Source organism: Lynx canadensis, chromosome B2 (assembly GCF_007474595.2).
Source record: "Lynx canadensis isolate LIC74 chromosome B2, mLynCan4.pri.v2, whole genome shotgun sequence".
In the NCBI taxonomy this organism is placed as follows: Eukaryota; Metazoa; Chordata; class Mammalia; order Carnivora; family Felidae; genus Lynx; species Lynx canadensis.
Window position 1 is genome coordinate 116,849,949 of NC_044307.1, and position 1,153,433 is coordinate 118,003,381.

The 1,153,433-nt window shown below is 37.4% G+C and overlaps 3 protein-coding genes and 3 pseudogenes across 6 annotated transcripts; 2 read left to right on the plus strand and 4 right to left on the minus strand.

Moving 5' to 3' along the window:
- Positions 1-68,394: 68,394 nt before the first annotated feature.
- LOC115514997 lies at positions 68,395-91,293 on the minus strand (annotated as a pseudogene).
- A 470-nt stretch (positions 91,294-91,763) lies between these two features.
- LAMA2 (laminin subunit alpha 2) lies at positions 91,764-707,604 on the plus strand. Its single transcript, XM_030316311.1, is given in 66 exon segments — positions 91,764-91,944; positions 238,176-238,346; positions 247,663-247,775; positions 287,434-287,676; positions 333,073-333,252; positions 336,184-336,273; positions 337,624-337,741; positions 343,554-343,732; positions 349,387-349,486; positions 354,125-354,285; positions 368,831-368,971; positions 371,303-371,476; positions 425,871-425,972; positions 427,412-427,623; positions 436,097-436,208; positions 441,826-441,939; positions 447,118-447,245; positions 457,804-457,890; positions 466,104-466,315; positions 472,949-473,055; positions 479,063-479,243; positions 482,090-482,226; positions 495,177-495,413; positions 496,650-496,793; positions 497,482-497,661; positions 497,770-497,958; positions 498,039-498,172; positions 502,191-502,308; positions 509,466-509,600; positions 521,776-521,900; positions 528,419-528,505; positions 533,313-533,506; positions 549,601-549,617; positions 549,619-549,744; positions 553,528-553,626; positions 570,010-570,121; positions 575,413-575,575; positions 576,870-577,080; positions 583,899-584,015; positions 584,709-584,872; positions 586,208-586,346; positions 609,541-609,643; positions 620,328-620,444; positions 622,763-622,945; positions 624,321-624,326; positions 627,008-627,162; positions 633,477-633,620; positions 635,261-635,394; positions 637,669-637,828; positions 640,613-640,737; positions 646,444-646,606; positions 647,285-647,429; positions 654,821-654,959; positions 657,785-657,796; positions 660,559-660,679; positions 663,093-663,269; positions 667,574-667,722; positions 672,663-672,839; positions 673,071-673,239; positions 682,833-682,945; positions 683,259-683,448; positions 685,454-685,609; positions 693,783-693,936; positions 696,463-696,593; positions 698,739-698,961; positions 706,639-707,604. Coding segments are annotated over 66 exon segments (9,378 nt in total). The 5' UTR covers positions 91,764-91,823; the 3' UTR covers positions 706,797-707,604.
- Positions 115,979-116,109, minus strand: LOC115515184 (annotated as a pseudogene).
- On the plus strand, positions 564,335-565,820 carry LOC115514382 (annotated as a pseudogene).
- A 59,723-nt stretch (positions 707,605-767,327) lies between the features above and the next one.
- On the minus strand, positions 767,328-891,384 carry ARHGAP18 (Rho GTPase activating protein 18). 4 transcript variants are annotated; one of them, XM_030316315.1, is made up of 15 exons: positions 891,196-891,383; positions 826,795-826,988; positions 823,472-823,707; positions 819,868-819,931; positions 815,400-815,578; positions 805,451-805,616; positions 803,026-803,117; positions 798,194-798,271; positions 794,353-794,512; positions 792,170-792,252; positions 786,534-786,740; positions 785,606-785,746; positions 773,750-773,874; positions 770,057-770,118; positions 767,328-768,831 (listed from the first exon to the last, which is right to left on the minus strand). In XM_030316315.1, exons 1-15 carry the CDS (start codon positions 891,306-891,308, stop codon positions 768,740-768,742), a joined length of 1,992 nt encoding a protein of 663 aa, XP_030172175.1. In that variant the 5' UTR covers positions 891,309-891,383; the 3' UTR covers positions 767,328-768,739. The 4 variants fall into 4 exon arrangements, with proteins under 4 accessions (XP_030172175.1, XP_030172176.1, XP_032449133.1 ...); XM_030316316.2 differs by lacking the exon at positions 891,196-891,383 and adding an exon at positions 845,351-845,429; XM_032593241.1 differs by lacking the exon at positions 773,750-773,874 and having other exon boundaries at positions 768,806-768,831; positions 891,196-891,384.
- A 125,519-nt stretch (positions 891,385-1,016,903) lies between these two features.
- TMEM244 (transmembrane protein 244) lies at positions 1,016,904-1,026,177 on the minus strand. The gene is made up of 6 exons (XM_030317108.1): positions 1,026,164-1,026,177; positions 1,025,832-1,025,954; positions 1,024,212-1,024,285; positions 1,020,377-1,020,502; positions 1,018,788-1,018,832; positions 1,016,904-1,016,998 (listed from the first exon to the last, which is right to left on the minus strand). Exons 1-6 carry the CDS (start codon positions 1,026,175-1,026,177, stop codon positions 1,016,904-1,016,906), a joined length of 477 nt encoding a protein of 158 aa, XP_030172968.1.
- Between the last annotated feature and the right edge of the window lie 127,256 nt (positions 1,026,178-1,153,433).

Consider the following 1,153,433-nt stretch of genomic DNA (forward strand, 5'->3'; position numbering starts at 1 on the left):
AGTTCTGGGGTTTCTATTCTATTCCATTGGTCTGTGTGTCTGTTTTTGTGCCAATACCATGCTGTCTTGATGATGACAGCTTTGTAGTAGAGGCTAAAGTCTGGGATTGTGATGCCTCCTGCTTTGGTCTTCTTCTTCAAAATTCCTTTGGCTATTAGGGGCCTTTTGTGGTTCCATATGAATTTTAGGATTGCTTGTTCTAATTTCGAGAAGAATGCTGGTGCAATTTTGATTGGGATTGCATTGAATGTGTAGATAGCTTTGGGTAGTATTGACATTTTGACAATATTTATTTTTCCAATCCATGAGCAGGGAATGTCTTTCCATTTCTTTAAGTCTTCTTCAATTACCTTCATAAGCTTTCTATAGTTTTCAGCATACAGATCCTTTACATCTTTGGTTAGATTTATTCCTAGGTATTTTATGCTTCTTGGTGCAATTGTGAATGGGATCATTTTCTTTATTTGTCTTTCTGTTGCTTCATTGTTAGTGTATAAGAATGCAACTGATTTCTGGACATTGATTTTGTATCCTGCAACTTTGCTGAATTCATGTATCAGTTCTAGCAGACTTTTGGTGGAGTCTATCGGATTTTCCATGTATAATATCATGTCATCTGCAAAAAGTGAAAGCTTGACTTCATCTTTGCCAATTTTGATGCCTTTGATTTCCTTTTGTTGTCTGATTGCTGATGCTAGAACTTCCAGCACTATGTTAAACAACAACGGTGAGAGTGGGCATCCCTGTCGTGTTCCTGATCTCAGGGAAAAAGCTCTCAGTTTTTCCCGTTGAGGATGATGTTAGCTGTGGGCTTTTCATAAATGGCTTTTATGATCTTTAAGTATGTTCCTTCTATCCCGACTTTCTCAAGGGTTTTTATTAAGAAAGGGTGCTGGATTTTGTCAAAGGCCTTTTCTGCATCAATTGACAGGATCATATGGTTCTTCTCTTTTTTTTTGTTAATGTGATGTATCACGTTGATTGATTTGCGAATGTTGAACCAGCCCTGCATCCCAGGAATGAATCCCACTTGATCATGGTGAATAATTCTTTTTATATGCTGTTGAATTCGATTTGCTAGTATCTTATTGAGAATTTTTGCATCCATATTCATCAGGGATATTGGCCTGTAGTTCTCTTTTTTTACTGGGTCTCTGTCTGGTTTAGGAATCAAAGTAATACTGGCTTCATAGAATGAGTCTGGAAGTTTTCCTTCCCTTTCTATTTCTTGGAACAGCTTGAGAAGGATAGGTATTATCTCTGCTTTAAATGTCTGGTAGAACTCCCCTGGGAAGCCATCTGGTCCTGGACTCTTATTTGTTGGGAGATTTTTGATAACCGATTCAATTTCTTCGCTGGTTATGGGTCTGTTCAAGCTTTCTATTTCCTCCTGGTTGAGTTTTGGAAGAGTGTGGGTGTTCAGGAATGTGTCCATTTCTTCCAGGTTGTCCAATTTGTTGGCATATAATTTTTCATAGTATTCCCTGATAATTGTTTGTATCTCTGAGGGATTGGTTGTAATCATTCCATTTTCATTCATGATTTTATCTATTTGGGTCATCTCCCTTTTCTTTTTGAGAAGCCTGGCTAGAGGTTTGTCAATTTTGTTTATTTTTTCAAAAAACCAACTCTTGGTTTCGTTGATCTGCTCTACAGTTTTTTTAGATTCTATATTGTTTATTTCTGCTCTGATCTTTATTATTTCTCTTCTTCTGCTGGGTTTAGGCTGCCTTTGCTGTTCTGCTTCTATTTCCTTTAGGTGTGCTGTTAGATTTTGTATTTGGGATTTTTCTTGTTTCTTGAGATAGGCCTGGATTGCAATGTATTTTCCTCTCAGGACAGCCTTCGCTGCGTCCCAAAGCGTTTGGATTGTTGTATTTTCATTTTCGTTTGTTTCCATATATTTTTTGATTTCTTCTCTAATTGCCTGGTTGACCCACTCATTCGTTAGTAGGGTGTTCTTTAACCTCCACGCTTTTGGAGGTTTTCCAGACTTTTTCCTGTGGTTGATTTCAAGCTTCATAGCATTGTGGTCTGAAAGTATGCATGGTATAATTTCAATTCTTGTAAACTTATGAAGGGCTGTTTTGTGACCCAGTATATGATCTATCTTGGAGAATGTTCCATGTGCACTCGAGAAGAAAGTATATTCTGTTGCTTTGGGATGCAGAGTTCTAAATATATCTGTCAAGTCCATCTGATCCAATGTCTCATTCAGGGCCCTTGTTTCTTTATTGACCGTGTGTCTAGATGATCTATCCATTTCTGTAAGTGGGGTGTTAAAGTCCCCAGCAATTACCACATTCTTATCAATAAGGTTGCTTCTGTTTATGAGTAATTGTTTTATATACTTGGGGGCTCCGGTATTCGGCGCATAGACATTTATAATTGTTAGCTCTTCCTGATGGATAGACCCTGTAACTATTATATAATGTCCTTCTTCATCTCTTGTTACAGCCTTTAATTTAAAGTCTAGTTTGTCTGATATAAGTATGGCTACTCCAGCTTTCTTTTGGCTTCCAGTAGCATGATAAATAGTTCTCCATCCCCTCACTCTGAATCTAAAGGTGTCCTCAGGTCTAAAATGAGTCTCTTGTAGACAGCAAATAGATGGGTCTTGTTTTTTTATCCACTCTGATACCCTATGTCTTTTCGTTGGCGCATTTAATCCATTTACATTCAGTGTTATTATAGAAAGATACGGGTTTAGAGTCATTGTGATGTCTGTATGTTTTATGCTTGTAGTGATGTCTCTGGTACTTTGTCTCACAGGGTCCCCCTTAGGATCTCTTGTAGGGCTGGTTTAGTGGTGACAAATTCCTTCAGTTTTTGTTTGTTTGGGAAGACCTTTATCTCTCCTTCTATTCTAAATGACAGACTTGCTGGATAAAGGATTCTCGGCTGCATATTTTTGCTGTCTAGCACCCTGAAAATCTCGTGCCAATTCTTTCTGGCCTGCCAAGTTTCAAAAGAGAGATCAGTCACGAGTCTTATAGGTCTCCCTTTATATGTGAGGGCACGTTTACCCCTTGCTGCTTTCAGAATTTTCTCTTTATCCTTGTATTTTGCCAGTTTCACTATGATATGTCGTGCAGAAGATCGATTCAAGTTACGTCTGAAGGGAGTTCTCTGTGCCTCTTGGATTTCAATGCCTTTTTCCTTCCCCAGTTCGGGGAAGTTCTCAGCTATTATTTCTTCAAGTACCCCTTCAGCACCTTTCCCTCTCTCTTCCTCCTCTGGGATACCAATTATGCGTATATTATTTCTTTTTAGTGTATCACTTAGTTCTCTAATTTTCCCCTCATACTCCTGGATTTTTTTATCTCTCTTTTTCTCAGCTTCCTCTTTTTCCATAACTTTATCTTCTAGTTCACCTATTCTCTCCTCTGCCTCTTCCATCCGAGCTGTGGTGGTTTGCATTCTGTTTTGCATTTCCTTTAAAGCGTTTTTCAGCTCCTGGTGACTGTTCCTTAGTCCCTTGATCTCTGTAGCAAGAGATTCTCTGCTGTCCTGTATACTGTTTTCCAGCCCAGCGATTAATTTTATGACTATTATTCTAAATTCACTTTCTGTTATATTATTTAAATCCTTTTTGATCAGCTCATTAGCTGTTGTTATTTCCTGGAGATTCTTCTGAGGGGAATTCTTCCGCTTGGTCATTTTGGATAGTCCCTGGTGTGGTGAGGACCTGCAGGGCACTTCCCCTGTGCTGTGGTGTATAACTGGAGTTGGTGGGCGGGGCCGCAGTCCGACCTGATGTCTGCCCCCAGCCCACCGCTGGGGCCACAGTCAGACTGGTGTGTGCCTTCTCTTCCCCTCTCCTAGGGGTGGGATTCACTGTGGGGTGGCGTGGCCCGTCTGGGCTACTTGCACACTGCCAGGCTTGTGATGCTGGGGATCTGGCGTATTAGCTGGGGTGGGAAGGCAAGGTGCACGGCGGGAGGGGGGGCAGGCTTAGCTCGCTTCTCCTTAGGTGATCCACTTCAGGAGGGGCCCTGTGGCAGCCGGAGGGAGTCAGATCCGCTGCCGGAGGCTTGGCTCCGCAGAAGCACAGAGTTGGGTGTTTGCGCGGAGCGAGCAATTTCCCTGGCCGGAACCGGTTCCCTTTGGGATTTTGGCTGGGGGATGGGCGGGGGAGATGGCGCTGGCGAGCGCCTTTGTTCCCCGCCAAACTGAGCTCTGTTGTCCGGGGGCTCCGCAGCTCACCCTCCCTTTGTCCTCCAGCCTTCCCGCTTTCCGAGCAGAGCTGTTAACTTATGACCTCCCAGACGCTAAGTCGCGCTTGCTGTTGGAACACAGTCCGTCAGGCCCCTCCGCTTTTGCAAGCCGGACTCGGGGGCTCTGCTTGGCTGGCGAGCCGCCCCTCCGCCCCGGCTCCCTCCTGCCAGTCCGTGGAGCGCGCACAGCCTCGCCGCCCTTCCTACCCTCTTCCGTGGGCCTCTCGTCTGCACTTGGGTCCGGTGACTCCGTTCTGCTAATCCTCTGGCGGTTTTCTGGGTTATTTAGGCAGGTGTAGGTGGAATCTAAGTGATCAGCAGGACGCGCGGTGAGCCCAGCGTCCTCCTACGCCGCCATCTTCCTGCGCCTCCCTCCATTTCCATTTTCTTAACAGTACCTTTTGAAGAGCAGAAGTTTTGAATTTTAATGAAGTGCAGTTCACCAATATATTTATTTAAATGGATGATTTTTTTTTCCCCAACCTATCTTTGCCTACTTCAGAGTCACAAAAATTTTATCCTGTTTTTTTTAAGTGTTATTTTTTTAGGTTTATGGTTATGCCTATAATCCACACTGAACTAATTTTTTGCATGCTACAGTGTAAGAATCGTTTATGTTTTTCCATATTTATATCCAGTTTGTCTAGCACTGCTTATTGAAAAGACTGAATTATCTCCCATTACATCATCTTGGCAATGCTGTCAAAAACCAATGACTTACACATGTGTAGGTCAAGTCAGCATTCTGTTTGTTCCTTTGCTCCATAGCTTGATCCTTACAATAATGACAAATTCTCTCTCTCTTTTTTAAAATTTTTATTTATTTTTGAGAACACACAAGTAGGGGAGGGTCAGAGAGAGGGAGGCAGGGAATCTGAAGTAGGCTTTGTGCTGATAGCGGTGAGCCTGATGTGGGGCTCAAGCTCAAACCACGAGGTCATGACCTGAGTCAAAGTGAGACTCTCAACCAACTGAGCCACTCAGGTGCCCAACAAATTCTCTTAATTTCTGTAGCTTTATAATAAACCTTGAAATCAAGCAATGCATGTTCCTCAGCTTTGCCCTTTTCAAAATCTATTTTGGCTATTCTTGGTCTTTTGCAATTTCATATAATTTTAGAATTAACTTAGTAATTATCACAAAAAGCCTGCTTGTTTTATTGGAATGTACTTATGCTATAGATCATTTTTGGACCATTATCCTAACAGTTTTGAGTCTATGGATTCATGAACATGGTATATCTTTCCTTTTTTTTTGATATTTAAAAATTTTGCCTACCCATGTTTTCAAGTTTTTAATATACAAATTTCCCACATATTTAGTCAAAGAATAAAGAGTATCATTGTGCATATTTCTGAAGCTTTTTTTTGTGTGGATCCCTCATCTGTAGAATACTGACCTGCAATTTCCAGTCATATAAACCTCCCTGAATCCAATGTTTTACTCTTTCATTCAATAAAATCATTGTGTTCCCTTTGAGATTTTCTCCATGAACTGAGGTTTGGACTGTCTCCCAGACAGAAATCCAGAGCAAAATAAGGCTCACTTGTTTGTTTGCTTGCAGTTGTTTCATATGTTTTTGTCCAGTTTTCTAATTGTTAATGATGAAAGAGCTAGTTGAGTATTTGTTGCTTCACCTTGATCAGAAGCAGAATTCCTAAAAATTATATTAGATTATAATACAAAACAATAATTTAATTTCTTTAATTTCTAAGTTGTAAATGAATTCTCAAAGTATTGTTTATAATCTCTTTTCATTGATTTGAAATAAAAACTTTATCATATTTAATTCTTAATTTTTTAATGTTTATTTATTTTTGAGAGAGAGAGAGAGAGACAGAGTATGAATGGGGAAGGGACAGAGGGAGAGGAGGGAGACACAGAGGCTGAAACAGACGCCAGGATCTGAGCTGTCAGCACAGAGACAGACGTGGGGCTCAAACTCACAAACCACAAGATCATGACCTGAGTCAAGGTTGGAAGCTTAACTGACTGAGCCACCCAGGCGCCCCACATAAAGTTAATTTTTTTTTTTTAATTTTTTAAATGTTTTTATTTATTTTTGAGAGAGAGAGAGAGAGAGAGAGAGAGAGAGAGAGAGAGAGAACGAGCAGGGGAGGGGCAGTAAGAGAGGGAAACAAAGAATCCGAAGGAGGCTCCAGGCTCTGAGCTGTCAGCACAGAGCTCCATGTGGGGCTTGAGCTCACAAATAGTGAGACCATGACCTGAACCGAAGTTAGATGCTGAACTGACTGAACCACCCAGGCGCCCCCACATAAAGTTAATTTTAAGTATACTTCTATCTCTTTCTTGACTTGCTATTCTCTTTCATTCATATGTTTGCTTATACTGAAAAAAGTATCTAATAGTTTAAAAATAGCAAGTTGATAATATGTTTAAGAAATTGTGGTGTAGAGGTGCCTGGGTGGCATCTGACTTCAGCTCACGTCATAATTTCCTGGTTCATGAGTTTGAGTCCCGCATCAGGCTCTCTGCTGTCAGCACAGAGCCTGCTTCAGATCCTTTGTCCCCCTCTTTCTCTGCCCCTCCCTTGCTCATTCTCTCTCTCTCTCAAAATAAATTTAAAAAAACCTTGAAAACAATAAAAAAAGAAGAATCTTATAGTGTAATACCCTCTAATTATCTTTCTTTTCTTGTAATTGATTATGTATGTTATGATGAAAATATAGGAATATGAGAATGTATATATTTTTAATGTGTATTAATACACAAAGGTTTTTCTTCTTTCATTTAAAACATAATTTAACTCTACTTGGTAAATTATATATTATTATGCATTTAGTTGTTTACTAGTATTTAATTTGATGTAGAACAAAAAAAGATTAGTCTGAATAAATCATTCTTTATTAAAACAGTTCTATTTTCTCTATGCTATGTTGTAGATGAATGGATGAACTGTATATTTCAGCTATTAGTAAGAAAAATTGTACAGACTCAAGTGATATTAATAACGTTAAACTTATCAATTTTAGATATAATCTAAGGGTTTAAGATAATTTATACAAAGAATTGAGAAGATGATTTGATTTACTCTTACAGCAATAAAAGTATATTTTTGGAGATTGAGTAACTTATGCATAATATTGAACTGAAGTTTCAAAAGTATAAACTTCTGAATTTTTTTAATGTTTATTCATTTTTGAGAGAGAGAGAGAGACAGAGTGTGAGTGGGGAGGGGCAGAGAGAGAGAGAGGGAAACACAGAATCTGAAGCAGGCTCCAGGCTCTGAGCTGTCAGCACAGAGCTTGATGTGGGGCTAGAACCCACAAACTACAAGATCATGACCTGAGCCAAAGTCAGACGCTTAACCGACTGATCCACCCAGGGTCCTCTAAAATTATAAACTTCTGAATCTGAATGTAATATTAGATATTATATATAAAAGATATATAATTAGATATAAAAAATTCATATATGAAAGCTATAGCTTGTAGAAAGAAATATAAATATTAAAAATCTCATATAAATTTAAGAGACATATTTGGAAAAAAGAGAAATTGTTCATTTGACTAGATGGGTTTCACTTTGATCATGCATTAATTTATTCAATATACATTTACTGAGCTTAGCAACTATAGTATAACACACTGTATGTGTTGAGGATATAAAGTTATATAAGACCTCTAATTTTAATGAAGTCGCATGTTTATTAAAATCATATTAATTTTGATACAATGTTAAAAGTGATAATATACATGTATAACAGATATGCTCTTAATAATGGGACTCAGGAATTCCATTCCAGAACATTTGAGAACACAGTAGCCCTATGACCCTTAGTTCTCCAGTACACACTTTAAAGGTAGCTGCATTAAAGTCTGACAAATTCTATATGAAAAATTATAATGAGGATTACATGCACCAAAGATCAAATTTAAAGATTCATGTATCTATTCAAAATCAACATCATCAGTAGGTTTGTACTGTTTTCGTGAACTCATAAGCACTGACAGAAAAAAAAAAAAACAAGTATCCTACTGTTTTAGATTAGGGTCACTGCTGGTCTGCTACTTGGCTTATTTATTTCTTGAGAATGTTTAACTTACCATCATATTTAATTAATTGAATAAGTAATTATATTTTTGAGGGAGAGAGAGTTAGAGCATGAGTGGGAGAGGGGCAGACAGAGGGAGAGAGGGAGGGTCTTAAGCAGGCTTCATGCCCAGTACAGAGCCTGATCTCACAACCGTGAGATTATGCCTCAGCTGAAATCAAGAGTTAGATGCTTAACCAACTGAACGAAACAGGTGCCCCAACTTACTCTAATATTTAAATGTGTCACTCTCAAGGAACTTTACTCTCTCCTTCTCACTCCCAAACCCCAGCATTATCATCCTGCTTTGTGGGACGTGCTATCATGACCGTTCCCATTGTTCTTTTTGATGATATTAGAACTCATTCCAGTTCCAGTGGTATTGGATACTCTCTTCATATCGAACCACAGAATCTTTTCTGATGCCTCTGAAACAAATGTGTGAACAAAAAAACAAGCTTCTAATCCTTAGAATTTTTCCTTTTACTGGTTTCTCTGTCAACTCTCACATATATTCTTCTTGTGAAAGACATTGTAAAGGCACAGTGCTTGTCCATGTTCAAAATTTTCCCACCTTCAAACTTTAGAGATTTAATAAATGGGAACTGACTATAATGGAACAATGAAACTTATTTTTATGGAATAAATTTTCATAGCTTGAGCAACATTTTCCAAAGCAGGTCCCTAGAATAACCTGTGGGATGATTCACAAAAACATAAGGGGTTTTATGGCCTGAGAAATGCATTATAATAAATATAAACTATATCTTATGTTGTAGACTTAATGCACTTAAACATTCGTCTCTCTCATATCTCCTATTGAAGAAATATGTTTGAAATAATTATTCCAAAGTTTATTTGAAAGGTGGTTTAGTGCATTGGTTAGGAACTCAAGGCCTGCAGTTGGGTAAATCAAGATCATATCCTGACTGCATTTGCCAGCTCGAGACCTTGGACCAGTTATTTAATCTTTCTGTTTCTCAGTTCCATTATCTACAAAGTGGGGATAATAATAACTGCCTAATAGATTTCTTGTGAGGGTTGAATAAACTAATACATGTCAAGGGCTTGGAGTAATACTTGATACAACTGCTCTGAAAAGATCTGTGTTTATGATTTGACTTTGGTATCCTTTCTGTGGCTGTTCACATTTCCCTTTCTTCCCTTGTATCCTTCTGGAAGAGGAAAATGTTGACTAGCCAAGAAGGTGTAAAACATGCTGCTAGCACTTTCTCACTTCTACCTATCACAAATATCAGTATTTACATGTGCCAAGTACCCTTGTTTCCTAACTAGAGAAGGAGGGAAGAATTTTAGATATGGGTAGGAACTTTCTGAGAGAAAGGGGATAGAGAAAAATGACTTTGTAGTTTTTGAGCCCATTACCCTTTAACAGGGAGTTAAACTCAGCAAAAGGGGTTGGAAAGACATGATTGCCTCCATCCTGATAAAAGAACCTTGTGGTATTCCGGGCAAGAGATTATGACCAAATGTGATTGCACTGTTTGTGTAGATGCCACGAGTCCACACACCCTGCAGAGCAGGGTCTGTGTCCTCAGACATAGTATAGCCCAAAGTCAGGGAAGTGGTGATTCTTCCCACATTTGTGTGGAACAAAGGATCCTTCTTGTCCTTTCGAGGCCTACAGTTTGGGGCATTGGAGTTTTCATGACTAGAAGCAGGGATATTTTTTCCAAGGACTTCGGCAGTCAGGGAAGAAGAACTTTTGTGAGCCTGAAGGAGAACTGAAGAGGAGTATAAATGTGACATGATGACTGCAGCTGACAGACTGGTTTCTAAGTATAATCGAAACATCCTTTGAGCACTTGCAGAAAAAAAAAATTAAAACTTGGAGAACAAGTTGAGGGGAGCTTATTTCATGCTTAGGCAGAGAGGAGAGAGGATGATGACTCATAATTAAATATCTCTCCATTTTTAAAAATCGCAGTCTGTTAAGGCTTGGGAATACTGGTTATAATTAAAATAAATCCCTATCAACTGAGATAATATTGGCCTATCCTACAAGATCTCTTCCAATCTGAGAGAGCTTAACACACACAATTATATCGTATACTACCTACAAGAAGTGAGTCAGATAGCATAGTGAGGATTATTTTCTATTTAATTAATTTGAGGATGGAAAAGACAGAGTTATTTTGATATTTTTATTTTTTGCCATTTCAAACCAGAAAAGGTTGAAATCAAAGAAGTGAACAACAAACTCAAAATCATGAGGTGGAAATTCTCTCCTAAAAATAGTTGAATTAATTTGTACAATTCAACGAATTATTAACAGTTTCTATTTAAAATGTATGTGTTTCTTTTTTTTTAATTTTTAAAAATATTTATTTATTTTTGGGAGACAGAGTGCAAGCAGGGGAGGGATGAGAGAGAGAGAGACACACACAGAATCTGAAGCAGGCTTCAAGCTGTCAGCACAGAGCCCGATGCAGGGTTCGAACCCACGAAGTGTGGGATCATGAACTGGGCTGGAGTCGTACGCTTAACTGACTGAGCTACCCAGACACTCCAACAAATGTATGTATTTCTTTTTATTCAACTTTTTATTTTGAATAAAATTATAGACATGGATGAAGTTGTAAAAATAGTACAGAGAAAGTCCATGTATCTATCATCCAGTTTATGCCAATGGTGGCATCTTATACAGTATATTATCCAAACCAGGATATTGATATTGGCAAATTATAATTAACTAGGCCAATTCCTTCAACTACCACAAACCATAAAAACTTACCCAAGATGAAACAGATAATCTGAACACTCCTTTAAATATTTGAGAAATTGATCTGCATTTTGAAATATTCTGTAAAATAAATTTCCAGGTGGTTTCACTGGGGAATTCTACCATATACTTAAAGAAATTCTACAGGGGCGCCTGGGTGGCTCAGTCGGTTGAACGTCCGACTTCAGCCCGGGTCATGATCTCACAATCTGTGAGTTCGAGCCCCGCGTCGGGCCCTGTGCTGACAGCTCAGAGCCCGGAGCCTGTTTCAGATTCTGTGTCTCCCTCTCTCTCTGACCCTCCCCCGTTCATGCTCTGTCCCTCTCTGTCTCAAAAATAAATAAACGTTAAAAAAAAAAAAAGAAATTCTACAGTTCTACACAATCTCTTCTAGAAAATAGAAAAGGAAGGAGCACTTTCTAACACTTTTTTGGGGGCTAGCATTACCCTGGTACCAAACCAGATGAAGATTTTACAAAAAAGCAAACTAATTCCTCATGAAAAGAGACACAAAAATCCTCAACAAAATATTCGTGAATTGAATCCAGAAGCATATTGAAAAAAAGTATTCACAGTGATCAAGTAGATTTTATTCCAAATGCAAGGTTAGTTCAACTTTTCAAAATTCATTAATGTATCTATATGCTAAGAATCATAAAACCATTATGAAAGACATAAAGAAGATCTAAATAAATGGAGAGGGTAACTACGTTCATGGATTGGAAAGCTCAACGTAATCAAGATGTCAATTCTGCACAAAATGATCTATAGTTTAAACACAATTCCTGTCAAATTTTAAGCAATGTTTTTTTTCTTGTAAATACAGACAAATGCATCTTAAAATAAGTATGAAAAGGCAAAGGAACTGGAATAGCCCAAGCAGTTTGAAAAAGAAGACTAAACATAGAGGAATCATACTACCCAATTTTAATATAATGTGTTTTATATATATATATATATATACACACACACATATATACATATATATATTTAATATGCTCAATCTTTCTATCTTTTGAAAATATAAAAAACAATTATAATGATGAGTGTGTTTTCATGTTCTGTCTACTAATTCTAACATATATTTCAGTTCTGGGTCAGTTGCAATTGATTGCTTTTTCTCCAAACATAATTTCCTGCTTCTTTGGATACTTGTTGATTTTTTAAAAAATTGAATGACGAGAAATATAAATCTTACTTGGTTGGGTGCTATATACTTCTGCATTTCTAGAAATATTCTTGGCCTTTATTCTCAGTGCAGTTACTTGAAAAGAGTTTGATTCATTCTGGTCTCATTTTTACAATTTGTTTTTCAGGACAAGAGCAGCATTTAATCTAGGACTAATTTTACTCCATTACAGTTCTGAGTACTCTATACAATGTGCCTTGAGCTATGAGGTTTCCCTCTCTGGCTAGTGGGAACAGTCAGTATTTCCGGTCCTGGGTGAGCACCAGGGACTACTGTCTCTAACTATTTCAAGTGTTTTTTCCTCAGCGATGGTGGTCTCCTCTCATTCATGTACCAATGAGTGCTTGTCTGCATCCTGGAGGCAAACCCTTGGACAGTTCTAAGGGGTTTGTTCTCTGAAAGGCTATCTTCTCACTGGTGCTCTTCCCTTTGACTCTTGTCACCTTGGTCTTTCTGGATTTTCACTGCTGTTTTCTGTACCCGGTGAATCTGCCAGTCTCTTCCTGTGTAAACCCTCCTTGCAGAGAAGCCTGGGCATCCTTTCCAGGCAGTAAGCTGAGGCAGTAGTAGAGTTAACCTCATTTGTGTCCTATCTCTCGGAGATGACTATCCTTCATCTGATGTATTTAAAATATTGTTTTGTATATTTTATTTGCTTTTTTCAGTTGTTTCAAGTAGGAGGGTAAATTCAGTGCTGTCGCTCCTTCTTGGCCAGATGTGAGAATCCTCCCATTCAAATTTAGTTCTCTTTAATTTTCTGGACATTTTAAATTTCCTGACTTCTCTCCCTTCTTCCATTCTTTAAAATTTTAAAAAATGTTTATTTAGTTTTGAGAAAGAGAAAGAGAGCATGAGCCGGGGGAGGAGCACAGTGAGAGGGAGACACAGAAGCAGGCTCCAGGCTCTGAGCTGTCAGCACAAAGCCCGATGAGGGGCTTAAACTCATGAACCATGAGATCATGACTCGAGCTGAAGTGGATGCTTAACTGACTGATCTACCCAAGCGCCACTCCCTTCTTCCATTCTAGTAACTTCCTTTTGCTACAACCAGAGTAATTCTTTTAAAATGCATAGTTGGGGGTGTCTGGGTGGTGCAGGTTAAGTCAGTTAAGTGTCTGTCAGCTCAGGTCATGATCTCACGCTCCTGAGTTCAAGCCCTGCATCAGGCTCTGCACTGACAGCTCAGAGCTTGGAGCCTGATTCAGATTCTGTACCTCCCTCTCTTTCTGCCACCCCCCCTGCCCCCACTCACACTCTGTCTCTCTCTGTTTCTCTCTCTCTCTCTCTCTCTCTCTCAAAAATAAACATTAAAAAAATTTTTTTAATAAAATAAAATACATAGTTGATCAAATGTTGAAAAACTTCATGGCTTCTCAAAGCATTTAACATGAAGAATAAAATCTAATAAAAACTTAATAAAGTAGAGGCCTTCGGCCCAAATCTGGCCTTAAGCCCTTCAGTCTAACATCTTCCAGTTCTTCCTTTCAGACCCTATATTCCATGCTCAATTTGGAGTTCTTCAAAAGTGTGGATAGTCTTGTATCTTTACATAGTCACACATCCTTGCACTTTTCTCCTAGCTGTTCTGTATTCATCCTTCTCTTTTTCATTTAAAGTATACTGTCTCTAGATTTAGCTCAGTGCCTAGCATATAACAAGCACATAATAAATACTTCCTTTAGTATGTTGTGATCTGGGGTTGGTGTGGGGAAGATGGAGTTCAAAATAGAAACAGATCTAGGATATTTGTGACTTTTACAAAATTAAATGGATTCTAATAAAATTAAGTTACTAATGCTTGTATCTCAACATCTTTCTGTTTGTACTGAATAGTTACAAGTATGGCTGTTTTCAACAGCTCAAGTTTTGCAATGGACTTTATCCACCTGCTCCCTTTCCTCATCACTCCTACTGAGTCCTTTGGCCTTTCTCCAGGTCTCTCTTTAGTGCCAGATTTTACCCAATTCAAGGTTGGCATAATCATTCTATTTTATTCCAGGAAAGGCCCTTTTACTCCTTCCCCAGGCCAGCTGGCATCTTCTTATAATCCTTTCCAATATTCGTGGCCTATCTCATGTTCCAGGTTCCTCTTGCCTTGGCTTTTTCTCATAACACACCAGATTCTCTAATGAGGCAAAGGCTATTTGTCTTGACTGGTGGTGGGCAGAGTTCCTAGTCTTATTACAAGTCACCAAGCAGAAATTATTTAACTAGAAAGAAAAGATGGCATTTAAAATTTTAAAAAAATGATCAAAGGATAAAAATAAAGAACAAAATTTTTTTCTATACTTTAAGATACAGATCCTCAAAAGAATATTCTCACAAAAAACTACAATTTTAATTATTGACATCTAAAACTGTTCTTTGGAATGTATTTCAAAGGTATTTTTTAATTTGAATTACTTTAAAGTATATGTACAATGACAGTTTTGGAAAAATAATCATTTTTCTCTGCTTTTAATTTTTGAGAACTTCTTGAATATAGACTAGGTTAATATTTGAGTTATATATTCACTGTTCATAAAATACTAAGTACAGGTAGTACAAAGCACAATGCTTGATTTGGGGACACATATGGATCAACAATGCACATGTGGTTTCTCCCTTCGAGTACCTATGTGTGAATATATCACTAGATGGCAAGTTATTTGTTCATAGCTGAACAAAAGTTTTAGAACATGTATAACATGTACATGTAGAACATGTATAACACCTAGTAATATTATATAACTATTATATATTTTTGTACTTTGCAGAATGGATATATAAATTAGAATGTGGCTTTCTTTTTATCCTGTTTGCATCCTGTTTTATCCTGTTTCCTTGTTTGCATCCCAGGGGCACAGAATTGGGCTAATATTTATCTTTATCACATACTCTCATTAGTGACTCTTGCATACCTTATTTATTAGTTTGTTTTTGTTTGCAAGCAATGATATGACAGATACCAGTTATCCTAATACCCTAGCAAAAAGCCTAATGGTCTGATCCTTGCCATGTCTGCTCCCTACCTGTCACCGCCTTCTAGTTACTATTATCTTGGATCATATGTGGATATTATCTTACTTTTAAAAATATGTGTTAGTCATAGCTAAGTATCTTTACCAAGCAGATTGTTTTGTTTTACATTTTCAGCTTTATAAAAATGTATGATTTTAACTTTTCGGAATTACTTTTCCCACTTACATTTAGATTGCCTACCTTCATTAGTATTAGTGTCTGTAATGTTTATTCATTATTTGACATTATTATATTTTTATAATTTAGTCATCCATTTGCCTGTCAATATATTTTGACTATAAATTTTTGCCCTTCCAAACATTACTGATGTAAACATTCTGCATATAAATCTGGTTTACCTTTGCAAGAGGGTCTCTTTAATATAAAATTATCTGAGTTAACTGTAAATTTCCTAAAAGTTATGAGAAAAAATACGACATTTTTATTTATTTATTTTTTTATTTTATTTTTTTTCAATATATGAGATTTATTGAAAATATGACATTTTTAGACTGAATGTTATTATGTGAACTTGTGTATCCCAGACAAATTATATTTATTGTGATGCACATGTGCATAGAAATTTAATAAAAGTAATATATATATTTAAAGTATCAACTTTTTTGAAAGTTAATTTTGTTAGAAATTTCAAATTTGCTGACTAAGGATTAAATTCAATCTGCAAATGTTTTTCTTTGTTGTATTATTTAAAAGACACTATACTCTTTTTCCTAATTAATAAAAAAAAGCTAAATAGTATGTTGTGTCTCACTTGTATATCAGTTAATGTGAACACAGCATCCATTTCTGCATGGGGTAATGATTTCTTGTGTTCAGCTAAAAAAAAGTAGGGTAAAAGTTTGGGCTACATTTGACAAATTGGGAAAAATTAGGAAGCATTGTCCAAATATCATTTTCTCATATGCTAGAACACAGAAGTTTAAACAAGCGATTTGGAATAAATGCATCCACTATATCTGTTCAGTGTTGATATCATTCAACATCACTTTGAATGGCCCGAAAAATGAGATTATCTTTCTGTCCTAAACATTCTTATTTCAATCATTTCTCTTGTATCTCCTTTTTACAAAATAAAATTTCACCAAACTTTTTTCCATGACTACGTTAGACCATGGCTGATGCTTCCTGTAAGTACCAGGTGACTCAGTCGTTTCCTTTAGGGGTGGCTTTATGTTCTGAATGTTTTAAGGTTGCATTTGTAACTTATTACTTTGCCACAAGGGTGCACTAAGAAGCCCTCATAAACACAAGAAGCAGCTATTTAATTTGCTATAATGCATTTATCCAGGAAAGTAAAATGTTTCTACGGTGGATTCACATGAAGCTGTTCATACTCAGAGACTGTCCTACATTGTTAGAGATACTGTGCAGAGGAACAAAAATGAATTCTCTTCACAAATAAAATACCAATAGATAAGAATTTCTTTATAATAATTTATTATCAGATCTTTAAAACTGTTTCATAAATTATTTCAGGCATGAAAATGAATTTAGTTAGGGATTTTTTTTTATTTCTTTGACACTTAAAAATAGATTTATTTAAAAATTCTAATTAGTAGAAATAGTGATAGGATTTTAGCATATATTCTAATTAACTGTTTTACATATTAGATTAGAATTATGCCAATTTTTCTTCATTACTTATATTAAATCAAATTGTTTATTATGTTTTTATGAGCCTTACATAAACCAAGAAACACTTTATATACTGCTTATACGAACCTGGACTGCCAGAAGTTTTGTTTCATAAAACAAAACAATAAACAAAGAAAAAAACCAATAATAATGCTCCAAACCTAATTATGTCTATGTATTAAAAATGCATCCTATCACCTCTGTCATCTCATTGACAAAAAGTGGCAATCATTTCGCTTTTAGACACAGCTTTGCAACTGTTGACATATAGATCTACCCCACCCTTTACTCTCCAGTGACATTATTAACTGTCTATTGTTTCTCAGGCACTGAGATAGATCTTGGAGAATTGAGGTTAATAATGATAGCAGATACAAAGGCTTCTTTAAGTCATGCTCTGTTTATCGGGATAGTGGTGGAAATGGAGTTATTATAAAGGAATGTGAAGGGTCAAATCTTTCTTCATATTCATTGGAGAGTTGGTATTAGCAGCAATCAGAATGAATTTATTTGAAAGGGACACTATCTCATATCATATTTTTAGGTTGGGTAGGAGAACAAGCACTAAGCTGGGAGGCAATTCTGGGTTTTAGCCTCAGCTCCCTCAGTAATACTTAGAGAACTTCCAAAGATCTTGTTTCCTCATTTGTAAAATACAAGAGTTAGAGTAAATGATCTTTCAATTTTCTTTGAGCTTTAACATATTGTGATTCTACTTATGTGACTGCATAATTAAGAGATTTGTTCTACTAAAATGCAAAAGAAACTAGATTGCAAACTGAACATTTTATAGTAACAGGACAATAAATATATTGTGGACTTTTGATTTTGAACATAAAGACATTATTCATTTTTTATTGTTTAGTTCAGCAGTAGGCATCTTGCCAATGTAATAGGCTCAAACGACCCCTACATACAAAATAATCCTTTGAATACAACATTCCAGTTCACTGCTTTTCATCACTGTAAATTTCTTAGTAGACTAATTGGCTGGATAATTGAAAATATGGAATATCATTCCAAGAAATTATATTTTATAATGAAGATTTAATACGTGGGATTTTACTGAAGAATTCCTTATTTTCTGTCATATATATCATCACCTTTAATTTATATTAGAAGTGTTTGTTTCTTGTGGAAAATATCAAATACATAAAAAATGAGAGAATGATATAGAAATTCCCATGTATTCATCATATAGGGTTTCTTTTTTGAGTATAGTTGACATACAATGTTACTTTAGTTTCAGGTCTACAACATAGTGTTTCAAGAACTCTATACCTTATGCTATGCTTATCACAAGTTTAGCTACCATCTATTACCATAAGAACGCTATTAAAATACCATTGATTATATTCCCTATGCTGTACATTTTTTTTTAAATTTTTTTTAACGTGTATTTATGTTTGAGACAGAGAGAGACAGAGCATGAACGGGGGAGGGGCAGAGAGAGAGGGAGACATAGAATCTGAAGCAGGCTCCAGGCTCTGAGCCATCAGCCCAGAGCCCCACGCGGGGCTTGAACTCACGGACCGTGAGATCGTGACCTGAGCTGAAGTCCGATGCTTAACCGACTGAGCCACCCAAGCGCCCCTATGCTGTACATTTTTCACATGACTTATTCATTTTATAATTGGAATCCTGTATCTCCCACTCTAACTCATAGGTCTGATTCTTTTTGTTTGTTTATTCATTTGTTTTGCTTTTCAGATTTCACATATAAGTGAAATCATACGGTATTTTTCTGACTTATTACACTTAGCATAATATACTCTGGATCCATCCATGTTGTTGCAAATGGCAAGACCTGATCCTTTTCGTGGCTGAGTAATATTCTATTATGTGTGTGCATGTGTGTGTGTGTGTGTGTGTGTGTGTGTGTGTGCATGTGTGTATCAGATCTTTTTTTAAAAGTTTTTATTTAAATTCTAGTTAATGTATAGTATAATATTGGTTTTAGGAGTAAAATTTAGTGCACATATATACAGCACCCAATGCTCATCACAGCAAGTGCCCTCCTTAATACTCATCATCCATTTAGCCCATCCTCCTTGCACCTCCCCTCTAGCAATCCTCAGTTCTTTGTAGTTAGGAGTCTCTTATGGTTTGCCTTACTCTCTTTTTTCCCCCTTCCTCTATGTTCATCTGTATTGTTTCTTAAACACCACATGTGAGTGAAACCATATGGTATCTGCCTTTTTCTAACTTATTTCACTTAGCATAATACACTATAGCTCCATCCATGTCATTGAAAGTGGCAAGATTTCATTCTTTTTCATGGCCAAGTAGTATTCCATTGTATAAATACACCACAATCTCTTTATCAATTCATCAGTCATTGGACATTTGGACTTTTCCCATAATTTGGCTATTGTTGATAATGCTGCTGTACACATCAGGGTGCATGTGTCCCATTGAATTATGTTTTTGTATCCTTTGGGTAAATACCTCATAGTGAAATTGTTAGGTCATAGGGTAGTTCTATTTCTAACTTTTCAAGAAACCTCCTCCATACTGTCCTTCAGAGTGGTAGTAACCAGTTTGCATTCCCAAAACAATGTAAGAGAGTTCCCCTTTCTCCACAGCCTTGCCAACATCTGTTTCCTGTGTTGTTACTTTTAGCCATTCTGATAGGTGTGAGGTGGTATCTCATCGTGGTTTTGACTTGTATTTCCCTGATGATGAGTGATGTTGAACATCTTTTCATGTGTCTGTTAGCCATCTGTAAGTCTTCTTTGGAAAAATGTCTATTCATGTGTTCTGCCCATTTCTCACTGGATTATTTGTATTTTTGGTGTTGAGTTTGATAAGTTCTTTATAGATTTTAGATACTAATCATTTATCAGGCATGTCATTTGCAAATATCTTCTCCCATTCCATTGGTTGCCTTTTAGTTTTGTAGATGGTTTTCTTCGCTCTGCAGATTTTTATCTTGATGAAGTCCTAATAGTTCATTTTTGCTTTTGTTTCCCTTGCATCCAGTGATGTGTCTAATAAGCAGTTGCTATGGCTGAGGTCAAAGATATTGATGCCTGTGTTTTCCTCTAGAATTTTGATGGTTTACTGTCTCACATTTAGGTCTTTTATCCATTTTGGATTTATTTTTGTGTATGGTGTAAGAAGCAGTCCAGTTTCATTCTTCCGAATGCTGCTATCTAGTGTTCACAACACCATTTGCTGAAGAGACTGCATATTCTTCCCTGTTTTGTCGAAGATTAGATGACCATATAGTTGTGGGTCCCTATCTGTCCCATTGATCTGTGTGTCTATCTTGGTTCCAGCACCATACTGTCTTGATGACTACAGCTTTGTAATGTAGCTTGAAGGAATTGTGATACCTCCAGCTTTGCTTTTCTCTTTCAAGATTGCTATGGCTATTCGGGGCCTTTTGTGGTTCTATACAAATTTTAGGATTGTTTGTTTTAGCTCTGTGAAAAATGCTGTTGGTATTTTGATAGAGATTGCATTAAATATGTAGATTGTTTTGGGTAGTATAGACATTTTAACAATATTTGTTCTTCTAATCCATGAGCATGAAATGTTTTTTTTTTTTTATTTCTTGGCATACTCTTCTATTTCTTTCTTAAGTATCCTATAGTTTTAGACTACAGATCTTTTACCTCTTTGGTTAGGTTTATTCCTGGGTAATTTATGGATTTTGGTGCAATTGTAAATGATTGATTCCTTGATTTCTCTTTATGCCTTTTCATTATTGGTGTATAGAAATGTAACAGATTTGTGTACATTGGTTTTATATCCTGTGACTGCTGAATTCATGCATCAGTTCCAGCAATCTTTTGGTGGAGTTTTTTGGGTATTCTGCATAGAGTATCATGTTGCCTATGAATAGTGGAAGTTTCACTTCTTCCTTGATGATTTGGATGCCTTTTATTTCTTCTTATTGTCTGATTGATGACACTAGGACTTCCAGTACTATCTTAAATAGTAATGGTGAGAGTGGATATCCCTGTCTTCTTCCAGACTTTAGAGGAAAAGTTCTGTTTTTCCCCATTGAGGTTGATATTAGCAGTGTGTCTTTCATATATGGCCTTTATAATGTTGAGGTATGTTCTCTTTGTCCCTACTTTGTTGAAGGTTTTTATCAAGAATGGATGCTGTTCTGTCAAATACTTTTTCTGCATCTTTTGAGAGGATCATATGGCTTTTATCCTTTCTTTTATTAATGTGGTGTATCATGTTGAATGATTTGCAAATATTGAACCACTATTGCACTCTAGTAATAAATCCCACTTAATCATGGGGAATAATTCTTTTAATGTACTGTTGGATTTGATTTGCTATTATCTTGTTGAGACGTTTATATCTGTGTTTATCAGGGGTATTGGCCGGTAATTTTCCTTTTTAGTGGGGTCTTTGTCTGGTTTTGGAATCAAAGTAATGCTGGCCTTGTAGAATGAGTTTGGAAGTTTCCCTTCCATTTCGGTTTTTTTGGAACAGTTTGAGAAGACTAGGTATTAACTTTTCTTTAAATGTTTGGTAGAATTCCCTTGGGAAAACATCTAGCCTTGGACTTTTGGTTTTTGGGAGATTTTTGTTTACTAATTCAATTTCTTTGCTGGTTATGGGTCTATTCAAATTTTTTATTTCTTCTCATTTGAATTTTGGTAGTGTGTGAGTTTCTAGGAATTATCCATTTTCTCTAGATTGTCCAGTTTGTTGTCATATAATTTTTCATAATATTCTTTTATGATATTTGTATTTCTGTAGGGTTGGTTGTGATCTCTCCCCTTTCATTAGTGATTTTATTTATTTGGTTCCTTTCTCTTTTCTTTTTGCCATGTATGGCTTGGGTTTATCAGTTGTATTAATTCTTTCAGAGAACCAGCTCCTAGTTTTACTTACATGTTCTACTGATCTTTATTTGTTTGTTTCTTTATCATTTATTTCTGTTCTAATCTTTTTTTATTTCCCTTCTTTGCTTGCTTTTGGCTTTATTTGCTGTTGCTTGTCTATCTCCTTTAGGTGTAAGGTTAGCTTGTGTATTTGAGACTTTTTTTGCTTATTTTGATCTGTATTGCTATGTACTTCCCTCCTGTGACCACTTTTCCTGCATCCCAAAGGTTTGGGACTGTCATCTTTTCATTTTCATTTGCTTCCATTTGCTTTTTTTATTTCTTCTTTAATTTTCTAGTTACCTTATTCACTCTTTAGTAGGCTGATGTTCTTTTACCTCCATGTATTTGTAGTCTTTCCATATTTTTCTTTTGGTTGACTTGAAGTTTCATGGCATTGTTGTCTGAAATTATGCACGGCATGATCTTGATCTTTTTGTACTTGTTGAGGGCTGATTTGTGACCAGCTATGTGATCTATTCTGAAGAATTTGCCATGTGTACTTGAAAAGAATGTGTATTCTGCTTTAGGATGGAATGTTCTGAATATATCTGATAAGTCCATCTGGTCTAGTGTGTCATTCAAAGCATTGTTTCCTTGTTGATTTTCTGCTTAGATGATATGTCCATTGTTGTAGGTGGGGTGCTAAAGTCCCCTACTATGATTGTATTGTCAATGAGTTTCTTTATTTTTGTTATTAATTGACATATTTGGGTGCTCTAAACTTTGGTGGCATAAATATTTACAAATGTTATATCTTCTTGTTGGATAGTCCCCCTTTATTATGATATAGTGTCCTTCTTCATCTCTTCTTTCAGTCTTTGTTTTAATAATCGAGTTAGTCTGATATAAGTATGGCTACTCCAGCTTTCTTTTGCTGTCCATTAGCATGATAGATGTTTCTCCATCCCCTCACTTTCAATCTGAAGATGTCTATAGGTCTAAAATGAGTCTCCTGTAGGCAGCATATAGATGGGTCTTGTTTTTGTTTTGTTTTTAAATCTATCTGATACCCTATGTCTTTTGATTGGAGCATTTAGTCCATTTAATCCATTTACATCCAGAGTGATCATTGATAGATATTAAATAGATAATGCTATTATTTTACCTGTTAATTCAGTGTTTCTGGAGATTTTCTCTGTTCCTTTCTAGACTTTGTTGCTTTTACTCTTTCTTTTCCACACAAAGGGTCTTCTTTAATATTTCTTGCAGGGCTGGTTTACTGGCAATGAACTTTAGTTTTTGTTTGTCTGGAAAACTATTTATCTGTCCTTCCATACTGAATGACAGCCTTGCTGGAACAACTATTCTTGAATGCACATTTTCCCCATTTAGCATGTTGAACGCCAAATTTCTGTGGAGAGATCTGCTGCTAACCTTATTTGTCTTCCCTTGTGGGTTAGAGATTTCTTTTCCTTTGCTGCTTTCAAGATTTTTTTTTTTCACTTATCTCTGTATTTTGGAAATTTTAGTATGACATGTCTTAGTGTTGGACTGCTTTTGTTGATTTTGATGGGAGTTCTATGTGCTTCCTGGATTTGGATGTCTACTTCCTTCCCCAAATTAGGGAGGTTTTTAGCTATAATTTGCTCAAATAAACCTTTGCCTCCTTTTCCTCCCTTCTTCTCCTGGGACTCCTATGATACAAGTGTTATTACACTTTATGGAGTTGCTGATTTCCTTACATCTACAATAGTGATCTCATATTTTTCTTTCCTTCTTTTTTTCAGCTTCATTATTTTCCATACTTTTATCTTCTGTGTCACTTATTCATTCCTCTGCTTCTTCCATCCTTTGATCATTACATCTTGTTGGTTTTGCATCTTGATTATAGAATTTTTTTTTTTTTGGCCTGATTAGCTTTTAGATCTTTTATCTCTATGGTAGGGGACCCCCTGATGTCTTCTCTGGCTTTTCTGAAGCCCTGCTAATATCCTTATGATTGCTGTTTTAAATTCTGGTTCAGGCATATTCCTTATATCTGTTTTGATTAGATCCCTGGCTGTGACCTCTTCTTGTTCTTTCTTTCAGGATGAACTCCTCTATCTTGGCATTTTCTTTAGGTTTCTGTCTTCTCTGTATTAGGAAAGTCTGTTACATTTCCTGCTTCTGAGAGTAATGGCTTAATTAAGAACAGGTCATATACTGTCCAGGGCTGGAGCTTCAGGAAATGTGTCTCATGCATGCTGTGTGAACTCTGCTCTTGTATTTTGGTTGCTCTTTCCCTCAGGTCAGTCCTCTGCAGAATTTCTCCTTGTCTGCAGTGGGGAGTGTTTGGATCTTGTGTGGCAAGTTTTAACTAGGTGTGTCTTAGTCTGCTTGTTAAAGGAGGCTAGATCCTGGGTTGCCTGGGTGGCTCAGTCACTTGAGCATCTAACTTTGGCTCAGGTTATGATCTTGTGGTTCACGGGTTCAAGCCCAGCATTAGGCTCTGTGCTGACAGCTCAGAGCCTGGAGCCTGCCTCAGATTCTGTGTCTCCCTCTTTCTCTGCTCCTCCCTACCTTACACTGTCTCTCTCTCAAAAATAAACATTAAAAAATGTTTTTAAGAGACTAGATCCTATTTACTCTAGAACTGAAGCCTACAGCACTCTATGATCAGTATACTCTGTGTGTGTTGTGGGGGTTGGGGGAGATTTGTGTTGGTCTTCTGGTTTCTGCTGCTGCTCTCACTCTTAGGCACCCTTGCTTTAGTTCACAGCACCTGCAGAGTGAAGGGGATGGGGCTTGGTGTAAACAACTTAAGTCTCCATGGCGGGCACTGTGATGCTCACTGATATCTGTCCGTGCTGATGGGTGGGAGTAAAAATGGCATCAGCCAGCTCTCTCATCCTTGGAGAGGGGAGTTCATGCCTGCTTCTGTTCAGGAAGCCCTCACAGAAGAGCAAAAATCTCCATTTGTCCCAGGCATCCCTCAGATCCCTGCATTTACCTGTCTTTGTCTGAGCTGTCTGCCAGCATCATAGTGTTCCTGTGTTTTATCTCAGGTGTGCCAGCTGAGTTTCAAAATTTCAAATTTTTGGAGCACTGGACCAGGTGCTGCATGGACCCGCACTGATCATCTGGGGGAGGGTCTCACCACACTGTGGCTGGTGCCAGTTTGTCTCAGAATGGCAGTTGCATGAACACGTAGGGCCTGGAGTTTATGGTAAAGTGCAGCAAAAAGCTGTTGGTAGGTAGGTTAGCTGCCTTTTGCAGCTGCTTTTCCTATGCTAATGAAGGGCAGTGGTGCCTGCTGGCTCTTTTGTCCCTGGAGAGATAGTGCCACCTCTCCCATATGTACTCCAAGAAGAACTGTCTCTCCCAGGGTGACTCAGAGAATCCTCAGACCACATTGCCTGCTCCCGGGCCCCTGCCTGCTTTCTCCAGAGGAGCACCACTATGCTCACCAGGCTCTGTCTGGCCATGGCATGGAATTTTAAAACTTCAGGCTTTCACCTCTGCTGCTTGGAAAAACTTGTGATAATCAGCCCTTCTCATCGTCTTCATCAGTGGTTTTGGGGAAAGTGTTTTTCTTGTGCAATGCCCTGCACTCTGTTCTTTTTCTCTTTCTTTCTTTCTTTCTTTCCTCTCTCCCTGATCAGGATTCCCTCTCCTCTGTAGCACCATTGATTCTTTTCTCCCCTAAATCACACCTCTGCACCCCTAACTTCCTCACTGTGGCCTTTTTTCTTCCTCTAGTTGTGCAGTTTGTTTTCTCAGTTCACCATTTTCTACTCCACCCCACACCCAGGATGCAATATTTTCTCTAACTTTCTATTTTATCTGGGAGGTGAGAAGGATGGGGAATGGAGTTTCTAAGTCTTCCTCTTGGTATTCTCTGCTATAATAGCTCTTATCCCAAAGACCAAGGAACCAATGCAAGGGTTATTCCATCTGCTAAAAATACCTATCCTAATTATATATTCAAGGATCATATGGGTCTGTGTGTCTAGTGAACCTATATAGACTAGATTTTAGCCAGAATGCCATTTATTACCTACTGTTTCCCCACCTCATTTGCCCCCACCTCTAAACGAGGCCATAACGATTCTTTGTGTCTCTAGAGATCAATGTCAACTTAGATTCTGTATCTCATAGTCCTCACAATGTCTGGTTTTTCTTAGTGTACAGAGGGTTTAGACTTGAGAAAATAGTCATAAATCCCTCTAAAGAATGACTGAGGAAGTCATTACCATATATATTTCCCATGGTATTACAGGGTCCTAACTCCTGGTGAATTCACTTGTGTCTTTTCATATATATTTGGTATTGCTTCCTAGCAACCAAATTGGTGGGTCAAATGGTAAGTAAATACTATTTGCTAGATTGTTTTAAATTTCCTTCCATAAGAGTTGTATTATTTTCCTTTCCCACAGCAATATTTGAAAGCACCTATTTGCCTATAGCTTTCCCAGAAGTGTGTGCTATATTTGGAATTTTTGCTAATATGATAGGTGAAAAATATCTCAGTATGATTTTAGTTTGCATTTTCTTATCATCAGTGAGATTGTGTATTTTTTCATATGGTTAAATGTTATTTGCAGTTCTTTTACTCTGTTAGTGATTCTAGGAAATTATTATCGAGTTATGGATTTTTCCTTCATAATTTTAGAAACACTTTATATATTTGTGATATTAACTGTTTCTGTGATAAATGTTTGAGATATTTTCCCCACTTTGTCATTTGATTTTTTCTTGTGGCATTTTTGGTCATGCATGTTTGATGTAATAAATATATCAATTTTTTTTGTCCTTTAGGCTTTCAGTATAGGTTACATTGCAATTTACCCATATTTTATTTATTTGTTTAATATTAATTAATTAATTACTATCTTTGATCTTTTTTCAATTTGCCATGGTATATGGTATGAAGAAATGGGCATAATGTTATTTTCCATTATCCAGTTCTCCCAATACCAATTATTAAGAAGTCTTAATTTTTTCTTAATTATTTCAGATACTATTGCCTTTGTTGTGCAATAATTTTCCATATGTAATTAAGCATACACTCAGACAAATGTGTATGTATGTATGTTAAAATTCTGTGCCAGTGTTCTAGCTGCTTAATTTGCACATTAACACCTTAATTATAGAGACTATATATTAATATATGGGAGGGCTAATCTGCTTTTCTAGATATTAATCTTTTTTTCAGGGTTTCATGACTATTCTTATATATTTATTCTTCTAAATCAACTTTATAATAATGTTATCTAGCTCAAGAAAAAACCCTTGATGATAGAGTTTACATTAAATGTATAAATTAACTTAAAGAGTACTGATGTCTTTATGGCACTTAAGTCTTTTTGTCTACATATACTTTTGTGTCTTTGGTGATTTCAGTGTGTAGCTTTTATATATTTCTTGGTAAGTTTACCTCATGATATCTATATGTATATGCATGTGCACATATAAATTAATACATGTATGAATATAATTTGTCAATCTAAATATGCACATTTACTATTATAGATGGGGTTTTAACCAGGTTTTTGTATATATGAAAGCTGTTGCTTTTATATTGATTCCATAACCTATGTTATCAAATTGTCTAAACATTTATAGTAGCTTCTCCATTATTTTTTTGTAATATTCAGAGATATAATTATTTGATTTGCAAATAAAAGAATTTACCTCCTCCAGTCTGAGTATTATGCCTTTAATTGCTTCCTTGTGTTTAATTTATTTGGCTACAATCTCCAACAAAAATGTTAAATAGTAATGGATATAATGGGTATTTTTGTCTCACTTTTAAATTTACAGGAACAGTTCTAATATTTTCCTATTAGATAAGATACTAGCTTTTGGACTGAGGTGGATATATTTTTTTTTTGAGTTAAAGAAGTATCAATTCTGTTTATTTTTTTAACAAGAGAATGTGTCAAATTTGTAATATATTATTTCTTTATATATGAAAATGACCTTTGTTTTTCTCCTGAGTTCAGAAAATATGGGGGTTATATAAAATGAAATAAACCTAATTTGCTTATGCTATATTATTTTTTAATGTGTTACATATTTAAAATTTTTTTTGCTAATATTTGGATGGTTTTGCTTCAGTATTTGTGGGTAAGTTTGAACCATAGTGTGTGTTGTTTGTAATCATTGCCAGGTTTGGGAATCAAAGTTATACTTATCTCATAATATAATTTAGAAGTTTTCTTTCTTTTTGTATCCTCTGGAGTAGCTGTATTGGAATAATCTGATTTTAAAGGGTTAGTAAATTCCTTGGACTTTTTTTTTTTGGCTGTTGTTTGTTTTTTAATGGTCCCAGGTGAACTCTAACAATTTTCTCTTTTTTTTTTTTGATGAATGGTATGTTTAATCTTTCTATTTCCACTGGAGTCAACTTTGTTAAGTTGCACTTTTTGGAGAAAATTATTCCTTTCATCTATATCAAATAACCTTTGCATAGAATTATACAAAGTACTCTTCTTTTTAACATTCCTAGTTTTCATGGTATTTCTCATCTTATGTATACATCATTTCTTCCACTTTTTTCCTTTGACTATTTCAGCTCATGTATCTACCTTGTTAACAATTTCAAAGGTCTGGGCTTCTATTTTTCTGATTTCTCATTTATTTTTTCTTTATTAATTTATTTTTATTATTTCATTTCTTCTGCTAACTTTTGGTTTATTTTGTGGTTCTTTCTCTAACTTTTTAAGTTGGAAGTTGAAAATTCAGTTATTTTTATTGACTTAGGTACATAATACTATTAATTGTCCTATGATCATTATTTTAATTGTATTTCATATACTTTTATTCTGATTTATCCCAGGTTTGCTATTATTATTTTCAAAAAAATTTGTTTTATATTTCTTTTTGCTCAATGGAGTGTAGTTTTTTTTGAATTATGACAAAGTAATGATGATTGTATTTCTACATTTTGGAATTCATCGAGGTTTTTTGTGGCTTATATCATTCCATATTCTTTCTTATTTTTTCTACTTTATTTGTCTTGAATTGATAGAGGTACATTAAAATTTCTTCTTGGTAGTTTATTTCTATTTCTCCTTATATCTGTGGTTGCTACTCCATGAAAGTTTTTGTTGTGCTATTGGTTTCATAAATATTAATAATTTGTACTTCTTTATTGTGAATGATAAACATCATAAAATACTTTGTCTCCTTTAGTGGTTTCTTGTTTTTTTTTTTTTGTTTGTTTGTTTTTGGTTTGAATTCTAACTTGTTAAAAATAAAGATTGAGATCCCATGAGTTCTTATTTTCATTTTCCCAATGTAGCTTTGTCTTACTTCCCTCCCCTTTTTTTAAACCTCTCTGAATCTCTTTGTTTTAGATATGACTCCAGACTGTAGCATAATGTTGGATTTTGTTTTGTTAGCAAATTTGAATACTATTCTTTAAGTAGGGAAAGTATTTAAGCCCACTTACTTTTATCACTGCAATTAATATGACTGTCTTCAATTCTATAACGTGAGTTTTTGTTATTTTATTTATTTATGTTTTAGTCATTGTCTGTTGGTGTCTTATTATGAGTATTAATAAATTTAGTGTATTTGTTTCCTAGGGCTACTGTTACAAGTTATCATAAACATGGTAGCTTAAAACAACAGAAATTTATTCTCTCACATTTTTGAGACCTGAAGTCCAGATTTAGCAGAGTTATCCTCCCTCCTGGGGCTCCAAAAAAAGATCTCTCTTTTTGCTTTTTCCAGATTTTGGTTGCAGTTTTCATTCCTTGGCATTCCTTTGCTGCATAACACTAATCTTGGCCTCCATGACTAATTACCTACAGATATTCTGTCTGTTCTCCTTTGTATGTCTCTTATAAAGTTCTTGTCATTGGATTTAGGGCATTTCAGATAATCCAAGGCTATCTCATCTCAAGGTCCATAACTTAATTACATCTACAGAAAAATTTATTCTAAGTAAGATATAACATTTACAGATTCCAGGGATGTGATGTGGATATATGTTGAGTGCTGTTTTTTTCTTTTACAATTTTTATACGAAAAACTGTCTAATCACCAAACCTGAACAACCATCAACTTTTTGACTTACTTGACTGCTGATTATTTTTACTAAAGTATTTCAAAGTGAATCCCAAAGTCATGTCATTTCAACTCCTAAATGTCAATATGCATCTCACAAAACGGGGAGACATTTTCTTACATAACTGTAGTCCCATTATCACATCTTGTGTAATTATAAATAATTTTTATTATGACCTAATACCTATTTCATATTCAAATTTCATCAATTATCTAAAAATATATTTTTTTGTAGTTAGCTTTAATTAGAATCCAAAGAAAGGTACTTTCCCTGTACTTGGTCATTATGTTTTTTAGATTATTTGTGATGTTGAGGGGTTTTCTCCTTTACTTTTTTATGTCATTGACTTCCTGAAGATACCAGGTCAGGTGTCCTGAGGAATTCTAGAATTCACACATTTCTTTTTTCTTTTTTAAAAAATGTTCATCTACTTATTTTTAACAGAGAGAGAGAGAGAGAGAGAGAGAGAGAGAGAGAGAGAATCCCAAGCAGAATCCATGCTGTCAGCACAGAGCCTGATGAGGGGCTCAAACCCATGAACCATGAGATCCTGACTTGAGCAGAAATCAACAGTCGGATACCAAACCAACTGAATCACCCAGGTATCCTAGAATTTGCACATTTCTTTCTGTGGTATCATTTAACTTGTTTCTCTATCTGCAGTATTTCCTACGGACTGGAATTTAAATGTAGAAGTTTGTAATTAGGTTCAAATTGCTTTGGGGTACCATTTTTGGACTACCTAATTGGGTATCTCTTCTTCCTTTCCACATCCACTATAAAATAACTGTAGTGTATCTATCCTTTTATAGATTGTGACTTTACTCTTTTATTAATAACCATCATTTAGTTTTAGTTCTACAGGTAAATGTATAGTTAAGGGATCTTGCAGACATTATGCTGATGGCTTCCAATTTTTTTAGGTTGCCTGAAATCTGTTCTCTAATAGATACTTTCAGAAGTGCTTCTGTAAGCAATATTCTCTGGGTTCTTGATGTTTCTAATAGTTGGATGCTTTTTTGCTTATATATGCAGTATGTTTGTATGTATGAATGGTAGTTTGCCTGAATATAAAACTCTTTGGCTTTCATTTTCTTTTATTGTGTTTCTCAGATGTTTCTTCATTGTCTTCTGGTATAGAGTGCTGGCTGTCAATAAGTCTAACAGTAATCTGATTTCCTTTCCCTTTAGGTGTTTTGATGTTTTTGTCTAAATGCTTAACTCATCTCTCCCTCACCACTCCCCCCCCCATCCCTTTTTCTTAAAATTTAATAGTTTGCCTATATGTATCTGGGTGTTTCCTGTTCTGGATCATTTAGCCATATATACAGTGTACCTTACAGTATACACTTTCAACTTTTCTCTCTTCTTTTTTTTTCAGGAAAATGTTTTGAATTGTGTTTTTAGTATTTGTTCTGTTTCAAGGTCTTGGTTTTCAAATGTTGGATCTTGCCTATCTGCCAGTGATACCTACCATTGTATTTTGAATCCCCATTTTTCTCCTTTATTTTAAGCATCAGTCCCTCTCCATCACATCTTTCAGATTATTATTCATGGTATGTGTGTACCTTCTAGTTTAGTCTTTATTTCCAAAGTGATTTATTTTCTTTTATTTATAATTCTTTCTGAGTTTTGTCAGCAAGCTTTCAAATAATATTTTTGTCCAGTAATCGCAGTTATAACTTTGTATAATTATTATTTAAGCTGTTAATTCATGGCTTGTAACAACTTCTTAATTTCTTTGGACTAATTTTTAGTGATTAGGTAAGTGTTTGTGGAAATACTTTTCTCATGCAACTTCATTGTCCATAGGGGCATAAACTTTCCCTTTTATCTCAGTTTCATCACAATATTTTTACCTGTTATTTGACTGCAATCATTTTCATTGTTCAAGATTGAGATTACTTTTCTTATATTATTAAGAAAGAAGAGTGGATAATATTATATTTCCTAGCTTTATGGTTCTAGACCTCCCTCTTCTGTTAGTTTAGTGAAGTGTTGAAAAATATGTCTTGATACTTTTTGAGATATTATGGCCTTTCCCCCTCTCCAACATTAGATGGACACTTCTTTTCCTTGCCTCTCCCTCTTCTTTCCCATGTCCTGCTCAATTTGGATTCTACTTCCCAGCAGGGTTTGGAGGCAGTTGTGATTGTTTTATTTGTTTCTTTTTTAAATAGAGTTCAAAGGACTCAGGCTACACCAACACCATATGACCTTACCATATTTTCCTACATGGTACCCACAAACTGGACCCTGTCAAATCTTTTGCCAAATCAGCTTCTGCTCCCACATTTGTTTTACGAGCCTTCCAGAGCTTGGTGATTTGGGGGTTATCTAGCTCTCAAAAGTCCCTCCAGTTTTCCCCTGCTTCCTCCTGCACAGTCATGCAGCAAGACTATTTGGGTTTTGTTCTTGAGGTATGCATTTTCACCTGTTAACATTTTTAGGTCTGAGGGGATAACTTTTCACCCAGTACTGATGTAGAGGTTTTCCATAGTTATTGCTTTTGCTGCTCAGAGTGCCCATCTACTTTAATGAGAACAGGAGCAAAAATTCAAAACCTACATGTATTAGTTTCCTAAGCTGGCATAAGAAAGTGTCACAGACTGTGTGGTAGAGTTCTGCAGGCAGGAAGTTCTGAAAGTAAAATCAAAGGGTTAGAAGTGAGAGAATGTGCATGCCTGTCCAAATTGCCCAGATAAGACTGAGAGATTGTAGTAGATCTTGGGAAGTAACTGGGAAATGACTGAAAACTGAGGGTAAACAACGTTTTATAACCTTGAAAGTCAGGCAGAAGAGCTAGACCACCTGAAAAAAGAAATTGAAAGCTGATCAATGCTTTTAAGACATATTTTGTGTTTCAGGAATTTAGGGAGATTAGTCTATCTGCAATATGCTTGATGGATTCAAAATGAAGTTAAAATTGTGGACTAATTTACAGTTTGTAAAATATGTTTACATACATGTTCTTAATGCTGGTGGAAGATAAGAGATGATGATTATTTAGCTTGGATGAGGTTTGCAAAGCTCGAAGGAGGTTTGCACAAACATTACCTCATCTACTCCCTGCAAACAACAGTTTGATGTATTTGCTGATGCTCATATTTTACAGATAAAGAAATTAAGCCCAGAGAGTTGAAGTGACTTCCTCAAGAACATATATTTCATAAATGTTATAGTTAAGATTTGACTTGTGGTCTCCTTGATTTTGAAGTTCATGTCTCACAAGAGGTCACTATATTTTAGAATGTATAAGATATATATTAGAGACTTGGCAATGAGACTGCAGAGGAAAGGACAGGCATGAGAAATCTGGGGAAGGAGGATGAATTAGTGAATAATCATATATTTTTTTGAGGTCGGGGATTACATCTAGTCATTTTCCATCTCCTGTATTCAGCCCAGTGTGGCAACATAATGGCCTGTTTTAAAATTTTTATCAGAATGCAGTGCTAAACGTTAGTATTATATAAGTCAAAATAGCATTCTGTAATTTTGTGTTTCCTTTACTAGAGTAAAAGTACAAGGTGAAAAAATGTAATAGTATGTAATTAATTGTCTATAGATTTGATTGTCTTATATACTAAAGCGAAACTTCTCTCTTTGTCGTTTTTCTTTAGCGGTCAGGTATCTTTCACTTTGAGTCTGAGAGAAGTTTAATTAATAGATGAAAGAAAGAAAATTAAAACAAGAAAAGGAGGAGGATTAGTTGCTAACTAAATCTTTCTTTTGAGGGAGATGGAATTTAGCTCCACAGCCATTCAACAATGCCATTTTACCTCCACCTTCTCCCAGGTCTGATTTTGGTCTTTCATGTTTAGAGTCATTTTGAGACCTCTTTTAGTTAATCAAGTTATGGATAATGTGAGGGTATTCCTATATTATCTGCACAAAATAGCGAAGATAAATAAGGGATACTAATGGCAATGAAAACATGGGCAGGGTAAGGAGTTTCTTGTGTATAATATTCCTAATTATGGTTTAAATGATGTTAACAATTAAGGATTTGTGTTAAAGAATTATGTTAAAGTTTGTTAAATTATGTTATGTTAAAATTATGGGATCATGTTAAAAAATAAGACATATGTGTTTTAGCCTCATTAATAGTATTGAATGTTATTTTAAAATGCTTTTGATTTATTGTATTATAAAATTAAAAAATTCATAAAGCAAGCTTTAAAATTAGACACTAAATAATAAATGCATTACATTTATAATAATAATAAATTCATAGGAATTATGGGGGGCTGCATTATAAAACTTTTTTTTTTTTTACTGAAATAACATTGATTAGAGTTCCCATTCCAGTAATAGTAAGTTTTATCAAACTGACCCTGCTATTGATAACAATTCTAACTCTGGATTTTAAAAAAATTTAAAGATATTAAAAGCAACTAAAAGCATCATAAACTGCATGAGACACAGTTTTTAAAAGAAATAAGCCCACAAGATGATACTCTTACTTATTGGCTTCCCGCCCCCACCCCCTGAATATGATTCCCAGTTCCTGAGATATGATATGCAGAGCAATAGAATTCAAATACAAATGTACAGTCTTATGAATTGAAAAGACAGAGGTTGAAAAAGACAGGAATAGATAGATATTGAAGGGAAAAATCATTAAAAAGGAAGAAGCCTCAGAGAAGGGATGTCCACTCCCAAATTCTGCATGTATAGTTATGCATACATATTACCTTCAACTCTTCAGATGCTTCCTTAAATATGCATATGATAAGCAAGCTCCTAAGAACCAAGAGGAAAGCAGAAACTGAGAGGTCTAAGAAATGAGAAGAGATTTCAACAGCTGTCTGGTCAGGAATATGAATTTGCCATTTAAATGTTGCTAAATTCTAGCTTCCAGAACTCTGAGACAATAAATTTCTTTCTTTCTTTAAAAAATCTTTTTAAAGTTTTATTATTTATTTATTTATTTATTTATTTATTTATAGAACACAAGCACAAGCAGGGGAGGGGCAGAGAGAAAGGGAGAGAGAGGATCCCAAGCAGAGTCCATGCTGCCAGTACAGTGCTCTATGTGGGGCTCAGACTCACGAACCATGAGATCATGACCTGAGCTGAAATCAAGAGTCAGATGCTTAACCAACTGAGCCACCCAGGTGCCCCATAAATTTTTATTTTTTAAACCACTCGATTTGTGTATTTTGTTATGGCCGTCCAGCAGTGAGGAAATCATATATAGCAATATAACAAAGACAATAAATCTTGACCAGGTGCATTTTATTCCATAATGTAAGGGTTTAAAGGTTGTAAAGCAAACTTTGAAGTCACTCAACGTAATTTCAACACATTAACAGAAAAAAAAGTGGAAAAAAAATAAAATCACCAAATTTAAACACTGATTCATGATTTAAACAAACAAACAAACAAACAAACAAAAACTCCCAGAAAATGAGGATTATAGAAAGACATCCCCAACCTGATTGAGGACATCTATGGAAACCCTACAATTAACATCATATTTAATGATGAAAGACTAAAGAACTGTCTAAAATGGAGAAGGAGAGACTCTTATCACTTTTTTTTCACCTTTGAAATTTAAACTCTAAGTAGGAAAATAAAGTCAGAAGAAAAAAACCTGTACGATTAGAAAGAAAGAAAGAAAACTTACATTTGAGGATGACATGTTTTATACTTCACAAAAATTGTATGCATTTTACAAAGGAAAACAAAAACAAAGAACAAAACCTAGTAAAACCAGTAAGTAAATTTAGCATGGTTACACAAACTCTTCCAGAATATCGAAGAGCAAGGAATAGTTTCCAATGTACTTTTTGAGGCCAGCATTTTGTCTGATACCAAAACCAGAAAAATGCATTACAAGGAGAGGAAATTGTATACTAATACCCTTTCTGAGCACAGATGCAAATATTATTGACAAAATTTTAGTCAATCAAATATAATACAAATGATAAATATTATGCCCAACTGGAGTTTGTTCTAGTAATATAAATTTGATTTAACATTTGAAAATCAAAAATATGATTCACTACATGAACAAACTAAAGTAGAAAAACTATGTAGTCATCTTAATACATGCATAAAAAATATTTGATAAAATCCAAATTTCTGTTAGAAACACTCAGCCAATTAGGAATGGAATTGTATTAGTTTTCTCTAGAAAAGCAGAACCAATAAGGTATCTAACGTCTATCTATCTATCTATCTAACATCTATCTATTATCCCTATTTATCTGAGTATGGGGAGGAAAATGAAAATGAGGGGAAGAGGGAGGGGGAAGGGAGGAAAAAGACATTTGTTTTAAAATTGGCTCATGTGATTGTAAGGACTGGCAAGCCTGAAATCTGCAGGGCAGTCTGGCAGGCTGCAAACCTAAGGAAGAATTGATATTGCAGTCCTGAGTCTGAAGGCAGTTGGGAGGCAGAATTCCTTCTCTGAAGGACTTGTGTCTTTTCTCTTAAGGCCTTCAACTGATTAGATGAGACCCACCCATATTAAAGAAGGCAAAGTCTTTACTCCGATAGCTACTGATGTCTACTGATTTAAATATGAGTCACACCTAAAAAACGTCTTCATAATAACTTCTAGGCTGGTGTTTGACCAAAAATCTGGCACCATAGCCACACATCAAATTAACGCACAGAAGGGAATATCCTCAACTTGATAAAAGTTTTCTACAAAAACCCTACAGTGAGCCTCATACTTGATGGTGAAAGACTACATGCTATCCTCAACAGTGAAAAAAAAGGTAAGGATATTCTATTTAATCAGCATTGTATTTCAGGTTTTAGCCAGGACAATAAGGCAAGCAGAAGAAATAAATTCTGATCAAAAAGAAAGTATTTTAGAATCACTAAATTCCACTCCTGAAACAAATACTACACTATATGTTAACTAGCTAGAATTTAAATAAAATATTGGAAGGAAAGAAAATGGAAGTAATTTTATTTGCATAAAATATAATCATCTTGGTAGAATATTGCATGGAACCCATAATAAAGCTATTATAACTAATAAGTGAGTATAGCAATGTTGCAGAATACAAGACCCATATCTAAAAACTGATTATGTTTCTACATACAAGCAACACAAAAATATTAAATAAAATAATACTATCTATAATGGCATTTAAAATATGAACTAGGGATAAATCTGACAAAAAAGGACAAGATCAAAAAAGGGAAAAAACTAGAAAAAATTGCTGATTGAAATGAGAGAACTAAATGCATGAAGAGAAACACTTGTGTTCATGGGTCAGGAGATTAAATATATTTAAGAAGTCCATTTACTACAAATTAATCTGTATATCCAATGAATCACATTGTCTCAGGTTGCTTTAGCTCTGCAATAGGTGAGATAAGAGACTGCATGCCCCCAAAGCCTAGAATATTTATTACCTGGCTCTTTACAGAAAGTTTGTTGACCTCTGTTCTATTCTGTTTTCACACTGGCCCTGGATATTGTTTTGGCCCCATTTCTGTCACTTTCCATTCTGGTACTCCACCCATGATGAACTTCTTACAGATCATGTAGTATACCATGCCGTCTTTCATCTGTGGCTCTGTATATGTCATACTTGAAATATTTTTTAACCACCATACCTCCTATTTGACTAGGTTACCTCTTTTTTTTTTTTTAACCCTCCAAGCCCACATTTAAGACATTGCTTGCTTTAGGAAATACTCACTGAGTTCTGAAATCTTGTGGAATTTCCCTCACCAAATCTTCCTATTGAGCTCTGTACATTTTCTAACGTAAGAGTTAACATGCTGTAAATAATTTCTTCTGTCCTCTTTAAAATGTTGTAAGCTGTGCAAAAGGAATTATGTCTAAATTTTTTATTGGGGATGAGTACATAATATCTGCTGAGTAAATAATTATTGAATGAACTAATAAATAAATGACAACTTATGACCAAGATAGCTTTGGACCTGGATAGCATAATCAAAGAATGCTTTTATGAATATCACGACACTGATTATTGTTCTCTACCAGAAGAACTCCATGCCATTTTTACTGGCTAGTCTAAAATCTCATTTGAGACACAGGGTTATAGTTTGCTGACTCTAACATTTCAAAAAAAAGAAAAAGATCACGGAATCATATTACAAAGAGTTCTATAAACATTTGTGAAATTAACTTTAACTTTGGCATAGTGTTGATAGAATTCTGTCTGGGACATAACTGAAACTAGACTCTTCCAGTATTATGATTTTATCTTAAGTGAAAATAAAAATTAGTCTATTGACTGATATGCTAACATAGAAGGCAAATTTCCTGGGCTCCTTTCTCAGACCAACCACTAGCTTATTTGTATAAAAAGGGAATACTTTTATTTGTAACCCAGCTCTTTCCTACTTCGAGTATGACAGTTGTTTTCCCCGTAATTCCTTAATATGGTTGTTGAGGATTGCCTCCCTTTAACACTTTAAAATAAAATGTTAAGACAGTTTCTGAGAGTTGTTACATGGGGGAAGTAGCACAGCTGTACTTAGCCAGTGGAAATGGTAGGTCACAGCAGCTAGGTAAAGGAGAAGACCGAAAATTATATTTCTATCATGTAGAAAAATACCATATTAATACTCAAGGTAAATAAATGAAGTGAAGTTGCTTGTAAGTAGAAATGAACTTTGAAACTAGTATGTGATGGAGACAACCATATGGCATTGACAAACGAGATTCACTGGCCAATGTTTTACCAGTGAAAGTTACAAATGGAATCTCAAATGTAAATTAATAGCTTAAATAGCCAGTTACCAGTCTTAACAATTAGAGAGTTTGATCCAGGACAGCTGCATTTGACTGCATTTTCACTGGGACAAGATGGCCCGAAGAGTAAATGTTTGGTAGTAAATACAGTGGGAACAATTCCAGGAAGCTAGAAGGTATAGAAAAATGTCTAAACAAGGAAGGGGTGATATTTGATATTTGAGAAGGAGATACAGGCTCTCGATTGAGATTTTAAAAAGTTAAAAAGGAGTGGTAGACAGAAGTGCTTATTTTTAGTTAAGGATTTATGTCATACCCATATATAGAATATAAAGAGATAGTAAACATATATGACAATATAGAGATTGTAAGTTGACTACAAAGAATACAAAGTGACATCAGTTATGTTGTCCCAGAAAAGTAATGTCTTCAAATCTTTCTCTATGTTTTGCACAGTGCTTTTGGCCTCACCTGTGTGAGAGAAAATGGGATGAACAGAAGAAGCTGCCATCATCCCCACAGAACATTTTTAGCTCAGTAGCTGAAAGTGACAGCTTATAGAGAATTGGTGGAGATACAACTGGATAAATAAAAGTCGTTTTTTTCTTTCAGAAGCTAGGGTATGTAAACTAAGAAATAGAAGTTTGCAAAGCCTACAGATCCAAACCTTGGAGGAGAGGTGGGCATCAACTGTTGACTTAGAGTGAAAAATTAAAAAAAAAAAAAAAAAAGAAAGAAACAAGATAAAGAATGAACACATCATAGGATTACTGATGTTCTTTGTTCTCTTTGGGTCATTACCCAGTTTTCAGAGATGAACAGCGGTTGTGTTAGAAAGTAAGAAAAACAGCAACCACGAGTGAAAAACCACCACTAACACCCTCCTTCCAAATCTCCATATGAATATTTATGAAGAAAAACACTTGAGAGGGCGGGCAGAATTGAAGCTATAAAATATAAATTGACAACTCATTTAGCAAAAGGTTTATGATATTTACATAGTTTATACAATATTTTTAGAGGGAATGTCCTTAGAAGAAAAACAATAAGCTCTTTAGTGTTGGGTTTAGGGATTCAATTGTTTATCAATCAGACTTGTTTATCAGTTAAGTTTATACAATATCAAGAGCTGCTTTTCTAAAAAATGCTATCATAAATAGCAACAACAATAATGTTAAAAAGCCTTTTGATATGTGAAAAGGTCAATTTGTTAGGCATGCTTTCACCATCATTGACTGTTGATAGCACTGCCCTTGGGTGTTGAATAGCAGAACTGTGTTCCAGCACTTGGGTAGGCACTAGAGATTCTCAGGTGACAGTCACTGTTTTTAAGTTGCTTATAATATAGTGAGAAAGAGATATAGAAACAAAAAATAAGCCACCATGTACTTTTGGAGATGTGTGCATGGTACATACATGAAATATTGATGAAAGAGCGCTTATGTCTCAAATTCTCAGAATGGATACCCAATTTGGAGGATAGAGAGAGACCTTATGTTTTGTTCAACACTATATTTCCAGTTCCTAAAGTAGCGATTGGCAGAGAATAATACTAAAACTTTTTTTAAAGAATGAAAAAAAAGTGCTTTGCAGTGTTCAGCTAAATTTCACAGTGGAGGTAACGCGTAAACTGATTCTTTAGAAAAGACAGGGAAACAGCATACCAATGTGCCCAACGGCACAGAAGGATAAAGCAGCTTGATTGTTTGGTCAGTAGCCAGTAGTGGCTGCCAGCCTTGTTGGAAGAGATGAATTCTCTGAAGGCTGAAGAGCCTGGAGAGATGGGCAGGAGTCATCGCTTTAGATGGATCAGAAATGAGATTTGTTATGGAAGTTTGCTGAGATAATAGAAGAGATTCACTTGCCTGAAATTTGCTTCCTGAAGGAAATGAGTTTCAACCCTTTTTAAAATCTGGCTTAGACAGGGTTTGAATGGGTGCCTCAATCAGGGCAGAGAAATATCTGAGCCTTGGAGATGCCAGGAGAGTTTCTAAGGGTGGGGTCTAGGTTGCCTCTGGACATGGGGACGCAGGCCAGGGCAAATAGCTCCTCGGGTTTGGGCTACTTGATATCATAGTATAAGTCACTTACTGTTCAAGAATTCTGTCCCATTATCACTCAGTCTTTAGTGAGAATCATGTCCAAAGTTATAGCCTGGTCTTGACTGACTGGAATATTAAGATAATGCTTTGGGATACTGTCATGGATATCTGGAGGACACTACAATAAAGCCATTGATGCCCAATGCAGTTGTATTTTGAATAAAGACATTTAGCACATTGCTCAGGCACACAAGTCATGCATAAATTTAGTTGCTTTTTTCTTCTCTGCCCTTTATTACTGAGTATTCATTTTTCTCTCACTGCTTTGTATCAGTGAGCCTTTCATTTCATGTTTGTATTTTTCTCTTCCTCTGTAGAAAACATTTATTCCTCTCTTTCCTGTATCCTAAAATGTTTATCCCCATTCTCTCCAATAAGCCATATTTATCAATTCTATTAAAAATCGGAGGATTATCTTTAGCAAGATACCTAACGTCATCCTAACCCTATTTATTTCTTATGCTTGAAGTTGTTTTTCCTTTTGTCTCACAAAATCAAGGCCAACCCTTGTGGCCCACCACAGACTCTACTTACTCCATAAGGATAACATCAGCCTAGTGAGTTTGTTTGAATTATAACTACTATTATTACCATTAGATTAGTGCCATTCACTAGGTCTTAATGTGTGGTACCAGCATGTTAGCTATGGTGTCATGGGTAGATTGTAAACTCCTTGATCCTCAGGCTTTTGTGTGTATTTGTATCTGATACAGTGCTAAACTCAAAGCCAAGCATATGATAGATATTTATTAAGACCTTGTGTTTGTTGACTTAAAGGCCACGTGTGTGTGGAGGATTCTTCAATATCTGGACAGTACTAATACTTGGGCCTTTCTGAACAGTGAGTGGTGAGCTGATTATTCAGTGTGCCCCTTCTACTTCCCTTTCATCAGATATCTTTATGACCTTCCATTTGTCATTCTATTTTTCTTCTGCCATCAAGGGTTTGTTGGCTCTGCATCTATGGGGTCTTTATGATTAGAAAATGACATGAAGTAAGCATGGAAACAATTTGTTGCTTATCACTGAATAAGAGATGTTGCTCACCACTAGGTAATGTGATATGGCAAGCTCTTAATCACTGGAATGTTCTGGGTATATTACCGAACACAACAAAAATGGAACAGTTACACCATGCACATATGACTTTACAAATTTATTCTCAGAATCGGTGAAGCAGTAACCATAAATAGCTGCTTATATTTTGCTCTGTTATATATAAATGTAATAACTAAGTATAGACTTATCTCCAGTGTCTTGGTTAGTCAACTGGTTATCGGATATCTAAGGATTTTTGCTGTTACATAAATACAGAATGGAATAGTACTTGGTTGAACTTTCCCTTTTATGCTCTAAAAAGGTAGAAAAATAAGCAAAACACTGGAACATTTATTAGTTCTATCAATATTGCACAAAAAGTCTGTATAATTAATTGGACTGTTATACAATTGTTATCCCTCTCAACATCCATTTTACACAGCTTTCTGAATACGTAATTTTCTAAGTTATTCTAAGCAGCAAAGGAGAATCATGTACACAACTGACTGTAATGAACTGAAGTATGGTAGTATTTTTCCATTGAGTAACTTAGAATATTAGAAAGGCAAGATGATGTATTTTCTGTATTCGTTTTTCAGCTAGAACTCTGTTTTTGCTTCTAATAACCGTAACAAAAGTTTTCTTTCTGGGTTGTGACAGGGAAGGGGAGACACTCATTTTTCTTTAAGAATATCTGTGATTGTTACCTCCCAGAGAAATTGCCTAAAGGCCCTCTTCTCTATTAAATGCTTTCTCAAAGGCAAAACAAAACAAAACAAAAAACAACAGCGGCAACAACAAGACAATCTCTCAAAAACCACAGAGAGCTGTGAGCAAACAATGCCTTTCCCTTGGGCTCTGCCCAGTGCTTCAGGTCTACTGCTTCTGCTTGGGCTATACCCCCTCAATACCTTGCAACTGATTCTTACCTTGAAATTGAATAGAGTTAGAAATTGAAAATACTAGAAAGACTTTGGAACTACTTAGTGAGATCAATTTAAGAGTGACCAGTATGCATTCATATGCTTTCCAAATGCTGTTTAAGTTGCTTAAATCTGATAAAGGCAGGCAGAACTCTAAAAGGAAAAAGATTCCACATGACATATTCAGACATATATGCTACTGGTTTTGACCGTTGGTTTTTTACAACAGCACAGGTGATGAAGTGAAACTTACGTGGATGCTTTTTGTATGATGCACTTATACATGCTTTGTAACTGTTAATGGTTAATTCTTTAATTAGCTATGGAATGATCCTCTTTTGGAAGAATTACAATCACATCATCTTTCACGGATGAATTCCCATTTGTGCATGTATTAAAAAAAACGGAAAAGTTCTTTTTGAAATGATGACACAGTCTGTGAGAAATATGTTGGTGCTAATAATTTATTATTGCTTCCTCTGCTTTAGTCTGTCCTCAGGAATTGTGTACTACACCAACCTTGAGGACAAGCCAAGTCTCCAGCAAGAGTAACAGAGGCATCAGAGTATCTAAGCCCCGACGCAGCATTGTTTCAGGAGGTCATTCAGCTGACTTATGTACTTACCTTTTGATTTACCCATTCTGTGAGAGTCCATGTAATCTTCTGCTGGGTGACTGTTTTTGCTACCACTGAGAAGTTCCCATAGGACTGTGAGTACATGTCCCCATATTTGCCTTTAGGATATTAATTGAAACTTGTTTTTATCGACAATGTTCACTTTTTTTCCATATCTCCAAATACTACCACAGACAGCTGTAAGAGTTCACAGAGTTGGCAGAGATTTTCTTTTTTGATTTCACCATGAGTAACCAACAATGTGTTATTTTATTTATCAGTAATTACTGCATTTAATTTTCATCTTTATAGACCTTTCACTGAGGTTACAAAGGAGAGGGGTAATCAAATCTATGAATTAAAAAAAAACCTTCTTTTCCAAAATGTACCTTTGGAGGCCGTGGAGGTGGGTTGTTGGGCTGTTTGAATCTCTCTCTCTCTCTCTCTCTTTAATGTTTATTTATTTTTGAGAGAGAGAGAGCGAGCAGGGGAGGGACAGATTGGGGGGGGGGGGGAAGCACAGAATCTGAAGCAGGCTCCAGGCTCTGAACTGTCAGCACAGAGCCTGATGCAGGGGTTAAACTCACAAACCATGAGATCATGACCTAAACCAAAGTCAGACACTTAACCAACTGAGCCACCCTAGTGCCCCTGTCTGAATCTTTCTTTAAGAGGAATTTATTCAACAGCAGTTAGCACAGTTAGCTGATAATCTATAGCTGGGAGGACCTTCAGTCTCTTTCAGCCTTTGAGCCAACTTCATGATATTCTCAGCCAGCTGAGAGTCAGAGCTGAGCACAATATTGGTACTGGTCCTGGCATATCTGCCCAATATTCCACTAAGGGACATCTTTGCACCAGAGCTCCCTATTGACTAGCTGATATTTTGTCAAATTTGTATGACTGCTAGAAGATCTCCCTGTCTGATACTTCTTATAGCTCCCTTTTCCTTCCATTGTGATCTCCAGTTTTTCTCTGTGACATTCTGCTTCCTTCAGCTTTTATCTTTTATAGGCATTGTTCCATAGAACTTTTCATCTCAGAGTCTGCTTGCCATGGCACCCAACTGACATAGTATTTTAAGTGGTTTGTTTAATGCTGAAAAAGAATATGCCATATTTTATAGCCTTATTTTCCTTTTACTCTGTTGATTTATTCCCAAAGAAGCATAGCTTGAGACAAGCTTATTTTGTTAAGTCATCCCAAGAAACAACAGTAGAAGAGCAGACAGAATGAAACAGATGATCCAAGGATAGCTGCTATGATCACTATGAGTACCCCTGGGGCTAAGTTCCATTAAAGGCCTGTTGAGGAGTCTGTTCCAACCCTGAAGAATTGTCTCTTGGAGAAGGGAAGAAAGGGAGTAATTTTCATCAGCTCTCTCCCTTGGGTTGGTTGGCCTTGGGTGTTAACTCCTTTGCATTGCTAGGTTCGCTTGTGTCACAGACTTGCTGAATGTGTTCCCGCTGGCAACCCTGCAGTGGGATAGCAGAGAACCATCCCCTAGATGGGAAGTAAGAGAGATGAGAAGCAACTGGGTCAGGATGTTGCCACCTACACCTGTGCACAGCTGGTAGCTGCAATAATGGCCACGATAAAAAGGTCAGTTAAATGGATGTGAGGTGTGGCAAAGAGGAGCCAAACACAACCCCTCCAGGAGTTCATTACAAAGTAAATTAGGTTAAATTTCTCCCATCTTAAAGGCCTCTGGCAGTTTTTCAACCTTGAGCATCTATTTATTAGGGGAAATTCTGAAATTAATAGAGTTATAAGGATGGCATAATGGAACCCCATGTACCCAGCTTTGGCAACGGCCAATATTCTGCCACTCTTCTTTTATCAAACCCTTTCCTCACTTTTTATCCTGGTGTATTTTAAAGTAAATTCAAGGTAACATGTTAATTTCCATCCACAATAACTTCAGTATACATCTCTGCTAGATAAGAATTTGTAAACCTAATCCTTATATCATTATTATATTTTGAAAATTAATTTAATACCACTGTCCACTTTTACCTGACAGTTTCCAAATGTGTTCTTCATTTGGCTTATTTGAATTGGAATCTTACCATTGCATTTGGTTGAATGACTCCTAAGTTTATCAAAAATTTTTTATGGATTGGGATTTTTTGAAGTTACTAGATCATCTGGCCTGTGGAATTCTCCAAACTCTGCCTTTGACTGATAATAATTTCATGGTATTGTATCATATTCTTCCACACCAGAGTTCTGAACCTGTGTGTCCCAGATCCATAGAATTCAGGATGTCTATGAACATGGGCTAGAAAAAAAGGTTGTCTTTATATTCCTAATGAGTATAACAGAAACTTAGCTTTTCCTTCATGTTGAATATAAGAAACATACCACAGATGTATTAGCACTAGTATATAGATATTTATTGCTATTTACCCTAAATAGAAATTTTTACATCCGTTTAATATGTTTGTTACAGAGACCTTGAAATATTATTTTCCTTCATCATAACTTTTTTTTTCAGAGCTCCTGGGTGGTTGAGTTGGTTGAGTGTTGGACTCTTGATTTCGGCTCAGGTCGTGATCCCAGGGTTATGGGATTGAGCCCTACACTGGGCTGGGCACTGAGCATGGAGCCTGCTTAAGATTCTCTCTCTCCCTCTGCACTTCTCCCCTACCTGGACTCTCTCTCTCTTTCCAAAGTAAAAATAATGACAGAAGGGAAGAGGGAGGGAAGGAGAGGGGGAGGAAGGGAGGAAAGAAGGGAGGAAGAAAAGGAAATTATACTGTGGCTATGAGATATTCCTTTAGATTTCAAGTAATCACCGTCTTCTTGTCCACAAATCAGGCTGAACTACTAAGGGGCAAACCTGGGCCTAATAATTATTCAATGTCCACACAGTGACTTCATGTTGCCTGGACAGGCTATATGAACATTCCAAATCCTCAGTTTGTGTTCTAAGAAATGGGTAGCCTTTTTGTAACACAAATGGAAGCATAGGCTATGATTATAGACCAAGCAAGTTGAAAACATCTTACCTTTGAGGAAAATACAGTATTTGCTATTTAATATAGTTTATTATGAGCACAAGCAGACTGTGTAGCAGATTGTTCATTGGTTCTAAGTTCTGTGAGTAACAAGATTCTTTTTTTCTTTTTTCTACTACCTTTTGAACACTGTCTTATATTATGAAATACAAACATTCACATACTAAAAAATTGTAGTAAAACTTGATTTCAGGGAAGCTGTTTACATATGTGAAAGAATTCTTACAAATGTTTGTGTTGAAGTGAATACTGATGTATTTCTTTTGACAAATCTAAATCAGTTAAGTATTGTTGCTCTCAGTCTCTGCCACTTGGAGATGAAGAAAATAAAGAACAATGAAAAAGTATTGCCTGTTAGAGATAATTCCTTTTTACTATTTTATTTGAAGTTTAGGGAGGTTCTTAAATCTTTAAGAATGATTCATCAAATTATAGGTGACAAGTAAACATTAGGGGTTCACATGGAGTTTCTTTCTTTCCATGTAATTATTAGGTGAATAATATTGGATGAAGTAGGGCTGGAGCTAATTTTTGACGAATGCAACTAATGGTACACTGTATAAATGCATTGTTACCTTATATATTTCTTGAAAAATCAACCTAAATATTTTTAATGTTACTTAAAAAGTAGGTTTTTGAAAAGTTATAATATATTAGTATATTATCAGTATTTAAATACTATAATGTTAATGAATTCCTGTTTACAAGATTGAAAGATTTAGAATCCAAGTAATTAATGAAGCACTTTCCATTTTAACAAATATAGATTGTTATTACAATAGTATTTGGAGGAAATAATTCAATTTTTTCTGAATGAGTAACTCTCCCTATGCACTTTTTCAAGTCATTCATTTCATGTTGAGACACTAGGATTTGTAGTCATGTAAACTAGTGTTTCTTGAACTTTACCCTATATCACAATCACCTGAAGACCTTTAAAGTTCAGACTGCCAGGGCCCCAGGGTTCCTTACTCAATAAGTCTGGAGTTGGATTCAGAAATGTGCCTGTCTCAGAAATTCTTAGTTGATGTTGATGCTGATGGCCTAAGAACCAGACTTTAAGAACCATTACTATAAGACCTATGAATTTACTTAATCATCATTTCAACCATTCAATACAAATCTGAATACCAATGCCAAAATCTGGAGACGAAAAAGTAGAGAAGCTACATTTTCTTTTGTTTTACATTTTTAATTAATGTATAGTTGGCATTCAGTATTATAGTAGTTTCAAGTGTGCAACATAATGATTTGACAATCACATTATGAAATGTTCACTGTGATCAATGAAGTTACCATCTGTCACTCTACAAAGTTATTATGGTATTATTGACTATATTCCTAATACTATACTTTCTATCCTCTGACTTATTTTATAACTGGAAGTTTGTATTTCTTAATCCCCTTTGCCCATTTTGTCTATGTCCCCCACCCCCACCCCTCTGGCAACCACCAGTTTGTTCTCTGTATTTATGAGACTTTTTCTTTGTTATTATTTGCTGTTCATTTGTTTTGTTTTCTAGATTCCACATATAAGTGAAATCATGTGGTATTTGTCTTTCTCTGGTTTATTTATTTTTTTTTTTAGCATAATATCGCCTAGATATTCTCTTTTAGCAGCTGAGTAAGTTTCTGTTGTGTGTATATACCACATCTTCTTTATCCATTCATCTATTGAAGTACACTTAGATTGCTTCCATATTTGGGCTGCTGTAAGCAAAGCTGTTTTAAATACATGGCTGCATATATATATATATATATATATATATATATATATATATATCTATATTTGAATTAGTGCTTTCATTTTGTTCAAGTAATTATCCAGAAGTGGAATTACTGGATTGTATGCTACTTCTATTTTTAGTTTTTTGAGGAACTTCATTTTCGAAGGTTTTGAGGAAATCCTTTATTTTCCAGAGTAGCTGCACTAATTTACATTTCCACCAACAATTCGTGAGGGTTCCCTTTTTTCCACATCCTTGCCAACACTTGTTATTTCTTGTCTTTTTGATATTAGCCATTCTGACTGGTGTAAGGTGGTATCTCATTGTGGTTTTGATTTGCATTTTCCTGATGATTAGTGACGTAGAGCACCTTTTCATGTGTCTCTTGGTCAGCTGTATATCTCTTTGGTAAGAAGTCTATTCATGTCCTTTGCCCATTTTTTTTAATCAGATAATTTTTTTTTTCTGGTGTTGAGTTGTATGGGTTCTTAATATACTTTGGATATCATGATATTCATGATATCCATGACTGATAAGATACATTATTTGCAAATATCTTCCCATTCATCCGGTTGCCTTTTTATTTTGTTAATGGTTTCCTTTGCTGTGCGAAAACTTTTCAGTTTGGTGTAGTCTCAATTGTTTATTTTTGTTTTGTTTCCCTTTCTTGGGAGACATATCAAGAAAAATATTGACAAGTTTGATGTTCAAGAGATTATTGCCTATGTTCTCTTTTAGGAATTTCATGGTTTCAGGTTTTTACATTTAGGTCTTTAATCCATTTTGAATTTATTTTTGTGTATACTGTAAGAAAGTGGGCTAGTCTCATTCTTTTGCATGTAGCTGTCCAGTTTCCCAGAACAATTACTGAAGAAATTGTCTTTTCCCCATTGTATATTCTTGCCTCCTTTGTCATAGATTAATTGACCATATGAACATGGTTTATTTCTGGCCTTAGAGAAGCTACATTTTCTTCACTGGAGAGAATTATTCTAAGTCAGTGTCTAAGTTAATTTTACATCACAAAGTAATTGACAGTTTTAGCTTCTACTTGCAATTTCACGTTTCTACCTCAATTTTACATCACACATCCCCCCCCCCCGCCCCCACAGGAAATGAATCAGTATTTTGTTTATCAAATTAAGATGATTAGACTTAAAATAAAATGTAGTGGATTCAATACAAAGCTACTTCACTAAGTCTGCAAAAGAGTAGGTCTGAAGACCCTATATTTATAAAGAGATTGAAATATTATATTCATTTTCTCAGGCTGTCATAATAAAATACTACAGATTGGACAGCTTCAACGAAAACATTTGTCACAGTTTTGGAGGTTGGACATCCAAGGCCAAGGTGCTGGCAGGGTTGGTTTGTGGTAAGACCATTCTTTTTGGCTTACAGATGGCTGTCTTCTCACTGTGTCCTGACATGGCCTTTTCTCAGTGCTTGTGCATTCCTGGTGTCTTTCTCTTCTTATAAGGATACCAGTCATATTGGATTAAAGTCTCACCCTATCAGCCTTATTTTAACTAAATCACCTCTGTGAAGGCCTTATTTCCAAATACACTCATGTGAATTAGGGTCCATCCATCTGACCACATTTAACTTTAATTATCTTTTTAAAGGCTATATCTTCAAATATGGTTACTTTCTGGGGTACTTGGATTTGGGATTTCAACATAGGAATTTTGGGTGAGCACATTTCATCCCACAACAGATATTCACAGATATGAGAAAACATACCTTTAAGGATCAACTTTAAAATTATCCCCTGACTTGTACTTGAAACATAATCTTTTCTTTTTCCTATAATCAGTCCTTCTATAACCATATATTAAGAGGCTACAACATTTTCAAGACTACTATAGGAACAGAGGGAGGAAGTTTATTATGCCTTCAATTTTGAACATTGTTTCCAAATGTTTATGTGTAAAGATATCTATTTGGAAATTGTGATGTGTCCTTTGGAAAAAAGTATTTGGTTGAGAATCAGTTTCCTAGAAGAACTAAAAAAGTCCATTTAATTTATAATGAGGTTAAACTACTATATAACTCAAACACAAACGAATCCAGTTCTAACTGGACTAAGTATAATTCAGATTTTCTTGATGCAAGTGGTAAAATGGGGACAATATTAATCACAGCAGTGAACATTTATTGGACACTTGCTTTGTGTTCAGGATACTGTCTGAGAGCTTAAAATACAGTATTGAGTAAGAAGGAAAAATCTTTGCTAGAATGGAGCTGATGGTCTAAGAGGTGATTGGGAAGTGAAGGTCTAACAACGGAAGGAAATCAAGGTGCCCACAGCAATAATGTGGAGAACAGTTTTGGTGACTAAATGATCCTGTCAGGAAACAGTTCACCCCAGATTACTCAAAGGAAGGTTCTTCCTTTGATGACTCATGGAAGATTCTTCTATGAAAGAACTAGTTAGGATGGTGTGGGGGCAATGTTGAGGAAATAAACAAGGTTATCTTGATTTCTCAGAGCCTAGCCATTATCTATGCATAGATCTGAAGGGCCAAAAGGAAGAATTCCTGGCAAGGGAGCCATTGAGAAATAGAATCATGGACGAAAAGACACACAATGTGAACCATGGGTGGTGGGTGGGTTGGCGGTGGGGGATACTACTTACAGAAACATAATCCAAAGTAAGGAAGCAGTGAAAATAAAACATCTCAATTTCTCTTTCCTTCTCACTATTCTCTTGATGGTGTCTTCCTTTGTCCAAATCCTAAAGCAAGCCAGAAGAAGAAGGAATTTGCAAAGGGTAATACACTGGGATTAGGAGAGAAGGAGAAGAGATGATGGGGGATGTCAAAGGGATAACAGCAAATCACTTGCACAGAGGCTGCTGTAGAGCTGAGATTATTGTTAGAACAGTCATTCAAATGTGTTATTTACATATAAGAACACTTGTATGTTAAGCACTGTTGATATGAAATTAAGTTTATATTTTTCTGATATCAAATCACAGAGAAGACTAAGTAACATATGCAAAAAAGTACATAGAGCCATAAAGAATAGTAAACAATCATGAGCTAAGTAATTCACCAAAAGTGGAGACTCAGGCAGACAGAGAGAGAGATTAAGGCATGTGGGCTGTCACAAATATGTATTATAAAAAAACAACTTTGATCAACTGACCAATTTATTTAATGGTGGCCTTTTTTTTTTTTTAATCCTGTGCTCAGCCTCATGGTAATTCCATGGCTGATGTGAGATATTTTTTTCCAATCTGTAAAATGGATATGCCCTACTGGAATCTGTTTCTTTGAGAAAGCTTTGTCAGTAAGGTCTTGGCAGTATGCCCAGGGTGGCAAAGTCTTTCTATCTTTGGAAAGAGTTGTACAGTTTCTGAAACTGTTAAGGTAGCTGGGTGGTACTTGAATTCAATATAATTGGATAGTATTTTTAGGACATTGTGTGAGTATAAGTATATGAAGTGATAAGGTAAATAAATCCTGTAAAAATTGTAGAAAATTACTATGTATCTATACGCATAAAACAGCAAAACTATAATGTTTTATAAAATCTTTTTATGTCACTTATCAAGATAATTGGAATAATTACAAATAAAAAATCTACCATCTGATCAATTTGTTCCCATCTCTGCATAGGTTCTTGGCTTTCTAAAATGTAACATTATGATTGACAAGAAAATTCATCTTTTAGTTTCTAAAACTTTATCTTTTCAAATATTTCTAAATTCAATCTATATGAACATATAAACTCTGTAACTCATTATTTCCTATTATCAGTGGCACAGAATACACATCACTACTGAAAATAATTAGCTTGCTTAATTGCTGGATTTAATTCTATTCATTAATTGATTGTTTATCATCTGTCTCATACATTTGTAGTAATGAAAACATTTTTATTTTGGTAAATTTTAAATTGGAAAAGGTCTGATACTCTGGGAACAATCATGCAATGATTAATCCCAAAGGCTTGAAGTTAGATTTCATAGATTTTAGCATTGGTTCTCTGTTAGCTGTTTCCTTGAGTAAGTTATTGAATGTCAATAAACCTGAGTTTCTTTATCTGGAAAATGAGGAATAATAGTGGTATCTACCTCCAAGAATTATTATGAAGAATATATTAAAAAGGGACTCCTGATTGGTCATTAATTTCAAAATTTCAATTATTACTGTTATTAATATATATATATAGCTCATATTATAATTATTTAAAATATCTAAATAATGCTAATATTTAGTTTATAAGTATCTAACTTCTTTTTTTTTAATTTAAAGCTTTTTAAAAAAGGTTTATTTATTTATTTGGGGGGGGCAGAGAGAGAGAGGGAGAGAGAGAATCCTTAGCAGGCTCCACACTGTCAGAGCATAGCCAGATGTGGGGCTCAAACTTACAAACCAGGAGATCATGGCCTGAGCCGAAATCAACAGTCAGACACTTAACTGACTGAGTTGCTCAGGTGCCCCTATATGTATAACACTTCTTGATGTTTATAGAACTTAATATTATCATCACAATACAATATACAGCATTCTCATACTTTAGAATATGGCATGGTTACACAATTAAGTACATAATATCCCTAAGAATAATAGTAAATTAAACACTAAAATTTTTTCAATGTTTGTTTATTTTTGAGAGAGACAAAGCATGAGCTGGGAAGGGGCAGGGAGAGAGGGAAACACAGAATCCAAAGCAGGCTGCAGGCTCTGAACTGTCAGCACAGAACCCAATACAGGGCTTGAACTCGTGAACTGCAAGATCATGACCTGAGCTGAAGTCAGACACTTCTTCAACTGTGCCATCCAGGCACCCCAATAAATTAAATATTTTAAAGATTATAATTTCTTTTTTTTAAAGAGAGAGAGTGAGCAGGGGTAGTGGCACAGGGGGAGAGAGAGAGAACCCCAAACAAGCTCCACGTTCAGCACGGAACCTGATAAGGGGCTTGGTCTCACAACCTGATCACAACCTGATCATGACTTGAAGCAAATCAAGAGTTGGACACTTCGCCAACTGAGCCACCCAGCACCCCACAATTATTGATCTTCTAAAGTAATTTATTATTGATGACTCTGGATAAATAAGGTTTTTATATAAGTAGTCCATCTCTGTATCAAAACATATGATAATTTAATAATTTGAGTGATTTTTTTGAGAAAAAAATCCCTAAATGTGGAAGGAGTTGCTTCTAATAAAATTCTACTATAATTTAACATATTAACATCTCCATTTGTGCTTTCCATCATTCATGAAGCAGGTGGTATATGTAATCTCCAAGATAAAGCAAAAATCATGTGGCCTTTCAATAACTCTAATACGAATTGAAAAGAAACTATTACTATTTTTTATTTATAGAACTATTTCAAAAATGGAAGATAAATTATTACAGTAATTTATATTTTATTTTTTATCACATAAAAATTTCAGAGAAGTAATACATTTGTACTTAATGTTATATTTTAAAAGTAGAACCTCCAGAACAAGAGTTTCTAGAGATCAGAAATCCATATTTGTAGTTAATGTGCCTTGGCTTATGTGCCACATTATACTGCATTTTTTATTCTTTATGTTATGTGTAAGAAAAAAAATTTTTTGGTGTAAGTGGCTTAAGGGCCCAGTTTATTTTTATTCTCCCTTCCATTGTCAAGTTTATTTTAGAGCTTTCCTCATAGTCACAAAATAGCTGCAGCGGTCCCAGTCTTTGAAACCACACATCATCCAGAAATAGTAGTATTTTTTTTTCCTGAGGGTTTTAGGCAAAAGTCCTAAAATTTATTTTTTAAAATTTAACTTATGGCTGGATTGGCTAAGGTCACACCTTTTGAACCAGTCACTGTGCAAAAGAATGGAAATATACTCACTGGCTTAGGTCAATTGAATGCTACTTTCTCAAGTTTAACTTTCCCCAGAACACATGGGCTACATGGTGGAATGATAGATACCCAAATTGAAAGTAATGTCTTTATGGGGTGCCTGGGTGGCTCAGTCAGTTAAGCATCTGACATTGGCTCATGTCATGATCTCACGGTCTGTGGGTTCAAGCCCTACATCAGGCTCTGTGCTGACAGCTCAGAGCCTGGAGCCTGCTTCGGAGTCTGTGTCTCTTTCTCTCTCTGCCCCTCCTCCACTTGCACTCTATCTCTCTCTCCCTCAAAAGTAAATAAACATAAAAAAAATTAAAAAGAAAGAAAGAAAGTAATGTCTTTAGGAAAGATAAAGGAACAATGGACGCTGACCAGATGACTAACAAATCCACAACAGTCACTTTTATCAAAATCAGCAAAAAGAATCACAAACATCATAGAAACTAATCTTGGGGATTTTGTAAATATAATTGTACATCTTAAATTATGTTTAGAAATAAATAAAAACACATCCAAGGAACAAACCTACAGATACTATAGTAATTGCTTGACTTCTTTTCCTCCATGGAACCTCTAATCCCCAAAGGTTTAATCTACTATTCTATGTAGATTTTCTTGAAGTTTATGGATCTGGAGATCTAAGAGTCTTTTTTTTTAAGCTTATTTATTTTGAGAGACAGAGGGAGAGAGTACATGAGTAGGGGAAGGGCAGAGAGAGAGAGGAGAAAGAGAATTCCAAGCAGGCTCCATGCTATCAGAGTAGAGCCCCACATGGGGCTCAAACCCCACAAATCGTGAGATCATGATCTGAGCCGAAATCAAGAGTCAGACGCTTAACTGACTGAGCCACCCAGGTGCCCCAGGAGATCTAAGGTCTTAAATGACTCTGGTTGTGTGTATTGGGTAATGTGTCCCAAAGGAGAGCGTAATCAGTTATAAGAATTAAACACTGGTTTCAAAAATATACCTCCCGATAACTTAGCTCTTAATGACATCTGGAAGACACTTGTCATGTGGTTCCACTATGCTCAGTTCAGACAAGTTTTCATCTGGAAGCACTAATGATATTATTGCATTTCTAGATCTGACTGAATACTGAATAATTTAAGTATGCCAGAGTATATAGTACATATCAAAGTTGTAGATGGTTTTTATCTCTCCCATTTCTCTGATGCCAGCAAATAACCACACCTCCCTCTTTCTTTCTTTCTTTCTTTCTTTCTTTCTTTCTTTCTTTCTTTCTTTCTTTCTTTCTTTTAATGTTTATTTATTTTTGAGAAAGAGAGAGCACAAGTGGGGACAGACAGGGAGAAAGGAAGACACAGAAGCCAAAGTAGGCTCCAGGCTCTGAGCTGTCAGCCCAGAGCCTGATGAGGGGCTCACCAAACCGTGAGATCATGACCTGAGCTGAAGTCAGATGCTTAACTGACTGAGCCGCCCAGGCTCAGGCACTACCACACCTCCTTCTTTCAAATTGACTTCTAGAACTGACAACTGTGTCTAAAGAGACAAAGAAGAGTTAACAATCCTCTTCTGTCTTTTGGTTTTAGCAAATCACCCTGGATGAGCTGAGGCAAAACTCCAGTTAGAATGAGCTTACGTGGCACCTGGGTGGCTCAGTCAGTTGGGCATCCAGCTTTTGATTTTGGTTCAGGTCACTATCTCAGGTCATGGGATCGAGCCCCGTGTCAGACTCCACGCTGAGTGTGGATTCTCTCTCTCTCTCTCTCTCTCTCTCTCTCTCTTCCTCTGCCCTTCTCCCCTGCTTGCACTTGCTCTCTCTCTCAAATTTAAAAAAAAATTAATTAAAAAAGAATACATTTGAGAATAGTAAGCCAGTATTACAATACAAGTTCAGGATGGTTTGTGGTAAAATTCAACAGTTACTTTAAATCCTTCTTTAGGGACAGAAAAACAGCAATTCTGTTTATTGTTCAAATAAATGAAATATAAGAGCTTTCTCCAAAAGTTTTAAGGTTTTAGAGCCAAAATTCTTTGTTTTTTTTTTTAATACACTTTTATCCACATGTAACAACTACACAGAGCAAATAAACATGGGTTTGTATATGAGTATCTTGGAGGAATAAGAAGGATTAGGAATGAAGAAACACTGTTTAGGTTAGAAAAGATTTCCAAGAAGGACATATCGATAGTGTGCATATATCTTCAGGCTAAACCATGCTTAAATTCTCCAGAAACATTAGAGTTCTAATATTTCTTAAAATCCTCCAGAAGAGCAGGCTAAACCAACAATTTGATGGGTGAGATAGTGTATTTGTGTTAAAGGAGTTACTGCTTAGCCAGGCCATTCATGAATTTATTTGTACAAAGGAGAAAAGACTTAGGTGTGGTTTGTACTTGGTTGGAGTGGGAACTGGAAAAGGTGCAGAGACAGACCCGTGGACTCTCTGTAAAGTACTCCATGATCCAAAGGAGACTCCAGCAATGTTGATTCAATACTCTGGTTTAAAATGTGACAGAGAGAGAGAGAGAGAGAGAGAGAGACACATTCCACCTGGTTATTTTATCTGAGTAACACAGCATGACCCAGAAACAGTGAAAACTGAAGGATATTCAGTGTCATTTTGTTCTCTAATGGGTTGGTAGCTTTGTAAGCAACAAGAGAAGCTATCCTCATCCTGCAATAGCATTTTCATGGAGGGCACAGACAGCAGTGGCAGTGTGAGGGGCCATTTACAAAGTGCTTTGGTAGATAGCAAACTTCAGGGAAATGTTGAACTAAGGCCAGAAAATTATTTGTGAGCATATATGAAACAACAGGAGTAGGGTATTGGGTGGGGGTGGTGACTATTTTTCATAATGGGAGGGAATCATAATCCAGTAATATTTGAATAATTGCTGTTATTAATAAGATTATTACATATTGGTAAGAGATGCAGACAATAGCCCAGTTCTGAGCTCTATGATACTAAAAACTAAGCAAACAAAAAATGAAGAAAACAAAGATGGTTAATGAATCTCAGGGCAAAGAATGGTATATTCTAGTTATGCTCAGTATTTCAAGAGCTAATTCCCTACATGGTTTTCATGTTAGTTTCTTCTAACTTCACTTGTGTAAATGATCGTAGGTTTCTTACTTTAAATTTAGAGATTAGTTTGATCACCTGGGATATGGAGACTTAAATGAGTAAAGAAAGACTCAGAGGTCTTTTTTCTATTGTGGGAGTCTAGCACTACATCTGGAAATCTTTAGAGAGTGATTTCTCAGATTGTTTAAAGTCAATAGATTTCAGAAATGTGTAGTTATGAGGAAAAAATGGGATGTCTTTGATGGCTGGCATGAGTGACTTCTCTGCCATTGCCCGAACTCTGATATTTTTTGATGATTTTAAGTAGCAAAATTTTTGTAAAGTAAATTCCAAGTGTGTTAGCTATACTAGAGCTTTTCACATGTTTCTTGTTCTGTTTATAATAAAAATGTTCGTTTCAGGTATTCAACCAAGAACTTCGTATGGAACAACAGATATAGAAGTAAAATAGATAATATTTTCTATGAAATTGCTAAAAAAAAAACACATGCAGCTTTACCAGTATCACTTTAGGACTGAACTAGGTGTCAGGGTCGGGCTGATTCATCAGGCTCCGCAATTTTTTTTTCCTCTCACAATCATTGCCTCCATCAACTCTGTTCTAGAACTGCTTTAAACACAAGGGAAGGAAGAGTAAGGATCACTTATGCAGTACATTGAAGCTCAGAATCATCACCATGAGCACTAATCCAGCTCCCACTTATTTTTTATTTCTAAAAACTGGGATTCTGGCTTGCTCCTGTTGGTAGGATGCATGGATTAATTAAATGAATTCATTATTTTTTTTTTTTTTTAATTTTTTTTTTCAACGTTTTTTTATTTATTTTGGGACAGAGAGAGACAGAGCATGAACGGGGGAGGGGCAGAGAGAGAGGGAGACACAGAATCGGAAACAGGCTCCAGGCTCCGAGCCATCAGCCCAGAGCCTGACGCGGGGCTCGAACTCACGGACCGCGAGATCGTGACCTGGCTGAAGTCGGACGCTTAACCGACTGCGCCACCCAGGCGCCCCTGAATTCATTATTTTTATGGATACTAACATGTTCTTTTAAATTCCCTATTTTAAAATAGTACTCATATGGATTCATAAAGTTTGTTATTGCCCTTAACTCTATCCTCTACTTTATGTTCTACATGTAGTTGTTTATCAAATTCTGTCCTTTCACTTCAAAAGCTGGTGTCATCTGTTTATCCCAACTCTTATTTTCCTACTTTGGGAATTCCATTGTCTTTTGTCTGCTCATTTGGTATCGTCTCTTATGGGTTTCCATTGCTTTTGGGTTTCCAATTATAATGTGTCTTTCAAAACACTCTAGACGTGTTGAAGTTAATATGTGCAATGGCAGTCATGACCCAGCTGTCAGCCTACCTGCATTAAAATTCTCTACCTTGTCAGACTAACCTTGGGTGAGTTGCTTAGCTACTCTGTGCTTCAGTTTTCTATTCTATAAAATGGGGACAGCAGTATCTAGTTGTGGGTAATAGGGACAGCACTATCTAGTTGTGAGTAATAGGAGAGAAAATATATGTGAGGCATTTAGAAAATAGCATTCTATAGTGCTGATGAACATAAAACATGATTCTGATCCGCACCCTGTGATGACTCTTCCTTAACCTGCTGAGTATATCTACACCATGACATACAGGAATTTTCACAATGATTCCAGGCTACCTTTCCAGGCTTGTTTCTATGGCCAATAAACATACTCTATCTGCTCTGAAATATATGCTACGTTATAGATGCACACTGTATGTTCCAACTACATATTTTCTCATTTTCTCTTGCTCGAATGATCTTGCATTACTTATTGCCCCCAAAACTTCCATTTGTATTTCAAGACCATAGTCAAATGTGCCTCTGTTTGTAGCTTTTTCTGGCCCTTGCTTTTTTGTAGTGAACATCATTTATGTTTTGTATATATTCCCTTGGTTTGGGTATTTCTTTCCATGAACAATGACCTGATTTCCAATGATCATTTTTGTCTACTAGCAGCCTTTGGGCTATTGAACTCACTTTGTCATCGTGTTAGTGAATCTGCTTCACAAAATAAGAATTGGGAAAAAGAAATGAGGTATAGAGATGCCTGGGAATTAACATTCATTGGGAGCAGTGCCTAATTACTAAGTATCATACAATGCTATGTAGAGTGGGGATGTGTTTTGCTGGAATAATCTTGAGGTAGGTTTTAATGTTTTTCCTGGAGTTTCTTTCACAGTGATTGCTTAATAATGTACCCTTTGATGTGTTTCCTTCCTGCGAAAAACTGTTTGCATTCTGTTTCTTGGCTCAGGGTCTATTCTTAGAGGAGCTCACAATAATATACTCCTTCATATACTTTCCATTGCACTCTATACATATTCTGTTTCTTAGAGGATTTTATTATAAAACATTTATTAGTTTTTATCTGTTCTGCCACTTCCTCTGGATCATGGGATATTCTAGGGTCACATCACATTTATCTTTGTATTTCTACAATCTTAGGCTGGACTTGGCCCCTGATGGATCTTCAATAAATTATTCGCTATCAACATGAATTGGAATTATCCTTTGTGTTGTCAAAGTATTTTGATCACTCTTTTTATTCTCTGCCTGCTTTAGGCTTGTGGAGTGTTCGACCCTGCCTTGACCTTATGTGTCTCCTTCAGGGACTGAAATTTTGTCCCTAAAACCCAGACTAAGGGCTTTGCCTTCCAATCAATCACTGTTTTTTGTTTGTTTGCTTGTTTGTTTGTTTGTTTTCTGATTCTGCTTTCCTGGCTTGTCTTTCCTGAAGAAAAATAAAGGGAGAAAGAAATTAAGAAGGAAGAGGGAGGGAAGTGAGAGAGAGAAAGTAAAAAAAAAAGGGGGGGGGGAAGCACAGAGCAAAAATTAAAAGTGGGACAGGAGAGAGAGAGAGAGAGAGAGAAAACAAAGAGGAAGGGAGGAAGAAGTAAAGAGAAGGGAAAAATTAAAATGGAGAGGAGTGTTTAAAGTTCATATTAGGTCCTCTTTCTGTTTTCAGTAAAGTAGAAGAGGAAATCAACAGCTGATATCAAGAGACATGAAAACGTAGGTTTGAGTAGAATGGGAAGGGCTTCCTAGCCTGATGAGAAGCATCATGTAGATGGATAAACAGTGATGAGCCAAAGCACTGGATTTCTTCACTCAACAGACAATTACAGAGCACCGATCATGTACCATATCTCACACTAAGAGGATTGAGACCATTGTAACTGACAAATAGGGCAACTCTATTACCTTCTGTTGGTCCTTTTGTTCTGAATTCTTGGCCAAGCTACCTCAAAATGCATATAAATAATACCATTGACCTAAAATACGAAAATACTCCTAAAAATTCTGTTAAATAAATTATTTAAGCCTTGAGAATAGCATTGCTTTATAAAATGTAGTTGTTATCAATGTCAGAATCTATCATTTTACTATTTTATGTCCAGTAAAGAGAAAGGTACCTCTGGCAATATCACTTTCTTTATTATCTTTGCTATCCAGAAAGTGGGATATTGAGTCATTGTCCCAAAGCAGAAACAAAAAATATCTGCTTATTTCTACTGTGAGGTTTACGATATATTCTAAAGTAAAGTGTAATTTTATAACTATAGTCTTCTGACCCAATTTCACAATCCTAAGAAATTTTAGGCCTATGGCAAAAGTCTTAATCTAATGAGTCTGGTTTAAAATTCAATCATAATGTTACATTCTTCTTTCATTTGACATTTCCTCAGCACTTTATCAGTTTTCTCAAAAAGATAAGCAATATTCAATGTCAAAATTACTATACACTCTGGACTTGTGAGAAGTTAATTATGCAACTATAAACAATGCCCATAATAGTAAGAGGATGGATTTGGTATCTGACAGACCTGAAATATAATTTTTTCTGCCACTTATTATCTGTGACCTCAGAGAATCTATTTAACCTCATTGTGTTTTAGTTACTTCTCCAAAAATGGGGAAAACATAACATAAGAATTTAATGAATTAAAAGGTAGAAAGCTCATAAAACAATGCCTGACATTGACAGGAATTTGACGTTTATATTGAATTTATATTGAGTATTTGCCTTTCTGTTTGTTTGTTTAAGCTATCCATTGTACAGACCATTGTCCTCTAAACAGGAAATTCCCTACCTAAAAGCCCTTGGGGGAACAGAGTTGACTTTCCTCTAAAGAAGTTTAAATGGCAGGTATCTGCGATGCCTGCATGTCTCGCCTCTTTTCCATGCACTTAGGCTTGGAAACCAAACGCATGTAGCCTATACTTTGAGTTTTGGGATAATGATGCAAAGAAATATACAGAGAAGTCAATCTGTTTGGTGGAAGGCAGAGACAACTACAGGAGCAATAACCAGGAGAGGCAGCAGTAGCAGGAGCTTTGACAGTGACCTCCAGAATTGTTAGTGGTGCTTTCTGTGGCTTTGAACATCCAGGAGTGGCAATAGCAGTACAAGTGGCTAACTCGTAGGGTATGATTTGGCTGCTGTTCTGGTTTGTGTGGCCTCTGTCTGGTTCTCCAACCCCCACTGAAATACCTTTTGAAACATTCTTTTATCTTCAGTGTCATTTTGTTGCTTTCAGTGAAGATCCTTGACTAATATAAAATTAGGACCAGAAACTTTTGCAGTCAACAAGCCTAAAGGAAAATGGTCAGGGAGGGGAGGAGCACCTGAGCACAGGCATATTACAAAGTCTGGGATTTGTTAACTGGCCTAAAGGCAGAAAAAAAATCGAGCAAATATTAAAGGATAAAACCTTGGTAGCCAATGGCATGTGGTACTGAACCACTAATTAAATTATCCCCTGGAGTCATCTACCATAAAGTAACAATTCAAAGCAAGGCTGTGAGAGACCAATGGCTGTTACAGTAGAGTATGAAGGGAATTTCAAGGAGTGTGAGAATTTTTTGTTTTCTAAATGCATGAATCTTAAATCTTAAAAATGGATGGTTTGCTCAAATTTCAAAATTCTTGGCTTAAGCCTGTAAATAAGAGATTTTCTATGTCCATGTTAAAATGAGAAAAAAGTTATCTTTTGTTTCACAGAGCTTTGGGAGAGTGACAGGGTGTAACAAATACATAATATAAATTAGTCATTATTATTATTATTGCTTATCTTGAAATCATCCAGTCTACATGACTTGTTTTACTTGTTTGTCCACGGAAAATTTGGGTAACTAGTTTATGAAACCACACACACACACACACACACACAAAAAAAAAAAAAAGAAAGAAGGAAAAATGACTATGTCTAGAATAGTTTGAAGTAGAAATGCAAAAAGGAAAACAGATGGGCAATATCCAGAAAGAAAATTTTTCTCAGTATTGCCCATCTGCTACTCTTTGCTCGCATGCTTTGCAGTAATATAAATTTTCAAACAGCCAAGCAATATAATCCTCAATCTAGTTTAATTTATGTTTACAGCTCATTGGCTGCTGGCAAGGGGATGGTTAGATTCAGATTTGATGATAAAGCCATATAGTCCTCATGTTTATCCCATGAGAGGCAAAGCTGTACAAAAGATTAAAATTAGTAGGAGGCAATTATTCTCCTTATTAATCAATTCTAGACACACTTGGCAGCTTGTCTCCAGCAACAGAAGTGCAATTCAAATAAAGGTGGTAGAGACTCTTTTCAACAACGTTAGTTTAATTGAAAGCGTCAAGTTCTTTTTAGTAGGCTGTAACCTTCTTTGGCTAAGAAAATGTTAAGGTTAGTATTTTTCATATGAAAATGACATAGTTTTCTAAAAGCACCATCAGTATTCATTCTCTTATTAATTTAAAGTATGCTTATCCACACTAAAAGTAAACAGAAGATTATATGATTCAGGAATGAAAAAATAATGTGTTTGTCTCCTAGTGGGGGAAAAGTTGGTACAATTTGGTTTTCTTTTAACAAATGGCCAGTCACCTAAATCCAGATCAGATATCAGATGATAGCTTTTGAAGACTAAAGGCAGGACTAAAATAAAATTTTCATAGTTAGTGAATAGTTACCAGTTTTTACAGAAATAAAGATGGTAAGGGATAAAGTCTACGTATTACTAGAGCAGTGGATCATTTTTCTGTTTTAATCAGTCAATTCACACACGTAGGGATGCATTGTGACTTTTACTTTTAATACAGAAGAAGAAAGTAGACCAAAGGCATTTCCTTTCCTCTCTTTTGATGATTCTTGGTATTTGTAGGGATGGGCATGTTCTAACAGAGTCGATAACAACTTTAAACTCCCGAGGTCTTATAACAGCAAATGTTTATATCTCACTTCTACTACACGTCACTCTGAGCCCTAGGTCTATGAGTACTGGCTTATCTGGAACATTGCTCCTAGTCCTCATGACAGAGTGGGGGGAGAGCATGGTGAAGCAAGCAGGGTGACAGATACCCTCTTTCTTATCTCACTGACCAAAGCAAGTCACACAGCAAGCCTGAGCTTAACATAGCGAGGAGGTGCAAACCCCCCACCGGCAGGGCCAGCGAATATCCTTTGCAGTGCTTATCACAAATATAACCAAAAGAAGCCTTGTGAAATCCCTGCAGGACCACACTGGAAATGTGCAAGGGGAAAAGAATTTTAGTTGTGTTAAGTTGGTCGTCTCTCTAGTGTGGGAAGCGGGAAAAATGATCAAATAAGAAAAAGAAAAGTTAAAATCGATTTTTTAGACTCAGTATCTCTAGCTCTTCCCAAACTACGCTGGTTAAGATATTTTGAGGGTGTGTGTCCTGAAAAGAACAGAGGTGCTTGAATTTGGTAAGGGCATTTGTGTACTAACTTAAAATTACAAGAGTCCATCACATCATTTTGTTTCACGTTATCTTTTTTGATATAAGTGTTCTTTCAGTTGAAAATCTCTATAGTACTACACTAGTTATAATGAATCTATAAGTACTCTGTCATTCTTTATGTATCCCTTTGTATAATTTTTGCCTGCATGTAGGTCATGGAAACATTTTGATCTCAAATTGTGATAGGATATAAGGTAAAATAGGTTGGTGGGAAGTTTGGATTACAAAGGATATTATTTGACACTTAAGATATAAATTTCAACCCTATTTTTCTTCTTCAGAGGAGTACTGACTCAGGGAACATTCTATATTCTTAAAATGGAAGTCAAGGTTAATGGTGCATTTTACATTTCATATAAGGGTGTTAAGTTTATCTGCTGTAGCAGTTATATTTAAAAAAAAGAAAAACAAAAAACAAAAAGTGAAAAGAGCACATTTTCTCCAACATGGTAGTAATGGGAGGCATTTAAGTCAGTTAAGTATCTGACTTCGGCTCAGGTCATGATCCTGTGGTTCATGGGTTCAAGGCCTGCATCAGGCTCTGTGCTGACAGTACAGAGCCTGGAGCCTGCTTCAGATTCTGTGTCTCCCTCTTTCTCTGCCCCGTCCCCACTCATACTTTGTCTTTCTCAAAAATAAACATTAAAAAAAAATTTTAATGGTAGAAATGGTTTTACAGTATGCTTTATAATTTATGTTATGTATAAAGTGTGTGTATATGTACATATATATAAATGTGAATTGATTAGTCTTTGAAAATTTTTCATCTCTTCTGTGGTAGATTTCCCTTAATTATACATTTAAATATCCACTTTCTCTTGGACTCTCTGCAAGAAGGGGTAGACCCCCCTTTCACTTGCCCTTTTTTAAAAATTTATTTATGTTGAGGGAGACAGAGCACATGCAAGGGAGGGACAAAGAGAGAGAGAGAAGGAGAGAGAGAGTCTCAAGAAGGCTCCAGGCCATCAGTGCAGAGCCCGATGCGGGGCTTGAACCCAAAACTGTAAGATCATGACCTGAGCCTAAATCAAGAGTTGGACACTTAACTGATTGAGCCACACAGGCGCCCCTCACTTGCCATCTTGTTCCCACATGAGGGACATGGATTACTAACACTCCTGCCACTTCCAGTCCTCACTCCCGCTCCTCCATGGAAGGAGGAGTGAATTATCTGATCGATGAAATGGGGAGAGGAAATCGGGCAACTGAAGCTAAGGCTTTTCTATTCTTGGTACTTGCCTGTCTGTTCAGGTTGTTCACCTCATAAATAAATTTGACTTGGGTGGGCTCTGTAGGGGTGGGGGGGGTGCTTGTAGTTCCCGAGAGTTGACTGTAAGTGGGATAAGTGTCTAGCTCTGGGGTTGGTATTAAGAAGTTGTCACAGTTACATGATTAAGCAACGTTCTCAGCAATGGTGCTGTCATGTATACTGATTTTCCATTTCTCCTCTGACTTCCTTCATCTTTTAATTGATTCGGAACTCAGGCAAGGAAAGCATTGCTTTTCTTCACACCCTGGCTGTCTACCCCCCTTCTCACCAGCCCCACACTTTGCTCACTGCTGCAGACTAACTGTTCTTCAACACCTTGTTATTCTATCCAGTCTTCATATTCCTCCTCTCCCTGTTGAAGTGAGGTTTCTGGGGGTGGGACTGTCATCTATATTTTCAGAAAACTACATGGAGTTTTTGGTGTGCTCCCAGGTTAATGAAGATACTGACTTATATCAGTTATATTTATTACATACATCCTTCAAGTTTGCATTTATAGTTTTATTTTATTTATGATTTTTGCAATTTACTTATAAAGGCTATTCATCTTTTTAATCTTTTCCCATTTTACCCTCGTCTATCCTAAGAGCTGAAAACTATCTTGTTGATTTTAGTGTTTGAATTTTAAAGTATGTCATTTAAAAACCACTACAAAAATGATTGATGAATATTTGCATACTGTTTAAAAAAGTCTTCATTTGTACAGAAACATACATAGTAAAACATGAACATTCTCCATTGTTAACTTTGCATCCTTTTATGTAATGATTGGGTTCAATATGGTACAGGTAGATATAAATTTATATTTCTCATTTGAATTTAAAAATACATGTTACATAGTAACTCTTTAAACTTAATACATCTTGGTGAAATTTTCATGTCCAAAGATCTCTTTTTGATAATGGCATAGGATTGTACAGAAAGGACTGATGACATTTTTTCTAACCATTTTCTGATGGATAGACTTGAGGTTTCTGATTATGTATCACTGTTTATTAGTCGTGCAATGATCATCCTTGTATCCGTGTCTTGTTGCTAACTCGTGCAAGTATAGGCTTTCTTCTCTAAGACGATCTATGAGCTCCTAAAAAACCAAACATTCTTTAAGATAGTGCAGTTAAGATACCAGGACATAAAATAGGGTTCTGGCAGGCCACTCAATAGTTATGCACCTTTGAAACCAGAATGCCAACAAAAACAAATTGCTACCTGGGGAGATTGTGTGGACTTCCCAGCGGAGAGATCTCTGTGTGCCTGGAGGCTGGTACCATGGATGTGAACATTTAAAAAAAAATTTTTTTTTTTACATTCATTTATTTTTGAGAGACAGAGCACAAGCTGGGGATGGGCAGAGGGAGAAGGAGACACAGAATCCCAAGCAGGCTCCAGGCTCTGAGCTGTCAGCACTACGCCCTACAGGGCTCGAACTCACAAACGGGAGATCATGACCTGAGCCGAAGTTGGACGCTCAACTGACTGAGCCACCCCAGTGCCCCATGGATGTGAACATTTTTAAATATCATTAAATGGACACGCTGCAGGAACGAGAAGTGTGCGGATGAGGTGGCGCTGTGAGCTGGGTGAGTGGCACGAGGGTGGGCTTGGGTTTCAGAACAGCCTGCCATAGGGTGAGTGACAGAGGACTGAGGGCGAACCATCAGGGGAGAGATAAACCTGGGTGTAGGCTGGTTTTTAATTTTCTAGAAATAGCGCTGAATGGAGTCCTGATACTACTGCATCTGTGCAGCTTTGGACTGTTTCTTTTTCTTCTTCAAGTTGTATTTCTACTCATGCTTTCCCTGGAAAAAATAATGTATAAACCTGCACAACTTCTGTGCGCTATTTGCATCTATTCCCTTATTTATGAATCGAGTATGAGTAATTCACATTCAAGAAACATGGGCTGAGGTAAAACAGACTGTGTTTATGAAACACATGTTTCTGCTAGTGGAATAATTGGGTCAAAGGCGATGCATGCTTTGTGCAGATTCTGTCAAATCGTTCCCCTAAAGGATGATAATAATTTACTACCACAGAGTATGTCAGTTTTTCTTGTATTATTTTGTATTTTCACAAGCACTAGGGATGGTTGACTTTAAAATGTATTTTCTTATTTTTTTCATTTTTTTATTAAAAATTTATTTTTATTTTTTTTTTAATTTTTGACAGAGAGAGAGAGAGAGACAGAGCACGAGTGGGGGAGGGGCAGAAAGAGAGGGAGACACAGAATCCGAAGCAAGTTCCAGGCTCCGAGCTGTCAGCACAGAGCCTGATGCTGGGCTCCAATTCACGTTAATGAGATCATGACCTGCACTGAAGTCAGGCGCTCAACTGACTGAGCCACCCAGGCTCCCCTGCTTTAAAATTTTTTGATCACCTTTTTTACCCATCAGAATTGAAGCAGATTTCATTACTGCTTTCATTTAGATTTCTGAGATAACTAGTTGAACAATTTTTACATCATTTTTAAAGTTTCAATTTTTATTTTTGTGAATTATTTGTGCATCTTCTTTGCCTAGTTTTATACGGGGTTGTTTGCTTTCTTGTTAGTGGTTCACAGAAACTTTCTGAAAACAATGTATATAAACCATGTACCCATTAAACATTTTGAAAAAAAAATTTCTCACAGTCTTTTGCAGATAATTCAACTTTACAAGTGGTTTCTTTCATACGAAAGTTTAACACTTTTCCGTGATCAACTTTGCTAATTTTTCTCTTGTGGTTCTAAGCCTTCTGACTTGTTCAGGAAGAACTTTCAAACCTCTGTACTCTTAACATATTCTCTCATATTTTTTATTTATACTTTTCAAGTGCTTTTGTTCAAGTGCTTTTTTCAAGTGCTTTACTAAAATTTGAATCCATATGGTACTTATTTTTATGTAAGGTATGCAGTACTAACCTAATTTCGTTTTTTTTCTTAATTGATAGTCAATGGTCACAGTACCATTCTTTCTCCACTAATTCATGAATATTTATACATCTAAATATACACTATTCAATTGATTTATTTCCCCATTGCTGAAGTGTTAATATCTTTCCTGCTTGTGGTGGTGGTTGTGGTTGTTCTTTTTCATCTTCTTTTCCTCTCCCTTCACCTTCCCCTTCTCTTTCTTCTTCTTTTCTCCAGTTTCCAAAAGTTTTTTATTAAGATTTTATTATTTTTTATAAATTTTTTAAAACATTTATTGATTTATTTTTGAGAGAGAGAGACAGAGTGTGAGTGAGGGAGGGGCCGAGACAGTGGGAGACACAGACTCCGAAGCTGGTTCCAGGCTCAGAGCTGTCGACATGGGGCTTGAACCCATGAAACCTGAGATCGTGACCTGAGCCAAAGTCGTACACTTAACTGAGCCACCCAGGCGCCCCTAATATTTCATTTTCTTAAGTAATCTCTATACCCAACATGTGACTTGAACTCACAACCCTGATATCAAGCCTTGCATGCCCCACCAACTGAGCCAGCTAGGAGCCCCCAGCTTCTAAAAGTTTTTAAAGTAAATATGGTTCAGAAAAGGATCATCGATCCTGTTGCCTTCAAGTTAGTGTAATGAAGAGCTGTATCCAGTGGCACATCATATTGTGCCCAAGGAGACAGCTGCTTTGTCTACCTCTTATTTATGGATCCCGTCGTAAGAACAAGACATGTAGTTGATCAATTCTTAAGGCTTAAACCATAGGCTGATTTCTTCTTCAGGACTTTTTACTGAGTCACTACCATGAATGATGTCCCTGACAACTTAAATACAGAAGTTCCCTGACTGAGAATCTGCTACATTAGTCACCCAACTTCATTCCCAGGCCCACCACCACCACGGCCACAACCAGGCTTTAGTTCATGTACTTCACCAGCTCCAGGAAGAATGGGATCAATATAGTACTGCTTCAGGTGTTCCTCAGAGACCCAAAGGAACATTATGTTCATGATATGGAATCTCTTTTGCATGAAGACCTTAATGATCTCTCTTATCAGACCTTAGTGCATCCCGTCTGGCTTGCTTGTGATGAAGGTACGTTGGGTGTTAGCTAGGATATGAGAAGCTGGTGGAGGCTGGCTGAGAGGTGTCCTGCTGTGCCCGAGTGCAGTCCTGGATCTTCTTTTTTTGTTTCAAATCAAATTTTGTTTTGGCTTCTCGTAAGCCATTTTTTTTTCTTCCTTCTGGAAGAATGTTAGAGTGTGAAACACACTTTCCTTGACCAAGATTTGGTCAGGCTCTTCTGAGCCCCCTTTTGGACTAGGCCTTGACCTTGGGCATCTTTCACCATCTCTGCAGAGTTGGGTTTTAGCAAGAATCCTGCTAAGTCAGTGTAGAGAGACCTCATATACTTAGTATCTGATCGCCTGGGATATCAGATCAAATTCTCCACTGCCACCCTTGTCTAACCTCAATATCTAATCACCCTGGCCTTCAGAAAGAATCCTATTAAGTCTTTTTAGCCAGAATCTGCCTTCTCTTGATATCTCCTCTTAGTAATTTTCCATCCATTGACTACCTTGTCCCTATAAATCCACTTGTTCTTATGGTATTCAGAGTTGAGACTGAGCTCTCTTAGCTGCTGCAAACCCACCATTGCAGTAATCTCCCCTTTTAAAGATTTTTTTTTTAAATTAACTTATTCTTGAGAGAGAGAATGAGAGAGCCTGTGAGCAGGGGATGGGCAGAAAGAATCCCAAGCAGGTTCTGCACTGTCAGCATGGAGCCCAATGTAGGGCTTGAACTCACGAACTGTGAGATCATGATCTGAGCTGAAATCAAGAGTTGAACGCTTAATCGACTGAGCCACCTAGGTGCCCTGCAGTAATTCATCTTGAATAAAGTCTTAATTTCCATCCTTAACACGTGTCAGAATAAATTTTTTCTTTAATAAGACTCAGCTTTTAAGATTTCATAAATAATTATAGGATTGCGGCACCTGGGTGGCTCAGTTGGTTAAACCACTGACTCTTGGTTTCAGCTCAGGTCATGATCTCACCGTTCGTGGGTTCAAGCTCTGTATCAGGACCTATGCTGACAGCATAGAGGCTGCTTACAATTCTCTCTGACCCCCTTTCTTTCTGCCCCTCCCCTGCTTGCTCTCTCTGTCTCTCTTTCTCAAAATAAATAAATAAACTATAAACAAATAAATAATTCTAGGATTTTAACTGGCATTGATTAATTTTGAGAAGAATTGGTATATTTACTATTTGATTCTTTCTTCAAGAAACATGGTCTGTATGTCTATTTCAGTAGGTTCTGAGGACTTGCTTTTTCTTTTTTTAAACACCTGTTAGAAGTCTTATTTTCAGTGTCCTGGCTGACTCAGTTAGTAGAGCATGAGACTCTTGATCTAGGGGTGGTGAATTTGAGCCCCACATTGGGTATAGACATTACTTAAAAATAAAATCTTTAAAAAAAGTCTTTTATTTTATCTATTATAGGTCTAGGATATATGCCTATGCACACATACACAGGTAAGTAGTTTTGTTTTGTTTTGTTTTTTAATATAATTTATTGTCAAGTTGGCCAACATACAGTGTATACAGTGTGCTCTTGGTTTTGGGGGCAGATTCCCATGATTCATCACTTACATACAACACCCAGTGCTCATCCCAAAAGTGCCCTCCTCAATGCCCATTACCCATTTCCACCCATCCCCCATCAACCCTCAGTTTGTTCTCTGTATTTAAGAGTCTCTTGTGGTTTGCCTCCCTCTCTGTTTGAAACTATTTTTCCCCTTCCCTTCCCCCATGGTTTTCTGTTAAGTTTCTCAAGTTCTACATATGAGTGAAAATATATGATATCTGTCTTTCTCCAACTGACTTATTTCACTTACCATAATACCCTCCAGTTCCATCCATGTTGTTGCAAATGGCAGGATTTCATTCTTTCTCATTGCCACGTAGTATTACATTGTATATATAAACTATATCTTCTTTATCCATTCATCAGTTGACATTTAGGCTCTTTCCATGACATTTAGGCTCTTTCCATGATTTGGGTATTGTAAGTGCTGCTATAAACATTGGGGTACATGTACCCTTATGAATCAGCACTCTTGTATCCTTTGGATAAATTTCCAGTAGTGCTATTGCTGGGTCATAGGGTAGTTTTCTTTTTAATTTTTTAGGAACCTCTACACTGTTTTCCAGAGCAACTGCACCAGTTTGCAGTCCCACCAACCGTGCAAGAAAGTTCCCGTTTCTCCACATCCTCACCAGCATGTGTTGTTTCCTGAGTTGTTAATTTTAGCCACTCTGACTGGTATGAGGTGGTATCTAAATGTGGTTTTGATTTGTATTTCCCTGATGATAAGTGATGTTGAGCATCTTTTCATGTGTCTGTTGGCCATCTGGATGTCTTCTTTGGAAAAGTGTCTATTCATGTCTTCTACCCATTTCTTTAGTGGATTATTTGTTTTTCTGATGTTGAGTTTGGTAAGTTCTTTATGGATTTTGGATACTAACCCTTTATCCGATATGTCATTTGCAAATATCTTCTCCCATTCCATCGGTTGCCTTTTAGTTTTGTTGACTGTTTCCTTTGCAGTGCAGAAGCTTTTTATCTTGATGAGGTCTCAATAGTTCATTTTTGCTTTTATTTCCCTTGCCTTTGGAGACGTGTCGAGCAAGAAATTGCTGCAGCTGAGGTCAAAGAGGTTGTTGCCTGTTTTCTTCTCTAGGGTTTGATGGTTTCCTGTCTCACATTTAGGTCCTTCATCCATTGTGAATTTATTTTTGTGTATTGTGTAAGACAGTGGTCCAGTTTCATTCTTCTTCATGCTGCTGTCTAGTTCTCCCAGAACCATTTGCTAAAGAGACTGTCTTGTTTCCATTGGATACTCTTTCCTGTTTTGTCAAAGATTAGTTGGCCATACATTTGTGGGTCCAATTCTGGGTTCTCTTTTCTATTCCACTGGTCTATATGTCTGTTTTTGTGCCAATACCATACTGTCTTGATGATTACAACTTTGTGGAAGAGGCTAAAGTCTGTGGTGATACTTCCCGCTTTGGTATTCTTTTTCAACGTTACTTTGGCTATTTGGGGTCCTTTGTGTTCCCATACAAATATTAGGATTGTTTGTTCTAGCTTTGAGAAGAATGCCGGTGCAATTTTGATTGGGATTGCATTGAATGTGTAGATTGCTTTGGGTAGTATTGACATTTTAACAATATTTGTTCTTCCAATCCATGAGCATGGGATGTTTTTCCATTTCTTTGTGACTTCTTCAATTTCTTTCATAAGTTTTCTATAGTTTCAGCATACAGATCTTTTACATCTTGGGTTAGATTTATTTCTAGGTATTTTATGGGTCTTGGTGCAGCTGTAAATGGGATTAATTTCTTGATTTCTCTTTCTGCTGCTACATTATTGGTGTATAGAAATGCAACTGATTTCTGTACATTGATTTCGTATATAGGAAAGTAGTTTTAAGCTTTAGTAACATCAGAAGTATTACAAGTTTATAAAACACATCATTTAAAAGTTTAATTATTTCAATTTCTTTACATTTATTTTGTTTGAGAATTTTAATAATAAGTATTAAATTCTTTTTTGTCATTGTTTCCCATCTTTAATGAGAAAGACTAGAATAAAATTAAAAACTTATGATTCACAAAATTACATGCATATACTGTAAATGTAAGTAAATAAACTTTCAAATGTTTTTGGGGGGTAGATTTGTAGAATCTATGCATCTGAAGTTATCAAATCTTAAAACTGCACCAAGACATTTGAACACTTTGTCTATGGATTTAGAATAATTTGTACTAAATGTCACATCATATAAATTCTTTACAAAACAGACAAGTGTCATTTAGATAGAAGGGAAAGGCATTTCTTGTCATTTTATCTTGAAAATAAGACTAAAATTTAAAAAATGGAAATTTCTCTGATTTTTATCCAAAAAAGAAGTATCATTTTACCTGCTATTATTTTGGATCTACTAAAGAATGAATTGAGAGTGTTTTCCTGTAAGTTTTTACTGACAAAATTATATAAAAACATGATATGAAATCAGTTATTTCACATTTGATTTTTGTAGCAGAGTCTGAAAGCAGAACACTTTTGCTCATGTATGCAATCTCTGCTAAACATTTCGATCTTAAAACCATTTTGTTTAAAGCCTTCATTTTGTTACTATGGTTCTTCATCTTCTCTTATTAAAAATTGCTAATTTTGAAAAGTCTGGTCTGTGACTTGTACAGTTCCCCAAATCACTTTAATGGACTTCATACAGTGTTACAAATTTTGCATGATTTTCATTTATATATTGCAATTGATTTATATTGCATTTTTATTCTCTTATTTGAAGTAGTAGCTAATAATCAGTAAGACACTGACTGACAAATAATTTTGTTTGATATGCAAGGATAGATATTTCACTTAAGTCCAGGAACTAATTTTATTTTATTTGTTTAAATTTTAAACTAAACTAAATTATTAAATTAAATTAAATTAAATAATTTTTTAAAACATAATTTATTGTCAAATTGGCTTACATACAGCATCCAGTGCTCATCCCAACAGGTGCCCTCCTCAATGCCCATCATCTATTTTGCCTCTCCCCCAAACCCCTGTCCACCCTCAGTTTGTTCTCTGTATTTAAGAGTCTCTTGTGGTTTGCCTCCTTTCCTCTCTGTTTGTAACTATTTTTTCCCCTTGCCTTCCCCCATGGTCTTCATTAAGTTTCTCAAGATCCACATATGAGTGAAAACATATTATATCTGTCCTTCTCTGACTGATTTATTTCACTCAGAATAATACCTTTCAGTTCCATCCACATTGCTGCAAATGGCATGATTTCATTCTTTCTCATTGCCAAGTAGTATTCCATTGTATATATAAACCACATTTTATCCTTTCATCAGTTGATGGACATTTAGGGCTCTTTCCATAATTTGGCTATTGTTGAAAGTGTTGCTATAAACATTGGGGTACATGTGCTCCTATGCATTAGCACTTCTGTATCCCTTGGGTAAATTCCTAGTAGTGCTATTGCTTGGTCATAGGGTAGTTCTATCTTTAATTTTTTGAGGAACCTCCACACTTTTCCAGAGTGGCTGTACCAGTTTGCATTCCCACCAACAGTGCAAGAGGGTCTGGAACTTATTTTAAAATTGAGCTATTAAAATAGACTATTTTAGGGCACCTGGCTGGCTCAGTCAGTGGCAACTCTTAGTTTGGTTCCGGTCATGATCTCACAGTGTGTGTATTAAAGCCCTGTATCCAGTTCCATGCTGACAGTACAGAGACTGCTTGGGATTCTCTGTCTCCCTCTTTTCTCTCTCTCCCTCCTCCACTCATGCTGTCTCTGTCTCTCTCAAAATAAATAAATCAAATTAATTTAAAAAATAAAATAAAATAGACTATTTTAATGTCAGAGTTATCTAATAATGACTATATTAGGTAACTAGACCCTCATAGCTGTGGGGACATAGAAAACTTCTACTTAGATTATCATCACACCCTTTTATCATACAAATGTCATCTTTTATATTTCTCAGTCAACTTCCTTTTTTGTTAAGTTATATATTAGATATATTTCTGTCAGGACATATGGATATATTTTATCCTTTTACTGGTGTATATACTACATGGGTTTATCTAGTCTTTTTTGGTCACTTTTGTTAGTGAAATGAGAATATTTCCCTAAAATAAGTACCAAGTGGATTTTCTGGGGTGAGATGATAGCTATTTTATACTTTATATTATCAATTTATGCTTCTCAACATATTGGTCAATGACATGCTTTCACGGACAGTGTATGAGCTCCCTATATCATGCTTTGTTCAATTCTTGAATGTTTCAACTTCTTTTTTGCCAACCTGATGGAGGAAAACTGGCATGTAATTGTTGCTTCCATACAAGCCGACAAAGTTATATGCCTTTTTATAAGTGTATCCTTATTTGCATTTCCTGTTTTGCCAATATTCTCTACATATCCTTTGCCCTTTTTTTCTGTTGCATTGTTCACCTTTCTCTTCTTGACTTCTAAATATTTTATAGATTTTAGGTACTAAACTTTTTTCTCATATACGTGAACATGTGTTTTCTACTTTTCTGTTGCTTATCTGATCATTTTATTTATTTAATGTTGACATTGCTTACGGCTTTTGAATTTGGGGATGTTAAGAATGCTTCCCTACTTCTAACTATGGTTCCTTCTAATGTGTTTGTGACTTTATTTTGAACAGTTTTAACAGCTTCTTAATCCACTGGAAATTTAATTTTGTTAAAGTGTAAAGTGAGGAAACCCTGTGGGCTTCATCTTTAAAAAAATTTTTTTTAATCTTTATTTATTTTTGAGAGAGAGAGAGAGAGAAAGCAGGGGAGCAACAGAGAGAGAAAGAGACACAGGATCCAAAGCAGGCTCCAGGCTCCGAGCTGTCAGCACAGAGCCTGACGTGGGGCTCGAACTCACAATCCCTGAGTACATGATCTGAGTTGAAGTCGGACGCTCAACCAACTGAGCCACCCAGGCTCCCCCCTGTAGGCTCCATCTTTAAAATATGTACAGAATCTTTTATTTCTTTTCTCCTCTGCTACTCCTCTGGTTCAAGCCACCACCACAAATTCTGGATTTCTGCAGTGGCCTGCTAAGTGATCACCTTGTACCTACATGTTCTCTTGACCATTTGTTTTCTTTCTTTTAAGTCTGTTTATGTATTTTTGAGAGAGAGAGAGAAAGAGAGCATGAGCCTGGGAGGGGCAGAGAGAAAGGGAGAGAGAGAATCCCAAGCAGGCTCCATGCCATCAGTGCCAAGCCCAGATCATGGCCTGAGCTGCAATCAAGTCAGCGCTTAACCAACTGAGCCACCAGGGTGCCCCTTGACAGTCTGTTTTCAGCACCGCAACCAGAGTCATCTTTTAAAAATGTAATATAGCAATAGCTGCCCCTTTAACTCAAAGTAAAACCAATGTCTTTAAAATGATCTGGCCCTATCATTACCAACCTGTCTCCTACCACTTTGCCCACCTCTTCTTCAGTCCCTTACCATCTTCAAGAGTTGGCATTGGCTTCTGTTTATCCACCACGTTCAGATCACACACACGACCTGTTTTCTACCTATAGTAGTGGCTTGCTCTGCCTGTAGGCACGGAGCCAGTTGTTGCTGTGGCAGCTGCTTTGCTTTAGATTGATGTTCCCACTGTGTCTGCTACTTCTCATCCCTCTTTTTTTTAATGTTTATTTATTTTTGAGAGAAAGAGAGAGAGAGAGAGAGAGACAGAGCAGGAGTGGGGAGGGGCAGAGAGGGAGACACAGAATCCAAAGCAGGCTCCAGGCTCTGAACTGTCAGCACAGAGCCTGACCTGGTTCGAACTCACGACTGATGAGATCGTGAGCAGAGCTGAAGTTGGACGCTCAATGGACTGAGCCACCCAAACACCCCTCCTCATCTCTCTTTAATGTACAGGTCTAACCTTCCTCTTGCCTCCTGTTTTGAGATTCCCTATTGTAGTTGACCTTCAAGACATTGGCAGTAGTTCTCCATTTTACTCAGCATTCACACATGTGCAACAAAGAAGTGTGAGGGGCTGCTTCCTAAATGATGAAGTTTGACGTGACGGGGATGGGAGAGAGTGGACAAATTCTTCTCCCTTCTCCCTCATATTGATGCAGGGTAGTTTCATGTGATGTCTCTGAACATGCCTCATATAACTGAGTACTCATTGTGCCATAAAGCTGTGTCCAGCTCAATAATGCTCTGTCTTAGTTTGTCCTATCTCATCTTCTGTTTTACTTCATTTTCCCAGTGTTCCTTCTTCCCTGGGATTGTATTTCCCAATAAAATGCCAGCAAAAACACGTTTCCTTTACAGTCTGTTTTCTAGAGACATAAGACTAAGACAAATATCTCTTCACATGTCACATTTTCGCTGAGGCCCACCCCAGGTGCTCATTCACAGCCCTAGCCCATCTCCCTGCTTTGCTGCATTTACTACCTAATGGGTGATGTACATAATCATCACGGTTAATATTTTTATCTGCTCTCCTTCCCCAGAATAACAGTCTTAAGGTTATAGAAAAACAAACACCTTAGTCTGTTTTGTTGACAACAGTATCTCCAGCACTAAAAACAATGTCTAACATATAGGAAGGCCCTCGATCAGTGTCAGTTGAGTGAACTGAAAGAGTGAGTGCTGGCATTAATGCTATTGACCAAATGTGACACCCCCATTGCCACCACAATGCATTTGAACTTGTCTTTGCTTCTTTCTATCATTACCTGCAGGTTGGAAGGCCTGATATGGTGGGAGCACCTGGGTGGCAATGCTTAACAGTCTTGCCCACATCAGTTTTCAGAAAGGTTTTTGTCTTCTGTATTGGGCAACAAGGCTCCTCCTACCAAGCATAAAATAATGGCTGGCATCCCCAAACACAAGTTAAAAAAGAGAGCGAGGGAAAAAAAGATAAATATTCCTTACAGAATGGCATTACATTTATAAATTAATTTGGAATGATTCTTTATAATGTTGAATATTCTTCTCCAAGGGCATGCTACGTGCCTGGGTGGTTCATTGGTGGAATTCTCATCTGCCAAGAGACCAAGCTAAAACCCTTTTGTCTCCTTTTTAGGTTATTCTGAGTTTTGGAAATGTTGTTTCACATATGAGTTGTATGCATTTCTTCTTACACTGATTTCTAGATAGAATTTTTCACAATGAGTTTGAATAGATTCTCATTTTCTGGCTGATTGTTTTTGGTATATAACACAACCATGTTTATTTCCACAGTACATTCATATATATCTTCCTTACTGTATCATTTGCCACTTTTTAAAATTGTCAATTTTTTTTTACATTTAATCCTTAAATTCATTTGGGATTTTATGTATGGCATTTAGTGAAGATCTAACTAAATGTTATTTTTTTTCCAAATGCTCAGCCCACTGTCTAGGCCTTATAGCTGAATACTCCTTTTGTCTTCTCATTAATTTATGGTGCAAACGAGCATGTAGTACATTATTTTGTATGCTTACACTTGCTTCTAGGCTATTTATGTCTTATTATTCCCTCCACACCCATTCCTCAACTGCATGGAGAAATCTATTCCCTTGACTGTGTGGTCTCTACATGAGATAGCTGACGTCCCTTCAGAAGAACTAAAAATAACCAACTGGATATTTCCAAGGGCAATTACCTCAGCATATCTAACTCACACCTGGCGGTCTTCCTGTATCTCTTTTCTCAGTTATGAATACTGCCAGACAGCCAGTTGCTCCAACCTGAAACTCTAGAATAATCCTTAAATCCCCATATCCGGTTGGTTAGCAAGTTTTGCTAATTCACTCTCTCAAACATCTCCAAAACATTTTCTCTCCTCCCTACTGACACTGAATTCATTGGAGTCCTGTGTTCTGTCACATCTCAGCTTAAGTGTCACCTTCTCAGAGAGGGTTTGCTGACATCTATTTAAAGAAAACCTCACCTTGTAGTTACTGTTCTATCACCTTGTTTATTTTCTTCATAAGTGCTATAACAATTTGTAATGGCTCACTTCAAATTTTTTACTAATTTATTATTTGTTTCCCCACTGGAATGTAAGTGCTATGAGAGCAGGACCTTATCTTCGTGTTTTCTGTAGTAGCCAGAGTGTCTAGTTTCCAGCTTACAGCATACTATCATGATTTATTGTAAGAATGAATAAATGAATGAATGAACGCATGAATGACACTGGTTATAAGGTTCGTTTGCTTCTACTTTCCATATTCATCATACTTACAGCAATCAACCATCCATGCTGATAGAACTGTTTATTAAAAACAGAGATCTGATCATGTTACTTCCCAGCTTAAGAACTTTCAGTGTCGGGGTGCCTATGGGTGGCTCAGTCTGTTTAGAGACCTACTTCAGCTCAGGTCATGATCTCGCGGTCCCTGAGTTAAAGCCCTACTTTGAGCCCTGTGCTGACAGCTCAGGGCCTGGAGCCTGTTTCAGATTCTGTGCCTCCCTCTCTCTCTGCCCCTCCCCTGCTTGTGCTCTGTCTCTCTCCAAAATAAATATTAAAAAAAAATAAAAAAACCTTTCAGTGTCTTTTTTTTTTTTTTAACATCTCTTCAGGAACTCTTTATTGTCTTTTTTTTTTAAACTTTTTTTTAATGTTTATTTTTGAGAGAGAGAGACAGAGCACAAATGGGGGCGGGGCAGAGAGAGAGGGGAGACACAGAATCTGAAGCAGGCTCCAGGGTCTGAGCTGTCGGCACAGAGCGCAATGCGGGGCTCTAACTCACGGACCACGAGATCATGACCTGAGCTGAACTCAGACCCTTAACCAACTGAGCCACCCAGGCGCCCCTCAGTGTCTTCTTAAGTACAGATAGATATCAATTTTCTCAGCCTCTAAAGAGTGGTTGAACTACTTTTAATCTATTTTAAATGAGGTTTTGAGTAGAATTGAATATCTAATATTAGGTCAAAATTTTAAAATTCATATTTGGTCTAAAATTCTGCATTTGAAAAATCTGATTCCCTGGTTCTATAGTGTAATGGTTAGCACTCTGGACTCTGAAAAATCTGATTCCCTGTAGAGTTTTAATTAAAAAAACATAAACTTATATGGATTATAGGAATCCTTTCTTCATAGATGTTTTTGACTTAATTTGTTCCTATATATTAAAAATGTTTTTCCATTTCAATGTTTTTCTGTTTTTAAAATTTCAATTGTTATAATTTTTCTACATCTTAAAATCTTAACAAATAAACAATATCCTTTCCTAGGTAGAGCTATAGACATTCCACATAATAGAATTGTATTTTTTGAGTAGCTCGTGGGGTTGGTTTCTCTTATTCCATTCTCTTTTCCACAGATCACATGTTTTTGTGTGGCAATTATCCAGGAATTTACATTTTCATATCTTGTCCTTTTTAAATAGAAATCACTTAAAAATCATACATAATTCTCATTAAAATTATGTATCCACCATGTAATTCATTTTTAATAGCTTATCTATATTATTTTGCTCCTATAATAGATTGAGAGTTTTTCAAAACTCTGAAGTTTACTTCTATATACTTTAGTGATCTGAATTAATTTTTTCTAAGGTGAACTATGAAACAGTATTTCTAAGTTTCTTTCTCTTTTTAGAATAAGTATTAATAATGTTATCATGAAGTATACTTTGTTCTTAACAGATCTATGCTGTTGTCACTTACACATTTCTTTTTAAGTCAGTTTTTAAATTGTATACACAAGATACCCTTTCTTTGGTGGGGTAGGAAATTTTCTGCCTTGCTAATCAACTCTTTAATTTTCTGACCTTTAATACTGCTTTCTAGTATAAAATGGTCCCACATTTATTGCCAATCCAGTATTTTGTGATTGCTTAGATAATGCATTTTGGTAAATTTGTCCCTAGTTTGTTCATAAATAGTGCTAGACTTACCCATTATTTATAATGTCAATAATAAATAATTCAACATAATCTATAGTTTAATAAAAAGATTAATTGGATTAGCCACAATATGTTTTTTTTCTGGTTTTGATTTTGTCATATTTCCTACAGTACAGCTTGTGAGGAGCTTTTAAAGTATAATTTGAAAAAAAATTAAACACTGCGATGTATTTTAGTATATGTACTGCTGAAGTGAGTACACTGTGAGGTATTTTAAAGGCCATATGATTAATATGAAAAGTAATAGAGTAGTCTCAGGCTATAATTCTCAAAATTGTTCCAGTTCATTACATTTCTTAAGTCACTATGATGAATTATCATTATATATGTGTCTAGTTTTTTTTTTATTATTATTTGAAATTACAACTTTGAGACTTGTACTGATAGCCACGATGGACTAATCCATACTAAACTTACTATATATAAACAACTAGAATGCTGGGGAAATACAAAAATGTTGTTTTAAGATATTAGATGATAGGTAGTATAAATCTATATGCTCTGAGAAAAGAGAACACTATAGATGGTTCCAGTGGTTGACCCAGCTTTCTCTCTGGAGACTGTATCTCAGACTATAGTACAGGGAGAGAAAAACCTAAACAAAGCACAGAAGTTTTATTGAACTGTTGAGACAGAGATCAGAGTTTAGGGAGGCAACTTAAATTTGTGAATCAGAGTGCTGGAGGATGGTAATTTTGAGAGATAAACCTCCAGGAATCTGTGTGGAGGTCCTACATAGACTAAAATGTTGAGGTCCCACATTTTTTACTAAATAGCAAACTTCTTATGCAAAGTTGAAAATCATAGAATTATGAAGGAGTTGAAGTTGAAAAAATATGATTTAATAGTTTTATAATTCAGACTCCTAGAGGAGTCATATTTTACTTGGAGAGCTAAAATAAACCTACAGTAAAGGCTACATTAGTGATTCCCTAACAAAGCTTTAAAAGTAGCACTTAAAAGATCATGCTAATCCAAAAACACTTGATCTTAGCCACAAGGTTAAGAAGCAATTAATCCATAAAACAAAAATCATTATTATTCAAAGAAAGATAACAAAGTCCAGATACTCGACAGCATAAAATTCATACTTTATAATTTTAACAATTGGCCAAGACTTAGTGGACACACAAAGAAACAGAAAAATATGATCCATAATCAGAAAAAAATATGATAACAGAAATAGAAGTGACAGTGATGTATGAATAAGCAGGTAAGAACTTCAAAACTCCCATTGTAAATATTTTCAAAGAGTTAAAATTGGACACATGAAGAAAAGGAAACCATAAAAATTTAAACTAATAGAATTTCTATATTGAAAAAATATATAAAACATATACTAAATAGGTTTGAAAACAGATACTGCAGAAGAAAAGATAAATACACCTAGTGTTATGGACTGAATGTTTATGTCCCCCCCAAATTTGTATGATGAAACCTAATCCCTAATGTGGTAATATTTGGAAGTGGTGCCTTTGGGAGGTGATTAGGTCAAAAGGGTAGAGTCCTCATCAATGAGATTAGTGTCCTTGTAAAAGAGAGTCCAAAGAGCTTTCTTGCCTGTCTGTCATGTAGTCTATGAACCAGGAATTAGATTCTTACCAGACACTGAGGCTGCCAGAATTTTGTTCTTAGACTTCTCAGACCCCAGAACTGTGAGAAATAATATGTTGTTTATAAGTCACCCCATCTATAGTAATTTGTTAAATAGAAAATAAATGGAAGTAAAGAGAGAAAAAATAATTTTTTAAAAATAAATAGAATGAGAACTGATATGAAAAATAGAGGAGGGAGACAAAAGGTTGTTGAAGAAATTAAACTTTCCCCAATTTTAAGAAAACTCTAAGTTGACATGTCCAAGAAACTCAATGATCCTTAAAGCAAGATAAATATCAAAGAAATCTACACAAAAACACATAATAAAATTTATGCAAATGAGGGGTTACACAATAATTTGGGGGGATTTTAAAACATTTGATAAGAAGTCATGATCAAACAGAAATGATTTTATTTAAAAAATAATAAATTTACCTACCACACACAAGCAAGACAGCTGAAACCTTCAAAAATAAAATATGGCCTTGAAATTCCACATGCTTTCATTGCATTTGGGAATCATGAGTCACCTATCTGGGTGTGAACATCTCATGTTACAGTGGACCATCAGGTATGTTGTGGAGTGATTTAAGCTACCACCACTTAATGATTTTTAGGTCAGGGTCCCTTTTGCATATTCTGTTATGAAAAGCATTACACAATAATCTTAAATCAGCCAGAATAGAACTGGAGAAAGATAAGAAAAACTGCGGACTTCTTGTCAGAAATTATGCAATCCAGAAGACAATGAAATGTCTTTAAAATGCTACAGAACAAAACAACCTGGCAAGCTAGATTTCTATATTAAGAATAAAGGCTAAGTAAAAACTTTTAATCAAACAAAAGCTAGGATAATTTCTCACCAAAAGATAATTTATTATTATAGAAAATAAGAACTATTGTGGGGATTATAACATAAAGAAAAATAATATATAAACAATAACAGTAAAAGGGCAGAAGAGGAAAAATAAAACATATTTTAACATTCTTATGTAATATACGAAGTGATACAATGTGAAAGTATGATAGTAAGTTAGTCTCATATTATATTCATATAAGTACAATACATGTATGTGTATATCATTTATAATGATGTATACTGTGATTTGTTTTAATGTTTATTTTATTTTTGAGGGGGAGAGAGAGAGAGAGAGACAAAGTGAATGGGAGAGGAGCAGAGAGAAAGAGAGAGGGAGACACAGAATCCAAAGCAGGCTCCAGACTCTTAGCTGTCAGCACAGAGCCTAGTGCAGGGCTTGAACCCAAAGAATGTGAGATCCTGACCTGAGCTGAAGTCAGACATTTAACTGACTGAGTCACCCAGGTGCCCCTGTATGTTCTGATTATAATATGTTATTTATAACAATGTATATGTATACAATATATATATGTATACATATTATATATAATGTATGTGTACAATAGTGCAGATAAAAATAGAATACTAAACAGTAATTATTCAAAAATAAAGAAGAAAAAGAAAAAGAATAAAGAACAAATGGAACAAATAGAAAATATGTAAAAGAAGTAGACTTGACCCATTTATATCAATAATTATATTAAGTGTAAAGTGGCTAAACCAGAATTATATGATAGATCTTTTAGTTACAAGAGAAATGTCCCTTGTCTACATAGAATCTATATTGTCCACAAGTGGCTTTTGAACACTTGAACTGTGGCTATCATGACTGAAGACCTGAATTTTTTATTTTATTTTAATTTATTTAAATTTAAAAAGCTATATGTGGCTAGTAATTACTGCACTGGACAATGTATTTCTAAACACTCCAAAAAGAAGACAAAAATTATCAGTCTAGATGAAAAAGCAAGATTCAGTTACATGTTGGCTATAAGAGATATCCTGTATACACAAACACTCAGATTGAAAAGTAAAGAGTGGAAAATATGTCAAACAAATCTTAATTATCAGACATATGGAATGGACATATGAACAATAGGAAACTGATTTTAGCAGAAAAAAACTTTAATAGAGATAAATAAACATTTAATAGTGATAAAATATAAGATTTTGAAGAAGACGTAACAATACTAATGCGTATATACTAATAGCAGAATTTTATATTACATGAAAAAAATCTTAAAGAATTATGGTATTGTATGTGACTTATTAGAAATATATTTTGTCATCTCAATGACCAAATATATATTTCTTATATATATAGTTGGTCTTGTCCATGGTTCCTGGCTCACACCTCCTAAAACCCTTTGCATTTCCTATGATAAGGCCAATAAAGGTGTCTTGTTATTCATGAAGGTGACCTTTGGAGCCCACCTAAAGGTGGGGGCTGTTTGCCAGGAGGACCAACCATGTAATTAAATGGGTTGGAAATTTCAGTCCCATTCTCCCTACCTGCAACCTCTGGCTGGAGGTTGAATTAGTCAATAACCAATGACTTAGCCAATCATGACTATGTAATGAAGCCTCTATAAAAAGCCAAAAGGACTGCTTTTGGGTCCTTTTTCAAAGAACTTCCATGCTTGGGGAACCAGAACACCCACGCATGTCACATGTCACATGCTAGCCTGCCACCAAGCCATGCTCCAAGTTCCATGAGGATAGAAGATCTTTTGTTTGGGAACTTGCCCTATCTCTTTATCTGGCTGTGGATTCATATCCTTTATCATATCCTTTAATGAACTGATAAATGTGCATGTTTCCCTGAGTTCTGTGAGCTGCATTAGCAAGTTAATTTGAAGAGTAGGTCCTTGGAAATTCATTTGTAGCTAGTCATTTAGAAGCACAAGTAACAGCTTGAGGTTTGCACCTGGAATCTGAAGGGTGGTGGGGATTTGAGAGGAAGTCTTGTAGGACTGAACTCTTAACCTCTGGATTCTCATGCTATCTTCATGTAGACAGTGTCAGAATTGAGTTGAATTTTTGCTTGGTGTTGTGTGTGAGGGATCCCCTGCTCACATCGGAATTGGGTCTATGAACTCTAAAAGAGATGGTTTTTAAAATATACCCCCACATTTTTGATATCTCATTTTCAAAAGGTGGATACTAATTGTCTATCCTGTGAGTAAGATCTGTACTTATTAAACTGCTTCTAATGAACAACATTTGTCAGAAGAGATGGTGTGTGACTTCTGCAACTAGGTCATAAATGGTAACGTACGTACCTCCTTATCTCTCTCTCTCTCTCTCCCTCAGACAACATACTTTAGGGTAAGCCAACTGCCAAATTATAAACAGCCCTGTGGTGAAACACATATGGCAAAGATTTGAAGCCTGTTGGTAACCATTTTGGAAGTGGATCTTCCAGCCTATTACAGCCTGCAGTTAACGATAGCCTTGACTAATGTCCTGCTGGAAACCTCACAAGAGACCCACCCAAATGAAGAGAACCACCCAAATAAATGGTTCTGAATTCCTGATTAAAAGTAATAAAAGGATACTAAATGTTTAGTATTTTAAACTTCTAAATGTGGGGGTAATTTGTTATGAAGCAATAGAAAACTAATGCAAGATCTGAAACGTGAAACAAATATAAAAAACTATAGTTGAAGATTTCAACATTTATCTCTTAGTAATTGATAGAACAAATAAACAGCTAATGAATAAGTATAAAGAACAATGCTGCTGTCAACCAATTCCATTTAATTTTTATAAAGTATTCTATCTAAGAAGAGCAGAATATCATTATTTCAATTGAATATGGAACTTTCACTAAGATAGATCATGTGATAGAATAAAAAGCAAGTCTCAGTACACTTAATAATATTGAAATAATACATTCTCTGACCCTAAGATAATTAAATTAGAAACTAATAACAATAAGAAACCTATTAAGATCTAAAAAAATGGATATTAAAAACTATCTTAATCCATTTGGGCTGCGATAACAAAATACCATAGAATGGGTGATTTATAGAAAACATAAATTTATATCTCACAGTTTTAGAGACTGACAAGTGCAAGATCAAGGCCCTGGCACATTTAGCAGCTGATGAGAACCCACTTTCTGGTTCACAGGGGTCCTACTTTTGCTGTGTCCTTACATAAAAGAACAGAGACTCTCTGGAGAGTCTCTCTGGAAGTCTCTCTGGAGACTCTCTTTTTTTTTTTTAATTTTTTTTAATTTTTATTTATTTTTGAGAGAGAGACAGAGACAGAGACAGAGACAGAGCATAAGCAGGAGAGGAACAGAGAGAGAAGGAGACACAGAATCCAAAGCAGGCTCCAGGCTCCAAGCTGTCAGCACAGAGCCCGACGCGGAGCTTGAGCCCACGAACTGTGAGATCATGACCTGAGCCGAAGTCAGACACTCAACCTACTGAGCCACCCAGGCGCCCCACTAGAGTCTCTTTTATAAAAGCACTAATTCCATTCATAAGACCCCATCCTCATAACCTAATCTCCTCCTAAAGGCCCCACCTTCTAATATCATCACTTTGGGCATTAGGATTTCATTCAACAAAGAATCTTGGGGAGACACAACCATTGAGACCATAGCAACAAAACACTTCAAAATAACACACAGGTCAAATAAGAAGTCATGCACAAAAGATTTTGAATTAAGTTAATATTTTTAAATTCCAAATTTGTGAGGTGTTATAATAGTTACATAAATTATATAAGAAGAGATGTCTACAATCAATGATTTAAGCTTCCACAATTAGAAGCTAAAACAAAGAGTGAAGTAAACCTAAAATGAGTAGAAGGAAGGAAAACTTAAAGATATATGGATAAATCAATAAAAACAGAAAACAGATAATAGAAGCAAATCAATGAAACCGAAAGCTGATTCTTTGAAAGAATGAATATAATTAAAAAGCCTCTGTAAAAAATCCTGATATAAAAAATGGAGGAGACACAAAAACCTAATATTAGGGAAAAGTTGTCATCAATGTCAATCCTACAGGCATTAAATGGAGAATAAAGAAATATTATGAATAACTATGCCAACAAATCTGACAACTTAGATAAATTCCTTAAAAGTTAAAAATTACCAAATAAAATTTATAACACTGATAAGATAATTATATAATACTGATAAAGGATAGAAAATCTGAATCATTCTATTTTATTCTTAAAAAAAAAAAAAAAACTCTCCCCAAAAGAAAACTATAGGCCCAGATGGTTTCACCAGTCTGTCAAATATTTAGGGAAGAAATTATGCAAATTCTACACAAATTCTTTCAGAAGAACCATATTCCAACTGATTATATAAGACTAGCTTTTTGAAACCAGATTTAAATATTATTAAAAAAAATTACTATAGACTAATATCCCTCATGAGCAGACATAAAAATACTAACTAAATATTAATAAACATAAACCAGAAATGTATAAAGGGATACATCGTGACAAATTGGGGTTTATGCCAGGACTGTGAATTTGCTTAACATTTGAATATCAGTCACTATAATTCACCATATTAGCCAAATAAAGAAATAAATTATGTTTATCTAAATAGATACACAAAAAGCATTGCCCAAATTTAATATGCTTTTGTTACAAAAACTCTTAACAAAAGAAGGGAGCTTCCTGAAACTTCATAATAAGCACGTTTGAAACCTGTAGGCATCATGTTAATGGTCAATGAATGACTGCTTTTCCCTCTGATTGGAAACTAGGCCAAAATGTCTACTCTTACCACTGCTATTCAATTTTATATTGAAGTCATAGCCAGTGCAATATGGCAAGAAAAAATGTAAAAGGCACATAGACTAAAAAGGAAGAAGTAACACTGTATTTGAGGATAACATGATCCTATACATAGAATATACTAAGGAACCTACCTATGGGCTACTTGAAGTGATTTTAACAACTTTGCAGAATCCAGTGTATACAACCAAAATCAATAGTATTACTATTAGCATGAAAAATTAAATTTAAAAATACTGTTTATAATAGCAAAACACAAAACAATGAGAGATACATTTTAGGAAGTATGTTGAAGACATATATTGAAATCTACAGAGCACTGCTTAGAATATCAAAGATGTAAGTGAAGACATGCTATATTAATGGATTGGAAGGCTCAATATTGCTAAAATATCAGTTCCTCCAAAATTTATATATTTCAACCAAACCTCCCTATGACATTATTTTTTAGGGAGTAGAAATTCAGGAGCTACTTACAAAGTATATGGAAATGCAAAGGACCTAGAATAGTCAAGAGTTTCATTTTGCACAACAAAATTGTCAGATTTACACTACCTAACTTTACCTACCTAACTACCTAACTTTAAGGCTCCTATAAAGCTACAGTAATAAAACTGTGATTTTGGCATATATATATATATATATATATATATAGCAATATATATATTGGCATATATATATATATATATATTTAGAGAATCTAAAAATAGACCTACATATGATCAACTTCTGAAAAAAGTGACAAGGTAATCAGATGCAGAAATTATTTCTTTCTGAACAAATGGTGCTAAAATGAATGGATATCTGCTCAGAAAAAAGAAAGTTCTTACCTTAAGTGTATTACTTCATAGCAAACACCAAAATTTATTGAAATAAATCATATATCCAAATGTAGTAGCTAAGATTACAAAATCTCAAGGAAAAAATAGAGAAGGTCATGTTCACAATTTTGAAGTAAGCTAAGATTTCTGAAAAGGGGCCCAAAAAGTATTAAGCATAAATGGAAGATCTTAATCAACTGGACTTAATCACAATTAAACAATTCTGTTCTTTGAAAGCGGTTGTTGGTTTGCAAACTGGCACCCATACAAAGAGGGTAAGGAGTGACAGAAGAAAGGCAGAGTAATCCACGATCAGAAGGCAGTCAGTTTAATGAGCAAGGGAACTCACATATGAAGCTTGTCTTGGGCAGCCTTAAGTAGATCTCCACATCCACCTGTCAGAATCTTAAATTTGTATAGAGGCTTCACTAGACTCAGGCATGTATACTGTCCAGATGTTCTCAACAACACATTGCTCTCTCTAGGCTGTGTCCTTGAGGCAGCTTTAGTGCTGGGAAGGCAGGCAGAATGCACATTGCAAGGACAGGGGAGGAGGTGAGGAGCCTCTGGTTGTGTGGGTCCAGCTTACAGGTCAACTAGCAGTCATGTCCTCTTGATGACCTCCTCCAACATTAGTCAAGAAATTGAAAAGTCAAGCTATGGACTGAGAATAGTAGGCACTGTATAAAGTGTATTAGACAAAGGACTTTTCTCCAGAATATATATTTAAATCTTACAACTTAACAATAATGTAAAAAATAAAATAATTAGGATAAATGAACAAAAGATCTGATCAGACATTTCACAAAAAAAGTAATATAAATGCCAAATAAGCCCATCAAAACATTTTCAGCATCATCAGAGAAATGCAAATGATGATGTCATTAAGATACCACTATGCAACCTCTAGAGAAGGTAAAATTAAATGCCATTAGGTGTTGGTACCCATGCAGAGCATCTGGAACTCTCATACATAATTGGGGGAGTTTAAAATGATATAACCGTATTGTAAACCGTTTCATACCCACAAGGAAGCCCAGTAATATCTCTCTTTGGAATTAAGAAATATAAATATATGTCCTTCTAAATGTATTCAAATATTCATAGCAGCTTTATTTTTAATAGCTAAAAACTGGAACAATCCAAACGTACTTCCGGTGAATGTGTAAACAAATTGTGATATATCCATGTAATAGTATTCAGCAATGAAAAGGAATGTATTACTGACATAAATAACAACATCGCTATACCTCCAAAATATTGTGCTAAGTGAAGAAAAGAATGATTTATTATTCCATTTCTATGAAATTTGTGATTAGCTAAAATAATCTATAGTGGCAGAAATCAGATCAGTGACTATCTCTTCTAGGGGTGGAGGTTAGGGAAATTACTGTGAGAGGAAGGAAACTTTGGGGGAGTGATGGACTATATGTTAATTGGGGTAATTGTCAAATGAGAGTTTAAATTTTTTAAAAATATAGCATGGGTGCATTTATTTTGTGTAAATTGTACTCAATTAGGTTTCTTTTTTTTTTAATTTTTTTAATGTTTATTTATTTTTGAGACAGAGACAGAGCATGAGTGGGGGAGGGGCAGAGAGAGAGGGAGTCACAGAATCCAAAGCAGGCTCCAGGCTCTGGGCTGTCAGCACAGAGCCCGACTTGGGGCTTGAACTCACGTTCATGAGATCATGACCTGAGTCAAAGTCGGTTGCTCAACCGACTGAGCCACCCAGGCGCCCCTCAATTAGGTTTATTTCTAAAAAATTGCTCTGATAACCCTGGTTCTCTATCTTAATTTTGGTTAAATAATTTTGTATTTTTCCCCTGTGTTGAATCACACAAGTAGTTGACAGCAGAGATCATAGTCTTATTCTCAAGGCTTGGGCCAGACTCTATTTTGCAATTCCACAATAAAGAAACAAACAAACAAACAAAAAGAAAACCAACAACTGTAGAGTTTTTTAGTACTAATATTAACAGAAAGAAGATGGAAAATATTGAGAGTTATCCATTTACTTGGGCACAATTTGGCCAGATGTTCTCAATCAATCCTGGTAGGAACAACACCTCCTTTATTTGATTGAAAGGAAATCCATAAATAATATCACTTAACTTCAACATAGTATTTAAAAATCAATATAATGGCTTAAGTATAAAATAAAAAAGGAAAAAAGTAATCTATGTAAAAAAATGTACATTTCATTATGTAAATGCTTGGGTAAAACTACATTTAGTAGTTTGCCTAGATTTAGTAGACAAAATGAAGGCAAAATAGAAGCCTGAACCTATTCCCAGAGTCACCATCAATGTGACAGATACGTATTGGTATTGTCCTGGGGACACTACCATATATCAGTGATGGGATTTTCTGAGATGGTAAACACATCTTGGTGACATTCAGAAACACAAAGTACATGAGTTCCTCACTTCGTGTAGTAGATGCATCCTGGAAGACAAAAACTGTGCAAAACATTTTATGTGCAGCATACTCTTAAATTAGGTATCAAATATAAACCAAGGGTTTTCACCTGCATGAATGCCCAGTGGTCCTTCCAGAAGTCCCTGGTTAGCAGGACTGTCCCACCTGGGAGGGGACAAGTGGCACTGTGACCTCAGAGCACACTAATGTCAGCAGTACTCCCAGCCACTGAGTAAGCGGGAAGACATCGTGTGAGTCCCATAAAGACCCAGTGAGGAGCTCTCAAACACTGTGAGAACCTCAGACCATAAAACACAGACAGGAGACCAGGAAGGAGCTGTCATTTGAATCTGGGGGTAGCAGAAAAACTTGCAGAAATTCTGGGTTAAAGAAAAGCAATAGGGACCGGAAGAGATGAAATTTGGAGCCTGAAAGGAAATGGTCCCTAAGGCCTTTATTCAATTTAAATAAATGTCCAGTGACTGAACTGAAAAACCTTACTTTTAGCCTTTATATTGGTCATAAGCGTTGCAGTGGAGCAAGGGAGTTTCTTTTTGTCCCACCCCTGTTGCCCTGACAGTTGTCTATTAAGCAATAAGTAAGTCCTCTGGCCTGACCTGCTGAGGCCCAGGACCAACTTCACCCCAAGGGAACTTCGCAGCCACCCGGGCCATCGGGAGGGTCCTGTGTCCATCGAGCGTTGGGTCACCTGGATACACGGCGCCCACACACAGCTTTGCCAGGCCTTTCTCTGGAGGTACATTGACTCAGCTTCGGCCAAGTTCCCAGCTGTGCAGATTTCCTCCCAATAATGCCTCCCATGTGTAGAGATTTTACAGATCACAAAGCGCTTTCATGTCAATTACCTCCTCTAATTTAAAAGAAGTTCAGCGAACAGCTCAAGCTAAGCAACGGTCCCTCTCCGAGGGAAGGGCGGCTCTGGAAAGGTCTGTTTCACGGAGGACCCTTTAAGGGCCTGTGCCTGGACGGCTGTGGGACGAGGGCCCGGGAAAAGGGGAGGGAGGGGGAGTGTCCTCTTTCTCCCCCCACCCTCTGGCGGCGGCAGAGCCAAAGCCAGGAGGGGGGGCTGTCTCCTCCTCTTCCCCAGCAGCTGCTGCTCCTTCAGCTCACAAGCCGGACCCGGGGACTGGGCGGCCGCGACTCCTCCGGCTCCTGAGAAGCGGATCCGCTCCCGGCCACCGCAATGCCCGGAGCCGCCGGGGTCCTCCTGGTCCTGCTGCTCAGCGGGGGCCTCGGGGGCGGCCAGGCCCAGAGGCCACAGCTGCAACAGCGGCCGCGGCAGCCACAGGCACATCAGCAAAGAGGTACAGTCGAGGAACGGGCTCTAGATCCCATCCTTTGCCGGGGCCGCGGCCCCTCACCGGTCCCTTCTTCCGACGACAGTCCGGGGCAGGGACCGTTTTCTGGCTTGGCCCCTGGGGAGTGCGCTTTGGGGCGAGAGGGGCTAAGCTTGATGCAAACTCACTTTCAGCGTCTTGAGTACCCTGTCCGGGGGTTGGGGGGATTGCCTACCTCCCCCCAAAGAACGTGAAGCGTTTCTGATTGTTCATTCGTTCTGAGAGAACTTGCTGTCGCTTATACATAACTCCCAGCTGGGTTCCGAAGTCTTTCAAAGAGGCAAACTTTTAACCAATTGAACAATAACTTTTTCTAACTCAGAGTCCATCCCTGCAGAGAAATGTTTCCCAAGCTGAGGTTCATTTTGGAACTTTATGGAGGGCAGCTGATACATCAGCTTTCTTTTTTCTTTTTCTTTTTTTCTTTTCTTTTCCTTCTTTTTTTCTTTCTTTGTTTCTTTTCTTTCTTTCTTTTTTTTAAGGACTTTGTTTCTAACTGTTTGACAGAGTTTGTAAAGTAGTTAAAGTCAAGTGGTTTTTTTCTTTCGTGGCAATGGGACTTCCAGCCTCAATTTTTTCTGACCCACGTTCTATCTCAGGTATCCTTTTTATTATAGTGAAATTTCTCCTCTGGCTTAAATACAGATAGGACTTCTATGTCATGTGTATGTGAATTAGGACCACAGTGACCACATATACACTTCAGGGGGGTTTTGGAAAACAGTGGTATTTGATGTAATCCAAATGATTCTCCTCAGAGCGCTGTGATGTTTACATGCATATAATTTCTGATACTCTTGGGAGTCTTTGAAGAGTTATTTTAATGTCATGAATTTTAAAAGAAGCACATGTACCGCGTTTTAAAACAGAATTTATAATGAATACATCATTTCAGCAACATTTTTGTGAGTTGGAAAACTTGTATTAAAGTAAAGAATATTTAAGATTTGATTTCAAATATCAAAATATTTACCACAAGAGTACAAAATCTGGAGGTTAGCAACTTTGGAAAGTTTTGATGAGATCGAATCTGTCAAAGTTTTGAAATATACTTATTCCCTCTTTTAGTTAACTGGAATAAAGCTACATCTAACCATTCTGATAGTTTTTCTTCTTATAATCTAACATTTCTAGCAGTACTATTTCATCTTAAAAGGAGTAAGAAAATACTCTAATCTGCTTGCTACAATAATAGCTCCCCGATTAAAATTCCTAGAATAAAAATGACCTTAAGTTCACTATATAACCTTTTTTCTTCTATTTTTGCTTTTCCTTCTCTGCGAGGTAAAATGGGGTCAACATGGCTTAATTAATAGAATTTATAAGAGTGATTTTGAGAGTGTATCTCTGGCAGCTGATTTTTAAAAATGCTACTTTAAAATATTAGCCTTGCTTAGTTATATGATATGTTTTAACAATACATAGTACTTTAATAATGTCAAGCAGCTGGGAGTACAGAGAGACCAGAAACACCAGTGCTGTTCATTTGGAGTGGGGCAGAAGCTCAAAGCATGCAAAGTAGTCTCAAAGAAATTTCCTAGTGTGCTGCCCACCCTCCTCATTCTTTCTCCTCCCACCCCTCCCCTCCTTCACCCTCTCCTCCCCTTCTCCTCCTCTTTCTTCTCCTCTTCCTCCTCCTTCCTCCTCCTCCTCCCTCCTCCTCCTCTTCTTCTTCTTCTCCTTTCTCCTTTCTCCTCTCTCCTCTCTCCTCTCTCCTCTCCTTCCTCTTTCCCTCCTCTCCTTTTCTCTTTCTGTCTGTCTCTGTTTTATCTGAGATAAAACTGACTCCAATTTCTATGGTCCAGGCATAAAGTAAGGTCAATGCAAAAGGGAAAGTTTATACTGCCATTCTGTTGAATGCTACACACAATAAGGAATTCTGTGCAAAATAGCTATAAGATGGTGTCTACCTATAGACCACTATTTTCCTTTTTTTATTTTAATTTTTTTACTGTTTATTTCTTTTTGGGAGAGGGAGAGACAGACCCAGAGTGTGAGCAGGAAGGTGCAGAGAGAGAGGGAGACACAGAATCCAAAGCAGGCTCCAAGCTCTGAGCTGTCAGCACAGAGCCCGAGGCAGGGCTCAAACTCACAGACCACTAGATCAAGACCTGAGTGGAAGTCAGCAGCCCAACCAACTGAGCCACCCAGGCGCCCCTAGGCTACTATTTTCTGCATTCTAGAATATATTGTGTATTATAGATCATTTGCAATACATTGAAAGATTGGCTCAGGGATAAATTGTTGGAACTTATTAATATTAAAAGTATATATAAAATCTGTTTTATAATACCTTAAATTCATATAGCATTTCATAATTAAACATGCCGTGTATATATTAACTTATTTCACCTTCAATTATTCTTATGGACAAATTTAAAACTGAAGGCTTGGAGTAGTCGTGACTTAAATTCATGCAACTGATAGTAACTTAATTTTTAACAACTAAAAACATTTCTAGTATTGTTTATGCTGAAGTTTCCTTTTTGTGATACTAAGATGTCTTTCCATTTATTCTGGGGCCATGTTTTCTTTTTAATGTTCTGTTAAAACATACTCTCAGTGAAGATCATTGGATATGAGTGCGACTGAAGAAGTTTTAGGCTATCATCAACTTCTCCTTTTTGATTATATTAGCATTGACCTTCTTAGCCGAGCACTGACTAGAATGAATTCTGTGGTGCCTGGTTGGCTCAGTCAGTTAAGCATCTGACTTTGGCTCAGGTCATGATCTTGCAATTTGTGGGTTCAAACCCCATGTCATGCTCTATACTGACAACTCAGAACCTGGAGCCTGCTTCAGATTCTGTTTCCCTCTTTCTCTCCCCTCCCCCGCTCATGCATACGTGCATGCGCGCTCTTTCTCTCCCTCTCTCAAAAATAAAAAGCAATAAAAAAATTTAGGAATGGTGTTTAATGGAAGAGAGAATAAAATGTCCTTTCTAAATCCTGAACTCAGATCCATAGAACAATATGACAAAGGGAAAGGTTTGAATTAAATAAGAAGAAACTTCCTCCTTTTCTCTGCTCCTCCTTGTTTAAGCTGTTCAGAAATTACTGGGTTGTGTGCCACCTGTCAGGGATGATTTAGGATGAAATGCCTTTACAGAGGCACAGTGAGGATTCATCAAGTCTCCAGTTCTTTTCAAAGTCCAAGATTCTATTATTACGTTCTATTGTTTTTGGAGTGCATATTTGTATTTGAACTTTTTAATTCTTAAAAATGTCAAGACTATACTAAAGGTATATAAATGTGTTTTTAGATGTCTTCTGGGATTTAAAATAAAAACATGTTTGAGATGATCCTCACTCATTTTTGGCATGAATACTTAGAAATTTCATATGGAATATTCACATCACCATCAATTGCACACTTCTAAAACATTCTGTGCTATAAAATATGAGAATGTTTCATAAATTATCTGAGATTTACTGTAGTCATAAAATTGGAATTAATTTTTTTGTATCACTTTTGCTACATATGTAACTTATGTACATATGTTGGCTTGATCACTACATACTGGCCTCACAGTTCAGTAAAAATGATTCATATCAGATAAAATGTAGGGGTGAGAACATGAATAGGCACTTCTCTAAAGAAGACATCCGGATGGCTAACAGGCACATGAAAAGATGCTCAACATCGCTCCTCATCAGGGAAATACAAATCAAAACCACACTCAGATATCACCTCACGCCAGTCAGAGTGGCCAAAATGAACAAATCCGGAGACTATAGATGCTGGAGAGGATGTGGAGAAACGGGAACCCTCTTGCACTGCTGGTGGGAATGCAAACTGGTGCAGCCACTCTGGAAAGCAGTGTGGAGGTTCCTCAGAAAATTAAAAATAGACCTACCCTATGACCCAGCAATAGCACTGCTAGGGATTTACCCAAGGGATACAGGAGTACTGATGCATAGGGGCACTTGTACCCCAATGTTTATAGCAGCACTCTCAACAATAGCCAAATTGTGGAAAGAGCCTAAATGTCCATCAACTGATGAATGGATAAAGAAATTGTGGTTTATATACACAATGGAATACTATGTGGCAATGAGAAAAATGAAATATGGCCTTTTGTAGCAACATGGATGGAACCGGAGAGTGTTATACTAAGTGAAGTAAGTCTTAGAGAGAAAGACAGATACCATATGTTTTCACTCTTAGGTGGATCCTGAGAAACTTAACAGAAACCCATGGGGGAGGGGAAGGAAAAAAAAAAAAAGAGGTTAGAGTGGGAGAGAGCCAAAGCATAAGAGACTGTTAAAAACTGAGAACAAACTGAGGGTTGATGGGGGGTGGGAGGGAGGGGAGGGTGGGTGAGGGGAATTGAGGAGGGCACCTTTTGGGATGAGCACTGGGTGTTGTATGGAAACCAATTTGACAATAAATTTCATATATTGAAAAAAAAAAGAAAAAAAAATGTAGGCCTGAGAATAAGAACATATTCAACATTGATCATTATATATGTGGTAGGTTTTTCTAAAAAAACATAAAATTTATATTTTTTATCTTACATGTCAATGTATACAAATTGCTGATCATTCTTGTTCCCAAGAGTTTTCTCTCCTAGGCTATCATGCAGAATAATGATCAGAATCTCCTTCAAGAGTTGCCAGGGATGATGAAAAAAACCTCATGTGCTGTCAGTTCATACTTAATTCACTCTGAAATATGGGGCACCTGTTTCCTCCACTGTAAAAATCATAGTTTTCACCTTCTTCAGGTATAATTATAAAGTCCAGTAGGTATCTTGAGAGTTAAACCAACTATGCTGTAAGAAAAACATGAGTGTATATTTTTTTGGGAGAGGTTTAGTTAAATTAGAAGATTTTCTGAAATAGCAGGACTTAGAATTTTTACACCATTGAATTGTATTGCAGTAGCGATGACTGAAAAAAGTTGACTTTTAGTAGATTTCACATCTCAATATTTTCTCAGTCCTCATTTATTTAAAGCAGATAATTGTCACAATTTCTTCTGTTCATACATTTAATAAATACAATGACAAAGACGTTTGTGCTTGACTTTTCAAATTGGACCTCTGAGATGGGATTATTTTTCCTTCTTTTAATCCAAACAGATTTAGCATTAAATGATAAAAAAAATTCCCTGAAACTTTTTGTGATGTTTCACATCTTTCATAATCTGCTTTAGCATTATGGGGCCGCAGTTCTGCACCATGAGAAGAAGAAGAAGAAATAGTAGACTAGGGACCGATAACCTCAACCCAGCCTATGCATAGCAAGATTAGTGGGGTGGCTAGTTGTTTAAATTAAAAGTCCAAAGAATGTGTCAAACACATGCTTGATTCCAGTCAGTATAACTATTCAGTAGGATTCTACTGCATGGCAGGAGCATAGCTGGAAGTTTCCAAGCAGGGTAATAATAAATAATAACAATAACAATAACAACAACAATAGATAATAGCTGAAAGTTTTCAAGCAGGGGAAGAAGAAGAAGGAGGAGGAGGAAGAGGAGGAGGAAAGAAGGAAAGAAAGAAAGAAAAGAAAGGTCAGAGCACCTGCCCATTGGGGTTCAGTCCATTGAACCTCCGATTTTGACTTTAGCTCAGTTCATGATCTCATGGTTCATGAGATTGAGCCCCACACTGGGCTCCACACTGACAGTGCAGAGCCTGCTCGGGATTCTCTCCCTTTCTCTCTGCCCCTCTCCCACTCGCATGCATGTACATGCATGTGTCTTCTCTCTCTCTCCTCTCTAAAAGTAAGTAAACACTTAAAAAAATAATAAAGAATGGTGACCCCAGGTCATCTCTCCAGTTTGCCGTACGTTCTTATTTAGCAACTGGAGACTGTGAAAAAGATCAGGAAGAAAGTATTGTTAGTGGTCAGACAAACTGTTTATGCTTCTAATATAGAAAATTGGGGTTTATAAGATTTGTCATAGCTTTGAACTGAGCTGATAGGCCGGAATTTAGGAAGAAGCCTAGTTGCAGTAACTGAGAAAACTAAGTAGAGGTTAGAGGAAGACAAAACTAGATTGGCACATGGTTTTCAAGACTCATGCCAGGCTCCGTGTATACCAGTCAGGTAGAAAGAAGATGAATTCTGGACTGTATGGATTGCTAAGACTGCATTCAAAGGCCAGAATTTGTGCAGGAAACTGGTGGTCATCGGACTATGTGTATTGGAATGTGGTTAATGAATGAATGTGTTCAGTAGGTAAAGACAGAAAAAAAAAATCCTGCTTTTATGGAGTTTGTATTCTACTTAGGGTGGAGAAGGCAGACAGGAATATGATGAATATATAGTGAATAAGTAACATACGAATACCTATATTTTATAGGTATTCATAAATTCATCAATGAGATTCCTGGACAAACAAATTGATGACATTCCTGGACAAACAGATATACCAGGGTAAGAGAAGTCATGAGTTCTGGCAGTGGAGAGAGTTTGGTTGCTATTTTAAATAGAGTGATAAAGGTTGGCCTCATTGAGAAGGTCACATCTGAGAAAATCCTTGAAGGTGTTGGGGGAATGATTCACACAGATATCAGGTGAAAGAGTTAATATTCTTAGCACAGGGAAAGGCTTGTGAAGGTCTACAGTTAGATCACAGTGAGAAGGGTCAGGGAAGTAATGGGGAACTAGGATCATCGTAAAGAATTCTGCCTTATAGTCTGAATGAGATGGGTGGTATTGGAGAGTTTTGAGCAGAGTTAAATGGATGAAAGAATAGGTAATATTTCTTTTCCCAGATAGGCTTTAATCCCCTGGACTAGACCAATATGGTACTAATTGAGATCTGTTTCCTTCCCCATACTTCCCATTTTTAGAGCGTATATAAGTGACTCCATTCCAGAGTATTCCACTTCAGCAGACTTATCATTGTGAAACTCAAGTGCATTTTTGTAAAATTTCTTTTTTTTTTCCTTTTGGCATCTCAATCTATTACACGATTAAAAGAATTGCAATACCTTAACACAACTGAAGTGCAGGGAACTTCTTCATATCCTTTTAATTTGCCCAGTGTCTTAGAAACATGCCATAGACTTCTTAGAGTAATTTTAATGAATGTTCATGTTAAAAATAAGTTGTTCACAATCCCACATAAATATATGTATACCTTGGTGTTGTCTCTCTTTCTCTTTATCATTCCTTTCAGTACCAGAGCTAAAGTTTAGCTACTGTTGCTAAAAATGACACAATGATGTATTGATCTGATGCCTTCTTTTATAAAATGAACTTTGAAATGTTACCTATTTTTACAATCAGAAGCTTATTCTATGTTCTGTTTCGATTTTTATAACTTCTTTAAGGATCACTGTAAGTCTTGCAGTAACCTTTGGAGGAAAGTAATGCAATTTCAGCCTGACTAAATTATATCATTTAGAAGAAGATTTAGGTGAAGAAAATTACATAACTTTTCTCTTTCCTGCCCTCCCTCCCTCCCTCCCTTCTGTCCTCTCTTCTTTCCTCTCCTCTCCTCTCCTCTCCTCTCCTCTCCTCTCCTCTCCTCTCCTGCTTGTGAATAAAGTGTGGTTTTCAAGGAGATAATTCTAACAAATGTAATTTTTAAGAAAATACGTATGGCAGAACTTCACTTAAATCTTCCTGCTAAAAGCCACTGATAATTATGATCTAAATATAGTTTTGAGGCATAATCTAAGTTTATATGATGAGTTAAAGCTAGACATTTGCTTGTCAAAGATGTAGGGTATGGGTAATAAAGCTGTTTTTTTCCAGTCATCTTGAATGTGGATTTTAAAGTGGAAGCCTTGTGCTATTTTGTTTTTATTTGGACATGTGACATTTAGAAAAAGATCATAGAGGTAGTCTGTTAGGGGTTATTGTTCATAACACTGGCTTTCTGTTCATGCCTAATCTAGTTCCAATGGAAAGTTAATCTATGCAAATAACGAATGATGAAGGCCTGAGGAACTATTTAGTGCCTGGCACTTAGGAAAGTCACTTTGCGCAAGGTTAACGGAGCTTCTCCATGTAAGGTCCTCTTAGTTGACCACCAAGCTGTGCTCCCCTGAAAGGCTCTTTGTAGAACTGCATCCTGAGTGCCAGATGCTTTAGATTGGTTTAATAGTATCTAGCATATTGTGAGCATTAATACAGGCATATTCACAGCATCACTGTTTAGTAGGTTAATACAATCCTCCTCATTTTATAGAAGGAAGAGTCGATGCCTCGCACTTGTCAAGGATAAACAAATTCCAGTGCGAGTTTTAGGATTAGAAATTAGGATATGTTCCTGCTTCTGATTTTATAGATCCTACATTGCTATCTCTTTTGGACTTTGAGATCCTTAAACAAACAAACAAACAAACAAACAAACAAACAGAAAACCTTGAAAAAATCCCATATCCATTTCTGAGTTATGTTAGTAATTTAAAAGAGAGTTACTAGGTATTATGAAGGAACAAGAAAATGTGTCATCTTTAAGGATTTTTTTCATTTAAACACACAAAACTATGCATAAATACATACACATTACTTAAAACTGTGCATAAAAGTAAAAATACTCATCAAATTTTAGCCTTTAAATTCTTAGAATTTGGATTACTGGACACTGGACTATAAGCTTGATTATTGGTTTTTCTTAAGTCACCTTACATAAATTACTTCAGTAAGCTGGAAACATACTGGTATTTATTATGTAATGAATTCTTTAAGAAAATGGTCTATATATATATATATATATATATATATATATATATATGAATGAAAAGAGCTAGAACCAAACAGACATACCTGATTCAGAGAAGAGTTAATCTCAAAATTCCTTTTGAAAAAATGTAGAACACTGGCATTTCTATAAAAAGATTTAAAGAGTTCAGTTTGAAATTGAACTTCTCTGTTAGAACAGGAAATTTTGCAAACCTCCTACATTTTGAGAGGGTGTGTATGTAGGACACCAATCAGTGTGCTGCAGGTAACATTTATAGTTTAGAACTCAGTACCCAATTAGTGTATTTAGTGTATTTATATTAGTGTATTTAATATACTAAGATATTGAGCTTTTGATTTGTTTTCTTAAATCGGAGTTTCAGTTTTATCAAAAAATCTAGAATAAGGGAGTCTAAACATTGAATTTGCAGAAAAGCCTAGTTGCCTTGACAAATGATTACGAGCCACAGAATAAATTGCAAGTGAGATCATTATATTTTTTAGTCCAGTAGCTGTACCATTAAAACTCTAAGGTGTAATAACTTTTAAGTTGCTTGCAACATACAAGGTACTATTCTAAAGGGGAAATGCGGTTAGTAGAGTTTGCCATATCAAATATATTTTTTTCTAAAGCCTGTATAGTCACCATAATTTTCTGGCTTATTGCCTGCTATGCCGTTTTCAATTACTGAATAAGGCTGAAAGTATGAAACAGAACAAGAAGTAGAACAATAGTCATTTCAGGGAGCTACTTTATCTCATTGGTTTGTTGTGAGGAGTATATAAAACAATGAATATAAAACATGGAACATCTATTAGGACCTCAAAAAGTGTGAGTTTTCAAAATGCTTCAAGAAAACTGAATTAAGTTTAAAAACTGTCTTGGTGTCAGGAAATTCTGGCTTAAAACAGCACTTTTTCTCCAACACTGTGGTATACCAAACTCAGCTGAGGCCGTTTATGAAGGAGTTTGCTTATATACTTGAAAACACGAATGTATGGATTCAGCTTTAATTGGAATTTATTTTATAGTGTTTTGCTATTCTGAACTTTATAGCTTAGCCTGCAAGAAATACCCATTAACATATACCTTTGAACCTTCAATTTCCGCATACATTCCCCTGCTTTGGAGAGAACTTTGACTAGTAGAAAAAGTGTCTTTGGGAGATGGCAAGAATGGAATTCATAGCCATGTTACCACTCTTTTATTGGGATCAAAAACCCAAGTCAACGGAATTTAAACTTCCTATTAGTAAAGTAAAATTAAATTAGATAGTACATGTGAAAATACTTGGCAGCTAATTAGTAAATATTTGCTCCTCTTTTTCTTTATTACTCGATCATAGAGTTCAAAAAGGATATTTGCAGTACATATGACATCACTTTTACTTAAGAAGAGCAAAACATTCTAAAAGTTTCTTTGAGTAGACCCTAAGAGATTATAGATGTCAAGCTACATCATTGAAGAAAGATGGAAGAATTCTACCAAGGTCACACAACAACAAGCCAGTAACAGAGATAGGAAGAAACCCAAGGTCCTATAATTAGCTAATAGTTATGTTGGTAGCTCAACGTGAGAAGTGATTGAGATACGTAACAGGATGGAAATTTTAGCAATACTTTGTGGCTATTTATATTTCAAAGATGATATAATAAACTTTTTTTTCTACAAATTTCTCATTTTTGGACATGTTTTTATTAGGGATTAATAAACTATTTTTTAGAGAAGTCTTAATATATGTGTCAGGTTATAAAAATGCATGGAACATAATGAGTGCTCTATAAGGATTAGTTATCATTTTAGCCTATGAAGCACATGTTCTCACTGACATTTGAGGAGAGATGACAATTCAGTATATTTGACACACAGTGGAAGTTAATTTCAGGATGGTTGTCAGTGGAAAAGCTCTCAGCATAGACCCTCTTTTGGATTCTTTCTATACACTAAGGTTAAATAAAATGGTGTAACAATATATTCCAAGATATATTATTTAATACTACATATTATATATATATATATTATTTAATATAATATATGATTGGAATATATTATTTAATACTAACCTAGATTGGGAAAATTTTTAGTGGTCTTCCTGTATATTAAAGCTAATGGTAGATTTCTACAAAACCAAAACCAAAACCAAAATGTCCCTCAGGAAATCCTATAGCCTCAACAGGTCTCTAGGGAGACCTGCTTTTTCTAATCTTGGGAATATCACATTTTGAAATAGTTTCAGACAAAAAACTTTCCATAGGCTCTTTTGCTCTTCAGAAAGTTTCAGTCACGTTTAACAGGTAGTGCAACCATTCAGTTTTTCACTCTGGAACATTAGAAAAATCACTGGATTTGAAGTCAGAACTCCAGGATACAAGTTTTGCCTCCAGCTCTTCCTAAGATGTCACCTTAAACAATACATAAGTCATTTGCCTATTCTGAAATTAAATTTCCATTAAAGAAAAGAATATAATGTTCAAATTTGTCTTACTGAGGTGTTATAAAGGATTAATAAAATGTGTGATACAAATAATATTATTAATAATAATACTATTCGTTATTATAATAAATGACAGGTTTGGCCAAAGGCACTGATGGCTCATGAAGTTCTGCTTCATCCCTTTTCTTTGATTTTTTTCTCCCAATGGCTCTTAATGTACTTAGTTTGAGTTCTTCTGGATTGAGAATCATGACACAACTTCCTCCTTCCTTCCTTTTTTTTTTTTTTTTGCTGTATACCTCCCAGTAACATAGAAAAAGTTAGTTCATATGGAAGGAAAGTATTTTAACACGCATATCCTATCTTTACTTGTTTTGCACATAGCCATAGGTAAATTTATATGTAGACAATGATACATTTAGAAATTCTTCAAAATATTTTTTCATTCTTTGTAATTATCTTCCTTAAGTTTGTACAAAATATTTTTTGTCAGTTTTTAAAAACTGATTTTATCCATAGGGTTTCTGGCATTGTGCTACCTAAGATGTGCTGAGAAAACAATGCTATCCTACAGTTCATTATTCATCTATGGTCTGACCTCTTTATATATATGTGTGTGTGTATATGTGTATGTATGTATATATATATGTTGCATATGTACATAGGTATATATGTTACATATGTATATATGTGTGTTTATATATGTATACATACATATACATATATACATATATATACATACATATATACATACATATATATACACACATACATATATACATATATATGTATATATACATACATATATACATATATATACATACATATATACATATATATACATACATATATATACACACACACATACATATATATATACACACATACACATATATGTATGTGTGTATATATATATATATATATATATATATGTTTTTCTTTCTTTGGACAAAACATTGCCCTCTGAAGCTATTTCCAGGTCTATTAAAAAAATTAACCCCTACTGTGTTTGGGCTACTTTGGATTAAGTAAAATGTGTTTCACATATGTAATGAATCTATCCTCTTTATGATTTTCAATTATGTAATAAGTTGAAAGACCAATCATATTCAGACAAACTTCAAGAGCTATTGCTATTGCACAAACCTAGAAGGGCATTTCACTAGTTATTCTCTTTTAAGATTTTAAGCCATTTAACAGTTAGAAATTAATAACATAAGTTACACACCAATAGGACTATTTGTCTTTTATTTTTACCTACTTCCTCTATAGTCTCTGGTTTGGCATATGGTAGGCATTTAATTAAAAAAATTGTAAAACGAATGAAGAAGCCACTCTTTGGACAGACCCAAAGGGTGCTTTTAAAAAATATTACATGTATTATTTTTCTTAATGCCTTTATAGTCTGAATAAATATTTTTAAATTTTTTTTTTCAACGTTTATTTATTTTTGGGACAGAGAGAGACAGAGCATGAACGGGGGAGGGCAGAGAGAGAGGGAGACACAGAATCCGAAACAGGCTCCAGGCTCTGAGCCATCAGCCCAGAGCCTGACGCGGGGCTCGAACTCACGGACCGCGAGATCGTGACCTGGCTGAAGTCGGACGCTTAACCGACTGCGCCACCCAGGCGCCCCCTGAATAAATATTTTTATAAGAGATAAATTTCCACAAATACTGAAACACAGTGGCACAGATACAGCATATTGCTATCAATACCACTTAAGAGATAAATATATTTTAGAATACTGTATCTTGCTTTTGAGGTATATTTTTTTTCCTAAAGATATTCCAGTAAGAGCTGAGCAATTTTTAAAGCTTTGGATGAGGAATGAATATTTCTTGGCTTAGAACTTTTCTGTATAAGAGGACTTTTTAGACAAGTATTGTAATGCATAAGGTTAAAATGCCTATTAAGATGAAAGTTCTACCTACTGGTCAGCTATGTGCAAAAGAATGCAACTGGAGTTAGTATACATTGAAATAAACTCATAGTGGATTAATTGCCTAAATGTGAGACCTTCTTAAACCTTAAAAATCCTAGAAGAGAATACAGGCGGTAACTTATTAGACATTGGCTGTGGAGGCCTTTTTCTAGATGTGACTCCTGAGGCAGGGAAAATAAAAGCAAAAGTAAACTATTGGGACTACATCAAAATTACAATCTTCTGCACAGCAAAGAAAACATAAAAGGAAACCTACTGAATGGGAGAAGATATTTGCAAATGACTTGTCCAATAAAGAGTTAGTATCCAAAATGTAACAAGAACTGATACAATGCCCAAAAAATACATGATCCAATTTAAAAGTGGGCAGAAGACATGAACAGATATTTCTTCAAAGAAGACATGCAGATGGTCAGCAGACACATGAAAAGATGCTCATTATCACTTAAATCAGGGAAATGCAAATCAAAACTACAATGAGATGTCACCTCACACTTGTCAGAATGGCTAACATCAAAAACACAAGAAACAAAAAGTGTGAAGAGAATGTGGAGAAAATGGAACCCTTTTGTACAATTGGGGGCAGGGAATGCAAGCTGGTACAGCCACTGTGAAAAACAGTATGGAATTTCCTGAGAAAGTTAAAAATAGAACTACACTATGATTCAATAATTGCACTACTGAATATTTACTCAGAAAATACAAAAAAAAAAACCCACACTAATTCAAAGGGATACACATACCCCTATGTTTATAGCAGCATTATTTATAATAGCCAAGTTATGGAAGCAACCCAATTGTCCATCAATAGATGAATGTGTAAAGAAGGTGTGACGTGTGTGTGTGTACATATACACACACATATGTACACATATACACATACAATGGAATATTATTCAGACATAAAGAATGAAATTTTGCCATTTGCAATGGCATTGACCTAATGAGACACTAAGGCACCCCTTTTATTTTTATTTATTTTTATTCTTATTTATTTTATTCTTATTTTTCTTGCTTGATTTATGTGTTTATGTCCTGAGAGTATGGGAGGAGTGGAATTTGTGTTGAAATTATGTTTTCTTCTTTTTAATAACAATTGAATCACCTAGGGATTGAATTCTATGTGAACTTACTAGGTCACAGGAACATTTTCAATTGGGAATTTACTTAAAGAGCATAGGATTTTGGCATGCCCTTTAATTTTTATTCTCTTGGTATGTATTCTTCATGGATAAAGAGACAGTAGGGACACCTGGGTGGTTCAGTTGGTTGAGTGTCCCAACTCTTGATTTCAACTCAGGTCATGATCCTAAGGTCATAGGATTGAGCCCTGTGTCAGGCTCCATATATGGAACTGGCTTATGTTCCCCCCCCACCCCCCGCCGCCACCACCGCCCTTTCCTACAGCCTCTCTCCCCAACACTCACTCTCTCTCTCTCTCTCTCTCTCTCTCTCTCACACACACACACACACACACACACACTCTAAAATAAAAAAATAAAGAGGCCGTGATTGAAAAGATAATATGAATCAAATAATGAAGAAATTCTGCACTCAACTATAGAATTATTAGCATACTAGCAAATTTCGTTCAAGTTAAATATTCTGCCTAAACTGGGAATTAATATTAAACACATTTTGTGTTCGGTGATTAGCTAATATAACTTTCAGATAGAAGAGATCCTATAAAGTAAATGTCTAAATGTAAGTAACTGCATAACATAGTTATGGTTTCCACGGGGAGACAAAATCAAATTCTCTCTGATGGTCTTAATTAACAGTCTCCATTTCCACCATGCCACTATCATATGCTTTACATTTGTGTAGTATCTGATATCTAGAGTGTTTTCCTGTTTTACCATCATTTCTATGCCTCTTCTACACAAAGCTTTTGAGTATTGCACTGTATAAATGAGTATACCCCGCAGTTAGAGGAAAGGAGAATCAATACTTGAAATGGATGCTTTAGCCTGAAAATATAAGAAAGGAGAAAAATAGAATCCCAGATTTTCTAAATCCCAAATATGAATATCATGTCTCTAATATGAACATAGTAATTTCTTTAAAAAAGGGATAAAGCTAATATGAAAATTGAAGCATTATAATAATATTTATGGATGGTAAGGATGTGATTTTTAAAAATTGAATATGCTATGACATGTTTTTTTTTTCACTTAGCCCAGAAATGATGTTTTCTCATGTTCTCCAGAGGGAAATATGCATTTATTTTATCTACGTATGTAAGATAATACTCCTTCCTCCAGTTAATTGAAGTGTTTAATTCATTTTTGCATTTTGTTCATAAATATAACCAGACACAAATTAAAATATGTATATTATATTGTTTTCTTTTAACACACATGTGTTTTCTGTCTTTCATGGTAGCTTTGTGTATTGTTTCATATATTAGGGAATTATAAATTGAATTTGTTATAATTTGCTTAGTAAAATATTGATGTTAAAATCTAATGTTATTTTGAATATCGCGTTGAGGGATATGGGAGACTTCATCATTTCACCAAGATTTCTTTCTAATAAGACGTCCACCATTACTGGAATTGTATTTTGTGCATTATATTCCATTGACGTAATTTTAGACTTCCATTCTACTTTGCTATAAATGGAATTTCATTATATCTGACTCCACAGTAAGTGGGTTACAGTATCGTTGACATTTAGTAGAATTACAGATCTAGTGTCTTTTTATATTCTGCATTAAAATGCATTGCGTGTGCTTTCAATTCTGTTTCAAAGAGACTACTATTGATTTACATAGTTGTTGTGTAGAAAAGTTCTGTGAAACTCCATTGCTCGATTTCACGGTAGCTTTTTTTTTCCCCTTGTGAAATCATTTGCAAATATTTTTTAATGTGTTTGTGACTATTGGATAAAAATGAGATAAAACTTAGGGATTATACATGTTTGAGTTTTCTGTATTTGCTCACTTCATGAAGACTTTTTGGATCTTAAGCTGTAGCTTTCTCTTGCAACTTTCTTTTATTTCATAATTATGGAAGCTCTTGTAGAAAATTAAGTGTTTTACATAGTGCTTTTAAAGAGTGAAATGAAAATACTTATTTGGTCTCAAACTCAGGGGAAAAAGCATAGTGGGAATAAGCTGTTTTATCTGAAAACTTGTTCGGGGGATTTGATTGGCAGAGCTTGGTGCTGTGGATGTGGGGAAAGGGTTGATGGAAGGGGGGCCTGGGTAGAAGAAAGTGACCAAGACAGTGGACTTCCAGTTCTGAAAGGGCACTTGCTGGGATCTCCTCCTCTTTCCCTGGATCTCAGATATAGGCATCAGCTACAGGTAATCTCTCTTTTTTGGCTCAGAGGGGCCCCTTTGGTTCAGAGGGGCATTTCAAGGGTCTGAGATCCAGGAATGAGCAATGCTTAGGCCACATCAACTCAGTCCACTTTGGTAGTAAGAACATTTTAAATTCATCCAGGTCAAGATCACCCCCTAGGTCTGTCCTTGAACCTTACCACTGCTTTCCTTCTTTCCCTTTTCCTGCTCTTTCCTGTTCGGGGAGAAAAGGGTTGCAGAGTTAGTAACTACCTCAAGATACAGCTTTGTATTTCATCATTATGCCACCCACAGTTTTAGTTTTTCAGCTTGGTTTGGAGACATCCTGTTTGTAACATACAGTAATGGATTTGGAATAGAAATGCCCTTGACAACAGTCCTAATGAACATTTTTAATTCCACAATAAAGTAATTCAGAGAATTGTTTTCCTTTGTATCTATCCCCCAAGATAAGAGTATCTGGAGGCCAAATTTCCTGCTGAGTCCTTCAGTGTTATTGCCAGGTCAGAAACTAGGCATATTAACATGAAACATGTTGTTCTGCATCTGGAAGCCAGAATATAATAAGCATTGTTAATTTAGTTAAAGAAAAAGACAGCTGTTTAAGATTAGCCTTCTTGTATATGTGTGGGAGTTAACAGAATAATGTCTCTTTCTCAAGATGGGTATGTTTTTCTTTTGCTTATATGCAAATTTTAATGGATGAAGGAATTAAGGAACTTAATGAATAATAAACCATTTTATAGTTTCAGTTGGAAATTGGTTGACCAATACTCATCTGAACGGCGATATAAAGTTCCAGTAACCAGATAACTTTGAAAGTCTTCTACACTACGCCTTATGTTCTGGGTGATAGTTTCTTATAGTATAAACTACTAAACCACATATAACAACTCTATTTCTAAAAGACACCTTCATGGTAACTATTATTTAAACCCCTGGCCTACCTGATGCCTTGCAGTTAAACCACTGTTGTGTTCTGAAATATGGATTTTGATAATTAGCTAGGTTATGTACATTTATGTAGGTGTGTGTAATAAGAATTTGGGAGGAAATATAGTCTGTATTTGAGTTTAAACCTCTTATTTCCATATAGCTTTCATAAGCTTTAACCATTTTTCTGTTCTATCAAAGTAGTACTAATTTTATGTCAGGCATTTTATTTACTTTATTTCAACAATTCCTGAGATCCCTGAAGACTGGTATTATGCAGGTATCATTCTAATAGCTGAGGAAATCAGACCTGTCTGGATTGTAAGATATTTACATTATGATATAATGTCACCTTTTTCTTTTAAAAAAAAAAGACCAACTTTTTTGAGGTACAATTTACATACAATAAAATTCACACATAAGTATACAGATTGATAACTTTGACAAATGTATATGCCCATGTAACTACCCCTTTGATCAAGAAATAGAACATTTCCACTTTCTCAGAAACGCTTGCTCTTTGCAATCTCCTTCTATCCACGCAACCTCTTATCTGATTAGTTTCATCTGTTCTAGAAATTCCGTTACGTGAATCATCAACTATGTACTTTTTTGTGTTTGCTTCTTTCAGCCTAATGTCTGCAAAAAATCATATAATTTTTTGTTCATATATTTTGTTCTTTTAAATTGCCAAGAGTTTCTAGTGTATGAATGTATCTCAAGTTTTAATGACTAATGACATTCAGCTTCCAGTTTTTATTTTTTTATTTTATTTTATTAAAAAAATTTTGTTTAATGTTTATCCACTTTTGAGAGACAGAGAGAGGCAGACCATGAGCGGGGAAGCGGCAGAGAGAGAGGGAGACACAGAATCCAAAGCAGGCTCCAAGCTCTGAGCTGTCAGCACAGAACCCAACGCAGGGCTTGTACTCAACGAACTGTGAGATCATGACCTGAGCCGAAGTCAGATGCTCAACTGACTGAGCCACCCAGGTGCCCCTTAGCTTCCAGTTTTTAGATATTCTGAATGAGTCTGCTATATGCAAGTTGTGTACATGTCTTTCTATGAATATGTTTTCATTTCTTATATTTATCTAGGAGTGGAATTCCTGAGTTGCATGGTACATATACATTTAATTAAAATTTTTTCTAATGTTTATTTATTTTTGAGACAGAGAGAGACAGAGCACGAGCAGGGGAGGGGCAGAGAGAGAGGGAGACACAGAATCCAAAGCTGGGTGCAGGCTCTGAGCTGTCAGCACAAAGCCAGACATACGGCCCGAACTCATGAACCACGAGGTCATGACCTGAGCCAAAGTTGGACACTTAACTGACTGAGCCACTCAGGCGCCCTACATTTAATTTTATAAGTAACAGGAAAGTTGTTCTCCAAAGTAGTTATATTATCTTACTGTCTGAAAACAATGTCATGATCTTGATATAGTGATGACAAACCAAGCATAAATGTTGGGCAGGCTAACTTTGGGATGAGGGATGATACCATAATTGATCATTTTTCTTTCTACTCCTTTATTTCTCTTGTAGAGACCTACCAAAAAAAAAAAAAAAAAAAAAACAAGGATTAAAAAGCTTGGTCTATATAGGAAAATTTTATTCTTTAAGAGACTTTCTGGCAGACTTAAGATTTCCAAAAAATTTTACATAGATATATGAGACAACAAATGTGCTTTGTTCAACTTTTAAAGCAGGATATTAGTTACTTGTTAGCTAATTGTTGTGCAGTATTATGATCATGGGTAAAGCAATAATAATAATTATGTGAAAAGAAAAATCCCAATTTATTCATTAGACAAGAATGTGTTGAACATGTACTATGAATAAGAAAAGGTTTTCTATACTGTACATATAGAGGTGAGCAAAACATAATTTTTTCCTGTAAGAATTGTGTAAGTAGAGAAGAAAATAAATGCATATGTACAGGGAGATTAATAAAGGCACTTTGTAGGTGGAAAAGGCTTTAATAAAGTTATTAAAAATGTGTTTTAGAGTCTCAGGGAATTAGAAAGATTTCCATTTTATAGGAGTAGAGACAATTTCACAGAAGTGGTGAATTTGGCTGAGCCTAACAGAAGGGAAGAATGTTTTCTAATTATGTTGTGTTATTTAATTTTATTTTTTATTGAAGTATAATTGACAAACAATATGTTACTTTCAGGTGTACAAAATAGTGATTTAACAATTCCATAAATTACAGTGCTCGCCGTGGTAAGTGTAGTTACCATCTGTCATCATGCATAGTTATTACAATATTACTGACTATATTCTCTGTCCTGTACTTTTTACTCTCCATTACTTATTTATTTTATGCCTGTAAGTTTGTGCTTCTTAACCCCCTTCACCTATGTTGCCCTTCCTGTCATAACCTCCCTCTGGCAACCACCAATGTGTTCTTTGTTTATAGTCTGTTTCTGTGGATTTTTGTTTGTTTATTTGTTCATTTATTTGTTTTTTAGATTCCACAAATAGATGAAATGTTATGGTATTTGTCTGGCTTATTTCACTTATTAGAATACCCTCTAGGTCCATCTATGTTGTTGAGAATGGCAAGATTTTGTTCTATTTTATGGCTGACTGGTATTTCGTTGCATGTGTATTCATTATATATACGCTACATTTTGTTTATCTGTTTACCTATTGATAGACATTTAGGTTGCTTTCTCTGGGCAAATGCCTATCAGTGGAATTAGTGGATTATATTTTTTAATTTTTTTTGAGAACTACAATACTGTTAGCCATAGTAGGTGCACCAATTTACATTCCCACCAATAGTGTCCCAGGGTTCCCATATCCACACCAACACTTGTTATTTCTTACCTTGTTGATATTATCCATATTGATAAGCATGAGGTAATATCTCATTGTGGTTTTCATTTGCATCTCCCTGGTGATTCAGTGATATTGAGCATCTTTTCACATGTCGGTGGGCCTTGGTATATCTTCTTTGGAAAAATATCTTCAGATTCTTCTCCCACTTTTTAATGGATTAATTGTGTTTTTTGGTGTTGAATCATGTAAGTTCATTATTTGTTTTGGATTTTAATGCCTTATGGGATATATATTTGCACATATCTTTTTACATTTAGTAGGTTGGTTTTTGTATTAATGATTCCATTCACTGTGGCAAAGCAAAGAAAATAAATGTATATGTACAGGGAGATTATGTTTATGTAGTCCTACTAGTTTATTTTTGCTTCTGTTTCCCTTGTCTAAAGAGACATAGCCAAAAAAAAAAAAATGTTGCTAAGGCTAATGTCCAAGAGATTACTTTCCTTTTAAGATTTTTATGGCTTCAAGTCTTACATTCAATTTTTAATCCACTTGAGTTTATTTTTGTGTATGGTGAGAAAGCAGGCCAGTTCCATACTATTGAATATACATGTCCAGTTTTCCCAACACCATTTATTGAAGAGACTGCCTTTTACCCATTGTATATCCTTGCCTCCTTTGTCATAGATTAATTGACCATATAGGCATGAGTTTATTTCTGGGCTCTAGATTGTATTCTATTGATCTGTGTGTCTCTTTTGAGCCACTACCATACTATTTTGATAACTTAGTTTTGTAGTATACCTTAAAATCTGGGATTGTATTACCTCTAGTTTTGTTCTTGTTTCTCAAGATTGCCTTGACTATATGGGGTCATTTGTGGTTTATATAAATTTTTGGATTTTTTTTTTCTATTTCTGTGAAAAGAGCTGTTGTTATTTTAATAGGGATTGCATTGAATCTGTAGATTGCTTTGGGTATTATGGAAATTCTAACAATATTAAATCTTCTAATCCTCTAGTATGTTTCCATTTGTTTGTATCATCTTCAGTTTCTTTCATCAATGTCTTGCAGTTTTCAGTGCACAGGTCTTTCATGTTGGTTAAATTTATCCTTGGGTATTTTATTCTTTTTGATGAAATTGTAAATGGGATTTGAAAAAATTTGTTTTTCTGTTACTTCATTTTTAATGCACAGATATGCAACAGATTTATTAGTATTAATTTTGTATCCTGCTGCTTTACTGAATTGATTTATTGATTAGTTCTAACAATTTTTTGGCAGAGTTTTTAGGGTTTTCTATATATAGTATTATGTCATCTGCAGACAGTGATAGTTTTACTTTTTTTTTTAAATCAATTTGGATGCATTCTATTTCTTTTTCTTGTCTGATTGCTATGGCTGGGACTTCCAGTACTATGTTGAATAAGAGTGGCAAGAATGGACACTGTTATCTTGTTTCTGATCACAGAGGAAAACATTTCAGTTTTTCACCATCGAGTGACATGTTAGCTGTGGGTTTGTTATATGTGGCCTTTATTATGTTGCGGTGAGTTTCCTTAAACTTTTGAGTGGAGAAACAAATTTTGATGGGCAGACCTGGAAAAGAGCAGTCAGGAGAACATAGCATGGGCTGTAGGTATGACTGATCAGAGAGGCAGGTAAGTTAAAACAGAGTTGATGAACTGGGAAAAGAAAGAATTACATTTACACTTAACTATTAGTAAGGAAAGAGGTTATTTTATGAGGAGAGAAGGGAAGCTCAAAATTAAATTTTGGAAATGTGTCCTCCTGGGGCACCGGAGTGGCTCAGTCTGTTAAGTGTCCAACTTCAGTACAGGTCATGATCCCATGGTTCGTGAGTTCGATCCCCGCACTGGGCTCTGTGCTGACAGCTCAGAGGCTAGAGCCTGCTTTGGATTGTGTGTCTCCCCTCTCTCTGCCCCTCTCCCACTCATGCTCTGTCTTTCTCTCTCTCTCTCAAAAATAAATAAACATTAAAAATTAAAAAAAAAATAAAAGGAAATGTGTCCTCCTGAGAGATTATGCAAACTGAAGCGGGGATGCCGCAAGGAAAGTTCTTGGCTCTGATGAACTTTGGAAGTTGTGAGAAAGGTCATCGCTGGGTTAGCATTTCTCAGTAGCTGGAAATTTCTTAACTTTCAAATTTCATATTTTCAGTAACTTTTCTAATTTGATTACTTCAGCCAAAGAATAAGACACTCTGTCATTGATTTAACCAATTATTATAATGATTTATTTCACTCGTATATTTTTACCCCAAATAAGAAAAATTTCTGTGAAAAAAAGCATTAGCTTTCCTCCCCAGAATTCTTATGACTTTTCATATTGGATAAACACCCATATAAACTTAAGCTATCTCTTTACTTGTTTATTTAGATGACACTGATACTTTGGGTTCACTTATTATTAACTAGAGGTATTCTAATATAAAATCCCTGTTTTAAAAATTGATTACTTGTAGCTTACAGCAATATAGTGACTAAAACTACTACTCCCTTTGGAATCTGATTTGTGAGCATTGTCTACACTATATTTTATAACTGCAGTATTAAAGCAATCAGAGCCAAGCCCTCAGAGCAGATTAGAGGTGCTTATTAGCAATAAAATATACTCAAAATATACCAGGCATAACGTTTTTGTATGTAATGGAATTACCTCAGCACATTGTCAATCTAAATTAAATGAGTTTATAACTGAGGTTTGTGTTCAAGAAAAGGGAAATTTTATCTGCTATGTAGACTATCTGTTTTTAATATTGCAGACAATGAGACGCCTGGGTGGCTCAGTCAGTTAAGCCTCTGACTTTGGCTCAGGTCATGATCTCCTGGTTCAGGAGTTTGAGTCCCATGTCGGGGTCTATGCTGACAGCTCAGAGCCTGGAGCCTGCTTCAGATTCTGTGTATTCCTCTCTCTCTGCCCCTTCCCAGCTTGTACTCTGTTTCTCTCTCTATATCAAAAATAAATAAATACTAAAAAAAGTTTTTAATATCACAGGCAAAGTTTTGCATACCTTCTGAGAGTAAGTGTGAATGTCATTAAAGGCAACTGTCCTCCTTCTGTTGTAGGTATGAATATGGCAAACTTAGTCCAAAATTTAGAGAAATAAAAAAAGGGATTGTGGGGAATTAGAAGATAAAGAAATTAGAAGAGAAGAGGAAAACTAACTTTCTCCTCCTTTTTTTCTCAAGGCTGTTAACCAGAATAATTTCCAACTTTAATAAGTTACAGAAAAATAGGAAATGATTTTATTTTATTTTTTTAATGTTTATTTTTGAGAGAAAGAGAGAGATAGAGAGAGACAGAATGGGAACAGGGGAGGGGCAGAGAAAGAGGGAGACACAGAATCTGAAGCAGGCTCCAAGCTCTGTCATCACAGTGCCCGATGCGGGGCTTGAACCCATGGACTGTGAGATCATGACCTGAGCCGAAGTTGGACGCTCAACCAACTGAGCCACCCAGGCGCCCCAAGAAAGGATTTTATTTGTATTAAAAAAAAAAAGTTCTATATGTGTCAAGGTTTGCATCAGTTGTTTAACTATCATGACTCTTAAAAGCCACATGGTTTGGGGATATTGTACCACACTGACATTTCAAGTCAATGGTTTGTGCTCATTGGCTTCCTGGCATAAAAAGGGAGCTAAATACTGTGTGAATAGTTATTAGGCACATTTGATTTTGTACCTTAGAAAATATATACGTGTTTGTTAGAAAAGTGAAAGTTGAAATTAGCAAAAAACAAACAAACAAACAAACATGAAGGGAACAACGAAGAAATACAACTTAGGATAAGAGCTGACCTCTATAATTTAACTGTGCAATACTCCATAAAAATGCACATAATAGCTGCTTCAGTTCAGTACAGCTCCTGGCCCCAGTGCATCCCAACCCAGTCTCCAGGATAGTTTTGAGATAGTTGTGCTCACCTCAGAAGAATAATTTGCTTTATTTCTAATTTACTTCTTTGTTTTAATTTAATTTGATTTAATTTTTTTAATTAGCAATAATCGCGCCCCGGATAAACCTCATTGGCTACGATACTGCCACTGCGCAAAGCTTGATTTAATTTTTTTAAATGTGTAGTTTTGAGAGAGAGAGAGACAGACAGACAGACAGAACACGAGTGAGGAAGGAACAGAGAAAGGAGGAGACAAAGAATCCAAAGCAGGCTCCAAGCTGTCCCAACATGGGTCTCAAACTCACAAACTATGAGATCATTACCTGAGTCAAAGTTGGACACTTAACTGACTGAGGCACCCAGGAGTCCCATATTTGTTTTAATTTGAAAGATTTACTACCTAGGTAGACAACAAAGTCAGAATTCCTGGACACCTCCATTTATTTTTATTTATTTTTTTTTAAATTTTTTTTTCAACATTTATTTATTTTTGGGACAGAGAGAGACAGAGCATGAACGGGCGAGGGGCAGAGAGAGAGGGAGACACAGAATCGGAAACAGGCTCCAGGCTCCGAGCCATCCGCCCAGAGCCTGACGCGGGGCTCGAACTCACGGACCGCGAGATCGTGACCTGGCTGAAGTCGGACGCTTAACCGACTGCGCCACCCAGGCGCCCCTGGACACCTCCATTTAGATGACTCTTTAAAAAATTTTTTTTTCAATGTTTGTTTATTTTTGAGAGAGAGACAGAGTGTGAGTGGGGGAGGGACAGAGAGAGAAGTTGACAGAATCAGAAGCAGGCTGCAGGCTCTCCACTGTCAGCACAGAGCCCAATGCATGGCTCAAACCCAATAATTGCGAGATCATGACCTGAGCCGAATTGGGCCCTTAACCGACTGGGTCACCCAGGAACCTCAATTTAGATGACCCTTAAGATAATTCATTTACTTAAGTGTTAAGGCAAAGACAGAAAATTCTTTAAAACAAACAGAATTGAACATGGGCTAGTCATTTCTGAGTTCATTACTACTGAATCTAAATATGTTTTCATTTATAGTGTCTAAAATGTGTTCTTAAATTTGGCAGGATATTCATATTGTATAGTATTTTATAAATAAATTCCTAAATTCAATACAGTATTTGTAATATGTGGTAATTTTCAAATTAATTTTTTTTTTCTTTTACAAACAAAAACATTTTCCCCAAATGTTCCTATACCCTGTGTAAATTACCGATCTTGAGTAAGGGAACACTTGAAACAATTAGACCCATTTATGAATAGCTCTAGTTGTAGCAGTTTGTTGCTAGACCCTATTCTGTGATAAAGGTAAGGCTGAGATGGGAGAAGGTTGGTCTCATTTGAAACATTTCGCTTCACATGGAACTTTGCCTGAATGCCATTGTGATACATTCAATATTTGGCCAAGTGCTGAAAATCAACATCTACTTGCCTTTGTCAAAACATTCTGTAACCATTCCACTCAGGCTCACATGAACAAGACAGAAAGAATAATGGAAAAAAAAAAAAAACACATTGCTTTTCTTAAAAAAATACATACAAAAACACATACTGTACATACGTACATACGTATTTCCCTTTTTTAACTGCTCATCTGTTTTTTTTAGATCAGTCTGTGGTTGACTTTGAAGAATCTATGGGAGTACAGCGTAAGAGCTAAGGAAGAAATTCTACCCAGAGAATTTCTGATTCTCTTAATATTTTGTGGAACAGCATGAGTGATCTCTTCCAATTGTGTGGGATGAATATAGCCCACCGAACACTGCTTAACAGCAGTTTACCACAAGCCAGTTATAATGTCAGAAACATTGGAACCTTTTCTTTTCTTCTGCATTTGAATAATGATAAATGCCTTCATGCTGTGTGAGAACTATTGAAGTGTGTTTGTCTGTAGGCAAAATTGGCAGTGTCTCATATAACTCCACTCGATGGGAGTATTACTTCAACAGTGGGAAATACATCGTCTGACAAGAATCGTATCACCATTTGGAATGATGTTTATGCAAGTGGATAGTCTTCTAGTTATTTGTAGTTTAAAAAATGGACCTCGGAGGCCACGACAATAAAACCCAAGTCTTTATTTGGATATTTGTAGTGAAAACTATAATTGTTCCTTGTGGGACAATAATGTAAGCTCAGTGGTTGGGCCATAGTCCGTCAAGTATGTGTGATGAGAGAGAACTTCCTTGCTCTTTATTTCTAAAATAAAAGGTATTAAGTAATTGGTAAGTCACTGTTGTTTTCAGGTGTCTAAATACAATTTACATCAACATTGAAATATTTAATTGCATACATACCTAATGCCTGATTATCTGCCTTTGGCTGCTGTTATTTATTACCTAATTGCTGTGTCGTTCTTTGCTGCCAGTTTCTCACCATCACCATCTCTTTTGGTGATGATCGTCCTGCTTCTCATGGAAAAATCTCTGTAATGGTTTTTTGGTCCTAGTTGGGCAGCATGGTAGCCAGGTAACCAAAAAGCTTGTTTGGCTAGTGGGAATATGGGAATGGAGGCCAAATGTTTCAAAGTCCTGGGTAAAATTGCAGAAGAACTTAATTCTATTGATTCATATTCTCATTCATTCAGTTTCTAGGCACTTGAGAATAAATGTAATAATCAGAGAGAACAGTAAATGGAGATACCAATTTTAGCAACTGAAAAAAATTGTGTTTGAATCACTGGGTTTCTGATATGTGTGTACTTCATTAGTTATGCGACTGCTTGTAAAATGGATTACGGATTGCTCTTATAACTGGGCATGGCAATTGAGTAAAATCTGAAAAATCTCACCACTCTGATCATGCTTCAGTAAAATAACTGATATTTCAAGTTTTTCTCACTTTGTGATTTCTTTTTTATCCAAAGTTTCCCTTTAAGTTAGAATCTGGTTGCATACAACCCTAAAATCTTTTCTTTATGGGGTGGAGTGTCTCCAGTTGTTTGGACATTGAGTCTAGGAGGTATCCTACTACTTTTCAAAGCTGCTGTGTCCTGTCTGCAGTGGCTATGGGGTCAGGCCATGACTAAGGGACAGGGGTAATTCATAGCTTTCCCGCCCAACGTTTTTTTCCATCTGAACAGTCAGGTAAAAATGGAAACCCATTTGTCCTCAAGCTGAATCTTTTCTCTGTTTTAATAAGAATGATTTCAGTAAGTCACAGTGAAGATGGTAAGATTGGATCTTATGGGGTGGAGTTTTGGAAAGTAGACATTTTTAAGCATTAGGTTTAAGATAGGTGAGGAGTGTTCACCACTCTTCTGCCCTAATTGTCTTTATGTTTGTGTTTACTATTGCCCCTTCTCTGCCTCCGCCCATCTGATTCTTGTTCTTTTTATTTTTCTTTCTTTCTTTCTTTCTTTCTTTCTTTCTTTCTTTCTTTCTTTCTTTCTTTCTTTCTTTCTTTCTTTCTCTTTCCTTTGGAGTTGATTTCCTCTATTCCATGATGTCTCATTCTTTCTCCTTGCTGTTTTCCTTCCAAAAATAGAACATGAAATAAAGTCTTTTCTTTAAAAATAAGCACTGCTAATAGGATAATATATATTTATAACTTATGCAATTAGAAACTATAAATAGAGAGAGACAGAGAGAGAGAGAGAGAGAGAGAGAGAGAGAGAGAGATTTCCATCATTCCACCCCAGAAATTTGATCAAGTGATTTGAAGAATTGTAATTATATGGAGAGAAATATATTTTACCTTACATTTCTTAGATAAGAATTTGTTCTATGTTCTCAATTTAAAAAGTCATTTTTGGGGACACCTGGGTGGCTCATCAGTTAAGCGTCCAATTTCAGCTCAGGTCATGATGTTGCAGTTTGTGAGTTCGAGCCCCGCATCAGACTCTGTGCTGACAGCTCAGAGCCTGGAACCTGCTTGGGATTCTGTGTCTCCCTCTCTCTTTGCCCCTCCCCACTCATGCTCTGTCTCTGTCTCTCAAAAATAAATAAACATTAAACATTTTTTTCATGAAAGTCATTTTTTTTAAATTTTGCCTTCTTCTGTACTCCTTTTCCATGCTGCAAAAGCTAAATTATATTTTATTGCTTTATATATGGCCTACTAGCTTCTGCAGAGAAACTCCCCTTGCTAGCTTCAGGATTTATATATATTTATATTTGTTTCTGGAGGTAAGGAAAATGAGAGGAGCTTGACATCAACCCTGGTTCTTCCCCATGGAATTTTTATTCCACCACAACCCTTTTGCTGAATGTATACCATTTGGAGTATTATTTACATCTACATTTTTCTTTAGTTTACTCTGTATCTCTGTATCTGTCTCCCCCGTTTCTTTTTTAATTTCAATATCCCTCCTCTGTCCTTCTTAATCCCTTTCCTTTAATGTCATTGTCACACGCAGTGTGACAGAAAGATTAGTTTTATTATTTTCCTGAGTGAAAGCTTTGAAAATAAGCAAAAGTAATTTTTTTCCTCCAACTTGGTGATGTTTCCAAAACAAACTGGTATCATTGCTGTTAATTTTCTAAGCTTATAATTCAATTTGGTGAAGTAGGAATTTTCTACTTGATTCTAGAAATATTGGAAACCTATGCTTTAGGATCTAAGTAAAGTTGCTAGAATGAATGTGTGTAAATACACACACACACACACACACACACACACGCATTCCTGTAATAGTTCTGTTTGTCTGAAAATTTAATATATTTGTATAATAAAATACACATTGGAGTTAATGAAAGACAGAATGTTGGAAGTCAGAATTTGCATGTTTACCATCTGTTCCTTTTCTAGCTCTCCTCTAATAAGCACAATCTAGAAAAGTACTGTTACCCAACCCTTGTTCAGCCAGAAACCTAGTAGTCATCCTAATCTTCATTTCCTTCATACTCTCCATCCCACCCAACATTCTCTTGTAACAGGTGTAATATTCACAGTGTCGTGCAGAAATAGGCAAATTTTGTATTTCTAGTATAGAATTCTACTAGCGACTCTGAGCCTCCAGTTTGCTTATGGTAAACAAATTAATTAAGAGTTTTCAGGTCATTTCAGTTCAAACTAGTAATTTGGGGGTCATTTTTCCATTGAAAGCTGAGAGTCATTTCAAGGTTCAGCCTCCTGATCTTTCTACTGATATGGAGTCTAAATGCGGTGAGGAACATGATGTGTAACATTGTGAGGTCAGGACAAGGAGGTGTGCATTTTGGATCTTGATTAAATTGGATCTGCATAGACAGTATATTGTGATTGCTTCAACTAGAGGAGATTAGGAATCCCTCCTGCTAGGACAGATTCAGTTCCTCAGTGTTCCTTCAGTGTGTCAACCATATATGCCATCTGGCCCATGTTTTTCTCCTACGCTGCTCACTTTGCATTGCCTTCTGGGGATCTTTAGCAAATGGGCAGATTTGTACTCTTTTTCCTCATTAATGGGCCCATAAGTATGTTGGGAGTCTTCTTGTGCCTCCCCTTTTGAGAAGCATAGAGCACCCATGGGGGTTATTATTCGTGTTGTTTCCCTGCTTTTGCCTACTTGTACATGAGCCATCTACAATAAACTGTTCCCTTGTCATGTGCAGGTAGCAACTGTGAGTATTCTAGGTTTTAAACTTCAATGTAAAACGATGTCAGTCAATCCTGATAATAATACTCGTGTTACTACTGTAATCAATTATATAGTGGTTGGTATTTGCCATGTACCATTAAAAGTGCTGGAAATATATTAACTTATTTAATTCTCAGAACGGTACAATGATGTGGATAATATTGTTCTTATTTTATAGACGAGGAACTGGGGCATAACGTTAACTGATTCACCCAAGGTTGTACTTATAAACTGGCAGAACTAGGTGATCTGGTATTAGAGTAGGCCAATCTAATCTCTGAGCTCTGCAGGGGACTCCCATATGCTTGACTTTCCTCTTCTCACCTCTGCTAATTCTTTTGTCCTTTGTGGTCCAGGGGCTGGTCTAGGGGAAGGTGCTGGTGGATTGTGGAGGAACTTGGTTCAGTGGAGAACATGTTCCTTCTGCTCTCAAATACCCCAGTGACTGTTACCCGAGTTCTGACCTCGGGTTCAGAAACCATAGATTTGGGATCTATAGTTGTTGTTCTCTTTCCTCCCTTACCCCAGCCTCAGGCTTTCACAATAAAAGGACATCTTCATAGTCTATGATTCAGCCAGTATTAGTCACATGGGAAAAAAATAGGACACATTAATGTTTCAAATTGTTCATTGTCTACCACACACTTGCCAAATAAATCCGATCAGTCCCATTTCCTACAAATCTCTTAGTTGAGCCTTATGAAACTGCTACTTGTGTGGGTTAAAAAATGGCAAGTAGCAGCAATTTCATATGGTTCAACCCAGTGTTACTTCATCATTTCCTTACAGGCTCACCGTCATTACAACAGTCCAGGCCACCATCATCTCACAACTAGAAATGATCACAGAGTCTTTTAATGGATCTTCCCGCTACCCATTTCACCCTGTCCCATTTGTTTATTAGACTTCAGTGAGAGTGAGCTTTATAAAATACAATAGCTTTGAGCCACTCCTCTATATAAAATGTTATAATGGCATCTGATTGACCTGAGAATAAAATCCAAGCTCCATTAATGTGGCTTATAAGTCTTGTAGCCATCCGTCCCAGTTAGTCTCTGACAACCCTGGTTTATGCCTGCTGCCCCAGCCTAATTGGTGCCCCTTTTTATTCTCAGAAGTGGTCTGCCTGGGGTGATGAATTATACGATCACCTTATTTATAAGGTACCTCGTGATCTGGCCTCTGCTTTTGTGTCCAGCCTCATCTCTCACCACTTTTTAAAATCAGAATCTAAGCTGTAGCCATTCTGAACTCCTTTGATTTATGGAGCATGTCACGCTGTCTGTCTCAGTCTGAACATGAGCCCATGATGATGTTGCTGTCTACAACGCTCTTCTATTAACCCCGCTAATTCATGCCAATTTATTACAATTGCATTTATAGACTTCATACAAGAAGCACTTCCTGATCTCTAGACCAGCTTGCATTTTCCTGTATATTTGGTGCTTTTATTTGCTCTGTACATCCCCAATCAAATCCTCCTTCCACTTAACCATGTTTGTATATAAATTCTGTGCTCCCTTTCAGAGTGTAAATGCGGGCAAGATAGGACTCTCAGTTTATTCACAACTGTACTCCCAGGGCTTACTAAGTGCTTATTGTTACATAAAATTACTAGGGGCACTGGGTGGCTCAGTCGGTTGAGTGTCAGACTTCGCTTCAGTCATGATCTCATGGTTTGTGAGTTTGAGTCCCACATCTGGCTGACAGCTCAGAACATGGAGCCTGCTTCAGGTTCTGTCTCCCTCTCTTTCTCTCTGTCCCCCCAGCCTTCCCTGCTTGCTCTGTTTCTCTCTGTCTCTCAAAAATAAATAAAAACATTAAAAAATTAAAAAAAAGAATTACTAAAAATATATATACATGCATTGAATGAGTTTATGAGAGAAAAATAATTTTAGGGCGACCTTGCACTTTGAAATCTGCTCTTGACTTTCTGTGTTAGGAAACAGATGTTGAGAAAGTGTGAAGTATTCTAATGAGGGAGGAGAGAAAGAGAGACCAAAAAATGACCAAGTCTTGAGTATCAAGAAAAGAACAAATGGAAAAACAACCTGAGAGGCTTTCAACTGACAATTTGGATGGACACCTACATTCCATTTCTAATCATGTGATCCTCTTTGCTTTACTTTCCTCACTTATCTTAGCAGGGGCACTTAAAAAGCCTGAAACCCAGGATCTTTTGCCTGTAGTGTGAAAACTTCTTAGAATATCTTATATAGTAAAATAATTTTCAGTAAGTGCAAAAAGTAATTATGTTTGAACTTGAGGAAGTATTAGACCAAGAAAATTTCTTCTTTTAAAAGCTGGCAATAGTAATGTTAAACAAAAACCAAACAATTTATGAAATGGTGGCTAAAGGTAAAGTTATTTAAATCCAGTTTGTAACATTCACTTGCAGAAAAAGAATGTGGGAAGCTGTTATAAGCTACTATTTGCAAGCTATTGTTGTGGATGCCTTGTGTCCTCCAGAAAGATGTGAAGTCCTCACCTCTAGAACTTATGAATGTGACCTTATTTGGAAGTAGGGTCTCTGCAGATGTAATTAAGTTAAGAGGAGATCATGCTGGGTTAGGGTCGGCCCTAATCTAATATGACAGATATCTTTGTAAGCACAGGAGAGACAAATGGGTACAGGGAGAAAGCCATGTGAAGTTGGAAGTAGAGATAGGAGTGATGCATCTATAAGCCAAGCAATGCCAAGGATTACTGGCTGCCACCAGTAGCTAGGAGAGAGGTATGGAATAGATTCTCCCTCATAGCCTCTAGAAGAAACCAACTTTTCTGAGACCTTGACTTTGACCTCTAAGCCTCCAGAACTGTAAGAGAATAAATTTCTGTTGTTTTAAAAAAATGTTTATTTATTTTTTGAGGAGGAAAAGGGCAGAGAGAGAGAGGGAGGGAGACAGAGGATCTAAGCAGGTTCTGTGCCCACAACAGAGAGCCTGATGGCGGGGCTCAAACTCACATATGAGGAGATCATGACCTGAGCTGAAGTTGGACGCTAAACCGACTGAGCCACCCAGGTGCCCATAAATTTCTGTTATTCTAAGCCACGTGGTTTGTGGTAATTTATATAGTACTAGGAAACGAAATAACTCTAGTTATTTTAGAAATATGGAATTATTACAGAAACTGCATAACTATAGTTCTTTTAAAAGGAAAATGAAAGAATATCTAAAAATAAATGTATCCAATATATTTGCTATGGAAAGAATGGAGACAGAAATGGTAAAATGATTACAGGAATAATTATTTAGGATTTAAATTATGTCCCCTGCTTTCTTACTGCTCTCAATGTCACGGCTGATTCTTTTAATAACACAATTACTGATCTGCTGTAGTAGTCTGATCAATGCCTGGCTATGCTGTAGAAGCACATAACTCCCCAAATCTCTTAATAGAGAGTTAAGTTACGGGAGTTAGTTCTCCATCATGCCGTGTCCAATACGGGTCCATCTGGTGACTTAGGGTCCCCATTCTCTTCTAGTGATGTCTCCAACTCAGCAAAAGGCTTTTCGCAGCAGAGAATGAGGGCTGGTGGAACTGTTCCTCTAGTGCTTTGGTGCTCCAGCGAGGAAGTCAGACACATCCCTCTCATTCACATTTCATTGTCATGAGATAGACATAGGCCCCTCCTAACTACAAGGGGGCTGAGTAGTGTAGAGGACACAAGGAATATTTGGTGAGGACCATCTCTGCTTAATTGTAATGGCAAAAGAAAATATTCTTCACAATCCACTAAAATCACATGATCTTCTCAATTCTGCCCATTCCTTTATGTCAGTTTCTTTTTATCCTAGTAATAGTCTTTTGAAAGCTTTTTTTCCCCACATATATACGGCTATTACACAAGTCCTGTGCCCACAGTGTTGTTTGTCTACACCAGAACTATTGACATTAATAAAATTCATCTCCATCCAAAACGACCCCTTTTTTAAAGTTTATTTTTATTTATTTTGAGAAAGAGAGAGGGAGAGAGCAAGCAAGCAGGGGAGGGGCAGAGAGAGAGAATCCCAAGCAGAGGTCGAACCCATGAACTGTGAGATCGTGATCTGAGGTGAAATCAAGAGTCGGACACTCACCTGAATGAGCCATCCAGGTGCCCCCCAAACAATTTCTTATTTAAATATTCATTAATGTTCAATTCTAACATGTGTGAACTACCTAGGGAGAAGGAAGAGGTAGAGGAGGAGATGAGAAGATGAGGAGAAAATGTGAAGGAAAAGTAGAAAAGGAGAAGGAGAATGGAAAGTGGGAGGGGGAGGCATCCATTGAAGTTTTTAGAGTAAAAGAAACAGCCTGTCATTTTATCTATCAACTGAATTACCAGTTATCAGAATTCAGGAAAATATACCCCAGGAAAACAATTCCCCTTATATAACAGCCTAAAGGTTTACCCAACATTCTTCTTAGTCTCTTATATTAAAGTGTATACTCCTCTGTTAGGTATTTGTATGAGCTTAATGACAGGTGGGTTATTTCCCTGCATAGCGATGTTTATCTGGCTCCACTACAGGCCAAGCACCCTTTCACATCAATCTGTTTACAATTGCTCTTTACAGGATTACATCTTTTATTAGAGAAGAAAATCATTTAACCACAGATAGCATCAAAAAGTCTTCTTACAGAATACACACGCTTAAGTCCCCCACATATTCTTAAGATATTTCTATGTGTTTGTGAAAGCAATATATGAATATATTTTGGTTTTAAAAAGGTCAAATGCAATTTAACATGTATTAGGGTGACTACCTTAAAAAAAGAAAGAAAATAAGGGTTGGTGAGGATGTGGAAAAAATCAGAACCCTGTACACCGTTGATGGGAATATAAGACAGTGCAGCCGCTATGGCAAACAGTATGGCAGTTTCTCAGAAAATTAAAAAATAGAATTATTATATGATTAAGCAATTCCACTTGTGGATATATACCCCAAAGAACTAAAAGCAGGATCTCAAAGAGATGTTTGTGCACTCATATTTATAGCAACATTATTCATAATAAATAAAAGGCAGGAGTAATCCATGTGTCCAAGGACAGATGAGAAGATAAACAAAATGTGGCATATATATATAATGGAATATTATTTAATTTTAAAAAGGAAGGCCATTCTGGAACATGCTATAACATGCATGGACCTTGAAATTATGCTGAATAAAATAAGCCAATTACAAAAACCAAATACTGCAGAATTACACTTACATGAGGTACTTAAAGTAATCAAATGTACCGAGCTAGAAAATAGAATGGGTTGCCAGGGGAGGAGAAAGGGAGGAATAGGCAATTATTGTTTAATGGGTATAGAATTTCAGTTTTTGAAGATACAAAGAGTTCTGGAGGCGGATAGTGGGGATAGTTGCACAACAATATGAATATACTTAGTGCTCCTGAACTGTGCATTTCAAAATGGTTAGGATGGTAAATTTTATATTATGTGTGTTAATTTTACAATGAAAAAAAATTCAAACATAGCATCCTTACTCCTAGTGTTCCACTTAGAGAAAACCACTGTCTTTATTCTTCAGTTATAACGTCTTTTTAAAATGTTTTTACAGGGGTATCTGGGGGGGGGTCAGTTCATTGAGCTTCTGACTCTTGATTTTGGCTCCCGTCACGATGCCAGGGTCATGGGATTGAGCCCCCCGTTCAGCTCCATGCTGAGCTTGGAGCCTGCTTGGGATTCTCCCCCACCCATCTCTCTCTCTCTCCCCCCTGCCCCTCCCCTCTCCCTTGTTTGTGTGTGCACTATTTCTCTAAAGTAAAAAAATAAATAAATGAAGTGTATTTACAAAAACACATATTGTCATCTGGCAGTAAGTGGTTTGTTTCTTGATTACTTTTGTTTTCCACACAGCCCTGTCTTGCTCTGCATCTTGCTCTGGATGTCCAACAGTGTTTAAGTCCTATTATGAGAGCTGGACAGGGGAACTTGCTCAGGTGCAAACTGAAGAGACATCTTGTTCCCTTCTCTACTCTCTTTGTGGTCTTAATTCCTTTGGACTGAGACTCTGCATCAGTCCTTCATTACAGAGCCATTCTGGTGGACCTTTTCATGGTCCTACAGATCTAGAATTTCTACCTACTATTTCTACTATTTCCATATTGCTTATTCTACAATTCTCTTTTATACTGAAGACTGATTATCTATCTATCTATCTATCTATCTATCTATCTATCTATCTATGTACTGATATGATTGAGTGTTGGACTTCAAGGATAAAATTAGATCTTTTCACAGCTGTTCAGTTGCTTTAGCTTTGAGTCTGTTCTGAGTTTCTTCCAAAAACTTTTTGTGGGGAATAGGATTGGAGTACAAATATTAGCTCTCTTTTAGGTGTCTAATCTGCAGATATGAGCAGTTTATGGTTTCAAGGATCAGAACATTTCATACCCAAAATTGATAATCCCTAGAGGTTACTCAAATATTTTTTTGTTGTTTATTTATTTATTTTGAGAGAGAAAGAGAGAGGGAGAGACAGAAGGAGAGGGAGAGGAAGAGAGAGAAGGGGGAGATGGGGAGGGGCAGAGAGAGATGGAGAGGGAGAGAGAGAATCCCAAGCAGGTTCTGTGCTATAAGCACAGGGTGTGATCTCATGAAGCATAGGGTTGTGATATGAGCCAAAATCAAAAACTCTTAATCTAAGAGTTAAGCTGAAATCAATGCTTAACTGAATGAGCTGCCCAGGTGCCCCTCAAATATTTCTGTTATACTTTAATAATAATATGATTTGTTCTCAGTATTTAGAGTGAACCCAAGATGGCTTTAATAGGCCCCCAAATACAATTTGACAAGATTTGACAACTCAAATCTTGTGTCTTTGTTCAAGATAAGGAAGCCCAGAATAACGTGAAGATGTTCCATATCTAACCATTAATTAATACTAATATTGTGTCTTGATTAATAAAAGATATTATAGGCCACATTTTGAATACGTATACTCCTTTTAAAAATCAGTAATCCTTTTCTGAGATAAATTCAGGAAGTCTGAACTTTCTTCTGAATCCCTCCCCTTTTTTAAAAAAAAATGTTTATTTATTTTGAAAGAGAGAGAGTAGGGGAAGGGCAGAGATAGGGAGAGAGAGTCCCAAACAGGCTCCACAAACTGTGAGATCATGACCTGAGTCGAAATCAAGAGTCAGACACTCAACTTACTGAGCCACCAAGGCACCCCTGAGTCCCTCCTTTATTTTTTTTTCAAGTCATTTAAGACCACTTTGCCAATGAGACATATTTAGTATAGTAGTAAAGTTCAGAGTTGATAAAGTGTTTTAGTATTCAACAGATATAATGTCATAGTCTTAATGGTAAGACTGTGAAACAAATCCCAGTACACTTTAGCTCTGCTAACAAAGATGAAATGGAGAATTAAATATGTATATGCTGAATCTGATTAAGGTTGACATCTAGTTTTAATACATTCATTCTCTACGGTATAGTTTTGGGTATAAATCATCAACCCAGACTAACATTGGTGAAGTTGAATGCAGTGGACACAAAGACCTGGTGGATTATTAGGGATTGGTAACATTCTATGGGTACTGGAAATGTTTATACCTTGGTCAACACACCAATGTCCCCCCTCTCTACTTGACTCTTCATGAGAAGTTAGGCCTTTAAACTTTTTTTTTTTTTTTTTGGTAAGAAATGCAATTAAATTGTGACTAGTTCTTTTTCTATAATGCATGCACACACACACACTGATGAAAATGTTATAAAATGTCTTCAAACCATATTTATTATGTTCAATGCACACCAATGTTTCTACTCCGTATTCTTTAATTTTTAATTCCAGTTTTAAACTGCTAAGTTGATTTCAGTATCCACTCACAGATGATAATAACAATTTGAAATATCCTCCCCAGTGCGTTTCATTTCACATATTTGACTTGGTTATAAGAATAATTGAATATGTGTTGACTGAGTAATGGATCAGTTCATATTTACCTGCATAGACAAGTAAAATGTTTCTGTGAGCTGGAATCTTTGTTCAGGTTATGTGCCTGAAATCCCACCTAATAGATTCACCTCATAACTTCTTTACTAAAAGTTCATGTCTGTACGTGTTAAGGCAAAGGGAAAGAGAGGCTCTCTTTTTAAAAATCACAGGACTGATACAATGTCATATAGAGGATCATTTTTAAGTGTATGCTTATTAATTATCCTAGTGGAGATTCATAGTCCTCACTTTTATTTACATGGTGACCTTCTGTGAATAAGATACAAAAGCTATATGATTGTATTAAGTAAAGGCTCCTGAAGGATTCAAATTCATAGCTATCACCAATTTAATAATTAAAATAGTATTATTCCTTCCTGAACAACTTTGCGAATTTTTGTCTGTATTATTTTTATCATCAGTAGTTTAGTTTCTTCCAGGAATAGGAAGCCAGTAAAATAAGGTCAACATTCTCTCTGATTCAAGAATGTGGTAAAGTCAACCTAATGATGCAAAATTTGTAGCCTTATCTAAGCCTGTAGATTTAGACATTACTTCCATATCAGTGACTCTAAAATCCTTATTCCTATGTCTGAACTCTTCTGTGAACTTCAGCTCTTAATTTTCTACTGTCCTTTGGATATCCTTAATCATATATCCCTGCCAGGATTTATAACTTAAGGTAGTCATCACTGAACAATTAAGCATTCTCTCTTTGAAGTTCCTCATTGTGAGTAAATTTCCAGTTCTTTTCAGGAAGAAAATGGTCTTCTTTTACTTCCATATTATTGCAAATTCAATTGTGCAAGCCCTCACAAATATCTTAAAGTTGAATACATGAATGAAATTAAAATTACATTTGGTTTTAAAACTGCCACTTTGCTGGGGCGCCTGGGTGGCGCAGTCGGTTAAGCGTCCGACTTCAGCCAGGTCACGATCTCGCGGTCCGTGAGTTCGAGCCCCGCGTCAGGCTCTGGGCTGATGGCTCAGAGCCCGGAGCCTGCTTCCATTCTGTGTCTCCCCCTCTCTCTGCCCCTCCCCCGTTCATGCTCTGTCTCTCTCTGTCTCAAAAATAAATAAAACGTTAAAAAAAAAAAAATTAAAAAAAAAAAAACCTGCCACTTTGCTCTTTAGAAACCATGTGGGTATTGGCAACAACAATGAGACAAATAACACCAATTAATATTTCTTATGTTAAAAATGTAAACGTCATAGTACTCATTTTCTTTTAAATGATCTTCTTAAAAATTATTTTTTCTAAAATACACTTTGACTTTGACTCTTTTAATGTGACTTATTTGACTTTCAAGCATTTTTCTGTGACTCAGTTTATAAGCAATTTAAACAAATGAAAATTAGAGAACTGTATTTTCAAACTGTTACTGTCCAAGTTGTGCACTTGGACTGTTATCCTTACTCTTTATTTTAGATATATTACTGTGTTTTAAAAAATAGCAATTGTTTATTATAATTTTTTCAAACTGCTTTAAATGCACCAGTAATTCTTTTTTGATTGTAATAGAAGGACTTGAGTCAATGAATAATCTTCTGAATTGTCCTAACTGTTATTATTAAGAGGAAAAAAAAACCCTAAGCATTATTTTTGAGAATTATACTTAAATATGCCTCTATCTTTTACTGTAAAAGTAACCTTCACAGAAGTAGCCAAAAGAACACGATTAGGTCATTCTTCATCACGTATTGTAGGAGTTTTGCCTCTTCTGAATGGGTCCTTGAGCAATATTCTCATAAGGGGAGCTCTGTGTCATTGACTGCATTGTTGCTAATGTGAAATATTCAGTGGGAGTGGCCAGCCCTTATGCAAATTTCTCTAGTTGTTGTTTCTTCCAGTAGTGATGCCTTGGAGCCCGAGAATCAGTCACTCAAGTATTTACTGAGAGCTTACTGAGACTCAGGACTTGAGCTATTTATTACTGAAGAGAATACCAAGTATGGTATATAATCCTTGCCTCAAGAGCTTGCACTCAAGACTTACACCCATTATAGAAAAATGTAAGAATAAATGATTAAATTCTAAATTTCCCTGTACAGCCAATGAGTGGAAACAATTGAGAAAAAGGAGAAAGCAGTATGGGACACGAATGGTGGAGGAGAGTGGCCCTTAGGCAGGGTTGGAACCTGAGTACTTGGCAACAGCTTGTGGCATCAGGCAAGGATCTCCCGCATCCTCGTGGGAACATCAGAATCTCCTGGAATTAAGGTTTCTGTCTTCACAACCAGGTTGCCTATGTTCTAATTATGGCTTCAGCATTTGCAAGCTACCTGACTCTAGGCAAGCCACTAAAGCTATGCCTCCATTCCCTGACCTATAAATATAGGGATGATGGTCATAATGATAATCATATAGTACCTGTCCCGTTGAGTTGTTATGAGGATCAAATGAAATTGTAGGAAGAAAGTAGTTAGAACAAGGTATAGTATATGGTGCTTGTTATTATTATTTTTAAAGTTTATTTATTTATTTTGAGAGAGAGAGAGAGAGAGAGAGCGAGCCTGATCAGGGAGGGGCAGAGACAGAGGGAGAGAGAGAGAGAATCCCAAGCAGGCTCCAGGCTGTCAGAGTAGAGCCAGTTGTGGGGCTCAATCTCATGAAATGTGAGATCATGACCCGAGCCGAGATCAAGAGTTGGACACTTAACTGACTGAGTCACCCAGGCGCCCCCCTGTTATGATTATTTTTAACTGATGTTTTATGAGGTCCTTATAGTGCTAGGAACTGTTTACATGGCATACTTTATTTAATCATCACCCTAATCTTACTAAGAGAGTTTTATTGTCCCATGGTTTAAATAAAGAAACACTTAGGTCGTAGAAGTTATCACCAGTTAGTACATGGAGGAGCTGGCATGCAGACGTCTTTTCTGTCCAGCAAAGAAAACTGAGCACTTCATCACCGCATCTGCCTTCCCAGGTGTGTATGAATTCAGTGCTTGGATTCACTGGAAATAAGAAAAGATCAAAGTGTTAGACATTAAAGTTTACAACTCAGCTCGTCAGAGTATGTCCTTCTTGGTATTCTTCATCCTACCTACTTGTGTTTTGTTTTCATTTTTTGTTTGTGAAAATTACTTTTGGATTTTGTATGTGTCACAGAGAAAGCAAGGGAGGTGCTGAGAGTCCCAACGTTTAAGTGTGAGCAAAAAATAGGAGCCAGAAGCAAAAAGAATAGAATTCCATGCTCTCGACTCTCAAACACATTCCACATCTGGCTGTCTTATTCTCGGTTAATGGCCCCTGGTACCTGATCCAGAAACCTCAGAATGATCCCACTCTTCTCTCTCCATCTGTACCGTTTGTTACCTCATCAGGGTCCAGACATCAGTATTTTCCACATGTACTTTTACTACAGACTCTTAACTTGTCTTCTCGTTGCTTAGCCTCTTTTTATTTTGAGGAATCCTCCACTCTATACTACGTCTGGAGTTATTTTTCAAAAAAAAAAAAAACTAAAGGTTCTTCGACTTTTCATTTCTCTATCCGCATCAGATTCTTCACATGCTCATTACACCGTCTAAAAAGGCTTTCCTCCACAATTTTGCTTAGTAAACTTTCTTTTGTCTGTTAAGTCTCCATAAAAATGCTGCTTTTCATGAAAATAGGCACTCTTCTATCCTCCTGTTATTAACAGTTTTCTTTTCTGTTCCTGTCTCTGTAATAGCCCTTATCATAATGGGTTACATTTTATCTTCCTCACTAGAGGAAAGTATCAGAAGATCAACCATTTTCTTTGTTTCACAGCTATACCCCTATGCTTAGTACATGAGAGCTATTTAATAAATATGCCTTGAGTGAAAGCATGCATCTAGGTATAACATCCTCTTCTTCATAAGACTTTGAGTTCTATGAGGATTGCAACTGTTCCTAATTCATCCACTTTTTTGGTAATTAACAGAATATTTCATACCCAGGATAAAACTTAAACATATGAATAAACAAAAGGTGAAATACATACATATTTTAAAGGGAGGCAGAAAAAAAAGATTTCAGTTTCCAGGAAGTCTGCCCATCGATAAGAAAGCAAATGGATATCAGCATTACAGGTAAACCAGCAGAGTCCAAAGTGTGGGGATATCATCAAAAGCAGAGAGGAACAGGAAGATCAGTGAAAAAGGGATGACCAAGCAGGTTGAGTAGAGACTGAAATACCCATCTCTCCATGATCTTATTGACCAAATCCTACTTCTGTTAAGATAATTACCTCAAGCATCACCTCCTCTGAGAAGCGAGTGTTTCTCCTACACAGATTGAGTTACCCTTCCTGTTTCTTCCTGTGTGCTCTGAGCAAGCCCCATCATTGCCTTCTAAGACTTCTCTTCCCATTCTTGCCCACCTTAATCTCTTCTTTTCATAGCAGCCAGACATGTTTGTCACTCCCCTATTTTAAAGTTTTTAGTGGTCTCCTATTCTCATAATAAACCCCAAAGCCTCCACCATTCTGGCCCATGATGTGTTTGGCCACTATTTTTCAAGTGATGTTTTGTCTATACTGGGTTCCTTTGATTTCTTGAATATGTCCCATTCACTCCTCTGCTTTAAAAAGCCCTTAAAAGTGAGGCTTCCTATTGCTTTAGAAGATCACCCCCACCTAGCCTACTCATTTTCAAACTTTAGTTTAAATATCACTTCCTTAGAGAATTTTCATTAGACTAACACCTTCCCCCTAACTAGATCACACTATATCCCTTGTTTAGGGTGCTATTGTTTTGTATGCTTTTCCTTTTGAGCATTCATCATGGATTATAACTGTTGACTTTTTGAATGAGTTGATTAGTGTTCCCTTTTTCTCTACTGTAAGCTTTAGAGGGCAAGCATATTTCTGTTTTCCTTACCATTTCTCTCTCTAATCCTTAGCACATTTTTTGGCACTGGTAGACACCCAAGAAGTATTTGTTGGAACGAATGGATATTGAGCAAGGAAATAAATGGATAATGCATTCATGAATGAATAAAACATGTATCACAGTTTTGTGGTAAATGTTGTTTACCTCCATTGCTACAATTAAGAGTGTCCTATCCTGAAATATGACCTTGTAGCCATAGAATGAGGGTATATTAGATATGCGGAATATTATCATATCTACAATATGTAAGTTAAAATATATAAATTATATATAAATATATCTGTACATAAATTTTATACTATTATAAATATTCATGAGATATGTGTAACATTTACAGCAGCACTGAACGTCATATTCTATAAAGGAAGAAGTCAAGAGCAATGGCATGGAATTAGCATGGGGCTTTTAAGATAAGTTGCCTGACCAGAAGGTTTTCTTTGGATGATGCTGGAAAATAAGGCTCGCTGGAGTAGAGACAGGGAATGGAATGCCTTTGGAGTCAGAAGGGACAATTTAGATGAAATGAATCTATTTTAAACTTTCAACAAACACTGACTTAATGTCTCTTAGTTACCAATCATATAATATTAGGTGCTAGGGAAATTGAGGTAATGAGGTGGAAGAGATTTATTGTGAGCTCTTGAAAAGGAAAGTACATAATCAAAGTTTATGTTAGGAGGATTAATCTGAAAGCTTTTGAAAGTTGGGTCTAAGGAGGTTTGTTGAATGAGTGAATGAATGAATGAAATGAAATGAAAAAGTAACCATGCTTTTTATGAATATTCTGTGCATTCTTAGTTAGTTTGGTTCTCTTGACTGTGAAACTTGACTTTATTTTTCACTAATTCTTTGGTTCTCTTAAATAATTTTTTTAAAGTTTATTTATTTATTTTGAGATGGAGGGGCAGAGAGAGAGAGAGAGAGGGAGAGAGAGAATCCCAGGCAGGGTTCACACTGGCAGCTCAGAACCAGACGTGGGACTCGAACTCACAAACTGTGAGATCATCACCTGAGCTGAAGTCAAGAGTTTGACACTTAACTGACTGAGCCATCCAGACACCTCTCGTGTGTCTTTTTAAACAGAATTTTCAAATACAGTTTTCAAGATTCAGAAAGAAACAAAAAATAAATGACATGCTGAACAAATAGATGAGTTTAGAAAAACAAAGAAGGAGATGGTAAATATAAAAGTGAGAAACATAATGAGTTTCATTAACAAGATACACCATTAAATGCAAAGGTATTCTTATGTGGCAGATGGTAGTTTTATTCTGTGTGCCTGACATGCTATCATCTCCTAATGGTAATTTTCACATACACTATGCAGCTAGGGGCCAACACTTCATCCACATCTACCTCTGTCACTGAGAAGTGAGTTAGAAGATGAAGGGGGGCAATGTTGGTCTCTGTTAGTCTTAGTTTGGAAAAAGCATCTCTAAAGAAAACTCCAAATGTAGCTATGTTTAAAGTGTTCCGCCACACAAGAGGAGCAAAACACAATCTCATTAAAACAAACCCAGAAAACAATTCTAAGGTATATGATTAAAAGCAAACCAAATAATTGAAGCACAAATGGTGTGACCTTCTCTTGACTCCTGCTTGGCTTTTCCAGCTCTATTTATTCAAGATCTGTTTTGGATATTAAGCTTTGCTCATAGCTATAACTTTGGTGGTTATTCACCCATCCCATCTATTATTTTTCTCTTCTATTTTTATTGAATTATCTTAGGAAAAACTTGAAAAAATCTTTATTAACAAAGGTTTTCACTCAGGTGCTTTTAAAACAATAGTATGTCTACAATAGCATTTAAAAGTATCCATACTGTTTTCATTTCAGTTACCGCTTATTGAAACTTCATTGAATTGAAGAAATCTTTTTCTTCAGTTCAGTTTAAAAGGAAAAGTAAAAAAAAATATGGACAGCAGTTAAAAACATTGAATAAATTATTTGCCTTTTGACTTAGTTTTTAAAATTATGAATTGACTTATTTAAGTTGATTCTAAAGTTTTGTGTGTGTGTCTGAACACTGTTGGTATGGAGACTGACATTTTCTTTTTTAGTTGTGTATATTGGGAATGGCAGACTTCTTTAGTTGATGCTTTTGCAGAAGAAAAAAATTAGTTTCTGTACAATTCTGTAGAATAAGTCCTTTAGATGATGCTTTTAAAGAATTAAAAAAAACTTTAAAGAAGATGTGTCTTAATGGGGTTGTTAAAATTTAGTCCTTTTTTTGGATGACGTTTAAAAAATCACTTATATTTTTTACCTGCATACTACAGAGCATATTGGGCAATTATATTTCACTAATTCTTTAGTTCTCTTATAGTTTTTTAAGATTCCATTATAACTGCCTTCAGCGTAGTTAAGCCCAGGTACTTACCAAAGGGAACTCATTTGGGTGGCAGGGCATTCAGCTGAGGAAATGTCTTGGACACCTGTGGACAGCTGCTGGCTAGACTATACTTGATGAGGAAGAATGACATTTGTAGAAGCTTTCCTCAGATATGCTGTACGGGGCTCTCATTGTCATGCATTTCTATGTACTCTAATGCATATTTTCTTTTTTAAAAACATAAACAGTTCATTTTTTAAGGCATCTATGTTTTATTACTGTGTGATCAGAGAATGTGTCTTGGGAAACTTCTGCTTTTTGGAAATAACTATGATTTTCTTTGAGGGCTTTCATATAATTCATTTTTCCAAATGACCAGGAGACAGTGGAATTTCAAAAGTTTTTTCCTGTCACTAGCTGACCAGAAAAAAACTGGGAGAAATAATATTAAAAAAGAATCACCAAATATGACGTACAAATGATGTAGAAGAAAACAGAGTGCTGTTTTGTGGCATAGATGAAGACAAGAACGAGAAACATGTCTACCTTGTGAGAGCACCTACCATGCAGATGAGAAGCAGAGCTACTCAGCTAGGAGGCGTCTTGGGAAGAAAGAGCCAGTGATATTAACAAGACTTCAGGGAGACCACTTATAAATATATTTATGGTGGCAAACTCATTAGATACACATATGATTGATGAAATCAAGATCTCAAAAGGTCTTCAAAGGTTAGAGTGATACATCTATTATGACGTAGTTTAGTAGTGATATGTCAAAGTTCTTGTAATTTGTTCCTCAGTACCTGATCACTTCATACTGCATAGAAACTGGCATATATATAATCTTGGGGGGTTCGGTGCACAGGATGTTCATTAGGTGTCAGTCTTGTGGTAGAATTACAAAAGAGCTAATGGAATCTTAGATGATTTTAATAGACATGGTTTCTCAAATAGTGGTCTCAAATAGTGGTCTATGGTTCATCCAGACCATCAAGTGTGTTCAATGTGCACATTCAAGAGACTCTACCCAGATTAAACGAAGTAATCACAATCCTGGATTTGAGTATAGCAGTTTGAATTTATACCAAAGTCCTTAATGCACCCCAAAATTTGCAAGCCATTGATCTAAAATAAGAAAGATGATAGCCCTGATTTATCTTCGGTTTGCTGAGTTAAATCTGGTAAACATAAACTTCAAGTGCAATACTTCCGAGGGATACGGGAAATCAGGTTACCTTTTAAGGAAAGAGTCGATGTGGTGATAGAGGTGCCTAACATCATGTCATTTGAGGGATGGCTCGGGGATGGCAAATATTTATTATGTATCAGAGCAGGCTCAAAAAAGAAGTATAAGTGGTCTTCAGATATCTGAGAGAATATCAGTATCAGAATACCAGATATCAGAATATCAGTTACATATATTCATAAATGTGTCTCAGTTGCCTAAAAGATTTGATTAAAAATGCATTTTAGTAGATTTAATTGTGCCTTTTCCTCTCATGACCATCTGTTAGAATTCTGAATACCCAGACCGATGAAAAGTTTATGTCAGTAAGATCCATGTGTTATAGCAAGCTTCTCACTTCTGGACTTTGTAATCAGCATCACTGCTATTAGCCTGACCAACTAGCTTGCCTGCTAATCCATCTGATCCATGTCAAACAAATGCAGCTGCAAGTGGGGGACAGCTGCTGTTCTTACTTCATTCTCCTTCTATCCATCATAACATCCAGGTACCAATAACTGAGGATAGGCATTTAACCAAAAGCAGTTGTTATAAGAGTTTGAGCTTAAATCGCGACTCATTTTCCTCAAAACAAAGTTAAAATTGAGTGTCAATTTCAATGGCGGCACATAGATTAAATATTTAGGGTTGGTAAGTTTTAACTGTGGTTGTTTTTTAAGTGACTCATCCGGATTCCTGAGGGCTTTTTGTATATACGATCATATTTGTGGGACAAGCTGGTGATGTAGCATGGTACGCAGGTTCTGAGATGGCCCCCAAGTATCCCAACCCCATGGACACATGTCCTGTATGCAGTTAACAGAGCACCAAGGTTAGAGATGCCTCTCCCTACCACAGTCCGAAATCCACATAAAACTTTCGATTCCTCAAAAACGTAACTACTAATAGCCTACTGTTGACCAACAGTCTTACCGATAACATAACCAGTCGATTAATACATATTTTGTATGTTACATGTATTATATACTATATAATAATATAGTAAGCTAGAGCAAACAAACTGTTATTAAGAAAATCATAAGGAAGAGAAAATACATTAACAGTACTGTATATGTATTTATTGAAAAAAATAGCATATAGGCCAGCTGGCCAGGGCAGAGGCTGCTTTAGCAGCAGTATTGGTGGTGGGGGCCTGGCCCTGGGATAGCTATGTTCTGCAACCTGGTGGCCTTCACTCAGCAGTGGTAGCTTCTGTGCAGCCCATGAGTGGGGACAGCCTGCTGGAGGTGCAGTATAGCTTCCCCATCTACCTGGAGGTGAACAACTGGCCTGTGCCATCAGTAGCTTTGGTTACCTGTGAGTACATTGACCTTCAGGGAGCCATGGGGGCAGGATGCCACCACAGAGAGGGGTCCAGACCTGGCCTGGGAGGAGCAGACCTGTGGCTATCCTTCTGCACAGGATCCCAGTGCACAGAGGAATGGTGGGGGTGGGGTGGGGCAGGGGTAAATACGGGCACCTGGGGGCTCCCTGTACAGTGCTGTTTTCCTGGGCACCTTCTTGCACTTCAGCCTAGCTTCCTGCCCCCACTCCGAGCTTTGACCTGACCACCCTGTTGTCACATGGGGTGACCTGAAGCCCCATCTCCTTGAAGGGCCTCCAGGGGCTGCTGACAGCCTCGGTGGGCCTTCCTAGTACTCAGAGGGAATCAGGCATGACCTCTGAACTAGTAGCCTTGGATTTGATCCATGGAGATTGCCGTGGGCAGTTGTAAATAAATGCATCATGGCCTTTGCTGTCAACTCTTAAAACAGAAAGCTTGTAAATGGACGCGCGCAGTTCAAATCCGTGTTGTTCAAGGGTCAACTGTAATCACTTTGCCTTGAGTATGTGTGGGACCTTTGAATATAATGGGATATCAATCCTTGGATTAGGTTACACTTTATGAGAAAGTAGAAGGGAAATTTCAGATATAATTCAGGTCCCTAATTAGATTACTTTGAATTCAAAGGGAGATTATCCTGAGTGGGCCTGACCTAATCAAGTGATCTCTAAAAAGAGCATCTAGAGGTCAGAGGGATTCTCATGCTAGCTGCGAAGAAGCAAATAGCCATGTTGTGAGAGGGTCACATGCTAAGGCACTTTGGGGGCCTCCAGGAGCTAAGAGCAGCCAGCCCCCGGCTGGTAACCAGTGAGAAAGCATGGCTCGGCCAATGCCTGGATTGCTATCTGAGAGACCCTAAGCAGAGAACCGATCTAAACTATGCCAATGCCTGGCCCACAGAAACTGTGTAATAATAAATGCGTTTTGTTTTAAGTCACTGAGTTTGTGGTAGTTTGTTATGCAGTAAAAGAAGCCAAATATATCAAGATTAAAAAGTAATATCACCACCAATAGCATGTTATTTAACACTGGATTTTTCCTCTCTAAATATATTCAACTTCTATTTATAAAGTATGTAATTATGCGTTAAAAGAGGATTGGATGATAACAGCTGAAAAATTGGGATGATTATAGTTCTTTTCTTTTTTATTCTTTTTTTTTTTAACATTCCCTCCAAAACAGCATACAGCATCTAGTTTGGACATTGCCCACTTTATGTTTATTTATTTATTGTTTTTAATGTTTATTTTTGAGAGAGAAGGAGAGAGTGCAAGTGGGGGAGGGGCAGAGAGACAGGTAGGGACACAGAATCTGAAGCAGGCTCTAGGCGCTGAGTTGTCAGCACAGAGCCCAACGTGGGTCTTGAACCCATGAACCACGAGATCATGACCCAAGCCAAAATCAAACACTTAACTGACTGAACCACCCAGGTGCCCCTGGACATTGCCCACTTTTGAGTCTCACATTGTAACTTGCTGAAAGTTGAGAACCTCTTGTTGATAATTCTGCCAGCACTTAATAGGTATGTCTCTTTGGGTACCAAAAGTAAACTATTTAGAAGATTGAGAGACATACTTTTTAACAAAGGATAAAAAAGGAAAATGGAAAGATACTTATATTTTCTCCCTAATTTGTGGACATTAAATATTAATTTAATGGCCTGCACCTTCTGTGGCTTATTTAATTATTTGGCCTCTAGCTGGAAAAGTAAACTGTTCTATCATAAATAGCTTTTCTAATTGCAAGACCATCAGTTTGGTTTATTAATTCACTTACCAACTTTTATTAGGTATCCTGTGCCAAACAGAATGCTAGATATGGGAATACAAGATGTACAAGATTCCCAACCTGTAGAACTTTTTAGTATAGTGTGGGGGAGAGAAACATTAAGCAATAATTTGACAAAGTATTTTGGCCACAGGGTTTGCATATTTTTTTCCTTATGCTTCATTTGGATTTTCTGGGCTTTCAGTGGTTCTCATTTTTAAAACTAAGCTTGAATTAACTCTTTCATTAAAATAAATTTCTTCTCCTTTATGTCTCCATCTGCAAGAAAAGCATTAAGTAAACTAGAATCTAATGAGATAGTGATTTCAATATAACATTGAGTGAAAAAAAAAAAACTTGTATATTCACTGTGATCCCAATTCTGTACTTCCATACTCCATAGATGTGAAGACGACATATAAAAAAAAGAAAAGTTCGAAGTATATAAATTAATCCTGAAGTTAATGAGTTTTATCCCTAATTGTGGGTAATTAAAATATATATTTTTTTCCTATACAATAAGCAGGTATTACTTTTATAATAAGAAGAGTAAAAAAATTTTCAGAAAAGGCGAGTGAAATTAAAGTGAGAAAATGAGACCGTTTCTTATGTATTTTTCCATGCAACTTGATTGTGAAGGAAATAAGAGCGAAATTGTGGGAGGTGGAAGATGATGAAGACCTGACGAGCACCGTTGTGTTATGAAAGGGGAACCTTTAAATATCATTATAATTTGGGCAGAAAGAAGAAATTACAGACAGTGAGAGGCTAAAGTGCAAGGGAGAAAATAAATAGCACAGAAAGATTTTGGGGGAAGCAGGAATGACTCAGATTTGAAGAACAAGTGACAGGATTAGCCTTGAGAAGGAGAGAGAAAACCTTTGAGACTGTAGGAGAGGACGTGAGAGTTGATGTAGTTATAAAAACAGAGATGAGAGGGTAGGAAGTTAAGGGGTCCATGCGTGGAGCCTAAATTCTTGCTTTGGATTAGGAAGCCATGTCATTAGCTAAAATAGAGAACAGGATGGGAGTGGTCTTGGAGAAATGAAGGCTGGGAAAATCTAGACAAAGTACATAACAGGAAAGGGGGTTGATGACAGCCTGGTGACCAGATATGTGGGAGAATCAGATAGTCACCATTTCGGCTACCATGAACTCATCTTGGGAACTCTATAGGAATACCAATTTCTCTTTCCAAAGGTAGAGATCATATTGGTCCTATAAAGCTCCTTCGTCATTTTTATACCCTTCTGGGTTATCTTTCTAAAATCCAGATTTATTCAGTTTATTCCTTCACCTGACCCACTCTGCCTGTTTTCATTCCAAGACATGCCACAGCCACTTCTAAACCCTTTCTGTACCCACAGTGTGTACGTACTATGCTTCAGTCATTCCAAATTGCATGCCTTTCTCTGAACATTAGTGTGAAATTATGAAATTAGGGAAATTAGATATTTGCTATTTCCTAGGACATTATACCCCAGATCATCCTCCAAATCTGGGATAAATGTAATAGGAATATCTTCATGGTTTTAAGAAGTAATCATTGGGGCGCCTGGGTGGCTCAGTCGGTTAAGTTGCCGACTTCGGCTCAGGTCATGATCTCGCGGTCCGTGAGTTCAAGCCCCGAATCGGGTTCTGTGCTGACAGCTCAGAGCCTGGAGCCTGTTTCAGATTCTGTGTCTCCCTCTCTCTGACCCTCCCCCATTCATGCTCTGTCTCTCTCTGTCTCAAAAATAAATAAACGTTAAAAAAAAAAAAAAGAAGTAATCATTAATCTCATTCGGTATTCACAACAAACCCAGTGAGGTCTGTCTTATTTTAATATCATTAAAAAATGAAGACAGAGCCAAGAGGGGGTTACTTAATTTCTCAAGGTCACATAGTTCCTAGTGTTTTAGCTGGAACTTAAAACTTGGCTTAGGCCAAAGAGTTTTTTTTTTTTTTTTTTTTTTTTTTTTTTCTTTTTCTTCTCTCACTTGTCTCATGGCCAACCTGTTGCTTTGTCAATTACAGTAAAGTGGAGGGAATAGTATTTCAAATTGCCTGATGAATTAACCCTGTGGGAGGTCAGAAAAATGCCAGATAACTCACAGGGGCAAAAAGCCACTGTATCAAAATCAGAAAACATTTTTTGAAGAAGGGTGGAAGGGGAGGGAGGAATTAAGAGGCAGGGAAGAGGAGAAGGAAGGAAGAGAAATTTTTGATGAGCTTGTGAAGGATTTTTTTTTTTTGCCACTGAATGTGTATATATTTAGATTCATTTACTTAAAAAAAAATCAACCAGAGGGGCGCCTGGGTGGCTCAGTCAGTTGGGTGGCTGACTTCAGCTCAGGTCATGATCTCGCGGTCCGTGAGTTCGAGCCCTGCGTCGGGCTCTGTGCTGACAGCTCAGAGCCTGGAGCCTGTTTCAGATTCTGTGTCTCCCTCTCTCTGACCCTCCCCCATTCATGCTCTGTCTCTCTCTGTCTCAAAAATAAATAAACGTTAAAAAAATTAAAAAAAATCAACCAGATACATGCAATAGCTGATCTAATTTAAAATAGGGTAATTATTTTTGCTTTCATTTTAAATGGCTCTTATCACTTAGAGTTTAAAAATTTTTGTAGATATAGGTAAAATGCTCAGTTTTCACTAAAACAATTACATATTTAAATTTGGGGGCATCAATTTTATGTGACTACCTAACATTTACCCCTTAGTGTTAAAGATGAACCAATTTGGAGAAAATTGAAAAAATTCTTTTGATGGATTTAAGGGTTTTTAGGCTGCCAAAAAAATGTGAGTCTTTTTTATTTTTTTCTGTAATATTTTGATCCTAACAAATATATGTGAATGCTACATGGGGAATTTAGGGAATTAAAACTTGAACACAAATATTTCTTAAGTACTTATAATATATCAGGTACTGTGTAGGATGCTAAGACTACCAAGACATAATGATTGCTGGCCTCAAAGAACATATTTTTAGACAGTTGGAAAAGTGAATAAACAAAGTATAACATGCTATGAGCTTACTCCTCCAGTGAATGTAGGGTGCACAGAGAAAGGGGTAGGTTGGACTGCAGGAGGAGGGAAGCTCTGGGATTGGCACTCAGGAAGCAGACAGGCAAGGCAGAAGGGGCAAAGGGCAGTGATGGGTCAACAAAAGTTAATGCTTTGGAAGAGGAACATCAGTTTCAAAGCAACTCATCACAAAGGAACCGGGAAAGGAGAACATGTAAAAGCAAGATGGAAGACAGGTGAGGAGTGGGGCAGAGCAGTGCCTCAGTGGAGGCCCTAGGCTCACCTGATCATAATGTTTCTCCATCTATACTCATACTAGAAATACCATAAGTCTTATGGACATTTTGTTTAACTTTTACTGGAAGGTTCTTAGTTTTCCAGTCAGTGACATGTGAAGAACTATTGTTAAAAAGTGATTTAGGTGTGGTCCTGGAGCCATATTACCTGGGGTTGAATCCCCATCTCTCACTTATTAGCTGTGTGACCTCAGGCAAGTGATGTAATCTCTCTGAGCCTTGTCTGTAATTTGGGGATCATAACGGAACGTTCCTTGTAGGAGTATTGTGAGGATTACATATGCATATACACAAAAATACATATATATTACTGTATTATATATAAGTGTATATTATTTGTATATGTGTACTATATATACACATAAACACACATGTAGATATGTAGATATATGCATGTGAAGTACTGAGCAGAGTCCCTTACACCAAATACGCACTGAATAAATATCAGATATTATGATTTAATTTACCTGAACACTCAAGAGATATAGCATTAAGCACTAAGTGAAAATAACATAAACCTCATCTATTGACATTTTGTCAGACTTTCGGGTATCTATGATAAAGAAGGAAAAGAGGGATCTAGTAGGATATCATTTGAGACCCAGCAAACTGTCTCCACCATAATGTGACTCTACCTGTATTTTTTTGCCTGTGTGAAGTTGCACTGATGGCCGTTTTCATAGAGCCAGTAAAAAGCATCGACTGTGGAATCAGACAGGTATGAATTTGAATGGTACTTTTCTCCCATCTACTAGCTGTTTGACCTTGTGCAAATGCCTTCAACTCTCTCTATTTTTTAAATCTATAAAATAGGGATTCTTGCCTTGCAAGATTGTCAAGGGGATTCGATGTGATACCAGGTACAAGTGGCCTAGTAGAGCGCCTGGCCCAGGGAAGTCTTCAATGAATGGTAGCTTTTATTAAAAGGAAGATATTACAGGAGTTATGGCACAGTTTCCAAATAAAAACCCTCGCTCAGTGTTAAGGGGAAAATCCTTGAAAAGGAATATCCTTCCAGCATGATGTCTAAAATTAAAAGTATTCATTTATAATGCATAATAAAGGAGTCATGAAGTTACCAACGTATCAAGCACATCCACTGAAGCGTAGCGTGAGTCGGAGTCACAAAATGATCTACTATGGTTTGAGGGAGAGGTGCAAGCATCCAGGCAATGATTGTAGGATGAATTCTGCTTGCATTTTCAGTCTAAGGTCATCAAAGTTAGTTCTCCTTTGCAGACAGAAAAGTTTCATATTGTTCCCAAAGCTGAATTTACCATAGCATGCTACAGAAATGCTGTGTATCCATTTTGACTTCCCTGTTTTAAAAAATCCTTTATCCTTTTATTTTATAAACAATAACCAATCCTCAAACCTATTTTAAAAAACACTTCAATTTCTAACAACTATTATTTTCTGAATTGGAATATATAAGACTCTCTTTAAATATACAGAAAACTAAATCCCTTTCTTATAGTGCATCATATTTTAATAGCTCTTGAAAATTCACCTAAGCAATCTAGTATTTGGAATAGAATAGCATAGGAATAAAAGATTAATTCCATACATTATCAACAACAAATAATTTTTGAGCATCTGCCTTAAATAAGGCACTGTATTAGATGCTCGAAATCTACATATGGGAAGGGATAATTTCAGCCCTTGAGGACCTCAGTTTACAGAGATGAAAGGGCATCATTACAAATAACTGTTGTTGAATTTAAAACAATTAAAAGCAGAGTATTCAGAGGTCAGTTCATATCTCTTATAAAACCAAGAGGATCACCACTTTGTATTAATAATGATTATTAACATTGTTGAATACCTTCGACGTACTGTCCTAGATACTTTATTTATGCCTAGAATTAAAACAAAGATAGTTTTGCTTATGTTAGTCTTCAGTGATAGATAGAAATCTATTTGGTGATAGAATCTATCCATTTGGTGATAGAAATCCAAATGTAGCCTCTATTCACCCCACTGTTGATTTGCCCACAGAGTATAGATAGAGAAGGCCAGACTTAGTTGGTGTTGACTAGGCGTTATAATCCCTTCTTCAGGACTCTGTGCTCTCTCTTCTCTTCTCTCCTTTTGTTGTCTTTATGTATTTATTTTTTATTGAAGTACAGTTAACATACAATGTTATATTAGTTTCAAGTATACAACATAGTGATTTAGAAATTCTACACGTTATGCTGCACTCACCACCATAAGTGTGGTTACCATCTGTCACTGTACAATGTTATTACAATATTATTGACTATATTCTCTGTGTTATACTCTTAATACCCATGTCTCATTTATTTTATAATGAGAAGTTTGTACCTCTTAATCGCCTTCATCTATTTCACTCACCTCAACCCCCGACTCCTCTGGCAACCACCATTTTGTTCTGTATAGTTATGATCCCATTTCTGTTTTTATTCATTTGTTTGTTTTGTTTTTTAGATGCCACATATAAGTGAGATCATATGGCATGTGTCTTTCTCTGACTTATTTCACTTAGCATAATACCCTCTGGGTTGATCCATGTTGTCACAAATGGCAAGCTCTCATTCTTTTTCTTTTTTAAGGCTGAGTAATATTCCATTGTAGGTGTGTGTGTGTGTGTGTGTGTGTGTGTGTGTACATATATATATATGTATATATACACACACACACACACACACATATATATATATATGTATGTATACATACACATACATCCACATACATACCACATCTTCTTTATCCATCTATCAACGGATACTTGGGTTGCTTCTGTATCTTAGCTATTTTAAATATTGCTGCTGCGATAAACATAGGGGTGCCTATGTTTTTTGAATTAGTATTTTTGTTTTCTTCAGGTAAATACCCAGTAGTGGAATTACTGGATCATACAGTATTTCTACTTTTAATTTTTTGAGGAACCTCCATGCTGTTTTCCACAATGGCTGCACACCTTTGCCTTCCCACCGTGTATGAGGGTTCCTTTTTCTCCACATCCTCCCTAACACTTGTTATTTCTTATCTTTTTGATTCTAGCCATTCTGACAGATGCAGAGTGACACCTCATTGTGGTTTTGACTTGCGTTTCCCTGACGATTAGTGATGTTGAGCACCTTTTCTTGTATCTGTTTGCCGTCTACATGTTTTGTGTGGAAAAAGGTCGATTCAGGTGCTCTGACCATTTTTAATGGAGTTATTTTGTTGTTGCTGAGTTACTGGGTTTTTTGTTGTTTGTTTGTTTGTTTTGGTGTTGAGTTGTGTATTCTTTATATATTTTAGATTTTAACCCCTTATCAGATATGTCATTTGCAAATATCTTCTCACATTCAGTAGATTGCCTTTTTGTTTTGTTGATGGTTTTCTTCCTGTATAAAGTTGGGGTTTTGTTTGTTTGTTTGTTTGTTTTTATTTTGTTTTGTTGGTGTAGGCCCAGTAGTTTGTTTTTGCTTTTGTTTCCTTGCCTTAGGAGACATATTCCAAAAAATGTTGCTAAGGCAGATGTCCAAGAGATTACTGCCTATGTTTTCTTTAAGAAGTTTTACGATTTCAGGTCTTTAATCCATTTGAATTTATTTTTGTTTGTAATGTAAGAAAGCTACATTCTTTTGCATTTAGCTGTCCAGTTTTACCAGCACTATTTATTGAAGAGCCTGCCTTTATCCCCTTGTATATTCTTACCTGCTTTATCATACATTGTTGTTTATTTTTGTTAAGGATCTCTCCACAATGTACCTAAGTGGGCCATTAATAGTTACAGGGTTACATGGTCCTCAGCACTTTAAATTTCAGGAGAAAGACCCGGTACTTCTAAAAGGTCACCCTTAATCACTGAAGGCCTTGCACGTGTCATGTGTCCAACCATGTCCAACAGGGGCCAACGTACCTTGAACAGCTTAGGCCACGTTTCCCTATCAGATAGATTAAAATTGCCTGATAGGTGTTCCATAGCTAGTAAGTGACAATCGAGATTGGAATCTGTGCTCCTTCCAAATGATCATCCTTCTCCTTGAAGTACTTTTCAACTGAAACTGCTTCCTGGTTTGTTTCTTAAGTTTTCTGTGAAAACCCATTACCATTTGTAAGTAAAAGCAATTAAAAAAAAAAAAGGTCCTATAACATTTTCTTCTCACAAAGAAAGTTTGCGTAGAGTGGATTTCATTAGTGGATTTAATCTTTAGGGAGGAAAAACATACTTTGTATAAAATGCTAGGATGTCCTTTATTATTTCATATCACCTGGATTCTAACCTGTATGACAGCACTTCCAGCCTCCAGATAGGCCCCTTGTAAAAAACCACAACAAACCCGTGGCCATCGTGCATATGTTGCCACATATGAGTGTGTGTGCACACAGGTGTGTGTGTTTATGTGTGCCATCTGTATGTAAGTGTGGTGTGTGTGTGTGTGTGAAAGGCAAGGAGAAGAAAGAGAGGATATGATGTGAGCATATCGACATAGTATGATATCTTGTTGAATGTTTCTTTTTCCCTCTTCCCAAATGACACGTGCTTTTTTAAAGGAGATGAACTTTTTCTCTTTTCCGAGGGCAATTTTAAAAGGAGCTCCTCTCTTAGCTGTTTTTAGTCAAAATGACGATTCTGTGAAATACATTTGCACTATTCTAGGTATATTTTATTGGCAGTGTCCTTTAAATGTTTTTAAGGTGTATTTATTTTTGAGAGCAAGAGGGACAGATTGAAAGCGGTGGAGGGGCAGGGAGAGAGAGACACACAGAATCTGAAGCAGGCTCCAGGCTCCGAGCTGTCAGCACAGAGCCCGATGCGGGCTCGAACTCACCAACTGCGAGATCATGACCTGAGCTGAAGTCGGATGCTTAACTGACTGAGCCACCCGGGCACCCCTGACAGTATCCTTTAAATGCTGAATCTCAGCTGATTTTTCTTGACCTTCAGAAAGTTCAAGGACCAAATTAAATCCTGCAGATTTTGGTGTTATTGTTGTGATAAATTTCATGTTTCATCTCTTCGGCTTCACTTCTACAGGGATGTTAGAAATTGTTTGAAGGTAGAGTTGAATCTTGATGTTTATCTCCTTGACCAGTGCGTGATTTCTTAATTTAAAGCAATGTGGCATGTGCATTGGAGAAGATGCTTATTTTGAGTGTCAGTGTGTTGTCATTATTAGTAGGGGAACACGTCTTTCAAAGAGAGAAAATATGAGCCTCATAACAATGCCTTATAATATTACTCTCAAAGGTGGTTCTTATTTTAGCTGTTATAAAACAGGAAGGAACATCATGGGGCATTAAAATATAATATCTACAGTCACAGTAGCATACTGTTAAATAAAATGAATACATGAATATTTAAATTAGGATTTGTTTTTATACTATATTATTTCAGGAAGAAATTGCAAGTTCTGGAAATTCTTTGTGTCTTAGTGAAAGAAGATTCTGGTTTTTATAGCTCTTTTAAAGGAATATCCACATCAGCAGAAGATTGCCAACAGTCATCATATTTGGTTTTATTTAATATTTCTTAAGCACGTAGCAGTTGTTTTTATGAAGGAGGAGTCTTTTGGCATTTACATTACCGATTCCTTGGTTTTATTTTTACTCCCAGTGCTGACCTGTCATATGGGATAAATCTGTACTACAGCAAAGCTCTGTTGTGAACAAATACACAGTCAGATATAACACATTTGAATGAAAAAGTTAACAAAATCATAGAAGGGGATCTATTTAAGAGCTTTTAACACAATCCTTTAGTTTAAGGAGGAGAAATATTCTACCACCAAATATAGATTGCATGAGATAAGTCTGTGAGCATTCCAACTTCATTTTCTTTATCATTCTAAGAACTCTCCACCTGAATTTAAATTTCAGCCATATTAACGTGCATTCTTCAGTGTGTCAGAAGAGGAAGATTATGATTTATGAGCTAGATAAACCTATAAGACACAGGTGGGAGCAAGGAAATTACTAACAGTAAGAATCACTTCACAAGGAAATACTAAAAAATAAAATTATTATTGAAGAGCTTCACACACATTTCTTTCCCCACAGTAATAAGAGCTACTGTCTTGAAAAATAAAAAGTTCAATGCAATAATTATTGGAATTGTTCTATTTAGTGTAGTGATAAATCTTGTGTGTATTGTTCTATTTAAGAGCTGAGGGCTAGTAAAAGCAGAGGCTTACATAGTATATATTCTATACCAGGAAATATTCTGAACTCTGTACGTATAATTAATTAATGTTCTCACCAACTACTAGGAGATAGGAACTGTTGTTATCCCCAGTTTACACACAAAAAAACCAGAGACAGAGGTTAAGTAACACACTGAGCCCACACAGCTAGTAAGGGCAGAACCAGGGCTTGGGTGCATAATAAAGCCTTAGAATATGGGTCCTTAACCACTAGCCTATACGGCTGCAGAAAGTGAGTTATAGTAAATGATACAGAGATGACAAATTCTGGTTTCATTAAAACCCCAAAACATGGGGCGCCAGGGTGGCTCAGTCGGTTAAGCATCCGACTTGGGTTCTGGTCATGATCTCACAGTTCGTAGGTTCGAGCTCCGCGTCGGGCTCTGTTCTGACAGCTCAGAGCCTGGAGCCTGTTTCAGATTCTGTGTCTCCCTCTCTCTCTCCGCCCCTCCCCTGCTGGCACTCTTCTTTCGCTCTCTTTCAAAATAAATAAATATTTTTAAAAATTAAAAAAAAAACTTCAAAAACAAAAGGTAAAACATATGGAGGTACTCAAAATTAGGAATACTTTTTTCAATAGAATAAAATTAATATAAAAAAACACATTTGATAGTTTCATCCTTATGCTACTTGTACCACTCCAGTTCTGGGCATTTGGATTCAGTTTGGGTTTCCAGATATGGTTTTTATTAAAATAAATAAATTTATCATCTATTATATTTCTCTTTGGTAATTTTGTCAAATTTGAGGAACAAAAATGGAGCTGCCGATCAAAGACTAAAGAATTTAAAAGTTTTAGCACTGGGGCCTCTGGGTGGCTCAGTTGGTTGAGTGCCCAACTTCGGCACTCATGATCTCAACATGTGCATGGTCAACAGGTCATGATCTCACTGTGCATGAGTTTGAACCCCGTGTTGGGCTCGCTGCTGTCAGCATGGAGCCTGCTTTGGATTTTCTGCCCCCTCTCTCCCTGCCCCTCCCTCTCCCTGCCCCGCCCTTGCTTGTGCTTTCTCTCTCAACAGTAAAAGTAAAACATTTAAAAATAAAAAATAAAAGTTTTAACATTAAAACGAGCCATTAATTAATTGTCACAGAAACATTTAAAAGGCCTCTGTTTCTTGGAGGAGAGCTGCATAATGAGGATGGGATGTAGGTAGGATGCTTGACCACCATATCTAAATATGTCCTAGTGTGTAAAGGTTTCAGTAAAAATTTTAGGCAAAAAGTAAAAGTAACAGCTGATCAAAACACATGCATTCATACGATTTGATATATTACAAATTTCACTATCACTTTTATAGAAAAAAAGTTCACACAATTTGGAATGCGGGGAGCAACCGCTGTAAAAATACACATTGATATACCCTGGTGGAAAAAAAAGCCACAACAGGAACATGGCACGTCAGTTGTACTCAAGGGCAATTCTAAACACTGTATTTATACTAAATACACATATTATGCAGTAGAGTAAAGCTCGTTTGAATTTTTAAAAGATCCAGTCTGCTGCTTCAAAGAAATTTCAGAGTTGTGGCTGTTAAATTGGGGCTATGCCACTAGACCCCAGGGTATATTCAATTTATTCTTTTTGACCTTTAGGGAAGTTTTGAAAAAAAAAAAGTTTGAGAAGCACTGAGATAATGCAGCCCTCTGTAGTTGTTCTATTTGTAGACTGGTGGTAAGTTTTTGATACTTATTATGAGCCCAAGAGTGATGATGCTGGTTATTTTTATATACCTTATATGTACTAGTCTGTGTTAATCAAATAGGATAGATTGATTAATAGTCTGGTTAGTGAAAGAAAATAAAGAGTAATTAATATTAATAAAATTAAAGGGACATGATATTTTACACAGCATAAGATTGAAAAACATGAATGTCTAGTAAATTTTTTGATCTTGGCACTTACTACTTTCCTTATAGATTTTTGTTCTCTGTCTAAAGGTAACACATGTTCTAATATCATTTGCTTCCATTTTTTTTTTGTCATGTTATCCAAATTCATGTTCAGTTCCCAAGTAATGTTTCAGAAGGCCACAAAGACTTTTTTTTTTTTAAGGGAACACTGAAATTGAATGATGACATGAATGGATTTTATGTGTGGCTGAGTGAGTGTGGCCTAAATCCTCTGTAAGATACACTGTATAGAAATATTTTAGCAATGCAACTCTTCTACAAGTTAAAAGTTACTCTTTCATTCTGTTTGTGGCCCCAGTATAGTATTTTGGTGTAGACACAATTCCTTAGGCTGATCTTCTGTTTTGATTATGGCACCAAAAGACCAACCAGTTAGAGAAATGATTTGCCTTCACGGTGTCAGTCTTATTAAATTTGGAATGTTTTTCCAAACATTCATTCAAATTATTGAGTGTTTATATTATGAATATTTATTATATGCAAGGCACAAGGCTAATTACTGGATGAATGTAAAGGTATTTAGCCCTAGTACAGTTCTTGAATAAAATTCTTTGTATTTACTGTGTCAATTGATAAACCATTAAATCCTATAGGTTTATTATACTTGGGATTCCTTTTTGTCTTAAATTTACTACACCAGGCTTTAAGGAGTTATTTCAAGTACTTAGCTGGGATTTGATACATTGTATCTGTTGTATTCATGTCATTCTATATATTTCAAATATATATTTCCATTGCATTTTTTCCCCAGGTTGCAATTTTTATCTTTTCAAATCTGTTCTATGGTAGCTTCTCCACTGTAATCATTGCCTTTTTCTGGACCTCCAATTAAAGTCAGTATCTTCTCAAAGATATGGTTATTATAGATGTGGGAGGGGCACTTTTTTTTTCCTCAACAAGCATAGAATAATACTTTTTCTCTTGTTTTTAATACTCTCCTCAATGATGCCCAATGTTTTATTGTTCATACTGACTGTCTCAGGTGGCTTAGATCTGTTGTCTTGAAAGAGTTGTTTACACAGTGTCCATAAGGTTCCTGAGAGCTCCTAGCTTAGTTTCCATTTAGTGCATTTTTCCTACATTGTAGTTCTTCATGCCAATTTTCTATGTTATTGAGTTTTTCCTGAAATGTATTTCTCTCTGTGTATTTGACTATCAAGGAGAGCTATGCCGTCTGCAAATTTGAGGTTTCACTTAAAATTTCTCTTAGCCCATGCAGGGGGTAATTCATTTTATCTTGAGTTTGTCTTGTTTTGTTTTGTTTTGTTTTGTTTTTATCCCTTCCTTGTTTCCTATTTCCAGTCCATTTATTGCTTTTTTCAAAGTTATCATCCATTCCTTTCTCTGATTGCAAAATGTTAGATACCCACATTATAATTTCAAAAATTCGTAAGGGCAGAGATAAGGAATGTCACTAGTCAAGAACAATGTCCGCTAGTATTTAGCGTATGCTATCTTTGTATTTGCATATATATATATATGTTTACCTACTTGCGATTGCCCTTTACCTACCATTTTAAGTATGTATTTCTTTCTTTATAGCTTTCAGTCTCCCATCTATATTATTTTATTATCTGAATGTGATATTTATTCCAAGATTATCAAGTGATCTTAAAATTACCAGGTAAATTTAAAAAAAATCTTTGCAATACTTTATTTATGAACAGATCCCCTTCCAAAACTTCCGTTTTTTCTGATTGTGAAACAGCTGTCAGTAAGTTTCAAAGAGATCATGCTTTTGGATACTTTTGGCTTGGTTAGGTTATTTAATTATATTTGTAAGGAATTCAATTTATTCCAAACTTTAAAAATGCTTACTTGTTAAAAAAATCAATGCTTATTGACAAGGCAGTGTTACCTAATAATTACAGTTATTCATGTATTTTGGTTTTAGTTTTTCAGCATCTGGTCTTCTTGATCTGTATGTAGCACATATTTTTCTATGCCTTCCAAATGATACTGTCAAACTCTTTAGGCTTCTTAAGGCAAAATTCCTAAAACTATCATTTTTATGTTTAATATATTTTTAGACATTTATTTTAGAAACAGAAAAAGAATAGATTCCTGGGTACCCATGGTGTTTATTATATTATTGACAAGTAAAATATTATGTGTACAGTTGAAGCCCATTGTGTACCCCCACAATCACATCCCTCCTCCTTCCTGCAGAGGAAACCAGTTTTAATTTATAATTTGTGGTCATGAGTTATTTCAAATAACTTTCATGGTATTTATGTTTATTCTGCATCTCCCCCCCCCCCATCATCCTTGCAATAGATTTTACTACCTGGAAATATTGATGTGCTTTGAGTTTTATCATTACCTGCCTCTTGCCCCAGCAAGTTCTAGGATGTATTTTATTCATTCATTCATTCATTCATTCGAATATTCATCTTTGTTAATTTTTTTCACATCATTATTATTATTTTTTTAATTTGAGCATAGCATGGTTGACACATGATGTTGCATTGATTTCAGGTGGACTGGACAACATGGCGATTCAACAACTCGATATGTTTTACTATGATCACTATAAGTGTAAAAGGTTACATGTATTTTCATTCAGTTTAATTGTATCTAAGTATTACCAGTTAGAACACTAAATAATACTAAAAAGCTCATGAGAATAAGTTGTAATCCTTTATCCCTTCCTTCACTCCAAGAGGCATGACTTATCTATCTTGGCTGGTTTTTCTACCATTTATCTCCAGATTTTTAAATAATATAACAGCTATATCTTGATGTTTAAATTTTAGATATTATATTTCTTTTCCTATTATGGAATAAAAAGAGCTCTCTCATGTAGCCCACGTACACACTCCTTCCTTTATCTGCCAACATATATTTACATTTCAAAGTGTTTAATGTTAATTTCATTAAAGTTATATGAATATTACTCACAGCTGAGCTCTGTGGTGCACTACGCCTATGTTTTCTTTCTTGTACATTTTCCTCCCTAGCATGAAAAATTGCCGTGTGTTTTTTTATACTCTTAGTTTGCTATATACATATCTCTAATTCTAAACCATGATCTTTGACAGAATTGTAAAACTCCCATAAATATACTGAATCACATTTGGAAATGTATTAGTTGATTTTTTCTTTTTTTAAAAAATAACTATCCTGGAACTCTTTACTCCCACATTTTTGTAGATAACACCTCCCAGTAGCTTCCCTGGAAAAAAATGAATGAAAAGTAAATTTATAACTCACGTGTCTGAAGATGTCTTAATTCTCCCCTCTTTTATTTTTTTCATTTTTATTTTTTAAGTTTATTTGAGAGACACAGAGATAGGGCAAGTAGGGGAGGGGCAGAGAGGGGGAGAGAGAGAGGATCCCAAGCAGGCTCCCTGCTGCTAGTGCAGAGCCCGATGTAGGGCTTGAACTCACAAACTACAAGATCGTGACCTGAGCCGAAACCAAGAGTCGGATGCTTAACCGACTGAGCTACCCAGGTGCCCCACTTCCCTCCTTTCTGAAATAACATCCAGCTCTGGAATTCTAGATTGAAGAGCATTTCTCCTCAAAATTTTGAAGGTATTGCTTCTAGGCTCCCACGTCACTTTAGCCACCCTAGCATTTTTACTATACTTGAACATACAAATTTCAACTTAATTTTCTTTTCACTGACTGGTTTTCTGCCTGGTGTTCTCCTCAATATATCTGCCCTAATAACATCCTTCCCCTCTTTAAAAACTGTAAAAATGTACCATTTTCAATGAGCTTCTCTTTATCCCTTTAATTAAATTTGCTGCTTCTCCTACTTTCTGGTGTTCTTGATTTCCTAAATAAGCTCTGATATTTCTTCTCTTTTTCTTATGATCTCCCAACACAATATTTGCCTAACTAAGGTACTGTGTAAGCTTTTTTGTTGCTGGTCTCTGTATCCCCTCACCCTCTGACAAAACGTAGACTCTATGAGGGTATAGATTTTTATCCTACATTAAAAAAAGAGAGACATATGTAAGGCAACCAGATATGTCCCTAAACACATGGAAAACATCTGACACATGGTAGGAATGAAAAAAAAAATTGTTGAATGTTTTTCTGATTTCTTTAAAAAACATTTTTTTTTACATTTATTTATTTCTGAGAGACAGAGAGAGACAGAGCACGAGCAGGGGAGGGGCAGAGAGAGAGGGAGACACAGAATCTGAAGCAGGCTCCAGGCTCTGATCTGTCAGCACAGAGCACGATGTGGGGCTTGAACCACGAGAACCATGAGATTATGACCTGAGCCAAAGTCAGACACTTAACCGACTGAGCCACCCAGGCACCCCGGTTTTCTGATTTCTTATGTTGAAGCTGAGAAGTCTTGCCAATTTTTTGTATCCTATATTTGTGATTATAGTTTTGCCTCTATAAACTCATATAATCTTGTAATGATCCATAGTTTTCTGCAATTTCATGATGATGTGCCTTGTGCAATGACTTTTTTGACTGGATACTCATACCTTTACCCATGGGTTTTAATTTTTATTACTAATTATTTAACAATGTATTATCTATCCATGGGTCTCTTCTTATTTGGATATGGGAGTGATCCTCTAAATTTTTATCTTTCCTTCAATATTTTGATTTCTCTTTTCTTTTTATTATATTTTTTCTACCTAGGAGACTTACTCACCTTACTCTTACAACAATATTTTTGTTACTATAATTTTATTTCTAGTACCTTGGCTGTGCTTTGAATACCCTTTTACATTGATATATTGTCCTTCTCTTGTTACATGTACACCCCATATTTTCTTAGTTTTCTCATGGTGTAGAAGAGTTATTAAAGTTTTTATCTTATCTTTGTCTTTGTTCCCTCTGAGTTCCTTTCCACTTTCCTGATTTGTTTTCTGTCTTTCATGATAGATGTAAAATGTCTGGGGAAACTTGGCTGTCCAATTAGATTTACCTGAGACACTAAAATTGTTAGATCTGTGGGTGTCAGAAAATCTTGTTAGCCCACTCAAGTATGATCAAGTTGTCATTAAAATGAGAGACTTCCAAATAGCTTATGTATAAACTAGTTTTATGGATGTGAATTTTCTAATCTCTTGTCTACTAGGATTCCTATTTGGAATAGAGTAAGGGTTAAGAGTTAGAATGACCAGAATCACACTATTCAGTGCGTAGATGTTTGCTTTTCCGTTTTCAATATGGAACCCTACTTTCACCCCTATCTTTTACTGCCTGGAGAATAGAGACTTTCTGGTTCCGTTTCACTGAAGAATAAATATTCTGTCTCCTGCCAGGTCAACAATGGGGTACAGCTAAATTTTGGGGGGGTTCGTGAGGGCATCCAGTGACCTATTTCATCCTTAAAGACAGATTTTGCAGCTTCAGTTCTTTCTCTTGCCTTATAAATTATTTGATGCCTCAAATTTCAGAGACTTTCTGGGGCTTGGCAGCTCAAACTATCTTTTTTGCTATGGTCTCCTCTTCCCCCTTACAAATATATCCTTGCCTCGGCTTTCTCTACTCCGGGCCAGTACCACCCACTCCATCCACTGTCTTTCCATCCTCTTTGAATTAGTTAACATTTCTCTTCTGCTGTCATTCTCTGTCCACTTATCTACTGGCTACATATTTTTTTTTATCACTTTACTCTTTAAAGGTTTGTTAATATGTAGGATTTCAGTGTGTGGGTCTGTGGCCATCTCTAACCCAAGTTGCAGGAATTCACACTTTAATGGGAAGCACAAACTAGAATATATTACTTTTATCTCATTACTTTTGAGGGCCTATGAATCTGAGCCTTATGTTTTCAGGCAACTCACATACAAATAGTGTTAAACTGTTTAATTCTGTGTGTATTACATTAATACAGAGAAGTATATATGGTGACTTAACAGATTTTTCAATCGCATGGCTATTGTGAGGAAGATTCTTACGAGTTATTCTTTATAGAGATAAAGACAACGAAAAATGGTCTAAGTACATTAGGAGTTTTGTTGGAAGTTGAGTCATATTTTTAAAAATTATTTAACAATCAGGTAAAATTTCTCCTTAGCTTCTATGTATAAAGGCAAAGAGTCTTGAGTGATTTAGTCCAGGCCTTCAGATTTATGTGATGTGGACCTCTGGGTCCTGTAGAGGTCTATAAATCCAAATCATACCCAGAATAACTTATAAAATATGTTGCATTTATTTAACTGATGATAGAGGTAGAATCAATTAAAGATTATTTCAAGGTCAGTGGCTCTGTTTCCCTTTAGTTGAAAATGGAATATTCTGAAATGACAAAGAAAAAGCTTGTCATCTACCTCTCTTATTATTGAAAGGGCAACAAACAAATACCTATATTTCTCCTGCCTCCAATAAAATAAACAAATCATGAGAGATTACATTGATCACTTGTGTATCTTTGTGGTCATTAAATTATTATTACTTTTCTTGAAAAAAAAATGCATGGTTGTGTTGGGGGAAGATTATTGGCCTGAGAAATAGATGGTCTTGTTCTGGTACAGTCCTTCCGCTAACTGGTGTTTTTAGTCTCTGAATTATGATCACAAATAAGTGATCATAAGTGACTAGATAGTTTTTAAAGCCCCCTTCTTCCTATTCTCCCTCTTTCCGTGTTTTTGCCTTTCTTCCCTTCTTGATACTAAGATGCAATTATTACTTTTAACTGGTTCACATTCTAGGAGTGGAAATGTGGGTGCACGTTGTTGACAAATATAAATAATATTGTTTGATCCTATTGCCACTGCTCTAAAAAGGTGTCTAGAAAACACTGAGGTCATGTGGGCTTTTTAATTTTTTATTTATTAAAAAAATTTTTTTAATGTTTATTTTAGAGAGAGAAAGTGTGAGAGAGGGAGGGACAGAGAGAGAGAGGAGAACAGAAGATCTGAAGCAGGCTCTGTGCTGACAGCAGTGAGTCTGATGTGGGGCTCACATCTGAGCTGAATCAGAAGCTTAACTGACTAAGCTGTTCATGTGCCCAATGTGGACCATTTTTAAAACAATTTTTTCTTTTTTTTAAGTTTATTCATTTATTTTGAGAGAGAGAGGGAGAGGGGGAGAGAGAGAGGGACACAGAATCCCAAGCAGACCCTGTACTGTCAGCACAGAGCCTGACATGGGACTCAAAATCACAAACCATGAGATCATGACCTGAGCTGAAGTCAGATGCTCAACTGACAGAACCACCCAGGTGCCCTGAAAACAATTTTATTTCTTACCTAGTAGACACTTCAAATCACGGAAATGTAATTGTAACCGTGTCTCATGTGACTGAGATCCTTCACATCTGGTTATCTTTAGACCCTGTGTTGTGTAAAATTCACTGAGTATTTTCCACTGAGTGCTTTGTTTACTGTTATAAAATCTTAAAATGTTACATCAAAGGAAAACTTTCATCAAAAGAACCTCAGCAAAACCTCAAAACAACCAAATCTTTTCCTCATCTGTTTAATTCATTAGCAAAGGCAGCACTGTTATCCCAGCTTATAAACTAACTAGACTCATCATTGTGGCCCTTTTACATATGCTTTTCCCATGGCCAAAATTCTGAAAATTACTAATAAACACTGGCAAAGAGAGGTTAAAAACAGGCAAGCCATTGCATATTTGCTGACAGAACATTTACAGAAATGCTATCTGTGTGAAGCACTGGGAAATTTATCATTTGAATAGTCTGAATTACAATCCATGAAGAACGTAACCCACTTGGGGGGCAATACCTTCACCATTCCTCTAGGTTAATTTAAACCAACATGCAGATGTTTTATATGCTCCTTGAATGGTATTCCACAAAGTTGTGTTTTTCCATTTGAGTTTTGAATATGCTGATCACCTTTCATAAGCAGTGCCATTCAATTCACTTGAAGAAAATAAACTTTTTCTTTTGAGTAAGTAGTGGGAAAGAGAAGTCAGTAAAGACAGAGGAGTGTAGAATTGTTGACTGAAAGGGCATCAAGAGAGTTGAACCCTGTATTTTTAAAGTGGGAGTGATCTTTATTATCACTAAAAGAATCTGCAGGTGAATCGATACCTGACATGGGAAAGGAATGTTTGATGAGTAGCCAATGATGTTGAACTTGTGGTGTTTTCCAACTGACCTGCTTTTCTTAGGAAGGCAGCATTTTTGTGAAATTGTGTTTGTTTGTTTGTTTTCTGATAGGTTCTAATTGAAGTTTGAAGGTTCATTACACAATTTCTGGAATATGTTGTCAAATATAATTCACGTCTCCCCTAGTGGATGTTGGCATCATTTTATAGGACAGGGGACTCCGGACTGCTCAGCTGTCATCAATATTTGGCTCCAATTTCATTCATCATGGACAGAATTTCTACCATGTTTTGAATCTACTTTCAAATGTCAGTCCAAGCAAATATGAAAGAATAGGTTTGAATCTAAGTGGATGAATGCTGGCATTCAAACAACACATTTAGGCTAAATCTTAGTCTGTTTCAATTATGCAGTCATAAGTGTTTCATAGATGTATCACCTAAAACCCCAAAAACATGTTACTTCGTCAAAGTCATCCTTATTTAAGTTTAATCCAAAAAATTCACATCAGAAATGTTTGCTCTTATTACACACACACTTCTCATGGAGCAAGACGTTTCTGATTTTATTTGGGAAATTGAATATATGTCGGGTAGGTTTGGATTGCTCAGTAAATGACTCTGCTTCAGCATGAGTACTGTTTTTATTAACAGATTTTATAAACTGGCTTGGTAGTCTCTAGTTCTGTAGAAAGAACAATCTATCATAATAAACCTGTAACATAAATGTACAGGATACATTCTTGTTTCAAGAGTCTGTAAGAGGAGTCCCCTCATGAACAATTTATATCAGAGGGTCATAAAATGAGCTATTGCAGTAGCACAGGCAGCTGGAGTGAATGGTGTGTTGTTAAGTTCCTTTAAATCATGAAAAAATATACTTTCAAAGATTTATTAATCTTACTCCAAATATATATATTTTGTAAATAACAATTGGAAGGCAGAGGTTATAGTTTTTAGAAGTACTGAGCTGACCATATATTAGAAAACCAGATAAAGGAGGGCAGTGATATCCATTCCGAGTAAAGTATTTTGCTGTTAGACACTTGAGAGCAATGATGGCTGTGCGGGTATCATTTTATTTTTCTCTTGTGCAAGTTTGAGAAAAGTCTTTAAATATTAATTTGCATTTTGGAAAACACAAACTCTTATATTGTATTGTATTTAGAAGAAAATTTCCCTGAAGATATGAATCAGATTTGGTAACATGGTCATCAACCGAACTATGCCTTTATTTAATTATTCAAAATAAGTAACACTGTGAAAGAAAATTGAGATTTGTCAATTTTTATTATACTCTCATCTTATTTCTTGTTTATTTGAATCCATTCACTTTATTCTTCTTTCAGCTCAGCAGGGCTAAGATCTGAAAAGGAAACGAGAGGTAATCTACAGGGTATGGGTTTCAGAGTGTGAGTGTCTGTAAACAAACAAGCATTTATCAATGGCATTAAATCAATTATAGCACTTAGAAATATATGTAAGCAGTTTAAAAATAATTCCTGGCGAGTTCCATTTATTTTAAAATGTTTGAAATGAGTCATTGAAATGTCTCCCACTATTATTCTACCTTTACATAGTAATATTTGAATCCATCTAAAGTCATTCTTCATTTTATGGGCGCCTGGTTGGTTCACTGGGTTAAGCGATCGACTTTGCCTCAGGTCATGATCTCACTGCTTGTGGGTTCAAACCCCACATCAGGCTCTGTGCTGACAGCTCAGAGCCTGGAGACTGCTTCAGATTATGTGTCTTCCTCTCTCTCTGCCTCTCCCCCACTCATTCTCTCTCTCTCGGTCAACAACAAACGTTAAAAATATTTTTAAAAATGTCATTCTTTATTCCAGTTTTTCCTTCAAGTGTAGGTAGCAAATTAAAATTATGTAAAAATTCTTATACTTCTAGACTCATAGTTCCTCTTTTCTGTTGAAATACAGCTAGCTGTTTTGAAGTTTAGATACACAAACCCATCTTTTTTTTTAAATGTGTAGAACAACCTGACTATTCTAAAACACTTCTTAGTAGTATTAATCATCATTAAAGAACATTGAGATCCACAGCTAAATTTATAATGAATAGAAAGTTCATTTCAATAAATTTTTGATGTTAAATGGTAGAGATCAGATCTAGATTTAAAAAAAAAAAAAAGGCTTTTCAATTAGTCGACTTCACATCGGGTTCCACCTTGTATCTGAAATTCAACTGTTTTGATGTACTTTTAGCCTAAGCAATGAATGGTCTAAGCAATTGACCACAGATTTAAAAATGTGACTGTCTTTATGTTCTGTGTTAGTAGAAGCTTCAAGGTTAGACCCTTGTTTAAGAGCAATTGAATATCTGACTTAAATTATTTTTAGAAAATGCAAGTTTTGTGTGGACAATTTTTTGAGGTCTCCACTGTTGTTCTTGGTTAACACAGAGACCCTTCAACTTAAAAAAAAATAAGCTAAAACAATCCATAAGGACAAAGGCTGGAAACAAAAGAAAAATAATTTGAACTCAAGGGGTTTTCCTGAGCAAGGTCTTAAGAGTGTGCCAGCTCTTTTTAAGAAAAGAATTATATATAAAGGCCACATTTGTCTGAATGGATTGAAAATCCTTATTATTTTGATTGATGATTTGATGGTTATATCAATGCTAAATATTCATTAAAAAGGATCTATTCATTCACATTTTAAGATGAGGTAAATTGAGGGAAGAAGTAGGCCAATGTGCTGAGAAATGAGCTTTTCTTTAACAAATGGTTAATTCTGTATTCTTTAAAAAGACCAAAGATCAGCTTAGCAAATAAGGTACTTGGGACACAGGAAAACTGCCCTTTTGTTTTGAATCTAGAATTGATTGATTAAATTTCCTTGTGGATGTATTGCATACAACACATTTCAAGGGCAAAATTCCTCCTCATTACATACCTACGTGAAGGTCCAAATTTCAATGACTAACTCAAATAAGCGTAGGCGGGGAAACGTGTTCACGGACTTTACACACGTCGTTAGAGGAGTGTAGGTAACAAGATGGTTGTGAAAACAGACTAAAGATGTATCCAGGATATTCATTTTCCATCCATTTTTGCTACAACAAGCTTTCAGGCCCGGGCTCTGCACCAAGACACAAAGCAGCCTCAGGGAAGCTTGGTTACCATCTCTGCCCAGGGGGGGTTTGTCTGACTGATTGCTCATTAACACATAGGTTCAAGCTCTTTACCATTCCCAAAGACATACAAAATCAAACACTGATAAAACGAGAATATTAATGAAATCAATTTTAAAAGCAAAAGAAAACAAAGAAATGTTGTTTTTTTTTTTTTTCAGGTACAAAAGACAAGCACAAAGAACAGTCAGTATCAAGTGTTCCATTAAATATTCATTGAGTAAAATATCTGTGTGCACTGTTAGATTGACCTCATGTGCTTTCGCCTTGAGCGCCCGCTTGCTACATGTCAGGCTTAGAGGCACACTCCTGACCACTTTTCATGCTACTTATTCCTGTGTGATACTGTGCTGATGACACCACTGGAATCTGCACTGACCAAGACTTGATGAGTATATTTGCCTGACATTTTTGAACGATTCCGCGCAAGAGTGTAGGGGAATCCCTGTCAATCCAGAGCACAAGGTTTGCATGGGCTCCCAGGAGGATGCACGTTTTAGTCTGAACTTTGCATCTCAGGTTATTTCTAAGTTACTCAATCTCTAAAGACATTATATTCCCAGCCCCAGGTTCATCACTGCTCAAGGACAAGATTCCCATCCCTTGTGCCTGCACCTTTTTTTTTTTTTTTTTTGCCGAAGCTGTCAGGACCAATTTTGCTACTTAAGGATTTGCACTGAAGATATCATTCATTCTAGTTTCATTCTAAATTTGATATGGGCTTATTGAATCAAACAAAAAGAACTCAGTATAAGACGACTATTTTTTTTAAAGTTTTAGTTTTGACACAGAGGGAGAGAGAGAGAGCGTGCGCATGAGTGGGGGAGGGGCAGAGAGAGACACAGAGAATCGGAAGGAGGCTCCAGGCTCTGAGCTGTCAGCACAGAGCCTGACGCGGGGCTCCAACGCACAAACCGCAAAATCGTGACCTGAGCCAAAGTCACGAGCTCAACCGACTGAGCCACCCAGGAGCCCCAATATGGGGCAACTATTAAGGAAAGGCTTTTCCTCCAGTGTGGTAACAAGTGATGTGTGGCTGATCTGGAAGGTCTTTACAATGACTGAAATAAAGCTGTGGCAGCATTGATGTCTTGGATGTAATTGTCTGCCCTGGGCAAGTATACCTTAGAAGAAATAATAGGGCTTAAAACATATTCACATCGTTCATTCATTCTCTCATTCCTTCAACAAGTATTTCTGAGCTTCTTTTATGTGCCAGCCACTGTTCTAAGCAGTAGAAAAAAAAAGAGTGGACAAATCTCTGTTCTTGTGAAGTTTTCATTTTAGAAGGGATGGGGATAGGGGGATAGGAAACCATGAACAGGAAACAAATCAACAAAACAATTTCATATAGTGATAAGGAGTGGGAAGAAAATGAAACAGGTGTTTTTTTAAATTTTTTAAAAATATTTTTATTTTATTATTTGAGAGACAGAGACAGAGCACTACTTGGGGAGGGGCAGAGAGAGAGGGAAACACAGTATCTGAAGCAGGGTCCAGGCTCTGAGCTGTCATCACAGAGCCTGACGTGGGGCTTGAACCCACGAATGGTGAGATCATGACCTGAGCCGAAGTCGGATGCTTAACTGACTGAGCCACCCAAGCACCCCCGAAACAGGTGTTTCGATCGTTCACGAGGTGGGAGTCACTTGGGGTGGTGAGGGAAGGCCTTGCTGAAAGGGGGAATGTATTACCTAAAGCCCAGTTGGAGGACTTTCCAACTATAAGAGATCTGAGATGCTGGGGCTTCCAAATGGACAGAGAAATTCAGAAGTCCTAAGATGTGAATGAATGTCTCATGTGGGGTTAATCTTCTACTGGTTGAGGAAGAGAAACAAAGTCATGAAGGCTAATACTGTGAGCTAGGGTAAGGGTAGTCTGAGGTAAAATCAGAAAACATGCAAGGGCCATACTGTGTAGGATCTTGTACATTGTGGGGCTATGTTAGAACTTTATTCTAAGTGCAGGGAAAACCAACAGATGATTTTGAATCTAATACTTTTCTTAATACTTTGTTATTCTGCCATTTGGAAAAGAACAGATTGTAGGAAGAGTTGGAAGCAGGCAATAATTCTAGTGAGACTCCACAAGAGGCTTTTCCCAATTTGTTTCTATAATTCCCAAACTCTGAAGGAGGCTACCAAGGCTTCTTCCTCAGTTTCTTCTTCTCTGTTATGGGCCAAGACTCCTGATAAAATTTGGGACCAATTACTATCAATTCTGGCTGACACCTTGGCCAATTGAATAGGGTTACTATCACTATAGGACCAGATGACAGAGAGGAAACTATTTTTTTAACTACTTCTTTAGTCTCCACAGGATGACAATACCACTTGGTAATAATCCCATGTATGCAATTTAGCAGACATTTTGAAATCTTACATTACCACTGACATTCCAGTCTCTGAAGGCAATTCACATGAATTCCCAGTTCTTTGAGACTATATTTCAAGTGTTACATTACAGCTTCCTGTGTAGTTTTAGACGTGGGTTAATATTTTCTTTATTTTAAAGCAAATTAATATTCTGTATACAGAAACCATAGCAATGTTACTATTTATATAGAACAAGGAAAATTAAGAGTGCTCTATACATGGAAGACATCATATACTTTGGGAATGACTTTGGTGTTCTCATGGAGATGGGTTCCATGGTGGAATGATGATCAACACCAAATACAATGATAGCTGATAGTTATTTTGAGTACTAGAAAGAGATAAGTATCTATACTAGAAAATGGAATATGGGTAGATATCAGTGAATAATTTTTATTTCAGTAGTAACTAAATTGAGTGAAATAAAGAATATTGCTATTAGTGAGGGAAATACGATGTTTTCTTCTTTACAATGTATAAATTACAAACTACAAATCACTAGCATTATTGTGATTGCAAATTATCAAGTTTCTTATGAAAATTAAAATAACCTTCTGAACCCCATATCATATTTAGACGTTTTGTTTCAAAACCAATTCTTGAAAGAAAATAAACTTATGATGACTTTTAATTATGCTGCAATTAATTTTTAGAATTTCTGCCAGGATAAAATGTCACAGAGTCTGAGTTCAAGACATAAAGGCAGAAATCGAAGTGTGTGAAGATCCTTCAGATACGCTGTCACTTCTATTAATTCTCATCTATGTTACTTGACCTACCAATGTTAAGAGTTTTTTCAGCTGTCTTTGAGTTTACCAACCCCTTGTGGGTACAGTTAAAAAGATGACTTATTTGGGGTTTTATAACTGAAATTGGGTAAGGTTCAACGTTTCAACAGATATAAAAACAATTTAAATATATTTTAAAAATATTTTTAAAAAATTGCTCAATTTTGCTCTAAAACTTATTCCTGAATGTCAGCATATATACTTGTATTACAGCATAGAAAATTCAGTTGTTGGGAAGTATATTCTATCTAATTCTATTAGTCTTGTTAATCTTGTCAGGATGCTTTTGCTTAAAACATGTTTTAGGATTAATGATAGAATTATTGTCACTAAGTTGATCCTTCCTCCGTTGGTTTGTCTACATAAGCTGTCTTTGGGGAAATGGATTAAGTTCTCATTTGGAATGACTGTAGCCTACAGCATGAACGTTGGTAGCTAAGTGTCTCTAGTGAGAGGTGCTAGGCTTCTTTGGCGTGTCTCTTGAAGCAAGATGCATGTGCACTAGGGCTGGTTTTATTGGTAGCTGTGTGGGAAGATAAGAGTAGGAGCCCAAGCCTCTCCTTTCTGCTCCGGACATGTGGTGTCCTCTTTTCCTTTCCTTTCAGAGGGTTTGTGTGGCTGCGGCTTTGACAGTCAGGAAGAACTCATCTCTTTTGCCTTCCGATGCCTGGCACCAAAAAGGCACAGTGAAGACTGAAGGCAAAATGTTTATTTTCTTACATAGAAGAAACATTTCAAGCGTTTTGTTACCAATGTTTATAATTTAACACGATAGTTATATACATAACAAAAGTTAACATTATTTTGCGGGTGTAATGTGCTTCGTGTTGTCATAGGTATAAATGCAGTAGGGTGTTTGCCCTCAGGAAAGTATGTAGTCTTATTATGGATAGAATGGTTTCACAGAAAATAAAATTTAGTACTGATAGAGAGAACTTAGGTAAGTAGGGGATATGACAATATAGAAGAGAATGAAAATCATTGCCAGGTGAGTTAACACAGAGAGCATTCTAGGAGGAGTGGCATTTAGAGGACGTGTTGTGATTAGAGAGAAGGCAGCCAGGTCTTCCAGGTGGAGTGCCTAGAAATAGAGCCTGTAGCCGAGGTTTTAGTGCCTGTGATTTCCTGAGGGGGGTGCGCTCAGAAGACACCTGTGACAGTGAGGAAGCGGTAAAGGGTAGAGGAAAAAAACCGATAAAGATGTCATATCTTTGACACATGGTGTGGTCTAGAGAGAACAGGGGGGGTTTCCTCCTTAAGGATCTGGGTGCCAGGATCCGTCAGTCACTGGCTGTGGCCAGAGGTGTGGGGGTAGAATAAGAAATATAACTTGCTCGGTGTCCCAGGGCAATGTGGCTCTCACCCACAGAGGCGATTCTCAAGAGGGGATGGTGTGGCAGGAAGCCTGCTACAGCTGAGCGATGGGTGCTCAGGCCTGGTAAAGGGGGGCAGGAATGGCACTAGCAGAATTTCCTCCACTGGGCAAATAAACATTAGGTGTGAGAGATGAAACCATCTTGCTGGGAAGTATCCATTAATGCAGAGTTGTCAAGACTTCCAGTTGGTGGTACCTTATTAACCATTAGACATTGCTCCTTTGTGTTTTATCAAGCAGTGAGATGGCTTTAAAAAAAAAAAACTCACTTTATAAAATACCCTATCATTCCTTTCCTTACAGATAGGACAGTTTATTGATTAAGAACACTAGGTTTTGAATCAGACAGATCTGGTCTTAGACCCTAGCTCTACCTTGGCTGTTAATGGTTTTTGTGAGTTACTGAATGTGCCTGAGTCTCAGATTGCATCTGTAGTCTATGAATAATCACATATGCCTTATGATTGTTGTATTTTATGTAGTAATCCATGTGAGGCATTCATCATAGTGCCTGGCATATAGTAAATGTTCCATGAATGACATTTACTACTTCACTCCAAATAAGTAAAACTTTTAGTCTCTCAATACAGAGTATTTGGGGCCATTGTTGATTCTTTTCTGGGAGTATTGACAAGGATGGGATTGGTGTAAGGCAAGTGATATACACTGGGCACACTTGTGTTTGTATCTGAGAGTAAGTGAGTTCTTAAATTTTGTGTCCCAGCACACCTACCCCTCAACATCACTGCAAAGTAAATCTTCATGCTGAATTAGGAAAAAAAATGATATTGGAAATGATGGCTTATAGATATATTAGAGCATCCATAAAATCCATTACAAAGGAAAATGTATTCATAAGGAAATGGTTTTGGTAATACCTCGAGAATAGCTCTAATCCCCAGTGGTGTCCATGTCTATGCCTCTTGTAACATATATTCAATATTCTCTGCAAAGTATTGGTGTTTTAGTTATGCTATTGGTTTAGCATAGTTATGCTATGAAAAAAAATAGTTTCTGACACTAGTAATTCAACAATTACTTCCCTAATAGCTGAAGTTATTTTTATGTGGGTCAATCCTAAATCAAAGTCATCATAAGATGCCTCAGACCTCTTATTGGTTTGGCTCACATGCTAATAAGCTCAGGACATTAGAGCTCATTTGAGAGCAGGATTCACGGTCCCTTTACTGTGAAGACTCCTACCTCTGGCTTTGGCTCAAAGACATGGGCACACAAAAAGGACACTGGTAACAGAGTTTGACATTCTTTATAATTTTTCCTCTGCCAGTATCACTCTGTAGTCCTCAAATCAAAAAGAACAAGGAAGGTATTTTAAAATTAGAAGCTTGATTAGAAATATACTATTTTCTGCCTTTTTCTTTACATTATTTTCTTCAAAATACCTTTGAAAACTCCACTGATAATTAAAATATTGAAATTATAACAGTATTTATGGTATGGTTTGTAAATACTTCTTGTAACTATATACTTCTCTACCTACATGACTTAATATTTGGTTTAATTGCCCTTAGACAATGTTCTTTTTTAAGAGTTTGCAGGACTTCTCCATGGGAATTCGAGTTTGAAGGAAGGAGAAAAGATAGATGGGTAGATAACAAAGAGAAACTGATTTTTTTACTGAAGGAGCTTCACAGAGCCCCTTCACATACAGGGAACCATTAAAGTATAGCATTAACCCTATTGTTTCACCTGTCTCCATAAATAACTAAGATTACTCACTGCAGATGGTCAGCAACCATGGGAATGGATGGAGTCCTTGCTTTGTGGTGGTAATTCTGTGGGACCTTATGCTTGATGGTCCCTTCCAGAAGCAGTCCTAGGAACTGCCTTCCAGCACAAGTGCTGGCTCACATTTCAAGTGAATGCATTTTCCTCCTCAATTGCTTTTAAAGCTTTGCACATTAACACTGATCTCCTGCACCATTTAAAAGGCCTAAATATATCCCACGGTAGCTAGTCCAGTCAAGGTAAGTAGTCAGACACCAGCATGCTGTGCACAGTATGTCAGCTGGCCTGTCCTGTAATTCAGGGTATTCTATTTATGCCCAGTCAACGAGGTGGCCTTCTAGTTGCTCTATCAAACATAGACTTGACGGTCAAAGAGGTCACAATGGAACAAAAACTATTCCTGCATCCTACTAAAATTGTTGCTTGAAGTCATAGAATATTTGCTATTAGTTACTAACATCCAATTTCTACCAAAAGACATGTCTCATAAGTTGTGAAAAAGTCAATTCTCTATGTACATAGAATCTTAAACTCTAGTATCCATACCTATTGAGGTATATACCAGCATGCCAGGAGATAGCCACAGTTGCAGGATAAACATGGTACCATCTTGTGGAATATAAATTCTACTTAAAGCTTTTGACGGGGCATGTAGTAAGAAAAATGCTGATTTGTATTAAAACATATTAAAAAAATTAATGAGATAGAATTGAAAGTTCACATGCACTTTTAAGATAAATCCACAAAAGTTAAAATATTTTCTGGGGGTACTAATTCATATTCTTTTGCCAGTAGTATTAATGCCTATGAAAAGTTTAAGGAGTACTGCTCTAGATGTCATTGATTTTCAGAGAAATATTTATGGAATAAATCTATTAGAGAAGTAAGTAGAAATGAGCCTGTAGATTCACTGATCCATCCATCCATCCATCCATCCATCCATCCATCCATCCATCTGTCCATACAATGTTTATCAAGTCATTCCTATGAATGAAATATTTTATTATTATTAACTTTGAATATCAAATAAGAATTATATCTACCTTGTGATGCCTATAATCTACTGCAAACAATTTTAAAAGTAAATAACATATGGTGAACTAAGTACAACAATAAATTAAATAGGATATAGGAGCATATGACAGAAAAACAACAGATTCTTAGAAGAATTGGGGAAGACTTTCCAGAGAAAGTCACAACTAATATGAGATTTTTAAGGATGAGCAGAGTAATTAGAATTTGCAGTAGGGCTAGGAATGGGTGGATGGAGCAGAATATTTCAGGCAAATAATTTATTGCTTTAGCTTGTAGGGTAGTACTAGGTGAGAAAGTGTATAAACTATTCTAGGAACTAAAAGAAATTTGGAATGTTTGGGATTTAAATATGAAGACAATGATGGAGGAGAAGGAGAAAGCAGGGATCAGGACTAAAGAGTGGAGAGGGAGAAGGTTGAGCGATAGGCCAGAATCTGATCATGAGCCACTTTGTAAGCCTTGTTAAAGAATTTCAGGAAATCCCTCTGAAGACAAGGAAAATGAATCAGGGTGGGGGGGGGGGGCACGGTCAGGACAAGAAAATTCACTGAGAGGCTGTTGAGGTAATTGAAGGGATTGATGATAATGACCTGAACTAGGATGGTGGCAGTGGAGATGGATGGGCATGAATGGACTAATGGACTTTTTTAGTAGTCCCACTCAAAAGGACTTGAAAATGGATTAGATGCAGAATGTAAGGAAGAAGGGGTGAGGCATGAAACTCCAATTTTTAAGTTGGTTAAAAGAAACACAGAAAGACCGATTTTGAGAACAAACAAGAATTTCTACTTGGGTGGTTTTTTTTTGTTTTGTTTTTTTTCATTTCCATTGCCTGATAGAAACCCACATTCAGGTGTCTAAGCAGCAGTTGAATCTTTAGAGTCAAAGCTTAGGGGAGAACTCTAGCTGGTGATAATGATTTGGGAATTTTTAGCATAGAAGTAGTCATTGAATCCAAGGGAATGAATGATACTGCCCAGAACAAGTTTGTAAAGAGGAAAAAAAAAAAGGTAGTAGGAACACCGTGAAAGCCATCAATAGAAGAGGAAGAGGGCATACCTGGCATTTTTATTTTTCTCTTTGAGAGGTAAATTTTCCACATGTTTCAGGCTATTTTACAGAGGTATCTTACTAATGAAGAGTACACAGTGTGAATACTGTTAACATGCATGAGGAATGTATATTGAGATCTTCAACCTATAAATACCATTTTAATACATATGAATCCCAAGAAATTCTGATAAGTTTAGGTTCATGGTTTTGTGTTGCAAGATATTCTTCAAATGCAGGACTTCTTAAACTGATCCATACAGCACTCTTATGACCCAATGGCAATATATGGACATAAATTATTATTCTTATTCTCCAAACTGGGGTTCCCATATAATAGAGCTACAAAATCAAAGACATATTCCATAACTGACTATTTTCTGCTCTTTGTATATATTCACATATGCATTTATTTTGATGATATCTGTCATGAATATCCTTCTGGCTTATAACCTTTTTCTTTATGATAACCTTTGGTTAGAAAGAACGTCACATGGTCAACTTTTAGCCTCTCAAAAATTTTTTAAAGACAGATATTTAAACTAGGTGAGCTAAATTTTATATACGATAAATGCTGGTTCATTTGCTTCAATACTGTTCTCAGCCTCTGTTGCTTCAGAGGAATGATTATAAATACTTTACCTTTCATTTGAATTAGGTTTCTGTTGAGACAAGTATTTTCTGAATATGTCCTCACTTCACAAAATTAATGTATTTTCAACCTTCTCTAATTTTACCACTGTTTTGATAGTTTTATAGCAGAGGAAAATGTATTGAAACAATTTCAAGACTTTTTAAAATTTTTCTTATTTGTAAGATATATGGTTGATTCATTCCCTCCCTAGATTGGAACTACTGCAAAATCAACATTTTACTTTTAAATGAATCCAAATGTATATATTCTGGTTAAATACCCTCAGCAGTATCAGTTGACTTTCCTTTAAATGGAACTTCTATTTCAAAAATAAACCATCAAAAATATTATATCCTGAGTTACTCTGTAAGAGGGGATAAGTATGAAGTAGCAAGCCAGCAATAAAATAAGTATCCTGGATGCCCACCAGATTCACTGACTAGCTAACTGACTCACACATTAACCAAACAATTTTGAGATTCAGAGCAGGGCCTGAGGAAAATTACCAATGGATATTTGTAATGAATTATTGGGGTTGCTTGTAAGTGTTTGAAACTTCAATTATTACAGCTGTGTATGCCAAGAATCCAATTATTCTTTCAGCCAATTTTTCCTGACCACCTACTCTGTGCCTTAGTCACAGACACTGAACAAAAAATACACTTGTCCTTTCTTTATAGGCATTTTTGGTCTATGGGGGAAACCAATCAAGCAATCAAATGAACATAAGTATAATTTAACATGAGGTAAGGTAAGAAACAAGATTCTCTATAGTGTGTCACCAAAGTACATGGTCTTCAGGACAGACAACAGTCAGGAGTCACTTCTCTGAGAAGTGACTCATGGAAGGATGAGTAGGAAGTAGGCAGGCAAAGTGGGTTGGGCAGAGGGCTGGGGAAGGTATTTATAGAGAGAGATCCACATAAACCATAGTCTTCTCCTCATGTACTCAGAGAAGGTATGGAGCCCTCAGAGATATAAAAATGTCATTGTGACCGTGGCATAATGGTGAGGAAAAGAGAGTTTAAATTGAGGAAGGTGTCACATCATACAAGGCTTTAAAGGTTATACTGAGAATTTGGCACATTATGCAAATTAAGTAGTATTGACTATTTAGGTCAGGGTTTTACCAGCTTATTTTGTAAAGGGCCAGATAATAAACATATTTGTTGCAGCTATTCAACTCAACTGTTGTACAGAAGAAGCAACCATAGACAACATGCGTGTGAGTGGGTATGGCTGTGTTTCAATAAAGCTTTATTAAAAAAAAAAAACAGCATGGGCAGTACCTTGCATACTCCCTGTAGATAAATCCTAATTTCCAAGTTTCTCCATTTGAACTGGTGCAAGGATATTTTGGGACTTTAACAGTGCCTAGTCAGCAAGCATCAGTGTACTTTATACATTGAAAACTGGGTTAAGAAAAAAAAAATTGGACTCCTTTGATTTCCCTTTGAAGTCATGTCATAAGAAGAAAGCAGCAGGCTGGTTCATCTGCCAAGAGAAAGAGCATAAAAGACAAAATGAAATGCCAGAAACTGGATTACTGGAGGGAATGAGTGCTAAGAAAATGTTAAAAAGCTTTCTTGAAAAGCAAGGATCACTTGGGAGGTGAACTTGTTCAAAGCATGCATTAACTCACCTCTTGCAAGAACAAACTGTATTACAACACTCTGCTCCAGCTTGTCTGATATACAGCAGCACCTGTGGTCTCTGTAGACAACAGACTCTGTACTTGAAAAGGATTGAGTTTAGTGCTCATGCTGTAGAGAATGATGTACTGTCATGAAAGTGTTCAGATGCAATCTGGAAAGCTAAAAGGACTTTTACAAAGTGGATTTGGTTCCATCTTATAATCGTACTAATTTATTTGAGTAATTTCATAAAACTTTTTATGCTGAAGTGACCAGTTGATAAAATTCTTGTCAAAGTCAAATAAGTATATTTAAAAATCTTGGAGTTAAAATGCTGGACACAATTTGAAGAAGATAGTTATCACTCAGGATGGGCTAGGTTATGCTGCATTAACAAGCAACTCCCAAATCTCAGTGTCTGTAAACAACCAATATCTTTTTCCACTCATAATACATGTTCATTGTTGTCAGCAGGGGCCCTACTAATTTTATTCACTGATGGAGCAGTCATCAGTTCAGTGTTGCGGGGGGTCAATGATAGAAGGAAAGAGAGCAATTAAATGCTTGGTCTAAAGTGACATATATTAGTTTTTCTCACAATGCATTGGTCAGAACTAGTCAAATAGCCTCCATTTACCTATAGTGGGCCAGGATGTTCAACCTTATCATCCACATGCCAGAAAGAAAAAGTTGGGAATATTTGGCAAACAGCGTTAAAGATTATTGCAGACACTTTTATTTTGTGTGTGTATTTATTTCATTGATGATTATCTTGTCAACTTGATGGAGGACCACATGAGAGCGGGAACTATGATGGTTCTTGTTAATTTTCCTCTACCCAGTGCCTGAAATAGTGCCTGACAGAATGAGGGGCTCAAAAAATATTCAAGTGGATAAAGTGGTCTATCCAATCCAGTTCTTTGAGGATATACTATACAGGGCAGTGTGTTCCTTGTGATCAAACTTGTGAAGAGAAATTATATCCCCCAAATCTCTTGTTAAAATAGACACAGTTTAAAAGGAGCTAGGGCTAATTTTTAAATGGTCACATAGTTCCTTTTATAACAGAAGACACTCTTCACATGCTGCATACTTGACCTTGGGGGTTTATTCTATTGGTTGATGCTAATCCAGATTGTCCTGTTGTAATAAACAACTACCCACATCTTGGTGGCTAAATACAACAGGGGTTTGTTTCTCACACCACTTGTCCGATTGGATTATTGGGTAGAAAAAAGGGCTGTGTTCCTTATAGCCACATAAGGACTGAAATTAATGACTGCTCCACTGTATGGAAAGCTCTTGATCACCTTGACTGAGGTAGGGACACCTGGAGGGTCCCATGAATTTCTTCTATGCTTTGGCCAATATGGCCTATGCCCCTTCTACCTAATGTGTGAAGGTCACTGGCCAGAACTTATCACTTGGCCTCACCTAATGCAAGGTATCTAAGTGATGTTGGAGAGTAGATGGATGTTTGAGGGCTCCACTTTTTCTACCACGGAGACAATATGGACAGAGGTAGTTAAAGGTCTAAATATTTATATGTAGATATGTAGAAGAGCAACTTTGCAACTTTGCAACTTTGCAACTGTGGGGGTCTTATCCTGAATATGAAACTCACTAGAAAGCAAAAGGGTCAATCGGGCATGGAGTAGCTCATTCATAATATAAGTGATTTGATGATGAAATGATAGGAAGAATATATAGAAAAAAGAAACTGATTGGATTTTTAGAGTCAGGTCGGAGCCCAATAAATGTAGGTTGTCACTGCTGTTATGGTACAGAACAATGAAGGGACTATCTGCTATTAGGAGAAATATTTAATGAATTGATGTCAACAATGACTTCTGATATCAAGTATTAGGACAATGCAGAAGAAAAATGTTTATTTTACTTTTCTGGATTGGTACTCAGATACACTAACATTTGGTGTATATTTAAAAATATTTTGCTGGTTGTCCTGTAAACACCTTGACTTTGTGTATTAATGCCACTTGAAATAACAATACTCCATACATATGCATAGGTTGCTGATACTAACTTACCAGGTTCTAGACTTTCATACTAATGGGAAGAGGGTCTCTTCAGGATTTATTTTTCTTTGTGGAAACAAAGCTCTTTTTTTTTTTTATTTGGAGGGACATTTCTCATGGAATAATGGGTCATATTAGGTTACACTGAGGAAACTTTTGTTTATTGAGTTGTCCACATATCTGTTAAAGGAATTTCACATCTATAAATAAATAAGCTTATTTTTCCATGGTGCCAGAAAGATAATGAGAATTTTATATAAAAATATTTCTACCAGCTGAAATATCATGATTGTTATTCTAATATTCCACAAATACTTAGTGAACTATGTATCTGTTTTTGAATATTGGGGTAGGTGTTTTTAATTTTTTCGTCTTGAGAACTACTTACAGCAACAATGACAGACTTGATTTTAATATGGGTATTTTCAGATGTCTTTTACCAATACTAACACTTAGACTAATACTAATAAAATGATCACAAATCTGGAAAGCCAATCATTGGACAAATGTAGGATTTTAACTTAATTTAAACTTAAATCCGTGCAAGATAGTATTCAAAAAGTCTCAGTACTTCTCTTTCCTACAGTCACGAATGCCGCTTGCCCCAAACCAATCTACATACTACCCTTCTCCATATTTCCTGATGAGGCAAAGGGTGTCCTCATCATCCAGATGGCTAAATCAGAAGCCTGGAGCCATCGTCTCATTCTTTCTGTCCCTCATAGTCTCATGTAATTAGTCCTACAATTTTCAGTCCATAAAGACTTCCCGATTCCCTTCCCCCAGCTCTGTTGTTTGTTCATTATTTCAGGCTAACATTTTCAACCAGCCTATTGCAAGATCAAACTGTTCCATCTCCCTGTGGTGATCTTTCTATAATCTACAGCTGGTAGTATTCCCCTAATTAGAAGTCTGAAGTAGCCACCCCACGCCTCATCAGTCAGGATACAGTTCAGACTCCTAAGAGTTGGATCTCATTCCTCTCAGGATCTCACCCTTGCCTGCCTTTCTTATATACCATCTGAACCTGAGATGTTAAAAACAACTTCCAGTTCCTCTAAAATACCAAGTTCTGTCTCACTGGCTTTCCTTTGTAAATACTATTTTACTGCCTTCAACACAGAAATATAACCCCCAGCTCCCAGTTCATCAGCTTCTACTCATCTCTTAATTGCTAGTGACTCTTTTCAGAAGCCATTCGGCAGTTCCTGGTCAATGAAGCTGCTGACCTCTGCTCTCAGCACAGTGTAGTAGTCTAACATGGCATTAGTCACATATTACCAAAATTGTTGCTTTACTTGTGTTCTTCACTGTGTTGCTCCATGAGGATACCAACTGTGTCTTCTTTGTTTATTCATTTTGTTACACTGAGAAAAATTTTAAATGCAGAAAAAAAATAAACGATAAAATAAATACCCACATTCCTATCTCCTAGAAATAACAACTTTTGGCATGTCGTTTTTTTTCTTACTAATAAATCATAAAGAGCTAACCTCTCTCTCTGTCCTAAATCCTAATCCTCTTCTGCCCCTCTTACAGGCGAACAGCATCATGGGTTTCTTGTCATTTTCCTTTCCATTAAAAATACTTGTATATACATATTATCTATCTATAGCCAATATTGTGTCCATTGAATATTTTTCCAAATAAAATTTTGTTTTATACCTTTTTAAGCTACTGCTTGCAATTTTGTTTTATTATTTTATTTTATTTTTTAATGTTTTTTATTTATTTTTGAGAGAGAGAGAGAGAGAGCGCAAAAGAGTGTGAATATGCCGGGAGAGAGAGGGAGACAGAATCTGAAGCAGGCTTCAGGCTCTGAGCTATCAGCACAGACCCTGATGTAGGGCTTGAACTTGGGAACAGTGAGATCATGACCTGAGCTGAAGTCAGACAGTTAACTGATTGAGCCACCCAGGTGTCCCCTTACAATTTTATTTTAATATTTTCTTGGCATGGATAGATCTCACAAACATAATATTGAGTTAAAATTGTGTGAATATGCCAGGATGTTCTATAAAGTTTATCTCTGTCAATTTTGAGTGAAATTGATATATCATTATTGCCTTCATTTGTCTTTGGATTAATAATGTGATCAAACTTTTTCCCATTGGCCAGTCAGATGTTCCTGACTGAATTTTCTTCAAACTCATCTTTTTCTCCAGAGAATGAAAGGGTGAATTTCCATGGGCAAATTTCCACAGGTGGTGGGAATATTTTAGGATGTGTAGGCGGGAAGCATGGTCAGTGTCCACTTTACTGTGAAAGAGTGGCAGAAGGAAAGGATAAGGAAGGAAGATGATGCTAAGAAGCTTGGAGTTTTTTCTCCAAGGATGGAGATTTATTGATGGGCTTTACTTAGGGGAACAACCGCTTCAGAGCTGTGTTTGAAACAATGAGCTTGTGAAGGATGCTTTGGAGGTCAGGGCCATAGGGATGAGAAGATCTGCAGCAGGAAAACAACTGTGAAAAATATTACAGTTGACCAGACAAGAAATGGAGATGGTCTGAAATGAGCAGAGGGAGTGGAGAGAAGTGGCTGCACTTGCCATTTATTTGGGAAATTGAATGTCAAGGATTTGGGTTGGATCAAGTATAAAGGTCAGCATTTCATACACATAGTGTAAATATGAATTATGATATGTATTTAAGATGTACTGCTGATATTATTTTTCCTTCATTAAACTGAAAAATAAGGCAATCAGATCCTATTAGACATTGTCCCGTGCTCACCATTGTATACCCAGTGCTAGCTCATAAAAAGCAAACTATGCATAATAAATACAATGGCCACCTATACACGGCTGCCTGCATTATGTGGAGGGTGGTTATTCTTGCAAACTCTACCCTTTCCATTTTTATCTGTCAGTCATCCTCATTTCCCCATATCCAGGTGTGATTCAGCCACCATATCTTTTTGTTTTGTTTCCTGCTGTGATGCTGGGGCAATTCAGAGCTACTAACAAATTCTCATGTTTAGTTTGAGGTGATCTCTTCCTATTCATCAGGCACTCATGTTCTTATTTTGGTGTCATCACTAGGTATAACTATTTGATTAATGCCTCCTCTTTCATAGCAGATGTTTGAAAACTTACCTCTCCCCTTAGGGACCTATTCATATGTATTTAAACATGAAGATCATTAAAGGTAAGCATCCAGATGTGAACTCCCTCTGCTACTCTCCCTTTCCCTAAATTTCTCATTTTTTCTGTTCAAAAGATTGTCATCTTTTAACTTTTTGGACACTTCTAAAGAAAAAAAAAACCGAGCCTTACAAATTCTGCAGGATCAAATTGTAAGTTTCTCACAGTAAAAGGCAATTTTTCTAAGGGAGAAATGAAGTATCTTTGTAGAGATGAGAATTTAAATGGATTTTTTGCAATGGGAAAGGGAGAGGTTTTTCACCAGTCTTATGGGTTTCCATCTGAATTTTTCTGTAATTTAATCTTGATAGTCACTTTTGATGGCGACAGGTATAGTTTAGCTAAATTTTATTCCATTTCCTCAGTTTTCCTGGGAGAGTACCTATGGCTGAGTTTGTATTAGAAAATAACATACGTGGCCTGTATACACCTTGGGAATCACTTGACTGCATTGGATTAGGATAGAAAAATAAAATAAAGATTCATGAATATTTCAAAGTTTACTGGTAACTGTCACTTTCTTACTCATCTTTGTAGATCTACAAATTAATTAGTTGGTAGGTCTGAAATGCATAGTTTTTATTATGCGTCCAAAGACTGCATTACTTTTTAGTCTCCTTTGATATAAATCATAATATAGTGTCTTATAAGTACAGCTTTTAAAAAACCCTTGTTCATAGCCTGCCTCATTCTTTTTAGATTTATGTCCATGATATGCATGGTCCTGAATGTGGAATGGGTCTCTGTGAAGAAAAGTGGGTCAGATGGTTGCTTGTGCAGATTGGGGAGAAACTGATAGCTTCCTAGGCTCTTTTGAAGGGCAAGGTTTTAAAATACGGATTAGTCAAGGTTTACAGTGCTGCGACCAGCTTGCACACTTCAAACCACTATGCAATTTTAAAGTAGTCACTGCTTATGGCAAAATTCTGGTCTTTTGATGTCAGCACAGGAATAGACATTTTGTTGCAAAGTGAGGCAAAAGTAGAGAAAAAGAAGAACATTGGATTTTTTTTTTTGGGGGGGGGAGAGGATTGACTTTCCTTTAATAAGATTTTTTTCCCCCTGTTAAGATCTAGAAACATCAAGAAAATGGCAAACAAAAGCAACAAAACTTCAGATGAGAGCCCACTTAAGGATCTGATATTAACCCTGTAATGTTTAAAACAAAATTTTGTTTGGAAAATTTTCAAATAGAGAATATACTATGAGGAACCCTCAAGTGCACATTACTTACTTCAATAATTACCACTCATCACCTAGTTTGTCTTCATCTGTAACCTTACCAACTCCTTTTTTTCCACACTGGATTCTTGGAAACAAATTTCAGATATTATATCACATAATCTGTAATCTGCTCATATGTAAGTATGCATCACTAATAGACCAGGATTTTTTATAAAAACATGATTCCAATACCACTGTATTCCAATACACTAAAAAATGAACAATAACTATTTCATATCATCACATAGTGAAGATATAACATTGCTTTTTAATGTATTAACTGAAATACTTTTATGAAGAAGAGCTTTCCGTCATTAACCATTTTTTAGCCTCATGTAGAGTTCATGTAAGTAATTAGATCAATTACTTGATACTTGCTCTTCATTTTACAGGTCTTAGAAACAATGAATTAGTTCCTAGTATTCTTTAGTTGGTGATCACTTTGCTTTTTGTATCTTTGTAAACTCTTGGATTTTTAGCATACGTGTTTTGATGTATTGCAGTTACTTTTCTTTTCAGTGTTCAAATTGCCCCATCTTTTTTGGTGGGAGAGTCTTCAGTTTGGTTTCTTAGTCTTTTCAAATCAATATTCCTTGATATTCACTGTACTTTCTGGTATATTAAGATATTGCAGGAATGTCTTGCCTATTTCCTGCCCTTCTCTTAGAAATGGTCATTTCATTGAGGAACTCTGTTTTTTTTTTTATAGTGGGAAATGATAGAGACTACATTTAGGCCTGTAGGGCTGTTTGCTTTCAGTGTGTCAGTAGTTTCTATGTATTTCAGGGGACCATATGAGAAATATATATTTTTAATAGAGAAAATCCATAATGAGCTCATGCTGATATAATAAGCCTTGTATTTAACTTCTTTAAATTTTATATTTTTATCTCTTATCCACTGAAAGTTTTTATTCCTAATAACTATTTTCTCTGTCATGCTCTGTGTATATATAGTTTCAGAATAATACCAATATTATCCTATATAACATGGTTACTGAAATGATTTTAAAATATTTTTAGTTATTATTTTGTGTTTCTGAAACATCCCACTGAGCACGTACAAATTACCTTTTTTTAAAAAAAAACTTACCTTTAAAATTTTTAATTAATTAATTAATTAATTATTTTTAAGTAGGCTCCATGCCCAACATAGGGCTTGAACTCACAACGCTGAGACCAAGAATCTCATGCTTTTCCAACTGAGCCAGCCAGATGCCTCTATTACCTTTAAAAAATTACCTTTAAAAAATTCACTTTACTTCACTTCACTTCACTTCACTTTACCTTTCTAAAATTTACTTTGACTTTAGTCAAATTACCTTTAAAACATTCACTTGAAAAAGTCATTCTGTGGTTAGATCACAAACTTGAATTACAACTTCATTTCCTGTGATTTTTGCTTTTATATTTTTTTTAATGTTTATTTATTTATTTAGAGAAAGTGAGAGGGTGTGAGTAGGGGAGAAGGGCTGTGAGAGAGGAGAAAGAGAATCCCAAACAGGCTCTGTGCTGTCAATGGAGAGCCTAACACGGGGGCTCTATCTCACCAACCATGAGATCATGACCTGAGCCAAAATCAAAAGTTGGATGTGTAACCAACTGAGCCAGTGAGGCACCCCTTTAAGATATTTTTAGATGTTCTGTTTTGTTATATAATAATATAAAACTTTTATATAGTTCCAAAGTCAAATCTACAGAATAGGGTATATTCAGAGAAAACTAGATTCCATTTCTGTCTATCTATTCTGTTTTTTCTCCCTGATGTTTAGCCACTTAAAAAAATATTTGGATTATCTTTTCATTTTTTAGGAATATATAAAAATAGTTTATTCAAACAATCCATTTAAAGATTTATTCCCCAAGTCTTCTACTGCTATAAGTATTCTTACAATCAATTGTTTTATGCATGTGTCTTTTATATATTTGTCAGTGTATCTTTAGGATAAATTCCTAAAAGTGTGATTCATCAGAGAAGGGTACACATGGATGTAAATTGGTTAAATATTGTTAAATTCCCTTTGATGCGAAGAGCTATTTTCTAGTTCTAAGATCAGTGTATGAGAGTGTATTTTTCCCCATAGATTCTCCAACAAATCATGTGTCTAAACTTTATATTCTAAAGCTTCTTTGAGGGCATGTCTGGTAGTTATTGGGGAAGAGGAAAAGGGAAACAGTATGATGGGAAGAGTTCTGGATTGAAATGAAAGGCCCAGGTTCAATTCCTGGACTGTAATTAATACCTAGACAAGTTAGCCAACTTTCTTCATTTGCCCCTATAGATCTGTGATGAGGACTGAATGGAGATGACATTTATGAAATTTGTGATAGAAGACCTTAACATACTAGTTACTCAGCATGTAGTTTTAAAAACATAAACTGATAGAGATTTTAAAGTATTTGGAAATTTCTTTTTCTTTTTTTAATATAGTCATCTCTCTCTCTCTCTTTTTTTCTTTTAAGTTTATTTATTCCAAGTGAGAGAGAGAGAGAGACAGAGAGAAGGAGAGGGAAAATCCCAGGCAGGCTCTGTGCTAACAGCAGGGAGCCTGACGTGAGGCTCCATCTAATGAACCATGAGATCATGACCTGAGCTGAAATCAAGAGTCAGACGCTTAACCGACTGAGCCACGCAGGCACCCCTCTTTTTCTTTTTTTTAAAGTCAAAGGCAATTAGTTTTATTTTTAACTTAAAAAAAAATCATAGAATTATTGTAGCAGGTTTCTCGGACAGAGAGTTGTAACACCCAGGCTTTTCTTTCCAGGAAGCAACTTTATTCGTGCTGGCACCATTCAGTTGGGTTCGTACTCACATGGCATAGTTTTTATACATTTTCTGTTTATTTGTTTATCATATATGGTTACACACAAACATGCAGTCTGATTAAGTGGTCTCATGTTACATGGTCATAAGGGATGTTGTCACATATGCATATAGCTAGGTTGCCTTGAGGTCTTTTGTTTTTGTTTTGTTTTGTTTTTTTCTCTCCTTAGGGAGGGGATCCTACCACATTATCAGGATTATTGATTGAATATTTTTGGAAATTTCTAAAAGTCCTTTGGTGAGAACAGATAAGGGGATATTTCTTACTGGCCAATGATGTTAGGATCGCCACCACCTAGATATCATGATGACCTCTGGTGCCACCTCCAAAGGCCAAAAATCCATGTATGAACATGGTTTATAAAAATGCAATTATAAAAATACTAAGTATGTGTCCAAAATTGCATGCCAAGTGCTTTACCTGCATTAATAATTATATAATTATAATTATGACAACATTATAATATAGGGGTTATTATTATCCTCATTTTATTAGATAAGTAAATTGGGGTGCGAAAGACTCAGGAGCATAGCTACTATGGTTGAGTCAGTATTTGAAATTGGCAGTCTGCAAGTGTGTGCACACGTGTGTGTGTGTGTGTGTGTGTGTGTGTGTGTGGGTATTTTGGACGTTTGGGTTTAAGGGAAGAAAATGTTCAGTGCAATAAATGAAGACCAGTTCAGTGCCATATAGGTAATGTGGCTATATGTCCTCATATGCCTGGGACTGTGCTAGTTGACACTTGATACCTTGATATAATCGCTAGTAGCACCAACTTTCATTCTCAGATGTCATTCTCCTTGTGGGTAAAAGGAAGTTGTAATCCTGTTTTTTAGAGGCACGTAATAAAGAGGTTTAATGTTATAGTAGTGCAAAATGTTTAGTGGGAGAATCTCCTCTCCTAAATCAAAGAAAGACCATTGAAAACACCACATTCCTGGGGTGTGGTCTGCTAGGAATTGATCCAGCCTGCAACTGTAGTAAACATCCCCCTTAGAGCTTCAGTCCCTAGTAGGGCTCATTGTGGGCTTGTAAAGAGAAGAAAAAGAAGAGGCTGCTCTCAATGCTGGCTCCAGTTCCCTACATTTTTAACAATCCACATGTTCCCAGTCTTAGATTAGTGCCTGGCACAAGCTGATCACTGATCACTTAATGTTTTTTTTTTGAAAGAGTGAATGACCTTTAATTGCTCTATTGCCAATGGGAAAGAAGAAAGGAAGTGTAACCAGAGTACTCACCGAAAATGAGTACTCACTTATCATTTACTTGTATATTACTTTACCCTCTTGTTTCAAAGAAAAATGGAACTGACCAGAACCGGAAACTACCTTTTCAAATAATATAACTACATTTGTTTGTTAAAAGAAAAATCAAAGACCTGGGGCAAACGGTCTATCCACCTAAGTCCTGGGGTAAAGGATCCAGCCACCAAAGTCATTGCTTGGTTTTATTTTGTTTATTTATATTATTATTATTATTATTATTATTATTATTATTTTTGATTTGTGCAAGTACTATTGAGCATTTGATCTAATCAGCCCATGAGATTTTAGTCTATTTAGAGTGTACCTTGGAAGCACAAGTGAAGGGCTTTTAAGAGTGGGCATAACCAGTGCAAATTTAATGGAGAAAATAAAAATGTCTGCTTGGTGTTAATAAAATAGTCTTATGAATGCCAAATAAGCACATAGCCTATGGATATGTGATCTTGGGTAAAACATATTTAATTTCCTCTATAAAATATGTTTTCAGTAAAAAATAAAACAAATTAAGTGAAAATATTTGTATGGGTAAATGTTTTATTAAGAGAGTTTTACTTTTTAAGCAAACCCTGCTAGGTCAGTATAAGACGAAGGCATCAGAATAACGTGTGGCCCAAATGCTACCTGCACATGAGAAGGGCTCAAGAGGTAGTGAACTTAACCCTATGTAAGCATAACCTGGACAATTAAATAGTCAGTTGTTGGGGTTCTTGTGAGTTCTTAGGATTTAGACTGAATCAAGAACTTTTTTCCTTTTAGAAATCATAGGATAGGGAAATTTCGTCCTTCACATTTATTTTCTGTATTTTTGGAGATTAAACTTCATCTGAGATGAGCCAAATAAATTAAAACTGAAACATTTCATGTAGAAAACTCAGAAATTTCTTCAGGTTAAAATTGTTCATTTCAACAAGTATATTAGATTCAATTTAAATTAATAGGTTACTGAATAAAAATGAAATTGTCATTTCCTAGGCAATTAAATGAAAAAGGGAACAGAATTATTTTATGAAGTAATATACATTGAGTTTCTAGAACAGTGAAGGATTATTTGTCATCATGAAAACATTCTATAGAGTATGGTGCTGGTGGTGGTATCTGGATACAGGTTGCTTAGAAATCTAGAAGATGTTTTGATTGTGTCTGAATGTGGCTTCTCTAATTCTGTAATATGTAGTTTAACAGGTTTACGGATATTTCAATTTTAAACATTTAAAAAATGACTGAAAATAGGGCTCCATCCTCCAAAGTTCTAACGAATGAAAGTGAAAAACATATATGTGAAACACTGTTAAATTTTAAAAATTATCAACATAAAGTATGAAGATGTCGTAATACCTGAAAGAATCGTATGAGCTTTAGTTTTTTTTGTTTTTATTTTTGTTTTTTTTTTTTTTTGAGTAAGTGAAATCAGGCATGATGCTCAGTTATGCTTAGTTTATGAAACGTCAATTTACAAAATAACATTCAAATAGCCTGGATGAACTATGTAAGCATAAGCCTTTGGATTTGCACTGAAATTCTTGAAGTACGTTTCCTAGCTGGGCTACTGGAAGGAAAGACATTTTCTTCTCATGCCTCAGGGGCTCTATCTATTTTTTTTAAAATTTTTAATGAATGATTATTTATTTTTGAGAGAGAAAAAGACAGACGGAGCACGAGTGGAGGAGGGGCAGAGATATGGGGAGACGCAGAATCTGAAGCAGGCTCCAGGCTCTGAGCTGTCAGCACAGAGCCTGTCGCGGGGCTCTAACCCATGACCTAACTGTGAGATCATAACCTGAGCCGAAGTCTGACGCTTCACTGACAGAGCCACCCAGGTGCTCCTCAGATGCTCTATCTATTAAATCTCTGCCTTGAAGAGTTGTCCTAAGGGTTAGAAATAATTTATACTAAGGACATACACATAGTAAGTAGTGCTTATAAACTGTAGCTATTTTTTACTTCACATCAGGCTTTGTTGATATTTATAAAAACCAGTTTTCTAGATAATTTGATGAATGGAACTAAGACTAGTTATAAATATATGTTATTTAAAAATGTTTTCTATTTATTATGGCGACTGTTAAAACCAAATACAAAGTTCTAGCACCAGCCAGGATATCGTATCTAACTTTGTTTCAGAGTTGTATTTATTAAGTTTCTGCAGCACATGATATGCACTTAGCTTTTTCTGTTTTTCAGATCCTTGGCTTGTGCTATTTTAGAAAAAAAATATTATTCTCTTCTGTATTTCCTATTGGTTCCCTGAAGGGTGCAATTATTTTAATTATTGATCATTTATGGTTTAATAGGGGACCGTTTTATTCTAACTCCTAGGAATAAAACAACAACAAATGAGATGCGTGTGAAATATCTCATAAATGTGTCTAACAAAGAAAACATACATCTTCGAATATGAATATGCATACAGAGCCTGGCTGGCTGCCAGAGCTTCTAACAAGTTCTTCTGTGCTTCAACTTCCTGTTGTAGTGGTTCCTGCAAATGGCAGCCCTTGGTCCATAGCTAGAGGTAATAGCACCCTGTAGAGTTTTGTGTCTAGGAAGAAGTGGACTTCTTTGTGCTACAGTGATTAAATATTTATCAGTATGCCTTAAGCCTGGCACAAAGTAAGAGGCTAGTTTGTATTTTTGTTTTGTTTTCAAGTAGGCCATTTCTACTCTTATTTATCTTGCCTTAATCAGAGAGTTCATTGTTTGTTGAAAAGCTTTAAATGGAAATATATCCATTGTGTGTATGCTTATGACCTAAAACAAATGAGGTAAAAATGTTTCTGAGCTGCAAGTGATAACTCGTCAGTATATTCATAAATCACACAATACAGTTTTGTATATATGAAGAGGATATTTCAATCCACATGCACCTGTACATTTAAAAGTTGAAGAAACTACACAGAGCTAAGAATGTAGGTATTAATGTCTTTAGCATTATAAGGGGGACCATTCCATTGCCTTTTCTTTAGTGTTGGGCATAAGATTGTGATCCAATCAGTTTAAACAAGTATAAACATAGAGATGATCTTGTAGGTTGGATTTTGATTCAAAGAGTAAATTCTTGGGATTTGGGATATTGCACAATCTGTCCCATAAAAGAGAAAAAAAATCCCCTTCTTGTGATTTTTATTATTTTTTTCCCTGAGAACAGCACCCTGCTGGGAAGCTTATTTTATTCTCTTACATTTCCTTCCTTCTATTTTTTTCTTCCTGACAGTGATGACTGGTTTACAAATAGAAATTTCCATCAACGAACACAGTCCCTTTTCCTTCTACTATTGATCTCAAGATTGTTCTGTGGTCCTGAAATATGAAACACCATTTTTTTTTGTGGTAAAACTTGTGCTCCCCCAAATGTAAATGGATAAAACTCCTACCATTTATTATGGAAGCAAAAACATTTTCTTATTTGCTTTACAGATTTTTCAAAGTAAAATACAGTCCTGTTTGTAGCATCACATAAAAACTCATTTTAGAATTCCTCACAATAAATTGAAGAAGATAAAACAATCTGCTTCTTATATTAAACAGTGAAATAAAAAGCATGATTAAAAAAAACCTCTTCCACTTTTGTTAGGATATAAAAGTCTGTGATAGTTGCTAGCTTCTTTAAAAAATTCTTTAAGTGAAACTTATGGTTGGCTATGAAATTTATTACAGAATAAAATGAAATGATATTGGAATTACATATCTAAATTAAATGATGAGCTATTTGGGCAAACTGACCAAATTTTAATTTTTTAAGTATTTCCTATGGGCTCTTGATGTCCATACATGTGTTTAATTTCCAGTGAACTCAAAATCCTGGAATTAGGCTCATTTGAGTATTACCTTGGGAAATACATTCATAGTCTGTCTAGTAATTTCTTTTATGTCCACATTATTTTAAATCAGGGAATAGATTTGCCACTGTGTATTATGGCCAGAGTACCTTTATTCAGGCATTTCCTATTCCTAGCTTTTTTTTTTTTTATATCATAGCATATAGCATCAGATACTGATAGGGTCAACTATTAAAAAAATTCCAATTCAGTGATAGAGCCTTGGCATTAATAGATTTAGCATTTATAGTTATATGTCTCTCAGTTTCAGACATTTGTGAGAAATCTCAAAGGTGTGTAATACAGTTTGAAATTTGTAAGGATGGAAATTTGTGCTCTGATTTCAGTCATTGGCAACCAGTAAGTGAGCCCAGCTGACTACCCATTACCAACATCTCAATGTTGCAAATTAGAAATAGTTTGCAATTGGAAAGGCATTCAAATAATTATCATTTTTTATAAATTTTTTTTTTATGTTTTGCAATTCTGGATATGTGAGTATGGGGCTCAGGAATTGGCATTTAGAGAGAACTACACACCCATACACAGACACACGTATCATGCTTTCATATTTAAATTTTGATAAAATGTCTGTGTTCTGTAGTATCTAATTACCTTACTGTGTAGGGGAGAAAATGAAGAGTTGAATTCCTGATTAGCTAGGTCAGAGTAGGAAGACACCAACTATGTGTTTATTTTGTGTGATGACATTTCAGTTTTCCCATATGGCTTTGTCCTTTCTGTTTTCACTTCTTATTGATAGTTTTATTGTAGATACTTCACATATGTCATCTCATTGAATATGCTATTTATAACTGAAGTTGTGTCCAATTCTCAGTTATGTACAGGGCTATCCAAAAGAAGAATGGAAATTTCATTTAAGATTGTTGAATTTTTTAAGGAAAATATTTTGTGTATCATCTGCCGGATATATCACAGGTCCTGTTTAATTTCTCTACTTGTCAATGAGAACCGTCCCTGAGATACATCATGAAATCTTTCTGTGGAAGAAATCACTTAACCCCAGCAGTGAGTACCACGGATTATTTATTTTAAAATCACAACAACCACATTTCTATGCACATATATTGATCATGCTATAAACATTCTGACCAGAAAGCTGTAAAGAAAATAAAAAAAAATAGCACTTTCTTTTCCATATGGAAACATGACTGACCATTGGAAACTAGAAACCTATCCACTAAGAATTTAGATGTAGATAGGTTTGGACTTAACAATGAGTGAACAGTTATTTCTCACAAATTTCAGTAACATTGTCTTGACAGTGGTTCCTGGTGCCTCTGTGTTGCTAGGCAACTCAAAAGGGGATGGGGAATTTATACTCAAATTTACTTGTATATGTTAGGTTTTATACATATTATATTGAGAACATATTACACACATCATTACAGGCTGGTTGTACCTTTGTATTCTGTCTTTTTTGTGGGCTTCTCAATAAATGCATGAAAGACACTATACCTGCATCTTTTTTCACCTTTTTTTTGAAAATTAATGTAACCCTAATATATGTATTGGGTTTTTTTTTAAATTTTTTTAATGTGTATTTATTTCTGAGACAGAGAGAGACAGAATATGAATGGAGGAGGGTCAGAGAGAGAGGGAGACACAGAATCTGAAACAGGCTCCAGGCTCTGAGCTGTTAGCACAGAGCCCGATGCAGGGCTTGAACTCACAAACCGTGAGATCATGACCTGAGCCGAAGTTGGTCACTCAACCAACTGAGCCACCGAGGCGCCCCCCCCCCAATATATGTATTGTTATGCTTAACTGTTGTTGCTATGTGAAAGAAAATTTGTAGTCTTAAAAAAAACTTTTTAAACATTTATTCATTTTGGAGAGACAGAGACAGATCGTGAGCGGAGAGGGGCAGAGAGAAAGTGAGATACAGAATCTGACACAGGCTCCAGTCTCTGAGCGGTCAGCAGAGAGCCCGATATGGGGCTCGAACCCATGAACCATGAAATCATGACTTGAGCCAAAGTTGGGCGTTTGACAGACTGAGCCACCCAGGCACCCCCAAAATCTGTGAACTTTTTTGATGGAGGAGGGATAGTTTTTCTTTAATATAAGCTTTACTGTGGGTGTGTATGCAAGAAAGAATGAGAGAGAGAGAGAGAGAGAGAGAGAGAGAGAGAGAGAGAGAGAAGCAGCGTTTCTAAACCAAGAAATCTATGAAAGAAAGGAATAGTCTCTTAGTTCCACCTGATTCTTCTCCTTTAATTACAGTAATTAACAGATGCAGAAGAAAACTTCATAAACCCAGCGAATTAAAGGTCCAAACTGGGGATATTTGAACTAAAGACCAATCAACTTGGACTTTTTGAAAAATATGATGTCTAAGAAAATGGTGACATAATTTCAAGTGGGTCGGGGTATTATATTTGAAAAGGGGAGTGGTTTTGTGAAGCACATTTTAAGAGTTAATGTTATACCAATGCCACAAACCACAGAATGATATTCCTATAACAAAAGAACTTTAAGGAATACTGCATAATGGATTGTGGTGGCTGAAACTGCTGAAAATTGATGGTCTATATCAAAAGGATGGATTAGGGATCTTTGTGTGATTACACATCTGTAATATTGTGGGAAGGACCAGTAAGTAGAGCAAGGAATACCAGGGACTTTTATTTCAAGGCAGACTCTGAGGATTTGGGGTATATATCATTTTATTAGCTTAGTCCATTTCCAACTAGACAAATGGTCCAAATTTTTGAATGAAGATAGTTTCAGTGTATCACACCAAGATTATGGAACCACTCCTGGACAGTAGGCCAGAGTTTATATTCTCCATGTTAAAGGAATGCTAGATAGAATTTGATACATTCAGAGTCCAATATACTTTGGGTTCCTTACAGTAATTTGGATCAGTATTTAATTAAGTGCTTTTTGTTTAGTTGTTTGTATTATTCCCATTTGATTGAACCTATGTAGTTCATTGTTGAAACTGAAGATTAAACTAAATATGAGTTCTGTATACTTTATGAAGATTATTTGTTTAAATTGTATTTATAATAGGAATCTAATACAGTATCTCATACAATCTTCTCTGTAGAAATTTAGAAATAATTAAAAAGCATCTTCATGGGTATAGTTTTTTGAGCAGAGAGAATGAAGCGCATATAAAAGTTTTTCACACTGAATTATATATAGTCAAAAGAAATTATTTAGTGGGTAGGAATTTTCACTGATATCATATGTCAGATTACATATTGTTTAATGTAATTCTATTATACTTAGCATAATATTATATGTACTTGGGTACTTAAGATTTCTGTAGGAAGAAGTTGAGAGATATTGATATTAAGTATATATATTAAGTATAGAAATTAAGTATAGAAGTCCCATGATTCCTCAGATTTGTCAATCTTCAGTGACACATTCAATTACTTAATGATCTGTGAAACTTAGAATTCATTATAATTGTATGGTTTCACATATTTTTGTTATTTAATAATTTAAATTTGATTCTCTTTTAGATGAGGTTCTGGGCTTTATATTTTTCATGCTACTTTGAAGTTTTAAGTATTGAATGCAAATACCATTTTCCTTATTATATGCTTTTATCCTATTTTATTGTTTTTTTTCTTTTAATTACTCAATTTCTATGTCAATTATGACCAGTTTTCACATAAAAAACATTTATATGGTTTAATTTCTCTATATCAAACAAAAAAAGAGCACAGTTAGTAGACTTGGTATATGGTAATTTTTTTTTTGTATGTATGGCTAAATATGAGCTTTTTCTTTACTGGTTTTAGATTTTTGACAGGTATATAGTCAAATCTTGCTTTTCTCTTTTCATTTATTCATTCTATTAATTTGTATATGAATTCACACTTTGCTAATAATATAAAAGTGAACAAAGTAGATAAGGCATTTGTCTTTATGTAGCTTGTAACTCTAACAAAGTAGAGAGCCAGCAAATAATTAATAATTAATTATATATATGGTTAAGTTCTCTGAAGGAAATAAACAGGGCAGTGCAATAGAAGGTGTTGTGTCAGGTTGTTTTAGATGAAATGGACAGAAAAGGCTGTTTGTGGAACTGACCATGCTGCTGAGACAAGAAGGATGAGGAAGAGACTGGCATGTCAAGAGTTGGGGAAATAAACTCATTGGGAAGAATAATAAACAAGTGGATAGGCACAATGGTAAGAAAGGGTTTGATGAATTCGAGAAATGCCCAGTGCAGCTTGAGTGAAGTAAGGGAGAGGAAAAATAATACGAGTCAAGGTTGAAACTTTAGACATGAGCTGACTCTCCAAGAGTTCATACCTGTGATAGAAAGTTCAGATTTTTCAATGTGTTTTAAGTAAATGAGCGAAGCAACTTTCTTAGAGAAAGAGCTTAAAGGGGTTAGTAAGGCAGTGATTTCAGTAATGGCTGATGGAATCATTAAGCCAGGGAAGATGGAATGACAGCAGGGTGGAGGTGATGGAGGAGACCAAAAACCCTGATGTGTCATGGGGCGCAAGAGTGAGTTAGCTGAAAAGATGGGTGATGCAGATTCCAGGTCTAGGAAGGAGCTGTGATAGTTGGTGCCTGAGATAGACAGGCATAGAAGAGAAGTTGATGAAGAAGTCAACGACCTGAATGCTGGTTATGTCATAGGTATAGATTTTGCAGTTACGCAAGGAGAGGCAGGAAAGAAGCTGGTGAACCAGAAACCACGACTTTAATACATGACTGGAAGTGGTTTTATGAAAGTGTTGGGGGATATAGTAGGTGATATAGCCTGATGATAGAAGCTTCAAATTATCTGAGTTTTAGGAGGGGTGGGAACTTATTTGGTAGTAGCAGAAAAAAGAACAAGGTCAACATGTAACCTGTTGCACATTCTTGAAGGGTTTTAGAAAATTAAACTTCCAATTCACACTTATGATGATAGTGGCCATTTTTTTGCAAACAAAAACATGTCTCAGCACTCACTGACTCACATGCATGTGTATTTCTGGGCCATTTAGCAAGAACATATTTCTGTGAGAGCAGGGATCATGTTTGTTTTATGGACTGTGGATTTAGCAGGGACTAACATTGTCTGCTCAGTAAGTATAGGTTTACTTAAGTAAATTGACTAAATTGTAAACTCAGTTTCTTATTTCTTGCTTTGATTTTAATTTGCAAATTAGGACCAACGTAATTTTCCTGTTTTCTGGCCTTATTTCTAATTCTTTTTCTTATATGCCATTATAGTATATGCTCATATTTTGAACACTTTCTAATTATTGCCAAGTTATAAATACTATTAATTAATATCCTGCTGATACTTCATAATATTCTATTAATTGGCATTTAACACATTTCTCACTAAACATATTTCAGGACCTATTTATAGTTAGTGTTTGTTGACACTATTTCATCCTGGTTTCAATTTGTATGATCTAAATTATCAAGAAAAAATTCATAGAATTATCAGATTTCTCACAAACATTCAAAATCTTTATAAAACATCTGAGTTTTCAGACATTTTTGTTTTGGAAAAAATATACTGGAAAGAAAATTTTACTTTAATTGTTTTAATAAAAACTTCTATAGGTTATGATTTTACTGTTCTTTTTATGTAAAAACTGCTAAGGTTTCTTTTCTAGAATTTATTCTCAGTTTTTATGTTGGACCCTGAGGTTAGATTTGTGTAAATTCTTTTTCTCTCCATCCCTTCTTCTGTTTTCCGTCCGTCCCTCACTCCTTTCCTCATTCCTCCCTCTTTCCCTCCTTCCTTCCTTCCTTTTTCTTTTCTATCTTTTCTTCTCTTTTCTTCCTTCCTTCCTTCCTTCCTTCCTTCCTTCCTTCCTTCCTTCCTTCCTTCCTTCCTTAATATATACATCTCACACATTTCATAAGAGAAAAGGTGGGTAATTATTATTACACTATTCTATCTAATCCTTAAAATTAAAAAAAAATGATTTATTAACATTATCTCTTGTGCTTGGTGTACTAAGATGATATAAATAAAACTCGCTTATTTTGTGGAATTTTAATACTAATATTTTACCAAACTCATGAGTATTGGTGATTTTTTGACCTCTCATTAACTTTCAAATATTTTTAGTAATTTAATAGTAATTATACAATTTTAATCAAATTCCAGGTCCTATGCTAACTACATGGAGACTAACAAATTGTAGTTGAAGGAATAAATTACAGTATTTTTTTTTTTTTGGAAAAGTTTTTCATTTACACTAAAGGTCTATAGATTGAGCCAAAGATGTCTCAATTAAGGGCAAGAATATATATATATATATATATATATATATATATATATATATATATAATTTTTTTTTGTATCTCTGCCTTTTTATATATTTACTTATCTACCTATTAACTCTAGTATTATTTTTTGTTTGGGAAGATATTTTCAGATGTTCCCTCTTTTTATACTTCTTGCTCAGAACTCACTGACATTTATTGTATTTTTAAAGAAAATGTGTGTAAGTATGATACAATTATCCTGGTTTTTGGCAATAAAAAACTTAGAAGTCTAAGACTAGAAAGTTCCATCAGTGTCTCTGATGGCAAAGCCTACTGTTAGGCATTCATTGTAAGGGTTAGATCTTTATTAAATAAATCTACAATCAAATAAATAACATTGGCAGCAAATATCCCAGGCTAGATAAGAACCAACTTGTAAAATCTTTGAAATGGGATTTCAATTACTGAGAACTAGAAACATGTCATTTGTAGTTATTACCACATACAGGAAATGGTGTTGTTCTCTGCATTACATTTAAGTAGAATTTTAATGTGATATTTTAAACTGCTTTCCGATAGAGTTTGGTATCTTTTTACCACTTATGTCAATAAATATTTTAAGGAAGAAATGAGTGATAATCTTAACTTTATTGACTTAGACATACTTGTCTGGATCTTAGAGGTCAAGCATTAGGCCGTGAGATCTCTCATGTCTCCTCTGTATTCCTGACCTTGGTGACTAGTTTCTTTCACCCAGCTACCCACATCACAAGCCACTCCATGCTGTCCTCTTTCAGTTACCATCCAGATCAGCCACCATGTCCTGTGGGTATTGCCTCTGACATCTTTATTTTTTTTTAATATTTTTATTTATTTTTGAGAGACAGAGACAGAGCGCGAGCAGCAGAGGCGAGGAGAGAGAGGGCAACACAAGGTCCGAAGCAGGCTCCAGGCTCTGAGCTGTCAGCACAGAGCCTGATGCGGGGCTTGAACTCAGGAACCTCGAGATCATGACTTGAGCTGAAGTCAGACGCCCAACCAACTGAGCCACCCAGGCGCCCCTCTGAACTCTTTTTTAAATCCATCTGCCTTTTTGTAGTCCTGCAGCCAGTACCTTCCTTCAGAATGCATGGCTTCTTCTGTTAGTCACCTGCCACCCTCTCCTTGCTCCTCCCTTTCTCCTATCACTCTTGCTTCATACCCGCCGAGGGATTGCAAGAACTCCAATCTAAAGTTTCTAAGGAAACTTCTGATAAGGCATCCTTTTATAATCTGGTGCTTGCTCATCAGGTCAATCTAAGCCTTGACACGTCTCCTGCTGACACCCTGTCCTGGCATGCTGAACTCTTTGCACTTATTGGGCGGTGAACTGGCCATGTGCTTTCTTTGCTGCGTCTCTTCTCCTAAACTTTCTGGTATTTGCTTGCAGAATGTGTCCTCACCTTTTATGAATTTCCTAAAAATTTTACTGAAATTTGAATCCCTCAACAGTCACTACTTTGGACTATAGAGGTCTTTGTATTTCTATCATTTAAAACATGATATTGCCACTGAAGGCTTTATGTGTGTGTGTTTCCCATATGGGCCTGAGTAGCTGTGCAGATGGGCTTAGGGGAAGCAATCTGGTGAAAAGGGGCCAAGGAGACTTGTCTATAAGAGCAGACCAATAATTTATTTATTTTATTTATTTATTTCTATTGGCAGACCAATATTTTACTTAGATTATATTTATTTTTTAGGGTTTTTAGGGAGGCTCAGAGAGATTACTGGGGAAAGGTGGAGTATGAGGGATTCTAGGCCCCTCTTCGTACCACTGTTTCTGTTTCTTATACTGTGGAGTGAGCTCCTGGAAATAGGGACATTGTCTATCATCTGTGTCCCCTGTGTACCTCGTTGTTTGGCAAATAGATTGTATGCTGGGTACATAGTAGGCTCTTAATAAATATTAACTGAATTGGGATTCTGGATGATATTCACATACCCATGTTAAACGGCTTCCAAAAAGTGATTCTTCTGTGGCATTGAAATCGATTTAAAATGCAAAGGAAACATTTTCTTTTCCCAAATGAAGCATCTGATCCATGGGGTTTGATCGAGATGTGTGGGCTCAGATGGGATTAAACCAAACCATTGCCACGTGTACGTAAATGTCACAAGTAGCTCGTCTAGCATTCTATTCACTAATGGAGTTTTAGTGAAAGGAACCTCTTTGGCCAGTGCTCTTCTGATGAAAGAATCAGTTAGAAATATTAAAAACATGCTTTCTCCATCTTGGGCTGCCATTTTTCCCTCGGAGCTGCTACACATCAGGCATACCTCAACTGCCTTTTTGAAATACAAGAATACAAACGTATTGTCAGTAAAATGGTCTGTGTTGATTAGTTTCTCTTTGGGGTGCAGTTGATTCATCAGCTGATGGAGATGCTGCTGGTGTTTCATGCAACCTGCTATGGTATGCAGGCTTTATTGGCTTCCTGGCAGCGACTCTGACACGAACTGTCAGATTTTATGGGCGGTTTTAAACCTAGTGAAATACCTCCTCGAGAAACTTCCTTCACCATTTTAGTATCAGTACGGTGTGAATGAAGAGAACAAACATTCACAACACAGGATAGCTCAGGACTGAAATTTGGGAGATGATGACAATATGCTTATTTTGCTCTTGCACATAGTGTCATTAACTGCACCATGGGACACTGATGTTGCCTCAGAGGCTGGTATTAATCTTTGTGCCAAAGCTTGCAGAAACCCTGCATGCATTCACTGATGTAAGTGTTGCTGTCCATCTTTTTGATCTTAAGATTACTCCTTTGGGATATAAGGTAATGTAAGGCTGCTGAACTTAAAAAAAAAAAAACAAAACAAAAACAAAACACTAAGGTTAGTAAAAGTAAGAGATGTTCATTTTCTTCCAGTACTGAAAAGGAAGAGTACAAAGCCACACAGGAGACAAGAGTTCTATCACTGTCGGGTAATTTACATACATTATCCAATTTAATCATAACCCTGGGAGAGTTGAAATATTGTCAGTCCTATTATACCAATGAAAGACTGAAAGGTTTGCTGGTATTTGATCCCACGTCTACAAGAATCCAAAGATACATCCTTAATTAGTACTTTAAAGACTCGGCTGTCAAAGCTCTTATTTTACTACATTTTAATTCTTTGTTAAACCTAGATGCAAAGAAAACATGCAACAGAACAAAAAAATAACTAAACCCTATTTCCATAAGGAAAGAAATGTTGGCAAAAATGTATGTTGAAGAGTATAATCCTTTCATTTTTTTTTCTACCTCTTTAAATATTCCTGAAATGGTGATATAGTCAGCATCTGTGTATTGGCCAGGAACTTTGGCAGGATGGGAGATTACTTTTTGGATAGAATCACTTGTAGGAATTTTCCAAATGATTCACACAGAATCAACTTAATCTTCTGGAAAACATTTTAGGGACCACAAACACATATTGTACCCAGGATGTAGTGTGTTTATCATAGTGTGGTCTGTGATTTCTCTTTTAGCATGCAAAATCCAAAGACCTAGACAGAAAAGGCTGATTTTAGCACTTTCACTATAAAACAAATACTTTCCTACAAGAGAGTATCTTCATTCATATTAAACATACTAGTATCTGTACCAACTACAGTGAAAAAAAACATCAAGCCATTGGGGTCTCACTTGGTGATGATGGGGAACTAATCCTCTACCTTCAGGGTCTTTGGAGAGGATAGATGGTAACTGTTTAGTCCAATAGAGACTCGCTAAGTATAAAAAAAATATTTATAAAATGCTTCAGCCACCTAGAAATGTTAACTATCTTCCCACCCAGACCACAGTGTCTTAAATATTCTGGAATTCTCTCTCTTTTTGTTCTTCCAAACGTTTTGGAATTAGGGCTCAGATTCTTTAAAATCTGACTATTGTGATTATTTTTTCAAAAACCTCAACATTTTGACAAATATTTCACATTTTCTCCTAATTAAACTAGTTATTTTAAAAAAGTAAAAATGTGCTTAAACCAAAAATCTGGGCTGAAAATAGACATTAGAATGAGTCTTCAGAAAAAGGAAGAAATAATTTTTTTGAAAAAGTGTGAAGTCATTAATTAAATATTTGACCTCTTGTGGCTTCTCAAATGTCCGTTTTCAAAAAGATAGAAGCAGTTAGAAGGAAAAGATATGAAAGCAGATTCAGGGCAAGAGGAGAAAAGTAATTTAAATTGCCTTGATAGATGTTCATAGATTGCAAATGAGCACTTCTTATAATTTAAACCCTTGAATATGATATCTAGGCACAGAGTGACTCCTTATATATACAACACAATTCTTACTGGCTACCAGCTGTGTTCTTATTTCAGAAGATGACCTTCGCTATAAGTTTTATATGGAACTCATAAAATGCACGGCTCTGGAGAACGATTATCATGACAGGGAGTGTGCTTTCTTGATTATACGGTGGGGTACTGTTTCCTACCTCTGTTTTTGAAGGATATTAAAGGTAAGATTAAAAAATGTTCCAGTTGTTCTGGTTGCCTGATTGTAACAGTGGAGGAGACAAAATTGATTCCAGCTTATGGCTCAGTGTTTCAGTCATTCAGCAGCACCTGTTGGCCGGCAGCTGTTGGAGATTATTGCAGGTTGCTTTTGTCAGAAACAGTGTGGCAACAATAATAAATCAGATTTAAACTGGTTACTGAAGGGGTTTGTTTAAAAGATTTAAAAGATTTTTTTTAATAGCCAAAGACGTTAATTCTGCGTGGTGAGCCAGAATGAACCTGCATGTATCTTGGTACCAATTCATATTTTCTAAATCCGGGTACTGATCACATAGGCACTGAAGCCAGGACAGTTTTCTTCCAGAAATACAGCAACACTGAGAGCCTCCCTTACCAAACAGGCTTGAAAAGATGGGAAGGGTACAATATTTCTTTAGTTTTTTTTTCCCCTCTCTCTCTCTTGTTCAGGTAAAATGGAGGCTATAATTCTGATAATTAGAATTTCATATGGCAAATCTTCACATACACAGTGGATTTGAGGAAATCAATTTTCACTAATCTAGAAAATTCTCTTCTCCAGAGAGAAGAGATTTAAAAACTTTCACGATCTATTTAAATTCAACGTGTCTTTCTCTTTTTTTGAATAGGGAAAAGTGACTCTAAGGTCATAATGTGGAATTGATTTCTTTCTGCCTAGTATATTATGATATTTCACATTAAAGCACACTAGATAGAAACATTCACGGGTGAATAGGGAGGAGGGAAATGCAGTTTTTTACTTTATTATTTTTCATGGTAATACATACTTTATACAGTCCATCCTTCCTGATTGTCTAAATATGTGTTTTCCCTGAGGTAAAATCTCAAAAAAATTCAGATGTTTTGGGGTTCTGTTGAGGAGGTGAATGATCTGGAATCAGAGCAAGCATTATGTGACTTTTATTTAATATATTTCTTTCCTGTACCTTTTACCTATACATACATATATATCCGTATCCCTATATATTCAAGTATTCATTTTTCGTATTCATATTTTACTTCTGAGAAAAGCAGATTTATTCTTAATCTTATTTATCTATATGGAGAATGGCCCACCTTGCTCATGGTACTTTGTAAACCTCTTTGCTCTTCTTTTTAACTCCCTCTTATTCTTTCTTTTTATCCTTCACTTAATAGAGCCTTCAGCTATTAAGGCATATAGGTCTGTTTTCTGAAGAGTAACTGAAATTAGCCACATAAATAATTTTGGTGACATCTTGGTAGGCGCAGGTTATTTACAACATCAAGTCCCTGCTCTTATGGTAATGGGAGTAGGAAATGCTACACAAGCTTCTCACGAGAACTCTTTCTATTTGGTAGCCTTGAACCAACCTCTATCCCCTTTACACATTTATGAAATTACTGTGACTTGTCTTTTATGTCTTCTCAAGTATTCAAACAATTAGATTACATTCACCTAATGGAGAAGAGTTGCATTCTGTGCACAGGTGGCTTGTCCATCACTGAGTCTTTCCAAGCATCAAGGGTGTCACTAGTGTGGCTGACATCAAGACTGAGTAAAGAAAAGCCGTTCACAGAGATTATTACTAAAATTTCCTATTCTAAGAGCACCTGTGTCTCCTCGAGCTGCTTACTCTAGGACTTTCAGGGTCAGTAGAAATGCTTTTCAACAAATTCAGTTCCTTTTTAAAATAGGTTTTGGGGGGCACCTAGGTGGCTCAGTCCGTTGAGTGTCTGACTTCGGCTCAAGTCATGATCTTATGGATCGTGAGTTTGAGCCCCGCATCGGGCTCTGTGCTGACAGCTCAGAGCCTGGAGCCTGCTTCGGATTCTGTGTCTCCCTCTCTCTCTGCTCCTCCCCTGCTCGTGCTCTCCCCTCTCTCTCTCATTCTCTCTCTCAAAATAAATAAACATTAAATACAATTTTAAATATTTTTTGGTATTTTTGTTACATGTGCCTGGTAATTTATTTTAAGTGGTAAAGGGAGAAAGATGATGAGTAGATGGAATTCTAAGTGTGCTAAGACTCTTTTACCATTCTACTTTTTTTTCCATAAATTTTATCTGGTAATCTACAACAATTATAAAAACTATAGGTTTAACATTGTTGAATTCACACAATTTATTAAAAGGGGACAAATGAGGCACTAGATTCCTCTATCAATGCTTATATTCTTCACCCTTTGGCCTCTCCTGCCCAGAATCCACTTGTTAACTCTCAAGATTAATTTTAGTCATTTCATGGAATTACATACTGTACCTTGTCTTTCTGCAAAGCAAAGATAATATTGTAGTTCAAAAGCAAGCCTTCCACAGCCCTGAGGGAATATGTTTTTATTATTTTTCAGCAAGAACACTTAAAATTTGTTTAGCTATATTTTGCACTTCCTTGCATTCTTAAACACAGAATATAGATAATAATTTTACCATTTTTGTGACTCATTCACTATTATAGTTTTGATTTGAATACAATGATAACATTACACACCGTTAGTTTATTCAGAATGGTGTGCCTCTATCTACAAATAATCCCAACTCCTTTAGTGTCATCATCTTTGTTTCTTCAAAACTGCTTTAATTTGGAATTAAAACAATTAAAATTGCTGTAATTATGAAGAGAAAAAAAAGGATTCTCCTGTGGATAGATTACACATTTATTTTGGACATTAAGAAGACCCTTTGTTCATTTGTTTTTGGAATACTTCCTGTTTCTTGACTATTGACTGGAAATAACCAGTTATCATTTGTACATGTCTCTGAGTTACTACAGTTTCATTAGAGATAATGGGTTTTTGTCCTAGTAGAAAGATACAATGCAAATAATGTTTGCTGACGGAAGGACAAGAATATATTGTATTGGTTTTGTTGTTATTGGTTATCAAGGTGATAGTTTGCAAAGAATAAGTAAATGTCCCATTGACAAAGTTATGTATTTTACATATTAAATGAATTAAATGACAATGAAAGAAAATCATTTTCAAGCCTGTTGTCCTTGGGCCTCACTAATTTTTTTTTTTTTTTTTTGCCTATGGAATATAGATTTGGAGAATTTATTTAGAATCAGTGCTACCTACACTATTTATATATGATAAATTATAAAATGTTTCCCTTAAATAGGAAAGTGTTGTAATGTTCCTTTCCCCTTCAATGTAAGCATAGCACAATCATTCTTTAAAGACTGGCTGGGTGGCTGGGTGGCTCGGTGGGTTAAGCGTCCAACTTCAGCTCAGGTCATGATCTCAGGATCTGTGAGTTTGAGCCCCGCGTCGGGCTCTGTGCTGTCAGTTCAGAGCCTGGAGCCTTCTTCGGATTCTCTGTCTCCCTCTCTCTCTCTCTCTCTCTCTCTCTCTGCCCCTCCCCCACTTACGCTCTCTCAAAATATGAATAAACATTAAAAATTTTTTTTTGAAAAGACTGGCAAATTCCCATTTCTTCTTGAAGTATTATCTATGGCCATCAAGCTATGGGATGAAATTCACTTTTAAAGATTAAAGCTAATATGGCCAAATGTTACTGGTCTCTCAACTTTTCTCTATGACTGACATTTAATTAAAAAAAAAACTTTTAATAAATAGAAAAAATATGATAGCAAATGACTAGGTAGCTATTAAGGTAGTCAGGAAAGATTCAGTAAAAGAGCCCAAAATTTCATGTTGTAAAAGCCAAAAGAATGCTGGTATGATGGGAGCATAGAAGGTATGGGTTAGAGAAATAGAATGTCCCTATTCTAGAAAACAAATTGTAAGAAATGTGGACAGGTGCTAGAGCATGTAGGGCTTTGTAAAGCAGGAGAGACATTTGGATTTTATTCTAGATAAGAGTTTTAAGTAGTGATGTGGCATGCTTCTCACTTATATTTTAGAAAAATTTTTTTGACTGCCACATGGATAAGTTATTATTGGGGTACAAGATCGGAGTTAGGAAGAATAAGCTGTAGGAACCCAGGTGTGATGGTGGCTCACACAGAGTAGAATTTATGGAAATGAGAAAAAGCAGACATGTATTGAATATTTTAGCAGGTGAAATCATAGCACTTACTGGTGAATTGAAGGGAAGTGATAAGGGAAAGAGGAGAAAGTTAAGGTAGTTAGGGAAGGAGAATTAAGGATAGTTCCTAGATTTTGGTCTTGAGCAGTTATGTGGATGGTGATGTCATTGAATATGCTAGAATAGATTGGGAGAAGAATAAGATTTTTAGGGAGAAAAGGCCAGGAAATGAAGAATTCTGCTTTAGCTATATTGAATTTGAGATAGCTTTTAGGCATCTAAATAGAGCGGAGTCCTTGAGAAGTTGGGAGAAATTGTGATATAGATTTTATAGACCACATGTGTAGAACTTGGCCTTTGATAAGAAGTACACGGTTTCACCCCTGGAAACCGGAGGGAAAGTAGTGTCTGGGACAGATGCTTATAGGCTGGTCTATTGGTGTTGTGAACATGAGAGAATTTCTGTCTCATTGCTTCTAGTTTCCTGAAAGAGTATGCGGCAAGGCCAATGGAAGGAAGGTAGAGGAGAGGGATATCTTGTACATCTGAAGAAGAAGAAAATGTAGATACCTCCTTTATGTGTTGTCCAGTTATCTTACATTTGGATACTGTGTACTTTGTACACTGGCCTGGACAACCCAGCAAAACCTGGGCTGTATTTATCCCCTGCACTTTACCATTTTGGTGGGCAGGCCCAGTTCTAGGTTCGACCTTTTATGGTTCATTATTCGTTAATGTACAAATATTTGTTGAGTGTCAACTTACTGAGTACCAGAAACTCCACTTAATCATTCTGACCTTGAGTTTTTCATCACTCCATCATCCAGATCTCAGCTGCATCAGAAAATCCATATATAATTGCTACCTGCAGATAGCCCATTAGTAATACTGAGATTCTCTAAAGTTATGTTTTCTGAGTGTAAAGCAGAAGAAAAGTGCCCTTAGTCCTGGGCACACTTACTAGGTATTTGGTCACGGAGGAATTATTTAACCTCCCATCTTTAAAAAAACAAAGAGCACAGGGGTGCCTGGGTGGCTCGGTTGGTTAAGTGTCTGACTTCAGCTCAGGTCATGATCTCACGGTTTGTGAGTTTGAGCCCCGCATAGGGCTCTGTGCTGACAGCTCAGAGCCTGGACTCTGCTTTGAATTTTGTGTCTCCCTCTCTCTCTGCCCCACCCTTGCTCACAGTCTGTCTCTGTTTCTCTCAAAACTAAATAAACATTAAAAAAATTTTTTTTAATTAAAATAAAAAAAACAAGGAACACAAAACTCTAGCTAATAATGTAGGTCACACAATTATGACAAAGTAAGGATGTAAGGCTTATGAAATAATAAGCATTCAATATTGTCATTAGACTCTAACCAACCATGCGTTATTTATTATCAGCATTATATTCTGTTGGGGAGAATAATCAAGCCACAGTTGTTTGAAAAAGAACTCAGGAATCCATTCAAATAAGAAATTAAATAGAATTTACTCCAAAGTAACCAATTAACGCTTTTTACCATAACTGAGATCATCAATACTGAACTCCATATATATCATTTGTAAACATGTAAATATGTAAACGTATTAACTAAAGGATACATTCATACATCCCAATTTAGAGTTTAAAAAATGTGTGGGTGATTACAAATCAAAAACACAGATGTTAAGGAGAAGTTACCTTGATCTTATCAAATCTTCAGGGATCCCACTCCCCCCATCCCCCGCCCCCCACCTGCTTAAAAACACATATATAAGTTTAGGCTGATTAGAATTATCAGTGTCTTTGCTCTGATATCATCAAAGTCATGTGTCCAATCTACTAAGAATAACTAGTGATAAATGGGAGCATCATAGGAGAGCCAGAAAAGGGACCTCATTTATGTATCCCCAAAAAAGGAAATAAACAGCACCTAAATTGATATTTGCTTCTTCCCACAGTTTATTTGCGTTCTAGATTGTTAATGTATTTTTAAAAATATATTGCTTTGGGGCGCCTGGGTGGCGCAGTCGGTTGAGCGTCCGACTTCAGCCCGGTCACGATCTCGCGGTCCGGGAGTTCGAGCCCCGCGTCAGGCTCTGGGCTGATGGCTCGGAGCCTGGAGCCTGTTTCCGATTCTGTGTCTCCCTCTCTCTCTGCCCCTCCCCCGTTCATGCTCTGTCTCTCTCTGTCCCAAAAATAAATAAGCGTTGAAAAAAAAATTAAAAAAAAATATATTGCTTAATGTAATAGTATCCAGAAGTATTTTACCATGAAAAGCATTAAACATTTTAAATATGTGGAGCACCTGGGTGGTTCATTTGGTAAGTGTCTGACTTCGACTCAGGTCATGATCTCACAGTTTGTGAGTTTGATGGCCGCGTCAGGCTCTGTGCTGACAGCTCAGAGCTTGGATCCTGCTTTGGATTCTAGGTCTCCCTCTCTCTTTGCCCCTCCCCCTGCTCGTGCTCTGTCTTTCTCAAAAATAAATATTTATTTGAAAAAATAGATACATAATGTTAAAAAACATTTTAAATATATAATATGAAACACATCGTCTTTGATAATTATTTTTATTCGTCATATTCTAGTCAACTCTAATTTTATTAAGAAATTTAATACTATAACATTCTGGAAGTTGAAACTTGTTCTTTATTTTTACATTTTTGGTATAGTTGTCAAAGGAAAGTATTACTTTTAATAAATCCAGTATTCCTTATTGTTTTTAACCAAAGCATTTCTTTTAATGTAGTCTGCACAAAGAAATGGAAATAATGCCTAACAATACAGCTTTTTAACATGCAGGGTTGTTTATGCATCTTGGGTTTGCTTAGTTTTGCAATTGTGTGCTTTTAAAAATTGTCATCTGTGTTTCGGATTCTAGCTTTTGACTGTAGTGGAAATTTGCACTGGAGACAATGGGAACTGTGATGTGCAATATATTATAACCTTGCATCCAATGGAGCTGAGAAAACCCACCACTCTTGTCTGTGCTGCAGTCAGCAGGACATCTTCTTTTAGTTTGTTTTAGAAGAACCAGGTCCTATCATCTGCATGGCATCTAGTAGTGGACAGAAAAATTTTCTTTTGCTCATGTTAGCTTAAATGCTGAATGCCATGAAACTTTTGTCTAGCTGAAGAACAGTATAAAGTATCATCTATGACAATGGTAACAGCAAAACCAAATAAAATTTAAAATTATTATGCATAATAGGCGAAGAACCATTTTCTGAATACTAAATAGAGCCAAAAATGTCTCTATGATTAGATTACACATAAAAACACTTAAATAACACGTATATAGTATGAACCACTTTGGAAAACACTTTGGCATTATCTACTGAAGTTAATATATGCCTACTCTTTGATGCTGTAATTCAACTTGTAGGCATATACCCAAGACAGATGTATGCACCTGTGCACCAAATACACATCCAAGAATACTACTAGCAGCACAATTGAATCTAAAGCATGGAACTAACCAATGGCATCAATATTAGCATGATAAAATATTTTGAGATATAGGCAGAAAAGGAATACCATAAAGCAATAAAAATGAAAAACAGCTAGTACACCTGACACCATGAATAAATCCTCAAACATATTATTGAGCAAAAGAAATTTGACAAAAAAGAGTACATACTGTATGATTCTATTTGTAGAACATTAAAAAATAGATACAAGTTAACTATCATGTTAGAAGTCAGGATAATAGTTATCTTTGGGGAAGGTGGAAATAGGAATTGAGAGAGTGGATTCTTGAGTACGGGAAATATTTTCTCTTGACCTGGATAATGGTAATACACATTTTTATTTATGATAATACATTAATAACATGATAATATATTAATATTTTATTTGTGATAATTGAGATTATACAAAGATAAATGTGTTTTTCTCTGTATATTATACATACAAAATACATGGCATATTTAACATATGTAACTTACCTATTATATACATAATACATATAATATGTTAGTATTTAACATATACCAATTTTTAAACATTTTAAAAAGAAAAAATTTCTCAGGAAATAAAAAATACTCCATTTCTTCTTCACTAGAGGTAAGTAAATCAATTACGTATGAGTCATGTATGGAGTATTTATGTTTATGTTAAAATAAGCTATGTTCCATTTAGACTTTCTTATGGATTACAAAACAGAACTTAATTATGTTTTATTTAGTCACTTTAGGAATTAAAATGGAAACTTCTCTTCCTGAAATGTCTTCAAGTGTATTAACTGTAGGCAATTTTAACATAATTTAACATTTATTTTAAGGATTCTATTACTCAGGTCTGTTGAATTTTCCTTTTTTTTTCATTGAGTTCAACAATTCATTTCAATTTTAAGTTAAATCATTTTATTTTGCTCTTTCTCTGTGTGAGGCACTATGGTTTTTATATAATAAATGATTCTAATATGGCCTCCCAGGTAGAAAATTTTGTACATAAGAGTACGATTGGTCGTAGTGAGTGAATACATAGGTAAATCTATAGATTACGTACTTAGCACTCAAAAAGTACATTATGGAAGGTAGAAGACTGGCACCTGGCAACTGAACTTGGTAATATAAAGTCTAGCAAAATTTTTATATTCAAATATGTAATGCATTACTTTTTAAAGACTATTTTTCATAATCCCTTGGGACACATTATCTAGGAGGATGATAAAGGTGATACTAATAGCTGCCATTTACTTGGAATATGCCATGTGCCAGCACCTGCTGCCACAGTTGATAATAAATTTGCTACCTATATTTCTAGAAAGAGTTGAAGAATTGTTTTCTGCCTTAAAATGGATGAAACCATTATTTCCCCGATTAAGGAGAAAACCAGCCATTTTAGAAGAACACTATCCTTTGATGGTTATTACGTGACATATTTAAAGATGCTCTTAAAAAGTTCACATCAAGGGGAGATGAAAGCAAATAAATACCTTAGATCTTGGAGATCTAAATATATACATGGAAATACCTAATATTCTGAAACAGTAAGTTTTGTTTCTCATGGAATCTCTTTCCATTATGTGATTTGAAAAATTTTAGGGGATTTTCCTGTCCACTTTGAATGGAGAAAAAATAGATTGGGAATATCTATTTGTCAAATCTAGTTGCCTTAGAACACGAATGAAAAGGAGGAGATGTGTTGCACATTGTAAAATCTTGTTGCTACTTCAAGTTAGAATTGGTTGTGTAACAATAGTGTCTGAACAAGAGATTTTCTTTTAGGAAACAAAAATGAAGTATCTCAGAAACGGAATTATTGAAAGAAAGCACATGATGATCTTTTATATTGCTTTAAGAAGCATAGGTAGTAACTCTAAGGGAGTTGAAACATGTCAGGAAATTAATCTTAAAATTAAATTAAACAAAAGAGTTAAACAGTATTAAAAAGCTTGAAATGAAATGAAATACACTTATCTACCTATCCTAATTCTCACCCAGTCATGTTCCTTTTAGGTGTGTAATGTTAATATGTTTTACTATTTCTTCTGATATTTTACTGATAGGCTTTTATTCACATTTCTCAATTTGTCAGTTTTAGATACCATCAAATGACACTCTGTTTTTATAAATTACAGTTTAGTTTTCTTACACCTGATCTTCCTTGACTACCCTCCTAATGTAGGCACATCACAATTGTATTTAAAATTGGTATTTACATCTTATGATATAAATATTGTTCAGTGTTAAAATATCTATTCTTGCTGTCTTGAGAGCTATCCATGTCCTATCTTGAGAGATTATTTTTTATTTATATTTCTTGAGTTTCCAATTCTTCTTGTACTTCTTGTACTATTCATCATTGTCATATTGTTCCCCCCCCCAAACATATTTCAGTATATTGGTTGTTCTAAATAGCCCTACTTTTTTTAGATCTCTCTGCCCAAAGTCCTTTGTGTTTTGCCTGAACTTGGAGTATTGTTGCCTAGGCTTACTGTACTGCTTACTTACATTTAAATCACACCTTCCTCTTTTTTGGCTTATTTTTTCATTTTGTTGGAGCCTCAAGTATTTTCTGAAGAAGTGTTGCATGGGCAATAAGCTTTCTGAATTTTGTTTTTTTTTTAAGTTGAAATAATTATATAAAATGGTAGTCACTTTTGGTCTATCTACTTATTCAAGTTTGGGTAATTTTTCTATGTGTGTGTAGTTTTTAATATACATTCTTCTGTCTCCATTCTGTCTTTTTGAAGGTCCTCTTCATCCAATTTGGCCTTCATGTATTGATGATCTATGTCTTCTTTCCCCTTCTAATTTTAATCTGTTTTTCTTTTGTTTCTCTTTTATAGGCAATGTCTTCAACTCTGTCTTCCAAAAGTTGTATTAAAACTTTATTTCAGAAATATTGGTAATATTAATTTTTTATGTTACTCTAGTCTTTTTCTCTTTTTTGAATTTCCCCAAAAATAGTAATGAGAGGCTTCTTTCTTTTTTAAAAAAAATGTTATTATCAGTCCTTTGTATAATCTTTTGTCTTCCAGATTTTTTTCTCGTTTAATCTTGATTCTTCTTTTTTATGAGATACTCTTCACTAAAAAAAATTCTGCATTCTTTATTCTCTATTAATATTTCACTGCGGGCCTCAAATAACTTGATTAAGGAGCTGGCTGAGATGATTGATGGCCCTGAGTGTGAGGCAGAGAAATAGGTTGACTGAGTAGACAGGCACTTGTTTTGCTAGGGAAGTGTCAAATACAAGAATGTGTGGATTTTCCCCCTCTGGGATCGTGTAGTTTCTCTAGAGAGGTAACTTCCATACTTTTCCCTCAGGGAGAGATGGTCACAAGTATTTGGGCCAAGCTGTTCTGGGCCACAGATAGAAGAAGTATTCACCTATGTAGAATTTTTTTAATTCTTTTTGTCAAATTATGTCTCTGAATAGAATCACATCTTATGAATAACTTAAAATTTGTTTTAATATTTATTTTTGAGAGAGACCAACAGATGTGAGCAGGGAAGGGACAGAGAGAGAGGGAGACAAAGAATGTGAAGCAGGCTCCAGGCTCCGAGCTGTCAGCACAGAGCCCAATGTGGGGCTTGAACCCACAAGCCATGAGATCATGACCTGAGCTGAAGCCAGATGCTTAACTGACTGAGCCACCCTGGGGCCTCACATTTTATGAATAACTTTGATTTCACACAAGTGATCCATTGAAGAAAACTTCACAATTTTAATTTCCCAGTAACTCTCTGAGGTTTTGCCATTTTGGATTTGCATTTCAATGGATAGTAGGCTTGAATCTCAGAGTTTGAGAAAAATCCCAGTTTTTGAATTATAGACCATGTGATTATGTGGAGTCCTGGTTGCTAAACGGCAATATCTCATAAATCGAACAAAATGTTGAATTGTTGAACTTAGCATGTTATATGACTTCTAATTTCATCTATGAATCGACTACGCTTCTATGTTGACTTGCCTTTGTACAAAAGTCAAAACAGTTTTGGAAAGGCAAATTATTCAGATACTGAAATCACGTTGTCATTGGTTTCAAGTAGATTATAGACTGGTAGAATTAGATATCAGCTTTATTTAACATAGCTTATTTCTTGAACTTATACAGAAAGCACACATAATTCTGGAAATAAACATGTTTGAGTGCTGAGAAACTCTCTTCTGTTATTTTTTTCTCCATTTGGTACAAACACACATATATGTGTATATATATAGTGTAGTTAGTTCTGTACCCACAAGAATTAGCAGCAGCTTTGGAAAGAAAAGGTAAGAGAGAGAATGCCCTGAGCATCCCTTTGAATAGCTCAGGCAAGAACAGGTGTTATTATCTCAGGAGGAAACTGTAGGTGACTTTTGTGTAATTGGAAGTGTGTCCTGTCCCGATAAGAACTTGTGGATAAGGAAACAAGAGACTAGTAAATAGCCAAAGGGAAGAAAGAAAAGCTTCCTGTGTTCCTCCACTTAAATAAATGTCTTTTCTCTAGGGACTGTAGGTTTTACAAAGAGATGAGGACTAATTTGGGATGCTACTTACCTCTGTTTCCAAAAGAAAAAGTTTCCTCTAGAATGTGGCTTTAAGTAGGCCATGGACCAAAAATAGGCCATAAGGCATGCCAGACAGCGTTATGAACTTCAAGGTTCTAGGAAATTTCATCCATTGGAGAGTTCCTTAGTGCTTTAAACAGTATTAGAAAGGAAACAGCAGTAAAAATTAAACATGCTAGTAAAAATCTCTCCTGCAAGTAATTACGGGGGGTTGAGCCTAAGTAGTTCTGCTATTGTTGTTTTGTTGGGTGGATGGTTTGCTCTGGCTATTTTCTTCTCGATGTTTAGGATATAAATAAAATTTTGTAATGCTGGCAAAGGAAAATAAAGTAAGCTTTCAGGAGGCTGTTAGATAACATCACACATTTTTGAGGTTTTTAAGGCTGAGATTCTATTTTGTTTTACTTAAAAGGAATGTTATAATGTTGCACATTTTTTTTGCTTATTCTACATTTTGCTTATTCATGAAACTCAGAAGAAATTCTGTCCATTGACAAACTCTCATTGTGTATTCATCACCACACTAAACCCTCATTTACTCAAAAATTAAGTGTTCAATGATATGCATGTTATAAATTCATTCTCAGTTGCAAAATTTTCTGGGTGCCTAAGAAATTGTACTTTAATCACTTAGCCAGAGTTGAGCAAAAATAGTACTCTGACATACATTGTCAGCATGTTCTTAGATTTTGATAAATGTGGGCAAAATCAATAGCTAGATACATGAGGAGTGCCCAAATAAAATCATCATACTTCAGAAGCTTTTATTAACATAACTCACAGCTGTAGACTTCTCTGTTGAATAATAAGAGGAAATGTCTTTGATAACTGGAAAGCATCAACCCCACTTTCTATGCAACAAAGACTTCTTCGCAGGAGGCAAAATAAGAACTCAACAAAATAAACAGAATCACTAACTTTAAAATGCTATTGTGCCTAAAGGTAATGTGAGTACTAAAATTATTTAGTGTTTCTAGGTTAGACATTTGGGAACAAATGTTTGCATCTACATGCCAATATAGATTGACACTTTGAATTTGAATATTCCCCATAATTGGATCCCTCTCCACCTACTTTCTCCTTCTCTCTTAGTTATGCTTTTAACACAGCACCGTATCAGCTCTTTCCTTTCAGAATTTTTCTTTAATTCTTTCCCTTTTTGAAGATAAAACAAAAAAAAATGTATACACTACCCTCCTTTGCATCCATGTCCATACTTGCTGCCTCATATCCATTCAGTCCTCAACTAGTGACATTCTGCCTTCAGTTTCCATCTTTATAAAGCTATTCTTATTAAGTTCACCAGTAGACCCTTAATTTCTGAATCCAGTGAGGATTTTTCTCTATCTTCATTGAATTCGTTGTGGCTTTTAACATGTCTGACCACTCCCTCTTTTTTTGAGGACTCTTTCCCATTGACTTCTGAGAGGACATTTACTTTGAATTCTCTTCTGCCCTCTTAGGTTGATCACTTCTGGGTAACCTTTATAGGTCCCCCTGGTTAATTCATACATGCCTAGAGGTTCTTCTGAATTCCATACTTCTCGTTTTCAGTTCCCTGGACTTCCTCTGTGTATCTGCAAACACTTCCTTGGCATCCGTTCTAAGTATACATTGGGGATTCCCAGGTCTAGACCTTCAACCTGATCTGTGGCTCTTTCTGTATTCCAAACCTGAGTGCTAGCAAAGAAACCTGGGGATCATCCTTGAGTCTTCCTCATGTTTAGTGAATTACAAATCTCATTGATTTTACCCTCTCATATTTCTTAAATTGTTCCTCTTCTCTCTGTACCTATTGTCAGTACTCTCTAGCCGTGGTTATATCTTGCTTGTATTGCTAGACTAGCACTCTGGTTTTATTCTCTTATCTCCAGATTTGCCAACCTCATTAAGTCACTTCTTTAATCTCCCTCCTTTTTAACATTTATCGTATTGTTGTATTTGTATCAATTTGTATTAAATGTTTGATTATACTTACTTATAAGTCATGTACTTTGCTAGCTCATTGGATACTAATTCTACATCAGTATTATTTTTGTCTTTGTCATTCACTCCATATCGTAGTGCTTGATATAAATTCTTAATAGATATTTATTATTTTTTTGGTGAACAGGTACATGAACAAATACAGTCTGACTGTTCCACAGCCAGATGATCATGACCAAATGAATAGTGGGACATAGATGAGACCTACTTATTGAGATTGGAAGGGTCTATTAGCAGCTAATTTAGCAACAATCTGTGAGAAGTTCTTTATCTCTTCCTTGCATTTGCAAAGCTGATCTGTATTAAAAGCAGGGTAATTCAGAAATTTACTCTAGAACTAAATACAATCTCAGTGTTGGATCTACTCAAGTACTCTGTTATATAACAAGTACATCATATAAATAAGTTAAATGGTGTGTGAAAAATATTTAAGAAGCATGGTAAAATTATTTCTGAATTTTTAGAGGAAATATAGTATGCCTAAGGAATAGATTCAACTAAATTATAGTATAGCTATAGATTTGTCTAACAATTCATACTGTCTTGATCGAAATAATATATCCAAATATCTTTCCATATTTTAATTAGGCAAAAATGTGCTTAAAGTCTGTGAAAATAGTCAAGTGCCATGAGAAATATTTTCTTTTGACTTCTGAAAATTTAAAAATTAATTTAGTGCTAAATGGTGTTGGTATTCACGATGTATAGAAATAAATATTGCAATAATGACCACTTCCCATTATACATAGTAAGTGTCCATATCTGAGTGAACCTGTTGAGGAGTCTAGTTTGAATCATTCAGAAAAGAGAGAATTGACATACGATAAAATGTGAAAAAATAAATGAAATGTGCAACTCTATAAAATAGACCTTTCCCTTCCACTTTTAAAAGTCATTTTTTCCCCTCACTCCTGGATTGCTTGTTTATCTGTATTAAGTAAATTTCTGAGAAAAGTGTGAATATTCATACACATTGTCTTTACATTTGAAATGATATGTAATAGAAGCTTAAAGCATGAATTTTGTTTTTAAGGATTTCTTTAAAAAAACAGAGATCTGAAAACATTATTGTTCTTTCCTAAAGGTAGAGATACCACATTTTGCTATAATATAGCTACAATTACTCTTTTTTATTAATAGCTTTGTTAGTAGGTCAAGGAGAATTCATATCTAACAAGAAGGGTCTGTGGAGAAAAGAGTCTAACCGTATCAGAATTACAATTAAATTGAAAAAATTTAAATCTAGGAAACCGTTTTGCTTCTTTTTGGTATGATGTGCAAATTCATGCATTTTAAATGGGAAATGGGAGATTTCATAGCCACTGAGCAGCAGTGATGTGAGCTCTGTGGTCAGGGTGGGTGCAGGGTACATATGATATACCTGTGGCAGTTTTTGCTCATTTAAGGAAATTACATTTGAAGCATTCTGACTACATTATAGAGCCACAAGAAAATTTACAGTGATTTCTTTCTAGTGGAACAAAGTACTTGCTCTTTTTCAGCTCCGAATCATTTTCCAATCTTGCTATGCTTCACAGGCAGTGCAGATTCAGTCATAGAAATGTATTTGCTGTGCACATGCCTGCACACACACTCACACGTGCAAACGTTCACGAACCACCTGTGTATTTCTTTGTGTGTGTCAAACTTACCCATCAACTAGAATTGGTGCTTTAATTTGAATATTAATTTACCTTATTAAGACAATGCCCTGCACTTACTCTGTCTGTATATGTAGTCGGGATTTCATATTTAATGTGATACGGAATAGAATGATAGGTTATGTGAGATTGAAATCATGGTATCAATTATCTTTCTATGATGCAGAATGAAATAGGGGCTTTGAACAGGTAGAAAAAGTATCCACGGTGATTAAATACATTCGCACCTTATCAACTAAATTTGTTGAATATCTATTTCCCTGTTAAATTATATGTAACATTTTAATTAACACAAATACATTATCAAGTTGCAAATAGTACAATGGTAAAATATTTTGCATTAAGACAGTTGCATAAATGTGCACTGAAATTGAGTCTAACAGCAAGGATGAAAGTAGCAGCTACACATTTAGAAACAAACTCCAAGAATAGAGCTGTTTACAAGCAATTAGTATATGTGGCTTTGTTAGAGAAAGGAGAATTTATTGTGAGTGGGGATGCATTAACTCTTTCAGACATAAGGATTCTATTTCCCAAAAAACTCCATTCATATAGACAACACTTTAAGTCAGTTTTCAGCTTCCAGCTGTTTTCTGATATTGGAAAGTGAAACACTAGGGTTTGAAATCGTTCTGGGGACATGGCCTTTCCTGTCAGGGATTCTAGCAGATGCTGATATAATTTAATATTCGTGGAAGACAGAGCAAATATAGAATAGCATCAAATTGATTTTTCAGAGTTTTCAAGCCAGATGTCCCTTGGCATTTACATGGAAGAAGTCTACTCTGTACCACATTGCATATTTTTGTGTTCAAGTTCTCAGCCCATAGTATGTAGTCATTGGTGTTTTGACAGCCATCTGCTTAGGCCTTACTTTCTCTATTCAGCCATAGCTAAAATTGAACATTTTTCAAAGTGGAAAATTCCAGGTAATTTTGATTATAAAAGAAGAGAAAACTAGTACTCAGTATTAAAAATAAAAGTATTTATTTATAAATAAAATACGTATCTCTTGCTTAGAAATAACTCCTTTATTGAAAGAGAATGTCTCTGTAAATAGTTGTACAAAATAAACACTTTAAAAACAGATACCCTAATTCTTTTTTAATGTTTATTTATTTATTTTTGAGAGAGACATAGAGAGAGATGAGGAGGGGGAGAAGGCAGAGAGAGGGAGAATCACAAGCAGGCTCCATGCTGCCAGCACAGTGGGGCTTGAACCCACAAATTGTGAGATCATGACCTGAGCTGAAACCAAGAGTCAGGTGTTTAACCAACTGAGCTACCCAGACACTCCCAGATACGCTAGTTCTTATCAATTGAGTTTATTTTAATTTTGTGGCGGGCTTGAGCTAGACACTGACAGAGGAGTTACAGAAATGAGTAACTCCAGAGTGACCAGCTCAAGTCTGGTCTTATGTTGTACATAACAAGAACTCTATAAATATTTGCTGAATGAATGATAAATTAATATGTTAGAATCCATATGTAGTAGTTTGTGAAAATTTTTACCCAACAGCTGATAGGCTTTAATATGTGGAGGTGTGTGTGTGTGTGTGTGTGTGTGTGTGTGTGTGTGTGTGTGTGATATGTGTGTTTATACCGTGCAAGTGAAATGAAAGAGTTTGATGAGATGAGAACTTTTGAGTACTCACTATGCACTTCTGAATACCACATGATAGGCATTCTGGGTGTTCAAAACTAGCATGTAATATTTTGTTCTAATGTCAGGAGTATATCTATGTAAGACAAAGAATAGTTTTTGAAATGATAAATTATATGATATAGAAAAATTGATGAGTAAAGCAGGATGGGACATTTTTCTAATCAAGAGGATGGATTTTTAACTGATTTTGAAGGAAATATTAAATGAAGAACTATGGATAATAATTCAGATAGGGATATTAACATAAGCTAGGTATAGTGGGTGATGAGATGGTTTTCTCCCCCAGTTTTATTGAGATATAATTGACATACGGTACTATATAAGTTTCTGATGTATGGCATAATGATGACTTACGTATATTGTAAAATGATTACCACAAGAGGTTTAGCAGATTTTTCAAAAAAAAAAAAAAAGTAAAATATAGTCTTTTGCTCATGATGAGATGGTTAGGATTTACCCTCTTGGATTTACTCTCTTAACAGCTTTTATATACACCATACAACAGTGTTAACTATACTCATCATCCTCAGTACTAATTTGATCTTATAGAGGTAGTGTTTTCTGATTAAAATAATGAAATCATTTGAGTATAGCATGGGATTTTAACTCATAATAATAAGAGATAAATTTAGAATAAAGTTAGGTAGGGAAGGGGATTAGAGTGAAATTATGGAATACTTGGAATACCTAGGTGAAGCATTTATATTTAATCTAAGAGTCAAATTAGAGTTATCAGAGGATCTGGAGTGGGGCACAAACATAAAGAAAGTGGACTTATGTAGATCTGAATCTGACTATAATGCACAAGAATCTGACAAATAATGATAATTTCTGCTTTGAATAAAAATGAGGCTTGAAGCTATATAAGTACTGATTGAAGATAATGTGAAATTAGAATATAGTTTTGAAACACAAAGCTTAGACCTGATAATTAGAAGTTAAAAGGGAAGGGTTTATGTATGATAGCTCTAAAACAATATGTATACACACACACATACAAAATACCATATTTTACTCATATTTTAAATGATAAACTATTCCTATTGCTCTTTGCAGTGTAATTTTTTTCTGATTCATATTGAAAACCAGACTTTTATGTTGTATGCATACATTAGTTGATCTATGTATCTTTCTTGAACACATTCTTGAGGTTAGCATTACATTAAGCCAGTATATTAATTAAATAAGCTTTCAATTTAGAGAAAGACAATTAACAAATCTTATTATAATGTGTCTAGAAATCCTAAGGCCCTCAATCCATCTATTATTTTCATAAGTGTGATTTACAAGTCTGCTCCATTACTGACAGGGTAGACAAAATATATATCTGTAAAGAATAACACTTTACTTGGCATTCTTGTAGTAGCCAAGAAAATACATAGTATTCTGAAAATGTTCAAATTTCTTGTTTCAACATGCTTGGGACCAGTTAATATTTATAGTTTTGTGAGTGAATAAATCCATATACTGAAAACATTTCATTCAGTAAGTTGACCTTCTTGAATAAATTTTGGAGTCTGAGGGAAAACAATATGGTCCTTAAATTTAATCTATGTGTGTCTAAACTTAAGCTTCTAATGTGATCAACTCTTTATTATTATTGTCATATTTTGAATAAAAGAATTACTTTTGGAATATTTTACTCTGACCTGTAACTTCTATAAACCAATCTGGCAGTTATTACGAGATTCAATATTAATAACAAAAAATGACCAACCTTTGGCTGTCTTGACATAACTGAATCCACCAAATATATATTTCACTTCTGAAATAATGCAGGATATATTATCTAGATATGATTTTAGATGATATAGTTTATTGTTAAATTTACCAGTAGTAAAAAAAAATAGATAAAATATTAGATACAAGGAGAGAACAGTAAGAGAAATGAGGACACAAATCAGAAGTTTCATCAGTACAATTGAAGAGCAATTTACTTTGAAAGCAAAAATCTCATGACACTAAAACAAGATGACGAAAAAATTACACTGTGTGCAAGTGTGTAGAAAAAATAGCTTGCGATACTGTAGTGATCTGAGAGCTCATTATACATCAGCAATGAAGAGTTCTAACTACTATGCAATTAACATACTAGAGAGTATAAATAAGAGTGTATCATGTGTGGTGGCATATAAAAACTCAGAAGTGGATGGAATTTTAGTACAGTGATACTCTTGAAAAAGGAAACTGATTAGGCATATTTAATTAGAGAACAGTTACACAGCCACCTTCCATAACATCTTTTTAAGCAAGACTGTCTCATTTTGGATATGATACTTACAGTAAGACTGATACTCCAAAGACTACTCAACCCCGGATGCTTACAGAGATGTTTTCCTTCATCCCTAATAATATATCCCGGAGCCTATCAACTTCCTTCTGTCCATTTTGACTGCCAATCAGGATTGGGAACTGAATTAGGTTTTAATGTAAACAACCAGTAACCAACTGCAAATTATAGAGTCATATTGATACCTCTCTTCTCTATTTGTGCCCCAAGCTCATGGATTCCAGTGAGGATAAAACACTTTTTAAAGATCTGAAAATAGTTGCAATGGTATTTATTCTGGGGGAATGCTAATGAAAATTAGAAAATTTAAAGATGACTGAAGTTATTAAAGAACGTAAACTTGATGATGATGAGTTCTTTCCTTACTGCCCATTAATAATTGGGGAAAAGAAACATGCTTCCAAATACACAAGTTGTGAGAAAAAGTGGGGCAAAAGACCCCATAAAATCAAGGAAATTTTTTGGAAATCTTTTTAGTGACCAGTAGTAAGTGATCTTTGGTCACATGTTGAAAGCAGTTTTTCAGAAATTTTTGAATTTTGAAAACCTAAGTTGATTTTTAGGAATGGCATGGTCACTTTATCCTCAGACCTCTAGGACAACCAACTGTAGATACTTCTTGTCAATACCTATTTTTTTTTTAATGTTTGCTTTATTTTTTTGAGCAGAAGAGAGACAGAGAGCATGAGCAGGGGAGGGGCAGAGAGAGAGGGAGACACAGAATCTGAAGCAGGCTACAGGCTCTGAGCTGTCAGCATAGAGCCTGACAGAAGGCTCGAACTCATGAACCACAAGATCGTGACCTGAGCTAAAGTCAGATGCCTAACCCACTGAGCCACCCAGGTGCCCCTTGTCTCTACCTGTTGATGCAGAGCTGCTTGCCCACTAAAGTCTACCTCTGACTCTTGACTAGAATACAGAGTTTTTCTTTCTGCAAACAGTTGACTCAGAATCACATCATTTCTCCAGACCCTTATCTTTAATTTCTTCATCTCCATATCTAGGTTCCAGGTCTTTGCCTAGGAATGCAAAGTGAAGATTAGTTTAATCTGGTGTCTCTGGACTTCTATCCACCATTATCTTAGCTTACTGTCTGGACTTGATGGCTGGCCACACTTAGTTTGAATATCTTTGAAATTTTCTCATTGCTACCTGCTGTCACCCCTACTTCTGGTCTTGTATTTACTGTATCCAATATAGAAATGTTTCTAATAAAATCTGTGCAGAAATTCTATTATATAATTCTCTTGCACTGGTTTTAAGCTCTGTGAAGAAAGGGGTCATGCCCGTGTTGTTTATTCTTATATAATTACTGCCTAGCTGAGTGCCTGGGCAGTTGGAGAAAGGAATTCAATGAATATGTGTTACATATAGTTAACGAAGAGCTGGAATTGAGTTTGAAAAACCCAAGTTCCTTATTTAGAGAATTATCTCTCATTACTGATCTCCCATTGTTTTATCTATGAAATTGAGCTAATAATGCCTATCCTTTATCTTTTTTTTTGAGAATGAATTGATACATGAAAATATTTTGAAATGGTCAGTGCTACACATTTATTATGATCAATGAGTTGCATTGCTTCAACAAACATTAACAGTACATGCCCTGTGAGAAAGGCTCGTGGTTTTGTTTTGGTTTTTGTTTGTGTTTGTTGTGTTAGATTAGAGGAACTAGAACAAATGTACTTACTCCATGCAGAGTTTTTAAAAAGAAGTTAGAATTGGTATGACTGAATCAATTCATTAATGAGATTCCTTAATTTTATGAAAAATGCGTGAGCATCCATTTGATGTCAGTGATTCTAGTTGTCTCAGAATAAAAAGATTAATAAATTACACTCTTTGCCTTCAAGGAACTTAGAGTTTGGTGGTCATAGAATGTTGGTAAAATAGCCAAAAAAAAAAAAAAATTGGCAAAAACCTCATTATATCTGAGAGTTTATGTGTGCTCGGTAAATGAAAAGTATTATTAGCAACACTATGCTAAATGACTGTAAAATGCTGATTTTTCACTTCAAGTATTTACAAGAGCAAACAGAATATTTGTGAGTTTTCCTGCATATTTATGTGTGTGTTCAAACAGCTGCTAGAGAACAAAGTGTTTTGCCATAAACACTGTCAAATCTCACTTCAAAAAAAATTTGTCTATAAAACAAGTATTTCCGTAGATATACTGAAGCTGCATAGAATTTGCTTTTAAAGCATAAAACAGAATTAGATGCTTGAGTCAGCTGTGAAGTATTTTTTCATGCGACTCTTATTCTAATTCTTCACCCTATGGATCAGACGGAGACCTGGTGCAATTTGAAAGTGATAATGCAGTATAAAAGTTCCAGAAGCAAGCCATCGGTGGGCATAACTTTACATTATATTTATTAGAATCGTACATTTATCTCTTCCAAAATTGTGTGTGTGTGTGTGTGTGTGTGTGTGTGTGTGTGTGTGTGTGCGCGTTTGATTTTGGTTTTGTTTTTCTGTGCGATGAGGGTGTTGGTGGGGGTGTGGGGGGGGAGATAGCCTGGGGCTTTGGGAAATACATCAATCAATCAATCAATATAACTCCTAACCCCAAAATCTTATCAACTGAGCTAACCTAATCCCAGAGAGAATTCAAAGTGACTTACAACAGAACACAAAAGACAGTTTTTTGTTTATTTTCTAAGACAGAAGCTGAGAAACTACTGAGAGATAGGGATTTGAGTTTAGGAAGACAATTAACAAAATAAACTTTAAAGGAATATTCGTTTTAGCCCTTGATGCTAACATTACCTCTGTGTTGTCAAGTCACTAAAACAGTAAAATAACTGTATCTGTGTGGTTTTGTTTTGTTTTGTTGCACGTTGTTTGTTCTGTTTTGCTTTTTTCATGATTTGTTCTTTTTATATTTTGATAAAAGGAAGTTATCCATTTCATCAGAAGAGGCCCTAAATTCTAAGCTACATTTTTCCTTAGAGAGTATTTTTGAGCGCCTTATGTGTCCATACCTGTAGAGGCTCTGAGGACGATGGTGAACAAAGTAAAAACAAAACAAAACAAAACAAAACAAAATAAAACAAACAAACAAAAAAACATAGCTTCTTCTATTGGGGAGCTGCTGTTCGGGCAAGATAGATAGACTTTGGATAAATAATCATTTTATAAAATTACACATTGTAATCAGTGCGACAGAGGAAAAGTAAGGCATAATTAGGGATTGTAAAGGGGCACTGTTTGGGAAGGGTTAGGAAATATCTCAGAAGAAGAAGAAGGATATCAGGAAGGAAGACTCGTGAAAGGTAGGAGGTATGAAGAGTAGAGGAAAATTAAGGAGCAGGGATTTCTAGACACAGTCCTGAGGAAGGAAAAAGCAGAGCCTTGTTCTGGAAGTTGATTAAAGGCAGTCGGTTGAATGTAATGAGAGGGTATTGTAAGCAGGGTAATAATTTTTAAACTTAACCTAAGTTATAATCCATTAAAAGATTTGAAGATGAGTGACTTCATCAGATTTGCACCATAAGAAAATCCAGTTTATTAAAAGTGGATTGATAAAAAGGCAGAAAGTAAACAGGAGTCCATTTAAGAGGCTTTTGCAAAAGCCCAGATGTTAAAAATGCCATCATTTGGCTCCAAGTGATGGTAGTGGCACTAGAGAAAAGCAAATGGATGTGAAATTAATTTTGGACTTAGAATAGTATTTAGTGGTGGAGTGGGAGCAAAATGACTCCTAGCTTTCTGTAGGAGACACTGGGTAGGAAAAGCAGAATGTGTTGAGCTAGAGAGAATTTACGAGTAGCTAATTCAGGGTGTGGGGCGGCGGGGGGGGGGGATGGTGGTAGTGCTGGAGCATAGGAAGTCGTGAGCTCTGCTTCGGGTAAACTTTGAGATGCTAGCGAGACATCTGAGTGGAGGTGTTACCCAGCATTTGGACCAGGAGGCCTGCGCTTCAAAGAGATCTTTGGCCTGGAGATATAACTTGGGAGTTGTACTATGCAGATGGTATGTGAATGGCTTTGAAGTGGATGAGATTATTTGGGGAGGAGAATAAAACAGGAAAAGGAGGGGCGCCTGGGTGGCTCAGTCAGTTGAGAATCCAACTTCGGCTCAGGTCATGATCTCAGGGTTCATGAGTTTGATCCCCACATGGGGCTCTGTGCTGACAGCTCAGAGCCTGGAGCCTGCTTCGGATTCTGTGTCTCCCTCTCTCTGCCCCTTCCCAGCTCATGCTCTGTCTCTCAGAGATTAATAAAGGTTAAAAAAAAATTAAAAAAAAAAAACAGGAAGAGGATATAGGATCAAGACCCGAGAAACTTGTATATTTATTAATACAAACAAATGAAAAAGAAAAAGCAAATGAATGTAACTTTTCATTGCTTTCTTCTCCTCCTTTCGCTGCTGCTGCTTCTTCCTCTTCTTCTTCTGTCTTTTAAACCAGAGGAAACATGGTGTAAAACAATGTTTTTTTAATATATGTTTCATCATTAGAGATAAGAAATTGTCTAGCAGTTCTTAAAGAGCAGGGCCCATGGGGAACAGCATCTTTCCAGCTGCCATTGTGTGACTCAAAGCTTACATGAGCCCCTTCTGATATTTTTGTGTGAGGGATGTAAATGCAAGCTTATGCTCCTCACATAGCAATCAGCTTAGGGATTTATCATATTTTTATTTTTACATTTTGGATTGTTAACAGCAGATAGACACAAAGTTTTCAATTTGTGTTCTATATTACAAACACCTCTGGTGACGGGATCATTGCCAATTTACGGCACTCCATTTCATTTTCAGGGACTTAAAAATGTTTTGCCTTTCCTTTCCTTGCCTTTTTTGCTTCCCGTTTTGAGTTTGCGGGCAGACCTGCCAAAGAGACATCTAGTTTCTAGGCTTGGTTTTGTAAGCCAGGCAGAAGAGAGCAGATACCGAACATATGTTCTGCTGATATTGATGAAGTGAGGTTGGAAGAAGTTGGAAGCAGTCTATTTTCCCCCAACTGCCACCCCCTCAAGGAATATTTTGGGTACCCTTATGCTAGAACATTCTAAATAAGTACCCCAGCTATAATAATTACTTTTATCATATGATTTTGAAAATCTTTAGGATGAATCAGAACTGTTCTACAAGTAGAACATTAAAAAAAACAAAACAAAACAAAACAAAGTAGTTTGTAGATTCTAATTTTAAATGGATAGAGGATACGATTTCCATGGAAAGTGGAAGGACCAGACATTTTGTGATCAGAGCAGTCCACTGAATACTCAACAAGTGGCAGAAGGGAGAGTAGCAGGGACCTGTATTTGGGGGAGGTAAATTTGAAGTTAGATAAAGAATCTATTCAATCTAGCCCTCCTGATGATAGTTTGCTAAATTGGGGGGTTTTGTTCTGCATTTCAAGGAATTTTTATTGATCAGAGGTAGTGTGTTCAACTTCAATTTACCAGGCATAGGATAGTTAGAGTTGGTTTCAAACATACTATTTGGAGGAGTTTGAAGAACTCTGCATACAAATGCCTTGCTTGAAGTCATTGTCATGGAGATGAATTGCCCTGCCCTTCCTGGTATATATCTGTCAGTGAGTATTCTTGCCAGATATCTGGGCTACAATGGCAGTTATTATCTTATGTATGTGTAAGTTTTAGGTCACTGTAAATTCATGATATAATCTTGTTTGAATAAGATAAATGATACCCTTTGTGAGGAATTTAATAAAATCCTATAGTGCTTGTCTGGGCCAAGTGGCTAGATGTCATTTCAGTTCATAATGGCTCTCTTAGTCCTCATTTTAGTAAGAATATCTGCTACATAGAATAGTATTGATATGCCGCAAGCACAGCTTGCTTAGGCGCCATTGGAATACAAATGGTTGCATTTGGTTTATTTTGTCTCTGGTGAAAATGAAAATACTTAAATTTTCTTCTTAATCTGTTTGGAAGGAACAGAGTAAAGAATTAAAAAAAAAATTTATGTTTATTTGTTTTTGAGAGACCAAGAGACAGACTGCTAGCGGGAGAGGGGCAGAGAGAGAGGGAGACACAGAATCGGAAGCAGGCTCCAGGCTCCGAGCTTTCAGCACAGAACCCGATGTGGGGCTCGAACTCACCAACCGTGAGATCATGCCCCTAGCTGAAGTCTGACATTTAACCGACTGAGCCACCCAGGCGCCCCAAGAATTTTTAAGATTAATTCCACAGGGAGACATGTACTATGTTTCCTTATGTAAAAAGAAGAAAGGAGACCAGACCAACTCAGAAGTCTCCAAAAATATCCTTTATTTTGGAAGCTGGAAAGGGCAGAACTTAGCAACAGTACAAGACAAATTTGAAAGGCCTATAAATGCGAGTTTGGACTAGAATACATGCTCTCCTTGTTTCTTTTTTTTTTTCTCCCTGAACAACTAGATTCAGCATTATTATTTTTTTTTTTTCCAGCTTACAAGCATTGTTGTGTCTGGATGGCTATTAGTTCAAATTGGACTGATTTTCTAGTTCTATAAAACTCTTCATCTGCATCATGTATCAAGAGCATTGAGTTACTTCCTGCAGTGCACAGCTGGAAATCATTCTCTTCGGCAACATTTTGTTTCATCCCATTTTTGTTTTATACCAATGTGTTCCCCCACACCCACATAGCTCAGAATTTCAGCAGACAAGTATCTCCTTTTCTTCCTTGATGCATCTTAGAACATTTTAAATTGGCAGGTTTTCTTTTGTCTTTCAAATACTGAAGCACTTGCAAACAGCTCTGTTTGCCTGCCTGAATATTTTTTAAAATGCTCCACAGACCTGAAAGACTTAAATGGAAAGTTAGAGACATTCAAACAGTTTCCTCTTACTCTTTGAGAAGTGATAGGTGCTTGGCATAAACAAGCAGGAGAAATATTAGGTACCAAGAGTAAGAGGAATAATTGGAGGTGGGGAGAGGGGAAAGAGACATCTGTGATGTATTGTAAGCAATATGGGATGATTTTTTTTTAATTATTAAGAAATTGACTATATTGAAGAGAAGTCACTGACTGGGTGACTTTTCCATAGCAAATATCTATGTGCCATCTGTTATCATATTAGTGATGGTCTTTGGTAGGTTGACTGTAGATGTTAACAAGAACCATGATTTGAGAAATTAAAATATATGTATTGTGTGTACTGATATATGAACATATATATCAATATCTAAGTAGTAATAAAAATTGTATATGTTAGGCACAGGCAATGAAAAACAACTACTCCCACGATATTTACTTAGTTTAAACTGATGAAAACAAGAAATATATACTTAGAAATTATTTTTGCCAGATTACATTAGAAAGATTTTCTTTAAAGACATGAGTTAGATTATCATCATTTTAAAGTGATGGTTTACCAAACTTCACACATTTCAAGGTAATCAAAAAAGAACATAGTGAGGGGAAAACAACCAAAAAACCTAGAAGGAAATTTTCACTGTAAAACAATTTTTGAAGTGGCCACTTCTTGGGGCATCTGGAGGGCTCAGTCGGCTAAGTGACTCTTAATTTTGGCTCAGGTCATGATCTCACGGTTCTCATGAGTTCGGCCCCATGATCGACTCTGCTGACAGTGCAGAGCCTGCTTGGGATTCTTTCTCTCCCTCTCTCTGCCCCTTCCCTGCTCTCTCTCTCTCTCTCTCTCTCTCTCTCTCTCAAAATGAATAAATAAACGTTAAAAGAAAGTGGCCACTTCTGATTGTGATCATTGTATAAGCACTGGGTCTTTGCGTAAATGATTGTGATTGTTGTCACTACTACTGTTCCTTCACATTTTATCTTAAAGATGCTTAAATGAAACAACTACATGTCTATTTATTTATTTTGTTATAATAAAATTACTCTCTTGATCTTTGTGTGTGTGTGTGCATGTGTGTGTGGGTGGGGAATGTATAAACATAATGTAGGGTCTTTATATCCTTCTGGCTTCTTGATCAGAAGAAACAGAAGGCACCAATACTGTTTAACTTAAGCAGAAATGTACTTAAAGTGTATCACATAACTTGCAGAATTGCTGGAAAGTTTTGAGCACAAGGCATGGCACATGGTGCCATCAAGGCCATTCCCAGGTCTCACTGCTTGAATAGTCTAGTTAGAGTCTTTCTACAGACATTGCCCTTTACCCCTTCTTTTTCCCACCACCACTGATACTTTTATCTCTTTAGCGGTCATCTTTTTTTTTCATTATTCCCTACCCCTGTTCTTTAAGTGCTTAAGATTCACAACCCTAGGCTAGCGTCATGGGCACATGCCCAAACTGTTAAAGGAAGGGGAGAGGAAAGATCTTTCCTACTTCTACTTCCCTAGCAGGGGGTGAGGAACTAAATACAGTATTTGTATTTGTACTAAATACAGTGCCAATTACCTAAGAGTAGAAATGGAGGCTAGAGCCAAGAAATGATAAAGGTCCGGCATAGTTTCACATAGCTTGGATTCTTTGAATTATTTCACTGAGCTAGAATGCCCAAACAGGGTTCTACGTTTCTACTAAATCAAGGGTGTGATCAGTTTATTGGCTTTGGTTTGCCAGATTTCTCTCTAGAAAGAATACACAAGTGCATCTATTTCTTCTCATTCAATAAATTTAAACTTGAGTGTTATAACAGGCTAGCTAGTGTTAACTCTATATTCAATGATGTTATAGAGTAGAAATCCACTGTAAAGGGTATTGAAGTTTCAGTGTGATGAGGGTTATAATAAAATATCAACTAAGTATTGTGTGGACACCAAGAAGGAAACAACAGGGACATCTGGGTGGATCAGTTGGTTAAGCATCTGGCTCTTGGTTTTGGCTCAGGTCATGATCTCACCATTCGTGGGCGCGAGCCACTCATCAGGCTCTGCACTGACAGTGTAGACAGGGATTCTCTCTCTGCCCCTCCCCCACTTGTGTGTGTATGCTCTCTCTCTCTCTCTCTCTCTCAAAAATAAATAAATAAACTTTAAAAAATAAAAAAACAAGGAAACAGCATTTTATGTGGCAAAGTCAGAAAATACTTTCACAGAGCTGGGGATATGGGAGCTGGGTCAGGTCATGAAAGGTGAGTAGATGACCACGCACAGAAAAAGAAAAATATTATAGAATGGATAAGATAATTGGCGAGGCAATGCCTGATGTAGAATTTTCAAAACACCTGGTATAGTTTTAAACAGTAAGATGTCAGTACACTTGATGTGTACAGATAAGTTTAGAGAGGTAGATAAGGGCCTGATTATAAATGTCCAGGGGACCAAGGAGTGACTATTCTCCTATAGGCAACAATTAAGTCACAGAGGTTGTTAAAAAGAAGTGAAAAAAAAATGATGTGATCAGACTTAATTTTTAGGAAGATCATTTTCATGACGCAGTGGCAAATGAACAGAAGTGGAGTCATGCAGAAAGACAAGTTACGGTGTGATTGCAGTAGAGGTAAGACAGGACAGGTTATCCTTATATAAAAGTATAGACAGACAGATAGATGAGGAGAGAGAAAGAGAAAGAGGATGTTAAGGTGGAGACAAAAAAAAATCGGGAGCAGAAATCTAAGAATGGTGAGAAGTCAGATGTATTTTTTTTCTCAAAGAACCATTTAACATTTTCTAGTTTCTGTGGAATAACAGGAAGGCTGGTTGATGTTCACCTATTAGGTGCGAATGGCAGAGATCTGGGGGATAAAGATGACTGACTCAGTAATGTTTTTGTGGATGGTCTTCATGAGGTCAGTCAGTAATGGAGATGAGCATGTGTAAAGGGCGGATGATTTCAACTTTTAAAGAAGAATTTATGAGCCACGAGAGGAACTGTTTTGTAAGTAGCAGTTAAAAGCCAGTTAAAAGAAGCTACTTTTCCTTTCCCAGTGGTTCTAGGGATCCACTGGGGAGATCTACAGAGTGTCACTGTCAGAGGAAAGCAAGGATTCAGTTACAATAAGAAGGCTGAAGAAGTGCTCTCTTAAAATGGAGAAATTTGGAAACAGATTTCAAGACTTACAAAATTATGATGGAAATTGGCCTGTGAGTGTGTGTATGGAAGGGAAAAGGAGAACTGGATGGTGGAAAACTGAGGAATTGTGTAGCAGGTGAAAAGAATTTTCATTTAGAGCTGGGAGGGGAGTAAGGCCAGTGAGTCTTCAATAATAAAATTAATTCTAACCCATTTGGGATCACAGTAACTGGGTTTGAAAACTAACAGTGCCACTTAGGTTTGGGGAATTATGTTCTTCATTCTTAAAGTTCAGATTCTTACTAGGCTTCTTTGAACTGAATTCTTTTTGCTACCAGAAGACAACCGTCTAGTTCGCCACCTAGAGAAACATCACCTAAAGCCTAAGAAACCAGACTGAACCATGCCACACAGCAGATCACTTACGAGGACGTTGAATGCATTTCTCGATGACTCACTTGTACTTCTTCAAAAGACAGCACTTATGTATTAAATATGATTCTAAGTCAAAGTTCTTTATTTTTATGAAATCAAAGCTGGAAGGATTGGAAAGCTGTACGAGGAAAATAGAGTTACCTGCTGATTACTGGCCTGCTGGGGTCTTGGGGAGACTTTCATCTGTTTTGCTGATCTAGCACCTGCTTTTGCTTGTTTCCACTGATTCTGACAGGGATTGAAAAGACAGTTTTCCTCTGTAGTATCTAACAAACTGTTCCCCATTTGATTTAAGAAATGTCAATTTGAAGTTCTATTGTTACTTGCATCGACAATTTATAAAAACCAAGAAATGCAAGAAATAATATATATACATATGTATATGCATGTACGCACATGTACATCTACATATATGTGTATGTGGTTATATACACAGACATATACTTACACATATATATACATGTATAATATTTCTTTAGATTCTTTGCCAAATTTTATTAAAATTTCCCCACATACAGAAAAATTGAAAGAATCATCCAGTAAACACTCATATACTCAGCATCTCTTGGAAACTTCATGCTTAAACTCTTCAATATGAATATTACTAACTAGAGTTCAATATTGGTTTACTTTCTTTTTTAAGGTAAAATTTACCTACAGTGAAATGCACATGTCCTCCCTGGGGGTAGCATGTGCTCATTGAGTGTGACAATTAATAAGTTTTAAGAGATGTGCACACTTGTATAATATAAACTCCCATCAGGAATATTATCATTACCCCAGAAATTGTCTTATGCCTCTTTCCGGTCAGTCTACCCCTCAAAGCAATCTTTTTTTTTTTTTTTCTATTTTTCCAATAGATTAGATTTGTCTGTTCTAAAAAGTCAAATAATAGAACATGCACTCTTTTTTGTAAAGCTTCTTTGATTTGACATATTGCTTTTGGGAGTCATCTTGTTCCATACTGAATACATTTCCATTGTGTGAATAAACCACCATTTCTGTATCAGTTCTCCCACTGATTAAAAACTTGAGCTATTTCCAGGTTCGGTTATTATAATAAGAGCTTCCATGTGCATTTTTGTATAGGTCTTTTCATAGACACATACTGTCATTTCTCTTGGGATTTTACCTATGGGTGGGATGTAGGGTCATGAAGTAGATCTAGGTTTAAATTTATTTAAAAATAATGCTTGACTTTTTTCTAATGCAGTTGTACTAATTTACACTCCCATCAGCAGTGGAGTAGAATTCCAGTCCAGTTGCTCCACAAACCTTCAAACATTTGGTGCTGTCAATATTTTTAATAATCTACCACTTACTGTAAAGCATAAGAACCTTGGAGATATGTAGGTCTATTTACCATGATCTCTCCACCCACCATTTCTTTGTTATAATTGTCATATGTGTTACATTAACATACACTGTAACCCTCCCTGCCCACCCCCCCGAAATATTATATTTTTTTTCTTTAAACATTAAAATGTATTTAAAGAACTTAGGAGGGGCACCTGTGTGGCTCAGTTGGTTAAGAATCTGACTATTGATTTTGGCTCAGGTCATGATCTCACTGTTTATGGTTTCAAGCCTCACGTTGGGCTCTGCAATGAGTTCAGAACTTGCTTGGGATTCTCTGGCTCTCCCTGCTCACTCCCTATCTCTCTTTCAAAATAAATGAATAAATGTGAAAAAAAAAAGAACTTAGGAAAAAGTCTATCATTTTTTTTTTCAAGTTTACTTACACTTTTTTCTCTCATCTCCAATTTTCTATTAATCCCATGCTGTTATTTTTTTATATTCTAGATACTGCATTTTTCAGTTCTATAATTTATATTGGATATTTTTTGTAGTTTCTATTCATCTACTGAAACTTCTTATTTGTCTTTTCATTGTAAGCATTTTTTGTGTGTCCTTGATCATGGGTATAAAGGCTGCTTAAAAATATTTGTACGCTAACTTCAGTATCTGGGTGATACCAGTGTTGATCTATGCACTGCTGTAAGCATGGGTAGCATTTTATTGTTTTTTCGTATGTTTAATAATTTTTTTTAAAAAAGTGCATCCTGGATATTGTGAATGATACATTTATAGAAACTCAGGATTCTGTTATGTTTTTTCTGAAGAATAGTCCTCCATTTTTTATTTCTGTGTTATATCAGTTGGTTAATGTATGTGGATTCAAACAGCAAACTGTAGTCTTTCCTGTGGAATGCAGCTACTGTAGATTTCTGTGTTGTTCTTTTAGCCCCAGTTTGTATACTTGGCATCTGCCTTGGTCATATTCAGGTCTGGCATCAGTGAGAGATTTGGGAAGAGTTTATACACATACTTTGAGGCTCCTTTTACAGGTTTTTCCCAATATTTTTCCTTCACTTCGTAGCAGCTGTAGCTGTTCATAATTCCGGCCTCTGTTTTTTCAAGATAGTTTAGAAAAAAACAGACAAGAGACACTGTGGAATTCTACTTGACTTTTAGCCACTGTGCCCTGTGCACTCTGAAATGCATCCCGTATCTTCCCGTTTCCAAGCATACACATCCCTCCCAGCTTACTTGTTTGGGGTTGTTCTCCATTGCTTTTAGGTATTTGGGATTTTTTAAAAATATATTTTGTTTAGAATTCATACCTGTTATCTGTGAGAAGGTTGGTTCCCTGGGAGCTACCCCACAATTATTAAGAGTAGAACTTGTATATGCAGGTTTTAAAAATGCTTCTGCTCTTTGAAACCAGAATGTGGAATTTTGAGGTTGCAAATCATCACAATAATGTAAACATCTACAAACATACCATAGTATTTGGATGAGCAAAGATAGTATAAAAACATCCAAATGAAAATTTGGTGAATTTTGTAAATATTAGTCATATTTTGAAAAATTGCTGTTTTTCAATTATAGACTATCCTTTTCTAGATTATTTATTAAATGTATAAATTATGTTATACCATACACAAAAATAAACTCAAAAATGGATGCAAGACCTAAATGTAAGACAGGAAGCCATCAAAATCCTCGAGGAGAAAGCAGGCGATAACCTCTTTGATATTGGCCACAGAAACTTCTTACTCAACATGTCTCTGGAGGCAAGGGAAACAAAAGCAAAATGAAATATTGGAACGTCTTCAAAATAAAAAGCTCTGCATGGCAAAGGAAACAATCAGCAAAACTAAAAGGCAACCAACGGAATGGGAGAAGATCTTTGCAAATGACATATCAGATAAATAGTTAATTTCCAAAATCTATAAAGAACTTATCAAAGTCAACACCCAAAAAACAAATAATCCAGTGAAGAAATGTGCAAAAGACATGAGTAGATACTTCTCCAAAGAAGACATCCAGATGGCCAACCGACACATGAAAAAGTGTTTAACATCTCTCATCATCAGGGAAATACAAATCAAAACTATAATGAGATACCATCTCATGCCTGTCAGAATGGCTAACATGAACAACTCAGGTAACAAAAAATGTTGGTGAGGATGTGGAGAAAGAGGATCTCTTTTGCATTGCTGGTGGGAATGCAAACTGGTGCAGCCACTCTGGAAAACAGTATGGAGGTTCCTCAAAAAACTAAAAATAGAACTACCCTATGACCCAGCAATTGCACCACTAGGTATTTATCCAAGGGATATATGCTGTTTTGAAGGGTCACATGCACCCCCATGTTTATAGCAGCACAATCAACAATAGCCAAAGTATGGAAAGAGCCCAAATGTCCATCGATGGATGAATGGATAAAGAAGATGTGGTATGTACATACAACGGAATATTACTCGGCAGTCAAAAAGAATGAAATCTTGCCATTTGCAACTATGTGGATGGAACTAGAGGGTGTTATGCTAAGCAAAATTAGTCAGTCAGAGAAAGAAAAAAAATCATATGACTTCACTCCTATGAGGACTTTAAGAAACAAAACAGATGAACATAAGGGAAGGGAAACAAAAATAATATAAAAACAGGGAGGGGGACAAAACAGAAGAGACTCATAAATATGGAGAACAAACTGAGAGTTACTGGAGGGGTTGTGGGGGGGGATGGGCTAAATGGGTAAGGGGCACTAAGGAATATATTTCTGAAATCATTGTTGCACTGTATGCTAACTAACTTGGATGTAAATTAAAAAATAAATTTTAAAAAATGTATACATTATGTAACAGAATATATTGTTGTTTTCTCTATACTAATCATATTCTAATCTCCAAAGAAAATAATAGGTAGAAAAATTTTATCTGTTTTTTTGTTCATATTTTGTTATCCCACAAATCCAGCTAAATTTATTTAGTCTGCATACTATTCAGAAAAAAAAAGTCAATCATAATTGTATGGGTAATGATGACTGGCTTTTATGTCATTAACATTACATGACCTCAAATTGAATTAAACGGCTGTAAGTCAATACTCTATAAGGGTTCACCAGCTATTTGTAGTTTATTTATATTCACAATGTTTACATAATCTTAACCAAGCAACCCATATTGAAAGTGGAAATAAATATTACCCTGCTGCTTTTGAATGGGAATAAATAGGTACAGTTTAATAGATTTAACATATAATGGAAGTGGGCTGCAATCTCTAATACAACCTGCTGAAGATTCAATAAAAGCTCAGATATTGACTGACTCTTCAAACTGGTTGTTAGCAACTAATTGGAGACCTTCCCTGACCAATATAGTTTACTGATTTTTGTAAGAAATAAACAGTAAAATAGCTGATAAAATTTTAAAAGGCAACTGTTTCCTAACCACAAAGCAAGGCAATTAAATTGAAAAGGTTAATTTTGAGCACCTGATCAGTAAGTGTAACAGAAACAAATCAATGGAAAGAACTGAAAGATAATAAATGTAAATTTTATTAATTTCTTTGTTTATGGGTAGAAAACTCTATGAAACAACAAAAGACTGGCAACTGGATAAGTCATACCCATTACAGTGAATGTAAATGGATAAGCATTGCTGAGGACCAAATTTTGGCTCTTTTTTATGCCCTGATAGGCATCCAGCTTCGGCTCAGGTTATGATCTCATGGTTCGTGAGTTCAAGCCCCACATAGGGCTCTGTGCTGACAGCTCAGAGCCTGGAACCTGCTTCAGATTCTGTGTCTACCCTCTCTCTCTCTGCCCTTCCCCACTCACACTCTGTCTCTCTCTCTCAAAAAATAAATAAACATGAAAAAAAAATTAGAATACGTTTTCTTGGTTAAAGAGCTGAGTTCAAATCATAGTTATCAATCTTACTAATTCATAATTTTGTACATATTGCTTTTCTTCTCTGAGCTGCACTTTCTTCATTTGTAAAATGAGACTGATAAATTCTATACAATGGGGTGATGGGGGGATTAAGTCTTATTACTTAATGAATATGAAATAGCTTCTGAATCAGTGTTACTTTTCTACCTATAATTCTTTTATAGCCATGTCATGTCGTTCACATTTTATCCACTTAATTCTGTAGGGAAATTGGGGTGTAATTCAATTCTATGTTTTGGACCACACAATATACAGTAAAGTAGTTTTCGCCAGCCGTCTTTCCTTTATGGACCCCTTCCATGATTACTCAGACCTGAGAAAGTGGAGGTTGAGCCTACTCAAATCAGGTTCCACACAGGGCTGCTCCAAAGCCGGGCATAGGGAGTCTTACCCATACCTACAAAACAGACTCAAGGCCAGGGTCAAAATCAGAACTAGTCAGAATTGAAGGAGGAGACAAAGATCACAGAGAAAAACCGACAGTGTCCTGGGGCAGTTTTAGACATGTTGGCCACTGCCTGAGATGCCTTTTGTGTAAGTGAGCTGGCTTTGTTTGGAAGGATAAGAACAGGCTTAACCACCTAAACTCCTACTACAGGCCAGCAAGATAAGAAGTAGAGTTTTGCCCTCCTGAAAACAGCATATCTCTTCCTTCTAATTACCGACTTTGTTCTATGCTATACACTAAAATTATAAAGACCTGGGGGGAAAAAAATCCCACTAAAACAAATCACTAACAGTGACAAGTAAGCAGCAGTTTGTGTTGATGTCTATGTGAACCATTAAGTATCCTCTGTGTGTAATCTATGTATCTAGATCTGTATCCATATCTATATCTATATATCTGTATCTGTATCCATGTCTGTATAATCACATAATCGAATGGGTTGGAATAATTCTAAAGTCAACTACTCAGTCACTCAACATTCGCTTAAGTTTTCCAGAAAAAGTCCATACTCATATGCTATTCCCTCTGCCTGGTGAGTTTGTTTTTTCCTTTTCTCTACCAGATAAACTTCTATTTCTCCTTTGAGATTTAGCTCAAGATCACTTCCACAATAAGCCTATCTCAATGGTATTTTATTCTCAAATCTTTTATGGTACCTGGCATAGTATGTGCTCAATGCATTACAGTTAAATGCAAAATGGGGATGAATGGCAGAAGAGAAAGATGGGCAGATATCATATTTATTTAATCATATATCATTTACAAATACAGAGAATAAAGTGTCTAAGGTGGAGAGATAATGTTTTGGGGGTGATCAAATTATTTTAAAATTTATAATGTGGTTAACTTCACAAAATTGAGGTAGTTTCCAATAAGCCTGTATACAAGGAAGACTAAAAAAAAAGTTAATAACCGTTGTACTTACAGTAATTTACCATTTAGAAAACACTCTATATTTCCTCATGAAATAAGTAACAATAGCTTTATGAATGGCTAATATTTTTCTGATCAACGATCATCTGTGCACGTCTTAACGATAGAATGTCTCATTGAGTGAGGGTCAGAGCAAATGATGAGGGAAATGAGGGGTTTGGGGAAATAAACTTATCAGGAAGAATGAATGAGATAGTGGCTGCAATTGAGTAAAAAAGTAAGTTTTGACCTTCTGGCAAACAAGGAAAAATTGGAAACCTCAAGTAACTATTCGCTGGAGAAAAGCACAAGGCAGGAGGGCCAGCAGGCTCGGGCCTGGCTAGATTAGAGCATCAGAACTAAGGGATTTTAGAGGCTGGTGAATTATGGAGAGGGAGGGAAGAGAGAGAGAAATAGTCTGAAGGCAACTTTTTGGGAGACCCTGAGAGTGACTGAGATGATAACTGTGGTGCTGGTCTTAGGAATTCACTTACCTCTTCGAAATTGTTGAGAATGATTACAAAAGAGATTAAAATCATTTAAAAATCTTCCTCATTCACTGTACTGTTACTTCCTTCAGTGCAATTCTAAGGTCAACCAGGACCACAAATTAGCACTAGATTCAGGTAGGGTGTCATTTGACATTGTAGAGAACAAGCACTGGAGTGATTAAAAGGATAGATTCTGGAGCCAGATTCCGTGGTCTCAAAGCATGGCTCTGCTATTTGCTATCTGTAATCCTAGGCAAGTTACTGAACGTCGTAATAAAATAAGGGCAATGGTAGCATGCTGCTCATGTGGGTGCCATTTGAAGCAAATTAGCCCATGAAGCCAGAACAATGCCTGGAACATTATAAACATTCAGTAAGGCTGGTGATGAGGGTGAGGGTGAAGATGAAGATGATGCAAAGAACATTTATGTGGCCAATCTTTGGAGTTCCTTCATTTTATAAATATATTGAGTGCTTACTCTGTACCTAGCACGTGCTAAGTTTGCAAGATAAGGAAGAAAACACCTATGAACTCAAAACTCTGGGGATCTCAGTAAAACGTTGGGACATAAGATTTAGTTAATAAAGATCTTTCTAGCAGAGGTCGAATTAGTGTAGACCTACTTGGTGTGTGTATAGAGCAGAGACCACCTAGATGGTTAGCACGTTCCGTATATAATTTTTTTTTCAACGTTTATTTATTTTTGGGACAGAGAGAGACAGAGCATGAACGGGGGAGGGGCAGAGAGAGAGGGAGACACAGAATCGGAAACAGGCTCCAGGCTCTGAGCCATCAGCCCAGAGCCTGACGCGGGGCTCGAATTCACGGACCGCGAGATCGTGACCTGGCTGAAGTCGGATGCTTAACCGACTGCGCCACCCAGACGCCCCATCACGTTCCGTATATAAATCGAGTCAAATCGTCTGGAATCGCAGATGTATTTTCTCCAAGACAAGTTTTTCAGTTAAAGAGTGGCTTCTGACAAATGGCTTTACCATATTGTCAGGAAATGAGGTCCATAAAATGCAAATACTAGATATGTATGAGGCAAAATTGACATGAAGTTTTAGAAAGAAAAACCTGAGTTCATATGGAATGAAAGGCCTTCCCAACTATACACTGTCATGGGTCTCTGTGATCTTACCTGAGTGAGCTTAAACTTCTTATTGTATCTAAGAAATAATTGCTGGTATATGATCGTGGACCACTATAACTACTTGTTTCTGATAACTCATTGCTATATAATATGGCTTTGTAGCACAGAAGGCAGTAAAGAATGGTTTTCCAAAATCTTTCATCATTTGCTATTTTCTCCAGTCTGAATAAAAGGAATTATAACAACCACTTAATGCTACATAATAATTGGAGAGTAAAAATGGCCACAGAAATCATAAACGCTTACACAAAATCTTTATATACAATTATAGTTTACTACTAAATACAAAATAGCTGAAGTGGAAGATGGAAGATTCAATAAGATCTTTTGCCAATGACATGAAGAGAAGATATTTTATAAGTTTATTTTTATTACTTTTGGGGGGGGGGTGGGAGAGGGGCAGAGAAAGGGAGACAAAATCCCAAGCAAGTTTTGTGCTGTCAGCACAGAGCCAGATATGGGGCTCGAACCCATGCACTGTGAGTTCACGACCTGAGCCTAAATGAAGAGTTGGTCACCTAAGTGATTGAACCACCCAGGCACCCCTGAAGGTCTTTGTTTTTAAGTGTTAAGTGTTTTAAGTGTGTTAGAGACAAGGATTTCTTCCTAATTAAATGTTACAGGTTAAACATTAAGAAGATAGCTTTAGATTTTATATTTAAGACTGAAGAAGAAATGTTCATTTGAGAACACATGCTATTTATGTAAAGTAGTTAATTAAACCAGATATTCAATTATCACTGATTATTTAATTTTCAATTAATTTAATGCTCTGAAAAATATCCTATCTTAATTTCATCTTAAAACGCCGCGAAATCATACCATGTTGCTTCTGGCCCACACATCTTCATTTGTCCTTTTTCAGGTTTATTCCCTGCTGTCCTGAATCTTGCTTCCAATGCTCTCATCACCACAAATGCAACATGTGGAGAAAAAGGACCTGAAATGTATTGCAAATTGGTAGAGCATGTCCCTGGACAGCCTGTGAGGAACCCCCAATGTCGAATCTGCAATCAAAACAGCAGCAATCCAAATCGTATGTATTTTATTTTTTTTTAATATTTTTTAACGTTTATTTTTGAGACAGAGAGAGACAGAGCATGAACAGGGGAGGATCAGAGAGAGAGGGAGACACTGAATCGGAAACAGGCTCCAGGCTCTGAGCGGTCAGCACAGAGCCCAACGCGGGGCTCGAACTCACGGACCGTGAGATCATGACCTGAGCCGAAGTCGGACACTTAACTGACTGAGCCACCCAGGCGCCCCCATATCGTATGTATTTTAATACATGTTTGCATGGCACTGGCTAAGATCTGTAGTTGAGAGACTTTTTTTTTTAAATTTTTAACATTTATTCATTTTTGAGGGAGAGAGAGAGAGAGAGAGAGAGAGAGAGAGAGAGAAACAGAGCATGAGTAGGAGAGGGGGAGAGAGAGAGGGAGACATAGAATCTGAAGCAGGCTCCGGGCTCTGAGCTGTCAGCACAGAGCCCGACATGCGGCTCGAACTCACAAACTGTGAAATCATGACCTGAGCCGAAGTTGTTCGCTTAACTGACTGAGCCATCCAGGTGCCCCATGTAGTTGAGAGACTTTGAGGTGAAGTTGCATTCAAGTCAAAGGGTTTGTGGTCCCCAAATTCCTAGACCTTTTCTTCCATTGGGTGCTTCTTTATACCTCTTCTGTACCATCTGACAAACATTATTGGAGTTCTCTATGTGTACCAGGTATAGTGCTTGAGAAGAGTTTTCTAGCTGAACACCTGTGGCAGTCATTAGGTTCACTACCTCCAGAATCACATCTGAGGATGTGGTTATTAGTGCAGGCTTTAGTCATTTGTTGGTCACTTACGTGCCAGGTACTCCGGTGAAGATCAACAGGAATAAGGTATGGTCCCTCACTGCAACCAGTGAAGAAATAGGCAAAAGGTACAAAGTAAACAAGAGTATAGGGGTCTGAGGGAGAGAGAGGAGGGTTACAAATTAGTCTTGGTGCAAGTGAAGGCTTGCTAGAAGTGCCATCTAAGCTGAGACTCAAGGACAAGTATTAAATACGCAGGTAAAGAAGAGAGAGTGAGAAGAGACGAAGAAATACCAGAAAGATCAGAATGAGATAGAAAACCTTACTTGCTCAGGGAACTACAAGTAGTTGGAATGGCTAGAACTAAAAGCATCAAAAAGCAGAATGTAGAGATGTGTCTTGTGCAGAGGCTGGAAGTGGATTATGAAGGTTCTTAAACACCACAAGAGGGGAGTTTTAAGGAGAGGTGTCATACAAAGCCCTCTTGCTGGCTTCTATGAACCACACTGATGTCTCAGATTCATTTATGTGTTTATTCGGCAAGCATATGAACCCCTGCTGCTAGCAATGCATTGTACTGAAGTATAATGGTAACTCATACATAGTTCTTGACTTGAGCGACTTAGGGGGGGAATAGGGGAAGCAGAAAAGTAAATTGAGTGTTAAGGGAACATAAGAGAGGCTATTTAACTATTTCTGGGAGAAAGTGACTCATGTACTGCAGAAAGAAGAGTAAGATGAAAAGTATTATGAAAGAAAAAGCATACACAAGTCTTGGAGTTATGGAACAGCGTGATACATTCAGATAATGATAAGTAATTTGGTTTAATGGGTAAAGAATTTATATGGAGAAGGGGAGAATGGTGTGAGAGGATTCTAGAGATGGAGGTTGATTTAGAGATATGCGTTGGGAAATTATCAAATCTGTTGGGGAGGTTAATAATGTGAATACTTAATGTCAAAGAGGTGAGTTCTAATGGGGATAAAACTTCACAAAAGTTTTAAAATTTGCTTAGTTTCCTTCTCTTTTTAAGCTAAAAACCTATAAAATGAAAGAAGTTTTCTCTCACAATTTGCATTTTTTACCTCAAAATAAAGTTGGAAGGCCTTGTGTGTTCTTTATTGGAACTAGTTAAAGGGTAGAATGCATGGTCCCCTCTCTATTATATAATTTAGAGATGCTGAAAACATTATGTTGGGAGAATTGGAACTTTTGTGATTAAAACCGGTGGGTCTTGTGTATCACAGAATGTTTAAAAAATCTTAAGATGGCAACTACCAGAATCTTCCATGTCTTTAATGACTCTGATTATTTCTGTGATTCAGATTATTATGATATAGGTATGAGTGAAGAGTAATGGAACACATCTCACCTGTTGGCTTATTTTTTAGAACAATAAGGGCAGAGGACCTGGGTCAAAGCCCCGGGGAAGCATCAGAAGCTAAGGGAGGTTGATTTAGTGGAATCCAGGAAGGCAATAAAGAGAAACAGAATCCAAGGAAGGAAGGCAGAAGATTCAGGTACCATGCTTGTGAGGAAGGAAAGAATTTTCATGAAGAATGAATAATCAACAATGTTAGCTACTTCAAGATATTGAGTAAGAAAGTATAAAATAGATTTTCCTTGATTTTGACAATATGGACATCCATTGGTAAACTTGTCAAAGCAGTCAGTGGATGGATGAGGCAAAAGCCACATTCAAGAGTTAGCGAGTGGTAAAAAGGAAAGAAAGAAGTATAGGGGTGTTCTCTCAAATATCCTTGGTGTGAAAGAGAATGGATGTGGTGTTTTGAAGGTTTTCAGAGATGGGGCATTTGAGCAAGTTTCAGTTGAAAGGAGAGGCCAGGAAACTTGAGGATAAAGTGACAATGGGGGTGGTAGTTCTCTAGAGGTAAAAATAGATGAGTCACTGAGCACAGGTAAGAAGGCATCCTTTTAACTCATCAAATCAGAAAGAGGGAGGATGAGTAGAGGTAGATAGAAGGGAGTATTTGGGAGGAAATTCTTATTTAATGCTCTTAATTTTCTTATTAATATGTGTGTCTGGGTTTTCTGTTAAGGAAAGAAGTAAAATTTTGATTAGCCCATTTGGGTAATAGGAGGAGAATTGCTGAGCCATAGTGAGAATAAAGTGAGAATTCTATATGGGGTGGAATGGAAGAATCAAATGTTTGTGCTGATCCTCATGGAGTTTTACAGAGAAAGTAGAATGGAAGAATAAGGTGGCAAGAAAATTGAAGTCAAGTCTGAAGATAAATGAATTGATGGACTATGAGCTTTAGGTTTGTTAGGGAAGAAAATGAAGCCTGATGGGGAGAAACTGCCATTGGTTTAGACTGGTAGCCTTGATGATTTGATAAAGAATGTGAGAAAGGCTAGAGGCATGGAAATGGTGGGGAGGGGGTGGAGAGGATGTACTGGGCAGAAAGGGGGAGTTAGGTAAAATATATAAAGTGTGTGTGTGTGTGTGTGTATACATGCATATATGTGTTTATATATGTATGTATATAAATATAAATACATATATGTGTAGTTCCTGACTACAAGTACAAGGTTAGGATAAATAAGGCTTGAACATAGAAAGCAATTAAGCAAATATTCCAAACAGTAAACTCAGGGCTTATTATCTGGTACATATTATAAATGATGTAGAGTGGCGCCTGGGTGGCTCAGTCCATTAAGCATCTGACTCTTGATTTCAGCTCAGGTCATGATCTCACAGTTGGTGAGACTGAACCCTGCATCCAGCTCTGAGCTGACAGTGCAGAGCCTGCTTGGGATTCTCTCTGTCTCTCTCTCTCTCTCTCTCTCTCTCTCCCTTTCTCGCTCCCCCCGCCCCATGCTCTCTTTTTCTCCCTCAATAAATAAATAAACTTAAAAAATAAAAAGTGATGCAGGAGTACCTGGGTGGCTCAGTCGGTTGAATGTCCGGCTTCGGCTCAGGTCATGATCTCACAGTTCGTGGGTTTGAGCCCCACGTCGGGGTCTGTGCTGACAGCTCAGAGCCTGGGGCCTGCGTCAGATTCTGTGTCTTCCTTCTCTCTGCTCCTCCCCTGTTCATGCTCTGTCTCTCTGTCTCTCTCTCTGTCTCTGTCTCTCTCTCTCTCAGAAATAACATTAAAAAAAATTTTTTTTAAATAAAAAAAATAAATAAAAAGTGACGTAGAATTTCTGAGAAGGAAAACATTAGTGGGAACTGAAGTATCGAGAGGAAGTTCCAAGAGGCGGTCAGATTCAGCTGAGAATTAAAAAGCTGAATTGCCTGAGATTAGAAGGAAAGGTATTCCAGGAAAGGAGAAAAACAAAGAAATGTGTACAGTAACAGAGGAAGGAAGGAAGGAAGATGGAAAGCTTGGGGTGGAAAATAATTGAGGGGAGACTCTTTTTTAAAATTAAATATATATATATATATAATTTTATTATGTAAAATAGTATAAATATTTATGTATTATAAATAATAAACTTACTATTAAATAATTTATTTATTATAAATACTAAATACATAATCATATAATTATTTATTATCAATTATATATATGAATATTTAATTCTTGAGCGAGAAAGAGAGTCCATAACTGGGGAGAAGCAGAGGGAGAGAATCCCAAGCAGCCTCTGCACTGTCAGCATGGAGCCCGATGCAGGACTTGAACCCATGAGCTCACAAGATCATGACCTGAGCTGAAATCAAGAGTGGAACACCTAACTGACTAAGCGACCCAGGTGCTCCAAGTGGAGACTCTTGGTTGGAAAAATGAATGAGGTGCATTTGCTAAACTGAGTCCAGGAGCGATCCTGTCATTTCCCCCTTCGGAGTTATATAGTCAGGGTCTCTTATGTCTCCATGGAAGACGTCCATGTTTAAGCAAGCCTGTCCTATAGGTTTATATTGGGACAGAAGTGACAGATTGTTTTAGTAAAGCAAGATACACAGGAAGTATGTCTTATATTTCCTCATTTTTATTTACCTGATGTGTTTTTTTTTTTAATATTTATTTTTGAGAGAGAGAGACAGACAGACAGACAGAGTGTGAGCAGGGGAGGGGCAGAGAGAGAGGGGGAGACCCAGAATGCGAAGCAGGTTCCAGGCTCCCAGCTGTCAGCACAGAGCCTGATGCGGGGCTCAAACTCACCATGACCTGAGATCATGACCTGAGCTAAAGTTGGTTCAGAAGCTCAACCAACTGGGCCACCCAGCTGCCCCTGCCTGAAGTGTTTTTTAACCTATCATAATCTGGATTTACTTTGTGTGATTAATTTTAAGCTACCACCTTCATTACATTTCAAAGTCTTGTTTTGGAACTAGAGATAGGGGAAGAACATACCCCATAAGAATAAAAATCTAGCAATAAACTACATGAATATATTTTAGGAAAAGTTGGAGCAGCAGATGATAAAATTTTACAAATGCACTGAACTGCTAGAACATATCAGGCAGGTCTGTGCGTAATCACCATACAAAGAAAAGGAAGCTTGAACTTCCGGTTACTAGATTGTGCTTTCCAATTATAAATTAGCAGTTTGAAAGATTTACTTCATCAGCGATTCCCTGGCCAGTATTCTGATGCAGTTAGCCCTTGGATTTACTTGTGTAGCTATCCCTGTTGAGGATGTTATAAGTTTCTATCTCATTCTAAATAAGGGAAGTATGCCAACAATTAATCAGTATTTGCAAATTAATTATGATTAAACTTTCATAATGGGGATTATGGTTAATTGTTGATTCATCTCCCAGTCCTCATTTTCGTGACTAATTCTCATATCAATTTGACCTGAGGTGGCAGATATAAAAATTTCCAATTAGACAGCTTCTCCCAGAATTACCTGAGCCACAAATTTGATTTGGAAATATGGTTGTGGGTGTGTTTTTCTATCACATATTAAACCCACAATCTGTAAAGAAGATTCCAGAGGATGTTTGGGGAATGTTTGTTGTGATATTTATTTTCCTTCAGAAGCAGTGCCAGTAATATTTCATTTATGGCTGATTCCTGACGTGTCAATTTCAGCACGCATTGACACCACAAGGGCATTTGTTTGATATTTAGTTATGCTTATGGTATTTGCTGTCATTATAAAGACCTGACACCTTTGCTATAGCTTCAACAGAACAAGTTCACTAGTGCTAATTATTAAATACGTTCAGCAGTTTTACTTTTCATTAATGAGGTAGGATGCCTCATCTCAGTGGACTGCTAATGTGATAAGACTTGAGACAAAACAAAGTCCATCCAGTTGTTTAGTTGAATTAAATCATTTATCAGTAAAAATAGAACATTTTTGTTCTGTCCTATGCTCTCATGTTCCCATAAGTAAGTCAAGGACATAAACCTTTATGTTTTTAATTAAACAAGGTATAGCAGGCTGCTTTAACAAAATTAATCTAAAAATATTCACAATCTAAAGATGGCAAACTTAATGAATATTCAGTTTTGAATAAAATTTTTCTTTTGAAGATGACTTGACGTTATTATCAAATTCCTATTGCATTGAGGACTTCATTTTGCTTTGTTTTGTGACTTTCACATTTTTTACGAAATGCAATTTGCCTGTAATTAAGATTCAGAACAGTATACATTTTGAACAGATGTATAATTTATTTTATATATATGCATAATAATGGTTAGACTATTAATAGCTGTAATGTTCCTCTGGTAACCCTGTAAGATTAGAGTTCTCATCCAAGATATGTTTACTGGCCCCTGGAAAAAAGAGAAACTGAGAAATTCCTAATTTTTTGTGAAAACAAAATGAGTGCATTTTAAAGAACGGTTCTTCATTTTGAAATTATGGTTCTTTAAAACTTTGCCTGATTCAAATGTTCATTAGTTTATGAAATAACAGTGATGGTACATTAAAAGACAGTAAAAGTTGACTGCAGGTTCCTATGTTTTACATAAATAAGCAGCTAGAACTCCTATATCAGCTCCACAAACCTCTCATACACTTTTTTTTTTCCTTTACTTTTTTCTGAAACTTAATCTGGGAACCACTGCTGTGAGTGGAGTTTTGTTAACCCTAGTTCAAGAATTGCGCACACGGTTTAAGTGAGTTGCCATTGTTGAATACCAAATGGTGGAGCCAGGTGGCGTACAGGTGGACTATTTATCCCTCATACTCCCCCCTTCATATTCCAGATCTCATGCTTTTTTCATCACCATTATCATTAGAGTACATGGCTACATGCTACACCTTGTAGGCAAACGGAGGTCCATGATTGCTCCTTGTAGTGATGAGGTTTGTTCATTATTTGAAGTATTCCTTCCATTTACCAAAAAAGATTCTGTTCTAATCTAAAAGGTTACTCTTAGGCTATTTATTTGAAACATCTCCCCGGAGAAGTAGTGTTCAGAAGTTCTCAAGACTGACGCTCCAAAGCATATGTTATCTGTGATGTATAGAAGAGTAGCAGGGAATCTAGCCTCCAGTTTATTTACATGTCTATGGGCAAATAGGCTGACTTTCAAGTGAGAATTTAGGAAGTTAAGTACCCTTAGTGCAGCCCTTGGAATAGAAATAGGAACCTCTTGGGGCAGCTGGGTGGGTTCATTGGTTAAGCGTCCAACTTCGGCTCAGGTCATGATCTCGAGGTTTGTGAGTTCGAGCCCTGCATCGGGCTCTGTGCTGACAGCTCAGAGCCTGGAGCCTGCTTGGATTCTGTGTCTCCCTCTCTCTCTGCCCCTCCCCCATTTGCTCTCTCTCTCTCTCTCTCTCTTTCTCAAAAATAAACATTAAAAAAAAAAAAGAAAAGAAGAAATAGGAACCTCTCCATCCACCTCCACTCCTGCCATTCTCACCTGTGAATGAGCTGGGCCTGCTGAGAACAGAGCAGAACTTGTGTTACTTGGAAATGAGAACAGATTTCCAATGGCTAAGAACCAAAACAGAATGAGGGCTTTGGCACCTCAGGGGTAATGGCTGCTGTTGTGAGACGTATGGAGCTAAATTGGAGAAGAAATGTGAGGTTTGAGGGGTGTCAGGAGAAAAGGAATGGTAAGAAAGAACAGTAGGTGTGGGGAGGGCTGGAGTGAATGTCCACCCCTCCCATCGTCTATCTCCAGTCTTCCTTTTATTTATTTTTAAATTATTTTAAAATTTTATTTATTCATTTTGATAAAGAGAAAGAGCAGGAGTGGGGGAAGGGCAGAGAGAGAGGGAGAGAAGGAGAGAGAGAGAGAGAGAGAGAGAGAGAGAGAGAGAGAGAGAGAATCCCACACAAGATCTGAGCAGTCAGCACAGAACCCGATGCAGGGCTTGAACTCACCCACTGAGAGATCATGGTCTGAACTGAAATCAAGGGTCCGATGCTTAACCAGCTGAGCTACCCAGGAGCCCCTCCAGTACAGAACAGTAGGTTCTGTTCTCACCTATAGGTAGTAAAGGAGAGGGAAGATCCATGTTTTGTTGGTAGGAAAGAGTTTTGTGTGCTGTTGTCTCCCTGCTTGCCATCATTGTGCAGACTCCTCCACTGAGTTAGTGATGATGGGGATGGACAATGCTAAATGAGAGGTTTGGAGTATCTTTCATTATCTTTTTATTTTTTATTTTTATTTTTTAACTTTATTTATTTTTGAGAGAGAGCACGAGCAGGGGAGGGGCAGAGAGAAAGGCAGACAGAGGATCCAAAGCAGGCTCTGCACTGACAGCAGCAAGTGCTCAAACCCCACAAACCGAACCATGAGATCACGACCTGATCCAAAGTCTGACACTCAACTGACTGAGCCACCCAGGCACCCTGCCCCTCATTATATTTGTAAATACTGGTTGAAAGTTGGCAAGTTAAGGACTGACCATGAAAAGCCTCATAGGATGGATCTGACAGCATTTTGTATTAAGCCCAGGTAACTGGCACCAGGGTGGTGCAGTCAATTAAGCATCTGACTCTCAGTTTCAGCTCAGGTGATGATCTCCCGGTTCATGGGTTTAAGCACTGCATTGGGCTCTGTGTTGATGGTGCAAAGCCTACTTGGGATTCTCTCTCTCCCTCTCTTTGCTCCTCCCTCACTCATACTGTCTCTGTCTCTCTCAAAAATAAACTTAAAAAAAAAAAATCCCAGGTAACATATTGGGCTGCCCAAGTCTTGGTAATAATGAACATGTCAAAAGGGCAAATCTTCAAGTACCCTTCAACCACAATTCAGAATTTTATGGGTTTTTTTCCCACAGTGTGGATGGCATACAAGAGCTGCCTCAAACATTAATTTTTGCATCTTGGAAGGACTGACGTGTTCATCAGATTTCAATATTATTTCTTCACACTTAATTTCTGTAGTAATCTTCAAAGTTGCCTATTTTAATTGATGGCCAGAGTGTTGAACAGCTTCTCCTATAGCCTAAGTATTTAAGCATTTCATATGCCATATAGAGTGGTCTGGAAAAGCTGGCATAAAATAAATTCTCTTAAAGATATGAATTGCTCTCTTTGTATTATTTTGCTGTTTGATATTCACATGATGATGGCTTCAACTTGGTTTTACTTTTTTTTCTTTAAAGAAACAGCGATCAATTCATTATATGTTCTTTTTTTGTCCTTTCACCTGCTGCTGATTCAATAGAGAGACACCCGATTACAAATGCTATTGATGGAAAGAACACTTGGTGGCAGAGTCCCAGTATTAAGAATGGAATTGAATACCATTATGTGACGATTACACTGGATTTACAGCAGGTATAGTCCCTCTTTTTTTTTATTTACCAATTTCTACTTTTAAAATTGTATTTTTGATTTACTATTTGTTTAGTTAGTAGTTCTTGGGTGAATTTTGCATTTATTTCTAAAGCACAATGAAAATGAATTCACATGAAGAGTTTAGAACTGAATTAGCAGCTGACTCTGTTTTGACTAATGAGAGTTAATGATGAAAATATAGATCAAGCACATTTTACATAAAGAAAATATAATAGTGCCATTTTTTAACTTTTAAAATACTACAGCTCTCCCGTTCTGATCATGGTGTGTTCACTGAAAGGTTCTTGGATAACAGGGCTCTTGAGTAAATTGCCTCTCATTACTGAGAGTTGAACAAGCTGTGACAGTTGATTCTTAAATTAAACTTGGGCCACTAAATGAGGTAACAAGCCTTGTAGTTGTACAAAATTGACGTTCAAGTTGTTCAAGTTTGTGTGGCAGAGGCCCGGGTGCCTTCTACACTTAATTTCTTTCTTCTTTTCATTCACAATATTCAGGTCAGGCTGAAGTTATTACTCAAGGACCACCATCACCCCAAATTATTTAGGCTTGCAGATAGGATGGGATCTGGTAAAGTGTTTCCATATTTTGTTGTTATTCCAAATATAAAAACTAATTTAATTGACTGAAGCCTGAGACTGGGGGCATTTTACATAGGTTGCTTCTGTAACTCAACCTCTTTCTGATTCCCTGTAATCTGTGAGGGAAAGGCTCTCAGCCATTCCTCCTGGGCCCAGTAGGGACAGAGAAGCAAAGCATTTTGGGGTTAGTGAAGGCAGAATGACCAAGATAGTTAGTGACAGATACTATATATACACTGTAGAGGTCATATTAACACAGGTAGTCATGGTGGAGGGAAGCACCAGCCAATGGGGATTGGTCACATTCTCAGAGGACCAGATAGATACCAGCCATTTCACATATGGATGCTGTGTATCATCAACAGGAGTACAACCTCCTCTATTCAGAGCTTGGGCCCATTTTTGGTCAGGGTATACACATTGGGGAACTCCAAATTGCTGGCTGGTGGGTCTCACAGGAGATCTTCTTTTTACCCATCTGGGACAATTCAGGACCTAAGCACCTGAGTGACAGCAAGGGCTCAGGGCTGCAACTAAATCACCAGGTGGCAAGGATTTATATCCACCCATACTAACAGCTGAGTTAATGGTATTTCCCAGTAAGTCTCCAAGCACTATCAAGGAATGGCAGGGCAAATTATCGCACTGATCAATCATGCTTTAGGTCAATGATCTCTGGTGCATGAATCCCCTGAGGATCCCACCTTCAAAGTGGACTTCATCCCTCTTCTGATAAAGACAGCTTAGTTCTTTATCAGTCACCGTGGTTCTCTCTCTTCATGTGGTGTTTGAAAGTTGGCCTTCGCAATCAGAAGTGATTTTGCTGTTACCTCGAGTCATTGTCGGGGATAGGGAGTTAATAAATAGTGATGGCTAATTTCTCTAGTTTACTCTCTGCTTATTCTTCAATTTGCACATGGGGCAACTTTAGAGTCAACACTTTTTTTTTTTAATGTTATTTATTTTTGAGAGGCAAAGGGACAGAATGTGAGCAGGAGAGGGGCAGGGAGAGAGGGAGACACACAATTCAAAGCAGGCTCCAGGCTCTAAGCTTTCAGCACAGAGCCTCACTCAGGGCTCAAACTCATGGACCATGAGATCATGACCTGAGCTGAAGTGGGACACTTAACCATCTGAGCCACCCAGGCAGTCTACTCTTAATATAATTTACATAAATCACTTATATTACTCTTTGCTCTCAACCATAATAGTATATATTTAATAAGCATAGCAGCATTTTTCCCTTCCAGTTTAAAACTGGATGATACCATTACAAGTTTTTATTAAATCATTTCTATCCAACATTCCTATCATTATTAATTCAACAGGTCAGAGTCCACCTGAAAGCCCATTTCTCAATGAAGACATTTCTTTTTTCCTAGGTTTGCTTTGTATCGCCACTCATCCATTCCCACATGATATCTTAAGACTTATGTGGATTGTTTTCCTGTTTAGTTTAATAGCCTTAAAATTGAGTGAATACTCCAAGACACCTTTTATAGTTGAGTCTTCATAACAAGTTATAAAATTCTATTTATAAGACAGGTCTACCTAACTCCAAAGTCTGGAGTATGCCTAGTGGAAGCCATACATGGGCCCCTATATTCCAGGATGGCACCCACCCATGTCCTTACTTATTTTAACCCCCTCCTACTTCCTGCAAATCAACCTACTGTATGTTCAAGAGAAGGGCAGTGCAATTTGTAAAATGAAATAAATCTTTATTTCTATTTGACTCAAGGTTTTAACTTAGCTAGTGTTTTAGTGACGTAAAAAGTTAAGTAGGTTTTGTAATCTGTTTTTATGATGGAATTCCTCAGGCAAGAAGGGGCTTTAGCCCTCTCCTTTGGTCTTAGGCTTGGAGTAACAAATTCCTGTAACTTGTAACACATTCCTGGAACTTGTTTAGCTAAGGAACAAAGCTGCAGGCAGGCATGTTTCAATGCATTGGCAACAGAGACAATGTGGACATCCTTAGTATTTATTTACTTCTCACAAAAATCTTAAAAGGGCAGCTGGAATTATTATCCTTATGTAATAAAAAAAAAAAAACCACTGAGACTTCAAAAAGTCAAGTGACTTGGCCTTCTTTACAAAGCTAATTATGGACAGGGCTAGGATTTCAAGCTAGGTAGTCTGAATCCAGACCAGTATTTCCTAAACTGGGATCTGAAGGCTAGCTTAGGTTGCTCATGAGAAATTTTGGTATTTAATTTTAAGAGCTTCGTTTATTGCTTGGATTCTAGAAGTACCACACTATGATCTCCTGGCTTCTATGGGAGAATACAACCATCTGTCTTATTGTAAAACGAGAGACTAGATCTCTCATTTTCTAGTACATTTTAGTATGCCTCTAACATAGCATAACTTCTGTCTTTTTTTAAACCTACATCATGAAGGATTAATAGGTTATTCAGCATAATATGAGCTATTATCCTACTGGGAACCAAGGACAGCAGTTTTCTAATGAAGAGGTAAATATCACTAAGTGTTTGTTTGTCATTGATTCAGCAAGAGCTTTGGCCATTCCTTAGCTCTCCTTTTTATTTTGAGATGTAGGAATTTCAGCCAGTGCCAGTTTTACTTGCTGTCGTTGATATATACTTGGCTCCTCCGTGAAATACTTTTAATAAAATTACTATTTTAAATATAAACAGCCACCATTGAATTTCCTTGATTAAATCTTTATAGATTACACCAGAAAATTCCTTTTTACACTTTAACATTCTAGGTAAGTATGAAAAACAAAGCAATTTACTGAGAAGAGAGTGGCTCCTTATTTTATTAATAGATTGTTTTCAGATTTTTATTACTGAGGAATTATTAACTTTTCCCAATTCTGTTATTTACTCACAGCATATCTTGAGCAAATGACTTCATCATGCTGTGCCCCAATTTCTAGATTACCATAATAAATATTACAATATCATGGTAAGAAATCTGAAGTGATGATAATAGCAAAATAGCAATTTTGGGTATTATAAGGTCCTGGTATCAGCATAAACTTGAAGAGAAACTTAACTCACAATGTGTATACAAAAATCCAGTATGATGACAAAGAAAAATATACAGCAATTTAAAAGACAATAATGGGGACTTAAAAGTTAATAGGATATCCAAAATAGTCCCTTTTAACTCATTTCCAACCAGATTTTTGCTATAATATGGGTTATATCTGATCTCATTTTTTGACTTAAAAAAAATCTGGCCATTTTCTCTCTCTTTGATTTATTTAGGAAGAAAGCCAAGTGGAGGCAAGTGAGATAAAATATAGGCGGGCAGGCAGCTTTTTGATAGACTTTGTTAATATAAAGTGAGGTCATTTTCATTCCTGCATAATCCAGGTATGCCATGAAATTAGTTATACACATGTGAAGGAATCTCCTTCATTTTGATAAACAATTCACTTCTCTTCCTGGTCTATCCCCCAAAACTAAAAAATGCATTTGTAAAGAAAGATAGTCTTGAAGCTACAGAGATCTTGACCTAAATATTTTATTCATTGACCTTACAGAGACATATTTAGTGAGTTAGGTTAACAGTGTTAAATGAGGTTTGGAAGGAGGTTGAATTAGCATTACTGTGCAAATACTATGGTTTTAGAATCTGTGTGAGTAGCATGGAAACATTTTTCCTATATCTTTAAACTGTTGGTGAAATGATTGAACATTTTTGTAATAATAAAGTGTGAAATACATTAAAATATTTCAGTATGTTCAATTTTTTCATATATTCAATATTTTCTTGTTTAAACATAATAAGGATGGTCAAATTTTCAATCTCAAAGGAAGATTGTTATCCTTTCATTGCATATTCTTTTCTCACACTCCTCTTACTCATTCCTGTTAACAAATCCATTGTCCTATAGCTTAGAGAACATTAGCTCCACCTATTAAAGAATGAAAAGAGAGAGAGAGAGAGAATTTATAAGCATTCAAGAGGTTGGTTGGAGTATAAATGATATACATTTAATTAATATCTCATTATCTAAGCAAAAGAGACATACACATGTAATATATTAAAAAGCCATACAATATTTATTTATTTTTTAAACGTTTACTTACTTTTGAGACAGAGAGAGACAGAGCATGAACGGGGGAGGGGCAGAGAGAGAGGGAGACACAGAATCGGAAGAAGGCTCCAGGCTCTGAGCCATCAGCCCAGAGCCCGACACAGGGCTCGATCTCACGGACTGCGAGATCGTGACCTGAGCTGAAGTCGGATGCTTAACCGACTGAGCCACCCAGGCGCCCCATGCCATACAAGATTTAAATAGTGTTGCTGAATATGCTTCTGTTCAATACGATGTAAGTCTATTCAATGTAAGGGTTTTCTCCTGGAGACAGATCTCTACAAAGGCATTATTAGCCCATGGTGTGGTGATCAGATGTTTATTTCCCAATAGTCCCACTCTATTTTGAGTCCTTGAAGACAGAGGCTTCCATTTATTCCATTGTGGAGCTCGGCATTTAGCAAGAACTCAGGAGATTTGATGAAAGAATAGCCCATGGGTGCTCTTCAAATCACTGAATTTTTTCCTGGTAGTATTTGGGCCACTACTAAATTGATGAATACAAAACCATCAATAGAGGAAATTATGATCTACACATTCAAGATGTCCTACATAGATACATCTTGTTTAGTATAGCAGAATATGATTACAATCACTGTTCTTGCCTTAGTTTTTGTTGTTGTTGTTGTTGTTGTTCTTTTAAGATCATTGATTGAATGTCATAAATCGAATGAATCTATGGTTAATTAGAAAATATATTCTTCCTCTAAGTGAATTTATGCTGACCTCTTAATCATTAATGAAGGTGACAACCAGCTTTAGTGTCTACATTGTGTGGAACATTAGTTCTAATTGTCTCAGGTCTACTTTCAACATTGCAGTCACATGGATCCTATTAGTACAAAATCAGATTATATCACTCTTTTCAATAAAGCTCCCTAATGGCCTTCCATCTCACCCAGTGGGAAAAGCACAATGACCCAGGAGGATTTACAGGATTTTTTTTCACCCCATTTCATTTCTGGACTCATCTCCCTGTTCATTTGCCCTTCTGGTGTCCTCTTCAGGTCTTAAAGGCCTGCCTCAGGACCTTTGCACTTACTCTTCTCTGTTTGGAATCATTTCCCCCAATTTACATTTAAGCTGTTTCCTCTCTTCCTCTGGGCTTTTATTCAAACGCCACCTTCTTAGAGAGAACATCTCTGATAATCCTATTTAAAATTACAAACTCCTCTCTACTTCCTAACCCACTTCCCAATATATTTTCTCCATAAAATATATTGCAACCTCGCTTACTATGCATATTTTACTATTTATGTTGAATGTCGCTTTTACCTCTTGTTCGAAATGCAATTTTCATGGGAGTTGAGATATTTTTCTTTTTTTAATGTTTATTTTATTTGTGTGTGTGTGAGAGAGAGAGAGGGGGAGAGGAAGTAGGGGAAGGGAAGGGAGACACAGAGAATACAAAGCAGGCTCTAGGCTCCTAACTATCAGCACAAAGCCCGACACAGGGCTTAAATTCACAGACTGCAAGATCATGACCCAAGTCAAAATCAGATACTTAACATACTGAGCCACCCAGGTGCCTCTGTGTTGTTTTTTTTTTTTTAATCACCACATTCTAAGCACTTAGACTAGTGACCAGCATATGAAGCACTCAATAAATTTATGCTGAATGAATAAATGATTAAATGAATGAACAGTGCAAAACATTAATCCGTGAGGTAAGCATCTTAATAAAGTTGAGAATTAAACAAAAGATGAAGTAATCTCATTGTGATGTTATAATAAAATATGCTGTACGTTTTAAAATTTGTGACTTTTTTTTTTTTTTCAACGTTTATTTATTTTTGGGACAGAGAGAGACAGAGCATGAACGGGGGAGGGGCAGAGAGAGAGGGAGACACAGAACCGGAAACAGGCTCCAGGCTCTGAGCCATCAGCCCAGAGCCCGACGCGGGGCTCGAACTCACGGACTGCGAGATCGTGACCTGGCTGAAGTCGGACGCTTAACCAACTGCGTCACCCAGGCGCCCCTAAAATTTGTGACTTTTTCTTTAAGTCTCAGGCTGAATAACACAAAGTAAATTTATTCACTAATCCTCTTTCCAAACATATTCTAAACCTCAGTCATATTTGTCACCCTATATGACTTTACCATGTTTGTAGCTTTTAGGAAAAGCAGGTGTTAATTCATTTAACTCTTCTTCTGTCACAGAGAAGTAAGTAAGACTGTAATTTTTAAAATATATACATATATATATTTTTAAATGTTTATTTTTAAGAGACAGAGCATGAGCAGGGGAGGGGCAGAGAGAGGGAGAGGATCAGAAGCGGGCTCCACACTGACAGCAGAGAGCCCAACGTGGGGCTCGAACTCACGACTGCGAGACCACGACCGGAGCCTAAGTTGGTCACTTAACCGACTGAGCCACCCAGGCAACCCAAGGCTGTAATTTTTTGAGTTTATATTTTATTATTTCTTAGTGAAAAAGGAAAAGTAGATGTAAAAGGGGAGGAAAGCCTACCATGATGCTACATAAATGAGAGTATAGACACAGGATGCATGTATTTTGATATAAAATGCTGATAAATTATTGCAGCATCATGATAATGGGAGTGTTTGGAGATACAGATCGTATTTCAGGTGGTCTCAAGATGACTGTCCTGGAAAATGATTCTTGAAACCAGAGAATAAATTAGAGAATTGTTTATTTAAAAACAGAATAATACATAAGGAAGAGATTGTTAAAAATCTGTGGGAAAGGATCTGTTAAAATTTTAAAATCGTACTAATTCTGTTATGGAAAGTCTGAACAGAACTGCCTAAAATAGACCGAACGTGGGCAGTTTTCACAGCTGTCTGACGACTTCCACACATAAAACACAACTGCATTTCATCACGCTGGTGTATATTGTGTCTTCTCCCATTTTATTCTTGGAGTCTAAGTTTTATAACATATCCTATATGTTACATATATTATGTCTATGATTGTATCTATAGATTACATGCACATCTATTTCTTTAGAGGCTGACTATGTATTTAAGTTATACGATAACATGTGTGTTTTAGTTCGTAGATAATACATGTTCTCATTATGACCCCGAGTCTCTAAAATACTGGCAAAAAGGATGAGAATAAGGCTAAAAAGAAAGGAGTAAATAACCTTGTGCCCGAGCTCCAGTTCCTGACCTGTCACTTATCAGTTCATTTGTCTTTGGTAAATTGTCCCATTTTTACACCCCTCGATTTGGTCACATAGAGAATGGAGATAATAGTACCACTTCTTTCTGAAGACGATCGTTATAAGGATAAAGTGATGTAAGGTAGGCAAATTGCCTTGCACACTACTGCACATTACTTGATACTCAGTAAAAATTAGTTCCTGGCCTTCTACTGAAAGTAATGCTGAGCAGAGAACAATGGCAATGCTGTAAAAAAGCAAAGCCAAAGCTAGGTTAAGTTCAAAAACAGTTTAATTACTGAGATATTTAAGTAATATTTACAAGTTTCACTTGGCATATAACTTAAGAAAATTGTTGTACTTAATAGACGGTAACTTATGAAAATTAATATTTATATAGAGAAAGTCTAAAAAGCGTCACTTTTACATTGAAACTCTTTTATAACACCATCTGTACTATTTTGCTGTGATTATATCCTCTCGGCTACTTAAATTTTTAATCATTAGGAAGTAATCCTATTCATTACTAGTATGCTGTTCAAAACTTTTCTTGCCTGGTATCATTTTACTTATATCAGCTTCATTTTGTTATCATTTATGAGATTTTCAAAAATCTTTTCATTAATTTCCATCTAGCTGCCACCTTCCATTTTATACATGGTTTCTTATAAACGGCATAGAGATGAGTTTTGACATTTTATCTAGTCTGACAATGTCTTTTATTTATTTTTTTAATTTTCTTTTTTTTTTAATGTTTATTTATTTTTGAGAGAGAGAGAGAGAGAGTGAGCAGGGGAGGGGCAGAGAGAGAGGGAGACACAGAATCCGAAGCAGGCGCCAGGCTCCGATCTGTCAACACGGGGCTTGAACTCACAAACTGTGAGATCATGATCTGAGCCAAAGTCAGACACCCAACCGACTGAGCCACTCAGGAGCCCAACAATGTCTTTTAAAAACATTTATTTTCCATGTATCTTTACCTGTCTAAGGGGTTTATCAAAGTGAAGCATGTATACAAAAAAAAAAAAAAAAAGATAAATCATAAGTGAAAAGCTTGGTGAATTTTCACAAAGTGAACCTACCTAAGTACCACCTAGATCAAGATGACCAGCATCTTAGAAACTACCCTCATGCTTTCTCTAAATCTTTCTCTCCTCTCTTCCCCTAAAGATAACCAGTGTTCTAATTTCCATTCAGCAGTGAAGCCATTTAACCCTAGAAGTTTTCTCTGTGGATAGGATTTTAGGTACAGATCAATAGCTATAAGAAATGTAAGCCTCTTCAGAGTTTTTCTTATTTTCTCTGTTGAGTTGAGCTTTTTAGTGAATTCATCCATTTTCCCTGTATTTTCAAATGTATTGGCACAAAGTTGTGAATGATATACTGTTATTACCTTTTCAAGGTATAAATGATTTGTAGTGATGCTCTTTTTTTTTCATTCCAACATTGTTTTGCAAACTTTTTTGTCCTCAACAGCTTTAATAGGTTTTATAATTTTGTTAGTCTTTTCAAATAGTTGATTTTTGACTTGGCTGATTTTCTCTATTAGATTAAATATTGCATTGAATATTGCATTGAATTCCAATTTTATGTGTCTTTTTTTTAACTTTTAGTTACTTTAGATTTTAGATGACTTTTTTTATCTTCTTGAATAGGTTCCTAAATTATCAATATTTTAGTCTTTCTTTTCTTCACACATATTTTTTTAAGGGTACATATTTGCCCCCATACATGATTTTAGTTATATAAGATTGATTATGTTGCATTTTTCATTATTATTTATTGAAAAATATCTCTGGAGCACCTGAGTGGCTCAGGTGGGTAAGCATCTGACTCTTGATTTTGGCTCAGGTCATGATCTCATGGTTCGTGAGTTCGAGCCCCACGTTGGGCTCTGCGCTGACAGTGTGGAGCCTGCTTGGGATTCTCTCTCTCCCTGTCTCTCTGCTCCCCCTCACCCCCTACTTGCACTCTCTCTCTCTCAAAATAAATAAACCAAAAAAAAAAAAAACTTAAAAATATTTTCAACATCCCTCATAATTTCTTTTGTGACTTATGAGTTACCTAGAAGTTAAGTGCTTCATTTCCCAACTATTGAATGTTTTTCTCATCTTTTTGTTTCTGTTTTTATCTCACTTAATTTTACCATGGTCATTCATGTTTTCAATTCTTTGAGACTCAGGTTTTTGAGCCTTGTTTTCATCTAGCATATGGTTAGTAGCATTTGCACACTCTGGAAGAATGTGGATTCTGTACTTGTTGGCTGCAGTGTTTTAAATACATCAGTGAGTTATGTATGTCTTTGTGAATATATATTGAGACTATTTTGTTAGGGGCATACAAACTTAAGATTGGAGCTGTATTAATCTTCTTTCCATACTTTTGCTAGCAATAATTCCATCCTTAAGGTTTACTTTTGTAGCTTCACTAGCTTCCGTTTTGTTAGTGTTGCATGATACACTATTTTCCATTCCTCTTGGTGTCCTTATATATAAGGAGTACCTTTTGTGAGCAGTATGTAGTTGAATTGAATTTAACCAGTTAAATAATCTTTGTCTTTAAATTGGATGTTTAATTTACATTTAATATTACAACTGATATTTGGGTTCAAAGTGCCACATTCCCTTTGTTTCCTATTTGTCTTTTGTAATTTTTTTTCTGCCTTCTTTTTTTTTGATATTAAATACTTTTCCACATTTAATCATTTGACTTATCCTTTCATTAACTTGTGTTCTGTGCAGTCTTTATTACTAATTACCATAAATATTATAGGACTCATCTTTGATTTCTCAGAACTTGCTATAAATTTGTATGTTTATCATTTCCAAGCCAGGCAAGACCTTAAAACACTTCACCACCATATTGTCCACTCACCCCATCCCTTACCCAGTCATATTTTGTCTTGATGTGTTAATTCCATGTCTATATTAAGCTCCATAAGAAGTAAATGTTACTGTCATAAACAGACAGTATTCATTTAATTTTGAACATGTTTAAGTTTTTCTGTTTCTCTGTTTATTCTTTGTGTACTTCCCTCTGAGGTCATTTCTCTCTTGCTTTTTTTGTAAATTTTTTTAATGTTTATTTATATTTGAGAGAGACAAAGAGAGAGGATGAGAGGCAGGGAGAAAAGGAGACACAGAATCTGAAGTAGACTCCAGGTTCCAAGCTGTCAACACAGAGCCTGACATGGGGCTCAAACTCATGAGCAGTGAGATCATGACCTGAAATGAAGTTGGATGCTTAACTGACTGAGCCACCCAGCCACCCCTATTTTTTGTTTAATGGAAGAGTTTCTTGGTGACAAATTCTCTCAATTTTTTTTTCCTGAAAGCCTCTATTTTTCCTTTATTTTTGATTCATATTCTTCATTAGGAATAACATTTTGTTTAAGTTATTTTCTTCTAGCACTTTAAAGATTTCATTCCATTGTTGCCTGGCTTTCATAATTTTTGCTGAGAAGTCAGTTAATTTTTTTTTTTTTTTTTTTTTTTTTTTGCTTCTCCTTTGAAGGAAAGGTGACTTTTTCCTTTGTCTCCTTTGAAGATTTTATTTCTTTGACTCTGATGTTCAGGAATTTACCACAGTGTCTAGGAATATGAATACTAGTTGGGATTCAAAACCTTTTGAACTCTGTGGATTGATGTCTTTCACTCATTTGGAAAAATTCCCAGCCAGTATTTCCTCAAATGTTGTTACTGTCCACTTTCCCTCTTCTATTTCTGGGACTCCAATTACAAATATGCCAGGCTTTTTGTCAAGTCCATGATGTATTCTATGCTTTACTTTTTTTTTCCTTTTCTTCTGCCCTTCTTTTAACATTTTCTGGTGACCTTTTTTAGTATGCCCATCCTTTCTTCTGTTGGATCTAATCTATTAAACACTAAACACTAAATTTACTAAATTCTTTCAGCAATTCTGTTTTTCAGTTCTTAAATTTCCATTTGATAGGTTTTAAAAATAGATTTCAAACTCCTTCATTTATTCATCGCAAGACATTAATCACAGGTTTTTTTTTAATTTTTTTAATTTATTTTTGAGACAGAGAGAGACAGAGCATGAATGGGGGAGGGTCAGAGAGAGAGGGAGACATAGAATCCGAAACAGGCTCCAGGCTCTGAGCGGTCAGCACAGAGCCCAATGCGGGGCTCGAACTCATGGACCGTGAGATCACGACCCGAGCCGAAGTCGGACGCTCAACCAACTGAGCCACCCAGGCGCCCCAATCACAGGTATTTTTAATTACATGTCTGATAACTACATGTAAACCATCTGTGAGTTTGTTTTCATTGTCTTTTTCTTCTTGGTTTATTCATGGAAAACTTGTTAGTTTTATTATTATTAAATAATGTGCATTGTGTCTGAAAATCTGTAACAGTTCTCTTCAATGGATTTATTTTTATTCTGGCAAGAGTTAGAATAGGGCCAGCTTGCCCTGATTCAATCAGCTATTAAGATGTTTTGTGCCTTTATCAGGGATTCTGAGGGCTGTTTCTGATTAGACCTTATTTCTAGAGGTGGCCATTCAGGGATCCCAGCAGACAGCATTTTATTCCCTTCTTGGCTGACTCTGTACTCCAAATTTTGTCTTCTCAGATCTATGAGATTTCCAAAGATCTGCTTAGCATTTCACTACTTATGAGTTCATTTTTGCATGCTGTTTATCTTCTGGCTCCTTCACCACTTAATTGGTAGATCTGTTGAAGGCAAAAGCTGAACAGAAAGTAGGAATCACTTTCTACAGCTCATGACCCTTCACATGCTAGCTTCACATTTTTTCAATGGCTTGTGACTTCATAGCTGTGAACTTCAGTGTTCATCTTCTCATCCTGTGGGACTGATGAAAGCCCTAGAATGTAGCTTTGTCTTTGAGCTTCAATTCAATTCACCTTTTAGTACACCAGTGAATACTCTGAGAGGAACATGGCCAGCTCATCCTGATCTATATCCTTTTAATCACATCTGACTGCCTTCATTGCTCTCTGATGCCTTCAAACAACTGTTTTTGGTGTTTTATTCAGCATTTATAGTGTGTCTCTTTGAGAGAAAGTAGAAAATATGTCTGTGCTATTTGTGGCTTTAAAAACAAAAATCCGAGTGTATTCTTTTTTTAAAAAAAAATGTTTATTTATTTTGAGAGAGGGAGAGAGAGAGAGAGAGATCACAACGAGGGGAGGGGCAGAGATAGAAGGAGAGGGAAAGAATCCCAAGCAGACTCTGTGCTGACAGCACAGATGTGAGGGCTTGAACTTACTCTGTGATCATGACCTGAGCCAAAATCAAGCTTCAGTCACTTACCTGATTGAGCTATCCAGGCGCCCCCAGAGTGTATTATCTAATGAGAATTCTTTTTGTGTGTGAATTTAAGGAGTAGTCTCAATTATTGCTTCAGTATTAAAATATACTAATTATTGGGAATTTTTTGATGGATTATAAAGAATAAGAAAGAATATTTAAGATTAGGATCATCCTGGAAAATCTGGGATGCATGAGTTTACCACCTAAAGTAGTCCTGAACAAAGTCGGTAAATCCTAAGTAAGAAGCCCTATGCCCTTTATGGTATCTGTCCTGAATAACATATAAATAAAATAACAAGGCTGCATTTGAAAGATATTAATTGAACAACTGCTACTTGACACTAACTGTTCTTAGCCTGAGCATCTGGCCATGAAGGAGACAGAAGTTCTGTTTTTTCAGGATTTTACATTCTAATTGTAGGGGGCTATGGTGGTTTTCTGAGGGTGAGAGAAGAGACATAGAAAATTAGGTAAATAATTACAGTAGTGAAAGTGTCATGGAGAAAAAAAACAGAACAGGATGATACAATAGAAAGTGATAAAAGTAGCTACTTTATTTATGTACTCTGTCTATGCATTTTTCAGAAAGTGATATTTGAACTAAGAATTGAATAACAGAAAGTACCAGTCATGGAAAAAGCTGAGTAAAGTATGTATCAGGCAGGAATACACTTGGTGTGGTGAGGAATGGAAAGAAGTCCCATGTGGCTGGAACATAGTGATCAAGAGCGAAAGTCATGAGACGATGTCCCCATGGAATCCAGATCTAGTTAGTTCCTGTAGGAAGTAGTCAGTCCTGATGAGGAGTTAGATTTAATTCTGAGTATAATAGGAGACATACATTGGGATTTAAGTCAGGAGTAATATGATTTCACTTATTTTGATAAAAATATTAGTCTGCCAGCTAAATGCAGAATGATAGCAGTGAAATAAGCAGGAAACTAAGTAACAATTGCAAAAGCAATGAGGGACTCTAATCAAGAGATGTTTGTGACTTGGACCATGGCAATGGTAGCAGAGATGGACAGAAGTAATAGGTTAAGATTAACTGTAGAGGTTGGTGTGACCAGAGTTGATAGTGGAATGGGGGTAGAGAGTGTGGCAGAGATGTTGACTCCTAGGATTTTGGCCGGAAGGAATATATTTTGTGGAGATTGTATGGGCTGAAGGAGGAGCAGGTTGGGGATGCTAAATAGTAGATAAGGACTCTGTTTAACATTCATTGTTTGAAATGTGCACTATCCCTCCAAGTGGAAACATTAAAGAGACAATTCAATTTACAAGTCTGGAGTTTAGTGGAGAAACCAGAGGTAGTGATGTGAATTTGGATATCACTGGCACAGCAATTTCATTTAACACAAAGGCCTCATTGAACATCACCTAGAAAGAAAGTGTAGAGTTAAAAGGATGTCCTAAAATTGAACTGTAGTCATTTCAGATTTAGAGGTGACTGCAGTAGGGAGGAGAGGAAGGCGAAATCAAAGAAGCCAAGATAAAATCTATCAAAAAAGAAGGAGTGATCAACCATGGTGGTGTAGCTGCTGAGAGGGAGGAGTGAAACCACTCAGCTGTTGGAAATATCAGAATGTGGGGGAAAAACATTAAAGTTCAATTAATAACAATGTTTTAAGAGATCCTTAATAAAGGTGATGGCTCCAAGCACTGAGACTTGATATGGAAACTCCCACCACAGCAATACCTACTAGTGTTCAGTTTATTTGCTTAAATGTACATATGTTCATATAGCCAAATTATGGAATGAGCCTAAATGTCCATCAACTGATGAATGGATAAAGATGTGGTTTATATATACAATGGAAAACTACTTGGCAATGAGAAAGAATGAAATCTGGCCATTTGTAGCAATGTGAATGGAACTGGAGGGTATTATGCTAAGTGAAATAAGTCAGTCAGAGATAGACAGATACCATATGTTTTCACTCACATGTGGATCTGGAGAAACTTAAGACCATGGGGGAAGGGAAGGGGAAAAAATGCTACAAACAGAGAGGGATGGAGGCAAACCATAAGCGACTCTTAAATACATAGAACAAACTGAGGGTTGTTGAGGGTGGGGGAGAGGGGAAAGTGGGTGATGGGCATTGAGGAGGGCATTTGTTGGGATGAGCACTGGGTGTTGTATGGAAACCAATTTGACAGAAATTATATTAAAAATAAATGCACATATGTTGATAATTTTTTAACTAAGGTGCCAGCTAATAAAACTGTACAGAAAAAAAAATTGTAGCATCCTTTACTTATTAGCTAGGTTGTGTCTAAATATTAAAAGTAATCTATTTTCTGTCAAAATACCTCAGTTTTGTTTGCTTTTACAAATATTTTAATGTGGCTTTTCAGCCAAGTGTGCTGTCAGAAGGTTATGGTAGATTAATCTCAAATTAGCTGAAACAATAAACTCAACTAAAAGAAAAATCAGTCTCATAAAGTACTACAACCAAGGAAATCAGCCCAAAACACTAATGAGCAGTTGCCTCTCTGCATTGGGTCATTATGATTATATTAATTTAATAAGTCAGTTTGGGAAGCAGAGATGAATCATCTCCAAAATATAAAGACTTAATTTAGCTGTCTGCCTTCATAGATTTCACTTTCTCTGTCCTAAAATCTTATAGGAGTGGTATGCAATATGTGATTTTCTCTGTAATATGACTTAAATGCAATTTTCAGTTTTGCTTCTTCGTCAGCCTTGCTGCCACCTACCCTCAATTATCTCATTTCAAACGATAAGCTTTTCCATCCATCAATGTTGAGAATAATGTATTTATTTTTTTTTTAATTTTTTTTTGAACATTTTTATTTATTTTTGGGACACAGAGAGACAAAGCATGAACGGGGGAGGGGCAGAGAGAGAGAGGGAGACACAGAATTGGAAACAGGCTCCAGGCTCCGAGCCATCAGCCCAGAGCCCGACGCGGGGCTCGAACTCACGGACCGCGAGATCGTGACCTGGCTGAAGTCGGACGCTTAACCGACTGCGCCACCCAGGCGCCCGAGAATAATGTATTTAATCAATGATTCGGACATTATGGCACTATTTATAAAATGAGATAAAAAAATCAAGAAGTAGAGTAAGAAAGTAAAAAGGTATTGTCCACTGATTTTAGAAGATATTCAAGATCATTAAATCAGCCACAAAATAGGTTCTAATATAAGGCTGCCATTTATTTTAATGTAGTATGAGTAACTGAGGCTTCACAGAAATTTTTTTCATGAAGAGCATAACGTGCTGATGTCATGATTAGCATGACTCCACCTGCCATTTGGGGATTTCAAGTGACCCTGCCACCATTTTATACACGTAACCAGATAAAAATGGGTATATACCAGGAAACAGAGGAGAAGGTATTGAGTAGGTGTGCGTCTTAGTCCATTTGGACTGTGATAACAAAATATCACAGGTTGGGTTGCTTATGAACAACAGAACTTTATTTCTCACAGTGTTGGTGGCTGGAGGTTTGAGATTCTCATTGTAGCCTCACATGGCAGAAGGACTACGGAGCTCTGGGAAGCCTCTTTGAAATAGGGACACATCCCAGTCATGTGAGCTCGGACTTCATGACCTAAACACATCCAAAAGCTCCACTTCATAAAGCCGTCACCTTGGGAATTAGGATTTCAGTGTATGAATTTGGTGGAGGGATAAGGACACAGACTACAGCAGTGCTACTCTATGTGATGATGTGTTATAGAATACCGGATGTAATATATAGCACCCTATATATCTTTCTTCTAAGAGAACCTCCTAGGACTTCCTGATTCATCCCTGAAAAAGTCCCCCTCCCCTTTTTTTTACATTACCTTTTGATATGAAATTGTTTTTTTTTTATTTGCATCATTGTTCTCTCCGACAATCAACATAATATTTTTCACTTTCATTGAGAAGAGAGTCAATGCTCCTTAGTTATATTTCATTAAAGATCATCTTTAAAAAAAATACTTAAGCAATATTTAACACTTTGGACCATATTTTCACTTATGATAAACGACTCAGAGTATGCTATGATTCATTCTTTAAAAATTACAGTAAAATCCACATAACATGAAATTTACCATCTTGACCATTTTTAAGTTTATAGTTCAGTGGCATTAAGCTCCTTTACTCTGTTGTGCTAGCATCACCATGAGTCACCGCTTTTTTCATCTTACATAACTGAAATTATGACCCAGTAAATGACTTCCCATTTGCCCTTCCTCCCAGCCCCTGGCATCCACTATCCTACTTTTCGTCTCTATGCATTTAACTACATATGTCACATAAGTGGAATCATACAATATTGGGCTTTTTGTGACTGGCTTATTTCACAGAGCGCAACATTCTCAAATCCATTCATGTTGTAGCAGGTGTCAGAATTTCCTTCCTTTGGGGCTGAATAATATTTCCTTGTTGTATACACCATATATATTTTTTTACCCATTCATCAATCCATGGACACTTTACTTGGGTTGCTTCCACATTTTGACTATTGCAAATGACATTGCTCTGAACATAGGTGTACGAAATTCTATTTGAGCCTCTGCTTTTATTTCTTTAGGGGTATGTACCCAGAATTGGAATTGCTAGATCATACACTAATTTAATCTGTAATTTTTGGAGGAACTGCTATAGTTTTCCACAGCAGTTGCTCCGTTTTACGTGCCTGCCACTAGGGCATAAAGATTCTAATTTTTGTGCACCTTTACCAACACTTGTTATTTTCTGCCTTTTTTTCTTTGACAGATGACTTCCTAATGGATATGGAGTAGTCATGGTTCAGATTTTATTTTACAGTAACTTTTAGACCATATGCTGTTGGAAAGAATAGCAGTAATGAGTGTCCACGTAAAGTCTGAGAATCTAGAAACATGAAAGTTACAGAAAGTACGTTAAAGGAAGTTAAATCCTGAGTAATTTTGCTCAGCTTGCTGAAATGTCTCATCAACAAAAGGACAGTGATAATTCCAAGAGTCTGGAAGTGAACTATTATTGTTTCATAAATTATGGTTTTTATGATATAAATAATATTATAAATAAAATATGTAGAACACTTGTGTCTAGAAGTACAACACAGGGGGTGCCTGGGTGGCTCAGTTGATTAAGCGTCTGACTTTGTCTCAGGTCATGATCTAATGGTTCATGAGTTCAAGCTCTCTGTTGGCCTCTGTGCTGACAGCTCAAAGCCTGGAGCCTGCTTCAGATTCTGTGTCTCACTGTCTCTCTCTGCCCCTCCCCACTCACCTCTGTCTCTCTCTCACTCTTTCAAAAATAAATAAACACTAAAATTTTTTTTAGAAATACAAAACAGGTACTCTTGTCTCTAGGGAGTTAACTACCAGTGCTTTTTGAAAATCTATTTTGTCCTGGGCACTGGGCAAAATGTTGTACATGAATCATCTTACAGAGTTTTTTTCAACTCTGTGAGAGCGATACTATTACAGATGAGAGGGTTTTGCATCAAGGAGATTTAGCAACTTGATCTAGCAAGTAATAGAACCAGAGTCCAAATTCAGTTCTTCCTGATTTCAGAGCCTGCTGTCTATACTCCAAACAGACATTCATGCAACTTAACTCCTTACCCAAACCCTGGAGTAATTCAGAGCATCAGGGCTTGTCTGTATGCAATATATATATTTTTATGTATCATGGCATGTGTACATGCCAATAATTGTGATAATCTTACTAAAAATAGGAATATATTAATATAAAAGGGGGTTAATTTTTAAAATTCTACCTTTAAATTAAATTTAGGATTTACCAAAAATACTACTATCCTCTGATATATATGCATAGATATAACTTGAAATATTTAGTTGACTATTTAAATGTCTGTATTTTTTTTATATTTTCAAAATGTTTTGTACAGAGTTACTGCATTATTAAATGTGATTTTTTGGTCAATAAGTACTTTTAATGATATTCAGAATTTGTGGGTCTTTGACAAGAAAATTCTTTGGGTTAATTGCAATTGCAATAGACTAAACATTCCTCTAGAAGGTTTGAGAAAGGCCATCATTGATCCAATTTGATCAAAGTGATTTCCAGAAGTTTAAACTCTTATTTCTTGTTTTTAGTATGATTCATAGATTTTCCTAAGAAAGGGCTTTAAAATTTTTCTCTAGTAATCACAATAAAAGCCTGCCTAAATGGTCCCATATCAACATAGCTTTTGAAGTCTTTATTACTTATGGACATTAAATAGAATTCTATAACCTTTTACAAAACAAACATTTCTGAAGACATAAATAATAAATACAATATTTTAAATACAATAAATTACAAATTTTTTATATTGTTCTCAAATGTAGAAAATGAAGATTAAGGTTCTAAAACAACTCGCTGGAAAAAATGATTTATTATAAACTTGTTTACTCTATACATCAAATACCTGGGGTTTTAACAAGTCTTATATTTCAATCCAAATATTCCTAATAACATAGAGCTTTGACAAAATAATACCTTATAATTGAAATGAAATTTGTACTGGATGATTGGATTGAAAGCCATAATTCCATATTATACTATTTAAGTGTATAAGTATGTAAGAGTTCTTGGTAATTCCTTTCTAAATTTTCATTACTTTTTGAGCACCTATGTGGTGACTGGGATACAATAGGTGCCCAATAAATATCTGTTGAATAGATGGACAGCTTTGCTGAGTCTTTCTGTTTCTGAGCTTTCTTCTTTATGTTATTAAAACATTACTTTCTTGGGGCGCTTGGGTGGCTCAGTCAGTTGAGCGGCCGACTTCGGCTCAGGTCGTGATCTCGCGGTCTGTGAGTTCGAGCCCCGCGTTGGGCTCTGTGCTGACAGCTCAGAGCCTGGAGCCTGTTTCAGAATCTGTGTCTCCCTCTCTCTGACCCTCCCCCGTTCATGCTCTGTCTCTCTCTGTCTCAAAAATAAATAAACGTTAAAAAAAATTTAAAAAAAACATTACTTTCTTAATTATATTATTCCTTCCTCTTTAATAGGATTGTGTAAATTATTCCTGTCTCAGGAATAGCATAAATTGCTAAGCCAACCTCCTAGACTTAACTTTTCAGTAATCTAAATCTTATAAACATCCATAAAACTTTGGATGTAATGCTTTACTTTTCCCGTAGGAGCCTATTTTCAAGTTTCTGAAAAGGTTTAGTTTCAACAAAAAACACTTGTATCTATTGATTACAAAATGTGGGGATTCTTTTTGAAGAATGCAGTTCCAGCAGATGCTATTGTAAATCATAAAAATAAGACTCTTATGTAAAGTCCTAAATTTGGCTATATTCTCAGTTCCCTGAGAATAGTCTTTATACCTGTTGGAATACTGCCTATATTGACTAGCTTTAATTCCTTTAAAATGTTCAGTTCCAAAATAATTTGTGAACAACTTGCTGCTATAAAGGTACAATTCATCGAACATCTTTATATCTTTTTCTTTATCTCCTTAAATCATTACATTTTACTCCTTCCAGTATGGTTTAAAATGACTACTTTTTAATTTAATTCTTGAAACATTTGATTTTTCCGTTGGTACTTTGTTTTATTTTCATACACATCATGGGATTTTTATCTAGGTATCATAGCAAGTATAGCTATATTTATCAATTCTTTTCTCATGAACTAACTTTTAGATAGAGACTTTGCTTTATTGTCTTACAAAATTTTGCTAACAGCATTAACATTTGGGTTTATTTCTTTCATTTCTCTTCTGTACATACACATGCCAACACCTAAGCGCACCTACAAATATAAATGCATTTTTAAAAAGTTTTTATTTAAATTCCAGTTAGTTAACATACAGTCTAATATTAGTTTCAGGTGTGCAATACACAGATTCAGCACTTCCGTACAACACCTGGTGCTCATCACAAGTTCACTACTTAATCCCCATCACCGATTTCACCCATCCCCCTACCCATCTCCATTCTGAGAACAATCAGTTTGTTCTGTATTGTTGAGTCTGGTTTTTTTGGTTTGCCTCTCTCTCTCTCTCTCTCTGTCTCTGTCTTTCTCTCTCTCTCTCTCTGTCTCTGTCTTTCTCTCTCTCTCTGTCTCTCTCTCTCTCTTTGCTCATTTGTCTTATTAAATTTCACATATGAGTGAAAATATACGGTATTTGTCTTTCTCTTACTGACTTATTTCACTTAGCCGAATCCTCTCTAGCTCCATCCATGTCATTCCAAATGGCAAGATTTCATTGTGCGCGCGCGCGCACACACACACACACACACACACATACACATACACATTCCACATCTTCTTTACCCATTCATTGGTTGATGGATACTTGGGTTGTTTCCATAATTTGTCTATTGTAGATAAAGCTGCTATAAACATCAGGGTGCATGTGTCCCTTTGAATTAGTATTTTTGTATTCTTTGGGTAAATATTTAGTAGTGTAATTGCTGCTTTGTAGCACAGTTCTATTTTTAACTTTTTGTGGAACCTCCATACCCTTTCCACAGTGACTGCACCACCTTGCATTCACACCAACAGTGCAGGAGGGCTCCCCTTTCTCCACATCCTCACCAACACTGTTGTTTCTTGTGTTATTGATTTTAGCCATTTTATGGATGTGAGGTGATATCCCATTGTAGTTTTTATTTGTATTTCCTTGATGCTGAGTGATGTTGACTATCTTTTCATATGTCTGTTGGCCATCTATATGACTTCTTTGGAAAAGTGTCTATTCATATACTCTGCTTCTTTTTAAATTGGATTATTCAGGTTTTGGGTGTTGAGTTTTTTTTTTTATCTTTATTTTTTTTATCTTTATTTTTTTTTATCTTTTTTTTAATCTTTATTTCTAGACTGTATGTGTGAGTGGGGGAGGAACAGAGAGAGGGAGACACAGAATCAAAACAGGCTCTAGGCTCTGAGCTGTCAGCACAGAGTCTGATGAGGAGCTCAAACCCATGGACCATGAGATCCTGACCTGAGCTGAAGTCAGACACCCACTGACTGAGCCACCCAGGTGCCCCTAGGTGTTGAATTTTATAAATTCTTTATATATTTTGGATACTACACATGCATTTTAAATTGGTAGCATACTGTATATAAAGTTGTATGTCCTTTTCAACTGTGTTTTGTTAACTGGATATTATGAACATCTTCATGTAAGTATATAGTCTTTGAAATTTAGTTATTTAAAAATTAAATCTCAAACATCTGGTCTCACAGATCATGTTCCTGCTTCCAGACCTCCTTGAAGTTGTGGACTCTCTGAAATTCAAGGGTAATAAGTGAGACAGAACACCTAGCAGGATCTCAGGAAATACCATTGACTATATGGTACCTGCCAATATCATGGGAGCAAGCAATATGATCTTTCAAAACAAGGAACAAATCAATAATTAAATAAATTTAAATATGCATTCTACTATTGCATTATTTGTGCTCCCTTTTCTTCATTATCTTTTCATTACAATAATCCAAACCAAACCAAAGAATCCAAAATCAAATAAGCTGTTGGCTGGTGAATTATAATGATAGATGGGAGTTCAGACTCAAGTAGCCTTTACTCTCAATGAGAAGATATTTATTGTCTAATCTAATTGTTTTTGTCTGTCTCTCTCTTTCAGTCAAAACTTTCAAAATAGATTCTCTTGCCAACTTGCTAAGCAATATTCTTTCCCTTGAAAAGTAGCAACTTAGATCTTGTGTATCAGCTGGGAAATGGAGGAAAGTGTTGCTACTGATTATAATAACAAATATTTAATGAGCGCGCAACATGGGCTGGACATTTCTCTAGTTCTTCACAGATACTATGTTTTATATTCCTCACAACTTTGTGATGGAAGTGTATTGTTATTTCCATTGTCCAGATGGGGAAAACATGAGGCATAGAAAGGTTATGAAACTTTCCCAAATGGCAAGAGCCTGTTTATCCATATACTGAATCTCTCAATCAGCAACTCCACTTGAACATCTAATGAAGCATCACATATTTTATAGCTCAAAACAGCAGTCTTAATGATTTCCTACATGCACCTTCTCGGTAAAGCGCCACTCTGAATCCAGTTATTGAAGTAAATAAATAAAAATAAACAAAAGCTGTGGGAGTTATCTTTGATTATTCTTTTCCCTTCATATCCCTTATTCAGGTTCCCTAAACTTGACCTACAAAATATATATTGAACCTGACCACTTATTATCTGCACTTTTCCCACAACATTTATTCTTACTGGGACTGCTAGAATAGTCCCCTGAATACTCTCTTTGCTTCCATATTCCCTCTTCGTAGCCTACTTACTAAACAGAAGCCACAATACTCTTTTCATTAAATTTTTTTTTAAATATTTATTATTTTTGAGAGACAGAGACAGACAGAGACAGAGCATGGGTGATGGGGGAGAAGAGAAAGAGGGAGACACAGAATCCGAACAGGCTCCAGGCTCCGAGCTGTCAGCACAGAGCCTGATGTGGGGCTCGAACCCATGAACCATGAGATCATGACCTGAACCGAAGTCAGATGTTTAACCAACTGAGCCACTCAGGCACCCTACACAATAATCTTTTAAAAATATGCATTGGATCTCTAAGCCTCTTTGCTCAAAATCCTTCAATGGCTTCCTGACATACATAGACTAACATCCATGCTCCTGGCCACTCCTGGCCCTTGTGTGCTTCTCCAACATCCTAGCTCACCACGGTCTCTTGCTCCTATTTTATTCTAGTCACATTGCCCTTCTTGAGATGAATCATGCTTATCCTTGCACCAGGCTCTTTATACTTGCTATTTCCTCTGCCTTAAATACCCTTTCCCAAGATCTTAACATAGCTTCATCCCTCATGTCACTGAGATCTCGATGCAAATTTCATCTTCTCAGAACACCCTTCCCTGATCACCATCTATTGTAGAAACCGCTACCTAAAATTGTAATATCTATTCACTTACCTTGTTGTTACAATGGGGGACCTGGCAAATATTTAACAACTGCCTCTCGAGAAGATAAAAATAAAAAGCTATGATTTGTAGTCTCAGCCAATTTCCATGCTATAAAAACGTCCATCAGGACTGATTTAAAGCTACCAACATGATGTCATATTGAATCAGGAATTGGGAAGAAAGGCATACAATTGGATTTTTTAAATTGAAATGTATTTGAAATGTAACATTGTGAAAATGTAAGGTATACAGCATGTTAATTTGACACATTTATATTTTGCAATATAATTGCCACTGTGGTGACAGTTAATGTCTCTATCACATTACATAATTATTTCTTTTTAGTGGCTAGAATAATTAAATTCTAGTCTCTTAGCAAGTTTGATAATTATAATATATTATTGTCTGAATTTACTGAACTATTCATTAGATCTCTAGGGTTTATTTACTACTCAGTTCAGGTTTGTACCTCAATACATTTGACCCACTATCATCCTCTGGTAACCATCATTTTACTCTCTGTTTTTAGGAGTTTGGCTTTTTTAGATTTTACATATAAGTGATATCATCACTTGTCTTATCTTTGTCTGTATGACTTATTTCACTTAACATAATTGGTCAAGTTTCATCTGTGTTGTTGCAAATGACTGTATATCCTTATTTCTCATGGTTGAATAATATACAATTGTGTGTGTGTGTGTGTGTGTGTGTATACATTCATACATTTATGGGCACTTAGGTTGTTTCCATGTTGGCTGTTGTGAATAATCCTATACTGGTAATCCACTTATTTCCTTGATATCTTGTTTTCAATTCCTTTGGGTATATTCCCAGAAGTGGAGTTGCTGGGTCATATGGTAGATCTATTTTAATTTTCTGAGGAACCTCCATACTATTTTTCACTGTCGCTGAACAAATTTACATTCCCACCACTAGTGTCTAAGTGTTCCCTTTTCTCTATATCCTCACCAACAGTTGGCTTTTGAAAGCTAATGCAAGCTGGATTCAGCACATCACTGGTGTACTGCCTGTTTTTCAGAATATAATCTCCGTGAAAGAGCAATGTTGTTATCTTCACGTCTGTATTTGAACACTTAGTTTAAAGGTTGGCCCAATAAATAATGTGTTACTCAATAAGATATGAAGAATATATGAGTCAACAAACTAATTAGTATAACACTTTGTGGGCCTTTAAAATATGTACATAAGTGCAGAATTGTAGAATCTATAATAGGAAACTTGGGGGGAAAGGTGAGAGTGTTGCTAGTCAAAGCAAATTTGACTGCGGGTACAGCTGTCCTTCCCATCCTTCTTAATCAAGAAACCACCCCAATCCCTGTTTGAATATTCTCTTTCAAACCTTTCTAAAGAGATTACTGAGAATGTAGACATAAATGTATTTTGTTCATATTTAAATAACTTCATTTATGTTTAGTCTGCAAAAATTGATTTGAAGTTATTCCAGTATGTTGTGTACCTTAAGCATTTGATGCATGTCTAAAGTGTTCTTCACGTCAAGAATATCTACGATTCAAATTATGACCTTCTTTTGGTTTCTGTTATCATTTTAAAGTGACCTAGACACACAAAAAATCAGATTCAAGAATTTTCACTTCTCTGATGACACTTGATAGTATATTGTGCCGAGGAGAGCAAGCAACGGAAGAAGGGTCTCCTTCACACAAAACGTGTGTAAAGTTGTTTCCAAAAAGCATCTGTATTTACTACCTGCTGTTTATGGCTACTAATCGCACTACTGATCTTATATTCGATGCAGTAAGGAAGAAGCCTCCATTCTTCATACCTCTTGTAATGCTTTCCTAATAGCTGCCGCTACTTGGCAACAATCCACAGCATGTTTAGGTTTAACAGAATCTTGGCTTCATAATGAAGCACATCATTAAACTGTTGTTTATAGTGTCTCTTTTTACAGTCATTCATCCATATATATTTATAGTGTAATTGTATGGATGCTCTGCTGTCATCATTCCCTGCTGTGCAGATCGATTAAATTTATACTGTCAGATTGTACTACTGATGACCTTGCAGCTTTACCAATTAATGTTGAGTAATGATAGTCAATCAAACTGCTCAAGAAGCCCTATGGGTTATGATGTATGTCTCGAGTGTCACACATGAGATAGAGCTTGATTCCATATTGGTGAATACCATGTCTGTTTCCCACAGATGTCTTGCTCTTTACGATTCATTTCTAGACATTGTGATTAAATGTTCTATTGGATAGCGACTTGAAAATCAGAATACAATGACAACATTTTGTTATACTTTAAATGGAAGTGTGTGTGGGTTTTTTCTAGTGGAGGATTTTTATAAATTAATCATGTTAAGAGCTAGTAGACTGTTCCCAGGAGGACATTGGTTCTATACAGTGTCCAAAATTATTTGTTCTTTTTCAGGGCAACTATAACCATGACTTTTTGTGATATCCATAACCTGTTTAATTGGAAGTATTTAAGTGTTAAAAATTATCCTATGTCACTTCTTAAGTTTTTTGGTGTTGTTGTTTTTTTCCCTCCTATACCATGGGTCCTAATTTGACTAGCCTTGGTTTTCTCTGGTGGTAAGGGCTTTTTTATTTTGTTTTGTTTTTCTAAAGAGCTTTTTATTTTGATGCAGCCAATTAACTAGTCCTACACGGAGAGCTTTGGGAAGTCCATAAGCAGTCAAACTTGACTAGAGAGCAAAACACTTCCTTGTGAAGGCAGCATAAGAGAAGACAGTAAAATTCTCCATGTGTCGTCTGTGTATGCTGTGGATCCTTTTGGAGCTTTGGAAATCCAGCTGTCAGCACTTCTTAAATCATTTTTTTTTTAAATTTTTTTTTCCACGTTTATTCATTTTTGGGACAGAAAGAGACAGAGCACGAACGGGGGAGGGGCAGAGAGAGAGGGAGACACAGAAACGGAAACAGGCTCCAGGCTCTGAGCCATCAGCCCAGAGCCCGACGCGGGGCTCGAACTCACGGACCGCGAGATCGTGACCTGGCTGAAGTCGGACGCTCAACCGACTGCGCCACCCAGGCGCCCCTTAAATCATTTTTGACTTGACATCATGAAAGTTATATTATGATTTGGTGTATTTCTAACTCAAAAAGAACCGGGAGAAATCTAGACAGAATAGAAAAAGTGAAGAATTTGCAGGGTGGCTCTTGTAAGAACTTTATCATATGTCCTCTTAAAATGGTAGCCTTTCAGACATATTTATCATAACTTTTTGGCACTCAGTCTTTAGAAAATGTCTGTATAGTTATATGAGTGTCATCTCCTACCCTTAGTTTTAAATCGCAGCCAGAATGACATCAGGCTCTGCGGCTTTCTCATTTCTCATTTCTTTAAACTTCTTCACACTTCACTGGCAAGTGAGGTAACCTCTTTAAAATTTGAGGTGAAGGCCAGCTTGACAAACTTTGGCAGAATCCTCTCTTTTCCAGATTCTCATTTCAGAGGGAGAATATGTGATTCAGACATATTTAAGATAGTTTTCTTGTCAATATCATCTTGTGACACCTCTCTGTAAATGAGGCGGGATGTGTCATCTTCACATACTAATGTTGCATGACAGTTGGGTAGGTTCACCGTGTAGAAATCACCTCCGGGTCTCTTGAATCATTTCAGAGGTGCAATTCTATTTTTGATCACCTATTCAATGGAATTAAGGGAAATTATTAAGAATCTACTACATGTAAGGCATTAAGAGACATTTATAAACTATTCTGTAGTTATTACTATTAGCAACTTGTAACTCAGTTTTAAAATATGGGCAAGGCTTCTTTACAAAGCAAAGTTAAATTATCATAAGAAATATTGAGTTATTTTGAAATATAAAATGGGACTTGAGAGTGTGGGTAGATTAGAAATTGAGATGTGGGAAATATCTATATAAATGAGTTAGTTGAAATATTCTTAGACTAGAAGGTATTATTTTGCAAAAAGCGAAATTAGGCAACCTGGATTTATAAACTTTATAATTTACTACTCATGTAAAGTGGAACAAGTTACTTAGTGTATTGGTTTTCCATTACTGCCATAACACAAAGTTAGTGTCTTAAAACAACACAAATTTATTATCTTACAGTTTAATGGGTTAGAAGTCTGAGATGATCCTTACTGAATTAAAATCTAGATGTTGGCAAGGTTGCATTCATTTCTGGAGACTCCAGAGGAGAATCCATTTCCTTGATTTTTTCTAGCTTCCACGGGTCATCTGTATTCCTTAGCTCATGGCCCCTTCCTCCATCTTCAGAGCCAGAATTGGGTTGAGTCCTTCTCATATCCCATCACTCTGCCTTTCTGTTTTGCTTTCCTTTTCTATTTTTAAGGACCCTTATGATTACATTGGGCCCACATTGCCATCTCAAGGTCTTTAATTACATTCTATCTGCTATATATTTTTTTTCCATGTTAAGGATTAAAATGTGGATATCTTTGAGGGGCCATTATTCTTTCTACCACATCTGCCACATCTCTCATTTTAATTTTTAAAATTTTTATTTATTTAGGGAGACAGAGAGAGTGAGTGGGAGAGGGGCAAAGAGAGAGGGAGAGACAGAGAATCCCAGGCAGGCTTTGTGCTCTCAGCACAGTGCCCGATACAGGTCATGAGATCATGACCTGAGCCAAAATCAAGAAATGAAGGATCGAATGCTTAACCAACTGAGCCACCCAGGCACCCCTCTCATTTTAATTTTCTAATTGGTTCCTACCTAGCTCACAGCGTTCTTGTTTGTGGAAACCAGCTTCTGCATGCCAAAGTGCCTGGCAAATGCTGTGCTTTAAATAAAATGTAACTTTCCCCAAGAAAAAGATTTTTCAGAAGTAGAACATTGGAACACCCTTTTGTTAAGGAAACTTGAATTAAAAAGAACCACAGCAGGTGTACCAATACAGGGTTTGGAGAGAAATTCAGGGCATGCTGTCTTCAGAACACACTTTCTGTCTTCATTCCCTCCTGTCCTATTGTTTACTTTCCATTTTAGGTGAAAAGCTGTTTCAGGAAAACATGGCTTTTTATAATCCCTAAATTATAAATAGTGTAAATAACTTTTCTTACCCCAAAGATAAAGAGAGTTTCCAAAAGGGGGGAGAACAGCACAGTCAAAAGCTGTAGAGACTGCAAAGGAGATGAGGATGAGGAAAAAAATATGAATTTTTCATCCAGGTTTCTGGTAACTCCTCTGAAAGTGATAAAAGTAGGTGGGCTGTAAGGGGTTAAACAGAGAATGGGTGGTAAGGTTATAAACAACAGAGGGTACAGATTGCTCTTGAGAAAGTCCTTAGAGAAAAACAAGAAAGTGGGGCAGTATATAAACATGAAAACAGTTCTTTCTATTTTCATTTGTAATAGCTAAAATTGAGTAAGTGTTAAGTGACTCTGATCTGTTGAAAGAATTCATGAACCAAGATCAGAAAGTTTTATTCTGTCTTTGATTTGTTATTCTACACTGTTAACGTTGTATTTCTGACTCTTCTCATCACTACAAATCTTTGCTATTATTCCCCAAATGCTTTGAACTAGTGTGATTCATTCATGTCTGCAATGTCATAAATTGGAGAATGCGTAGGTTCTTCTTACCCTGATAGTGATAGAAGCACAAAAACAAAGACAATGCTGGGTATTTCTCAAGGGTGAATAATTTTTAGAAGGCAAGCTTTAAACTGTCACATTTCTGATTGTCTGTGATTCACACCAATATTGTGCTCTGTGATGGCTTCATTGAAAGGACTGTCGTGTTCTATGGGGGACTCAGCCTACCTGCTCTTTTACCAGTAGCTGGTGTGAAAGCCTTGCTGTGCCAATGGCTTGTTCACAGGAGGCAGGTCAATCTTTTGAAACCATAGATTGTTTCAGATAAGAGAAAAATATGTGAGGAGAGAAGCGATGTCAAGGGCAGTGCTGAAGAGCAAGAAAATGCTTGTCTGAGTTTTACCTGCAGCTAACATTGTTAACAATGATAGCAACTTAATGAAGCATGAAGTACTAACAGCATTAATAAGCTTGGGGAGGACCTTATTCATTCCAATTTGCATTCCGTTCACTTGTGTTGCTAGTTTTCTTAAGACTGAAGTAAAATTTTGATACCTTCTGGGCCACCAATGCCTTTTAGAATTGATAATTAAGCTGAAAGAATTATTAAGATCTACTTATTGAGCTCAGGATGCAGTGTATTCACAGAATGAAGCAGAGTTAACCATTTATCATGATAATAAAGTACATTAAACATTTGATCAGTAAGAGCAAGCACTACATTACCAGTAGTAGTAAGATCATTGTGTATAAGAGAATCATTTATTAAAATAAGATGCATTAGTAACACTTTAAATTGTGATTATAAAAATTTCCCAACATACCTCCAAAGAATTGTATAAGGAAGAATATCACAGACCTAGATGTACCCGACACTCACCTGGAAGAATGAACTCATGGACTTTCTTCTGTCACTTCTATACTTATCCATATCCTATCCTGCCCTCCAGATCAATTAGAAGCAAATTCTAATCATATCATTTTCTCTGTATAAATATTTTAATATGTATCTCTGAAGGACACAATTCTTTTTTAATTTTTTTTTGCATTTGTATTTATTTTTGAGAGACAGAGCACAAGTGGGGGAGGGGCAGGGAGAGAATGAGACAAAGAATCCAAAGCTGGCTCCAGGCTCTGAGCTGTCAGCACAGAGTCAGATGCGGGGCTCGAACTCACAAACTGTGAGATCGTGACCTGGCCAAAGTCGGATGCTTAACCAACTGAGCCACCCAGGCGCCCCGGATGCAATTCTTTTGTAAATAAAATCATTGTCACAACTAAAAATTAATACTATTACTACTACTTTAATACTAACAAATATCCAGTCAGTTCAAATTTATCACATTTGCCTCCAAGTTTCTTTTATCAGCTATTTGGTTGAATCAGGGTGCATCTGAAGTCACATACTGCATTTGATACGTCTCTTAAGTCTCTGTTAATCTGTAACCTCATTATTTTTTATTTCCTTGCAATTTCTTTCTTCCTTTTAAAATTGAAGTGTAATTAACATACAGCGTTATGTTAGTTCCAGGTGTACAAAATAATGGATTCAGCAATTCTATACATTACTCAGTGCTCATCAAAATAAGTATACTCTTGATCACCGTTCTCTATTTCACTTCTACCCCACTCACCTCCCTTCTAGCAACTACCAGTTTGTTCTCTGTATGTAAGGGTCTGTTTCTTTTGTCTCATTTTCTTTGTTTGTCTATTTGTTTCTTAAATTCCACATGAGTGAAATCATATGGTATTTGTTTCTCTTTGACTTATTTCACTTAGCATTATACTTCTAATTCCATCCATGTTGTTGCAAATGGCAAGATCTCATTCTCTTTTGTGGCTGAATAACATTCCATTGTGTGTGTGTGTGTGTGTGTGTGTGTGTGTGTGTGTGTGTGTGTAATCTTCTTTATCATCTTCTTTCATCTATGGATGGATACTTCAGTTGCTTCTATATCTTGGTTATTATAAACAAAGATCTAATAAACATAATGTTTTCATTTTCAAATTATGTTTTTGAATTAGTGTTTTCATTTTTCTTTGGGTAAATACATAGTAATGGTATTCCTGGATCATATAGTAATTTTTTTTTTAATTTTTGAGAAACTTCTATACTGTTTCCTACAGTGGCTGCACCAATTAGCATTTTCACCAGAAGTGCACAAGGATTCATTTTTCTCTACAGTCTTGTTGACATTTATGATTTCCTATGTTGTTGATTTTAGTCATTCTGACAGATGTGAGGGGATATTTCATTGTGTTTTTGAGTTGCATTTCTCTCATTATTAGTGATGTTGAGATCTTTTTCAGTGTCAGTTGGCCATCTGTATGTCTGTATTCTTTGGAAAAATGTCTACTCAGGTCTTCAGGCCATTTTAATTGTATTATTACTATTGTCATATTATTATTATTATTATTATTATTATTGGTATTGAGTTATAGAAGTTCTTTATATTTTGGATATTAACTCCTTATCAGATATGTCATTTACAAATATCTTCTCCTACTCAGTAGGTTACTTTTTGTTTTGTTCACAGTTTCCTTTGCTGACCAAAAGCTTTTAATTTTGGTGAAATCACAATAGTTTAATTTTTCTTTTCCTTTCTTTTCTTTTCTTTTCTTCTCTTTTCTGTTTTCTTTCCTTTCCTTTCTTTTTCTTTTCTTGAGGAGATATATCTAGAAAAATGTTTCAACAGGTGAGGTCACAGAAATTACTACCTATGTTTTCTTCTAGGAGTTTTATCAGGTCTCAGATTTAGGTTTTTAATCCAAATGGAATTTATTTTTGTGTGTGGGTAAGGAGGTTGTCCAGTTTCCCTCTTTTGCATGTAGTTGTTCAGTTTCTCAAGACCATTTATTAAAGAGACTGTCTTTTCCCCATTGTATATTTTTGCTTCCTTTGTCCTACACTATTTGACCAAATAGGTGTGGGTATATTTTTAGACTCTCTATGCTATTCTCTTGATCCATATGTCTATATTTGTGCCATTACCCTACTGTTTCAACTGCTACAGTTTTGTAGTATACCTTGAAATCTGGCATTATAATACCTTCAGTTTGGTTCTTTTTCAAGGTTTCTTTGCTTCTGGGTCTTTTGCGTTTCTGTGTAAATTTTAGGATTATTTATTCCAGTTCTGTGAAAAGTGCTGTTGAAATTTTGATAGGGATTGCACTAAATATGTAGATTGCTTTGGGTCGTATGGGCATTTTAACAATATTTATTCTTCCATGGAATATCTTTGTTTTTGTTATCCCATCATAGTAAATAGTAGTAAATAGCAGTATCCTGTATAACTGCAGTTTTCTCCATGTTGCTTTTTTTATTTAATAATATATCCCTCTATTTATTGCTCTTCCATGTCAGGTTTCCTTGGCTATTATTGCTAATTAATTCTTCCAAATCAACTTTATAATCAACTTGTCCATTTCTAGGAGAAAAAAAAACAAAAAAACAAAAAAACAAAACAAACAAAACAACAACAACAAAACCCACACACAAATCAAAAAAAACCCTGATTTTTTAATGGCAAAATGGAATTTCTTTACATATATATATTAACTTAGGAAGAGCTGAAAAGTAACTCTTGTTATTTTCCAGAACTAAAAGTTGAGATTTTTCTTTTTGCAGAAAGAGGTAGAGAAGCCCTTCAAATACTTTCCCGTGGACTGTTAAGCATTGATTAAAACCCCTTTAAAAAACAATTTCAGCATATAATTGAACATTTTATCTTCAAGGGATTACCATTAATCATTTGGCTAGATTATTATTTCTTAGAAATTTGGAGTGGTTGCATAATTCATTTTCAAATGTATAAATTTCTCATGAGTTTAAGGTTAGTATAAAAAAGGCTGTTTTAGTTGAGGATACAGTGTTTCTGTTTCTCTTACAACACACGAAGCACTTACCCTGAGTTGAAATCACACATTTTCTTACCTGTAACACATTACATTGACGCTCAGCTATTGTAGTATACACTTGGAGTGGGGCATGTCAAGTAGAATAAATGGGCTGCCTAGGACAACTAAGTGACAATTGCAAATCCTTTTAGAATGTAAATGATTGTAAATGAACTTGTCTGAATGGAAGTATAAGCAGACAAGGGGGCAATCCTTCTGGACTTCCTACCATGTTATTCTAGGTTTAGTGAAGTTTGTGCAAATTTATAGGAAACATAAAACCCAGAAAGTAACAATTGGAGGTATTTCTACTAACCTGAAAATAATTGGAGGTTAATTTTTTTTTTAAGTTAGAGCATCATTTAAATGCTTTTACTGTTGGAATTTGATTTAAACAAGGTCTAGTAATAAATAGTATTATCAAAATCTGTAGAAAAATCTCTTCAGAGCATTTTCAAGATTATAATGAGCCACTTCTCCGTGATTGCCCAGAAATTTTTGCTGGAGAATAAGAACTTGGTTATATGTGGTTTGATGAGAGCTGGTCTTTGAGTGAATCTTATGTTGTACTCAGACTTTCGATGAATTCCCTGCATTTGGCCCCTCTTCTCACCCCTGCTTCTTATCTGACCAGCCTCTGTGAGGTCCTCCTGAGCTTCTTCAGGGCTACAGACACTCTGAGTACTTAAGGCCATGACCTCTGCTCTCCCTCATCAGCCAAGTATCATGGACCTTCCAGATAAAAGATGAACTCTTCTTGGAACACCTGGGTGGCTCAGTCGGTTAAGCGTCCAACTTCGGCTCAGGTCATGATCTGGTGGTTCATGGGTTCAAGCCCTGTGTCAGGCTCTGTGCTGACAGCTCAGATCCTGAAGTCTGCTTCGGATTCTGTGTCTCCCTCTCTCTCTGCCCCACCCCTGCTCGTGCTCTATGTCACTCTCTGTCTCTCTGTCTCTCTCCCTCTCAGAAATAAGTAAACACTAAAAAAAAATAAAAAGAAAAGGTGAACTCTTCTTATCCATGTATTTTGGCTCTTATTGGGTTCTATTTTATTTCTTTTTCTCTCTTTTGAGGTCTCAGGTGAAAGAGCAGATGATCACGTGAACTATACCCATCAGCTCAAACATATATATTATGTGCATATCTATACAGCTTCCCAGATTATTCCAGTGGAACTGAGCCTGGAAACACCTGATTCCTAAAGCCCTTTCTGGTTCTCAAAATGTGTAATCTCATTGTTTTCTGAATGCTAATATACCTGTATGGATAAGTGAGAGAATTTGACAAACTTACTAGTAGAACTAAGAATACAGATGAGTTTTTAAAATGTATTAGAGTTGGCATCACACCATGTAGAAATTTTAACATCCATAACATTGGCAAGAGCGGGTGCTATAATAATGCAAAGCCTCCTCATAATTAAGCAGTTTTGCTATATAAACAACTGTTTGCTATAGGAAGTCCACAGACAGCAATGTTGGGAGGGAGGTAGAGCCCAACAGTGAGAAGAATTTAGATGACCACATGTTGTTCTCTTGAGAGATTAGGAAAGAAAAAATGGAAGAGAGTAATTTAAGTCAAGTCCTATGAGAAGGATGAAGTTTCATCTTCCATAGAGAGTAACCTTTGTTAATATTTTTATGGCTTTCATGTGGATCAGGTCTATTGGAAACTAAGGTTCTATGGCTTTGCTACATCATTAAGGAGCCATACTTTGACCTAGCTCTCTTAACTATGTGCCAGTGTCACTCAAAAGTCTCAGTGAAATCCACAAAATTCAGTACTCTTTGGTAGCATTTTCCTAGATCTGTGATGCTTCTGAACACAAAGAAACTGGAATACAGTGGATTCCTGAGAGTTATAGAAGAGAATAATTTTTAAAAATCCAGACCTAACAATTCATGTGTTAGAAATTGGTTGTAGATGTCAGACTTATCCACATAGGTTATAGGTGAGCTAAGATATTCAGCCCAGGGCACGAGCTAGAATAGCGAGGGTTACTAGGTTGCTCACTTTAGGCTGTGAGGTCTCCTCTTTTACCCCAGTACTGTTACAGTATTATCTTCTCTCAGCCATGATGGGCAAAACATCACTGCATATGTTCCTTGTTATTTTGGAACTGAAGGATTCTTCAGAAGATTCTGTTCACCAATTCCAATTCTCTAAATGAGATCAAGTTTTTAATACTATACACATTAAAGAAAGAACATCTAATTTAATGCTGCATCCGTGTCGTAATTACATGATATTTTCCTAGGTGATATCTGAATGGAATATGAAATAGAAAGTTGTCTTTGTTCCAGTAAAATGTCCAACATTTGATGTTATTTCAAAAGTTATTTGGATTTTTTGCAAGCCATGAAGTTTGTAAAAAAATGCCCGTGACAGAGGGAAAAAAATTGCGGTATTGTGTCTCACTAAGGTTCATCGAAGCCCGGCTGTCACAGAGTTTTTGTACTTCCTCTAATGAGGTGTTTGCTTTCCTTGTTGCACACCACAGATTAGGGTTTTGTTCATCTTTAAAAAAAGGTTTTGTAATTACTGATTTTGACAAGTCTTTATACTGGAAAACAAGACATAGTTAATAAAAGTGGCATAGGTACATTAGAAAATTATTCTATTAGGGTCATTAAAATGTTGTACTTAGAACATCACTGTTAAAATTTCCACAGTCATTCTCTGATGCCTTCAAAGAATACTACTATTCATTGTGTTTTTCAATAATGCTGTCTACCACATTTTTAAAAGTTTATTCAAAATACTACATGCAAGCTAATTTAATTAATTTTGCATGAAATGTGAAAGAATCCATAGAAAGTAAATGAAAGAGGGATATTGTTTTGAAATGGGACTCCTCCAATGTTCTCTAAGGCAGTGGCTGCTTTTCCATGTCACTAAATGCTGGCTGTTGTATTGAATTATAGAAAGAATCTGTGGGGTTTCTAGTATAACTTTGTTTCATGGATTTCATCTACTATTCCAGAACCAACGCAGAAGCTCCTAAGTCATAAATCCACATTGTTGTGCTAGGAGAATTTGGACTCTTTCCATATTTGCTTGATGATCTGCTTTCTAAACAAAATTCTTTATCTATAATTTCCGTGTATATTTTTCTTATCGGGCACCTATGATCTCTAATTGTGCTTTGCTATTCCTCTTTTTGTTTTCCATTTAAAAAAAATACATGTGTGCAATTTTTTTTCCTGAATACTAATTTAAAATATTTACATAGATTCTTTTTCCAAAGAACATGCTGTGTTTTGTTTTCATCATTTCACTATGTCTTCCATGGTTTTGACTTTGGAAAATAAACATTGGGGAACAGAGGGTAAAAGAGTTGAAGCAATTTCCTTAGTTCATAGAGGCATAACATAATGAATACCCAAGTAACGTATGTCTTAGTTCTTGCAAGTGAAAAAATACTCTAGTGTTGACTGGGAATCAAGATCTAACAGATAAAAAAAAAGTGTTAAGCTAGTAGAAGTAACATGGTAGCATGTTACAGTGACTCTGGTTATGCAAATGAAAGTAATTAATATTGAATGCCCACTATTTCAAGAGTTATAAGGATTTTAGCATCTTTCAAGATATAAAAGCTATAGTCTCTGACCTTTCGGAGATCACAATTTAGTTATTTTAATTATTTTTCATCATTTTACAGACCTTGCTGTGAATAATTTAGAGTTACGAGAAATTAAGATCAGTGCTTTATGCTTATAGTAGAAAGAACTATCTCTGTGTTATATCAGATTAATCAATTGGTATGTTCCTCAATGAATTTATTTATAAAAAAATTCCATGTGCATGGATTGTTGAATACAGAATGTCTAAGAGAAATACTTCCTCATGAATAACACCAAAAACAATGCAGAAACCATAAATATCTTGGATAACAATTAATAGAGTATGTTTCTTCTTACTCCTACTCTTATTTTTTTTTGATACTTTTTGATTAATTGTTCTTTATTTTAAAAATATCTATTAAAGGGGTGCCTGGGTGGCTCATTCGGTTAAGCGTCCGACTTCGGCTCAGGTCATGATCTGACGGTCCGTGAGTTTGAGCCCCGCGTCGGGCTCTGTGCTGACAACTCAGAGCCTGGAGCCTGCTTCGGATTCTGTGTATCCCTCTCTCTCTGACCCTCCCCCACTCATGCTCTCTCTCTGTCTCAAAAATAAACAAACATTAAAAAAATTGAAAATATCTATTAAAAACTAAGACATTTATGTTAATACAATTAATATAGCAAGATATTGGATGAATAGTAAAATCTCTTCTCCTTCTCGACTCCTTATCCTCAAACCCCAGAGGTGAATAGCTTTAACATGTATATGTATACCTTCCCCAAAATGTCAAAGCACATATGCACATACGTGGATATGTGTCTATTTGCACTTATACTTACCTATATACCTTTGTAAATTTATATTTATAAGCTTATATTTATAAATTCATACTATTTATGAATTTATATTTACACATTCATAATATTTTCCACTTGGAGTGATAGTAAAGCAGAACTGCCAAAGCCCCAACCAATGACAGCAGATGTCTTGGCTGTTCCTTGCTACACTGAGGTTAACTAGATGGTCTCAGGGGAGAGGAGGCATTTGGGAGGCTTGGGCAGCAGCGATTTACCAACAAGTACAGAAGTATTTCAGAATTTTAATAACTAGTTTTTCCACAACTGTGCCTAAAAGGCCAATACCGGTCCTACTTTCAATCATTTGATGGCTTGTGTTTCTCCTCTGAGCACACCTGTGCCCATGTTCTCATAAACATCACAAAAGACCAGCATCAGCACTATTCATGTTGTCCCCTTCTATTTTTAAAACTTTTCATATTTTTAAGTTCATCTCTTTAGAGTTGCCTATGGACACTGTACATGCATTCATGAAGGGCTCATGTCAAAACTATGAAGCAGACGAAGTTTATTTCTAGAACATTTCTTTCAGAATTTCCTCTGTGTTCCCTCTGTAGTCCGGTGGGCCCTTAGTCACATTTTTGTGGGCCCGTCCTCCCACTTGTACCATTCCAGTGATTCTAATTCCTCAGAGCTTAGAGTTTTCAGTCTCCCCATATACCATAGTATTTACTAAGCAGAAACATATCATGTTGCTTTATTATTAGTATACTTTTTATGTGTCTCATTATTACAATATATTATCAACCCATGAATGGTAGGACTGTAATTTAAACTAGCTTATATCTATCTTTCTACCCAGGGCATTGCATATAAATGTCACTCAATAATGTTTGTGCATTATTCTTTTGGACTTCATTGGTTATGCACCTTCTCAAAACATCTAGAACGCTTACTTTTTATGCCTTCATACTTTATGTAGATTTCAAAATAAAGGTTTGCCACAATCCCCTCAATTGTCACCCTGTTGATATGTAGTAACTTCATGTCTTTCTTTATCTTCCTTTTTTAAGATACATGTTTACTTCTTGTTCAGAAAGTATAGTCACCCTTTATTTAATTTTATTTCAATCAGTTGTCTGCAGGTCCCAGAATTTCTTCTCCATTATTTTCTCTTTGGGTGTTGTAAAGTAATCGACATTTATTGAGTATTTACAAGTCCTTTTCCAGGTACTTTTTATACATTATCTCATTGAATCCACATTGTCTGTCAGTACTGTGCTTATTATTAACCCTAATTTGTAGGAAAGGAAGCTAAAAGTTGGGAAAGTAAAATCATCTGCCCAAGGTCACATAAATACTGAGAATACAATTTGAACACAAGTCTATGCCTCTGAAGCTCTTTGTTATTTTTGCTCATCATACTAATTCCACCTACATGGTACTTTTCTGAGGATTAGCTGATATAAGTAAGTATATTTTCTAAACAATCCAACACTTACCCACACATGGAGTTTCGGACTCATACTTTATATCCTCTAATACAGTAGGGTGAGTAAATTGGTGTTTAATGAATGCTTTAGGTGATCATGATTATAATGGAATTTAAAAAATCAGATGAAATGATGTCAATTATTTGTTAGAGAACTAAAATCTAATCTTAACCCATTTCTTTTAAAGTCACGGCTGTCAAGATGAAACACGGTATTTTAGAAAAAAGGTATTAAACATGAGCATGTAACAGTAAAATCATTTCAGAGAACATAATAGGGTTATAGAATAAAATCTGAAATAAAACTTACTGTAGCATTAAGCTCTACATTTGCAAAACAAATGGTGAGAATACTTTGGAATTCAAAGTTACGTGTTTTTGTGGTCACTCTTCTCCAGGTGTTCCAGATTGCTTATGTGATTGTGAAAGCAGCTAATTCCCCGCGGCCTGGAAACTGGATTTTGGAACGCTCACTTGATGATGTCGAATACAAGCCTTGGCAGTATCATGCTGTGACAGACACGGAGTGTCTAACACTTTACAATATTTATCCCCGCACTGGACCGCCATCATATGCCAAAGACGATGAGGTCATCTGCACTTCATTTTATTCCAAGATACACCCCTTAGAAAATGGAGAGGTAAGATGAGAAAACTCACCATAAGTACATTTCAGAGGGCGAAGTAGGCCTGTCAGAAAGATGTGAACATATCAGTAATTAATGTCAGGGAGATTTTAAAATAGGATTTAGCAGAAGTACATTTAAATGAGTTATTAAATAAAAAGAGAAAACCCAAGGTGATTAGAATTTTAACTACCTTCGTCCAGTGTGTGTGTCCCAACCTCAATAAAGATCAGAGAAGAAGAAAGGGTTTAAGTTGGAAAGTCAGTGATTAATTTTACATATTAAGAGACTTTCTTTTGACAATGAAATTGCTCATAATTGGAGAAAGATTGAGACCCTCAGGGAAGCCTTAGATCTGTGTATATTATGGTCTCAAGAAGGGGACAAAAGAGGGGTGCCTGGGTGGCTCAGTGGTTTAAGCGTCTGACTTCGGTTCAGGTCATGATCTTGCGGTTTGTGAGTTCGAGCCCCGCATGGGGCTCTGTGCTGACAGCTCGGAGCCTGGAGCCTGGAGCCTGCTTCGGAAGATATGCATGTCCCTCCCTCTCTCCCTGCCCCTCCCCCATTCATGCTCTGTCTCTCTCTGTCTCAAAAATAAATAAACATTAAAAAAAAAAGAAGGGGACAAAAGACCTGAAATTTAGGAAGAAATATAGTTGATATGAAGGACCTAAATCAAAGGGAATTGTGTTGGTTTTTGCATGTTTTTCTGCTCTTGCCACATAGGGAGGGGTATGGTTGGGTTATTTGTGTGTTTTTGGTCAGGATTTGCTTATTTCATGCTTAATTCAAAAGTGTTAAGCTTCTTGTAGCATCTTTTATCCTTGGTTAAGATTTCACATTTATTCAAATCATGGCTTCACCTGTTACCATCTGTATCATCTTGAGTCAGTGACTTAAGTTCTCTGTGCTTCAGTTTCATCTTCCATGAATCGGTAAAAATACTAATAGCCCTTATGTCATATAATCATTAAGCAGATTAAAAGAATCATTATATTTAAAGTGTTAGAAAAGTGCTGACAGACCTGTATTAAGTGTTCTGTAAGCATGAACTGTTTTTACTCTTGCTGCTGTAATAATAATAACTATCATTAGTAGTAGTCATAGTATTGTAGTAGTTAATAGTAGCAGTCTCCTCTCAAATACCCAAACCTTGACTTAGTGATTCTCTTGCATTCTCTCATGGTATTTTCCTAATCTTTCTCTCTTTGGTATATGTGGCCGGGCTACTTTTGTCCTATCTGCTTACATGTATCTCAACTTATACTCATGTCTGATAGTCACCCCTCTCTAGTCCACACACCTGAAGGCAGTATCATTTTTTATAGTCACATTTTCACTGAATCCATATTCATATTCTATCAGGCCAGTCTCAGCCAGTTGAGGGTTATCTTTTGAAACACTTTTGGAGGAAGTTGTATTTTTGATATAAATTGGTCACACTCCCTTTTGGCACTATTATTCTATGAATGTATACAAAAGCCTCACTATATTTCAAATTCCATGTACGGAAATACCAGTTTCGGGGAAGAAAAATTCCAAATGGTGCTCTCAGCAGAGATCTCAATCTGCCAAATGACAAGGAGTCAAATGCAGTGAGTCAAACAGCTGTTCAACCTGCTTTGTGCCGAGGCATCCAATTCCTGGCCAGATTGGCCTGAGGATATAGGAGTAGGGAGTGTGTGCAGAGATAATGTATTTTGAGTTGAATTTTTATTATTTTTCTCCTGGATCTAGTGCTTACCCAGAACTCATAATTATGTATTTATATTTATACTATTATAGAGCTATTTTTGTACCTGGAAAAAATGGTCCAATTCGGAAATTGGTTGAACAATATAAAAAGTGTCTTGGTAGATACATAACCTATAAGTTTACATGCATATCTTCAAAGCATGCTGTCCCTGCATTCATGGTAGTTCTCCATTATTTCAACCATGTCAGCCTGCCAACAAGGAACAAACAGATATGTTGTTTCTTTGTTTGTTTAACTGGCTATATCGTTTTCACTCCTAGACACTAAAAACTAGTCTTTGATGGTGACTATTAGAAACAACTTACTCAACTTTCTCTGTGGCATTTAGGTCTATTTCTTTCTTATAAGAAAGCGGATGAGGCTAGGAAAAGAAAGTAATTTGAAATATTTGAAATACAATGGTACTATTTAAGAGGAAAAATTAAACTTGGACCTCTCCTAAGATATCTGCTTCATTTTAAATAGCTTACTCTGTGAAACATGTTACTTTTTGGAATAAACTGGTCCAGGGGTGTTAGGTGATATGTATTCTCCAAAACTTCCAAGTCAGTAGTAACAAAACTGAGTTGAGAATGAAGGTCCCCTGACCTCCCAGATTGATGTTTTTTTTTCCATCCTCTAGTAAAGAATTTTAAGTTGATTTTTCTTTTTTAAAGTTGGTAATTGATAAACTCAAGAGTTTAGAGGAGACAGAGATACAGGATCCAGTATAAGTAGAAAGAGTCCTAATTCTGGGGTATCACACTATAGAACAATATATAATATGAAGAATATAGAAGAATGTATTTCCCAGACCCATGACTGTGAAATAAATCTTAACTATCATTAACTTTTAGTTTTGAAATGATACTTTTTGTGTACCACCTGAAATATAATCAGTGCTTATGTTCAAAACTTCCCAGAGAATTGACATAATACTCAAATAAGAGAAACAAGTACACAAACCAGCAAATGCAAAAAAAAAAAAAAAGTATAAAGGCAACAATAGAAAGGTTTACAGAGACAAATTTCCCCAGCTGAGCCAAAGTAGCCGTCTCAGAAGATGACTTCTCAGAATACAGGGAAATCAAAAACAAGTCTTAGTATCTCAAAAGTTTTAAGGTCAATATGTAAATTCATCTCTAATATGGGCTATGGGTTAAGCTAGGCATATAACACAATTTACCTCCAATGCTGATGGATAGTTTTATTAGGTATAGAATTATAGATTTGCACGTTTTTTCTTTTGGAATATTTTGTTGTCTTCTGGTTTCCATTGTTTATGTAGAAAAGTTAGCTATTGAATAACTATCTATTGTCTATCTATTTTCTTTGATTTCCTTAAAGATGTTATCTTTGTTTTTGTTTTTCCATAGTTTTACTATGATTATCCAGACCTGTACTATGCAATGTAATAATCACTAGCTATATGTGTTTATTTAATTTAGATTTCATTAATGCAAATAAAATTATAATTCAGGTCCTCAGTTGCACAACCACATATCAAGTAGTCAGTAGCCACCTGTGACTAGCAGTTACCACTTTGAATTATAAAGAATAGAACATTTCAATCATTGTACAAAGTTCTGAGCAGTGCTGCTATAGATGATTCCTTTTATTTTCTGTACTAAGATTTATTTGGTTTGTATATTTGCAGAATTATGCCTTTCATCAGTTCAGGGAATAATTTAGCCTATTAACTCTCCAAATACTGCTCCTTCCCATTCTGTCTCCTCTATAAATATAATTAAAAATAATTTGGAACTTCTCACTATATACACCATGTATCTTACCCTCTTTTGTATATCATCCTTTTGGCCTTCTAGTCTTTATTTTAGATATTTTCTTCTGGCTTACTTCCAGTTCACTAATTCTTTAGCTATGTAAAATCTGCTATTGAAACTATTCATAGGATTCTTCATTTCATTAGTACGTTTTTTAGTTCTAGAATTTATCTTTGGTTTATTTTCAAATAGTTTAGTATCTAGTTTTATCCTGAAATTTTATATATTTATTTACATATTTAACAAAATTATATTTAATTTTTTAACATTCTATCTTTATCTCCTTGAACATAAAGTAGCAATTATTTAAGAGTTTTTATTTGATAATTCAAATATCTGGCCTCTGTGGATACATGTTATCTGTTTCATCTGCTGATTCTTTTTTATGATGTCTTATATCCTCAACAATTCTGATTATTTTTGCATAAAAAAGTTATATTTAAAAATGTATGCATAGAAACAGTTTGAGGCCTAAGATATTATCTTTACCTTGTGAGGATTTTCTGATGCTTCTGCCGGGCAATGGCAATATGGATCATCTTAATACAATTGTAGGAATTCAAATTTCTGGGTCTTAGATGACTCAAAGCTGTGTTGTAACACAGTCACAGTTGCATTAATTCTGGTTTACTTTAGGCTCCCTGTTTTTTTTTTTTTTTAGTCTAAACCAAAGTATGCGGGATTTACCATAGTCCTGTCCATACAAGTTTTATGTCTTCCCAGAACATTAAGGCTATCAGAGCACTGCTCAGTCTCTCAACCGTGTCTTCTGGACAGGGAAATACCCATCAGACAAAAGCTGTCACAAAATACTAATTGCCTCTTTAGACATATTTCTTCTCCTTAATATTGAGAAGGTTATTTTTCACCTTCTTGATAACTCTCAGATGGCTTTAAGTAAATGTTTTTACATTTTTCTCCAGTTGCTGTAGTTATCATTGGTAGTATTGACACTAATTATATCAACTACCACAAAAAGAAGCATAGTCTCATACACATGTTTAAAAATTATTTTGGAATCATTTTAAATGCATATACATGTAAGAAGAGTACAGAGAATCCCCATTTCTTCTTTACCTGGCTCTTACTAATGTTAATATCTTACAAAGCCACCATGCATTTAGTAAAATGCAAGAAATTAACATTGTCAAAAACTGGTCAAAACTAAGAAATTAACATTGATACATTATTTTGATACATTAATACAAGATTTCATTCATATTATCATCAGTGTTTGTTTTCTTTTGTTTTCTGGGATCCAGTTTGGGATACTACATTGCATTTAGTCATTGTGTCTTCTTAGTGTCCTCTGATTTATGAAAATTTCCTAGTCTTCCCTTGTTTTTCATGACCCTGATCACTTTTAAGAGCACTGGTCAAGTGTTTTGTGTCATATTACTAATTTTGCCTTCTCTAATGTTTTCTCATTATTAGACTGGGCTTCTGGATTTTGGGGAAGAGTACTAGGAGGTGAAACTGTTTTCTTACACATCATTTGTATTTCTTTTTATATGCACATCTCTCATCTATTTCCTCTTTTATTGGTTTATAAATCTTATTGTGCTTCTAGATAGATTTTTATTTTGGACAACAGTGTGTAAATATTCACTATGATTTGAAATATATATTTTTTGACTGAGCATTATGATCATTTTCTTCCAGCACTTCACAACAACCTTTAAATATAAAGTCAAGTCAAAGAATAGAAGAAATAATAATAAAGTATTTTTTAGGCCCATCCATGAATTCAGGTATTATAAAATAAACATGTCTCAATTTTAACCCACTAATTAAGCAATAGTGTTTGTATTATAGGTATAGAATATTCATAGAATTAGTCTTCTGTGATGAATATGAAATCAATTGAGTCTAAGGTTTATTACATTGTTACTTGTCTGGAGAATTTTGGGGACATGTGTCAAAATGTTTAGAACATTCTAGAATATTATACTTCAGGTGAAAAGTTCATCTGTTTAGACCTGAAAGATACCTTAGGTAAATTCCTCATTGATCTATTAAAATCCTTTAAAATATCCTTTAACATCATGGCCTCCAACTTCAGCTTCTTCTGTATCCAAATTTTAATACTGCCTTTGTCCATATCATTATTAGAAACCATTTGGCTTTTCCTTCTGTTCTTTTGAATTTTAGTAGCATCATCTCTGCTTATATACTTTACTTTCGTTTTTCAGCCACCCCAATCTTTTCCCTACATTCTCTGGCTTGGCCCCTTATCTGACATCCACCTCACATTTCCTGGAAGAGATCCACAAATATTGATCATGTGGATTCACCAATAGGATACTTTAAGCAGCACATCCAGTCTCCTAGATATCTAGATTCAGATACTTCCTAGGAAGAGATTAGTCCTGTTGTCCAGCATCCTGGGCTTGTACCCAGAGGAAGAAGAGTTCGCTCTGAGCTATGAGATGATCAAGTCTCAGGGTCCAGCAAAAGAGAAATAATGGAGCATAATGGTGGTATAATAATATGACCCAGTATGTTGTTATCCAAGCTGTAAACAGAAGGAAGCTTTGAACAAAGGGCTTCAAGGATTTCCATTCTAGAAAAATTGTGTATCATCAATGCCATGAAAGGGCTTAGCAGGCAACATGTCTTGCCTTGTTTTGAGAGAATGATACTGAGCTCTGTCCATAATAGGAGTTGTAGAGTGTGAAGCAACAGACCACAGGAGTCCTCCCTTACTTTTGAGGCCAAAGAGAAAAGCTTTGATGGGAACAGCTACATAGGCATAAACCCTTCCAGCATTGCTTCAGGGAGCCAACTCTATCAGCTCAAGTACTGCCTCTGTTGGGAGCAGTTGCCCCAAGATGCTATTGAGAACTTCTAGTAAGAACCACCCCTTAGAGATCACTGAAAATCATGCTTGTATCACTGGTTTCTCTCAAACTTGGTTTTATTTGGATATCATTGAGGGCATTTGAAAGAGCTATTTGTGGGTTCAGGGCTTATACTTCAGTAGATTTGGGAAGGGTTTAGGAAGTTCTGTGTATATTTAATTTTTTTTTTAATGTTTATTATTTTTGAGAGAGAGAGAGACAGAGACAGCAAGCAGGGGAGGGGCAGAGAGAGAGGGAGACACAGAATCGGAAGCAGGCTCCAGGCTCTGAGCTGCCAGCACAGAGCCTGATGCAGGGCTCTAACTCACAGACTGTGAGATCGTGACCTGAGCTGAATTCGGCTGCTTAACTGACTAAGCCACTCAGGCGCCCCATCTGTGTATATTTTAAACAAGTACTCCTGGTAATTTTGATGTCCCTCCTCCTAACTTATAGTTTAGATATTTTCAGCCTTCCCAAACCCTGGAGAAGAACTGATCATCAGTTATTTAAGGAAAGGGGATCAGTCAGTCATTCTAGCTACAATACTTCTAACTAAAGAGACTAATGTTTTTCTGTCAGGAAACATGATTAGCTTTGGTGGACTGAATCTCTGGGTGGGTTTGAGATGAATAAATAAAACTTGAGCTATAACTAGGTTATCATTGGCTGAAGAGATGGCTGAGAGAGAAGAATCACGTTAATACTATTGACAAATATGGGGCTGTATAGATGGCACTACTTTAGGGGTCCTAGAATTAAAATCATCATGAATGTTTTTCCCTTATATGAGATTCTCCCCTTTCTCTGGCTGGGATTATTCCTATTAATTTCTTTGGATTGTCACTAGACTGCTAACTAAATATGCATGGTTACCATAGCAATTTTGCTTCAATTTCCTCATACAGAGGAAAAGATATTTACATATGATTTCCTTTCCTTACCACTCTTCTGGACCGCAACTCAAATGGAACTTAGATTCACTTTGATTCTGCTTTTGAAACATGGCAGGCTTGTATAAAAATCCCTGGAGAAACTACCATTAATTCTTGAAGACACTTTTTTTTCCTGTAAACTGTAAGTAGAGCTTTGATATAATTTTGATTTCCTATGTGACAGAATTTTATATACACAGAATATTTTTCTCTTCCTCTTTTCATCACCTGACATTATGGTGATTTTTAGAACTGCGAATACTGGAGAATGAAGAAACAAACCCAACACTTTATTTAAAAATGTTTCTGAAGTCTTTCTTTGATGTAATATTGTTGAGGGTACAGCATGACTGCACGTGTGAATTTGCGTAGAAATGAGGAACTAGCCTTTTACAATTACCTTGGAGTTGTTCCTTGATGGAAAAGAAGCCGGGTATCACTAATTTGTACCAAGTATGAATAGAGATTTAAGGAAATAATTAGTTAGGGTTTCAGATCCTAAAGGAGGGTTAGAGACCTCCTTTCTCTAAAAATAATTTTTGCAGGAGCGCCTGGGTGGCTCAGTTGGTTGAGTGTCCAACTTCGGCTCAGGTCACGATCTCACGGTCCTTGAGGTTGAGCCCCACGTCGGGCTGTGTGCTGTCAGCTCAGAGCCTGGAGCCTGCTTCCGATTCTCCCCCTCTCTCTCTGCCCCTCCCCCACTCATGCTCTGTCTCTCTCTGTCTCAAAAATAAATAAACATTAAAAAAATTTTTTAAATAATTTTTGCATTGACAACATAGTGCCAGTTAATACCTTGAACAACAACATGAAAGTACCTCATCACGATAAGCATTACCTGGCATCCTCCAAAACAGCAAGTTTGAACTCAGTTGGAATACACAGAGCATTTGAACTATTTTGGAATTGCACACATAAAAAAACATCCATAAGTCATCTAAGAAGCAGACCTTTGTAATGAAGATAACATTAAGAAGATTGTGTTCCTCCTCTCTTTTGATCAGTTTATAGATTCTTCCTAACAATATTGTCCTCAGAAAGTGTCACTAAATCCTTGTCAAATTAATACATTAGTATTGAAAAATCATGAAGACCACAGAAAGCAGATGAGAATGGCCTCTTGAGATGATAGCTTCCAAAGCTTAAGACCTGGTTATCTCAGTGTTGTGGACTAGGATCTATCAGGATCTACTAAAATCAAATAGAAACACAAGCTTCTGTTAAGCTAGGTAATGAAATGCAGGGTTGTAGTAGAAGGCACAAAAGCACAACCTGCTGTCTTTTAGGATGTGCCCTAGATTTGGCTTTTAGATGTAGCTTTGCCATTGATTGACCATGGGGCTTGGATGGACAAGTAAACTATCCAACTATGTCCCGGCCAGTTCACCTGACTATAATGAAGATCACAGTAGGTCATTTATGGTACTCCCTCCTTAACTATATGATATGATCACAAATTCTCTAGGCCAATAGCTATCATTGGCTTAAACTCACCCCTAGTTGTGGTGTGACTGAACTGGCTTAGTCTGTGTTGAGACTGGGATGCATGAAAGTGCGCCTGCTGTGTACATTCAACACTAGGGGAGGCAGGAGTGACTGAACAGGATTGAAAGAATAAGCAAAGCAAAACACCATGAACTTCCTAACGTCTCAAGGAACAGAAGGAATAGATGAAGGTCTCAAGTGCTGATATGGGTGAGTCCAGGGCTTGGAAGACTCTAATAATGATAGCTAACATTTATCACACACTTGTTTTATGGCAGGAGCTACAAGTAGGTTTTACAAGTAGAGACTCAGATGTACTAATACTTGTCTTTTTATAGTTGAGGGAAATGTGGTATAGAGAGGTCAAATAACTTACCCAGAGTTCCAAGCTAGTAACTTCCAAAGCTATGATTTGAATCCAGTGTGTCCTCTGTGCACCAGAAGGCACACGAACAAGTTTTCTTCTGTGTCTTGGGTTTTCTTGGAAAATGTGCTGGGCACTGAAGGTCCAAGAGGCCTCATCTCCTAGCAGACCCTGTTTCTCTCTGCATGAACTTGCACAGACCTGGGATCAGGCTGCTGCCTATTTTTTAGCTTACAGGTATTTTAATGTTCTATATTATGAAAAATTTCTTTACCCTCCTTTTTTAGTTTCTGATAGGTAACTAAACATATAGAGTGTCAAAAAATTATTTTAAAAGGGGGTGCCTGGGTGTCTCAGTCAATTGAGCATCCGACTCTTGGTTTCAGCTCAGGTCATGATCCCCCAGTCATGGGTTAGAGCCCTGCTTTGAGGTCCACGCTGAACGTGGAAACTGCTTAAAGATTCTCTCTCTCCTTCTGCCCCTCACCCCCACTTGCACAGTCTCTCTCTTCAATGAAAAAAATAGAGGGTAGCATTTATAAAAGTTTTTCATTCTTATTTTCGTAAACTTTTTATTTATCTTGCTTATTTTTGTTTCCGTTTTTAATGATTTTCTTATTTGTAGTTTTAAGAGTTTTATCTTGGTATATTTACATTTATCATATATTGTCTTTCCTTTTTAAACTTTATTCCAGTAAATGATTTAAATTTCTTTTATATTGTCACACACACACACACACACACACACACACACACACACACACACTGGTAATTTTTGTTCTTAGAATTTGATGGTTTCGATTGTATTATATACTTGTCAGAATATTTTCTTTAATCTGGCTTTTACATCTCAAAGAACTTTTTCTTATAATTTCATCAACTTGGTTATAGCCTATATTTTAGAGTATTTTACATTATCTTTGATCATTTTGTTTTAAGCTGATTTTGTACTTGTATTATTTAAATGCTATTCTGTATATCTTGTGTTTAGCTGTTTTGATTCATTATAATCATGGCCAACAGGAAATGCCAGTCATACAAACCACAGTAAGAGTAACCACACGAAGAGGGATCTTGTATCTTTTATCCTCCAGTTTAGATCATCAATATCCCTTTTAGCTGTTCTGGAAAGAGTTCCTCTAGAACTTATAGTTTGCCTTCAAAGCTGAATATCAAAAAACTAATAGTAACACAGAGGATCCATTGACCAACAGATCTTCTCAAGATGATAATATCAATTTATATACACAACTGTGAAAATACTTTTTAAGGTTTTTTTTTAACTCTCCAGACTCTCAAGACGAGTTACTCTAAAATTTCACTGTACAAAATGGTTAAATAGTGAATGAGTATTTTAAACACATAAGGAAGATGGTACAGGTTTTAGTAAGAGAAGAATCCTCGGAACACATACCTGGTTTGATTTTAAGAAGAATCACATTTCAGGAGATGCAATAGAAACTATATTAAGAGGGTTTTAGAAACAATTAATTGTAATTTGCATCCATTATGGCATTAGGTCTTCCATGTATCTTGCATCCAGACATGGTTATAGAATGAGTGTTCTAGTCTGTGGGTGTCCCAGAGACTAAGCCATATTAAAAAGGTCAATGACAAACAGGATAACATAAGGTTTCTCACTAGAGCATCTTAGGGACATAATTCATTGATTCTATATGGGTGTCTTAGTCAGTTTGGGCTGCTATAACAAAAATATCATAGATCGGTTGCTTAAACAGCAAATGTTTCTCGTAGGTCTGGGGATAAGAAGTTCAAGATCAAAGTGCCAGGGTGGTTGGGTCTGGCTGAGGATTCATTTCTGATTTCCTCACATGGTAGAGAAGGCAGAGAAAGAAGCTTTTGTGTCTCTTCTTATAAGGGCACTATTCCCATTATGAGAGCTACACCCCATGACCTAATTACCCTCCAAGGGCCCCATCTCCAAATGCCATCACACTAGGATTAAAGTTCTAACATCGAATTTGGGTCGGACACAAATATAGAGTCCACAACAGTGGGTTATCTCCTAAACAACAGAACTCCTATTGTATGAGTGTACTTAGAAATCCAAAAATTTTCAAGCAACATATAGTTGTTTAAGTTTTTTATCACATGCTTTAAAGGCTCATCAAAAGACCTCTGAATATAGGAAAATTTTACTTCTTTTTCTTTTTCCATGAGAAAGAATACAATGCTATGTTAGACAGGCTTGAGACCCATCATAATAACATAATTACTTTTTAAAATAAAATTCTCAAATACCCTAATCACAGTAATCCTTTCCTGAAGCCTTTAAAATTGGCTCTTAATATCAATAATAAAATTATATTTTTTGAAAATAGTTACCCATCTCATCCACATTATAAAAGAAGTAATAGAAAACAGGGTTTTAAATGACTTCGAAGAGATTCATTTCTCCAAAGGATAATTACATCAAATATTACATTTGGCAGGGATACAGTAATTCCCCATCTTATAGTTTAATTGTATTAAAAATATTAAGTAAAGGACCAGGTGAATGATTTTTTTTTTTGGCTTATCAAAACTTTTAAAATTTGTGTTTCTCTTTTATTTTGGCTCATGCTAATTCTTTAAAATTGTCACTTGTATTATCAATTAGGTAAAATCCTATCTGGGCTGAATTGACATTGTCTATCTCATTGTTAGAAAAGAGAGCCTCCTATACCCCTAAATTTACTAATCTCTTAGTCTTTTGGACATTTCTTTAAAACTTTGTCTGTTTTAATCTGAGTAAATTTCAGGCTTTATTTTTTAGACAAGTGTCTTTTTTTGTTTGAAGAACATTATTTTCACATACTCCACTTTTGGTCAGTGCTAAAATCACTATTATGTAAGGAAATTTGCAAAGGATGGAATAAGATTTAATATTACATAGAATTTTTAACTTATGTATCCAATAATTCTTTTCTTCCACACAAATATTATAGAGACATAAGTGCATAAGTATTTACTTATGCTAACACATTATAGAAGAATCTCAGAAAAGCTGGGTAAATGAAGTTCTACTTGTTGTATTAATTGCAACTTGTCATAGAAAATGCCCATGTTAAAGTTCTCTGAACTGAGAATTATAAATTGTTGTCAGTTATTTGTGTCTCAGTTCTAAAGCATATTGAGATTATAGAGTTATGAAGTAGGAATAATATTTTTTTGTGTGCAGAAAGAGGAAAAATAATTATAAGAAGCATTTGAGACCATTGAAACTCATCTTGTGGCTTTTATTTTATATTTTTTTCTTTTTTTTTAATGTTTATTGTTGAGAGAGAGAGAAAAAAAAACATGAGTGGGGGAGAGGCAGAAAGAGAGGGGGAGACACAATCTGAAGTAGCCTCTGGGCTCTGAGCAGTCAGCACAGAGCCTGATGTGGGGCTCAAACCCACGAACTGGTGAGATCATGACCTGAGCCGAAGTCGGATGCTTTAACAGATTGAGCCACCTGGGTGCCCCATTATCTTGTGGCTTTTAAAATCAAGAGTGAAGTCCTGAGCAAATATTCCATAATGGAATAGCAGGTCATTCTAGACTTGATGATGTCTTATTATTTTTTTCACATTACCAAAATGGGGACTAAGCCTTTCAGTTAAAATGTTAACTCCATGGAAAGGAAGATGATTAGTGGGTTTACTATTGTTATCGTTATCCACAGTGTTGGCAGTAATATTTTTTTAAGTTTATTTGAGAGACAGTGTGCAAGTGGGGGAGGGAGGAGGGAGAGAGAGAGAGAGAGAGAGAGAGAGAGAGAGAGAGAGAGAATGAATCCCAAGTAGGTTCCACACTGTCAGTGCAGAGCCTGATGCAGGGCTCAAACTCACAAACTGAGATCATGACCTGAGCCAAAGTTGGACACTTAACCAACTGAGCCACCCGGGTGCCCTGGCAGTAATAATTTTGCATATGGTACTTCATTGATTATAAAGCACTTGTCATGCATTGTGCCAAAGCCTTGAGGACACCTGAAACCAAAAGATTTTTTTCTCCTTTTACAGATGGAAGTTAAATGTTTGTGGTAACATAGTGGTAAATGTTCAACACCAATCTCTAGTCTAGGTCCAGTTCAGATCTTCTGATGGTAAACCTCATAATTGTTTCACTTCATAAACTGAACGCTTAGGTCCAATAAGCCATCTTCTAACTATGTATTTGCCATTGGTCACAAGGGCTGTGTGACACTGTGTGGATAATTAAGTGACACCTACCTTCTTTATTGGGAAGAACCTGAGGGTGTGTCAGAAAACCAGTCTCACGTGGGAAAGATAATGTATTATTATCTTTATTGCAGAAGTATACTTGAGAGTACAACAAAAGATCTTGAAGCTAATAGGATAAGCTTCTGATCCTTAGGGAAACTATTTCCACACTAGAGCCATCATCAAAAGTCCTTGAGACAAGTAACCTAGGAGTGGAATGGTTATGATTACACTTTACAAGCAAACTTAAAAAGATATCAGGAGCTGCTTTACCAGGTCCCCTGCTGTGAAGTGAAAACTGGAGAAAAATCTACTACAAAGCGTGCTAGCCCGAGGATGTATACCATTTTGCACCGTGGCAGGCTGACTGTGCCCAAATATGTATTTTCATTGGAAATATGTAAATGAATAACTTTGCTGAATTCTGCTACCTGGCAATCACGTAAGACATACAATTTAAATTCTAATCGTGGGTAGCAAAAGTCCTAGGATACTCATTTTGCAAAGGAGAATGGCAACCTTGGCGAGATTACACGTTAGAAAATTATATTCCCCTTGTGTAAATTTGCTCTTCAGCTTCATTCAGTAAGAATTATTTATTTTCTTATTCAAAAGATAAGTGCCTTTTAAAACCAAGCCTACAATTAGGTTGAGCCATATGGAATTGCCAATATTTGACTATTTCTAGTCAATAAATATGCAGTTTCATATGTTTGAACTAATATATGCCAAAGCATGCCTAGAAATATTTGCAGAAACTTAAATTGTCCTCAGCATAACCTCACCTGTACACATTATTGTAGCACAAGTATTAAAGGTAAATCAAGTCTTCTCACCAAAACTCTAGTTTAGAAGTATAATAATTTATAGTAGTTATTTTGTGAAGGTTTTCCCTTACTTGGTTAGTAATATGGATAATATTAAGCTAAAAATGAGTCATACTACATTTGTTTGTTAATTTTTTTGTGGAGGGGAGGGTAACAAATAGCATTTTCATATGAATAATCAGGCATTACTTAGGAGCCATGGGTGTTGGTTGAGGGTATGTTGGTTACAAGTAATAAGTGGGGGAATGTGTTGTTTTGGCTCATAGAATATAAAGCATGTACGCATACAATTGTTTCTACACAAAGACATTTCAGTACCTTTATTTGTGCAGCATAACCCCATGGGCAGATAGATCTTAGTTGTATCAGGAGTGGTGGCAGTCACCTTCTTATAGGCGTTTCAAATATGTTGAAACCCGGCCTCCAATTTATAGCAGTTATCCATTCTTTTCTTCAGGACGAACTACCTTATTGCAAGACCCTTGGTGAAAGTTTTTGAAAATTATGTTAAGGGGCAAAAACGTTTTATTATTTTTTGAAGAGAAAGGTCACAGTAATGATTTAATTTTGCTTTCTTTTCTTTGCATTTGTTCTTTTTCAGTGGATAAAAAACATCTTATTCTTCCTTCTTATAATTTGTTATGTTGCATCCATTTATCTTATAGCCAGATAAACCTTGGTGTTGAATTAGGTGTGATACAGCAGCTCACACATTAATCACTGCTAAGCAGATGCCTTACTGAAAAGATAGGACATCAAAACTATGGCTGGGATACAGTTTCAGTTCAACTACCAAATGATTTGCTATTACAAATACATTTTGTGACTTTACATAGCCAATAAGTAGTTCTCAGCTGTTTCTTTTGTTGTTGTTTTTTCCCATTAACAAGTACTGAGCACTACCTATGTAGAAACTCTATCTTTGGTGCAGTGGACAACAGGCATTATATTTGGAGGGTTAAGATAGATTAAAGAAGTCAGGGAAACATCTGGAAGTCTTGTACAACGTTGTAAAGGTATGCCTAGTACAGAAAAGCCTTGGCTACTGGGGGTGGAATTGGGGAGGGGAGGTGAGATAGGGACAGAGAGAGATGGAGAGAGACTGAGAGAGGGAGAGAAAGAAAATGGCAGGGACCTGGCTAAGGAACGGCACGGTTGCCACCCAGCAAATCTGGAAGGAAGTGATGGGAAATTCATTGTGTTCATAGCACTCGCTTGACTCACCATGATTATTTCAGCTACTGAATATCTGAATAAGTTAAGTAGAGAGGCTGTCTGTACTGAGCTATCAAACAGTTTAAGGATGAAAATAAAAATTGATTTTAAACTTACACTTAGGAAAAGACCCAAACACCTGCCTTGCAGAAACATGTCACAGCAACAGCTTTTAGGGGAGCAGAACTCCTTTCCTGTAGAATAATTATGGCTAAGTGCTTGTTAAAATAATAACTAAATAAGGCTGTTTACCAGCATAAGGAGCAAAAGCAGTTGGGGTTTGGTGTTTTGTTTTTTTTGTTTTGTTTTGTTTTGCTTTTGTTGTTGTTGTTGTTTTGTTTTGCTTTTGTTTGTAAGATGTTTCCTGTTTGAAAATTCTTTTCCAGTAAGGTTCATGTAATGTGAGCTTCACTCTTTAGCGTGAGGGACCACTTACTGGAGTTGAAATGTTTAGTCACTCATTTTTCCCCAGTGTTTTCATTAGTCTTTCCATTGAGAGGTAGATTTGTGATAATTCCTCAAGACAGGCCTGGGGTGATGTTTGCCTCTATGCTGCTGGCCCAGATGGAGCAATCTAGCTGGTAGAATGTTCCATGCAAAAGAAAGCACACACATTTTCCTTGGCGATGGCTGGATGAAAGCATCAGAGAATTGATAGAAGGGATAGATAGAAGGAAAGATAGAAAGGGTAGAGCTATAGAAAGAACAGCCCAAAGCAACGTAACCCATTTTGTCAGCATTTACATTGTGTTGTCTGGGTGCCATGACAGAGTCTCAACTAGTTAATTCTATTATGTATCTGATGCTTGCTAACAAGGCTAACCTACTGATACGGATGATGTTAAAAATAGGCAACAAAGAAAAGCACCTCTCAGTGACCACAGAGTGTCTAAACTTGGACAGTGGATGGCAAATGATGTTCTTAGGAACCCAAATCATTAGGACGGTAGCAAAATGAGGGCAAATGGTGTCCTGGGCAACATAATGTGTGTAAACTCATCTTCTCACCCACAGAGCCACTCTGCTGAAATTTGCCAAGGCTCACTAGTGTCTTCCAGGCACCCCGGGGAGGGGACCCCTGGATAGCAATCACCCTCAGCCCTGCCCTGGTTAAGGCCCTATATTAGCACTGAGAGGAGAGATGGTTCAGGGCATTTTATCCCCAACTCTGGGAAAAATAGCACAGTTGGTGCCTGACTTTCATTTCTGAAAATGGCACAGGTAATTTTTCAGCCCAATGAAATTTTTATTAAAAGAGGAAACAAAGGTAGAATGTGGAGAGGAGCTGATGCCAGTGCCTCTGATGATACTAACATTTCTTTTACAATAATAAAAGAAACAGCATCACCCGGCACTTAAGGCTCCAAAATTGGAAGCATATCAAATAACGACAAATAAGATATTCATATATATATATATATATATATATATATATATATGTGTGTGTGTGTGTGTGTGTGTGTGTGTGTAAGGGGAGAGGCTATAAAGCATAAGGTAAATGCAAATCAAGGTTGAAAAAATATAAAATAATCAGGTCAAGAGCAATCAGTAAAATCTACGCCAAACTAAATAATACTTTGATATTCTGTTCTGGGACAAGGATTTGGGGTTATTTTGAAAAATAACGTCACTACGACTCTGTCCAGAACTCACAGCTGCAGCAACAGAAGTAAACAAGTCACTGCATTGGAAGACTGCAAGGTTCAAGAACAACCAAAGGCGCAAAACTCAATGGCATTCTTGTTGGTTCCCAGTGACATGATTACAGCTCATGCAATTCCCTAAAGGAAAACTACAAAGGGAAGTTTCTAGAGAGAGGAAGACAAATACCATTTGCTTGTTTGTTTTTAACTGGGATAACAAGAACAAAGATTAGGTAAAAGAGGTTTTCTGTATTTGCTTTTAAAAAAGTATTTCTATAGAAATATACAGTCATTTAACATAAAATCTTTCCCACTGCATTTTCATAGATCACTGTGTGGCTGAAAGATGCTACTGTTTACTAGGCATTGAAAAAAGGCTATTGGGTTCATTGAGGGAGGGGCCATGACTTTCTTTTTATTGCAGTTCCCTACACCTCAGCTTCCATCACATAAACATATGTGTAAGATCTTCCACACCAACGGTCAGAATGGATCATTCTTGCCTGCGAGTAGAAAGTGGGACTTACATTACCTAGTTTGATTATCCTGATGAATTAACCAGCTAGCTTTGTGACAGGTGTAGGTATTTTCATGTATCATTTGGTTATGCGCTGAAGCTACACCAAACTCCCAGGAAAAATCAAAGACAAAAAAACAATCAATGACTTTGGATTCAAATTTAAATGTCCACATATTTGTCCATCAACAGACAAAAAACATGTGTACCACAGTAATTTTGATGTTGTCTGTCTCATCGTTTGTAGTACCTAAGAGGTCCATACTTCTTCAGTTCAAAAATGACACATAAGTAAAATGCTACAGGGCCACAGAATATTATCTTGAAGACTGTGCGTTAATTGTTCACATCAGGAAACAATTTTGCAACCCTATTCCATCATTTAAGGGAGTGCATTCTTAAAATCAGAGAAATAACCAGTGTCCTGTAACAACGCACAAAACCAAATCGGCGTCTCCACTTTGATTTCTCTTTTGAAATTAATTTCCAGTTTGATTTTCTTTTGCCTCTGGTGTCCTAGATGATCATTTTGTAGCATCTGGATAATTTTATGTTAACATCTGGAATTGAGATTTTTTTTTATTTGTCTGATGCACATAGAATACTTCTGTAAGAAATGTATTTTCCCCAGCTGCTGTTTATTCATTTCAAAGAGACATGGTTAAGTGAGTGTAACAGCCTCTAAAATTCCTGAGGAAACACAAAGCATGTTTAATACAAAGTCCTGCCAGTCTATTTTCTCTCCTACCAGCTTTTCCCATGGCAGAAGTGGTTGAGATCTGCACAGAAAGAAGAGTTTTAAATGGTAACAGGTGGTGTCGTTGAGCGCATGGGCCTTTGAAATCAGGCCTGGTTTGGAATCTCACTCTCTCAGGCAATCTCTGTGTAACCTTGGGCAAAATCTAGTTTCCTTTTCTCAAGATGGAGAAGTAAAATTACATGTCTTCCAACATAGGTCATATGTAATGAGACAATTTATATAAAATATCTGGCTTAAGGTAGGGACTCAATAAATGGCGACTGTTGTTATCATTTATTTCTATGTGTTACAGAATGAAATGTAGAATTGCTTCTTTTCCTGACTTCCTAGGGCTTTTATTATGTGCGTAACTGGCAGTTTGGCGATTTGTACAAGGTTTTTCAGAGCTGCAACTGAATCCTGTCTTTTAAAAACTTGCTTTGTGAGTGGAAGGAGACGAAGGAGTCAAGCTGGCTAAAGACATTGTAGAGGAAGCCAGAGAATGCTTCCTTTCTGAGCTTCTGTAGCAAAGGTTATGAAGCGTGTGTGCAAAGTAACTTGATGGTGTAAGCAATCCTTCGGAATTCACAAACTAAAATAAAATCTAAGCTCTAGCTATTGTGGTGGCAGGTATAAAAGAGTTCATTACCATCAGTGAAGTGTCCTTCCAAATGTTTTGAAACTCTGCTTGGAGATTGCTATTGTTATCTTGATGACCTATTAACTAGTCTTGACTCTACATGACTTGTTTTTATCCCTTCTTCTCCCCAATTATTCACTTTCAAAGGTAAAATTTGTAATATTTAGTTAGTCAAAGCAATGTACTGAAGGTTCTGAGTACAGCTGTGAACAGTTTCAAAATCTCTTAGGTGTGGTTGGGATATGTTTAGAACCAGTGCAATTAATGTAAAGGATTTTTCATTTACTTAGTTGTACAACTTTTAATATCTTTGTTAAAAAATTAGGCTCATTTTACAGAGTAAAAGGCATTTTTCAAGGGAACACGAGTTAACAGTTACAGAGAAATCATCTTAATAACATAGATTTCACATATTGAATCTGAAAATTCAATAATTTTCTTAAAGTATATACTTTCTTAAGTACATACTTTCCTGTGTTCTTATGCTACCTTTAAGAAATTGAGGGTTTGCAGATTGTCTAATTTTTCATTCTTTCCCCAATACTTAGCAGGGTTTGTTCTCAGTAGTTCTAGATGATGCTAGATGAGTGAATGAATGAAGAGATGATAAAACAAATGAATTTATTGCCATTATTTAGTAAAGAGATGCCCCCTTTTATACCTCCACTTATTCCCAAGGTAAGTATCCAGGTCGCATACAGAACAAAACATTTTAAATTGACAAAAATGAAAATTTAACTGAACAACAGCAAAAAAAAAAAAAAAAATTAAAGAGAAACGCATATTTTACTGCTCATCTGGAATGAGTTATTGCAGTTGAACTCAATTTGGAATTTTAAGATAATTAGGGCAAAAAAAGGAAAATGTCAAATTATGTAGTTTCCTTGTCTAACAAAAGAAGAGCATCCAAATTTGCAAGACAAACATTTTCTTGGCAACGCATTCTCAGAGAAAATTTTAACGTAGTCCTTATGTAAAGACTTCAGATAGCAAAAAGTACAAGATTTTCAAGCATAACTAGTACCGAGGATAATATACTTATTTATTTCTACCACATAAGAAAAATAAGTATATAAACTTAAAATTTTCACTCAATAATGATATATGAGTCTCTGAGGAAGTAAGATAATATGACTTAATTCCAGAATTTTTTGATAGTATATCTCAGCCCAGGAAGGAGCCTGGAGGATGAATGAGTAGTTTGTGCATCTGGATGTCCCCCTCAGATGCCAAATCTGCAGGATTGAATTAGTGACAGGGACTTAAATATCAATATTCCTTGTTGCTAGGTAGTCTTCTGGGTGATTAACATACAGAGTAAAGGTCTAACCAGATGAAGAGCTAGCTCACCACCAGGTAGAAGTGCATTGTCAGGTGTCCTGTGATTGGAACCAATATATTTCCCCCAACATACATTGTGAGTAATAATAGATAACATTTATTGATCACTTGACACCTGCCAGATACCATTCTAAGTGCTTTGATTCTCTTAACCCATGAAACTTTCATAATAAAAACATGTAGAGACATGATCAGTGTTCTTGTTTTATGAATGAGGAAACTGATGGAAAATATTACTTTGCCCAGGATTATATGGTAATAAATGGCAGAGCCAAAATTTTAATCCAGGCTGATGCTACAGTCTGAGTGCTTAGTCATAGTCAGGAACCTTCTTTCAACTTGCCTGTAAATGTGTATCAGCATGTGGGTTCTACCCAATGGATGCTTTAGACTGTTTGATGTAATACAGAAAGACATGAATATTAATAACAGGAAGAGTAAAATCTGCTTGCCTTAACCATGAAAGATCATCAGTGTGACTTCCGGCCAAGTATCTGATTATGAAGAGAATTGCATTGTGAATAGCAGGCTAAGGTGAAGACACTAATGCAAACTCCGAAGTAGCTGAATGAATGGATTAACCTTTGCATGTAGCATAAGATTAGAAAACAGGGCTCATCTATGGAAGTGGTCTTCGGGAGATTGTTTGATTTGAAGTAAAATCAGGGTTTAATTCCAAATTCTACCTCTCATATTCTCTGTAACTTCCTAGCTTCTATTTTCTGAGACCTTCAATGTGCCTTCTTGGAAGCTCAATTTTTTAACCTGTAAATTGGTTTAAAATTCTTGCTCTCTCTATCCCCCACCCCCAGCTTTGTCGTGATGCCAAACGAAATCCTGTAAATGCATACCCTTGTGGATTCTAAAGCAATCTGCAGATGCCCAGTATTCACACATACTTGCTGTGGGTGAAAGGCATGCATCCAATTAATGTACAAGCTGTATCATGTTATTTTAGTTCAATTAAAAAGACAAGTAGCTTATCTATAGGCCAATTTCATGGCATTTTAAGCTAGAATTTTATCTGTTATAAATCTGTTCCTAACTACCCTGATTCAGTCTTTGAGGAAACTTTAATAGACTGGAATATATTCAAGAGTATATAGGGTCAGAATCTCTCTAAGAATCAAAAGCTAATGAGAAACCTTTGAAAACCATGAGAAGTGCCTTATGTTTTTAACCACTTACCTCAAGAACGGAAGTAAAGCCAAGACCAGTGGTAGTGCTGACGGGTCATTGCTCTTTATGGGTAAATGCATAAGAGTGAGTGACCCAGTCTGAAGTTTCTTAAGGGAACAAAAACTCCTATAGAATACTTGAAGTTTTGTTTTAATATTTTAAAATGCCAAATAAAAACAAATGGAATAAAATTATATAAAGTAGTTACATGAGGAGAACTGCACTGTGATCCATAGGCCAAGCCTCTTTCTCCTTCTGTTCTTTCCACTGCTGACAACCATTAATGGTTTAGTAGGTATCTTTTCTTCTAGATATCATTTTTAATGCAGGTATGAAAATGTGTATAAAAGTATATTATGTATTCTTATTTTTTCACAAATAGAATTATTCTCTACATAGTGTTTATGATTTGCTTTTTCATTTATGGTGTTGTGGCTTCTTACCCATGTCAGTATTGGTAGACTTAGATTGTTTTTATTTTAATTGTGATGCGGTTCTTCATGAAAATGTAGATTATCTTACAGTTTATTTCATCATATCTTCACTGATGATCCCTTAAGCTATTTCCAGCCTTTATGATTATAGGCAATGCTATAATGGACATCTTGTATAAATATATTTATGTTCTTGCATGAATATTACTGTAAATAAGTCTGTTAAGATGAATCAGTGGGTCAAAGGACACACACGTTTAAATTATAACTTCTAGTATCTATATACTAATGTCATATAGAAGTTCTATTTATAACCAGAAACTGTCACATTCACAAGAGAAACAAATATGTTGAGAACATTTTTAAAGTCAGAGCAGATTTCAGGATGTTCCAGCCTCAGTCCCTCAGCTACAAATTTTGGTGCATTCAAGAAAAAATCATAAGAATTTGTTAAATATCCAAAATTCCATTTGCTCCTCTGTATCCTCAAGAGTCTCTATGTAAGAGTCATGACTGACACAGTAAGGTTACATTGAAAACTGAGTTTTAGAATGTTTTGGGAGTCATGAACATAGTGAAGATCTATAATGCAATCATTTATAAAGTTTTAAAAGTTTACTATTCAAAAAAAGGAAAACAAGGGAAAGTCAAATTCAAATGAAAAAACAAATAAGCTTTGTTCCGTGGAACATTGCAATACATAAACATTGACATGATTGGACTAATGAATTTTTTAACCTGCCAGACTTTAGGAGAATCAAACTGAGTAAAAATGTGTAATTATTTTGTAAGTAAAAATGTATGGGGTTGTAGGTTTAAAAATCTAGAAAAGTGAAATAGCTTTACCGTGTTTCCTAGAAGATAATAATTAGCATATCAGAAAGCATCTGGACTTTGGTATGATTTAATGGGTTTAGAAATCACGCCCTTCTTTACAGGTGACTTCACTTTTGTCTTCAGGGCTATTTTGTTTAAAGGCTTATTTATCCTCCATCAAAGTGATCTTTCTAAAGCTTTTCAGCATGCCTCTTCCAATTGGGTCGGGAAATCTTCAAGGAAATTATTATCCTCCCAGGTCTACAAGGTCTTTTGCTATTGCATTTGCTATGACTTAGACAAAGGGAAAATATACAGGAAAATGTCGAAGTGAGCGCTTTAGAATACAAAGGTGCCTAATATCTTCTCACACTACTTCTTTATTGCCCTTAATAAAAAATAGCTTTTAAAGTGCAAGGATATTTTTAAGCCGTATGAATCAGTATGCTCCTTCAGCTGGACTTTTCAAGGAGACTCTTTGAATACCGAAATGATTAACAATAACTCAAGCAAAATTGCACCAAGTGTGTGGTGTGGCAACAGTGGCTGGGGAAATGTGTCAGCCTAGAGGTCCCTGCTGAGTGCAAGACAAAGACCCCCTGCCCCATGACGGTGGGCCTGGGCTGTATTTCCAGAAATAATTACTTACAGAGCCCCTATAAAAGCACATGAATCACCCTCTTCCCCATGTTTGTTCCCTTTGGGGGAAGTTTGTCTACTAGGCTGTTAAATTGGGAGATTTACCCGGTAAGTAAGAAACATATTTACTACTTCTTTGAAGACCTCGGAATCATTGGCAAATACACTTTCAGTTTTTATTACAAGTCCCCTTGACACTACTGTTTACCAGCATTTTTACTTAATTTGAAGTTTAATGTAGCATAGTCACTGCTGTGGGTTAACAACTTTCTAGTCTGGTTTGATGTTCCAGAGTTTCCCTGAACTTTACACCTGAGAACCAGCAGAGCCTCATGATTCCCAGAGTGAAAGCTGGAAGCTCTGGGAGGAGGCACTAAGCCATAACTTCAAATCTGGAGGCGGTTCGCTTTAGAGAAAGTAAAATCATCTTGTTAGTGAAGCCCCAGATTAGATTAGATCCTCTAATAAATACCATTATACGTGGGGTTTAAGAAAATTATATTGGAGCCTCTGCAAACTTTGGAAAAGGCGGCGGATCAAAGAAATTATAAGGCAGTAGCAAATTGTAAATAATATATTTTGAAATTATAATTAAAATTAACCAGAGTCAATTTTCTGAGGCATTGAGCTATTAAAGATTTATGAGTTGCCTGAAATCTCCAATCTTTCCTGAGGTAATCGCTTCAGTAGACATAAAGGAAAGGTATCTTATTTGCTGCCTCACTGCTTAAACCAGCATGAAAAAATCAAATTTGTGATTATTACTCATTATGAGGGTGTTTATTGCAACATACGTTTAGCCTTTAAAATTATGTGAGAAAAGATCACTAAATGTTGTTTTAGTCTTTCCTCAGAACTATAATCAGCAGAACTTACAAGTTCCCTAAACCAACTAATTTCTACCTGAACATGTAAGTCAATATCCTACAGGAACTTTAGGCTTAACTCTATATAAATCTTTCATTGTATCAACTGATAATTTATAAATGATTAGCAGAATATTGAAAGACATCAAAATTTTTAGTGCCATTTCTGCAATCAACATTCAAAATATAGTGTTTGAAAAAAAAAAAAATTCTTGTACCAGAATTTATTCCATTTGTCACATGTTCCTGCCTGCAGGGGCACCAAGGTAGACGTCTTAAGTTTCTGGGTTTCATTCTGGGAAGCTTCAGTGTGTGAATGTGCTCATTATCACAAACACGGCTTTATTCATTCTTGTGGGCCAAAGTGAAAATTCAGGAAAAGAGAACCCAGAATCCTTCAGACTATTCTTTGCTTCACGCCTTTGGAAATCTGTGGGAGGCTCGATGGCACTAGACTGAATATTGGGAAACAGAATTTTATATGAAGTTTACCATCAGAGTTTTTCCAAATGGTACTTATGTGAACATTTGTAACTTGTATTTTTATCAGGATTGAATGATCTCTGGGTCTGCTGGACAGGAGTTGTGCAGAGCAGTTGTCTGTGGCCGAGTACGTTCCCCTGGGTAGACGTGTGCCAGCATCCACATAGCTCTATCACACGTATTTATTGGTGGATTCGAATCCCAGGCTCTCTCACTTTCTACTCATTTGGTCTTGGGCAAGTTCATTAACTCTTTGAGCCTATTTCCTCATCTGCAAATAAGAAGAATAGTAATAGGTTCCTAATAATTATAACTAAATGGCATAAACCTAAGGAGAAAATCAGCATGTCAGTGCCTATTGAAAAATCATTACAGCTTAAAGCCATCTCATCCATGTGGTGCTTCTTGAAATGGCCCTTATATTTTGGTTAATGGTAGAGACCCAAAAGCTTAGGCCTGAATTGTCAGGTGACAAATCTGACGTTGTCAGATGACAAACCTTGGCAAATGGGCTTATAGATTGTGAACCCAGAGGCACTGATCACCTTTGTTCTAGATTATCTTTTCAAGGCTGTTTATAGAGTGAACAAACAGCCTTAGAAAGTAAAATTAGTGTCTCCCTGTGAATCAAAGGTCAGCTGTAAGCAAACAGCCTTAGAAGATATAGATAGTGTCCCCCTCTAGAGTGGGGGGGCAAGTATACTAACTGCCCAAAGTAAAAATTTGGTTTCTTTACACTGGGGGTTCCTCATCTGTAACACTACACACTGGAGTGTGCATATTAATGGGTCCTCATTTTAGCTCTCTGTGGGAAGTAAGGTTCAGAGGCTGGCACCAAATATGCTAATGCCTCTTGTACTGTGAGTAAGACAGTCATTTGACCCTGTTGTAAGAGTCTCGTATGTTTTGCCAGTATCCATGAAATTACGTCAGGCTAAATTTTTATCTTGCAAATAAGGTAAACTTTCAGACACTTCACATTCTTGTTTTAAATAGTTTTATTAAAATATATTTCACATGGCACAAAAGTCAAAAATCTGACGTGTACAGTTCAATAGCATTTAATATATTCAGAGAGTTGTGCAGCCATCATTGCGATCTAATTTTAGAACCTTTTCAACACCCTCCAAAGAAACCCCATATGCATTAGCAGTCATTTCCCATTCCTGTCCTCCCCTCCGTCTCCCAGCTGCCTTGGGCTGATGTTAGAGAGTAGGAGGGGTGGGTGGAAGCAGGAATTCAGTGAAGACGCCTTTGCAGCACTTAGGTGAGAGGTGTCTGAAGAGAAGATATATTTTAGAAGTAGAGCCAACAGGATTTCCTGACCAATGGGATCTGCCAGAAGGATTTGCTGATGGATTTTCCGTGAGGTGTGAGCGAATGAGTAAAGGATGAGTTGGCCTTTTTTGGCCTCAGCAACTGGAAGGATTAAGTTGCCATTAAGTGAATTTGGGGAAGACTGTGGGTGTAGCAAGTTTTGACAGGGAGGAACAAGAGGTATTGCTTAAATTATATTAAGCTGGAAATGTCTGTTAGACATTGTAGCGAGGGTAAATAGACAACATGTAGTATTCTAGAGTCCAGATGAGAAATACTGCTTTAAGATATGAATTTGGGAATGTAGTGCCATGAGAATGCATGAGATCACCCAGGAAGTACATGAAGAACGAGAAGAGAAACAGCCCTAGAACTGAGCCCTGAGGCATTTCAACCTGTAGAGGTCAGAGAGATGAGGTAAAACTACTAACATCAAAGAGCAAACACACAGTTTTGGACAGAGATTTCTTGCACGAACATTGCAAGTGTTACATATTCTCTCTGTTGCCGGCTGTGAAAGCAATCTTTTGGGAAATGTGCACTCAGACCTCGGTGTGATTTATATAATAAGCAACTTAACTATTTGCCAATTCCGTTTCGCTTCCTAATGAAAAGAAAAAAGAAATGGTTTCAGGAGAAACCCATAGAGAAGACCCATAGAGAACTTGACCAGGGTTTTCCAGGCAGGGTGTAGGGAAGCCCAAGCCTTGGTATACATTAAGCAAAAGCAAACAAATTAGTGTATGCTCTTTTATGTCCTTCAAGGTTCATATTCCAAATTGTCTTATCGGAATATATCACAATGGTATATTCTGGAAGTAAGATCTGAAGGATAAAGTCAGAACTTAGACACTTTCTCTGAAGACCATTTACAACATTGATTGTATAATTAGATGTTGATTCTGGCTTTTAGTTGTATTTATAAAACTTTGAAAGGCATTTATTTTTAAATAGTTTCATTTATGATATCCTAAAAGCCTTGCCAGTTGAATTTTGCATAGTGAGAAGAAAATGAAGTACCCACCACTTCACTCATATTCACTCAAGAAATATTTTATTTTTATGTAAAACTAAGGTGGTGTCTTACGAGATGCCAAACATCTGGGTGAAACTGAAAAAAAAATAGTCATCAATGTTTACTACTGTGTGGATATTTGATGTCACGGAAATGATAAATCATAATTAGCATTTCAATTTGTCGAACAGATGTTCATTGAAATACAAACCCAACCTATTCCACAAACTGGAAGGACATTTTAGATGACCCGTAATTGTTCTTCTGCTTCTCAAAGTTAAAGAGAAACACAATTTATTAGCATAATCCATTCAATGATGTGTAAGGATAGGGTATGCTACTTTATAAATTTGAGTTTTTACACTGAAATGGTAATGTGTTGAAATTGATTTCACCTGTTGCATTTTAATGCTATTAATGGCTAAAAACAGCAGCAGGCAGAATTATAAATTAGACTTAAGTTTCAAGCATATTGAATATTTTCAGCAGGGTTTTTGTGTGTGTATGTGCGTGTGTGTTCCAACTCTAAGTCTTTTTGTATAAGTGACTGACCTAGTAAAATCCTTTCCATGGTGAATGATTATTTGTTTTCAGTGGGCTGCAAGGATTTGATTTTATAATGAAGGAAAAGATTTCTCAGGTAAACTATCTCTGGTTACCAGTTCCTTTTTCAAAACGTTAATATTTCCCAGTACTTCCCTGTGGTTGATTCCTAAGATATGCTGCAGCGGACAAGAGCTCTGGAATTATGGGTAGTGGAGAAAACATGCGGGCAGGCTCTGTGATCTGTGTCCTATTCTATCTACAGCTTGCCTTTCTATTTCTGTTCTGGCTTTTAATATTTGTGACCTGTTTTCTTTTTCCTCATTAATCTCTGTTTTTGAAATAGACTTCCTCCTGCCACTTATAGGAAATTATCAGGACTAATGAAAGGCACAAGAAGTATTACAATGATTAGGGAAAAGGCAATATTGTTATAAGTAGTACACTTCAAAATAATTATTTGGAAAGGACAGCACTCATTTAGAGGTATAAATTATGGGTTGCTTATTTTTGAGTTGCTCACTAGTTTGTTGACCTACGTATGTTTTACTTGAAGAAGAAACAAGATCGTTGGTGGTGGATGTGTGCTTCTCTACTGATTGTATAATTTGATATGAGGTTTAGGTCTTAAAAGAATGTTTTCCTTTCTCTTTATCAGTACCGTCATGTTGTTTGTTAAATATACCACGGGAAGCAAATAGGAATATATAAATGTCACAGAAGATATCCAAGTATATACAATGTGTTGAATTGGAATTGAGAATAAGTTAAATATTTAATTTTTTTTAATATCATACTTTAGAGGCTCAGTAAAGGAATTTTAAAGAAACAGTGGTATAGATATAGCAGTTAAGAGGAAGGATTAATTCAGCTAAAGCACATTACCAGAGGATAGGAAGGTCAGGAGATGTATCTGTGAAAGACCTTAATAATGATAGGGAAGAAAGGGTGAGAAACAGAAAAGAAGGTGAATTATCAGAAATGAAGTTAAAGAGGGGGATGGATATTAATTAGATTTTCAGAAAAAAACCACAAATACTGGCATCCATACTGATGCCAGTCATGGGCCCAAGATTTTTCGAAACCAGGTTTTTAGGGATGTACCCTGGTACACTGTGAATAAAAGGGCTTTGCAGCATGGCCCTTGTGGTCTCTGACCCTACCCTGTGGAGTGAGATGATTAGAATTAGAAAAGTCTGTACATCGTCTTCCCGTCTTCCCGGGAGGTAATCAGCCCCTTGCGGATGCAAATAAATAGGAATTCAGAGAATCTTACTTGTATTTCCCAGAAGACCGCCATACCTAGACCTCATATAAGGAATGGCGTCTCCTATTAATGAGTCGAAGACTTTCGTTCATAGCTTATCGGACTTAGAGATGCTGAAGATGGTGATAGTGGTGGGATATGGGAGGACTAGGGAAAAGATACAGGTCAGGGAAGGCTGACATGAACGAGAGAAGGTCGTTCTAGAAGTGGAGAGGTTGGAAGCATTGCATTCTGGCCCACGAATACTCACTGGTCTTACACTGTACCTTTTTTTCAGGGAACCACATTCACAGCTATAACCACCACAAAGGCCACACGGATAGGCATGACCTACACTCATCTTTAAGTGTATGTGCATTTTACAGGTGGAATTAGTATAAACTATCTCCAAAAGAGACTGTTAGCTTCTTATTTTGGAAATAAACACAGTGAGAGGGAAGAAGAAATGCAACCATCTTGTTACCATTTTTCATTGGAGCCAGTTTAGAATGAAAACAAACCCAAAACTCTTAAGCCCGGCAGCACTATTTATAACAATTTTGCTAATTTAACTCCCTTTCTTTTTGCTAAGGAGGAACAGTTGTATTTTTGTCATTAATAGAAAAGGGAACAGTGCCTAAACAGCCTATTATAAATTCTTCTGGGAAAGCATATTACAAATAATTGAAAACAAACCTGATTCTGCGAACTTGGCAGCCAATGTATAACAGAAAGCAATTCAGCCCTGGCCCCTGGATGATTGATTAAATGTTTTATTCCCTTTACCTTTCATTCACACTGTGTTTGTCAAGAGGAAAGAGAAAAGGAATGTTGTGAAACAAAATCCACTTTAGATAAATAACTTACAGTAATGATCAGTGACCTTGTACCAGCGGTTACTTCATTTTTCTCGAGTTTTAATGTGTCTAATATTCACAAGTCTGCATGAATTCCTGCAGAAAATGAGGCCCCGAATTTCAGCATGTCCCCACCCCCTGCCAGCTAACCAACATCACGAGCTGTATCAGAGCTTCTTTGAGGGCATGGCCCCGCGGCTTCCTGTGGTCAGTTATTAGTGTGAATCCAGCAAAGGAACAAGAACACTGTGTACTCAGTCAATCTACAGAAAACTTCATCCTCTGGTTGTGTGGGAGGAGAGGTCCCTTGGTGCACTCTGTGTCTTTGAAGGGACTAGAGATCTGTTGGTGCTGTGCAGATGTCAGGGGTATGCAGAGCCAGCAGCCTACAAACCTAGTAAATAAATGATTATGATCCACCTCTGTTACAGAACAATGGGAGGAACCTGAATGTAGGATACTGTTGACATGGTTCGTGTTTGTTATTGCTGTTGTTCCATAAAGCAGGCAAAGTTCACACTAAACCTTCTCAATGAAGCCCTTTTTAAAAACTTTGATATTGCTGAATGCTCGGTGCACATCACAGTGCGTGCTGCAAACCTGGTGACGCCAATGAAATTTTCAGCCTGAGGTCAGATGTGTAGAGTCCCTTCTCACATCACATCCGTTTCTTCATCATCTTTGTCTTCTCACCAACTCCTGCCCAGATGTCAGTCGTTGTACAGCCTCCTCTTCCTGCAACCCTAGTGTTGGCACTTGGTCACCTGCTGTGTCGTCAGCCCCGAAGGCCGGCATGTTGGCAGATGGAAATATAGGCCATCCCCAGAGCGACAGCCCAGCACAGAGCTGGAGGAGATTTGAGCCAGGAAGTCCCTCTGATCTTTGTCTTCGTTACTTGTGCAAAATTGGATATGAATAAGAAGGTAAAATGCAGGCACATGGTCTGCTCTTGATGCGTCATCTCCCATGGATGTCCAACATTCTTGGCATTTCCAGAATCACCTTTCCATCATAGGAGGGAACTTTGCCACTGCTATTTATGTTGTCTGACGCCGTCCAGGTTGGTAGTAGGTAACTTCTGTAAAGGGTGCAGCATATCCTACTTAGCAGAGAGGCACAGAACCATTTGTATTATTTTTCTGACTTTCTCAAGAGTAACGACAACCACCACCTAATAGTTTTTTGTATGTGCTAGGCATTTTTCTGTTTTCTGTTCGGGTATGAATTACCTCTTTTGATTCAGCAAACAGCACGATATGAAGGTATTTTACCTTTTTTTTTTTCAATATATGAAATTTATTGTCAAATTGGTTTCCATACAAAGGTATTTTACCTTTTACATGGGAAATTGAGACACGGAGATTAAGGCACCTAAATTCATGCCAGTAGTCAGTGGCCGAGCCAGAATCTGAACTCAAGCAGTCTGTCTCCAACACACATGGTCTTAAACTGTGATTAACCCTCTGAAAATACACACAAACGCACATGCACACAATGACACAAAACATCTGGCACAAGCTTAGCCTAGCCAAAATTAGAAAAGCATATATGTACAGGCATCCTTACCATCATACACACAGACTCATTGGTACTCAGGTTTATAAATCCACTGGAATAAAACTCCATCAGTTATGGAACGAAAAAGTTTTGTTCTGTATAAAAAAACACCTTATTTTTTTCTTGTTTATTATTTTACTCTTTGTGCAGTAAAAAATCTTAAGATTGGAAAGGGGAAACCTATAGTTTCAAAAAACTGGGCTAGAGGCCATAATTAGATAATAGAACACATGATTTCTCTTGAAAGCCTAGAAATTTGACCAACCATGTACAATTTCACTCTATAGATGACATGAAGCAAGATAAGAGTTTTAGAGAGAAAGAGAAAGAGAAGCATAGAAGAGAGAGAGGGAGAAGTAAAGATATGGATATGGAGACAACAATAAATTAATAACATAAGCAAAAATAAGAGAGGAGAGGAACGTGGCAAAGAAAGGAACGTTCAGAGAGTGAGCCTGCCTGTCCCTACTTTGGTGAGAGCAGGGAGTGCACAGGCAAGGATTCAAGGATGAAGGCACGTGGGCAGTCACCATTTAGGGACACCAGTTAGCGTGCAGATATGTTACAGATGTTAGAAATACAGAGGCAGCCTAGGGGGACATGCTCAATCCCGAGAAACGTATGTCTGTGTACAAACTCTTCCCTAACCAGAAGTATCACTTCATAATTTAAAGTCTCTCATACCTTGTTTGAGGTAGAACCTTTCTGAACATGAACCTACGTGAGAGCATCAACAGCCCCCCCCCAATGCTGCTTTTATATAAATGGGATAAAAATCAAATTAATGTATTTTTACAGTGTTTCATTTATATATTTACAACACACACACACACACACACACACACACACAAACACACACATGCACACAATTGCTCTCTGGAGCCCTTGAGTCAGAGAATAAGAATGGAAGAGAGACTGAATTCTGAATTTCTTTTTCAAGCACTCGTCTAGGTTTTGTTCCAATCTAATGACACAGGATCTGGCGCAGTATTTAGACTTCCTGCTCCAAGATTTTATTTTAATTTTAAACAAGTGTTCCCACACGAGGACAGAGAACAAAACAGGAAAATGTTGCTTAAGTTTTCCTTTGTGCTCTTATTATATCTTTCAAGTGTACTGATTGTTCTGTCCTACCAATGTGGGTCACTTGTACTCTTGGTGGCTTTTTTTCTGTCTGGGACTTTCTCTAACAGCTCTCCACGGTAAGGAAAAGCATGTTAGTTTCACAGATATTTATGTTTGGTATTAGCATATTCTTTTCCCCTTCTTTCTATAATTTAAGATTTTAGTACTTCCTACTTAGTAGATTTTTCTGTAAGCTGTAAATTAATTCTTTTGCGCACCAGTGAATGCTTAATCCTTAAGTACTAAATGTGTCATAACCCATTTCATCACTGTGATGTTAGTAAGACCTTGGAGGTTGTTAGTTCTTTTCTGGATAACTGATGCTTTAGACTTCAACTCTTAGACATGTTCTGGTTCTGAGCTATGCATCTGTTTACCAGGAGGACCACTACTGATAAGGATCAATGCCAGGAAGTGTGAATCAGGTCTGAGATTGTTCTTGGCTTAGTGATCCTTTGTCCTTTACTCAACTTCACCCCTGCCCCTTCTGGGGAGGCCGGCCTCCATCTGTTCTAGTGGTGGGTCCTGAGTGGCACCCTGGAGCATAGTAAGCAATCTCCCTCACAAAGTTTAAAGTAGATAAAACCAGTAGGATAAATCTGACTCAAATTAATGAAGAAAAGCCAAGAGCTGGGGACATCAAACAATATAGATAATTCCAGAGGAGCAAGAGAAGGGTAATAAAGAGAAAGTGGAATTAAAATACTAGGGTCAGTCATGGATAGGATTGAAACGCAAGGAGGGCAAATGAAAGAATGGAGGGAAGGTGCATGGGAAAGTTTCTCCTCCCAGAGGCGAGCTTCTTGTTGCTAGAAGTCTGCAAATAGTGCCTCGATGACTGACTTTTATTTGTTCAACAAGCACTTATACAACTTCTAGTCTGTGAGGTAGTGTGGTGTCGGGCTGAGGAGCTCAACCAACAAAGTCAGAACTGGAACAAATCTTACCTATATGAACCTAGCCATATTGTTAAAATGCCAATATATGTTTTCTCTTGTTAAAAAAGGACATAACAGGGGTGCCTGGGTGGCTCAGTCAGTTAAGTGGCCAGCGCTTGATTTTGGCTCAGGTCATGATCTCATAGTTTGTGGGATTGAGACCTACTTCAGGCTCTAGGCTGATAGCCCGGAGCCTGCTTGAGATTTTCTCTCTCCCTCCCTGCCCCTCCCCCACTGTGTTCTCTCTCTCTCTCTCTCTCTCTCTCTCTCTCTCTCTCTCAATCTCAAATTAAATAAACTTAAAAAAGCACATAATAACAACACCAACCTCAAAGGATTGTCGAAAGCTTTAAATAAGTTAATACTCTATGAATTAGTATACACACATCACATGCAAGAAGGTCTGGTATCCAGTAAGTACACAATAGTAACTATTGTTTTTATGTTGCAAAGAAATTTCTGAACTAGCTGTGAAGTTGGAATAGATGACTAACAAAACTATTCTCTCAGTCTGTCTCTGGTGGAGGCACACCCAAAACAAAATTTGGCACAAAGCAAATGTTAGAGGAGAGTGAGAGAACTTTCCTTCTGGTGACTTTCCTTCATGTCCTGCGCTGAAGCAACTCCTCTCAGATTCTTTCCTGGCTATGAATTTCAGAAGATGTCTGGATCCCTATATAGTCTTAGCTTGACAGCACAAAGATTTAGTAATGGCATGTGCATTTGATAAAATTTAAATGAGAAGCTCCCAAAAGAGATCAAGAAAACCTATTTTGACAACTCTTCTTTTTTCCATGCAAATATTATGTAGTTTAGCTGGAAAAGGAAAAACACAAGTAATAAGGAATTTTTAACTTGGAGTACTCTTTAAAAATCCTTATTTGAGGGGTTTCTGGGTGACTCAATTGGTTAAGTGACCAACTTCGGCTCAGGTCATAATCTTGCTTTCATGGGTTCGAATCCCACATCAGGCTCTGTGCTAACAGCTCAGAACCTGGAGCTTGCTTCGGATTCTGCTCCTCTCTCTCTGACCCTCCCCTGCTCACTCTCTGTCTCTCTCTCAAAAATAAATAAAAACATTAAAAAAATTAAAAATCATTATTTGAATATAATCATACATTTTAAAATAGAGGTACAATGAGTACCCGCCTGTCAAGATTCTTTTAGAGCACGCATAAAAGGGTAGGGGGAATTATATTTGCACTTGGTAATAGTTTTCTCTTTTTGAAAATTTGAGGGATTTAGTTGTCATTGTTCCTTGTATACATCATGACCAGTGGGAATGATACTGAGATCTTCCATTCAGTTATGATGGATTATGGTTAACCCATCTGGGCATATTTCAGATGGAACTAACTTAAGCTTCTCTTGAACAAGTGGATTAGAAGTAAATGTTTTGCTGGTTTGGTTTGAGTTGTAGAAAGCAAGAAGACCACCAGCAGCTTTTGGAAAAAAGGACCATACCAGTTTTGAAATTTTGAGAAAATTGAAACTCCTAAATCATCTGAGACTTTGCTTCTATTTTTGATTTTTCTAAAAAATGTTGTCCTTTTGTGTATTGAGTAGTTCCACATGAGTTAGTGCTACCACACGAAATGTGCTGTTGGTAGAAAAAAGAAGTAACAGATATAAAATGAGAGAGAGATAGACAAGACAGGTGTTCTTTGACCAGTAGAGAAGCTATGCCAACCTTTGGAGTGCAATATTTTAACTAATTTAACTAGGAGAGAAGAAAAGTAAAAACATGACAAATACTCTTTGAAGAGAACTGGTTTTAGTATTATGCTACAATTTATTAATGACTAATATTTTAACGTGAAGAATCTGTTTAAATAGTTCATGGAAGGTAAAGATTTCATCCAGAAATGACAAATGCAAGAATTATAATTATGAAAAAAAAGAAAAAAGGAAGAAGGAGAAAGAGAAGGAGAAAAACAAGAGAAAAGCAATTTAAATTTCAGGGGCAGTTGGAACCAAGTCAGTGTCAAAAGCAAAATACTGTCTTACAGGATAATGGAAGATCCATTAAGACTAGGCTTAAGGATAGAATAGTCAATGAACAGTCATATTTAAATGGTTGATTAAGACAATGTTTCCCGGTATTGAAATGTGTTAGTTAAGGAAGTTAAAGTCACACACAGTCCTTGACATTTTATATATTAAAATATTACTTTTCATGTAGCTCAGTAGTCACGAACCATGGAAGAGTAGTTTTGGTTAGGCTTGTAAACTTCTAATGATGGTGGGATATTTATTAAGGACCTTCCAAACTAAGTCAGTGCATTGTACTATGTATGAAAAAAAACTTTCTAGTTCTGTTAAGTAAGAATGTTGAGGCATCTGAAGGGAAGTACACCTTTCTACACATATACTCCATTATTTTTCTCTTCAGCAGTGGCTCAGCTTAAGTATTTTTTATTGTTGTTGACTTATCTAAATATTAGGGCTACAGAGATACTCCTATGTCTTTTTAGGAACTTGAACTGTTGCAGTTCTAGTGAGATTTATTCAATTATGGTAAGCAAAATTCATGCTAAAATTCTTGATGTACATCCAATAATTGGATTTAAAAATACAGGTAAAATATGTACAAAATCAATTTAATTTTAATTTAATTTTAATATAATTTATTGTCAAAGTGGTTTCCATACAACACCCAGCACTCATCCCAACAAGTGCCCTTCTCAATGCCCATCACCCACTTTCCCCTCTCCTCCAGCCCCATCAACCCTCAGTTTGTTCTCAGTATCCAAGCATCTCTTATGGTTTGCCTCCCTTCCTCTCTGTAACTTTTTTTTTCCCCTTCACGTTCCCCATGGTCTTCTGTTAAGTTTCTCCAGATGCACATATGAGTGAAAACATATGGTATCTGTCTTTCTCTGACTGATTTATTTCACTTAGCATAATACCCTCCAGTTCCATCCGTGTTGCTGCAAATGGCCAGATTTAATTCTTTCTCATTGCCAAGTAGTATTCCATTGTATATATAAACCACATCTTCTTTATCCATTTGTCAGTTGATGGACATTTAGGCTCTTTCCATAATTTGGCTATTGTTGAAAGTGCTGCTATAAACATTGGAGTGCAGGGGCGCCTGGGTGGCGCAGTCGGTTAAGCGTCCGACTTCAGCCAGGTCACGATCTCGCGGTCTGTGAGTTCGAGCCCCGCGTCAGGCTCTGGGCTGATGGCTCGGAGCCTGGAGCCTGTTTCCAATTCTGTGTCTCCCTCTCTCTCTGCCCCTCCCCCCCGATTCTGTGTCTCCCTCTCTCTCTGCCCCTCCCCCGTTCATGCTCTGTCTCTCTCTGTCCCAAAAATAAATAAAAAACGTTGAAAAAAAAAAACAAAAAAAAAAAACATTGGAGTGCATATGCCCTTACGCATCACCACTGCTGTATCCCTTGGGTAAATTCCGAGCAGTGCTATTGATGGGTCATAGGGTGATTCTATTTTTAATTTCACAAAATCAATTTTAAAATGACATACATAATACATGATTTGTAAATGAGGAAAGGGTTAGCTGGTTGGAGGTTCTATCATAGTCTCTAATATTTGGGCACAGATATTGATTTATTCTTTCAGTAAATAATTATTGAGAATCTACTATGTACTACTCACTATGTTAAGCCCTGGGACTATATTGGAAATAAGACAAAGTTCCCATTCTCATTGAACTTATAGTCTATTTTTTTTAATGTTTATTTATTTTTGAGACAGAGAGAGACAGAGCATGAATGGGGGAGGGGCAGAGAGAGAGAGGGAGACACAGAATCGGAAGCAGGCTCCAGGCTCTGAGCCATCAGCCCAGAGCCTGACGCGGGGCTCGAACTCACGGACCGTGAGATCGTGACCTGAGCTGAAGTCGGACGCTCAACCGACTGAGCCACCCAGGCGCCCCGAACTTGTAGTCTATTAACAGGTACAACACAAGCAAGTAAACAGGCTGTGATAATAGGGGAGAGTCACGGGAGCTCAGAGAATTCACAAGAGGAGCTCCTAGACAGGACACAGAGGTGTTCATGGTAGAAAGAATTGGCATCAGCGCTGAGACATGAATGATACATAAAGTATATCTGTACAAACGGGGAGCAGTGGGGAGACAGACAAGGTGTTTGGAAAAGGAGCCCAGAGATGAGATAGACCACGGCACAAAATGAGAAGTGAAAAATGACTCAGTGATTTGGAATATAGTAAGTAGCCAATAAATATTTTTGAATGAATGATTGGCTAAATGAATGAGTGAGAAATATTGAAGTGTGAAGAGGTGGACCAGAGATAAAGCTCTGTAAGCATGTGTTTTAAGCCTTCATAGTACTTCATTTCCTGGATGCACAAATGAGCAATGATTGATTTAACAAAAATAATCATTAAAATGCCAGCTATTAGTTGGAACAAATAACAAAATATGGGGAAAAGGAAACTGGAATGAGGACTTCAATAAACTGTGTTTGATATATCTAGAAAAAATGGACTGAAAAAAGGTTAAATTCATAGTATCGCATTTCCTCATTAAGGCCCTAAAGATTCTTGATAGGAAAATCTCCAGTATGAAATGTTTAGATATTTTATTAACTGGTGTTACAAATGATATATTATGTCACATTATTCTTTGTTTGGTGTATTTTTATTACCCAGGCCTTAATTTTCATATATTCATAAATGTTCACATTTTTAAGTCTTTAAAAATAATGCATTGATTTGAAAGGGTTTAACAAATTGCAATAAAATTTTTTTTTGATAAGGTAAGGAAGGTTATTTCTTAATAACTATTCAGTTACATCTAACAAAACTAAACAATCCATAAAGATGATTATATATTTTAGCAAAAAAAACACTTCTTCTAGAAATAAGTCACTATGTCACTGTCAATTTTTTTTTAATATATGAAATTTATTGTCAAATTGGTTTCCATACAACACCCAGTGCTCATCCCAAAAGGTGCCCTCCTCAATACCCATCACCCACCCTCCCCTCCCTCCCACCCCCCATCAACCCTCCATGTCACTGTCAATTAACCTTATTGATTGTTCTTGCAAGTCCATAGAGTTTAAGGAATCTGTTCTATAATTTTAATATAATTTATTGTTTTTTATGAACTCTTTTGTAAATAATAGTACTTCAAATTTATGGGTTGGACACTGAGATAGCCAGAATACAATTTGCATAAAAAAACTAACCAGGGACGTCTGGACGGTTCAGTTGGTTAAGCGTCCGACTTCAGCTCAGGTCATGTTCTCACGGCGTGTCAGTTCAAGCCCCACGTTGGGCTCTGTGCTGACAGCTCAGAGCCTGGAGCCTGCTTTGGATTTTGTGTCACCTTCTCGCTCTGCCCCTCCCCCGCTTGTGCTCTACCTCTCTCTCTCTCAAGAATAAATACACATTTTTTTAAAAAATTAAAAAAGAAAAGAAAAGAAAAATCTAAGCAATGGGAAAGGTCCACTTTGCTTTGCTGACAACATACAGTTGAGTAGATCTTAAGTTCACATACATGTCTCATGACTCAGAAAACGTATTTATTAGTTCTTCCCAGCTGAGAATAGCCTGTTAAGTGAAACCTTGGTATAAAAGAGAATAAAGTTAACTAATGTTTAACCAATAAAAATAAATGCAGTAGACTTTGATTTAAGAAAATCATGAATCAAAGCTGTTAATTTCCTAATTTTCTCAAAATCAACTTAACTCAAAATGCTTGGGTAGACCATGATACAGGGGATTACTGACTTTAATTTCATTTTGTGGAAATATTTGCACACTCAAAGATTTACTCATCTAATATTAAGAAAATTTCATTAATTTATGAAATTGCTTTTGAGGTAGAAAGCTAGTTGAATTTGCTAAATACTTAGGATTTACTTAAGAAGCATTTATTCAGAAATTTATACTTAACACTTAAGTTTTGCTAGATGCTGTCCTACATGCTGGGGATTATTTCAGTTAAGTAAACAGATAAAAATTCCTGAACTCTTGGGATTTATGATCCAGAGAGGGGAGAGAAATAATCATTATGGTAAATAAGCAAATCATATTCATGTTATGGTAGAAGAAAAGTACTATGGACAACATTGAAGCAGGTAGCAAGAAGAGTAAATGCCAGGATGAAATTTGCACTGTAATTAGAGAGTCACCGAGAAGACCTCATCTAAGCAAGGTTGGAAAGAGATGAGAAAGTGAGCATTGCAGTATCTGGGAAGAGAACGTTCCAGGCAAGGGAACCCCAAGTACGAAATTCCAAAGGCCAAATCCTATCTGGCATGTTCTAGCAAAGATGGCAGTCTAGCTGGAGTATTGTGAGTAGAGAAAGAGCAGGAAAGGAGTTCTTGAAGTTACTGTTTTCTTTGTCAGTGTTTTGAGGTACAAATGGCATTGGGATCATTTGAGTTCATTGTAAAGATTTTGGCTTTTATTGATGGTGAAATAGAAAGGCATTGGAAGGTTTTAAGGAAAATAATGACAGGAGTGGAGCTACGTTTTCAAAGGAATTTTTAGAGAGCTCCCTGAAACAGATGCAGAGCTCAAGAGAATATGCAAGATAGTTGTTGAAGCACCAAGCGTAGAGGAGACTAAGAACTTTTGCTCCCATTCAGGAAATGACAACTTGGGTGCAGTCTGCTCACGATGAATATGATTATGGCACGGGGCTTGCGCTGGGAATGGGCCTCTTTTGCTGTGGCTTACCCTCTTTCGGATACTTGCTGGCCACTTTTCACTTCTTGCATATAATCTGTTGAAGAGGACTCTCTGCAGAACTTCCTGAAGATGATCTGGCCAACAGAAGTAAAGAAATCATGGACTAACATGCAGCATAGTAAGAGTAGGCTTTGGTGTACAGTATTTAAATTTTTTTAAACATTTATTTATTTTTGAGAGAGAGAGACAGAGAGACAGAGCATGAGCAGGGAAGGGGCAGAGAGAGAGGGAGACACAGAATCGGAAGCAGGCTCCAGGCTCCTATCTGTCAGCACAGAGCCCGATGGGAGTCGGACGCTCAACCGACCAAGCCACCCAGGCGCCCCTGGTGTACAGTATTTTAAATCATTAATATTAAACTTGCGATTTTTGTTTTCAGAAGATACAAAGAATAAGTTCATGGACACATTTACTAAAAACTTGAAACAACCATAACAAACAAATAAGCAAATAGCTGCTATGGTTGCAAATACATTCTAGAGTGGTGAGAGTGGTAGGAGTGAGCACTGCTGGGAAGTTCCTGCGGTGCCTGAGGGGGAGTCTACACCAAGAGGGCTTTAGGGGAGGTGGTGAGAAGTGCTTGGGTGCTGGATAGATTTTGAGGGTAAAGCTAAGAAGATTGTAGACAAATTAGATGCCGGAACACAGAAAACAAAAGCAGTCAAGCGGGACTCCCAAGTTGTTGGTCCTGGGTAGCTGAAAAGCTGAAATTATTTAGTGAAGTTGGGAAGATTGAGGAATGAAGAGCAGGAGCTCAGTGTGAGATATAAGGTTGAGATACCTATTTGGGAGCCACATCAGTATATCCAGAAGGCAGTTGGATTCTGCATCCTGACCTTCAGAGGAGAGGTTAGGCCTGAAGATACAGGTGTGGGAGACATCAGTATAGATGGTATGTATGTACATATGCACGTATGTATTTTTTGCCACGGGATGTGTTTTACTTTCATTAATCATACATATAATTATACATATATTATATAGAATTATTATATAATCCTATAATTAGAGATGGCATTTAAATTGGTGAGCTTTGATGGGATCATCACATGAGTAAGTGTGGATAGAAGAGCGGTGGCCAAAGACTGGGCACTGTACTACTCCAATATTAGAAAGTCGGGGAGAAGAGAAGGTAGGAAACGGTGAGGGAGATTGAGAAAGGTAGTGGGAGAAGTAGGAAGAAGACCAGGACAGTGTGGTGTCCAAAACATGGGAGTCATCAGTTGTTTTAAAAGCTGCAAACGGATCAAGTATGGTGAGGACTGACGAGTGAGCATTTGGGGGTTTCTATTGACCACCTGGAGCCAGACCCAGAGCCTTTGCTCTGTGACGGAAACACAGTGACAAATTATTGCTATATCCCCTTTTCCTAAGCTTCCCACAGCTTACCCCCTTCCTCCAAATATATGCCTTTTTTTTTTTCCTCACAGGACAAAATAAAAGTGATTAGGCTCATTTTTCAAAGTTACTGAAATCTTATTCTCCCTCTCTAAATTATTATATTAAGCATGATTGGATTTAAGAGGTTCCCCCGAGTCTCAGCCACCCATTTATATACAGATTCTTTGACCACAGCTATAGATAGCTAATCTCATCCAGCACCTATGGATTTTATTGTTCTATCTCCTGGGATCACCTCACTCTCAAGTTGTTGTACTTATTTCATTGGCACACTTAAAGACTAGTAATAAAAATGGGATTTTAAGGGCACCTGGGTGGCACAGTTGATTGAGTTTCCAACTCTTGATTTTGGCTCAGGTCATGATCCCAAGGTCATAGGATCAAGCCCTACATTGGGCTCTGTGTTGAGTGTGGAGCTTGCTTAAGATTCTCTCTCTCACCATTTGCCCCCTCTCTCCTGCTTGCCCTCTCTCTCTCTCTCTCTCTCTCTCTCAAATAAAAAATATGAAAGAAAATGGGATTTTAAAATATATGAAGAGGTGCTACTCATTTCAAAGTTTCTGATAATTACTAATCATCTTTAATGATAATTCTCCCACCTATCCATTCAGTCAATAAACTTGTATCATTGGGGAACATATTAGGATTGTAGTTCTTCCAGAAATCTAAAACAACTGTAGTAATATAAATAGAAAAACATAATAATAAGGGACAAGTATCCATACTAGAATTGATTAATTGCTGCAAAAAACTATTTTTAAGTTGTATTCTAATCATAAAGGCAAAAACACTATCAAAGCACAGAGGTCTTATCCATCTGCAAAGGAGATGTGATTTAAAGAGTATGCTTACACTAATAAGAACAGAATTAATTTAGATGGGTAGAGTATAATATTGATTTAGACATTTGGTCATAAACAAAGATATTTCTCATGGTTTTTAAAAAATTTTTATTTATCTGTGCAAACTAATTTCAAAGAAGAGTATAATTTTAAAATCTAGAAAGCCGGCTGTTAATCAGGCTGATATTTTCAGTTGGAATGAATTCCTCTGACAGCATGAACATACACTCTCCAACATGTCTGTAATGGAAATCATTTCAGAAGATACCAGACTGCCACAGGCTTCCCACGGCCTCGCAGCAAGACAGCGGTGGTCTTAAGGACTGACACTTTTCATCTTTTTGAAGATAGACACCCTCCAGTTGTCGCCCCACAGGAGATCAGGAAGTATGCTAAGCTTTCCAGTGGACTTGGAATTACACAGCAAAGTGCCAGTGGAAATATCCTATCTAATATTATGATTTATTTTGAAGGAGAGTGGGAAAAAAAAAGATAGAAGGAAGCTGCACACAACATGGCCAAACAGCTGGCTGGTTTTATGTCCCAGAAACAGCTTGGGACTAACTATACTCACAAGATCTCTTGGCAGAGTGGCTTGATGAAAATACCGAAGCTGTGAGGAGAAATGTTCTTTTGCCGAAATCTTTATGTTGCTATCATATGGTTTATTAACCTAAATGAGAGCATGTGCACCATTTTTTTAAAGTTCCTGTATGTTTAAATGAGGAACTGACTGATTCCATATACAGTACAAATATGGTTCCCATAGCATTAACACCAAATAAAATTTAATAATTTTAATCCTGGACATGTGGTGATTTTCTCTTTTATTTCAAGGAGCACTTTTAGAAGCAATAAAAAGAGTTTGATAAGATACAAATTTAAGCATGAATTCAAGGGCACTGGTGATTTTTTGGATGCCAAAATCTCTAAGGGTAACTAATTTTCATTGCTTCATGTGTCTATTTATTCATTCTTTACACTTAATTGATAACATTCATAAGTCACACAGACAACTTAATTTTAAACGTATTGCTGGCTCACCTGCTAGGTGCCAGAACTGTGGAATATACAAGACCTACTTAAATCTTTTAGAACTTCCTACATTAGAGGGAGAGTATTCAGTATTTTGAGATTCAGTGTTTTGGAAGATTTTGCATTCTATCAGCCTCAAATGTGTTGATTAAGTGAATTTATTCTCTACTAAGTATCGAAGGTAGACTCAAATAGCTAGGACATTTCATATTTTTCTCATGAGCCATTTTGAATTTATTCTTTGTGGCATCAGAATTAGTTTCTCATCCAGAGTTTGCTATATTTATTTTTCTAGTGATTCGGTAGTTTATTGGCAGTCAGTTTGTAAAAGCTCTCGGGGATTATCTAAATGCAGGATGTTAGGAATGGAAACATATCATTGCCTCCCCTGTCAAAAAACATAATTAACACACATGATTTATCATCTTGCAAAAGTGGATGAAAATTCCTGTGGGTGACCCCAAGTCACAGTTTCCCAGTGTATGTACAGACTGTTGTGTTCTGGGACAACCCTCAGACCAGCACAGACTCTTCTCACATCCCAGTCTTCTTAGCTTCCTGTGTGTGTGTGTGTATGTGTGTGTGCATGTGTGTGTGTGTGTGTGTGTGTGTGTGTATGTTTTCTGTCCAAAACCTATGAATCAATTTCAAGTTTCTTGAATAATTTCTATTTGATTTATTGTATAGGGAATAATAATGCATTTACAAAGTACAGAAAACGTGAAGTACTGTACTTCTTGAGTATATTGAGAGTTTCTTCATTTCTTTGTATGGTGCACATAATTCATTATGTAGATGTAGAACTTATTTAACCAGTCGTACATTATTGATGGTAATTAGATTGTTTGCAGTCTTTTGCTATTACAATAAAATGCCATATACATATATATAATATATGTAGGATATTTTCCCATAAGTGGAATTTCTAGGTCAAAACTCTAGGCTTTTGTAGTGTTGATAGTTATTCCTGAATTCACCTTCATAGTGGTTTGTGCCATTTACACTCACACCTGTAAGTGTTTGAGAATGCCTGTATCTCTTTAGTCTTGCCATCAGAGAGTATTAAACGTATTTTTAGGTTTCAACAACATGAAAAAATGGGAAAAGTTTTTTGTTGTGTTTTAAATTAGCTGCTGTTATTATGAGTGAAGTCCATTGACTTATCGAAAGCTTAACAGCCAGTAATATTTCCTTTTCTTGGAATAGTCCCTTACATCTTTTGGGTTTTTGTGTTAGTTGTTGATCTTTCTTTCTTGCTGATTTACAGAAGCTCTTCAGATATTAGGGAAATCATTTTTTTTATCTGTAATAGGAGTACTTTTGGTTTTGTTAGTTTTCCCTCATTACAATTCTCTATCCCGAGATCCCTGTGAGAGAATGTGGGCTTTGTGCACCTTTAGGAGGTATTCTTTGCTAATTTCTCCAATTTTTATATGATTAGATTTTGTTTTTTCTGGTGTCAATTGTGCTAATTGTTTTCCTAAAAAATTTACTGTTCCATCCAGGTTTTAATGTATTTTCATAGAGTGTATTTTTCATAGACTATGTTAAATCTTTGGTAATTTTTTCTCTGTCTGATCTATCAATTTCTAAAAAAAAATAAAAAAACAACCTATTGAAATCTCTCACTGTGACTGTAGATTTGTCTAGTTTCCTTGTAATGTGTCGATTTTCACTGTATATATTTTAAGGCTGTATAATTAGATAGTTTCAATTTTGGAATTTAAGTTCCTGATGGGTTCCTGTTTTATCCGATATTTTGTAACTTTTTTTTAAATCAAGTTTTCTGGTTTCCTACTATATACCAGATTCTGAAATAATTTTAGCACATAATAAGTTTCAGAAAAAAATGATCGACTTAAGATTTTATGGAAATCCTAGGAAAATCAAGTAGATGCCATGCCTTGGAACAAAAGAAAATTGGGAATCACAGTATATAGAGAACACTTAAAATATAAACAAATGAATTGCTTATACAAGTATTAAAAGGTCCGTAAACTTCCTCAATTACTTTACTAGATTCCAGGGAGTAAATATGAACCTGTGTCTGCCTAATTGAGAGAAGTGAAGCTTAATTTTATTCTTCCGAGAAAAATCAGAAAAAGCCAGATATTTTATTTTTGGTAACTTTCCTTGTTAAATAATTTCCCATATTGTGTAGATACACATCTCTTTGATCAATGGGAGACCAAGTGCCGATGACCCTTCTCCTGAACTGCTGGAATTCACCTCCGCTCGCTATATTCGCCTGAGATTTCAGAGAATCCGCACCCTGAATGCCGACTTGATGATGTTTGCTCACAAAGACCCAAGAGAAATTGACCCGATTGTCACACGAAGAGTAAGTTATGAGGAATCATATTGCAGCCTGTAAATGATATTTTTTTACTGTTAATCAGTTAATTTTTAAATAATTTAACAAGGTATCTTTAATATTGATTTGTAGGAGTGGTTTGTTGCTAGACTAAAATGCAGCATAACCATCCTTGGTTCAAATCCAAACTCTGTCACTTATTAGATATGTAACATTTATCAAACTCTTAACATTTTTAACCTTTCATTTCCTCATTTGTAAAATGGAGATTATAATACCTAGTTCGTAATCTTATTTTCGAAGACTAAATTAGTTTTGTCACTGTAGGTATCTGTTCTACTATTATAATTGGCCCTGGGGAACTATTGTAGGAAGTGCAGCGGCTTTGAAACATTTTTGGCCACAACCCACACTAACAATTAAATTTTATATCACAACTCAGTCCGCACACATGCACATGCACATGCACATACACATTACAATATATCTGACACTTTAATGTGAATAGAATTAGCTGGTGGTATTATGGAAATGCAGATTCTGATTCAGTAGGTCTAGGGCAGAGTTGAGAAAGAATAATTCTAGCAAGTTCTTAGGTGATGTGAGTGTTGCTGTTCTGTGGACCATTTTGCCCATTCAAATAATTGAACTTTATGTTTCATTGAGTCACAAGCTATAGTTTAAAAAAAACACTACTGTAGGGGAAAACAGATTGTTTACACTGTTTTATTTTCTTTTATAAATAGAACATCAGAAAACAACAACAACAACAGAAATGACGGCATCCCTTTTAATAGCTCTTTGAAAACAGGAGCTCACAGAAAGGCTGTTTTCCAGTGTTAAGCTGGAATGTGTGGATTATGACATACATGATCAGTCCAGATCCTATGAGTAATAATTGTGTTTCCTCCTACCTACTCCTCACCACATTCACTGGTTTATGTCGCACTCCTTATAGGTGGCTACACAACTAGGACATTATTACCAATTCAGCTCTAAGTCCATAAAGAAAATCCATGCTAACAGAATATCTACTATATGACTGGAGGTGAAGGTGGAAATAGGATTGTAGAGGGAAAGTAAGATGGTAAGACACAGCACTTAGTTCTAGAATGATGCACTTAGTTCTAAAAGGCCTGACTATTGCCACAAGTTACAAATTGCTGAACCAGCACACTAAATATTGAACGGCAGCACTTTTCACAGTTCATGAATACCCCTCATATATATTTTCTTCTCATTACTTAACTTACACCTCACCACTCCATCATCACAGAAATAACTTTTAAAGTTTGATTATCCCCATACAACACATGTTGGATGTTTTAGTGCCCTGTACTTTCCAAACCTGAAACAATTTTCCCTTGCATAATATTGCAGCATATTGTAAATTATCTTATGCAGAAGTAATCATTATTTTTCTGCAACGTGTAGATTCTTTGCTTGTTTAAAAAATCATGTTTAATTATAATTTTGGCACGACTTGAAAATATACAGTGAGGAAGACTGAGTAATTCTGAAGTGAAATTTAATCTTTTCCGACAGTATATCTAACAGAGAAAAAAAATCAATGTAAATAAATATGTTCCTTTTATCATCTTTTGCAGAAGGCAGAGTGGGGGTTGGGAGGCACATCTATTATTTATAACTTCATTGTGCAAGAGCCTTTAAAATAGTGCAGTAAAATGCAACATATAAATAAGTCCTTTGAAAGTACTCAAGTTCAGTAAACACTACGTATAAATTTAAATATATAAAAATAGGATATTGAATTTCAGCTCCTCTTCATGACTCAAAAGTGAAGCACTATGCGTTTATATTTAAAAACAGATTTCTTAGTTTTAAAAGCATCTACCAAAGTACTGTATCAGCTTTCTGAGCAAATATCCCTGTTCATATCTGTATTATTAAGTGATGAAGTTAGTGAGAAGCAGACTTTTACATTACCTAAACTTCTAGCAAGTTTTATTTCAAGGTCAAGGTCTAGGTATATGAAGTAATAGAAGTAACAAAAATATTACAAAGGATACTCTATGTAAACAACAAAGAGAAAAAGAAAAAAAGAAGTAAATGGAAAAATGGAATTTGTAGTTAGGAAACTCAGATTTGTGTTTACCTACTTATTCTTGCTGGGTTCTTTTAATGTGAATGATTGGAATAGTAGGACTATCTACCACTGAGATAGTTACCTAGATTCTATAAGATAATGTGAAATACTCTCACAATTATGAAATGTTATATGCATATTAGTTAAAAATTTTAAATAGCCTAGTACTATAGTTATAAATTATCTTTAAAAATAGCCAGGTAGATTAAAACAATTAAAAACATAGACCTATATTAATTTCAGATAAGAAAGTAATCACATGGACATTTTAACATAATAATGAAAAAAGCAAATGTTGCACTCATAGAAATTACTCCTTAAAGTTTGTTAAATCAATCCTGTACTTCATTACCTTCTATTTCATCTTAATGTGGTTAAGACATATTTTGTTCTGAGCATGATTTCCTCTAAGTATGTTGAGTTTCTTCAAATCCGTCAAGTGAAACAGTCCACATGTGACTAATGATCACCGAGTTTCCTATTATGGCAATAAAGGAGATTTTCTTTCACAAAACTACATAAACCCATTTTTATGAGGAATTATTGTACTTACCACCTCCCCCCCAACCCTGGCATAACAGCTTGCTGTCAAATAATAAATACTCCAGCATAGACTTTGTACGTCTGTGGGAAAGAAATTTTAAAAAGGGCCGCCAAACATACATGAGAGGCATTCTTTCTCTGGGCTATGATAACAGTTACTTGATAACTTTTGTGAGCCCTCTGTCCTTCTCTCTTGCTTCCAACGAAAGATAAAAGCAGAAAGTCAAGTTTTTAAGTGAATGTTCCCTTTTGTTACTTACACCTTGCAGTCAGCTTAACGGGATTTCTCCCTGGATTGCTTTTTGCAGTATTACTACTCGGTCAAGGATATTTCGGTCGGAGGGATGTGCATCTGCTACGGTCATGCCAGGGCTTGTCCACTTGATCCAGTGACAAATGTATGTATATTTATAGGATGCTTAGCAAAATGAAACTCTCAACTGTAAAATGCTTCATGAGACACTTTGCCGATAGGGATGCTGTGAATGGGAGTCAGGTCCCCACTTAGGCGGTGTAACAGAGAGTCATGCCAGAGTGAAATAGAGCCGGCAGTTAGGATGATAGACTTTGAAGTCAGCCATCACAGTGTCAAAAAACAGATTAGTTTTTTTTTTCCCAAAAAGTCTCCAAAACTGGTCTATCTATTTTGAAACCTCTCTATCTGTGACAGCCTGCTGTATGATTTAGGTTTAAAGAACGCCTGCCATCAATCAACCAGACCATTTCTTTTAAAGGTTTTCATCAAAAAAAATTAATGCAAACATGAAAACCGTGCATGGAAGTAAATATGAATGGCCGTGGAACAGGGGGCTAAGGTGGGGCAGGAGCAATACAGAGAGGGATTGAAGAATGTATTCAAGAGTGTGATGGAACTGCCAGGTCAGAAAACGCTAAAATGCTCTTGGCTTGGATTGAGTAAGTACAACCTCAAAAGATGAATGAACATCTATTTTTCTCAGTCATAAGCTGGCGAAATGCAAAATCATCTATTATATATTATATGGAAGAAACATATAGAGTAGTAAGATCAGTGAACATAGTTACCTATGTATAGTTTTTTTTTTTTTTCCTTCTAAAACTGTAATACAAATGGTATTTCTCTCAAAGCTGGTTTTCTACTGCATCACAGTGTTACTTGCTAGGGAAGGTTCAAATGCCCTGGCATATTTTTCTGGCAAGGTTGTGGTACGGCTTTTCTGCAGGTGTGGGTGTTGTTGATCATGTGAACTGATGGGCAGTGTTTCCCAAGCTGTGTGAGCCCACAAGGCAGCCTTACAGGACCAGTTCCACATGATGAATTGAGACTGTACTCAGAACACACACAGGAAGGAGATTCAGTCCTGGGACATTAGCTTTCTATGATGCCCTTTGATGCCTATGAACCTATTCTCCTCTTCCCACACCCCCCAAATGTTAACAGTACTTTGCATCCCAAACCAGAAAACCTGTAGATCTCAGGAATCATAGAAGGGGTTTTAGTCTTCAAGACCATTCTCAATTGGGCCTCTCTGCTCTCTTCTAAACCTGAGCCCAGTGATTCCAGTACTAGCCTGAACCTCCTTAGGCTGGTGTTGATCAAATATATCCACTCCCAAGTCTGGCACCTCTTTCCAGACTGACAGGAGTTTCACATTTTGGTACATGGTCTCAAAGTTTTCTTTTCTCTTCTTTCTATCTTTTGGGAAAAACCCTTCATTTATGGCTCTCAAAATTATTAAAATTATGCTTTGCCCCCAATTTCTGACCAGAAATCCCGCTGTGAATGTGAGCATAATACATGTGGGGATAGCTGTGATCAGTGCTGTCCAGGATTCCATCAGAAACCTTGGAGAGCTGGCACTTTTCTGACTAAAACTGAATGCGAAGGTATGTTCCTGAGAATTCAGCAATTTATGTGGTTCTTCCTTTTCTGGTATGCAGGTAATATAGACACGTGGTGATTTTAGGTAAGTGCCTGTTTCCAGTTTAGATATTTTATCTAGGGCGATAGCTGGTAGGCTCCTTGCCCTGCTGTTTTAGTTCCTCAGTTTTTGTTTGTTTGTTTGTTTGTTTTTTAATTTGACGAAACTTACCAAATGCCTATGACTTCACCACTGTGTGGACATAATGAGAAATAGATAAAAGCATAGTAAAAGCATAGTGTACACTTACCATCATCAGGATAGATCTCTAGCTTATCCACACACATATACACACCCCTCCATGATTGACCTTGAACAATGTGGAGGTTAGGAAGCTGACACCCCACACAACCAAAAATTTTTGTATAACTGAATCTCCAGAAACTTGATAATGAATAGCCTACTTGATCAGAAACCTTACCAATAACACAATTAACACATATTTGGTATGGTATATGTATTATATACTCCATTCTTACAATATTATCTAACCTGTTCTTAAATTTTTTTTTTGTATTTCTAGGCTATATGGCTCATTTGTGAATATTTTCAAATTGTCACAAATTTCCAAAAACAAAAATTCCAATATATTTCACTGAAAAAAATACACATATAAGTAGACCCATGCAGTTCAAATCCATATTGTTCAAGGGTCAACTATGTACACACACACACACACACACACACATACATACACACATACACATGCACACACGCAAACACACACACACTCCTCAAAATGCAAATAAGCATTCAGCAAAACCTACAGTCTATGGGGACTAGTTTTCTAAATGTGTTTATATGTTTACAAAATGATTCTGGAACCAGTATAGCTCCAGCTTTTTCTGCCTTCTTCCTTTGTAGCTCCCCGCCCTAGTAAATAGCTTTTGAATACCAATCATCTAGTAAATGGAGAAAAACCAAAGGGGAGAGATTATACCTTACTGGTTAGACCTATATTATTACCTAAAAAACAAAACAAAACAAACAAAACCACTCTGGTTCATTAGTTACACCTCTTAAAGGGTGATGTTTGGGTGCAGTAGCTGGGAAGAATATGAGAATAAAAGGTAACAGAGAAGACAAGGAAACAAATTCATAGAAATAGAATATTTATTTTAATAGTAATAATAAATATTTTAAATGTATGGTTTCTCATTAGTAACAGTATAAAATACTAGAATTAGAAATGGCACCAGTGAATCATTAGCATAAACTATGCTGTAGCAATTATGGGACAGTGACAACCAAGAAAAAAGCCAGTAATGAAAAATAGTAAAACTGTCTGTGCAAACATGTGTCAACAAATATTCATTAATACTTTAATATTATCACTTTTGAAGGTAATCCATATGTCTAGGTTTTATTCAGAAGGGAAATACCCAAGAACTGTAACACATGACTTTTAGCCTAATACTGCCAACTGGCCGGTGACAGGGATGCTAGAGAAACCTGTGTTTCTGGAAATCTGCACAGGCCAAGATGGGACCTAAAAACAAAGACTTGTGCTGAGCTATAAATCTAAACCATCCATGAAGCCCAATTCAATTGAATTCAAATATTAATATCTTAGTGAGTCCTAACCACATGTTTTCAGTTCCATAGGTATACAACGCCCCCCAAACAGGCTTGGTAGACCGTTAAGCTAATACCAACTTTGTATTTTTATAGAAAAAAAAAAAAACTTTACCATAATGTATCATGTATCAGACATAGTAGGTCCTTAAAACTATTGAATCATAGTAAACTTTAATCATAAAATTCCCTAACCATAAAATTTTAAGATTCCGCATATACTATCCATGTCTTGAGTCCCTCCATTTTCTGTACTCGCCTTTTTTTGCATTTTGATTTGTGTCGCCCTGCTTGTGAAGATATTTTAGTTTAGAAATCACCCATCTTTACTGAATTATATCTGCAGAAATGTGCCACCACCACCCACTGTGGTAAAAGGGGCATCCTGTGGCCCAGCCATTGTTTACTTCATGCATCCCCTCCCCCATTCCTTGACAGCCCTCGGATTCTCCACATCTTCTCCCCATGAGAGCAGACATTCATCCCTAAGAGTGAATTTAAGTGAAATACCACTCGTAGTCTCAAACTTCTTTAAATTTAATCATGTTCCTCTTCTGTTGGTGGAATTAAAGCAATCACAAGAAGGGGTAGCACGGGAGAGGGATTCTTCCTGTTGCCCCTGACATTCTCTTGCACAGTTATAACTACATAATGTTAGATGGTTCTGTAAAATCCTTTACCCCTCCCCACTTGTGTATATATGTTTAAACAAGAAAACAAAAAGTGTAGCTTAAATTTGGTAGCAGCAGGGATGGACAAAGCAACACAAAAGCAGATTGCCGCTTGTTACATTTTTTAAATAGTGGCTGTCTGAAACAATAACCTTTTTGTTGTGGGACAGATGGGAGGTGGTATTTCCAAGCTTAAAAAAATGTTTCTCTTTTTTCCCTACAAATTAACAATAGGAGTCCAAATCACAAAACCTCGCATAGATACCATGTTTTTAGTAATGTGTGCGTTCCTAAAAGCTGATATGAAAAATTTTCTTTTCCAAGTTGAACCATGCTCCAATCACCTTAATATGCAGAAAAATCCTTCGGTAACGTGACAAATCCTTCTAAAAGATGAATAATTACCTACTAATTCATTTGAGTTTGATTTGGATTTTCATCAATCTGGCTCATTTGAAGCAGGATATATCTTTAGAGAGCAAAGAATATTTCTTCCATTGCTAAGCCTGAGCTAAAGACTGTTTCCATCACGTGTCTTTGACGTTCTGTGAAATAGCAAACTGCTGATGGCAGAGTGAAAAATTGCTCTTTGTGAGTAGGTACTATCCGCATTCTCTGAGGCTATAAATGGGGAGCTGCACCGGTGGGGGGCCATTTAAACAGCAACCAGGGCTGTAGGCAGAGGGCCCTTGCTGCATGGCATGTGAAAAGCAGGACTCCCAAACATCAGTGTTTTACCTACACTGGCTCATGTTTACAAATGCTAAATCTAAATGACGTGAGAATGGATTTACATTCCTCCATATTTCCCTCTACTTACACTGGAAGCAGAGTCTTGACCGTTTCTTCCAATATATTGTTACAACAGGATTTGTAAGAATTCTTGTGTATTGTCTGAAAGATATAAAACTGCTTATAATGCCTAGTGATTTATATTTATGACTATAGGTTCCCTATAATAAAGTTTGAAAACTTTCCACCAGTATGGCAAGAAAACTCCGTTCTAAATCAAGAGTCAACAGACTGGAGAAGGTATTTGCTACAAACATGACAAGGATATAATATTCTTACCATATTAAGACAGCTTCTTCTATAGAATAAGAAAGAAGAAAATTCAATACAGTGGTTAAAAATGGGCAAAGATTAGAACAGGGATTCCTCAGGAAAAGAAAAGACTTATAACCCTACAGAGGTTATCCCACTTATTCATAATTAAAGAAATACCAATTAAAACAATGAAAATACTCTTTTTAACTCATCAAAGTGTTCATTTATTTGCTCAACAAATACTCAAATGTTTGCTATGTCCAGGAACTGACCTAAGAGGGTTGATTGTACGTAGTGTTGGTAAGGCTATGGTTAAACAGTTTATCATGTATGTTGAACAGAGAGTAATTTGGCAGCATTTTTGGAGGGACATTTTTTCAAGTTAATTGAAGTTAAAATTGGCCTAGAAATGATACTTGTAGGCACTTAGTCTATATATGTAGTCTATGGCTCAGGCATTCCAACAGGTGTTTTGCTTTATCACAACAACCCTAAGAGGGAAGCACTAAAATAACACCAAGATTTCAATTTTCTCTTCAGAGTCACTCAACTGGCAAATGGGAAGCAGTCTGACAGAGAACCCCCCACTTCTCCCTGACTTCTTTGTTCTCCCAGGATGTACTCAGTGTTACTTATCACAGAGAAATCTGGAAACAGTGTAACTGCCCATTAATAGTGATCTGATAAGCATCCCATTCAAGAAGTATCCTGTGCAGCCTTGGGGAAAACATGCTAATAGAGAAAGAGCTATGGTATTTAGTGTTAGTAAAATTTGGAAACAGTTCAGAACAGTATATAAATGTTTCCCGTGTGGAAAAAAAATAAAGGATTGAGTTATGTGCCCCACACATGAGCCTGCATACACACATATATTGCCTCCCCATCCCACCAAACACACATATATGTGGAAATCCATGCAGGAACATCAAAGAAATTCAGGATCTGAGGAAGGAGATTCTGCATAAGATATCTTTTTCCCTAGTTCACATCCTAAAATAAATTTTACCCATCTTATAAAGCCTTACCCAGTCTTTCTGAGGGAGCGTTTTTTTCACATTTCTGAACTTCTATGCTGAAGATGAGGAGGATCAAAGGGAGGGGGGTGTGCAGGAAAATCAATTAAGAACTTATTTACAAGGCATTATGCTAATGATTCGACAGGCATTTTCTCACTTAATGCTTTTAAATATCCCTGTCTGGTATTTACTATTGACCTCTCTGTGTTTATGGAAACTGAGGCATTGTGAAATTAAGAAGTTCCCTACATTACATGAGTACTAAGTGCTAGAGATCCAAGACTGGTGCAAGACCGTGTGATCTCAGCCACTAAGCAAACCAGCTCACATTTAGTCCTGATTACTTGGCACTTATCATATATTTTATATCTCTTATCAGATATAAGAAAAGGATTTGTGCCAGTGGTTAGCCCTGTGAACTTGGAGCCTGACTTCAGAGTGGGGTTAACAGGACTGATTGGGTTACCTTTTTTTTTTTTTTAAGATTTTATTTTTAAATAATCTCCACACCCAATGCAGAGCTCAAACTCACAACCTCTAGATCAAGAGTCACGTGGTCTACCAACTGAACCAGCCAGGCACCCCTGATTTGGCTACCTTTTATAATTATTTCACTTCTCTTTGTCTCAGTTCCTAATAAATGGAAAGTGGTTAATATAAGTCCCTAACTCATAAAGCTATTTTGAGAATTAAAATCAGTGGTAAGACACTTAGAACAGAACACAGCATATAAAACCCCCAAGTTTTAGTTATTATTAGAAGTACAAAAAAGGAACGATAGGAGTCCTAAGTGCCCTTTTTTACCCATAGGATCTAGCACCTGGAGATTCACATATAATAATTAACCAGTACAGATTACCTGGATATTAACAATTCACTACCACAGTTCAATAATTCATTGTTTAACATAATAGGAAGTTGTGGGTTTAACCATATGAAATTTCAGTTTTGTAAGATAAAGTCAGTCAAATATTGGCAGTTTCATATGATTCAGCTTAATTTATATGTTTTAGTTATTTCATGTTCCATTAAAATGTGAATTTATAGGGGCGCCTGGGTGGCTCAGTCGGTTGAGCGTCCGACTTCGCTCAGGTCACGATCTCACGGTCCATGAGTTCAAGCCCCGCATCAGGCTCTGTGCTGACGGCTCAGAGCCTGGAGCCTGCTTCAGATTCTGTGTCTCCCTCTCTCTCTGCCCCTCCCCCCGTTCATGCTCTGTCTCTCTCTGTCTCAAAAATAAATAAATGTTAAAAAAAAATTAAAAAAAAAATAAAATGTGAATTTATTAGTATATTCAGTAAATCCAAAAACTTTCTAGATACTTTTGTACTGATTATATATATATATATATATACACACAATATAATTTCTCATTGAGAATAAAAATCTATTATGTAACGGCAAATGATTTTTGAATACATCTGAAACCTGAAATTAATGTTTATAAATTTATTTTTCTCTAATGCAGCATGCAATTGTCATGGGAAAGCTGAAGAATGCTATTATGATGAAAATGTTGCCAGAAGAAATCTGAGTTTAAATATACATGGAAAGTACATTGGAGGGGGTGTGTGCGTGAATTGTACCCAAAATACTGCTGGTATAAACTGTGAGACATGCATTGATGGCTTCTTCAGACCCAAAGGGGTAAAGCATACTTTTTCTTTCATGAAGTGTTATTTCTGGCTTTTTCATACAGAGATGTATCATACAGAAAACTAATTTTGAAAACTTCTTTGAACAGTTGGACTGCAAGTTCTAAGACACACTAGGAATGTGTCAAAAGGGAAACCATGATATAAAACATTTCCATCTTTCTGGAAAGTTCCATTGTACCCCATTCCAGTCAATCCTCACTCCTTGGCAAACTCTGTTTTGATTTTTAAAACATAACTTAGTTTTGCCTCGTAGTGAATTTCATAATTTGAAATAAACTACATACTGTTTTGTGTTCCTTCTTTCCTTCAGTATAACATTTAAAGACTTATCTGTAGTGTGTGCGCATCGATAGTTCTTTTTTAGAAAAAAATCACTGACTCTGATGAGTATATTTTGCATGAATGTACTGCAATTTTTAATCCATTCCGTTTGTGGCTGTTAGTGTCATTTTCAGTTTTTGGCTAGCCCCTACAAAACACTGCTTAAAGGAAATAAAACCTATTCACAGAAAGATATATTTTATGTAAGTCTTTTTGGGTCCTGTTTGATTTACCTTGCTTGCATAAACATTTAGGACTAGAATACTTGCTTTAGAGGATATTTTTATGTTTGATTTTGTAAGAAACTGCTAACATTTTACCAAATTAGTAACAGTATTTTACATGGTCACCAAAAATGTCTGTGAGCTCTAGTTATTCTATATCATCTCTAATATTTGGTGTTGACTATCTTTATGAAGTAGCTATTCTAGTGGACACAGTGAGTGTGGCAAGTAGGTATTTGGCAATCGCGAAACCATTCCCATTGATGCTTTGTGCTACCACAGATCTTCTCTTATGAATTTACAGCAGATCCTATTTTGTATTTAATTTTCAGATAAAGTGCTTATTGGCTATTCCTAGATTTTCTGTTACGAAGTATTCCTTCAAGCCAAGATATGTTTGTTTTTGTTTTTGTTTTTGTTTTTTAATTCTACAAACTTTACAATTTTAGCTTTTAGATCTATGGCCCATCTCAAGCAAATATTTGAGTGTGACATAAAATAATGATTGGGATCTACATGGTTAAACTGTTGTTTCAGAACCTTTATTTTTAAACTTCTTTTTCTCCTTTAAATTGCTTTGAGACATTTGTTGCAAATCATGTGGTTTGACCATGTGAATAAATTACTGTGGGTCAATTTCTAGAGCTCTAGTTCTGTCTCATGGATTTATATGTCCATCCTTGTGTTAATAGCACACTATCTCAATTACTTTAGCTTTAATAAATCTAGAAATCAGAAATGTACATACACCAACTTTATTCTTCCTTTTGAGGATTGTTTTGGACATAATAGTTTCTATATATTCCCGAACAATTTTTTCCCCATACAATTTTAGAATGAACCTGTCAATACAGAGATGTTAGTTGGGATTGTTGTATAGAATGTAAATACAAATATGGAAGAACTAACAGTAATAGTATTGAGTCTTGTAATCAATGAATATAGTATATCTTTTGACTTGTTAAAATGTTTTTAAATTATTCACAGCAGTGTTTACAGTATAGAGAACTTGGATGTATTTTGTTAAATCTCAGTATATTTATGTATTATTATAAAAATAATTATAAAATTATTTAATGTTATTAGCAAGATTTTCAAATATTGGTGTTATATCCTATATCTAAGTTCCTTTATTAGTCTGGTAGTTTAAACCAGATTATTTAAAAGTATACACATAAACAATCATGTTTATGTATATAAATCTCTTCATTCTTTTGCAATCTTTATGTCAGTGTGTATATTGTGTCTTTAATTCTCTGATTTCAAGGCATTTTCTTTATATTCGCATTTTAGTAGTTAGTTCATGTATTGGCAAACTGTGGACCCTAGATTAAATTTGGTCCATGGCCAATTTTTCCATGTCCTACAAGCAAAGAATGTTTTTTACATTTAAAATGTTTGTTAAGGGGTGACTGGGTGGCTCAGTAGGTTAAGGATCTGGCTCTTAATTTCAGCTCAGGTCATGATCTCAAGGAGTGTGAGTTTGAGCCCCATGTTAGTCTCTACACTGACAATAGAGAACCTGCTTAGGATTCTCTCTTTCCCTCTCTCTCTGCCCCTCCCCTGTTCGCACACACTCACTCTCTCAAATAAATAAACATTTTTATAAAATAAATGTTTGTTAAAAGAAGGGGAAGGTGGGGTGAAAAAGGGAAAAGAAGGAGAAGGAAAGAAGGGTTTTTGAAAAAGGAGAAGATGAAAAAGAACAAGATTAAGAAAAAGAATAACAAGAATAAGATGTGTAAGAACTAGAAGGAAGAAGGGAGAAGGAGGAGGCAGAGAAGGAGAATGAAAAGAAACAGAGACCTCCTATTTGAGCTCTACTATCTCTTTTCCTTTTGAAACTCCAACTATAACACACATCAGGTTCCCTGACTGTGTCCCATATGTTACTGAGGCTGTGCTAATGAAACAAACAAACAATTCCTTTCTTCATCCTTCAGATTGAATAATTTCTATTTATTTGTACTACTTTACCCCTGACATCACTAATCTGTTGTTAAGTAAACCTGGTTAATTTTTCATTGAGATATTTTACTTCTCAGCTTTCTATCATCTTATTTTTTTTATAGTTTCCATTTCTCTGCTGAAATATTCCATGCTTCACTTATTTATAAACATTATTTCCTTTATGTTCTTGGCCATATATACAGTACCTATATAAGTCCTTCCAAACTAATTTCAATACCTCACAGTCTGCTTTTATTGACTGCTTTTTTTCTTGAAAAAACTTTCTTCTTTCTTCTCTTTCTTCTTATGTCTAGGGATTTATGATTTGTACAAGACATTTGGGATGATACAATGTAGAGACATGGTTCTATTATCTTCCTCTGAAGATTTCTGAATTTGGTTCTAATTGGTAGTAAACATACTGACTGATTGCTATGAAATTGTAGAGACTTACTTTTACACCGTGATATGGCAGATGAACCGAAAGCTCAAGGTGGTTATCTAATCTTCCTAACATGGTTGACAACTCCAATGTCTGTTTCCTTTATGGTATGCAGACCTAAAAACTCATGCACATCATTGAGCTTTCCAGCGGTTACTTTCCACTGGACTTGTTGGAGTCTCCTGAATGGATGTATGATTAAGGGATCACTTAAGCCTTTGAGGAATGTTGGTATGCAGATTTTGCTCCCCATCTCTGAGCATAGATCTCAGCTAATATTTTTTTTTCTTTCAAACCTCAAATTCTTCCAAGTTCTGCCTGCTTTTGATTAATTTCCCAGGACCTCAAATATTGTACTTTTACATTTTGTCCGGAATTAATATTTGTTATCTGAGAATACATTGGACCACACAGGACAGTCTGCCGTTATCAACTGTGGAAACTTCAAGGTTTTTGTTTTTGTTTTTGTTTTTTTTAATATGAAATATAATTTATTGTCAAATTGGTTTCCATACAACACCCAGTGCTCATCCCAGCGGGCGTCCTCCTTGGTGCCCATCACCCACTTTCCCCTCTCCCCCAGCTTCAAGTTTTTATTACAAGTCAGTTAAGTGAATCTGAGCTTAGATTATGGTATTTTAATACTTACAAAAATACTTATGCTACTGCATATGTTAAAAAATTCCATTCTCTAAAAAGCCTAATATTTGGGTAGAAGTCTATTTGTCTTTTATAAAGATATAGGACACAGGCTTTTTTTTTTTTTTTTGCATGGGTTTTACAGCTAAATAACATCTCTACAATTTTTTAAAAATTATTGTCCTAAAATCTCATTTAAGGTTTATTTACTAAATACACATATTTAATAGTTAAATATAATGTAATGTTTACTTTGAGAACTAATTAGTAATCTGAATTATTACTTTAATTAAATTAAAAATCACGTGTAGAGTAGATATATTTACAGAATCTCATATGATGGTAGGATTCCTTGTCAGCAATCTGATTCAGGCAGATTTCTCCAATTACCGCAAAGAGGGATAATAAATTAGGAGTCTTTTATTTACTCAAGTTCATCATTAAAATCATAAACCACATTTATAACAGCCAAGATCTTATTCAAAAGAAATTTTTTGTCCACAGAGGGTTTTTGTTTTTGTTTTATATTTTGTTTTCATGTCTTAGTGTTTTGTTTTGTTTTGTTTTCCTTGGGAAAAAGCCCTTCTCCCAAGTCTACTCTAGAATTTCTACTCATACTTCAAGCTTCAGTCTAAATGTCACTTCTGTGAAACGTTGTTGACTTCTTTGTGTTATCTCTCCCTCCTCTTTTGTGCCACAATGCTCTGTATGTCTATTTTATCACTTGGCACCTCGTATTTAATCAGTGTCTTCCAAGTCTGTTATTCTTGTAAGCTTGTTTAAGACAAAGACCTGGCCTTACCTATCTGTGCTTTGCATAGTGCTTACTTCATAATGGGGAATAAATAAATGTGTCCTAAATGATTGATATTTTATCCGGCATGTAAATAACTCTCTAGTTATGACACTTTGATTTATATTAGTAAACAAGTTTACATTTATAAATGAAGCATAGATATATACATATGTAAATGCTATATTTTATGGGTGAAATATATACACCTATATGAATAGACCTAAAATATATATAGTGAGACACATATACACAGAGCGCATGTGCACAGTATTTCAGTATATATACCATAGGCAAATAATTGTTATTTTATTCTTTATCCTATTGCATCTGGAGAATAAATCCTGTAATTAGAGCATATTATCACAGTCTAGGTTTGTTTAATTAAAATATTTTAGCATTAAAACTAGTTGTATTGAATATTTAACATATCTGAGGAATCTTAAGAGATCCTTTATATGTTATTCTTTTTAATTTTAGTTTAATAACATCACTATAGTTGCTATTGTTATCCTCCTATCACAAGAAGCAAATAAGTTGCAAGAGGCCACATAGCCGGTAGAGCCACACTGAGATATGAACTCACATTTCTCAATTGTGGAGGAAAAGAAATTGTTTCCCTTGTGGCTATGCTGCCTCTCCGGGAAACCAAATGTTTAATTTGAGTACTTAATATTGTCCTTTTTGTCAGCACCAAATATACATTTCTATTTAATCATATCATGATCAACATGATAAAAGTTCCTAAAAAATAAATTTGGGGTGAAATTACTAATTATGAAGTATGTTGTAAGAAAAAAACCCACAAGAAAAAACCCAGAACAAACAAACAAAAAAATCTATCAGAAGGATTTTATTGCAGAATGTATATTAGAGACCATCAGGCAAATACTGTTATTTTTGTTTGTTATAATAATGATACTGGGATTGCAAAAGAGATGCAGACTGAAATCTATGGGAATTAAAAGACTATCTGCAATTTTCTTTAAAAACTTCAGCAAAGAATGAAAACGAACTCCTATGGCAAAATCTTGTTAATTGCTGAATTTAGGATATGGATGTTTATTGTACTTCTTTTTACTTTTGTGTATCCATTTAGAAAAAAGGGATTTTAAAAATTGCAAACATATATTAAAGATGATTTCTTATGTATTTTCTCAATATAATTTATTACTATGTATTATTAAATTTATTTTGTCCTTAAAATTTGCTGAATTGAAAACTATCGGTGTTTTTATTACACACGATTAAGAGGCTTTTAATATTCTTCTTAGGTGTCTCCTAATTATCCACGACCATGCCAGCCATGCCATTGTGATCCAATTGGTTCCTTAAATGACGTCTGTGTGAAGGATGAAAAACATGCTCGGCGAGGTGAGATAGATCTCAGGGCCATTTTGATAAAAGGGCAACCATAAGCCAGATAAGATAATTTTTAGGGTAACATTTTGCAATAAATTTTATGTGCTTAATAATTTTGTTCTTGGGGCACTTAGGTGGCTCAGTTGGTTAAGTGTCTGACTCTTGATTTCATTTCAGCTCAGGTCATGATCTCATTGTTTGTGAGTTCAAGCCTGTGTTGGGCTCTGCGCTGATAGCATGGAGCCTTCTTGGGATTCTCTGTTTCCCTCTTTCTCTGACGCACCCCCACTCGCAATCTCTCTTTCTCTCTCTCTTTCTCAAAAATAAATAAACATTTAAAAAGTAATAATAATAATTTTATTCTCGTATCTATCAGTGTTCTCTCCAGGAAACATTTTTTTTAAATTTATCTCAATCATTCTTTTCCTGTAAACTAATTATAATTAATTATAATGCTTTAAAAGAAAAAAAAGTTGAATAATTTATTTTGCATTATATACATATATATGCATTCATATATACATATTTACATGTCTAGTCATATATATCTTCTGGTCAATCAGAAATCTGTGATATATGTAATTTTCAAATGTTGTTTATTGAATTGGTCTGTAGTTTCCATGGTTTTTAGCGTGAAATGACAGCATTTGCTGAGGGATGTGTGTGCTGCAATGGGAGGAGAGAACAGACAGCACATCCTGAGATGTAGTCAATAGTATAGAAAGCAAAGCTAAAAATAGGCAGTAGTCATGAGTTAAAGAAGGGAAAGAGGCTGACCCGAATTTAAGCTAAATGCTTTCGTTGAGGATTGAAATTCATGATGAACTCCAAACACTGAAGAATCAATGTCAAAATAAGTCCTTAATGTGAAATGTTTAGCAGCTATTTCCAAGAGAGTTGTTTGCCAAAGTTTAGTAGAACATTAGGAAATATCTGAAACACTTTCTTTATATTCTTAAGAATGGATTCTTCTCTTCTTAGGAAAGACTAAAATAAATTATGGCTACAATATAGGTTCCCCCCCCCCCCCCCCGCCGACATTGGGTTTCAAGTTCAAAGATTGGCAATGTTTCTTTGGCACAGTTTAGATTACCTGCTCTCTTTATAAAACTGTAGGATTATCAGTGTAAGCCCTACAGTCTTAAAAGATTAAAATACTGATTATTTAAAATCTCAAATGGTGAGCTATTGAGGTCATTTTTCATTTTATGGCCCCTTATCTTTTTGTAGTAACAACTAAATTATGTTATTTTCAGTAATATCATTTAGCTTTTTTCTATACTTTTTAAAGAAGTATATTATTTGTGGAGAAGTGATAAAAATAGAAAAGTAGAAAAATAAGCATATAATGCAGTGGTAATTCATCATAAATACTCTTATGAAAATGTTTGTGTTAACTTCACATAATGAGTTTTTCCCCAAACCACTGAGGATTTCTCTGAAATCTGGGTTAAGCACTCGAATAGTACATCATTATCTTGATAACCATAATTTATTTACCCACTCAACTTTACATAGATATTAAGATTGTTTCTAATTTTGTTTATTGTAACCAATGCTTCAGTGAAGATTTTTGTGTATAAATATTTTTCAATTAGGGGTGCCTGGGTGGCTTAGTCAGTTAAGTGTCTGACTCTTGATTTCCACTCACGTCATGATTTCACAGTTTGTGAGTTTGAGCCCTTCATCAGGCTCTGTGCTGATGGCTCGGAGCCTGTTTGGGATTCTCTCTTTCCTCCTTTCTCTCTGTCCCTCCCCTACTTGCACTTTCTCCCTGTCTCTCTCGCAAAAATAAATAAACATTAAACAATTTTTTTTCAATTATTATGAAAACAATACATAGTAAAAATGAGATTTTGATGATAGGGAAGAGAATAAAATAAATAGCAATAGCATCCTCTTCAATTTATTCATCCCCCATCTCGTTTACAAATTTAATCACACTGAGACATTTCTTCTACTAAGTTCTTCTGGAAGAACTTATCTTACAAACAATATCTAAATAATATTCTTAGCATTTTCATCACCATTAAATACTGCCTATTGACTCTCCATCTTAAAAGACAAATGTTTTGGGGCACCTGGTTGACTCAGTTAGTTAAGCGTCCGACTTCAGCTCAGGTCATGATCTCATGGTTTGTGAAATTGAGCCCCTCATCAGGCTCTGTGCTGACAGCTCAGAGACTGGAGCCTGCTTCACATTCTGTGTCTCCCTCTCTCTCAGTCCCTTCCCCACTCTCACTTTGTCTTTCTTCCTCTCAAAAATAAATAAACATTAAAATTTTTTTTTATTAAAAGAAAAGACAAATATTTCATTTATGCCACCTCCTTCCTTCTCTCCAGTATTCAGACATTTTTTATTATGTATTTCATCTTTGGTATCTTTATCATATTACATAAAAGCTTAAATCACTATTTCATGATCCATTAAATTTAAACTAATCTATTTGTTAGCTATTATTATGTTTTTTTATGGTTATCTTTGCTAGATTTTGATACCAAGTTTTTACTAGCTTCATAGACTAAATTACATAGCTTTCCACATTTTTAAACTTTGAAAACACTCTGTAAAAACTAACTGGTACCATAACTTTTTGTGGTAATTCTTTGATCATTTGTCCTCTTTTGATATATTTAATTATCTTTAAGGTTCTCTTTTTGCCTTATTTTCTTTTTCTTTATTTTTCAAATCTTCCGTCTTTCCTATAGTGGTCATATTGTTTTTTTCTTTTTTTATTATTACATGAATTAAAATTTTAATTTGTGTACATTATTTTTCTAAGAATGTAAGTATGTAAGCTTAAAAGTTTACTTTAAGCAACTGTTTTTTCTATATCCCATAAACATTGTTAAATTTCTTTCTCACAGCTGTTATATTCTATTTAGAAAATTATTTAATCTGCAATTGAAGTCTTGATTTTCTCTTTTACCCAAGAGTTATAAGGAGAAATATTTATTTATTAACTTTTAGAGTGATTGAATTTTAAGATTCTATTAACATGTTGATGTTTAGAATTAATGTAATACTAATTTATTATGACATATGTTATGAATGTAGAAGTATTAATTTATGTTAAGAAAACAAGACTGATAATTTCTGCTTTGGGAAATTGAAACTTTCTATAGATTAGTTAATGATAAGCTACAATAGGTATTTATAACCATATAATGTGTAATTCAACAATAGATTATTCACATTTTTCTATGTCTTTTTTTTTTTCTAATCCATCTGCAAATATTTGAAGTGGGTAGGTTAATATTCTTAGCCACTGATTTTTGGCCAGTTTCTTTTTGAGCCCCCAAATCTTCTGTTGTCTATATATTTTTGTACTTAAAATCAGTGCTTCTATGGTGTATAAATATAACTTAATGTGTTTTTTATTGCATCTTCATCAGTGTAAAATGAGAGCTTGTCCTAATGAATCTATTTTAATTGGATTCTACTTTGGCCATTACTAATACTACAACTGTTTTTACATTTCTGTATGCTTTCCTAATGTAGATTAACATTCTTTCACTTTTAATATTTCTTATCATTTTATGTATCTCTTCTGAACATTACACACACGTAGTTTTTATTTTAATTTTTTAACGTTTTTATTTTATTATTTTTGGGAGACACAGAGAGACAGAGCATGAGCAGGGGAGGGGCTGAGAGAGAAGGAGATACAGAATGTAAAGCAGGCTCCAGGCTCTGAGACATGAGCACAGAGCCCAATGAGGGATTTAAACTCACAAACCGTGAGATCGTGACCTGAGCCGACATCGGCCACTTAACCAACAGAGCCATACAGGCGCCCCCATACACATAGTTTTAATAGCAGCAGTAAGACCGTGAAATTTACACATGGTTGGCGTGTGGGTCTGACAGTCTTTCTGTCCTTCTGTGTGCTTTCACATTGTGACATTTCTTTGCTTGTTTTTCCCTTCCTTTCCTTTTTTGAGTGGGCTATATTTTACTGATTTGCTCTTATATTTTTCCAGATTCTGAAAGTCAGAAACTTGTATTTACTCATCTGTATTTTTCTATTTTCTAATCAAAGACAAGAATAAAAATTGTCTTCTGCATTTCTCTGTTTAAAAAGAAAAAGTAAATTTAAACTGCTTTCATGTCCCTCCTTCCTTACCCTCAAAATGTCTATTCACATGAACCCTCAGTCTTTTTGTTGTTGTTATAGTCAGTGATGTCATACTTAGATTATTGTTTTTTTTTTTTATTTTTGGTTTAAGTATATTTTTGCTCCCCAGACAGTTTCCATCTCATGGTAGTCTGAGTTATGAACCAACAGGTATCACAAGTCACTGCTTATTCTTCATCGAGTGTCCTCAGTCTGTTATGGAAATTAGTCCTTGATCATTGTGACAGTTTTTCTGTGACATTAGTTTTGGTAGATGCTTTGAGATTTTATCTTTTTTTATTATTATTATTCTTAACATCTTCAATGATACCCCAAAATGCTGTGTTAGCGAATTGTAGCCAGCTTCTAAGTGAGCCTTATGCCTTTTGATTTTCTCTTTTCTTTACTGATATACATCAGTTTTCTAACGTTTGTGTCAAAATAGAATCTAAACGTTACTATAATTAAAACCTCAGGAACAAGATTATGTATTTGTTTTTGAAGTGTTCATATGTGCCTTATCTTCCCATAGGTCTGGCACCTGGGTCTTGTCCTTGCAAACCTGGCTTCAGAGGCGTGAGTTGTGATCGATGTGCCAGGGGCTACACTGGCTACCCAGACTGCAAACCCTGTAACTGCAGTGGCGCAGGGAGCGCAAATGAGGACCCTTGTTTTGGACCCTGTAACTGCAAGGTGCGTTATACATTCTGGTAATGTCCACTGTCAAGACAGAAGGTCACTTTTCTTTGTTTCTCTGTTCTTCTGTGTCTGTTGGCATTAAGCAAATTGTAACAACTTCTCCTGTAAACCTCCACTACTTTATATTTGGCACTCATGTGTCTTTACAACCAGGTTCACTGCTGCAAGGCACCTCCCATTTGTCTAAAAACCTACAAACGCATGAAGGCCAGGTCACCTTAAGAATAGGTGACATTTTATAGCAAAACCACTTTTCTCCCATTACCCATCTAGTCTGTTGACTTAAAAATAGACAGCACAACAAATAGCAAGCCTGAGAAACTACTGTACATTCAAATATACCATAGCTTTGTATTTAATTTTGAAAATAATTCGTCCAAGGTTGTATTCCAGACTTTTGAGTAATCTTCTGAAGTTTAAACCCAGATTGTCAGCAAATACCATATTCAAATTCTTCTGTTTTATTAGCAAAAATGTAAGAAGCCATAGTGGAATTGATTAAAGCCTCAGTATTTCCTCCCAAGAGTACTTTCAGAAATATGACTTTATTTGTTGTACATACCCCCAGCCTAATAGCTCATCATGTTAATGCCAAGGGATACATTACAGCTACAGCTTATACACATAGAGGAAATGGAGACATGCACAAGTCTAAAATGATAGAATTGATTTCCTTTAGCTATAGCAATCAGTTCCAAAACACTGGAATTAAACAATGTTATCTACATTAGTTTAGAGAATGAAAAATCCATTGAAAACGTTAGAATGTCATACTGATATAAAAATGAATGTTACTCATTTTTTTTGTTGTTCTCAATCATGGTTGGAACCTTATGAAGAATTTTTATTCATTCATTAGTCTTACCTAGGAAGCTATAAATTATATGCTTACGTTTGTTGTATGTGTGCATGTGCATGCAAACATTAAAGTATAACACAAGGGGTGCCTGGTTGGCTCAGCTGGTTAAGCATGTAACTTCAGTTCAGGTGATGATCTCACAGTTCATGGGTTTGAGCTCCACATTGGGCTCTGTGCTGACAGCTCGGAGCCTGGAGCCTGCTTCAGATTCTTTGCCTGCCTCTCTCTGTCCCTCTCCCGCTCGCACTCTGTCTCTTTCTCTCTCTCTCTTAAAAATAAACAAAAACATTAAAAAAAATGTAAAGTATAACACAAGAAGTAAATATTAGTATTAATGTGACATGCATATTTATTGGGACAATAATGTTTGAAATAACAAGCTAAATATTATAATAGTTGCATAATTGGTATACATCATCGGTAATTTAGGTGCCTTTCTTGACTACTTAGACAGTAAAACTCCTGTCTGTGTAAATTGGTAGGAAGTCCATAATCTATGGTAAAAGTTGTCTTGTACTGGAACTAGTAAATTTTCTAGATATAGTACATTTTATTCCAGTATCATTTGAAATGACAAATTAGTATAGACCAATACCATGTAGCAGTCCGTCAGCGATCCCTTGTTTAAGGATACCTCCCTTTTCATCCTGTGTCTTTATGGGCAAACCTAAGGGCTTAGTTCATTTTCTCTAACATTTACCAAAATGAAGCATGTGTGAATTTTATTTCTTTCACAAAACTCCACAAAGATCTCTAATTTTTATCACTTGCTCAAATGCAGGACAGGCAAAGCTGAGTTTAAAATGGGAGTGAAACCTCCTGAGTCTCTAGGATATAGGAAATCAAACTGGAAAAAGAGAAAGGGAATGCTTTCATACACCCACCCTGCATACACACACCATAGATGCCTGGTGTTTGCAAGGAGAGAGTAACGAGTGAGTGAGGGATGCAGAACTCCAGAGAGCCCCGGGAGCTGCTGCGGGCCCTCTACCTGCCCTCTGCCTGCCTGTCTTGTAGAGCGATTACAATCCTGGTTAAGAAAAATGCCTCCTACAGAGACACTGGAAGCTTTACACAGACATTAAAATACAACAATAGGAGCACCTGGGTGGCTCAGTCTGTTAATTGTCCTGACTTTGACTCAAGTCACGAAATCACAATTTTTTTTTTATTTTTATTTTTTTAATTTTTTTTTTCAACGTTTATTTATTTTTGGGACAGAGAGAGACAGAGCATGAACGGGGGAGGGGCAGAGAGAGAGGGAGACACAGAATCGGAAGCAGGCTCCAGGCTCTGAGCCATCAGCCCAGAGCCTGACTGACGCGGGGCTCGAACTCACGGACCGCGAGATCATGACCTGGCTGAAGTCGGACGCTTAACCGACTGCGCCACCCAGGCGCCCCGAAATCACAATTTTTGAGTTCAAGCTCCTCATTGGGCTCTCTGCTGTCAGCTCAGAGCCCACTGCAGATCCTCTGTCTCCCTAACTCTCTCTCTCCACCCCTCTCTACCCTCCCCTGTCCTCTCTATCTCTCTCTCAAAAAAAAAAAAAAAAAAAAAAAAAAACATTAAAAAAAACAACTACTGGGGCGCCTGGGTGGCTCAGTCGGTTAAGCGGCCGACTTCGGCTCAGGTCATGATCTCGCGGTATGGGAGTTCGAGCCCCATGTCGGGCTCTGTGCTGACAGCTCAGAGCCTGGAGACTGTTTCAGATTCTGTGTCTCCCTCTCTCTGACCCTGTTCATGCTCTGTCTCTCCCTGTCTCAAAAATAAATAAAACGTTAAAAAAGAAATTAAAAAAAAAAACCAACCACTATATATAGCAATTAAGAAAACATAAGCGAATGAACAATTAAGTGAATAGCATCATTACACGAGTTGCCTTTCAACTGTGTGGTACTTCAAATGGATGATTATAAGCTCTTATAAACTAAATTTTTTAGGGTAAAAACTTGCAAAAAACAGGTTTTAATAGATATCTACATAATTAAAAAAATCACTAATTATATGCATATAGAAAATGAATCATATCATAATATGTATGCATGTAATGTGCTATAATTAATTACCTATAGCCCCTTGTTTATAAAAATAATAAGTATCCAGTGTTCCAATAAGATACACATATAATTTAAATACTGAACAGGTATTTTTTAATGTAGAAGGAAATGTGGTAGCTCGTTCTGTTTTACATAAAAATGATTTCATATAGGTGTGTCAGTTGATTAAAACAACATGGATCGATCAAAGTGGCATTTAACAAATAATACTTTATTGAGCAGCTAAGATACTGGAGACTTAAATTCAAATAGAATTAGAATGAGATCTATGCAAGGGCTCATTTCCAAAATGCATATTAACCAGTAAACATATGCACATTTATTCCATGACACTATTACATGTAGTAGTTTTTCATAATTGTTATTAGGAAAAAGTATCATATTTAATGAAGTACGTAGATCTTTTAAGAAAGCACTTTGTTATAAGGTCTTAAGTCTAAATATATTTCTATTATAACTTTTAAAACTTCTATTTTTTAAGTTTATTTATTTATTTTTGAGAGAGACAGAGAGAGTGAGTGGGGGAGGGGCAGAGAGAAAGGGACAGAGAGAATCCCAAGCAGGCTCTGCACTGTCAGCACAGAGCCAGACAGGGGGCTTGATCTCACAACTGTGAGATCATGACCTGAATCTTAATAGAGAGTCGGATGCTTAACTGACTAAGCCACCCAGGCTCCCCTATTTCTATTATAACTTTGAAATAGTTAGCACTCTGGTAAAATATCATACTGAGAAAAATGGGCACCACTTCTGGCACTTTAAATATAAGTATTCTGGATGAAACAAAGAAAATAAATTTGTAATCATGTTGATTCAGGAAAGAGAGGGAAAGCCCTTGATGTTAGGAATTCTAAGTTAAAGGGAGGGAAAGCTCCCCTTTTAGGGGGAAATCTAAGTTAAGCATAAACCCAAGCAAAGCTGAGCAAGGAAGGTCTTAATCCAAAAATGCGGGTTAAAGTTTGGAGTTTGAATGGCCTCTCTGGGAATTGACATTAGGATTGGAATCACAGAGAGAAATTAAAACAGAATTCACTTAAGCTTGGACTCTGGAATTGTCCCCTGACAGTGAAATAGGCGCTAGAAAATTCCACCTGCAAGCTGGAAGTGGCAATAGTCACTTTCTTTTTCCTTTGGGGCTCTAGGTAAAGAAAAATTAGTGTGCGGTGAGGAATCAAACACCCAAACCTGTGTCTTTCATGGGAACAGGGTCAGTTTTATTCTCCCTTTATTCCAAAAATTTTCAACAAGTCAGGTGAGTGGTATCCCCATAGGAAAGAGAGTATAGCCTCACCTGATATTGAGCTCACCATAAAAGCGTGTACTGCACAAAAGGAAAATAACTACAAAATGAAATCAGAAGCCACAAAAGTCAGAATGTTTGTACACTAAGAACTAGAAAGAATCAGATAATCTGAAAGAATGTATAAACATAAGAATATATGAGCATATTTTTATGATTTTTATCATGATTTTTATCTGATAAAAATCATAAAAATATGTGGAAAATACATAATCATAAAAATATGATTCAAACATAAAACAATAAAAAAGAATAGGAAAAAAACAATACAAAATAGGCCACTATATTAACATAAAAGAATAAGCAGCTTTGGAAAAGAAGTCAATATTTACTTCTAGAAATAAAAAAGTTTCATATAGTTGAAATTTAAAATTCAGTGAATGGGCTGAGCAAAGGTTTAGAAACTGCTTAATAAAGAATTAGAAATCCAGACCTGAGGAAATTACCTATAAATTGACATAGAGAAGTAACGAAATAAAAATATGAGATCCTAAGTGACATGGCTAATGGAAGGATAAAATTCAACCTAAGTTTAGCAGCAATCACCACAGAAGAGATTATTAGATGAAATAGGGGAGAAAGAATATCCAAGACATTATGGAGAGAAGAATTGTCAAGAGTTAAAGAAAATTATACATTTTCTGTTTGAAGAATATAAAAAAGAAATTCACCACCAAAGCTCCTAGTAGAAAGCCTGCCCACTGGTCAAGATTGAGCGAAAAAGTGTTAAATATATTAGATATCCTATATTTTTATCATACATATCATATGTACCAGAGACAAATATGTATCTATCCTATGTGCTAGAGACAAATATCAGATTATTGCTTGTGTTTACCATTCACAGCCCAACTTCATTGAAAAAAACTGCTCAATGATGCATATACTTTAGAAAGAAGAATATTCAACCCAGAAGAGAGTTCTACTGGCTTGCAGAATGCAAGAATCAACCTATAAAACACAATAGCATTTCTATATATCAGTGATAACTAAATATAAAATGTAATGAAAATATTTACAAAAGCAGCAAAACCTATATGATACCTAGAAATACATATTTAAAATGGAAATACTTTTTAAGGAGATTATCAAAGAACATAAGATTAAATCTTTATTTCATTTTTTTTAAGATAAAATTTTAAATGGGGAGGTAGCTAATACTATCCAATCCTGGTGAAAATCTGTAGAAATGGAAATGTTTACTACTGCTGTCATTTGGGGAAATTAGTACTACAACCTTAGGAAGGCAATAGGGCATCTAGTATTGTTAAGATAATGAAGTCCTGTCAGTCACCAACTCCACTGTAGACATTCATGCTAAAGAAACGTGTACAATTTGTAGAAAGAAGCAAATGAAAGATGTTCAACATATACCTCCTTGTTATAATAAAAATTATGGGGTGCCTGGGTGACTCAGTCAGTTAAGCATCCAACTTTGGCTCAGGTCATGATCTCACAGTTCGTGAGTTCAAGCCCTGCGTTGGGCTCTGTACTGACAGCTCAGAGCCTGTAGCCTGCTTTGGATTCTGTGTCTCCCTCTCTTTCTGCCCCTCCCCTGCTCACACTCTGTCTCACTCTCTCTCAAAAATAAATAAACATTTGATTTTTAAAAAAAATTTAAATCAGTAAAAAATGAATTTAATAAATAATAAATTTAATAAATACAAATAAAAATTAGAAAAAATCTAAATATCCACAAATTAGTAAGAAAAATGAAGTGTAATATATTCATAAAATCTGACACAAGAAACAGTTCAAGTGAGTGAAATAGGTTCACATGTCTAAACGTTGATTAATTTCGGAAACTTTGGGTAAAGTGAAGAAAACTAATAGCATCATGTTATCATTTGTGTAAAGTTGTAAGACATAAAACAATTGTATGTTGAGTGAAAACACACAAATATAAATTTCAGAAGAGTAGTTAACTCTAGAGAAAATGGAAAGGGAACAGGACAGAAATGAAGTGAGATTCAAATGTGCCTAAGTATTTCTTTAAAAATATATCTGAAGCATACATGAAAAAAATGTTAATATTTTTAACCTCTAGTTGTCATACATACTTTTCTGGTGCTTTAAAATAATTCCTAATTTAAAATTTCTTTAAGCAAAAGAAAATAAAATCTAATTAGAAAAGAGGTAAATGAAAATTTTAATATATATCAACTACTATCAATTTTACACATAGATTTTCTGTTATATTCTTGCTTAGGGAATGATATTAATGAATAACATCCTCATTATATTTCAAAATACGAAAACAATGCTAGCTCAAGACATGAAAATAGTTACTAATTTTTATGCATTATTAAAATTTTTGAAATTTCTCTATCTTCTTGTGCATTAAAAGAGGCAAGCATTCTCAGATATATAAGTCACTTGAATGTAAATGCTCTTCGACTTTTGTATTTATTTTAAGTACCACAGGCTAGAAATTGGCTCTTTTGAAGTTTGGTGTCATGTTATCAAAGTCAGTTGGATTTCAGACTCTGATACATAATATAAACTGACCTTGATCTAGGTTGGAACATGTCCTTTTATTTTTATCAAAGTCTTATAATAGAAAGATAAGTAGTGAAGTAAAAGATTAGATATCAAAGTGTGTATTTCATTGTGCTTTGCTTTGGGTTTTTATTGCATTTTCAGTTAAGTCCTTACTGGCCCAAAAGCTTTTGTGATCTGACCTTGGGCTCTCTTCCCAGAATTTTCTTGAGCTTCAGTCACTGTCTCCCAGCCTTGCTTACATTCTTTGAGGCACCAAGCTCTTCCTAACTCTGGAATTTCAGAGTCTATTTAGATGGGTGGGAAAACCTCACACCTGGCCCATCCCTTGGCTTAACTAGGCAATTTTCAAGGCTCGCTTCCCTTTCTTAGCAAAGCTGGGACCCTAGATCTCCCATAGATATCATGCTTCTGCCATAATCACTTGTAACATCTTTGTCTTTCCTTTATGGTATCTTCACAACTTGCAATCTATTTAATATCTCACATCTGTTATATATTTTCTTCATCAATCAATAAGCTGACAGTGACTCATACATAAAAAAGAAGGTAGAAAGGAAACTAAACAATTGTGAAGATTTGAAAATCACTTAAATTGGCTGATTCATATTTCTTAATCTAGAAAATGATGATATTAAATCCTTCTTGCCTAGCTCTCAGTCGGTGAAATTATAGCAGTGAAGCCTTGTGCAAGTATAAGGGATCATCATAAATACCTACTCATTACTTTTCCTGTTTATTTGTATTTCTTTTTACAAGTAGAGGTAAGTTTTCATTCTTTTCCTCTAATTGGATTTTTGTGGTGTGTGCTAAGATTTTTAATGGTTTTGTATATTGCTTTTTTCCATTTCTATACAGAAATGATCACCTCATTAACTTGTTAGGCTTGAACCCTGGGCATTTCTACAAAAGGCTTTCAATTTATATATTTGATCCTGAATCTAAACTACAGATGTAAATTTTTTAGCATAAAAAGCTCATACAGGAATTTGTCTCTTACAACAGCCACAGTTAAAAAAAATATGTTAATCAATTTTGTAATATTAAAAGCTGAACTTGTGAAAAGTGAGAATGATTTTTTTCTTTTCTCTGTCTCCCTAACCTACCCACTATTTATTATTATTTAGCCACAGAACAATGTACTTAAAGAGTAAGCACTCAACAAATAGTGCTGATTAGCTAATTATCCTTCTTTTGTTAACTTCTCTAAATACTAGGATGCATTAGAATGAAGGGCAAAACAGAGGAAAATCTGTAATTGACTACAAACACCCCCCAAAACAAGCATGACTGCAACATTCCTGAAGCAATTATCACAAAACATAACTTAAATAGTCACTGGAGATCCTCTTGGTAACTTTGTCAATAGAATTCCCAGTTGACTAACAATCAACAGTTAAACATGTACTGCTGAAGTTGTACCTAATTTATAAGAAGGCGGCTTCATGAGAATGGAGGCAGGGAAGCGATTGTGACTCCATTTCTCTAGAGAGACGCTGTGTTGAGGAAACTCTAGCAAAAAGAAAATTGGTGTCAACCCAACAGTATCTGACTTTAAGAAAAAAGAACCTTATAAGGTTTTACTAATTCAACTATGTTTTCAGAGGAAAAGAGTACCAAAGGAAAAAGGGCAGTTATTATGAATATTTTGTAGGATGGCCACAACATATCTAATTATACACTCGGCTAAATATATTCTGTAGAAATAGGTGTCTAGAGCACACTTTTCTCCCTAAAGCGATGAAAATTGGCTCTAAGAGGGGTTGAAGTACTATTTTCATTTTATGTATACGGCAAACATATTCATACAGTGTATTTGTACATAGAATATATCTGTGGACTTAAGATTTCATGGTAGGGATGATTATGAAAAAAAAAATAATGAAAGATGCTCCTTAGGGGCTTGATAATAAAATCTAGGTTGAGAACCACTGGTCTAAAGTGAAATTGCACTTTTTTTTTTATTATCACCATATATAAGAGGATAAAACTATTATATGGATTAATTATTTATCATGGAAAAATAATTGACTATTATTAGTTGTTATTTAGTTATTTTAATATAACCAATTAGAATAATGGTTTAGAAACCAAGAAAGTAGAATATTTGGTTTTAAGACAATATGGTGATATAAGGGAACATTAATCTCTAGGATGGAAGTCTGGAGCATTCTGGAAATTACCTATGTCATAGGTTTAGATGTAAAAATGATCAATAAATTTGACTCTAAATAAATAATATATTATACATTTACTGGATTGACAAGAGCTGTCTGTTTGAATGAATGCTGAGAAAGGATAGATTAGACTCCCTTTTGTTTGAACAGAACAACCTTTAAAAATTTTATGAAATTATATGTTAACTCTTTTCGAAGTTGATTAGTACAAAGGAGTGATAGAATAATAGCTAAAGGGGAGAGAAATCTCATAATGACTAAAAGAGCATTTAGGCTGGAAGTTGCAAACTCACCATCATTAGATATTGAAGATCAATTTCTTTCACACCTGTCTTATTTTTACTTCAGAGGCATAGAGGACTGTAGTGATGAATCCAGTGTCTGACTCAGGGCAAATACTCAGTAACCCTTTTAGGGAAGGGATTTCCTTCTACCTTGTAGTCAACGTGTTTCCCCTTACTCTTACTTCCTTTGCTATAATTCTCCTGAAGGCATTTTTCTATTTCCTCTGGCTTCTCATATAATGCTTTATATGTAGTAGCTCACCTATGATTTGATAATGAGTGAGTAATAATAGCAAATAAAGGAATAGTGAGAAATAATGGATAGAGGTTTTAATAATGTAATATTGACACCATAGTGAATTAAATTTGCTCAAGGAATTTACCCATAAAGCAAATGACTCACTCTCAATCTGAGAATCAAAAATTTAAGTCCTGGACCATTCATATCAAAACAATCTTCCAAAAATGAATCAAGACTACAATCAGGGCTGCTTCATGGATGGCATTGTTGACGAATAACAAAGAAGTTTTGAAAAAGCAATTATGTACACTGGGAACCCATAAGAAGAATTGAGACCCAAGCGGTCAAGACTGTATATGTTAGCACGCTACCAGAAGGTGGGGAACTTGTCTCTATGAAGGTTCAATATAAGTCCTGTAACACTATACCTTTGTGTTGGAATCGTGCCCCTTTAAAATATATTAAATATCAAATTGTGATTTCTTCTAGTATTCACTGTTTTGAAGTTTATGTTGTTTTATTTTTTTTAATTTTTTTTCAACGTTTTTTATTTATTTTTGGGACAGAGAGAGACAGAGCATGAACGGGGGAAGGGCAGAGAGAGAGGGAGACACAGAATCGGAAACAGGCTCCAGGCTCTGAGCCATCAGCCCAGAGCCTGATGCGGGGCTCGAACTCACGGACCGCAAGATCGTGACCTGGCTGAAGTCGGACGCTTAACCGACTGCGCCACTCAGGCGCCCCAGAAGCTTATGTTGTTTTAAAGAAAACTTTGGAAACACAATCCTCAATTAAGACATTACTTGGATATACTCTCTCAAGGGAGATTGGAAAAGGAAAAAGGAAGTAGAACCTAATATAACTAATTAATTCTATACAAGTTGAGACATGACCTGAAAGCAGAGTTCTGATGATCTAAAAATATTTTGTCACCAATACTTCGTCTTCCTGCCAGCCTCAAAACACCCTTTTAATTAGACCATGAGGACACATATATAAGTAGGTACTATATTCACCATATTTACTATTTACTTTTGGCTTAATATTTATCTGTTGAAGAACCTGAGAACAATCAGAACCAAGCACTTTTCATTCGAATGAATCAAGCTCCATCTGAATAGGAGCTATCACTCACTAAAGAAAAAAATATGGTGTAGACTCAAGACTAAACAAGTAGGAGTCTAGAAACTTAAAGTTGTGGCAATAAGCTGACATGCTGTGCAATCGTAAATAAGGTCTATTCAAATCTTATAGAAATGGATCATTACTTGTGAAGAGGGTTGAAGTGAGCATGAGGGTATAGAATAGGATTAGCATGAGGACCTGTAAAAAGGTCTAAAATATTTTGGCTTGAAGATTTGTCACAATAAACAAAAGAAACTATTACTTTGGGTAACATGTTTTTACAGGTATAATCACCTTATTATTTTTACCACGGTGTGTTGGGGCTTCCCAAGACCACGCTCATTTTCAATGATTCACTAGAAGGACTTACAGGATTCTGAAAAGTTGTTACACTCATGGTAATGGTTTTTTACAATAAAAGAATATTGATTAAAATCAGCAAGGACAAAGGAGCATAGGGAAGAGTCTAGAAGTCACCAAGTGCAAATTTCCAGTTATCCTTCCCAGTTGCATCATACAGAGAGTATTTCTCCCAGCAACAATGTACGACAACACTTAGGAAGTATTCCCAACCAAGGAAACTCACCCAAGTCTTCCTGTTCAGGGTTTTTATTGGGAGGTCAATTACACAGATAATGGAGCACTCATATGACTGACCAGTCTCCAGTACTCCTAGAGATACAGTGTAGCTCATGGCGTCTGGTGGACAAAACTAGGCATTCACCATAAATTGCATTGTGAGCTAATAAATGTGGTGCAGGGTTCCAGGCAAACAACAGAAGACATTCACCATGAATCAATTGTTAGCATAAATTATCTGGTGTGACCCCTGGTCCGGGGTATACAAAGCTATTTTTATCACACAGAATATTACAAGGGCTTATAGGTTGTCTCCCAGGAGCTGGTCAAGGGACAGTCTTTTCAGTTCAGTATCTTCAGGGTTTGAGCACTCCAAACATATTGAATTAACCCTTTAGTGCACCATGAGAGAGTTCTTTGTACCAGTGTTTCCCATTTCATAGCCATTTTGCCGGTTCTTGCCAACTTAAGTGCCTCAGGTATAGTTCTGGTAATTTACCTCCTGCTGAATAACTTAATTCCTAAGGGAAAAGATCCCTATTTCTTCAGGAGTAGCCTTAAAAGTTCATTATATGCAGACAGGGACACTGGAAGCCAAGTCCCCAACCAGTGCTTTGCATCCAGAAGTATTCAGTATTTTTTTTTATGTTTATTTTTGAGAGAGAGAGAGACAGAGTGCGAGTGGGGGAGGGGTAGAGAGACAGAGAGACACAGAATCTGAAGTAGGCTCTAGGCTCTGAGCTGTGAGCACAAACAGAACCTGATGTGGGGCTTGATCTCAAGAATTGTGAAATCATGACCTGAGCCACAGTCAGAGGCTTAACCGACTGAACCACCCAGGCACCCCCAGTATGTTTGTTTTGAAAGCATAAATGATGAATGAACCTTCTACTCTTTGAATTATTTATTGTTTCTAATATCATTGCTAACATGGGTCTCTCATTTTATCTTCTCCAATAGGTTGAATTTTTAAACCATGCTTCAAAATTCAGGTCAAATTTCACTCCTGCCACAAAGCGTCCTCAAGCCTTCATAGCACAATTAGTCCCTCCTTCTGTGTTCCCATAATTTAATTGATTAATGAGTTGCATGATATTATTCTGCCTTGCTTTCTGGTGGATTGTAAATGTATCAGTTTACTCAGCTCTAGATGTTGGCCTTTAAAGACACATACATTAGGAAAAAAAAAAAAAAAAGAGAGGGCAGGAGCCAAACCATAAGAGACTCTTAAAAACTGAGAATAAACTGAGGGTTGATGGGGGGTGAGAGGGAGGGGAGGGTGGGTGATGGGCATTGAGGAGGGCACCTGTTGGAAGGAACACTGGGTGTTATATGGAAACCAGTTTGGCAATAAGTTGCATATTAAAATAAATAAAGACATAACTTGACCTATCCATCTTTATAGTCTTTAGAATCCCTACTCTAATGTGTTGCTTCTGGTTATTCATAAATTAATATTGAAACTATTTAATCATATTTTTCAAGGTTATTTTACCAGGTTAAATAGAAATCAGGAATATGTAACTAATGTCTGAAAATTTCAAATTGTTGAACTCAGTCTGAACTCTCAGAGAAGTAGTTGTACAAGTTTTCAAATTAGAGTAAACGAAAAGTAGATTAGACCAAGTGCATGAGAACACAGTGCACAGAACAGCTGCACTGTGTCCTCAATGGGATAAGCTAAATTATAATTATAGTGATATTTCATCTTTCCTGCCTGTGTATTCTTCTGAAGAGTCTCCCAGCTTCAGGGCTTTGGGGACTTATTTGTCACCACAGGTCTGAAATTAGTTTGATTAGTTTTGCTGACATTTATTATCTCAAAATATCTGAAATCTACCTTAGTAGTAAAAACTGGAAAGAATGTCAGTAGCAATGATTTCCATTTGTGTATATATCAAGACGTTGAAATTTGACATGTGAACACAGGCCATGAGACACCCCTTTGTTTAGGTTCCCAGGAATATAGAAGTCATTGTGGTCCCAAGTGGGTCATAAAAATTAACAGTCAAAAAGTGACTTTCAAATGCATTGTTCTCTTGGATACAAGGAGAACTACTTTATTTGTTTATTCTTACAAAGTTCACTTTTTTCACACTCTTTCTTGTCCTCTCTTCTATTTTTTCTCCTATGTTCTTAGATTTTATCAACCCTATCTTCTGCCAAATTTGGGTTTATTCAAAAATAATTTTATTAAACATCTACTATATGCACAGCACCTTGTGTGAATGAAAAACACAACCACCAAGAGATTCATTTAAGTTTAATAAAATTTTATTTAGTTAGTGCTCCGTGTTGTACCATTTTCTGATACTATAAAAATTAGTAGGATAAGGTTTCTACCTCTGAATAGATTATGGTATACAACTGAAGTGAACAATCCTGGAAGATATAGCTATGCTTTTTTGGTGGTTATCATAGAGCAATGTATAAAGGGCTATGGGAACACAGTTGAGAGAGAAGGCCTCTAAGGAGAAGCAGCTTCAGAATTAAGGTAATGAGGGAATTCAATAAGAGGAAAGATATGGAGCCAATGCAGGTGTAAAGGATACTGAGAATATGTTTCTTAGAAAGCAAGGAGCCTTTATTTAGAAGTTATTAGTCAAGATTAACTGTTCTTTTCATTGAGAAATTACAGCTTTCCCCATTTTTCATCAGATAATCAGCTTTCTCTGGCCCGAGTCCACAGTAGAGAGGCCCATCTATACACAAAAAATTTTTCAGGATATTGGGACTAGAATTAATGATATCAATCTGAGCAGTCACTGAACGAGATTCATTTTTTCCCACAATATTACTATATGATTAACTGGCTACTCCAATGCATTAAGGGAAACACTGTGAATATTAACCAAGCAAAACTTTCCTCTTTTTCTGCTTAGTCCCATCAAGGGAATCTATGGCCATTCACCCCAGTTTCTCTCCTTGCCAGTTTCTTATGCTTGCCTCAAATATATGAATTTTTACTATGTAACGTAGAAAGGGTTTTGCCATCTGTATAATATCAACAGTCTGTCATACATCCATTAGTTTAATTCTCTAATTTTATCATATATCATGTGTTCTAAGCAGAAGTAGTTCAACAACAGAGAATGGTGAACCAGACTGACTCCATTTTAGTCAGTATGGCTTGCTGTTTGTATTTATCGTGGTATTTACTCCACACTCTTGACATACGTGAAGAACAAAATTGGAGCTTTTACTACAACAGATTAGTATCCAATATCCCTTCCCATCAGTGTGGTTCAAAAAGATATAGCTTAATAAGGAGCTTTTGAGTAGATTTTTTAAAAATGTCATTATACTTTAAATTCGGTTGAGAGGTAAAATGAAAAATCCACAGTGTATCTTCCCTAAACGGAACTAAATAAAGACAGTCCTTAATCTTGAACGGCACCTGTGTTTCTGTTTATAGGAGAATGTTGAAGGTGGGGACTGCAGTCGCTGTAAATCCGGCTTCTTCAACTTGCAAGAGGATAATCATAAAGGTTGTGATGAGTGTTTCTGTTCAGGGGTTTCAAACAGATGTCAGAGCTCCTACTGGACCTATGGCCATGTAAGCAATAGCCTTGTCATTCTGTACACAGTTCCACAGCCCTCCTTGCTATTGTTCTTTTTGTAAGAAATTAAACAATTTTTTCTGGTAGTGAGTTCCCCTTACAGTTATCACGAAACAGTGATGGAATATTCTTTCAAATGCTATTTGCGTACCTTTGATCAAAGACTTTAAGGTTTTATTTGTAGCAGTGTGTGGCCTGGAATCTCTTAGAAATAACAAACATTAGCCTTTGCAGTGTCCATGATTACTGTGTGAGGCAGTAATGGAATTAACGTTGTTATACAGCCCCAGGGGCAGATGATTCAATAGAGAGAAAGAATCAGATTGTGATATGAAGAATTATGTATTCCATTCACCAATATTTTTGATATACAAATTAAGAAAAATTGTTCCTCACTGCTTTTGCAACTCTTCACAGTGGTTTGTGTCTCTATAGAGGAGGTATGAGAGGAAAATGGGACCCTCAGGGAATTTCGAATAGCCTGTGTGGCAGCTCTTAAGACTGCAGAGTGACAGGAAACAAGCTACAGAGAGAGAAGCCTAGAGGAGACTGAGAAAGTCTACCACCTGGGGTTGAGAATGCAAAGTTGGATTCTTATACTTGGAGAGCCACCGGAGGATTTTTATCAGGGGAGTGATTTGACCAGAGTTGTGTTCTACAAAGATGGTTATTTCAAGGAACTACCTTTCAACCACTCCTTCCGCTGTAATATTTTGAATACTTTCTGACTGTACTCTCATTTCTGAATTTGAATCCATACACCATCAAATATATTGCCTCCAGAGCAGATTGCACAGAACCAACAGCAAATAGACATCTCTAGCCCACTTCCTCCTCTGTTTGTAGAGTTTCACTCCACCCTCTAGACTGCTCTGTTAACGTATCAAAGTTTTGTGATTAGCGGAAGAGCAGAAGTAGCACTCAGCCTTGGTGTTCAGCATCTAGGTCCACTGACATTTCCATTTCAGTCAGCTTTCTGGTAAGAACTTCCTCTGAATCTCACTGGTCTGTCCTAGAATGCCTGAAGGATGCTGTTGGAAAGGGGGAGAGAAGGAAGTAGGTAGACTCTGTCTGAAGATCTAACTAGCCAGTACGTTTTTATTTGGTCTTTCTCTTTGGACCATGGCAGTTCCAGCAACTGCATGGCTTTGGGAGAATCAAATGACCTCTACATGAAAAAAAAATTAAAAATACTTCATGCACATATTATCATCATCACTATTCTGCTCCCCGTCACCCACAACACCAAGCCACTCACACACATCTAAGTAGGCCCCTGGTAGCCACAAAGCTCAGTATCGTGTGTTTTGTGCCAGCTAGGTAGGACAGTCTAAATTAGAATTGTAGCTGTATACCCACTCCTGGCCAGAGTCTAAAGATGGAAAAGCAAATCACCGCGTGTGTTTCCGATTTTTCCTTTAAGGCTCCTTCCTTTTCTGGGACAAGGATCTAGGCTATGAGTTTCTGTAGTACTCTGACCCCATGGGAAGGACTAGGTATAGTATTTTGAGCTGTGGCCATAGCAACAGGCTGGTGGATTCAAATGTTCTCAAGCCTCAAAATCGAAATTTAATTAAAGGGAAGGTTGGAAATACTAAATGAAAAGCTACCTTTCATGCACTTGCATGTTGTACTTCTTTTCTTCCTCTGCTTTACAAATATATGTAATACCTTTTGAAATATTCTTTTCCATAAGCAACAGGAAATTATTAGTGAAATGGAAAATATGAAATTGAGAATCCAATTGTCTGATAATTTGTATAACATTATAATCATCGTGTAACTTTGAATGAATTTCTATTTTTTAAGAAAGAAGTATTTGGAATCATAACTTCTTAAAAGCATTGGATCGGGGCACCTTAGTGGCTCAGTTGGTTGAGCATCTGACCTCAGCTCAGGTCATGATCTCACTGCTTGTGGGTTTAAGCCCCGCGTCAGGCTCTGTGCTGACAGCTCAGACCCTGGAGCCTGCTTCAGATTCTGTCTTTGCCTCTCTGCCCCTCCCCTGCTCGTGCTGTCTCTCTCTCAAATGTCAAGTAAAACATTTAAAAAAATGTTTTAAAGCATTGGATCAATAAAACTAGATTATTCTGTATTACTATTCAAACTCCTAGAACCATCAAGAAAATAATGAGAATCTATAATGAGTACATATGATAAATTTCATATTTTCCACAACTCTTATATTTTTCTAAACTTTTATAGTTTTAGGGTTTTTTTTTTATTTCCAAAAAATTGACACTATACGGAATATGGAAGAGAAAGAAAAGGATATGACTTTTACTTTTGTTTTTCCTAAATAACGATGATTGTGTGTTTTCTTGAAGATACAAGACATGAGCGGCTGGTACCTAACTGACCTCTCTGGCCACATTCGAGTGGCTCCCCGGCAGGAAGACTCCGAGCCAGCTCAGCAGATCAGCATCAGCAATGTGGAAGCCCAGCGTTCCCTGCCACAGAGGTACTACTGGAGTGCACCAGCTCTGTATCTGGGAAACAAAGTAAGTCCAGACAGTGCTGGCTTCCTGCCACTTTGCTTTAGCTGATCAATAACGAGTTTCATTAAGTATTTTTTTTAAGAAAAGTCAAAACAAATTGATGGTGTGTTGTGTTGCCAGAAGCAACTAGATCAGTTTTAGTTGGGTATTTCTCCCAGGATCCATGGGAGAAGAATGTATACCAAGAGTTAACGGGCTATGGCATCTGTAGGTCACAACTTTACATAGTTGGTGTTCTGTACTCACTTGTTTTTTTTTTGGCAGTTTCCAACTCATTTTTATGCGAACTTTTTGAATGAATGACTAAACTAATGAAGACTCTAGGATATTTTTGCAAAGCCTCTCAGATGATTTTGCAAAACCAATGATAAATATTGAAAGAAACTGTGTTGCGTTTACTTGAAATAGCTGTTTTTCTAGAGTTGCCTATGGTGGGATGCTTACTGGAGTTTTCGTCATCTGTGTCTATTTTATTTCAAAACTGATATTCAAGAGAGCTAATTCTTCTATCTTGCATGAATGTTAATTGGAAATGAAATGTATTATGTAACTAACTTAATGCTTGCCATGAAGTCTATGTAAACAACATATTTCCTGGAGCTCAGAGAGAAAACTACCCTAAAAGAAGTGCCAGGTTGAACGCCTGTTTGTTCTAAAGCCCGCCACAGGTATCTAAAAACATACACAGATAAACAAATGTAGCAGTCTTGGAAATGCAGGTGTTTTTTGTTGTTGTTGTTCTGTTGTAGATTAACTCTATCTAGATAGGTGCCTTGGCTTTTACCGTTTTATTTTATTTTGCCTAATAATTTGTTGGAAACCAATTTGGTACAGTAATTCTGTGAAAGTTAATACCTTATGGGCTGATGGTTACATCACTAATCATATCAGAAACTGCAGCAGTCACAGAAAAATCCCTTAGCAAATCGATGCTGTGTAAGCCTGTATGTTTTCACCTATAGGATTATTGTGTTACTTTGGAAGAAATTTTCTTTGATTAAACAAACAAAATATATTTACTGTTAGTGGTTCTCTTGCATGGCATATGACTTATTGAGGAAGAAAAACTTAGTAGTTCACATGTTAGTGAACGCAAACTGGTTGGTGGTTTTAGCTAATTAAAAAAAAAATTAACTAGTGGCCAATTTCTTTTTTTTTTTTTAAGGTTTTTAATGTTTATTTTTGAGAGAGGGAGACAGAGACAGTGTGAGCGGGGAAGGGGCAAAGAGAGAGGGAGACACAGAATCCAAAGCAGGCTCCAGGCTCTGAGCTGTCAGCACTGAGCCCAATGTGGGGCTTGAACTCAATGCCAGATCATGACCTGAGCCAAAGTCGGACACTTAACCGACTAAGCCACCCAGGTGCCACTCTTTTTTTTTTTTTTAAGTGCTTATTTATTTTTGACAGAGAAAGTCAGAGTGCAAGCAGGGGAGGGGCAGAGAGAGAGGGAGATACAGAATCTGAAGCAGGCTCCAGGCTCTGAGCTGTCAGCACAGAGCCTGATGTAGAGCTGGAACATAAACTGCGAGATGATGACCTGCTCCGAAGTCAGATACTTAACCCACTAAGTCATCCAGATGCCCCAACTAGTGGCCAGTTTCTTATTTTGAGCAGACTTCTAAATGCTATTATGAAAAATGTGTTAATGAATAAAACCCATTTTTCAATGAATATGTACTTTAATATAGTGTATATTGCATAAAATTCTACAGCTATATTAAAAAAATCCAGTTAAACTTACATTTGCAAGGTCTTTTACAACAAAAAGTCATTCCATCTTGTTCTATTTTGAAACCTCCTGTATTCCCAACAAGACTAAAATAGCACATAAGTCTTGAATATCCACAGCTTAACATTGCCAATAAATAAATAAATAAATAAATAAATAAATAAATAAAACATAGATAAACGTCCAAATTTTTTCTGCTCTGAGGAGTTCAGAGAAGAGCCTTGGGTCAAAATTGGATGAGTTTCAAAGGTCTTATTTTTCTTACAATAGTGAAACTTATTTAAGAATAGCATATCATAGAATATTCTTAACCACATTTTCCATATTTTTTCTTGGGTCATATGCGTTTTCTTTCTGTTGGCTGAAAATCAAACTGACATAAGCATGGAAGCTAATGGGATATTAAATAACACCAGAGCAAAGAATTTGGACATCCTGTTCCTAGATGTTGGTGCCCAAAGATAACTTCCTTTATCCTGGCTGAACTGTTCCTTATAACCACCCACAACGAAGTCCTTCATATTCCTCCACAGATCATTTTCACTTCAAAACACTGTGCTTCCCTCCCTCTCTTTTTCCCCCCTTCCCCTCCCCCATGGTCTTCTGTCAAGTTTCTCAGGATCCACATAAGAGTGAAAACATATGGTATCTGTCTTTCTCTGTATGACTTATTTCACTAACCATAAGAGACTCTTAAAGACAGAATAAACTGAGGGTTGATGGGGGGTGGGAGGGAGGGGAAAGTGGGTGATGGGAATGGAGGAGGGCACCTGTTGGGATGAGCACTGGGTGTTGTATGGAAACCAATTTGACAATAAATCTCATATTAAAAAAAAATAAAATAAACACTCAGCTGGGGGGGGGGCGGGGGGAAACCACTGTGCTTGCCTCTGCTTCAATTTCCACTCAGTGAACAAAATAATGGTAACAGGGTGTGCAAATTGTTTGAATACGGAAGACATTTTTTAATGTAATGTGGAAGCCCTTGGTGGTTTACTGTCAGATATCTCCGTATGAATGAAACAATTTGCCTTAATAACTGAACCATATAAATCTTTGATACTACAATAATAACTGCAAGCTGTCACAAATTACCACCGTACATCTTAACTGCCACGTCACGTCACGTAAATTATAGTCATGGTGACATGCTTAGCTTGGTTGATTTAATATCTTGCTAAGGAAATGGAAAATTGTAGGGCCTTGTTTATAAATTCAATAAAGCCACTTCTCTAAATAGTTGAGGCTAAATTCTTTACCAGTAATTGCTGTTCAGATCAGAGCCATTGCCAGAATCTGACAGAAATAGTCTATCAGGAAACCAGTGCATCTGCTTAGATACTGAATTTCATTTACACCCATGACCAGGAGGCTGTGGGTATATCATCCCACCTCCGCTTTTTTAGTGTTAATTCCAAAGTCAAAAAAAATATTTATGAGATGCTATTAGCTTTGCTAAATATTTGTGTAACCAATTTTCAAACATATTCCAAAGCGCTTGGTTAGAAGGCTACTTCTAACAGAAGGGAGATGTGCTATGCTTATTCTGTTATAACGAAGATGCCACATGCCATTCTTCCTTTTTTTTTCTTCAGGAACCTGACTCCAAATAATAAAACTGCTCTCACATGGGATACACTTTGCTGACTGAGAGGCCCACCTGATTGTGATAAAACTCAAGAATGGTAGCCAGTCTAGCAAAGGAGTATTTTTTTATCCTAAGACACATTTTTATTGACTGCAGACCCTCTTTGGAGTCATGAGGCACACATAACCGAATGTGTGTGTGGGGGGGGGGGGTAGTCATGAGGCCTGGAAAATCTTAGCACATTCTTATTCTGCCCATTCCATTTAAATATTTTCACCATCTCCCTTATGAGTTAATTCTTCAATAGCAATCTTGAAAATGTTTTTTCTCACATGTGAGTGAATATCTAGCACAATTGGCACAATCAAGCGTTGGTTCCCCCTCACTCCTCATTTTAGAGAGTCAGGGAGGATTAAGTCAGCCACCCAGAGGGTTGTATGAGGCAGCATTTCATTTTCAAAATGCTTGGCAAATGTTAATGCTTGGTTGTAGGGCACTGGTTTACACATGGGACTAGGCAGGAATGGAAAGATCTAGAGGGCAGAATCCTGCTGGTTTGCTACAGGCTACAGCTATTCAGAAACAGTTTGGGTATTTCAGAGTTGGAATAATTTACTGCTTTAGTAAACTAAGTGCTATTGGAACACTGAAATAGTCATTTACTTAAGGTTCCCCTAGTGGTCTGAAATAGTGCGACTTCCAAAAGCAATCCTCTCTGCATCTGTAAAGTTCCCTGAGAATCTGGCTTGGCCTGTCTACTCTTCCCACATTACCATTCAGGTTTACAATTCTGTCTCTGAGCATTATTAAATTAATCTTATGTGATTTGTTCTTCACAGAACAATGCTTGTTTTCTACAACATGACGTTGTCGTTTTCTGTCTCTAGCTCAGAGAAAGAAGCTTTTAAATTGTTTCCTCTAGTTGCCAACAGTACCTATAGGCAAGCTTAAGATGCACATTATAAGTCTGCTGACAAAATAGCATCTGGCTTCTAAAAGAAATCTCTGGTACTTCCTTGTTGTGCTTGCTTGACTTTCAGTTCCATCTCTCAGATCTCAAATTGAACCTCTGGATTTGAAGGAGACTGATGTTTGAGATTTACAGGGTAGGGTCCTTCTTGTCACATAAAAGGAGCTCAACTAATACTTGGTGATTGATGCTACATACTTAATAACAACAACAGCAGGCTGTTGTTGGTTTTTTTTTTTTTCCAAATAAAAGGATGGAGCTATTATTTATTCGTTTACTTATTTATTTGGGTTTTTTAAAGTATTTAAATTCCAATTAGTTAACATACAGTGTAATATTAGTTTCAGGTGTACAATATAGTGATTCAATAGTTCTATACCACACCCAGGGCTCATCACAAGTGCACTCCTTAATCCCCATCACCTATTTAACCCATCCCCCCATCCACCTCCCCTCTGGGACCCATCAGTTTGTTCTCTATAGTTGACAGTCTGTTTCTTGGTTTGCCTGGCTTTTTTTTCCCCGATGATCATTTGTTTTGTTTCTTAAATTCCACATATGAGTGAAATCATGACTCTTGACTTAGGATTTATGTCAGGGTTGAAAAATGATTTCAAACATGGTTAAAAAAAAATAAAAACTAATAAACATGATCCAATCTCCTCTCAATTAAGGTATTGTGGGGCGCCTGGGTGGCTCAGTCGGTTAGGCGTCCGACTTCGGCTCAGGTCATGATCTCACAGCTTGTGAGTTCGAGCCCCGTGTTGGACTCTGTGCTGACAGCTCACAGCCTGGAGCCTGCTTCTCATTCTGTGTCTCCCTCTCTCTCTGCCCCTCCCCTGCTTGTGCTCTGTCTCTCTCTGTCTCTCAAAAATGAATAAATGTAAAAAACAAATTAAAAAAAAAAGAAGGTATTGTGTATGTGGGAGAATGGCATGACCATAAAAGTAAATAGGACAAATCAACGGTGATTGAATTTTTATTCCATGAATCAGATCTCATTAAGAATGATTTGATGGGGCGCCTGGGTCACTCAGTCGGTTAAGCGTCCAACTTCAGCTCAGGTCGTGATCTCACTGTTTGAGAGTTCCAGCCCCACATCAGGCTCTGTGCTGACAGTTCAGAGCCTGGAGCCTGCTTCAGATTCTGTGTCTCCCTCTGTCTCTGTCTCTCTCCCTCCCGTGCTCATGCTCTGTCTCTCTCTGTCTCTCTCTGTCTCTCAATAATAAATAAATGTCAAAAAAAATTACAAAAAAAAAAAAAAGAGAATGATTTGGTAATAGACTAGTACCAGGAAGATTTACTGCCTAGAACTAATCAAATGAATTGTTAAGGGTACATGAAGAAATATATTTATTAAAAACAAACAAAAAAGCAAAGCACTCACTTGTTGCCCATAGCTATAGTAAAGTCTACTATGCAAAATTATCCTACCTACAAGGTCAAACAAGCATATCTCCCAATCTTCCCTAACCTTATCATAAGAGTATCTTGATTTTTTTAAATTAAATGTATAAAGCACTAATTTTAGCATTGCAAATTATTACATAGAGGAGCATTTTAATATTCATATGCATCATTCTGTTTGTAGCACCTTATAATGAAGTACAATGAGAACAAAGATCACTGTTTCCAATTGAGCAACTAAACATGCACTAAATAGGAGAGCATTTAGCTTAACAGCAATTTGATGACAAAAATTAAGTAGTTTACTTAGCAGTAATATCAATCTCAGTTAACTTTAGGATAGTTACCAAAAAGTAGCAAGTGAAACAATTCCTGGAACCAACACAGAGCTGGTAATAGTTCATTTTCCCACCACCTAAAATAAAACATCTTTATAATGGAGAGGACATCAGGTAAAGTACTCACAGAGTATTATCTTAGTAGAGGGGTTAAATTAGTCCTACACTACAGGCTACTCTAAATTCACCCTAACAAATATTAAAAGCAAACCTTAAAAGAAACCACTTGCTCCAACTAAATTAGCTGCATGCCGGAATAAAGTCCAATACTACTTAATTACAACAAAATCCAACACCCAACACTAAAATCAGCATGCCTGGCATCAAATCAAAAATGACCAGGCATGTAAACAAGCAGGGGTATATGAACCATAACCAGGAAGAAAATCAGTCAATGAAAACAGTCGCAAAAACGACAAGAAGATCATTCCAAGGCATATCTGAATTGAATTATTTAAAAAAAGAAAATGAGAGAGACAAAGAGAAAATCATAAAAGCAGCCGGAGGGGGAAAAAAAGGCACATCGTGTACAGAAGAACAGAGATAAGAAAGATAGAAGATTCTTGTCAGATATGATGCAAACCAGAATACAATACACGAATATTTTAAAGTATTGGGGAGGAAAGAAACAACAACATACAAAAAAGCAGTCCAGCATTCTTTAGCAGGCCAAAATATCCGTGAAAAAGGAAAGCAAACCAAGAGTTTTTCAGAGAAATAAAGGCTGAGCTACTTTTTCACCAACAAATTACACTAGGAAAAATGTAGAAAGTTTTTCTGGTGAAACGATTATGATCCCGGACGTTTGTCCCTACAAAAAGAAATTAAGAGTATCCAAAACAGTATAAAATAATGTTATCTCCACGGATTTGCACCTAACACAGGACCTCCGGCTAGTCATCTCTTTAGCCCTGGGGCTTACCACAGTGGTTACTGAATGAATAACAAAACACACAGACTTAAAATAGAATTTCAAGTATTCTTTGTACACAATTTTTTTGAAACGATGCAAAGGAAGACTATGCCATACGAAGAACGTAAAAGTTTTTCCTTCTTCAACCCCCATCCCTCATCCCAAAACCAAAGAAAGGCAAAATCATCAACTAGAGAATTTCAATCAAATCTTAATGTAAAGCTACATTTTTTTCTATATCTTCTTAAATAAAACTTTATATCATGTTTTATGTGCCGCTCAGTGGAGAACCATAGGGAAGTGATGGATTGTTGCTTCTGGTACACTAGCCCTAGCTCTTGTGGGACAGACTCCCAGGATTCTTTAGTAGGTCAGTGTTATACCATTTTGGAACCTATCATAGCTAGAGTGTTCTTTATATACTGGGGTTTTTTCACCTATTTTTTTTTTGTTAATAGTGGAAAGGGAAAGTGTGCAGGGAAGGATGGGAGACGGATATGTGTAAGGAGAAGGTGGCCTAAAGACAAAGACAGAAGGTGGCCATCTATAAGCCAAGAGAGAAGTCTGGAACAGATTCTTCCTTCACAGCCCTTAGAAGAGACCAGTCCTGCTGACATCTTGATTGTGGACTAACAAACTCACACGTTATTTTCTTTCTTTCTTCGTTTTCGTGAGAATCGATTGAAAGGGATTAATTAAGTAAGGAGAAGTCATGGTCAGTTATTCTTAGCGTTTTCATCCCTATGCCTTTCACAGATCTGATTAAAATTCTGGATATCTACCTTAGTAGTTTTATGATCTTGGACATATCCCATAATTTAGTTGAGTCTTCCATTATCTGCAAAATGAGAGTTCCAGCCTTAGAATTGTGCAAAGCCCTCTAAAACACCCTTAGCACGCATAAGCTGTTCAATAAATGTCAGTTTCTTCATGAATTTCTATAGTTGTACACTGTAGGAATTTATATGTATCAAAGATAGTCTTTATATCAATTAAAGATGTTTGTTGCAGAACACTTTGACCCCTATTTATTGCCATCTGACAGAGCATCTGGTGGTGGTAAGGGACAAGATAACATTAAAGATAAAAATGGACAATCAGAGAGAGTTCATTTTAGCAAGCAAGTAGATTACATGACTTAAGCAGCAGCTTTCAGATGTGAAAAAAAGATCAGTTAGCTAGCTTTTTGAGAAACCTGCCGAGCATTTGCACTTTATCTTGAAAGTACCAAAATAAAGCCAACAATCAACAGTCATCGCTTCGTGTCTTTCCAGGAAAATAACTTGATAAGTATCTTACCACTCCTGTTTCACTGAAGGCCTAGTATATAAAGGAATTTGTAATTTCTACCCATCAGTAACTAATTAGACAAGTAAATTTTATAAGCATAATAAACACAGTCAACACCCTGCAGCTATAATGTCATTAAGGTGGTCATGTAGATAGATCCCAATTCAATACAACTGGTGTCCTTATAAAAAAGGAAAATGTAAAGACAGGGAGAATGTCAGTGGGACAATGAGGACAGCCAGCTACAAACCAGAGAAGGAGGACTAAAACACATCCTTCTCCCACAGCCTCAGAAGAAACCAGTCTTGCCAACACCTTTATTTAGGACTAGTAATCTCCAGAACTCTGAATAATGAATTTCTGTTGTTGAAGACACTCAGTTTGTCTTACTTTCTTATGGCAGCCCTAGCAAATAATACAAATAATACAAATAATACAAATAATAAAATATGAAATAATACAAATAATAAAATATCAATTCTTTTTAAAATCCCACGCTTCTTATTGTTTTAATTTGTAGCAAACAGAAGGGTAATCTAATATCTAAAGAGGTTATAGAAATTGATGGGAAAGGCCAATGGTCCAACAAAAAAATGGGCAATAGATATGAACAGTTTATAGAAAAGGAAATACTTGCTGTATGCCTTAAACTTATACAGTGACGTATGCCAATTATTTCTCAATGAAGGTGGAAAAATATAAAACAATGTTCAACCTGAATCGATATGATAACTACATTGAGAAATCATTTGTCATCCAACTTAGGAAAGAGAACAAAATGGACAGTACCGATTACTGAGACTTTAAAAAGACAAAGATCCTTATATATTAGTAGTGGGAATATACATTTATGCAATCCAAGAAAACCAATTTAGAAATCTTGACCAAAGTTACAAATGCACATTTGTTTCTATATTTATCTTCTGAAAATTTACCCTATTGGCATGTATAAACATGAGAAATGCAAAGTCATTCATTCATAAATGTTTGTGATGACCACAAAAATGTCTATCACTGAGAGCTAATTAAATGTGTTTGGGTACATACATGGACTGAAACACTATCAAACTTTAAATAAATAAAGAAAGAAGTTCCTTGTATGCTACTATGGAATGATCCAAAGTACACGTTTCAGTAACTAAACCTGGAAGCAGAATAGTATGTATGTATGTGTGTGTGTGTATATATGTATATACCACCATTTGTTCAAAAAATAGTGGAGAACAAGAATATATATTTATAACTATAAGGTTACTTATCTATTTAGAGTCGCAACTAGCATTTGAATTGAGGAGAGACTGTCCATACCCTCTGTGAACAGAGTATTGTCAAAGATGTAAAATGTGATATTTTAACTACAACAGCCTTTCTTTTAATCTATTCTATTACAAACTATTGCTTCAGATTCTAGACTTTATTGTAAAATTTACTGCTTTAATGTGATCACTTAAATAAGTATTAAGTGCCCCAATCCTATAAGTTAAAAAATGGTTGGCATGCTTAATTAACCACGAGGATTTGAATAGCACTCTTCTCTTTCCAGATAGTTTCGGGGAATCCTATTGTTGTCAGCAGTGTCAACTGGAGAAGCATAAAGTTCACACATTTATTCCTGAGGTTTTCTCGTCACTTCCTGCAGTAGTAGTTGAGTTGAAGCAGGTGCTATCTTGCCTAACTTTTCCGGAAGTTCTTCTTCCATTCCCTGGGTCTGAGATTCCAAGTAGTTGAAATCCAGCATTTGTCACATGGAAAAAGGGGCTATGTGATAAGACCCCAATCTGAAATGTGATGAATTATTAAACAAGTAGTTTGTTGGGTGATTGAAAATTACCTGCAAAAGAGTGCTTATCTCCTTGAGGCACGTCAAAAGCTAACGGAATCGAGCCAATTAGACTGACTGTCTCTTCAATGAGTTGTGACCTCTCGATGGTAATAGCTTATTATGATGATAAATGAACCCATCTCTCCAACTGAAGCCTGAGTACACACTTCAGCAGTTTCCTTGAATCATGAGGCTATTACCTTTCAACTTCAGATCGACAGCAGTGACAGCCACGGGAGCAGAGAGCATGCATGACTAGACACAGATGATTGTTTTACGCAGATGAATATATTTACAGCTGTTTCCAAAGAAATGGGGCCTCCTGTATGTTGTGTGTTCACACCTGAAATATTTACCATACGACGTTTCCTTTATTAGGAAGAAGAACTACTTTCTGGCTATATCATCATTCTGAGATAACCAGGTTTTGCTTCCCCCCCCCAGCCCCGCCCCAGTTTTTATTTGCTGTTTTCAGTGTTTGAATTCCTTATTCTTGTTGGTCTCCTGTTGGAGTAAAAATTTCAGAATAAAAAGAATATTTTCTTATATGAAAGATACTTGTAATATACACATAAGCATATATGTTTTTTAACTTAGGAGCATGTATCTTTAATTAATTAATTAAATTCCATTAAATTCCACAGCTTATATTTCATGTGGGCTGGGGGAATTCCTCGGACTCTTATTTGTGGAGAACTTTTGCCAAGATTGCTGGTTTAAGAATCATGCAAGTGTAAATACTTTAATTCTTGTGTTTTTTTTTTTATTTTAAAGAGATATCAAAAATTCTTTAAGTACTTGCTGAAGCTTGATATCAATGTTCTTATTCTGCTGTAGTGATATTTTGGTTTGAAGAGAATTAAAGGAGAAAGTGTTTTTATTGTATATATAACAAAATACAATCTTCTAATTCCTCATAAATATTAGACAGATGTCAGCTGCCAACTTCCCAAATATAGTCTTAAAAAACCTGTTGACGAAGCAAAATAAGCTTATGAAGTTACTGCAATAAGAGGAACACCAAACATCTTGACTGTGTTAGTAGTGTCGCAGAAGGTAAAGATCTGAGGAGAATATTCACTGGTTTCAGGGAAAAGGTTGGGTGATTTCATGGTGGTTTTTACACTGAAGGCATTTGGGCAGAGTTTATGATGCCATCGCCTTGGTTTTGTCAAAAGTGAGTGAGAGTGAGACCAGAATCTTGAATCAAGTGTTAAAGAGCATGTAATTAGTCTATAAGGAAGCCAGCTTAGATGGATCACAGTCCATGATCCAGATTTTCTTGGAGCTTGCTTGGAAAAATGGTTTAAAAATAGGGCTTGGAGGGGCACCTGGGTGGCTCAGTTGTCTGAGTGCCCCACTCTTAATTTCAGCTCAGGTCATGATCTCAGGTTGTGGGATTGAACCCCACGTTGAGCCCCATGCTGAGTGTGGAGCCTGATTAATATTCTCTCTTTCCCTCTGCCACTCCCCGCTGCTCACACATACTATCTCTCTGAAATAAAAAAAAAAATGTGGCACAAAGAAGATAGTTTATATGTTGTTTAAACTAAACATGTGAAACCCATTATCATGTGAAGCTCAATCATCATCATGTGATTCTTTTTTGGAGTGAGGACAGAAGTGCTGTTGACCAATGTAGTCTCATGCTCTCTCTCTCCTTCTAAAACAAAAAAGAAAAGAAAGGAGAATAGAACAGAATTAAATTTAATTAAATTATTAAATTACATTAAATTAGGTTGGAAATAATGCTTGTTCCCAGCACTAACACAAGAAAGAGAACTGTGTTGAGTTTAGTTCTCACAGAGTAGCTGTGTGATCATAGCATAGTTTTTCTGTGCCATTGTTTCCTCATGTATAAAGTGGAGATAGTAATACCCTCATCACAGAGTTATTCAAGACAATGCCTTACAACAAATAATAAGCACTCAGTATTAGCTATTATTATTAACTCCAGCTGGGCCTAATTTGAAGTCAGACATTATTCCACTGAAAATTTAGAAGAGCTGTACACACATAGGAAGGAAGAGAAGGAAGGAAGAATGTAAAGAAGAAAGGAAGAAAGGAGAGATGGAAAAAAATAAGGAAAGAAAGAAAGAGAGCAGGAAAGGGAAAAGGGTAGAAAGAATCCGCTCCCATTAATTTTTAGTGTATTTTGATTTAGATAGTCACTATTAGGACCTTTCTCTTTTAGTCCAAATTTGTCAAGAGGTGGTCTGGTCATCAAGTAAATGCCTTTTCTCCAGTGTCATCTGGGGCTGGATATGAAGTGATCATCAGCTTTGGTGTTCTAGAAATAAGTCTTTATGATGAAATAGCACTGGAAATAGCCCACAAGCTAAAAGCTTTGTAGGCCATGGAAGGTCCCTTAGGCCATTTACTGCTTTAAGCTTATTTTTACTCATCATCACAGGAAACGAAATAAGTAGGGCATTGTTCTTCTTATATGAAATAGTTTTAAATTAAGATGTGATGGTTTTGTATAAAAGTCAAAATGCTTTTCTTGGCTTTTATTTTCAAAACAAATATAGAGATAAAATTTGATTATGTTAATATCCAGCCATGATTGTGCTCGTGATCAGAAATTCCTTTGAAACTTTACACAGGAAGCAATAGAGGGATTTCACGATCTAGCAGATATTTGGAGGATGCTGGGTAGAATAAGTGTTTGAAACAAGAAACAATTTTCTGTCATGCCAAATCCATGAACTTTGTGCTTGGTGAACGATGTCTAGGCCAAGGAAAGTACAAACAGTTCTGTGAATGAACCCTGTGCCAGGCTGATCCCATAAGACTTGGGAGGGACTGGGTTTGATTCCATGTGCCCGACTCGCATAATGCAGTCTTTTGACTTAACGGAGGTATGTCAGGTTACTAGGTTCAGAAAAAACATTAGGTGAACCTCTTCTTCTAAAATCTAGTTATGGCTACAACAGTATCTCAAGTAAGGTATTCAGGCCCCTGTGCATCAGAGTCACCTGGGGTCTTTATTGAAAGTGGATTACCGACCCCGTTCTGGATTCACTCAGTCAGAAGATCTGGGGGAAATGTGTGGAACTCTGCACTTCTAATAACTTCCTCAGGTGATTCTTTACCCATAAAATTTTGAACACCGCTCTTTATGATTCCTTTGAAAAATTAGTGATGCTCAATTAAGCATTTGTAGGTGATTCCAGAGACTTAAAACTCCCAACACTTAAAAACAAAAGAATTGTGTAGCATGCCTTAGTCTGAATTCAGAGGTTGACTTTCTTACTCAATAGTTTAGCCTGTGTAAAGAAACCCTAAAATAACCCTATCTTAGCCACCACAAAATACATAAATCCAAATCTATTTATCAATCTCTTTACAAACAGAAACACACACACAATACACACAAATATACATATTCACATAGGAAAAAGTGAATCTTAGAAGCTGTTTTCTTCTGTAATAGGACATCTAAGATGTACTGCCATTAATATTTGGAATGAGGACACTTGGCAGGACCAGGATACACCATGAGGGTTAGGGACACTTTCAGATTCTAGAAGAGGTTCCAGCTCTCCCTGAATATGTGTTAACAGCTTTGCCATTTGAACTCCGCTAAGCCATTAGATAAGTACAAACACAGGCAAGACCCTCATTGGGCCTCAATTCCTCATTGGTGAAGTTGAGGGAGGGAGGGTTATAATATCTTAACAGCATAACTTGTTTTTCAAACGAAATCTAAATTAGAACATGCAGAAATAAGAAAAATGGTTCAGGTGGGTGACAGGCCAGTGCTGATTGCAGTGGGATATAAGGATCATGCCAATTTCAAAGGTTTTGCTGGGAGGACTGGTTCTGGTTGTAGTGAACGAGAGGGTGAGGAACTCTGTCTACATTAACTACATCCCTATGACCTCAACTGCGGTTTCCCCTAAAGAAACCTAGAATTTGGAGAAACGTGGTGTGAAAGCAGGCCAGATGAATTAGAAAGTCTCCTGCAGATTTAAAAGTTTATGATTCGAACACCAAATAGAATCATGCAATCAGCCGACTACTAACAATGAAATAGTAACTCTACAAAGTATAATAAAGTGACTGCATGACATTAATTGAAAAGAAACAAATGTTTCTCAGCTGAGCTATCGTCCATATCCAGATGCATTGATGATACATAAGCCCAGCCATAGAAAATGTGAGATGTGTCAGAGCAAAGCAACTAAAATGATTCAAGACAGTGAACAGTCGGTGTTCAGCCTACATCATTTCTTACCTAGATTATAGAAAAAGCCATCGAACTCTCTTTCCACCTCCAGCTTCCCCAATCTAATACTTTACTCACATTCCTGATAGAGGAAGATCTTTATAAAACTCAGATTTGATTGCCTCAGCCCCCTGTTTAAAATCCTGCTCTCTTAAGGATACAGTGAAAACTCTGAGGCTATTCTGGACTTGTAGCTCAGGAAGAAACCTGTGGTACAGCTAATAAAATGTCCATATGTATCCCAGACTCTGTCATTCTTTCCTATTATAAAGTTTTTCATTTTTGTCTGAAATTCCCTTCTTCCATTTTTCTGAGTGACTAACTTCTGTCATCCTTCAAAATGCAGTCCAAGCATTGACTTCTGTAAGAAACTTCTCTAACTACTGTTTCCCCCAGCATTGGCTGAATTAGGCCTCTCCTGTGCTCTTCCCCTGAGATCTCCTGCCACCCAGCATGAGAAATACTCCTCCCTAAACCATGAGTTCCTAGGTGCAAGTAGATTCTGTTCACTTTTGTACCTGTAACACCCACCAGGTTTCTCTGGACAGTGTAGGAGCTTAAAACTTTTCTGTTGGGTGAACGAGTGAATGCTCTGTATGAATGGTAATTATTTCTGTATCTATAGAAGATGAACAAGAGGAAATGTAGGTAGAAATTGCCTAAATAAAAAAGAAATGAAACCTCAGGGAAAGCACTTGGTTGGATTTTTTTCAAAATTGCCTGTCTGGATTTTCTAACTATTTAACAAAATAATTCTGGGATCATGTAAGGCCACGTCCATTCAGAACCAGGCGGAGGGCCCAAATAGTCTGCCAAATTCTTTTCCAGCCCTCAAATTTTATGAGCCTGAGCAGCATTGTTTGGGTAAAAGTCTTGTTCTTTGTGGATTAGGAGGAAGATAAGATGTTTGGGATATTTACATAGAAACAAAGAATTTCAGAACTGGAAAGAACTTGAACGATATTCTGTTAAGTGATTTTCACACTGTGTTCTGTGTGGTCCTTCTGTGCTAGGGCAGGAGGTATAAAAGAACAGATAAGGAGACCCTTTTCCTCTTGAACCAGACTGCCTTTATCTGTTTTGCATGTTGAAAGTACATGGAATGGAATGTGGAAACTGAGACCTTGAGAGATTAAGTCGCTTAGACAAAGACATATAGATTCTCCAGAGACCAGGCTGACTGAGTTTATGAACCCCTGACTTCTGTAGATTTTTTTCTTTCTTTCTTTCTTTTTTTTTTTTTTTTTTTTTTTTTGTGCAAGGCATACAAAGAGTAGGCTATTTAATTTGTGGTCAAGGTGAGTGGAAATCATGACACTTGTTTTCAAATATCAATTTAGAGTTCATGCCATCAAATTAAAGAAGTTTGTTAACTAAGTTTAATTTGCTTTCACTAGGGAAGCAGCTGCCTTTTAAGATAATAAAATAAACACATATGATAATATTTGGTCAGCTGTGGCTTTTAATTTAAATGTTTGACTTAGTGCAGTTTAGTATGCTGGATTCCAAAATATTCTCTGCAAGAGAAGTGTACACATGTTAAAGCTTTTCAAATGTTTATTGTGATGTTGTAGGTCTGGCTGTCTTTCTATTGCTCTGTATCCCCTGAGAAGACATGACTCTGCTTTGGCAGCATGTATTTTCCAGTAGACTTGTTCCTTTCATAATCTAAAAACTTTTTAAAGAAATGAAAAACATGGGGTAGGCCACTTTCTTCTTCACTGTCTCCATAGTTTTGCCTTTTCCAGAATGTCATGTAGTTGGAAGCACATAGTATGTAGCCTTTTCAGATTGGTTTCTTTCACTTAGTAATATACAATCAGGATTCCTTCATGTCTGTTTCATGGCTCGATAGCTCATTTCTTCGCAGAGCTGAATAACATTCTGTTTTCTGGATGTACTGTGATGTATTCATCTATTTACCTACTGAAGAGCCTCTTGGTTGCTTCCAAGGTTGGGCGATGATACATATTTGTGTGCAGGTTTTTGTGTGAATGTATATTTTAGTGGGGACCTGAGTTTTCAATTCCTTCGAGTCATTTGGAAAGAGAATGTTTAATTATGTAAGAAACTGCTAAAGTGTCCTTCCAATATGGTAGTACCATTTTGCATTCTCACCAACGATGAAGAGAGTTCCTAATGCTCCATATCTTGACTGGTATTGGGTGTCAGTGTTTTGGACTTTGGCCATTCTAAGAGGGGTGTAGTAGCATCTCCTTGTTTTAAGTTGTGATTCCCTAATGATGTATGCTGTTGAACATATTCTTATATGCTTATTTGCTATCTGCGTACAATCTTGGGGGAAGTGTCTATTCATATTTGATCCATTTTAAAAACTAGATTATGATTGTAGGGATTTAAGAGCTCTTTGTATATTTCAATTACAAGTTCTCTGTAAGATACATTTTTTTGCAAATATCCTCTCCCAAACTGTGGCACATCTTGTCATTCTCTTAACAGTTTCTTTTGCAGAGAAAATTATTGTTAATTTTAACAAGGTATAACTCATCAAATTTACTTTCATGGATCATACCTTTGGTATTATATCTAAAAATCATCACCAAATCTAATGTCATCTCGATTTTCTCCTATGCTATGTTCCAGTATTTTCATAATTTTGAATTTTACATGATCCATTTTGGGGTCTATCATGTATTTTTAGTTAGGGTTTCTGAAGGATGTAAGGTCTACATCTGGATTCTTTTATTTATTTATTTTTACATGTGAATGTCCAATTGGTCCGACTCCATTTGTTGAAAAGACTTTCCTTTATCCATTGAACTTTCTTTGCTTCTTCACTAAAAATCGAATGGCTTTATTTGTGCAGGTCTATTTCTGAGCTTTCTGTTTTCTTCTATTGATCTATTTGTCTCCTCTTTGGTTGGGACTACACTGCCTGCATTAATGTAGCTTTATAAAAAGTCTTGAAGATGGGTAATGTCAGCCCTTCATCTCTGTTGTCCTTCAATATTATATTGGCCTATTCTGGGTCTTTGACTCTCTATATGAGAGAGTCAAAAGATTCTCCATTTAGTTAATATGTTGATATGCACAAAATCACTTGCTGGGATTCTGATTTGGGGTTACATTGAGAATATAGATCAAATTAAGAACAGCTGTTATCTTGATGATATTAAATATTTCTATGCATGAACATGGAATATCTTTTTTACTTAATTCTTTGATTTCTTTCATCAGAGTTGCATAGCTTTTATTGTAAATCTTGTACATATTTTGTTACCTTTGTCCCTAAGCATTTTGAATTTTTGTGTGTGTGTTGATGTAAATGATAATGTGTTTTAAACTTCAAGTTCAAATTTTCATTGCTAGTGCAGAAGAAAACAATTGACTTTTGTAACATTTTCTTCTTTAGACAGATGGGATCAAATGACTTAGAAATTAAATATGTTGCTCGAGATGTGATGAGTATCTTGAAAATTCTCTACATCCTACTGAGAAACATAACCTGCATATCTCAAGGTTATGAGTAAAATGCTGCCTATGAAATCCTTACAAGGGTTGCCATCTAAAAGACTGAATAGGGTCCCAAGAGATTATTCAAGTTAGTTTTTAACTCCCTGTGAATTCATAAAGGGTTATGGACAATGTGTTAGCTATAAATCTATTCTACTATCAAAACTTCAGACTTAGACAACTTCTCTACATCTAGAAGTTTTGTTTTCAAACCCAGTAAGAAGAAATTAGAAATAATGTTTATACACTCCACGACACATGAATTTCGATGCTGAAGGATATATCTTCAGCCCAGCCCAAATATATTTCTGAGGGCTGTGTGGTGTAATAGCAAAAATGATGGAGTCATTGTAGATAATGCTGCTATAAAATTAGGGTGCATGTATTCCTTTGAATTAGTGTTTTTGTATTACTTGGGTAAATACCTAGTAATGCAATTGCTGCATCAAGAGTGATTCTATTTTTAACTTTTTGAGGAAACTCCATACTTGTGTTGTTATTTATTGTGTTGTTGCTTTGAGCCAACCTGACAGTATGAATATGGTAATATCTCACTGTAGTTTTGCCTTATATTTCCCTGATGATCAGTGATGTTGAGCATATTTTCATGTGTCTGTTAGCCATCTGCATGTCTCCTTTGAAAAAATATCTCTTTATGTCTTCTGCCCGTTTTATTTGGATTATTCAGTCTTTGAGTGTTGAGTTTGATCAGTTCTTTATATATTTTGAGTACTAATCCTTTCCTGAGTGTGTCATTTGCAAGTAGCTTCTCCCATTCTGAAAGTTGTCTTAGTTTCATTGATTGTTTCCTTTGCTGTCTAAAAGCTTATATTTGATGAAATCCCAATAGCCAAATATGGAAACAGCACAAGTGTCCATTAACTGATGAATGGATAAAGAAGATATGCAACGTAGGGGCACCTGGGTGGCTCAGTCAGTTAAGCATCTGACTTCGGCTTAGGTCATGATCTCGTGGTTTGTGAGTTCGAGCCCTGCGTCAGGCTCTGTACTGACATCTTGGAGCCTGGAGCCTGCTTCGGATTCTGTGTCTCCTTCTGTCTCTGACCCTCCCCCACTTGTGCTCTGTCTCTCTCTGATTTATATTTATCAAAAATTAATAAATGTATAAAAAATCAAAAAGAACTAAGAAGATATGCAATGGAATACTACTCAGCCCTAAAAAAGAGTGGAATCCTGTCATTTGCTGTGCCATGGATGGAGCTAGAGAGTATTATGTTAAGTGAAATTTTTAGAATCTAACATTTTAGAACCTACCATTTGCTAGCTGTAAGATCTTAGAGAAATTCTTTCACCTTATATCCTTTGTCACTTTAGCAGTAAAACGGAGATTGTAAATGCTACTTCATAGAATTATCATGATGACTTCATTTAATAATACGTAAAATGTCTGGTATATAATAGGAGCTGGATAATTATTTACCTTCTTGTCTTCCCCTGATATTTCCAGAAAAAACAAATCATTTGATTCAGTACCCAAAATTATATAATAGATTTCAGTTGACTAAATCTAGAAGAAGTTTTGTCACTTTCTACTCTCCCCCTTTGGATTTTAAAAAGTACCTATAGAAGAAATGGAACCAGCGACTATAAGCAAATTGCTGCCTACTGATTCAGTATGAACAAGGACAATGATAGTTGACTATGCACTGTGCATGGCAAAAATGAACTCAGTGTATAACAGAAATCATGAATCAGAAAGCAAATTCTATTTTGCAAATAATGAATAATCACAAAATAACTAAGAAACAGAGTTTCTGGTTAGACAACTTAGTGTAATCTTCAGCTGCATTCTGTGGAATAAGCACCACTGATTGTAGAGATGGCAACTTTATTGTTTATATTTCATGAAATCTGTTCTCCTTTGTTGTCATGTCAGTTTGAGGATAGAAGAATATCCTTGAGGGCAAAACATGCCTTTCATATATTAGGGTTGCCTAGAGCATATTCTGGCACATTATATAAATATTAAGTAATCCCCACAATTAAAGTGATGTTCCTTGGAAGGAGGATGGAGACACATGGTTATCTGAATAGCCTTAAGCTACTTTTGCAATAAGTACATTTTTACTTTTCTAGAATACGTAATGAAGAATGCTATGTTACAAGTAAGTATTAATTAATGGTTGAAATACAAAAGACATTTTGTGGGGACTATGTAATAATCTACATTACAACTAGAGGTATTTATCATGATAAATGTTTCCTGGGGTTGAATCATGGAGGGATATATGAGACTCGTTTATATTCTTAATGCATATTATTATGTTATTAATATAGTGAATATTAATTTAACAAAGAGAACACTAATGTAAAGTGTAATTCTTAATATTTGATTTATGATGCCTGATTTTTGTTGAACAATTAGAAAATACTTTAAAGTTATTGAAAACTTGGAGGAGGTCGTAATTATCAGAAACACATAATACACCTAAACATAAATTAAGGCCTTTGTTTTAAAAATAGATCTTGGAGCAAGAAAATAAACTAAATAATTATGTTCTTGAAATATAGGTAAGTACAAAAAGTGTGCTCTGAATACAAAATATATATTTTTAGAATCTTAAATCCATGAGTTACTTCTTTTCACATACAAATCCCAACATCTTGTTTCTGTAATCAGTTCATGTCTGTTAGGTTCGTAGTTATGTCAATTGTGTGAATGCTCATGAACACCAAATCATTTGGTCAATCTTAGGAGTTTTTTGGCACTTGTATGCTCTCTTTGGGGTTAAACACAGCCTCCTTTAAGTTAGAAAAGTAACTGCCAATTAACTACCTTTGGTAAGACTATCATAGTAATACAGGGAGCTGTACGTTACATTAACCAAGAATCTTTCTCCTGTAAAACGTGCCTACAGTGTTTTCCATGGAGATCACCTGTTACCAAGTTGTGAGTAAATTCAAACCTGTCCTCATTTAAAATACTCCGTTCATATTAAAACATGAGATGTTTCCTCCTTTGAAGCCAGACTGTGAAAAGATCTGATTGAGACTCTTTCGAATGTTTTTCATAGAGAAAATTAAGACAAATTTAAACAAATGTCAGTTTCTGAGAAATTGCAGGGTGTAATCTATTCTAGAGTATCATTCACGAACAAGACAGTTTCCTACTTACGGGTTTGGGCAGTTCAGCCTGTATAACTTACAGAGGTAAGTTCTGAAGTTCAGGCATAAATGGATCCTGTGAATTTTCACAAAATATTTCTGAAAGTCCCTTGAGAAAAATAAACTCCGGCTAGTAGCCAGCAGTTTGTGCTCCAGAAGACTCCATATAAACCTGGTATAGTCAAGAAGTGTCTTTCTTACTTTTCCTCTGAGAAGTATAAAAAAGGAGGAGGTAATTGTCCCTCATAGGCCAACCAACACCATCCCAAAGCCAAATGTTCTTGGTTCATATCACCAGAATTCTAGTTTTTTTATTTCAAAAATTAGAAATACCAAAATTTTATTCCAAGGGGTCATGATATTTTTTTTAAGCATTTATTTATTTTTGAGAGAAAGAGACAGAGCATGAGTGGGAGAGGGACAGAGAGAGAGGGAGACACAGAATTGGAAGCAAGCTCTGGGCTCTGAGCTGCAGCACAGAGCCTGATGCGGGGCTTGAAGTCACAAGCTGTGAGATCATGACCTGAGCTAAAGTCAGACGCTTAACTGACTGAGCCACCCAGGCACCCCTGGGTCATGATATATTTTCATGTAAGCGCAGAAACTATGAGAATGAATCAAGGCTTAAAGCACAGAAACATAAAGTGTAAACTAGATTAAGACAGATAATATTCCTAAATTCATTATTGCAGATGACATTAAGAACAGCCTTGCTGTTACCACAGATGGCATAGCAATTAACTCAGTGTATCAAAACACAGCTATACTCTTATAAGTAATGTAATAATGACATTTGAAATGTTTTCTTTTTTGTGAGAAAGATTCATTTGGGCAGTGTTTTCCTCCTCTCAACTTTAAACTTCTTGACGAGAAGAACAGTATTTCATTCATCTTGTGGTAAACCTCCCTTACCATGCTGCCTTAGACATAATAGCTATTCACCCATATTTACTATATTCAGTTGAATTGTATAAATCTGAGTTTAAAATGTTTGATATATATTCAAACATTTCTATATTCAGCATACTAGTACAAATTATAAAGGCTTTCTTGAAAACTGGCTAAAGCATATTTAGCTGTTAAGATTCTAGGGGAAAATGTGATTAGATGTGAACCTCCTCCACAATATAGAATAGCTATAGGCTCCAAGATAAAATAATGATTTTCTCATTTTACAGTATGTTTATGAAATGCCTATTACAATTATGTACTTCCTGAAAATTGGTTATAATAAAGAGATCCTGGCCATTATAAAATTTTCACCTAGTCATAGGCAAAATAAATTAGAGAATTACAGTGATTCAAATATAGAAAGCATTTAAAATGGAAAAAAGGGGAATTTGTACTTTTAAAACATCATAGTGTTCATTTCTCATATTCTGTGTGGAATAATATGGAAAGATAATATTTTCATTTGCAGATGCTTAAGTTTATATATATGTTTAGGATTGTAATCATCTTTGTTAAGTACCAGTTAACATTTATTGTTGAATATTTATAGGTAACGCCACTAATTTATATATGCCTTAAGAGTAGTGATAAACTGTGTAGAGTAGTGATTTACCAATTATCCCTTCAAGAATTTCTGATAATTTGCTAGTTTTCACACATTTGGGTTAAGATACCCTAATGATGCCTTAAAATCTGTATGTCAAAATATATGGGTTAAAAATAAAAAAGCACCGTTAAGTCAGCAGTGTTCAGGAACCCAAGAAGTATGTAGTCATGGAAGTGTTTGTAGTAAGAACATTAGGATTGCTATATACATATTTTATTTAATGTAAAAAAAAAAGAAGAAAGAATAAAAGCATTTTAAATATTCAAGTGTAGGGGCGCCTGGGTGGCTCAGTCGGTTGGGCGTCCAACTTCGGCTCAGGTCATGATCTTGCTTCAGACTCTGTGTCTCCGTCTCTCTCTGCCCCTCTCCCACTTGTGCTCTGTCTCTCTCTGCCTATCAAAAATAAATAAAATGTAAAAAAGAAAAAAAATTTAAATATTCAAGCGTAGATTGTCACTAACCCCTTCACTTGGTGAGGTACCATTCTCCAGCTGCCCTGAGAGAATAAATTAGCATTTACAAGGTGGGAGGATTTATAGTAATAACCTCACTTGTTCATTAACTAACATATTATGAAATATTTTACTATAATTTTGCTCAGCTAAGCTGGTTTATGAGTTATATTTCCTATTTTTTAACTAATGAAGACTCACCAAATTTAATGAAAACTCACGGGTTTAATATGCATCCCTCCAAGAAAACAACTATAGTGAAGATAGTGTTGACAATGAATGTATAAGCAAAAAACAAGAAAAAACCCAATGCTTACCATAACTGTATGTAAGAGCTGTTTCCACATTCACAGAATGAAGTGCACGTAATGACAACATCAAACCTGACATAAAGTTGGTCAAAGAGTGGGAAATCGTCTTGCAAAATCAGCTTTTATTATACAGAAACAATTTTGAAATCAATTGTTCCAAAAGCATCTACCATTTTGTGGCTCAAATTAATGTTAATTTATCAACCACAAATATACTTTTCTGCACTTTTGATCTAGAGAACAGAATTATCTAACCTATTTTTAAAGTCTGAATGCAAAGTGTCAGTGAGTTTTGAACCTTTTTGTTAAACATATTAAAATGCCACATTATTTCAAATAATTTTCAAGTACAACATAAGAACAATCATAAGAAATGTTATTATTCATATTTCAACCAGAACCTAAGATAATTGGTGGAAAGGATTGAAAATGAGTATCATTATCTAGTTTACTCCACAAATGATGTAAATCTTCCAATGGGAACCGTGTATTTTGTGTATGTGTTATATCTTTTTAAAAAAATTTTTTTATGTTTATTCATTATTGAAGCACAGAGAGAGAGCACAAGCAGGGGTGGGGCAGAGAGAGAGGGGGACACAGAATCCGAAGCAGGCTCCAGGCTCTGAGCTGTTAGCACAGAGCCCAACGCAGGGCTTGAACTCATGAACCGCGAGATCATGACCTGAGCCGAAGTCGGATGCTCAACAGACTGAGCCACCCAGGTGCCCAATGTTATATCTTTTTTAAGCTGTGAAAACCATTAATACTAAGTATTAAAATAAATGGGTCTAGAAATAGACCTTAATATTTCAATACTCAGTAATATCTCTAACTAGTAAGCCAACATTTTTGAAAATATAAAGGCATATTAATTATGTTGCTCTTTCTAAAAAAGAGTATTACATTGTTGAGTAAAGAACAGTTTTATATAAATAATTAAATTTAAGTATCTAAAATAGTGTTTCATTTATTTCTCATACTTTTAACTATCTTTGTTTTTAACAAATATCTATTAATGTAATAGCACATTATGTAATATATAAATATATAGATATAAGTATAGATACGAGCATTTACTGTATATATGCACTCTCATATATAAAAATTTACTGATAAAATTGTAAAATCGGAAGTCTGGCAACCCCTGCTCTTGGTAACTGAGTGGTGCAGTAAAGCCAGCCCTAAGAAAAATCTATGAAATAGATGACGTTTCTCTTTCATGCATAATTAACATCATTCCAGCTGTGGCTCCTATTCTCCTGGTGGTTATCTAGGATTCTTCTAATTGCTCTTAATTATACCATTATATAGTCTTAAGTGCTCAAAATAGACACTTAAGGGAATTATCATTGTAAATTACCATTTCATGACTGATTTATGTATTCATTGACATCTACTATTTGTCAGGAACATTCTAGTCTGTGAGCAGTGAATACAACAGACAAAAACTCTGCCCTCCTAGAGCTTATATTCAAGTTAGAAAAGAGAAAAATTGATTAGGAAAGTACATGAAATGTAGTATGTTAGATGGTTATAAATGCTAAGGAGAAAAATAGAGCTTGGAGGGGAAAAGAAAGAGTGATGGCAAGTGGACGGTACTATAACTTTAGGTAAAATATTCTGAGAACTGAACATAATATAGGAGCAAAGCATATGGATATCTTGGGCAAACGGGTTAGGGCAAGAAAAAGCAGCTACAAATGTCCTAAAACATGAGGATGCCTAGTATGTCAAAGAAACATTCGGGATGGGATGTGTGAGGGGGAGAGTAGAAGGAGATGGGGAGGTCAAAGATACTGTAGAACTTTAGGCCACTGTAATTTCTTTGCATTTTTCCACAGTGAAATGGGAGGCCATTGGGGTGTTTTGAGCACAAAAGTATAATTATCTGATTTGTATTTTAGGAAGATGAATGTGATCATTACATTGATCCCAGATTAGAAGGGGACAAGGGCAGAAATAAGGAGACCAAAGGCTTTGCGATCATTGGGCCAGCAGATAGATGGCTTAGACTAGAGTGGCAGAAGTGGAGGTAATGACAGGTGATTTGGTTCTGGATATATGTATACAAAAAGCCAAAAAATATGTGTTAGTAGGGGCGCCTAGGTGGCTCAGTCGGTAAGCGTTTGACTTCAGCTCAGGTCATGATCTCACGGTTTATGAGTTCAAGCCCCATGTCAGGCTCTGTGCTGACAGCTCAGAGCCTGGAGCCTGCTTCGGATTCTGTGTCTCCCTCTCTCTGTGCCCTTTGCCCACTCACACTCTGTCTCTGTCTCTCAAAAATAGATAAGCATTAATAAATAAATAAAATAAGTAAATAAAAGATAAATATGTGTTGGTAGTTTGGCTGTGGAATATTTAAAAAAAAAAAAGGAGACCAAGGATAGCTTCCAAGTTATGGGCCTAAACAACTGAAAGAACCGTATTGCCATTTCCTTAGATGGAGAAGACTGAGAAAAGAAAATTTTGGATGAAGACCAAGAGTTCAGCCTTGCTGATTTATTAAGTTAAAAATGCCTTTTAGACATCCAAGGGATATTAAAATGATAATGCCACATGAGTCTGAGGTTCAGAAACTGGTGGGAGGGCGGCATCTGAACTGAAGTTTAAAAAAAATGTTGGGGCGCCTGGGTGGCTCAGTCAGTTGAGCGTCTGACTTCGGCTCAGGTCATGATCTTGCGGTCTGTGAGTTCAAGCCCCACATTGGGCTCTGTGCTGACAGCTAGGAGCCTGGAGCCTGCTTCGGATTCTGTGTCTCCCTCTCTTTCTGCTCCTCCCCTGCTCACGCTCTGTCTCTCTCTGTCTCAAAAATAAATAAAACATTAAAAAAATAAAAAAAAGTTTTAATTATGAATATAGATGTCATTTAAGCCAAAAGAATAGATATGATAATGAAGAAAATGCATAAAGAGAGAGAAGATAGAGACCTGGGAATTAAGTCCTGTGGCCTTCCAACACTTACAGGTTAGAGTAGTGAGGAGGAATCAGAAAGCAGACTAAGAGGAACTAGCCAGAAAGATAGAAGGAAAACCGAGATTGGTGTATTGAAAACCAATTAATTAAGAGGGCTCAACTTTGTCAAATACTGTAGATGGGTCAAATAAGGTAAGGAATGAGAACTGACCATTGCGTCTAGCAATGAATGCAGTTGGTGAATTTTAAAAGTGTATTTTCAGTAGAGGAGGGGGACAAAAAGTTGATTGGCGTGCTTTTATGAGAGAACAAGGAGAAAGATTTGGAGACAGCAAGCCCAGAACCCTGTTTCTAGGGAGAAAATAAGGACAAATATGCTTGTAAATGAATTCAAGTGATGCTAGAAAGCACTAAAGTTTTCTATTGGCCTTTATATTCTTAAAAAAATATAGAAGAGAGTTGAACTTGAAGCTGTCAGAGGAGTTTTGGAGTTTAGAGAAGAAAAAAGAAAGTATGAAATAGCATCCAGGAACATAGGAGAGAAAATGGACCAAGGAGCATTTTTTTCCAATATGTCCAGCTCAGCAGATGCAGGTACAAAGAAGGTGGAGAAATGGATTTAACAGGGGTGTGGATTCGCCAAGAGAGTACAATAAAACTGGAGAGGAGCAAGGGGGTTCAGACTGTACACAAAAGGGAGATTAAAATTATTGACCATGGACTTCAATATGGTGATGGAAAAGCCTAGGACCATAACAATTTCCCATTTTTCCCTTCTTCCAAAATGCTGTTAACATTTTAGGTATTTGTTTCATGACACTATGCAAGGTATTAGAAAATATTTGGTATCCTTCAGCTCCAGATCCTAAATATCAGTAGCACTTCAGCAAAATTAAAGGAACTGGGTATAACCTTTGACTGTTTTTTTAACTGCATCATGTTTCCTTCTTCTTTGAAAGAGACTTTATTCTATATGCCACCCAAAGAAAAGCTAGCTTATATAATTTTAAAATACTTATGCAAACACAAAAAACAGACCAATAGTATAATTATTTGCTATCTCCAGTACAAAATATGTGAACAAGGGAAATATAGATTAATGTTTTGAAATCATACTTTATTGGACACAGAAGAATTCTTACCAGTCACTTAATTTTTTTTTCAACGTGTATTTATTTTTGGGACAGAGAGAGACAGAGCATGAACGGGGGAGGGGCAGAGAGAGAGGGAGACACAGAATCGGAAACAGGCTCCAGGCTCTGAGCCATCAGCCCAGAGCCTGACGCGGGGCTCGAACTCACGGACCGCGAGATCGTGACCTGGCTGAAGTCGGACGCTTAACCAACTGCGCCACCCAGGTGCCCCTTACCAGTCACTTAAATAGTTATCTTGTTTCTTAGGTGTATTAATAATAGTAATAACTGACCAGCAATGAAATTGATTCAATATTCAAAAAACTCCCAATGAACAAAAGTCCAAGACCAGATGGCTTTACAGGTGATTTCTACCAAATAGTTGTTTAATTAAAAAAAAATTAATGTTTATTTATATGAGAGAGAGAGAGAGAGAGAGAGAGAGAGAGAGCAAGCAGGGGAAGGGCAGAGAGACAGAGACAGAATCTGAAGCAGGCTCCAGACTCTGAGCTGCAAGCTGTCAGCACAGAGCCTGACAGGGGCTTGAACTCATGAGCAGTGAGACCATGACCTGAGCTGATGTTGGACACTCAACCGACTGAGCTACCTAGGCACCGTCACATTTTTTCTTTTAAATTTATTTATTAAAATTCAAGTTAGTTAGCATACAGTGTAGTTTTGGCATCAGGAGTAGAACCCAGTGATTCATCACTTAACTTATAACACACAATGCTTATCCCAAAAAGTACCTTCCTTAATGCCCATCACCCATTTAGCCCATCTCCCCACCCACCTACCCTCTAGCAATCCCCAGCATAATCTATGTATTTAAGAGTCTCTTATGGTTTGCTTCCCTCTCTGTTTTTATCTAATTCCCCTTCCCTTCCCATGTTCATCTGTTGTGATTCTTAAATTCCACATATGAGTGAAATCATATATTTGACTTTCTCTCCCTGACTTACTTCACTTAGCATGATACAGTCCAGTTCCATCCACATTATTGCAAATGACAAGATTTCATTATTTTTGATCGCTGAGTAGTAGTCCATTGTATAGATATTTCCTCTTCTTCTTTATCCATTCATCAGTCAATGGACATTTGGGCTTTTTCCATAATATGGCTATTGTTGATAGGGCTACTATAAACATTGGGGTGCACGTGTGTGCCCCGTCAAATCAGCATTTTTGTATTCTTTGGATAAATACCTAGTAGTTCAATTGCTGGGTTGTTGGGTACTTCTATTTTTAATTTTTTGAGGAACCTCCATATTATTTTCCAGAGTGGCTATGCCAATTTGCATTCCCACCAACAGTGCAAAGGGTTCCCCTTTCTCTGCATCCTTGCCAACATCTGTTGTTTCCTAAGTTATTAATTTTAGCCATTCTAACAAGTGTGAGGTGGTATCTCATTGTGGTTTTGATTTGTATTTCCGTGATGATGAGTGGATGTTGAACATCTTTTCATGTGTCTGTTAGTCATGCGGATGTCTTCTTTGGAAAACTCTTTTCATGTCTTCTGTGCATTTCTTCACTGGATTATTTGTTTTTTGGTTGTTGAGCTTGATAAGTTCTTTATATATTTTGGATACTAACCTTTCACCCAATATGTCATTTATAAATATCTTCTCCCACTATGTCAGTTGCCTTTTAGTTTTATTGATTGTTTCCTTTGCTGGGAAGAAGTTGTTTTTTTTATTTGTTTTTTTTGTTTTTGTTTTGTTTTGTTTTGTTTTGTTTATCTTGATGAGGTCCCAATAGTTCACTTTTGCTTTTGTTTCTCTTGCCTCCAGAGACATGTCTAATAAGAAGTTGCTGTGGCTGAGGTCAAAGAGGTTGTTGCCTGTTTCTCCTGTAGGATTTTGATTGTTTCCTGTCTCTCACGCTTAGGTCTTTCATCCATTTTGAATTTATTTTTGTGTATGGTGTAAGAAAGTGGTTCTGTTTCATTCTTCTTTTCTGCATGTCACTGTCCAGTTTTCCCAGCACCATTTGCTAAAGAGACTGTCTTTTTTCCATTGGATACTCTTTCTTGCTTTGTCTACCAAACATTTAAAGAAGAGTTAATACCTATTCTACTCAAACTATTCCAAAGAATAGAAGAGGAAGAAAACCTTCCAATTTCACTCTAGGAGGTCAGCATGACCCTAATACCAAAAGCAGATCAAGACACACACACACGCACACACACACACACACACACACACACGAAGAAATGTAGGCCAATATCTCTGATAAACATAGACATAAAAATCCTCAACAAAACATTAGCAAACTGAATCCAACAACAAATTAAAAAAAACATTCACCATGATCAAGTGGGATTTATTCCTGGGACGCAAAGGTGGTTGGATATTTGTAAATTAACCAATATATATCAATCAAAAAGGGAAAGGATAAAAACCATATGGTCATTTGAATAAACTCAAAAAAAGCATTTGACAAAGTACAACATACATTCATAATAAAAATTCTCAACAAAGTAGGTTTCGAGGGAACATACCTCAACCTAATAAGGTCATATATGAAAAACCCACCACTAACATCATAGTCAATGGTAAAAAAACTGAGAACATTTCCCCTAAGGTCAGGAACAAGACAGGGGTGTCTACTCTCACCACTTATATTCAACATACTACTGGAAGTCCTAGCCACCACAGAGAAGAAAAAGAAATAAAAGGCATCTAAATTGGTAAGGAAGAAGCAAAATGTTTACTATTTGCCAATGATATGATACCATATATAGAAAACCCTAAAGACTGCACAAAGAAACTACTAGAACTGATAAATGAATTCAGGAAGGTAACAAGATGTAAAATCAGTAAACAGAAATCCATTGCATTCCTATACACTTATAATAAAATAGCAGAAAGAGAAATTAACCCCATTTACAATTGTACTAAAAATAATAAAGTACCTAGGAATAAACCTAACCAAGGAGGTGAAAGACCTGTGCTGTGAAAACTGTGAAATGTTGATGAAAGAAATTGAAGACGACATGATCAAATGGAAAGCTATTCATGCCCATGGATTGGAAGAAGTATTTTGTTAACATGTGCATACTATCCAAAGCAATCTACAGATTTAATATAATTCCTATCAAAATAGCATTTTTCACAGAAATAGAACAAATAATCCTAAAATTTTATGGAACCACAAATCTGAATAGCCAAAGCAATGTTGGAGGTATCCCAATCCCAGATTTCAAGATATACTACAAAACTGTAGTAATCCAAACAGTATGGTACTGGAACAAAAATAGACACATAGATCAATGGAACAGAATAGAAAGCCCAGAAATAAACCCATGCTTATATGGTAAACTGATCTTTGACAAAAGAGGCAAGAATATCCAATGGGAAAAAGTCTCTTTGACAAATATGCTGGGAAAACTGGACAGCTACGTTCAAAAGAATAAAACTGGACCACTTGCTTAAACCACACACAAAAGTAAACTAAAAGTGAATTAAAGACATAAATGTGAGAACTGGAGCAATAAAAATTCTACAAGAGAACACAAGTAGTAATTTCTCTAAATTGGCTAAACATCATTTTCCTGAGGCAAGGGAAACAAAAGCCAAAACAAAAACAAAAACAAAAACAAAAACAAAAAAACCTTGAGGCTCCATCAAAATAAAAATCTGTGTGACAAAGGAAACAATCAACAAAACTTAAAGTCAACCTACTGAATGCAGCAGATACTTGCAAATGACACACCCAATAAAGGGTTAGAATCCAAAATATAGAAAGAGCTCATACAACTCAACACCAAAAAATTGCCAAATAATCCAATTGAAAAATGGGCAGAAGACATGAACAAACATTTCTCCAATGAAGATTTACAGACAGACAGCAGACACACGAAAAGATGTTCAACATCACTAATCATCAGGGAAATGCAAGTGAAAACCACAATGAGATATCACCACATACCTGCCAGATGGCTAAAATTAAAAACACAAGAACCAACAAGTGTTGGCAAGAATGTGGATAAAAAGGAACCCTTGTGCATGGTTGGTGGGAATGCAGACTGGTGCAGCCACTGTGGAAAACAGTATGGAGGTTCCTCAAAATATTAAAAATAGAATTATCATGTGCTCCACTAATTCCACTACTGAGCATTTATTTACCCAAATAACATAAAATACTAATTTGAAATAATATATGGATTCTTATGTTTATTGCAGCATTCTCTACAATAGCCAAGATATGGCAGCAACTCAGATATCCATTGATAGATGAATGGATAAAGAAGATATGGTGTATGTGTACAATGGAATATTACTCAGCCCTAAAAAAGGATGGAGTCTTGCCATTTGCAGCGACATAGATAGAACTAGAGAGTATAATGCTAAATGAAATATGTCAGTCGGAGAAAAAAATACTACATGATTTCACTCATATGTGGAATATAAGAAACAAAAGAGAAAAAAAGAGACAAACCAAGAAACAGACTTTAACTATGAAGAACAAACTGTCATCAGAGGGGATGTCAGTAGGAGGATGGGTGAGATGGGGGAAGGGGGTTAAGAGTACGTTTATCACAATGAGCACAGGATAACGTATAGAATTTTTGAATTACACTATTGTATACCCAAAACTAACATAACAGTATTAACTCTACTGGAATTAAAATAAAATTTAAAGTAAATAAAATGGTAAAACATTAATAATAGTAATACCTGAAGTGTATTGAGCATTGATATGTACATCTGGAATATATTAAGTATTCACATATATACCTGGAGCAGTGGTAATTGCTTTACTTGAACTATCTGATTTGATCTTCACACAGTGCTCTGAAGTATGTATTACCATTATTCCTATTATATAGCAAAGTGCAAAAATGTGCTTAGTAGTGGGAGAATGGAGGGATATTTTGCAGTATTATAGTATGGCTGTATACTTTTTATCTGTGTATGTTGACATTGAATACTTTCACGCTGCTAAGGCAACACTGTAGAACGCACCTTTTATTTCCAGGCATAAACACACTTTATTCCTTTGTCCCATAGTTCTTGAAACTGCTCATGCACTTCCTTCCTCTTTCCTTTTACACTGATGATTTAAAATGAGAGCTTAGACTTTTCCTTTTTGTTTTTTTAACAAAAAGCAAGCCAATGGAAGATATGCCCTCTAAAATATTGTTTAGTGCATCTTACACATAAAATGATTCAGTTGGTTAAGGAATATTTTCAGATTCTGAAGTGCCATGTTATTAGATATTAGCAACATTTACTTATATATGAATAGATACCATCTGCCTCTATTATAGTTACCATCGCTATATCAATACAATATATGTGCAGTTCCAAATACATTGTACAAAAATGATATAGAAGGAACAGTGGTCATCAAGATCCCCTTGATTGAAACTGCATCATACAACGTTCTTTCCTTTCAGCTCAATAACCTGAGAAATATAGCTGTCTATTTAAAGAAGACATTTTCTTGTTTGGCAGAATATTATGATCTCAGAGCATATGTACAATATGGTCTTAATTTGTGTCTATCTGTGCTAGGCTTAGAAAAGTCACTCTAAGTTTTACTTAATTTATTTTGGAGTTTAACTCTTACTTTTGACATGATTTATATTCTAAGGAGAGCTCAACTTCTTCCTGCTTGAAATTCAGCAAAATGACACTGGATACGTAGACCAAGTATATGCTCCTATTATAGCTGTGTCTGCTATAGGGCCACAGTTCTTTTGTTTGAACTGCCAAAGTTTTCAGTGTAAGCCTTCCTTTTCTGGCTGTTATGATTTAATCCGCTAACTTCTATCACTCCATTAAAAACTGTGCAGTCATCCTGTATCTTAGAACAAAATCTGCAAGTTTCTTTTTCTTTTCCTCTACTTCCCCTAGCTGAAATATTTTGTTTTTATTATTTCAAAATTATTATCACAGCAACTGATTACAAATTGCAAATCTGGGTCTGTTTGCAGAGTGGGTAGGTAGTGACCCCTTAGGAATTCCTTTACATTGATATATGTGGGAGGCTGAATACTGATACCTGTAAGTATGTCCACATCCTAATCTCCAGAACCTGTAAATAGTTGCTTTACATAGCAAAAAAGGACTTTGCAAATATGATTAGTTTTAAGGACATGGAGATGGGGAGAGTATCTTGGACTGTTCAGGTGGGCCCAATCAAATCACATAAGGCCTTGAAAGAAGAAGAGGAAGGCAGAAAAGGAGATCAGAGTGATGTGACAGTGGAGGAAGAAGAAACTTTGAGCATGAGAGGGACTCTCTCCATCATCATTGTCTTTGAAGATGGAGAGGCCCATGAGCCAAGAAATGATGAGCTCTAGAATCTAGGAATGGGAATTGGCCAATAGCCAGCAAAGAAATGGGACCATCCGTTCTACAGCTGTTAAGAACTGAATCTGCCCACAATCTGAGAGAGCCAGGAAATGGATTCTCCCCTAGAGCCTCCAGAAACAAGTGTAGCCCTGATGATAACAGGAATTTAGACATTGTACCCCAGTGAGGCCCATGTTGGAGTCTCACCCACAGAACTGTGAGATAATAATTTTGTGTTGCTTCCAGCTGCTAAGGGTGTTATGAAAGCAATAAGAAACTAATACAGTATAGATGGATACTTGTATCTATGGACAGAAGGAAGTGAGAGTTATGTTTGACAAGAACAGGAGGAAATAATGGGATGAAAAAGATCAATAGAGAAGATGTCATGGGGTTTGTCCCCTTTCTCCTGTCACTTTCTTGTAGGACCTTGAGAAACTTGTTTGAAGCCTTACTCAATAGAGAAAAAGGTGGAGGACTAGAAGTGAGGGAGATATTTTTGTGAAAGACATAATGAGACAGATTGTGGCACAGAGTGGAGGAAAGCCCACTCTCTCTCATCTGACTGAGGGCCAAAGGCAGCTTTGCATGAAGCTGGGTTCTCACTCTGGGTACTGGCAGTCAAGTAATGAAAAGATCAATAGCGATATCGATATATATGTATATTTTTTTAAAGAGAGAGACAAAGTAGGGGAGGGGTGCAGGGAGAGGGAAAGAGAGACTCTTAAGCAGGCTCCATGCTCAGTGCAGAGCCAACATGGGGCTCAACTTCATGATTGTGAGAACATGACCTGAGTCGAAATCAAGAGTCAGACGCTTAACTGACTGAGCCACCCAGGCACCCCTGAAGAGATGTATTAATGAAGGACTAAAATAGAATTGCTTTGGAGATGTAAAGGGGCCTAAGAACTATCCTTGTTGGACATCGGTGTCAGGGAGATTTCATTTCTGTCCACAGACTTGTAAGGCCTGGGAGTATGTGCATGATGTTAAAAAGACTATCATTAGAATAGCCTCAAGATATTAATGTCCAAATATTCAGCCATTTTGAATGATGTATACATAAGGCTACAAATAAAAACCCAAAAAGTGAATCATTCATCATAACAATTCTACCAGTCCAGCTATTTGTTATATAGAAGGCCCTTAGCAGACTCCTGGTCTTGCTGACTTTTATGAGTTTTTCATTTATATCACAGAGTCAGTATGTTCAAAGTATAACAAAAAGTAAGTTGAAAGAAGAATGTATAGTGGTATTTCTTCTTCATGCACACGTTATACAGATCTTCCTCGACTTAGGATGGGCATATATCCCGGAAACCCATTGTGAATTGAACGTATCTTAGGTCAAATATGCATTGAATACTCCTAACCTATGGAAAATGGTAGCTTAGCCTAGCCTCCCTAAAACATGTTTACAACACTTCCATTCACCTACCGTTAGGCAAAATAATCTAACACAAAGCCTACTTTATACTGAAGTGTTGAATATGTTATGAAATTTACTGAATAAAAATGAAAGTGAAAACCAGAATGGCTGCATGAGTACAACATGGTTGTAAGTGTCTTGGTTGTTCACCCTTGTGATCATGTGGCTTACTGGTGGCTTACTGGGATCTGTGACTCACTGTTGTTGCCCAGCATCATGAGACGGCATTGTACCACATATCACTAGCCCAGAAAAAGATCGAAATTCGAACGGTGAAGTGCAGTTTCTACTGAATGCATAGCCCTTTTGCATCATCATAAAGTCAAAAAACTGTTATGTCGAACCATCACAAATTGGAGAACATCTGTGTTGGAGCTATTTTTTGTAGTAGGCACTCCATTGACATGGATATAGTTTAAATTGGATAAGAAGACTTTAGTAAGGCAGCAAACTGTTTACTTAAGAGGGTAAGTTTAGAAAAGAATTAGGAAATCAAAACTGCATATTTAAAATTAAGCCATATCGGGGCACCTAGGTGGCTCAGTCAGTTAAGTGTCCAACTTCAGCTCAGGTCATGATCTCAATAGTTCATGGGTTCAAGTCCCGTGTCGGGCTCTGTGCTGGCAGCTCAGAACCTGGAGCCTGCTTCGGATTCTGTGCCTCCCTCTTTTTCTGCCCCTCCCCTGCTTGTGCTCTGTCTCTGTCTGTCAAAAATAGACATTAAAAATAAAAATAAAAATAAGCCATATTGATGTGAATAAGTCAAAATTCTTATGCTCATTGTTAATTGTATGTACTTTCATGGTATTTAAGAAACTCAACTGCATGGAATATATTTTACACATTCAGTCATTAAACCATCTAGGTCGTATACTAGGAAGCATAAAACTAATCAGTGACTCTGAGTCTTTATGAAACTATACGCACATAGGAAAAAAATTGTCAATGGACTCAACTGAATTCATCTCAGTAGCATACTACAAATTGTGACCTATGTATTCGAGTTAATCAAATGCAGTAAATTAAGTGAGTCTTACCTTAGTCTAGTTTATTTTAGGTATAAATGTATAATATGAAAGAACTGGAACGTAAAATCTTAAACATATCTCTAAAATGTTAAAATGATAATTTCCTGATTTTAACCTTTACAAAAACTTATTAACTCACCTCAGAATGTTTTATAGTCACTATGGAATGCTCACATTGACATGAATGACAAGCAAGAAAATTCCAGGGACTGGGAAGTTTAGAACAAACTGAACTAGAATAAAACAATAGACGTTTCAGTGTATTGAGTTTGTAGACAAAAAGAATGGGTTCTTCCCAATTATTATGGTAGTAGTGCATCCATAGTTTTGGGCTGTTTCACTTTGCTTTTATCAAGCTCCAATGAGGTAGGGGCCAATGAGCTTTAACCAGATGACTCAAAGATCCATTGTGCTCTTGCTTTCTCCCCTGACTTGCTGTGTATGTGAGCGCCTCTCCAAAAGAGCAAGCTTTGCTTCTTCTTCTTCTTCTTTTTCATCTATTGTCAAAGCTACCAGGCTTTACTATCTTCATCGTCAAAAAAAAAAAATGATTTATATTTTTGTAATAGAAATACATGATTTTCTTTGCTATATCCTTAGCTTTGTACCTGCTTTTAACAGGGCCAAGCTTGACACCAGGCCATATGTAAAAATATACTTATTAAATTACCTAATAATAATAAAATCATAACAGAATTTTATTTGGTCAAGAAAAATGATCACATTTTCTTGAATGTCAGATGTATAACAGTAAGATATTAGAAAAAGTTAATAAATGATGAATGTGTTTGCCTGATGATTATGATACACATTAACATTTCTTCAATTCTCATTAGCTAAATATAATGTAATTCCAAAAATGTCTATTGTGGCATTAATTTGTTAAAAATTTATTAGGCAAATTACCTTGCAAAAAGAATACTTTCCTTGGATATTCTTCCTCATTTTAAACCTTTAATATATTTAATATATATTGCCGGATTTGATCACTTTTTAGAAAAATAGTGAAACTCCTTGATTGTTTGGGTTAAGTATTTGATTCTTTTGAAAACTTACTTGATTCTTAATTTATTATTTTAAATAAGTACATCACATGATTAAACAGGGAGGGATCTTTTCTGATTAGTGTATTTTCTTAGAATTAGTTGCTAATTAGAAATGCTCCTATATTTGTCTTATAGCTACAAAACTATTCATATCATTAGTTTTCCCCAGTGCTTCTTTGTTATAATTGAAAATTATAATAGTATATCATGAATTTCTTCTGGCATTTGAATATTTATGTTACTTGTTACTTCTTTACTGATATGCAAGCAAGAAACTGTAGTAGTAGTGGACTTTAATACATTACTCAATCTCTGAAATGTTAAGGAAAGAGCAGGTAAACATTTAACAAATAAATTGTACTAAAGATTAAAAAATAAATAATAGTACTCTCTTGATTTTATATTTATAAACAGGACCTATGCCAATGGAATACTTTAAAAATTAGTGTCATGAGAGGCCAGATATACACACTCAGGCATATACACACTTTTCAAAAATTCTAAAACCAGAAAATACTCAGTTTTCATTACGTGACCATGGTGTGCTCGGTTATAAATTAAAAATAATAAATTAAAAGCGCACTTAAAACCTTAAGAACATGCTATAAAATAACTATTCTGGCCCCAAGAAATTAAAGTTACAACTTTAATTCTGAAAACAAAGTATCATAAACAAACCTGATGTAAAGCAAAAGCAGTATTCAAGAGTAAATCTAAAGTCCTAAATGCTTTCATTATAAAGTGAAAAGAGTAGGAAAAGGAAAAATAATTAAGTAGCAATATTCTGTCTCCCCCTACACCCTGCCTGAGGAAAATTATTTTATTCTATTCATCTCTAGATCTTTGAAATCTAACCATTTTTAGAATATGGATTATATATTCAATAAAGGTTTAGTGAACGAATGAATGAATGAATGAATGAAACCAAAAAAGAAATTTGACTCAGGAAAGCATAATGCAGATCGTTTGAGAAAAGCAAAGCTATAGAACAACATAGCCTTTGACTGGAAGTGGCTGAACTTATTAAACTAACCAAGGTATTTAACCCAATTGGAGAAAATTAAGATCTAAGAATTTTCCGGTTACCTATTGCTGAGTGACAGACCACCTCAAACTAAATAGTGTGTGTCAACTATTTTAATGCCTACCAATGTTGTCATAAGGAATCGGGACAGGGCACTGCAGGATAGGTACTCTTTACTCCATGATATCTTGGGGCCTAGCAGAGCACACTTGAGTAGTTGTGGGGAGTTAAATGACTGGAGGCTTCTTCATGTATGTGTTCAGTGCCTGGAATATAATAACCCAAAGGTTGGACTTCCCTGAGACAGACAACCAGTTTTCCCATGCATGAACAATACATGTAGTTTGGGCTTCCTCTAAGCATGGTGGCCTCCGGGTATTTTGACTTCCATCAAGGCTGTATGGGACCCCACTAGAAAATGTACCTGGAAAACAAGGCAAAAGCTCAATGTTTTTTTATGACCTCACCTCAGAAGTTGCAGGTTAAAGCAGTCACAAACCTACCCAGATTTAAGAGAGGGGACAAAGACCCCAAATAATCTGTCACCTTGTTTTAAAACCATTATAACAAAATAAAATAGAACAGAAAACATGTTGTTCCAAGCAATAGTATCTACAAACCTATGAAGAGACATGGGAGTGAAAGCCAACACTCAGAATCTCTGCCATCATTTGCAATTTGGGCTTGGGCACATCGTAGGTGTTCTCTGGCCCTATGTTTTCTTAATGATAAAATAAGTGCTCTGGGTCTAAAGGAAAGTTTAAGTCTTTTGACAAGTGAGGAAATAAATGAAGTTAGTAAGATTTTCTGTCCATTTCTTTATACATGAGTGCTTTCAGAAATACTGCTGTAGATTCTAAAGTGATGGAAGGTTGTTTATATTATCGAACTACTGCTTATTTATTGAATAAATGACTACTCAACATCAGATGGTGATGCATGTAGGTTTTTTACTACACACTTTTAGTGAATTTCTAAGAAATAGCTAATATTTGAAAATGTATCATTTCTGAGCATTACATGAGTAGCCTAAATGATTTGATTAAGGAGATAAAGGTCAATATTTTTATGTCTCAGCAGTTCAAGCATGGATTAACTCACAGAAATGGTTTTATTCTGCCTCAGTGGAAGGAAAAGTTGCTGGTGTATGGACCCAAAAGCTTTTGAAGTTTTGCTATTGTCATTACAAAGTACACAAGCGACTACCCACTTAATTGGAAATATTTTACATTAGTTTAATAGCCGGAGATAGCCTTCTGTTTTAACTGATAACACAAGTTTTATGCTTTTTCCACATACCAAGACATAAATGGCAGCTCAATGAGAAAAATTGATGAAGAGTTTGAAAATTAATGAGACATAAAGCTTTTGACTCTGACCTTGAGATGCAGTTTGGTATTTATGATGTTAAATTACTTGCCTTCTTTTTAAATAGAGAAACAGCTGGTCTGTGTGGGAGGGATGTTCAGTTATGACTGAGAAGAAAAAGAAACAGAAATCTAAAAAACTTCAGAAATAGTATATAAATTATATATGTACTACAAAATTCAATGCAATATGTTAAAGTTCACAGAATGCATAGATGTTGCCCCTCCCCTATCCCACCAAGAAGTATACAATTGTGTTGATGTAAAGTCCATGAAGAAAATAAGTGGCCAAAGCTGCATAAATATTTCACCCCCATGAGAGTGTGAGAAAGTGTGCGTTTCATGTTGTGATTGATAGGATTGCTTTTATGCCCCTTTTTGAACTCTTAGCAGGAACTTTGGAGTGTCCTGAGGGTCTGTCTGCCTTTATATGGCAGGAACTCTGTTTTCTTAGAAAATAGTGAAGAATACTGTTTGTACTCCCTTTTTTAATAAAAGGGTACCTACAGTTTATGGGAATAGAGGAACTTAGTAGAAAAATTGCAAACTTTCTTATATAGATTATAAGAAATTCTCAGGTTTATTTTGAAATTTTCACCATTGGTTTTCTTTGACTTATAGTTTTATTTTCATTCTGTCTTTTTTTTTTTTTTTGCTTTTTAGTTTTATTGTTTTTAGTTAGGGAAACCATAATCTGACCTGCTTTTCATAAATGTCTGATGAAAGTTGTAGATGTTGGTGAGGATATTTTATTCTAATGATATATCTACTGAAAACATAAAGGAGAAAAGGGAAGGCAAATCTAAAATACCATGTAATATAATTACTTCAGCCTAATAATTTCTGCATATTAGAGAGTTTCCCAACTGAAGCAGGAAGTCTGGAACTTTTAGTTGAAATTGTATGATCTGACAGGCACCAGATTTCTATTGTCATTAAAGTTAAGGAATTTTAGAACTAAAGGTATCAGATAATAAAAGTGTGAGTATATGTAGTCTCCAAAATGTGTTATTAATGTTACATTGTATAAATCTCAGAATAACACAGTAAAATAAGGAGGAAAATTTCCACAGTAGAGATGATGATTTTTAAAACTTAGATAAATATTTGCTCAAAGTCAGACTTCCATGAGATTTGCATGAACTGAGACATCATGTCAGCTCTCTTTACTTCCACATTCTATACTCTGGTTTTGGCTTCACTCTTAAGAAACAAATACTTTTAAAATTACACATGTGGTTTGTGCAAGGCGGGCTAGCACTCAGGTCTGACTCCCTTTTTCACTGTATTTTCCCAATATCACTCATCCAGAGACCCCTAATAAATATATTTTAAAGCATTCTTCATAAAACACACTTTCTAATTGGTTACCAGAAGCATTTTGCAGGTGCTTAAATCACAAATATTTTACTTCACTCGTATATTCCAGATAACAATGCAGATGCTATTAGTCATTCCATCTGATAAAATTGATTTAAGAATAAATACTATCAGGGCATCTGGACTGCTCAGTTGATTAAGCTTCTGAGTCTTGATTTCAGCTCAGGTCATGATCCCAGAGTGATGAAATCAACACCTGTATGGGTGGAGCCTGCTTAGAATCCTCTCTCTCTCTCTTTCTCTCCTTCTCTCCCTCTCCCTCTCCCTCTCCCTCTCCCTCTCCCTCTCCCTCTCCCTCTCCCTCTCCCTCTCCTTCTCCCTCTCCCTCCCCACCTTCATGTGCTCATATGCACTATCTCAAATAAAAAAATAATAAATAATATCAAAATCATAGCTATCATGTATTTTGGGGCTCTTATTTTCTCTATTTCTACATTTCTGTCTTAGTAGAATATATACACACACATATGTATCTGACTCATTTTACACAAATGGCAGATACACAAATGGTAATGGATAAAGATTTTATTTCAGTGGGTGGGTGGCTGGGTATGGTGTAGGTTTGCTTTGTTTGATTGGTTGGTTAATTGTTTTGTGTTGAATGGATGCACCCAAGTTTGTTCAGCTGTCGTAAAAGAGATTAAACATTGACTTTGGTGCTAGACTTTGAGTTTCAAATTCTGGTTTCACTACTTAACAGCTTTACAACCCCACAAAAGTAATGAAATCACTCAATGCTTCAGTTTTTTCAGCTTTAAAATTAATGTAATGATCATAATAATGTGTTACCCTTATTAATATGTCTATTAGTAATCACTATTGATGAACATTAGTCTATTTTTAATATTTCTCTACAACCACTGTTGCAGTGAATAATAATTTACCTACTATATCATATATGAGCAAGTATAGCTGTTAGATAAATTTCCAGAGGTAAAATTGTTATATTGAAATGGCTATGCATTTGTAATTTAAATACACATTGCCAAACTGACCCCACAGATTTTGTACATACTACCATAAAGACATGAAAGTTCTTGTTTCCCTAATTCCCTCACTCACAGAGTATGTTATCAAACTTTTAGATATTTACAACTCTGATGAGGGAAAATAGTACTTTAGAAAAGTTTACTTTGTTTTATTATTATTAGTGAATAGAGTATGTTTTCATCTTTCAGGAACGATAGTATTCTCTTTTCTACACAAGTACTTAGACTCAAATTAGCAAACCTATTTTGAACTTGCTTCCAGAATAATTAGGAGGGAATATGAAATAATGTTTCAAGAAATTCTGAATGCCTGGTATAGAACATGGAGAATAGGTTTTACATAGTTCCTCCCCTGAATTTTTTTATAAAAACCCTTCAAGGTAGGTATTTTCATTCTCTTTTGACATAATACAATGTAAACTTCAGAATTAAATTAATTTGTCCAAAGTCACACAGTAAATATATGGACTAAGATTAGAGAATAGGTCAGTCTTATTCTGAAGCACATGATCTTTGCATTCTAGAGAATGCACAATGAGAATGTGTGTGTGTGTGTGTGTGTGTGTGTGTGTGTGTGTTTGTGCATGCATGTGTACATGTTTGAGAAACAGAAAGAGTCTTGAGGGGGAATATTTTAAAAATTAAACATAAATCAAGAATGAATCTTAATATCCCTAAAGTGACAATGTGGTTGTGGGCAACTTAACCTCTTAGAGCCTCAGCTTCCTCATGTCTACAATATAATAACAGTAATCATAAATCTACATGCTAAGATTTTTTGAGATTAAATAAAATGATGCAAGAAGTGCTATTTAAATTCTAAAATTCCAGATAAATAGTAACTCGATTATGTATGGCTCAGTAACTGGATCCCCTTAATTTTTGAGATGTACCATATTTATATGTTATCTATATCTTGCTAAAAAAAAAGTGCAAATGTTTTTATTTTCAAACGTAAAAAATCCAGATCATACTGATGTGTCACCATAGTATGGTGGTAGTGGGAAAATCTTGCTCCGAATAGTTACAAAATTTTGGAGATTGTTTTCCATAATCACGACAATAACAAAACAATGATAGCAGCTAACCTTTATTAAACATTTATAAAGTGTCAAGCACTATTCTAGATTATTCACTTGAGCTCTCACAATGACCCTATGAGGCATTTATTGCTTCATCCTTTACATTTTCCAGATGCAGACTTGATAAAAAGAGAGATTAAGTAATCTGCTCTAGTTCACACAGCTAATAAGTAATAATATTCCCTGCTACCTCAAGAAGTCTAGTTCTAGAACCCATATACTCTTTTCCACTATGCCATTGCAAATCTCTAATGATGTCTATACAAGTAGTTTTCTCTTAATGAAATGTGTTGTTTGTCCTCTAAATGTATTATTTCTAAAATCACACAGCAAGGAGCTGGTGTATATAAAAGTAATTACTATTCTGATATTCTACAATACAAATTGAAAAGGGTTACCGTGATATTTAATTAACCAACTGTTAGTAAATTAGCTGTAAAATTTCGCATGGTGGAATTGCAAATTGCCCATTGATATCAGATCTAGTCCAACCTCTTGGCAGATGTGGCCATTCCTTCTTTATCATCCCAGGCAGATGGACCTCTATTCATATGTCTTTAAGGATATGGACACTCTACAAAACTCATTCCATTTTCAACAGTTCTAGATATCAGAAGTTAATTTTTATGCTGGATCAAGAAATACCCCCTACTTCCTTTAGGTAGACTCCATTTTTATGCAACAAAGAGAGCAAAGTTTCTTTTTATTATACATGATAGACCTTTAGATATTTGAATAAAATAATCATGTTTTTCCTATGGCTTTTATTCTTTAAGGTTAAATATCCCCATTACCTTTCTGAACCTCTTGTTGTGCTTTTAGAGCCGTCAGCATCCTGGTCACACCTCCCCGCTGACCTCTAATTTGTTAACTCTTCTCTTAAACAGTGGTGTCAAGGATGTGCTCTGACTAGCGATGATTGCGGTGGGATCATTGCTCCCTTTAATCTGTATGCTACGTGTCTTTTTAACACAGAGAGTACATTGTTTGCCAATATATCAGAACATATTGAAAATGTATTTGTAACTTATAAAATATGTATTAGTGGCTGCTGGAATTTACACTATTATCTTAGCATATAGAATCTGGTGAAAAGCAATGACATATAGTTGCTCTATGTGTAAATGTCTAAATGACTTAAATATTGATTTTTCCTTTCAGCTGCAGATCAAACTTCCCACATGCTAAAGGGCCTTATTTTAAAATAAATGCACTTATAGTTTGCCAGTCAGCAGTACAGTAAGTTGTTGCAGTAAGCTCAAATCACCAAAAAACTCAAATAGACATATTTCCCTTGGTCTGTTTTTAGTACCGACAAAGATAAGAATAGAGAAACCAATAAAGGCCTATTCTAATAACAACTACAAGCTATCTCATGGGGGTAGTACAAATTTTTTTTGTACCAGTTTTTTATATCTTCTCCAACTATAATACATTGAAATGATATATGGTGTTGAATTTGATGAAAGTTCAGCACATATTTACACAGTATCTACTATCTGTAAGATACTTATGCAAAGTACCATAGGGAAACATTAAAACATGGACAAGATCTGCCAACACTGTGGTCTCTTCCAGAAATGCTATGATTTTAAAGTGCATTTAGAATCATGAAATAAATATCATTATGGTTAAGTTTTTAGAGTGAAGTGTGTATGTATTAATTTTGAAAGTTATTTTTTATTAAAATAGTACAATTTACAACATTCATTGAATATATACTATGTGCTAGGTATCAACTGAAGACTTTTATAAATATTTGCTCATTTCACCTTCATAACAAACTGCTGAAGTAGGTGTAATTCAGTGCATTTTAGTGAAAATTAATTGAGATTCTGCAAGCATAGATAACTTTCCCAAAGGCCGTACAACATTTAAAGGCAGAACCAGAATCCAAAACCAGGTCTGGAAAATCTCTGGGAATGAGCTTAATCTTTTGTGTGATTTATATATGGTTCCCATGTTAACAGACATGTCAGAAACTCATGCAAATCTTTATCTGTTCATTCTGGAAGGAGGCACTAGAATGTATTTTATTAGCCTGTTGGTCCTCCTCGGGGGTGTGACTTAGTTCCCACTGCATCTTTGGGAATCTTTTCTTCTAAAATTCATAACCAGCTTCTACTGCTATAATAAAGAATCACCTGCAGAGTTCATGAATAAGGGAAAAGAGAAAAAGGAAGAGAGGTAGATCAATTTTGAATCAAATCAAGATAGTATTCCAAGACTGGTGTTCTGGCATCTACCTTTGTGAGAAATAAGTTGTCTGATAGTTCAAGATAACCTCTATTTAAATAATGTAGCCTGGAATTGATTGAGCTCATTTAAGCATACAGCCCTTCCAGCCATAGTTAGTGTTGTTGAGGCAAGAACATTGAAAATTACCTATAGGAAAGATAAGAATTCTGTTTATTATACTTTTATTCCTGCTTTTGTAATAAGAGGGGAAAGCTATAAAATAGCTATATACGATCCAGAGTAAAGAATATCCTTATAAGGCAAAACGCTTAAGCAGTAAAAGATTAGCTAAAATTCTTATCCAGATAGAAAAGAGCATTATTGATATCTCCTTTTTACAATGTTCTCCTAACTTTTTTCAAGGATTTATGTATGCATAAATATATAAAAAATATATATTCATTTGTCAATTATATAAAAATAGTAAGCCTGTTTCTCTTTAACTTGACGGAACTTGGATTAAAATGTATGTTGTTATTTTAATCAACATCCATGTTGTATATCATGAGAATGCAGTTTTCTTTTTTCTTGGCAGAGAACTTGAAAAACGTTTAAGCCCTGGTCAATAAGAAAGTTATGTATACATAAAACCATATTTTACAGTTCATTTGATGAGATCAATGTTTAATTCTGTATTGCATGTACTTTTTTGTACTGAATATTTACACATAAATTAATCCAAACTACAACAAGGGTACCAATGGAGCATTCCATTCAAACCTAAGTAAGTAAACAGAAGACAAACAGCTGTTGCAAAGATCCTGTTTTTGAGTCAGGGCTTGATAACAAAAGGCAGTTTGGAGAATTTGGCTGCTACCATTTACTCACATCTGTGGAGACTGCATTATTTCAACCCAATACTTGATCCGTGCAAGTCACAAAGTGATAAGTGGTTCTCTCAGTCACAACACTTAGAGGAAACACTAAATCTTAATTTATGTATGGGATATTGTACTTGTAAACACTTCATCATCTTATTATGATGTTTAGCAAATCTGTTTATGGGGTGTTTATCTTTTTAAGTGTCCCCAAATGGATCTAAGTAAGTGTTTGTAGAAAATACATGAAATGGGGGGCGGGGGGGGGGGTTGGTGACTGGGAAATAACCTGTTGGGTGTATTTTAAAATTTGATGTGTTTTCTTCTGCACCTCTTGTTATATAAGAATCATTAATTGTCTGGTTTTCAGTTACAGCCAAAAACATTCTTACCTGATCGAACCTGCATAATTCCATTTGCTTTGAATCATAAGAGAGTATAGAGAAAGTACAATTGGGCTTACTTTGTTACACGAGAGACCTCATGCTGAAATAGGTTGGTGTTATTCAAGTGAATAAACCACTAATTTTATAGAAACTCATGTAAGTTCATACTTAATTTCTCAAGCAGTTGGGTGACTGGACTCCAAGGACACTGATTGGTCAGTTGTTGTTTCACTGAGAGAGGATCTCTGAGGGGCTGCAAGAAGATTCTGTCCTTGGTTCGGTCGCTTTGTAATTTTCACCCCCTACTTTGGATACTTATGAAATTCTGATGATACAAAATACAAAGGAGTGCAACATTATCAGGTTGGAAGTGGCTATGTCTAAAGGATAAAAAAATCAGAAGGAGAAGATGAAACTAGTGGGGGCAGGGAAGAGGAGAAGAGGTGGGGGAAGAGGGGAGAAGGAAGAAAAAAGGAGGAGATGGATAAAAGGAAGGAAAGAGGCAGAGCAGGTGGAGAGGAAGAAAAGAAGGGAAGAATGGAAGCAGGCATGCAAGAAAATCCTGAAGATTTTCCTCTTTGTATCTCCTGGACTACATAATGTAACCTCTTGCCTTCCAGCCCAGTGTTTCCAGAATGTATTGTTTCTGTTTGATGCTCACAACTCCTACTTCTTTTTCTCTGCGTTAAGGTGATGTAACTTTAAGACCTCCTCTGTAAATTCTGCCTGTTCTCTAATTCAACATCCCCTTAGACCTGTTCTATTCTATCAAACTTGGAAGGAAGAGAAACATGTTCTTATATCAATGTTATAAATGTACCAAAAAGCATGACAAAACATGAAGTTCTGTTTCTATGTTAATATAGAGCTCCATGAATAGATGCATCAGTAAACACTTCTGTGAGAGGGATACTTTTTCACAGTTTAAGGCATTGGAGCTTCAAAATCTAGAAAGATGAACCACTCGCCATGTTTGTGATGCTAAACTGAAATTAACATATATGTTTCATTTATCCTGCTCCATATTACACTTTTCTTCATTTGATTTTAGTACATCCCTCCTGAAATATTTGCTCTGGTAAGCAAAAGTCAATATTAGATTTTACACCCATTTAGTGGAAGAAGAGAGACGATGTTCTGACATCAGACAACCAAATATTCCAGGCTTGTTTTATGAAAGAACTTCCCCCCCGAGTGTATTGTCCCCCATAGATCATCCACCCTTCACCTTTCAATTCATTTTTCTTGAGATTGGGAGTGGGGGAGGCTAGAACACAGGTAGCCTAATACTAAATACTGTTGTAAAGCTTGGTTTTATAAATTACCTTTAGCCTTTTCCACTCATGAGGGAGAACTTTCCTGCCTCATTAAATCTTTAATGCAATGTGCTGCATGCACAGTACATTATTATGTGTGACATTAGGTTATATATTGCATAGTAACTGTAATGTTACTTGCAAACAAGCTGTTTCTTTCCCCTGAAGGTAGAATTAAAACAGGAACTCATGGGAAACAGCTACTTGTGTTGCTCTTTTCTTAATGGGGTGAATTTGAAGATCAGGAAGGGCTTAGACCTGAACCAGGAATGAATGGGCCCTGTTTCTTTTCCTTGCTTCTCGATTTGATATCTGAATCTTTCTGAAGAGAATTTTGCTTAATAGATATGAAGAAAGGTAAAAAACAAACAAACAAACAACAACAACAAAAAAAAACTAGGTCTTTGGGGACCCTGATGAAATGAACTGTTCCCATTAAATTCACTTTCTCTTTGTATTGAAAAGGAATACAACTTTCATCTCTGCTAAATATAGTCTAATCTACCCAGAAAATGTAAGAATTGCCTCAATGTGAACTGGAATTGAACTTAATTCTTCCTGTGGAAAACCATACTTCTCTGGCCAATAGAATAGTGACAGTTTTGTTTGTCAATAGCCAGAGAAAATGAAATGTGCTGGAAGTACTTTTAGTGCTCTGCAAAATTACAGTAACCAGTGTTGTCCCCAAAATGGATGAGTTTGAAAGTCTCAAAGATAAAATTAATAAATTGAGTCTACATAGCCCCAAATTGTGGAAAATTAAAGCTATGCACAGTATGTGTAACTTACCAATGTCATGGGATGTATTGTTAGAATGCATTCTTCAGTGTTAATGGATGAGATGGTCTATGCAGAGCTCTACCTGTTCTAAAGTCCGTTAGCTCTCTTATCTGTTGTGGTTGCCACTGAGTCTTCGGGAATATCACTAAAAAAAACCCTTTTCCCTCTTCAGTCTTCTGACCAGTGGGACACTAGCCAAGCAAAGAAAGAAAAGCAGATTTGAATAGTCAGAGAGCTGTAGGAGTGAGAATTTCAGCAGCAAAATGAGTTGAAGCAAATCTAAGTAGCAGAATGGGTAGATATAAACAGAGGCTAAATCTGAAATTCCCAAACTTCTTCAATTTGTGGTATTCTGAATGTCTTTGTATTTTTTTTTCACAGTGTCTCCTAGACCAACTGAATCATGCCACAGTAGTTACGGCCCAACAGCTTCATAAATATTTACATTTTAACAATTTAGCAACCATTGAAAAAGATAAGGCACATAAGTTCAGGCCATATAATAATCTCTTTTTTTTTCATAACCACAGTGACTTACTAGAGGAGATTTGTGTGCCTGTAATAACACAACTGTTCAAACCTAGAAACAGAGTGCACACGGCTACCTTTAATTCCTGTTTCACATTGATTTTTGTGCAATAAGTGGTTTTTATCATAGCATACACTGAAAACTTTGCTTACCAAAGACATGACATTGCTGAAAGTGCAAGGACCCAAAAAACACAGTTCAACATTTTGAGAATATCTCTGAAAGGAATATGACATTAATGTTAAAACTGTGAAGTACCTCAAGCTAGTTGTTTGCCTGGCGTCTAACAGATACACAGTGTTGCTTGTGTTTCCTTTAAATGTTTACAGTATCCTACGGTGCTTTTGTGAGTTTACTGCAGGGCCCTGGAGCGCCTGTGCAGAGTTTGTGAAAAGGGCGCTAAATAGATCCTAGACTTATTGAAACTGCGTAGAAACTCAAATGATATTATAGATCCCAGGGCCACTGTAGGCTCTTCATGACAGAGGCAACAACAGAAGTAACAGTTGATAAAATCCGCCCCCCCCCCCCCGCCGCCAAAAAAATGACTGAAGTCAGGGAATTGAATTCAAATGCTTGGTGAGGGCCTAGTAAGGGTGATGCAGCAATGAAAATGGAAAGCTAGGAAAAGCATTTCAAGAGAATAAGATTGAGACTAATTTGATATAAATAATACAGTGAAAACAATATGTGTGACACCTACAGTTTCTCATTTGAAACAGAAATAAAGCAACTGACCTGACCCAATCATGGGAGTTGGGAAAATAATCAAGTGTGTTTCCTGGGAAGATCCAGATAATGAGATTAACTGGGAATGTTGAGTGTTTGAGACATTATTAAATAATCAGTACAGGGGTGCCTGGGTGGCTCAGTCAGTTGAGCGCCCTACTTCGGCTCAGGTCATGATCTCGCAGTCTGTGGGTTCAAGCCCCACGTCGGACTCTGTGCTGACAGCTCAAAGCCTGGAGCCTGTTTCAGATTCTGTGTCTCCCTCTCTCTCTGACCCTCCCCCGTTCATGCTCTGTCTCTCTCTGTCTCAAAAATAAATAAACGTTAAAAAAAAGTTAAAAAAAAAAAAAAAGAACAATCAGTACAGGACTGCGATAGGCAGAATTGTATCCCTCCCCCCAAATTCTAATGATGAAGTCCTAACCCCCAGAATCTTAGGATGTGACACTATTTGGAGAAAGGATTTTTAAAGCGATAATTAAGTTAAAGTGAGGGAATTAGGGTGGGCCCAATCCAGTATGACCGGAGTCCTTATAAGAAGAAGGCCAATAAGGGGCACCTGGGTGGCGCAGTCGGTTAAGCGTCCGACTTCAGCCAGGTCACGATCTCGCGTCCGTGAGTTCAAGCCCCGCGTCAGGCTCTGAGCTGATGGCTCGGAGCCTGGAGCCTGTTTCCGATTCTGTGTCTCCCTCTCTCTCTGCTCCTCCCCCGTTCATGCTCTGTCTCTCTCTGTCCCAAAAATAAATAAACGTTGAAAAAAAAAAAAAAAAAAAGAAGAAGGCCAATAGAATAGTGTGTTCTGACAAACACAGAAGGAAGGACCAGGTGAGGAAACAGGGTGAGGGTGGCCATCTACAAGCCCAGATGAGAGGCTGCAGAGGAAACCAGTTCTTCCTACACCTTGATCTGATTTCTGTTGTTTAAGCACCAGTCTTTGGTATTTTGTTATGGCATCCTGAGCTAACTAATACATGGCTACAGCACACGGTGGAAGATACAGATGAGGAACCAGGCACAAACATAATTAAATCCATGAGAGAGGAATGGGGAGACAATAAGAAAGGGTAACCAAAGGGAATAAAAATTTTGCAGATATCCATACACAGAGTATAGAATAAGAAAGAAAAATGTTTCTACAAATGAGATAGTGGTATGACCAAGGCAGAGGAAGGAGTATTATGAAAGTTTGGTACAACGGGAGACAAAGGAGTCGAGAATTTTAAGAACTATTACATGCTACATACAGATTTAACAATAAAACTGAACAGAAGCAGAAGGTCCATTGCCAGGTAGAGTTCATAAATGAACTTTCGAGAACACTTTTTTTTTAATGTTTATTCATTTATGAGAGACAGAGACACAGAGCATGAGCAGGGGAAGGGCAGAGAGAAGGGGAGACATGGAATCTGAGGCAGCTCCAGGCTCTGAGCTGTCAGCACAGAGCCTGATGTGGGGCTCGAACCCACGAACCGTGAGATCATGACCTGAGCCGAAGTCGGCGGCTTAACCAACTGGGCTACCCAGGTGCCCCTCAAGAAACATTTTTTTTTAATTTTTTTTCTTTAATGATTATTTTTGAGGCAGAGAGGGACAGAGCATGAATGAGGGAGGGTCAGAGAGAGAGGGAGACACAGAATCCGAAGCAGGCTCCAGGCTCTGAGATGTCAGCACAGAGCCCGACGCGGGGCTCGAACTCACAAACGGTGAGATCATGACCTGAACCGAAGTCGGTCGCTCAACCGACTGAGTCACCCAGGTGCCCCTCAAGAAACATTTTTAGTGGAGTACCAAGGGTTAAGACAGGATGCAATAGATAAAATAAGAAAGGCTGGGTGGGTAAGAATAAAGAAAATGCATGTAATGTCCTGTATCTGAGAGTTCGGCAGTGAAAGTAATAACCATACATAATGGTTAGAGGAGACAGTAAAGTCAGCTGATGATTGACAGTCCAGTGCACATTGGATTTGATGGAGAGCGTGGAGACTGGGATACTTAAGGGAATATAGGACAGTGGGGATGCAAGGACTTGAAAGAGACACATAAGAGCCATTTGGGATATGGAGCGACAGGTAGAAGAAGAGGCAGAGACTTCTTCATCCAAAGCTATAGGAAAGGACAGTTTGTACTCTGAATATTGCTACAGGTTTTTCCCAAAAAATGAGATCCCTCAGAAAAGAAGATGCTGTCTTATAATTGACTCATCACAGAGACTTTCATATGATGGTATGTACTTGTCAGGAAAGACACATTAGCTGGCAACATCAGGAAATGCTTGGGTTTATTGCTTATGAAGAGATAATGGAGGTCAAGGAAAAATAGAGGGAAAGGAATTTAACAGAGATTAAGTGATTATTCCTAAGAATATGACCTCTAAACTGTGGGATGGTACCTTAAATAATCCTTTTTCAAAATTACTCAAAGTACTTGACTAAGTACCAATATAGAAATGGCCATAAATATACACCTTTACAGTGAGTGAAAAAGATAGTGATTCTAACATTCTAGAAATGGGTACTTGATTTGGAGGAAAAAACAAATCTGGTAACTCAACATACACCTTTTTAAAATGGTCTGTTTTTCACATAACTTAGGTAGAAGTAAAATGGATTCACTCATGAAAATTGTTAGTGGATTCAAAAATTAGTTCTAATAATACTGACGTATAGGTATTGAAGATCCACGAAAAGAGTTGGGGACAGTTGCTTTATGAAATGTGAGTGAAGGGCAAATTTTCATTTTTATTACTATAATAGTAATGATAAGCCCTCAGAAGAATAGGTTGATTTAATTTCACTCCTTCATTCATGTTTTATATATGATCACTGACCTGCAGAAGAGCCCTTTCTTTTTCTATATTTGTTTCTTGTTTGTTTTCTCCATTTCCACCCTCATTTGTCTCTCAAAGTGTTTTACATGCTAGATGATTTCATAATTATTATGAGTAGGTGTGGAAATGGCATAAACAAATGAAATATTATAACAAATAAAACGTTTTTCTATTTTGTCTCAAGTCTGAAAAGCTTGGATATTCAAATTGCACTCACTTTGACTCTTTTTATTAGCAAAATAGGCATTAGCTTTATCTCTGAGGTCCACACATTTGTATAATTTTTAAATTAAGAAACTATGAATTAAAATGGAGTGTTTTTCTTTCTTTTTTTTTTTAGAGAAACATATTCCAAAGAAAATAAAAACACAGTCCAAATTTTACATGATCAAAATATAACTGGAAGCTCAAAAGTTTTGCAACATTATAGATCTATATCCTTGTGTTTTCCCCAAACTCCATCCCTACGTCCTGCTAAATATTTTTATTAATGTAGAAAAGTAGTTCAGTCTTCTTTGAAATATATAAAGCCTTCTTTCCTGCTGCCTTTCTGGACTCTTCTATTGCAAGGTGATATTTTGGATGCTTATCTTAATAGAACCAAAAACCTTTTACATTGATCTACCCTTTGTTACTCACAATGATGCCAAGCGCTATAGTCCAGGCAGATATTTATTATTTTATATATGAGAAGACATTAGAGTAGGGCTATTTCTCAGGGGAACAGGGGAATAAAAGTTTTCTGAATTCTAGTTCCTTGTAGAGCTCCATGTAATGAGCTCATAGAAGACATTGCGGAGCTGCAAGTTGAAAACCCTATTTCATCAGCCATGGAGAGCTATGTGCCATTCCCCATGGAACGACTCTGCAAGGAATCCGGGCTCCTCCTCCTCCATCCAGTGCATCGCCCAGAATTGCTTTGTGGTCAGGGTCTGCAGTAAGAGGCCACGGAGAGCTGATGGCTGTGAAGCTGGGTCTCTGTTTGTCAGCACGGAGGAAACAGCAGAATACAAATCATCAGCTTTGTTTTATGAATGTCTTTATTTACAATGCCGGAGTGGAATTTTTAAAAATGGACTGCCGTATTTGCATTGAATCTGTCACTCAAGCCCCAATGTTGATTCCTGTCCTATAAATGATCTTGCTTTCCTATTTTTTTTCTTTCTACAAGGTTACTGTCAATGTCAGAAGATGTAAACCTCAAACATCCATTAACACAGGGCTTGACGTGCATATTGGAAGGAAGGAGGTTTATTTAATGAAAAGGAATAATAGCATTCATTCCAACTAAGCATATTTGATTGCACGGGGAAAAGTGTATCTTCTTTGGGAGTTTTGGTTGAATTGTATCATAATATAAAATTTGCTGCTATTCCTTTATTTTTCTTTGACCGACATTTCCCAGCTTAGCTTATAGTTTATGTAACGTCGCTGTCAAATGGAGTGATGTCTTTGTTCAAAGCGTTCAGACCAACAGAAAGTGAGTGACCCTCGGGGATGGGTAGAAATCTCCCAATTTTGGCAAAGATCCTTTTCTGCTTGGGAATTGTAAAGCTCAAGCTATAGACGAGGAAAATGACAGGAGGGGCTGTGTTTGGTTTCACAGAACTTAACCTATTTCAGCAAGCCTGCAATCCTGGGGAAAATAATACATGAATTTATATTTATGTCAGGCTTGCTGTTGATGGGTAAGGTTCGTATAAAGGTTACTGCTAAAGAAATGTCTATCATTCTCACTCTGCACCCTTGTGATTTCTGTTTCTTCCAAATCCTACCCTCTAGAACAATAAAATGATTTTAAAATAATAAGTAAAATATGATTTAACAGCCCATCTCCTGTCTTGTAATGATTACGCATCTCTTCTCTTGTAGCTTACAGCAGCTGGAGGACAGTTGACATTTACCATCTCATATGACTTTGAAGAAGAGGAAGAAGATACAGAACACGTTCTCCAGATTATGGTTATCTTAGAGGTAAAGTACGGAGTGGATCACTTATGTTCAACTGTTTTACATTCTTAGATTATTCCTTACCTGATTAGCTTGAGATTAATTTAATATACAACTATAGAAAATACCGTATCTTGGGAAACGTTCTTATGCCAGCCTTATGTTTCACACTAAGATATATCTAAAAGACTGAACATATTCGTTAGGTTGCAATGATAGAGAAGACCTTTAGACCAGACCTGGAATTTAAATTAAAAGTATAACGACCATGTACCCAAGAATATAAGAGTGATCAAGTGTTTATGCAAATGATGATTTACACTGTTTAATTTTTTCCATCTCCCCTTTCTTCCAAGTAGATTTTATTGTCTACTTCTTTGTTGATATTAGGCCGACACAAATGAAAAAGGAAGCTTGTTTATTTAGGTGTAGTTAAATCTTGACTTCCAAACTCCTCATTTAAGTAGGAAAGATATAGGAGAAATTACTTTCAGGATTTGGAGGGCCATAGGCAATTCTACAATGTGGGAAGCCTAAAGATATCTTAGAGGCCCTCCCCCACCCTTTCTCATACTGTCCCTTTCACATAATGCATATGCTTCCTCCAACTCTCACATAGCCTCAGAGCACACACTTGCATGTACATTTGTGGTTCCAGTGGGTTGATGTTGATTTAGCACCAGGCTTTGTTGTTCTTCTTCTTGAACCTTTCATGCATCTGAATCAATGACAAAATTCTTCCCCTAAAATAAATATTTCCAGTATTAGAGGAAGTGATCTGGATGATATATATTATTAAATATATATGCATGTGTGTGTATCTATAAAACTAGAAGTATGTCTTGGAATTCCTTTGAGATAAAAGGGGTTCTTTAAATGTAAAATGTGAAGTTCTGTATTATTAATATAAATGAACTCAGTAAAGAAGGATAACCTTAAGGTCAGTCAATACATTCCCTATTATGATGCCATTATCTTACTGTGAATGCTAGACTGCAGGACTTTTCTTGTTTGTTTCTGTTTGTTTTCCCATATAGAAAAGTCCTTTAAAACCATAGCTTAATACAATACACTGTTGTAACTTTTCTTCCCTATTTTTCTATACAACCTACATTCACCATAAACTAATATATTTGAATTATGCCAATTATTATGCACTTGCATTAAATAGGTATTTGTAATCACATGGCATGCATGAGTTGCCAAGTATCTATTATTTAGTTAATAGTGGAAACAAGGTTATGTATAACAAAGCTTATGCTTAGCAATGCATCTGGTTAAGGCTAATATTTAAATTGCCTTCTCTTCCTCTCGTATATACCAGAAATATACTAAACGGCAAGGAAAGCCAACCTGGAATTAAAAATCTGAGGATAATTCACAAAGTGGCAAATCCAAATATGGATACTTTTTACCCTTTTATACCTTCTTTTCACACTTTTATCCTTTTTCCCCCCCTTTAGGGAAGTGACTTGAGGATCAGCACAGTCCAAGACGAGGTGTATCTGCAACCATATGAAGAACATATCCATTCATTGTCACTTAAAGAAGAATTGTTTACCATACATGGCACAAATTTCCCTGTCAGTAGAAGAGAGTTTATGACAGTGCTCGCGAATGTAAAGAGAGTCCTCATACAAATCACCTACAGCCTTGGGATGGATGCCACCTTCAGGTAAACTCAAGAACTGCATCTCCCAGTGTTCACACACTTCTTTGGAGCAAGCACGCGTTAGGTAGAACAGTGACTTTAAAGATATGCAGGTTTTCTGCAAATAGTAGTTAAGAATCAAGCGCTAGTTTTCTGAAAAGCGTTTCTATTAAAACTTTAAAATTTAAACACCCAAAAGAAATGTGTCTTAGCCCTTTTCTAGTATCGATGATTCCTTCACAATTCAGCTAGAACATGTGATAAAAAAGGATCCATATTCTGAAAAACTCTATACTGGAGAATAAAGTCTCATTTATGACGACTCAGACACTGGGAAACTAAAGAGGTATAATTCCAGGGTATCCATATTCGGAAAGTGGTTTGTAAACTGTTTTCTTCCATTAATTAATTAACCAGTTTCTAACTTAATAGCATGTGGTTTGTAATAAGAAACCTAAGCACCTTCATTGAAATAATCACAAGTCTCTTCATAGAAGACTATAAGGCTGTGGGTTGTAGAGGAAAGAGCATAAGCTTGGAACCAAACTAACTAGGAATTCAGTGCGTTCAACTGCTTATTTTATGTGTGACTTTGGCAAGTGATTGGTCCTTGTGGAAACTTGCTTTCTTCAAGTGTGAAGTGGAGATTATAGTGTCTACCTTTCAGGGGTCATTGTGAAAAATTATATGTGGTAATTATGCAAAGTGCCTGTTACATAGAATTAGTTGTTTTCCTTTATTTTTCTTTAAAGAGGGAGTTTTTCTTTTTAGTGTTTTATTTATTTTTGAGAGGGAGAAGGGGCAGAGAGAGAGGGAAACACAGAAACCTAAGTAGGCTCCATGCTCTGAGCTGTCAGCACAGAGCCTGACAAGGGGCTAGAACTCACGAGCCATGAGATCATGACCTGAGATGAAGTTGGACGCTTAACTGACTGAGCCACCCAGGTGCCCCAAAAGACAGAACTTTTGACTGGAATCAAACCTGCTCATATCTGACTGATTATAAGCTTTCCATTTTAAAAACAGTGATGTGTTTGTCCAAGAAAATTCAAACTTCAGCTATGTCTGAATGAGCTTTCTCCCCATCCCCCCTTTCCCTTTTATGCCCTAATAATAAGCACAAGGTAGCATGGTAACTTTCCCCTAATTGAGATTAAGTTAGATGAAGAAATAGGACCCAAAACTTGACTCTGTGCCATACTCAGAATCAAAGCATTGTCTCCAGTACTGGTTTATCTACAAGAGGTGGGTTTTTTTGTTTGTTTGTTTTTGTTGTTGTTGCAGTTTTGTTTTTAATGCTGATGCTCCTCCACCCCCATCATTTGCTTGTGCAGCCTAGTTTGTCTTTCACTTGTACCATTTCAACTAAGTGTAATCATCATTACCATCTCCCAAAGGGGGACGCTACAGATTCATAAACAGAACCATTGTCAAACAGCGTACCTCTTTTGCATAGGCAATTCTGTTAGGAGCTGGGTTAAAATGCCATGAAGATGTGAAGCAGCACTTAGGAATTAATTATCTTTTCTCCCGTTTAGTAAATAGAGATTGTCATGATGTTTAAACAGTACAGAGAGATGAGTCCTCTGGCTTTCGATATGAATGACAACCAAATTGACAAAAAGTGGCTAGGGGGTTTATTTATTTTTGTCAGCATTGCTTCTCAGACTAGTTAATCCAAAGGCATTTCCCCCTGATTTATGTCAGATAAGTTCAGTGTCCACCCGTCAAAATCATCAGTTTCTTTTGAAGCCTTCTGAACTTTTCCCGTGTACGAGTGACGTGTTCACAGAGCAAGGTTATGTGAACCGACACGGGAGCTAATCCAAGTAGGTGGCTGCCTTCTGCAGCCTACATTCCCTAAAGCACTATGGTTCAAGAAGGAAAAGGCAATGGCAGATCTGAAACTCCTACCCCCTTCAGGTAAGCAGAAAGTCAGCTTAAATCCTGACTCACTGAACTTGTTTTATCGTATTTATTTCTGATCTACCAGTGGATTGAGTCACATTTGTAAAACATCACTTGAATCGATTTCAGCTTGTCTTACACAGTACGCTTCTGACTTGGTATCTGGTTTGTGTGTAAGCACAAGTAAATGGAGGCCGTCTCAACAAAAATTCGTGTTTAGGTGTATTTAAGGAAGATTTACTTACGTGGTGGTTCTCAGCATGTGCACTTCATGGACTTGGCTTCCTCCAGCTCTGTGGTGAGATGGAGAGGAATAGTTGAAGGAGAGCTAGCCTGCAGGTCAGGATTTTGACTTCTGTTTTCAATTCAGCTATTTAATAGTTGTAAACATAAGTGTAGCTTTGACCTCTCTGAATTTCAATCACCCTGTCTGTGAAATACAGAGAAGGACAATTGCCTTGCCAGCTTCAAAAGGTCACCGTGAGAATAGAATTAGAGGGCTGCAAAAGCATTTTGCTAATGGCAAATAGGCAGAGAAATCGGAAGCATTTCTATCCAACCTCGGTCACTGCAAGCAATAACATTTTCTACCAAGTACTATTAAGACTTTGGAGACCATCTAGGATAAAGCACATAGTGATAATTCCAAAATTGTGACAGTGTTTGCTGTCATTCTTTTCCAGAATGATGAGATGTTAATGCAATAAAATTAATTGATTTCTTTCTCATTTGCCCACATTGGTAAGATGAATATAAAAATAGAAAAATTTCAGCCTTCTTTTAGAAATGTAAGAGAAATCAACTTAACCAAATCATACATCTTTCTCCTTTAAATTCCCCAAACCCTAGTTTTAGTAGCACTCTTGATATTTAATTCAAGCAAGGAGTCTGTTCAGCTTTTCTTAAACGTTTATTCAGCATAAAACTCTGCAAAAAATTGTTTTCTTTTACCTTGTAGCAGACGTTAGTATCTTTCATCAATCTCTGATCTCATCCTTTTTTATTTTATTTTATTTTATTTATTTTATTTATTTTTTTATTTTTAATTATTTTTAAAATCCTTATTGAAGTTAGTTGACATATATTATTATTAGTTTCACTGTAAAACATAGTAATTTGACAATTATATACATAACAAAATGCTGACCTCAATATGTGTATCATCTCTCATCATACAGCTGTCACAATATTAATGAGCATATTTCTGATGCTGTACTTTCATCCCCATGACTAATTTATTTTGTAACTGGAAGTTTGTACCTCTTAATTCCCTTCACTTGTTTTGCCTATCCCCTGGTCACCTCCACTCTGGGAATCACCTATTTGTCCTCTATATTTATGAGCCAGTTTCTATCTTTGCTGTTGTTTATTTGTTTGTCCATTTGCTTTGTGTTACAGATTCCACGTATAAGTGAAGTTATTTGGTATTTATCGTTCTCTGTCTGACTTATTTCACTTAGCATAATACTCTCTAGGTTCTTCCATGTTATCACAAATGGCGAGATCTCATTCTTTTTTATGGCTGAGTAGTATTCCATTGTCTATATATACCATATCTTTTTTATTCATTCATCTATTGTTAGACACTAGGCTGTTTGCCTGTGTTGGCTGTTGTAAATAATCGTGCAATAAACATAGGGGTGCGTATATCTTTTTGAATTAGTGTTTTTATTTTCTTTGGGAAAATACCTAGATCCAAACTTCCCCTTTTGTAATATTACATTTCCCTAACCTTTGACAATAGATGTGGTCATATGACTTGGTTTAGCCAGCAAAATGTGAATAGAAGTGATTATAATTCCCCTACATGCATGCACATGCTCTCACACACACACACACACATGCACACACACACACCCACATGCACACACACAAAAAGCACCGAAATGCCAGCATGAGACTTTCTGGAGCTTATCTACCTACAAGAAGATACAAATAGCCTGAAACATTGCCCTGAACAGTCACCCAGACCTGTGAAGGATTTTTACATGAGTAAACATTTTGTTGTCTGTTAAGCCACTAAGAATTTGAGCCCTCATCATGACTTTATCCTGATACACCCCATGTGTCTTTATTGCTTAAAAAGGAACACAGAATCATTTCAAGGCAAGACATGTTCATATGACTTTTTCGAGTAAATATGTGTTGGGGGGGATGTATCAAAAATATTACATAGAATTTATGTAATAATCTAGTATAACCCTTATAAATAAAGGAGTATCCTGATGATTATAGTAACATTGTTGATAGATGCATACCATGCATCTATCTTTGGAAATTAATGGTACAGATAACCATGTTTTGAAGAAATTATACTGAAAAGGCCTGTAAAACTTAAAAGACTTATGCAACTCACTAGGCATTGGGCTCTTCATAAGAGGTTTAAACCCACATATGTTTCCTCCACATTATCTTTGACTACCTGCCAAATAAATTCTGTAAATATTGGATTCATTCAGTCTGCCAGCATTTATTGCCTTTCATGTATACCTTTCTAAGTCTCAGTTTCCTCTTCTGCAAAATGGCAGAAACACTATCTAAATTTTAAGATTGAATGCTATGTGAGAAAATGATGTACCAAAAACATTAGCCATGCTATCTAGCAATATGTTGGGAAGCAGTGTAGGGTAACAAGATGATCGTTGATTTTGGAGTCATGCTTGGGTTTGAATCTGTGCTGCACTGTTTGCGAACTGTATTATATTGGACACAGCACTTCTCTGAGTCATAGGTTCTTCATTTGTAAATGTAGACAATAACATGATTACCCACTGTGTTCACTCAGAGTTAAATGAGATGTCTGTCAAGCCCCCATTACAGTACACAGAAGATAGCAGACACTTAGTAAGTAGTAATTATTATGATGTGGTAGTTCTAGGCTAAGCAAAAAGAATGCGATAATGGATAAATGATCATTGAATTAAAAAAAGGCATAGTCGAGGATGGAAGGCAGACACATACATTTACGGTAGTGTAATAAATAATGCATTATAAATGTGCATAGTACATACTGGTAGGTCTAAGAAGGAAGAGATAAATGATCCTATTAGCATTTAATATAATGTTTATGAATGGCTGAAATAGTATCCGATTCTTTCAGTTATTTCCCTTACTTGATGGGGGATTAAAAAGCGATTGATGAAAACATCTAGTTCTTTTTCAGATGAACCACTCAGACATTGCCTGGGCCACTAAATGATTCTTTGCCTTTTTAGGAGTGGAATAAAAGGTATCAGTCCCCCCTAACATGGTGGGACTTCCACAAGGTAGAGACTGCAGGAAGTTCTGAGTTTTGACAGAATGAAATAGAACAAAGCAACTGAATAGCAATAAACTCTTCATCTATGGTGGCTGATCCAAAGTAACATTGGTTTAAGTAGAATTAAGTGGATGCTTTCAATAGAAAAAAAAAGATGGATAAAAAAAATAATTATATAAAAGTTTTATGGTCAAAGTTCTTATTGTTTCTAAGGATAATTTATGTGTTATTGTTATTATTATTTTAGTAAAGCTTAACCTATCTAACTCTGGTAGAAATATAATGAAACAAAAGTATTGAGGACAATCTTTAAGTCCATACCAGGACAATGTTTCTCATATGATTCTAATATTTTCAATACTACCTTACACAATTATGTCTTTTCTCTTCATCATCTTATCTGTATTTCCAAGTCACAAAAATAAGAGGAAATAGCCAGCTAAAACATGTGATTTAGTTGACAAATCTTTGATAGTTCGTGCACTTCTAAAATTTAGTACTTTATTACCACTACCTTTATATATTTAAAAGAATGCAGCCTCGTATCAAGAAAAGAAAATGTCCATATTGAAGGGAAAAAAAAAAAACTGCAGCCTTCTTTATGAGTAATACTTAAAACCGTTAAACACATTAAAATCCCATTTACCAACAGCAGAACCTGATGAACATTGGGTCTGCTCAGTGAATGCTAATGTGGAATATTGCTGGGAAAGATTTTTGAATGTTGAAATTTCTTACAGCTCAAAATGGTTACACAGATTAAGGAAAGGAACATCTGTTGTTGTAAAGACAAATGAAATTTGGCAATTCATAGAAAATATTTTTGTTTTTGTTTTGTTATATTTTAAATTGTTCCTTAAAGTAGTCAATTACTCATTTTTCTATTTTGAAACATTCCAATACTCAATTTTATATTAAAAATCCGGGGACTGTCTACACAATTGACCAGTCTACTGTTTAGTAAATTGTGACAGTCTTTTATAGGATAACCAACTAGTATAGCAATCATGAAATCATCTAATTCTGAAAGCAAAGTGATCAGAAAGATAAGTTAATCTTGGGACAGTTCATTAAGTGCAGACAGTAAGATGTCACAATTAATTCAGATGAGTTCTGACCTCAAGTTCTAACTCTAATAGCTTTCTATTTATATATTTATTTATGTATTTATTTATTTATTAGTCTGATCAAACAAGTAATTTGTCTCCTGCTTATCTGACTTTATTCATCTGAATGTGGATTCTAGGCTTTATTTTAGCAATTATCTGGGAGTATGTTAGTCATTGTCTAAAATATAACTATGTTCCATTCACCTGTTCATTTACCTATCCACTCATCTATTAATACATGTATGTTTGTTTATATGTAGTTTTGTATCCATTCATTCATCTATCCATCTATCCATATACCTACTATCCATCTATCCATCCATTCATCCATCCAACGAAAGTGTATTGAGCTTGTATTGAGATGATCTGGCTAGGTATATAGATGATACAACAAAGTCTTTGTGAGAAGTTGCTCATAAGCTCATGTTGACACAAGCAAGTACTGTCTTTCAAACTCTATGTTGTGATATATTCATACAATAGAATATTACTCAGTCATAACAAGGATATACTGATACATGCTACAACATGGATGTTGTAAAACATTATACTAACAGAAGCCAGACACAAAGGTCTGATTATATGATTCCATTTATGTGAAATATCCAGAATTATCCATGATAAATCCATAGAGACAGAAAGCAGATTCATGGTTTACCAGGGGCTAAATAAGGCCAGAATAGGCAGTGACTGCTTAATAGGTACAGGGTTTTCACATGGGCTGACGATAATGCTTGGAACCAAATAAAGGTTGTAGTTGCACAACCTTGTTAATGTACTAAATGAACACGTTAAAATGGTTACTTTTATGTTATGTGAATTTCACCCCAATTTAAAAAATGAAAAAATCTCCACTTATACATCTTATACAGGTTGATTTGGTGGGGGAAAAAATGACAACTTAGAGATTTCTCTGAAAATCTCTATGTAACCTAAACACTATGAAAGAGTGATTTTTAACACTTACCAGTTTAGGACCTTTTACTAGGTTGTCCAGACTGTTCTCCCAGAGAAGAAATCATTCAAGAAATGGTTGTGGATGAACTACTCTGTAGCTAAAGATAAATGGCTTGTCTTTAGAAGATGCCCGTTAGCACACAGCCCCTAAGATGATCCCACCCAATTGCTTTGGTTTTTCTTTTCAACTTTTTGGTTATGTATGAGGTCATACGTATGCAAGGTACTATCAAGTGTCTAGGATTAGTAAAGTGGGAGTGAAAAAGGTTTTAAAGCTTTTAAAATTTCCTTTTTTTAAAAAAAATTGAAAAATCCAATAAGACACCAATGTTTATTTAAATTGTTAATTCATATTAAGTTTGCATATTTTTGGAAGGAAATATATATATAGGAAATATGGAAATATATAGGAAATACACACATGCACACACATAATATACACATATACCACTTGTATTAACAGTGTTTTCAGTTTAGACAAACCAGATTTTCCCCAAAATAATGAGTGACACCAAATCACTCTGCTAAAATCACCAGATTGTACAGAAGTACTAATAAAATGAAACCCATGGATACATAGAACAATGCATTTAATTCAGGTCAAAACAAATTAAGAAAATAGTTCTAATTCAACTGAGTATTTGAAAAAGTCTCACTTTTACCTCCCAATGTGCAGATTTGTTTCTGATGAAAAGAAATGAAAATCACTTTTTTCTTTCTTTCTCTCTTTTTCTGTTTCTCTCTTTCCTTCCTTCTTTGCTTCCTTCTTTCCTTCCTTCCTTCCTTCTTCTCTCTTTCTTTTTGCTTTCATCTTTCCTTTCAATTTAAAAGCTTGAGCTGGATATTAATATTGTCTTCTCTGATTTTCTAGTTTAACGTTAAAATGAGTCAGTCATGTGATGTTTTCTAGTTTAAAAATACCTTCAACTACATTATTTTAAACTATCTCCAAAAATTAATAATAATAATAATAATAATAATAATAATAATAATAATGAAATCGAAACAAATAGCCAAAACCCAAGAACTGGGCAAGAATATTCTCATATCTTTTCAGCATTTGATGTGGTCATGGTTGTGAGCACCTGGACATATTTTACCTAATAGAAGGAATGAGCAGGGCTTCAAGTTGTAGATATTCGTTGGCCTTCCCTCTCACCACAAAGAGTTTACCTATATTACCAACCTGATTACTATTCCTCAAACTCTATAGTACCTAAGAGTTGGTTTACCTAGTCACCATCTCTTTTTCTTTCCACTGCAGGCTGGGCTCTGTTGGCCTTGAATCCGCAGTCCCCTATCCTACTGATGGAACCATTGCAACCGCCGTGGAGATTTGCCAGTGTCCACCTGGGTATTCTGGCTCCTCTTGTGAGGCAAGTTTGCAAGAATAAATCCTTGGTGCCTCCCAAGTTCCTTCAACATTGCTTTCAGTAAACCGTCCTCCATCAATGACGGCACAAATAAATGATAGTGTTTTACTTAAAGAAGACGCTTGAGTGCCCAAAATCATGGCTTTCTAATAGAGCACCGCTCATATTACGTCATCTTGAAGTTATGTTTCTCTTTTGGATATTTTACCTTGCTACAGATGAAAATCTGAGGTTTCCCTAAGTGTTTATTTCCTATTTCATTGGTTGATAAGATAAGATGAATGATAGCAGAGTAATATTTAATATTTCAAAATAATTTCCCTTCATTTCTACCTCAGTGCTTACCAGGAATTAGCACTGTTTTCCCCTTTCCCTCTAGTTTCTAATCTTATGTACCATACTCTTGCTCTGCTTTATTTCTAAGAATGCCAAACCGCAAGCCTCTGAAGGATAGAATCTTTAAAACATCAAGATATAATACATGGAAGAAATACCGTGATCTGGAAAATTCCCTACATGCCTTTGATTCATTTATTTGAGATATTCCTTGTTACCCCAGTATTCTAGATTTCTAATAAGATTAACATTTCTTACTTAATACCACAGTGTGTCGTTTTAAGGTAATAACTTTTATTTACTTCTACGTACTTTTTCTTAGGTGGTTTGAAATTGGTTTCACTTGAAACCCAGTCATATAATGTAAACACAATTTTCCTGATAGAGGACATGGCTTGCAGATAAATAGGAGCTTAATCTTTAAAAATGGTGCCTTTAAGGAATCGTTTGAGTGTACCAAGATGTTCTACTTCAGCACACTATCCCATTATGCCATTTAAAGAAATACTCTGGGCATTGCTTCGTCAGCTCTGTTGTACTCTGAAATAATGCATGCTTTTAGAAGATACATAGGATTCAGAGTCATCTTCATGACAAATGTGTTTTCTTTAGCCAGGCTCAGATTCACCTATCTAGAAATAAAATGAAATGAAATTCATTGATGTCCTTGCTTTTCCAAAATTCATCTCAAGAAGAGAAAAATAATTGTGGCAATAAATTAGCTCTGTCAACATTAATTTGATTTTTACATATAAAATGCATGCTGTATTTGATGAAGCACATACTTTATGAAGAGCCCAGCAGTTTTTATTTCAAACCAGAAAGCTTTCTTTGAACCTTTAAGTTCCTATTTCAATTGGAAGAATGAACACCTTGATTCTATGCTTGTTTTACCACTTACCCCCACATTTGTTTTCCCTAGTACTCTTCATCGTCTTTATGGAAGTTCCAAATACCCGTCGATACAAAATTAAATATCAGAATTGCTCAGTTGGCTAGGTTTTTTGTTTCTTCTTTCCTTTCTTCAAAAATATTTATTGTGAATCTTTGGTAAATTCTGCACTAGGTGCTGAAGGGATTATCAAGAAGATTACATCAAAATCCCCATCCTTAAAGAGCTAACAATCTGTTTAGGGAGACAGAACAAATACCTATGAAAAATTGGATCACAGCACTATATAATTAAGGGACGGGTGAGTGGTACAGAACATAAGTGCAATAATCATTCAAAGAGGTGAGCAGAGACAGGTGTCACTGAAAGTATCCTGCAGTGGAAAAACCTCAAATTGGAGGCTAAATAATGGTAACAATTAGGTGGGAAGAGAGAAGCACACGAGTATGAAAGAATCCAAACAAAACATCAGATGTTTAGACTTGCTTGCATTCATTCCTGTCCTTTCCTGATTTCATCTGCTTTTTACTGAGTTCATAAGGCCAGTCACATCAGCTTTGCTATCCCTAATATGCACAGACCTCTGCAATGCTGAGTAACCTACAGAGACCAGAATGTCTTTATGCTAGGTTGCCAAAAACCAGGTCAAACCACTCACTATAATATCATTCTCTTTTACTTTATTTGGGGCCACAGTGTTGATTCAAACCTTTTTTTTTTTCTTCATTTCTACCTGACTTCTTATAAATCCCTCTGCAGTTTATCTTTCCAATTTTTCTTACACTCTTAATACCATCATAATTCATTTCACTTCACAAGTGGGACAGGTGAAGAAGTGTAAGCAACATCTGGTACTGAAAAAATGTGTTTTAATTCAAATCTCAGTTTTTGCTTCTTTCTATATGATCAAAATAAAATTAACCACCTCATAGGAGTGTTCATACTTTTGTTTAGCTAATAGATGTTGATAATCATGCATTTTGACACAATCAAGACCCTTGGCATGGCTGATTAGGTGATCAACAACACAGGTATAGTCCCTACCCTCAAGGACATTACATTTGGTTGTAGGCTAGACAGTATGCCAGAGAACATATTTAAATACACGTAATAAATGTCATGAACAAGGTGTCTCGATACAGCTACTAAGAATGGGCACAGGAAGAATAGATAAGAGGGACTACTTTATAAAAGGTTTCGGGAAAGGCTGTCTGAAGTGGTAGCATCTAAACTGGGTGTTGAAGAGTGAGAAGGGTCAGCTATGCAGAGAAAGCTGGAAGTGGCTTAGGAGGAAGTGGAAAGGAGCTTGGAGTCTGCAAGGACCTGAAAGAGGGCAAGGACGACTAGAACATAGTAAGCAAGGGAGAGAATAGTACGTGATGTGACTGGAGGAGCCAAACCATCCAGAGCTTTGTATGTATTATAATAATTTGGGGTTCTATCCTAAGCATAATAGAAAATCATTAGAATACTTTAAGGAGGGTAGTGCCTTGATCTTAGTTTTCTTATTCGAAAAACTCTTTATGGCTACAGAGTGAAGAACATAATATAGGAAGGCAAGAATAAGAGGAAGAGTGGCTCATAGGCTACTGTGGTAGGAGACACTATTATGGTTTATGTTAGGATAATGGCAGGGGATGTAAAAAGATATGGGTTTACTCTATATTTTGATAGTATAACCAATAGGATTTATTGTAGATTACATACCAGAGCAGAGTTTGAAGAAGTAAGGAATTTAAGAATGAGTCATAGAGGTGCCTGGGTGGCTCAGTCAGTTAAGCGTCTGACTCCTGATTTCAGCTCGGGTCATGATCTCGTGGTTCGTGGGGTCGACCCCCACATTGGGCACTGCACTGACAGTGCAGAGCCTGCTTGGGATTCTCTCTCTCTCTCTCTCTCTCTCTCTCTCTCTCTCTCTCTCACTTTCTCTCTCCCTCCCTCCCTCCCCTGATCATGCTCACTCTCTCTCTTCTTCTCAAAATAAATAAATAAAACTTTAAAAAAAGAAATGAGTCATAGATTACCAGTTGGAGCAATTGTATGCAAAGCCATTTACTAAGCTGAGGAAGACTGGAGAGGATTAGCAGTGGGCAGAAGATGGAATCAACAATCCATTTTAGAAATATTAGGTGTGAAAAGAGTAAACTAGATGTCAACTTTACAGTTGAATATGCAGGTCCTGAACCTGGAATATCCATCTGGTCTACAGATAAGCATTTGGAAGAGATCATCAACTATGGGGCTGAATAAAATTACCTAGGAGACAGTGTGAAGAGAAGGAGGAAAGCGATCAAGCCCCTAGGAGTTCTTGCCAATGAGAAGTTGGGTCAAAGCAGAGGAGAAAGCAAAAAGCCAATGTGGAAACATGGAGTTGTGATGGCATGGAAATTGAGAGCAGAGGGCATTTGAGGGAGAGAGGAGTCAACTAAGCCACATGTTGATGAGAGGTCAGATAAAATGCAGTCACAGAATGGTCTACCAGCTTTGGTTACCTGGAATGTGGTGGCATAGCCAAGGTCAGTTGTAATTGAGTGGTGATGGCACAAGACAGAGTAGAATGGAATGAAGCATGAGAGGGAAGTGAAGAAGAGAAGACTTTTTGGAGTAGTTTTACTGAGAAAGAAAAACAGGTAGGTAACTGGAAAGCTCTGAGATATTAAGGAAGTAATTTTGTCATATTTGTTAACTTTTAATGGGGATAGCAAATCATATTTTTGAGCTGATAGTAATGATCCAGTGGAAAAGGAAGGTATTACTGGTAGAGCCCAGAGAAAGAGTATTGGAAAGATAACAGATAATGGAATGCAGATTATGAGTGTAGTGACTTCTCTCAGGAGAGGAAGAATTCTGCATGCCCCGCTCCACTGTTCCAGAAAAGAATATGGCAAATGGAGATATCGCTGATACTTACAGATTTGATGAGGCTGTGGTATGAGTAGGACATTTGCAGAGTATTAAAAGAAAAAAAGCTCATTAATGACAATTCTATGAATATTTGTCCTGAAAACAGTAAGTCAGTTCTCTCTCTGTTATCAACACCCTTGGTTTCTACCCTCTTCTGGGTATATGACTTCACCAGTTTTTAAAAATACGTATTGGAGACGGAAATCTCTTCTACACTGAATCTAAGGTGGCAAAAAATTTAATGAGGAGAAATTATTAGAAAGGGGCAAAAAAATCAACACCTTTCTTGTACTGCCCAAATTAAGAGGAAAGTCATTTTTGCTTTCCTTTCAGATGTGAAGTATCAGCAGACCCTTTTTTATGTGTTTGTTATTGATGTTCAAATTTAAGAACCTTCACACCCTGAGGCAGAAGGAACATTTCTAGCAGTACACAACACAATTCTATAAACTTTATTACTTCAGTGGTTTCTCTCTTGTTTCCATTTTCAACTGGAAAAAAAGGCCTTTTCATGATATATTACGTTGTAGTAAACCAGCCAGAAATATAATAAATCACCCACAAAATGAAATTAGAACTTGAGAGAGAACACAAGCTTCCAGAGGGCAGCAGTGTTTGCCCTCCCCCACCCCAGTTGTGCATCCCATACAGTTTGTAGTAACCCCCGTGGAAGGGAAACTTAATTAAGAGTGACAGTGAACCTAGAGCTGATGGTGACATAAAGTTATTCTAAGGCCTCAATATTTTTAATCAGAATTCCATTTTTGTATAATAAAGTGTTCCACACTTTTAAAAGGAATGATGAAAGTAAGTAGACTTCTAGTAGAATAATGCAATAAAAATAAAATATCAAGGGAATATATGGTAAATGAATCATGTGCAAGTTTGAGAAAATGTAATAGGATGAGAATGAAAGATATGGACTCTTTATGTGTAGACATCAGCTGTGTATGTGGGTCAAATGTAAGAGTGGGACACTACCTTTCTTCTGAATGATTGCAAAGTGACAGAATTAAGGGCAGTTCTGTGTGGGTGAGGGAATGTATTCCAGAAAATCGACATGCCTTTGGATGATATTAGGTGCTCTCTTAGGCTAAGGTTCTCTGAAAGTCTTTTTATGTCTGCTGCTTTTTTTTCAATACTTTTCCTTCTATTTTCCTGTCTGTGCCTTTTACTTTGAGACTGTCACATTTCAATTCTTTTTATCTCTTCTTTATTTTACCATTTCAGAAGAGACACCAAGCTAATGCTTCCTCTAATCTCATACCTGCCAATAATGCTAAGGTCAGTACAAAAGTCCCAAATGTCAGGAGGAATAGCTCTGTAGCAATGTTTCAATAGTAGCAACACTTTGATGAGCATGTTTGCTGAATTTGCTACCTAAATATTTCCCTTTAACAAACAAAAAACAAAAAAAAAAAACAAAACAAAACAAAAAAAAACCTTAAGAAAAAGTCCCTGAGACTTGAAACCTTATCTTTCTTTCAGTCTTGTTGGCCTCGGCACAGACGAGTCAATGGCACTATTTTGGGTGGCATCTGTGAACCATGTCAGTGCTTTGGCCATGCAGAATCTTGTGATGACATCACTGGAGAATGCCTGGTAAGTGCTTTCTCCTTTGGGGATGCTGATTGACAAGGCTGAAATCAGCTCAATAGGTCTGCAGGTCAATTACCACCTCTGGGACAAACACTTGAGTCAAGACGTGATTTGACAGGGATCTTTATATTGAATGGAGTTGGAAGCTGAGAATGCTCTTTCGTATGTGGTTTTCCTGACTAACAAGTATTAGGAGATGTTTATCCATATTAGTGTAAGACCTCAATTAGAATTAGATACATCATCATAAAATATAACTAATGACTGAGATACATATCTACCCTGAATGTATGTGGTTTCAATCCCTTCCATAAATCTACCAAAAATAGGCTGTATTTCCATAACAGAAAATGGTTTGTATCCCCATGGTATGAAAAGTATAAAATATAACTTTTATAATAGACATAAGTCAGTTTCTTCCACATTGAAAAAATGAGGGCATACTACACGATTTTTATTTTAAAATTTCAACATGTAAGTAAAAAAAAGTGTCATATGTAGGGATGCCTGGGTGGCTCAGTTGGTTAAATGTCCAACTCTGGATTTTGGCTCATGTCGTGATCTCACAGTTTGTGAGTTTGAGCCCCGTATTGGACTCCATGCTGACAGTGTGGAGCCTGCTTGGGATTCTCTCTCTCTCCCTCTTTTTACCCCTCCCCAGCTCTCTCTTTATCCCTTTCAAAGTAAATAAACTTTTTAAAAATAAATGTCATATGTAGATTAAAAAATAATAAATATATGCACCACATATTCATCAAAGCTGCTTCTTCCAGCTACAAGGAAAGCCAAACTTTGAAGGAGAAGAAAAGCTCTCTGCAAAGGCCAGCACTTTCTACCTGCTAAGAAGCCTCTAGATTGGAGAATATACACCACATAGACCATCCTGATGAACTCAAGGGCATGTTAGTTTGATATTCTCTGACATGGCATGAAGCTTGAAACAACACTTCTCATTTCATTAGTCCTGCAGAAACACAATTTGAAACAGTACCAATTTAGGAGGATATCATATTCTCATTTCCCTGTAGAATTTAAGGCAGACTCTGCTATCTTTATTTCTTAATGTTCTTTCTTCCTCTTGCTCAATGTTTCCCCCCTTTTCTTCCACTTAAAAGCTTCTGGGACAAACCCAAAATGAAAATTCAGGGCTTTGTCTCAATGTAATTTGGCATTTAGGTTTATTGATGCTCTTTCTGTTTTCTCTGTATAAGATTTGTTTAATTGCATTGCAGTATAAAGCACGATAGCCTTAATTTGTGGATCCGTAGATTTTTCCAATGGCATTTTTATGAATAGAAAGACTAAGCGATTTTCATTTTAATTATACCATGAGTCATTTAAAATGTACCTTGGGAAAAATACTGAGTTACCTTTAAACACTTTGCTAACATGCTCTAGGAACTATTCAGCGCAAAGCTGATATGGAGTTGCTTTCTTTAAACCTGAAAAGACAAAATAAATATATCACAATACCAGACTTATAATGTTTCTAATAGTAATATTTCATGTTAAATTCATTATGATTAAATCAGATAATGCTGTTGGTCCATTTGGTTGTGTGACATAAGAATGAGAGCCCTATTTTTAGAATAAAATGTTTTCAGCATAATTTGGGGAGGAAGAAGGGAGGAAACAGTGATTATCTGAGAACTTCTACTGATGAAACCTAGTTTATTGACTCTGTTTTATGGACAGAAAAACAGGAATCCACCTTTAAATAACAGAAGGAGTCTTAGGGACACAATAGAGATCGTGTCAATAGAAACAGAATCTGGTGTTTTCTGCATTTTCCATTATAGCTGGTTAATACTGGATCATGTAAGATATTTTCTGGAGACATTCAGATGCCTTTTATCTGAAATGATATTGATAACTAAGTGCTAATATCCCATTTTGAGCATTTTGGTTCTGATTTGATCCATGAAGAGAAAAATATTTAAATGTTACACATTAAGGACATTTTTAAGGTTTACTTAACCCACATTTTATCTTCTTTATCAATTATGTATGCTTTTTCCGCTAGCATTACACAGAGAATTTATGAAATTTACAGATAAACTGCTTTTCAGTTAGCTTGGTTTGAAATATGATTAGAAATTAACTGAAATGGGGCGCCTGGGTGGCTCAGTTGGTTAAGCGTCCAACTTCGGCTCAGGTCGTGATCTCACGGTTTGCGACTTCCAGCCCCACGTCAGGCTCCGTGCTGACAGCTCAGAGCCTGGAGCCTGCTTCAGATTCTGTCTCTCTCTGTCTCCCTCTCTCTCTGCCCCTCCCCCCACTCTCACTCTCTCTCTCTCTCTCTCTCTCTCTCTCTCTCTCAAAAGTAAATAAACATTTAAAATTTTTTTAAAAAGAAAGAAATTACTTGAAATATATTTTTGATAGCAGATCAAAATCCAGACCTCTTTTATAGTGTGGGTCTATATAAAAAGGTCATTTTAACTCAAAGTACATTTGAAGTAACCCAGGAAACATTTAAAGCCACATGGAAAGACTGTATCCTTGACCTTCCTCACTGTTATTGTCCAATGTGCTATGAATGGACATTCGGAAATCACTTTATAGCAGGACACCTGTAAAAATAACCAGCCTGTCAGAGTGCACCTCTCATGTTTTCAGTTCTGATTTCCACTGTGTTGTTGCTTCATGCTGTTTTATAGTTTCAGTTGCAAAAACACTTGAGCGTTAGATTGATGTTATGATTTCCACAAAATGAAATACGACATTAGTAAAAGTAAGCAACTTCTATATGTTCTTTTTCTTTTAGATCAGGAGTCAAGGAAAAACAGCATGTCTAGGTTATGCAAGATTCCCAGTGGAGTTTTAGAAATACCATTTTAAACGTGGTTAAGATGATCAATTTTCTGATCTTATTTTTAAAACCCCTAAGTCTTTGAAAGATATGATTTGATCATGTCAATATGACAATATGCAAAGAATATTGCAAAAACAATGTAAGTTTTTAGTAACAGCCAACCTTAGTTAAATTTGAGGACTTGAAAGGAATTAGTATGAAGACGAAATCAAAGAGGGAAGCCTTCCTTCATGATCCATGCTTTATACATTCCATCTTAATATGCTGTTGTTTGCACAACTGTTAATAGTAAAGGTAGTCTCTGTGCTCTCTTTGGAAAGGCTTGCTAAATGCATTTGAGAGACAATTTAAAGTACCTTGGAGAAAAACCTATTTTCAAGTATCGCGAGATTAACTGAAGAATTATCTATTCGCTTGTAGTTGATGAGACTGCCATGGGATTTCAGAGCTTGAAAACTTCATAATTCATAGGCTTGAACTTTCTCATTTTATAGAATGTGAGAAATGCAGAGTGTTAAATGATTGGTTTTAATTTCATATCTTCTATTCAATAAAGAATCTATTCCTCTCTCCAAGGTATTTAACAGGTTTTGTTTAAAACCATGTATTTATGGGGCCCCTGGGTGGCTCAGTTGGTTCAGCATCGGACTTTGGCTCAGGTCATGATCTCGCGTTTTGTGAGTTCGAGCCTGCATGGGGCTCTGTGCTGACAGCTCAGAGCCTGGAGCCTGCTTCGGATTCTATGTCTCCCTCTCTCTCTCTGCCCCTCCCCCGCTCGCAATCTGTATCTCTTTCTCTCTCTCTCTCTCAAAAATAAAGATTAAAATTGTTTAATTAAATAAATAAGCATTTAAAAATTTAAAAGAAATAAAATAAAACCATATATTTATTTGCGTTTCTATTAAATCAATTTACTACGTGTAATTAAAATGAGCTTCTTTAAAAATATACTAATATAGGGGCGCCTGGGTGGCTCAGTTGGTTAAGTGGCCGACTTTGGCTCAGGTCATGATCTCGCAGTCCGTGAGTTTGAGCCCTGCATCGGGCTCTGTGCTGACAGCTCAGAGCCTGGAGCGTGTTTCAGCTTCTGTGTCTCCCTCTCTCTCTCTGTCTCAAAAATAAATAAACGTTAAAAAAAAAAAATATATATATATATATATATATACACACACACACACACTGATATAATATTTCAGACCTTTCATTAAGTTAGGCTGGCCATTCCAAAAGTCAACCAGATTTGATAAATATTTACTTTATCTTTAAAATGAGTGTATATTTTAGCGATTTCTTATACATATTTAATTACTGATCATAAAAATAAGGATTTTGCACCCCTGAGCTCTGATGAACTCTTTTCAACATGAGAAAAATAGAATTTCATATAGTTGTAAAAATAAAAATGTATTTCAGTCATAATGAATCCATACTGGATGGTTTTTTAAAAGGAATTAGGTATATTTTATTGAAGAAGTTAGGTTTACATGATGCCAAAGCATTAAAATTTATCAAATTGTGCTATTGAAAGATTTATAGACAATCCCAGTGTTTGGTTCACTGAATTGTTCATCTTTTGTGAACACAGTCTGAGTTGATAAGTGTACTTTAATATGAAGAAATCAAGATACAAATTATTTTATTTTGGTTTTTTATCTTTGAAGAGGACATAACCAAACATTACTACTTTGAGGAAAAATGCAGTTTCATTAAAAATAAAAAATGTTGGAGACATTGTTAGGCGCCTTGTGGTTTCGTTATATATCGGAATACATTTAAACATGTTTCAATATTCTCATTGTTTAAATATGAGCCAGGCAGGCCCCTCACAGATGTAATACATTAGAGCATTGTCCCAATCATCAGAGCCACTGGGGTCCAAATTAATCTCTGAGGTAAGAGGATCATCGTTCCAGAGCATTCGTATGAGTAGCCGCTATCCTCATTAAATCACCAATTTTAAGCTGAGCAATGGACTCTTACCTAGAAGCAGCTACGATTTCCATGAGATATATACTATTAGGACTCTGTGACTATGCACATGTACACATGCATGCATGATCACATGTATTTCCTTATGAAAAACATCGAAAAGTAAAGAAAAAAGGAAATAAGATTTATATAATGAAAAAAAGGTATAATGAATTTCAGTTGTTTTTTGTTAAGCATGCATATGCTGAGACTGGCGTGTAGTTCATAAGCTACATATTAATTATCAATGCTATTTCCCAGCTGTAAAATTGACCATTTAATGTGGAAAATTATTCTTCCTGGCAGGGAATAGACTAATAGCTCTGTAGAACAATTTTGGGTAATATATTGATGCTTGAGACCAACATAATAAACTCTGATGTGTGTTTCTTCCTCAGAACTGTAAGGATCACACAGGTGGCCCATACTGCAATAAATGTCTTCCTGGTTTCTATGGTGATCCTACTAAAGGAACCTCTGAAGACTGTCAGCCCTGCGCCTGTCCACTCAATATTCCATCCAATAAGTGAGTCACAAACTTACCTCCAATGATTTGGGCATCCAGTTCCGCAAGTGCATTTATGATATAAAATGTTTCTTTCTCTTACCACATGTAAATAAGTAACGAATAAATGCAGTGACTTTCTCTGGAAGGTAATACCAGTTTTTCTAGATACAAAATATTTAAAGTTGTGGCTATTTATTCTACAGAATTTTTAATATCTGAGTTCTAGTCCTGTGATTTAATGTACGAGATAGAACTAAAATATAATGTCTAAAGCAACTATAAAGGACAGACATATTTTATACAAATATTTTATACAAATACATGTGTGCCCACATGTACACACACATACATGCACACATGTCTTCATGCTGTAATAAAAAAAGCCAATAACACTGGGGTGCCTGGCTGGCTCAGTGGGAGAGCAGGTGACTCTTGATCTTGGGTTTGTGAGTTCAAGCCCCACATTGGGTATAGAGTTTACTCTAAATAAATAAATAATGTATACATATATTTTTAAAAGATCACTAACACAAATATTGCTCATTTGGATCCCAGTCTCACACTATTTATTTATGAATCTTGGGCAAGTCACAAATCCTTGAAAAGGTAAAGTAAGAGATCAGTCTAGCTGATCTTTAAGCACCCGTCCTATCCTTTGGTTATCACACAGTTTATCATGTTATCATATGATATATGATATATATCAGTTTATCTTTCTTTTTTGATATATTTTTTAATATTTTATTTTATTTTGGTGAGACAGAGAGACATAGTGCAAGCAGGGGAGGGGGAGAGGGAGAGAGAGGGAGACACAGAATCTGAAGCAGGCCCCAGGCTCTGAGCTGTCAGCACAGAGCCCGACGTGGGGCTTGACCCACAAAGTGCAGGATCATGACCTGGGCTGAAGTCAGTACTTAACCGACTGAGCCACCCAGGTGCCCCTATAAGTTTATCTTTCTAAAATAGTTACAGCAGTAAGAACTATATTTAAGCTATATGAATATGGAAATATGGGTGATAATAAGCACCTTATTTTATATAAACTAAATATTTTAAAAGTTTAATGAAAACTTGATTCAGTTTTTCCAGTCATCTACTTTTTATTCTTTATGTTTAAATTTTTTCTAATGGGGCACCTGAGTGGCTCAGTCGGTTAAGTGCCTGACTCTTGATTTCAGCTCAAGTCATGATCTCACAGTTCATGAGATTGAGGCCCGTGTCAGACTCCATGCTGAGGGTGCAGAGCCTGCTTGGGATTCTCTCCCTCTTTCTCTGACCCTCCTCAATTTGCTTACACATGTGTTTTCTCTGTCTCTCAAAAATAAATAAATAAACTTTAAAAAAAAATAAATAAAAATTAAAAAATAAAAATGTTCTAATTTCATCTAGAAAAATAACCTTGCAATCTTGGAGAACTTTTATTTTTTACATTTTTTCCGTGTTTATTTATTTTGAGAGAGACAGAGAGAGAGAGAGACAGAAAGAGAGAGAGACAGAATGAGCTGGGGGAGGGGCAGAGAGGAAGGAAGAGAGAGAATCCTAAGCAGGCTCCAGGCCCAGAGTAGAGGCTGAGGCGGGGCTCCATCCCATGAACCCTGAGATCATGACCTGAGCTGAAATCAAGAGTCGGACACTTCACCAACTGAGCCACCCCGATGCCCAGGAAAAGACTTTGAAAAGTATATATTTTGTCTGCCTCGTCCCCTTCCCTTTTGGGGGACTACTCTATTCCAGCTGTTCTAATGCTCATTCTGTCCAAGTGGCCCTCCTTAAGCAAATACCTAAGCAAAACCTTGAGTCATAATTTTTTTTTTATTTTAATGGGGGCATACTACATTGAGCCAAAACCAATGTTTTTGTACTAGTAAAAATTGTAAATAATGAGTTTACAAGTTTACAAGTTTAAATGAGTTTAAACTCATTGTAAATAATGAGTTTACAAGTTTAAGTGAAAGGGATTTTTTTTGAAGACTTCTTAAAGGTAAGTTTAGTGCTTAATAATGTTCATATTATATTAGGCACTTTCCAGCTATTTCTAAATGTTGTGATAATGCCTGAAGAGCTTAAATTTTTAGTGATTTTTAAAAAATTCTGTTAGCTGTAGTCTTTTAATCTAAAGGTGTTATCAAGTTGGTCATATTTTGAGTGAGGTCTTATCCAACACACTGCTAATGAAAATAGTCTTTTGTTAGAGTCAATGAATACTATGAGTTAAAGACATTGAGAATAATTCTTTCATTAAGTTTAAAATCCTCATTGGAATTGTGATTTCTACTTTTCAGCCCACATGAAATCCTCTTCCTTCTCTCCAACAATCCACCTCCTTCAGAATTTTACACCTTAGTCATTGGAATAAAAAAAGAGAAAGCATTAATATTTAATAAAAGCAGACTAATGAGGTATAGCACTACACATTCCAATAAAGTAAATATTAGTCCCATTTTAGAGATTAAGAAAAAATGCTCCAAGTGGGAAAATAGCATTATGGAACCAATTCTGGAACTATATTTCCTTGATTTAAATGCTAAGTTCTAAACTTTCTAGCTGTGTGACTCAGACAACATTACTTAAACTCTCTGTGTCTCAGTTATTTCATCATTAGTTGTGATAATAGGACTTTCTTATAGGATTGTGAGAATTTTGTAAATTAAAATACACTAAGCATTTAAAATAATGATTTGACATGCTATGTCCAAGACAAGTACTGGTTATTATTAAATAACTTGCTTAGAGTCATATATTAAAGAAAGTATCAGGGGTTCCTGGGTGGCTCAGTTGGTGAAGCATCTGACTCTTGATTTTGGCTCAGGTCATGATCCCAGGGTCCTGGGATCAAGCCCCATGTCATGCTCTGTGCTGACAGTGCAGAGCGCCTGCTTAAGATTCTCTCCTTCTCCCTCTGTGCTGCTCATGTGCACATTCCCAATCTCTCTCTCTCTCTCTCTCTCTCTCTCTCTCTCTCTCTCTCTCTCAAAAATATAATAAAACAAAGTATCAGAGTTGGAATTTTAAGTTTAAAGTCAGTGTACTTTCCAATCCTCTGCGATCTACATTGAGGATTTCTTTAAAAATCACACTGCATTCAGTTTTAGTGATAACATTAAAAACAATTAAATGAGCAGTTGGGTTAATGTATATTAGTGATCAAAACCTTTCCAGAGTTTAGGGTGCAAGCTTGGGTGGACACAAAACTAAAGATCCTTTGGCATCCAAAGGGTATCAGTGAAGCAGAAAAAGGCAAAAGGGAAATCTACCGGAAAATAATAAATATAGGAGAACAAATTAAATTCCTTCGTAGTCAATGGTGAGTCCTCCCTGTGCTGGCTGTAATATAACATGATCCTTGCTCGCTGGTGTACTTGTGAAGGGTTAGAGGACCTGCTCATTCACTGTGCTGAATGAAATTCTCCTGGACTATCCAATATACTAGAAACTCACTGCTCATTACTCACTTTCACTGAGGAAAATGGAGGGATTATATTTGGTCACTCATTTATGTGCACTCCTTCTCAGGCAAAATGTCATAGGTGTTAGCCAACCTATCAATCCAGCAGTTCTGCCACTGGTTGTATAGTGTGAATCTTAGTCTACTACATTTTGAGAATTATGTCATTGATTGGACATGGGTTTATCCTCCAGTCTGACCAACATTACTATAAATGCAGAGGAGGCATTCATGGCCCATCCTTCTCTGTTTACTGTACTTCTTTAATTTTAATAATAGGTTCTAATTGTGTCATTGAAAGAAAAAAGAAAGTCAGTGTCACCATCCATCAGTGACAAAAGGATTGGGTCCCCGTTACAAGGATGGTACTTCCTCAAGTATGTGTATTCCAATTTGGTATAATTATGCAGATCTTGACTTAAAAAAATAATAAAGACAACTCAGTAACATCAGCGACACCAAGTATTTAAAGATCCTTCAATTTTTGAGATACCTTTACTTACATTAAATAATTATTAAATTATTAAATAATAATTTTATCATTAGAAGTAGAACTGAGAATAGACCTGTCGTAAATTTTAGCTTTAAATACAGAATTTTTATAAATAGAAAGAGGAGAGAGTGATAATCCACTTACTTTAAAAATACTAGTTCTAGTTCTGTGTTTAGAGTTATAAAGACTTAAATTTAGGGGTGCTTGGGCGGCTCAGTTGGTTAAGTGTCCAACTTCGGCTCAGATCATGATCTTGCAGTCCATGGGTTCGAGCCCCGCACTGACAGCACTGGAGATTCCGTGTCTCCTACTCTCTCTGCCCCTCTCCTGCTCACACTCTACCATTCTCTCTCTCAAAAATAAACATTAAAAAAAAATTAAAGACTTTTAAATTTAAAACAGCTTGGAAAATTAACATAGTTTAGCTGTGCAATTGTGAATAGAAAAATCCATTGTAATCTAGTAACCTGAAATGTTTTATTTTTAAATCACTAAATAATGGGACAGTTAGGGAAACTCTTCATTTAAAAAAAATTTTCAAACGTCATTACTATTATAATCTGACTTGAAAACTCTGATGGATAAATTCAATATTCACAAATAAGCCAGAAGATGGGATTGAAATTCTCACAGGTTATTCAGAAAAAAAATTCAGCTAAAGGTTGCTGCAACCTTCATCTAGAAGTATAAAGCTTGGTGATAGTTTTGCTTTGGTGATTTATCTATTTAATCCTTGATCATAAATCTTATAGATCACAAGCATTTTGGCTCCAAATTTCTTAGATAATATTGCTAAATAAATCAAATATGTAGGGAGATAGAGATCGATTGGTGTAATTATTATGATATATGAATACAGACAAGCATATAATATTTAAATTATACATATATATCAACTTCATCAACTACTTAGTGTCCACTTTTGCTCAGGCTTCTCATCTTGGTGATGTATATATTTTAGCTATAGATCGTAACTAGGTAGTAAAATTTATCTCTAGAGAAGCAAATAAAAGTGTAAATATTTCAAATGTTTTATATTCATTAATTTCTGGCATCATGTAGCTTATGAATTAAATATAATATGAAAGAGACACATGAATGCCTACCTTTTAACACTTAGAATGTGTTTGAATAGATAATATTATTGAAACCATTTATATCATAAAATTCATATCATTTTGAACGCTACTTCTTTGTATGCATCAGGAATGCTAAAATTCAAAGTTTTAAAAGAATGGGACACTTCTAGAACTGACTTTGGGGCTCACTGAAAAGACTATATTGAATTATGCCTGTTAAAATTAATAGTTAATAGAGAATTATAAATATTCCAAGACAAGAGGTAAATTTAAGGGAATATTTAGCAACATTATGTAGAAATTTTATACCGTGTTAAATGTTCTAGAGCACTTTTGTACACATTGTTTTATGTCTACATGAGCAGTTATGATGTATTTTACTCGTCCCTTATACCAGAAGGAAGAACTGAACTCTAGAGAAATTAAAAGGCCTCGATCGTGATCATTACAGCTTGCTTGTGGCAGAACCAGTGTTAGAATCCATATATTCCGATTCACCTCTCTGTGCTTCTTCCGATGGGGCTATAGAAATCAAAACAATTACTGGGCACCTGGGTGGCTCAGTTGGTTAAGCATCTGACTTCAGCTCAGGTCATGATCTCACAGTTCATGAGTTTGAGCCCCACATCAGGTTCTGTGCTAACAGCTTGGAACCTGGAGCCTGCCTCAGGTTCTGTGTGTGTCTCACTCTCTACCTCTACAACCACCCCCCAGCTTGCTCTCTGTCTCTCTCTCAAACAATTAATTCATTTTTTCATTAAAAAAAAGATATCAAAACAATTACAAAGACATTGAAGAGAAGCAAGAAAAAAAAAGAAAGAAAAGAAAATTAACAAACCTTCATGTTAAACAAACTGCAAATGTTCATCATAAATGATTCTAGGGTTTGGCGACAGTTATGCTAATGCAAATGTTCGGGATTAGAACGTGTTGAGAAAGTGCAGGTTTAATGAACAAGTAATTAAATACCTTAAAATTGAAACAAATCAACATATTTTGGCAGAAACTTCTAAGGTGTTATTAAATTGCAGCTACAACTTAATGTGACACTTTACAGAGAACTTGCTCTCGTACTTTATCAGTACGAAAGGCTTTACTAGGTAGAACGTAGTCTCTCATTTGGCTGCATGAGAAACTCAAGTTAAAGAAAAAAATTGCATCCAAAGACACAGAGAATAACCCAAAATCTAATTACAAAATCCAGTTGTAGACATTAAATAAGATTTCATACTATTTGAAGGTTATTAAAGAAAAATGTGTTTGCTTAATGGTTCTCCTAAGAATAAAAACAGAGATCATTGACCTGAAAGGAGGAAACCTTACAAGGACACTTCAGAATTTCATGTGGCCCAAACCACACTCATGAAGTAAATGAGTTTTCCCTTTGTTTTTCTCCCTTCCTCTCAAAGCTCTGCTCCATGGCCCGTGGTGACGGGGTCTTCTCATGGCCCTTTCCGCAGTAGCTTCCTCACTGACACACACATCTTGTCCTCTGGTTTCTCTTTCCTGACCTGAATGTTCCAGGTTACGGTTCGTTAGCGGGAGTCCTGCTCCCCTATTGTGTATGCAAACATAGAGCATGCCCTGATTTTGTGGCCCTGATTTTATAATGATGGAGATTTCATGCCAGTGGCAAAAGGAGTGGTTATTTCATATCACATCACAGACCGGAGAGACAATGCAGTTCCCTCTTGAATCAGCTGTAAGAAAGCTCAAAGCCATATGCTGACTGCCACTTTCAAATAAACATGCCTTACGATACGAATTTTGTGTTCTAAATACACCCTTCATTTTATCTTATGTTTAAGTGGCTTTTTTCTCTTTAACCTTTATTGCATCATTTTATCTTAATGTATATATTTTGATAGGTAGAATTAAATTCTTCTTGGAACAAGGCCAATTGTATCTTTCTGTTCATATGCACGTATGCTAGCACAAACACATCTATTCACATACATATTCATACATATACACATATACATACACATATTACATACTTATAAATGGATCCTTATAAATATAAGAATCTATTCAACCAACCATTAAGAAAGACTATTTCAGGGCACCCGGCTGGCTCAGCGGTTAAGCATCTGACTTCGGCTCAGATCATGGACTCATGGCTCACATGTTTGAGCTCTGCGTCGGGCTCTGTGCTGACAGCTCAGAGCCTGGAGACTGCTTCGGATTCTGTGTCTCCCTCTCTCTCTCTCTCTCCCTCCCCCCTCTCATGCTCTGTCTCTCTCTTTCTCTCTCTCTCTCAAAAATAAACATTAAAAAAATATATATATATAAATATATATACATTAAAAAAAAAAAATATATATATATATATATATATATATATATATATATATATATATAAAGAAAGACTATTTCCAGGGGCACCTGGGTGGCTCAGTCAGTTGAGCAGCAACGTGGTTTCTGCTCAGGTCATGATCTCATGGTTCGTGGGTTCGAGCCCTGCATGGAACTTCATGCTCACAGCATGGAGCCTGCTTGGAATTCTCTCTCTCTGCAACTCCCGTGCCTGCTTGCTGTCTCTCTCAAAATAAAGAAAGAAACATTAAAAAGAAAAGAAAGATTATTTCCATGTGCATACCCCTACTATCTAGTCCACTGGTAGCTTCTCATCTTCCTCCTATTTGTGGAAAATGCCCGCTGTTCTTGGATTGCCTGTGTCTTCCGCGGCATGAAGTGGATAATTCAGGAAGCAGAACACTCTCTCTGCTGGGGTAGAGCCAGCCAACTAGTGCTAAATGACATAATCTTGGAATCACTTAAAGGCAACAATGATCTCACAGTTCCCTCTTTCTGTCACAGAAGAGTTAGCTTCATTTTTTGGCCAAAATCAGTGTCAAGTTGCTTGCTGCCGTTGCCAAAACAAATTTCGTATGCGTTTTTGTTGTACGTATTCCTTTCTCCTTCTCATTTTAGTTTTGTTGTCGAAAGTCCTCTTCTCCATAGCTGTAACTGTAATAACAGCAGTAAGGGATTGAGCCCTCAGTTTAGACTGTTTAAAGAATATTGAGTTCTGTTTCATTTAAAATTGTTTAATGTTTATTTATTTTTGGGAGACAGAGAGACAGAGTGCAAGCAGAGGAGGGGCAGAGAGAGGGGGAGACACAGAATCTGAAGCAGGCTCCAGGCTGAGCTGTCAGCATCTAGAGCCTGGTGCGGATCTTGAACCCATGAAACGTGGGATCATGACCTGGGCTGAACTTGGACCCTTAACTGACTGAGCCACCAGGCACCCCTGAAATCCGTTTTATTTAGATGCATCATGTCAAGTACGTGTATTACCAAAAGTTTCAACGTATTTAATTCTTAGCAGTAGAATGATGCTGTCTGGTTAGAGGGAGAAGAGAATGTCAGATTAGGAATGAGAAGTCCTGGGTCCGATGCTCAAGTCTCCTGGACACCAGCAATGACCTTGGGCAAGACAAATGATGCCTGCTGCAACCCATTTATAAGCTTTTGTGAAAATGTGATAAAATTGTTCATAAAAGCACTCTGAAAATGCAAAGAGCTAGTCAAATCCAATATATCGTTATTCCTTAAGATTTTTCCTGAAGAGGTGTTGATTTTTGTCAGTGGGTACATTTTACTTTACTTCTGTTGGTTTTAACTGACACATGAATATATTTAAGAATTTGAAATCCATTTTATGGTTTTACAGTGTCAGAAACCCTGTCAAGCACCTTTGACATGACTTATGGTAAACTAATTTAGGATTTTAAAAAATAGTTGGCATGATTTTCTTTCAATCACTGTAGTCCCACATGAGTGGGAAACCTAGGGCTTCTCGTTAGAGTCACTTTGTCCCTAGATGATGAGACAGTTATGGAATGCCAATTTTAAAATAAGACATACATGTGTTCTAGAGATTTGTCAAAATCCAGTCCTCCCTTTTCTGTCTGAAAACAATAGCAAATCACGAGGTGAGGAAGGAAAAAAAAATCTGTTTCTTTCCATTTTTACATGTGCCTGTTTTCTTTAATGCAGTCACTCGCCTGCCAAGAAAATCACTCATGGTGAGGTCCTTTTAGGTCACGGGTGACAAGTGCCAGGCTGCTCTCTAAAAGATGGCCCTCCTCTTACAGAACACAGGCTGGCTGTGACTTGGTTCCACTCTTTCTGGCAGTCACCACAACCCCCTCATGTGGAGTCTTTTATCTGGGTAATATTTATAAACTCAAGGTACCCCAAACCAGGCGTTGTCCCCCCCTTGCCTCAACACATTCATTTTGACTCTCCACTGAGTTGAAATATTTTAAATGCTAGAACTACTCGGTTCTAATAGCTTCCTGCTATAAAAAAAAAAATTAAATCTTTACAGGACTGCTATGAGTTAAGCCAGAAGAATATTATTCAGAAGTAGTACCTGTGATCTGACCTGCACAAAAGTTAAGAAAGTATTCCAAAGTCATTCAAGTGTCAGGAACAGAACAAGATCGAGACTCGCACTGTTTAATTTGTTGTTCACTCCTTAATTCATTTAGCCATCAAGCAAGCCTCTACTGAATCGTCCTGTCATATATAATAGAAAAATAAATCTATTTAGGGAAAACATAATGGGAGAAAGATTAATTGGGGGCATTTTGTTTTAAAATGGCAGAGCAGCAGAAATCACAGAATTCAGAATGCTTCATGGGTCTTCAGAGAATGATTGTGTCAATCTTGGGGTAAGGGTTCCTGCCTGAGAGATGTCTCTCACAAGGCAGAGAAGTATGCCGTAGTTGTACCTGCTGTTGAAGGCTAAAGCTGGCATGTAACTCTGTAATTACTGTGCTGGTTCCTAATTTGGTGTTCCATTCTGTTACTTCAGATCCAAACTGGAAATATGTACAAAAAGAGAGATAAACCTTGGAACATGCCAGAAGATGTAGAATGGCAAGGCTTTTTTGTTTTTGTTTTTTGGTTTTTTTTTTTTTTTTTTGATTGCTTGGTTTTATTGTAAATTTCAGCAGAATATGCATGCTTTATCTCTTCTGAAAACTTTTTGGAGGATTTCATCTGTGTAAACAGCAGACCTATGGGTCCACATGGGCAGCAGCTCGCACACATGCATGCACTCATGCACACACACACACACACACACCCATGGAACCAATGCTGAAAGTAGAAAACCACCATTATTTCCAAGATCCCATACTGAGTTTTCCAAAATCTCTAACAGATTTTTCTGGGCTGCTTCAAATTCAGAAGGATTTGGCTAAAAAGCATATGATGCCATGTCTTGCCGGGCCTGGGGTAACCCTAAAAGGCAACTGTGTGGTGTCACTTGTTACTGATGGTCACAGACCCATAACAGTCAAAAGTCAGTTAATAACATGCCACAAGGCTACTGCTCTCCACTGGGCTACATCCACGTCTGCAGAAATAGTAATGTCATTTCATCCTCGACTGGCCAGACCCTCATCTCCATCTGTGAGACGAGAATGACCAGCTTATACCCTTTTGTCACAGCAGTTCTGGAGAAAGAGAAATGAAAATATGCTGCTAATGACATTGTGTATGTGCTTCTTCCTTGTCTCTTGTTTCCCAACAACATCCACATAGCTTTAGCCCGACGTGCCATTTAGACCGAAGTCTCGGATTGATCTGTGACACATGCCCTGTCGGATACATAGGACCACACTGTGAGAGGTAAGCCTGTACCACACTGTCTTTCAACATGATTTCTACCTTGGGAGCTATAAAACCAGAGGCATTATCATCCTTTGTACTAGTTCAGAAAAGCCGCCACACTTGGTGAGGTGAAATCAAGTTTCTCCCTGCATGTGTCAAACCAATGCATTTTGTTTTTATAGTTTATTTATTCTCTAGAAATTGCTCTATAAATCTCCATTCACTCAGAGAATGTTTGATTAATGTTTTAATCTTAAAGGGTAAGCATTAACCTACAGTCTTCCTAGAAAGTATTGCTCAAGTGGAAAGTCATGCACTTTAAGATTTATCTTACTGTCTATGGTGGCACCATTTATTTTTCATAATTAGATTTTTGTTCTTAAAATGTGGCTTAAATGTGTGGTTCATAGTTCAGCAAGTGGCCTATAATTTACCTTAAATATATTTGAAAATAGAAATAAAATGTGATTTATTATTGTGATTTATATCCTCCTCTAAGTACTTCTAAGCCAGTATTTTAATTCCTGGTGATTTTATCGGGTTGCTTTGCAGTGGAACCTATAGATAGCATTTTATGTAATTTGTGTGATTATTTTTCTCCCGAAACACTTGTGAAGGAAAGATTCTTCTGTATTTCAGTCTCATTATAAAAATGGTAGAAAATTCTCCCTTGACATCATTGACAAGTACACCAACATCTCTCTGGTTTTAGTACTGAAAATAGTCCCCTTTGCTGCCATCACTGGGGTGTGGGGACAGCAGAGGAAGTGACCTGCTTTCACCAAGGCGAACACCACAGAGGGCTATTTCCGCCTATCCTTTTCTGTCCTTTCGTCCCCCTATTTCAACCAGGCTGCATAAAGTTAATGAAGCAGGAGCCAATCACCCAGAGAGGATTTAGTCAACAGCTAGCAGTCTGAGGACAAAGTGCCCGTGACAGTTCCCAGCAGCAACAAGTACTATTTGTGAGCATGGCAACATCTGTAAATTAGTAATGGAAGAATAGAACTGAAATAAGAATGATTTATTTGCAACTGAGAAACTGGAGACCTTTGTGTTAAGAAAAAAAAAAAAAAGGAGGGCACATGTATATTACTTACTATAATAGCAGAACGTATCATGGCCAAGACAGATTTACATCAAATGCCTAACCCCGCCTTGGGTCACTACAGGCAACCTTTTTTTTTTTAGCAACTGGAAAATGACAGCTACTCTTTCATAAAATGCCATTAAATCCCACTTATCTAGGTGACCATAGTCTCTGATGTATTTGTATTACTTCGCTTCATGCTCTGTGTTTTCCATACATAGCAGACGATAATTTTTGAATCACCTACAATTTGAAATTCTACATTTTATTTAACAAACGTCAGTTCAGCAACTGCCATGTGCCAGACATGGGACTAGACATAGGATCTAAACAGATGCACTATACCACCCTCACCTTCAAGCAGCTCACATATTTCATGTGGATAAGAATGGTTGACTGTATTCTGGAGACAGTTCTAATCTGAATCATAAAAACTACCAAGGAAGGAAATACCTCACAGTAAGCATGATTTTCTGTTTAAAAAGAAAATGGAAATGGGCATACATAGCTTATCAAATGGCATATCTTATCTCCAAGTTTTTCAGCCAAAATAATGTTAAATTGTTATTATACAGAAGATGGAATATTGTATTTTTCTAGCCAGAATTTGGGTTAGGGTTTTTCAGGAATATTTAGGGCTTCTCATTTCTCTGTATTTATATGAGCTTAAAAGTCCATTATTAGATGGATCCAAAATATTAGGAGAAACATTTTGGGGGATGTTCAGGCTGAAGTAGAAGGAGGGGAGAATAAGGGTCAGAGTAAAAAGGAGATACTGGTTGCATTGAAAATCTTGTAATCAAACCCATTCTGTAACTGATTAGTGTAATCAGTTTGTGCACATCATCTACATAAAATCAGCATTGGAGAACTGGAGCAGTGTTTCCCAAACCGTAGATGTTTTTGGAATAGAGTTCTGTGATCACACAAGTAAAAGTGCCTATTAGCATGTTGAAAGTTCTGACATGTCCTGGATGGAAGAAATCTGTTTAATGTGTTTAAATCAACCTTTTCTTTCCCTTTCTTGAAGTGTATCTGATGAACATCTTTACATTAGTTTCACGTATACAACATAGTGATTCAACAAGTCTATATATTATGCTCTAACTCAGCATTTTCTAATGTTGTGTGCCCATAAATTCCTGATTTTTTAAATCTATAGTAAGAATGTATCTCAGGTGGACAGGAATTATAATTTTATATTCTTTATCTCAATTTAATTTCTATTTTGAGACCAAATCTCCATATGTGGGAGCTGTGAGAGCTTGGAAACATAATCTCAGTCACATAAACTTTAAATGTTCTCACTGTTATATACCAATTATTTCTCAATTGTAAAAATTTGTGTTTTTTCTCTTCTCCCCGTCTCCCAGGCTTGAACCAAAGTTCTAACAAGTTTACTTAGTACCAAGAAGCTTGAATGCTTGAGTGAATGAGTGTGGGTGTGGCTTGTGTGTGGGTGTCGCTGAGTGTTTGGCTATGAGTTTGTATGTGTGTGTGTGTGTGTGTGTGTGTGTGTGTGTGTGTGCATGTGTTTGGCTATGAGTTTATGTGTGTCTCTGTGTGTGTATCTCTGTGTGTGTTGGCTATAAGTGTGTGTGTGTTTGGGGCAAAGGACAGATGGTGAGCCAATCAGTCCTGAGTAGTTCATCAAAGCATATTTCTTCTGACTTCTTCCTTTTTCCTGTCCTCCTGACCACTTTTCCCTTCAGACCTAATCACTGGGCACCACTGTACCACTTGTGTGGGTACAGGACTCACTCTGCTGCTTTCACTCCACCCTAGGACCCACCAACTCTATTCTCATCCTTTCTCCTCCATCTGCCTTTCCCACTTCATCCCATTTTCTGTTGGGGGATGAACTACAGCAGGAAGGGCCACATTCATAGAAATGGTGACTTTTAGAGCCCAAAGTCCAGAAGATTCCTGTGTTTCTGCTTTGGTCCTTGTCAGACCCCTTCACTCAATCATGTAGCACAATGGTCTTGCTGATAGAATTGAGGGAATGAAAACAATCATGAACAAGAGGACGGCAAAACAAGATATGACAAAATATTGACTAGTCTCTTTTTTTGAGTTGACACACGATGTTACATTAGTTTCAGGTGTACAACACAGTGATTCAACAACTCTATACATTATGCTATGCTCACCGCCAGTGTGCCTACCATCTGTCACCATACAACACTATGACGGTACCATTGGCTATATTCCCTACGCTGTACATTTCGTCCTCATGACTTATTCCGTAACCGCAAGTCTGTATCTCTCACTCCCCTTCACTATTTTATCTGTCTCCCCACCTACCTCCCCGGTGGAAACCATCAGTGTGTCCTCCGTATTTATAGGTCTGATTCTGCCTTTGCAAGTTTTTATTCACTTAAAATATCGACTGATATTCTATAACATGTAGAACACTGGTTACACTTTTCAGAAACTTGCTTGGAGTCACAGTACCTGTACTTTCAAGTATTAGTTCTTTCCTCTAGAGAATGTTTTAAACAAAAGAAAAACAAAAGTGAGGTTAAGGAAATGAGGTATTCACCATGGCACCTTGCTAAGATTCTGGGTATCTATCATCTGGTCATGGGGAGGAAAAAAATAGAAAAAATAAGAGAAAGTATCTATAAGGGCAAAAAGGGATGAATGTTGGAGCATCAAGAGGAATTTAAAAGAACATGGAGAAAAAGTGAGCTAAATGCTGATGACACCTTCTCTCCTGGGCACCAAGCTACTTTCAGAATAAGTTTGTAGCCTCAGCAACATATCCTACTTAATGGAAAGACACTTAAAAAGACTGTGGCAAGTTGGCCCAGTGGGATACATAGAACCACATGAAAGTTAATGAGCTATGTGGACCCTTTTAACCCTGTCCCCTCCCTAGCTGCCCAGATTTTAACAACTCCTCCGCAAGTGAGGGGAGAGAGGTCAATGTCAAGACTAATTTCACAATGGCCACTGAGAATACAAAGGATATTACAACCTAATATCTTAAAATTTGGAAAATACACCTACAGTTTTATCCACATGATTCATATTCTAGGTCAGAAAAGTTTATTTTTGCTTTTAAAATTTCAATTCCCAGATCTTATTTAGATATTCTCTGCTTCATAAATTCCTGACTCTGAATTGAGTCTAACTGCCCTATTACCACTATGCTGATGAGAATTTCTACTCATGCCTGAATCTCCTTGAACCCTTGAGGTTCAGATGGAGCGTGTGGAGGTACAGAAATTTAAAAAAGCAAGACAGTCATAGTTAACATGGTAACACCATTAGGAAAATTATGACTCCAAGGAAGGTTCCAAAGTCTGCTCCTATGTGGTTGTGCAATTTGTATACTGCACAAAAGTCCTCAGCCAAGGGGGAGATTGGGAGCTAGAGTCCAGGGTGCTACACTCTCTTCACTTTTCTGCACATGACAGAAAGAACCCTTTTTTTCTAATTTTTCAGTGAGGAACCACGTATGTTGGCAAACTCATTGGGTCCTTAGCTGATTCAATCACCTGGGAGGTATTAAGAATCCAGTGTTACTGCACAAGCCCTGCCGTTTATACCCCAGCCACTCTCCCTCTGTGCCTTTGCCAACACTGTTCCCTCTGACCACAAGACTGCAGTCCTTCCACTCCTCCACCTGAGACTAACCCTGCTCAACTTTTAAAATTCAACTCTAGGGGCACCTGGGTGGCTCAGTCGATTAAGCGGCTCTTTCTTTCTTTTTTCTTTTTTCCTGAAAGAGAAAGAGTGTGAGTAGGGGAGGGGCAGAGAGAGGGAGACACAGAATCTGAAGCAGGTTCCAGGCTCTGAGCTGTCAGCAGAGAGTCTGACGTGGGGCTCAAACTCACGAACCATGAGATTGTGCCCCAAGCCAAAGTCTGATGCTTAACCGACTGAGCCACCCAGGTGCCCCTTAAGCGACTGACTCTTGATTTCAGCTCAGGTTCCTGAGAATGAGCCCTGTATTGTGCAGAGCCTGCTTGGGATTGTCTGTCTGTCTGTCTGTCTCTCTCTCTCTCTCTCTCTCTCTCTCCCCCCTTTCCTTGCTCTCTCTCTCTCTCTCTCTTAAAAGAAATAAACATTAAAAAAAATAATTCAACTCTATCACCCCAAAAGTGTCCTTGATGAATCCTAATCTGAGTTGGTTGCCCTTTTCTGTGTTTTCACAAGAACATTGGCTTCTATCTAGTAGCTCTCTGCCACATTTTTAAGCTCATCTTTCTTCTCTACAGACTGCAGTGTAAAGGCTGTGCCATGTTTATGTTCATGATGAAGTGCTCAGTAGGTGTTTGAGGGGGGGCAGGAGGGGAAAAGAGCAAGAGCTTTTCTATTTTGCTCATAGAAATTGAAGCACTGTTTTCAATATATAGATAATGGGAACAGAGGCCGCATATTTTAGGGAAAAGTTACTGTAAAAATGATGGAGCAGAGCAAGAGAACTCTTGCCAGTGTTGCTCTGGCTTCTCATTGTCATTTCACTCTTGCTGTCCTCTCTCTCCCTCTCCCATCTCTTGCTCTAATACTGTTCCTAAGTCATCAGTGGAGAGAACCATTTTACATAATTGCCTGTGGTATCTAGAATCTCATTACGTTAGAGAGTCTTTTTGTAAAATATTGCAATTGGATATGAAAAAAGTTAGCAGATGTGGAAAGGAACAGTGACTTTGTATTGTCAGGATATCTAACTGTAGCAAGGAATCCAATAAACTGTGCTAAAAAAATATCCTCATTTTGCCTTGCGTATGAAAATGAGACAATCTGAGATTTCAAATTACAGTTCGTTTGTGTAGAGTGAAAATCCGAGAGACTGGCAAGGTCTAAAGGGCTGTCATTCACACTAATTTTAATTAAGTGACTCCAACTTGATCAGACTATAAAACATTATTATTATTAACAAAAGTTATATAATTAGCAGTATAATATTCACTGACCCTAGAATTACTTTTTAATCTCTACTGAAACATTTTTATGTCTCTAGAGCTACTACTATTCTATGTATGGAAGCACACACATACATACACTGGTAATAGAACCTGGCATATGAATTATGTGTCATGTATATTCAATAAGCTTTCTTTAATGTCCTACAACAAAAAAATAAAGGCTGCTTCTTCAGTTATTCTACTTAATTGCAATTATTTTCTCATGAACTAAAGGTTCTCTTCATTGTGGGAAAATTTTGGACTTATTAATTGGTATCTATGTTAAGAAAAATTCCTAGATCTTGTTATATAATGCCATCTCTCCTGAGGGCAGTAAGTCATTTTGAGGAAAGTGAGCTGAAAATAATGGGTTTTCGTTGGCTGTGATAATGATCATTGTATATTGTTATTCTAGTGGAGCAAAGCCACTCTTTTAATGGTAAACAAAATGAGATGTGAGTATGTGGATGTGATCATAAACTCTGAATATCAAGTAAGGCAAGGAGAATTGGGTTAAAATTCAAAAGTACCTTCTTATTAGCTCTATGGAAAACCACTTCTGAAGGGATTGTGGGGAAATTTTATATACTAAAACGTAGTTCAGATTTTACAATAGATAATTAATAAGCAATTACATTTGTGGGTGACAGAATTCTTCCAAGCAATATTAACACCATGACTTTCACAATTTATACAATATTTTGTGGATATAATTAAACCTAGCAATTTCATTTAAAAAATTATGATAGAAGGTTAATTCTCTATAAAGCAAGATTATTATGGCACCTACACATGTTCTAGAAAATGTAAAGTGATTAATGACTTTGCCCCATAATTGCGATGTTATTAAAATATCCTCATATGATGTAATGGATTTAAATCATTTCTATTTTGAATGGTAGAGAGCATTTCTCTACACAGTGACTTCTTTTTTTTTTTTTAATTTTTTTTTTTCAACGTTTATTTATTTTGGGGACAGAGAGAGACAGAGCATGAACGGGGGAGGGGCAGAGAGAGAGGGAGACACAGAATCGGAAACAGGCTCCAGGCTCTGAGCCATCAGCCCAGAGCCCGACGCGGGGCTCGAACTCACGGACCGCGAGATCGTACACAGTGACTTCTATGTCCGTGAGTAGATGAGCATAAAAGTAGTGGACTATTGAAATTATATTCCCCCACATTGTTTTTGTTCCCCTTCAATTTTGATCCTTGCTGTACAAGACAGATGACAGAGCTAGCCTGACTGTAAGCCTATAGATGCACTGTTTTGTTTCTCCTTTCACAAGTGTGGCTTAATATGAAGCATGAGCAAATGTAACTGAAAGAGAAGGCAGAGCAGAATAGAAATCGATGCCTCCTAAAAGCGTGTATCTGTGCATCTGTGACATTGAGTAGCATTTTGAAACAACATATGGATAAAGGGAATTTTGATAATATAATTTAAAAAATCTCCTCTGCTATGCCTCATAAATAAACAAACTTGTTTTTCCAATATATTGTAGAGTAGCATCTAGTCCTTAAGACAAGAGACCTACCGGTTGCTAATATGAGTTGTGGGCACAATTAAGCATCACCTTACGGCACGTACATAGGATGCCCGCATACCTACTTCTCGCTAAAGGTTCTTCCGTGAAAATCTGCCTCTGTATGCATATGCAAATATATACAAACCCATTAGTAATGCAGTGATACCCACAGCCCCCACCTGAATAATAATGAGAATCTTTTGAGTCACAATTTTCTATTTAATAAATTCTGAATTCTCACTGCTGAATTTCCTTGTAAGCCTGTTTCCTCATAACAAGCTTTTGCTACAACAACAAAAAAGTGTGAACCTTACATATTTGTACAGAAAACAACCAATTGGAGTAGATACATATGATGTGTTGCACTACAAAGGCTTTCCAACACGGACCTGGATTCCTCTAGAGTGCCAGCAGCAGATTTCTTATTATGCTTTGGTCTCGTCTTCAGTGCCAGTGACAAGATTTTTTTTTCCTGGCTGAAATCTAATTACTAGTGGGGCTGGCAGGATTTCATCTTGTATCTACACTGCAGTTATAGAAAAACATTTTTTAATCACCTTGCATTTGAGAAAAGGAACACTTAAAAGGAAAACATATCATCCTGGGAGAGGGTAGTATGAAAAGTATATAAACATTGCTTCCGATGGGCTTTATGAGTTCCTCCCGAATACTCACTGATGAAATTTTACCCCTTAGGTGTGCAGAAGGCTATTTTGGACAACCTTCTGTACCTGGAGGATCATGTCAGCCATGCCAATGCAATGACAACCTTGACTTCTCCATCCCTGGCAGCTGTGACAGCTTGTCTGGCTCCTGTCTGATATGTAAGCCAGGTACAACAGGCCGGTACTGTGAGCTCTGTGCTGATGGATATTTTGGAGACGCAGTTGATGCAAAGAACTGTCAGCGTAAGTCCTGAACTATTGACGCCTCTGACAGAATTGATGCATTGCACCTCAAAGCAGCTGATGAGTTCTTGAGTGGGGATTGGAGGGTAGGAAATTATGTGCAATACATGTGTGATAGATGCACAGCCTATACACAGAGTCTGCATATTCTAAAATATTTCTTTGTACTAATAGAGTAAATCCTTTGAAAATAGCTGCATTGTCAGCGTGTTGTTTTTCAAAGGATGCACATATCTTTATTTACATGTGGAAGGAAGATTTTAAAATCAACTTGTGTCCATGGTAGGAGAGAAGAATTTAGAAAAACTAGGTAAGTCCCACTTATCCTTATTATTTGTTTCAATTGTAGTCATTTTCTTCAAATGAATTTTTGTCCATATTATTTCTTTAGTACCTGTCTGGAGGTGTTAATCTGTTATGCTTTCATATGTGAACTCTACATTCTTGCATTTCATAATAGGTGCCCATATTTCCACACACTGACATTTATAATTCTTGAATGATTGACCTTCACCGTGGGACTATTCACAGAATGATATTTCTGTGTTTCCTTTCACAAAATTAGCTCTTGTAGGGCTTCGTCTGTGTTCATTAGTGCACATCTCCTGTTTCTTCCACTTCCCTGGCCTCATTATTCAGTATTGCATAAAATCAAATAATGCTTTGTATTCGCAGTAGTGCAATATGCAAGGGAAACCTTGTGGTGCAGAGTCCAGTGGAATGTGAATCCGTGTCAGCACCCAAGTATTTTATGTGCCATCCTTGACTTCACCTGCCGCCATCATCTTTAGGTAGAGCCAGTTACGATGCCAACACTTCACTCTGTCAAGTTCATTACATAAGAAGGGGCCCTTCCAGTCACTCAGTTGGGACCTACGACCTGCAAAATTATAGAGACCGCTGGAAATGTAGTCTTTTCACTGCCTCTGCTCTAAACACCAAAGACCTGGTGGGACACCCCACTTCGATAACCAACCTCATAGGGCTGGAAGATGAGTGCCAAGATTTTTGTCATTTGCAAATCACAGTTGGTTAAACAAAAAACAAATCACTCTCTAGGACAATAAGCATCTGTTGATATCGCCTGTAAATTGGTATTTTTAAAAGTTTTTTTAAAGTTTATTTATTTGTTTTTGAGAGAGAGAAAACACAAGCAGGGGAGGTGCAGAGAGAGAGGGAGACACAGAATCCGAAGCAGGCTCCAGGCTCTAGGCTCTGAGCTGTCAGCACAGAGCCCAACACGGGGCTCGAACTCACGAACCATGATATCAAGGCCTGAGCTAAAGTCAGACGCTCAACTGACTGAGCCATCCAGGTGCCCCAGTATTTTTTTTAAAGGCAAGATTTCCAACAGGCACAGAAGCACACTTTACCTGTATAAAACCATAAGGGGCTTAAGAAGTTCTCCCGTTCAAAGACATCATCTAAGATCAACACTTTCTAGCCATGTGACCCTGGACGAGACAGTTGACCTCACTGGGATTCAGTTTCCTCATTTACATAAAGGGTCACGATTTTCTGTGAGGTTTCAAGGATCCAGCCCAGAGAGAGTGTCCAGTGCGCCACTTGGGCCTGGGATGCTCACAGAGAGGAGTGCCTTTGGTAGCAGTGTTCGTAGTAGTTGTATCTGTGGGTCACTCATTTTAGAGCTGTGTTCATTGTTTAGTGACCTCCTTTTCCGTCTTCCATTAAGCCCCTCCATAAAGTTGAGGAGACATTGTTCCACTCATTTTATTGTGATAAATTGGGGATCTGTGGCATAAGAACACATAGGAGAATATGGTATAGAAACATTTTGAACCATTACGTTTTTGTACCACTTGCTATGAAGCACATATAGAAAAGATTAGAGTTTTTAATGATCTTCAACATGTAAAAATATAATATACTTATTTTGATAATTTTCTTACGTATATTAGTTTATCTATGCATAGGTAGTAAACCTCAAGAAAAGAAAATTCTTGATAAACCATTATTTTAGTTGCCTCTAGGTTTGCTCATGAAAAGTACACCACTACAAAGAAATGTATTTTGCTTTTGAAATTTATGTTATTGTTTGTGTCCTACATTTCATTTTAAAATGCCACTTAAAACTTTATATTGCCTTTGTGGGTTCTTTTTTCAAGTTTTTATTTTAATTCCAGTTAGTGAATATATAGTGTAATATTAGTTTTGGGAGTAGAATTCATCACCTACATAAAACACCCGGTGCTCATCACAAGTGTCCTCCTTGACACCCATCTCCCATTTAACCCATCCCTCTGTCACCTCCCTCCATCAACCCTCAGTTTGATCTCTATAGTTAAGAGTCTATTTTTATGGTTTTCCCCTCTCCTTTCCCTGTTACGTTCATCTGTTTTGTTTCTTAACTTCCACTTATGAGTGAAATCATATATGTGTCTTCCTCTTACTGACTTGCTTTTATTAGCATAATACATGTCATTGCAAACAGCAAGTTTTCGTTCTTTTTATGTGTGAGTAATATTCCACTGTATATACATACCACATCTTCTTTATCCATTCATCAGTTGATAGACATTTGGTCTCTTTCCATACTTTGGCTATTGTTGATGATGCCACTATGGACATTGGGGTGCATGTGTCCCTTTGAATCATTATTTTTGTATATTCTGAGTAAATACCTAGTAGTGCAATTGCTAGATAATAGGGAAATTCTATTTTTAACTTTTTTTGAGAGAGAAAGAGGTGAAGGGGAGGGGCAGAGGAAGAGGGGGAGAGAGAATCCTTAGCAGACCCCACGCTCAGCACAGAGCCCAATATGGGGCTCCATCTCACCACCATAATACCATGACCTGAGCCAAAATCAAGAGTTGGATGCTCAACTGACTGAACCACCAGGCACCCCTATTTTTAACTTTTTGAGAAACCTTCATACTGTTTTCCAAAGTGGCTACATCAGTTTGCATTCCCACCAACATTGGTTTAAGAGAGTTCCTTCTTCACACCTTCACCAACTTTTTTCCTATGTTGTTAATTTTAGCCATTCTGATAGGTGTGAGGTGGTATCTTATCGTGGTTTTGACTTGTATTTCCCTGAGGATGAGTGATGTTGAACATCTTTTCGTGTGTCTGTTACCCATCTGTATGTCTTCTTTGGAAAACTGTCTATTCATTCTCCCCCATCTCTTCACTGGCTTATTTGTTTTTTGGGTGTTGAGTTTGTAAGTTCTTTATAGATTTTAGATAGTAACCTTTTCTCAGATATGTCATTTGCAAATATCTTCTCCTATTTCAAAGATTTCCTTTTAGTTTTGTTGAATGTGTCCTTCACGCTGCAGAAGGTTTTTTTTCTTGATGAAATCCTAGTAGTTTGAGTTTTCTTTAGTTTCCCTTGCTTCTAGAGATGTGTCTAAGAAGAAGTTGCTATGGCTGATGCCAAAGAGGTTGCTACCTATATTCTTCTCTAGGATTTTGATGGTTTTAGGTCTCACATTTATATCTTTCATCCATTTTAAATTTATTTCTGTGTGTGGTGTAAGAAAATGGTCCAGTTCCATTCTTCTGCATGTTGCTGTCCAGTTTTCCCAACACCCTTTGTTGAAGAGACTTTGTTCCTTGGATATTCTTTTCTGCTTTGTCAAAGATTAGTTAACCATATAGTTGTGGGTCCATTTGTGAATTTTCTGTTCTGTTCCATTGACCTATGTGTCTGTTTTGTGCCCGTTCCATACTGTCTTGATGACTACAACTTTGTAATATAGCTTGAAGTCTGGAATCATGATGCCTCCAGATTTGCTCTTCTTTTTCAAGATTGCTTTGGTTATTCATAGTCTTTTGTGGTTCCATACAAATTTTAGAATTGTTTGCTCTAGCTCTCTGCAAAATGCTCTTGGTATTTTGATAGGGATTGCATTAAATGTGTAGATTGCTTTGGGTAGTAGAGACATCTTAACAATATTTGCTCTTCCATCCATGAGCATGGAACATTTGTCCATTTCTTTGTGTCTTCTTCAATTTCTTTCATAAGTGTCCTGTAGTTTTCAGAATACAGATCTTTTGCCTCTTTGGTTAGGTTTATTCCTAGGTATCCTATGGTTTTTGGTGCAATTGTAAATAGGATCGATTCCTTGATTTCTCTTCCTGAGGCTTCATTATTGGTGTACAGAAGATTTTTGTATGTTGATTTTGTATCCTGTCACTGCTTTTGTTATTTTTAAGATTATGTTAAGTTATGGTAAATTTAATCCTATATTCCTCATCCTGAGAAAAAAGGACTTATAAATTCTAAATTATTTGGGATTTAAAAAATTGAAGTATAATATATATGAGACTCACATAAAGTTAGTGAAAGTATATTGTAATAGGGATGTGAGGACAGATGGTAGCTGCACTTGTGATGAACATAATATAATGTATAATTGAATCACTACATTGTTCACCTGAAACTAATGTAACATTATATGTCAACTATACTCAATTAAAAAAACATTAATAAAAATTAATTAATTTTAAAAAGAAATTGAAAGCATATACAACAATTCTAGTAGCAAGTGAAGTAGACATTTACAAAAAGTATTTCTCTTAGTCTTTTCTCACACCCCTGCTATGGAGTATGCTTAGGCTATTGTCTGAGGAATTGGAGACTGCAGCTAAGGTCAATTCCTCACTGGCCACCAAACATGTATCCACTTAGCAGACCTAAAAGGTCAAATCCCTGGAAGAAAAATCAGCCAGTTTTGGGGAAAGCAGTAGAACTAAGTAGAACCTTGAGCCAGGGGAACAGGAAAATAGCATAGGCTGATGGAGGAGCTATTTACAATGTAGTTGTGAGTTGTGCTCAAACAAAGTATCCAAAGACATGAGGTATTGGATAAAATTTACCAAAACCATCTATGAATGTTCTAAATTTTTCTGTCATCTCCTCCTCACATATTTATTCTGGTGTCAATGCAATTATATGTACCATTAAAGTACACCTGTAGGGTGCGTCATTAATTGCGTTCTATTTGTGAAAAGTCCCTTTAATTGTTAGACTGATTTATTATGTTTCAGGATAGCATCAAACAGCTTCATCACGTAGAAATGATAAAAGATTACTTAAACCAAATATATTGGAAACAATATACAAATTGTAAAACAAAGTGATTTTTAAAAATTATAATGCTATATTCCTAATATGCTTGAAACAGCAGCTTCATTTTATATACTTTTTAACTGAAAATATTTGACATATGACATTGTGTAAATATAAGGTGCACAGCATCTTACTTTGATATACTTATATATTGCAATACGATGATCGTTGTAGAGATATTTATTCCCTTGCACAATATAGTACAATATTGTCTACATTTTTATACTGTGTAATAGAGCACTGTAGCTCATTTACCATTCACCATTTACTACTTGCAAGTGTGTACCCTAAACAAAAACAATTTTACCCCCCAACCCTCCATCCCCTAGTAACTACCATTTTACTGTCTGTTTTATTATGAGTTTAATTTTTTTAGATTCTGCATCTAGATAATATCATGCAGTAGTTAGCTTTCTTTATATGACATCTTCCATTTAGCGTAATGTGGACAAGGTCCATCCGTATTGTTGCAAATGGTAGGATATTCTCCTTTCTCATGGCTGAATAATATTCCATTGTGTATATATACCATATCTTTTTTATCCATTCATCTTTGACAGACATTGAGATTTTTCCCTATCTTGGCTACTGAGAAAAATGCTGCAGTGAACATAAGAGTGTACATATCTCTTCAAAATACTGTTTTCATTTCCTTTAAGTATATACTCAGTAGTAGAATTGCTGGGTTATATGCTAGTTCTATTTTCAAATTGTTTGAGGGACCTCCACCTTGTTTTCCAAAGTGGTTGGATCAATTTACATTCCCACTAACAGTGTATAAGAGTAATTCTTCAAGACATTCTTCAGCATATGTTGTCTTTTGTCTTCTTGATAATAGCCATTCTAACAGGTATAAGGTAATATCTCATTGTGGTTTTGATTTGCATTTCTTTGAGGATTAGTGATGTTTAACATCTTTTCACATGCCTGTTGGCCGTTTTGATATCCTTGTTGGAAAAAATGTCTACTTAACTCTTCTGTCTTACATACTTTTCTAATCTTAAAGGTGTGCGTCTAGGTACAATATATAATATTCACTCTCAAAATCAAAATAACAATGACTACATTAATGTTTTAATAGCATCTGATGTGCCAGGCACTGTGATATAGCTTTACGTGAATCATCTCCACAGCTTGTAAAGTTGTAAGGATCAAAGGATATAATGCCTAATGGAACACCTAGCAAATCAGAAAACATTCTTTTTTTTTAAAGTTTACTTATTTATTTTGAGAGAGACTGAGACAGCATGAATTGGGGAAGGACGGAGAGAGAGATGGATACAGAGAAACCCAAGCAGGATCTGTATCAGTGGTGCAGAGCCTGACGTGGAGCTTGAACTCATGAAACCACAAGATCATGACCTGAGCCAAAACCAAGAGTCGGACACTTAACCAACTGAGCCACCCAGCCACCATGAAAACATTGTGTTCTAAAACTTAGTTGCCAATGTTACCATCTGGGGGATATTATTATTTAACAAGCCTATTAAGACTGTTGGAAATGTTTTCCCAACCAAAGATGTCTTTTCTCTTTGCAGCTTGTCGCTGTAATGTCAACAGCTCCTTGTCCGAGAGTTGCCATGCTAGGACAGGACAGTGTGAATGCAAACCTAACGTGCAAGGACTGCGGTGTGATGAGTGTAAGGTAAGGAGTAGGAGCTGGCCATGAGTTACTTCCTCCTTGAAAATGTTCATTAGCTTTCAACGACATACATATGAGTATATCGAAAGAGGAGTTCAGGATTATACAATCCTACATGTACAATCACTGTGATCATTGGAGAGTTTTTCCAAGATAGAACAAAATTTGCTGTGCACTAGCATTTGGCCTTCAACCTATATTTCCTTGGCAGCAAATTTTTGTAATATTTACTGTAATTCAGATGTTTCTGAAACAAAGAAGCTATAAATTTAATCTCAATCTGCAGTGAGTAAAATACTCTTTGCTTTTATATTGTTGGCAGAATGCAATGTGTCACACCCTTTGTTTTTAGCAAACACTTTGTTCTAGTTCTATCGTTGACAAGTTAGTTACAGGGAGCATTCTACTTCAGAAAAGTTTTCAGTAGAGAAGCTAATCAACATAGTTTTATATACACCGTTTTTGTAAAATGAAACAAAATTCACAACATGTTGCTCTCCGTTCCTGAACGTTTTGCCCTGCCTTCAGTATGGCAAACCCCTTGAGATTCCTCCACGAGAGTGATGGATTTGCACTACCTACTTCTTATAAAAATGTATTTTGGGTTATAAAGACTTAAACCGAACGAGCATTTCTCAGATAGCAAACTGGCCTTTCTGTACTAAGTTTGGAAATACCTTCTGCCTCTATCTCTTGAATAATACCAAACGCTCTTTTGTTTCTTTGTTTTCTTTGTTTTCTTTTTCTGTTGGCTTTTAAAGCCCGATATGTGGTGGGATCCAGAGAAGCACTTCTGTGTGTTATGTGACTGCAGTCTCGTTGGTTCTGTGACACCACAGTGTGATATTACAGGAAGATGTGCATGTAAATCTGGCTTCGTAGGGAGACACTGCAACCTCAGCAGGCAGGTGCACCGACAGGAGAAGCAGTCACAGAGAGCGCACCGGGTGCTGGGGCCTCCTCAGAGGTGGGGTTTCAGCAGCTCCAGCGGGTGCCCTCGGGGAGCCTATCGGCCCCCAGCTCCGGTAATCCCAGAGGCGCTGCATGGCTCATGCCTCCGCATGCTGTGTTCCGTGTGCTGCCGCTGACCTTTCCCGATGGTATTTTTACCAAATAACAGTTGCTCGGTGTGCACAATTGCAAATGTAAACACTAGACCATTCCTGCTTAAAGCTTTGCCTTTTGAAAGTAGCTGTCCGTGTATTTTTTTTAATTTTTTTAAAATATTTTTTTAACGTTTATTCACTTTCTGAGAGCCAGAGACAGAGTACAAGCAGGGGAGGGGCAGAGAGAGAGGGAGACACAGAATCCGAGATGCGCTCCAGGTTCTGGGCTGTCAGCATGGAACCCGACGCAGGGTTCGAACTCACGAACCCCTGAGATCATGACCTGAGCTGAAGTTGGGCGCTTAACCAACTGAGCCCCCCAGGTGTCCCCTGTCTGTGTATTTTTAAAAGTATGTTCAAGTTCATAGGTTCATAAAAGCTTCAGTTTCCCATGGATATGTAGAAGTTTATTTGTAGAAAGCTGTGATCTTACAGGTGGAAGGAATTTCAGACCTCCGAACAGACTCACTTCTGTGAATGAACAAATCTAGCAAAGAAAGTGGCTTTCCCAAGAAAATCCAGCCCATTGATCTGACGTGTTGTTCACATTTCATCATAATGGATGGCTTTGTTACTTTGCCACATCATAAGCTTGCCCGTATATACCACAAGTCACACACTCTCACACTGCATGTATACCACATACACTAAGTAAGGAAGCATGTTTTCTACTACAGAAGTTTAGTCCCCCATCTTAGTAGACAAAAGAAAAATACTGGCAGTAAGAGCAAAAGGGAGGAAGGGAAGAGAGAGGAGGAGGAAAGAGAGAAGATTAGGTCCAGGGCCATGTTGCAGAGTGACAGGAAATAAGACTTACCAGTGTGGAATCACAGCTTGGTGGGGAGGAGCAGGGAAGGGATAGAAGAAAGTGAGAGTAAAGTAAAAAGTAACAGAGTAGAAAAGAAAAAAAGAAAGAATGCATTATTCTAGGCTCTTTATTGGCATTTTTTTTTAAAAATTTAATGTTTATTTTATTTGTGAGACAGAGAGAGACAGAGCATGGTTGGAGGAAGGGCAGAGAGAGGGAGACACAGAATCTGAAGCAGGCTCCAGGCTCTGAGCTGTCAGCACAGAGCCTGACGTGGGGCTCAAGCCCATCAACCACGAGATCATGACCTGAGCCGAAGTTGGACGCTCAACCAACTGAGCCACTCAGGCGTCCCTCTTTATTGGCATTTTAAGAAAATTAGTTCTGGGGTGCCTGGGTGGCTCAGTGGATTAAGCATCCAGCTGGCTCAAGTCATAATCATCTTGTGGTTCATGAGTTTGAGCCCCGCATCGGGCTCTATGCTGATGGCTCAGAGGCTGGAGCCTGCTTCAGATTCTGTGTCTCCCTCTCTCTCTGCACCTTCCCCACTTGCAGTCTGTCTCTGTCTCTTTCTCAAAAATAAATAAACATTAAAAAAATTTATAGTGAAAAAAAAAAAAAAAGAAAATTAGTTCTGGTATTGGTCTGCCTCGGGTCAAATCCCAGCCTCACCACTTCCTAGCTATGACAGTTCCTTAAGTCTTTCTGTAATGTACTTTCTTCATCTGTCAGAGGACCCGCTTCATAGGGTATCTAACAGCCTGGATCCTCCAAGAAGCAAATACGAAGAGATTGGGGGAAATGCCTATGAAAGTTGAAGGAGAAGAGAGCATAGTATACAGGGAGCCTCCTGCCGTAGTGCAGGCCTGACTGATGTGAAAGGGGAAAGGGAAGGAAAGATCGAGCAGAAAAGCCTCATTCTGTGCATTTTGCCAAAATGCCAAATGCTTGTCAGGCCAAGCGGAAGTGCCCGAGCACCAGTTTTCCGTTTGAGGAATCCTGGATTGGGCAGAAAGACTGTTGGACTTTATTGTAATCAGTCTTTGACCTGGAGAAGCATGACCTGGTGTGGGTTCCTCTGGTGGATCCACAAGAGTGGAAACTGGAGGATGTCAATCAGCCAACTCGCTGCAGATTCTCTCGCAGGGAGACCTGCCCGGGCACCTCCGTGGCGGGCTCTGGATTGTCATGGGAACAGTACATAAGGCACGCATCTGGAGAGTTCTTAGTGAATGCTAGGTATCATTACTGTGGTTGCCATTGTTGTTATTAGATGAAGAAATCTTTAAAAATTGTTTTTCAAAAACAGATACATATATTTAAAGTAAAAGAAAGGGATAGAGACTGATCAAAATGTCTCCAAAATATAAATTTAGCAGAAATTCTGCTCTCATTCATGGCCTTTTCCTACATACCCTACAGCACTGTTGTACAAGGTGGTGTTTTGTCCTGAGACCATTTTTCCCCTGAGACAGTATGTGTGAGAGTAGAGAGCTCAGACTCTGGAGCCAGGCTGCCTGACTTGGAACCCTGACTCTACAGTTGGGTAGCTGGTGACCTTAGGCAAATTGCTTGACCTTTCTGTCCTTTGGTTTCCCACTCAGTATAAAGGTGATGGTAATAGCTATCTCCCAGGATTGTCTTGAAGATTCAATGAATTCATATTTGTAAAGAGCTTTAAAACAGTGCTTAGCACACAGCAGCACAATACCTAAGTGCTGTTGTTATTATCATCCCAAGTGAAAATAATTTACAGATTATCAAGCTTTCCAGCGACACTGGATAAGGACTGTCTCCCATGTTTGTTTTACCTCATTAATCTTGATTACAGACTGGGAACATCTCCTTCTTGAATTTGCTTACCACAGAGATTTTCCCTAGCCTCTGAAATAAAATTTTGTACATCAAATTTAGTAAAATTTTGTTAGTGAAGTTTGTTACTATTTGTTTTGGTATTACTCAATTCTTTAAAACTACATTATTTAAATATTTGAAATGTATGACAGAAAGATTTTTTTGGTACATATTTTTTTACATAACGAACTTTGGAATTTTCTTACTAACTATGACTTGGAAGTTCATGTAATACTATATCGATATATCCATTAAAGATATACATATGCCAAATGAAGAAAAATTTAGGAAATAAAGATGAATTTGAAGTACTGTCTCTGATTCATATTTCTAAGTCAAGAAAATTTAGGAAATAAATGCAAAATACTTTGCATAAGAAATTCAAATACATCTATGATTCAGACTTTTAAAAACTAATATAGTTGTTCTAGTCTATTTTCTATGTATACATGTTTCTATTTGTGTCTGAGGGGCAGTATGTGTGTCATTATAGGTATATAATTGGGATCATAGTGTATATATGATTTTGTATTCTGCTTTTTGAAATTTTGCATAATGCTATATCTTAAGTATATTCCTATCATTAAAACTGCTTCAAAACAGGATTTTAATGATTGCATATTATTTCATAGCATGAATGTATCCTAATTAGATTTATTCAACTTTTTTTTTTCTAACATTAAACATTTAAGTACCTCTGCAGTTACTCTCATAAATAATAGTGTAATGGGCATGCTCATACTTTAACTGTTTTCCGAATTTCTGTTTATTTCTCTAGGTCAGGTATCTAGAATTTTATAGCTAATTTTTTGTGAATAAAAATAACATATGTTTTAATCTTCCCTTCCTCCTTTTTTGTTTTATTTATTGTATTTTTTATTTTATATTGATTGCAGTGTTGTTAACATACAGTGTTATATTAGTTTCAGGTGTACAATAAACACAACACACTTTCTTCTTTAATAATATGGTCAAATCTGAATTTGAACCGGAAATAAAAATAAAGTCAGCAGTAAATACAAAGATTAAATGATTATCGAACTCAATCGACCCCTTTTATATTTAAAAGCCAACACTGTTCTTAGCTATAGTCATATTAAGAGACTTATTTTCAGTGTGATTTTGTTTTCTAGAACTATTTTTCATACTGTTAACAATGGTGAAAATATGTAACAAGCCTTATTCATTTTTCTTTGTGTGGCTTGTATTAAATAGCAAGATTTATTCCTACCAGAAAGTAATGGTTACGTCTAATATTCTAAAATAGGAATTATTTTTACAAAGAAGTAATTATTGAGACTAATTTTTCAGATTAATATATCATAATAATGTGACATACTTCATATTTTAAAATACAACCTTGATGTGCTTTAAGTAGGATATGTGCTTTTCATTTTTCTAGTAGAGGTAATTTTTAATTTATCCACACTTTCTAAAATAGGCCCTCTAGGTCATATAACGTGTATTTCAAACCAAAGATAGTAATGAAAACCGATCATAGAAAGTTATTTGTTGTAAACAGATAAAAGATATGCCTAGGAATAACTCATCAGAGAATAAAAGTTTCCTTTCATCTATCTAATCTGGTGCTTTGATGTGTGTTCTCCCAAATCAATTTCAGTTGTTAAAATGAAACCCAAGAAACTATATGTTTGTAAACCAATTATTTTGTCAGCATAGGCATAAACCTGTAAGTTAAATTTATAATGTGAGCCCTAGAATAATGATCAGAAGTATTTATGGAGAGATGACAAAAATTAGATCAAATATTAAAGGAAAAACATCTATTTTAACTGTAGGCATCTGGTCAATAACATTGAAAACATGTTTAACAAGTAGAAGGAGTTCATAAGATTTCAAAGTAATCAATTCAGATTATTAGGAAGGAAGCAAGTAAATTTTTAAATTAAAATATTAGTAACACCCATAGCTTAGTTCTACATGACTGTTAAAATCTTGGGAGGCATAGGAAGAGGCTGGTGAATATAAAACAGACAAACGGATCATGCCCTAGTTCTACCATTAATTCTGATAAAATTTTAAAGTAATTGAACTCTTCTTTTTGGATATCGTAGAAAAGGTCCATTAGATGAAGTTACAACCTCATTGTCATAACATCAGTGATGAACCTTGATAACCCATTGGTTTCTCTTTCCTGCCTCTTCTTTTGGCATTGTGCATCTTGTTTCATAATGAATTAATTGATTTAAATTTAATTTTTCTCTTTCCTTTTCTATGCCAGCCTGAAACCTTCGGACTACAATCCGGAAGGGGGTGTGTTCCCTGCAATTGCAATTCCTTTGGGTCTAAGTCATTTGACTGTGAAGAGAGTGGTCAGTGTTGGTGCCAACCTGGAGTAGCAGGAAAGAAATGTGACCGCTGTGCTCACGGCTATTTCAACTTCCAAGAAGGAGGCTGCACAGGTCTGTAAATAAGACTAAGCCCTACACATTCATTCTCTGGTTTTAGCATTTTTGCAGCGGTAGGAGTTCATTCTTGCAGGTTCCCGGAGATTTAAAGGAAGGGCACCTTGACAACAAATATATGATCCAAAATATTTAACTGAGTAAGTAAAGTATGCTTATTTTAAATAAACGAACAAATGGAATACATTGCAGGGTGAAACACTGCACTGTAAATAACTGCTTGCAAATACTCCATAAAAAATCCATCAGCAGATCTCAATTCTGCTGTGTCCCTTCCTGTCTGTGACCGCCAATCAGCCCGTCAGTCACTCAAGGGCTCCTGTAGCTTGAAAGTCAAATGTTCAGTTTTTCTTTTGCCAGTGTTCTCGAAGCTTAAACTTCACTCCCAAGTTAATACAGTTCAACTTTCTCTTTTCCTAGGGCAAAATTGGTACAAGGATCAGAGAAGTTAATATCTTTTTCTAGTACAAAAAATATCTTTTCATCTACTTTCATGTGCCTTGAAAACTATGATGTTCCTAGAAAGAAACAGATTAGCACTAGGTATTTGCTAGTTCTTGGGGAAATACATGAAGGTTTCTAGCCATGATTTCTCTCAAGCAATATTCTCATATTCTTCCCACAAATCATGAAGTAAGAAAATAGGAATTAGCATACTACAAATGAAAATGAAGATTGAACATTACCTTGATTTATATGCTACTAATTTGGAATTGACCCTTATCCCAACATTCACTAGGTTGAGTATCACCTTTGCTTATTAAATTCACTCATTTAACACTGATGATACTCCTTTACTCTCGGTACCATGATAAATATGTGATAAGGTTTTAAGACATTATTATTGACTATTGTTGCAAATGTATGTAAGTAGTGGCAGGGGTAATATTTCCAATTATTTTAAAAATGAGTATCTTATAGATATTCTCAATCAATTTCAATATATACTTTTTATTGCAAAGATAAGCCATTCTGTTATTCTGAATGTTATCATTGTACATCTTCTAAGAATTTGTATGTGATCCCTGAGTCATCATCTATATACACTAAAACATATAAAGCTGGATTTTAAAATATTCTGTTCTTTAAATCCAATTCTTACTAACAGTTCACTTAATGTGAATTAATAAAATGGTGCTATACACTCAAGTATATTCACTACCAGAAATTATAAATAAGACAACATTATTTAAAATTATGCAATGATGATAACATTAGAAATGCAGACTTAGTAGCATTCAAATCCAGAGAAACAGACAAAAATCAGTCCCAAACAGGCAGGATAGCATTATGGTTGAGGGTATAACTTCACCAAATAGCTTGGATCAGTTTAGTGGCTCCACGGGCAACTAGTTATATGACCCGGTCTTGCTGTCTCTCTGCAAAATTTGTCTATTAACTTAAGAATGGTATCTGTCTCACTGGGTTTTTGTAAGAATTAGTTGAGTTAATGGCTCTAAAATATTTAGAATACTGCCTGGCACATAGACACCGGGTAAGTGTTTATCATTGTTATTATCATTAGCAATGTTTATTAGTATTCTGAATTGTGGTAAACATTCCGTTTGGGTAGGGGAAAACTAGCTAATTATTCAGGTCTTCTCCCTACTCAGTTTTATGATCCCATGGAAGAACTGCTTAGAGAATTTCTATCTGCAAGTAACAATTTGAACTGTCCCAAGACATTTTTTAGCACATAAATTTGAACATAATATGAACTGTTTCTCTTCTTAATGAAGGTATGTATAAAACAAATCCTTTGACTTCAAATTATCAACGGCAATAATAACAAAAACAACAGGTAAAATTTATTTGGCATTGATGTCAAATATTATGCTAAACATTCTTCACAGCTGGTATGCTGTAGGCAATGATAATTGCGATCCCTTAAAAACTGAACTTAATCAAATATTCTAAATATATTTCATTTAAAGATTTCATCATCATATTACCAACTGAAAGATTTCTTGTAACATTGGTCTTCTGTTTGAATCTGAATACTTGGTGGTGTTTCTTCCTTGCTTACACTTCAGCTGGAAACACTGCACTGAAATATACTCAGTGCTGAGTCAGTAGCTGAGTCAACTATAGCTAATCAGTAGTGGACATTCCTCATCTTAGATGACTTTGAAGCTCTTCTGAAGTCTCTTTTTTTTTTTCTTTTTCAAATCTTATTTTTGTATTCTTTGAGAAAGTGCAGTGGATAGAGATATTTTGATTCCTCCTATATCATATCATAGCTAAGAAAATGAAAAATCTATTGAAAAGAACAAAGCAGGTGGTAAATAAACCTCAAAAATACCTTCATACACACACGTATGTGCACACACACACAGGGTCACATAAGTCAGTTATTTTTAATTTTTGCAAAACTGAAATGTCCTGATGTGTGACTATTAAACTACATACATGATATACTGAATTTAAGAAGCCTGTTAATTACTGGTTTTTATTATAAATAATAGTCATCAACAGGAAGGAAATACTAATCTATACAGGATAGAAAATTTAGTTATGCACTTGAAATAACTATAGAAACAAAATTTTCAACTTTATAGTATCTAGATATGGTTAGCATAGAATCTGATATACCACTTGTTTCTTTAAACTTAGTTGAAAACTAAAAATATTTTATCTTTTGAAATCATTAAATGAAATACAACATAAATTTATTGATCATCTCTGTGAAAAACACTTTTCTGTGATATAAAAGATGAATGAGGTCAGTTTTCACTTTCAAGGATCTTTAACCATAATATGGAAAATAAAACAAGAGAAATAAACTCAGCACTTCCTATCAAATTTTTACTGTTCTACTATTTTTTTCCCTTTTACTTGTGAAGCTTGTGATTGTTCCCATCTGGGTAATAATTGTGACCCAAAGACTGGTCAGTGCATTTGCCCTCCCAATACCATTGGAGAAAAATGTTCTAAATGTGCACCTAACACCTGGGGCCACAGCATCACCACTGGTTGTAAGGTGAGTTAATTGTTTAATTTTCTCTGGTAATGAATGTTTCAAAACTTTTTTTTATTTTGTGAAAGCTTTATAGTTGGGAATTTCAAAAGCCAATATTACCTTATAAAACAATATAGAACTAACAGTATAGAGTGATTGCAGATACTGATCAGTGTCTTACATTTCATTTTACTTCTGGGAAATATGAAGTACACATTTATGTATCTTTATTCATTATACCTACAAAAAAAAGGAAAACGTAAAACCACAAACAGCCAATAACTTCATACCTAGACACAATGAAATATTATCTGCAAAATACAAAAAATTAGGAACTAATTAAAGGAATTTGCCAAAAATCTATAGGAATTGCCCCTAAATTAGGACTAGGTTTCAGTTTTCAAGAAGCATTTGAAAGGATTCTGGGGAGTCATACTGACAACCTTTAGCTTGAAAAAAATCCTCATTTTTCCCACGAGTGTACCTTAGAACGTGGCATGACTAGATTTACATTTCAAGAAATCTATCCCGCATCAGAGTCAAAGGTAACAGATACAGCTGTTGCAGAAATATTGATGAGAGAGAACAGAAGCTTGGACCCAGCCAATGAGCCTCCACGAAGATGCAGGGAGTAGGCTATGTTACAGAATTCTCACTGCTGTGTGGCTTGGTGCACTCATAGTTTTGGAGGATAAGAGAGAAGTCTTAAGGATGAGTCCTGGGTTTTGCTTTGTAGGAAATTAAATGAGAGTATTTACTGCTAGAGGGATTATAGGTGACTCAAATTCAAGTAGGAAAGGTGATAAGTCCACAGGGGTTTTTGCGGGGTTTTTTTTCAGCTTTTTGTGAGGTATTAACTAAATAAAATGCAATTACTCATTTAAAGTGTTGAGTTTTGGGTGCCTGAAAGGCTCAGTCGGTTAAGTGTCTGACTTCAGCTGGTAATGTTCCCATGGCTCATGGGTTCAAACCCCGAGTTGGGCTCTGTGCTGACAGTTCAGAGCCTGGAGCCTGACTCAGATTCTGGGTCTCCCTCTCTCTCTGCCCCACCTCTGCTGGTGTTCTCTCTCTCTCTCTCTCTCTCTCTCTCTCTCTCTCTCTCTCTCTTTCTCTCTCTCTCAAAAATAAACATTAAACAAATTTAAACAAAATAAAATAAAGTGTTGAGTTTTGACCAATGATTACAGTTGTATAACCACCCTGATGCCTTCTTGTAGTTGGCTTCCCTTCACCCCCTTAGTCGCACCAGGAAACTATTGTTTCTCCTTCTATCACTATAGTAATGTCAGTTCCACAAATTCATAGAAATCAAGTCATACTACATGTTATTGTTTGGGTTACTGTTTGTTTATTTGTTTGGGGGAATTATTCTTGGCCCAGCTTCCTTTATGCAGTATAATGCTTTTGTGATTCAACTACACTGTTGTATATGAGTAGTTTGTTATTTTTAATTGTTTAATAATTTTACATTGGATGATGCACAATGACTTTTCTATTTATTTACTATTTAATGGGCATTGGGGTTACTTCTAGTGTGGTGCTATTATGAATAATTTTGCTATGAACATTAGTCTATAAGTCAAAAGCATGGGTGTAGACCTATGTTTTCATTTTTCATCACAAGAATACTCCACATCCTTACTAACATTTGGGATTTTGACTCTTTAATTTTAAGCATTCAGTTGGATGTTTATTTATATCCTTGCCTTTCTTTAATGTCCAATGATATTGGGAATAATCTTATTTATTTATTTCCCATTTATATATCTTCTTGCAAAGTGTCTGTACGAATCTTTTCTATTTGGGGTTGTTAATTTTCTCAGTAATGTGTTGTAAGAGTTCTTTATGTATTCTAGATACCAGTCCTTTAATATATTTATGTTCTATAACCATTTTCTCCCAGTATACAGCTTGTGTTTTACTTCTGCTGTGGTATCTTCACCTAATTTTTATAAAGACTAGTTTATTATCCTTTTGTTTCATGGGTCATGCTTTTTATTTTCTAAGAAATGCACATTGGCTTAAGTCAAGATCTAGAGACACCTCTCCTATGTTTTCCTCAAGAAGTTTTATAATTTTGAATTTTACATTTAGGTCCACATTGCATTTTCAATATTAATTTTTCTATATGGTTTGAGGTAAGGGTCAAAGTTCACCTTTTAATGGATATCCAATTTTTCCAACATCTTTTCTGAAAAGATTATTCTTCTTCCTCATTGAATTACTTTAGTTCCTTTGTCAAAATAACCTGGCACTATATGTGCACATACATTTCTTTTTTTTTTTTTTTTTTTTTTTTTTTTTTATTTTTGGGACAGAGAGAGACAGAGCATGAACGGGGGAGGGGCAGAGAGAGAGGGAGACACAGAATCGGAAACAGGCTCCAGGCTCTGAGCCATCAGCCCAGAGCCCGACGCGGGGCTCGAACTCCCGGACCGCGAGATCGTGACCTGGCTGAAGTCGGACGCTTAACCGACTGCGCCACCCAGGCGCCCCCGTGCACATACATTTCTGAACTCTATTCTGTTTCATTGGTCTATCTGTCCTTGTACTGACACTGTACTGTCTTGATCACTGTAGCTTTCTAGCAGAGCATGAAATTGGGTGGTATAAACTCTCCAACTGTCGTTCATTTCTAATACCTTTTGCACACGTTAGATCCTTTGCATTTTCATATAAATTTTTAAATCATCTTCTCAATTTCTTTACCAAAAGCCTTCTAGACTTTGATGGGGATTATATTGAATCTACAGGTCAATTTGGGGAAAATTTACATTTTAAGAATACTAGGTCTTCCAGTGTATCAATATGACATAAGTTTTCATTTACTTTTCTTTGTAATTTTTTTTCTTGGCAGCATTTTATAGTTTTTGGTGGGCAAGTCTTGTACATTTTATTACATTTATCATTGTGTTCTATATTTTTTACACAAATGTTATTATTTATTTCACTTCAGTTTCCAACTGTTGCCAGAACATAAAATGCAATTATTTTTATACAATAACTTTTATTTTTTTAATAGACTATATTTCTGTATATTTTTTAGTAGCCTCTATGCCCAACTTGGAGCTTGAACTCACAACCCCACAATCAAGTGTTGCATGCTCTACCGACTAAGCCAGCCATGCACCCCATTCGTTAACTTTCTATATTGACACCCTGCTAGAAGTTTATTCTAGCTATTTTTTGGTAACTTCACTAGGATTTTCTATGTAGACAATAATGCCATCTGCAAATTGAGTTTTACTTCTTCTCTTCCAACCCATGTAACTTTTATTTCATTTTCTTTGCCTATTGCAGTAAAATGTTGATTTGTAGTGGTGGGAGCAAATATCCCTGCCTTATTCCTTATGTTAAGTAGAAAGGATTAAGTCTTTTACAATTAAGAATAATGTTTACAAATGTTCTTCATCAAACGCTCTTTATCAGTTTAAAGATGTTCCTCATATTCCTAGTTTATTAAGAACTTTTATCAAGAATATACATCCAGTTTTGTCAAAAGCATTTTCTGTATCTATGGAGATGATCATATAATTTTTCATTTTCAGCTGCTAATGTGGTGAATCATATTAATTGATTTTCAAATGTTGGTCCAACTTCACAATCCTCAGATAAATCCTGCTTGATCATGAGCGATTATCTACTTTAAATTATTTTAGATTATGTTTGTTAGCATTTTGTTAATGATCTCTGGGTCTGTTCATAAGGACTGTTAGTTCATAGTTTGTTTTTTCTTACAGTGTTATTGTCTGGTTTTGTTATTGGGGTACTGCTACCCTCATGAAATAGATTGGGAAGTATTCCTTTCTCATAGTTTCTGAGGAGTTTGCATAATCAATGAAATATAAAATAAAAATAGAGAAAAGCCAATGATGCCAGAAACTGGTTTTCTGCAATTATTAATAAAGTTGATGATACTCTAAGAAGACTGATCAAGAAAAAAAAAAGATGAAAGAAATAATCAAAGTCAAGAATAAAGGAAGGGACATCATGAAGATCCTGCATACACTAAAATAATAATATGAAATAATATGAGCAACTTTAACCAATAAATTTGATAACTATACAAAATAAACATTCTTTTGTTTACTTTGAGTTTAGTTTTCTCTTGTTTTCCAAGAGAAAACTTAGGTCATTGACTTGAGATCTCTCTTCTTTACTAATATAAGCATTTTATTTTAAATTAAAATTTATTCCAGTTACTTTTTGGTAGCTTCAATATATATTCAACAAATATATTAAGTTTCCTTCCAGGCACTAATTTAGTTGCATACCTCACATTTTGATATATTGTTTAAATTTTCACCCTTAAAATATTCTTATTTATTTTACTACTTATTTTTACTCACTGTTTAGAAATATGTTGTATGATCATCATATATTTGGGGGTTTTAAAGATATCTTTCTGCTATTGACATCTAATTTAGTTCTGTATTGGTCTCAGAACATAATGTGTTTTATTTCAGTCCTTTTGAATTTATAGAGATTGGTATTATGTCTCATAACAGTGTGCATTTTGATTAATGTACATGAAAATATCTTGTATTCTATTATTATTGGGTGAAATCTATACAAGCCAGTTATTCTTAGTGATTTTTATGTGTGCATATTCTATCAATAACTGAGGGTGTTTAACTATAATTATGATTTATCTATTTGTCTTTCAGTTCTCTCAGGTTCTGATTCATGTATTTTGAAGTGATAATATTAGGTATATACTCATTTAGGATGATTATGTCTTTTTGAAAAGTTGATGCCCTTATCAATATGAAGCGTCCCTTTTATCCTGGGTAATATTTCTTGTGAAAAAAGAATACTTTTTCTGATAATCATATAGCCAGAGTTCCATCCTTCTTTTGACTGGTATTTATGTGGTATACATTTCTCCACACTGTCATTTATTCCATCTCTTTTTAAATATTTTAATGTGTCTCTTTTATTTTTTTTTTAAATTTTTTTTTCAACGTTTTTTATTTATTTTTGGGACAGAGAGAGACAGAGCATGAACAGGGGAGGGGCAGAGAGAGAGGGAGACACAGAATCGGAAACAGGCTCCAGGCTCCGAGCCATCAGCCCAGAGCCTGACGCAGGGCTCGAACTCCCGGACCGCGAGATCGTGACCTGGCTGAAGTCGGACGCTTAACCGACTGCGCCACCCAGGCGCCCCAATGTGTCTCTTTTAGATAGCATATATTTAAATCTTTGTTATTGATATAATCTTAATTGGAACATTTCCATTTAATGTAATTATCCATATGATGGAGTTAAGTCTACATTTTCCTGTTTGCTTTGCCCCACCAGTTCTTGCTTTCTTTTTTCTTCTTGTCTTATTTTGGATTGAGTAATTTTTATAATTACATTTTATCTTCACTTTTGACTTATTAACTATATTTTATGTTTTTTGTCATTGCCTAGAGATAGATATTAACTTAATATTTTAATAGCTCAACATCTTAACTTTTCATAATGTATCTTAAAATAATATTATATACTTTACATTTAGTGTAGAAACCTTATAAGAGTAAACCTCTAATTGCTGCTTACCCTTTTTGTTACTTCTTTTCTTGTCCTTTATGTTATTGTTGTCATACACCTTACTTCTATGTATTATATATCCTACAATATAATCGTATGATTCTGATTTAAATTTTTTTAATGTTTATTTTATTTTTTGAGGGGGGGTTGGGAATAAGGGAGGGACAACAGAGGGGGAGACACAGAATCTGAAGCAGCCTCCAAGCTCTGAGATGTCAGCATAGAGCCTAACACGGAGCTCATGACCTGAGCCTAAGTCCGATGCTCAACCTACTGAGGCACCCAGGCGCCCTATGGTGATTTTGATTTAAATAGTTAATGGGGGCACCTGGGCGGCTCAGTAGGTTGAGTGTTCAACTTTGGCTCAAGCCACACTCTCTCATTTCATGAGTTCAAGCCTCACATCCGGCTGGCTGCTGTCAGCCTGTAGCACAGAGCCCACTTCATAACTTCTGTCCCCCTCTGTCTGCCCCTTCCCCGCTTGTATTCTCTCAAAAATAAACATTAAAAAACCCCTCAAAAATACATACATACATACATACATACATACATAGTCAATTTTCTTTTTGAAAGGCAAAAATGCTGCTTTTCTGTTTTCTATACATGTGTCAATTCCCGTGCTCTCTTACTTTGTGTACAGCCAAATTCTGTTTCATATCATGTTAGTTCTTCCATTAACTACATCCGTAATTATGACTATTATTATTTCTGGTAAGGTCTGCTCTCAATGATTCTTTCAATTTTGTATGTTCAAAAACTGCATTTTTCCTTCATTTTTCAAAGATATTTTTTCTAGATATAAAAGTCCTGGTTTTCAGGGGCGCCGGGGTGGCTCAGGCGGTTGAGTGACCAACTTCAGCTCTGGTCATGATCTCATGGTCCGTGAGTTCGAGTCCCGCATCGGGCTCTGTGCTGACAGCTCAGAGCCTGGAGCCTGCTTCAGATTCTGTCTCCCTCTCTCTCTGCCCCTCCCCCACTCATGCTCTGTCTCTCTCTGTCTCAGAAATAAATAAACATTAAACAATTTTTTTAAAGTCCTGGTTTTCAGCAATTTGATTATGCTTTTTGTGGTTTTCTTGTTTACTTCTCATATGGTAAGTTGGACCTGTTAGATCTGTGGGACCAGAGTTTTTATTAAATTTGGAAATTTTCCAGCCAGTATATCTTCAAATATTTTTCTCTTCTTTATCCTCATTGTCTCCTCATGGAAATCATGTATATGTTGGTCTACTTGATATTTTTCCACAGTTGACTGAGATTCTGTTTGTTCTTTCATTCTTATTTTTTCTCTATTCTTTATTTTTGATAGTTTCTATTATTAAGTGTCTAAATTTACTGATTTTTTTCTACAGTGTCTAATCTATTCTTAATCCAGTTGGTTACATAATAATTTTTCATTTCAAATTTTTCATCTTTTCGTCTTTAAAATTTCTGGTTGGATTTTTTTTTATAGCTGTCATTTCTCTCATTATATTCACATTTCCATTTATTCTTGAGAATATTTATAATATAAATATTAGCTTTTGCAGTGTGATTGTCTGCTAATTCCACCATTTCTTTTATTTCAATACTATTCTCAATGGTTGACTTTTCTCCTGGTTATGTTTCTCTCCATGCCTGATCATTTCGATGTGGATGCCAGATCGTTGTTGTACATTTTTCATTTTTTCACATTGGTTTTGTTGTATTCTTTTAAGGAGTACTAATCTTTATCTTGGCAAACAGGTTAATTACTCACTAATCACTTGGATCTGTTTGATCCTTGTTTTTAAGTGTTTGGGGTTTTTGTTGTTTTGTTGTTTCGTTTTGTTTTTAGGGAAAGTCTAGAGCACCCTTTAATCCAGGGATCATTTAGCATCACTACTAAAGGGCTAAGTGCATTGAGAACGCTACCTGGTGCATTACTGTGTATTTCCACTCTGGCTGTTGGGGATATGAATTATTTCAAGCTTTATGTGAGTTTAGGAATTTTTAAGCTCATGCCTTTTCAGTGTTTTTTTTTTCTTTTTTTTTCCTCAGCCACACAGAATTTTATCCCATGCATACACAGATCAGTACTCAGCCAAAGACTCAAGGGGACACTTCTGCAGATTTCTAGAATTCTCTCTGTATATAACTTTCTCATTTTTAAATTTTTAAAAAGTTTTTTTATATTTATTTTGAGCGAGAGAGACAGAGCAGGGAAGGGCAGGGGCAGAGACAGAGACACTCACAGAATCTGAAGCAGGCTCCAAGCTCTGAGATAGCAGCACAGAGTCCCACACGGGGTATGAACTTGTGAACCATGAGATCGTGACTTGAGCCAAAGTCGGATGCTTAACCTACTGAGCCACCCAGGTGCCCATAAATTTATTTTTTTTTAAGTTTTTTTTTTTTTTTTTTGAGAGAGGCAGAGAGAGTGTGTGCATGGGGAAGAGGAAGAGAGAGAGGGAGAGAGAATCCCAAGCAGGATCTGTGTTGTTAGTGCAGAGCCCCATGTGGGGGCCTCAATCTTGTGAACCATGAGATCATGACCTGAGCTGAAATCAAGAATCAGATGCTTAAACAACTGAGCCACCCAGGCACCCCGACATTCTATTTTTTAGACACATATTCTATTGGCCCAATAAATTCTGTCTCAACATCTCTATACTCTATGTTTCTCAACCCAGTTATAGTGCAGGGATTCATTTGGGTTCTTCTTTTATGGGTTGCAGCCTAGAAACTTCCTTTATATACCGCTTTTCTTTTCTTCTCTCAGAAATCACAGTACTGTGCTTCCTGGCATTCAGTCTAAAAATAGTTGTTTCTTATTTTTCATTTTTTAGTTTTTGGTTTTGTCGGTTAGCAGCTTAAAAGACAGAAGATAAACCAAGTGAGTGCTTTAAAAACTAAGAGACTGGGGTCTCCTGGGTAGCTCAGTCGGTTGGGCGTCCGACTTTGGCTCAGGTCATGATCTCGTGATTCGTGGGTTAGAGCCCTGCATTGGGCTCTGTGCTGACAGCTCAGAGCCTGGAGCCTGCCTTGGATTCTGTGTCTCCCTCTCTCTCTGACCCTCCCCTGCTCATGCTCTGTCTCTATCTTTCAATAATGAATAAATGTCAAAAAAAATTTTAAAAAACACCTAAGAGACTGTTTAAAGAGAAGAAATATTTTTTGTGTGTCAAATGTAACACAGGTCAAATAGGATTAGGGCTGGCCTGTGTCCATTAAGAGCGGCAAATAAGGGCATTTTTGATGTTAATGAGAGGTGTTCTAATTGGTCACATTGGGCTGGAGATTATTGGAACATCATGACCAAGTGTGACCTGTTTGACTCCATGGTAGTATACTATAGTGATGTAAACTGTCTTTTTTTCCACTGATTTAGCACACATGCAAGGTCTAATCATCTTTACATATATGATAAAACATTTGAATACACTGGTCCAGAATACATAATCTAGAGGCAAACAGGAGTATTGGTGATTGTTCAAGGAAATATAGATACATGACTTCAATTACCTATATGATTAGATTAAATTAAATTTTAATTTAAATTAAATTAAATTTTAAATTAAATTAAAAACTAGACAGGACGCTCATTTTTCTATTGCCAATGGCACTATTAAGTTTGAACTACATTTTTAGAAACAAAACAAAATTTCTCAAGAGTTCCAAAGTTTTTTGTAAGTATGAACAGTGTTACAAGTTTTGGTGACTGACTTTTCGCATTTTCACCTTTAATCCAAGCATCTGCCCCATCCCTTGAACTCATGAATAAGCCATAAGTAAACTTAAGAGGGTTCTATTCTATTCACAAAATCCTGCAATGTGGCCAAACTCTAATAATCTTCCAAAATTAAAGCTGATGCCTAATGTGGATACAAATCAGGATGGAATATAAACCAAGTTTCCTTAGAAAAAAATTGTAGTTCTATGTTTGATACTGTTATTTTTACTGGTTGTTGGATAAACATTATGTTTATTGGAATTGGTTGAAAATGTTTTATTACTTTGAACCACTGTTAAAAATCTAAATTTCTGAATAGCTACACACTTCATTATGAACAATCACAAAAAAATACATAGAGTCCTCACAAATATTTATGAGCATGTATTCTACCACCAAAAAACTTTGGATGATTATAATCTAAATGAACAGTGATTTGAGATTTACGGCTTCCCTTTCTTTGTGTCATGCATAATTTCTCTGTGTTGAGGTGTGAGGACACACATCATTTGAGCTTTCAGTGGAGTAGAATACAAAGCCAGCCATCTTTCACTAGCAGGGAAATAGTGCATAAATCCTCTATTGCTAAATAAACATTACATCTAATTATGATTTAAGTTTGATGTTGGCTATAGTACTATCCAAACATATGGTTAATGGTCCCTTTTAGTCTCCACTATAACTTCCGGAATAAACTTCCTGATTTGGAAAGGCCCCGTGTCTGCTTGTGTAGTCATCTAATCTTTAAGAATTAGTGCTTTGGTATTATATAACAAATGGGGTAGCAGACACTTCATGTTTTAGTTAAAGGATAAGAATGTCTCATAAGACCTTTTAAAATTTATTACATGACTATAGTTTCCATAACGTATCATAATTTTCTGTTTCTAATTATGGCCCATTTTATTAAGTGAGCCAAAAAAAATCATTGAAGTCAAAGTTAATTATCCTTGTTTTGAAATCACATTCTAAATCTGATGTTCTATAAAGATGACTTCGGTGGAGTGACAGCAGTGGTTTTATTCTATTCTTAGGAAACTATGTCTACATTTATTATATAATAAATAATCGCATTTTGGATCTTTAGGCTTCAAATAACTTTTAGTAGGATTTTTTTTTTTTTCTGGATAACAAAGAAGTCAGAAAAAAACTTAATCACAGAGATTAACCCCAAAGGAGGCCTGGTGATTATTTCAATGTCAGAATCTGCAAAGATACTTCACCAAACATTTGGACAGGAAAGATGATTGAAGAAGCTTAGTGATTATATATCACATCCTAGAAAGAGTCGTCTCCTAAGTAAACTGCTACGGGCAGGAGCAGGGGCAGGAGTGTCCCCAGTAGTGGTGGACATAAGAATTAAGCTGAGCGATGAAAGTGTAGGAAACGCAAAGGAATATCCACCTAGACTTGGATCTGGGAATTCGGCAAGTTGCAATGCATATAAGTCTGCATAGAGCTACAGATCTAAGAAGGATAATAAAACAGCACCAAAAAGAATCGGGTCATCGATGACGTACAAACACTGTGTGAGGGAAGACTCAGACACAACGAGAGGTGGCACCCACATGGGTACCAAGTCAGGACCCGCTTATAAGACAGAAACCACAAGTTATTTCAACAGGGAAATAGAATATAAAGAATTGTTAGCTGGTAATAGGTCGTTAGTTCCTAAAAAAGGATAAGAAGAGATATATGGGGTCCTGAAGTAGCAGGTACAAAAGTGAAGCTACTATTTCTAGGCTGAGTGAGGGTGAACAGAGTTTGCAGGTAAGTACTGGTCTATAGAAGCTGTCCACCACTGTTGCAGGTAGTGAGCAGGCCGGAGCTATTGGTCACATTCAGAGCATATGTGCAGACTAAAGCTACTCAGAAAGTTGCCTATGGGGAGAAAGTCCCTTTTGGGCCTGAAGGCCCAAATGAAGTTCTTTCTGGGCTACTGGGCTCCGATGCCAAATAGTAAAATAGTAATAATGACAATAGTGATGAAGAACCAGAACCCAGAAGTGTCTTCCCTCCACTGGGGCCTTATTAGGTCTCTCTCGGGCCCACTGTTGACTAGGCCTAAACTTCTGCTACCTAACCACGGAGAAATGTCTACAGGGTCTAACTACAGTATCATAAAGCAGGGTAAGGAAGAGGGAACTGAGAGCTCAGAGACAGTACTTTGGTCATTGGCACTGCTGATCTCTGAAAATGACTTATTCCAAGCTCCTAATGGCATTTTAGAAGCCTGCTTGGCTTTTTCATTAAATTGCAATGAGATATGAGCTCTGTAAATCAAGAGCAGAAAGCCTGAAAAGAATGTAAGACGAAAAGACACATGGATGAGTAGAAATTGAAGGTGAGTGAGATGAAATAAATTATGGAAACTCAGCTAAAAAAGCAATAGTGTAATTAAAAATGCATTGGTGGGGCTCAGAGCCTGGAGCCTGTTTCCAATTCTGTGTCTCCCTCTCTCTCTGCCCCTTCCCCGTTCATGCTCTGTCTCTCTCTGTCCCAAAAATAAATAAACGTTGAAAAAAAAATTTAAAAATGCATTGGTGGCATATACATAGGAGAGAATTTTCACTATGTAAAATGGGCACTATAAAATGGTCAACAAATTTGAGAGGCAAATAGAAAACTACAGAAAATATTAGGTCCTAATATTACAGATTTTGCAAACAGACACAAGTGGTATACTTTAAGAATTGCAGGTGATTCTGAAGAAGAAAATTGGTAAATTAGAACAGAACTAGGGGCACCTGGATGGCTCGGTCGGTTTAGCTTCCGACTTCAGCTCAGGTCATGATCTCACTGCTCATGAGTTTGAGCCCCATGTCAGGCTCTGTGCTGACAGCTTGGAGCCTGAAACCTGCTTTGGATTCTAATCTCTCTCTCTCTCTCTCTCTCTCTCTCTCTCTCTCTCTCTCTCTCTCTCTCTCTCTCTATCTATCTCTCTAAAATAAATAAACTTAAAAAAATAGAACAGAACTAAAAATTTCAATCAAAAGTAATTTTGTTCTCAAACTGAAAGAACTTTAACAGATTCCAGTAAATTAATAAAAAAGACTCAAACTTTTAAAAATTCTAGCAAAACTTTGAATTACCTAAATAAAGAGAACAAGCTTATGCATGCCTAGGAAGAAGAAAATAGGTTAGCAGCAAAGCCCCTCAAATCAGGCTCATTTGCAAAACTAAATGTCAGAAAAGTGCATTCTAGATGTCACTTGCCTGAGTCCTCTCAGCTTCCCCAAATCTGGTTTGGGAGTCTGTATGTTCTCAGAGACTTCTGCACTTCTATTATGTAATTCTTATTTCATGCTGTTATATATATACTCACTTGTCTCCTTCTGTTAGACTGTGAGATAAGTCTCTTTACAACTTTAATTCTGTAAAAATGAGATGATAAGGTAGAATGACTTTGTCTAAACTTCACTCTTTGAAACAGAAAGCGGTTGAAGAAAACCCATACCTAACTCCTCTTCCTTGCCACAAAAAAAAGACAGAAACAAACACATTTTATTTCTTATTCAATAGGATTATGTTTTCTGAACAGTCATCTGTTTTAGTAAATGCAGGAAACGATTTTAATGTTATGTTCGCTGATGTTTCCCAAGTGACTAAACTAGAACAGTACAAAGCATATAACAGACACATGATTAATATGTATTTAATGGAAGCAGAGAAACATTCGAATTAAAATTTTAAGATACTTCCCATGAAATGGTGTTAATGGTTGCTGTTTTTATCTCCTCCATAGGCTTGTAACTGCAGCACAGTAGGATCCTTGGATTTCCAATGCAATACAAACACAGGCCAATGCAACTGTCATCCCAAATTCTCTGGTGCAAAATGTACAGAGTGCAATCGAGGTCACTGGAACTACCCTCACTGCAGCCCTTGCGAGTGCTTCCTGCCGGGTACTGATGAAAGGACCTGTGATTCAGGGACTAAAAAGTGCTCCTGTATGGATCAGACAGGGCAATGCACCTGTAAGGTATGTGCTGCTGACATATGGTAAGGAAAGATTTCCCTGGATTCTATTTCCATTGCTTAATTTTAACTTCAGTCTCCGTTATTCATGGACTTCATGGCATTAAACAAATAAAAATTCATTACTAGGCACAGTTTTTATTCATATATGTTCATTGGCATACACATACACATATTGGCATAATAAGTTCTCTTTAAGAACTTCTTTTCAACCAAAACCCAACTTCTATTCTAGTTGATAGAGACGATATATTTTTAATGGTAAAGTTCAATTTTTCTTTACATATTTGCTTTGCTTAAAAAGGAGTAATTTGGGAAGGAAAAAAAATGACAGTTCTCTTAAGCATCATCAGAGAAAAATCACAGCTAGATAATAGGGCTTATAAAAAAACATTTCTCTTCAAATTAACCCACAATCACTGTACACTGAAAAGATATATTTACTGCTATGGAAGTTCGGTAAAATTTCATCACATAAAAACACTGACATAACAAACAGCGACTGCGTGCAAGATTCAGCTCTCATTAATATTGTTAAATGATGTAGAAAAACAGCCAATTAAAAAGGATAAGAGGGATTTTTTTCCCCCTTAGACAGATCTGAAAAATCAATCCCAGGATAAATACAGTTAAGGCTGTGTCAGAGGTATCTTTTCAAGAAGAAGTCTATGCAAAGAGGAACAGAGGAAATAGGAAAATAAAATCCAGGGTGTGATTATTAAAATAGTCTCCAGAATTTCAGAAAGTGGCAGCCCATTTTGCCCCAGACAAAACACAGAGTCCAATGCTACATTACTACATGTTATGATTATACACTATATTTAATATGCATTGTATGTGTGTATATACATCATATCATGATAATTATATGAACCTATATTGTAACACCCTGACTGTGTTTTACAACTTTGTGTCACACCCCTGTCTAGGAATCAGAGTTTCTATTTTGCTTTTGAAATTTTCATGACTCTTTTGTATTGTTCACAGTGGATATTAGGAAATGTGCTACTTAGGTTTTAAAAACCATATATGGTATCCTTTGCAAGGCATTTATGTATAAATAGAGCCTGTTTTAGACTTAGGAAATCCTAACAATGAAATTAACCACAACTGCCATTTGCGATGTGAGTCTAACACTCAGCGCTCCTTTTTGCTCAATTAAAAAGAAGCATTATTCATTCTCAAGTGCATTTCTCTCACAACTTCATTATGGACCCTGAGGAACTCTCCGTCTCTTCAGGTGCATGTAGAAGGTGTGCGCTGTGACAGGTGCCAGCCAGGCAAGTTTGGACTAGACGCCAAGAACCCACTTGGCTGCAGCAGCTGCTATTGCTTCGGCGCCACTACCCAGTGCTCTGAAGCCAAAGGACTGATCCGTACGCAGGTGAGTAAGAAACCGCTGAGCCACGTAATGGTTTACTGTTAGTTCTTGCTGGTGTCTTTCAGCCAGGCAGAGGGATAGGAGGCAATGGTAAAGCATTTAAGTAACCTTTTCCCCTGCGCACATTTAGAACTGGGGCCGTGTGGCCTTCGACGATTGGAGTAAATGCTTTTTTATCTTCCAAAAAAATAGTCCATTTATTGTTGATAAGGAAATAGATGCCAAGTAAGAAAGGGAAACGTTGTAAAAGAAGCATTATGTTTTGGGATGGAAGGAAGCCACATTCCGAGTGAGGGCACCCATGAATGTGGGTATGCGCTAAGGCAGTGATGGAAACCAGAACTTGCTGCACATTCACGCTACCTGGCCTTAGAGGATCATTGACTTTTAGGGTGGCAGCATTTTCATTTTTACCCTAATTTTTCCTTAATGCCTCCCACTTTTAAGTTCTACTTCTTATTAGTGTAAATGACCAATTCTCACAGATGTTGTAGTTTTCCCTATGCAAACAAGGCTGAAAGATTCACCCCTGTCCTGCTGGCTCACTCTGCACGAGTTTAGTTTCGGGTCGGAACACCTCCTCGGAAGCAGAAAGGGGCTGCAGGTAGACACGCAAGTCCATCACCTAGTCTTACAGGAGTGCCCACGAGATGTGAACTCAGCCCCCCGCTGTGTTTCGATTCCCATGCAGGTGACTCTGAAGCCTGAGCAGACCATCCTGCCCCTGGTGGACGAGGCTCTGCAGCATACTACCACCAAAGGCATCGCTTTTCAACATCCGGAGACTGTTGCACATATGGATCTGGTGAGACAGGAGCTCCACCTGGAACCCTTTTACTGGAAACTTCCAGAACAATTTGAAGGCAAGAAGGTAAACGACAAGAACCTCAAAGGCATATGAGAACAAAGGAAAATATACTTTTGGAATCATGCCATGGGGGCATCATCTAACTCATCATTCCTTATTTTATTCCATCAGTTGACGGCCTATGGAGGCAAACTCAAGTACGCGATCTATTTTGAGGCTCGGGAAGAGACAGGTTTCTCCACCTATAATCCTCAAGTTATAATTCGAGGTGGGACACCCACTCATGCTAGAATTATCATCAGGCATATGGCTGCTCCTCTAATTGGCCAATTGACAAGGCACGAGATTGAAATGACAGAGGTAAGGTTATTAGTTTGGTGCAAGGATGCCAGTGGTTTCGCATTTAGTTTCATCAAAGTGGTTTCTCTTCTTATTGACAGAAAGAATGGAAATATTATGGTGATGACCCTCGAATCAGTAGAACCGTGACCCGTGAAGACTTCTTGGATATTCTATACGATATTCATTATATTCTTATCAAAGCAACTTATGGAAATATCATGAGACAAAGCAGGTAAACCCTAATGGAATAAAAGCTAAATTCTTATTTTAGAGTCTATAGGTAAGATCAGTAGGACACAGAAAAGAAAGATTTCAAAGTGTTTGGGAGTGTGATGATAGAAGACAAAAGTCAAGGACGGTATCCAGGTCATATGGTGGAGGAAATTACCATTCCCCCCAAAAGAATAATAGGATGAGAAGCAAGTTTAAGGGGAAAAAAAACATATATCAAGTTGACCTTTGACCTGGTGAGTTTTAGATGTCAGAAATTCAAGAGTAGCCACATAGGGTAGAGATAGATAACTGTTATGTTGTAAATAGACTGCAAGATTGCTGAAAAAGTGACCTTTGACCTTCAGGGGAGCCAGAGAGGGCCTAGTTATTCCCATCTTTTCCAACCATGGGCATTCTCACATGTTCATCCCAGTGTGCCCTACAGCATCGTCCCTTTCCCTGTGCATCACGATGTGAAAGATTAGGAATCACACTGAAGGGAAAAGAACAGAGGAATAGTAAGAGTAAATGTGGTGTCCTGAAAGCCGAAGGGTGAGAATCCTATAAGGGAGTATAGTCTTTTCATATCACCCAAAGAAGCCAATTAAAATGAGGCTTTTGAGACTGACACTTAGGATCACACTGTGCCATTCATAGCACCAGCTTTAGTAGAATCCTGGGGCAGATATCAAAGTTTTAAGCAATGAAAGGGATACAGTGGGTGTAGACTAATAATATGGGTGTATGGGTATGGGTGTAGACTCCTGTTTTTCATGAACATAAATGTGAAAGGGAGGAATGGGACAGTGTCAAAGGCCAAGGGGTGACGGTTTAATCTGAAAGAGAAGTAAATTTGTCTAGAAACCATGAAGGAAAGGAGTTTGTAGCAAGTTAGACATTTAAAATGACAGGATAAAGAAAAAATAATGGAGAAGCCAGATTTCAAAATGACAACATGTGGTCATGTTCCTAGAGTGGAAGGGACAACTTATCCAGGGAGATAAACTGAGGAATTGCACGGATGTAGCTAAGGTTCCTACCATGGAGGCTGAAAGTTGCATGGAGTTCATATACATAGTCTCAATTTCTGTGGCATGTCAGTTTCCCTGTTATTTCCTGTAAAAATATGGACTCAGTAGATGTTTGAAATAGTCTTGTATAATAAATTAGTAGTAGATCAGTTTAGGAAAACAAAACAAAACAGTTATGAAGCCTTTTATTGGCAAAGCAATGAATATATAAATAGCAACTTTCAGATGTTTAAACTATACTAAACATGGAAGAACATCTTTTTTCTTTGTTGGAGAAGATCCGTATTGCTTTTCTGAAGGTACCGTAAGTAGGGCCTTTGGGTTAGAGAATAAATCAAGGACCAAAATTCACTTTCATATCTGTATCCCTATGGTGTTCTCTTTACATTTCTCATGTCTAAGATTATTTTCTGTGAAATGATAAAAAAAAAAGCATGTACTAAAAATATACTGTCAGTGATATCATTAATTATTTTAGAATACCAAGTGTAAATCAGATGGCAGAAGCCAGGCCACATTTCTGTCTCATGGAAGACAGCGGGTAACTTTGTGAGTGTGGAAATTAATCGTTACTTTGTGCACAGAACGTTTTGTCAGTGGAACTGACAGAAGCAGCGTTTTCATGCATCTTTCATTATACTTTCTTTGCTTCCCTCACACCATTTCCACCTTTTATGGTGGAAAAGACCACTTTGTTGTTGTTGTTGTTGTTTGGTCTTTTCCCCTCACAAGTCTCTTTCTCTTGTCACGTTATTCACAGATCTCCCTAAATAAAATGCTTTGGTTTAAGAGATGATTTTCTGAAACTTAAGGATAAATAAATACACCACTTTTTCTAGGCTCAATAAAAACTAAAGCCGTTGTGTATCAACCATAAGAACAAATAAAGCAAAGGACCTGCCCTTACGTTTCTAATACAGTGGAGTTGTGACAAAGCTGAAAAATACATTTGAACCTTCCCGCCCCCAAAGCCCCCGCTAAAATAGTTAGGACATAACCCTGCGTCTTTATTCAGTTACAAATTTAAAGTAGTCTCAGAAGCAGAGAGTTTAAGAGTTTTACATGTAGCTTGAGACTTTGTACATAATGTCAGTGCTGACGTTGTTGTTTTCATTTCTTTGCTTTTGTCTTCTACATTTATATGAAGGATATAACAACTTTGCATTTCGGTATTCACTTAAATAGAAGCTTGAGTTTGGCCAAATCCCTGATTCAAGCAAAACAGTTCCTCTCTCATCTCCTGAGAAAAACCAGGTGTATTGCACAAATATCTGTTGTTGACACGCAATTCAAGTTTTACTTGGTTTTTAAATTTTTTTAATGTTTATTTATTTTTGAGAGAGAGCGAGAGAGAGCGAGAGAGAGAGCGCACAGGTGCATGAGCAAGAGGGGGAGGGGCAGAGAGAGAAGGAGACACAGAATCGGAAGCAGGCTCCAGGCTCCAAACTGTCAGCACAGAGCCCGATGTGTGGCTCGAATCCATACACTGCAAGATCATGACCTGAGCTGAAGTCAAGACACTTAACCGACTGAGCCACTCAGACACCCCAAGTTTTTCTTGGTTTTTAAATACTCACTAGCCTGTTATGTGCATGCATAGATAAGAGAAGGGAAGAGGATGCTAGGAACTCATGTTATAAAATATCATAAAATGCCGAAGTAACTGACTTGTGAACAAACACCATGTTACCTTCTTACTCCCACAGAGAATCCAGGGGGACGTAAAGGTAGACTCTTTCTTACAGGAGGGGAGTGGTTTGTTTACAGATCTAAAGGCTCTGTCTACTAAAGGATGGGAGAGGAAAATCTGAATTTTAATTGAACATGTGCCTCGTAAAGGCTGGCTGATCTTCAGGGTGCAGATTACAATCTAGCAAAGTCAGAGTGTGCATTCCTAATTCAGTGTCTATAAAACCTACCTATGCTTGTTACAAAGTTTATGATTCAAGCTCCTTAAGCTATTGGAGGTGACTTTTAGTGAAGCAAAACTATTCGTTTTCTCATTTAAAAGTTTATTTGCAGAACATTTCATGTTACCAGTTAGTCAGTCATGAAATAGTCTGAGTTTATGGACTGCGTATATTTTTAATGCATAATTTCAAATTAATGTAAAGGGTATCGACATTTTCACTAGGAATATTGTTTTCAATTATAAGGACCTTTCTACCAATAGGAAAGGTGAGTTAAGATACTTGAAGGATTTATTTAATAAAATTAACAAAATAACTAATTTGAAAGGTACTCTATCTCAGAAAGAGATCAGAGTTTAATTAGAGTATGCTCAATCGTTGTTTTCTAGATGGTTTTCTAAAGTTCTTGAAAGGACATTCAGAGACTCAAGAGGAAGAAATCAGGCTGGTTGTAAATTAAAAGCAATTTCACTAGTGACTACGGGAGATATTCTAATGGGGAATGACCTTGGTTTGTCTGTTTGAAGGAATATAAATGTCTAATTAATTGGCCATGTCTACCTGAAGCCACTCACATTTTAAAATGTGGAGAAAAAATCTTCATAATAGCTTCTCAACAGGACATCAGACATCTAATTTACTAAACTCCTTATGATTTATGTGAATATTTTACTAATGTGTAATCTCAGCCTTTGAGGAAGCAAAGATACAGGAATAAGTCGAATTTAGGCAGCTTTCAAACAACAGGACAGGGGCGCCTGCATGGCTCAGCTGATTAAGTGCCCTACTCTTGATTTCAGCTGAGGTCATGATCTCACAGTTCAAGGGTTCAAGCCCCGCATCGGGCTCCATGCTGATGGTGCGGAGCCTGCTTGGGATTCTGTGTCCATCTCTCTCTTCTCCTCTCCTGCTCACTCTCTATCCCTCTCTCTCAAAAAAAATAAATAAACATTTAATTTTTTTTAAAAAATAAATAAAACAATAGGACAAGCTCAAGGTTATTGACAAAAACCTGAGAAGACTGTAGGATTGGGTGTTTGCTAGGTGAGTTTAATGTACTGCTGTGGTGATCCAAGCACACACTCGCTGTTTCTAGGATTTCTGAAATCTCGATGGAGGTAGCTGAACAAGGACGCATAACAGCGGTGACTCCTCCAGCTCGTTTGATAGAAAGATGTGATTGTCCCCCAGGCTATTCCGGTTTGTCCTGTGAGGTAAGCTGGCTCCCACTAACCTGCATTAGCTCAACTCACTTAACCAGCCAAATGGAAATACTTCCAGAACTGTCTTTGCTGCAGTCAGGTTTACTTCTTCATGCATACCCATAAACTATTCTTTTTCTTTTTTTTTTTTTTTTTTTTTTTTTTTACTTTCCACTCACAGCGTGAGACACGGTAAGATCAGGGTGGTGTTATTGTTACGTAGAAACAGGAATCACATGTGGAGGGAAATATTTGATGAAAATTAAGATTTGTAAAACTACGGAATAGTCAGGAAACAAGAATGTTTTCATAAGGCACATTTAGTATATCTGATCTATTTTCTTGGCATCTCTTCTACATGGCTAAAGACATTTTTTAAGCTGCAGTGATTATGAGACAGGATTATGTTGGGCTTGGAAAAACTGTTTTTATGTAGAACGTGACAAAACTTAGGCCCTGAATAGCAGACTGTTCCCTTTCACATAGGCTTCTCAGTAGGACATATACTGTTCCAATAGTGACACTATCATTCAGTCATTATATTTCTAAAATTGCCTAATTTACTCTGGGATTTTCCTTTGATTATCTTTAGAGTTGGCCTATTTTCTAGATCTTTATCCTCTGGAAGTCTATTTCATTTTTGTGAATATTAAATATCAATAGGAAGAGTATAATGTGGGAAGAGGTGGAATGGATGAGAAACTGGCCTGGGTTTGAATCTCGACGTCACCATATACTTGGACTGAGAGCTTGCACCATTTACTAGTCCCCTTTAATCTTCACCTGGTAAATCCCTAAGCCCCTCACTAACTGCCTCCACACTCACCCTCTCCTGCCTCCCCACAGTGCAACCAGCGAAAGCTGGCATGAGAGGGCTGTTCCAGACCTGCTCCGGCCCTACAGCCCACATTCCCTCCTGCGGAGGGAGGCAGATTGGTTGGTCCCCACAGCGTACCTTGTTGGATATTTTTAATAGCTGAGCCTCCTATGAAGGTGAAATGAGCTAAGAACCTAAAGTATTTCTTACACTACCTGACAGTAGTCAACGTGGGTTGATGCTAATAGTATTATTATGGAATAATTCAATGTATGTCCACATACTGGTTTCTTTGAAAAAACTTCATGCATCTTTTGTAAATAGGATTTGAGAAATCCTAAAGCAGGTGATGGCACCAGGTCAAAACTAAAGTAACTTAAAAATAATGAATATAAATCTCTTGAGATGTAGCCTATTATAATGAAAAGGGGTTTGGTCTCAGTGAAGCCTCCCTAGTTTCACCACTTGGACAGGGCATTTGCTTGCCTGTTGCTGGACCTGAGGATTTTTACCTATAGAATTATCATGAGGATTGATTTAAATGAAAATATGCGTGTGAAAGCCCTATTGTAAACTGCAGTGTCATTCAACTTAATTACCATTATATAAATTCCACATTGTTCAGAGAAGAATTTCATAAGAATAACTGCAAATATCTGTGAAACATCCTTAGAATAATAGCTTTGTGATCGTTTTGAAAGACAATAGTCATATGAGTGTGTCTATTTTGATCATAAATAATCAAATAATCCACCTCATTATTAAATCATAACTCCTACATAGACATATATGCACTTGTACACATACCAGTAAGTATATGTATTGTACTTATATGCACAACCAACCAAAATACACATATGCACACACAGTGTAGTTGTGAACAATGAGACAGTGAATGTGGCACATATAAAACATGCTACCTTTCCAATGAGCATAAAAGATTCAAAGATACAAGACAGAAAGAACTTGAGACTTTTCTAGAATTTTGTCCCAAGAAATGTTTGATTATAACATTACTGTGTGACTTTGGTCAATTCTTTAATTGCTATAGGAGTTGTTACATAGTTATCCAATCTATAAAAGAACACATTGGGTTTTGAAGTTGTAGAATTCTCTGATTCTGCAATATGATTTTGCTATAAGAAGTATGGAGCAAGTAGGCAAGATTGACCTTTACTTGTCCTGAAGAGAAAACTACTACAGCTTTATTTTTTCTGCATTTATTTAAAATAATGCTGTTCACTTACAAATAAAAATGTTAGTAGAGTAACAAATTATTTTAATTCATTCTACCTTCCACTCCAGATTTTAAATGTTAAATTAAAAATTCTTCTTCTTGGGGCACCTGGGTGGCTCAGTCGGTTAAGCGTCCGACTTCAGCTTAGGTCATGATCTCACAGTTTGTGAGTTCGAGCCCCACATCGGGCTCTGTGCTGACAGCTCAGAGCCTGGAGCCTGTTTCAGATTCTGTGTCTCCCTCTCTCTCTGACCCTCCCCTGTTCATGCTCTGTCTCTCCCTGTCTCAAAAATAAATAATCATTAAAAAAAATTTTTTTAATTCTTCTTCTTGTTATTGGTAGGCTTTTTAAATAGCATATTCTAAAACATACTTTCCCATTAATCTTAGCAATTTTCCATCATTATATGAAAATATGTATTAGCACAAAGAAGGAAAATGATAAATGAAAAAGATTAAGAAAACTAGGAACGCATACAAACTAGCATCTTCGTTGGGCTTCACCTATGTCCTGTGAATTTCACTTAAGCTCCTATTTACAGACAATAATTACAGTAATACCTTAGTATTGAGATTATGGGGATAAAGGCCTATCTCTCATAATAAGGTGCCCGAGGTGTTCTCCACATCCCATTGCCTCTAATCCATTATACATCTTATTTATAATTCATCTTGATTCTAAAGTGTAATTACCCAAGCATAAAATCTAATCATCAAAGCAAGAGCTAAGGACAGTTTTGAAATAATACTTCCCATTCCAGTAACATATGCTTTGGGTCATGAATACACAAAGCAATTCCTTTACAATATTTTTGCCAAATGTATGGTATTCTAGAGACATTTGCATTTACAAGCTATTCATTTCATGTTTTTACCCAAAATGTGGTTGCAAATAAATAAAATTAAGTGTTAGTTACTGCTGAAAATATAGCCAATTGCGAAGACACTTCGCCTTTATCTGTTACTTGTAGTCTTATGATGCTACAGCCCTGTTCATTGAAAATGTTAGTTCTAGACATACCTACTTACTACAATTTATGATTTGAAGTAAAAGACCAGATTACCTTTAGAAGTGAAGACCCAATTTCCTTACCACATTTGTTGATGTGACAACTGTTGGCTTTACTATCTTTATTGAAGCTGTTTCTCACCATTGTCTCAGTTAATATTATTGCCCAACTGACCAAAACAGACCTAAACTCAGGTTAGGTTGTATGCAGAAATGGAAAATAGTCAGCATTGAGTATGTGGTTCTCTGCAAGAAGACCATGGTAATCAAATATTTGCAGATGATCTCTGGATCATATGTTGTTCATTTCAACATCTATCTCATCACTCTCATGGTAAAATAAGGCTTCTGGCTCACAGTTGAATGGCTGGTGTCCACTGAGTCACCATTCAGAAGTTGTTACTTTGGCTACTAAAAATAATTTTTTAAATCCCCCCAAAATATATACCTATTATCAACTCACAAAACTCAAGACAAAATAGTGAAAATAGACTTTTCTTCTTCCATACGCACATCTCTTGGGATGCCCTGCACCACTTTTGTTGTATGTGGAAGATCCAAAGACTGTTTTCATGTGCATACAATTATTGAGGAATATGGTATGGGTAAGTGGTATACACTGATATTCTGTGATCCGATGCGGTGTAGAACAATTACTGTTGTTTTTATTTTTAGTCTGTCTTCAATGACTATGTTTAACAAATTATCTGGAATAGAGGCATCTATGTTGATATAGTATATGTCAAGCACTAAACATACATCATCTTATTTAATCCTCCCGACAACCTTATAAAAGAAAAAAAAAAAAAAAACTTACCATTTGCTGGATGGATCCTGTACAATACCAAGCACATTTCCTGGTATACTTACATCAACTTTGAGTATATATTGTGATCCCCATTTTGTGGATGGGAAAATGGAAGCCCAGCCCAGAATCACACAGCTAGAAAGCAGCAAAACTGTGATTTGAGCCTGGATAAGTCTGTTTCAAAAAACCTAGATGCACTTGCATACTCAACTAGGATGTTATCCAGATCCTTACGTTTGAGGTGAGGAAACTGCAACCACAGTGTTCAAAACCTGCGTGGAATTATATGTAGTAAGCGGTGAACAAGAATTAAACTAAGGACTGCCTGGTTGCAAAACCCATCTAAGACAGAAGATAGTGTTTCCACTGGCAACAGCACAAGTGTCTGTTTTTCTTGTTAAAGTCTGAGGAGAGAGATGGGGATGTTGTGTAACCCTGCACCTGGAGATTCTCTGTTCTCTTTGTCTTCATTTCCTTGTTTCCTTCCTCCCACATTTTTGTGCAAATGTGATTCATACATTTTGATGAGATGCCATATTATAAAAATAAAAATGGAAGGACAGCAGAAGATGATTGAGCTATGAATAATTTTTGCACATGGAAAGAAGGCTTTGGAAAAGTTTGAGTTAGAAAGAAGGAGATACTATTAGGACCGTGTTTACTTATTTGCTTTTTTTAAGTTCTCCATTTTGTTTCAGAAAGGATTTTAGACAGGACTTGAAAAAGTAGCTATTATCTTTCCTCTTTTATTCCGACTCAAGCATAATCATTCTCATGAATTTTACCCCCGTTCACTGAGAAGAGAAAATATCTGATATGGAAAAACTCCCTCAAAAATATCAAAAAGTGGAAAGAATAAATACAAAAAAATATCCAAGAAAGGAGGGGACTATGATGGAATAAGTAACATCCAGTTCCTTGAAAAAGTGTTCTAAGTTTCTAATTCTTGCATAGTCTCTTTTGCTTTGCTAACTCTTAGAAATTTAATCTGTCAGGACATAAAATTTGTCTCAAGTGTTAGCACTGAAAGAAAAATCAGAAATCATCTGAGTTAATACACCTGCTCATTTGTGGGAGGGGGAAAGCATGTCTCAGTGACACCAGGCGACTTGCCTGTATTCCTCAGACAAAACTATCGTGCAAAATTAAGGCTTTCATAGTCATCTGTGCCACGGTGCCAGAGTCTGAACGCCTTTAAAAGGCAAACATTAGCAGCAGAGAATGACGATCACATCAATGATTCTCAATTCTGGCTGCTTATTAGACCCAGTTCGGAGTTTTAAACCCTGGCCCTACTCTCCCCCAATTAAATTAAATAAGAATTTCTGGAGGTGGAGCCAGGTGTCAGTATATAAAACTCCTCAGATGATTCTATGTGCAGCCAGGGTTGGAAACCGCAAAGATCGGCCTAGAAGGTTCAACACAGAGCTCCACTTGGAGCTCAGGCTCAAACTCCTACTATGGGTGGTTTTCCTTTTTGTCCTGCTATGTTTCCTGGGAAGAGCCATAGAAACAGGAGAAACTGGGTGTGTGTTATGGTAAACTTCACCTGTGGTGCTCACCTTCAGCTTTCAGTTTATACCACTGAATTTCATATAATTCCTCAATGAAAACTCCTGTTTCTGAATTTTATTCTTCCTCTGAGATTTCTTTTAAACTTTTCTTTGAGGTCTAAAGTGGAGCTAGGAGATCTTAATTTGTGTGATTTTCACACTAACACACACACCACTTACACCCTAAGCAAATACACCAGTAAAATAACAATAATTATATAGGTGTCCAAGGGTGAAATTCATGTAAAGAAAATCCAGTTTTATTCTATAGTCCACATATGAAAGAATTGGAACAACTCATGCTGTGAAATATTTTTCAATACACCTTGACTTGTTTCTTCAGTTTCTTAGATGAATTACTCAGCCATAATTCCTAGACTTTATTTGGTAACAATGGCAATATGAACCTTGATTTTAAATAATATGAATAAAGACAATGCATTATATTTAAATTTTAAAATGTAATATGTATTAAAATATATTATTAAGTCCACCACAAGACAAACGAGACTCAAAATATTTTGAATACTGTTCCCGATTTTCTTTACTGGATTGCTCGAAGCTGGGACATTATTTAATCTTCTTGGAATTTCTTATAGGCTGGGATAAAAGCAAAGAGACTCTTAATTAAATGCTTAATGGAGGTACTTTTGCTGTATCCAAATCAAAGTAAGCAAGGAGAGTGCTGACTATTGATCTTTTTCTTTTTCCAAGGAAGCTTTTTGTATATTCCACTCTGGATGACCTAGTCCAGAACCAAAAGAATGCAGAGGCATTAGAGAGTCCTTCATGCATATTTTTTTCCTGCTTATTCAGCAATCACTTTTCTTTCATCAATGGGAACAAGATATCCTGTGACGAAAAAAATCATACATAGCCAAGGTGGTAAAACAGTCCCTTTATAACCTTCACTGTGATCTGAAAAACCAACTCTTACCTTTTACTACTAAATCAAACAACATCTGATAAATGCAGTAGCTTTGCATACCAAGAGGACTGAGTCTGGAACACAAGACTATTCTCATTACCTCTTCAGAGCTGTGGGCTTCCTTCCAGAAAGCCAGAGATGTTTTTGAGACATTTGCATAATAAACCCGAATGAAGATAGAAGTCTTGATTTTGCATATGTCAGCTTTGCGAGCAGTTTTCTGTTTGCTCTCAGATTTTTATTGCAAAATGAAAAAAAAATAGATCAGGGAAAGATAAATTTTATTGGTGGCCTAATATTCCCAAGACAGGAGAATTTTGAATTTCTTGCTTTTATCGTCTTTAAATTATATCGATATAAATAATGCAACCATGACATTTTTTCTATTTAATATTTCCCTGAGTCTCATTGGACATTTGCTAGTTATCCATCAGGCACAGCAGAAGCAGATTTTAGGTTGTCAAAGACATTGGAATTCTCTCTCTAGTCCAAATGACAATTTTATTTAAAAATAAACCTATTTTTCAAAAAAAAAATAAAAAACAAAAAATAACTACTTGAAGTTGTTTCAGACTGAGTGGTATATGCAAATGACAGCTTTCCTTTCCAAGGTCTGATGTCTCGGATGCTCCCGGTACACTTGAAGGACCACGCAAAAGTACACATTAGGAATCAAAACTGGCACTTGTGTTTATAACTGATGTTGCCTTTAATGCAGGGAGGGGAAAAGTAGTCCTTTTTAACCACTGAAGAACCCAAGTATTGCTAAATGAAGATTTATAACTTGGCTGCCCTAATTGGTTTCCTTTTCTTTCAGACATGCATGCCAGGATTTTATCGACTACGGTCTGAGCCAGGCAGCCACACTCCTAGACCAACCCTGGGTACCTGCGTTCCATGTCAGTGTAATGGACACAGCAGCCTATGTGACCCTGAAACTTCTATATGCCAGGTATTTACCTGAGCCTTCCGTGAAGAAGGCCCACGTGCTCATTTATCTTTACACATGCTCAGATACCATGTGCAGAGGCGAGAGAAATTGCAGGGAACTTAATTGTGTATGTGTGTGAAATAAAACATGCAGGAAAAAAAAAAAACATTTACCCATATTATGCATTTTTTAAAGTAATTAAAAATTGATAATTGGAAAAGCCACTGCTCTTGTCGAGAAATAAAATATCAACAGCATTTTAGAAGAACACCTGGGAGCACTACTATTTATTTAAAAATACACGAGGACTTTTTTTCTGATTACACCCGCAAATAAACTTATTAAAATTTGGAAATGATAAAAAATATTTTAAAAAGGTAAAAATCATCTAATATTTAACATAAACATTTAAATTTTTAGGTATTTTCTACCATTTTTATGCATGCATTTACAAATTAGATTTATATAATACCATGTGTGCCATTTTATGTTCTGCTTTTTAAATGTAGCTATTTTGAGCATGTTGTGTTGCTGGATGTTCCTTGAAATCTTTAGTCTTGATTGGATATCCCATAATTTAACCATTTTCCTTAGAATTCCAGCTGCTCGTTGTTGTTGTTGTTGTTATTGCTGTTGTTGTTGCTGTTGTCCTGTTCATGCTAACACCCTGCTCTCTACCATTGCCATCCACCTTGGAACAATCAGGACTCAAGAAATTCAAGTTTGCCGTGTCACCACTTAGAGTTCCCCAGACTCTAATCCTCACACAGCTCTGGACATCAGATTTGCTAAACCCATTTCCCACTTCTCATCTTTGGAAACCCCTTCAGTGAGCCTTCTGGAACTCAAGATCGGAACTCAGCAAAATCCCCCACATATTCTCCCTGTTCACTTAGTATTCTCTTCATTTAGCTCTCCCTGACATACTGCTCCTCCCACCGCGCCCCCAATGAGTAACTATCATTTTCTCTCACGCTTTTCATTTGCCTGAGCATGAAGGTAGGCAGGCGTCCTTGCTCCTCATGGCCACTTTCATATCATCCTCCTTTCTCCCTCATAACAACACCCAGCTATGAATCTCATGCCCCCATCTATTTGCCCACTACACCCGCTCGTTGATGTTCTCTATTAATCCTCAGGTCACCCACCTCCTTCCCTGAAGATTTTTCCTCTGTATCATTGTTCTACCATTATTCCTAATAATTCTTGGTGATTTTAATGTCCATGAAATTAACTTTTCCATACCCTTAACTACGTTTCTTGTTCTTACTCCATGGTGCTATTCTAGAACTTGTCATTAGGAGTAACTGCAGTGACTCCACAGTCTCAAGGTCAACTATACTCTTTTTGACTACCATCTCTTTACTCTCCAGTTCACTTTTTAATACATCATCTTCAACCTTTTTAGTTTCACCATTGATGCTCACACCTATTCATTGTTCCTTACTTCTTTCATGCCCTCACTTTCTCAACCAGCTTAATATTCAACATTCCATTGGTATCACTGCTTTGTAATGTTCATTTCTCGTGCTGCTCCTTTACTTATTTTCACTCCATGAATTCTAACACTGGGTAAATTCTACTCCTTCTAAGCTGAATGTGGCTGATGAAAAACAGACAAGTATGCTGTCTAATCTCACCATAAATTCATTATCACTCACTTCAAATGGACCCTTCGTGTTGCTCTGCGGTCGTGCCATTTTTCTTTAGTCCATTTCCCTTCCCACATTTCTGAATGCTTATCGTACACCTTCCCCTTCTCTTCAAGCCCTCAGCCCCTTCCCCCAACCCTTTCCCAGCCTCACTCTTAGTTGATAGTCATGCTCCTTATTATTTCATTAAGAGATTAGAAGCAGTCAGAAGAGAACTAACATGATCTTCCACTACCATTTGCACCCACTTTTTCTGCATCTGTGTGCAATTATCTGAGTCTTCCATCATTTTGGATGAACTTTTCTTATTTCTAGAAAATACCAAGTCTGTACTTATGCTTTAAATCCCAGCCTTTTTTTTTTAAGCTTATTTATTTATTCTGAGAGAGAGAGAGTATGAGTGGAGGAGGGGGAGAGAGAGAGAGGGAGAAAGAGAATCCCAAGTAGACTCCACACTATCAGCCCAGAGCCTGATGTGGGCATTGAACTCACAAACCGTGAGATCATGACCTGAGCCGAAATCAAGAGTTGGCTGCGTAACAGGCTGAGCCACCAAGGTTCCCCTGATTCCAGCCCTTTCTCCTGCTCGAGGGCATTACTCCACCCATCCCTGTTTCACCCTCCCTCTTGTATCATCACTTTTTGGTTCTTCTTCTCTCTTCCAAATAATAATAATAATAATAATAATAATATAATAATAATAATCATAAAAACAAATTCTCTTGCCTTCACTTTCCCTCTTGACTTCTACCACTTCCTTCCTCTCCTATACAGTGAAGAGCTATTTATACTCTCTCCGCAATTTCTCTCCCACCATTCTCTCTTGAATTACTAAAATCAGGCTTTTACCTCTACCAGCATGCTGAACCCTGCGACTAGTGTTCATCTATCAGTCTTCGTCTTTCTTGATTGCTCAGCAGCATTTGCTACTCTGAGTTATCCATTCATCTTAAAAGTTTTTGTTCAGGGGCGCCTGGGTGGCGCAGTCGGTTAAGCGTCCGACTTCAGCCAGGTCACGATCTCGCGGTCTGTGGGTTCGAGCCCCGCGTCGGGCTCTGGGCTGATGGCTCAGAGCCTGGAGCCTGTTTCCGATTCTGTGTCTCCCTCTCTCTCTGCCCCTCCCCCGTTCATACTCTGTCTCTCTCTGTCCCAAAAATAAATAAAAAACGTTGAAAAAAAAAAAAAAGTTTTTGTTCAGTTTGCTTCCTTGGACATGCTGTTCCAGGGATTTCCAACCTGGGTGACCACACCTTCTGTCTTCTTGGCTATGTTTAGCTCCTTACCTGAGATCTACACACTGGGGTTCCCATAGTCCTTGGAACAGTTTGCTTCTCTAACTACACTCATTCTCCTGGTGATCTTACGCAGGCATATGTCTTTCAATACCTACACTGAGACACTATGATATTTACCATTGTTTCTATGATTCAATTTGAGATTCAACTCTAATATTTCTAGAACTTATTGTGGTATGAGGAGGTATCTTTCTCCAAATATGTATTACTTTAAAGAAACATTTATTTATTAACATTTCCTTTTCTCTTTGATAAAGTATGGTGTCCGAATACATATAAATTTGTTTTATCCATATTAAGATATGTTTGAAGGATCATCTATTCTGTTCTCTTTATCTTCTAGTTCTTATTACAGTATTCTGACTACCTTTATTTTATATTAAGCTATGGTACCTGGCAAAGCAAGGCCCTTTTTTTCTTCTTCTTTTCTAATTTCTTGACTGGATGTAATTACATATTCTTCCAAAGGACAGAATTTGATTCACAATTTCAATCTCTTCACCAAAAAACATTATTGGAATTTTTATTGGAATGGTATTAAATCTATGTGTAAAGAATTGCTGTCTTTACACTATTTAATTAGCTTCCCTCAACCCAGGAAAATAATACTCTTCTCTATTCAAAACATTTTGTGTCTCACAGTAAACTGTTTTTGTTATTATCTGTATAGGTTGTGCATTTCTCATATTAAACTTATTTCTATGTATCCTACACTTTTACTTCAATGGTGAACATTACATTTTTTTCTGTTTCAGTGTATTTCCTAATTTCTTGTTACTGATAAACATTAACAGAATAGAGTTTTTACGTGTGTTTGATATCCAACCACTATTTTTTAGTTCTAGAAGTTTCTCAGTTGCTTCTTTCAATTATTTTTATATTTATAATATTATTTGCAAATAATTATAATTGTGATTATTCTTGCCAGAAGCTGTATCTAGTATAATAATTTTATGTTTTTGCATTAAGTCTTCTAAAAATGTTAAATACAAGGATAGTCAGCTTCCTATCTTACTCCTAATTTTAATGTTAGTGTCTCAAGTCTTTGACCCCAAAGTATGACGCTGGTGGTTAGCTTAGGATAAATATTCTTTACCATGTTGAGAAAACTTCTTTTCATTCCTGGCCTCTTAAATATATCTTCTTTTAGTCAAGACAGGATATTAAAATTGGTCATATGCTTATTTGTGAGGAGTGAAGTAAAGGTAGAGATACATTTAAGATATGAGAATATATTTCTTTTTACCTTGAACTGAATGATGAACACTTTTATTGACTAGATGAATAACTGAATAATATTAACCATCCTTGAATTCCTGATATAATTACTATTTGTTCAGTCTGGTACTCTTTCACCAATCTGCTGGCCTGTAAAATTCAATAAATAATTTCAGGAGAGGGGATTAATTTATACATTCTTCAGTGAGAATTAAATACATTTTTCTTTCTTATGCAATCTTCACTGGTATTTTTTAGCAAGGCTTTGTTTAATTCATATGATTAATTTAAAAACATTCATAAAGGATACAGTTTAATTTCATTGTTTTAGGATAAAAATTGTCGTCTTTGAATTGTCCTCTTTTGAGTAATTGGCTATTATAGCTTTTTTGTGCCACAAGTCTATTTTTTGAGATATCCCCAGATGAAGTGAAAAATAAATACATGTGCACATCAAATATGCACAGCTAGTATTAGTTACTATACTCTAAATTTTTATATTTTTCTCAGGGAACATACAACTTTTGAATTCAGGCAACTTTGTTCATTTTTGAAATAGCCCCAGGAGGCAAATAGGAAATACCTATTATTACCCTGATGGTATGACTGAGGAAACTTGAAGCATACTGATTTCTTTTCTGTGTGGATCTCAATTTAATATCAGCTCCATTACACAGAGCAATGCCCTCTACTTGGGTAGAGCGGTCATAAGCATGACTCTGGGGTCCGACTGCTTTGATTCCAATCCTGGCTTCATCGCTTGTAGGCTATGGAAGCCCAGTCATTTTATCTCATGCTAACAGGGTCTCCTCATTTACAAAATGAAGATAATAGGAGTACCTACTCATAGTGCTTTTGTAAGGGTTCAATGAAATACATTATAAAGGGTTTAGAACACTACTTACTTAGGGGCGCCTGGGTGGCGCAGTCGGTTAAGCATCCGACTTCAGCCAGGTCACGATCTCGCGGTCCGTGAGTTCGAGCCCCGCGTCAGGCTCTGGGCTGATGGCTCGGAGCCTGGAGCCTGTTTCCGATTCTGTGTCTCCCTCTCTCTCTGCCCCTCCCCCGTTCATGCTCTGTCTCTCTCTGTCCCAAAAATAAATAAACGTTGAAAAAAATTTTTTTAAAAAAAAAGAACACTACTTACTTAGTACATGATAAGCTCCATAGAAGTGATAGCGATGATGATGTTGATAAAGGTAATAATTACCATACATGTTATCCACTCGTTAGAGTCTAAGAATCAATGAGATGATAATTAATCAAAACATGTAAACATCATTATCTCTAGCACTATGCTAGATTTCCTCACTTTTATTTTCTTTATATCTTTCTTTAAAAAAGAACAAAAACACTATAGAAAGCTTTACAGTCTAAGCATTTCAACTTTTAATAAAACCCACATCACTTTGCAACTATTCTCTTCATAATTCCTAATGATACTTACCAGAAAGCTGTTGCTTTACTTTAGACACTAATATATCCTACACAGAGACATGTTGCTACCAATAGCTCAGTGACTATTGTCCCTTAATGAAAATTTTCTTCAAAATGGAAGGACAAAACCTATATGATATTGAACCCCAAGCCCAGGGGGAAGAGGAGGTGAGTGAACAAACACTAATCAGTACACGCATCTACACCCACAGACACTCTTAAGTAGGTAAGTAGATAGGTAGGTAGGTTGATAGATAGAGTTGGAAGATAGATAGATAGATAGATAGATAGATAGATAGATAGATGATAGATAGATAGATAGATAGATAGATGATAGAAAGATAAATGACAGAGTTTTCAACTTTATATAACACACACATCACTATCTATATCTTTACCTATATCTATATCTATCTATACATTTTTATATCATCACTACACCCCACCCCCAGTCAGTATTACTTTTCCATTTTTTTTAAAGGGAATAGTGAATTCTCAGCTAGCTCAAATAACTTTTTCAACACCAAATAATTTGTGGAAATATTATTTTCACTCTATCACTATTCTTATTTTAAAATGAAAAGAAAAAACAGAAGTCTCCGTTATTGATCTGCTTCGTTGTCTGAAACCACCAGAATCTGTGATTAACCAATTAACCTTATATTTTGTAAACAGACTCATAACACAAATCTACTGCATTTAAGGTGTTTTGTAAACCTTATTTTATTGAATTTATCTAACAATATTACCAAAGTAGAATTGTTAGCATTTTTTTTATAACTCTAAATTAACACTTAGAAAATTTAAGTAACCTACAGAGCATTGGATAAAATGTATTAGAATCAGTTTCCAAATATACTACAAAATGCTACCTACAGACTGTGAGAGAGAGTAAACACACTGTTATCTGATTAAATGAGTTTCATTTTGAAGGCCCAGGTGAATTATATCCTAGAATACTGATAGAATCTGCGGATATGATTAAAAGCCATGTATGAAAAATATTTGCAAAATCATGAAAATATGAAATTTGCCATAGTATGGAAAGCAGTGAATTGTCACTCCTGGTTTGTAAAGGAAAGTAAAATGTATCAAACATTGATTTTGATCTCCAGTAAAACTTAAGGATTTCTTACTTAACTGTCAAGTATAGAAAAAATAAACAGTGCTTATTAGAAATCAGTATAATTTCACTCAAAATAAAACATATCAGAATAACTGCTATGGTTACTATATGTATAATATCTGAGACCTTTCCTGAATACCATTACAATATCAAATTTATCAGAAAGTGTGATACATCATATCTGAAAATCAGCAAAAATAATGACAGTACCATATATCCAACCTTAAAGACTGGTCTCTGTAGATAGATTTTTTTCACATTTATTCTTACAGTAAGCTTATGAGGTAGATAGAATTGTTTCTCCTTTTAAAGTTGATGAACTAATGCTGACAGAAATTAAATACTTTGATTAAATCATAAGCCAGTAAAGGCTAGCTCTATGATCCCAACTGTAGTTTGTTTAAATAGGCATTTGACAGAATGTTTCATGATGTTTTTACAAACAAACTTGAAAATATAGGCTCGATGGTAATCAGTTAACAAGTTTTATGGGTGTGGTTGCTGAACTGTGTGCTATAGGTTCTCGGTTCATGCGTCCAATGATGAGATCTAGGCTTTCACCCCGTCCTGTTTGAAATCGTTATCAGTGATCCAGATGAGATCTATCAAATAGACGACATAAAGCTGGAAGTGTTATGTAATGCATCAGATGGTGGTCAAGAAGCTAAAAGAGCTTGACATGTGGAAGTATGAGTGACAATTAACAAGATGAAATTAATATAAAAGATTTTGAACTTAGACTCATTTCTTTTTTCATTCTTGTGGCATTTGATAAACATTCCGATGTGAAGGTATTGTGGTAGGTGATGAAAAGATATCAAGGTGGGGAGTGCATGGATGGGCCTTGCCCTCTAGGAGCTTATATTCTAGTGTTTAAGAGCAGAGGAAAAGACACAGCACAGAAATGCCTATGAAATAGCGCAACACATAATATCACTCTTGAGAATATAATTAACCTCTTATTAGCCATCTAAAATATAGAAAATTTTCCTAAAGGTTAATTTCTATACAAGAGAAAAATTATGTCCACTGTTTCAAAGCAGACAGAAGAGTCATATGAAATGTCTATGTCGAAAAGTTTCAAAAACAGCATCATGATTTATGTGTTGTTTTTGTGGACCTAACCAGAACATTTGATTTTGTTAACCAAGTTTAGTATGTCAGCAACCCTGTGAAGGATTGACTGTCCAGAGAGGGTAAAGATATTTTCTTGATCTGTATATAGAGTTGTAGGTATAATAGCAGCAACTATATTTTTGAATCTCTGTATTTCTAACAATGATCAACATTATCTGTGTTTTGAGCCAATTATTAATGTTATATTAGGTTACATAAAATAATTCAGTATGTAGTCAGTTTATTTTTACAAAAGCAAAGTGTGGATAATTGTTCAAGATCCTATGTATTTTGTGGCACATGTTTATTTCAACAACTGTAAAATATGTTCTTAAAACATTCCCCCAGTTAATTCTTATTTACCATTTGACACCTTGCTGAATGATTTAGACTGTAATTCATAGATAATTATTTTATCTTCAAACCATTTTCTCTTTCCGTGCTGCTCTTAAAAATGGAATGGATATTTTATTGTTAAATTACTGGTTTCTTTGAATGGCTGAATAGAAGACGATCATGGTAGTTTTACAACAAATCCTAATACAAAATATGCAACAAAGCATCTAGCTCTGCTAACCACATTTCTATGAAGTCATTAGGCTTGAAACTTGGCCTTTTTCATCAAGGAGACTGGCCAGTTTCATCTATACTTCCTATAATGTGCATTCATTCATGCAGTCATTCAAAATAGTCATCAAATGTCTACCATGTTTTAATCATTGTGTTGAACTAGAAGGAGCAGTCAGCCCTGACTTCAGACATAAGGGAATGTTTATCAGAGAAAGCAACATTTAAAATGAGAGCTGAAATGAATGGTTGCTAGCCAGGTGAGAAGATGGAAAAGCATTCCCTAACAAGGGATTTGCATATAAGAAGTCCCAAAGGAAAGAGCATGGCATAATTTGAGAATTTCAGATGGTCCTAAATGATTTTAGCATAGCATACAAAGGTTGCAGTGGCTGGAGGTAGGGCTGGAGGTAAACAGATGTTAAAGGTCTTTCTTGCCATGATAGAGAGTTTTAAATTCATCCTGAGGATAATGGAGAACTAACACAGGCTTTCCAGCAAGAGAATGGCATGGATTGATAAATTCTGTAGGATGACCACTCTGATTGCAGTGTGGGGAAATCACTGGGTAAACAAATTTAGAAGCAGTATCTTTAGCTAAATTCTGTCCTAGTAAACCAGGTAAAAGATGAGAGCAGCCAAATAAAAATAGTAGCAACAAGGAAGTAAAGAAGCAGAGAGTAATAGAATCACGGAACATGATGATCAAACAGGCTCTCTGGAATGAGAGAGGCCTCTAGATTCCTGGCCTGGGTAATTAAGCAGATGATAGTGACTCCAGATGAAATGGGCAATTAGCCCGTTTACAGAGAGATGAGCTTAATTTTTGACATTCAAATTGAAGGTGCTTTTGGGTTATGTAATAAGATTTATCCAGGGAACATTTGGAAATGTAAACCCAAAATTCATTAGAGATATCTTTCTAGGCTGAATATATACGATTTAAAGGTTTTGGCAAAGAGATGATAACTAAAGTCATAGTAATGGATGAAATCACCAAGGTAGAATGTGTAGGGAAAAGAAGACAAAAGAGAGATGAGAATCTTTAGAATCAAGGACCAATCTTATTAAACAGAAAGGGAAAAAAAGTCCATGAAACAGTAGCCATAGAGTTAGGAGAAAAACCAGCAGACTAGACCATTAAAGAAACCATAGAAAGAGAATAGTTCAAAGAGTGGCCAGAAATATTAGCTGCTGCAGAAAATTCATGTATCATGAGGACCTATTATTGTCAGTAAATTTTGATTTATCAAAAAAAATCTTATGAGTGAGCCTGGAGTTACAATAATCAAAAATTTTTTTTTAATCAGGGAGAGTTAAAAAGGATAAGGAAATATAAATCAGGAATGGAAACAATGCTTTTAAAATGTATAGGGGTGCCTGGGTGGCTCAGTTGGTCAAGCCTCTGACTCTTGGTTTCAGCTCAGGTCATAGTCTCACAATTCATGGGTTTGAGCCCCGCATCAGGCTCTGTGCTGACAGTATGGAGACTGCTTGGGATTCTCTCTATCTCCCTCTCTGTCTGTCTCTGTCTCTCTGCCCCTCCCCCACTTGCACTTGCACTCTCTCTCTGAAAATACATAAATAAACTTTAAACAAATACAATAAAATGCTTATCAGAGATACTCTCTAGCCTCCAAAGACTAGAGGCCCCAGAGATATTTTTGAGCTAGGAAAGTCTTGGAACAACATCAAATGCTAATGAGAAAAATGAGCAAAAAAAAAAGAAAAAAATGCAGAGGCTGGAAAAAACAGAAGGCAGGAAAGTAAGAAATCCAGTTTAGGATGAGAGTAGCTTTAGACAAAGGACAAAACACTACTTCCCATGGACAGCAATAAATTTTAAAGGGATGGAAAGTAGTACAGGACTGATGCCAAGTCTTTCACAGGAAGCTGAAAGAACACTCAAGTGAGTTCTTCCTTTTCTCTGAAAATCTGGAGTTATCATCTTCTGAGAGGTGGAGAATTAGAGTATTTGAGATTCGTATCCTATTATGTAAGAAACTGGATCCATTTTACATTGTTATTAAATGCATCTATAAGTGGCATAATGTGTTTCAAATGTAACCCCCAGCTGTAACAACCAAAACAAACAATGGCCTAAAATTCATCATGGTGACATTGTGATTTCACCCTAGGGTGAAACCCTAGTAGAAACTCTGAAAAAAAGAGTCTATAGAAGTTCTAAAAAAGTTTTCCATGGCAATGTCTATAGAGGAAGTGACTTCAATTACTGTTTGTTGTAAGTGACCACACATACCATACCAAATATTTTCTGGCCATTAGAAGACACATGAGAAATAAATACGTGCTTCTTGATTGACTGAATAGAGCCAAGAGCCAAGCATATGAGATCTCGGCCAAGTTCAATATGGAGCCCATGGGTGTCTCTGTGACTCCAGCTAAGTTGGTCAGATCAGTTCACTAACATATACAGCTATTACTGACCATTTTTGCTTCTCAACTTTTCTTTTGATATTGTTTGTAAGACATCATTCTTCTGGTCAAGCTAAAATGCAGCTCTTTATTCCTCCTATTTCCTCCTTTTTCTCAACTCCCAAAGTCAAATATCACGTTTCCACTAAACAGCATCCAATATTGCATTCCTGCTGCCATGTTTCTTATTTGCCACTTTTAAATTATCTTCCCAAAGTAGAAATAAATTAGTATAGGTTTGGATGTTATTTTACCTTTTTCCCTCACTTGATTTCTCTCGGTGCCTGGGATGTAGCTCTTTCTAAGTCCTTATTGCATGAATGATTGCAGTGTGTTAAATAATTCTACTTTATGAGAATTTTAATTACAAAGCTGCATACTATTCTGAAACTATTCTCATTTCCTTATGGAAATGTCTTAAAGCATATTACTTCAATGCCTCTTATTATGCAAGCATGAAAAAGAAAATATTGACCTGAGATTCCTGGTTTCAGATTGGGTCCTCCAATTTATAAAGAATTATTAACATTTGGCAAGAATTAGATGAATAACATTCTTAGGAGAGTAACTAGGCTGACATTTTTTCTTTAATTTTTTTTCTATTGTTGCATCTTAAGGCATTTATGCTTTCTACCTTGATTTAGTTTTAGAAAGTCCACTGACAGGCATGCACCCAGTTCCCAGGATTTTTAGTACTTTTCTAGCACCTTGTAGAGAAGACAAATAAATGGCCAGATGATATAATAAATTTTAGAAATTTGTGAGGTATGTTCCCCAGATTATAATAAGAGAAAAATTTTTTTCCAGAGATTGATATAGGAAAAAGAGAGAAGAAATTCTTATCGTCAGTATAGCTACAACAGCCTGATACTAGTTTCTCTTACAAAAGAACATCTTTAAAAATATATATATTAAGGAGGCACCTGGGTGGCTCAGTCGGTTAAGCGTCTAGCTTCAGCTCTGGTCATGATCTTGAGGTCCGTGAGTTTGAGCCCTGTGTCAGGCTCTGTGCTAACAGCTCAGAGCCTGGAGCCTGCTTTAGATTCTATGTCTCCCTCTCTGTCTTCCCCTCCCCTGTTCATGCTCTGTCTCTCTCTGTCTCTCAAAAATGAATAAATGTTAAAAAAATTAAATATATATATATATATATATATATATATACACACACACACACACACACACACACACACACATATATCAAGAACTCTTTCAATGGTGTGTGTGTGTGTGTGTGTGTGTGTGTGTGTGTGTTTTCACAAGAGCATATGTATTCATAGGTGGGGAGCTGTATGGTAAATTACATTCTACTCTCATTAAATGAAAAACAAACTTTCCCCTTTCCTTTGCAGAATTGTCAACATCACACTGCTGGTGACTTCTGTGAACGATGTACTCTTGGATATTATGGAATTGTCAGGGGATTGCCAAATGACTGTCAGCAATGTGCTTGCCCTCTGATTTCTTCCAGCAACAAGTAAGATTGAGAAACATTACCAGATTTCCCAATCAGTAGCACCATCTGTGTGGCAAACGGGCTTTCTATGATTTCAATTTTTTTTCCATGTAGACAAAATCTCAGTTTAAGATAGAGAATATTTGGGGGGGTACCTGGGTGGTTCAGTCGGTTGAGTGTCTAACTTCAGCTCAGGTCATGACCTTATGGTTCATGAGTTTGAGCCCTGCATCAGGCTCTGTGCTGACAGTTCAGAGCCTGGAGCCTGCTTCAGAATCCAGGTCTCTCTGTCTCTACTCCTCCCCTGCTCATGTGTGTGTTCTCTCTCTGCCTCTCTCTCTCTCTCTCTTTCTCAAAAAACTGAATATAACATTAAAAAAATTTTAAAGGAAGAGAATGTTTGCAAACAGTATAAAAACATGACAAAAGTGAGCACATAGTATCCCATGGTTTATTTTTCCATTAAAACCCTATCCCAAGTAAATATTACTTATTAATTAAAATATAAATACTAATACTGACATAAGTTATGTTAATGACATAAATGATATATGTAGACACGTGCATAATTTTATACACTTTTATAAGGGTCTTGTATTTGCATGTAGTTCTGCTATAAACTCAGCTATGACGAAGTGTTTCACTGCAGATCATATCCCTTTTGTGACCCCTTCCACTCATTTTATGTGTTTAATTTGCAATTTGCAGAGAAGTATTAAGAAAATAATTGAAAAAAGTAGTTAAAGGAGGGTGACTTATTTTTATACTCCCAGAATCACAGCCCCTTTCTCTTAAGATGGTCTGAGCTTGGTACCATGGAAACATAGCCATAAGGGGAAACAAAAGCTAGAATATTTTATTTCAGTGCTGTCTGCACATTCTGCATTGGTTTATATATTGATGAAAAATCCTTTTTGCAAAGACTGTCTATATTTTCTGCTAAGTGATTTATAGATTTCAATCTCTACATGGTAGAGCAATGTTTTCTCTAAGAACTTGCTTTTGAAAAGAATGTATGGCGGTTTGTTTAGAATTAGAATCCTGGGCTCCTTATCTTGACTATAGAAGAACCACAAAGCAACTTAGATAAAGAGAGGATTGCCCCTGTGCTGACTCAGTTTTTTCTTCATCGTTGGCTTTATATACATTCTGAAACATTTTCAGGTAAATTGTCTCTCTTCTGCAAGCTCCTCTTTTTTTGTTTAAAATAATTACAGGTCTTTAGTCAAATGTAAATTTTTAGGTGAGTAGGATATGGATAAGGGTAAAACACATTCTTTTTGTTCACCCGAGCACCAATTGGTAGGTGTGTGAAAAATAATATTATTTCTATTTCCCTTTCCCTAATCTCCCTCTGACGACCAGATTTAAACAAAGAGAATGTTATTTATTTTATCGTTCATTAAAATGTGAGCCATTGGATTAGAAAAAAATCAGTAAATAATTGATAACTTCTTTGATAACAATCAAGCATAACATGTATTGAAAAGTCTCACAATAAAATGTGTGCCTTAAGAGAAGTCAAGTTAAATGTAAAGAGAATTCAAAGGCACAAGATACCACACTTGGTTTTGGAAGCTTCAAGAACATATTGGAAGAAGTAGTAGTATTTATAATAGGTCACAAACGGCAGATTGAGAGGTTTTTACTGGTGGAATTAGCAGGAGATTATATTAACAAAAACTTAGAAAACAGAAAACAAAGACATGTTTAAGAACTAATAAGTAAGAGTTTGGAGCATGGAGTTCAAATAGAATTCATAACTGCAGATGAAAATGAGTGGGAGAATGGAGGCTATATTATAGAAATCCTTGAACACCAGGCTAAGAAATTACTATTCAATTTTCTATATAATGAGGAAACATTGCAGACTTTTAGTTAAAACAAACAAAAAAACGTTAATGCCATCAGCGCTACCCTTTAGAAAGCCTGTTATGAGAGCTAAGTAAAATGAATTGAAACAGGAGAAGAAAAAAAGTGAAGAGAGCGATTAATAAGCTATTGCACTAACTTAGCAAAAGATAATGAGAACCTGAAGGTAGGTAATCGTAACGAGAAGGGAAATGAGGGAATGGATGGGATCTTTGTTGAATGCAGTTCTACAGAACTGATAACTAATTAGATATGAGGGGTTCAGGCCAGGCAAGAGTTGAAGCCAAAGGTTTTGAGCCAGGTTGACCTCAAAAATGGTAGTGCAATTAACTGAAATAGGGAAACCAGGAGAGAGCTACTGCAGAGGAAAGACAATTTATGTTCCAAATAGGTTAACATTGATGTGAAAGATCTGTCCGAATGGAAATATGCAAATAGCTGCAGGAAATAGAACTACGAGAATTGGAAGGGCAGAGGGAAGAGATATGTTAATAAATGAATTAAAATTGGATAAGATTTCCTGGGGTTATGTGACCCAAGGGGGAGCATGTGGAATGAAGGAAAGACAGAATTACGTACATTAGAGAAACCAGAAGGGAAAGCAGAACCAAGACAGGGGGTGCCAGGGAGGCAAGAGAAGTAAGAGCACACTGCAGGGGGCGCCATGAGAGAGAAGAGAAGCAGCTGTCCATGGAGACTGAGTACGTATGGAAGCCATGAACTGTGAGGATCACCGGGGAGTTTTGACAATCCATGGTGGAAACAGATATTATGTTCCAAGGAGATCAGTTCATCTTTAGAAAATGTCAAGAAGGAAAAGAAAGAGTCCTACCTTGATGGGTTCACGGGATCAATAAAAATGTGTGTTTTCATTGCTGTTTTCTATGGTTTATGTAATTCAAGCATATTTTTATGGGAAGGATCTTACAAGAATCAGAAAGCTGAAGCAAAGTGGCTAGTTCAGTGACTGTCAAACTTTATTAATTGCAGCCACTGTAAGAAATCATTTTTTTTTACATCAGACCTTGGGACACAAAAAACTTGTGTGTATATAATATATAAACATATATATCCTATAACTTTTGTCAGTTTTATTCTGCATTTTTAGAAGAAATTTTAGTCAAAACCTACTAACATGATTTCGTGACCCACTGATATCACTACCTAAAGCTTGGAACATTAATTAACAAAGCAAAGATCTGTGTATGGTAAGAAGGGAAGTGTTAAAATGCAAAGCAAAGAAACGAGCCAGGGCAAAGAAGAAAGGCACTTCTTCCTGAGATATAAAAGTAGATTCTGAAATATAGATGGAGGACGCTGAGACACCTCTCTTTAATGACCTCCAACTGTGCCCCAAAGAAAAGTAAAGGGTGTGACATGGTGAGTGGTTACTAACTCACTTCCATGCATTAGTTTTTCAATATTTCTTACCAAAACACATATGACAAACTGTCAACCATTGTGACAGTGCAGCGTTGCTGAGGGGTTTTTCACTGCCTGCTTAAGGAAAGGTCAGGTATTTTTTCAACAGAGTAGAAGGAACCCTCTACCCTCTGCAATCTGACCACCTTTCCAGGTCAATGCCCTCTCCTCCCTTCTACAATGATGCTACATTTGAGTCCCTTGCTCTTTGCCAAACACACCAACAATTTTTGCCAGACAGAGAAAGAAAAAAGTGGTATTGTTTCATGTATACTATGTGGGATTTAAAAAAAGAAAATAACTCCTAGAGTGTGGCACAGTGGTTACCAGGGGTTGGGAGGTGTGGGAGAGCTGGTAAAAGTATACAACTTTCAGTTATAAGATAAATGAGGTCTAAGGATCTAACATATAACATGGTAGTGATAGTTGGTAATACTTTATTGTATAATTGAAACTTGCCAAGTAAATAGAACCTGCGTTCTCACTGACAAAAAAAAAAGTAGATATGTGAGGTGATAGATGTATTAATTAATTTGTACATATATGTATATCAAATCATCACATGCACACTTTAATTACATTATAATTTTTTTTTATTTGCCAGTTATACTACAATAAAGCTGAACAAAACACAAGTAGATGTATAATGCAATATCAGACAGTGGAAGTGCCACCAGGGAAAATAAAGCAGCCTCATTAAATTGAGATACTTGCATGGTATTGAGACAGAAAAGGCTGGGGTCCCCTTTTCGATAGGGTGCTCAGTGAAGATCTTCATGAACAAATGAGGCTTGTGCAGAGACTTGAATGAAGTAATGGGGGGAGCCACATGACTCCCTGGAGGAAGAGAAGTCCAGCCAGAAGAAAAAGCGGATACACTGGCCTGGAGACTGGCCCATGCTTGTCAGACAGCAAGGATCCAGGGCAGCTGGAGCAGACTGACTGGTGTTAGGGGAAGGGTGACAAAGGATGAGTCAGGGAAGCTCCGGTAGCTAATGAAATGTCCTAATGGCTAAAAGTCTTCCAACGGCAAGAGGCAGCTCGGAACAGGGTAATGCAGTGATGTTAGCGAAGGTAGCAGCAGTTTCAGGTAGAACGTGTGTGGAATGTGAGAGAAAGGAGGTAACATTGACTCCGTGGTTTCTGGCAGGACAAATGGAAGCACAGAGTGACCATGGATGAGATGGGGGAGAATTACAGAAAGACCAGTGGTATTTTTTGGAGGGGGAAACTCAGTTTTAGATCTGTTAGTGTAGATGCAAAGGTTTTAAGATGGAATGAGATCATTTAGGGGAGAGAGGACAGGACAGGATAGAAGAAATCTGAAGACTGAACTGGGAGACCCATGAAGAGGTCAAGGACATGATGTATAGGAACCTGCAGCAGAGGAGACTGTTAAAGAACCAATGATGAACATAGAAAAAAGGAGAAGGGGGTGGTACCCGGGAAGCCAATTCATCTCTGTAGTACCACAAGAACAACATAGACTGGCAAACTCTACATCTTAAAAACCCTAATGAGGCAAATTTGGAATTAGCAAACATAAGGAAATATAAAAGGTAGCCCCCAAGAAAAAAGCACAAGGATTTCAGAGTGACCCCGCAGACAGTGTGAAGATTGAGTGTAGATGAGGGAGTTGGGAGCAGAAAGAATAACTCTAACTTCCAGTAAGTTATGATTCCTACACCCTCCTTCATTAAGTCCTTACACATGATATAGGAAAAGACCTCATTCAATCCACCATAGTATCATAACTCAAAAAAGTTTATATCAACTATTCAAGGAGAATTATAACATCCTTGCATAGTAATTGAGATAGATATATTACTGTAAATGAATATAATTTAATTATGTTGGCTCTCTAGAGTTTCACTTGAAATGTCTAAAAATTTGTTTCCAAGTATCTATCTATCGGTAGATAGATAGATAGATGATAGATAGATAGATAGATAGATAGACAGATAAGCAGTTTGAAATGTGACATAGGAGTTTGTGTGTGTGTGTGTGTGTGTGTGTGTGTGTGTGTGTGTGTGTGTACAGATGCACTCAGCATCAAGCTTTAGCTTGAAGAGCTAAAAGCTTGCCAGAATGTGTCAATTACGTGTTTGTGGATCTATTTTGTGAAGGATAGAGTTTGTGAGTAGTAGATCAATTTGCTCACCTCTTTCGCAAAGGTTAGAGTTTATTACTCATTCATGTACTATTGATTCAGTGTGCTAGAAGATAGTTAAAATAGGGTCCAAATGGCACCTCACCAAAAGGAGTTGTGGCCCTGGTGTATACACCATATATCTTTTTCAGCATAAACTTCTTTAGCGGACCAAGAAAAAGAATGGAGTTTGCAGCATTACCATTTTGTAACAAATACATATATATTTTTCCTTCTAAGTTTCCAGTGCACCATGCAGTGTTACCTAGTGGGAATCCTCGACTTATATTTGAAAGAAGTTTGTAACAACCTAAAATTACATGTTAGTGCAGGTTAGTTTTCAAGTCTTGTTAAGTATTTCTTTTGTAGGGTAAGATGATCAGAAACCCTGGCAAAGCCTGATAGGCTGTGGTCTACCAGTCAGTAGTGAGAACAGGGCAAATTATATAAGACCTACTTAATAGAAAAGATCATAAAATTATCGGAAATTCTTACTCATTTTCATGGAGAGCACCTTCCCTTCTTACGTTAACTCACATTACTTTGTGTTTAAAATAAACTTAGTTTGAAAGCCGTTTGTAAATTAGAAAAGGCACTGTCATTTTAAGTGAAATATTTATTCACACTTTATGTGTTCAAAGGCTAGTGGCAATTTAGGTTGAGCTTTCAGAAAAAAAATTATATGGTTTTAGGACCATTTTTTTTACTTGGAAAATATTCAGTAATATTCTATCAGACAAATGTGCACTAATTCTAGTCATACTTTTCTTTCAATTCATGAGAAATAGGACACTTTTGCTGGATGTTTAATATTTTTATGCTTGTCATAGAATTATTAAAATTTCAAAATGTTTACACAGTGCGAGGCACTGCAAATTCATTGAAAGCCAACCATACTTACTTGTTGACTATTATTGGCATTATTTAGTTGTGACATCCTACCTTTGAATAAAAATTTGTATTATAAAATACAGCACTTATAACCACCCCAAGTTAAGTTTCACTCGTCTATATAATGGATAGAATTACTTAAATCTATAAAATAAATAGGTTAAAAGATTTTTTACAATCTTTTTTTTCCCCCTTTCTGGTTCAGTTTCAGCCCTTCTTGTGTCATGGAAGGCCTCGATGATTACCGCTGCACAGCTTGCCCACGAGGATACGAAGGCCAGTACTGTGAACGGTACGAACAGTCGTGAAACATAGAGATCATACAGTAACAGATCACAATAGAAAAGTATTCATTATTCTCATAACTTGTTTTCATTTTCCTTAGTAGTTCATACACCTTCAAAACTATCTTTACTTTTATATCTATACGCTATCTCCGAAGAAAGTTGTTTATTTCCATCTTCGACTTTCTCAAAGTTTCCAAATTATTTCACAATTACATAGTTTAGGTTTTAGTGTATACATATCTACATAGCTATATTTAATGTACATGTATATGTTGAGTGTGCACATATCTGTATATGTGCATATTATCAGTAGTTAATAAAAAGCTAGTTACACATAATTCTCATCTTAATGCACTGGAAAATATTGGCTGAATCTATCTGTGTGCATGTCGCTGTTCTGAGCACTGTGGTACTATACCACCAAGTATATACATAACTCAGAATGTAAATGTGTCGAGCATTCTTAATTTGAACACAAACAATAAAGTGTTTGTTATTTGGTGCTCCTTTCCAATGAGCAAACAATATTATTTAAATGCTTCCTCTCACCATATTTTTTTTCCAGGTAATTAACCTACAGTGCAATACTAGTTTTAGGTATACAAATTAGTGATCCAGTACTTACATAACAATACCCATTGCTCATCACAAGTGGCCTCCTTAATCCCCATCACCTATTTAACCCATCCCCTCACCCACCTCCCCTCTGGTTCACCATATTTTTTGTTTACAGAATCTGATAATGTATTTATGTATCTATTAAATTGAATACTGACTGTAATACAAATGGTAAATTAAGAAGCACAATTTCAGACTGTCTAGTTAGGTTGTAATTAGTATCTTCTGGGTCCATATTTTCCATAAGATCAGTATCCTGGATATTGAAGCATATCACTACCACTTTTAGTATGTTTTAGGTATTATCTCCAAAGTAACTAATATTAACTATATTATACACACATGATAGCTTTAGCATTAATTGATAACAATATAAAGTTTTTATCCATGGACATAGTTGAGCTTTACCAACTTAGCTAGGACCCGTTTTTCTCACCTGTAGTATCAGAATAGCTTATGGTCTACTTACTTTACACTAAAATTGTGAAGATCAAATGTGTAGAGGATACTGTTGGTGCCCTGCCTACATGCCTACGTGGAAACCTCATCTCCCGTAAGAGGGGCAAAAATGATTGAGAATTTACCCCACGTTCCTCCAATGTGGGAGTACAAAAGTCCACATGCTTATGCTTATGCTTATAATTACTCCAGGCTTTCCATGGAATTAGGCTAAGACTGGGACATCACCTGAAATCATACCATTGTTTCCTTTCTTTGCCATGTCCTGCTTTACCCACTCCTTTGCAGGGTTCTTCTAGGAGCACTTCCTTAAATTATCGATCTCTTTGCAAACATAAACCAATATTAATTAATTGAATCATCACCCATTTCAAAGTCTTCTTTTGGAGGTGCCTGGTTGGCTCAGTGGGTTGAGCATCCGACTCTTGATTTTGGCTTGGGTCACGACCCCAGGGTTGTGGGATTGAGCCCCGCATTGGACTCTGTGCTGAGCGTAGAGTCTGCTTAAGATTCTCTCTCCCTCCCTCTGCTCCTCTCCCCTGCTCATGCTCTCTCTCTATTACATAGAGGCACCTATGTGGCTCCGTTGGTTAAGCGTCTGACTCATGGTTTTGGCTCAGGTCATGATCTCATAGTTCATGAGCTTGAGCCCCATGTAGGCCTCTGGGCTGACAGTGGAGCCTGAATTGTCTCTCTCCTTCTCTCTCTCTTCCCCTCCCCTGCTCATGCTCACTCTCTCTCTCAAAAATAAATAAACTTAAAAATTTTTCAAATTAAAAAATAATAATAATTAAAAAATAAAAGTTTTCTTTTATATAACCAGGAATGGTTGTGTTAATAATGGAAATAAGCAGGTAACTAAATAATTAAATTTTATAAATTCTGATGAACTTTCTACAAGGTTGCAAAATATATTTCCAAATAATTCTATATATGGAAAATCTAAACAGAGTATCCACTACTTTATATATATATATGTATATATGACAATGCATTCACAATTTCTGTGCCAATAGAAATTGATAATTAAAGAATTCAAAGCAATACAAAATCCAAAAATATTTCTATTTGTTTTGGAGATTTGTACAACTTTTGACTATATATATTTGTAATGTCCAAATATGAATATTTGGTATTCATGGTTAGGGTAACATTCATTTCATGCCCTTGTAAATATGAGTAGGATGACGACTGGAAGCATCTGTGGACACCAAGGGTATTATCTGCAGTAATTTATGAAAAAAAAATGTTCCGTAGTATACTACATTTATAAATTGAAGTTACCACTATCTATGAAAGAAAGCATGTATATAGAAAAGACTGCAAGGGTGCCCTGAAATGACAATTACTGTCTTAAGGCAAAGTGATTATAGAAAGTTTACTTTTTTAATATCCATTAATGTTTAATCAATAGGAGTTGACAGTTCATATAGTATATAGACGAACAGGTCGTACACTATCAAAAGCGAATGGCTTGAATTATTTTTGCAGTCTCAAATGTTGTTACAGCTTTTCATTCTTCATCTCTAACATAAATGATAAAGTTATATTTCCCTGAAAATTTGCTTTTATTCAGCTAAATTAAACCAAAGGTCTTGGTTAAATTTTTATTGTAACTTTCCAAATAAATTTGTTCCGCTTCTGAGAGCTTCTTAAATCATCTGAATCACCTTACGACCTGCCTAAGTTCATCAGCTCGGGTCTAAAATTGCTTACATGTCTTGAATGCTCCTGTAATGTAGCAACCCCTCCCCATGTTTTATCTTTGGTACTTTTGTAATAAACTCTTTTTTTTTTTTTTTTTAAATTTTTTTTTCAACGTTTATTTATTTTTGGGACAGAGAGAGACAGAGCATGAACGGGCGAGGGGCAGAGAGAGAGGGAGACACAGAATGGGAAACAGGCTCCAGGCTCTGAGCCATCAGCCCAGAGCCCGACGCAGGGCTCGAACTCACGGACCGCGAGATCGTGACCTGGCTGAAGTCGGACGCTCAACCGACTGCGCCACCCAGGCGCCCCATAAACTCTTTGAGCATTTAATCAATCTCAACCTGGTTAGAGTAGAATTCTTACACCTGCAAATGTTAAGAAATCATTTAAGTGGACTCACTTAAATGGTACTTTTATGGAGTGTTTATAATCTTACATTGGAAATAAAATAGCGATTAAAACTACAAATGTATAAAAGCCTACTTATAGATAACTTTTGTTTGTTTGTTTTGCCTTTTCTAACCAGCAGAAGATAAATTAACACTCACAATCAACTGTGCAAATTTCCACACTCCCAGGCTACTGAAGATAGTTCTGGATTATCTGCCTAATGTTCATAATGTTTGGCTTCAACCTCCTCCTGTCTCCCAACTTCCTCCCATGCTTGTCTCTGGAACAAAAACTCTGGGTGTTGATTATATTTAGCTGATGAGATACACACACACACACACACACACACACACACACAGTCCAAACACACACACACACACACACACACACACACACACACAGTCCAAACACACACACACAGTCCAAACACACACACACAGTCCAAACCGGGAGACTTTTAGGAAAGATAGGAAGTGTTTTAATAATTAAATCAGGACCGGGGCGCCTGGGTGGCGCAGTCGGTTAAGCGTCCGACTTCAGCCAGGTCACGATCTCGCGGTCCGGGAGTTCGAGCCCCGCGTCAGGCTCTGGGCTGATGGCTCGGAGCCTGGAGCCTGTTTCCGATTCTGTGTCTCCCTCTCTCTCTGCCCCTCCCCCGTTCATGCTCTGTCTCTCTCTGTCCCAAAAATAAATAAATAAACGTTGAAAAAAAAAAAATAATTAAATCAGGACCAACAGTTATGTGTTACCCTTACTGGGTAACCCAGAGCATATGATCTTACTAGCATCTTATACTTAAGTGAATGGATGTATGATTGGGTGGAATAGTCAATGAAGTGATTTCATTTGGGTTCATCCAGTTGGATTTTCTTTCTAATTTCTGAAATTAATGTTATATATTTTGTCTGCATAACATTAACCTGCTTCCTTGGGTATATAATGAAAATTCCATCTTGAGGAAGATGTGATAGAAAGACCAGTAAAATTAAATACAAAATCCAGTTTATTGTCACTTAACTTACTTCTTTTTGCTCATAAATAAAATGAGTTGAATTATTTGGTCATTTTGATTTTAAATACATGAGTCTAGGAAAGTTCAGGTGTCAATATTTCTAATTTAAAAAAAAGACTTCAAAACAATATTTATAATCTACAGTAATGGTTGGCAAACTCACCCACAAAATTTGGCCCATTGCCTAATTCTGTTTGGCACTATAAGCTAAGAATGTTGTTACAGGCAAACATTTACAATTAATATGAAGATAGGAAGCACTAAATTTGAGCCCTAGTTAGGTAAATTTGATACCTTAACAAGAGCTTCCTTTTTCTCATTGGTAGATTGATTTTACATTAATATATTATTATTACAAAATAATCTATACTCTTTTATTATGATGATGATTTTGTTTTGAATTCCATCAACCCAAAAAAAAAAAAAGGTTTGCAAATGTATTTCTCTCACTGAATGATTTTGATTTTCTATTTTGATCTGTAAAAGCCTAAACTATGTACTCTCTGGTCCTTTACAGGAAAAGTTTGCTGGCTCCTCATCTATTGACTCGTGGTATCAGTTTTGTTCAACCAGAGACAGGATTTACTATTAATCTCTTCTGCTTTCTCACTATTTAAATCCAGGTGTGCCCCTGGCTATACTGGCAGCCCCAGCAGCCCTGGAGGTTCCTGCCAAGAATGTGAGTGTGACCCCTATGGCTCGCTGCCGGTCCCCTGTGACCCTATCACGGGGCTCTGCACGTGCCGACCTGGAGCCACAGGGCGGAAGTGTGACGGCTGCAAGCACTGGCATGCGCGCGAGAGCACGGAGTGCGTGTGTATGTATACTAACTCCGCCGTTAGTTCTGGGGGCCTTGGTTCCATTTCTGTCTCCTTTCCAAAGAGAAAGACTGACCCTTTTTTCTTTCTTTCTCTGCAGTACCTAATGCTATTCTTCATTCTTTCTGACGCTATCTACCTTATGCTGTTTGCCTGCTGTTTTTGTCTGTATCCCACTGAGCCAAGAGAGGTGAGAAAATCCTCAGCAGGCTCTAGTCAGTTACCGGAAGACGTACAACAAAGCTGTTGGAGGCGTAATTTATTTTATTTTGTCCATCCCAGAGTTTGCAGTTTTACATAGGGTTGGCTTAGCCTTTGTGACAGATTAAAGATCTGGGTTCATTCCATTTTTCAGAATCCTCCTGGATTTGTAATAGGCTGGACAGACACATTAGGCCTTGAATTACTACTGACTTTTCTTTCCTAGCTTGTGGAGAAATCCACGGGCATACTGCTTCAAAACTTTCTCTTGAACTGCAGATCCTGGAAGCAGTGACAGTGAATGAGTATTTTCACTCATAGGTATAATAAATGGAGAGCAGTTTGCTCTTTTTTTTTTTTTTTTTATAACTGCTACTGGATTCAGCAATGCCATGCAGAAAGTACACTGAATATCAGTGTTAAATATAATAGGTGATACAAGTTATAATCTAAAATTAGGTTATTTATAAATTTAGGGAGGGGCTATTATGCAATTCTTTGCCTTGAGGGCATTTACATTAGTGGTCTCAATTATTTTTTAAAAAATAGAAATGTGTGGGGCGCCTGGGTGGCTCAGTCGGTTGGGTGTCCGACTTCGGCTCAGGTCATGATTCATGAGTTCGAGCCCCGCGTCAGGCTCTGTGCTGCCAGCTCAGAGCCTGGAGTCTGCTTCAGATTCTGTGTCTCCCTCTCTCTCTCTGCTCCTCCCCTGCTCACATGCTGTCTCTCTCTCTCAAAAATAAATAAAGATTTAAAATTTTTAAAAAATAGAAATGTAAAATTTGGAGTAGCTTTTATTTCAATACTTACCTATTTTAGTGTATTTATGCATGCCAGTATTTCTGGTTTTAACATCTTATGTGTGTCTAAATCTTAATAGCGTTTTAATTAGAATTTTTGTTCATGCTCCAGTTTTATGAGAGTTATCTTAAAAGCTAAGGCTGGCTAGCATGTATGTATGAATGTATGTTTTTGAAGTATAATTAACATACGATGTTATATTGGTTTCAAGTGAACAACATATTGATTCAACAATTCTGTACATTTCTCAGTGGTCACCATAAGTGTAGTCACCATCTGTCACCAAATGACGTTGTTACAATATTATTACCTATATTCCCTATGCTATACTTTTCATCCCCATGACTTATTTATTTTATAACTAGAAATGGGTACCTCTTAATCCCCTTAATCTATTTCACACATCCCCCTATGACCTTTCTGCCAATTATCAGCTTATTCTCTGTATTTAAGAGTCTGTTTTTTTGCTACATTTTTTAGATTCCACTTATAAGTGAAATCTTACAGTATTTGTCTTTATCTGACATATTTCATTTAGTCCAGTACCCTCTAGTTCCATGCATAATGTCACAAATGGCAAGATTTCATTCTTCTTTATGGCTGAGTAGTGTTCCACTGTGTATATATACCACACCTTCTTTACACATTTATCTATCGATGGATACGGAGGTGCGTATATCTTTTTGAATCATTTTCTTTGGCCAAAACCCAGTAGTAGAATTACTAGATCATATGGTATCTCTATTTTTAACTTTTTGAGGAACCTCCATACTGCTTTCCACAGTGACTACAACGATTTACATTCCCACCAACAGGGAACAATGATTCCTCTGCATCCTCCCCAACACTTGTTATTTTTTGTCTTTTTGATTCTAGCCATTCTGACAGCTGTAAGGTGATAGATATCTCATCATGGTTTTGATTTGAATTTCCCTGGTGATTAGTATGTTGAGCATCCTTTCATGTGTCTGTTCGCCATCTGTAGGTTTTCTTTGGGAAAATGTCTGCTCAGGTCTTCTGTCGATTTTTAATTGGATTATTTGGTTTTTTACTGTTGAGTTGTAGAAGTTTTTTGTATATTTTGGATATTAGATCCTTACCAGATATATCAATTGCAAATATATTCTTCTATTCAGCAGGTTGTCTTTTAGTTTGGTTAGTTGTTTGCTTTGATGTGCAAAAGCTTTTATTTTGGTGTAATCCCAACAGTTTATTTTTGCTTTTGTTTCCCTTGCCTGAAAAAAACATATCTAGAAAAATGTTGCTAAGGCCAATGTCAAAGAAGTAATGCCTATGTCTTCCCCAAGAATTTTTACGGTTTCAGATCTCACATATAGGTCTTTAATCCATTTTGAGTTTATTTTTCTGTACGATACAAGAAAGTGGTTCAGTTTTATTATTTTGCTTGCAGCTCTCCAGTTTTACCAACACCATTTGTTGAATATACTATCTTCTCCCCATCGTGTAGCTTTGCCTCCTTTGTTGTTGATTAATTCACTATATAAGCCTGGCATTTTCTTTGGACACTTTATTCTGTTCCATTGATCTATGTGTCTGTTGTATCAGACAATACTGTTTTGATTACTACAGCTTTGTGGTATATACTGAAATCTAAAATTGTGATTCTTCTAGTTTTGTTCTTCCTTCTAAAGATTGCTTGGTATATTTGAAGTCTTTTATGGTTTCATGAAGATTTTAGTATAATTTGTTCTATTTCTATAAAAAATGCTATTGGTATTTTGATATGGATTTTATCAAATCTGATTGTTTTGGGTAGTACAGAAATTTTAACAATATTAATTTTTCCAATCCATGAGCATGCGGTGTCTTTCAATTTGTTTGTGTCCTCTTAAATTTCTTTCATCAATGTTTTACAGTTTTTAGAGTACGGGTCTTTCACCTCCTCAAGTTTATTCCCATATATTTTATTATTTTTGCTGAAATTGTAAATGAGATTGATTTCTTTCTTACTTTCTCTTTGTATTATTTCATTATTAATGCATAGAAACCTAACAGATTTCTATATGTTAATTTTGTACCCTGCAACTTTACTGAGTTCATTTGTCAGTACTAACAGTTTTTTGGTGGAGCCTTTAGAGTTTTCTATGCATAGTATCATGTCATCTGCAAATAGTGACATTTTTACTTCCTTCTTACCAATGGCTGCCTTTTGTCTTTTTCTTGTCTGATTGCTATAGCTAGGACTTTCAACACTATGTTGAATGAAAGTGGTGTGTGTGGACATCCTTGTTTATTCCTGATATTAGGGGAAAGCTCTCAGTTTTCACCACTGAGTATGAATAACTGTTGGTTTTTCATATATAGCTTTTATTATGTTGAGGAATATTCTCACTAAATGTACTTTGTTGAGAGTTTTCATTATGAATGGATATTGTATTTTGTCAAATGGTTTTTCTGCATATATTGGAATGATCATGTTTTTTTCCCTTTATTTTGTAATGTGATGTATTATACTGATTTTTAAATAATTTTTAATGTTTGTTTATTTATTTATTTGTGGGGGAGGAGGGACAGAGGGAGAGGGAGAGTATCCCAAGCAGGCTCCCTGATGTCAGCACCCAGCCCAACATGGGGCTTGATCTCACAAACCATGATATCAGGACCTGAGCCAAAATCAAGAGTTAAATGCTTAACCAACTGAGCCACCCAGGTGCCTCTATACTGATTGATTTTTGAATATTGCATCCCTGGAATAAATCCCACTTGATTCTGGTGAATTAATTTTTTTTATTAAAAATTTTTTTTAATGTTTATTTATTTTTGAGAGAGACAGAGACAATGTGAGCAGGGGAGGGGCAGAGAGAATGGGAGACAGAATCCAGAACAGGCTCCAGGCTCCGAGCTGTCAGCACAGAGCCCGACATGGGGCTGGAACCCACAAACTGTGAGATCATGACCTGAGCCTTAGTCGGACGCTCAACCTACTGAGCCACCCAGGCGCCCCATCTGGTGAATTATTTTTTAATGTGTTGTTGATTTCAGTTTGCTAATATTTTGTTGAGAATTTTTGCATCTGTTATCATCAGAGATATTGACCTGTTTTTCTCTTTTCCTTGTAGTACCTTTGTCTGGTTTTGATATCAAGTTAATTTAAAACTGACCTCATAGAATAAATATGGAAGTTTTTCTTTCTCTTCTATTTTTTGGAATAGTGTGAGGAGAATAGGTATTAATTCTTCTTTAAATGTTTGGTAGAATTCATCTGTGAAGCCATCTGGTCTTGGATTTTTGTTTTGGGGGAGTTTTTTTATTACCGATTCAATTTCATTACTTGGAATTGGTCTGTTCAAATTTCCTATATCTTCCTGATTTAGTTTTGGAAGATTATAGGTTCCTAGGAATGTATCCATTTCTTCTACATTGTCTCAATTTGTTGACATATACTTTTTCATAATATTCTCCTATAATTTCTCTGGAGTCAGTTGTTATTTATCCTCCTTCATTTCTGATTTTATTTATTTGAATCCTTTTTCTTTTCTTGATGAATCTGGCTAAAGATTTATCAGTTTTGTTTATCTTTTCAAAGAACAAGCTCCTAATTGGTTTGGTCATTTCTATTGTTGTTTTTAGTCTCTACTTCATTTATTTCTGTTTTAATCTTTATTATTTCCTTTCTTCTACTAGCTCTGGGTTTTGTTTTTTTCTTCTTTTTCTAGCTCTTTTCAGTGTAAGGTTATGTTGTTAATTTAAGATTTTTCTTGTTTCCTGAGGTAGGCCTGTATTGCTATAAACTTCCTTCTTAGAACTTTTTTTTGCTGCATTCCAAGGATTTTTTACCATGTGTTTTGTTTTTATGTGTTTTCATCTATTTTTTTATTTCTTCTTTGATTTCCTGGTTAACCAATTCATCGTTTAGTCTCCATGTATTAAAGCTGGCTTTTAAAATATGCCAAAAAAAGGTAAAGACTGGATATGTTTGGGGACATAGGTTCTTAAATTGTTTCTTCAATGCATTTCAATCATGAAATTGTATTAAATTTAAAATAAAAATAAATTTCAAGGTTGAAGGGAGGGAAAGATAAAGTGTAACATATAATATACACATTATCATATTCAGTTATTGATCATATATGTATATACTCTTTTCAAGTATAATAACATATTTTAATGATAATTGGAGTGGACCTCTAATGTAATTGCATTACTTTCAATATTGTTTTCAAATTAGATTATTAACATTGATATATTTAACTAGATACTGTATAGATGCTCCAAATATAAACTCTAATGTAAACAGTCCTTGAATTTTAAATTATCAATTTTCTTTTATTTCAGAAAAATTTTTAACTTATTTATGTTGAGAGAGAGGGAAAGTGTGCATGCACACACAAGCAAGTGGGGGAGGGGCAAAGAGAAAGAAAGAATCCCAAGCGGTCTCTGTGCTGTCAGTGTGGAACCCAACATGAGGCTCCAACCCACAAGCCGTGAGATCATGACCTGAGCTGAAATCAAGAGTCAGACACTTAACTGACTAAGTCACCCACTTATCCCTAAATTGTCTATTTTCTTAATTATCCAGAAGTAAACTTGAAGTATAAAGATCACATTTGATGTTAAGCACAAAAATTGCAATAATACATTAAAGTCTGTAAGAGATAAAATAATGGGATTATTTTCTGAACATTTGTCATTCTGCCCGTCAACAACAGTGGCTCTATGTTCTTATTCTGTTGGTGATTAATACTTTATATGCATTTACATAAATTTATAAGAAAATTCAACTCATTTTTTTTCTCTTTCACATTGTACATTTTAAATCTCCCAGGGTCCCATGTGGTAACAAAAGTGCCAATACGTCAGTTAGAGTTACATTAGCCTTATAATGTTCATTTGCATTATTCTTGTCCCCCAGAGAAATGTATTTCCCATTGCTCTACATGGTATTCAGTTCAATTGCTATGTCCAGGGAATTTTAATATTTTTCTGGAGGATTAATTAATAGTGATGTTTTTCTTGTACCAAAGAAGTGTTAAGTTATGGAGGTTTTTTTTTATGGGTAGACACCTTTTCTTATGTGTTTATAATTACTTTATAAATAAATATTTCTTTTACATTTTAAGATATTTATAAGACATATTCTTATTTTATAAATGCTGTGTAGATTTTCCTTATGTTGCTGTTAAATATTAGTGATTTTGATTTCTAGAAATGCTATTCCTTACCCTTTATTAGGTTAACTGTAAGAATTGTTGCATAGAATATATTTAGACTTTTCTTCTTTTCTCATATTTAAAAATGTTTTCCTGTTGTGAAAAAATATACCATGCTTCTATTATGTTGGCCTTTTCCAGGACTCAGTTTCTACTACTAGTTTTGAAATGAGATAATTAATCAAGACACAAATAAGGACATAACTGACTTACCTTCAAATCTCTTTTTAATATCTTTCTATATCCTTAAGCTAAATCAGAACAAGAAACCAAAGAATGATTCACCTGGCATGTTTGATCTGCAGAGCTGTTTATCACATGTGATTACAGTGGAATTTTATAAGGCCTGTGAGTGGGAGTGGATGAAGGTAGCCTGGTTTGGGTAAGAGAATATGGATGTAGTAAGAGAAATGTCTTCTGAGAAAAACCTCTTCTGAGCTTAGAGCCCATGCTGTCTTGATTAAGAAAGGAGATAAAGTGGTACTTGTTGTTAAGATGGTACTGATTATAAAAAATAACGTGTTTTTCCTATTAGATAATACGCACTCAGGTGAGTCGTGTGCGTTAGATAGTTAATTTTTCTCTCTTTGGTTAATTTTCTAGAAAACATAATTTAATTTGGCCCTATTGTGGACTTGTATATTTAAAAAAAAATAGACAAAAGCACAATAAATGACCTGGGCATGATTATTGCATTATCTCAAGAGAGCTGCATATTGGTGGAAAGAGTCTATATACTCACTCTAAGGTTAGTTACACAATTAATTTATTTAACAAAGGATATAAAATTGTGCTGTAGAGATTGTGTAACACAGCACATTCAGAAATCATAGACGAGCTTCTCTGGAGCACCTAAGTCCCTAAAATAGACTTGTAGCTGCCATAGACAATTGCCAGTGAGCAAGCTAGAATCTTATGGGATCCAAATGGTGAATTTCTTGTAGGATGTAAGCCTTTTATAGATGGAATTTCCATTACTGTCATGAGGAATTTAAACAAGTAATCTATGTCCTTAATAGTAAATATTTAGAGAGCAGAGTCTCTCATTGTGAGCCAAATTCAACCCACCAACGTAGTCAACCTCACCAATCATAGTCAGTGCCTGGTCATAGTTAACCAATATATATGCCTTCGGATTCTAGGTGTCCTCCAAAGCCCCCTTCACCACACATGGTTCATCATAATAGTAATTCCTTAAAGGTTCACCTGTATTGGGAGTTTACCATCTTCCAGACGCTATATTAAGCACTATTTGCTTTTCTTTTAATTATTGCAGCATCCCTGTATTATGACAACAAAACTGAATTTAGGTGATTTAAGTGATTTTTCCAAGTTTCACAGTGACTTTTCAACAGAGCAATGATTTGAAACTAGGTCTGTCTTGGAAATCTTACTTTCCTCTATGCTGACTACCAATGCAAAACACTGAAAGCAAACATGGGTTTCCCAGTATATTCAACATTAATTAACTCGGTTCTTTATTCATTTACTTCTTGAGCCTAGAGCCGGTGTTACTGCAACAAAGAATAAAGATAAAATGTGCTAACAATGAAAAATTTTAAATATATAGGTACATATATAAATATACATATATGTCAATGTGTACATAGATTTTTTTTCCTGCTAACTGTTGAGACCCTCTTCTCTAAGATTTAAAACATTATGATAGTTATGTAGCAGTTATAATGGATTTTTATTTATCAGAGATTGTCATGTGGAGTCCTGCTGTCTATGCAAGTGAAAAACACACTAGCTGCATGCTCAGATAACTTTCAGAACCTTTTTATGTTTTTCTAATAGGAATAATATGGGATGACACTACAGTATGTTCTTCCCTTACCCATGTAGGTGAGTTCTGAACACACGTTTTGTTGGACTTTCCAAATCAGGATGGACTTCTTAGTACGTTGGGTTACTACAAATCCAACCTCCTCTTCCATCCCTCATTTACAATTTACGTATCATTTTATAAAATGAGAACAACTGCCTGCCTTTCTGAAATTTGAGAATGAGCAAGAAAGACATTATTTAATAGTAAAGTTTTGTACTGTGAATCACAAGACTTGGATTTGTTCACGTCCTATTTTCTACAGATCAGTAGTTAACACAGAACAACTCATGTGATGTTTAAAATAGATTATGAGTCGCATAGTAAAATATATTACTCTTCTAGAGAACAGAAATTAAAATTAGGAGCTGTTGGCAAGATGTTATTCCATCAAAAATGCCTGAAATAGGATTTTACAAATATGAAATTGATGCTTCCTATGTTTATTCATTACATATGAGATATTAGGAATATAAGACCTTTATTATTTGAAATAAATTAAAATGTATTTAAACTATAACATTTAAGATGAGGTTATGCTTGCCGGTTTTGCAAAAGCAATCATAAAGTGTGTTTTTTTTATCCGCAACCTAAGGTGTAAACCTAGCTAAATGTGATAAGCACACCTTAATTCAGTAAAATATACATCTTTCAGCCACTTGGTGAAAGCTGAGGTCTGAGTTTTCATCCTACATTGACCCTGATCTGCAGAGATGATCAAGATTATTTTTTTTTAATATCCAGTTGTCAGTAAGGATCTTATCACAATAATGCAGAGGCCCGTATATTGTCACTACAACACAGCTGCACTCCTGTAATCAGAGATGATTGCTAATGGCAATTATTGCTCCCTGTAAATGAGAGTAGGAAGAAGATAGTGAAATGGGGTGGATCACTGTAAAGAAAATGAGACATTCCCTAATAAAAGATGTTGAGAAAACATCCGTTGACCTCCTGATGCTGTTTAATGAGTTATGGCTTTGCTTGTGGGACATGTGATCACCCTCCATCCTAGCCCTTTAAATGCCATCCTCTTTCTGCTCCCACTTAATCCCTAGTGGGACTCAAAAGCCAGTATGTATACTGTAGTTTTCTACATCTCTAAGCTGTCGTAGGTTGTTCAAATCAAGAAATCATGGAATCTATAAAAGCAACTTCTGTTCATCCTGTTTGTACTTTATCGGCACCTGTTTTGTTAGTAAAAGATGCTTTGAGACTTTTGTCAACCTTCTTAGCATAGGTCTGGGATTATGAGATTGTAGAACAGCAACTATCACTCTGATTCTAGGTAGTTTTCCCAGTTACTGGTGCTCAGTCTCAGTGGTTTGCAGATCACATTGAGAAAGCTGTGCTATTAATGGGAGGAGTTTTGCTGTTGAACTTTCATATCCAGGATCAGTCTTAATTTTCTGTCAGGCTTTATTTTAAGAATAAACTCCATTTGGTTACAGTTTTCACTGTTCTAGATCCAAGCAGTTCAATGACCTCGAAGAACAATAGAATCATATGATCTTCAAGTTAGAGGAAGTCTTATAAGTAAGATAGTCAGATTGTCTTTTCTGTGGTGTCCCTGTAACGGACCATCTCCTGATGCCAGGAAGTATATGCTGTCATGGTATGGCTCTAGAACATTTGAATCCTGGCTGGCCACGTACAAGTTGTGTGACATCATTTCTAGATCTTTTCTAAACCTCATTTCATCATCTGTAAAATGGAAACAAAATACTACATGCATATATGTGAAGAACCTACTCACAAGAGGTGCTCAATAAATTCTAAGCATATTGTCATCCTGGTTATTATTTGACCATTTTTTTTTCAAAAACATGATGTTTTGTGCAGTTTATCAGTTTCTGATGAAATATTTAGGTTGGCTGATTTCTGGTTGTCTATAATTATCTCTAATTCTAGGCTCTTCAAGTCACTGAAAATGCCCTTTATGACCACCTTATATTTTCTCCTTTAAGTTTTCAAATGGCAATATTTATAGACTCATAAATGTGATGATTATGACTACTTTTCTCATCTTTTAAATGAGAATATTAATAGTATTTATTTCACAGAATTGCTGTGAACATTAAATGAGATAACAGTGCAATGCGAAAGAGCATATTGCCTGCTATGTAGTGAATATTATATAAATAAAAGTTACTATCCCATATTATTATAGAGCTTGCAAAAAAGTTTCCTCTTTTTTTGGAAAATATACGCCATTCTTGAGCCATTTTGAACTTGTGTTCTATATATATATACATATACATATATATATATATATATACATGTATATATATATACACACATATATGTATATATACACACATATATACATGTATATATACACATATATACATATGTATATATACATATGTATATATATATACATGTGTATATATACACACATATATATGTATGTATATACATACACATACACATACATATACATATATATAAATACATATACACACATTTATATATGTACACACATATATATGCACTTCTGTACATATATGCAATTCTGTACAGAATTTTTTGAACATATATATAAGTATTAAAAATTAACTTAAAATTAATATGTAAAAATTTATATATCAAATATATAAATTATATACAATATATAAAATAACTTGGTACATGAACAAATTCATCAGCCTCATCTAAAGCCTACAGAACCTTTTCCTTTATTCAAAGAAATAACAGGCAAAACAACCCCTTCTCAATCAGTTTAAAACCAAATTTTAGAAGATATTATTTCTACATAATAATAAGTTCTAGGTATATGCCATTCTAAAAGTTTCTTCTTGAAGGGGAAAGGGAAAAGAGCGAAATATAAAACCCATATCCTAGGAACTATCAAGGGCCTTGATGTAAAAGAGTTAAATTAAACCATGAGTATAAGTACACAAATTGTATCTTTTGTTAGCAATGTATATTTATTTATTCATTTATCCCTATTTTATCAGAGCAGACAATTTATGTCTCTTTACCTAAAATTGGTTAATGGGTTTGGCCTTTTCAAAAATACTCCATGCACTCATTTCAGCTTTAGCTTCTCTGGTGTGGATGTAGTGTGTGAATTTTTTGTGACAGTAAGCCAGTAGTTATTATGCATGGGGGACTCTGGTAGAAATGCAGTATTTTGTACTAATTGCTAGCAGAACGATCTGTAATATCAGCTGTATGATTTGTCCCTTACATGTGCCCAGCTATAACGATCTGAATTTAGTACCACATTTGTTAATATTAGACACGAATTCATCCTGACACTTTTATAGGCAAAGCCTCAGAAACATTTAGTCATGCAAAATATAATCATAGTCTTGAAATATTTGCTTTTGCTTCCATGCAGTTTAGGCAGGATCTCACATTATAACCTTATCTCTTACTGAATAGAATGGTTTGAAGAGGTTCTTTTGGGGTCCTGATTATAAGATAGGTGTTTAATTTACACTGAGTTGTTACTGCACCCTTATCAAAGAACAATTGTTTACATAACGTGAGTATTCCATGTCTCTATACACTCTTCAAAGCTTCGCTCTCATAGTGAATTAAATGTGGTTTTAATTTGCATCCCACTTTTAGTGTTTGTTGCCAGACATTTCAGACTTTTTGAGGGCAAATAAAAGTAACTTGTGGTATAAGTAAAATATTTTGTGTCAAAATAAAATAGCCAACCATTATGTAAAAGGCACATTTCCGTATGTGTTTATCTTATAACTGCATGAACTAGACTTATATAGAAGCTTTGAAAAAATCCCCATGGCTGTCATATCCATAAGTCTTTCTGACCCATTTGGACAGATGTTACTATATTACTTGGAGCATACTATAAAACTTCCCTCTCACTTATGGAAATGTGCTCATACTTTGTTCCCCAAAAAGCAAATGCAGAGACCATAACACATGAGATAATAATAGACCTTTGGACACAGAGACATAAAATGGAATGTATGAATCCTTGGAAGAGCAATTAAATACATTTTCATTTCAACAACTGAAGATGAGGAACCAAAACAGATGGGCAGGGGGTAGAATAAATGAGAGAAAAATCAGTATTTATCATGCCTCTTGGCATTCTAGCTCACCAATTTACTCCGTAGTGTATTACAGTAAATCAGATCTAGTTCTGCATTCCAGTGCTTGATTTATTCTTGTGTGAAGTAAACACTGAGAAAACTCTTCCCTGGAAATTTCTGGAGCCATCAGTGAGGAGCCTCTAGCCACACTATTATCAGTGAATTGACTCAATTTCTTCTTGGAAATAGGTAGGTTATCAATTATAAATACATTAGAGAAAGGGTTAGCAAAGGATTCCTGAAGAACACACTGCCCTAAAAAGCATGGCGAGACATCCTATTGTGAAGTATCTTTCAAGATCGTGAAAGTGAAAAAGAGCGTATTGCTTGCTTACATCCTGGGAACATCTGCCCAAAATCCGTCTTCACTAGAAGTTGGATGGAACTTTCTTACAATGATGAACTTGGCCTCAATGGGAAAGGAACCTCTGTTACCTTCCTAACTTTTAATGAAATTAATCATCTTTACTAGTATTTGTTTTTAGCCTGTGAATTTCAACTCGTAAGTCCCTGATCTGAATTTGAACTCTAAATCACACTTGACAAAACTTGGGGCAGAGTACCAGTTGTGTATCGCTGCCACTCCAAAATCCAATAGCTTAAAACAGCAACTGTATATATCCTCGGGTTTCTGTAGATTGGCAATTTGGGCTGAGCTCCAGTGGACAGTTCTTTTGTTGTCATGCCAGGGGGGCCTTATTCACACAATGGGGCCACAGCTGGAATGGTGGGGCCTGCCTTTCTCTTGCTCACAGCTGCCTCTCTTCCTCAAGAAGGCTCATCTGGGATTATTCATAAGGCTGCGGGGTTCCAAGAATGTGAAAGCAGAAAATGCTGAACCCCTTGAAGCTGTGGCTCAAGGGTCCCACGGTATTCCTCTGACACCCTCTGTGGGTCAGAGTGTGTCATAAATTCAACCCAGATTCAAGGGGAGAGAAATAGACCCTACCTCATACTGGGAGAACAGGAAAGAAGTGGTGACCATTTTTAATCCACTCCAGAATCGAGCATTGCCTTTATCTGGTCTGTAACCCGTCTGTGTTGTTCCTTTCTTGATAAGATTTTGTATCTTTTTTTCTTGCCCTTCCTCCAGCCGAATAACTCTTTCCTGGGTCAAAATTGAATTACCTCAAAAGAAAAAGAACCTGAATTATTTTATGCGGGCATAGTAACAACCATCTCCCGACATTCGTGGTCTCTGCCTCTCTAATCACAAGCCAGTTTTCTTTTACCATTGTTTTTATTGTGTTCTCCTGTTCCTCACCTATCTGTGTGGCTCTCTCATTCCCATCTCATTATCATTTTCTTCCATTTAGACAATTCCTGTTTGACCACTCTGTTTCTTCCTCTCTCCCTCCTTCCCTCCATTTCTCTCTCTTCTTCTAACACTTTGATCTTCTCCAAAATACTTTTTGCTCTTCTTTACAAAGATAGTAGTAAGCAAATATATTTCACTGTGTCTGCTATGTGCAAGGCACCATTCCTAAACACTGTGACCAAAGGTGATTGAGGTCCCTTCTCTGGTGTGGAAGAAGCCATAAAGTAATAAGATAGTCATACACGAAATTAGTAAGATACCAAGACAAAGGGAATGCCAGGGTGATTGGGGGAGACGGTAATTTCAGAGTCATCATGGCCTTCCCGTCTGAGGAAGTAACCCTTGAGCACTTGACCTGAACATCCAGGAGCCACATAGGGGAAGATGGAGGGAGAAGTGTCCTAGGCAGAGGAGACAACACGCAAAATGATATCTTGCTTCTTTAGACTAAGCATCCCTGAAGCTTATCATCTCAAACAGTGGTTCTAACCCTGGCTGCATGATAGGATCATCTGTAATCTCTTAAAAATCCTGATTCCTAGGCCTTACCCCAGACCTAAGAAATCAGATGCTCTGACGTTGGAGGTGGGAAGAACGTGGATATCTGCATTTTATAAATCCCCACATGGCTCTAATGTGCAGCCAAAATGGAGACCAACCAGCCAGCAGCACTGCTTTTCAAACACTAACATGTATAGATCACATGGGAATCTTTCTAAAATGCAGATTCTGATCCACTGGATCTAGAGTGGCCCCAGATTGTGCATGTCCAATAAACTCCCAGGTGACGTCACTGCTGCCAGTCTGGTTACCACTAGACCAGAAGTATCAGTATTTACCTGAGAGCTTGTTAGGAAAGCACATTCTCGGTCAGAGAATCAGAAGCCAGAACATTCTTCAGACGATTTTGAGACCCACTAACATTTGAGAGAACCAGACTGTGTCTTGATGTTTAGGCATAGCCAGTTTGGCACCTAATTATGTTGCAGGTTGTGTTTTCTGTGAGTGTTTCGTGTAGACAAGCGTGTTAAAGCTTCTCCAGGACTCGCATTGAGCTGGGAGCGGGAAGGTGCGATGCTGTGTTCTTTACACTGAGTTTCCATGCAGAGCAAGTTCCCTTTCGTTCTGGTTAGCAGAAGAGGAAGAGAACACAGCTCTAGTCCCACACTTCGGCTCCTGCGTCCAAAGCCTCTTTGTTCACTCCGCTGGAGAAGCTCCTGCAGGTGCAGCTGTACAGTTGCAGGTATCACCTGTAAGGAGCTGATTTATTAAAAGCCCTGCTGGGGCAGTTTAATCCCTGTGAGGGGATATTGTAACTCACCTCTAACTGCTGTCCTATCAAAAAAATCACCCTCTGTACTACTTCTCTTTAGTTACAAGCTTCAGTTAATAGTTTTCTCTCCATTAGGCAGCTCAGGGGAGTGCTGTGAAGAGACCTAATTGAATTCTTGCCAATTTGGGGCATGGTCCAAACCTGCTCCAGGCTTGGTATCTTCCATGTTATGTATTTACCTCTCTTCTAATATGCATAGTTTTGATACCTCCTTCTGTTGCATATATGCTGGATATTATAACCATATCCATAAATGTGTATCATCAACACGGTAGGACATGCTCCTTGGCATGGAGAAGCTGCATCTCACTGCTCTGATGCAAAGGGTAGAGAAAAAAAAAAATTGAACTGAGAAGTTCGAACTGACTACGGATATATTTAAAATCCTACAAAGAATTCATGTCTTTTCATTGTAGAAATCCTACTGCTTATGAAACGAATCTAATAATGAAAAGGCAATCCTTTTTTTTTCTCTCTAATGACTCTACCACCAGCCCCCCATCTACTACACCAAATTTGAATAGTCCTCTTTCTAACTGTTGGAAATATTATACATAGAACACTAACACTTTGGGCTGCTTAAGGAATAACATTTTCCTGGCCCTTCTCAATAATTTAGCTACAAGACTGGATGGGGTTAATTAGCAAAGCAGGAATTTGTGAGAGCGTGTGGAATGAGGGGTGCTCATGGGCTTGAAAGCTTAAAGAGGAGAAGTTGGCAAGTACGTAGGTAAGTAAGGTAAATAAATCAATACATTATCACGAGCAAAAGACCACAAGTTATAAAAAGCAAAGTTCTTTCCCTTTTCTTTTTTCTTTAAAATAATTCTTTTCAGTAGCTGTCAAGCTGAAACGTTGTACAGTTTGGGGATATGCGGTGTACCCGGTACTCAAAGTGTGTAGAGACCCAGTTGCTACAGATGCTCCACATGCATTTTTAGACACTGGAGCATGTTTTATTCCCTAGTTCCAGATGTCCTCTAGATTGCTTATGCGGAAATTCTGGAACATTTATAATGTTGTGTTGCACGCCTTACCTCTCGTACTTCTGCAATATGCTTGTTTCCCTCAAAATCCGTTTGCTCCTCCTCTTTGGTTCCTCAGCTTATGTCGCTGTCCATATTTCAGCTTTCTGGGCAACAGGCATGTCTGCTCTTCTGTTGTTCTTTTCGTTTTGTTTTTTGTTGTTGTTGTTTTTTTTTTTTTTTTCAACTGTCACCCATCTGAAAGCGTTAATTATCTAAGATGAGCAGCAGCATCTCTAGCAGAATTATACTTGGGCCATAAAATATTTCATAGCTGAAATCTCTGAACATCTGCCTGGGATACTTAACAGAAGTAATATTCTGTGTTGTTTCCCGCTCACAGTTTGTGGAGATGAATGCAACGGGCCTTCTTCTCGGTGACTTGGCTCGCCTGGAGCAGATGGCCATGAGCGTCAACCTCACTGGCCCGCTGCCTGCCCCATATACGATGCTGTATGGCCTTGAAAATAGGACTCAAGAACTAAAGGTAGGTTGGAGCAGTGACAGGAAGAGCCTGGCAAAATATGACAGAAGCTTCCCAAGGGGCAATCATTGATAAATTTTTCTTCCCATCGCCGCAAATCAAGGAATTCAGCCAGTGAGGAAATTCAGAGACTTTCTAAAGCAGTACTTTTCAAATTTGAGCACTATAATATACAGATTGCTATTAAGGGAAAGAGGCTTACGTACCCCCAGTGCTTGGCCTAAATCAGCTTTATTATGTTATTTAAATATGTACAAACATAAAATCAGGTATGAATTCCCTATACTCAGAGCTCTATAAAACCAAAACACATTAATCCTTACAAAAGCCTAAAAAAACCAGTAAAATTAAAATTAAAAACATTAATATAAAATAACAGATGATTTTGCTGAAAGCAAATTGCAACAGAATCCTGACTACTTCCACACGGGTTCTTTGATCAGTATGTTGCATGTAACTTGTACTATTCCACAATATGAACTACAGAGCCCCTTGCAAGGGGCCCTAAAATGACATTTGGCATCACTTGACAAGTTCAATGATTTATGCGCTCGATCTGCCATATGATCAAACATGCATGCAAAGATAGGTTTTGAGATCATGTCGTCCTATCCGTCTCTCAGGTGCCCAGCCTGAGTTCCAGAAATGCTACATTAACATTTAAGTTTCCTGTCAAAGTGAAAGCACAAGATTAAAATTTGGAACTGGAGAGCTAGCAGACCTTTGAAAATACTTCAACAAGAGCTAATTTGAGTAACACTAATCTAAAACCTTGTGGAACCTTGTGGTAGTTGGTGGGATAGGAGGAAACGTTAAGGAAATTAGGGTTCATCTAATGACAAAAATGAAAAGTAACTACTTTATATACTATCAGTCAATGGTCAGGTGTTTTTGTTTGTTTTGGTTTGGTTTTTTTTTGTTTTGTTTTGTTTTGTTTTTGAGAAATTCTCATTGATTTCAGTGTTGTTCTTGGTCCCCTGGGGGTTTCATGACTCCTATCCTGTGGTCACTACCCTCAGGAAGCTTACAGTCTATGTACTTAAAACAATAATTAAACAATCAGCACAATCACCATGTGCTTTATAAAAATTTGATTTACAATAGATTACAAAGATTGGAGAAATGGTAATATTCAGAATAACCAGGGAATGCATTATTAATGAGAGCATCATTTGTGTTGGAACTTGAAGGATAGACACAGTTTTAATAGGCAGAGAATATTGGCAAGGACGGAGGAAAAACCTAAGATTTATTCACTGGGCACTGGCAGATATTCTTCTAGGGGAATATATTCTGTAATCTGGATCATGGCCTTTAAGGTAAGCATTATTATTCCTCTTTTCCAGAAGAAGAAACAATAGTGATGACAGTGAGATATAACACTTACTGATGATTATCTCTGTGCTAAGCAATTAAGTGACTAAAGTCTTACATGAATTATCACACATAAATCTTACAGAAACTCCAAAAAGTAGGAAAGAAAATACGGTATCTTTTATGTTTTGATTTTGGTTTGTTTGTTTGTTTGTTTCAGGTAGGGAAACTAAAGCACAGAAAAGTTAGAGACACAAGATCACATAGCTATTAAATGCAGAGCCAGGATTTGAATAGAGGCCACTGTAATTTTAGGGCTGATGAGGATGAAACCACCTTTGTAAAGCTCAGAGAGAGAAAATGACTTCCCTGGAAGGGCCAAGCCTGCCAGTGATGTGGCCCTCCTGGCCCTGGGTTCATACATGCTCTTGTCATGGAGGCTAAGAGAGCAGGTGAGCCGAGGCGGAGCTGGGAATTCACAAGGCCTGTCTGTTTGATATCAGAAGGCAGCATGCTAGTAAAACATAAAGCTAGAAACTGGAGTGGAGCAGGGTGATATGAAGGACAACCTTGAAAGCTAGTCAGCGGAATCTGAGTTTACCTTGTAGGCCTGGCATTCAGGAATGTAAAGAGTTTTATAAGGAAGACTCTGGTCATTTATTTTCCTTATTCCCCCTTATCCATGGTTTCAGTTACCCACAGTCAACCATGGTTCACAAGCAGATGAGACTCCTTCTGACTTCTCACCAGGTCAGTAAGTAGCCTAATGCTCCATGACAGTGCCTGTGTCATTCACCTCACTTCATCTCGTTATGTAGGCATTTTATCATCTCACATCATCACAAGAAGGGTGAGTACAGTCCAGCAAGATATTTTGAGAAAGAGAGAGAGAGAGACTACATTCACATATCTTTAATTACAGTATGTCTTTATAACTGTTCTATTTTATTATTGTTGTAAATTTCTTACTGTGCCTAATTTATAAATTAAACTTTATCGTAGGTACATAGACATAAGGAAAAAATGGTATATACAGAGTTCCTTATTATCAGCAGTTTCAGGCATCCACTGAGAATCTTTGGATGTGTCCCCTGTGGATGAGGGGGACCTACTGTACATGGAAGGAATACAAAGAAAGGAAACTAAACTAGGAAAGCCGATACTTCAGGAGGACATAAGCAATTTTTAAAATAATACATAAGCACCAGATAAAGAAGTAAAGGCCCTATGGGAAGAGGTTCCAATCTGTGGCTGTCACCTAAGCCAGGTGACACAGTACTTCCCAAGGGCTGACTGAGTGCTGGTCAACACAACCTTGATTTTCCTTAAAGCCCAGCCTTTCTTGATTCTGTGTTTTTGTTCTTCTTCTACAATTTATTTAATACCCAGATGCTTGGTATCCTATTTCGATATTTTTAGATGGTAATATTTTACCTCTTTGTTCAGTCCCTTTCCTGTGTCACTGCTCTGGTTGCAGCCAGAGACCACAGAGAACAGAGCCTTTATTGACTCATTGCAACTAGGGACACCGAACACCTTGGGGAATTGGGGCATGTCTCAGTAAGAGGGTAGTAGAAATGACTTAGAGTATTTGGGTTTGTGCTCGGTGTTGGGGGGCAGGTTTCAGGAAGCAGGGATTTGGGCTGGGTTAGGAATTGGGGGTAATTGATTCTTCTAATGAATCTTATCTAGAAGGAGGGAAGAACAAGGGAGGCTAACGCTATGTTTTCTTAAGAGACAGTGGTCACTCAGATTTGACAACAAATGAATTTTTGGTATTTTTGTGGTCTGCACAGAGACCATGGATTTTTGTCTGTGTGTAGACAAGATTATGGAACGGTCTCATGTTTTCTTTCATGCATCACTGTCAGAGAGTGACCCTGTCTAGCATTAGTGTTCTGTGAGATTGATTACGTTCAACAGGAGAAGAAAACAGCATTGCTGTGAGTGGCAGACCAGCTCCTCCAATATTGAGGCCAGACCAGTTAGTTAGTGCCGGGCCAGGTCCCTCTGTCAAAGGCTCCTGTTCTCTTTCTTTCTTGTAAACAGTATCTCTGTTTGGTTGAACTGGGAGCCTGAAACAATCATGCATGGTTCATCTTGACTATCCCCCTTACTGGCCATGTGGTCTTGTGTAAGTTTTAACTTTCTTGGAGCCATAGTTTGCTCAGACACAAGACAAAATAGCATTTACCTCATACAACTGTTGTAGGAATTACATGAAAAAACAAAACAAAACAAAAAAGCCTAGCACAGAGTAATATCTCAATACATGACTGCAATTTGTATTACTTGCCAGGATATTCTTCTGCATAGCACTTTGTAGATATGTGCCCAATTGAAATGGTTTCTTTATCTTTTCTTTGAAGGTGAGAAATACCTCGGATATAAAGGGAAACTGTTCTGTTAAATGTTCAACCCCATGATCACTGCAAAACCATTTACTAAAATGTTTATGGAAATGTTTTTCAGCATTTGCTCTCACCTCAGCGAGCCCCAGAGAGGCTCATTCAATTGGCAGAAGGCAATCTGAACACACTCGTGATGGAAATGAATGAGCTTCTGACCAGGGTAAGTTGGGAAGACCACGAATCCTCTTAAAGCAGATAGACCCTGTATGTTAATGAAAATTACATCACATTTCTGAAATGCAAATCTTGTCTCTAATTCCCAATTTGGTGCACGAAGTAAATGTATTTTGATCTGCCACTGCTTCCTCAAAGAAAAACTTAGCATCAAAGAAGTTTGTGAAACTTGGACAGTGTCAAGGACAAAGGCTAAAAATACCAGAGTGACAGTGTATTTTGAAAACTCAACCCAGTCGCATGTAAAGTCTTTATCAATTCTGAATTCCAACAGCACTGTCTTTGACTATGTAAGGGAAAAGAAAAACAAATGAAAATACTTACAGAGGCTTTGATCTCATCACGGGGTATTTGCATTTGTATAGAAATAGTCTAAATCAGTAGTCCTACACAAAAGAGGAAATCTTTATTGTGAAAATCCAAAGCATTTAAGACCCTTTTAAAAGTTAGAATGTAAAGTCCGTGTTACATTTATCAGACTTTTTAAGGAATTGGGTGTTTTCAACTTTCAAAACTGCAAAAGGGTAAAATTTCTTTTTTGCTGTTAGAGAATAAAGAAAACAACAAAATTTCGCCATCTTGTGGCCAGAAAACTGCATGAACAGAAAACTGACCTGTAATTTAGGCATCCAGTCGGATTATCTAAGAGCTTTAAATGGCAAAGAATATTGGAGCTAGAAGCTCTTACATACTATCTAGTTCATTTCTTCTTTATTTGTTTAAGAACAGATACCTCACGTTGTGACAGTGAAATGAATTACCTATGGCTACATAATTCACTAGACTCAGGAACCTAAGTGGAACCTAGGCTCCAGATTCCCATTGGCCTAGTACAGTTTCCACCACACAAGCATGCTGCAAGGTTTAGGAAAATTTCTGTAGGGAAATCAAATCAGCTTCTGAGCACAGAACACTAAACAATGGCCTTGATATCACAAATAGCATATTAAACACTTTTTCAGAATCTTGTACCAGCAAGATACAGAATAGGGTTTCTTGCCAGATATAGTTAGTATTAATTAGATTAATGTACACTTATCTCCTATTAATTTAATAGTTAATACTTTTGTATTTGTTATGTAAATACAAATAAATAAGAAATTTTAAACCAATCACAGCAAAGTAAACTCAATTCAACAAGCACTTCTGAATGTTCGCCCAAGCTGGGTGTTTACAGACGAAAGACACAAATGAAGCTGTCTTTGTCTTCAATGAACTTGAATCTAGTTTGTGTGTGTGTGCATGTGTGTATATGTGTGTGTATACATATGTATTTAAATGTATGGAGAGTAATATGGGACAACTGCATGCAAATATATAATAAAACATTAAATAAAAAGAGGAACAAGAAATGCACCTGAGAAACACATGCAAATGAAATAAGTTAATCTTGTTATGTTAATTAGGGAATATTCCATGGAACCGGGGACACTTCATTTATTCATTCATTTTATCAATACTTATTGGGCATCTACCATGGTCTAGGTACTCTGTCAGAATGACAGACACTGGGGATAGAGGTATAAACAAGCCTGACACAATTATTATCTCAATGATCTGATTACAGCCTAATGATCTAAGCCTGGAAACATAAATATTTTACTAGGAAAGTCATACCTTTATGTGTTAGCCTACATCATTTCATCTCTTCAGCAGACTCTCCAATAGTGAATAAAATTTTAAAAATAGACTTTATATGTTAGAAAAGTTTAAGGTTAAAAGCAAAGCTGAGGGGCACCTGGGTGGCTCAGTCACTTAAGCCTCTGACTTCGGCTCAGGTCATGATCTTACCATTTGTGAGTTCGAGCCCCACATCAGGCTCTCTGCTGAGCCCGTTCCAGATCCTGTGTCCTCTTCTCTCTCTCTGCCCCTCCCCTGATCATGCTGTCTCTTTTTCTCTCTCTCTCAAAATAAATAAGCGTAAAATAAAATCAAAGTTGATTGAAAGTACAGAGTATTACTATATACCCCCAATCCTACACATACATATCCTCCCCCATTATTAACACCCCCCACTCCCAGAGGGGTACATTTGTTACAATAAATGAAGCTACACTGACACATCATTATCACTAAAAGTTCATAGTTGACTTTTGGGTTCCCTCATGGTGTACATTCTATGGGTTTTGACAAATGTTTAATGACCTGTCTCCACCATTATAGGATCATACAGAATAGTTTCACTGCCCTAAAAACACTCTGTGCTCCAACTACTCACGACCCCTCCTCTCAAACCACTGCAAAACTGATCTTTTTACTGTCTCTATAGTTTCGTCTTTTGCAGAGTATTGTATAGTTGGAATCATACAGTATGTAGCCTTTTCACACTGGCTTCTTGCACTTAGTAGGATCCATTTAAGTTTCCTCCGTCTCTTTTCATGGCTTGATTGCTCATTTCTTTTTTAGCGCTGAATAATATTTTCCATTGTCTGATTGTACTACAGTTTATTTAGCCATTCAGCTACTAAAGGACATCTGGGTTGCTTCCAAGTTTTGGCAATACGAATAAAGCTACTATATACATTTGCATACATAAGTTTTCAATACATTTTTGTAAATACCAAGGAGCTGAATTGGTGGATCATATAGTAAAGTGTGTTTCATTTTGTAAGAAATCACCAAACTATCCTCCAAATTGGCGGCACCATTTTGCATCTCACCGGCAATAAAGAAGACTTCCAATTGTTCCACATCCTCCCCAGAATTTGGTGGTGTCAGTGTTTTGAATTTTGGCCATTCTAATAGGTGTAGAGCTGTATCTCCTTGTTTTAATTTATAGTTCCCTAATGATATATGATGCCAAGCATTTTTTTCATATGTTTATTTGCTATCTGTATGTTCATCATCTTTGGTGAGATGTCTGTTCAGATCTTCACTATGGTCTGAGTGTTTTGTCACTTCCAAAATTGCTGTGTTGACGTTCTAACTGCCAGGATGATGATAATAGGAGGCGAAGCCTTTGAGAAGTGATTAGTTCATGAATGTGGAGCCCTCATGAATGGAATCAGTGCTGTTACTAAAGGAACTCCTGTAAAAGAGAGATCCTTTTCCCCCTCCTTGCCATATGAAGAAGACACAGTGAAAAATGACACCAGGAAGTGAGTCCTCACCAGACACCGAATCTGCTAGGGACTTGATCTTGTCCTTCCCAATCTCTAGAACAATGAGAAATAAACTTTGGTTGTTTATAAGCCACCTAGTGCATCGTATTTTGTTATGACAACCCAGATGGACTAAGTCTTTTCTCATTTTTTTTTTTTTTAGTTGTGTTGTTTTCTTATTATTGAGCTTTAAGAGGTCTTTGTATATTTTGGATCATAGCCCTTTTTCAGATATGTCTTTTGCAAATATTTCCCCCCAGTCTGTGGTTTGCTTTCTCATTCTCTTGACAGCATCTTTCACAGTACAGAACTTTTTAATTTTAATGAAGTCTAACTTATCAATTATTTCTTTCATGGATTATACCTTTGGTGTTGTATCTAAAATGTTGTCACCATATTCAAGGTCATCTGTATTTTCTCCTGTGGTATTGTCTAGGTGCTTTATAGTTTTGTATTTTACAATTAGGTCTATGATCCAATTTCAGTTACTTCCAATACCATTCTTAAATAAACTTGTTATTTTAGAATAGCTTTAGATTTATAGAAAAGTTACAAAGATAAGACAGAGATTTCCTCCAGGACCCATACCTGGTTTCCCCTACTGTTACTTTCTTCGTATGGTATGTCTATCACAACTAATGAACTAATATTGAGCCATTATTATTAATCAAAAACTGTACTTTACTCAGATTTCTTCAGTTTTCACTTAATGTCTTTATATTATTCCAGAATCCCATCCAAGATACTGCATTACATTTAGTCATGTCTTCTTAGACTATACACTGAGATTTAGACTTTCTTTGTTTTTGATGATTTTGATAGTTTTGACAAGTACATATAATTTGCGGGGTGTCCCTCAGTTGGATTTTGCCTCATGTTTTTGTGATCAAAATATGGAGTATGGAGTTATGGGTTTTTGTGGGAAAGACCAAAGAGGTAAAGTAGCATCCGTATCACATCAAATTAAGAACACATGCAATCAATATGTCTTATTATACTGATGGTGATCTTGATCACATGGCTGAGGTAATGTTTGCCAGATTCGTCTACTGTAAAGTTATTCCTTTTCCTCTTACCACACTGCAAGACCATTTTTATCTGTGAATTCTTTAGATTTTATAACACAAAAAGCCTAGAAATAAGACTGCTGAAAGCAAAGATCTCCTTGATAATGTGAGGATGAGGAGAAAAATGGAAATCCTCATTTATGAATTAATCTTATCTCTATCACATTTATAATTAGAAACATAACTCTCATGGAGACCTTAGATACTCAAGTCTTCATGATCAGTTCGTTCCCCATGGTCAAGCTGCTTAATAATCCGAAGGTGAATTGATACACATGGCATCATTTCTATAAGATACGATACTGGATATTGGAAATATCCAATAGTATCAGCCTAAGACCATCAGTACCTTCATCTTACAGCCTTATCACCCAGCCAGCGTTTGGGACCAGAATCTGAGAAGTGCAGTAGCCATGATTTCCATTGCCTACATTAAAGGAGACAGTGCCTTAAACTAGGGGCCCATACTGGAGTTACCTGGGGCCGAGTCTCACCCCCAAAGGGGCTGTGATATAATTGGCCTGAGGTGCAGTAAGTGCACTGGGATTTTCAAGAACTCTTTGGATGATTCTGATGTCAGCCAAGATTGAAAATTACTGTGGGCTTATAATCACCTGATAGTTCCAGTTCCCTTTCCTCTGGAAAGTTCTTTCACTTGTATAGTTGATGTTTTTGATGCTTCTTTTCTTCTGCTTTGGTGGCCAACCAGGCACTTTAGGACTAACATATTCTTTAGATTTCTTAAAGCATTTGGTGAGTCTCATCCTACATAGCTGGTGTGTGTGTTGCCCTCTCTCTTTCAAGTGCTTATATGTGTTGTGCTCATTTTTTCATGGAGCAATCTAGTTTTATAATGACCTTGGTAAAGAGAATCATATTCTTCCCCAAACTAACACTTATCATTTATTTTATATAATTTTGTGAGTGTGCAAATACTACATAGGCAAAATATTACATAATCCTCTATCTCTTGCAGTGTATTTTGACTTATTGCCATGTGATTTCCCTCTTGGAATATAAGTTCCTTGAGCACAGGAATCATATTTGAACTGCCCTACAATATGTGTGGAATACTGAGATGTTTTTTGATAACAACTCCAAATACATCTATAGCAGCTGCTCTTAGCTCCCTCTTCTGTTTCACAGCCAAATTTTTTTGAAAACTTGGGAACAAGTCTTCACTAACTTCTCACTCCACTGAAAATTAGATTTCCTCTCTCTGCCTGCTACTGAACTATTTCTACAAGATAACCAATGACAAATTGGTCACTGAATTCAATGAAAACTTTAATTTACTTGAACCTCCTGTAGCAATTGCCACTCTTGACCTTTCCTTCCTTCTTGACATATCCTCCTCTATTTTTCTTTTAATTCTCTGTTCTTTTATTCTGTCTCTTACTCTGTCCATCCCTTAAAAGTTGGTTTCCTTGGGGTCCAGTCATCAATCTACATCTCTTCTCATGTGTAAATTCTTTCTTTGGCCTTTAATTGCCATGTGTATGCTGATGATTCAAAAATCGATATTTTGGGGCACCTGGGTAGTTCAGTCAGTTGTGCATCCAACTGTTGATTTTGGCTCAGGTCATGATTCCAGAGCCATGGAATCAGGCCCCACGTCAGACTCCGCATTCTGTGTGGATTCTCTCTCTCCCTCCTTCTCCTCTTTCCCACTCCCCCGCACTCATGGGTGTGTTTTCTCTCTCTCAAAAAAAAAAAAAGAAATTTATATTTTCAAGACAGACTTTATTTTCCTGCTTCAGTCCTAGAAACCTAACTGCCAACAGGACACTTCAACTTAAACTTACCATCTCCTCTTTAAACACATACTTCCTCCTGTTTAGAGTATCTCAGCGATTTTTCCTCCAATATTAGGCAGTCTCCCACAAAATGAATGAGTTACCTTTTACTCTGTCTTCATTTTCTTTTTTTAATATGAAATTTATTGTCAAGTTGGTTTCCATACAACACCCAGTGCCCATCCCACCAGGTGCCCTCCTCAGTCCCCATCACCCACCCTCCCCTTCCACCCCCCAATCAACCCTCAGTTTGTTCTCAGTTTTCTTTTTTTTTTTTTTTAATTTTTTTTTCAACGTTTTTATTTATTTTTGGGACAGACAGAGACAGAGCATGAACGGGGGAGGGGCAGAGAGAGAGAGGGAGACACAGAATCGGAAACAGGCTCCAGGCTCCGAGCCATCAGCCCAGAGCCTGACGCGGGGCTCGAACTCACGGACCGTGAGATCGTGACCTGGCTGAAGTCGGACGCTTAACCGACTGCGCCACCCAGGCGCCCCTGTTCTCAGTTTTCAAGAGTCTCTTATGTTTTGGCTCCCTCCCTCTCTAACCTTTTTTTTTCCCTTCCTCTCCCCCATGGTCTTCTGTTAAGTTTCTCAGGATCCACATAAGAGTGAAAATATATGGTATCTGTCTTTCTCTGTATGACTTATTTCACTTAGCATAACACTTTCCAGTTTATTCCACATTGCTACAAAAGGCCATATTTCATTCTTTCTCATTGCCACGTAGTATTCCATTGTGTATGTAAACCATTTTCAACCCAATCCAATTCAGTTTCCTTGTATGACCTCTCTCTCTCTAAGCCATATTTGACTACAATTATTATTCATATGACAGAGTAAACTCTCTGAATCACGGATCTGATCATGTCACTTTCCTTCAAATTCTACAACAGCTCTCCATTTTGTTCAATATGACATATAATGCTCTCCCGTTGTGATGTGATGTGATTCTTGCTTAACTCCCCAGCCTCATCTCTCCCCCAGCTCACAGTCTGGTTATCTGATGCACTGAACATATAAGCCAGAAAGCTAGGAATTTTTCTTGGTCCTTTTTCTTCCTCACCGTACCCCCACTTATTCAACTCATTACCAAATGCAGGAGGTTCCCCTTCTTGTATGGATTTCATCTCCGCTAACCAGCTCTCATTCGATCTCTGTAACCTTTAGTTTGGAATTAACATATTGGCTTTCTACCTATTCCTTTTGCTTTTACTCCTGTTTTCCTTCCATTCTATTCTCTACAGTGTAGCCAGAATGCACTTTTGCTATTCCAAATTTGACTATGTCACCCTAGTGCTTAAACTCATCCTCCCAACTTCTCATTGCTCTTTGGTTAAAGCCCCAAATCCTATCTTTGGCTGCATCTCCCACTACTTGTGCTTCTGGACGTCTGCACTCCAGCCATACTGCCCTTCATTTACCTCATCCCACCACCATAGAGCCTTTCCATATATGTTTTCTTTAGCCTTTGAAGTAAGTCACCTTCTCCTATATGTTGTTAACTTCTGTTAATTCCAATGAACCCTTCAAAACCTCAGCTCATGGAACCCTTCCTTATGAGTTACATTTAAGGTGTGGTGAGACTCTTCCTATAACTGGCTTATACTACTGTGTTTTTTCTTCAGTTTGTAATTATATAAATTTATTTTCATGATCACTCAGCAAATACTTTTCTACTCCTCCAGACTATGAGTTCCAAAAAGGTAGGAAGTATGTCTTCTAAATATTTTTTCTCACCATGCTATCACCAATATCATGCACATAGTTTAGTAATATTTAGTTAATTGTGAATAATTTAAATAATAGCACTTGAACAACTGGCTGACAGGTATAAAAACTCAAAATAAGCATTGATTTTTAATATGTGTAAAACACACTAAAATCAGGCATATATGTATATTTATATTCAGTTGGATATTTTACTTCCTTTGAAAAACATCTCCTAAATGTTTATCTACAAGGGGAGAATGCTAATAGACTGAATTATATAAAATATCAAAACTTAGCTTTATTTGCATTGTCTTTTACTGCCTATTTTTAAATCAAATTTAAAGAAAAATTGTTTCTAAAATAATGAAACTAGTTTTTAAATTTTTTAAGTGCCAACAATTTTGTATGTTTACCTTGTTTATATTTTTAAAAGGTTTAAGTTGACAACAGTGTTTTTTTTTTTAATTTCTGCTATTATATTTTAAAAGAGAGAGAAAGTGTATAACACATGATACTTGTTTGGTTTGGAACTTTCAAAATTGACACCTGAAATATTTAGGGAGAAATTACATAGAACTCACTTATTACCATTCCACAGGGTCACTTGGCTTTTCCCTGTTTCCTCTTGTGTTGTGTAATAGCTTGCCTGAGGAGTACTTCACCAACACTTAGACATACAAAACCAGTAGTTTTTGAAAATGACCCTTGAGAATAGCATATAAATGATTAGATCTGAAATTTAATTTTAGCAGGAAGCCATATAAGTCTGCAAATGCAAAAGTGGATGGCATCTAAGCAATGTTGTCTTTTCGCTAGTCAGATTTGCCCCATTAGATTCTAGCTTTAACATAAAGAAGGCAGAAAATGAAAGACACTAGTAATATCCAACCAAGAAAATTATGTGCAGATTTCAAGAGGCACAGTGAAAACTGCTTGAGCTAAGGCGAGAAAGTAACAGGTACGTTGTTCAGAAGTAAATTAATGTGTGCCTAATGGTAATGCGTGCTGCTTAATATAAATACTCTTTAAAAAAAAAGAAAAAGGAAAAAAAGAAAAAGAAAAATAGAAGGGAAAAAAATACCCAGTTTAGTGAACTTGAATGTAAAAAAAGGTAATCAAAAGTAAGAGAGAAACACAAGGTATTGCTTAAGGCATCATTTAGAAAAGAACACTGGAAAGATTGTAGAACTGAGGTAAGAGGATGTAAAAATGAGAAAATCACAGACAGAGAATGAAAGGAAGATTGTACAACATAGTAGGATAAATGAGAAGACATTTGTCAAATATTCAAAGGACAAGATAAGAGTGCGTATCAGGGAAGATGACGAGGGAATGGAATGGTAATTTAATAAAATACAAGAAGAACCAAACTGAATCATATAGATAGCTCCTATCATGTAGTATTTAGCATTCATCTGTAACATTATCAATAGCCTGTCCTGGATGAAACTTTTGTGAATTTAGCTTTTACATTGATACCGCCATCTATCACCACTCCCCATTGCTGATAGTGCATTTGTCATAAGCTTCCTTTATGGAGTCTCTCATGGGTGGTTTTGACAAGGGTGACTCTTCAGCCTAATTACTGTGTAATAAGACATGACTTTTAAAAATATGTCTCTATGATGTTCTGATATGGATTCTTAAATATGTTAATCTACTAAACCCTAGAGATTATACATTTAAAGTACTACCTAAACTTAAGGAGTGCCCCTCCTCCAACCCAGAATACTCAACTTTTTTCATATATTTTCCTAACCTTCCTGGATGTTAGCCAAATATAAGTTAGGGTTTGATACAGACAAAATATAAAGCTGTGAGATGGAAAATTTGTGTTTTGCCCCCAATTCCCTGTATGTACGAGTTCAGATATGCCACTTAACCTTTCCATACCTTCCATTTTCACCAGTATAAAAAGAGGGATCATGTCCTCTGTGTATCTTTAGAGGCAGGAAGAGTAAATGAGACACAAGAGAGTATTATAAGCCCTTCTGAACACACATATCAATCCAAGATACAGTTGAGCCTGAGTAATTCCTCTTTTAGAGTGCTAATACTGTAAGTCAATGCCTTTTTTTTTTTTTTTTTTTTGGCCAAGAACCTCACATTTCCTCCTCTCCTGGAGCACAGCCAAGAGAGGCAGCTCTTCTAGACTCTGAAAGGGAAGGCCATCTTCTTCCTCAGTAAGCACTGTGCTGGCCCTAAGGAGTTCTCCCTGCTCCCAACCCCAACACTGCCCTCACCAGCGTAGGTGTGTGATCGCAGGCCACTGTTTAATGATCGTGGGCCCAGTACAAGGATGTAGTGTGGTTGGGACTGGAGGCTCTCCTGCCTGGCTCTCGTCCTCAGCACTCAGCTGCAGCCCTTGAGCACAAGCTTCCTAATAGGCTCTGAAAAATGCCCAGAAACTGGCCAGCCATTCACATTTGCCGGCAAGCATAGCACCTGGCATATGGCCAGTTTGAGTGGTAATGGGAAGGCATAGAGAGAGAGATTCTTTCCCCTCCAACAGGCTTTAGAACTTCCAAGGAATTTGTAGTTGGTTTGATTATTATTATATCAGCTAATCACCCAATACCTACTCTGCCTGAAACTCTGAGAAATAAAGAGGTAAGACATAGCCTTAGCCCCAAAGAGCTTAGATAGATAAGGCAAAACACCTAGCAAAATAATTACCCTATGGGGCACCTGGGTGGCTCAGTCGGTTGAGCATCCAACCTTGGCTCAGGTCATGATCTCGCGGTTCATGAGTTCGAGCCCCGAGTGGGGCTCTGTGCTGACAGCTCAGAGCCTGGAGCCTGCTTCGGATTCTGTGTCTCGCTCTCTCTCTGCCCCACCCCTGCTTGCGCTCTGTCTCTGTCTTTCAAAAAATGAATAAACATTAAAAAAAATCAAAATTATTACGCTAAATAGTCATGAATGGTGATCATGATAGTTGTGTTTGAAAATCCGAAAGAGGGTTCCGCCAAGTAGCCAGCACCCAGAGCAGGCTGGGCGCAGAGCTGCCTGGCGGCACCATGTGGGTCACCCGGAAGACCCTCCAGCAGCAGGATTGATGTCAATGCAGGGGAGACTGTGGAAGCACTGGAGGAGGAGATTGAGTCGGAAAAGGGGAACGAAGTCTTTCCCATAGGAATAACTATTCAGGCAAGGTCCTTCCTGATGATACTGCTGTAAAAGAAAATGAAGTTGATGGAAAAACCTTGTGGTAGTTATGGTGGCAAAACCCAAAGCAGTGACGGCACCAGCACCAGCCACAGCCCAGCAGTCACATCCTGCCACCTCGCCACAATTAGCTCCTCCACAGCACTGGCTGGGGCTCAGGTCCCCACCCCCACTCCCACCCTACTTTGGCTCCCACTCCCACACCTGAATTCCTAATTCCAGCATTAACAAGCATCTTCTGAGCCCGAAACCTTCCAGCGATGAAACAAGAAACACCTGCAGAAAAGCCAGCAGAAACACCAGTGGCTACTAGCCCAACATCGACTGGATGGTACATCAGGAGATTCTTCTTGGCCAAACATTCTTTTAAGTTTATTTTATTTTGAGAGAGAGAGAGAGAGAGAGAGAGAGCACTAGAGTGGGGAAGGGGCAGAGAGAGAATCTCAAGCAGGCTCCATGCTGTCAGCGCAGAGCCCCACGCGGGGCTCAAACTCGCCAATCATGAGATCATGACTTGAGCCGGAATAGAATTGGGCGCTTAACCGACTGAGCAACCCAGGCGCCCCTTGGTCAAACCTCTGTGAAAATGCAACCAGTGCATGTGTGAGGGTCAGTCTTGTGAGACCGTGATAACTGAGTCATGTCTATGGGCTGTGGTAACTGAGGTCATGTTCATAGGCTGTGGAGGCCAGCAAATAATTGCGGCCCTGAGAGCCAGTCTCCACCACCCTGACAGAGCAGTGGAACACCTTTTTATGGGAATCCCGGAGGTAGAGGAAGTCAGGCTGTGGTTGCTCCCCCTCTGGTGGCTAGTCCTGGGGCTCCTCAGTGTTCAATGGCTGCACCTGCAGCAATGCCAGCACGTTCTGGAGGACATCCCCTTGAAGTTTTGCAGATAAGCCTTAGTTTCAACAGCTGAGGCAAATTATTCAACAAACTTCTTCCCTGTTTCTAGCACTGCTACAATAGGTCAAGAAAATTCTCAACTACTGCAGCAAATTAGCCAACACCAGGAGCATTTTATTCAGGTGGTCAGTGAACCAGTTCAAGTAGCGGGTAGTTGGAGGAGGGGGGGAGGTGTCCAGGAGGAGTTGCAGAAGGTGGAAGTGGTCCTGTGAACTACATTCAGGTAATACCTCAGGAATGAGAAGGTCTAGAAAGATTACAGGTACTAGGATCTCCCAAAGGACTTGTGATGTGAGCATATTTTGCTTGGGAGAAGAATAAGAACTTGGAGGTCAGTTTCCTTCTACAGCAAAACTTTGATGAAGATTGAAAGGGACTTGGGCTGATCGCCACAATACTTGGTGTAAGGTATAGAGATTGTTGGGGGTGGGGATATAGGGCAGATATATATACAGTACATGTCTGCTTTAATTAGCAGATGCCACAAATCCATATAGTGTGTAAACTATTACACAACCAGAAATTAGATTTTTTACAGGTCATTATTTCTTCTATAAAAAAACTAGGTAACTTTTTCTGGGTGTCACCTTTTTTAGTGTATTGGATCCAAAAATTTAGTGTAATGCCCTGCTTTATATTTCTTTGACTTAACATTGATTTCTGAAAGAATCTTTGCTACCTAGAACCTACGGTCTCTATTTTGTGGGAGCCCTTGATAATGGCTTTGTGAAATTGAAAGAAATTGGATCAGCTGTAAACAGAAATGTCAAGTTATTGATAGTTATCGTTGCTTCTTCAAATATGTATAAAGTTAATGTGTAAGAAAGCCGATTCTTTCAAGTTAAATAGTTGGTGGGGTTGGGGGGAAAGGAGAGAAGAGGAACTTCTTAAAATGTAAATAATTACTGACATATAAACTTTTTTTGATCATTGAATGTGAGGATCTGTACAAGAATAGGTAGAATTATCTCTCTGTTTACGTGTTTTTTTGGTTTGTTTTAGGAAACAAAATGGGAGGTGTCTACTGTTTACTTCATTGTTGTGTTGCAATAAAAGTTTTAAAAATCACCATTGCATATTTGCTTTGGATGTATCCCTTTGTGAAATTTAGCACTTTGAGGCCAATGGAGAAATGCCACATTCACTCCCCTTCCCTTTCCCTCACCAGAAATGTGTTCATCAGCAAGTCACAAGCTTAAAACTGCTGCCTTTCTTTAAAGCCAGGAAATGCCAATTCAGTTCATAATTAATACAGATGTTTCAGAACTGTGTTTCTGATGTTTGTAAATATTTTTCCTAATTAGATAAGAATGTATGACCATTGATGTCATTAGGATTGTATTGCTTTCAAAAAGAGGAGGACAGAAGTATAATGCAGCATCTTTTATTACATTGGATAGACTGGTAAAATCTTTTGGAAGAATTGAAAGATGCAGCTGGAAAAGTATCTTGGAAAATATATAATCAAGATATCTCATGGCATATTAAAAGAAAACTTTTAAGAGCAAAAAAAAAAAGAAAAGAAAGAAAAGGAAATGTAAGAAAGGAAAGCATGAGCCAAAACAGTTAGGGATGGCTTCATAAAGAAGGTTAGGTAGGAACTGACTCTTAGAGGCTGGATTTATTTTAGATAATTCGAGAGAGGTTAAGGAACAATAAAACAAAAGCTCTTTCTGGAAGTGTTTATAGAAAAATAGGCAATAAGAATGGTAACAAGGTTGGCAAGACGTGTTGGGTAATTGTTTAATCATTTATTGAACATTCAGTCAATATTTGCTAGTAGTTAGGCATCGTTCTAAGAGCTGGATATAAAGTGAAGAGCAAAACAGACCAAGTTCCTGCTCTCTTACAGCCTGACTTTTAGTCAAGGAGGTAACCCATAAATAGGGAAGCCTTAAAGTAATTCTAAAATGTTTGGTACTATGAAGAAAATGTTCTGCAGAAATTTGAAAACCTGGCTAGGTGCCCTGGGAATGGCCACACCAGGAAGGGCCACTGAAGCTGAAAAATGACACAAGGATCCAGTCTCTGAAAAGATAAGAGAGAAGTTCATTCCAGGCAGAGACAGCAGGATCCCAGAAGGCCCTAAGAAGGAAAGAATTTGGCATATTTCACATGCTAAATAGAAACTGGGGAGTTTAATTTCATAGGGTCTTTTTTTTTTTAATTTTTTTTAACGTTTATTTATTTTTGAGACAGAGAGAGACAGAGCATGAACGGGGGAGGGTCAGAGAGAGAGGGAGACACAGAATCTGAAACAGGCTCCAGGCTCTGAGCGGTCAGCACAGAGCCCGACGCGGGGCTCAAACTCACGGACTGTGAGATCGTGACCTGAGCCGAAGTCGGCCACTTAACCGACTGAGCCACCCAGGCGCCCCTAAATTTCATAGGGTCTTAATGCCAATTTTTTTCACTTCTTTCTTACCATAGGTCATGTCGAATTCATGACATCTAACTATTGGAATGCTCATATAATCAATCAGTACCACGTGTGTAAATGATGACTCTTACACATTATTGTATAAATTAATTAGGAAAGTAGAAATCAAGGCAGGGGATGCTATCTTGATCATCCAGAATTTAAAAGAGACAGTGTATCAATATACATTTCTTTTTAAAAAATTAGATACTCTCAGCTATTAACCAGATATGGTAGCCTTCATGGTGTCAATATGTAAGTTATGATCTTTTAGTAATATAGATAAGATATTGATAATAAATTTTAAGTTTATTTTTTTAATGTTTATTTATTTTGAGGGGGAGAGAGAGAGAGCACGCGCGCATGAACTGGGGAGGGGCAGAGGGGGGGGAGAGAGAGAGAATCCCAAGCAGGCTCCATGTCAGCACAGAGCCCAATGTGGGCTCAGTCCCACAAACTGTGAGATCATGACCTGATCTAAAATCAAGAGTCAGACGCTTAACCAACTGAGCCAGCCACGTGCCCCAGATTTTAAGTTTAAATTATAATGTACATTTTCTGTGTGGTAACAGATACTAGTGCTGGTGATACATTAATTCTTAAGATACTTAAACATTACCAAAATGTAGATCAAGTCCCTTATTATATTCTGTGCAATCTGAAAATAGGAGTGATATTATAGAGTACAGTCAAGTCCAGCCTAGACAAACATCTACAACAGTTTAGAAGGCCAAGATCTTAAGCAGTTGACATTAGTAATTCAAAAGTAACGTTTAAAAAATTACATGTATGAGTTTATGCATGTGGTGTGTATATGTACAAAGTAATGACCTATTGATGAGAACCCTCCAAATAATTTTGTATATTTACTGCAAACTGTAAAGAGAAACTTTTAAAACTTCCAATGCATCTTTTCATCCTTCTGCTTGTGATGGTAACATAGGTTGAGGAATTAGACGACAACTAGACTTTATATTCTTTTATGCAAAACCTTGAAGACTGGTCATGAATTAAAACTCTCACTGCCCCTGGGAAATCACAAAATGCAGTATAATTTCTATAACATCTCTTACCATGTTCTGTATTGGCCAAGCATTTAGTTCTATTTTAATTTCTTTTTAAAATCCACTTATGTATAAAAAAATGTAGAATCTCTGGGCATGTCTAGAATGCAAGTACTATGGTACAGGATTATAGACTATTAATACTCTGCCAATTTGGACCTTAGTCAAGTTATTTTAAGACAGTTTGTGATTCGTTAATTCATTATCTGTAGTTAGATTACCCCTATCTTTTTAGTAAAAAAAAAAAGGCATATTTATTAGCATATGCATATGCATAGAATTATGAAATGTAACCTATTTCAAGGTGCTCTAAACCCTATAGTATCTTTTAAGAAACTTTGAATATTACACATGCCATTTTTATTTGACTAAATATAGTGTATCTCAACTATGAACACATTAAATGGATTCCTTTGTGTCAAGTGGCATCTTCATTGTGGATGAAGGTGAAAATGTACCAGGATAACCTTTGGGAAGTGAGGCTGTTTGTGAAGTTGTTTTATTTTGTTGATGATGATGTATGGTTTTGCGATTAACAGTCATCTTTTCTGGGGATGACATGGGTGAAGTTAACATTTATTCTTCTTTAACGTTTTACTGGCATCTTTAGAGTGTTACAAAACATGCATTTACTACTTGGTAGCTAAGCATTTCTCCCTCTTTGTTTCTTTAATTAACGTATTGATCTAAACTGCATCTATAGGATCAAGCTTATTGAGACAGACTGCCTGTGTCTCCACAAGAGATCATTGCTGGACTCCACGCTTTTTCAGTAAATAAAATATGGACAAAACTGCAACATGTGGAGGTTGAAGAATCCATTAAAGACTTTTGGCAACTGTACCTTAAAGATACTTCAAAAATAATTGTGTTTTATCGCTTCCTTTATGTCATTGCGTACAGCAAGGGTTTTAAAAAGACCAAATACGGCTCTCTGATTTCCATTTAATGGAAGAAGTAATAAAGTTTAATTGTGTACTTGAGCACAGGGTGTCATTTCCAGTATATCTGATCAATAATTTATCGATTGCCTTTGGCTCGGAGTAATATTTGAAAGAAAATGTAGCCAGTGGGCGCTTATCTAGCTGGAGCTTCATCATCTCAATTAATTATGCTTTTCCTGAATTTGGATCATTAGGCGACCAAAGTGACAGCAGATGGCGAGCAAACTGGACAGGATGCTGAGAGGACCAACAGGAGAGCAGACTCCTTAGGAGAATTCATTAAGGAGCTTGCCCAGGATGCAGAAGGTATTAGAATCATTTAATTTAATCATTATGTCTCCCAACAGAAAAATAGAAAAAGGGATTACACAGGACTGGAATTTCTCCAGTAACAGATAACATTTATCAGTCTGAGGGTCAGGTTTAAAAAGTATTTTGGTTGATATATTCAAGGGCGTTGTCTGCCGAGAGTCTGCAATCTGCAGTGTTAAATTAGGGACAACAGCGAATTAGTAATCATGAGTGCAGAGTCATGGAAAATTAAATGTGGTCCCTTAGGAATGCTTTAATTTTTGAGGAATGGCTATTCTGATTAAAGAACGAATAGATAACTTATGCCTTGCTATTGTTTGTATTCAAAACCAAGAGATTGTTAACTTTTTTAAAAAGCTAATTTTAACATTCTACTCAGTACATTAAAGCAGCACTTTAATTTCTCAAAATGGCTTTTAAACTACTTGGTGCTGTTTTTAATGAACATCTGGTGCTTGGTGTTTGGATTTGCTACCTTACCAGAAGCTACACTGCATTTAGTCCATAATTCTCTAGGAGCTGGTTCTTGGCATCTACCAATCTGACTGAAGATCAAAGTGGAAGCCATTTTGGGGCTAAAGCCCAGATGAGAAAAAGAGATTTAACAAAAAAACTAGATATTCAGTATATATTAATATAAAATAAACATGCATGCATATTTAGAAAGGAGGAAACATGTTTTTTTTTCTCTCTAAAAAAAAACATTTTTATTGCTCTACAGTGTATTATAGATATTTTGCTTTGTAATATAGCCAAATAAATCAGGACACGGGATAAACTTTAAGGCAGATGCTGACAGGTAGTTCTTAGGAATCACTGGCTAAGAAGAGACCGAAACTCCCAAAGATTTCCCACTGCAGGAAGCAACAGAGTTTTAGTCTGAGGCAAATAATCTGAGGCAAAACATGTCAGGATCTGGAACATTCTACTGGAAAATTCTTAATTAACTCATTATGGTTTATCCTCTGCTAGATGGAGTTATTGTGCTTTCCCTGATTTTATTTTCCATTAATGCTACTTAAAGTGTTCTCCAGCCAGCACTCCCTACCCCCTCCCCCAACACACACACACAAAACATTCCTTCTGCCTGGATCCATGAAGGCAATGGTCAATACCCCAGTAACTTTCCTTTTCCTTATACCTCAATCTCAACCACTCAATACTTAGCAGCCTATCTTGGAAACTTATTTTGAAATCATTTCAATCAAATATTCATACCTAAGAGTAAATGCTAGTACATGTTTTCAATAGACTCCAACCAACATTAGCACTGCCAATTCATTTTCCCTGCGTTGCACCCACCAGCCAGTTTGTGCACGGGACAAAGGCACCAACAGGGGGCAGAGTGGAGACGATATTTATTCCAGGTTTTGCTCATCACCCACAATCTATCCATTAGAGAAAAGGGTTATGTATCCCCATAGGTGTCTCCCATTCTCTCCAGTGTGCGTCAGTCAGACACTCAGGTCGTGTCTGTCCAGACAGGACACATTTTTTTCTAATTCATGTGAAGTGCCAGGTGGGATAGCTGTGATCTGTACCTGAGAGAAGTGTGGACATTGCTCCCTTCTTCCAGGGGGTGCTAATGTAAATGATAACAAAGATAATAACCACAGCCCCTCATAAAAGAACTTTGGCAAAATTAATCCAACTGTTAAAATTTTATGAAAATTAAAATTTGAATATGCCAGAGGTAAACTAAATCCTGAGATGTTTATATGTGCTGTTAAGTCTTAGCAGTTCAGGAATTTTTTTAAAAAAAGGAAACTCATCAAAAGCCTTAAGTAAGTTATACAATATATCCACACTCATTTTTCCTCTTAGAATTGCACTAATTGTGGATAATAACAGTACTTTTAGGCTTTATTAGTGACAATAAATTGCTGTGGGAAAAGCAAATGTTTTAGCCTGGCATTTGTCTACTTCAGTTTTATTTTTAGATAGATAGAATACCTTACTCACCCTATCTTCCATTATAAGTCCTGGCCTCTTCATAGATAATCAGGGTCCATTCATCTAAGGCATTCTTATCTCACCATAGTTTAAAATCTACTTTGCTAGGACTCCTGATTATATCACAAATATACTATATGTTGTTCCATTATTCCATTATTAGAATAATGAGTGATATATATATATATGTACATATACACATGTTATATATATGCTCTGACATATTAGGACTTAAGGAATGCTAGACACCTTCTTTCCTATTTCACAGGTCACAATTGTATTTGTCATTCATGATAAATTTACCCATCAGAAGATTTTTTTTTTTTTTAGGCTCAGTGTGAAAAACAACTTTGTTTCTCCTGAAGAATTAATCTATTTGTATGTTGCAGATACTGTTTACTTCTTAAGTTATCCTTTATAATCCCTTGCTACTTTGGCTACTAAGATACTGTTAATATGTCTTCTGATTTACATTATTTTTTATCTTTACCCCATTTCCTTTTATGAGAATTTTGTCTTGTTTTAAAGATACTTCAAAACTACTTAAAATTCCCTTTGAAATAAAGTAGAAATAAGTAAATAAATTTAAGAGATATATTAATGTTACAGTTATTTTCAATTCTGTTGAAAATGTACTAAACTGAGAGTGCATACCTTTGAAAAAGAGACTGAATAACATCTTCATCTTTAGCTTAAAAATATTCAGAGAATTTCCAAATTCCACACGTAAAAGCAGTGAAGCAATCATATCTCTTCTATTAAAATGATGCTTCCTTTCTTAATACAGTATCATTTTGCTAAAGCAGCTGCTGTGCCTTAATAATTTCTTCTAGTTGCTTACATATTACTTTCACTTAAAAGAGATGATTCATGGTTCCAAAAGGTACAGCAATCTTTGTCTTTTCCTTTTCTCTCTCATTTTTCCAGCAAGTTCTTCCCTGGAGAAGTTTAACTTTGAGAATAGACCACAAGTGAGGTGTATCTCATATTTAATCCTTTACAGCCACCTAAGTCCAGAAGCTAAATTCAATCAAATTCCAAAAATATCTCGAATCAAAGCTCACTTATATATTCACTTAATAAAAGAAAAACAAAAACCTTTGTCCAGTTGAAAAGTGGAATTTATCTCTTTCATTAAAATAAAAAAAATTGAATGCAAATGAGTCAGTGTTTAGTTACATAATGTAATCAGTTAAAATCAACATACAGACAGACATGCACTCAGACCAAAGGAGGAGATGCACCATAGGGAAAGCTCAATCTCCTGTCTTCCTTGAAATGTAAGAAGTATAAACCTTACATTTAATCATTGGCATTCTGGCATATTTCTCACAAAGCCTGCTGGATGAAGGAACTTTCCAATTAATCAGTCCATGGTCACTGTGGTTCCTTCACAAACACAATAAAGCCTAGGTGATAACTTAGCAACAGTAGTGGTGGAATCTTGAGAAGTTTCCTTGGTGTATTTCAAAGTATGACTGTTAAGTAGTTGACCAAGAAAGAGCCACCTTCACTAACTTCTAGGAAAACAGCACATGTGCAATAATTTCTACCACAAGGCTAGGAATGACCATATTTGTTCTTTAAAGCACCTGACTTAAATTGTTCTACAGATTAAATCATGGCTATCAGAATAAGGAGTTGACTGCAGCAACTTTGTAACCAAATCCATTTATCATGAAAAGAGAATTTGGGGTGCCTGGGTGCCTCAATCAGTTAAGTTTCTGACTCTTAGTTTCAGCTCAGGTCATGATCTCACAGTTTGGTTCATGAGATCCAGCCTAGCGTCGGGCTCCACACTAATAGCACAGAGCTTGCTTGGGATTTTCTCTCTCACTACCTTTCTCTCTGCCCCTCCCCATCTCACATGCACACACACTCTCTCTTTCTCTCTCTCAAAATAAATAAAAAATAAAAGAGAATTCAAAAGATGCATTTTGGAAGGATAAATAAAAGGTTAAAACTCAATTCCTTCTGCTAAACCATGATTTTCAAACTCCAGCATACATCTGAAGCCCCTAGAGGGCTTGTTAGAACATGGATTGCTGGTCCCTACCCTCAGAATTTTTAACTCCGTAGATCTGGAACAGGGCCTGAGAATCTCTATTTCTAATAAGTTCCCAGGTGAGGCTGATGATGCTTGTTTGGGGACCACATTTCAGAACCACTGTCACACCCTTCATGGCTCATGTCACACCCTTCACAGCTGCTCTATTTGGCCTATGTGTACCTGTTTCAGGAACTCTGAATACTATCGTTGGAACTCTGAATACAGCTCCAACCAGTTTCAATAAGAAAACAATAAATGAATTTTCAGAATTCTTTATGTCCTAAATGCATCTTAAGATAGAGCATTGAATAGTAGAAAATGTCTCTTAGCCAACCCAAGAACCTCATTCTAGGGATGTTCACAGGTAATATTATAGAAATAAGGTTTGGCACACAAGAGTTTGAGAAAACCTCTCCTTTCAACTTGTTAAGTTAATGTGCCATAAAACACACTTCAAGAGAAGTTGGCCTAAAACTAACGGGTAGAACTGCATAAATGTTTCAACGCACCGGTTTTTCAAACTTTTATTCAACATAGAATTCTTTTTTTCAAATGAAATCTTGCCCAGAACACTAACCTATAAAATAGACACTTGACAGAATAGACATCATGTGTAGAATACCTGGAGCACCTAGGGAATCCTAAGATTCTGAACAGCACGGTTTGAACTTTATTTAAAGCTTAATAAACACAGACGCTTACAGTGGATATTATTGCTAGAAGGTAGCTTTGAGCCCTAATCCGTAGCCCTTGTCCCAAGACCAGTGCTTCCTCCCTCATTCCTTCCACCAAATGAGCACAGAACTGTGCAGAAGTACAAGGGCAGGTTTGTTTTCAGAGATCTCCTCACTGATAGTTTTTCCCTACTCAGGATTTTAAAATGGACTGAATGTGATTGTGTCTTGGACTGAATGTGATTGTGTCTTATCGGCCCTGCAGATTCTGTGCTTTCCTCTTCCAAAGGGAATGCTACATGTATCATTGCTTACCTCTTCCCTGGAAATGGTTGGAACCATTTTTTTGTTTGCATTTTCTTCCTTGGGAACTAGAGACACCCTCCTTTAAGGACTGTGCCTCCCAAAAGAAATATAAAATGGAGACATATGTCACCTTTCCCTTATTGGTATGGATTGTTATTAACTACCTCCCTGTTAACCAGCAGGAACACTCATGGCAAACTACATTTCATTTGGAGATCGTGGGGAAGAGCAGACTCTTGGTGCCATTTTTGCATGTGGCATTTTTGTTTACTAATTTACAAAATTTGTTTTACCCCCTGCAGCTGTAAATGAAAAAGCTGTGAGACTAAATGAAACTCTAGGAATTCAAGACCAGGACTTTGAGAGAAATTTGCAAGGCCTTCAGAAAGAGATTGATCAGATGATTACTGAACTGAGGAGGAAAAATCTTGATAAACAAAAGGAAGTTGCCGAAGATGAGTTAGTGTGAGTAGATACTCTGTTATTTTTTTACTTGATAAACTGAATTTTTCAAATGGTTGTTTACAATTTTCTAAAATTTTATTCACACTTATAAGTAGAAGAAGATGCTATTTTATTTTGCACTTAGTAATAATTTGTCTTGCTCTAAAATTGATTAAAAGTATGTTTTTGCCTATGTTTAAATAATCAAATAAATGGTCTTTTTTGGGTTGCTGTCCCTTCCACAATTAGGCTAATGGACTTGCTTTATTAATTGCCTGTATTAGGGACTTCTAAACCATCAAAGGGTTTTTTTTTAATGTGTGTTAATAAAAATATCTTTGGATAATTATGAATTTAGCAGCCCATTCTATACATTTTGTCATTTTAGGAAATGCTGAATAGAAGGGTCATCAAATAATAAATGCCTAATACCTTGAAATAAGGGCTGAAAATTTGAGGTTGGAAATAGCAATAGTGATTTTACTAATGCAAATGAACTCTGTGACCACACACTCAGGAAAAAAAAAATCATTGTTACATTTATAGTCCGGTAACTTCAAAGTGATGGTGTTATTAATATTTAAGTAATATATACTAAGCCAACAATATCAGCAACACCTGAGAACTTGTTAGACATACAAAATATTAAACCCCACTGCAGACCTACTGAATCCAGAGATCTGGGGATGGGGGCCAGCAATCAGTTTTGACAGGCACTCCAGGAGATTATAATGGCTGTTAGTTTGAGAACTACTGTTTTCCAAGTAGTTTGCCTTTCATAAGGGCAATATTATCACTTTAGGAAAACCATCAAGTTAAATTCAGGAAACTCCCAGATCACTCAGTTGAAAGAAAAAGAAAAGTAGGTCAACATCATGATGCCATATTAGCATGTCAATAACACAGTTCTGCTAACAGTTTTTAACCAAATATATCAATGTTCATACCTTATATCCAAAGTAACAGAAAATGTACCACTATGGTGAATCAGGTGACTTTTTTTTGTATGTGAAGCAAACCATAAAACTTACTTCATCAGTCAGATTATGAAAATAACATGAGACTCTTTCCAGTTGAAAATGCTATATTACTAACACATTTTAAATGCGTGTATGTTGTGTGCTTTCGTATTAATTATAAATGGCCTTGCCACTTTTCAGGTACCCATTTTCATCTTGATTTAGTACACAGTCAATCTGCTTTAAATATCGTCTTATTTTCCATTGATTTAATACTAGCATTGCTATTTAATACCAATAAACCACGAGGCAGTGACAAGAGCTTATTGTCTGTTACTTGGTGGGGGTGACTTCAGGGCTGCAGAAGGCCTTCTGAAGAAGGTGAAGAAGTTCTTTGGAGAGTCCCGAGAGAAGAATGAAAAAGCAGAGAAGGATATCCGGGCGATACTGGCAGACAACAAAGATAAAGTGGATGCTGCTTGGGACCTGTTGAGAGAAGCCACCGATAAAATCAGAGAGGCTAATCGCTTATCTGCAGCAAATCAGAAAAACATGACTGCTTTGGAGGTGAGTCTTAGGGATTCTCATTTGAATCTATAGGGCTGGGTTGGATGGGGCGGGGATTGAACATAGCTGGAAAAGTCAAGTTGATGCACATTTACACAAATCAAGAACAACTCTGAAAGGAGACTTCTAAGAAGCAGATCAGGAAATAATCCTTTTAAAAAAAATTAATGACTATATTTTTGAGAGAGGGAGAGAGAGAGAGAGAGCGTGCTCACACACAAGAGCAAAGGTGAGCAGGGGAGGGACAGAGAGGGAAACAGAATCTGAAGCAGACTCCAGGCTCTGAGCTGTCAGCACAGACCCCAACATGGGACTCGAACTCAGGAACCATGAGATGATGACCTGAGCCAAAGTCAGACACAACTGACTGAGCCACCCAGGCACACCAGAAATGATCCTTTAAAAAAAAAAAAAAATCAAGGACCATTGCCATAGACTCAAATAAAATTAGATAACAAAGTATTGAAGATTTTAAGGACAGTGTGATACAGTGGAAGGAACTCTTTCCTGGGAGTCGGGGGACCTTGATCTTAATGATGACTGTGTCACTAACTAGAAATACGCCTTGGGCAAGTCAGTTAAAGTCTCTAATCCTCAGTCTTCAAACTACACAGTAAGTGCATTTTATGTGATTGCATCCAAGGTATCTTCGAGTACCAATCTCATATGGTTTTGTAACCCATGCAATCTAATCCACAAACCATTGTTTAGACATCTAACTACCGAGGGTCACAAAAGTGCCAACTTATTTCCTAATGGAATCTGGGCACATTGAGAGTCCAGTGCTTGGGAAAGATTTTGGTTCCCTTTTCCTTTGCAATGTGTTCCATGCAAATGATATTTTAACAGGGACTAACATGAACATATCACGTCTGAGTTATATTTTTCCCTCTTTTTCTTCACCGACAAGAGATAATTTTCTCCTCAAGAAATGATGGGCACCTTCTGACTTTTTTAGAGAGGTTATGAGGCTAGAGCCAAAATAGATTTTTCCTTTTCTTCCTCCCTCCATCGCTCAATGCCTTCCTTTTTCTTCCTTCCTTCCTCCCTTCTGTTCCTTCTTTCTCTTTCTTAATACTTACCATGACAACTTGATCACTTTTCCCAATAGTAAATTCAGCACGTATGATGGTGCAAACTGTATTAGGTATTTAAACAACAACTTCTCAGAAACAAAACTTCCTTTGCTGTTTTCAAAGTATTTGACCCCAACAGATCTGAAAACAGCGGCAGATCTCTTTCTCTTCTAGTGTATAATCTCACCTTCATTATAACTGAACACTCTCTGGCATATATGATGCTTTCAAAAATGTTTGTGGGATGGCATTTGAATAAAACAAATCTGGATATTTTTTTTCCATCTCATTTCTTTCCATTTTCCTTTAGAGTAAGAAGTAAGAGGATGAATTAATTTTTTGAAGGTTTTTTTTTTTTTTTTTTTTTCTGGGATTCACCCTTGTCATGTTGATGGAAGATGGAGAAGGCTCACTTTTTTCCTAACTGAGGTATCTAATCTTAACCAATTTGGAGTCTACTGACATGCTGGAAATATTAAAGAAAAAGTGCCATCTTGTGAGGCAGGATGTCGGGCTATCGTCCTATCCCCAGTGCTGACATGATTCATCCTGCTCAGGGACACACCAGTGGTGTAACTTACCCGGAGGTGCACCTCTCCATTTTATGGCAACAGTTTAAGAAATTAAAATTACCTGTGTGGAAAGCATAATAAGCATTTGGGAAGTATTTCAAGAAGAGTTATAGTGGTGCAGTAAATGGTCCTTTCAGCTACTACTTCCTTTTAGTGATGTTTAAAACCAGGAGCCATCATTCTTGGGCACCCCTAGAGATGCCTGGAGCTTATGTAGTCAGTATTGCGATTCTAAGTGGTCCTTTTTGTATTTTCATTTTATGTGTCATGCTTAACTAAAGGCTTGTTAAAAACTTACTGGAGTAAATAGATAAACTGATGAAATTAACATGAGTAAGGCACAGCTTACTTAAGATTGCCAGGGCTCATTAGGTTAATTACCAAGCTTCCTGCTACACCAACTGACTGAGAATCAACTGAACAGTTTGTTAAAAGACGGGGTCCCTGAGCTCCTACCCAGAGTCTGAGTTGGTTAATCTGGACTTGGCTTGGGGTTCATATTTTAAAACTCTCCCCAGATTAATCCGATGTGTATACTGGTTTGAGAACAACTGACACATTGTATCCGTTTAATTGAATAATGAGCTGTGTTTTATTTTATTTTTTTTAAATGCTTATTTATTTTTGAGAGAGAGAGACAGAGTGTGAGCAGGGGAGGAGCAGAGAGAGAAAGGGAGACACAGAATCTGAAGCACGCTCCAGACTCCGAGCTGTCAACACAGAGCCTTGATGCGGGGCTCAAACTCACGAACCGTGAGATCATGACCTGAGCCAAGTCGGAGGCTTAACCGACTGAGCCACCCAGGTGCCCCATGAGCTGTGTTTTAAATAGACAAATTGTGCCTGTGCTCACAAAGAAGGTGCTATAATTAAAACACAACTCAATGTTATTTGTTTACTTTAAGGAGATAAGCATGTATTATTTGTTAAAAACACTTACTAAGCCCCTACTAATTTCAAGAAATGTGCCAAACAAATGTCGATTAGATCAAACACTGGTCCTTATGGTGTGATCCTTGGAACAGCAACATCAGCATCAACTAGAAACTTGTTAAAAATACAAATTCTTGAGGTCTGCCCCAAATCTGTCAACTCAGAAACTGGGAGTGGCACCCAGCCACCTGTGTTTTAAAAATGCCTCCAGTGATTCAGATGTAGCCTTAGGTTTGAGAACCATTGAAGTAAAGAATAAAACACCATCTCTGATGATTTCAGGTGACTTGTGTTTAGTGGGAAGTACACACAAGTAAGTCACTTCATGCACTGCAGTAACATCATGAAACTAAACAAAGAGAGGGCATCTAAATCACCCCCTGGGTTAAGGAGGACTTCATAGAGGACATGATATGTGTGCTGAGTCCTGCATGATAAGCACAAGTGAGTCGAAGCAGAAAAGGAAGAATATTCCAGAAATAGGGAAAACCACAAGCAAAGACATGGAGAGGAAAAAGAAAATATAAAACATTTGGGAGAAAATTCAGCGGTTTGATAGGATTAGTTAGAATGACGACTTCACGGGGACAAACAGGGGATGGAAAGCCAGAGAAGACAGACGAGGTCCAGAACTTGAGTAATAAAAGACCAAGTACATTATGATCAAGTTAAGGAATTTGGGGTTTATCCTGGAAACTATCAGAAGCCACTGTAACATTGGAGTCATGGATTAAAGTTACATTTGGGGAAATTTGTGAGTGGTTCATATAAACTGGAGAGTTCATTGGGTATTAGGAAATCATGTAGTATAAGGCTTGGAAAATAGGCAGTAGTGATCTACAATGCCTGTCAGGCACCTACCTCAGCAAGGTGCTTTTGGTAACAGAGGTGTTTGAGACTGAATAGGAATGATTCCTGGCCTCGTAGAACTTAACATGCAGGCAGCTTCACAGTATATAATTCTGAGATTAATATAGGCTAGGAATATCAGCAAAAGAGTCACACGCACAAAAAATGATGGCATCCTAGCTGAGACTGAGAAATGATGGGGTCACGTGAGCCCCAACACAGAGCTCTGGAAGTGCACGGTGGTGTTGGGAAATGTCAGAACAGTGAAGCTCACTGCCAAGCTACAGAAGTGTGTAGTAGAAGATAGCTCTGGAAATGGCATTTGGAGCTAGATCAGAGGGGCTCTGAATGCAAATTTCTGGAGCACGGGATCAGAGGGCACTTGCAGCGATGGAGAGAAGGCGGAGAGGACCGTGTGCCTGGGTCGCATCAAGAATGTGAGCAATTCAGTTACGCGAGGGAACATGTATTGAACAGTCTGTCCCTAAATCGACCATTAGGAAACTGCAAAAGGAAGGATTGCAAAGAAAGTAGTTAGTTGCTAGACAGAGAGGACGATAGCTTTTGCAGGCTCTTAAGCCTTCCACCTCACCCAAAAAGGTTTTAAATTTACAGAGCTCTGGAATGAATTAAGATCTAATTAGAAGTTAAAAGTAGAGATGCAATCAACTTTGATGCATATAGACTGTTTTTATGGAATTTATATTATAGAGAGGGCGATAATCCCTAAGCCAATAAACAAGTATGTAATATAGACACAAAGTCTGGAGCATGGACTAGTATACATAATAAGTGATATGTTCAGCGATATCGCACCTGTAGTCAATATGTTGTGCTTCCTCAGTTGTACGTAGTTCAACAGGCTGTTCATTTCTACTACTCCCTGTATTGTACATGCATCTTATGAGGGCGTGGCATCACCGATTTGCACTAAGTAACAGTGCTTTTCGCAACTCTCAGAAGGGGCAATCGAGATGGTTCAATCTATACAAAAAAATACCATTATCTATGATTCTATGGTTTGTGGCCACCCTGTAGAATATAATGCAGACAAATGAGTGCTAAGAGGAGGACCAAAATGAAGTAATTATAATAGTTAACGATTACATTGTGTCTGCTGTGTGCCAGGCAGTGTTGTAAGTCAGTTCCTCTCAAATTTTACTGTGTAGATCACCTGGAGTTCTTGTTAAAGTACAGTTTCTGAGTTGGTAGTTCTTGAAAAGGCGATGAGATTATCTATTTCTAATACCTTTTCAGGTGATGCTGATGCTGCTGGTTAATGGCCCACATTTTGAGAAGCAAGGGACTAAGCCTTTTACCTGGGGCTACATAAATCACTCGCCCCTGTTTTTCATAGCTTGTGAGTGGGCAGAGCTAGGATCCCGACCCAGGCAGGCTATTCCCTGAATCTGGTTTGTAATTGCTGTGGTATGTAGATAATAATTGGGATGAAGATGGCGGCTGTTTTAGATAGGTGATCAGAGAAGTGACCAGAAACAGCGTGGGGGAGGAAACAGGGCAAAGAACTGAGCGAGAGCACATCACGGAGGGAACTACAGCAGCAGAGAATTGGAACAAGACATAGGGACTGGCAGTGGAGTTACGTGGTTGGTGAAGAGAAGGGGGGAGAAAGGTATGAAATCAGTGCTATCCCAGTGCAAATAAGGCAAATGATTTCTATAATAGGAGTGACAGTCCTTTCATAGCTCAAGACCTAGGCTTCTTCATCAGGTAGACCAGGTTCACACTTAACTGCACAGGTAGTGTGACCTTGAGTAAATCACTTGTTCAAGTTCCTATTCTTCTAAAAGGTGATAAACACAGGACCTGTAGAGTTAGTGTAGAATTTACTGAGAAAATCCTATAAACTACCTAGCACATATTGAGACATAAATGAATATAAAACTAGCATTATTATCTATATAACAACATAAATGGCAGAGGTTTAAAATTGATGCAGTTAAATGCACAAGTGTTTGGGAGAATGAGTGAGATGTATAAAGAAAAACATATACACAAATGTTTGCTCCAAATAGAAAAATAACAATAGGTCTCTCTCGTCAATTTTATCCTTCTAGGCTAGGAATCAGTTTCATGTAGTTTTAAGACAAGCTATCAGTATCAAGGAAAAATGAGAGCTTGCTCTCTTTTCATGGAACAGCCCATTAAGTTTATTCTTCCATGTGTTCATTTCTCTTTTTTTGAAAAGCACTTTCCCTAAGTCCCCTTAAAAATCTCACTTCTTCCAATTTTTACAGAACTCCCATAGAATAAATCTGCTTATGTCTATGCTCACAGAATACTCCTTTGGCCCTGCATTCTGGAATGTAACGTCTAGTTCCAATGTAATTCAGGGTACTACCACATGTTCAGTAATACATATTCAGCACTTGCACTTACACAAGTTTAAAATGGGTATTGATCTTGCTTTAAAAATAGTTTCTAGGGACGGCGCCTGGGTGGCTCAGTCGGTTAAGCCCCTGACTTTGGCTCAGGTCATGATCTCACGGTTCTGAGCTCGAGCCCCACATGGGGCTCTGTGCTGACAGCTCAGAGCGTGGAGCCTGCTTCAGATTCTGTGTGTGTGTCTCTCTCTGCCCCTCCCCCACTCATACTCTGTCTCTGTCTCTCTGTCTCTCTCTTAAGAATAAACATTGAGGTGCCTGGGTGGCTCAGTCAATTAAGTGTCTGACTTCGGCTTGGGTCATGATCTCACAACTTGTGAGTTCGAGCCCCACATCAGGCTCTGTGCTGACAGCTCGGAGCCTGGAGCCTGCTTCAGATTCTGTGTCTCCCTCTCTCTCTCTGCCCCTCCCCTGCTCACATTCTGTCTCTCTCTCAAAAAATAAATAAACATTGAAAAAAAGTTTTTTTAAATAAATATTAAAAACAAGTTAATAGTTTTTAGGGGCACCTGAGTAGCTCAGTTGGTTGACTGTCCAACTCTTGATTTTGGCACAGGTCAGGATCCGAGGGTTGTGGGATCAGCATGAAGCCTGCTTAAGATTCTCTCTCTCTTTCTCTCTCTCTGCCCCTTTCCCCCACTCATGCTCTCTCTCTCTCTTTCTCTCCCTCTAAAATAAAAAATAATCAAAAATTTTAAAATGTAGTCTTTAATTCCTCAGCTAACATCACATAACTTTTCTTCTCTTGGGTGACTTTCTCACACTGAGAGGAAGAAAGTACTTATATAGGGATTTAAATAAAATATCTCTCAAAGGACTGGCCAGGTAGTTTGTCGCATTCCCATCTGTTCTCATTGTCAACACGACGTGCCTTGTTCACAAAGCCTATGTTCAGGCAGCTCGAGGAAGTCAAGAAAGAATACAGGGTCAGATAGGGTTTCCTCCGAAGGGCATTTTGATGTTTTGTTCCTACTGTGCTACAGAAAAAGAAGGAAGCTATCGAAAATGGCAAACAACAAACTGAGAACACTTTAAAAGAAGGCAATGACATACTCAGTGAAGCCAACCGTCTTGCAGATGAAATCAACTCTGTCATAGATGTGAGTACTTGATAAAACCCAAAGGGAAAAGAAAATAATAATGATACAGGCTTTCATAAATAGGACACAATCAAAAAATCTCAGTAACATAAGCAAATCCTAATTTTTTTTCTTGTGGGTATCAAATTGTTTTTGGACTATTCCATTATGCTTGTGCCTAGCTCTTGGCAACAGTTAAAACTTCACACTGTTCTCCCAACAGACATGAGAGGGTACTCATAAACACTCACGCAAACCTGTATTTTTTCCCACAGTGATGAAGGGTATTTCTTATTCCTAGGATAGCCCTTCAAATCTGCTTCAATATTTATATAATGTTAGTTGAAAGAGAAATGTAAACTATTAGCAGACTTTTAATATCCTAATGCAGTAGACACTGTGGTATATGGGAATAGAAACACAGATGATCTAAAAGATCCTAATGACGACCACTTATGCATTTATACCTACAAAGTAGCATTTTCTTAGAAAAATATAGTTAGGTTCTTCTTGGTGTAAATTGGCTTCATATATTTCCTAATCCCTCTCATTAAATAACAGCTTTTATTCTGTCCTTTCTTTTGGCTGTGTTAGTAAAATTGAAATTTCTTTTTAAAAAGTAAGTGTGTGGAATTGTATCTCCTAGAGAAATTAGTAACCGATTGGAGGCTTGTAGTCACATACTTAAAATGCCCTCTCTTCTCTACACATCAGTACGTTGAAGATATTCAAACTAAGTTGCCACCCATGTCTGAGGAGCTGAAAGATAAAATAGATGACCTCTCCCAGGAAATACAGGACAGAAACCTTGCTGAGAAGGTGTCCCAGGCTGAGAGCCATGCAGCTCAGTTGAATGACTCATCTGCTGTCCTTGATGGGTATGTCATTTGTTGTCGCAAATGCCTTTGTATCTTGACGCTTGTCCAAAAGTTGTGACTCGCAGAAATGGTAGAGAATCTCTTTGAAATCTTGATTTCTCTAATTATGAGCATACGAGCTACTCGGTCTTTCTGTGGAAAAGCCTAATTAGGAGGGTCTGGGCAAAGTTCCACTGAAGCAGCTTCAAAAGTCTGAGTTAAAAGTGGATTCAAATATGGCTTGGTAGGGAGTGAACATAGCCCTAGGCTATGCTAAGAAAAAATATTTTTTATTCTTTATTAGAGAGCACAGTGGTTGCCTTATTAGCATTTTAAATAATAATATGTAAATACACATTCCATTTCAAATTCTAGTTTTATATTTTTAATTAAATCAAAACTATTGTTAAAAGACTGGCTTTTGAAAATGTGGCCCCATACATAGTCTTTAAGTCTTTTTTTTTTTTTTTTTTTTTTTTTTTTTTTTTTTTTTTTTTTTTTTTTTTTTCTGTTTCAAACTCCAGGGAGACACTGCATAGTTCCCTTGTGTAATAGGCTAGGACTCTTATTTGGGTCAGAGGAGGGAGGGGCAAGTGACAAGGTGTGTTTGACCTATAAATAGCCTTCTACGTGTAAGTGGTATGTTCCCCTACAATTTTGGAGTCATCATAATAAATATAGGTCCTATAACCCCCAAGAAGAATTTTCTCGAATAAATCTGTTATTTAATATAACATGTGTAAGGTTCTATTCCAATACTTAATATGCATGACACAAAGGAAAATATCCATGTTTGAAGACCCTGGACACAATTCACACTCAATTCATTTTACAGTAAACTATTACCAATTTTGCATGGAGGGTAGTGAATGGAGCAGTAAGTTAGAGGTCCACAGATGCAAGCTCCAAGTTTTTAATTAGTGATGTGTCGGTCATGTAACCTGACACAAGCTATCTAACCTTCATTTATATCCATCTGGGAAGTACACCTATCCTAAAGAGATTTTGTGAAATTCATTCCAGTAATATGGTACAAGCGCTCTGAAACGTATAGCATGCCTTACAAATGATGTTAAGGATCATCTCACTGCTCACAGTTTGCAAGGTGCATGAGGTTGCAGAAATGTTTGAGTGGGTATTAAAAAATATGTTGGTAGTATTTCATAGCTGAATTATTTAGGAATATGAATTTAAATTGACAACTACAATATAATACAATAAGCAGATATTTCATGATGACTTGGAAATATAATTGTCCTGGCTGGGATCATTTAAGCCATATTTGTTATTAAGTAGAATGGTCTTCATTTGGGTACCAACTGCTCTGATGTTCTTTTTTGGGGGTAATCCCAACAGAATCCTTGACGAAGCTAAAAACATCTCCTTCAATGCCACTGCAGCCTTCAATGCTTACAGCAATATTAAGGACTCTATTGATGAAGCTGAGAAAATTGCCCAAGAAGCCAAAGATCTTGCACATGAAGCTACAAAACTGGTAAGAACCAAATAGTGCTTCGTACTAAGAATGTGGGTCAATCTGTTTGAGTAAGTACCTAGACTAAATTTCTCAAATTGAAATGAGCTCTGGAAAATCCTAGTAAGTTAGAATATTTATTTTGAATTATTTTCAAAGGCTCCTTTTAAATCATATCCAAAATAAACATCCAGTGTGCTGTAATCATAATAGAATTCTTTTCTCAGTCTCTCACTACTTCCCACTACTGATAAGGACCTTGAAATTATTGCAGATGCCAAGCGGCTTTGTGCCACCAACTCACAGAAGAAAAACAGTCAAACATAAGACTCTGGACAGGGAAATGTATTACTATTATTCCAAATATCATCAGTAAGAAAGTGCCCAGAAAATTAACACCGCTGCTTACGGCTACCCACAAATTTGGTATATGTGAAGTTTGACTATAAAGTGTCCATTTTGCAAAACACATGAGATCATATGCTTCTAAACTCCTTATACTGTTTTTAGCACAATGGAAACCTTTGCTTTCAAAGCAACCTTTGACTGCTGTCATTATTCAAAATAAATTTGGAATTAATATTTCAGAATTTGGGGGTTCCAATTATAGCACGTTATCTTGTGTATTTTCAATACTGACAAATCTTCATTCTTTATACATCAACATTTTTTAAATAAGTTATGTGATACACCTTCATAACATTATTGTAGGTTATTGAAGGTTAGAAAACACTTCATAGGAAGCACATGGTGAGTTAAAATGTTCTGAATTAAATGTTCTGAATCCCTTTGGTCTTCACATCAGCATTTTGAGAAAAAAAAAAGCTTGATTGGACATTTGACTGTGAATGAAATACACATAAATATTTAGTGTTAGAGAAACAGATCAATATTTGTTGTGATTTAATATTGGGCACAAAGGTATCTAGGATCTCAGGGATATTAAATGCATTTACTACACTCTTAGAATGTTTATTTAGTGATGGTAGTGAAAACACCATATTCCATCAACAATTGCTACTGTTTCTGTTCCTCTGGAATAAGCTCTAATACCATATGTTCTGAGTATTTCTTATTCAAAATTGTGATACGACTATTGCAGAAACTTCCCTATGGCTAGTTATCCTTTCAAAATGAATCTGTTTTTTTTTTTTAATCTAAACTATTTATCCATCTTCTCATAATCTTCTATTTTAAAGACCCAAATTTCCAAGGTCACCATTTTCATTTGGCCTATGCTTTATCGCAGGACCATTTTAAGCATCTAACACAGTACCTGGCAAATAGTAGGCACTCAGGAATGAATGAATGAATGTCATTCTAACTAATATCTTTCAAGTCTATTTACATTCATTTGTACCAATAAAAGTCTCACTATTGTCATTACTTCATCTTTATAAACTTCTAACTATTATTTTATTAAAGAGCTGTTTTATTTCACCCAATTTTAATACTATCACCTTATGTCTAGAAGACTGATATTTTTATGCAGACACAAAATATTCACTTTCCTCAATACTGATGCTTATGCGTGATAATCTAGCCAGCCTCAAACACAGAGCTGGGATGAGTTGTAATGCTTTACAACATGTCTTCTTGTTATCATCATTCTTTCTCTCCTTCCATATCCCACATAAAAATAATTAAATGTCTAAAAAAGTACAAAATAAATGCTAGGGGCACCTGGGTGGCTAAGTTGGTTAAGCGTCCAACCTCAGCTCAGATCATGATCTCACAGTTCATGGGTTCAAAAAGCACATTGGGCTTTGTGCTGACAGCCCGGAGCCTGCAGCCTGCTTTGGATTCTGTGTCTCCCTCTCTCTCTGCCCCTTCCCCACTTGTGCTTTGTCTGTCTGTCTGTCTCTCTCTCTCTCTGTCTCTGTCTCAAAAATAAATAAACATTAAAAATTTTTTAAATAAATAAATTCTAAAGAGAATAATTTATTAAATGGTTCTTAGCAAACTCAAAGAAGACAGATTTGTCCCAGAAAGTTTATTGGACTAAACAGAAAGTTTGATTCATGAACAGAATAAATGAAGCTTTCATTTTAATGTCATGATAACATAGTTGTATTTTACTAGAAATTAAACATATTTGCCAATCATTACATTGCACAATTACGTAGATAGGACTAGAATGACAGAAATGTAAGAGTCGGTATTATCGCTGGAGTGATAGATACATACAGAAGAGTGTGATTGTTTGTTATTTATGTATGAAAGAATTCAAGAGTAACAAATCAGAAGAGTCCTTTACACATTTGAGTCCAGCCCTAAAAAGAAGGAAAAATGTTCTCAATGAATCAGAAAGGAAGGACAAAGAAACAAAGCAGGAATTTATATGAGGAGAAAAATGGCCTGTTAGACAAGCAATAAAACAACCAATTACGACTGTGAAGAGATGGACATGAGATAATATGAGAAGAAAAAAGCCATAAGAACAGAAACAAATGAATGGTAGAAAAAACGACAAAGCATAACTGACAGCATTTTTAAAGTAACTTCGCTTTTTTAAAAACTACTTAAAGCTACCTATTTATAAATACACACATTGTCATTGGAAGGAAAATATGAGAGGAATGTTGATCACTTAACTAAATAATAAGCAGGTGGAGTTTGTATACATTTAAAGATGATAGTGGAATATCCCTAAGCAATGATTAACAGCTACTTGTCTTGTATATATCATTTATTTAAATATTGAAATGCAGTATTTGGGGAAAGTAGACATTATGAAAAAATAGGTATGATTTTTCTGCTAGTGTTGGGTGGGAAAAATACTATAAAGCATTTGTTTTCCTACACATAATCTCCAAGATAACATTTCATGTAGTACCTCTCATTGGTGGGTGCAAGGAAAGAAGGGAAATATGTCATAGGTCAGAAAAGAGAATATGATGATCCAATTATTTTGTTCTAATCTTAATTGCTGTGGTGCTATAAAAAGTCCTCAGATGCTAAAAGAACAGAGAATCAAACTTTTTAAAAAACTTTCCAGATGATAGATGAACTTAAAACCTATGTTATAAACCAAATCAGGTTTTAGAAGTAGGTGAACAAATAGATTTCACAGAATCCTGGATCCTTGGAATGACCACCAGAGAGGCAACAGGCATGGTTTCAGTGGCCCTGAAATAGGAGGCCCTCTGCCCTTTCCACTGGAAAGGTCATAGATGCTATGCATTTGTATCTGGTGCATTCCAATAACAACAAAAACAATTGAAAAGAAGGGTCATGTAGAATAAATTCCATAGTTCTGGTTCTTACACATCTTACATAGTTCTGGTTCCTCACATCTGTGTGAGGAATCATCACACAGCAATAATCGTACAGTCTCACCTATTCTGAAATGTCATCTTCCTTCCTTTCCCGTCTCACTCCCTTGGTCTAAGTCAGTGCAGTGTGCTGTGTCATATATACTCCCATGTAGGCAGTCATCACCTTCCATTGGTATCTTGCATTTAAAAAAATGAATCACTCTTTCATTTCCTCTGGCAACAGAAAGCTTCCTCTCTTCAGTCCCCTCTTGTCCACCCTGCAGTCATTGTCTGAAGCTTCCTCTTTCTCTCTGCCTGTGTCTGTCTCTCTCATACCCACATACCAACAATATTCATTAATACCCTCTAGCCCAGGATCCCCTTTCTCAATTAGTCTCAGCATTCAGTCTGAGCTTCACTAGAATGAACATTAGGAATAGAAGATTTTATACTGGGCTTCAACCCCAGTATACTGTGTGTTTTTTTATTCTCCAAGTTCAAGTTCTGTTTCTTGCTAAAATTACACATCATTCAAGGGAGTCATAATTCTAAAAATATTTAGCATGGTCTTTTCCAGGCATTTCTGGAAAAAAATAGTATAAAATACAGAAGAAAATAAAAGCAGTTTGTAAGTCATGCATTTTTCCCCCACAGAGACAAGGATAGTGAAATACTAAAGAACAGTGCTGTATAATCAAGATATAGGCTTTAGATAAACTACAGAGATGAGGGGAATGTCTAATATATATTTTAGGAGTGCCTGGGTGGCTCAGTCGGTTCAGCATTGACTCCTGAGCTCAGCTCAGGTCATGATCCCACTATTTGTGAGACTGAGCTCAGTGTCAGGCTCTGCACTGATAGCGGGGAGTATTTTTGGATTTCTCTCTCTCCCTTTGCCTCTCCCTCACTCTTGCATGTGTGAGCTCTCTTTCTCTGTCTCTGTTGCTCTCTCAAAAATAAATAAATAAAATAAATTAAATGCATCTATTTTATAGCAAGAAATATACCTAAAAATTAATTAAGTTTAAAGTTTTAACCTTGATTCTAATAAATACGTAAACTGATAAACTGCTGTTGCAAGTGACTTTCCAGTGTTTGTTCGTTAACATGTGGAAAATAGATACCCATAGAAACCTCAAAAGGAGCTTTCTCTTGTTTTAGGGTCAAGAGTCTAAGGAATAAATGAAATTTTTGTAAATTTTCTCTTATGTGGCAGGTCAGTAGGGAGAAAAACGCTGATAGAAATTAAGGACACTAGAAAGGAAAGCCAAAGATTTCTGACAACATGCAGCCTGAGTTAATTCAGATCCATCCTGATGTTAGAAATTCATAGAAATGCTAAATAAATTATAACTCCCCAAATTTAATACATACTTCACTTTAGAAAGAAGCAGCAAAAGGAAATCTAGGGGCACCTGGGTGGCTCAGTCAGTTAAGCATCTGACTTTGGCTCAGGTTATGATCTCATGGTTCGTGAGTTCGAGCCCCACGTTGGGCTCTGTGCTGACAGTTTGGAGACTGGAGTCTGTTTCAGATTCTGTCTCTGTCTCTCTACCCCTCCCCTACTCTCTCTCTCTGTCTCTCTCTCAAATATAAAAAATACAACATAAAAAAAATTTTTAATCTAAAAATACAGAGAGAGGTTAAAAAAGAATGGCACACTCTAGAGCTGACACCTTGGTAGCTCAATGAATTTGGAACATAAATATAGTTCCTAATGTCTAGAGGCTGGGATTTTAAAGACCAGGCAGGGAGAGATGACATCCCAGCCGTCACCTTGAACCTACAAGAGGAGAAGTCTCTGACTGAAAGTACGTAAAAACGCGAGACTCTGGAACAATTGTCTTCATCAGTGAACACTCATGCCTTCCAGTTCAAGAACATTCCGAGAAGCCTTGTTTCTTTTTATGCCCTCATTGTGAAAAATGTCTCTCATAAAATGCTAAAATCACAAGCCTATGGATTGAAGTCCAAATTTATACCATTCATATGGTAGAAGACTTTCCAAGCTGAGACATTAATGGAGGGGGTACTAGTCCTGGCTATTGAAACCTCTAGAGCATCTAGGAAGATGCAGAAAACTAGTCTTTAGGTACAATATAAATAATCAAGTAGGAGTGAAGATAGGTAGGTAAAGTCCTTAACACGACCCTGAGATTATCGAAAAATCTAAAAGTGAATATAAAATGAAAGCATTTAAATTATTAAAATGTTAAAAGAATGAATTGAAAAGATTGATGGAAGAGGAACTAAAGAGTATGGAAATTTGTAAAAGAGACAGATAAAATTTCTAAAACTGAAAAATATAGTAATTAAAATTAAAAATTGAATGGGAGGACCAAACAACATATTAGTAGCAGATGAAAAGAGAATTAGTTAATTGAAAGAGTTGAAAACATTTCCCAGAATGCGACCAACATGGTAAAATATAAAAGGCACTTAAGAGACAGAGAATGCACATTGTGAAAATGTAAGTCTGTGAGGAGTTCCAGAAGTTGAAAAGAGTGAGAATGAGGAGGAGTAATGGTCAAGAGATACTGAAAATTCTCCAGTATTGGTGAAAGATAGGAGTTCACAAATTAAGGAAAACAGTCATGATAAAATAAGTCCACACATGGAAATATCTGTGTTAAACTTATAGAAACCAAATAGAAAAAGAAAACAAAATCTTAAAATAATCTAGAGAGCAAATGCAGATTATCTCCAAAGGAATAAGATTTGTCAGCATATATCCCATTGAAGTCACGATAGCAATCAAAAAAGAAAGGACTAATATCCTCATGGTGCTGATATAATATGCTGGTCAACTCAAAATCCTATACCCTGCTAAACCTCATTTAGAGGGGAGGACAACATAATGGCATCTTCAGAGAAAAACTGAGGGTTTACCAATCATAGACCTTCACCGAGCTGCTATAAAACACACTTCAAAAGGAATGCCAATAAAATCAAGGAAATTGGGGATTAAAGAGAAAAGTGAACAGAAAAAGTAAATGTACACAATCTAAGCATTATGAAAATCATAATGATGATAATTACTAAATGTATGGAATGTTTTTAAAAAGCACTAACGAAACATGAGAATAATAAATGAAATGGGGCAGATGGTCAGGGTTTTAGAAGTTTTTTTAAAGTCCTTAAAATTTTGGGGAGGACAGTAAAAAATTGGTTAGATTTAATCTTTTTTTTAAAGTTATGTATTAACATTGAGGAACTTATAGAAGAATAAAAATAGTAGTAGTAATCAGAGTTCTCCAGAGAAACAGAAGCAGGAGAGAATGTAGATAGCTGGATGGATGGATGGAAACATGGATGGATGGATGGATGGATGGAAGGACGGAAGGAAGGAAGGAAGAAAGAAAGAAAGAAGAAAGAAGAAAGAGAAGGAAAGAAAGAAAGAAAGAGAAAGAAAAAAGAAAAAGAAACGAATAAAAAAGGAAAAGAAAGAAAGAAATTTGTCTTAAGGAGAGGGACTGTCAAGTCTGAATTCTTCAAGACAAGCCAGCAGGATGGGAACTCAGAGAAGAGTGATGTAGTCTCAAGTCCAGAGATAGTCTGGAGGCAGAATTCTTATTTTTGAGGGATGCCAGTCTTTTCTTTTAAGACAATTAACTGATTAGATGAGGTTTACCTACCCTTTTATAGAGAGTATTCTGCCTTACTCAAAGTCTACTGATTTAAATGTTAATTACATCTAAGAGAGACTTTCACAGCAAGGTGTAGACTGACCAAAAACTGGATACCGTAGCCTAGCCAAATTGACACATAAATTTAACCATAACAAACAGCTATACTTTCCAAATAAATGAAGAGAAAAAAAATGTGGAGAGCGAAATTTTCAATCAATTCTATAAAAGGCAAAAAAAAAAAAAAAAAAGAAAAGAAAACAAGCAAAAATAAATGGTAAATATAAAGCATAAAATGTGATAGAATTAAATCAAGATACATATAGGCCAGGGTAATTATTACTAACTACCTCAAAAAATAACCCCTGAAAATTCAGTTGGTTACATCGCAATCTAAATTGATTTCTCATATCATACTCAATGTGTTTCAGAACACCCTACTCCATCTTGTAGCCACACCATACTACATAGCCTCCAAGGTTGTCCTGGCAGGGAGAGAGACAAAAGAGACATGCCTACTCTTCCCTCCCTTGGCCTGGACGATATCTGCTCTATTGATCAGGAATAGTCACATGCCTCAATCGAACTATAAGAGAGGCTAGGAAAAATGGGCACATAGAATTTTTGATGAGCATTAAATGTCTCAGTTTCAAGTTATCTTCATAATAAATATAGGTTAAAATTACTAGTTTTATGACAATATTATATTGGATTCAAAGCGTTTAACAAACACAGCCATCTGTATATGACATACACAAAATAACATTAACTCTTAGGGTACGGAAGAATGAAAAAGAAGGAATGCAAAAAATATACACCAGGGTAACTCTAATCATAAAGCTGGTGTACTAATATTAATAAACAATCAAAATAGGCTTTACATTTTAAAAAAGTTATGAGAGATAAAGAAAAACCTCTCAATATAAGAATCAAGTTAGCGGGAAGAATAAAAATTTTTGAACCCAAAGAGTAAGAATGAATAAAGGCAAAAGTCAGAATGAGGAAATCAACATATCCACAATAATAGTGGGAAGTTTTACCATTCTCTCTTAAAACTTCATAGGTCAAGCAAGGAAATGTAAGGATGAAGGAGATTTGAAAAGTACAATAAACAAGCTTGATTTAGTGGTCTTATAGAACTCTACATCAATTAGATAATTAATTCTATATGCCCCGTTATATAAAGCATGCATGAACCTTAAAAAAAAAAAGACCATGAACTAGATCACAAAACATAGTGTATAGGCAAATCCTTTTTTTTTTAATTTTTTAATGTGTTTATTTAGTTTTGAAGGAGAGAGAGAGACAGAGGGTGAGTGGGGGAGGGGCAGAGAAAGACGGAGAACAGAATCTGAAACAGGCTCCAGGCTCCGAGCTGTCCGCACAGAGCCCGAGCGGGGCTCAAACTCACGAACTGCGAGATCATGACCTGAGCCGAAGTCGGACGCTTAACCGACTGAGCCACCCAGGTGCCCCAAGCAAAGCCTACCGAGCCAGCAGCCCTAGATTGTATTCTCTGATCATGGTGCAATAAATTAAGAAATATGCAGAAAGATTGCTCCCCAAAAATGTTTTAAAGAAAAAACCACACTTCAAAGTAATTCATGGGTCAAAGAAAAATGGAGTTTGAAATTACAACTATGAAATATTTAATAGCTAAATGGAAATAAAACTTCTACACATCAAAATTTGTGAAGTACAAATAAAGTGTCACTAAAGTGGCAAGTGAAGTTTGAAATGCAGATACTAGGAAAAAACAAGAACTGAAACGAATTATCTAAAGTTTCTGTTCAAGAAATTAAAAATAATATATAAAGGAATAAAAGAAAAGCAGAAATTAGTGACCTAGAAAAAATATTAGGATTGACAAAATGGAAAGCTGATTCTTGCAATAAACAGGCCAAAACAAGAATAATTAAGCAGAACTGACACCTATAGACAGGATTAGGAATGAAGACGGGGAAATGTCTCTAGAGATAGTATAGATTTAATAAATATGGATGTACTTGAGTACATGAGCAACATTATTCAAATAAATTTGAGTGTTTGCTGAAGTGGACAATAAATCTAAATTTACTAAAAGAAATAGTAAACCTGAGTAGAAATCTAGTCATTAAATGAGTTGAGTCAGTAATTAATAGTCTACCTATAACAAATGATAATGTCTACCAAAATTTCAAGGACTCAATATCCAAAACATTTTAAAGACTAGAAAAACAATGACAGAGTCCCTGGCTTATTTTATGAGGCTGGTATGGTCTTGATGGCAGAACATTGTACAAGACAGTATTAAAAGAAAAACCAGGGGCACCTGGATGGCTCAGTCAGTTAAGCATCTGACTTTTGCTCAGGTCATGATCTAGTGTTCATGATTTGGGGCCCGGTGTCGAGATCTGTGCTGACAGCTCAGAGCCTGGAGCCTGCTTTGGATTCTGTGTCTCCCTTTATCTCTGCCCCTCATCTGCTCATTCATCTTCTCTCTCTCTCTCTCTCTCCTCTCTCTCTCTCTCTCTTCAAATAAAAATATTTTAAAAGTTTTTATAAGGAAAGAAAAACTATAGGTCAATCATAAATAGAGATGTAAAACTTAAAATATTATCAAACCAAATCCAAATATATATATATTTAGAGATCTAGACAAATACAATAAAAAGTTAATAGTAGTCAAATATGGTTGATGGGAGTACAGGTATCTATATTAATTTCTGTTCTTATCAATATACTTAAATTATAAGTGTTTTAACTGAAATGAAAGTAAGAGGAATTGAAAATCAGGTTCTGAGGAATATCTGCCCTGAAAAATATAAGGAAAGTGGTTCTTAAGTCTCCTGAAAATGAAGCAGCCGTCCCCATCCTTCACACCAATAGAGGCCCTAAATTTCTTTCTTTTAAAATTCATGATGCTGCATATTTTATTTGCTTTAAATTGAAAAGAGAAGCAGGTAATTTCAAGCAACAGTCCCCTGACCTAACTTTTCTCACCTTTAAACTCACACCCCCAGGTACAATCATTGCTAAATCTTCCAACCATTTCTTCTCCTTAAATATCTCTTGATAATATTATGATCATGCTATCAGGTGACTCATCACTTTAGGTTATGATCTGTTTACTTACTGCCGTGATAAATGGCCTGAAGTTCACTTAGATTGTATCACATCACATCTCCTTCCCCCATATCTCCCAATGTGCGTACCTTACTGTGTCTAGATCCTTTAGTGTTTTCTTTTTAAACTTAAACTTTTTAAACTTAGAGCTTTATTTCTTGTTCCATCAATGAGGACCCCCCACTCTGTAAAATACAGATCTTTGGCCCTCATCCTTTCTTTAGTTCTGTTTCTCCCTGTCCTCCTTCTAACTTCTACCGTTTTAACTTCCATATCGTCCTGCTAATAACATTTATATTTGTCTATAACTAAACTTTGATTAATTAGAAGCATTTCCTTAAAAGACCCCCTCAGATTGGTGGGCACTTGGGTAGCTCAGTCATTTAAGCATCTGACTCTTGATTCGGCTCCGGTATCTCATGTTTCCTGGATCGAACCCTGCTGTCAGTGCAGAGCCTGCTTGGGATCCTCTCCCCACTCTCTCTCTCTCCCTCCCTTGCTCAAGCTCCCTATCTCTCAAAATAAACAAACAAACAACCTTTAAAAAAACAAAGGGGCGCCTAGGTGGCTCAGTCAGTAAAATGTCTGACTTTGGCTCAGATCATAATCTCACAGTTGTGGTTTCGAGCCCCGCTTTGGGCTCTGTGCTGACAACTTGGAGTCCGGAACCTGCTTCAGATTCTGTATCTTCCTCTCTCTCTGCCCCTCCCTTGTTTGCACTCTGTCTCTCTCCCTCTAAAAACTACATAAACATTAAAAAAGGCCTTCTTGGATTGTTTTCAGTGGGGGAACCCTGGGGGCACTTGATGTCTGGTTGCTGTTTGCTCTGCGCAACCGTGAAGGGGTGAGGGGCACTCCACTCTGCAAAAGGACTTGCAGGGAATTATCTATTCCTATTCTCATGACTGATTCTCCTCCTTTACCCTCACCTGTTGTTTCTGAGGCCTGGCCTTCTTCAGATTCTGTGGGCCCCCAACCTGGCTTATACCCTCCTGAGCAAGGTGAGGGTACAGTAACTGTAGTGGATTGAGGGGGAGGAAGTATCTGAAGACCCCTGCTGATGTGGTTAGGGAAGCACATTGGCCCTGCTAAAGTGAAGATTCCTCTGCTGAAGTAACACACTTTCTCTTACCTTCTTTTCTTCATATCATCTTAATTCCTACCATCTTCCCTGCACAGTTACTCCATTTTATTTAGTCTCTTGGTACTGTTTCCTGAAAACAGTGTTTTTTTGCTCAAGATTCAGATTTTAAATTAGGGAATCCAGAGGAGTCTTTTGCTTTCTTCCTATATTTACTTCCTCATGGGAAAGGTATGTTCAAGGGTCCCCACTAACCCATGGAGTGGTTGGATGAGTCAGAAAAAGGTGTATCACTGGTGAGATGCACCGGGCACACGGTGTGGTGAGCAGTAAGGTGGCCAGTTTCAGTGCCCTTTGAGCCAAACCTTTGGGTCAGATATAGACTGCACAGCCCCAAGATCCCTGGGCTTTAGAAAATGCTGAGTCTCTCTGCTTGCTCCCTGCTGTGCACAGTGGGGGGGGGGGGGGGCATGCCCTTTCACTGTTTGGTGACTGTGGTGTTTTGTTTTCTTCCTACTTTTTCCAGAAGACGATATCCCCAGAATTAAAATGTAAGCTGATAATAGACCCCTAGTGGACAGAAACATGGATCACCACAATGGACCCCCTGAATATTTCACTCTTTCTCACACAGTGTGCCATGATTTTCATATAGGCAATGCCTGATGCACAAGAGCTGATCGCTAAATGTAGATAGCCCCCTCCCATCTCCAAACACTAATGCCAGAAATCTAGAATGGCCAGGGTGCTTCAGATTTCCACAGTTGACAAGATAGTTATATTGCTACAAGATATAGGAAAGTTGAAGAGGAAGGCAATTTGAAAGGAAAAATAAAATTACTTTCTTTCCCTATTTAGTTTGAGATAGTGTCTGAATATCTGTTTCAATGTAGATGTCATGTGGGATTTTCTTTTTAATGTGTCAGAATTAGGTTCTAGTGGTATACTGGAATTTCTAAATTTCATTGGAGAAAGTAGATAGCAAGACAGAATTTGGGGATTAGAAGATCTGCTTTCAAATTAAGTGCGTTGTGTAGTCTATTCTGATTCATCCCTTGACTTGACTCATATGGTAATATAGTCCTAGAGCCCAAATCTTTTTAACTGATTTCATATTTGATCTCCAACTGCGTGAGATCATTTCTTACTCTTCATTGGCCTAGTTATAATACTTACAAGAGGTGCTCATGAATTATTTATTAAGTGTGTGGTATTAAGCATGTCCACATTTAAATTTTTCACTTCAAATTTTTAAAAACTGTAACTATATATTTAATGTACTTAATGTGTAAATAGCATTATGAAAAACATCGCAAAGGGTAATCAGACATAATCAGAATTCTAACCAGTCCTCAAACCAACAATAATTATATGTTTTCATTTGTCCTGCTAATAAAAATAATACTTTTCAACTTTTTCCTAGTTCATTCTTTTCCTCTATTATGTTTTCTTTTCTTTCCTATTATTATTCTTTCCTTTAATATTAATATTCCTAATAATTTATTCTTATTTATTAGTTTTTGAGTCCTTATAATAGCAAGATTCTTTTGACATCATTGCTATTGGTCTATGAACCATAAAGTTAAACACTGTGAATCTTGCAATAGTGTGATTAAACATTAAGGCATTTCTAATGAGTGTTTGTTTAGAAGTATGGTCATATCTTCTCTTCAGTCTGTCCTATTTAGTATTTGCTTTGTATAATTGGATGAACCAAAATACATAAAGAATACTTGCAAGGTCATTTTTGAGTTTTTATTTCCTACATAAAGGACCATGCAAATATTAGCAGAGTACATATTGCATTCAAAGGCTCAATAAAATATGGTGTTAGTCAAGTTGTACATTTTAACTCACATAAAACTTGTATTTTATTCTGTCAACCACTGCTTTAGAAGTCAAACAGTAGTTTTGACTTCTTATTAATATCTATAATCATTGGAATTTAAATTTTATAGCAGTGTAATATTAATGAGAACATGGTATAAATCCATAATTGATATGACAATTAAATCTGCCAATAAAACTGGTGAGCATCTTTTTCCTCCATCAGCAATTCAGCAACTTATCTAAGAACTAAGTGATTCACACAATAGCAAACATGAAAAAGTCAGTGAGTGACTAAGCCACCTAGAAAAATTTGAATCTGTGTGTAAAAATAGTGTTCATTAAGCCACCCTGATTGTAGTGATTTTCTCTGTATGTGATATGTTCATTTGAGTCAATAATGTGAAAAAACTCTAGTGGAAACAAAGAAGCAAAGTGTGATTTTATGATCTAGCATTAAACATGTTTAAAAATTCAGGGTATGAATGCTAAAAACCAAAGGGTTTATGTCATCAGTCCGAAACATAGCAACTCTTTGGGGTGATGGTAAAATGCAACATAGGTGAGAACTAATTTCATTCAACGCAGCTGTACTCTCAGAACTATTTAGGATTTCAAAATATAAGTGTAATAGTCAAGAGGTGAAATTACCATGCTGGGTTTAACTTTACATTAATTGGACAAAAAAATCTTATGCCCTCTGAGAATGTTCTCCAACCCCACAGACACTGCTCCATTGCCTTGACTCAAAATCAAGATTCCCTGGGGGCGCCTGGGTGGCGCAGTCGGTTAAGCGTCCGACTTCAGCCAGGTCACGATCTCGCGGTCCGGGAGTTCGAGCCCCGCGTCAGGCTCTGGGCTGATGGCTCAGAGCCTGGAGCCTGTTTCCGATTCTGTGTCTCCCTCTCTCTCTGCCCCTCCCCCGTTCATGCTCTGTGTCTCTCTGTCCCAAAAATAAACAAACGTTGAAAAAAAAATTAAAAAAAAAAATCAATATTCCCTGTAGTTTGTGCTGATCCTGACTTCAACAGCTTGTGCAGTTCCTGCCTCACTGCAGCAAGCTAGTGCCACCCATAGGTGCTGGAGCAGTGGCCGTCATGCTGTAATTGGCGAAAACCTATTCTCACTTAGCTATGTGCTTTAAATCCTCTCTTGACTGTCCTTCTTGGTGTTCTCATCAAGCTGAAAGTTGATGGTCGCAAATTCTAAATGTGCACTGTGGAGGATTCCTGTTTCATCCAGGTCTCCTGTGTATGTTCACTTGCTTTCGGTCTTCCACAGAGATTCATCTAATCCCTCGTCCCATTTCAGGGCAGTGTGCAAGGCCAGGATCTACAGCCTTTCAACAGATTTCTGATTGAGGCCATCTCTCTGGGTTTTCATGCTCACTTTTTATTTACTATTTTGTTTTAATATCCTGTAGTATTTTTTAGAATATAGGTTATATTAAAACACTTTTAAAATCAGCACATAGTGATTTCCTTATTTTAAAATTGTCTATGATATTTTTAATTATTACAAAAGCAGTTCATATCTGTTATAGAAAAGTAGAAAATACATACAAGCAAGGGGGAGAAAATATAAAACTTTTATAATGTTGTTTATCTGTCTATACCTTTTCCTATGCAAGTAGCTTTTCTGGGAATGGGTGATTTTACATAACTGTTTTGTAGCTTAATGGATAATTATATTTATCTTTTTTTTCAATATATGAAATTTATTGTCACATTGGTTTCCATACAACACCCAGTGCTCATCCCAAAAGGTGCCCTCCTCAATACCCATCACCCACCCTCCCCTCCCTCCCACCCCCCATCAACCCTCAGTTTGTTCTCAGTTTTTAAGAGTCTCTTATGCTTTGGCTCTCTCCCACTCTAACCTCTTTTTTTTTTCTTCCCCTCCCCACCATGGGTTTCTGTTAAGTTTCTCAGGATCCACATAAGAGTGAAAACATATGGTATCTGTCTTTCTCTGTATGGCTTATTTCACTTAGCATCACACTCTCCAGTTCCATCCACGTTGCTACAAAGGGCCATATTTCGTTATTTCTCATTGCCATGTAGTACTCCATTGTGTATATAAACCACAATTTCTTTATCCATTCATCAGTTGATGGACATTTAGGCTCTTTCCATAATTTGGCTATTGTTGAGAGTGCTGCTATAAACATTGGGGTACAAGTGCCCCTATGCATCAGTACTCCTGTATGCCTTGGGTAAATTCCTAGCAGTGCTATTGCTGGGTCATAGGGTAGGTCTATTTTTAATTTTCTGAGGAACCTCCACACTGTTTTCCAGGGTGGCTGCACCAATTTGCATTCCCACCAACAGTGCAAGAGGGTTCCCATTTCTCCACATCCTCGCCAGCATCTATAGTCTCCTGATTTGTTCATTTTGGCCACTCTGACTGGCGTGAGGTGATATCTGAGTGTGGTTTTGATTTGTATTTCCCTGATGAGGAGCGACATTGAGCATCTTTTCATATGCCTGTTGGCCATCCGGATGTCTTCTTTAGAGAAGTGTCTATTCATGTTTTCTGCCCATTTCTTCACTGGGTTATTTGTTTTTCGGGTGTGGAGTTTGGTGAGCTCTTTATAGATTTTGGATACTAGCCCTTTGTCCGATATGTCATTTGCAAATATCTTTTCCCATTCCGTTGGTTGCCTTTTAGTTTTGTTGGTTGTTTCCTTTGCTGTGCAGAAGCTTTTTATCTTCATAAGGTCCCAGTAGTTCATTTTTGCTTTTAATTCCCTTGCCTTTGGGGATGTGTCGAGTAAGAGATTGCTACGGCTGAGGTCAGAGAGGTCTTTTCCTGCTTTCTCCTCTAGGGTTTTGATGGTTTCCTGTCTCACATTCAGGTCCTTTATCCATTTTGAGTTTATTTTTGTGAATGGTGTCAGAAAGTGGTCTAGTTTCAACCTTCTGCATGTTGCTGTCCAGTTCTCCCAGCACCATTTGTTAAAGAGGCTGTCTTTTTTCCATTGGATGTTCTTTCCTGCTTTGTCAAAGATGAGTTGGCCATAGGTTTGTGGGTCTAGTTCTGGGGTTTCTATTCTATTCCCTTGGTCTATGTGTCTGTTTTTGTGCCAATACCATGCTGTCTTGATGATTACAGCTTTTTAGTAGATGCTAAAGTCTGGGATTGTGATGCCTCTTGCTTTGGTCTTCTTCTTCAAAATTACTTTGGCTATTTGGGGCCTTTTGTGGTTCCATATGAATTTTAGAATTGCTTGTTCTAGTTTCGAGAAGAATGCTGGTGCAATTTTGATTGGGATTGCATTGAATGTGTAGATAGCTTTGGGTAGTATTGACATTTTGACAATATTTATTCTTCCTATCCATGAGCAGGGAATGTCTTTCCATTTCTTTATATCTTCTTCAATTACCTTCATAAACTTCCTATAGTTTTCAGCATACAGATCTTTTACATCTTTGGTTAGATTTATTCCTAGGTATTTTATGCTTCTTGGTGCAATTGTGAATGGGATCAGTTTCTTTATTTGTCTTTCTGTTGCTTTATTGTTAGTGTGTAAGAATGCAACTGATTTCTGTACATTGATTTTGTATCCTGCAACTTTGCTGAATTCATGTATCAGTTCTAGCAGACTTTTGGTGGAGTCTATCGGATTTTCCATATATAGTATCATGTCATCTGCAAAAAGTGAAAGCTTGACTTCATCTTTGCCAATTTTGATGCCTTTGATTTCCTTTTGTTGTCTGATTGCTGATGCTAGAACTTCCAACACTATGTTAAACAACAGCGGTGAAAGTGGGCATCCCTGTCGTGTTCCTGATCTCAGGGAAAAAGCTCTCAGTTTTTCCCCATTGAGGATGATGTTAGCTGTGGGCTTTTCATAAATGGCTTTTATGATGTTTAAGTATGTTCCTTCTATCCTGACTTTCTCAAGGTTTTTATTAAGAAAGGGTGCTGGATTTTGTCAAAGGCCTTTTCTGCATCGATTGACAGGATCATATGGTTCTTATCTTTTCTTGTATTAATGTGATGTATCACGTTGATTGATTTGCGAATGTTGAACCAGCCCTGCATCCCAGGAATGAATCCCACTTGATCATGGCGAATAATTCTTTTTATATGCTGTTGAATTCGATTTGCTAGTATCTTATTGAGAATTTTTGCAATGGATAATTATATTTAATAAACATCACATGCACATTTTTTCAACATTCTCAAAAATTGTATCTTTCACAATGTATATAGGTTTAGATTCCACCATTCCTTCTGAGAATGATTTTACCATAGTAAAAAATTTCTCCCCAATTTTTAACAACAGTCTAAGATACCTGAATATAAGTTTCTCCTGAAATGTACTTCGTATAAATACATTACAGCTAATCATCAGCATTTACATGTATCCCTGCACATTCCGAACAGTTTTCTTTATTAAAAAGATTTTAAACTTAAAATCATCCAGGTTATGTAATATCTTTGCCCATTATCCCCTTTGGAAATATGCAAGACTTAGCTTCTAAAATAAATTATTGTGTACAAAGCAATGGAATAAGTCACAAACCAGGCTGATGAATTTTAAATTACTACTTTCTCTAACAAATAAAAACAAAAAGAAATATCCTACATCTGTCTTTAGAGCCAACTCTTTCAATGAATTCAGAGAGAGAGAGAGAGAGAGAGAGAGAGAGAGAGAAATAAAATTATTCGAGAACCATTTAGAAAAATAATGAAAATATAACATAGAAGGTAATATAAACAATAACTTTCAAATTTGCCTTTGAAATAATACATCACTGGGATGCAGGTATACCATCCTGATAAGCTTAACTTCAGGTCCCATACTCACATCTTCTTCTCCTAATAGAGCCTCTTCTGACAACAAAACATTGTGATATTTCCATGCTCCATTATGGTAAGAATCACTTTCTTTGTAAGGGATTTTTTGTTTGTTCTCCACTACAGTTCCAGTAAGCAAGGCAGTCTCTCCATATTTGAATAAACAGAGCTTATTCAGGTGTTTGAGACAGCTAAAAACTTTCTTTTGGTAAATCAGTTCCTTCATCTATTAATCAGTGACATGATACTTCATCAAGAGTCACTATGAATATTTAACAGATAATAGGAAGAAGAAAACTAACATGTATCAAAAGCCAATTAAGTGCAAAATCCTTTGTAAAATCTTTCTAGACATTATTGTTTCTTTTTTCCCTGTATCTTTCCTTCTCTAATAATCTCTTAAATTAGCTCATGTTTTCTATAAATACTTATTAATAAAAACATACAGCAACCTACACATATTTTATTGTGTATATTATAATAAACATTTTATATAATATATATATGCACACACAGAGAAAGAACTTATTTATAAAAATACAGTTTCTAAAAAGCAAGAAACACATATCGTGCAACTCTAAGAACCTCATTTATACTTCACATATGCCGTAGACACAGCTCAGAAACTCAGACGCAATGCTTATGAATATGTATGAAGTATAATTAGCTTGGAAAATGCTGCTTCATCACCTGTCCTGATATTGTCGATGTGCTTCGGTGACTTACTAAGCAATGTTGGAAAAGGAACTCTTCAAATTCCAATGAGTTGAAACAATTCCGTTCATCCATAACATGTTAGTATTTTTCATTCTGTTATCATATGGAAGGCTTGTCTCTTAAACCTGGGTGGTTGATATACTGTTTATAACTGACAGTTGTATGCCATCAGTCCTCTACTTTAATATTTTGGAGTGCTTCTTGAAACACTGAAACCTATCTTATTCCTCCACATCCCTTGAACCCAAACTCTCATTTCCACTGCCCTTGCCTGAGGTTACAATTCCCTTTTCTCTAGCCTATACTATCATAGCCAACCGGTGTCTCTTTTTTCTCCCACAAACCTTCCCAGTTCACCTTCTGGGACTAAGGCTCTGACCATACACTCTACTCAGAAACTTCCAATGACTACACATTGCTTATTGCTCAGTGTTTTTAGCCTGATATTCAAGCTTTCCAGAAATGGACCCGAACCTAACAGCTTTACTTCTTCATACTGCCCTTCATAAACTCTCCAGGCCTTTGCAAATGAAATACTTTTCCAGCTCTCCACACATCAAAATGTCCTGCCTCCTTGCCTTTCTTTTCCTTCCCTGAGCAAGGAGTGGTTGACAGAAAACCCAGGAAGAAATCATTGGCTTCCTGAAAAGAAGGAAAGACAAGATGCTTTGGAGCAAAAGGAAGGTCATATTCATTAATGCAAGAAGATAAGAAATTAGTAGCAGGGAAGTCTATCAACAGATGGACTTCAGTCAGGTTGCAGTCGTGTTGCTGGCCAAAGGTACCAGGGTTCAGTGGAAGATAAATACGTTGATAATCAGACTGATCAGAAAAAAAATCAGTATCTGATATCAAGAATAAAGAGGTAAAGTCATTAAAACTTTTTCAGATAGTAATACACAACTTTATGCCAGAAATCCAACAGTTTGAATGAAATGGACAGATTCCATGAAAATTACAAACCACCAAAATTCATTTACAAATAAATAACTTGAAAGTCCATTAAAGAATAGAATTTGTACTTAAAAACCTTACACACACACACACACACACACACACACACACACACACACACACAATTCAGCTCCAAATGACTTCACTAGTGAATTCCATGAAGCATTTAAGGAAGAAGTAATAAATTCTTCAGAGAATTGAAGAGAATAAACGATGTCCCGCCTCATTCCATGAGGCCAGTATCACTCTAGTACAAATGAGACAAAGACATTACCAAATATATATATATATATATATATATATATATATATATATATCAATATCCGTTATAAATACAGATGTAAAAATTCTTGACGAAATTATTACAATTCAAATCTAAGCATGTGTTAAGATACAAACTAAGGGAATATATATTTGCAAATTATATTATCTGATAAAGGATTTGTATTCAAACTATGCATTGATATCTTTCAAAACTCAGTAACAACAAGTAACCCAATAAAAAAAATGGGCAAAAGATTTAAACAGATGGAATAAGTATATTAAAAGGTGTTCAACATTATTAGTCACAAGGAAAATGCAAATTAAAACCAAAATGATATACACATACATAGCATGTCTAAAACTTACAATGACTGACTACATCAAGTATTATTAGCAAGGATGTAGATAAATTTAACTCTGCTGGTGGGAATTTAAAGTAGCACGAATAATTTGGAAAACAGGGTAGTAGTTTCTCAAAAACTGAAACATACCGCCATATCATCTAACTACTCCACTTCTAGGTATTCATTCCAGGAGAAATGAAGGCATATGTTCATGTAAAGACTTGTACACAAATGCTCCTAGAAACTCAATTTAGAATGGCCAATGTTGGAGATAGCCCAAATGTCCAACAAGAGGTGAATGAACAGATTAGGGCATATCCATTTAATTTTTAAAAGGATCACATATTGATACACAGCATGGACAAATGTTGAAATAATTATGCTGAGTGAAAGAAGCCAAACAAAAAAGAACAAGCTAGATGAGTCCACTTATGTAATATTTTATTAAATGCAAACGAACAGTGATGGAAAGGAGAAGCAGTGTTTGTGTAGAGTTGAGAGGAAGTCAAGGAGGGGTGCAAGGGAGAAATCAAGAGGAAATGGATGGTTTCTCTACCTTGATTGTCCTGATGGTTTCATGGGTGTATATATGCCAAAACTTATCAAACTGTAAATTTTAAATATGTGAAGTTTATCCCTTAATAAAACTGTTGAAATCTGTAAAAGGGTAGAAAAAAATGAAGACTGGTCACCACTATCCATAGTCCCTCACAGCTCAAACTTTAGCCTCCTTCCATGTTGTCTGATTCTTCCCCTCTTTTCTCTTACCTCATTTCATTAATTTTCTTATGTGCAGCAAATCAACTTTCTCTCCTTCCTTTACCCCCATGCCTCACTTTGCATATCCAAGATTAGCTTTAAAATTTTGGTTGTTAAATGCTTGCCAGATTATATTCTTGTAGAAAGACATTCACATCTCAAGGCTGCAGGGAAAGCTGTTTCCTTCTTTCCTTCCTTCCTTTCTCTCTTGGTCTATTTTTGTCTAGTGCTATGAGTGACCCATATGATCTGGATGACTCAGGATCATCATTATCAACATTAGTTATTTTACTACAATTACACGGGCAGCTACTGAAACCTACTTTATCCCTATCCAAATTGATTTGGACTTCGGAGCCTTACATTTTTTCCTCTACTTGATAACTTCTCCTTCCTATTGTCAGACAGATTGTCAGCTGTCACTTCTGCTGTTTTCATGTGCCTATTTAGAGAATCTTCATCCTTCTTTTTTTTGTAATTTCCTTTCTCTGATCTGTTTTGATCCAGAAAACCTGTAACCAAGGGAGTAAGAATGGAATGTAAGTTTGGAACAAATATAGGACCTTAGTAAAGAACTAAGGCTTATTTTTTTTTTGAGTAAAGTATACTGGATTTGTGCCACTTATGTTGATGCACTTACCTTTTTTATTTTTTTTTAATAAATGAAACTATATGATGTTACTGTATCTAATTCCCAAGAGAAATTATAGGCCTAAGAATTTCTGTGTTCTCAGTTGAAGAGACTGTCCATTTTCCATAGAATAATTTTCTGGGGTTATCAGAAATCTCTTTATGCAAGTGCTAAATATATATGCGCCATTTCTCTTTTTATTTATATAGATGTATCCAATATGTCCTTTTGTAGATACCTGTTCTGTGAACAGATTATTTTTTTTTATTTTTATTTTTATCAATGTTTCAAGTTTGGGTTTTTAAATTTTTTATATATTTTTTTTTATTTTAGAGAGAGAGAGAGTGCTAGCAGGGGAGAAGGGTAGAGGGAGAGAAAGAGAGAATCTTAAGCAAGCTCCACACTGAGCCCCGATACCGAGCTTGATCCCACAACCCTGAAATCATGACCTGAGACAAAATTAAGAGTCAAATACTCAACCAACTGAGCTACCCAGGTGCCCCTCCAGTTTTTATTTACATTTTAGTTAACATAATAGTGTAATATTATTTTCAGGAGTAGAATTTAGTGATTCATCACAATGAAGTGCTCTCCTTAATACCCATTGTCCGTTTAGCCCATCCCCTGCTAACCTCCCTCCATCAACCCTCAATTTGTTCTCCGTAGTTAAGAGTTTCTTATGGTTTGCCGCCCTCTCTTCTTTTTTCCTTTCCCTATGTTCATCTGTTCTGTTTCTTAAATTCCACATATGAATGAAATCATAATGGCATTTCTCTTTCTCTGACTGATTCATTTAGATTAAATTAAAGTTTGTTAGGAGAATACCTGAAAGTAAATTTTACCACGACAGTATCAAGTTCTGTGATCTTTCCTAGTTTAATGCTCAAATAATGTGACTGATTTAAAAACAAACAAACAAAAACACGTTACTGAGGCACTTGCAGGTATCTTTTAAGAGTGTTAGGTCTGGGATAACCTGAATTAGCTTTATAACTTCAACAGTAAGTATATTTAGCATTCTCTAGCTCTTCTGCTTCCTGAAATACTTTTCCAATTTAAACTTTACACATAAGATCCTATTTGATTTATCTCTTGGTATAAATGTATTCTGTGATGATATATGTGTATTATGTGATGATTGCTAAGGAACAAACACTATTAAGACAGATAACTAGACATTAGGTTAAATGATCCTTTTCCCATATCATGCTGCTATCTTTTTGTCATCTCTTTTAAGTCAAGCCTCAACAAATACATCTTTGCTAGGAGATGATTTTAGCTCAGAGATTGTTATTTAGAAGACTTTGTTTTGCTGTAGAACTTGGAGATGTGTTTTTAAAGGGAGTGGTGTTCTTCCTCATTTGAAGGAGATAAGAACTGCCCCCCCCCTTACCACACAACTCAAGTAAAATGTGATTAGGGATTAAGTCAATAGATGTGTTCAGTTATTCATCTGCTCAACTATTGTATAGCATTTAATTCTGACCAATTACATCCTTGCAACACTGCCAACCATCATGCTTTGAGCCACCTCTGCATCTCTTGACTTCCATAGTATCATGCTCTCCTGGTTTCTCTTTTCGCTCTGGTATCCCAGGTACCTTGCCAGCTCCACTTTCTGAACCTGCCCCTCACATGTTAGGATTCCTGACGGTTCTGTTCTAGCTCTTCTTCTCCTCTCCCAATAGATAGCCTCCTGACTTTAATCACCAATATGTGCTAATTTATCATTCTGTAGCCCAGAAGGCCTCCCTGGAAGTAAATCTGTATACTGCTGCCAGCCAGATATGTCTACTCCATAATTCTGTGGTTGTTGATATGTGACACTCTTTCTCTGTCCACAGGCAACAGGTCCTCAGGGTTCATTAAAGGAAGGTGCCAAAGGTTCTCTTCAGAAAAGCTTTGGGGTTCTTAATGAAGCCAAGAAGTTAGCAAACGATGTCAAAGGTTGGTATGACCTCTCTTTATTATTATTTTCAGATTAATTGTAGTTTGTTTTTTTTAATGTTTATTCTGAGAGAGAGAGAGAGAGCACACGCACACACGTGTGAGTGGGGGGAGGGGACACACAGAGAGAGAGGGAGAGAGAATCCCCAACAGGCTCTATGCTGTCAGCACAGAGCACAATGCCAGGTTCTACCTCAAAAACCATGAGATCATGACCTGAACCAAAATCAAGAGTCAGCCGCTTAACCCACTGAGCCAACCCAAGAGCCAACCCAAGAAATAATTATATTTCTAATTGGTAGGATATTTTGTCACACTATTGGAAAAGTGAAATTATTTCCCCATGATTTTTATGATTATTTTTATTATTTGGATTTAATGCAGCTTTTCAGTATTTTGACATCATATCTCATTTTGCACTGGGCAATATTTCATAATTTTTAACCTAATTTACATAACATCATATTGCCTATATCTAAAGTATAGTAACTTTTTTAAAATTAATTTATCATTTTTTAGAGAGAGAGAAAGGAAAGAAAGAGTGTGTGAGCAAGAGAGGGGCAGAGGGAGAGGGAGGGAGGGAGAGAGAAAGATAGAAAATTCCAAGCAGGCTCCACACTCAGCACAGAGCCCCACATGGGACTCGATCTCATGACTATGAGATCAAGACCTGAGCTGAGATCAAGAGCCAGACGCTTAACTGACTGAGCTACCCAGACGCCCCAGAGTAGTGACTTTTAAATTAAAGCATAACAAGTGTTTAAGAGTACTAAATCCCACTTGTTTTGGCTTCAGAAATAATAGTCACAAAACAATGAATTAGACATCATACGAATGTCCTTATGAAACTTTCAATTTGATAGTGGTCACATTTCCTGAAAATTTTTATGCTTTTTAAGTACATTTTTCTTGTGTTTTATTCCTAATTCAGTCGTCAAAGTACATAAAATATCTGCTTCAGTATATTATGGGCTTTGCATTAAAAATGTATTACTCAATATAGCTGCTCTCTAGGTAAGCTATTATATTTATTATTTCATTCAAATATCTCCTGTTTTGTTTTTTTTTTTTTTATTTCAGTTGCCTCCCGTTTCTCTCTGCCATCTCATTCCTTACCATTTTCTGGCTTGCATGTATGTCCCCAACCTTACTGAAATACTCACAGTCCTTCCAAAATATACTACCATTCCAAGCCTCCATATTTCAGAGTATCGATCCTTCTCTTTGGAATGCTTCACCACCTTTCGTTCTTTTTCATTTAATTACCTTCCACCAGAGCTTCAAAATTAAGCCCAAATGTCATCATTTCCAGGCAACTAGACACTCCATCTGAACTACATGCCCCTTCTCACTGCCTACCTTTATTATAGACTTGTCAGCCCACAGCAACCTTGTACTTATATCCCATCTTCTTGAGGACAGACACACTCTCTTCTTCTTAACTTTGCATTTCTGGTGTATAATATCACCGTGACTAGCTCAAATCAGGAAATAAACATATATTCGAAAAAAAATGTTTAAGAAGAATGGTACTCGTCTTTACTAACCTTCGAAACAAAAGAGGTTTTATAAGCATTTACATTTGTCATGCTTTAAACTAATTGTCCATTGTCTCTAATAGAGGCCAGTAGGAAATTACAACTCCTGCCTGCATTATACATGGTACTGTATAATTTGGACCGTGTGTCACAGGTGAAAGAAACCTCTATAAACATAGTTCTGTGTAGTTCTATGTAGGACTTGCTCTTATCCTAACCTGAAGAGTAACAATAGAATCCAAACCTATTTTCCTTTTGGACAAGTTGAATTGACCTCATTACTTTGTGGCCACTCTTTCCCATATAATACCTTTGCTCAGAGCTAGGATTAAGGTGAAGTGAGTGAGGTTAGGTCATGCAAGTGGGGGGTCAGATCCTTTTTGATTTCAAAGTTTAATATTTTGTGTATCGTAGATCTTCTTTGAATTAGTTTTAATTTTTAAAATATTACATCAAAATATTTTTCATTTGATTAAAGTGCCCCTTTACATTTTACTCCTGAGATGAATGCCTGAGTCACCGCACCTCACTCCCAACCCTGCCCTTCCCTCTGTTTTCCTAAAAATACTGGTGTTATAAAAATGAAGAAACAATTCAATCTTTAGAGTATTTTTTTTTCCTAAAAACAAAAAAGAAGTCTAAAGACAGGCATAGTAGAAAGGGCTAGGAGACAGAAAGGTTCATTAGTTTAAATGTCTTTTTTTGTACTTCAGGTAGTACATTATTTAAAGTAATGAAAACCCACAAACTACTCCTGTAATAATTTCTCCAAAAATCCAAGCCAAGGCTCTGACGGAGATGGGAATGTTTTCTTGCTACATTATGACATTCCCCTGATTTGTGGCCAATTACACAAGTTATAAAATGGCTGTTAATCAGAGAAATGCCATATATTACCACCAGGAACTGCTGAAATAGGCCCTACAGAGCAAAACTCTTGACAGCAGCTATTAAAATCGAGATTTAGTCATTTCCCTTTCTCTGGTGCCTGGAGTGAGAAGGAATAAAAATGGGGAGGCCAGTATACCCTCTGTATTTCTAATTTGTTACTTGGTTCAATTTGGTACAATCCGGTTAGTCCGTGCTTTAGTCACAAATGACTTAGTGCTTCTCCCTGCCATTTTCATGCTGCCCTTGCCTGGAGGGAGTCTGAACTTGCCAGGAGCAATTTGTTTTGCTTTTAAATTTTTGAATATACATTTGTTAAAAGTAACTTTGCCCTTGTACACAGTTGAAATTGGAAACCAGTCTACACTGATTGAATGTCTATGGAGGTAAAAATCATTTCCTTGATGGATATGGAACTTGGGACATATTGATGATCGAGAAGAGTTAGAAGATGAATTAATAACAGCAGGTGAATTAACACTACTTTGCAGATTGACAAGAGATTTTGTCAATAAAATAGCCAGTTAAGTTCTCATGGAATGTGTATAAGGCAAGGAATGAAGTCAAGGATGGCATGTTACAAGGTTGAGAATACTAATATTTTACAATTATGTACCTTATCTTACATAGAGTAAGTTTTCAATATTATTTACTTCTTAATTTATCCTTAATTTTTGTATTCATACAAATAAGTGACATCAATCACTTATGAGTGAATAGATAACATTTCTATAAACTGGATGACACTCATATGAAATAAAAAGATCTATTCCCAAACGCAGACATATTGATTCGGTGAATTGCATGACGCATAGTACTGTCCAGCACAAAGAACAGTAACAAAATTATCCCAAACATGAACTTTTATCAAATTAATCAATATTTTTCTTCTATGCTCTGATCCTCCTAACACTTGGGCTTTCCGTCCAGACAAGTATATCAGAAAAGTTCTCCCTTCATGAATGTAATACAGTTGTAATTACTAACCTGGTAAGATTCTACAATGTTATTTTAGATTAGAAAAAAAAAAAAAAAAAAAGAATAAACAGAAATGCTGTAGTGCTGTTAAACCAAAGTATGATGCAGGAGTTAAATTTTGTCCAAAGCATTCTTTCATTACTAAACATGTACCGCCTTTGAATTCACATACTACCATTTGCCAAAATCAGCCTTTCTAAAGATAGGCATATGAAAGACAAAATCTGTTCCATTGACAAAAAAAAAAAAAACAATTCTTGGATTGAATCGATGAAATTGAGCCTGGATCCCCTAGTCTCCCATAGTCTGAAGAACAAAACAACCTTTTCCCATAGAAATTGCTGAGTTTTCATACAGAGCTGTAGTTCCTCCTTGGGAGTGTGAATAGAGAAAATCAAGATAACAAAATCAGGTTGGACTTGGTGTAGAAGTTCAAATGTAAAGGGACAAAGTAGTGGCAGATATGGACAAGTAGGAATTGTTGGACCAGACAGTACTTGCCTTACTTGAAGGTATTCTAATTCAATTTCTTCTAGAATACCTTGCTGGCCAAAACAAAATGAGCAGGCTCACAGTCGGGCTTCAGAGCTTGTCCTAGAGGTACCATAAGTGTGTTTTAATGTCTGGTCATTTTGGTTTCTTGTTACACTGGCTGAAGAGAGGATTTGCCTCTATTTTGGTATCTTAAGTCTTTGGATATCCAGGATTTGGACATCCTGGATATCCTGGATATCCACACAAGGACCCCTTCCCTCCTCTCCTCAGATTTCCTATTATGGCCCTTTCTCTAGTGGGAGGAAGGGCATATTCAGTTGCACCTGAAATTTACTGAGGGCCTTTCAAGCATTGTGCCCATGATGAACAAGACCTCATTTGGCCCTTTCAGTTAAGGGCAAGGTTTCTCAGTAATATGCTTCCCTGTAGACCCACCCATTAAGTGACCTCAGAGGTTCCCATGAACGGGAACTCTAATATACATGTCTGGGCAAAATAGGCAATCAGAGATCGGACATATCTCAAAGTTGTGACAGCATCTGGGGAAAAGGAAACATAGGAATAACATCATGAAGGAGGGATAGAAGTACAAAATGTGGGAAGACTGGCATAGCAACCTCATCAAGTCAGTGACAGGAGGCCAGGGACAGGAAGCAGGGTCTCACTTTTGCCCAGCTTTCTTCCTTATGCAGCTGCCCATCCTTCTGCAAGGCCTCAGCTTCCTGCCCTGGGTTGTGAGGTTGACCTAGAGGGCAGACTTTTTGGAAATCTCAGTATTAAGAAGACAAAGGACTGTATAGGTGGGTGGAAAAACTAAGAGTGAAGTTATTTGAGGAAAATTGTACCTCCAATGTTCTTAAAATGTTCATAGAAGAAAATATATCATGTAATATAATAAAATTTAAAAATTGTGTAACACAATCATATATTATGTAATTTAGTAAGGCTGGCCACCTCTCATATATAAAACAAAATCATTTGATTTGAATAAACACCAGCAATTTGAATTATACCACATTTGTACAGTGGGACCAACACTTTAGCCCACAATTAGTCTGGCTCCAAAGCCTATGCTTTTACGCATAGCTGGATAAAAACACTGAGCTTCTTCCATAGTTAAGAAGGTGACACAGTGACACTTAATGATTCTAACAAATGCTTGATAAATGAATAAGTGGATGAATACCCAAGGTAGCAGAAATCTCTCATTACCAGGAAGGTCAAAATCAAGATATTTTACATGACCTCATGCCGATCCCTTTCTGCTTCAGAACCACACACAAAAATGCTGCAAACATTATTAATCTGCTCTCTAGCTTAGAAGGTGCCTTCACAAGAAAACATAAAGCACATTTGTGACAAATGAAAGTGACATGGATTTTTTTTTTACAAGGAAATCCTAAAGAGGATATTCCTTCATTTTTGTTTAAAGAAGAAAACCAGAAGTGATAAGGATCCATCAAAGTAGTAGTTCATAATAAGACAAATATCATGGTAATCAAGTTCATTGCAAAATGTTATCTGGATGGTAGTTTGGCAGGAGAGATTCCATTTAACCAGACCCCTTGAAAATTAATAGTCATTCTGTGAATTTCATCCTTATGAATGAGAGATTCTCTCAAGGTATTTGCTTGTGCATAAATAAAAACTAAAAATTGCATTTGAAGAACGTAATGAGTTTGGATAGTCAAATAGAATATTTCATTAAAATCTGTTTAAAAGCATTCTTATATTTAGCTGAAACCTATTTCAACATTATTGAAAACTGGTAAATACATCAAAGCCATTATCAAGCCAATGTGAATTATTTTGTTACCATTTACTGCCTGTCATAAAGCCAATACTTTCTCATATATCCTCAGATTTATTTCTCATATCAGTCATACAAAGAAATGTGCTGTCCTCATTTATACGTGTAAAAAGGGATAGAATTGGCATTTGAACCCAAAACTTCCATCTCTAAGTCTTATAAGGATTTCATTGCACCACATGACATTTTTAATGACTAGAATTTTGTAAAAGATCATTATTGATGATGAAAGAAATCACATTTACAGCTTTAAGATACAGCATAGCATTGTTCAAAGTCACCAGTTCTAATCTAAACTCTAAACCCTATTCAGCACAGCTTCAGAGACACGAGTAAATGTGTACTCTTAGTGGAACTGACTTACAACTCTGTCTTGTGATTTTCGTTTTGAATATGTCTGCCTCACAATGTCAGCTGACAGGCAACAAAGGGAAATGACATTGTCCGGAAGGTTCGCAGTCTACCCTTACCGCTCTGCTTCTTCCCCTCACTTTATGACCTCTGCCTCTGCCAAACCCATTTCTGGACACTTGTCTTCTCATGTGTGAGGACAGGATGAGAAAGGGGGAACCAGAGCTGAAAGCATGTGTGTATGGCCTTTGAGGTTTGGTGAGTGTGGTGTCTAGAGAGAAAATAGAAGGAATGACTTGATTACAGCTACTGGGTTCAAGAGCCGAGGAAATGAGAGGAAATCCTCTAAATGTCACTATGAATCACAAATCTGACCCTTTCTTGTTCTTCAGAAATGACAACTAAAGAATTGGGTAGGTGTTCTTTTAACTATTAATAATTCCATTTCTGTGGTCGTGTTACAGTACAAACTGGGCCAAATGTAATCTTCCTTGCATGTCACCTATGGAGCCACTCTGCCTCATATGTGTTTTCATTTAAAGCCAACCTTGGAGTGCTTATTTTTTGAGCTTTTCATTGCTATAATTTCTCAAGTTTTCCATTTTGAAATCTGCACTACTTTTCTGTACACAGCTTCTATTCACCTAATTCTATTGATGAAGCTATAAAGTATTTAGATTGGGTTTGAGAAATTCCAGAAACTACTTCAGGGGGAAAAAAAAAATGATCAGAATGTAAGAAAGGATACATCAAGAAGGAATCCGAATCAAGTAGGTGAAACATAGAATTCAGAGTGGGGTCAGAATATTCACATTTTTATTTTCTAGTACAGAAAGCAGAGGAGCAAAATTACTGCTTTGGAACTTGAGGGACAGCAGCAACAATGTACTTCGGATCGTTCTTTCTTTGGAATAATTAGCCTGCTTGTTCAGCCAGCATTTGCTCTCCGAATGCACAAAATAGTATAAACCAAGTGATGCCCTTTAAACTAATGTGTTTTTTTGTCATTGTACATGAAGATCTTGCTTTCCAGAACATTTTGAATGCTTCATTATTTAAAAAATCAAATCCAATCAAGAAGCTAAGAAATAAAATTTGTACTGTTCCATTTCCTTAATTGATGAAGACTTACAAGTTAATATCAAAAGAGCAGCCCTTTATTTGTAAGGGGTTCATATAGCTATCACAGTCATAATCAGACTGGCTTTCTTTCTGAAAGTAGACTTTCAATGACCTATCCAAAGATTTTATTTTAGTACAAACAGTGAAAATAACCGAAGTATTAAAAGAAAGATGAATCATGATTGACAGAGGAGAAAATCTAATTACTTGGAAAGTATACTTTGAGGCACTGGAATTGAAAATAATAACATCTTAGTGACTGAGATGGACACATTGATGTTTTAGAACCATGCTTTGCTGGGATATTTTATGCTTTGTTTTTCAGTGACATTAGGTCTTTGGCTTGGAGCTTGAAAGCAGATGCATTAAACTGTAGCCTGTGCTTACCTTACTATTGTATAACAGTGGTTTAATCTATCTGCCTATAAAGCCCTTACGTGAAATGAAGTGGGTCATTAATCTGTTCAGTCCTCTTTTTCACATTCAGAGCACTGATCGTTAAGAATCCTTGATTCAGGGGTGCCTGGGTGGCGCAGTCAGTTAAGCGTCCGACTTCAGCCAGGTCACGATCTCGCGGTCCGTGAGTTCGAGCCCCGCGTCAGGCTCTGGGCTGATGGCTCAGAGCCTGGAGCCTGTTTCCGATTCTGTGTCTCCCTCTCTCTCTGCCCCTCCCCCGTTCATGCTCTGTCTCTCTCTGTCCCAAAAATAAATAAACATTGAAAAAAAAATTAAAAAAAAAAAGAATCCTTGATTCATCTTCCTTTCCCTTTGCTATCCTTCCCAGATGAAGGCCAGTAAAGGCCAGGGTTGTTCTCCAGCTGACAGGGGCCTGCTCGGTTCCTCTGAGAAGTCAGAGGCACTGCCTCTACGAGGGGTATGCATACAACCAAATCAAGGCCATTACGGCACAGTTGTGTGAGACCTAGTCTGGCCTGGCCTGGCCTGCCCACGCTAGGTACCAGGAAAACGATGAAAACAACAGTTTTGGTGTTGGCAATAGCGGTCTGCCATAGTTCAGGTTGCTGTAGTCATTTTTTATTGTGTTTTTTTAATTCTTTTAAATAAAAGAATAGAAATATCTGCACCAAGAAAGCAATATGATCAGCATGACCAGGTACAAAATGAAAGGTTTTAGTACACCACTTCCCACACCACCATCAACTCCCTTGCTGCTGTAAGTACTGTCAGGGTTCTCTGGTATGTTCTGTGCCACCTACCCACCGCCAGACCCCACCCTGACAAGTTTTTATATCCATGTGTTGGTATGTATATGGTATGTCTTGCTCATTTTCATGAGAAAGATCTTAAGGATCTTTTTTTTTCTTTCATATCTGCACCCACTCACCTAATTCTTTTTAAAGACTACGTATGTACCATTGCCATAGTGATAGAAACGTTCCTTAATACAGAGCATTTTTGCTATTTCTCCTGTTTTGCTATTACAAATAAAGATCTAACGGACATTCTGGAAGATACACATTAATATGGTTTCATAAGTATATCTGCAGGCTAAATTTCTGGCAGTGCAATTGCTGGGACAAATACAGGTCTATTTAAAATCCTAAGAAATGTATTAAATTGTTCTTCAGAAAATAACATCGATTTGAACTTCCACCAACACTCTTGCAACCACTTGGTATTATCAGACATTTAACTTTTCCCAACCTGATAAATGAGAAATGATATCTTACTCTTCCTTTGAATGCGCTAATCTTAGGTGCTTTACTTTAATTGGGTAATTATTTCTATTTGTAAAAATGTGGAACACTCTGTACATCTGCCTGTCATTTCGCACGTAGGCATGGCTAATCTTCTCTAATATTCCAAGTTGATTCTGTACATAGTGTTTGTGTGAGGCTCATGAGATTTCTTTAACTGGGGCCAATTTTTTAAGGCAACAAAGGAGAAAATGAGAAGAGAGCTGAGGTGAAAGGAAGGGAGGCCAGTGTGGGTGGGGAAGAACGCCACCACCTAGCATGCCCTGCGGATCCCGGCTTTGATTACCAATCCCTAGCACACTGTGGCCATGAAGAGCACAATTTCTGGAATAAGACCACGTGGATTTGAATTCCCTGCCATTTACTAATCATGCAAATTTAGGAAATTTACATAAATTCTCTAAGCCTCCATTTCCTCATTTGTAAGTCGGAGATGGTAATAGCACATATATCTTGAAGTTGCTGTATCATATACACATACATACAGACTGCCGGTCATTACTGTCACTGAATGTCTCTGTCAGTCCAGGCCAGGAGGGGACTCCCTCTTCCCTGGTCCTTTCTCAGTGTTCCTCTTTAATTGAGGACTCTGCCTTTTATTTACATTTTGCATTTCTGTAGAGCTATTTGAAACGATTAGCATGCATCTGGCCAGCGAAAAAAATTATGGCATAAAAAACTATTTAAAAAAAATTTTTTTAAGAAATGATCTGCTTTATCCATTCAGAGAGGTAAAAAGTATTAGAGGAAGCCCAGAATTTCATATCGTTCATTTATTCAATTACACTGTTCACTAATAAATGATGCTTAGAGAAAAAACAAGACAGATTCAGTCTTTTTTTTTTCATTTTTTTAATTTTTTTTTTAGATTCAGTCTTAAGATATATTTGCAAATTGATGTGTATTTAAGCAAAGCTTCGAAACTTATGTTGTTCTATCAGCAAATTGGATCTTTATTTTCTTTTTCCTAAAACATTCCATAACTTTATCCTTTATATTGTTACCCTCAAACTCTGAACCTCTTAGTTGCTATTATAATACAAACTAAGCCAAAGTTTGGACAATGTTAAAAACTAGTGGAAAGAAGCTGAAAAATGTACATTGTAATATTAAATTATCTCCAATAAGTGGGTTTTTTTTTTGTTTAATGTTAAAGTAATCATGCTAAGGTAGCAAGAAAAAAACCTATAGAAAGCCTATTTGAGAGCAGTTTATAAAATATTATTTTCTCTATTAGAAATGCCAATTTATCAGAAATGTACTAGAAGTTTTTTCATTCCTATGACTTGTATTTCTCTTTCAAATAAATATTAATGTGATATTTACTGAAGTTGGGAGATTCTACTTAACAATCATAACTATTTGAGATTTTTAAAAGCCAATCCAAACGATCCATTTTGGTAATGAAATTTTGAAAATAATTATATTCATGGGAATGATGTCAAGAGGGCATCATTATGAATGCAATAAAAGATTGATTCTTTTGAAGTTTTTTCTCCATAGAAAATCATCAAATTAAGTCAGAGAAAGATCAGATACCAAGAAAAAAACATGGTTGTAAAACGTGTTGGAGAGTGAAATGGTTATTTCATAAACACATTCTTTTATATTATCTGAAATATATGTATTGATAGATGCCAATTAATTAAAAGAATTAAGTTAATTCTCCTGCCTTTTATAAGCTTTATATTAAAATAATGTGAAATGATATATCCAGATCAGAGATGTATAAACTCAAAGATGATTAAAATTATTTCATCTTTTTTGTTGTTTTCTACCCACAGAAAATGATGATTATCTGAATGGCTTAATAACCCGATTAGAAAATGCAGATGTTAAAAATGGAGATCTCCTGAGAGCTTTGAATGACACTTTGGCAAAGTCATCAGCCATTCCCGACGGTAAGCATTCCATACACCTCACTCAGTGTCCGTTGACCTGAACTTCTTTTTTAATTTTTTTTTAAGTTTATTTGTTTATGAGAGATAGAGACAGCATGAGCAAGGGAAGGGCAGAGAGAGAGAGGGAGACACAGAATCTGAAGCAGGCTCTAGGCTCTGAGCTGTCAGCACAGAGCCCAACACGGGGCTGGAACTCACAAACCGTGAGATCATGGCCTGAGCCGAAGTCAGACGCTCAACCGACTGAGCCACCCAGGCGCCCTTCAGTTGACCTGAACTTTTAAAGAATGTTCTAACGTTTACCATTTTTTCTGACACTGCACTTGGACTGTTGTCAGGAACTTAGATATTGGTTTTCTTACTTATGAATTCTTCTTTGCGAGAATGAGAGATTAAAGTATACTTCACACTGTGGTATGTCTTATGCTCTATTACCCTGGCTGACAGCCATAGGTATATGTTGCAAAAAAAGAAAATAGAGCCATGTTGTGATTATACTGTTCTTCCATGTGTCAGCCCGGGAAATCTTATTCCTAATAAGACTATTATTATTAGAAATAATATTATTTGTAATCTTATATTAATGAGAAAAAATAAAACCACATGAGTACTGTTCTTGAAAAGCTGCAGCAGATAATTATAGTACCTACAGTAGATAATTATAGTACCTACAGTAACAGGTGAGAGCCTTTCTGCACATCATTTTTTTTTTGAGTATAGTTGATGCATATCATTACATTATTTTCAAGTGTACAACATACTGATTCAACTCCTCTATAGGTTATGCTATAGGTTATGCTACCACAAGTAGCTACAGTCTTTTCGGTCTTTTCTGATACAATGCTGTTACAGTAGCATTGACTATATCCCTTATACTGTGTATTTATTTCTATGACTTATTCATGACATAAGGGGAGACCTCCCACTACCCTTCACCCCTTTTGCTCAGCCTCCCCACCAACTTCCCCTCTGGCAACCATCAGCACATCTGTCTTCGCGAAGTTCAGTCCTTAAATGTTTCAGCTTTCAAACATTAATGATGGAACCCTGTCTGTAATATCTTCCTACCTGTTGTAAGTACTTGAAGTTGCTGTTTGGTATTAGTTCCTAAAAGCACTCTCCTTTATATTTTTCATATCATGAAAGAACAATAACAAAGTGTGCTAAGATTTCTTGGGTGCTTATCCAATATGCTTGTTAAGTGTATGCGATCCTCATACTAATCCTATAAAGTAAACAGTATTATCCACACTTTTTAGGTGACAAACTGACACACGGTATTATGCTAAGCAGATAAGTCAGAGAAAGACAAATATCGTATGATTTCACTCATATGTGGAACTTAAGAAACAAATAAGCTACTGAAGGCCCTTGTTAAAAGTGGTATATATGAGATTTGAACCCCACAGCTTAACTTCAGAGCCTGTAGTCTTTTTTTTTCTTTTTGCTTTAAAGTTTATTTATTTATTTTGAGAGAGAGAGAGAGAGAGAGAGAGTACACACAAGTGGGGGAGGGGTAGAGAGAGGGAGAGAGAGAGAATCCCAAGCAGGCTCTGCACTGCCAGTACAGAGCCTGACGTGGGGCTTGAACTCACGAACCATGAGATTATGACCTGAGCTGAGATCAAGAGCTGGATGCTTAACCAACTTAGTCACCCAGGGGCTCTTGGAGCCTGTGGTCTTAACCACTAATCTACACATACTGGTTGTCATCTATTTCTTCAGTGTATGTTTTTTACACAAATTATGATCAAGGAAACTAATGCATACATTTATATAATACAGGAAATATTCATTGTTTTTACTTTTTTAACATTAAAAAAACCTAACTTTCCAGGATTGCATGTCGTGTCCTTCAGTAGCAAGGACATTTATAGAAAATTTCCGATGCTAAAAATAAATGTAAATACATAAACACATGGTGTAAAAGAACTGAGAAGGTCTCTCCACCTTTAAGTTGAAGTACATTCACCATCCCCCCTTCTGAATGTGCAGATGAAACTATGACTCATGGATAAATTTCTCTGTCTAATAAGTTCAGCAGCAAATCACAATGTACCCTTAGACGATGAACATTTAGAATAATAACTCTGCTATCGGAAGAGCTAATCAAATATGCGTAGCAAAGGTCCCTGAGAAAATTTAATTTAGCTAAAAATTTATTTCATTTGCTATAACCTGATGAGACAAAGTTCAGCCTTTCCCTTTGTGTGTGTGTCCCTGAGGTCGGCAAGCCACCTTCTCCCTTTGACAAGCATGGAGTAAGCCACCAACCCCACACCCTTTGTTTTGCTCCTTACACCTTCTTCTGCTGGCAGACACAGCCGCTAAACTGCAAGGTGTTAAGGACAAAGCGAGACAAGCCAACGACACAGCAAAACATGTGCTGGCACGGATTAAAGATCTCCACCAGGACCTTGACGGCCTGAAGAAAAATTACAATCAACTGGCAGACAGCATAGCCAAAACAAATGCTGTGGTAAAAGATCCTTCGAAGAACAGTAAGATCTCCTTTTTCACTTTGATCGTGTCATTTGTTTCTTCACGCTATAAAAGTACCCTAGCCTCATAACTCTTAGAGCTGGAGGAGACCCCACGGTGATGTTGTCTGCTCTCCTCATAGACTGGGCTCCAGAATGGAGCGTCTGTGGCTCCAGAACTAGAACCCAAGTCCCCAGGCTCTGCATAGTGCTTTCTTCATCCACATTTTGCCCAGTCCAGAGGAAATTAAACTTCTCAAAATCTGCATGATTTTTGGTATAGGGATGCCAAATACTTTTTTGTTCTTTTTTTGGCCAAATACATTTTTAATCCTTCAGTGTAACTGAAAACACAGTTGTGCTTGGGAAATTATATCCCCCAAGTTGGTGAAGTTCCTTGGAACATAGAGGCCAAGGACTACACTTAATAGCAGAGCTGTATAACAGGATATTAAAATGATATCGGCCTGAAATGCATTAAAATTACAAAATATTAATATTTCATTATTTAAATTCTAGTTAATATTTTCAGGAAATGTAAGTATTTGTGTACTGTATCAAGAATATTTCTTCACATCTTTTGTGTATTGCATTAAATTATGTCAAGTTCATAAGGATTTTGCTGAGAAAATGTGGTAGAACTTAATATAATGATAATTTAAATTACTAAACTGTAGTCAATAAACATTAGGATATTTTTATATTCTTTTTTCCATTCTGTGAAGTGATAGAACATTATCTCACTCTGTGATTTCACCAAAAGAGACGCCTGGTTTTTTGTACTTGATACTCTCAAGAGACAAGCCCTCTATTTATACACCAACATTTTCACTGGGTGTCAAAATGTTTAATCCGTGCAATAACGAAAACACTGTTACTGATGTTACATGTTCTCTAATTCGGGTGCTGTTTTTTAACATCATTGCCAGCTGAATAAATGGTTCTAATGCATACCAAATCACAATATCCCCGCACACACACACTCAAAAAAGAATGAAAATTAGTTTTAAAGTAAATATCATTCTCTTTTACTTATTTTAAAATTTAAGAGATCATTTCATTCCACTTCAGATTGATTCTCATCTGATATGGCCTTTTCATAATATTTATCTCTAACTCTTTGATCCTACCCTCTATCTAGAGATAGTTATCTGTGATATTAATTAAACTGGGTCTGTTTTCTGTCTTTCAGAACAATAGCCTGCTAACTGACACGTATCTGTGGATTTTTATTTGATAACACTTGTTTGACTTAAAATAGGGTGCATTTGTTATTAGGACGACTTGTGACAAGTACCATTTTTTGATCATCACTGCTTTGTAATATCTCTAAAAATATTTCCTCATGAATTTTCTAATTTCTTTTTGTTTTGCTTCCATATGAAATTACCTGCAGAAATCAGTATGTATATGTTTACTTGCATGCTTTTAACAACTTCATGCTTGATTGCCTATTGCAAAAGCTTCAGCTTTGCATGTTAGTGTGTTTGGGTATTGCTTTAACATGACATGGCTATGCTTTCCAGTGTCACAGCATTGACGCTAGATACATTAAAAAAAGCACATATTCCTTTACAAAAAGTTAGCATGTGGATGTATTTGATATTAAGTATTTTCAATTGTGTTATAGAAATTAGTGAAATATCTGTATGATACCAACAGAAAGGTGGAAAACAGAATTCTTCCACAAATTGAGCTAAATTGTGATGCCTCTCATGACACAGATTCCACCACTGAAGTTCAAATGACTTCCTTGCAGCAGGATTAAAATAGATCAGATATATGTTGTTGTCATTGCTTTTCTCCCCTGGAGCTCACATTCCCCCCTCCTAATGAATAATTATTCTCAACTTCTAGAGAATTATCCTTGGAGAAGCCCCTAATATAATTAATAAAATTAGATCTTACTAAATGAGAAATTATTGGGATATAATAATATTCTCTCTTAAACATCTCATAGCTTAAACTCAAAGTCAGAAATAAAACCGCAGAATAGGAAATAACATACAGTCCAACATATCAAAACCTGGGAAATATGACCAAGGCTGTCCTCAGTGGAAAATGAGTGTGATCAACTCACTAAACAAGCAGTGAAATGAACATTTTAGGTAATCAACCCTATAAATTAGACAAAATAAAATTAAAAGAAAGAAGATGAAAAAAATGGTGAATTAAAAGAGAAAAATAATATACTTGATAAATACAAGAGGTAGATCTTTAGGAATGTAAAGATAAAACATTTTAAATTGTTGGCAGGCTTAATCAAGAATGATAAAGCACAGATAGGCAAAGTTCTAAAGGAACTATAACAAAGTACGGGAGGGGGGGTGGGAATTGAACACATAAGAGAGTACTTGTCAAAACTCTATGCTGATGAATTTTAGAGCCTAATAGAGATAGATAATTTTCTAGAAAAACATAATCATAATATATCTTCAAAGGTGATTTTAAAATCTATATGCTGAAATAATTATGGAAGAAAGTCAGAAGTTTTTAAAAACTACTATACAAGAAAGTATCAGACTCACTATTACAGATTATTTATTTTTAAAACCATCAACAAGATAATTTCCAAAAGACTTAATCTGCTTCAGAAGATGGGGTGAGGGGAATGAGAGAGGTGGGGAAATTCAAATTTCATTTAGAAACATTTGATTAGAATCTGGAAGCTTCAAAGAAAAGAATCATTTCTTGGACGAACCTTAAGTGTCCTTTGCTTTACCCTTTTCCTTTTTCCCATGAATCCAAATCTAAGCCATTTTTCTCAATTCTAGAATAATTTGTAGAAAATCAGAGTAATATTGGAGAATTAAAGGAAAGAAAACATGGGCAAATGGCTTATTAAAAGTATACAATACAAAGTAGTTACTGTGTCTCTGTTGAATATGCAATTATATAACAAGGGCTTTGATGCCAGTAACCTGCATTTCAGGCTTTGATGTAGCAACTCTATTAAAATTAATAACAGGCCTATGTCCCTTTTAAACATCAGTCACAATATTGTTCATATTTATGAATGAGTTCAAAATACTTAATTCAGAACCTAGTTTAGAAAATAATAATTTCCTTCCTTTTGAGCACGTTTGATTCATTCCTGAGGATTAGCTCTCAGTGGTCCATTGGCCACCAGAGAGTACATCGTTCATAGCCGAGCAGGGTGAACAGCCTTGGTCCTTAAGTAGTTTCACTTTTTCATCATGGTCACAATGACAGAAAGAAGAACAATACGTGCTCAATCAGATAATAAGTGACATGGTTTGGGTAAGACTGCCAGCATCCTAGAAATTGGCTAATTGGTTTCCATGGGTCATTTACCCTCCTACAAAAAGCACATGCAGAAAGTCTCTGGATCAGTGATAAACTTCAATTATTTGAGGGTTAAAATCCCTTTTCAAATTGTCGATATTCAACCTTCTTTAACCTATCAAAATGACAGTTTAATATGGTTCAACCTAATACAGAGATTAGGATAATCAATTATTCTTCAAAATGAAAATGAACTGCAGCATGAAAGATTTAATTAAAGTTTAACATAGGCCTTCAGTCTGAGGGTTGTTGAACATTGCAATGTTTTCAGAAGACATTTTGATAGCTTCTCTCTTTAAGATGTACAAAGAACGACAGAGAGAAAAAGAAAGAAAACGAATTTTGTGCGAGAACTCTGATTTAAATACAGTTCTGGCTTGGACAGATGAGATGACATTTTAAAACACTTTCATTTCCTTGATTCTGTAACTGAAATTCTATTCCATAAAGGTTAGATTTTTGGCTGACGCTAGAAATTAATCATCGAATTGAGTTCCTCGTATTCTCTACCTTCAATGCTAACTTTCACCTTGATCACAAAGCCAAAGCACTGGTCCTCTATCTCTAACATTTCTGCTTTGACCTGCTTGAGCTCCAACTGGAATATTCCCATTTGCCATCACAAACTGTGCTTCAACAGTCATGGCCCTGCTTTGTCATGTGGATAAGATGAAATCCTTTCAATTATTTAATTGAGCATACTACTATTTTCATTTCTGTGTGTGTGTGTGTGTGTGTGTGTGTGTGTGTGGTGTGCACGAATCTTGGTCTATGCAGTTGCAGATGCAGACGCCACTGTGAAAAATCTAGAACAAGAAGCTGATCGTCTAATAGATAAACTCAAACCCATCAAGGAACTTGAGGATAACCTAAAGAAAAACATCTCTGAGATAAAGGAACTGATAAACCAAGCCCGGAAACAAGCCAATTCTGTAAGCTTTTTACTTTCAATATCAGTAATTGATTGTAATTTTTTTGTATTATTCCCAGAGTGAATAACTTCTCCCAGTGTATCCTGTTGAATAATCTGTTTGTTTTCCTTTAACTTGACGCTGTTTTAAGGGTAGGGGAGGAGGATAAAAGGTTAGATTTTTTTTCCATAGATTTCAAAATACATCTCATAGGATGAATAATCGCTACTTACTGTTTTAGAAATGGGAATTTTGTGGGGCACCTGAGTTGCTCAGTGGGTTAAGTGTTTGACTTTGGCTCAGGTCATGATCTCGCAGTTTGTGAGTTTGAGCCCCACATCAGGCTTGTACTAATGATGCAGAGCCTGCGTGGGATTCTCTCTCTCTCTCTTCTCTCTCTGCCCCTCCCCCACTTGTGCTTGCACTGTCTCTCTCTCCCTCTCAGATAGATAAACTTAAATTTTTTAAAAAGAAATGGGAATTTTGTTATATTTTATCAGTATTTGAATAGAGTAGCACAAATAGCAAGATTGTATGTTAAAAAGACATGAATGAGAGTTCCTTGCTTTTGATGAAAGCAAAAAAGGCCAATCAGTGGGGCTGTATCAGGAAGGAATGAACAAGAGTACATAGAATAATAGCAATGAAGAACCACTATTTTCTATATTTTTTGTCTGAGTACAAGTGACAACAAAAATTATTTTGGTTATAATTTCTGCAGGTTTTTTTGAATTAAGAATGGAGAATACCTCAGTTGTATCAAAATTTTGCTCTTTACTAATCTAATTAGAAAACTATTAGGAAAAAAACAGAACTTTCTAGAAGATAGTAATCTGTTGAACCAGGGTAGAATTGTTAAGTGCCAATGTGAAACTTTATCTAGACTAGTAAATTCATCCCATGACAACTCTAGAAATGCAAGCAAAAAATAACAGTTTTTGTGTTGTCATGTTTATACTCAAATCCTTTTAGATACCTAAGTCTTCCATATTGAAAGTTCCATTTTTCTGAACAACTTTGAAGCTAGAAGGACCAGAAAATGCCTTTTCTTAACTCATCAATTTATATATTTTTTAGTAGTGGACCAATAATATGATGCCCAAGTAACAGTATATCATTTTACATTGCTGATACCTCTAAACAAGGCTAAGATAATAAGTTCAAGGTGCACTTTAAAAAGGGATTCATGCTGACTAAAGAGAAATTTAGGGGTGCCTGGGGGACTCAGTCGGTTAAGTGGCCAACTTCGGCTCAGGTCATGATCTCACAGTTTGTGGGTTCGAGCACCACGCCGGGCTCTTTGCTAACAGCTCAGAGCCTGGAACCTGCTTCAGATTCTGTGTTTCCCTCTCTCTCTGCCCCTCCCACACGCATGGGCTCTCTCTCAAAAATAAATAAACGTTAAAAAATTTAAAGAGAAATTTAGAAAATGACAAAAAATTAGTCAAGATGATGCACATAAGCTCAAAGTGAAAGCAGCAGCCAGGGTTGAGAAGATACATATTGAGCTACAATATGAAAACCGTGTAGGCAGTATGATGACACATGAGTATGATATACATGAAGCACAAAGTGAAAAGAAGTCAGATGATAGTCTGAGGTTTGTGGTTTTAACTAAGATTAAGCCAAGGTAGAAAAAGCATCTCCTATGCTCAAGGCTACTTTTATGTACAAAGTTTATAACACCGTAGAAAAAACAAGATATATACGTAAATAACTCTAAGATAATGCCAAACAGTGTGCTACTGTACGTGAGCAATGGGAAGGGGGATAAAGTTCTGGAAAGGAAGATCCCCTCTGGTAGGGACCAGATTTTCCAAAGAAAAGAATTTGAGCCAGGCCTTGAGTGGGGTAGTGCTGGATGAGGGAGGGGAGGGTAAGGAAGCAGAGCATTCTGAGAATGAGCAAGGCAGAGAGAGAAGGAAGTTTCAGGGTCATTTCATGAGAGAGTGGTCTCGTTTGCCAGGATTATTAGTAGAGTGAACATTAAACAGGAAAGGTCAGTGGAGACCAGCTCTTGTTGGCCTTGGCTGGTAAGGAGAGAAGTTTTGTTTAGACACAGTTATACCTGAGATAAACCTCATTGGTGAGGAAAAGCTGAAAGTTCTCGAACATGAAACGTAATATTATCAGAGCTGTGCTTTTTTGAATATGAATCTGGAAGTGGCTTGGGGTGTAAATGAGAGAATACTAGAAAGAAGGTCACTTTAATAAGAGTCTCAACTGTAGCAGGTGGTAGTAACAAGGGAAACAGAGAGATTGAGATATCACTCCTGTATTTTGCAATGTTAATTTAAAGAAACAAAAATAGCAAATGTTCTCTTGTGAATCACACACTTAGCCACATTTTTTAAGTCATCATGTGGGCAAATCCAGACATTTTTATTATTTCTTCTTATAAAGAAATCTAAAAATATGCCATATAGTCATCAGTTGTGTTTTCTCCTACCCTCCCCACCCCCCCGCCAGGGGAAAAAGATTAAATTGTGGCATGTTAAGTATATAAAACCTGTCTCAAGATACAAATTGAAAGTTAAAAATAAATGCTACAAGAATTAACCATTGTCCATGCCTTTCAAGGAAATTTTCAGTCACGTTTGGAAATGGAAGTTATAGCAAAGTGTCTTATTTTTTTAATAAGATGTTAGAAATACAGAAGCAAGCCAAATTTTTTTCAAGTGAGTTTTGTGCCTATTGAAGATGACATCTGCCTGATTTGTAAATATATTTGTAACCTGGCACAAGTGTCTGAATGTGGCCCTGATACATACTCAACATGACCAAGAAATTAAAGACATGTATTTTAAAGTAGGTTTCTTGGGGCACCTGGGTGGCTCAGTCGGTTAAGTGTTCGATTTCAGCTCAGGTTAGGATCTCACAGTTGGTGAGTTCCAGCCCTGCGTAGGGCTCTGTGCTGACACCTCAGAGCTTAGAGCCCACTTCAGATTCTGTGTCTCCCTCTCTCTATCCCTCCCCCGCTTGTGCTCTCTCACTCTCAAAAGTAAATAAATAAACATTTTTAACATTTTTAAATAAAAATAGAGTATCTTTCTTTAGTTTGTTGGCTCTGAAATTGAGTAGCTGATACTCTTTTTAAATGAATGACCTAGTTACTGGATGAACATAATGCAGTGAAAATCCAATAGATATAATAATGGGATCCTCAATAATGTTTAATTGAGTTCATAATGATTCATTAGTAATGTTGTATGAGAAATGCCTTGGAGGTACCTAATGTTTAGTGGTTTTTGTTTAGAAGTCTTAGGAAGGGTTCATATTAGAAAGAAGAATAATTGATAGACCCGAACATTCTAAGAAATGTTTGTGTTTCAGAAACTTCTCCCTTCTTATGAAAGGCATATGTCCTAGCAACTTCTAGAGAAATTTATAAATACTGTATTTTGATTTACTTTGTTTAGATTTGTTAAAGAGGTCTCTATTACTGGAAATCAAAACACAACGAAGTTAAAAGGAGAGATTAGTAGCTATGGACTGGTTACCAACTGTTTGAGCTGCCTGAATTTTTCAGATACTGAGGATATATTCAAAACCATAAGGCAGAAAACAGAAAATCCAGAGGGATTTTTATATAAATGTGCAAGAGTTGAGCAATAGATTACTTTATGAGATCAATTGCTGGCATCTGGGTCATAACACCATCATTTTGTTCGGAGAACCATATTTTTAGATATGTCTACTATGACATAAAGGAGATTAACTGTAACTCCTAGCAACAGTAAATACCCTGAGTTTTAAAATGGCTACTCCCTTAGACTCTCCGTTCTCAGAATTTCCACAGTTCACTTAGGCTTCAGCACTAGTGCTCTATAGTCTACACTTTGATAATCCCCTTTTCAACACACCAGTCATGCAATCCCCTATCATTTCCCCCAGGTATACCTAACCAAGCACAGAAGCCAATCCTGTGACCAAACTGTCGTGTATTCCACCCATATTCAGGCATATCTTCTCTAAACAGCAACCAAGTAGTATGATTACATTGGATTCTGTGAACAAAAATAAGTTACTTGTGATTAAACTAGCCATAATGTGGCTCAGTGGCCCAAACTAGAAAGCATTTGAGAAATAAAGGTAAGACAGACCACACACCCAGTTACTTTTGATTACTAATCCAGCCCCACTAGGAATTTGGTTATGATTTCCTGCCGAAGATCACTCAATCTGCTGTTCAGCTCCACTCACGAATTCCCGGTAGACCTTGATTTCTTCTCTTTGACTTATTATGTCAGTGATGCGTATACCCTGCTTTAGATATTGGATTTGCTTGGTGCCAGGGTCTTCTCTGATGATGATCTTTGTTCACTTGCTGCAAATTCCTAAATACTCATGATATCCTGCACCTTTTCCTAAGCATTAAAAACATCTGAAGGCTGCATTTCTCCTGCCTGCCCTCTACCGTATTATCCTTCTCGTGCTTTACTTTATACTTTTTCTCTCTAAGCCCTTGGATAACCCTTGGTATAGCTACTACTCCATCAGGTAGCACCCTCTGCCAACCTTCACGGCATGTCTGCTCCATAGTATTAATATCCAGAGTAAAAGGTGCACGTTTCCTAGTTCTGTTTTTCTCAAGTCATTTTCATTTACCTACTCTTCACACGTTATGTAGAAGGAAAATCCCATCATTTGTGGAGCAAAGAACAAACTTCCTGATAGGAAACTACACTTAGCAGGAAGACTATATCTCCCCCCAGAACACAGAGCAAACATTCTGGGTACCAGTGTTGCAGACTACCCCCTCCCCTTAGGAGGAAGGCAAGGACAAGGAAAACCATCTAAGCAACAGGCTTCGAGGTTATTCAAGCCCCGGGTCACCACGCAGAGCTCCATTAGGCTGAGCCCTGTACCTTTCCAGCACTTGATTTCTCTGCAGATGTGCAGATGATGCAATTTGGTTATCAGATTAGGCGAGGAAACAATAATATACAAATACATGACTTACACGGAGTCTATAGGAAATGCAACCGATCAGCTATGTCCCCAGAAGTTCTCAAACACATATGAATTTACATATTCATCAGAACCAAAAAATCTCTCCTTGGCTTTCTTTTGAAAACGTACCCAATTTTTCATCCAGCACCTCTTCAGTGTTGTCTATACCACACTTGGGGAGGGGTCCTGGTGCTGCCTATGCCCATTCTCTAGACTTTTGGAGCTGCTTCCTTGTCGCCATAACATGGAGACTGGCATTTGTGAGGGGAACAATAAAGCTAGCTGGTTTTCTCCCAAGTGCAAAAACTGTTTGAGTAGCACCAAGTGCTAAAAGGAATGAGAAAATTCACTGCTAGTGAGAACCAAGAGGCTTCTGGAAGCTGAGCATTTAAATCAGTGGCAAGGAAAGGTCTGCACCCTTCCTTGTCTCCGCTTCCTACTTGGAGCACTGCCATGGAGCAAAGTTGCAGTTTCTTCCCGAGTTCCTGCAACTCCATTGCCATCCTGAAAATGCCATTTGAGGGTACACCCGAACCGAAGGAAATTAAGTCACATAATCAACTAGTGTTATTTGTGACTGAAGAAAGGCTCCCTAAATGTGAGTAAGAATCGGCCTGAGCAGTTTCAGTTCAGTTCATGTAGGAATTCCTTTCTTAGCAATTTATAGTAATTTTTAAAGTACTCGTCAAAAGAAAAAGGAGCTGTTAAATACATTAGTAAGAATAGCCATTGAAAATTATTTCCGTTTCATTTCCTGGCAAATTATTCATTTCCTGGAAAATTATTTCCGTTTCATTTACTTAATAAAAAGGTATAATTTATTCTCAAATGTATGTTCTGAGTGGCATGATTAATATTCTTCGTATTGTTAGAACATCTAGAACAAAATCTAGTTGGCCTCTTCCAACTGTAAGAACAGGAGAGGGTAGGTAATTTCCTCTCGAAAACTGAAAGAAAAATGATGTCCTACTAAAGTGATATGAAAATCACTGAAATTTGAACTGTAGAATTTCACTCAACAACCCTAATGAAAATCATTATCATTAGCTTCATATAAAATCACCTCTGGAAAATGTCCCCACATTCATAAAGGAGAAAGGTATGAAGGTAAGAATTTGTTACTTGGATGCTTCAAAAAACAGTAGCACACTAACATGATATGGGCTGTGAACAGCTCATTGTCCAAATCTCCCCGGGAAGCTGGCTTCTGCGCCCTCATTAATGAGTATAATGGTGTCCGCATGTGGGCATTTAATGATTCTATTTGATGGTAGAAAAATAACTTCAAAGAAGGGATGATGATGGTTTTGTAGTTGTTTGGGAGGTACTTCACACTTTCTGAGAGATTTAGTCTTGGTTCTTTGTGCCTGTTTTTCTTGAAGATCAAAGTATCTGTGTCTTCCGGGGGTGACTGCATTCGAACATACAAGCCTGAAATCAAGAAGGGAAGCTACAACAATATCGTTGTCAACGTAAAGACAGCTGTGGCCGACAACCTCCTTTTTTATCTTGGAAGTGCCAAATTTGTAAGTTCAATATCCAGCTTCTTCAGTCTCCTGTATGTGTGAATAGGCAGAGGTTAATCCTGGTAGTGAGGAAAATGTATAGAATCTAATAATATGCTCCCAAAATTGTGTTAGGTTTTCAGATTTGAAAACCTCAGAATCTTATGTCATGAAAGTTCTGAAGTATCAAATTAAGTTAGAAGGAAAATGAAATGAAGAAAACTTTTTACAGGGTTTAGGTACATCTGCTTTCATTTGTGAGTATGCCAGCATTTATTTAGAATGATATTTTCAGATCTGCCTATTTAAGAAGAAGGACTAATAGGAATAAAGCTTTAAAAACAAGTCTCTAATGGGGGCGCCTGGGTGGCTCAGCCTGTTGAGTGTCTGACTTCAGCTCAGGTCATGATCTGGTGGTTTGTGGTTTTGAGCCCCACATCGGGCTCTGTGCTGACAGTTTGGATTCTGCTTCAGAATTCTGTGACTCCCTCTCTCTCTCTGCCCCTCCCTGCTCATGCTCTGTCTCTCTCTCCTTCAAAAATAAATAAACATTAAAAAAAATTTAAAAACAAGTCTCTAAGAAATTACAATGAGCTTTCATGTTAAATGAAAATGACAAATTGTGGGGGCGCCTGGGTGGCTCAGTCGGTTGAGCGTCCGACTTCGGCTCAGGTCATGATCTTGCGGTTCGTGAGTTCAAGTTCCGCGTCGGGCTCTGTGCTGACAGCTCAGAGCCTGGAGCCTGTTTCAGATTCTGTGTCTCCCTCTCTCTCTCTGACCCTCCCCCGTTCATGTTCTTCTCTCTGTGTCTCAAAAATAAATAAACGTTAAAAAGAAAAAATTTTAAAAAAAAGAAAATGACAAATTGTGTACGCATTTCCTACCAATGAAAACTCTTTTGATTCATGTTGAATTTATAACTGAACCTGAGTAAACAGAAGTCATATCTACAAATCTCACCCGAAAAGTTTTCATTCCTTTTATTTGGACATTTAACTTTGTATGCATGGGGATCTTCCAAAATGAATAAAATTTTCAACAAATCAGTCATTGCATAAGTCAATACTTGTCATTCAGGTGAGAACTTTTACGTCACCTTAGGTGAAAAATCATAGTTAGCTCTTTAAAAATGTCAGTGTCTGGGGCACCAGGGTGGCTCAGTCAGTTAAGTGTCTGGCTCTTGATTTCAGCTCATGTCATGATCTCATGGTTTCTGAGTTCAAGCCCCACACTGGGCTCCATGCTGGCAGCACAGAGCCTGATTGGGATTCTCTCTCTCCCTCTCTCTGCCACTCCCTCTCTCCTAAAATAAATAAATAAACTTAGAAAAATATATATGTCAGTATCCTTGGTGAAAACAATGAATTCTGCATCCAAATATTTTCTTTTGTCTCTACCAAAAGAATCAGAAGGAGAAAAGACTTGTTTGAAAAGTAGAATTAGTTAAATTAACACATATGCCTCAGCAGTAAGGACACACGTGTTGCCTTAAAGATACAATAATAAATATTACTTAATCATGCATAATAATAGATCATATCATTTGAGAATTTTTATTGTGAGACTTATTTCACATATCTGTGAATACCACCTGTTGAAAAGAACGCTGTTGGCCTTCTCAGATGTCTGATATGTATCGTTTTTGTGTTTCTCTGGACTAGATTGACTTTCTGGCTATAGAAATGCGTAAAGGCAAAGTCAGCTTTCTCTGGGATGTTGGATCCGGAGTTGGACGCGTAGAGTATCCAGATTTGACCATTGATGACTCATACTGGTACCGTATTGAGGCATCAAGGTAACTACCTCAATAAAGATTAAGACAATTAAGTGACAGAATTTTGAAGTAGGTTCCCAGTTTAAAAGAAAACTCCTGGGGCGCCTGGGTGGCGCAGTCGGTTGGGCATCCGACTTCAGCCAGGTCACGATCTTGCGGTCCGGGAGTTCGAGCCCCGCGTCGGGCTCTGGGCTGATGGCTCAGAGCCTGGAGCCTGTTTCCGATTCTGTGTCTCCCTCTCTCTCTGCCCCTCCCCCGTTCATGCTCTGTCTCTCTCTGTCCCAAAAATAAATAAACGTTGAAAAAAAAAATTAAAAAAAATAAATAAATAAAAAAAAAATAAAAGAAAACTCCTTTTTTCCATTTCAAGGAGGTAGCTATGTATGCATGTATACAAATTTTATGTAGTAAGTGTATGTGTCTATATGTGTGTGAACGGGTCTCTCGTAGTCCCTGTTAGCAACTGACAGACCTTCAAGGTACTGACCAGAGTGACCAGTCCATTCTGGACCGTGCATCTGGTTGTCTCATAGCCATACCATCATACTATCAGTCATACTCTCTCCCCTGAAGAAGAAGTCCCCTGGGACTTGCCCTCGTTCAGCACAAAACAGAGCATGAAAGCTGCCAGTGGCGCCTGTCTTCGAGTGCTCAGCTCCTCTACTCTACACAGCAGCGTTGCCTACAGGCAGGTGCAGTTTCTAAATGCTGGCACAAATATATAGTATGTCAGGCCCGTACTACTTAAAATGGAAAGTAACAAGATATTGATTAATTCTGTATTTGAAGCTTTAATTCAGTTAACTTCTAGCAGTGTATAGATAACATAGAGAACCCATTGTTGTCCTCAATCCTTTTCCCTCATGTCCTCATCTTTTCCTTATTCCCAACACCTACTGAACCCAGAGCAGCTAGTAGTTGAGAGGTAGAGTGAAGGGCCTGGGGCTAGAGTTGTGTAAAGCAACCCTGGAATGTAGATGATGAGTACAAAGAGTTTTACTCTGGGTTTGCATATGCTTAAATGTTTCCATATTAAAGCTTAAAACCTAATGAGAAGAAATATTTTTAGTTCCTTTTTAGATCTTTGGTAAAAGAATGTGTTGTGGTGTGTGTGTGTGTGTGTGTGTGTGTGAGAGAGAGAGAGAGAGAGAGAGAGAGACAGACAGTATGTTTGTGTGTGTGTGTGTGTGTGTGTGAGAGAGAGAGAGACAGACAGTATGGTGTGTGTGTGTGTGTGTGTGTGTGTGTGTGTGTGTGTGTGTGCGCCTGCGTGTAGAGAGAGAGAGAAAGCAGATAGTACGCTTGCATGTGTGATGGTTGGGGAGAGATAAAGTACTATGAGTTTAAGAATACTTATATTCACAGAGGTCAATTTTTCAATCAGAAGGGATACTGGTAAAATCTGGCAAGATGAAGAAGAACCTTATTTGATAAATTCATTCTGTTGTTTCCAGGTACTTCGGTTAACACTGCACCCTCAGAGAGAAAAAGATTTCCTAAATGAGACAGCGGGGAGAGACAGAGACACTCAAGTTATGTTGTGGCCGCTTATCTCAGAAGAGAGAGCGGTGTTTCATATTTAACAAGTCATAGACATCAATCACTTGAGAAAATGAAATAAAATAATAATAGCTTTCAGAATTCTATTAATGGAACTTAAAAGCACAGTTCTTCTATGCAATTTGTATACACAACTCTAAAGAGCAGACATTATGCTGTATGCGTTAAGATGGTATATGCCAAACAATAAAAGATGCACAATTCCAGGAAGACTCTACTTCAGCAAGTTTGGATCCAAGATATAATAAGGGATTTTAGGAGAAACGATGGAGCTTATAATGCAGAAGGGTGGCTCATTTGGGGTTCACTTGCTGAATTAAATTAGACAAAATGCTAAATAAAGTAGTATGAACTTGTTGAAATAGCATGTGTTGGTAGATAGTGAAGTGTTTTGGAAAGCAACAGGAAAAAGGTTTTCCATTTAACCACTGGCAGTTCCATCAGCTAATTGCTACTGTGTCGTTTCATATCAACTACCAGGTGCAGAGTCAGGGTATGTTGCTTACTGGTCCCTGGCTGAATCTGACAGTCAGCATTCAGCAAAGATCAGACTCTTGGTTTTGACTTGCAGTGTAATGAATCCGGATCTTTTGAAGCTCAGCACCCAGTTATCTCTTGAAAATTCCAAAACAAGTCCTATGTTTCATACCTTTTAAAACTGAAGTTCCTGTAAATGTGATGCATATTCCATTTTCTGTATTTTCTTCCACTTCCTTTCAACGCGGACCCCTCAAGAACTGGGAGGAACGGGACCATTTCTGTGAGAGCCCTGGATGGACCCAAAGCCAGCATTGTGCCCAGTACATACCACGCGGTGTCTCCTCCAGGGTATACTATTCTTGATGTGGATGCAAACGCGATGCTCTTCGTTGGTGGCTTGACTGGGAAACTGAAGGTGGCGTTCTCTTTCCCATTCTGTTGATCTCATCTCTGTACATAAGACCTGATGTGATGACTCTAGGGGAAGGCATGATGAAGTTTTGCAAAAACTTGACTATTTTTTCCTTCATGTGTGTATGAAAACATAAATATATTTTGAGTAGGAATTTCTTCTTCTCTGACTGTTCAGTCTGGAAACACAATGTTTTTAAGCCTATGCGTATTTACTTAAACGGTTCTTTTGCCCTTATCGGTGGCACCTGTTTTCTTTACAGTCTTGTTTCAGTTGCCTCAAGAGCAAAGTGTGTTTTCAATATACCCCTTTTTCTGAATCAGCTTATGATTTATTGATACGAAGTGCTATAAAGTTCAAACTTCCATCTAATTAAAAGATTTATGAATACCTTGGGAAATATCACAGGAGTCATAAGCTTCCAAATCATGGTCGGATTTTTAAAGTTTTCAAGTTGCTCTTCCCCTCATTCTTATAGAGCACTGCACTTAATATTCATAATTGCTTCATGACAGGTCCTTGTGCATTTGAAATTGCAAAGTGCCTGCATTTTAAAAGAAGCTCATGTTGATTAAATGGAAAAACGACGTGTCGGTGACATGCAAGAACACAACCAAATACAATGGATAACCCTGGGCTTGTCAGAATAGTCCCGGGATGGGATTAGTCAGAAAATGTGAAAAGCCAGGGTGACCCCAAATTTATGAGACTCAACCTTCATAGAGAGCGAGGTTGTTTTATTTGCTTCGTGGATGAGATGTGACTCGAAAGTATTGGAATGGATTCCAGAGCTACACACTAAAACCATCCTCATTTCTTAGAACAGCATATAAATATATATGGCACATAGTAATATATAGTCATGTTGCCAACTTTCTCTCCTCCCCAGAAAGATAAATATAGGGGGAGCACAGAGTAGTATAAAAACCATGCATTTTGAAATCAAATCCAAGTTGGATTCTCCGCCTCTAACAGGCAAGTCACTTAGCCCCTTGGCCTTCAGTTTTCTCAACTAGAAAAAGGGAGCTAAAATATCTACCTTGCTTGCATATTGAAAGGTATGACAATAAATTTTTATAACATTTTAAAGCCCTGTTGTGCTAAGTAAAATTATAAGGAATTTACGTGAATTAACTTATTTAATTGTCACAGCAACCCCAAAAGGTAGATAATATCCTCCTCATTTTATATTTAAGGAATCGGAGTCAGAGAGGAGTTCAATGACTCGACCAAGGTCACACAGCAGTTAGAGGCAGAGCTGGGATTGGAACACAGGTTAGCAGCCACAGAAGCCTCCATCCTTAGGCACCACGTTTCACTGCCACAGTGAATAGTGAGAGATTATGTGCATGAAATTTACAACAAATGCCTAAGGTGTGGTAGTCACACATTAAATTGCATCCTAAATAATTCTTATTGTTATTCAGATGTCACTAGGCATGAATAAATTTTCTTATGCCAGTTTCAGGGAAAAAGAAAACAGACAAATGAAATCTGCAGAAAATCTTAATGATTTTGGCCAAGAGTTTCAAGGCTCCTAACACATCAGAATATGAACCAAAAGCTGGAAACAAGTAACTAAATCAACATGCTAATGAAAATTCAAAGGAGCAGGAAAATATCCCAAGTCTAGTTTTTAGGATGCAAGAAGGGAAAGCAAAAAGCAAATAGAATCCACAAGTAGGATAATCAACCTCCGGAAAATTAAAAGAGACTCCAACTGATAACAGAGAATTCCAAGGGCCGCTCTGACTTGTAAATGTCAGTGGCTGTGATAAACATTCTTTCTACATGGCAGTGCACCACTGAGTCACAGCAAGAGAAAGACGTACATGTTGAGTTTCACCCAAAATTGTAACTACAAACGTTATCTATTCAGGGATCATCTTCCTACATGTGTTCTAAAACCCAAACACGTCCATTCACTTTTTAACCCTAGACTACTCAGATAATTGTGGGTCAGCTTTGGCAAAGCATTTCTAAAGTTATAGGTACCAGAATATAGAATTTATTTGTAATGTGTCCGTGCCAAAAGAAATCGTTGTTTAAATTACAGCCAAGTTTCATTAGAGTAGACCAGGTCATTCCCCTCCTTTGTGATTGTGTTATATATCAAGCTTAAGACCTTTCCCTGTGAAAATGACACCAGGGTTGTCATTTAACAAATATTTACTGAGCCCTAATAGGCTTTATGCTGTGTATACTAGCAGAGAATCACAATATGGTCCCTTCTCTTACAAATTCACTCTTTCCCTTCATTCTCCGGAGTTGGAAACCTGCTTGGGTATAGGGGGAAATGAAAAATTGGGGGCAGCACTGTCACTAAATGATCTCTATGTGAGTTGTTTCTTCCCCTTCCATGTAGTCAGTGAGTGCCCCTTCTCAAGATCTTTAGAGAGATGTCTCCTTAGTGGTGTATGAATGCTCTCATTAATTAAATACCTCCTCTGTGTCAGGCACTGAATGTGGTACCATGAATAAATTACCCAATTGAATTCTAAGAATCCCATCTTAGAGACAAAAAATGGAATCTCAAAGCAGAGAAGTAGCTCACCTGAAGCCGGAAGCTAGGAAGTGTTTATTTACTAATGGTGATAAAATGGCTTCGCACAAAATAACCAGGATCTGTGAGGATATAATAGGGTTAAAGATGAATATGTACAAGCCAAGACTATCACAAAGAGTGGATAATAAGTACTCCAGATTTTGCTGCCAATGCCTCTTGTGGGTACTCTAAGACTTCTTGTGAAATTCTAACTCTAACAAATATAATGCTTCTCTCTGCAGAAGGCCGATGCTGTACGCGTGGTTACATTCACTGGCTGCATGGGAGAAACATACTTTGACAGCAAACCTATAGGGTTATGGAATTTCCGAGAAAAAGAAGGTGACTGCAAAGGATGTACTGTCAGGTTAGTTGAGATGAGGACTCCCCTAAGGTCTGGTCTGTGCTTTACAAAAACTTAATTTTATTGTACGATATTCTGTTATCATGTGGATGATATGGAGCGGGTTGGAAGGGATCGTGACCAGAGGTGACTTACCATGAAGCTGATAAAAGGTCAAATCCTTTCACCCATTTGGGCAAATGGGAGGTGCCTTGGCGGTACTTTAACTGGTCATGTGTGTTTGTAAAATCTACAGGGCAAGGTATTTTAACCTCAGTCAGTTAAGACTACTGTCTCTTTCCACTCCAACCACCCTTCGTGTCTGGCACCAGGAGGTTTTGCATATCTGTAGCTATGCTGTCATCATAAATTTCTTTTTTCTTAAAGACAGCTTTCCCTGAACTTGTTAAGCTTCAGGCTTCACAGAGGTTGGACACACTCCACTTACGTTTACAACAAAATGGAGAACCCTGGTACAAATTGATCTCTGACAGGATTTTCCAAATGACACATAGTGTCCTATAAGTGTTTCGAGTGGAAACCCGTTGGACTTGAAGATTCTGCTTAAGTGGAGAAGGATAAGAAGGGGCCAAGACAGGATAGGAGAAAGTGCCATAATACACATCACCAATTACAACATAGAGGTTAGGGTGTAGGAATTTATTTATTTATTTACTTATTTACTTATTTATTTTAATGCCTATTTATTTATTTTAATGTTTATTTATTATTTTTGAGAGACAGAGAGGAAAATAGAGAGAGAAAGAGACAAGGAGGGAGAAAGAATCCCAAGCAGGCTCCATGCTGTCAGCACAGAGCCTGATGTAGGTCTTGATCCCACAAACCCATGAGATCGTGACCTGAGCTGAAATCAAGAGTAGGACCTCAACTGACTGAGCCACCCAAGTGCCCCAGAGTGTAGGAATTTTAAATTTTTAACAAGCATACAAAAGCATGTATAGAGAATAGATATTCTTATATATACCTGAATAGAGGAGATAAAACAATGAGCTAAAAGTGGAGGATTTCTCAGCATAAATAACTTAGAGCCCAACAATCAAGTGAGCCTATGAAAACTATAAAATTTAAGTTAAATACCTAGAAGCTTAATATACACACATAGCAGCTCAACACCACTAGGTGCTAAGTGGTTCATACTTTTCATTTCTAATTGGAAGGGAACATGCACATTGCCAGGACCCAGATTCCCCATCAGTATAGCAGACTACCATTTTCATCTTAACATCATGGACTTCTCAATGCAGAACTGAGGGTAGTTTAAAAGCCTAACCCATTCATAGTTTAAAGTGTCTGGGTGAATAATCTTCAACAAAATCTAACATGGAATGTTTTCTGTAAAATGTTTTTAATACAACAAAGACAATGAGGCTCACATTAACATTCCTCTACTCACAAATTAACACCAACTTTCCCCTAAACATTTTTTTGGTAAATTTGTAAAAAGGATTCTCAAAAGCCTATCATCAACAATTGTCCATTCAATGCAGTACATATAATGTGTTAAGATTATAACATGCAAATTATAAATTCTGCAAAGATCTTGTGCCTTTAGTATATAAAATATTATATGAATTTATATAATTATAATAGTGTGTTAGACTTCTGCATGGAGGAGGTAACATTTGAGGTGGGCCTTGCCCTGGAGTAAGAGTCCGAAGGAGGAGCTGGCAGATAGTAGATAAAGAGCATTCTAGTTCCAGGGACCAGGGACAGCAAAGGCTGGAAAGCCAGAATGTTCTTAGGAAGGGACAAGTAGGGGCGCCTGGGTGGCTCAGTCAGTTGAGCGTCCGACTTCGGCTCAGGTCATGATCTCATGATCTGTGAGTTCGAGCCCCGCGTCAGGCTCTGTGCTGACAGCTCAGAGCCTGGAGCCTGCTTCAGATTCTCTGTCTCCCTCTCTCTCTGACCCTCCCCCGTTCACACTGTCTCTCCCTGTCTCAAAAATAAAATAAACGTTAAAAAAAATTTTTTTTAAATAAAAATAAAAAAAAAAAGGAAGGGACAAGTAAACTCTGTTCTGCTTTACAAGTGTGAATTTACTCAGGCAAGATTGGCAAATGGGAGAATGATATCAGTAAGGTGTGGAAGTCATATAAGTTTTGGACAGAGTTCTTTCCAGGGCCACCTGGGTGGCTCAGAGTCCGACTCTTGGTTTTGGCTCAGGTCATGATCTCACAGTGTGTGATTTCAACCCCTGCGTCAGGCTTCGTGCTGACAGTGCAGAGCCTGCGTGGCATTCTCTCTCTTTTCCTCTCTCTCTGCCCTCCTCCCCTACTTATGCTCTCTCTCTCTCTCAAAAGAATAAATAAGCTTTATGGGGCGCTTGGGTGGCGCAGTCGGTTAAGCGTCCGACTTCAGCCAGGTCACGATCTCGCGGTCCGGGAGTTCGAGCCCCGCGTCAGGCTCTGGGCTGATGGCTCGGAGCCTGGAGCCTGTTTCCGATTCTGTGTCTCCCTCTCTCTCTGCCCCTCCCCCGTTCATGCTCTGTCTCTCTCTGTCCCAAAAATAAATAAAAAACGTTGAAAAAAAATTAAAAAAAAAATAGGCTTTAAAACAAAAAGTTCTTCCCAGCATGTAAAAGTTTTGCACGACCGAGTCAAGGCAGCTGAATGTTAAGACTATCCATGAACTTGCCCTTGGTTTGGCCAAGCACTCTGTCTTGGAAGTTCTCCCCCTCCAGCATTGTGCCTTTTTGCCCTGTCTGTCACTCAGCACCGTCAACCCTTCCTTACATTCCTCCTCGCCATCAAATGACTTTCACCTATTCCTTTTAAGGTATAGTTTTATATTTACTGAAATAATTCTTCATTTTAAATATTATAACATAGCTTTTTGAACTAGGCTAATATTTTGATCAATATTGTTATTTTTGTGAGCACTCTGATTATAAAGTTGCATAAGTTTTGAGTGACCCTGCACCAACCCTATTTTTCTGTAAGTCTTGGTATTTGTAGGAATAATTTTTATAGAACTCCCAGTGCCTGGTAGTGTTTTATTTTCAAGAGAACACATATATTTTAACATAAATACCAATCATTCCAGATTTAGACCAGAAACGATTATATGTGGGAGATGTAAAAGCTGAGGCTGTGAGACGTAGACTGAGAACATTTTATAGATCTTAGAATGTCCATTTTAGGAATGTTCATTTATTCAGTAGTCAGTAAAAGGATACAATTGTTATGCTTTAGAAAGAATTATCAAAAAGAAAAGAAAAGAGAAAAGAAAAGAAAGAGTCTGCCAGGACTATTAAAAAAAGTATCTTATTTTTCTTAAACTTCTAAAAATCACATTAAAATTAAAATAGAAAAAAACTGTTACAAATATAATATATTAACTGAATATTGAAACAATGATGAAATGTTAATGTCCTAAACCCCAATATACTTGTAGTTTTATAGTTAACAAGTTACATGTGGAAGAGTGTGTCTGTTCCAAATAGAATAAATAATTAGTCCTTAATAAATTGACCAGACATCAAAGTTCAAAAGAGAAACAAAAGGCAAGTTAAGAAGCTTAACCTATGTTAATTATAAGAAAAAAAAAATAGTTACTTTTCCTGGTAAATATTCAAAATGAGTAAGAACACTCCAGTATAATGTTAGTTGTTGAGGTATTATAGACTACACCTGGAAGGATTTGTTTTCCCCCCATCTCAAAGTCACCAATCTAAAGCCAGGCTTACCTGGGTTTGGCCAATAAGTTCAGGGCTCATCTACATCTGTAGGTTTAGAGGTTCTCAGCACAAAACCCTCCCCTGCAGAGTTGCCTTTTACTTGAATAGGGGAATCTTCTAAAGGAATGGAGTAGTAATAGGCCTCAGAAATCATTCACTGATCTAACCCTTTTATCTCAAGGTGACACCTGAAGGGTTAGGGGACTTGTAGCAGGTCCTCACATCAGATTCAAAGGTACCTGCCATTTACTTTGCTATTTTTTTTTAATTAATATTGAAGGAATTAATAGATTAAGGACATAAGGGTATGAGAGTATAAATATCCCAGAGTTCTTAAACAGCAACAAAAAAAATGTGATATATTTTTTATTCTAATACTTGTTCTGTGTAGTGAGGCTTTATGTTTTTGTTTATTTGTTTAAATTATAAGTGCCAGGGCATTGGCTCAAAGCATCCAGAAAACTGTCAACAGTGACCACCCCCCCCGCCCCCGCCAACACTTTTCAGGACTGTCAATGGTAGCATGGCAGCTTTAATGCAAAACCCTAGGCTTCAATAACTCAAGGAACTTCTCCTTACTAGATTCTACACAACAGTCTCTTATCTCTAATGCAGTGCTCCAGAAATTAGCAGGCTTGTTGTAATGATGAAGAAAGGCCCAATCATAGCCAATTTATTCACTACCAATTATACTGTTTATTAATAGATTAATTTAGCTCCTCATACTTTTAGGTAACACTTTGCTGGAGTATTGAAAAGCATCTTTTAAGTTTACATTAGGAAAAAAATGTATGACATCATCTGATCTTATTCTAAATTAGATATAACTTAAAATTACAAAGGCCTGACCATGCAAGACACAGTAAAGACTCTTCCCTTCTTTTTTGTCTTCATTTTTATTTCTCTCTGGTCCAGGAACAGAGAGAAAGCCAACTCAACTAAAATATGTAACAGTTCTTCTTTCACAAGCCAATTAATGTTTGTACACTGCTGGTTTTATCATTAGCCAAGATTTCGTGCAAATAATATTCTAGACTCCGGTTATTTTACAATGACATTGCTATAATATTTCTCAATATCTCCCCTCTATCCCCAAGTTAATACAGCACTCCAATTTCAGAGATTCAAGCAGATGCTAATATGCCAATATTTAAAGTTTTAAAAAATCTCCACAATTTGAGACTTAATCTGTAACAACACCATTAGGTTGATTGATAGATGATAAATAACTTTGCATTTGAAAAAGAAATGATTCTAAGTGTCATTTTTACAAGGATTATCTTAGATATTTCTTAATGATTCAACCAATATTGATTGAATATATATTCTCTGTGAGGCAATTTGCTATACTAAAATCTCTTTCATTGCACATATGAGATTCTACTTTGAGCTGTGTCATACTAGGTGCCGAGTTTGTGACTGACATAAAGCCTGGCCCATAATCTCTAGCTGGTCTCATATAGCTTGCATTCTAGTGAAGAACACAGAAAAACACACACTGAAATAGATAGAGGCATCCCTTATTGTCTGAATCTAATTTGTCCCAGAAAAACCTATTGGATAGCAATAATTTAGAGAGTAGAGACATTTATTCCATTATGTTTTGTTTTTCTTATAACTGTAAGTTTGTATTTCTGACCACCTTCACCCATTGTGCCCAACCCCTCCATTATGTTATGTATATGAGATATGTAATAACACATTCTCAGTCTATCCAAAACCCCACCTGTTCACACCACTAAGATACACTTAAATGCCACCATAACTTTCCACCAAGTATTTCAGTAAAACATAAAGCATTTAAAACATCAATAACTTAGTTATTGAACACCAGATAAAGTCCAGGTAAGAGGTGATTGCTACTTGGTCTAGAATGGTGGCAGTAGAGGTGGAGAGAAATAGAAGGATTGAAGATTTATTTGGGATGGTTTCTGTCCTAGAACAGCTCACAATTGAGTCTCAGAAGACAATTTGATGTATTGAATACTGATGGATGAAACAGATATTGATTCATGTGAAATGTCTCTCTTCAGTCCTCAGGTAGAAGATAGTGAGGGGACTATTCAGTTTGATGGAGAAGGGTACGCATTGGTCAGCCGCCCCATTCGTTGGTACCCCAACATCTCAACTGTCATGTTCAAGTTCAGGACATTTTCTTCAAGTGCTCTCCTGATGTACCTTGCCACACGAGACCTGGTAAAGACATGCACAGCTGATTTTCCATGATTGATCATTTGTTTGCCTCTTTCCGTAGGATTCCAATACAATTATCAGTTATTGTTAAATTATCAATTATTATTCAAAGAATTCAGGGATGGCTGTGTGACAGCCAAGAGTAGGTGATGCAGATAGAACTTATATATTTTCATTGATAAATTCAATTACAGATGCAATATAATTATTACTTATTTTCAATATAGTTCCCTATATAATCCTTTAAGAGAAGCACCCAGTAAAGATTCCTGCAGTATGAAATCATGCAGCAGCAAAACTACTGCTTTAGTCTTCGAAACACCTAAGCTGAAAGGTGGTACTAAATGTCCTCCTTGTTTTTCTAAGTTAATATCTCTTAGTAAATTCTTCCAGGGAACATATCTTTTAGTTGGCTTAATATGTTTTCATAGGAACCTCCTTTATTCTTCTGTCATAAAAGGATATGCCCTAGTAATTGGTTGTGACCATTGACACCATGATATCACACCCACCAACATTCACAAAATACTAGTACCAATTCTGTTTCTAAAATGGATGTCACTTACTGATCAACACATTTAGTGACTTAGCCATAAGGCCCTATTATAAACCCCACAAAGAAAGTGAATACTCATGTTTCGCTGTGTATCTAATCACTGGTGTATTTTTACTTCATCATAGAAAGATTTCATGAGTGTAGAACTCACCGATGGGCATGTAAAAGTCAGCTATGATCTGGGTTCAGGAATGGCTTCCGTTGTCAGCAATCAAAACCATAATGATGGGAAATGGAAATCCTTCACCCTGTCAAGAATTCAGAAACAAGGTGAGTTTCTATGGTAATAATGCACTGTGAGCCTTAATCATGCTATCCAACGTTCCCATGTATCTAATCATGAGGAAGACCCTGTCTGTAATTTTAGGTACTCACAAATTCTGTGAAAATCAGATACACTCATCTCTTTGGCTTAGATGATAGGTGACTTGGGTTACACATGACTGATTGAAGAGGCAAATGGTTCTCTGTCATTTTCTTTGAACATTGAAAGCTTAATTTGAAAACATCAAACTATCTTACGACTTGTAAAATTATATCCTGTAGTAGGTTTGAAAAGGTTGTGTGCTTGTCTTTCCTTCTTATTTTACCAAGATGTTTCCTTTAGAGCAACTCACATGTGCAATTTGTAGGTGTGGTCGCACAGTTACCAGTCCTTTGCTTTTTAAAAGGCCAAATATTTGTATGTGTGCAAGTAAATAATCAAATAACAATAATGTAACCTCTTTATAGTTCAGGAACTCTTTCAACATTTTTTTCATTTGCTGATTTGAGCAGGTATTTTGTTCTGGTGTTAGGGAAAGGGAAACATAGGCTCAAACTTACATGTGGTCAGAGACGTATATATGTAAGATCTCATAAGCAAGATAGAAATCCAAGTCTCTTAGGTCTTAGTGTGCTGCTACTGTTATTTAAGTATAATTCCCCTCACTCTGTGTACTATAGTATTACCAATATCTGCAAATGGAACTTTGATACTTCTGTTTATAAAATTAAACCTAATTAGTTTTCATTGTGCCAATGTGATATGTCATGAGAATTTCGGTTTAACTTTGCACCATTCTTCATTCCTGTGTTTAACAAATATCTGGCAAGCACACACCGCATAAGAACTGCATAAGTATTGCATAAGAACTGAGTGAGGTCTGTCACAAGTCCTTGCCTTCAAGGAACTTGCACTCTAATGGGGGAGATAGGCAAGTAAATCAATGGTGAGAAAAGCTAATTGCTGTGTCAAAATAGGTATAGTAGATGGAGGCGCCTGGGTGGCTCAGTCAGCTAAGCGTCCAGCTCTTGATTTTGGCCGAGGTCATGATCTCAAGGTTCATGATTTCAACCTGGGAGTCAGGCTCCACGCTGACAGTGAGGAGCCTGCTTGTATTCTTTCTCTCTCTCTGCGTCTCCCCCGCTTGCATGTTCTCTCTCGCTCTCTCAAAAATAAATAAATGAACTTAAAAAAAAAAAAAAGTATAGTAGGCTAGGAATCTCAGGAGAGAGATGTGTAAGTCACACAGAGAGGTTGGCGAATGCCCTGAGGCACAAGCAGGAGTTGAGAACTTCACTGGATGGACAGCACCTTTGGACACTTCAGAGAGGTGAATGTTGTGTGAGAGCCTAGAGGCCTCAGAGAGCATCATACATCATCAGACATCAGTTTCCAGTTGCTCTTCCTTGTAATATGGAGGTCTGGAGAAACTCCTCAGTCGGAACAAAACCTGGTTTGTGCTTATATAAGTTGGAGTACTGCTGTATACATTGTTCCAGCATAAAAGAGGCACAGTGCACATTTGCATGGGGGAGGCTCTGCATAATACTTAAGAAGAGTGTTTTACTCTGTTTGACCCAACATTTCCCAAACTTCTACGATCACTAAAATCTTTCCATTCATGCAAGACTAGCACTCTGCTGAACACGCTTTGGGAAAGGCTTTGGTTAATGTTGAGGAGCAAGAATTTCCCATCCCTTTCTGGGTCCTTCTAGCTGGACCTAAGAATCAAATTGACATGAGACAGATTAACAGGACAAAATCCGATGTGATCGTGTACATGCAGGGAATCCACACACACATGGAAATTCCAAAGACAGGCAAAATGAGGGATATGTGTCATTGTGAACTGAGAAGAAGGTAGGGGTCTGGGACTTCAAAAGGAAGAATGCAATTTACAGGAAGATAAAAAGAAAGGGCGGGGGAGGGGGTAAATGTTTCCTGAATAAATGTTTGTTGAGCCACTCAGAAACAATGCCACACAGAGGACTTTGATCAGACAGGCCTTGCTAGGTTCCTCTCTCTGTCAACTACACCTAGTTCACAGTGCAATGTCATTATCTGTGGTGATAGTGCTCTTCCAGGAGCAGGTCCTCTATCTAAATTCTTCTAGGCAGTTGTGGGGGAGGGAAAGGGCTTTTCCTGAATCAACCGGGTTTTGGTTGCTTTTTTCCTACAAGTATTGATTTAAATTCCAGCTAGATAACATACGGTACAACATTAGTTTCAGGTATAGAACTTAGTCATCACTTACATCCAATACCTGGATGTGAGTACTTGTGCTTATCCCAAGTACCTTCCTTAATACCCATCATATATTTAACCCATTCCCCAACCTACCTCCCTTCCAGTAACCCTCAGTTCTCTACAGTTAAGAGTCTGTTTTATGGTTTATCTTTTTTCCCCTTTGTTCCTTTGTTTCTTAAATTCCACATATGAATGAAATCATATGGTATTTGTCTCTCTCATATGGTATTTGACTGACTTATTTCACTTCGCATAATACACTCTAGCTCCATCCACATCACTGCGAATGGTTTTGATTGTTTAAAAAAAAAATTAAATGTGTTTATTTTTGAGAGAGAGAGACAGAGAGAGGGAGAGAGAGAGTGTGTGCACCAGTGTAGGAGGGGCAGAGAGAAAGAGGCAAAGAGAGAAACCCAAGCAGGCTCTGTGCTGACAGCACAAAGCCTGACATGAGGCTTACTCCCACGAACTATGAGATCATTCCCTGAGTCAAACTCAAGATTCAGACATTTAACCAACTGAGCCACCCAGGAGCCCTGGTTTTGATTGCTTTTTAGCTCACACTGGTCTTCGTATATAAGTGGCTCATCTTGGAGTAGCCTGCTATAGTTACTATAGCTACTACAGTTATATTATACAGTTGGCCACTATAGTTACTACAAGTAAATCCATAGCCTAACAGGATGTATGTTGCCAAAAAATTCATGAAATGAGGCTAGAGAGATAACAGATCCAGTTCATAAAAGGCCTTATGAATTTCAACTTTATCCTAAAAGCTGTAGGGTACTACTAAGAGTTTTAATCTAAAATGTGGCACCATCAGATGTGTGCTTTAGTAAAGTTCCCACAGAAAACTTTAAAGGGTAGATATCTGACAGTTTCAGGGGCTGCTGTAGTCCGCAGTAAACCAGGTGAACAGTGAGGAGAATGAAAGCATAAGAATGGAGAGGAAAGAGTAGAAATGAAAGATGTCAAGCATTTTAAAATCAAGGAGCTTTATTTATGATATACTCAACATGGAGGCTAAATATTTTAAAAAGGGACATCAAGAATAATTCCTTTCTTTTTCTTAAACAACAAAACATATTTTAGTGCCATGTACCAAGCTATTGGATACAAAAAAAAAAAAAAAAAAAAAAAAGAATAGGTTTTCTAGAAAAGATGCTGGGTTCTATTTTGGACATATTGTATGAAAGGTACTCTTAATATCTTGAGTAGCCTAGGGAAGCTGTGTAATTGGCAGGCAATCAGTTATGTGTACCTGAGGTTTCACAGAGCTCTAGGAGAGATGGGCAGCTTGGAGTCATTATCATGTCATTAATAGTTGTAGCTGAATAGAGATGAGAAAAACCACGCAGTCATTTCTAGAGTGAGAGGATCCAAAGCCCTGAAGCAAACAGCAGTGTCGAAGGGATATAATAAAGGCAGACTCCACAAAGGAGGCTGTAAAGAAATAATCCGAGAAAGGAGAAATAAGGAAGAGAAATTTTCAGAAGATCAAACTGAAGGCAGAGTGACCAATTAGGTTCAATAATAGTCCAGGCAGGAGATGTATGATGGCTTGAAATAAGAGCTACAGTGGAATTTGACACTAGAGAAATGCAAAATAAATCCACAGTGTGATACCATCGTATAGTTATTAGAATGCGTACAGTTACAAAGACTGAACATACCCAGGGCTGGCAAGAATGGAGAGTAACTGGAGCTCCTATACCCTGCTGAAGAGGATGCAAAATGGGCAGCCACATTGGTAACTGGGTTGGCAGTTTCTTAATAGGTTAAATATATACCTACTATATGAACCAGCCATTCCACTCCTAAGTATCCACGCAAGACGCATGAAGCATATTTCCATACAAAGACCTTTACCAGAATGTCCATAGCGTCTTTCTTTGTGGGCCTCAAAAAACAGAACACTAAATCAGCTGTTAACAGGTTAATAGATATACAAATTGTTATATAGTCCACACAATGGAATACTATTTAGCAATAAAAATAGTGAGCGAGTAATCTGCACACAAAATGGATGGATATCAAAATATTCCTAGTGAAAGAAGGCATACATAAAAAAAGTTATGTCAAATATATAGAAAACACAAATGAACCTACAGTCTCAGAAAACAGATAGAGGCTACATGAGAATTAGGTTGGGTAGGGAGGCACAGGAAGGAAGGATAACAAAGAGGCATAAGGAAACTTTTGGGGTGATGGATATGTTCACTTTTTTTTGTTTTTAGTGTGGTGATGGTTTCCCAGATGTATACATGTCTAAAAACCTGTTAAAATGTACACTTCAAACATAAGCAACTTCTATTGTGTCAATTATAGTTTGGGTATATATTTTTTAAAAAATAGGGTAGATATTAGAGTTATTTAGGAGATGAAATTAGCAGGGCTCTTGGTTGATTAGATGTGGAATAGCAAGGAGACAGTCAGGATGAGTCTCTAATTTAGGAGATCGGGTGGGGGTCATAGTGCCACCAAATAAATAATAAGGATTTTTGGGGAAAAAGATAATCATTTTGATTTGGAATGTGTTTAGTTTGAAGTACTGATAAGATATACAGATGATTATGTCTCATCTGTTGAATGTGGATTTCTAAGCAAAATCAGGTCCAGACATATATATTTTTGACTTGTCAACATAAAGTAAGTAGATATAAACTGGAGGTTACCTGGATAACTAAAACCCAAGAAGCGGCCAGATGGAGATGCATTAGGGAACATAACACTTCAGAAATATTCAAAGAAATAAGTCCCAAAGAAGGAAATCATGAATGAGGTTGGAAAGGTACAAGAACCTGGAAAAAGGTTGTCTGTCACTAGGAAAGCCAAAAGAGGCAATTTCCTAGAAGGAAGGAAATGTTAACATCAAAAACTGCATAGACGTGGATTAAGATAAGGACCAAAAGACCCTACTGAGTTTGGATGTAGGGAGGTCCCTGCAGATCTGAGAACAACTGAAATCCAAGGAGTAGTGGGATCAGAATTGAAATAAGCCTTCAGCAACGTGGGTCATCCCTCCTTTTCAGTGACCAGATCAGTTGTTTATGTGAATTATTCTCAACTAGTTTGTAAATGCACCCTCCCTTGAAATTGAGACACACTCTTTCAGGTGGCATTCCCCACCTTGCCTTGAGAGTCACTTAGTAGAACCACAGTCACCACTAGAAGTGTGTCATATCCCTGAAGTACACTGATATAAACACAAGATTGAGAACAATCATTTCGATTTCAACCTAAGAGAGAGAAGAAAGGAATTGCCAAAGTAACAATTCATTTGCCACAACTCAGCATTGATTATAAAATACTTGCTAAGCCCCTACTCTTTGTCTCGTATTTAATAAAACCCTTATTTCCCTGCTTACCCATAAATGATGTCTGGACTCATCAACTCTGAAATTTTATGTTAATAGCTATTCTGTAAGGGAAAGAAATAGGGCAGGACATGAAAGCAAGTGTTAGCATTTCATAGCAGAACCCACTTCATTGCTATCACTCATGAAGGAGAGAGTAAAGCTCTTCCTTTAACTCAGTAAAAATGTGCCGCCCTATGCCTCTCTGCTGGAGTTAACACTTGGGCCAGTGAGTTTCAATTCAATGTCTTTCTGCTCTTTAATCAGTTTTTCTTAGAATGGTTTCTAAAAATGCATATATTCATTCAGGGATACGGAGGAAAACTACCTCCAGTCAGTGGCTTGCCTGTGATAGAGAGGGAGAATTTCATTTTCACAGACACCATTAAAATATGCACCCGATCTGTGGAAAGAGGCTATTTTCATGTTCCAGTCAACAGCTCCATATGAAAACTTCTTTGCTGATCTGGATAAAAAGGAATGTGCATGGAAAAGTCTTGAAAATGGTTTTATAATTTTTTTTTTTATTTTAGCCACCAGTCTGGTCAAAAAGTTATATGTGTATAAAATTAATATGGTATATGAAAGTAATTCAGTTTTTATATTTTGACTTGCTGAATATTTTTAATAGGACAGTTAGTCGGTATTTTTTATTGTCTGTTTATTTTGAAAAAACTCTGCTTTAAGGATTTGAGGTATTAATAGGTTTGGTATTTCTTTTGATCATGTTTTAAATTGTATTTATTTATTTTGAGAGAGAGAGAGAGAGAGAGAAAGAGAGAGGGAGAGAGAGAATCCCAAGTAGGCTCTGTACAGGGCTCGAACTCTCAAACCCTGAAACCATGACCTGAGCCAAAGCCAAGAGTCGGAGACCCAACTGACTGAGCCACCTAGGTATCCCTGTCATTATTTAATAGGGCAATTATGTTTGTTTTTATTGAAGATACTTCCTTTTGGAATGGAAGGGCTACAGATTACAATGGAATTTTAGAGTTTGATATTTTTCTTTGTTTTTCAAAAAAGTACTATTCTAAAAGTTATGAGTTAAGGGAAAATAATAATGTTCCATGGTCAAATAAATTTGAGAAATGCTTCTTGCTCTATGTCCCCCAATTGGAGCATTACACTGAACATTAGTATGTCAGAAGATCTGGGCAGTCATAAAATTAAAATATATGTTTAATTTGCTTAACCCAATGTTTGTCATATTTATTTGAGCCAGGAACATCCAGGAAACTAGCGTTCCAAAGAATAAACATTTAGAAATGCCCTTATAATCCACTGGTTTAAATAGCCATTTTCAGACCCTTGCTAATTCAGATCCAATATCAGGCGAAGATTTAGAGGCTGAATCTTTCATGTTAATGAACTGATGCCTCAGTATGCAACAAGGGTCCAAAATATATGAAGCAGTTAAAGGCTAGGCCTAAGCAAATATTATGGTGAGAAAGCACATAATTCAGAAAGAGCCTAGCCTCCTCGTCAGAATGAAGGGGAGAAAATCAATGAGATAAGGGGTTCCCATCTGCTTTCTGAACAAAACAGACTAAACAGAGAAGTCCCTCTCTTCTTTCCTTTGTCAGGCTATTATTTTTAAGCCCTCTTTGTGGATAGTTTAATACTTTATTTTATTGATGTCATTGCTTCTGCAATTATTCAATAGATATACGTGGTCCAAATGCTTGGGAAAGTCGATGTTAATTTGAGAATTAAAGTAAATTTATCTTGAAGTAACAGTGATAATACAGACATGGTTCGTCTCGCTCAAGTAAGACTTTCTCTCTCCTTTACAGCCAACATATCAATTGTAGATATAGATACTAACCAGGAGGAGAACCTAGCAACTTTATCTTCTGGAAACAACTTTGGTCTTGACTTGAAAGCAGATGACAAAATATATTTTGGTGGTCTGCCAACACTGAGAAACTTGAGGTAATGTAGTGTATATTTAGAGCTAAGGATTAAGTTTTAATTAAATGGCCACCCTGCTCACTGGAGTTCTGCAGTTTAATTACAACAGGAATGTCGCATAACCTTTAGTTGCAGAAAGGCTTAATTAAAAAAAAAAAAATCATGTTACATGTTAGAACAACACCAGGATTTAGACGCCCAAGGATTAATTGGATATCTTTGTTGAAGAGATGGATGGAAATCACTATTTCCCTCATATTCACCTGATGAAAAGAATTGTAAAAGTAATTAAAGGTGGAAACTAGAGTTGAATGTGCGTCTTATAATTGCTCTTCTCCTCGCACATTCACTGCAGATCATGGGACACTGAGATTGCTTAGTGTTCTAAAAATCAGTCAGTGTTCCAGAATACTGTGAGTATAACCTATTTTGTTGCTAAGCATTAGCATACTAATGCTATGTTGGAGCTTTCCCATATGTCTAATGCTAAAGCTGTATTAGTTATTCTTGTGTCCCTGCCAACATTTTTTTTAATTTCACACATGTTTTTTAGATAGCAGGATGGAGAGATATAATTAACCCATAGTTTAGTTCAAAAAATAAACTCAAGAAACTAAAAAAAATCTCAGGAAATATTTCATGTGTATTTAATTAATTTACTGCTTGTTATAAAACATCTCATAAGAAAAAAGAGTTATAAAGCACTTGGTGCTCAATAAATGTTAATTGAGTTTAATTAGAATGGAATGAATTGACTTGGTTAAACCGTAAGAACTTACTATAAATACAGACTACCTCGTTTTTAATTTTTGTTTTGTTTAGTTGGCTTGTTAGTTCTTTTTTTTTAAAAAAAATTTTTTTTTCAACGTTTATTTATTTTTGGGACAGAGAGAGACAGAGCATGAATGGGGGAGGGGCAGAGAGAGAGAGGGAGACACAGAATCGGAAACAGGCTCCAGGCTCCGAGCCATCAGCCCAGAGCCTGACGCGGGGCTCGAACTCCCGGACCGCGAGATCGTGACCTGGCTGAAGTCGGACGCTTAACCGACTGCGCCACCCAGGCGCCCGGCTTGTTAGTTCTTAATGGTTATAAAAGTCCTATCGCGGTGTTTCTTTTCTTATTTTTTTTTAAGCTTATTTATTTTGGGGAGAGACAGAGACAGTGTGAGTGAGGGAGAAGTGGAGAGAAAGGGAGAGAGAGAGAGAGAGAGAGAGAGAGAATCCCAAGCAGGCTCTGCACTGACAGTGTGGTGGCTTGAACTCGTGAACCATGAGATCATGACCTGAGCCAAAACCAGGAGTCAGACACTGAACCGACTGAGTCACCCAGGCACCCCTTGGTGTGTCTTCTCTTAAAAGACGCATTATGATTGGAGGGATTCTCAGAATAACTGAGAAATATGGTAGTCAGTTGTTTTTGAATTTCCCAAACGAGTGGTGCAATTTCAATCTCGTTTTATGATAGCTAGCATACAGACTGAGTTTTACTCTTCTCCCTGTACCTAGATTCATGGACCAAGCAACTAAATACCAGCCTTTCAAGAGTATAAGTTGATAAGCTTCATGGGGCTTCATTCTGCATTCATCCACATTACGATATACTTGTGTTAAGCATGTACACTTAACAGTGTCTGGTCAGAAAAACTCATTGCAGATCAAATGCGTTTGGACTGTGACATAGTCATTACTCAAATATCTGTTATTGTCAAGTGTTCGCTGAGAATCTACTATGTGCCAGGCACTGTATAAATACAGATCTGACAGTTGCTTCAGTCTAAGATTTATTTTGCAAGATCATTAACTAAATTCCCTATGAGTGAATTAAATATAGCCAAAATAAGGCTATCAAGATGTAGCTTTATGTATTCTAGGGACGACTTGGTTTTAATTACCATAAAGTAATTTTAGGAATTATCTATAAAGGTATATTTGTTAGCTATATTGAGATAGGTTTATACATTCATTTTCAGACTGCATATTTAATAAATCTGTGTCACTAAAATGTTTTTACTTGCTCAGTACAGCATTTTATAATTATGGTATTTCTATGGTAAGGTACATTATCCCCATACAATCTTTAGACATATATCTGTGAGTAAGCAAGGAGCTTTGCATTCTTAGTTTGCTGTTACTTTGCCCACAGACAGGATCTTAGTATGGTAAAGTTCAAAAGATGAGGTAAACATAAATTATTTTTACATATATTAAGTTCAAGCTCATCGAGAGGCAATATTTATCAACAACTCATGAATACTACAGCATAGCAATGTTTGCGCATTTTCTCATTCATCAGATAGATTAAAATTAGTATTTTAAATTTGTATTTCAAAATAAACGTTAAAAAAATTGAAAAAAAAAACAAAGGAAAAGGGGTGCCTGGGTGGCTCAGTTGGTTAAGCATCTGACTTCGGTCCAGGTCTTGATCTCACAGTTTGTGAGTTCGAGCCCCACATCAGGCTCTGTGCTGATGGCTCAGAGTGTGGAGCCTGCTTCGGATTCTGTCTGCCTCTCTCTCTTCCCCTCCCCCACTCATGCTCTGTCTCTCTCCCTCAAAAATAAACGTTAAAAATTTTTTTTTGAAAAAACATTTGTACTTCAAAATAAACATTTCCCATAGAATAGTGTGGAAAGAAAATGGTCATCTTTGGATTCGAATTTCACAGGGGTCAAGGGCATATGTCTGTTTTCTGTTCTGTTGGTTTTTCACATTCCCTTCTTTTTAAGCTTGCCATGTGATACTTTTTAAAAAGACTTATGATTAAAGTATATTGTTTTACTAAATGAAAATGCAATTGCAAGTAAATTGTGTTTGTTTGTTTGTTTTTTTTTTCTTCCCTTTGACCTAGTATGAAAGCAAGGTAAAACTTAAATTATGCATGCCTTCTTCAAGTGCATGGGTTGGGTAAATGTGGCTTCTTAGACACAGCAGTGGTGCAGAAGCAGAGCAATACCTATGCAGCTTAATTCGTAGTACATTTCATGAGCAAGTAATACATTCTGAGAGTTCTCGTGCTGCCCTTTACTTACTGAGATGCTGCTGCTCACCCACCGTGAATCGGGCTGCAATTTCACTTATTTCACCAGCTATGAGGACAGATTTGCTCTGCTTCCTTTCTGAACTGCCCACGCACAGTGCCCCCTGGTGCACATACGCAGGAGCACACATGCAAAGGTCAGCTGGTCAGGTTGATGGGCACGATGTAGCTCTGGGGACAGAGCAGAGCGGTCTGTTGGGTTGAACCCTGGGCTCCCATCTGTCAAGGACCATGCTGTCTGCTGAACAATCAGCCTGTGCTCCCAAATGCTCACCACTGCCTCGCTGCTTTTTGCAAGCCTGCAAATATGCAAATGTTTACAGGGCCCTTGCACCTCTTTGCAAAGCTGTTTATTTATTGTCATGTTTATTTAGAGTTAGCCATGAAGCCAGATAAAAGGAATCTCTGGAAATAATATATTTTAAACCAGTATTTGCCTTAATGGTGACGAAGTTTGTGGACGGTCCCCATAGTTTCCCAGGAGCATTTTAATTCCTGTTTGCAGAAAGACATTAGCATGAAAGCTATGAGCAGCAGGCCTCCGTAAGTGGCTGATCAAACCCAGCAATGTGCAGGGCTGGCACACTCTGGCTAGTGCCTGGTGTTTTGATATTTCAGAGCCTAGCTATGCCACATTTCTGGAAAGGAGATAATATGGCCTAACTTAGCCAAGACATTTTTAAAACAAAGTGTAGACTTCTAACACCAGAAACTAGAATGTATAGAAATGAAAGTATATACAAAAAAATTATCCAAGTTGTTTTATCACAATATAGTTATGAGCCTAGTCATGCTTTTTGCTGGGATGGCTAAAAGGCAAAGGCTGGCTTTCAATGGAAATATATAAAACTCTGGAGTGACACTGTGTAGCTTTGTAATGCTGCCTTTGAGGCAAACAGCGGAAAAGAGGCCTGTGGTTACCATTAGGAATCTGATCACATGTGATTGCTTATCCCCCGTGCTTTTCATAGCACTGAGCCTACTAAATCATCGTGTTTTGAAATAGTTCATTGTGTGTCCGTGAAACAGTGAACTATATAACTTGTAGAAGAGACTTACTTTATTGATAGGACCTCTGAAAAATTTGTGATACAGCAGTCATCCTTTAAAAGAAAATATGGAAGCAAATGAACACTGGGAATAAAATTCACCCATTCCCTATGCTTTATAAATAAGAATATAAGCAAGATCCTTACCCTCCAGTTGGGCATGTTCTTCATAATAACAAATCGACTGAGCAGAAGGAGGAGACCTTGGGAATAATGGGAAATGACCAAGGAAAATGAAGCAGTTCCAGAGAGAGAAAAGACAGAACAAATACGTGACATGACATAAATCACCTGATACACATGCCAGGGTCTGATTTTCTTTCCCACCTGTTTTTCCGCATGCCCTATGTTTTTTATTGAGGCAAAAAAGGGAAACCTGGCATCATGAGACAATGAGAGAATTAATCATTATCCTAATAATATTTTGGTGTTGATTGGGCAGGTTTTACAGATGCTTATTAACACCAAAAAAAAGTATTATTATTTTTTATCCCGACAGACCTGTATTATTCAATATGGTAGCCATCAGCCACAGTGACTACTTAACTTTAAATTAAATAAAATTAAATAACAACGTCCAGTTTCTCATTGGCATAAGCTTCATTTCAAGTGCCAATAGCTACATGTGACCAGAAACTACTGATTTGGACAATGCAGAACAGAATATTTCCATCATCACAGAAAGTTCTATTGGACAGTGTTGCTATCGACTAAATAAAGAAGCATCATCACTGACATCCTACTAGCTGCTATCCATTGAGCACTTCACATGTGCTAGCATGTTGGGTTTTTTCTAAGCAATAATGAATAAAAAGTAAACATGCAAGTGTTATTTGGGTATAGAAGACATTTTCAACCTTAAGGAAGATGGGTTTTGTGCCTTTGGTTGCTTGATTTTGTTATTGCCCCATTATAAAATAAGGACTTTGGGGTCAATCTATAAATCCAATGTTTAAGTATGTTTTTTAGACTATGTAATCCAAAAGAATGTTTCTTAGGCTTTGTTTTAGTTAAAACTTTAAAGAGAAATATAATATTATCTTAATCTTCAGCTGCCCTTTCTCTCCCCCGAAAAATCTCAATGACAAAAAAATTTTTTTTCAAAATAAATGTTTCCCATGTTTTCCCTAAATTTTTCCCCTAAATTTTAACTTTTTTGGTTCATAGTTTTATTACTCTCCCTACTCAATTATCTACTCTTTGGTACAAAAAAGAAAACCATTTTTTTACACATATGAAGCACTTAAGAAATCAGTAATTCCTGTAATTTAAGTGCTGTGGGTAAGATTATTTTTAAAAGAGAGGAAGAACTGCATAAAGATTCTTTCTGCAGGATGGGGTAACATCCATTTCATCCAACCAGTGGATAATGGAAGCGTGGTTTGCTGGGTACACGTGTGCACATATGCACAATTTGAGAAACACGTGCCTCCCGTGTGTCAGTTCGCGCCATATGCTCGTGTCTGGTAGTCGCAAACACCATACTGCCATGTCCCTAACGACGTTGCTTTTGTTTTGCGTGTAACTTTTCAACAGACCAGAAGTAAATTTGAAGAAATATTCGGGCTGCCTCAAAGATATTGAAATTTCGAGAACTCCATATAATATACTCAGTAGCCCTGACTATGTTGGCGTTACCAAAGGATGTTCACTGGAGGTTGGTTTGTTTTTAATGGCTTCCTAAATGCTTTCATATCTGACTAAATTGACTTAGTTTGGGTGTTCTTACGGGGAGCAATCCCTTGTTAATATATTTTAAATTCTTAGCTATACGTAAATAACAAAGCAAGATTGCAGTGCTTCTACAAATTACCATAATCATATAAATGCAGGAAATGGTGTGATGAAGACCCCGAATTGTGAACCAATTTCCCACATGGATAATACTTCATAACATCTATTTTTAATGTTAGCCTCTTTTCTGATTCTCTCTCCTTTTCAAATACTACTTTTCCCTTTCCTCATTTTTGTTAATCTATTTCAGATTTATTTTATCTCCCTGTGTCATATATAGCTTTATTAGCAGCCTTAAATTTTTTTCTGGAATGTACTAGGAATTTACACAAATAACAAGTAATCGTTTATACCATAATCATTAGTGCATAGCATCATGTCTACAGCCTGAGAGTCAAGCCTGCTTTTCTTTGGAAATGGCACAGACTAGGAACTGTCTACAAAGACCATCTTTGACAGACTGCAAAGCCCTTTGCTGTTAGGTATCTTCAGTACCTTTTCTTTGTACCCAAAGCTACCCCTAGTTCCATTTACCTAGTCTGCTCTGACTCTTCGATAGGGGCCGACTCATAGGAGAGAGAAATAATAGACCCAGCTCTGCTCTCTTAAAATATCTCTGACCAAGAGTCAACAGTCATTAGGAAATATTAGTAGGAAGTTTATGGGAATCCTGAAAGCAATGAGTTTGTTTCTTAAAAAATGTTAAAAATATCATACTTACAAAATTTTGATTGCCTTGATATGACACAACTATTCATTTCACTGCTTTCTCCAACTGAAATTATTTTAAAGCATGGCTATAGAGTTCAGGGAAATCACGGAAGAATAGGAGAAAGGAGAAGTGAATCCATCTGTGAGACCAGAACTTCCGGGGTCTCCATGGTTCATAGTTTGGAATTGGCCACAGATATCCATTATGAGAAGCTCAAGAGTAAGGACTAGGGAAATACAGAATTGAACTCTAAGGATCCATGCTGGCTTCTTTAAGGAAGTTTTACTAAGAGCTTTCATGTTGCAAAGGCTACTCTCATCCACATCCCAAAGATATATACATGAGGATGGCAAACTGTCCAGAAAATTAATAGCCTGTATGTGTGAAAATGATAACTCTATAAAGGCAATTTTCTGTCACCAGGAATTATTTTACAACTGAAATATGAGGCAGAAATGATGTGGATAAATATTGAAAAGTCTGCACAGTAGTTTTATCAGAACTATCCAAAAGTCTATCATTTGAAAATTGGAAACAAAAATAGAGGATATATTTTACAATACTTCTGTCACTTACCTGGGCCTGAAACCCTGTGGGGGAAAATATTCTATGCTAGAGGATGCCATGATTTTACTCCAGCAAAATCCAGAACTTTGAAAATGACCGTTTTAAGCACTCAAAATGCCCAACTACATGGGCTTGCTTAAATAAATCCTAGCACATTTATACAATGGAACGTCCTTCTGCCATTAAAAGTGATGATGAAATTTATGTTTCCTGAGAGAGGTATCTCCCACATACATAAATTTAAAAAGGAATTTACAAAGGAATGTGCCTATCAAGATTCAGTGTAAATATAAAAAGGAGGAGAGAGCAAGGTTGTGAAAGATGAATGAATGAATGAATGAATGAATGCATGCATGATGAACACACGAATGAATGAATAAACGCGATATGCTTCTGAACAGCTTTGAGATGGAGTGAGTTTTGCTTTCTCTCTTTTACACTTTGCTACTATCTGAAATGTTACTGCTTTAATTTTATCATTAAGGACAATTACTATTTTCATTTTGAGAAGTAAAATGGACTACGAAATGTTTGGTGTGCTTATTTTTAAGATTCAGGTTTTACCTGATTTTTTAAATTTTTCTAGAATATATTTATACATTTGATAGCACTGGACATCTTACCTTGGGCTTATCACTGAGGAAAATGCAGACATAAACCATGGTCGTACTCATCTATAAAATATAAACAATTAGTTGACAGAGGGTATTTAAGGGATTCTGAGACTGTTTTCAAGAGAGATTTAGCAAGATAGAATTAAACCAAAAGAAAATGTTATCGATCAGTGATAATCATCTGTATTTTAAATCAAAAGTGCTCAAATAAAAGCAGATGCCAGAATTTTTATTTTAACCCAAACTGCTTAGAAAGTTCGGTCATGCCTGGAGATATTATTTCTTCAGTTGCTCTTAAGTTTTCCATGTAACTCTTGAGTTTCATGCTTTCTGAAACAATGTATTTTATGGTGCCACTGAGTGCTTGAAGGAGAGTGAGATGGAGAAATTAATTTAAATTTTTATTTCTGATGTTTTCTTCTCTTTTTCCCTTTTACCCACAGAACGTTTACACAGTCAGCTTCCCAAAGCCTGGTTTCGTAGAGCTGTCCCCTGTACCGATTGATGTAGGCACAGAAATCAACCTGTCCTTCAGCACCAAGAATGAGTCTGGGATCATTCTCTTGGGAAGTGGAGGGACGCCAGTACAACCTCGTAGGAAACGAAGGCAAACTGGACAGGTACTCTCAGACCTAGTTAACAATGCATTTTCCCTAGTTCTTATATAAAACAGTTATTTTATGAGGAGACGTGTGAGACATTTCGGTTTTGGAATGGTCTTTATTTAATTTTTAATTATTAAAAAAAAACCTTTTAACATTTATTTTTGAGAGACAGATCATGAGCATGAGAGGGGCAGAAAGAAAGGAAGACACAGAATCTGAAGGAGGCTTCAGGCTCTGAGCTGTCAGCACAGAGCCTGACACAGGGCTCAAACTCACAAACCATGAGACCGTGACCCGGGCCGAAGTCCGACGCTTAACCGACTGAGCCACCCAGGTGCCCCTATAAATTGTCTTTATACATTTAGATTTGCACTGTTTATTTCTCCTATCATCTTTCTTAGGACAGTTATCTCCATTATGATTTTCCTTGTGGGTCAGTCCTAGGTGCAGTCACGCTTGTATTTGCACCTATATTCTGTATGGGTTTAGCATATGAGTATTTAAAGAGAGAAAGCTTAAAATATATTCTAATTACAATCATATTCTCTTGTCTCAAAATCCAATTCCTTATCTGGATATCTGTAGATATCCAGCTAGGATACCTTAAATTCAAATTTAAATTGCTTCTAGGATCAATTTCCCAGTTTGACTAGCCAACATGATGCAGTCTGTTGAAGCCTAACCCACTCCACCCTCTCTGGACACAGAGAAGGCAGGGAATGGACCTGGGATAGAGAATGTTAATAGAGCACAACCAACACAAGCATGGACAGTAGTCTATGCTCAATTTCACTCATGACATGAACTTAAAGCCTACATAGTGTCTGCATTATAAGGTGTGAACTTCAATTTTCATAGCCCATAGCCATTTGATTGTTAAAAGCTGTCTCTTAGGCACCATAACTCTTTACTGCCGTGGTATTTCTCCAGTACTTTCAATCTAATGTTTTTAAATATATATATTTTTTCCACATGATCTTGTTTTTCTCAATGAAAGAGTTCATAGGAATTACCTAGTCTGCCATCACCAAAGAATGGAATGTTTTACAAATATGTCCTTAAATATGCATGCATTCTTATAAACCAGGTTGTGTTGTTTGTGATTTTATGTTTTTTAAAAAATAATTTAAAATTGGGTAACCAGTAATACGGTGGACCCTTGAACAAAATGGGAGGTCAGGACATTGCTCCCCTCCACACAATCAAAAATCCACATATAACTCCTGATTCCCCAACAACTTAACTACAAATATCCTACCATTGGCCAGAAGCCTTACCTATAACGTAATCATTCGATTAACACATATTGTATATTATACGTATTATGCAATGTATTATATACACTGTATTCTGAAAGTAAGCTAGAGAAAAGAAAATGTTATTAACATCATAAGGAAAAGAAATACATGTATAGTATTGTATTGCATTTATCTAAAAAAATCTGCATATAAGTGGATCCACATAGTTGAAACCCATGTTATCCAAAATACTATATAATAAATCTTATTCTTCTCCCTAAGAAAAATAAATACCAAACAAAATAAATTCAAAGATGTATAACCATGAGTAACTTCAGTTATCTCAGGAATACAAGAGTATTTTAATATCAGAAAATCTAAAAATTATATAATCATCTCAATAGATGCAGTGAAATCATTTGGTAACATTTAATACCTATTCCTGATTTTAAAAAAAATAATAATATAGATGAATATTAGAAACTGAAGAGAGGGGCGCCTGGGTGGCGCAGTCGGTTAAGCGTCCGACTTCAGCCAGGTCACGATCTCGTGGTCCGTGAGTTCGAGCCCCGTGTCGGGCTCTGGGCTGATGGCTCAGAGCCTGGAGCCTGTTTCCGATTCTGTGTCTCCCTCTCTCTCTGCCCCTCCCCCGTTCATGCTCTGTCTCTCTCTGTCCCAAAAATAAAAAATAAAAAAATTAAAAAAAAAAAAAAAAAAAGAAACTGAAGAGAAATGAAAAAAATGCACTACATACTGTATGATGCCATTTTTATAGATTTCTAATATAAGTAACACTAAACAGGCAACTGGCTGGCTCAGTTGGTAGAGCGTGCAACTCTTGACCTTGGGATTGTCAGAGCTCCACATTGGATATAGAAATTACTTAAATATAAAATCTTGAAAAAAAAAGTGGGGCACCTTGGTGGCTCTGTCAGTTAAGCATCCTACTTCGGCTCAGGTCATGGTCTCACAGTTCATGAGTTCGAGCCCCACATCGAGATCCGTGCTGTCAGTGCAGAGCTGGCTTCAGATCCTCTGTCCCCCTCTCTCTTTGCCCCTCGCCTGTCCACACACAACAAAAATAAATAAAATACACATAAAACCACATACTGTTTACAGATATATGTGTGAATTTTCAAAGATAAGGTTTAAAAAGCAAGGGAATGATAAACATGAATTCCATGTTGTGGTTACCTCTAAGATAGTGAACCTGGGGGATGGTGTTGGGAGGAAACTCACAGAAGATGCGATCGTACTGTTTCTTAAATTGGGTGTAGATTTACAGGTATCCATTTAATTGTACAGTTGTGAACATAGCTTCATTATCTACATGTCTCTTATGTTGTGGGTAATGTACCAAATAGTCATAATAAAAATATTTTTTAAAGAATATAGAGGAGAGGGGGCGCCTGGGTGGCGCAGTCGGTTAAGCGTCCGACTTCAGCCAGGTCACGATCTCGCGGTCCGTGAGTTCGAGCCCCGCGTCAGGCTCTGGGCTGATGGCTCAGAGCCTGGAGCCTGCTTCCGATTCTGTGTCTCCCTCTCTCTCTGCCCCTCCCCCGTTCATGCTCTGTCTCTCTCTGTCCCAAAAATAAATAAACGTTGAAAAAAAAAATAATTAAAAAAAAAAAAAGAATATAGAGGGGAAAGAGTGTTATTTTCTCTCATTTCTTACTGCACATAAGCACTTATATAAATTTCCTCTTAAATTCCTTATCTTTTAATCTTGAAAAATAAAATTATTTTCTTACTATTATGAACGATAAGCTAGTTATAATAAGAGGACCAGATGAAACATTGTGAAGTAGGTTTTTACTAAAGGATATATCTTTCCCAGGTCATTGTCAGATAATTAAGCACCACCTACTGGCTCCAAATTTCTCCCCTTCAAGACTAAATAAATGGACTTAAATCACCAGCTTTCAGGATAGTTCCTAAAATAGAACATGTGCCCATTAGAACAATTCAAATGAGAACATATTAAGTACTATACTACAAAGTAAAGTGGAAATAATATGTTAACATTTCAACATTTTAATGATAATGAATATTCATTTTTTAATCTCATCGAAGTGCTATTTGAAAGAGGAGACAATGTTAAATAGTTCACGTCTGTTGTAGAACCAATGCTGATTACACTGACATATTTTATTTTCCAAAGCTAACGTTTTGATGCTATAGGGTTATTTGTGATTCTGTTCTGCTAAAGGAGTTTGAGACATCGAACCGTCATTCACCTGAGAAAATTTTAATTGAGCGAGTGGTTTGCAGTTGCCTCTTTGATGGATGGTGAGCACGAGTCCAGGCCCTCTGGACATTGTGCTTTGGGCATACAGCTGCCTAGACCATTTAGTAAATCATCAAAAGCATTATGATAGGTGATTGAAACCCTCTCCACCACCGCAGGTGACTCACAGCGGACCGAGTGATCATGGTGCCCTCATGCTCTACAAGAAAGGGAGCACACATGGCATCAGCTTTGGGGACAAGGAATGCATTCAAGCTCCCTGGGGTTCATAATCTGATCTCAAAACCACACTGGTTGCTATAGTAACAGTAGCAAGAAGAAAGCAGTCATGTTTGTGGATGAAAAATTGTCTTCCTTCTTTCTAAGTGTGGGAGACAAGTTACGTGTTGGTGATAGCAATCTATTCCAGCAGCTCAGAGAACAAATTGCAGTCTAAACACTCAAAATGCCGTGAGATTGGGAGTCGGATCTGATTTCCAGAAGCTAGCTGTCCACTTGTGAAGAGGAGGGAGAGGGATTGACACCCTTTGTTTCCTGACGCGTTTTGTGAGTTAGAGACCCGGTGCAAACACAGCTGTTACCTTCAGCATGGCAAATTTGGTTTGCGGAGGGTCCTGTATTCCTACATCTGCTTTCCACAACATCTAACGAGTAAAAGTGGCCAATGATTAAAGAGCTTTTGTCAGCCACTTTAAATACTCTAAGAAAATATTGAGCCTTAAATTCTCAGGTAAGATCTCAGAGCCAATGAATCTGCAGATCTGTCAGGGAACCTTTAACGCTGTCGTAGTGGAGACCCCTCTTTAATCTTCAACCACCCCTTGATATTGCAGGCCTATTATGCGATATTCCTGAACAAGGGCCGTCTGGAAGTGCATCTCTCCATGGGGACAAGAACAATGAGGAAAATTGTCGTCAAACCAGAGCCGAGTCTGTTTCACGACGGGAGAGAACATTCCGTTCATGTCGAGAGGACTAAAGGGTAACAATAGCCCTAGAGAACTTGTAACTAACATAAACTCCTTGGCTCACATTAGTCTCTGACTGGACCTTCGTATGTGTGGTCATACAAAGCATTGTGAAACTATCAAGTCGCTTAATTTCATCTTCTTTACGTTTCATACTTCAGGAACCTCATTTACCTTGGCCCCTAGGAATTCTCGTAGCATTTTTTATTCTGTGCAGTTCTCCGCTCCAGCCTTGGAAAAACCAAATACATCTTCTGAAGCTATAGATAAGAAAAATCCCTCCCTCCGCACCTCTCAAATATTCTCTTCTCAAATAAGGTATGCGCATAGCGAAACACACAGAACAGCTCAGCCGGAACCAGCAGCCTTTGGCAGCTGCTATTTCATTCAGGTTCCAAAGCAGTTATGGCAGCTGCTTAGAAACCTGTCACAGATCCGGACTGTGCAGCAGCTGCAGGACCTACTGAGAGCTGCTAAGTGCACGCCTCATCCCTGTCCCCCCCTAAGGTGCCCGGGGTCCCTGCAGAGTGGCTTCATGAGGGAACAGAGCTGAGGGAGAGAAGGGAGAAGGCTGCTGTCCAGCCATCAGTGCGTGGAGGCTGCCTCTCTAAGGATCCATGAGAGCACTGCTTCCCAGCCCTGAATCACAAAATTGGCAGTAATAGTGTTGTAAACTCATCTTTCATGTCTCCACAACAGTGCGGCACTTGATATTTCCTTTATTGGGAAAGTCATCTGTAGTTTTCATCAAAATGTTGTATGACAACTCCGGTAATCAGTTTAGAAGGACAATTAGAGAAAAAGAAAACAGAAGCCCAGAGATTTCAGACCTCCAAACTAGCAAGCCATTTAATTAGACTGAAAACATAGAAAAGAACTGGAAATCAAATGTGAGAAAACCTCAAGACACAGGGAATATTTGTAAATATGACAACAGTATGAAGGTCTAACAAGAGTTCAAGTGAACAGATGCTGTTCTATACAGACCCATATTTTCTAATTATCCTCTTGTGTGGATTACAGTTTAGATACGTAATAAAAATGTCGTATCTTCTAAGTAAATGATAAAGCTTTCCTTGGCTTATTTTTTTTTTATTATATAGAGCATTGGTTTGTGGCTATGTTGATACTAAGCATTCTTGCAGAATATCTACTAACTGAGATGTTTAGAAACCATGATTAAGACAAATGAGGGATCAATATTCAGACAAACTAAGAACTTTTACTAGCCTAATAGCCAGATATGTCGGTCATGGTCTCTGAGGAGGAATGCAAACTGAATTTTCTCATTTGAGTCTCAGCAACCGCTCTGAAATACTATTTTACATGTCTTCTAGACCAGATTTCAGGTTCTTTGCCAAATGCTAGTCCTTCTCATTGTGAGGACTTTGTAACGTCTTTAAAAATTTTAAAAACTTTAAAAATTTTCAGCGAAACAAGTGCAGACTTGAGAAATACAGCTCACAAAAAATAATCACCCAGAATATGTTATTCTGTACAGAAAGGATTCTCACGTTCCCAAGCGCATTACAATCTTGCGCTAAGGTGTCCTTTTAACAGGTGTCTCTTCAAGAAGGGCATTTTATGATGCCAACTTCACAGCTGTTGGCCATTAATCCAACCTTTATTTGATTAAGTTCGGTGTATAGTACATCTCTGAAAACTGGTCATTCGGTTAATTGGCCATATAAACAAACAGTTTTGCCATTCACTGTTAATTAAAGGATAATGTATTAGACATATTAGTGGGTAGTCACTGAACTCTGTGGCAAAGCAAGAACACATCTGCTACCATAATGTCTCATTCAGCACTCTGAGGTCAAAACATAAGCATCGCCTATCCTTTAAGTAAGTGCTCCAATTAACTGATTAACCAGAGATCACTAATGACCCTAACAACTTCACCCAGAAACATTCTTTAATGCTTCATACTCATTCTGTGACACGCTCTGTGTCAAATACGAGACACAGATTATTTCCTTTGATTGTGCTAAGCGTATGTGAAATCTGCATTAATATCCTTCCATCACAGATGAAGAAATATTAACTAACTTGCCCCAAATCACGTAACTAGTAAATAACAGAGCCAGGATTTAAACCCAGGTGTATATGATTTTCACACCTCTACCTGTGCTTGCCAACTATTTATTCTTACCCTTTTTTGTGACCTCAAAGATTGTATTACTTCATGTTGATTATGATACTCTCATTAATTTGGAAATGCTTGCTTTCTCCTAACACCATCCAGATCATAAATGTCAATTATGACATTTTCTTTCTTAAATGAAAAGCCCCGGATAAAATGTTAATTTTCATACGACCACACAAAATCATTGGATTTTTACCAAACTGAGAGGCAATCTTTTCAAGATTGTCCTGGCCCTCTTCTCTCTCCCCTATTATCTCTCTTTATCCTTCCTCTTTCACTCTCTCTCTCCTTTTCTACCCCTTCCTCTGCAAAAATCTCATTTGAGTTACTTTGGTGTCTAATTCCATGGTACTCCAGAGATCTCTACCTCTTGTAAGGGTTTTGCCCTCTTAACCTTCTCTTGGCCTCCACTTACATGGCCAGTAGTTCTTCCTAAAGCCCTGAGAGCCTGGAGTAGATGCATAAGCAAGTGGTTTTCTCCTTTGTGAGAGCATTCTTCAATACAGGTATAGAATTGGGCTAAAGGCCACAAAAGTTAGACCAGATACTTCAGGAATAATCTGGATTTCCAGAATGGGCTCATGATTTGGACACTGAAACCCAAATATTTCTTACCATCCAAAATACGTTCAATCAAAATAGAATTGCAGGTTTTGTTTTTCATGTAGATTACAAATGTCAGGGTACTTCCTTTAATATCTTCTATAACCCATTTGGCAGATTGAAAATTGGTATAAGATTGAAAACAAAATCTTATACCAATACTCCAAACAAACAAGAAACAGAATGTAAGTAATAAAATACTCAATTATGAAACTCCAAGAATCAACTGTTGAACTTGTAAGAAAATACAGCTAACTTATCATAATACGAATAATAATGTTTATTGTAGTGCTTTTTGCACATTGTAGGTCCTCGGTAAAGAGTTATTGAATAAATACTTAAACAACAGGAAAGACACCAGAATCCTAATGGACATATTGGTAATGTTCCCCTTTAAAAAAGAGCTAAATAAATAATCTAGATTTGATGCTCCTAGAATGTAAAATACAAGCAGGATTTAGCTATAGTCTTCTAGCAATGCCCTTATTAAGTAATACAGCTTCAGTGCAATCCCTTAATTAATGTTTTCCATGGTTTAAAGCAGGTATTTTTATCCTCATTTTATAAATGAATGAAATGAGATTGAGCAAGATTAAATAACTGGCCCAGGTCACACAATAAGCTTCTGCACTAATACTTAATTCCAGTCTGTTCCTCCCGAAAGCTCGTGTTCATTCCGTATCTCTACCCTGCGATCTACTAAGAAAGGACCACTATAATGGTCGTGGGGACAGAACCAGATTAGACAATCTACATCAGAAACATGAGGGCCTCTGGCTTTTTAAAAATTCTAATCAAGAACAGAGATTTGCTCTCTTAGACAATCTTTAATAGTGGCTTAAACCCCTCATTAAAATTCTTAGGAGCATTGCTATGTCATGTTAGTAAGAGGTTGCTTTTAGCAAAAGGAAAAAAAAAAGGTGTGTGTGGAAGGGGACTTCTTGGTGAGTCACACATGCCCAGAAGTGAGTGCTTTTCTAAGTCTCATAAAACACTAGCATTCTTAGCAATAATGTTGAACCTCCTGATTTTTGCCAACACACTCTTCCAGAGTCTGGTAAAAAACCAATATGTCATTTCCCCCTATGTTTCCTTTGAAAATAAATCCAACCTGCTCCCTCTACACCCCCTGAACAATGACATTTTGAGCACCAATGAAATCAATTTTTTTTTTTTCATTCTCTTACATCTGAACTGTCTCAAAGTGGACCAATAGCTCAGGGCTATTTCAGAGTGTCTTTGCCCTGGTTTATTATTTCTAGCCCCACATGTGGTTTTTATTCTTTATAAAATCAAGCAAGATGGCCTTTTAGGACTGAGTTTTCCAACTAAGTACTTTGGTTTTCTCCCCAGATATGTAGTAAGTTTTCAGTAATCCATTCATGATCCTCGGGCTAGTGACTAATACTTATGACTAATAGCTCATGCCAACTGTTTGGGACTGAAATTCAAAACCTGCATCTAGAACAAAAGAAAAAAAATGCCTTTGGTCTTTGTCATCATCAGAATTTTTTGTCTCCTTTGATTCTTTGCCCCAGGATCCAAGGATGGTGAATAAGTAACATGAGGTTCTCAATTAGTAATGTGTGAGTTATCTCTCATAAGCAAATTAGGGAAATTAATGAAACAGTCACTAAGGAAAATTATGGCAAGGAACAATTAGCATGATGTTCTTGCCTGCCTCTTCTATTCAAAAGCCAGCAGCTATGTTCTTTATAAAATGCCCTGTAAGTGTTTGCCGTTGAGTCCTGCAATCCAAACTCTCATGAGCACAGTTTGTCCCCCAGCAAGAAGATAATAGCTAGCACAAACCAAGAAATAAAGAACCAAACAAAATGTGACCCCACGCTGTGCTAAACCCACTGAGCCTTATACGATTAGCTATAACGGCACTGTACAGAAGCCTCAGCTCTATGGGTTTGTGTGTTTGGGGCCAGTGTTGCCAAAGCCAAGGCTAACGTTACAGCTCCACTATTACCTTCTTTCAATCAACTCTCCGAGAGAGCTAATGGAGCAGGGGGAGGCAGAGGGACAGAGCCTGAGAAAAAATATTGTTAGCTTAGTGTAGAATTCCTAATTATCGAATTTTGGCTCACTTAAAAGCTACTGGAGGAAGGGGTGAGGGGTAGCAGGAAAGAGTTTGATTTCCAATTATACTGGATGTTTTGTGTTTTATACTGTGTATTTTCAATGTTTTATCAGCATGTTTACTGTTCAAGTCGATGAAGACAGAAGGCATATGCAAAATCTGACAGTAGAACAGGCAATTGAAGTTAAAAAGCTTTTCGTTGGGGGTGCTCCACCTGAATTTCAACCTCCCCCGCTCAGAAATATTCCTCCTTTTGAAGGCTGTGTATGGAACCTTGTTATAAACTCTGTGTAAGTACTTCTTCTGTTTGTTTGTTTTTTTTTTAATATGAGGATCCCTGTTGCATCTACACTACACAAAACCATGGCGTGGTGGGGGGAGGGGCGTCCAGAGAAGACCTTCTCATTAGATTTTAAAAATTGCACTGCTGGCCTTTAAAAGGGGGAGGAAAAATTCAATGGTAAGGAAGCAAGACGATAAAAACTAATAGAAAGTATTTAATTGTAATCCTATTCCATTAGCCCCATGGACTTTGCACAGCCTGTCTCCTTCAAAAATGCAGACATCGGTCGTTGTGCCCATCAGAAACCCCGTGAGGATGAAGGTAGAGAAATTCTAGCTGAAATAGTTACCCAGCCAGAGCCAGTGCCCACCCCAGCCTTCCCTACACCCACCCCAGTTGTGGCACAGGTGAGTGTTTTTAGGCTATTGCTTTCTAATTTTAACCTGTATTCTAGTTGTTTTCAGAGAAAAGATAATTCAGGATATCTCATATGCTCTACTTCTAGAATTAGAGGAAGGGAAACTGGTCTATGAAAACCCGTTCTCCTTACATCTTTCTTGGATTACTTTGATTTATGTATCGTTCTCCTTTAATTTTCCTCCTCGTAAAATGGCATGTGTTTTCAGTTGAAAAGTTAGCATAGTGCAGAAATGTCTACAGAATCAAAATAAGATCCACCTATAATACCACCACACAGAGACAACCGTAACAATTTCCAGCCCTTTTTATTTGCATTTTAAGTAGTAAATCTTATATCATATGTACAATTTGGTATTGGTTTTTTTTGAAACAGGTAATAATAATTAAATGTCATACAAGTGTATAGGTCTGATTATGACCCTGACAGGCTAGCTCTGGGGACCCAGAAAGGGACCCAAAGGACCAGCCAAGAGGGCCCGTGGCTTCTCGAAGGATGGAAATCAAACGTGAGCCAGTAGGAAGTAAAAGCAGAGTTTCTTGAAGATATGGACAGAGCAGACACATTCAGGGCATCTGGGAGACTCGGAAAGGAGAGGACTATGAACCTCATCTTTGTTTGGAGTCTGGGGGTTTTCACTGAGAATTGAAGTGCAGTGTACATGCCTCTCAGACATCCAGGAACAAGTTAGAACAGAGGCCAGGGCCCAGGTATTATTCCTTGGAGCTAGGGAATGTTGGCTTCCATATGTCCGGGCTGGGGATCTGGAATGTGCATACAATAACTTCTTCTGGTCATTCTCACCAGGTCCTTCCTTAAATGTTATCTATTCTAAAGAAATCTTGAACTCCTTGTCCCTTACAAAGAGGACTTACACTCTTTGCATTCTGAAGCATGTGTAAAGTGGGGTGGGAGTGCAGGTCCTAGCAAGAATAGAAGCAGGACAGGAAACAGAAAGATGTTTATGGGGTCCTTCAGTTTCCCTGTTTTAGTTACATACATGTGTGTGGGTGCGACATGCAAAGAGACACAAAAAATATATCATTTTACGGAGCTGATCATTTCATTGATTACAGTGTGGGTTTCAATCCTGTATTCCAGTCTACCATGTGTATGAATTTGAGAAAGCTGCTCAGCCATTCTATTCCTCGGTCTTCTCGTCTGTACAATGAGTATATTAAGGACACATACGTCTCAGAGTGACTAGGAGGATTTAAAAAATAATAATGTTTGTTAAATGTCTCGTATATACGAAACGTTTGATAAATGGCATAATTACTAGACAGTAATGATCATAATGATTGTTCCTCAGTGCTTACTATGCGCCAGCCACTGCCTAAACAAATTCCATCCAGCATTATACGTGGTTTTCATCATGGCTCTGTAAGCGATATATCATCCCATTTGTAGCTGAGTTGATAAGAATGACCTAGCCTCAGTAACCCACCCGCTGACACAGCCAGTAAATGGCAGGATAGGAATTTTAATCCAGTAGGTCTGACGATACAGTCTGGCTCTTCATCACTGCAACACTTTGTCTTTCTAATTCTGCTTTGTACTCATTGTGGGCCATTTAGAGTGCTTCCAGTTTTTCGCTATTGGAAACCATATTCTGATGAGTGCCACTGTATGCCAAACTTTCTCATTTATTTTTCTTAAAATAGATTCTTAGATGAATAATTATAAGGTCGAGTGATGAATGTATCTAAGGTTCTCAACACATATCTGAGTTGCTTTTTACAAAGGTTCCACCAATTTACATTCGCATCAACAACGTATCCAAGAGGGTGGATCTCACTATGCTCTTGACAGCGTGTGCATCGTATTTATAGCGCTTGCCAGTTGATGGGTGGAACATGCTGTGTTGAGCACAGATTTTGAAAACTCTTGAACATTTTCTTTTCTTCCTTAGTTTCCATGATGGAACTGGTTGTTTTGGAAACCAGTCTGCTCCTTGTCACTAGAAATATTTTGAGCTTATATCTTCTCTAACATCCCTTCCAGGATTTGAAAACAGTGAAGTCATTTCCTCGTGGTGAGCATAGCATAAGGTGTTGACTTGGCAAATCAGTACCCTGTACACCTGAAACTAATGTAATGTTGTGGGTCAATGATACTTCAATTAGAAAAGAAAAAGAAAAAGAAAAAACTAGCGAAGTCCTTTTCCCCTAGGGTAAATATTCCATAATCTCAAGCATTCTTCATATGACCTAATTTCTGATTCCCATATTTCCGCTGATCAATTTCTTGACTTTGAAATATCCCTTTCAAAATATGTCACTTAGAATGGACCATATTACTCAAAATGGAATGCCCAGTTGAGGCAACAGCAGTACCTTTCCTTCCTGTGGCCTGTTATCAGATTTTATTAAGGATGTGCCTGAGAATACTTCAATGTTTTAAACCAATGGATCATGCTATTCGTTCATCATCAGGTACCATATTCAGTCAACCACAGTCTTGAGGGTCTTTGTACCACTCATTCTGTTGTGTCAGGTCTCTCAGCCAGCCCATCTTGACTTGGTATGGTTTATTGGTGTAGAAGCCTGCTGGTCCCCAATGATCAACTTCCTTTTCCTTTCCTTTCCTTTCCTTTCCTTTCCTTTCCTTTCCTTTCCTTTCCTTTCTTTTCTTTTCTTTTCTTTTCTTTTCTTTTTTTAAAGTTTATTTATTTATTTTGAGAGAGGTGGTGAGCACAAGGGGGAGAGAGGGAGAGAGAGAGGATCCCAAGCAGCCTCCACACTGCAAGCACAGAGCCCGACATGGGGCTTGAACCCATGATCGTGAGACCATAACCTGAGCCTAAATCAAGAGTTGGATGCTCAACCAACTGAGCCACTCAGGCTTCCCTCACCTTTCTTTTCTAAATGCCCATGCAGACTTTATTTTTTAGGGAGTCTGAAGCATTTCCCTCTGTGGTTTCCAGAGATCACGTTTTTTCCCTTTTTCTGAAAATAAAGATACTTTCCCATCTGGGACTAGAGATTTTAACTCATTTAAGTTTTCTTATAACCTTCTGTTCTAATTCCAATTTCCATTTTCTCTCAGCAGTGTATGTTTTAACTTTTCCAAAACAGAACATTCCACTTAGACAAGACAAAAGCAAAAGAGAAGTTGAATGGCAGTCCTATGGGCTGGCATACAAAGGCTCACGGAATATCAGAGTTGGAAGGGACCTTAAAGATTCTGACTCTTAATTTCCATATGGGGAAACAAAGCCCTAGACCTTACAGGATGGCCTGTGATCACACGCGTTATAGACAGTTGCCACTAAAACCCAGATATCTAAATTCTAACAGCTATTGTCCCTTCTCTTGCACGTTAGAATTATTTATACTGTGTGGTGGTAATTGCATTTTTTAGAATTTCTATCCCTATTGAGTTGTATTTTTATAGTTTCAGATTATGGAACCATGTATATCTTCTAATTTGATTTCTTTCTCTCTTTCTCATTCTTTGTGTGTGTGTGTGGAGAAGAAGGTCTGCTTTTTAAAGGCTACTAAAAGTTTGACATTTATAACAAATTTATAACAAATATTTGTTAAGAGCCTACTAATGCAAAAAATGAATAAGATATCATCATTGCTGGCCAGGGAGAGGGAGAAGGGGGGGGGGGTGGGAGAAATACAGAGACAGAGAGGCAGATTTGAGAAATTGGACATTAATATAAATGACAAAGTGAGCAAGTATGTGTGGAGATCAGTCTGGATAAGTGCGGAATGTGGGCTACAAGCACAACCCACTAGGTCTCAAGATTGAAAATTGGAAGCATGGCAGGGGACACCATTAAACTCCATCCAAACAAAATGACTAGTAGTACCCAGAAGTGTAAAAACAGGTCTATAAAATGCAAATGTTAATATGTCATCACAGTCTTAATACATAAAATCTTTCAATTGAAACAACATAAAATGATGATGACATACTTATGACATTGTGTTAAGTGGGGAAAACAGGATATAAAGCCATATAATACTGCATAATCACATCTATATCGAAAGATAGAAAAACTCATTAAAAAAACCCTTGCAAGAAATATATCAGATGCTAACAGCAGATGTATTATGGACTAGAGATGATTTTCATCATTTAAACAAACTATTCTTACCTGTGTTTTGTTTTCATAACTCTTTTTAAAAGATAAATTGAAAGCATTGGTTTTCAACATTGATTCCTGCTCAGTATCCCGTTAGATAGCTGATTTCTCGTCTGGGAAAGAGGGATGTGGTGAGTGGGTCTCCCTAAACCCTCCACTTTGGGGGTCACTGAAGAAGCAAACTGGCCCTTACTCCAGTGATCGGGAACTGGCCACGTCTCCCTTCCCCGCCATAGCCCACCCACTTTTACGCAGTGGACTCTGGTGGGTTACTTGTCCTTTCTGAATGTAAGCTGACCCATTGAAAAATAAGAAGGATAATATCTACCTGCATGGATCCCGAGACAATAAATTATACACTGTATGCAAAGCACCTAGCACAATGTCTGGCTCATAGTAACACTCCATTGTTCTTCTCTGGGAAGAGTTACCCTTTCACACTTTTAGGCAGAGAGCAAGTGCCAGGAAACAAAGTGGGGCGAGTGTTCCATGTTTCAACAATTATAGACTCCAGTAGAATTTCTCTTATATCTCAAGTCTCACCTCATTTTCCACTTTCACCATCTTCTTTCCTTTTTTAATCAGGAGTTAGATTGTAAGAACGTGTTTAACAATTAAGGCTTGCAACTTAAATCCTGACGTAGGAACTGTCCCCTATTTGTTCTAGCAGAGCCAACAGGAACCATCCCCTATCTTCAGTCCCCTTTTCTTTTTCTTCTCTACACCATCTCACCCCTCCCCACCAACACCTCACATCACGAGGATGATGTTCACTATACTCCAGGGAAGTTTTGGAGTATCCTAAGAAAGCCCTACCCTGTGAAATGGATTATGTCAGTCCCATCAGTAACACATGCTAGAACATCATACATAGATCAGAGAGCATTACATGTGTATTATCCCATTTGATAGTGTGGGAGCCCATCTTCCCTTTGTTCTTCTCTCTCATTCTTTGGCTCATTTAGAGCTGGATAAAACATTTCTACATATTATATTTGTAGAGATTTCTCATGGAAGATGGTGGAGGGTGGGGTTAGATAAGACAGTAGACTTCTATTACCACCTACAGATATATATGGTATTTATACCAAGTCTTTATACCAAGCCTGTGTGGATTTGTATACAATGACTGGCTGTATTTTTTCCTTGAAGCTTATTGGAATGTGGAACTTGAAGTTTGAAATGTGAACACAGAAGAGTGGTATAAATAGCCGTGAAGAGTCCTGTGTTGTTAAGGGCTCTTGGGGTGTTGGGGGAAAGAAGCGGGCAGAGAAGGAAAGAATAGACCAAAAGAAAACTATTTATCAAGCAGCTTTAATACTACAACTTTAAAAGCTAAGTACAGTCTATGCCAAATGATGAATCAGTTGGATACTGGTATGTCTTTAAAGGGAAAACACACATTATCCGTACTACAAGAAATCTCTATTCGGGTGTTAGTGTATAAATATTACTGCAAATGCCGAATACTTTACCAAAAAATCTCATGTGCTGGGTAGTAACATAATTCACTTTCTCAAACAGCTTGAGTAAGGATTTTATATTTCAGAACATTGAAGTCAGTGCCGTTAAAAAGTATCTTCCACTTAGTATTCATCCATAAATAAAAGCATCACAAAGAAACATCCAACTTCTCAGATGTGATTCTAGCCCACATTTGTTAGAGGGATTACTGACTCATGAAGGGAGAAAATGATGTAGTTTTTATGATCATTCATCATTTGATGCTTTCAAGAACAAAGATGCCAGTTTTGATAAATGCAATTTAAATCTCTGCTCTGCACCAATCTAAAGTCGAGGAATCCTTGCCTACCAATCACATGCTACCCTGAATGCAATAACTCATTTCCAAATGTCAGCCAACAAACAGCAGTTGGAAATGACCACTGATTTATTCTGACCTGAAATGGAGTAACTGTGAGGTGAAAAAGTTTTCGCTGTTACTAATCTGCTGCATTGTCCATTGGCCGATGCCCGGCTTTAAGAAATATGGCTTCCTTCAGAATCCTCTCCGACTATGCCACTGCCCTAATCAGCAGGTACGCCACATTTAGACTCCTCACTTAAGTCTTGTCTGCCCACAACTTGTCACCTGCCAAGCGGACACCAGCAAGCAGGCTGCATCCTCCAGATCACATTTTTTCCCCATATGCACATGCAGTACTTTAAAGAGTTCCCACAAGGTGGCAGGATTGTAACATGTTAAGATTGATGAGCCTGTGATTTTTTTTTTTTTATTATTATTGTTGCTTTAATAGATTTCAAAGATAAGTGTTTCCAAAATAATACAGGTAAAGTATCACATCCATAAAGATGATGCCCTCCCTGAAACTCACATTAGCTTGGAGAAGGAAGATTTGTCTTGCAACCATCATTCTTTAAATTTCCTTAGAATTGCCTCCTTAGAGGACCCTTTCTCTTACCTGTTCTCCTTAGCTTAGACTTCTGTGGGAAGCAGGTTGAAAAATAGGAGCATCTTATGCTTGTGCAAACCATGGGGCACTCGTTGTTCCATCTCACATATTGCCTTTAAAATGTTAGAATTAGGGGTGCCTGGGTGGCTCAGTCGGTTAAGCCTCTCCCTTAGGCTCAGGTTATGATCTCACAGTTCATAAATTCAAGTCCCGCATGGGAGTCGCTGCTGTCAGCTCAGAGCCCGGTTCAGATCCTCTGCCCCTCCCCTCTCTGCTCCTCCCCTGCTTATGCTCATGCTCATTCTTTCTCTCTCTCTCTCTCTCTCTCTCTCCCTCTCTCAAAAATAAATAAAACGTTTAAAAATAATAATAATGTTATAGAGGGGCATCAGGGAGTAGGGGAGGGAGAGTAGCCACAGGCAAACCACTAGGGTCTGCCCCCTCCTGTACGTGCACGTCCCACGTTGGGCCTGGTTTCAGACTCACCCTGGGGAAAGTGAAGCACAGCAGACAAGACCCAGTCCTATTTGTCTTTAACCAAGTGAGATTATAGAGGTCTACACTTGCACCAAAACATTCCCAGAGTACAGGCTGGAAAATTGTCTTCCAAATGTACATACGTGTAAAAACTTTCCTATACTACATTTCTCAGTCCTCTCCTAACTGCCGTTTTATAAAGGAACGTGACACAAGTTTTAGTAAAGAAGTATTCATAGTGTCCATCCTATTGCAAACTGATGATAGAAAACATCGATTTGAGTGTCCCCAACATACAGTGAACTTAGCATATGGTTTTCTACTTGGAGATTATGTAGTAGAGTGACCCGTTATCACTGTCTTCTAGAACATTGGCCAGTCTGAGGAATCTGCCTGTTGCAAAAGTCAAGCCAGAGCCCCTCTGGCTTCACTCTTCCTAAATGTCCAGCGGATGTAACATGTAATGCTTCTTAAAAGAACTCTTACAAAGTCCCTATCCTTTTTGAGTCAAAGGTTTTCCTAAAATAATGTAAGCATGGTCGTTTGCACCTAGAAAATCTGATAGCATGTGAGAGAAAACTGGTCAGCTTAGGACCAGTGTTGGAAAGATCTGTCCAGTTTACCAGCAAGCACGCTTATTGTGGTGTTTGGGCCTCAGTGCCCAAAATACATAAAGACAAAAGCTCTCTGTGACCTATAGCTGCTACCAATGAACACCTAACCTTTAGAATTGCCACTTTGGTCATTTAAAAAATTATATTATTAAAGTTATGTTATATTGACATTTATATATATATAGCAACTAGACGAGTGACCACAATGATTAAGAATAACATAGAAATAACCTGCTGGTGATTTTCTTTACAGCCACACTCATTGTTCCCTAATTCCTCAGCATCCATTAACCTTTTCAGTTTCTCAGTTTTCAGAGCTGAGGAGTTAGAGATGTTTTAGCCAGATTTTGCCCCTAATGGACTCACAGCAGGTAGGATTCGCTTAAGAGATTTCAGGGGAGGACTGCAGACTACTAACGTTTGTGGCATGGGGCCTCTGTGTAGGAAATCTCGCGAGAGGTTAATAAATGATCCCAATTCTATTAATAGCATCATTGCAGGCAGAGACATTAAGCTACCAGAGCCTTTCCATTTGGGCTCTTTTTACAGGCAGTAACCAGAAAGGGGCCACATGTTGATTCCAAGAGAGGCCATTCAGCTGTGTGAATAAATAGCATTTTCCTGTTCTACCCACTGGGTTTTTGCATATCTGTGTGAATTTCTGCCACAGTCTGCTCTTTGTAACTGACCATCTCCTGGGAAGCAAGAAGGGAAATACTTCCATGAAGACCAATTTTATAGCATTTCAAACACTTAAAGCCTTTTACCTGCTGCGGCGGAGTGCTCCGTTTGAGGAAGCTCAAGAGAAAAGAGAGCAAGGCTTTTCCTCCTCAAGTAAAAATGTCCTGTGCGCTGATGAGTCATCTCATCTTCTATTTGAGAAGAACATTCTGCATCAAAAGCCTGCCTTGGGCTGTTTGAGAACCTCTGCTGAGTCAGCGCTCACTAGGGCAGTGGCCCATCCAGAGCTATTAAGTGCAGATCTTAAAAACAGATGTGTTGTTTGAGAGCGTGCAGGCTATTTTCCCATGTACTGTGTGTTCTAAAGGACCTCTTAAGAAGCCTGTACTTCAAGCTATTTTGTGCAAATAGAGAACAGAGAAAGGAATTATGACTCAAGTAATTTGAGGAGCCTTGATTATCTATTGAGCTACGGGTTACACTGGCCAAATACGGTCCACTCAGCCAGGACTGGCTGTATAGTTTCCAGCGCCCAGAGCAAAATGAAAATGCAGGGCCGCTTTTTCAAAAAGTATTAAGAATTTCAAGATGGTGACAGCAGAGCATTAAACCAAGTAAGCCCGCCCCGCACGGAGCTCTCCCTCATGTAAGAAGTGGGTCTTTGCACAGTGACAGTTGAAATGGTATATGGTGGGATACATTAAAAAATGTACTGGGTTGCCTAGCAACTGGCTCAGGGCCTGAATGGCCTGACTTGCAAGTTTAGATACACCATCTTGAAAGTCCAAATTCATGGAAACCTTCCAGTAGACTGATAATTTTCAAGAAAAAGTAATACAGTGGGAGATAGAAAATGGGGAGGGCAAAAAGGAACACATTTTTCTCCTCTTATAACTTGGTGGCTAGCTTGTCATTTTCCCTGTCCAATCTTCGAAGAATATAACTCTTCATAAGTGAGGTAAAAGTGAAAAGGAAATTCCAGTTTTCTCAGAAACATAAACAATTTTTTTTTCCTTGGAGGGTAATGAAAACATGAATTGATCAATAAATATTTTTGAGCACATTGATTTGGTGATTCAAGGGTGCAGGACAAGAAAACAGATTCCCATTCACTGAACATTTCATAGTAACTGTCTACCATGTAGTAGAAAACAGACATTAGTAAATTTTCTTCTTAAGGAACCTCAGTAAGATTATACAGGAATATTAAGCTAAAATAGAAGAAACAAGTAGATAATAGGATCAAATTTTGCAAAAACAGAGTCTATAATCTCTTCTTTCTCTCCCGGGTATTTTACAGGGTCCTTGTGCTGCAGAAGCAGAACCAGCTCTTTTGATAGGGAGCAAGCAGTTTGGGCTTTCAAAAAACAGTCACATTGCGATCGCCTTCGATGACACCAAAGTTAAAAACCGGTATGTATTATTCTGAGATACTGAGAAAGAGCTGACAAATGGAAATACTGAGTATCTGCCCTGATTCAAGTTTAATCAACTACATTTATTCATTAATGAAGTGAGTGTTTTAAATTCACTGAGTACGATAGAGAATAGAATGATACTTGCCTGCGCCTGAGGAGCTCAGTTTAGGAAATCAGCAGACCTGGAAAGTCTTCATTTCAGAGGTGGTTTTACTGTCCTGTGTGAAAATCAACCCCCGTGAGCAGAGGCAACTTTAGCTTAGAATAAGAACGCTTTTACTTTTGTTTTATTTTGCGTGCTTTCACAGCCTCACAATCGAGTTTGAAGTGCGAACGGAAGCTGAATCAGGCCTGCTTTTTTACATGGCTCGGATCAATCATGCTGATTTTGCTACCGTTCAGTTGAGAAATGGATTGCCCTACTTCAGTTATGACTTGGGAAGTGGTGACACCAACACCATGATCCCCACCAAGATCAACGATGGTCAGTGGCACAAGGTAATAGTCCATGAGATGTTGGCAGCGGCCTACGAGGGGAATACTAAGTGGCAGCCGTTGGCATTCCCCTGGTGCAGGTGCTGTTTTGCCAGGGCATGTGCCGACTCTGGTGCTACTGGAATGTGGCTGAGGCTAAAAATAAAGCAAGTGCCACATACAACTGGGAAATGTCATCAGACCTGGGTAGGTGTGTATTTGATCACTTACATGCTTCATCATGGTAGCACAGGACTCCATTATTGCTATACAGCTCTGGTTCCCAAACATCTGTCTGAACACCAGGGCCAATAGTTGAAGACAGTTTCACTACTGTAAGTGAGAAATGTAGGACAATGGAGTATGTTTACCTCCAAGCTCTATGTATTCAATTTAGAGGAATAATAAATATTCTGAGATTATATTTTCATGTTTTAAGGTGCTAACATGGCCTCTCTTTTATGAGATAATATTTGACAAACTTAAAAGGTGGTAAACTGAAATGAGCCCTAATACCACCCCTCCTCATCACACCCCATACTGTGAAAACCAAGAGTTTGGGAATCTGCTGTATCATGTTGAAAGGGCCTGAGGGCCACATTTCCACCGACAGTCATTTGGAACAACTTTTAAAACATTGGCCTTACACCCAGAAACTGGCACTATTATGGGCACAGAAGGCTCATTTGCCAGCTTACTGTCCTCTTTGGCAAGACTGCAAATAGATAATATACTGCCTTATTAAAATGAAAACTCAGAATTTGTTTCTGCACCTGTGATCGCCTATTCAGTAAAGCTTCCCTAGGTAGACCAATAAAATGCTTAATTTTTAGAGTTTGATATTATTAGGTGTTGGATTTTATATATTAACACACTTTGGCTTGTCATAAACATATATATATATATATATATATATATATATATATAGAGAGAGAGAGAGAGAGAGAGAGAGAGAGAGAGAGAGAGAGATGACAAGCCAAAGAACCTGAAACAAATATAATAAAAATGCAAAGTCTGTCAATTCGTTATCTTGGAAATAAGAAATGGAATTTTCATATTTGCTTGGGAGCTTATGACTAGCAAATACTGAGCTTCATGAAGGAACTCTCATTAAAGCTAATTCTCCTCTCTGGCTAATAGAATAAACATTACACTTAAAAAACTGGCATATTGTTGGTCCACAGTGCATCTGGGATTAAGAAAGAAAGTTTCAATACTATAAGCAGCCAAATTAAGGAGGGATTTTATTTTGAAGATTTTTTAAAATTGTTTCCCAAACCAAGATAAGTGTAAAAATGAGGTTTTGATTATTCTAATCCTAACATAGATTCATTTTAAACCATCAGTGTGCTCCAGCATTCGACAGGGTCACCCACTCCGTTTCCTGAACTCAGACTCAAATTTTTTTGTGCCCAAGCCAATCTTGACACTCCTTATTTCCCTCTGTCCCCAACAGATAATTCACCCCCCTGCTGTAATTTCAGCATCAGGTAGCTTTCCATCTTCCTCCTGCCTTTGAACTAATCACCTGCTGTGGAAACTGCCTTGCAGCCTTGATGTGCTGCCCTTCCTTCAATTCTGCACAAAAAATGCCTATTAGGCAGAGGGATGTAGCATATCTGAAATTGTGTTGGGGAGACCAGGCTTAGCTCAAACTAATGCATGTTTAAAACTGGACATGAATTTTGCAGCCCACTTAATTCATGATGGGGCTCTTAATCTGCAAGGTTCCTGACAACATGCGTACCTCTTGATACATGTGCTCACTTGGCAATCTATAGAAAAGTCTTTAATCTAAAACTCATCTAGGAAGATTTTGGACTCTTGGAGATGGTAGTAATGGAAAAGAGGGAGTTTGAGATATTGTGTAAAATGAGTTCAGTTTCACTCATGGGCTTAGCACATATTAGGCACTCAGTAAGTTATTTTGCTTTTTCTTAAGGAATAGCCAGAAAGTTCTTACATCTTACACTCTGCACATTTGAAATGTATCCTTGATTGGCTTTAATGACTCCTCTTCTTTTTGTAGATTAGGATTATGCGAATTAAGCAAGAAGGAATTATTTATGTAGATGATGCTTCCAACAGAACCATCAGTCCCAAGAAAGCTGATATCCTAGATGTTGTGGGGATGCTGTATGTTGGCGGACTGCCCATCAACTATACCACCCGAAGAATTGGTCCAGTAAGGGTTTAATTAATTATTTTTTTGTGTCTTAAATAACTGCCTGGGTCATGTACATATGTTGAATTATTAGGTCATATTGACCTATGACCACTTGTAAGTGAACAGGAAATCATCTTTTCTGAGAAGTGACAGAAGACTTTCTAGACTGATTTGACTATGAGGGATAATGCCACAAAACAGCACATGGACCCTAGAGCCAGACTCTCCCCGTTTGGGTACCTACTTAACTAGTGTGGTCTGGAGCACATTACTTAATGTTTCTTTGACAAAGTTCCCTCTTTTGTAAAACAGGATAATAATACCAAAGAAACAAGGTTATTGCAAAAATTAAATGAGGTAATATATTTAAAGTCCTTGGAAGAGTACTAAGCATATAGAAAGCACTGGAAAACGAGGAAGATAATATTGACGACATTGTTTCAGGACTAGAGATTTTGCAAATATCGAGAGATTGCAATATTTACAGTATAGTTGTCCAGTACTGAACTACAGTATATAGAGTACACTATAGGATTCCAAATTTAAAGTCCTCACAATTTTATAAGTCAGTAATCACAAAATAATTTTTTGCCAGACCATGTGTCCTCGTTTCCTTCGGAAAGCACTATTGTAAGAACTATAGGGGATCCATGTTTTTAGAGAATGTATCACAAAGAAATGTGTTACATTTCTATACTCAAATTAGAACACATGATAATGCAGAGCTATTCTTCATCAAACACAGCTGTTCATCATCATTGTTTAATTCTCAGCCTTTGGTTCCTCTTGTGGGTGCTCAGTATTACGTTCCTTTCATAGCTATCAGATATGATACCTAAACCTATCACAATGAGAGTCTCTGGAAAATGACAAGAGTGATTAACTTGTGTCCCTAAAACCAGATGAAATATAAGGGAGCAGAGTATGATTGAATTACGTGTACAGTCCCTAAATTCTAAACACATCATGCAAACTTTCAAGTGTATATACATTTTCTTGGGAACGAGTCCAAAGCTTCCATTAGATTTTCATAAGGAAGAAACGCTAAGCCAAACTTAATTATCTTTTCAAATAGAACTTAAAATTAGATTATGACAGAATGTATATAGAGATAGTAAGGTTAATAAACTATTAAACTAATAAACTATTAATAGAAACATGAAATAAAAACATAAGGGACTAATTAAGTTATTTTTTTAATTATACAGTTGACACAATGTCACATTAGTTTCAAGTATACATAGTAATTCGTCAAATTTATACATTATGTTGTGCTCACTGCAAGTGTAGCTACACCTGTCACTATACAATGCTATTACAATACTACAGACTGTATTCCCTATGCTATAGCTTTTATTCAATGACTTACTCATTCCATACCTGGATGTCTATACCTTCCACTCCCCTTCACCCATTTTGCCCATCCCCCCACCTCCACCCCTCTGGCAACCATCAACTTGTTCTCTGTAATTATGAGTCTGTTTCTGGTTTTTGTTTGTTCATTCGTTTTTGGTTTTGTTGTGTTGTGTGTGTGTGTGTGTGTGCATGTGTGTGTTTTAGATTCTACATATAAGTGAAATCATATAGTATTTGTCTTCTCTACCTTACTTCATTTGGCATAACACCCTCTTTGTCCATCCATGTTGTTACAGATGGCAAGATCTCACTATTTTATGGCTCAGTAATATTCCATTGCATATAAATACCGTGTTCTTTACCCATTTGTCCATTTGGATACTTACTTTGCTTCCTTATCTTGGCAGTTGTAAATCATTCTGCATTAAACGTAGAGGAACATGTATCTTTTCAAATTAGCGTTTTCATTTTCTTTGGGTAAATACCCAGTAGTGGAATTATTGAATCATATGATAGTTCTATTTTTAATTTTTTTGAGGAACCTCCATACTGTTTTCCACAGTGGCTGTATCAGTTTTCATTCCCCTTGTTCACAGTAGTGTATAAAGTTTCCTTTTTCTTCATATTCTCACAGAAACTTGTTATTTCTTGTCTTTTTGATTCTAGCCTTTCTGAGAATGGAAGAAGATATCTCATTGTGGTTTTGATTTATATTGCCCTAATGATTAATGATGTTCAGCGTCGTTTCATGTGTCTGTTAGCCATCTGTATGTCTTCCTTGGAAGATGTCTATTCGTATACTCTGCCCATTTTTTAGTTGGGTTATTTTTGGTGTTGAGTTGTATAAGTTCTTTATACATTTTGGATGTAAACCCCTCATTGGATATGTCATTTGCAAATATCTTCTCCCCTTCAGTAGGTTGCCTTGTTTTCTTGATAGTTTCCTTTGCTGTGCAGAAACTTTTTATGTTGTCCCAATAGTTTATTTTTGCTTTTGTTTCCCTGCTTGAGGAGACATGTCTAGAACAATGTTGTTAAGGCCAGGGTCAAAGGAATTACTGCTGATGTTTTCTTCTAGGAGTTTTATGGTTTCACGTATCACATTTAGGTCTTTTTTTTTTTTTAATATTTATTTGAGAGAAAGAGGCAGAGAGAGGGGGCAGAAAGAATCCAAGGCAGGCTTCACACTGTCAGCACAGAGCTGGATGTGGTGCTCGAACTCATGACCTGAACCGAAATCAAGAGTCGGACACAACCAACTGAGCCATGCAGGCACCCCCCACATTTAGGTCTTTAATCCATTTTGAGTTTATTTTCGTGTATGGTGGTAAGAAAGTGGTCCAGTGTCATTCTTTTACATGTAGTTGTCCAGCTTTCCCAGCACCATATGTTAAAAAAAGTCTTTTCCGCATTGTATATTCTTACCTTGTTTGTTGTAGATTAAATGACCATATAAGTGTAGGTTTATTTCTGGGATCTCTATTTTTTCCATTGATCTGTGTGTCTGTGTTTGAGCTAGTATCATAATTTTGATTATTAAGGCTTTATAGTATCCTTGAAATCTAGAATTGTGTTACCTCCAGCTTCTTCCTTCTTAAGAACACTTTGGCTATTTCAGTAAATTTTAGTATTATTTGTCCTAGTTTTGTGAAAAATGCTTTTGGTATTTTGCCAGGGATTGCACTGAATCTGTAGATTGCTTTAACAATATTTATGTAACAATATTAATTGTTCAAATCCATGAACATGGAATATCTTTCCATTTATGTCATCTTCAATTTCTTTCATCGGATTATTACAGTTTTCTGAGTATAGGTCTTTCAGCTCCTTGGTTAAGTTTATTTCTAGGGATTTTATTCTTTTCAGTACAATTGTAAATGGAATTGTTTTCTAAATTTCCCTTTCTGCTACTTTGTTATTAGTATATAGAAATTCTATCAAGTACTGGGTATTAATTTTGTATCCTGCAATTTTACTGAATTCATTCTTTCTTCTAGTAGTTTTTTGGTGGAGTCTTTAAGGTTTTTCTATGTATTATCATGTTATTTGCAAATAGTGACCGTTTAACTTCTTCCTTACCAATTTGGACACCTTTTATTTCTTGCTTGATTGCTGCAGCTAGGATTTTCAGTACTGTGTTGAATAAAAGTATCAAGAATAGACTTCCTCATCTTGTTCTGGATCTTAGAGGAAAGCTCTCAGTTTTTCACCTTCTGTATAATGTTAGCTCTGGCTTTTTCACATATTGCCTTTACTATGTTGAGGTATGTTCCCTCTAAACCCACCTTGTTGAATGGTTTTATCAACAGATGTTGAGCTTTATCGAATGTTTTTTCTGCATCTATTGAGATGATTTTTGTATGATTTTTGCTCTCCATTGTGTTCAATGCGATGTATCTTGTTGATTTTTGAATATTGAACTATTTTGCATCCACAGAATAAGTCCTACTTGATCACATTTTTAATATATTGTGGAATGTGGTTTAATATTTTGTTAAGGATTTTTGCATTTATATTCATCAGACATATTGGCCTGTAGTTTTCTTATTTTGTGGCATCTTTGTCCAGTTTAGGTATCATAGTAATGCTGGCTTCATAGAATGTATTTGAAAGCTTTCCTTCCTCTTCTACTTTTTAGACTAGTTTAAAGGAAATAAGTATTAACTCTTCTGTAAATGGTAGAATTTGACTATGAAGCCACCTGGTTTAAGACTTTCGTTTGTTGGTAGTTTTTGATTGCCCATTCAATTTTGTTACTAGCAATTTATGTGTCCAGACTTTCTATTTCTTCTTGATTCAGTTTTGGAAGATTGTAGGTTTCTAGGAATGAATCATTTCTCTAGATTGTGCAATTTGTTGGCATATAATTTTTCATAGTAGTCTCTCATAATCCTTTGTATTTCTGTGGTGGTGGTGGTGGTTATCTTCCATCTTTGATTTTATTTATTTGGGTCTTTTTTTCCCCTGATGAATCCAGCTAAAGGTTTATCAATTTTGTTTATCTTTCAAAAAACCAGTTCTTGGTTTCATTGATCTTTTCTATTGTTTTGTCTCTTTCATTTATTTCTGCTCTGATCTTTATTATTTCCTTCCTTCTACTCACATTTGGTTTTGTCTGTTCTTTTCTAGTTCCTTTATGTGTAAAGTTATTGAGATTGTTCTTGTTTCTTGAGGTAGGCCTGTAAGTTAATATAAATTTCCCTTTTAGAACTGATTTCACCTTGTCTGTTTTCATTTTCATTTGTTCCCAAGTATTTTTTTTTTATTTCTTCAATGACTTATTGGTTGTTTACTATCATTGCTTAGCATCCACATGTTTGTGTTTTTCCAGTTTTTTGTTGTTGTTATGACTGATTTTTAGTTTCATACCATGTGACCAGAAAAGATACATGATATGATGTCAGTCTTCTTCAATTTATTGAGTCGTATTTTGTGGCCTAACCTGTGATCTATCGTGGAGAATATTCTATGTGTGCTTAAAAAGAATGTGTATTCTGTTAACTTGAGATTGAATGTTCTGTATATATCTGTTATGTCCATCTCTCTAGTGTGTCGTTCAAAGACGCTATTTCCTTATTGATTTTCATCCCGGATGATGCATTTATTGATGGAACCAGAGCGTTAAAGTCTCCTACTATTATTGTGTGGCTGTCAATTTCTCCTTTTATGTCTGTTAATATCTTCTTTATGTGCTTTATGTGTGTATTTATAATTGTTATATCCTTTTGTTGGGTTCATCCCTTATTGTTTAATGCCTTTGTTACACTCCTCGTTTTAAAGTCTTTTTTGTCTGATATAGGTACTGCTACACTGGCTTTTTTTTTCTCGCTGCCATTTGCATGGAATATCTCTTACTATCCCTTTACTTTCAGCCTGTGTCTTTAGGTCTGAGGTGAGTCACTTTTATATAACAGATAGATGGATCTTGCTTTTTTTAATCCATTCTACCATTTTGTCTTTTGATTGGAGCATTTAGATCATTTATGTTTAATGTAATTATTGGTAAGTTTGTACTTACTACTCTTTTGTTAATTGCTTTCTGGTTGTTTTTGTAGTTCTTCTCTGAACCTTTATTCTTTTGCTCCCTTGTGATTGATGACTCTGTAGTGTTATGTATAGCTTTCTTTCTCTTTATTGTTTTGTATCTATTAAATGTTTGGAGTTGTGGTTACCATGAGGCTCACATATAACATCCTAAGGATATAGCAGTCTACACTGATGGTCATTTAAATTCAAACACATACTGAAAAACATTTTCACTCCCTCTCCACATTTTATGTATGTGTTGTCATATTTTACATTTTTTAATTTTCTGACATCTAATCATGGCCTTACCTATTTAAAGAAGTCCTTTTAACATTTCTTGTAAGGCCACTTCAGTGGTGATGATCTCCTTCAACTTTTTTTGGTCTGAGAAACTATCTCTCCTTCATTTCTGAATGATAATCTTGCTGGGTACAGTATTATTGGTTGTTTTATTTTTCTTTCAATACTTTGAATATGTGAGGCTACTCTCTTCTAACCTGTAAAGTTTTCACTAAAAAAATCAATGGCTAGCCTGATGGGATTTCCCTCTTACATAACTGTTTGTCTCTTGCTGCTTTTGAAATTCTCTATATTTAATCTTTGACATTTTAATTATTATATGTCATTGTGTAGACTTCCGTGGGCTCATTTTGTTTGAAACTATCTGTGCTTCTAGAATCTGGAAGTCTATTTCCTTTTCTAGGTTATGGAAGTTTTTTGCCACCCCCATAATGTAAATGTTTGTTTCTTAATGTTGTCGAAAAGATCCTTTAACCTATCCTCATTTTTTTTAAAAAAATTCTTTTTTTCTTAAGGTGCCTAGGTGTCTCACTTGGTTAAAAGTCCAACTCTTGATTTCAGCTCAGGTCATGATCTCACAGTTTATGAGATCAAGCCCTATATCAGGCTCTGTGCTCACAACCTGTAGCTATTTGGGATTCTCTCCCTCCTCTCCCTCTGCCCCTCCCCTTCTCACATGCTCACTCTCTTTCTCACTTTTTAAAAAAATTATTTTTTTCTTTTTGCTGTTCAGCTTGGGTGCTTTCCATTATTATCTTCCAGATTACTGATCTGTTTTTCTACATCTGGTAATCTGTTCCCTCTCATACATTTTTCATTTCAGTTATATTCTTCAAATTTGATTAGTTCCTTTTTACATTTTCTATCTCTCTGTTGAAGTTTTCACTGAATTCTTCCACTCTTCTCTCTAGTCCAGTGAATATCTTTACAATCATTTATTTTAAACTCCTTACTAGGTATATTGCTTATCTCTGTTTCATTTAGTTCTTTTTCTGAAGATTTGCCTTTTGTTTGGGATATATTTCTCTGTCTCTCCATTTTGCTTGATTTTGTGTTTGTTTCTATGAATTAAGTGGAAAAGCTACTTCTCCTAAACTTTAAGGAACAGTCTTGTGGTATGGTCATCCCCTGTGCAGGCTATGTGTGCCTGGTGACTTCCTGGCTGGGGGTCACAGGGCACTCTGTGCTGGAGCTTGCCTGGTAGATTGGCTGGAACTGAACTGGGCATGTGCTGGGGTGGTCCTGGGGCTCTCTGCATAGAGGGTGCCTTGTCAGGACAGCTAAAACTGAAGTGTGTGCAAGTCAGGGGTTCCTAATGCCGTCCATGCAGAGGGCACCCTGGCAGGACAGAAGTGGGTATAAGCTGGGGTATTTGGGGACTCTTCTGCAGAGGATGCCCTTCTGGGGTGGCTAGAGCTGAAATGGGATGTGGGCTGGGGCATCCTGGGGTGCTCCCTGCAAGGGGTACCCTGGTAATAACTGAAACTGAGGCATGTATGGCCTGGAGGTTCATGGGGCACTCAGTGCAGGGAGCCCCCTGCTGGGGCTGCTGGAGCCAAAACAGGCATCAGTCAGGAGGTCCTGGAGTGCTCTGTGCCAGGGTTGCCACAGAATGCCATCTGGAGCTGAGGTAGTATGGGTCTGGAGTGTTCCAGCATTCATTGTTCCTGTGTCACCTTGGTGTCATGGCTGGAGTTGTAGGGAGAACTGAACAGGAGTGTCCCAGTGTGCACCATTCTGGGGTTGCCTTGCTGGGCCAGCTGGCGCTGGTATAAGCTACGGGGCTGGGGCTCACAGGCAATAGGCCAGCTGGCGTGGTCCATGCTATCAAGGTGGAGGAAGTACATAAACCATTGCTCTCACTAGCCTGTCTGACCCAGAGAGTTCCAGCAGCTCCCTCACCATTTGGCAGGGTTCTGGGGCTGAGCCTTTTATATACTAGTTGCTCTTTTTCTGTGCCCCAGGTCAGATGAATCTCCTCTCAGTCCCTCAGTACTATCCCTTCCCATTGCAGTTCATTGGGTCAGGGGTTGCCATTTTGCTGTGCAGAAGCTATTCAGTCGGCCCTCAATTCTTCTAAAGGAGGAATTGCTTTATCAATAGGTACAGATTTGGTGTGTCCATGGTAGTAAGTTCAGGTTCTTTCTACATCACCATCCTGGACCAGAACCAGCATAAGGAACTAATGAAAAGTCATGATATTCATATGGGGCACATAGGTCTGCCAAACCAGTGGTCCCATGAGAGTCACAATGTACACTATTTAGAATATCAGAAAAATCTAGATATAGGCTAGATATATCCCAGTTGAGGAGCCCAACAGAGGATTCTGTGGGCCCATTTTGTGAAGCCTGGGATGATGGTACAGATTTAGGTAGTTTGGGGCTGTCTTAAGGAAACTGGGTGATGATTACAAGCACAGAGCATCCCCACAAATTACTGAATTCCATATAAAGGCAAAGTTTCTGCTAAAACCTGCTATTTGTTTTTGTCTGACCTGAATATTTAGGTGACCTACAGCATTGATGGCTGCATCAGGAATTTTCAGATGGCGGAGGCCCCTGTAGATCTTGAACAACCAACCTCCAGTTTCCACGTTGGAACGTGTTTTGCTAATGCTCAGAAAGGAACATATTTTGATGGAACAGGTTTTGCCAAAGCAGGTGAGGCACTTCCATTTTCTTCCTGTTGAATATTAAATAGGTCCAAATATTAACTTCTGGCTTGTATGGAAAAATAAAAGTCCTGGATTTCCTAAATTAGTACACTTAAACCAGAAATAAAAACGGATAGTAGTAATAACAAAAAGTCTCTTAAAGATTAATGTGTCTTATTGTGAGAAGATTTAATAGAAAAAATAAGTGTAATTCTACAAGAAGGGCCATATGTTTATACGTGTAATTTATCTACTTTTCAGTTTTCCCTGTCTACCTTTCTGAAGACGAGGTAGCATTTTTCTTTCTTCCTCTCTTCAACTTCTTTTAATACTCCATGTCATGAGCTCCCACTCATACCCATGACAGACACATACTGGTACCCATTTCTCATCGATGGTGATGACGATTGGCACTTTTCCCTGACTTTAGGCATCTGTCCCTTACTAATGAGCACTTCCAGAGCAGGTCTGGATCACTGATAGTAAATGTACAATTTGGAAAGAAAAATATAAAATATATAACAACAAAAAAGACCTTAACATACTTTAAGATGGACTGTTCAGTCCTAGAGTTAGAAAAAAATTAATGAGCACATAATGTATAGAAGTTATCATGGGGAACAGAAGTAAATGTTTCTTTTTTCAAAAAATATACTATTAATAGGTAAGATTCAGTGCACTCAGAAATCACAAGTCAAGTACATATGATTTAAAACTACAAAAGATATACAAGCAAGGTTCTGTGGATATTTAGAAGAAACATTAATTTTGGTTGGGGAAATCAGGAAAGGCTTTATGAGAAAATTGACATTTGAGCTAGGATTTAAAAGGTGAGATAAATGCTCACATACAAAGGTTTTCAGAGATGGAAGGCCAGAGCCCTCAGACAAAGCATAATTTGGAAACTTCACCTATAGCTGAGGCAGAAAACAGATAAACACAGGTTTTGTTAAACATTAAAATATTGGGGCGCCTGGGTGGCGCAGTCGGTTAAGCGTCCGACTTCAGCCAGGTCACGATCTCGCAGTCCGTGAGTTCGAGCCCCGCGTCGGGCTCTGGGCTGATGGCTCAGAGCCTGGAGCCTGTTTCCGATTCTGTGTCTCCCTCTCTCTCTGCCCCTCCCCCGTTCATGCTCTGTCTCTCTCTGTCCCAAAAATAAATAAACGTTGAAAAAAAAAAATTTTAAACATTAAAATATTGGTGGTTATGATGAGCCCTACATTCCATGTGCAGAGAAAACCCAAAGCCTTCCCCAAGATTTCTTCAAATTCACAGATGGCTAGCATTCTCTTGGTCAAATTTGATGGCAAGCTTCAGCGTCTGCAGTTAATTTATTGACTTGCTATTCTGCCTGGGCTCTTTTTTTTCATGCTGGATCAAACTGGACCAGAAAATTAGCCACTTCCCCAATTTCCAACAACTCTTTTCATCCCCTCAACAGACAGTGTAATGCAATCTTTATAAGACTTGGATGATTAGAGAAGGTTTCATCATTGTAAAACATACAGCTTCAATTAAACCTTTGACATCTTTGTCCTTAAAACCTTTTCAGCCACCTGATCACTGTGGTTTTTACTGGCCAATTCACTCTGTCTTCTGCTGAACTGTTTCATGTTGTGCCTTTCTTCTCCTCACTTCTCCCTTTCAGGGACAAAAACAAGCACTTTGTTTTATTTTGCAGGACAATTCATCTTCTTTTTCTCTTAAAATCTGCTCTAAACCCACCTTTGCACATCCCAATCCATCAAGGTTCTCAGTAGAACAATAAGTTTTTCACATAATAGACACTACCCTTCATTGGAGGCAACTGTGATTACAAATAGCATTTATTTCTTAATAAATAGAAGATATGCATAAAATTTCTGTAGTTCTTCTCTCATACTCCATGCAGTTGATATTTTCTAGGTCTGTTCATATTGAATGGCTTTGTTTCTAAGAGGCATGTCTTAAATACTTCCTAAAAGATTAAATAAATCAATGAATCAAATATAGGAAATTATAGAAAAAACTTACTTGGATAAACTGGGAAAACCTAGTTATGTCCCAGAATCTTCTCTTTCAAAATCATGCTTACAGTTCCTTTCTTTATTTAAAAAAAAAAAAAATCTTAGAGCAGCCTAGTAAAATCTTACTGAATAATCATTGAAATGCTTGACCTAATCCAACAGTAAGACTTCCAATAGAACCATGCATTGCTATGGGATTCTTTGAGCCAATCTCCGTGTGTGTTCATCCATTTAATTATTCAACAACTATGTATTAAACTTCCCTGTGTGCCAGATACCTTGGTAGGCACAGTAATAAAATTGCCCTCACAGAATTTACATGCTAGGAGGGAAGACAACCAAGAAAATAAGCAATAACTTTAAAGTGTTACATGATACGATGGTGGAAATATAGGCCATAGGAGAGTCTGGAACTTATTATAATTGACGAATATCTGAATTGAGATCTAAACCATTGCATTGTACAAACTTGAATCAACAATCCCTAAACTCTAATCCACATTTTTTTTTTAATCTTCATTTTACAGTTGATGGGTTCAAAGTGGGATTGGACCTTCTTGTAGAATTTGAATTCCGCACAACTAGAACCACTGGAGTTCTTCTAGGAATCAGCAGCCAGAAAATGGATGGAATGGGTGTCGAAATGATTGATGAAAAGGTGAGTGTCAGCTGTCTACCTATTTCTGATTTCCTCATGATATTGTTGTTCGTATGTAGAACATCTACATTGTGAAGCCTTGCTGTATTCTTGTTGGGAGAAAGCTAGATTGTATCTTTCCATCTATCTAGATTATCTCTAATGTGTGTTTTCAACACTTATTCTGTAGACCAGTGTAAGCTTTAAGTGTGCTAATTCTACAGTAAGCCAGTTGTGTTGACACATAACGGGCCAAATAGTTTTAGATCTCAAGCTCTTACTTGTTGCTAAAAGTACACTGATATCCTCTTTGTGAATGCACTGTATGTAAAACTGTAGATTCCAATGGGAAAAAGAGGAGGGGGCCTGGATTGTCTAAAATCAGTGTTTGCCTCTTATACCACAGTAGGCACATCTCAGAAGTAAAGATGGCCAACTGACACATCAGTTTCTCAATTTCTATTTAAAAGTCATCTAGAGGGGCGCCTGGGTGGCGCAGTCGGTAAAGCGTCCGACTTCAGCCAGGTCACGATCTCGCGGTCCGTGAGTTCGAGCCCCGCGTCAGGCTCTGGGCTGATGGCTCGGAGCCTGGAGCCTGTTTCCGATTCTGTGTCTCCCTCTCTCTCTGCCCCTCCCCCCTTCATGCTCTGTCTCTCTCTGTCCCAAAAATAATAAAAAACGTTGAAAAAAAAATTAAAAAAAAAAAGTCATCTAGATACCATTTCAAAAAAGTACTGATTTATACTGAATTTATATCAACATAATCTATTTTGCCAATTTGCTTACAATGGATAAGCTAATTCCAAATACCTCTCCCGTCCCTCCCTATGAACAGCAACCTGCCGCAAGATGACCTGTGTATATACTTTGTACTGCAGGCAGCAGGTCAAGAGAGGCAGGCAAAGCAAGGAGTCGCCCAAGTTTTCTATCTGGCTCTTAAATAGGACTCATGCTTCACCCCTGTTCATATGTCCACTCGTATACTGCTGCCGCCTCCCAAGAAGAAAGACCACAGAGTGACCTCAAGACTCTCCCTCCTACCTTCAAACCATCCTCAAAGGCAATAAAGCAAAAAGATCCAGGAGTACAGAGGCAGGAAAGGGGGGACAGACAAGCAACAACTCATGGCTTTGCCAGATTTTCAAGCACGTTCACTACATCTTGTCGGAGTTCGCTTCATTTCATCGCCTGCTTTTAACCAGTTACTATCAATTTGTCAGAGTATCAAGTTCCATTACAATGTATGTGTATTTCTCACCAAGTCCTGCTCTTACAAACTCCACCCAATAGAGTAAAACCTTAAGGTTTTGTTTTGTTTTTACATCCCTGTTCAGTTTACAAACTTTTCACCTATTGCAGTTTTTCATCTTTTTAAAAACCCCGTGTCTTTTCTTCTACCTTGTCAAACGTGTTGCAAGACTGACTGTTTTCAATGTTTCAATATGTTTCTTTTCTTCGTCAGCTTCAAAAGAATTCTGTCATCTCAAATTTCAGGGACTGTTCCATGTTACTGAAAACAGGTTTTTCTCATTTAGACATGAACTTCCAATCTAAGTTCTACATTGTTAAGAATTTAACTGGCCTTCTGGCTGAAAGTCTCTGGCACCTGTGACATGAAGCTTGCCCAAAAAAGTAATTTATGTTATTCGCAATCCTGCATATAAAATGGAATCCATGAAGGAAAAAAAAAGCATACAATTAAAACCTCAAAAGCTTACATTTTGCAAAAGCAATAATCCTCTAAAATGAATTTGTAAATCAAATTAATGAATTACTCTAAACATCTTTTAAGAAATTTTGTAAAGGTTCACTAAGAACTCTCATACTCTATAAAGATCTATGGTAGAATTTGTCCCTGTGTATATGAGGTTCCTTTTTTTTATCACTTAGACTCATATATCACATTTTCTGAAAGCAGAATTATTACTAGTCTCACACATCTTGCTCCAAACAAAGAACATATTTTGTGATTCCTGGTCATTAAATCTGTGTTTTAATTTCTGTCAAGATTTTTTTTTTTAATTTTTAAAATGTCTCAGATATGTTCATTTCTAACTATTCCAGCCGATGCCTTTTTCCTAGAGACATAACAATTTTTGCTATGCAAACCATCATGAAACCTTTCTAATGAAACCATCTGTGACTGTTCAATTTCCTATTTTCTAGCTTATGTTTCATGTGGACAATGGTGCCGGCCGATTCACTGCTGTCTATGATGCTGGGATCCCTGGGCATTTGTGTGATGGACAATGGCATAAAGTCACAGCCAACAAGATCAAACACCGCATTGAGCTGACAGTAGATGGGAACCAGGTGGTAGCCCAGAGCCCCAACCAGGCATCCACATCAGCTGATACAAATGACCCCGTGTTTGTTGGAGGATTCCCAGGTGAGCCTTATCTACCCCAGCAAGAATTTGTTAGTGGATTTAAAATATTTATATATTTCTATAAATATGTCCAAGAACGTGTGCTTAAGTATACTTCCTAGCTTTAGAATCTACTCCCATAAATAACACCTGAAATTTCCAGTGTGTAAAATGAGCATATTACTTATATAAACCACATGGGGCTGAACTTTACATGATAGCCCCCGAAGTTTCATTCATGAGGAGATGGGGGCTAGAGGAAATGAATTTGCTTATAAAAGATATGAGGCATTTAACAGTCAGAGTTGGTGTTCTTTCTGATTTTTTGAAAATCAATATACCAGAGGAATCATAAATTGTTATGGAACTTATTTCCTCAAGTTCTGGAAATCATTGGGTTAAACACAGCTAATTTCCCCCTTAGGTTATTATAGCATTTATATTTATATTACAAAGAAACCTAAGCAATAAATCTGCATTCAAAACCCCTGTCCAGCACATTAAGTAGAGCACATAAACCACAGAGTTACCTAAAGTGCCCATAAACAAGAGTGCCCAACTTGATGAGAAATAACCCAACCACCTCTTTTTAAATACTATAATAACACAGACTCTTGGAATGGTCTTTCAGCATGTTGGCAAGAGAAACTGCCGTTCCCATGTAAAGTTCCTCTGCTTAATAAAACAAGCAAAATATATATTCAGCAGTGGTTAATGGAGGGAAAGATTTAGGAGAAATGGGGACCAATTCAGAGCTCCTTTTTCCAAAGTTGCTTCTGGGTTTGAAAAGGGCCTACCTCTGCTTCAATCGGGATACCCTCCAAGATACTTTGAAGGAGATAATGTATTTCTCCACTTAGAGTCTATGAAATGAGATCCTAGTTAGCACTTACTAGGCCTACTGAAAGAATGGAGTGTCTCCTCAGCAAAGAAAATACTTTGTGTGAGTTTTCAACCTACTTAACCTTTTGGGATGTATTTTTACAATGAAGAAAGTAATAAAGTCACCATTGAAAGCCCATATCCTAATTCAGTAAAATATTTGATCAATTGATTTGTTTCACTAAATAAAATTCCATAATATATCAGAGTTGTAAACTCATTCATTCCAAATCAAACTCTTTGCTATCTTAAAATGTACAATTCTACATGTCTCCAAATTTCAGCGTACATAACCATAGAAACTTTGCAAGTTTAGCTGTTAGCGAAGCTAAGCACAAAATCACTAACTTTACTTAAAGCAGGCTTCCAATTTAATCTCAAGCTAACAGCTGACTAAAACAGGCCCTTAAAAAACTTTCAGCAAAGATGGCAGAGAGGACTCTAAGCTCACCTCATCCAACAGATACAACTAGATAACACATGTTATCATTATAAATAATCCAGAAATGAACTGAAAAGACTGGAAGAAAAAATTCCACAACAAAATGTAGAGAAGAGGCCACAGGGAAGAAGGTAGGAAGGGCAGAGACTCAGTGAGAAGTTAAAGACCACAGGCCCTTGGTGGAAGTGAGGGAGCCACGGCTATGCAGAGGGGAGAGAAACAGAGTCACACTGGGGAGTCTACATGGGGAAGGCAATTCCGGGAACGTCTGGCTTTGAAAACAGGAGGGGCCAAATTTTGTGAGCTTTTACAACCAGCAAGACTTAAAGCCTGGAACCTTAAAAATCAACAGACTTCTCTCTGGGAGAGCCAGAAGGGTGGTAAGAGACTGAGTCCCCACCCTTCAAGAGACAGCACAAAGAACAGCCCACAGAGATAACAGCAGAGCAGCAGCAGTTTGCAAAACACCTGGGGCATAAGGGAGGGGAGTTATTTACTGTCCCAGAGGGACAAAGATTGCTGGGAGGCTCCCCCAGGAGTAAAGGCAGAAAGCACCATTTCCCTCCCCTGCCCCCCAGCACAAACACACAGCCACCTGCAGGAAATAGTGCAGACAGACGGAACTGTTCCCTACTTAACTTGCTTACACCAAGCCCCACCCCCTCCAGCCCAGCCTGCTTGGGTGTTGGCGCTGTGGATCCCCTCCCTCAGAAAACCAGGCTCAAACCTTGCTAATACTGCATCTCCCTACCTCATGTTTTACAGGGCCTCTGTCCCATCTCCCAGAGAGGGCATGCACACCTTGCTAAAACTACGCACCTTGCTCATGTGTGTTTTGTGGATTGGCCTGGTCTCAGCAGCAGAGACATGTTCTCTCAGGGCAGATGACCAGCTCGACCTTGTTAAAAGTGCGTGCCTACCCACCACTTTCAAGGGCAATAGACTTAGCTGACTTTCCTAACACACAGAAACAGAGAGACAAAATGAGGAGACAGAGGAAAATGTCCTAGATGAAAGAACAAGACAAAATTACAGCAAGAGACCTAAGTGAAATGTAAATAAATCATATCCATAAAAGAGAATTTGAAATAATTATCATAAAGATACAGCACTTGAAAAAAAGAGTGGAGAACATGTTGAGACCCTTAACAAAGAGAGAAAAAACAAAATCAGAGATGAAGAATACAATAATTGAAATTAAGAATACACTAGATAGAATAAATAACAAATTAGAGGAAGCAGAAGAACAAATCAGCAACCTGGAGAACAGAGTAATGGCAAGTAATCAACCTGAGCAGGTGACAGGAAAAAATATGCAAAATGACAATAGACGTAGAGAACTCAGTGACTCCGTCAAAAGTAATGACATTCACATTACAGGGATCCCAGAAGACGAAGAGAGAGAAAAGGGGGCAGAGCATTTACTTGAAGACTTAATAACTGAAAACTTCTCAAACCTGGGAAAGGAAACAGAAATTCAGATCCAGGAGGCACAAAAATCCCCCAACAAAATGAACACAAGGAGGTCCACACCAAAACACATAGTAATTAAAATGACAAAAAGCACAAAAGCAGCAAAAATCAGTGTATCTATAAAAAATACCAGTCAATGGACTCATAAAATAAAAGGATGTAAAGTATGACACCATATACCTAAAATGTAGTTTTTTTGGGGGGTGTGGGGCGGGGAGAGGTAAAAAATTGGTTTAAACTTAAGCGACTATCAACTTAATACAAACTGCCATATGCAGATGATGTTAAATTTTTTTTTTCAACGTTTATTTATTTTTGTGACAGAGAGAGACAGAGCATGAATGGGGGAGGGGCAGAGAGAGAGGGAGACACAGAATCGGAAACAGGCTCCAGGCTCTGAGCCATCAGCCCAGAGCCTGACGCGGGGCTCGAACTCATGGAGCGCGAGATCGTGACCTGGCTGAAGTCGGACGCTTAACCTACTGCGCCACCCAGGCGCCCCTGCAGATGATGTTATATACAAACCTACTGGTAACCCCAAATCAAAAACCAGTAACAGATATGCAAAATATTAAGAGAAAGGAATCCAGTGTATCACTAAGGAAAGCCAACTTATGGTGAGAGAACTTATGGTGGCAAGAGAAGAAAGGAACAGAGAAGCTCTACAAAAGCAACCACAAAAAAAAATAACAAAATGGCAATAAATTCATGCCTATCAATACATACTTTGAATGTAAATGGACTACATGCTCCATTCAAAAGACATAGGATATCTGAATGGTTAAAAAAGCAAAACCCATCTATATTCTGCCTACAAGAGACTCTTTTGAGACCAACAGACATCTGCAGATTGAAAGTGGGGGATGGAGAAATATTTATCATGCAAATAGACATGAAAAGTATTGCCAGGGTGGCAATACTTATATCAGGGAAAATAGACTTTGAAACAAAGACTTTAACAAGAGGCAAAAAAGGACACTACATAATAATAAAGGGAAAAATCCAACAAAACGATATAACAGTGGTGAATATCTATGCATCCAATATGGAAGCACCCAAATAACAAAAATTTAAAAAGCTAATAACAAGTATAAAGAAACTAATAGTACAGTAGTACCCCTTTTTAACACCCCATTTTCATCAATAGACAGATTATCTAAACAGAAAATCAATAAGGAAAGGGTGGCTTTGAATGACATACTGGACCAGAGGCATTTAACAGATAGATCCAGAACATTCCATCTTAAAACAGCAGAATACCATTTTTTTAAGTGCACATGGAACATTCTCCACAGTATATCACATATTAGGCCACAAAACAAGTCTCAACAAATTTAAAAAGGTCACAGACATACTTTTCTGACCCAAATACAATGGCACTAGGAATCAACCACAAGAAAAAATTTGGAAAAAACACAAATACATGGAGATTAAATAATACGCTACTAAACAATAAATTTGTCAACCAAGAAATCAAATAAAAAATTTAAAAAATACATGGTAACAAATGAAAACTCAATGGTCCAAAATCTTTGGGATGCAGCAAGTTGGTTGTGAGAGGGAAGTTTACAGCAATACAGGCCTACATCAAAAAGAAAAAAAACAAAACAAAACAAAAAACTCAAATAAACAATGTAACCTTACACCTAAAGGAACTAGAAAAAGAACAAACCTAAAAACAGCAGAAGAAATAATAAAAATTAACACAGAAATAAATGAAATAGAAACAACCAAAAAAAAAAAAAAAAGATCAATGAAAGCAGGAGCTAGTTCTTTGAAAAGATCAACGAAATTGATAAACATCTAGCTAGACTCAAAGAAAAAAGAGGGAGAGAGAACTCAAAGCCAGAAATGAAAGAGGAGAAATAACAACCCACACCACACAAATACCAAGGATTATAAAATAATACTAAGATTATATGAAAACATATTGGATAACCTAGAGGAAATGGATAAATTCCTAGAAACATATAACCTCCCAAAAGTGAGTCAGGAAGAAAGAAAATTTGAACAGACCAATTACTAGAAATGAAATTGAATCAATAATCAAAAAACTCCCAACAAACACAAGTCCAGGACCAGATAGCTTCACAAATGAAGTCTACCAAATATTTAAAGAAGAATCAATACATGGTCTTCTCAAACTTAAAAAATAGAAGAGGAAGGAAAGCTTCCAATTTAATTCTATGAGGCCAGCATTACCAAAACCAGAATAAGATTCTTCAAAAGAGAAAAAACTACAGGCCAGTATATCTGATGAAATTAGATGCAAAAATTCTCAACAAAATACTAGCAAACTGAATCCAAGAATACATTTTTAAAAATCATTCACCATGATCAAGTAGGAAAGGGTAAAAACTATATGATCATTTCAACAGATGCAGAAATAGCATTTGACAAAGTACAATATTCATTCATGATAAAAATCCTCAACAAAGTAGGTTTAGAGGAACATACCACAAAAGTAGGTTCATAGAGACCATGTATGAAAACCCCACAGTTAACATCGTACTCAATGGTGAAAAACTGAGAGATTTTCCACTAAGGTCAAAAACAAGACTAAATTGTCCACTCTCACTACTTTTCTTCAATATAGTACTGGAAGTCCTAGCCATTGCAATTAGATTTGAAAAAAAAAAAAAAAAAAAGAATAAAATTCATCCAAATTGGTAAGGAAGAAGTAAAATTTTCACTATTTGATGACATGATACCTATATATAGAAAACCCTAAATTCCACCAAAAAAAAAAAAAAAAGAAAAAGAAATCCTACTATAACTGATAAAGGAATTCAGTAAGGTTGCAATACAAAATCAATGTACAGATATCTGTTGCATTTCAATACACAATTAACGAGCAGCAGAAAGAGAAATTAAGAAAACAACCCCATGTACAAGCACCAAGAAAATATATACCTAGGAATAAACATAACCAAGGGGGAGAAAGACCTATACTCTGAAAACTATAAAACATTGATGAAAGAAATTGAAGATGACACAAACAAATGGACATTCCATGCTCATGGATTGGAAGGTCAAGTAGTGTTAAAATGTCCATACTACCCAAAGCAATCATCAGATTGAAACAATCCCTATCAAAATGATAACTGCATTTTCCACACAACTGCCATCCTAATTTTTTTAAAAAAAGATTTTATTTGTCAGTAATCTCCACACTCAGTGTGGGGCTCAAACTCACAACCCTGAGATCAAGAGTCACATGCCCCACCAGCCACTGCAACAATCCTAAAATTTGTGTGAAAGCATAAAGGACTCCAAATAGCCAAAGCTATCTTAAAAAAGAAACATGAAACTGGAGGTATCACAATTTCAGATTTCAAGTAATATCACAAACCTGTAATGATCAAACCAGTATGCTACTGGCACAGAAACATGTAGATCAATAGAACAGAATAGAAAGCCTAGAAATAAACCCACAATTAATATTTGACAAAAGAGGCAAGAATATGCAGTAGGAAAAAGTCTCTTCAACAAATAGTATTAAGAAAACTGGGCAGCTACATGCAAAAGAGTCAAACTGGACCACTTTCTTACACCATGCACACACGCAAAAAAAAAAAAAAAAAAAAAACTCAAAATGGACTAAGGACTTAAATATAAGATCCGAAACATTAAAATCCTAGAAGAGAGCACAGACAGTAATTTCTCTGACATGGGCCATAACAACATCTTTCTAGATGTGTCTCCTGAGGCAAGGGAAACAACAGCAAAAATAAACTATTAGGATTACATCAAAATAAAAAGCTTCTGCACAGCAAAGGAAACAACCAACAGAACTAAAAGACAGCCTCCTGAATGGGAGAACCAACAGAAATAAAAGACAGCCTACTGAATGCAAATGATATATCTGATACAAAGTTAGTATTTAAAATATGTAAAGAACCAATATAACTCAACACCCAAAAATCAAATAATCCAATAAAAAATGGGCAGAGGACGTGAACAGACATTTCTCTAAACAAGACATACAGATGGCCAACAGACACATGAAAAGATGCTTAATATCACTCATCACCAGGGTAATGCAAATCAAAACCACAATGAGATATCACCTCACACTGTCAGAATGGCTAAAATTAAAAAACAAGAAACAACAAGAGTTGGAGAAGATGTGAAATGAAAGGAACCTTCGTGTACTGCTGGTGGGAATGCAAACTGGTGTGGCCACTGAAAAAGTATGAAGGTTCTTCAAAAAATTAAAAATGGAATTACCTTATGATCCAATAATCACACTATATACTCAAATACAAAAAATACTAATTTGAAGGGATATATGCACCCCTATGTTTATTGCAGCATTATTTACAATAGCCAAACTATGGAAGCAGGTAAATGGCTATCAATAGATGAACAGATAAAGAAGATGTGGTATGTATGTGTGTATATGTGTGTATACACACACATATACATACATACATACAGTGGAATATTATTCAGCCATAAAAAGAAAAAAAATCCTGTCATTTGCAACATAGATAGATCAGACGGTATAATGCTAAGTGAAATAGAGAAAGACAAATAGCATATGATTTCACTTATATGTGGAATTTAAGAAATAAAACAAATGAACAAAGGGGGGAAAAGAAAGAAAGACAAACCAAAAAACAAAAAAACAAAAACCAGAAATACCGATTCTTAACTATAGAGAGCAGATGGTTCCCAGAGAGGAGGTGGGTGGGAGGATGGATGAAGCAGGTAAACGGGACCGAGAGCACACCTGTCTTGATGAGCGCTGAGTTGTAGATGGAATTCTTGAATCACTGTATTTTACACCTGAAAATAATGTAATACAGTGTGTTAATTACACTGGAATTAAACTTTAAAAATACATTTAACATGGAAGCCACATTTCAAAACTGAGTCTTTTTTGCTTTCTTTTTCAGATGGCCTCAATCAGTTTGGCCTGACAACCAACATTAGGTTCCGAGGTTGCATCCGATCTCTGAGGCTCACGAAAGGCACAGGCAAGCCTCTGGAGGTCAATTTTGCCAAGGCCCTGGAACTATGGGGCGTTCAACCTGTATCATGCCCAGCCAACTAATAGGTTTAACTCCAAGAAAGGCCCTTCAAAATAAGTATATCAAGTAAAAGAAATATATCTTACCTATATGTTATTAAAACTAATTTGTGCATGTATATTGAATTATTTCTGTACTCAGATGGCGCTGATTCAGAGCCCAGACCGACTTTAAATTCAACTTAAGTCCATGAATATTAAACCAATTATTTCATTCTAAATAATTGCTTGTTTTGTGTGATTTTAAAGATGAAAGGCAACTGACCATAAATTATTGAATTTGCAACATGCCTTGAAGTCATCTCAAGAAAAGCTGAGATGTAATTTGTGAATGCAACTTTTTGATTGTTTTTATTAACTCCTATTAAAACTTTTTTCATCCTTTTCCATGTACATCATCTTTGGCTTTCTGTTCAGGCCACTGAAAACAACAATGGATTTGGCATGTTTGGGAGGAAATCAGCTCCTTACTCCCTATGTTTGAGAAAGCATTAGCAAATCATTTCCCTGATGTAGGTTTATTATTAGAGAGTTTAACTAGCCATATGAATACTTTTTTGTGCTGAGCATGTATTTAGAGAGTATAGATCAGATTCTGGCAAGAGAGCTTAATTACTTGATTTTCTTGTTTGATGATGATTTATAGGCTTTGGGGAGACACCAGAACCAAGCCCCAGAATGACAATTAAGCACACATTTGATACTCTATTGCTGAGACTATGGGCTCCTTAAATTTTCAGTGAATATCACAGTATACACAATCACAGAGGAATAATGCTGAAATGCATTTTTACTTACCAGGAAACAATAAACCAGAAACTTAATAGAAGTACATTGCTGAGTCTTTTTGAGTGATAATTTGACTTAACAAATTAATTTCCTTAAAAAAAGTCTGTGTTTAGTTCTTCTTTTATCCACTCTTCCAATCATCTTCAAAGGGGTCTTTGAGAAGACTGACCTAGATTTTATTCATCAATTTAAGAAGGAAGTGTTTCATTTGCCATCTTCAGTAGAAATAGTTGTAGTCTAATAACGCCGAACATATAAAAGAACAGACTTCCTTCACAGGGTAATTTTAACAAAAGAAACATAATCCTTTTTGACAGTGCTATCCACAAGGGGAAAGAAGGTGCTGTTTCTAATCAAGGAGATGGCTAATACACTCAGCATTTCACCATTAGCCAGTTGCTTAATATCATTTGCCTATACAACCTCATTCTAGATCAAGCAATTCTCAATCATGGCTCCATTTTGGAATTTCTGGGGAAGCTTGATTTAGTCTAGGATGTGGCCTGGGCATGAGTATTTTTAAAAAGCTTCCCAGGCAACTCTAAAGTTCCATCAGGAATGAGAACCACTATTCTAAAGAAAGTATCCACTATGTCATAGAGTTGTAGAGTCCTCTAACAATCTATTGTTGTTGACTGTCTTGGCCATTTCCTCACACATAAAAAAAATATATATATTAAATCAAGTTAATGCCTTTTGAGGCATCTTTAAGTCATAAAACTCTCTGAGAACCAATGTGTTTTAAAAATGAGGATGTTCCTTCTCCACTGAACACTGACAAGATTTGTGCTTACCTGGAAAATAAGTGAATAAACAGAAATAAAGATGCTAAGTTCCTAAATTAAAAGTTAATGCCTTGGGGCGCCTGGGTGGCTTGGTTGGTTAAGCGTCCGACTTCGGCTCAGGTCATGATCTCACGGTCCGTGAGTTCGAGCCCCGCGTCGGGCTCTGTGCTGACAGCTCAGAGCCTGGAGTCTATTTCGGATTCTGTGTCTCCCTCTCTCTCTGCTCCTCCCCTGTTCATGCTCTGTCTCTCTCTGTCTCAAAAAAATAAATAAACATTAAAAAAAAAAAAAAAAGTTAATGCCTTTCTTTCCTGAAGCCTCAACAGAAAGAAATATAACAAATTTGAAAGCAAAGGTACTCAATAATCCTATCAGAGTCAAGTCCTGTTGAGGTCGATTTGTAGGTGAATGCCTTAGAATGGTAGAATTGGAAGGGCCCTTTGAAATCAATAAGTACAGTGATTCTCATCTCTTGCTAGACATTAAAATTGCCTTGGGTACGTATAAAAAGAAAAGGTTCTTATATCTGTATATCACCCCAGACCTTAAATAGTCTCTGAGTAAGGCCCTGGCATTGGCATTTTCTAAACATCTCCAGTTGATTCTAATGTGTGACTAAGGCTGAGAACTTGGGTTTCTACTGCCTCCCTATTTTATGGGGGAGGAACTGGAACAAACCCAGAGAGAGCTGATGTGCTTCAAGCCCCACGTTAAGTTAAGTTTTCCAAAATATTCCCAAGAAAGCTGATCTGGACCCAAGCAGAATTCACTGAATGAGGTATTGGCTAAATTTGTCCCAGACAAAATCCATATTCAAAAGTGGATCATGAATTTGTATGGACAAAACTTGTCCAAATTCTAAGATGAGAAATAAGGAAATTTTATGAACAGGAAAAGTTTCTCTGGCATATTTTAATTTTCTACCTCAATAATCAGATTTTTATCCCAAAGCAAAACATTTCCTTCACCCAACCTTAATCCCCTCAATAATTTCCTCACCTCCTTCCACCCACAGCAATCACGAAGAAGACAGAATACTTTTCATTTATTTTTCAAACACCCACTCCTACCAGGTTGTCAACCTTCTTTAAGAAGGTGCTTTGCACTTCAGAAGAAAAACATTTATGAAGGGAGTTTTATTGAAGTTACCATGGTGAGCACAGCTGACAATGGAATATAAGAAACTGAGCAGATTTCAGACCCAAAGCACTAGAACACTGGCAAAGTTTCAATTAGTGGTTTTAAAAATCATAACTATTTTCTCCTTCTTTGATTTGGCCTATTGTCTCCAACTACAGAATTCTTCTAGATTTTTCTGCTTAACAACAGAGGAAAAGACTACTTTGACAAATTAAAAATCTCAATTTTATGTGAAATATTTACTGAATTATTAGGGAATATAATTGGTATCTATAATTATTATGGAAACAAAATACAGTAGTTTTCCCAAGTACAGAGCATAGTCTTTCACTACCACTTGCAAAAGATATGACTTCCTGCTAATGCAGGATTGCAAAAGCATTTTTCAATGTCTTTTAATCTCTGTTGAATCAAGAGAGAAATACAAACCTGTTGTACTGTACTCATCTGCTTGACTGAAATTAGTACATACTTCAGACCCAAGGGGCACTTGAAGGGAAAGGATCTCCCAGGCTGTGCCTGAAATTCTCTTATTTGGAATCTTGATATGCACGTTAGTGACTCAGGCTCACTCTTGGGCATTTGTGCCAGAAACCTAAGTGACATGAAATGTGTGCCCATTGTCAAAATGAGAGTGTTATGACATGAACTGTGCTCCCCCCGCCTCCAAATTCATGTGTTGAAGTTTTAGCCCCCAATACCTTAAAATGTGACTGTACTTGCAGAAGGGGATCTAAAAGAGGTAATTAAGGAAAAATGAAGTCATGTGGGTGAGCCCTAATCCAACATGACAGATGTCCTTATAAGGAAGGAGTAAGACACAGACAGGGAAAAGACCTTGTGAAGACACAGAGAGAAGATGGCCATCTACCAGCCCAGGAGAGAGGCCTCTAGAAGAAACCAACCCTGCCAACATCTTGAAATCTAGTCTCCAGCATTGTGAGAAAATAAATCTCCACTGTGTAAGCCACCTAGTCTGTGGTACGTTGCCATGGAAGTCCCAGCAAAATAACGCAGAGCCTTTCTGCATAAATACACACATACATACATAGAACATCAACATATTTCAGATTCCTTTAGAGTGACATGTACTTCAGAGAAATCCATTATTTTGAACAGTGACCATTATCACTTACATAAATGAACACAAAAAATTGAGACTAAAAAAATGAAAGAATATTCACAACATACTTAAAGAGAGGAAGTTGTTTTTATATGTGCTTGGGGATATTAGGAATAGCTACATAGTAATTATAAATCAAAGAAATAGTGTTCTTCTTAATACCACCACTTACTGAACTTTTCAGAATGGACTCTCTGGAGAGCTTTCCTGGTTTGTATTTTCATGTTTGGAGAACTACTAATTTATCCTTGGACAAATCAAAGTCCTGCTTTATTTGGGAAGGTTGTCTCTCTGGAGCTCAGCCCTCTTCAGGGACATACCTAATAATATAAAATGTGATAGCATGGGAGGTGGTGAAAAGTAATTAGATTCTGATATATTTTGAAGATAGATTAGTGTTTCTATCAAAGTGAGAGTGTTATGACATACTGTGCTCCCCCTCTCTGAATTCATGTGTTGATTTTTAGCCCCCAACCTTAAAATGTGACTGAAGGGGATCAAAAGAGGTAATTAAGGCAAAATGAAGATGGCCTATGGAGTATGAGAAAATAAAGTACTGATAACTTCTACGCATCTGAAAGAATAGAGTAGGCATTATTTGGAGATGGGGGGTTGTAGTCAAAGTGGGCCTTTTACAGATAGGAAAACCAGGTCATGGGTTTTAGATATTAATTTTAAACTTATCCATTAGATACTTAAGACCACTGTACCATAGGCAATTGGATAATGAGTCTGGAGTTATAAGCATAAATATGGGAATCATCAGAACATTGATGTTATTTGTAGCCGCAAGACTGATAAGATCACCAAGGGAGTGAGTGTACATAGAGGACTATGGACACACCAAAATTAAGAGTATTAGGGTATGGATATCAAAAAAAAAAAATTCAGAATTTAGACAAAAGAAATCCCTGGGTGTTCTTTCAGTGCAGTACTGGGTTTGAGTTTCTGTTGACTGGCCTATTTTATAACTCTATAATGTCAAAGGTATCTTGTAGATTTTTGTCACATAGAAATATAAATAAATTTTGTCTGGTTGAAGGTAACAATTTTTTTATCAAACTGAGAAATCTTATCTTAATATTCCTTTATGTATATGTCTGTGTGTGAATAGATTCTCAAATGCTCTTTAGACCAGTTCATCATCTTATTTCTTCCCTCATTGAGTTAAATAAAATCTTTGACGTGTATTCACAACATATTTGCCTGAGAGTCATAAATATTTAACCTTTTGACAACTATACTTTAGCAGGGCAGAAGGCAATGAATGAGGAGGAATGAATCTGACCAGCTTAAATCAAAACCAAAAGCCAAGTCACACAATGAGTTCATTTATGAATGAATTTTCTCAATTCCCTAAGCGTATGTTTTCATTGCCACATTTCTTGTGAAGTAAATATTATTTTAGAAATTTAAAATAATGTTAAGATGAAAAAAAGCTTAAGAATTACAGCTTTTTATTTCACTTTTTCTTGGTAATTTCTCTCCCCGGCTACTCCAGCCTCCACTTTTACACACAACACACACACACACACACACACAGTCTTAGGGATGTGGTAATGTTGGAACTGGGAGATTATTTGTGGCCAGAAAAACTATCGACTTTTAAATTCCTTTACAGAAGTGTGGTCTAAACTTTTGACACTCAAACTCTTGTGTATAACATCTAATCATAAAGACATGCATACACTCTTTTAATCATTTTGTTACTTTTGAATTACATAAGTCAAAGACTTAAAAACAATTAGATCCACATATTAAGATTTTGTATAATTATATAATATTTCCTAATAAAGCCATTATCTTACATATAACAGAAATCAAATTGATTGCTAAAACACACAAAAGACATATCTGAATAGATTGACCAAATTTGGAGAGTATATTTTGGATTGGCTTACTTGAAATGCATAGAAGCTATGCAGCATACACAGAATTCATCAGAAGTACCCTGATAGGCACTTCAGAGAAATGGGCAATCATCCCTAAAACTGAAATATCAACATTAGAGACTGCTGACTGCAGATGGAGAAAGACATGCCATACATACTAAGACAGGATGACCAGGAAAAACACACAAGATCAAGTATGAGCCCCAAAACAAAATTCACTGAAAAGATACTACAAATTTTAGGTGACAATGTTTCATTGAGATGTATTTTGCATTCAAAACTCTATAGAGTATGTTCCAGGGTTAAAATTGTCAGAATTTATTTAATTAAGTAAGTGACAGTTCATGAGTCTTCTCAGAGGTGTAGAATAAGCCAGCCAAACTTTTTCTATATTAACAGATAGAGATGGAAGAGAGAGAGAGAGAGAGAAATAGATTGTTACTTTTCTAATTTTAAAGGCAATGCTTACTTTTAAAAAATAAAAAATAAAAGCAATGCCCACTTTAAATATATAGTAAAAGCAAATTTATTGATAAATTCTTTTTGTTTGATCCTAATATATAGAATTTATATTAATATTTTGATTAAAATTTTAGCAATGTGTTGTAGCATCAAAATGAATCAAAACTATATAATATGATGTTAGCAATTTTTATACAACAAAACAAAGTGGTTCATTTTAATATTTTTCATTTTTTTTTTCTCAATGACAATTAAAAGGGGAATTTTCCACTACTATATGCAGGCACTTCTCAAAACTAACGTATTGTTACTATGAATAATTTAGTGTATTAAATACTTAACTGGATATAATTTAACAATTTATTTTATCTTATAAATTGGTGTCTAGGGGCACCTGGGTGGCTCAGTAGGTTGAGTGTCTGACTCTTGATTTTGGCTCAGGTCATGATCCCTAGGTTGTGGGACTGAGCTCCGTGTTGAGATCTGTGCTGAGCATGGAGCCTGCTTAAGATTCATTCATTCATTCATTCATTCGTTCGTTCATTCTCTCTCTTTCTCTCTCCCCACACCCCTCCCCTGCTCACTCTCTCTAAAATAAAAAAATTGGGGTGCCTGGGTGGCTCAGTCGGTTGAGCGTCTGACTTCAGCTCAGGTCATGATCTCACGATTCGTAAGTTCGAGCCCCGCGTCGGGCTCTGGGCTGACGGCTCAGAGCCTGGAGCCTGCTTCTGATCCTGTGTCTCCCTCTCTCTCTGCTCCTCCCCTGCTCATACTCTGTCTCCCTCTCAAAAGTAAGTAAAGATTTTTTAAAAATTAAAAAAAAATAATTGATTTCTAATGTATTAGAGATAATTATGATGCATCATATACAATTTTTTATTATCATATACAATTTCTTAAATTAAGGATCTCATGAGGAAAATTTGCAGACATTAACTTTAAAACAGTCACAATGTCAAGGTGCCCAGCATCCCTCTGTTGGGTAGTAAACCTACTGAATAACTGAAAACTTGATGTAGGGATTATCAGAAACAATAATATGAGGGAGAGGGGGAAGAGAGGGGATTAATAAGGATTTTTTTCAGGGAGACTGGAATAACAAAGTTATTTAAAAATTACATAATAATCCAAATAATATTGGTTTAAACCAATGTAATGCATATAATTCAACTGAATTCCTAAACTATGCTAGAATATTATATTTAAAAGTATAGATTAATAAATAGTTTTCCAAATGTGATTGTTCTGACTCTACCAAGTACCAGTGGGTTCAAGTGTGTCCAGAAGCTCATCTCTGAAAAAGTGCAGTAATTATAAAGCAGAGTAATGGGAGAACAAAGTTCTTGAATGAATAATTGAACAGAAATACAACAGGAACTTGAGGACACAAGATCCAGACATTGAAATCAAAAGAGTCCTCTTTGAATTAAAGCATTGCCAAAATCCCTCTTCCTTAAAAGACTAGGAAGAGTAGAACTGCTATCAAAAGAAAAAGAAAGAGAAAGAGAAAGAACTATTTATTTAAATCAACCTTTCAATTAAGAATAAATTATTTCCATGCTCATGGATTGGGAGAAATAATATTGTTAAAATGTCTATACTAAACAAAGCAACCTACAGATTTAATGCAATCCCTATGAAATTACCAACAGCATTTTTCATAGAACTAGAATAAACAACTCTAAAATTTACTGTATGGAACCACAAAAGGCCTTGAATAGCCGAGGCAATCTTGACAAAGAAGAATAAAGCTGAAGGTATCACAAACCCAGATTTCAAGATATACCTACAAAGCTGTAGTAATCAAAACAATGTGGTAGCAGCACAAAAATAGACATAGATCAGTAGAGAATAGAAAACCCAGAAATAAATTCACCCTTTTATGGTCAATTAATCTATGACAAAGGAGGCAAGAACATACATGGGGAAAAGATAATCTCTTATTAATGGTGCTGGGAAAACTGGACAGCTACATGCAAAAGAATCAAACATGACCATTTTTTTACACCATACATAAAAATAAAACTCAAAATTTATTAAAGATCTAAAGATAGGACCTGAAACCATAAAACCCCTAGAAGAAAACATAAGCAGTAATTTCTTTGCCATCGGCAACATTTTTCTAGATATGTTTCCCCAGGTAAGGGAAACAAAAGCCAAAAACTACTGGGACTACACCAAAATAAAAAGCTTTTGTACACTGGAGGAAACCATCAAGAAAACAAAAAGTCAACCTACTGAATGGGAGAAGATATTTGCAGATGATATGTCCAATAAGGGGTTACTATCCAAAATATATGAAGAACTTCTACAACTCAACCCCCAAATACAAACACAAATAACCCAATTTAAAAATGGGCAAGGAACCCAAATAGACACTCTTCCAAAAAAGACATACAGATGGCAAACAGACACTCGAGAAGATGCTCAACATTACTAATCGTCAGGGAAATCAAAATCAAAATCACAATATTACTTTACATTTATCAGAATGGCTATAATCAAAAAGGCAGAAATAACAAGTGTTGGCAAGGATGTGGAGAAAAAGGAATTCTTGTGCACTGTTGTTGGCGAGAATGTAAATTGGTGCAGCCACTGTGGAAAATAGTATGGAGGTTCCTCGAAAAATTAAAATAGAACTACCATCCAGTAATTCCACTACTGAGTACTTACCCAAAGTTTTTTTTTTTTTTTTCGGCAAACACTAATTAGAAAAGATATACGCACTTCTATATTTACTGCAGTATTTACAATAGTCAAGATATTGAAGAAGCCTGAGTGTCCATCGATAGAGGGAGGAATGGATAAAGAAGATGTGCGATAGATGGATGGATGGATAGATAGATAGATAGATAGATAGATAGATAGATATGGCAGAATATTAACTCATCCATAAAATAGAATGAGATCTTCCCATAGGTGACATCATGGATGGACCTAGAGGGTATTATGTTAAGTGAAATAAGTCAGAGAAAGACAAATACTATGTGATTTCATTGTGTGTAGAATCTAAAAAACAAATGAATAAACAAACAAAAAGCAGAAACAGATCCATAAATATAGAGAACAAACTGATGGTTGTCAGAGAGGAGGAGGGTGGTGGGATGGGCAAAATAGGTGAAGGGGAGTGGGAGATACAAGCTTCTACTTATGGAATGACTAAGTCATAGGGATAAAAGGCACAGCATAGAGAATGTAGCCAATGGTATTATAATAGCATTGTATGGTGACAGACGGTAGCTACATCTGCGGAGAACACAGAGAGTTGTCGAATCGTGTTGTATACCTGACGCTAATGTAACATGTATCAGCTCTACTTTTCTAAAAAAGAAAAGTTAAAGAATAAGTTATTTCTTCGCATCCATTTCTAAAAACCACATTGAGACAAACTAATGAAAGTTTATGCAACAATTTTAAAAGCTCATACATAATAAAATAGTAGGAAAAATCATATACACTATTTTGCGTAGGTTTTTAAAATCCTTTTGAGCATAAAAGAAAAGTACACTTAATGAATTTATTGAGCTGTAAAAGACATTTATTGAGCTGTAAAAGCTGCATTTCCTTTGGGGACCTATCCCTTCCACTATTCTTACATCAGAAATGGGTGCTGACAATTCAATCAGTAAACCCCATCCCATCCTCTGACCTACAGTGACTGGCATAATAAGGGATCCAATTAGAACCAATGAGTTTTCTGTGAGGCCTGTTCAAAAAGATACACCCCTCTTCTAAGCTAATGCATAGTGTACATAAAGATATGACAGCTGGGATGGTTGAGTCCAGTTTGCTTCTAAGTGGGCAGAGCCCAGGTCTGCCAAGAGACCTCAGGATGGGACCCAAGGATAAAGCTGATATTGCAAAAGGCAGGGTGGAGAAGTCGTATCTTCAGTGAGTTAACTGCAGCTGAATGCTGTCATAATTCTGGCCTATTCAGTTACGTGCACGAGGAAAATTTTTTTTCTTTTTTTTTTTTATCATTAAAGCCAATATTAGAGTTTTCTCCTGCTTGGAACATTCAATTCTTACTGACAAACATGCTAAATACATGTTATCCTATATACACTCTCCAAGTTAATCCTCTCAACAGCCCTCCTGGGAGCACTGTTATCATTCCCGTTTTAGATATGAAAAAAACAAAGGCTTTAAATAATTAAGTGAGTTCCCCAAAGTCACCCAGCCAGGAAGTCGTGGGACCATGAATTTAAAATTGAAAACATTTACATTAGGGTCAATACCTTCTGCAAGAAAAGTCCTGTATTACTATTTTTCTTACACTTATATTATTTTTTTAATATAATTTATTGTCAAGTTAGCTAACATACAGTGGATGCAGTGTGCTCTTGGCTTTGGGAGTAGATTCCCATGACTCATCACTTACATACAACACCCAGTGCTCATCCCAACAAGTGCCTGCCTCAATGCCCATCACCCACTTTCCCCTCTCCCCACCCTCACCCCCCCATCAATCCTCAGTTTGTTCTCTGTATTTGAGTCTCTTGTGGCTTGCCTCACTTTCTGTTTGAAACTATTTTTTCACCCTTCCCTTCCCCCATGGTCTTCTGTTAAGTTTTTCAAATTCCACATATGAGTGAAAACATATGTTATCTTTCTCTGCCTGATTTATTTCACTTAGCATAATACCCTCCAGTTCCATCCACATTGCTGCAAAGATTTCATTCTTTCTCATTGCCAAGTAGTATTCCATTGTATATAAAAACCACATCTTCTTTATCCATTCATCAGTTGATGGACATTTGGGCTCTTTCCATAATTTGGCTATTGTTGATAGTGCTGCTATAAACATTGGGGTACATGTGCCCCTATGAATCAGCACTCCTCTATCCTTTGGATAAATTCATAGTAGTGCTATTTCTGAGTCATAGGGCAGTTCTATTATTTTGAGGAACCTCCACACTGTTTTCCAAACAGCTGCACCAGTTTGCATTCCCACCAACAGTGCAAGAGGGTTCCCGTTACTCCACATCCTCACCAACATCTGTTGTTTCATGAGATGTTAATTTGAGCCACTCTGACCGGTGTGAGGTGATATCTCAATGTGGTTTTGATTTGTATGTCCCTGATAATGAGTGACATTGAGCATCATTTCACGTGTCTGGTGACCATCTGGATGTCTTCTTTGGACTAGTGTCTATCCATGTCTTCTTCCCATTTCTTCACTGGATCGTTTTTTGGATGTTGAGTTTGCTAAGTTACACATATTATTTTTAATAAATGGAATTTGCAGATTAAGTTTAAGAAGTAGTTCTTGTGAACCCAGTGCCATTCTCATGGAGTGAAAGGTAAAGCTACCATTCTTGACCTTTCTTTCCGCAACTATTTTTAAGTCCTAGAATATACAGTCACTGTTGAGATGAGAAACATGTATCTTATCCAGCTTTCTTTAGTGTATTAAGACCATCAAAGCAACGTAAGAGTATTTATTATCATATCAGGGTTTTTCATGGAACCCAAGGGAAGAACAGAAGACTGGCCTCATAAGGACATGTGGTCAAGAACTGACAACCATCAGGTTCTCCCACAGCTATTCCACAGTCACCTCTGTTTTCCACCATGTTGCTTCTCCAGTCTTCTCTCTCCAGACGGGATCCCCTGCTATGACTGTATGTAAATTACATAGTTATTTTCAAGGAACCTACAGAGAAGGACTAGCTGTTCTCTATCCAAATTTAAAATGCCTAAAAAGAAAGAATGATTGGCTGGGCATGAATTGAATGTGGACCTCTTGTGATAAAATCAATACGGCCATGGGAAGAATCAGGTAGTACAAACATACCTGAATAGTAACACTCCCTAGTGGCCCAGAGGTGGGAGCAGTCCTGAAGAGTAGGATTACACAGAAACCAAAAAAGTCTGCCCTACTATAACACAGAAGTAAGATGAAATGAGAAAAAGTACTAAATTTTGGGGGCATAAAAGTTCAGGAGAGAATAGGCTCCGTGGGGCCATCAGAAGAGGCTTTGAGTCTTTGGTGGGACTTTAAGATACTGACTCTCATCCCATTTCTGGTCACCAACTACTATTTTGCATCCTATCTGTGTGGGATTTTTCCCCCCAACACCAGCAAGCAATTCTCAGTCACAAGGGGGCTGTACTACAATTTTGTGCAATTTTGTCATTGTCAACCTGGAGATGGCATCAGATCCCACAGGTTAAGAGCTCAGTCCTTAAATAGCTACCTGTTCCTCCAACTTCAGATGCCAATCACAAGTCCAGAGTGTCACCTGTGCTTCCAACCAACTGGCTATAGATCAAAGATTCCAACGACCCTCTCCTTGGGTTTGGTTAATTTGCTAGAGTTACTCAGAGAATTCAGAGAGACATTTTTGCTTACTAGATTACTGGTTTATTATAAAAAGCTGTAATTCAGGAATATCTAGATGGAAGAGATGCCTAAGGCAAAGTACGGTGAAAGGTTGTGGAGCTTCTATGTGTGTTCTAAGCAGGCCACTCTCCCTCAATCTTCAAGTCATCACCAACCTGGAAGTTCTCTGAACATGTCATTATATACACATGATTGATTGAAACATCAGTCTTTGGTTGAGTGATCCAACCTCCAGCCCCTTACTCCTTCCAGGAAGTCCAGGGATGACGATGGTGGGGGACTGAAAATTCTAATCTTCTAATCACATGGTTGGGTCTCCTGGCAAACAACCCTCATCCTCAGGTTGCCTAGAAGTTTTCCAAAACTCACCTCACTAACATAATAAAAGACACATTTACTGTTCTTATCACTTAGGAAACTCCAGTGGTTTTAGTTCTGTGCCAGAAATTGGAGAAGACCAAATATATATATATTTTTTATTACAAATCACAATATTACAGATTTGAACTTGGCTATAGGGATTTGGGAAGGAGGAGGAAAGATAACACTAATAGGAAAACCTGAAGTCTGTATCATATTTTAATAAAATATTTATCAACAGAAGCATACATTGAAAACAAATGAACTGACATGTTGAAACTAGAGCTTTTTTGATACTCCCAAAGAGATTTTGAGAATTATGTGGTGTCTTAGAACCCTTCCAAAAAGACAGCCGATAAATGAATTTCTAAAGTAGGGACTGGTTTTGAAATGAAAGTTTTATCACCCAACTTAAAAATATTTTGTCATTGATTAAATGATAATGAGTTTTTTAAATCCTTCTCCTTTCTGTTCCTGCCACTAAACAACCTCATCTGCCTGATAAATCAATCTAAATTGTTCCCTAATTTAAAGGTCTAGTGTCTACTCAAAATGTTTGGTTTGTGTGTTTATTGCAGTCCACATAGTGCAAATATGAAAAGAAATCTAATTTTCTTAATGAAAGGACTATAATTGACTCAATCTAATGTATTTCTGAAAGATTAATAAAGCTACCTTTCTTCATGGCAATAAGACAGACATTAAATAAAAATGTCTCTCAAGAGTGAATAGCAATCCCAGTGACCTCTTATTATTGGCAAACCCTTTATAAACTCCCACAAGTGGAATATGGTCACTGGATTCACAGTCATATCTACTGAACTAGACTGTTTTCCCACTGAAATGGAATAAAAATTGTAAAACTTACATAATGACCTTTATTTATGCTCTCTAAATCAAACATCTCAGAAGAATTTCCAAATTATAAAATTAGATACTAATATTCATAGCATGATAAATTATAAAATGCTTCTACTTTTTTTTTTAACTCTGTCTTCTCCCCTTTCTTTTGCCTTTCCACTATGTCACTTTTTTTTTTAGTTTTTTTAATGTTTATTTATTTTTGAGAGAGAGACAGAGTGTGAGCAGGGGAGGGGCAGAGAGGGAGGGAGACACAGAATCCAAAGCAGGCTCCCGGCTCTGTACTGACAGCTCAAAGCCAGATGTGGGGCTGGAATCCACAAACTGTGAGATCATGACCAGAGCTGAAGTCAGAGGATTAACCTACTGAGCCACCCAGGAGCCCTGTGTCACTTTCTTGTTTAAAAAAAAAAAATCTTGGAGTGCCTGGGTGACTCAGTTGGTTAAGCATCCAATTCTTATTCAACATCAAGATCAGGTCATGATCTTGTGGTTCATGGGTTCAAGCCCCATGTTGGGCTCTGCGCTGACAGTGCAGAGTCTGCTTGGGATTCTGTCTCCCTCTCTCTTTGCCCCTTCCACACACGCACTCTTTCTCTCAAAATAAATGTTAAAAAAATAATATCTTGATGAATGCCAGATTAAGATCAATAAATATGGCTATTAAAAATAAGGAAAACAAATGAACAACAAAAGAGACCAAAAAACCAGACTCATAAAGGACAAACTGATGGTTACCAGATGGGAAGTAGGGGAAATGGGTAAAACAGATGAAGGGTATTACAAATATAGTGATGAGCACTGAGTAATGTACAGAATTGTTGAATCACTATGTTGTACACTTGCAACTAATATGACATTGTATGTTAATTATTCTGGAATTAAATAAAAGTTTGTTACTCCTCTTTAATCCAGCACCTAATACTGAATGCCTCTTATATGTAATGCATTGGCTAGGTGCTGGAGACACTATGTTGAAAAAGACAAGGGGAATCCTTTGTCTTTTCCATTCTTGGGGGAGAGACAGAGAAGTAGAGCAGTAAAATAAACAAATAGACCTCGCAATAAGTGCTTAAAAAGAATCAAAGGAACAAAACCAGAGAGAAACAATGGAAACCACCTTTAGAATAGGTATTCAGGGAAGGTTCTTAGGATCTAAGGTGATCCTTAAAATGACACCTAAAAATGAGAAGAGATGGTTCTGTGAAGCATATGTGCATGTGTGTAAAAGAGGTAGGGCATCGTGTTGGAAGACAATCCAAGCAGGAACAGAAAGTACAAAGACTCTGAGTCAGGTTAGATGGGATGGGAAACATATCAGTGTAGCCAGAGGATAGCAAGTCAGTAGAAGGGTAGTATGAACTAAGTTTGGACAGAGTGACAGAGCCACATCACGTGGGGTGTTACAGGCCATGGGGGTGAATTTGGATATTGCCTTAGGAACAATGAGAAACCACTGAAGGACTTTAGGGTGTGATACTATTTCTGTTGCTGCTCTCTGGAGACAGGATTGGAGACGATCCTGCAGTAATTCTGGCACACACACACACAAAAAAGACAATGGTGGCTTGGAAGAAGATGTGTTTGTAGAAAAAGAGAAAAGAGGATAAATTACAGAAAATTTTGAAGAAGCAGTTGGACTTAACAGATGGGTTGGGTCCATGGAAGGTGCCTGAGGGAATAGAAAGGGAGGGAGAATCTAAAGGCAGCTTTTAGATTTCTGATTTGAATGACCATGTAGATGATAATGATGTCATTTACGGGAATAAAGAAGACTAGGCAGGTGAGTGGAGGGAAATAATTGGATTGCTGTTGGCTAACAGAAAAGCCAGTTTATTTGCTTTAAATCTTATGAAAATGTGTTGTCTGACATAACCAGGAAGTAAGCAGGACAGGATCTAGGTGCTGTCCTTTAGGGCTCTGTTTACTTCTCTTGTCATCCTCTTAGCTCTGGCCTGTTCCTTACAGAGGGTCTAGCCTCAGACACAATAGCTGCAGCAGTTTCAGGCATCAGCACTTCTAGAGAAGGGAGTGGTCATCCCAACCACTGTCTCCTTCCTTGGAGCCAAGAAAGATTTTCTAGAAGTCTTTCAGAAGCCCTACTCAGGTCTTATCAGCAGAATATGACCACCCTAAATCAGATGCGTGTAAGGAGCAAGTGACCTCCATATTGTTCTGTATCAATCAGGATATCTTCTTGAGACTGAACACAGAATCCTGTCTCCAAATTAGGTGAGGAAACAGCAAATGAGAAAATGAGAAACCTAGTAATTTACCCAAGTGTGTTGAAAATGTATGTTCACCCAGAAATCTACATAAGAATGTTTATAGCAGCTTTCTTCATAAGTGAAAAAATCAGAAAGCACTCAAGATATCTTCTGATAGATACATGGATCAACAAACTGTGGCATAGCCATAATGAAATATTATTCATCAATAAAAGAAATGAGCTCTCAAGCTATGAAGATACATGAAGGAACCTTAAATGCTTAATATTTCTTAGTGAAAGAAGCCAATCTGAAAAGATTACAAAGTGTATGATTCTAACTATGTACATTCTGGGAAAGGTAAAATTGTATAGACATTAAAAAGATTAGTGGTTCTATTTTTAAATTTTTAAGAAACCCTCATACTGTCTTCCACAGTGGCTGCACCAGTTTGCATTCCCACCAACAGTGTCAAATGCTTACCAACAACTGTTGTTTCTTGTATTGTTGATTTTAGCCATTCTGACAGGTGGGAGGTGATGTCTCACTGTAGTTATGATTTGTATTTCCCTGATGATCAGTGATGTTGACCATCTTTTCCTGCATCTATTGGCCATCTGTATGTCTTCTTTGGCAAAATGTCTATTTATGTCTTCTGCCCTTTAATAGGATTATTCGTTGTTTGAGTGTTGAGTTTTATAAGTTCTTTGTATATTTTGGAGACTAACCCTTTATCAGACATGTCATTTGCAAATGTCTTCTCCAGCTCCATACGCTGCCTTTTAGTTGTGTTGGTTGTCTCCTTTACTGTGCAGAAGATTTTTATTTTGAAGTCCCAAGAGTGAGTTTGTTTTAATTTATTTATTCAAATTCAAGTTAGTTAACATAACGTGTAGTATTGGTTTCAGGAGTAGAACCCAGTGATTCATTGCTTACATACGACACCCAGTGCTCATCCCAACAAGTGCGCTCCTCAATGCCCATCACCCATTTAGCCCATCCCCCCACCCACCTCCTCTCCAGCAATCCTCAGTTTGCTCTCTGTATTTGTCTCTTATGATGTGCCTCCATTATCCTATTTTTTATCTTATGTTTTCCTTCCCTTCCCCTATGTTCATCTCTTTTGTCTCTTAAATTCCATATGAGTGAGACCATATGAATGGATAAAGAAGATGTGGTATATATATATATACAACGGAATATCCTTCAGCAATCAAAAAGAATGAAATCTTTCCATTTGCAACAGCATGAATGGTACTAGAGTGTATTATGTTAAGTGAAATAAGTCAGTCAGAGAAAGACCAATAGTTTATTTTTACTTTTGTTTCCCTTGCCTCAGGAGATATATCCAGAAAGAAATTGCTATGTTTGATGTCCAAAAAGTTACTGCCTTTGTTCTTTTCTAGGTTTTTTTTTTTTTATGGTTTCAGGTTTCACATTTAGGTCTTTAATCTATTTTGAACTTATTTTTGTGTATGATGTAAGAAAGTGGGCCAGTTTCATTCTTTTACATGTTGCTGTCCAGTTTTCCAAGCATCATTGGTGGAAGAGATGGCCTTTTTCCCATTGGATATTCTGTCTTGCTTTGTCAAAGATTAGTTGGCCATATAGTTGTAGATTCATTTCTGGGTTTCCTATTCTGTTCCAATGATCTATGCATCTGTTTTTGTGTCAGTACCATATTGCTTTGATCACTAAAGCTTTGTAATATAACTTGAAATCTGGAATTATATCGCCTCCAGATTTTTTCTTTTTCAAGTCTGCTTTGGCTATTTGGAGTCTTCTCTGGTTCCATGCAAATTTCAGGATCCAGCAATTACACTTCTAGGTATTCACCCAATGAATACAAAAATGTTAATTCAAAGGCATACATACACCCTGATGTTTATAGCAGCATTATCTATAATAGCCAAATTATGGTAATAGCCCAAATGTCCATTGACTGATGAATGTGAGATGTGAGATATATATAAACAATGGAATACTACTCAGCCATAAAAAAGAATGAAATCTTGCCATTTGCAAAGACATGGATGAAGCTAGAAAGTATTATGCTAATTGAAATAAGTCAGAGACAAATACCGTACGATTTCACTCATATGTAAAATTTAAGAAACAAATTAACAAAGGGGGAAAAAAAGAGAGAGGCAAACCAAGAAATAGACTCCTAACTACAGAGAACAAACTGATGGTAACCAGAGGGGAGGTAGGTGTGGGGGAGGGAAGTTAAATAGGTGATGGAGATTAAGGAGTACACTTGTGATGAGCATTGAGTGTCATATTGAAGTGTTGAATCACTATATAATTCACCTGAAACTAATATTACACTGTTTGTTAACTCGCTGGAATTTAAATAAAAACTAAAAAAAATCAGTGGCTTCCAGAGTGTCAGGAAGGGAAAGATGAATAGGTAGAATGCCGGGGATTTTTAGGGCAGTAAAACTGTTTTGCCTGATACTATAATGGTGGATACATGACATTATCCATTGGTCAAAGCCAACACTGTACAAACGTAAACATTAATGCAAACTATAGACTTTAGTTAATAACTTATCAATGTTGGTCCAATTATAAATGTTATAAATGTACCACACTAAAGATATTAATACTAGGGAAAACGGTGTGTAAGTTGGGGGCTAGAGAGGGACTATATGGGAACTCCCTGTACTTTCCACCTAATCTTTCTGTAAACCTAAAATTACTTGAAAAATTGTCTATTAAACTAAAGTCAGGGTTTTGCCAGCAACAAATGTAAGATAAGCAGAGTTGCACAGGTGGCTAATAGTGTCTACAATGGATGAGGGAAAGAATTCATGTTCCTTTTCAAGTATATGGAATTTGCTATGTGAAGCATCATGTGGATATGTTAAGTAGACAGTTGAATGTGTGAATCTGACAAAGGAGAGATCTGGGAGAGATCTATGAACCTGGGAGGCAAGGACTCAAGAATCCATGGAGATTAGTAAGATCTAGGAAGAGAGAGTAGTGACAGAGAGAGAGAGAAGGGGATCCCAGGACCAGGTTTGAAGAACCACCACATTTAGAGGTTGGATGTAAAGGAGGTGATGTCAACAAAGGAGAATGAGAAGAAGCAGAAAATGCGACTTCAGGAAAATGTGATGTTACAAAAGACAAGAGTGGAGAGTGTTTCAAGATACAGGTATCATTGATGTGTTTTTCAAAAGATAAACTGAGTAGATGACATGGTGACCTTGACAAGAGGTGTTTCTGTAGATTGGTGAAGAAAGAATAAGTTTGAACAGTGAATGGAAAACAAGAAATTAAAGACAGAATTATAGAATTAAATTTTTCCTATTTTTCTGTCAAGGGATTATTTTGTGGCAGCCCAGTGTCTTTCATATAAATTTGCCCCACTCATCAAAGGAGCAAAGTGAAATAAGAACATTAAATAATGTGAATATATGTATGCCAACCCAGTTCTTATGAAAGATTCTGATGCACTGAATAAATTTATCCTCTCCATAAAAAGGTATTGGTTCTTAGAGAGGTACAGCCCCAGTAACTGAGGTCACTAACAAATCAGATCACTAAGCCTTCTTACCCAGGTACTCTTAGCCAATTCCTACTTAGGATTTTAAGGAAGGAAGAATGCTTCCAGATTTCTAGAACTTAAATAATTCAGTTAAAATAAATCACTCTCTGCCCATCAATAAACAATAGAAACTTATACACTTAATAAAGGAAACAAGCAAGATAAAACATCACAATAAGACATAAAAATAGAGAGAATCTTATAGAATATAGCAGACAAAAAGAAGTTGAATGAAGTGCACGCACCAGCACTGCTAACCACAGCAACCCCTGTCTTCCCTCTCCCCCCTCCTTACCACACACACCGTGAGCAAAGCCCTTTAAGGCAAGGTGGTTGCACAAAGTGAGCAACTACTTACTGTTTTGCAAGCTGAGCTTCTACTGGAAAAATCATCTGACGGTTAAGGTTTGGGAGGGGCTCTGTTCTTAGGAAACTCCAATGTGACCACAAAATCTAACAAAAATCTTTTTGGTGAACTTCAAAAAGCACAAATAAAATAGATGCTATAAGCAGGGGCATTTCTTGACATCAATTCAATTCCTTCTTGTTTTACATCAATGGCAAGTTGTCGTACCAAGGTCAGTCTAGGAGAGTGGATGTTAGGATACAAAGTGGTGGTTAGGATACAAAGAAATTGACAAAGTTCCTGCTTCATGGGCAGCACCGAAGTTTGCATCAACTAGAACCAAGGAGTCTGGGATTAGATGACTGGATAGAAATAAAATATTTGGATGCAAATATTGCAAATATTTGCATCCAAATATTGCAAAAATTGCTATGTGGGATCTTTTGGAAGTATTCAAATATAACCATGTGTCAAAGAGATTTCAAAGTGTTCCTTTTAGAAGTGAATAGAAAGACCAGAGTTTGCTTTCCACCACTTAGATGCCTGATTTTAAGTAAATCATTTAAACTCTTCGAACCTCATTTGCTTCATTTGTAAATAATAATGATACCCCTCTGCTGTTCCTGACACAAAGGCTTTTTTTCGTTTGCCTCTTTTTTTTTTCTCCTATATAATATTGAACAAATAATTCTCCCTTTTTTCCCTACTGGTTCTGCAGCTATATTTCTTATTTTTATTCTCTTATTTTTTAATGTAAGATTAATTCTTTAACCTTAAATATTTTCAGCTTAAAGTCTAAATTTGATTTGATTAAAAAAAAAACTCTGAATGAAATTAGAATGCTGTATTTTTACACTTTCCACCTTATATGTTATTGTTATATAGTGTTTTAGTTCTACTTTGCTTCCAGACTCACCAAAATTGTGTTGTTGTTGTTGTTGTTGTTGTTGTTGTTGTTGTTTGTGGTTGTTTTGGGTTTGTTTGTTTTTTTCAAAAATAGTTTCTTTTGGTTAAAAACTTTTCTTTGCTTGCCATTTCTTCATGCATTCTACCTCTTCCTTTTGATTTCTTTTGTTTTTCTTGCTGAAGAATATTATTTTAGTAGCTCATTTAGTGAGAGTCATCCTTTTTTTTCAAGTTTACTTATTTATTGTGAAAGAGAGAGTGCACATGTGTGTTGAGCAGTTGCAACATGGAAAGAGAAAGGTAGGAGATGGGGGGTAAGCCGGGGTGGAGAGAAAGGGGAAGATGGGGAAGAGAGGTGGGGTCTTTTTCTCCTTTTTTCCCTCTTTTTCTCTTCCTCTCTTTCTTTCTTTCGTCAGGGGGGAGAGAGATAGAGAGAAGATAACGAAAGAGGAATCCCAAGCAGGCTCCACATCAGTGGCACAGAGCCTGACATGGGGCTCAAACTCATGAATCGTGAATTGTGAGACCATGACCTGAGCTAAAACCAAGAGTCAAATGTGTAACCAATTGAGCTACTCAGACGCCTCTCAACCTTTTTGTTTTTAAACATCTGGGAATGTGTTTGTTTTCCTCTTAATACTGAATGCTAGAAGTCTAGGTTAACATTTTTCCTCAACACTTTGGAGATACAATTTCACTACTCCTGTATCAACTGTCACAGTCCCCAAGTCTACTTTTATTCTGATTGACATCTTTGTAAGTTTTCTTTCTTTTTTCTTTGGTAGGTTTTAAGATTGTTCCTTTGTCTCTGATAATCTGTAGTTTCACTACTATGTGTTTCGTAAAGGTTTGGTTTGTTTTGTGCTGTTCAGAACTCAAAGTACTTTTAAAATACGGGACAAGTTTTCTTGCAGGTGGGGAAAATTCTCTAACATATATCTTTAAATATTGCCTCTTCCAAATTCTATTCTTTCCATTTTAATTTTACTTGTTAAACTGGAATTTCTCATTTTATTTTCCATAGCTCAACCTGTCTTTCATACTTCTATGGACATATCCAGGCTTTTGAGAACCTACAACTTACACAATCTGGGAGGTTTTCTTAAATGAAGAATAAAAAATATGAATAGAAAACTAGACATGAAGTGCATATTTCTTTAAGATGAGAGAGATAAGTCACAAATTATAAATTGAAACAAATTTGTTGCAACAAATGCTATACACTTAATAAACTCTAAAAAGAATATAATTTGTAACTTAACTGCTGGAGTACTTCCAGAATATCTTTCTTCTCCTTAATTTTTGGGTGCATATTCTTCTATGACAAGTATCTTTTTCAGTTGAGAAAATAGATACTTTTGTCTTGAAGGAGAACCATGGATGGGATGTTGCCCCAAAATATGCCACTTTGGCATATCCATTATTTTGAATTAAAGTCATTTAAGAAACAGCCAGTGTAAAGACATCCTGACTCGCCTTTATCTCCCTGAAAGGAGAAAATAAAGCCCCCTATACCAGAAGGGTAGAAGGCATTCTTATCACCAGAGATGGGGAATCCAGGGTGAGAAAGCTGTATAAAACAAACCTGTTACTGCTTCACTAATTTGCTACACCAAACTCAAACACCATTTTTTAAAGCAATTTTGCACAAATGTATTGTTTCCTTGTCTAAAACGTATGAAGGCTACCTGCTTTGGTCATTTTGGGGAGTCTCCTATTTTTAGGGGCTCCCATATGTATGAAATTAAATGTTGTTTTCCTCCTGTTGACTCTGTCTTTATGTCGATTTAATTATTAGACCAGCCAAAGAACCTAGAAGAAAAGAAGGGAAGATTTTGTTCCTACAGTTTGTTCTCTAGTTTGGTTCTTATTACTGATAACTTGTCTTTAAAATGGTGTCTTTTAGTTTCACAACTCATCATTAGTAATATCTGTGTTTAAGATTATTGTAAAATATGGGAAAAACCTTTAGGAAGTTACTTTCATATATAAATTGTAAGACCACCTTCTGACTCCAGCTGTATAAAAACCTTGTTTCTTAGCTTGGGGCCTGGGAAGATGCTGGAATAGGAGGATCCTAAGTGCAAATCATCTCATGGATACACACCTTAATAACAGCCACAGCAGTGCAACTGACCCAGAAAACCACCAAAAACTGGCAGAAGAGACTCTCTACAGTTAACCCTAGAGAGGAGGCCACACGGAAAATGGTAGGAGAGGCAGAGACTCAATCAGGAACCAACCTCCCGGTAAGACTAGGTGGCTTAGTGAGTTAAGCATCTCACTTCGGCTTAGGTTGTGATCTTGTAGTTCATGGGTTCGAGCCCCATGTGGGGCTCTGTATTGACAGCTCGGAGCCTGAAGCCTGGAACTTGCTTTGGATTCTGTGTCTTCCTCTCTCTCTTTCCCCCTCCCCTGCTCATGCTCTGTCTCACTCTCCTTAAAAATAGATAAACATTAAAAAAAAAATGAGAAAAGGCTAATGGGAGGAATACCACAACATGAAGAAGGAAGAGGAGCAGACCCCATCCCAGACCCCTAGACACCGGAAACCTGCACTGAGAAGACAAGTACCCATAACGTTGGCTTTGAAAACCAATGGGGCTTGACTTCATCTGTGTTTACAGTCAGTGGGACTTAATTCTGGGTACTTTAAAAATCATCAGGATGGGCTCTAGGAGAGCCAGAGGGCAATAAAAAACTGAGTCCTTGCTATTAAAGGGATAGCATAACAAACAACCTCACTGAGATACAACATAGAAGCAGCAGTTTGAAAAGTGCCTGGTGTATGCTGGATGGAGATTTATTTACTCATCTCAGCATGTACACTGAAGGAATGATGATTTTTAGCAGACTTCTCCAAGAACAACAGAGCTGATAGGCACCATCCCCCCCACTCCCACCCCCACCCTAGATACCACCTGCAGAAACTAGCACAAACACTAGCCACCTAGCTTATTACATCCCTGTTCAAACATTCTCCCGTGGACTCACTCCATCCAACCCACCTCACCCCACAGGAGTACCTCCAAAGTGGTACCTGATGTGCCTCATTCTGTAAGCAGTCCCAACATGGCCAGCACCACTCCAAAGTGACTTCTGCCTTGGGGAGAGGGGAAGACAACCACACACTGGCTCAACTACAGCCCTAGTAATGGGCTGGATGCAGACTTTTGACTTGATTGCCAGCCCCACCCCTCAACAAAAACCTCACGGGGGGGGGGGGGGGCAGAATAAAGAGCCCTATAGTTTGGAGTCACTGCAACTCCAACAGACTGGGGATAGAATCTGGTCTAACTACAGGCCTGGCCCACAAATGAAAGCTTCTCAGGGCACAACACAGGAAGAGTGTCCTGCAGTTCAGTGCAACTGCATTTCCAGCAAGTGGACTGAGGGCAGGCATCTGGTATGACCCAACTACAAGCCCCACGTGGCCCCAGACTGGCCCTTTAACAGCACAGAGACAAACCCTGCCCACAAGAGACAAAGAGAACCATTGCAGCTGACTGGACTAAAGGCAAATTGCAGCTCAATAGGGCACGTGTGACACACGTAGGAGACGCCCTGAGAGCTCCAGGTCCTGGATCAGGACACAGAGCTGAAAGCTGAATTTCCTAATACATGGAAACAAACAGTGAATTAGACAAAATAAGAAAACAGAGGAGTTAGTCCTGATGGAAAACACAAGACAAAGTCCCAACAATAGAGCTAAATGAAGTGGAGATAAGCAATATGCCTGATAGAGAATTCGAAGTCATGGTCATAAAGACACTTACTGGACTGGAGGAAAGACTGGGGGATTTCCAGTGTAACCTTCAATAAAGAGAAAATATTTTTTTAAAAAAACGAGAGATGAAGAATTCAATAAACGAAATTAAAAATATACCAGAGAACATAAATAGACTAGAGGAAGCAGAAGAGTAGATGAATGACCTGGAAGACAGAGAATGGAAGGCAACCAAAATGAACAGCAAAAAGAAAAAAAGAATAATAAAAAATAAGAATAGGTTAAGGGAACTCAGAGACATCATCAAACATAATGACATTTGCATTACAGGGATCACAGAAGAAGAGAGAGAAACACGGACCAAAAAAAAAAAAAATATTTGAAGAAGTAATAGCTGAAAACATCCTTAACTTGGGAGAAGGAAGCAAACACTCAAGTCCAGGAATGACAGAAAGCCCCCAAACAAAATAAACCCAAGGAGATCCACACCAAGACACATAGTAATTTAAATGACAAAATGTAGTGACAAAGAGAGAATCTTAAAAGTAGTAGGAGAAAACAGTTACATACAACAGAAACCCCATAGGCTATCAGCTGACTTTCAGCAGAAACTTTGCAGGCCAGAAGGGACCAGCATGGTATATTCAAAGTGCTGAAAGGAGAAAACCTGCAACCAAAAATGCTGTATCCAGCAAGGTTCTCATTCAGAATAGAAGAAATAGTTTTCCAGACAAACAAAAGTTAAAGGAATTTATCCTACTAAGGCAGCCTTACAAGAAACATTAAAGGAAATTCTTTGAGTGGAAATAAAAGGCCATAATCCAAAGTTAAAAAAAAAAAAAAAGAAGAAGGAAAGCAGGGGCACCTTGGTGGCTCAGTTGATTAAGTGTCCAAACTCTTGATTTCAGCTCAGGTGGCGATCTCATGGTTGGTGAGCTTGAGCCCCTTGTCAGGCTCTGCACTGACAGCCAGGAGCCTGCTTGGGATTCTCAGTCTCCCTCTCTCACACACACACTCTCTCTCTCTCACACACTCTCTCTTTCTATCTCTCAAAAGTAAATATAAAAACATTGAAAAATATTTTAAAAAGGGGCGCCCGGGTGGCTCAGTTGGTTAAGCATCCAACTTCAGCTCAGGTCATGATCTCATGGTTCGTGGGTTCAGGCCCTGTGTTGGGCTCTGTGCTGACAGCTCAGAGCCTGGAGCCTGCTTCAGATTCTGTGTCTCCCTCTCTCTCTTCTCCTCACCTGCTCAACACTCTCTCAGTGTCTCTCAAAAATAAATGTTAAAAAAATTTTTAATAAAAAAATATTTTAGGGGCGCCTGGGTGGCTCAGTCGGTTAAGCATCCGACTTCAGCTCAGGTCATGATCTCGCGGTCTGTGGGTTCGAGCCCCGCGTCGGGCTCTGTGCTGACAGCTCAGAGCCTGGAGCCTGCTTTGGATTCTGTGTCTCCCTCTCTCTCTGCCCCTCCCCTGCTTGTGCTCTGTCTCTCTCTCTCAAAAATAAATAAATGTAAAAAAAAAAAAAAAGAAATGTTATAAAAAAAATATTTTAAAAAATTAGGAAAGGAAAAAATTTCACAAGTACATACAAACATAATAAAGTGGTAGATTAATCACTTATGAAACCATTATGGAGGTTAAAGTACAAAAGCAGTAAAATCAATTACATCCATAAAAGTCATTCAAGGCATTCACAAAATAAATGAATATAAAGTATGACACTATATACATACAGTATGGTGGGGGGAGTAAATATTTAGTGCTTTTGGAATGGGTTCAAATTGAAGAGCCACCATCCCTAATATAGACTGCTATATGCATAGGGTGTTACATATAAACCTAATGTTAACTACAAATCAAAAACCTATAATAGATATGCAAACAATAAAGAGAAAGGAATCCAAGCACGTAGCTAAAGAAAGACATCAAACCACAAAAGAAGAGAGCAAGAGAAGAAATTAACAGAAAAGAACTATCCAAAAAAAACCCACAAAAAATAAAACAATAAATAAGCAACAAAATGGTCACAACTACATACCTTTGAATGTAAGTGGACTAAATCCTCCAATCAAAAGACACAGGGTGACTGAATGGCTAAAAAGCAAGACCCACTTATATGCTGCCTACAAGAGACTCATTTCATACCCAAAGACAATGGCAGATTGAAAGTAAAGGGTTGGAGAAACATTTATCATGCAGATGGAAATGAAAAGAAAGCTGGGATAGCAATACTTACATTGGAAAAAATAGGTTCTAAAACAAAGATTATTAACGAGAGACAAAGAAGTAAACTACACTATCAAAAGGGAACAATCCAACAAAAAATATAATAATTATAAATATTTATGCACCCAGCATATAAACACCCAAATACATAAAGCAACTATTAACAGACACAAAGGAAGAAATCAGTACTGACACAAAAATACTAGGGGACTTTAACAACCCACTTACATCAATGGATAGGTCATCTACATAGAAAATCAACAAGGAAACAGTGACTTTGAATGACACATTGGACCAGATGGATCTAACAAATATATTCAGAACATTCCATCCCCAAACAGAAGAATACACATTCAAGTGCACATGGAACATTCTCCAAAACAGATTCCGTTAGGCCACAAAACAAGTCTCAACAAATTCAAACAGATTGAAATTATGGCATGCACCTTTTCCATCCACAATGGTATAAAACTAGAGATCAATCACAAGAAAAAATCTGGAAAGAGCACAAATATATGCAGGTTAAATGCCATGCTACTAAACCATGAATAGGTCAAATAAGATATCAAAGAAGAAATAAAAAATTACATGGAAAGAAAAAAAATTACATGGAGAGAAATGAAAATTAGCACACAACAGTTCAAAATCTTTAGATGCAACAAAGAAGTTCTAAAAGAAATGTTTATAGCAATACAGGCCTACTTCAAGAAATGAGAAAAATCTCAAAAAAACAACCTAAACTTAGACCTAAAGGAGCTAGAAAAAGAATAAACAAAACCCCCAAACAGTAGAAGAAAGGAAATAATAAAGATTAGAGCAGAAATAAATGATATGGAAACAAAAACAACAATATAACAGATCAACAAAATGAGAAACTGATTCTTTGAAATCAACAAAATTGATCAACTTATAGTCATACTCATAAAAAAGAGAGAGAGATGACTTGAATAAAATCTAAATGAAAGAAGATAAATAACAACCAACACCAAAGAAATAAACAGGATTTTATTATGTAAGAGGATATTATGAAAAATTATATGCCAATAAATTAGACAACCTAAAAGAAATGGATAAATTCCTAGAAACATATAGTCTACCAAAACTGAAGCAGGAAGAAACAGAAAATTTAAACAGACTGATTACCAGCAACGAAATTGAATCAGTAATCAAAAACCTCCCAACAAAACAAAAGTCCAGGACTAGATGGCTTCACATGTGAATTCTACCAAACATTTAAAAAAGAGTTAATACCTATATTTCCCAAATTATTCCAAAAATAGAAGAGGAAGGAAAACTTCCAACTTCATTCTATGAGTTCAGCTTTAGCCTGATCCCAAAACTGGATAAAAACACCACAAAAAAAGGGAAACTACAGGCCAATATCTCTGTGTATGAACATAGATACAAAAATCCTCAACAAAATATTAACAAACAAAAGCCAACAATACATTAAAAAAGTAATTCACCACAATCAAGAGGGATTTTATTCCTGGGATGTAGGGTTGTTCAATATTCACAAATCAATCAATGTGATACAAAACATCAAAGCAAAAGAATAAAAGCCACAGATGCAGAAAAACCATTTGACAAAGTACAACATCCATTCATGATAAAAAGCCTTAACAAAATAGGTTTAGAGGGAATATATCTCAACATAATAAAGGCAATATATGAAAACCCACACCTAACATCATACTCAATGGGGAAAAACTAAGAGCTTTTCCACTAAATTCAGGAAGAAGATAAGGGTGTCCATTCTCACCACTTTTATTCAGCATACTACTGGAAGTCCTAGCCACAGCAATAAGTCAAGAAAAATGAATAAAATACATCCAAATTGATAAAGAAGAAGTAAAACTTACACTATATGTAGATGACATGATACTTTACAGAGAAAGTCCTGGGGCACCTGGGTGGCTTAGTCAGTTAAGCAGCTAACTTTGACTTAGGTCATGATCTCACAGTTCATGAGTTCAAGCCCTGCATCAGGCTCTCTGCTGTCAGTGCAGAGCCCACTTTGGATCCTCTCTCTCTGCTCATCCCCTATGTGCACACCTGCACATTTGTTCTTTCTCTCTCTAATATAAATAAACATTAAAAAAAAAGACAATCCTAAAGACAACCAAAAGACTGCTAGAACTGACAAGGAATCCAGTAATATCACAGGATACAAAATCAATGTACAGAAATCCATTGTATTTCTATACACTAATAATTAAGCAGCCAAAAGGGAAATAAAGAAAATAATGTATTTACAATTGCACCAAAAATAATCAAATACCTAGGAATAAATTTAACCCATGGAGATGAAAGACCTGTGCTTCAAAAACTATAAACACTGATGAAAGAAATTAAAGATGACACAAAGAAATGGAAAGATATTCCTTGCTCATGGATTGGGAAATCATAAGCAATAATCTCTGACATCAGCCACATTTTTCTAGATGTGTCTCCTTTGGCCAGGGAAAGAGCAAAAATAAACTACTGGGATCACATCAAAGTGAGAAGTTTTTGCATAGAGGTGCCTAGGTGGCTCAGTCAGTCGAATATCTGACTCTTGGTTTCGGCTCAGGTCATGATCTCATGGTTCCTGAGATCACGCCCATGTTGGGTTCTGCCCTGAGTGTGGAGCCTGCTGAAGATTCTTTCCCCCTCCTTCTGCCCCTCCCCCACTTGCTCTGTCACATAAGCTCTCTCTCTCAAAATAAATAAGCTTTTTTTTAAAAAAGCTTTTGCATAGCAAATGAAACCTCAAGAAAACAAAAAGACAACTTACTGAATGGGAGAAAATATTTTGTAAATGACATATCTAATAATGGGTTCATATTCAAAATATATGAATAACTTATACAATTGAACACCAAAAAAACCATATAATCCAATTAAAACGTGGGCAGAGGATATGAATAGACAGTCTTCTAAAGAAGACATACAGATGACCAACACATGGAAAGTTTCTTTACATACTAATCATCAGGGAAATGCAAATCAAAACCACAATGCCTGACAGAATGGCAATGATGTGGAGAAAAAGGAACCCTGTGTACCGTTGGTAGAAATGTAAATTGGAGGAGCCATTGTAGAAAATAGTATGGAGGTTCTTCAAAAAGTTAAAAATTACCATATGATCCAATTCTACTACTGGGTATTCATGCAAAGAAAACAAAAACACTAATTCAGAAAGGTATATGGACCCCCATGTTTTTTGTAGCATTATTTACAATACTTAAGATATGGAAGCAACCCAAGTGTGCATCCAAAGATGAATGGATGAAGAAGGTGTGGTGTGTGTGTGTGTATACAATGGATACATATACATATGTGTGTGTATACATATACATATGTATACACACACACATATATATATGCAGAATACACACACATATACAATTGAATATTACTCAGAAACAAAAGAATGAAATTTTGCCATTTGCAACAGCATGGATAGATCTAGAGGATCTAATACTAAGTAAAATAAGTCAGAGAAAGACGAATATCATATGATTTTACTCATGTGTGGAATTTAAAAAACTATCAAAGAAAAAAGAGAACTCCCCCCAAAAAACCCCAGACTCTCAAATACAGAGAAATGGGTGTCAGAGGGGAGGTGGGTGGGGGGATGATGAAGTAGGTGAAGGGAGTTAAGAGTACACTTATCACAATGAGCACTAGGTAATGTATAGAATCATTGAATCATACTGTACACTTGAAAGTAATAAAACACTGTAATTATGCTTGAATAAGAATATACAAACAAACAACAAACAAACAAACAAAACCCTGTCTTACTGCCTCAGTGGCAGGAGCTATAGGACATTTTCCTTTCATGAAACAGTCTCTGGCCTTGCCTTTCTGGGACATGGTGCCAGCTATTTCGTCACAGTGGTGGGAAAGTATTCCTGGAAGCTATTCCTACACTGGATCTCTACAGTAACTTAGCTACACAGAGAAGTTATTGCAAACTACACAAATACACCCCAGCAAACGTAAACCAAAATATCTGCAATCCAACTTTCCCAAGGATATACGTAGCCATTCCAGTGCTATCCAATGTGAGGAATATACGATGAAGGCCAAGTAGAATGGAAAAATTGAGTAGTCTGAACCAACTGTGGTTTAAAATCCCATTTTTTGCAAATTCTATAGAAATATATAACAATAAAAATACATTCCTAAGGAGAGACATATTGCTCCCGTACGAGGAAAGGACCTAGAGCATCACTATTTCATTATAAACCTGAATAAACCTGGTAAATTTGAGTCTACATATTTCCTGTTTCTTTATCTCCTCCCCACTGTATTCTGATTTCTTCTCTTCTATTTTGCATTTCATCAGTTTTCTTTTCATTCAAGTTAGGGTATCATTTATCCTCTCTCTTCACTTTTTTGTTTCAATATTTTTTTCATTTCTAAAACGTCCATTTTGTTCTTACACCTTCACCTAATTTTTAAAAATATCCTCTTCTTGTCTTATCCATTCTGTATCTCTAGGCATTTAAAGATATTTTTATTTTAATCTATTTTACGTTGTTCTCTTATCTATAATTCCTCGGCTGGGAATGCTCCCAATTTTTATGCCACCTAACAATCTCAGGATGGTAGAGGGCCTTGTGTGTTTTGTAGAGTTTGACTGTGTGCCTATCACAAGAGTCTTCTGTGCCCTGGCTTATGGAGGTATTACCACGAGGCAGTTGTGTTTCCCTTTGTGAATAGAACTCAGGACTAGCACTCAATCACATATGGGGCCTGAAACCTCAACACCATCTGTGTGCTGGTATTAAAACCCCATCCCCTTGTTGCAAATGGATGTGGCACAATATGATCATTTCAGCAAATAGCAGATTTGGGGGATAAATGTTATCTTCCTCTGGATTGAGGTGGGTAGCAGCTGATACCCCACATAAACACAAATACACATAGACCACATGTATATAACCTCAATAACGATGGTATAGCACAAAGAAAGCAATTCTTGAACCAAAGTCTGCTCATGAGCTCCCCTCCCCCCCCCCCACACACACAAAGAAGGCAAACATTTATTAGCAAGCAAGTACAAAAATAGTTCCATGCTTGTGGTCTTTACCTTACAGCACCTTGCATGAAAAGCTTACTTCAATACAGAAACAATACTTTCATGGGAGAACTACCTAGACTTAAGTCAGGTGAGATGACTGAATCCCCATCAACTGGAAGCACTTAGGACTGATGGGCGGCAGACCTCAAACATTATAATTGTAGAAATCTAAGCTTTCTGGATTTTTATACTTCATACCTGCACGATGTTCCTAACCAAACACGTCTGTCTTGAACATGACTCATTTTGCCAATTAAAAAAATTGTTTCTAGGGGCACCTGGGCATCTCAGTCAGTTGAGTGTCTGACTTTTGACCTTGGCTCAGGTCACGATCTCGAGGTTCATGGGTTCGGACCCCATGGTGGGCTCAGTGCTAACGGTCTGGAGCCTGCTTGGGTCCTCTCTCTTCCTCTCTCTGCCCCTCCCCTCTTCTTGCTTTCTCTTAAAATAAGTAAACTTAAAAAGAAAGAAAGAAATTGTTTCTAACATCTGTTAAACTAATAACCCTTCTGGTGAAGATTTTGATAATATTTGAAATGCTAAGCACCCACCTATAACAGTGTGGATTCTTGGTGAAGTTACTTCATATACTGACGAACCATATCTGTCTGTCTGTTGGCTTTAGTCTTCATATTGCAGAAAATTACCTGGAAAGATGGCCATTAGTAGTTCCCAGTATCACATTCCAGCAGCATTCTGACCAATTTCGGCCTGAGAATTCCAAAGTACAATGCTCCTCTTACATGTGGTGTGTAGAACCAAATGGCCTGATGCAAGGCAAACATAATCAAGGAAAACACAACTCTTAAACCACTGAGATAGACATTCTAATTCTGTTTACATGACTGCAAATATTTTAAGCAGCTATATTTGGCTGGCTGGTGTTGACGTTTTAATCACCTATTGTGTTTCTACACATGCACGTGTGTTCAAGGTAGGCTTCCTCCATGCTGTGCTTGTATGATTAATTTTTTATAACTAAATTTCAGGTTTATATGTATTCTTTTTACATTTAATCTTACAACTTTCCCTACATAATATCCAAAGGTTTTTTTTTTTTTTTTTAGAATATTCATTCTGCCATCTGGGTGAACAGATGGATGGATGGATAAAACATCTAACATTACTCCACTCAGTAGACCATATTTTACAGTCAGCAATGCTGTCCTAAAATTATTTCAAGCTCTGGATCCCGCTTCTATTATTTCCCTATCATTGCCCCACTTTCTCTCTTTTTTGGATATTAAAAGTAGTCACCACTAGTAGCCAAGGAAATTGCAACTGAAGAGAAGAGCTTAGCAGGAAGAAATAGCAATTTATGAAGTGGTACCCTGGTGGCCTGGATTATTACAGGCTCCCAGTGAGCCTACCTCCCTTTGGGGGAGCAGCTTATATGCAGTAGGAGAAGCTGATTCAATGCATTTCTGATTCTGCATCCTCTTCTGGTACTGGGTGTGCTATAACCAACTCTGCTAAGGGATCAAGTTTCATGGAACATGTAATGATATCACAGCAGGACTTCAGCAAACAACAAAAATTAGAGGTAGCTAGGGAAAGCAAACAATTACGGAAAAGTTAAGGATCAGAGAGAGGCAGCTCCTAAGGCAGAAAATTCTTCCTGTTTCAGGCTTGAGTCCAGGGAAACATAAATACAATGGTCTATTGTACAACTGTCCAATAGTAATGGACTTTGGTCACTACCAGCCTGGGAATATGTGTACCAGGCAATCTTAAAAGCAATTCAGCTGATTATTAGTCCCTAGAGCCATCCTGTCATTCTATGCTAAATAATAATAGTAATAATAATTTCAAGTCTTGCATACAGTGAGCTTTTAAAAAACCAGCACACTCTAATTCCTAGCCAAATAAAATGTGATAAGGAATACAGTATCAGATTACTGATCATTCAAAAGCTCTTGAGGGATTAGTGTTATCCCGTTGGATATCTGAGACTAGAGTTTCTGTTAAATGAATTATCTCCCTAGAGATGAGTTTAACAGGTGCTAAAGACTTCATTTTTTTTATTCAATGACTTTTTCTCTAAACTTTAAGGACTCCTGTGTATTTAAACTCTAGAATTAGTTGTATTTCTCTTTATATAATTGCCCTACATTAAAAACATAGCTATAAAACCTACTAGAGTTCTTTCTCTTTTGTTGTCTTCACTTCTATGGATGTTCCTTCCAAGTGTACAAAACCTCCCCCATTCCAAACTTTCCTTTCTTTTTTATTTCCATTTCGTATTCATTTATTCATATAAGGAAAATCTGTTTGTTGGTTTTCTCGTGATGTTTATTCCATACTTTCTCTTAATAAAGTGAACATTCAGAATAAGAAATCATTACAGGTTTTAAAAAGGCTCATAAAACCACAAACCTCAGCAAATAACATTATTATTAACTGGCAACAAGGTCACTTTTTTTTTTTTAGTTTTCTTCATTTGATTGCCTTTTTTCCATCAAATCTATATATACCAAAAGTTGCCACGCTTTTAGATGCTAAAGACCACCACCACTTGTCCATTGTTGTGTGTTGATTATTTTGAACAACTCCTTTACAGGTCCTAGTTCATGCTTGAAAGATACTAGTCAAATTATCTTCTAAGGAAAAAGGAAATTACTTCTTCTGCCTTCATTCTGGATTATCTTCTTCATCCTGTTCAGGAGCAGTGAAAGCAAAGAGGCTGAACAAGTCCATCATTTGTGTGCAGACCAGAGGATCCCAATTCATAAGGAACTAGCAGCTCCATTTCTGACAGTGTCCTTGTTATCCTTCTGGAGGCGATGGGGCCTCCTTCTATAGCAAACATCTGCACGTAGAGGTTTCTCATCAGAGTAGTAACTAGTACAGCTGCACAGTTTCGTGGGCATGCGAATATGTTGGAGCAGGGTGCAGAGAGGAGGGGGCCAGAAAATGACAAATCAGCAAATCTATCACATCTGTCAAAGAGCTGCCCTCTCCCCAAGTCGATGAAGAAGGTCTGGGTTTGATTTCAATCAACTAGAGTGCTATGAAAAATACTGTATTTCAGGGGTTTTGTGTGTGTGTTAAGACTAAGTACCTTTTTCTTTTGGGTTGTTTGTTAAGAAATATACAGAGAAAACAAATAAATACAAAAACTGTGCTGACCTAAATAACTACTTGCCTCGTCTTCTACAGATGTAATTTGAAGGAGCTGATAAAGAAACTCGGATGCTTAGAGGCCTCTGTGTAATTACAAAGGAAACACTCCAGAAAGCTAAAATGGCAAATATATTTAAGGTAATTCCCTGTGAATAGACTTTGGCCGCCACCATCCATTTTATTATTGCTTTTCTAAATTGCTTTCTTGCTGTTCTCCAGCAGAGCCTCAGATCAATCTCTAGGTATTGTTGTGAGGGCTTGTCCAAAGTAATGACACCTGGCACCGAGCTGTAATTGTTTTATGTGCAGGGCATGTTATGCTGTGCACAAAGTCTTTTTCTTCATTAAGAGAGTTTGAATCTCATAGTAGGCTCTAAGCACAAAAGAGGGCACCTTGAAGCAAATGTCTTAGTTTAAATAGAATTTTCTCCAGAAAGCAAGGAGCACAGGGTCACCCTCATTCAGAGAGTGAGAGGTGATGGAGAGACATCTAGAGCACGTTGTGAGTTATCTATTTATTACCTCTCAGCTCCAAATCCACCTTTCCTTCAATGCTCTGCAATCACGGAGCTGAATTCTGTAAATCTCTCTCCATTGTCAGCTGGCCCAGCGTTTGACTGTCAGGGGATGGATGCTGGACAAGGGGGAGGTTTCTCTGCCTGATCTGCAGTACTCAGCTTGTTGGGTTCTTGCTGTAAACTTCTCAGCAATGCCTGTTGGCCAGCAGCCAGTGACCTCTTCTGGGCACACTCCCTTCAGGAGATATCACAGTGGAGTGTCCATGATAGTGGTCTTACTGGGGCTGGATTCTCAGCAACTGCCTCCCTCGGGGCAATTTCCTCAAGGAGAGCCACTGTTCAGCACCTCTCCATGAACAGTTTCCTTCCACAGCCCCCAGTTGACTTCACAGCAGGGTGCTGGTAGATAATGCTTCTCCCTTTAAACAGCTTCCCCAGACCACTGCAACATGCAGAGTTCTGAGGCACTGCACCTCTGAGGCAGTCCTCCATGAGGACTGTTTCTCCAAGCACTCCAGAGGGAATATTGCCAGTGAACGTGACATTCCCAGGGATCCACAACTGTGCCCTCTCCAAGGAAGTTATGTGTCTCCATCCTGGGAAAGATGGCAGCCTCCTGGGGTGCTCCACATCAATGCCAGGGCTGATGGCTACTCCTATATCTGCTATTCTCGTATTTGCTAGCATTCTCTTGGCTCAGATTTGCCAATCCCCCAATTACTGAAATCCCCTGTTAATTTTTTATGTTGAACTTTCTCTGTTCTATTTTTTGTGTTTTCTGTTTCCTGTTGGACACTGATTTATACAATCCCTGAGTAGGAGGGAAGAAAGGGGTTCTCAGTGCTTCACAGAAGGAAGAGCTGCTTCACCTCTGACATTTCTGCCCCATGTTTCCCTTTTTCCTAACAACACCCTTGCCCCCATTTGGCTACTCTCAGCAAATCGTGTTAACTGGCTTAACCCCTAAAGGTGCCTATCTCCCTCACTCCCAAATTTCCCCACATCTCTGTCCATCTCAGACACATCTAAAGCTGGTGAGTAAGAAGAATCACTTTAATTTTGATATGAAATGTACTAAAGTAAAACCTGTACATTGACCTTTAAAAAAAATTCACAACTCGATATTTTGTAGCAGATTCTTGAAAAGAACTCTGACTTGATCAATATTGCAAATTGCCATGTTAGTGAAAGTCCTGGCAAATCATGCTGAGAAACAGCAGAAATTTGTTCATAATGTGAAGGTCAGTCAGGAATTTCTGAATTGCATTGGACAGTATCACAACCACAGTAGCCTGACTTTGACACTATAAACCATCTCCACCCTTGCACACAGAAAGTCTGTGCTCATTATGTAATTTTCCACTGCATGACCAGAGTAGTGACAAATTGACTTCCCGTGATATCTATAAATAACAGCAATGCACTCTAAGACTCTAGTCTAATAGACTACAGATAAGTAAGGCATTAAACTTAGAGGTTGGGAAATTAATACTACAATTAGATCTTTGATCTGATTTCCCTAGTGGCCTTTATCTTCTTGGCCCAAATAAAAAATATGCTCTAATTATTCCCCTAGTTGTAGGTAACTTTTTATTTATTTTTTTTTTGTTCAGCTTCAGGCGTACATCACAGTGATTTGGTATTTTTATACATTACAAAGTGATTCCCACAATAAGTCTTGTTACCATCTGTCACCATACAAAGTTACTACAATATTATTGACTAGATCCCCAATGCTATATACTACATCCTCATGACTTATTTTATAACTGGAAGTTTGTACCTTTTAATCTCCTTCATCTATTTTGCCTGCCTTCCAACCCCCCCCCCCCCCCCCACTTGGGCAACCAACAATTTATCTATATCTATGAGTCTGTTTCTGTTTTATCTTTTTACTTTTTGAGATTTCATATTTAAGTCAAATAATACAGTATTTGCCTTTCTCTGTCTCAGTTATTTCACTTAGTATAATACCCTTTAGGCCCATTTATGTTGTCACAAATGGCAAGATTTCACTTTTTTTGTGGCCAAGTAGTATTCCATTGTATATAATATACCACATCTTTCTCCATTCATCCTCTGATGTATACTTAGGTTACTCCCATATCTTGGCCACTGTAAATAATGCTGCAATAAACATGGGGGTGCATATATCTCTTTTTATTTGTGTCGGGTAACTTTGATCTTGGCTAAAAAAGAGTGATTCATCTGAAAAATTAAAATCTAAGCATTAAATACGAAGTAAACAATGGACTGCTGTCCAATACTAGAAAGGCACTGCTGGATTCTGTTTCACAAGCATGCCACAAAAAGTGCAGAGCAGAGCTGTGTTTTTAAATTTGAAATTCATTCAAGAGGATGGCACAAAATCTGGTTCCTGAATGCAACACAAATATTGTACTGAGGCTTGGCCTTAACAGTGCTTAGAAATCAAATTTTATTTTTTGTCCACTATATTCTTGTTGACCTCCAGTTAAATTCACCTCAGGCACATCAGGCTCTTTATGTTTCTCTGTCTGTCCATGAACCCACAGGGAAGCATCTCACCTGATCCAATGCCAAAGGCACCACTTATATAAGACACACGTGAGTGCCCCTGGAACAGAAGAGGGACTAAAATAGTCTCACAGAGGGGATGATGGTAACTGAAAGCGAAGAATAACAATATGGAAATTACTCCAATTTTAGACTAGGGACCTGGGAGAGAAGAGCTGCTGTTGCCTGCTATGAGGGAAATAATAAGAAAAACCTGCTCTTTCTGAAAAAGGACAACAGGAGATGAGGTTCTGCCCTGGTTCCTCATGTGACTTCACTTCATCAACTTCAGATGGGTTATTCCCCCATTTGGGGCCCTCTGAATAATCCCATTCAGACTCATATTTCCATGGATGGGGATAGGTTCCTCCTTCTATTAACCATCCAGTTCCCTATACCCAAGATTTCATTTCTACAAGTCCCTTTGAACAGGGTTGTTCAGTTAGCTAATCTAATCCTCTCACCCCGCCAGGGAGAGTTAGAGAAAGCAGCCATTCTGTTGTCCTCCCGGCAGAAACCATTTCCACCAGAATGGAGAAGAGAAGGCTGTGTGAACAGGTGCAGAAGCTCACAAAGATTCCAGCCCCTCATCAAAGGGGCACTTCTTCCTGTGGTGGTTTCTTCTCCCTGCTTTCTCAAAAGTCCCCTGTTCTTCATAGCACAGCTTGCCAGTTCTCTGTTCCAACTGACCTAGTATTGGTACCTCTTAAATAATAACTTCTCATTTCCTTCTCTCTCCAGCCCCTGACAACTACCATTCTACTTTGTCTCTATACATGTGACTATTCTAGGGCTGTTTATTTTAGAGCCACCTCATACAGGTGGAATCAGTTAGTGCTCATATTCTTGTGGCTCAGTGTCTTCAGGCTCATCCAGGTTGTAGTATGTGTCAGAGTCTCCATTTTTAAGGCTGAGTAATATTCCATTTCATGTATGTACCACATTTGGTTCATCCATTCATCTATCCATGGACACTTGGGTTGCTTCCACCTTTCGACTCTTGTGAATAATGCCACTGTGAACACGGGTGTACAAATATCTCTTCAAGACTCAGTTTTGATTCTTTGGGGTATATACATAGAAGTGGAATTGGGGGTTTATAGTGTTTGTCGTATTCTTTGGCAAAACTATGATTATAATGAAATCTCAGTCTTCCTTCACTTCCTAATTTAACCCTGTACTCATGCAGCTATTCATGGCTGCAGAAAAATAACCCTACCAACTTCTCTCAGTTCATGACAAAGAACTACCACCACCACCTACCTACTTGCCAGCATCTGCACTCACATCCATTGAATTCCCTCCTACTACTACCAAGGAACACTTGCTTCTCTATCCATGTACATATATCCATGGACCTCTCCAAAGCCACTCCCTCATTTTGTGAACTACATCCCATTCCTTCCCATCTAGCCATTTTGTGAACTACAATCCATTCTTTCTGTTAGAAGATGAGCTGAGGCATATTAAAATTTTTAGGAGTTTATTTGAACAAACATCAACTCCACTTGAACAGTGGCACACTGGAAATGGACGAGCACTCCCAAGCAGAGCCACAGGCAAGGATTTTATTATAGAGAACACAGGCGAAGCAAGGAAATTATTTGGCTGACTATAGCACAAGTGTCTGCATTATTTGGGAAAGCGAAGTTAGCTGTTTGTGAGTGGTTGTTCTTAACCCTGAGGCATTTACAGGAACTGGCTCCGGCTTAGGTTTTGGCTTGCTTACATAGTAGAGTTGTCTGGGTCTTAGGCCCTCCTCATTTGATGACTGTAACACTTTTCAATTCATTGCTAGAGAATATGTCTCCAATAATCCCCCCACACACACCTGCAACATCAACTTCCCCTTTACTTGGCCATTTCTTTTCTGTTACTTCTCCCATTTAAGAGAGAGAGAGAGAGAGATAGAGAGAGAGAGAGAGAGAGAGACTTTCCCTTGGCCCCACTTCTCTTGTCAGCTATCACCCATATCTCTTACCTTCTTTATAAGCAAAGCTCCCTGAAAGTGTTTTCACATATCTCCTCTAATTCTCCTCCTCCTTATCTTTCTTAAACCCTCTTCAATCCAGCTTTTCTCCCTGCCATTCTATGGAATCCCCTGTTGTCAAGATCATCAATGATCTTCATGTTGCTAAATTCAGAGTCAATTGTCAGTCCTCCCCTTGTTAACAATATTTGATAGGTTACATCTGATAGGGTAACACAGTTGTTACACTTTTCCATATGGTTTTAGGGTGTCATTCTCTGAATTTCCTTCCTATCTTTTGGTTTCATTTCCCTTGACTTAAAAGCTGGAATGCTCTGGGTCTATTTCTGGCTGGAATCGCTTTTCAATCCATACTCATATGGCTATAAAGATGCTGATGACTCAAATTTACACCTTCAATCCAGACCTCTCCCCTGAATTTCAGATTCACATGTCTTAACTGCCTCACTAATCTCCACTTGGAAGATAACAGACATCTCAAATATAGCTTATTCCACACTGAAACATATGACCTCTACCACTCTATTCCCCACCTTCTCTCCTTGAAGGCTTCCCTGTGTTAAATGATGGCAAACATATCCTCCTAGATTCCCAAGCCAAAATCTTTGGAACCATTCTTAAATCTTTTATTTCTCTCACACTTGGTATTGAACCCACCAGAAAAATCCTATTTGTTCTACCTTCAAAATATACCCACAGTTGCATTTTGCTTGTGAATTTCTGCCATTCTGTGTGTGGCAGCTGTAACACTTGCCTGGCACTTCCTTCTGGCAGAGTCTCTCCTTGTGCTTCACTATTTTCAAAACAATAGATAAAGAAAGAAAGCTAATAAATAAAAGGGCATGTTGTGGGTGTGAAATTCTAATTGCTTCTTAGAATGTCTTTGTTTTCAAGGAAGTTAGGCATAGAAACGCAAACATTTAACAGAAAGAAAAACTAGAAGCAAAGTAAGACTACAGCTCTCATACAATGGTTTAATACTATGTTCTGTACAAGGCCTATCATGGTCAGTGCCTAATGAATGTTCACTGACACAAATAATACTATCTTACATTTATATAGTGCCTTACCATGTGCACACGGTTGTTATATGCATCTCATAATCCTAGTTACTCCTTACAACAATCCTATCATTCAGTCAACCCTGAAGTCCTTGTGGGCAGAGACTACTCTGTACCCTCAAAGGCTAGCACAGGGCCTGGATATACAGTGTGGTTGCCCAGGAAATGTCTGTTGAATGGGTGGACTCATTGATACAGTGTTATTAGCCCCATCTTACAGATGAACAAAATAAGATCCAATGACTTGCTCAATATCATCAAACTAATGAGCAGGAATAAGCTGTCTTCTAATTCCTAAATTAGTGTTCTCCCAAAATATTAGATTTCAAGCTTCTTAAAATGTTGGTTTCCTGTTCCTTACGAGAGAATAGACTTTTAATACAAATGTGAATTGCCTACTATTATCTTCTTCCACTACCTTCCAACTTAACCTAAGTAAATATCAGTTTTCTATCATTTTCAGTCATAGATAAACCTAGGAAAAACAATAAAACCAGTGTGGGCTCCTTGGTGACTGTAAATGGGCTCCATAAAGCACCCATTTAATGCTTTCAGGAATATCCTACTTTATTTAGATTTGGCATATTTATTATGCTAAACCAATGGTATTCTCTGAAAACATATATACATTGTGTGTGGGGGGGGGGAGGAGTAGGAGTTGGAACAGGTTATCAGGTAACACTCAATCTTAACTCTCTCTGAGCTCCTCCCTCCTCCACCTCACTTCTACCAAATTGTTCTCTTTAATGGTCATTCCTGAGTCACATTGTCACCAAACTCTGACATCTTATTTCTTTCATATGGAAGCATTTAAGTAAATATATCTAGATGCTGTCATTTGGGGTGTGTATTTCATCTCCACTGACATGTGTACCTTATTAGCAAGCATCATTTTCATATTCCCACCTCCTTCTGGAGTTATTCTTTGATGCTTTCCACATATTAGATTCCCAGTCACCAGGCCTCTCTGTGTCTGTCCTGTCCTTTTGTTACCCAAAGCCTCCCCTTTCTTTCAGTACTCTAAGGCAGTCCCTCTCTTTGTTCTCATCAAGCCAAACTTTCATCAGTGCAGCAAATAATCAGGTTAGAAGCCTACCTCTAGGCCGACTTGTTTATAACAATAAAGGTATCACCCACTTGTAGGTCTATCACCTCTCCTTCTCACAGTACTCAAAATCTATCTAAGAATTCCTAAGATACTGCTTTTGAATCCATAGTTACATAGTACAAACTTTAGAAAACATAGGAGAGAAGAGTGATAGGAGCTTTCAGCCAAAATGGAATAATGGAGATGATTTGCAAGCCCCATTTTAGTGAGGCAGGGCACACAGCTAGTCTTCAATAGCCATTACATGATGCTTCCCAATTATGACCAATCTCAGGGCAGCTTTGGAACAATCAAGCAACGTTTATGTCCTATAGGTCGAGTAATCTTTGCAAAGAGAGAAGCACACAAGAATTAAGAAGAGTAATTTCTTATAAGAAACTTATAATACGCTAATCTTTAGACTTTATACAACCTTACACAGCTTTTTAATAGCTAGTAGACCATTTCTAACAAACCCAAACGATGCCTTTACCTTCCTTCTTACCCTCAGCTGACATTCCAAAGCAAAACAAAAAAACACCTTACAAAATAAAGATTCTCCTGCATCTTAATGAAGTAGGAAAAGAACTAGTGGTTCTAAGTTTGAGTCAAGTCCAAAATTTGCTAGTGACCTTGGATAAATCGTTTTGCCTCTTTGGGCCTAAGGTTCTTTATCTATAAATGAGAACAACATTATCTGCTTCCTAAGATTATTGTGAGGAATAAATGAGATCATATATGAAAGGATTTCAAAAAATATAAAGTAGAAAACACCTGATAAGTGCTAACATCCAACTCCAGCAAAAGAGCAGAGTAGACCAACCTGTCAGATGAGGGGGGAGACTATACCATATGCATTTGGGAATCCCATTTCCCAAACCACAAAGTTATTCCTGTTTCTAGACATCATACTGATTTTTCACTTTTTTTTTTTTTAAAGTATGTTCTACAACCGACATGGGGCTTGAACTCAATACCTCGAGATCAAGAGTCCCATCCTCTATTGACTGAGCCAGCCAGGCATCCCTGATTTTTCATTTCTTAAGGAAGAGATATCTTTCATGATAATGTATGGAGATTTATGGGGCTCTGGAAAATGATATTACTGTTGTAAGCATAAGAAAAATAAATGCAAGTATTGATACTTAAGTGGACTCGCTGCATTTGGTTAGACTTAACTAGAAAAAGAACCAGAAGATTTGATGTAAAAATATGGGTTTTTTATAGAAAATTAATACCTCCCTGTATGTAAAAATAGACAGCTAGTTTTCTAAGGTCAACTATATTATTTTTTTCTTACACAAGTTGCAATCATTTCTAATTTAGACTCCCCAATCACCTCTCATTTCTTATTTATTTTTTTATTTTTTTAGAGAGAGAAGAGAGCACGAGCAAGGGAGAGGGGCTGAGGAGGAGAGAGAGAATCTTAAGCAGGCTCCACACTCAATGCAGAGCCCAATGTGGGGCTCAATCCCATGGCTCTGGGATCACGACCTGAGCGAAAATCAGGAGTCAGACGCTCAACTGACTGAGCCGCCAAGGTGTCCCAGCCCTCATTTCTTGTACTCTAATCTGCATGGGCTAGCCTCTGCACATCCCCTAGCCTGCCTCCATCACCTTTGCCTCTCATTCGCTTCATCGTTGAAATGCCATCTACATGCTTTCAATTCCCAAATAAATATCCCCTGTCCACACCTCTCTTGAAGGACAGAATTTAACATCCAAGTGCCACTCCTGACCTCCACTTGGATGTCTAACTGGACTCAAACTTAGCCTGCCTCAAACTGAACTCCTGATCTCTGCCTTCAGGCCCACCCATTCAGTTTCCCCATTCTTGCTAATGGGGAAGGGATATGCCTGGCATGTTTGTGGAATAATAAAAAGCCAGTGTGGCTGAGGCAAAGTGAGCCAGAGCGGAGTAGCATTCCATTCCCCCTTTGATTAGACAAGAAATATTGGAATTACATTTCCATATCCATTCTGCCAGGAAATCTTATTGGCCCCACCTTTGAAAGCACATCTAGAACCTTACCATTTCTCGGTGATCACACAGGTAACACAGCCAACAGTATCTCTTGCCCAGGTTATTACCATAGCCCTCTCCCTCGTGTCTCTGCTTTCATCCTTGTTGTCTGACTTACTTTCAAAACAGCCACAGAGTGTTTCTTTCAAAAACCTGTTTTAGTGCCTCTTGTGGCTCCATCCAAAATGCTTCAGTACTAACCCACTTTATCCAAAGAAATACCTTCTATGAGCCGGCTGCACTATTATTATCTCTCTGACCTCATTAACCTACTACTCCACTCTGGCTCACTTTGCCTCAGCCATGCTGGCTTTTTATCATTCCACAAGCATGCCAGGCATATCCCTTTTCCTGGTGTTTGTCCTGGCCTTTGTCTATCTGCCTGGAGAATGCCCTTCCATATGTCCCTATGTCTAACTTCTTCACATAACTCATTCCTTTAATGAGTCCCACACTGACCACCTCATTTACAATTACAATTCTCCTCCTGTTCCTTTTTCTTTCTCTAAATACATAGCACTTATGATTCCAACATGGTATGGATTGTTTATTTTCTGTCTCCCTCTATTATTATATAAAGACCACGAGGGCAACGTCCGAAGCAGAGTGTCTGGCACTTAGTAGATGTTTGTTGGATGAATGCCTTCAGTTTCTCAGTTAGGAAGACCCTGGAAAGTTGTGTGTGTGTGGTGTGTTAGTTTCCTACCGCTACTCCAACAAATTACCATAAATTTAGTAGCACAAGGGGCACCTGGGTGGCTCAGTCGGTTAAGCATCTGACTTCGGCTCAGGTCACGATCTCGCGGTATGTGAGTTCGAGCCCCGCGTCAGGCTCTGTGCTGACTGCTCAGAGCCTGGAGCCTGTTTCAGATTCTGTGTCTCCCTCTCTCTCTGACCCTCCCCCGTTCATGCTCTGTCTCTCTCTGTCTCAAAAATAAATAAATGGTGGGGCGCCTGGGTGGCGCAGTCGGTTAAGCGTCCGACTTCAGCCAGGTCACGATCTCGCGGTCCGGGAGTTCGAGCCCCGCGTCGGGCTCTGGGCTGATGGCTCAGAGCCTGGAGCCTGTTTCCGACTCTGTGTCTCCCTCTCTCTCTGCCCCTCCCCCGTTCATGCTCTGTCTCTCTCTGTCTCAAAAATAAATAAACGTTAAAAAAAAAATAAAAAAAAAATTTAAAAAAAAAAAAATAAATAAATAAATAAATGGAAAAAAAAATTAAAAAAAAAAATTTAGTAGCACAAGACAACACGAATTCATTCTCTAACTGCACTGGAGATCAAATGTCTAAGACCAAGGTGCCAGCACTGCTGTGTTCCTTCTGGAGGGTTCAGGGAGAAGCAGTTTCCTTGCCTTCTCTGGCTTCTAGAGGTTGCCTGTATTCTTTGGCTCTTAGCCCCTTCGTCCTCGCTCCAACCTCTTGCTTCTGTTGTCACATCTACCACTTGCTTCCATTTCCTGCCTCTTACAAAAGACCCTGTGATACATCAGGCCAATCCAGATAATCCAAGATAATCTCCCCATCTCAATTTAAGCACATCTGCAAAGGCTTTTTTGCTGTATGAAGTGACATTCACAAGTCCTGAGGATTACAATGTGGACATCTTTGGGAGGCCATACCTCAGCCTACCACACGTGGAAAATGGTTTTCTGGGTTCATTTGTGAAGCACAGCATAACTGGGCAAAAGCTGAAGAGCTGTGATAAAACTGGTATATTTGCCAGTGCATCGGTGTATCAGGCACAATAAGGGATAGGCAGGCGCGCGCGCTCTCTCTCTCTCTTTCTTTTTTTCCAGATAACTTGAAAGAGAAACAATACAAATTCTACTTGAATAGGCATATAGTGGAGTTCGGAAAGAAACCCAACAGAAGTGGGTTAGAGAAGTTTTGAGTAAAGACGTAAGACAGGAGGCTGAGAATTTGATCAGAGGTGAGAGATGACAACTCTCCTGAGCCACGTTAAGGATTCCGGGACCTGGTTCCAAGGGAAATTGGAAACCACTGAGGGGACTTACACAGGGCAGTGGCCTGATGAGATTTACATTTTAAAGCCTATCACTCTTGCAATAACGTGGAAAAAGAAAGCCAGAGCAAGAGGACATGTGAAAAGACCACTTGGGAGAATGTGCAGTCATCTAGGGGCCAGTGGCTGGCTGTTACACTGATCTGAGATTCCTTCTCTGAAAACAAAGATCATATTCTGATCAACCTCATGTGCCTGTTGCGATGATCCAACGAAAACACATCTAAAGCAGTAAGTTGGGCGTATAGGCTGTGCTGGCTACCAGCGCTGCAACACTGAATCCGACTCTAGCTATCCATTCTTACCACAAAATTACAGATACTGCTTGAAAGGAAATAAGGTATCGATTACACGTGACACAAGCTATTTAAAAACCCTTGTGACATAAGCACAGTGGGACAGTAGCTAGCCTCTGCACAATCTTATTAGGTCCAGAAGACATGTCTGTACATACCTCTTGCTAAAGGAGATAGGAGATGATTCCCAGTTCAGAGAGAATGTTGGGTCCCGGATTTCAGTAACAGCGAAACAAGGGGAAACAAAATCGCCCCTGGGACTTCCGGCTGCCAAAGACCAAATATTATGAAAATGAACAACGTGGAGGTTCTCAGAAGTGTTTTTCTTAGTGTCATCAAGCAATGAGTCCTTCAAGCATTGTGTGCAGAAGCATCGAGTGGGCATGACATGTAGGCTTAGGTCATATCTCTGTCACTTCAGAGGTTTACCAATGGGAAAGTCATGCGAACTCTGAGCCTCAGCTACCCTTTCTGAAAATTGAGATAATTACAGAAATACCTCACCACGGTTCTTTGTCAGAATTTAAGGAGAAAATGCTTACAAAGTGCTACCACAGTGGATGATACAGAGTAAGTACCCACATGGTTACTGTTATTATTAAGGTTCTTAATTGTTGTCGCTTTTCCTTTCTTATATGTTTATCAATTCAATAGCTTTAGAGGAATTGCAAAGAGCATCCTGAAAGGCTAGGGAGGCAGCAAAGAGGCCAGCAAGGAAGCAGCACAGGGAATGTTAGGGTCAATACCAAGTTGTCTTTACCAGAGACCGAACATAGTTGCCTGTGACTCAAGCAAGAATGGAGGCATTGTGTTCCAGTCAAAGTGCGTCGGCAAAGAACAGACAAAGAGCAAGCAAGGGAAGAAGGAAGCAGGAGCCAAGGGGAGAATGACAGTATGGAAGGGCCCAGAGAAACTCATCTCCTAGAGTGTGTGGCTCACTGCCCCCAGGAATCTGACAGCACACGAGGAGAAGGATAAATGGGAACACTGGCAGTCCTCTCACGGCTGCAGCTGCCCTCTCTGTGAAAACACAGGCACAGGAACCCTCCGTAAAGGAAACATGGTAAGAAGCTGTTTGCAGCCTTCTCTGGAGGGCATTGTTGCAGTACGAAAAAGAACCACTTAAAAATAACAAGACTGCTATTGTCAATAAATGAAATTCTGAACACAATCTCATTAGATACTATTAAGACTAAGAGAGCTCATGTTTCTGAGTTTCCCAACAGATTGGGACTGCCACAGCTTATAAACTGCATGGGATTAGAACAAAAAATAAAAGATAATCTAAGTCACCAAAAGCCAAGGGGTAAATGTAAGTCAAGGATAAGAAAAAGAAAGATGTCTACGTGGCCAAGCCTCCTCAGAAAGGAAAATTGAAGAGTCACTTAGCTGACACTTTTCCCTTTTGATGCCCCATAAACTCAGGCTGACTCAAGTGCATTTAATACTATGGAAAAGAAGTACTTTGGTTTCATCTCAGCAAAGCACGTTACGGCAGGCACTTGGAATGGCTGTCGTAAGCTGAATTTAACAATTTTCAGAACTGAGAATGATTGGATGTCTTTGGTAGACTAGATATGATTGATTACGTGTCACCCTCATATGAAAAAGATTTTGGCTCCTCACTGCCTACCCGGATTTTGAAAAGCCTTCCCTTTCTCTGCTCAGTCCCCATGAAGGGATAAGGAAACCCTAAGTGTCCCAAATTCAATCCCAACTAGGTACAGAGACTAACCAGAGGATGCTTGGTCGAAATTCTAAATTCCCAGGAAAAACTGTCCTGGTCCAATGACACATGGCAAGTCTTACACCACAAACATGCCTCAGGGAAGGGAAAGTGCAGATTCAGTAGGGGTCCTAAAGTGTGCCCCACTTACCTTTCCCCTCTCTTTCTCTCCTCTTCCCTGCACACAAACGCATCACGTTTTGCCATTCCTTCCACCTCCTTTCTCTGGGGTTTCTCGTGATTTCCTCAGGGTGGAATGCCCTGTTTCTAAGATCTACCTGTTGGGAAACAAATCAGACACAGCCTTCAAGACCTCACTTGGGGAACTGGTCAGGATACATGCTCAGATTCATAGATTTTTAAATGATATTGTGCTATGGTAAGCTTAAAAGACACAGATCTTAGTAAACGCGATAAGATGAACCTAGTTGGAGATGTTCAGAGCGGGGCTTCCCTGGTATGTGCTGATTCCTTACCAGGAAACATATGAGGATATTGGCATATTTGCCACGGCACCGTGGTGTGAGGTATTTTGAGTCTCTTTAAAACCCGGCCAGGCCTTTTGAAATCATAGCATTATTACCTTAAAAAAGATCAGCAGTGCTCTATGCTCGAATCAGTCCCAGTTGACATATCAACTCATAATACAGAATGACAGCTAGCCACGAGCAATCACTCATCTGCAGAGCTCCAGGCCCTTGGAGGTACTGAGCGTGACACTCTTGGCCTCCCATACACCAACTCAAGAGGATGCCTCTTCTTTATCCTCTCAAGTCACCCACTACTTGAGCACTTTGGTTTTACTTCCTGGATTACGTTGTTGACATCATGGCCCATTGTGAATGGTATGTGCTTTGCCGTCAGTTGAATCCTGATGCGGCCACTTAGCTTTGTTGGAGAAGGTTCCTCACTGGCAAAACAGGAGATAAAAATATCATCTTCTTAGATGTAGTGTGAAAATTAAACGGCAATGTATACAAAACACATGACACATTGCCTGGTACAAAGTAAGTACCCAATAAATGCTAATAACAGCATTATTATTTGTTGCGGGAACAGTCTGTATCTTATTGATATTTGAGTACATTGCCTATACCTAAGGGCAAAAACAATAAATGAATTTAATAGCAAAATGGCCACTTGAGGACAACGCCTCCCATCACCTGACCCAGAGTCCTGCCAAATGCCTAATAGGGTGACAGGGACATCTTCCCTGATGACAGCTTTAAATAAGACAAAGATACCAGCTTCCTTAGGCTAATTAAGCCCCTGTTGTGACTAAACCTGCCAGTCTTCTTTGAATTCTTTTCAGAATCCTACCTATATTACACATGCATAAGCTCTAGGTGCTTATGAGACACAAACATTCACTGAGCACCTACCATTTGCCAATTAATGCATTAAACACTGCAGACACCAGACGAGAGAAAAACGCCTCTGCTCTAATGTGCTGACAATCTCATTCCGGGATGCCTTATCTACTTTAACACTTAGCTTAATGCTCACTTCCCGTTCACCAATCCACAGTTCACACAACTTAACGATTTGTAATGCTTTCACCCCTTGGTCTTCACATCCTGGAGCTGGAGAATCATGATCTTTTCCATGGAGGATGCTGTCACTGCAAGCCCTAGTGTAGACCTGCTCTGGTTACATCAAAATGGCATCATCACCACTGCCATCATCATAGCTAATATTCACTACACAATGTGTACAATTTACAAAGCACATTCAAATAATGGGACTGCTGTACCCAGACTTCACGTAGGAGTTCGTTTACCACAGTTCCGTGGAATATGGTCTCTGCTGGGTTTTTTTGTATTTTGTATTTTTTTCAAAGTTTTTTGATGTTTATTCACTTTAGAGAAGGAGAGACAGAGCATGAGTGGGGGAGGGACAGAGAGAAAGAGAGGGAGACAGAATCTGAAGCAGACTCCAGGCTCTGAGCTATCAGCACAGAGTCCGATGTGGAGCTCGAACCCATGAACCATGAGATCATGACCAGAGCTAAAGTCGGAAGCTTAACCAACTGAGCCACCCAGGTACCCCATGTTTTTTGTTTTTGTTTTTTTGTTTTGTTTTGTTTTGTTTTGTTTTGATAAGCCTAGCTCCTCAGTGTTTTTTGGCCACAACAGGTCACTGGGTCTTTGTCTCCATGGAACAATCTACACAGTGTCCGCCAAGTTTCTACTTTAGGTTCAGACCCAGAATAATACACTTTACATTTTAAATTTGAATTAACGTTTCTTCCAAATCTTTGTTTTTGTACTTACCATCCTTGGAGGTCATCTGCTACCTTTGCATCCACCCGGAGATTTGCAAGTTCTTCTTACAGTGTGAGATCAGATGCCAAAGAATCCTCATTCCTAAACAATCATCTGTGTCCTGGGACTGAAAGTTCATTTGGTGTTTATTTGTTTTGTTATATTTTTATTCACTAACCACGTACCTCTGGAATCTTAGTCATTGTACTTCTCTACCTAGAAAAGCTCATTTTCCTTAATCTTTATTATTGCCTCCATATGTTCCCTAACCCAATGACTGACAATTCCATAAAAATTGCACTTAGATATACCTTGTACTTAAACACATGTTGGTATAAAAGTTTGAGAAACCACTTTTACATCTCAAATATATATGCCAGTTTCCCAATACTCAAATGCCTCTTAACCCTTATTTACCATAATTTCCATTTGCTATAAACTGGACCAGTGCAAACCAGGTCCACAGTGAAATACCACATCCATTCCGATGGGTCAGTGCCCGCGCCACACCAGTGATTACACTTTGAGTTTCACTCCTATGAATGAGCTTACTTATATATATTTTGATATAGGATGCCCCCATTTTAAATACTGTCTAACTTTGTACAAAACAACCGAGAGTCAGGAAACCTCAAATTGAATGAAAAATGACTGAAGTCCCTTTTCTCTAGCAACTCCTACACTTAAGTCAACAAATTAAAGGAGATGATGAGAATCAGTATTATTCCAAGCACAAGCCTTCTTTATTAAATAATGGTCTCCCAGTTCAAAAGAACTCTGGAATACCTAAATAAAAAATATGGAAAAAATCAAGTTTCATATTTAAAAAAATCAGATTATTTAAAAACTAAGAAAAACATTTTCCACTGATGATAATGATGATGCCATTGTTGAATGACATTTGTGTGACTAACTATGGGCCAGGTGCTCTTTTATAACATTTATATTAAATATTTGCTATACATTTATACTCATTCAATACACAAATATGATAAAGCTAAGTATCCTAATATGTTAAATATCAAATATATTATATACATAACTATTTCTGTAATAGAGAAACAAAGACTATAGAGATTCCTTTTCTGGTTTTATGAATTCACTAATAAACATATGAAATATAATTAGGGGCATAATTACCCACAAAATGCAAATTAAAGCAGTGAAATGTAATTTCTTCACCCATCAAATTAATGAATGTTAAGAGAAAATAGTAATAGTGAGAAGACATTATCACTTGACTGCCAATGATAGAAGTATTTCCTAAGAAGCTATTTGACAATATACACAATAAGAACTTCAGATATTGTCACACTCTTTGAGTAAGTAATCATTTTCTGGCATACTTCTCAGAAACTGACAAAATGAATTACTGTAACAGCTGAGTAACAAATCTGTATATGAGTCAAATTGTTTCAAATTGTTTGTTTTCAACAATTATGAAGAAGGACCTATTAGCTGATAGATCACAAATAATTTTGACAATAGATGACAGTGATTTTGGGCATGTAATGAACTTTGAGAGTTTCTAAAAATTGAATAACTGCTATAACTAAGCTTTAAAATTCTGATTTACATTTGTATGCTAAATTTCTCAATGACTATATATTTATATATGTCATATATATATACATAAGTAACATTGAAAAATAGAAGAAGAATTGAGGCTAAATTTATTAGGAATAAGTAATTCTACCCATTGATAATTGAGAAAGAATGAAAAACCCCATTTCATTAAGGACCCCACTTTTAATAAAGTTGAAATTTTATACTTATTAATTTTATCAAAATTTATATTTTTGTGGTTTGATCAACTATGACTTCAATACATAGTTATTGTGCTGTAGAGAAATGTAGTTTATCTATGCCATTGACTTTATTAGGATAAATTTCTAAAGAGGAAGTACAATGGAAATAGGAAAAAAGGACAAATGTAAAATTTCTTATTACTAATGAAGAGCTTTTATGCATTAAAATAAATAAATAAATAACAGTATCAAATCACTATGGTGTTAAATTTCACTTGAAACATCTGAAAGTATTAGAATTCCTTTGCAGTTAAACTTATAAAAATTTTAGATTTCTACTTAAAATATGCAATAGTTACGAAAATTATTTTAGAGGGTGAGTAAAAAACTTGAAGAACAGAGTTATATAGTGTTTCAACACATTACTTACCTCTGGAAAATTAAGATTTGGAAATGAAGCTACTAGCTAAATGAAGCTTTCTAAATGAAGCTATCCTAATCTTGTTCTATATAGCATCGTATTTTCCGATTTATCTAATACATGTTGCTCAGGTTTTGCTGTATAGATTACAGTGGGCAGAGCAATGGCTCTTATTACATGTGGCAATGCAGACAAGCAGTGAGAGACAGAACGGTATCTCCCAACCAAGGATATTCTCAAAGAGGTGCTAGTATGGGACAAACTTCAATGTATGAAATTATCAGCCTCTTCAACACCAGCTTCCAAACAAGCTTGTTTTAAAATAATTTGCTTTACAGAATCAGACTTATAAATGCAGAGAACAAACTGATGGCTGTCAGAGGGGAGGTGGATGATGGACAAAAAGGATAAAGGGTAGTGGGAGATACAGGCTTCTGGTTTGGAAATAACTCTTGGGAATAAAAGGTCCAGCATATGGAATATAGCCAATGATATTATAACAGCATTCTACGGTGACAGATGTTAGCTACAGGTGCGGTGAGTATAGCACAAGGTATAGAGATGTTGAATCACTATGTTGTATACCTGAAACTAATGTAACGCTGTGTATCAACTATACTGAAAAAAAATGAAATAAACTAAACAAAAACATTTCCTTCAGTTAGGAGTCTTAAATTTAAAAATCACACAAAAAAATTAATGATACCTCTGAAGCACAAACAACATTCTTAGGAATATTTTTCAAATTTATGATGGTCAGTTTTCTTCAAAAGCTACTCAATTATTGGGGTGCCTCAGTCAGTTGAGTTTCTGACTTTGGCTCAGGTCATGATCTCAGGATTTATGAGTTTTAGCCTCATGTGGGGCTCTGTGCTGACAACTTAGAGCCTGGACCCTGCTTGGATTCTGTCTCCCTCTTTCTGTGCATACCCCACACCCCCACCACTCATGCTCTGTCTCAAAAACAAACATTTAAAAAAATCTGTTTACTCAATTATTTTGAGTACTATTGTAGATAACAGGAGCCAAGATGCTCTTGAATTAACCAATTAAAGAAATACAGATAATATCAGGTATTAGGAATTATGTGTGAAAACTATCTTATGATCAAGTTCCCCCCCCCACCCCTTGTAAGATATCAAAGAGGAAAAAAAAAAAAAAGGAAAACCGCGATAAACCTCATTCCTTCTGCCTCTCCCCAACACTCCCAACTAAATTCATAGCTTCTAGTTCCTATGTACATCTTGGCCTGCCACAGTAGGGCCTCGGTTCCCATCACTCCAAAACAACTTGCTCTCTAGAAGGTCAGCCCTGGACGTGTAAACTTCAGCTTCAATGGTTACTACTCAGCCTTCGTCTGGTTCACTTCTCTCAATTATTTGACAGAGGTGACCATTTCTTACTTGCCAAATCTGTGGTCTTCCCAGACACGTATGACTTTTACTCTTCTGGTCTGAACTGCTCCTTCCAAAGCATCTCTTCTTTTATGCATCCCTTAAGTAGCAGGCTACCACAAAGTTGTTCTGAGCCTTCTCTTGCCTGCACATGCTCAGGGATGATTCTTTCTGTTCCAGTGGCTTTAACCATCACCTCCAAGCAAATATTTTCTAAATATCCACCTTTCAAAGAAATCTTTCTTTTTTTTTTTTTTTTTTTCAACGTTTATTTATTTTTTTTGGGACAGAGAGAGACAGAGCATGAACGGGGGATGGGCAGAGAGAGAGGGAGACACAGAATCGGAAACAGGCTCCAGGCTCCGAGCCATCAGCCCAGAGCCCGACGCGGGGCTCGAACTCACAGACCGCGAGATCGTGACCTGGCTGAAGTCGGACGCTTAACCGACTGCGCCACCCAGGCGCCCCTCAAAGAAATCTTTCTTAAAGGAGATCTCATTTCTTTAAAAATTTTTTTTTTTTTTTTTTTTTTTACCATTTATTCATTTTTTGAGAGACAGAGACAGAGCGTGAATAGCGGAGGGGCAGAGAGAGAGGGAGACACAGAATCCGAAGCAGGCTCCAGGCTCTGAACTGATAGCACAGAGCCCGACGTGGGGCTCGAACCCACGGAATGTGGGATCATGACCTGAGCTGAAGTCGGACGCTTAACCGACTGAGCCACCCAGGTGCCCCAAAAGAAATCTCATTTCTAACTGTTCAGGCTTTTCATACATCTCAAGTTCAACAAATCCTCATTGTCTCTCCCTACCAGACTCATAACACTCCCTTCTCACTTCCCCCAATCTCTTCATCCTAAACCAGTACTTCCCATTCTGGGGTGCAATGGAAAACATCATGATCTTCTCCCAGGAGTCTTTTAACACCTCCCTCAGTCCTCTCCATCCAATAGAATCATCAAGTCCTCTGGACCCCAATGCTGGAACGGCAATACAACTCATGGTCACTTATTTTCATTCTGAGTCTCATCCTTTCTGGCCTGGTCTAGTCTGTGGTATCCTAACTGGGCTTCCAGCTTAAATACCACAGCCTCCTTTAACAATTACCCTATCAACAGCCTCTTCCTCTAGACTCCCGCTAAATTTTAATCTATCATTAGCTGCACCCATTTCTGTCTCCCTCCAATCACAGTCCATTTGCTGAGAATACATTCCCCATCACCAGCCCATATTAATGGTATTCGCAAATCTAAATCTAGTGTTCTGTGGAAATGTATCAGATGATTGATTTTTACATCACCAAAATATAAACCACAGTTTGTGGTTTGCAGCACTCAGCAAGCACTAAAATGTTTGGAAAGGAGGAAACAAGGAACAAACAGATAGCCATGTTTTTTTCCTGAACCTTTAAAAAAATTTTTTTTAATGTTTATTTTTAAGAGAGACAGAGCACAAGTGGGGGAAGGGCAAAGAGAGAGGGAGAGAGGGAGGCAGGGAGGGAGGGAGAGGGGGAGAGAAAGAGAGAAAGGAGAGAGAGAGGAGAGAAAGAGAGAGAGAGAGAGAGAGAGAGAGAGACATAGACACAGAATCTGAAACAGGCTCCAGGTTCTGTCAGCACAGAGCCCAACACGGGCCTTGAACTCAGGAACGGCGAGATCATGACCTAGGCCAAAGTCAGACACTTAACCGACTGAGCCACCCAGGTGCCCCATTTTGTGAACCTTCAAAGTATTCTTTATAACAACATTTTCTAAGGAACTCACAGTATGTTGTAAGGCATTATTTAATAATGCCTCAATAATTTCTTAATAAAGAATTATCCCTTCCCCATTTTTAACATGAAGACAAGCTTAAGGATGAACAAGTCATGTCCTAGAATGTTTCCAGATTCGTGGACAAAATGTGATATATAATCTCTCAACAGTTAATTCTTCTTGTCCTCAGAATTTTCTCTTGCCTAATACAACTCGGTGATATAAACAACCAAAGCTAAGATGCCTCAGGAGTTCTCACATTGAAATGAAGAGTTTTAAAGGCACACACACACAATGATCAAATCACTTCCTTTTTGTAACAAGACTACGGTCAGGTGAAAGAAAGAAAAATTTAACTGATCTACTATTCAGAACTGGGCCACTCTCTTTGACTTCCTGTCCAAGGTAACTACCTTCTTCACTTTGGCCCTGGCTGGAGGGGAATGTGACTTAAGGCAGAGAGCACACGAAGGCCACCATTTTGTAAAGATCATAGGAGATACAACAAGAGAAGAACTGAGCTGCTCAGGTGCAAGGAAGGGTGAACATCAAAAAAGGAGCAAAGACAGTGAAGAGTGGACTGTTTTCTCTGAAGCTTACCTGAGTTCCTTTGGTTGAGAAATCAAGGCTGGAAATCTCAAGATAAAAAGCTTACTTTTGACAAAATCAGTGCATATTGGTTTTAGTTGGAAATACCATAGAAGCAGCTTTCCTGGCAACCAATCTGTTTCCCTTACACAGTATGCAACTATGTGTGAAAATAGCTCATGAAGCCCTTCAAAGAAATCTTCAGGAGTTTAAGAAATAACTATATGGAGTGACGGGGATTCTAATGTTTCATATGAAACCCTTTCTACCAGAGTCAAGTTACCCCACGTAGTACTTAGGTTAGAAGTGAAAAAGAAGCTGGATGCCAAGTCCAAGTTCTAAGATGTGAGGCCAACTGAAACGGAAGGAAAATTACTATTGCTGTACTTGTTAAATGTAAGATTTGAGAAATCAAAAAACTCGAAAAAAAACAAGACAATGGAGTGGGACCTTCATCAGCCGGAGCAGCTAACACCAACTGAAGAGGCTTAGGATTATCCTTTGAGCAAACAATGCTTCAGGCAGGAAAAGGAACTGGGTCGGAGTTTGTTTTCTCCCTGGACCTCCTGGTCTGAGTTGCAGAAGAGAATTCCATCACTTACTATAAATGAAACAAATCGTATTTAAAATGGAGTTGACTTTGAAGTAGAGAAAACTTGGAATGGAAGGAGTTCTGTGCCCTTTACAGTGCCACAGATCCCCTAAGGAAGAGTTACAGTCAGTGATTTCCAGGTAGTAAAGTAATATGGCATTGAAACCAACAACCCTGAATGAGATAGAGAGAATACTGTATCTGATAATAGTGCTCAGAATACTAATAACAGTCAAGTTTATTGAATATTATCAGGCAGATACACTGCTGAGTCCTTTTATAAATTGATTCTAGTAGGCTGCCAAGAAGCATCCCTGATATTCTCGTTATACAAAGTAGAAAATGAGGCCTAAGTGGTTTGTCTTAGGTCACATTAGGTAAGCCGGGTAGTCGGGCTCCAGCACCCATCTCACCTCTTAATATATTACATAATTGCATAAATTCCAAAAACTACTTAGCCCAGTATTCAAGGCTAAGGCTCTCTGTACTCCTCCTCCTTCTGCTAGCTGAAACCTCATTTATTTGTTCCCTTGCATAGCAGAATTTGTAGGAGTCACCGAATACTCACACTTGGATTTTTCTCTCTCTCTCTCTTAACCTGGCAATAATCTGTCTTCCATCCCTGTCACTTTACCTAAACGGCTCACTTTATCTAAAAGTCAGCAATGACCTCCACATAGTAAACCCAGGGGTCAATTCCTGGCCTTGAGCTCATGTGAGCTATAAGTAGGATCGGACATGACAGTTACTCTCTTCTCTTTGATTGCCTTTCTTCACTTGACTTCTGGCACCTCACAATGTCATTATCCCAAAAGTCACTTCTCTTCAATCTCTTTTGCTGGTTCCTTCTCTTCATCCTAACCTCTAACATCAGGCATCTCCAAAGCTCATCTCTTGGTGATTTTCTGTACCAGATCCACATTTACTCCTTTGGTGATCTCATGCCAGCTCATGGTTAAAGTTAAAAGTCACGTATGTGCCACTGATCACAGCCCAGACCGCTCTCCCAAATATCTGCACAGATAGCTGCCTATTTGATATTGTCACACGGATGTCCAATAGGCACTTGAAATCAACACACTCACAGTGGAGCTCCTGAATTCCTAACTACTCAGAATACCTGATTTACCTTCACCTTTCCAATTTCTGGTGTTGGAAGATTCATACTTCCAATTAGTCAAGTCAAAAGTCAAGTCTTCTTATTTTCTTAATGTTTATTTATTGAGAGAGAGAGAGAGAGAGAGAGAGAGAGCGCGCGCGCGCGCTAGAGATTGAGATTAAGCATGAGAGGCGGAGGGACAGAGACAGAGGGAGATACAGAACTTGAAGCAGGCTCCAGGCTCTGAGCTGTCAGCACAGAGCCTGATGCGGGGCTCAAACTCCCAGACTGCGAGATCATGATCTGAGCCAAAGTCAGACACTTACCTGACTGAGCCACCCAGGCGCCCTGTGATTAGTCTTAACAAAAAATGCATTCTCTTTCTCTCATACCAGAAACGCTATAGGCTTGAACTTGAAAACTATATCCAGAATCTGACCACGTCTTGTCACTCCACAGTTACCGCTCACACCAACAGTGCACTGTTTCTCTCTCTCAAAGATGTCTTAAACAATGAATTATAGTTGTCCTAGTACAAGGCCATGATCTCATTCCCCATCCCTGTCCCAGTGTTGGATTCCATCTATTAGTTTTACCTGTTTCACTCCACTCCAGCCCTGCTGGTACCCTTGCTAACCTTTGGTAAACCAGGTGCACCACTGCTCTGGGGACTTTGTTCTAATTATTCCCTCTGTCCAAAATGCTCTTCTCCCAGATACATACATGGCAAGTTTCTGACTTCCTTCAAGCTTTTGTTCAGTTATTAGATGTTCAATGAAAGCCTATTTACTACTACAGTGAACCTATCACTTCACCCTTCATCCCACTTACCCTGTTCATCTCTTTTCTGGGTCCGCTGCACTTAAATCCTTTCAAAATATTAGAAAATTATACTTATTTTTATTTAATTTATTATTTTGTCCACTGATGTATCTCAAGGGTAGAACATGCCAGGCACATATGTAGATGCCCAGTACATATTTATTGAATGAAAAAACAAACCACATATATGCTAAAGACAGAAATCATTAGGCCTCCTTAGACTTCCTTTTTATTTTCCTGGTTCACGGTCTTTCCTCTTGTCCTGATCCTTCTGCTTGAAGCAGACATTGTCAAAAGGTCTCACCTTGGTTCAGAAAACCCCACTTCCCCTCACCTCTCTCCCTCCCTACTCAACAGGTTAAGAATAAAACAGACTAGTAAGTGGAACACAGAAACTCTGAAATTAATTATTATTTACAATTTTCCAAAATCAGTGATTAAAGTGAAAGATCCATGGTGTTCTCACCCAATTGCCTTGTAAATGCCTGGCACTGAGTCTTAACCACTTACCTATAACTCAGGTTCACTTTTAAAACTGCCCATTGTTTAGATGCAAAGGAATCCCTGACCAATACTGCCACCTACTGATCAAGAAGGAGAGAAATCAGTACAAGGAGGCAGAAAATGAAATCCAGTTTAACAAAAATTAGGAAAAGATGATAATGAAAACTTTCATGAAGTCAGTAAAATAAACTGGTTTTCCCAAAGAGCGATAGCAAGGAGTCTACATTGAATTCTATAGAGCAATGAGCAAAGACTGTGTACTTGTAAAAAAAAAAAAATGACAATGATCCACTTCAGAAAACAGGAAACCTCTTTGAAATATTAACAGGGCAACAAGTCTATAAACACCAGATCTTCAACTTTTCCACCGCAACTAAGAATTAAGATGTTTGAGATTCATAAAAAATATATTTGCTGTTTTTATTGTCCCTCACATACAAACAAAAACTAATGTACCACAAGACTTAAAGTTCACTAGGGGGGAAAAAAAACACTATAGAAAAAATACCTGGGTTAATTCCAGGGCATTTATATTTGAGGCTCTATACTAAGTTTCTCATCTTTAGAAGTATAGACAGACATCTTTCTTGGTCAATATCTTAAAGGATGTTGTTCAATATCAATGAACATGTACCATGAGTTCCAAGGACTCGAAATGAAATGGCATCTTCGTATATACTTACCAAGATCTGGTATTCTTTTCCTTACCAAAAGCCTCTTGTGTCTCCCTCCCCGCCCCCACATACTACCAGGGGAATAGTAAATGTGGTAAAAAGGTAGATGACATAGGCTTTAAGCAGCCATTTACCTAATCACTATATTCACTCTTTTTTTTTTTTTTTGAAGTTGTGCACTCCCTAAAATGTCTTAAACATTTATTTGAGTTTATATCATCAATTTCTTTCAATAACTTAAACTCTATTAATAAGACATTTTGAGAAATTAATATATACTGTCAAAATCAGAAACAGAATAAATATAACATGGTTTTAAAAAATCCCAAAGAACACAAGTTTGCTCAAGGAAAAAAGGCAGGAAACCATTTTAGATCTTCCACACGTCTTCCCACTTAAAAAATGACGCAGGAGAAAGAGGAGCGTAAAAGAAATGGCTTTTAGCAAAAATAAAAATATAAACAACAATACAGCACATTCATAAACATACAGGATTAAAATAATGCCAAGAGAAGATAATTTAGAAAAATGCATTTAATTATAAAAATCTTTTAAATAAAAAAGCAATGGCACAAATCACCACAGTGTTATTGAAGTGATCAGATCCACAGGCTTATGTTCTTATAACAACATGCTAAAAATTTATGACTGTTCTCATTAACAGCATTTTCCCTCCTAATTGGAGTGACATCAAGAGCTTCTGAGAATGTGTAATTGTCCCTAAAATACTACTAAAAGTATCATAAACACAGTCTGTGCAACACTCATTTACATCACCTTTTATTTACTACACTCTAAACTCATAAAATATTGAACATCTCTCACTTCGTTCCTCTTATTTACAGTTCAGAGGCTCATCTACTGTCACAATATGGTTTGTGCACTAAAATCCCTGGGAATAGTACTTTCCACAGCATTTTTAATAAATTTACTCTGATTATCTAAAGTGAGTACACAAACAAGAGCTTGTTCTTATGACTGTGTCATACTCAGAAAAAATAATTCTTCCTGCAGCCTTATTTATGAGTTAGAAAAATCCCTCTTTCAGTAGAATATATTCTCAACCATTACTGGATTATACTATCATGCATATTTATACTAATATGACAATAGGTAAACCCAGCTAGAACTTCATAAATTTCAGTTAGAAGAATACAGCATACATGAGGTGATCTGGCTTTCACTGTTATCCATAATCCAGTTATTCGACATGGATAGATTTTAATCATTCTCAGTATATAAACATTGAATAGTTCAGTAATAATTGGCAGTTTCTGACAGGCTTATTTTCTTGATAGTGGATACGGTTCTGTGCACATACGTCAGATGAACTGAAAACCACGCAAATCACTTCATGTGATACAGCAGGAAGAAGTGGGATGTTATTGTTTGAACAAATGATTCAGAGAGCGGAATATTAACATGGGATAGTGACAGGAATCCTGTTGAAGTCCGTCTCTTTTAAGATGTATTGTCTTCACGACTTGCCAGATATCTGGTATTTGTGATCTTTTTGGTTAAAAAGCAAACCGGAGTTGAGGGAAGGCAGACAAGAGGAGGAGAAAAAAGGAGAAAGAGCACAGATTACTAGGCGTATGATTTTAGGAGAAAACAAGTGAGAGGGAGGACAGGACGGTTTCACATAAAACAAGTGGTCACATCTGGGCACCTTTCACACAGCAGAATGGTCTCCAAGCTAATTAACTCCCCTTCCTCTCACTCCAGAGATACTTGGGTGCCCATCATATTATTAATAATGAACATAATTCCGGCGGCAGCACAAATCTCTAACTTTTTAAGGCTTCAGAGTGTCATTATTCAGTAGTCGGGTACATTTCAACAAAGAGTCCTGCCATTTCTTTTATTTCCACTCTTGACCCAGCAAGTATACCAAGGAAGTCCTCGTGGGTATTTGCAGCTTCAGTCTCCTATGATGGCTTTGACTTTATAACCCACTCTGCGTTGGGGTTGAGCTGATACAGGTCCTTCATGTAAGTGTCCTCATCGAGGCAGCGTTCTCCTAGCAAAGAGACTTTATTGTATCAGTTGAATACGGTACAGAGGCTGGGGTGCGATTTTAAACTTCTTCCTCGTGGTTTAACTCTAAAATCTTAGACTTCAAAATACCACTCATCCTTTCCCATCTCCCATAATATTGTAAGACTTGGCCAAAATATTGAAAAAGTCAACATAGTAGTCTTTTTCTAAAGGAAAGTTTTTCAAATTAATTTAGGAAGTTGAAAATACTTTGTGTGAGGGGCTTTGGTTCACCAAAAGCTTATTCACCGTTATTAAGAGTGGCAATAGTTTGCGATCTACCGAAGAAACAACACTTCATTCTCAATATCGAATAGTAAAAAGCAAGATTAAATATATAAATATTTAAATAATCTTTGCTAATAGAGTTAACAGTTCCAGGCTTCTGACAGAGTTGCTGTTTATTTAAATTTTAAGAGTGAGTCTCCATACTCCCACATTAAATTTTCAATATTGACCAACATTTTTACGTCCCAGAAAAAAATTCCACAAAACTTATCTTAAAATATTTTCAATTATTATTTTGAATTAAACACCATTTCATTTAGTATTTGTTAACAGTGTCACCTGTATCATTTTCAAGGGCTAAAATAAAGAGAAAAAAAAAGGATATTTTACATCTTCATAGAGAGGAGTACAACCCACTGATAACTGAAAAGGAGCATGTAAAATATAAAGCACAGTCAAAATTAATCCACTTATTCTATTTTGATTTCCTAAATTACCAGCGTGTCTGTATTCGTATGTGTATATATCTGCGTATGTGCGTTTGTGCGTGTATTATTTAGTAGGCAATCAACAATGGCAAAAATAACTTGTGCTTTCACTAAAAATACCCAGGACTGAGCCATAACAAAAATGTAATCCTGGCTTTAAACAAGCACAGCTACTTCCTTTATTAAGATGTGATGTAAGCATATAAAAAGGAAAGTGCTGAAAAACTTCATTATCATTCTAGAAGTTGCTACTATTTTAAGGGAATTTGTCCTTGCTGAGGTTCAACATTAGATGGGCATTTGCACAGAGAAGCTCAAATAGAGCCTGTAGAGAAGAGTCAGACCACTGAAAAAATCCACACTATTCATCAGCTATCTACGGTGCACTATATTTAACTTCTAATTTCTTTTTTTCCCCCAAAGATACAAATAAGAAGCATGGGCAATGTCGAATCCGCATATGCGATACAAAGAGAAACAAAATGTGCTTACCAATATTTCCTCCGATTTCATACAAAAAAACTTCCCCTTTCTTAAGAGTCTGGGCAATCCCACTATTAGGGACAAAACAAACTGATTAGTTGTATCATCAAACAGCTTGCAAGTAAATCACTTTAATGTGCTTGGGGAATTCTAGCTTGTGTGGAAAATTCATAACTTAGACACACTGTAATTATCTAACATTTGTATTTTCCCATCTGTTAAGTGTGCCAAGTAGGTAATAAAAATGTCACACCTGTAAATTAAAATAAACAAATGGACTCATACATCTGAAGACAAAATAATAAATCAGCATCTAAATTTGTAAAATTAAAAAGAAAGGGAACATAACACTTTAGCTACCAATACAATTATTAACATGATCAACTACTTTGCATGGGGGCCCAAAAAGTCCTCATCAAACCATAAAAAGAAATGTTTCCATCTTAGTTTTCACACTGCACTTATTCAACCAGTATTTGTCATGTGTTTGCTTTGCTTTGCTGACAACTCCAACACTATGCAAGATGAATGTAAAGAATAGGGCAGGGTTCATAGCCCTCCCTGTGCTGGCCATCCGAGTACAGGACTCACATATACTCCAAGTAGAAGCAAATATTCATTATGAAGGCTTCACAAGTAAGAGATGCATTTACAGACTCATGCTCTTCAAAGAATAAACTCTTCCAGAACATCAGGTTCAAATAATAAAAGTTGGTAAGATTCAGTGGTTTTCAAAACTCTGTCTATGAATTACCGAAGAAGCCTGCTAAAAATTCAGACCTGGAGTTCTAGAAACTCTGGTGTTTGTACGCCTACAACAAGTCCAAGAATCTGCTTTCCAAATGCTCTCTAGCGGGCTGTGGTGCCCGGAAAGGTTTGTGAACCGCTCTTCTAAGGCCCCAAACACACACTCCCTGGAATTGCAGGGAAAAGCAGATCTGACTTTTACTGAAACCATTATGAAAACTACGGTACAGCAGAAGCTGTCCTAACCAACCATCCGATGACTCACCTTGGTTATCCAACTCCAACCACTCTGTTGTCTGTGACATGCTAGACACTTAGGGCTTCATACACGCTCACATTTAAGACCCTAACCGGGAGACAACTCACTTTTTTTCGAAACTGGTATATGCTTGTTTTCAAAATTAAATAATTATTTACAATATGGTATGTAACCCAATACACTAGGAGTCTACTGAAAGAGTCATTATTTCTATGAAGACCAAGCTGAATGTTTTGGGAGACTTGATAAGAAAACGAAAAAACCAAAAACGAAAAACGAAAAACCAAAAACCACCTAGTCAGGCATTGTTCCACTTTAAAGAAACCTCAACTGGATTTCCTGGTAAATCTAAGGTTTTGCATAATGCTAACCAACAAATCCATAATTAAAGAAAAGGCAACAGTCTTTATCAAGACTGGCGAGTAAATGTGAAATTTACTATATATTTACTTTACGTCATTCATGTGTTGTTGTCTTTGGCGGAGAAAGTAGGGGTGGAAAAAGAGGAGGAAGGTAAGGTTCCCAACTGCCCCTACGCTGGTGGAATCCAGGTGGTAGAAGAGGGGAATGTGGTGCAAGAGAAAATACATATAAACCCCTACTGAGAATTTCACTTGTATGACCCAAACAGACCGTGCTGTGTGCTTCACGGCCATTTTCCTAGTTCGTTATCACATCACAGGACTGTAATCTGGGTCCTATTACGGTCTACTTTTACACATGAAAAACTTGAGACTTAAAAGAGATTACAAAACTAGCTTAAAATGAAACAGAAAAGTTGGCGCTCGGATCCAGATCATCTCCCTCCAGTATCCCCAAGCATAAAGAAAGGAGCTGAGGAATGGTTGGGGGTTTGAGGGTGGGCAATGGATAGAGAAGTTTACCAGACTTTCCTCTGAGTGCAGCAGGATGGCGAGAAGGGAGGAGGTAGAAAAATGGACCCCACTTGAGGGGGGGCAACAAATTATTATTTAATAAAAGCATCCCAACCGGAAACTCCAAATAGGCAGAGGACAACTGCCACAAATCCGGTGCCTTCTCTAACAGTATGCCTACCACTACCATGCTATCCTTTAAAGTCATGGTTCAATATATTGTGCAACTTCATAGTCATGTATTGCATCATCTGCAAGCACAGCAACAAAAGTACAGACTAAATCGAACACTTGGATCCTAAAAGTAATTGCTGTATACATTAACTCTATCTAGCCTGAAAGAGCGGCTTCTGTCTGCAGTGTGGCCAGATCTTCAGGTACCCACTCCGGGAGAGGACGGGCAGAGGAAGGGGATTGATTTCATGAAGCAGACGCCCCCTTTAGGGAGCAAAGACATCTGAAAAGTTCCAACTGCTCCATGCCTTCATCCCCTAAAACTCCATCTACTACCAGACTCTGCACCAATGGCCCCAGATCCGTGATGGTTTCTAGATCCTGGTGAGTATGGAGAGTGTCTCAAGGGAAACCTTTGGAGATGAAAACACACCTTCAGAATTCAGCACCATCACCTATGAAATGCATGACCTCACAAAGTCTCGGTTTTCTTATCAGTGAAACAGAAGTAACATTCGTGCTTACTTCACAGTACTGTCGAGAGGGGAGTTTGTGCTGGCTTACCAAAAGCCCAGATATTACCAATAAGCCTCTCTTCTAGTTCATCACCATCTGTTACTGCACAGGCTCATCTCTTCTCCCAATTTATAAGCCCTGAGGGAAGATACTTTAAAATATATCTTTATACCTCTTCCAACATCTAGCAGAGGGCCCTAAACAGAGCCCAGACATATTGAATACTTGTGGTATTGCATTAACACTGGAGAGGTTTTGGCAGAAGACTTCACTGATGCCCTTGAACACTAGAATGCAGAGATGAAATTCTATGGAAGGCTAAAACAGAAAATTCATAAGCTGAGATGCCAGTATCCCGGATTTCCCTGAATTGTAAAAAAAAAAAAAAAAAAAAAAAAAAATTAATTAATTTTCAGTGAGTGGAGATGAGGGGGAAACGGAAAGCCCAATACACTTGTTAAACCTCCAAAAACGTAAAAAAGGGTATTGTAAAATGTTTCAGAGAGTGTATGCTCTAAAATCAGCAGAGGGGGACAATAGCTTTCAAAGGACTCCTCCTACCCCATCAGCCCCAGAACAAAGGAGGCTGGGTCCCTAAAGGGAAGGCGTGCTCTATGTCCTGGAGACTCCAGAGCTCAAGGAACTGGTTATCCTCTCTCAATTCGTTATACCTTGTTTTTTGTTTTGTTTTGTTTTGTTTTCTGTTTTTGAATTTAAGCATTTCTTTTTGTTACAGTTCATAGAAAAGGTTGTATTTTTTTTGTTTTAAACCCACTGTATCCTACTTAGTGATTTTCCTAATGGCCCACACACAGTAATTAACCTCCAGTCAACATATTCTGGAAAGAATATTGAGGGGTCTCACGTGCCAAGGCCACGGCAGGCACAGGCGCGCTCAGATATCCTGCCTGAGACGGCTCCCCTTGCGCATAAACTACCTCAAATGAACTCAAGTCATTCCAACGGTCTCGTTATCAAGTCTGTTCTTTTCTGCTGGGAAGATGAAATTTTGAAGCACTTCACATCACCCATAGTTTTTTTTTTTTTTCTTCTTTTTTTAACAGGAGGGAGAGAAAGAGCGCGCGCGTGCGAGTTATATCGTGGAATGATTAAAACAAAACAGGCCTCTACCTTTCTTGGCTGAGAAACCTGGCAAGGACATCACTGGCTTTTAGTTCTTCAGTTAGCTGTATTGCCATGGAAACTTTCGAAAGATGGGGAGCTTGCACTCGAATCACTCCCTGAGGAATGTCAGCCTGCAAAGCAATAATGACACTGGAACAAAGCTGGCGGCAGCTGGAACATGTAACTCTGTACAATGCATTATATGGGAAGTGTGCTTAACTACTACGCATTTTACTTCACTACATAAAAACCTTAACTACTGTATAATGTAATTTGCTAAATTACATCAAACCTCAAACATCCTCTTAATGGTGATAGGGGAACTTTATAATGCCTATGCAGTAATGCTTAATTATTTTTAAAGATGTAAAGAATGACAGCAATAACCATTACTGCCATATTAAGTGCTGATTTCTGAGTATTATCTACTAGAGAGTGCTTCTTCATGCAGCAATTTATGAAATTGAATCAGAAAGAAGTTACTTTGTGTGCTATTGCAATGCATGCGTTTAAAAAAAAATCTTCCTGTGCATTGACAAAATTTCACAGAAATGTTTGTTCCTGGGATATTTTTTAAAAATGGCACACACGTTCCTATACATTTGGATTGTGTCTGCTCCTCTCTTGGCTAGTAAGCTTCCACTGTGACCACACACTCTGAACTGATGATGACCAATTCTAATTCCTTTGCCTATAGATGTTAAGAACTGTATGTTTAGTGAGATAATGAAAGATTGTGAGGACTGTCATATCAAAGTATCAGCTATGACACCTGACATATTAGGCTTAATTAATTTCTAATGGTTCCACTACAATAAACAATTTATTATTCATAACTATATGCCATGAACAGGCCTGAGAACAAACAGCATGCATAAATTATGTTTAAAGATAATGCTTTAAATGTTACAAAACCTTGTTTCATTAAACTAAAATTTACTGGGGCACCTGAGGGGCTTGGTCAATTGAGCACCCCATTTCAGCTTAGGTCATGATCTTGCGGTTCATGAGTTCAAACGCCACATTGGGCTCTCTGCTGTCAGCACAGAGCCTGCTATGGATCCCCTGTCCCCCTCTCTCTGCCCCTCCCTTGCGTGTGCTCTTTCAAAAATAAACAAACATTTAAAACAAAACACTAAAATTTCCTAAGTATTGATTGAGTACCAGGCACTGTGTTAGGTCTACTTACTTAGTAGATAAATAAGACACAAATCTTGTAGCAGACAGTATTTTCTGTGCTCACAAAATGATTTTGTTAAGGTACATGGTCTTGAATTGCTTCCCCCCAACCCCCGCCAACATAAAGCATGGAAATACCACACATGGAACCAATGTGACTTCTTTTAAAGTTCAACAAAAATAACATGGCTTTAGAATCAGGCTACAACAAAATGTAGGTATCCCCCAAAAGATTTACACTTGCTTCGCGGTAACAAGTGAAATGTAGCACCAGAATAACAAAGAAAAGAAGCAATACTCCTAAAACCGAAAAAGGAGCGTGGGATTATGTAAGACCATAGCTTTGCTCCCCAAAGGGCTGCAAACACCTGTTACATCTGTGGAGACACCACAGGGGGCCTCATGCCAACCTGCGAAACCCTGCTGCCCTCACCTGACCACTCAGTGAGGGGCCACGGGAGCACTCCCTCCCACGGAAGACAGTGCGTTCCAGGGCTGCCCACTCGCCAATCTGCTAGGAGAGGGACTGTGTTCCTAGTGTCCTTTAACTGGTCTTGCTGGGGAAATGTGCTCAGCCCCATCCTTGAAGGATGTCCCAATCCCAACCCACGCCCAGACCTCTCAACGCCTGCTTCTCTCCCATCCAGCCTCGCCCCTTGGCTTGGTCTGTTGACTTCCAATTTCTGGGGCACATTTTTGGCCTGATAACTTCGTCTAGTTTCTGACCTCCACCTCACCCGTAGGGCGCAAATCTAAGTTACCTTTTTCCTTGATTCTGTGACAATTTACTTTCACTTGTAACATGTGGAAAATGAGCTGCTTCTTGCAATGGATGGGGCATTTAATGGGCTAGTGTGCCTTTTTTTTTTTTTTCCAAGGCAGATATTAAATCAGCGGTGTATCTTCTAACTCAGGGATTATGCTACATGAACTTTTGCCTTGGGTTTCATCTCTAGGCTGTATCCTGCTCTGGTCATTCTACCTTCTGGCCTGGCCTTCCCTATTACCTCACAGGAGGCAGAAAACAAGAAGCTGACAGACAACATGAATGTTGGAGTGAAATTGTAATAGCAACAGTTGAAGCACAGAGTCTGTGTCCATAAAACCCTAATCCACCTTGTCCACTCAAGTGAGAAACAAATACTGGCATTTTGGTTGGATTCCATTATTATTACGACGACGACGACGACGATGATGATGATGATGGGCCTTGAGTGGCAGGCTAGGGTTTGCAGATACCCAGATACTTTATGCTAATTTAGCAAAGTTAGGAAATCTGCTTGACTCATAATGTCAGATATCCTTACATACAGGTTTTCTTTGGCAAAAATAATAGTGACAAAAACTTCCCAGAATTACATCTTATCCAACCCTAAAATATCAAAAAGGCAGGCAAATCTGTGCTGATATTTAAAGTGAAGTAAGATGATAATAATTAAGTTTTTATATATAGAAGGTCTACAATGAATGAGTTATGAAAGCAAAAGGATCCAGAAAAATACATTGCCATTGAGAGTTCAGAGATAGGACAAGCTCCCTCCGTTGTCTGCCTTTCCCCCCACTATGGTCCCACTATGGGACCCACAATGGTCCTGTGGCACCATTCTATTGTTTGGATTAAAAAGGCCAATCAAATTTGCTACAAACACCCAGGCTTTCCTGTGTTCATGCACGTTTTACTCCTCTTCTGCAATATCTTCTGCTACCAATTTCTTAAGGCCCAACTCAAATATATCAAACTCCATAGAACCTTCCATGATCTACAGGGTCAAAAAGAATCTCCTCTTTCCACTGAAACTGTTTTGTAATGGAATTCTAACATATGACACCTGTGTTCTAGTTACACGCCACATATCTGAGTCATATCTGTATATCTGTAGCCAACTATCAAGTGTTTACTGATTAAATGAATCACTCAAAAACAGTTCTGAGAATGCTATGCTAACATTATAGCATTTCTCTAGAATAAAATAACATATACCAATGTGTATTGCCTTGATAGCAAAAAAAAAAAAAAAAAAAAAAAGCGTTTAGGAACATTTTCTTAAAAAAAAAAAAAAAAGTTGCCTCCATGTACCACATGGTATTTCCTCTACAGAGAAGAGACAGGAAGGGAAAGAGAGGAAGGAAGGAATTAAGTGTCATAAGGAATACTTCAGTCAGTTACTCCTGCAGGGAGTCACCAACATTTGCATGCATTTGCCTGAGGATTCCACCACTTTTCCCATAAGGCACCTCATGAAAAACTGAAGGCCTCGAATACTGTGGCTGTGGCCTACGCTTTCTACTTGAGTTCAGAGACCGTGCTTTAGAGAGTCCAGCCAGGCTTCCTTATAACTCACAGCACTGGGGTCAGTGTGGTATTGGGGGTCACACCCCAGAGCAGCACATCTGACACAGGAATCCAGCGTCTCTCCCATAGTTAGGAAGGAAGAGGACCACAGACTAGCTTCTCAGGCACTTGAGAAGTCTCATGTGTAGGTGAAATGTTAGGTAATCTCCGTATTATGGCTTTGCCAGCAGATGGGGAGTGGCAATGCATACAGACTCCTTATCACTGTGAAACTACACTTTTTCCCACCTTTCCCTGAGTGAGCAGCGGATGAAGCTAGGCCAGTTTTGGATCAGCTTGAATGCTGCCGGAACTACCAACTCATTTCACATAGAAGTTGAGTATCAGTGCCTGGGAAAACCTTTCCATTGGGCCAACGATGGCACATAGCACCTTCCTAGGTTGACTGGCCACACTCCCTGACGACTACAGAAACTTCTAGCAGGGAAGGCGTGTGTCCGTCTATGTGTATTTATGTGTGCTTGCATGAGTGTGTAGGACAGAAACTCTTCAGTGTTTGTTTCTATAGTAAGACATCCCATCCAAATTCTCACAACGATATACAGATTCAGAGTCTGACTCACTTTGAATCTGCCATGCCCTTCACCCTTGGAGAAAAAAAAGTGTTTAACCGGTAGATATAATGGTTAAACATGAAGAGTTTAGAAGTTGTTTCTGGAAACTTTTTCTTTTTTTCCAGATATCTTGACAAGTGTGGTCAAATGATACTTACTAAAGATGGTAAACAATAAATGATGCCAAAGCTCTAGTGTATGACAATTACTATTAAGCTCCAGAATCATGCTGTATCAAATACTCAAGCCATTAGTATACTAATTACATTGAGCTGCCAAGCTTTGAATAGACACAACATGCCTGATCATTAGAGCAAACAGTCTGTTCTTAACTTGAGCCATAATAACTGAATCTGTGAATAGTATAATCTTTGTAATTTTCCTGTTTCACATTTTTTGGTCTTAACAGCTGTGACTCTTATTTTTTTTTTTTTAATGTATTTATTTTTGGTGTTCTGGTGAGCTGAAGTTATGTGATGTAGAGCAAGACCGAGGAAGAGCAGTATTTCACTAACACACCATTAAAATTTTGTCACAAAGGATTTTACAACTTACAAAATAATAATTTCTTATGCATGCAAAAACTGTTACAATGGAAAAAATTATCTCATATATGGTCCTCACATGTTTTATATATGGAACTAAAGTTCATTTTAAAAAAACATGATTTTATTATTTGGTTAAATAAAAAATGATTTCAATATTTCTTCATAACATGTTGATAAACACTGCATTGCTCTTAGTTTTATACCCTAGATTAGAAATTCAACGTCAAATCTTTAAAATGGATATTTTTTTTTTTCTGCGTTAAAAACTAAGCGGAATGTAAAGCTGACATTTTAATGCTACAGAAAAACCTTTTATCTTCAAAGGGGCAAACTGGAAATATAGCTTTCTTAAGAAAAAGGCCAGATATCAGAAAACATGAATAGACACTTCTCTAAAGAAGACATCCAGATGGCCAACAGGCACATGAAAAGATGTTCAGCGTCGCTCCTTATCAGGGAAATACAAATCAAAACCACACTCAGGTATCACCTCACGCCAGTCAGAGTGGCCAAAATGAACAAATCAGGAGACTATAGATGCTGGAGAGGATGTGGAGAAACGGGAACCCTCTTGCACTGTTGGTGGGAATGCAAATTGGTGCAGCCGCTCTGGAAAGCAGTGTGGAGGTTCCTCAGAAAATTAAAAATAGACCTACCCTATGACCCAGCAATAGCACTGCTAGGAATCTACCCAAGGGATACAGGAGTACTGATGCATAGGGGCACTTGTACCCCAATGTTCATAGCAGCACTCTCAACAATAGCCAAATTATGGAAAGAGCCTAAATGTCCATCAACTGATGAATGGATAAAGAAATTGTGGTTTATATACACAATGGAATACTACGTGGCAATGAGAAAAAATGAAATATGGCCTTTTGTAGCAACGTGGATGGAACTGGAGAGTGTGATGCTAAGTGAAATAAGCCATACAGAGAAAGACAGATACCATATGGTTTCACTCTTATGTGGATCCTGAGAAACTTAACAGGAACCCATGGGGGAGGGGAAGGAAAAAAAAAAAAAAAAAAAAGGACGTTAGAGTGGGAGAGAGCCAAAGCATAAGAGACTGTTAAAAACTGAGAACAAACTGAGGGTTGATGGGGGGTGGGAGGGAGGGGCGGGTGGGTGATGGGTATTGAGGAGGGCACCTTTTGGGATGAGCACTGGGTGTTGTATGGAAACCAATTTGTCAATAAACTTCATAAAAAAAAAAAAAAAAAAAAAAAAAAAAAAAGAAAAAGGCCAGATATAACACATATTTTAGAAAATTAAAGACATTTTAGCAAGGTATCTTAAACTAAAAAGGCATATTCATCACCTTACTCTAACTGGAGGTAGAAATATGGAAGCCATTCTCTGCGATCTTGAACTGTCTCAGTCCTGATTATAATTGGGCCTTTATCATCCAAATGCTTAAACTTTTATCCAACTCACAGATTCAGAGAACTGTAAAGAAGGATCTGAAATAACTTCCGAAGTAATAAGCATTTAATTTACAACAAAATTAAGTTCTGATATTTTTCTCTTCTAATATAGTATTTTTTATGCACTATAAAATCAAAAAACATCTTTAAAAAACAAGATTTTGTGCTTCATATTGTAATTTGATTGTTCACATGGGTCCCCAAGTAGATCCAGACACTGTTTCCAGACCTGAAGCAAAGGCTTAAAACAATACCTGCAATGATGCTCTGGGTCAGAGCTGTTAAATGAAACCAGAAATGGAATTATAAACAGACTTGTGACCAAAGACGGGCGGCCCATGATACAAACAGCCCAGAATCTACATCACACTGTTGCCAACTCCAAGATTCTTCTGAAAAGAATGGCAGAAAGTGCAACAACAGATTTCTTTTCCATGTCTGAAATCCTAAACATTAAAAGGTTACCAGATCATCTTGGACTTTTAGCAAGTCACGTAAGCTCTCTAAAACTTGAGTCCCTCAACTGTAACTTACGGGTGTGACACAAGATCATCCAGAGTTAACACTGAAGTTAAACCACAGAAGGAACATTCGCTCTACCAATGAAAGGAGACGTGAGCAAGCTCAGCTTATTTCATGGAATCTCTTTCTCATAAACATGCAGCTTCTGTTTACTTTGAAAGGTGAACTTGAATGACAGTAGAAAAAAATCATACAAATCTAAGTCCACAGTGAACTTGAAACCTACACAATTCAGCAGTTCATAACAAGATGCTCATCAAAGCAAGCTGTCCTAGACCCTTATCAGGCAGAGATGCAATCTGAGATAATTATGAGCGAAATGATGGAATGCCTATGATTTCCTTAAAAAAACAAAAAGGAGAAGTGTGAGAGACAGGATGGAATGAGATTAGAAAAATAGGTTTGATCACTGGAGATGGGCTTATGGCTGTTTCCATGAACAGGTAAGAAAAATTCCATAACAAACAATTAAATATACGTTTACACACATATAAATACCAAATGGGGGGGGGGGGAATCACACTTACAGTTTTTGTACAATACATATGCCAAGGTCCTGCTCTGGGAGATTCTGATTCAGTGAGTCCAGGTAGTGACCCAGTCAGGTTTTGTAAAAAATGATACTACAAATGCTCTTATTACATACTTTGGATGAGATACTATGAATCTGGTCTTACCCTTCATTTTATAGAAGAAATTAAGACCCAGAGAGAGAAAATGATTTGTCATTAATGTCTCACTGCTGGCAGAACTAGAGCTATATCCTCAAGACACAAGTTCGAGAATGTGATGTGGTTGGTGCATGTGTGCATGCATTTGTGTGAGACATCAGTTGCAACTGCAAGTTGAAGGCTATCAGAAAGTGATGATTTTTAACGGCCTACAAAGTCAGAACTGACTTTTCAAATGCAAAACGCTCTGGACCTCCATCCAATGTTAACCTCACTCGGCCTCTATCGCACTACTAACCATGTCCTTTTACCTACTTGACTCTTCCTCGTGAGGCTTCTAAGATGCTATAATCTTAACTTTCTCTGGCTTCCTATCATTTCTTGGTCTCTTTTACCAGCTCCTCTTCCATGGCCCACCGCTAAAATACTGGATCCTTTGGCTTTAACGGCAATCTCTCTGCTAATCCCAAAAGCACACCTCCAGCTCTGGCTGCCCTCTGAGCTTCCAGCCCATGTAGCCAAAGTACTGTCACACCGGCAAGTCAACTACAAATGTCAAAAACTGACTACCTTATCAAAAGTGTGCTCCTTTTGCTTAATGCTTTAACTCAGTGATATAATTACCCAAAGTAAAATCAGTTGAGTCTTTCTAGATTCCTCCTCATTCTACACTCCTCATATCCAATTAGTTTCTACATCTTGTGGGTCATTCTGGCTCACATTTAATACTTCCTTCCAATCCTTCTGCTGGGTGTTGGCATTGACCAGGAGGACTATGATAAAAGCTATATATTAAACATATGTTAATAGTGGCTGTATAGGGGTGGCTGGGTGGCTTCATTGGTTAAGCTTCTGACTTTTGATCTCAGTTCAGGTCGTGGTTTCACAGTTCATGAGATTGAGGCCCACACTGGGTTCTGCCCTGACAGCACAGAGCCTGCTTGGGATTCTCTTTCTCCTTCTCGCTCTCTCTGCTCCTCCCCCACATGTGCTCCCTCTCTCTCAAAATAAATAAACTTAAAAAAATAAATAATGGCACTATTACATTTTCATTGTATTACTACACATTAGCCCTAGACTAGGATATATATCCTTCTCAGAATTTTTCTGTGATATTAAAGAAATAGAGAATAAGAGTAAAGACACCCAGATTTAAGGATATATAGATTTGGATTCAAATTCCAGCCCTACCATTTCCTTTTTAGATAAGCTTAAGTTATTTAAGATCCCTGATCCTCACTTTGTCTGTAAAAAATGAGACCACTGCACCTCATTCTTCAATGAAACTGCACCATGCCTGATCTCTGGCAAGCATTCAAAATTATGATCGTACCCCTTAAAAATATGGCAATATTCATGAATTTGTAACTTTTCTTCAACATATTATGAGTATCTTCTGATGTCATATATATACACTTGTATTTCCATGGTATTTCATTACACAGATATGCCGTAACTCATGTAACCAATCATCTCCACCCTTGTGGATTACTTCTAATTCTCGTCAGTATACGGAATATGGCAATGAACTTAAGCATAACTATTTACATGGCTACGTTATTATTCCCTTTAAAGGAATTTCTGAATACAATGAAGAGCATGGTTTTCAGGCCTCTGCCACATGCTAACTGCTCTCCAGAGGAATTCTACCAATTTATGTACTCCTATCAGCAATGAAATTAGCTGGCATCTCCTGCCTAACCTCCCATTTTTCATTGCTCCAATCTTTCCTTCACCTGACATCGCAGCAACTATTTATGTTTACCTTAGAGAGAGAAAGTGCACATGAGTGGGGGGGGAGAGGGGCAGAAGGAGAGGGAGAGAGGGAGGGGAGGGGAGGGAATCCTAAGGAGGCTCCATGCTCAGCACACAGCCTGACACGGGTCTCAATCCCATGACTCTGGGATCATGACCTGAGCTGAAATCAAGAGTCAGACGCTCAACCAACTGAGCCACCCAGGCACCCTTACAGCAACTATTTTAAAATTTACACATAATCATGTAACTCCTGTGGTCACAGCTTTCCTCAGAATAGAAGCAGGCTCCCCCTAGTGACGGATCCTGGCCTTCCTTCTGCCCCTGCTCTCCATGCACCTCACTGGCCAGTATGCCCTAACCTTCCCACTAAACACACCCAAACATTCCTCCTTATTTATCTAATACACACCTTACACTCAACACACCCAGACTGAAAACTGTGATCCCCCCATCAAGAGGACAATTCCAGCCTAATTTCTCAAGCCAAAACCTTGCAGTCATCTTTTACTTCCCTTTTCCTACAACTCTTATCATTTCAACTTGAAGAAATTCCAATGGATCTAACTTCAAAAAACACAGAATCTGACCACTTCCTCTCCAGGACTAACATCCTGGTCTCTCACTTGGATTAAGATGTGATCCTCTCCCCATCTCTGTTGACTCTCCTATAGTCTACTCTCAACACAATCATCCAAGGGAACATTTATTTTTTAGTTATTATTTTTAAAATAGATTTTTTAATTTGAAAAAGAGAGGGAAAGTGTACAAGCAGGTGTGGGACAGAGGGAGACAGAGACAGACAGAGACATAGAGAGAGAGAGAGAGAGAGAGAGAGAGAGAGAGAAAGAAAGAGAGAATATCTCAAGGAGGCTCCACACTCAAAACATAGCCCAACCTGGGGCTCAATCCTAGGACCCCAGGATCATGACCTGAGCCAAAATCAAGGGTTGGACGCTCAACTGACTGAGCCACCCATGCACCGCCCCCCACCAAGGGAACATTTTAAAACACAGATTTTCAAGCCTTTGCTCAAACCCTGCAATGACCCCACTTCACTCAGGATAAATTCAAATTCCTAAAGATGTAAACCACTTCCTTGGTACTAAGGAGGCATTTTATTAGAAGAACCACTGAATTTCTCAGAAAACAAAAACTCAGAAAGACTAACAGCTAATACATGATAAAACGAAGATTTAAATCCTAAGTCTTAAAATGACAATATGGCTTCTAACGAGTACAGAGATAATTCTCAGACCAACTCTCAACTAATTAACTCAACGTACAAACTAAAGAAATCCAAGTTAACACAAATCCTTTGTAAATAACAAAATCATGTAAACGTTTCATCTCCAAAACACAACTTTTAAATTTTTATCTAAAGATTTAGTTTTTTTTTAAATATTTATGTTTGGGAAAGCGCAAGCTTTAGAAGGGGCAGAGAGAAGGGGACAGAGGATCTGAAGCGGGCTCTGCACTGACAGTCTGAGAGCAGTGAGTCCAGTGTGGGGCTCAAATTCACAAACTGCAAGATCATGACCTGAGCTGAAGTCGGATGCTCAACTGACTGAGCCACATAGGTGCCCCTAAAAATTATTTAAAAGGTACAGCATAAATGCTTTCTTGGATATATAACATACCTCAGAGAATCACGTTATAACCACCTTACAAAAAAGACAGGGCTATGAAGTCACCTGAGTTAATATGAATAAGCAGAGCTACAAAGCAAAATGATATTCACATATTTGTAATAGTGTTAGAGTAAATGTTCTCAATTAAACAAAAATGAAATGTCAAAAACCCTTTCTAATCTATAAGATCAAGCCTTCCCCCCGCCCACAAAAAAAAATTGAACACTGTTTAAAATTCCCCTTAATTAAATTTTATGTTCTTAAAGATATTTTAAAATTTGACCAAAAATACTTAATGCCAAAAATTGTTATTTCATAGTGGTGAGAGCTATAAATATAGAATATATATATATACACATACATACGTACATATATTTTTTCACAATTACTAGATCCCTAAGTAGGCCAAAGCCAAAAAAAATCAAAGGCTGATAATTGCATTTCCACATTATTCCACAAGATGTCAGCATGTAACTGAGTAACCTCAGTGGTGGTGCTGGTTGTGCAGGGTGTCTCCACCTTAAACAGAACAATAGAAACCCTTTCACATCATGATCTTAAGTTAGAGCTTTGATAACTCACTTCTCCAATGTGTTTTCATGTAGTATATTTTCTTATCTTAAACCCAATTCTTAATATATTCTTACAGCGGTTTATAAATGCTCGTATTAAGAAATTTCTTTTGTGAACATTTTAATTTTCTTCATTCCAACATAAATCTCACCAAATTCTTCCAGGGATCCAATTAAGAGCCTTTAAGTACTTAATGAAGTCCAGGAAGAATCCTGGTCATAACCAACCATTGGTCTGTTTGTCTGGGTTATTTTCCCCCATTTTACAGATGAGGAAATTGAAGACAAAAGATCAGTGATTCATAACAGGGACTCTTCCCTCAGTAGAGATTACACATTCAGTGGGCAACTGGAGTCTGCAGAGTCCTTTGTGTGGGTGGGTGGGTGTTGAGACATTCTCATCTCGCTCTTTTCCTTTGTTTCCCATTAACAGCTCATATGCTGAGTCACCAACACCTGAGCAACTGTTAATACTGATCATTAGTAGAAACACAGTTGCCATTATTGAGGCCTTTACCTTCTAAGTAGTACCAAGGCCCCGGAAGCAGGTAGAAAGTCATACTACAGAAACATATGAAACACTTTTCTTGTATGATAAGTAAAAACAATACTGAAATCTGCATAAATACACATCTTCAAGTTTTTCTTACATCGTTTGTACTCTTATCTTGCTTTTCATATTTTTCTCGGTCATAAGCCATTTTCTTCAGCAGTTTCTTCATGGCTTTTTTATCTTTTTTATGATTTTCAGTATTTTGCTTTCTCACTTGGTTGACAATAAACTTGGGAATCTATGGAGAAATAAAATCAAGTTTGGGAAGGAAAAAGAAATGGCACAATTTTGAACTATGGAAATAATTATTTTTTAAATTTAGAGAGAAGTAAAGGTTTTGTCTATTTGATAAGACTATGCCATTTTACACTTACTCTTCATGAAATATGCAAAAATGCATCTCTTTCTCATTCACTATGAGGACACAGCATCCACATGAAATAATTTACCACCCATTGTGTAAGTAAGGTTCAGAAAGAGGCTTGGTAAAGTTCAAGGTCATAGTGGCTATCTTCTATGCCTCATATGCCAAAATTAGAGACTGCCTGACATGAGGTGACTGGCATTAAGGGCCACCACCTTAATGGTTGGTCCCTTTAGCAGCCACCTGTCAACAACCTAGCCCTTAGCTAACCTGCAGTCCCTTCTAATAACTAGCCAGCCTCACTTGTTAAAAGGGAAAGAAAAACTCACCAATAAATGCTGAGAGTTATCTAGCAACAAGCTAGGAACAAATGATTCTCAGAAATTACAATAGCAAAAAGAAAATATTTTAGAAGTTACCAAATTGAAATAACGAACCATTCCTGGCATTTTAAAAACGGAGATTCGGTGAGTGGACATTTTTTTTAAATTTCAGTGTAGTTAACTTACAGTGTTCTATCAATTTCAGGCGTATAGACATTTTTTTAATTGCACTTGAAATCACCTCTGTTGGTTAGCTTTTTAAGGAAAATACAACCATAAAAAGTCTTTAGAATCTAGATATCATCACTCATTATCAGAACTTAAAGAGATATACTTACTGTCCACAGAAGTTTTTGATACTTAATCAATAAGTGCATGATATTAGCTGTCCCAGCTGCCATTACAAATTCTCGCTGTTCACTGCACTTCAAACCCAGTGAGTGACACATGAAGAGATTTGGGGCCATGACCATTGCTACATTCATAGTTGTCATCTTATTTTTGTCTTTATTGTCTATAACTCTTTGGAGAAATTCAAGCAGGGCCTAAAACAGAAATAGCTCTTTTGAGATTTGTGTTCTCATGAAGATAAGAGATTAAAGCACTGTAGCATATGGGATTTTTACTTAGTTAAAAAATAACAAGTTGTGCATAACCACAGTCAACTAGCTATAATCCAATGGGTCTCGTCATCAACAGTTCCCCATTTGGGTAACAAACTCCAGGATGGTCCGAGGTGGTGCTTTGTTTCTACCAAGGGCTATGGCCCTGGGGAATGAGGCGGGCAGGACACACATCTGAACTAGGCAGCTGGGAGAGGAATGGAGGCAGATGTATCAGACCTAGAACCTACCAGAGCCACGGAGCACTGAAAAGCAATTTAAAATATCATAGTAAGATGCACTTGCTTCAGGAAGAGCTTCGCTTTTATCTTCAGGAATTCAATATATATATGCATATATTCAATATATTCAATATAATATATATTCAATATATTCAATATAATATATATTCAATATATTCTATATATATACATTGAACTATGGAAATAATTATATATAAATATATATAAATAATACATATATAAATAATATATATTTATATAAATATATAAAATATATATATATATATATATATATATATATATTCCCTTAGAATGGCTTTAAGGTACTCAATAGCTAGCTGACATGAAATCTAAAAAGAATGGAGACTGTCACATGGAAGAAGGGGGAATGGAGAGACAAAAAGAGAAGAGAGTTTTGAAAAACTGAATGTGTAAATACAAAGGAACTTCTCACCCCAACGGGTTGGTGATGCCACCCACTTCCCACCTCTGTTGGCAACACTCCTGTGTCCTCTGAGCCTACCCTCCATAAAGGCCACAGGAGCTTACTTCACCCTCCTCCTTTCAGTTCTTCTTTTCCCTTTATCCTTGATTTTGGTCTCAAACAATCACAATAATAACTACACAAGTATTCAATGTTTTCTGAGTGAGGGAGAGGTTGCTTTAAGCACATCGCCGATATCACCTCACTTACTCCTTACTGGAGATAGAGGCTGTAATTATCCCCATTTTACAGATGAGCAAACAAAGTGTAAGAGAATGTAAGTAATGTGCTAGAGGTCATAGAGCTAGCCAATGCTGGAGAAGGTCCATTTGGCTTTCCTTTCGGAACTCTTAAGTACTAAAAGACTCATGTTTTCATATTTAGCTTAAAGTCCCTATCTGTAAAGGGTCAAATAAACTGTACCAAAGTGGAAAAAGAATAACAATAAAACTGTGTTCATCTCTCACAGGATTTGGGCGGGGGTGGGGGGGAAAGCCTGTGTTAACAGATGGATCTTAAATCAAGTAAAGCTGCTATATAGACCTCAAAATTTTGAAACAAACTAAAGGCACAGCCTCAATACCTAGCAATAAGATTTATGTATCTAATTTCTGGTATAGTGCTCAGAAAGTTAAATTGTAATCCAAGCATAAGGCTATATAGAAACAATACCTTCTCAAATGAGAACAAAAGATTAATTGGTGAGGTTTGGGGAAAAAATTTTAATTTTGTTCCAGAGACCAGAATAATTATTCAGGTACCAGTGTATCTCTTTCTTTACAGAGCATAAATTATAGAGATTAGGTAATAAACCACTTTAATTGTAGCGCACATATGTAATAAGATTATTCAAACTATTACTGTTAGAATACTAGAGTGTTGTGTTTCTGGGTATGTCGATATGAAATTAATAAAATGTTAGCCTCGCCTTTGTTGAAAGCACTTCATCTTCAGATATATTTTCTCTTTACCTGAAAGAGAACTGTCCTTTTTATTTTTTTATTATTATTTTTTAAAGTTTATTTATTTTGAGAGAGAGAGGGAGAAAGGGAGACAGCACTCAGCCACAGAAGAGAAGGAGCACAAGCAGGGGAGGGACAGAGAGAGAGGAAGAGGGAATCGCGAGCAGGCTCCGTGCTGAAACTCACCAATCGTGAGATCATGAGCTGAGCCAGTCACTTAACTGACTGAGCCACTCAGGCACCCCAAGAACCACCCTTTTTAAAAAAGTATCTGTCACCAGTCTGGTATTACACAAGTATCACTGGACCTACTCCTTGAAAACCCAGCTTGAGTCCCAGCACAGTTAGCTATTAGCCATATGTGATTTGGGGGTAAACTTTTGCTCTCTCTGCCCTTTAAAGTCTTATTTGTAAAACTGGAATACGAATTCCCCAGCCTACCAGGAGTGGGCAAGACGATGTGTATAGTTAACTTCTTCAAACTAACTAAATGACTAAATAACTAAATAAACGCCAATGATTATATTAACATGGATGCCCTGTTGATAACATCAGTTTTCATTATTCCTCCAAAAGTAGTTATGATCAATGATTCAAATGAACAATAATTCAAGGCAAAAAAAGCAGTTTGCCCAAAGACACCTCTTTAGGCTTAAAGTAGGACGTGGTGTTGGGGCACAGTAATGCCTCCAAACCACTCCATGTGCTATAGTAACAGTCTACAAAGGTCATACACAGGATCCCATCTCTCTGAATGGCAACAGAAGGAGCAGCCCGAGGCTCATGAAAATTGGGGAAGTTTGCATTAAGCTTCTGGAAATTACCTTGTTATAGAGCTTTCCTTCACTTAGAACTAAATGTAAGTGGTTTATTTTCTTGTACATATAGCATATTTGTTTCAGTGTTTCTATTATTTGAATCTGTGTTTTAAACACTCATCAAGGCTAATTAAGCTCTTAAATAAAGCTTAATTACTAAATTTACTGGGTTTGTTTTCATTTTCCATTTTTTTTTTTTTAACATTTATTCATTTTTGAGAGACAGAGAGAACAGAGTGTGAGCTGGGGAGGGGAAGAGAGAGAGAGAGAGAGAGAGAGAGAGAGAGACAGAATCTGAAGCAGGCTCCAGGCTCTGAGCTGTCAGCACAGAGCCCGACGCGGGGCTCGAACTCACGGACCGCGAGATCATGACCTGAGCCGAAGCTGGATTCTTAACCGACTGAGCCACCCAGGTGCCCCTTCATTGTCCAACATTTTATCCCCCAAAAAGTATTTCCCACCTTATTTACAAAACTGTACTCCCATAACCTTATATGCAAAAATTAAACATATTCTAAAATTTTAAAAAGAAAAATTTTTTTTTCAAACAATTTTCAAGAGTGTGCCTGGGAGTCTGAAGGCGAATTCCAAACTTGAGTTGAAGACCAGCCTTGCCCGATAGCAACCATACCGGAATAAGTGTTTGCTCTCACAATGATTTGAACTCATTTGAATGCAGACATATTTTAAGTAAATCATGTCTTTTTTTAAAATTTTCCTGTTTATTTATTTTTGAAAGAGAGAGAGAGAGAGTGAGAGAGAGAGAAAGAGAGCAGCGGAGGGGCAGAGAGATGGAGGCACAGAATCCGAAGCAGGCTCCAGGCTCTGAGCACAGGGCTTGACACAGGGCTCAAACCCACAAACCATGAGATCATAACCTGAGCTGAAGTCGGATGCTTAACTGACTGAGCCACCCAGGTGCCCTAAATCATGTCTTTTCAATTCCCGCCTTATACTGGTCATTCACAGAGCCATCACAGACAGGTACCTCTATGTGAGTAAGAAAAATGATGGGTTCAGTTTCTCTTCCTGGGCGGTTGAAGCCCTGTGTCAGGCCAAGGCCTACAAGCAGACTGGAACTCAGTCCCTGCTCTGTCCTGAGCCAGATGTCCCCATCTCAGCCACAGTCTACCTGCACACGGCAAGCCTGGTCACACAATGTTTAAATGTAACCCTTACTGGAGTCGGCCCCTGTCTCCAAAACCCCACCCATTGCCGCCTTCTCAGTTACGCATGTAACAGTCAGTGAAGAAGATTTTTTTTCCCCGACTTAGTAAAGGGAGTAACTCTTTGGAAGCTCTCCTGTAGAAGAGGCCGGGATTTTTACCCCAGTAATCCTCATAAACTCTTCCATCCAGAAAAGTTGAGTATTAACATCCATGCCATGGGCACTAAAGAACTATCATTCACCTAGTTTCTGTTCAAGGAGTCTCAATGAGGTCCAGGAAAACTTCCAACATTTACTTACTGGTTTTGTTTTCTTGACGTGAAATTTCTTGGCACGATTTTGTAACTTTAAGTAGAAAGAAATGTAGGAGGTAAAGGGTCATGGGTTCTACCCTCATCTACATAAGTTTCTTTTTTTTAATAGATCTTATCCCCATTCTACTTTTTTTTTAAGTTTATTTATTCTTGAGAGAGACAGAGAGAGAGAGAGAGCGAGAGAGAGAGAGAGCGAGTGAGCAGGGGAGGGGCAGGGACAAGGAGACAGAGAATCCCAAGCAGGCTCTGTACTGTGAGTTCAGAACCTAACGCGGGGCTCCAACCCATGAACCGTGAGATAAGACCCGAGCTGAAACCAAGAGTCAGACACTCAACCAACTCAGCCACCCAGGTGCCCCCTCCCCCAAAATTTTAAGACAATGGCAAAACTTGGGGTACACACTCTTTCTAAAATATTTTAAAATTTTTCTTTCTTCTGTAAGTTTATAATTAAACCTTTACAAATGCTCTACAAAATTTTGCTGTTACAAAAATAAATCAATGTGGAACAATCCACTGATTATAAAAGCCCCTGATAATGTTTATAATAAATGGTATTAAATCATATAGACCAAATCAATTTGAAATGATGATGTAAATCAGAAACTCAGGGTAAGTCCTTAGAGGAATAACTAGAATTGGTTTGAGTTGGTCTATCTTTTGGCTAAGCAAACATTTCAAAATCATTATGACTTATTTCAAACTCTATTGCTTAGAACCACAAACAATATAACATCTTTAGGCAACAGGTTATGCTTGATGAGTCTTACTTTCTTTTTAAACATTCATTTTTCAAATTACTGTACACTCGTTAAATAAAATTTGGAAAATGTAGAAAAATAAAAAGAAAAAACCCCAAGGCACCCATGTTTCTATTTAAAAAAATGAAACCTCACTCATTGGTTTTGTAGAATAGTTAGAGCAAAAATTAAACACCTGATAATACTGTTAATATGACTAACTTACTAAATACATTAATAAAGATTTAAAAACTTCCACCATCTATCCTTAAAAAATCGGTGTTTTCTTCATAGACTACTAGCAATGTTTCCATGAAAACATCACATTGTTTTGCCACAAATAATGAGAAATTACTTTGCTTAGTTCTGAGGGATATTAATTTTAATATTTGAGGTGGGGAGAGAGGGGGAGGAAGAGGGGAGAGAGACAGAGAATGTGCCAGCGGGGCAGGGGCAGAGGGAGGGAAACACAGAATCCGAAGCAGGCTCCAGGCTCCAAACTGTCAGCACAGAGCCCAAAGCGGGACTCGAACTCACGAATGGAATCGTGAGATCATGACCTGAGCTAAAGTCGGACGCTTAGCCAACTGAGCCACCCAGGCGCCCAGTTCTGAGGGGTATTTAATGTAAACGAATCTGCTGACCTTCAGGGTGTCTCTGTTTGCATCGGGCAGGAGGATGACAAGAAGGTTCAAAGCCTGTAGTTGTTGCCTCTTGGTTGGAAGATCTGCAAACAGATTAAATAAATCTAAACTCTTTTCTTTACCCAACATTTTTTTTTACTTCCTTTTTTGCATTTTGTAAGAAAAAAGTTATTTGGCATAAACATCACTGTGAAATGTAAGACACAACAACTGAGCAGCGAGCATTCTTGAGTGTGTTTGAGAGAGATCAGGAGAAACAGCTGCTGCTTTAGAGTTTCCCTCTCCCTCGGAATGCTCACTTCCAACTGTGATCGTATGATGAGCGGCCTTATGTTTGCAGACATACAACAGCGCTTTGGAAATCATCTTAACTTCTGCGTGATAATCACTCCCCAACGAAGAGACACAGAAAGTGGGACCTTCTGTGGTAAGGTGTCAAGATGCATCTGTAACACTGAAGTTTGTTTCTTTACTGGTGAGTGAACACATTACATGGGAAGAGTCCATCAATTCCAAAAGGAATATGAAAAACGGAGTCCGAAACACAGTAAGTGGTCACCATACATCCATGGAACGAATGAAAAAACCAATCATCAATGACCGAGTTGAAGCGGTACCTTATTAGCATTGATATTTATCACTTTTTATTAGCCCTTCACCCATATAAGTAATACTCAGGGATATTTGGAGTCATTTTGGTATTTTGTTCCTCAGGAATAAATTTGTGCTTGAATCCATTTCCAAAGAATATATGCAAAATAGTATAACTTAACCATTACAAATATTTTAAACAGATGAGGATTTCGGTCATGTCTCCCCCTAGAAATTCTGAAGAAATGTTATGAAATGACACATGAGAATCATCTCAATATTATACACTTGAGGAATAGCCTGGAAAATAACAGAATTATTCAGCCATAAAATAAAAAGAACAATATCTTGCCACCTGTGACAACATGAGCAGACCTTTAGGACATTATACGAGGTAAAGTACGACAAAGATAGATACCATATGATTTCACTTATAGGTGGAATCTTAGAAGAACAAACAAAACACAAACCAAAAAATAAGCTCATAGATACCAAGAACAATTGGTGCAAGCCAGAGGCGGGGGTGGTGAGGGGGCAAAACAGGTGAAGGGTGTCAATAGGCACAAACTTGCGATGTAATGTACAGCATGGCGACTACAGTTAATAACAATGTATTGTATATTTGAAAGTTGCTAAGAGAGTAGGTCTTAAAAGTTCTCTTCACAAGAAAAAAAAATATTGTGACTATGCGTGGTGATGAATGTTAATCAGACTTACGGTAATGACCATTTTACGATATATACAAATACCAAACCATTATGTTGTATCTAATGTTATAGGTCAATTATATCTCCATTAAAAAAAAAAAGTTGGAATCCTCCCCCGAACAGGTCTGGTGGAGCTCACCATAGTCATCAACAGTGGCCCCCGTTCACTCTCGAAAGTGTCCCAATTTGGAAGTTAAAGATATGGCCATTAGAACGTAGTGGTGGCTTCTTTCCTTTACAGATGGCCTCTAGGACTAAATGGAATAATTATGCCAGTACATAAACCTTAAAAGATCCCTGTATTCACTGGAAAAGAATCAACAACTATTTGAGACGTTAATTTGGAGCTTGCCCAAGACCACGAAACAGCAAGATAGGAGGTGTTTGCAGCCCTCCATCAGGGAGGCAGCCAAATAATTTGTTCCATGTTTCTGCGTGACAATTTCAGAACTTAATTTTTCAGGAAATAATCACAGACTCTGCCGCATCTCCCTGTGCTTTTATGATAACTGGTAATCCACAGCTTCTCCAGTAAGTGTTGCTTTTAACACTTGGCAAGAAAAAAAAAATGTATCAGATTTTACGTGACTCGTTCTATTATAAAAGAAATGTGAAGTTCCAGGTTTTAACGAGAAAATATGTTGTATTGCTTGATGGGCATGCAATCTGTACCTGAAGAGAACATTCTGTTAACCGTTTACTCAGAGACGCGTATTTCTAAAGGAAAAGGAAAACAATGTGTGGCATTCAAGCATCCATTGACAGTGAGTCAATTTGTCTACCCAAATATATCTGGTTACATCCTTTGGGATGCAAAGTGTCATTAAAACAATTAATATGGATGGCAGCAGGACAAGGACCGCTCCAGAGAGAGATGGCACTTACTCTGGACAGCTTGAAAGGCTTTCAGATACTCTACACTCAGCAGCGGCTGGGGCAGCTCCCGGATGAACAGCTTCAGCAGGCTGGCCGCGTCATGCTGCTTGACACTTTCCCAATTAAACGTCCCTTCATAAAACTTTGCTTCTAGTTCTTGGCAAAGATTCTGAAAGGCAGAAGAAGAAGAAAAAAAAAAGCTACAGTAAGTGTATTTTTTTTTCCTGCTGAAAGTGTGATCCACTTCCCACTTTACAAGAGATTGTACTCTCTCGAAGGAATCTGAAAGTACTTCTCTGTCACTCAGAAAAATACTACTCCGCCAAGCATACTTTTCCAATGAAAAATTATACCCATGGCCCCCGAAATGCAAAAATGGTATACATTCTCCTGGATATGCAACAGACCCTAAGCAGTAAAGGTTTAATTAAAAGATTAGTTAAGGGGTGCCTGGGTGGCTCAGGTCATGATCGCAAGTTCGGGAGTTCGAGCCCCCCCAACGGGCTCTCTGCTGTCAGCATGGAGCTCACTTCGGATCCTCTGTTATCTCTGCCACTCCCATTCATATGAACTCTCTTTTTCCCAAAAATAAACATTAAAAATTTTTTTTATTAAAAAAAAAAGATTAGTGGAAATAGTCTTTCCATCTGGGGGGCTTTATGTTAATTTTTCACTCAATTTTTAAAAACTCATTTTTATCAAGTCTGTTTTAAATTATTTAGAAGTACATTACATAACAAAATACATAATCAATCTTGGGGCTGTAAGCAGAAGGCTACCTCTGATTAGTCACCTCTGGGAAATGGAAAACCAAGTTCTACAGCAAATGAGGCCTGAAAATACATCAATATACCTGTCTTGGTATATTGGCTTACTTATGGTAAGCCGTACGTGACACAGCCATCCTGCTGTTAGCTGTGGAAAACAGTCGGAGTCCATGCAAAATTAGAAATACCAAGTTCATTTACCTCAAGGACTCCATAAGATTTGCCAAATTATTAGTAATCAACTTAGTTTCATAATCACTATTTTCTACATGCATTTCACTGTGGCATAAATCTTATTATGTTGGAAATCCTTCCAAGTTTCTGTCACGTCCTTGATTATTTTAAACTGTTCTCCCAAAGAATATTCTTCATTTTTCTTGTGAGGTGAATTTAGTCCGCTTTCTCTTCCCAACACAACTCTGCCCTCTACTTATTTTTGTAATTGGTGAAATACATAAAGGTGAGCCTAGAAATGGGGAGGAGGGGAAAGAGAGGCAAAGGGAGAGAGGAAGGGAAGGAGGGAAGGAGGGAATGAGAGAAGAAGTAAGGAAGAGGGAGAGCGAAGTAGGAGAGGGGGAGGGGGAAGGGAGAGGAAAAAGGAGAGGGGGAGGATTGAGAGGGAGGGGGAAGGGCTGGGGGGAGTAGGCAAAGAGTATAAAGAATTTGGTGGGGCTGGGGAGAAAGACAACCAAAAACTTTGCATATTATCTTTAAATTATTTATAATGGACCAGCTGCTGCATAATTTGGGATGTGACAATAGGCTGGGTTGAAGAGTTGAGCCAAATGAATCCACTTAATTGACCTTCTTAGAAATTACATTTCTAAGAGCTGGTCTGCCAGCCCTCCAGTCAAAAATGTAAAACATGCATTCTGTTCACTACCCTATACTCAAGGAAATGTGTTTACAACTCTCAGGAGTTGGCCATCACATTGTGCTAATTAGTGAACTGAGAAGCGGCATTCTTGCCGATGTGGGTAATCTGAAGTCACGCTACCTGTTTCTGAGGGATTCTTTCTCTGTAAGAGGACGTGCTTCTCAACAGAACTTATCTCAGAATCACACACACTATCCATGTTTGACTGTTGGTAAAAAAAACAAAAAAACAAAAAAACAAAAACAAAAAAAACCAATGGCACCTAATCAAACGTACACGGACCCCAAAGCAGTTTCAGGGACCTCTGTGAACCAGACACCAAACCCACGGGACACAAGCTGAATGAAATTTGTGAGCAGGGTATATGTATCAGGTTACTCGAATCTGATTAAACGGAGATCACCCTATGCAGTAAGAGCCAAGTAGGCCGAAACTAGCATCCTACATTGAGGAAGCTTATCAAAATAAGCAGATGATGTGAACCGTGCAAGGTATGAATACTAATTCCAGTCCTGGCAGTCCCACAGCCTCAGTCACAGGCAAAGAGCACGTGCGCCCACCAAGAGTCGTTTCTCCCTGATTCAGTTCTAAAAATGTCCGATAGAATAGGTCTTGAGGAAATGAAGAGAAAATCTCTCTTCTCCCTATCCTGTTTTCTCTTGGATTTGCAAATTCTGGAAGACTTGTGCTCTTCTCAGGTGAGAGCCAAAGCTGACTTTGGAGGCGAGGGAGAGGAGACTGTTAGTGGCTGCTAACCAAAACCTCTTCCTAGACACGTTTCCTAGATACAGCCACAATTTCAAGCATGAGGCCCCTGTAAAATGCAATTCCCCTGGGACGCTGATGTACTATGCCTCATCTGCAGGGTGAGTCCATCTTTACATGCATTTACTGGATGCTTTATCCCCAGAGCAGGAGATGGGGGACAGGGAGAAAGGCGGAAGATACACAGCATCCCAAGAGAGTGGGAACAAAATGGCATCTTGCCAGAAAAGGTGACAGGGGGAGGGAGGAAGGGCAAGTCTGGGAATCACCTCATCTCTTTCACAAGCCAGGCTTGGGCTACCTGGCATCCAGTGAGACAGGAAGTATGAAAGTCAGGATAGCAGTGGGGCAGAGTCTCATTCTGTCAGCTCCCAAAGACTTCTGTATGGGGACTATTGTCATGTCTCCTACTCTGCTCCCCTGCTGGAGTTTATCATCCTGACTTTTTAATCTTTTTTTAACATTTATTTCATTTTTGAGAGAGAGAGAGAGAGCATGCACAAGTTGGGGAGGGGGACAGAGACAGAGAGCACAAGGAGGAAAGGAGACAGAGAGAGGGAGACACAGAACCTGAGCTGTTAGCAAGGAGCCTGACGCGGGGCTCGAACCCACGAACCATGAGATCATGACCTGAGCCGAAGTGGGACGCTTAACCGACTGGGCCACTCAGGTGCCCATCCTGACTTTTTTCAATTGCTATTACTCATGCTGACTAAATCCACCACCAGTCCCCCTATTGATACTTTGACTCATCATGTTCTCTTTTCCTGAGAAGGATGAAACTACTCGTGTCTTTTTGCTTGTTATGCTTTTGTGCCTATTCTAGGCTTGCACAGCAAAGACATTAAAATTATTTGCTTCTTTATTTCTCATGGTATTATTACAGCTAATGTGATTCTGAAGAGAAATCAAAACCTATAAAAATCAGCAGAGACTACATAAAACCAAATATAAACTGAATGTTAAGAAAACAGAAAACTAAATACAAACTGAATGTGAAGGGTCACCTGGGTGGCTCAGTCAGTTAAGCATTCTACCCCTGGTTTCAGCTTAGGTCCCGATCTTACGGTTTGTGGGATCGAGTCCCAAGTCAGGCTCTGCGCAGACAGTGTGGAGCCTGCTTGGGATTCTCTGTCTCCCTTCCTTTTTGTCCCTCCGCTGCTCAAGCTCTCTCTCTCTCAATATGAATAAATAAACTTAAAAAAAAATTAAGCGGTTTTATCGTTATGCATGGGAAGAAGGGGTGGGGAAGACAAGTTACCTTTTCAAAGGCCAAAGCTGTCTGTGCTGACAGCTTAGAGCCCGGAGCCTGCTTTGGATTCTGGGTCTCCCTCTTTCTCTGCTCCTCCCCGCCCCCCTCAAAAATAAACATACATTTAAAGCATTTAAAAATAAAATGGCAAAGCAGAATTAAACAACATTGGTGGAACTCAGAGATCACCTTGATCCTAATGGCAGCTCCGGGTATTCTTAAGAGGCCTTCAGTTTCCAAGCCTCCCTCTTCAATCCGAGAAATCAGCTGCGTAGAAACAGAAGAACATTCTGACTTGGGTATTCTTGAGAGGTACAATTACAAATTTAAGATCTGCTTCACATATAAATACACGCAAGCTGACGTGTAAACTGGGTTTCACCAAGTTTTGAATGCTATGGCGCTAGCCCTACCCTGCAAACCAGTGAAGCCCTGAAACTTTACTCACAAATTAGAAAAAGTTGGGTTTTATTCTCCTTTATTACAGAAGTGTATAATTTCACACAACAGCTGTCATACTCTAAACAAATGGAGACTGAAGATGTTCATTGTTTAAAAGCCACTGAGACCATCCATTTCTTCCGCTTTTCCAGAAATGTATGTTCTGCAATCAAATAAATCTAGGAAATTCCAGTACTTGCACATTTACATCTCATTTTTGGTTTGTTTGAAATAATTATTTATGGTATGAAGGAAAAAAAAACGGTTTGTGAATATTCATTTTTAAGCTTTTAAGCTTTTGGTGGTAAACCTAAGTAAAAACAGTTCTTGTATAGGGTTTTTAAATCGTACCTGATACCCAGTGAATACATACAGGTCTATCTCCAGAACCGCATTAAAGTAACAAATTTTTTTTTTTTTTAAATAATGCCAAAACCTACAAGATTAAGGCAAATGGAGAAATTACAATGGCATACTGTTGGAAGCTTAGGAAGATGATTTAAAAAAAAGTACTTAGTTTCTTGGCAGAGTGATCTTCCAATTGAAATACGTATTCCCTGGGCAGTGCCCAAAGGCTTTATAGGGGGTACTCTGCTATTTTAAGGAAATCCATTTCCTTGTCCTCAGGTTAAATATAAGGCAATTACTAGTATCAGATAGGTTTTCCTTCCTACCACCCACCCCTTTTCACAAGTCTTATAACTTCACAAAAGACAGACCTACTCTTCACTCATCCCCAAACTTACTAAAATCTCTCTGCACACCCTAAGACATAAATAAAATCTTCCAGAGTGCCAAAGAATGTAAATTTTTATCTTTTTTTTTCCCCCAGAGAAATCTCCTTTAATGATTTACCAAGGCTCTATAAACTGCACAAAACTTACTGCTTCTCCCTTGCTTATACAAATGTCTACTAGGAGCAAAGCATGGTATCATAAAATGAGGTCTCCTGACCTTTGTCTAGATGTCCTGAAATCAGATATATTGTACTGTGTAGACACTGGAAGAGAGGTAATTTTTCTGTAATGACCTCACTTCTTCTATCCCTGGATTATGGCCAAAGAATGCACTGATCTTGGGGGAGTCAGGTAAGAATAAAGCAAAGAGTAGTCTCGAAATTCTCCTAAGGATTTATTATCAGCTGAAGAAAGAACCATCCTTGACCAGTCAAAACAGTACACGATTTTTAAAAATTCAACTGGAATGTTTTCCAAGATCACATTTTTCAATTACGTTAGATAGTAAACCCACAGCAAACCTTTACATGAATTATCTCAGATGAGAAGGGCATTATTCAATAAAGGATTTAAAACCAAATTTATCAAATAAGACCATGCAAAATTTATTCACTGTTCAAGCAATTTTCATTTTTATTTCATCTTCTAAAATGTTTAAAATGTTCTAGTGGCAAAAAATAAAATTCTGTGCTAGCTGCTACAGCAAATTAGTTCCTAGCAGTAATATATGCCTTCCGTTTTCATTAAATACACAGGAAAAATGGATAATTTCTAAATAATTGACAGTAAGTCTTGAATTTTTATATTTAAGTTCTTTTCATTATTCTCTAATGTGAAAGAGCAGCATTCAATAGAGATATGCGTATATATTGCCTCAAAGAATGCCATGTGTTTTTTTCATATTTCTCTCTTTAAAAGTAACATTTTTATGGGGCACCTGGGTGCTCAGTCAGTTACGCATCCGACTTCAGCTCAGGTCATGATCTCATGCTTTGTGAGCTCGAGCCCCGCGTGGGGCTCCGTGCTGACAGCTCAGAGCTTGCAGCCTGCTTAGAATTCTGTGTCGTCTTCTCTCTCTGCCCCTTTCCTGCTCACGCTCTTCTCTCAAAAATAAACATTAAACATTTTTTAAAAAATAACTTTTTAGGGGCGCCTGGGTGGCGCAGTCGGTTAAGCGTCCGACTTCAGCCAGGTCACGATCTCGCGGTCCGTGAGTTCGAGCCCCGCGTCGGGCTCTGGGCTGATGGCTCAGAGCCTGGAGCCTGTTTCGGATTCTGTGTCTCCCTCTCTCTCTCTCTCTCTGCCCCTCCCCCGTTCATGCTCTGTCTCTCTCTGTCCCCAAAATAAATAAACGTTGAAAAAAAAATAACTTTTTAGCTACCACATTATATAGCATTATCAAAATATAAATAATATTCTATAGCACTTTTACTTTCAAGACTTAAAAATGAAAAATAACTATATTGATCTATATTTTAATCAGGCTGCTTTTTAGTAATTTATCCTACAAGAGACATTACATAACTTATCAATAATGTTCATACTATTTCCCAAGAGAGATTACATACTTACACAAATTTATGAATTGAAAATGAAGTCAGAAGTTTTTGACACAAAGTATCTTTGATTTGGCAGATTCCTGTGACAGTGAGAATTTGCCAGTTTGTCAGAATTTTTCTATAGATAAAAATTAAGAATATTTCTATTTCCTTAACTCTTTCCGAGACTACACTTTAAACAATGTGTCTCTGAGCAAAAACAAAACAAAACTAACAAGAAAACAACAGATATGATTCACAGATATTAACTAAGCTTTGTTAAAGCCCTTTTTGGGGTATAATTCTTAATAAATAAAAAAGTGTAATCCTCTAAAAATTGGTAATAAATCTTTTTTTGCAAATCAGTGACTTCCAATTCTTTCCTTTGTACAAAATGGAGGAAATACCTAATTGGGGTGAGAGTTGATCACTCAAAAAATATTTTTCAGTGACAGATGACTGTATTTTTTGTGCTTATAATTCAGAGGGGACGCAAGTAGAGGAGTTTTATCTAAGAGTAAACTCTTCATACCCTTATTTGTTATGTGAACAAAGAGACTTTAAGGCTATTATCTAACAACTTCAAACTGGTTGGAAGCCTGAGTCTTCAGAATGTTGAAATGAGTGGCAGAAATGTAAAATAATAAATGAGAAAACAATTCCAAGAGAAAATCACAGGGGACTGCATTCAATCCTCAGCCTGATCAGGAGACAGTTTCCGAATTTCTGTGGGGACCAAAGCTTACTCTTCACTAGTATGATGGTGAATTTGATAAAAGTCCAGCGTGACTCATCATTGGTTATTTGGTCAAACACCAGCCTAGATGCTACTGTGAAGGTATTTTTTACGATGTAATTAACACTTAAATCAGTACATTCTGAGTAAAGCAAATGACTCTACATAACGTGGGTGGGTTTCATCCAGTCAGTTGGCAGCCTCAGCAGTAAAGACTGAGGTTTCCCAAAGAAGAGGCAATCCTGCCTCAAGACTACAACATGGAAAGCCTACAGGAGTTTCCAACCTGCAGGTTTTGGGCTCAACGCTGCCATTATCACCTCTGGCCAAGTTTCCAGACTCTGGACTGCTCTATTTCAGATGTGCCGTTCCCACAACGGCATAAGCCAATTCTTTAAAAGAAATCTCTCTGTACAAATATGCATACACACACAACACCTTATCGGTTCTGTTTCTCTGGAGAACCCATATCCACTTGGAAAGGATGCTGCTGAGATCCTTGCTCCATACAGTCATCTGTGGTGGTAACGTGCACCTTTTACTTAAGCTGATGTGAATACATGGCCCACATTTGTTAGCATCTCCAGCTAATCACAGGCATGGTTGACAACTATCCACACAGATACAAGGTCTACAGGCAGGGACTGGCAGAGGCTGATGAGTAGAACACACGGCGTGGAGCAAAGATCATTAGGAGAAACAATGAGATACAGGTTTGGGTGTAATGGTGAACATGAGGAATAATGCAATCAGAGGTTACTAGCTAAGACGGCTAATGACTGGTTTGGAAGAGCAGAAGAATCCGTGCCAAGGAGACTAAGCTTTACTACTGAATGAGTTTGTTGAGCCAGCCAATTGTGAAAGTTCCCACTGCCACTCTTGCTCTCCCCAGAGCTTTCAGAAATTGTGATGTGCTGGAAAAAATCTACAGCCTGGGTAGTCCATAACTGATCTGACCTACCTTCCTCGCTGTAGCATTCCTGGCTTTTATCACCTAGAATCTGGGTTTCTGAACAATGATGACTCAGAGATTGGACTGAAATTTTTATAGTGCCATAGATCCTCCCCTTATGAATAATTGAGCGTGGATCACACCAGTGACTTGATAGTTTAGCAATCACTTTCTAATTCTACTTTATGGTTTCTTTGCCTACTTTGGAAGTAGGCACTAGTAAATTAAATTGGACATCCTCACTGTAAATAGGAAAGCTTGGGAAATACATACAGGCATGAAATATTCATGAGGATACAATTCCCTAGAAACTTATAAGCAGTTCCCACTCCTGTGTATTATAGAATTGAAATCTCAATTATACCAAGCTAGCTAATATAAGACAGGAAAATGATGCCAGGTAATCACAGTTATAGTAATAACACAGAAAACATCACCATGAAATAAAAATTATGAGCCCTTGAAACAAATTTGTTTCCTGAATAGAAAAATCAAAGTACAAAATAAAAGAGCACATCAATTGGAAAATGAGATTATAATATTATGAATGCCAAGGAAAAAAACTTCTATTAGTTCAAGTATGTTCTCTCTATGCTGACCCATCTAGGCTTACTTACTTTTTGAAATATCAAGGGTATTCGAGTTCCTGGTACTTTCCTCTGATCTTGTTCTAACAATACTGTCAATGGAACACAAAAAAGACCAGAATCTGCAACAAAAAATAAAATTTCTTAATTTCCATCAATCTACAAAATATTAATGCAAAAATATTACATCAACAGACTTCTGATGTAGTCATTCAAACACACAACTATTTATTGAGGACTTCTAAGTGAATGACATTACCTAGCCATTATGTATACACATCTCAATAAGAAAATCTTGACCCTGTCTTATATAGGAATCTAACAAGGAAAGACAACTAAGCAAATGATTGCAAATAATCATCAAAATAATTAGAAGTCTATAGGGATGCCTGGGTGGGTCAGTCCGTTAAGCATCCGACTCTTGATTTCGGCTCAGGTTATGATCTCGCGGTTCAGGAGATTGAGCCCTGTGACAGCCTCACGCTGACAGCACGCAGCCTGCTTGGGACTCTCTCCCTCTCTCTCCACCCCTCCCCTACTCGGGCACGCATGTGCGCACGTGTTCTCTTTCTCTCTCAAAATAGATAAACATTAAAAAAATAATAATTAGAAAAGTGTAAACTGCCAGATAAGAGAAATAGTGCTATAGGAGTATGTAAAATATGCAAATGATTTACTAAAGGTAATCAAAAGTTCTGGTTAAAGCAAACGTTACTCATCTCTTTCATACTTAATTGACATCTAACATCCTACAGTACAGAAAAATATAAATTCTTGCTTTTTGAGAAATCAGCCAACATTATGATCTTGTTCTACAAATGTTTTTCTTTGGAAAATATAGATATTTGGTAGTCTTAAATTGAAATTCATAGTTTTATATATTTGGGAATAACTCCCCACGAAATGAAAGGCAACAATTTATAATTTTTCTAAATTAAAATCATATGCATTCAGTCTGGTGTGAGCATAACTTCTGCCTAGCACCTCCTACCCCACCCCCATCAATGAATGTACAGTTAGCACAGAAGTGTGACACACATCATCAGGGGAGATATAAATCATTTGTGAACAAGGAAAGGGGGGGGGGTTGTATTGTGGAATGAGGACACTGAAAACTGACTCTCTATAGAGATGCCACTCAAAAGAATACCAGTAACCCAAAAAATAATTTCTAGTTTAGGAATTAAGAAAAAATGTAATATTCAAAAATGTCAGGAGTCCAGTTTGGGAGATAAATCTATTAGATAAGATACAAAAATATTTAAGAAACAGAAAGAAAATCTATTCTGTTAATAGTTAACGCTCTTAATGAGAATGGCTTATTATTTCTCTCTCTGTTAGAAAGCAATTCTCAAACATAAAAAAGCCTCTCTAAGCCATTTTAAAAGTCCTGAGTACTGAGTCACAGCTATTTAAATTATATTTCTATTTTATAGTTGGAAAAGGCTTTGTGACAAGTTTCTGAAAAAATATCTAAAGTCTTTCATTATCTATAATGGACTTGTGGAAAATCAGAAGCACCATTTAACTCAGAAATTCACCATCTCAAGCCTTAAGCTAAAACACTCAGAGGAACTGAGCACAGAATGAGGTCTTCTGGGGCCCAGCATGCGAGAAAGGACCTTGAGGGTAGATATACTTCATTCCTACAGAGAAACTGCCTCTAAAACTTAAATCAGGGAAATACGTGTCTTTATTAATGTTACCATAGTAACTCAATAATCCTAATTCTTGGTATCTCTTTAAGGGAGCACTTAAAGAAGAGGTCAGAGATTCCTAAACAGTTAAACTTTGTCAATAGAGAATTATCTGGATTTCCAGACCAAGAATTGAGAAGATGTCTGTTCTCTATCATATCATAAAAAATAAAGTCTGTTTATATAATGGGTAAAGCAAGTTGCTTACAAAAGAAAAACACATATCCACGATGAGTACAGTTTGGTGGTGTTATGGCCACAATGGCATTATTTTCTTAATATTAAGCAAAGAATGTTTTTTGCAAAATAGTTAAAAGTAGAATGTAAATGAGCAAAGAGACAGGCTACTAACCACCCTATGTATTTCCCATCAAATAAATAAGCAAAAGCAATCGATCAACTACCTTCAAGTTACTTTTCAAGATCTGATTTTGGAAATAAAGTAGTTTATGTACCCAATGTACTTTTTAAACATACTATTTTCAAAGGAAAGAACATTTGCGGAAAGATTCCTTAACTTAGGATTCCCTTCAAAGGTAATTAAGTATTTTATTACCTCTTTATTTTCTATAGTCCGGGAGAATGGTGTATGTTTATCAAGTTTCAAGATTTTTGAAAACAACGTTTTAGAATCTGAACTTCAGATGTAGTCAAGTGTCAGTTTACTTTGTAGGTGTTTCCCCCTCTAAGAATACCACTCAAAAGCTCATCTTTGCTACTTCTGAAGTAAATCTAACTGTTCTTTGTTTCAAAATTACCTTTTGTTTTGATTTTCACAGCTTTTTGTTGCTTCAGTTCAACACCCAATACATCGTAGAGGGCAGTCAGCTCAATTAGGGCTAAATGGCAAACCTTCTTCATGTCCTGGGGTGCCAGGTCACCAATCTTGGTGGTACCCGTTTTGTCTTTTGGCAGTCTGAAATTCTAAAATAAGTACCATTAATAAAGGTTTATAATATCTAACCCTTTTAGTCAAAGACGACTAAACCGTAACTATGCAAAGAAGCTATACTCAAAGCAGTGACGATGAAAGCTATGGCAGAATTTCTATAGTCAGGATGAAGAGCCATCTTGTCATGAGGATGGTCCTCAAACCTATAGCGAGTCAGTATGTGAGGTACAACAGACGATGTGACCAGACTATGTACTAGGAGTACTAATCCTCGTGGCAAAGAGGACAAAAGAGATGGTAAAACTGAAAAAGAACTCTAGTTATTGACTTTTAAGAACCAAGGAAGATTAGAAGACCAACCATGAGTAGGAGGAGGAGGAAGAAAAAGAGGATAGAGCCATGAGTGAGTGCTTACAATGTACGAGGTACCCTTTACCTACATTCTGTCATGTGTATTATAGGTATAATGATGTGAAATAAATAATATTTATAATACATATTAAAATATTGTCATAAAAACCCAGATAAGGTAGGTACAGAAGGGCTGTAGAGCACTGGGGTGACAGGGAGAGCAGAAGGGATACTAACAGCATGGATGTTAAAGCCAGAATGACTACCACTCATCTAGCTACTGACTAGCCACTAACAATCTGGCAACTGCTTAACCACGGTTTCTGAAAACGGCAGAAGGGGAGGACAGTGGGGAGGAGGAGGGGAGAGGAGACAGGACGAAGGAGGAGGACATAGGTAGAGGGGAGAGGAAGAAAAAGAGAACAGGTAGAGGGGAAAAGGAGAGGAGGGGAAGAAGGCCACCTAGTTCAGTGGGCTGTGGTGGCGTTTAAATGCCTGGCACTTCCCAAGCACCTTTATATTGTCCCTATCATTATTACCTTCACCACTGAATAAATCAACTGAGACTTAGAGATACTACTATCACAGGCAAGTGGTGTTTTGTTATTTCCTGCCTTTCCCAAATATTATCTACGACCTATTCAGCCACTTTTAATATTAAATGCATTAAATATAAGAAAGCACAAAGTAAAAACATGAATTTCGCTAACATATTTAAGACAAATTTTATTCCTACTGTATTTACGGATTACTAAAAACTATGATCATTCTTTGATGGTTTGATAAAAAAAGGTTATAAAGGTTATATCTTTAGGGTTTATTCTTCACTTCCTCATTTAACGGACAAGGATGTTCAACTGTTCCCTTTTATTCCCTTTACTTTGCTCATTTTTGTACCATGTTATTAACACTTCATGGTCTAAAAACTAGTGCAAAAGACAGGTCTTAAAGCAGCAGTTCTCAAAGTAAGGTCCAGGGAACCAGGAAGTTACCGAATACTCTTTCAAGGCACCTATGAGGTCAAAACTATTTAATGAGTAATACTAAGGCATTACTTGCCTTTTTCACTCCCATTCCCTTATGATTATTCAGTGGAGTTTGCCAAAGGTGTAAGACAGGTGTTGGTGCAACAGACTGAACACAAATATAGAGGTGAGGACCCAACTGACTTCTACTACAGTGAAACACTGGAGTGGATAAAATGTAAAACCATGGCACACTTCTTAATAATTTGTTTCAGGGGGTGACTGGGTGGCTCAGTAGAGTAAGCATCCCACTTCAGCTCAGGCCATGATCTTGTGGTTTGTGAGTTCGAGCCCCACATCAAGCTCTGCACTAAAAGTGCAGAACCTGCTTGGGATATTCTCTCTCTCTCTCTCTCTCTCTCTCTCTCTCTCTCTCTCTCTTTCCCCCACCTTCTCTCTGCCCCTCCCACACTTGCACACGTGTGCTCTCTCTCAAAATAAACTTTAAAGAAAATCTTTTAAAAAATAATTTTAGAAAATATGACGATTTTTCATAAAAATGTTATTTATGGTAACTGTAATACTGTAAAGTGGATTAATAATTTCCAAATGTCTCAATTTTAATTTCTAATTTGGTAAATATCCATAGGTATAATAACTGATATAGACAAAATCACTACTCTCATAGTATTTGTTGTTTACTTATCAAGAAAAATGATTCCTTAGTCTATGTATTCACGTTTCATAGGCCAAGAACAGAGGTTAGCGACAAACTTCCATGGAACTCAATCCAAAGAAATTCTTCACATTCCAAAATCACTTACGGCCATCCTCATCTCCTCAAAATCTTTCATGAAACCATAATTTCTGTAGAACTATGTGTATGCCTTCTGTCTTGGTTCAGCCACAGCATACTTCTAAGTAGCTGCAAAGTTCAGGGAGCCAACAAATGCTCCAACAATAGGAAATCACAGATTCTTAGCCAGAAGGCCACGTATCTGAGGTTTTTGTCAAAGCGCTGGAAGCCATGGTAGTTATTGTCCTCAATACCAACATCCTTCCTGACTAGTGAAACAAAAGCTTTTTGAAGTCCCTCAGTACTTTTTAAGAGCCTAAAAAGGTTATAAGACCAAAATGTTGAAGTTTCACTGTCTTAAAGCATTTCCTCAAACCTACAACTTTTGGAATTGAGCAGCTAATTCCTTTCAAGCAAACTCAACTCCAAGAGAGAACTTTCTATAGTTCTTTATGAGAATATGAAATAAAACAGCAGTAGACATCATTAAATATATAGTCTAAGTGAATTTCCAGCGTAAGTGTTAACGGTGCAGTGCATGGGGGCTGAGAACGTGGGGCCAAACCACAGGTGGACAATCTTGTCTCCATCACTTACTAGCTATGTGACCTCTGGCAAATTACATCACCTCTGTGTCACCTCAGCCACTTCATCTGTAAGATGGGAACAACAGAACCTACCTTACAAGGCTGTGGTGAGGATCAAATGGCCCAAGTAAAGACTCAAAAAGTGTTGCATTATCACTACATTTCTTTCCTACAGCTTTTTCAATAAATTCAAGGTTTTGTGCCTTTCCTTTTTGCCTAACTATTACTGTAAGGTAAGAGAAAACATGATAAGGCTAATACTCTTATTTGATAAATGGTTTTTTGATCCTATTCTGCAAGAAGTCCCGACAGGTAGGAATTATTACAGCATATTCTAGGTGGGGACTTGAGACTAAATACGGCCAGAAAGCCCGTGCAAAAGAAGGATGCAAATTCAGATCTTCTAGATTCTAAATGCAGTGATAACCATTCTGTTCTGCTCCATTTTCTCTGTCCACCAGAGCATGTGGGGAGGAATCTAGGTGGATCGGTACTGGTATAGGACTGTGAGCCCCTCAAGGGCTCATACAGACTCATTTCCGTATCCCTACTCTACCATAGGCCTGGCACACTGCAGGGGTCCTGTCCCAGTCTGTTCAATGAATAAGACACACACCCTACAGGGAGAAAAGCACAGAATCGAGGTCAGTGAGGTACAGGGCCACTGGCTGGATGCTCCCTCGCTGTCCTGTGATTTGTACTGAGCTTCGCAAAATCACACAAAACTTGCCACATTTTCTTCAGGCCTGGCCCCAGAGTTCTGCTAATTGCATTGTTTTCTGAAGGGCTGAAACAATCTGATCTACCAACCATTTATTCTTTTTATTCAGCTCTAAACGTTTCCTTTAAATCAGTAGCTATTGATCTAATAAGCCAAACACATGTAATTTAATTATTTAAAGAACTAGCCAAGGTAAATGTTTAGAGAAACCTGAAATATTATTAGTTCAAACATTTGATTTACCTAGCAATATATGTCATGAACTCGCTTTTATTTATGTATGTATGTATTTATTTATTTATTTATTTATCATTGTGCTTTAATGAAAGGAGTTAGTTCTTCATCCCAATGTTTAATTCATAGCAGCAGCTTTAAATATTTATGAAGTCCCCTGTCATTTTTGTTTAGTTAATAGACTGGATGGTTCAGTTCGCTGGCTAAGAGAAGGCAACGCAATTTCAGCAAAAGAGAAGCTCTCTGCCTTTTGAAAAATGTGCTTCAAGAATGAAGTGAAATCAAATTCCTCAAAAATTATAAGGTCACTGGTTCTCATGTGTTACTAGAAATTAATCAGGTAGCTCTCCCCAGCTGCACCCCTCTTTTGCAGACCTCACAATACAAAGGGCTCCTTAGGCACTCCATCAGTAAAGATGGACTTTGATGGACTTGACTTTAATACATCAAGTCACTTCTACCTTCAACTTGGAAAGCAAGAGAATCTATTCTTACCTGGTCAATTTCCACAGATGACTTTTTTTTTTTCCTGGTCTGCTAGGAAATACATTTCTTAACGAAGATTTTTCCATGTATAAAATGTGATTTTATTACAGCATTTCATTGTAATTTTCAGAGGATGAATATTTTTCTAGACAAATGAACTTTCAAATTTAGTTTTTCATATTTCCTCAATTTTTCAATTTTTTTTAATGTTTGTTTTTGCAAAAGAGAGAGAGAGAGAGAGAGAGAGAGAGAGAGAGAGAGAGAGGCAGGCAGACTGTGAGCAGGGGAAGGGCAGAGAGAGAGGGGGACACAGAATTCAAAGCAGGCTCCAGGCTCCACACAGTCAGCACAGAGCCCAACACAGAGTTTTAACTCACAAACTGTGAGACCATGATCCAAGCCAAAATCAGACTGAGCCACCCAGGCATTCCAATATTTCTTCAATTTTTTAAATGGAGACCAAATAGCCGTAATTTAACCTTTTCTTGACAATTCAGGACTATAACCCTAAACACCTATTTTTGCATTGTGGACAAGTGTGTCTGCTTTGGCTTTCAGTGTCCTCATTCAATCCTGAAACAACACCTCTTCAATGTCCTCCAGAGTTGTTCCATTCTCCAGCAAACTGCCAAGGTGGGCCTCCATGCCTAGTTTTTGGTATTTAGTATGCACGGAGCTGTGTTACCAGACAATCAAGGTCATAATTCAATAAGAATCCAAAGGACACTGAATAAAGACCTAAGAACTAAATATAGGCATGCATTTAGAATAGAGGCTTTACCACATTTACACTTTTAAAACTATGGATCTTCAAAATTTCAGAATCCTTAATGTTTAGTCTCCAAAGTACGCTGAAGGAGTATTATTAAATTTCTATTGTACATGATGGACCCCACAAGCCAGAATCTTATTGATAAAATATCCCAAGCTACCCTGAACAAGTTGTCACCAGCACCAATACAGAGCCACTTAAACTCACACCTAAATTAAATACACACAGACCTTCAGGGCACATAAAGTGGAGTCGACATGGTCCTTCCAGGAAAAACGTGAACTTCAAAAATTGAGTCCCTGAAGCCAAGCCTTTGCAGGCCATATATAATTTACTGTTTCCTTGTATGAAAAACAGGAATTGTAACATCTACATCATGAGATCATTTGATAAATTACAGAGCATATTTTCTGAGATACAGTGGGTATACAAAACAAAGTAGTAGCTACATTTTCAAACTGAAGCCCATGAGAGGTTATAAAACCTGATCTACAAATTTAAGAGGAGAAATCTGAATCTGCTGTGAGAGATCATAAAGAATTAACAAAGACTATACCCAACGTTGTAAGAAAAAAGAAATGAATTAAAAAATGGAAGTCAACACAGAACAATGTATTACATAAAGCTTACTGCTTATTTACAGAAGCAGGGGAGCATGGAGTAGAAATGGTATTTAAGGTTTATCTTCTTAGACACCTGCCTCAGAGTGATGAATATAAATATTCATTCCATCAACCATGCTGAGGACTCGTGAAAGGCTTACATGCCCATGCCTTCTATAAGACATATGGATAAATGGGTATAGAGATGAACAGATGCATATATGCATAGATAAATACCAGATTACATTGACAATAATTATCAAAAGCATGGCATCTTAACAGCTTAAAGGATTATTTTATACATTGTATCTAATGTAAATTCACAACCAGGAAGGACTTAATAATAAAGTTAGAGACCGAACTAGACCCCAAAGGATGAGTTAAGACTTTCTTGGTAAACAGGGAACAACAAGGAGGCCCAAATAGGAAGGTAATTTTAAGCTTGGGGCACAACATGAATAAAATCAAGAGGGTAGGTAAGCAGAAATGTTAAGCAGAGAATGAAACAAGAAAGGAAGTTTTGTTTTTAAGTCTCTAAAGTAGCTATTAATTTATATTCTATTCCACTTCTGAATGAACAGCTTAGAAGTCAACAGTGTCTTCATTTTTTTTTTTAAATTAGACTCTACGGTGTTTCACTTAAAACCCCTTCCATCTGTTGAGATATGGACTGCCCACTACACTGACAGTCTGGGAGTATAGGTCATCTCTTTAAGCCAAAGGATACGTACTCCTTTACTTTTCCCATCAGGTATAAAAACAGATTCTTACAAATATATGATAAAGCCTGGAAACAACTTAGATGTCCACCATTAGGGAAAAGGTTGAATAAATTTTGATGCATCTTCACAATGGAGTAGGATATAGCTATAAAAAAAGAATGAGAAACATTTCTCTATGTTACTATGGAGTGATTTCCAGAATATAATGCTAAGTCAAAAATAACAAAAATTCAGGGTTGAGAAAAGTGTGTATAGTGGGCTACCATTTATCTGAGAACAGAAGGTTAAACCATAAAGTTAAAATTAAAAAGAATTTACTTAGAAGGTAAATTTACCTGTAAGGGGATAGAGAGAATAGAATGATGGCTCAGAGACAGAAGCCAGACTTTTAATACAACTTGTTTTTAAATTTGACTTCTGGACCACATAAATATTTTACATGCTTACAAAACGAAATTACATTTCAAAAAAGCAATCCCTAAAAATTGAAAATAAAATGAAACCATTTACTCAACCAAGTGTGCAGTTGGTGGCTTAACCATATGGAGAGTAACTATCCTTTGTAACCTAAAGCACAGTAATTGTATCATTACAGTCCTTTTGGGATATATCTCAAGGATACAAACAACTGAAGAGAAGAAAAACAAGTTTAAACTGTTTCTTAGTAATCATATTGTTAATAGCAGCGTTACCATTGTTATTCTGAGAACGCTGTGCATTAACTGAGGATAAAACAAACAAGTAATTATATGTGTTCTAATTATATCACCTGCTGTATCCTGAGAACGACTATTCTCGGCATGGAAGAAAGAAGATCCACATGCACTTCTGGCCTCTGAACAGGCTTGAAGCAATGACCAACCCACAGAAAGGAACAGTCCTGGTGTCCTGATCATACTTACAAAAGTGTACTTCTACTAAACAGACCCAGGGTTTCTTGCAGGTAACAGAAAATTCTAGGCCTAAAGCAGAAAATATATCACATACGCAGGGGAAATTTTGTCCAGGGTCATGTCATATAGGACTACATCTAGGAGTTAAATTCTATTTTTTAGAAGAAAATTAAAATACAACACATTAATTGGTCACTAGTGAAAGGTGCTAAGGAACCAAAAAAATGACAACTGGTCAATTAAAAGGAATCATTTTAGAAAGTTTTTCTTAAAAAAGTATTCAAGTTAATAAATGAATAAAAGAGGAAATGAAAACATCATCCCGTAACCATTAATAAACTAATGGATCCAAGCACTGGTTAGCCGCAGCTGCTGATTTCACAAAAAGAGAATGACTAGATATTTTGTCTCTTGATATATGATCACATATGAAGTAATCTTGATCAAAAAAAAAAAAAAACCTGAATCTGTTAAATCTATCATCAAATAATTTACAAGAACAAGAAGAACATGAGAAATTGGAGGGGGAAAATTCTCTGTAACTTAATAACCAGGTTTCTTCAACAAATAAATTTTGAGGGAGAAAGGGAAGGAAGAAAGGATAGTGAGAAAGAAGGAGAATAATGAATGGAGAGAGAGGGAGGGATTAAAAATCTTAAAAGACAGGGGCGCCTGGGTGGCGCAGTCGGTTAAGCGTCTGACTTCAGCCAGGTCACGATCTCGCGGTCCGTGAGTTCGAGCCCCGCGTCGGGCTCTGGACTGATGGCTCAGAGCCTGGAGCCTGTTTCCGATTCTGTGTCTCCCTCTCTCTCTGCCCCTCCCCCGTTCATGCTCTGTCTCTCTCTGTCCCAAAAATAAATAAACGTTAAAAAAAAAAAAAATTTAAAAAAAAAAAAAAAATCTTAAAAGACATATCAACCAACTGCAATGCATAAACCTTAACTGGATCCGGAATCAAATACATTTGAAAACACAATCATGAAATGGCTGATACAATTTGAAATTTGAACACTTACTGGATATTTGAAATTACGAACTGTTAGCATTTTTTAGGTACAGCAATGGTAATATGGACATGTTTATAAAAACCCCGCGATTTTTTAGAACTACATATTGAAATATTTATTGATGACAAAATATTAAGAGATGTGTTTCAAAATAACACAGATGGAGCACTGGTTGGGGGTATGGATAGGTCAGGATTAGCCATGGGTTAATGAATGTTGGGGCTAGTAGGGAATTAATGGGAAGTTCATCGTACTTTTTTTTAACTTTTGCAGGTGTGAATTTCTACAAAATAAATAATGACATTTATTTTTAAAAATATAAGACATTCAGTAACAACAAGAACACTCAATACATGAAGCTTAATTTCTAAATACTATCTGCTACTAAAAGAAACCAGGGCTCCTTGAAGAAACAGAGTCTCAAGTCCGAGGAAAGGAAAGTACAAAGTAAGCTTGGAACATCTATCTCATCCTAGAAAGCAAAGAAGTAAAAGAAATGAGAGCATGTTAAAATGACATAGGAACCAGCCTGAAGGGCTCCCACTGGTCAAATTTAGGTATATTTGAACATTAAAGGAAAAAAAACAATGATTATTTAACAATGAATTAAAAAAAAAAAAGGAAGCCATCAGTCCATAGTGATATTCAAAAACAGAGAAAAGGGAGAGAAAGTGTTACACAAGATTGCCAACCAATCAATATGGAAGGAATTAAAAAATTAGAAAATCACCATTTCTCAAATGCTAGTTTAATTATTGTTTCAGGCAAGGATTACAAATGCATGGGGAAACTGGTGGGCGATTGGTTGTTACTGACAAATGGGATACTCACCCAGTCCCATGCATAACAAATTAGTACTAATTGCATACAGGAAAAGGTATCTTAATACGGAGATCTGGTGAACATCTTCTTAACTAGGTGATCAAACTTCCATCACCAATAAAGGGGCCGTGTGACAGCATGCCCCTCTTTTGCTGATGCAATCAGAGACATAAACCTCATCTTTGCAGTAGTTTGGCCAAAAATGTTTAACTTGAATCCAGTCATGAGGAACAGACAAAGTCAGAAATATGATTTGGACTCTTCAAAAATATTAAAGAAAAAGCAGGGGATGTGATCTACCTTCAAGGAAACCAAATGATATGATATCAAATGCAATGTACAACTCTTACTCAAATTCCAGATGGGGGTAGGGAAGGAAGAAGCTATAAAGGACAATATTATGGCAACTGGAAACATTTTAATATGACTGTTATGAGATACAATTATTGCTTTAGTGTTCAACTTAAGTATTATAGCTGTGTTGTTTTGTAGGTCTTTGTTAAGCTAAAACAAAGTGGGGGGGGTGGTGCCTAGCTGGGTCAGTGGGCCAAGCATGCAACTCTTGATCTTGGGGTCATGAGTTCAAGCCCCACATTGGGCAAAGAGCTTACTTTAAAAAAAAAAAAAAAAAAAAAAGCAAGCGCACAGCCGATAGCACAACATATAAATAGATAATGTAGAAAGAGGAAAAGCAAAGTTTGTGAAATGTTAACCGTCAAATGGATCTACATGAATCCTGTAGGGCTGTTTGCTGTACTATTCTTCCAACTTCTCTATGGGTCTGAAATTTCCAAAATAAAAAGCTGGTGAAAAATATACTCTTCTATTTAGTGAAATCTGAATAGTGCACTACATACAAGTAATGGAGCGTCATCGCCTCTGCTCTTCTGGGGCTTCTCCTTGGAACTCTCCTTCTGATTGACTGCTTGCTCTGCAAATGATACCTCCAGGTTGATGTCTGTTTCAGAGGCAGGTGCCTCCTCAGGGACCAGTGGGATCAGCTCTTTTTCACCAACAACTAGACTAGATGCCTGGTCTGGGAAAAGAATGACTCAATTAATGTATTTTCTTTATTTCTTTTTTTACGTCTTTATATCAACTGTATACAAACCTCTGGAGGAAGTACTATTTACTATAGTCAGTAATTAATGGATATTTTAAAGGCAAAACGTATATGCAAAGAATCCTACCAATGGTGCATGGAGGGTATAGGGAAGGTGAAGACTAGAGTCCATAGTTCAATTGTGGAATCTTTGTTGGAGGTCACAATTCTTAGACCAGGTCAAATTCCAAAATTGATGGATGATCTCAAACTCTGAATGAAAAGCCTCACAAAAATTCAGTAGACTTGAATGGTTTTTTGTTGTTGTTGTTTTTTACACTGGGAGATTAAAAGCAAAAACAAAAAGTGGGAGGAGGTGGAAAGAGGTTACTTTTACTCTCTCTTAGAACTAGTGATACACCATTTCACTTTCTAACAGTGGAATAGATTCCTGGAAGAAATCTCTTCAACACCCCTCCTTTCCTTTCTGGAATGTTACCTACCTATCAGAGTAAGAATTCCAGAATAAGAGTTGGTACCAAAAACTTACCACAGTGGGAGTCAGCTCTAGAAGTACCTGGTACGTGAACTAACAGATTTTTCACCCAATTATATCAAAGACTAGGAAGGTTCTCACAACTATAAACCCTGTCAAAAAAAATTCTGGATATTTGTATCAACATTTCAAGAGTGTATAATAGTTTAACAATTTTTTGTCCGTTGTTAATCCTCTAGGAAAGAATTTACATTCGAAAACCTCTTTGCTGAAAACACCAGCTTCAAAGCTTTGGGGAAGATAGTTCTAAATTAGACTATTTGGTAAGTTTTTGGTTTAAACACAACTCACATTATAAAAACCTTGGAACCAATGACAGGATTACTGTTATTTTTTTCATTGCAGACTTTTAATTCATAGCAGACAGCTGTGAATTACAAAATAAACTTACACGCTGCATTTACATGCTTATATATTAACACCACAAGGCAACAGAAGGTAAAGTTGATTTAAAATTTTAACAAAGGCATGCCACTTACATATTATGCCTATTATTAAAACTACTGCCTTCAGAAAACTCTATTTGTAGTCATTTAAATTAAAAAAAAAAGTTTGCTTCACCCAATGGAAAATTAGGAATAAACACGAATCTAGCCTCATTACTTCTGTTTGATAAGCGGGGGAGGCTTCTGGGAGTGTGATCCGCAGTCACAGGACTCTGTGTTCAGATGCGCCCCCTGCTGGGTTTAATGCTCGACTGTTACTGCCTTGGAATCTGAACAAGAAGTCACATCTTCAGTTTGCACTGGGCCTTGCAAACTACAGAGGTGAACGTGGTAGCATCTCCCAGTTAAAAAAAGGCAGTAAACACTGCCCTAGGCCAATTCCAAAACTAAGGATAAATTTGAAGCTCTTCGATGGTAATTATCTGCTGCTACCTATGGCACGTTTACGTATTATTTGTGTTGTCATTCCAACAGCTTGTGACAATTTTTTAATTAGAATAACTAGACCTTTTTTACAATTAATTTTTAAAGTATTAACTGAAATGGCCAAAGTACAATTTTAGTTTTCTTCTCCCGCTGGTTTACACTGTTGTATGTTTTACTGTGAATATGTATATTGGTTTCCTAGGAAACCATTCGGAGAGGGGGAAAAAAAATGATTAGCCATTTTCTTAAATTAGAAGCTACCTTTCCAGAAGCAGAGTGTGTACAGACAAGAATTTTAAAGCTACCCCCCCTTTTTTTCTCCTCACCACCCCCATGTAAGAGTTACAATGAACACCACTGCCTCATACACACACACACACACACACACACACACACACACACACACACAATGTTCTCTGATTTCAAAACTGAGGGAAGAAATTATAATTAAATTGCAATATATTTAAAATATATGAATTTGCTCCAAAATGTGGCAAAAATAAAAGAAATGAATATAAAAGCCTAAGAGATCAAACGGTAGATCAAGTTATGGTAGACAGTAGGAGAAAGAAACAGTTTCAGGGGTGACAGAGACATCGCTACAAGAAATGGATAGTTAACCAACTAGTTAAAAGCATCTATGAATCAATGACTTACTCTTAGAAAAGTTAACAGAGAATTCAGAGATAAACCTTTTGACTCTTAAAGTCCTAAAGTGTAAATAGTATAATTTCCTTATTCTCCTTTGGTTGTTAAAGTGAACAATAGCACTGGCTTATAAATATTTGACAAAACTCCTTCAAGTTTTTCAATTGTTCAAAATATCCCAAAGTGCCTTTATTTTTAAAGAGACTTTTCCTTCCTGCATGGTCAAGAGAAAATAAGTAAATATGCATATTAACATGAAAGTTTTAAAGTTATTTGGATATTATTAACATTTCTAAGTGTATGTATAAAAACAACGGGCCTTGTATAATTTGATGAAAAGAATAATAATTAGCAGATTAATTGGAAATGGGACAACTCTTGCAACATTAAGACTTTATGACTTTTTCATTTAGGATAAATATCTTTCATTGAACATCAAGAAAAGCCCAAGTATGGGAAAACATTTAAAATAGAAAATGTCACTCACACCTTCAGATTTCAAACAGAAAGAGGTCCACTTTCACACTCCACACAATGTTTTCCATGCATTTCATTCTGAACCTTTCAAGGTTTACATAAAACTGGTTAATTTACTGTCTATCGAAAGAATGTGGCATTGCTCACAACAGGTGGAGTGGTACATACTCAGTGACACGGGGCTACACGTATGACATTACACATACAGTCTTATTATTCTGATCAGAGGCTCTATTCCAGCAAAAGTAGTTGTAATTCAGGCAAGTCGGTCACATTTTACTTGGCTGCTGCAAGCGAGGTGGGAAGTACTCATATAATGAACTTGCCCTCCAGAACTTCTGTTTATATAGCCTACATCACCACCTCTGGTGAGGGGGGAACCCATCAAGAAAAGACAATGTTTTCCTCAGTGTTCATTGAGCAACGGCCAGTCCCCCTTCCCCAAAGCATCCTCAGCATTGGCCTAAAAGGTTCATCTGTCTCTCTCAATGACCTAGCTCCCCGACAGGCCAGCACCAGCTATTTCTAGCTTGCTTGCCCCTTCAGTGTTTACTGGTACACAGACTTGGGGAAACACTCGGTAATATCATTCTGATATTTAAAAAAAAATAGAACCAAAGAAATTTCCACGTAACAGCAAGTGCTTTTACAGATATAAATATATAGACGTGTATGTGGCCATCCACACTCACATGCACACACTTATTTACCTATTCATTTATTTTGAAAGGCAGGGGCACAGGACAGAAGTTCTGAGGAAAGTACGGAAAGAAAAATGGAGATACTGGCTGTTCCAAGACTCCAAAATATCCCTTATAATCTGGGACTGACCTGATTGTGATGAGGTCGGGAACACTTCCCAGTCCTCCACAGTCTACCTGATACTCCTCCCCTACTGCTTCCAGTCCAAATACAACACTATTAGTGGCATTAACACTCTTAAAAACATAAACAAAACAAAAGGATAAGTCCCTGGGCTGGAATCTGGCAGCCACAGACCACCTCTGTTAAAGTTTTTAAACAACCCGGTAAGGATTAAATTTTTAAGCTTAATTTAGAATATTTTTTTTCTTTTTGCAAATAAGTGAAAAAAGCTATAAATTCTTCCCTGATTAAGCACCAATGAAGCTTACCATTTATTTTCATCCATGCCATGGAATTCTAATCCATTTCTGAAATAACAGGTATAGAAGAGAAAAAGTAGGAATAGGAGAGGATTATAATGAATTGCCCCCCCAAAATCCTAACTTTTAAGTCTTTATAAACTTTCTGAAAAGGAATCCATTTATGAATTGAGAATTTATTATTTCAGAACAGGACCCCAAGTTCATTGGCTCCACTGACTAGCCGTATGGCCTTGGGAAAGTGACTTCACATTTGCAAACATCAGTTCTGTCATCTGTAAAATGGGTCAAGAACAGTACCCACTACACAAAGTTCTTGAGAATAATAAATTAGGTAAACATCTTCACAAGGTACCTGGCACATGGTAAGCATTCAGGAAAACGGATTATGCACAGAGATGTAGAACAGAGATACACTAACATTTAAAAAAAAAAAATCAATGGGCGCTATATTCTCAGCCTTATGTAATTACGTACGTGGGCACTTTATATATTAGCATTTTAATAAAATTTGTTTACTAGAATTTGAAGGTGAATATTTTAAAAGGTTATATCTGTTTGTTATGCTAATCAATAGGAAAATACAAGAGAACAGGTCCAACATACCATCTTTTCCTTGATATTTGTTTTCATTTGTTCTGACTGACTGTGATTCAGTGCCATCTGGAGCCTAAAGATAGAAAGTGGGCCATTTAGTCATCTCCAACTCACAACCAGAGAAATGGTATTGTAAATAATTCCATTACTAACCTTTAGAGTATAGGAAACATACTCAGAACTACAACAACCACAGAAAAAAAAGTACTGCGGTTACAATCAACAAGCAATCATCCAACAAATATTTGATTACCCACTTACCAACTTGTAAGACACAATACTAAACCCCATAGGGAATATGAAAAACACGAAGAGTGTCCTTGTCATCAAGCACACCACTACTTAGTTGAAGGGAAAAGGCAAACTCATAATGAAAAAAAAAAAAAGGCTGATAATATCCAGTGACAGAGGAGTAGATAAACAATGTGTGATCCATCCACACAATGAAATATAATTCAGCAATAAAAAGAACTTGAGTACTGATACAGGCTACAATGTGAATGAACCCTGAAAAAGTAAAAGGAACCAGTTACAAGCTATGATTCCTTACCTAAGAAATGTCCAGAAAAGGCAAATCATAGAGACACAAGTAGATTAGTGGTTACTTAGGGGTAAGGAGGGGAATATAGGAATGATTGTTAAATGGGCTTTCTTTGGGGGATAATGAAAATGTGTTATAAATGACTGCGGTGATGGTTGCAAATCTGTGAATATCCCAAAAATCACTGAATTGTAGACTTTAAAAGGATGAATTAGATGGTGTATGAATTATATTCTGATAACGCTGTTAGAAAACAAAATTACAAGTTGACATGTAGGTAACAATAGAAATTCTTCAAATTAAAAAAAAAAGAAAGCTAGTAATAAATGTGAGGTAAATTAAAACTAAATTACCGAAACTAAATATAATACGAGCTCAGATAGTCAAAGGAATGGTTTTTCGTAGGGATTAGGGCAGTGACGCCAGAAGGCTGTAGTCCTCCGAGGGTTTATAGACACCTTCGAACATGGCTGGCTCCCTTCACCAGGAAGTGTGGCCAGGGAGTACTACTTCTTCCTTCCAATTAAAGCTTCAGAAGGAATTCAGGAATCAGGAGGGGAAATCATACACAAAGGTGTATCTGAACGAATCATTTTTAAAATAACCATTCTGTTGGATTTGCATCTCTGTTCAGATAAGGTAGCCTTTGTAGTCCTTTCAAACACATTTCGCCTCAGGCTGATAGCCACGAAGATCTTCTCCCCTTCACCTGCTATCTAAGAAGAGTCTAGAAAAGCTCTAGGGCAGATACGTAGCAGCCACTGGTGCACCTCTTAGAGGTCAGGGGTACTCAGGACAGCGTATAGTGACTAGCGCACAAGGGCTAGAAGGGTCACGACGCTACTCCAGTCCCCCTCAGGATAGAGCAAATACCCTCCTCCTTTCTTCGCCGACAAGCCTACAGAAGGTTAGCCCTCCACAGCACAATGAACACAGCGAATAATTCTAATCTTACATATGAACACATATTTTGGAGCATGTGGTCAGAATTGTTTTCCTTAGCAAGTGAAGATAACAGTGCAGATGGTATTCATTTCTGTATTCTATTTCCTAGTGTCAGCAAGGGCTTCATGAGGAAGCATTTAAAATGGAAGGGCTGAATTTGTACTTCTATGAGAACAGAAGAATTGCAAGTGAAGATGGTGGGGCCATGTTTCCTTGAGGAAGGGGGGACATACTTCTAATGGGTGGCAGTGTTCCAATTAAAGGCATGCTGTGTAAACAGGTTAACATTATTTTAATTTACTTGTGCTATTTCTCTCTTAATGATGCCATCAGATGATACAACCCACCAATTACTATGGACTCAAACCATGTGGCTTCGATATTACCAGGAATTTGCTGGGAAAATGCTGCTTCCAGCACCAAGTAGCAACATCCTCTTGGAGACTGGCAGGAATCCCACAGGACATATATTTTGCTTAGAACCCATTCTTTCCCCCTCCCCCTTTTTATTTCCTCTTAACTCCCCTAGGGAGGGTTCTTTAATTGGGAAGGAAATATCATAATACCATATTTCCTTACCACTCATTTTCCTACAGCTGGAAACCTAGTCCAGTCCTTCAACTCCAGTGGCTGTCCCAAATAACCAGTGGGTGGTAAGCAAGTGTTTAACTGCCTCACAGCAGCAAGGGACCTGCCTGGAACAATCCAGTGCCCCCAAAACTCCTACCAAACAGACTGGATTTGATCCACAATTGTCCAGGCAAATAGAGTAACAATCGGAACTGTTAAGGATGTCTTGGGAGAATAAAATGTCTACAAAAAGCGAAACAAAAAACAAAACAAACAAAAAAACCTCTCTACGTGACAGAAAGATACCATAACTACAAGGTACCTGTTTTTGTTTAGAATCGTAGGATTTTTTTTTTTTTTTTACCCTTTATTTGTAGTATAAATAGAATCTCATGTTCGGGTTACTTGATAACAGAATCATATACGGAAACCCAAATACAGCAGGATACGTAGCGGTTAAAAGCACATGCTTCGAAGCCACACCAATTTGGGTTTACTATCTACGGGACATTGAGCAAGTTACTTAAAGCCTATGAGCCTCAGCCACGGAATGGAAATGGTAGTACCTCACTCACAGGACAGCTGTAAGGATTAAATGAAAGAAGGAAAGTAGTTAGCACAGTAAGTGTTCAGCAGTGGTGGCGGCAATTATTACTATTATCGTCAGTGTTCGAGATTCCTTTCGTGTGTCTTCATTCCGACAACCCCCCTGGGTCTTCTAAGACCAGGACTATTTGGTGACACCTAAAAATAATCCAGAGTGTAAATCAACTTTAACCCTAAGAACATCATTTAGTTCAGGTGACTTTTTTTCTTTTTTTAAAGCAAGATTTTCCTGATTAAGGAATAGATGATATTAATTTGTCACTTGTGCAAGCTCCTTAGGTCCTCCTGGATGAGTGAAAAACAGCCCCCCAATGGGCTGCTGCTCGAGGCCACAGAGGTCTCTCACGGTCCCCATGCCTCCCCTGATAGCTCTTCATTCATCAGTCCCACATTCTCACCCAGATTCCAACAGCTTCCATAATAAATTCATCAGCTTGACAGACATTTACTCAAATCTTCTGTGTGCTGGGTGTTGTGTTAAGCACTAGATACAAAGAGGAAGTTATTTCATGTTTCAGGGGTCTTGCTTTCTAATCACACTGCAGTTAGCTCCCTCACCCTCCACTTCAATTCATCCCCAAATGAGGCTGGGGAAAAGCACATATTCCTGCAAGAGTTAATAGATAAGGAAGAATCCCTTACCTCCTACTTTTCTGTAAGTAACAATTGGCAGTCACATTGTCTGAGGGGTCAGGGCTATTCCTGATGCTGCAAGGACACCTAACACAAGGATTTTCGCACTGAATGTTAACTTGTTTACAATCTTCTGCCCCAGCAGTATGACTCCTAGAAGGACAAGGACGAGGTCTCTCTTGATCACTGCCAGCACAGAGCCTTCATGCCTAGCATATACGCACTCCCTAAGTTTTTAATGATTTGAATGAAACTGGATTGGGTCAGTCAATTCAAAGCAATTATTCCTTTGTTTTAACATCAAAAAAGAAAACCTACTTTTTCTTTGGACTCTGTCTGTTGAGCAAATATGTCTCTGACGTCAGGAATCTGGTACTGTTTGTTTTTTTTCCTCAAGGTCTGGGAGACCGTCTCTACCCGTTTTTGAACAGCTGCTGCCTGGGTCCGGGTCAGTGTTGACAAAAACACCATGCTTTCTTGGGGATCTCCAGCCGACTCTCCAAAGAGATTGGATAAACCAGCCTCCTTAAGCCACTCTTCTTCCAGTTCTCCCTCTAAGACGGTAGAGAAAAATGGCATTTAAGGTCACAAAATATGATAACTTTTACATTTTTTAAGCTCCTCAAACACGCTTACTGACATTCTTCCACCGAAATCAAACCACAGCACTAAGAATCATTATCTGAAACTTGGACAACTGCCATCAACTTCAGCCACAAAGATATCAAATTTTAGATCCATTTCATATATACTCAATTAAAAGTTTTAAATGACTTCACATGTGATTAACCTCTATCACTTCTCTGCAGATTAACCAGAGGAGGATAATACTGTTCTCTTTCCAGAGATGAGCAAGCAATGAAAAGATAACTTACTTCCATCAAGTTACAGAAGGAAGGCAATGCTGGGGATATCCATTAAAGCCCGTTTCTTGGCTTAAATTCAGCACTGCCCCAGAGTCCAACACTAATTGATGGAAAGGCTGTTTTTTTTCTGTTCGCTGTAGCTGACATGGAGTATAGCAAAGAAGGAGAGCATCCAGACATCAGGAACTAAGCAATTTTAAATTTAAGGTTTTAATCCCCCTAGTAAGCACATCAGATTTTTTTTTCGCAAATTAAAAAAGAAACACTATTTTAAGGGGATAAAAAAGATGATAGGAAACTAATTACCTAATAATCAATTCAAAACGCTGAAAGCAGAAAGTAAACAGTATTAAGATATATAAAAATTACAAAAAAAAAAAAAAAAAAACAGAAAGAGAAGTAGAATAGATTCCCTCCCAGGGCTAAGTTTATAGAGGAAAATGAAAGACCAACGACTTGAGAAACGAAAGACCTTCATCTACACTCCATTTCTCCACCTTGGTAGCCATGTCCCTTTGGACAAGTCACATAGCTTCAAGTCAACTCTGTTTTCTCATCTGTCACCTAAAGCACAGCAGCCCTGGCTGCCTCATAACCAAATGAGAGAATGCCAGCTACATGGGAAGAGCTTTGCAAAGCTCTATGATAGCCCATCTACCCTTCTACATCCTATGAACTCCTTGAGGGCAGAAATCAAGTGTCAACATCCTTGGTTTCAAGAAACAGAATGTAGTGCCAGGTATTCCGTATTGCCAGGCAATAAAAACTGTTCACTGACGTAAAAAGCCAGCCATTATTATTAATGCCATTAATGCAGAACTCAGTACACATGTATAAAAACAATTTGGCAGGGGAAAAAAGCTGGTCTCGACATGATAAGTAAACAAGATTCAAACACAGTGTCACTTGGTCCATTAAAAGTTAGAGGTAAAAGTCAAAACAATTTAAAGTTAAAGAAAAGGCACGGGCATGTAGAAACATTCTCAATTCTTCTTCATGATGACCTTATGAACAACTACCTGCAAATTCATTTTCATCTTGGAAATTTATGAAACAGATAATGACACACAGCTACATATCAGGCTTGACTACTATTTTCTGTGGAATATTTTCTCCTTATTCAGCAGACCACTGGTATGCTGCTTCCATCTTGAAACACGGAGACAGAAAGGTTGGGGGATCCACTGATTATCACAAATAAGCTCAACCTTACTGGTGAAGTGAGAAAGAATGAGAGTAAAATGAAAGAGAGCTCAAACAAAAACACAAAAACAAAAATGAGTTATCATTTTACAAATCTGAGAAATGTTAAATTAAGAAAAATCTCCAGGGGCGCCTGGGTGGCTCAGTCAGTTAAGCGTCCAACTTTAGCTCAGTTCATGATCTCTTGGTCTGTGAGTTTGAGCCCCGCCTTGGGCTCTGTTCTGACAGCTCAGAGCCTGGAGACTGCTTCAGATTCTGTGTCTCCCTCTCTCTCTACACCTCCCCCGCTCATGCTCTGTGCCTCTTTCCTTCAAAAATAAACTAACGTTAAAAAAACAAAAGAAAAATCTCCAATTTTTCTTTTTAAAGTATTATTGGTAGGTTTTCCAAGCAATGTTATAGCAAAGGGGAAAGAAAAACCTCTGTAGGTAGATTCAGCTGCTTAAACAACTCAGTGCTAAGTCACTGACTTAAGAAATCCTGTTGAAAAGGAGATCATTGTGAGTGGGTCAGAAGACACTGTCTCTTACTTTTTTGGCACCCGCATCAACTGACACCCCAAAAACAAAACTTACAAACTTATGGATGGCACAAGGCATAGAAAGAGAGCTATTATAAAAGATGCCAGACCTGGTCATCAAAACCTTGGTGACTGCTTGATTCCATGAGATTGAAAGAAACAGCATGAATTTTAAGAGGAAAAAAAAGTGTATGTTTCTTCTAGAATATCAAATATAGGAGTGGAGATTATGGGAAACATGGCTGGAAAGAAAGTGGAGAATTACAAACCAACAAAAGAAAGAAGTCAATATGGAAGCTAAAAACACCAATGCCATCATACATTGTCCAAACCCATACCCTCAGGTTAGTTGGCTAAGCCTGCAGCATTATATCCAATCGGGTGTACTATACTTTGAAAGATAAGATGACCGACACGGAGAAAGGTCTGAAAATCACCTGAAGGACTGGTGTATGTAAATCTTTTTTTTTTTTTTTCCTTCTAGAAGGATTTGGTGAGGTACAAGATAATCATCCTCAATTATTTGAAAGGCTATCCTGTAAAAACAGAACAGGCTTGTTCTGCTCTTCCAAAAGGCAAAACTAGGTAGAATATGGAAAACTGTGAATCAATAAAATAAAGAACATCAAAATAACTCAAGCTGACTGACCAATGGAAAAACAGGATCACTGCAAATAGTGAGCTTTCCACAAGCATCTAATCTCACTAGAGAAAAAAGGACCGTGTAGCTAAAATATCAGAGAAAGGAAGTTTAGATCCTTTCAAAGATCAAGTCTAACCCCAGGAATGTCTGATGCCGTAAGCCTAGTCAACAAGATTCCAGCCGTATCTCAGACTAAGTGAATGTGTTCTTGCCATTTAAATTTGGCAGCTGCATCCATAAATCTGCTACAAACAAGTAATTTTTCAAGTTGAAAGGCCAACTGGCATTATCTTATTTTGGCTGTCCTAGCTTTAATTTTTGTTGCTGTTGTTATTCTCCTCTACATTCTCCTGTATCCATCTCTCATAAATACATACACAAACAAGAGTTTTATTCAGTTAGTCATTACCATCAGGCTCTTTGACGACCACCACCTCTTGATCTTGTCTGTTCTCACTAGATTTCTTGATATTTTCTAGTTCGGTCCAATAGTCCTCCATAGATAGTTCATCCAAAGAATCCTGAGAACTTGATCGGTCATATGGAGGTTTTTCCGAAACTTTGGTGACTTCCTGGTTCATAGTGTACTGGCCATATTTGCGACTATAAATTCAAAAGAAAACATGGTTCGTTTTAACAGATGAGGAAGCAGTATAATTTCTAAAACATCAGAGCACTGACTGAAGAATTTTGAAACTCTTTAAGGTCCCCTTAGTAAAACCAAAGAGATATATATTTTGAAGCTATTTACCTTGAGATTCCAGTAATTTTAATATGCCTGTAGAGCGAACAAAGAGTTTCATTCTCTATGAAAAAGTATGCAAAGAACAAACAACGATAGAATAAACCATTTTTCCATTTTCATTTCATGTAAATCATTTTAAGACTCCTTTCTAACCTAAAACTTTTTTCTCAGAAAGCAACAGGTTGAATCTTGACTACAGGCTATTGAGATTCAATTCTATACAGTATTTCATATTTGTTATTTATATCTGCAAACAAAACTCAGCCATTATAGAGCAAGTATCTGCAATACATGACATACCATATGAATTTCCTTTTTTATTGTTGAAACCAAAGCCAACAGATGAATGACATACTAAGTTTGCTGTTACATTCTACTATAGAAAGCCACTTTCAAATTTCACTTATAGATGTACCTTTGGCCGATCTGTGGTTTAAAATACACTGAAACTTTATTTGTTGGGGGAAAAAATCATTTATTGGCAATGCTGAATAGCTAGGAGTTATCTCTTCAACATTTATCTCAAATATTATCTACCAAGGATAAATTGACTAAAGGTATTTTTATAACTTCCAAGTTAACTACGTTTTTTTCATTATAAGTCACATCCCACCTGATACTAAAAGTGAATTAAAAGACCTGATAATAAGTAAGTATATATATCCCATATATAATAGAAATACTAACTTCTGTTTTATAATTTTTTATATTGAGCTACAGGGGGGAAAACCCTAATTACTTTAAAAAGGAAGTTTTTAAAGGTATGGTGCTTCCTCTTTATATTCAAAAATTTTTTGAAGATATAATTTACGTGGGAACAATAATTGGTGAACTAGCGTTTTGTTATTCTAATTTCAAATTGCTCCTTTAGCTCCCAAGAGAATGTTAGGAAGTAATACTTTGCTACATTGGTTTTCTTACTTCACATATGAAATTAAAAAGAACCATAAAACAAAATTATTTAATAGTAGGTGAATATTTTCACATTTAAAGTGGCCTTTCCCATAATTATTTACAACAGTAGGATTTAATAGTACATAAGGGAGACAGTCACTAAACTCTGATCAGTTCTACCTAGCAGTTTAATTCCAACTGGTTTCTTAGAAAGTCAAAACACTTAATTTCCTGTTGCTACAAACAAATACAATAGAACTGACTACTTAACTGTAATATGCTAACAGGACAGTTTTATGCCTTTGAAGATAGTTCTGACTTGATTATGCATTTTAATAATGCCAGTAATGAATGAACAATCACTCGAATATCTCCCCAGTAGCAAGTCTGGAGCGGTGATGGGTGGGCATTAGGACTAGGGCCAACAGGAGGAAGTCTGGACATAGTTGTGTGAACCTCTTTCCTCCAGTCTCCATTGTCCATTGTTTGCCTCCCCCACCCCTTAATTCAAGGGGCACTTCCTCCCTCCCTGCCCTAACCGTCCTGTTTACATCCCTGTATCCCATCCTGGTCCCCTTTCCTTGCCCCAGTGGCCATACCTTCAGTGTTCTCATTTTAGAGTCTCCACTCCTGATTCTTTAATTAAAATGTGAACGTGAAAGCTATCTCTCTCTTAAAAACAAAAAAAATAAATTTTTACTTCCGTGATCAGCAACTCAACCTATCCCCAAGTCCTGTTCTATAATCCTGCTTTACCAGGATAGTTAAAAAATCATTTACAGGATGTCTGCCAAATTCATGTTTGGTTTGTTTCATGTCAAATATGTAGATGCCCTATCCTCATATTATAATATGAGATCCGCTACCTTATTCCTATCTCCTGCACCACTTAGTACCACGGGAGACTACAATACATACTGTGGAATGTGTGACGTGTAATGACTAATGCCAAATAATTTGGTTTATCTGCTCACAGAAAAGAGGTGCAGTTGAACTAAAAGTACATTAAGCTTTTCACTTCTGAAAGAATGTATTTATTCTGGCAAGAATTTTCCAGTAAATTTCCATTAAGATAGCATGGGCAGAAAAATGCAAGGGCATTGAGCAACAGCATTGTTACGTAAATATACCTTCTATATCAAGCCCTGCTTTCAAAACATGCATAAAGCAAAAATCTAATCACCTAGTGCTAATGAATAGACTCAGTATTTTTACTTTAATAAGATTCAAAGCTGAATATGTTTTTTACCACAACTTGACAATGTGGAGTCCTATGAAATGGAGAGGTTTTTGTTTTTTTTTTCCTTTTTCAAATCATTGGTAAATGTTAGAAGAAAACATTTTCTTTTTTAAACATTAGAGGATGGGGAGGAGAAGGAGGAAACCATTCAGTGGTAGACTACCCTTCTTAGCATGCCAGGTAGGTTACATTTTCTCTAAAAATGTAGCGGAACATTTTTTAAGTTACAGTTTATGTCAATAAATGCATCGTGGCACTTCTTTTCTTAGTACACTCTACATTTGAACTCCATACAGACAATGGCTGAAAGTGTGGCCCTTCTTAAAACTGTCCTGGTAAGAGGCCAGGTAACTAGTTTCCTCTCTTTGGTTTTCAGGACTATGTTATCTGATACCATGTTCATTGTGCAAACTGGGTTCCAGAACATAAAGTAACATCTGCTAGACATAATGAAGTGCAGAGCAGAAATATTTTATATTTCCAAAAAACCCAAGGTAACACATGGTGCTAAAATCAAAGGAACATGCGGTTTGTACCACAGGCAACTACCCATCACTTCCACCTGACTTACTGGCAAACAATTGTTCTTCCTCACTTACCCTCCAGAATCCTATGTGTCAATCATCCCAGGGCCACTCTTCAAAAATGCTCACATTCCTCACTTTTTCCAGCTAAAGCCACCAACAGATCTAGACAGTGTCCTCTGATAGAAGTGGCTTCCAGCTGGTTGCAACCTCATGCTCTCGCATGTGTCACAGCATCGTCGCCATGTCTTTTTTTCATGGGCGCTAACATGATCAGCAAATAGTAACTTAAGAGACCCTTACGGGCCTTTATGGAATGTCCTTTCTTTCCCTCTTGCTAGCATGTTCTTATGCTGTGTTTCTAAGAAAAAAAAAAGGCGGGGCTTTGTTTCGTTCTATTTTTCCCAGGTATATTTTATCCTATGTTTCTGTGATGTTTTTTCCCCTGGTCAGTGAATTTCAAATGTAATTAGATCATTCAGGCCTCTTATTTACTTTGTCATAAAGAACGTTAAATTGGTCTGACACAACTTGTTCTTCACAGGGAGGTGGATGGTGCCATGCGTTTAGGCTGTGGTCTGCTAGACGAATGAAAGCAAGTTGACTGATGACTCATTCTAGTACCAATGCAGTCAGAGAAATGACATGCAAATATATGGAACTGGGGGTAATAACTACCTCTAGGATTCTGGAAAATCACATGACTTATCGAGCCCTAACATTTCCTACCTACAAAATGGGAGGAATACCAATAACCTTGAATGTTTTGTTGTGAGTTATCAAGGGAGAATTCTCCTCCTGAAATCCCTCCTGGGTAACCATGAAGAGGGTGTGGAACTTAGTATCACTGGTCACTGTAAAACTGCTGACTATAAATAACTGCCCCTCCCATAGTTTAATAAGGTCACCTTTGCCCTCTTCTAATGTTTAGAAAAATTACTTATCCTCTCGGAGGGCCATTCTTGAGCATTCTGGTCTCAGTACTCCTTTATACACTTAAAAACTTTCAAGGACCCCCAAAGAGCTTTTGCCTATATAGGTTATATCTATTGATATACCTATTAGCTATTAAAATTGGGAAAAAAATACTAATTCATTTAATGAGAATAATTGACATCTTAACATAAATAACTCTGGGGGAGGGTAAGCCCTATTGTCCATACAAAAAAAAAAAAAAAAAAAGTAGTGAGATGAGTAGCATTGTTTTACATTTTCTGAAACTGTCTTTAATGTCTGGCTTAAAAGAAGGCATCTGGATTTTCACATCTGCTTCTGCATTCAATCTTTTGTGATATTGCACATCATGTAGTCTCTGGGAAACTCCACTGTGTTCTCATGAGAGAATGAGATTGAAAAGGGCCAATAGCATCTTTGTGTTATTACGAAAACAATTACGATCTCCGAGACCCCTAAAAGGGTCTTGGGACCCCACCCTGCCCCCACCGGGTGTTCCAGGACCACACTCTGAAAACCGCTGTTCCAGTATTTCTCAAAAGCACCACCTAATGGGTCTCAAAATGCACTTTTCAATTCTGCGGGCAACGCTCCAGAAAGCCTTACTGAAAGAAACAGCCATGCTTTCCTGGTGACTCTTGACCTACTTCTTTGTTTATTTTAGTTTAGTTTCACAGCCTTTCATCAAAACTGGGACTCATTCCAGTGATATACCCATATTTAATTTATATTTCAATGACAAAGAATAGAACTGTCATTTAAAATCCTCTACCTTGCCAATGTCTTTCATCATTTGCTTTTATTTATCATGGACAAAGGGGCAGGAATTCTAAGCTTTCCTTTGGGCCAGTGTATTTGAAAATGTGTATTTTCTTTATCACTCCTTGGTCATCCTTACCTCTCCTCTCCCTCAACCATCTCAGGGCAAATTTATTTGCAACTAAGATGTTTCTTTGAACTCATATTTAACTACCTGGTCCGATCTCTACTTTCTGTCCACTCCCCCCCGCCCCGAACCCACATCAATACTCCTGTTGTTGCACTCATCAGTCTGTTTGCTGTTCTGCCCCTTCCAAGAGGCACTTCTGTGGCCCAAAGTCTGCTTTCTTGAAGTCTTCTGATGCTAGGATTCAGATTTGTTTTCTTACAATATCCTCTCCAAAACAGTTATACTTTCTTTCATGTTCCTTATCCCAACATTCATTTCAATGCGCAGAAAGAAGTGACTAGGTTGGGGAGAGCCTGGGGGAGCTCAGTCGGTTAAGAGTCAGACTCCTGATTTCTGCTCAGGTCATGATCTCACGGTTCATGAGTTCAAGCCCCACATTGGGCTCCGCTCTGGCAGTGTGGAGCCTGCTCAGGATTCTCTCTCTCCCCTCTTTCTCTCTCCCTGCCCCTCCCCCCCACTCTCTCTCAAAATAAATAAATATTTTAAAAAGAAGTAACTAGTTTGGGAGATACAAAACGGAGGAATATGGTTTATTTTTGTTTCGCTTCTTGTTCTGTTTTTAATGCACCCCCCCCCAAGAAAAGGTTCTTACAGCATAACTTACTATCAAACATAATGACCAAGTATATTTTAGATAAAGCCATAGTTATTGAAGCATGAACTTTAGAACAGTATTGGATCCTAGGTATTTAAATCTATCCCATCATTTTCTAAATGAGGTAATGAGGCCCCAGGGTTAAATTCTCCCTCAAGTCACCCAGCAAAGTGATGGTAGAACCAAGATTAGTGCCCTCTTTTCTTCTGCAGTCGTCTTATTACACCAAATAGACTAGAAAGGTTAGAATTTACTTTTTTTTCCTTTGCATCAGACACTCTTTCTCAGTTTGTACCACACATAGCAAAACCCAAAGTGATCATGTTGACACAGCCTATAATTAACGTTTTTAAATGACCAGTATACTTATCTAGAGAAAAATACCTTTTAACAATCAAACCATCTCTCTTTGAAATGCATGAGACATCTTTTCCAAGGCATTTTCTAAAATATTCTTTGTGTCACTCTGAGACATGACTTCACATGTACCTGTTTTTGAAACACTTTCTTTGAAGAAGTTGGAAATTTTCAAAAATGGTTTTAACTCACTCTGCTTCTCCCCATATATTATCTCTGTGTTAAAAAAAAAAAAAAAAAACAAAAAAAAAAACAAAAAAAAAAAACCAAAAACAGAAAACGTGTTTTGTGCTGTGTGGATTTTTCTTTCACTTGGGCAGTGACATTAAAGAAGTAATCACTGCCATCATGAGATGGTGCCACTATTAATGCTCTGTAATGGCCCCGTCCATCAGAATACACTGAATTTGAATGAGTATGAAGAGCACAGACTACGAATGACCCAAGTCATTTCTTTCCCCTCGGAAGCCTATTGTTTAGCTGAAAGCAGTAATTATTAGAAGCGGTGCTGACATCCAGGAAGAACGAACAGGGACAATGCCCAAGGCAGCAAGAAGTAGATGAGAAAGCAACACCACACCGGCCTCTCCCCACATCCAGGCAGCTTTGAGAACCCAGGAAAAGGGATCCCTTATCTCTTCTATTTGACCCAACTGCTACAGTTTTTGGTTGTTTTTTTTTTTTTTTTAACGTTTATTTATTTTTGAGAGACAGAGCATGAGTCGGGGAGGGGCAGAGAGAGAGGGAGACACAGAATCCAAAGCAGGTTCCAGGCCCTGAGCTGTCAGCACAGAGCCCGACGCGGGGCTTGAGCCCACGAACCATGAGATCGTGACCTGAACCAAAGTCAGACGCTTATCCAACTGAGTCACCCGTGCACCCCTAACTGCTACAGTTTTAAAAATATATGAAGTTATATTTCACATTTCAAGTAAATTTACTTTTCCTCTTCGTATACACTGTCCCTTTCATGGGGGGGGGGCGGATAAAAATTAGGCATTATTTCTTTCAGCATTTTATCTCTTTAAAAATAAAAGTCAGTATTTGTACAGCACATTAGTCTTCACTGAACTTCCGTCCCATTTTGACATACAGCAAATCAATGAGCAACTGAATGGATGATCTTCCACTTACACAACACTGCCTAAGCGATACTGAGAGGAGCAGCCCCCTCAGTGACACTGTCAGGAGTTGGTTTTGAAAACCCGGCTTTATCACTTTTACAGAAAACTATGGCAAAGCAACTTACATGCGAATAACACTGAAAGAGCAGGGATAGAGGCAGCTAACACCAGCAGGTCCGACAGAAAGTAGGGAAGGCACAGGACAAAAACATGTGGGAAAGTCAGGAGGCAACCAAGGCATACTGGAAAAAACGTCCTTTGTTTCTATCTACAGACACAGGCAGGTACACACAGGGAAAATTATGGGCTAGGGTTACAGCCTTTCCACTTTTAGACCCTCCTTCTGAGTAGAAGTGAGATTCTCTTGGTTCCTGAGCTCCCCAAACTTCTCTCGGGAGGCCCTGCTTCCTCCTCACCTAGAGGCACAAGTAACCAAAAGGGAGCCGCAGGGCCTCAAAGCCAAAATCGTCTTCCAAAGACAAGGGTAGAGGGATTTGCTGTGGGGCTTTGACATAAAATGTCAAGATCTCGGAACAATGGCCCAAAGCATATCAAACTGAGCTTTGCATATACATTTCATTCAATTATCCATCCCCATGGCTCACATCCACCTGATACGTGTTTCTGTTGGACACATTTCTACTTAGGGACTCTTTCCTTTCCTTGTTCCGGTTAGCTGTAGAGCCACCTGGAGATTAGACACCAGCAGCTTCTTTGCACTCTGGCCATAGGCTCTCCAGTTGGATCTGTTTTCTAGTTGTTGTTACTCAATTTCATATCTTGATACCTCTCTCCGTGGGGGGTGGAATAAAAGCATTCCCCTGCTTCTTCAGGTTCCCCACAGCCCTTACCACATCCTGCACTGTGATGCTACCTTTTGTGTCCCTTAAGGCAATATCCTGTGTTTTGTTTTTTTCATCTGGGTATCCTTGAGTTCAGCAAACTGCTTGCCATAGCAGATGCTCGTAAATTCTTCAATTATTAATTTAAAATTGTTCAATTATTGTTGCCTCCACAACAACTTCCTTTTAATTCCTAAGGTGACTTTTATTTAACTGCACAAAACTTACAAAGGATTAAGACAGGAACATGAAAAGTAGACAGTAAAGAAATTAGTCATCAGGAAACCTTAAAAAGGCAATTACTAAGTAATTATTGTATGCCTCTCACTCTTGAGTGTACTCTGAAAGTAGGCTTCCTTGTGAGGAAATAGAGGTTACAAAACAAAGAACTGATTTCATGTTAGATTACACCTAATATCAAGTCATAAACAAACACTGGCTTAGGTTTTGTTAAGCTCACATTCCCTGCTTCCGTCCTGTCAACTCAATCTCTCAAATGAATTTTAAAATATTTGTTCAGTGCCTACTATATGTTGGGCACCTTCTCAGAGATGTCTGTTCAACCAAGCTGCTCAAACATTCATCATGAGATAGATTATAAATGCCACCAACACCAGGTACGGGTGGAATTTTCCAGTTCCTCACTAAACTCGTGGCCCAGACAGCCCTGCAGCATAAGCCTCGGGCCTCTGCGTTAGCCCAAATGTGCTTCAGGCCATGTGGGGTTCACCAATGCTTTCTCACAAAGAACTTCACTTCCTCTCTGACTACCACTTGGATCTGCTCACCTCCGCTCATGTCCCCCTCTTCCCGCCCCCACCACTCCCTAAACATTTCTGTAGATGCAAACATAATTTGAGGTCACCTCCACAGCTCATCCTGGGATCCCTCCCTTTCAACTGCTCTGTCTCTCTCAGTCTTCGTGGGTTTGGCGGAAACCCATTCACCGGCCCATTAGTAAGGCTGCTCTTTCCAGAGACGGAGTCCAGCTTCCTCACCACTGCTAATACCTGGTTCTTACTTCACAGCAGTCACGTGGTTTCAACAGTAGTTATCAGCCTCCCAGGTGTTCACCAACCTTTTCTCCATTATATTTTTATTGCTCTTAACAAATCAATGCTTTTGCCTGTTTCAAAGCTGTGCTCCTCTCAAGGTATCTACGCATTTCCAGAGGTGAAATGAAGATTCACTAATGAAAACCAAAAGTCTTCCCATCTTCCCTGATGATCTTGGACTTGTCATTCAGAAGCTCCCTATCAAGCCTTCTATTAGACCAGAATTTCATCGTTACAGTTTACCAGAGTGCCTTAAACATACATTAATACAAACACATAAATTTACACCAACGTACAACCCTCCATATAAAATTTAACAATATACTTCAGAATCTGTGATCCAGGAGAGATTTCATTCTGACTATCAGGTAATAAATTACAACTTTTCCAAAATCCTCCTCCAGTTCACAGAGTATTGATTCATAATGCCTGCCATCATATAGCTACTAACAAAACATTTGTTGATATAATACCAAACTATGAACATTAATTTTTTTTTTTTTGAGAGAGAGAGAGAGCGAGCGAGCATGAGCCAGGAGGGAAGAGGGAAGTGGGGGGTTGGGGTAGAGAGAATCTTAAGCAGGCTCCACAGTGAGTGCACAGCCTGATACAGGGCTCAAGCCCACAACCCTGGGATCATGACCTGAGCTGAAATCAAGAGTCGGTAGCTCAACTGAGTCATTCATGCGCCCCTGAATATTAATATTTTTTTGAAAAAATTTTTAATGTTTATTTTTATTTTTGAGAGACTGAGTGTGAGTAGGGGAGGGATGGAGAGAGAGGAAGACACAGAATCCAAAGGAGGCTCCAGGCTCTGAGCTCTCAGCACAGAGCCCAACGCAGGGCTTGAATTCATGAACCGTGAGATCATGACCCGAGCTGAACTCAGACGCTTAACCAACTCAGCCACCCAGGTGCCTCAACATTAATATTTTTTAATTTAATGTTGGAATAGTACTGAATATAATACTGGTTTTACTTATTGCCTACGGGCAAACCTCTTGCCCTTCATAAAACTTTTATATACATATTAGCATCAACTTTCCTATGTTAATAAAAACATGGACACAAGGCATAGTCGGAAAAAAAAAACTTTTGATAATAACTAAAGACAAAGACATGGGCATATTCTGGAAGAGATGTGGGCATTATTATTAAACTCTTCTTTGGGACTATTTATTGAAATAAGATGGAGAAATCATCTCAGTGGGGCTGTAGAAGTATAAAACCAACCTTCACCAGCCAGCAAAAGAAAGCCGACAAACATTGGAAGAAAATATTAAAAGGGGAAAGATACCTGTGTTAATGCTACATAAATAGGCAGAGGATATTTACACATTATTTCAAAATAATACTGAAGAATAGTAATAAAACTGAAAACAGTAGCAACAAAATGACAACTACTTGGCTAAGAAAAAAGAAATCTGCTTCACTTAGGCTACAAAGTAGAATTTTATGGGTAGCTCCAAATGACCCTCAAATACCATAATTTTCCACCTGTAATACTGAAGGCCAGGAAGTATTTTTATAAGCCAGGTGCTAAAAGTCAGCTCTGCTGAGTAGATTGGGGGGGGGGGGGATAATTTCCACCTAATCAAATAATTTAGCCGAGCTCAGAAACAATTCATCCATGTTTTCACCACATGTCTTCGGCAATCAGTTACAAAGTAGGATATGTGAATATTACAGGGCCATTTTTTCCTCTTTAAATGAGATTATCTAAGGCCCCTGTTGTCTTAGAATGCTTTAAAATCTCAGCTGACCCAACCCAAGACACGGGAGTGCAGGTAGCCTGAAAGATACATGAGAAATAACATGGGCGACTAAAGACCGTTTCTAATCGTTAAATACTGCTTGGAGTGGGTACTTTAAGTCTAACATTGGAAGGAAAACAAAAGAAAACAAAAATCCCACGAAAATAAATGTTTTCAGTAAAAGCCACTGAGCTCTGTTTAGAATTCAGGAACAGGGTGCAGGGGGCAGTGAGACCTAATGTGACCATGAGGGATGATGGGTAAGGGTTTTATAGAACCTTCAGGGGCTGAGCAGAGGAAATGCAGGAGGTAAAGAAAAAACTAATTTAGTAAGAAAACATAACTAAAGCTATTCATTAGCATTACCACATCATCTAGCAGTTTTGCGGGCACACTGAGCTCTGGTAAATGCCACCCACAGGCACATAAAATTCTGGGAAGATTAAGTCTGCCAAACTGGAAGAATATGAACCTGCCCTAGTTTAATTCCTGTCTTAAGAAGAATCCTGAGTCTCCCACTCATCACCAGGCTTATGCTAGCCTACTGTTCACTTGTTGCGTACGCAGAGCAGCCAAATTCCCACTTAACTGAAAGCAATATGGCATCTGGGTCCCCATTGCCGTTCCCTGTGGGAATCTGAAACAGACCAAGAAGTTCACAAGTTAATGTCCTTGAGAGTTCCTTCCCTAGCCACGACCAAGGCTATTGGCACTCTGTAGAAAGTTGATACTAAATCGATGTTCAGCTCAAGGACTGCCACCTCTACTCTTCCATTGCCGTCCCTCTCGCTCTCCTCTACTTTCCCCATTGCTCTAGATTTGGGTTCTCCTTTCAAAGAAACAGCCCAGACTGATTGATTTCTATTTTTTCCCAAAAGGTCACCTGCCTGGATCACCTCCATGAGCTCTGCGTTCTGTCCTGGCCAAGGCTCCCAGGACCTCACATCCCAGCCAGGTCTGGTGCCAGTGATACTCCCGCCAGAAAAGAGAGGTAGAAGAAAGAACTATGGTCTCATGAAGCTAACACTGTGGAAGAGATTAGCCAACGGGCTACTGAACGCAGAACAGAGCCTCCAGAGACCACGGCAGGGTACGAGTAAGCTCTACGAGGAGGATATGAAAGGATTAACAGGGTGTTGTGCCCACTAGGGCAGAAAGCAGTATTTGTTCTGTATACACCAAAACCATCAGGATGAATGATGGCATCAAAGATTAACTTCCCTTCCTATCTTGCCAGGGTAAGTCTTCAGAAAGACCTATATGGTCAGATACTTTACAGTAAAGATCCAAGACTGAGAACTGTTTTCTGTTCTTTGTTTCCTTTTCATTTTTTTAATTCAGATGTTGGAGGGCCAACTATTAAGGGTTCCCACCTCATAAAAGACTCCAGTTATTTGCTGAAGCAGGGTTTATAAAGTAACATGCATAACTTTTATAAGAAATACTTGCAAAACTCTGAGCATATGCCAACCACTCTCATACAAGAATGTGAATTTCTTCATCCAATAACTTTATGAATAAAAAGTCTCACTGAACAACAATGCCTACATTTATTCATTGGTCTTCCTTCATTACAGATGTCAGTCAGAATCAGAGTTCTGTATTTTAAGTTTTATTTTTAAAAATAACTGTGATTGTGACTTAATAATGAAATTAATCCACATAATGAAGTCTATTTTCCATTTCAAGTAGTAGAGCAGATAACTTAAAAAAAAAAAAGTGGAAGTGACATGAAGTCAATACTTCAATGTTTTGTTTTTAATATTTTTTAATGTTTATTTTGGAGAGAGAAAGAGGGAGGGAATGCAGGGGAGGGGTAGAGATGGCTGGAGAGAACAGAATCCAAAGCAGGCTGCAGGCTCCGAGCTGTCGGCACAGAGCCCAACGCAGGGCTTGAACTCACAAACCATGATATCATGACCTGAGCCCAAGTCGGACGGTCGACGGACTGAGCCACCCGGGTGCACTATACTCCACTGTTTTGGTGGAACGATGCTCCAGAGCTTGGACCTTGCTTAACAATAAACAGATCACAACGTTGTGATCTACACATCCATTCAACAAATACTCTTCATTAACTGCAAGGCACTATATATGTTGCTGTCTAAAGAAACATAGGACTTCACCTCTGATCCCTTCTAACAGCGGAGGTAAGGCCTATAGGAAATGAACAATACAAGGCAGCACTGGCCTCATGCTATGAGTGGTTCGGCAAGGAGGTGTCGCAGAGCTCACTTCCAGTTAAACAAAGGCCAACACAGATGCCAGAAACTGTAAGAAACATTTGCAGCACAGTAAGAGTAGGTAAGCAGGGAGATTCCAGTCTCTTGCTATATACCTCATTCTAATTTTATAAAGTTCTCCCCAGAGCCAACCATGTCTTCCTGTTATTTGATTCAACTTTACTTCCCTCTAATGTAAGCCCATTTCCTCTGAGCAAATAAAGAATTAATCAGTGTCCTCTTTATATTAACCCCTTTGTTGGGAATGTTTTCAGTACTTTACTGTATACACTGAAGTGGCCAATGAGTATCATTCCTTTACTTTTTCCGCCTATAGTTTACAAAGCAATGGCTTAGAAATATACCATATAGCACACATGCTTAAGAGCACCTGAGTCATCATGAACTACCCACAGGTAACTGCATATCACCTTCTGAAATTTTCCCTTTGGGCCTTTTTCAGTTGGCTTTTGCCCTGCAGCTGACACCTCCGAGCTGATGTTGATTTTAGAAACAAGAACCTTTTTAGGCTCATGTGGGTGGTCCTTGGCATAGATACCAAAGTTAGAAACCTAGTCATAAATGTTTTTTCCTTCCTCACTGAGGCAAGGGAGCACTGTTATTAATTGCTTTCCATGGTTCTGCTTTCTTTTTGAAAAAGCCTTTGCTGATCATTTGCATTAATATTATGCTAATAAAAGTAAGGGAATGCTAACTAATTCAGTCTCTTTAGTAGTAACTAAGGATCAGAGAGAGAGAGGGAGAGAGAGAGAGAGAGAGAGAGAGAGAAAGGTAATTTGCATATTTTCATGATTGGAGCGAATTGGCATTTAAATACTCGCAACCATTTTTGAAGAGAAATAATAATACATGTTGGGCCAGCCTGAGCAGAAGTAATTTCTCCAGTGGAACCATCTAAAACCCAAGTATTTCAGGACACATTCTGCTTCTAAGCATGAATATCAGATGACAAGGATGAGCATTCAAACACAGGGCAACCATCTGCATCATAAATACATTTCAGTTCCTCTCTGCAGAAGGAATTCATTTACTGTTGAAGGCCATTCACTTCCACTTCTGACTGCTTATTCCTCAAAAAGCTTCCAAGTATTGTGAGAACAATGATTAAAGGAAGATCTTCCATCTGTGCTGCATTAGGCTGCAAGACAGCCCCTCCTGCAGAAACAGCTTTTGCATAATTCATTGTGCCATTTTAAAACCCTAATCAGTGAATTGCAATAAGCTATGAAGAGAGTAGAGAAGAGAAACACATTCATTGGCTACCTCCTAAGCACTCACCCAACCCTTGCTTTGGGCTACGGCTCCATGAATCGTAGTGTGCATGTGTGAGTGTGTGAAGAGAGATATACGTATATATACATATCTCCCTCTCTCTACACACACACACACACACACACACACACACACACACCTTCGCCTTATGTCCATCCAACAGGTTCTTAACTCTCCCCTGAAGTGCTGTCATCACTCCTAGGCCATATTAATGTCCCAAGAAAGAATATTTCTTAGGTTATTACCACAGGGTGGTTTAGTAAAGAAGATTCTACTGGAAGACAGAAGTTGGTATCTCCAGCTCTGTTGTTCTTTGTGTAAACATGACAGATAATTCACTCTACAATATGAATAAGAACACCTCAAGTCTCTTCCAATTTTAAAAATTATATAACCCTAATCTGTTCGCACTGATTTTTCACATATAATGCTTTAACGGAACCTGCCACTTTGACTTAGTGTTTCATTTTCCAAAGAAGGGGAAACTACGGTGGTGGGGGATTTCTTGGTGCCCCACTTACCCCTCAACCATAGCAGCTTCACTTGATTTAATTTGGGACCCACCTAAGGATGCACTGGAGGCAGGGGTGCCTGGGTGGCTCAGCTGGTTAAGTGTCCAACTTCGGCTTAGGTCACGATCTCACAGTTTGCGAATTCGAGCCCATGTCATTGGGCCCTGTGCTGACAGTTCAGAGCCTGGAGCCTGCTTCAGACTCTGTGTCTCTCTGCCCGCCCTTCTCTCCCTCCCTCCCTCCCTCCCTCTCAAAAATAAAACATTTTTTAAAAATGCGCTAGGGCACCTGGGTGGCTCAGTCGGTTAAGCGTCCGACTTCAGCTCAGGTCACGATCTCATAGTTCATGGTTTCAAGCGCCACGTCAAGCTCTGTGCCGAGAGCTCAGAGCCTGGAGCCTGCTTCGGATTCCCTGCCTCCCCCTCTCTCTGCCCCTCCCCTGCTCACGCTCTCACTCTCTCTCCCTCTCAAAAATAAAACATTATTTTTTTGTTTGTTTTTTAAAAGCACTGGAGGGGGGTGCCCGGGTGGCTCAGTTGGTTGAGCATCCAACTCTCAATTTCACCTCAGGTCACGATTTCATGTTCATGGGATTAAGTCCTATGAAGGGCTCCACGCTTCAGCACAGAGCCTGCTTGAAATTCTTTCCCTCCTTCTCTCTCTCTTGAAATAAACTTAATGACTACAGAAAATTAGAAAAACAACTGCCTTAGGCATCTCAAGTTTTAAAAAAACTTGCATAGAATCCTTAAGCTTTAAACACTGAAAAATTAATTAGGCAGAAGGGTTTAATGATGGTAGGCAATGTATATGATTTTGATCCAGCTGAGTAGTGAGAAACTATGCAGGCAGTAGAGTTGAAGACATGGATTGCAAATTGTATAACAGAATTTATCACTTTCCATTTCTCATCACTCCATGGACAATGGTTTTAAAAAAAAAGTTAGCATTTTGAGTTTTTATGGATAGGTGACATTAATATATAGATGAATTATAGTAAAGTCCCTAAGATTTACTTTGGTGGTTCAGTAAAGAATCAAAAAAAAAAAAAAAAACCCACAAAAAAACAAAAAACAAAACACTCTTGAAAGACTACAACTTGAAAATGTGAATTTAGTGGTAGTATTTTCAAATAAATGATTTTTTTTAAAGTAAGTTCTATGCCCAATGTAGGGCTTGAACTCACAACCCCAAGATCAAGACTCACATGCTCTACCAACTGAGCCAGCCAGGTGCCCCTAAGTGATTTAATTTTTAACTAAATAACTCATAATGATTGAAAACCTACCCCTAAACATTAAATACTTGTCTGAATCTTAGAAAGTACAATTGGAGGGTGGGAGGAAACCTTTCTGTATTATTTTGAATACGCCAATAAATTATTTTGCAACATTGCTATCCAACTGAAAAAGGCAAGCCACAAAAGTATTTTAAGATTTTCTAGAGGCCCCATTAGAAAAGTAAAAAGAACAAGGTAAGTGTAATAGTATACTTTATTTAACCTAATATACCCAAAATATTATCACCACAACAGGTAATCAATATTAAAATTATTCATGAGATCTTTTACTCTTTTTTCATTCTAAGTCTTTAAAATCCCGTAACTTCCATTTTGCATTCATCCTTGGACTCGCCACATTTCAAGTGCTCAGTAGTCTCGGGTGGCTGGTGGCTACCTTACTGACAGGGCAGCTACCGAATGAATGAGGCAGTAGGCAGGTCCTCTTTGTACAGCTCAATGTATACAAATCACGTCACTCCCTCCTACTTCCAACATGCTAGTGCCTGTTTGTCTACAGAATATTCACCTTGTCCTGGACTTAGAAAAAATTTAGTGAAAAACTACTTTACTCCACGCTATGCGAACCTATAGAATTCAGACGTATTTCAGAAAGACAGATCTCGAATTTAGCAGGCAACAAAGACTCGAGCAATGGGAACTGCGAAACGACTGAAAGTGCTATGGAAGCACAGATTGGGGAAGTCACAAGCTCCAGGTTGGTGACTTGGTAAAGGCTTCACAGGAAAGTGATGGGAGCTGGATCTTAAAGGCTAAATGGTACTCCGCCAGCCAGATGATGACAAGAAAGGCATTCAAGGCAGTGGCAACTGTATGAACAAAGCAATAGAAGTGAGCTTGGGAAATGGAGTAGAAGGATGTGGACAGACTGCACTGACTTCCAGGGAGGTGCAACAAGTTGGAGGTGGGGGTGGCGTGTTAGGCATTGGGGGAGGGGAAGCAAAAAGGGCACAACCAAATTGTGCTGGACCTTGCTTGCCATATTGAGACACGTGGGATGCAATAGTGGAAGGTGTCTAAATAAGCAAATGTCACTACCAAATCAGGAGGAAATGAAGTTTAAGAACTAAACTACAGAGAGGGGCACCTGGGTGGCTCAGTTGGTCGAGCATCGGACTTCGGCTCAGGTCATGATCTCGCGGTTCTTGAGTTCGAGCCCCGCATCGGGCTCTTTGTTGTCAGTGCAGAACCCACTTCGGATCCTTCCCTCCCCCCTCCGTCTCTGTCTCTCCCTCACGTTTTCTCTCTCTCAAAAATAAATTAAAAAAATAAATAAATAAGTACACTACAGAGACAGCCAGGTGCCATGATGCTCTAGAGTCAGGGGATCCCTGAGAGACGGTAAGGATCTGAATCCAGAAGGCATGGGTAGAAACAGAAGTGAAAGGAAAAAGTTGGGAAGCTCTCCCCCAAACAGACTCCAAGTTATATAAAGTGGATGACGGAAACAAAAGAAACCAAGATAACTGCATCGTTTGTTCTTTGATAGGCAGGTGGAAGGTTGCCACTCACCGGCAGAGGGATTACAGGGCAAAGGGCACGCTTGACAGAGAATGTGAGCAGTTCCGTTTGGACATACTAAATCTGAAATATCTTAGAGACCCTTGGGCGACATCGAGATCCCTAAGGCCCACCCCCATTCTTCTAGGAGATTCACCTGTCTTTGCCTCCATACATTCATGCCCTTTGGGTACAAAGCATGTTCCCTGAGCCAGCAGCACCAGCATCAAGCTTCTCAGGAAGGTGGAATTTCAGACCCCGCTCCAGACTTGCTGAATCCCAACCTGCAGTTCAGCCAAATGCCCAGGTGACGTCTGTGCACAATCGAGTTAGACAAGAACTGCGGGAACATCTGAAAACGTAGATCAGGAGCTCACGAAAGAGGTGTTGACCACTGATGGAAGGGAGTTTGATTTTAGAAGTCAGCACCGTATACGCGACTTAAAACGACAGGGGTGAAAGAGAGCTTACAGAAGGCAGACCACTTTAAATAGGATAAAAGAAGCTGCGGGCTGAGGAGGTCACATGTTCGGAATTAAAATAATCATAAAGGCAAACATGGTTCTCTCTTCTTAAGGCCATTTAATAAAAACTGACCCTTCACGAAGAAGAAAAAGGCAACAACACCTTTAAAAATAATGAAAGAACCACAATGGTGAATCCCCACTAAAGCTATGAAGAACTACTTATGATTAAGCAAAAGTCATATTAATGTCCCCTAGTATTCTAAAATGCTGAACAAATTTGTTCACAAATATATCTGATGTGAGTGGAGGCAGAATCAAATAGAAACTCTGGGGCCATGATTGCCTGCCGAGGCAGAGGCAACCAGAGCGAGTCAGATACTCAGGAGGCTGGGAAGCCAGGCCGGCCTCCCCAGGCCCCACCACACCAGGCCGGGCCTGTCCCCTCGGCTGGATAATGAGGGGGCTTGAGAACAAGACATTCTCCCCTCAGGAGATCTCCACCTGTGACCTGCCTATGGTTTAAATTGGTGGGAAGGTGAAACTCATTTGTTGCCTCCAAACACTCCCTGACACCAGAGCAAAGAATGTTCCGTTCCCCACCCTCAGCCCATCCCAGCTACCTCATCCCACCATCTTACCCAGAAAACAACTTTCCTGAAGTTTTGTGCAGATTCCAACAGCTGGGCAGAGCTGATTTCTAGTCCACCAAGCTGTCTTCTGTGTCCTCTGTTGCCCAGGTGACACTGACGTTGCTGCCTGGTGTTGCCACACACACACCCAGAATGCCAAGGCCTTGCAACCAAGAGCTCCTCCCAAGACCCGTGCGAGCTGCTGCTCCCTGAGGCCTCGGCCTCCCTGAATGCTTCTTGTGAATGCCAAATGATTAAAAGCCACTGCATGCAATTAGCATCCCATGTCAAAGCCTTAAAAAAAATTTTTTTTTGTTTTTTTAATTTGGCTTTACTGCAGGTCACAGAAGCCAAGCCGGGAATAGCAAGCTGTGCCTTCACGTGGGTGACAGTGCCCATGGATACAAACGTGGCAGAAGATGAAAGTGTGGCAGACAAGGACAGGCTGCTCTTTCAAGTGGCAACAGCAGCCCAGCCTGAAGGGCCCAGGAGGGCACAACGCCCGCTTCTCGGATCCTCGGAACAAACACTCCGTGTGCACCAGAGTCTTCCCTTTGAAGTGGGAGGAATTTATCTATTGTCATCCTCTTGCTTTAAATTATGTTCCAGTATGGATCTGAAGAGGTGTTGTGTTCTTCCAGGGCAAATGTCCTTCACGTTCGTGCAGGAAGGCCACCCGAGCATCTTCTCATATAGTAAACTCTTCTCTCCACAGTCGAATTGCATCAGACGGCATCCTTCAGGTAATACCAAATCCACATGTAGAGCCTTTTGTTTCACGGTGCAAGGGTTCACACAGGCACACCTACCCAGGCACATAGCCAAAAGGTAGCTCTTTAGTTGACATCAGGACACCTACAACGGACATCCATGTCTATAGAAGATCCACTGGTCTTGACCGCTGGCGCCTTCATCAGTTGGGACCACTTAAGTACCAGTGGCACACTAACCCTGCCAACTTTCAATTCCAACACCCTCACTTCCTAAAAAGAAACTGAAAAGGCCCAAATCTGCGAAGGAAAGGGAGAAAATTCTCATGCTGTATTTTAAAGGTAAATGTTAATTAAATTTTCACTATCCGCATTGCAGTCGCTCCATTAGAAGAAGAAAAGCAGTGTTGGATAATTTGCCGGGAACAGTGATCACAACGTAAGACTATGAGGGGGTCACTATGATTGTTCCCATTTTATAGATGAGGAAACTGAAACTCAGAGAAATAAATCAACATGACCAAGAAAGCCAGGATGCACTCCAAGCCATGTGGTCCCAGGACCCATGTTCTTGGGCTCTTAGTCTCTATGTGATAAAAGCCTTTGAAATCTGTCCTCAAAAATGGTAATTGAAACTGAGTGGAATTTGGAGCTGGAATGACCCTAGAGATCACTAGGTCAAATAATTCTCAACTCTCTGAGTTTCACAGATGGCACATGAGAGGAACAGTAGCAAATCTACTGTAATTATCGATGTGCTTAAAGACACAGAGGATACGTTCAAACAATCCAACCCCTAACACAGGTTTCTTGTTTTGTTTTGTTTTTAAAGAGACAGAGATAAAGAACCTAGTTGAACTTCTGCATGAAATCCTCTGCATCCTTTCTTTCCTAGGCCCTGCATGAAATCCAGCCCTTAAGTTTTCAAACATGAATATGGCAGAGCAGAGAAAAACTGGGTGATTTGCCCAATGACATACAGGTAGTTAACAGCTGTGCCAAATCTCTAAGAAGGCTTCCTGACCCTCAGTCAGTAAATAGCATAACCAAGTACCTTCCATTAGGACAGATGGTATCATGACAGAGAAAACACATTACTCTTCAACTTTATCACCAGGGCAATAAAGACAGGCAATAAATACCCTTTTATTGATACTTATTTTCCCTCTGTGAACTTTGACAGCCCAACCCACTGATCCTTTGGCTGGTCTAAAGAACAACTAACCACTTCACATATTCTCCAACGTATTCCCGCTTATTGAAACTTACTCCTTTGGAAAGAAAAAAAGCTCTTAATGCTAAAACTTCAGCAATCACAAACTGGGAGGCTTCAGGCTCTAGCTAGCTGGCAGAAATATTCTGTTTGGTCAGCAGGGTGTTTCGAACATTTTTAGATTCGTTTACTACATCTCTCTCTTGTAACGTGTTTCTCTGGGCAGGGCATCGGGTGCTGTGGGGCTGGTCCCTTTGATCAGGGGATATCCTGCCCCTTTGCTGTAGTTCCCACCCATGCTCCCACCCTGAATGTTATGCTATCTGCTGGTCCCTGTGGGCATCTGATTTTCGGCCTCTGCTTTACTGCATTAATATTAAGGCACTGATATAACATGACCCCACTCTTTCAAAGCCATCACTGATGACTGATGTATGAATTCTGCATCAAAATAGGGTTCATTCATTCTATCAACAAGAAAGTGAATCCAACAGGGTCAGGTGGAGATGAACTGGGAGATTGGTTATCGTGATTCTGGTCCTTCCTCCATCAGTAAAGAGCAGTATTGCTTTGATCAAGTCACCTAACCTCAATGAATCATGGTTATTTCCTCATTTGTAAAATAGGAAAGTTGGACTGACTACTTAAGACTCCCCTCCCCCCCAACTAAAAAAATCCTGGGAGAGATGTCTTTAATCGTGTACAAATGTATGAATTTTCCCAGAGGGACATCAGTAAATGGGAGGGGGGGGGGAGTGGGGAACATGAGAGATTTTAAGGGTCACCTACAGTTTAATACCTGATTCCATCATTTTCCATGATATCTAATGCAAGTTATCTAAATTCTCAGAACCTCAATCTCCTCCCATTCGTTCATTCACTCAAAATGATTTATTGATCATCAACTATGTAGTAGGAGCCTTCTGAGAGCTGAAAATTCCACAGAGAAGAAAACAAAGTCCATGCTTCACAAAGCTTACATTCTAGTAGTAAGGAAACAGAAAAGAAACAATATTTATAACCTGTCAGGTGGTGGGAAATGCTATACAAATAAATTAAGCGGGTTAAGAGGGAAGGGGAGGAGAGGTCGAATTCAACGGGAAGAGACAGGAATAGAAGACCTCTCTGATGAGCTGCCTGAGCAGAGACCTGAATGGAGTCAGGGGTAGGGGAGATTTAGCTGTGATGGTATTTGGGGACAGGTTGTTCCAGACAAAATACCCAGGAGTTATTGAAATTTAACAAGGTGACAAGCAGAACTCCTGACAGAGCAGTGATAAGCTCCTTTCCTCCCCCATCTCTTCCCCCTCTAAAAAAGGCATAGTCTTCAGGATCTGCTGTCTGCCTTTGTATCAGCGCCAAACATATTAAAGCAAAGCAGGCCAAGGGTGAGAAAGTCTCACTTCTAATTCCATGTTTAACCAATGACAATCTATTAAATCCTACTTTATGATAGCCAAGTAAAAGAGCCAAATCGTTCCTCAACTGTGTTTTCAGAAAAATCCTTTCATAATAAAGTACATTCCCAAATACATACAGGTAGTGAATATTTATGATCTGCTCTCCTTGGAGGGTAGGTGGTGGAGTGTAGAGGTTAAGATCACAGTCTCCTTATCAGAAAAGCCTGGACCACATCCCAGCTGTTTGCTACCTGTACGACCTTGGGCACGTGACTTAGCCTCCCTGAATCCCAATTTCTTTTCACCTGTGGATTGAGGCCCAACAGCAAACACTACCTCTTTACAGAGTCAGAGTGAGAGTCAAATGAGCTTATGTCCACAAAATGCACAAAACTTTCTTGGCTTCAAGAACAGGGCTCAATAACGTGTATTTATTTCTATCGGAGTTTTTGATTGCAAGTTACGGACATCAACTCTCAGTAGAAGAGAATTTTATGAAAACCCTACGGGAAAGGGCTCTCAGATTGTCCAGCAGACACGAATAATGCCTCAGTGGCCACGGAGTGGCCAAGGGACAGTGTGGAACAGGAGGCGATGCAGCTCACACCAGCAGTGCCCGCTGCATGAGACCCTGTCCTATTTTTTAGTGAAAGGAGAGCCCAGCTTCCCAGCAAAGCTCAGAAAGGAATTCCCCAAATCAGAATGGATGCTCTAATGTTGAGCAGCCAAAAGAATGCCAGGTGTTCAAGTCACACCCCACTATTATATTCTCACTGAACCCCCTTTTGAGCATCCACTGGTTTGCTCATGCTTCTTCTCTCCCTAAGAAAGCCCCCTGCACTCCCCATGGCGTTTCAATCCCATCCCGGAGGCTCACTGCTCTGGGAAGCCTTCCAACCTGATTTCGGTACCTGCTTCTTCCCTCCCCCAGCTAATTCTCTTACAAGGTGCCTCATTATAAACTGATTTACACCCTGGCTATAAATACTCATATATAAACAGACACAAATCCTTTCGGGAATACACAAGGTAGAGATTAGAAACAAATGTACATGTGGTTATAAATAACACTAGCTGGTTCACTAGTCATTTCGTGTGTGTATATCTCAACACACAAATGAGGTTATAACTCCTTGTTGACAGGGAACACCATCATTTTCTCCCATATCTGTTAGAAGTCTATTTCCTGTTCGTTGCCATGCTTAATACCTCCTCCCTTAAATCTGGGGTGAACGGGGCCCCTGGGTGTCTCAGCTGGTTAAGCATCTGCCTTCAGCTCAGGTCATGATCTCAAGGCTCATGAGTTCAAGCCCTACATCGGGCTCTGTGCTGAGAGCGTGGAGCCTCCCTGGGATTCTCTCTCTTCTCTCCTCTCTCTGACCCTACCCTGGCTTATGTGCATGCGCTTGCTCTCTCTCTCCCTCTCTCAAAAGAAATAAACTTAAAACAAATTTTGAGATGAAGCATAGTTTTTATATTGAGGGTCAAATACCCAATTCATATACAAATATTCTTAAGAACAACAGATTCAAACTCCCATATAGAATGGAGAAAGTAATCAGTGTATATTAATTTCACAAAATATTGAAGCACTCACAAATTGTAATCATTTTATAAAATAATTTTTACTCATTTTCAGATTTTAAAAAACCACTATCTTCCCACTCTAAAAAAAGTGGGGAATCCCACACTGCCCCAATTTTACCAAGAAAAAACAATTTTTTTTTCTTTCCTTCCCATGGAATAACATCCCCATCTTGTGGGCACTATTGTTCAATGTTTGCAAAAATCATGGTGACATCTTCAGAACTGTGACATCTCTTAATACTTTACAGGGCTAAATAAAATTGAACTACAACCCCTATTTGGCCCTTAAGCCAGATGTACCCTATGTCTTTTATAAATGCCTTCTGCACAGAGCACTTACAAACTTAAAATAACCAAAACCTACTATACTGAGTCAGGCATCAACCAGGAGCCTACAGAAAAAGAAAAAAATATATATATTTGGATCTACAGATACCTAAAGAGGAAGTCTTCCATGAAAGGGTTCCCTTCTCCCAGTGAGTAATAAACTCATTCAGGAAACATTTATTGAGATCCAGAGTGGCTTGCACAGTATTGGCTATTATCCTCAGGTCAGGATCTGCCAAGCAGAAGGCAATATATACGTGAAGGGCAAAGAGAAACTGACAAGAACCTCAGTGGTTCCCAGCAGGCTCCTGGCCAAGGACTGGAGGCTGATAATGTCTGACTGGGCTCCCGGCCAAGAGGAGGAAGGTTACCAGGCATCCTGAAATATGTGTGCTCAAAAGAGTTGAAAAACAAGAAGCCAGAAGGGTGGGGAGACAATGGAACAATGGAAAAGCAAGAGAAGCATCGTTGGTATCCTTTTCACCAAGGGGAAAAAAGGACATGCACATCTATCAAAAAGAAGGACAAACAGAAAATGAGGAAAGAGGCTAAGAGCAGTTTCCATTTCTCTTCTCCCTCAGTCTTTCAACCCCCACCCCCCCCCCACGGGAATTCGAGCAAGGCTGCAACTTATAGATACCACAGACATTTAAAGGTCCCTAGTCACTACCTACTACCCTTTTGAAATTATATAACAAGTTTATTTGGTATTGCTTCATTTTTCTTCATTCAAATAGCCCCTTTCTAGAGGTAGGGGCTAGCTTTTTCCAGCCAGGACATTATAGCAACCCACTGCTTTGAGCCATGATTTATTTCAGAACAACCTTTTGTTACTGAACAAAGTCATCACTGCATGACAGATCATGTGTGCAGTATCAGTGTAGTATTCTCAACCATTCACCCTCAAAACATCGGTTTCTCCAAACAGTCACCAAAAAAATACGTAAAAACATTTTAGTTTCAACAAGTCTCAGCATCTCCAAATTCTCTTTGTAAACTCTGAGAACAAGTCAGTACAGGAGCCATCTGGCTCATTCAGTCTCCAGACCCTTTGGTCTGCTGTTCAAGACCCTGGGAGCCCTGCCCTGCTTTTTTCCCCATCTGGACTCCACCTACTTCTACCTTCAAAGACCCTACTCTGTCCAAAAGCACTTGCTAAGCCCGTCTGACCCAGGCACATTCCCTTCCCCAAGCGCCTCATCTGCACAGTCCCCATCCTGTTCCACACCCTCCTTGCTTTCCCTGACGTCCACCATGAGTGTATGATACAATCCCAGATTCTGATGGGATGGATCCCTGTCCTGACAGTCTGGTCCTACAGGGACAGGTGCAGGCTTCAGTCCCAACAACACTGTCACTCACTGCATAGAGTGCCTTGGGCAAACTGTCTAACTTCTTGGAGCATCCCTTTCCTTATTTGTAAAATTAAATAAAAATACCCACCGGGGAGCCTGGGTGGCTCAGTGGGTTAAACCTCCAACTCTATTAGGCTCGGGTCAGGATATCAGGGTTGTGGGATGGAGTGCAGAGCTTGCTTGGAATTCGCACTCCCTCTCTGCAGCTCCCTCACTCGCGCGCACACTCTCTCTCAAAATAAACATTTTTTTTTAATTTTAAGAAAATAAAAAAGAAAAATATCTATTGTGCATGGCTTATGAGGACTGGAAATAAAATTTGCAAAGGGCCAAATACCACAGAATAGATACCCAATAAAGCAAGGTCATGATTCAAAAAGGAAACAGTGTGAGCACCTCAAGTCCAGAGAAATAAAGCCATCACGAGAGGGGCTATGGTTAAAGTCATCTGCTCCTAGAGAGCAGGGTCAGTGCCTTACTCTCCTTTGTGAACTTAGTACGCCATCCACAGTGCTTTACATTTAACCAGCTCTTTTTGTAAAGAGAAACAGAAAAAAAAGTGATTAGTATGCACCAAAATGTTAATATAACTATCTTCAGTCACTGGCATTATAAGCAATTTACTGTTTTATTTTTTTTACTTTGTGTTTTCAATTTAACTCAATTTTCTAGAGTGAGCAAGGTCATAAAAGCTATGTTCAGTGTATGCAATATCTCACCATAATTTTGGGGCCCCAGCCCCATTACACAATGCAAACAGAAGTTATATTAACAATTGCTTCCTTTTCATTTGATTTTAAATCTATCCATCCTTTCAAACTTTGTCCAATTTTTCTCAAGCACTTATGCTTACATAAAACAACTTTTTCTGGACTGAAACGGTTTTTGTTAGAATCTCCTTAAATCCACTACAATCCAGCATTGGGCCACTGGGTATAGATCCAAAGAATAAGAGAACACTAACTCCAAAGGATATATGTACTCCTATGTTTATTGCAGCATTATTTATAATAGCCAAACTATGGAAGCGGCCTAAGTTTCCATCGGTAGATAAATGGATAAAGATGTGGTATGTGTACATGTATGTATATATGTATATATGTATATGTGCATATATATGTATATATGCATGTGTGTATATATGTATATATATGCATATATGTATACATGTATATATGTACATGTGTGCATATATATATATATATATATATTTAGGAATATGATTCAGCCATAAGAACAAAATCCTGCCATTTGCAACAAGGAGAATTGCAAGCAAAAAAAGTATAATACTAAGCAAAATACGCCATCAGAGAAAGATAAATTACTATATGATTTCACGCATATGTGGAATTTAAGAAACAAAAGGGGGAAAAAGACAAACCAAAAAAACAAAACAAAACCAAACAAAACCCCAGACTCTTAACTACAGAGAACTAATGGTTACCAGAGAAGAGGGGGGGAGGGGTTTGGGGGGGGTTGGAGTGTGGACAAAATATGTGAAGGGGGTTAAGAGCACACTTATCTTGATGAGCAACGAGTAATATAAAGCATTCCTGAATCACTATATTGCACACCTGAGAATAATATAACAACACAGGTTAATGATACTGGAATCAAACTTTAAAAAATAAATTAAGGGGCACCTGGATGGCTCAGTCAGTTAAGGCATCTGACTTTGGCTCAGGTCATGATCTCGCAGTTTTTGAGTTCGAGCCCTAGGCTGGGCTCTTTGCTGATAGCTCAGGGCCTACAGCCTGCTTCAGATTCTGTGTCTCCCTCTCTCTCTCTCTCTCTGCCCCTCCCCTGCTCATGTTCATGTTCTCTCTCTCTCAAAAATAAATATTAAAAAAAAATTTAATAAAAAGATAAAATAAAAATAAAATAAAAAGTAAATAAACCTAAGAAAATCCCACACTGTATTTTAAAGGATGTTTCATTATTTTGACATTTATACTTTTTTCTTATGGCAGGTATCTATAGTCACTTGTAGTTTTAATATTTTAGGTTTTCTTTAATATATTATACCAACTTACAAGCAGAAGATAAAGTCTCGAACTCACGGACCGCGAGATCGTGACCTGGCTGAAGTCGGACGCTTAACCGACTGCGCCACCCAGGCGCCCCTAAAGTCTCCAATTTAAAACTCAAGTGGCAAGAGTGGGATTATTGAAACAGAAAGGAAAATCGCGTATCATGGGTAACTTTCTTCCTGCACTCTGGTAGAGGACCTTCATGCTAATGATGACTGATGGTACCCTGTCATAATGTATAAAAAATAAACTTCCAGAAGAAAGGGATACACATTGGCGGGTAGCTAAATTATTTCAAAAACTTCTTAAACTACCTACTTCAGGGGCGCCTGGGTGGCGCAGTCGGTTAAGCGTCCGACTTCAGCCAGGTCACGATCTCGCGGTCCGTGAGTTCGAGCCCCGCGTCAGGCTCTGGGCTGATGGCTCAGAGCCTGGAGCCTGTTTCCGATTCTGTGTCTCCCTCTCTCTCTGCCCCTCCCCCGTTCATGCTCTGTCTCTCTCTGTCCCAAAAATAAATAAATGTTGAAAAAAAAATTAAAAAAAAAAAAAGTGAGTGTGAAGTCATAACTCCTAGTTTTTAATGCCGTCCCCACTCTGCTCTCCTCCTCCATGGGCTGCCAAACCCACACTCTTCTCCCTCTCACCCCATCTGCCTACATCAGCAGGAAACATGCTCTCCCCAAGGACCCATCATGTGTTTCCCCTCCAGATAGATCTCAGCCTCTTCAGGCCTTCCTGGATTCACAAGGAGTGGCTGCTTTCCACTCAATTCCCATCCCGATGCAGTCAGTTTTCAACATTTCCCAGTATAGAAAACTTACCTCTTCAAACAATAACATTCACAGAGCTGCAGTATTTTAAGAGATGTCAGAAGTTAGAAACCTTGAAGATTCTCTGGTTAAGTGGTTCTTGACCTTAACACACTTGCTATGAAGAGAACATATATTTTATCATCTCCACCTTTACCATGCTGAAGTGAAATTCTGATCATTTATCTCTATATCATTTTAATAAGATATGTGTGTATAGGCATACACATATCATAATATTCAGGAAAATAATTCAAAATATTATGCATTTCAGTATGTGGATGTTTGCATACTAAAACACATAAGGAAGTATCAGCTGCTTATATCTACATATAAAGAATGAGTTTAGATTTGGGGAAAAAACCAAGATCAGAAAAACATTCCTCATAAGAAAACACAAAATAAGAGGTCGCAGGGATCGGTAGTGCATGGAATTAAAACCCTGAATTAAGATAAGCAGAAAGGAAACATTTTCACAGGACATTCTTCAGGAATGCCAAATGGGTCATTCTAAAGTCGTGAAGGACCCCAGACAATTCTTAGTTTGGCAGGACCGTCGTGGAACTGTAGGATGTCTCACACAAGTGCAGCCTGCCCTGCAAACAATGAATGAGATGCCATAAAACAGCCCCACAAATTTCCAAAATGCCCTTTAGAGGGCAATACCGCCCCCACTGACAAGTACAGACACAGTTCAACTCTGTTCACCCTCATTTTGCCTTTTAGCACACAGAGGCCCTGCGAGGATAAGTGATTACACTCACAGCAGGTTACTGACAATGACACAGCTGGTTTCAGAAACAAGTCTCATAATCAACACACACACACACACACACACACACACACACACACACACACACACACACACACTTCTTCCCCTCCCCTCTTTCTTTCTCCTGCTCCTGGCTCAGATTTTTCACCCCTGCGCTCTGCAATCATCACCCTCGGAATTTAAACATCTGTGTCATCCTGCCCCCACACCTCACGCATTCTCCCCTAATTGTGTATGCTGACTTGTCCCCATTGCACATCAAGTCTCATTAACATGGTCACAGCCTGAGCCTTATTAACTCAAATCACAAAGATTTCTAATTCAGTGTTCCCCATCTTGAAGCACAGCCAACCTTCTTACAGTCTCTGGGACCTTCCAGTTCTCAGCCAGCTCATTATGTCAGTTTCTGTCCGCCCTCCTCACCTCTCAGCACCCAGGAGAACTCATTCAACACAGCTCCCTCTGCACAGCCCATCAGATGTGCCCTGAGTCTTACTTCAATGCTCCACTGCCGGCTTCTTCCTTAGTCCTTACTTCACAAAAATGTAAAGCATGTTAAAGTCTGTGCCTAAGCAGACCTGTGATACTTCACATTCATCAGCTTCAATACCACTCTATTCAAAGTAGTTCCTCCTGGCTGCCTGAAAATTTCTTTCAATGGCTGCCCCAAATCTACTGAGGTAATAATCCCTGACTTAATCCATGTACAGAGTCAACAACTTTGCTTTTACAATAATCAGGCAATAAGTTATAAGGATGCCCCTGCCAATAATGTCTCTCTGTTCAAGCTCTATGTCCAAGTGAAATGCCCCTTTCTGAAAAAGCAAGTTTCAGATTTCCTTCAAAATCTGGTTCCTGTTAATATCCTGGATGAAGCTTTCAAGCTCTTGACCCATATTGATCTCTGAATTCTCAAATTATTAATGACAGATTTACAGAGATGAAAGAAATCTTTAGATGACCTAGTCAAATCATTTTATTTTTCAGATGAAGGAACGAGGATCCAGGGAGGTGAAGAAACAAGTCTCTCGTGGTTTTCTTTTTTTTTTTTTTAATTTTTTTTTTCAACGTTTATTTATTTTTGGGACAGAGAGAGACAGAGCATGAACGGGGGAGGGGCAGAGAGAGAGGGAGACACAGAATCCGAAACAGGCTCCAGGCTCTGAGCCATCAGCCCAGAGCCTGACGCGGGGCTCGAACTCACGGACCGCGAGATCGTGACCTGGCTGAAGTCGGACGCTTAACCGACTGCGCCACCCAGGCGCCCCATCGTGGTTTTCAAAAAGACTGTAACTCCATTCTCTCTGCCTTCCTGCCCAGTTTGTTTCAAATATACCAATGAGTAATTCCATAACATACACGGGCCTTCCAAAAAAAAAAAAAATAATAAATAAATCAGAAAAAACTTTTTGTTTAAAAACATGCCTTTGGATAAATTTTAGAAAGATAATTCTACTATGCTTCGTACTGTCATTCATTGGATACTTAAAATGGAAAGGTTTTTATTTGCTACATATTTTCATACTACATGGAAATTTAATGCAAATATCCAGTTCCTATCTTCCTTCATTTCAATGTTTTAAGTCGAAAACCACCCCCAGTTTGCTTTCAAAGATAATATAGCCATGCCAAAAAACCCTAAATGGAGTAACCAAATGAATATCCCAAGTGAAGCTTTTTTTTTTTTTTTTTTGGTTTTATAGCATTTTGTTTCAAACCAGGTTTATTTTACATTTGTTTCTCCTCTTTATTTTATAACTACATAGGAAGGATGAAGTAAAGAAAATCACAATATTTAATCCGAAATCGTTTCTTAAAGTTCTGAAGTGTGGTTTGCATGCCTCAACTACTGTTAATTAGTCAGCAATGATTCACAAGCTTTAAGCACATGGGTCCTGCCTCCTTGGAATTTCTCAGCCCGCAACCATTTAGGTTGATAAATGCCTCTAATGACTAGATTATTTCCATTTTTTTCAAAAGCTTCTTACACTATTTGCTTTTTTAAAACTGACGTACCCTAAGTTCACTCTTTTTACTGGTATCTGAAGAACAGCACAGCCAAATCCCAGAATACCAACTCATTTCAGACCTGCAGGCAAATATTACTATACTAGGTGCATTTCATCAGCCTTAAATATCTGATGTTTCTATCCTTTGAAGAACTTCTATCCTTTGAAGTTATTTTATGCTCTATTGTAAACACAATCAAAACGTGGAAAGGGAAAGTGATATTCTCCCAAAGCCACTCAACTGAATGACAAAACAGGGAAAGGTTTCAAAGACATTGGCTCACATTTCATTTTCTTAATCTCTAGACCCACAGAGTAATTCATACACACACACATCCACCCCTCTCTCTCAAAGAGGTTTTAGTCACTGATCTGATTTTAGCTTCTTCCCAACTCTGCTTCAAGCTTTTAATCTCTCCATCACTAAGGAAATACACCCTACTGAAGTATTTTATACACTCTCTAAAAATTTCAACTAACCATTTTTATCTGCATGAAAAGTGTTCAGTGAAACTCTCATTATTACAACCATCCAATATTGAAGCAAACTAATTGTCAGATGTTGGCCAGGTAGGTGATACTCGTGAAAATCTGTAACACAGGTCTGTGACACAAAGGAGTGAGGCCACAGGCTGCCTGCCTGGCTCTATTATTAACTAGGTAATCTTGAATACATCACTTACCTCTCTGGCCTACTTCTTTCCTTGTAAATCAAGGGAGTGGCAAATATGAAACATAGTATTTACTTAAGTTTCAAAACCCTATGGTTCTAGAAAATTACAAAATAGACATGTTTCTGTTTCATGCCGCAATGAAGAAAATATATTTTTCTTAAATCCATACATACAGAGTTGGCCTCTCATGAGAGCTGAACTCTCTTATTTATAACATCAGTGCATCATCTCCTATTAAGTGTGGCCAAGTGAACCCATAAATAATGCATAAGTTTTATTCTCATAAGGTGTCACTTCTACTTTTCATTTTTTAAATGTTGACAAAATTGCTGGTAAAAGAGCAAGAGAACCAGGAGGGAGTAACAATAATAGTGATACCAGTAGCTTGCCCTTACTGAGCTCTTATCATCCTCCAGGAACCCAGTTAAACATTTGCATGGGTGTCTTTGCATTTCCTCCTCACAGGGAGGAGAACCTGACTCTTCTGATGTGCCAGGTGAGAAACAGAAGGACAAGGTGGTTAAATAACTTGACAAGGTTGCACCCTAAGCAGGAGATCTGGATTTGGCACAGCACCTTTGGCTCCTTCAGGTGGCTAACCCCTTCGCATCACAACCTCTAATTAAAAGGGCTGAGTGGCAATGTGAAGGTTAGTTCAGTCTAATACTAACTGGCTACATAACCCGAGAACTCATTTTCTACATCCACAATGACGGTGGATTTTGGAGCAGCTTCAGTGTTCCACCACCTGGTGCCATAATGTGGAAAATCCATGCACATATTTACCATAGACATCTAAGATGACTGGCCTTTCTCTCAGGGGCATCTCTGACATCACAGCCACCTGCTCTTTGCCTTGCTTTGTATAAATGGATCTATAAACCAAGGATACAGTGTTGGTTCCTAGCCCTAAGAGACATGAGAAAGTATTTCAGAAGGAATAAGAAACAGAGACTTGTATTTTCCCCACCCCTTGTTCCTTGTATGATACTGGTAATCAATCCCCCTCCCCATGTCCCTAGGACTCCCTGTGCTGCCAATCAGATAGCTCCCAAAGCCAGACCAACTCTCCCTCCAAGTTCAACCAACAGCTACCTACACCACCCTCCTCCATTCCACTCTGCTTGTGCTTGCCCACCACCGAAGGCCCAATTGTATTCCATCTAAAGACTGACCAATAAGTGGCCAGAGATCATGTTAAATGGCAGCTCTCATTTCTGCAGAGTATAAAGCAGATCCACGCAAAAAACAAACAAACAAACAAAAAACCCCGGTTAGTATCACTGAGGTCCAGCACTTGATGCAATACGGCAAGCGTCAGACTCCGATTCTTTCCTGGCTCCAGAAGAGGCTGTTGAATGGTAAGAAGAGTGGGAGAGAATGGGGAGAGCAGATGAGGCCAAGCTGCCTCACATCTGACACAGCACGTCATCATTCCTGCGGTAGACGGGAAAGAAAGAAAGCTGTGGCAAGTACAGTCAAGGTCTTCTTCCATATGAAGGTGGTAAGGACGGATGTTTTTGCTTCCTGACCACTTGTAAATGCTAAATGTCCCCCTCCCCCATGAGCTGCAGAGGGGCCAACAGGTCAAATACCACCACTAGAACCTTCATCATTGGGTAATCCATCAAATATGGCTTACGGTGGCCACTGAATCTTCCCAAGTATGTGAAACCACCAAACTATCCCAAATCAACCAGTGACTCTCTAGAAAGGGGTGTGCATGCCATAAACCTGCTCATCACGCCCCATTGGTAGCTTATGAGCTCTCATACCCTTCGCATCTCCAAAGCCAGAGTTCATGCTAAAAACATTCCTTTGCCACTTTTTATGAAGATGGAACAATAACACTCTACCCATCTATGGAGTTCAGCATAACGACTATACTTTGCAGGATCTCAGTATTAGAGTGTTGCAGTAATACTTGTTAAAATGCCTGGAAAATAAGATGCATGCAGCAGACACTTCACTGAACAACATTCATCAGGGATTCCAGGTTCTGTTCTTTCCATCACCAGCTGTGTGTGAGCAACCTTGAACAGCCATAAAGTATTTATCAGCAAGTGTAGGTTCTGTTCCTGGTTCCATAACCAGCTGGCTGTGGGTGACCTTCAACAGCCATTTTACCTCTCCCAACCTGCCTCCTCATGTATGAAAGAAAGAGTTAAGGGAAACGACAGTCGCCATGATTACAAGGTAAAAGTATTATCCTTGAAAACTATTTAAGAAACAGTGATTTACCCGAAAACAAATGAAGAACCACTTGTGCATTAAAAAAAAAAGGAAAATCCCATATTCAGGGACAATACCGTTGAAATTTTATATCGCTGAACCTAGATAAGCAAATCACAAGGCCAGATCTGAAACTGTAAAGAGATTGTCAGGGTCCTAGGGCAAAGGTCCAGTTTCATTACTGGTACATTCTTCACCACGTATTTTTGTTGTTCATAAAAAAAAAAAAAAAAAATCATACTCACTCAAGATTATGAGTAGCTAGTTTCGGCCAGTTTGGTGAACTCTTACTTTCATGAATCATAACCACTTAAAATTCTGGCTCTAAAGGGAATAAGACACTGTCTCAAAGTATATAGAGCCTACTGCTTCATAAGATTAGACTTACCTATGCTATTCCTCAAACTCCTAAAGCTGTCCTAAAATTGAATGAATGTTTGGAGAACACTCGATGACAAACAAAAAATAACAATGGTTAAAATATTTTTCAGAATTTTGTCACTAATAAGAGTACCCTGAAAGGCTCACTGGCTCTTTCCCAGGACACACATTTCCAACCTTCTGTTGTCTTACCAAGGCCATTCACGAGTTGCTTCTTCTATGGCCATGGTTTCCTTGTCCTTGTAAAAACCTTTGCTCCCCACCTCACCACCTCCACCATCAGCCAGGATTGAAGCTTCACACATAGAAATCCTACCACCATCAAAGCTAGAAGTAATTTTAATGTGTGAAGGGAAAAGGGAATACAAGATAGCAGTAACTTAGGGGTGCCTGGGTGGCTCAGTTGGTTAGGCATCCAACTCTTGATTTCGGCTCAGGTCATGATCTCATGGTCCTGGGTTCCAGCCCCGTGTCCGGCTCTGCACTGACACTTGGGAGCCTGCTGGGGATTCTCTATCCCTCTCTGCACCTCCCCCCACCTCGTGCTCATTCTCTTTCTCTCTCTCAAAATAAATAATAAAATAAACTTTAAAAAGAAGATAGCAGTAACTTAAAATTTGTGTATGAGTAACATCCATATTTTGTTTACCCATTATGTTTCACAATTCCATAAAGTAGAATCAAGTCTGTGGTTGTAAGAAAATGATGAACGGGCAATTATGTGCCTAGGAGAACACTAGGCTCACCGTGGGGGAGGGGTATCAAACGGGGCCCCACTGAACCCCAGGGATCCATATGGGTAGGCTCTTCTCAGTCTCCCAGCAACGTTTACACAAAACATGAAATAAAATTCCACCTTACTTCTCTGAACACATTTTTGAACCTAAAGGTGTTATCGCCTAGAAAGTTGCAGTTCTCCATTCAGTTTTTTCTAAATCCAGGATGACACATTTGTACTCAAGAAAAATTGTATAGGTAAAGACACTGCTCAGACATATCCAATGCACTCGGCAAAATGCAAGGGCCACTGATTAAGCTCATGCAATCTACAAATGTTTCTTGATTACCTCCTCTGCACTAGTCTCTCTTCCAGGCACTAGGGATACTGCAGCGAACAGAACAGACAAAAATCTGCCTTTGTGTATCAAATACACTGTAGTTTAGAAAACAAAACAGCTATAAAAGGCACCTAGGGAAACACTGGAAATTTCTTTAACCTGTATTGCATATTAGACCGTAATTATCTTTGGTGTGACAATGAATGGTATGGTACAATGGTTTTCAAATTGGTCTGCACATTGGAATCACAGAGGGAGCTTTCAAAAAAAAAAAAAAAACAAAAGCAAAAAAACAAAAACAAAACAAAACAAAACAACTTCTGATGCCACTGACCTATCCAGGAATTGAGATTTAATTAGTTTGGAGTATGGCTTGAGTTTTGGAATTTTAAACTTATTTACATTAAAACTTCGAATCCAGCTGTAAGATTCATGTATATTCATTTCCCATTTTAAAACATTCCTAAGTGCTCAAACTTTTCACAAGTTGGGGAAATGAAATCAATCATCATGTTCACTAGGGTTGTCTTAGGATATTGTCCTGAGTACAAAATTCAGCAACTCATAAGCAGAAAACTGCTTTTAGATGGAAGCAATTGTTTCCGATTCACCAATTCTTTTTTTGTTTGTTTGTTTTTTGGAGAGAGATGGTGTGCACATAAGCGGGGGAGGGGCAGCACAGGGTGGTGGGGGAGAGGGGGAGGGGAAAAGGGTGGGGGGGGAGAGAGAGAGAGAGAGAAAATGAATGAATGAATGAATGAATGAATGAATGAATATCTTAAGCAGACTCCATGCCCAGCGTGGAGTCCAACTTGGGGCTCAATCTCACAACCATGAGATCCTGACCTGAGCTGAAATCAAGAGTGGGATGCTCAACTGACTGAGCCACCCCAGCATCCCACCAAGTGAATTCTTAATTTCAACCTACTACAATCATTTTAATATACGCTCCTTTGGTTTCAGTGCTTATTTTTTAAATGTTTTAAAAAGTTTTCATTCAAACCCATCCTATCTTTGAAAGAACAGTGCCTCGTTGACATTATTCTGAGTATCAACTGCTTCTGTAGAATGCTGCAGGCATAGAATACATTTGGATTTTATCTATACTAATCCTAAAGACACACTTTAAAGTACATTTAAAAGTAAATCTTTAATATAGATTTGATTTGTCCTAATTTGCCTCTTTCTTCTAAAGATGTAACAAAATGTTCCAATTAATACTATACAATCAGTCTACTCCAGTGCCATCTGTCATCTGGACAGTTATTATTCATAGGGAAAACTCTAGTTATCATTCATTATTTATATTTCACCAACTTGATTCTTTTTTTCCCGGCAAGAACATAAAAAGGAATAGTGAGAAATATAGCTGGAAAAGCAGACTGGAGCCCTGATGAGGGAGATACTCATATGTAAGCATGTACTCATCTGGAATATATTTACTAAGAACCTACTATGCGCCAAGCAATGTGGATCCAATTAGAAACAAGCCCAGGAGGATCCCAAATTTATAGTCACGTTGGGAATACAGAAAAGCATGAGTGACACAGTCAGGGTGTTGCTTTTGAAAAGTTAATGTGATGATCAGAATTAAAAACTGAGACCAGGCTTGCATTATGAGTGTTGAGCACAAGTAAATAAAAGGAGATTCTTTCTGGAAACTAAATTGAATGGTATATAGTCTTCCTGACCGAGTTGCTTTCCATTTCATTTTTATTTCTTTTCCCTGCGGTATTAGTTCCACGTGGCTGCACATTACTACAAACTTGGTGGCTTAAAATTTATTCTCTCATAATTCTAGAGAAGAGGCAAACTCAAAAATCACTGGTATCCAGACCCTCTAGGGGGAGCCTCTGGATCTGTTGGTACCAGAATCCCCTAGCTCTAGACGCACGCGGCATGACTTCATTTTCTGCTTCCATTTTCACATGCCATCTGCGTGGGTCTGCAAAGTCTCCCTCTGTCTTTCATAAGGATAATCGTGATTGCATCTGGGGCCCAACTGGATAACCCAGGGTAATCTTCCATCTCAAAATCCTTAAATTAATTGCATCTCCAAAGACCTTTTTTTTCCTAATAAGATAACATTCACAGATTTGCGAATTAGGGCCTTAAATCTTCAGCAGCCATTATCAGACTGCCACACCCACACAGAAAGACGAAGAGAGAAAATGGATAATGGGGGGGGGAAAGCCAACTTGACTAAACCAGAGCATTTACAGTGAGTGTTCTGCTCCAAACACATCTGAAGAGTTTACCTACTTCGACATAGGTCCCCAAAAGCAAGGCTATCTGCTCCTCTGCTACATTCATGTGTTTATGGGAATTTAATTAAATGAGATGGGAAAGAGCCATACAAACTAAAAGTAATATTTACTATTTTTCTCTTTCCTCCCTCCTTAGTCATAACCTCAAGTATCTTTGCAAAACAGCTCTTATAACCCATTTCAGGACTCTGGCTGGTTTTTTCACTCTATTAATTTATGGGGAGAAAGAGCCCAAAAAAAGTTCAGCAACGCAGCCCAACACAGGCCTGGTTCTCCAGAGTCTCTCGGACCATAGGGAAATCTGTTCCTGAGGAACTCTGCAGCTAGAACTTTTCCAGTCTCTGGAATTGGAAAACTGACATGACATTCACACTGGAGGCATTCCAGTTATAGTCACTTTTCTAGAATTACAAAAGTCTTGGGTACAGATCCTTAAGAGGTCTAAGACCAGGGGTGCCCAGCTCAGTGGGCAGAGCATGCAACTCTTCATCTCAGGGTCATGAGTTTGAGCCCCATGCTGGGGGTAGAGATTACTTTAAAAAGAAAAAGAAAAGTCAAAGGTCAAAATCATATGGACAAGAAGAGTGGTAGAGAGAAACCTCAAGATTTCCAGGAGAAAAAAAAAATTAAGATTTCCAGTCAAATCACTGAGGAGCCATTATGCCTTTGGCACTTCAGCAGTTACAATTCAGCTAGGTCACATCTTTGCTTTCCTGACCAAACCATTTGACCAGAACCATAACATAGACCATTTTATTCCCACTTTGCCTCATTATCTCATCACCCAGATGTGGAGAAATGCTGCTATTCTAGAATCCACTAAGCCAGCGATCCTTAGCTAAAATTCTTGTTCAGAATTCCTTAATATTATTAAGTATTCCTTAATATTGTTAATACGCAAGGTTGTCCCCTAAAAATGAGAACATTCCAGTATAAAATATTCAGCATGAATCAATGATTGCCTGTATACAAGCTCCATCTACTTTCTCCCTTCTCCAGACCTGTACCAGCATATAAATTCAATTCTTAGCCTCTCAAGCAAGAATAAAAATACCACCTCAGATGTTATGATGCCATTACAAATATATTTCCATCTTACTGAAACTATTAACATTTTTTGCTTTCATAAACAGAACATTTCATTGTTGCATTGGCTTAGAATACAGCAACAAGAAAGCAAATGCAAAATGAATAGTAAACTAAAATCCACACATTACTCAAAGGTTATCTGATGTAGGGCAAGCACTATGGGACAGTCCAAAGACAAAAAACATTAGATTTCACTTTCGTGGTTCCAAGAATATGGTGAACAGTCTCATGGGTTACATAATCTTCCCTTGTCCTCATGCATGGGCTTGCCCCAGGTAGCAGATGTTGCCGACAGCTACCTAACGTGTACTGTCTCCCCTCCGCTATCCCACCACGTGATACCCTTCCGCTGCAGCGAACAAGCTGTATTCTCTCACAGAACTGTGACTTACTCAATTTAAGATGCAACAACTGTGCCAACAGTATACACTGTAATTACAGAATCATACAATTTTTAAGAGGAAGGATCACTGGAGTCCTTCTTTCCCTCCCCACGCCTCCCCAGTTTTGGTTGAACCAAGGCAAGGACAATGCAGATGTAAATATGAAGGCACGCCAGGGCCACCCAAGAGAGAACTCCAGCTTGGGAACATAAAACAACCTGTACAATTTCTCTTTACCAGGCCAGTATCCTGATGCCCACTGAAGGACCCTTGTCTCACTTCCACATGGCCTTGGGCTACTTCCCTTTCTGGCCCAGAGGGCAAGGCAAAAGATGAAGTCTTAGAGCCAAGCAGCAGCACAAGAGGAATCAACCATATCTGCACCAACACAGAGTGCACGTGAAATCTCCTGGACAATCGGGTGCCATAATCCATGGATGGTTGTTGAAACACAGATTGCTGACATTAGTGTTAGAGAGTCAAATTCTTTCACATTTGGTAATACATTAAACGCTCTAGAGACACAAAGAAAGATGATTATGCCCCAAAACACTGTCATATAATCAGCAATCATTTATTGATTGTACAAAAGATGCCTCACATTAGGAGATTCAGGGATGAGTAAAGAAAACAACGTGTTCAATTCTTTCATGGTTAATACTCTAGACGGATACAAGAAATGTATACAGGTAGCTCAGAAGAAACAAGGGACTGCACAATAAAACACAAAAGAAAATGTAGCTTTTTGAAAAACTCACTCAAATAATGCATTTTTATCAAAGAAAAGCATACTCATTATATCCCATTTTTATCAAAGGACATAGCTTGATAGTATTATTATTTCCTATTGGCTGTTGTGTCTCTCTCTCCTGCCTCTGTCTCTCCTTTCCTTTTCTACTTCTATGGTTTAAAGTAGTTATTCCCAGACTTACATACTCCAGAAAAAAATTAATTTGAGGTGGAGGAAATCAATGAAGAGTTGCAAATTTTTTCTTTGCTAAATAGCAACATTTTTTAAAATAAAAAGCTATATATCTATTTGCACGAGCTTCGTTTCAGCAGATACTCGATCACATAAAAGAATGTGATTGCAATTCATTTAAGTATAAGCCACCAATATCAGAGCCTTTCAGATTTGATTAGAAGTATGAATTAGAGGGGCATCTGCAGGGTTCAGTCAGTTAAGTGCTGACACTTGGTTTCAGCTCAGGTCATGACTTCACAGTTCGTGAGATCGAGTACCAGGTCGGGCTCCGTGCTGACAGTGCAGAACCTGCTTGGGATCCTCTCTCCCTCACTCTATCTGCCCCTCCCCTGCTTGTTCTCTCTCTCTCTCTGCCCCTCCCCTTCTCGTTCTCTCTTTCTCTCTCAGAATAAATAAACTTAAAAAAAAAGAAGAAGAAGAAAAAGAAGTGTGAATCATAGAGCCAGAAAGATACCAAATAGCAAACGGGAAGAGAGAAGAATCCTGAGGGCTCAAAAACTTAATGAAGAACAGAGTCCGTGGATGACAAAGACTTTCCCTACTTCACCATTTTCACTAGGGCCAGCCCAGTTCACCTTTGACAACTCACTAACATGGAACCAAGGTGTACCTCTGCCTGCAGCACATGAGGTAAAGGAGGACACCAGCAAGAATCTTAAACAGGATGCAGGGAGAACTGGAGAGTAATACCATGGGAGGGGTTTTGCTCAGAATGGGATGCCGAGGAAACACTTGCGAGAAAACGATTTTTTTTTTTTGAGAGAGAGCGCGCATGCACGCCCACGTGGGTGGGGTAGGGGTAGGGGGGGTAGGTAGAGAGAGAATCCCAAGCAAGTTCTGTGCTGTCAGAGCAGAGCCTGATGCAGGGCTTGAACCCAATAACAGTGAGATCATGACCTGAGCGGAAGTTGGATGCTCAACCGACGGAGCCATCCAGGTGCCCCAAGAAAATGCCTCTTTAAAGTGTGGAATGAGAAGTGAAAAAGCTAGAGGCCAAGAAACAGACATTGACAGCATGAGACAGTTGAAGTACAGATTCGGGTTGGAGCAGCTGAAAAATAAAGTACAGATCTGAGAAATTTGAGGGTTTAAAAAAAATAACAAAGCTCACTAGCGGGCTCCTTGAGCAGGCCTGGGGACAGAGATGTCAGTGATGACTCAGATGTCACGAGCAGAGAAAAGGCAGGCCACAGGACTGCCAGTGGCACAGAGGAAGTAAGAGAGGAAATGATGCATAAGATAGCTAAGAACCACTATAAATAGTTCACGTCTGTGGTTTCTCCAGCAAGAATGCATGTGTGAAATAGTCTGCATTCTACACCCTGGTTAAAATTTAACTGGGAGAACAATCATGTATTAATGATACAAACTGTTGCTTTGAGACAGATGTCTAGGAATGTGCCTATAAGAAAAAAAATACGGAGGGAAAGTTAAATTCAACAGTGCCTACCTCAAGAGTACTGGTATAAGTGACCTTTATGCTGTTCGTTGCACTTTTATTTTTCCAAATTTTCTCTAAATAAAATGCTATTTTGTCGGTAGAATTTTTGGAATTTCATAACTAAAAATGTTAGAAGGCTGGGCCGCCTGAGTGGCTCAGTCGATTAAGCATGTGACTTCCTCAGGTCATGATCTCAGGGATCGTAAGTTCAAGCGCGGCCCACATCAGGCTCTCTGCTGTCAGCACAGAGCCTGTTTCTGATCTTCTGTCTCCCTCTCTCTCCACCTTTCCCCTGGCATGCTTGTTCGCAATCTCTCTCAAAAATAGACATTTAAATAAATAAATAATAAGTAAAATAAATAAATAAGTAAATAAATAAAATAGGTTAGAAGGTTTTGTGTTAGTTTGCAAGTTTCATGGGCCCACATACATACACACAACGTGTCCACCTACTTTAAGTTTAATTATAGGGCTCTTAGCACACTGGGAGCAATCCAAAACACCACTAACACATCCATAGACGTTCATAGTGGATCACCACGGTCTGCCATCATATTTCACATAAATCAGAAGTACGTGGATTGACCATACTTCAGCCATCTTAATCATAAAGTCCAAGAAATTTCAGCTCAATACATAAATTATTTAACCTAAAGCCTGACACTATCAAGGACCAATATCACAAAGAGTATTTCATGGAGATCTGTTGGAAAGGAAGGGGAAGGGGAAGGGGAAGGGGAGGAAAGGAAAACACGTTTTTTATAAGCACATGGTTTCACCACTTCAAGATGTCAACCGGCTGCAAGTGCTATGGAGGTATCATGCTCACTTTTAGAGACCAGCTTCTACATTCCACGCCTGCAGGACACTTGCAACTCTAGTGCACGGGGCTCAGCAAAATCGTCAACGACCACGGTTTCCCACCTTCCAAATCACTGCAAATGGTAGAAACTACAAATGTTAACCCTGGACATGGAAAGGTCTGAGGGTCTACTGACTGAGCTTGTGGCTGAAACCTCACTTCCATAGAGTCCAGAAAGTGTTGCCCTGCCACCCGGCACTAACAAGGCACAATCTCTTTCCTCTCCTCAGGTACTTAATAGTAGTCATCAAGACACCCCAAGGACAGGCTCAGAGCTCACCAGAGTAGGCCTGGCCTGAGGACCCTTCTTTCATTCTCTTTTCTAAGCATGGGAAGGCGCTAGACAAGCGTCTTTGTTCTAGGAAGGCAGTCTTCACTACAGGAAATGAACTTATAGGCACCTACTTACATTTCATACGAAAAAGAAAAAGAGAAAGAGAAAAAAAAAAAAAAGCCATCCTTTCTTCTAACCTGCATCTTTACCTGTGTTGACCATCTCTCTATCTCATCACATTTGGTGTAGATCTGATTCTTTCACAGATATATTGTGAGCTATATTCATACTAGGACAGATGTGGGAGACGATCTCAGCATAAAAGTTCAGCAGGGACCAAGCATGTTTCTTCTCTCATTTGCAGGGAGCTCAATGTGCTTTACCTAATTTAATCTTCATACAACTGCTGAGGCAGAGAAGTCAGCAACTTGTCCAAAGTCACATTAGTAGTAAGTGATGGATTCCAGATGGGAAGCCAGGTTGTCTCACGATCCCGAGCTCCCACTTTTCACCACAATGCCATTACATTAACTCTGTCTTAGAGCAGTAGATCCAAGGATCCATGACGAGGCACTTGGGTATTCTGAAAAGTGGGAAGGCTACGAGCGAACCCTGAATGAAAGACAATCCAATTCTCCAGTCAAGGTTGAGCTTTAAGGCTTGCCACAGTTGGCCTCAACCTCCCCTTCCAGCTTTCCATTCTTCCTCTCTCCAGCATCCTGTTCTCTAAACAAATTAGAATCCTTATAGAATTAACCTCCATCTGAACGTCGCAGAGGAAGATGGACTTCCTCTGCCCTGTGAACTTAGAATCCAGCTGAACTTAGAATCAAACTGACATGAGACAGATTAACAGGAGAAAATCAAATTTAATAGGTGCATAGGGAATCCACACAGGCATGTAATTCTGAAGCCAATGAGGCAACTGAAAGCTTATAAGAGCTAGGGAGAGGAGTAGAAGGCTGAGGATACAAAGGGAGAAAGCTCATTAGCAGGAAGGTAAAAGGAGATGTTTGGAAAAACAAGGTAGTCCTATTATGCAGATGGTTCCCGAGGTAAGGGGGAGCCTCTGTTAATAGCTCTCTTCCAGGTACAGACTCTCCTTTCCTATGTAAGTTTAGGCTGTTGAAGGGGAAGGCCAGAGAGCTGTTCTGGCCATCTGCCGGGTTTGGATTATGCCAAAGTGGCCCATCTTGGGGCAGTCTGCCCTCGGCCTACATGAACCTCCCTCTCCTCAGAATGCATTTACCTTCTCTCCCCCGCCACCCCCTGAAACCAAATCCAACCTAAACCACTCTAACAAGATGAAACTTGAAACTTGCTCTGATCCTCTTAGATGAATGTAAGATGTCCTTCCTCTGAAAATACCCCTAACAGGGTTGGTTGTTTTTTTGTTTGTTTGTTTGTTTGTTTTTTAACCTCTATAATAGCGATTGTAACTTGTCCTGTCACAGATATGTGATACAGCTCGATCATCCTTAGTAGAAACAGGGGTTTGCCTCTAAATATCACAGCATATATGTAGCCTAAGACAGAACACAAAGTACCTGTTCAACAAACCAAGGAGTTACGATACCACCATTTTTGTGTTTGCTTTTTAAAGATGCCCATCATTAACAACTGCTACACTGGGTAATGAAAACAAATGTAGCCACTGCCAGTGATGATGATTCCATGTTTTGGGGATTCAGTAGATAGATTCTAAGTGCATTGCTTCTAAATATTGTCTAGGGGTGCCTGGGTGGCTCAGTCAGTTAAGTGTCCAACTCTTGGTTTTAGCTCAGGTCATGACCTCACGGGTCATGAGTTCAAGCTCCACATTGAGCTCTGTGGTGATAGTGTGGAACCTGCTTGGGATTCTCTCTCACTGCCAGGCCTCTGAGGCCTCCTTAGCAGCATGGGAACAAAACTTCTCCATCTCTGGCCTGAAAGACAAGAAGGAGAAACCTGACAGGGGCCAGGGAAGGAGTCTCCTCTCAGATGAGGATGGGAGACACCTCCCGCCACCCTCCCCAAGGAAGGAGAAATGGGCAGATGATGTTTGTGCATTTGAAAACTTCACCAGAGGACTTCCGGGAAAGATGAGCAGGAAGGATACTCCACGTGCACATTATTTTGTGGTAGATATCCTTTTGGGATAGTTTCAGAAATCACTGCAAGGGTGAAGGCAAAACACAAACGTATAGATATCTTCCTAGTCCTCTCTCACAACACTTGGAAAAATCACACATCTTTCCTTTGGCTTCTCATGGGGACTTGTGAAAACAGAATCACTGGAAAACCAATTCTTTCTATACATCCCTCACCCCCCGCATCCAACCCTTCAAATTTCCACTTTGAATTCTGAAACTACAAAGAGGTTTGGCCATTTAAGTCAACTTGTCATTTAATTTTCAAAGAAGTTTAGTTGGGGCGCCTGGGTGGCTCAGTCAGTTGAGTGTCCGACGTTGGCTCAGGTCATGATCTCACAATTCGTGGGCTCGAGCCCCGCATCAGGCTCTGTGCTAACAGCTCAGAGCCTGGAGCCTGGAGCCTGCTTTGGGTTCTGTGTCTCCCTCTCTCACTTTGCCCCTCCCCCACTAGTGCACGTGCTCTCTCTCAAAAATAAACATTAAATAAAAGACAACTAGTTAATTTCTGTTTTTTAAATAATTACAGAAACTGATAGGCTTAGTCTGGTAAAGCATGTGACTCTTGATCTCAGGGTCATGAGTTCAAGCCCCACATTGGGTCTAGAGCTTACAACCAGTCAATCCATACAAAAATTTAAATTATGAAACTAATGCTGATAACCAGAAAACATGATTGCTCTGGCTCAACAGTTCACTTGTAACATTTTATTCATCAAGATATCAATACAAATCTCCTGTCCATGTAAATCCATATGTATGTGTATATATGAAATGATCTGCCTGGAAATTATAAGTGAAAATAAGCCCTATGACTTATTCATAGAGTGCGAATATTATCATCACATATGTGCAACGTCTAAAGTGGTACATGCCATTGAAATGAATAAAACACTCCTCATCTCAATTCAGGCTTATCACACATATTCCTACAAAGGCTGTACATACTTAAAATAGAAAAGTCTTAAAAATCTGATATGGCTTAAGCCAAAATGGTAAATTTTTATCTGAGTCTCAAGTCCTCTATCCCTATATACATCATAAAAATTCCCTAAATATATAATGATTCATGTTCCAAATATAATAAAACATCATGACATTTCAGGTAGTGAAAAAACACTTGGTTACTTACATTACAAGTACAATTTTAGAATCTATAGATAAGGTTCATTGTCAAGCAAATAATATTACTGTCCTTGGTTACTTTTTATCTGAGATATAATGCAAATAAAACATGAAATAGTGTAAATTCACTTTGAAAATATTGATTCACGGGAAAAAGGGTACATATCTATAGCTCAGCATTACCGTAGGTTTGTAGCATTTACTATTCCTCTCAAAAAGGAGGAAGACATTTCCTACTATGATTTCATGGACTTCACACATGTCACAGTTTAGAAGATTCATTAGGGATCAAATCAATCTTCTATGCTTTCACAACATTTGGAAGTTTCCTTAAAATCTCTGAAACTGTAATTCACTTCAGTGCTACCATCATTTGTTCAATATAAACTACTTTTGAGCTATTGAAAAAAGAGGCCAGTGGTATGCAAAAACACAGTGTAACAATCGTTTCTGCATTTTTATCATCTGTGTGTTGGGCTCCGTTTAAGCTGTTCTTGGACAAATAATGTAAGGCATGTTATAGGACTGCACAAAATCTTCCCAATCTAAATTTTTTTTTTCAACGTTTATTTATTTTTGGGACAGAGAGATACAGAGCATGAACGGGGGAGGAGCAGAGAGAGAGGGAGACACAGAATCGGAAACAGGCTCCAGGCTCTGAGCCATCAGCCCAGAGCCTGACGCGGGGCTCGAACTCCCAGACCGCGAGATCGTGACCTGGCTGAAGTCGGACGCTTAACCGACTGCGCCACCCAGGCGCCCCAAAATCTTCCCAATCTAAAGGCTTTTCAATCATTACATTAGTCCACTAATGAAAAGTGGGATGGGGGGAGAAGCAGTGAGAGGGAGGGAAGGCAGCGAATGACCCAGAAACGGTCACCTGCAGCACAAATACGCTAACACTTTCCCTACCCCAGTTGATAAAGGGCTACACAGACTTTGGCCCCAGCTCTTATCAGCTTGAGGCCCTCAGAAGCCTGAGGACTTCACTTAAAGAGCCAGGCGATAGGGATGGGGGGCAGGGAGACGTTGAATCAGGCAGCCCCTTTGCTTTAGCTACCTCCATGAGACCACCTCTCTCAGATCTACAATGAATTCTATGAACTTTAACATTTTGCTCAGTAAGCTAGTTGCTCTTAATGAAATTCACTCTTTCAATAATTCCTTCAAGGTGCTTAGATTATTGGGATTTCAGGTGGAAATCTGAAGACTAGCTTTCTCCAAGCTTTAAAACTCACTGGCCAAGGTCTCACAGAACAAAATCTTTTAAGAACCATTTTTCGTTTTAGTGCTATTAATTAAAAAGTAAAAAGAATGTATATTCCCCAACAAGTGTTTCCCTGGCCACATATCCCGGAAGCCTAATTGAGGGGATGTGAACTACCCCACAATGGCAGCAAGCAAATGGTCTCTGGCAAATAGCTCATCCGTATCATGTCCCGCCCACACTCTGTTTTCAGGCCCCCAAAGGGCTGCCTCCCTGTAGCCAAGAGCTCCAGTAACTACTATGCCCGCCAGCCTGATGCTTCCACTGCTGGGCAGCCCACAGTGGCCTTCCTGGGTTCTGGGTCCTTGGACGCTCCTACAGGCCACCTCCACTGCCAGAGGGGCCCCAGGCACAGCCTCCTCTCACATTGGGCCACAGGCCGTCTCAGTGCGGACACTACCTGACACTCTGTGGTGACAGCAGCCACTGCCCCTCACTTGCACAACTGCTCTCCTCTTCCAGGCCTCTGCCTAGTTTTTTGTTTTCGGCCCTAAAGCCCAGGGCCCACCCCTCTTCCCTAGACTGAGACCACTGGACCCACTGGCCACACGGGGGGCTGGGCCGCCAAGACTTTTTTTGTTGTTAATTCTGTACATCATGAAGTGTTTTACTTCTTCCTTCCTCATCCCCAGGGAGGCAAGTTAATCCAGGGAGCTAAGCTTGCCCCAGCAGGCCTCCTTCTCAAGGCTGCTCCACCGTGCAGACACAACTGACATCTTTCTCACCCCACCCTGTCCTTCCTGCACTGGGTCTGCACACTGGCAGTTATGGAAGACCATTTCATGCAACCCATTCGGCTGGGTACAGAGAAAGGATATGATGCCAAGGAGCTTAAAAAGGCACAGAGCGTTAGGAGACAAATAGGAAAGCACGCAGACATCCCCCAAAGAACTCTCCGTGGTAAAGTGACACAGGGACGGCATCCTAGGACAGCAGGAGCATTCCGAGTGAACACAGAATTCTGTTTTTGCGAAGATTAGCAATTTGTGGCAGCGGGACATTTATGGGAACCTGTCATGCAGGGACACCTTGGCCTGGAAATCAGCTATTTATAAAACAGGTCTAGGTTTAGGACCAAGAATAAGGCAGTCCCCAACCTTCAGCTTTCTGACAAGTTTCAAATTACTCGGCCTACAAGTGAGAAGCTCCAGAAAGAGCTGTGGTGAGGTGATTGTTTGATTACTAGTTATAAACTAAGAAAATCTATTTGCTATGAAAAATGTCCATGGTTAAAAGAGACTTACAAGCATATACTCCCCAGACAACCAACCCTCACTCACCACCTTCTTAAATATCTTCAGTAATTGAATCAAAAGTGCTCTTGAAACACCAAATAGGACATTTTATTTTGAGACTTTTCAGTCTGTGGTAGGTCCAGGCTTTAATGTCCTTGCAGCCCCTTGAAGTATTTGAGTGATTTGGGTAAGTGAAAATGAGTCGTTTCTTAGCAACTGTGCAAATTCCACATTTTCACAGCTAAAGAGAATGCTCATTTGGATTTCAGTGGAAAGTTCTCATGCAACAGAAAGGGTACTAAGACGATCTAGATGGTTGGGGAAGGCCTACAGACAAGAGAGACTCACAGCTCTCTTACTGTCCTATCTGCAGGGCTAAGAAAAACTGATTATTCAGCTTCTGTAGAAAAATTCAACCACCTAACGGCAATGACAGCGGCGATGGTCGTGGTGGTGGTGGTGTTTTAAAGGCCTATCTTGTTACCGTGTCCTGCTGCTTCCGGGAGATTTTCAATGCATTTGAAGACAGTTTGAAGTTTATAAATGCCTACTGACGGAGAGAGAAAAGAAGCCCTACGTCGGGACTTTCTCCTCTACTCTATCTACAGGAACCTTCCCTTCCCCATCAGCTCCTATGCCCCCCACCGCGTCTCTGGCATGCCCAAACTGCTGCTTTGAAAGATCCAGATCAAGGTCTATCTCAGAACACATCCTTCCTGTGAATGGAGGTCTCACTGCCATTCAGACACACATGCCTTAAAGGAAGAAAAATGATAACTGCACTTACTCTATGCCTTTCAGTAGAAAGACAATGACAAGGCTTCACATCAGAATTGGTCTATATTATAAGCTGTGTGATCTGAGACTAGTTATTCCACGTACATGAGCTTTTTCTTTTTTAAGGCAAGGATAATAATTCTCACCTTATGAGGATTAAGCCAATTCCGTTTTGAAGGGCTTTGCACGTAGAGAGTACTCAATAAATATTTGTTTTTCTTTTCCTCTGTGATTTAATTTGCCCCAGTTACATGAATAGCCGACCACAAAATGCCAGGAGACACCTCAAGGCCACACAAAATTATTTACTAAATGGAAGAATTTAGTGAAACTATTTACTTCTTCATTGCGGTAAAGGCTATCTTAGGGCCAGAAAGTATTTCAAATGATCTCCCAAAGTGCCTATTTTATTACCAGCGAATTGCTTAGAATCCAGGTTGGTATAACCTCATCTCGATACCAACAAGAGAAGAGTTTTTATTCTAAACATGCACAAAACTTCTAATCTAGTATTCTGTTGGAATGTATATACTTCTAGAAACCACATTCAGTTTGCAAAAGTTGGAAACAAATCATTTCTATGGATGGACTTGTGGTGAAGACCTGGACAGCAGACTGCCCAGGTCCAAATCCCAGCACCACCACTTACAAGCTATAGGACCTCAACTACATGACTTCACTACTCCGTGCCTTGATCTCCTCACGTGTGAACTGGGGCTGATACCACGGACTGCTTGGTTGTCATGAGGATTAAATGAATTAAGACAGCTTCTCTAACTCAATGGTAGGAACCCTTACCCAAAAGCCAACGTTCCGCAAGAAAACACTGAGATTGTCCTCATATTTTGAATGGAAAGCAAATATGAGGGTCTATCCAGGACCCTCAATGGGTTTTCTAAAACGTAACACACAGCAAAACTCTAATACGTAATTAACAAACTATCATGTTAAATGCAAAACGCTGTTCAACAAAGATCAAATGACCAGTAAGATGAAGTGTTGTTCCCAGGCAGTGACATCGCACATATCCTCTTAGCTGACACTGGGTGTGTGTTTCAAGATATCCACATCATACTAAAATTGTAACTAGAGGGAAGCCTGGGTGGCTTAGTAGGTTAAGCATCTGACTGCAGCTCAGATCATGATCTAAAGGTTCATGAGTTCAAGCCCCGCATCAGGCTCTGTGCTGACAACTCAGAGCCTGGAACCTGCTTCAGATTCTGTGTCTCCCTCTCTCTGACCCTTCCCCGCTCATGCTCTGTCTCTCTCTGTCTCTCAAAGATGAATAAACGTTAAAAAAAATTGTTTTTAATACTCTTAAAAAATATTTTTTAATGTAACTCGAAATATTTCCCTGACATTTGTGTTTAAAATGTCATAATGAGTTTGGAGGCATACATACAAATTGTCCCTATAAAAATATAAACTAGGGGTGCTTGGGTGGCTCAGCTGGTTGAGTGTCTGACTCTTGACTTTGGCTCAGGTCATGATTTCAATCTTTCTTGGGTTCAAGCCTCGAATCAGGCTCTGTGCTGACAGTGCTGAGCCTGTTTGGGATTCTCTGTCTCTCTGCCCTGCCCCTGGCTCACACTCTCTCTCCCTCTCTCTCTCTCAAAATAAATTAAAAAAATAAAAAATAAAAACTAAAAATGTAATATTGAAAGACTTGTATTCTGTGAAGCTCAGGTATTAAAAAACGAGAAACATTTTTACTGTGGAAACATGTTCACCAAGGGCAGATTCTCCAGGACAGGACTGTGGTAATAAAATAAACTGTGGCCAGCAGAAGAAGGGTGATTTAAAAAAAAAAAAAACAAAAAAACAAAAAAACCTCTCCTCCTACTACTACAGAAAAGCCCAAAATATGTCACTAATTCCAAAGTAGACAATTTTTAACATTTTCCATATATAATGAGTTAGCAATATTTTGAAATTTCACAAACCATGTTCCCTGGATCACTGGCATTAAGTGTTGTGCAAAAGGGAGCTCCTAGGTCAAATAAATTTGGAATATACTTCTTGCTAAAAATTTTTTAGGAAATCATGATACATGCTAAGACATCATATGCTACAGGATGTCCTATGGTAAACTTTGCTTACACCAAATATTATTACCACAAACCCTTTTTAATTGGAACATCTAAAGGTGCCTGGGTGGCTCAGTCAGTTGGGCGCTCTACTCTTGATTTCGTGCCCCTCACTCGTATGCTGGTGCTCGAAAGAAAGGGAAGGAAGGGAAGGAAGAAAAAGAAGAAAAAAATGGAACACCTAATGTCAGTATTCCATACACAATTTGGGAAACAGAGAGATCTAACACTTTGGCTTTTTTTATTGAAGAAATTTTGCTTTAAGAAGATTAACAAAGTATTATTAGTCTCTACTGAAATGTGTAAAAAAAAAAAAAAAACAAAAACAAAACTATTAGAACAGGCTTTTCGTTTTAAAGACACCTAACATGGACTCTGTTTGCAAGTTCCAAGCTGCAAAATAAGCTGAAAAGGGATTAGTCTCTTTCTTTTGCCTGAAAAATGGAGATGATATAACTTCGATCTACACTATAGGGACAGAAAAATTGGTGAAAATGTATTTCTCCAAAGGATCCTAAAATCTTAGGAATTCGGTGATCTGAAAAATAAAACATTACCATCATTTCTATAGACAAATCATTTAAATTTATGCAATAAGTTCTCACAAAAACAATAGCAGCCCTGAGTTGTAAAAATACAAAGTATTTCACAAGGAACCTCTGGCTGGCTCAAGAGCATGTGACTCTTGATTTCAGGTTCATAAGTTCGAGCCCCATGTTGGGTGTAGAGATTACTTAAATAAATTAATGAACATATATGTATGTAACATAGTCTAGTCTTAAAGTATGTTTAAAAAAAATGCCTTCTGTTAGAGAAAAAACACTCCCGCACCCTCCAGAGCTCAGAGGGTGCCCTAGCCACTTTATCTTCCTCCTTGCTTTGAAGAAAGTACGGCAAGAGCAAAGACTGTTTAGTAATACACAGAATAAAGCAAAAGTTTCTCAAGAGGAAAGGGAATCCGACAGTGATGCTGCTTTGGTATGTTAAGGCTCAATGATAGGAGTTATTGGATGGCTAAATGTAACATACTGAGAGGAGAAAAAAACAAGTGTCTCGAACACTAGCAATTAATTTCTATATAGCCTCTGGGATGCTTTCCATATGTACTCTGTGGTCTCAAAAATATCGTGTACTCCAAAATATTACACCTGTGCCCAACAGTCCCTCAGAGAACATACCATAGGGTGTAACCAAACTGGCAACTTTGGTGGTATGAAAGGGAGAACATGTTCTTTACAAGGGGCTGCCCTTTTCTCAGCACTGTGTTCTTCTCAAGTTCAAATCTGCTTGTGCCTAAAATCCAGCTCGAATTTAGATCCTTTTTTGAAAATCATTTTTGAGAATCAAGGATTTTCTTTTGGTGGAAAGAAGAAAAGGCCCTATAATCAACTGTCCTGCACACGATAAAATCTGACCCTTCCCAAGTACCCAAAATCAATCAGTTCACAAATATAGCTGAATTCCTATATATATGCTGCTGCATCCATCTAGTGTTTGGTAGAGTGGAAAATTAAGGCCCCACTTAAAGGCCGTCGCAGTCTGTACGAATAGAAAATATTCTCTAAAATAAACTTACTTAACAGAGCAAGGCACAGGGGTCAGTGCACAGAGAATGTGTATATGCTAGTGTAGAATGTTAAAGTCAAGTTCCAGGGAACAGAGATTTCTGTAGAAGAGCAGCAGGCAAGAAGACCAGAAAGGCAGGTAGGGCCAGATAGAGACTGGAATGATAACAGAGTAGTTTAGTGCCAAAGACGGCCTCACTGTGTGCAAGCCATTCCCTCCACTGAGAATGGGGGGAATAAATCTGAGCTGGCCTAGGATTAGCTGGTCAGTATATGGTCATGTGGCACTAAGTAATTTCTGAGGTTAGGTCCTAAGAAGCTGGCAGGTTCCACTTGACTTCCTGGAAGGCTCACTCCAGGTAAACCAGCAAGAGCATAAGAAGTCTATCTTGCTACCACCACGCCAGGAGGAAGCCCACGCTAGTCATGTAGGGAAGCTGCAAGAAAAGAGATGACCCACCAGGCCAGGTGCCAAACCTGTTGGAGAAGCCTCTGGTGACCCCCACCCTCGGCCCATCTCACTGGATAGACCCCAAGAAAGAACTTGATTATGATGTTCCAGGATCATGAAAGAAAAGTATCATTTTAAGCCACTACAATTTGGAGTGGTACATTACAGAGCAAGCAATCATTGAAACGACCACCTTGACCTTCAGGATTGAGGTCACAAACCAGTGGTGCCTGAGTCAGATCCAACCTACAGGCAGGATTTTAGGGGGACTCACTCAGTATTTTTTAAATTCTAGTTAAATTCTCTACAGAAACCCACATTTTTCTGAGACCTGCACTTTCCAGTCATTCCCTTCATTTATTATATAACCTGCCATCTCTCTATCAAGTAGACAAACCTTTATCTAAAAACTGGGGAGCAAAGGATTAACACTTATATAATTACCTAAATACATCCAGTGTGATAATATCGTATGATTACTATAATAGGGAATTACTCAAAAGTGCTATAATTCAAAATAATTTTAGCAAATACTAAAATATACATATACTCATTTTCAATAACAAATTAAAAAATTAACAGGAATTTGCTTCAAAAAAATAAAACACTATATAAATTTACTTCTACCTCGACCTCAATAACTTCTATCAGCTGATGAGCTGCAACTTTTAGTGTATTATTTGGATCAGAGAGAAATAACAGACACACGCTTCGTAACTCTAGTAAAAACATTAATTATAGAATAAGTCGATCGAGTTACATGTTTCTAGACCACCTATAAATAGCCAAAGTTCCTTACGACTTTCAGTTGCCAACTTACCTTTTCTTACTCAAACCAAATCTCAATTATTCAACGATAAATTATTTTAAGTTTTATGCCTCAGGCCATGACTTCCTCCTAAATATGATACTGAAAGAAAATCGTTTTAGAACCCATTTGAAGAATACTGCAAGCTCTTTCAAAGCAGGAATTCTTATACTTATTCTAGGCTTATCATTTACATCCCCTCCCCACCAAAAAAAGACCTTCACATTTTTAGTTAAAATACCTATTAAGATTTTTTAAATAATTTAAAATTTAAGATATATATTCCACATTAACATATCCTAATGCCTTTATTCACCCAATTCTTTCTATGTAAACTTTCAATTTTATGCTGCTCATCAGTAACCTATAATTCCTATTATTTTCCTCAAAATATGGATGGTATCTGACAGATACTAGCATTCAGAGATAAACCAGATGTCTACAGCCAAACCACCCAAACCAAAACCACTTGCTAATGAGAGTTCAATAACCTTCCACGAAGTTCCAGTTGCTCCGCAGCATGACGTGAAACCATTTCCCACTTAATTCATGACATTTTCTTCTCATCTGACTCAACGAGGATCACAAGAACATGTATCAATTTCCATCTTCCCAACTCTTCCAAAAGAAATGACAAATCTAAACAAGTGCATAATCCGTAATGGAAGGCAGGCACATGACTAGGGGATGTGGAAAGGGCACGGTTGCCGGGATGTGCACAGCTCCTGTGTGCTTTGGGAGCCACACTGTACAGCAGGGTAAAACTACAGGCAGGAAACAAACAAACAAACAAAAAAAACCCTAGCACCTCCGCTTATCAATGCACGAGGGTCCTGAGAGGCAACAAAGAAACACTGAACAATAACCTCCAACTTACTTGAAGATTTTGAGCTTGAAAAACGTATTTGGGAACCTGTTGTTGGGAGCGCAGAACACGTTTATCCATAGCAACAGTACTGCAAATAAACAGTGCTTTGAGTTGTGTGTCTAGTGAAAAGACGCCTATTAAACCATAAAACGGCACAATTGGAAAATTTGTAGCTGTATGGAATGTAAACACCATTTATGCTATAGTTTTCCCAATGGAAAACAGCTTCTGCCTTTCTATATGGCATCCATTCGTCCCCCGCACCACCCCCCACCCACGCCAGTTCACCACCTCATCTCTTCCTCTAGGACTTCTTCCACCAAAAAGTCCAAGGTCCTTAGAGGTGGAAGTAAAACAGCCTGCTCTTGTGAGCTTTTTGCAAGCAGGAGCTGCAGAGTCTTTGGCAAATTGAAATGCAGGTGCAGAGAGGGGTTTGAGAACTGCCTAAGAGGACAGACTCTCTAGCCTGGGGCCCAGGACCCAGGAGGCATTTATAGGATACAGATTTAGAGAAAAATCAGCAGTACGGTTTTCAAACGTGTGCACTAAACGAGACAGGGCACAGAGCTCAGGGGGAATTGGGTGAGGGAACACAGCCCCCCAGATCTGTCCCTGGATATCCTACCCTCGAGAGAGCTCTGCTCCATGAAACACCACTTCTTGGTTATGAAATCAAAAGTTGTTCATAAAGTACATACGTATATTTTAAGGGGAAAGAAAAGGAAAAAGTATCCTTTCCTCAAATACGTTAGTTAATAGTCATATAGCAATCAAGCCGCTCTTCAAGCAACATGAGCAAGACTTCCTTGCCCTACGTGAAATGGTTTCACATATTAAGAGTAACAAATAATTTAGAAATTTCCATCTCCCCAAACTATAAAAAACTACTCAAAACAGGGGCGCCTGGGTGGTTCAGTCAGTTAAGCTTCTGACTTCAGCTAATGTCATGATCTTATGGTCTGTGAGTTCAAGCCCCATGGCGGGCTCTGTGCGGAAAGCTCAGAGCCTGAAGCCTGCTTCTGATTCTGTGTCTTCCTCTGTCTCTCTGCCGTCCCCTACTCACTCTCTTTCTCTCTCTCTCAAAAATGAGGAAACACTAAAAAAAAAGAAAAAAAAAAACCTACTCAAAACAGTTACCAGAGCCTAATAAGGGTTCATTACCTTTAAATCCTTTTTAAGCTTTTTTATTTTTTTTTTGGTATTCTTAGTAGTTATTAAAATTAATATAATTGGAGATATTTTTATAATTTATTCCACAACTATTTTTAAAATCAAGAAGTTATACTGCCTGTGTATTAAAGCAAATATTCCTTTTTGCCAAGCCACTTACAAATCAATCTCAAAAATGCTTTCAGAGCGCCTGGGTGGCTCAGTCAGTTAAGCATCTGACTCTTGGTTTTGGCTGAGGTCATGATCTCAGGGTTCATGGGTTGGAGCCATGCATCAGGCTCTGCATTGGCAGTGCAGAGCCTGCTTGGAATTTTCTCTCTCTCTCTCCCTCCCTCCCTCCCTCCCTCTCTCCCCCCCCCCCCCCCGACCCTCTCCTGCTCATGTTCTCTCTTAAAATAAATAAAAAATAAAAATTAAAAAAAAAAAGTACTTCCAAATTAATTCACCAACAGGTGAAACTTCGACTGCTTACATCATCACAGAAAACTTGTGTTTTTAGTCAAACACTCTTCTAAATATGTCACATATATTAACTGAGTCAATCCTCCTAACAACCCTTGAGTTAGGTATTTTTTCCCCCTGTTTGCAGAAGGAAAAGAAAAAAACTGAGGCCCTTTGACCTTGGCCCTTGCTCAAGGTCACAGAGCTATTAAATGACAGAGCCAGGATTCTGACCCGGATAGTGTAGCTCCAAAGTCTGTGTGTGTAATCACTACACCCTATTCCCTCTCACACTCATTCATTCATTAAAACTTTCATTACCTGCCTGAGGTACTTTAAGGCCTAGGTGTAAGAAACCAAAAAAAAAAAAAAAAAAAAAAAAAAAAAGGCAAGGTCTCAAAGTTCAAAAAACTTACATTTTAGTACACAGCAATAAAAGGAAAATGCAAATTCAACCAAAAGCTCAAGCTGACAATTCTACTTAAGTGAAATGTCTGAGGAAAGTTTAAGATACTGTACTGAAAAGGCTTTATAATAATACTCATCTGTATATTTTTTTAAACTCTCAAAAGCCATATATTTTGTCTTTACAATTAACCTTGTGAAGCACACAGAGCATGATTACACCCATTTCATAGATGATGAAACAGATAAAGGTGGGATGTACTCAACAGCTTAAAAAGATGCCACATCCTTTTGAGGGGTCTGCCCTACCCACAGAATCTGCTTCACTAAAAAGACCCCCAAGAGGTCAAATCATAGGCTTCCTGGGGCAGCTCAAGATTAACTGGGTAAATCAGATCCCCTTTCAAAACTCTGAAATTAGGAAACAGAGAGATGGGTCAGTTTCCTACAAGATACAAGGGGATAGAGGGCAACAAGGCTGGGGCATCCATTAAGAGCCAAGCTTGAGCTTACTTTTTATTGTGGAGATCTTTTTTTTAATGTCTTTTATTTATTTCTGAGAGAGAGAGTGCACGCACACACGCGCTCACACACGAGCCGGGGAGGGGCAGAGGATCCGAAGCAGGCTCCACCCTGACAGCACAGAGCCCCATATGGGACTTGAACCCACCAACTGTGAGATCATGACCTGAGCCAAAGTCAAAGTCTGATACTCAACTGACTGAGCCACCCAGGTTCCCTGAGAGCCAAGCTCCAGCTTAAAATGATAAGATTATAAAGCCAGCCAACAGAAAAGAATAAAGAGTGTCAGTAGAGGGAGAGTAGATTGCTGTATGACCCATCCCTGAGGGGAAAAAGACCAGCAATGCCTCTTCTCCCCAGGACCCAGCTGCCTGCAATAAACCTCATTTTCCCTAAGGACACTGAAGCCTTCTCTGCCAAAACCACCCCCAAACAGCATGAGTAAAGGAGACGGCTTTTCACACACTTTCAGCAGAGAAATTCAGACATTTAGTGCACATGAGTTTGGAAGAGACTCCAGATGTGGTAATTGGCCACACCAGTCTCCATGGTTTCTGTTTACTTCTTGCAAAAAAGGGATAAACTCGGCCTGCTCACACGACAAACACAGAAGTCAAAAGAATATGTCTTCCAGATTATCCAGACAGGATCCCTTGTGCCCCATCTACCCTAATCCACTCCCAACACTTTTATCCATTCCTGCTCCCCTCAGGTGAAGAGTCTCATTCTTTCTCTCTTATCAAGAGCAAAGAAGTCATTAAATACCAACAGCAACTAAAACTTCACAGCAATTTCATCTCAGGGTATTTGAAATGAAAGATTTAGGTCAGGACAGAAATCATCCAGAGGAGAGAGTACAGGAGAGGAATGGCATCACACTAACCCTACACACCTTCTTCCCCAAACCAAGCATGGAGATCAAGCTGCTACCCTCTCCCCTCCCCACGGCCAACACCACCAAGCAACAGTCTGAAGCCTCAAGCGACTGACAAGTAGACAAGTAGAAAGTCTTTTCAGGACCCTTGGACAGACCTGAATGAAGAGGCAGGGGAGAGAAAAGAGAGAAGGCAGACAAAGGAAGTGAGACCTCATAATTCCAGGACCATTCTGGACAAATTGTCCATTCCGGACAAATGCAGGCTCAGCCTCTAGGACGTGGGTGTTTTTTCTAATTTGTCAATGATATTAGGCGTGCAACTAACAAAGAATTTAAAAATAAGAGAATAATTCAATTTGGAGGTCCAGTTATCAAAAACTACTAATGCCTAATTGGCATGCAATCTGGTAGCAATCAAGTGTATCCTTAAATGCATAAATTTTGTGAGTTCATTTCGGAGCAACGCTCTTAAAATTGCAACAAAAAGCAAGAACTTAAAACATAAAAAGAACATAAAACTTTAAACAAGCACAAGCCCCACTTAGAAAAGAGACAAAAGTCAGCAGGCACAGGTGGATAGTATCATCGAAAACAAAAGGTTTTTTTATAGCAGGCTTCAGAGGTTTGTTTGTTTTGTTTTGTGTTTTGCAAGTGGTGGAGGGAGCAGTTCCTGAGATTTATAAATTCCCATATTTGAAAAGCATAAACCTAATATTAGTTCCATGAAGATAACTCGAAACAGGCCCACAGAAATCACCGACTTCTCAGATGAGGGCAGTTAAAAGGCAAGTATCACACAACTCTAAATAAAGGCGAGACTTGCCCAGTTGGAGTACTGGGTGTGTCTTTTAACGACTCAAGAGAAAATTGTGGATAAGGCTTCTAAACTACACAGTAAAGAAGTTTTCAGAAAGGACTCATGTCCTGAAATGGAGGACTAGATTGATCTAGAATAAGTTATCCATTTAGATAGGTTAAAAATGCATTTGGTCCAGGGGCACCTGGGTGGCTCAGTTAGTTAAGCATCAGACTCGACTTTGGCTCAGGTCATGGTCTCATGGCTCTTGGGACTGAGCCCTACATCAGGCTCTGTGCTGACAGTGTGGGGCCTGCTTGGGATTCTCTCTCTCCTTCTCTCTGTTCCCCACCCCCCAAGCACACACATATCTCCCTCCCTCCTTTTCTCCCACTCTCTCTCTCAAAATAAACAAACATTTAAAAAGAATGCATTCATTTATCCCTAAATCCTGCAAATTTAGAATGTCTTTAAAGCAAAGGTTGGGAATAATTAGAAGAAATGTTACTTATTACATAACTGCATTATTAAAAACTCTTTACTATCCTTTTCTTCACCAAAAAATACACATAATCTCAGCTAATACACAAATTCAGAGGGAAAATTTTCTATTCATAAGAGTACATAATTTTTTTTTAATGTCATGGATTTACATAAAAATTCTGAACTCATCGAGAAAGCCACCATGTCCTTCCCTTAATGCTTCTTTGAAAAAGACACTTCCAAGTTCTACGTCCAAAACTGAGTATCGGATCTTGCCCGGCCGATCCTTCTTTCACTCTGGAAGCCTTCCCCAACTAAATAAATGAAGTTGCGTAGGCCAAATCTTGCAACCATCTTTATTCCCACTGGTTCATACACCCAAACCCTCAGGAAATCCAAAAATTCCTACCTTCAAAATATTTCACCACTCTCCACCCCCACTACCCAAACAACTGAGACCTCGGCCAAAGCCACCATTACCTTACCCTCCTGCGTAGTGTGCTTACTTCCATAGTCCAACATGTATACAACAGCCAGAGAGGCTCTTTGAAACCAAAATATGCTCTGTTCCTCCAGTGTACAAAATCCTCCTTACTCGCTGGCTTCCCTCAAGTTAAATTCCTCAGGTGGGCTACAAAACAATCCGATCTACCAGTCCTGTCTTGTTTTCTTCTCCTCATCTCTACTCATTCCCAAGCACTCCAGCCACACAGAGCTCACTCTTTGCCCCTCTGGTGCTTGCTCTAGGGCTTACTCTAGGCTTATGGCTCCCATACTCCCCACCCTGCTCTGCCTTGAAAGCTCTTCCTCTAATTCTTGTCCCCAGATATCAGCAAGGCTCCTGCTCAGGCCTTCACTTTCTACCCTGTGCACCCTCCCTGCACCCCATCCCCTCAGGCAGGTGCTTATCTGTCTTCCTCTCCACTGTAGCCCGGCTCCTGAACACCTGCCTGACGTACAGTGAGCTTAGTAATTACACATAGAATGACTGAGTGACCAAATGGTTATGCTTTTGACATAACTTTATAGAGCCAAGAGATGGGTAGGATTTGAAAATGTTTAGGATTAAACAAAGCATATAAAGATGGCCACCCCCTTCCATTTGGCACACTGGGCAGTTCTTAAAGGAGGAGGGGGGGGATGTTAGGGACTGCAAGGAGTCCAGCTGCCAAAAGAGGACCCACCCATATTCCATCTTGCCACAAAGGTCCGCTTTTTTGCAGACCTCAGTGTGGCCCATCAATGCCCCAAGGCAGGTTCACTAAAAGCAGCTGTCACTAGCTCAAATCGTAAATGTTGCTCCAGATCAAAAGGACATTTCCAAGGTCTTTCAGACGTCAAAGGCCTAAACTTTTCACATTATGGTTCATTTTCAGTTATGCCAATTTTAGTTAATCACATAAATCACATCCAGGTTTCTTAACACATGACGAAATGTGAGCTTTACAGGCATCAGCCCACTTAATCCTCCCAATGAAGTGAGTACCATTAAATTTAACTTACAAGTAGAGAGTTAAACAACCCCTCCCAGGGCCACACTGCTAACGAGTGGGAGAGTCGGGATGCAAACCCAGGCAAGTTGTTCCGAGAGCCCAGAGTTTCAGAGTGTCTGTCACCATGACATAGTGCCCCTTGGTTCCACTTGCCCAACACCAATGGCCTGCAAATGGTGTCAACAAAACAAGACCTTCCATGATGAGTGCCATACATCTGCTCAAGGAAGACATAAACATATCTCAAAAGTCAACTAGAGTTAAAAGTTCCAATAAAGAAAATACCATTTGACACTAACATTTACCGAATATTGACAAAAACTGATATAAAACAAACAGACGCTTTTCTTAAAAAGCCACTCCCTGGGTGGCCCAGTTGGTTGAACATCTGACTTCGGCTCAGGTCATGATATTCCAGCTGGCGAGTTGGAGCCCCACGTCAGGCTTGCTACTGTCTGCAGAGGGCCCACTTCAGATCCTCTGTCCGCACCCCCCCCCCCCGCCGCCCCTGCCCCACTTGTCCTGTCTCAAAAATAAACATTAAAAAAAAAAAGAAAAAAAGTCAAGGGAGAATAGTAAAAATAGACAAAATGCAGTATTCTTTGAAAAATTTGCTTTGCTAAAGCAAACATTACGAAACCTGCTTGAAAATTAACAAGTAAATACTCATAAATATAGCTAGTCCTAAAAAGCGGTTTCCTTTGGAAATATTTGTGTATAAGTCAGCACAACTAACGTTCGCATGTCTCTTCAAACCCCAATGTTTTAAGGAAGACGTAGTTCAAAAAATTGAAATCAGGATTCTGTAAATATTTGAGAGACTCTAACCAGAAGGAGGAGGAACTCCTTAATGAGTCATCCAGTGAATGTGTTCTGATAAAGAAGGATAATGGAATGGAATGGAAGGAATTTTACACTAACAGATCACTTACAAAAATATTAATTCCCTACTACCCTAGCTTCTCCAAAGACCAAAATAAAAGTAAAAAAAAAGGACTTAAGCAAAACTAAAAATCAAACACGTTCTATAAATATTCTAAATCATATACGTTGCCCTTTATACTTTTCAAACAACATAGGAGTTCATCTTACTGGACATTTGATTAAACAGTTAAAAGTGCGTATTATTTGGAAAAGACATAACCTTGCAATAAGCCAAGTTAGACTTCAGTGCTCCCGCCACCAATTGTTAAATGGGTGGGAGAGAACAGGGCCTAATTTTTCCCCTTTTTAAGTTCTGTTTTGCTTTGGTTTGCATTTGAACAGCTTTTTAAAATAAGCATCAACCATCAGCCTTGCACTGAGAGCAGCTTCCCAGTGCTTAAAGCACCAGGTGACCAACCCAACCAAAGCAAACACCCTTTGTACCTCCTCCCCCACCACCATCTTTAGGGGGTCTCTCCTGACCCCATCACACCTCCCTCCATCCAACCCTCTGCCACCCCACCTGTAGTAGGCTAAAGAGGGTGGTTCCCAACGTAACACTAAGTTAAATTATTCCATACTTAATGATAAAATCCATTAAGGACTGTCCTTTCTCCCTCCTTCCTGCCTTTCTTCCCAGCCCTCAAATCAGGGCTCCCATCTTCCCCAATCAATATAAAGAACCACCCGGCACAGTCAGTAAAGCATGAGACTCTTGATGTCAGGGTCATGAGTTCAAGCCCCACACTGGGCATGGAGCCTACTTAAAAAAAGAAAAAAAAAAACTGTCTCTAGGACTCTAATTTAGTGGTGAGAAAGAATTTGGAACCAGTATGGGCAATATGGCAGCCAGCAGGGGAAGCACGTGGGGGAAAGACCTGGTCCCCTGGCAACCTACTGTCTTAGCACCTTTTGATCCTGCTTTAGCATAGATTGGGAGTGATCTGTCCTCTCTTTTATTCTCTCAACCCACTCAAGTACAGGCCACCAACAACAGGCTGCAAAACTGCAAATATAGAATAAAGTCTCCAGATCAGAATATGCCACCCCCTGGCCAAGGTCTGGAACCACAGGTCTTGCAACACCCTAATAATTCCTGGGGTTTGAGTCCTCAACGTGAAAATGACAGGTTTGGACTCAATGTCCCTAAGGTTCTTTCCACCCTCACAATCAAGATCCAAGATTCAGTTCAGATCCCCAGGTCACCCCCAGAGTAGTCACTGGAGAACTTACCAGGTTTGCACAACCCTGATGTGTACTCCCAAGTTAAGGAAAACATGAGGCTAGTGTGTTACAGGCTGCTTACTGCTAAAAGGTTACCAATACATCAGTGAACTACAGACAAATCGAAAATGTTTAATGATAGGTCACAGAATATACTTAAAATAATACAATAACACATCTAAAACACAAGTAGCAATTCCCTTTTATCTCTGGAAATGAATTTATTCAATAGAATACTACATAGTGCAGTTGCTATGTGAGGAAAAGTTCTGGTCAGCTTCAGAATTGAATAGAGTACTACAGCCATTCCTTTGATTTTTATTCCCCTCCTCCACATTTGAGGATTTTTAAAACAAATGAAAGAAGGCATTATTTCAGCTTAAGGCATAAGCATAAGTCATATAAGAACAAAGAAGGTTTTATTGTCACGTTAAACATGAAGGAGGAAATATGCTTCCTGATAACTAATTTACATTATGCTACTAATTTAGGTTAAGCATTTGCTTTTTGCAAGCTTCTAAGCCAATATTTACAATTTATATCTATGACTAGAGGTAAAAATGTTTGGCTAGTAAGAAGGTCATTAAGGGAAAGAAGATTAAAAAAAAAAAAAAAGCCCTTGAAAAATCAGAACAAAGTACACAGAGAGAAAGGTACTCTGTGCCTCAGTGGTCTATAGAACATTTGCCCTTTCTGCCTATAAAGTGATTTAACATTAACCACATTTCACTCTGGCCCCAGAGTACTAACCTCCTGATAAGGACTCCTTTTTGAAAGCTCTACCCCATGCACACGCATACACAAAAGAATGGGAAACATACTGCCACAGGCCAGTGTCTTGGGCTTTTTGCCTAAGAAGTTTGCTTTCTGCGAGGAGCTGGGAAGGGGCGGGGAGGGGGGGAGCTCTAACAACAACAGATTGTACAATGAACAGCCTCCCTGCTTCTTGGCACACTTTCCAACTAGCAGTTCCAGCGGCTGTGCCCTGCGCCCATTCAAGAATTTCAGCTCATAGGAAGTGTTACAAATATAGTCATTTGATCTTTCCACATTTGCAAATGCACCTGCTAAGCAACAAGCCTGACAGCCATATCCCCATGTTCCTTCCCATCCATCTTTACCAGTAATGGTGGGGGCTATCTCAGACGCGGAATAGGTGAAATAAACGCAAAGTAACAAAACCCCTGCCAAACACTTTTGCGGGTGCAGGTTAGGTTCGACGTGTGCGCGACGCCGTTCCTACCCGCCCCCCCCCCCCAACTTCCCTGTCACTTTTTTTTTTTCTTTTTTCCTGGAGCAGGTAAGGGGTTTTTGTTTTGCTCTCGGGCTTTGGAATGCCAGGGGCTTACCTTGGGGTGGCTTCCTCACCAACCTTGCCATGGTTCCCCCCCACGGCCTGGTCCTTGCCGCTGGGGTGGTAGGCAGTTAGGACAACTCCCTGGGAACTGGACAGCCAGCTCATGGTGACAGAAGGGGCATAATTTCTCGGATCCTGACACGGAGAAGGGGAATGAAGTTCCTCTGGGCAGCTCTGCTCATTAGCATTGGCCGGCTCCTCCTCTCGAGGCCCGGCCGGGGCTGGTGATTCACACGGGAGGGGCGGGGCCTCGCCAGTGAAGCGCTGGCTGGCTCTCCAATGAGAAGAGCCGTGACTCAGAGTATTGTTTCAACCCCGGGCAATTCCAGTTCGAGTGGCTTTAGTTAAGGAAGGGCAGAGGGGCTACGCTTTAACTTTTACTGCTCCCTTCCCTGAATTATTCTGATCTGATTAAACTACCAGGTTGTGGACTTTTCTCATCCATGTAAGTACAAGCCGTCAGAAAACAATGTGTTACTACAGAGCTTTTTTTTTTTTTTTTCCTTCCCAATTCCTGTTTCCATCTGATAATTTCTGCTGCTTCATGTAACATGAGTAAGGGCCTTTCTTAACCCCTTCACGTTCAACGTTGAAATTAACCATAGCAAAACCCAATGCACCTGGAGCAAAAGTGTGCAATACCGGTAAGAAGAAAACCTCTATCTCATGTGTCTGGCTTAAAAAGTCCTCATAAAATGTGTATGTATCCCAGAATGCCATCTTCTTTCAACGTAAAAGCCAATGCCAAATTTACCTCTTGCTTTTGTCAAACCACCCTTCGGTACTAGAAAGAGATCTACCAATACTCAGTTACATGTTACTGCTGAGAATAAAAGAAGTACTTACCATTTGTTGAGCACCTACCATATGCCAGACCATCTCTGTGACAACTGTTTTACGTGCATTATCCCTTCAATTCATTTCAATTCTTACACACACACACACACACACACACACACACCCTACAAGACAGGCATCATCACCTGCATTTTACAAAATTTAAGAGAAGTAAAGCTGAGGGGTTGGGGTAAGTTCTCTTGGCGCAGAGAACACATGTGTTCTGTGCCAGAAGCTGCATTTGAACAGAATTCTAGACTAAATTCTGTTCTTTTCAACCAGAATGCTGCTTTTTATCTTGTAGATTAGGAAACGAGCTCAAAAGTTCTGAAAATTACAAAGGATGTTTCTGTGTTCTTTCTCCCCCTCCAAAAAGGATTTCTACTCTCTTCTATATACTTAGTAGTCCGAATTGAAGTGGTTTTTGTTGATTGTGATGGTCTGTTTATGTATCTAAAATTCCTCATAAGCAAGTTTTTTTGTTTTTTTGTTTTTTTTTACTTCATTGCTCTATAAACAGACTGCTTACACTTTTTCATTATTTAAAGTGATCATGAGGGGCACCTGGGTGGCTCAGATGGTTAAGTGACTGACTTGATTTCCGATCAGGTCATGATCTCAGAGTTCATGAGTTCGAGACCCACATCAGGATCTGCACTGACAACAGGAAGTCTGCTTGGGATGCTCTTTCTCCTCTCTCTGACCCTCGCCCACTCTTGTTTCTCTCCCTCTCTCTCAAAAAAAAAAAAAATCATTTAAAAATTTTATTTTGAAAATCGTATAAAAATCATATTAAAAATTGTATAAAAATTTATTTAAAAAATAAAATGATCATGAAAAATAAGTACTTCATTCATGCTTACACACTCTTAAAGTGTTCTACATTTTTCAATCCTCTCTTCTGTGTCTACAGTGAACTCTCATTTATAGAAGTCTTCCCCAAAAAAGAGATAATAGGGGTACCTGGGTAGTTCAGTCTGTTAAGTGTCTGACTTTAGATTTCAGCTTAGGTCATGATCTCATGGTTTGTAGGTTCGAGCCCTGCATTGGGCTCCAGGCTGACAATTTGGAGCGTGTTTGGGATTCTCTCTCCCTCTCTCTGATCCTCCCCGCTTGTTTGTTCTCTAAGGAAATCAATAAACTTTAAAGAGAGAGAGAGAGATTATAGCTGCACCCCTCGCCCTCCACAAGTATTTGTTCAACCTCTACATTTCTACCTCCATAGGCTCTACCTGCTGTCGTCTTTCTAGACGTTGCCAGAGTCCCTTTCAGACCCTATACTTAGGTCTTAGTTCCAATATTACAACAGCCCTTTCAGCTCCTTTTTTGCCTTCTCTTCTAAATCATTTTGCACATTACAGTTGACCCTTGAACAACACAGGTTTGAACTGCACGGGTCCACTTGCCAGGTTTTTGTTTTTGTTTTTGTTTTTTAAATAAATACAGTAAATATTCTCTCTTCCTTATGGTGTTTTTAGTCTTTTTTATTGTAGTTGACTCTTCCTTATGATTTCCTTCATTTTATTTTCCCTAGCTTACTTTATTGTAAGAATAGAATAACATAATACATAGAACATATAAAATATATATTAACTATGTTATTGGTGAGGCTTCCAGTCAACAGTAGGCCGGCAGAAGTTTTAGAGGAGTCAAAGTTATGCATGGATTTCTAACTGCAAGAGTGGGGGTGGGGGCTCATTGCCCCTAAACACACACCCCTGTGGAGTTGTTCAAGGCTTAACTGTAAAATCACATCCAAGCACATGCCTGATAATGTCTCTTCTTGCTTTGAAACGTCCATTGGTTCTCCATGGCTAATAGAACCAGTTCCAAACTCCTGAATGGACCGCTAAACTGTCTCGCTACCTTACCCAAACAAGCCTTTCTCTCTCACCTCCCAGACCCCCCTTCCCTCTGGTCCCACCATCATTCCTTTCTCTTTCTTCCACATCTAACTGAATCCTTCCACATAATGGGCCTTTAATTTCATGTGTCCTTAGAAAGATTAAAATTACCACATTTGATTAAAGCTTTAGTAAACAGTTGATTCCAATGCACATAGCAGTGTGAACGTATGATGACCCATTCACCGTGTCAGGGAAAATGAAAAGTACAGGAAAAGAGGCAAAAGGTAAGTCAACTGGAATATAGAAGTTTTGTCTTTGTAATGTCCTTATGTATATAAAATATAAGAATATAGTACATAATCTAAAAATGATGAATGCTCCCCACAGTCACCCCCTTTTTTTAATGTGTCTGCTCCCAAATGCAAAAATATAGAAATCACTACCTTCTACAATTACTGGTGGTAAGGGCACCTGGGTGGCTCAGTGGGTTAAGCATCCTACTCTTGATTTCAGCTCAGGTCATGATCTCACAGTCCATGGGATCGAGCCCCATGTGGGGCTAGGCACTGACAGTGCAGAGCCTGCTTGGGATTCTCTCTCTTGCCCCTCCCCTACTCGCACTTGCTCTCTTTCTCTTTCAAAATAAATAAATAAACTTAAAAAATATATATTGGTGGTAGAGCATCCACTCTATCTTTTAGAAATGCTCTTCTTCTGTTTTCCTTGCCATCCCACCCCTCCCTTGCCCTTAATTTTTTGGACCTCCTTTTTATCTTCTTCGCTTTTCTATCTTTTCTTTCTTCCTTTGCTGTATCCTCCAGCTGTGTCACACATACCCACTGATGGCCATGAACACTGCCAACTCTCGTGAGATAATTCACGATAGAAACTTTGCCCGGTTTTAACCGAAATGATGATTAAGTTGTATCTTTGCCTAATTATACTCTCTTCCCTTGTTTAATTACAAATAAAATTACAGTATGCAGATTAAAATATAATTATTTTTCAAGTTCGGCATAATCTTTGGGTTCACAACAACCAGGCCTTCTGAAATTTTTGTGAGGCAGGAAATGTGGCACAAATTGATGTACACACAACTTGAATCCCGTTAATTTCACATCCAGGTACGTGGAAATCCTCTCGGCTCCTCCTTTTCTGTCACTAAGCCCTGTTGTTACCAATGTGATGACGTTGCTTGTCACGGGCAGAGAGTGGTACAACTGTGCGCCGCCTCAAATAGAGGCTCACGTAGGTAAAAAATTATTTCCACAATTTTCTTATGACCATCACAGAAACAAATCTTACTCCTGATATGCTCCCTTGAAATGCTGTTCTTATTTCACACCCTAAATCTTACCAAGATTTAACTAGAGTCCTCCCTTATACCATATCACCCTTCCTGCTAGAGAGACAGTTTATGAAAAAAAAATACTGTTTTACTCCCTTCCGCCATCACTTTAAACAAACGCTGAGAACCTAATGTCCTTGAAGATGTTAATATTCCAGGCTATTGACTGCATGCCAAACAACTTCCTGTTATGAAACATCTTACCAAGTAATTAATAACATCAAGACAGTTTAGACACTCATTTTAGATGACAGAGGGAGAAAAAGGAAGCTATAATTTATGTACCCAAATAGGTTAAAAATAGGGTGGAGACAGTACTGCAGCCTGTGGCAATTTGACAATCATGTTCAGAAATAATGAAAAAAAATTATATTCAGTGTTTGTAACATCAGAGGATTTACTGACTCGTTTTTATATTTGACTTAAGAGCCTATTTTGTAGTACGGAATTAAAACTGAAAGAGATTCCATACATTTATCGATTTTTTTCTCAATCAGTTTTTATTGCTCCAAATGGACTTAACGAAGGAGAAATGTGTGTACTCAAACCCTGCAGGAGTGCAGAAAACCTGTATTCAGACACAAGGTCATGTGAAAACTGACCTTTCAATTGGCCAAGTAAAATGCAATTTACAATAATATAATAAGAACTTGAATAAATTAACCTCCTGTGAAGTTGAAGTTTCACAGAAGTGATAAAAACTAGATTTACATCGGTAGCATCAATGAGGAGAGTGTACCAATCTCCCCTAGCTGATATTTGACCAAAGTTGTGTATGAATCATTCTTGTGAGCTTGTAAGCAAGGGAGTTCTGTACGGGGGAATCGTTACAGAAAATTCCTGCCTGTGCAGAATCTAAATCTACTTCCTTAAAAATTGCATTTGTTTTTATTAATTCTGCCTCTGGGGCGAGGAGGGGTGGGGATGGGGGGTGCTGGCAAGCCTTGTGCCTCTCTCTGGACAGCTCTAAAACACTCTATTCTCAAAGTTATTCTACACTGCTCTTCCAGGGAGAAAATATTAGCCATCCCTGGGATAATTTGTAACTGCTATTGCCAGAGGCTAATTTAGGCTTCTTGGTAAACATCTACAGAGAAAAGCTCTCACAGTTAACGAGTTTATTACCAATAAGTAATAATAGCTAATGTTTGAGTGCTCACTCTTGGCAAGACACGATATACCCCGTCTCATTTAATGGTCTCAAAAACTATGAGAGATGGATATTATAATTATGCCCACTTTAGAGAAAAGGAACATGAGGTCACACAGCCAGGAGGCAGCAGAACAGAACATGTAAACCTGGCTTCATATAACCGCTGAGACTGAGCTCTTAAACACTGTAAAGGTCACACCTGTCCTAGAACGAACTCTCTCTTGTTTATGAAAACACCCCCGTGAATAATTAATGAGGTAAAAGAAGCTACGGCAAATCTCAACTGTTTAACCCAACGGAATATTGATGTAAATGCAATGCTACAGAAGTTCAGACAGGCACAAACTCAATGGTTTTCTTTTCTGGCACTCTGAAACTTTTCTGTGTCAAATTACTGGGGGAGCATGGCTTAGTATACATAGGACTATGAGGTCACAGGTATAATACCATCTTATCTAAAATTGTTTCTACTGATAGAAATCAAAGAAAAGTACTCTAGTCATTGTGATTACAAACATCTTTTTTTTTTCTTTTAATATTAGGCAAAGACAGATCTAAGTTTACAGACCTGGCACTCACAGAATTTGTTAGATGCAGGGCTTTGGAAGGGGCCTTGCAAGAACAAGACTCAGAAAGCTTAACTTCATTTGGCTGCACGATAAAGCCACTTCATTTCAAAACTAGCCAGAAGTGGAAATTAGCCAAGAAAGGGTAATGAACCTAACTTTTCTTTTGCTTTTCTCTTTGTGGCTGAATACAATGAGACCCATGTTGCAAATACCTCCAACTGAAAGTATGAAGTTGGGGAGACTGAAGTGCACTCTCTGGCGGGAGGAGGTATGTTCTAGAAAGGTAGTCTTTTGATTATGAATAAAGACTCCATTTGAAACATCTGGAACTGCATCAATACCCAGATTTGCTTTAACACAAAAGCCCTCCTGAAGTAAACTATGAAGAACACTTATTTCCTCGTAAAGTAAAAAACTGTGGAAGACTTGATGAAGCTGAAAATCTAAGGGAAGGGCTGACTAGATTTGTGGCTTGGAGAAAAACAAGGAAATGGCAGCTGTAGTTGTACTGGGGGGAATAAATGGTGGTTATCCACTCCAGAATGAAGGTGGTTCTTCTAATGTTTTAGAGTAGTTCCTGGAATAGTTACACTATTTTTCTTGACCAAAATACTTGATAAAACAGCACAAAGAAATGTCATCAAAGAAGAATTTCTGTTTTGTGAGTCCTTTGGGAAATTGCTAATGCTAGAAATGACTTCAAGAATGACGAAGCATAATTTTACTGGAAAAACCAACCAACCGGCCCTGTACCCTACTTCCAGATGGAGCGCCTAGGATGTTCAAGCAACACCCCTGGGTTTTGCTTCTGTGGTGAAACAATTAGATTCACATGTCATGATAGAAATTAGATTTACATGGTCTCTGCAAATGCGCACAGTGGTGGTAAAAACAACCACTCTAGAAGCATGCAAGTTTCATCGTGATGCGAGTTTGGGCCTCAGTCACTAACTTTTCAGAAAGGGGTGCGAAGCAAGAATAGAAAAATATCAGTATGTTTTTGGTTACAGAGCTTGCCCAGTTTTCCAGAGGATGTCAACATATGTCTAATTCTATTTTCTGGAGAAGTTTTACTTTTTAAGAGAAAAAAATAACCCTCAAAATAATTTCAAAGGGGCATTTAATCAGGGAGTTTGGCTCATTTAATAATAATTATACCTGGTCAGTTAAAGGAGTAGATCTTCTCATTTTTTTTTTAAGTTTATTTATTTTGAGACACAGCACAAGCAGGGGAGGGGGAGAGAGGGCGGGGGGAGAGAGAATCCCAAGCAGGCTCCACACTGTCAGTGCAGAGCCTGATGTGGGGCTCGAACCCATGAAGCCCTAAGATCATGACCTGGGCTAAAACCAAGAGTCAAACACTTAACCGACTGAGCCACACCAACACCCCTAAATCTTTTCATTTTTTTCAAATTTTTTTAAAGGTTTATTTTTGAGAGACAGAGCACGAGTCAGGAGGGGCAGAGAGACAGACAGACAGACAGACACACACACACACACAATCCAAAGCAGGCTCCAGGCTCTGAGCTATCAGCACAGAGCCCGATGCGGGGCTCGAACTCATGGACTGTGAGATCATGACCTGAAGTTGGACACTTAATCAACTGAGCCACCCAGGCACCCCTAAATCTTTTCACTTTTAAAGATGAATAAGCAGAGTTGTTTTAGACAAGCAGCCATCATGCTAGAAGAGCTTGGAAAATTAAAAAACTAGACAGATTTCTGAATGCCGTAATTGAATGCTTGTGCAGAGAGGGTCTACAGCTTTTCACTTGCATGCAAAATCTCAGCAGAATCCTTTTTCAAGTCTGCTTCTACTCAGATAATGGGAGAGTGACAGTCCTTGACTTCCTAACATGACTTCAACTGAGGGTCTTAGAAGATTCCAGATAGGCCTGTGTCTAGGAAGTTACATGAATTCTAAAATTCTCCACAGCTACCACTACATACCTCTGGGAATCAGCATTTTCAGGAATTTCAAAATGAAATAAAAATAATTATAACAAAAGAAAATATGAACATTGGTGTGTGGAAAAACAGCCTTTTATTAAACTTATCTTGGGAGGAGGGGCGCCTGGGTGGCGCAGTCGGTTAAGCGTCCGACTTCAGCCAGGTCACGATCTCGCGGTCCGGGAGTTCGAGCCCCGCGTCAGGCTCTGGGCTGATGGCTCAGAGCCTGGAGCCTGTTTCGGATTCTGTGTCTCCCTCTCTCTCTGCCCCTCCCCCGTTCATGCTCTGTCTCTCTCTGTCCCAAAAATAAATAAATGTTGAAAAAAAAAATTTAAAAAAAAAAATTTATCTTGGGAGGAATTTATTATGTTTCCTGTTTGACCATGTGGGGTTTCATTTTTGGATTCTTTTTGGGAAGTAATCATTAATATTTTTTTCAAATAAGTCACAGTTCCTGGTTTAAAAAAATGTGCACCATATTTCCTCAGTTTGAGACACGGATTTTTAACATTTTTGAAAATCAATCTGAGTATTTGACATGGTGGCAACACTTTTATTTCCCAAAATTCTATTAACTTCACTTGTTTTACAATAAAGAATCATGAAAATAAAATGTTCAGTCTCTGCAAAATTTTAGTATAATATACTCACTCCATTGGGTATAATCTATTTGCTTCACTGGTTACAATTTACTGTTTTCATTAGAAATTTCTCTATGAAAGAATAAATTTCCAGTGAAATAAGTAAATTTTATTGAAAATTTTGAGTATAATTGTTTGTTTTTTTAACATTTGAGAGAGGGAGAGTGCACGCAAACAGGGTAGGGGCAGAAAGAGGTGGGAAGGGGCGGAAGAGAGAGAGAGAGCGAGAGAGAGCAAGAGAGAGCAAGAGAGAATCCCAAGCAGGTTCTGTGCTGATAGAGCAGAGCCCCACACGGGGCTCAAACTCAAGAACTGTGAGATCATGAACTGAGCTGAAATCAAAGTCAGACGCTTAACCAACTGAGCCACCCGGGTGCCCCGGGTATAGTTGTTTATCCTGTTTATTCTGAACTAGAGTAAGTTTCCACAGATTTTCAATATGTGTCCAGAAAAAAAAAATGGAGAACCATTACTATAAAGGATTTTCACCCCAATGACCCATACCTCACTCTAATTGACAAAGATCTCCTTACATAATATCCTAGGCCCACACTGTGCTCCTGAAATATTTCCTTATTGCTTCCAGGAGTTCGTTTGTCTTCATTCTATTTAACAATTTGGCTAGCTGGCTTGTTACAAAAGCTCAAAGAACAGAACTATAGTCATGAGAACCGTGGTCTCCTGAAATTTTAAAACTCCAAATTATAAGGTTAATAGGGTCTAAAGGTTATCTGTATCTCATCCAAAGGACTTCTTTTACAGAAGCAGCTGTTCTAAGGAAAGAAAGGTTATGCAAAAGCTGGTCAGGCAGATGCCAGGACTCCAAGATTTGAGGAAATCACTGCATCCTGGCACCAGAATACTTCCTTGTGGTTCACATTGCTCAAGTTCAGAGGCTGCCTCAGCACACAGTCACTGGCTCAAAGTGTCTACTGTAAGAATGTCTTCAAAATTTCTTTCCTATACTCCACTCCACCCCACCTCCCAGAAAAAAAAAAAAAAAACAACATAAGATTCTCTACGATTCAAATAGTGAAAAAATTCGAATTTCACTACTTAGGGTAGAAAATATATTATTTTCCATCAACCAGTCTCCCCACTAACTATATTTTTGTATTTTTCTTTAAAAGTCTGGGAGACACATATTTTCCTTTCCCGATAATAAAATTGTATGTTTCATAGCAGATGTCACATTCCTGCAGGTAAGGATAAGCAACCATGGGCCTAATACAAGTTCTTACAACCATCACCCCTCCACATCAAATACCCATAAACACTGTAGACTAGAAATCTCCGTAAAGAATGGCTTTTGTAATCACGAATTGGCACGAGAGAGAAGAAGAGCAGGAAGAAAAGCACCTCAGAGTGACAAAGGTAGAGGACGCTTTCAGAATTTCCACATACACGTTCGATCACATTGCCTCTTCCTCTTAAACGAAATTAGGTTTTTAAAAATGTCGCCAGAAGGTGAATAGAACTTTCTGAGTCTTGGGTTTAAATCACACGCTGATGTTCTGGAAATGTATCTCACTAGAAATTAGCAAGGATTCAAATCCAGGCAGTAGAGCCACATTTTTTTGGTCGTGAAAATGAGACCTACACCGGAATTTTCCTTACTGTGAGTCTGCCCCTGTGAAAAGTAGTACGTGTCTTACCTGCAAAGATCATCAAAATAAAGCTGTGTGAACACATGAATAAATCACTGAGAGAAAACAAAGAGAAATGGGCAGAGCCCTCTAGGAATGGATTTCTTTCAAGAGAGACGGCCTTTTCAGTACTGCATGCATTATGAGCATTCACATGGTAGAGGGATAGAGAGAGAAACTTGATAGAGTCGCCAAACATAACAAAAATACTTGCAAGGATTGTCATCCAGACCAAACATTCTACCACCTTGATGTGACCTACAGGCACAAAATGAGCCCTTTGGAGATTCCTCGAATGTCCAAAAGGCAGGTACAAAGCACCAGGAGAGGCCTGCTGGGTACTCTGAAGAACATGAGGAGGCCTGCCTCTAAACCATCGATATTCTCTCCAACAGCCCGTGGTTTCACCGCTGAAGTCACACGCGGGGTTATATTGCATGGCCACTGGCTCACTTCAAACAGATAACCCGAGGGAGGTGCAGGTAGGTGAGTCAGATCCAACCCAACCCCAGGAGGTTATTTTTAGTTAGGATGAGCAAATATATGTGTATTTATAATATGAAGCATTATATAATAAATGCGAAAGTAAACACACACACACACACACACACACACACACACACACACACACACAAATGCTAAGGGAACAACCGGGACAATGAAAAGGAGGTAGAGAATTCCAAGATCTATTAAGATTTCAAGTAAGAGGGTGCAGCCAAAGTAAGGCGCATGTGTGATTTTTCCCCAAGCTTTCTGCATGAAACGTTTATTATTTCACAATTAGAGAAGATGCTAGCAAATACACATCAAGTAGTAACAACCCATTAGGCCTTGAATTAGGGCGGGGAGAGCGGGACTTTCCACAAGCATGAAGACCAAAGCAGGTGAGACTCCAACTGCTTCCACCAAGTCAAAGCGCGCACACAGCCAAAGCGCTATGCGGAATGCAAAATAGGGAGAGGGAGACGGGATAGGGAGAACCAACCTAAACACACGGAAATCCGTGCCAGGTGTTTAAGGACTCCTAGTGCCTTGTAAGTAGTTAGTCTATATTCCACAAACAGCAAGGAATAACCCGACTACTGAGCAAGAGAGGAGCATAATCAGCTCTACTAGGAGAAAGAACACTGCGGTGGCTCTAAATAGCAGGGATGGCAGGGAAAAGATGGAGAAGGGAGGTCTGTGTTTAGACCGTATCAACGAGGAGGTGCTGTAATATTCCTGTAAAATCACAGCGGCGGCAGCCCTGGGTGATCTTCATCTATGCTCGCAACCCGCGCAGCAGAGGCCGTGCGCACAGACACTGCACAATAGAATCTTTTTTTTTTTTTTTTAACGTTTATTTATTTTTGAGACAGAGAGAGAGACAGAGCATGAACGGGGGAGGAGCAGAGAGAGAGGGAGACACAGAATCGGAAGCAGGCTCCAGGCTCTGAGCCATCAGCCCAGAGCCCGACGCGGGGCTCGAACTCACGGACCTCGAGATCGCGAGATCGTGACCTGAGCTGAAGTCGGACGCTTAACCGACTGAGCCACCCAGGGGCCCCCACAACACAATCTTTAAAGGCCTGGTAGACGTGTGGAGGCGGGAACAGAGGACGGAGGAGTCCGAAGTTACCCCGCCATCTCTAATCCGCATGAACGAAGAGGTCTACCACGTAGTTGAAAACAACCCAAGGACAGGCACTGATGTGTTCCCACGGTGGGAAGGGCTCAAGCGTTATTCAGTGGGTCGTGAAGCACCGGGAGAGGAGGGTAGGTTAAGAAAGAGTTTGGGATTCCTAGCCAGCCCTCCCCAAGAGAATTGGTAGTCCCAGGAGGCTCTTCCTGCGCCTGCCTCGCTGATGAGTGTGCCATTTACTCCTTTCTCGGGGATCCTGATCTCCCACCCCAGGAGTCCACTTAGATCCAGTAAGCTCAAAACTGTTTCAGACAATAAATATTTGTAACCAGGATAAAAGGGATGAAAAGGAAGGGAAGAGGAAGATGAGAAAGGTGAATTTATGGAGCACCTATTAAGTTTAAACTCCATTTCTCTCAATCCACCCCCCACCCCCACCCCCGTCTTCCATACAGGGACCCTAAGCTTTGAGATGCCTCAGAGCACTGCCTAATCGGCCAGCCAGCCCTGCTCAGTCTGGAGGCAGACCAGGCTCATTCAGAAACCTGACTGCAGTTTCAATCAACAGGCACCCAGTCATCCCCTCTACATTTGAGTTTGATGTTTTATTACTGAAATAAGCCTGTTTGCTTGTTATTTGATCCATTTGCAACCTAATTAAAAATGGGAACACCAAATAGGAAAAAGAAATGTCGAGGCAAAGGAAAAAAAAAATCCCATAAATGAAAATTTTCAGGCAAAATCGAGAAAATACAAAAGCAATTTCCACAGCTCCTCTGTGACTCCACCCTGGATTAGGCCTGGAGGCCTAACATCCACTGGAGGTTGGTCTATCACAGGACAGAAATGATAGCTTGCTTTTTTGGTTCTGCACCTAGCCCTGAGGTTTTAGGATTGATCCTTAATTTCAATCCGTCTGCATCATTTTGTTCTACCCAAACAAAAGAATACTATGAATTGATTCATGAATCACAGTATTTTTGAACATTTGGTTTATGCCATCTTGAATTTTCTGTGAACAATGAGACAAGGAAAACATCTGCTCCCAAAAATGCTAGGCCAGGTGATATAATATCCTTTTCCCTCTTCCTTTTCCTCTTCCTTAAATAGAGACCCATCCTTGTTTACAGGATAAGGGCAAGAGGTAAATTCCTTTCCAAAAAGGATGTCGTGTGCGACATTGTTATTAAGGTGTTGTGTAAAATTGTTACACAGGCTGCCTACAGAAATTTATCAACAAAAGAGTAGCTAAGCTCTCACCTATGTCAGTCGCTACCTGTGAGAAGCCTTAATAGAGCGAGGGGAATAATGGAAAATCAAAGGCTCTGGGGAGGTCTTTCTCTTAACTCACTCATGCTGCTAAGCCTCTGTTTCTAAACCTGGAAAATGGAAATTACATATATCCCTACCTGATAGAGCTGTTCTAAGGTACAAATAGGCTGATGGAAGAGGGAGAGGAAAAAAAAAAAAAAAAAAAAGGAAAGGCATTCAATTAAATGTGTTCATTGAATATCTTTAATGTAGAACCCTAATATGAAGGCTTTATTCCTGTCCTCCAAATGAGAACATTGCAACCCAAACATGAATGTTAGGGCAAGCTCTTTGCTCAGATTAAGAAAAAAAAAAGGCAGAGCCAGGATGGACAATAAAATTCCTCTGATGTAAAAGCCATGCTTTCCCCATTATCCTAGCCTTATATAAAGCAGCATATGCATTATGAAGGTGAGATACATATACATTATAGTTTACCATATATTATAGTTTACCAACCCCTTTTTACACTCACCATCCATTAGTTTGCAAACCACTGGTTAATAAAAATGCTGCTAATAATGTTATTTATAAGTTGCATCCCAGTTTCAGAGATGTTTGAATGTTAATGAAATAAATATACATCTCAGAATGAATGAAATATAGAAATATAATAATCAAGTAGAACCAATTTTTTTAATTTCACTAAAAGGTCACAAATTTGGTTCATTAAAGATTTGCCAGGTATTTCAAATCTTTAATAAGTGATACTGGTATATTCATTTATTCAGTCATTAATTTATATATTTATTTAACTACTGTGTGCTGAGCACTCAGTAGGGCTCAACCCTCAAAGACATGTCACCAAAAAAATAACAAATTACCAAACATGTTACCAGAAAATAGTAATGTTATCAAAAAATAGCAATCAACTGGGGCACCTGGGTGGCTCAGTCAGTTGAGCGTCAGACTTCAACTCAGGTCATGATCTCGTGGTTCGTGAGTTCCAGCCCCACACTGGGCTCACTGCTGTCAGCCTGTCAGCGCAGAGTCTGCTTCGGATCCTCTATACCCCTCTCCGTGTCCCTCCCCCACTGGCTCTCTCTCAAAATTAAATATTTATTTTAAAAAATTAGCAATCAAGCAAGTGCTCAGGGTATGGCGATAGAAGATTGTAAATGCAGGCTGGAACCCAAAGCATGGGAAGTCTGCTCTTTCAGGGACGAAAAAAGTCCTCAGGTTCTTCATGGAGAACACAAAGGCTAAGTTACTTGCAAGTAGTTACCTTCTCACCTCTCTGAAAATAGCCAATTTGAGATGCAAAGCTCCCAACTTTAATATGGAAACCCCTCTCTAGGTTTATGTGGTTATCTGTTTATCTTTAAAAAGGCTCATGGCCTTCTAGAGTGACAGAAAAGTCCTTACAATGGGGCATCTTCCAGACTTCACACATCCACACCTATACCCATCACATTCCCTGGCTTGGCTTTGGGGGTCCCGGAAAGCCTTTGGGACTGTCCTTCAGCTGACTACTATTTCTGCATTTCTGCTGAGTCAGTCCTACTGGATGAGATTCTGGGTTCTCTAGGAGTGCACAGGAGCCCCCACCCACCCACCCAAGGAAGTCCCAGAAACCATCTGGGGTCACTTGGTAAGGACATGGCTTACTTCCTTTCGTAGTTCTGTTTCACACCAGCCAGCGAACTTATTATAGTCTGATAGATTTCAGATACAAACATGCATTGGTCAACACCAAAGCCACCTACCTGTCCCGTTAATTGATATGGTAAATTTTAAATGTATTAATAAAAGAGAAATTCCTAAATACCTTTTGATAGTTGTGAAATTCTCTCTTAATTCTTCATTTCCTGGATTAATGTGAGGGTCACGAGATTGGCTCTAGAATACCACTCATGGCATAAATGTCAGTTCATTTGTTTATTGTTCTAGGAGGATGTATTCCTTGGCCACTCATCAGTTTATTCATTCAGCAAATACTTTTGACATGTACTTATTTGTCCCAGGCACTGTATTCCTTGGTAGTCATAAACTGAAGAATGAAATAATGAACTCACAAAAAGCTAAGGGCCCAAATTCTTAGATCCTCAATTGAAAAAAAAAAATGCATTTATTAAATGCCAATTATATGCTGCTCTGTGCTATTTCATTTGTATTACTCTCAGATATCCTCAGTTCTTTGCTTCTTTTTTTTTTTTTTTTAATTTTTTTTTTTCAACGTTTATTTATTTTTGGGACAGAGAGAGACAGAGCATGAATGGGGGAGGGGCAAAGAGAGAGGGAGACACAGAATCAGAAACAGGCTCCAGGCTCTGAGCCATCAGCCCAGAGCCTGACGCGGGGCTCAAACTCACGGACCGCGAGATCGTGACCTGGCTGAAGTCGGACGCTTAACCGACTGCGCCACCCAGGCGCCCCCTCAGTTCTTTGCTTCTATTTGACAAATGAGAAAACAGAAAGATTAGTCAGAAAGATTAAGCAATTTATGAGAGACAGAATCAATGGGGCTCACATTTGAACCCGGGTCTCCTGACTTCAGATCAATCATTACAGCCTTTTTACTAAGGCATGTTGCTCATGGCATCTGTCAAAAGGAATATTTGGGTGCAGTTAGAAGTTCTAATCTCAAGAAGATTTGTGTTTCGTTGGTTTGAGCATTGCTGCGTCATTAAGGGAAACTGGGAGCACAAGTTACTAGAAGCTGAACATAGTATTACAGGTATAATATTCCTAACACGATTAAGTCTTCCAACCCTCACACTTATTTTCATTTGACAAAAGAAATACCATGGATCCATAGTTTAATCACACAAGTGCTCTACACATTCTCTCTGCAGTGAGCTAGTCTTATCCTTTCAAGGGAAAGTTAAGCTATTAATATTTCTCAACTTCACATGTGTAACGTTAGAACAGTCACTGGAACCTCATAATAATGAATCCTGGGTTCATAACAAAGGACTGCTCCCAAGGTGACTTGCTCTTACAGAGGTAATAGTTGGTCCCAATAACTGAATGCCCTTGGATTAGGGTCAGCTATGCAGCAGAGCACTTGCTACTTGCTTGCCTTCTTTTTCTCTCTGCACCCTGTCCCCCTCGAACAGAGAGATTCGAGGCTGTTCTTGCAGACATTTTAGTTAAATGTATACTGCTAAGACATATATGTAGCCTAGCATTTTACATTACTTTTTAAAATATTTTATTATTTATTTTGAGAGAGAGAGTGACCACAGGTGCAAGCAGGGGAGGAGTTGGGGGGGGGGGGAGAGAATCCCAAGCAGGCCCCACACTCAGCACGGAGCCTGACCTCACAATCCATCAGATCATGACCTGAGTGGAAATCAAAAGTCTCTCAACTGATTGAGCCACTCAGGTGCCCCTTACAGCCTAGTATTTTAAAAAGCAAAAGCCTTGGGGCTCCTGGGTGGCTCAGTCGGTTGAGCATCTGGCTTTGGCTCAGGTCATTATCTCATAGTTCATGAGTTCAAGCCCCACATCAGGCTCACTGCTGTCAGAGCAGAGCCTGCTTCAGCTCCTCTTTCCCCCCCCCCCACCCCTGTTTGCACAGTCTCAAAAATAAACATTTTTTTTAAAGCAAAAGCCTTTATTTCTGACAGGGAAGAACTAGTTATTAACTTAGATCTCGTTTGGACATTCTATAGAAAGGCTGAATTACCAAAGTTGGACCAGCACTGCAGTGTATGATCATTTCACCAGGCACATGCTCCCAAAAAGATGGCTGGCCCTCGAGTCTACTACTCACCCTGTTCCACCAAAGTTATTTATATTCCTGACAAGTCCCTGCCCTTCTCTCATTCATTCATACACACACACACCCTGTATGATTATATGGTTCTTGAGGTTCCCTCAATATTTGGACATAGTCACTCATTAGTATTTACTGACTGGATAAGCTGAAGTACCCATGTTAAAGCCACTGATCTGGCCAAGTTCACGAGTAAAAGCCTCAAGAGTCTGGCTTCCCCACAGATGGGTGGATACATCAGTGCGAACCTTGAGAATAGCATAATAGAGAAATGCTGTAGATTTGGATCCCTGCTAGAAGTTTCTTGGCTGATAAGATAAATGCCGGAAGTTGGTGGTAAGAATAGGCTCTTCTACTGAACTGTGTTAACACAACCCTGTATCACCTGTGAAGCAACACCGACTATGCACTGTGACACAGGAGGGACAAACCCTCATTTTCACTCTATCCTTCACCATCTTTTTACCTTCCCTCTCCTAAGAAACCAGAATCACTATCACACTAGAATTGACTAATTTGTCAATAGTCTCAACTGGTCTTTATCTTCCTGAGCTTCAGGAAACATGATAAAAATGCATGGAGAGAACACAAAGTCTGTAATTCCCCACAGCACAGCGTTAAACTACTACCGGCATCACTAATCAACAACTATAATTAAACCTAATTATAAATTACAAGTATCTAATTTTAGAAGACCTTTGCTTTATAAATCCTAGACATTAGAGTTGTTATTAACTTAGCTACTTGAAATTATTCCAGGGCCAGAAACCCTTCATGCATCCTTGCCTCATGCGTCTGGCTGAGAAACAGTCCTGTAATCAGGATCCTTTCCTCGGGCTTACAGGGGTGAGAGGCAGCGACCGCTTGGTATGAGCGGAGCATCGTTGAGGAGGTTACTGTATGCTACGACCCAAATTTCTCTTCTACTTAGACTTGAAACATCCCTTTAGGTTTTAGATTTTCTTTTCCTCGACCCTGATTCCCCTGGTGGTCTTGGTGTGATTTTCAGTCCCAGGAAATGTGATAGATCCAAGCCCCATTAGTTTAACAGAGACCTGACTGCAGGAGAACCTTGAGATGGGAAAGGGATCAGAAAAGGAGGCAACAGGCCTGCTGCTGACTATACACAAGTGCATGGCAGGGTGCAGCATACGTAAACCCCTTGCTTTCAGCTTTGAACCACTATCATTTACAGTTCGGTTGGGTTTGAACATTTCCAGCTAGAATGGGGACAACTAACGTATTATTTTGCCGCGTGTAAAGTGCTGGCATAAGAAAGGACGGAGGAACCATTGCAGGTATTTGGGATGTGAAAGCCCCGTCGTGTCTTGCTGAGTTTTCTGACTTGTGAAATGAAGGGTTCCGTGGCACATGGGGACCCTCTGTTCTCCTTCCAGCCCCAACCTGACAGGTCTGTGGCCTATCACTGCATGATGGTATGATGGCTCACACTCCCACGCTGGCAGGTTATGCAGATGTGATGGTGACTGTTCCCAACAGATTCAAGGCAGCGTCCAAAACTCCCTGGCCTCTCGGGGCTCCTGGGTGGCTCCGTTGGTTAAGCGTCTGACTTCAGCTCAGGTCATGATCTCACGGCCCAGGAGTCGGAGCTCCGCGTCAGGCTCTGTGCTGACAGCTCAGAGCCTGGAGTCTGCTTGGGATTCTGTGCCTCCCTCTCTCTCTCTCTGCCCCTCCCCTGCTCATGCTCTGTCTGTCTCTGTCTCTCAAGGACGAAAACCTCCCTGACCTCTAGAGACACTGGATGGTCAAGACTGATGCAGGCAAAATGGGGGGGGGGGGGGTAGTTTGCTCCTCTAGCCTCCTGCTCCTTGAAAGTCCTTTGTAAGAAAATGCAGATCATTCAAGGGAGCCAGCTGTAGGGTAGCAGCTTTAGCAAAGTGAGTGCCGCTAACTCTTTTGTCTGAAACATGGGTGGGTGGTGGTGGTGGTGACTATTAGCCATTCCTGACAACAGGATGCTGAACACATACCAAATACAATGCCTAGATGGTCTTGCTGTTGAGAGAAAGGTAGCATAGCAGGGACCTGATTTGAACAAAAAAAAAAAGCGAGTATTAGGGTTCATCTTCCTACATAGAGTTAATTTTATCTCCGAGCACAGCAGCAGCACCTATCAGGAGACCGTGGTTTGATCCTGACCTCTCCTATAAATGCAACTATCACAGCATCCACCATTCCCACTACGCTGCCCACAGTCCGTAGAAAAGGGGCAGCCAATCCTCGACAACCATGTTCTATACCAGCCAGAGCGAATGATTAATCCAAGGGGATCAGTGTTAAAAAGAACAGTGGCTTCAGGGAATCTAGTATAATGAAGGGGTTAGGGAACATAGGCCCTCAGGTCCCTCCCACCTTTAGAGATTCTGGAAGAATATAAATCCTCTAAATAGTACCATTTATTCTGTTTGCTTACTGTGTGCCACGACATACTAAGTGCTTTTCATACATCATCTACTTAATTTTTTACAACAGTACATGAGATTATCCCCACTTTATGGATTAAAAAAAAAAGAACCTTAAGACTCAAGGCGTTTACAAAGGATTCTGTCTTCCTTATACCTTTTAAAGTCTTTTTAGTTAAAAAGGGTACTTGTTTAAAAATCACAAATCCACAGAGGTCAAACCAAACAAAATCACATACAACCTGACTGAAGAGAAAATGAAATAGTATTTTTGTAACCACTCTATTTCATCAACCGATGACTTTTTTCACTCTGCTTTTTAAACTGCCAAATCAAGTGAATAGATTCATTATTTTAAACACAATGTTACATAAATCTCAATGATTCCTCTGACAAACGTCTAAAAAGATGTATGGCCATGATACGCTGGTACTGAAATGAAAGCAGCCTTAAAGAAACTAATCTGTATCTGGGTCCTAGTGTTAAAAATGCCTTCGCCAGGGGTGATTCCACTTCGGAGCTAAAGGTTTTTCATCCACCTGTCATTTCCATCAGGCATTAGCATGATAAGGCACTATTTTTACCAGTTACCATCATGAGGTGAACTGTTAGCTTTAATTTGGTTGCCACCTGCTGGCTAAAAGACAAAATCTTCCCTCTGCAGCAAAACCAGCTTGGTAACTCTGGACAAATGTAAACAAATTCTCCATCATTAACAAAGCAAGTTTGGATGACATCAGGTTATCTTCTACAGGGGAAGGGAACGAATATTTAGTGTGTCCACTTTGTGCAAGATGCTTTAGATATATTATTACATTTAATGAGCCCCCAACCATGTGGCTGATCTAAGTATCAACACCATGACTGTAAGACAAACAACTGACTTCAGATTCCACGGCTCAGTCATCAGCTTTTCCTCCCACTATTCCATGTTTCTTCTCCGCGGTGGTACACATCCAAGTGATCTCCTACTATATAGAAAATTCGGAGGAGTTGAGGCTTAAGAAACAAAGTTACAACTCAATGCCTAGAGTCACAAAGCCTTCATGATACTTCACAAGTTGAGAAGAGACAAGCCAGATAAACACGCTATGAATTTGGGAGACCCACCAATGATTAGTCAAAGTAAGGCATTAGAATGACCATACTGTGAGAGTCATCAATAAAAGCAATTCCAGGAAATCGGGGGAAAAAAATGAAATTTTACTTAGAATTTCACTTAGTCCTTTAGTAAGAAAATTGAAATACGGAGGGTTGGGTAAATTATCTGGTCCATTTAGGAAACACTCACCTGCGTATCCATCTACTCATGGCCACCTGCACTGTAGGACACATGCAGCCTGGCTCCCAGCCTCGAGGAGCTCACTATCTAGTTGCCAAATGCCAATATAAAGTTTCTGTATGCAGAGCCCCTTTCTCATCTACCATCTCATCTGTCTCCGAGAGGGATTATCTCTGAAAATAACAATGCACAGAGTGTTTGAGTGCTGCATTCCAGGCAATGGTCTAACTTCACATATGTTAATCAACTTAATCTTCATATAATGGTCTGAGATAACTGGTATCTTTAATCTCTCTTCTGAGGCGGGGAACAATTTGCCTAAAATCACACAGATCTCTTAAGTAACAGAACAGCCTTCAAACCCAGGCACTTTGGCCCACAGTAATATATTTAAAGACTAGGCTACGCAGCCTCTAAGGGAAGTACAGTCGTCCCGGGTTCAAGAACAGGAAAATAAAGTTCAGATGGCTTATCAGATGTTGCACAGTTAAGCCACCAGAAGTGGTACTTGCTCTCCAACCATCAGTCCAGAAGAATAATGATACAACAAAGCATGAAGAATATTCACCCACATCGCCTCAAGTAGTTCAAGGTCAGATTTGGGAAACAAAACCTATAAGCAGTGAGGACTACGGAGTGGGCCTATTCCAAATGAGGCTGTTTGGAGGCTATGAGTTACTTCCCATCAGGCTGTGAACTCCTCCTCTATCTTGGAAGCCCAGAAGGGCCCGGCCCAAAGTAACATCATAGGGAGAAATGATTAACTGGACATCTCAGAGAGACCCTATGCTCTGAGGAAGCATGTGAACTCCCATCTACATGGTGTATCATACTACAGTGATCACCATCTTTGGGGGACAAATTTAAGGGGCAGCTTTATGTTCTGGAGTCAAATGGAAAAATGAGAATTACAATCTCCAAACACCACTCTGAAAGTACACAAAATCATGCCTACATAAAATCGTTATCCTCAGATGAAATTTTGCTTAGACGTTTTGGGAGGAATCACATATTTAATAACCATTTCGCACATTCATTTAATACTGCTATAATTGGAAGATATAGTTATAACTAGTATTTACCACCAATCAAAATATTGACACTGAAAGCAGTGCATATAATGAGATATACAGACAAATCTGGAAAGTAACCTGTACAGAATTAGAAAGCAAATCATGACTAAAGGTTTTACCAATAAGTACACCTAAAGGAATTTGACAAATGTTTCTTCTATGATTTCTTTTAATTTTTTTTTTTTTAAGTAGACTCCATACCCAACGTGGGGCTTGAACTCATGACCCTGAGATCAAGAGTCACATGCTCTACCAAATGAGCCAGCCAGACACCCCTCTTGATTCTTTTTATTCAATTTCTCAGGGCATTAATGCTTGCATGGCTCTATGTTTTCTTCTCTCCATCCCTGCCACCACCATAGAATGATGTGTTTGTTTTCCTTTATGAGGGCTCTGGGAAGAAGGCAAAGAGAAAGGCAAATAGGGGAATAACATACACTAGTAAATGTAGGTGATTCCATCGAGAATTTTACAAGTGAGCTACAATTTTCATTGTTCAAAAAATCTTTATGATCATTGCCAATAGCTTGAAGATAGATATATCATGCTATGTCCCCAAGCTAAATAAACTGTATTTTTTTTAAGTCCTAAAACCACATTTCAAGAAAAATGTGTATCTAGAGATGATGATTGGGATAGTATAAAAATCCCAAAATGACATAAGAAAAAGGAAGTACACATGTTTGTTCTCAAAAGGAAAAAATATTCAGAAATAATAATAGCAAACACTTATTGAATATATATTATAGACCAGGCATTGTGCTAAATAGTTTATATGCATTATCTCATTTAATCCTTACAGCTACCATATGAGGTACTCCATTTTACAAAGAAACAGATGATTAGAAATTCTCACCTGTGGGACGCCTGGGTGGCTCAGTCGGTTAAGTGTCCTACTTTGGCTCAGGTCAGGATCTCATGGTCGACGGGTTCGAGCCCCGTGTCGGGCTCTGTGCTGACGGCTCAGAACCTGGAGCCTGCTTCAGATTCTGTGTCTCCCTCTCTCTCTGCCCCTCCCCTGCTCATGCTCTGTCTGTCTGTCTGTCTGTCTCTCTCTCTCTCTCTCTCTCAAAAATAAACAAACATTGAAAAAAATTAGAAATACCCAAGATCACAAACTGACAAATAGGGAAAGTAAAACCTCTCTGTAGGTCCGTCCTACATGAAAGCTAACACCTCTTGCAGGTTGCTATGGTGACTGTAGTGTAAGAGACAGGGACCCAATCACTCTGGTGGAGGATGTGGCTCTGGTGCCACTGCAGCCACCACCTGGGAATATGACTTTAGGTAAATATCACTTCACTACATGACTGTTCTGTCATCTACAAGAGTTGGGATGGTTGCTAAAGTTTCTTATACTCAAATTCTGTAACTCCAAATATTTGAAAGTACATTGAACAGAGAGTGAATTTTGTGTTGATCTAAACGGCAGAACTAGAATAAATGGGATTACACAAATGGACTTTTCTGGCACTGTTCCAGAATGAAACGGAATGGAGAATCTCAGAATTAGAGAATATGTAAATGGAAATACAGATGTCAAACTTAGTCAATGTTGAATACATCTACATTTTAGCAATAGTCTTTTCTTTCCTAAAAATGGTAAAATAGAACCAAAAGTAGAATCTGAATTCAGCTATTATAATATAAAACTCTAAAATTACCTTTTAACTGTGTACCTTTTAACTGTTATTTGTCCCCCCAAATTCAAGGCAGTATCTTTTTTTAAATTTTATTTTTAAGTAATCTTTACACCTGAAGTGGGGCTTGAACTCACAACCCCAACATCAAGAGTCACATGTGCCGTGGACTGAGCCAGCCAGATGCCCCAACGCAGTGTCTTTCAAAAAAAAAAAAAAAAAAAAAAAGAAAAGAAAGTTCAATGTCAAATTCCGAATCCCCTAAATGGTAAAATATTTCAGTAATTTGAATTAGTTTAAGTATAATTTGATAGTGCTAATGAAAAATGTTTTAAAACATTCATAATCAACAAAAAATCTTCATGTTGATAGAATTTATTGAAACAATTCATTCTCCAAAGTTTTAGATGACAAATTTATTTTCCTATCAAACTGAGGTTATGGCTTAAAAAAAAAAATTAAGAAACTGATAGAAAATCCATGTTATATAGCCATTCTCTACTCTAAAAATTAAATTATCACTTCTGTGGAGATGATTTGCAGTCTTGATTTCTCAGTCTCTCCATTTAAATATGCCAGTCTTGAATTCTGCTACCTGCTGGATTTCTCTCACTGGGCATCTCTTCAACATCTGAATTTTAAATACGCCCATGTTGTCAGTCTATGGAGAATACGGAGAAGTATCCCCAAAGAACTTTTTTTTTTTCAGGTGGGTTCCATACCCAATGTGGGGCTTGAACTCAGGACCCTGAGATCAAGAGTCACATGTTCTATGGACTGAACCAGCCAGGTGTCCCTCCCAAAGAACTTTTAAAAATAAGTGCAATGAGCAGTCCTGAGTCTACTGAACCAAAGTAATCTGAAAGACTGATCGATTCTCAGGATGCTAGCATCATGCCAGTGAAATAAGTTTATCATCTTACTGAATGAACATATGTAAAGACAGATCAAAAGGGTGAGGGAGAAGAGGCTTGGGCAAGGCAGGGCAGACAGATGCGTGAAAATGGCAGTAAACTGCACGAAAGGCACTATCTCTCCAAAAGACATCCAGGAAGGCAAGAGGCTTACCAACTGGGTGCGGAAGCTTGCTAGACCTCTTGTTGAGAGAAACCTGTCAAGTCTAATGCATCTAGTACCTTTTCTTCTTATGCCATGACTTCTCACGTTGGTCTGCTTAGGAGACACTGTGCTAATCAAAACAAATTCTTAAGAATTTCTCATTTGTGCTAAATAGTGTATATCCCATATCTATGTCACTACTGGTCCCTAGTAACATGTCAGTAACATGGTTTCTAACTGACCTTGCTTTACAGTTATCGATTGGCCACGTCTAAATACTCTATCCTTGTGACAAGGCAAATATAATACACATAAAAAATTCACAAACAGAAATAGAGGGATGAGCATCCCACCTCAGCTTAGGTCATGATCTTGAGGTTGGTGGGTTCAAGCCCACATGTCAGTGTGGAGCCTGCTTGTGATTCCCTCTCTTTCCCTCTCTCTGTACTTCCCCTGCTCACACTTTCTCTCTCTCAAAAATAAATAAACTTTGAGAAAAAGAAATATATACCTCCGGGATTTGTCACAATACAAACACTCAAGTAACCACTACCCCAGTTAAGAAACCACTACCCCAGGGGTCCCTGGGTGGCTCACTCAGTTAAGCGTCTGACTTCAGCCCATGTCATGATCTCAAGGCTCATGAGTTCAAGCCCCACATCAGGCTCTGTGTTGACAGTTCACAGCCTGAAGCCTACTTCAGATTCTGTGTCTCCCTCTCTCTCTGCCCCTCCCTGCTCATGTTCTCTTTCTCTCTCAAAAATAAACATTTAAAAAAATTAAAAAAAAATAGGACACACCCAGCCCCTAGAAACCTTGTGCCCTTTCTAGGTCTCTTCTTTTCTTCACTACCCCCTGCTATGAATTTCTATGATAATTTTTTTCTTGAGAATTACCACCTAAGCATACATCCTAAAACCATGATTCAGTTTTACCTCTTTTTTGAACTTTTTAGGAGTATAAAGATACATTTATTCTTTACTGCCTGGCTTTGTTTATAATTTATGCTCATAAGATTCATTCACATTTTCCTTTTTTTTTTTTTTTAATGTTTATTTATTTTTGAGAGAGAGAGTCAGTTCCAAGCAAGCTCTGTGCTATCAGCACAGAGCCCAACTTGGGGTTCAAACTCACGAACTGTGACATCATGACCTGAGCTGAAATCAAGAGTCGGATGCTCAACTGAGTCACTCAACTCACCTGAGTACCTAAGTCACTCAGGTACCCTTCATTCACAGTTTTCAAGTAACTATAGCTTATTTGTTTTCACTGATGTATAGTATTCCATTGCATGGATAGAACAAACTTTATCCAGTCTACTGTGAATAGAAATTAAGGCTGTTTCCAGTTTTTACCCATACAAATAATGTGCTATGAAAATACTTGTATGTCTCTTGGTACACTTGTGAACACATTTCAGTTGAGGTATTTACCCAGGAGTAGAACTAAGTGATAGGTATGCATACCTTCAACATTAGCAGATCATGCCAAACAGTTCTCCAAAAGGGGCATACCCATACATTCTCTCGGCAGTCTAGCAGAGTTCCTACTGTTCACACCATTGCCAACACCTGGTGTTGCCTTTTGAATCTTAGTTTCTTAGGTGGAAAAGCTTTTATAGTCATAAAAGAGTTGAATCAGAACAAATAATTTTCTCCTTTTTTCTGTTAATGTGGTAAATTATAATGATTGAATTTTTTAATGTTAAACCAATGTTACCATTCTAGAATAAGCCCAATTTTGTTTTTACAAATTATCCTCTTCATAGGTTGTCAAATTTGGTGTGCTAGCATTTCATTAAGGAGTTCTGTATCTAGTATCACAAGTAAGATAGCAATATATGATGTGATAGACAGAATAATGCCCTCCCCTCAAAGATGTCCCAAGTCTAATCCTTGAAATCTATGAATACGCTACATTACATAGCCAAGAAAAATTAAGGCTACAAGTGGAATTAAACGTTGCTAATCAGTTGACCTTAAAAATAGGGAGTGCTTCCTAAATTGTCTAGGTTGGCCCACTGTAATTAGAAAGGTCCATAGAAGTGGAAGGAGGAGACATAACAGGAGGTCAGAATGACACAATAGGATAAGAATTCAACTGCTATTGTTGGCTCTAAAGATGCGGGAAGGGGGCCAAGAGCCAAGGAGTGCAGGCAGAACTCTAGAAGCTAGAAAAAGCAAAGATTCTCCCCAGAACTTCCAAAAAGAAATGCAGCCCTACTAACACAATGATTTTTAGCCCAGTGAGAACAGTATTGGCTTTTTTTTTTTCCAATAAGTAGGCTCCACACCAAACGCGGGGCTTGAGCTCATGACCCTGAGATCAAGAGTCACATGCTCCATCGACTGAGCCAGGCAGATGCTCCCAGTATTGGATTTCTAACCTTAAAACTATAACATAATTCATTTGTTTTAAGCCACTAAGTTTACTGTAATGTGTTACAGCTGCAGAAAACTATTACATGAACTTAAGTGGAATTTCACAAAAACAGCAAATAACTGATTATCATATTAGTTTTTTTTATAATAACCTTCTAAGCGTTTATTATCAAACTTCTTCTGATCCCATAAAAAAACGTTGAACATTCCTTTTCTTCTACTATCTCAAAGAGTTTGAAAACTATTCATCTTTCTTAAGTGTTTTTGTAAAATTCTCACTGAAGCTATCTGGGCCAAGGGTGTTCTTTGAGTGAAGGTTTTTGTTTTGTTTATTTAAGTAAGCTTTATGCTCATCATGGGGCTCAGACTTGCAACCCCAAGATCAAGAGTCACCTGTTCTACCGACTCAGCCAGCCTGGCATCCCTTGTGTGAAGGTTTTAATCACAAATTCAACCTACCTAATAGTTACAGGGAGACTCTAGGGGTCTATTTCTTCTTAGGTTCCTTTTCTTACATTAAACTTACCAGAAATTTATTCCAACTACATTTTCAAGTATATTTATATAAAGTTGTTCAGATATCCCTTCATAGAATATTGTTCACAATATCCCCTTACCTAATGTCTTCAAGATGTATCATTATACCATGTTTTTTCCTAGATATTGGTTTTTGTGCCATCTTTTTTCTTAATCTGAGTATCGCAAAGAAGTTATACATTTCATCTGTCCTTTCAAAAAATCGACTTTAGGATATAAGATTGCTCTTTATTTTACCTTATTTTTGTGTAGTTAATTTATATTATTTTTATTTTTTCTTCTATGTCTTTAGACTAAATTTGCTAGTCTTTTTCTAGTTTCTCACATTAGATACTTAGCTCACTGATTTTCAGAATTTCTCCTAACATAATGCATATCAAGCTATACATTTCCTTCTAAACAGGGCTTAGGTTTAACTGCAACTCACAAATAAACAATACATAGTATTTTCTATCATTCAGTGCAAAATATTATCTAATTTTAGATTAGATCCGAGAATTATTTAGTGTATTTATTTCCAATCATAAGGAGTTATTCCAGTATTTTTGCTGTTGTTATTGTTGATTTCCAGCTTATTTATACCGTGATCACAGAACATACAGTGCAGGGTTTTAATCCTCTGAAATTTTAGGGAATTGTGCTTGACCCAACATAGAGTCAATTTTAATGTTTTGCATATCCTGAAAGAGTCTATGCTGCAGTTGCTGGGATCTATATATTAAATCAGGTTTGCTAGTCATACTGTTCAAATTTTCTACATGTTTACTGTTTTTATGTGTTTCTTTTTTTTAAATCTCACTGCTTGTTCTATTAGTTACAGAGATATGTTAAAATCCCCACTATGGTTATAGACTTGTGCATTTCTCATTATAGTTCTGTAAATTTTATGTGGCAGTTATTTCTTATTGCAAATTAATGAGCTGGCATTCTGATCTTTACTTCAGCCTTCCATGAGTGCTACTCAGATAGAGTAAATCAGGCTCTTAAATAGCCCAAGTTCCCACAAGAGTCTATGGTTCTCAAACACTGTGCCCTGAACCAATTGTCAGTCTAGTGATATCTGTGGGCATTATCTCAGAATAATGTTTTTAAACACATTAATAAATAGGCTAACAAGTGAAATTTCTTTAAAATGTAGTTAACTAAATGTTAAATAAATTTGGGGGATATAGCTAAAGCAGTTCTAAGAGGAAAGTTTACAGCAGAATAGACCTACCTTAAGAAGTTACATAAAATATAACCTTACAATTAAAGGAGCTAGGAAAACAAAGCCCAAAGTTCATAAAAGAAGGAAATAATAAAGATCAGAGAAGAAATAAAGGCTAAAATATAAATAGATAAATTAATAAATAAATAAATAAATAAATAAATAAAATAAGAAAGGCCAATGAAACCAAGAGCTGGTTCTATGAAAAGATAAAATTCATAAACCTTTAGCCAGAAATCGGAAAAAAATAAAGGACTATAAGATACTACCACAAAAAATTATATGCCAACAAAATGGACAACATAGAGGAAATAGATAAATTCCTAGACACATATAACCTACCAAAACTAAAACAGGAAGAAATAGAAACTTGAACAGACTAATTACCGGCAATGAAACTGAATCAGTAATCCAAAAACTCCCAAAAAACAAAAGTCCAGGACCCGATGGTTTCACAGATCAATTATACCAAATTTTTAAAGAAGAGTTAGTACCTATTCTTTTCAAATCATTCCAAAACATAGAAAAGGAAGGAAAACTTCCAAATTCATTCTATGAGGCCAGCATTACTCTGATATCAAAATCTGATAAAGACACTACAAAAAAGAAAACTATGGGCCAATATCCCTGATGAAATAGATACAAAAAGCTTCAACACAATATTAGCAAATTGAATTCAACAATATATTAAAAGGATCATTCACCATGATCAAGTGGAATTTATTCCAAGGATGCAAGGATATACAAAATCAATGTGATTCATCACATTAACAAATTACAAGAACCAAAATATCATCTCAATAGATGCAGAAAACACATAAAACAGAATTCTAAATCCGTTCATGATTTAAAAAAAAAAAACAAACCCTCAACACAGTACATTTAGAGGGAACATAGCTAAACATAATAAAGATCATATATGAAAAACCCAAACAAACATCACACTCAATGGTAAAAAACTGAGAGCTTTTCCTCTAAGATCAGGAACAAGACAAGGATGTCCACTCTCACCATTTATATTCAACACAGTACTGGAGTTCTTACCCACAGCAATCAGACAAGACGTAAGAGGCATTCAAATTGGTAAGGAAGGAGTAAAGCTGTCACTATTTTCAGATGACATACTGAATAAATATGGAAAACCCTAAAAACTCTATAAAAAAAATTTGAGTAAAGGAAACAGACATCTAGATCCAGGAGGCACAGAGAGCCCCCAGTACAATCAACCCAAGGAAGTCCACACCAAGATACACAGTAATTAAAATGGCAAAAAGACAGGGGACCTGGGTGGCTCAAGCAGTTAAGCGTCCAACTTCAGCTCAGGTCATAATCTCATGGTTCAGAAGTTTGAGCCTCGCACTCTCTGCTGTTAGCACAGAGCCTGCTTTGGATCCTCTGTCTCCTCTCTCTCTCTCTGCCCTTCCCCCACTCTTTCTCTCTCAAAAATAAACATTTATTTTTTGTTTATATTCAAATAAAATTCAATTTTTATTCAAGATAAAAAAACAAATAAAAATGGCAAAAAGTAGTGATAAAGACAGAATTTTAAAAGTAGCATGAGAAAACAGTTACATACAAGAGAAATCTCACAAGGCTATTGGCATATTTTTCATCAGAAACTTTGCAGGCCAGGGGAGAGTGGCAGGATCTATTCAAAGTGCTGAGAGGAAAAAAAAAAAAAAAACTGCAATCAAAAATATTCTATCCAGAAAGAATATCATTCATAATAGAGAAATAAAGAGTTTCCCAAACAAATAAAAGTCATCACTACTAAATGAACCTTAAAGAAATGTTAAAAGGGACTTTTTGAGTGGAAAGACCATAAGCAAAAGTAAGAAAAGTAGGAAGCACAAAAGCAATAAAGCATATCTACAGAAATCAATCAAGGGACTCACAAACACACACACACACACACACACACACACACGTAAAGCATAATATCATATACCTAAAATATGGGGGAGGGAGGAGTGGGTAGAAATTAAATGCTTTTAGAATGGGTTCAAACTTAAGTGACCATCAACTTAATATAGACTGCTACCTGCATACGATGGTACATATAAACCTAACAGTAACCACAATTCAAAAACCAGTAATAAATATGCAAAAAATAAAGACAAAGGAACCCACGTATATCATTCAAGAAAACCAGCAAACTGTGAGAGAAGAGAGCAAGAGAAGAAAGTAACAACCATGAAAGTAGTCACAAAATGATATGAAGTACATACCTACCAATAATCACTTTGAATGTAAATTGACTAAACATTCCCATCAAAGACAGAGGGTGATGGAATAGATAAAAAAGCAAGACCCCACCTATGTGCTACCTATAAGAGACTCACTTCAGACCTAAAGACACATGCAGACTTAAAGACAGGGAAAAGCATTTATCATGCAAATGGCAGTGAAAAGAAAGCCTGGGTAGCAATACTTAATCAGGTAAAAGAGACTTTAAAATGACTGTAACAAGAGACAAAGAAGGACACACATATTAAAGGAAATAATCCAACAAGAAGATATAACAATTCTAAATATTCATGCACCAAACATGAAAACACCCAAATACATAAAGTAGCTAATAACCAACATAAAGGAAGTATTCAACAGTAATACAATAATGGTACGGGACCTTAACGTCCCCCATGTACATCAATGGATAGATCATCCACACAGAAAATCAACAAGGAAACAATGGCTTTGAATAACACATTGGACCAGATGGATCTAACAGATATATTCAAAACATTCCATCCTAAAACAGCAGAATATACATTCTTTTCAAGTGCACATGGAACGTTCTCCAGAATAGATTACATATTAGGCCACAAAAATAAGTCTCAACAAATTCAAAGATTGAAGCCATGCATCTTTTCCAACCACAACACTCTGAACAAGAAAAAATCGAGAAAGAGCACAAATGCATGGAGGTTAATTAACATGCTACTAGACAACAAATGGGTCAACCAAGAAATCAACCAGGAAATCAAAAAATACACGGAGACAAATGAAACTAAAAACCCAATGGTCTAAAATCTTTGTGATGCAGCAAAAGCAACTCTTAGAAGGAAGTTTATAGCAATATGGGGCTACTCAAGAAGCAAAAAAAAAAAATTCAAACAACCTAACCTTACTCCTAAAGAAGGGAAAAACAAAAACAAAAACCCAGAGCCAGTAGAAGGAAAGAAATAATGAAGATTAGAGCAGAAATAATCAAAATAGAAACTAAAAAAAACAGATCAGTGAAACCAGGAGCTGGTTCTTTGAAAACATTAACAAAATGGATAAACCTTTAGCCAGCTCATTAAAAGAGAGACAGAGACAGAGACAGAGACAGGACTCAAACAAAATCAGAAATGAAAGAGGAGGGGAGCCTGGGTAGCTCAGTTGGTTAAGCCTCCAACTCTTGGTTTCAGCTCAGGTCATGATCTCATGGTTCATGAGTTCAAGCCCTGCACTGGGCTCAGTGCTGACAGTGCAGAGCCTGCTTGGGATATTCTCTCTCTCTCTCTCTCTCTCTCTCTCTCTGCCTCTTCCCTGCTCACTCTGTCTCTGAAAATAAATAAACTTAAAAAACAAATAGATTGGCAATTCTGACAGGTGTGAGGTGTTATCTCATCATGGTTTGGATTTGTGTTTCCCTGATGAGTGATGTTGAACAGAGGAAACAACAGATGTTAGCAATAATGTGTAGAAAGGGGACCCCTCTTATACTGCTGTTGGGAATGCAAACTGGTACAGCCACTCTGGAAAACAGTATGGAGAGGTTCCTCAAAAACAGAACTACCCTATGACCCAGCAACTGCACTACTAGGTATTTACCCAAAGGATACAAAACTACTGATTCGAAGAGGCACATGCACCCCAATATTTATAGCAGCATTATCAACAATAGCCAAATTATGGAAAAAGTCCAAATGTCCATCGACTGAAGAATGGATAAAGATGTGTGTGTGTGTGTGTGTGTGTGTGTACACAATGCAATATTACTCAACTATCAAAAAGAATGAAATCTTGCCATTTGCAACAACATGGATGGAGCTAGAGTGTATTATGCTAAGCAAAATAAGTCACTCAAGGACAAATACCATATGATTTCACTCATAGGTGGAAATTAAGAAACAAAACAGATGAACATAGGGAAAGGGGGGAGAAAAAAGAGATAAACCATAAAAGACTCTTAAAATACAGAGAACAGGGGCACCTGGGTGGCTCAGTTGGGTTAAGTGTCTGACTTCAGCTCAGGTCATGATCTCGCAGTTCGTGAGTTCGAGCCCCGCGTCAGGCTCTGTGCCGATGCCTCGGAGCCTGGAGCCTGCTTTGGATTCTGTGTCTCCCTCTCTCTCTGTGCCCCTCCCCTGCTCATGCTCTGTCTCTGTCTCTAAAAAATATATAAATGTTAAAAAAAAAATAAAAATAAAAAAAATATAGAGAACAAACTGAGGGCTGCTGGAAGAGAGTTGGGCAGGGGATGGGCTGCATGGGCAATGTGTATTAAGGAGGGCATATTGTGATGTGCACTGGATGTTTTATGTAAATGACGAATCATTAAATTCTACTCCTGAAACCAACATTATACATTTTAACTAGAACTTAAATAAAAACTTTAAAAAAATGCATTAACTCAATCATATTTTCTCTGATTATGTTTCATAATCAAGGAAATATTTCATTACAATTTGCAATAAAGAAGGTAATTTAACATACACCAAAAAATTATGTGCCACAAATTTATCAAAGAATTAGAGAATTTGGGGTGCCCAGATAGCTCAGTTGGTTAAGCATCCAACCCTTGATTTCAGCTCAGGTCATGATGTCACAGTTGTGGGATTGAGCCTCACACTGGGCTCTGCACTGACAGCACAGGGCCTGCTTGGGATTCTCTTTCTTCCTCTCTCTCTGCCCCCACCCTGCTCACTCGCTCTCACTCTGTCTCTCTCTCTCTCTGAAAATAACTTAAAACAAAAGAAGAATTAGAGAATTTTCCACCAAAAAAAGGAGAGGGGGGAGTAACATCACAGAAATACAAAAGATTATGAGAATATTATGAAAAATTATATGCCAAAAAATTGAACAAACTAGAAAAGATGGATAAATCCCCAAAAACATATAACCTCTGAAATGAACCAGGAAGAAATAGAAAATTTGAACAGACCGATTACCAAATTCAATCAGTAATCAAAAAACTCCCAAAAAACAAAAGTCCAAGACCAGATGGTAAAGTCCACCAAACATTTAAAACATTAATACCTATTCTTCTCTAACTATTCCAAGAAAAATAGAAGAGGAAAGAAAGCTTCCAAATTCATTCTGTGAGGCCAGCATTACCGATACCAAAATCAGATAAAGACACTACAAAAAAGATAGCTACAGGTCAGTATCTCTGATGAACCTATGCAAAAATCCTCAGCAAAATATTAGTAAACCAAAGCCAACAATATGTTGGAAAAACATCATTAACCACAACCAAGTGGGATTTATTCCTGGGGTACAAGGGTGGTTCAATATTTGCAAATCAATGTGATATATCACATCAACGAGAGAAAGGATACAAACCATATGATCATTTCAATAGATGCAGAAAAAGCATTTGACAAAGTACAACATCCATTCACGATAATAACCCTCAACCAATCGGATTTAGAAGAAACATGCCTCAACATAATAAAGGCCACATATGGGTGGGTAGCCTGGGTGGCTCAGTTGGTTGAGTGCCAAACTCTTGGTTTTGGCTCAGGTCATGATCTCATGGTTCACGAGCATGGTTCAAGCTGACATCATGGAGCCTACCTGGGATTCTCTCTCCCCTTTTGCCCCTCATCTGCTCACTCATGCTCTCTCTCTGGCAAAATAAGTAAATAAACTTATATAGAAAAACTACCAGCTAACATCATACCCAATGATGAAAAACTGAGAGCTTTTCCCCTAAGATCAGGAACAAGATGAGGGTGTCCACTCTCACTTTTATTCAACATAGTACTGGATGTCTTAGCTACAGCAATCAGACAAGAAAAAAAAAAAAAAAGGCATCCAAATTGGTAAGGAAAAAGTTAAACTTTTACTATTTGCAGATGACATGGTACTATATACAGAAAACAGTAAAGACTCCACCAAAAAACTACTAGAACTGATAAAGGAATTCAGTAAGGTTGGAGGATGTAAAATCAATATACAGAAATCTGCTGCATTCCTATACACTAATAATGAAGTAACAGAGGGATATTAAAAATAAAAAATAATCTCAAATGCACCAAAAATACCTAGGAATAAACTTAACCAAGGAGGTGAGAGACCTGTACTCTGAAAACTATAAAACACTGATGAAAGAAACTGAAGATGACATAAATGGAAAGATAATCCATGCTCATAGATTGGGAGAACAAATATTGTTAAAATGTTGACACTACCCAATGCATTCTACAGATTTAATGCAATCTATCAAAATAAATGCCAACGGCATTTTTCATTTTTCACATAAATCGAACATATTATCATAAATTCCATATGGAAACACAAAAGACCCTGAATAGCAAAAGCAATCTTAAAAAAAGAAGAGCAGGGGCACCTGGGTGGCTCAGTCGGTTGAGTGTCCGACTTCAGCTCGGGTCACGATCTTGCGGTCCGAGTTCGAGCCCTGCCTCGGGCTCTGGGCTGATGGCTCGGAGCCCGGAGCCTGCTTCTGATTCTGTGTCTCCCTCTCTCTCTGACCCTCCCCCATTCATGCTCTGTCTCTCTCTGTCTCAAAAATAAATAAATGTTAAAAAAAAATTTAAAAATAAAAAAGAAGAGCAAAACTGGAGGTATCACAATCCCAGATTTCAAGATATACCACAAAGCTGTAGTAATCAAAACAGTATGCTACTGGAACAAAAATAGGCACATAGATCAATAGAACAGAATAGAGAGCCCAGAAACAAACCCATGCTTATATGGTCAGTTAATCTTTGACAACGGAAGAAAGAATATGCAATGGGAATGGGGCGTCTGGGTAGCTCAGTCACTTAAGCATCTGACTTCAGCTCAGGTCAGAATCTTTCAGTTTGTGGGTTCAAGCCCCGTGTCAGGCTCTGTGTTGACAGCTCTCCCTTTCTCTCTGCCCCTCCCCCACTCACGCTCACGCTCTCGCTCTCTCTCAAAAATAAGCATTAAAAAAATTTTTAATAAAAAAAGAATATGCAATGGGCAAGAGTCTCTTCAACAAATGGTGTTGGGAAAACTGGACAGCAAAAGAATGAAACTGGACCACTTTCTTACACACAAAAATAAATTCAAAATGGATTAGAGACCTAAATGTGAGACCTGAAACCATAAAAATCCTAGAAGAGAGCAGAAGTAATTTCTCTGACATCGGCCATAGCAACTTTTTTCTAGAAATGCCTCCTGAGGCAAGAGAAACAAAACCAAAAATAAACTATTGAGACTGCATCAAAATTAAAACCTTCTGCACGGCAAAGGAAATAATTAAAAAAAAAAAAGGCACAAGACAACCTACTGAATGGGAGAAGATATTTAAATGACCTATTTGAGAAAGGGTTAATATCCACAATTTATAAAGACCTTATCCAAGTCAACACCAAAACAAATAATCCAATTAAAAATGGGCAAAAGACATGAACAGACATTTCTCCAAAGACAGACACATGAAAAGATGTTCAACATCATTCATCATCAGGGAAATGCAAATCAAAACCACAATGAGATATCACCTCACACCTATCAGAATGGCTACAATCAAAAACACAAGAAATAACTGTTGGCGAGGATGTGGAGAAAAGGTGTCCCTCATGCTCTGTTGGTGGGAATGCAAAATGGTACAGCCACTGTGGAAGAGTATGGAGATACCTCAATAAATTAAAAATGGAGTTACTATATGATCCAGTAATTTCACTACTGGGTATTTACCTAAAGAATATGAAAGCACTAATTCAAAAAGATATATGCACCACTATGTTTATTATAGCATTATTTACAATAGCCAAAATATGAAAACAACCCAAATATCCATTGATAGATGAATGGATAAAAAGATGTGTACACACACACACACAGGAATATTATTTATCCATAAAAAAGAATGAAACATTCTTTGCAACAACATGGATGGATCTAGAGAATATAAAGCTAAGTGAAACAAGTCAGAGAAAGACAAATACCATATGATTTCACTCACATGTCAAATTTAAGAAGCAAAACAAACGAAGAAAAAAAGGAGATAAAAATGATCTTAAATATAGAAAACAAACTGGTGATTACCAGAGGGGAGGTGAGTGGTAGGATGGGTGAAAAGGGGATTAAAAGTACACTTACTGTAATGAACACTGAGTAATGTATAGAATTGCTGAGTCACTATATTGTGAACCTAAAATATAATACTGTATGTTAATTATACTGGAAATTGAAAAATAAATTAATACATAGCAAAAAAGAAATTTGTTGATTATATATACTAATAGCAAAGTACCAGAAAGAAAATTAAAAACAATCCCAGTTACAATTACACCCCAAAGAATAAAATGCCTAGAAATAAATTTAACCAAGGAGGTGAAAGATCTATACTCCGAAAACTATAAGACACTGATGAAGACAACACAAACAAATGGAAAGATAGACAATGCTCGTTAATTGGAAGAATTAACACTGTTAAAATGTCCATACTACCCAAAACAATCTACAGATTCAATGCAATTCCTAAAAAAATACCATTAGTACTGGGGCATGGCTCAGTCAGTTAAGTGTCTGACTCTTGATTTCAACTCAAGTCACGATTTCATGGTATGTGAGTCCAGCCACTTGCCCCCACCGCCAGGTCAGGCTCCATACTGAGCTTGCAGCCTGCTTAAGATTCTCCTTCTCCCTGTGTCTCTCTGCCCTCCCCCCCCACCCCGCTCATGCTTGCTCTCACACGCTCTCTCTCAAAATAAATATTTTGAAAAAGAAATACCACTAGTATTATTTACAGAACAAGAAGAAATAATCCTAAAATGTGTACAGAACCACAGAGACCCCAAATAGTCAAAGCAATCTTGAGAAAAAAAGAACAAAACTGGACATACCACAATCCCAGATTTTAAGATTTACTACAAAGCTGTAGTAATCAAAACACTGTGGTCCTAGCACAGAAACAGACTGATCAATGAAACAGGGTAGAGCCCAGATATAAACCCATGCTTATATGGTCACTTAAGCTATGACAAAGAAGGCAGAATATGCAATGGAGGAAAGACAAACTAGTCAGCTACATGAAAAAAAAAAAAAAAAAAAAAAAAAAAAGAAGCTGGAACACTTACCCCACACACAAAAATTACCCCAAAATGGTTTAATGATCCAAATGTCACACCTGAAACCATAAAATTCCACTAAGAAAACATAAGCAGTAATCTCTTGGACATTGGTCTTAGCAACATTTTTTACAGACAGGTCTCTTCAGGCAAAGAAAATAAAAGCAAAAATAAAGTATTGGGACTATACCAGAATAAAAAGCTTTTGCACAGCAAAGTAAACAATAAACAAAATGAAAAGGCAACCTATTGAATGGAAGAAGATATTTGCAAATGACATATCCAATCAGGTGTTAATATAGAGAACTTCCGTAAATCAACAACAAAAACAATCTGGTTTAAAAATGAGGAGAGGACCTGAACAGACATTTGTCCAAAGAAGACATCCAGATGGCCAACAGACGCATGCAAAGATGCTCAACATAACTCATCATCAAGGAAATGCAAATCAAAACCACAACATTACCTCATAGTAGTTAGAAAGGCTAGTGTCAAAAAGACGGGAAATAACAAGTGTTGATGAGAATGTAAACTGGTGCACCCACTGTGGAAAACAGTGCGGAGGTTCCTCAAAAACTTAAAAATTCCGGGGTACCTGGGTGACTCAGTCAGTTAAGTGTCTGACTCTTGGTTTTGGCTCAGGTCATGATTTCACAGTTCATGGGTTCGAGCCCTGCATCAGGCTCTATGCTAACTGTGCTGACAGTGCAGAGCCTGCTTGAGATTTTCTGTCTCCCTCTTTCTCTGCTCTCCCCCCTACCCATTCATAAATAAATAAATAGATAAATAAAAACTTCAAAAAATATTTTTAAAAATGTTTTAAATTCCACTACTGGATATTTACCACTCTTCTCAAAAACAAAAAAACCCACTAATTCCAAAAGACATATGCACACTTATGCTTATCACAGCATTATTTAAAATTGCTGAAATATAGAAGCAACCTAAATGTCCACTGAGAGATGAAGGGATAAAGATGTGGTGCATACGCATACACACACACACACACACACACACACACACACACACAGGAATATTACTCAGCCATAAAAAAAAGAATGAGGTCTTGCCATTTGCAACAACATGGATGGACCTAGCAGGTAATGTGCTAATAAGTGAAATAAGTCAGACAGAGGAATAAATATACCATACGATTTCACTTATATATGGAATCTAAAAAACAAAACAAAACGAACAAAACGGAAATTCATAAATACAGAGAACAAGTTGGTGGCTGCTGGGGGTTGGGGGTAGGAATGGGCCAAGGAGATTAAGAGGTACAACCTTTCAGTTATAAAATAAGCAAGTCACAGGAATGAAAAGTACAGTATAGGGAATAAAGTCAATAACATTGTAATGACATATGGTAAACTAAGCTTATCATGATGAACATCACATAATATATAAAACTGTCCAACTACTCTGTCGTACACCTGAAACTAACATTTTATGTCAACAATACTTTAATGATAATTTTTCTAAGTTTATTTATTTTGAGAGAGAGAGAGAGAGAGAACACGCAAGCATGAGCAGGGAAGGGGCAGAGAGAGAGGGAGAGAGAGAGAATCCCAAGCAGGCTCCATGCTGCTTTAATTCATTCATTCACTTTTAAATTACATAATTTAAAAATTTAACATTAATTTTCAATCTTAAAAAGTACTTGTGATATTGTAACACAATTGTTTCAGTATTAGTGCCTTCAATAACAAGATGTCTTGGTGGTTTTTTATAGCCTCCATAATTTCCAACTAGTGACAAGCACAAATAACTCTTCAAGATCCTCTGCACCAACCATTAGATGAGATGAAAATATCTGTGGTATCTATTAGTGACAAAGTAAAGTTCTGTTAATACTTGTGATTCATTGCCTACATTCTTATTTAAAGGCAATGCTCGGGGCGCCTGGGTGGCTCAGTACATTAAGCCTCCGACTTCCGATCAGGTCATAATCTCACAGTTCGGGAGTTCGAACTCCACATCGGGTTCTGTGCTCAGAGCCTGGAGCCTGCTTCAGATTCTGTGTCTCCCTCTCTCTCTCCACTCTCCCCCACTTGCTCTCTTTCTCAAAAATAAACAAACATTTTAAAAATCACACACAAAAAAAATAAAGACAATGCTCAAGTTCAAAGAGACATTAGTAAAAAAGTAAACTTGTAATTTTTTCTGTCCAAATTCACAGGCATCTTGAATTCTGTACATGAAGAGGTTCATGTTTCTGGACCATATTATGCTAAGAACCTCTGTTTCAAATGGTCGTATCTTCCAGAAGGTGTTACAATGGTGTTCTCATTCCTAGCTCATTAACTCCTGCTTGTTCAATTCTCATTATGTTTTCTCTACCCCCCCCACTTTTGCTGTTTCTCATTCTTCAGTTTATAATAAAAACAAATGCATAATCTTCCCCCATCTCTCAAGCATCGTTTTTACCCTAACTTCACTATTTTAGTAAATGATATACTCATTTTTTTAAGAAATAGGACTGTTTCCCTCCCTCAATCTTATACCAATATATATCTAGCACTGCATTTATCATATTATGTTTGGCATTATGAATATTGGTATACTACCCTTATCTATATTACTAGATAATAAATTTATATAAAGCTTTACTCATTTTTCTATTACATGCAGTATGAATAAATGCTGCAATTATATAATTAGTGATGTATCCAAAAAGCCTTACCTTCTAAAAGTTTTTCATTCTTTTTTTCCCAAAATAATTTGTTAATGTTTATTTATTTTTGAGAGAGGGAGAGACAGAGCATGAGTGGAAAAGGGGCAGAGAAAGAGGGAGACACAGAATCTGAAACAGACTCCAGGTTCTGAGCTGTCAGCACAGAGCCCGATGCAGGGCTCTAACTCAAGAACTGCGAGATCATGACCTGAGCTGAAGTCAGATGCTTAACCAACTGAGCCACTCAGGCGCCCCTAAAAGTTTTTCTTTCTTTAGAGATCAATTGAGTAAATGAAAAAAAAAATTGCCTCTGATATTTCCTTTTTATTGTCCTATTGCTTTCATGAATTATCTAAATCTCAAGGAGTTCCTGATTTTATTTATATCATACAAAACCTAGAAACCATCCAAATGCCTACTTACAGGAAAATGGACAAACTGTGGTATTTTCATACAATCATTTTTTTTTTAATTAGCTTTTGAAACATGAAACAATACAGGTGAATCTTAAAAGCCAGACAAAAAAAAAAAAAAAAAAAGGACAAAAGGCATACATGTATTTCATTTTGAATGAAGTTCATAAAGAGACAAAAATAATCTGTGGTGATTGAAATCAGAATAGCGGGGGTGTGGGCAGGATTTGACTGAAAAGAGCACAGGGCACATTTTGTGATGAAGCGTTTATCTTGATCTGGGTTGATGGTTACACAGGTGTATGTATTGGTATACATTCATCAATATATGATGACTTAACATGCTTACATTTTGCCATTGGCAAATTACACCTCAAAAGTGAAAGGAAACAAATCTGCAGCATTTACAAGAAAATCTACCAGGCACTAGTCTATGCACTGAAGATAGAGCAGTAAACCAAACTATGTGATAAAGAAAAATAAATAATACATTGTGATTTTAAACTTCTTGTGACCAGACTAAAATACACAGCTAGTCATGTAACTTGAATGGCAATCTTTCAGGAGCACTTCTTGTTGATTTCCTATTTTTATTACAGCTTAATGTCATTATTAGTACATTTCCTTAATACACAAGCAGTAAATGTTCATTGTAGAAAATATAGAAATTCCAAATAAGCATAAAGAAAATTAATTATCCTTAATCCTACCACAGAGATTATTTTCTTTTTATGTTGGCTAAATAAATTATTTGTTCTGCCATGGGCTATGTGCAAGTTAACAAGGAATTTCTAACCATAAATTCCGGGATCCCTTCCACACAAAATATTCCATTCTAATCAATTCATCTCTCATTAAAAAACCAAACAAAACAAGAAACGCAATTGGAACAGGATTTATGCAGAGCTTTTCACAATAAATAAAGGGAATAAGGATCTTGGAGACACTTACAAAATAAATTTCAATCACATTTTTAAAAATACACTAAATTGGGGCACGTGGGTGCTCAGTCAGTTAAGCGTCTGATTCTTGATTTCAGCTCAGGTCATGATCTCATGGTTCAGGAGTTCAAGCCCCGTGTCAGGCTCTTGGCTGACAATGTGGAGCCTGCTTCGGATTCTCTCTCTCCCTCTCTCTCTCTCTCTCTCTCCGGCCCTCCCCTCTCATAGTCTCTATCTCTCTCTCAAAAGAAAGAAAACTTAAAAAAAAGAAACATAAAAAATACACTAAGTGGGATGAGACTTTTTTGGTTTTGAGGATCCTTGATTTTAGTCACTGGTTTTGGAAATTTTCACTATGTAAAGAGTCCATAACCAACCTTACAGAGAAAGTGGGGTGAAAACAGACTCAGTCTTAAGAACAGAGAGTTTTCATGGGTCCCATTGGCCCCCAGCTGCAGCAGCAGCATTTCCCAGTCAGGGGTGGGAGAGAGGTCAGGCAATCTGTGGTCTGTGTATTTGGGAAACAGGCTACGCCATGTCTTACCCTACGAAAATCAGGATTCGAAGAGTAGAGTGACACTCTCAGAACTCCTACAGCGGAAAACAAAAACCTTTTTTACTAAACGTTTCCTAAACTCATTGGGCTACCTAAGACGCTCTCCTCCACTCTCAACTCAGGTAACATATAAGAGCATCTCAAACTGAAGCCACACCTTGGGAACACCAGCGTTATTGGCTCAATCACGACGATCCCCATCAGCCTTCTATACCATCACTTCCATGTTCTTCCAGACACCCCAGCCTGCACTACAGCAAGGCCACTGCACTCCCTGCAGACACATTCCTTGGTACACACCATTTTCACAGAATGGACATACTACCTTCCTTCAGCCCCGTTAGCTGGTGAACACCTATTCAGCTTTCACATTAAAGGAGAATCTGAATTGCTCAGCAACCTGCCCCACCAGGAAGGCTAGGGCAAAGCTTCCTCTGGGCTTTCATCATACAGTGCAATTTGCATCATTGCAGACCCTTCCGCAATAGATTATAACTGCTTTTCTTCACAAGGCTAAGTGAGATCCCTCTGTAGCAGGACCTTTCCCTGTTTGTCTTTTACTAAGGGAGACTGGCAGATAAGAGGTCCTTAACAAATATTAGTTAAATGAATGGTAACTGAATAGTAAATGATGATACAAGCTCTTTTCACAGACAGCAATCAAAATGAAACAGCTCTTAGATCGACATACCCATATTCTTAGTTCATCAACTAATTGGTGGCAGAATTCCTACCAAAAGTATATTTCTGAATGGCTCTAGATCCCTCTGTTATCCACTCAGAATGCAAATGGTCTTAATGCCACTAAACTATATGCTTAAAAATGGTTTAAAAAAAGGCCATCAATTTTATATTCTATGTAATTTGTCAAAATTTTCAAAAAGCAAATGGAAACGAAGTATTTAAAAGTTGTTTTTTTTTTCCTGATTGTTGGAAGGGGAGAGAAACACAGCAATACCATAGCTACATTTAAAAAAAACAACAACAATAATTTTTTGGATAGACCAGCAATATTAAAATCTGCTGAGCTGAAATTGAAAACAAAACTGAGAGTAACGACAACAAACAAAACCACAAGTGAAAAAGTTACACAAAGATAGATGCTTCCATATGCAATTAAAACACAAAGAGCCCCTAAGTAGAGAAAATAAAGGAGCACCACTACGAATCACAACCCCATTAGTACCATGTAAATTGCAAGGGACAGCGTACAGCTCACACGTGATCATAAAGTTAACTAGTTTTACAATAAAACACATTCTAATACTGCATACGAACTGTCTATGCAAGAGATTTTTATGCAGCTCATAAGTCTATTCCAAAAGATCTTCCAGTAGAGGGGTTCCTAGACTACTTTGATCCAGGACATGCTTGTAATAACAGGTCCCAAGGCATTTACTCATAAATTTTCTTCAAAGGAGACAACACTTCTGGTTTGTTTTAGAATAATCTGTAGTAACTTTATAGGCAAGCTGCTTCTTTATTTCAGAGCCTTAATCAAAAGCTCCAGTATTTATAAGATATGTGGAAAAATCAACTACATTGAAACTTTAATCCATCATTCATAGGACTTGGAAATACACAGATCAGACCCATCTGGTACTTTTACTTTTGCCATCCTTAAAAATAAAGCACTTTTTAAACTGGCTTAACTAAGATTTTCCAGGCTTCCCTTATAAGTAAGGTAATATGTATATAATGAAAAGTGATCAATGAAGAAATACAATTAAGCTCATAAAATGTGCCAACACTAGACACTTTCCTCGAAATGGTTAAAGCATAGCAGGTAAATAGCATTAACAACTTTGTCTTTTTTTAATTTTTTTTTGATGTTTATTTTTGAGAGACAGAGAGACAGACAGACAGAGCGTGAGCCAGGGAGGGACAGACAGAGGGGGAGACACAGAATCCGAAGCAGACTCCAGGCTCTGAGCTGTCAGCACAGAGCCTGACACGGGGCTCGAACCCACCAACCGTGAGATGCGTGACATAGCTGAAGCCAGATGCCCAACCGACTGAGCCACCCAGGCACCCCTGCAATGAACAAGTTTGTAAAACACAAACAATTCTAACATTTTCTCTGTTCATACTTTGTTGCTATCATTTTCTTAATCAAATGTGAAAGGGCACAGAAAAAAAAAAGTATTATCCATTTACTTTCATGATTTGGCAGGAGACAATAAGATTAGTATATTCTGTCACTTTAGTTTTATTGAAACTAAGGTCAAGAATTACTGTACTTTGAGTCTTTATCCCCACAATCTGCTATAGGCTACTCTGATTTCACGAATTGTGAAAAAGTTCCCCCTAACTTTTTGTAGACTGATAATCCAGAATCATAAAGTGGAAGAAACCAGTTCATGTAGAAGGAGTATAGCCAAGTGGCCATCAGCTTCTTCCCCTTCATGCCACTGAGCAACTAACGTTAACAAACAGTTGAGTTCCACAAACACTAACCGAACATCATCATCACCTCTCATTTCCGCTTGTTGCTTCCGAGCACTTTTAAGGCTGGACCAAAAAGGTACTTAAGGAACCAATGAGAGGAACATTTGTTAATGTTGCACGGCCTTTCATGCCCTTTCACTCATCATGGGGACAAAGGTTTCCGCAAAGGACTCAAGTACCGAATGCCATTATATCGCTGCTACTTGATCTACGGCTAAGGCCTCCGGTTTAGATGCTGACCACAGGGACTCTCCTTAAACACATCTTCTATCCTTCTCCCTCTGCATTTCTTTGCCAGGTGCCATGACCCTCTCTCTATATATAGGATTCTAAACCTGAGTTGTTGACTCACCTGTTGATTTCTCGGAGCTGACAGTTTGTCGGCCTGGGCTATGGTCCTTAGCCTGTCCCTCACAACTTGGTCAACTTCCCCCAAACATTGACTGCTGCCAGACTCACAATAGTAAATCAGCCTACCTTCTGGATGACCCAATTCAAGACACTGGGACCCCTGGCCTACCAGTCTAACTGTAACTTCTAGACCGGATGACCGGTAAAATAACGAGAGTGAAGTTGTTTTGCAGTAATGCCCCAAGCCACTTTGGCAGGTGGGAGAAGAGACATATTTGCACAGCCAAAGACTCAGGCTTGTCTCTAAGGACTCCTATTCTGGAAGTGGCATATACCAGGGGAAAGACTATACCGTCATAGCAAAATGTGAAGCGTGTAGGAGATTCAATAGGACTATAATGTGTGACATGCTGAATAAGGTTTATCATCAAAATATCAAGGAAGACAAACTGGGAACTGGTATCAGAACAGTGTGTATTAATATACTAATTAATATATATATAATTAATATATAATTATTAATTATATATAGTTTATATATAATTGTTAATTATATATAATTTATATGATTAATATATTTAATTAACAGTGTGTATTAATTAAAGTATACAAAATTAGTGAATAGGAGTTTGGTCATTCTCGGGGCACCTGGGTGGCACAGTCGGTTAAGCGTCCGACTTCAGCCAGGTCACCATCTCACGGTCCATGAGTTCGAGCCCCGCGTCAGGCTCTGGGCTGATGGCTCAGAGCCTGGAGCCTGTTTCCGATTCTGTGTCTCCCTCTCTCTCTGCCCCTCCCCCGTTCATGCTCTGTCTCTCTCTGTCCCAAAAAAAATAAACGTTAAAAAAAAAAAAAAAAAAAAAGAAGTTTGGTCATTCCCAACAAAGCTTTTAGCTTTCTTCAAATAATCACAAATGTGAAAGAGCCTCTGAATAATATCACAGGGGTGACAGCCGAGAGCTCACAGAACATGTATAATCTCTACCATCTTAACAGATGCCAAAAATGTATGCGATACTTCTCCCAACCCCACGTACAGCCTACTGGCAAAAGCAGAATGCTAGAAACCTGCAGGCTTCTGTCTGAGTTGGTGAAGCTCTGCTCTACTATTTGAGTTATATATGATTACCAAGAGTCAGTAAGCTATTCAGACTACTTTGACCTGTTATTTTAATTAAGGAATTTAATTATATATCATTCAAACTGATGAAGGGTAGGTTCAGAAAGAATTGTTTTTATGAAAGCCAAGTTGAATACCTTGGGAATCCTTTACAAAGGCAGGATGCCAAGAAAAATGCTATTGAAATAGGGGAGAGTGAAACAAGTATAGAAAATTAGAGGGAAGGGGTTACCTGTGTGGCTCAGTCGGTTGAGCCACCGACTTCAGCTCAGGTCATGATCTCGCGGTCCGTGAGTTCGAGCCCCACGTCGGGCTCTGTGCTGACAGCCTGGAGCCTGCTTCTGATTCTGTGTCTCCCTCTCTCTCTGCCCCTCCCCCACTCATTCTCTGTCTCTGTCTCAGAAATAAATACACATTAAAATTTTTTTTGATAAAATTAGAGGGAAATGTATAAAAAATCTAGAATTCTATACCCAGAAGAGCTTTTATTTTTTTTTAATGTTTATTTATTTTTGAGACAGTGCAAGAGACAGAGCACAAGCAGCCAAAGGGGCAGACAGAGGGAGACACAGAATCTGAAACAGGCTCCAGGCTCCGAGCTGTCAGCCCAGAGCTTGACGTGGGGCTTGAACTCACAAACCATGAGATCATGACCTGAGCCGAAGTCGGACGCTTAACCGACTGAGCCACTCAGGTGCCCCTCAGAAGAGCTTTTAAGCTCTACTATTATAAGATCCTTATTCCTATAAAATATACCTCACAATACATCTTGCCCATTTGTTTCTATATGACCACATACCAGGTTGTAAATATGGATTTCCTGTTTTTGCATTGTTTTGAAAGCAGTCATGGGAGAGAGATGGTGGGGAAAAAAGACTGAGCAAAACTTACACAATAAATAACAATCATATATAAAAAGAATCATGAAAGGACAGTCCTTAAACTACTAATGGTAGTTATCCTGGGGTAATGTTAGCTTTCAAACATTTCTTTATGTTTAAACATTTTTATAATGAACATTTTACATAATCAGAAGAAAAATTTTCATTTTTTTTTTTTTTTTACTATTACAAAAAGAGAGATCGTAAGACTAATTTTAGGGAAGAAAATCAATAACTACACATTGAATGAAAATTGCCTTTGGTCCTTGCTAACCTACTCTTACACAAGAGGGGAAAAACTAAAGTGAACAACCTCTATCATCCTGTTCCCATAACCGAAAACTTAATTCTTCCAGGAACCAAGGGACCTGTGGTTTCAAATCTCTTACATTCTCAGCCAGCAACACTCAGTCTTATTAGCTCCACACTTTCTGACATTGACACTATATATATATATATATATATATATATATATACACACATACATATATATGTGTGTGTGTGTGTATATACACACACATATATACGCACACACACATACACACACACATATCTGTGTTTGTGTGTATATCTCTCATAGGCCTGCTTATACTTTCCATGCTGGCTTGCCTTTTGGTGGATTTTCAGTATTTAACTCTGAGCCATTTTGCTTCATTCAAGCAAAATGTGTGTTACGCGTTACAGTTTATTTCTAAGAGTAATGCATTAGCCTCTGGCATCCCAACAGATAGGCAACAACAGAGAGGAATATGTTAATTGCAAGGGCTTTAAATTCCAATGGTACATTCCCAAGTACACAAGAGAAAAAAAAAAAAAATTCTAGGCAAGCCTTAATTTTTTTTAAAGTTCACTTAAAAGAAAAAAAATGAAATAAGGAATGAATTCTAAAAGAGACATTATAACTTTGTAGAGGAAGACAAATACTGTATGATTTCACTCATAGGTAGAATTTAAGAAATAAATGAACAAAGAAAAAAAAAAGAGACAAACCAAAAAAACAGGTTCTTTAAATATAGAGAACTGGTGATTGCCAGCGGGGAAGGGGGAGAGCCAAGAAGGAAATAGATAAAGGGAATGAATGAAAAGTACACTTATCCTGATGAGCACTGAGAAATTTATAGAATTTTTAATCATGACATTGTATACCTGAAGCTAATAACACTATGGTAATTACCATGGATTAAAATAACTAATAGTTCAACAATATCTGGGACGAGAGAGAAGAATCCAGATCTTCTTACTCTGTCATATTCTAGCAATTCTTCGGAGTTCTTGGGAAGTGAACATTCATGTACTCTTGAACGCTCTTTTTCTAACATATTTTCCCTTTTCCAATAAATCTCAATCGTTAAATTCCAGTGCTGCTTAAAAAAAAAAAAGCCACCTTCCTCATAGTATTTTTTCTTTTCTATTTATTAGACCGGTTAAATAGCAATTACCATTTTACATGCATGGAGTGAATCGGGTACTTGAGGTTAACATATATAGGGGGAATTCAGGTTCACAGGAAAGTATCACACTTGTGTGTCTACAGATATAAGTGGTAAAACTGGAACTTGGACAGATCTGGAACCCTCTGGATTCCAGATGAGAGCAGTACAGTGCGTCCAAGACAGGGAGATAAATCCCCCAATCCTCTATTTTTACTAATAGCTCAGTTAATCAAAATCTAACTTAGGAGTAGATTCCACATAAGGTTTAATTTGCATCACCTTGGCCCTGATCCAGAGCTGTTTGTCCCTAAATTTTCCCAAGAGAAGTAAAAATAGAATACGCTTGAGCTACTGCAGGCTGGCACGGGTTTTCAGGTCCACTGCAAAAAACACATCTACCCACTGAGCTAAAAGGATCATGACCCAGAAGAAACCTTCCCAACATCGTTCTTTCGTTCATACCAGACTACAACGGAAGCTGTTTCATTAAGAGGTTCCTGGCGGTAGAAATCAGAGTGCCTCTCTGTGCAGCTGTCTTTGGCTTATGCAAGAGTCTTGACAAACACTGATGAGGCATGTCTTGCTTCATGGCTGTCTTCATCCTGTCTTCATAATCCATTTAGTTTTACTTTCATTTACACCACACAAATGTATCATTAGAAGCTATTGCTACATTTAATATTGGTGTCAAAAGTATGTATCCTAAGCATGCCTGGCTGGCTCAGTCGGAAGGGTGCAGGAGTTCGAGCCGCATGTTGGGTGCAGAGATCAGTAAAAAATAAATAAATGAATAAATGAACTTTAAAAAAAACAAGTATGGGGGCGCCTGGGTGGCTCAGTCGGTTCAATGTCCGACTTCGGCTCAGGTCATGATCTCGCGGTCCATGAGTTCGAGCCCTGCCTCGGGCTCTGAGCGGGCTCTGTGCTGACAGCTCAGAACCTGGAGCCTGTTTCCGATTCTGTGTCTCCCTCTCTCTCTGACCCTCCCCCGTTCATGCTCTGTCTCAAAAATAAATAAACGTTAAAAAAAATATTAAAATAAAAACCAAGTATGTACTCTAAGCCCATCTAACAATACAATTATTTCTCACCGGGAAGAAAATATGGCTAATTCCACATACCTTTTCTCCTGAAATAGATTATTTAGATGCTATATACACTCTGTAATGCACAAAACCAGAACTTTGAGTGTCAGTGCCAAATGAAGTCAAACACAAAAATCAACTCGTTCAGTAGGCTTAGTTTGCAAATTATCTGCTTTCGATTTTTCTTCTCTATATCAAATTACTGTAGGGGCACCTGGCTAGTTCAGTTGGTAGAGCATGCAACTCTTGACCTTGGGGTTTGAGTTCGAGCCCCATGTTGGGTATAGAGATTACTTAAAAATAAAATCTTAAAAAAAATTACTGCAAAAACAGGCAATGTGATGTGGAGGAGGAATTCTGAAGTTGGGAGCCATGAGTCCTAGATTCTAGTCCCGGCTCTAATACTAATGTGTCATATAAGCATGGACCTATCCCTGAACTTCTCTCCTTAGTTCCCTTACATGTGGAAAGGAAGAAGGATGAACAAAGAACTTCTAAGGTCTCTTCCAGTCTAATAATCTCTTCCAATTCTACTTTCTACTTTGGAGCCCACTGACCCAACCTATAACAATGCTTCTTCTCTAAACTTTTTTTTTTTCCTACTCTAAACTTCTATTGGAACTAATTATGAATTTTTGTTCTCATTTTCTGGCATCCCCATCAGGAAAAAAAGACCACTCTGCTACAGGACTAACCAAACATCTGCTCTTTTTCCCCCATTTCACTGAGATGTAATCGGTATATTATGTTGCATTGGTTTAAGGTACACAATATGATTTGATATGTGTATATATTGTGAAGTCGTTACCACAAATATAGTTAACATTCATCACCTTGCATAGTTATGATTTTTTTTTCTTGTGATAAGAACTTTAAAGATTGACTCTTAGCAACTTTAAACTGGCCATGCGGTATTATTAACTATAGTCACCATGCTGTAAACTACATCCCAAGATTTATCTTATTTATCTTATACTTGGATGTTTATACATTTTGTACCCATTTCCCCCACCCTCTAGGAACGCCCATCTGTTCTGTTTCTATGAATTCCATTTTTTTTTTTTTAAGAATTCTCCTATGAGTGAGATCCTACAGGTACAGTAAAGAAATACAGAACTGAGGAAGGAGGAGATCTGAAGTACGACACCAACTTCTATGCAAAATGAAATTTGTGGCTTGTTGATTCTGTTGGCAAAGGATGTTATTAGGCTACTCAGAATCACAAACAAGGCTAGAAGTACTCTTAGATATTAAGCAGATTCTATTTCACAATAATTAACAAGGAGAGAAAACGAAGCATGCTAAATCACATCAGAAATTTCCTTTGGCTCTTTCAGGCGTGCCAGGAAGAATCTTAGTCGCTTTTACTGCTTCTGCTATTCCTGTGCTCGTGAAGCAGGGGGAAGAGCCTCAGTCATTTCCAATTAATTACTCATTGAATTTTCTAACCCATGATCATCTTTCCTTTTGAGCTTTCATCTAAGTATCTCTAAGAACTTTTGAATATTAATTATAACAACACCGTCCTGAAATAATTTGGGGCTGTGATTAAAATTCCATGCCCTACATTTGGTTACTCTCTTTATGCGTGAAACCTAAAAAAATAATAATAATAATAAATCCTAGAAGGTTAGAGCTTGGACAGATGTCAGTGCTCATCAAGGTCCACTTCACATCTTACAGACGGAGGTTCTGAGGCTACCAAGGTTAAGGGACAGAGTGGATTTCACCTGGCTAGCCGCAAACAGACTTAGCATACAATAACCACATCCTGTTCTCCGGGGCCTCACTTGAGTTTGTGCCAAAATAACATATTTCATAATAATCTTTTACCCATTCGCCTAAGTTACTAAAAAAAATAAAAATTAGCTTATGAATAACTTTCTTAGAGACAAGGCCAACACGTAGGTGGGAACGCCTGCTGCCATTCACTGGATGGCCCGAGAGCCTAAACAAAACACCTTTTCCTTCCCAAAATTTTTGACATTTGTCGCACCCCCTCAAAATGAGGGTAATTAAGATGAGCTCAATCATCTCTAGGTGATGAGTTGCATTCAACTTTGGAGTTGGATGAGGTAAAGTGTGCTCAAGTCCAAGAAAGCAGCCTCCAAACACCAAAAGTCTACTTTATCTGGCTAGTAACACTAGAACCTGGGTTCAAATACTAGGTTAGAGGTCACAATATGATGAAGTTGGTTTGGTTTGTTATAAAGTGACCTATACAGCCCAAGGTTCTCTGAGAAAGAGTGGGCCACTAAGGTGGGAGGTAAGGACACTGGAGTATAACAGAGGAAGAAATAGGACAGCATTGAGAGAATGTCTAAAAAATATTCCAATTAATCCACAACACGGCCTAAGTGTGGCACTCAAATGATACAAATCTCCAAGAAGACCATATCAACGTGGTTTAAAGTTGGACATTAAGAATCAGATAGACCTGCTTCCTCCAATTCTGTAGCCATGTGACCCCGGGCTTGATACTTTACCCCCCTTAAGCCTCAGTTTTCTCATCTATAAAGTGGGTATAATAACCAAATCTCCCTCATGGAACTGTTGAGAAAATTAAAGGAGATAATACAAATAAACAGTAGCAAACATTAGGCACATAATAAGCACTCGATAAGTTAACTCTTTTAAAAAAAATTTTTTTAATTTTATTTATTTTTTTATTTTTTTTTTAACGTTTTATTTATTTTTGAGACAGAGAGAAACAGAGCATGAACGGGGCAGGGGCAGAGAGAGAGGGAGACACAGAATCGGAAGCAGGCTCCAGGTTCTGAGCCATCAGCCCAGAGCCCGACGCGGGGCTCGAACTCACGGACCACGAGATCATGACCTGAGCTGAAGTCGGACGCTTAACCGACTGAGCCACCCAGGTGCCCCTTTAATGTTTATTTTTGAGACAGAGAGAGACCGACCAAGTGAAAGTGGGGGAGGGGCAGAGAGAGCGAGAGAGGGACACAGAATCTGAAGCAGGATCCAGGCTCTGAGGTGACAGCACAGAGTCCAATGCAGGGCTCGAACCCATGAACTGTGAGATCATGACCTGAGCCGAAGTTTGACGCTTAACCGACTGAGCCACCCAGGCACCCCAGTAAATTAACTCTTAAACATGCTTCAGAATAACTGGACCAACCTTACTCCGAGTGCTTAGCCCTTAATGGTCCATGCAGTGTGAAAAGCAAAGACACTCTTGAAGCACTCCCTTGAGGCTATTTTTCTTCTTTCCAGGAAAGCTATTTTAAAAATTAACATAGGCTAGTGTATCCCTTCCATATGATTTTTGTTTTGTTTTATTTTAGAGAGAAAGAGAGCACGCAAGCGGGGAGTGGGGGGAGGAAGAGAGACAGAGAATCTTAAGCAGGCTCTACGCTCAGCCTGAAGCCCAATGTGGGGCTCGATCCCACAACCCTGGGATCATGACCTGAACTGAAATTAAGAGCCAAAAGCTCAACTGTCTGAGCCACTCGGGCACCCCCCCAGATGTTTTATTTGAAGGTACAAGGCTTAAGCTAATCCTTCTGTCCACCATTATTTTTCATTTCTTCAGAGACATTCAGAAAATGTGGTGAAATCATATTGACCTGGATTGCATTACAGCATCTAACCTGAATACTTCATTGTCCTTACCCTTGCAGTCTCTTCCCTGTTTTCTCCCTTTTGTTTTATTCTGCCTTATGAGGCTCTGTAACTCCTCAAAGAAAGCACGGATGATCGAAAGAGAAATGAAAAAACTCGGTAATAGTAGTTTAATATTCAGACTAATAATTTAGTAATAGTTGAAAATACAAATAAATTGAGTTAATAGGGCCCAAAGTCTAGAAGTTTCATGACCTAAAAAATATCTCTAGAAATAATTATGTACCCTTTTAATTTTCTTTGTGCCTTACATAATGTCACAAGCCTGTGTTTCTGATAACATACATTATAATTTCCAAAATAGCATAGAAATTCATTTTATAGAGCTCATAGGAGTGATCCTTGACTATACCACCTTTTTCAGATATTCAGTTTAATTTTGCTACAGTAGGGGTAGAGTTACTTAATCAAAATTATGCCAGATGGGTTTGGTAATATTCTGCCAAAAATAAAGAATGGCTTTCTATTAGACTTACCAAAATTCTACTCCAAACTGGAGATAAGGCACAGTTTTATTCTGGCAAAATATCAGGCCAGGTGTTCCTGTTAGTTATCAGTAGCCTGAAATCCGCCACGATCCACTTCAGAAAATAAATTCTACCGCAATTACAAACAAGGGTTGCATGTGTCCTATAAATGTCTTCTATCTCTTTTGTTCTCATGCGCCATCTAGTGTTACATAAGGGAACATTCGGCTACATTCTCATCCTTGCGGAGATGAAAGCCTTAGTATGGATACAGACCGCATGTCCAAAGCCTTTGCCCTCATTTTTTGTATGAAGCACTCACTGCTTTATGGAGGTGAAACACAGATAATTGTTGAATACACATGGGATTCGATTCTATTCTAGACTAGTGACGGACATGCTCCATAATGCTCCGTTGACTTCCTATATTTACTGTTCATCATCACATTTATTAACAGTTTCCGTGTTACAGAACTGAGATAGACACATTATTCAGTATAGAAACCTGAGTATCACAGTGGCTTTGGAGTGAGACAGGTAAGTCTGACTGGGGAAGGTTATACCCTTCACTCAGTTCCATCATCTGTAAAATGTACATCATCCTACCCATCACCGCCATCATCATCATATCTATCTCAGAGAGCTATTATGGAGAAAGAAAAACGGGTGAAGTCTCCAGTAGAGTCTATGATTCACGGGAGTAGTCCATTAGTGGTAGCCATTTTTAATATGGTAGGAGTATCCCTATAAAACGGGGTTCTCGGAAGCCAGTATTTGGTTGGCTCAGCACCCATCTGGGCAAATCAAATAAGGATCTGTACAGTAACTGGAGTATCCTTCCTCTCGACTAGCAATCCTCCTCCTGTGGTGTAGTCAGTATGGTGTAACGAGTAAGAAGGGGATCTCATGCTCAGGTAGATCTCACACTCCACCCTCGCCTATCAGCCACATGACCTCAGACTTTCCCCTTGACCTCTCTGCAGTGAGGTTTCAACACCTGTCATATAGGGATGATGATCATACCTAGCACATTGGCTTTTTGTGAGGATCAAATGTGTTGCCACATGTACCAGGCACACAGCAAGTACTATAGAATTTCTGTTAAGAATTTCTGTTAAGTCTAAAGCAGCAATTTAAAGCGAAACAAGTCATTTACTTGGTACAAGTGCTAATAATTGTTGTAGAACTGATATTGAACTAAACTAAATTCTCAAGAAAGAGATTCCTACAGTATAGAGGTTGATTTCCTTCATCTGAAATAAGTAGGAAAAGTTCTATATTTTAGGAGTTTCTAATTTATAACGTTTAAAAATGTCATCTTCTTAAATGTCTTCTCAAAAATGTCAAAACAAAGATCTGTTTGATAGGAGGATTTTAGTTTCACAATAATTTTCCCTGATTTCTTTCTCTCTGCTCAATACCACACTAAGTCCTCGTGGTTCTTTTCTCATTTAATCCCTGGGACCATGCTTTCAGGGGGAAGGGCATAACCATTTTCCAGACTGCACTGATGAGGAACTAAAGCCTTAGAGAAATTAAGTAATTTACACACGTTTACAGAGCTAGTATGTATGAAAAACAAGACAAAAAAAAAAAAAATACAACCAGAATCCCAATCCAGGAATGTTTAGTATGTAAAACAGCCTTTCCACTAAAATGGTTGAAACCACTCCCTGCAAGTACTTCAAAGTGAAATAATCTCCAGATCTTAAAGCAAATTGTTTAGTTTCTCTACAGAAGCTATTTTCCTTACATATAAAATGAGAGTGATTAGATCCAAGATCCTGAAAATACTAGAATTTAAAGCCAATATTTTTACTTTATAAATCTGGCTGGTAAATCTAGAAATTCATTTAAAATTTAAAAATACATCCACTCATGATTTTTTCTTTTAAATTTATTTATTTGATGGGGGAGAGATAGAGAGACAGAGAGCGGGAGAGAGGCAGAGAGGCAGAGAGAGAGAGAGAGGGAGAGAGAGAGAGAGAATAAAAGAGAGAGAGACAAAGAGACAGAATATCCCAAACAGGCTCCATTCTGTCAGCATGGAGCCCAATGTGGGGCTTGATCTCAGGAACTCGGAGATCATGACCTGAGCTGAAATCAAGAATCCCACACTTAACCAACTGAGCCACCCTGGCGTCCCTACTCATATTTCTGTTGCATTCTCTAATTAATTGCTGCTCTAAAAGTTATAAATTATCTTTATCAGTAAAACAACACTTTAAATTTGGTATTATCTCATTCAGAATTCACAAGGTATAAGGATATCTGTTCTTATGCATATAGCATATTAACTCTGTACTTGGTCATTTTAATAATGCACAAATTTTCTACAAGCCTAGAATTAAAAAAACACCAATCATCCCACATGGTCTAACTTGTTAAAATCTACAATGTATTACATCTGTCAGGAAAATACAGGGGCATCAGCGCGGCTCAGTCAATTAAGCGTCCGACTCTTGATTCTGGCTCAAGTCATGATCTCACAGTTCACTGGGATCAAGCCCCCAAATAGGGTTCTGCACTGACAGCACGGAGCCTGCTTGGAATTCTCTCTCTCTCCCTTTCTCTCTATGCCCCTCCCCCACTTGCTTCCCCCTTCAAAATAAATGAATAAAAAAAATTATATATATATAAAATTTTTATATATATATAATATCCTAATACATAATATCCTAAAACTTGATGGTTGACTTACCCCACATATTCTTATTTTATAATATTTAAATATTTAATGTTAACAATGTCACCTCTTCAATTGTTTACTCATCAGCCAATCTCAATTTCTTTATTTAGGTAAACACAAAACAATGGGGAAATCTGCCACAAGTCAACCTGAACATTAGCAGAAGAAAACATTACCTGTGGGCCATTTTGTTTTTTACTTTTGTCAAGTCAGCCAAACATTTATAATAAAAAGAAAGCAATATTTATTAGTGAAACTTTACATTCTCTTTTTAAGGACGCTCTACACCCAACGTGAGGCTTGAACTCACAACCCCAAGATCAAGAGTCACATGCTCTACCTATTGAGTCAGCCAGGAGCCCCGAAACCATATGCTCTTTAACACTCAGTGAATACATATTCAATAACTGGAAAGAGGCTACTTGCTATGATAGTACTGATATAACTATACACAGTGCCAAACTCACTCTCATCCCCCAGAAATCAGCCTATACAGCAACCTCTGTTCAATGGCCTGGCCAAACATGTGAAATTGGTGGTGGTTTCCAAGAGAAGGGAACTGAGCCCATGACAAATTAACATGTTACTGTAGCAATCGTATTTATATAAAGGAAGAAGACTCCTCCCCATCCCTGAGCAACCGCTGTGAGCTCTATTATCTGTCATAGAAGGCTGTTTGCAACCTCTTCACAGCACTCATAACCCTGACATGTTCATTCATTGTGCCTCTTTCCCATCAAAATTCAGGTTCCCCACCCCCAATCAGGAATTATGCTGTCTTCTCACTCCTGTATCCTGGTGCCTACTAGTGCCTGACACATTAAAGATTATCAAAACATAGTTACTGAGTAATGAATGAAATCAAGCGAGTGGTTAAACAATGACCTTCTGCTTCTAAATATTTTTCTTATCCCTAACCCTTTGCTGTTAGGTGTGTTTTTAAAAATGTTTATTTATTTTGAGAGAGCATGCTGCATGCGTGTGCATGAGTGGGGGAGGGACAGAGAGGGAAGGAGGGAGGGGGGAGGGGGAGAGGGAGAGAGACAGAGACTGGGCGTGGGGGGGGGGCGGCGGAGGGAAAGAGACAGGGAGTGAGGGAGAGGGAATCCCAAGCAGGCTCCATGCTCAGCACCCAGCCTGATGCAGGGTTCGATCCCACACATCATGAGATCGTGACCTGAACTAAAATCAAGAGTCAGACGCTCAACTGACAGAGTCACCCAGGCGCCCCAGTTGTTGTCCTTTCTATAGCTCCACCCCCTAGAAGCAATCTCCTGCCTTGGTTAACAAGTATGTCTTAATCTGAAAACTCTTCATAGCCAAGGACAGCCAGGAACGATTTAGTGGTGAGCTGTTAGCCGCCTGCTCCTGAGCTCTGAGGACACTTACACATGAGGGACACAGCTTTCCTTCCGGTCAAAAGACACTTCTAGATGGTTCCACCTCTCCTCTGGAAACTTCTTTCTGAGGTGTTTCTTATAGACTAGATGCTCTCATTCAGCAACATGAACTTTGTTCATTTCCACCATGTTTAGAGTTACAAAGTTCTTTATGGGTTGACAGACTTGCATCTTAGAAGCACCATCTTTCATTAAGGGATACATATAATCTCCACCATTCTGACATATGACTTGGGTAAGATATACTCCCACACTGAATCACTGCTTTCTAAATGACAAGCCTATATCCAATAGACAGCCTACATCCAATCCACAGCTACCTTTAGACCTTCTCTGTTCCACCCCGAACCCCCTCAAATCTGTAGTAGAAGGCCCACAACCAAATCGCACACAAAGGCACTAGGCTGACCATTGGGCCTCTCCATACTCCATTGCCCTCTAGTTACTTCCACTTGGAAGTAGATCTCATGTTGCTAAGCCCAAGGAGAGGGCAGTGACTACAGGCACTTTATGCTATGGTATGGTTTATAAGGCCAACCTTCACCTCTTGCTTTGGGAGTTGGTGAGCATAAGCTGCACAAAGTATCAGATCCCCCCCAATGAAGGCATAAACAATCAGACAAATGGTAGCCTTGTTGGTTATCCTTAAGTATCATTAGGGACCTGGGTGGGTGGTGCTAATTCTTAGCCTGGCTATGCCCTGTTGTCTCCTAAATTTCACTTGATGTCACTTGAATCAGGCCCTTTTTTATTTCGACAACCTAGACAAACCAGAAACCCACATCCATGGCCGAACAGACCTACAGACCTTCCAGAGCTCGACGGGAGAAGACCATAGTCCGTGCACAGGCACAGGAGTACCTAAGGAGCTTTTTAAGTCACAGATTCCTAATCTTTAGTCTCAGAAAATTTTGATTCAGGAAAATGGAAGTGAAGAGAGAGAAACTGTATTCTTTAAAACTTTGCTCACTACTGCTTTTACCCAACCACTCAAGCATCCACTTCACTGTATCTGAAGAATATTCATTTTGGGAACCCACTAACTGACCTGAACCACACTCCTACGAGCAATTCAAAAAGCAACAATAACTATGTCATTGTGCTCTCAGAACAACAGGAGCTCTCATTCATTCACTCATCTGTGAGTCAGGCACCATGCTACGAATCTGTAGGGAACTAAAAATGAGTAAGAGTGTAGTTCCTGAGGGCAGGACTGATGACAGTCCTATGGGGTCTGGTACAAAATGAAAATGCAGGGCCCCTGGTTCAAAAAGTATTAAGCATTTCAAGACAGTGACAGAAGAGCATTAAACCCAGCACAGGTCCCATCTGAACATGGGCAAAACATATTCACTTTGGAAACCCACGGACCTAAGAAGAGCATTCATAAGAGCAATGCAAAAACCAACAGGAAGTACTTCGTTTTTGCTCTCAAAAGAAGGAGAGCCCGCAGCTATGCCTAGGACACTGGGCTTGCCCGTGTATAAGGGAGTAATTTAGAACATTCCCACCTGAGAAATGAAGCTCAAACAGGCAAAAACTGACAAGGTAACCAAAAGATACTGATCATTAAGAAAGTGTCTCCATTTCAATTGATTCTTCTAGTTGAATAATCAGTCTTAACACTGCCAACGAAGGAGCTTAAAATAATAGCAATCCCAGAATAATGAATTACTGTTCTCCATTACTTTGGGGGTTTCCTGGGTGCTACTGCTTTCTAGAAGGTGTAAAAATTAATCCTTAGGAATAAAAGCCCTTCTCTGTAGAGATGACAGAGGCATAAGCAAGGTATATCCATGAGTTCATGAAAAGGAAAGGAGTCTTCATTTCTACTTAACTCACAATAGCTTGCTAATATCCTTTCTAATCTTCTAAGGAAATGCAATAAATAAATAAATAAACAAATACATGTGAAAATTTTCACTCAAGACAGTCAGCTTGAAACTTGAATTAATCCAAATGCACTAAATAAATGAGCTCTTCCATACTTTAGAACATTATTCTTCTTAAGCCATTTGTCAAACTCATGTTCTGACATTTTCATGTTAGCAATCCTCATGATTTCATAATATAGAATTATGTAGTTTAAGACATTGATGACTGTTTTGTTTGTGGGTCTGAGGGTCTATAAACCCAAATGTTGGTATTTATTCCTATCTTTTGAAGGCCAAGGTTGGGGGTGGGGGGTGGGACGGGAAGTACAGACCAAAACATGACCAAAATGCTTGCCCTTCATAAACACAGAGCGTAAGAGTTCTTTGTGTAGCTAATGATGGTTGAGGTTACTACATTAGCTGCCAAAGTGCCAACGATTTGGTTCTTCTACATTTACTATTTCACGGTTGCTTTGCCTTATTTGCATTCTGACAGAATACTCAGCTTCGGAACATTACAAATAGCAATCAACAAAATTAAAATGAACAGCTTTATAGCCTGCTGAAATTATGGAAGAAAGGAGACAAGTTCTCCAAGCAAAAGCACATACAGAGCAACAGGGCCTTGTGTTGCTTTAAAAACACCTACCCACGTTAAGGAATGTCTTCTCCCTGCACGCAGGGAGGAAGGACCAGGCAAGAAGACCTCGCGTGCCATTTCTGGCAGGCACTCGTACATTTAAACTTGCTATCGTGAAACCACGGAAGGGGGATGGGATAGGAGCTATTCATGCTGTTCAAAAGGAAACCTCACTTTCAAGAAAAGAAGAAAGGGAACTCATCAAGGACGGATTTCAAATTAATTTTACACAGTGGGGAAAAAAGTGTACAAACTAACATGTCAAGTTTGCTAAGGAAAAGAAAAAAATTTCCGCCAAATTGAACACAGTGTACTTTTTGGACTGGTTTTTTTGTTTTTGTTTTTGTTTTTGTTTTTTTTGGAGTCCGCTGAGAAATGTAACATACGTGCACTGAACAAGATTCCAGCTTAGAGTTTTCCTGAAAACCGAGAATGTAATGCAATCTGTATCTAATGATTATTTCAAACTTATTAGTCAAAACATCTTCTACATACCTCACTCAGCAAAGTCCATATGATAGTTTCAAAAGCATGACAACTAAGTGAGTTTTCTTCAGAATCATTCTTTTTAAGTTACACACCAATGCTGGGGATTCTGACTTGGCAAGTCTAGGGCAAGACCCAAGCATTTTTTTTTTTTAATAAATTGTTTTTAAACTTACGAGGTGATGCTGAGACAGAGCCAAGTCTCAGAGCCATCGTTCTAAACTAATGGTTCTCAAAGTGTGGCCCCCAGACCAGCATCAGGAGCAAAATCTGGAAAGCTGTTTGGATTGCAGCTTCTGGATCACCCCGCAGACCCACCAAATTCGAACCTCAGTGGAGGAGGGGCAGCAGGCTGCACTTTAACGAGCCCTCCAGGTGATTCTGATTTGTGTTAAAGTTGGAGAACAGCTGTTTAATTCAAAAATGAGTTAGGTCAAATTCATTTGTCTTGTAATTACCAAAACAAAGCAACCAGACCTTTCACCAGATTTTCTTTTATAGTTTCTGTATTCAACACACAAATCAAAATAAACCTTAGAAATTTATTTCTCCCTGAAAGGACCTAACAGCTGCTACTTTGGACACGTTTCTGTAAGCAATCACTTTGGCCACCTTGAGCTCAGTCTCTGGCTCCTTCCCTGGGTTAGGACAGAGGTCAGCAAACGGTTGCTATAAAGGCCCAGAGAGTAAATGTTTTCAGTCCAGGAGGCCATATGGTCTCTGTCATGGCCACCCAACTCTGCCATTTACAATGCATAAATGATGGGTGTGGCTGTGTTCCAATGAAACTTTATTTACAAAAACAGGTGTCAGGCCAAATTTGGCCCAAGGGCTATAGTTTGCTGACCTCGGAGTTTAAGAACCAATGGCAGACTAGTTGGGGAGGGTAGGGGAGAGGAATGAAACATGCCATCCCAACCCATGAATGTACATTCTCTCATGAGCACAAACTTATCCAGTCTGGAAGCTGCTTCCAGGTGAAGGACAGCAAACTATAAAGAAGAAAAAGAAAAAGCATTGTGTCTCATTTTTTCCCTTAGGACTTATTCACAGAGTTAGTGCATTCCATGTGCCTGGAACCAAACATCAAAGCCCTACCCCCATAAACCCAAGTCCGACAGAAGAAAAAATGAAAATTAGAAACAATGCACTGTGATACAGCCAGACAATGAAATGTTATTCAGCATTCCAAAGAATGAGCTATTATGTCATGAAAAGGCAAAGGGAAAACAAATGCATGTTACTAAATGAATGAAGCCAATCTGAAAAGACTATACACTGTGGGATTCTAACTCTAAGACATTCTGGAAAAGGCAGCACGATGGAGACAGTAAAAAGATCAGTGTTGTCAGGGGGTAGGGGAGAAGGTAGATAAATTAATAGAGCACACATAGAGGATTTTTAGGGAAGTAAAACTACTCCGTATGATACTATAATGGGGGACAGATGCATTATGTATTTGTCCAAACCCACAGAACGTACAAAACTAAGAGTGAACCCTAAAGTAAACTACGGGCTCTGGGTGATGATGATGATGTGTCAGTGTTAGGTTCAACAACTGTAATAAATTTACTTCTCTGGGGAGGGATGCTGATAAAGGGGGAGGCTGTGCATGTGTGGGGGCAGGGAGTACAGGAGAAATGTCTATAACAACCTTCTCAGTGTTGTCTTGAATTTAAAAGTGATAAAAAGAGGGGCACCTGAGTGGCTCAGTCAGCTGATCGTCTGACTTTGGCTCATGATCTTGCAGTTCACGAGTTCAAACCCCGCGTCGGGCTCTGTGCTGACAGCTCAGAACCTGAAGCCTGCTTCAGATTCTATGTGTCTCTCTCTCTCCTGCTTGTACTCTGTCTCTGTCTCTCTCTAAAATAAACATTTTAAAAAAATGTTTTTAAATGATAAAAAGAAAAGCCCATTAAAAAAAAATATTCCCAATGCATAGAGTGAAAAAAGATATCTGATAGGATTATCAGTAGAGGGATATTAGAATGTAAAAATAACATCAGTGAGACATCTGATACTATATTGTTGTTCCGATCATGAAGGTTTTATTCCAATAAATTATACCAACTGACCCATTAATTCATGGACCTCAGCTCATGGTTTCAGGATTAAGCAAACTAATTGCTTAAGAGAGCCCATAGGGCTGAGGAAAGAAGCCTGGTCCAAAGACAGGCCAAACTCTGTAACAACAGTAACAATGACCCCAAACAGCCCATCATGGCTTCTCTCTTTGTAGGGTTCTTTCTGTTTAGGCTGTACATTCATAGAGGGCAAGTCTATATTTTATTCATCCTTGTATCTTCAGGAATTAATACAGTATGAGGCACATGGAAGGCACATAATAAATAGTGTACAATGCCATGAAAAGAATAAGTTGCCATTATTTGAGTGGTCACTAAAAAAATGCTTTCAAATGGATCAAACTGTTCTGGGAATATAGAAGGGATGACTGGCACTCCCTGAAGAAGCTAAGAAATAAATAACACTAGATCTGGATCTCCAGGAATGAATAAGACTATGTCACTTGGAGAACAAGAAGAAAGATATTCCAGGTAGAGAAAACAGCAGGTGTAGAGGCATAAAGTTCAAGATTAACACTTTCAGGAAACAAAGATCAACAAAGCTGGACCATAGGGTGAAAAAGTGAGGAAAAAAAAGTGTGGGGGGGGGGGATAAAAAATGAAGGCAAAGGAGATGTACCTTACATCTGAGAAATTCAGAGATTATCCAAACATATGGCATTGTATCCTACAACCTGGAAACGGTCATGATCAAACACTTAAAAAGCCCCAATGGATCACTCTGGCTGTAGCCCAAATAGAGAAGTATTGCAGGAGGATGCTTAACAGACCCGATGAAAGAAGTTGACTGAACCTAAACAGTGACCAGTAGAATAGATGGGAGAAAAAAAATTGAGAGGCTTTTCTGAACTTGCATGGATATTCTTTCCTAATTAGATAAGGAAGAAAAAGCTAAGGTAAGGTTCTCCCCTTTCTCATTTAGGAGACTTCAGAACAGGTAAGACTCTTGGGGCATCTGGATGGCTCAGTCTGTTAAGCTTTTTTGATTTAGGCTCAGGTCATGATCTCATGGTTCATGGAGATCGAGCCCTACAATGGAGCTCTGTGTTGATAGCATGGAGCCTGCTTGGGATTCTCTCTCTCTCTCTCTCTCTCTCTCTCTCTCTCAAAATAAACAAAAAAACCAACAACAGTTAAGACTCTTACCTGAGTCAGGGGATAAAGCAGGAGAAGCAAGCAAGTTTGGAATACAAAGACAGACCCTATTCTGTTGTGAATAAATTGAACTTCAGACAGTTGGGGAAAGATACAGTCTCAAATGTTTAATAGAATAGCTTATATGAAACCACTCTGAAAGCTTGAGAACACAGTGCAAACTGGTAATACATTTAATGTTTTATTTATTTATTTCCAGAGAGAGACAGAGTGTGAACAGAGGAGGGACAGAGAGAGACACACACAGAATCCAGGCTCCAGGCTCTGAGCGACCGGTCAGCACAGAGCCTGATGCAGGCTCAAACCCCAAAACCCTGAGATCATGACCTGAGCTGGTCACACACTCAACCAGCTGAGCCACCCAGCTGCCCCATAATGCTAAAATTTTTAACAGTAATCAAGAGAGGACACACCTGTAAAATGTAATGCATTTTGAACCCAGAGTAAGAGGTGAAATGGTCACATTTTTAGGAAGCGCCCGATTTCTCCCTTACCAATAAGTACCTCTGGAAGGTGAAGGCCTCGGAGCAAAAACCTAGAAAAAAAATAAATCTTTGGTCCTCTCCGCTCCAAATAACCCTTGGTTCAGGCCAGGGCAGACCAGCCCTACAAGCTTAGTTTCTTCTGGGCTACCTCGAGTGAAAAGATTCCAGAAACAGCCAAAGAGTTCTAGTGCCCATGTTTTCTCAAAAGCAGGGACAGCGAATGGCACAATTTACATCTAAGGTCAAAAGGTCAAATTCGGCTTTCCTAACCCCAAGGAATGTCTGTGGTATTGATTTGGGATATAGGAAGGGATGGTTTATGAAGACAGCATTCACCACAGATCACTGAGTCCCAGTGTCTGGGGTACAGTAAAATAATTTAATGAATAAAGAAGGGAGTGATTCTATGGCACATAAACTAATTTTGTCAACCAGACTTAGGGCAGACATTTTCTAGTTTATTTAAGGCAAAAGAGGTTTTATCAGAACATCCAGAATAAACTAGTTTCCTAAAAATAATATACTGGCTTCAAGAAGGATTCACACGATAGATAACAAAAACATTATACGTAAAATTGAATGGTAAGATCGTGGCATATTTCATGTCTTTGGGGAAGAGGTCCCTGTATTTTCTAAGTTTTCTATAAGACAGATACCAAAAATATTACAGTGATTACGTCTAGGTGGTAGGATTAGGATTCAATTTTTTTGGGGACTTATCAATGGTATAGGTTTTCTGTAACAGAAATATATTACTTCTGTAATAAGAAATGAAATATAATTTGAAGAAAGTCTATACATGCCAGCTTCCACAGCCTCCACACCTCCTTAGTTCAAGTTAGAGACATCTTCTGTCTGCAACACATCTCCCAGCTTTCTCTCTGGCCCTATGGTGCCTTCTCCATTGAGCAGCCATGATGCTCCTTTAAACCATAAAGTGCTCCAGTAGGTTCATTGCATTTAAAAAATTTAGTCTCAGCACCTGGGTGACACAGTCAGTGGAGCTCAGGTCATGGGATCTGGCCTCCAGGCAGGCTCTAGGCAGAGTCTGAATGGAGAGCCTGCTTGAGATTCTTTCTCTCCCTCTGCCCCTCCCCGTGCTCTTGTGCTTGGGCCTGTCCATACATTCTCTATCTAAATAAATAAATAATTCAGTCTCTACAAGACCCAAAGAACAGGGCCTGGCCTGTCTCTCTGATCTTATCTCCTAATTTACCCCTCCCCCTACACTGGTCTCTAAATCCCTACCCCACCCCCCCCCCCCCCAACCTTCTCCACCCAGCCACACTGCTTTATATCTGCCTCTAGAACAAACCAAGCAACCAGGAACAGGTCCCCAGACTTCAATCCCATACTGATCCCAGATCAAATGTTATCTCTTCAGAGAGAGGGCTTCCCTGAGTGCCCCACCAGAAGTCACACTCCATACAATTTCTTGGTCTGCTGTTCACAACATTAAAAGGACCTGCTGTTATTTCACTCATGGGCTCCTTCCCCATTTGAACCACCAATCTCTCCCATGCTATAAGCCCCTTGAGAGCAGGAACCTTATTTCAAAGGTCCATCCTGAGGATCACAACAGAGCTTGTCATACAGATGCACAATGGAACTTTTGGCAGGTGGTGGGGGTGATCAGCTGGCAAGACTTTACCTGAACGTTGCCTTCAAGTTTATTTTATGTTGTGTTTGAGGAAGTGATAAAGACGGTGCATGTTCTTTCGCAGCACACGAGGGCATCACCATTACCAGACTGTGTGATATACTGAAGTAGAAGCAGAAAATGAGAATTTAATGAGGGCTGTTCCTTTGTATGCTTTTACTGAAGGACTGCTTGGAACTGAAGGTCTCTTAGAGATTCACCAGGTTAATCCTACAACAGCTTACTTTTTTTTTTTTTTTTTTTTTACATGTCATATAACCAAGACATTCAAACACAAATAACATGAGAAAATTAAAGATGGAGGAGGGAGTAGAAAATACACACTGGTATGTTTCAAACCATGCAGAGATTCAGATTCAACCTTGATTTGTTCTCTTATCCTCCCATTGCTGAGGTATTCAGCAGAAAACAAGGTCACAGAAAAACAACACGGGGCTTATCCTCAAACCTGAGGATGGGTTTGTATTCCCAAGTTAAATTCCTAGCAGTGACAATCTGAAAGTTGCTGGTTGGAGTAAAAGCTGAGTATGCCCTTGAAGAAGACCCAGAATCCCTGGAATTCTGGACATAAATATATCAACTCTGGAGCTAGTCTGATGTCTGGCTTCTTGCCTAGACTCCACTTAATACTCGAGTATTTCTAGTTCTGTACGGTTACAGTTATCCTTTGCTTGAATTGCTAAAACCAAAGCTAAGAGTTGTCCTAAATAATGAAAAACTCAATTATTAAATCAAAAGCAATCAGTGACTAAGACTAACACCTTTCATGCTATACAAAGAGAGTTGATTAGCTCTTTTTAGACTGCTACAAAAAAATCTGATGAGAAGGACAGCTGAGAAAGTTCTATACAATTATTAAAATGAAAACATCTCTGATTATGTGGCTCCTCTATTGAAAATATGTGGGATTCATCCTCATCTAAACATACTGCAGCTGAACTGGGTTCAAATCTTAAACGCTACTTGAGCCCATCTCCAAAACAGTGGCAGAAACAAAGAAGCAAACATAAGTTCTTCCTTAATGAAGCAAAAGACAGGAAATACATACATATTAGGACTGAACTTCTAGTACTATTTGATTAAGAGGAAAAATAAAATTCGCTATATTTCAAGTGTTTGCTTCACAAACTATAAGGGAGTTTGTGACATCTCACCAATTCTCTGTCTGATACGGAAGAGACACTTAACAATAACAGCAGGTACAAGTTAGTGATGGACATGAAAGGATGAGATGGCCTCACCCCCGTTCTCACCTCCTCAAACGGAAAACATCATGACTTTCACTGGACTCATCATGTGTCATACGTGGATATTGGGGGAGAGGAGAAGGAGAAGGAAACAGAAGGGCTACCTACTACCTAACACCCACATATGCGATAACTTTTTCTCCTGTTTTCTTCTTCCAACTGATAATTAAGACACCATTCTGGGCGATTGCTGACAGCAGCTCTTAGTATTAGAACAAATTCTATGTCCAACTAGAACAGAAATGATCACTACTAATTAGCTAAGAAAAAAAAAAAAGCACCTCTCAGAAACCATTCCAAGAGCCTCTGGTGGGCTCAGTCGGTAGAGCGTGCAGACTCTTGATCTCACGGCTGTGAGTTCAAGCACCCGTTAGGTGAAGAGATTAAAAATAACATCTTAAAAAAAAAAAAAAAAAGAAAGAAAGAAACCATTCCACAGAAAGAGTTCAAGAACAAGAAGCAGAGGCAGGCCTCAGAAGACGGTTTTTCTCAGTAAAATTCTGGGTCTTTGGGAGCTTCTGAAAAGGGTGCTTCTTATGTTAATTCCACTGAGGGACACCTGGGTTGGTGTCAGCTAGGGTGAACAGGTAAAGGTCAGAGGCCAGACTATTAACCTCTGAGCCCGGGGCGGTGGCGGGGGGGGGGGGGGGGGAGGTTGGAAAGGCAGCTTTTGTCTTGCCACAGATCAGCTGAGAGTTCAGAACTTGGGGTGCTCTGAATGTAAAGAGCCAGGATATTTACACCAGAAAAGGGAGGAAAGGAATGGATTTCTCCCAGTTCCCAGGCTAGTAATCCAACTTTAAAGAACTTTGTCCCTTCTGTAGAACAAAGCCTGCTGAACTCAAGACTGTTGGTTCTAGTCCCTGCAAAATACACTAGAAATAGGAATTTTTACCTTTGGGCAAACTTGATCCCTCACCCTTTCTTACTAGATGCTGTTCACTTGTTCATAGTTAATGGATCCCCAAGGGAATGCATCACAACACCTATTACATTAAAGCGAAGCCTTGGTGGGGGGGGCAGGGGGGGATGGGTGAAATAGGCGAAGGGGATGAAGAGTTCACTTATTGTGATGACCAACCGATGTGTAGAAGTGTTGAGTCATTATACTGTACACCTGAAACTAATATAACACTATGTTAATCATACTGGAATGTACAAATTAATGACTAAACACCAAACCCTCCCAAAATAAAGAAAGAAAATAAAAAGAAGGCCTTAGCAATGATCTGTCCTGGAATTTTAACTTTTTTTCAGTCAAGTATTCACATGAAGTATTTCCTTGTCTATTTTTTTCCTCGATCGCTGCAAGATGTGTATTTTTTTTTTGTTTCAGTTTTGATAAAAGTCCTATGCTGTCTTAGAGAAATAATATGCTGTTTTAAATGAATTGTTACTAATAAACTTATCTTTAAAGAGGAAATAAAGAAATCTAATGTCAGACAAGAAAACATTTTTCTGCCCCGTTTGATTACAATCGCTAAACGTTAGGGAATACTTATAGACCTACTATTGCTTATTAAGTTGGGGTTTACTTGGAAAAGTGATCCCCTCTCTCAAAACCTCCAGCAGAATTAATAGTAATTGAATCTGTTTATGTTCTGAAAGCCTCTTTTTTCTTTTACATGAAGATCCATCTGAAGATGGTGAGTCCAGTTTTCATCAAAAATAATTCATTTGCAGCCGCAAAGTTAATTTATGTGTTTCTTTACTTTATAACTGATGCCTCTGTGAAGAAGTTAGCCTGATCAATACCCACAGGATATGAAGGGTGTTAATTTTTTTATTTTTCTTTAAATTTGTGGACTCCTGTTGATTTCTCAGGAGTAAACCCTGAACATTTGTTTTTACAAATAACCAGATAACTATAGTATGAATGTTTCCTTTCTAGTCAGCTGAAGTTCAATGCTGAGCAAGGTTGTGGTGAATTTTAATATTATTCTCCCTTGGCCGTAAGTGAAATCATAATCATTTTGAAAAAGCTGCCAATTATATCCATTTGCCTATATGGCATAAAGTACCTTTCCCTAGAATATGCAAAGAATCTTTTTTTTTTTTAACCTCATCTTGTAAATAGAGACCTAAATTTTACCAAGCAAGTCAGGGTCACGGTTAAGAATAACAAAGGTAATAAAGAACACCAATTCTTATTTCAACGTCCTCCTGAAAGGCTTTTTAAAATCACACAGAAAGTCCTGTTTCTCAGTCTTCGTTAAAAAGCAAACTTGCAGTGTGTGAACAAGGCTAATAATTACAAGATCTTTCCTAGCTGTGGATTTCAGAGCTAGCAAAAGCACGGAAAAGAGAAAAGCATGCAAATGGGGTTTTCTTTACCTGAAGTGAAAGCGGTGCACCAGCTTCGTGACTACCGTAACCATCCTTCCCAGGTCAAGAGCCGGGAATGCCAGAGTGGCAAGAAGTGAAGAAGGAAGCGAAGGTTGGAGCCGCTGCAAGAATCTTCCCAGGGCCCTTTCTCCCGTGACACACCTCCTCTCTCTGGCTCCGAAGGCAAGTGGCTCCCGCTCGCCCTTCACGGTTACCCACAAGCCTGTCATTTCTGCTCCATCATCCGGCAGCTGCCAGGAGCACCCGGCAGAAGCGTGCACACCGGGCGGCTGAGCACGAGCCCGGCGCGGAGCAGGCGGAGTGCCTCCCGGGGAGCCCGGGGCTGCGCGGCCACAGCTGACGATCCTAAAGCCGCACGTTACAGGGAGGAGCGGAGCTTTCCAGGAACGAGGACCAGCTGCGGCACAGCCCGGCGCTTCCCGGAGCCTAGTGCAAGCCCAAGCTCGCGGGGAGCTCCGGAAGCGGCCCCAGCTACTGAGCATGCTCGGCTTCCCTCGGCTCCACGAGGGCCTTCCGACCGGTGACTTCTCTTGATTTGAGAAAAGGGGTAGAATGGAGAAGCGTGCGGAGGGTCAGATCCAGTGGAGGTGATTTTTTGAGCGTGGAGATGACCTTCTCCCGATACCCTCCCCCGCCCCCCAACCAAAAAAGAAAAAGAAGAGAAGAAAGACGAGACGATGCATTGCATTGCAGTGAACAAATATTATTGATAGGTTGATAGAGATGTTTGGAAGCTATCGATTGTTGTTTAGTCTTTAACACTCCCTGCACAATTAAGTTGTCTGCGGGGTCAAGTATGTAGTGTAAGCTGCGAAAGGATGCTAATCCTAGAAAGTTACTAGCACTCAAGATTCGGTATGGAATTGCCTATATTTGAAAGTCTAAGCAATGTGTCATGAATCAATCAGTTGATATCTACATAAGTGAAATCTGCCTAAAGACAATGACTTTTAGTTAAACGTATTTTATAAAGTGTGAAATTTTTGAGATTTAAACGTTAATTTATATTATAACTTACATTTTGATGTTTAAATCTTTCAGATGGCAAGATTCAGCAGGAAATGTTGTTTATTCATGACTGTAAACCCAAATCTTTTATCAGGGCTTGGTAAATGACAAGTGCTCCATAAATGCTTGCCTGAGAATGAATTGTGGGTTAGATAATCTGTAAAATCTGTAAATAACACGGGAAGGCTGAAGTTCTTGAACTTGATATGAACTCTTGACCTTATCAGCTTTGTGTTTTAGGCTAGCCAAGTATTTGAAAATAGGAGTACGCTAAATTTTTGTCATATAGGTGTCCAATGCATAAGCAAATTGTTTTTTAAATATGATTTTCATTTTCGTGTTGTTTTGTGTGTGTGTCCCTCTTTCTTCTCTTTCCAGCCCTCTAAGATACTCTTTGGCAAGCTGAGCCAAACTCAGGGCATGTTCTCTCTGCTACTGTTGAAACCAGGGACACCGACTACATGGCTTGCAGATCACAAAATTGTTTTGAAAAACATCTAGCCAGTCATTTCTGCCAAGTCTGTGAAGGGTGAATCCAAGAGGCATTCATGGCTGAAAGCTGGCCTGTGAAAATCCATACAGAAAACATGAGTGAGCTGGGAGTCCGGTGTTTCTTGAATCCTCAGCCAGGTGTTGCCCTGGCCCATTGATCCAATCACATAAGCAGGAAAATCCTCTCTCCTCCCCGGATTTTCCATCCCCTGACCTTCTATTCTCCAGTTAAGACTCTTGTGCCTATGAGTGCCTCTGGAGTCCAGAACCTTTCCTGGCTCCCCTCTGCTGGGCCTCACCAGCGCATCCTCTTTTAACCATACTTTCTGAATTGCTAAATCGTGCCTCAACCACCACCAGCTGTGAATTCTTTAAGACCCGAGACAATGCTGGCTTTATGCATCTATACAACTGTATAGGTTTGCACAATCACTGGTTTTCATATGTTTTCATATTAATTGAGGCACCGTAGGGAGTCCTTCTAATTGAAGTGGTCAATTACAAAAGTGGTGGGGTTAATTTGGGGACATTTCCTAGCAGTGATTCCAGAAGGAAAAATAATTGTTTTCAATTAAATCAAAGATTTCATAGCTGGAAGGAAGAAGTAGGCCTGTTTGTGCAGACCTGATAAATACAGATAACTAGGGTCAAGCTGTCTGGACTGTTTCTCTACCCCAAATAGGAATAGAGGTAGGAGCACGTCTACCATTACCATGGGTTCTATGGACACACACATTTTATTTCATAGCAAAGATTCTTTATATCATCTCCCTCATTAACCTCCTACATTTTTTTTTTCTTTTTGCTCTTCATCATAGTGCAGTGAATCTGGTTCTCAAAAGTTTTCCAACTGGCGCCTCTATTTTCATCTCTTTCTCTCTTTTTTCTTTCTCTCTTCTTTTTTTCTTTCTCTCTTCTTTTTCCAAACTGCCCCTGGAGTTTGAAGTCTCTTCCTAAAATTTCTTTATCGTTAACAGTGAACTTTGTTGCTTGCCTTGGGAGAGTCCTCCTAACTTTCTCCTAGCAGATGCCCAATGATGATTATTCATTCATCGAATAGTCCATTTGCTCAATAATATGTTGACTGGTCCGATTGGTCTAATTTTCCACAGCTTGACCATTCTTTGGTTAAGGGATGGGTATGTGACTCAGTTTTAACTCATGAAGAGCCTAGGCAAGTTTGCAACAGACATCAGGAAGGTTCTTCTTTTCTCATAAGTGAGAACTATGGAAATCCACTAATATCTCCTTTTTATTTATTATTATTTTTTTAATGTTTATTTATTTTTGAGAGAGAGCGTGAGACAGAGCGTGAGCGGGGGAGGGCCAGAGAGAGGGAGACACAGAATCCAAAGCGGGCTCCAGGCCCTGAGCTGTCAGCACAGAGCCCGATGCAGGGTTCCAACCACGAACCTTGAGAACATGACCTGAGCCGAAGTCGGACGTCCAACTGAATGAGCCACCCAGGCGCCCCTAATATCTCCTTTTTAAACAGGTAAGCACCCAGCCCCTAATGCTATGAGGAACCATCTTTCTACCTTGAAAAGATCAGCCTTGTCAAGAAGCCAACATTGCACAAAGTGAAAAGCAGATGGAAAACCCAGGTCTTTGATGAATGTCATTAAATTAATCCACCTACCCAAATGCCTACCTTACCTCACCTCTTGGAATGGGAGCCAATAAAATCTGTTTAAAGGCGCTTTACACTGGGTTTTCCTGGCAGTCGAAAGCCTCCGGTCTGAGATAAGCTTTTATTTCAATTTCTTATTCAAAATGCTAAAGTGATTAAGAAATAGCTAAATTTCTTAGCATAGCATTTGAGAACTTTCTCCTGGCCCCTCTGTGTTTGTACATTTGTTTCCCATTATATTCTGCTATGCATTTTACATTTTGGCCATGCTGGGCTACTTGCTCTAATCATGTCATTTGCTCTCTCATAGCCCAGTCTTCTTTCATCCTGCATTTTCTGCTACTAAAACCCAACTCTTCCTTCCAGGTCCAGATTAAAAGATACTTTTCTCTGAAATGAATGTTCAGAATTAATATTTTCATACATGTTGTGTGTACCTCTGTGTGTAAGCTTGGATCCTCCCAGCAGCTGAGCCAAGGTGGAATTAAATGTGCAACAACTTTATTTTAAAAAATGTCTGGGAAAAAAAGGGGGAGGGAGCTGGGAAAGGCTGGGAGCCTTCAGATTATAATCAAGTCTGACCCAGAGTGAAGGAGAGAGAAGTGAGGAAGGAAACTGGATGCGGTGCAGTTCTAAGGAAAGTTCAGTGAGGCCCATTGATGAATCCTAAAGCCAAAGTCGTCCATTAGAGGAGTCCAGCTTCTCCCAGAAATGAGATGCTTTAGTATCAATGCCACCATCAGTTTTTGCCTAGGAGAAGCCTGTGGGATGTGTGGCTTCACCAAAAAATGCTGTATGACTATCAAGGGCTATGGTCTTCGTCATCTATGCTTTGTGCAGCGGAGGGTAGGAGGCACTTTCCCATGGCTGCCATGCTTCTCATTGATCACTCATTCGGTCTTGTCCTGCATTCTATTTGTCATCTATATGAGTCTCTACTAGATTATAAACTCCTTAAGGGCAGCAAATGGGTCCATCTTTGTCCCATTGTACGTTTCACATAGTAGGGCCCCAACTGAATGTTACTGTGTTACTCAAGCTGAATTCTAGAATATGTGGCCTCAAGCTTCTGTATTCATAACTCCCTACAAAACTATAGGGACAAAGCCCCCCCAAAAGTCCATGAGAACTTGCTTCCAGAAGCTATAAAATACAATTCCATGATTAATATTTTTTAAAAGGAATTAACGGTCTCACTCCACTGGCTACTAAACTCCTATTGGTTTCTGAGTCTCCCCACAGAAGTTCTGTTCAGAACCTTCAGTGTCCATGAGGCAGTGAAGTTGAGTATGGGCTGATTAATACCCCCATTTTTCACAAACTCAATCCTCAAGGCCAGTGGATTACTGAACTTTTGGGTTAAATTTATAATGCACTTCGCTTCTTGACTAGGAAAATAAATTTCTCTAGTATGCTACACTTTGTACTATTTCCTCAGCATTCATTTTTAGATGATATGAGAATGGATCTTTCAGGTAAACTTTTCAGATAAAAATAAGTTAGAAGTGATTCTCTAAGTGGGAAAAAGAGGTTAGAAAAATAGTGATTACTTAAGGTGTACCTTATTACGCAAAGAGGAAAAACATGTAAATATGGGTATATTGGCATATCATTATACTCCATATAAATAGTGTTCTATGTATCATTGTTAATTTAGGGACAACCAATTTATGGTTAAGATGATGATGATGATAATTAATAATAGTGCTTATTAAGTCAGGTTCCAGTAAGGAGACAAAAACCTCACAGTAATTTGAAAAGAGACAGCTTAATATGAAAAATTATTTTGTATTTCCAAAGAAAACTATTAAAAGGGAATAAAGAGAACTATAAAGAATACCCTGCGGGGACCCAGGGCAGGCTACCCCAAGATGGGTCACTTTGACATAAAGATTATTTTGAGTTAAGCTGCACCTGAGTGGCTCAGTTGGTTAAGCATCTGACTCTTGAGTTCAGCTTAGTTCATGATCTCAGGGTCTGTGAGATTACTGATAGCACAGAGCCTGCTTAGAATTCTCTCTTTCCCTCTCTCTCTGTCCCTTCCTTGCTAGCATGCTTGCTTGCTCTCTCTCTTAAAATAAATAAATAAACTTAAAAAAAAATACGATTATTTTGAGTTAAAAGTAATCAAAACCCAGCAAATGCAAGAAAAGCCCTCTGCTTCCCCATCAATTGCCTACATTTACTTAGGACCCGAGAGCCTGTACCCAGAAGAGAGCTATTAACAGAGGCTCCTCCTTACCTAAGGGACTTATCTGCATAATAGGACAACCTTGTTTTTCCAAACATCACCTTTCACCTTCTTGCTGATGAGCTTTCTCCCCTTTGTATTCCCAGATCTCTACCCCTCTCCTTATCTCTTATAAGCTTCCTTTTGCCTCATTGTCTTTGGAATTTCACGTGTGTGTGGATTCTACATATGTACGCCTATTAAATTTGATTTTCTCCTGTTTGTCTGTCTCATGTCAATTTCATTCTGAGTCCAGCTAGAAGGGGGACGCCTGGGTGGCTCAGTCGGTTGAGTGTCTGACTTCAGCTCAGGTCAAGATCTTGCGGTTCATGAGTTCAAGTCCCTTATCAGGCTCTGTGCTGACAACTCAGAGCCTGGAGCCTGCTTCAGATTCTGTGTCGTCTTCTCTCTCTGCCCCTCCCCTGCCCATGCTCAGTCTCTCACTCTCTCAAAAATAAAATAAACATTACTAAGTCCAGCCAGAAGGGTAAAGGAAGGGCTTCTTCCCTTCAACCCCAAGGCTGAGGGGGGTACTCAAGGAAGGAAGCCTTCCCCAGGCCTGGGATCCAGCCCTCTTTGGGATAGCTGCTGCCCACTGGATGCTGGAGAGGTTTGCTGGTTTTCCCAGGCCAGAGTCTGTCCACAATCCGCAAGCTGAGGCCGGTGGGAATGAACTGTAGGGGCTGGGACTCACAAACTGGAAGTTTCCTGCAGCAGTGCCAATGGGCTAAGGCTAGTTACCAGGACATTGCCCACTGTGCTACTGATGAGTTTTGCTGAGAGGCTGCCTCCAGAGGCTGCTGTTGAACTGGTTGCAACGTCAAGCAGATACCGGCTGGACTTACCAGAAAACCGCCAGGAAGTCACCTTCAAGAAGTACTGTTGAAGTCTCTGAGCACCCACAGAGCCTGCCTGAATCCACCGGTGAGGGTGTGCCATTGAACTTGCTGATATGAGGCCAGCTGGAGAGACTGCAGAACTCATCCAGAAGCTGATGCCTGGAGACGGGGAGATGCCACTGAACTGCCCTGCCCCCCTGGAAAGCCTGCAGAACTACCTGCCGCCTGCCTGGGAGGTACTGCCGTTCTTACTGCTGGAAAGTCTATGGAACTACTTTGGGAACTTACTACAAAGATATTTACGGCGATGCTGTTGAAACTCTCTAGAAGTGAGCTCCACTGAGTGTCCTACGTGCCAGCCCAACACGGCAAGCACAAGAATGCTGGAATGCACACTTGAACCAGGAAGGGACCTCTCTCCCTCTTGCAGTGTCCCTCCAGCACCCTCTACTGACAAAGCATAACAGCTAGCAAGAGACCAATGTTTCCGTGTCACAAGCAGGCAATGAAGGATGGATTGGGAGCACAAAGGCAATAAATTAATAACTGACTGGTACTGTGCTTTTATCAAAATCACTGCTTTGCATTGAAATTATCTCTTTATTCGTTTATCTCTTCTACAAACAGCTGATAGGTAAGTGTCTCAAGGTAAGGATAATTTTTATAATTTATGTGTGGCATAGTACCTGGCTAATGCTATGTGTTTAACAAACATTTGTGAAAATGTGGTGCTGCATATAGAAATATTGCACCCTGAACTAAAAGACTCACTTGGTCTGACAAGCACTAGGCCTGCCCAAATTTGGTTGGCATGAAGGGAGACCATTACTTCCGTTGTTTGGAAACTGGCAATGGTGGTAATTGACACAATACACACCTGTAAAGTCACTATTTTCTAAAAATGGGATTTTTGTAGCCCCTAAGAATTTTGGTCAGAGTTGACTGTCTGGAAATCTTCCATGATTCACTAGAGGGAAAGAAACCTCTTTCTTCTTTTTACAGGCAAATTATTCTATGTGCAAATTTACTGAGAAAATGATAAAAGCAATTATACTAGTAAGCTAAATGATGTCCACCTTACATAGACTCTAGTAACATGGAAAAATATAATTAAAACTATTCGCATATATAACAAAAGTTCATTGTACAGAAGTATGCATCAGCAAGATCCATTTTTTTGTGATGATCTAATTAAAAGACTGAATTTTGTCTTACATTGAAGATATCTGCACTCGATGAGTTTGGGAATTGAATAAAGAGATGAATTTATTTAGTCAATATCAAAGTATTAAATCAGTGACTCCTATAGAATAGGAACCGAAGTATAACTAAGGTATAGACTTAGCTACTACAATAATGGAAGCCCAAAATACAATGGCTCAAAAAAGATATCAATCAGTTTCTTTCTCATGGGGTAGACCCTGCTCCATAAAGCCTTCCAGGATTCAGATTCCTTCTTTCTTGTTGCTTGACCATTCCCTCAGGTACCGTCTTGTCCCATGTAGAAGGTGGCTCATTGGCAAAAGTCAGACCATGCTCTGCTGTCACACTAGCTTAGGGAAAATTGAGAGAAACAGCAACTGTTTTTCATTAGTCAATCCAAAAGGGCACCTTTTTATAAATCATCTTAGGAAGAGTGTTTTTAATCAATTCAATGGCAAAGCAAGGACATCTTTACTTTCCCAGAGCAGTCATTTTTTAAAAAAATCTGAACAAAGATGCATTGTGCTCATATTGTTTTGAGCAGCACCTCTTGGTTCTAGGACACATAAAGGAGGAAGGAAGGAAAGTAGAGGATAAATAATTCCCTTGGAGAGAGAGAATGTTGATGTTGCACTTCCACTGACTTCCATTGGCTAGAACATAGTTATGTGGTCACGACTCTCTACAAGGTAGGATGGGAAATGTAGCCTCTAACTGGAGGGAGGTTTGTTTTCCCAGGGAAGGTGAGAGAGAAAGAAAGTTAGCAGTCTCTACTACACAAAGATCTTTATTGTGATATCATTAAAACTGTTGCTTGGTTTTAAATACTTCTCAGTTTAGGGGCGCCTGGGTGGCTCGGTTGGTTAAGCGTCCGACTTCAGCTCAGGTCATGATCTCACGGTCTGTGAGTTTGAGCCCCGCGTCGGGCTCTGTGCTGACAGCTCAGAGCCTGGAGCCTGTTTCAGATTCTGTGTCTTCCTCTCTCTCTGCCCCTCCCCTGTTCATGCTCTGTCTCTCTCTGTCTCAAAAATAAATAAACATTAAAAAAAAATTTTTTTAATAAATAAATAAATAAATACTTCTCAGTTTAGAAACATGTTGAATACTTAAATTCTATATTATTAGCTTATTAACTAAAAAATAATGTTAACTATTCTAAATAGTTAGACAGAGAATTGAGTCCAGACTTTACAGTTCCTGTTACCATGTTCCATTAAATTAATATATAGGCCACTAAAAAAATATAAACCATTCACCTTTACAAAATAAATTGGTAGTAATGTGCCAAGAAATAAATAAGCACATTAAAAAAATAAATTTAAAAAATCAGAAATGTCTAAAGAAATAGACCAAGAGCAGAGGTACAAAATGTAAGTTGAAAAACAAAAGTTATTTAACAACAACAAAAAGTACACCAATATGGGGGAGGGGTTCTGTAAGGTCATTCATTAATATTTGAAAAATGTTACCCAAGGGTACACCAAAGATATTAACTATTAGGGACAGAGATGCAATTTGAAATTGCTTTGAAGTCTCACTCTGATACATTCAGTTTGAAGGAAAAAGACAGAAATAACCACAATTGAAAAAAAGCATAAGATATTATATGGCAAATCGTTTACACTATGCAAACAAATGTGAAAACTTGAAGTAGATGATTTTTTAGAAATATTAAAAAATAATAATTGATCCCAGAAAAGATAGAAAACCTAACAGATGAACAGCTACGTAAGAAACTCAGAGAGCAATCAGATAACTTTCAGAGTACAAAGAATTTCAATGTTATTTAAATTGTCTCAGAGCATAGGGGAAGAAGGAAATTTTCTGCATTTGTCAGGGTTCTCCAGAGAAATACAATCAATAGGATGTATATTGATCAGCTCAGGCTACTATAACAAAGTACCATAGACTGGATGGTTTAACCAACTGGAGGCTGGAAGTCAGAGATCAGGGTACCAGCATGGTCAGGTTCTGGGGTCTGAGACCCCTCTTGCTGACTTGCAGATAGCCACCTTCTTGCTGTGTTTTCATACGGTGGAGACAGATGGTGGAGAGAGTAAGTTCTTTGGTGTCCCTTCTGGTAAGGCCACCAATCTCAGTATGAGGGCCCCACCCTCATGACCTCATTTAAACCCACTTACTTCCTAAAAGCTCTATCTCCAAATACCATCATATTGGGGGTTAGAACTTCAACATATGAATGGGGGGGGCATACAATTCAGCCCACAGCAATGTGTGTGGAGGGGGGAGAGAGAGAGAGAGAGAGAAAGAAAGAAAGTTAATGCAAAAATCCTATAGAAAATATTAACATACAGAATTTAACAGAACATTAGTGGTGTAACATAACCAAGTGGAATTCATTGAATGCATGCAAAAAGCGGTCAATAACAGAAAATATGTTTAATCCCATTAGTAGGTTAAAAAATAAAAAGAAAAACAAACAGGATTATCTTAGCAAAAGCTTAGACCATTTTTTTTTTTTTTCTGGCCAGAAGAACTGAGAAAAGGGGGTCTTAGATGCTGAGAAGGCAGGGGAATCCCTGAAATGAGAGCACTGGGAAATGGGACTCCCTAATTATGTGTGTAATTTGACACAAACCAAACTCACACCTGATCTGTCTATATACAAAACAGATAAAAAGAAGCACAGCAAAGTCTCAGAGAACTGAACTGTGATACAAAACAGTGCCCAATTTCCAGGCTGGACCATGAGTGCTTTGTGCACAGAGCAGACCCCATAGTATAGCATACGTCTGAAAATTGAACTAACAGCACAACCACAGCCCACAGATTGCAACAGAGTTTTCGATCTAATATTGACCAATTCCAGTCAACATTGCCCACAGGATTTTAAGAGAACCCAGACTCTCACAGCATAATATTCCAAATGCCCATAATCCAATACAAATTTTATAAAAGACACCAGGAAAAGATACATAAAGGATAATACATAAAGGATACATAAAGGAAAAATACATAAGAGAGAATCGTTGGATGCCAACCCTGAGAGGATGAGATATTGGAATTGTTGGACAGACTACTACTCAGGAATAAAACAGATGAGAATTGTGAGGTATGCAACCCTGTGGATGAAGTTCAACTGCACATGTTAAGTGAAATAAGCCAGACCCAGCAGAGTGCATTCTGCATGATCCCATGTGTATGGTAGTCTGGAAAGGGCAAAACTACAGGGATGGCGAACAGATCAGTGGTTGTCAGCAGTTAGGAGTAGGGAGAGGGATTATCTACAAAGGAGGTGCTCAATGCAATTTTTTGAGAAATGGAGCTGTTCTGTATCTTGATGGCAGTGTCACTAAATGACACTATGCATTTGTCAAAGCTCAGAACTGTACAGCAAATAGAGTGAATTTACATCTTGTAAATTAAAAAATAAAGCTTAAAAATATTTTTAAATATTACTCTGCTTTCTCTTCCTAAAGAATAATTTAACTTTAATGATCCACCACCTGTCTTACCTGCTAATATTGTCCAGGATGTTCATATCACCTTGTTTTTATAGCCACGAATAATTGGTCATCAAATTCCATTTTTGTTTTATATATTCAGTCCCCTCTTTTTAAGATTTACCCATATGTAAAAAAGTTATTTTCTTCCTTCTTGCATCTCATTGCGTTCTGCAATTACCGTTCTTTCTGCAGCACTTTCCTTAATAATTCATTCAGCAACTTTTGTTAACAGTAAATTCTCTTGGGTTTTATTTATCTTAATAGTCCTTCATTTTGACCTCCATTTGAATAATAGATTAAATCTAGCGTCTCAGTTATTTTTCTCTGAACATTTTGAATATATTATTCCACTTTTTGCTTCTGTTGATGCTGTTTGTGTGTCTGGTTTTTGTGCTTCATTGCCTAAAATCTTTTTGTTTCTGACATGTAGGAGTTTGTGTTAAGTATGTAGTGATGTTATCTTACTGATTACTTGTTTGAGTTACAAACCATGGATTCCTATCTACATTAAATTTGGAAAACTTCTACACATATATTATTCAAAAATTTGCCTATCTTTTATTCTCTATACTGTCTTCTCATGGAATACCAGTTACACAAATGTTACATTTTCTCCTTCTATCTTTTGTCTGTTCACTGCTCTTTCACATTATCTCTTTAACTGTGTTGCTTTTGGGATAGTTTTCTCGGTAGAATCTACCAATTTGCTAAATCTCTTTCTGTATTCATAAATCTTATGTTTAATACGTTTAGTAATTGTTCAATTCTAGTGACTATTTCTTTTCTACAAACCCCTTTTTTTCTATATAAAATTTGCCAGGCAATTTTCAGTGACTTCTAGTTTTCTCATGTTCTTATTTGTTTAGTTTATAATATCTTAATCATTTAAACATACTTATTTAAAAAAATTTTTTAAACATTTATTATTGAGAGACATAGAGAGACAGAGCATGAGCATGGGAGGGACAGAGAGAGGGGGAGACACAGAATCTGAAGCAGGCTCCAGGCTCTGAGCTGTCAGCACAGAGCGTGACGCAGGGCTCGAACTCACAAACTGCGAGATCATGATCTGAGCTGAAGTCGGACGCTTAACCAACTGAGCCACCCAGGTGCCCCTTTACTACCCTAATTTTCAGGAGGTCTTTTTTTACATGATATTAAAATACATTGATTTGCTCACATCTTTCAAACTCTTCAAAATATCCTGATGTTAATTTTGAAGATATTTTTAATAACTTCAGATCAGGACAAAATTATACAATATGGCTAATAAATGGTTCATGTTAAAAGACTAAAATGCTGATATTAGGTTAATAAACATAATAGTAATCTAGAATTTTGCTACTGATATCTTTGAAATAAAACTGTGAATACAGAAATGATTGACAAGGGATAATTGTGTAAATAACTTGAAAAACTCTTTTCAGGCAAAATTTTGTATTAAGAGATCCTAATTCTAGGAAGAAAATTGGCATAGACGTTTGAAGGTCTAGTGTGCAAATTAATGGTTCTGGATGTTTGCTGTTCATCAGTTCTTAGAAACATAAAAATGATTCAGCTACATGTTGGCAGACCTGCAAAAAAATGAGTAAATGCTTTTATGACTGATGGTAATATAAATGGCTGCCATTTTTTCAAAGAGCAAAAGAGCAATATGTAACAAGATCTTAAAAATGTATTTATAGTATTTGAAAAAGAATCCTATCTCTGATTATATATTCTTCCATTTTCATCCATTCATTCCTTTCTTCCTTTGCTCATTGGCCAATAGTGTTGGGGAGCCAATTATTTGCAAAGTATTATTATTACTCTGTGAACAGAAAGATAATCCAGTAATGATTCTTTCCCTTGAGAAACCATAGGCGTAATTATATGACAGACTTCACCTCCTACCTTCACACTCATATCCTGCCCCCAAGGAGATGCATTATATACAAAGATATTAAAAGCTTGATAATTTATAGCAGAAAATTTTTTTCTGCATCAGCTCCTCCAACATCAATACAAAAGAATACAATAATAATATGAATAATGAATATGTGGAATTCTGTTTCTTCCATGAGGGAGTAATATAGTCAAAAATAACTTCCAGCCATAAGTATCTAAATAGTCAAAAATTATAAGGAAAACTATTTGCAAACATTGGAAAACTGCCAACACAGGACTGTAAATTCTGAAGTGAAAAAATTGATGTTAAATCTACCAACATCTATACTTTCTGCCCAGAGGTAATTCTCTGCAGCATAGGTAGGGGAAACCTAATAAAGTCTGACAATTATTCTGTGTTGGGTAGACCAAGGTTGATGGTCTAAGAGGATGAATCAAATAGAATTCATGGGACAGATTACCCGAAAAAGGGAGGTACACAGAGAGAAATCTTCAGAAATCTACAATAGGGAACCCTTGAATCTTTCTTTGAATACCAAAATGTTCATACATAGGGGGAATGCTCCATAAGGCCAGACAAAAATAGCTTTCAAGAAAAGAGTGATTACTGAGAATTTGAAAGACAGACAATTCTCAGAGCTCACATACAGTCTAAATCAGAGTGGAGAGGGTGCATTAAAAACATGAGACTAGAAGGGCCATGTCTTTGAAGTAGAGCAAAATTGTTCCTAATAGTAAAGACTACTCTAGACCCAACTTAAAAGAGCTTAAAAATAAATCCCACAAGGAATAAACTAATCTAAAGGAAACTTGACTGCTTTCCAGAAACTAATCAAATAGTATTTTAAAAATACAAGAAAATCCAGCAGCCAACAATATAAAATTCATAACATTCAGCATTCTCTCAAAAGTCAGTGAGGAAAGAAGGAAAAAGTGAAGACTGAGAAAAGTCAGTCACCAGAAATAGAAAATAAATGACAGAGGTGACAGAATTTGCAGAAAATATTGAGGCATTGTTGCAAACATGATACAAATGCTCAAATATGTAAAAGAAAGTACGATCATGCTGAAAAGGGAAATTGAAAGTGTTAAAAGAATGATATTCCTAAAGATGAAAAACACAATCTCTGAATTAAAAATACAGTGGAGGGAATGAACAGCATACTTGACTTTGCAAAGATAAAAGATTAGTGAAGTAGAAGACCTAGTTACAGAATCTATCCAAAATGAAGTACTGGATGTCCATCAACTGATGAATGGGTAAAGAAATTGTGGTTTATATACACAATGGAGTACTACGTGGCAATGCGAAAGAATGAAATATGGCCCTTTGTAGCAACGTGGAAGGAACTGGAGAGTGTTATGCTAAGTGAAATAAGCCATACAGAGAAAGACAGATACCATATGTTTTCACTCTTATGTGGATCCTGAGAAACTTAACAGAAACCCATAGGGGAGGGGAAGGGAAAAAAAAAAAGAGGTTAGAGTGGGAGACAGCCAAAGCATAAGAGACTCTTAAAAACTGAGAACAAACTGAAGGTTGATGGGGGGTGGGAGGGAAGGGAGGGTGGGTGATGGGTATTGAGGAGGGCACCTTTTGGGATGAGCACTGGGTGTTGTATGGAAACCAATTTGACAATAAATTTCATATATTGAAAAAAATAATAAAAAAATAAAATGTTCTGTGCAAAAAATAAAAAAATAAAATAAAGACTCATCCTAAACCAGAAAAAAAAAAATGAAAGTACTGGGGAAGGGGGGAGGGTGAGTAGAATGAAGTACAGAGATAAAAGACAGAAAATAATAAACAGAGAACAGTGACATGAAGAAAATTATCAGTCTACCATGTACGTAATTGGAGTCCCAGAAAGAGCAAGAGAAATAAAAAAAGGCAACAAAAATTTCCAAATTTGATGAAAACTATAAATCTGCAAATCTAAGAAATCTAACAAACTCCAAGTAGAAAAAACAAACAAAAATTACATGTCGTATTATAGTCAAATTGCTGAGAACCCAAATCTAAGAAATCTAACAAACTCTGAGTAGAAAAAACAAACAAAAATTACATGTCGTATTATAGTCAAATTGCTGAGAACCAGTGAGAATGAGAAAATCTTAAAAGCAGCCAGAGGAAAAAAGTCATCTTCCATACAAAGCAATGACAGTTAGCAATTTTACAGACTTCTTGTCTGAAAACAATGTAAACCAGAAGATGATGAAGGGACATCTTGAAGTGCAGAGGGAAAAATTATACTGTCACCCTAGAATTCTTTATTCAAAGAATATAGCAGTCAGGGGCTCCTGGGTGGCTGTTGGGTAAGCATCTGATTCTTGATTTTGGCTCAGGTCATAATCTTGTGGTCATGAGATGGAGCCCCACATCAGACACTGTGCTGACAGTGAGGGGCCTACTTGGGATTCTTTCTTACCCGCTCTCTCTGCCCCTCCCCCACTCGCTCTCTCTTTCCTTCTCTCTCTCAAAATAAGTAAATATTTTTAAAAAACCAAAACAATACCATTCAAAAATAAGGTAATGTGTATTTTAGACAAGCAAAAGCTAAGAGAAGTTGCCTGTAGAACTTCACTACAAAAAAAAAAAAAAAAAATGTTAAAGGACGTTCTTCAGGTAGAAGGAGAATAAGACCAGATAGAAATTTGGATCTATACAAAGAAATGAAGAGCACCAGAAATTGTAAAAGTGTGGGTAAATATAAAACATATTTCGCCATTAAAAATAAATCTGAAAGGTAATTAATGGTCTAAAGCAAAAGATAGCATATTGTGGGATTAATAATATACGTAGAAGTAAGATGTATGCAACAACAGTTTCCAACAAAGGCTAAAAAGGTAAGATGGAAGTATACTATAGTAAAGTGTTATTTGGAGGTATACTGGGACAAATTTAATACTTATGTTGTAAACTCTAGAACAAAGACTTTAAAATCTTTTAGTGCTAATAAATAGAAAAGATAAAATGAAATCTTGAAAATCATTAAATTAAACAATAAGGCAGGAAAAGAGGTAAAAAGAAACAAAGATCAGATAAGACAAATAGAAAATGAATGGCAATATGGTAGATTTAAACCAATGTATTGACAATTTCATTAAATGTAAATGGCCTAACACTCCATTAAAAAGCAGAGATTATTTAAATAAAAAACGGGACAATTAGATGCTGAGTTCAAGAAAAACTTGTTTTAAACATAAAGACAAATGACACTTCTAACAGGTGAAAAGTTAATTGATGAAGAGGAATATATCAGACTAACATTATTCAGAAGAATGTTAGAATAGATATTTTTCTCCTAGATAGATTTCAGAACATGGAATATTACCAAGGATAAAGAAGGACATTTCTTATTGATAAAGATAAACATTTATATGCCCATTAAGAACATATAAAAAGTCTTGATACATTCATCTAAATACAGAACTTTAAATTAAATTACATAAAACAAAAATTGATAAACCTCAAAGAAAAAATAGACAAAACAAAGACTATACTTCTCTCTCCATAATTGATAGAGTACATAGATAGTCATAAGGATACAGAACACTCGAACAATGCTATCAGCCCACTACCCCCAACAAATAGAATACACATTCTTTTCAAGGGCAAATGGGACAGTCACCAAAATAGACCACATTCTGGACTAAATAACAAATTTCAATACACTTTAAAAGATTGAAATTATACAAATTATGGTGTCAAAACTCAGAGGTGTTAAACTGGAAATCAATAACTCAAAAGACACTGGTAGAATTTAAAAACACACTTCTAAAATTCTAGTAATCCATGGTACAAAAAAGACATCACAAGAAAAATAATAAAATATTTTGAACAGAGTAAAAATTAAAATCAACATTTATACAATGTAGCAAAAGGAGGGCTTAGAAGAAACCTCAGAACATTACATGTTTATAGGAGAAGAAAAGAAAAATGTAAAACCAATTACTTAAACTTCCACCTTAAGAAACTAGAAACAGAAAAACAAATTAAACCTAAAATTAAAAAAGTAAACAAATAATACAGATAAAAGCAGAAACCAATATAATAAAAATGAAGATGATACAGGAAATCAATGAAACCATCATGTTTAAAAAGATCAACAGAATTGATAAACTTGTAGATGCATTGTTTAGGAAAATAGAGATGACACAAATTACCATATTAAGAATGAGAGAGAAGACACCATTACACATGCTACAGATATTAAAAAGGCAGTAAGTTCTCTCTCTCAAAAATAAACATTAAAAAAATTTTTTAAGGAAAAAAAGGGGGTGCCTGGGTGGCTCAGGCAGTTGGGTATCCAACCTCAGCTCAGATCATGATCTCATGATTCATGGGTTCCCCTGAGTCCCTCACTGGGTTCAGAGCTGACAGTTCAGAGCCTGGAGCCTGCTTCGGATTCTGTGTCTTCCTCTCTCTCTGCCCCTTCCCAACTCAGGCTCTGTCTGTCTGTCTGTCTCTCTCTCTGTCAAAAATAAACATTAAAAATGTTTTTAAAAAAAGGGAGTAGGGAAATATTATGGAAAATAGACTGCCAATAAATTTGACAACCAGGATGAAGTTCTTTGTTCTCTGAAATGTGTTCTTTGAAAGAGACACAGCTAACAAAACCTACTCAAGAAAACATGAATTAAATTACATGAAAAGCCTTAATAGGTGTTGAAGAAATAAAATTCGTAGTTGAAAATGTCCCCATAAAGAAAACTCCAAGCTCAGAGGTTTCTTTGATGAGTTTCATCAGGCATTTAAGATATAAATAATGTCAATTGTACACAAACACTTCAAGAATTAAAAGAGGGGGGAATGCTTTCCAACTCATTTTATGGTACCATCATTATCCTCATAGTAAAATTAGACAAAGACACTACTAAAAAAGAAGACTACATTCTAATATCCCTTATGAATGTAGACTCAGGAACATTACCAGAATACTTGCTAAAAGAATCCAGCAATATTTAAAAAAGCCATCATGACCCAAGTTGAGTTCATCCCTGAAATGCAAATTTGGTTTATTATTCAAAACTCAATGTCACCACATTACCAAACTAAAAACAAACAAAACAGAATAAAAGTGTCAATTTCTTCCTCTGACATTTCTGGTATAAGTAATAAGTATTTTACTATCACTTACATTATCACATTCTATAAAGAATATCATTTATTTTTGTTTGTTTTTGTTTGTTGTCATTTATATACACCAAAAAATTCTTCATTTTAAGGCACTGCTGTTTCTTTTATTTTTTGATGAAATAGAATGTTCTGGGAAAATCTGGCAGACTTCAGCATGGTATTAAATGTCCACTGGTAGGGGAGCCTGGGTGGCTCAGTTGGTTGAGCGTCCGACTTCGGCTCAGGTCAGGATCTCACAGTTTGTGAGTTCGAGCCCCACGTCGGGCTCTGTGCTGACAGGTGCGGAGTCTGCTTCTGATCCCCTGTCCCTGCCCCTCCCTGACTTGCGTGCTCTCTCTCTCTCTCAAAAAATAAAAATAAAAAAACATTTAAAAAAAAGTCTACTGGTGTTTGTATAAAAACCAGAAATGTATAATAAATGCATTAAGTACTCATAAAATTCAGTAGAACACAATTATTTTCATCAATAAAATTGAATTAATTTTTAAATTAGTAGAACTTAAACATAGATGAGTAGCTCAGTCAAGAAAGGATATAATATACTGGCCCTCAATGTCACCATGACCTGTTTTTATTTCTTTTTGTTTCATAAGTATGTAATCTGGTTTCTTTTCCATCATTTTTGTTTGGCTGAAATGAGAACATAAGTATTATAACTGATTTCTGAACACTTACAAAATTAGCAAATTTCTCTATTCATTTTTTAAAAAAACTTCTCCCAAGTGAAGAGATAATTATTTCAATAAAGTGGTATGTACTAAAATATATAGGGTATTGGACTGTCATGATAGAGTTGTAAAAAAAATAACAACCTATGCTTTTATTACTATGATTCCAAAGACAAATTGCCCTCAAAACTGGAGTAGCCTAAGGTCCTCAGTCAAGAATTTCCCTGCACTGAGGCAGAGACTTCAGAGATGGGGGTTATGCATAGCTTACAAAACAATTTAGGGTGTCTTTATTCCATCTAACATCACTGTAATGTCAGAGGAGCGTGAATTTCACAAAGGCATTTGAGGCACGTTCATTTCAGTCCCTTGAGAACTATTACCTAGAATGCGACTTGTAAAGAAAGCACTAAAACACTGACATGAGATGACTCAATTTCTAGTAATTAAAAGGATTACCATTTAAGAAAAAGCCCACAGTTATAGTATTTTGGGGTACATTTTATTGACGTTACCTTTTTTAGGTGTGAATCTATGTATGGAACATTGAGTTGTACATTATTATCAATATTTTATTATTATCATGTAAGGAACTACCCTTTTAAGTTGGGTACCAAGAGCCAAGCTAACTAGACTTTCCCTAGCGGGTGTCTGAATCTGCAGTGGAGATACAGCAGGTAGGAAAGAAAGCACCAGGAGTCATTTCAGATACAGATGACCATGGGTTCCTGCTAAAATGTTTTACTGGTATCTATTTGCAGGAGCATATATCTCCCTTCCTAAATACTTTCCAGATGGTTCTTCTTGGTTGTAATCTAAAAATATACCTTTTTTTTTTAATGTGAATGGGGTAATATCTTAACTAAAAATGATATAATACTACCATTTATTAAAAACCTAAAATGAAAAACAGGCTACATATACAATCTATAACTGTCACAACACCCCCTACAAAGGTGATATATGACCCTCCTTCAGCGGAATGCAAATACTTCATCCATTCTGCATCTTCGGTTTTATTACATTCTGTGCCTCCATAGTTACCATGCCGTTCATTCTGTAACTTTGCCCCTCTGTTTCTCAGTCAGTTCCATCTCTCTCTACTCAGAATGTTGGCACCTTTACATGTCGGTGCCACGATTTTGTCTTGATTCATTTGTAGGTTCTCCTCAGGGTTTCCCCTCCCAGTTGGGGCTAGCCCTTTGCGGATTTTTCCTAATCACAAGCAGCATTTGCTCATTAAGCACACTGGAGGACCCTTGTGTCCTCTGTTTAAGAAGCAGTCAGACCACTCCTTGGGATCAAGGCTGGGCGCCTGTCTCTGATCCCCCCCCCCCCCCCCCCCCCCCCCCCCCCCCCCGGAGAAAGAGTGGAGGCTTGTTCCCTGGAGAGGTTTCTGGACTGGAGACACCTAGGCACAGCTGAGGATAAGGGGTGACTGGCTACAAACCAGCCAATCGGAAAATGTCAGGAGGGGCGCCGGGGTGGCTCAGTCGGTTGAGCGTCCACTTCGGCTCAGGTCACGATATCGCGGTCAGTGAGTTCGAGCCCCGCGTCGTGCTCTGTGCTGACGGCTCAGAGCCTGGACCCTGCTTCGGTTTCTGTGTCTCCCTCTCTCTCTGTCCCTCCCCCACTCATGCCCTATCTCTCTGTCCTTCAAGTATAAATAAACGTTAAAAAATTAAAAAAAAAAAAAAGGAAGAAAGAAAGAAAGAAAATATTAAGGAGGCTGCATCCTGAGATCTGGTGACATTATTTTCCACTCCGAAGTGCTGAAATCGAGGCTGTTGTTCACAAGGCAGGAGGTGCAACGGTGTCCTTCAGGAAAGCTTCCTGGTCCCAGGATAAGTCCCCAAAATACCATCACCAGAGGCTCCACCACTAAATGGCTTAGTCAGATCACAGGCCAGTGAAGCTCTCCTTTCCCAAGCTCTGTGCATGGACACAGAGGTTCTAATCATTCTTCTCTCACCAATACATACAGAAGAGCAAGTGTTAGCATATCTGATATGAAAGATACAGACAACAGAAGTAAGAAAGAAAAGAAAGGGGCGCTTGGGTGGCTCAGTCAGTTAAGCCTCTGACTTCAGCTCAGGTCATGATTTCACAATTTGTGAATTCGAGCCCCACATTGGGCTCTGTGCTGACACCTTAGAGCCTGGAGTCTGCTTTGGATTCTGTGTCTCCCTCTCTCTCTGTCCCTCCCCTGCTCATGCTCTGTCTCTCTCAAAAATAAACATTAAAAAAATTTTTTTAAGAAAAAAACAGAAATTGAGGCAGGAAAATTACTGACAAAAAATGATAAATGAGGACATGGACGTGTATTTTGTTTTCTTGACCAGCATCTCTTTCCCTTACTCAGAAGACCTGTGGGGACACTCAGGGGTCCTGGCTGGGATTCACTCTGCCCTACTCCTACCTCAGGGGTGGGACCCAGACTGACTCTCTAAGTACCCCATCACTCTGGCCACAGTGCTTGGTTCAGGGTGAGCATGTGAACCAAAGTGAGTTTATCAGACCTTCTTGGGAAGAGTGGGAACAAATACCAGAAGAATGTTGGTCTCTTACCTTCTAGAATCCTGGGCCATGCAAATCTGGAGCTGCCAGTGGCTCTCTTGGCTGTTAAGGGAGAAAGCCTGGCTAAGAATGAAGACAACATTGTGGAAACAGGGATAAAGGACAGAAAAAATAGGACAGTTTCTTGTGATCACTAGTCGCCCTCCTGAACAGAGCTAAGTTTCATCCTTTGAATTTCCCATGTTTGTGAGCTGATAATTTTTCTTCCTATGATGGTTTGGGTTGCCCCTGACAGTGTCTTGCCATGGGGCAATTGCTGTGTGAGAATAGGAGAAGTAGGTAGAAACAGTATCTAGAAGATCACCCTGCAAGCCTTGGAGCCAAGTAGAGGAGGAGCTCTCAGGAGCAACAGAGAAGACACTGCTGGCTAAATAGATAAAAAAAAAAAAAAAAAAGGAAAGGTCATTCCATGAGAGTCACAAGAAGACAGTGTTTTGAGAAGCAGAGAGGGATCGATAGTATTAAATGCTGCCCAGGTCAATCAACATGTTGAAAAATTGGTTTTGGGCATCATGGGCTGACATTGAAGGCAATATTGGTGAGAGCAGTTTTGGTAAAGTGGAACCTGCTGGAAATGGCTTGAGGAATGTGTCCAAGATGGAGACATTCAGACAATGAATAGGACAACTCATTCAAGTAGTAGATTTGTAAAAGAGGGATAACATAGATGCTAACGGTGACAGGCCTATGGAGTATTTCTTTTTGTTGTTGTTTTTGGTTTTAAGAAAAGAGAAGAATGAATATAATTATATACTGATGGGAAAGACCTAATGAAAAGAGAGAAATTGAAGTAAAGGAATCTAATAATTTAGGATGAGAGATCCATGAGCATCAGGAGAAGCATGGTCAGGAGCACAAGTAGAAAGGGGCACTGAGGTAAGAAGTGAGAAGGTGGAGACATGGATGGGTACAATGAAGTTGATTTTATAGGTTTGGTTGGGAGAGTTCCTATCTTATGGTTTATTTTCTCTGTTACATAAGGCAGGGTTAGCTGCTGAGAATAAGGAGGGGTGGAATATTAGACCCAGGTAGACAAGATCTACAATAGTTACTGGGCTAACAAGGCCAGTTGGCAGGATCATTGGGTGGGTTTGGGCCTAGATAGGTTGCATCCATGAATTTAAAGAAGTAGGCTCTGCAGGTTGAAGAAGTTGCTCCAGCAGTGGGGGGGGGGGGGGGGGGGGGGGGGGGGGGGGGAGGGGGAGGGGGATAAGGGGGAGAGGGGGGATGGCAGCAAAGATGGGGGCAGGGAGAGGGGGAAAGCTGTTGTCCAGTGTTGACCTAGAATGGCAGTCACTGTTTCCTATAGTTTGGGGGAAGCAGAGTGGCTTTCTTGGGCATGCAATTTTTCTTTAGAAAACAACTTATCTATTTTTTCATCTGAGGGTATGTCAGAAAGAAGTGATGGAGCTTATTTGGTTAAACAGTGGGATAGAGAGTGGAGGGGTAAATTTTACACCAGGAACAATGAAAATAGCTATGTATTAGGCAATGAACAATTTATTTTATGATTCGTCAACTCATTTCATCTTTATAACAACTCTAGAAAGTAGTTTTCTTGAACCCATTTTGTGGCTGAAGAAATCAAGAGTCAGAGAATTACTAGCTTGCCCAAGGTCTCTCAGCAGAAAATGGCAGGCAGCCGGCTGCATCATAATAGAAAAGCACGATGTCTGGGATCAGAGGCATATGTAAATCCAGTTACTTCAGGCTCTTTTCATCATGGAAGAGCTACACTCGTCATTGCATTTCGTCCTAAAAACTGGGTGACTAATTAGTATACCTCTGGGGAAAGCAGTCTGACGAAGGCATTGGGGAAACACAGCCATGACTGGGTCACACCATGAGAACAGGATTCCCAACCAATCTCCCCTGGAACTTGAACTTCACACTTCAGAGGGCCCCTCATATCACGAACTTCTGTGAAAGAGGGCACGGTCACTTCTGGCACTTGGGATCGGAGCAGCACTCAGTGCTGACAATGGCAGAACGCAGAATCCTAAACATCTGCTCTGGGGACTAACACTTTCCATCCTCGGGTAAACACTTCGCGTCTCTTTTTTTTTTTAATATATATCCTCTAGACAAATGTTGATGCCACTGAATGCCATCAAAGTTTGTGCGTTGTGTCGCTGGCACTGCTTCTGAGCATGAGATTTGGGATGTGGAAGCACTTAGGAAACAGAAAAGACAAATTAACCCGTTTGTTCAATCCTTCCTCTCAGATAAAAGAAGTGGTATGAAAACTCCATGTTCTTCCTTTCCTGGTCTTCCACGTTCATTACGTTTATCTGCAATTCATTGCTGCACACGGCACCAAGGCAACATTTTGTGATGTTAAACAGTTTGTATTACTCTTATATTTGAGTGTATACATCTACATCTACTTATGAGTAAAACATAATCTAAACTTTTTTTAATTAAAATTTTTTTTAAACATTTATTCATTTTTCTGAGACAGAGACAGACAGAGCATGAGTAGGGGAGGGGCAGAGAGGGAGACACAGAATCCGAAGCAGGCTCCAGGCTCTGAGCTGTCAGCACGGAGCCTGATGCAGGGCAGAAACTCACAGATGGCGAGATCATGACCTGAGCTGAAGTCAGACACTTAACCGACTGAGCCACCCAGGTGCCCCTAAATTTTCTAAATGATGACTAGATGGGTGTTAAATGCTGGAATTGCAAAAAAAAAAAAAAAATTGTTTTTGTGAAAGTGTTTAATGAGAGTTTATTAATTTTCCCAAATATAAATCACTTCAGATTCATTTAAATAATTTACACTAAAATGTGTATCAATGTTATGGTTTGTTCTGCATTTTAATTTTTATATAAATAAATAAATACATAAATAAATATTTCTAAATGTTCTAAATATTTTAGAACATAACATTTTTGAAAACAGATAAAATTTTATTTTACACTTTTAATGAAAATACATTGAAATTAAGTTCACTTTGAATATAATTGCATTTTATTTCTTAATCTTTTAGGTTAGTGAGAATGAGTTCATGCTGAGATCATAGTAGAAATATAAAATACAAAAGTAGAGCTCAGGGGGAAAAGCTGAAAAGCACAAAGAAACAGAAAATGTTCAAAGAGACAGCTTGCTTAAGTTTTTAAAAACTGGAAACAACAAAAATGAACTTATATTGAAGATGACCCACATAAAATTTGCAAACAGGACATCATAAATTCTTTATTAAAGACAGATTTAATTATTGAACAAAACAATGTAAATGAGCTAAAATTATTTTTTTTTAATTTTTTTTTTCAACGTTTATTTATTTTTGGGACAGAGAGAGACAGAGCATGAACGGGGGAGGGGCAGAGAGAGAGGGAGACACAGAATCAGAAACAGGCTCCAGGCTCTGAGCCATCAGCCCAGAGCCTGACGCGGGGCTCGAACTCACGGACCGCGAGATCGTGACCTGGCTGAAGTCGGACGCTTAACCGACTGCGCCACCCAGGCGCCCCAAAATTATTTTTATTAGATAAACAACTTGAACAAATCAAATGACATGCCTGCAATTTTATGAGATAGTAAATATCACTACTTAATTGAGATACTTCTGTGATAAAAATAAAATACTTCATAAAAGTTTCTTTAATGATATTTAAATTTTGTAAAATTTGCATTTCATTCCCAAACATATAGATTGCACATTTCATTAATAATTTTATATGCTATTACTCAGCTGAGAAATTTGATTAAAAATGGTGTCAGAGTACAGTGACCTGATATGACATTGCTGTTAATAGAACACAAATTATGATAAAATCCTAATTTTAATAACCATAAGTATTTTTCCTGTGATGAAAGCAACAAGTAAATTATATAGACTACTTATATAATAATTTATGAATAATCAAGTGTCTTCATTTTGTTACTCAAACATCACCAGCAGTCAACAAAGTATCCAAACTTGTACAATAATAAAATTACATTTTCTTGAAAGTTTGCTCTCCTTTATTATATAAAAGTCATGTTTTACATATTAAAAATTTTTTAATGTTTATTTTTGAGAGAGAGAGAGAGACAGAGTGTGAGGGGGGGAGGAACAGAGAAAGAGGGAGACACATAATCAGACAGCCCGACGCGCGGCTGGAACTCAGGAGCCTTGAGATCATGACCTGAGCAGAAGTCAGACACTTAACCTACCCAGCCACCCAGGCACCCCCATGTTTTATGTATTCTAAAGAACTTCATTGCTAAGACATTTTTGTCAAGATAGGGAATAAACATATTGTGTTTAACAGTTTGATAGCTTGGTTTTAATGTTTAAATGTTTATGGGTCTCCATTTGCATAATTTCCACAGACAGTTTAGTAATTAGCCTTGGACTAGAGACTGGTCAACAGTTATTAAATCAGAATCCATTAACTTAACCACATTAATTTAACCGAGGGATTCAAGAGAACTACCTGATAACCACCCTTAAAACCACACTGGGAGCATTTTGAAAGCAACAATGCAAGCAAATTAACCTGAGAGATTCAGCTAGGGTAAAAGGAATCGGAAAGGAACGATGCATGTAAAATGATCTCAGAATCACGGGCTCACGTCAGAACCTTCACGAAACGCTGAATAAAGTTGACACGGACTCATTACAGTTTTCACCTGGAAAAGGTTTGGGCAAATTAGTTTTAGATTATATACAAATTTGGAGTGGCAATGAGTTGCTTATTTATTTTTGTTATTATTTTCCCTAAAAAAGAAAAAGTATGTGGGAAGCAATTGCAACAGAGCATGCTAGATGTGACTTAGTGGTATCATCCGCTCATTGAAAAATACCCCAACCTCAGCCTATCTGTAATGGAAATAGAGTATTTCTTTAGTGCCAATAATGGAAAAAAATTACAGCTGTCAGAAATGATAGCCTAGACTACTTTTGTAAAGCATTTTCTTAAAGCCGTAAATCACCAGAGTTAGCACAATCTCATAAATTTTCTTCTCATTCCTTCCCTTCTTCTCCCTGTTTACATTTCCCCTCCCCTTTATTTCTTTTTATTGTTCTCCTTATGAATGTTTATCTGTGCTGTCATTTTGAGTAATACTCCTCATTAAAAATTTAGAAATATTCTTCACATCTTGAACACATTAAGCCTCAAAAATTTGGGGTCTTTGTGATATAGTAATTTCTGTTTGGATTTACAACATGTTCAGGGAAAGGATGCTTTTGGTTTTGACAAGTGAGAACATTTTTACCAGTATTAAAACATGTGTGATAATATTTATTAGGATTTTTAGTTTAACATGAAAGAATGGAAGCAAGAAAACAAAAGAGCAGCAACAGTTGAGAGTACTGGTTGAAGGTCCAACAGACCTCAATTTGTGTGACATTGAACATTAGCTTAACCTTGATAGGCCTGAATTTGCTCATCTGCAAGTGGGTATAATAATGTTTCTCTCTCATACAGGCTTGAGAATTAAATAAAATGATCTGTGTAAAGTGCTTAGAACTCTGTGAACTGCGCCTGACCTTCTTTTATAAAATAAAGTAGTATAGGGCGCTTGGGTGGCTCAGTCGATTAAGCATCTGACTCTCGGTTTCGGCTCCAGTCATGGGATCTCATGATTGGTGAGATGGAGTCTCATGTTGGGCTCTGTGCTGATAGTGGAGAGGCTGCTTGGGATTCTCTCTCTCCCTCTCTCTGTGCCCCTCTCCCACTTGCACCTGCTCGCACTAACATGCTCTCTCTCTAAAAATAAATATTTAAAAAGTAAATAAATAAAATAAAAGTCGTATCTACTCACAATAGAAAATGTACATGGTAGAGAAGCATAAAATAATCTTTCCTTGCCTCTGCCGCCCCCCACTCCATTAATAGTTTCTCATGTGTCCTGCCCCCAAATTGGTTTGGGAACCAGCCTATATACCGTCCTTTCTAAAACTACACAGAGAGATCAGACTTTAAACCCTATCTTGTACTTTTATCACTTAATATTTTATCTTGAATGTCTTTCTCCTCACACACCTATACATCACCCTCATTCTCTATAATAACTGTGTCATGTTCCAGTCTATAAATGAACTCTTAAGTCATATAACTGATCTTCTTTTGCAGTTTTTTTTTTGTTTTTGCAATTATGTCTGTAAGGAAAAGTCCTAGCAGTGGAATTTCTGAATTAGTCTATGTGTGTTTTTTACTTAAATGTCTTTTGCTGAACTACCTTCCCAAAAAGGTTGCACTAATTTACTTTGTTGGTATTTTATGCATTTGGATATGGTCCTGAAAACGTGTATGTAAAAAAGTTGTTAAAATAGACCCTTTAAAATTAAATATACTGGGGATATGGTTTATGTTTTAGCAGGGTTTGTGACCCTTTTTGGTCATTTTGGAAAAACATGGACTTCTGTCTTTCTGATGTGCTTTCAAGAAAATGTAGATGTATGCACATGTTAGGAGGAAGCCTATCTATGGTAAGCAGAACAGTAGTTCCCAACATGACAGCACCCTCATCATTGACTTTAGCCCAATGAGACTTGCCTCAGACTTTTGATACCCCCAATGAATTTGTGTTGTGTTAAACCACTGTTTATGGTAATTTGTTACCGTGACAATAGGAAACTAATACACCATTCATGTATCCCACCCAGATGAAGATTCAGCTATGTGGGAACTTGCCGTGTTAGAATATATGAAAGCTTTAGAAAACCGAGCAAAATCCTTTAGTACACAAAGCAGTAGAAACTTGGGCTGGCCACTCCACTTTGCCTGTCCTCCCACTGCCATAACCCCTAAGCATCTCCATGATATCCCCAGTGTTCCAAGAAGCAGATTAAAAACTACTCCCTTAGAAAATTAAACAAGCTGGGGTGTCTGGGTGGCTCAGTTGGTTAAGTGTCTGACTTCGGCTCAGGTCATGATCTCGTGCTTCGTGGGTTCAAGCCCCACGTCAGGCTCTGTGCTGATAGCTCAGAGCCTGGAGCCTGTTTTGGATTCTGTGTCTCCCTCTCTCTGCTCCTCCCCAGCTCACTCTCTGTCTGTCTCTCTCAAAAATAAACATTAAAATAAAAAAAAAAAGAAAATTAAACAAGCTTTTCTTTGTGAGTCCAGAATGTATATATAAATCATATATTTTTTAAAAAAACATGTAGTTTTGAATGAGTAAGTATGTATTGGCATGTATTTTAGAGTAGCTACTGTGCTGGACTCTAGGACACAGCACTAAATAAGAGACTTATTCCTGCCCTCACAGGGTATAGGATAGTAATGAAAGTAACCAATTCTAATGTACTGTGACAAATGCTTTGATGAGGAAAGACTAGGGTGCTGTGTGCATGCATAGAAGAGGTACTGTCAGTAGGCTGATATAAGGAAGTTATAACATTCAAGTTAAGACCAAGCAGTGTTACCCAGGCAAAGGATAAGCCTGTATTGTTGCAGAGGAAGAGGTGGGGTAAAGACAAGAGACATGGCATGTGGAGAATCATTATGGTAGAAGGAACAGCAATTTTTAAAGACACAGAAGTGAGAGAGTAGGGTAACTTTGGAAAACTAGAGGAATTTTAGCATAGAATTCCATGGAAAAATGGAAGGAAATGAGGTTGAAACTCTTGAGGAGCCTTGCTGTTCCTAGAGAGGTATGTCCATGTCAATCTCTTGTGCAGGCAGAGCCACCCTAGTAGGTCTAGGATGGAAATCTATTTGAATTTAGAAGAGTTACTCTGGGCCAGAATGTGGGGGACAGACGAGAAGGAGTAATATTGGAGGCTATTGCAGGCATCAAGGCAAGAGCCATAATGGTGGTGGACGTAGACCTACGAGAATGACCTGAGATATTTAGATCACATGCTTGACAGGGCCTGGTGATGAGTGGATATGTGGAGTATATGACAAGAAGAGAGAGAATTCCAAAAAGAAACCCAGATTCCTGGCTTGTGAAGGAACACAGGAGACTTCTATCCTACAAGTGCTGAATTTGAGGACCAGTAAGGTTTCCTCTTGGAGGGCTCTAGCAAACAGGTGCATAAATAGATCCAGAACCCCAGAAAGTAATTTGGGAGAGACAGAGAGATTTATGACTTACTAGCTTATTCTTGTTAAGTGTTAAACAAAGTGAAGGGAATGAATAAAATTTCAGAGTGAGAACGTATGGAATGGGAAGAAGGTTTAGGGCAGGACCCTGAGGAAAGCAAATCTTAAGCAAGGAATGGAGGAAGAGGAGCCCACCAAGAGGCTAAGAGGAGCTGCCAGGGAGGGGGAAGGAAAGTCAGCCAAGTGTGAGGAAGTGGTCAGCTGTGCCAGTGCAATGTCATGCAGGGCTTAAGCAAAATCGTTGCTAAAACTGTCTCTTGATTGTACTACTGGAGAAGGTCTTAGGCGTCATGAGAATAGTTCCAGTAGGATGATGATTGCAATAGGCTGAAAAGTGACTGGGAGCTCAGTGCTGGTGGGTAGAGATGAAATGCAGAACACAGATGGGAGGAGGAATCTCACGGTAAGAGAAAGACAAGAACAAAAGATGGGTGCATTTATGTGTTCAGAAAGAGAAAATATAGGCATATCTTCAAATATTAGAGAATGATTTCCGCGTACCTAAATTATAAGAAAGAACAATTAGAACTCTTGAGTTGCCTCCTAGGACCGAACAGGACTAATGAAAACACTAAGGAGTGACTTGCCAATAATGATCAATACTCGAAATGGAATACTTGCATTAGACATTGTATTTTGAACAGCTAGACATGCTCTTGTGGCCAAAGTATGCTTCCAAGACTGTCTCTGGCACTGGCCACACTCCTGCCCCCTGTGCCAGATGCCTTAGAATCCCAGTATGACTCACAGGGTGTTCAAGCAAGTTCTCTAGGAATTAATCCAGCTGCTAGCCCAGATCATTCCTTCTCCCAAACGTGACACTACAGTACAGAAATATCATCCCAGAGACACAGAGACAAGTATGGTGGAAAGTGCAAGAGTCTGAGCCCCAGACAACCTCTCTGCTGCTTTTGCGTGACCTTAGACAAGTCACTTAAATTCCGATTCTCCATCTCTCTTTCCTTTTTTTATTTTTCTCTAAATTTTTTTAAGATTTTATTTTATTTTTTTAATTTTTTTTTTCAACGTTTATTTATTTTTCGGACAGAGAGAGACAGAGCATGAACGGGGGAGGGGCAGAGAGAGAGGGAGACACAGAATCGGAAACAGGCTCCAGGCTCTGAGCCATCAGCCCAGAGCCTGACGCGGGGCTCGAACTCCCGGACCGCGAGATCGTGACCTGGCTGAAGTCGGACGCTTAACCGACTGCGCCACCCAGGCGCCCCATTTAAGATTTTATTTTTAAGTGATCTCTACACCCAACGTGGGGCTCGATTCACAGCCTTGAGATCAAGAGTCACACACTCCACTAACTGAGCCAGCCAGGTGCCCCATATTTTTCTCTATTTTAACATATCAGATTCACAGAAAAGCTGCAAAAATAGTACAAAGCATTTCCATATACCCTTCATCTAGATTCCCCAAACGTTAACAGTTTCTAGTTGCTTTATTTTTTTTTTCTCAATCTCTGTGCATACTTGAGTATGCACACACCATACATATCAATTTTTTTCCTGAAACATTTAAGAATAAGTGGCAGATACAATGTCCTCTTTCCCATAAATTATTCAGTGAATATTTTCTAGAAACAAGAAGTTCTTTTGTTTTATTTGTTTGTTTTCAAACAAGGACTTCTTTAATTATGGCACAATGATCAAAATCAGGAAATTAACATTGAAACAATAGTATTGTGTACTGTATAGACTTTATTGAGATTTTGTTAATTGTCCCAATAATGTTCTTGATAGCAAAAGAAAATCCTATATCACGTCTTTTATTTATTTAAACAAAATAAAATATTTTTGAAATGTAACATGATAGTAGTTTTGCGTGTACAACATAGTGATTCAACATTTGTATATATTGTGAGATGTTCACCACATTAACTCTCTCATCTGTCACCACACACATTTACAACATTTTTACTTGTGATGAGATCTGTTAAGATTTATTTACTTAGAAACTTTCAATATTATTATTTTTTAATGTGTATTATTTAAAATATTATTATTATTATTTAGATGTTTATTATTTATGCTTGAGGGAGAGAAAGACAGGGACAAAGCGTGAGTGGGGGAGGGGCAGAGAGTGAGGGAGACACAGAATTCTAAACAGACTCCAGGCTCCACGCTGTCAGCACAAAGCCAGACATGGGGCTTGAAATCACAAACTGTGAGATCATGGCCTGAGCTGAAGTCGGACGCTTAACCGACTGAGCCACTCAGGTGCCCCTATGATACAATATTATTGACTACAGTTCCATGTTGTACACTACATCTCCATGACTTATTTTATTTATTTTTTTTTTTAATTTTTTTTTTTCAACGTTTATTTATTTTTGGGACAGAGAGAGACAGAGCATGAACGGGGGAGGGGCAGAGAGAGAGGGAGACACAGAATCGGAAACAGGCTCCAGGCTCTGAGCAGTCAGCACAGAGCCCGACGCGGGGCTCGAACTCACGGACCGCGAGATCGTGACCTGGCTGAAGTCGGACGCTTAACCGACTGCGCCACCCAGGCGCCCCTCCATGACTTATTTTATAACTGGAAGTTTGTAACTCTTGATCTCCTTCACCCCTCAACTCTCCTCCCTTCTAGCAACAACCAATCTGTTCTCTGTATGTATAGGTTTTGTTTTGTTTGCTCATTTGTCTTGTTTTCTAGATTCTAGATATAAATGAAGTCATACAGTATTTGTCTTTCTTTGACATATTTAACTTAGCATAGTAACCTCAAGTCCATCCATACTGTCATACATGGAAAGATCTCATTCTTTTTTATAGTTGAGTAATATTTTATCATATACGTCTACCATGTCTTTCCTCATTCATCTGCCAATGGACACTTGGATTGCTTGGCTATTGCAAATGATGCTGCAATAAACACAGAGTGCATAAATTTCTCAAATTAGTATTTTATTTTTTTTCAGATAAATACTCCAGAAGTAGATATTGCTGGACCATATGTTATTTCTATTTTTAATTTTTTGAGGAGCCTCCATACTGTTTTACATAGTGGCCACATTAATTTACATTCGTATATTACACAATACGCAAAAGTTCCCTTTTCTCCACAACCTTGCCAACACTTTTTTACTTCTTGTCTTTTTGATAATAGCCATTCTAGGTGTGAGGTGATGTCTCACGGTGGTTTTGATTTGCATTTCCCTAACGATTCGTGATATTGAGCATTTTTTTCATGTGTTTCTTGGCTGTCTCTATGTCTTCTTTGGAAAAATGTCTATCCAAATCCTCTTCCCATTTTTTTTTTTTAAAAACAGAGTGTTGTTGTTGTTGTTGTTTTAATATTGAATTGTATGAGTTCTTCACATAGTTTGGTTATTAACCCTTTGTTGAATATGTGATTTACAGATATCTTTTCCCATTCAGTAGGTTGCCTTTTTATTTTGTATATGGTTTCCTTTTCTGTGAAGAAGCTTTTTAGTTTGATGTAGTCCATTTGTTTATTCTCACTTTTGTTGCCATTGCTTCTGGAGTTAGATCCAACAAAATATCACTAAGACCAATGTCAATGAGATTACCACCTATGTTTTCTTCTAGGAGTTTTATGGTTTCAGGTCTTACATTCAATTCTTTAACCCATTTTGAGTTAATTTTTGTGTATAGTGTAAGATAGTGGCCCAGTTTCATTCTTTTGTGTGTGGCTGTCCAGTTTTCCCAAAAGCATTTGTTAAAGAGACAGTCCTTTTCCTGTTGTGTATTCTTGGCTCCTTTGTGGTACATTAACTGACCGTATATGCATGGGTTTATTTCTGGGCTCTCTATTCTGTTCCATGAATCTATGTGTCTATTTTTATGCCAATACAATACTGTTTAAATTACTACAGCTTTTTAGTATATTTTTAAACTGGAGAGCGTGATGCTTTGTTCTTTTTTCTCAGGATTGCTTTGGATATCTGAGATCTGTGGTTCCATAAAAATTTACGTTGTTATATTTCTCTGAAAATACAATTGGAATTTTGATAGGAATTACATTGAATCTGTAGATTTCTTTGGGTAATACCGACATTTTAATAATATTAATTCTTTCAAATTATAAGAATGGTATGTCTTTCCATTTATGTATGTCTTCTTCAAATTCTTTCATCATTGTCTTGTAGTCTACTGGTCTTTCCGTGTACAGGTCTTTAACCAACTTGGTTAAGTTTATTCTTAGGTATTTTTGCTTTTTTTTTTTTTAAGTTCATTTATTTATTTTGAGAGAGAAAAAGCATGAGCAGGGGAAAGGCAGACAAAGAAGGACAGAGAGGATCCCAAGCAGGCTCTGCACTGCCAGTGCAGCATGACCCAGGACTCCATCTCATTAACCGTGAGATCATGACCTGAGCCAAAACCAAGAGTTGCATGCTTACCAGACTGAGCCACCCAAACACCCCAGGTATTTTATCCCCTTTGATACAATTATAAAGGAAATTGTTTTCTTAATTTTTCTTTCTGATGGTTTATTATTAGTGTCTAAAAATACAACAGGGTTTTGTACCTTGCAACTTTACTGAATTCACTAATTACTTCTAACATTTTTTGTGTGAAATCTTTAGGGTTTTCTAGATATACAATCATGTCTCCAGAAATAGTAACAATTTCACTTGTCCCTTTTCAATTTATATCCCTTTTGTTTCTTTTTCTGACAAATTGCCCACATCATGTCTTTTAAATCCCCTTTAACCTGGAAATTTTTTGAGTGTTTCCTTGAATGTTATGAAATTGGCATTTTTGAAAACTACAGCCCCGTTATTTTGTAGCATGTACCTGAACTTTGGGGTTGTCTCGTGTACCCTTAAAATATAATCCTTAAGATTAGATCCAGATTATTCATTTGTGGCAGGAATGTCACAGAAATGATGCTGGGTTCTTCCTAGTGCATCATAAAGAAGGCACATGCTGTTGATTAGTCCCATTACTAGCAGTGTTAACTGGGATCATTTGTCTAATGTGGTATCTGCCAGTTTTCTCTACTGTGATATTTTGCCTTTTGCAATTAAAGATCTTGTGGGAATATCTATTACTCCTTAAACTACATGAATCAATTATTATTATAATGGCTGGAAAATGACAATTAAAAATTCCATCAATCTTTCTAGATTTATGAGGTGGTTTTCTCCTGTAGGAAGAGTTTCCCTTTTCCCCAGTTTCCTGCTTGTTCATTTGTTGATTTTACTCATGAAATCTTATTTTGTTAATAGTGTATAATCCTTAAATTTACTATCTTTATTTTGATAGTCATATTGTCCTGGATTTTGACAGTGGGAGCCCCTTCATTTTGGCTCCTGTGTCTTTTTTATTTAAAAAAAAGTTTTTTTAATGTTTATTTATTTTTGAGAGACAGAGACAGCATGAGTGGGGGAGGGGCAGAGAGAGAAGAAGACACAGAATCCGAAGCAGGCTCCAGGCTCCAGGCTCCTAGCTGTCAGCACAGAGCCCAACGCGGGGCTCGAACTCACGAGCTGTGAGATCATGACCTGAGCCGAAGTCAGATGCTTAACCAACTGAGCCACCCAGGCGCCCCGGCTCCTGTGTCTTTTTGATGTCCCCATCCTCTTTTGGTTACTTTCTTACATTTTGGCACTACAAAATATTTCAGACTTATCTGTTCTTTCCCTGATCCAGTCCTTAATCAACCATTTTCCCAAGGAATATTCTTTTCTTTAGTGAAGAATGGTATTTAGAAAACAAAATCCAGTGCTAAGTGTCCTCATTGCTATTGTGGTTTTATTGCTTCTAGTCATCTTAGAGGACAGATCTGGGAGATACACACACACACACACACACACACACACGTGCATGCTAGGATATGTATATCAGATATAATACAATGTGCACTTATATGACATATACATATACAGACGCATACATAGCTATATCAATTTATATCTGTCTCTTCAGGTCCCCATGAGTTCACACTGATATCTACAGTTCCAGTCCCACACATCAGGGTTTATTCTATCATTTCCTTTCTATGTTTATTATTATCTTCTATAACAGGGAGAAATCTGGCTTTCATTATATATATATATATATATATATATATATATATATATATATATATTCAAACAATAGAATATATAAAAAGTAATTTCAGAATTACTAACCTGTGTTTCTGGGGGAGTGGGAAAGCAAATCTGAAGCAATTCCGGTCACTAATTAGTTTAATATCTTGCATGGTTCTGTTTATACATGAAGTTTACATATGTATTTTATTGAGATTGAGCTCAATTTATAAATTTGCATAGGGGACTGACATTTCCATGATGGTTAGCTTTCCTATCCAAGAATAGGAATGTTTTCCACTTGTTTAAGTCTACATTTGTGTTTTTCAGGAGTGCTTAAAGTTTTGCTCATGCAGGTTTTGAACATGTATTGTTATATCTATTCCAATGTGCTTTATCTTCTTGTTGTTAATGTGAATGAGATTTTCTCTAACAATGTGTTCTCTAGCTGATTATCATTTTTATAAATAATTGTTATTGATTTCTATATGTTAATTTTATAGCCTGCTACATTACTAAGTTCTTTGATTATCTGAGTTTATCATTAGGTGTGTAGGGTTTTCTGGTATAAGATCATAACATCTGCAAATAGAGATAATTTTATTTCTTCTCCAATTCTTATGCTTCTGATTATTTTCATCTAATTGCTTGACTAACAATGCTGGCACAGTGTTGATGGAAGTGTTTATTTTGTTCCTCTTCTTTAGTGTTTCCCATTAAGTAAGATGCTGGCTTTGGGAGTAAGGAATGTATATTTTGTCATCTTAAGAAAGTATTTATGAATTCCTATACTTTGACTATTTTTCTCAGGAAAAGATGATGTTTTTCAAGAGCTCTTTTTTCTAATAACTTTGGAGATAATGATACAATTTTTTCTTCTTAAACATTTTTAAATGGCATGTTCTACTAATAAATTCTCTAATTTGAAATAACCTTATATTCTCGAGATAAGTTTTACTTGGTTGTGTTGAATTTTTTTAATGTGGCATTGAATTATTTTTGCTAATATTTTCAACTTTTGCATCAATATTCATAAGTCTTATTAGGTTATAATTTTCTCTTTCTGTACTGTCCCTTTCAGGGTTAATTGTTAATGTTATACTTGCTTCATAAAAAATTGGAATGTTTTCCTTCATTTTCAATGCTCAGTAATGTACAACAGTGGAGCATTGGGACTATGTGATCTCTGAAGGTTTGGTAGTGATTTTCAGCTCTCTAGCACAAAATGAGATCCATTATAATATTTCCTTCCAAGGAGTTATGAAATCAGTTCAGCTGATGAACTTGGATATGCTTTACAAATAGCACATCACTAGCCATATGATAATTATTACATGGGTAAGAATAAAGTGTAATGCAGAATGGGTAAATTGAATCTGCCTCCGTTGGGAAAGAGATAGATACTTAAGATCTCATAGAAAGTATCTCTTAGTTAGGTTTTGAATGAGAAATAGGATTTTGTTGAACTAAGAAGTAAATATTCCAGGTGAAAGAAAGAGCATAAGTAAAGGCATCGAAGCTTATGATTGTAAAATTTACTGACTTTATGATATATAGTAGAGATATAACAGTTGACACTTTTACCTATATTAGTTTCTTTGATTCTAAGTGGGAGGTGGTGTGGGTGTTATCTCAGTCTTAAGGTCAGAGAAGGCAATAACTTTATGAGTAAGTGACAGAGTCTAGCACAGGTCCTGGCACAGAGTGGGTGTTTGATAAATATTTGGGGCATTTTCTGATCAATCAAAACCAGAGTAGAACTTTGTGTGTTTTTTGGTACTTCCTTCTGTTACTCTATTATTGTGCATTTTGTAATTAAACAAGTATTACCAATGTGTAGTATTGTTTTATAGGATACCATATAGTCATTCATTGTTTCATTTATGTTTCTCTTATATTTACAATGAAATTGTAGCTCCCTTTGATAGGTAGGCTACACATTTGATGTTTATACTTCTTATTTACAGAAACCAATCTTCATTCTTGTATTCAATTTCCATCAAGTAGCTCATGGGTTTCAAGAGAAGCTGACATCCCCTACTCTCCAGACAAAGGTGAGCTCAGATTGTCTTATGCCAACAACACATCCCATTATTCTGGTCACAGTGATTGGCTCAGGACTCAATGTGAACCAAGAAGACCAGAGACTTCTGGGAAAGAAACATCCTTGCTTTTTCCCCATTGTGTCTAACAAGGAAGAGAAGCAACCAAATAGGAAACATGAGGTGGCATGTGCCAAGAATGGAGCATCTACAAGGAAGCAGATTAGAAAACAGAGAACAATAAAGTAAATCTTGAGCTACGATTTTAAACCTTACCTAAAGCCAGCATAGTTTTAGACTTTTCAAACATGTAAGTCAATAAAGGACAATTTCCTTTGTGACCAGGAGGACTCATTTGTAGGAAAAGTATCAGTTGATAACCATGAAAATGAATTCACATTCCAGTCCAAATGACAAAGCCAAAACTTTGCACCACTTATCCAACTTTTTCTTTATTTTTAAGTTTATTTATTTATTTTGAGACAGAGAGAGAGAGAGCTGAGGAGGGGCAGAGAGAGGGAGAAACAGAATCCCAAGCAGGCTCTGCATTGTCAGCACAGAGCCTGATGCAGGGCTCAAACCCACAAACCATGAGATCATGACCTGAGCCAAGATCAAGAGTCGGCCACTTAATGAGCCATCCAGGCACCCCTAGCTCTTTTTACTGTATAAATAGGAGCAGAGAAAAGGAAAATGAACATTTTAATTTAAGCTTTCATAAAATTATCAATTTGGATTCAGTTTGGATTTTATAAATGATAAAAAAAATACCCAAGTCCTTAAACATCATATTTCATTTATACAAATACATCCTGTAAAAATTGTAATATGTTAAGGCCTGACTTCATAACACCAAGTACATTGGTCAACAGCACATTTGTTCTCACAGCAAAAAAAAAAAAAAAATCACATAATGATGATAATGAATTTCACCTATGTTTATCTTAAACAATATGATATATAATCTATCTCTTTTGTGCCATAATATATTTTCAAGCTACACTTGGAACGGAAATTCCTAAGGATTAGAATCTTCAGTGAGTTTATAACATTAGTAAGCTTTCAAATTTTGACAGGCCTCTGCAAATTGTCTTTTTATTTTAATAGTTTGATCAGTCATTATTAACTTTAGATTCACAGGCAACATTAGAAATGCTCTTTGAAATGGACTGCTTGAGACTTAGGTTCATATGTCCAGTCACCAAGTATTTCCATTTGAAAATCCTATTTTCATCAACTTTATAAATTTAGTCATTAAAGAACTTCAATTAAACCTGTGTGATGTCTTGTGCAGGCCCTCAGCGTCATTCTCCTTGGGGTACAATTAACAGGAAAATGGAGAGGACTAAGTGTTGGCCAGGATGTGGGGGCACAGTCACTCTTATGTATTGCTAATGGAAGTGCTAATTGTCTTTGATGTTCCATTTGGCCACTTCAAGTAAAATTGCAAATATACCTTGATTGTGTCAATTTTTTATTTTAGGCACTTATTCATTTAGTAAAAAGTTATGTTTTGTAACTTTTAAATTAATTTTTCTTGATTTCTAATGTGGTTGGACATCTTCTCAAAGGTATATTGGCTTTCTTTTCTTTTTCTTGATTTCCAGCTTATATTCTCTGTTCATTTTTCTGTTGAGTTACTTGTATTTTCTTCCTCAAATGTACAAATGCTTTCTATATTCAGTATAGTATTCCTTTGTATTTATATGCAAGTAACTTCACAATGTATTTTTTTATCTTTTAACTTTGGTTCTGATGCCTTTGTTCTTTTTGGTCTTGATTTTTCTTCTTATTATAAAGTATTATTTAATTTTTTGAAACTTTAGGTATCTAACTCACTTGGATTATTTTATGATTTAAAGAAGAAGCCTAGTTTATGTATTTTTCTATATGGAAAATCATGCATGGAATGGTATGTATTTCTTCCACTAATTTATCGTTTATTTCTCTTCTACAGTAAGTCCAGAACTTGCTTGAGTTTATACATAATTTATTTTGTCTCATTGATCTATTTAAGTGTTCCAAACCCAAAATGACACTTTTGATTACTATAGCCTAATAGCAAATTTTGATATAAGGTGTAGCAATTCCTTTTCTTTTTTTTTTTCAAGCTCCTTTCAAATGTGTTTTATTTTCTAAGCCTCCAATTAAGTTTTTTTAATTTATTTTTTTATTTTTTTTAATTTACATCCAAATTAGTTAGAATATAGTGAAACAATGATTTCAGGAGTAGATTCCTTAATGCCCTTCACCCATTTAGCCCATCCCCCCCACAACCCCTCCAGTAACCCTCAGTTTGCTCTCCATATTTATGAGTCTCTTCTGTTTTGTCCCCCTCCCTGTTTTTATATTATTTTTGTTTCCCTTCCCTTATGTTCATCTGTTTTGTCTCTTAAAGTCCTCATATGAGTGAAGTCATATGATTTTTGTCTTTCTCTGACTGACTAATTTCACTTAGCATAATACCCTCCAGTTCCATCCATGTAGTTGCAAATGGCAAGATTTCATTCTTTTTGATGGCTGAGGAATATTCCGTTGTGTGTGTGTGTGTGTGTGTGTGTGTGTGTGTGTGTGTGTGTATATATATATCATATTTTCTTTATCCATTCATCCATCGATGGACGTTTGGGCTCTTTCCATACTTTGTTGATAGTGCTGCTATAAACATGGGGTTGCATGTGTCCCTTTGAAAGAGCACACCTGTATCCCGTGGATAAATGCCTACTAGTTCAATTGCTGGGTCGTAGGGTAGTTCTATTTTTTGTTTTTTGAGGAACCTCCATACTGTTTTCCAGAGTGGCTGCACCAGCTTGCATTGCCACCAACAATGCGAAAGAGATCCTCTTTCTCCACATCCTCGCCAACATCTGTTGTTGCCTGAATTGTTAATGTGAGCCATTCTGACAGGTGTAAGGTGGTATCTCATTGTGGTTTTGATTTGTATTTCCCTGATGATGAGTGATGTTGAGCGTTTTATCATGTGTCGGTTGGCCATCTGGATGTCTTCCTCGGAGAAGTGTCTATTCATGTCTTTTGCCCATTTCTTCACTGGATTATTTGTTTTTTGGGTGTTGAGTTTGATATATTCTTTATAGATTTTGGATACTAACCATTTATCTGATATGTCATTTGCAAATATCTTCTCCCATTCTGTCGGTTGCCTTTTAGTTTTGCTGATTGTTTCCTTCGCTGTGCAGAAGCTTTTTATTTTGATGAGGTCCCAGTAGTTCATTTTTGCTTTTGTTTCCCTTGCCTCCAGAGATGTGTTAAGAAGCTGCTGTGGCCAACATGAAAGAGGTTTTTGCCTGCTTTCTCCTCGAGGATTTTGATGGCTTCCTGTCTTATATTGAGGTCTTTCATCCATTTTGAGTTTATTTTTGTGTATGGTGTAAAAAACTGGTCCAGGTTCATTCTTCTGCATGTTGCTGTCCAGTTTTCCCAGCACCATTTGCTGAAGAGACTGTCTTTATACGATTGGATATTCTTTCCTGCTTGGTCAAAGATTAGTTGGCCATACGTTTATAGGTCCATTTCTGGGTTCTCTATTCTGTTCCATTGATCTGAGTGTCTGTTCTTGTACCAGTACCATACTGTCTTGATGATTACAGCTTTGTAGTGTAGCTTAAAGTCTGGGATTGTGATGCCTCCTGCTTTGGTTTTCTTTTTCCAGATTGCTTTGGCTATTCAAGGTCTTTTCTGGTTCCACACAAATTTTAGGATTGTATGTTCTAGCTCTGTGAAGAATGCTGGTGTTATTTTGATACGGATTGCATTGAATATGTAGACTGCTTTGGGTAGTATTGACATTTTAACAATATTTGTTCTTCGTATCCAGGAGCATGGAATATTTTTCCATTTTGGGGGGGTCTTCTTCAATTTCTTTCATAAGCTTTCTATGGTTTTCAGTGTATAGATTTTTCACCTTTTTGGTTAGATTTATTCCTAGGTATTTTATGGTTTTTGGTGCAACTGTAAATGGGATCGATTCCTTGATTTCTCTTTCTGCTGCTTCATTATTGGTATATAGGAATGCAACCGATTTCTGTGCATTGATTTTATATCCTGCAACTTTGCTGAACTCATGGATCAGTTCTAGCAGTTTTTTGGTGGAATCGTTTGGATTTTCTCAAAAGTACCATGTCATCTGCAAAGAGTGAAAGTTTGATCTCCTCCTGGCCAATTTGGATGCCTCTGTGTGTGTGTGTGTGTGTGTGTGTGTGTGTGTGTGTGTTGTCTGATTGCTGAGGCTAAGACTTCCAATACTATGTTGAATAGCAGTAGCAAAAGTGGACATCCCTGTCTTCTTCCTGACCTTAGGGGGAAAGCTCTCAGTGTTTCCCCATTGAGGATGATATTAGCGTTGGGTTGTTAATATATGGCTTTTATGATCTCGAGGTATATTCCTTCTATCCCTACTTTCTTGAGGGTTTTTATGAAGAAAGGATGCTGTATTTTGTCAAATGCTTTCTCTGCATGTATTGAGAGGATCATATGGTTCTTGTCCTTTCTTTTATTGATGTGATGAATCACGTTAATTGTTTTTTGGATATTGAACCAGCCCTGCATCCCAGGCATACATCTCACTTGGTTGGAGATCGGTTGTTGGAGCCGGTTGGCTAATATCTTGTTGAGAATTTTTGCATCCATGTTCATCAGGGATAACGGTCTATAGTTCTCATATTTTGTCGGGCCTCTGTCTGGTTTTGGAATCAAGGTAATGCTGGCTTCATAGAAAGAGTTTGGAAGTTTTCCTTCCATTTCTAGTTTTTGGAACACCTTCAAGAGAATAGGTGTTAACTCTTCCTTAAATGTTTGGTAGAATTCCCCTGGAAAGCCATCTGGCCCTGGACTCTTTTTTTTGGCAGATTTTTGATTACTAATTAGATTTCCTTACTGGTTATGGGTCTGTTCAAATTTTCTATTTCTTCCTGTTTCAGTTTTGGTAGGGTATATGTTTCTAGGAATTTGTCCATTTCTTCCAGATTACCCATTTTATTGACATATAATTTCTCATAATATTCTGTTATTATTGTTTTTATTTCTGTTGTGTTGGTTGTGATCTCTCCTCTTTCATTCTTGATTTTATTTATTTGGGTCCTTTCTTTTTTCTTTTTGATCAAACTGGCTAGTGGTTTATCAATTTTGTTAATTGTTTCAAAAAACCAGCTTCTGGTTTCATTGATCTGTTCTACTGTTTTTTGGTTTCGATAGCACTAATTTCTGCTCTAATCTTTGTTATTTCCTGTCTTCTGCTGGTTTTGGGTTTTATTTGCTGTTCTTTTTCCAGCTCCTTAAGATGTAAGGTTAGGTTGTGTATCTGAGATCTTTCTTCCTTCTTTAGGAAGGCCTGGATTGCTATATACTTTCCTCTTATGATTGCCTTTGCTGCGTCCCAGAGGTTTTGGGTTGTGGTGTTATCATTTTCATTGACTTCCATATACTTTTTAATTTCCTCTTTAACTGCTTGGTTAGTCCATTCATTCTTTAGTAGGATGTTCTGTAGTCTCCAAGTATTTGTTACCTTTCCAAATTTTTTCTTGTGGTTGATTTCGAGTTTCATAGTGTTGTGGTCTGAAAATATGCATGGTATGACCTCGATCTTTTTGTACTTACTTAGGGCTGATTTGTGTCCAAGTATATCTATTCTGGAGAATGTTCCATGTGCGCTGGAGAAGAATGTATATTCTGCTGCTTTAGGATGAAATGTTCTGAATATATCTGTTAAGTTCATCTGGTTCAGTGTGTTATTCAAAGCCATTGTTTCCTTGTTGATTTTTTTGATTAGATGATCTGTCCATTGTTGTGAGTGGGATGTTGAAGTCTCTTACTATTATGGTATTTACTATTGATGAGTTTCTTTATGTTTGTGATCAATTGATTTATATATTTGGGTTCTTCCACATTTGGCACATAAATGTTTACAATTGTTAGGTCTTCTTGGTCTATAGACCCCTTGATTATGATATAATGCCCTTCTGCATCTCTTGATACAGTCTTTCTTTTAAAGTCTCGATTGTCTGATATAAGTATGGCTACGCTGGCTTTCTTTTGTTGACCATTAGCATGAGAGATGGTTCTCCATCCCCTTATTTTCAATCTGAAGGTGTCTTTTTTTTTTAATTTTTTAAAAATGTTTATTTATTTTTGAGAGACAGAGTGTGAGTGGGGGAGGAGCAGAGAGAGAGGGAGACACAGAATCTGAAGCAGACTCCAGGCTCTGAGCTGTTAGCACAGAGCCTGATGCAGGGCTCGAACTCATGAACCATGAGATCATGACCTGAGCTGAAGTTGGACGTTTACCGACTGAGCCACCCAGGCGCCCCTGAAGGTGTCTTTAGGTCTAAAGGGGGTCTCTTGTAAACAGCATATAGATGGATCTTGTTTTCTTATCCATTCTGTTACCCTATGTCTTTTGATTGGAGCACTGAGTCCATTGACATTTAGAGTGAGTACTGAAAGATATGAATTTATTGCCATTATGATGCTTGTAGAGTTGGAGTTTCTGGTGGTGTTCTCTGGTCCTTTCTAATCTTTTGTTGTTTTGGTATTTATATATGTATTTTTTCATCTTTTCTCCCCTCAGAGAGTCCCCCTTAAAATTTCTTGCAGGGCTGGTTTAGTGGTCACAAACCCCTTTAATTTTTGTTTGTCTGGGAAACTTTTTATCTCTCCTATTTTGAAGGACAGCTTTTCTGGATAAAGAATTCTTGGCTGCATATTTTTCTGATTCAGCACACTGAAAATATCCCGCCCCTCCTTTCTGGCCTGCCAAGTTTCTGTGGATAGGTCTGCTGCAAACCTGATCTGTGTTCCCTTGTAGGTTAAGGACTTTTTTTCCCTTGCTGCTTTCATGATTCTCTCCTTGCCTGAGTATTTTGTGAATTTGACTATGATATGCTTTGTTGATGGTCGGTTTTTGTTGAGTCTAATGGGGGTCCTCTGTGATTCCTGGATTTTGATGTCTGTGTCTTTCCCCAGGTTAGGAAAATTCTGCTATGATTTGCTCACATAACCCTTCTACTCCTATTTCTCTCTCTTCCTCCTCTGGGACCCCTGTGATTCTGATGTTGTTCCTTTTTAATGAGTCATTGATTTCTCTAATACTTAAATCATGCTCTTTTGCCTTCATCTCCCTCTTTTTTTTCTGCTTCGTTATTCTCTATAAGTTTGTCCTCTATATCACTGATTCTCTGTTCTGCCTCGTCCATCCTTGCCACTGCTGCATCCATCCATGATTGCAGCTCAGTTATAGCATTTTTAATTTCATTCTATTTTTTATTTCTTTTATCTCTGCAGAAAGGGATTCTAATCTATTTTCGACTCCAACTAGTATTCTTATTTTTTTTTTTAATTTTTTTTTTCAACGTTTATTTATTTTTGGGACAGAGAGAGACAGAGCATGAACGGGGGAGGGGCAGAGAGAGAGGGAGACACAGAATCGGAAACAGGCTCCAGGCTCTGAGCCATCAGCCCAGAGCCTGACGCGGGGCTCGAACTCCCGGACCGCGAGATCGTGACCTGGCTGAAGTCGGACGCTTAACCGACTGCGCCACCCAGGCGCCCCCAACTAGTATTCTTATTATCATGATTCTAAATTCTGGTTCAGACATCTTTCTTGTATCTGTGTTGGTTAAATCCCTGGCTGTCATTTCTTCATGCTCTTTCTTTTAGGGTGAATTCCTTTGGTTTGTCATTTTAAACGGAGAAAAGGAATTAATGAGGTAGAAAAATTGAAATTAAAAAAATTAAGATTAAAAAATATTAAAATTAAAAATTAAAAACACACACACCCAAAAATCGAATAGATGATGCTAGATCCTAGGTGTATTTTGGTCTGGGTGTTGAAAGTGGTTTGACAGATTAGAGAAAAAAAAGGGGGGTGGGGAATCGTTTGAAACTAAAATGAAATGATGGGGGTAAAATAGAATTTGGAAAAATATTCAAAAAAGTAAAAAATATAGTGGAAAAAATTAAAGAAAAATATTTTTAATAAAAATTAAAAATAATTGAGTTTTTTCATTTTCTGTATTTAAGAAAAAAGAAAAGAAATGAAAAAGATAAAAAAGATTAAAAAAGAAAGAAAAAAGAAAAAAGAAATCATTTGAAAATTTGAAAAAGTGAATATACTGTAATGGACTAAAATAAAATGATGGGAGTAAGATAGAATTTGAAAAAAATTACATAAAAGTAAATAATATAGTAGAAAAAATTAAATAAAAATATTTTAAAAAGAGATTGAAAGTAAAAATGAAGTTTTTCTCTTTCTGCATTCAAGAAAAAGAAATGAAAAAGAGACAAAAATAGAAAGAAAGAAAAAAAAGGAAATTGTTTGAAAAGGTGAGTACACTGAAATAGGCTAAAATAAAATGATGGAAGTAAAATTGAATTTGAAAAAATTTACACAGAAGTAAAAAATATAGTAATAAAAATTAAAGAGATATTTTTAATAAAAATCGAAAACAAAAATTTTTCTTTCTGTATTCAAGAAAAAGAATTGTAAAAGAGAAAAAGGAAAAAGAAAAAAAAAGCAAAAAAATTGAATAGATGAACCTGCTAATAGATTGAAGTAGGACTGAAATTGTTTCATTTTCCCCTAGAAGTCAGTCTATGTAGCTCTTTATAGTCCATAAATTAAGCCGGTGGTGAGGCTTGTGTTCTTGAAGAGCGAAGTTGGCCCAGTTGGGCGGGGCTCAGTGTAACAGCTCTGCTCTCCACTAGATGGCACTGCTAGCCTATTGGGGTGTATTGTTGCAGCGCTCCTAGGTGCTTATGCGCATGCGCGGGACTGGTTAGCATGGCGCCACCCAGCTCTCCCAGTCTCTTCTCCCGGATCAGCAATCGCGCACCCGTCCTCTGTCTTCAGCTTTCGTCTACTCCCTGCTCTTTCACTCTCTGTGACCAGGCCCCAGGCAGTACCTCTCTCTCGAGTTTTGTCTCAAATGCGGCTGTTTTCCCCGGCCCCTTACTTCTGACGGACTGCGGCTTTGACCCATTACACCCCTCTGCGGGAGGGTCTCACCGAGCAATGGCCGTATGAGCAATGGCCGAATGTCAGCTGCACCCAGGAACGCTTGCTGGACCCTGTTGCTGCAGGTGCCCTGAGACTGCGGCCAGGTGCCAGCCTGTCCCAGAAATACTTCACTAGATAGTGTAGAAGCAGCGCTTCAGGGATTATGGAAAATCACAACACACATCTGGCACCAGGCCCCACCCTCAACAACCCTGTTCCAGCACCAGCGAGTGTGGCCGTCCCCTGGGGTCGGCTGAGACCAGGTGGCTTCAACAGTCTCTACCAAATTTCCTTCCCGCAGTGGAACCGCTTTCTCCATGTGGCCCGAGAACCTCCCAGACCCTACTCTGTTCCTGGGGATTTGCCCTTCCCACCAGAGCACCGCCAGGTATTGAGCTTCGGAGTTGCAGACTGTGCTCCCCTTGTTTACAGTCTTAATGGAATTTAAACTTTCTCCTTTTTCCTTTCTCCCTTTTTAGTTTAGTCCCTGCAGCTGTTTCCAATTTTCTACTTTCTCTCCAGCTGCTTTTGGGGAGGGGTGATTTTCCCGTATTCTCCCCCTACCCCATCTCCACCCTCTCTCCGCTCACAAAAGCACCTCCCTTCCTGCACCTTCTTGCTCCCCGAGTTCACTTCTCCGCACTGTGTACCTGCTGAATTCTGTGATTCAGTTTGTGCAGATGATTGTGTTAATCCTCCAGTCAGTTTTCTAGGTGTGTAGGATGGTTTAGTGTTGGGCTGCCTGTATTTCATGGACGCGAGACACACAAAAAACTTCCATGCTGTTCTGCCATCTTGGCTCCTCCCCTGCCCAGCAATTGCTTTTCTTGAACTTCCTTTCAAAATTATCTAGGTGATTCTTGGACTTCTGCTCTTTTATGTGAATTTTAGAATCAGTTTGGTCAATTTCATTGAAAATCTCACTGGGAATATTATTTGGAAAAAAAAAAAAAAACCTTGGTTTTAGAAATTAACTTGGGGAAAATTGACTTCTTTATGATATTACATCTCCCAGTTCATGGACACCTGTTCAACTATTCAGTGCCTTTTTAATGTGCTTCAACATAGTTTTACAAGTTTTCCACACATAATTCTTTAGTTTTATTCCTGATAACTTAAGATTTTATTGCTATTTTAAATAAGATCTTTATTTGAGATATTTTCTACTTGGCTATTGGAGAGAGATACTGTAAATTTTTGTATGTTTATCTTGTTTCCCACAACCTTGCTATATTCTTTCAATGGTTATAATGGAGCTTGTGGCTCCTAAAAATGAAAAGCTTTTCACTCAATTCTTGGGGTCATTACTTCACTTCAAATAATACCCAGGGCTAAGACCTAGGGTGATCTGAATGGGGGAGTTAGATTATCTCTTTTATGGTACTGAGACAGACAGGCAAGCCAAGGCCTTCAGGAGGCCTTATACCTGCAGAAACACTTAGGATGACTGCCCATTCTAGGTAAAGTGAAGGTATTGATCTGAAAGACAATTGGATTTGTGTCAAATCTTCCCACGATCTTTGTCAACCTGGTCTGTCAAAGGCAGCTGGTTCGAAGCCCCGCTCTTGATGCTAATATCTTCCTTTATGACTGGAAGTTTTCCTGGTGGCTGAGATCTGCTGGCTTTGGCACAAAACTTCCTGGCATTTGCCAAGACCTGAAGCAGGCAATAATCTACTTGCAAAGGAATAATCTCGCCCAAAAACTTGGTACAGAAGGATGGGAAAAAGAAGAGGAGAGCAGTGGTCAACTCACTGGATCAAATAAATATAACAGTTCCACAATGGAAGGATAACAGAAAGGTCAGAAACGCCACTTTGGTCTTTGTATCTGTCTATAAACAAGTACCTGTGTCAAGTGCACCAACAACAATGATATGTTGTTTGCAGTGCTTAACATATTGTACCAAACTTTGGCAATCAGAAAAAGCTCAGTGTTTGTGAGAAGTTTTTAAAGGCACCAAATACTAATTGTTCTGCCTAATGCCAGCCCTCATTCTATAGTTTCTTAGTCCTCTTATTATAGCAGTATCTGAGAAAGGGCTGCCTATAATTTACAACCAGGTACCGCTGGCACCCTCATTAGAAGACCTGCTGACTATTTTGAATTGCTAGAAAATAAATCGCAAATCCAACTTGATAGGTCACATATAAGTCATAATTGGCTAAAATTATTTTCAGTGTCCAGCAAAAGACTGAAAATATCAACTCTAAAGAAAATGAAGAGCAGCAAATTAAGAAAATGTTATAAAACATTTTTGGAGAAAGCCAAGAGGGTAGTTATTACAATGAGATCAAATATATTTGGCATTCTCTTTTGGAAACCACCAGTTAAAACCTAAATTGTTCTCAAAGCTAACTTAGGTTCTTAATCCATTCGAGATACAGAATGATACACAGTGGTGAAAGCCATAATAGGTACATACAGTTACATAACAGGATACTCACCCCCTCATCCAATTCCTATGCAGCTTTTTCCTTGACTCCATTAATCCAATTGGAAGCTGATAGTTTGTAATACACTACCACTGAAGTGCTCCTCACAATCTGAAACATGGTATTAGTTATCCAGGGCAAGATCAAGAGGACTTTAAAATTTTATTTTTTTGTTTATTCTGAGATGGAGGGAGGGGCAGGGAGAGAGAGAGAGAGAGAGGGAGAGAGAGAGAATTCCAAGCAGGCTCCACAAGGACGCTGCAGAGTCTGATGTGTGGCTCAAACTCACGGACCGTGAAACCATGACCCAAGCCAAAATCAAGAATCAGACGTTTACCTGAGCCACCCAGGTGCCCCTACATCAAGAGGACTTTAAAGGGAAGGGAAAGAGAAGCTAGGTTTCCAGATTATAAATTTCTGTGATTTTTTAAAAAAGCATGGCCAGCTGAGTTCCACATTTAAGAATTGTTGATACGAGACATATGAAAGAATAAAAAATAAATTTCATTCATAGCTCCAAGATAGAAGTTACATTTTTAATATGAAAGAAAATAAAGACACCAATACATTATACATTACTGAACAATGTACACACGGTCTTTGTGCCTACTGGCCTGGATGACAATCTCTGGGTTTTCTATACACTTTTTCCTTTGGTTCATCCTGAGTTTCAGAAAACCGGACTGGGCTCCATTCCTATTCCTGCTTAGGCGTTGCTCCTTTGACAGTCCTTGAAGAATGTAGTATACGGTGGAAAATGACTGTTTCATAAGCCACTTCAGGATTGTTCAGGTGCTGGTGTGTTCATGCCAGGCCGTGGCAGAGAACAAAATCTCTCCCCACACCAAGACAGTGTCCAGTTTGTACATCTCCATCTGTTACTATGCAACTGATGGCCTTTTAAATCCTCTGGTTTCCCAGGGCAGTCAAACAGCTGATTTTCAAAGAATCGAGGGTATCCCATCTAGTGATGACCATGGAGGGAAGCGTGTCTTTTATCTTTAATGGTCTTTTTGTGAATGGGTCTTTCTACCCTTCATAGTAGCCTAAAACTCAACGTGACTGGGAGATATAGTATTTGCAGATGGTACTATTTTTACTTTGTAAATGGGAAGGTGAGCCTCTACATCTACATTGCCCAGTAGAGCAACCACTAGTTTACTTTTAAAATAATTAAAATTAAATCAACAATTCAATTCTTAAATTGCTATAAATATAGCAATAGCCACATGTAGCTAGTGGCTACTGTGCAGGACAGCGCAGATCTAGAAATGTTCATAGAACATGGAAATGGAAATGTTTGCCATTGCAGAAATTTGTTAGGCAGAACAACCCTAAGACATACATGGAGCATTTCCCTTCCAGAGGCAAAATTTGGCCCTGAGAAGAGATTAGATGTCTTTTGATGAGGTGAATATTCTGCAAAGTCAGTTGGGATAGTTAACGTAATAACTTGTAGGGACATGTCAGGAGAACAAAGAACAGTTGTTCTTTAAGTAACAATACGGAATTTATTGTGATATATATTAGCTGTGTTCAGAACCTGATCGGCTTGGAACATACAGAACATTTTTAGAGCCTTTGGGGAGACAAGGTGAGGAAGAAAATAGAGACCTGGTCATTGGCAGCAGGTAGGGAGGAGAGCCAGGATGTCTAACAAGGAGACGAGTTAAGTGTGCTGTGATGAGTGCAAAACAACCCTCTTCTCCATCTTCCCCCAAAATCTTGTGTAAAATAAACGTTACTCACCAATACCTTGGGAGTTGAAAATGTTTGTTCTGAGTCTGTTCTAACACTGGTGAAGGTACAATGTGTCCAATTATGTTCAGCTTAAACACTTTATTTCCTTGCTACTGGATATTTTCTTTCTCCAAGGGCAATCTGTACATGTATTTTCCCTTTGACACTAAAGACTTTGGCTGGGTCAGTACAACAATCAATCCCTTCCCAGGTGTGCCAGTGTTTGACACGTTCCCAGAGTCTTCCAACATGCAACTAATTTGATGGACTGTAGTCGACTGCTTCTAAGCAAGGAAATAGGAACTTGTTTTTTCTCCTCATTTAACAAATATTTATGTGCACATGATATGCCTGCCATGGTCTAAACACTGTTCTACGAGCTGGCTCTATGACATCGGACAAACCATATCCCTGCCATCAAATAGCTTAAATCTCTTCTCCTTTTATGTCCTATCATCTACCCAACGACAGTCAAAGATACAATAAGTGCGAAGTAGGTTGCTTTACCTGTGATGCATTTGAACATTTCTAGTGCCAAGCGTGATCGCTCCAGAACATAGCAAAACATTTGTTGACTGGTTAAATGAAAGGATCGATGGCTGGGCAACTGGTGTCCTGTACGCGGTAGGCACTTGATCTATGTTTGTTGTTAAAGGGCTACTCCAGAAATAGGATGAAATTAAATTCTCTAAATTAGACAGTCTTAATTTAGGTCTCAATTATATAAATCATTTTGTTGTAATAACTGAGGAGTTATATGCATTGTAAATATATCATGCATATTAATAGTGTAAAAATGACAGTTTTTATGTTGGAGGAGTATAGTAAAATAGGGACTTTCAGACTTTTAGTGGAAGAATGAATAGGTTCAAGCTTTCTGAAAGGCAATTTGGAAATATTTTTCAATAATTCAAAGACATTCATACCATATGACCAAATAATTTCACTGTTAGTGGTCCTTTTTTTTTTTTAATTTTTAAATGTTTATTGACTTTTTTGAGAGACAGAGAGACAGAGTATGAGTGTGGGGAGAGCAGAGAGAGAGAGACACACATACACAGAATCTGAAGCAGGCTCCAGACTCTGAGTTGTCAGCACAAAGCCCTATGTGGGGCTTGAATGCATGAACTGTGAGATCATGACCTGAGCCGAAGTCAAACGCTTAACTGACCCAGGCACCCCAAGTGGCCCATTTTAAAGAAATATCTGTGAATGCAAGTGAAGTCTATCTATTTACATAATATGAGAAAGAATTACAAAGGACTTAAGCAACAATAATAAAGAAATGACTATATAAGTTTTTATTCACTTGTATTTTCACACACATAGCTCACATACAAACACACAAATACTGTATCGAAATTATGAATTATCTTTATTTTCTTCTTCAAACCTTTTATATTTTCCTATTTTGAATGATGAATAATATATTACTCTGATGATTTTTATGAGTGTTAATATATAAGAGATATACAGGAATAGTAAGCGATATGGGCTCAGTTTTAAATAACTATGATGCCAGCTTTGAAAATACTGGCTAAATTAACAAACTGATACTTTGTGCAGAGTTCATTTAAGATAATTATTGGGGTAATATTTTTAATTCCTCCCTGTTTGAATTATTGGGCATGTGGGAGAGAGTGAATATTCGTCATCATGAAGAGTCAGTTGGTAATTAACTCTTTTTATTTTTTTTTTAATGTTTCTTTATTTACTTTGAAAGAGAGTGAGAAAGAGCATGAGCAGGGGAGGAGCAGGGAGAGTGGAAGAGAGAGAGAATCCCAAGCAGGCTCTGCACTCTCAGTGCAGAGTCAGAAGCAGGGCTTGATCTCCTGAACCAGGAGATCATGACCTGAGCAGAAATTGAGTTTGACGCTTAACCAACTGAGCCACCCAGGCACCCCAATGATTAACTCTGTTTTTAAAGATGATTTGGTCCTCTTGTTACTGAACTACCAGCATCTAAATGGATCCTAAATGGATTTTCTAAAAGAAAATCTAAAAGAAACCGCTAAGGTAAGTAAGGCATAACACTTGGGAAAGTTTTAACTTTATTGTCCTCTTTAAAAATGTGAAACATTCTCAAATTTTTACATCTTTTATGTGGCCATTTTCTGCAGTAGAAAATTTCTGTAGATGTATTACATTGTTTTCATTTGAACTAAATTTGTATTCCCTCCCTTTTCAGAGATTTTTACCACAACTATATCTACAGATGCTGTTGTTATAGATTTATTTACCTAGTATTCAGGTTTCTGAAGTTTATGGAACAACAGCTTTAGGAAATGCCTTTGTTTTTCCTCAGGATGTTTGCCATAAAATTCTCTATCTCATAGTGTATATGTTCACATTTCTTTCTTTTTTTAAAAAAAAGTTCTTTTTTTTAACATTTATTTATTTTTGAGACAGAAAGAGACAGAGCATGAGTGGGGGAGGGGCAGAGAGAGAGAGAGGGAGCCACAGAATCCGAAGCAAGCTCCAGGCTCTGAGCTGTCAGCACAGAGCCCGATGTGGGGCTCGAACTCACGAACCGAGAGTTCATGACCTGAGCTAAAGTCAGACACTTAACCAACTAAGCCACCCAGGCACTCCTATTTGTTCACATTTCTGTAGAATAATCCCTACAATGTTACAGTGATACCAAACAGCTTTTGAAATGATCAATTCAGGGACTGTGGTACATTGGCTTAATAAAGCCCATTAAATTTTATATAGGTGTCTAATCTTTATACTAGAGGTATGAAAGTAGTCTATATATATATATATATTTTTTTTTTTGAGATCATTGTCAGTAAAAGTAAAGATATTATTCATTCACTTGGGAAAAAATTATTTTAAGTAAAACATTATTAAAGGAATATGCAAATTGATTTGCATTATGTCACAATGGTATAATAACTTAAGAGGACATTTATGGAGGGCCTTCTGGGTGGCTCAGTTGGACACTTGATTTCGGCTCAGGGCATGATCTCAGTTTGTGAGATTGAGCCCCATGTAGGGCTCTATGCTGGGTGTGGAGACTGCTTAAGATTGTCTCTCTCCTTCTCCCTCTGCCCCACCCATGCTCTCGCTTTTGCTCTCAAAAAAAACAAAACCAAAACAAAACCTGAAAAAAATAAATAAAGGCCATTTATGGAAAGGTCATGATGTAAAAATATTAGTGTATTTTTTTTTAAATGTGTACATAATTTCAGTCCTGAAAAATATGCATCCAAATACTGGATAGGGTTCCATCTTCTTATGATTCTGTAAGGGACACTGGAAAAGTACATTAAGTGGGCACAATTCTTGGTCTTTCAGTTTATATGCAATTCAAAGCAATAAAAGTTAAAGTAACTATTTAGTTGATATATCTGATATATTTTAAGCTAAAATATGTATTGTAATTGTATTTTTAATTTTTGTGTGACAAGTGGTGTCATCAAATAGATAATGATAATCATTTTAATGAGTAAGAGAAGAAAATCACAGATTATTCTTGTGATCAGGAGAAAAAAATAAAGAGGATTCACACAATAGTAATTACCTGAGCAGATGGATTCCTAATCCTAGAAATAAACATGCTAATTAAGCTACACTACAGAATGATAAGATATTATGGTCTTCTGAGTCTGGGGAGATTGTTATTCTAATTTACTAGTGTAACTTAATTCTCAATATATTAAAAAGTACTTAATCAACCAAATCTTTTTTTTAATTATCAAATTTATTTAGGCAGCTTTAATGTTTCTGTAAATTTCTTCCATGTGTGAGTTTCTATAGGGGCAGACTTTCTCATTAGTAATTCACGGTTTGTTTGATATTTGTATTTTGCGTAGAGCAGGATTGAATTTTGTTATATATTTAACCATACACTCTTTTCTGGGTGCTTCAGTAGGGTTTTATTTAGAGAATCAAAGATCATAATGCTGACCCATTCATTCATAGCTACCTTATGCTGCCTTCCTTTAAAGATGAAAGAAAAATCTTTATTAATAATTGGAATTCACAATCCTTTGACTGATTTAGATGAATTACATATTTTGCTAATTCCATAACTAAATATTTTGGAGGAAATTAATGGAAAGATTGAGAATAATGGATGGAAGGCAAAAGTTCGTGGAAATAAGTAAATGTGAGAAAGAAGCAAGGAAGAAAGTAGGAATACTTTTGTGCTTGTATGTGCATGAGAAGCTTGAATTATCTAACCAGTAACTGATCAACACAGTGTAGTTTTTGTGTATGTATGAATACATATAATTAGCATGACATTTCTTAGTGGTTAAATGCAAACCTTTATGGAAGAATTAGATTTTTAGAGTAAAAAAGAGTCATCTAGGAAACAATTCTAGAGCTGGTTTAACTTAGTTTCTAATTGTTGCCCAAAATGTTTGTGTGTGGGAATACGTGGATGGAGGGGAAGTGGTATATGTTACTTTCCTATCCTTTTCCTTATATTTATATTTTAGCTGTAACCATGGTATGCACTTAAATTTTATATCAAAAGAGGCTTTAATCTACATTTACAAGTGGTAAATATTTAAGACAATTATATAAATTTAACTAGTCTCAGTATTAATCCAATTCAACAAACATTGCATAACAATGATATAAAAAAAAACAACAACATAGGACTGGCAGTGCTGAGCTATATAACCTCTAAAAATATCTGCTCCCAACCACTTGTACCTTGCTACTCAAACTGTGGCCCATGAACCAACAGCACAGTCATTTTCTCGGAATTGTTAGAAATACAGAATTTTAGGCTCCATCGCAGCCCTTCCAAACCCAAATCTGCATTGTGATAAGATTTCCAGGTGATTCAAATGCATACAAAATTTTGAGGAGCACTATATTAAAAGAACATAGTCTAAGGAAAGAAATAGACACTGATATTTTTTAAAAGGCAATAATTTTACAAGAAATGCTCTATCACAAAAACAAATACTGTGGGACAGTAATAGAATTTAATTCAGCTTATAGGGATTTGTAGTAGTTTTAACTCCACTCTCTTCTATATTATAATTTCCACACCCACACGATACATCAGAGTTTTCTAGTGTGTCCCCAGGGTGCCTGGGTGACTCAGTCAGTTAAGCCTCCGACTTCGGCTCAGGTCATGATCTCACGGTTCATGGGTTCAAGCCCCCCATCGGGCTCTGTGCTGACAGCTCAGAGCCTGGAGCCTGCTTCGGATTCTGTGTCTCCCTCTTTCTCTCCCCCTCCCCCACTTGTGCTCTGTCTTTCTCTCTGTGTCTCAGAAATAAAGTGTGTCCCTAGTCAAATATGTCTGAGAAACAGTGCATAACGTATGCTACTACTTAGACACGTCTTGTTCTCAATAGTATGTTAAAGATTCTGAGAAGTCCTAAAATAAACATATTTTACATAAACCCAAGATTCTACAAATATACTTAAACATGCAACTTTTTTTCCTTGCATGGCACTATTAACATATTTTGAAACTAGTGTCCTATGGAACACTCTTTGGTAAATACTGCATTTTATGAATTTGCAACATTCTGCTCATGAATATCTTACTAGGATTCTTCTGTTCTCCATTAACTTCTCCTTTTCTTTTCATAGTTATAAAGTATCTAGAATACATTCAACCTTGAATATAAGGTGTGAACCAAAAAACTACAATTTAGCTCTGACACAATGTATGTAATAATACAGAAAGTCTGAGGTGAATTAATTCAGCTGTTTTGTTAAAACTCATCCAGATCTGGATAGATAAAGTTGTCTTTGAACAAACAGTATGCGAAAGCCTGGCCTCCACATATCATTGAAATTAAGCCGGATCCTGCAAGTAATGAAAGGGAAGTTTTGGTTAACTACCAATAATGAATAATTCATTGGTGAGATTATGAATAAGAACAATTGTCATGACTAAAATAATGTTCCTGAAACTGACATAGCATTTGAAATAGGGTAGTTTATAGATTCAGCTAAGAGACAGTAGGTATATATTCTGTGCTGATAAATTGTTGAAATTCAAAACTTCCTTCAGGGAATAGATGCGTGGTTGTGTCAAATTAATAGTAAGGAGCTCTTAAAACTCAGAAATTCAAAGACAATGAAGTCAAAGCACATGCCAGGGATTTCACGATTCTCAATTCTTGTAGCTCTTCAGACCTGCCATTTGTTTGTGTTGTTGTTATTTAAAAATATTTTATAAGGTATTTCCTCTCTAATTATAAATGGAAGATATGCTCTCTTCTAACTTGGAAAATATTTCTTAGCATAGAAGAGATTTTGAAAACAGAAGTCTACCTACCTGCGCTATTCGGTTATATGAAAATGCCTTTAGCTCTGATTTCATTGGCCCAGCGATTCTTGTGTTTTGTTATGTTTTGTTTTAATATTAATCCAGCCTAACAGGGTTTCCATGAATCTGTGATTCCTTGGATGCCGGTAACAGTGTAACTCCCATGAAAGGTAAAGTTCCCAGAGGTGAGAGCCCTTAGGGGATCAGAGGCTCAGCAGGACTGGACAACTTCCTCACTCAGACACACATCTAGTGCGGGACCATGAGATAGAATTTCCAAGCTGTGTAGCCACATTTCATTTATATCTAAATTTTTTAACTCAACGCAAACAGAAGAAGGTTACCTCAAACGTCATTTGGCCACCATTCTCTGAGTAAACCAACCCTAGTTCTTAAAACTGAAATAGTGACCCAACTATTTTAGCAATTCTATTGGCCATTCCAGTTCACCAACAGACTTCCTCTGTCATCAGGTGGCATTTGCTATGTGACTGAAATGCCTAGGGCTTTAAATAAAGTAAATTTTGTGGTATTGCAAATAAAATCCAAGAGATAAGTTCTTGTTTTTCATGGAGAGATAAGAGCATTTCTAATTATAGCATGTCTTTCAGGATTTTCTTTCTGATTTATTAAAAATGTGCATTTTTTGAAAGCCTCATGCAAAATAAAATTTCAGTACTTTCTCATGTGTGTTCTGTATGTACTGAACAATATTAGAGAAGAATACACACTAAGGCTTATGGAGATGTAAGGGAAGTGGAAAATTAAATTCTAGTGAAGGGAGCTAATGAGTAATATAAATAATACTGATACTATAAACAGATAACTTGGCTTTGGGGAAAACAATGTAGTAAAATGCTGCATTTCTATTTTCCACTATTAAGCATGACAATATTTAGATAAAACTATTGCCAAACTTACTAAAAAGAGGAAAGGTAAAAATTTTTGTGGTCCATACATGGCTTAAGCTAAAGGAAAAGCTTTAGAAAAGTCCACTGTAAATTGGCTAATTTTCTTACTAGATACACAATTGATTAATTCAGTTGTTTGATTTGTGGGAAGAAAAAAAATAGATGAAATAATGCTACTATGAAAACAGCAATGTCATTCATATTGAAAGAGAACCAAAAGAATATGTCATAAATCTATATCCAGTGTTTTACTCTGTGTAATTTTAGAAAGATGGAGACTCTGAGCAGTCTTCTGGTCCAATTACCTGACCCACACAAAAAATATTTTGATGCCCCCACTGTATATATAAATATTTATGTTGTACCTAATACATACACACATGTGTATAACATATGGTATCATATGTATATACCTAAAGCAGCCCACCAATGTGATGTCAAGGGGAATTCCAACATAACTGCAAAAGAAAGAAAAAAAGGATGTTGTTCATTTTTAAAATATATGTTATTTTTCTTTTTAGTCAATGAAGAAATACTTGTTTGGTCAGATCATATCCACATAACAAAGAGAAGTTTTATCCACATTCATAAAATTGGGTATCCCCAAAGCTGTATTTAATTCGTAGTCTAGAAAGTCATTTGTGAAATCAGATACCTGAAACTCCTCTTCTAGGAATGATGTTTTGAATTGATTGAGTGTTGATTTGATTATGAGTTGATTCGAGTGTTATGCAACAGAGATGATCCTAAGACCATCCTTAAAACCTGACTTACCCTGGAGTTCTGAGCCACTTCGCTCTGAGCTCAATTCTACTCAGCAATATTTGTTAAGCACTTTCTTTGTGCCATGTGTCAGACAATTAACTTGTAACTTTTCTGGGTCTAGAACCTGTTGCCTATCTCAGCCTTGAAGATTGAGCCACCCTATGCTCCAGAGCCCGTTTGCAAATATCCTATGACTGTCTTCCATTTGAACTTAGTCCCCAAAGTAAGACAGAGAATTTGAGTTATGGGGTTCAGGGGTTCCAAAAGTTACTAAGGGAGGGTGTGTGCCAGGGGGCTAGGATATTGATATACCAGCATTCTCTAATAATAGTGATGCTGGGATGTAGCAATTGATTTGGAAATTGTTTAAGATGGAGACTGATTAAACCATTAATAGACCACAGCACTGAAAATATGAGTGATTTAAGTTGCTAATAAATAATAACTTTGAGTTATAACTTGTGGTTGATTACCATGCATACCTTGACTAGTATTTTTTTTTTTCAATGGAAGACAGGAAGGGAGAAAAGTTACAATAGAAGAGTACATTTCGAATGGCTAGAGGAAAGAATGTTTGAACTGTCATTTACTGAATAAATATATGCTTAGACACTAGTCAGAAAATTTCTCATTCTCATTGACTTGTCACTGGGTCTCCCCCATCTACACAGGAGACAACTCATGTGAATGATGTTGTGATTTTCCTTAAGACCATACGCTTTTTAAAAAGGTAGGATTGGAATTTAATCCATTTTCTTTTGACTCCAAAGATCACAGGTAGAAATAAAACCCTTTAGTTTAAACCTAGTATTCTTGGTAAATTAACTACTGTTGGGAAGTTTGCCAGCCTACCAGTATGAGTTTCCTTAGGTCCCAGGTCCCAGGATTTGGTCAATTTCTGCCCCAAGGGAGGGTTTTGGAGCAAAAGTATTCCAAACAGAGGCAAAGCCTGTACAAGCTGTTGGCAAGTTGAATATGAGAGGAGAATAGGACACATCTATCTACATTTCAGTACCATTTTGAATTAGAAGGTGTAGCCAATCAAAATCTTCCCCAGGAAGTGGTAAGAGAACTTGGTGGGGAGGAGTAGTGTGGGAAGGAATAAAGAACTCTAACCAGTTTTATTAGTTAGCCATCAGAGGGCAATATGCATATAACAAAGTTCTACTCTTATGAATCAATTTAGGTACAACATCAGATTTAACATACTTTGTTTCCTTTATTTTATGTTGCTTACCAGTTGAAGTGATGGCAACATGAAGAATGGTTACTGAAATAGCATAATCCCAGACCCATTCTTCTACAACCAGAACGAAAAGCAATCCACACACCAAGTAGGTAACCTGTGTTGAGATTAAAAGGACTGCAAATGGAATGGAGAATATAATTATATGGAACTAGAGGAACTAACAACTCTGAAACACAATTAGTAATAGGACCATTACAACAATGTCTGTGAAGACATTTTGGCAAGAATGTTTAAAATATCCCATCTTTTAACAATCCTCAACTTTGGATAAGAACTTGTTATCATATTCTATTTCTTAATAACCCTCAGACTTAATAGAAAAATAACAGTATCTCTTTTGTACTTCTTTGTACTTACCATTTTAAAAGGTAAAATACAATAAAGGAAGGTTACAATGGAATCAATACCTGCTGATCTACAGTTGGATTGCAAATCTCCATTTAAGATATATTAGAAACTAATGAGAAATTCAGTTCTCAGTTTTAGGAAATGAAAAAAAGAAACATAAGAGTTCATTGATTTATAACATTTCTTTGGTACCAATCATTGCCTAACTTGGAAATGAATTCCTTTGTGTCTTTATAATAAAATGGCATGCCCAGATAGTCATTTGGGACACATAACTGATAACCATGGATGAAAGGAAGCCTCATAAATGGCTCATGTGGATGGAGGCACTCTTCTAAATCCCCCCAATTGTCTTGGAGTGCTTTCCCTGAACATGTATAAAGAGCTCATTATTTATAGGTCAGGACCACAAATCTCTAAGAGCCTTGAATGTGTGAAGGGTCAACCTTTGCCTTTTGTCTTTGGTATGGATCTTTAAAGTGGTTTCAAAGGAGAGATCCATCAAATGCATGTGACAAATATACGTGACACATGTCAAGGTCCCTTTGCAATGGTATCACTTTCCATAAAAATTACCTTTCTATTTTTGAAAACAAAACAAGACAAAACAAAACACAGCAATTGATTATATGTTCTTATAATTCAGGAATCAATGAATCCAGACAGGCAAACTCTCTATTTTTCAAAACAAAGGGTTAAATAATCACATGATATGCTATCGTGCAGAAGTCATTTATTAACCAACGAGCCAGTGAGTGTTTCATGGGCAAGCAAAACACCAACCAAGTAAGCAGGTCCCAATTGCCATCCTTTTTAAAGGCCTTCCACTTATTCTTCTTCGATTTTATTTAATTTAACTTAACAGGTTTCAGAAGTTGAATGGAGAATTCACACCAGCTCCTTTTTATCATAAGGGAATGAGGTTCAGTTCAGTATGTCCTATTCCCTACAATCAAGGTTGTGGAAGGAAGTGCATTGCTGTGTCATAGTGACTCCACGTCTTTCTACCACATTTCCACAGCTGCCTCTGTCAGTGGCTCACAGAGCCCCCAGATTATTATAGGGAAATAAAGATGCCTCCGTTATCAGCATTTACAGATTTTATAGGTTAACTTGCAGCTGCTTGGAGACATTGATTTTTGTCTTGAACAAGCTATATTTGCATATGTTGATAAAAAAGGCTTATGCTTTGTTTATGAAATGAAAGAAAGCATGATGTAAAAGAAGCAGTACACAATTTAAAGTCAGGATACCAATGTTACAGTCTTGCCTCATAGCTTAGTTATAAAACCTTTAGCACAATTTCAACCTCTGGGTCAGTCTTTCTCTATAATTGGGAAATGGAGTGCTATCTTATCTACCTCAAAAAAAAAAAATGTTGGGAGGATGTTAACTTAAAATGAAAGCAATTTGCAACCTATTCTCTGCTATGTAAAGGAAAGCTATTAGTAATCAAAATGTTTTAACTAGACTTAAACTTTCCAGTGTCCTTGCTAAACCGACTCTCCTGGGTGACAAAATCATTGAAACAGACAAGAAACTTGACCCTAGATACATGCCCAAGGCTCTGAGATTACTCTTACACTTTATCTCTGAGATTAGTCTAAATTCTCAAAGTAACAACTTTGAAGAGTTATGGCAGTTATCTCCCCAAGCCCAAAATTAAAGATCTAATAGGCTAAGGTTTTATTGATATCTTTGTACAAATGTTAGTGTTTTGTGAGGGGAAAGAGCGATATAAACCGTGCCAGGCATCCTGGGGATTTTCACTAATCTCTGCTATGTAAAAACACAGCCTTTCCAATAAGCTGTGTCATTCCTATCTTTCATTGACTGACCCAAAGGCAAGAATTAAATAGTAACAGTTGAGTTTTAAATCCCCTCCCCAAAACACATACACAGCCCCTACTTAACTCTTTACTGTGACGATATCAACTATGGACAGTTTTGATAGAAAACAAGTGAATTCTGTGTTCAATAGGGAAGTGCATAAAGAGAAGGTTAAAATAGAATGTTAGACCTCTTGTGTCTCATTAGAATGAAAGCCTCTTTTTCCTAACTTATTCTTTGTCTATCCAAACTTGAATCCATAATAGCACCAAACAAGGTTACCCATTTGAGGAAGTTGTTCTAAAGCTTTTCTTCTTGAATGCAGTAATTTTAACTGACCAAGTTTCCTGTACAAGTCATATTCCAGACTGGGTTTCTTTGGCTTCAGGCAATTTTTGTATATTTGCATATTTGTTCCAAACAAACCACGTCCAGTGGTTTTCTAAAGAATTGTAATGTTTAAAGAATCCACAATTCACTTAAAAAAAAAAGTCGGGGGGCGCCTGGGTGGCGCAGTCGGTTAAGCGTCCGACTTCAGCCAGGTCACGATCTCGCGGTCCGTGAGTTCGAGCCCCGCGTCGGGCTCTGGGCTGATGGCTCAGAGCCTGGAGCCTGTTTCCGATTCTGTGTCTCCCTCTCTCTCTGCCCCTCCCCCGTTCATGCTCTGTCTCTCTCTGTCCCAAAAATAAATAAACGTTGAAAAAAAAATAAAAAAAAAAAAATAAAAAAAAAGTCGGTAGAAATTTAACAGAATGTTAAGAATGATTATATTTTGAATGTAAGTTTATGATTGAATTTCTGTTTTTTTCCTTGCTACTTGTAGTTATTTTATAAGCTTTCATTAATTTATGTGTATTATTTTACAATGGAAATAACATTAAAATCTTCTTTTTCTAAAGATGAGACAAACTTACCTTGAATACCCACCAAATAAGTATGTTTGACATAGATTCAATATAAATAGCTGTTATTATTAACATATATACGGGTGATGAGTATAGCAGGTATTAATTAATAATTACTTTTTCAACAAAAATGATTAATTTAAAAAGATAAATTTTTCCTTAGTATACTCTTTCATATCATTCCCCCCCCCCTTTTTTTCCTATCTTGGAAAGAAAAATCAAACTAAGCAGAAATGTACAAAGCAGAAAATGAAAGTCCTCTGTCATCCCAGCTGGGAGATAACAGTTTGTTGCATAATTCTCCAGATTTCTTACCACTGACACCATGTATTTTACTGTGTTCTACAAAAATGAATAATTACACTACACAAACACTATTGTCTTCATTTTCCATGCCACATCTCATGAGCATTTTTACATCAACATATTAAATCATTCTTCCTTTCCTTTGAAAAATATTTAATGCACAAAAAAATTACCTATAAAATTACCAAATAGAAATTCATATAGTAATTCTTTTCAATTATTCCACCATTCCATCCCATCCCATCTTTAAGGAATAGCCACTTTAAAATTTGTGATGGCATTTTTTCTACATTAATTTCTTAAGTCAGATATAAGATACAGATGGCTGAGAGGAAAGCCTGATATTTTATAAATTTTTATGAAACAACAACTATTTTTGATTTTTGGAGGCATTTGACACTAATTGACAAAGATTGGAAATTAAAACCAATTACCTTTATAATTTGTGTTGAGCCATGAGGGGTTCGTTTTGAAATCAAATGGTGCCAGGACATCCAACTCATACACCCTGAAGATGTTACAAATGAAAATAGTTTACCCTGGAGGAGGCAGTTCACAGCTTCGTACATTAAGGCCTTGAATATCACTCTTCACATACAACATAATGCATTAGCTTTACCATGTGTGGGACATTTAGAAGCTGGCTGACCTGCATGGCAACCAAATAATCTTTTTATCCATATTGTCGTATTTGTCCAATTAAATCCACTTTATCCACCAAGTGGACTTCATTGTATTTTGGGTCTTCGCTGTAATCTTGGCGGTCTTTGACATCAAATATGGGAGGAGAATCTAATTCTGTGTCAAAAGCAAAGGCATGGAAACAAACAAGACCCGGGTTCTAATCCTGATGGTGCTGTGAAACTGTGAATCTGGGCAAGTCAGTTCCATTTGGAGCCAAACGTCAGTGTCTCATCTGTAAACTGAAAAGGTTAATCTCTGAGACCTCTTCCTGTTGTAAAATTGGAGTCTATAAATATACCCCTTCTACTGTGCCTGTTTGTAGTTGTGTGCAGCTGGTCAATCAGTTAGCCGCCTCCTGGAGCTTTAAGGCCCAAGAACTTAAAATTCCTGTCCTCTGACTCACATTAACTACAAATCCTTGAAATGAGGCTCAGAGAGCCCTAAAGATTCTCAGCTCCTGCCTGCTCCAGGCATGGCCTCACCATCTCCAGTCCCAGCAACAGCTGAGACCCTGTTAGAGCAGCAGATGCTTCCTCGGTGGGTTTGCCTGCAAGCATGCTGAATAGCATTATTCCCATTGCAGAAGTTGGTATAATTATTTTTGGGTACTCATTTGCATATTGAAATCAAAGGGTCCTAACTCCTTGCTTGCACAATAAAATTAAATTGTATAAACACTCAGCTTCTTAGAAATTATTTGTAAATCTACGTAATGTATTTCAAGGCAGTCAATGTATTGGCAACCTAAATCTGTAGAGACAAAATTAAATCACAGCGAGACTAAAAAAATTACCTGAAAAAATTGCCTCCCACTTACATAGAAATAGCATTAAAAATACACGTTTTACTTTGTCCTCATAATAACCTTCTTTTGATCAATTACTTCCACTTGACAAATGAAGACAATTAAAATAAGAGAAGTTCTATGGCTTAGTTAAGATGTTTCAGAAAGTTAGTAAGAACCTGGGCCAGAATTTAGGTCTCCTGACTTGAGTCCAAGAGATATTTCAGTATATATCAGAATATTTAAATTTGATGTCGATTATCTCTAAATTCCCTTCTCATTCAAACTGCTCTGATTCAATACCAGCCCAGGGAGTAATAGCTTCATTTTCTTTCCATGACCATCTTCCAAAGAAGTAAGGGGGACAGTCCTGTCTGGCCCTATCTATCCACATCATTTCAAGACTGTGCTTTGATCATTTTGGAAGACGGCACATTTGCTTATTTTTGCTTAAGAATGGCATGAAAATACACCATATTTAAGTTGTATCCTCTCTTCCATAAAGACATGTCAAGAATTAAATATAAACTCCTTTCATATTCAATCTCAGCTTTTTCATTCTGTTTGAAGGAAACGCACTACTTACTTGAGCATCGTGCAGCACAAGCCCAGAACCGCGTAGTACACAGTGTAGAAGAGAATGACACATATAAGGAGATTCTGCAAAACAACCTGCGGAGAACAGAGGCGTGAGGTCCAAGAGCCTGGGCTTTTTCACACGGTTGTCGGTAACGAGTCTGACAAACAAAAGACGATGAATGACCACTAGATAGTGTTGGCTACCTTTGTTTTGCTTGGAGACCCACGGGTGGGAAGGACTTCAAAGTCCACAATGAAAGTTTTTCGGACTGGAAAGGCTGACATGGTCCACATTTGCCCCAAGGATTAATGCAGTACAAAAAAATCCATAGCACTTACCTTCCATCTACCATAACATACTTCCTTCATGCCAACATTCATAGTTTCATTTGACAAAATGATTTTATTTTTTTAATTTTTTAATGTTTATTTTTGAGAGAGAGAGAGAGAGAGAGGAGGAGGGGCAGAGATTGAGGGAGACACAGAATCCGAAGCAGGCTCCAGGCTCTGAGCTGTCAGCACAGAGCCCCATGCGGGGCTTAAACTTATAAGCCGTGAGATCATGACCTGAGCTGAAGTAGGAGGCGTAACCGATTGAGCCACCCAGAAGCCCCTGACAAAATGATTTTAAATCTCAGTTATCATAATAGTCAAAATATGAGAACAGCTAAGAAAATTTGAAAAGTGTGAACAAAAAAGTACATAATCGCACAATAATAATTAAGCCTGTGTGCAAGAATTTACAGAGCAATTGACTAAACACCAGAGAGGGGCCTGAAATGGCCTCTACCACATATGAGACTTACCAAGGAAGCATTGCAGATTAATGGGGACCAGATGGATTATTCAACAGTGTTGTGCAAATTGTCTAACTTCTAGACAGAAAAATCCCATTAGATCCCAGTCTCGTACCAGACACCAAAATAAACTGGAAATGGACTAAAGGCTTAAATGCCAAGAAATAAAATGGAAGAAAATATCTGCAATATATATTAAGAGCAAAAAAATGATACCCATAATACATAAACACACACAAATTAAAAAAAAGACAAACAAACCAAGAGAAAAATGGACAACGAATATAAATAGGCAGTTCACATGAATAAACATTTAAAAAGCCAATAAACAATTGAAAATGTCTGAACCTCCCTATTAATCTTTTGAAATATATTCTTGTGAATATAATAAAAATGTCAGCATTTCACATGGAAATTCTCTAGTTTGTCTTTTTCCCTTTTGAATCTTTTTAAAAGTCTTCTTGTTTGGTCAACTCTTATAACACTTGAGCATTATTCATCTTCTCTGAATCACCAATTCACCAAATCTACCAAATCTTTTAATTGGCCTGGGCACAGAGGAGCCCTCTGCTAGAGACAAGAAGAGAAGAGAGTTAGCGCCCAGCACACCACAACCAATTTGCTAACTGGACCAACTTTATGGGCTTACCAAGAACTTCCTTCTTTCAACTACCTAAAAATGGGTGGATTGTCTGGCCTAAGAGAACCACAAGAAATCAGTACTTAAGGGTTCTAGCACCTTCAGGGTCCCATGCTCTCCGCCCGCCCACACTCATACCATGCCTAGCATTTCCCCCCTACTCTTTCCCTGTCGACTTCCCCTAGCCCAAGTCTCTTCTCTCTCTGCCCATCATTCTCCTCCCTTTTTGCCCTTCAGTATCTCCCACTCCTTGTTGCCTAATCTCCCCTCCCTCATGATCCTTAATCTCCTCCTATCCCCATTCTTTTATTTATTCATTTATTTTTGGATTTTATTATTTTTAACTGAAATATGTTTGGTACATTTGTAAATTTAAGTTGTACAACATGTTGATTTGATACATTTGTATATTGTACTATAAAGTGGCATTGCAGCTATAGTTAGCATTTCATCATGTCACGTAATTATCATTTCTTTTTTGTGGTTGGAACATTTAAGATCTAGTCTGTCAGCAAGTTGGTGATTGTAATACAATATTGTTGTCTATACTCTCTATTCTGTGCATTAGAGTTCTAGGACTCATGATTAGCTGCAAGTTTGTACCCTTAGCACCTCAATTTTCTTTAAGACCTGCATGGCTTTGTGGTTTCATGTAAGCTGACACAATCCTTTATAAGGGAATAATGAAAAGGATGAGACCTTCTTCTCATAGCTCTCTTTATTCTTTATTTTATTAGGGAATAAAAATATTTTCTAGAAACCCCCATCAGATGTCCCATTATGTCTCTCTCATTAACCACCACTTGGGGTCATGTGGTCACTTCCTGAATGAGCACAGGCAAAGAGTAAAGGGGTTTACCATGGTAGGTTTAGAACACTGAGACTTTGCCTCTGGGGATTGGCACCTACTGCTGTAATAAAATAAAAATTATTAGCAATTATTAACAAGGAAAAAAGGGGAGTGGGGTCTGCTACAATGTAGGCAGCTAGTAGTGTCTTCCAAGTGGTAGAATCAATATGGAAGTAGTAAAAAGCCCTCATTTGTAGAGATTATTTAGCGGTTATGAGAACATGTGAAAACTTTGCCTGAGTCGAAGGTCCAAATAATGTGTCCACATTTAAGTTGGTTGGATTCTTTCCCAAATGTTGAGGTAAGAATCTGCTGATGTGGTAGGCAACAACATTGATGCTTCTGCAGCCTTGTAATTTTCTTAAGGGTCATGTGTCTTTGGGTTTGCTTTACTCTTTATTCTATATATTAATATCAATTTGTTTGTCTTTTAATTTGAGCATTAGTAGCCTCTAGTTGAAATACTTCTAGATGATCACTTTGTTTCAATTCAATCCAAAATAAGATAAATAACATATGGTCCCTGGGGCACCTGGGTGGCTCGGTCGGTTGAGCATCCGACTTTGGCTCAGGTCATGATCTCGCGGTTTGTGAGCTCGAGCTCCGTGTCGGGCTCTGTGCTGACAGCTCAGAGCCTGGAGGCTGCTTTGGATTCTGTGTCTCCCTCTCTCTCTGCCCCTCCCCTGCTCATGTTCTATCTCTATCTGTCTCAAAAATAAATAAAACATTTAAAAAAATTAAATAAAATAATATATGGTCCCTATACTAATATACAAACACAAAACTATTATTTCTATGTTAATATTAAAATTTAAATAATTTTTATTTAGTTAGTTTATTTTTTTAATGTTTATTTTTGGGAGAGAGAGAGAGGCAGAGCACGAGTGGAGAAGGGGCAGAAGGAGAGAAGGAGACACAGAAGCTGAAGCAGGTTCCAGACTCTGAGCTGTCAGCACAGAGCCTGACGAGGGGCTCGAACTCATGAACTACGAGATCATGACCTGAGCAGAAGTCGGACACTTAACCAACTTAGCCCCCAGGCGCCCCTTTACTACTCTTTAAAAAAACATATTTGGATCCTGAACCAAATAGAGTGTGAAAAAATATGACATTTATGACATTTGGCTATTTGAACTTGACTGGATATTTGATGATGTTAAAGCATTATTGTTAATATTTCACAGTGTTATAATGATTAGAGGTTTATCATATGCAAATACAAGATCATTACAAATGCAATTTCTTTATTAAAAAGCTCCCATGTTGTTTTATTTGTGCATAATTGCAGGACTATTTTGAGAGTAGAATATATCTGCACAAGTCTGGAACATGTGCAAATTTAGGATATGGCAAATACTTTATAAGTTGCTTTCAAAAAAACCGTCTGCTAAACGTGACCTTCACAATCATCTTTTTTGATGAAAAGCATTGTGATGCCAGTTTTCCTTCTACTGCCCTAAACAACAAAGCCTTTCTTAATGCGTTGAATTTAAGGAACAACTATACCTTCTAGAAAGGAATAAAATTATTTTAGTTTGAGATTTCAGAATCCCCCAGACCAGAACTACTATATGCAGGTTGTGTCTCTGTGATCTCAGAGCTTTAGTGCAGACTGAGTGCTCCAGCTACATAACTCATTCAACCTTCTTTCCAGTTTCCAAACTGGTTTGACTGGGTCCAGGAGTGTTAACAATACTGACTCCATCTTTGGTCCTGCATCTTGTTCATGCCCTCCCCTGGGGCTATGTGTTCCAGGCGCCTTGGAGGTTAATGTATGCTCTGACCAGAATGCGGGAAGGCTTGTTGGATCTGCCCACTTTAGATAACTATACCCTTTCCTCCACAAAATCTGTGGGTTAAGGTCTGGACTTGGCTGCATAGCGTGTGGATCATTACCCACCTGATCCCCACGGTCAGTAAGTTACCCTGCGTAAAACTCTGTGAAAATGGTATGGAGTGGCTTGCTTCGTTTGGCAGTCTCAAAGTGCCTTCTCAGTCTGGAGGATACTTTTACTGTCCTTCCTCCACCTTCTAATTCTGGGCATAATTCAAAAAGGAAAAGTTCATATTCATTCCATCCTTCTGGAGTCAGTAGCCACCTTTCATCCTAGTCTTCATTCATCTTTTGAATTTTCTTGTACCATTTCATAACAGCCCCAGAAGGATACTTTCCACATATTTTGTAGTATTTCTTCAAGCAATTGGCTAAAAGATATGGGGTCTAACTGTTCTATGACACCCCATTTTACGTAGAGGAGGATTGGGACATGTCCTTTATGCTCAATAAGGTATTCACAGTGGCTGGCCTGGTTCCTGCCACAGGTGGGCTCTCAGTGAATATGAGTTGACTCACTCATTACAGTTTTAGGAGTGAGAGAATCATGGCTGATTTTCAACCTGCACATGTGTTAAGGAGTAACCATTATGACAGATCAGAGCCCAGTCCACATGGAACACCACCTCATATAAAAGTAATCTTCGCTGAACGATAAGATAATAATCAATCACCAGATAGTTATTGAGTGTTGATACTGTGCCCAAAGCTATTTCAGACTTCCTGGGATGACAAAGGAAGTGAGACAAACAAAAGTATCACACAGTAAACAATTAGAACAAGTAAATATATCTAATATTTACACGACCGTTTAAAGTATACCTGTAAAGATTATCTCATACTTCAAAATAAGCACTATAATTGAGCTAAGATTGTAATCACCTCTTTTCAAATGAAGAAACAGAGGTTGGGAGAAATGAAATGGTATGCACAAAGCTGATCAATGGAAAAGTTGCAATTTTATATCAAGTTTATTAACTCCAAGTCAAAACATAAACTTTGCAGTTCTGATTATGAGGGCAAGACTACCTCAGAAGGGAGATAACCCAGGATTCACAATGATAGAGGGCTGTTGTTAATGAGAATCATAATGGTCCACACTCTTCATATTCAGTGTCAGCCCAATGTGCCCTTTAAATGCTATTCAAATTTTATTATTCTTAAGAAATACCAACTGTTTGCATGTGAAGAGTGCAAAATCCTCATACTCCATATCTAGATATTAAGATTCTCTAGATATTGGGTAGAGCCTGGGTACCTGCATTTTAACAAACCTCTCAGATGATTGCAATGCAAAGATCTGAGGACACAGGAACAAGTCCATGTGATAAACAGAAGGTAGGTTTCTCCTATCGTTTCCTCCTCAGGTAGAATGTCTAAATGGGAATTGGATGGACAGCTGGGAAAACTGGATTCCTGAGCAAAATGGACAAGATGGATGAGAGACAGATTTCCAACTAGAATGAACAAATATAATCTTTTACTTCACTCATAATAAAGAAATGCACACTGAAACAACAGTAAGATACCATTGTTCTCCTATAGGCAAGATATATATATATACATATATATGTGTATATATGTGTGTATATATATATACGTATATATGTGTACATATATACGTATATATGTACACACACACACACACATATATAAGATTTACATGTTCTGGTGAACATAAAAGGCATTGTTCTAGACTGCTGGTGTGAGTAGAATTTAGTACAAGTGTAATAGGAAGCAATAAAATCAATATGTAGTTTTCACAAGTGTGATCTGAACCTAAATTCTGGTAGGAAATAGAAAAGTCTTAAAGGTGTCTATCTTTACATGGTGCAATCATTGGTGATTTCTCCCCCTTTTTTTCTGTATTTTATAAATTTGTAATGAAAGAGAGAGACCTAGTTTCTAGCTATCACATCTTGTATGATTGTAGGCAAGTTACTCTGAGTAATGTTTTTATGTGTAAAATAAAACAATGGTGTTTTTAACCCTTAGGGGCTCATTATTTTGTTGAATGTCTAATGCGAAGTATGGACTATGCAGAAAAATAGATATGCTCACAAATACACAAGGCATTGTGTGCAATTTCAGGGTTTTCACAGGACTGCTAAAATCCACGCATGGATCCCTGGCTAAGAATCTCCGATCTTGAAGGATATTTCCAAGTCTAACTATGAGCACATAGAATCCTATGGGGGAGATAGTGTCCCCATCCCCTTTATAAGAACTAAAGAAACCATCAACCTAGTCATCATATCTACAGCAATGGCAGATGCTACAAGTGATAAAAAAATATTATTTGTAGAATTAGTACCCTAAATTATATCTCAAACTTCAATATGTCCATTAGGCTCTTTCTCTAGTTGAAGGGAACAGAAAAGCTTCATAATGATGATTATTGGAATAATGTCTGAATCAATTAGAAAATGGACTCAGCAACTATTTAGCTGTTTAGCCACCATTCAGGAGCCACAACTCTGTAGTTGAGTACACGGTGGCACTGGAGACCCAACAACACTGCGACAATCTTCCACATGATGACTAACCTCTTCTGGTCTCTGTTTCTCTCTTTGTTTCTTCTTTCAAGTCTTCTCCCGATTAATGAACTCTCTCACACACAAAAAGAGAACCTGGTTCGATAAACCAGTCACTACCTGGTATATGGCCTCCAGGGTGGATACAGTGCTATTAACAGGGGCTAGTAGACAGATGACTGGACCATAGGTGGCTGTCTTTCAGTCAAATGAACTTTTCTAAAGCGCCAGGGATGTCTAATGATAGAATTCACCTCACACAAAGCATGGTGACCTATGTAAAAGGCACCCCACAAATAGGGTTGAGGTAAGGGTCAGTACCCAGAATACTTCTCAGAAAGAGAAGGCTTCTGGCTTATTTGCTGCTGTTAAACTAAGACTGTTTGTAAGACAAACATGTAGAAAACAAGTTCAGAGACTTGTCTCTATTAAAACTAATATGATAGCGTAGGTTAAGAGGATGAGGGTGGTTCTGGGAGGTGGGAGAAGATGAGACAGATTCTCTTGTTTTCAGGTAGTGGTTAACAGTTTTTGGTCAGTTCAGGTCTCCACTCTTTCTTCTCCAATCTCTAAAGTTCAAAAGGGTCTAAAATACTCTAGGACCCCAGTTGCCTCTTTGATTTTCTAAGTTCTAGCTTTTATTAAAATAATGCACAGTCATTAATTCAGTCCCCAAAGTATTCAGTACAAAAGATAAAAGTATACACAAATCTGTGAACTGAATCGTCATTGAGGAAATTTTGGAAAACGTAAAAACATGAAGCACAAAAAAAGTGAAATCACCCACAATCCATTATTCTCACAAATGTAAGTTAAACTGCTATCCAGAGCTGTAGGTTCTTTTTGTCAACCCCTGTAGTTTCCAGAGACGAGAAGTAAGTGGGGGCTTTCCATCTCTCTCCCATACCCTTAATGCAGTATCTAAAAACTATAAATCTGAAAGGAAACATAAATGTCTTAAGAGTGTTTGTCTTTAGATGCTAAAATCATGGCATTTCCTTCTACTTTTTCTGTATTTTATAAATTTTTAATGAAAGAGAAAAGACCAGGTTTCTATGTCATATGCTAGAATCATAGTAAGTCATTCTTAACCCCACGCCAAATATACAAAAATGTATTAGCAGACAAACACCAAAACACTTATACAACCTGTTTTTGAAAACATAGGGAGTTTGCACTCTCTGTCTCCCAGCACTTTGACGAATACTTTGTGTTTGCCAGGTTTACTCTGAGGATGTCACAATGATATCCTCAAGGCAGGGTGATCAGTTGACAGATTTCTTCATGAAGTGTGTGTGTGTTGGGGGTGTGGTGGGGTGCAGGTAGAGTTGTGAGACGGGGGGCAACACAAGAATATGGGCTCTAGATCTTGGGTGCTCCTGTGATGGTATTTAGGTGGTTGACCTTCCCAGATTCTGATATCTCATTCATGTAAGGATAGTGAGGCCTGTTCAATTTTGCCTATTTTGAACAATACTCATTTCATCAGTAAAAACTATAATTTCTTTCTTACGCTCATTGACAAAGTCTCTGGTATAGGTTTCACTAATAGCTTTTCAACTGCCTGAGAATCTTTTCAACTGTAGTCTCCTGACAAGGATACTCCAGATGCTAACCAGCAGCTACTGGAGTGTAGATTAAGCTTAATCTATGCACACGTATCTCACACTACATTATACCAGAGTATTTTGTATTTTACATAAAATATGTACTTTCAAAAGAGATCTTTTTATGTTAGGTTTTGCCCCATTTAAGTGACTTAAAATTTAACTACAGCCTTTGCAAGAAAAAGTCAAGCAGGTAAACCGTAAAAAGGCAATGTGAAAATTATAACATATTTCTCAAGCACAGAAAGTGGAAACAAAATTGTCCGTGAATTTAGGTATTTTTTCCCTGAACTCTCAAAACAGTAAGGACATTTCCTATATAATTACACAATTATTATCATACACGAGAAAGTTTAATGGATACACAATATTATTTATACAGAATTCATATTCAAATTTCTCCAGTTGTCCCCAAAACTTAGAATCAATTAAATTTTCACATTCTAGGGGCACCTGGGTGGCTTGGTTGGTTGTGTCCAATTCTTGATTTCAGCTCAGGGTATGATCTCATGATCATAAGATCAAGTCTCGTGTCCGGCTCCATGCTGAGTATGGATTTTCTCTCTCTCTCTCTCTCTCTCTCTCTCTCTCTCTCTCTCTCTGTCTCTGCACTCCCCTGCTTGCATATCCATGCACACTTGCTCTCTCTCTCTCAAAATAAATAAATGAACAATTAAAAACAAATACATTTTCACATTACATTTGGTTGTCATACTTCTTCCGTGCCATACCCTAGATTGGTCTGATGGTTTCCTTCTGATTAGAATCTTTGGGGAAGAATTCTACATATGTAATATTGTATATTTCCATTGTACCTCATGAGGAGACACGTTATACTATTTTGTCTCATCAGTTTGATCACTTGGTAAAGATGATGCCTGCTGATGTCTCTGTTTTAATTGTAGTCTTTATCCTTTGTAACTAATAAGTAATCTGTGGAGTGATGCTTGAGATTATGTGAATGTTCTGTTCCCCTAAAACTTTGTATTTATTGGCTTTAGCATCCAGCGATATACCTTGTCTGAATCAATTACTTACATTGGTGTTGTAAAATAGTAATTTTCTCATTTTATTTTTTCTTCTACATATTAGTGCACATTCTTTCATAGAGCTCTCCCTTCTTTTTAAACATTTTTTTAAATGTTTATTTATATTTGAGAGAGAGAGAGACAGAGCACAAACAGGGGGGAGAGAGAGGGAGACACAGAATTGGAAGCAGGCTCTAGTCTCTGAGCTGTCAGCACAGAACCCCACGTGGGGCTTGAACTCACAAACCCTGGGATCATGACCTGAGCCGAAGTCAGACGCCTAACCAGCTGAACCATCCAGGCACCCCTAGAGATCTCCCTTCTTACCTTGAACTTATGTATATATCATTTATTCATCTATTTTTGGTAACTTGTACTGTTTTTTATTTTCCATATGTTACAACACATTAATAATCATGATTCTTGTTGATGCTAAAATTGTCCCAAATTTGACCGATTTGAGCACCTACACTATACCTCCTATGTTCTTTTTACATATCGTCATCAGTTTCTTCGTACATCCTTGCTTTCTGTCACAGCCTGACATGCCAGTGAGACACTCGCTTTTTTTATACTATATTTCTATATGCATTTTTGTCTATTTGTGAGCTTTCTATTCACTTCCATTGATTTCCCTGTCTTTCTGTCTATTCATAGATAAATGTAACACTGTTTTAATTATAGAAGCTTTATAGTATGTTTTAATATAGGCACCCTTCATTGTTCTTTGTTAGAGGTCTCATAAGTATGGTTTATGTTTGTTTCTAAATAAACTTCAAAATCTACTTAAATAGCTCTATAAAACAACTTTATGTTATTTTTATTGGGATAATATTAAATTTATTATTAAGATGGGAATAAATGATGGCTTTATAATGTTTACTCCTGCTTTCCAAAAACCAAAACAAAAAAGTTTCCAAATTCATTCAAATTTGCTTTTGTATCTTTCAAAAGTATTTTAATTTTTCCTCATAACACATTTTACACACTTCCTGTTGCAATGTCTATTTTATTTTTGAGAGAGAGAAAGAGAGCATGAACGGGGAAGAAGCAGAGAGAGAGGAAGACACAGAATCTGAAGTGGGCTCCAGGCTCCGAGCTGTCAGCACAGAGCCTGACAAGGGCTCAAACTCACCAACCGTGAGATTGTGACCTCAGCCAACATCAGATGCTTAACCGACTGAGCCACCCAAGTGCCCCTTTTAAATTTATTTATTTTTTTTTATGTTTATTTATTTTTGACAGACAGGAGAGACAGAGCATGAGCAGGGGAGGGGCAGAGAGAGAGAGACAGAGACAGAATCTGAAGCAGGCTCCAGACTCTGAGCGGTCAGCACAGAGCCTGACGCGGGACTCGAACTCACGAGCCGCGAGATCATGACCTGAGGCCAAGTCAGACACCTAAGCGACTGAGCCACCTGGGCACCCCGAAATTTATTCTTAAAATAATCCTGCTTTTGCCACTAATGTTACCAAAGATTTATCTTATGGTACCATCTAAGTGGTATTGTTTATGTACATAAAGATTTCTGGGTTTTGTTTTTAATTTAACATTCTGTCACTTTACAGAATATTTTTTTTTTAAGCACTTATTTATTATTGAGAGACAGAGAGACACAGAGCGTGAGCAGGGTAGGGGCAGAGAGGGGGGGAGACATAGAATCCGAAGTAGGCTCCAGGCTCCGAGCTGTCAGCACAGAGCGCGATGCGGGGCTCGAACTCACAAACTGCAAGACCATGACCTGAGCCGAAGTCATTGGCCCAACCAACTGAGCCACCCAGGGGCCCCCAGAATCGTTTTTAAAAATTATGTTAGTGTTTTTATTGATTCTCTTGGTTTGCCCAAATACACAATAATATCACCTGTAAATACAGTTTCACTTCTTCTACTCCAATTCTTTTTTTTTTTAATTTTTTTTTTAACCTTTATTTATTTTGAGACAGAGAGAGACAGAGCATAAACGGGGGACGGTCAGAGAGAGAGAGACACAGAATCTGAAACAGGCTTCAGGCTCCGAGCTGTCAGCACAGAGCCCGACGCGGGGCTCGAACTCATGGACCGTGAGAACATGACCTGAGCTGAAGTCATACGCTTAACCGACTGAGCCACCCAGGCACCCCTCTTCTACTCCAATTCTTATGGCTTCATTGTTTATTGTAGTCTGATTGCATTGGCTAGTCCCTCTAATTTATTTTCAAATAATGGTGGAGTTGGTGAGTATACTTGCCTTGTTCTTGGCCTTATTGTGAATGCTTCTAACATTCTCTATCAAGAAATATACGGGCTTAGGGGTGCCTGGGTGGCTCATTCTGTTAAGCATCTAACTTCAGCTCAGGTCATGATCTCGCAGTCCATGAGTTCGGGCTTGCTTCAGATTCTGTGTCTCCCTCTCTCTCTCTGCCCCTCCCCTACTCATGCTCTGTCTCTCAAAAATGAATAAATGTTTAAAAAAAATTTTTTTTTATAAATTTTTTTTTCAATGTTTATTTATTTTTGGGACAGAGAGAGACAGAGCATGAACGGGGGAGGGGCAGAGTGAGAGGGAGACACAGAATCGGAAACAGGCTCCAGGCTCCGAGCCATCAGCCCGGAGCCTGACGCGGGGCTCGAACTCACGGACCGCGAGATCGTGACCTGGCTGAAGTCGGACGCTTAACCGACTGCGCCACCCAGGCGCCCCTAAAAAATTTTTTTAAAAGAAAGAAATATACTGGATTTAGGATTGCAATGTTTGTGTTTGTGTGTATGTTGTTATAGATATATATTATCACTAAAGAAATAATCACTTCCTATTTTATTCAATGTTTTAATCAGGAATCATTGTTAACTTTTGTCAAAGGCCATTTCAGCATCTATGAAGATGATTCTACAATTTCCTACTTAGTTTTATAAACAAGATAAATTATGTTAGTAGATTACCCAATATTGAACCACCCTCACATTTTTAGAATAAATATTATTTGATCTTAATGTATGTTATTTTGCTTTTCACTTTTATTTCCATAAGTAAGATTGAGCTGTAGTTTATTTCTTTTGCTATCTTTATAAGGTTTAGCTGACAATGTAATTATTATTTCATAAAAATATCTGTGGCTTTTCTTTTTTTTCCCTACTCAGAAATATCTTAAGTAGCATTAGGAATGTATGATCTTTGGAGTATAGAAGTCCCCTATGGGAATTCTGGGTCTAGTCCGTTTATAATAACTTGCTCTATTTATTCTATGAAAACTGGGAGCCCTTATGTGATTTTGCAAAGCAGAATGCTCCCATTAACTAGAAGAGCTTTACTCTTGACTACAGAGAAAATATATGTGTATTCTTCAAGGTCTAGCTCAAGTATCATTATTACCACTCCATCTCCTACTGTAGGACAGAATCAATCCTTTCTTATTTCTTCTGCATCCATAGCCTTGTGTATATGTCTTACAGATCCGATCACATTGTTTGTAGCATACTTATTTATAGAGGTTCCCTTTTCTCCAGACTTTCCAGGAGAGAAACACAGATTTAATCATGTTTAATTCTCCAGCCACAAAGCTATTGCTTAGTTTGTGGTAAGAATGCAATAAATATATTTTGAATAATGAGTGACGAGCAGTAAAAATAATAACAAAATTTCACTTCAGTATGAACCATAGTCTATTGGAAAAACATGTAGGCTCCAGGGTGAGAGACACTAGGGTTTCTTTTCCAGTTTCTCACTGGCAAGGCTATGACATTGGCCAATTACTCTGTGTTTGGTTTTACTCATCTATAAAATATAGGTAAAATCTCATAGGGGTTTTGTATTCAGAACACGTGTAAAACTCCTAGCATTAAGTACTATATGTGCTCCACAGATAATACCTTGCCCTATTACTCCCCACATGAAAGCTTACTTCTTAGTTCTTTGGGCAATTCCAGAGCAATCATGAAATACATCTCTCTAGCCTGTAGTACCACGGAGCACAGTCCAGCCTTCAGATAGTGGTTCCCTCTGAAAGTGTCTGCATGGATGAAATTCTCTAGGTCATGTCAATAACCACACACAGGAATGTGGTGTGTCCCTGAGATTTTTAAATTCAGTGTTTGTTTTACAATTGTAACTTTACATTAGTTCAGTGTAGTTATGAAATGTGTATCCTACTGGAGTTCTGAATAACAATACATTGTATTCTGAACAACAATTTAGCAGTCCTCATACCTGGGCTTTCTTCCCAGTTCCTGTGCTAGTTCCCCAGACAGCAAATTAATTAAATGGCCTTTGGCCATGGCTCTTTCCCTTGAGTCAGCTTTTCTCTCATTTAAAGTATAGAGACAGGGGGGATTTAATTAGCCCAATGGCTGGCACATTGCATACACTCAATAAATGTTTGTTAAGTCTTGAAATTCTCTTTGGATAAAGGTCACTTTTGCCATTAGTATTAATTTATGAGCATTTGAATAGTTCCTGTGATGATGATATTGACAATGAACAAGGACTTAAGGAAAGTTAACTCATAACTTACAGGCATGTATCATGAGACCAGATTTTCAACAACTCACCTATTTTGAATGTATTCACTGTTGGCCTAATGTTCTATAGCTGGGATTCTAACACCTAAAGCTCTGGGATTATAAAAAAGGAAGACCTGTAGCAATTACCTGAATATTTACCCTGGAAGGAGTGTGTGTGTGTGTGTGTGTGTGTGTGTGTGTGTGTGTAAGCCCAGACTAAATATAGAGTCCCCATTCTTTATGTAAGCTACTTAAGGAAAAGGATATTACCTTTTAATTTTTTTTCTCTCCAGTAAAAGTTATTATTGCTTGTTCAATCCCCAAACTATATATAAATTATGAATAGTTTGAAATGCTCTTAAAAATAAGTTTTAAAAAAATATTTTCCCTGAGATAATATTTTCACTGACCTAGAAAATTTTTCTTAGCTGTTGCCATACTTAACATTTCTAACTGATGATGTACGTTGTGATGATGGCAGTGAGCAGAAAAAGCTTGAGGAAATACACACAGTGCTGATATTTTACTAAAACGAATGTAGCACTAATTCATAAAACATAATTTAATTTTTAAGTAAAAATCTGACTTTCCAGAGTGTCATTCCCTTAAGGCTGGATCTTTATAGGCCCAAAGCCTGTGTGAATTTACACAGCTGCTTTGAGGCTTTACATATTTCCTTGTTTTAGGTGCTTTGATTTTTTTAAAGGGGTATTTTTATACTGAAATAAAACACAACTATTAACACTAGCCTCAAGGGAAAAAGAAACTAACAAACCTACAGCTTAAAATGTTTCAATACTTTTCCTTTAAAATCTTGCACATCTTTTAGAAGTGGGAGAAATGAAAGCCATCCCCTGCCAAAAACAGAGTAAGGCCAAACTGTCATGATTTCAGAAACCGATAGCAGAGGTGCAGGTGTTAATACTAGAAGGTGAAACGGTCTCTCCTAAACAACCATTCTCTGAATGTTTTAGAATCTTCTCTTGGGCATGGGTGTCTCTAGATTGCCACCATTACCACAGGACGCAAGCATTGCCGCAGAATGTTTTCTGCATAGTTCCCAGCCAAAAGTGAAACAAGTTGCCTGCTGACAGAGAGGCCATTTATAGAACATATTTGCTTACACCCGTGCTAGGCAGTAACTGAAAGCCAATGCGAAGAAGTCATTCCTCTTTACCTTGCTTGCAGCAACTCTGGTCTGGAGAGCCATGGACACATCCTAGTCAGAGCGGTGGTGACAGACACTCTCTTTCTATTGACAACATCTGGAAGGAGAGACAATTGTCGCTGCGAGCTTCCCAATTACTCCTGAAGACTAAGTGTGAGACACAGTAGTGCAGGATGATTGGATTACACAGAATGAGACAGAAGCCATCTGTGAGCCACACGTAAGCTGCTGAGCGCCGGGATGAACAACCTTATTAGACGACCGAGTTCTCATTCCATTTGTAGTTTGGTCAAGTTTGAAAGATGAGTTGATTGTTTTTAGACAGCACAGCAAATGGGCAGGGATTTGAAACTCTCCCTGGCTGTATGAGTAATTATGGGCTCATACTTAAATTAGAAACATGGATTTTCAGTTAGGAGGTCCTGAGACTGTCTCCAAAGGATGCTACCGGCATTCATGTTGAAGCATGGCCTGTTCTTTCTTCCCCCCGCAGGAGCTTCTGCCTGCCGAGGAAAGAAAGCATTAGACCCTTCACATCACGGCAAAGCAATATAAAAATTCTGATTTGGGGTTGGGAAGGAGAGTGATCCTCATGCTCTAAAATAAAGGCCTTTACACAGAGAGTGAAATGTTTCCACGAATTGCCAGGATGCATTCAGTACCAGAACTCTGTATCTCTCTGTGCCCCAGGGCTCCAGAACCAGTCCTTCACTTACCACACTTCATCACATCTTTTGATTGGCACCAACTTCCAACGTGTAGATGGCAATTCACTTGTTTCTGTAGTCCTTTTGCTAGTACAGCACCTTCATAACCTCTTATTGATCACATTCTGTAATGCATACCCCCATACATCAGAGCACAGCTCTGGGAAAGGGGGAAAAGATCGTCTTTAGCAAACCGAGGGTTCGGGGGTTTTCTTATGGAAATGTTTTAAAATTTGACTCTAATGATGGTTATTGATAATATTATCAATGCTCTTGTATTAATAGGACTTTAATAATCCTTTTAGTAGGCAGCTGCCCTGCATCTCTGTTTCCATTGTGAGTTCTTGTAGAGGACAGACCCTCTTGCCTTCTAGTAACTTTGTAACAGCTCGCCCCTCCGCTACCCACCGAGAACCCTCAGTAAATGTTGGACTATTTGAATCCTGAACCTTGCCCTGTTTGTGACAGCAGTGAGCCAGCCTTTCTCCCCCACTCCCCCCAACCCTGAAAAAAAAAAAAAAAAAAAAAAATCCAGGGAGAGCTCTCTGGGAGTCACAGCCCAGTGCAGAGCAAAGGACCTGTGCTTTCCAACACGTTTCCCAACACGTACCCAAAAGACAAGTTTTGTGTGCAATACATACTCTGTCATAATTATTCAGCTCTGTAGTCACAACAAACCGATCCTCTTGGGAAGCTGGCATCACAGCTGGGGAGCCAACACGAATTTCATGATAACCACTCCACTGGATAAAATATTGAAAAGCACTAGTTTTCTATACTTACGCTGGAAAACTTAGGGGGCCAGTGAAGTATATTGTGTGGAGACTGTGTGTATGTGTGGGTAGCTGCTTCTACAACAATAAGTATCTTTTATTTTAGCCACAACTATAATGTCTTGTGAGAGTAGAGTATGACAGACACACACCCAGGCGATAGCCAAGTTCGCCATTAGATTGGTACAATATATGCACATGTACCTATTGTAGGTGTACGTGTGTATACCTTTCATTCAGCACATCCATATGGAAGTTAAGGAATGAAATGTGGAAATCTCTTCACATTCCTGCATTCTGACTTGTGCCCCTTGGCGTTTTATCATGTTTTAAAGTATTTTCAGTCCCTTCGTGTAACTTGTATTCAGAGTTCTTTCTCGAAACCCAGCTTAGCTATTTGTTTCATGGTAGAGACATTCAGAAACTTCAGGGTATTAAATAGATATTTTCAAGACAATAGTACATAATTTAGAACTGCTTCCTGATAAAGTCAGAGGAGAAAATGAGTTCAGGTCCACGATCCTAAATCTTCCAGGCCAGATATGTTTCCAAATTCAGAAAATTTTAAATTTTAAACAGATAATAGGATCCATATAATATGTTGCATCATACGTCCGAGGGGTCTGGGACTTCACTCTGTATTCACACATTTTGTTTGAACAGCTAAAGGTATGAAAATTCACCCCAAGTGAGATAAACAAAAACCGTAAATAATTTTATGTTGGTTTATGTAAGGTTTTGACACCACATTGATTCAGGGCAGATAATATTCTACCACCTTAAGAGTTTTAAAAATAGTTTTCAGAGTTTTTAGATTTAGGGTTCATAGATAACAAATTCTGGACGTGTACCAATTTAATAATAAGAAGCTGAAGATTGAGGGGCGCCTGGCTGGCTCATTCAGTAGACTCTTGATTCACGTTTGTGAGTTCGAGCCCTACATTTGGTGTAGAGACGACTTAAAAATAAAATATTTTTAAAAAATCTAAAGATTGCTATTGATGATAGAACTCCACATATAATGTTAAATGAAATTATAAAGATGAATATGCTGTGTTAACGTAGTCTGATTATCCATAAGAAGTAAAAAAATAAAATTCCTTTGCTCTCAGTGCCCGAATGAAATGAAACTGGTTCCCATTAATGCTTTCTGTTCCTTCCATTATAGCCGGCTTTGCTCTGGAAGCCTGGTGCTGTGTATTTTTAGTTCGACTGATTTTCTCTAACCCATTTCTCCCTTTCATGGCCTTCTACCACATCTGTTGTTCAGTGCCTTTTTGAAATTAAAATACTCTATAGGATATCACTAAATCAGAAAAAAAAAATATTAGGAACAAAAAGACTCTATTTCAGGGAGCTGAAATACTCAATCAGAGTTGAGGTAAATTTTTTTTTCTGTTTATAGCCTTAATGGAGTTTCCTTTAGGTTTGGGTCTATGTTAAAGAGAAGATATATGTATGTATGTATAAGTACACACTGATTTCATTGTTTCAGATTTACTGGGTAATAAACTATGTCTTGAAAGGTAAAGTCACAATAAGGGACAGCACCTCTAAACGGTTACAGCACAGAATAAAAAAATAGTTGGCATGGGCAAGTAGTTATGTATATCCAAACCCCAATCAGACAGTAATTTTCATACTCTCTCACATAAACCTAAGCCAGGGCTACTAGTAACTGTAAACGTGGACACTAGAGTCTCAGTATGTCACTTGACCTACTTTTAAGTCAGTTGACCACAGATCTGGCCTGAAATGGCATTACAGAGTGGAAGGACATTAGGAAGATACAGGTGGAAAAAAAAAAAAAATCTATAGAGTCGATACATTGTATCAACTTGAAATAAAGCCTGGGAAAGAAACCTAGGACTTAAAGCAAACTCAGTACAGTGATCACAGAGTTAATATAAATACTGAAGGATATAGTTAGAGTCCTGAGTCGGAGAATGTGAATCGGGTTTCAATCGGAAGAGGCTATAGAAGGAGAGGGAGGGCATTCCAACCAAGAGAAACAGAAAATATGGAGGAAATGAAAGTGAGCCAATGAGAACTGCTTTGTTAGAGAAGGAGGAATGAGCCCGAGGCAGCAGAGAAATGCTGATCCCTGGAGGCTACAAAGGACAAGGCAGAGAATTGGATTTGGGTTCAAAATAAAATAGTGCTGATTTTGAGCAGCAGCAAGACAGGTAAAAACTAGCATCGAAGGAAAATTATTCTAATGGTAGTATGGCATGAAGCACTACGGAGAGGATAACAGTTGGCTTATTGGGAAAGGCTTGGGACTTGAGTTTCCGTGGACCTAGAGTGAATGAGGAGGATTTGATGTTTAAAAACACCTCGGTGACAAAATGGGCCAGTCTTCTTGCGAGGCGCTGAGGAAGAAGGCAAAATGATGAAGAGGATAAATGGCCTCCAGATTTTGACAACAAACTAAGGTGTTTGCCAAGCTGTTGATAAGAATAGTGAGGTTAGAGGCGCCTGGGTGGCTCAGCTGGTTGAGTGCCAGACTCTTGATTTCTGCTCAGGTCATGATCTCATGGTTTGTGAGTTTGAGCTGCATTGGGCTCTGAGCTAACAGAGCAGAGCCTATTTGGGATGCTCTGTCCGCCCCTCTCTCTGCCCCTCTCCCACTTGGGCTGTTTCTGTCTTTCTCAAAATAAATAAATTGATTTAAAAAAAATTAAAAGAAGGGTAAGGTTAAGGAAAATTGGAAATAAGAAGCAAACTGGCAGAGTGAACACGTTACGTTTGGGGCCAGGGCAAATTTCAGGGGGCGTGGGAATCCCCTGAAGGCTCTGTTGCAGTACAGATTGAAGGAGTTTCTGATTCAGTAGGTCTGGGACAGACTCAGCTGTTGCATTTCTGGTAACCACATTTGGAGAACCACGGCTTTAAATCATGTACTCAAAGACAGTGACGATGAAGGTGAGGATGGGGGGTCTGGGGCCAATGGCGTAAATATGGGAATTATCCACACCCAGGCCATTGGTGAAACTATGTTGGGGGAATTTCTGATTTACAGCCCCTTCCATCATTTTTATGCTCTCTATCATCTGTTTCCTTAATTATATCGCTAGCATTAAAGTGAAATAAGTGTTCAGTCTCTGGCAGCTGGAATAAAAGGGACCGAAAGTTTAAGAAATAAAAACACTCATTCTGAAAATAGACAATGAATGTAGAAGGGAAGAGCCACACATAACTTTTGAAGGATGCAACGGAAAGAGATTCAGCGGCAAATTGCAGTCAGGCATTTTGCGGAGGTAGGAAAAAGGACCTCTACGTACTTGACAATCTGCCTTAGAAATGTCCTCTCCCTCCCTGTGAAGAAGCCAAAGGGTAGAAAGTTTGAAAGGAAAGTTAATAAGTCTACTTTGTATTTTAATTATTGTCAAGTACCCAGGTGCTCCAGTGAAGAGTTTCATGTACATATAAATTACTTCTGTGCCCTAGCATATTTGCAGAAATCTAAATGAGATGTTGTTCCATTTAAAATTTAAATAACTCCCTTGAGAAAATGCCAACCAGATTGCTTCAACTAGAAGCCAATGCATAAACATGTATTTGTTATTTACTTGTTAATGTGTTCAGCATCTTTACGTATTTTTGTCTTTTTGCAAGAAATCTGAAATCCTCTGTAATGTGATTTGATGACCCTAAAATGATGTATAAAAGACTAGACAAACAATATTATGGTAGATGCAGGGAACTATAGACAGGCTCCCCACCTCCTTTGAAAGCTAATGGTTACGAAGTGTGATACTCCATTGTTCCAAAACAGTTCAGAAGTGCATCAGCCTGTACTTTTTGCAAAATGGCAGATTCAGATCCACAAGTGCAACTTTTTTTAACGGTGACTCAGCGGAGGGAAGTTTGCCTGAGACCTGAGAGCGCTGAGGGCGATTAAGGGGCGCACTTGGCTTTGTTCAGCAGGCTCGGGCTGAGTCAGCCTAGGTCCTGGCAAGGCAGCTGCTGGCAGAAATGTGCAGGCATTTCACATTCTCCATATTCTGACTGGAACTTACCTCTTACGTGAATAATTTGAAGTTAAAATGGGGGTGGGAGGAAGTTAAAGTTCAATGCTTAATACTTGAAAATGCACAACTTCCATCTTCCAACTGGGGAAAAATTTGACTAAGAACAGATTATATTAAAAACTGCCCCTAGGGTTTCTTGGATATAAAATTGTTTTTTGAAAACAACAATATGATGAGTTAAGAGTGAATGAATCAGAAACATACGGATTAAATTTTCCCTGAATTTGCATGGATTTGGAAGTCATGGAGAAAAGGGCACTTGGCAAGATGCGTTTGAGATTTTACCCAACCAAAAACACTTGAGAAATAATCTGAGGTGCTTTGGTGTATGCAAAACTGTTCCAAATTCTTTCATTTTTATAAACTGCACTCCAAAAAAAAAAAAAAAAAAAGGAATAAAAATGACCTAATTGTAATTTAATGAAGATACGGAATACTGTCCGTAAAGCAGCTAGCAAGTTCTACAGAGAAGCGCCAGCTTTCCAAGGGATCAGGGAAGGGTGTTCAAGAGCAAGTCTAAATCGAATGGGGACAGTAGTTCTGAGACTACAAATGCTCCGTGCCATGGGTACGAGGTGGGTACACACCTGATGCTGAGAGGGTGTTTTATTTGCTGGCCATTTTTCTCTCCCACCTAAACGAAATTAAAATCAGTGGGGACGATAACTAAAGCATGATTTTAAGAAAAACACATGGTAGTGCTTATCTGTATGCCTTACTAGCTTTGTCATTTTTTTAGTACACAGCATGTCAGTAAGCTGACACTCGGGCTGAGATTGCTGTAAAGGCCGTCTGGTGCATCTAATATCAGGTAAGACAGAGCCAGATTTATACAAAACTTTGGCACTTTAGCAAGTCACAATAAGCTTCAAGTTGCTTTAGAAGCATTTACACAGTCATTTACAAATGATTTATGAGAAAAATATGTTTTCTAAAAAAAACTCAGTTCTATTGTCTTCATTGTGCTAAACATTTTTCAGCCTTACAAGAGTTGTCAGTGTAAGATTTTTTTCCCCAATGCCTTTTTCTGGTGGATCTAATACTAATAGGAGAGTCTTATAAGATCCTATTCTATGACTTTTTATGTAATAACTTAGAAAGTGGCTATCCAGAGAAAGACATTTTCCAAATATTCACTGTTTGGTTGAAAAAAGAGGTAAAGAGGAATGGAATGCATAGTGAGAGCTTTCACAGAGATGGAGACAAGAAAGTATGACGATCTTTGTAGTATTTAATCCACTGACCTAAAATTTAGACTTCTACTATGGACACAAGCGAGGATATCAGAAACATGGACTTGCCCCAGTTTCACGCTTGAACCCAGTGAGTGGATTCACTATTTCCTTACTTTGCAGATGGGCTCTAGCTCCCTAGAAGGAAGTTTCCCATGATCATCAGATCTGTCAAAAGCACTTCACCTTTTGACTAATAAGCTAGTAATAAGGGCAATTTTTAAGTGAAACCCAAGATGAACTGGGAGCTATTTATAGAGCAGATCCCACTGGGTGTATACATTATTACTTGAATAAACTGGATTGGTTATATAAATAATATTTGAAATAGGTGAGAGTCAATCCTTCTGGCTTCTTAACTCGGGAAGTATCATATGCAGGGAAGGGGAACTTTGAGAAGGGCCAGCAGCAATGCAGAAATGGGTGGATTTATTCAGAAGATGTTAAGAAAGACCCAAGATGCAAGTGTTGGGTTTGTATTAGTCTCTTTTAGAGAAAAACTCATATCCATCCAAAGGGGATAGAGACCTCTATGTTTCCAGAGAGGGGTCCTGAACCCTTTGTGAGTGTCCAAATTTGTGAATTCCACCATAATATATGCTTTTCCCACAAAACAAAATAAAAACACAAGTGAACATCTATGTACTTCTTCAGACACATAATGATTTATCTTTCTCAGTGAGCATACTTTTACTATTTCTGGTACTTTCTGAATTACTTTTACAATTTGCTTTGACTTGTTTCCACATAGAACCCATGGGGAAACTTCCATTGCCTCACAGAGCAAAGCCATTGTGAACCCCAATATACCGCCTCTCCATATATCAGAGATGTCTGTTTTTCTGGCTAAAAGTCATTAATTTCTTTTATCAGCTAACTTCATCTTCACTTCCATCACTGGCCTTTAACAATTAACTTTTTTCTTCCAGGTCCTTTTTTTTAAAGAAGCAGACACAATTTAAAAAAAAAATTTTTTTTTTAATGTTTATTTATTTTTGAGAGAGAGAGAGAGAGAGCGCGCACAGCGGGGAAGGGGCAGAGAACAAGGGAGACAAAGAATCCAAAGCAGGCTCCAGGCTCTGAGCTGTCAGCACAGAGCCCGACACGGAGCTTGAGCTCACAAACCGCGAGATCATGACCTGAGCCAAAGTCAGACGCTTAATCACCTGAGCCACCCAGGTGCCCCAAAACAGACATGATTTTTTATCTTTTTACCAAACTTCCCGCGTATACCATGTTAGAGAAAGAAAAGATGCTACACTGAGGTGTGGCTGTGGAATGAATGGCTGGCTGACACCTTAGCAAGGTGGCCAGTACTTACAACTGAGCCCCGGAGTGCTGCCACTTAAATTGGGGCCTCCGCCTGGAGGTCACCTCTTCCAGGGGGCCTGCAGTACTATCTCCTAGCCTAAGTGACCCACCTTCTTAGTTAGTACTTCTACCTGGGTGTTTCTGTGGTACCCTGACCATTGCCCATGATAGCTCTTGTCTTTCCATTGTGATTACCTGTGTACTTGTTTTTATACCCATTAGATTGTAATCCCTACAAAGGCAAGTGCTGTATCTGACCTCGTTCGTTCATGTCTGTAACCAAGGCACGTAGAAAAGTGCCCAGGACATAGCAGTCCCTAATACATACTGATTTACATTCAAACATATATAGTCTTTCAATAAAATGTGATATTTGCTAAAGGACTATATACATTGGAAAGCATGAAACCTTGAAGAATATCAAGACTGTGCAAAAGTTGAACAATAGACCTGAACATGATGCAAAGGTTTCCAGACTAAAGACATTAAAAAAAGTTTTTTCAGTGTATCTTTTCCTTTAGAAACAGTTCTCAACAATACAGTAATCTATTCCACACAGTCTTTTTTTTTAAATATTTATTTATTTTTGAGACAGGGAGAGACAGAGCATGAATGGGGGAGGGTCAGAGAGAGAGGGAGACACAGAATCCAAAACAGGTTCCAGGCTCTGAGCTGTCAGCACAGAGCCTGACTCGGGGCTCGAACTCACGGACCACGAGATCATGACCTGAGCCAAAGTCGGATGCTTAACGGACTGAGCCACCCAGGTGCCCCTATTCCACACAGTCTTTAATGTTCTTCTGTTCCCCCTGTTGACCGCTTTAGATTTCATTGACAAAACAGTGGACACTAAAACTTGTGGCTTTCACGTTGCCATCTTGGTCTTCAGATATCACCGTTGAGAGACCCATGCTTTTTATCATTGACGCTGACATTTTCACTTTTCCATTTTTATTGTTTTCTAAAATAATAAGGAATAGGCAGGTGAAGATGAAAATGACTGTTCAAACAGTGCTGTACGAGCCAGAAGAGTGACAGACCCCTGCCTGCCATCCATCAGCCAAAGCACGCCTTGCCTAAACCAGCTTCCCTCACTCTGTGTTACCACCTCCGCAGCCAGGCCTCCCTCACCCCTCCCACTCCCACTCCCACGGTACCCATCTCCTAACAACTGCCTGCTCTTACTTTTGCCCCTGAGGGTACCCCATTTTTCACAGAGCAGCAGGAAGGATCCTTTAGAAATAGAAGTCAAATAACTGGTTTAAAATCCTCATTGGCTTCTCCGTTGCTTTTAGAAGAAGATTCTGATTTCTTATGCTGTTGCACAAAGGCCTCCCCGACTGGGCTGGTCTCTCTCTCTTGACCTCATCTTGTATCACCCTGTGTACTCTCTTCCTGCCCACTGGCCTTCATCTCCTCTTAAATACACCAAGCTCTGTCCCACCTCGTGGCCTCTATGCTCTGCTCCTTCTGCCCAGGTTGCCTTTCATCTTGGCCCTTTTTTCAGATCTCTGGCTACCTGTCCTTTAAAGCAGCCATCTGACGACTCTCACGTATGATCTTATTTTGCATCTCTCTGTAGAAGCCACTGCTCTGTAGTAATTTTCTTTCTTGTTTTCTTTTCTTTTCTTTTCTTTTTTTTTTTTTTTTTCCTTTTTTGGTGATGATCAGTTTCCTCTCAAGAATGAAGATCTTTGAGAGCAAGAGGCCTCTGTCTTCTGGGGAAGTTGAAGCTATGGGTTAATGGATAGTTCTCAGATTTTCTTTCCACAAACCAAAAGCTGATTATCACTTTAAAAAGAAAATCATGCCAGGAAGATTCTCAATACTAACGAACTCCCTTTGTCCATGAGATTCCTTTCTTCCTGAGTACAATGGATTCTTGGGAAGATTAAATGCATGTGAATGAAGTGCTACCAAACACACCACACACATACAAGCTAATGGAAATGGAAGCACTGAACGTAATCCGAAAACATTTCACACGGTACCTGTCACATATTAGGCACCAAAAGTTGTTTGTTGGTTCATATATTTTCCAACCACTATTCACTAATCCCTTTATTGATTCACTCACCGGATCTGGTTCACCACCCCCAGAGGGCACCAGCAGATGTTGATTGCAAAGGGGGCATGTTTTTCAAGAGGGAGAACAAGTAAATTCACCAAAGCTGTTAAAACGTAGAAAAACTGCAAGGCACCTGCGTGGCTCAGTTGAGTGTCCGACTTCAGCTCAGGTCATGACCTCACGGTTGGTGAGTTTGAGCCCCACATTGGACTCTGTGCTGACAGCTCAGACCTTGGGGCCTGCTTCAGGTTCTGTGTCTCCCTCTCTTTCTGCTCCTCCCCCACTCATGCTCTGTCTCTCTCTCTCTAAAAAAAATGAACAAACATTAAAAAAAATTTTTTTAAAGGTAGAATAATTGGGCTTGGAACTGGCTGCTTTGCAGCTTTCAGTATTACATAATATCAAAGGCATCAGGGAACTTAATGGCCCAGAATTGAATACATTCAACAGAGAAACTTTCCTAGGAAGATAAATTTGATAGAAGATTGTTGGAGGATCTAAGTGTCTACTTGATCTTAGAATCACTATGGATTTTCATATCCTTCAAAGTGAGAGTTGAATCTATAAATTTGCTGAATACATATACAGTTGGATATCACTTTACTTACTATGTGTAATGAATAACTCCAAAAATGAATACCATAAAATAACAAGTTATGCTTACAAATTCTGAGTAATTCCAAAAGGGAACTGTTTGTTAGCTCTCGCTTAGGACTTTCATGTAGTTACAGTCAGATTTTGGTTGGAGTGACAGTCATTGAAGGCTTGGCTGGGGATTGAGAATCCACTTCCAAGGGGATTCCCTCACTTGTGTGGCAAACCGGTGCCCCGGTTCCTCTCCATTTGGGCCTCTCCCAAGGTATGCTTTAGTGTCCCTACAGTATGGTGGCCAGCTTCCTCTAGCATGAGCAATCCAAGAGATCAGGGTGGAAGGTATAATGGCTTTCACAACCTTGACTATCACACTTCTGTACTCCATTGGTCACACAGGGTCAGCCTGGATTCACTATGGGAGGGGACAACACAAGGGTGTAGATACCAGGGGTGTGGATGATATAGGGCCACTTTGGAAGCTAGCCAATGCACACATCATGAAATATTAACATTTGGGGTAAATAATATGATTACAGAATGCCCAAGGACCAAAAAAGGATTTTTCCATGACAAAAGTTAAGAAAAATCAATTAATTGTAGCATTTAGAAATATAATTTTTCAAATATTTTGCATATTTTTAATTTTAACATAAAAAAATTTAAATAGAATTTTATTTTTAGGGGTACCTGGGTGGCTGTCGGTTAAGCGTCTGACTTTGGCTCAGGTCATGCCCTCATGGTTTGTGGATTCGAGCCCTGAGTCGGGATGGTCTTTCCCTCTCTCTCTGCTCCTCACCAACTCATGCTTTCTCTCTTTCAAAATAAACTAAAAAAAAAAAAAAAAAGAATTTTATTTTTAAAATAAAACCACATAGTTGTATATGAGAATATAAAATTGTACTAATTGTGGAAAATTTCAAACATCTTTGTAGACAAAATCATTAGTCACTCATTTATCCAAATATTCATTTTACTAAAGTTTATTGAATAACTGCTATATATATATATATATATATATATATATACACATAGTCCCGTGAAAGCAGTGATGAAAGAATGATTTTTTTAAAGCAACTTAGGCCAACAAAGGTATTGGTGTTTTGACCAAGAAATTACAGAAAGGAATGATTCTCTGCATAGATTGCTGCCTTAAAAAAATAATTCCAAAAAAAGTTTTGGAACATTTAGATCCATTTCCTAATAGTTTTCCACTATTCCTTCCAGTGCAAACCCACAGTCAGTGTGGGGAGGTGAGGTGGGAGCCTTAAAACTTGATTGGAATAATCCCTAGGTTTAACGTATAGTTTGTTTTTTATTTAAAGACACGTACTCATATGTACATACCTAGAAGTGCACACACACAGGTACCCCACATGCACATCCCCACGAAGTATTGGGCTGACATTAAATTGTACAGCTGAATTTCAACCTTCAGGTTCTCCCTTCTGAAAATCAAGTCCAGATGACTCTAAAAAAGAGCTGACCGTAAGAGTGAGAGAACAGGTTTTACCAAACTTAGAACCACTCAGCTCCTCATGGAATCCACATTTAAATAAACCAAGTTGTCCAAATCTCTTCGGGTTTTGCTTTGCCTCTCACTGAGGAGTGTGTCTGTCCAGCAACTTACAAGAAGGAGAGGAGGAGAACGGCAGTGGTGGTTCATAAAGTCAGTTCTGCAATTTCTTGAGAAATTAAACAGTGAAAATAAAACAACACCCCGACAACTTGATTGCTAATTTGGCATGCATATGCGGAAGGATTCATTTGCTCTTTAAAGTGTGAATAGTTCTAAACAGGTGCGGGGAGGTAGAGGAGGTTTTGTTTGAGTTTTACCAAACCCAAAGCATTTGAAAACGACCTAGAAATAAATGAGCCCAAACCACCATTGGATTTATGATAGATGCTATATTACAGAGTTGAGCATATTCAAAATTCATGAAAAGAACCATTCAAAAACACCATTTGAGACTGTCATGTTGCAGACAGGTGTTCCATAAATAAGTCCATAAGCTCTGTATTTACATTTCTTGCCTGGTGTTCTTGTGAAATTCGACCATAATGGCTCTTGAGTCCAGCAACTCAGCGGAGCATAGTTGAATATATACAAATTTACATAGAAAGTTTTGTGCCAACATGGGATATTTATGTTTGTAGGTATTGATGGCATTCCTGGAAAATACGAAGTTTTGCATAAAAACCTCAGGTGAGATAACACTTGATAAACTAATTACATTAAACTAGCTCGAACGAACTGCTATGTTATAAACTCACATAGCTACTTCATCATGGGGTAAAAAAAATAATGATCTATTCCAGGAAGTGAAACCTGATTGCATGAAACTGAACCCACACAAAACCGAAGCTATTCAGATAAACAAAATTTCCTCCAAGAAAACTCTACCATGCCCTTCTCTAAGACATTAAATGCTTAGTACTACATATGAGATTTCAGCTTACCAAACAGAAAACTTAAAAATAAATGCTTAGCCCCTTAAGAGGCTTTTTGTTCCTTCTCCTTTCAATTGCAAGGTCATATTTTGTTCTTTATGCCTGCTCATTTGGGAGAACATGTTTATCATGTAAGAGAGAGTCTTATTATTATACACACCAGTCTCTTTATCATTGTTTATGTTCATTCACGGGACTGGTCATCCCCCTGCCATAATGTTCCCTGACATACATAGCATTAGTAAAAATGATTTGAGATGTCCTCTTTTCAGTTACTCCAAAGTTTTGGTTTGAATAAATTATTAATTACTCCCCACACAGAGAGGAGTAAGATGCTCCAGGATTACTGGAAAGGAAAATGACTTTTGTCAGGACTTCCCCTTGACTTTACCAACAGAAAATTGATGAAACAACATAAAACAAAACCAAACCCAAACAAAACAGGTCAAACCGAGAGCAGGAAAGAGAGGGATGGGTCACCATTGCCTACGACAGATGTAATGGCAGCAGCAGCTGGCTGGGGCGGGAATCCAGATGAGATAGAAACCAAATTTAATGGTAACTCAGAGTGAGTACTTAGAAAGAGGTAAGACTAGGAAATGTGTCCCATTCATTTAGAAAATTAGGGGAATGTGGAATATGGAAGTTCACAAAGAAGAATGTAAAATCTACACAAAAGTTTCATGCCTCAGATATACTCTTGGTTAAATTTCAGGATGTTAATATAATGGTTTTTGTTGTTGCCTTAAAAATAGATATCATATTTTGTAACCTTTCTTTCATTAAGGTATAAGTGACATATAACAGTAGTTTCAGGTGTACAACATGAGTTAATATTTGTATATATTGTGAAATGATCACGACAATACAGTAAGTCTATTAACGTCCATCACGCACATAGTTACAAAGAATATTTTTGTGTGAGATGAAGACTTTTAAGATCTACCCTCTTAGAAATTATCCAACTTGCAATACAGTGCTATTAACATAAAGTTATCATGAATGTACATTACACCCCCATGAGTTATTTATTTTATAAGAAGATATACCTGAACCCACATTCTGTAAACTTCTTATTGACATTTCCATGAGCCAAGAACTAATGGCTAGATGGCTATGAAATACACATGGTCTGGAAGTCTCCTTGTCCTTAACAAATCCCTTACTGCTGGATTTACCATGTACAGATGTGGTTGGAATTTTTGCTCTTAGACTATTTTAAATGATGCCGTGATGTGGATTCTGATTATGAGTAAATTGTTGTATGTGGTAGATAACTAAAAGTGGAATTTCTGGGCCTATGGGTTTGCATATTTTCCAGGCCTCTGTGGAGTATTGAGTGTTTCTCTAGAAAGATTATATAACTGATACCCAGCAGTATAGGCAAGATGGGACTCTTTTTAAGCCTTCAGACCCAGTTTTTGCAAGTGTGCCTTAGTAGGTCTTGGAGGGACAGTACCTGGGGCCTAGGTTTCGAGAAGAGGAGAAAGCCCAGTTAAACATGGGCTCAACCAAGTTTTGTCAGCTTTCTCTGCTTATTTCATATCATCTTCTGAGGAGAAAACATTACACATAGGAGCACTGTTGGGCAGTGCTAAGTGGCAGAAAGCAGGATAAAATTAAGCTTCATAATTTTTATCTTAAGACTGGGGGAGATTTATGGACTTTCTGAAGGTTATACAAGCAACTCAAGACGTGACCTAAGAATAAAGCAGACTAGTGACTATTCAGATAATTATCAAACCAATTTTTTTCCTAATAAAAGTGACTCAGTTTAATTTCTAGGTTAATTTAAAATTAATAAAAGATGTCAGATGAATAGCTCAGAAGGTTCCTACCTTCTTAATCTATGATCCAAACAATAGCATGCTTCTAATAACATCATTCACAAGTGAGTTAAAACTGTGTCCTCTCCTTGGCCATAACTCAGAACGAAGGCAGAATTATGTGTCTAAGAAATTTAGTAAAGTCAATATCCTGAGACTTTTTTAAAAGCCCTGATGAATAGAAAGCCAGAGGGGGAGGAGGGAGCGGCACGGAAGCACTCACACCGGCAATGTAAATTGAATGATTAAATCAATTTGGTCATGTTTAATTATTCTGTGGTCATTTTGCCACAGATTATCTTCTCAATTTGCTTTCTGGCTTTCTTCATTTATCATAGAACTGAGAGGCAGCACAGTTTTGAGAGGCACACTGGACAGGAAACCTGGAGTCTCGGCTTTGCTACTAACTAACCAAAGACTTGGGATAATTCCCTTAACCTTTCTGGTCCGCAGTTCCTTATTTGTCACGCAGTAACATTTGTAATCAGCAAAGACCACTAATGAATGTAGATATGAGCCAGTTTAGCCTATATGGTGATTAAGGTATTTGACTATGATGCCTAATCACAGGTTCAAACCCTGGCTGTATACCACTTAATAGCCTCATGACTTTGGGAGATTTGCTTGACCTCTCTGTGTGTCTGTGCCTTCATCTGTAAAACGTGAATAATAATAACACCTACCTCTGACAGTTCCTGTAAGAACTCAATAATATGGTTCTTGCCTGTCTATGGTTAAGCACCCACTAACTGTTCGCAGTCAATAATACATACTTCTCATAATGTGGCAGACATTTATTACATAAGACCCTTCCACTCACTTAGTTTAGGAATCCTTGGATTAATATTTTTATTGCATCTATTTGAGCACTTTTTAGTCTAGCTCAGTATCTTTCCAGCAGCAATGGTTTGTTTTCATCATGACTCAATCTCCCTCATTTTCGAAATAAGTTTTTTTTTCTACTTATAGAGGCCTTCATTTCCTCTTCATCTTCCTGTGTTGGACCTGCTTTTAGAAAAAACACTGAAAGAGTTGCTTATATTGACGATTTAATGGTATTCAGTTGGCTTTTAAAATACGCTTCAAATGTCATGAAAGCTTAAAACCTCGGTTTTTAGAAGTTATTTTGAGTCACATCAGTTATTCTGTTGAATAAAAATGTAGTAGACTAGGCAACCGACTACAGTCGATTGTGTGTCTTCATTTGGGTCTTCCTCCTCTAAGATAGGTTAGTTATTAGAGAGGCAGAAAAACCTCACTGCAACACAATTTACCCTGAAGCGGACTTTCAGCTGTTCCCAGAGGGCAATTAGACTAACCGGCAGGGCTTTAGGTAAAAAGAATTGTTATTACTGTAGAAAGAATTTTTCTTAGTATTCAGAATTTAATACCACATATTAGATTAGTTTTGTTCTCATGTGATAAAAGCAAAATTAAATAAACTATCAGCATAAGGTCATATATGACCTTGCACAGGCTAGAGTATTTGGACGGTAGATTCCATGTCAAAAGCAAATATGTTAAAACATGCAAGATGTTAAAAGGCTCCATTATTTGAGGTCATGAAAGGGGGGCAAGTAATAAAATAGATGCAAAAGCAATCTATGTTCTCTGTCTGTCTATCTATCATCTGTATCTATCGTCTATCTTACCAGAGATAAAAAGATAAATCTGTGTCTACCTCAAATTTGTGACATTTTAAAAAGTTGTAGTTTTTCCTAGATTTATATCAACAAGATAAAGAAACAAAAGCACTCTCAAAAAAAAAATCAACCCTGCTTGCTCCCACTTTTTAGAGAAGATTAGATTTTTCTTCGAAGTACTGTAATGCTCGTTTTTAAGATGAATTATTGAAGTGGTTGTAATTTATGATTATTTGGTTCTATCCAAATGTAAAAAGAGGTGACTTTGTGTTAGCTCCCTTTTTAACATATCTAAGTAAACGTGGGGATTATTTTAAATTTCAGATTGAAAACACACAATGTAGGGAAATCAGAGAAATAACTAAATTTTAACATCAAACATTCTGATGAGGATAGCACCTCATCAATTTGAAGTGTTTTCTAAATATGCAAAGTAATTGGAAGCCATAAATTAAACCAACATTCAATCCCAATTTTTGAGAGTAAAGTGTTTCTGAATTTCCTGCAATAAATGGGATCCTTTGAAGAACGAGCAATGTCTCCATTTCACTATATATTCTAATTCTAATCATGTCTGATCATCCTAAAGCCATGTGCTTGGGCCGTGTTATTTTCCTGACCCACAATTTGTCTTACGTGGGTTTTATTATTACCTTGCTTTTCACTGATAGACATTTCCAGAACTACTGGTAGGAAACACCATTGCTGAAAGTGCTGCTGGCTTTATCTCCTACTGCCTGCTCGGATAGGGAAAGCTCTTCTCCCTGGGGCACCTTTTCTTCTTCCTTGCTCTTGGTGAAAATGAGATCTTCATTTCTTTTTTCTTTTGTCTTCTTGGAAGCTCAGAGCCAAAGTTGTTCTCAAAATGTAACAGCTCTGTTGGATCTTAGGACATGCTTACATGTGTTTTCACATGGTGTTCTTTCTTTTCATCCCCTGGACCTGTTTTTACTTTAGTATTTGTAATTCCTAATTTTCTCTAAATATTTTCTGTATGCTGTTTTAAACTCTTTGAGGAAAAAGGTCATGGCTGGATAGCTAGCTAGCTAGCTAGCTAGCTATGATTGATCGATCTGAGGAGCACGAGAGGAATCCTAGTTGGCTGAGATTTATAAACAAGGTCTACTGGGAGGGAATAGGTTATTAAAAGTAATATTTTATGCAGATGGTAAAAGTATACAGTCATTAAAGAAAATGTAGACAAATTTAAAAAAAAGAAAAGAGAATTCCCACAGCGTCACCTGCTCGAGACATCTGCTGTTCATGTTTTGGGGTAGTTCTCCTCGGTATTCGGTGTCCACACAGGCTATGCATCAGATGGACCCTCACTATGTGCAAGCTCTTGACCTAGGCAGTTCACGTACAATATCACATCACCCTCACACCTAGGAGTAGGTACTACCCTTCTCCCGCCAACCATGAGTGAAAAAACTGAGACACAGAGAGACCATATCATTGGCTGAGAGCTAATTATATTAACATTCTTGTTTGGGTCCAGGCAGACTAACTTGAAAGTGTGTGCCTTACCACTGCTCGGTGCTACATTGAGAACCATCGTCACATTTATGAGAAATCCTTCTAGATTCAGTGTACCGAGCCTCCTTCGATGCACTTGATTAGTTGGAAGTTCAGTTTCTCCCTGAGGTGCATCTCATGACATCGTCCCTCTGGGAAGATTTGGTATGATACATTTTTTGCACATATTCAGAGCCTCTGTCTTCAGCTCTGTTCGATACTCTAAGGCTACCATGACTTACTTCCTCATTATGTATTACTGCTCATATTGATGCCCAGTTGCTAAAAGTTTCTAGACTACTGATTCTACAATGCTCACTTAGCTGACACTGACTTCTTCCAGTGTGGGGAAATACATATTTGCTACATATGACAGACAAGGACTAATAGCCTTAAAAAACAAAAAGCACTCAGTAATCAACAAGAAAAATCACTAGACAAATTGGCAAAGGATAAAGGCATAAAAGCCAGTTCTTAGAAAATGTTACTATTTGATAAACATGCAAAAATATGCTCAAGCTTGCTTTTAGTTTTTAAAATGTAAGTTCAAATAGCAAGAAACCAATCTCAGCTTCCTCCCTCCCCTGTTGATAAATTGGCAAGCAAAGTCATTTGGGTATAAGGGAATTAAACATTCTCATAAACTGATTTTTTTGCTTTTAGAGAGAAAGAGAGAGAGCATGCGCACACATGCATGAGCTAGGGAGGGGGCAGAAGGGTTGATGGGGGGGGAGAGAGAGAGAGAGAGAGAGAGAGAGAGAATCCTAAGCAGATGCAGAGCCCAACATGGGCCTCGATCGCACAATCCTGGGATCATGACCTGAGCCGAAATCAAGAGTTAGATTCTCAACTGAGTCACCCAGGCGCTCCTGTCATAAACCGCTAACAAGAGAAACATTGGTGCAAATATTTTGTGAAATAATTTGGCATTATTGATCAAATATTTAAAGGATTTGCCTTTTGATCTTGCAACGTCACTGCTAAGCAGTTATCCTGAGGCTATGTTGCACATTTACAAAGAGATAGATGATAAATGATTTTTGTAACAATTTTTATAATAATGAAAATCTGCAAACAGCCTACCAACTTATAAACAGGAGGTTAGATTTATAGAATGTGGTCATTCATACAATGAAATATCACTCAATTGTTAAGAAGGATGACATCTGTATATATACCAAGATTCATATACACTATGCATGCCAAGCAGCAGCTTGGTGATTAGGAATAGCTTTCAGAGCCTTAGTGCAGACTTGGGAACCACCCCTGAGTTTGAGTTCTGGCCCCACCACTTACAGCTGGGGTTTTCTATAGCAAGATATCATAATCTCTGTATGACTCACTTTGCTTATCTGCAAGGTGAAGGCAAGAACAATAGCCATCTCATACGTTGTTGTGAGGATTAAACGCAGTGTTTGCAAAGTGCTTGGAGGTGGGCTTGGCCCCAAGAGAACATTGCATACTTTTTAAAAAATCAAATAAATACTGATATGGAAAGTTGATTATAATACCTGAGGTAGAAGGTGAACTGATGCAGAACAGTATAATTCCATATATCTACAAAAATGGTGGGGGTGGGTTACAGGTTGGCATGAGAATACAGCATTTCTGGAACCACCACAAGAAATGTTGAGTTTACTTCTGTGATATGGACAGGAAGTAGATGATCTCAGGGCCGTTGCATTTTCACCCTTCTGCACACTTTGAAGTGCTTCTGTTTCTATTTCACAAGGAAATAAAAGGAGACTGTGGCAACAGCTCCTGGAAGATTTTATGACAGGCAGAATCCTGGTTTGCCCTGAGCTCACGAAGGACCTCTGCAGGGCGTAGGTTGAACGCCACAAACCACACTCACACATCATCTTGCCTCTGACTCAGCCAAACTACTGTCTCTGTCTCTCTATCTCCATCTCTGTCTCTGTCTCTGTCTCTCTCTCTCACACACACACCAAACACACATACACACGTGTGTGCGTGCATACACACACACACACACACACACACACAGCCTTGACCAAAATGCTGTCTCTTTCTCTCTCACACATTCACACTCACTCACGTGCATAAACTCACACATATGCACGCATATGCCCATGCGTTACAAAATCAGGGTCATGAAATAAATACAATTTTTGTTCCTATTTTTAAGTAATGATGTTAACTTTTCTTGAAAAACATGACTTTAACAACTGCCCAATGTTCTACCATGTACATGTACCACATCTTTTCCTGAATGGTTTTAAGGGACTAAATGAGCCTCGTTGAGCAGAGAATCAAGTCAGGGTGTCCTGTGACCTGTATGATGTATCCACATAACCTTCTTTTTTATTTTTTTACTGTCCTGTGACATTCCTTCCTCGTCATTATAAACATGCAGCAAGGATCTGTCAAAACTACTTCACTTTAAGGCAAATTACTAGTTGTTGGAAAAAAACCTGATAGTGATAGAAAAAAAAAACAAAAACAGCCCTGCATTTTAACAAGGAACAAACAATCCAAAGATTTCATTTCAGTGGTAGATTTTCAGTCATCAGCAAGAAGAGTAAGGGAAGGATTGAGTGGAGTGGAGGAAACATTTAGAATTGCCTTTTGCAGTTTGGACTCAGTAAATGTTGGTTGGATTGAAATATTCGGAGCCTGGCACGATTAGGCCTTCAATATGTCTTCCCTTTATTGTTGCAAATCACTACAGCATACAAACCATAGGAAGTCAAACAAGGCACAACAGTAAAAGGAAACAAGAGACTTCTGGGATATAAAATACCACTTTTCCAATTTTGTCCACTCACGTTTTTTAGCTTTGCTATAACCCAGGACGGGTTTATTCAACTTCTCTGTGCCTCCCTTTTATCATCTGCACAAAACGTTCGACCCTACAGAGATGTCGCCAGAACTCATTTCCCACAATATGCAATTCGGTGCTTCTAGCTTTCATCCTTTCCTCCCCTTGACTCACAGGGAAGGTTGGATGTCCAAGTAGACAGCACTTCAAACCCTTGACGATGAACGTGAATTCAAGTCTTGTCTCGAGCACATAAAACCTAGGTGGGCAACTTAACTTCACTCTGCTAATCAATAGATATAGGCTAAAATATATAAATCTATGGTTTAAGTTGAATGTTAATCCCTCTTGTGCCTATTGCCTGACACTTTCACCATCCCTGGGAAGAGAGACAGAAAGATAAAAACATATCAAGCATTTCTGAGAACATGATGAGTTAGTTTCTTTGGTTGATTACCTCCTTTAATCCTCCAAATAGCTATTTAAGTTAGATACTTTATGCAGGAAGATTAAAGTTTAGAGCTTGCCCAAAGGCACAAACCTCAAGAGGAGCACAGCTGGAATTAAAATTCTAAGGCTCCTATCTGCTGCTCCAGACTTCAGAGGTCTGAAGAGGCACATGCAGATTAAGCATTTCTATTATCATATTACTAAAAAGGTTATAAAACCAAACTAGCATGAGTCACCAAAACGGGGTGACTCACCAACATCTCTATTGTGAGAACTTTTTGTTCTGGAAATCTTCCCTCAATATGGAAAGGACTAATTTATGATGAAGTGTTTCATAAAATAAAACCATGATATGTCAATGACTATAACTGTATATGCCAGCAATAGCTGGATTTTTGACATAGATAATTAAGCTTCTTAGAGGCATACAAAGTACATTTCATGTAGATATTTATATCTGGATATTACATATACAGGATGATATGTATACATATATACATATACATATTTGTAAATACATGTATGCATATGCATATATATAAAGGGCATACAGTTGGACTCTTACTCTGATCTATACCTGATATAATGATAACTAAGATTTTTGTAAAGTGAGCTCTCCATCTTCCAGCTCCTTTCCTGGAGAATCATGTTAGCATTATAACCATTCACATGATTGTGCCTTCCCAATCCTGTTATCCCCGTGGAAACCAAGGAAGTACATCCAACACACTTGTCTCCTCTTCCCTCTTGAATGTGGTCAAATGTCTTACCGTCCACCCAACAAACATCTCTGAGCTCCATCGTCATGCCAGTCGCTGTGCCAGTGGAGCAAGGTGAAGCAGTGCACGTGCAGGCATGAAGTCACTGTCTGCTTCAGGCACTCACAGTTTAATGAGATGAGACATGTTTGGGGTGGGGTGTTGGTACAGCAGAAAGAACGGCAATGGTGGGGAAGTGAAGAAAAGAAAGCCCTTTGTATATATATATATCTTTTTAAAATTTTGTTTATTTATTTATTTTGAAAGAGAGAGCGAGAGAGAGAACAGGGGAGGGACAGAGAGAGAAAGAGAGAAAGGGAGAGAGAATCCCAAGCAGGCTCCACACTGTCAGCACAGAGCCCAGTATGGGGCTTGAACTCACAAACCGTGAGATTATGATCTGAGCTGAAACCAAGAGTTGGAGGCTTAGCCAACTGAGCCCCCAGGCACCCCCAGAAAGTCCTTTCTGAAGACAGTGTCAGCGGGGAGGGTCAGTGATTATTTTTTGAGAAAGTATGAGAAAGCTATTCAGGAAGTGTTGAGAAGATACCAGAAGAAATGTAAGGGTCTCAGGCCACGTGGCTTTGTGACTTTCCTCGGTGGGCTTTAGCAGGACAGAGATTAGAAAACAACCCTCACCTTCAGGTAGAGAAGCCAAAGGGCTTGGAGGCATCTTTCTAGTCTTGACAGTGACGTCCCCCCGTTGCCATGCTGCCACAAAAATCTGTCAACGTGCATAAATGGCTTGTCCCCAGCCATGTAGTCAGGTGTCTCAGGTAAGAATCATCACAAAGCCTTTTTATTTGCCTCGTGTGTGCACTGGGCCCTTAGCTGTGTGGTGATAAGGGGGTGGGAGGGCTGTTGTTCAAGCCAGGTGGATGAGGAAGTCAACTCTGTCTGCCATGTGTTAGCGGTGGTGATCTCTGCCAGTTTGCTCGTATTGTCTAGTCTTTGCTTTTTGCACAAGTATACTGAAGATACTAATATCAATTTCACAGGCCTTTTGTGCATGTGCAGTGAAAATTAAAGAAAAAATACATGTAAAGCGTTTAGCCTTGTGTCCGGTGCATGGCAAACGTTCAAAAACGTATTTAATGTTGTTGTGCTTCTACACACGTCATCATTTTCCTCCCTGATCTTTTCCTGATATCCATGGCTTATTCTGTTTCCTTTTCTAGAGCCTTACCATCGCCCTACCCGTGTTTAAAACTGCCTCTTGATTCCCTCACACAGGCCAGGTACCTACACCCCTTAGCATGCTTCTTACCGTAATGGGCTATCTGTGAGGGCTGAGTGTGCCCTGTTCCCCCGACCTAGTACTAAAGCCTGCCCTCAGGCCCCATGTATATCCCTCCTCTGGAATACTCGGTGGATTTTTGAAAAAACACAACATATGTAATGCAAATATACTGAGGAGGGTGGGGTGTCTAAGATCTATTACTGAATGGAAAAAGTGAGGTACAGTGCCGGATGCATGGTGGGATCTCAGCTTTGAAACAAAACCTGCTTGTCTATCATTCGAAACGTTTTCGTAGGCATGTACTACTTTGGCCATTGTGTATGTGTATTTTGAAAGAAATTGGTATGTTACCGGCATGACAGACACTGCTGAAATGAAGAATACAGGTTAAAATAGAGTGATGATGGTAGGGAGTCAGCTGAACTACTATTTTCCCAACTGGCTGTGGAAGGCATACTTGGCAGATGTTGATGGCTTTCTTTTATAGACACAAAAACGTCCCTAGTCAAGGGAGCCTGAGAAATACTGAGGTGGGGGAAGTCAACAGATTTATTTGTTTGGCGTAGGAAACCTCTGAGGCTGTAATGCGCTCATGTTCCCGATGAGTCTGCGCAGTGACGAGGAGGTGATGTCTTGACAGCAACATCTTTTTCTAGGGAGTGAGCCCAGCATGGGTTTTCTAGGGGAGAGGGAACTCACCAAATTTGAGAAATGCTGACCTCAACGATTTCTCTCCTTAAATATCTCTATTTTTATCTTTGTTCTCTTTTACTCTCTTCCCACTAACACCCTGCCAAGGATTTGTATCACACTGTTGCACTGAAGCTCAAAACTTTGTCCATTTCACAACTATAGTCAAAATCTCAAAGCCCAGTGAGCCTGAAACATAAATAACTTCAGGGTGTTTACAGTGAGCACCACACAAAAGTCATCCAGCTAAAGTATGTATCTCCTTTCTCTGGGAGAAATATCTCCTTTGCTTAGGAAAAAAGTTTTTGTGTTAAAAAAAAATACTTTTATATTTGATTCTTAAATTTGGCACAGTTGTCATTGTTATTTGGGCCTCGTGTTCAGAGACTGAGCTGATCTTTGTCAGCAGTGAGCCCTCCGTTTAAAGTACATTATCTTCATTGAACCCCACAAGGTTCTTTCTCCTTAGGTTGGTTATCAATTCCTTCTTTCACTTGTTCTCTTCTATATCCATTTCCCAATTTCATTTCCCGTGTCCAACCATTCTGAAGTATTCAAATACATTAAACAAATTTGGGGAATTTTACATTTGTGTAAGTTGTGGATTGGATTGTTTTATATCGACTATTTTAATTTACAAAACAGTTTCTGTTGCATAATTTCTTTCTGTCTTAACTTGTCCCCTCCACACTGTTTTTAAGATTCATTATGTTGCTGAATACACTTATCTGTTACTTTTAACTGCTGTGTAGCAGTTCATGGTGAAAATTCATTCATTTTTTGCCTATTCACTCGCCCGGTGAGAGACATCTAGAAATCATTCAGGTTCCTATCTGTACAAACAGCACTGTGATGATCGTCTTCTTGTACGTCCCTATGGATCTGTGTGATAGATTTGTTGTCAGATAGCTGGTCTCAATGACTACCTACTACTCTACGTTTCCACAAGTGATTCGTGAGACTTTATATGATACCACACTCTCTCTTTTTTAAGTTTCTATTAATTTATTTAGTTTTAGTAATCTCTACACCCAACATGGGACTTGAACTCACAACCCAGAAATCAAGAGTCACATGTTCTTCTGACTGAGCCAGACAGGCATCCCTGATACCACATTCTGGCCCAAAATTTTTTTTTCATTATTCATATTTTTAATATTTCTTTTTTTTTTTTTTTAGTTTACATCAAAATTAGCATATAGTGCAACAGTGATTTCAGGAGTAGATTCTTTAATGCCCCTTACCCATTTAGCTCATCCCCCCTCCTACAACCCCTCCAGTAACAATCTGTTTGTTCTCTATATTTAAGAGTCTCTTATGTTTTGTCCCCCTTCCTATTTTGATATTATTTTTTCTTCCCTTCCCTTGTGTTCATCTGTTCTGTGTCTTAAAGTCCTCATATGAGTGAAGTCATATGATATTTGTCTTTTCTGACTAATTTCACTTAGCATAATACCCTCTAGTTCCATCCACATAGTTGCAAATGGCAAGATTTCATTCTTTTTGATTGCCAAGTAATACTCCATTGTGTATATATACCACATCTTCTTTATCCATGCATCCATCGGTGGACATTTGGGCTCTTTCCATTCTTTGGCTATTATTGATTGTGCTGCTATAAACATTGGGGTCCATGTGCCCCTTCGAAACAACATACCTGTATTCCTTGGATAAACACCTAGTAGTGTAATTGTTGGGTCGTAGGGTAGTTCTATTTTTAATTTTTTGAGGAAACTCCATACTGTTTTCCAGAGTGGCTGCACCAGCTTGCATTCCCAACAGCAGTGCAAAAGAGATCCTCTTTCTCCACATCCTCGCCAACAACTGTTGTTGCCTGAGTTGTTAATGTTAGCCATTCTGACAGGTATGAGGTGGTATTGTGGTTTTGAGTTGTATTTCCCTGATGATGAGTGATGTTGAGCATTTTTTCATGTGTCTGTTGGCCATCTGGATGTCTTCTTTGGAAGAATGTCTATTCATGTCTTTTGCCCATTTCTTCACTGGATTATTTATTTTTTGGATGTTGAGTTGGATAAGTTCTTTATAGATTTTGGATACTAACCATTTATCTGATATGTCATTTGCAAATATCTTCTCCCATTCTGTCAGTTGCCTTTTAGTTCTGCTGATTGTTTCCTTCGCTGTGCAGAAGATTTTATTTTGATGAGGTCCCAGTAGTTCATTTTTCCTTTTGTTTCTGTTGCCTCTGGAGACGTGTTGAGTAAGAAGTTCCTGAGGCCAAGGTCAAAGGGGTTATTGTCTGCTTTCTTCTCGAGGATTTTGATAGCTTCCTGTCTTACATTTAGGTCTTTCAGCCATTTTGAGTTTGTTTATGTGTATGGTCCAGGTTCATTTTTCTGCATGTTGCTGTCCTGTTTTCTCAGGACCACTTGCTGAAAAGACTGTCTTTATTCCATTGGATATTCTTTCCTGCTTGGTCAAAGATTAGTTGGCCATACATTTGTGAGTCCGTTTCTGGGTTCTCTATTCTGTTCCATTGATCTGAGTGTCTGCTTTTGTGCCAGTACCATACTGTCTTGATGATTATAGCTTCGCAATACATCTTGAAGTCCAGGATTATGATGCCTCCAGCTTTGGTTTTCTGTTTCAGGATTGCTCTGGCTATTTGGGGTCTTTTTTGGTTCCATACAAAAATTTTAGGATTGTTTGTCCTAGCTCTGTGAAGAATGCTGGTGATATTTTGATAGGGATTGCACTAAACATGTAGATTGCTTTGGGTAGTATCGACATTTTAATAATATTTGTTCTTCCAATCCATGAGCATGGAATATTTTTCCATTTTTTGTGTCTTCTTATGTTTCTTTCATAAGCTTTCTATAGTTTTCAGTGTATAGATTTTTCACCTCTTTGGTTAGATTTATTCCTAGGTATTTTATAGGTTTTGGTGCAATTGTAAATGGGATCGATTCCTTGATTTCTTCCTGTTGTTTCATTGTTGGTGTATAGGAATGTAATTGATTTCTGTGCATTGATTTTATATCCTGCAACTTTGCTGAATTCATGGATCAGTTCTAGCAGGTTTTTGGTAGAATCTTTTGGGTTTTCCATATAGAGTATCATGGCATATGCGAAGAGTGAAAGTTTGACCTCCTCCTGGCTGAATTGGATGCCTTTTGTTTCTTTGTGTTGTCTGATTGCTGAGGATAAGACTTCCAATACTATGTTGAATAGCAGTGGTGAGAGTGGACACACCTATCATGTCCCTGACCTTAGGGGGAAATCTCAGTTTTTCCCCATTGAGGATGATATTAGCATTGGGTCTTTCATATATGGCTCTTATGATCTCGAGGTATGTTCCTTCTATCCCTACTTTCTTGAGGGTTTTTATCAAGAAAGGATGCTGTATTTTGTCAAATTCTTTCTCTGCATCTATTGAGAAGATCTTGTGGTTCTTGTTCTTTCTTTTATTGATGTGATGAATCACGTTGATTGTTTTGCAGATATCGAATCAGCCCTGCATCCCAGGCATAAATCCCACTTGGTCGTGGTGAATAATTTTTTTTAATGTATTGTTACATCCAGTTGGCTAATATCTTGTTGAGGATTTTTGCATCCATGTTCATCAGGGAAATTGGTCTATAGTTCTCATATTTAGTGGGGCCTCTGTCTGGTTTTGGAATCAAGGTAATGCTGGCTTCATAGAAAGAGTTTGGAAGTTTTCCTTCCATTTGTATTTTTCTGGAACAGCTTCAAGAGAATAGGTGTTAACTCTTCCTTAAATATTTGGTAGAATTCCCCTGGAAAGCCATGTGGCCCTGGACTCTTGTTTTTAGGGAGTTTTTTTTTTTTGTTTTTTTGTTTTTTGGGTTTTTTTTACTAATTCGATTTCCTTACTGGTTACGGGTCTATTCAAACTTTCTATTTCTTCCTATTTCAGTTTTGGTAGTGTATATGTTTCTAGGAATTTGTCCATTTCTTCAAGATTGCCCATTTTATTGGCATATAATTGCTCATAATATTCTATTATTATTGTTTTTATTTCTGCTGTGTTGGTTGTAATCTCTCCTCTTTCATTCTTGATTTCATGTATTTGGGTCCTTTCCTTTTTTTTTTTATTAAACTGGCTAGTGGTTTATCAATTTTGTTAATTGTTTCAAAGAACCAGCTTCTGGTTTCATTGATCTGTTCTACTGTTTTGTTTTGTTTTGTTTTGTTTTCGGTTTTAATAGCATTGATTTCTGCCCTAATCTTTATTATCCTGTCTTCTGCTGGTTTTGGCTTTTATTTGCTGTTCTTTTTCCAGCTCCTTAAGATGTAAGGTTAGGTTGTGTATCTGATACCTTTCTTCCTTCTTTAGGAAAGCCTGGATTGCTATATACTTCCCTCTTATGACTGCCTTTGCTGTGTCCCAGAGGTTTTGGGCTGTGGTGTTATCATTTTCATTGGCTTCCATGTACTTTTTAATTTCCTCTTTAACTTCTTGGTTAGCCCATTCATTCTTTACTAGGATGTTCTTTAGTCTCCAAGTATTTGTTATCTTTCCACATTTTTTCTTGTAGTTGATTTCGAGTTTCATAGTGTTATGGTCTGAAAGTATGCACAATATGATCTTGATCTTTTTGGACTTGTTGAGGGCTGATTTGTGTCCCAGTATGGATCTATTCTGGAGAATGTTCCATGTGCACTGGAGAAGAATGTATATTCTGCTGCTTTGGGATGAAATGTTCTGAATATATCTGTGAAGTCCATCTGGTCCAGTGTGTCATTCAAAGTCATTGTTTCCTTGTTGATTTTATGATTAAATGATCTGTCCATTGTTGTAAGTGGGGTGTTGAAGTCCCCTGCTATTATGGTATTGTTATCAATGAGTTTCTTTATGTTTGCGATTAATTGATTTATATATTTGGATGTTTCACATTTGGAGCATAAATGTTTAAAATTGTTAGGTCCTCTTGGTGGATAGACCCCTTAATTATGATAAATGCCCTTCTTCATCTCTTGTTAGAGTTTTATTTTAAAGTCTAGGTTGTCTGATATAAGTATGGCTACTCCAGCTTTCTTTTGTTGACCATTAGCATGATACACGGTTCTCCATCTCTTTACTTTCAATCTGCAGGTGTCTTTAGGTCTAAAGTGGTTCTCTTGTAAACAGCATATAGATGGATCTTGTTTTCTTATCCATTCTGTTACCCTGGGTCTTTTGATTGGAGCATTTAGTCCATTGACGTTAGAGTGAGTACTGAAACATATGAATTTATTGCCATTATGTTTCTTGTAAAGTTGGAGTGCCTGTTGGTTTTCTCTGGGCCTTTCTAGTCTTTGTTGCTTTGGGTCTTTATTTATTTACTTGCTTACTTATTTTCATCTTTTCTCCCCTCAGAGTCCCTCTTAAAATTTCTTGCAGGGCTGGTTTAGTGGTTACAAACTCCTTTAATTTTTGTTTGTCTGGGAAACTTTTAATCTCCCCTTCTATTTTGAATGACAGCCTTGCTGGATAAAGAATTCTTGGCAGCATGTTTTTCTGATTCAGCGCATTGAATATATCCTGCCACTCCTTTCTGGCCTGCCAAGTTTCTGTGGATAGGTCTGCTGCAAACCTGATCTGTGTTCCTGTGTAGGTTAAGGACTTTTTTTCCCTTGCTGCTTTCATGATTCTTTCCTTGCTTGAGTATTTTGTGGATTTGACTGTGATATGCCTTGTTGATGGTCGGTTTTTGTTGAATCTGTTGGCAGTCCTCTGTGCTTCCTGGATTTTGATGTCTGTGTCTTTCTCCAGGTTAGGAAACTTTTCTGCTATGATTTGCTTATATATAAGCACATATAACCCTCCTACCCCTTTTTCTCTCTCTTCATCTTCTGGGACCTCTGTGATTCTGATGTTGTTCCTTTTTAATGAGTCACTGATTTCTCTGATTCTCAAATCGTGCTCTTTTGCCTTAGTCTCCCTCTTTTTTTCTGCTTCATTATTCTCCATAAGTTTGTCCTCTATAATGCTGATTCTCTGCTCTGCCTCATCCATCCTTGCCACCGTGCATCCATTTGAAATTGCAGCTCAGTTGTAGCATTTTTTATTTCATCCTAACTAGCTTTTACTTCTTTTATCTCCACAGAAACGGATTCTAATCTATTTTTGACCCCAGCTAGTATTCTTATTTTCGTGATTCTAAATTCTTGTTCAGACATCTTGCTTGTATTGGTGTTGGTTAAGTACCTGGCTCTCATTACTTCCTGCTCTTTCCTTTGGGGTGAATTCCTTTGTTTCATCATTTTGAAGGAAAAAAAGGAATTAATGAGGTAAAAGCAATTAAAATTAAAAAAAATAAGAAACTAAAAACAGCACACACACACACACACTCACACACACACACACACACAAAAAAAAAAATCAAATAAATGATGCTAGATCCTAGGTGTGTTTTGGTCTGGGTGTTGAAAGGGGCTTGAGAGATTAGAGGAAAAAGGGGGAAAAAAAAAGGAAAACATTTGAAAATTTGAAATAATGAATACAATGAAATAGAATAAAATGCTATGATGGAAGTGAAATAGAATTTAAAAATTTACAAAAAAGTAAAAAATACAGTAGATAAAAAATTAAAGAAAAATCTTTTTAATAAAAATGGAAAAGAAAAATATTTTTTTCTCTTTCTGTATTCAAGAAAAAGAAAAGAAACAAAAAAGAAAAAAAGGAAAATGGAATAGATGGACCAATGAACATACTGAAATATGATTGCATTTACATTATTTTCCCCTAGAAGTCAACCTATTAAGCACTTTATAGTCTGTAAACTAAGCAGGCAGAGAAACTTGTGGTGTTCCTGAAGAGCAAGGTTTGCCCATTTGAGCAGGGCTTAGTGTAACAGCTCCGTTCTCCACTAGATGGCACAGCTTAGCTTACTGGGGTGGATTGTTGTGGCGCTTGTAGGTATGTGTGTGCATGTGTGGGAGGGATGAAAATGCCGTTACCCACCTACCCAGTCTCTAGTGTCGGAGCTCTGTTCTCCCCGATCAGCAATCGCCCACCCGTCCTTTGTCTCCAGCATCCATCCACCTCCCACTTTTATACTGTCCGTGACCAAGCCGTCAGGTTGCCAGCACCTCGCTCCTGAGTTTTATCTTATATGTGGCTGTTTTTCCTGACCCCTTACTTCTGAGTGATCGTGGCTTTGACCCATTCTGACCCTCTGTGGGAGGGTCTCACCAAGCAATGTCCAGGTGCCAGCTGCACCCAGCAACGTTTGCAGGACCGTGCTGCTGCCAATGCCCAGAGACTGTGGCTGGGTGCCAGTCCATCCCAGAAAAAGTTCACACAATCATGTAGCAGCAGCGTTTCAGGGATTATGGAAAATCACAACACACATCTGGCACCAGGCTTCACCCTTAACCTTGTTCCAGCACCAGCGAATGTGGCTGTTCTCCCAGGTCCACTGATGCCTTTGCCTGTGGGGAGTCCTCCCAGCAGGAGAACCGCCTCTTCCCGTGTGGCCCGAAGACCCTGGACTTCACTCTGCTCCTGGGGATTCACCCTTCACACCAGAGTACCGCCAGGTATCAAGCTGCAGATTCTCAGACTCTGTGCTCCCCTTTTTATAGTCTTAATGGAATTTAAACCCTCCCCTTTCCCCTTTCTCCTTTCTCCCTTTTTAGTTCAGTCCCTGTGGCTATTTCCACTTTTCCACTTTCTCTACAGCAGCTTTTGGGGGTGTGCTTTTCTCATACTCCCCTTTCTACTCCCCCACCCCCGTCTCTGTCTTCTCTCCACACACAAAAAGTTCCCTGCCCTCCACAGATTCTCTCTCCCCCCATTCACCTCTCCACACCGCGTACCTGCTGAGTTCTGTGGTTCAGGTTGTGCAGATTATGTCTTAATCCTCAAATCAGTTTTCTAGGTGTGCAGGATGGTTTAGTGTTGATCTGGCTGTATTTCACGGGCGCGAGACACACAAAAAAACCTCCATGCTGTTCCACCATCTTGGCTCCTCCCCCTTGCCAAATATTCATCAGCCAGATTCTAATTTTTGCGTCTAATTGATATGAATTAATACTTCACTTTTATTTGCAATTTTGTGAGAATTTTTCCAACTCTGCTGCCCAGAGTTTTATGAGATTTTGACTGCATTACACAGTCAAATAGGAACAACCATGAAATTTGAGTCACACAGGACAAAATGTGCATATGATAAATCAATGAGTATTGCAACTGAGTGTGTACATTTTGCTAAGTAATATTGAGTGAAAAACAGAACATCCAAGGAATATCATAGCATTATTTGCTAAAAATTTAAATGTTCATTTTATCATTCTCTACATTCTTCTTGTAACAGGAAATGGCTTCTGAATACATGGCCTCATCTGTCATTGTCAAGGATTAAATATGAACCAAATTTGCAAGGTATTTTTTTAAAGTTTGCTAGAGCAGAATAGTGTCATTGTCAACAGTTTTAAACATTTTATGACTTTAGAATATTTCCTTAAAAAAAAAACAACACACTGTCAAACTAATTAAAATTGGTCATGAATATTAATGTTTGAGTTGAAAACATCTGCCACTAGGTGGCAAACAATCTACACATAGAATTATACAAAAGAGAAAATTATAAATACACTATCATATATGCATATTATACTAGACAGTGAAAAAATATACAGTTAATACAGTATCCTCTATGCATTGTTAATAACATCTTCCTGGAAACATAAGCATAATGGTGCAAAGAGTAACAAATGTACTTTGTGAAAAATTGAGTGAAAAAAATTTTTTAGGAGAATGAGGATAACATATACTTCACCTTGCATCTAACGTTTGTCCTTACTGTGGAACTAGCACATGGGCATTTACTATTTATCTCATCTGTGCTCTCCAGGTAAGGCATCTCCCTGTGGTTGAAGACACATTGATGATGGAACACTATAGCCCTGAATGACCTTGAGGTGTCCTAGGGCTTCTTGTCTGACTTCATGGATTCTACATAGTTCTCAGTTTTTATACCATGTTGGATATAGGAGAGGAGTCCTGTTGGGATTTTTCTTCCACCATTTGATTCAACCCTCTTGGAAATAGGAAAAATAGGATGTTATGTTGAATAATGTAGACATTGGTACTAGACTGCCATGTTTGAATAATAGCACAACTACTAACAAGTTGTATAATTGTGGTAGATTATATAATTGCTCCCAAATATTTTTCCTTTCTTATAAGACAGTGATTTGTTTCCATCTTACTGATCTTAAGCTTGACCGTGTGTGTGCTCTGGCCACTGGTATGAGATGAGAACTTCTGAGATCTACTCTTCTAGCAGCTTTCAAATATACAATGTAGCATTATTAACTAGAATCATCATACTGTACATTATCCTTTCAAATGTTTTAAAATTGTTTTTATTCTATTGGATATTGTACGTTTTTAAAGTGCAGAGAATAGGGGTGCCTGGGTGACTGAGTCAGTTGGGCGTCCGACTTCGGCTCAGATCATGATCTTGTGGTTCATGAATTTGAGCCCCACATCGGACTCTGTGCTGACAGCTCGGAGCCTGGAGTCTGCTTCTGATTCTGTGTCTCCCTCTCTCTCTCTGTTCCTTTCCCACTCACACTCTGCCTCTCTTTCTCTCAAAAATAAATAAAGATCAAGAAAAAATTTAAAGGGCAGACAATATAATACCTGTAGGTTGAGAACATTCGCATTTTAAAATAAGTTACTTTGCTCTTTTAATTGTATTCAATATAATTTTTTTCATCAAAGCAATTTCATCTACCCATATAAATGTAAAGAAATATAAACAAGGTCTCCCTTCAAATATAAGGCATTGTATTTTAATTTTTTAAAGAAATGATTTTACTTTTATTATTTTTTAGTAGGCTCCACACCCAATATGGGTCTTGAACTCAAGACCCTGCTACCAAGAGTCGCATGCCTGCCACTCTGGAAAACAGTATGGAGGTTCCTCAAAAGTTAAAATAGAACACCCTACATCCAGTAATTGTACTACTAGATATTTACTCAAAGGATACAAAAATACTGATTCAAAGGTACACATTCACCCTGATGTTTATAGCAGCATTATCTACAGTAGCCAAATTATAGAAGGAGCCCAAATGTCCACCAAGTGATGAATGGATAAAGAAGATGTGGTATATACAGTAAAACCTTGGATTGTGAATAATTTGTTCTGTGAGTGTTCCACAAGATGAGGAAACCTTTCTAATAAAGTTTAACTTGTTAAATTAGTGATGTCTTGAATATGAGTAGTGTCATGTGACATGATGCCGAATGTCACATGATCACAACTGAGTCAATGGTTCTTCTCTTTCTTTCTCTCTGCAGGATTGTGGGTGACCATCTCCCACACTCAGATGCTCTGTCTTGGGCCACGGTGTTTGGCAGAAATCAATGATTTTTCAGAATGTTGGAAGGTGCCCACAACTGGCACGAATGTATTCTTGTCACTTCAAAGCACCTATGGACAGTCTCTTGCTTTTCCATATATGAATAAGCTTAGGAATGCTTTGTGTCATTCTAGGTCAGGCTAGACCCTTTCCTCTGCTGCCTTATTGCTGGTTACATTAAATACGGTATATGACAAGAGTTCATTAATAATGTACTATAGTTAACATTCGTGCAGCATATGCAATGGCCCCCATGCAGAAAAAAGGTTGAAAAGAAAGGCAGTAAGAAGGAGATGATTATGGTGGAAGTTAAGTAGGAAATCATTGAGAAGTACAAACTGATAGATCTACATCATGAGCAACAGCAAGAGGCTATGGAGGAGATCTCATCTGCAGAAGAGGAGGAGAAAAGGGCAGAAGAATCCCTCACTTCAAATGAGATTAGGGAGATGTGTAAAATGTGGGAAACAATGCAAAATTTTGCAGCACCCAAATAAGGCCGTAGCAGTGCAAGTGATGAATCTGTTTAATGACAATCCAACATCACATTTCCATGAAATTTTCAAAAGGAGGCAAAGCAAGTGGCATTGGGTAAGTTACTTGTTGAAGTTTCACAAAAAGAAAGATTCCATTGAGCCAGTAGATAGCAGTGATTCATTAGTGATAGTAAAAGTCATCGTACACAATTACCCTCTTCTCTCTCGTCTCCCTCACATCAGCCACGAAGGTTTTCAAAGGTGAGTGCAGGTTAATTGCTTATTTTCCTTTATATTTTGTATTTTATTATTTTGTATTATTTTACAGTATTGTAATAATTTTTATATGAATATTTTGGGGTTGTGAAACGAGTCATCTGAGTTTCCACTATTTCTTATGGGGAAATTCAATTTGATAAACAAGTGCTTTGGATTATAATCATGTTTTCGGAATGAATTATACTTGCAAACCAAGGTTTTACTATATACAATGCAATATTACTCAGCGACCAAAAAGAATGAAATCTTGCCATTGGCAACAATGTGGATGGAACTAGAATGTATTATGCTAAGCGAAGTAAGTCAGTCAGAGAAAGACAAATATCATATGATTTTACTCATATGTGGAACTTAAGAAACAAAACAGATGAACATAGGGGAAGGGAAGGAAAAATAATATAAAAACAGAGAGGGAGGCAAATTATAATAGACTCTTAAATATAGAGAATAACCTGAGGGTTGCTGGAGGGGAGGTGGGCAGGGGGATGGGCTAAATTGTGATGGGTATTAAGGAGGGCACTTGGGATGAGCACTGGGTGCTGTATGAAAGTGATGAATCACTGGGTTCTACTCCTGAAACCAATATCACACTAGATGTTAACTAACTTGAATTTAAATGAAAACTTGAAACTAACTAAAATCATTCAGTTCTTAAAAAAAAAAAAAGTCACATGCTCTACCAACTAAGCTAGCCAGGCATCCCTCAAATGTAAGACATTTTAAATCTTTCTTTTCTTTTTCAAAACATATTTCTAATTCTTTCATGAGAATTTTAACATATATATTTATGATGCATATTTATGCTTGAAAGTCTTGTATTATTCTCTAACACTTTATGTACATAATTTGAATTTTAAAATTCTGTGAACAGAGACTCTGTTAAAAATTTCACGTGGATTGAGTTAGCATTATGATTTTTAGTGTACAACTGACCCACACAGCATTTATTATAAACCTTGATAAATATGCATTAAGCGTAAAAAAAAAAATTGGAAATACATCTTTTAATGAGATAAGTGAGGCTATATCTATATATGACTATTACTTATTATTAAAATAAAAAATTATATTTCCAAGTTTCATTATTACAGATGTAAGCACTGAGAAACACAGCTCATCTAAATAAGTTGATGGAACTGGAAGGAATTTGTTATGGCCCTGTTATTCAATTCTTTGAACTCCTTTTGAGTTACATAACAAAAATCTATAGCGATCTATCATCAAAAATTAATTTTTAATCATCTATTGGTTAAGAACTCAGACTCTCATTGAATTTTAATTTAAAAAATTTAAAAGAGAACTTCTCATTTAGAACCAATCATTTGAATTACTCACTCTCTCAACACCATCACCAATATTTGGAATTGTTCTCGTTCTTTTTTGTCGGTGAAGTTTGTTCAACCAAGGCAAATATAATACAGTACAATTCAGCTCAGGAAAGTGGTTCATGGGGGATTATAAAAGGAGACGTAGAAAATGGAAAAACACAGAGGACAATGTTAGCAGTTTTAAGGGAGCATACATATGGAAGTTGAAGATCAGGAAATTGATTTCCTTAGAATCACAGGATTTTATATAGGCCTTGGGAAGTTTCCAGGTGCTCCCAGGTGTACACAAACCTCAATTTGAAGGTTACTGCTCTATTGTCAGGAGAGTGTTCTTTCCTGAGATAGATGAAGGGGGCTTTGCTTTACAAGTTTATCAAAGTCCACTTCCCAGTCAGTAGACTTAATATCATTATTTTACAAGTTGCCCTTTTGAGACAGAATGGACAACTCATTAGTTATTGTGTGTAAAAAAGAAAGCTCTTGGCTAAATTAAGTTATAAGTGATCATGGGCTCTCCAAAGGACAAAGTCATCCTTAGTTCTAAAAGTACCTTTCAACATGCTAGATTCTAGGGACCCTAAACTGCACAGAGCCAGGTGGAAAGGTTTTGAGAAAGCCTTCCCTGAAATCTCAGGCTTGACTGGGTTCCCCTCTTCTGGGCATCCATAACTCTCTCTGCAGACCTTTATGTAGTAAAAAGATATTAAAATCATTTTCTTATCATCTGTGTTCCCCACCTAATTGTGAAGTCCTTGAGATGAAAGGATTATGTCATATTCATTTTTGAACCTCCATTTCTGCCAGTACTTGTTATATAGAGTTCTCAATAAATATGCATTGAAAAGAACTGCACCAAACGAAGTAGAAATAATCATATTTGCATGGTGTGATGTGAGAAATACAGAAAAAAAACTTTTCTGCCCTGAAATATTAACTCTACCAGTTATTCTTAATTCCTTTGATAAAGCATTTCATATCTCCTGGAATCCTAATATTAAAAAATGAAATATTATGACAAAGATTTAGCTGGGGGAATCACAACAGAGAGGACAGAAATAATTCCCTACAGTGGGAACAATCCCTGCAATAACATCACAGGGAGAGAATGTTCCAGGAGAACAAAGAGCTAGACACACGCATGATCACCAGGGTCGGCTGTGAGATTTGAGATTTGATCCTAAGGATAATAAATGGCCATTAGAGAATATTAAGCAGGATATTGACATGATCAGATTTGGTTATTAGAAGATTACTCTGGCAGATATCTTTTCCTGGTACAAAGCCAAGCTGGGTGAATTATACAACTCTCCTACTAAAAACCATCAAAACTTCTGGAAAAACTATTTTTAAAACATTTCTTTAAAACACTGAAAAGACAATAAATGAATAAGGAACGTCCAGGAAAAAAACAAACAAAAAAGGGGAACCCTGGATGTTCAAGGAACCCAATGAATTCCAAGCAGGATAAGTGAAAAGAAGCCCATAGTTAGATATATCACAGTGAAGCTATAGAACACCAAAGACAAGGAAAAACAATTGTTAAAGCAATCAGAAGGCTGAAATCAAAGTGTTGGTAGGGTTGATTCTTTCCAGAAGCACCAAGGGAGAATCTGTTTCATGCCTCTCTCCTAGTTTCAGGTGCTTGTTGGCAACCTTTGGCATTCCTTGGCTTGCAGCGGCATCACTCCAATCTTTGCCTTCTGCTTCACATGACGTCTTCCTGTCTGTGTCTCTGTGTGTCCTCTCCTCTTCTTTTAACGACAAACCTCAGTAGATGTAGGGCCTACCTTAAATCCTGGATGATTCTGTTTTGAGATTCTGAATGTATTACATCTGCAAAGACCATGTTCCCAAATGAGGTCACATTCTGAGGTTCTGGGTAGACATGATCTTTTGAGGGCCATTAGGTTACCTCCAAAGAAAAATAGTAGACTATTTTCTAACAGTAATAGTAGAAGCTAAAAACTAAGAAATTATGTTTTCAATATGCTGAAAGAAAGTAATTTTTAGCCTAAGCCCAGTGAAAATATATTTTAAGAACAAAGGCAAAATAGAGTCATTTTCATACAAATGCTGGGTCAGTTTGCTACCAGTAGACATTTGCTAAAAAAAAATTCTTCAGGCAGCGGGAAAATAGACCCAGATACTAAAAAGAATAAAGAAGGGCACCTGGATGGCTCAGTTGGGTAAGCATCTGGCTTCCACTCAGGTCATGATCTCATGGTTCGTGAATTCAAGGCCTGCGTTGGGCTCTGTGCTGACAGCTCACGGCTCAGAGCCTGGAGCCTGCTTCAGATTCTGGGTCTCCTCTCTCTCTGACCCTCCCCCACTTGCACTCTGTCTCTCTCTCTCTCTCTCAAAAATAAGTAAACATTAAAAATTTTTTTTTCAAAGAATAAAGAATGTAGATAAAGGTAAATATGTAAGTCCATGTAAACATTGACAGTATAAAATAATAATGATAATAGTAACAGTGGAATTTTTAAAAGGTAAAAGTAAAAAACAATGATAACTAAAATGCATGGATCAGGATGGCATGAACTGAGTTAGCATGTTCTAAAGATTGTGGATTGTCGGAAAGGAAGGTAAAAGCAGTGATCACCTTTTTTGTTGATTTTAACCACACAGTTTAAAATTTCTGGGCAGCCATTAAAGAAAGAGGAAAATAGGGAATAAATTTCAAACACGTAATTTAAAAGTGAGTGGTTTAGACACACACACTTTCTCACAACCAGTCCCAACGCAAACAGGGAAAGAGAAAAAGTAAATGGAATAGGGGGGACAGGCACATCCGGAGGGCTCAGTCAGTTAAGTGTGGGGCTCTTGATTTTGGCTCAGGTCCAGATCTCACGGTTTGTGGGTTTGAACCCCGTATGGGGCCCTGTGCTGACAATGCCAAGCCTGCTTGGGATACTCCCTCTCTCTCTGTCCCTCCCCTATTTGCTCGTGCTCTCTCTGTCTCTCTCAAAATAAATAAATAAACTAAAAAAAAAAAAAATAGGTGAGGCAAATAGGAAGTACAAAATAAGATGCTAGGTTTACACCAGGTATATCAGCAGTAATTATATTAAACATAACTGGACTAAATGGGCCAAAGGACAAAGATTGTCAGAAAAACAAAAAATACAACCGCATGATGTTTGTAATGAACGTAACTCAAATATATATACACAAAATATTGAAAAAGAAGAGATACAAAAAAGAAATCATGGAAGTACTTATACTAGAAATCTTAAGGCAAAATGCATTACTGGAGAAAAGATGATTACTTCATATTTATTATGAAGTTTCACTTGCCAGGATGGTATAACAATTTTGCATTGGCCTTCAACTTATAATAGAACTTCAGACTCCATTATTCTAAACAAAAAATAAATGAAATACAAAGAGAAATCAATAATTAAGGTGCATGATTTTAATTAACTTCTTAGCAACTGATAAAAGAAACAAGTAAGATTATATAAGATTTGAAAAATAAGATTAGTAAAATTGACCTAAGGAACAAATTCAACGACTTAAATACGCAGTCTTTTTAAGCACAAATGAATCATTTTCAAAAATTGATCATAGGGGCGCCTGGGTGGCGCAGTCGGTTAAGCGTCCGACTTCAGCCAGGTCACGATCTCACGGTCCGTGAGTTCGAGCCCCGCGTCAGGCTCTGGGCTGATGGCTCGGAGCCTGGAGCCTGTTTCCGATTCTGTGTCTCCCTCTCTCTCTGCCCCTCCCCCGTTCATGCTCTGTCTCTCTCTGTCCCAAAAATAAATAAAAAACGTTGAAAAAAAAAATTGATCATATATGAAGCCATAAACAAATTTCATCACATTTTAAAGGGCTGAAATAATAGCATATTTTCTGATCACACACAATTGAACTAAACATCATTTTTTTAAAAAGTATATGTAGGGGCGCCTGGGTGGCTCAGTCGGTTAAGTGGCCGACTTCGGCTCAGGTCATGATCTCGCGGTCCGTGGGTTCTAGCCCCGTGTCGGGCTCTGTGGTGACAGCTCAGAGCCTGGAGCCTGTTTCAGATTCTGTGTCTCCCTCTCTCTGACCCTCCCCTGTTCATGCTCTGTCTCTCCCTATCTCAAAAATAAATAAAATGTTAAAAAAAATAAAAAAAATAAAAAGTATATGTAAAATATTCCCATGATTATAAATTAAGAAATATACTTCAAATTAACCCATGGATCACTTGTAACTAACTCTTGTAAAATGTAATTAAAGTTGTTCTTGGGGCGTCTGGGTGGTTCAGTCCATTAAGCATCTTACTTCTGCTCAGGTCATAATCTCATGGTTTGTGAGTTTGAGCCCTGTGTCAGGCTCTGTGCAGACAGCTCAGAGGCTGGAGCCTGCTTTGGATTCTGTGTCTCCTTCTATCTCAGCCTCTCCCCAGCTCACACTCTGTCTGTCTGTCTCTCTGTCTCAAAAATAAATATTAAAAAAAAATTTTTAAGTTCTTAGAAGAAAATTTATAACCTTAAGTGTGAATATTAGAAAAAAAGGGGGGCTGAAGTTTAACACCTTACAAGATGTTAGACATAATCCAGCAAAATAAATTCAAAAAATGGAGGACAAATATAATAAAGATAAGAACAGAAATTAATTAAATATAAAACATAAAGAGGGCCAATTTAACCAAAAATTGGTTCTTCAAAAAGTTTAAACAGTCAAAACTCTAATACCACTGAATGTGAATGTGTGTGTGTGAGAGAGAGAGAGAGAGAGAGAATTAAGAAATTATTACTATCAGGAATGAAGAGGGAGACATTACTAGATACATCAAAAAGTTAGTGAGAAAATATTATAAACAAATTATGCCAATGCACTTAACATGTTAGACAAATGCATCTTATTAAAATTGACTAGAGAAGAAATTGAAAACTTAAATAGTTCTCATATACAGTTCGTCTAACAAATGTGAAGCAATAAAGACCTTTCCACATACACACACAAAAAAAATCCCCCAGATACATATGACTTTTATTATGAGTTCTATCAAATGTTCAAAGAAGAAATCATTTTCATCTTCACACATTTTTGTATATGAAAGAGATTCCCCAAAGCAGTTTAGTAGGCTTACATAAACTTCATATAAAAATCTGACCAGGACACTACCAGAAAGGAAAATTAAAGGTCAATTCAACTCATGAACATAGTTAGAAAAATCTTTAAAAAGATGATAGATCATAAATAAGTGAAGTTTAACCTATAAAAGTTATATTTTTTTAGCACTAGTAAGTAAATACAATTTATCAGAAATAACAGATTGAAGACTAATCATGAGTATTTTAATAGATTTAAAAATATTTAATTATATCCAGCATTCATTTATATTTATATATGTATATATACATATATATACACATTTATATACATATATATGTATATATGTATATTAAAGCCACTTGAAAAACTATTAATAAAAGTGAAATTCATTAATACAATAGAAGGCATCAACCAAAGCCTACAGCAGAAATTTCTAATGATGAAATATTAATATCTTTCTCTTCGAAACTGGGGATAAGATGAAAATTCCTGCTGGCACTACCTCTATTTAACATCTTATTGGATGTTTTAACCAGTACAAGTAGACAAAAATGAAGATAATATAGAAGTATTAGAAAGAACTAACACCAGTGTCATTATTTTCCTACAATATAGTTGAGTAAACAGAAAGCCCAAAATAATCTAGATATAATTTATTAAAATTAATGAGAATGTAACAAGATTAATGAATACAAACTAAATATACAAAACTTATGCTATATGACTACATATCTGCAATAATCATATTAAAGTGAATTTTAAAGATATAATTTAAATAATAAAAAACATAAGAATTTGGAATTAAATATGTTAAAAGATGCATACACTCTCTCAGGAAATTTGTAGAATATTAGTGAATACAATGACTCATTTAAAGGATCACCTTCTGGTTACAGTTTCAACAATTTTGAACACAAGATGAAAAAATGACAGATAATAATGGAGGGCATTAAAAAAAAATCTTTAACTCCAGGCTGATAGCAAAAATATTTAAAAATAAGGGTGAGAATGGAAAGCTCTTCTTTACAAAAGAATGCCAAATTAGAATTCTAATTTTTTTAAATGATAGAATTTGAAGTCACTCTTTTGTAACCTCCACAGTAGTAAGTGATCACCAATGGATACCAACATCATTAGGTGAAAGATTACCAGAGAACAGGATGTGCATACAATTTTATAATGTTATCCAGTAGGTTATTTATTAATTTCAAAGGGAAAAGTTACCTTTTCAAAGGTGAAATCTGGCAGACATCACCTTAATGAAGAGATCAAACCTGACATCTACAATAATGAGACACTGAATCAAGTGTGTTCTGAGGTGAACACTGAGGAGAAAACATCACCTCTCCTACAGTATTCCTGCCAAAAACCTTAACCTAATTACGAGGAAACAATAACCTATCCACACTGAGGATTTATAAAACAGTTGGTCAAGGTTCTTCAAAAGGTCAAGTTCAAAAATGTCAATGTCATGAAAGAGGAGGAGGACAACGGCCACGAGGATTGAAGAACTACTTTAAATTTATGAGACTAAAGATACATGACAACCAAACGTGTTGCATGAACCTAGATTGTTTCTGGGTTTTTCAAAAAAAATTGCCCAGACATACAGGATATACAGTTCTGGGCTTGACCAGAGAAGCAGAGCCATTATGAGTGATTTATTATGGAGATTAGATCCTATGCAATATGGAAGCTGATGGAGTGGTCTAAGCAGGCCAGTGTCTCTGGGTTTAGCGTTAAGCCAAAAAATTGTTTTGGGTTGGCCAGCCTAGCTGTCAGGAAGGAAAGATGGATGCGGACGACAGCAAAGACAAACCAGAATCTGAGTCTGTTCCTCACCACGCACGACCTCTGTGTAGTGGAAGACCTGCAAGAGAAGCTAGCCCCTTCACCATAGAGCTACACATGCACTTGGAAAAACTGAAGGAGGCGATCTGGCAGGGGCTGGAGGGTCAACGGGTTTAGGTGTTGTCCCACACAAAGTGAGCTAGCGGAGCAGTGACGATGTGTGTGAATTGCCACAGTGCCTGGTGCTCAACACTGACCTTCAGAGAGATACAAAATGGCCGCAGCTCCACGTCTATCTTCTAAATCTCCCACAAGTTTCTCTTCTGAACAATGCTGAATCAGAACCACACAGAAAAGGGAATTCTGAGAAATTCTAGTTCCATCTTAACTAAGTTAAAGTATACAAAGCTACCACGATCTACTTTTTACCAAGGTGGCATCCATACGTCCCTTGTTTGGTCATGGTCATCTTACAAATAAAACCATGCTTCTACCTAACCTAATGCAAATATTCCCTATGCAACAAAAAGACACGTGGATTCTTTTCCCAAAAGGTAATGCAAAGCCCTTTTTCTACCTTTGGGTAATACCTCTTCCAGCTAAGCCCCACTCTTCCTTTGATATCTTATCATTTAATACTGGGATGCAAGGTTAATTACTATCAATACATTTTATTTTAGGTGGTAGAGGAATGGTAAAGGGGAAAAAATTAAAACAAGGAAGAAGTACTTAAAACTATTACAGTCCTTGTTTCTGCAACTGAGCACATGGTCATAGCAGGTATGTATAACTACCTTCTTCCAGTCCCCATTCTCTCTTCTTTCTGCCCTCATCAAGCACTTCATGGTTCCTTGCCTGTTGGGTGACTCAAACCTTCATTTCTAAAGGGTCTGGCCCATCAGAAATCCTGCCTGTATTGGGTTGATTTAATTTTCCATTGACTTGATCACAGGATATGGGAGTACTCAGAGGTACCCTTAGAGGATCGCCTACATCCCAGACGTACTTGTTCCACCCCTTGTGGTGTAGTAGCAATCCTTGATAGTTAAGATCAGTCACCACAGCCATCCAATAATCCAAAACCCTAAAATTAATCTGTGTCCTCTGCATTAGTGGCACAAAGATATTAGCAAAGAGAATGTTGATCAATCATCATGCGTGCAAGCATTAAGAGGAGACAAAGGGAATGGAACCAGTGGATATAGAAAACATGTTTTAAGAAGTTGAATGGGAAGGAGCAAAAGGAGACAGCCATAACTATAGAGATGTGAGCCGAGGGATATTGGAATGTGTGTTTATGTCTGTGTAGACGTTTCTAAGTGGGGACTCTTGATACCTCTCCCAGCTCAGTAAGTGCAGAGTCCTGCACTTATTTATTCAAACCAAAAGCTTAGGACTAATTCAAGTGTACTTCCATTCTTTTGCCCCTTATATCCAATCTATAATCCAATCCCATCTATAATTCTGATGTCTTTCCCTCCAAAATAAACCCAAATACAATCACAGTTTATTACTTCCACTTACCATTCTCCATGAGGACTCCTGTAATAGCTTCCTAACTTGTTCCCTTGCTTCCAGTCTTGCTGCTCTTCTCCCCACCTTCTTGTCCTCCCCCCAGTCCATTCTCCACAGAGCAGATGGAGACATCTCTTAGGATCTAAATCAGAACATGCCCCTATGATACAATATGCCTCCTAGTAGCTTTGCTTTGTGTTTACCTACCATGGCCTACAAAGCATTCCTTGATTTGGCCCCTGCCTCCCTCATAACAGTAAATTCTACTTTTGTGCTCCAGCTAGTGTCTTCTTCTCTGATCCTTGAACATATCAAACTTATCCCACCTTCCTCAGTCTTTGCACTTGCTCTTCACTCTGCCTGGGATGTTTTTCCCTCTGTGGCTCCTCACGTGGCTCTTTTTTATCATCTAGTCTCAGCTCAAATGACCCCTTCTCTGAGACATCCCCTCCCCCACATCTAAAGCATCATTTCACTCCCAGTGCATCATCTGTTGCCTTCCTAGCACCTATCACCATCTAAAATTATTTTATATATATTGTTTTATTATTTGTTCATTTTCTTTCTCTCTTCCACTGTATAATAAACTCTCATAACTCTAAGACCCTGCTTGTCTTTTTCATATTCTATCTCTAAGAGCTAAGAAGAGTGGCTGGCACATAATAGGTACTCAGCGAATATTTTTTCAGTACAAGTGAATGAATAATTTCCAAAGAAAAGAAGAGATAGATGATACAATAGAGGGAATAATTTATATTATCGGGGTGTTGTGTTAATTGTTCTTCCTCAGTTGCATTTCCCAGCCTTCCTGGCATTGCTCTGTGTCTTGGGAAGCTGACCCCTGTGGGACTTTTTTTTTACATGCTGGTCCCTTCCTGGTTGGTTTCTGGTTGGGCTGGGTCAGTGGGGGGCACTGGCAAGAGACTCAAGAATAGGAGAGACCAGAGTATTCCTTCTCTACTTCCTGGTTGCTTCAGGGCCACATCCTTGACAAGGACTGAATTTTCCTAAAATGATGGTTCACCCCTTCCCTAAATACAATGACTACAATACTCACTGAGCTCCAATAACACTATTTCCACTTCATGTTCCACACTCTACCGTCTCTTCTGTCTCTTAACCTCACTAAAATTTCTCTAAGTGGTCTCGTTAAAAATCTCTTCATTAGAACCATTTGGAATATGCTGGATATCTTCTGCCTGACCTTCAAGACCCACTGTCCACCTTTCCCCACCATGTTTTGTGCCCCAGAAAGTTGAATCATATAGACTTTACCAATGGAGTCCCTTTGGAGTCCTTTGGAGTCCTTTGGAGTCTTTGACCAAAGGCTTCCAGCTAAGTTCAGCTAAAGGGAGATACCAGCAGGAAATCAAGTGTGAGAGAGAAAGGAAGTCAGGGTATTTTTACCCCCTCTCTAGCTGCCAGGTTGTGTCAAAATAAAGGCCTTCCCTCCACCCGCCTCCACCAAAAGGACTTAGCTCCTGTCAGAAGGTTCATTCTTACACCCAGAATGTACGTTCTCCCTTGTCCCTTGAGACTTAGACGTGAGGAAGGCTCCGTGCTGCTACAAGTTACAGGGTGTTGTTCTATCCCTCCTTGTTTTTCCTAAACCTTGCCCACATCTTTGCACATAGTCCCTTTATTAAACTCTCTTCAAATTACTCAATTATAGTGCCATATGTTACCTGCCAGGACCCTGACTGGTAAATGATGAGAGGCTCCCCCATGACCACATCAGATGATGCCTCTTCCGTTGAGCTGTCTCCATATATTAACTTATTCAGTAGAAAGGATTGTGCTTGTTATTCTCATTCTTTTCTCTCTTGCTAAGCAATAGTGACTCAAAGAACACATACCTGTGGGAAGAAGGGAGAGATGGGGCAGCTCTGACTTGCATGAGATTTCTCCTAATGTAGGTTCTGGTCTTTCAATAGCCACTGGTCTCTGGAACCCTGTTGGGACATCTTAGTGCTCTACTTGCTGTGCTGTGCTGAAGGCAGGGTCATTGTAGCCTACGTGTCTGTGTTGGATGGCCATTTCCTGTTGTTGTGCTGAGAATCCTCCATTCTTATCTATAACTGCTTAGGGTTTATGCTGAATATAGTCATCAGTTAAAGAAGAATGAGACCATTCGGTGTAGTGGTGGGACCATGGGAGTCAGATACACCTGGGTGTAAGCCCTGACTCTCTCACCACAATATGCTAACAACAGCCTCCCACCAGGTCTAATGCTAACTCTTCTGAAACAGAAGGACATCCACTCTGTGACAGGCAGATCACAGTTACCTTATATTCAGGAATATCTTCTCTCTTTTGGGATTTTCTTTGTGTTATAGCTGTTCTGCTGTAATGGTGGGAGGGGTTTTATTGGGCAGTCTGAGTTTGGGGCTGGGGGGCAGGGGGAGAAAACAGCTTCCAGGTAGGATATTCTTCGAAAGTGTATCCTCCCATTGGCAGAAATCACTGACTGTTATTTCTTGTGTGTAACCCTGTGGAACAACATCTTCTGCCTGAAGCAACCCAAGTCATAGCCAATTAACATTCATACACACGATCCAAGGGCTATATTTAGGCAAAGACTCAGGGTGTTATAGAATGTATGTCACATATGGGCCTTTTTAATGTATACTTTTCCACATTAAAAAAGATGTCACAAGTGCAGTGGGTCGTGGGTAACATTCCAGAACAGAGCCCACAGAGCTAAACACAGCTAGCAGCTAAAAGGCGGCATAGGGAATAAGTGGAGTCAGTGTGACCTGTTTCAGTTCTCTTCTGAACTCTGACTCTGCCTGTTGTAGCCAAGGTTCAAAAGAGGAAGTCTTTCCCTCTGATCAGCTTTTGGCACTACGGGAACTTCTTGTGTGTCAGTATTTGTTTGCATGTCCCCTAACAAAAGGACTGGTCCAGGAAGGTGCAGCTACTTGACGAACCTGGCAGGGACCCAGACTCATACATTTCTGTCGTGCCATGCTTAGCTTTTAACTTCAATAAACACAACTGCAAAATGACTGCTATGACCAGGCAACATACCTGTATTCCCGGCAGGAAGGAGGAAGGGGCAGAAAGCCAAAAGAGCAGACAACCTGCGTTTCCCCAAGTGGCTTCTGACTATGCTTCATCGGCTAGAACTGTGCCATGTGGCCAGCCCTAGCTGCAAAGGAATCTAGGCAGGTATTTGGAACAGAGCACATGGCTATCATGACATAATTGGGGTTCATAATTAAGCTACTAAAGAACAGAAGACTGGGAAGGCAACTAGCAGTATCTGACACATAGTAGCAATTTTCATCTTTCTCCCTATTGTGCATCTTCTCCCTTCTCCTCATGTAGTCACTTTCTTCCCCTAGAAGTACATCTTGTGTCCCCAAAGCTGGAGCATTTACTCTTGGTTGCAGTGGTACAATGCAGGGTATTTGTGTGTTGGGAATGGGGTGGGGCTAGACTCTCAATTATAGTCTGAATCAAGGTAATTTATTATTTCTGGCCATTTATTTTCTTTATTTCTGCCCCCAGCCTAATGTGTTCTATTATCTTTACTGTCATAAAATTACAAAGTCTAAACAAAAAACATTTAGGAAAAGAAAAGGATGATCACTAATAGTTCTGCCACTCGAATACCTTCACTGTGAATATGCTTGTATATTTCTTGCTGTTATTTTACCAGAGATTTTTTTTTATCAGAGTATCCATTGAATTTTATGTCACGGTTTTACAATTAACAAATCATAGGCATTCTTCTATGTTGTTACAACAAGAATGTCATGTCATAAATTACATATGCAGTCATATGCATATGACTAAATATTAATCACCAATACATTCAATCTTATAAGATTGTTGATATTCAAGTAAGATTGAAATAATAGCCAGGGGCACCTGGGTGGCCTCGGTTGAGCTTCTGATTTCGGCTCAGATCATGATCTCACAGTTCATGAGTTTAAGCCCTGCATCGGCCTTGCTGCTGTCAGCACAGAGCCCCCTTTGGATCCTCTGTCTCCCTCTGTCTCTGTCCCTCCCCTGCTCTGGCTCTCTCAAAAATAAACCTGAAAAAAAGAAAGAAAGAAAGAAAGAAAGAAAGAAAGAAAGAAAGAAAGAAAGAAAGAAAGAAAGAAAGAAAGGGAGGAAGGAAGGAAGAGAAAGAAAGAGAAAGAAAGAAAGGGAGGAAAGAAAAAGAAAAGAAAAGAAAAGAAAAGAAAAGAAAAGAAAAGAAAAGAAAAGAAAAGAAAAGAAAAGAAAAAAGAAATAATAGCCACTACTTAGTGAACACTGTGCTCACTGAGGCATGATTTGAGCACACTTTCAAATACATTCTCTCATTTATTCCTTACAACGATCCTATGTACAAGGTATTATTATCACTCCCATGAAAAAGGAAACTGAGGCACAGATATGGTTAAGTAAGGGGGTTTATAAAACCCCACAGCTGGTGTTCATTTCATTTTTAAAAATAATAATGTATAATTCTGAAAATACAACATTAATGCAAAGTTTATCTCCAAATCTAACATCTTTGTGTTTCTCTGCCTCACCTTTTTTATAGCAATCCTATTTTGAAGTAGGACTCATAATTCTACTGGAGACGTATTTTTGTGAGAGGCAAAACGTGTCCATGTGGTCACATATAAAATGATGATTCAAAAATTATCCTGTAAAGTTACTGAATTATGTCCGTTTCATCCAATTGGACCATCTATTGTAATCAAATTGCTACATTACTCTGATGCATAAAATGTTTTTAAAAATTCCTACTTATTTGATAATTCTTTGTATCTCAGCTTAATCGTGTCATTTTCCTGTTCTACTTTGTAGTATTTATTAAAATAATGATCACTTATATCAAGGTTCAGATAGAGATTTATTGAATCACCAATACATTCAATCTTATAAGATTGTTGATATTCAAGTAAGATTGAAATATCTTCTCATATTTATCAAGAGATTTCTCAATATCAAGAGATTGCCATCTCTTTTTAAGACGTAACATAAATGTATTTGGACTATGGAGGGTTTGACGATTACCACTCTTTTCAGAAAATGCAGAGTCAAAAAAGTGAGAAAGTCAGCAAATTCAGTGTTGCTTGGGACAGTCTAGGATCCATAAAGTGGCACATTACTAAATGATCATCATGGGAATTTATCAGTACATTACTTTAATATTTTTTTCATATTTTTCTTATAACAAGAAAGCTCATCTAGAAGATACCTCAATGTTCTTATTCAAAGTTATTAAACCAGAAAGGATTAGGGCACTGTTCCCGATCTTTCACTGAACTAAAACAATGAAACTAAAATGTGGTTCTTCTCAAAATTTATTTAGTTTGTATTTTTAATAGTAATACATTCAAATGATTTTTTTACAACTAAGAAAACAAGGCTTAAGTATACATTGAGAGGATTTATTACCTCTCAATGTATATTGAAGTATACATTGAGAGGATTTATTACCACCTTGCCATTATCTACCTCACTCTCAACTCCCCCTATGGTTAGCCACTTGTATGCATTGCTGCTTTCATTTCCTCTGTTTCTTATATAAAATGTGACATATCTATTGTCCTTCTTTGCACCTTGGGTTTCACACTTAACAATTTAGCCCAGAGATCTTTCCTTACCAGTGGATCTCATGCTTCCTCATTGTTTTTTGTTTTTTGTTTTTTGTTTTTTTGTTTTTGTTTTTTTTTTTTTTTTTTTTTTTTTTTTACAGCTACCTAATATTCCGTCGTGTGCATGTACCATAGTTGAATTAGCCACACCTCTGCTGATAGGTACTTGGGTTGTTTCCTGTCTTTTGCTTTGACAAGCAAAGCAATAGTGAATAACCTTGGACATAAATCATTTTGATGTGTGCGGATGTGTCAGTTAGATATATTTCCAGAAGTTAGATTGCCGGGTCAAAGAGTAAATACACTTGTAACTCTTAAAAATATTGCCAAAATGTCCTTCATGGAGGTCATATCATTGTGTCCTCCAGCTAGCAGTGTATGAGAGTACCTACTACCCATTAGCCTTGGAAGCAGAATGTTGTTCAGCTTTGTGATTGTTGCCAAGATGATGATTGAAAAAGTGATGTTGGTTAGTTTAGTCTGGTTTTATCGAATTCACAGAGAACACGTGCTATTTTGAGTCATGCAAAAGAGGTTTATTGTTGGGTTGTTGTTGTTTTCTAAGTGCAATCTGTGTCTTTGCCACAGAGTCCTCAGTGCTACACATGGGGCTGTGTTAATGAGGGGTTCCAGGATTTATATCGTCAGCCCTTTGGTATAAGGTAATCTGTATGGTGGAAAGAGCCCTTGAACTTAGGCCAGGGGAAAATATAGGAGCAAAAAGTCAAGCCCCGGATCTGCCAATAACTGATGATGTGTTTTGAGCCAGTCATTGAATCACTAGGACTTTAATAGGCACATATGGTAGGAGTATCAGTAAGAAGCATAACAGAAAAGTAGAGAAACAAAGATTTGGGGTTTTAAAAGAGCTTTTATTTAAATTCCAGTCAGTTAACTTAGTGTAATATCAGTTTCAGATGTATAATATATAGTGATTTGACACTTCCATATGACCCCTGGTGCTCATCACCAGTGCACTCCTTACTCCCCATCCCCCCACCGGCTCCCCCTGGTCACCATCAGTGTCTTCTCTATAGTTAAAAGTCTGTAGGGGCCCTGGCCAGCTCAGTCAGTATAGCATGTGACTCTTGATCTCAGGGTTGTGAGTTCAAGTCCCACATTGGAGGAGTCTATTTCTTGGTTTGCCCCCCTCTCTCTTTCTTTTCACCTTTGCTGGTATGTTTTAAAATAAAAACAGTCTTTTTTTTTTTTTAATTTTTTTTAATGTTTATTTATTTTTGAGACAGAGGGAGACAGAGCATGAACGGGGGAGGGTCAGAGAGAGTGAGGGAGACACAGAATCTGAAGCAGGCTCCAGGCTCTGAGCTGTCAGCACAGAGCCCGACACAGGGCTCGAACTCACGGATCGTGAGATCATGACCTGAGCCGAAGTCGGACGCTCAAGGGACTGAGCCACCCAGGCGCCCCTAAAAGAAAAACAGTCTTAATGACTGTTGCTAAGGACAGAGCAGTATGGGAAAAGATATCAATTTGAGACAGCGGAAATATCCTGTGTGACGGCAACTGGAAAACCTCGACTAGTGATGACCTGTTGGAAGGAAATAGACATATTCTAAAGTCCATTTGGGTTCCAATGTGGTGAGATGCTCAGATGAAGTCATGTGATACCAAATTCTGCCTATAATGAGGCCAAGGCAGTTTTGAAGTTAAAAAGGGGCTGGTGTTTGTAAACACTGAACTTCAAAACCTATGATCACATACAAATGAAATGTATTTAGTTTACAGATCATGCACATTTTACGACTATAATTTCAGTTAAATTTAAGTTCCAAGATAGTTGACTTAAAATTACATGTTAGATTTCTGGCTATTGATAGTTTTTAAATAATGATTCCCTGATTGTCAAATATTTAACTAATAATCTACAAGGGACTCATTTCTGAAACATTTAGCTGAATGTAGAGAATAATTCTATTTTATTTGAACCTTTATTTGTTTATTGGTATATATTTGTATGGAATAATATTGGAGAGACTATACTCTAAAAAGTATAGCCTTCCAGACCTGCCCTATCTAAGTTGTAGAATTACAAGTTATTCTATTTTTGCTTATATGCATTTCTATAATATTTCTACAATGAATATTTATTATCTTTGACAATAATTTTCTACAATCAAGAAAAAAATGCTTTTGAGGTTAAAAATGGAGCCAGGGGAGACTTTTATTGTTAAAACTTGAGTCAAAGAAGCTTTCATATCTAGTCAATGCTCTTAAACCAATCAAAGGCATTTTAGATGAAGTAGGGTAACAATTGCTAAGTGCTTTTTTCCTTTATTAGGGAGCTAGCTGAACGCTTTCTGCAGTATCATTCTGTCCTTGTTTTACATTTTTTATTTGAACACAAAATAGAAGAAATCATAGAGCTTGAAGGTGAAAAAGCCTCTCTGTATGCCTATTTGGTATGTAAACATAATTTTTCAACCACTTTGTTTTATGCCTCTCATGATTTCCGACAGATATAATAGGTCTTAGTTCCATTTTCTATTCTATTATAATGGTTATTTTCACAGGACACTGTTCTCAGTATCTTTTTAACTGGTCTCTGGGCAATCCATATGACATACAGCCAGATTAATATATTCCTGAAACACCACTTACATTATGTAACTTTCCTGCTAAAAAATCTTCAATATTTTCTGTTATTTATAGTCACGATTTTCAAGCTTTTAAACAGGAGAAGACCTTTTCCCCAAAGGAAACTTTATGTGGAATCCCCATGTAAAAAACCAGTGAAACTAGTATTTTATGAGAACTTATGATAAAGTCAATCAATAAAAACCATGAGGCTATTTTGATGCACACAAAAGGAAAGGGAATCGAGTATCACAGCTGACACTGGACATCTTCAGTTTTCAAAATATTCCTGTATCTTATTTTGGTTTCATAGATCTGAGAAAAATCCCAATTTATAAAAGTCTTTTTTACGGGCACCTGGGTGGCTCAGTCAGTTAAGCCTCCGACTTCGACTCAGGTCATCGATGATCTTGCAGTCTGTGAGTTCGAGCCTGTATCGGGCTCTGGGCTCTCAGAGCCTGGAGCCTACTCTGGATTCTGTGTGTGTGTTTCTGTCTCTGCCCCTCCCCCTCTCATGCTCTGTCTCTCTGTCTCTCTCTCTCTCAAAAATAAATAAACATCAAATTTTTTTTAAAAAGTGTTTTTAATGGTTGAGTTTACAATCACAATGAATCACAAATTGCATCGAAAGTTTACTCCATGCTTTGCAATGAAAGTTAATGTGTTGGTGGGAGTCACTGGGTTGAAAGTGATATATCACACATTTGAGAGTGGGGGTTGTTTTGCTTGTCTCTTTCCTTATTTCTTTCAACTACAGGACTCAAAATTCAGAAAATAGATTTAATTTTTTTTTAATTTTAATATTTATTTAGTTTTGAGAGAGAGAGAGAGAGCAGTGGAGGGGCAGAGAGAGAGGGAGACACAGAGTCTGAGGCAGATGCCAGGCTCTGAGCTGTCAGCACAGACAGGGCTCAAGCTCATGAACTGTGCCGAACCTGAGCCAAAGTTGGATGCTTAACTGACTGAGCCACCCAGGCACCCCAGAAAATATAATTTTAAAATATTGGAGATCAGATTTGTTTTGAAAACCTTCTTAGTTCATGAAAGGACTTACACCAAATGAGAGTCGATTGGTTCTTTGCAGCTTGGAAGTAGGCATTTTTTTTCCCCTCCTTGGTCCCACGTATCCTGTCGCACATCATTTTCCACCCCCCAAAAAAGACCAGTTTTGTCTACTCTGAAAGTCTGCTGAGGTGGGAAACTTTCTTCCTTGTTGATATCTGCAAATGTAGGGAATTATTTTTGTGGTATTCACACTCTGCTCACTTCAATACTGTGAAGATTTCAGTGGGGTCTTGCACCTCTGGGAGTATATCTTTCTTCTATCACAAGTTGTTAAGACCATCCTTTTCACTCTGCTTACTTGGCCTTCGGATTTGCAAACTCTGGTAATTGTCTCCTGGTCAGATGTTAGAACAACAGATAGAAGGCGCTGAGATTGCTCCTTTAGCTTCACATATGTTTTGTCAATGTGTCATTTTTACACTTTGCCTGCTAATTATTGTCAGTCACAGAAGCAAAGCACTTTTCCTATGTTGCATGATTCACTTATACTTCCTCAGAATTGACCCCCCTTTTTAATGTTTATTATATTTCTGAGAGAGAAAGAGCACGCGCGCCAGTTGGGGAGGGACAGAGAGTGGGGAGGGGACAGAAGATTCTCGAAGCAGGCTCCAAATTGATAGCAGCGAGCCGGATGCAGGGCTCAAACCTCTGAACCGTGAGATCATGACTTGAGCTGAAATCAGTTGCTTAACCTACTGAGCAACCCAGGAGCCCCCAGAATTGACCCTTCTTATGACTTATCCTATATACACAAATAGCAAGTATATTTTCATATCACTTTCACTTTTTAAAATTATTTTTACTTTTTGTCATAAAACATGCCACCTTTTGTAACTGACACTTCTAACACATTAATTGCTTTTTTGTACTTCTTGGTCACGATAGGGTAACTACTAATTGAAAACACTTTAAAACTAAACATGCATTCAGCAAACACACAGTAAACACACAAGGACAGTGGTTAAGGCTAAAGTGAACAGCACAACTATTGACATCATCTGTTGGTGACAGGCAAAACTGACTTACTACTGCTCCAGAGAGTAGTAAGCTCTGGATATTGGTGCTCTGTGTGCACCTATAGCAATGTGGAAATGGCAGGTTTGTAAGTTAAACTTTCCTAAGGAGTTTCAGAAGTTAACAAGTATACTTTTAAAAAGCAATTCAAATCAAGTATTAGCAGAACATAATTACATATTAAAGCAAGAATTAGCAAATTTATCCTATAAAGGACCGGATAATAAATACTTTAGACTGTTCAAGTATCAGGTTGCAGTACAAAAACTGCCACAGGCAATATGTAAGCAAATGGCTATAGCTGTGTTTCAATAAAGCTTTATTTACCAAAACAAGCAGTGGGCCAGATTTGGCCCTCAGACTGTAGTTTGCCAAGTCCTGTGTAGAAGTATAAGCAATTCTAGTTTGTATTACTCAGTGTATATTGAAAAATTTAAAATTCACTGTGATAGATTAAAGATGGCAGTAAATTCTTTGCTACTTCTTCCTTTGAAAGGCAGAGTCTAATTCCCCTCCCTTTGGCTTGGAATTGTTTTTAGTGATTTCTTTGACCAACAGAATGTATTTGAGGGTCATTCTGGGAATTCTGAGGCTAGTTCACAAGAAGCCTCCTGGGCCTCTTGGAATGCTCGTTTTAGGGAGGCCAGTCACCATGTAATAAGACTGACAACTCTGAGATTGCCAACTGACAACCCTGAGAAGTCCAAGCCATGGGGCAAGGCCCTGAAATGACGAGACACCATGTGGAGAGAGAGGGAAGTGCAAGAGCATGGGAATTGAGAAGCCATCTTGGAAGGGGATCTCTGGTTGAGTGTCTTTACCTGGTGCCACGTAGATCAGAGACAAGCTTCCCCAAACTGCAAATTGCAAATTGACACAAATAAATGCTCTTATTTCTTTTAAGCCATTATGTTTGGGGTGGTGTAGTGAGTTTGAAAATTTCAGGACTCATCAAGGAAAAAAAACCAAGATCATCTGAGGGCAATAGCACACCACGAGCTTTATTTGGGTGGAGCTTTGACAAGTTGAGGGGCAAGTGCCTTATGGTAGGAGACCTTTCAAGAAACAGCTGGTGTGGGGCCACTGTCCAGAAGCGGAAGAGAACACAGGAGTTTTCAGGAGACAGGGGATTGGAGAGAATTTAGGTGATATTTATAACTGGTACAAAGGGCAATAATTGCTTGGGGTGTTTTAAAACCCCAGGATTTGTCTTATATATGGCAAGAAGATATTTGGTATACTTTATGGGTTATGCAAAACAAGCAGGCTCTAAATGACTAAAAATATGTTCATTTGGGCTCTATTTTAAAAAATTTTATGTGTAAAATTTGAGTTTAGTGCCAGTGGGCTTTGAGCTATCATACTGTAAAGAAGCAAACAGAAGGGCCAATATTCAGGGGCCATCTTTGGCTTATTTATACAACAGGTGGTTTATTATGTCATAATAGATATGTAAAACAATCATACAGCTATGCTATATTACATTCTTTTCAGGTATCTATATTTTGTTTGTATAATTAGATTCCACATTTCTTCAGCACACAGCAGATATCTCGAATGTTTTGTATTCTACGCAGGATCTAACTCAATGCTTTGTAAACAGTTGCTAGGTAATAAATATTTCTTAAAGAATGCAAGTTTACAGATATTTCTATTGCAAAGTATCACCATCCTGATTGGTAAGCACAAAAGAAAGGAGTCTATTGGCATGCAAAATGCAAATATTCTGGAGTCAGTGAAAGAGACCATGTAAAGCAAAGGTTTGAGAGGAAATGTGGAATTTATCTTTAGCTCTGTTGTTCAGATCATATTCTTTGGAATCTACTTTTATTTTCTGACAGTTACACACACTTTGAAGGATACAATTAAAATGCATTGATAAGCCAAATAATTTTTCTCATTACCATTTCAAGTCTTAGTCATATTGGCTGCCTCCTTGGTGGAGCATGTGACTCTTGATCTCTGGGTTGTGGGTTTGGGTCTCATGTTGGGTGTAGAGATTACTTACAAAAAAAAAAATCTGTAAAAATAAAAAAGAAAGCTCTGTGCTATAACTGACCTTAGACCTGCTATTAAGATTTAATTTTTTTAATGTTTATTTATTTTTGAGAGAGAGAGAGACAGAGTGTGAGTAAGGAAAGGACAGAGAGAGAGGGAAACACAGAATTGGAAGCAGACTGCAGGCTCTGAGCTGTCAGCACAGAGCCCGATGCGGGGCTGGAACCCATGAACCGTGAGATCATGACCTGAGCCGAAGTGAAACACTTAACTGATTCCCCCAGGAGCTCCATTAAGTAAGATTTTAATTCCCAGAGATATAAATGCATCAGTTTTGTTAACTAGCAATATACCACTCAATCTCATATCAATTTGATCAATTTGAGTCTAAAAAATTAAGTGAAGGGGCGCGTGGGTGGCTCAGTCGCTTGAGCGTCCGGCTTCAGCTCAGGTGATGATCTCACGGTTCATGAGTTCGAGCCCCGTGTTGGGCTCTGTGCTGACAGCTCAGAGCCTGGAGCCTGCTTCTGATTCTGTGTCTCCCTCTCCCTCTGCTCCTCCCCCACTCGTGCTCTGTCTCTGTCTCTCTCTCAAAAATAAATAACTTAAAAAAATTTTTTTTAATTAAGTGTAAAACATTTATTGAGCTACTTTTATGGACAGAGAATTATGTTAGGTACTTCAGGTGCCATCAGTGGGAATAAAACGAAAAACTTCCCTTCAAAGGGGTTACAATCTATGAGGAGAGCTAGGATACCTGTGAAAATATGCATGTGGTAAGGAAGAATAAAATAACTGTTGTAGGAGAAAAAGAAACAGGGGGATTTAGTAGATAGAGAAATCAGAGCTGAATTCATGAATCGGGAAAGTCTCAAGGAAAAGGCAAATTTTAGGATGGATTTTACAGGTAGATAACTTTCAGATAGCTAATTTGAATTAGGCTTTATTGTTTTCTAACCAAGTATTACTTAAAGATTTGGGGCACTTCTCCCTAAGGGTAATGACTGAGAGAAAAGAACTATAAATATTTTTATGCCATTTGAAATAATGGAGTATGTCACTATACTTATGGAGTATGTCACCATACTCACAGAAAATGAAGTATAATGTGAGAGGCTTCTGTAAGCAGTGGAGCATATGTATATCCTACAAAGTGGAACAGACCCACAATAATGTACTTTGACAATTATCCACATAGCAAAAATATAACAAAAAAAAAAAAAATATATATATATATATATATATATATATATATATATATATATATACAGAAAGGGAGAGTATTTACAAGTAGTGGAAGACAAAACTGCAGATATGACAATGAATGACAGTAGTTTGTGCTTTATTTGCTAGACAATAGGGAGGAAGTTTCTGACCAAGGGAATGATGTAATTTTAGTTGAGTTTTCTGAAGATCTGTTTGGAGGTGGTGAGGAGGGAAATGGTTACATGGATGTTTATAGTCTTCAGGAGAATCCTGTTGACATTATTGTAATACTTTCAGTGAGGTGAAAGTTCATGATGGCTTAAACTAGGGTGCTGGCCACCAACAGGGAATGTTGGGGATAGCTGTGAAAGATACTGTTTTAATGAGGACTTTGTGTTGTAAGGAGGGACGAGCCATTCAAGCTAGCTAAAGCAAAAGTGGGTGGGAGTGTTTTAAGACATAAGAACCTTTGGTGAGATTTCAAGGGAGCTGTAATTCAGGTGGGCCTTCTAGAAATTGGAGTTAGAAACCCCAATTCTGTCCCACAGCTGCTCGCATGAGTCTGAGAAGATGGCCCATTGCTTGCCTCTCTGTGTCTGTCTGCAGGCCTGCTCCCTTTACAGCTCTTTTGATCATCTTCCTGTAGGTGCCCAGAAGTTTCCAGTCCATAACTTTACTTGCGTGTTTGCCCCGGAGTCCTTTGGGCCTGACACAGCCATATGAGCCCTCAGCTGCAACTTCCTGACTAATTGTCAATAGTGTCTCAGCTTTCCAGTTCTAACATTCCTGACAGTGACAGCTGATTGGTCTTTCCTCCCCCAGATCACTGGCCAATCTCTGGACGGGCTGTGCTTGATGACGGTGGGCCACGTGTCTCTGAACAGCTGAGGTCAGTGTCAGGGTAGTTTCCGGGATGAGTAACAGGTACCTGATATGGAGCATGGATAGCATAGGCCTGCCCCTTTCTTCAGAGATTGTGATAGATTGGGGGGGAACGGGTCAGATACCTCCAAATATATCTTATCTTTTAGGGTTTATTGTCAGCTTGACAGCTGACTATATGGAAGTTCAGAATTAAAGCCTAGCTATCTGGAAGAAAAGTGGTATCATTAGCCCAAATAAGGAAAGTACAGGGGGGAGTCAGTTTTGTAAGATGTGGGGAATTCATTTATTGATTGTTAGAGAATAATGTGAAGATATTCTATGCATGTATTTTCTTGTAAATAAATAGAATTCCTGAGGCAAGACTGAATTATAAATGTGGATCTTTGGGACATTCTTCCTTTTTGAATTAAACAGTAGATTAAAAAGTTGCTTATTAAATAAATTTCAACTGTGAATAAGTAAAATCCCTTTCAGTGCTAAATAACTTTTGATAAATGATGTCCTGTCTTCTAAGCCCATTAACCTCAGAATGTTTGGTCATAGCACAAAAATGACAAATAGCGTCGGCCATATCTCTGAACTTCTGGTGTGTCAATAATAACATTATCCAGGCATCTTTTAGGTCAAAGGAGTAAATTAAATTTACAAGAGAGAAACATTTGCTTCATTGCTGAGCTGTCATAATTCTGGATACCTTGACCTGGAAGATGAGATAATAGAATAAGAAACTTTGGGCAGGAGTGGACTTTATTTTTAAAGGTTTGCCAAAGGCACACTCATATTGTGGACTGATGATTCTTTTCATAGTGCATGACTATTTCTTGCTATAATGTGGTTTGATTGAGCATTTCTAGAGAGGGAACACTCAAATAATAAAAGAGCCCAGTAAGTTTTCAAGTTGTTATCATCACTGGAAGTGTCTCTCTTACAGTAAGTCTTTCTGCTTCCTATAACGAGATTCACCGATCTTTGTTCTCTCCTCTAAAGCTACACAGAATAAAAGTAAGTTTTTCAATCATTTCTCATCTGACATGATGTTTAGAGGCCCCACCATCTTCTTTCCCTTCTCAATATACGGGTTACTGGTTTTGCTGATTTCTTAGTGTGATCTGAAGAAGAAGATTCAAATAGCATTTACAAAACACGATGGCCTAGAATTAGACAACTCAAGAGTTAAGAAAACTTAGAAACAGGTCTTCTTTTTAAAAGTTATATAATAAAAACCATAAGATATTTTATCAAAGAATTATAATGGTGATAATGACAACTAACATATGTGTTGTAGGTCTCCAGAATTTCCAAAGCTCTGTCTTGTTTGATATTTCTTTCCAATCCCTATTTGTATTAGCAATACTAGTTTTACTCCAGATATGAACTCAGGATCCAAAGAAAAGTAGACAGTAACCGTGTGTGCTTTGATATAAAGAGAACAGAAAATAACCTTCTATGTAACACTACTAATCTGATGTGCTCTTGAATATTAAAAAAAAATCTACTGTCAGTTAAGTTTTGAATATGTAATCCATACACATAGTGCAAAATTCAGAAGATACCAAACAATATATAATAGACAGTAATTCTCCCTCTGGCCTCAACCCCCAACCTCCCAGGATCCCCTGAAAGGCTTTGACTGATACCAGTTTCTTTTGTAGACTTCCAGAGATATTCTATGAATATGCGATTGCATATGCAAGTTTATTTGCATATGTGAAACTTTTTTCGGTACACAAATTTTAACAATATATTTTGGAGACCATTTGTGACAGAACATAGAATTGCCTGGTTCTGTTAAAATATCCATTGCACTCTGACACCACAATTCATTTAACAGTTCACCCTTAGACATATTGGATGTTTCCAGCCTTTTGCTAGTAAAAACAATGCTGCAATAAACATCTTCATACCTATATTTTTGTCCACCTGTGCAAGTATACCTGCAAAATTAATTACTAGAAATGAAAATTATATGCCAGAGTTTGCACATGTTTTATTTTACTGGATTCCAGAAACTCCAGAGGATCCGTACTCCACACCCTTGCCAAAACCCATATACCAAATCTGTTGATCTTAGACAGAATAAGGGTGAGATATGGTGAGAGGCACTTTAACTGGCAATTTTCTTAGAGTAATGTTGAACAATTTTCAAATGTTTGATAGTCGTATTTTCCTTTTCATTACTGGACTTTGTGTCTGTTTCCTTTTGTGCTTTATGGTCTTACTTTTTACTTTTCTTTTTTTGAAGTTTGTCCCTTTATTTGGAGACAGAGAGAGCACATGAGCAGGGGAGGGACAGAGAGAGAAGGACAGAGAGAATCCCAAGCAGGCTCCACACTGTCAGTGCAGAGTCCGATGTGGGACTCCATCTCACAGGAGATCAGGACCTAAGCTGAAATCAAGAGTCTTCGCTTAACCAACTGAACCACTTAGGCACCCCTGGTCTTAATTTTTAAAGATTCTTCTGTAGCAACTTTAACATTCAGTCTGTAACATGACACAGATTTTTTTCTCTCAGTTTGGATATACCCTTGAATTTTGGCTAAAAATTTTTTGACATGCATATTTTAAAAATATATTTAAAGTTAGAAAAGTTTTCTCCTCCTTGAGTTTACATAAAAGGACTCACATTTTCTTATAATAATGTTACAGTTTTATTTTAATTTATGAATATTTGATCCATCTGGAAATTATATTGATGTAAGGGTTGGGTGAAAATTCAATTTTATTTTTCCAAATATTCAATTATCCCAGAATTATTGAACATTCTATTTTCCTCCAATGATGTGAAATTCCAACTTCAGCATTGCTAAATTTTATTTGGGGATTCTATTTATAAACCCAATCTGGGGGCACCTGGGTGGCTCAGTTGGTTAAACATCCAACTTGAACTTAGGTCATGATCTGCTGGTTTGTGAGTTTGAGCCCCCTAAGGGCTCACTGCTGTCAGCACTGAGCCCACTTTGGATCCTCTGTCCTTCTCTCTCTGTTCTCTTTCTCTAAAATAAAAGAATTTTTTTTTAAATAAATAACTAGGGGCGCCTGGGTGGCTCAGTCGGTTGGGCATCCGACTTCAGCTCAGGTCATGATCTCGCAGTCCGTGAGTTCGAGCCCTGCGTCAGGCTCTGTGCTGACAGCTCAGAGCCTGGAGCCTGTTTCAGATTCTGTGTCTCCCTCTCTCTCTGATCTTCCCCCATTCATGCTCTGTGTCTCTCTGTCTCAAAAATGAATAAATGTTAAAAAAATTTTTTACATAAATAACTAAACCCATTCTGCTATTTCATTGGTCTGTTTGTATGTACATGTGCTAGTACAACGCTATTTCAATTACCTTAATTAAACCATTTAAAAGAAAAAGATAAGTGATTCAGCCAGCAAATTCGAGTTTATTCCAGAATAGCAGAACCATATGATGAACCACAGGCAAGTCCAGAGAACAAAGGAGGAGAGTATCCTTTTATACAGGAAAGAAGGTGTTGGGAGGGGTTGTTTTGAACAAAAGTTCACTGGACAAAAATGAGAATTCAAAATGGCGGTACTGTCTCACTGGCAGCAGGCAGGGGCAACTTGTCCTGGTCAGGTGCCTAGGGCTGGTTGTTGCTGTATGAAGAAGAAATCTTCCTTCTTCTTGCTGGAAGAAGCTGCAATGAGTGGTACATTTGTGAGACCTCTCCCTTCATGGCTTTCTGACTCCAATTTTGAGTTAAGTTTCCTTATTTCACAATAAGGCTAATCTTTCCCCATGGCTGAATTTTTTCCCACAAAATTTTCCTAATTATTTTTTTTAATGATTACTTATTTATATTGAGAGAGAGAGAGCATGTGCCTGTGAGCTGGGGAGAAACAGAGAGAGGAGAGAGAGAATCCCAAGCAGGCTACATGCTGTCATCATAGAGCCTCATGTGGGACTTGATATCATGAACTGTGGGATCAAGAACTGAGATGAGATCAAGAGTCGGAGACTTAATCTACTGAATGACCTAAGTGCCCTCTAACTATTCTTGTATGCTTATCTTCACATATGAAATTTACAATCTTATTTAGTGAAAAAGATCTATTCGTATATTATTTGGACCATAAAAAAATGATAGATTACTTTAGGCACAATAGAGATATTTAAACTGTACATTTCCCTAAGACTAGGGTATACCTTGCACATATTTATGTCTCTTTTGTCCTTTAGTAGGAATTTAAAGTTGGCCTCCTAGAGTTTTGCACATTTTTTACTAAGTTTGTCCTCAGATATTCTTTTTGTTGCTATTACCTTTTTCTTTTTCATTTAAAATTTTACATCTGGTTACTCTTTGTTAATACAAAGGATATATCCTAATGACTACTGAGTTATCTTATTACTAAGTAAAAATTTTTTAATGGTCCTAGTCTTATTTTATTAAGAACTTTTATCACAAGTAAATGTTAGTATTTTATCAAATATTTTTTCAGCATTTGTGAAGATGATTATATTACTTTCTTATCTGATCTATTAATATAGTGAACTATATTATTAGGTTTGCTAAAACAGAAACACTCTTGAATTTCTGATATGATCCTTATGTAGTCAAGATCTATCATTATTTTAAAATATGATCAATTTTACTTACTATTTTTTTTTAATTAAAAAAATCAATTCTTGGGGCGCCTGGGTGGCTCAGTCGGTTGAGCGTCCGACTTCGGCTCAGGTCATGATCTCGCGGTCTGTGAGTTCGAGCCCCGCGTCGGGCTCTGTGCTGACAGCTCAGAGCCTGGAGCCTGTTTCAGATTCTATGTCTCCCTCTCTCTCTGACCCTCCCCCCGTTCATGCTGTCTCTCCCTGTCTCAAATATAAATAAATGTTAAAAAAAAAATTAAAAAAAAAATCAATTCTTATAAGTGAAATAAATCTGTTTTCTGCTTTTATAATATCTCTGTCAGGGGGTGCCTGGGTGGCTCAGTCGGTTAGGCAACCAACTTTGGCTCAGGTCATGATCTCATGGTTTGTGAGTTTGAGCCCCTCACTGGGCTCTATGCTGATACCTCAGAGCCTGGAGCCTGGAGCCTGCTTTGGATCCTCTCTCTCTCTCTCTCTCTCTCTCTGCCTGTCCACTGCTTACTCTCTGTCTCTCAGAAATGAATAAACATTTTAAAGAAAATTTTTAAAATAATATCTCTGTCAGATTTGGTCATGATATTTATTCTAGCTCCTTAAAAAGAATTTTGAAATTTTATTTATTTCTCTATGTTCTGGAACAGTTTAATTACATTGGACTTCTCTGCTCTTTAACGTTTCAGAAAATACCCCGGTGAAATTCCTGGGCCTTGGACAGGAGAAAGAACAAGCTGGCTTTTTGTACATTTCCCTGTTTTTATTTGTATTTTCTACCTCAATGATGGTTGGTTTTGACAATTTATATTTTCCTCAAAAGGAATATACTAGGGAATATACTTAGGGAAATATACTAGGAATATACTTAGGGAAATATATCTCAAAGAGGTTTTCAAATTATTTTTTATACGGTTGAGCAAAATAACCCCTTACAACTACTTAAATCACTCTGTATTGAGTTACATTCCCATTTTCTTTCCTAATTGGAATATTTCTCTCCTCTTACCTTGGTTGTTTCAGCTAATTTCTTCTCTATTTTATTGTTTTCAAATAATCAACTTTTAGGTTTGCTTAGTGTATCTATTATTTCTTACCATTTCCTAATGCACTTATTTCTAAATCTTTATCCTTTTTATCTTAAAACTATAATTCTCACTAATGTGAATAATAGTTGGGGGGGGGGGTACCTGGCTGTCTCAGTCAGTAAAACATAAGACTCCTGATCTTGGAGTTATGAGTTCAAGCCCTATGTTGGGCAGAGAGCTTACTTTAAAAAATATTTTTGGAGTCCTATTTAAACTGTAAATAATTATTTCCTAGAATAAGTGAGTTTCACACTTTTTTTTTCCTGAAGCTAGGAAAAGGGAAGGGAGAGTTTCAATCAAGCAGTAACTTGAGTCCTAAAGAAGGAGTGTGACAACAAGTATGCATAGTTTCAGGGAATATGGGAAGATATATACCTTCCATGTCACAAAGTGTGTCCCATACACATACATCAGAATATGTCCTTCTAACATCATCACATAATGGCTTGATGTCCCGGGGGGAAAAATAAATTAGTACTTACTTATTAGGAAAGTGCTTACATAAACAACATAGAATCAAATTAGTTACATAAATTATGAAACGTAAGTCATGATACTTTTTGCTTCTTAATAGTATAAAGAAAGCAAAACCAAGCAAATAGCTTCATGGAGAGGCCCATACCTAGCTGCTGAAAGTCTCAGTCAGGCCATTTTATTCACCCAGAGGTCACCACCCATGAGAGCCCAAGGCTGCCTAAGGTAACAGTCAAGTCCTGCTTATCACTGCACTGCATTACATCCTCCCGATGTGTGACCACCATCTTGCATTAAAAACTTTGTTGTGTACTTTTCTTTATTTGATCCTTATAACAATTCTATATTAGACTTCTCCTACATCCAACTAGACACAAGCCTGCTCATTCTGAATTCAAAATGCTTCTCACATCTTTCTCATCTTGTTATTTCCCAGGGCCTCCTTCTGAGTTAGGACTTCACCATCTCATGTCCAGATTCCTGTAGTAGTCTCCTATCACCCATCCTGCCTTCAGCAGGATAACTTGTTGTAAAGCAACTTCCAAATCTCAGAAGTGTAACACAATAAAGGTTTATTTCTTCATATCACAGTTTAATGCAGGGTATGGGTTGAAGGAGGGGCAGGGTAGAAAATGTTCCATGTAGCCTTTTAGAGACCCAGGTTCCGTATAGCTATGGCTCCACCATCCCTTTAAGCATAAAGATACAGGTACATTTAAAATTTAAAAATGGTACAGTGAACCTTAAGTAAATAGTGCAAGGAAATAACAACAAGCCAAAATCAACAAAACCGAAAACAAACAGAGAAAATCAAGAAAGGTAAAATTTAGTGCTTTAAAAAGACAAGTAAAATTGAGAAAGCTGTAGCCATAGTACTAAAAGAATAAAGAAAGAGAGGGGCACCTGGGTGACTCAGTCGGTTGGACATCTGACTTCAGCTCAAGGCATGATCTCACAGTTCATGAGTTCTTCTAGCCTTGCATCTGGATAGCTGCTCTTAGCTCAGAGCTCACTTAGGATCCTCTGTCTCCCTCTCTCTTTGCCCCTCCCTGCTCACGCTCTGTCTCAAAACTAAATAAAACATTAAAAAAAAAAAAGAAAGAGAGAAGAGATATCACCAGTATTGGTAATTAAAGAAGTGATATTTTAGTTCCACAAATGTCAAGGATGATAAAGTAATGGTATGAACAACCTTATGCCAATAAGTTCAACAATTTAGATGGAATGGATAAATACCTTAAAGAAAATAAAAAGCTTACCAAAACTGCCACAAGATTAAATAGAATCTTTACAAAACACTACAAACTAACATTAATAAACAACATATATATAATGATAAATATGAATGTTACAATAATTGTAAACACAAAATCTGAATAGTCCTGTGTCTGTTAAAATTTCTAATACCAGAAACAAATTTGATATGTCTACACCTCTAGGGATTAAAATCTGTAATTTAATATGATGAACACACCAATTAAAGCACAGAGCTTTATCAATATGGCTAAGACTTCAAATAGTACAAAGAAAAATTATTTGATTATCAGTGCATCTAATCACAAAGCCTGGAAAATTTTATTGGTGAATTATATCAAACATTTCAGGAAGAAATAACAACACTTACACAAACTATTTAAGAAAATAAAGGAAGAGGGAATACTTTCCAACTTGTTTTATGAGGCTACCAAAATATTTTTTAACATTTTAGAAGTTTATTTATTTATTTATTTTTAAGTAATCTTGATGCCTAATGTGGGGCTTGAACTCATGACACCAAGGTCAAGAGTCACATGCCCTTCCAAATGAGCCAGCCAGAGGTACTTAGGCTACCAAAATCTTGATATTAAAATCTGACAGAGTTTGAAAGAAAATGAAATAAGGAAAGATGGAACGAAGGGAGGGAGGGAGAACTATAAAGAAAAAGAAAGAGATTATAGATGAATATTCCTCATGTACATAGACACAACATTCTTAAACAAAATATCGGTAAACCAAATACAAGTGATCACCAAATACAGTGATCACCAAGTACAGATCACTTGCTGGGCCAGATGTGATTACCAGATAAGTGTCCTTTCCTCGCTTTTCCCCCCTCCTTACTATCCTAAGCACGATTCCATATCAGTTTATACAGTGGTAGCTCATTCTTTTTCATCTCCTGCATAATATCCATTGTATAGAAGAATCGTTTCTTTCTAACCAGCCCCTTCTGAAGGTGGTGCTGGGTTGTTCCTCATCATTTGCTATCATAGATAATGTGACAATGAATAACTGTGTATATGTGTCCTTGTGTACTTGCTGGAGAATATCTAAAGACTACATCCCTAAAAGTGATATGTATATGCATTAAATGTAAGTTAATGTGTATGTATAAGTGTATACATGCATTGAATTTTGCTAACCCTTGCAAATGTTTCCACAGACTTCTACAAATGTACTCTCCCAGCAATTCCTGAAAGTACATTTGCCCCTACATCCAGAACATATACTATCGAAATGTTTATCTTTACTGTTGTGATGGGTGAGAAATAGTTTCTCACTGTCATCTCAATTAAGTACTCTTTTTTTAAAAAGTTTATTTATTTTTTATTTTGAGAGAGGGAGAGAGCATGAGCAGGGGAGGGGCAGAGAAAGAAGGAGAGAGAGAATCCCAAGCAAGCTCTACATGGCAGGCACAGAGCCCGAGGCGGGGCTTAATCTCATGAACTCCGAGATCCTGACCTGATCTGAAATCAAGAGTTGGAGGCTTAACCGACTGAGCCACCCAGGTGCCCCTTAATAAGTACTCCTCTTATGAGGGAGTTGAGTTTCTTTGTAGAGAATACTATAAAATAATATTAGTAAAGAAAGTGAATGTATAATAAGTATAGTATTATAATAATTATAAACAAAAATACATTTTAAAATGTAATGATAACAAAAAATAACATAAGCACACACCACTTGGCTTACAAAGCACATAATCAATCAGATGAAGACCACTGCATACTGATTTCTGGTTGAATTTTCCCATTTCTTCTTTCAGAAGTATTTGCTCCCTTAAATTTAATATTTATCACTCCCAGGCATCTTTGTTTTCGTTTTAAAATGTAGTATAGTTGACGTATAATATTATACTGGTTTCAGGCGTACAACATAGTGATTTGACAATTATATATATTATGAAATGCTCACCCACAGTACTGTAGTTATCATTAGACACCCTACAAAGTCATTACGATATTATTGACTATATAATGTCATATGTTTTTTTTCTGTACTTTTCATCCTTGTGACTTATTCATAACTGGAAATTTGTACCTCTTAATGCCCTTCACATATTTTGCCTGTTTTCCCATCCCCTTGTCCTCCAGCAACTCTGTATTTAGGAGTTTGTTTCTATTTTCTTGTTAGTGTTGTTTGTTCATTTTCTTTGTTTTTCAGATGCCAAATACAAGTGAAATCGTATGGTATTGCCCTTTCTCTGTCTGACTTATTTCACTCAGCATAATACCCTCTAGGTGCATCCATGTTGTTGTGAATGGTAAGATTTCATTCTTTTTTAAGGTTAAGCAATGTTCCATCGTATATGAAACACTTCTTCTTTATCCAGTCATTTGTGGATGGACACTTGGACTGCTTCCATATCTTGGCTGTTGTAAATAATTCTGCAATAAACATGGAGGTGCGTGAATCTTTTAGAGCCAGTATTTTCATTTTATTCAGGTAAATACCCAGAAGTAGAATTACCAGATCACATGGTACTTCTATCGTTCATTTTTTGAAGAGCCTCCCCATTGTTTTCCATAGGGGCTGCACCAATTTATAAGAGACATATGTATTCCCAAGTGATATGTATGTGCATATAATTAATTTGTATGTTTTAAAACTTCATGTAAATAGTGTCATTTGCCTGTATTCCTCTGCAGTGTGCTCTTTATTCTCAACATCATTTTGTGAAAATTTATTCATGATCTATATTAGTTCAAATATATATGATACATATATATGTATATATTTACCTTACTGTTTATACCCCACTGAATAAATATATCACAGTTTATACTATTTTTGTCCATTTAGTTTTTTTCCAATTGTTGCTCTTTTAGACAATGCTGTTGTGATCATTCTTGTAAATGTCTCTTCATCAATATACAGGTGGGCATAAACCTTAGAGGAGATCTACCATAGGGATTGGACATCTTCAACTTTACTTCATATTGCTAAGTTGCTTTTGAAAGTAATTGTGCCAAAACTTGGTTTTAGGATATATTAATTTTTTGCCAATATTATGAATTTTAAATAGAATTTTATTGTGATTTTAATTTGCATTTTCCTGATTACAAATGGGAACAAGTGTTTTTATGTAGAAGTATTTATATTTTTCTTTTATGTAAATGGCCCATTGGTGGTCTTAGCTTTTAGGCTGTTACCTTTTCTATTAGGCTATTATTCATGTTTCATTTTTAATTGCTTTGTAGGAGGATTATTTTGGTTTTTTTTAAGTTTTTTTTAATGTTTATTTATTTTTGAGAAAGATAGACAGAGAGCAGGAAGGGGAGGGACAGAGAGAGAAGGAGACACAGAATCTAAAGCAGGCTCCAGGCTCTGAGCTGTCAGCACAGAGCCCGACTCTAGACTTGAACTCACAAACCACGAGATCATGACCTGAGCCGAGGTTGGACACTTAACCAAATGAGCCACCCAGGCGCCCCTTTCCTTATTTTTTTAAGGAAATTAGCTATCTCTGCTGTCATTTTTATCACAAATAATTTTTGTAGATTTTTATTTTCCTTTTCTCTTGATTTGTGGTAAATTTTACTTGTCCTTATAGTAAATTTTATTTTGTAAAACAAAGTATTTAAATGTATCTATACATATATTCATATAAATAAAATTTTACATAAATGCCTAAATGTGACCATAGATAGGGATTTTGTGTGTGTGCAATTCTTTTCCTGTTTTGTTTGGCTTTCTCCTCATTCTCTTCTACTTTTCTTCTTACGTGAATCTCTTTCCTTTCCCTGCAAAAGTAACATATATTAAAGAATTTATATATCATCCATATTTCTTACTGTATTTAAATAATTCTAGAGGCACCTGGGTGGCTCAGTTGGTTAAGCATCTGGCTTTGGCTCAGGTCATGATCTCATGGTCTGTGCGTTCGAGCCCCACGTCGGACTCTGTGCTGACAGCTCAGAGCCTGGAGCCTGTTTAGGATTCTGTGTCTCCCTCTCTCTCTGCCCCTCCCCTGCTTGCACTCCCTCTCTCTCTCTCTTTTTCTCTCTCTCTCTGTCTCAAAAGAAACATAAAAAAAAAATTAAAAAAAAATTAAAACATACGTGTCACTTGACTCTATAGCTCCATTTCTAGAAAGTAATCTTAAGAAAAGAGCCAGCCAAGAAAGCAAACATGACAATAACATTCATTGTATAACTTTTAATTATTAACTGGGAAAAGCCAAGGTCAATATGGGATAAATTAAATAAATTGTGCTCCACCTATGTAATGGAACATTATGAAACTGTTAAAAAGTGCTAATGAGTTCTGTATAAATTGACATGGAAAAACAACCACAATATATTTTTTGACTAAAATCAAAATAAAACAGGGGCACCTGGGTGGCTCAGTTGGTTAAGAGGCCGACTTCGGCTCAGGTCATGATCTCGCTGTCCGTGAGTTCGAGCCCCGCGTCGGGCTCTGTGCTGACAGCTTAGAGCCTGGAGCCTGCTTCGGATTCTGTGTCTCCATCTCTCTCCCGGCCCTTTCCGCGCTCATGCTCTGTCTCTCTCAAAAATAAACATTAAAAATTTGTTTTAAATTATTCTATATAGATATAGATATACAGACATGTACATTTGTATGCATACTATCCAGAGTGTTGTAATTTTTATTATTATTCGGTTTATAAACATGGGATTAAGATAATATAATCCTTTTTCACTTATTATATTTTCATTTAACAATACTTTGTGAAAAATTTAAGTCATTTTATATGGTTCTAATTCAATGGTTCCTAAATTGTCTTGCCTCAGGAAAAATTTTCCAAAGCAAAAACCAAAGTATTGAAACTTTCAGGGACCTAAGGAAAGAAAATAGACTTAATTGATATTTTAATATATGTTGGACATTTACTTATGTGCACGAATTTTAAAATGACAGTAAGAAGTCTATTCCCCCCCCCCATAAAATGATGTTGTTGTAGAAATGTATACATATTATGGCACAGAACCAAGTAAAAGGAAGCATATTCTATTCTATTCCTGGCTCAGTAGTAGACCCTTGTGTAGACTTGGGAGAATCATTTAGCTCTCTGGACTCCAGTTATTCCATTTGTAAAATGAAGGATAGAATTTGAACATAGGCGGAGCTCCGGATAAAGTCATGTAATCCACAAGTCAGTCAATTCAAGACTCATCCAAGGTTTGCCAAGGCTTGACATTCACCAGCTGATGTGCTGCCACCATGTGGTAGTAAACAGTTTTAAAATGCATTGTACCGTCAGCTTTCAGATTATGATTCTTCATCAGTTTTTAATTTGAAGAATTAACAATATTTCAAATTTTATGCTAAACTTGGACTTTGCTAACATACTTATTTTGCACTATTCCAGGTTTGCATAAAATATGACCACATTCTACAATCAGAATGATTTTGACCTCTCACATTGTTTCTATACCATATGGTAGTCAATCACATGAGAAAATGGGAAAACAGACAATAATCAGAGAAAATTACTCAAATTTTGAAAGTGTATTTTCAATAAAAACATACAGCAGCTTTATCAGTCAAATGGCTAGAAAATTTTTCAAAATGTCTACAGTCCCTAGAATCATGAGATGAGGGGAACCAAAGAAACTGGGAGCAGAGTTAGGTACAAAGGTTCAAGGCAGTGTATTAGAATTCTGTATTACTTTTTAGTCTTCAAAATTTTGGACATACACTAAACTGAAGCACACTACACAATCCCATAATGAGATGGCAGATAGCATTAAAGTATAATCTCAATTTTTATTATTTATTCTAGCATTTGTAAATCTATTATTTATGAAAATAGTTGTGTCAGGTCTTTATTGGTTTTAGGTATTTTATTTCTGCTTTTTTTTTTTTATTTTAACCATGTTTATTTTTTTAAAAATTTACATCCAAGTTAGTTAGCATATAGTGTAACAATGATTTCAGGGGTAGATTCTTTAATGCCCCTTACCCATTTAGTCCATCCCCCCTCCCACAATCCCTCCAGTAACCCTCTGTTTGTTCTCTGTATTTAAGAGTCTCTTATGTTTTGTCCCCCTCCCTGTTTTTATATTATTCTTGCTTCCTTTCACTTATGTTCATCTTTTTTGTATCTTAAAGTCCTCATATGAATGAAGTCATATGATATTTGTCTTTCTCTGACTGGCTAATTTCACTTAGCATAATACCCTCCAGTTCCATCCACATAGTTGCATATGGCAAGATTTTATTCTCTTTGATTGCCATATTTCTGCTTATTTTTAAGTAGTTTTAAATTTTATAAAAGTTTTAGATTCGCAGAAAAATTGCAAAGATTGAAGACACGAGATTTCCCATGCGCTCTGTACTCAGTTTCCTCCATTAGTATCTCACATTGCTATGGGACATTTGTCAGAACTGAAAAACAAATATTGGTGCATTATTATTAACTTAAGTCCATATTTTGCTCAAATTGCCTTAGTTATCACCTGATATCCTTTTGTTGTTGTTGTTCCAGGATCCCATTCAGGATACCATATTGCATTTAGTCATTATGTCTCCTTATGACCCTCTTGGCTGTGACAGTTTCTCCGATCTCCCTTGTTTTTGAAGACTTTGACAATTTTGAGGAGTAGTGGCCAGGTAGGTATTTTGTAAACTGTTTTCTCAATTTGTGTTTGTCCGATGTTTTTCTCATGATTAGACTGAGGTTATAGTTTTTTGTTTGTTTGTTTGTTCGTTTGTTTTTGAGAAGGAGACCACAAGTGGTAAGTGCCATTCTTCTCACTTATCAGTATTATCAAGGGTACTTATCAGTATTATCAAGGGTAATACTATCTATGTGATTTATCACTGTTGATGTTAACCTTGATCATCTGGCCAAGGTAGCGTTTGCCAGGTTTCTCCAGTTTTTCTTTTCTGTCTACATTGTACTCTTCGGAAGGAAGAGACTATGCAAAGTCCACACTTAAGGGGTCAGGAGTTATACTTACCTCCTCAAGTGGGAATTATTCACATAAATTATTTGGAATTCTTCTGTATGAGAAATTTGTCTCTTCTCCCTCATTTGTTTATTTATAAGTCATTTATTTATATCATATGGACTCATGGATATTTATTTTATACTTTTGCTCATAATCGCATACTATGTTATTTATTCTGATGTTCAAATTCTCCTAGTTTGAGCCCCTAGGATCTCTTTCACGTTGGCTTCTGCATCCCTTTGACGCGCTCCGCCATTTTGTTTTGGGAACACTCTTACTTTCTGAAGCTACTATGTGCTCCAAGCTCATCTTGTATATTTCCTGCCGAAGCCTTAGATTCCACCATTTCTGCAAGGAGCTCTGGTTCCTTTCATTGGAGAATGGTGTTAGAAACCAAGATTTGGGCACTAGGTGTGATTTTTGGTTACTTTGAATCTTTCCTCTGTAGGTTTTTGAAAAATGTTTTCCTCTCCATGTTTTCATCATCTGAAAGCTGAGATGGTTTTTAAATAGCTTTGAAAATTTAAGGAATGGTTTGGTTAGCAAGATTTGATTCACTCTTATTAACCATTGTTTTTTATTATTGCTACTGTTAACACTACTCCATCACTATTTGTAAAGTTTGTCACTCTCATGTATGGATTCAGGATAAAAGCTTTTTGGAGGGAAATCATAAATTATGTATGCACTTTTTTTCACTACCTTACTTTTCACTAAATCAGCAGCCAACAAATACGTTTCCGTAGTGAATAAACAGAGCTACGTGTATATATGCATACAGGTGTTTCCCTTTAGGCTTCTTATTGGATCACATTTCTAGAAGAAATGTGCCAAAATTACTAGACTGTGATTCACTTGAAAGCACCACCTGTGTGTTCTCTCCATCATCTTTACATTTAAGGGCTTAGCCTTGCTTGACACAATCCAGGGTTTTCCTAAACATTTGCTGAATAAATTGCAGAGACTCCTAGAACATGGTGAAGCTTACCATCAATAATTTAAATGTGTTTACTTTTTTTTTTACTTTTTATTTGCTTTTGTTGTTCTTTATGTGCTTGCTTTTGTTTGTTTGTTTGTTTGTTTGTGAGGGCTTCAGTGCCACGAATTAAAAGAATAGTGGTCACTCTTACAGTTATTTGGTGGAAACAATTTTATCCCCACTTTTAATGTTTCATCGTGAGCCATGGTAAATTAATCAGGTTTAGGCTTCTTTTCCACTTACGACATAAAGCCCAAACTGTTCAGTTAAGAGAAAATGCTTGCCCATAGAAAGCCTATAAAACCGGAGTGTGTTTTTCCTTGATTCACAGTAAAACATGAACTCTTTATTTGAGCTCTCTATTACATGGCAAAGCATTGCTATGCATCGTGTTGAATAAGCTATTCTTCCACTGGATGGTATTGAATTTAATTAGAAGAAAATATCTTCATGAAAATAAGGCTTTAATGATATACAGTTTCATTTTCAGACCATAAGTCATCATATCCTCTAAATGGTGGGATAACGATGCCAAAACAAAAACCTATAGAAGAAAAAGCATTCATTTGGTGTTCAGCCTTTCTGTGGAAAACATGTGCATTTTTATTCTTTATCTTTCCTACATTCTTACTTCCAATTTCCTATTTAAAAGATGGTTCTCTTGTATGTTTTATTTTAATTCTACTCTAGACTCAGTACAATTTTGTGAAGTGAGATTCATTCAAATATAATTCAGGAACCAAGCAGTCTTGAATGGAAGTATTTGAGAGAAATAGCACTACGTCCATCCATTCATTCATTCATCCACTTATCAAAACTGCTATGTGTTCACTGCCATCACAGTGCTGGCAACACATGGAAAGGAAAGACGAATTCATGCTTTCAGGGAATAGCAGGGGAGGAATAAAAAGAAACTGAATAATGTAGCAGGATGGTCCTGACTGAGCAACGGAGAGCGTAAGACCTGGATTTGGCTCGATGTCTGGTTATGTAAGCGTTTATATAAGGGAACCTGTCAGGACAACGTGTTGTGCACAGGTTCACAATGAATGGGGTAAGTGAGAGCTGGGACAACCTGGTGTCTTGTCCCCGGCCACGAGCCTTTTTTCTCTTTTTCTTTTTAAACAATAATTAATGTTGATCAAGTGTTGGCCTGAGTCCGGACACTGTTCTAGGGACTTTGTCTTTCATTCACTTTTCATAAGAGCCCATCGCAACAAGGAGCACCGGAGTGGGCACTGTAACTCCCATTCCATTTTGCACATGAGGAAACAGAAGCACAGTTTAATGAATTTAACGAAGATCACACAGCCCTAAGTGTCATAGCCAGGATGTAGGTCCAGGCGGTATGCTCCAGAGACCCCTTCCACTGTGATGATTTCCTGCACTAATTGTGAGTCTTACAGAGAAAGGAGCCTCAGACAGAAGCTGAAGAAATTGTTTTTCTAAAGGGCTCTATGAGACAAGTAGAAACAAGTAGCAAACAGAGCTACCTAGGCACTTCTAAAGGCAAAAGTTGACCTAGACTCTGGGAGGGGGAACACAGCACTGCTCCTTGAGACTAATGGAGTCAAGAGCCGTAAAAGGTGGTCATCCCAACATGCACACCATTGTTCTCAGGTAGGACACCAGCTGCCCTGAGACATCCTCAGAAGCTGAGGATGAAGGGGAAAGGTGTCGGGGGAGGAGAGGGATGGGTGGAGTGGAGCAAGAGAAAAAGTGGAACCTCTGTGCCTGATGGGGACTGTTCATGAAGCTGAACAGGATACGGCTGAAATGTTGTTTCAATGCAGGGGACACTTTGTGGCCCCGTGAAAACCGTCAAATCTGTTTTGTTTCTTGTAGTTTGTTTTCCCCAGCAGTGCATAGAACATCCCTGAACCTTACTCTGCTTGCCAGGCACACCAAGATTATAAGAGATTTATGTTTCCTACCTCATCAAGTGTGATTTGAATATTTTGGGGTTTGTATTACTTTTTGAAACAGGGGAAAAAAGATTTCTTTCTCTAATTTGATAGAATTGGGTGAACTTCTAAGAAATAATCATGACGTCCCCCAATGCATTACTAATAATGAAGTTCTGCAATGGTAATCATGCTTTCTTAATTTTACTGAGAGAAATGTCAGAAATTGAATTGATCATTATTGTGTAGTGTGGTCTTAAGAACAGGAGATCATGTATGTGGACCAAACATTCTGCTCCCCGGTGTCTTTAACTTTAGGGGAGAGATGAGGAAATCATATGCAGCTCATTCAAGATGCAAGTGAATTCTCAGAGATGAGCAAATGCATTGCCTGGAACGAATGATTGATGGCCTTTCCTGAGATGGGCAAGGACGGAAACAGAAGGTTTTGTGATCATGTTTCTGCCAGAATGTCTCCATCTTAGAGTGCCCCCTGTTCGTAGAGGGGAAAAAATGGGATGAGTTTTCCCACGGATGGGGTAAAATGGTTTGCTTTTACCACTACCTGGTAATATAAGTTGCTGAAAAGAAAAAACTGAGTGAAAACTTGGTCCAAATACCTCATCAAAATGCCCCTGCCTTGGGAAACGTTGTGCCAAAGTGACTGTTTCAAAGACTCTGACATCACAACCGCTGCATCATTGTGCTGTGGCTGCCTCAGAAATGGCTGCATCAGAATGACTGTGGGAACAGCCCCGTCAAAATGTCATGAGAGATGCTCTCTACCCTCCCAGGCATGATGGGACCAAGACCTCATGGTATGTTCCCCTGCGTGCCCACAGTCCCCTGAGGCTTTGAAATGTCTGTATTAAAAGTCTCACACAATCTAGTTGTCAGGGGGGAAAGTAAGCATAGGGTTTTAAAGAGAGAATCTCCAGAAGGAGAAGGCTTCCTGAAGGGGAAAGAAGTGGTCTAGGGGACTGGAGAGAAGGCAGTGAGGGAGTGCCCTGGAGGAGGGGCAAGAAGGAGGGAGAAGATATTCCAGGTAGAAGGGACAGCTCGAACATAGATACAGGGACAAGAAACTGCACGGATGATGGCCCCAACCTGCAGGAATTGTAGGGTGCTCTCCATCCAGCCTTTATTGAGCACCTACTGTGTGCGTCACCATGTTGCCCTCGTCATTTTGAAGAGGACGTACTTGATCTAGTACATGATTCAATCTTTTTTTCCTTTTTCTCAACAACAAAATACATATGCTTCCTAAACCAATTTCAAAAATCTAGTTTGATTTTTGTGCTTCATGGTTTCCCTCAAATTTGTTCTGCTTAGTTTTTTTAAAAATATTTTTAATGTTGGGGCGCCTGGGTGGCGCAGTCGGTTAAGCGTCTGACTTCAGCCAGGTCACATCTCACGGTCCGTGAGTTCCAGCCCCGCGTCAGGTTCTGGGCTGATGGCTCGGAGCCTGGAGCCTGTTTCCGATTCTGTGTCTCCCTCTCTCTCTGCCCCTCCCCCGTTCATGCTCTGTCTCTCTCTGTCCCAAAAATAAGTAAAAACGTGGAAAAAAAATTAAAAAAAAATATTTTTAATGTTTATTTATTTTGGAGAGAGAGACAGAGCACAAGCAAGGGAGGAGCAGAGAGAGGGAGCAGGGGAGGGGCAGACACAGAATCCGTAGCAAACCCCAGCGCCCAGCACAGAACCCGATACGGGGCTCGAACTTGCGAACCATAAGATCATGACCTGAGCCAAAGTCAGATGCTTAACCAACTGAGCCACCCAGGCGCCCCATGTTCTGCTGAATTTTTAAGCTACCATAATCTGAATTGAATAATCCAGAAAAAAATTAATTTGTTCTGTTCGTTTCTTAAATCGCCTTAATATGAATTAAATACAATAAAGTACCTGTTTTATTTTGAAAAACACATTTGCATTAAAAATACAAATACCAAAAATTGCTGACCAATTAAGTTGTTAAGCATTCATTTGGTATGCCATAACTTCTGAAAGTACCAGCTAATTACTCAATTTTAATAATAATAGTTTGTGCTCTATAGAATAGAAAAGTATGCTGAAACATTTTAAACACTGTATGTTAATCATCTTAAAAAATGAATCTTACATGTGGATTAAGTACAGATTATTTTTCTGTAACATTACTATTAACCTGAATGTTCCCATGGCAACAAGAGACATCTAACAAAATATAAAAAGATAATGTTCAATATTTAACTCACAATTCATAAATAAAAACATATTTGTAGTTCTGTGAAAGTTAAACATTAATGCCACCTATCAGGGATTCATAAATTGCCCTTGGACTCATATTTTCAAAAATTTTATATTAACATTTTGGAATTAATTTCTGATTACAATATTAATACATGTTTTCTTTAAAAAATTGAAAAATAGATCAAAGAAAGAATTAAGTAAACTCCAAGAAGAGAAACATTAATATTTGTTTACCAAATTTTATGTTGTTTTATTTGTAAGTTTTAAAAATTTAGTTCAGATTATAAATTTAGTTTTGTGCCCTTTATTTTTTACTTCTTCCCATGTCATTAAGTGCTTTTTAAAATCTCGTTTGTATGCAGTAAATCTGTGATAGTCTCCACAATGTAACTACCCACTTCCTGTGTAAGTGATTTTAGTCTTACCACACTAATTTAACACTTGCAGTTGTGAAGTCCTACTCCACCCTATCAAAAAATAATGACTAAAATGGTGTTAAATTTCTTTATGTCGTTTTTTACTGATTTTACCAGGTGCTTTCTAAAAGCACTCAAAATTGATTGAGGATGTTTCAGACTAATTAGCCCTCACCAAACACATTTGTGTGTGTGTGTGTGTGTGTGTCTAAAATAGAGTAATTGAGTTCTTGTAGGAACTCAATTATAAAACAACTAACTTCTAAAAGAGAATCGGTTGGGTGGGGGGGGGGGCGGCGGTGGTGGCTTATACTTTGGGAAGTGGGAATTATAGTGTGACATTTTAAATATTGTTTACTACTTTGGCACATGAGGGAAAACTGATAGCCAGAAAGTGCCTGAACATAGACATTATTCATTTTAAATACATCCATAATTCCATTATTTTAACTTTGAAATAGTATCAAGTAGCAGATGCTATCTACATAGGATAGATATAGTACAGGGACCATAAAATCTGACAAACCCAATTTACAGGAATATATCTTCATGGTCACACAGGGAAATGCTGACATCGCCTTTGGTTGCAAGAAGCAGCAAGGAAGAGAAATTTACAATAGGTTAGAGAAGGTCCCAGCCCAAGAGGAGAATGCAGTTAATACCAGGAACTTTGGAAACCAAGATTACCAAAGATTTGGGAAAATCTAGAAAGTTTATTTCTCTCTCAGAAGTCTCATTTCAGCATGTCTCTGCCAACTAATTCGTGCTTCCTTCTCCGTGGAGTTACCTTCTTTGCTCCTCAGCCCCCAGGGTGAGGAAAGATGGATGATGTCCACAGCACCAAGACTTACAGAAGGTATATTCACGTCCAACCACATACAGAAATGGATTCTCTCTCACTCCCATTCATAAGGTACTATGGACACAGTACTAAGGTACCATGGAATATTTGTGTTCCCTTGAAATTCAAATGTTGATACCCCAATTCCTAATGTGATAGAACTTGGAGGTGGGAGCTTCAGGAGATGATTAGATCAAGAGAGTGAAGCTCACCTGTGGAGATCAGTGCCCTTCTAAGAAGAGATGCTGGAGGGCTAGCCTCCTCTCTGCTTTTCACCTCATAAGAATACAGGCAGAAGACAACCATCTACAAACCGGGAAGTGGGCTCATCAGCACTATCTATCAACAATGGCTGAATTATGAAAAAAGCCCAAATGTCCAACTGATGAATGGCTAAAAAAGATGTGGTGTATACATATATATATATATATATATATATGTGTGTGTGTGTGTGTATACATTTATATATATATATATATGTGTGTGTGTGTGTGTGTATGTATATAATGGAATATTACTTGGTGATCAAAAAGAATAAAGTCTTGCAATTTGTAACAACATGGATGGAGCTAGAATGTATTATGCTAAGCAAAATAAGTCAGTCAGAGAAAGACAGATATTGTATGATTTCACCATATGTGGAATTTCAGAAGCAAAACAGATGAACATAGGGGAAGGGAAGGAAAGATAAGGTAAAAACAGAGAGGGAGGCAAACCCTATGAAACTCTCAAATACAAAGAACAAACTAAGGGTTGCTGGAGGGGTGTTAGGTTGGGGGGATGGGCTAAATGGGTGATGGGTACTAAGGAGGGCACATCTTGGGATGAACACTGGGTGTTATATGTAAGTGATGAATTCCTAAATTCTATTCCTGAAACCATTATTACACTATAGGTTAACTAATTTGGATTTAAATAAATTTATTTTAAAAATGATAAAGAAATAAACTCACAATAACAAACCCTCTACACATGAATATAGATTAAACATAAAGAATGTGTGGTTTTTTGAGACATAACTCTATTTCCAAAGGAATTAGTGGGTGCAGTGGCATTGTTTTGCATTCTGTAGATCTCTTTGCTATGCGTCTTAGTAGAAGACAACTGGATTCTCACAAACAAATAAAAAAAAGGAAGTGGGCTCTTGCCAGGCATTGAATCTTCTGGCACCTTGATCTTGGACTTCCTGGGCTCCACAACTGAGAGAAATAAATTATTTGTTGTTTAAGCCACCTAGCCTATGATATTTTATTATAGCAGGCCAAACTAAGACACCAGAGAACTATCTCACCTTGGCCCGGGTACCCAACTCTGTGCCCTTCAGCTGTGACCAGGGTGCAGTCCCCTTGGAAATACCTGGGCACTCTTAATACCCCTGATTTCTAGGACAGGGATCAGTCGATGCTTATAATTTTGCCCACTGCAACCAGGTAGCTGAATGGTAGGCTCTGAATTCATACAAAATATGATTTTCTTTTTGCTCATTTTTTTTCTGTGAATTATATTAAAAGTACATGAATACATTTTCCTTGTATCAGGTGTGTAAAACTTCCACACCTTATTCTTTAGGAGATCTTACTATAAGTATTGTTCTACAACTGGTTTTTGTTTTGTCACTTAACAATGTCTTGTATGTTAAAGCTATATACTTTCAATGAATTAATTTTTAAGTTATATAAGTAATACATTACTGCATTTTTATTGTAAAAATCTAGTGATACTGTTCATATGGATGAAAAACTTAGTTCTGTTTCCACACAAATGAATTTTTTTACTTACTAGGATCATGGTTTATATATATCACTACAACTTTATTTAATGTGTAATTATATATTCATTATTTTTTAAACTTTATTTAAAAATACATATGCACAGGGGCACCTAGGTGGATCAGTTGGTTGAATGTCCAACTCTTGGTTTTGGCTCTGGTCATGATCTCATGGTTCGTGGGTTCAAGCCCCACATGGAGCTTTGCAGATAGAGTGGAGCCTGCCTGGGATTCTCTCTCTCTCTCTCTCTCTCTCTCTCTCTCTCTGTCCCTACCCCACTCATGCGTGCATCTGTCTTTCCCTCAAAAACAAATAAATAAACTTAAAAAAATACATATGCACCATTAAAAAAAAAAAAAAGAATCCCTTTTTAACAGCCTCCTCCTACAACAATCCAACCTGCTTTCTCAAAATTACCATCAACAATGTGTTACATATACTTCTGGATACTTTTCTATGTATTTACACATACACATTTATATAAAAATATATAATTTGGTTTTATTTCTTTTAACATAATTCTGATCAAAGCATAATGATGAAAGAAAACTTTGCTATTTTAAATTTACTGGTATGTATTGTACATGGTTCTACATCACTACATAGAGATGTCTTATCAAGTTCTACATTGCATTTCATATTACAGAGGTATCATAATTAAAATATTCCTCTGTTAGTGGATATTTATTGTTTCAATTTTTCCCTATGAAAATATTGGGGCGAATATATTTGTACATATTTCTTCATGCTTATATGAGGATATTTCTTCTGTATCAAAAAAGAAAACATAAATATTACAAAAGGGTCCTCAAGAAAAAGCTGTAATAACTTCATTCCCACCAATAGTGTATGAGAATGTCCATTTCCATACAACCTTGCCAACCCTGGATATCAATAATCCATTTTAATTTTTGCCAATTTGAAGAATAATAAAAAATAACCTTTTTCTTGTTATATATAATTGTTGTTTCCTGTATCAATGATGAGAATGGGCATCTCTTTAGATTTCATTGGTCATTTATATTTCTTCTTTAAATTTTCTATTTATATATGTTCTTTTTTTTTTCTCTTGGAATTTTTGCCCAATTTTTAAAAATCCTTTGCAGGAACAATTTATTCATTTGTCCTTATATGTTTTGCAAATATTCCCCAGATTTAACTTTGTTCATGGTGTTTAGTCATATGAAATTTTAATTTTTTTAAGCAATCAACCCTATTAATTTTCCTTTATGGTTTCTAGACATTGTATATTGCTTAGGAAGTCTTTACCACAAGACCATAAAAGTTCTCTAATTTATAAATATATATTGATATATTTTTAAAGATTTAACTTTTAAAACAATCTAGAATTATTTGTGTATGTCTATGCTGTAAGTTGAGAGCAATATTTATTTTTTTCTAAGTTCATAACCAGTTGCTTTATCAATTATGGAACGGATTAAGAATTACCCACTGATTTGAAAACCTACCCTTCCTACAAATTAAATTCTCATAACGTAATTGGTCTGTTTCCAAATCTTATTTCCTAGTTATTCTTTTATATTCTGTTCACAATGTTACACTATTTCAGTTATATAACTGTATGTTGTGATATTCACTTGTTCTTCTTTTTTCAACTTTTCCTGATGTTTTTATACATCTCCTTTTTTAGATGAACTTAAGTATTTTCCCATCAATTTCCTTCCAGACATCTTTTTGGATGCCTTTCCAATTTTCTTACAACGTTCTGTAGAAATTTTTAATGGAATTATATTGAATATAGAGACAAATATGGAAAAATTTCTATAGAAGGGTTGGAAAAACTCACCTGTAAAACCATCTAGGACTGGTGCCTTTTTAAAGTTGATCTTTGACTCCTTCCAGTCTCTTCTAAGGTTATTGGTCTATCCAGGTTCTTGATTTCCTCTTCAGTCAAACACAACAAATTGTATTTTCTAGAAATCCTTCCCTTTCATTCTAAATTTTCCATTTTTTAAAATATAAAACAGTAAACTTATTTTTAATATTGGTAATTTTGTCTTTTCACTTTTTTTCTTAATCATAGATGACAAACATTAGTTGACCAGTATCTAGGCAGCTGGCTAAGGTGTCCTCTGAATTGTGTTGCTTTGCTTCCCCAACTAGCTCCTTCTCAAAAGGGAGACTTATTTGTGTTCTATGTGAAATTGGCAGGGTATTCTGACTGCCACATTTCATTCTAGACAGGAAGAAATCAGGAAGGCTGGCAACCTCTCCCAAGTTGTTGCCAACATTTGGAGTGGATCCCATTAGTGTCTTTAGATACATGTTCTTTTTTTCTTCTTTCTGTATCTGCAGTGGAGTTCCAGAGGAGTCCCCCCAGCTCTGCCCAGCTTCTCTAAGGCAGAGTAATTCTCAGAGAAGCCTTCATCTTCCTATAACAGGTCTTTCACCTTTCAGAGAGGGTTTCTCTGACTTTATCCAGGGCCAAACACTGCTAATCCCCGACACTCAGAATAAGTGGGAAGAGAGAGAGAGGAAGAAGGTGCCCAACTGGCCTAGCTATTTCAAGAATGCGTTGACTGTGAGCTTGGAAAAAAATCACTGAAATTCTTTCAACACTGTAAAATTTTCTCTTCCCCGTGTTTTAGCCTGAGGTTTTCTCTAACCTTGTTTCTTCATCAACCTGATTCCATTTTGTTTCTATTTATCTTCCTTGAAACTTTAATTTTCTGGGCATCTTTTCTCATTTTCCAGCACTGATATACTTTTATTCTAGAGAAGCAAACAAATAAAATCTTCCTGTCTTTTCCCTTAAGAGATTGGAAGTGAGAAAGAATGCATCCATGTGCATTCTTCCACCATTTTTAGCCCGTCTCTCTTTTAAATCTTACACTGAACTAAGGAAGATAGTGCAAAGAAGTAAATAACTTGATGAACAAAATAGAGACTGAACTAGTCACCTTCGTTATGCTCTCACACCACTCTGTATTTTCTCTATTGTTTCAGTAGTTAAATCTGCATTACATTCATTTGAGTCACTATTTGTGAAAGCAAGCGTGGTGTCCCTCTTATGTGCTATTTGTATTCTTAGCGCACACGCATTGCCTGAATCACATAAACATTCCATAAATATTGGTTAAATGGGTACAGAAATACATTATTTTGCATACAAACTAAAAATGTGGGAATTCAGTAACAGGATCTCTGGAGGATTTGGTGCAGATTTACATAGGCAAGACTAACACTAGGACCGGATTGATTTCTCCTGGACTGCTCTTTCCACTGACTTTCTCAGGCTGTTTGCTTTCTTAACGCCTTTCTTCCAATCATCATTTAGACAAAGACAAGTGAAAAGCAGTCTGACTTCAGTTGGCAATGGCAGAAGTTGTCATCCTGCGTAACAAGTGACATAAACAACACTTCTTACATTAACACTTCAGGACATCAGCCTGAATAGCTTCACCCCTTCTTCCTTTACTATTGTGTCCTTTATTAGAGTAATACACCAAACTCACATCACCTCTCTGATTATGTTGCAAACTTTATTAGCATTTCTGGCCTTTAGTGCCTTTGCAAAGGAAGCAGTGTTGGGCAGACTCTGTGTGTGGGTGTGTGGATTGGTTGAGTAGGTTGTGTGTATAGGGCTTATTTATTTGTTTCATAATTTAGCATCAGAGTTAGGGGGAACTATGAATTAGCAAGCCATTGGTTTTTGAGAATAAGATTGTTTCTTTCCAGAGAAGGGTAAAATGGTCCTTTTCTATTTTGTTCCAGATACATAATAACCATGGGTCTTTGAACCTAATAACTAAATTGTGGTGATCACAGAAGACCTTTCTAAAATACACTTTGATATTAATCCATTTGTTCACCAACATCTCACCATAGGTAAATACATGTTATTTTTCTGATCAGTGATTATGCTGCTTACATGCCTAATGTGGATAATAGGCTAGACTTAACAAAAATATTTCTGTTTGCTTTTTCGTAATTTATGTCTTCTTACTTTCTTATAATGTAAACCATAGACTTAAATTTGTGAGTTAGAAGTTCATGCTTACATGTTTTTCTACAGATTAATATGAATCACAGAATGAAAATTAATGGATTCTTACCATATCACATGATATAGATAAGGCCCTCCTGAGAGTTTCATGAAAAGGCATATTATCTTATGAATAAAATTTTAACTGAGATATACAGTAATTTCCTCTTACTGTTCTAAGAAATCTGCAATGTTTTTAGGTTGCAGGTTCTGATCAAGTTGAATGTATCTACCTCATCTTAAGTAAATAGATGCCAATAAAATTTTTAAATTATTTTAAGAATTGGCTTTCACCAGTCTCTATTTAGAGAGTTGTATGTGAAGAATCAAACTTTTTTTTTTTTAAATAGGGTATGTAATTCTAGTTTAACCAGGAAATACTTCTGCAGAAAACAGGATAACCTACTGCAATACCTCAGGACAGGCTCATCAGAGCCTTAGAATATTATGAAATCATAGGATGTCTACAATTGGAAAGAACCTTAAAGTCTTTTAGTCCCATTTTATATCTATGTCTGTTGTGGATTTACCCTATGACCCTTGGACATAAGAAAAAATGGTACTTCTTAATTTTTCCAAGTCAAATCTTGCTAGGCCCTCAACCCGTAGGGTTGCTGAAAATCTATTCTTTATTGTTTTGGAGTATGGCCCCTTCCTTGATTCAGGGTCACACACAAACTGGAGACCATTGGGAGAGGTCTTCTGGACTTCTATCTGGCCTTCCATCAAGGTTTCTGTGATGGTTAGTATGTCAGCCTTGCTAAGCTCTGGTTCCCAGTTGTTTGGTTAAGCACCAGATAGATGTTGCTGTGAAAGTAATTTTTAGATGTGATTAATACATAAACTAATAGATTTGATTAAGCAGATTACTGTCCACAATGTGAGTGGGCCTCATCAAATTAGTTGAAGGCCATAAAAGCGAAAAAACAAGGTTTCCCACAGAAGCAGCAATCTGCCTGAAGACTGCAGCATAGAAATCCTACCTGAGTTTCCAATTTGACAATTTCTGACTCAAGACTAGAGTATCGACTCTTCCCTGAAATCCCAGGCTGCTAGTCTGCTCTACAAATTTCAAACTTACCAGCCTCTATAATATGAGCACATATGCACATATATGTATTCTGTTTCTCTGGAGGCCCTGATTAATACTGATTAATAAATCCTTGAAATGTAGCTACCCATGTGTTGCATTTGAAGTTATACCATTCTGCTTCTCTTGGCATCCTCTCCCTCTGCACTGTTCTCAACCACTGTCATGCTTGCTTTGGTCCTCAAAGCACAGCCCTTAGTGTTCAGTCCCAGGAAGCCACACGCTGACAAGTTAGAGGTCGTGCTACAACCTGGGCCATATGGTGGTAGAATACTGGTCTGTGCCCCATTGGGGTCTCACTACACTCCTCTACTTTCTAAGCATCTGGGAACCCAGCTCTGCCCCAGAGTTAAGTCATCCTCCAAACTACTGCCTTCACGTCCAAGTATTAGAACCTGTCCTTTGCCACCCACCCCAGTTCTCACACGTTTGGCAAATCCAACTACTTCCCACCTGAGATCTGAATGGCGATATATTTGAGAAGGCTTCTAAAACCCAGAAACTATTTATTTGTCCTTGGACAAGAAACTCAGAACACAAAAGTGTGGTATTAAGTACTAGGAAACTACCTTTTAATTCCTTTGATGATTCTACATCAGTGAGAATAGACATGAACTAATGTCTCATTAAACTATCTTGCTTTGTGTGTTAGAAGCCAAGACCCAGAGGAGTTAAGTGGCTTCCTCAAATTTCCCAGAACACTCATAAAAAGAATAAGATGCTATCTGATGCCATATTTCTCCCCCTCTCACTGTCACCTTGTATCTGGCTGTAAGCTGCTGCATATTTTTGCACAAATTCATGAAGGTACCTGTACTGAAATAGCTTTGTTCCTTTCAGTATGAAATGGCAGGTTGGAATCTGATGCTTAAATGGATCGTGGTCTCTGTGGCTACTGGTGGCCACAGCTTCCTGCAGATAACTCAGCCACAGGCTTTGGAGAGAAGAGGGTTCCTTCTGAAATGTGTAACATAGTCCAAGCTTGAAATCCAGTGGGCATAATCTGGCATTAGTGGTTAGAAAGTCCTACAAAGTGTAACTCCTTTTTTCTCCCCTCTTGATGAGTAATCTTTCTGTAATTTCTTTTTTAGGTTTATCAGCTCAGTGGAGGGGCAAGGCAAAATGGGACTTCAGGCTGCAGCATTGTAACTTGGAGTCTTCCCTATCGATCTCATGGGCTCATTATGTAAGCTCATTTCTTCTGCTGATATAGGAGCAAAAAAGGCTGACTTGTGACTTTTTTCTCTTGCACTCAGTTGTCCAAACATACTCAGACATTCAACAGTACAGAAGTAGCCAGCCATTTGGTCTTTCAGCCAAGAAGGCTGTGGCCGGGGATTGTTTGAGAAAATATCTGCTTTTGATCAAAATAAAATTTGAACTGTAAACCAATATAGTTCATTGCCTATAATAAGCCTTGTCCCTTAGGGTCATAATAAAACTGTCAGCTTCATGTGTCACTAGCTCTCCATCCTCTCTCTCTTTCTCTCTTGCTCTCATTATTTACCTACTTTTATAGATAATGGTTTCTATATTCTAATTGTTTTCTTTAGAGATCTGCTTTCTATGAAGGTTATTATACTGTGTCATTGAAATAAATAAATATGTATGTACATATGTATATATATAATTTTAAGAGAGAACCGTGTGTGTGTAGACAGGCAGCTGGAGGACCTAGAATTGTTTAAAATCAGAATATCTCCCCCTGGCCTGTTACCATAAAATACATCTGACAGATGTGGAGAACTCAAGATTGCTCCAAAACCTATTTCTGCCAGATTAGCACCTGTGACCACTGCCTTGGAGCCACATATTACAATTACTATAAGAAGCAGCTTGTGCAGACTCTATAATCAGGATGCCAAAGTTCAAATCCCAGCCCTACTGCTTGCAACGTGTAACAAAACTTGTGTAAATTACTTATTTTCTCTCTGCCTCAGTTTCCTCACCTGCAACTTAGAGATTTAAAAGAAAGAACCTGTATCACAGTGCTATTGCAAGGCTTTGGTGAATTAGTGCATGCAAAGCCCTCAGACTAGTACTTGGCACATTGTAAGCGCTGAATTAGGATCCGATTTGTTGACCAGGTTTTAGAGAGACTTTTGTTCTGTTTCACTGAAGACTAGAACAGAGTTTATAAGAAAACAAGTTATGTGTTTTATATTTGGCTCTATTGTAGCCACTGGTCTACAACACAGTGATATTTGATCTGCTTTCTGGATAAAAACTCTATACCTATTCTGGAAAATAATCTTTTTTTCTAGGCTGGTGTACTTGGGCAAATGATGTTTGAGATCACAGCTAGGAAATTATTCAGATCATTGAGACCCTCACCCATTTGTTTATGGTTTGGAAAGAAAAATGAGAGGAGGTAAGAGCAATGAACTTGGGCTAAGGATGATGTTTAAATTCTAGACTTTATTTGAGCAAAAAAAACAAAAAACAAAAAACCCTCTGAGATTTGTTTCCTCATCTGAAAATTGAAGGTGTCCCTGCAAAGAAGCTATTTTGGGATTAATTCTGTTGGAACATTAATTCATAACATACATAATTTTGAGTTCTAGACATAGGAAGAATTAAGTATAAAAACAACTATTAGAATATCGGCACAAAGCATAGATGGATATCTGATATTGGGGTGAAAAGGATCTTCCTAAAATATCTCAAGAAAGGAGAAGTTGAGTTGACTTTTAAAGTTTTGAAAATAACTTCTGTAAATCAAAAACTTAAGAAAATGTAAAGACAAATAGCACAATAGTATCTTAACAGTATAATAGGAACATAGATGCAAAAGTCCTTAACAAAATATTAGCAAAGTACATACAACAATACATCAAAAAGAACATCTACCATGATCAGGTGGGATTTGTTCTAGGGATGCAAGGATCGTTCAATACTTGCATATCAATCAACATCATACACCACGTCAATAAAATGAAGGATAGGGGCACCTGAGTGGCTTGGTTGGTTGAGCATCTGACTTCGGCTCAGGTCATGATCTCATGGTCTGAGTTCGAGCCCCACGTCGGGCTTTGTGCTGACAACCCAAAGCCTGGAGCCTGTTTCAGATTCTGTGTCTCCCTCTCTCTCTGCCCCTCCCCGACTCGTGCTCTGTCTCTTTCTGTCTCAAAAATAAATAAATGCTAAAAAAATAAAAAAATAAAATGAAGGATAAAAATTATATGGTTATTTCAATAGAGGCAGAAAAAGCATTATGACAAGATTCTTTTTTTTTTCAATATATGAAGTTTATTGTCAAATTGGTTTCCATACAACACCCAGTGCTCATCCCAAAAGGTGCCCTCCTCAATACCCATCACCCACCCCCCATCAACCCTCAGTTTGTTCTCAGTTTTTAAGAGTCTCTTATGCTTTGACTCTCTTCCACTCTAACCTCTTTTTTTTTTTCCTTCCCCTCCCCCATGGGTTTCTGTTAAGTTTCTCAGGATCCACATAAGAGTGAAAACATATGGTATCTGTCTTTCTCTGTATGGCTTATTTCACTTAGCATAACACTCTCCAGTTCCATCCACATTGCTACAAATGTCCAGATTTCATTCTTTCTCATTGCCACGTAGTACTCCATTGTGTATATAAACCACAATTTTTTTTATCCATTCATCAGTTGATGGACATCCAGGCTCTTTCCATAATTTGGCTATTGTTGAGAGTGCTGCTATAAACATTGGGGTACAAGTGCCCCTATGCATCAGTACTCCTATATCCCCTGGGTAAATTCCTAGCAGTGCTATTGCTGGGTCATAGGGTAGGTCTATTTTTAATTTTTTGAGAAACCTCCACACTGTTTTCCAGAGCGGCTGTACCGGTTTGCATTCCCACCAACAGTGCAAGAGGGTTCCCGTTTCTCCACATCCTCGCCAGCATCTATAGTCTCCTGATTTGTTCATTTTGGCCACTCTGGCGTGAGGTGATATCTGAGTGTGGTTTTGATTTGTATTTCCCTGATGAGGAGCGACATTGAGCATCTTTTCATGTGCCTGTTGGCCATCTGGATGTCTTCTTTAGAGAAGTGGCATTATGACAAGATTCAACATGCATTTATAATAAAAACTCTACAAAGTGGGGTTTAGGAGAACATACTTCAACATAACAAAGGCCATATATGAAAAACCCACAGCTAACATCATACTCAATGGTGAAATGCAATGTGCCATTTGAGACAACATGGATACACCTAGAGGGTACCAGGCTAAGTGAAATAGGTCAGACCGAGACAAATATTCTGTGGTTCTATGCATAAGTGGAATAAAAAAAACCATAAAAAACATAAGTTTTATTCAAAAGTGGATTAAAAAAAATGAATAAGCAAACAAAAAGCAGAACCACACCTATAAATACAGAGAACAAACTGCTGGTAACTAGATGATGGGGGGTTGGGAAAAATGGGCGAAGGGGAGAGTGAGATACAGATTTTCCATTATGGAATGAATAAACCATGGGAATAAAAGGCACGGCATCAAGTATAGAGTCAGTGATATTATATTACTGATATAATGGAACAGATGTAGCTACATTGTGGTGAACATAATATAAGGTATAAACTTTTCAAGTCACTAAGTTGTATGGCTGAAACTAATGTAACATTGTGTGTCAAATATACTCAAATAAAAAACTAATAAAGATGATAAGTATTTAAACATATTCACGAGGATATATGAATGTATTAACTTTGTGGATGTGTGCACGTGTGTGTGTGCGCTCATGGGCATGTGCAAATAAAGCTTCTCTCTGGAGAAGAGAGAAGGAGAAGAGTGGGAAAGAATTCATGGGGACATCAACTCTACTGTTAATTTTTATTTCTTAGACTGTATACAGCGTAAAGTGGTGATTGAGACATTGTTGATTTAATTTTCTACATCTTTGTTTTCCCTTATATGTGTTAAAAAATTTTTAAGTTTATTTATTTATTTTGAGAGCCAGAGAGAGAGAGAGAGAGAGGGCACAAGCAGGGGAGGGGCAGAGAGAGAGGATCCCAAGCAGGTTCTGCACTGTCAGCACAGAGCCTGCTGTGGGGCTCAACCCCACAAATTGTGAGAGCATGACTTGAGCTGAAATTGAGTCAGAGGCTTAACAGACTGAGCCACCCAGGTACCCCTTAATTTTCTTAAGAAAATTTAAGAAAATTAAGAAATTTTCTTAAGAAAATTTAAGAAAATTAAGAAATTTTCTTAAGAACATTAAGAAATTTTCTCAAGAACATTAAGAAATTTTCTTAAATTTCTTAAGAAAATTAAGCACTTTTCTTAACAAAATTAAGAAATTTTCTTAAACTGTTCTGTCTCCAATGTTTTTTTTAAACATGCAAGCACATGTTTTTTAACAAAAGAAAAAATAAAGCTGACCAATATTTATAGGGAAAAATATTAAAATTTGTTTTTGTTAAAAGAAATATACATTTAGATAACATAATTTTTATAGCAAATTGGAAAACATTAAAACATTACAGTAATCCCTGGCTAAAGTAGAAAAATTAGACATTCGTACAGTGCTAGAAATAAAAATTATTTGACTTTCTGGAGAGCAACTCGATGCACAGACCAAGGCAAAGTAATTCAATTTCCAGCTATTTATTCTGTAGAAATAACCACAGAGAAACCCAAAGTTGTGGGTTTTTTTTAATTAAAGGATGTTCATTGCAATTATGTTTTACAGGAAAATTGGAAATTTCCGTGCCTAACAATAGGAATCTAGTTAAATACATGATGACTTCTTCGTAAGACAGAATTTTTTTGTAGGAAGGAAAAAATCATGTTTTAAGCGGTAAGGAAAGCACGTGTGACAGGGCATTAAACGTAAGGAAGCAGGATGAAGACTGCGGACAGCACCACCCCTCTTCCATGAACAGCAAAGCGATCTGTGTAGGAGGGCTTCTCAGTTTGCCTTGTGTGTCACCTTCCTTCTGCGAGGTAAGCAAGTCTGAGCAGGCCTAAGGAACTGGCGGCTGGCCTTCTGGGCTGCTTTCAATTCGCTTGTGGGAACGAAGGAACCTCCTAGAAAATAACTCATTCTAGGTGTAAAGGGAAAACAAAGTTGGCTAGGCGAAGACGCCCAGGATGAGTGTGTGCCCCCGCACCCGCCCTGGTTGGGTCTCCAGAGACTTGGAGCTGGTGGGGGAAAGCAGAGGACTTTATGCAAAAAGAGAAGAGCTGCTTAAAGGAAAGCCTTGCAAAATGCCTATATCAGCCAGCAGCCCTGTTTTAGCATGTACATGGCAGGATGTAAGACACGATGTGAAGGAAAAAAAAAAAAAAAAAGGTTAGAGTGGGAGAGAACCAAAGCATAAGAGACTCTTAAAAACTGAGAACAAACTGAGGGTTGTCGGGGGTGGGAGGGAGGGGAGGGGAGATGATGGGCATTGAAGAGGGCATCTTTTGGGATGAGCACTGGGTGTTGTATGGAAACCAATTTGACAATAAATTTCATATATTAAAAAAAAAAAAAAAAAAAAAGACACGATGTGAAGGGAGGCTTTCTTTCCTGCTTGTCTGGGGTCCTGCCCCTGGCTTGGAGCTTTGAAGGCTTCAGCGGGTTAGGGCAGTTCTCAGCAGTAAAAAGCAACGGACCCTGCAGAAACAGCCATGGGGTCTGGGGGCAACCACCTGGCCTGGCATCTGGGCACCTGTAGGGACACCCTCTGGAAACCATACCAACACATTGGGAGCAGGGCAAGATTTTCCAGGGGTTCTGTGGTCTGGTGCTTTCCCAAGGCAGCAAAACAGAGGTGACTTTGTTGAAGCGGTCCTATGTTTAACTTCACAGTGGGGTGGCTTGAGGAATCATACATACACAGAAAAAATGACCAAAGAAAATAAAATGTCTGTTATGAGAAGTGCTTTCAATTTTCTTTTTTTTGTGTTTGGGTTGTGGTAGTGTTGGTATAAGGTTAAATATTTCTGTCACTAAGATTTAGATAGGGTTCTAGCTCAGTGAAAGCATCGGAATTCCTCTGAGAAACTTTACTTCAGGGAGATAGCATATTTCATTTTTCTCTCCTAAAGTTATGAGGAAAATATTGAATATGATATGTCCATTCCCTTTTAGGTCAAATATTCTATACGAGTTTATTATGTGGTGAAAAGACTTGTAGATGCATGTGGGATGACTGGGTGGCTCAGTCAGCTAAGCATCTGACTTGGGCTCAGGTCATGATCTCATGGTTCATGGGTTCAAGTCCCCTGTCGGGCTCTGTGGTGACAGCTCATAGCCCGGAGCCTGCTTCGGATTCTGTGTCTCCCTCTCTCTCTGCCCCTCCCTGGCTTATACTCTGTCTCTCTCTCTGTGTCTCAAAAATAAATAAAAAACATTAAAAATAGAAAAAAAAAAAGACTTGTAGGTGCATGATTAAATATCTGACTCATCTAGGAGTATGAATGTATCATATGAACTATTTTACTTCTATTGTAATGTTGTACTTTGCTCACAAAATTTCATTTATGTCCTGGTGGAATTCACAAAAACAGTCGTAGAGACCATTGGCTTAAATTCAGCAAGAGATCCAGCAGCTACAAATGTCTATAGCTAAAAGAATTCACTTAAATTGTGTTTTTGTTTGTGCTGGTCTTTTCGATCCTTTGTATATATGATAGAGGTTCTGTCTTTAGCTGTTAACGCATTAAACTGTTTTCTATTTCTCAAGTAAGCTATAATATGAAACTAACACTTTTGCATAGATCAGTAACCAAGTCTGACTCAACGAGCAGCTTCATGTGACGACATCTAATAAATGTATAAAGGTCCCACGGGAAGGAGAAGATTGACCTTATCATAAGTTAGGAAAGTTAAAAAAGGCAATTTGAAAGGGATACTAATACCATATATTTGAAAGCCGTCAAAGGAATACATTCAGGCTATATAAAGTACTCACAGTCTTGGTCCAGAGGAGTACCACATGAAGAATCTTTGCGAAGTGAGGTTTTTAAGTTTTAGAATAGCTATTGATTACAGAGGGACTTGGCCTTTTCACTTCATTAAGCTTATTCTGGCAGTATTCTTAATATTGATTAATACGATAATTGTGCTTGTGTTGGTAAATAGCCTGTATCATATTTCAGTAATATTTGAAATTCCTATTTTACATTTAGCATTAGGAGGTTCTTTATCAAAATATTTTTAGCATCTATGATACATTCATGGCTTTCTCCCTTAATTTATTGATGTAGTGATTATATTGAAAGATTCCCTGGATTTGAATCATTCACACGTTCCTAGAACAAACTACTTGGTTATGTAGCATTCGTTTGACGCACTGCTATTCCATTTATTAATAATTTATTTAGAAAATCTGCATCTGTAGATATTCCTCAACTTATGATGGAGTTACATTCCAATAAACCCATCGCAAGTTGAAAACGTACTTAGTCGAAATGCGTTTAATGCCCTTGACCTACTGAACATCATGGCTTAGCCTAGCCCACCTGAAACGTGCTCAGAGCGCTTCCAGGAGCCCCCAGTTGGGCAAGATCATCTAACACAAAGCCTACTTTATAAAAAAGTGTTGAGTATCTTATGTAATTTATTGAGTTCAGTACTAAAAGTGAAAAAAAGAATGGTTCTAATCATATCGGTTGTTTATCTCATGATTGCACGGCTGAATGGCAGCGTTAGCTCCTTGCCATGGCCAAGAGAGCATGGTCCTTCACATCACTAGCCTGGGAAAAGATTAGAATTCAAAACCCCAGGTATGGTTTCTGCTGAATGCATGTTGCTTTGGCACCATCCTAAAGTAAAAAAATTGTAAGTCCAACCATACTAAGTCAAGGACCACTGATATATCTGTTAGTAAATTCGGCATATATGATTTTCATTCTACCTGCTTTATGCTCTGTAATGGGTGCTGGTTTAAGTTCAAATCAGTTTCATAAAGAAACGGAGGAGCTTGGTTTTTTTCCCTATGAGTTGGCATAGTTAAAATTAGTATTTATGAATACTAATACTAGAATAAGTACTAAGTGTGTGAAATAATATTAATATTAAGATAAGTATTAGCATAAAATAAGATTCATCTTATCTATTTTTTAAATGTTACTATCAGTTGAAAATCGCTATGGACTCAGTGCATTCTCAAATGGTTAAGTTTGATCATCTTTCCAAATGCTTGTAGAGGTTTTCATTTATTTACTTATTTGTGTGCTTTTTTGTTTGTTTTTATTTTAGAGAGAGAGAGAGAGCATGTGCGAGCGAGCAGGGGGCGGGAGAAAAGGGCAGAGAGAGAGAAAGAGATTCTTAAGCAGGCTCCACACCCAGCACATGTGTTCATGTGTTTACACAGGTTTTGATATTATGAGTCCTCAGTTTTGTTTCTTTTTAGATCGTTTTTTTCCTTTGGTTTTGATTTCCTCTTTGATTTAGGATTTTAAAAAAATAGCATATTTTCATTTCCAAGGAGTTAATTTTTTCAAGGATTATTTATTTTTTTATCTCTAACTTTGTTGAATTATTATCAGAAAATGAAGTCTGTAAAATCTCTACTTTTTAAAATTTATGGTTTTCTTTGTAGCCAAGAACATGATTAATTTTTATTCATGGAGCTAAGCAGAAAATATATGTTCTCTGATGTAAGACATAGTTTTTTATAGCTTGTTGATTGTATTATTAAAATAATCTATGTCCTTACTTATTATTTGTCTACTTGAGCTATCAAGTTCTGGAAAAGGTATATTAAATTCTTCCACTATATTTCTTTTAAGATCTAGCTGTACTTATAGAGCCTTTTTATGTATTTGATGGCTCTGTTGTTCTGTACATAAAATGTAGTGCATAAATTATGGGAGCACACTTTCCTAAGTCTAGGTGAATGGTATGTGTCACCATTAAATAATGTCTCAGTTCTGTTTAATATTCTTGACCAAGTTTCTTATTGGTATTTTCACACCTGCATTCTGTTTGTATTTACCTGGCATGTATTTGTCAATATCTCATTTTTGACATATCTTTGCAAACTTGTTGCAAGTGAGTTTCATTTTAAAATTGTTTTTTAGGGGCGCCTGGGTGGCTTAGTCGGCTAAGCGTCTGACTTCAGCTCAGGTCATGATCTCGCGGTTCGTGAGTTCGAGCCCCGTGTCGGGCTCTGTGCTGACAGCTCAGAGCCTGGAGCCTGTTTCAGATTCTGTGTCTCCCTCTCTCTCTCTGACCCTCCCCCGTTCATGCTCTGTCTCTCTCTGTCTCAAAAGTAAATAAATGTTAAAAAAAAATATTAAAAAATAAATAAATAAATAAATAAAATTGTTTTTTAATATGGCCATAAGAAATTTAGTGAGAACTGATATTCTTCATTTTATTCCGCCATCATGTCATATGCTTTCTTTATATTTTACTATCTTATTACTATTTTCTCTTTATTACCTATTCTGCCTATGCAGAATTTTTCTTCATTGCTTTTTCAAACTTGGGAATTTAGAATTTTGTCTCTCTTTTAAATTATGCTGGTAATTAAAGCTATAGCTAAGTCCATACTTATCTATTATAATATCAGAATATATGAACAACTGTATCGAATCCTACCTACTTTCTGTGTTCATTTCTCTCCTCCCCACATCTGAGAACAAGAATGTTTTTACTTCCTCGATCTCCCACATGCCCTGTCCTCTCTGTTTTGTAATTTTTTTATTCTTAAATTTTAGGAATTTCAATATGATATTCAAACTCTTCTAGGCAGTAAGTGGGGACATTCACAGAGCTCACCTCATTTATTTCCTTTTTCTCAGTGATTCCTATTATGATGTATATGTCGTCAGGTGTTGTAGTTACTCAATGTGGGAGGGTAAATCCAATTCCTCTAATTCCAGCATGGCTAGAAGTCAAAGTTGTGTCTTTTTTTTGTTTTTTAAAGTAATCTTCCCTAAAGTTTGGTAAACCCTGTTCATCCATACACTCATGTTTCTTGCTACTCAGGGAAATTTCATCTTATTATTTAAATTGTTACTCCCAATTTGCCTTCTTCTGAGTTCCAGGAGGAGTCCCACATGTTGAATTCATCCCTTGTTGGGTTTCCTGGATCTGTCCCCTCTTTTCTTTTCCCTCATTAATTCCTCCTCTTTGTATTTTGCTCTGTGTTCTGACACATTTTCCCAGTAGATTTTCTGCACTACTAATTTGCTTCTCAACACTAAATGTATCCTACGGTGAGTTGTTTGCCTGATTGCGGTGTTGGGTTTCCTCAGCACCTATGCAGGTCAGGCTGTAGGATCTAAGGAGCAGTGAAAAACCATCAAATGGTGTGAGGCAGAACAGAATCTTTCTGTTATAGGAAAGTAGCAAACAACTCCTTTCCAGACAAGGAAGAATAAAGAGAAACTTTGGATGGCTGTCATTTTAGAGGCACTAACTTCCTTCTGAAATCCCATGGTGTACAGTCTTGTGGGAAAAGAAAGACTTTCGATTTTGTACTCTGGATGAGGACAGAAAACATTATAAGATTCTGAGTTAAGAACAAGTAAGTGTGGTGTGGTGATTCCATATTCCGTAGTGAGCCCACAGCCAGCCCAGTAATAAGGACAGCAAGGGATGAGAGGGTTAGGGAAGGTTTTATTTCAGAGAAAGTCATCAGGGGAAGACTCCCAATTTGAGTGACAGTATTTATTCACAATAGCTAAACGGTGGAAACAACCCAAATGTCCATCATTAGATGAATAGATACACAAAAAGTGGTATATACGCCAATGAAATGTTATTCAGCCTTTAAAACAAAGGAACTCTTGACGCATGCGACAACCAACAACCTTGAAAACATTATGCTAAGTGAAAAGGCCAGCTCCAAAGGACAAGTATTGTCTGATTCCACTTTACCTGAGGTACCTCGAGTAGTCAACTTAATCAAGACGAAAAGTAGAATGGTGGTTGCCAGGGCTAGGGGGAGGAAGAATGGAGAATTATTGTTTCATGGGTACAATTGCAGTTTAAGGATGATGAAAAATTTTGGAGATTGATGATGGGGATAGTTGCACCACGGTATGTATGCACTTAAAACCCCTGACTGCACACCTAAAAATGTTAAAATGATAAATTTTATTGTGTATATTTTACCACCATGCATACATATGTATGTGTATATTATATATGTATACACAATACATACATACTTATATATTATATATTACATACTTTCCAGGGAGTATATGGGAAGTCTCTGTATCTTCTGCTCAATTTTGCTTGGAACGTAAAACTGCTCTAAAAAATAAAGTCCATTTTTTTTAAAAAACAAAATTTATCTACATTTTAGGCTGCAGGGGCAAACGGTATGCAGATGAGGACCACAAAGACAGAACTATGTGTAGAAAAGAGCCTGGGCATTCTAAAACAATTAACTGGAGAAAAGAGCAAAGAGAAGTAATTATACACTTATATAGTCATTCAAGGCTATTTGACATTGTTTCAAGGAGCTCGTGTCCTATCCCTGGTATGAATGGGAATTAGAGTAGGATTAGAACATGTTTTCTTATTTGTCTGCAGAGTTCACTCTAAGTATGTCTCATTCTTCAAAATTAGCTTTATTGAGGCAATTGACATCCAAAACAACTGTGCATATTTAAGGTATTCAACTTGATACGTTTAGGTGTCCACGTACACCACAAGAAGGGTCAATAAACATATCTATCACCTGCAAAATTCCCTCCACCTCTCCACCCTCATGTGTGGGTGTGTTAAGAATACTTAGCAAATGTTTAAGTGCACAATACAGTATTGTTAACTAAAGACATTATGTTGCACTGCAGATCTCTAGAACCGATTCATCTTGCATATCTGAAACATTAGAATCGTTGAACAGCAACTTCTATTTCCCTTCTCCCTCAGGTCCTCACCATATTACTCTGCTTCTGTAAGTTTGGCTGTTTTAGATTCCTCACATAAGTGGAATCATGCAATATTTATCCTTCTATCCTTGGCTTATTTTACTTAGCATGATGTTAGGATGGCTGTTATTAAAAACAAAACAACAACAACAACAACAAAAAAAACAGACAACAAGTATCGGCGAGGATGTGGAGAAATCGCGACCCTCTTACACTGTTGGGAATGTAAAATAGTGCAGCAGCTATGGGACGCCTGGGCAGCTCAGTTGATTAAGCGTCGGACTCTAGATTTCGGCTCTGGTCATGATCTCACAGTTCATGAGTTTAAGCCCCACATAGGGGCTTAGGATTCTCTTTCTCCTCCCGCCCCCTCCCCAGATCTTTCTCTCTCTTTCTCAACGTAAATAAAATAAAAATTTAAGAAAAAATAGTGCAGTAGCTATGGAAACAGTAGGGAGATTCCTCAAAAATAACTTCAATAAATTTATGCCCTCAGGTGGGTAATGGCATAAGGGTTTAAATAATTGGGTTTTATAGCGGTGGTCTAGCACCTCCCCTCAGAACACAGGGATTTTGAAATCACTGTTTTATTGTTGGTCTTTGTTACTTCAGCCAACACTAAGACTGTTAAAAATAAAGCTGTTAACACCAATTCTCTCCATATGAAGTAGAATATTTTAGTTTATATTGTTTTAAAAATGTTTGGCCAGGTAATATATTTGAAACCATGCTATTGACATTTCCTGCCTCCCTTCTCTCCCCGTCGTTTTTATGGCTAGTAAATGTCTGAAACTTTAGAAGAGTAACAGGAGAATGCCAATTATCTCATTGCAAAAGAACAAAAACAAAAACAAAACCTCTTTCTGTCCAGCTTGACAAATCATTCAAGAGCTCTCTCTACTATATAAGTAAGAACAAATGCTGCATTAGTAAATACAAACATAAAGCATAATTAAATCTCACTTAACTGGAACATTCTGAATGAACCACTCTGCTAAATTGAATTTTCAGGTTAGGCAGCAAGCCCTTTCCCTTTCAGTGTTTGTCATTAAATATCTTCCTTACATTCCTTAGCTGCTTCACATTCCTTTTGGAATCAGTGTATGAATGAAATCAAATTAAACTATATGTCATTCTTCCATTTTAATGTGGGTTATAGGAAACATGATATTAGATAACTATACAAAATATCGGATAATCCTTAGACCTCCGACCTTCCTCCTCTGACTTTATGACATACCTTTGGGCCTGGGGATACCTATACTGCATAGAAGCATAAAGCAGCAGGACAAGGGAGGCATCTTACTTAAGCAGCTAGGAATAAAGTCAAACACTTAGTCTCAAACCAGGTGCTGCTTCATATGTGAAAATGTGGAAAACCCAATTTGGAACAGAGACTAGGTTCCACTCTTTTGGGGGACACCTGGATGAAGAAACTATGAGAAGAATGATAATTTCTGGTTCCCCTATAGTCTTCTTTTTACCCTACTTCATGTAAGTAGCCAGGCATTTTAATCCCTCAATCAGAGGTTTCGGCAGAAGATGGCTGAAGTCAACCATATTTTGGTAATACTCACTGAAGAGCTTTTGCAGTGTGACTGCAGGGGAGAAGGAGAGGGATTTCGAGGGACTGACAAGAAGGGCAGCAAATTCTACAGACTGTGAAGGAGAAAGGGGCCCGTGAGTTTGTGGCAGTTTCTCAGGAGAGGTGAAAGTCTGAAGAAGGTGTGGCTACATGACGTGTCTAGGGAAGAAGGATACCAGTCATGGGTTTGTAGCTTAGGCAAGATGCTGCTACTTCCTTCATGATAAAAGTAGAACTTTCTGACAGAATGGAACTATATGTACAAAGGTAATGAATATCTTGAACAAAAACCAATATAATCTGAGGACTGGAAGGGCTTCCAAATGCTTTGGTGTCACCTTAGACTCTAACACCTGTGGCCAGCTTAGGGTCTGAATGTGTGTAGTCAGGAAGAGAGACACTGAAGTGACTAAGCCTCATAAGATAAATGCTTACAGTCAGAAGTAAGTATATTTAGAGAACCATATTTGGATGCATGTTGAGTATGTGGACTAAGATTCCTTTGATCACTGTCTCAAAATTCAGTGAGCTCAGGATTAATGGTTGCTTTTGTTCACCACTGAATCACCTAGCCCTGTGCTTGGCACCTGGAAAATGCATAGCAAAGTAGAAATACACAAATCTCCATTAAAATCTGCCATTATGTGGCGTTGACTAAGAGATGTATTAATTTTCTTATCTCTAAAGTATTGAAAAGAATTTCTACCTCAAAAGGTTGTCATGGGGATTAAATAAAAACAAAACCAAAAACAAATGGCTATTAGGCTGACCAGGGGAGTTCCTTCCAGTTTCTCTATACTTTTTTTTTTTTTTTTTTTTTTGAGGCTTTGAAGTGCTTGCCTTGTCCATGGCCTTCTTTGAGGGTTTCACAGGTAATTGTAATAAAAGTCTCACAAATTTCTGAGAGCTGTGTTTGCCTGTCTTTCTCTAGGTTTTCCCCGGAAGTCATGATTACTGCAGGCAAAGCTGTGAGGTGGGTGCTAATGTCAAAGGTGGTCGTCTACAGGTGTGAATGACTAGATGGCTAATTAGGAGTCTATCAGGTGCCTGGAAATAGATCTTCCCCCCAGAGCAGGGGTACCTTTTACTGGATGGTGACTAAACCAGTTGAATTCTCTGTCTTAGGGTTTAATTATGAAGTATTGGAGTCCACTGTTAGTAACGGAGGCAGAAATTTATACATTCATTTATTCAACAAACACTTCTTGAGCTTCTATTATTTTCCAAATATTTTTCTAGATGATGAGAATATAGCCAGTGAACAAAACGATCCAATTCCCTGCTAACATTCACATTCTGGTGGGAGGGACAAATACATTATTGTATTTAATTGATTTGAAGATATGCATTTTTTCCCCACAGTTTTAGATTTCTGAAAACGGAATACATCTTACAGTCACTGACACCTTATACATACAGTTAGATAGACTGCCATCACAGAGTTGTTTCCCTCCATGATCTTAGTTATATCTGTTTATTACTATAAGCATGATTGAATTGTGTGCACTGATGAAACTGTCTAAGAGGAGTTTAGACACTGCTTAAAATGTCTTCCAAAGATGGTATTCTTATATGGCTGAAAAAGAAGTTATTGTGTAGACAGCCAGGCTCAGAAATAGAGAAATGAGATGTAAATTTGATATTGGGGGAGCAAGTAAGATCGTTTAAAGAATGACCACAATTCCATATTTCTTGCTCTACGGGTTTGAAAAAAGGAAGACACCCACAAGTAGATGAAGCTATGTTACATTTTATTAGTGAGATACTGTGTGGAAAGTCACTGACATTGAGTATGAGTTGAAGACTATATCAGAATATTAAATTCTGAATATAAAGATGTCTTAGATATAATTTAACTGATTTATTTTGCTTATAGTTTTCTTTTCGTGTGTGAAGGATATATGATTTTTTTTAAAAAAAAAATAAGCCTAAATAAGTCTGAAAGGGTTTTTTCAATGAGTCTAAAATAAAAATTCTAAGTGATAAGAAAGATGATGTGAATTTTATTTGTCAGAGTTTCTCTTTCTTGATGGGCGTATAAAATAATGGTCCATCTTTCAACGGATAACATCTCAGAGTTGCTGAAACTCAGTAGCTATATAATGTCAGTGCTAACTGCCATAAAGAAAAATAAAGCAGATAAGGGGATAGAGAGTAATGGCCAGATTATGCTATTTTTGGATGTGGTGTTCAAGGAAGGCCTTTCTACTGAAGAGACATTTGAGCAGAAATCTGAAAGAAGTGAGAAAGTGAGCCGTGCAGTTATCTAGGGAAGGGCTTTTCCACATGAAACTGCAAAAGCAAAGGTTCTGTGGAGAGAGCAGGTGCAAAGTGTTTGAGGCCTCAAAGAAAGTTTCCTGTGGCTGGAGCATAGTGAGGAAAGGGGAGAGCGAAGTCAGAGAGGTAGTGGGAGGTGCACATTATGGAAGACCTTGTAGAACGTGGCAAAGACCTTGGATTTTTATTTTAAGTGTGACAAAAGTCACTGAGGATTTTTAACACTCTGAACACTGCATGGAGAATAGAAGGCAAGTTAGGAGACTATTACAATAATCCAAGGAAAACATGATGGCAACTTGTGATAGAATATTTGTGGTGGAGGTAGTGATTGGAGTTTGAGTACATTTAGGAAGTGAAATTCATAGGATTTGCTGGTGGGTTAAATATGGGGATGTGAGAGAAAGAAGGAATCAGAGATGGCTCCAAGGTTTTTGTCTTGAACACCTTGTTAATGGTGGTGACCTTATTGAATTAGACAAGACTGTAGGAGAAACAAAATCTTTGGAGTGTGTCGGAGAGGGAATTAGTAGATTGAGACTTTGATTTTGGACTTATTACATTTAAACATCTGAGAGGAGAAGGTAAGTACACAATCATATATAGGAATCCTTGGTCAGGGAGAAGCTGATACATTTAGGAATCATCAGAATATGGATAGTATTTAAAGCCATTAGATAGAATGAGGTCACCATGGGAGTGATTAAAGGAGACTGCAGAAACGCAGGCAGCCAGTGACTCGGGGGAAATAAGGAGGATCTGGAAGCCAAATGAAGACAGTGTTTTGAGGAGACTAATTAACTGTGTCAAATTTGCTGAAAGGTCAATCAAGACGAGGACTTGAGAATTGACTGTTGAATTCACCAATGTGAAGGTCATCAATGGCATTGATGAGAACAGTTGCAGTGGAGAGGTGAGAGTACAATCTGACCAGAGTAGATTCTTTTTTTTTTTTTATTATATGAAATTTATTGTCAAATTAGTTTCCATACAACACCCAGTGCTCATCCCAAAAGATGCCCTCTTCAATGCCCATCACCTACCCTCCCCCCCTCCCACCCCCCATCAACCCTCAGTTTGTTCTCAGTTTTTAAGAGTCTCTTATGCTTTGGCTTTCTCTCCCACTCTAACCTCTTTTTTTCTTTTTTTTCGTTCCCCTCCCCCATGGGTTTCTGTTAAGTTTCTCAGGATCCACATAAGAGTGAAAACATATGGTATCTGTCTTTCTCTGTATGGCTTATTTCACTTAGCATCACACTCTCCAGTTCCATCCACGTTGCTACAAAGGGCCATATTTCATTCTTTCTCATTGCCACGTAGTACTCCACTGTGGATATAAACCACAATTTCTTTATCCATTCATCAACTGATGGCCATTTAGGCTTTTTCCACAATTTGGCTATTGTTGAGAGTGCTGCTATAAACATTGGGGTACAAGTGCCCCTATGCATCAGTACTCCTATATCCCCTGGGTAAATTCCTAGCAGTGCTATTGCTGGGTCATAGGGTAGGTCTATTTTTAATTTTTTGAGAAACCTCCACACTGTTTTCCAGAGCAGCTGTACCAGTTTGCATTCCCACCAACAGTGCAAGAGGGTTCCTGTTTCTCCACATCCTCGCCAGCATCTATAGTCTCCTGATTTGTTCATTTTGGCCACTCTGACTGGCGTGAGGTGATATCTGAGTGTGGTTTTGATTTGTATTTCCCTGATTAGGAGTGATGTTGAGCATTTTTTCATGTGCCTGTTGGCCATCCGGATGTCTTCTTTAGAGAAGTGTCTATTCATGTTTTCTGCCCATTTCTTCACTGGACTATTTGTTTTTCGGGTGTGGAGTTTGGTGATCTCTTTATAGATTTTGGATACTAGCCCTTTGTCCGATATGTCATTTACAAATATCTTTTCCCATTCCGTTGGTTGCCTTTTAGTTTTGTTGATTGTTTCCTTTGCTGTGCAGAAGCTTTTTATCTTCATGAGGTCCCAATAGTTCATTTTTGCTTTTAATTCCCTTGCCTTTGGGGATGTGTCAAGTAAGAAATTGCTGTGGCTGAGGTCAGAGAGGTCTTTTCCTGCTTTCTCCTCCAGTGTTTTGATGGTTTCCTGTCTCACATTCAAGTCCTTTATCCATTTTGAGTTTATTTTTGTGAATGGTGTAAGAAAGTGGTCTAGTTTCATTCTTCTGCATGTTGCTGTCCAGTTCTCCCAGCACCATTTGTTAAAGACACTGTCTTTTTACCATTGGATATTCTTTCCTGCTTTGTCAAAGATTAGTTGGCCATACGTTTGTGGGTCTAGTTCTGGGGTTTCTATTCCATTCCATCGGTCTATGTGTCTGTTTTTGTGCCAATACCATGCTGTCTTGATGATGACAGCTTTGTAGTAGAGGCTAAAGTCTGGGATTGTGATGCCTCCTGCTTTGGTCTTCTTCTTCAAAATTACTTTGGCTATACGGGGCCTTTTGTGGTTCCATATGAATTTTAGAATTGCTTGTTCTAACTTCGAGAAGAGTGCTGGTTCAATTTTGATTGGGATTGCATTGAATGTGTAGATAGCTTTGGGTAGTATTGACATTTTAACAATATTTATTCTTCCAACCCATGAGCACAGAATGTCTTTGCATTTCTTTATATCTTCTTCAATTTCCTTCATAAGCTTTCTATAGTTTTCAGCATACAGATCTTTTACATCTTTGGTTAGATTTATTCCTAGGTATTTTATGCTTCTTGGTGCAATTGTGAATGGAATCAGTTTCTTTATTTGTCTTTCTGTTGCTTCATTGTTAGTGTATAAGAATGCAACTGATTTCTGTACATTGATTTTGTATCCTGCAACTTTGCTGAATTCATGTATCAGTTCTAGCAGACTTTTGGTGGAGTCTATCGGATTTTCCATGTATAATATCATGTCATCTGCAAAAAGTGAAAGCTTGACTTCATCTTTGCCAATTTTGATGCCTTTAATTTCCTTTTGTTGTCTGATTGCTGATGCCAGAACTTCCAACACTATGTTAAACAACAGCGGTGACAGTGGACATCCCTGTCATGTTCCTGATCTCAGGGGGAAAGCTCTCAGTTTTTCCCCATTGAGGATGATATTAGCTGTGGGCTTTTCATAAATGGCTTTTATGATGTTTAAGTATGTTCCTTCTACCCTGACTTTCTCAAGGGTTTTTATTAAGAAAGGATGCTGAAGTTTGTCAAATGCTTTTTCTGCATCGATTGACAGGATCATATGGTTCTTATCTTTTCTTTTATTAATGTGATGTATCACATTGATTGATTTGTGAATGTTGAACCAGCCCTGCATCCCAGGAATGAATCCCACTTGATCATGGTGAATAATTCTTTTTATATGCTGTTGAATTCGATTCACTAGTATCTTATTGAGAATTTTTGCATCCATATTCATCAGGGATATTGGCCTATAGTTCTCTTTTTTTACTGGGTCTTTATCTGGTTTAGGAATCAAAGTAATACTGGCTTCATAGAATGAGTCTGGAAGTTTTCCTTCCCTTTCTATTTTTTGGAATAGCTTGAGAAGGATAGGTATTATCTCTGCTTTAAATGTATTGACCAGAGTAGATTCAAGAGAAAATGAGAGGTGGGAGGTGAAGAAAATTTTCTCTATTTCTCTGCTTACCTTATTCTTTCTATATATAATGCATGCTGGTCTTTGCTATCCAATTCTATTCTGGTATTGAAAATACCTGCACTCCTCGGGGACCCCTAAAGATGGTCAGGAGTTGAGAAAGTAGGAATTCCGAGCAAGCAGAAACCAAAGGGTGGAGTAGGAGAGGGAGTAGCGGAGGCTTAAACATCACATCCATCTACAACAGCTTCTAGGGACCAGTAGGGCTACTTTCAGATCTCCAAACTAGGATAAATGCCTCCCACAGACCTTCATGAGGCCAGCTGAGACAGTATCTCGATCTTCTTTCCCTCCTCAATATCCTTACAATAAAGTTCTATTATCCAGGTTAGGTTTAACATACCTGCGACTTTGGAAAATAGAAAGAACCTAATGAACAATGACTGTGAAGCGTATTGTCTCACTCATATTGGCAGTGGGTAAATGGTAATAAACACAGGAATAAAATAAGCCCCGCTAAATTTATCTTGTCTAAAGCTGTGCGTCTCTGACTTTTCATGTGCATGTGAATCACTTGGGAATCCTGTAATACTGTAGACTCTGAGTCAGTAGATAAGGAGTGGGGCCTGTGTGCTGGTATACACACCATACTTTGAGTAGAAATACTCTAGAGTAGGAGGAAAGAATACGGAAAATTTTCCATGAAGGGTCAAATTGCAAATATTTTAGCCCATGGGAACCATACAACCTGTGTCATAACTACACAATTCTGCCGTCGTAGCATGAGAACACAAAGCCATAGACAATATCTAAAGAAGTGTACCTCTGTTCCAATAAAACTTTATTTGTGGGCATTAAAATTTAAATTTTATATCATTTGCATATGTCATCAAATATTATTTTTCTTTTGATTGCTTCCAACCATTAAAAATGTAGAAACTGTTCTTACTGCACAGGCCATACAAAAATATGTGGCAAGCCAGATTTGGCCCATACGCTTGTAGTTTGCAGGTCCCCTGTTCTAAAGGCATCTGTTAGCTTTTCTACCCGGCATCTATGACACTTACCCATAACTGCCCCTCCATGTTGGGGGAGGCAGAGGAGGGAAATTGCTCTGGTCTCCATTTATTGCAGTCTTAGTGGGGCCATGAACACCGTGATATCCTGACAAAGGATGAACCAAGCTGGGTCATCTTCTCCCAGAAATTTGGCTCTTGAGTGAAGTGACCTAAGGACTTAGAATACCTATGCCTCCGTGGTGGTCCCAAAAGAGATCATCCAATAGTTCCTGCTACTTAGACCCAGGAAGCAGGTAAGATCATTCGTTTCTGGAGAATTACCTCCCAATAGTATGAGACACACATCGTAAGCTTTTCTGTGCCAGCTTGTTTATTATCACAGAAGTCCAAATTCATAATTTTTGCCTGCACTATGAAAATGGATCTTTAAATATTTTTCTTTGCCAGATGGTACTGGCAGAAGTATTGGTACTTCATGTTAATTAAGTTCCATCGGTAGACAGCAAGAGAGAGGCATAGCAGGGGGGAAGGATTTTGCTTCCTGGTTCTGGTGTGCCTGTTTGGCAACTGCTGCAGTGTAGACAGCTTCCCCAACACCAAGCTCCTAATGCACGGGCAACCTCTCCAGTGTCTGGCTTCTGCAGCACGGGCAGCTTCTCCAGCACCAGACTCCTGTGGTGCATTGCAGCCTGCAGCACTTAGTAGCCAGAAGCTTCCCCTGCAAAACCCCTCAGGTGTTTTTGACTCTGGCAAGACATCTCTCCCTGTGAACAGCTTTCCTCAGCACTCTCAAGGGTGGATTCCTGGCAGGTTCCAGAGGGCAAATTTCTGGCAAGTTCCACTGGTGTGGCATCAGAATGAATTCTCTGCCATTCAGTTAGCCATACTGTGTCCTCTCCAACATGGTCTGGATCTCTGGTCTGAAGGGTGTGAGCTCTTCCTTGGGCATCTATCTCAGCCCTAAGGGTAGTGGCTGCTCCTATATCTGCCCTTCCTTTAGAGTTCACTTCTTACTACCAATCCCTTATTAATTCTGAGGATGGGAGTAACGACTCTTTATATTACACTTGCCTCGTTCAAATAACTGTGAGGTTTCTGTAGCCTGCTTAAACTCAGACTGATTCATAACTAATTGAATCTCCAAAATGATTGCACGAATTTACCACTTCACACCAGCAGTGTATGAGAATTTCCATTTCTTCAACTCTTTGAATTGGAAGATTTTTAATAATTGCCCATTTGATGAGTTTAAATTGTATTTCCTTGAATCTTTAATATCTTTATTTCTAACCAGAAGTCCCTTTGGACCAATTTCCTAAAGTAGTATCTGCACCATGTTTTTGGTATACCAGCCAGAGGTCTGTCTCCTCTGGTCTTTAGTTAATCATCTTCTAGACAATATAGTACACAAAGTACATCAAAGCACTAAGGCATGTTCTTCATAAACTAAAGATTCTAGGCCCAAATCTGATTTTCATGCCAGACTCAGATTGCTGTGGCTTACATTTTAAAAACCTCAAATTTACCACTGTTAACATTTTTGCACACTTGCTTTAGCACACGCACTCTTTCCATATATGTCTGTAGGTACGCTTACATATGTATTATATAAATATAGACATACATATTATACATATTTTATTACCTTAGAACCATTTGAGAGTGAGCTCCAGTCATCATACCTCTTAGCACTAAATATTTCAGTGTGTATAACTTAAACACAAGGACAATAACTTCTGTGATTATAGTACCATTCATTTATAAAATTGAGGAAATTTAACAAGAGTAAATTTTGTTATGCAATGTATAGTCAATATTTAAACAGTCTCCAGTGGGGCGCCTGGGTGGCTCAGTTAAGCAGCTGACTTTGGCTCAGGGCATGATCTCGCAGTCCATGAGTTCAAGCCCCGCATCAGGCTCTGTGCTGACAGCTCGGAGCCTGGAGCCTGTTTCAGATTCTGTGTCTCCTTCTCTCTGACCTTCCCCCATTCATGCTCTGTCTCTCTCTGTCTCAAAAATAACTAAACATTAAAAAAATTTTGTTTAAAACAGTCTCCTGTGTTTCCCCTTTCCACGATCCAATATAGGGTCATGCACTGCACCCAGTGGTCATGTCTCTTCAATGAGCTTTTATCTGGAACAGTCCGTCAGCCTCTCTCTGTATTTCACAACTTTGATATTTTTGAAGAAGACACAGCAGTTGTTTCATACATTATTTCTCAACTTGTGTATGTCTGATGTTTCCTTATTATTAGATGCAGGTTATTCATTTTTGATAGAAATAGTACAGAAATTATGGTATGTTCTTTTCAGTGCCTTGTATCTTATATAAGGCCCCTGATATTAGTTTGTTCTAATATTGGTAATGTTGACTTTTTAAAATTTTTTTAATTTTTATTTTTGAGAGAGACAGAGAGACAGAGTACGAGCTCTGGAGGAACAGAGAGAGAGGGAGACAGAATCTGAAGCAAGCTCCAGGTTCTGACCTGTCAGCACAGAGCTTGACGTGGGGCTCGAACTCACAAACTGCGAGTTCCTGACCTGAGCTGAAGTCAGACACTTAACTGACTTAGCTACCCAGGCACCCCAGTAATGTTGATTTTAATCTCTTAAATTGGTGTTTGTCAGTTTCTCCATGTAAAGTTAACATTTCTCTTCTTTGTAATTAATAAGTATCTGGGGAAATACTCTGGGACTGTGTACTTTTCCTGTTTCTCCCCTTCCCCAATATCACGTTTTCTATCTCCCTTCTCCCACAGTGAAAACCCTGCCCCCAACAGAATCAACATGTTTACTTATCTGCTCTATCATATAAATACATGCAATGGTTACAATTAACACACTGATGCCGCAAAGAGCAACAAAGTTGTTACTGAATAAAGTTTAAAAATTCTTTATGTTTATTTAATAGACTATTGAAGATATATAAAGGACTGTGTTCAAAGTTCCTTGAATTATGTTTTTTCTGAGTGATTATTTTATTATTTTGACATACATTTAGTTTTTTTTCCTGTTTCATACTAGTTAGTGATTTACATTTTTGTCTTTTAACTTTAATGTTTTGAATACTCAAAATATTATATGGTTCATCCAGTTCCCATCAATCTCTAAAGGAAACCAATTTTACAAGTTTGTTCATCCTGTGTTCCTCTTCACAAAAATAAGCATATATGTGTATATGTCTTATGTTTCTTCTTATACAAAAGGTAGCACACTATACAAACTTTTTTGTACCTTGCATTTTCCATTTAACTATGTTCCATAGAAATCTATATAGGTTCATAGGGATACTTCTCATCTTGACAGATTAATAGTTCACCATTGCATGAACATATGATAGTTTATTTAAACAATTTCTAATGTATGGGCATTTAGGTCATTTCAATATTTTCCAATTACACACAATGCTGCAATAAATAATATTGCATGCATTTTTTTATTTTTTGAGGTGTAAATTCGAGATAAATTCTTATAAGTGGTATTTCTGCAAAAAAGCATAAGTGCATACATAGTTTTTTAAAGATATAGTTGAACTCTCTCCTCTATAAAGCATACACTGTTCTGCATTCCCATGAGCAATTTATGAGATTGTCCTAGTCCAACATTTGAGACGAGTACTTTCCTATCACCTGAAAAATCTAGTTTATTGGTTAGAGAAAACCAAGAAAAGGAGTTGGGATAGGCAGGCTTCCTGTGGTGGTGTCTACTGGGAATAATGAGAAATGAATGCAATAGAGAAAAGGGTCAGAAACAGACCAATGCGTTTGCTGAGTAAAACATAAATATGTTATTTGAAACCTGTGTGAAAAAGATGCATTTTTTCAACAAGTGTTGTTGACTAAGTGGTTAAACATTTGGGGGGAAAAACTGGTCAGACAGCAATTGCAGACTGTGCTATTCAGACGAACTCTGAATAGATCAACTCTTGATGGAAATAACTAAAAAGCCTAGATAAAATGTAAAAAATAGCTTTCTCAACGCATAGAAGATATGATGAGACAGTGAAAATTTCTAGGCCCAAACTGAAAGAAAATAAGAACCAAGATAATTTCATTAACTCAAAAATGCCTTTGCTCTTAGAGCACATTCTGATCCTTGAAATGTAGCTTAGTTTTGACAACTGATGGGGTGAGGGGAAAGGAAACCAAAACCTATAACTCATCCTAGAGAGGAGCTTTCCTATTGGGAAGCTGGTACTCCTGTTGGGCTATACCATCAGGGTAAGGGTGAACCAGAAGTTAAAACTCCCAAGTATAATTAAAGCCCAAGTTCAAATTACTTGAAGTGGTTTAATATAGCCATAGTCTGGCAGTGCCCCCAAGTGTTTGACAGAAGCAAATATAAATCCTGTCTGGAAGAAGGTAGCTTCATCGTAAGTCTCAGGCTATTTCCACAAAAATTTTGCAAATATAATATTCCATACATGATAAATAAGGGGCAAATAAGGAAATGAAACTCTATGAATGAGAACCAACAGAAACAACGAACAACAGAAACAGATGCACAAAGACTTCAGATATTAGAATTATCAAACACAAAATCTAAAACAACACTCACTATGTTTAAAGAAATAAAAAAAATACTTGAAGATATCTGTAAAGAGAGAAATTTATAAGTGAAAGTGTAGATTTGAAA

What these genes read in the sequence shown, in the direction of transcription:
- ARHGAP18 (XM_030316315.1), bottom strand. Translation starts at nt 891,308, where the DNA reads ATGAGCTGGCTGTCCAGTTCCCAGGGAGTTGTCCTAACTGCCTACCAC. An exon ending in TACCCTTGATATTTCAAAAA is followed by an intron (nt 798,272 to 803,025) that starts GTAAGTAAGCCT and finishes GTTTCTACGCAG; the next exon opens with CTGATTTCTCGGATTGAAGA. An exon ending in TGAAATCGGAGGAAATATTG is followed by an intron (nt 768,832 to 770,056) that starts GTAAGCACATTT and finishes TCTCTTTGCTAG; the next exon opens with GAGAACGCTGCCTCGATGAG.
- TMEM244 (XM_030317108.1), bottom strand. An exon ending in GCTCAACACAAATTATAAAG is followed by an intron (nt 1,020,503 to 1,024,211) that starts GTAATTGGTTTT and finishes TTCCATTTGCAG; the next exon opens with TCCTTTTAATCTCAACACAG. An exon ending in ACATTGGTGGGCTGCTTTAG is followed by an intron (nt 1,016,999 to 1,018,787) that starts GTATATACATAT and finishes CATTACTTGCAG; the next exon opens with GATCCGGCTTAATTTCAATG.